The 1,153,433-nt window shown below is 38.1% G+C and overlaps 6 protein-coding genes and 2 pseudogenes across 10 annotated transcripts; 5 read left to right on the top strand and 3 right to left on the bottom strand.

Annotated features, from left to right (window-relative positions):
* Window positions 1-15,234: 15,234 nt before the first annotated feature.
* Window positions 15,235-104,899, bottom strand: PIK3R5 (phosphoinositide-3-kinase regulatory subunit 5). 3 transcript variants are annotated; one of them, XM_020966657.2, is made up of 20 exons: window positions 104,379-104,899; window positions 93,172-93,245; window positions 57,299-57,414; window positions 52,566-52,666; window positions 47,680-47,748; window positions 46,115-46,253; window positions 41,288-41,357; window positions 40,659-40,833; window positions 39,345-39,498; window positions 36,912-36,995; window positions 31,529-32,225; window positions 31,083-31,245; window positions 30,096-30,221; window positions 28,986-29,111; window positions 28,134-28,227; window positions 23,541-23,617; window positions 22,884-22,977; window positions 22,596-22,678; window positions 21,897-22,009; window positions 15,235-21,701 (listed from the first exon to the last, which is right to left on the bottom strand). In XM_020966657.2, the coding sequence occupies exons 3-20, from the start codon at window positions 57,399-57,401 to the stop codon at window positions 21,554-21,556; spliced, it is 2,616 nt and encodes an 871-aa protein (XP_020822316.1). In that variant the 5' UTR covers window positions 57,402-57,414; window positions 93,172-93,245; window positions 104,379-104,899; the 3' UTR covers window positions 15,235-21,553. The 3 variants fall into 3 exon arrangements, with proteins under 3 accessions (XP_020822316.1, XP_020822314.1, XP_020822315.1); XM_020966655.2 differs by having other exon boundaries at window positions 28,986-29,114; window positions 104,379-104,898; XM_020966656.2 differs by lacking the exon at window positions 93,172-93,245 and having other exon boundaries at window positions 28,986-29,114; window positions 104,379-104,898.
* Window positions 104,900-187,005: 82,106 nt separating this feature from the next.
* Window positions 187,006-581,175, top strand: NTN1 (netrin 1). Its single transcript, XM_020966510.2, is given in 8 exon segments — window positions 187,006-187,374; window positions 187,796-188,872; window positions 416,280-416,468; window positions 442,281-442,430; window positions 446,591-446,644; window positions 512,428-512,502; window positions 574,390-574,493; window positions 574,495-581,175. Coding segments are annotated over 7 exon segments (1,815 nt in total). The 5' UTR covers window positions 187,006-187,374; window positions 187,796-187,854; the 3' UTR covers window positions 574,720-581,175.
* Window positions 581,176-599,873: 18,698 nt separating this feature from the next.
* On the bottom strand, window positions 599,874-868,051 carry STX8 (syntaxin 8). 2 transcript variants are annotated; one of them, XM_020966557.2, is made up of 8 exons: window positions 867,946-868,051; window positions 858,533-858,632; window positions 849,857-849,951; window positions 839,799-839,909; window positions 791,045-791,169; window positions 789,533-789,625; window positions 700,251-700,352; window positions 599,874-600,053 (listed from the first exon to the last, which is right to left on the bottom strand). In XM_020966557.2, exons 1-8 carry the CDS (start codon window positions 868,032-868,034, stop codon window positions 599,986-599,988), a joined length of 783 nt encoding a protein of 260 aa, XP_020822216.1. In that variant the 5' UTR covers window positions 868,035-868,051; the 3' UTR covers window positions 599,874-599,985. The 2 variants fall into 2 exon arrangements, with proteins under 2 accessions (XP_020822216.1, XP_078011819.1); XM_078155693.1 differs by lacking the exons at window positions 599,874-600,053; window positions 700,251-700,352; window positions 789,533-789,625; window positions 791,045-791,169 and adding an exon at window positions 836,985-838,164.
* LOC144457963 (proline-rich protein 11-like) lies at window positions 755,652-756,960 on the bottom strand (annotated as a pseudogene).
* Window positions 773,073-773,797, top strand: LOC110194210 (small ribosomal subunit protein uS15m pseudogene; annotated as a pseudogene).
* A 6,151-nt stretch (window positions 868,052-874,202) lies between the features above and the next one.
* On the top strand, window positions 874,203-939,420 carry CFAP52 (cilia and flagella associated protein 52). The gene is made up of 14 exons (XM_020966745.2): window positions 874,203-874,286; window positions 881,586-881,785; window positions 885,811-885,947; window positions 893,233-893,361; window positions 895,318-895,417; window positions 899,159-899,275; window positions 905,553-905,653; window positions 910,501-910,671; window positions 923,145-923,293; window positions 928,991-929,136; window positions 935,358-935,509; window positions 936,560-936,662; window positions 937,813-937,924; window positions 938,842-939,420. Exons 1-14 carry the CDS (start codon window positions 874,214-874,216, stop codon window positions 939,015-939,017), a joined length of 1,866 nt encoding a protein of 621 aa, XP_020822404.1. The 5' UTR covers window positions 874,203-874,213; the 3' UTR covers window positions 939,018-939,420.
* Window positions 939,421-952,090: 12,670 nt separating this feature from the next.
* On the top strand, window positions 952,091-1,071,309 carry USP43 (ubiquitin specific peptidase 43). 2 transcript variants are annotated; one of them, XM_020966742.1, is made up of 15 exons: window positions 952,091-952,754; window positions 974,485-974,616; window positions 990,707-990,807; window positions 994,965-995,057; window positions 1,000,236-1,000,371; window positions 1,009,981-1,010,125; window positions 1,016,636-1,016,786; window positions 1,030,327-1,030,438; window positions 1,041,603-1,041,706; window positions 1,055,223-1,055,300; window positions 1,055,892-1,056,018; window positions 1,056,699-1,057,047; window positions 1,063,293-1,063,451; window positions 1,067,009-1,067,173; window positions 1,070,143-1,071,309. In XM_020966742.1, exons 1-15 carry the CDS (start codon window positions 952,239-952,241, stop codon window positions 1,071,216-1,071,218), a joined length of 3,444 nt encoding a protein of 1,147 aa, XP_020822401.1. In that variant the 5' UTR covers window positions 952,091-952,238; the 3' UTR covers window positions 1,071,219-1,071,309. The 2 variants fall into 2 exon arrangements, with proteins under 2 accessions (XP_020822401.1, XP_020822400.1); XM_020966741.1 differs by having other exon boundaries at window positions 1,041,600-1,041,706.
* Window positions 1,071,310-1,085,332: 14,023 nt separating this feature from the next.
* On the top strand, window positions 1,085,333-1,152,761 carry LOC110194234 (uncharacterized). Its single transcript, XM_078156778.1, has 20 exons — window positions 1,085,333-1,085,451; window positions 1,092,432-1,092,664; window positions 1,095,096-1,095,177; window positions 1,096,743-1,096,963; window positions 1,100,129-1,100,159; window positions 1,104,820-1,105,046; window positions 1,110,023-1,110,071; window positions 1,111,283-1,111,848; window positions 1,114,869-1,114,935; window positions 1,117,017-1,117,297; window positions 1,118,871-1,118,928; window positions 1,119,308-1,119,338; window positions 1,122,388-1,122,424; window positions 1,129,472-1,129,670; window positions 1,135,019-1,135,049; window positions 1,139,426-1,139,514; window positions 1,146,629-1,146,662; window positions 1,147,569-1,147,666; window positions 1,147,959-1,147,992; window positions 1,152,336-1,152,761. The coding sequence occupies exons 1-20, from the start codon at window positions 1,085,432-1,085,434 to the stop codon at window positions 1,152,468-1,152,470; spliced, it is 2,523 nt and encodes an 840-aa protein (XP_078012904.1). The 5' UTR covers window positions 1,085,333-1,085,431; the 3' UTR covers window positions 1,152,471-1,152,761.
* The last annotated feature ends 672 nt before the right edge of the window (window positions 1,152,762-1,153,433 follow it).

Genomic DNA, 1,153,433 nt, shown 5'->3' with positions numbered 1-1,153,433 from the left:
CATTAGGGAAATTGGTCTATATATTTTTTTCATTGTTTTCACTCTTCCTGGTTTAGATATCAGCACTATAGCTGTGCCATAAAAGGAATTTTCAAAAGGTCTCCTTCTTTGCCTATTTTTCCAAATATTTTATATAGTATTGGAATTAATTGTTCTTTAAATGTTTGGTGGAATTCACTTGTGAATCTGTTGCTGGGAATTTTTTCTTTGGGAGTTCATTGATGACTTGTTCAATTTCTTTTTCTAAGATAGGATTATTTAAGTATTCTACTTTTTCTTCTGTTAATCTGGACAATTTATATTTTTGTAAGTATTCATCCATTTCACTTAGATTGTTAGATTTATTGGTATATAAAAAAGCTCCTAATAATTGCTTTCATTTGCTCTTCATTGGTGGTGAATTCACCCTTTTCATTTTTGATACTAGTAATTTGGTTTTCTTTCTCTTTTTTAAGTCAAATTAACCAATGTTTTATTGTTGTTGTTGTTTTTGTTTTCATAAAACCAGCTCCTAATTTTATTTATTAGTTCAACAGTTTTCTTACTTTCAATTTTATTACTCTCTCTTTTGATTTTCAGGATTTCCAATTTGGTGTTTAACTGGTGATTTTTAATTTGTTCCTTTTCTGGTTTTTTAGTCATATGACCAATTCATTGATCTGTTCTTTTTCTATTTGTTGATGTAAGCATTTAGAGATATAAAATTTCCTCCTAAGTACTGCTTTGGCTGCATCTCATAAATTTTGGTATGTTGTCTCATTGTTGTCATTCTCTTTAATGAAATTATTATTTGTTTCTATGATTTGTTCTTTGACCCACTCATTCTTTAAGATTAGATTATTTAGTTTCTAATTCATTTTTAGTCTTTCCATGGTTCTTTGGTGAATGTAATTTTATTGCATTGTGATCAGAAAAGGATGCATTCATTATTTCTGCTTTTCTGCATTTGGTTGTGAGGTTTTCATGCCCTAATAAATGGTAAGTTTTTGTGTGAGTGCCATGAACTGCTGAGAAAAAGGTATATTCTTTTCTATTCCCATTCAGTTTTCTTCGGAGGTCTATGATATCTAACTTTACTAAAATTCTGTTCATTTCCTTAACTTCTTTTATTTATTTTTTGAAAGTTCTGAAAGGGGGATTAGGGTCCTCCCCTAGTATGGTTTTACTATTTATTTCCTCCTATAACTCATCTAATTTTTCCTTTAAGAATTTGGATACTATATCATTTGGTGCATATATGTTTAGTATTGATATTATTTCATTGTCTGTGGTACCTTTTAGCAAAAGGTAGTGTCCCTGCTTGCCTCTTTTAATTAGATCTCTCTTTGCTTTTGCTTTGTCTGAGATAATGATTGCTACCCCTGCTTTTTTTTTTAACTTTAGCTAAAGAATAATAGATTCTCCTCTAGCCCTTTAAAACTTTACTCTATGTGTCTCTCTGCTTCAAGTGTTTTTCTTGTAAACAACATTTTGTAGGATTCTGGTTTTTAATCCACTCTGCTGTTTCCATTTTATGGGTGAGTCCATCCTATTTACATTCACAGTTATGATTACTGTATATTTCCCTCCATCCTACTTTTCCTCCTTGTTTATCCTTCTCTTTCCTTTCCCACTGTCCCTCCTCAAAAGTGTCTTGGCTCTGACCACCGCCACCCCCACTCTGCCCTTACTTCTATCAGCCCCATCTTCTCTTATCCCCCTCCCCCTGCTTCTCTGTAGGGTAAGATAGATTTCTATACCCAACTGAGTATATATATTATTCCAAATTTGAGACAGTTCTGATGAGAGTAAGGTTCAAGTGTTGTCAGCCACTCTCCATCTTCCTCTGCACTGTAAAAGCTCTTTCACATCTCTTTTATGTTCATTTACCCCATTCTGCCTCTCCCTTCCCTCTTGTCCCAGTGCATCCTTTTTTCTAACCCCTTAATTTATTTTTTTGAATGTCATCCCATCATAGTCAACTCACACTCCTAACTGCCCTAATAAAAAAAAAAGGTTTTAGAAGTTACAAGTATCATCTTCCCATGTAGGATATAAACATTTTAACTTTATTGAATCCCTTATGATTTCCCTTTCCTGTTTACCTTTTTATGCTTCTCTTCTTGAATCTTGTATTTGAAAGTCAAATTTTCTAATCAGCACTGGTCTTTTCAGAAGGAAAGCTTGAAATTCCTCTATTTAATTCAATATCCATTCTTTCCGCTGAAGGGTTATACTCAGTTTTGCTGGGTAGGTGATTCTTAGTTGTAATCCTAGCTCCTTTGCCCTCTGGAATATCATATTCCAAGCCCTTCTGATCCTTTAATGTAGAAGCTGCTAAATCTTCTGTTAGCCTGACTGTGGCTCCATGATATTTGTGTTGTGTCTTTCTGGCTGCTTGCAGTATTTTCTCCTTGATCTTGAAGCTCTGGAATTTGACTATAATATTCCTATGAGTTCTCATTTTGGAATCTCTTTCAAGAGGTGATCAGTGGATTCTTTCAATTTCTATTTTATTCTGGTTCTAGGATGTTAGGGCAGCTTTCCTTCAAAATTTCTTGACAGATGATGCCTAGGTTCTTTTTTTGAATCATAGCTTTCAAGTAGTCCAATAATTCTTCAATTATCTCTCCTGGATCTATTCTCCAAGTCAGTTGTTTTTCCAACGAGATATTTCACATTTTTTTCTATTTTTTTCATTCTTTTGATTTTGTTTGGTTGTTTCTTGATATGTCATCAAGTCATTAGCTTCCACTTGCCCAATTCTGATTTTTAAGGAATTATTTTATTCAGTGAGCCTTTGTATCTCCTTTTGTATTTGGCCAGTTCTGCTTTTTAAGGAACTCTTGTCTTCAGTGGGTTTTTGTGTCTCTTTTAACATTTGGCCTATTCTGTTTTTTAAGGTGTTACTTTCTTCAGTATTTTTTTGTGCCTCCTTTACCAAGCTGTTGCCTCTTTCTTGCATCACTTTCATTTCTTCTCCCCACTTTTCCTCTGCCTCTCTTATTTGATTTTTTCAAATCCTTTTTTCAGCTTTTCTAGGACCTGAAACCAATTCATATTTTTCTTTGAGGCTTTGCATATAGCTGCTTTTATGTCATTGTCTTCTTCTGAGTATTTGTGTTTTGATCTTTCCTGTCACCATAGTAACTTCCTGTAGTCAGATTCTTTATTTAATATTTGCTCATTTTCCCAGCTTTTTTTTTTTTAACTTTTAACTTTATGCTGTAGCTCCCAGGGTAGAGGGAGCGCTGTCCCAAGCTTTGAGTTTTTCTTTGCTGCCTATGTTCAGAGCTAGTTCTGGGGGTCTGTAAGTGTCAGTTCTTTCAAGGTTATATGGTCTAGGGAGAGGTGTGATCAAGGTTCTCCTGGCCTGTTCTTCCATCTGTCAGTGGCCACAAGCACTGTTTTATACCCTGGAACTGTGATAAGGGTCCCTGCTCTTGCCAGTTCTTCACCTCATTATGGGACTGCAACCCAGAATCTCATATGGGCAGTGCAACAGAGTTCTGTACCCAGTGCCAGCAAAGGGTCCCTTGTAATCTCCTCCTGACCAGTTTTTTGTCCCTGTGGGCTGAGATCTCTCAAAGCTGCAGAAGTTGCCCAAAGGCCTTGCCAGGGTGCAAGGGACTGGACTACAGTCATCTACACTCATCTCAGTGAGGCAGACCTTTCTTGCTAACTTCTTAAGTTGTCTTGGGCTGGAAATTTGTTTCACCCCATCCTTTTGTTGGTCCTGCTATTCTAGAATGCATTTTGAGGTGTTATTTTAATGTTGTTTAGAAGGGAATTTGGAAAAGCTCAGGGAAGTCCCTGCCTTTACCATCTTGCCTCCTTCCCCTCTAAATCTCTTAAAGATTTTACTGATGCTTTTTATTTTTATATAATAGTCCATTCCAGGTATTCTCTCCACCCTCCCCACCACACACACACACCCACTGTCACCACCAAACAAACCTCTTCTTATAGCAACAAAAACCAATAAAGCCAACTGAAACAATCACTACATCTGGAAATGTATAAAACGTAATGCACCCAAAGTCCTCCACTTCTTCAGCGAAAGGAGGGTGATAATTCCTCATATTTTCTCCAGTCAGTCAATAAATATTTATCAAATACCTACTATGTACCAATCAGTAAACAAGCAATTATTAAGCATCATTTATGTGGCAGGCACTGTGCTGAGCCCTGGGTATACAAAAAGAAGCAAAAGATAGTTCTTGCCTCAAGGAGCTCAAAATCCAATGGAGGAAACAAGCAAACAAGTATGGACAAATGAGCTATATACAAGATAAATAGGAAATAATTAACAAAGGAAAGGCATTAGAATTAAGTGGGGTTGGGAAAGACTTCTTGTAGAAGGTGAGACTTGAAGGGAACCAGGGAAGCCAGAAGATGGAGATAAGGAAGGAGAGCCTTCTAAGCATGGGAGACAGCTTGAGAAAATGCCCAGTGGCAGAGATGGAGTCTTTTGTTCATGGAATAAGAAAGAGGCCAGTGTCACTGGATCAAAGAGCATAAGTTGGGAATCAGATATAAGACTGGAAAGAGGGAAGGCAGGGAGAGGTTTTGTGTTTGATCCTGAAGGTGAGATGGAGCCACTGGAGTTTAAGTGTGTGTTGTGGGAGCAGGGGGTGATATAGTGGGGCATGGCATTGTGCTAAGCACTGGAGATAGAGACATAAGCCTGCTCTCAAGGAGTTCACAGTCTAATGGAGGAGACAACATGTAAAAAAACTAGAAACAAATGACTGTGAAGGGAATTATGATTTTTCATATTAGTCTATAGGATATGTGTAATGAATATACTAATAATTTAGATTTTTCATAATTTCCTCTTCTGGCTTGTTAGAAGCTTACGGTGCAGCTTGAAATGATCCTTCAGACCCTTGACAGTGCTCTCACAATTGCTGCATTCTTGTGTCTGTGTACCCTAAGTGAATCAAATCAAAGATTGTAGAACCTGTTCCCATCACAGAACTCTGGTCCTGTGACCCACCAAGTAACGACTCCCAAGGGCCTGAAAAATACAATTCCCACAGAACTCCAGAACACCCGCACCTTAGTGATTGTGGACTTATGGGCTTGTCAGGGGGAACCACTCAGGCCCTGAGAAATGATTATTTGTAATCCCCCTTCCTCCCTTCCCACTTGTGATTTATATATATAATCTATGCCTTCACTACAGCAAGGTGGAATTCTGATCAGGAGAATTCCTGGTTTACAAATCTGTTCTTCATAATGAAACTAATTAGTTAAACTACTACTTGGTTACTGGCACTTCTCTCTCTGGCCTGCTGTTTTGTCATTCCCAGGTTAGAGACTGGCTCAATAAAATCTTGTTAACATTAATTGGTGTAAGAATTAAATTCCTGGTAACACTATATACAAGATAAATATGAAATCATCAACAGAGGGAAGGCACTAGAATTAAGAGGGATTGGGAAAGGCTTCTTGTAGAAGGTGAGATTTTAGTTGGGACTTGAAGGAAGGTATGAAGGTATGTGTGTAGAGAAGAATGTGAAAAGTTTCTACACCATGCAGGATTTTATATTTGATCTTTGAGGTGATCTAGGACCCACTGAAATTTAGTAGAGGGGTATGACATAGGCCTACTCATTAGGAAGATTGGTCATGGGAATTACTCAGTGTTTGTCTTCATTTTTATGTTCTTTTCATTTATATTATTGCAGTCATTTGTGTTTATTATTTTCTTTGTTCTGTTAACTCACTCTATCATTCTTATGTCTTCCTATATTTCTCTGAATTCCTTATTTAACATTTCTTACAGTGAAATATTCCATTACATTAATACTATTTTCTCATCTATTCCCTATTTTCTTTCTAGTTTTTTGCTTTTTACATAAAGTTCTGCTATGAATATTTTGTTATGTCTTGGGCCTTTCTGTCAAAACTTTCTTGTGGTAGGGTATATGGTAGATAATGTCAAAGGGCACGAATAATTTAGTAAATTTTCTCACATAATTCCAAACTGTTTTCTAAGATAATCAGATCCATTCATAGCCCCACCAGCAAAGTATTGGTTTGCCTATCTTCCCTTAGTCCTTCCAACATCGACTATTTTTGGTGGTATGAGGTAAAGCCTCAGAGATATTTTAATATGCATTTATCTTATTAATGATTGGGGTATATTTCATATGATTGCTAATAATTCACAATTCTTATTTTGAAAACTGTTTAAATCATTTGACTGCTTATCTGTTGTGGAATGATTTGTGGTCTTTGTGTCAATTCCTTATATATATCTTAGATATTGAACTTTTAGTAGAAATACTTGATTTCTTTTCAATACTTTTTTTTGCTTAACAGTTTCTCTATTTACCCTAACCTAGACTGACTTTGTCCATGCAAAAGTTTTAAATTTTCATTTAGTTAAAACTATCTACTTTCCTTTTTATGATAAACCTCTATTTCTTGTTTGGCTGAGAATTCACGCAGCAAGAGTTATTATGATATATATATTCTGTATAAAGAATTTGCTGTGGAATATAGTATATGGTGCTGATCTAAACATAATTTCTGCCAAACAGTTTTTCATACTTCCAAACAGTTTTTTTCAAAGAGAAGGTCTTTCTTCCTGGTAGTTTATTGAGTTTATTGAACACTGGGCTACTAAGTTCTATTGTTTCTGAATCTTGTTTATTTTTCCTCTCCCACTGATCTATTTTTCCATTTTTTTTAAACTGGTAACAAATAGGTTTGATGATGCGTGCTCTATAAAATAGTCTGAGGTCTAGAAGTGGTGAGTTCCCTTCGTTCCTTTCCCTGACCCACATTATTGTTTTACTAAGTGAATTATGTTATTATTTTATCTAGTTCTTTAAAGCACCTTAATTAGTACTGACACTAAATCTGTTAATTTAGGTGGCATCATATTCATTATATTGGGGTAGCTCAACCATGAACAATGAATAGCATTCTAATTATTTAAGACTTTATTTTTATAAAGAAAAATTTAGTGCTGCTCAAATATTTTATGTAGTTTGTAGTTATATTGAAAGGTATTTCTCAATAGATTGATAGATAGGTAAAACATTTATTAAATGCTTACTAACTGTCCTAGTGATTCAAATACAAAAAAACCAAGATAGACCCTTTTCTCAAGGAGCTTACGTTCCAATTAATGGAAGACAGAACATAAAAGCCAGCTGGAAATTGGGAGGTGGGGCAGATGCCAGTAGGGTGTAGCAATCTACAATGTGAACGGAGGTTTTTGGTTTTTCTGGTTTCTTATTGCTGTAGGAAAATGGTTGTAATTTTGTGGATTTATTTTTTAACCTGACATTTTACTAAAACTAGTAAATGGTATGTTGGCAGATTTTCTGGAGTTTTCTAAGAAAACTATAATGTCTGCAAATAGAGAAAAATTTGTCTCTTCTTTTGCTTTTATGCCATATGATGTTTATGCCTTTAATTTTTTTCTCTTGTCTTACTGCACTGTCTAGAATTTCTAGAATTATATATACATATGTATATGCATATAGACGTGTATGTGTACATGTCTCTTTTTTGACCTCTGCAGCATTTGATACTGCTTTCTGAACTTCTTATCCTTCTTGGATTTCATGACATTGCTCTTTCCTGGTTCAACTCTTGTATCACTGTTCACCAACCCCCTAACCATGAGGGTCTGTCCTAGGCCCTCCTTTCTCTGTTTTCTTTTTTCTCTATTCTTTTTTCCTCTTATGGGCTCAATTATCTCCATGTAGATAACTCCATGTAGATAACTTATCTCCTGGTTTTTTCTCCTGTGTTCCAGTCCTTCATAATCAGCTTCTGGACATCTCCAATTCATCACGTCCACAATAGAACTCATTATCTTCCCCAATAATCCATCTGTCCTTCAAACTTTCCTAGTTCTATTGAAGGTACCACCACCCTGCCAGTCATCCTTTGTCTCTTCCCTTTGTGTCACTCCTCCTGCTCCTATATCCAGTTAGTGTTCAGTCTTGTAAATTCTACCTCCACAACATCTTTATTACTTTTCTTTCCACTCTTATGGATTCAATCTTTTTCAAGCCCTCTTTATCTTTTGCCTGAACTACTGCAACAGCATTTTAATTGAATTCCTTGCTTCCAGTCTCTCCCTGTTTTCATCTACCCTCCATAAACTACCAAAATAATCTTCCCAGAGTACACCTGACCATGTCACTACCTTGTACGAGAACCTTTAATGACTCATTTTTGCCTCTAGGATAAAATCCTCTCTGTTTGGCCCTTTATAAACAAGCTCCAGCCTACATTTCTTTTTCTTTCTTTCTTTCTTTCTTTCTTTCTTTCTTTCTTTCTTTCTTTCTTTCTTTCTTTCTTTCTTTCTTTCTTTCTTTCTTTCTTTCTTTCTTTCTTTCTTTCTTTCTTTCTGTCTGTCTGTCTGTCTGTCTGTCTTTCTTTCTGTCTTTCTTTCTTTCCTTCCTTCCCTTAGGCAATTGGGGTTAAGTGACTTGCTCACAGTCACACAGCTAGTAAGTGTCAAGTGTTTGGTCTGAGGCCGTGTTTGAACTCAGGTCCTCTTGATTTCTGGGCTGGTGGTCTATCCACTGCACCATCTAGCTACCCCTCCAGCCTACATTTCCAGGCATACTTTGTATACTCTACTTTGTATGCTCTGTGTTCCAGTCAAACTGGCCTTTGAACTATGAATTCCATCTCTTCCCTCTGAACAGGCAAATAGTCTGTCCCACCATAACTGGCATGCACTTGCTACTCGCCTCCGCCTCTTAGAATCCTTAGCTTCCTTCAAGGCTCAATTCATGTGCCACCCACCATGAGAAGCCTTTCTGATGTTCCTAGTTATTAGTACTCTCTCTTTCCTCCTAAAATTTTCATGTGTATACTTAGCTGTTTACAAGTTGTATTCCACCCCCACCCCCAAAGTAAATTGTATGCTTTGAGGGCAGGAACTGGTTTTTGTTGTGTCTTTGAATCACTAGCACCTTGCCCAGTGCCCTACACAGTATAACCATGCCAATTGGGTCCACCATAAATTTATTTTATCTGATCTCATCTAGGCTCCCTTGTTCCAGGATAATAATTTTATTCTTCTCTGATGCCTCTATCTTGAAAACATCTTAATAAGCAATTTTTTTAAAAAACATTTCATGGATGCTATTTTTTGCATCACTCATTTCAATGACTCTCTCCATCTCCTTTGCACAAGTAGAACCCTCCACAGTTACAAATAAATACAGTCATGTCTAATAGTAATAAATTTATACTAGGTCCGCTCCTCCACTCAGAGGCCCTTTTCTCTATACCCAAATATGTGGTCAGACTGTGCTCTTTCCTGGGAGAATCTAACCTAAAATGAGAAGGTTAGTTTCCTTTTTTTCCACAATCTTTGGTTCTTTGAATCCCCACACCAGAGCCCCAAGGAAAAATTACTTAAAGCTTAGGTTTTTGCTCATGTCTAAGGTCTTTCCAAAGTGGGGGGAAAGTACTAAATATACAAAGTATTATATTACTAAACATATACTTTATTTAAAATGTATTATTAAATATATATTTAAAACATGTATTGTTAAATGTATAAATTATCAGATAGGTTATCTGTGGCCTATCCCCCCAAGAAATGATAAATGCGAAATATTCACAAGTGTTCATTGACAAAGACTTAAAACAGTATTAAAATATTAATGTATCAATTTATATGTGTTAAGATAATCATTTATGTGTATTTATAGTTTACAAAATTTAATTTGTAATTACTATCATATTCTCCTGGGTGGCTGATACATAAATCTCATCAACACATAAAGCAATTGTGAGACTATAATAATATTGTTTATATTATTACATGCTCTTCCTGGTTGTGCTTCTGATTCCCCAGATTTCACCACCATGTCTTAGCTTCCTTCTCACCCTGGAACATCCATCTGTCCTGCTAGCTTCCTTCTCCCTGCTTGCTTACTTACGACTCTCTGGATTTCACTACCATACTCCTGCTTTCTCCCTTCCCCCTTTTTAGCTCTCTCTTATGTATTCTTTCCCCCATTAGAATGTAAGTTCCTCAAGGGCTTTCTTTTTGCTTATATTTGCATCTCCAGCACTTACTTATTACAATGCCTAGCACATAAATGCTTGTTGCCTGCCAGCCCTTTGTCTGCTAAACATTCTAGGTTTTGTGGTCCACACACTGGAGAAGACTCAAGGCTAAATGTTAATTAAGGCTATTCATTTGGGGAATTTAAAGCTGGCTGGACAGAACATAGTGAGAGGGAGGAGAGATAAGGAAAGGTGTGTGTGTGGGGAGCTGAATCACTTTGTCATGGCAATCAGCTGGTTCTCTGGGGACCTCTTGCAATGTATGGACTTAGCAAGAAAGAAGCTGAAGCTTGGGGCTGGGGGGGGGCAGCATCCAGTCAAGGAATGAAAAGGACTAAATTTGTCGGTGCACACCCTTTTAAGAATGTGCAAAAAGCTGACTTCTGACTCCAAAAGGCCTGAGAAAGAGAAAGCAAACTCAAGCTGTCATGGACTAGATCTGATTCAGGCTGGTCGTCTAATGTTTAGGTCCAATAGGTCATTCAACAGTTAATAAAAGGAGGTTTACTTAGTTATAACACCAAAAGGGAACTCAATAAAGATATTAACAGTCAGCCTGATGAACCACCCTCCCCATCCTTTCTCCATCCCCAAAGAGGGGAAAGAGTGAGGTGTGTAGTTGGGATGTTTGCAAAATATGATGGGAGAGGAGGGAGGGGGTGTTGTGTGTGTGTGTGTGTGTGTGTGTGTGTGTGTGTGTGTGTGTGTGTGTGTGTGATGTGGGGAGATGGGGAGGATAACAGTGTCTGGTACTCAAAGGTTTTCTAGAGCAGTGGTGTTAAATAGAAACTGGCACCACTAAAATCCTTGTGGACTAAATATTGAATTTGTTTTAAAATGTAATATCTGTTATATTTTTATCTATGTTGTTAAATATTCCAAATACATTTTAATCTGGTTCAGTCTTCTTTGGAAAATGTTGCTGGTGTGATTGACACCTCTGTTCTAGAGTTCCTTATACCATATAAATAGCTTTAGGGTGATTACTGGATAACTCTAATAATAATGTTAGCATTTACATAGTGCTTTAAGGTTAGAAAGCACTTTAAATACATTATCCCATTTGCCCCTCACAACAACCCTGTGAAGTAGGTGCTATTATTATCCCTATTTTATAAATGAAGAAACTGAGGCTGAGAGAGGGTAAATGACTTGACCAGGGTCACAACTAGTAAATGTCTCAGGTTGAAGTTGAACTAAGTTTTTCCTGACTCCAAGTCTAGCACCCTATTCATTGGACCACCTAACTGCCAACTCCCCCTTAATCTTAAGGATGCAATGAGTACGGCACAGGCAGTCCTAGAAGTCAAGTACTGAGCATTTTTAAAGCATCTAAGCGCAGTGCAAGGCACTGTGTGCCAAGCCGGGGGAGTATAAAGAAAGGCAAAAAACAATCCCTGCTGTCAAGGAGCTTACAGTCTAATGGGGGAGATAACATGTAAACAACTACGGACAAACAAGATATATGCAGGATAAAATGGAGATAATCAACTGAGGGGTGGAATTAGCATTTGGTGGGAGGAAGAAAAAAACTAAAGGAAAAAAGATAGTAAACAATAAACAAAATGTTTAACATCTCCCCAAAACTCCCAGTCCCTCCTTTGGAAGGACTGAACCTTGGATCTCAATGATCTTGTCTATGTAAGTAAGACCACATCATTCCGGCACACAGTGGGTCTGCTAATATAATGCAGTGGCAATGAGCAGATGCAGCAGGGCCACAGCCCATGTGATGACATCTCTGGCAGTTTCTTCATCATGGATCAGGGTCACCTGTAGTAAGATAGCTAAGAAGTCAATACTCTCTTTTTTAAAAAAAAATTATTTTTAACATTCTTTTCTTTTAAAAAAATTTTTAAAATAGTATTTTTTTCCCTCAGTTACATGTCAAGAAAACTTTTGGCATTCATTTTTATAAGATTTTGAGTTCCAAATTTTTCTCCCTTCCTGCCCTCCCCTCTTCTGAAAATGTAGGCAGGTTGATATAGTTTATACATGTGCTAGCACTTAAAAATATTTCCGTATTAGTCACAGTTGTGAAAGAAGAAACAGATCAAAAGGAAAAAAAAAACATGAGAAAGGATAAAGTAAAAAAATGTGCTTTGATCTGCATTCAGAGTCCACCAGGTCTTTATCGGCTATGGATAGCATTTTCCTTCATGAGTCTTTTGTACTTATCTTGAATCATTGTGTTGCTGAGAAGAGCTAAGTCATTCATAGTTGATCATCACACAGTGTTGCTAATACTGTGTATGTGTTTTTTTGGTTCTGCTCATTTCACTTTGTATCAGTTCATACAAGTCTTTCCAGTTTTTTCTGAAATCTGCCTGTTCATCATTTCTTATAGCACAATAGTATTCCATTACATTCATATACCACAGCTTGTTCAGCCATTCCCCAATTGATGGGCATCCCCTCAATTTCCAACATTTTGCCACATGTAGGTCCTTTTCCCTTTTTAAAAAATCTCTTTGGGATACAGACCCAGTGGTGGTACTGCAGAGTTTTTAAGTGGTAGGCAGAGTTTTATAGCTCTTTGGGCATAGTTCCAAATTGTTCTCCAGAATGGTTGGATCTCCACAACTCCATCAACAATGCATTAGTGTTCCAATTTTCCCACATCTTCTCCAGCATTTATAATTTCCCTTTTCTGTCATATTAGCCAATCTGATAGGTGTGAGGTGGTATCTCATAGTGTTGTGGGCTGAGAGGTTGAGAGGTTGTGACCCCTCAAAGACTGAATTACAGGATGGGTCGTCTGGAATGAATTCACTGACTCAAGCATTCTTTAAGTCAAGGTGGCAAAGTTTATTGTCACGCTTTTCAGCAGGCAAGGATTCTTAAAGGATCCTGCAACCTTACAGAGGTATAGTTAAAGTTTATATAGGATGAAATACAATAAAACATGTGCCAAATATGCTAACTAGGGGATTCAGGGTGGGATTAGGGAGTGGTTAAGGAGTGGTCAGTTCTTAAAAGAACATGTACTTCTTGTACCTACTGCGCAGGCGTTTTACCCAGAGTTCACTAGGAAAAGCCCACAAAGGGGGCCACATGGAGGTGTGGTTTTAGGCCTGCTACATCACTAAGTCAACTAGAGTTCAGGGTAACTGAGAGTTGTCCAGTCTGCCACCAATCAATGTCTTGTTTGACAAGATAGATGTAGGGAATATACACATGTCTTAAGTCTAGAATACAGTTAATGAGGAGCCCAGGATGTAGATAATGTGGTAGGGCAGTAGGATAGTATAGTAGTGGGTAAGAATGTCTTTATGACCCAGTGCAAAGCCAGTTTAAACTAATAAATACTTCAGGTGCTGTTTGGAACTGCACCAGGGAGAGAGATAAGGGTCTTGTTGGGGCCCACTCATGAGTAATTGCTAAGCACATGGTCCTTGGGCTGGGGAGAAACTGTCAGGGACAGTGTTTCTGAGGCTAGGGAGAAATTGGTGTCCAAGTACAAGCACCCCATCATTAGTTGTTTTAATTTGCATTTCTATAATCAATAGTAATTTGGAGAACTTCTTCACATGCCTATAGATAGCTTTGATTTCATCATCTGAAAACTGCCTGTTCATATCCTTTGACTGTTTATCAATTGGAGAATGACATATCATTACTCTTTTTCATGAAGCCTGTTTTATAGAGTACCAATGGTGATACAAAAACTTGTTCTGCACTACCCTCTTCTTTGACAAGGGTTAGATAAGGATTCCCTCTACCATCATCCAGGAATTCAGGTTTACCACCATGTCAACTAGGGAAAACCTTTCTTCCAAGTAAATACAAATTTATTGTAGTTACAGAGCAACAGTTTCCCCTCCACCATACAAGCAAGGCACCTTCCAGTAATACCACCCCTTGGTTCCTCAGGCTCTTTCTGAAAAATTGCGTGAATCTTGTCAGACAAAAGAAGGACGTAAGTTATTTCCCCAGGGTTTGTGGAAGTCCCTGAGGTATCAAGAACCTTGAAGTAGGCTTCAATTCTGTGTTGGTGAAAGAATAAGGTGAAAGATTGCAGATGATCACCTGGAACTGTGTCCAAAAGCAGTACATTCTTGTTAGGTAAATCTTCTGGAGGAAGGTTTCAAGAAAATGCAGGACCAGAGAACTGTTCCATTCCTAGAGTGGTATTGTTTGATGACAAATGAGCAAATCTCTTGCCTGAGATGCAATTTGTGAGCAAGTTGAAAGCCATGTTATTATGTAGGTGATCCATTTGGCAAATGGAGCCCAACTGAGCATGAGTCTTGTCCATAGTTAAGGGGATCATATGGTCTCACATCCAACACTACACAGAATCCCTAATGTCCAGATTGACAATGGAATCAGTCCTCAACCTCTGCTGTTCTTATAATGGTTTCAACTTAACAGAGTATATGATGTTTCTGATGGGCACTGATATACCTCACAAACAACCATATGTGGTGGGAAGCATTAGCACAATTCCTCCACTAGCCTGGACCCCAAAAGAGTGAGTCTTTATCTCGTTCTGTTCTCTCTAGTCCTTAGACCATTTGCCTGGTCATCTCTATATGGAAATGTGTTTGGTTGGTAGGGTAGGGTGTGGTGAGTGAAGCTGGCCTTAGGACATCCACCAAGAGTAAAAGGCCCAGAATCATGCAGGGTAGCCTTTTTAATGCCCTTAGGTGACTAGGAAGCCATATCAACAGAACCTTAAGCCACCAGGAAGCTTCATCAACAGCAATAGGGCTTAAACCTTACCCCACTGGGCCAATCTGGCTTTAAGGACAGCTTCCTTACCTTTAAATACAGAACTAGATTACCCTGGTAGGTATTACTCTTATCACAGGACCTCACCATAAGCATAGTGACAGGAATTCTGTCCAGATAGACAAACGAGGAGACTGCTGTTTCATATTTAGAGTACCTGGAAGTGTGGTTATAGCTGCTTTTGACTGATCTTTCTCTTTCTCCCTATACTTTCTTCTGAATAGCCAAGTGAGCTCAGTTGCTGACCTTGGTGAGGATAATAACTAAAAGGTGCTATGCATGTCAGGAAAAAGGGTATCCACTGAAATTTCCTGAGCATGCTAGGTTATGAAGGAAGTTCCTGCCTCCTTTGGTGAGGTGATACGACTGAAAGGCAGGAGACCTGAGCAGCAGCAACAGGAGCAATTTCACCCACTTAAGGTGCCTACTGAACTGTGCATTACACAAATGAACACTGAATTTAATTTAATGAATATTTATTACATGCCCATGCACGAGAAGTTGGCAAGTTCTGGAAACAGACACACACCTGGCTGTCATAGACATTGCAATCTAAAAGGGGATCAGGGTAAGATATAAATATGACACAAGAGAGTGAGGCAAATGCCAAGGAGTGGTTCATGCAAAGTGCTTCTAAGATTTTTCAGTAATTACTTTCACTGAGCTAAAGGGAGACCCCAGAAAATTTCAGAGAGGAGATGACACCTGAGTGAGTTGGGCCTTGAATGGAGTTAGAAAGGAGCAATTTCACACACAGGGGACAGGAACAGAACGAGGCAGAAAGAAAACTGATGTTGCAGAGTAGTCCAGATTGACTGGAACATAGTGTGAAGAGGAGCAAAATGAGAAGAGGCTGAAAATGTGGGTTATGCTCAAATAATGAGGACCAGCAATGTCAGAGTGGTGGGGATTAGGAATTATACTTTAATCAGTAGGCTACAGACCACTGGTAATTTCTGAATCCAGGATTAGCATTATCAGAGAGTGGTACATTAGGAAGATTACCTGGATTAAGACCAGTGGTGGGGACTGGAAACCCTTAGGGAGACCAGTTAAGAGTCTGTTATATTAGATCAGGCAAAATGTAACACACATTTGAATTAGGGTTGCAATTGGTTGTTTTGAGTGTGGGCCATTAATGAAAAGAGGACAGTTTTTGTATCTCTAGCATAGAGCCTGACATATAGTAGGTACTTAATAAATGTTTATTGATTACTCATCTTTACATACTCAGGAACTCTGTCTTTTACTGTAACTAAACTAACTAGCTTATTCCTTAGCATTATCTTGCATTTTCCAGATTCATCACATTCTTGATGGCCACATTTTGGGAATGGAACTTGCTTCCTCCTCATCTCTGCCTAGCTGATATTCTTCTTTTAGCTCAGGCACCATCTTCCATCATGAAACCTTATTTCAAGACAATTATCCATATACCAGCCCCCCAACCTTGATGAAAGAATTCTTTAAAAAAAAAAAAGAAAAGATTTCTTTCTTCTCAAAATTTTCCTAGAGTGTTTTGGATCTCACTATTGCCACTAACCACACTCTACCTTGTATCATGTTTGTGTGAATGTTACATTCCTCCTATTACACCATAAGCAGCTTGAAGGCAGGGATTGTGAAACGTTTTATCTTTGCAGCCCCAGAACCTAGTGCCTGGCACATAACAATGTTTAACAAGTGGCTGTTGAACTGAATTGAGCAAACTACTTACCATTTATGCCAAATTATAATGTAGTATAACTATTACGCCTATCTGAATTTTGTTGTTGTTGTTCTATGTGTGTCTATTTTTCATGTGGCACAGCCATCTGAACTTCATGTTCACAACTACCCCTCCCCCCCAAAAAAAAAGGAGGGGAGAAGAAACCCACCACAGCACAGATCAAGTTAACAGTTTTGGCCTAGAGTGGCAGACAGCTTCTGGACAAAAACCATAACTCCATTCTGGCTAGTAGGTTTGGCCTACTAGCGCATATACGATGGTAGGACCCCAAAAGCCATCTAGTCAAACATTTTCATTTTACAGATGAGGAAACTGAAAACCAAGGAAGGTTAAACAATTTGTCCAAGGCTACACAAATAGTAACCATCAGAGGAAGGATTTAAACACAGATCTTCTAATTCAAGAATTATTGCTTTTTCCCCATACCACACTGCATGTAAAATAGGATGTTGATGAAGTAGTTACAAAGTAGGAGAATGGTTCTGAATAACTTAAACCTTCTTTCTTTTCACTTTCCTGAGGGACCAGTGAAATATCACACTGTGGCCAGTGATGGGACCAAAACAGAAGAGAAAAACGATGAACTAGGTGCTGTAGAATTCTAGGACTGGATTTTTGCTAGTGAATAGCGAAGGATTTCTGATTTTTCCCTTGATCTTGGGAGAGGATAGTTTAGCTCTTTTTAGCTCCATGACCCTGTGAGGTTTGTAGTGCAAATATTATTATCTCTATTTGACAGACAAGGAAACTGAAGTTCAAAGAACTGAAATGGATTATCCAAGGAAGGTCACAAGGATAGCAAATAATGGATCTGGTACTTAAACCTGGATTTTTAGATTCTAAGTCCAGTGTTCTTTCCCTTACACCAAGTTGCCTTTATGGAATCCCAAAGCTCCGACGCAAACTTTCAAGAGGAAGTTAGGTTACCCAAGGGTACCCAGGACAGCCCTAATTCAGTTACTTGTAAAGACTGGACAAACAAAAGGCAGGAGCTAGCTGGATGTTTTCATCTGTCCCAGAAGTTATCAATCTAAGACTTTCCTCTCTAAACCCTGGGCCACTATGTAAAGCTAGGATGATAATCTTGCTTATGGATTTGGGGTTGAGGCAGAAGGGAAACAGCACATCAGAATTCTTTTGTTTTTCCTATCTTTCTTGATTCTTTACATACCTCATCCTCCAGAAATGGATTCAATGTAATTTAACTAGTACTGATATCAAAAGCAACCATTTCAGGAACATCTTTCCCAGACTTTGAACCCTAGGCTTGTGAGGACTTCAGGTAGCACTTTTGCACTTGGTACCCCATGAAAACAGCAAGGTGAGAAGGGATGGAAGACTGAAGTGAGGGACAGAGACTCTTTCATGGTACTACCTTGTGCACTTGATAGCTGTCCAAATGTACTGATCTCTTCCCCAATCAGATCCTGTGCTCACACCTAAGTCTTTGCACAGGCCAGTCTCCTTTGCCTAAAATAGATAACCTCATTCCCTCCCCTATAGACATCCTTCTCTCTTTTCAAGTATAGCTTTCTCCAAAAAACTTTCCCTAACCCCATCCCTAACACACACAATAAGTGACCTTTCCTTCATTGAATTTCATTGTCCACACCAGGGTTGGGGAACCAGCAAGTTCCCCACCCCTGGCAGTGTCATATTTCTCCTTATTTATTTATTTCAAGATAGTGATTTGTATGCATGGCATCCTTTGTTCCCATCCCACATCAAGCTATATGTAACTTCAGTACAGAGTAATTTTTAATTTTGTGTAAAGGTCTCAATCTTTGAGATTGAGACAGCTCTGAGACAAACACTTTGAAAAGCAGCCCAACAGAGAAAAGGCACCTAAAGATGACTGCAGTGTCCAGTTTTCCAGCATCTAATTTGCATATGACTGAAGTAAGGGCTTTGAAAGTAATAGTTGGAAAATTGTTTCACACTTGGTAACCACCTGTTTGGTTTCATCCAGTTTGGTGACATTGGGACAAATATATATTCCCTAGTTATGGTATAGATGGCAGAAATAGGGATTTTGGTTTATCCTCATGTGATAGAAGTAAGTGATCTTAATGAAAAGATCTTGTTTTGGACCAGCAACTCAGGACAGGCTTCTAGTTGAGTCTGGGAAGAAACCTTAGAATTTGCACTGCAATCTTAGAATTGCTTCTTGAGAGCAGGGACTAACTATCTTATGTTTCCATTACTTACTTTACTTACATTTTCTTACTATCACCAGTGCTTAGCACATAGTGTTTAATAAATGCTTTATTCACTCAATTCACTCATTCATCTACTGCTTGCAAGGGCTAATTCAAGGAAGAAAGGGTTTTGGTTTTGCTTTTGCTTCTTTCTGCACTGTCCCTTACTGTCTGACAAATGGAAACTCCTCAGTCTAGCCAAAGGAGCAGACATGAAGAAGCTCTGAAGATCCCAGGCTTAAGGTCTCTCTGTTTCTGTGGAAAAAATATAATGCTACCTTGGAAGCTTAGAAAAGGATTAACTCAAATGGAGCTGCCATTAGTGGCCCCACCCATCAACGAATTGTAGGAATTGTTCCCAAAAGAAAAAGTCCAAAGTCCAGAATTGTTAATTGCTCTAGGCATGGGGTTCACCATGGTAGTATCCATGACACGCACTGTGTGTGTGTGTGTGTGTGTGTGTGTGTGTGTGTGTGTGTGTGTGTGTGTGTTCCTTGGTGGAATGTTATGTTATTAGGCTCTGAGTTTAGTGTTTCTAATTAAGAGTTAATGGAGTTAAATTGGCTGCTTTGTTAAATGGGAAGCACAATGGTGGGGGCTCAGCAGCTATAGTGTACAGTAGGAGAGTATTTTCCCAATAGGGTAACCTCTAGATTCCTGAGAGAATGAATTGTAGCAGTGGGTTGCTCCTCTAGGAATGCCAGACCTGTCCAGAATGAGTGCAAATTGCATGAGTGAGAGCCCAGAGAGAAAGAGAAGGTTGGAGGGGTGAAGAGACTGGGTATCATATTCATATCATATTTATATTTCTAGCACCAGTACAGTTCTTGGCATATACTTGACACTTTAATAAAGAGTGGTTGAATTAAACAGCCATAAAAATTACTCAGAATTGGAGAGGAAATCCTGGACCTGGCTGTTGCTCCCATTATTCCTTCCTACTCTTGCCTGGCCTCCTCCTTTTCCTGCCTAGCTAAAACCTACTCTCCACCTTAAAGATTTATCTCCTCAAGTAAGGGATGGACTTTTAATTTTAAACTCAATCAGAATTTGCAGAATCTCTAGTCCAACTCATACCTGGGAAACAATCTCTTCTACATCATCTCTGACAAGTTCTGTAGCTTCTGCATGAAGTCCACCAGAGATCTATAAGTCCCTACCATCCCAGGGAGTCTACTTCTGGATGGTCTTTTTTTTTTTTTAAGGGACCTGTGATCTCCTTGGTGTAGGGCACTCCTTATGTGGAAATTCCCTCAACTGAAGATTGACAACAGTTGTGCAATTTAAGAGTTTTAGAAGGGGCAGCTAGATAGTGCAGTGGATTGAGCACCAGCCCTGGAGTCAGGAGGACCTGAGTTCAAATTTGGCCTCAGACTCATGACACTCACTAGCGGTGTAACTCTGGGCAAGTAACTTAACCCCAATTGCCCAATTGCCTCACCAAAAAAAAAAAAGTTCTAGAGGTTGCCTGGGGGCACTGAGGGGTTAAATGATTTACTAAGGGTCAACCCAGCCAGGAAATATCAAAGGTAGGACTTGTATGTCACATTTCTACTGTATGTGCGATGAAATACAATAAACATATTAAGTACCTATTGTATGTAGAGTTCTGGTAGGAAACATTTTCTTAGATCATGCTAAAATTGGCCTCTGAACAACTTCTACCCATTGCTGCTAGCTCTGCCTTCTGTGGTCAAACAAAACAAACCTAGTCTCTCAGACCCTCTTTCACATGATAGTCTTTCAAATACTTCTTTTCTCCAGGCTAACCATCATGGTTTGGAATCCCCTTTCCACCAAAAGGACCTATGAGGAAGGAACATAATGTACATTATGTAGACCCTTTGTACATAAAAGTGATACAGTACAACAGAACCTAAATACAAAGCTCTGGAACCATGGTACAGTACCTTGATACAGGTGAAGCTTTAGTATAACAAGATCATTTTTGGTGCTTTCTAATAAATCTCCTTAGATCAGGCCAAGATGGAGCTGCCTTAGACTAAACTCCCCACTATAGTGAGTTGTTCATAGTTAACCTGAGGTGCCATTAATTCTTCACTATCTTCTTAATTATTAACTATACATTTAACCATAATATTAATCTACTATTGCACACAAAGTGTGTCATGTATTATCTTGTCTCTCCAAGTATAATGTAAACTCTTTACATATCTCATGTCTTTTCCCTTTAAAATAATGCTAGGCACTTGTTAGAACCTTGATATGCATTTCTTCAGAGAACAGAGTGCTAAAGAGGCAGGTAGAACCTGAATAGCCGTCTAGGACACAGTTCCCCACCTGTTTGTTCTCCATTCCCTTCTCAGCCTCTCAACCCAGGGTCTGGAATGAAAGAAGAGAGGACTAGTATTCAAAGGCTATACAACATCCAACGCACATAACTTAGGAACAGCCAGGCCCCGAGACAAAAATAGATTTTAGAGCCAGATTATATGTTCCAGGTGCCTAGCTTTAGGGGGAGGTAAGTTATTCTCCACTTACTAGATGAGAGCATTGAGGGCCAGAGACAGGCTAAATAACTTGCCTAAAGTGACTCACCTACATAGAAGGAAAGATGGACGTACCATCTTCGTACCTCCTCTTCCCCCTCCCATATAAAGCATATTTTTATGAGCAGAAGACAATCTCTCCCTACAGGGCTAAAGGTTTCTGTCTTTTTCCTGCTGGGAAAAAAACCAAAAACATCATCAGGAATGAATTCCATTCTCTGTAGGAAAAGCCACAATTGCCAGTGTGGCTCTCTGGACTGGGAGGGCTCTGGTTTGGGAGGCAGGGGTCCATGTTTCCTTGTGATGTCTCAAATCCAGATGAAGATCTTGAGTTTGCTGTGTTAGGGCAGAGCTCCGCTGAAGGTCATGATGGGCAAACACAAGAAGGAGCAGAGGTCAGGTGAGTTTTGAGGTGGTAGGAAAGAAAGTCTCTTGGGCTGTGAACAAAGGCTGCTGTTCTCAGATTTGTAGCAGGGAGAGACTTCACACCTGTTGGGGAAGCCTTGGCTCAGGGAAGGATTTGACAGTAACCTCTTTTAGTCCCACCCCTCTTCCAACCCAGTTCTGAGAGATGGGTTAGTTTGGGAGAAACGAGAGATATGGGGCACATGCAACCCACTCCTCCCCCTAACACACAACTGTAGTTTTTCCTGGGGCAAAGTTATGGACCCCTTCTTCCATTACCTGACTACACTCTGTAGGATTTTTCGCTCATCCTGATCCAGACAAACAGCAAAGGAGCAGCTGTCGGAGCCAATGATTTGTACCTTGTCCACTTTAATCTGTGATGTGCTGATCTGTGGAGAAGCTTTGGATCAATGACCCAATAACCAAGCCAGGGTCAGGGGAAAGGGAAATGGAATTGTCAAAGCCCAATCAGGAATCTTTGACTTAACCTCTCTTTCTTCAAGATCCCCTCATCTTCTATGGGCATCCTAACTTTTTTCCATGGAAACCTAGACTCATCTACCTATTTGGCATACAGTCCAAAGAATGAGGACCAGAAAGAATAAGGCTGACAGCTTGACCCAAAGGTCCCCCTCCCCCCCACCCCTTTCTTTGCTCTTGCATCCTGGTGTACCTTTCCTTTAGAAAGAAAGGCAGGAAAACAGAAAATTGGAGCTAACCATAATTTTCAAAATTCCCTGAGCTTGAACTTATTTTAGTCTTTGACCTGAGGATTTTCCAACAAAACAGAGAGCCCACAAATCATTCCCTAACACGTGCCTTCATATTTCCTTTCCTACACATGATTACATATATGACTTTGCCTTCATTTCCTTTCTCTCACTTAGTTCCCTGATGTCCCCCAGACTTTTACTGGCCACCTGTGTACAAGAGTGAGAGTGGAATGGAGGCCAAGGAGACAAAGTATGCTAATACCTGGTTATAGCTCTTCTTGGACTTAGAGTTCTGTCTCTTCACCACCTCAGTCAGGGTCAAGGTCAGAGATTCCATGTTAGAATCTAAACAAGAAAGAATTCTCAAGTCATGAGCTCAGGCTCTGGAGCTACCCTCTGCTCCTGGTCAATGCACAATAGCCGGTGAAAGAGAAAGAGAATTAGGGCTGGCCCCCAGAGAACTGAGGAGTTGACTCCTAGCAGCCACTGACCTTGCCAAGTACATGACTGTTACCCCTTCCTTCCCCCAACTCAATCCAGTTTCACTTACCTAGCTCCTCCAACTTCCTGCAGGCTTTGTTAAGGTTGACAGAAGTACACACTTTCTCCATATTGTTCCAGCGGCTCCGCCCACTAATGGCCCCCTATAAAACCAGATAAAAGTAGCCAAGCTCAGCTCCAAGAAGGCCCTTCAGCCCTACTCCAAATGCACACCTAATCACTAGTTAAAATTTACATACTGAGATAATGATCCTGACCATTATGGTATATGCATGTAAGTGGTTTAATCCACTAGTGACCCAGCAGTGATATTTTTCCAGCCAGCTTTTCTTGTCTGAGGCCTCCACTAAACACTTATGTATTTAGTTTTTAGTCACATATATTAATATTATTTTGTAAATTTCTTGTTATTTTTACCTCAGTGTCATAAAACCATAGAAGGTGATGACTTAAAGGAAGCTTAAAGACAATCTAATCTAACTCTGGCATTTTAGACCCAGATATGTGAAGGGATTTGGTCAAGGTTACATACGTAGAGATGGAACTAGAAATTTTCTAGACTCAGGAATTAAAATCCAGAAAAAGCAAAGGACATGACCCAGAATAAAATCTCTGGTCAAAGAAACGCCAGAGAGAGAAGCAGTTCTCAATTCTTGCATTGGCTCAGTATTTAGGAGGAGGAGAAAATTTCAGGGTCACCCCTTACCTTGCTGTAGATAATCTGTAGTGTAAGTGGGATGGCTTCTCGGTCTCCATCAATGCCCAGCCGCTTACTGCCAGGACCTGTATAATACAGATCCAAACTTTTCAATCCAGACATGCCTTTCCCTTCTCTTCACAGCCACATCCACAGATGTCTCATGATTCTACTCACCCCTCCTTCCTCTCCTTCCCTATTCCCCTCAACTCCAGGCCTCAACAAGTCCTTCCTCTTAAATCTAGACCCTTTTATCCCTTACATGTAACTGGGGAAAATAAAATATCAAATAAAAATAAGAAAAAAGTTAGTAGTAAAATTTTTGATCCATATACCACAATTTGTTGACTCATTCTCCAATCATCAGATGGAGTTTCTAAATTTTTTGTATTATAAAGTGATGCAATGAATATTTTCATAAAAGTAAATATTTCCTTGTTATTAATAACCTGCTTAGGATATATCCCCAATAACAGCTGGATAAAAAGGTCTGAACAGTTTTGTAACTTGTCTTACAAAATTCCAAACTGGTTTATATAACAGTTGGATGCCTCCATACATAGTGATTTAATGTGTTTTTCCAAATCCTCATCAAAATTAAATTTTGCTATCTTTGACAATCTGTTACGTATGAGGTGATCAGATTGTTTTAGTTTTCATTTCTATGATTAGCATTTTTGAGAACATTTTTAGATGGCTGCTGATAGATTGCCTTTCTTCTTTTGAGAAGTTTGTTTAGATCTCTTATCTACTGGAGAATGATACAAGATAATAAATATATCCCAATTCCTTGTATATTTGAGATGTCATACCTTTATGAGGGATGTTTTTTGTGAATTTTTTTCCCTCCAATTCATATATTTTCTTTTTATTCTAGTGGCATTTATTTTGTCAATGCAAAAGCTTTTTTATGTAATTGAAGTAGCATTTTAAAATTATTTTTTTTAATATTCTCTAGTTACAAATTCATCTCCTATATACAGCTTTAAACAGATATATTTTTCCATTCTTCACTTTTTAATAATGTGATTTTTTTTAGCTCTTATCAATTCAGAATAGAAACTGACAATTTATATAGCACTTTGAAATGTGCAAAATGTTTACATATATTATCTGAGTTGAGCCTCCCAACAACCCTGTAAGGATAAGTAGGAAGTATTATCTGCATTTTACAGAAGAGGAAACTGAAGCTCAGAGCAGGAATGTATAATAAATTATTACTCCCTTGATCAATAAGTTCCACCAGCTTCCTACTGTCTCTAGGATTAAATACAAACTTTTCTGCTTGTAAAACCTTCATAACCAGGCTCCAACCTACCTTTCCAGGTTTATTACATATCATTCTCCTTCATACACTTTACAATCAATCCAGCAAAATTGTCCTTCCTTGCTCTTCCTTACATAAAGATTGCATTTCTTGTCTTCAAGCCTTTCATAGGCTATCTCTATGCCTGAAATGCACTTCCTTCTCATCACTATTTAGACTCCCTAGTTCCTTCAAAACTCAGCTCAGGTACTACCTCCTAACTGAGGCCTTTCTGATTCTCCCCAGACGCTACTACCTCTCCTCCAAAATTGCCTCATTTACTTTGTGTATATTTTGTATTTTCTCTTTTTGTGTATACAGTTTAATCTGGTTCTCATCATGTGTAGTAGACTGCATACTATCCATGATGGTATGTGTACATATTGGTTTTTTGTGTACATATTGTTTTGGTCTACTGTTTAAGTTGCCTGAAGGTAGGGGTCATTTCATCTTTGTATTGGTATACTTAGCACCTACGACAGAGCCTAGGCATATACTAGGTGTTTAATAACTGACTACTTCACTCTTCATCAGTTCATACCATTCCTTCTATTTCCCTGAATTCCTCACATGCCTAATTTCTTACAGAGAATAATATTCCATTACATTCCTACACTATTTGTTTTGACATTTCCCAACTGATGGGCACCTACATAGTTTCTAATTTTTTTTCTCCAAATGTATTTCTCCAAATATATGAGACTTTTCTGTCTTTGACTTCCTTGGGGTATAGACTTAGCAGCAGGATCTCTGGGTCAAAGGTATGCTTAATTCAGTGATTTTTCTTGCATAATTCCAAACTGCCTTCCAGAATGATTAGATCACAGTTTCACAAATAGAGTATTAATATGCCTATCTTTTTATAGTCCTCTCAAAATTCACTGTTTCCATAGTTTGCCATTTTTGCTAATTTAATGGATATGAGGTGAACTCTCAGTGTCTTCAGTTTGTGTCATTTATTGCATCCGGGAGGGTGGGAGCATTCTCTGAATTGATAATATTTTGTGTGCGTGCTTGGGAGTAATTTAGAGCAGAGGTGTCAGACATGTGGCCCATGGTTGGTATGCAGTCTACAACACTCCCAAACATGATCAGAACCAAATTAAAATTTAATTGGGAAATTATTAACAAAATAAATAAAAAAATAATAAAAGATGATATTTTAAACAAGATATTTTAAAACTAAGCCAATATGTGGCTCACAGAGATCTTTATGTATGGATTGGTGGCCCCTATTTCTGTTTGAGTCTGACAGCATTTAACTAGAGCAATCTTTCATATGGTGGTTGACAATTTGCTGATCTTGTCTGAAAACTGTTTGTAGAACTGAATACCTTCTCCTCTCCCCAAATATCATTTCTGTCTTAGACAAATAATATTTCTGTCTTGGACATCACCATCCTTCCAGTTACTCCAAATCACAATCTCTAAGTCAATTTTGACTTTTCATTCTCCCTTACCTTCTCACACCAAAAAATAATCCCAAGATTCTATTTTTATTGATATAGATGTTTTGATTTTTGCTTACCTTTTTCTATATACCTCAGATAAGAGTATAATTTAGGAAGCTCCTTTGTCCTTCCCAAACTCCTCTCCAGCCTGCATCTGCTACTGTGCCTAGGTTTAATTCTATAGAACAAGAGGCCCCTTCTCCTCTAATCTCATCACCATGCAGTTTACTCAAGCCTTGATTGACACTACCTCCCTCAGCCTCATCTCCCTTCTAGGTGGAGGGTGGAGTACCAACCTCCTCCCAAAGCCTTCCTTTGTAAAGGGCAGACCTTTTGGCTCACTGTACTCTTCATCAGCAACTCTGACTCATTTTAACTCTGTGGAATAAGATATTCCCTGGTTTTCCAGCCCTCCAACTCTTTCCCCTCTCAGCTTCCTGCATCATTTTGTTGTCCCCCCTCATTAGATTGTAAGCTCCTTGAGGGCAGGGACTTTCTTTTTATTAGTGGTATCTCTTTCACTTAACACAGTGCCTGGCACACAGTAGGTGCTTAACAAATGTTGACTGGATTGGATTATTTAAGTAGCTTTTATTTGTGGTAAATAATTTCAAGAAAAATCATTCCATTTCTCTCCTCACCCTTTCTTTTCAGTCCTCTAGGTGAATGTAAACCCCTTGAGGGCAGAGATGTTGTGGTTTTGTATTCTGTACTCTAGAATCCAGGTCTCTTAACCTCCATGTTAGTGCTCTTTCCCTCTTAAACATGATGCCTTTTTGTTCTTGTTGATTTGTATTCTGTATTCTGTAATCCTGGGGAATTTTCTTTAATTATTTCCTGGAATATGGTATTTAGACTCTTTTCTATTTTATATGTTTTTCTGAGAGAACAATAATTCTTGTATTATCTTCACGGAGCTTTGTTATTTTGGTTTGTAGATGTCTTCTAGTTTTTGCCATTTAAAAATTTTGTTCTTGTTTTCTCATGTTTGTTTTTTGTGGGGAGGAGGGATGAGTTCCTCTATTCCTAAAAGGCAACTGCTACCTTGAGACATTTCATCATCTTTTGTATTTTGTCAATTTCCATGTTCACTTAAAAAAAATTCTTCAATCTCATACATACTAGTCTCCTTTTATTTCTTGTTATCCTAAACCATTTTAGAAATTCTTCTAGTATATTTACTCTCTAATCTAAAGATATAAGTTGTGAGACTCATTCTGACCACAGATTTTTCCTCATACTCTTTGATTTTAAAGCATTTATTGATCTTGATACATTTATTGGTTGTATTAGGGCCTCTTTCCTGCTTATTCAGCTGTTCAGGTTTTGTTTGTTTTCCTGTAAGGGTTTCTTTCCTTTCCCCTATTTTGTTTGTTGCTCTTTTACAGTTTTCAGCATATTTGTCATTGTTTTGAGGGGATACGTGGGGCCTACTTAGACGTGACTCCACCATTTTGCTGAAAGTCTCCTACCATTATTTTTGAATGTGTCCATAATGCTTCCTCCAGGAGTCAGTTTTTCCATGGAATGTTAGAGATGAAAGAAATGCTGTAGTCCACAGAAAATAGTGAGGCTGAGATTTGCCTCGTATTGCACAGATGTTAAATAAACAGCAGAGCTGAGACTAGAATCCAGGTCTCCTAACTTCCAGCGTGCAGTACTCTTTCTGTCTTGGACATAATGCCTTTTGTTTCTCCAGATGATCAGTATGGTGCAACTGCCCTGAGCTAACCCTGACACACTGTTTTCTGTATTGGGGTGGGAAGGAAAAGAGAATGCTAAGACTGTTGCCACCACCACCACCTATCATGCCTTTCCTGGGCCTCTTAAAAAGGTAATACCTACCAGAAGCCTTGATAGCACGGACAGCTGCAGAGTGACCCAGCTCCAGGGAGTGGATAAAAATTTCTGTTGTCTTCTCCCCACTGATGAAGGTCAACTACAGAAAAGAATGTCTGTGATCACAGGGAGCCAAAAGGTGCTGTTTATATGGGGTCTCCCTTCTTCTAAGTCCTTTCACTCTGAAGTATGCCAAAGAAGAGGCCATGGAGAGGGAGAAGCTAACTCCTACAGACTGAATTTAAGTTCATTCAGGTTCCCCAAGAACCCAGTTTCTCTTTATAGACTTTAGAATGTTAGAGTTAGAAGGGACATTAAAAGATCATCTAATTCTGCTTCCTCATTTTATAGATGAAGAAACTAAGGCCAAGAGAAGGGAAATAATCTGCCCAAGATCACCTGGTTGTAGTGCAGAGCTTTTGGCAGGTAGGTGGTGTGTGTAGCGGATAGAGTGCTGGGTCTAGGGTCAGGAAGATGGGAGTTCAAATCCAGTTCCGACATTTACTGGGTGTGTGTCCCTGGGCAAGTCATTTAACCTTTGTCTGCCTCAATTTCCTCAACTGTAAAATAGCACCTACCTCAAAGGACTATTGTGAGGATCAAATAAGATAATATTTGTGAAATATTACTTTACTGGGTACAATTACCTGGCACACAGTAAGAACTTAATAAATGCTTGTTCCCTTCCCCTTTCCCTTTTTCTCCTATTTCTTTATTCAGATAATCTTAACTATATAGTTTGATCAGATACCCCAAAGAGATGGTGCTAATGGCAATCTGAAAATCAATAATGGTGTGGGGCAAGGCAGTGGGGAGGAAAAAAGAAGGGAAACTCTCCCTTCTAACCTCTGTCTATACCTCTGTCTGATAGACTTGCAGTAGGACTGGTCTTGTGGCAAAACGGCAGTAATAAAGCAGCATGTCCGCCAGGATGGGCAGCTGCTCCTGGGTGCTCTCCAATGGCCCAGCCTCAGTCTTCAAAGTCTGCTACAAAGAGAAATCCAAGACAGAGATGACATTGGCATGAACAGTGGGAAACAGGTAACATTAAAGGAGGAGAATGAGTCAAAGGGAAAACCTGCAGGGATGTTAGCTCTGTGTTCTCTCACTTCTTTCCAATACTCCTCTAAGAGAAAGGATCAAGGAACGGGGTAGACAAGGACAAAGCAAAGCTTCCAAGTATTGGTTCCAGAGTCATAAAGTAAGGCTGGAAGGAGAAAGATTATGGAAGTTGCCAGAATTGTGCCTAGTGCCCAAACAGGATACCAGAGAGAGAAAACCATAAGGCTGAAACACCCCCAGCCATGGCTCCTGAACACAGTAGTATTTAGATTTTCCCTAATTCCCACTATTATGTCATTATTCCTTTCTACTTAATTTATATGGACAGGACTAAGGATAGGGAAAGTAGGCAGTCACCTAAGGCATGGTACACATAATGGGATACAATACAGGATTATTACAAATATATCTTCTATTAAATGAATGTTTTTTGAGTAACAAAATTGTACTTTTTGTGTTGTCTGTAGGCATTTCTTTGGTGAAAAGTTAAGCATTATAGTGAATTCCCCAGAGTGGAGACCGCATAAGGAAGAGATGCCAGTTGCAAACCTTGCCTAGGATAGACAAATGCCTTGTCCCAGATTTAAAGGGACAGGGACTGGAACTGTGGTTTCTTTGGTATAGAGAATTTCTGGATGAGGAAACTACCTCTTACCAATGAAGACAACACCTTCTCTGCAATGTGTAGTCTTAGAAGAGTTACCTGGATCACTGAGAAGTTAAACAATTTGCCCAGGGTCTCACAGCCAGTATATCAGAGGCTTCAAGGCCAGCTCTCTGTGCACACTTCCTCCAGACCCAAGGACTGTTGTTACGACTTGAGCCCAAGTAAGGTAAGTGATCCCCAAATTTAGGTCTTCAGGCAAAATCCTCCTTCCCTCTCCCCCATTCCTGTGACCTGCCTACCTGGCACAAGACATCAGTGGGCAAGTGCATCAGCCCCAGCACATTGCGCTCATACCAAGGATCCAGCATTCCGAGGTAATGGGAAATGTCATTGGTGCTGTCTTCCCATGAGGCCAGGGGAATGTCCTGTAGTGGGAATACAGACAGGAGGTGCCTAGGGGTGAGGCTTAAGATTCCCAACTCACAAGGCATCAGAATCAACACTTAACACTCAACTAAAGGGAACCATCCAGCAAGAAGATGGAACTGGATAGCTCCTCCTGAAACCCAAATCTTTTGTTTCTCTTTCTTTTGAGTTTCTCCTATGGCTTTAAAAGAAAACTTGATTTTAATGGTATAAGAAACTGGTAGGCAGTATGGAAACTGCAGATGAGCAACTTACCTATAACTTAATGAGTTATCTGGGGCACTGAGAGCTTACGTGACATACCCATGGACACACAGCTAGACTATGACAAAAGAAAGGCTTTAACTAAGGTCTTCCTGACCCTCAAGCCAACTCTCTATCCGCAATGCTAAACTCTCTCTCATTATTATTACTATTAACAATAGTATGAGCAGCAACTTCTCACATATCCATCCTGCTTTAAGGTTACATGCATTGTTTTCACAACAGATCTGCCAAATCTGTCTTGTATAATTCTTTTAACTTTTCATGTTTATACTTGTCTCCAATTATATTTTAAACTCTTGCATGGCAATGACGGTGTCTTTTATTTCTTTATACAACCTATGGCACCTACTAGCAGTGTCTTAAACATATTAGTACCTCAATAAACATTGGCTATTCATTTGATTACCTCAAAAATACACAATTCAAAAAATAGAATCCCACTCCATCTTTTCCCTCCTTTCCATGTCCCCATTCTTGTTCTTCCCTCTCCCTATCCTACTCCCTCTTTAAATGAGACATCCTTTTGTTATGTTAGCAGGTAGCTCTATGTGTCTACATATTGTCCAGTTTTCTCCCCGAGGCTCAGCACATACCACTGGAGTCAGATGCCTTATGGAATCTGTGGATGTGAAGTGTGACTGGTTTGGACGAGCAGGAGAGGTACTAGATGTAGGATGATAGTTTCGTTTTACTGGGATATAGAAGAACTGAAGCTTGAAGTACCGTGTCAGGAGTGGGCAATTGCTTTCCAATTTCCTGGTATGAAGATAAAACAAGAGATGAAATGAGCATATGGCACCCTCCCTCATCCCCATTTCCTTTAATCCTCTGACTCTCCACCTGTGGGCCCCACCCACAGTACCTGGGAGACAGCCCAGGATGTCTTAGTGCACATAAGAGGACAAAGCCATCATGCTGACCGCCTTCCCAACTAGAAAACAATCCCTTCCTCTCTAGCTCCTGTGGCTCTTGGTTAACAGGGCTGATCATAAAGAGTCTGAATGGCTAAGAAAGCAAAGTTCCTTCTCCCACTCCTCACCGGAGATTGCTGTAAGCACGGGCAACCTTCCCTGAGATCCTATCTGAGCCAAAGACCACAACACGCAGAGTGGAGGCCTTGGAATCCTCGTCACCACTAAGGAAGGGCCTCCGCTGTCGATGATGTGTGGCAGTGGAGTGGAGCCAGCTTGAAAGCTGGCTCTCCAGCATGTGCTGGGGTAGGGAATGGGAACGTTGGGGACAGGAAGAGAGTGGTGAAGGCATGTTTAAAGGGCTGCACAGACTCCCCGTCCGACGAAGAGGGAGCGTGCCTGAGCCAGTCCCTTTCACAGGGCTCTGGGAATCTCTCCGAAGCACCATATGGCTCTTGCTCTTTAAGAGTTTATAGATTCTATTAAACTTTCTCCCAGGTCTTTGAGGTCCTTGTTCCTCCTGGCTTTCTTTCCGTGGCCGATCAGGGGAACTTTCATCACTGTCTTCCATGTAGCCACTGTCCATGTAGTCTGAGAGGCCTGAGACAAAAGAGGTCAATAGGTGGCTTGAGAAGCCAGGGACAGAGGCCTGGAGTGAGGCTGTTGACCTGGTCAAATCTCTGTATGCCATAGAAGTAGTAGAGAGTAGGGAGTCCCGCTCAGCAAAGCATCCATCTGCCTCCAAGTCTTCCTCCTCTTCTTCATCCTCAAGGGTCTCTGGCTGGAGCAACTCCCTTTCCTTAAGCAGGATCTCCTTTAGGATGTCTATAGAGAAGCAAGGAGTAGCCTCCATAAGTGTACCTCAGGTCCCAGTCATACGTTACTCAAAACTCAGTAGAAGGGACTAGTAGGTTAACACCCCTTGTTCAGGAAAAGGAACATTAACTCCCCACTCCCTGACCGTATGGTGAGAATGCCCCTCTTCCACTTCTCATGACTTCTCACAATCATACATTCCCCACCCCCCTTCCCTTCTGTCTCAGAGGAGGAGATATCCCAAATCCTAGCCAAAGCTATTCTCCCTCCTTCTGCCTTTGATCCCATGTTCCCTCCTTCCTATAGGTCTTTGAACCAGTAATCATCCCTTCTCTTTTATGTAACCTTTTAATTTCTCCTCTCCAGATAAGCTCAGGTCTCCCCAATCTGTCCCATCAGAAAACAAACAAAATACAAAATGCCTTGTCATTGTTAGCAGTTATTGACTTCTTTAGCCAGTTATCATCCCAATTTCTTCCTACCTTTCATGTACAAACTTCTTAATAATAACCAATATCTACATGGTGCTTTAATTAATTAACTTATTTATTTATTAATTTATTGCCTTTTGGTGAGGCAATTGGGGTTAAGTGACTTGCCCAGGGTCACACAGCTAGTAAGTGTCATGTGTCTAAGCTCGGATTTGATCTCAGATGCTCCTGATTCCAAGGCCGGAGCTCTACCCACTGCACCACCTAGCTGCCCCATTCTTCCTTTTTTCTTTTCTTTTTAATATGATGCTTTTAACTTTGCAAAACACTTTCCTGAAAATTACTCAAAGTGGTAGGCAATGTGAAAATTACTATTCCATTTTGAAGATAAGTAAACTGAGGCTTACAGAGGTTATATGACTTGCCTAAGATCATATATCTAGTCAGTGACAGAGCTAAAATTTAAGCTTAGTCCTTCCTGATACCAAGTCCAGCATTCTTTCCACTGTACCATGTTGTGTCTTGAAAAAGTTGCTTTAAAAAAATGAAAAAGTTGCTTACGTACAAAGTCTTCCCTTCTTACTGCCCACTGTCCCCTGCAACTTGGCATTCTTTCCACAGAGTACAGTGCCTGAACACATAGCAGACACTTATTAAATGCTTGTTTATTGATCAGTACCCACAATTCTATTGAAAAGACTCTCTGAAAGTTCTCTAGCAACCTATTTGCCTTCTACCCCCATCCCCTTTTTTTGGTATTCTTATACTCTGGCTTTTGGGGCATGCTTGGTTTTCATCCTACCTGTCTGTTACTTCTCTATACTGGCCATCCTCTTCCTGAACGCTTAAGGTAATGTTTCTCAAGGTTCTGTCCTCAGTTCTCTCTCTGCAATCAAATGTGCCAATATATGTAGAGCACTTGGAAAACATCAAAGTGCTATATAAATGTTAGTTAATACTTCCCCAGTTTTATTTCAATGGCTTAGAGTCATAGATGTAGAAGTGAAAGAGACTTAAAAGGTCATTTGATTTAATCCCTTCATGTTACAAATGAATAACTGAGACACATAGTGCCTCAGTGTAACTTGCGTGTCTTGTGTGTGAAATGTGTGAAATTGTGTGAAATATATTACTTGCCCACATTTACACAGGTAGTAAGTGACAGAGTCAGCGTTTGGAAGCAGGTCTTCTGACCACAACTTGTCTCTTGTTTGACTATCATCTCTATCCAGATATTTCTAAATGCCTACAGGGCACTGCTGTCTGAATGTCCCAATGGCATTCTAAGCTCATGCATTCCAAACTCATGTCCAAAGACAAATTTACCATCTTCTCCACAAAACTTGCCCTTCTTTCTAACTTCATAAAATCTACCAGGGCACAACCATTCACTCATTCTCATGGTCAAAATTTTGATCTTTCTTTTCTCTCCTCTCCATTTCTCATATTCAGTTACCAAGTCCTGATGATTCTAATTTTCTGATATTTCTCAATATTTCCTCTTTGCCATCTTAGAACAGGTTCTGAGCTACTACGATAACCTAAAGGCATTTTCATCTCCACTGTCTTCCACCTTCAGTGCATTCTTCCCATCTATCAGTCTTAATTTTCCATAGAAAAAAGAAACAGGATGGCGTAGTGGATAAAATACTGTACTTAGTTCAAATCCCTCCTCTGATACTTACTAGCTGTGTGAAACTGGGCAAGTCATTTAAGCTCTCTGAGCCTCAGTTTCTTCATCTGTAAAATGAAGATAATAATATGTGGGGTAGTTACTTTATATGGTTAAGAATCTCAAGGATAATAATAAAAAAAAGTAGGAAGGAAAGGGATCAATCAATACCAGATACTACAAAGCAGTACTCATTAAAATTATTCAATATTGATTAAAAATTAGAAAGGTTAATCAATGGAACAAATTAAATATAAAATAACATACAGAAACAAACAAACATAGTAGCATAATATTTATCAAACTCAAGGACCCCAAGTATTGGGGAAAAGACCTACTATTTGACAAAAAATCTGCAAAAACTAGGTAGCAGTCTGGCAAAAGTTAGGATTAGACTAACATGTCATACCATATACCAAGATAAGCTCCAAATGGATATGTGACCTAAATATAAAAGGTCATATCCAAAACAAATTAAAGGAGCAAGGAAGAAATTGCTTTTTAGACTCTATGGATAGGGAAGAATTCATTAATAAGCAAATAATCAAGGGGATTACGTAAGATAAAATAGCCAACTTTTATTATATAAAATTTAAAAAGTTTTATGCGAATAAATCTAATGTAGTTGAAAATTAGAAGGGAAATTGGCAAATGATAAAGGTCCCATATCCAACGCCCTCTTATACTTCATACTCCCTCCACATACTCTGATCCAGGAACACCGATCTCCTTGCTATTCTTCTTCACCTTCATACTCTGTGAATCATTGGCTATCTATCCCCAATGCCTGGAGTGCTTTCCCTCCTCATCTCCACCTCCTAGCTTCCTTCAAGTCCCATCTTCTATAGGAAGTCTTTCCTAATCCTTCTTAATTCTAGTGCCTTTTTCCTTCTGTTGATTATTTTAATTTATCCTATTTGTAGCTTATTTGTACATAGTTGTTCAGATGTTCTCCTCCCTCCCCCATTAGACTGTGAGCTCCTTGACAGCGGATGCTATCTTTTGTCTTTCTTTGTATCCCACCATGCTTAACACAGTGCCACAGTAGGAACTAAATAAATATCTCTTGACTGAATGACTATAAGCAACTGATTCAACTTTATAAGACTAAGAATTATTCCCTAACAGATGAATGGTCAAAGGATTAAAATGTATAAAGAACTATCAACAATCTTATAAAAATGCTCTGAATCACAACTTAGAGAAATACAAATTAAAGCCATTTTGAGATTCAATCTCACACTCATAAAATTGGTAAAGATGACAGAAGAAGAAGATAACAAATTTTGGAGGGATTGCGGGGAAACAGGCACCCTAGTGTGCTGTTGGTAGAACTGTGAATTAGTCAAGATATTTTAGAAAGCAATTCGGGACTATGCCCCACTTTAACCTTTTAACCCAGCTATACTATTCCTTGCTCTATACCCCCCCCAAAAAAATTTTATAGTTGCTCTTTTCATAGCAGCCCAAAGTAGTAAACAAAGGGAGTGTCTTTCAATTGGGGAATGGCTAACCAAATTAAGGTATTTGAATGTCATGAAATGACCGTGCTATAAGAAGTGATAAAAAGGACAGTTTCAGAGGAAACTGGGAAAATTTCCATGAACTAAGGAAGACTGAAGTGAGCAGAACCAAGAGAACAATTTATACACTGATAACAAAATTATAGAGAAAAACAACTTTAAAAGGCTTTAGAAGTTTGAGCAATGCAATGATGAACCATAAGTCCAAGAGACTGAATAACATTCACTTCCTACAAAGGAACTTAAAATGCAAAGAACGACATGGCCAAAGCAGGAATCTGTTTTAATGGATTATACATGTTTATAATAAGGATTTTGTTTTTGGTTTCTTTGTTCAATGGTGGATAGAGAGTCAATGAAGGGCAGATTATAAATGTATATAAAAATAAATGAATAAGTTTATGAAAAAATTTCTCCTCCTCAGATCTTAGGTATCTATAGAGCTTCACCTGTACCTCTCTTATACAAATATCATACATAATATGTTTTAATTACATGTCAATGTTCTCTCTCCTCCCCCTAAACTGTAAGCTCCATAGGGGCAGAGGGTGTGTCTTATCTAAAATGTCTAGTTCTTCTAGTGTTTAACAAAGTACTTTGTACAAATAATTCATTGTTGAATTGAGTTTACCCACTAGAGGACTTTCTTTTCAGAAACTCAGAAACCTTTACACTTTTCCCTAGCCCCTTTCAAAGACATCCAGAGTGAGTGTGAGCAAGGATAACTCTCTCCAGATTATTTCATGGGAAGAGGCAATCCAGGGATGTGTATCAGGTAACATCATCCTTTAGTAAGAGGGCTAAAATCAGAGCACAAGGCTCCCCGCCTCCAAAACTAACCCAAACTCTACCAGCTAGATGCTAACTCTAAGGGTTTTTGTTTCACTGGAATGAGCCTGACTAGCTACCTCTGAGAACTAATGGGAGAGTGAGAAAGCTACAGGTCCCAGAATAACAGATTGCTGTCACAAAGCCAGGAAGGAGCTGAAGCCAAAAGACAGCTGGGGAGAGAAGGAGCAGACAAAATTTCTTTGGTATCATCTGGAGCACTGCCATACAGATTCCTTACCAAAGCTGTCCTGATTCCAGCTATAGGTGTAGCACCTGGCTACTGGAATGGGAATGGTATACAGCTTACAGGGCTGAGCTGTCTCTGTAGAAATAAGAAGAATAAAATTTCAGAGCTGGAAGAAGATGCCTTAAGAGATCGTCTAAAACTAAAATCCTCATTTTCCAGGGGAGGACAGTGAATCCTAAAGAAAAGAAACATTATGTAGTTATTCAGTGAAAAAGCCAGGACAGTTATTAAAAGAATAATTCCTAGTGTAGCTAACTATTTCTTATATATCATAATCTTGCTAAAGTGGCGGCATTTTGTTTTGTTTTGTTTGTCCCATCTAGGCCTATGATTTCAATGCTGCTTCTTCTTCTTCTTCTTCTTCTTCTTCTTCTTCTTCTTCTTCTTCTTCTTCTTCTTCTTCTTCTTTTGGGATAGGCAATGGGGTTAAGTGACTTGCCCAGGGTCACACAGCTAGTAAGTGTTATGTGTCTGAGGCTGGATTTGAACTCAGGTCCTCCTGAATCCAGGGCCAGTGCTCTATCCACTGCACCACCTACCTGCCTCAATGATGCTTCTGATAAGAAAACTTCTACTAATGCAAATCAACAACTAGTCTGTAATTCACAATTTTGGACAACTACCTGGGGCACCAAGAAGTTTGGTGACCTGCCCAGGGTTACACTGCTAGTAATGTTGTAGGACTTGAACACAAGTCCGCCTGACTCAAAAGTCAGTCTATTATACCATACTGGTTCTTTTTGGGGAACCAATTACATTCCTTCCTATTCCTTCTCCTCCACTGTCTATCCCACCCCTCCCACTTTAGTTACTGGAATCACTTGCTAGCTCCTCTACCCTTTTCTGCCCATATGGTTCTCCCTAATAAAAGATAGTAACTTCCCCACTGCCCCCTCTCTTTTATGTCAAAATCCTATTAAGCCTTCAGGTTGCACTTCCTCCAAGAAGCCTCCATTCCAGTGAACAATAAATACTCCCATCCTCTGAACTCCTATAGCCCTTGTGGTATTTATCATATAATGTCTTGCATTGTTAGTTAACTTCTGAGTTTCATGTGTGTTCCTACATGAAAGACCTCCTCTGATTCCTCATCATATCCTGGAGGTCCTCCAAAGCTCTTGCTACAGCACAAAGTCTGTTAGGCTTCATTTACACCAAGCTGGAAAGGATGGGCCCAACCACAGACTGTTTGCTGTGCACCAGCTTCGCTAAATGTAGAGAGGTTCATCAATAGTAGTTTGGAAACTAAGTGATGAATTATTTGGCCATGGCAATTTGAAGATAGATAAAAAATGGCCCTCAATTCTGTGTGGTCCCTTTTAGTTTCTACAGAGACTGTGGTGGAGTGGTGGAAAAGGGGCTAGGTCACACGCAAACATAAATGGGTGACTTTTTCCCAAGGAAAAATGATTGATATATTGGAGGAAATGAACCACAACTACAATAACATTCTTTTTATAAATTAATCCAGATGAAATAGAGGTTGCAGTGAAGTGAAATGATGACTCAGAAATTCTTTTAGTTGAAGTAACTAAAAGAGTTGGCAGGATTGACTTAATTGCATGTCCAAGGGTAACAAAAAGAATCATTTCGTGGGATATGTTGTGTGATGTAATCAATATCTACCATGATTTCTTCCCCTCTCATGTAGGTTGGGCTAGTTCTTTCCCTCAAAGGCAAGAAATGTATCCACAAGACTTGATTGGCCAGGGGGCTAAGATTCAAGCATTGTCATTTCCTGGCCATCAAAGAGCACAAAAGAGGCACACCCATGTGGAGTCAGGGACTTTCAGACTTGGTGGATGCTCCAAATCATTGCAGCCTTCTCTGCTGACCAGAAGAAGATGAAGGAGGCCATGTTACCTGAGCTAAGTGTTATAACCTTGAGTATCTTTTCTATACCATAGCCAAGTAAACCTTTTAAAATTAACTATTGAATGACCTAGGAATGTCTCACGTTGTTACAATATCAGACCTGAGCTATCTCCTCCACCTGCCTTATAACACTTGGCCAGACTGAGGTGAAATTTTACAAAGAACCTGACAAGATCCTCAAAAAAAAAAGTCAACCTATACTTTGGTGTCCACGTGAAGGAATAGGCAAGCTTGAAAAAACTTCATCCCCATCTATCATAAATATTTTTTTCAAGTACACAGGTAGAAGGTAGTGAGTGTGACCAAAATGCTGATCCTCAGATGACAGGCACAAACTGTCCTTATGCTCATACTTAGAATTTCCAGCTTGGTAAAACCTGCCAAATCTTGTGTTCCAGTGGCATATCATTTGAGGACCCCAGGTCACCTCCCCTGCAGGAGAATGTTTGTAGAAGTGTGCACAGTAAATGTTCAATAAAACTTTGGAAAATCTGTTTCCTTCAGATCCTCCAGGACCACTTCCACATTCAGATTGCCCCAGAGCCTTACCTGAAATGTACGGGAAGCCAGCTCTCTCTCCCACAGCCTTCAGCTTGGCTTTCAGCCACTGCCGAGCCTCCTTAGGGTCTCTGATGGCAGATGCTAGTTCCTGAGCCTCTGTAGTCTCCTCAAAGATGGCCTCTAGTTCAGTTAGAGTCTTGGACTATAAACATCCCAACAGAGTAGACAAAAAGTCTGACATGCATTCATGGTCTAGCAGCCCGTCATTCCTGCCCACACCCCGGTTCTCACTTAGAGTCACTCTTGAGGCCAACTCACTAACCACCCAGCCCCTATCCCCACTACTGGGTAACCCCTTCCTCCTGGAAGCAGGTGCAGGAAGAGAAACAGGACATATGAGCTAGAAAGGATCACCTAATTTCCTCAATTTACAGGTGAGGAAACTGAAGTCCAGAGAAAAGAAATATACTGCCCCTTGTCATAATCTTAATTAGTTAATTAGAACTGAGATAAAAACTTAATTCTCTCAATTCCATATCCAAGGAGCCTTCCACTGTACTACAGTCTCTCTTTGTCTCTCTCTCTCATACACATGTAAACAACCTCAAAATACTTCCAACATTTTGCCTTTGTTGCTACCTAACCAAAGCAAACCTAATAAAGACCTCGATCAGCATCCACAGTGAAAAATTGTAATGATAAGCTTCAGCACCTTCCCCACCTTTACTACTGGCACCTCCCCATACCTAAGTCACAGCTATCCCCACCACCAGTCATCAGAAGACAATAATAACTCAATTTATATATCTCTTTACAATTTACAAAGTTCTCTTTTCACACAATCCTATGAGGGAATTAATACAAACATTATTTTCTTCATTAGGATATCAGGAAGCTCCAGGAGGTTGTGATTCGTCCACAGCTATTTGATATGATCTGATATTGATATGATATAAAATGTTATGTGAAAAGACACTGCTCTGGGCAGACAGAGGTAAAGACAGAGAAAGATCAGGGCCCATATACTTGTACCTGTCAACAGGGATGGCTCCCTATGAGTCCACATCATGATTGCAGAATTATAAAGATAGGACCCCAGAGATCATCTAATTGTCTCTACATTATCTCTGATCTGTTTGAATATTTCAATGGATGAAGGATTCACTATATATTCCTACTGTCTGGTTTTAATTATTAAAAAATTACTCCTCAAGTGCTAAGCAGACCAGGCCCTGGAATAGGGTAATATTGGCATCCATCTGGAAAAGCTCTCTTGCCTCTCCCCAGTACTATATTTAATGAACCAAGGTGTCTGCAAGCCCCATTTCTCCAAGTTCCAAGATGACGGGTTGGCATTTGTACCTGAAGCATGTGATGTAGGCGGGCCAGGTCACAGCACACCCCAAAGGTGGCCTGGTAAGCATGTTGCAGCAGTGTGACATAGGCACTGTGAGGAGAAGGTTCCGGGAAACTCATCTTATTGGCCACAGATAAGAACTCAGTCTGTACCTCCAGGGGGTTCAAAAGTAGCACAGTGCTAGGGACAAGGGAGACAATGAGTTTAGGTTTGATGGAAAGGGCAGGGGATGAGGTTCATTCAAGGATACCCTCTTCCCTGGGTCTTCGTACTTTATACCTAACTCATAGCCCTTAGGAGAACACTGGGTAGGCCTGACAAAGGCATTGCCAAGATGGTCCAGGATACAAAATAGGGTTCTAAAAGCACAGACTTGTCCACCCTCTTCCACAACTTAATCTGAAGCAGCAGACCTAAGTAAGATTCACACTAATGAATCCCCAGGGGGCCCAGAGAGAAGCAGCCTGTATGCCATAGTAGAGAGGGGTATTAAAGAATAATGGCATAAAACTCCCTTCCTTCTACCTCTCAACCAGGTTTGGTTTCTTTCTTTCTAGAGCTGCAGAGGTAAGCAACTGGATCTCAAAAGGTCTATGCATCTATCTGCTCTCATACCTCTACTCTGAGTACTCACACAGTGGAATTTCGGTGGCTTCTGATGGATAGTCCTTGTTCTGCCCTCACTAGTCGCTGGTAGTTGATGCCTGCAAACAAAAGAAAACTGTTTAGCCCAAAAGAATTGCAAGAAAGGACATCCTGTTCTTTGCCAAGGACATGCTGTCAGGTCATCCACACCCCCAATGTATCTCAGAGCTCTCTCTGTTATCAGAAAGGAGAGAGGACCTCCCTCAGATGATTCCTAAGATAATGAAGGGCAAGGAAAGGGGACCTCAGTGTCAGGGACAGAAGAAAGGCCTCACACTTTGTATACCCTTAGAGATACCTGGTGTCAAGATGGCTCTGGGCACCACTCATCTTGTCCCTGACACGTGGGAGACAAATAGATCATGGAGATGTAATATGGGTATCACCCAGCCAATCAACCAATCAACAGCATTTATTAAGTGCTTACTCTATGTTAGGCACTGTGCTAGGCCCCAGAGAGCTTATATTTCTATTATTTATTTATTTTTGCTTTCTGGCTGGGCAATGGGGTTAAGTGACTTGCCCAGGGTCACACAGCTAGTAAGTGTCAGCCAGATTTGAACTCAGGTCCTCCTGACTCCAAGGCCGGAGCTCTACCCACTGCACCACCTACCCACCCCAAGGAGCTTATATTCTACTGAGGGAAGTATCATGTATTTAGATGAGTAAAGAAAATATAAAAAGTAAATACAAAGTAATGTTGAAGTAAGGCAAGAGGTCTCAATATTTGAGGGGACCAGGAAAAACCTCATGTGCAAGGCAGCCCCTGAGGTAATCTTTGAAGACAATGATTCTAAGAAGCACAGATGAGGAAGGAGTGCATTCCAGGTTATGGGGGAAGCTTGTAGAAATCTACAGATATGGGAGATGGAATTTCAGGTGTGAGGAACAGTTTGAAATGACACACAGCAGCTGTTCAAGCTACTGGTCCAGATGTGGAACCCAGAGTACGTGATGGGGAGCAATTAGCAATATGTTTGGAAAGGCAGGACTGCAGCCAGATTGTGAACGGTTTTAATAGCCAAATGAAGGAGTTTACATTTTATCTTGGAGACAAGAGGCAGTCACTGGAGCTTTTTCAGTGAAGGACTGACATGGTCACATCTATGCTTTAGGATTATCAATTAGGCAGTTGTGATGGGTTGTACAAGGAACATAGAGAAGCCACATAAGAGTCCAGGTAAGGGGTGATAAGAGCCTGGACTAGGGTGGATGGTCCAGTGAATGGAGAGAAAAGAAATGATGCAAGACGTGTGAAGGCAGAATCAGTAGCACTAGATGACTGCTTGGATATGTGGGACATGGAAGGGGTTAGAGCATGAGCCATCAAGGATGACCCTAAGATTGTGAACCGTTGAACACAGGGATGATGGCATTTCTGGACAGAAAGTTAGGAAGAAATGTGGGTTTTGGTGTTGAGTTCTGTTTGGGACATACTGAGTTGTAGATGCTATGAGGATAGGTGGTTCAATGGCTAGAGCCCTGAGCCTGGAGTCAGGAAGACTCAAGTTCAAATCCAGCTTCAGACACTTACTAGCTCTGTGACCTTGGGCAAATCACTTATCCTCTGTTTACTTCAATTTACTCAACTGTAAAACTGTAAAACTGTAAAACTAGCTCTTAGGGTTGTTGTGAGAATCAAATAAGATGTCTGTAAAGTACTCAGCACAGTGGATGGCATATAGTAGCCACTATGAATGTTAGCTACTATTACATGCGCAGTAAGCTGCTACTGATATAGTACTGGAGCTCAGCAAAGAGACTAAGATTAGATATTCAGATCTAGTAATCAACTATGTAGAAACAATAACTAATCCCATGGGAACTACTGAGGTCACCAAGTGACAGCATATAGAAAAAGACGAGCCTTGGGACATACCCACAGTTAGGGAGCAGGATATGAATGTTGATCCAGCAAAAGAGGCTGAGAAGAAACAGCTAGATGGTTAAGAAGAGAACCAAGAATGGAGAGGGGAAAGTATCCAGGAGAAAAGCATGAGCAACAATGTTAAATGCTATATCATAATGGTCAAGAAAGATGAAGATTGAGAAAAAGGCTCTGGGATGGGTTAAGAGATCATTTGTAACTTTGTAAAGAATAGTTTCAGTTGAAAGAAGAGGTAAGAAGTCAGATTGCAAGGGGTTAGTCAAGTGAACAAAAGGGAAGAAATGGAGAAAATGAATATATAAATATATAAACACATATTCATATAGAAACTATGCTTATATATTTTACACATATGTGTATATGTATATATGTATGTATATGTATATGTATGGGTGTGTGTATATATATATATGTGTGTGCATGTATCTTTTTTTAAAGAAGTTTGGCTGTGAAAGTGAGGAGAGATATAGGGTTACAGTTTGAAGGTTCAACAGTTTTTTAAGGATGGGGGAGAGTTTGGTATATTTTTAAATGGCAGAGAAGGAGCTAGTAGATAAGCAGAGATTAGGGATGGAGAGAGGATGCCTGTGGAGGTTGTCTACCAGAGAAGACAGGAGGGGATTGGAGCAAGAGTACAAATGGAGAGGTTGGCTTTGTCAAGAGCCTCTTCATCAGAAACTGGGGGAAGAAGAGGAGAATGGCTTAACGGTATCGGGGATTTTGAGATAGAGAGTAGGTAAGAAGAGGTAGTTCAGGTTACTTGACTCTATTTTCACAGTAAAGTAGGAGGTGAGGTCTTCTTGAGAAGAGAAGAGGAGGTTCCTAATAGCAAATGTTCAAAACTCCCCCTGTACTCAGGAAGCTTAAGTCGTGTTATGATGTCACCAAGCTAAGTCAAGTCTTCTAAAGAACTCAAGGCTGAAGCTTCCTCACATCATCTTCCATAACCCTAAATCCAATTCTGGTCTTTGCTTCATACCAGTTTCAATTGACTTCTCTGATTCCCTAGGCACTAACTCACTTCCAGCCTTAGGAGGGAAGGTGAGCATTGGCCTGGATATCAAGAGATTTGGCTTCTTGCTCTGCTGCTAACTAATTATAATACCAACAGAAATCACCTAAATTCTCAGAAGGAGCTAGGCTAGATGACCTATGATATCCCTTCTAGTTCTAATGTCCTATGATTCCTTTAAAAAATAAATTAATTGATTTTTAGCATTTTTTTTACATGTTAAGTTCCAAATTCTTCCCCTCCCTTCAGCCCCCACCCATTGAGAAAGCAAGCAATATGATATCAATTATACATGTGAAGTCATGCAAAACACATTTCCACATTAGCCAAGTTGAAAAAAAAAACAAACAAGAAAAAGCAAGTGAAAAAAGTATGTTTTAATCTGCATTCAGTTCATTAGTTCTCTCTCCAGAAGTGGATAGCATTTTCATCATGGGTCCTTTGGGATTGTCTTGGATCATTATCTAAATCTTTTACAATTGATCATCATTACAATATTGCTGTTACTGTGTACATTGTTCTGGTTCTACTCACTTCACTTTGCATTAGTCTTCCCAAAATATTCCTGAAGCCATGCTGCTCATCATTTCTTACTGCACAATAGTATTCCAGTATAATCACATCCAACAACTTGTTCAGTCATTCCCCAATCTATCACCATGAAGAGCTGCTGTGTGTATTTTTTGTATACATAAGCCCTTTTCCTTTTTATTAGATCTCTTTGGGATATAGACCTGGTATTGATATTGCTGGGCAAGTTACTTAAACCTGTTTGCCTCAGTTTCCTCATCTGTGAAATGAGCTGGAGAAGGAAATGGCAAACCACTCCATTGTCTCTATCAAGAAAACCCCAAATGGGGTCATAAAGAGTAAGACATGACTGAAATGACTGAACACCAACAACAAATTGTATACCTAATCTATTCCACTCTATTTCTTAACCAGTACCAGATTATTTTGATGATTGCTGCTTTGAAATATGGTACTGCTTTATAATAGTTTTAGATCTCGTATTGCGAGGCCACCTTCCCTTGCATTTCTTTTCATTAATTCCTTTGATATTCTTGACCTTTTGTTCTGCCAGATAAATTTTGTTATTATTTTTTCTAGCTTGAGAAAATAATTTTTTGGTAGTTTGATTGGTATGGCATTGAACAAGTAAATTAAGTTAGGTATAATTCTCATTTTTAATTATGTTAGCTTGGGCTACCATGAGCAACTGATATTTTTCCAGTTATTTAGATCTGACTTTATTTGTGTAAAAAGTTGTGGTATATGATTGTGCTAGAATAATATACTATAAGAAATAATAAGCAGGATGCACTCAGAAAAACCTGGATTTATGTGAACTGATGCAAAGTGAAATGCGCAGAATCAGGAGAACATTGTCACACAGTAACAGCAATATTGTGTAATGATCAACTGTGTCTCCAGAGAAAGAACAGATGGAGTCTGAATGTAGATCAAAGCATGCTTTTTTAAAAAGTTTTATTTTTCTTGGGGTTTTTTTGGTCTATGCTTTCTTTTACAATATGACTAATATGGAAATACGTTTTGCATGACTGCACATCGCACATGTATAACCTATATCAAAATGTTTGCCTTCTCAATAAGGGGGATGGGAAGAAGGAAGGGAGAGAATTTGGAACTCAAAAATTTTTTAAATGAATGTTAAAAATCGTTTTTATGTATAATTGGGGAAAAATAAAATATTAAATAAATATATTAAAAAAGAAAAAAGCTAAATAAAACTGACTCATAGCCAGGCTCAAAATTGTAGGAGCTGAAGAGTGTAAGGTGCTAACAATCATAAGGGATGCTATTTCCAAAGCTAAAATATGAGTGCCTATGAACATCTTTATTGGCATGCTTCCCTTGCTGCCACTCTCCACTTTATAGCATTGGCACATACATACCTGGCACCTTGAGCTCTGAATCAATGAAAGTGAGAAGCTCCTGACAGATGCTGCAGTAAGGAATGGGCCAGGTCAGGAATCTGTGGTAGGTTCTAGCTGCTTTCAGAAGGAGGTCAGAATCTGGTGGGAAGTGTGGAGTCTGTGTGAGGGAAGCAGACATAAAGTAAAGAACTAAGTCAGAATTGGGATGAGATTTGAGTGTGGAAGAGGACAATGACATAATATAGGAGAGGAGACTGGGTTCGTTTCAGGGCTAGGTCCTCAAAAGAACAAATACATACAACTGGGAAATTCGAGTCATCTCAGAAGCAGGGTTGTATATAGCAAGGTAGTGGCAAATAACATAGAGACTAGTAGGACGCCTGTCCTGGAGGATGGTCCTCATGTTATAGATTACAAATGGCAAAATGGTGGTCTAGGTACAATTAACAAAGAGGCAGCTAGGGGGTCTAGTTGATAAAGTGCTGGACTTGGGAGTCAGGATGACCTGCTTGAATCCTGCTCTAACACTAAGATGTGTGATCATCGGCAAGCCTGAGCTTCCTCATCTGTAAAATGGGGATAATAAAGGCTTCTACTTTATTGAGCTGTTGTGACTATCCACTGAGATAATGTGAGTATTTTGCACACTTTAAAGCTATACATAAATCTATTTTATTTTATTTTGGTCAAACACATCGGAACTTAATTTTCCCAGTCCCATGATGCTCTCATGAGAAGCTAATGATCAAGCAATTTTGCCAATCTTCAGACAGTGTCTATGACTTCTCTTTGGGAATTGTATTCTAAGCCTGCATCATATAGTGATGGGTGGCATAAGTGTTGAAGCTCAAAGATGTTAAGTAAGTGGCTAAGATCACACATCTATTAAGTTCCAGATCTGGGACCTGAACTGAAGGCTTCTGAATACAAATCCATATTCTTTCCACTACATCTTATAATGTATCTCTCTTATTATCCTGAAAACTCAATGAGGGTGAGCACTATGTTGTTTTTCATCTTTGGATCCCCAACGTGTAGTTGAGTGCTTAATCACTGTTGAATGAATGAACAGAAGCAAATTTTCACCTTCCGAGAATGGATTTAGTTTTTAGAAAGAGCTAAAAGAGTCAAGGCTAATAAATACAACAGACAACCGAGCTAAACCAAAAGGTGGGAAAGAGGTGTGATTATGAATTAACATTATAAATTAACAAGACTGAATTTCCCCTGTGGCTGATAAAGTGGATCTGAAGGTAATTCCATAAAGGGAGGTGGTGCTCTGAGCAACAGCACTGGTGAAGCATATGGACTGTTTCTGAAGGGAGGTACTCTGCAGGGAACAGGTAAACTCTGAATTTTGCAAAGAAACGAAGAAACAAAAAAACACCTTGGTGGGGTGGGCACCATTACTTTTAGCCAGCCCCTATATGCCACATTTTGGCTTTTGTTCCAATATGGAACAAAAACTTCAATGAATAGTCAGAGAGGCGTTGGCTATTCCTTTACAGAAGGGACAGGACCTAGATCTAGCAGAATTCTGGCCAGACTTCTGAGGCCTAAATCTGTCCCACCTCAGAACTTACACAAAGGACAGTAGAGTAGAAAAGTAGAGCCAGGGGAGCCAGAAGATCATAGCTGCATTTCTCTTGGACCTGTAGGAAACAGGCAAGACAGAAAGTTAATCAAACCTGTACAGGAGGAGAAGAAGAAAGAGATAGAAGGAATCTAGGGAGAGTTAAAGGAGGGAGAGAAATAAAGGCAAGGAAAGGAGGAGGAGGAAGAAGAGACAAAGGAAAAGTAAAGTAAGAGAGAGGAGGTAAGGAGGGAAAAGGGAAGGAACAGGGAGAATGGAATAGGCATGTATGATATCTCTATGAAATCTTACAATATTTTTAATGCACGTGGCTTGTTGCCTTTCCATATTTTTCTTTTTTTCTCCTACAGATAACCTTTTTTAAAGGTTTCTCTAAACTTCCTCCTTCCCTTTGAAAAAAACAAATTTTAATCACTATCTTTTGTTTTAAAATCAGCTGTATTTCCCAGTGTAACCCTCCTTGCTCCCACAGACATACTTCTTATAACAAAGAATAGATAAAGAAGGGGAAAACAGTTCAGCAAAACTAACCAACACATCCAAAGTAAAAATCCAACATTATATATAGTATCCCACATCCATAATCTGCAAAGAAGGTTGTTAGTATCTTTTCATGTCTCTTCTTTAGTGCCAAACTTAGTCACTTCATAACATGCAGTGTGGATTGTTTTATTGTTATTCTATTTACATTGTTATGACCACTATGTATATTGCTTGCCTGGTTTTGCTTACTTTGGTAAGCAACAGTTCATGAAATTTTCCCATATTTCTCTGTATTCGTCATATTCACTATCTGATATAGCACTATAATATTTCATTATATTCAGGTACATCTTATTTAGCTATTCCCCAGTTGATGGGTTTCTAACTTTGTTAAAGTCCTTTTGTAATCACTGAATTCTTTGGGGTATATGTTGAACAATGGTATCTCTAGGTCAAAAAGTATATATATTTTAGTTACTTTGTTAGTATAATCCTAAATTCCTTTCTAGAATAGTTGGACTAATATGTAGTTTCACCACCAATGCATTTGAATGCCCATCTTTCCATAATTCCTACAACATTGTCTATTAGTATTTTTTGTGATCTATGCTAATGCTGGTTATGAGGTGAAACCTCAGAGCTGTTTTGATTTGCATTCCTCTTTTTAAAAAAATAATTTAAATTTAAAAAAATTTCCCCCCAGTTACATATGAAAACAATTTATAACATTTTGGGTTTTTTTAAGTTTTGAGTTCCAAATTCTATTCTTTCCTCTCTCTCCCCCGACATGGTAAGCAATCTGATATGGCTTATAAATATGCAATCATGTAAAATATTTCCATATTAGTCATTTTGTGCAAGAAGAGTGAAAGAAAGAATATATGCTTCAGGCTGTATTCAGACAACATCAGTTATTTTTCCCTGGAGGCAGACAGCATTTTTCATCATTAGTCCTTCAGGATTGTCTTGGATCATTATATTGCCGAGCATAGCTAAATCATTCACAGTTCTTCATCACACAATATTGCCGTTCCTATGTACAATATTCTCCTGGTTCTGCTTACTTCATTTTGTATCAGTTCATGTAAGTCTTTCTAGGTTTTTCTGAAAGCATCCCGCTTGTCATTTCTTATAACAATAATATTCCATTACAATCATATACCACAACTTGTTCAGCCATTCCCCAATTGATGGGCATCCCCTCAATTTCCAATCCATAGCCACCGCAAAAAGAGCTACTATAAATACCTTTGTAACCCTTTTTTGGATCTCTTTGGGATACAGACCTAGCAGTGGTATTGCTGGATCAAAGGATATGGCACAATTTTATAGTCCTTTGGGCATAGTTCCAAATTGCTCCCCAGAAGGGTTGGATCAGTGCAATTTGCATTCTTCTTATTATAAGTGATATGGAACATTCTTTCATGTGGTTGTTAACGATTTGCCATCAAAAGGCAAAATAAAATACAGCTTGTGAATACAATGGAATATGATTGTGCCGAAGGAAATAATGCATATGAGAAGCTCAGAGAAACATGGGAAGATGTTTATGAACTGATACATAAGGAAGAAGTCAGAACCAGAGGAACTAAGTGTAGAATTACTAAAGTAATATAAATAAAACACTCAAAAAATCAGAAATTAGATTAAATGCAATGATCAATATTGATTTCAGAGGACCAATAGTGAAACACACCTTCCTCCTTTTAGTAGAAAGGTGGTGGGTTACAGATACAGAATGTTCCATACATGTCAAAAGAGATCACTGTGTTGGTTGGTTTTGTTTAATTATCTTTCTTATGATTGAGAATTTATGAGATGAAAGATTATTTGGAAATAATTGTGTAAAAATAATTAAATAGAACTTGAGACTGTTTCTCTGAAGCATGATTTTCAAAAGCTCTCAAAGGTCAAAACCAGGTCACTTAGCCGTCCACTTGCATCACTATTTCATACGGAGGTTCATCTTTGTGCTGAATGGTATTGCTGAACTTAGCAAATGCCATCTTAGCCAGGCCTGTAGTCTGGATAAGGCCTATAGTCAATTCTAGCTCGTGGAAGTATTATTAATATGTGATTTTTCTGCTCTTGGAGACCTTACTAATCAAAATTGGGATCTCTCAGACATTCCACGAAATTAGACATCTTGCGTATTTCAGATACCTGCTAGCTTTTTATAATTCTATACTGTGTTCAGTCCAAACTTCTAGAGAGTAAGGACCCTGCCTTCAGAGGATTACTAATGTGGGCATATGACAATTTTGTGGTGTAGAAATCTATACACTTTATTATCTACATATAAAGCACCTTTCTCTGGTTTAAATATACCTCTCAATTTTTCTACTGGCAAATCTCTATGAGTAAAAACTTTCAGGTTTTTTTTTAACTCCTCCTTCTCCCAAAAGGGTGGCTTTGAGATCAATTTCTAGATAACTATCTTCTGCAATCCTCTTATCGGAATTTTTAGTGATCAGTAGAGTCTAGTAATTCACAAAATACTAATTGAGTAGTTTCAGTCTTATGCTGCTAGTTATCATTTTATATCACCCCAACTCTTTCATTTCATTTAAATGATCTTACAATGTCTTCAGTTTTACACATAGGATTTATTCCTAAGTTCAAGAAAATCAACACCCATTAACTCATAATTCCTATTAAATGTGTCAGCCTCTATTTTTTCAATTAGTTATAAATTAAATTTAGCAAACCAATAATTAAACATTTGATATATAGCATATGCAGAAATAAACAATGAAATAATACTTATATGTAATTAATATGTATCAAATAAAATAATAAATCAAGAGATAAAATATAGGAAAGGAAAAAAATAATGTTTCCCAGCTGTAGCATTTCACGGAATGGACTGTGGGAGCACTAGTTGACAGCCATATCAACCCTCACCTCTTTCTACCTGTTACTGACTGATTTACTTATTGAAACTCATCCTGTATTCTAAAGCAAACAAAGTATATGTTCTGATATTTCCTCATAAATTAATAGAAATGCACAATCTTTCTCATTAATTAATTAGCTTTGAGCTCCACTCCAGTTTATAGAAACCAGAGAAACATCTTATCTATAAACCTTCTCTCCTCTTTCAGCATCAAACTCTGGTTGATGTCCGGAAACATAGGCTTAGATAACCATCAATGTTACAAACTATGCAGTTTATGAACGATAATGGATAATGCAAAGAGAGTGTATCAGCTATAAGAAAAGACACTTCTGGGCCAGGACTCTTATCAGTGTTCAGTTTAACCACCCTTCTCCCCTCATACAATAGCAGCCTGGACTGGTGCAATCTCTTCTGGAGACATCTTTACAGAATAAAAGTTAAGTTCAGTGCTCTTAAAATATCTCTTTAGACTCTTTCTCCTTGACAGTTAACAAACTCATTCTCTCAAGAAAGAAAGTCTTTCAGTCCTTTCTGTGCCTTATGCAGTATCTCTCATCGTACTGTTAGTTCTCTTCAGAATTACAGAAAAACTATATAATTCTCCAAGACCCTATTCCCTCTTACAGACCCAAGAACATTATTCAGTCACTGATATGGAGGGAATGAGGAAGGGCAAAGGAATAAGTATTTATTACTTAATAAATATTGCCTAATCGGGCAGCTAGGTGGCACAGTGATAGAGCACCGGCCCTGGATTCAGGAGGACCTGAGTTCAAATCTGGCCTCAGACACATAAAACTTACTAGCTGTGTGACTTTGGGCAAGTCACTTAACCCTATTGCCCAGTCAAAAATTAAATAAATAAATAAAATTTAAAAGATAAAAAAAAAGATTGCCTACTATGTGTCAGGCACTATGCCAAGCACTTTGGCAAATATCACCTCATTTCATCCTCACAACAACCTTGTGAGATTGGTGCTATTATAGTTTTTATTCGTTTTTTAGTTAAGAAATTTTATATTTTTATATAGTTAAGAAAACTGAGGCAGGCAGAAGCTGAGTGATTTGCCCAGGGTTACACAACTAAGAAGTATTTGAGTCTGGAATAAACTCTCAGGTCCTTCTGACTCCAGTCTCAGCTCTCTATCCACTACACCACCTAGTGACCTAAGTTACTGCTGAAGATTGATATTGCATATGTACATACATATTTTTTGGTTTTTCCATGTACATATTATTTCTACCCAGTAGAAAGTGTGCTCCTTGAGGGCAGGGACTGTTTTGTTTTGTTTTTATTCCTAGTATCTAGTACAATGTCTGTCACAGTAGTAGGTACTTAAAAATGATTTCTGAACTGAATTGAATGGCCTCTGAGATCACTTTTCATACTAACATCCTAGCTTCACTCCTAAGATTCTTTATGCCTCTTCCTTCAATTCACCTTATGTTTTCTTATCTCTATTTTCCCCCCAGAACCATAGGCCAGGCCTTACCTCTGTGGTTTTCTGCAGGATCTGCTCCAGGAGGATAAGGAAGTTGTCAGGGTCCCTACTGACTAATTCTTGCAAGCTCCAACAGTTTAGACACAGCCCAGCTAGAAAGGGAAAAAGAGGGAAAGAGGTCACCCATGGGCCTCTTCTAAGTGAGGGAAGGGGAAAAAAGCTAGGGGCCCATACAGAAGCCTTGAAGAAAAGCTTCAGACATCCTAAGTCCAATCTTAGCACTACCCACCCCACTCTCATTCCTCATTCCTAAACAATTCTGTACAGTTCTGTGGAGAGTCATTATTGAATATTAATTTAGTACACTATAACTTAGATTTTTCACGAACGATGCTACATTCCAAGGTAACCTCTCAATTCCTTCTTAGCATTCTGCCAGCCTAGTTCCCTACAGACTCTCTCTGGAGAAAGCTCCCATGAAAAAACATACATTCTCAAAGAAACAGTATACAGCTGGAAATCAAAAGATCTGAGTTCTAGTCCTGGCTCTGAAACCTAGTAATCATGTAATCCTAAAGCTAATTATTTCACTCCATGGAGCCTAGGCTTCCTCATCTATAAAGCAGAGATAAAGATAATAACATCAACCATATAAGATTGTTCTGAGGATCAAATAAGATATTGACAGTGTTTTTAAAAAGTGAAATGCACTTATACAAATGCAAACTGGAAATAATTCACATCTGTTGTTGATCATTTGTTTCAGTCGTGTCTGACTCTTCAAGACCCCATTTGGGGTTTTCTAGGCAAAGATACTGGAATGGTTTGCCATTTCTTTCTGCAGTTCATTTTACAGGTGAGGAAACTGAGGCAAAAGGGTTAAGTGACTTGCCCAGGTTCACACAGTTGGTAAGTGTCTGAACACAGGAAGATGAGTCTTCCTGACTCCAGGTCCAGCACTCTAGCCACTGAACCACTTAGGTGCCCTAATTCACATTTAGCTTGCCCTAATATAGGGCTCTGCAATTCACAAAGTACCTTCTTCACAATTATCCACTGAGGTAGGTGTAGCACAAGCTAATTATAGTCTTCATCTTGCAGGTGAGGAGACTGAGGTTCACACAGCCAGTACAGTGGAAAGAGCACTGACTCAGGGATCACAGGATCTGGATTCAAATCCTACTTCTGATGCTTACTGTGTACCCTTGAGCAAGTCACAACCTCCCTGGGATTTAGCTGGAGGCAGCATGATTCAATGGAAAGGGCACAAATTCTGGGGTCAGAAGATCTGGTTTATAGCCCCATTTCTGATGTTTAATACTTCTGTGATCTTGGGCAAATTGCTTAACTTCCCTGGGACTCAGTTTCTTTGTTTACAAATGAAAGGGTTAGGCTCTGAGACCCCTTCCTGCTCTACATCTATGATTCTAATCATAATTCTAATAATTGTGGCACCTCAAGTTCCTTCCATCTCTGTGTTCAGTATCATTCTGTAGCCAGCTCTAGTGTATGAAAATGAAGCATTATTAATGAACATACATGACTTATGTTACTAGGTAGCCTATGGGATCTGTTATAAGAAGATGCTTCTATCTTTGGGCTTACAAGTAGCACAGGATAATCTCTAATCCTTTTTACTGGCCAGTTTCCAAACTGGAAAATTCTCATAGAGGTTTATACAGTCTCACTATTTGCCCTCCCCAGAGCCTTCCATTATTGCTACTCCCAATTTTCTTAATGGACCCTTTGAGTACAATGAAGGTTTCAAAGATTCCAGCTTCAAAACCAATTTGCCCAGTGCTTCTTTGGGTAGACCAAACAGCTCCCCTCTCCATGACTATAACTCTTTCCCCAGCACCATGAAGTTCTAAAGGGACTAGAGACTACTCTGTGCAGTGGTTAGCTAAAGGAACTCAGTTTGTTTAGTTCAGAAGAGAAACTGAGGGGACCTGATAACTAAAGGATTTGAAGGGCTGTCACACAGAAGAGATATTAGTTTTGTTTGGTTGGCGCCTGAGGGCAGGAATAAGATCAATGGGTGGAAATTGCAGAGAAGCAGATTTTGGCTCAAAATAAGGATTAACTTCATAAAAATTAGAACTGTCCAAAAGTGGAACAGGCTGCCTTAGTAGATAATGAGTTACCCATCACTGAAGGTCTTTAAGCAAAGGCTGAATGACCATTTGTTGGAGCTGTTATAGAGAGTATTCCTTTTCATGTACAGGTTGCACCAGATGACTGTGACAGCATGTCATAAACAACACTGGATTTGGAATCAAGGGGTCCTATGTCCAAATACTAACCGCTACTTACTACCTATGTGACCTTGTGCAGGTCAGTCTCTCTGGATCTACTTGTCTAGGTAGCATGCCAATGGAAAGAGAGACAGATAAAACATTTATCAAGTGCTTACTATGTGCCAGGTAATGTGCTAAGCACTGGGGACACAGATACCAGCAAGTAGGACAGTTTAATTATAATGAAAAAAAAAGAAGGGCTAGTGGTAGGGGGCCAGGAAAGGAAGGCACTTGTCTGGGGTCATGGTGAGGAAACAGCACAAGTCAAGGCAAGATAAGGCAAAAGTTGAGCAAGTGTAAGGGGACCCAGGGACAGTCTAAGTCTCTAGTGGGGTGGAGACGGTAGGAGAGTAAGGAGACAGCCAGGAAGTCCTATGGAGGCCTGGATTCAAGCAAATAAGGCAAAAGAAAGATGAAACAAAAGAGCACTAGAGGTGGAGGCAGACGACTTGGATTCAAATTCACTATCTGTCATGACCTATGTGAATGTGAGTAATTCACTTAAACTCTCTGATTTCAGTTTCTTCCTCTATAAAATGAAGGGATTGGTCTAAAAAGGTGCTGAGGTTTCTTCCAGCTCCAATGATCCTATGATCTGAGAAAATTGGATTAAATTATTTCTAAGGTCTCTTGTAGGTCTAAATCTATGATCCTATATCATATCCTGAGATAGAGATTTATAGATGGTAGGCTGCAGAGAAGCCACTGAATCCAGTCCCCTCATTCTACAGATAAGGAAACTGAGGCTCAGAGGTTAAATGATTTGCCCAGGTTCACATAGCTGGTAGATGTCTGAGGCAGGATTTGAATTCAAGTGCTTCCGACTGTAAGTTCAGCACTCTATTCCCTGCACTACCCAATGTCTTTATCCAATGTCTCATCTAACTCTGTCCTGGTATTAAGCTAATCCTGAGGTCTCTGCTTCAGTGGGGGGCAAGCAGGCAGGTATAAAGGTCAGCTTTTTGTGCTTCTTTGCTAAGCTAGCTTTGGTATCAGCCTGGGCCAAGAATTCCTGTAGTACAGCATTTTGCCTGACCCTCCCCATACCTCACCTATGACCAGGGTCTGGCGAAACATGCTAAATGGTGGTTTTCGCTATGGATAATTCTGCCAGATATAGAGAAGCCAGAAGAAAGCCTCTACCACCTTCCCTATTTCTACAGGCAGAATGGTCTAATTTCCCTCTTCCTGCCTTTAATACTGATTTTAGTTTTTAAAGGATTTGGTAACAAGGATGGTAGCTGATAGTTCTATAATGCTTTGTTGTTTACAAAGCATTTTTACCTACGTGATTTCACTGCAATCTCATGAAGCAGATAATGTCCCTGTTTTGTAGATGAAGCATTTGAGGATCACAGCAGTTAAGCTACTTACTGAAGGTCACATTGCTATTCAAGGGTAGAGCCATAATTCAAATACAATTCTGATTTCAGAACTTGTGTTTTCCACTGTATCACAGCAGCCCAATGATATCCACCCACTAAAAAGCTTCAGGATAGCACAAGTCTAGATACCACTGGGGTTTTTTTTTAACAGAAGCTCTAGGGGCAACTAGGTGGCACAGTGTATAGAGCTCCAGCCTTGGAGTCAGGAGGACCTGAATTCAAATCTGACCTCAGACACATGACACTTACTAGCTATGTGACCCTGGGCAAGTCACTTAACCCCAACTGCCTCACCAAAAAGGCAAAAAATAAAATAAAATAAATAAAATAAAACAGAAGCTCTACCTGGCACAGGAGCACATCATTCCCTGGGGATCCTAGTTTTTCCATCCTGGAGAAGTATGAGGCCAGTCCTTTTGGCCTATCCGTTTTCCTCCCTCTACTTTGGTCATTATAATGCATATCTTCATAAAGGCACCTATATTTTCACTCACTAGGTGGCACTTCCTTTTCTCTCAGGTGGCAGCCATAGGTATTCTATACCTAATCTGGGGTCAAAAGGCAGGGGAAATGAGGGCTGCAAAGGACAAATAATGTTTTATGGAAAGTAACATGCAAATTCTGGTTTTGCCAAGCACCAAGGGATGCTGACTTTTCTCTCTACATAAATGGCTGCTGACACCAGCAGCCCACTCTTCCTTCTTCTATTGTGCCTGTACATTTGCTGAACCAAGAGGATGGATATTCTCCAAATAAATGTATCTTTTGGATTACACAAGCTTGTGGAACCCCATTCCTCCCATGGCTTTTTAATAGACATTTTTTTCCTAGACATTTTGTTGATTTTGTTGATTTTCAGTATCCTCGCCCCACACAATTTCTTTTCTGAGGATCTCTCCTTCCAGAGAAAGCACTAAGATAGCAGCTCAGAGTAAGAGCAGGAGAATGTAGAAGAGAATGAGAATGAACAGAGCATTTCCAGTTTAAACTCGTTCTGATTTGGCCCAGCCCCTTACCCAGGGTTGGTAAGATCTCACATAGGAAACAAGGCAAAGCCAGACTCCCACTTTTTGCTTGGCCTCTTTCCTTCCCATACAGATACCTGTCCAGGTGGTAGTACCCCGGCTGACACTGAGCCCATGCAAACACCGTTCTAAGGCATGCTGGATCCTGTCCTCCGTGCATGTTGTGGCCATTGATTGCATTCTGAATCATTGCCTAAATGGAAAAGAGAGACATCATTAGAAGTTCTTCCTCCCTGGACACCTTTGTTGGGAGGGTTTTGGAGACCCTACAATTACATCAACCAAGCTGAGGCTTCCTCAGAGACAATCAGGCCCCACATATGGCCCGGACTCCATAGTCAGCTGTGATATCACAGGGTTGCCTTTCTCCTTTCTCCTTCTTTTACCAAGGCATCAGCAGGTATAAAGGGGAGAGGCAGTGCTCTCCGCTCAAGTCTGTGCCCTGAAGATCAGAGCTTGTAAGTTCCTTTAGGACTGGTACTTAAATGTCCTAAGAGGATGCTCATCCATTGGTTAATAAATGTGGCATATAAATGTGATGGAATTCTATTGTGCTATAACTTTCATAATTCTCATCACCTACACTTTCACTCCAACTCACACACAAACACACAGGTACCATCACACACAGGTGTTCCATTTCTCTGATCAAGACCTCTGAAATTCCTTCCCCCCCCCCAAGCCTAACCACCATTCCTTCCCACTGCTCCTCCCTTCCTAATCTTGACCCTATAGTTAACAGGTTTAACTATGGTCTTCTACCCCTGAACTCTTATCGTATTTTCTCTCATTCCTAACCAAATCCCAACCCTGCATTATACACCCTCCCTGCAATCTGTCTTTTTTGCCTTCTATTCACATGTCTCTCAATGGCACTAGAGGAAGTCATATAACTGCGTTACCTATATTTGTAGATATACAAATTTATGTTATCTAATCTCAACTGGGTCCTTACTGATGCAAGGCAATCATTTTATTCTTCTCTAATTGAATCGCAACCATACTTTCTAAAGTGGCTATATCTAACCTTTCTCTCCTCTCCTTAAAGTCTCCCAAATTTCCTCCCCTCCTTCTCAACAGAGGACCTTATTTCATACTTTAATAAGCAAATAGAGGCCATTGTCCTTCTTCCATAATTCTGCATCTCAAAATTCCTTAACATTATTTCTCATCTCTCCTTTGACCCAGTTTCTGATGAACAGGTAGCCCATTTTCTAGGCAAGGCAAACCTATATACTTGTACCCTTGATCCCATCTTCTCTCATCCCCTTTGGAATCTTGCTTCAGCAAACACCCTCTCCTCTCCACCCTCTCAATTTCTTCCCATGTACTACCTCTTTCCTGGCTGATTACAAACATGTTGTTTTCCCTCATCCTAATAACAAAACAAACAAAAAAACATTGCCTAATAATACTGTCCCCCTCATGCTATTGTCCTCGTGTACTGTCCTCCTTTTCACATTTAAACCCTAAAAAAAATCTACTTTCTCTCTCAAAACTCTTTGCAATGTCTTCTGACTTCATCATTCAATTCAAATTGCTCTCATTAATGACCTGATCCAATAGCTTTTTTCTCAGTCCTTACCCTTCTTGATCTCTCTGCAGCATTTTATGCTGGATGCTCTCTTTGCTGGGTTTTTGTGATACTATTCTCTCTTGGTTCTCCTATTACCTGTCTGGCCATTTGTATCAATCTCCTTTGTTCAACCATCATCTATGTCCTGCCTCCTAACTATAGCTATGCCTCAAGAATCTTTCCTACTTTTAGATACCCACATCTTATCAACTGACTTGGATTCAATTAAGTAAATGACCCCAACTCCTTGTACCTAGCCTTAGTCTCTTCTGAGTTCAAGTCCTACATCATACTGCCTATTGGATATTTCCAAGTAGATGTCCCATAGGTATCTCAAACTCTACATTACCAAAAATAAAACATTCTCCTCAAATGTATCCCTCTTTCAAGCTTCCCTGTTTCCACTGAAGAAAACACTACCCTTCTAGCCAACCAGGTTTGTCACCACCAAGTTTATTTTAAGTCATTCTCCACTCTTCCTCACCCCCAATATCCAATTAATTGCCAAGTCTTGTCAATTCTACCTTTGCAACACCTATAAATAATTTTTGGGGGGTAACATATGCTTTTCTCTCTATTCCCACAATTATGATCCTTATTGAGGCCCTCATTACCTCTCATCTGGATTATTATAATAGACTCTTAACTGGTTTCCCTATCTCCAGTATCACCCCTCTCTAGTCCATCCTTCACATAGCTACAAAATTAATATTCCCAAAGTACACATCTGACTATGTGATTTCCCTAGATCAAGAAAGTCCAGTGGTTTTCAAACTCACAATCTTCAGTTTGGCATTTAAAGCCCCTCACAATCTGGCTCCAGTCTATCTCTCCAAGCTTATTACACATTGTTCCTCTTCATATACTCATCAATTTGGATTATTTGCTATTCCTTGCAAATAACATTCTTTATGCTTTTTTGATGGGAGTGCTTGGACCTCAGCCCTAGGACCATATCTCTCTTCAGCCCAAAAAACACATTTCTGGCAATAAATCATGGGTGAACCCCAGTGAGGCAAACTATCTCTCCCAAAAATACAAGATGACCTCTACAGAATTTCCCTTGCATGAACAGGACTATCTTGTACCAGCAGAGCTGACATGTACTGATTCTCACAGTTACCATATACCCAGAGATGAAGCTATAGCTATGGACTCAGAGGCTATCTTGTACAAACAGTATATTGACTACCACTCCCTAATTCCACCACCTAATTAGCATACTTGGCACACCATTTACTGCACTTTTTCTATATAAGCTTTAGTTTCACACCCATTAGGTTGTGAGTTCCTTAAGGAGCTCCGCCCGCTTTATTATTGTTATAATAAACTTTTGCCACTTGACTGAAAGACTGCTTGAGTTGTGAATTCTTTCCAGATTACTCCACCCTGTACCTCAACAGTTTTAGAGTCCCTGCACCCCTAAAACCACATCACTTTTCATGGGGTTATCCACTATGCCTGGAATGAATATGAATGAAAAGAAAAAAAAACATTTATCACATGCTTATTCTGAGCTAAGTCTGCTAAACACTAGGAAAACAAAACAAAACAAAACAAAACAGCAAAAATTGTCTTCAAGGAACTTACATTCTAATGGGAGGAAGTGGAGGACAAAACACACATAGGTGAGTAGTAGCCAAGGAAGAAAAGTTTATGCAGGGAGAGTAAGTGGAGCCATCAGGGAGTATAAGAAAACCCTATCCAGAAGCAAAGGTAAAGTTGATTTGATTATGGCTCCTTGAAAGCCATTTCATTTGTGTCTTTGAATCAATAGACAGCTAAAATTCAACGTGTCCAAAATTGAATTGTCTCCTCTTCCTAAAATCTCTGTTACTATCTAGGCTACAACCATTCTCTCACAACGTTGGTGTCATCTTCAATCGTCACTCTCTCCCACTCCCCATATCCATTCTACTGCTAATGCCTGTCTAGTTTACTGTTGTATCATCTCTCATAATTTCCCCTTCTCTCCTCTGATAGTGCCATCACCTTGGTGCAGGGTCTTATAACCTCACACCTAGTCTACTTCAAGAGCCTGCTGGTTGGTCCACCTACCATAATCTCCCCCCACTCCAGTCCGTCTTGCACTCAGCTGCCACAGTGATTTTCCTAAAGTGCAGGTCTGATCATATCACACCCCCTACTCAATAAACTCCAGTGATTGTCTATCACCTCCAAGATTAAATATAAAATCCTCTGCTTGATATTCAGAGCTCTTTATAACTTGCCCTCCTCCCTACCATTCCAGCCTTCTTATACTTTAATGTACACTATAATAAATATATACCCTTCCTTGTACTCTGAGATCCAGTGACACTGGCCTATTTATTGTTTCTCATACATGGTACTCCAATTTCTGATTATGAGTATTTTCAGTGGCTGTCCCTCATTCTCTATTTCATGGCTTCTCTTCTTTCCTTTGAAACCCAGCTAAAATCCCTACTTCTACAGGAAGCATTTACCCATCCCCCTTAATTCTAATGACTTCCCTCTGCTGGTTATCTCCAATTCATCTTCTATATAGCTTATCTATACATAGTTGTTTACCTACTGTCTCCTCCATTAGACTGCCCTCCTTGAGAGCAGTGACTTTATTTTGTCTTTCTTTATATCAGTACCTAGTATATAGAAGGTGCTTAATAAATGTTTACAGATTGATTGACTGACTGAGTGACTGACTAAAGGGCTTACAGGGCTTGTGGGCAGGGACTCACCTCTCCCTGTCCTTCACTATGACCTCTAGTATTTCTTTTCTCTCTACTCTTCTAGTATATCACAATTTCTCTGGCTTCTCTTTCCTTTCTTCCCTCCATTGACAATACTAAGCCTACAGTTGACCAGTTCAATCCTAATGTCATGAATGCCTTGCCCTCTCATCCTATTTCCAGTCACACTCAACCAAATCCTAACCCTAGATTCCTCCTAACACTTGCCTTCTCCTTTTCTATTCCACACTGCTGAAAACTCCTTAGTAAAGTTACATAAACAAGCTGATTCACTAAAAGTTTTATTATCTAATCTCTACTGGGCTTTCATATCTGAACAATAATTCTTTTATTCTCTCTGGTTAACCCTTTATCACACTCTCTATCATGGATATTCCAAATTTTCTCTCTCCTCAGATTTCTTGTATCATCTCCTCCCCCCTCTCACTTAGCCTTTATTGGGAAAAAAAAAGGCCATTTAAGTGTGTTCTGTCCTCTTTAGAATGTGAGCTCTTGGAGAGCAGGGATTTATTGTTCAGTCGTTATCAACTCTTCATGTTTTGGGGTTTGGGGGGATTTTCTTAGCAAGGATACTTAAGTGGTTTGCCATTTCCTTCTCCAACTCATTTTACAGATGAGGAATTGAGGCAAACAGAGTTAAGTGACTTGCCCAGGGTCCCTCAGCTAATAATCTGAGGCCAGATTTGAACTCAGGAAGATGAGTCTTCCTGACTCCAGGCCTAGCATGCTATCTGCTGTGCCACCTAGCTACCCAAAAAGAGCAGGTTTAGGCTTACTTTTCTATATGTATTCCTAGAGCTTAGCCTAGTGCTTTGCATTTTGCATAGTAAGCACTTAATAAATGCTTCATTCGTTCAAAGGTAAAGTTCTTCATATGGTCATCTTTGAAATAGCACTGGGCCCTCAGACACTACAGGGACACTACAGGGACACTACAGGGTTCCTATCAATAGAATCCACAACCACTCAAAAGAAAATGGCTTAGTAATCTACTAGAAAAAACAAGTAGATTAATAACACATATTAGCCAGGCATATAGCTGGACAAGTAACATACCTAAATTAAGCCATCAGGACATAAATCTTGAACTGGCAATGTGGAGAGCTCAGATAGAGTAGTAGGAAGAAAGCAGATTAGATCACATTTAGGAAATTATAGGATATTTTCAACAATCCCAAACTGCTTACGATTAAAAAGGTTCATATTGAATTGGGAAAAATTGGGACAAATCTTGGAACAACAAAATCTCAGAAGAATCCAAATTGCAAGGGAACCAAATGGAAAGCACATAGATAGACACTTAAAGTTCATCAAAATTAGCTTAAAGGCTTTGTAGAATACAAATTACTAATAAATTATTAATGATACAATAAAAATCTGATGGGCTATGGAGGTAACAGGGAATAGATCATAAAGTACTAGATTTGGAATGGGAAGACACAGGTCTGTTACTTACTGTATATATGACCTTTTCACATCTTATTCCTCCAACCCCAACACATATTCTTCAGCACAGCCTCCAGGCTGTTACACAAACAAGACAGTGGAGTGTTTTTGGCTTTGGGAATTTTTTCTGGCTTTCCTTCATGCCTGGAATGCTCTCCCTCCTTCACTCTACCTACTGACCCCCTTAGTTTCCTATAAGTCCCAACTAAAATCCCTTGTTTTACTGGAAATCTTCTCCATCCCTTCTTAATTCCACTGTCTTTCTTCTATTAATTATTTTCTATTTATCCTGTATTGTTTTGCATATATTTATTTATATGTTGTATCTCCCATTGAGGACAAGGATTATCTTGGAAGGAACTTTCAAAATCATTTAGTTCAGCCTCACCATTTTATGGAGAGGAAACTGAGGCCCAGAGGCCTCAAACTGAGGCTGAAGATCATACAGCCACTAATTAGAACAGCTGAGATTCAAACACCTGCCTGACTATACTGGTTGTGGGGTGTGTGCATTGTAAACCTTTAAGTGCTAAGTGTGAGTGATACTTCTTACCTAGAAGAGGGAGGTAACTGATCTATTTACGTCATCCTTGTGTGAATTATACATGTGCTTTTATCTGCTGCGCATGGAGATGGGTGATGTATCCTCTAATCCAACCACACAAATTTATGCAAAAGAAGGATGTAAATTAGTTTTCTGAATCGGTAGCACAGTGCCTCCACTTTTTTTTTCTTTCAGTTTCCATGAGTGATGATGAGCAGAAACTGCTCCCAGCTCTTCCCCTACAGCTAGTTCCAACAGCATTTACTTCCTTCCTAAATTTCCCTGTTCCTCTTTTGTCCCGCTGTGCCTCAGTCTTCTCTATTTATTAAATTGAGATAATCATGTACATCTTGTCTAAAAGACTCTAAGTACATAAGGTAGAACAAGATAGCTAGTTTGCATTGTCTTTGGCTATGAAATTTTGGTCACCAAGCCAAAGGCTTGGTGGGTATTGTAAACCTGAGTAGCCAATGTACAGTTTTCAGTGCCCTGTGGGTTAACAACGTACTGAATGTTCTACCAAAGGTTCCCAAACTTATTTGGCCTACCACCCTCCTTTTAAAAAAAAAAATTACTCAGTGTTCCTGAGGGGGTTGTTAACCCTTATTTTTATTCAATGCCCCCCAATGGCATCCAAGGCTACTACCGCTCCTCCCCAGCCCCCACCCCCACCCTGATCATTACGGTACCCCCCTAGGGGACTGTATTGCCCACTTTGGGATCCCTGAGCAGCCAAGGTGGTCTCAGTCATGCTGATTTCTGTTTAAAAAAAAAATTCATATACTTCATGACTCATCAGCAATTGCCACCACATATGACATGACACACATGAGTACCCGCCATCAAGAGCCTCTCAGAAGCTAGCAAATAAGGAAAAGAAAACAGTCACTCTATAAAATGACACAGTCTATATAGAAAGGCTGGGGAGGGGGGGGCGGGGAATAGCACCATCTCTGGACAACCCAGAGTCCACATTTCCGGCCCCTGGGTTTCTCTCTGTGCCCTTTTCTGTGCCCTTCCCAGTCCGGAGATGAGTAGTGATTATGAAACTTAGAACCCCTGACAGGAATGCCTCTGCCTGTCACGTAGGGTCTGAACAATGTTGAAACCATGCTGGCACGGGGAATGCCTGGGGCCCCTGAGTTCCTCTTCTGGGCAAGCATGTATAAGCCTCCACCAAAAAAAACTGCCCCTACCCAGACTAGGAAATGCCTCAGGGAAGGGTGGAGGATAGGGGACTGGAAAGGAGAGGAAGGAAAAAGGAACATTAAACCCCGGAGTTTTTCTGGACACAATGTAGTCTAGCTCCCTTTCCTTCTTCACGGGCCAGTTTTTCCGCAAAGGTCCTAGGGAAGTCACGGGTATTCCCAGAACAGTAAAATGAAGGGGAATACAAATCTATAATTTTGGCAATCAGGTCACAAGGGGGACTTTATTTGCACCTTTGCAGGTACAAACATAATGTATTATCATCTATTCGTCTTTGTTTAATGCTTCTATTTCGTCCATAATAGACAGGAGGTATAGTTTTTCAAATAAGCCAGGGGCACACATATGCCTTAAACATCTCCCCGAGTACTTTGGTACTCCTTGGAGACTCAGATCCATAGAATTTTGAGACGAAAGGGACTTTTAAAGATCACCTAGTCTATTTTTTTTAATAGATAAAAAGCTGAGAATGAGAGGTTAACATAACTTTTCCCAAGTTCACATAGGTAGTAGGAGCAGAGTGAGAATTCAAACCCTGACGTTATCTGCTCAGAATCCAGTGTTCATGACACTATTAACTTTCACCAAGAGAAAAATGCCAGTGTGGCCTATACTAAATAATAAGAGCCCTTCAAGTTTTATTTTTTAAGTGTACTTGAGCTTCCACCACAGAAGGAGCTTTGCTCCTCGGAGGATGATTAATTTTCTCATCTGTTTTTTGTATCTGTTTGGTTTTTAGGCATTAACGTTAGAGGCTAATAGTGTGGGGAGGAGGGTGTTGGAGGAGAACAGAATAAAAGAACACCCCACAGAATGCTCTATCTAGAGCATCACAGATCTGTAGCTAGAAGGGACCTCAAAAGCTATCAAGTCTCACACTCTTGATTTTAATGATAAGGAAACTGAGGCCCGGAAAATGACTTTCCTAAGGTCATCAAGGTAATAAAATGGACAAACTAAATATAAATAAATGATCAGGAAAGGCTGCTCATCCAAGTGTCTAGAAAAAAAGAGGTGAAATTGTCCAAAATTTAACTTTACAAATAGTCACTTTGTTGAAAAACTGATTGATTGTCCATACAAACATCACTCAAAATTATGAAGGTTCTCAAAGGAGAACACTGGGAACGATGGAGCAGTGAATTTGCAGTAGACAGGAAGGGCCATGTATTTAACAATGTCCTAGATGGGTCAAAATATTATTTCCAGAAGATGAAATTATGGCCTGGTTGGAGTTATTTGAGTATATACATAAACCTATAACAAGAGGAAAAGGTAGATTTCATTTATTTAGACTTTCAAATACTTCACATCAAAAGTTATTTGCAAAAAGAGATTGAGTCACCACAGTACTAAAAGAAGTGCATTGTTATATTTAGGGAATAAGCCTGAACACATGAAATAAAGTACAGTAAAGTAATTCAATGCTGACTTGAATTTTATTATTAATAACAATAATATCAGTTGCTTGCCACTGTAGAATTGTATATTTATAATAATTAATTGTATAATGGTTCATTTTAAAAAATGAATTCATATCTGCCTCACAAGTCTTCAGTTAAGAAGAGAATGGGCATAATTTAACCATTTATAAAAGGTCCTGAATGGGAAGTACACAGTGAAAGCTCCAACTTTATAAATGTGGCAGGAGGAAGGGCCCCTCATGCAGAGTGAGGCCCATCTGTGGGGAGGGGCTGTCCTTGTGTGACTAGAAGGGAGGCAGAATAGATATCTCTAGCCCTCTTCTTCTCTCTAAAGGAGACTTTGCCAGGAGGGGGAGAAGGAGGTTAGGGCCAGAAGCCATCATTCAGCTCTCCTCAGAAAGGCGGGGGGACACAAAGCTAGAAGTATACCTATCTGCTTCCTTAAATATTGTTCATCCAGGGGATGTGATCAGGTTTCATCCAACTTATAATTGCTTTGGCAATTGGGGCGGGGTAGAGAGGGACAGGAAAGGGGATCTTAAGCTCTATATCCAAGGCTTGACTCCTTTCTTACTTAATACCAGTTCCAAAATGAACACCCAATAGCGAATGGCAAAAAAAAAAAACCAAACCAAAAAACCCCCAACACATTTGTCCAAATCACAGCAAAACAGAAATCAGAAAAGGTATACATGGGAGAATATATACCAGATAATACAGAATGAAAGAGCTCTCCCATTAGGAGCACAATAACTCAGCTCAATCAAGACAAAATGTCCTGGGATCTCACCAAAGGGAGATCCCTGTAGTCTCTAGAGTACCAAGCTAGAGGCAGAGACATGATGGAGACTGCCAGCTTCCATCCTATCTTCCAAGAATCTTTTCCTTTAGCAACCTGAAATGGAGTTGGCCTCTTCCCTCTTCTGTCTCAAAGCTGGAAGCATTTGATGCTGCGCTTGAAGAAGACTCCACAGTCCCAAAGGGAAGGTTCCTGGTCAAGTGTTTTGCCCACTCTTCCCTTCCCCTCATAAATGGCAAGGCATTCATCTCTACCAATAAGGAGAGAGTCTTGGATCAAGGGTTACACAAATAATACTAAGATCCTCCAAGAAGTGCAATAATACCCTCACCTTCCACAACAAATCAGTTTCAAAGTCCTGTTGACTTCCACAACATCTCTCATGCCCATTCCCTTTTATCTACTTGTCTGGCCACAATCCTACTTCAGACCCTCAAAACCTCTCATTTAGACTTTTGTTTATATATCCTCCAAATTGTTCTTCCTGTTTCCATTTTCTCCCTATCCAGTCAATTCTTCATTCCAATCCCAAAATAATGTCCCTAAAGCATAAGTCTAATGTCATTAGACATTAAGAATCTTAAGAATCTTCACTGTCACCTAGGAAAATTCTTCAGCTTGGCATATAAGAGCCTTTTTCTCTAACACTTATTTAACAGTACTTCCTTTTATATACTTTATTTTCCAGACAATCTGGTCTACTTGTTGTCCCCCAAAGTAGATAGTCCAGTTCCTGCCTCTTGCTTTTACACAGGTCACAGGACACCATACCTGAAATGAACTCCCCCTTCCTCTCCACTTTTGAGAAACCTTCCTTTTCTTCAAGGTTCAGTTCATGTGCCGACTCTTGTAGGAAGTCTTTCCTAATTCCCCCTGGCTCAGGGATTCCTAACCCGAAGTTGTGGAAGGGTGGTATAAAAAGCTTTTCAAGGGGTTGTGGATGGTAAGTATCCTATACTATTAAAATATTCCAAAAGTAGTAGTGTTAATTAAGAATGGTGAAGAGGCAGGGGTAAACTGGGAAAGGGAATGGAAGTTATAGTGCATCTAGAAAATCTGAAAGAGTCAGCTAAAGAAATAGTTCGTATTGACCAAAACAAAATGCATGAGGCCTGGATATGAAAATAATTTTATATTTAGCTAGGAAAAATCAGCAACAATAACCCAGAGAAGGACAAGCTAATTAATCTGCAACAATGAGAAACACAGAACTGGTTTGCAACAAAGGAAGTTATGAAATTTTCAGTATACCCTTAAAGCTTACCTCATTCTTTTTTTTTTTGGCTAGGCAATGGGGTTAAGTGACTTGCCCAGGGTCACACAGCTAGTAAGTGTTATGTGTCTGAGGCCGGATTTGAACTCAGGTACTCCTGAATTCAGGGCCGGTGCTCTATCCACTGCGCCACCTAGCTGCCCTCTTATCTCATTCTTACTAAATGTGGTCACAAGGTTTTAATTCAATATATATCAACGTATCTCTGTGGATGAGGATTCTCTGTCCTGTATAATATAATCAAATCTGGAACAAGAAATAAACAGGAAGCTAAGCATCACTTTCAAAAAATTTTGAAAATAAGACTGATGATTGACAATAAATAAAATCCAGTGTCTTACTAATTTACCTGACTGAGTTTTGATACACATTTAGGAACTTTATGATACTAAAAAAAAGTTATGTACAAAATCTCTATTTAAATATTATAAGTACAGGGAAGGATAACAGAAAGTCAAGGCACATGAGGATGAAACAAGATTGGGAATTCATGCCCTCATGGTTAACCTATCCTTTCTCCTCAAAATTTCTTGTATTTACTTATCTGTTTGTACAAAGTATGTTATCTGTCTGACCTTGTACCCCTAGCATTTAAGTAAGCAATTAGGGTGGGCAGAAATGTGGCAGATGGCTGCATTTTGGGTAAGCATTCAGCAATTACTGGAGGAAAAAATAACCTACACTATAAGGCCAAAGGATACTGTTTTCTCCTTCAGGTGATACAGTTTGTGAAGCTCTAGTGAGGTACCCATTCAAAAATACCTTCGCCAACTCACCAATACCAGAAACAATATAATCAGCAATGTAGAACTTGCATGCTAAGAATGCCTTAGCCTTAGAAAGAGTCTAGGTCCTCTTTCAAAAAGCAAACATTCCTAAAAAGGGCACATTAAAGCTGCTTGGGTGAGTGGGAGGCCTGGGGAGGAGGTAGGTACAGAAAGGAAAAGTTGGGTCAGACATAGTGACAAATCTGCAGTCACGATTTTGCCAGACTGACTATATTTGTAGAAGCTGTCAGTCTTAGACATTACAGATACTACTTCCTGAAGACAATGGTCAAGTGGTCTGTGTCCACAAAAGCAAACAAAATGCTGGCCTTTATCAGGAATAATATTAGAAACAAAATGAAATATATCATCCTCTTAAGAAGCTACAGGATGAACTGCACCAGCAGAACTGGGCATAATTCTGGAAACCATACCTAAGAAAGAAACAATGTGGCTAGAAAAGAGAAATGAATGTTAAGTATCCAATATGCAAATGACCTCTAAGTAAATAAAGGCATTTTCATCCTCTTCCCCAAGCTATTCCACCCATCACTTCCTTTCCTCTCCCAGAGACAAAAATCACAGAATCTTTGGCTCAAAAGGAACCTCAGATATCATGAAGTATAACCTTCTATATTTTTTTTTGTACCATTCTAAGCCTTGGGTGGAATAATCAGGACAAGAATCCCAGGCCAAATGAGAGACAGCAGTTCATTAGTTCTAAACCTGCAGAAATTCCTAGCAGGCTAACAAGTGACTGAGTCCAGCAGCAATCTACTGAAACTCCCAACTACATGCAACCTGCATCAGGAACCTGCAGAGCTCCAGGAGGGCAAAGAATAGACCTCTCTCACCATACCACATATCATTCTGAGAGCACCGAAAACTTACAGGTGCCCAAACTAAGCTGTGAAAGCAGCAGAAAGATGAAAGAATGAAAGCTCAGGATAGACATCCTTTCCAGAAGTTCATAGAGTCCAGCACTAACATAAAGTCTAAAGTCAAGTGGTAGCCTGGATGAATTAACAAATGAAAAAAAAAAAAAAGGGAATCTGACCATGCAGAGCTACTACGTGAAACTCAAGGAAGCTCAAGACACAAATGCAGAAGAGAATGATTTGAAAATATCTAAAAGAAAAGTCTCAAAGAAAACTGCAGATTAGACACAAGAATTCATAGAAGAACTAAAGAGTTTTTTTGGGGAAAAAAAAGAACAAAAAAATTTTTAAAAAAACCAAAGTGAAAGGAAAATGTCTGAAAAAGAAAGGAGAAAGGAAAAGAAAATATAGAAGGAAACTATGAAGAGAATTAATAGCTTGGAACAAGAAGTACCTTACTAAAGAAAATAATTCCTTAAAAATTAGAATCAGTCAAATGGAAGCTAATGGTTCCTTGAAACATTTAAAAAAATAGAAGACTGAAAAAAGAAAAGAAAATGTGTAATATCTCATTTGAAAAACAACTGATCTAGAAAATAGATCAAGGAGAGATAACTTTATTATCATTGGACTACCTGAAAGCTATGGGGGGAAAAAAGAACCTAGATAGCACATTTCAAGAATAATAAAAGAAAATGGCCCAGACAACTTAGAACCAGAGGATAAATTAGTAATTAGGAAATTAGGAAAAAGTAACTAGTAAATTAGAATCTACCCTGAAAGAAATCCAGAAATAAATTCTAAAAAGGAATATTACAGACAAAATCCAGAGCTACCCGGTAAAGGAAAAAAAAATACTACAAGCAGCCAGAACAAAAGAATTCAAGTACTATGGAGCCACAGTGGGGATCAAATAAGATTTAGAAGCCACACTATCAAAGAATACAAGGCTTAAAATATAATGATGTAGAAAACAAGATCTAGGATTAAAATCAGGAATAACCTATCTAGAAAAACTGAGTGTAATCCTACAGGGGGAAAATGGATATTTGATAAAGTAGAAGACTTCTAAGCATTCCAGATGAAAAAATCAGAGCTGAGTAGAAAATTGAACATTTGAACACAAGACTCAAGAAAAACCTAAAGAAGGTAAACATGAGTTAAAAATTACAAGGGATTAAACAAGGTCAAACTGTTTATATTCTTACATGAGAAGATAATAGATGTAATGCATCAGAACTTCACCATCACCAGGGGTCTTAGAGAGAGTCTAATTTGAGGGTCTGGGTCTGATTCTATCATATTTGGATGATCTCAAAAGAAGAATGAGAGAGGTGGGGACAGGAACAATGAGGACAATTCTCTCACATAAATGTAACATGTAAGGAAGAGTTTAGGAAGCTACCATACAGGAAGTGGTAGATGTTACAACAGGCAACATTTGTATCTCATTTTCACTGATTAAAGGAAGGAAGAATATACATACACACACTTGGGTACAGAAATTCATCTTCCTAACGGGAAAGTAGGAGGGAAATGGGTTAAGAGAAAAACGCAGGAGGGATAAGAAAGGTAGATTAAGGGAGACTATGGTCAGAAGCAAAATAGACTCTTACAGTGGAGATAGGGGGGAAAAGACAAGGAAAAGTGTAAGAGAATAGGATGAAGGGAAGCACACAGTATTTATCATAACTGTGAATGTGAATTAGAAGAACTCACTCATAATAGACTTAATTAGAAGAGACAACCAGTGAAACTGAAATTTGCTAAACTGTATCATAGACAATAGGTTAATATCAAAACTGAACATATATATACACCAAATGGCATAGCATCCAAATTCTTATAGGAAAATACTAACAAGAAAATTAGAACAATGTATCACAAAAAATCATATGCTGTGACAAAGCTGGATTTTAAATATTCCCTAGGAAAGTAGGGCTGGTTCAATATTAGGAATTAGCAATAATTGACTATCAATAACAAAACCAACAAAAATCACATGATTATTTCCACATATGCAGAAAAGACTTTTGACAAAATGCAACATCCATTTCTGTTAAAAACACTAGAACAGAGATTTCCTTAAAATGATAAGGAATAACTGCCTGAAAGAGCAAGCATTATCTGTAATAGAGATAAGCTGGAAGTCTTTCCAAAAAAAATCAGGGATAAAGCAAGAATTCCATTATCATTACTATTATTCAATATTATATTAGAAATGCTAGCTATAGGAATAAGACAATAAAAAGAACTAAAAAGAATAAGCATAAGCAAAGAGGGAGAAAAACTTTCACTTCTTGCAGATGATATGATAGTTTACTTATAGAACTGTAGAGAGTCAACTAAAAACTTACTAAAATAATGAACAATTTTAGCAAAATTGCAGTGTATAAAATAAATCCACATAATCATCAGCATTTTTGTATATTACCAACAAAATCCAGCAGAAAGAAATAGAGAATTTCAATTTAAAATAGTTACATACAGTGTAAAATAGTTGGAATCTACTGGCCAAGACATACACAAGAACTAGATGAACACAATTACAAAATACACTTCACACAAATAAAAAAAATATACTGGAAAGAACCATCATTCATGGTTAAGCTGAGTCAACAAAATAAAAATGACAATACCACTTAAATTAATTTATTTATTCAGTGTCACATCAAACTACCAAAAATTACTTTATAGAGCTAGAAAAAATAACAAAATACATCTAGAGGAACAAAAAGTCAAGAATATCAAGGGAATCAATGAAAAAAATACGGGAAAGAAAGAGGCCTAGCAGTATGAGATCTCAAACCATACTACAGAGCTATAATCATCACAATAATTTAGTACTGGGTAAGAAATAGATTGACAAGTGAAACACATTCAGTGGATAATGAACAGAATCAAATGAGCACAGTAATCTAGGATTTGATAAATGCAACAATCCTAGCTCTGAGGGCAAGGACTCACTATTCAATAAAAATTGCTGAGAAGAATTCTGGCAGAAACTAGGTATAGTTTCTATAATAGTTTCACATAAACCATGAGCCCCCCACCATGATGGCTTTTGGCATTTGAAAATGCCACTGGCCCTTTTATTAAATTTTTTATTAAAATGCTAATAAAATTAAAATTATTAATAAAATTATTAGATTACCCAGAAATTACATCTCTTGAACTTTTTAAATCCCACAATCTCTTTAGGGGAAAAAGGGGAATTTTCTCCCCTCCTTCCCCTTTGGCCAAATTGTCTACCATCAGAACTACTCAGCTAAAAGGAGATATTCATCTAATAGCTGGAGGGTCAGTTTAAGAGAACCTGAGGCACAGTTGAGAGAGTATAAACATGTACTCCAAACAGACATAGGTACAGAGAGGCTGTCACAAAAGGCCAGAAGCAGCTTCTAAGAGTGGTACCTCTGGCAGCAAAGAAGAGAGCCAGTTATGGACTCAAGAAAATGCTAACCTTAGAAATGAAGAGTTGAAGTTCAAAGAGGATTCCATTAGGAGACAAAGGAGTTCAAAGCCCTGCAGTACTGGAGTAGTGAATAGTCTGGGTCACATGTGTTCCTTACACATATGCATGTCTAACACTCTAAGTCTGTGTCCATTTTTCCCATAGATGCTATGTATATTAGTGAGAGACTGTACCCCAGATTTAGGGGGAGAGTTTTTTAACTATTTTCCCCCCTAAGTTACCTTAGGGGCAGCTAGGTGATGCAGCGGATAGAGCACTGGAACTGGAGTTAGGAAGACCTGAGTTCAAATCCGGCCTCTGACACTTACTAGGGATATAATCCTGGACAAGTCACTTAACCCTGTTGCCTCAGTTTTCTCATCTGTAAAATGAGCTGGAGAAAGGAAATGACAAACTACTTTAGTATCTTTGCCAAGAAAATCCCAAATCACAAAGAGTTGGACACAACTAAAATGACTGAACAATGACACCAATACCTTAGACCATCCTTTTGGTTTGAATCAATCATGTCTACTGGCTGATGGTTAAGGTGAAGTACAATGGTAAAGTTTCCTGAGCTTAGTGTTAGAAGGGCAAAACCACAGGATATCCTAGAACCCAAGGTAGTTACTACTCTCTGGGGAGCCAACCTATGAGTGCAAGGTCAGGGAGAATCCTAAAAGGAGAGCTACACTGAAAACACATCTGATCATAACACTCCCCTACCTGAGAAATATTCAGTGGCTTTTACTTTAGGATGCAACACAATATCCTCTCTCTGGGATTTAAAGCATTGCACAACACAGCTTCACCTTTCCAGTGTTACTTTGTATTATTACACATCAACATATTCTCTGTTCTGGTCAAACTAGCCTCTGAACCATTTCCATACCTGACATTCTGTATACTGTTTCTATGCCTTTACCTAAGTGGTACCCAGTTTTTGGCACATACTGCCTTCTTACTTCCTCTTCTCAGAATCCCTAGCTTTCTTCAAAGCACAATTCAGATGCTTTTCCTGATCCTTCTAGCTGTTAGTTCTCTCCTCTGGAAATTCTTTTGTATTACTTTATATATATTTAGTATTTGCTCATCTAGGTACATGTTATATTCCCCCCAATAAAAGGTTAGAAACAAGGATCCAATATGTACCAAAATATTCCTGGCAGCACTCCTTGTGGTAATCAAAGAACTGGAAATAATGTGGGTGTCTGTTGATTGGAGGAAGTTTGAAAATTTTTTCATATGTGAATGTAATGAATAATTATCATGCAGTTTGAAATGACAAATGTGAGAAGTTTACATGAAATGTAAATATACTTAATATAAACATATTTTATATATATATAAGATAATATAAATATATGTTTAAATATACTGAAACAAAAGAACAACATAACCAGTGACTACGCCAATGACTGTATCGTTGATGGAAAGATCACTAATAGAAAGCCCAGCTCTGAGTAACTGAAAAATTGATGAAAGTCCCAAAGAACATATAACAAAACACATCTCCTTCCTCAAAGCAGAGAGGTGGGAAATTACTAAAGCAGAATGTTGTATATATTTGTCAGATGTGATCACTATAACAGGAGTTGGGGGAGAGAGTACAAGGAGCAGTCCAATCTGGAAGAGCAGGAGTGTTTCTTTTTTTTTTTTTCCCTGCAGAAATGAGTGTATGTGTAAAGACAAAAAGTATCAATGAAACTTTTTAAAAATCACCCCCAAGAAAGGGTTTAGGGAGTTTCTAATTTCTCATATTGAGCTTTTCATATGACTTCAGAAAGGCAACCCCTATGGCAGCTCCTTTTAGAAAAGGAGGGGAAACCCCAAACTAGAGGCTGTGGTTATTACACCAAATGAATGCCTCTTCTTCCCTCCCCTCTTCTTCCCTCCCCATACTACCCATGGCAGAAGGCTCCAAATATCTCTGTGACCCTAGAGTCAATGCAGATTTAGCTTCAGAAAAATCTTCTGACCTCACCCTTAAGGGCCCTGGGTGCGTTGTAGTGGGAACACTGCAAATTTCTAAAATGGAGAATGTGGGAACGAACTTCATTGAGGTTCTAACCAAACAAACACAATCAAACATCCAGTCCTTAAAGTCAGCTACCACTAAACACTCCCTCTTCTTGCTATGAAGTAAATAAGGCAGTGTCCTAGTCAATAACGACAGTAGCTGCCATTTATAGTAGGCAATACATTATCTCATTGGACCCTAATAATAGCATTCTTAAAAGATAGAGAGAACAAGAGAACTTGGACCGCATTAAGAAAAAGTGAATCATCAAGGCTGTGCCCTGGTCAGGCTATATGGGAATACTGTGTCTTAGTCAAAGTCACCATGTTTTGTAAATGAGGGCACTGATGAACTAGAGCACATCTAGAGAAGACTGATTGAGATATTGAGGGGGATTGGAAATATTGCCATATCGGAATCATTTAAAGCAACTGGACATGCAGCCTATGGAAGAAAAGAACAATGGAGGGTGGGATTGGTAGGGGAACTGAGCTGTCTTCTAGTATCTGAAGTGTCAATATAAGGAAAAGGGATTAGACTTACTGGGCTTGAGCTCAGAGGGCAGAAGGAGAGAGAATAAAGCCAAAGGTATATTTTAGCCTAATATAAGGAAAAGTTTTCTATAAATTACAGCTATCCAAAAGGTTTATCTTGGTAGGTAGTGAGCTTCCCACTGGAAGCTTCTCAAATATGGGTTGGACTAAATGACCTTTATGGCCTCTTCCAACTCTAAGCTTTTATGAGTCTATGATAAGAATTACTACCCCCATTTTAAAGGTTAGGAAACTGAGGCTCTAGGAGGTTAAGTGACTTACAGTGATTCAGATGGGTACATATAATACAAGAAAAAAGCCAAAATGCATTACAGAAGAGACCTCAGAGGTCATCCAGCCCAATCCTCTCATTTTACAGATGAGAAAATTAAGGCTTAGAAGTTAAACGACTTGCCTGACATAGAATCAGATGTTATTGGTTGCTTTGACTCCAGGGCTAGAACTCAAGTCTTCTGACTCTTTTAATGCATCTCATGCCTATATTTACCTTGACCTGAGCAGAACAGAAGAAATAGAGAAAAGGGAACAAAGTTCTGTGATTTTTCTTCCCTGGCCTGTTCCTCAAATCATAAACATTCCTCAGCAGTAGGACAGAGGTGTGCATCCCTTTCACTGTATGTTCCACCTTCTTTCACAGAATCTTGCATGCTAGCCCCTATAGTAAATAAGAAGAAACATTTACATGGAAACATATTCAACAGATTTAAAGTTGTAAGAAACTTTTATCAGTATCTAATGACCAGGTCCCTCCCAGTTTTGGAGAAGGAGGAGGGAATGGAGGGGGACATGCAAGAAGAGAGGGAAGGGAAAAGGAAAGAAAAAAGAGATGCAGAAAAGGGACAGATATGCCCTGAGCAACTCAGGTTTCAGATAGAGTAAAAAAAAAAAGTCAAAATGAGCATTGACAGCCCAATATTTCCTGTTGTTCTAACAAATTACCAATGATTTCTAAGAAAAGAAAGCTGCGCTATGTTCAGCCCCATACATTGCCACAGAATTTGCACATCTGGCTTTTGCTTGTAGAGAGCTTACCATGCTCTGTAGGAGAACAGGATGTGGCAGTAAACAACCTGAAGGGTCTTAAAAGTAGAAGTGATCTTCAAAAGCCATCTAGGCACTCCTCTCCCTTAGCCATTCTCAATAAGTGGCTAACCAGCTTCCTTTAATCCAAGGAAAGAAATTACACGACCACCAGAGTAAGCTGAAGTGGAATCTGATATCAGAGTTTGAGTTCAAGGCTTGCTGTTTGCTATACCTATGTGACCTTGAGTAAACCCCTTCCCTTCTCTGTGCCTCAGTTTCCTTATCTGTAAAATGAGAAGGTAGGACTAGGTAACCTATAAACTCCTTCTGAGTTCCAAATCTTATGAAGCAATGATCCTGTGATGCTTTTGCTGTGTATTTTTAACTTTTGAGCACTTAAAGTGGTAGTAGAAAGGCCACCCAATGAAAAGGAAGGAAATTTAGCTTTCAATTTTGCTCCTGCCTCTAAGTAATTATATTACCTTGGGCAAGTCTCTTTCCCTTTCTGATCCTCCATTTTCTCAGCTGTAAAACGAGGTGATAACATTTTATTCTAGTCTTTCTATGAGATTTTTCTTATTGCAAACCTGAAACCCTTTCTCTCTAATTCAATTCTGTTTCTTCTGCAGCAATATAACTACTATCTACAATATACCACTACCAAAGTAGGAAATAGTAATTCAGACTTCCCACCTCCAAAGAGCTTCCAGTAATTTACATATCCAATCAAAATAATCACCATTACCAGACAAGGAAGGGAAGAATATATCAAAACAATTTAGCAGATACGATGAGGAAAAAAGTTTTTCACAAATTTTAAGTTTCAGTTATGATTTTCTATATAAACATTTTGGAAAGAACTCCCTTTAGATTTTCAAAATAAAAGAGATCAAATTGCTGATCAGAGTCATTAGCAGTGGTGGGGAATGCTGGGGTGTTATTAAAGGATCTCTGTTGTTGCCAAGGTCCCTTTTCATTGGTCTTCTTGAAGGTATGAGAAGCTTTGGGTAGCATTTACATCAAGGAGCTTCCCCAGTTCTCATTTTCTTATTTGGGTTCTCTGATGATTTTTAGCAAGGCCTCAAAAAAGACAAATGAAAGGAAATATGAAAGCTATTTCTAGCATCAAAGTGGTCCAGCAGGGAATGGCTTGTTTCATTCATCAGAAAAGTAGGCCATATTCTCACGGGAGGACAAAAGAGGTGTAACTTCAACAAAGATGACAGAAGGTCCAAGAAGTTCTCAAGACCTATCATCTCAGGCCCTAGGCCTTTATCTTTAACACTTCTTAAGGTAACCCCCTATTGCTAGGTAGGGGATCATAAAAGGCCACAGGTGGCTTGTGGGGCCCCTCCAAGGAAGGACAAAAATCCTAAAGATCATAACAAGCAGCACCTGACTGAATCTAGACAGGAAACCTTGTTATTGAAACCAATATTCCCTCACCTCAAAAAAAAAAATCAGCCACACCTCAGTATCATACCCCCTAATTATTTCGCAACAATCCTCTAACTCTTTAACGACATCCCCACCCAGTAATACCTCTTATCCCTCTCCTTAACCCTACTAACTAGTAACCTCTCTCACCCCACAGCCTCCTTAGGAAACCCAATCATTATACATATACCCACACACTCACACTCTCCTCAAGGGAGTCCTTCAACATCTGGCCTACTCAAGATCTACCCATAAAATACATACACAAATAAAACATCTATAGTCCCTATGACTGAAGTAACCATCCTCTTCCACAGAAAAAGAGAGGTCAACATAAACAGAAGGAGGCAGTCTAAGAGATCAAGAAAGAATACCAATCCTTTTCAATCTATAACTTCACTCTGCCCTTCACCTTCTCATCCTAGAATTCCACTTTGCCCTATAGCCTTTTCCTCTAATTGTTTGTTTATTTTTTTGTTTTGCTTTTTGGTGAGGCAATGGGGGTTAAGTGACTTGCCCAGCTAGTAAGTGTCAAGTGTCTGAGGTCAGACTTGAACTCAGGTCCTCCTGACTCCATGGGCTGGAGGTCTGTCCACTGCACCACTTGGCTACCCCCCTCCAATTGTTTGGTTTCTCCTTTTATATAACTTCGATTTTAAGCAAAATGCCCAGGCCAGCCATGTCTTTGTTACTTTCTGAATTCTACTTTTTAGTCTCTGGATTTTCTCTACCATGTCTCCATGTAGATGCTGTTTTTCCCACTACCTCATCCTCAGCTTCCTTTTATGCGTAGTAAGATTAAAATGTAAGATCATTAAGGCACAAGCACTGCCTTTCTTCTTGTATTTGTAGTCTCAGTGCTTAACACAATACCAGGCACTCAGTAAGTACTTAATAAATGCTTGTTGACTTGACCCTACAAATCAGGAGACTTAGGTTCTAATCCCAGTTTTAATACAAGCTGCATTACCTTAGGCAAGTCATTCCCTTTCTATGGGCCTTAGTTTTGATACCTATAAAATGAGGGGGGATGAATTCTTTTAAAGTCCTTTCCATTTCTGATATCTTATTCTACTCATCAAGAGGCATCTCATATGGCCCCAATATTCAGATCTTAAGCGCAGCCTCCAAAGACTGTAAAATAACCAGGCACATTGCATCCATTTACCCACTTCAACTCACTTCTCAGTCCCTTGCAATCTGGCTTCTGACCCTACCACTTCATTGCTAATGCTCATTCTAGTATATCTTAATTTTCTCAGTTATCCTTCTTGACCTATCTACCTTTTTTGACACCACTGTCCACCCCTTTAAACTGGATGCCTTCTCTTTCCTAAACTTTTATGACACTGCTTTCTCTTGGATCTTTTTCTACCAGCTGACCATTCCTTCTCAGTCTTCTGAATCATTCTCAAGTATCCCTTTAAAACGTTCTCTTGGGCTCTTTCCTCCTGTCTCTCTACATCACCTTTCCTAGAGATTTTGTCAGCTTCCATGAGTTTAATTATCAACTCTATGCAGATGATTCTGAAGTTTATATAATCTAACCCCAATCTCTTTCCTGTCTCATATCACAAACTACCTGCTAGACGTCTCTGCCTGGATCTCAAATTCAGCATATAAAAACAGAACTCAATATTCTTTCTGCCTTGCTCCACCAAATCCACCCCTCCACCATACTTTGCTACTTCAACCTTTATAGTCACACAAGTTCCCAATCTTGGAGTCATCTTCAACTCTGTGTTCTCCAATAAGTTGCCAAGTCTTGCTAATTCTAACTCCACAACATCTCTTTCATCCATCTCCCTTTCTTCACCAACCAAGCTAGTTCACATGCAACCCCTCCTCACTTCTCACCTAGATAATAGGCATTAGCCTCCTCATTGGCCTCTCTGATTCCAATCTCTCCCCTTTCCCATCTAGCCTCTACCATTCAAAATAATCTTCCACAAAACACAGGTATGATCTCTCCATTCCCCTGTTCAAGAAATCTTCAGCACCTACCTATTTTGGGGTAAAATATAAACTCCTCAACTTGTTATTGAAAGCCATTCAAAATGTGGCTCTGGCCTATACTTTCTGACTTCTTTGCTTTACTCCCCTCTTCAAATACAGACAAACTGGCCTATTTGCTATTCTACAAACTGAACATCCTATCAAACAGCCAGTAAAGGCACCATTTTGTTCTATCAAATCAAATATTTTTGGTTTTGTTTAATCAGCACAACAGGATCTTATATTCTCTATATCTTTCAGTTGATTCTAAGACGGTAAGGATGTGGTCCATTGTTGAAAACTACTTGTAAAAGCTTCTTTGTCCCTATTAATACCCTGAATTCATTTATAGAAGACTCTTTGTCTGATATCTCTACTTATCTCTAAATCCTAAGGAAATATTTGTCCATTCTTCATCTTTAATAATATCATCACTGTAAGAGCAAAAGCTGAAGATTCGAATCCAAAGGTGACTTCCAGTTCTAAAACGCTATGGTTCAGTGAGAATAGGGTCAGAAACAGACAGGTACAACACATGAGGAAGATGGAAGGCCAAGGTCCCCCTAATACTTTTTAAAATTGTGAGCATTTAAATTCACGTTCCATAAGCAGAAAACTGAAATACAGAGGCAAAAAAATTCTGAAGGTCTTAACAGGTAGAGTCAACTCTCAACACTCATGCATTTAACTTTGGTGTTTTCAAGCATTTGAGTAATTTTATTAGCCAACTCATTTTCATTTACACATTGGCAACTGCACACGTTTGTGGCTAAGCACAGTAAAGGAAACTATGAGAGGCATGATGTTCTCAAGTATGTGGACCAGGGTATCCTACTGGATGCTTCACTGGTTTTGTTCACCCTACTATTGTAAAGACCTCACCATACATTCATTGCACATTTTTATTATTTGACTTTTTAAAACTCCAGTTTTGTGTTGCTATTATGCTCCCAAAGCTTAATGCAAGCCCTTTGGTCTCTAAACCCAGGTGTGCAAAGTCAATGATGCAGCTTAGTGGAAAAAAAGGTGTTAGGTGAATTTCATGCCAGAATATCTGCAGTTGCCGTTGACTGTGAGTTTGGTGTTAACCAATCAAAATTCATTATATCTTCAAAAAGTATTTATGGTACTATGTTATGAAAAGTAAATATTGTCTGAAATCCATTTTTTTTTATTGAAATGTTAGCACAAAAGGTCCCAGAATTCTAGAGAGTTACTAGGGAGAGAAAATGTTTTGCATATTACCAATTTAATTTTGTGTATTGCATTGTATGGGTTATTTCATGGTTACTTGTTAGAAAAGTGCATGTTATAAGAATTAATGTTTTATTATAAAGAATTGTATGGGGGCGGCTAGGTGGTACAGTGGATAGAGCACGGCCCTGGAGTCAGGAGGACCTGAGTTCAAATCCAACTTCAGACACACAATACTCACTAGCTGTGTGACTCTGGGCAAGTCACTTAACCCCAGCTGCCTCATCAAAAAGAAAATGCAGCAAGAACTGCATGCAGAAAAGTATATTTTCAGCAATATCTAGCAAAAGATTACAATTTCGAGTGGTCATGAGAACCTAGCCCCCTAATTTCCCATAGGTTCAATGTAGCAACATTCACATTTTTTACTTTTATGCTGTTTTCTAGGAACACTACTACTGCATAAATTGAGGATTAACTCAACGATTGCAACAATTTCATGTTGCAATCACAAGAAAGTTAACAACAAAGTATTTATTACTATCTCCGAAGGAATTCTCCAGGAGAGTGCCCAAGATATCTGTGCTTGACTTTCTGGAAGTAAACATTTTTATAAGTAACTTACTTATCAAACTGCGTAATGACACAAAGCTGGAAGGCATTACCAACACACGGGATGACAGAGTCTGAATCCAAAAAGATTATGACAGGCTAGAGCACTGGACTGAATCTAATACAAATAAAACTAAGCTCTAAAATTAAGCTTAAAAAAATAAAGTCTTACATGAGTTTAAAAAAATCATCTTTGTAAGTTTAAGATAAAGGAGGCATGATTGCAGAACAGTTTGCTTGGAAAAGATCTGAGGATTTTAATAGTAACAAGCATTTATTAAGCACTTACTTTGTGCCAAGCACTGTGCTAAGTGTTGGAGATACAAACGAAGCAAAAAGAAAGAGTCTCTGCCCTCAAGGAACTTACATGCTAGTGGGGGGAAGACAAATCATAAAACAGGGTGGTGAAAAGGAGGATAAGGAATACCCAGGCAAGGGCACAGTGGCAAAGACCTTAGAATAAAAAGCATAGCCATGAGGGTAATGAAGTGAGGCCAGCCTGAAGTCATCCCCAAAATAAAGGACCTTCATTAGAAGAAAGGGACTGTCATCTTGGGAGAGATATTTCAGGATGAGAAGGTCCCAGAAGCTGACAGAAGTTCTATGGTGAGAGGGCAACTGAGTTATAGTGGCAAAGGCCTTAATTGAATGTAAACTTACCATGAATCATTAGTTTGATATGGCAGCCATTTATAGTTAGCTATAAAAGCTAACATGATACTGGGTGGCAGTAAGAAATTCACAGCTTCCAAGAATAAAGAGATGATAGTGTCTATGTACTCTGTCCTTGTCAATTCTGAATACCACACTGTAGGAAAGATATTGATAAGCTGAAGATCAATTAATAGATGGTTAAAGACTTTGGGTCCATGTCACATGAAGATCCACCAGAAGAACTAGGAATGTTGAGCATGAAGAGTCAAAAGGGTCATGACGCCTGGGGTCAAGTATTTAGAATAGACTTGTTCTATTCAGCCCCAGAGGGCAGAATCAGGAAGAATGGGACGCAAATGCAAAGAAGCAATTTTGGTTTGAGTATCAGGAAAAACTTCCTATCATTAGAATAAAACAATGAGTAAACTGCCTCAGGAAATAGTGGGTTCCTCCTTCACTGGAGGTCTTCTGTCAAAGGCTATATGACCAATTGTTTGGGATGTTGGAGTATGAATTATTTTTCAGGTATGAATTAAACTAGATGGATGGCTGTTCAAGTCCCCTCTAACTATGAATTTCTATGATACTATGATTCATTTATACACATAACTCTTACATGGGCAAAAGGTTGAATTCTATTGCTTCTGAGATCCATTCCAATTCTGAGACTCTATGATTTTCCCACCTTAAGCTGCCACCTCCACAGAAAACAAAGCTGAAACTCTCCAGCACTCATAATACAACTACCATAACATCTGCTACCAACTCTAAAAGCATGAGTACAGAGACACTGTCAGCTTTTCCTCCCCTGTACCATATAGACCAAGCCCGCACAACCCGCAGCCCACCAACGGATTTCGGACAGCCTGCAAAAAATGTAGAGGATAGACCAAGGCAGCCTATGGTCTTAACCAAGATAAAGCCAGAAAGCCCAATTATCTTATATGATGAAAAAAACACCCTGGAATCAAAGGACCTGATTTCGAATCTTGCCTTTGCCACTTATTTTCCATGTCACCATCAAGTCATTTAATTTTCCTGTTTTCATTGTCTCAGTTTTTTTAATCTGTAAAATGAGATTGTTGGATTAGATGACACCTGAAGTCCTTTCCAAATTTAAATTTAAGATTTCCCTTCCTCTCCACCCCCACCCCATTCCCAATATAACATAAATACCTCAGTCACAGGCTCTACCACACAGCCAAGCAGAACCAGATTGCCCCACTGTCCATTTGGAAGCTAAGACAGGAAATCTTTGTAAACAACAGTTTTGTAAGCAGACACTTCCCCAAACACAAGAGATACTGTCACTGCAAAAGGAGTAGTTCATTTAGAGGAGAGAACTGGGATTTTCCCTGCAGATTATGCAGGGATTGGGCCATGAAAGGTCATATGTTATGCTCATTAAAAGCAAGCTCTAGAAGGTTTTACATCAAGCTGGAAAGGCATTGAATACCTTGTAAATGACAGATTGTAGGATTTTGTTTTCTTAACTAATCTGTCACTCTTTCATTTTATTGGATTGTTTAGTCCATTCACATACAAAGTTATGAGGAATGTTTACATTTTTCCTCCATTAATCTCTAATACTAAGCTTTTTTAAGTTATGATTTTCCCTCTTCCTCTGTAAACACAATACGATGTTCATTCAGTTACTTTAGCTTATTCTTTTTTAAGGAGGCACTATTCCCATTGCTTCTCTTACCCTTATGCCCACTCCCTTCTCTCAGTAGTTATCTCTTTCCCTTTGGGTTTTTGCTTATTAGTTCCTTTACTTCTTGCTTTTATTTGGTTATTTAATTCTTCCCCACCTTTCTCTCCCTCTCAATTAGTCAATGGAGTACCTTTTCCTTTCCTTGCCTTCAACTAGGCCTATTTATTAGTTTTTGGGCTCCCCCCCCCTTTTTGCACCCCTTTCCAGGGAGAAGTGATTTCTCTCAATCTCTTCATTATCCATCTTCTCTTTCTACTCTAGACCCTCATCTAGACCTTTGTGGATTCCAATTTTTTTATTCTGCCAGTATTTTTGCTGTGCAGGCCATTCAGCTCTCATAATTCTCATTTCTCTTTTAAACCACCCAAGAATTGCATTATGATTCCATGCTCTTCTAAAATTCCACAGGGTTCTCTGTCTCATCAGATCTTTTCCCTTTGTTTCCCAACATTTATTCAGAGATGCTTAAACAGATGGAAACATGGAGGCTATATTTCTTTCTCTTGTTTATGCTTTCTCTGTTGATTTATCTGCTTACATTCAAGATCTTTGAGTTTTCTTCTTCCTGAGGTCTTTGGTAATTTCATATTTTTTACCCTTATTTTCTCCTTTTGTTTACTATCTGATTCTTACTCCTCTAATGAGAGTTTCCCTGAGGGCTGGATCTCAAAGGGTTAGCCTTCTTCCATACTGAGCAATTCAAGGTTCACCAGCCTAGGTCTAGGTCTCTTCCCTATTAACTTTTGAGAGGACAGAACTGGCCCCAGCTGAATGCTGAGCTTTTTCCCTCAGACTTAGTAGAGTGCCACATAGCACCCCTCCATGTCCACACACACACACAGTGTCTTCTGCTCCCTCTGTTCTTCACCATTCTGGTCTGACACCAGTAATTCAGGTAGTTACTGACCTGGTGCTATGGGGTTGATTTCTGTATTTTTGGTCTCTAAGGGTCTGGTAGGAAGGTGAAGTGAGATGAGATTTTGAGCTCTCCTTCAAGCTCAAAAAATGTGTCCTGACCCTTTCCTTCTATTACCAGCTGTCTTGCAGAGATCTTTTATAACACAGAGTCCTTCTGTCCCCTCCCTCCCTACCTGCCCCCCAGCAAGCTTCTGCCCCTGGAGCACTGCCACAACACTGACCATCAGTAGCAGTTCAAGAAAAAATTCACTCCTGGAGCTGGGATCTCCATGGCTCTGGAGAAATGGAGGTGGGAACTAGGTTTAGGTTTGGGTTTTGTTGTAAGCCCAGTGTCAACACCTTGGGTTGGCTAAGTGCGGCCTTGCTGCCAGTAGCATGGAAGGTGGAGGAGGAGTACTGTGTGAGCTCAGTGCAGAAGTCAGTTCTTGGGGGAGGGGGGGTTAACCTTCTTTTGGATTTCAGGTGTCCTATATCATGGAGACAGCTGAAGTTGCTTTATTTTTGCTCCAAAATTTCTGTTTTGGAGAAGTGTGGAGGGTTTAGAGGGAACCAGAGAAAATGTCTAATCCTCCATCTTGATGATCATATGACCTTGAAGTCTCATCAAGCATTTATTAAATATTTACTATGTACCAGGTGGTAGAAACAGAAATGCAAAAATGCATCTGCATGTTGCACTTTGAGGAGTACTTAACATTCAATTGAGAGGGGGAATACAACATGTTCATAGATAAGTAAATACAGGATATATGCAAAATAAATACAAAATGATTTGGAAATGAGCTGTCTTCACTATTGGGTAAACAAAGACAGGTGACTGACCTATCACCTCTATATCCAACTGTCTAATGGACATTTCCACTTGGATATTCCATCATCAACTAAAATTCAGTATGGTCAGCATCTAACTCTCCTCAACCACCCAATGCTCCACAACCCCTCCTTTATTTTCATATGATTTCCTCCTACTTGATGGCATCAATGTAACAGAATGTTACAGTCTAACAGAGACTATTAGAGACTAAGGGACTTCAGAGGGCATCTGGTTCAACCAATCTCTGAACAAGAGTCCACTTTACAATATAAACTAAAAATAAGTCATTAGGGAACACCTGCTAACTCCCAAGGTAGACCATTTCACTTTGGGATAGGTCTAATTATTAATATGTTTTTTCCCACTTAGAGTAAGCCTAAATTTACCTCTTAGCAACTCCTATCCATTATTCCTAGCTCTGTCTTTTTAAGTCAAGAAGACTAATCCCTTTTCCATGTTACAATCCATTATATATCTGAAGACAGTTGCCAAATGTCTCTTCATTTTATTTTATGTATTTTAGGCAATTGGGGCTAAGTGACTTGCCCAGGGTCACACAGCTAGTAAGTGTCTGAGGCCAGTCAAATGTCTCTTCAGAATCATGCAAAGTAACAGTTTGTCACCTGTGAGGAGTCTGTGAGGACCCTGGCAATATAACTCTCATCCAATAGTGTTTTAACTGTCATAGCCCCAGAGAGACTGTTTGAGGATAGAAAGAACTAAGAGATCTTCTTTCCTGAAAGACTCCAAGATTTAACTTTAAAGAAGAAAGAGTTTCAAGGGACATTTTCTGGGGGTAGACTGAGTTTAACACATTTTGTAAAGAAATATGGAGCAAATTCTTGAGAATATTTTAACTGGAATTTTGAGAGAGCTGAATGACGGGGAGGATTTCCAGAATTAAAGAGATCTCAGGAATAGCAGTAACTGTTAAAGGGTAGTCTGGCTATAATGTTTCTCATTGTTGATATATCAGAAATAGACATTTTTGTGTTTGTTTTTTATTGTTTGTTACACTGTATAGTTAGTAACCTTGATGTTTTGTTTAAGCCTAAGAAAGAAGGGAGTTACTGATCATCAGAGAGACAGGGCTGAAAGCTTAAAGGAAAAGAGGTTTCTCTGCTTTAACAAACTGGAGTAGATGGCTCAGAGCTCACTGATAAATTAATCAGACAGACATTGCAATTTTATTTAAGGACTATCAGGAGACACTTCTAGATTGTCTTATTACCACCAGCAGCACCACTACCTAGCTAGTTAGCATTTATATAGCAGTTTCAGCTTTGCAAAGTACTTTATAAATATTATCTCATTTTGCCAGACAGGGGTCAAGTGTCTTGCCCAGGGTCACACAGCTAGTATTTCGAGTCTTCCTGACTTCAGGCCCATTGTTCTATCTACTTTATCACATAGCTACTGTAGAACCCAGGATGAGAATTAATAAGGCAATGAGCAAGTTGAGGAGAGGGGGTTTCATGTGGCTGTCAGCTACTGCAGTGTGCCACGTATCCCTTTTGATTGTACATAGATTTCATATACAGCTTCCACCCTAAAACCTATTACACATACACAGCAAGCCTACTCCCTCTTGCTTTTAGCTAGAGATCTATGCAAACAATAAAGTACTTAGATAAATTAAGATTTTCTTTATGTTACTCTTTGACCTAAGAATACAAACATGAAGGAAGAGTGAAGGGTTTTTTTTCTCTTCCCAATTTATAATCTTACTTAACAACTTCAATCAATTTCAACTATCATCCTGATAAAAGTTTTGTGAAATTGTAAATTATAAGTGATTCCTGAATCTACCTCAGCAGGTCACACAACAAGTAACTTGGCCAGCCCTGCAGCTCCAGTCTCATGTCACCAACTGACTGCTAGACATCTTCACCTGGATGTCCTATCAGAGCCTTGAAATCAACATGCCTAAAAAGCAAATTCATCATCTTTCCCCTACAGTCACTCCTAACTGTTCTATTTGGGGGAAAAGAGATAACTAGAAAGAATAATAAGAAAATTTGTATAAAATTGTATAAGTGACTTGAAGGAATTTGTTGTGAAGCTGGTCAGTGGGTGAATTAGGGGAGAAAAAATTTGGCAAAGTTCAGGATAAATAGTGGACATTTTGAATGACAACATCTAGGGCCAGATACCGGTTCAGATCCTACTTCTGAATTATAAGAGAAGGCAGATGAAGGAAAATTAAGTGGCTGGGAAAGAACTGAGGAAGATTAGATGTAGAAATTGAAGAAACAGACTCAAGAAGGATAAGGAGTAGGCAGTTGGCAAAATGAGGTAAGGTAAGTGGAGTAATTTGAAGGCTAAGTAAACTGAGTGTGTTGGAGGGTGGAGCAAATATACAGGAAATTGGTTTAAGGCTGAAGAGGAGGTGAATATAACTGTGACTATGGAGTTGTTGCTGAAACAAGGAAAGAAATTTGAGTGGCTATTGTCGGTAATTAAGATGTCATAATTGGCTGTTTAAAAAATTAGCCAAGTATTTAGGGTTGTGATAAAAACAACTATAAATAGTTTCAAGAAACAAGGCTAAAAAACTCAACTATTGTGGAAAATAAGAGAAATTCTCATGTCTTCCTTTCAGTGAGCAATATTTGTATTTCTGCCAGAGTCAAGGGACTATTAGCAATATTCCAAATAAGGCTGATTTCTCTCCTGGAGGAGAAAGTGAAGGGTCTTCAAGAACACCTCTCCACGCTCCAGGTTTTTAGGGAGAAAGGGGGGCTTCTAAAGTAAACAGAAGCAAGGTTTCATGGGGGGGATGAGTGGGGAATCTGAGGGAGGAGAGGGGAGATTTGGCCCTAATCATGATAAAAGATAATAGAAATGTGTTACACAGAGTAGAAAGGGAAAGAAAAGGACACCTGTACAATAAGACCTTAAGAACAGCTCTGAGGCACTTCCTTAAAGACAGTTGGATCCTCTAAGGAAAAAGAAGCTTCCTGTCCTCCAAAGGATAAAGCAGAGCAAACAAGTGAAAAGATCATCCAATAAAGGGAAGAGGAGGAGGAGTTGGTGTTTCCCTTGTTTGCCTCATAACATTATAGATGTCTGTTGTCTTCCTGAGTCAGGTATTCAAGATATGACACAGAATCTCTCAACACTTATAAAAACAGGTGGCATACACATACTTCTAGTGATTCACATGGGCACAAATTACCCTTGCAGAAGGAATCTAAAAAAATTTTTTGCCAATGTCTATGAAGTCTTGAACCAGAAACTGAAGACTATAGGGCAGGCCTGCACAACCTATAGCCCTCAGGCCACTTGCAGCACGCCAAAGAATTTTCACAAAATCCTTTGGATTTTGGGCAGCTTTTGAAAAATGTAGAGAAAATTCTTTGGCATGCCGCAAGCAGCCTGACAGCTGTAGGTTGTGCAGGCCTGCCACAGGGAAAGGTAGAGACTGTGTTAATCTCACCCACTGAAGGAAAAGGATGCAGAAGAGAAGGTGGTGTCTGATTTCTGGATCACACCTTAAAACGCAGAGTTGACAAATTACCAGCCAGAGATGGAGTGCACCTAACAAAGACTGACATATAAATATCAACATATATGTATATGTAGATATGTATACACATAGACACAGTATACATATATGTATATATGTCCCCCAAGTTATTTATTACAGGAAATAACCACAAAGAAGGAAAAATAGCAGCTGAAATCTTCTCCTGCCTCAAATTCACAGAAGGATCCAAGAAAGGATCCAGGAGTAAAATCCACATCCTCCAGTATCTATACAGAAATCATAAAAGTTTTGGCAAAAAGATAAGGTAACTAAATGTCTTAAGCCAAGGGCAAGAGATCTGTGAGTATCACAGACTTCACAGCATGAAACTCATCACTGGGCTATGTTTCTAGATGGTGAGACCTTATTAGAAAGAAACAGGATGTAAAAAGGCATCTTCATGTAAGGAAATCCAGGAAAGACACAACTCACTAACCCAACTTCCACTGGCTTCAGTTTGCTTATCTGAAAAATGTAGGAATAGAATTAAATAATCTCTAATATCCTTTCTAGTTATGAAGTTCTATGATATAAACAAATAAAACTAAGTCTTTTCATTTTGAAATGTTCAGTCATTCCTCTCCATCCCTGCTGCCATCATCCTACTGAGAGGGCAGTATGGCATAGTGGATAAAGGGCCAGACTTGCCACAGATACTTATTATGTGACCTTGGGAAAGTAACTAAACCTCTATAAGCCTCAATTTCCTTTTTTGTAAATTGGGAATGATAATAATCCCTATAGTACCCACCTCACAGTGTTGTTTTGAATGAGATAGTGTTTATAAAGTATTTTTCAAAGTACAGATGGGATTTTTTATTATATCTTTATTGTTTCAACTTGGATTATTTGAACACTTTGCCATTTCCCTTCTCACCTTCTCTTTCCTCTACTCCAAAGCCAAATCATGCAAGTCTTTTCCTCTGATCCAATTTCCCCAGGCCACATTACTGCCTGAGGATAACATTTCAGAGTCCTGGACCACATCAGAGAAACCAAACCCTAAATTCATACCTTGGAACCAGAGCTATTACTGTTTGGGGGAAGGGGGAGTGTAAATTTCCACTACAGAGAGATGCAAGGTTTTTTCCAAGTGGGAAACTGAATCTACAGAGAATCTACAGAGAGTCTAGTGGAAAGAACCTTGACTTTTAAGTCAGAAGACCCAGGTTGGAATCCTAGCTCTCTCTATATATTTTCTTTATTGTTCAGTCATGTCAGTTGTGTCTGACTCTTCATGACTCCATTTGGGATTTTCTTGGCAAAGATACTGGAGTGGCTTGCCATTTCCTTCTCTAGCTCCTTTTACAGATGAGGAAACTGAAGCAACCAGGGTTAGGTGACTTGTCCAAAGGCACACAGCTAGTAAGTATCTGAGGCCAAATTTGAACTCAGGTCCTCCTGACTCTAGGCCTAGTGTTTTATGCACTATACTGCCTAACAGTTCCCTGTAATTCTCTAGCTCTGTGAAAAAATCATTCTACCTCTCTAGGCTTCAGGAAACAAAATATTACAGCTGACACACAGAGTTTTAAGGTTTGCAAAATGCTTTACATATGTCATTATCCCAACCTGTGAAGTATATACTTATAGTACATATTATTCCTTTTATAAGTGGGAAAAATTAGGCCCAGACAGGTTAAGTTACTTGCCCATGGCCACAAAACCACTAAACGGCCAGCTGCAGGATTAAAACTCCATTGTTTCCTGGCAAGTCCAATGTTCTTGGCATTACACTATCTCAGTTTGCTTGTCAGTTTCAAAGTTTCATGGCAAAAGCCTGACAGGACCCTTTAACAGTCTGTGAATCCCCTCAAAACTCTTTAAAAAGATCTCAGCCCTCCTCCTACTCTGTAACAAGCTGGCCCATTTCAGTTACCTGGTCTGTGACTGAGTCAAGGGACAATTGCTGGCTCTTACAATATTTAACTACCTCTCTCACCCCATCCCCCACAAGGAAATTATATTTGCTTAGGTCAACAAGTCTTTTCAGAACCGAAAAAATGCAAAATACGGAATGCCACACTGCTACTCCCTTGCCCCCACTTAACTCCACCCTCAATTATCCAATAATTTGCAGGTGCTCTTATTGGTTCAGTGACACGGCAAAAAAACAAACCAAAAAAAAAACCCACCCAAAAACCAGAAAGTCAGAGACTGAGGGAACTTGTGAGTCATCTAGTTCAGCTCTTTCATTTTACAGTCAGAAACAATGGCCCCTTAGAGGGGAAGTGACCTACTCAAAGTTACCCAAGTTGTCTGTGACAGAGCTGGGGTCTGAGTCCAGGTTTCCTGAATCCTGCTGTGACAATTTGGTTTATAGCTTAGGGCTGATAAGTAGCACAGCAGCCAGGGCAGAGAAGGGCAAGGGAACACAACAGAGGCAGCCAAGAATGAATGGGGAAAGTTTTGTTTTTTAAAGGGTCTCCCTTGAAAGAAAAATGAAGTAGATTGCTACATTGAATGCCCATCAACAAATGATCGTCATGGCATCTGGAATGGCTGGCTGCTTGTCCTGTTACTCTTCATTCATTCAACAAATAGGTATTAAGGACCTACTAGGTACTGGGGATGATACAAAGTTCTGAAAAGACCAGACCCCTGCCTTTCGTGGAGCTTGCAAGCTAGTTGAAGGATAAAACACCAACCAAGGTAACTATAATGTACAACATGGCATTCGATTGCAAGCTCCTTGAGGAGAGGGATTGTCTTTTGCCTCTTTTTGTAACCCCAACACTTAGCACAGTGCCTGGCACATAGTAGGCATTTAATAAACGTTTGATTGATTGATTGATTGCATGAAGTACATTAGAGAGTTGAAAACAAAGTGCTTGGTGAGGTCTGAGAGAAAAGAGCCAACTGAGAAGATCAGACTTTAAAGTCTGGGTGGTAATTCAACAGAAGTGGGTTTACTAAGGATATTCCAGGTATAGCAAATGACATGAGCAAAGTGCAGGGTATAGTGGGGAAGACAAAGTTGTACAGATGGCCTGCAACAGAGTAAATGGAAGCGAATAATGTAAGAAGGTGGGAAAGGGAAGATGGTGCCAAATAGTGAGTAACAGGCAAAGTAATTGAACTTTACTGTCCAGGCAATAGGGAGTTACTAATGACTTTTTTTTAAGCAGGAGAGTGACATAATTGGATCTGTCCACATTCAATAGGTCTTTCGGGCTACCCAAGGATCTCAGGGCCAGACTTAAACACTACAAGGCACAGAATCCTATAAACATTTAAATCTCCCTTAAATCTCGCCATCTCAGAAAAATTATGTTAATTTCAATGGAAGGCCACACATTTGGGGAAGGAAGCTCTCCAAGATCAACCCTATTCTTCTCTTAAAAATTAGCAGCATAATCTCTGATTTGCCCCTGTTATTCAACATACCTTTACAAAGTCATCATCACTTATCCAAGGGTTGCTTATGACAATTTCAGCTATCATAAAATACAACCAGTAACCTGGAAAGAAATTAAAAAACAAGATCCTATGACTTTTAGAGCACTTGCACCTTACTCATAGAAGAGACTCTCAAACCCTACCTCAGAGAGTACTTAAATTTCCTCTGCATAAAATGTTCATGTTTTCATATTTTACATTCCTAGAACTTAAAACATAAGTCACACATTTATTCAACATATACTTATTTGCAACTACAACTTAAGAGGCTCTATACTAAGCATTCAAGATACAATAACAAAATGAACCAGGCCCTGCCATCAACAATCTTATATTTTACTATTTATTTTTCACAGTAAGAAAGTAAGAGAAGGCAATTTGAGGAAGAGAGCACTTACAACTTGCGGGATCATGAAAGGCTTTGCTTAGGAGGTGGCACCTGAGTTAAATTTTGAAGGACACTAGGAATTCTAAGAGGCAAAAGCAAAAAGGAAGACATTCCAGGTGTTGAAGTCTGTGTGGCAAAGGACATGGAAACTGGAAATAAGACTTTGGAGAACTGCAGCTAGATCAATTTGTATGGAACACCAAGTATATGGGAATCCTGGGAAGATGGAAAACAATGTGAGAGCTAACTTGGGATGAAATTCTCCCCATACCAGCCCAAATAAATAAGAAAAGATGCCCCTACATGAGACAAAAATAGCAACAACATGAAGAGAAAATTGAAAGGTCAATTCTTCTGCTTGTATTCTTGATGTCTCCTTCTATCTTCTCCAGGTGATTTGACTTCACTATCATTTCCTCCTCCAATCTTCAGTCTCCACCTATCTACTGGTTCCTTCCTTGCTACTTACAAACATACCTGTCTCCATCTTTGAAAACTCTCTGTCTCTCTGTCTCTGTCTCTCTCCCTCCCTCCCTCCCTCCCTCCCTCCCTCTCTCTCTCTCTCTCTCTCTCTCTCTCTCTCTCTCTCTCTCTCTCTCTCTCTCTCGGGCACGCACACACCCCAATCTTTCTCCTGAGCTTCAATCCTACATTGCAAATGCCTATTGGACATTTCAAAGTGGATAAACCATAAGTGTTTCATACTTAATATTCCAAAGCCTCTTTCCCCAAAAAACACATGTCCCCTTTTCCAAATTCCCTATTTCTGTCAAGGGCATCATCATCCTTCTAGACTCTGAGGTTTCCAACCTCAATATCATCCCAGACTCCTTGTTCTTTTTCACCCAACATATTCAAATAGTTACCAAATCTTGTTTTTCACAGCTCCACAATATCTCTCATACACGGTCACTTCTTTCTACATGTCTTACAGACACTACCCCTAGTTCACTCCTTCATTATCTCTCTCCTGAATTATTATAACAGCCTCCTAATAGTCTAGGATCATAGATTTAGAGCTGGAAAGGATTGTAGATACCATCAAATCCTGCCCTCCCATTTTAAAGATGAGAAAACAGAGAAGTTAAGTAATTTTCCGTGGGTCACATAGCTAGTAACTGTCTAAGACAGGTTACGAATTTAGGTCTACCTGACTCCAAACCCAGCACACTATCCACTATGACACCTAACTCTTGCCTTAAGCCCCTCCCCACTCCAACCTTTCCCCTACCCCCAACAATGTCAAAGTAATTTTCCCAGAGTGAATGTTGAAATGTCAACCCTACTCAATAAAATCTTTAAACTCAAACAAACTCCTGTTGATGCTAAAATTCATTTAAAACTCTTCACAACCTGTACCTTTCCTGTCTTTCCAATTTTCCTACCCTATTGTTCATGCATTTCTAAGGTACAGCAACACTATTCTATTTGCTGTTTTCACAGACAAAGCTCTATTTCCCATCTCTATGCCTTTCTATTGGCTGTCACCCATCCCTAGAATGTTCTCCTTATTCATTCCCAACTCTTAGAATCTCTGGCTTCCTTCACAATTCAGCTCTTGTGACACCTCCTACAGGTGGCTTTACTCATTCTCCCAGTTGCTAGTGCTTTTCCCTCTAAGATTACCTTGTACGTATTTTATATGTGTCTTGTGCATAGTTCCTCCTTTAGAACACAAACTCCTTGAAAGCAGGGACTTTTTTTTTTTAATACTCCTACTGCTTGGCACAGTGCCTGACATATAGTAAACACTAATTAAATACTTGTTGATTACCTGAAAGAGTTTGATACAAGGCAAACCTTATGGGGAAAATGCCTTAAAATCACCTCTCTCACCTGCCTCTATTGTCCCCAGCTTCACCCCTCTCTGACACCACTGCACGTAGCCACATTAGACTATAGGGGCCTTCTTGGCCCTTCTGGCAGCTGCAGTTTTAGGTGTGGCTTTCAGCATTAATCCCTTAGCAGGGTCCTAAGGGAGCTCATTCCTAGGGGGGGATGGAAAACTGTAATTCAGGACCATTCCAAGGTTCTAGAGAAAGGAAAGGCGAATAGGTGGAAAGAGGTTGCTTTGAAGAAGCATGCAGTCTTCAGAACAAAATTCTGGAGGAAGGAGAGGCCCAGCAGTACAACATTGGTTACAATGATTTATTACTGTACAGGAGGAAATCGGCACCCCAGAAGTGGTGAGAGAAAGCTAGAGGAAAGACCCAATTACAAAGGCTTGTCAGAGCCTCCTCTCTCTCTCCCACTCCTAGCATTGTTCTGTGGGATCCTCCCAAAACCCTATCTGACTGGTCCCAGAGTAAAACTAGGAAATGAAAAGTCAAACTCAGAAAAGAGAGTAAAAGGGGGCAGCTAGGTGGTGCAGTGGATAGAGCAGCGGCCCTGGATTCAGGAGGACCTGAGTTCAAATCCGACCTCAGACACATAACACTTACTAGCTGTGTGACCCTGGGCAAGTCACTTAAGTGACTTGAGAGTGCAACTGAGAAAGGTAAAGAATAGGTCCATCTACAGTGGCCTCTAGGAGTCTCCTTGAATCAGTGTCCCAACAGGTCACTCTCACTCCTTCAAGGCCACAGATTATGTCAAACCTTGGTGACATGAAAGAACATAGAAGAGGAAGGAGGGGCTGAGGGAGAGAAACAAAAGCTCTGCCTTACTTACAGGAGGGAAATGTGGCTATAAGATTATGTTCATATCAAAGAAACCATAGATAAATCAACAGAATGATGGGTAAGGACAGATAAAAGCTGACAAAGGAGGAGAAATGAACAAGCAATTAAAAAAAGGAGCCATATCAATGAAATTTTGCAACAAAGAAAATGGAGTCAAAATTCCCATGAGGAAGGTGTTTATTTATTTACAATAAATTCTGCAAAGTCCTCTGAAATGAGAGTGCAGCAAAGTCAAGAACCTCAAAAAATGGAGTGTAGAAGAACAATAAAAATTTAACTGGTGAGAGTGTGTGGGAATCACATAAAGAAATGGGGGCAGAAATTAAAGCTAGGGAGGTACTCAAAAAGGCTAACAAGAGACTAGACAGAACAAAAGACAGAGACGTATGTGATAATAATAGATTCTCTGAAAATGAGAACATTGGAATCCAAAAATGCAGAAGTAGAAGAAAAATAACAAAAGCAATTTCAAAAACAAGACCATAGGAACATTTAAAAACAAATAATTGAAAACAAAACACCGATTAACAATTTAAAAACAATTCAACAATTAAAAATAAGATTATAAGAAAACATGAGCTCTATAAAACCATAATACTGAACTCAAAGATAAGATTTGACCAGGAAATCTAAGAAGTATATGTCTTCCAGGAAAAACATCATTAAATACTGGGAGGACCGGGCATGTCAGCTGGTGCAAAAATGGGCTTGGTTCTTAGAGATATTTTTAAATTCTGGTCCTAAAGAAAACCACACTTCAAGAAATCATACAGGAAAATGATCCAAAAATTTTGGAAGCAGATGGCAAAGTACAGATAAGAGACTCAACAAAACAAAGAACCCCAAGTTTTACTCAACAAGAAATATCAATCAGACTTCAGAATTAGAATTTCAAATAAATTACATAGGAATCAAGAAAAAAACCTTACATGTTCCAAGAAAAAGCAGTGTTTACAAGGAATCAAATGATTAATTGGAATATGACATTCTAAAAAGCAAAGTTTTGTTGGCACCTCAAAATAACACATCTTGCAGAGTTGAGCCTAGGTAGGCATCAAAGAGAATGAGTGAATGTTGAAACACAGAAGTAATTCAACATGCAAAATGCCCAAACAGAAGAAAAGCTAAATACTTCAGATAGTAATGAAAGCCTAAGAAATTAAATGTTCATTTTCAAGTGGTTAGGGACAGACAAGGGACAGTTAGGTGGTACTGTAGATATAATGCAGGGCGTTAAGTCAAAAAGACTTTAAATGTGGCCTCAGACACTTATTAGCTGTGTGACCCTGGGCAGATCATTTAACCCTGTCTGTCTCTGTGTCCTTATCTGTCAGATGAGCTGGAGAACGAAATGGCAAAGCACTCCTGTATCTTTGTCCAAGAAAACCAAAATGGGGTCATGAAGAGTTGAACATGACTGAAATGATTAAACAACAACAAAAGGGGATAGACAAGACCACAAACATAGGGTGGAGGAATCCTGTTGTTCACAGTTTAACTTTAAAAGAAAACACTTTGCACATTGAGACACATTGAGAGGGGCAGCTAGGTGGGGCGGTGGATAGAGCACCAGCCCTGGATTCAGGAGCACCTGAGTTCAAATCCAGCCTCAGACACAAAACATTTACTAGCTGTGTGACAATGGGCAAGTCAGTTAACCCCATTGCCTAACCAAAAAAAAAAAAACACCAAAAAATAAATAAATAAAAAAATAAAAAAAGAGACACATTGAGAAGGCAAAGACAGTAATGGGGAAAAAATCAGGGAGTAGTAAATAGACTAAATGAAGTAATATTTAAGGGGTGAAATCTCATTCTCTCAGTAAGTAAACACTATAGATGCTAAGATAATACAAAGGAACTCCTCTTGAGTAAGAAGAGAGGAAGGGATGGGGGAGTGGAAATATCCAGGAAAAAGATGGTCAGGACCCTAGAGGCACTGCGTGATAGTGGAGAGAGAGATGATTTTGGAGCCAGGAAGAACAACCTCTAACACATGGTTATATGTGACCCTGGGCAAGTCACTTAGCTTCTCAGTGCTTTAGACATTGGTAGAAGACATTCCTTTCCAGGAAGAAGAGAAGAGGGAGGAAGGGGGAAGAAACAAATATTTATTAAGCACCTGCCATGTGTCAGGGACTGTGCCTTTACCACGTGCCATTTTACAAATAGTATCTCATTTGATCCTCACAACCCCGTAAGGAGCTCCCTTCACCAGTGAAATCAAAGGTCCAGTTCTCAGCCTCCCTCAATGAATAGAATGGAATATTGTTGTGCAGTAAGAAATGGTGAATATCAAAAATTCAAAGAAATTAGGAAATATTTGTATGACGCGATGCATAGGGAAATAAGCAGACCAAAAAAAAAGGAATTATAAGAATAATAACAGTAGTGTTTTTTCTGAGTGATAGTGAACAAAAAGAGGGGGTTAAATTAATTAAATTCATTAATGAATAAAAAAATTACTAAGAGCTCACTATATATCAAGCACTCTGCTAAGCACTGGGGAAGCAAACACAAAAGCAAAGATAACCCTTGGGTTAAAGGAGCTATATCTTTTTTTTTTTTAAAGAATATAAGTTCTTTGATGTCTTTTTTTTTACATCACCCTAATTTCCCCTAATAACCTTTCCTCTCCTCCTCCCAGAGAGCTATTCTATAAAACAAACTATTTTTAAAGACAAAGAAAGAGGAAAAAAATCAATATAACTGATCAACACATCCAAAAAGTCCAAAAAAAAAAGTTAAATGTATAATACTTTTAGATCTCTTACTTCCACATACTTGGAGTATGAACCTAATAATAAAATTTCTGGGTCAAAGGATACAGACTTTTTAATCCCTTTTTTAAAAAACATAATTCCAAATAGTGTTCCCAAATGGTAGCACTGATTCTCAGCTCTACCAACAACATACTAGTGTGCCTATCTTCCCACAACCCCTCCAGCACTATTCCCATCTTTTGTCATCTTTGCCAATTCACAGTATGTGAGGTGAAGTCCCAGGGTTTTTTTGATTTGCATTTCTCTTATTATTAGTCATTTGGAACATTCTTTCATATAGTTGTTAACAATTCATAATTCTTCTTTTGAGAATGGTTCATATCCTTTGACCACTTATGTATTGGGTAATGGCTTTTAGTCACACACATATACATATGTGTTAAATTTTTTTTTTACATATCTTAGATACCAAACCCTTATTAGAAAACTTTGAGGGGCAGCTAGATGGAGCAGTGGATAGAGCACCGGCCCTGGATTCAGGAGGACCTCAGTTCAAATATGGCCTCAGACACATAACACTTACTAGCTGTGTGACCCTGAGCAAGTCACTTAACCCCCATTGCCCAACCAAAAAAAAAAAATGAAATTTTCAGGGTCAGCTAGGTGGCACAGTGGATAGAGCATCGGCCCTGAAGTCAGGAGGATCTGAGTTCAAATGTGGCCTCAGACCAAACATTTGACACCAGCTGTGTGACCCTGGGCAAGTCACTTAACCCCAATTGCCTAAAAATAAAAAAGAAAAAAAAAAGAAAACTTTGATACAAAGACTGTTTTCCATTTAACTGCTTCTCCTCTTATCCTAGGTGTATTGATTTTATTTGTAAAGAAACTTTTTAGTTTCGTGTTAACTAAAGTCACATATTTTATCATATGTCATTGCCTCTATCCTTTGGTATGTGATCTGCCTCTCTTCTAATTTTTATAGTATTATGTTTAATATTAAGGTCACATACCCATTTAGAATATATTGTGGAAGAATTTAATGTGGGGAGACAACATATATGGGGCAATGGTGGCCAGGAAGTGTTGCTTTGGTGACGGGGATTAGGTCATAGGGGAGTATATACACCCTTTCATGGAACAATGATAGAATTAATTTGATTATGATTCCAGAACTGGAGAACGTGGCATCTGGTGGGAAGAGTGTCCCAAGGATCTGTGCTTGCTCTTGTGCTATACGTTTATCAAAATGTCAAGACGCTTAGCTTAGAGGAATAGCAAAACATCAAAATACTGAATCAGGATCCAAAAAAGATTTCAACAAGTTAGAATATGGGGCAGCTAGAAGGCTAAGTGGATACAACAGAGGTGAGGAACCTGAGGCCTCGAGGCCACACATGGCTTTCTAGGTCCTCAAGTGTGGCCCTTTGACTGAATCCAAACTTCACAGAACAAATCCCCTTAATAAAAGAATTTGTAAATCTTGGACTCAGCCAAAAGGCCACACCCAAGGATCTAAAAGGCCATTTGTGGCCTCAAAGCTGCAGGTTACCCACCCCTGGAATACAGCACTGGGCCTAGAGTCAAGAAGACCTGAGCTCAAATCTAGCTTCAGACACTTACTAGCATCGTGACCCTGGTCAAGTCATTTAACTGGAGAAGGAAATAGCAAACCAGTATCTTTGCCAAGAAAACCCCACGGACAGTACTGGTGTGCTATGATTCAGACACCACTGAACAAATCAACAACGACAACAACAACATTAAGATGAAATGTAGCAGGAATAAAAGGTAAAGTCTTATACCTGGGTTCAAAAAAGTCAACTTTATCAGCACAAGATGGGGAGGTAGCAGGGCTCTACAGAAATTCCTCTGAAAAACATCTGGGGATTTTAATGGACTGGGAGCTACATATGTGTCACCAACGTGCTACATCAGGCTAAAAGCTAATGTAGTTCTTTTTCTCTGAGGTTCTGTTGAAGGAATTGGGAACGTGTGGCCCAGAGAAGTGGAGATTTAGGGGAGGACATGAAAGCTGTTTCCATGGGTTCAAAGGACTATCACGTGAAAGAAGTAGATTTGTTCTGCTTGACCCTAGAGAGCAGAACTAGGAATAGTGGGGTAGAAGTTGCAAAAAGGCAAATTAAGGCTCCATTAAAAAAATTTTTTTAAACAATTCAATGTATCCAAAAGTAAAATGGGCTGCCCTAAGAGGTAACGGGTCCTCCTTCACTTGAAGTCTTCAAGAAAGGCTAGATGACAATTTGTCAGTCTTATTACAGAGAAAATCTTTATTGATGTACAAGTTGGACTAGAAGGCCTCTGATTTCCCTTCCAACAATGATATTCCCTATGACTGTTGAAGGTACCACCATTCTTCCAGTCACTCATGCTCAAAATCTTAGTGTCACCTTCCCGTCATCTTTCACATCATATAGCCTATCAGTTGCTAAATCTGGAAATTTCTTTCTCTGCAATATTTCTCTAAATGTCTTTTTGTGACTACCAACAAGCCTAGTTCAGGCCCTCATTACTTCTCTCCTGCACTTTTGTAATAACTATTTAATTAAATTCCCTGCTTCAAGTCTCTCCCCTCTAATCCATTTTCCACACAATTGTCAAAGTGATTTTCCTAAAGCTTAGGTCCATGTCTCCCCCTCACCTCTCTCAACAGATTTCCATGGCTCTCTATAACGTCTAATATCAAATATAAAATCTTCTAGTTGACATTTAAAATTCTTAACAACGATCAATTGCTTTTCCTAACAAACAGTGCTCCAATATGCTCCATTTCCTATCTCAGTGCCTTTTCACTGATTATCCCCCCATGTCTGAAATGCTCCCTCGTTCCCAACCTCCACCTTGTAAAATACATGGCTTTCTTTAAGACACCTCAAGAGCCAGCTCCATTAAGAGGCCTTTCCTGGTCCTTCTCCATATACTAGTGTCTTCTACTAGGGATTCATAACTCAGGGTTCATGACCTTGGGTGTGTGGTGTGTGTGTGTGTGTGTGTGTGTGTGTGTATGCACACCTACATCTATATATATATAATATATATAATCGCTATTGTATAATAAATGCATATATACACTTATATAGTTATATAATTATTTTTAATTATTAATGATACAAAAATATGTATATATATATCTAAGATATATAACATACATTTAAATACATGCATATATATTACATATAAATATATATATTTCAATATAATTGGTTTCCATTGTAATTCTATGTTACTGTTTGTTTTGCATTTAAAAATATTATTCTTGGGGCAGGTAGGTGGCGAAGTAGCTAGAGCACCAGGCCCTGGAGTCAGGAGGACCTGAGTTCAAATCTGGTCTCAGACCAGATACGTGATACTTTCTAGCTGTGTGACCTTGGGCAAGTCACTTAACCCCAATTGCCTTGCCAAAAACCCCCCCCAAACCCAAAACATTATTCTTACAAGGGTTCTACAGTCCAGACTGCCAAAGGGATCCAGAATGCAAAAAAAAAAAAGGTTTAAAACCCCTGCTAAAGGGTACTTCACACCTATTGGAGCAGCTAGATGACTAAGTGGATAGATTGCAGGGATTAGAGTCAGAAAGACCTCAGTTCAAACCCTGCCTCAAACACTCATAGTTGTGCGACCTTAGACAAAGTTACTAAACCTCAGTTTCCTCATATGTAAAACTGAGGATATACTAGCACCTACCTCCTAGGGTTGTTGTGAGAATAAAATGAGATAACATTTGCAAAGCACTTAGTATAGTAGCTGTCATATTAGTAGAGTGCCGGGGCCCAGAGTCAGAAAGACTTCCCAAATTCAAATCTATCCTCAGACACTTAATAGCTGTGCGACCCTGGGCAAGTCAGTTAACCCTGTTTGTCTCAGTTTTCCTCATCTGTAAAATGTGCTGCAGAAGGAAATGGCAAACCACCCCAGTATTTTTCCAAGAAAACCCCAAATGGGGTCATGAAGAGTTGGACACAACTGAAAAACAACTGAACAATATTAGCTATTATCATTACTTTGTATTTAGGCCTGTATGTACCAGTTTATGAACATGCTGTTATTAGAATGGAAGTTTGTTGAGAACAGGAGCTGTTTTTAGTTTATATTTGTATCCCCAGCACTTAGCATAGTATCTACATGTAGTAAGCACCTTAATAAATACTTGCTGATTTTTGATTCTGTGACATTTACACAGTTAGTAAGGACATGATCTGGCATTTGTACCCAAGTGTTCTGGCTTCAAATGCAGTGCTATACAAATGTTAGCTATTAATAATAACAATAACAATAATTTCCTTTATAGCAAGAGAGAGGAATGTTGGCCTACCTAGGCATGTCTCCGACCCTTCCCTCTTTAAATCCTTGGGTTAAGGAATTGTATATCCAGAAAATCCCATTTGAAATGCAAACATGTCACTCGGTTGGGAGAACATATTAAGGAAGTTACAGAATTATAGCTTTCCTGAACTAAAAAGGAATTTCAGAGATCACTTCACTGTTCTAGGCCTCACTTTCCTCATGTGTAAGAGGATGGTGTTGGACTAGATGATGTCTATGCTTCTTACCATTTTGTCTGGTCTGCAGTTCTATAAAAACGCTGCAAGTTTTAGAGTAATAACTGAAGTCATAGATCCTGGATTCAAATTCTGCTTCACAAGCTTACCTCCATGACCTGGACTACTTGAGGTTCCCAGCTCTAGATCTATGATCCTACGACATTTTAACTGAATATTTTATAAGTTGAGAATTAGACCCTCAGGGAATGGGTTAAGGTAAATTTAGACGGAGGCACTGAGTCACTGGTTGTGGATTATAAAAACTAAGAAAGGCTTTAAAACCCCTTTAAAAGGTAAACTTAGTATTCTAACAATTTTGCTTAACCATATTCCCGCTGCTACCTTCCCCACTCTACTTCGACCCCACCCCCGACATATGCATTGAAGGCTTGTTAACTAACTTTGGACCACATCCTGTACTTTTCAGCTCCTCTTCCTTTTTCTTCCTAAGTCTCCTCCTGAACTCATATCACTCTGGGCCCATGGGGTCTGGGCCCATTGGGCCTGGGCCACTCAGTTTCATCCACTACCTCAATTTGAGAGTCTGGTCCATGTAACTTAAAGTCACTAAACTTCATATCTATACCCAGACATGCATTTAAAATAGAGACTAAATTAGGCGGCTGCGTGAGGAGGAAGGGAGGATATAAAAGGCAAGCTCCTAAATCCTCGGTCCTCTACTGCCTCCAGCTCCATCCCACCCTACCCCACTCCCTCTCCACTGTTTGCATTCATCTACCACTCCCATTGTTCCACACCCCCCCCCCCGCCCCGCATCTAGTCCGCCAGACCTGCTCTCCCCGGGCACCAGGCCCCGGGCACGGCTGCCCTTGCCAACACACCTGCTGCCCGGGCTGGATACCTTGCCCATCCTCGAGATGGAGTGCTTCCTGGCTCGTTCTCTGGCTACAGTCCGTGTAGCTGCGCTTCGACCCCAACCATAGCTCGGAACTCCCCAAAACGATCCCAGACTCCTCTTGCAGCCAATTGCCGCCGGCTGGGTCTGAACTGCAGGGGCGGGGGCATCTAGCTTCGGGCCAGACCTTCCAGCCCCACCCAGCCGCCGAGTCTCGCCCCGGAATGGGGCGGAGTGGAGCTGAAGGGACTCCCAAAGCTTTCTTGCTGCCACGCCCTACAGTTTAAGCTGCGGGTGCTCAACGAATACCCCCGGAGGCCCCAGTTAGCGGAACCCAGTCCTGACTCTCACGGACTTCGAGATTCTGTGCTCTCCAGTTGCCCACTTTCTAACCCCGTTTCGGCTAAGTCTTGTTCCTGCCTGTCAGCGGTTTAGACGCAGCAGGGGAAATAACTGGGGAAGAGATTTGCATGGATTCATTCATCAGAGTAAAAGTACAACCAGCATCCCAAATCCCAAGAGCCTAAGAAGCTAGATGACTGGCCCAAGAACCTTTGAATAGTAGGGTGGGGTAACCCGAGAGAGTTTTTAGTGTCGGGGGCCAGCGATAAGGGGAGAAAGAGGAAGCTAGAGAACGTGCTTCCTTCTACTCCTGCCCAGCTCCCCCACTTCCTCCTACCACTTCCATTTTCTTTTAGTAGGTGCATTTTCCATCTAGTACACTCTGCTTCCCCCATTGCCACCCCCACCCCTATCTGTTCCCTTACTACAATACCCTTCAGTTGGATGTGGAGTCTGGAGACAAGTGCCACTCCTTGATTTGCCACTAAATTGCTGCTCAAAGTTTATGTAGGACACTTCCCCTCCCTTTGGCCTCGAAATGAGAGTAGACTAGATAATTCTCTTTCCCACCTCTCCCTCCTCCCACTCCCATGCCAGCCCCTACTGCAGCTCTACTCTGTATCTACTCTCATCACTTCGAAGCATTCCTGGATATCCTGGGATATATCTTGGAAAATATTCAGAATAACAGGGATCCCAAAGACTCTGTGACCTGCTCTTCACCACTTCTGCACAACAATATCTCATTTCAAATCACCCCATTTTCTGGGAAAGAAGAGAAAGATAACTGTTACCACTAATCCTCAAAAAAGAAAAGCTAAGGTACAGAGAGGTTGGCATTGGGGAGTGGGTCGAAACTAAGAGGATCAAGGGTGCAGATTCTCAACCTCAATACACAACCTAAGCAAATGGACCCATTAACCGTAGGATCACTGGATCTTGGATTGGAAAGAAGGTCTGAGTTCATCTAGTCCAATCTCTTTATTTTACAGACAGAGAAATTGAGGCCTGAAACTGATGGAGATGAATGCTGAGGTTAGGGGTTCCTTTGTCTAAAGCTAAGTCCCTCAAGGGCTCTGAGATTCAGGTAATACTGCAGTAAATTATAGGGGCCAACACTGATGAAGTCTTGGAGATCTTCTGTCTCTGTTGTGTCTGGTGCTGGTATATCAGAGAGTTTTAAATGGAGAGCTCAGAGAAGCCAGGGTACTTCTACATTTGTGCTTCTATTTTCATATCTCTGTGATAAGGTTAGAGAGTTATATCTTTGATAAATACAAAGTTGAAATAAGGCCAATCCTTTACCCAACCTAGGATATAGCTATGTATTCCCATCCATATGCCTAGCACAATGTCCTGCACATAGTAAATGCTTAATAATTGTTTGTAAGAGGTAGTGTGATGTAATAACAAGATCTATAGATTTGGGAATAAAATGCTTTTAGGTCCTAAGTGTTCTATGCTTGTATGACCTTGAAAGGTCATTGATCCTCTCTGGACTTCAGTATCCTTATTTATAAAGTGATGGGGTTGGACTTGATCATCTCTGAAGTCTATTTTCAGCTCTATAAAACATATGATGCTATTTTGTTCAAAGTATACCCACAGAGCTCTCTAAAGGAAGTGAGACCTCACATTTCAAAACAGGCAGAGACAGTGTATAACCACCTCCTTTAGCAAAATTAAACAAAGGTAGGGGAGCACTGGCTTACACCACAACTTTAGTCCAAGATTTCCAAGATCAACTATGAGGTTATTTTCTGTAGAAAAACCTAAAGATGTGGACATAGGTGATTTTTCCTTTCCAGGTACATTAAATAGCAGAATCACATAAAATTTTGGAGTTGGAAATGAATATCTAGTCCAATCCTTACCCAAAAAGGAATCTGCAGCACAACATTTGGAACCAGTAGTCATCCAATCTCTTTTCAAAGGCCTACAAGGAGAGAGTAGTCATACCTCCTGAAGTAGCCCATTCTACTCAATGATAGCTCTACTTGTTAGGAAGTTGCCCATATCAAAATAAATTTACCTCTTTGCAACTTCTACCCATGGCCGCTGGGCCCATATAAAATAAGCTGAATACATTTTCCACTTGAGTCCTGCAAAAACTCAGACAGCTATCATTATCTGCTTAATTCTTAAAAGCAAAACAAAACAAAAATATGCAAATACAAGTTCCCCAAAGGAGGTAGAAACAGAAAGCATCTTGAGCTGAAAGTAGGGGAAGCGAATACTAGTTTTAAAAGGGTCCTTAGAGACATCTGCTCCAATTGCCACATTTTACAATGGAAAAAAAATACATCCTAGAGTATAATTTGTCCAGAGTCACACTGTTAACACAGAAATAATTCAATTCATGGCATTCCTTCTTCAGGATTCAATGGACATACATATCAATAAAGTAGAACATGAATGTGCTATAAGAGTGATAGTAATCTTGTAAATTCCAAAAGAGATAGGTCCGAAACATGTCATGAAGCACTTTCCTTATAGCTACCCTTGTGAGATAGTTATTCTTATTTTACAAATACAGAAATTGAGGTTTAGAGAGTATAAGTGACTTAAGGTACCAATATAATGGAGATATGTCAGAGCCAGGACTGAGATCCATGCATTTTGGTTACAATTTTTCCAAAGACACACTCATCCAGATGGCTTCAGGTAGAAGATGGCATTTGAGCTGGGTCTTTATGGAAATGTACAGAAAAAGGGTGATAGTACTGCTCTTCTTTGCCTAGGTCAGACCACATCTGGAGTACCATATTTTTAGGAAAAATATAAGAAATTCAATAACTTTTGTTGAATAAATGAATAAATAATAGTGAAATAATAGAAGGATTTTAGGACTGAGATCTAGAGTAGCTGATAACAAAAATAATTGTAGTAAGCAATTAGGTGATTCAAAACTGTGGAGATAAGGGTTTGAGCTTGGTTGGTGCCTGCAGGTGAGCTCCAGGACTGAAAGAAAGGAGACAGATTTTGTGTGAGGTATTGAGGGGGACCCTGAGATGGGCTGAGATTCTAAGCAGTAATGGAGTTCTACATGGAAGAAAGGACTTGGGATTGACAGGAGGGTAGTGTTGAAGCACTTTGTGCACATAAGCCCATGGCTCAATACTTCAGCACCAAACTTGACTCAGACTGGTTGCTGCCTTAATAATAACTCACTAATGGCTCAGCCCCTGCCTAGGGTTCAGACCCTGAGAACAATTGAATTTGGCTTATGTCTTTTTCGGGATCTGTTCTCTTGTCCCCTGCTTCCATTGTAAGCAGTGAAGCTTACAAAACATCAAAGAAATGCTTTATTAAAATAGAAATAAAGGGGCAGCTAGGTGGCACAGTGGATAGAGCACTGGCCCTGAAGTCAGGAGACCTGAGTTCAAATCCGGCCTCAGACCAAACACTTGACACTAGCTGTGTGACCCTGGGCAAGTCACTTAACCCCAATTGCCTAAAAAAGAAACAACTACTACCTCTAAGAAATGAGAATTATGAAGTATTCATAGAAGCATTAGAAGACATACGAACTGATTCAGAGTAGAGTAAGCAGAACTAGGGAAAACAGTATGCATATTGAACACAGCAGCATAATCATAAAAAACAAATAAACAAAATCCCCTGAACATTGTGTAATTATATTGGCCAAGTTTGGCATGGGAAAATAATTGAATAAATGCACATCCTTCCTCTTTTCACAGAGGTGGGGATTACTATAGACATGGAATACTATCTATACTGTCAGACATGATTGGTAAGTCTTAACTTTCTCTCTCTCTCTCTCTCTCTCTCTCTCTCAATGATTTGGTATAAGGAAGGAACAAATTTTTAAATTTTGAATGCTGTGGATAAATTCACTTACCTTGGCAGTATACTTTCCAGGGATGTACAGATACATGATAAGGTTAATGCATACATTGCCAGAGCTAGCTCAGTGTTTGGGAGGTGTGGGAAAGTGTGGGAAAGAAGAGATATTAGACTGCCTACCAAACTGAAGGTCTACAGAACTATTGCACTGACCTCATTGTTGTATGTCTGTGAAACATGGACAGTGTGCCAACACCGTGCCAGAATTGTCTTAGGAATTTGAATTGTCATTTGAATTGTCATAGGAAGAATCTGAAGATCACCTGGCAGGATAAGGTACAGGATTCTGAGGTCCTTTCCCAAGCTGAACTGCCAAGCATTCAAACTCCACTGCAGAGAACACGACTCTGATGGGTTGTCCATGTTGTTCAATTGCCAAATGTATGTTTTCCTAAAAGACTGGAGAACTTGAACAAGGCAAGCACTCATACAGAGGTTGGAAGAAGAGATACAAGAACACTCTCAAGATCTCTCTGAAGAATTCTGGAATTGATTATGAGACACGGGAGACGCTGGCACAGGACTGCCTAGCACTGACATACCCACATCAAGGAAGGCTTTGTGTTCTATGAGCAAAGCAGAATTACAGTAGCTCAAAGAAATGTGACATGCATAAATTTAGAGACATCTCCACTCCAAGTATTCATATGGACTATTTGTTCCCGACCTGTGGTAGACCTTCTAAGCTCATATTGTTCTGATCAGCCACAGTCAAACATACTCTACCTTGACTTCAACATAGCAATGTCATTTTGGTCCTCTTTGAGCATGAAGAACAATGTTAACAGGATTTTTCTGAGCCAGTCCCTAACCTATGAATGACAAAACAGCAGGCAAGAGACAAAGTGTCAGTAATCAGGCAGCTGTTTAATTAATTAGTTTCATTATGAGGAACAGATTTGTAAATTGGGGATTCTCCTGATCAGAATTCCACCTTGCTAAAGTGAAGACAGAGATGATATGCATAAATCACAAGTGGGAAGGGAAGGGAGAAGGTGGACAACCCATCAGAGTCGTGTTCTCTGCAGTGGAGTTTGAATGCTTGGCAGTTCAGCTTGGGAAAGGACCTCAGAATCCTGTACCTTATCCTGCCAGGTGATCTTCAGATTCTTCCTAAGACAATTCAAATGACAATTCAAATTCCTAAGACAATCCTGGCATGGTGTTGGCACACTGTCCATGTTTCTCAGACATACAACAATGAGGTCAGCACAATAGCTCTGTAGACAACAAACTCACAAAAAGAACACAATACAATTCTGGAGTCCTGTGGGAGCAATGTTGCTCGAGTCCTCGGGGGTCATCACTTAGTGGGTCACAGGATCAGAATTCTGTGATGGGAACAGGTTCTACAGTCTTTGATTCACTTCATTTCAGGTACTTAGGCAGAAGGATGCCAGTGATTATGAGCCTTGTCAAAGTGTGATTGATCATTTTAACCTGCATTGTGAGCTCTCTCACAAGGGAGGCAATTTTGAAAAATCTAATTGTGTAATATTCATCACACGTATCATATCAATTATAAAAATTGTAATTCCCTTCATATCCCCTCCTTTTAGAACAACCCTTGAAGGCCAATGATGAACATTCATTTGAAACATGATTTTGATTTTATGTAAGAATAAGTAAGTTACAAGTCTAATGCCAAGGTAGATGGCAAGGCAAATAAAGAAAAAAAATATCAGACTGGGAGGCAGAATAGAGAATGTTGCCAAGGTTTTCAGATGACCAGGAGAGTAGGTCAAAGGAAGGTGAGAGGGAAACATACTTCAGAATGTTTTGATCCCTATCTCACGAATCTTTTTTAAAAATTAATTTATTTAATTTTAGTTTTCAACATTCACTTTCATAATATTTTTGAGTTTCAAATTTTCTCCCCACTCCTCTTCCCTCCTCAAAATGATGTGCAATCTGACATAGGCTCTACTTACACATTCCTATTAAGCATATTTTCCCATTACTCATGAAGTAAATAAAGAACAATTAGAACTCATGGGAGGAACCATGAGAATGAAGCAATGAAACAAAACAAAGGAAAAGGAGAGCAAGTAGTATGCTTCCATCTGCATTCAAACTCCATAGTTCTTTCTTTGGATGTAGATAGCATTTTCCATCATGAGGCCTTTGGAGATGTCTTAGATCCTTGTATTGCTGAGAAGGGTTAAATCTATCAATATTAGTCATCGCACAACATGGCTGTTACTGTGTACAACGTTCTTCTGGTTCTGCTCACTTCACTCAGCATCAGACCATATAAGTCTTTCCAGGTTTTTCTGAAGTCAGCCTATTCATCATTTCTTATAGCACAATAGTATTCCATTACATTCATATACCACAACTTGTTCAGCCATTCCCCAGTTGATGGGCATTCTCTCAATTTCCAATTTTTACCACCACAGAAAGAGCAGCTATAAATATTTTTGTACATGTGTGTCTTTTCACCATTTTTATGATCTCTTTGGGATATAGCCCTAGAAGTGCTATTGCTGGGTCAAAGGGTATGCACATTTCTATAGCCCTTTGGGCATAGTTCCAAATTGCTCTCCAAAATGGTTGGATCAGTTCACAACTCCACCAACAATGCATTAGTGTTCCAATTTTTCCACATCTTTTTCAACATTTATCATTGTCCTGTTTTGTCATGTTAGCCAATATGATAGGTGTGATGTGGTACCTCTGAGTCATTTTGATTTGCATTTCTCTAATCAATAGAGATTCAGAACATTTTTTCATATGACTATAGATAGCTTTACTTTCTTCCTCTGAAAACTGCTTGTTCATATCCTTTGACCATTTATCAGTTGGGGAATGACTTGTATTCTTATAAATTTGACTCTGTTCTCTATATATTTTAGAAATGAGACCTTTATCAGAGACACTGGTTGCAAAAATTCTTTCCCAGTTTTCTGCTTCCCTCCTAATCCTGGATGCATTGGTTTTGTTTATGCAAAAACTTTTCAATTTAATGTAATCAAAATTATCCATTTTGCATTTCGTAATGTTCTTTATGTCTTGTTTGGTCATAAATTCTTCCTTTCTCCATAGGTCTGGAAAGTAAACTGTTCCTTGCTCTTCTAGTTTGTTTATAGTTTCAGTCTTAATATTAAATTCTATACCCATTTTGACTTTATCTTGGTATATGGTGTAAGATGTTGGTTTATGCCCAGTTTCTGCCATATATTTTTCCAGTTTTCCCAGCAGTTTTTGTTAAATAGTGATTTCTTATCCCAAAAGCTGGAGTCTTTAGATTTATCAAACAGTAGTTTAATGTTGACTGTTGTGTCTTGTATACCTAACCTATTGCACTGATCTACCACTCTATTTCTTAGTCAGTACCAAGTAGTTTTGATGATTGCTGCTTTATAATACAATTTAAGATGTGGTACAGGTAGGCTACCCTCCCTTGAATTTCTTTTTATTAGTTCCCTTGATATTCTGAATTTTTTGTTCTTCCAGATGAATTTTGTTATTTTTTTTAGCTTCATTAAATAATTTTTTGGTAGTTTGGTATAATGCTAAATAACTAAATTAATTTAGGTAGAACTGTCATTTTCATTATATTAGCTTGGCCTACCAATGAGCAACTGATTTTTTTCTGATTATTTATATCTGACTTTATCTGTGTGAAAAGTGTTTTGAAATTGTGTTCATATAGTTTCTGGTTTTGTTTTGGCATGTAGACTCCCAAATATTTTATAATGTCTACAGTAATTTTAAATAGAATTTCTCTTTCTATCTCTTGCTTCTGGGCTTTGTTAATAATATATAAAACTGCCAATAATTTGTGTGGGTTTATTTTATATCCTGCAACTTTGCTAAATTTGTTTATTATTTCAAGTAATTTTTTATTTGATTTCCTAGGATTCTCTAAATACACCATCATATAATCTGCAGAGTGATAGCTTTGTTTCTTCTTTGCCTATTCTAATTCCTTCAATTTCTTTTTCTTCTCTAATTGCTACAGTTAACATTTCTAGCACAGTATTGAATAACAGTGGTGATAATGGACATCCTTGTTTTACACACACACACACACACACACACACACACACACACACACACACATCCCTTATTGGAAATTCTTCTGGCTTATCCCCATTGCATTTAGTGCTTGCTGATGGTTTTTGATGGATGCTATCTATCATTTTACAGAAGACTCCATTTATTTCTATGCTCTCTAGTGTTTTTAATAGGAATGGGTATTACATTTTGTCAAATGTTTATTCTGTATCTATTGAGATAATCATATGATTTCTGTTAGTTTTGTTGTTGATATGGTCAATTATGCTGATAGTTTTCCTAATATTGAACCAGCCCTGCATTCCTGGTATAAATCCTACCTGGTCATAGTGTATTAGCCTAGAGATAAGTTGTTGCAATCTTTTTACTAATATTTTATCTAAAATTTTTGCATCTATATTCATTAGGAAAATTGGTCTATAATTTTCTTTCTCTGTTTTGGCTCTTCCCAGTTTAGGTATCAGCACCATATTTGTATCATAAAAAGAATGTGGTAGGACTCCTTCTTCACCTATTTTCCCAAATAGTTTATATAGTGTTGGAATTAGTTGTTCTTTGAATGTTTGATAGAATTCACTTGTAAATCCATCTGGCCCTGGAGATTTTTTTTTTAGGGAGTTCAGTGATGGCTTGTTCAATTTCTTTTTCTGAAATGGGGATTATTTAAGTATTTTATTTTCTCTTCTGTTTATCTGGGCAATTTATATTTTTGTACATATTCATCCATTTCACTAAGACTGTCAAATTTATGAGCATACATTTGGGCAAAATAGCTCCTAATTATTGTTTTGATTTCCTCTTCATTGATGGTGAATTCACCCTTTTCATTTTTGATGCTGGTCATAAATCTTCCACTTGCTTGTTTAAAGCAGTAAGGTCTTACTCTATTTGAGAGGATTGGTTGACATAGAAACAACATTCCTCCCCAGTGAAGGCACAAGACCTTCCTCCTCCACTCTTGGCCATTAGAGTGTCTACCACCCAATGGTTTTGTAATACCAAGAGGGCAAGTGAATCACCCTGTGTTTGGAGGCTGGTGACAAGCCTGTACTCCAGGCCAATGGCTAGTTCTGCAGAGAAGTTCCCAACAGACAGATACAGCATGCTAACAGATGCCAACAGGGCTGCAATGGGCAGGAAAGCAAGCCTTTGCTGCTAATAGAGGAACAACTTTAACTGGACAGGAACTTCAGTGGAGTGGTTCCCTGGGAATAGGGACAGGATTGGACATGATGTAGACAAAAACATAGAGGCCTTCCCAGAAGGGAGGGAGACTGATATAGTATGGGGCAGCATAAGAACAGTCCTGTGGATGGGGGCAATTCAACAGCAAAGGTACAGGTATCAAAGGGTGGATCCCAGGCAGAATGAGTAATACTCAACAAAATTCAGTGCCTCTAGGCGTAGGTGTTTAGCTCTGGCATGATTATGGAACCAGAAGCCTTTCTGGGATTCCCACACTAACCCAGAAATTGAATAGATGCTTTTACAGTTGCCTTTGTTGTGGGCAAAGGTGAGAGTTCTGATGCTTGATTTGGTAGGGCAGGTCCTCCCACTCCACTTGCTACAGGAAGCTTCCGAAGTGTTATGAGATGCCCCAGTCCCAGTCAGGGAAATCTGTGGCCTCAGCAGCTGGCCAGAGGAATCAAGTGAGGCACTGAGGAAAGCAACCCATGTGGAGTTCAGAATAAAGGTAAAATTACATTGCATGGCATTTAATGATCCAAGGTGAAGGCCCACGTTGCTGCTTATGCCCTAAATGCAGAATGGAACCTGAATCTCTAGAGAGATCCCTGAGTGTAACGGACCCTGTAGGTAAGGGTCTTATGTGCTAGGGTACCTAAAGCCAGTTGTTAAGTCCATTAATTATGGGCAGGTATAGTGCTTGTGACTCTGGTAGTGCCCTGTGAATGGGGCTAGAAGTAATGGTAGGGGGCACTAGCTGCTCCCTTCACATAGGCTGCTGTTCTATGAAGCGTACTGGAACTCAGTTGGAATTTCTAAAGAATGGGACTATGAGACAAATTAATAAGTCTCTGATATTTTCTGAACCAACCCAATACAGTATTGTAGGAGGGAGCCTCTGGTTGTTACGCTTCCCACCCACAGGTATAGTAGTCCTGTTACTATCACATAAGGACTTAGCTTATGGGAACCAAATGGTCTAAACCTAAGGCTTAGCAGGGCTAAAGGAAGGGCTTTGAGTAGGGTATACCTAGCTCCTTAGAGAATTTAGCAAGAGAGGTTTTAAGTATCCCATTAACTCTTTCAATCATTCCTGAGGACTGGGGGTGATAGGCACAATGGATTTCCTTGGGAACCCCCCACAATGGAATGAATTTTTCTAAGAGGATTTTTGCTACCCCAGAGGCTGTGGCAGAACGACGGAAACACTTCTTCCCACTGGGGAAACATACAGACCATAACCAAAGCATTTCTGTGACCAAGGGCAGGTGGCAATTGCTTGAAGTCAATCAGCCAGGTTTCAATAAGCACATCTGGGAGAGGAAACTGCTGACCAGCTGCCTTCAGAGACTTGGATGCATTGTGTTTGGGGCAGATGGGACCCATCTCATAGGCAGTGACAGCAGCCCTGTGAAAACTCCCAATCCATAGTCCCATAGTCTTATCAAGTTCACATCTCTCCTTTTGAAGCTTTTCCTGCTTTTTGATAAGCATTCTTTCCATCTCTTCTTTTGTTAGTCTAAGAGTCTCAGGCAGGCCTTCAGTGCAAGATGGATTTACTAAGGCCTTATTGATAGGACAAAGTGAAAATTCCACTGGGACCTGAATTACAGAAGCCATTCCTTCAAGAGTTTGAGGAGGTAAAGCTTCAATTTTTGCTACTTGGTCAACCAGGTCATTTCCATGGGCATGAATGCTGTTCTCTTGCCTGTGCCCTGGAATTTTAATTACTGCTATGGCTTAGGGAAGCAGTAAATAGTCTAATAGACAGGAAACCTGTTTCTGACTTTTAATGAGCCATCCTAAAGAGGTAAGGAGGTCCCAATGTTTCCATAGTATCCCAAAGCCATGTTCCAAAGTCTCATCCTCATTTTCCACCTCAGGTAAATAGGTAGCAGGATAGAATGTGCTTACACCAACTACATTCCCTCCTTTCTCAGAGATGAATAAATCAAATGGGAAAGCTAACTATACAACAATAGGTGGGACACTGATAACTGACCCAATATCAGTAATATCTGAAATCCACAAGCTGCATGTAACTTGGTTGAGAACCAGATGGTTGGAAGGGGTTAAGGAAGGTGACCTGGATAAAAGACACAAGGAAGTGGTCCAAATGAAACAGTGGCCTGTCTAGTGGCCTCAGGGACCAGGCCAAAAGGATTAAAAGCTCTGATCTCTCCAATAAAAAGAGGCAATTGTATGAACTCCAATGGTCTTATTAACAATCCCCACAACTGAGATATACTCTTGACTGTGGGGGAGGAGAGTGGGAAAGGCAGAGGGGTTTAAAACTGAGAGTGTGGCACTGGTGTCAACTAGAGCAGACACCTGTTGTCCCTGTATGAGCAAGGAGACATCCCCAACAGAAGTCATGGGGATAAGCTTTGCCAGTACTCCCCCTCCTTTTGCCACCCCTCCTGCCAGCCTTCCCTGGAGCTTAGTCATTCTGAGTGATCAGAGTTGCAGGGAGCATATCTTACTGCTTTCTGGGGTGCTTTCTGGCACCAACTCTTAGTCTCCCCTTTCCCAACTGAAACAACCATAACCTGATACAGATCCAGATACTGAGATCTGTATAAACACAGGGTGAGTCAGAACTGCTCAGCAAAGCCTATGGGATCCCCTCTGGAGCTAGGACACTCTTTGGCCATAGCCTGGAGTTCTCCGCACTGCTGGGGCTTGAAACCACAGGTCCTGATCAAGCCACTCTCCTCAGGGTTTTTTCCTGGAAGAACTCTGGCTTGCATTTTGAAAGGGAACATAGGAACTGGGGAGCTGGTGTAATCTTTTGGTAAAGGTGGATATATTTTAGGTAGCTGGGTAGTTTGGGGCTTGTTAAGGAGAAGATTTTCAAATGATTTAATCCTTTCTTCCACTGATTCTAACTTAGACCTATACTCTCTTTTCCTTGCCTCTGAGTACCATTTATTATAGCTGTCCCACTCAAGAGGCTGAGTTTCCGTATTCATCAGTTTCTACCTTAAATAACTTTAATCTGGTCTTATCAAAGATGCCCCAATGAGGGCAGCAAAGTTTAGGGTCATCACTGGTCAAATCAACCCAATCCTGGCAATATGAGGGACAATTAGGACCATATTTCTCATACATTTGAAAGACACGATTTCATTCTGTGGGTTTGTTAATAGGAACTGCCATATCTTCCCCTGTGTCTTTACCATACATCTGTCCCATCTTACAGGTGTCTCAAAAAGGTATCTCAAAGATAATAACACCACTTAACTAAAAAGTATACACAATACACAAATACAAATATACTATAAGGGGATATAACAACACAAATACACAAAATACAAGTACACAAATATAGGTATTCCACACTGTGCCAGCAATTCACTTGAATTATGGAAGTAAACATTCCACAATTCTAAATAAGCACAATTAAGATGTTAATTTAAACCAGTTTAACCACACACAAACCCAACTGTGCAAATAACTCCTATGTAAATACGTTTTACTGAGTGCAGAAATAAAACCCACAGTCCATAGCTCAGACTGCACTTATAAAAGAGGGAAGAGAAAAACTGCAGGCCATAGCTGGCCCTGCATTATAAGAGAAAAGACACATGCAAAGCCAAATCCATGTGCAACAGGTTTTACCAGAGTAATTCAGGCCAAGAAAAAGTCCCAGGAACTTTCCTCACAATGAAAGGTGGTCTTGATCAAAAGGCTGAGTGAGCCCAATGGAATGAGAGTGGAGTGTTGAACCTGCCAGTCAAGGTGAGTTGGGACTCTGGAAAAAGATCCAATGGCATCTGTCCCTTCTCCCCCACACTGGAGAGCTCAAAGCTTTATTTCTACATCTACCCCTGTTGCCCGCAACCAGATTGTACACCGAACAGAGAGGCATGAAATAACTTGGGACATGGGCCAGGTGGAGCAGAATTACTGACTCAGTTTATTCATCTGAGGGTACAGGATATATAGAGAAATTCTAGCCTAACTTCAAAGAGTCCTCCCCGTGAGATACTCCCCAGAACATCTGTTGAGGATGTGACAACATAAGTTTCCTCGTTATCAGGGTTCCTAGATTGGGTTGTATTTTCCAAGGTTTTCCCAAGTGCCTTGGTGCCACCTGCATAGAGGAGTGAATGTGTAAATCTAAGGTTCAAAGAGTGAGAAGAAATGTCTCAGGGACCTCCTAATCAGGAAGGAATTGGAGAGCCGTACCACTTAATCATTGAGCTCTTTTGGGTAAAAGCCTGGGCAGAGGTCAAACTCTGCCTTGGATCTTAAACCCTTATCAGACTTCTTAAGATCGTCCCTCAACATACCCCTCAAAAACTTCTAACACCAATTAACGTTAAGTTTTTTTTCTGAGCCGTCTCTAACCTGAGAATGACAAAACAGTAGGCCAGGGACAAAGTGTCACTAATCAGGTAGCTACTTAATTAATTAGTTTCATTAGGAGGAACAGACTTGCAAATTGGGAGTTCTCCTGATCAGAATTCCACCTTGCTAAAGTGAAGACAGAGATTATATGCATAGATCACAAGTGGGAAAGGGGGAGGGGGGGAAGGTGCATTACAAACAATGTTTTCCTGGGCTTGAGCAGTCTCCCATGACAAACCCACAAATAGAAGACAATACAACAATTCTGGAGTCCTGTGGGAGCAATATTGCTTGAGTCCTTGGGGGTCGTCACTTGGTGGTTGGCGCAGAGTTCTGTGATGGGAACAAGTTCTATAGTCTTTGATTCACTTCACTTCAGGTGCTCAGCAGAAGGATGCCAGTGATTGTGAGACCTGTCAAAGTTTGATTGATCTTTTTAACCTGATTGTGAGCTCTCTCACAAGAGAGGCAATTCTGAAAAAGTCTAATCGATGAGGATATTCATTACACATATCATATCGATTACTATAAAAATCATAATTCCCTTCACAACAACCAACCAAAAGGGAGGAATATATTCAGAAATTAAGGCATCGTAAAAGCAAAACATAGCAATGAAAATATGATTGTAAAAAAACAGCAATAACAAGAAAACACAGTAGGATAACTTCCTTTCTCTGAATTCCCATTCCATTGAGATTCAGGTACTGTGTGTCAAGCTTGTCTAGCAGCTAACATATAGTCCTTAGTGAATAGACTTGAGGGGTTCAGTGGAAGAATAGCAGCTCTTTGGCACTCATCTACTTCTTCCTGAGACTGCTTGTTTTTTCCTACCACCGTCGTGCTAGATGCTCTGACTCTTGGTTGACAGTTGGCTCCTGTACTTCTCATAGCTTCCCAGACCTTCCAGATTCCTGAAGTCTCTAGCAGTAATATGTGTCTTGCCAGTAGCCCCCAAACAGCTACTTCTGGACACACATAAAGTACATAAAGTAAGCATAACCATAGCAGAAGCACATGCCTGTTCTACAGTTATATTTCTGTCACTCACTTCTAGCCTGGTAAAGCTTACATATACCTTTTTTTTTTTTTAGTGAGGCAATTGGGGTTAAGTGACTTGCCCAGACGTACACAGCTAGTGAGTGTTATGTGTCTGAGGCCAGATTTGAACTCAGGTATTCCTGTCTTCAGGGCTGGTGCTCTATCCACTGTGCCACCTAGCTGCCCCTTACATATACCTTTGAGGATCATAGAATCAGATGTCATACTTCCTAGGAAATAGAATTGTTGAGTAACTCTATCTTAGAAAAAGAAATTGAACAAGATATGCATTAACTCCCAAAGGAAAAAAAAACCCAGCACCAAATGGATTTATGAGCAAATTCTACCAAACATTTTAAAAACAGTTAATTTTAACACTATATAAATGGTTTGGAAAAATAGGTAAAGAAAGGATACTACCAAAATCCTTCTATGATACAAATATGACCTAAGTACTTAAACCAAAGTCAAGAAAGAAAATTGTAAACCAATTTCCCTAATATTGATGCAGAAATCTAAAATAAAATAATGGTAAGAAGAGTACAGTAATATGTAACAAAGAAAAAGAATTGGTGTCAATCAATCGGCAAATTGATTGAACAAATTGGCAATTGAACAAATTATGATATATGAAGAAATATGTAGAAGTGGAATACTGTTGTGACATAAAAAATATGAAGGAGATGATTTTAGAAAAATTTGTATGAACAAAGTGAAGAGATCAGAACCAAGAGAATATTAATAATAATAATATAATTAAAATTATAATATATTATAAAGATATTCACCTTTGAAAGATGTAGCTAACACAATGATTAACAACAATTCCGAAGGACTCATGATGAAACATGCTGTCTACCATTTTTTTTTCTTTCTTTATATGTCTTTTCTCTGTTTTTGGCACAGTTAATGTGGGAATTTGTTTTGCATGACTACACATATTTGTAAGGGGTTTTGGAAGCATTCTTAAGGAGTAAAAGAGTATAAGAGAATTTAGAACTGAAAATTAAATAAAATTGAATTTACAAAAAAGTCACAGTACCTAGTACATATGTTTATCCCATTGTCCAGAAGCCTAATTAATGATCAGGCTGCTAGATCTGGTGTCACTTCAGGCTCCACTTTTTCCCCTGTTCAAACTGAATCCCATTGAGTTCCAAGCCCCTAATTAAACAGACAAAGCTGAGTGAGAAGGGGCTGCCATAAAATAACACTGATAACTTGTGAGAGACAAACTTGTCACTTGCTTGCCATATAGTGAATATACCACCTGCTGTTCCCCAGATCTTACTCAGCATAACTTCCCCAAGCTTGGATCTGCTTATTCTGGGCTCTGTTTACTCCTATATTACCCTCTCTGGATTGGTTACCTATTACAAATTTTTGTTTATTTTCTACTTTAGTACACAAACCTGTTTATTCTCAGCCCTTAGCTTTGATCATAACCTTCTCATTTGTTATTGTAAAGCCTTTGGGCTTGATAATAGCTTCTAATTTGGGTATTATTTAGCCTCACTCCCACACCTACCCCTCATATGAGGAAATTCCTTCCTTTCCTTATTCTTCAATTACTTCCTTCATACGTGTGTGTGTGTGTGTGTGTGTATGTATGAAATTTGTTTTAATCGGTCAACCCTACCTTATCTCCCACCCTAATTGTGAACATGAGGAAACTAAATCTATTGCAAATATGTATAGTCAATCAGAAAAAAAATTTCCTTATTGGCCATATCCAAAAACATATTGATCCCATTCAGAACTCAGAGTCCTTCACCTCTCTATCATGACGTGTGGAGAATGTTACATCATCAGTTCTCTGAAATCATTGTTGTTAATCACATTAATAAGAGTTCAACATTGTATTCCACCACATTTATATACCGTTAACTTGTTTATCAGTTCTCCAATTTATGGGTCCCATATCCCCTTAGATTCCCATTCTTTGCCACTTCAAAAAGAGTGCTAAATATTTTTATACATCTTTAGAATTTGTCTGCTTAGGGCTAGTTCCCCTTCCTGCTTCTCCCTTTTTCTTATTTCCTTGTTGAGGAAATGTATTTCTGTACTCAACTCTGTGTGTGTGTGTGTGTGTGTGTGTGTGTGTGTATGTGTGTGTGTGTATTCTTCCTTCTTCTGTCCAGTTCAGATGAGAGTGAGGTTCAAGGATCAGCCTCACACACCCCAACTCCCTCCTCCTTAGTTGTGTAGATGTCTACTTGTGCAACCTAATTATGTGAGATCATTTCCCCTAAACTTCCTTTCCCTTCTGCCTTAGTATATTCCTCTTTTCTTCTTTTTTCATTCATAAGGTCATCAAGACATAACATAATCTTTCCCAGGCCTTATCTAACTTACCCCCTATGACTCTTGATGATGTTAATGTTCAGAAGGGACACATGTATCAGCTCCCTATATTTTATTATAAGCTAATTTAGTCATTATTCATTTGTGTTTACCTTTTTGTTTTTCTTCCCTTCTGTGTTTAAACTTCAAAGTTTCTACTTAACTATGGCCTTTTCATCAAGAATGCTTGGAAGTTCTTAATATTCCATCAAAGGTCCTTTTTTTAAAACCCTGTATCATTATATTTAGTTTTACTGGGTAACTTATTCTTGCCTATAACCCAACATCCTTTGCCTTCTGGAATATCACATTCTAAGTTCTCTGCTCCTTTATAGTGGTGGTTGCTAAATTATGTGTGATCTTAACTGTCATTCCTCAGTACTTGAATTCTTTCTTTCTGGCTGCAAGCTCTGTATTTTGACTATGATGTTTTGGGGAATTTTAATTTTGGGGTTTCTTTTAGGAAGTTAATGATGGGTTCCTTCTATTTCTGCTTTGCCCTCTGATTCTAAAAAGATCTGAGCAGTTTTCTCTCAAGATTTTTGGTCATGGCTTTCAGGTGGTCCAATGATTCTTAAATTTTTTTTCTGCTCAATCTGTATCCTAGGCCAATTGTTTTTGTTATGAGTTACTTTACATTTTATTCTATTTTTTGTTTTTTACTTTGTTTTAATATTTTTTGTTGCCTCATGGAGTCATTGGCTTCTGTTTGATTCATTCCAATTTTTAGAAAGTTTGCTGCTTGAGCAAGGTTTTTATATCTCTTGTGACAAGCTGTTCATTCCCTTTCTAATTCTTTATTCCATTGCTTTCATTTCTTTTCTATTTTTCTCAAATGCTCTCATTCAATTTATGAATTCTTTTTTATTTCTAGTTTTCAATGTTTACTTTTATAAGATTTTGAGTTCTAAATTTTCCCCTATTCCTCCCCTCCCCCCTTCCCAAGTCAGAATGAAATCTGATATAGGCTACATATGTACAATCATCTTAAACATATTTCCACATTAGTAACGTTGTGAAAGCAGAATCAGAACAAAAGGGGAAAACCACGAGAAAGAAAGAACCAAAAAAAAAAAGAGAGAGAAGATAGTATGCTTTGATCTGCATTCAGACTCTGTAGTTCTTTCTCTGGATGTGGATAGCATTTTCCATATAGAGAGAACAGAAATGACCCTCTCATCTAATCCCTGATCCAGCAGGGGGCAGCAGAGCCCCAGAAGTTAGAGAGCTGATGACACGGAGAAGCTGCTTTTATCCCTAGGATCCTGTTCCTGAGGTTAGGGACTTAACATCCCAAAATCTATTGATTTGGGGAGTCCTTCAGAGAAGAGCCTGGAGGAGTTACAAAATACCCTTTGGAGAGACAGGGCCAGAAGGGTTTGGGAGAGGAGACGTGGGTTCTAGTTCTGGACCATCTGTGTAACTTTGGAGAATTCACTTCACCTTTCTAAAACTTGATTTACTTATTTGTAAAATGAGAGAGTTACACATGATCCAATTAAATTCAATGAACAGTGCCCACTCTAGGCACTATGCAAGCTACCAAAATGGATAGAAAGTTGATACATAAATACTGAAGCTTATACTCTAAAAGATGGATGTAACATATACATTAATAGCTAGAATACCAAATTCATCATGAAAAGCAAGAGAATTATAAAATCCAATGTGAGGTCTAGTGAGGGAAAGATCATTTCCAACTCAAGCCAGGCTTTAAGGAAAAGACAACCCTTGAACTGAATCTTGAAGGATTGGTGAAAGTATTAATTTGGCGGTAGTGTAAAGGATCAGGGAATGAACAGAGGTAGGAAACCCTTTTCTGAGGCTACTGCAATAGTCCAGGTGGATAGCAATAAGGGACTGTCCTAGAGTTATGGCACTGGAAGTAGGGAAAATAGGATGTTCCAGTGACCGGATTAGAATCCCAAAATTTCAGAGTTGAAAGTGACCTCAGTGTCCATCTAATCCAACCCATAACTGGAAAATTCCCTCTATTGCAGGAGTTTGTAACCTTTTTTGTGTATCTGATGAAGCCTACAAATTCTTTATCCGAATAATATTTTAAATAGTTATGTTAAGATAGAATTATCAAAGCATTTTTTTAAGTTCACAGATCTCATGTTAAGAACCCCTGTTCCACAAGATATATGACAAAGCAATCATTTTGACTTTACATGAAGAGGTATTTGTTGGCTTAAGAGTTTTATCTAGGAAGAGACCAGTCAGAATTTACTTCCTGTTGTTTTTTTTTAACTTCATCTCTTCTAGGAATTCTAGTTGAGTTTGTCCCCAAACTGTGTTCTTTTTTTTTTTTTTTGGCTAGGCAATGGAATTAAGTGACTTGCCCAAGGTCACACAGCTAGTAAGTATTATGTTTCTGAAGCTGAATTTGAACTCAGGTCCTCCTGAATCCAGGGTCAGCGCTTTATCCACTGCACTACCTAGCTGCCCCCAATTTACTTCCTTTTGAAAAACTCAAAAGCTCTGTTGGGTCCTCAGCTTTTCTGGCTTAGCCTCCAATCAGTAGATTTTCAGTACATGAGTCATACATGAAAAGAAGCTGGCCCCGAAAGTTCTCTCATATTGTCAATGGCTGTCCTTTCTTCAAGAGGGGAGAAGGGCCTCCAATATATAGAAATATATATATGTATATATGTATATATATGTGTGCATGTATAGCTATAGACATAGATATATTGAGAGAATTGTATTCCCCATTAGAATGTAAACTTTTTGTGGATAAAGACTGCTTTATTTTTATCTTTGTATCCTCATTATCTTGCATATAGTAAGTGCATAATAAATGTTTGTTGAATTTGATGAAATTTACTGTCATAGATCCTTGGGGCATGCCCAATTGTTGATGATAATGTTAACAAGGGTAATGAGGATATTTCCAGACACTCTATGTTTTCAGCAGTTTCTCTATAGACTCTTAACATTTCTCATTTCCTTTCCTGGCCACTCCTAAATTTCTCTCCCATTTCCATTTTATCATTACTAGAGTTAGAAGACCCTAAACATCCATAACAAACAAACTGAATTAATTTTAAATTCCTAACTTTGGTATTCTAGGCCCTTCACAATATAGTGGACCTGTTCAGATTTATCTCATACTACTCCTCTTCATGTTTCAGTAAACCTGGACTACTTCTTATATCCATGTGGCTAGGTCTTTGCCCATATTATCTTCTATGGAGTCCTCTCCCCAACCTCTACCTCAGAACTGCACAACTTGGCAGTAGGCAGGGGCCAGAATTAAAACGGACTAAACTTCTTTGGGCCACAGATAGGCTTTTAGCGGCTCACTTTCCAAGTAAAGGTATAATTAATGATTAAACTATTTTGCAAATTAACCGTATCTTTTAAAAGAGGCAATTTCAATAAATATCAATTAATTACACTTATTACTTAAGATTTTTATTTATCACGAAATTGGTCCTCTCAGACTGGAGACAGACTGACGATGGTTGTTTGCCACAGGTCACATGACAAATAGGAGAGAGTGCAAAATGGCAACCCACTTGCCAACTTACATGATGAGCATAATAGTAACTGGTAGAAGGAGAGTTAAGCTAGGCACAGACAAAGCACTCATTACATCTTTACATTCTATTACTTCTACATTTTTTTCTGGCCGCCCAAAATCCTTTGGTGAGCCGCAAGCAGCCTGAGGACTGTATATTGTGTAGGCCTGCTCTATCTCCATCTGTTGAAATATTTTCCTTTGGGAACCACCTCACCACCTCTTACATGAAATCTTCCCTGAATCTGGAGATTTATCCACATATGTACATCGTCTCTAGGATCCTGGTACAATCTAGTGAAAACTGTTTCTCTTGGCACAGCAGAAGTGCTGTCAACTTTTCTCAGGAACCAGGGGAAGCCTTTAGCTATACCTATTCACCACTCATCCATCTCCATTGCTCCATTCCCTATGCTATCTTGGCTCTGTGGCACACACCTCCTACATCCTCAAAATGCTCTGGATATTGCTGCCATTTCTTTGTCTCATGTTGCCCAGACACACTCATACTCATTACTCCTCCCAACCCTATATATAGGTGAGCTATAGCTCACCACACCCAGAAGGGTCTCCCTTTTTAAAAACTGTACACAGTGGAAGCATGCCTACCCAATCAGAGAAGGAGATGTTGCCATGCTGTGAAGTCCATACTTAGGCTTTTGGAAGGCACAGTCCAAGGAGAATTTATTCTAATGAATAAAATGTACTTGGTCCTAAATGTGTGGGAACATGGAGATCATGCACAGATACACACCCACTACATAACTGTACAACTCCGAAATATTCATTTCTGTTTCTGAGCCTCCTGAGAAAAGAATGCAATAGTCACTTTACACATTCACCCCTTAACAACTACTCTGCCCTTTCCTGACCTGGATCATACTCAGAATCAAAGAACGGTAGGGCTGACAAGGGACCTTAGGGCATTTAGTCCGTGAGTTCTTAACCTTTTTTTGTGTCATAGATGCCTTTGGCATCTATTGAAGTCTATGGATCCCTTCTCAGAATAATATTTGTTGTCTACATTCACAATTGAAGGAAATGCTAAACTTCAATTAGAGGCTAGTGAAAATAAAGATATAAGGGGCAGCTAGGTGGTGCAGTGGATAGAGCACTGGCCCTGGATTCAGGAGGACCTGAGTTCAAATCCAGCTTCAGACGCATAACACTTACTAGCTGTGTGACACTGGGCAAGTCACTTAACCCCATTGCCTAACAAGAAAAAGAAAATGAAGATGTAATTGTTTTCCCATCCAGTTCACAGATGTCTCCAAAAGCTATCCATGTTTTCCTTGTTAAGAGCCCTCAATCTTGTCATACTTCCTCATTGTACAGATGAAGAATTTGAGACTGAGGGAAGGCAACTGATTTGACCAAGGTCATACATATATAGTGGGTCCAAAACTAGAATCCAGGGTTCTTAGTTACTAATGCAAGTGTTCTTTCCATTATACCATGTTGCCTCATGATTGGCCAATAGTCCTATTCCTTCTCCCTATGATTCATTCAGATAATGATTTTCTTTTTCTAAAAAATGTATTTATTTATTTTTAGTGTTCAACATTCACTTGTGCAAGATTTTGAGTTCCAAATTTTCTCCCCATCTCTCCCCTCGCCCCACCCCAAGACAGTGTGCATTCTCAATACCCCTTCACCCAATCTTCCCCCCACTTCTCTTATCCCCTTTTCCTTCTATTTTCCCGTAGGGCAGGATAGATTGTCTATATATCTTATTTCCCAGTTGCATGTAAAAACAATTTTTAACATTCATTTTTAAAACCTTGAGTTCCAAATTCTCTCCCTTCCTCCCCACCCACCCTCATTGAGAAGGCAAGCAATTCGATATAAGTTATACATGTGTAATAATGCAAAAACACTTCCATAGCAGTCACGTTGTGAAAGACTAATAATTCCCTCCATCTTATTCCACCCCCTGTTTATTCCATTCTCTCCTTCGATTCTGTCCCTATTCAAAAGTGTTTGCTTCTGATTACCCCCTCCACCAATCTGCCCTCCCTTCTATCATTCCCCCTTCTCTTATCCCTTTTCCCCTTATTTTCTTGTAGGTTAAGATAGATTTCCATATCCAAGTAAATGTGTGTTATTCCCTCCTTAAGCCAAATCTGATAAGAGTAAGATTCATTTATTCCTCCTTACCTCCCTCCTCTTTCCTTCCACTGTAAAAGCTTTTTCTTGCCTCTTTTATGTGAGATAGTAAATATATATATGATATATTCCCTCCGACTACCCTAAAACTGAGAAAGGTCTCATGAGTTACAAATATCATCTTTTCATGTAGGAATATAAACAGTTCAACTTCACTAAGTCCCTTATTATTTCTCTTTCCTGTTTACCTTTTCATGTTTTTCTTGAGCCTTGTATTTGAAAGTCAAATTTTCTATTCAGCTCTGGTCTTTTCATCAAGAATGCTTGAAAGTCCTCTATTTCATTGAATATCCACTTTCCCCCTGAAAGATTATACTCAGTTTTGTTGGGTAGGTGATTCTTGGTTCTAATCCTAGCTTCTTTGACCTCAGAATATCATATTCCAAGCCCTCTGATGCCTTAATGTAGTAGCTGCTAAATCGTGTGTTATCCTGATTGTGTTTCTACAATACTTGAATTGTTTTTTTCTGGCTGCTTGCAATATTTTCTCCTTGACCTGGGAACTCTGGCTACAATATTCCTAGGAGTTTTCCTTTGGGGATCTCTTTCAGGAGGTGATAGGTGGATTCTTTCAATTTCTATTTTACCCTCTGGTTCTGGAATATCAGGGCAGTTTTCCTTGATAATTTTTTGAAACATGATGTCTAGGCTCTTTTTTGATCATAGCTTTCAGATAGTACAATCATTTTTAAATTCTCTCTCTTGGATCTATTTTCCAGGTCAGTTGTTTTTCCAGTGAGCTATTTTACATTGTCTTCTACTTTTTCATTCTTTTGGTTTTGTTTTTATAATTTCTTGATTTCTCAAAGAATCATTTACTTCCATTTGCTTCATTCTAATTTTTAAGGAATTATTTTTCTCAGTGAGCTTTTGGACCTCCTTTTCTATTTGGCCAATTATGCTTTTTAAAGCATTCTTCTCTGCATTGGCTTTTGGGACCTCTTTGGCCATTTGGGTTATTCTATTTTTTAAGGTGTTATTTTCTTCAGGATTTTCTTGAGTCTCCTTTGTCAAGCTGTTGACTCATTTTTCATGATTTTCTTGCATCACTCTCATTTCTCTTCCCACTTTTTCCTTACTTCTCTTATTAGATTTTCAAAATCCTTTTTGAGCTCTTCCACGGCCTGAGATCAATTCATATTTTTCTTGGAGGCTTTGGATGTAGGAACCTTGACTTTGTTGTCTTCTTCTGGTTGTATGTTTTGTTCTTCTTTGTCACCAAGGTAAGATTCTATAGTCTGAGTGTTTTTTTTTTCTTTGTTTGCTCATGTTCCTAGCCAACTACTTGACTTTTAAACACTTTGTTAAGGTAGGGCTCTGCTTCCAGTGTGGAGAGTGTACTGTCCCAAGCTTTAGGAGTTTTGTGCAGCTGTTTTCAGAGATACTTCTAGAGACCTGTAAATTTTCAGTTCTTCCAAGGTGGTATGATCAAGGGCAAGGTGTTTACTCCTTTCCTGGCCTGTGCTCTGGTCTATGAGTGATCACAAGCACTCTTTTCTGCCTTGGAATTGTGAGGAGGATTCTCTCTGTACTGCTACCACAAGACCTGCCACACTAGTGCTTCTCCTCACCCCAGTACTGTGACCTAGATCCAAACACAGGCAAAGCAAGAGAATCCTGCTTCAGCACCAGCAAAGAGATCTTTGCAATCACCCTCTGGTCAGCCACTTGATACCTCCACTGTCTGTGGGCTGAGAGTGCCAGAAGCAGCTGCCGCCACTGCCACCCTGGGGCTGTGCCAGGGCTGGGACCTGACCACGCTCCTCTCTCACCCAGGTCTGACAGACCTTTCCCACAGACCTTCTAAGTTGTCTTTGGTGTTTGTGGGTTGAGAAGTCTGGAAACCACCACAGCTGCCTGTGATTCAGTCCCTTAAATCCTGTTTTGGGTTTGCTGTAGCCCTGTCTTTGCCCACCTGACCCAAGCTGAACAGTGCTCTTCTCCCAGCCTGGAGAAACAGACCTTTCCCATCAACTATCCAGGTTGTCTTGGGCTGGAAATTTGTTTCACTCTGTCTTTTTGTGGATTCTACTGCTCTAGAATTTGTTTAGAGTCTGTTTTTTTCTTTTTGGTGTGGCAATCAGGGTTAAGTGACTTGCCTAGGGTCACACAGCTAGCTAAGTGTCAGGTGTCTGAGTTCACATTGGAACTCAGGTCCTCCTGACTCCAAGGCTGGAGCTCTATGCACTGTGCCACCTAGCTGCTCCATAGAGTCATTTTTTACAAGTATTTGGAGGGGTTTGGGGAAGAGCTCAAGCAAGTCACTGCTTTTACTCTGCCATCTTGGCTCTGTCTAGATAATGACTTCCAAAAAAGATTTGGTAGGCCATTGGATTGAAGGGAAGTAGGTACTGAAGAAGATTGTGGTTTCACAAAGATCTCCCAGGGTAGTTCCAAAAAGTGCTTCTGTCATGAAACTGTCTGATACCTAGGTGATGTTTTCAAAGTCAGTGTGGGATTTTTTTCTGTGATGTCAGTATCTGATAACTTCCTGAAAGTGCGCTGACCACTCTAAGGGAGGAAACTCCCTGGAGTTTCTGAGTCCCAATAGCTAGAATTTTGCCTTGTTTTAACAACAGGTGGTAAATAGGATATCTATACTTCTTTGGCAGTGCTCCTAGAACAGGGAATAGAAATTGTTGAGTTCTTTACCACCTCTGCTTCATCATTCTGCTTAGACAGAGTCACATTGTCCGTTCAGGATTCAAACAGTGTTCAAAAACTGATCTAATGCAATGTGTTTTTGGATAAGTTTTTATTGATGTCTTTTTCTTTTTTTATATCATCATCCTTCCCTGTCCCAGCAAACCTTCTCAGATAACAAGTAGTATTTTTCATGACAAAAAAAGAGGAAAAAATCAGCATAATTGAGTGATACAACAAAGAAGTAATATGAAAATATGTGCAGTGCGCAATACTTCCACCTCTGGAAAAGAATAGGGTAAGTATATCTTCTTATATTTCTTCTTTCCAGCCATGCTTGTTCTTTTTAACTTTGCAAGATTCCCTTATGATTTTTTTTGTGGCTATTCTTTCCATTTACATTGTTATATTATATTGTATGTATTGTTTTCTTGGCTCTGCTCATTTCACTCTGCACCAGTTCATGTATATCTTTCCATACCTCTCTGTATTCGTCACATTCATAATTTTTTACAGCTCAGTAATAAAAATTCAATTAAATTCATGTACCCACAGTTTGTTTAGCCATTTCCCAATCAATGAGAATCTAATTTGTTTTTAACTCTTGCTATGACAAAGAATGTTACTATAAATATTTTTTGTATATGGGGCTTTTCTTTTTATTAATGGCCTCCATGGGGCATGAGCCTAGTAAGAAAATTTCTGGGTCAAACGGTATGAGCATTTTAATCCCTTTATTTGCATAATTTGAAATTGCTTTTCAAAATGGTTTTACTGATTGCCAACTTTTGCAACACCCCTAGCATTGACTATTCCCAACTTTTGTCATCCATGCCAAAATCCCAGGGTTAAACTGATTTGTATTTCTTTTATTAATGATCTGGAGCATTTTTTCATATGGTTATTAATAGTTTGCAATTCTCTTTTAGAGAGCAGTTTTTAATGTCTTTTGACCACTTATATTGGGGAATGACTTTTGGTTCTCTCTCTCTTTCTAGATAAAGGGCTAGATATTTATCTATTTAGATATAAATATGTATTAATTATTTATATATCTTCTATACTAAACCCTATAACAGAAAAAAATTAATATGAAGATTTTCCCCATTCAACTGCTTCTTTTCTTATCCTATGCGAATTATTTTATTTTTATGGGCAGAAGATTTTCAGTTTCAGAGTTTTGAATTCTATTTCAGCACTCCTGTGCTGAGAGTTCTCTCTCTTGAAATAGGCAGCTTTTCTTCATCCTGAATTCTTTGAAATTGTCTTGGATCATTGCATTGATCAAAGCAGCCAAATCTTCCACAGTTGTTCATCATTACAACATTGCTATTACTGTGCACAATGATCCAGTTTTTTTTCACTTCACTTTGCATCAGTTTATATAGGTCTCCTGACTACTTCAGTCTACCCAATCCAAGTTCATGTGCAGGTAGCATCATCAATTACATCATCTTATCTGCTCCCCGCTAGGGAGCATCCCTATGCTGGGTGCCAAGCATCTTGGGACAAAGGGCAAAAAAATTATGTTGAAATATCGAAGTATGTAATTGAGGAAAACATTAAACGAAAAAATCGAAAGCCATGAAAAAAGAAATATCAAAGTACTGACAAAAATAATATAACATGCTTCTTTATATCTTCCCTAAAAATGCATTTTCTCCAGGTTAGATGGAACAAATTTGAATACTTATAAATATAAATGACATGCACACGTAAATTAGCATATGACATAGTCAAAGGTAATGAACTTAACTATATAATATAATACCTATGCATTTACTTAGTATATGCCATCTACATTAGAATTACAAAAAACAAGCAAAAATATGAGGAGAAATAGCATACATAGCACACATATAACAAAAAATAGGGCAGCTAGGTGATGCAGTGGACAGAGTGCTGGGCCTGAAGTCAAGAAGACTCATCTTCCTGAGTTCAAATCTGGCCTCAGACACTTACAAGCTGAGTGATCCTTGGTAAGTCACTTAATGCAGTTTGCCTTAATTCCTCATCTGTAAAATGAGCTCAAGAAGGAAATGGAGAAGGAAAACTCTAATATCTCTGCCAAGACAATCTCAAAAGGGGTTATGAAGAGTCAGATGGGACTGAAACAATTGAACAAATATAAAAATGCAACAATTATAAACATACATTCAATAGGTCTCATTTAGTATTGCCTATGTCTGAGGCAAAAATGCTCACATTAAAATTTTAATAATAAGCTCGGTTTGAGCTGTAGATATTCACAAAACATCAGGCAATCTAGAAGACCCACAGTATGTAAGATGAACTCCCTGTACAGGCTCCATGGAAAAACACAGACAAGAGTCACACAGGATGAGACAACATGGATGAGTTTCTATCTGTATCATTGGAAGGAGTCCCATATTAACGAGATCAAAGATTCATTGACATATCACAATATGTGTCATAACCCCCTTTTAGAACATAAACTCCACAAAGAACTAGGTTTGGTTTAGTTTTGGCATTTCCCCAGTAGTGCTTTGCACAAAGCAAGCATTTAATATACATTGAAGACAAATAGGAGAGACAGTTGACTCATTTTATTATGGCTGTGGGAAAATGAATGCCCAATTTCTCAAAGGATACCTACTCCATCCAAATTCAGATGGGCTTAGTAAAACAAAAAATAATCCCTTCTTGAATTGGAGAGGTGAAATCTCCATTCATTTAGTCAGAGTGCTTGAATGGTGAAGCCTAGAACAGAGATAAGGAGGTAACAAAGCATGCAGCAGAAACAGGAGCTAGAGAGCCCTCAACTAGCTGTAGCTAGACAGTAAACAGAAGGCAAGCACAAGGGTGTTTTATGCCCAACAGGCCTGCAATTTTAGCGATAAGTATGGTTCAAAGCCTGTGAGGTCGAAGTTAGGAAGAACAACACTACGGAGCAGGAGAAACCAAAAAGAGGCTCTGAGCCCAGAACAGAGGCTATTTGTTCTCTGCCTTCTTTCATGCTCCTTGAGAGAATGGGACAAGGGCTAGCAGTATTGTATTTGCAGCCAAAGCAGGTGACCAAGGGCTGCAGGTGCAGCTTGCCTCTCATTAAAGGGGGTGCAGGGAGTGAGAGGAGTAGGCAACTGTCAGGGCCTAGTATTTCAGAGAAAATTTATTCCATCAAAGCCAGGGCAGCAGCAGGTCTAAAGATAAAAGTAGTAAAGGGGCCAGAAGATTCAGAATTTATAGAATAAAAGGATTTATAACTGGAATGGACTTTAGAAATAATTGACCTGGATTTAGGCTATCTCTTACCATCTAGCCAAGGATTGTCTTTGAATAATGATACTTCAGAGCTAGAAGGAAACTTAAAGATCGTGTACTCCATTCTCTTTGTTTTGCAGAGGAAGAAACTGAAGCCTGGAGAGAAGAAGATAAAGTTGTAGATAAAGTGCCTGACCTGGATCAGTAGGAGCTGACTTCACATCTTGCCAGAGACATTCAACCAGCTATGTTGTTACCCTGAGCAAGTTGACTTAACCTTTTTCTCGGTTTCGGTTTCCTCATTTGTAAAATAGAGATAATAATAGAACCTGTCTCACAGGGTTGTTGTGAGGATCAAACAAGATAATATATGTAAAACAAACCTTAAAGTGTTATATGAATGTTAATGTTGTTATTATTATTATTATTATTATTATTATTATTATTACAAGTATACCTCAGAGATATTGTGGATTTAGTTGCAGACTACTGCAATAAAACAAATATTGCAATAAAGCAAGTCAAACTAATTTGTTGGTTTCCCAGGGCACATAAAGTTATGTTTACACTATACTGGTTGGTTGGTTGTTATCATTCATGCTCAAAGAGGACCAAGAGAGGACATCATTATGTTGGGGTCAAGGCACAATGTGTCCAACTGTGGCTGATCAGACCAATATAAGTTTGGAAGGCTCTACCACAGGAAGAAAAAGTTCCACTTTCTTTGATGCAGACACTCCATGCTGGGCAGTCCTAAGTCAAAATCTCCCATGTCTCACAATGGATTCCAAAGTTCTTCAGAAAGACCTTGAGAGTGTCTTTGTATCACTTCTTTTGACCTCCATGTGAGCGCTTGCCTTGTAGGAGCTCTCCATAAAATAGACCTTAAGGCAAATATGCATTTTGCATTTTAACAACACAGCCAGCCCATCACAGTTGCACTCTCTGAAGCAGGGTTTGAATGTCTAGCAATTCAGCTTGAGAAATGACCTCAGTGCCTACTTTATCTTGCCATGTGATCTTCAGACAGTTCAAATGAAAATGATTCAGTTTCCTGACATGGTGCTAGTAGGGTGTCCAGGTTTCACAAGCATACAGCAATAAGGTCAGTATAATGGTTCTGTGGAACTTCAGTTTGGTAGGCAGTATAATACCTCTTCTTTCCCACACTTTCTGTTGGAACCTCCAAAACACTGAGCTAGCTCTGGCAATGAGTGCATCAACCTCATCGTATATGTGTACATCCCTGGAAAGTATACTACCAAGGTAGGTAAACTTATCCACAGGATTCAAAATCTCCCCATTTACTGTAACTGATGGCTCCATGTATGGATGATGTGATACTGGCTGGTGGAGAACCTCTGTTTTCCCAGTGTTAATTGTCAGACCAAAATTAGCACAAGTGGCAGAGAATCATTACATACCCTGTTGCATCTCGGCCTCAGAGGTTGAATTGAGTGCACAATCATCTGCAAACAAAAAGTGGAGCATCAGCTCTCTCTCCACTTTAGTCTCAGCTCCAAACCTGAATTTAAAAAAAATACTTTATTGCTTAAAAATGCAATCTGAGCCTTCAGCAAATTGTAATCTTTTTGCTGTATTGGATCTTGCCTCAATGTTGATGGCTCCCGACTTATCAGGGTGGTGGTTGCTGAAAGTTGGGATGGCTGTGGCATAATCAATTATAACTCTTATAATTAAATCTTTGGGAAAGTTATTTTCAATTATAACGTTATCTGTAGCTATATACATTTCTAAAGAACCATTTTCTACCCTATTCTTTCATATGTTAACCTTTTCAGTAAAACTTTCAATTTTATCATTTCACATAAATATGTTAGTTTTTTTCCTTGAAGCAACATGTTTAAATCATTGAGTTTTTAACAAATAACAGTTTTGAAAGCCATGTCATTATGAAAAAATTAATATCAGATTTCTGCTCAGTCAATATAACTTCATCTTTCAATTTCAATAATCTGTTTAAACTTTGCCTTCCTGAGAGCCACCTTACCTCTTCATGTAGTAATAAGCTTTTGTAATTGGAATACATGTCTTTCCAAAGGTTTGAAAACAAGTGACTGTTAAGGGCACAGCCTTTAATTGATGTTAATGATTTTGACAGTATTGTGAAGCACAACATTGAACTCTGGTGATTTTATTTTTTGGCTATGAGTGCCTCCTGATGGATCATGCAGTGAATAAAAGTGATATATTCATTGACACTAGCTTTAACTTTTGCTACAAATCTAATATTCTGGCCCATCATTGCTCCAGCACTGTCTGTACAGACTCTACTGCAATTTTTCCACTGTAAACCTTCATTTGTGGAAAATTAATCAACTTTAAGATATCTATATCTATATCTATATATACCTTCCCCTCTTGTGTGCCCTTCCAAAGGGCAACAAAACAATAATTCCTCATGTATGATTCCTTCCTAAACATGTCTTACATTAAGTAACAACTGTGTCATGTTAGAAATATCAGTTGTTTCATCTAACTAAATTGAGAACTTGGGGCTTGCCCTTAAGCCTAGTAATAAGTTGCTAGAATTGGTCATCACTAATTTCAGAAATTCTTTTGAAAATAGTATCATTTGATAAAGGAATTTTACAAATTTCATCCCCATATCTTTTCCCACGAACTGTTTCTGACATTTTAATAGCAGCAGGTAACATGAGATCTCCTATTACATAGGGCGTTTTAGTTTTTGCAAAATAAGTTTCATAAGATGCAAGTAAATACTTTTCATTGACAGTAACAAATTTCTCAAAACGTTTTTTTTTATTTGAAGATTTTAAAAGTTGTTCAAAATATTCTCTTGATTTACTGCAGTATGCTGCTTGCTTGGTTGGTATTAAGATGTTATTTCAGTTTGGCTGGTTTCATGCTCTCCACAGCCAAAACTTCATTACAAATTGAGCAAAGAGGTTTTTCTACACCATCATCATTATTAGAAGTAAATCTATATTGCAAAAATGATTCGACATATTTTCTTTTTCTTGTCAACCTGGTGGCAAAGGCTCTGCCGCATTGTTATCAGTATTTTTACTTCTTCTGTGTAAATTTAGCCACTTATCTGTAACAAAAAATATTTTTGTCCTAAAGTGTAAATAAATATTGCTAATAACTTCTCAAATAAATGGTAGCTTTAGTTTATGAAATTACAATTGTGCTTGATTTTAAAAATTGATATTCACACTTACATACGTATACAGCAGTGATGGTGGAGAAATATTATTAAAGGGCTTTTATCTCTACTTACTGCAATTAAACACTTTTGTTTCTGTAAAAGAAGGAGACAGCAATTTTAAAAATCAAACATTCTAACACAATACAACAAAGATATACTAATTTGATACATGCTGAGGAATGATGGTAGGAAAATATTAAAAGTCTTTTTTTCATAATTAAACTATTATGTATCTGTAAGAGCAGAAAGCTTTGTACGTACAGTAAAAACACTGCAATTCATAACACACAGTAGCCTTGAATCTGAGCCGAAGTGTTTCTGGCAGTGTCCGTTGGTGTTGCATGGCATGATGGCATGCTCTGTGCAAAGTGTGTGTATTGTGTCTTCAGAACCAAGGCTGCAGTGAAGTCGCATGGTGCAACATGGGCAAGCGCTGTCAGAAACACCTTGGATTCATTACACGTTTGATTTTGAATTAATTTGTGGTCATTGAGCATTCCAAAACCTCTTACTGTTGCCAAATTTTTCACGACCCCCACATTCAGTTACCCATATGGCATTGCGACCCACAGTTTAAGAAGCACTGGACTAAAGACCCTAGCTCCAAAAGGTAAAACCAAAATTATCTCAATACTAACTCAATTTCAAGCAATGTTTCAGAAAAAAAAAAAAAGAAAATCTGCATGACAAGGCTAAGATTGGAAGTGCTGAAATTATGTCATTTTTGCCATCACCATGTTCTAAGCCACCCCTGTTGTGGGTGTTAGTACCTCAATCCATGGTTTTCTAAGATTTTTTTGTGGATGATAGAAAACTGGATGCTATCACTAACCAATGGCATACTGGATATCCAGAATGGACATATTGCAAGAACCACTGGCATATGCCAACTCTGACTCTAGACCATGCCACCTTCCTACTTAAAAATTTTCAATTTTTCTCTGTTGCCTCTAAGATAAAATATACAATGGTTAGCCTGACATTCACAGCCCTTCACAATGAGCTCCAAGCTACATGTCTACTCTTATTTCGTATTACTCTCCTACATATTCTCTGTTCTAATTAAATTAACCTATAAATTATTCCTCATGCAAAATCTCACTTCCAGGCCTTAGCTCAAGTATATTCCATATCTGAAATGTATTCTCTTTTCTACCCCTCAGAGTCCCTAGCTTCCTTCTAATTACATCTGAAGTGCCATCTCCTACATGAGGCCTTACCTGATCCCCTCAGTGATTAGAACTCTCTTGTTTAAATAATTTTGTGTTTACTGATATTTATTGTATGCCCTACTAAAATTTAACTTCTTGAGGGCAAGGACTGTTTTGTTTTTTGTCTTTATATCCCCAAGTATCAGCATTGTGCCTCAAACACACTGGATTCAAGTGATTATTTCAAGTTACTACATTTTAGGAAGGATACTGACATACTGGACAGCACCCAGGAGAGTGTAATCTGGATGATGAAGGATCTCCAGTTATGTCATCTCAGGATATGTTTAATGTTCAAGAAATCTGGAGAAAAGAAGACTTCAGGGGGGGAGGCATGATAAATACCTTCAAGTATTTGTGAATTGAATTGCTGGGTTGACCTCCTTTGGAGGTCTTTTTTAAAAAATGCTAGATGAATACTTTTGTATTGATTTCTTTTTGGTGAGGAAACCAGGATTAAGTGACTTGCCCAGAGTCACACAGCTAGTAAGTGTTAAGTGTCTGAGGCTGGATTTGAACTCAGGGACCTCTGACTTTGGGGCCAATTCTCTATCCACTGTGCCACCTAGCTACACCTGATGAATACTTTTCTAAATGCTATGGAAGGGATTCTTTTTCAGGGATAAATTGAACTAGATAGCTTCTAAGGTCTTTTCCATTTCATAAGTTCTGTTAAGTACCTTTTTGCATAACAAATTTATTTTATTTTCAATTCATAGAACAAAACAAGCATTTCCATAACACAGTACAATAAAAAAGATGATTGCATATGAAACTGAAAATCTACCATGTACAATTGGTTATTCCCTCCATATATACAACAAATTGATTATATAATTTTCTTTTTTTTCCCCTTCCCCCCAACCTAGAGATGTTACTATTAGACATAAATAGGTATGTGTGGGTATGTGTGTATATATATGTATATGTATACACATACATACATATAAATAAAATTATTCCATACATGATTCTATTTATCAGTTCTTTCTCTGTATGCAGATAGCATCTTTCTTCATATGTCCTTTATTTTTAATTTGTGCATTTATAATAGTCAAAAGGACTTAAGTCACTCAAAGTTGTTCTTAAAACAATATTGTTATTATTGTATATAATGTTCTCTTGATTCTGCTCACCTCACTCTTTATCATTTAGTGCAAATCTTTCCATGCCTTTCTAAGATCATTGAGCTCATCATTTCTTATTTATAGCAGAGTAGTATTCTATCACAACCATATATCACCACTTGTTCAGCCATTCCCCAATTGATGCCTGCAATTTCCTATTCTTTGCCACCACAAAGAGAATTGCTATAATATTCCATTCATATTTAAAGTTATAATTACTCTTTGAGTTTCCCTCTATCTTATTTTTACTCCCTATTTTCTTTTTCAGCTTCTCTTTTTACCCTTTCCCTATTACCTTATCTTCTTCCTCCACCCTCCCATCCCCCACTTCATTCACTCTCTCCAAGAGTCCCTCCATCCTGTCCCCCATGTCACCAGTCTCAATTTACACACCTCTCCAAAAGTCCTTCTCTCACCCTGTCTCCCCAGTTTTCTCACCTCTTTACATGTTCAGAAGACTTCTACAGCCTTTTAGACATGTATACATTATTTCCTCTTCAACTCAGATGACAGTAAGGTTCAAACATTACCAGCCTTCCACCCCCACCTGCTGTCTCTGTATTCTTCCTTTCACACCCCATTTTTATAATATAATTGCCCCCTTTTACCTTTTCCTGCCCAATTTAGTTTTTTAGAATCACCCCATCATACAGAACTTAGCCCTAACCTTTCTTTCAAACTACTTTAGTAATGATTGCAGTTTTAAGAATACTGATAACATTTTCACATATATAAGTAAATAGTTTGACCTTAATGAGTGCCTTATAATTAGTCTTTAATGTTTTCCTCATGTTTCTTCTGTATCTTTTATATTGAATTTTCCCACTGAGTTCTGGTCTTTTTTTGCAAATACCTAAAAGTCTTTTAGTTTGTCAAATACCCATTTTTTTCATTCAAGATTATACTCAACTTCTTCTGGGTAAATTATTCTTGGATGTAACACCAGCTCTTTTGTTCTTCAAAATATAACATTCCAAGAACTATGGTCTTTTAGAGTAGAAGCTTCTAGGTCTTGTGAAATCCTGACTGTTAAGTACTTAATATATGTTTGTTGCATTGAATTGCATATGAAAGGGACACCAGCAACTGGAGTTGGCCCATGAAGCAAAACCTAAAACAGCTATGGTCACTTTTTAGCACCTATCTTCCAGGGTTGTTATGACTATTAAATGAGATAACATGTATAAAGTTCTTTATAACCTTAAAGTGCTATATAGATGCTACCTATTGTTATTTCAGACCCAGTTTTAGCATCCAGAGAAAGAATGGTTTTACATACATACGTATATACATACATACACACACACACACACACACACACACACATACATATTTGTATCTAATGGTAGCCATCCTGGGAGGGAGAAGGGAGAAGTGGAAAGAAAAAAAGGAAAAAAAGGCTACATGATAACTTTGTCATATATTTTAAAGGAATAGCAAGTTACACAAAATAGATTTGAGTTTCATGTATAATCATCTTTTTTTCTATTCTACTATATTATGGAAATGTTTGTTTTATTTCTTAAGTTGAGAAAAAAAAAGAAAGTTCTATTTTGTCCAGGTTCCACCCTGAAAACTCAGGGAAATAGTTCAATGGATTTGTTAATAACAGCTAATAATACTAGCTAGCGTGTGTGTGTGTGTGTGTGTGTGTGTGTGTATACACATATATATCACTTTAAGGTTTACAAAAAACACTTTATGTTATCTCATTTTAGCCAGCAGCCTTATTATTTAGTCAGCCTTCTGCTCTAGTTCCACTTGGCTCCATGAATTGGAACCTTATGCATACCTTTGCTCTACATCTCTTCTTACTGTCACAACATCCCCTCAAAGGTGTGTGGTGAGAATTTGCAGTCTTGGGCCTCTGTCATTACACTGGACTTAAGGCCTGGGGTATCACAGAAAATATAGTTCCTGATGAAATGGGTATATGCCTGCTACACTAAGAAGGTATAGCTCTGTCTCATTCCCTATATATGCTCTTAGTAAATGTTTGTTGAATTGGATGGAAATGTTTTGTCTGTAGCTGTGACATATAGACTAGAATAGGTACTATTGCTTATATTCATAGCTGATATTGATACATTGGGTAAAAATAATGGAATTCCAAGTGAATCACTTACATACAAATTGTTCTCAGTGCTACTCAAAAATCAGTGTCAAAACCGTTGAGCAGCAATTAGTTTCGGTTGCCTGTCGTGATCTCCTTGTGCCACCTAGTGGGCATTGGGAAAATATTACCCCTATGGGATAAGGCACTGGAATTGACCAATTGACAACCGTAGTCTGTTGCCTTCATTTTACAAATGAAGAAATTGAGACCCAGAGAGGAGAAATTACTTGTTCAAGTTTACACAGCTAGTAAGTTTCAGAGCAGGGATTTGAATCAAAATCCTTTTAAAGTCTCATATTCTTTCCACTATTTCAATTACTTCTCCCTATTTATGTACTTATGTTCCAATTTAGGCACTTCTGTATTCAAGTTCTTTAATTTCCTCTAGACTCACTAACCATTATTCCCCAAACAGAAATCATTTCCTTTCTTGGGGTTGGCTAGATATGAACACAGATTTATGACCCAATTTGTAATTCTAGCTTCACTTCCAAGTAACTTGTGCAGACTCATCAAAACAAGGAGGCTATCTCATAAAGTGCTGGTTCGCAGAAAAAGACAACCCCTATTGCATCCCCTCAGAGGCATCATTTTCCAAAACAAAGAAGACAGCAAGGGATGGTGTCAGGGAACCTCCTCTATGGTTCCTAGAATTCCTGTTAGGTAGTATCTAAAGTCTTTAAAATATTTTTTGGGCTCAAAGATAAACTTCTCAAAAGTATCTCACAAACCATAGAAATTTCTGCAGATGGTGAGAGTCGCCCCTCTTTATATTATAGCATTATGTGCACTTTCTGGGGGCCCATTCTGACTCTCTATTAACCCCTCAGATGTCTAAGAAATTCTATTAACTTTATGTCAAAAGATAGCCCTCTCATTTTATGTGGTTGTAGTGCTCCTGAAAATGGGCCAAGACTACAGATTAATTAGGTGTGATGTTCAGAAACTTCTGCATTAATTAAAATGTTGTCCAAGGAATTCACTATACAATGATCCTTCAGGTCTTCCAAGATAAAGAATCTGATACAATACAAAGAACTTTGGCTCTGGAGTCAATGGGCCTGGGTTCAAATTCTACTTCCTAGGGTATGCATATCTGTGTATGTGTGTGTATGTATGTGTATAAATAGACAGAATTATTTTTATTTTATTTATTTATTTATTATGGATAGTTTACTCAAAATAAAGAGGTTGGAGTAGATTACCTCTGAGGATCCTTCCAACTATATATCTGTAATCTTATGATCATCTATGAGATGAAGTAATATGGAAAGAAAATGACATAGGGCAAGGGTCAGGACTATAAATTCACATTGCCTAAAACTGAGTCTGAAAGGCTATCTTCCATGTATCTTCCCAATAAATATAGGTTAGATTATCCAGGAGTGGAAGTGGTCACTGGTCTTTGATGTGAATGGTGTCAAGTGCCAGGTAATCATAACAAGTCATGAGTCACCATTTTAACAAATGACAATTTTGGTCTAGTAGTGGATAATTGAATAAACTGATGTTAATTCTTAATTATTCCCAATAATAATTCTTATGTACGCAGTGCCATAAAGTCTACAAAGTGTTTTCCTTACCAGATTGTTGTAAGTAATATGCCAGAGTCTAACACGTGATTAGAATCAAAGAGGACTTGGTTTAAAACCTGACTCTGCTACTTACTCCCTAGTGTTTACTTATCTGTGTGATCTTAAACAATCATTTCCCCCATCTGTGCTTTAGTTTTATCACCTGTAAAATGAGACGGCTAGATAAAATCATCTGTAACACCTCTTTCCCCTCTGTGATTATGTAACTATTAATGTGTAAAGACTGGTCCAAGAATAATATGAGGGAAAAGAATGAAAAGATGTCTAATAATTTGGAGTGCCTTCCTGGATTGACATATCAAATCAAATTAGCATTGTTGAGTACAAGGCAATTGCTGCTCTGTATATAAAGGAGGTCAAGGCTAGTCCTATACGTTCTGACTTGTAGATTCTACAAAGATAACCAAGGAGATATCTGTTAGACATCATAAGATGTGTCAGTTAGGTAGCACTGAGCTTGGAGTCAGGACAGACCTGAGTTCAAATCTTGCCTCAATCACTTACTATCTGTGCAACCTTAAGCAAGTCACCTAACTTCTGTTTTCCTCAGTTTCCTCACCTGTAAAATGGATATAATAATAGCACCTGCTTTCTAGGGTTATTATGAGGATCAAATGAGCTAATAATTGTAAAGTGTTTAGTCAGCACAATGCCTGACACATAGTAAATTGTATAGTAATATTGTAGATGGAGTGCTGGACCTGAAGTCAGGAAGATTCATCTTCTTAAGTTAAAATCTGGCCTCAGGGCAAGTCACTTAACCCTCTTTGCCTCAGTTTCTCATCTGTAAAATTATCTGGAGGAAGAAATGGCAAACCACTCCAGTATCTTTGCCAAGAAAACCCCAAATGGGGTCATGAAGAGTTGGATACAATTGAAACAACTAAACAACAATAACAATTACTATTATTAGTCTTGGATTGTGAAAGGCTGATCAGAACAGAGGAGAAATGTTTGAGACTGATCCATTCAAGTGGAAAGTCAGAGAAAGGACAAGGAGAGAAAGAAGACCAGAGAGGAGATTAAAATGACAAAACTGTACCTTTGAAATAAGATATCTGATGTTGGGCAAGTGTCTTCCCTTTTTTGTGCATCTGTAAAATTAGATTCTAGTCTTTATGATTTCTAAGGTCTTTTCATGGCACACCTATCAATTATACAAAGCACCTAGCACACAAAGCATTATGTTAGGCCTCTGGTAAATATGGAGAAGTTTATAAACAATGCTGGTAAACAATAGAGGAGTTTATGATCTGATAGGTAAAATAAGCCATGGATATAAATATGATAAAAATGAAAATATTATCACATACATAAAAGTGTTACAGAGTGTCCTGAGGGAGTAAAAATCACTTCTCTCTGTGGGGGAGAAGGTAGTGAGAAAACAGGAAAACCAAGTGGAGATAGGAAGGGGAAGGGAATCTTTAAGGGAGAGAATTCAAGGAATAAGAATATCCTGGAGGTGGGAAACCCTGGTGAAGAAAGACAGACATGGAAAGTCAAGGAATATGTTGGGGAGTAGTTAAAAAGAAGAAAAAGGAAAGTGAAAAATAAAATTGAAAAAGTAGGCTCAGGTCACATTGTAGTGGGTCTGAAATGCCAGGCTAAAGAATTTGGATTTGTCATTCCCTATGAGCAATGGGATGAGAGTTTTCGAAAGCTTGAAAAAGGGTAAGAAGTTTATACCAAAGGAGAAGCCAGTTTTAGTCATTAGCTCTCAATATGAAAACTGAGCTACCGGGAGGTCAGAAGCATTATTCTTTTCTTCCTAAGAGTAAATTAGAAATGAATATGGAGACACTACTAAGAATGATTGTTGGAGCTTTTGTAGGCATGTGTATGGTATACAAGTACCGGTGAGGACTGGTGTGTGTTATGTGTCATTGTATGGTTGTATTCAAATTATGTTTGTTTGATATTTTTGATATGTTTGTATTTTCATCAAACATAAGTTTGATGAAAATACAAAATTCTGTATACTCTGGCTATTTGGGTTGCTGCCTTAACAGAACTTGGTTTTTAGAGAAATGCTGGCTGCATTGACCTGGTTTCTGGGATGAAGAATTAACATTGCAGGGGCCTCTGTTATGGCTGTACCTTTGCTCAGGAGACTACCTTGTACTCCTTCATAGAGGTCATTATCATCATCAACTGCAGACGTTCATTGATTATGGTGAGGTGGCCCAAGAGGCTAGAGCACCAGACTTGATTTAGGAAGATCTGAGTTCAAATCTGACCACAGATACTAGCTGTGTAGGCAAGAGGTTATTCCGTCTGCATCAGTTTTTACATCTCTAAAGTAGGGATAATAATATTACCTACATGCCAGGGTTATTGTGAAAATAAAGTGATATTATATTGGTAAAGCACTTTGCAAACTTTAAAATGCTATATAAATGCTATCTATTACCTATTGTGTGCAGGTATGGTATTAGGTACCAAGGTGGCAGAGGCAAAAGAAAAATGTGGAAATTGTATGTTTTCTTTTTTCTTTTTCTTTCTTTCTTATTTATTTATAACATTCATTTTTTAAAATTTGAGTTCCAAATTCTCTCCCTCTTTCTAGCCCTTCCCCCATCCATTAAGAAGGCAAACAATATGAAGTCATGTAAAACATATTTCCATATTAGCCATGTTGCAAAAACAAAAAGCAAGAAAAACAAAGAAAATGAAAAAATGTGATTCATTTTACACTAAGAGTTCATCAGATCTTTCTTGAGAAGTGGACAACATTTTTCATCATGAGTCCTTTGGAATTGTGAGGGATCATTGTATTGATCAGAGCAGCTAAGTCATTCACAGCTGATAATCATTACAATATTACTATTACTGTGTACAATGTTCTCCTGGTTCTGCTCAATTCACTCTGCATCAGTTCATATAAGTCTTCCCAGGTTTTTCTGAAACCATTCCTCTCATCATTTCTTATAGCACAATAGTATTCCATCACAATCATACAGCACAATTTGTGTTATATCCCTTCAGTTCCCATTCTTTGCCACCACTAAGTGAGCTACTATAACTATTTTTGTACATATAGGTCCTTTCCCATTTTCTTTGCTCTCTTTGTGATACAGACATAGCAGTGGTATTGCTGGGTCAAAGGATATTACAAACTGTTCTCCTGAATGGTTGGACCAGTTCATAACTCCACCAACAGTGCATTAGGGCCCCTATTTTTCCACATCCCTCCAGCATTTATTTTCTTTTTTGTCCTTTTTCTTTTCTGCCCTTAACAGGATGGAATCTGATAGATGTAAGGTGGTATCTCAGAATTGTTTTGATTTGCATTTCTCTAGTCAACTGTATGTGTTTTGTAATGCAAAAGCCAAGAAAATCATTGCTCACCATTCTTAGTTAGAGAAACAGGACATGCGTGAAAAAGATAACTAAACACAAGATAGCTCATGATGCCAAATGAGTAGTAGGAACAACAGGTATTAGAGGCAGCTAGTGTAGTAGGAGTATTGGAGTAAGGAGATACTTAGGTTTGAATTTGTTTCAGATAGTTATCAGCTGTATGATTATGAATAAGTCATTTAATCTCAGCCTCAGTTTCCTCATTTATAAGATGGAGATAATATCTCTGGTACCTACCTCACTGGATTTCTGTGAGGATTGAGTGAGATAATGCCTGCAAAGTGCCTTGCAAACCTTAAATGGCTGTGTATCAGTTATTATCTTGAGAGTTCAGAACAGGATCACTAAGGAATGGGATGGTAGATGGATAGACTTAGGAAAAAGGTAGGACATGAAAGAAGTATGAAATATAGTAGTGAACATTTAGTCCAATCCTCTCATTTTGCAAATGACAGCAAGGCTGTACTAGCTGACACAACCCAAAGGCTTGAAAGAGCATGCAACCCCATATCCTAACACCACCCTCCTTCTTTCTAGCTCCAGGAGATGCAAATTCCAAACTGTGGAAATTTTCTGAGGCTGTGATATCTAGCTCAACGGCAGTGTTCTGTGCTACAATAGTGGAGGAAGAAAGGGAATGGAGTAGGACATTGGGCTTATAATAGAGCTTAACTCTATGCCCTAATTCCCATTTCCTCCCAGGGTCACAAAAATCCAAACTCCAAACAGCAGAAATTTCCCCAGTCTGTGATAAGAGTAGGCTGGCAGTACTCTATACCACTGTACCAGAGAACTGAGGAAGAGAGAGAATGGAGAAGGATAAATCGTGTGTGAGGATGTGTGGCTTTCCACTAAGCCTGAGGGAAAGATCTCAGCCTCCAGCTGGAGCCAGTTCTGCTCCCCAAAAAGTCACTGGGGTAAAGATCTGGGCTGTTAAATTGTGAATTATCCAGCAGGGGAGGAGATGGCCATGCATCCAGCTCCCAGGGAAATAAATATCAAAGGGAAGGGAATCAGAAAGTTGGACAACAGGAGAAAATAAGTGGGGAAGGGGGAGAAAGATTGAAAATGTCAAATATCTCAGCAGGAAAAAAAATCAAAGATCTTGAGCAGGAGTGGGGAACCTGTGGCCTTGAGGCCACATCTGATCTTGAACATCAGCAGATAAGCCAACAGGGAAGATATTAATAACAGAAGATAATATGGCCTCTGGATCTAGTATATGAATTCAGTTTTCTATGAATAAATAGTGCAAAACCAAGGAAAACCATTCAACATCTGATGAGACAGAGGATCCTCTGAATTCTGAGTAGAATATGGAACTGTTACTGAATGGTTTAAAAGATAAATGAAAAAAATGTGAGGCCCTACACAACAGAAATAATTGGCAGAATAAAACTTGAATCCATGATGGCAAGTCTCACCAAAGAAAGAAAAGAGAGGTAAAATTATTGGGAATGCAAATTCACAGAAGTGAAGAACAACAGTCTAGAAGAAGAGAAGCCGAAAAAGAAATTAAAAGAAAACATTAAACATTTTAAAAATATGCTTTCCATTCAGGCAAAAAATATTGATCTTAAAGACAGGATGTGTAGAAACTACCTTAGAATTATAGGTTTCCCGGAAGAGAACAAGTAAAAAACAAAACAAAACTTGAACACCATAATCTAAGTTATAATACAAGAAAACTGCCCAGAACTTCTGAACACAGAAAATAAAGTGCTAAGGAAATAATCCATAAATCACCTCTAGAAAAATAACCAAGGCTACAAACTCCAAGACACATAGTAATAAAATTTAATAATTCCATCGAGAGACAAAACATTCTGCAATTAACCAGGAAAAAGACCTTAAAATACAAAGGAAAAGAAATTTGAATAACATAAAACTATTCTGCACCCATGGGAAACCACAAGAAGGAATGGAATAATGTGTTCTGAAGAGCAATGCAACTCAAGATGCAGACCTACTCTGCAAATCTAAGCTTAACCATAGATGAAAAAAAGATGGATATTCAATATTAAAGAAGTGTATAAAATATTCTTAGAAAGAAAGCCAGACTTAAAGAGATGATTTGCTTCTCAAACATCCCAGACAACAGAAATGCTGGAAAGGTGAATGAATGCAGCAGTTGAGGATAGCAACAGGATGACAGCAGAGGGATCATTAAGAGATTTCTTTCTAAACATTAGAGAGAGAGAGAGAGAGAGAGAGAGAGAGAGAGAGAGAGAGAGAGAGAGAGAGAGAGAGAGAGAGGCAGAGACAGAGATAAAGATAGAGACAGACAGTGGTGAAGGTGCAAGTCAGATGGAGCTGATGGTGGAAAGGTGGACCTGAGGCATTGTGTACTAAACCTTGTGGCATCCACCTACAAGTGAATTAATGTATTTTTGTGATTCTAAATTATAAAATACAGTTATAAATGGAAGAGGGGAGGAGAAGGATAGAGGAAAGTTTGTGATGTGCTCTGGGCAATTCAAGGGCAATTAGGGGAACGTGAATCCTGTGGTCTCTCAGGAGGAGAAAACTCTGTAAAGAAATGGGTGAAGAGATATGGGGAGTTAGTTGAAAATAAAGGGGAAGAAGAATTAAGCCTTATTTTAGTGGTGGTATTGGTTGTGATGGAAAGAGCGCCAGTTACAGGCCACTGTAACTGAATAACAGAAGAGACATAGTACTCTTTCCATCAGAAGGGGAGAGGACCCATAACTTGGGAAAAAACTCCTCAACATTAGAAAAAAAGCAGAGAAATATAAACTAACTCTCAAAACTTTGTATATTAATGGATTATGCAATCCAGTAAAATGAAAAAAATAACAAATTGGACTAGAAAACAAAACCCCACATAATGTTACTTACAAGAAACACATTTGAAAAACAAAGACATACACAAAATAAAACTGAGGGGCTGGAAAAATTTACTATATATGAAGTAAATGACAAAAGCAGGAATTGAAATCTTGCTATTCATAAAAGCAAAAAGAAACATTTAAATAATAAAAAGGGATAAACAAGGAAACTATATTGTGTTGAAAGGAATCATAGACAACACACAAATATCAACATTAAACTTATATATTCCAAATGCCTTAGCATCCAAATTCATAAAAGAAACATTAACTGAGCTACAAAAATACATTGACAGTAACTCAAAAGTAACAGGAGATTCCAATGCCCCTCTCACAGTTTTAGATAAATCTAATAGAAAGATGAATAAAAAAGAAAATATTGAATTGAAAAAAATTACTTGAGAAACTAGAGTTAAAAGACTTATGATGTCTTCTAAATGCGAATGAAAAAGAATATGTCTCAGTGCCACATGAAACTTTTATCAAACTATGTCATGTATTAGGAAGTGAAATATTGCAAATAAATGCAGTAATAGTACTACAGAAATAGTAAATACATCCTTTATAGATGATAATAAAATAATCATTGGTTCCAAAACCAGAGAAGACACAGACCCAAATGAAGACTTAACAATGAAATCCTAAATAACAGGTATCAAAAAACAAATCATAGAAACAACTAAATAATTATATGAAAGAAAATTATAACAATGAAACTACATGTAATTTCTGGGATGCAACTATAGCAATAAGACAAGAGAAAGACATGAAAGGCATAAAGATAAATAAAGAGGAGATAAAACTAACCATATTTGCTAATGATATGTTGGTACACTTGGAAAATCTTACAGAATCAGTAGATACTAATTGAGACAGTAGCCTAAGCAAAGTTGTAAACTACGAAAGAAATTCTGAAAAAATCACCCACATTTCTATATATAATAATAATAATAATAATAATAATAATAATAATAATTCCCATACAAGTAGACTGGAGTCTGTCAACTTGCTGAAAGGACACTAGGGCAGCCTTCAAAATCATTGGTGACAGAGTCAGGGGAACTGGACTCTAACTACAATAGCTACTCCTATAAAAGCAAGCTAGTCACTCTTCCTCCTCCCCCTTTCTTTCAGATTTCTAGACTGGAGTGCGGCAGAATGGACTTTTTTTTTTCTTTTAATGAGGGAAGGTGGTTTCTCTCCCCAACCCAGGAACACAATGACAACTTAAAGGAAAAGCACATAGTGTAGCTATATGCTCCTGCCCAGATTGTTTGAGGTCCTTGGACCTCAAGTTCCTGGAATCTCATGCCTTTTCTGTTTCCTTTTCTGAACACAGGTCACAAAAGCAGAGTCCCTAATAATAAACTTTTCATTCTCAAACACCAGGGGCATCGGTAAGGTTGTGCCTGAGAAGGCAGTTCAAAAACACTCCTCTTGAACCCCCAACTTCCGATGCAGACGAAAAAGACCGGGTTTTGAGTTCTCTAGGCATTGTGATTTTGAAATCTAGCCTTGTAGTCAGAGAAGTGTTATTTCCTGGGTAGCAGGACATTTGGGAGTTACCTACTGAATAACCCCAAGATTGAGAATAACTGGGTTTTAAGTATTCTGACACTGGCCTTCTAGAAGGAAAAGATTTCTTGAAACAGCCTGCATCTTAGAAAAGGAAAAGAATCACTTACAGAAGATCACTCTAACTTGAGGATGGTAGTCATATTATTGGGGATACTATTTTCTTTCATTCCCCCAGCAGAGGGAGGTTCCAAGACGTGGCCACCACCCCACCCCACCCTCTTCCAGCTACTGGAAGTTCGATATTCCTGTCTACTTTTTCTCCATCTCAGGTCAAACTACTGCCTAGTGCCACCTGGACTGACAAATGGCAGAGTAGAGGGAGTGTGACAGCTAGGTCTGGCTGCTCAGGACTCCCACGGGTCGGTCCCTCACAAGGGGCACAGCCAGAGTCAAGTTTTAAGGCCCAGCTTTACAAGGGACGTCTGCTCGCCAGCCACCCTCCAGCTCGCTTTACTTGCTTGGCTCCGGTGAGCCAGTGCTTGCAAGTTGTGTTTCCAATTTCCAGCCGCTATTTTCACACCTCGCAGTCCCCGGCCTAAGCGCCCGATTCAGGGTTTTAGTAATTAATTTGGCGTTTCAGAATGGCCAGTGGGCTGGATAATGGGTGCATTCAATTCCCCCGGTCTAATCTGAACAGAGTTGGGAAGAATAGCTTTCAGAAACAGAAAATGCCAGTCGTGGAGGGCTCAAAGAGGCTGTCATTCCCGGAATAAATCGCGGCTGATTATCGCCACTGCTCCGGCGGCTCCTCCAGGCATTTCCATACAGCCCTCCAAGGCCGCAGGGACACATCAGGTCAGTCGTCTTCTGGGGCTATGACTTGATTACCTTCTGAAGTTAGACGGGAAACTCGACAAGAAGAAGCAAACGGAAAAGGGAAAAAGAAAATACAGAAACGGGAAGAAAGAGTTCTTTTTAAAATTTTTATTCATTTTGAATTTAAATACAAAAAGAAAAAAACCACATGTACACAGCAGAGAACAAGAAGAGGATTCAATATTAAAACCATGAATTTTCATTTTATAGTGTTTAAAAAAAACCTATGTAATTTATTTATTTATTATCATTTTCAAAGCTGCTCTGCTTTTCTGTGCTTCCTTCCAAGTTTTCTTTTGTTCTCTGCTGTGCACTAGAGATGGCTACCATTAGATACACACATATGTATGTATGCATGCAGGCATTTATGTATGCATGATCATACTATACATACTTCTATTTAACAGTTCTTTCTCTGGATGAGATTAGCATCTTCCTTTATAGGTCCTTTGTGGTTGATTTGAATATTTATACCAGTCAAAATGACTTAGTTATTCAAAATTGTTCTTAGAACAATATTGCTGTTATTGTGTACAACATCCTCTTGGTTCTGCTCATTTAAATCTTCATTATTTCATGCCACTCTTTCCATGTTTTCTCTAAAATCAACCAGCTCATCATTTCTTATGGCATAGTAGTATTCCATCACAATCATATACCACACCTTGCAGCCATACCCTTCCAGTCCTTTGACGCAAAGAGAGCTACTAGAAATATTTTAAAATATATAAGTTCTTTTCATTTTTCCATAATCCCCTTGGGAAACAGACCTAATAGAGGTATTGCTGGGTCAAAGAGTATACAAAGTTTTATAACTCTTTGGGCATAATTCTATATTACTCTACAAAATGGCTGAATCAGTTCACAGTTCTACCAACAGTGAATTAGTGTCACAATTTCCCCACATCCCCTTCAACATTTGTCACTTTCCCCTTTTATCATTTTAGCCAATCTAATAGGTGTAAAATGATATCTCAAAATTGTTTTAATTTGAATTTCTCTAATTGATAGTGATTGAGAGTATTTTTTCATATCACTATATATAGTTTTGATTTCTTCATCAAAAAACTTGCCTGTTCATATCCTTTGGCCAATTGGGGAATGACTCATATTCTCATATATTTGACAAAGTTCTTTATATATGTGAGATATGAGACCTTTATCTGAGAAACTCCCAATTTTCTATTTTCCTTCTAATCTTGTCTACATTAATTTTATTAGTATAACCCTTTTTAAATTTAATTTATCAAAAGTATCCATTTTACACTTCACAATGTTCTCTGTCTCTTTTTTATTCATAAATTGTTCTCCTATCCATAAGTCTGATAAATAGTATGTTCCATGATCTTCTAATTTTCTTATATCTTCTTTGTGTATCCATTTTGACCTTATCTTGGTAAATGGCATAAAATATTGATCTATGGCCAATTTCTACCAAAATGCTTTCCAGCTTTCCCAACAATGTTTTGCCAATTAATGAATTCTTACCCTCAAAGCTTAAATCTTTACATTTGTCAAAAACAAGATTACTATAATCATTTGCTGCTGTGTATGTCTATTCTGTTCCACTGATCTACCTTTCTATTTCTCAGCCAGTACCAGATAGTTTTGATAATTACTGCCTTATAATATGGTTTGAGGTCTGGTACTGCTAAATCTCCTTCCTTTACATTTTTTCTTCATTAATTTCTTTGATATTAATGTTTTGTTCTTCCAAATGAAATTTGTTATTTTTTTTCTAATCCAGTAAAATAATTTTTAGCTATTTAATTGTAATGGCATATGATACATAGATTAGTTTAGGTAAAATTGTCATTCTTATTATATTGGCTCTGCCTACCCATGAACAATTAATAATTCTCCAATTATTTAAATCTGCATTATTTGTATTTGTTTTATAATTATGTTCATGTAGGTCCTGAGTTTGTTTACTCCCAGGTATTTTATATTATCTACAGTTATTTTTAAATGCGGTATCTCTTACTATCTCTTCTTTGCTATTTTGGTAAAATTATCAACTATTTCCACTAACTTTTTAGTTGAATCTTTAGAATTTTCCAAGTATATCATCTTATCATCTACAAAGAGAAATAGTGTTATTGCCTCATTGGCCATTCTGATTCCTTCAATTTCTTTTTCTTTTCTTATTGCTATTGCTAGCATTTCTAATACAATCTTGAATAATATTGGGGACAATGGCCATCCTTGTTTCGCTCCTGATCTTACTGGGATGGCTTCTAGCTTATCCTCATTATAAATAATACTTGCTGATGGTTTTAGGTAAATGCTTCTTATGATTTTAAGGAAAAATCTTTTTACAACTATGCTTTCAAGTGTTTTGAATAGAATGAGTGTTGTATTTTGTAAAAAGGTTTTCTGCATCCATTGATAGAATCATATGATTTTTGTTACTTTTGTTATTGATATAATCACTTATGTTAATAGTTTTCCTTATATTGAAACATCCCTTGCTTTCCTAGTAGAAATCCCACTTGGTCACAATGTATAATCTTTGTAATATATTGTTGTAGTCTCCTAGCTAGTGTTTTATTTAGGATTTTTGCATCCATATTTATTAATGAAAGGGAAAGAGTTCTTAAGGTCAGAGGAGAAACTACGACAGATGATAAAACAAAAGAAAGGGATAGAAAGAAAAATGTTAAATTAGAAAAGGACAGAATAGAGAACTTGATTTCAGAAAAAGCCAATTAACTTCATATACACAAGTCTATGTGGACATAGAAACATTTGGTCGTAGATAATCTGCAGACACTGCCCTTGAACTAGCACACCTAGACTTTTTTCATTTTTTATTTTGTCTCCTTGCTTGTCTTTCCCCTCCTTTTTTACTTTAAATTTTGATAGCTTTAATTCCTACATCACTTAAATTTCTGCATATATCTCTTTCCCCTCCCCTCCAAGTCTGCCACATGCCAATGTTCCACATCCATAATTCCCCACCTTAAGAGAAAAGTAGAGGGAAATGTGCGCATTTTCTTTCTTTTTCTCTGGGGCCGAGTTTAGCCATTGCATCCACCCAGACTTCCAATGGGTGCTTTCTACTGTTCCAGTCTCCTCACTTCCTGCTCCTCCTCTCTAGCAGTCCAGATTGATGGAGATGACCTTTCTCCCCCTACAGTAGTACACCCTAATTTTCTTACTAACACTGGAGATCACATAAAAAAATCTTAGCTAGGGTTTTGCTTTGAGACCAACTCCCTGCACCCCAGTGATCACTGAACGCCAACAATGAGGTGAGAAGCCTCTGGGGACATCAGAGGAAACGAATTTGATAAAAGACTAGGAGTTGTAGGGTAAGTCTACAATGCAAACTGTACTCTTCAGCGCTGACCACAGGGTTGAGTGTAAGATCCTCACGTCCAGTCAAATGGAAAGTGAAACTACAGAAAGGCTTGTCCCAGAACAGGGCCCTGAACCTGTGGCTCAGTGACCGCCCTGAAACAAACCTGAATCCCTAGGCAACCCTGAGCTCTATCCAACCATCCTGCCATGTCCTCTCCCCGTCCCTCACCCATTCCTAAAAGAGAATTGACTGTTTACTCCTTTCCTCCCTCCCCTATTTGCCTTGTCCCTTCACATCGGTCTTGGGATAAAAAGAAAATAAGAAAAACCTTTTGCTGAGCTGATGGCAGTCAGACTTCCCCAGCCTGGGCCTACTCTCTTTCGGTGCATTCTTTTCCTCTAGGAAAATTCCTCTAGGAATGCATGCTCCCAGTGACTTTCTCCTCAATGGAGCAATCAGCTGTTAGCAGACTGGGATTCAGCCATTGCTGAGGCATCCCTGAATTCCCTAGCTGCAAAGTCACTTAGACAAGTAAAGGCTGCAGGGCCAGGATACTTGCCCTTTTCCCTATCTCTATTTTTACATACCCTCCATCCTTAAAAGAGACCTGCAACCTTAGCTTTTCAGAGAAACCTGTGCTTGGGTAGTGCTGATGCCTTCAGGCTCTTAGACTTCTCTCACAGAATCCAGGTTCTAGCTCACGTTATCAGTTGCCATCATCTGAGTTTCAGGTCTTTTCAGATGGAGAATGCCTTTATCCTCTATATCAGATAAGGTTTCCCCTGCTGTCTCTATCTGTTGCCAGGTCTTATTCACTAGTTTCCATTTACTCTTATTTTACCTAACACAAAACCTCTCCTTCTACAGCTGAAAGTAGTTGGGATTTACCTGAAGGCTTAGGGGATACCTCAGAGAGCACCCCATTACATATTAGGGTGACACAAAATTATGGCCAGATATGGGAAACCAGGTGGAAAGAGTATGCAACAGAATGACTTGATACTCAAGCCCACAGACAGAAGGGACCTCTTTGCAAGCACTCTCTCATGTCTGGATTTAGCAATCCACATACCTGACCACATACTTACAGACCCAAATATGTCCAGCATGTTCTACATAGAAGTCTAAGCACATTCTAGACTGATGGCCAATCCAGTGATGGGAGGGATTAGCATCAGAAGTAGTAACAAGAGTAAAATCAAACTGTTCTCTCTTCCTTGGAGATGGAAGAAAAGAGGCTGTGGGGACGGAGAAGAGTGAGTAATGAAGAGAATAGGGAGGCAGAGAAGGAAAAAGGATAATTGAAATAAAGGAGAAGAGAAAGAAACAGGTTTGAAAAGGGAAGAGAGAGAACTAAGGAGGAACTTTATGTAAGCCATTTGTAGCTGCAGATTGTAAAACTGGTCAGGATGCCCTGGAGTAATTCATAGTGTTTGGACAAGACAAACATTGTTCGGCTTTAAACAAACCTCTGGAAAGGTCAGCCCAGTTCATCCCTTTGCTGCAAGGAGCTGAAACTATCCAGATGATGAGAAAATCAGAGCCTAACTGTAGGGGCCAGAGGAGCAAACAGGCTAAGTTTGCCCCATCCTGGGGTAAAATAATACCCACAGAGCAAGGTCCTTGAACCCTGTTGAGAGGGTCGGCTCCTGGGGTGAAGTCAATGGGCTTGTGGGAAGAATGGGGAGAGAAGAGAGGGTGGCAAACTCTCTATGACCAGATTCTCAAACATCAACTCAATTCCAGTGAGAGACCAAAATATCCATCAATGTCATATGTGTGGATACAGCTAAGTTTTGAGCACATGGAAAGAGATGGGAATACCTCACAAATATAAAGATTTATGGCTTAGTATGATGAGAAAAAGTATTTGGTTTGGAATCAGAGGATTGTTTGGCAAGATCCCCTTTTTAGGAGCTTGTCTCTAGCTAATAATACCTATGTAACTTCAGACAATTCTCTTAACCTAACTTTAAGCCTATCCCCTTGTCTTTAAAATGAAGGAGTTGAACTAGATATTTAAAGTCCCTTCGCACTCTACTACATATGGTCATTTCCATACAGAACTTTGAAGTTTACCAAATGCTTTCTTTACAATGATGTGAGGTAGATCTGGTCCCAAAAGATCCTCATTCCCTGGATTTTCTTTTTACTCCAATACTCTGCTATATCATCCACTCCTCACCACCTTTTCATAGGTTGCCATGAAGCTCTTCCCAGAAAAGCCAGAATAAGAATTCCCACTTCCTGAGAAGTGGGAAATAGTTTAAAAATTGTACCCTTGTATGCTTATTTTCTATGACAGGCTTTGAGCCTTCAGTACACTATGCAAATCACAAAATAAAGACCTGCTTTTCATAGAAAATGGAGTTTCATGGCATTAAAAATGCATGAATTTATTCCAAATCTCACCTCTGATACATGTAACCTTGGGCCAATCACCTAGCCTCCCTTTGCCTGTTTCCTTTGACTAGGGCCTCTGAAATCTCTTCCAGCTCTAGACCTACGATCCCAAGACATATTAGCTTTACGAATCCTCAAACCTCTAATATTTCATCCTGTCTCCATGCTTTTTCATGAATAAGGTTGTCCCTTATTCATAGAATGTATTTGCTGAATCTATGACCTTTGCTTCTTAGAGTCCCTAGTTTCCTTTAAAACTCAGGTTGAATGCCTCTTTCTGCATGAGGGCCTTTCCTGATCCTTCCAGCTGCTAATGCCTCCTCTGCCAAAAAAAAAAAATTCCTTTTTATTTTAAAATGTGGTTTTGTATGTACTCATGTGTGTATATTTCCCCTAATAAACTCCTTGAGTACAATAACTTTTATTTTTATCTTTGTTATCTCCACAATCTAGCATAAGGCCTGTCACATAAGATGCTTACAAAAAGCTTGTTGATTAATTGGTTGGTATTTTAAAATCTCCTTTATTGTGCTTCTCTGTATATTATGCCTAGGCAGATGCTTACCCCTAATTTTCCCTATGCTCCTCAAAGCCCAAGTCCTCTTAGCTTCTTTGTTCTTTCCCCTCCCCTCTCAAACAATCATTTCATTAAGGCATTCTCTCTGAGACTCAGCAGGGAAGTTACTGGGGAGATAGAGAAGGTTGTGATAGGGATGATTTACTGATTTGCTGTTCCAAAGCACACATATAGATTCCACTAGAACAGGGGTTCTTTTTTCCAGTTTAACAAACATTTATTAAGCATTTTTAAAACAGAGTTGAAATATAACTTGTTCCCTAGAGCCATATCCAGACTTTTCTTCTACCACTATCATTCAATAACCTCTACTTGCTTTGAGGTTTGTTTAATGCATATTTATCACCCTCAATCAAGATTCTAGTAGCTATCTATCAACCTCCAGGACATTCTCCTTTTTTTCTCAATTAGTTCAATGCCTGGCACACAGTCATTCCTCTCCAACTCTTGTTCTCATACTAGGGACTTTAATATATACACACATACATACATACATATAAGTGTGTGTGTGTGTGTGTGTGTGTGTGTGTGTGTGTGTGTGTGTGTTTATACTCCCTCAAATATCCTAACTTTCCAGTTCCTCAACTTGCTTATTTCCCTTGACCCACTCTGCTACCTCACCTCAGCTCCATACAAAGATAGTCATACCCTTGATCTTGTCATCACCCATAAGTGCTATACTTCTATGTTCATGAGCTCTGAAATTCCTCATTCTAATCACAATCTATTGTGATTCTACCTCTCTCTTTCTGCCTTGAAAACTCTAACCACGTTCTTTGTCCTGTGACCTCTAGTATCTCTGTCCCTCAGTTCTTTCCCAGAACATCACCCCTGTACTGATATTTTCCTCTCTTCTTCATCTTGGCCTCGTGTCCACTTTTCTTAAATCTCTTGTCCCCTTGTACTAGCCATGATCTTGTCCTGCCAAGGCTCGACTTTCAATTACTTCCACTATCTGCTGTCTTTGCTTCTACTCACTTGCTAATGAACAAAGCTGGAGAAAATAATGAAACCATGCTGATTGGGTCCACTACAAATTTAAGATACATAGTCTCAACTGGGCTCTCACTGCTGCAAGGCAATCATTTACACTATCTCACCACATGGATTTTCTAAATTTTTTCATCCATCTTTGAACCTCTCATAGCTCTCCTTCCCCCCATTCTTTCAACTGAGAATCTTGTTTTAGATTTCACTGAAAAAATTGAGGCTATTTGCTGAGAGCTCCCTCTTATCCCCTGTTCTTCATCTCACATCACAGATGCCTTCTGCTACTTTTCTGCCACTATCTCATTCTTTACCATTGTCTCACATGAAGAAGTAGCCCTTCACCTTGCCAAGGCAAATCTCTCAAGTGATCCCATTCCGATTCATATTCTCCAAGAGACCGCTCCCATTTATCATCCCCATTCTCTCACCAGTCTTTAATTTGTCCCTGTCAATTAGCTAGTCCTCTCTGCCTACAAATAATGGTGAATGTCTCCCTCATCCTCAAAAGACCCTCATTTGATCCATACTTCTCTGCTGTCTTATATTTCTCTTCTATTTCATAATGCATATACTTCATTTCCTCTCATTCTCTTCTTAACTCTCCAATTTTGTTTTTGACCTTGTTTAACTGAAACTGCCATCTTCAAAGTTACAAATGATCTTGTGCTGAGCCTAATGGCATTTTCTCAGTCCCCATCTCATTTGATCTCTTTGCTACCCTTAACACCATTGATCATCCTCTTATCACTGATAGTCTCTTCACTCTAAATTTTCATGACACTGCCTTTTTTTGATTGTCTTTCTACCTGACCATTCCTCTGTCTTCATTGCTCAAACATCATCCAAGTAACATCTATTAACTATGGATATTTCCCAAGGTTCTAATACAGGCTTTATTCTCTCTTCCTGCTCTATTTTGCTTGTTGATCTCATCAGTTTTCATGGATTCAATGATCATTTACCAATTATCATCTCTATTCAAATGATGCCTAAATCTATTTTTTTCTAGTCATAACTTCTATCATGTGGCCAGTCTCACATCCCCGACTGCATCTTGGACATCTTGAACTAGATGTTTCATAGACATCTTAACTTTAACATGCCTACAACTTTGCCCCCAAGCCCTCCCCTCTTCCTAACTTTCCTCTTTCTTTCTAGGGCCCAGTCATCCAGACTAGCAACCTAGGAGTAAACTTTAACTTTTCACTCTCTCTCATCATCCACATTCACTCTATTGCCAAGTCCTGTGGATTCTACTTTTGTAACATTTCTCTTATTCACCCTCCTTCTCCCCTCTGAAACTGCCACCATCTTGGTATAGCCCCTCAACATCTCATACTTTGTAATAGCCTGCCGGCTGGTTTACTGACCTCAAGTCTTTCTTCCCTACAGTCCATCTTCCATTCAGGTATCAAATCAAGTTCAAGTCTAACCATGTCACCTTTCAATTCAATAAACTCCAATGAATCCCTCTTATCTCCAGGATCAAATATAAAATCTTTTGTTTCCTTTTAAAACCCTTCATTACCTGACTCCTTTCTACCTATCCAGTCTTCTTAAGCCTTACTTTATTTCACCTACTCAAGCGACACTGGCCTCCATGCTATTCCTTGCACAAAACATTCATCTCCTGACTAAATGCATTTTTTTCTGGCAGATTCTTTTTAGGTGATTTTTTGGTGAGGCAATTGGGGTTAAGTGACTTGCCCAGAGTCACACAGCTAGTGAGTGTTATGTGTCTGAGGTTGGACTTGAACTCAGGTCCTCCTGACTCCAGGGGTGGTGCTCTATCCAATGAGCCACCTAGTTGCCCCCAAATGCATTTTCACTGGCTGTCTGTTATGCCTAAAATTATCTTCCTCTTCATGTCCTCTTTCTGGCTTCCTTCAAATCCCAGCTTAAATCTTAACAATCTACAAGAAGCCTCTCCCAATCCTTATTAATGCTATTACCTTCCCTCTGTTTATTATCTTCAGTTTACCATATATATATATAATTTTACTTTTCCCAAATTTATTATTTATTTTTAATATTTTTTTAAAATTTGGGTTCCAAGTTACTGTCCTCCCTTCACCCCTTCCCCACCTATTGAAAAGGCAAGCAATATTTTATCAAATATACATGTTAAATCATGAAAAAATATATTTCCATATTGGCCATGTTATTTTTAAAAAGCAAGAAAAAAGAAAATTAAACTTCAATTTGCACTCAGAGTTCATTAGTTCTCTCTCTGTAGGTGGATAGCATTTTCTATCATGAGTCCTTCAGAATTGTCTTGGATCATTGTATTGATCAGAGTAGCTAAGTCTTTCACAGTTAATTATCATTACAAAGTTGTTGTTATTGTGCGTGATTATCTCCTGGTTTTGCTCATTTCACTCTGCATCAGCTCATATAGATCTTCCCAGGTTTTTCTGAAACCATCCTGCTCATCATTTCTTATAGTAAAATGGTATTCCCTCACAATCATATACCACAATTTGTTCAGCCATTCCCCAAATGATTGGCATACTCCACAGTTTCTAATTGTCTGTCACCACAAAAAGAGCTGTTATGAATATTTTTGTACATACAGTTCCTTTCCCTTTTTCTTTGCTCTCTTTGCAATACAGACCTAGTAGCGGTATTGCTGGATTAGAGCATGTGCAGTTTTATAAAACTATATCCTTTGGGCATAGTTCCAAATTGTTCTCCAGAATGGTTGGACCAGTTTTGCCACATCCTCTCCAGCATTTGTCACTTTCTTTTTCTGGAATGTTAGCTAATAGGCATGAGGTAGCACCTCAGAATTGCTTTAAAGTGCATTTCTCTGATCAGTAGTGATTTAGAACATTTTTTCACGTGACTATTAGCACGTTTGATTTCTTCTTCTGAAAAATGCCTGTTCATATCCTTTGACCATTTATCAATTGGGGAATGGTTTTTAATTTTATAAATTTGACTCAGCTCCCTTATATATCTGAGAAATTACCCTTTTGTCAGATAAATTTACTGCAAAATTTTTCATATCACTTTATTTTTAGCAAAAATGTAGTTTCCCTAATTATCTCTTTTAATTAGCTCTAATTTGCTTTTGTTTTATCTGAGATCATGATTGCTACCCTTATCTTTTTATGTCATGAAGCACAATAGATCTACAGCCCCTTATTTTAACTCTGTGTGTGTCTTTCTGTTTCAAGTGTGTCTCTTATAAACAACATATTATTGAATTCCGGTTTCTAATCCATTCTGCTTTCTTTTTATGGGTAAGTTCATCCCATTTACATTCACAGTTATGATTACTGTCTATTTCCTTCCATCCTATTTTCTTCTGTTTATCTTTCTTTCTCTTTTTTAACCTGCCCTCCTCTAAAGTCTCTTTTGCTTCTGACAACAGCCTCCTTTAATCCATCCTCTTTCTCTTATTTGCCTCCCCTTCTACTTCCCTGTTCAGTAAGATAGATTTCTATACCCAAATGAGTTCCTCTTTGAACCAATTCTGATGAGAGTGAGGTTCAAGCATTGCTTGACACCCTACCCCCATTTTCTACTCCACTGTAAAAGCTCTTTCTTGCATGCCTCTTTTACATGAGACAATTTTCTCCATTCTTCCCCTCCCCTCTTCTCCCAGTGTGTCCCTTTTTCTCATACCTCCATTTTTTTTGAGGTCATCTGAACATAATCAACTCACACCCATACCCTCTATCTATGTAGTCTCCTTCTAACTGCCCTAATAATGACACAGTTCTTAGGAGTTACAAGTATAATCTTCCCAAATAGGAATATAAACAGTTTAATCTTATTGAATATCTTGAGACTTCTCTTTCACACTTACCTTTTTTATGTTCTTTTGAGTCTTCAATTTGAACAACAAATTTTTATTCAGCTCTGGTCTTTTCATCAAGAATGCTTGAAATGCTCTATTTCATTAAATATCCATTCTCCCCACTCCCCACCCCCCAAATGATTATACTCAGTTTTGATGGGTAGGTTATTCTTGGTTGTAATCCTAGCTCCTTTGCCTTCTGAAATATCATATTCCAGGCCTCTGCTCTTTTTAATGTGGAAGCTGCTAAATCTTGTGTGATCTTTACTGTGGCTCCATGTTATTTGAATTGCTTCTTTCTAGCTGCTTGCAATACTTTTTCCATGAGCTGGTTGCTCTGGAATTTAGTTATAATATTCCTAGGTGTTTTTATTTTGTGATAAGTTTTAGGAAGTGATTGGTGGATTCTTTCAATTTCTATTTTACCCTCTGGATCTAAGATATCAGGGCAGTTTTTCTTGGTAATTTCTTTCAAGATGATGTCCAGGATCTTTATTTGATCATGGCTTTCAGGTGGCCCAGTAATTCTTAAATTATCTTTCCTGGATCTATTTTCCAGATCAGTTGTTTTTCTTCTGATGAGATATTTCACATTTTCTCCTGTTTTTAAAATTTTTTTTGACTTTGTTTTGTTTCTTGATGTCTCATGAAATCATTAGCTTTCACTTACTCAATTCTAATTTTTAAGGCATTTTAATTTAATTTTAAGGCAGTGAGCTTTGGCACCTCTTTTTCTATTTGGCCAATTCTACTTTTTAAGGAATTCTTTCTTTTCTTTTTCAGGCAATTGGGGTTAAGTGACTTGCCCAAGGTCACACAGCTAGTAAGTGTCAAGTGTTTGGTCTGAGGAGATATTTGAACTCAGGTCCTCCTGACTTCACAGCCAGTGCTCTATTCACTGCGCCATCTAGCTGCCCCAAGGAATTCTTTTCTTCAGTGAATTTTTGTGCCTCTTTTACCATTTGGCCAATTGTTTAAGGTATTATTTTCTTCAGTATTTTTTGTGCCTCTTTTACCTCCTTTCATAATTTTCTTGCATCACTCTGCTTTCTTTTTCTAATTTTCTTTATCATTTTTATTTCTTTAACTCTTCCAGGAATTCATGTTGTATTTGTATCCAATTTGCATTTTTCTTTGAGGCTCTGCTTGTAGCTCTTTTCACATTATTATCTTCTGAGTTTGAATCTTTGTCTTCCTTGCCACTATAGTAGCTTTTTATGTTCAGGTTCTTTTTTTGTTGATTGCTCATTTTTTAAGTCTATTTCCTGGCTTTAAACTTTATGTTAAAATTGGGCTCTGCTCACCCAGGGGCAGGGAGACACTGTCCCAAGCTTCAGGCTTTTTTGTGCCACTGCTTTCAGAGCTATTTCTTGGTGTTTGCAAGGTACTTCCAAGGTGGTATGATATGGGGAGAGGTGTGGTCACTGTTCTCCTGGTCTGCTCTGATCTTTACCCAGGAAGGTCTCCTAGAGCAGTCTCCCCACCCCCCTCTCATTTTTCCTTTTTTATTACTGAAATTTGAATACACAATAAGAAAAGAAAAAAGAAACATATTATAAACTTGAATACAAAATAAGAAAAAAAAACATGTCATATGCACAGTAGAACATAAGAGGGGATTCAAAATATATAGCAATACATTTCCATTTCAGGAAAGCCTATATAATAAATACTATGTGTTGTATTGAAAGCTGTCCAGCTTTTCTTTGCTTCCTGGTTAGTTTTCTTTTGTTCTCTGCTGTGCACTTTTTACTGTGTTCTTCCCCCCCACCAAGAAGGCTACAATTAAGTGCAGATATATTTATACATAGATACATAGATACACACACACACACACACACACACACACACATATATACAAATAGTACATATATAGACAAATACTTTCCCTAACAAATTGTGCTTCTGATCTTTGTTTTTACATTTGTGCATATCTCTTATTTCCTATCCCTCCTAACTCCTCTATTTTGCTTTTACCTGCTACTTTCCTCTCCTAACCTACCCCCCCCAAGATCCCTCCCTTATCCTTCCATTCCCATTAATCTAAACACACTTCTATACCCCCTCCTTCGGTTTTTCTGAAGTCAGCCTGTTCATCATTTCTTATAGCGCAATAGTATTCCATTACATTGATATACCACAACTTGCTCAGCCATTCCCCAATTGATGAGCATCCTCTCAATTTTCAATTCTTTGCCACCACAGAAAGAGCTGCTATGAATATTTTTGTACATATGGGTCCTTTTCCCATTTGTATGATCTCTGTGGGATATAGCCCTAGAAGTGCTATTGCTGGATCAAAGGGTATGCACATTTTTGTAGCCCTTTGGACATAGTTCCAAATTGTTCTCCATAATGGCTGGATCATTTCACAACTCCATCAACAATGTATTAGTGTTCCAATTTCCCCACATCTTCTCCAACATTTATCATTTTCCTGTTTTGTCATGTTGGCCAGTCTGATAGGTGTGATGTGGTACCTCAGAGTTGTTTTGATTTGCATTTCTCTAATCAATAATGATTTAGAGCATTTTTTCATATGACTATAGATGGCTTTAATTTCTTCATCTGAGAACTGTCTGTTCATATCCTTTGACCATTTATCAATCGGGGAATGGCTTGTGTTCTTATAAATTTGTCTTAATTCTCTATATATTTTAGAAATGAGGCCTTTATCAGAGAGACTGATTGTAAAAATTCTTTCCCAATTTTCTACCTTCCTTCTAATCTTAGTTGCATTGGCTTTGTTTGTGCAAAAACTTTAATGTAATCAAAATTATCCATTTTGCTTTTCATAATGTTCTCTGTCTCCTGTTTGGTCATGAATTCTTTTGTTTTCCATAGATCTGATAGGTAAACTATTCCTTGTTCTCCCAGTTTACTTATGGTATCAGTCTTTATATTTAAGTCATGAACCCATTTTGACTCTATTTTGGTATATAGTGTGAGATTTGGGTCTATGCCTAGTTTCTGCCATACTCTTTTCCAGTTTTCCCAGCAGTTTTTTTCAAAGAGTGGGTTCTTATCCCAGAAGCTGGGGTCCAATTCTGATTTTCAGACAGTTGTTTTCTTCCTTAAGATTCTGGATCTCCTTTTCTAATTGGTTGACTTTCTTTTCATAATATTTTTGGGTTGGTTTTTTTTTTAAGTTTCTTCTTCAATCCCTCTCATTTGATTCTTAAAGTTCTTCTATGACTTGTTTTTGAGCAGGTGACCATTTGATGTTATTCTTTGGGGTAGAAGAGGGTTTCTTTGCTTCAGTTTCCTCCTCTGAAGACAAACCCCAGTCTTCTCTATTCCCATAGTAAGTCTCTATGGTTTGATTCTTTCTCCTTTGCCTGTACATTTTTTAATTTGTAGTAACTTAGTTTTTATAATTACCTCTAGTCCTGGGGTATGGAGGATGGTGCCTCAGCTCCTCCTTTAGTTCTCCTCTCTGGCCTGGAACTGGAACCAAGACCTCCAGCCTCCTGTAAGTGCCCACAGCCAGAGGTTGTCCCTGCTCCACTACTTCTGCACTCACCAGGTGTGTGCTGATTCCTTTTGCCCCCACCACATCTCCTCAGCATAGCTGGGTTTGGCGTCATCAGCAGAGGTTCCCTAGATCTTCCCTGGCTCAGATGCCCAACAGCCCTCACTTTCCCAGGGTTAAAAAGTTCCTGTGGCTGGGGCTGAGGCAGCTTCCCAACACAGCTAACCCTAGGGCTTGCCACTTGTTTAAGCAGACCTAGGACTTAGCCTGGAGGTGTTTACTCTTCACAGGGACCAAACCTTGTCCTGGGACTTTTCTTCAGATCTTCTCCAATTGTCTCAGGAGGACCCCTGTTCTGCCCCTACTCTTATTTATTTTTACTGCTCAATATTCACCCTGAGGTGCTAATTCATGTCTTCTGTGCGGAAAAATCTTGAGGCCTTGGAATCTTTTTGACCCACTCTGCCATCTTCCTAGAATCTTCCCTCAGAGAAAGCTTTCTTAACCATTTTTGTGTCATAGACCAATGTGTGGCAAAGCCAACGTATCCTCTCTTTGAATAATGTTTTTAAATACATAAAATACAATATGTAAGATTACAAAGAAACCAATTATATTGAAAAATAGTTGCCAAAAAAAGTTCAAAGACTTCAGGTTGAGAACCCTTGCTAGCAGATGAATATACATTGCCGACTATCTTTTTGAGATCTTTTCTCTGGTATAGAGATGAAGATCATTCATTCAGCTGCCTGTGCTGGTTTCTTGTGCTCATATTGTTCTTTGATCATTGTCCATATTGGGCAGAGTTGTGATGCTATTATGTTTCTCTGATGCCACTGTTGCAACTTTGGATGATGAAGGAGGCTGCATTAAAAATGCTTTTGAAGCAGGGTACTTTGTTAGACACATTTAAGTAAGGCCCTGAAACACTAATACAGTTATCCTTTCCACATCGTGGGAGTTAGGGGTGTGACATCTCCACAATCTGAAAAATTTGCATAAAATTTTTTGGCATTCCCTTCATACGAGAGAAGAAGTCTGAATTTTTCTTTTTCTTTTGTGGGGTGTTGAGTTATTAAACTTTTTAAGATATCACTACATTTCTAGCCTTTGTGTGTCATCTGCTGGCTTTGACATTTTTTTCACAAACTTTAACTTTTTACTTATTTTAACTTTCAAAAAGAAATTGTGTATATTTATGATATTAAAAGATAAAATATATTGGTATTATACAATACTATATGTATATTTTGTGCATTTCTGAGTTTCTGAACTTCTGTTGTCTACTGGCCTTCATGTATCGTCTGCAACTTCCACAAAACTCCCCCCAAATTTCCATTTACTGTAACTTCTTATTCTGATCTATGACATATGGAAACTATGATGGGGAAACTTGTGATGTGGAAGGGATAACTGTGTAAGAATTGCTACTCTGGCTCAGACTCATGACCTAGCCTACTACTTGGTTTCTGACAGAAGCACCAAGGGGTATTTTATGCAAATGCAAGGTTTTCCAATCTACCTAACCTTTGTCCCTTTGTAGAGATCATCTCCTGGAAAGAAATTCTAAATTTTTATAACAACCTATTCCAGATGAATCATATATTAATTCTCCAGACATCTTCTGAACTTTTTATTACATCTGTATCCTGTAATACTTCATGGAATTAAATGGGATTTAGTTAGTAGAATTCTACAATATTTTCTTACTTCAATGGATCTGTGATATTGTTGATATGAGGACTTCATGGATCACTACAGATTAATTACCATATATGGCCTCCTATCCTGTAAGATTCGTGTCAATATCTTCCCTTGAATCCTCTATGGAGGATCTGCTAAACATGGGGACGTCTTCATCTAAGTCTCTTAACATTCTGAGGGGACCATTACAGTAGCTAGGCTGTTCGTCTATTATCTCTTGATCTTGCTATCTCCACTTCCTTTTCCAAACATATACATCCTTTACACTATTTCTTGCATACAAATCACACTGGTAATATGCTGCAGCTTACTTACACTTGCCATACATTCTCACTGCCTATTGAGTCGCCTGAAATTTTGAATTCTCAGTTTGTGGAATTCTATAATTCACAGTCGACCAGCAATACTAGGAGAATCGCGAATTCAAAATATGAGTTTTTGTTTCAGGAAGCAGAACAGGACAGTTCAACAAGTAGAATAATTTTCTAACTAGTCTTACCTACACCCTCTTCCTTGTTTGATTCTGAGTCTAGTTCATTGTCCATCTATAGTGCCTGCCATAGAATTGTAGATACAGAGCTGGAAGGGACCTCAGCAGCCATCTAGTAAAACAATCTCATTTTATAAACAAATAAAATTCCACTTCATATGTGTCTTCTAGCAAATCACTCTGTGCCTCAGTTCCCCTGTCTATAATTCCTGAGTCATTACTGCCACTAGGGCCAGGGTCTTTGAAGCTGGGCTGTTCCAGGGCTTGGGACTTGGCTGCTCGTTTGCCCAGATGCTACATGCACTGGGCTGCATTCCCCTTTTATCCCAAGACAGACCTTTCTTGCCAACCTTCTAAGTGGTCCTGGGCTGGAAAATTATTTCACCTTCTCTTTTTGTTGGTTCTACCACTCCAAAATTTGTTTTGAGGTGTTATTTTATAGTTGCTTGGATATGAACTTCGAAGACTTCAGAAGAGTTCCTTACTCTGCCATCTTAACTCCTGTAAAGTCTAATCATATAATTTTTGTTGTTTTTGTTATTGATGAGGTCAATTATGCTGATAGTTTTCCTAATATTGAACCCACCCTGTATTCCTGGCCCAAGTCCCATCAGGTCATAGTATATGATCTTTGTGATATATTGCCATAATCTCACTGCATGTACTTTATTAAAAAATTTTTGCATCAATATTCATTAGGGAAATTGGTCTATAGTTTTCTTTTTCTAATTTGCTCTCCCTGGTTTAGATATTAAAACCATATTTGTGTCATAGAAGGAATTTAGTAGGATTCACTCTTTACCTATATTTTCAAACAGTCTTTTATGGGATGTTGAGTTATTAAATTTTTTAAGATATGACTACATTTCTAGCCTTTGTGTGTCATCTGCTGGCTTTCACGTTCTATAGTATTGGAATTAATTGTTTTTTAAATGTTTGGCAGAATTCACTTGTAAATCCATCTGGTCCTGGGGATTTTTTCTTAGGGAGCTTGTTTCAATGGCTTGTTTAATTTCTTTTTCTAGGATAGCAGAGTTATTTAGATATTCTATTTCCTATTCTGTTAATCTGGGCAATTTATATTTTTATTACTATTCATCCATTTCACTGAGATTGTCAGTTTTACTGGTATAGGTCAGAAAATTCCAATCTGTAGACAAAAGTCACTGAGAGCTCCAAACATATTCAGTTTATTAGGGATACAGGTGGTCCCTAATTAATTGGGTCCAATATCTTCCTCATGACCAGGGACCCTTACTGCTTGAGGGTGGTCAGTATTTATACACATTGAGAGCACACTAAAAATAGAATGAAGCAATACAATTTCATGATTGGTTAACACCAGAAGTGGGGAAAATTCTATGATTGGTTGAGGGACATGTTCATCAATCATAACCACTTTGTCATCAGGCCTTTCACAGGTCATGAGACCTTCCATAGGTTATCAACTCTAGGTTATCACAGCTGGGGCTTTCCAAAGCTCATAAGACCCTTTCAACAACATCTCGGGGCCTTCTACAAGTCATGAGACCCTAGTGTTTTACTAACAGTATCCTAAGGTCCAAGGAAACTGTGGTTTTGAGGCAAAGGTCACTAAGGAGTGGATAGGAGTGATTCATAGGGGTGGGAGGGGGATATTGCATATTGATAGGTTTATTGTGATAAACCTATCACAGCATGTTACAGAATTGGGGAGGGGGAAGCAGTTCACAAATTACACTCTTTACATTTCTAACTAACAACATGAATCTAGCTGATAAATATAAGTAACATAATCATCAACAAATGGTGGATTAGTCATTCATAACTCTTATCCCAACAGCATTAACATATATAACTAATTTAAACTTAATCCTATTCTACCTGATTCATTAATATGACCACTGATACCTATTGAATCACAATAAGCTGAAGAAATACTGATTAATTTGAGTAGAGTATATCAAAATAATTATCACGCTGGCATACAGTTGGGCAAAATAGTTTCTAATAATTGCTTTGATTTCATCTTCATTGGTGATAAATTCATCCTTTTCATTTTTGATACTGGTCATTTAATTTTCTTCTCTTTTCAAAAATCAAATTAATTAATGGTTTATCCATTTTTTTCTCATAAAACCAGCTCCTAGTTTTATTTGAGTTCAATGGATTTTCTTACTTTCAATTTTGTTAATCTCTCCTTTGATTTTCAGAATTTCTATTTTGATGTTTAATTGGGTATTTTAAATTTGTTCTTTTTCTAGTTTTTTTTTAGTTCCATGCCCAATTCACTGATCTTCTCTCTCTCTCTCTCTCTCTCTCTCTCTCTCTCTCTCTCTCTCTCTCTCTCTCTTTCTCTTTCTCTCTCTCTCAGTGATATATGCATTTAGAGATAGAAAATTTCCCCTAAGTAGTATTTTAGATATATCCCACATACGTTGGTATGCTGTCTCATTTTTGTCATTATCTTTAATGAAATTAAGGATTGTTTCTATGATTTGTTCTTTGATTCATTCTTTAAGATTAGATTATTTAGTTTCCAATAAATTTTAACCTATGCTTCTGAGGCCCTTTACTAATTGTAATTTTTATTTCATTATGTCCTGTAAAGGGTGCAATTAATATTTCTGCTTTTCTGCATTGTTTGTGAGGTTTTAATGGCCTAATACATGGTCAATTTTTGTGAATGTGCTATGAGAAAAAGATATACTCCTTTCCATTCCCATTCAATTTTCTCCAGAGGTCTATCACATCTAAGTTTTCTAAAATTCTATTCATCTTCCTAACTTCTTTCTTATTTATTTTAATGGCTAGATTTATCTAATTCAGATAGGGAAAAAGTTGAGGTCCCCCACTAGTATAGTTTTACTGTCTATTTCCTCTTGTAACTCATTTAAATTTTTCTTTAAGAAATTAGATCTTATATCATTTGGTGCATATATTTTTAGTATTGACATCATTGTCTGTGGTACCTTTTAAGAAGGTGTGTTTCTCTTATTACCTTTTAATTAGGTCTATTTTTGCTTTTGTTTATCTAAGATTATGATTGCTACCTTTTTTTCCTGCTCAAGCTCTTTATTTTCAGTCAGCATGTGTCTTTCTGTTTCAGGTGTGTTTCTTATAAACAACATATTTTGGAGTTCTGGTTTCTAAATTATTTTGCTTTCTGCTTCCATTTTTTTGGTAAGTTCATTACATTCATATTCACAATTATGATTACTAACTGTATTCCCTTCTTCTGTTTATATTTTTTTTTTTTACCCTATCACTCCTCAAAAGTCTGTTTTGCTTCTAACAACTTCCTCTCTTACTCTTCTCTCTTTCTTATTACCCTGCCCCCTTCCCTGGAATATGAGATAGATTTCTAACCCCAACTGAGTTTGTATGTATATTCTTCCCTCTTTGAGTAAGATAAGATGGGGGCAGCGAGGTAGCACAGTGGATAGAGCACCAGCCCTGGATTCAGGAGAACCTGAGTTAAATCCAGCCTCAGACATATAACACTTACTAGCTGTGTGACCCTGGGCAAGTCACTTAACCCCATTGCCTAGCCAAAACAACAACAAAAAAATTGAATCAGATAAGATGAGAATGATGTTCAAGTGTTGCTCACCCCATCCTCATTTCCCCTTCCACTATAAAAGGTCTTTCTTATGTGCCTCTTTTATGTGAAATAATTTCCCCCATTATTCCTTTCCCTTTCCCCCTTTTCTCAGTGCACCCCTCTTTCTCCTCTCTCCATTTTAAAAAATCACCCAAACACCCTCTGTCTGCATAGACTAACTGCTCTGATAATGACAGAGTTCTTAGGAGTTACACATATCATTTTCCCATATAGGATTGTAAACAATTTGATCTTACTATGTCCTTTATGTTTTCTCTTTCTCACTGTCTATATAGACTCCTTCTAACTGCCCTGATAATGATAAAGTTCTTTGGAGTTACATCTATCATTTCCCATATAGGATTGTAAACTGTTTGATCTTATTATGTCCTTTATGTTTTCTCTTTTGTGTTTACCTTTTTGCTTATGCTTTCCTTGAGTCTTGTGTTAGTCAAATTTTCTATTCAGCTCTAGTCTTTTCATCAGGAATGCTTGAAAGTACTCTATTTCATGGAATATCCATCCCCCCCCCCCAAGGATTACACTTAGTTTTGCTAAACAGGTCATTCTTGGTTGTAATCCTAGCTCCTTTACCTTCCAGAGGATTCCAAGCCCTCTGTCCCTTTAATGTAGCAACTGCCAAATCTTATGTGATCCTGACTTTGGCTCCACAGAATTTGAATGGTTTCTTTCTGGTTGCTTGCTGTATTTTCTGCTTGACCTGGGAGCCCTGGAATTTGGCTATTATATTCCTGGGAATTTTCATTTTAGGATCACTTTCAGGAGATGATTAGTGGTTTATTTCCATTTCTATTTTGCCCTCTGGTTCTAGGATATCAGAGCAGTTTTTTCTTCATAATTTCTTGAAATATGATGCTTAGACTCTTTTTGGATCATGGCTTTCAGGTAGTCCAGTAATTCTTAAATTATCTCTCCTGGATCTATTTTCTAGGTCAGTTGTTTTTCTGATGAGATATTCCACATTTTCTTTTTTTAAATTTTATTCTTTTTACTTTTTTATTCTTTCTTGATGTCTCCTGTAGCATTAGCTTCCACTTGCCCAACTCTAATTTTTAAGGTATTATTTTCTTCAGTGAGTTTTTGTACCTCTTTTTCCATTTGGCCAATTCTGCTTTCTAAGGAGCTATTTTCATCAGTGAGGTTTGGTACCTTTTTAACTGTTTAGCCAATTCTGTTTTTAAGGTGTTAATTTCTTCAGTATTGTTCTTCCTCTTTTACCAAGCTGTTAATTCTCTTTTCATAACTTCCTTGCATTGATCTCATTTCTTTTCCCACTTTTTCTTCTATCATTCTTATTTGACTTGTAAAATAATTTTTGCTCTTTCTTTAGCTCTTCTAGAAATTTTTGTTTGGGGGAGGGGCTGTGTCCAACCTGCATTTTTCTTTGAGGCTTTGCTTGTAGCCATTTCCACATCATTGTCAAACTAGTCTTATTGTTTGCAAGTGTTCTGGCCCAGATGAGTAAATGCTGTGCTGTACACCAAATCTTTGAAAGCTCTAATTCCGTTTCTGTTCCACTACTGCCAACCGTACATTGGCTTGGCTTTCTTTCCAAATTAGCAAAAAAAGTTCATGCTCTCAGAAGCACTCTAATCTCTTCACATTAAGTCTTCTTGTATTCCTCTTGCATTGGGGTCATCACTTTGTTGAATGCCAATGTTTAGCTTGGAGAGGATAAGCCTATGATCAATCCAGCACTTTGCACCTTAGTCATTCTCACATTTAGTCATTTGCACATCACCTTAGTCATTCTCACATCCCGTCTGACTCTTCTCATTACAATGACACAGTCTATTAAATGCCAATGTTTGCTGCAAGGGTGCATCCATGAAGTTTTATTGTGTTTAGGTAAATGGAAGATAGTGTTGGTGATGAGATGGTCATGAGATGCACAAGTCATAGTAAGTGACCATTGCTGTTTCTGTTTCAGACTCTATTCTTTCCAAGTACTCCCTGTGCTGAACTCTTATCAGCATAATGACCAACCATATTTCCAGAGGACCATGAGGAAGCATGTTATCCACCTCCTGATAGAGGAATGAAGGACTTAGAATATTTTTAGGACATGGCCAGAGTGGAAAGTTGTTTTGTATGAATCTACATACTTGTAATGGGTTTTGTTTTTATGTTCTCCTGGTGGGGAGGGTGGTGGTGGTAGTGAAAATTAGAGTGGGCAGGTGAGAAGGAGGATTTTGGCTGATTAAATCAATTTTTAAAAAAGAAAAACACTAAAGTAATCAATTCTACCCTAGAGTTCCTTAGTGCTCTGTCTACAAGAGTACAGGACTACTGTGCAGCAGAAAGAGTGTTGAACTTGGAGCCACTGCCTGAGTTCAAATTCTAGCTCTGCCACTTACCACCCACATAACCTTGGATAAGTCATTTAACATCTTTGGGCTTCAGTTTCCTTAACCATAAAGTGAAGGGTTGTACTGAATGACCCAAGGTTATTGCAATAATCCAGCCCTGAGGTTATGATGCCACCACAGTGGTGGCAGTTGTCAGAGGAGAAAAGGGGGCATTTGTATATGAGAAATAGGTAAAATCAATAGGCCTTGGCAACCCAAGATTAGATATAGGGGATCCTATGTAATCTGATGAAGACAACACTTAGGTTGCAACTGAGCAACTGAAAGGGTAGTGGTACCCTCAAGAATAATAGGGAAGTTTAAAAGGGAGATAGATTTTGGGAAGAAAGATAACAAGTTCAATTTTGGACATGTTGACTTTAAGATGTCTAAGGAACATCCATATCCAATGGACAGTTAAAGATGTGAGATTGGAAGTCGCCAGAGAGGTTAGTGCTGCATGAGTATATAACCCTAACCTTAAAACCATTGGTATGCAACTCTTCCTCACTAGTATAGATCAATGCCCCATTTTTCCATGAGGGGCAGGACAAAGTTGGCAAGAGTAGGAGATAGGGAGAGATCTAGTCAATTCCCTCTCTTCAAGCTCAATCTCTTCTGAGCTCTTCTGGATTCCAGTACTGAGAGAGATGTGTGGGAGTCTAACCTCTCTTTAGGGCCATGAAGGGAGAAAGACTTTGGGAAAAGACCAACATTTAGAACTTAGAGCATGTCCTCATTCCCAGTTTACTATTCTAGAGACTTTGGGGAATTTTTCCCTTCTGTGAGATTTGGGAATCTACGTCTCTTGGTTGAGCTGAGTTACCTCACTACCCATGGGAGAGGTACTTCAATCCATATTATCTGGTATGCATTCTCATGTGTATACTTTCTCTAACTTTTATTTTGCTATTAATTTTGATAAATAGATTTCTTTGCTATTGTGTGTTAGTTGTGAATCGGTGTCTAGTGAGAAGTAAGTCAAACTTTGGATATAAAGCTTGGGGTTCCCCTTTCCCCATGCATGAACAGTGATCAGAAGTTTAGTTTGAACCTTAAAATTATGTTTCCTAGACTAATAATATTTAATAGAGCAGACATATAATTCTAGTCTAGCATTCCCTTTCTCTGAGGAAAGCGGAACTTGGAGCCTCTGGCTCCAACCTACTGCTTGCCTTCCTGGCAGAAACCAGTTTCCTTTGGAGAAGGGTAGGGTGAAGAGACAGTAGAGATGTATCTATTTTAGCCTCCTTGCTAGCTACACTTAACACTCTACATGCTACCAGTCACTAGGTTAAGTTATGTTACAAGTAAACCTGAAGATATAGTTACATGTGTATCTAGGTAAACAATATTAATTAATTTTTTTTGGGGGGGGCTAGGCAATGGGGTTAAGTGACTTGCCCAGGGTCACAGAACTAGTAAGTGTTATGTGTCTGAGGCCAGATTTGAACTCAAGTCCTCCTGACTCCAGGGCCGGTGCTCTATCCACTGCGCTATCTAGCTGCCCAGTCTAGGTAACCAATATAAGAGATTATCCAAGTGACATGCTCCTTGCACATAACTATATATGTCTACTATTATACATATGCATTCCTGCATGTTGGAGTATGCTTGCTTCTTATTTTGCTGTTATGTTCGTGCGACTGTTTTGTGCTGTGTTCATGTTATAGAAATATCGATTTGTTAATTGTTTTGTGTGACTATGCTTATAGTTAAGCTGCATTTTACATATGGTTCCATTGATGTGTTATTGTGATAGCTAACTAGCTTTAATTTGTTAGTCATGCTTGTTGCTTTTAATTGACTGCTGTGTACTATGGATATGCATATACTTCCAAAATGTGCATGTGTTATGTCCTATATGTAGTCACAGAATGTTGTCACAGTAGTATTCTCTAAGGTGATGCTCTCTGCTGTGTTTACTGCATGTACTGTTAATATATATTTATTCAAAGAAGATGAGAAAACAATAATTTAGTACAACCTGAAGTAAAATCTGTTAAGATGCGTTACAATTGACGGGAGTAAAATATGTTTCAAGCAGAAAAATGTTTAATTAGAAAAATTTACAAAGCTTTTGAAAATGTAAGGTGTTTAAAAGCTATGGCTATTACACTGAATTATTAATCAGCAAGTATAGTGAGGAAAATATTTGGTTCTATCATGTGTTATTGAACCAGGAATGCCAATGGTGAACTTGATTCACTCTCATGGACTTAATCATAACCAATTCCTAGAATTTTTGTGAGAAATTTCAGGAGAAATAGACGCTAAATATTCTGGCTTACCCTACTACCCAGTGGTTCAATGGATTAGCAGTGGTGAAGTTTTATTATGATTTTTTTGAGCTCAGGGCCAAGATTGAAACTTTTTTGAATGAGAAAAACTTCCCTCAACCACTATTATTGAACACTGAATGGCTGTGGAAATTAGCTTCTGCTGCAGACTTGATAATGTTTCTTAATGAATTTAACCTAAAATTACAAGGCAAAATAGCACTTATATGCTAACCATACTGTAATAAAGTCAATTTGACAACTAATGTTTGAATCACAAATGATGTCCAACTGCTTTACACACTTCTCATACTGTCAAAAATTAAAACAAGAAGTGAGATATCCATTAACAGAAATTTGCAGCAGACATGTTTTCTGAGCTCAAACTATAATTTAAGCTATATTTTTTAGACCTCTAGGTAAATGTGAAATATTTCAAAATCCATTCAACCATGCAAGAGAGCAACTTCCACTTAATCATTCATTGAAAGTGATTAAACTGAAATGTAATGACATGTTAAGAAGCCAATATCAAGAGAAGAATCTAATAGAATTCTATAAATGTCTTCCAAGCAATGAATATGTTCAATTAAAATCATATGTTCACGGACTGACATCATTATTTGGCAATATCTATTTGTGTAAAAAGACATTTTCAAAGATGAAATATGTAAAATATCATTACATATCAGCATTAACAGATGAACATTTGCTATCAATTGTGATGATATGAAACACTAACTTAGAACTCCAATTAAGTGAAATGATATCTCCTCCCCTGCCAAAAAAAAAGGATTTTAATTCTTCTCATTAGTAGATCTGCAATACAAAATATTGTATTCAATTGTTCACATTATATTTTGAATTTCATCAATAAAATTGTGAAAATTTGTTTTCTTTCTTGTTAGATAAGTACCTACTTGATTTTGCCTCCTGGCCAGCAAAGCCCAAAATATTACTATCTGGTCCTTCACAGAAAAAGTTTGCCAACCCCTGTATTAGAGCATAAAAACCTCCCAAATGCAGAAAAGTAGAAATATTAAATGCATCTTTTACTAACAATAAATGTAATGAAATTATGTTCAATAAAGAGTCTTCAAAACAATTGAAAACTAAATAAATTAATCCCAAAGAATGGGTAGGTCAAAGAACAAATCACAGAAACAATCAATAATTTCATTAAAGATAATGACAACAATGAGATAACACGCCAACATTTTGAGAGTACAGTCAAAACACCACTTGGGGTAAAATGTCAAGAACATTAAGGGAATTAATGAAAAAAATGAGAAGGAAGGGGGCCTAGCTATTCCATATCTCAAACTATATTACAAAGCCATAATCATCAAAACTATTTGGTAGTTGACAATAGAGAAGTCGATCAGAATAGCTATACAATATGTATGTACATATATATGTATATACATATACATATACATATATAATATATGAGTAAATGAGCATAGTAACTCAATATTTTATAAACCCAAAGATCTCAGATATTAGAGAAATAACTCACTATTTGACAGTGTTGGTAAAAATGAAAAGCAACCTGACAGAAAGTAGGTGTAAATGAACATCTCTTAGCATATAAGACAAGCTTCCAATGGGTATGTGACTTAAACATAAAGGGTGACAGCATAAGTAATCATGGGAATCATGGGGAAAAAATACCTCTCAGATCTCTGAATAGGGGGAAAAACTCATGACCAAACAAGAGATAAAGAAGTTAACAGGAAGTAAAATGGGCAATTATAATTATATAAAAGTAGATTTTTTTTTTCACAAACAAAACCAATGCAGCTAACCTTAGAAGACAAACAAGAAACTTTGGGAGAAGAGAACCTTTGCAGCAAATTTTTCTGATAAAGCTTCCTTTCCAAGATATATATGGAACTGAGTCAAATTTTAAAGAAAATAAGCCATTCCCCAATTGAAAACTGATCAAAGGGTATGAACAGTTTTTGGAGAAGAAATCCAAACTGTCAATAGTCAAGTGAAAAAAAATTATCTAAATTATTAATAATGAGAGAAATACAAATAAAAAAACTTTTAAATACTACCTCATATCCAACAGATTTGCAAATGCGAGAGGAACTATGGGAAAACTGCATTGTTTTGCAACAAAAGCATTGTTGATGGTGCAGTGAACTCATACAGTCATTTTGGAAAACAATTTGGAACCATGTTTATAAAAGCTATTATACTGTGTAAAATTATGCAATTATATATATATATATAAAATTATACTGTATAAAAATATTGATAAAGCACTATTATTACTAAGATTATACCCCAAAGATTCCAAAGGAAGAAGAAAGTGACCTATACGTACAAAAATAGAGTAGCTCTTTTCTTGGTGGCAAAGAATTGGAAACTGGGGGGATGCCCATGAATTAGGGTAATAGTTGAACAAATTATGGTATATGAATATGATGGAATACTATACAGTAAGAAATTATGAAAGGTATAATTTCAAGGAAACCTGGGAAGACTTGTATCAATTGATGTAAATTGAAATGAGTAGAACCAGAAACACAATTTATACAATACCTGCAATATTATAATGACAATTTTGAAAGAACTGGTCTTTCAACAAAATGACAAACCACAATTCCAGAGCACTCATGATGAAATATGCTGCCCATCTCTATACAGTGAGAGGTGATGGGAACATTGAGGAATTTTTTTTTACATATCCAGTGTGGGGATTTGTCTTTCTTTGCTACACATGTTTGTAACAGGTTTCATTCTTCTTATTTTCTCAATGGGTAGGGAGGAGGGAGAAAATTTGGAGTTGAAAATAAAACAATATTGAGTTAAAAACTAAAAGTGAAATTAAAAAAGAGATCATTGGTAACTTTGGAGAGAGTCATTTCAGTTGAATGACAAGGTGGAAAGCCAGAGAGTTAAGAGAGAGTGAAAGGAAAGGAAGAGAAGACTTCCATTGCCTTTTCAGAGCATTTGGTCACAAAATTGAGGAGAGAAATGGAATAATAGCTAGTGGAAATGAATGGATCAAGAGGGGATTTTTTTTTTTTTGAGAATGAGGGAACCATGGAAGCTAGTAGCTCAGCCAGAGCACCTAGCCTGGAGTCAGGAAGACTTGAGTTCAAATCTGGCCCCCTTTACTAGCCTTACTAGTTGTATGGCCCTGGGTAAATCATTTAACCTCTGCTGCAATCTCTTCAACTGTAAAATGGGGGTCCTATTAGTACCTACTTTATAAAATTATTATAAAGATCAAATGAAATAATATTTGTAAAAAAGCACTTAGTCCAGTGACACTATAAAATACTTATTTTCTTCCTCCCCCACCTGATTATGTTTGTAGGCAATAGTGAAGTAGCCAGTAGACTAGGAGAGACTGAAGATAAATGAGAGGGTATCGATGAGAAAGAGAGCAATCTGCTGGAGAAGATGGGATAGAATGGGATCACTTCTGCAAACAGAGGAGCTTACTTTGACAAGGTGAAAGGCCACCTCCCAATATGAGACAGGGGTGGAGGCAGAGATAGTGACAGAAGGAATTTTAAAGATGTGAATTGAGGAAGAGGGGGAGAAAAGGAGCTCCTGACAAACTGCTTCAATTTTTTCAGGCAAAGTTCTCAGATGAGAGAGTAAGAGGAGGAGGAGAAGCCTTGGGAGGACTGAGAAGGGATGAAAAGTTTGGAAAAGTCACTGAAGTAAATAGAAAAGTGAGTGAATTAGGGAAATGTAGAGGATCATCTCGGGCCCAGTTGAGAACTGTGTAACATAAATTTATACTGGATTCACTTAGAGAAATTTTTATAATTTTCTCCAACAATGTTCAGTTGCATTTGAGTAGGAGCAAAGGCAGTGGGTGGTAGGACTAATCCAAGGTTAAAGCTTGGCAGGGCAATCAGGGTTAACATACGGGGGCAAGGGATTCTAAAGAAGAGGATAGTGTATAGTTGTAAGGGTGATGGCTTGAGAAAGAACCGAGGGGTCAAGGGACTGGAGGTCATAGTAAGAAACAAAGATTGGGGATTGGGGTTGCAAGGGCAGGCAGTAAATAAGTATTTATTAAACACCTCACACGTGCAAGGCACTGTGCTAAGCACTGGGGAGACAAAGAAAGGTTTAAGTCCCTGCTTTCAAAGAGCAAGGACTCCGTGGAGAGCTAGCAGAAACAAATAACTATGTACAAACAAGCTACATACAACAACAAACTGGAAATAATTAACAGAAGTAAGGCACCAGAAGTAAGAGGGATCTGGAAGGGTTTCCTACAGAAGGCGAGGTTTTAGTTGGGACTTGAAAGAAGTCAGGGAAACCAGAAGGCAGAAGGGTTGGGTAACTTTAGAATGGGAAACTGGGGGGTTGGATTGAGGGGAATATAATCAGTTGGGGGGGGTGGAGAATAGGGTATTTATAAAGACAACTTGGGTTCAGGATCACTGGGATGCACAAGATATGATCCAGTGGGAGTATGTTAAATAAATTCATGAGGGTTAATATCACTAGGGATTTGTTCACAGGGTGTTTGGAAGCTCAGGCAAGGGGACCAGTGGAGGGAGCTAATGGTATAATATTTGCTCCTATCCCTACAGGCAAGCCGGGCCAGGAAGCAGCAGGAAGGAATGGAGTCTCTCTTCCCTGCAGGCTGGAAGGGTCCCCTTTAAGTGGGAGGTCAGCTCAGGAGACTAGCAAAGGATGGAGAGGCATCTCTCTGATCCTCCACTGATGGAAAGAGGTCAGGTCAGAAGACCAGTATGATGAAATGATATCTCCCTGATCCCCTGCAATTAGAAATGAGACAGTTCAGGATGGAGTGGTATCTCTCTGGTTCCCTACAAGAGGGAAGGTACCAATCAGGACACCAGCTCAGTCTATTGAGATGAAAACTCTCAGTGCCCTAAGTGGTCTTATTTAGGGCACAGAATGATCATTGCCTTTCCTGAATGAACTTTTCAGGTTCCTGATTCTGATCTGAGGTGTGGGTTACACAGCTGCAGGCTCACCTCTGATTGGAACTACAGTAGATAGCTGCTGGCCCTAGGCCTAGTCCATGACCCTGGTCTGGGATCAGAGAGAAAGAGCTTCAAGTTCACCTTGGTACCCAGGTACCCAGCTGCAGGATACCCTGTATCCCCCTGCATAAGCCTTCCTGGCTGGATCCCCTTTTCACTGTCCATAGACCTCTGTCTTCCTGTGCTGACTTCAGCTAGAAAAGCCTCCTTGGATTTTCCAACTAATACTTGATACACTACTCCTTTTTAGTCTTTACTGGAAAGATTGTGCGAAAGAAATAGACTATATTGCTTCCCCCATTCTGACATCTTTGCTGTTCTTCCCAATGTAGTTTTAAAAACTTTTTACATCATTACTATTCATTGCTCTTTAATGTTCATCCTAGTTTATCTGCTTTTCCTTCTATTTTCTATATATATCTTTTAAAAATAAGGTTCACCCTTTTTCCCTTGATGGAGTAATTTCTATTTCTGTTTTTTCATTTCATTGTTGAGAATTTCCTATCTCTCTTAGGCCAACTTCTCTTGCAGAACATTAGGTCACTGTATCAATCTATATTTTCTCTGAACCCTTTGAATCAACTCTCCCAAATCTAGGGTTGTATTATGACCAGTTTTCCTCTCCTAAGTCATGAACTTGAGATGAAGAGGCCACTTGTTCACAAAGTTTTCCATTATTTCTATTTCAATAACCAATTCCTTCTTGGTCAGAATTATTTCCAAAATAACAGTTCTCCTGACTTTTTTTTCCCAATTTTTGCAGAATAACATTGTTATTGAGGCAAATCATAAATTTATCAGCTGTCCAACACATGCCTAGATTGTTGAAGCCTCTGAATCCCTCCTCAATCAGTATGGAATACCATGGCTCAAGAGCTGGAAGGAATCTTGGAGACCATCTAAGCTAGCTCCCTCATTTTACAGATACCAAGGGGAAGTGATTTATCCAAGGTCACAAAGCATCAGAGCATCAGAGGTGGGATTTGAACCCATGTCCTCTGACTCTAGAAATAGTATTCTTTCCATTGTACCATGTTGTCTCATGTCTAATTTTAATTCTGCCTGATCTGAGTGGCCTATTTTGTAAGCCACTCTTGTCATTCTCCATGACAATATTACTTCTGTTTTTGCTTCCACTGATTTTCCTAGCATCTATTTCCTAAAAGTTTATCTTCTCACATGAATATACGCTTCTTCTTAACATAGCGTATCACTAATTGAACCTATTCTGATTCTTGGAATAAGGCATTTTCACCATCCAAAAAACAGTTGAGACAAGAGAAGAGCTTCAAATATTTAAAACCAGAGAGAGACTTTTTGAGTTGAAATAAATTTTAGAAATTATTTAATTCAACTCCATAATTTTATAGATTTAAAACTGAGTCAAGAAAGATTTGGTCATCAGTCAAAGATATTTATTGAGTTAGTGGCAAAATGAGAACTTGAACTCAGGTCTTTTAATTCTAAGTCTTGTGCTTTTTTTGTTATATTATGGTGTCACATGTGAAGAAGAATATAATTGTGCTGTGCTGCAGCTCTCACTCTGGCGGAAGGAGGCAGTTTTTTTTTTACTTCATATAAGAAAGGATTTATTAACAATTAGACTTCTAGCAAGGAAATGGCCTGCTTTGTGAGTAAGCTTCCCATTACTCCAAGCATTCCAATCAAATTTGAATGATCTGAAGTACTGTGTTTACTACTGGGTACCACAGTTTAAGAACATTGATAAGTTGGATGGTGTCCCAAGGAAGGCAACCAACATGATGGAAGACCATGTCATTTGAGGATTGATTGAAGGAACTTAGGATATTTAGCCCAGAGAAGAGAAGATCCAGATTGGTCCTGATAGCTATCTTACAGTATTTAAAGGGCTGTCTTGTGGAGTAGGAATTAGGTTTACTCTGTTTGTCACCAGAGAGCAAAAACAAAAACAATGGGTAGAAGTTTCCAAGAGGACAAATTAGGCTTGTTGTCAGGAAAAACTTCCTAACAATTAGAACAGGCCTGTACAACATATGGCCTGTGGGCTACCCGCCAAAAGATTTTGGGCAGCCTGAAAAAAATGTAGAGGATGTGAAAGAAAGTAAAGATGTAATGAGTGCTTTGTCTGTGCCCTGCTTAACCCACCTTCCACTAGTCACTACTGTGCCCATCACGTAACTTGGAGGGTGGGTTGCCACTGCTCACTCTCTCCTGTTTGTCACATGATCCTTGGCAACCAACCATTGTTAGTCGGTCTCTAGTCTGAGAGAACTGATTTTATGATAAATAAAAATCTTAAGTAAGAAGTGTAATTAATTTATATTATTTGAAATTTCCTTTTTAAAAATATGCTTTATTTGCAAAATAGTTTAATCATTAATTATACCTTTACCATTTTCAAAAGTTTCATGATGGAAAATGCTATCCACATCCAAAGAAAGAACTATGGAGTTTGAATGCAGATTGAAGCGTACTATTTGCTCTTTTTTTCTCCTCTGTTTTGTTTTGTTTCTTCTTTCTTGTGGTGCCTCCTATTGGTACTAATTCTTCCTTACAACATGACTAATGTGAAAATATGTTTAATAGGAATGTATATCTATAGCCTATATCAGATTTGCCATCTTGGGGAAGGAGGTAGGGAGGGAGGGGGAGAAAAATTTTAAACTCAAAAGCTTACAGAAGTGATTGTTAATAACTCAAAATAAATTAATAAAACCTTTAAAAATTGTACTTTTACTTGGAAAATGAGCCACTAAAAACCTCTCTGCAGCCTGAAGAAGTTCAGCCTATTTTAGTTTTGGCCCCTACCTATTGCCAAGTTGTGCAGGTATGAAATAGAGCTTCCAAAGTGGAATGGGTGTGTGTATATGGGGGGGGCATTGTCATTGATTCTTGGAGGTCTTCAAGCAGAGTCTGGATGGCCACTTGTTGGATACATTATAGTGGATGTTCTTTTCATATATGGGATGGAGTGGATGGCCCCTGAGGTCCCTTCCTTTACCTTCCCTGCTAAGAGATCTTTAATATCCAAGAGGCTGCTATTATTTTTCTCAGTCCTTTTGAGAAGAACAAAGAGAAAGAAGCAGGACAGAAGGGTGATGAAACAGGCTAGCAAAAACCTGACAAAGGGTAGGTAAGGTGGGTAGTCATAACCACCTAGATTGCAATACATAGTTGGACCTATGGAGGCATATTTTTGAATATTACCTTTCTTATAAATACACATATTTTTAATGCCAGAAATTTCTACTTTCCATGACATGTAGGAAACATATTACAGTGTAGTTACCTCCGGTGGGAAGTAATACACAAGGAATACAATTTGAAATTTTCAAGGATACAATTTTCAATCTTTTCTGAGGGTACACAAATGCCTTCCTTAGGCTATATTGGATGATTCTAAGAATAAACTGACCTTTTAGGCAACAAGATTGATTGGGATTGCCCCATCTACCGAACAACCATTTTTCCATGGCCATTCACAACTTTACTCTACGCCACAGCCACCCTCCTTCCTCTCAGACTGGATTAGAATTGCCAACCAGAATTCCCATGTGCTAGAACCCTCCAGCTAGGCAGCTGAAGGAACACAGTGGACTCATTGGAAGAAAGCAAGGAAAAAAAACATGTGCTTTAAGCCAGCTCTGTTAATGGTGTAATGGAAAGACTTCTGTGTTTGGAGTAGCAACCTCTTTGTTCAGATTACAGTTTTAATACTACGTGAACTGAGGCCTCATCTATAAAAGGATGGACTTAGATTAGATGATATTAGAACTTCCAGTTCGAAATACTATGATCCCTAAAGGCATCACAAGGGGGCTAGACTAGTCTTCACTCCACTGAATCACCATAGGACATTAGAGCTGGAGGGGACACTGGATGTCATATGTTCTCTCTCCAACTCCCAACTTCACAGATAAGGAAATAGAAGCTCACAGATCTGAGGTGATTTGCCGAAAGCCACACAGCTGAATAAAGGATGGGCCTATGATTATAACCCAGATCTTCCAATATTAGTTACACACATATGCACATATAGGTACACATACACACGTACATGGATGAAGGGCAGTGAGTTCTGAGGCACAGTGTACCCCCAGCTATTTTTTTTCCTACCTTCTCAGGAGTTCTTTTTTTTTTTTTTTGGCAATGGAGTTAAGAGACTTGCCCAAGGTCACACAGCTAATAAGTGGTGTCAAGCTGGATGTGAACTCAGGTCCTCTTGACTCCAGGGCACATGCTGTATCCACTTCACCACATAGCCACTGACGAGAGAGTGCTTTTACTGAAAAACTTTCTTGGCCTGTGAGAGTCCACTGTCACTTGCTGTCAATCCTATATTCTTATGCAACTACTCGTGAAGCAGGTCCAATAATACCTTCACTACTTTATGAGGATTGAATGCAATGAGGTTCAAATGAGGTAAGGTATGTAATGTACTTTATCAACGAAACACACTAAAAACATCAGTTTTAAAAAAAGAGGCATCTTAACATAATGGATAGAGAGCCCGCCTCAGAACTAAGAAGACTTGGGTTCAAATTCAATTTTTGACACATTGTGGCTGTGGGACAAATCACTTAACTTCTTAGTGCTCTAGGCATCTCCATAAGAGACTTTGTAGACCTGCATTAGATGGCGTTTCTTCACTGGGAGTTTCCCATGCCAATAAAACCAAAGGTCCAGTCCTTAGTCCCATAAATTATCATTATCATTATTATTATTATTCACTCTCCTCTACCCCTACTCCCCTCTACTATTTGATTTAGAGAAACTTTCTGGACAAAACTTACCTTTGACCCCTTAAGTCTCAGTGCTCAATTTCCATAGTGGTTTGCACATGGTAGACCATTAATGAATACTTGTTGAACCCAATCCTCATAAATACTTAGGAAACAGTGGAAAGTAGGGAAATGATGGTTGAAGAGAGCCCTTTTACTGGGTGGGTTAGATACTATCTTCACTCCTTAGTTGCTTCCCTATCCTAAAACAATCCCAACTTTACTATTCAGACACTTTGTGGAGTCAGGAAAGAGAATATTGGAGTTAGAGATCAGTTTCCCCATACTGCTACCTACAGACATCTCACATCAGTCATCTGTAGATCTAGCTTTCGCCCACAACCACAGCTCAGCCTTGGTCACTCTTCATATACTACTTTCTCTCAAAGAGACAGCAATCATGCTCACATAATACACTGTAAACCAGACACCCACAGAGGCAACACTTAAAATGTCCCTCATTTTTACCGGCATTATACACAGCAAGCATGGAGTGGGGGTCGGGGGACAGGTCGGAGGGTAGCAGTTGAGCATCAAATCAGCAGCTTGAGTAAAGAGTGCTGGTATGTTCTTGAACCCTAATCATTATCATTATCAAACAGTGCCTGCTTTGTGCACTGGTTGCACTGGCCCTGTTATTGGATGCTGAGGTGAGAACACATGTGCTGAAGATAAGAACAGGAAAATTATCATTACTCCCTCTCACCCCCACCCCCATTTTGTTTCTTTAAATCATTCCGTTGTCAATCTGGAAAGACCTGTGTTGACCACTGGTCAATAATGTAGCCCCTCTGAGACTCAAATTTCTTCATCTGTAAAATGAAGAGGTTGCGCCAGATGATCTTTTACTGTCACTTCCAGCTTGAAATCCTATGACATGAGGTCCTGCACTCTGCGGATCAAGCAAAATCTTTGAGGATATCCATCTCACATTTATCTAACATACAAATGGATACACGCCTATAGATACACCCAGAATCCAGGGCATAACAATCCATCTGCCAGCCTGGGTCGCCTTCTAGCTCTCTCCAGCTAGGGTTTTGTTGTTGTTATTGTTATTTTTCCCTTTGTTTATGACTCTCTTTCTAGATCTATGCTTTTCTCATCCTGTTTCTCTCTGGGTTTCTGTTTCACTCTTTCTTTCAAACTCCAGCCTTCCCTTATAACTTTCTTCTTTCCCGGGGTTTAAAACTTTGCTTCAACAGTGTAGTCAGATTCTGGGACAGTTTAATTGGCCGCCTCCCCGCTCTCCCAGCTCCGCCCGTCGTTCCCTCTCAGCCCCCTCCCCTCCCCGCTCTTCCCTCCGCCCACGACTCCCACCCCGTGCCGCCACAGCAGCGAAGCCTTCAGTGCTGCGAGTGTGTGTATGTGAATGTGTGTGTGTATGTGTGCGCGCGCGCGCGTGTATGTGTGTGTGTGTGTATGTGTGTGTGCCTGCGCTACAGGCGCGGGGAGTGTCATAACTCTGACCTCTGGCGGGAGCGGCGGTATCCGGGCGGTCGCGTCACTCACAGAGCAGGCGGCGGGGAGAGTGGGACTGCTAAAGGCAGGGCAGCCGAGGCGCAGGGCATGGAACCGGCAAACCCGGTCTGAGAACGCTACCGCTAGCGGGCTCCAAGCACACCGCAGCCACAGACGCGGCTCCCATTCCGGAGCCATCCAAACTTTTTCTTTCTCTTTTGCCCCCTCTACAAAGGTAAAGTCCCGTGCGCGGGTTCCTCGACCAAAGACGCGGACGTGATAGCGGGGTGCCGAGGAGGGATGCCCCTAGCTGCTGGGGCTGCGCGATACCTTTTTCCCCCCGCGCCGCACTTCTGGCTGAAGAGCCTTCGGGGTGGGGGAGGGGGCCTCGGCTAGCTTCGGGGGGCTTTGCTCCTCGGGGTTAAAGGGGACACTTAGCTTCTCAAGATCCTGACAAAACTGGAATAGGCTGGGAAGGCCGGTTTAGGGAATGTTCCTGCCTTGGTCCGGAGGGTGAATCTGCGGGAGGATCTCAGCTATAGACCGCCGGGTTCCCCTTTCCCTGGGGTCGGCGCTTGGTTTCACCTCCCTGCCTGGGGTTCCTGGGTACCCTGCTGCCTCACTGAGCCCGGGTTCCCTCTCTTCTCTTTCCGCAGGCGATTTACGAAGTGGGCGGATAAGTCGGCGGCCGAGCCTGAGGCAAGCTGGACGCAGCATGATGCGCAGAGTATGGGAGGCGCTGGCAGCTCTGGCGGCCGTGGCGTGCCTGGTGGAAGCGGTGCGCGGGGGGCCGGGGCTGAGCATGTTCGCGGGCCAGGCGGCACAGCCTGACCCCTGCTCTGACGAAAACGGGCATCCCCGCCGCTGCATCCCTGACTTCGTTAACTCGGCTTTCGGCAAGGATGTGAAAGTGTCCAGCACCTGCGGACGACCCCCGGCCCGCTACTGCGTGGTGGTGGAGCGCGGCGAGGAGCGGCTGCGCTCTTGCCACCTCTGCAACGCTTCTGACCCCAAAAAAGCGCACCCGCCCACTTTCCTCACTGACCTCAACAACCCGCACAACCTGACCTGCTGGCAGTCTGAAAACTACCTGCAGTTCCCGCACAACGTGACACTCACTCTCTCCCTGGGCAAGAAGTTTGAGGTTACCTACGTGAGCCTCCAGTTCTGCTCACCAAGGCCCGAGTCCATGGCAATCTACAAGTCCATGGACTACGGGCGCACTTGGGTGCCTTTCCAGTTCTATTCTACGCAGTGCCGCAAGATGTATAACCGCCCCCATCGGGCTCCCATCACCAAGCAGAACGAGCAAGAGGCAGTATGCACCGACTCACACACAGACATGCGCCCGCTGTCCGGTGGTCTGATCGCCTTCAGCACACTGGACGGGCGACCCTCTGCGCACGATTTCGATAACTCTCCAGTCTTGCAGGACTGGGTCACTGCCACAGACATCCGCGTGGCCTTCAATCGGCTGCATACCTTTGGCGACGAGAACGAAGATGACTCAGAGTTGGCGCGGGACTCTTATTTCTACGCCGTTTCTGACCTGCAGGTGGGCGGCCGCTGCAAGTGCAACGGCCACGCGGCCCGCTGTGTGCGCGACCGCGACGACAGCTTAGTGTGCGACTGCAAGCACAACACGGCGGGACCAGAGTGCGACCGCTGCAAGCCATTTCATTACGACCGACCCTGGCAGCGGGCCACGGCCCGGGAAGCCAACGAGTGCGTGGGTGAGTTGTACGCCGGCTGCTGTCAGGAGCTTTGGGGCTCTGGCCTGGGTTAGGGATGGGAGAGAAGCAAAGTGGAGGGACGCCGTCGGGTAACCTAGGATGCAAAAACCAACTGAGGGCGTGAGAGGAGCATCTAGAATCCGAGAAGCCGGAGAGCCAGTGCAGAGGGTGGGAACAGTGCTGTGCCCTCCACCTTGTCTGGGGCAAGGAATCATCTATGGAGTGGACTGTGCTCTTGGCGTTAGAGCCGAGAAGCCTTCATCTAGATCCCAGGTTTCTGGTCCCTGAGACCGGTTCCCGCTCCCACCCGGGGGCGCTTTACCTTCTGAGCTCTGGAGCGCAAGGTGAGGTAGAATTTGTAGGTTAGGTGAAAGACGTCAGGATCAGACGCCTGCAGGCTAAGGGTACCCCAAACTAGGGCCCTTAGGACACGAGAAGAGGAACTGGACGGAATTCACTGAAGCTTACTTGACACGTGTGTGTGTGCCCGCCAAGTTTTGAACCTACTCAAAACCCCCAGGAAAGACAGGAAGGAAGAGAAATAAGCATTGTCAGGCAAGGGTTCCATCACAGGAATTATTCAGTAATTCCCGATTTTAATGAGCCCTCACTTATTGCAATAAATGCCTGTATTACTTTTACGTCTATTTGGCTTTAAAGGTTTGATATCAGAACACATCAATATTTTCCAGTGCCAACCTCCATGTGAGTAATAGGTTGAATACTCCCCTCTCTGGTTGGGGGGCGGGGTGTGTGTGTGAAAAGAATTCTAGGCCTCACCAAGTTTGCCTTTGATTCCATTTGCCACGTGAGAAATCAGAGGGAGTTTGTAAATCCTATGAACAATTACAGTCAAGAACATTTTTTTAGTTCGGTGTTGGGTCTATACCTGGTACAGATTACCTTTTAATTCATTGCTGGTTGCTCTATTTCCTTTAAAAAACGAAATTTGTTTTGTTTGCAGTATGTTTATATTAAGGGAAGAAACATGATGAAATTCAGATTAATTACTGTCTACATAGGCAAAGTGCAACAGAAAAGAGAGTTCAGGAATTATTTTGAAAATTCAACTGGACAATGAAAATATAGCTCCCTCCTCCAACCAAACCAAAACAAATAGGGTTCTGGGAAGTTACTAAGGTCTGATATAATCAAGGCCTAAACTTCTCACTTACCAGTAAAACTCACAGTTTCAACTGTGAGAAGAGAAATCTGGCAAAAGTTCATGACTGTGAAAACTTTGAGGCTAAAATTGAAGCTAAAACAAAGGCTCTTTCTAATGTCAGACACTCAAATTGATATCCTGACTTCTACAGGTACACACAATCTTTGTTCACTGCAGATATCCATGCCTCAATTTCCAAATCTGTAAAATAGTAGTATATAAGGTATATTTTAAGTTTCCCCTGCCTCTTATTCAGGGGATGTAATCTTTTAAAAATTGTTGAATAAAAATTAGAGTCAAGACTGAAAGTTATATCAAACTGTGTATCTTTTACAGTTTTTTACTTCCCTTTTTTTGAGTCTCTGGTCTCCCATTATGTCTGCATTCTCTCAGACACACTACAGAATTCTTCAGTCCCCATGAACACACGTTTGGGGTCTGGTTTTGATTAATTGTGTCATGTCATTGTTGAATAGTTTGTACTTTATTACTTGTAGACACAGTCATTTGAGCAATCTCCTGGAAAAAAAAAAGCCTGGAGGTCAAGATCTGGGATTGATGGTTTTGAGGAAACTGTACCTTCCTTAGTTTGCTGATCATCTATTTTTGCACAGAATCCACAACACCTTTGTAGTTATGGGTATTCATTCTCTCTTCCTTTGGTGGACAAAACTAGAAAAGGTATGAAATTCTTTGTATGTATTTTGTGCAGAGGTAATATCTATATGTGTGTGTCTTGGGTTTGGGATCTTCTTCGATCTGCCACTCCTTGAGTTCTAGTCTTTAGAAATGTGCATTTTCTTTTCTTTCTTTCGTGCCATTGAGGGTCGGAATATTGATCGTGTTTGGTCTTTCTAGAACCTCTTTATTGGAGTTACCAAGTCCATAGTTCTACTTTGTACATATATATGGAAGATCACTTTGTCTTGTAATAGGCAGGGCTCCCACGGACAAAGTGAAGTGTATAATTTAGTTAAACTAGCCTGGCATTGGAGTAAAATTTGATTGGTTTGAATGCTGCTCCTTCTCTACTATCACTACTGATGAGATTTGCCAGAGAATTCCACATGCTTTTTTATCTATGGAGAAATAATCTGTGCCTGAATGATGAGAGTAGAACTTAAATAAATTCAGTAATTTAAAAGTTTTTTTTTCCTCACCATAAAAGCAGTGCCTTCACACAGACTGGATTGAACGTTCTGACAACATTGATCAGTCAGCTAATTAATTAAATTAGCAACAAATGAACCAAAAAAAGGTTAAGCAAAATAACTGATTATTTTTGTCCATATCACACTCCAAATAAGCTTGACTTTCTTTTTCTTTAAAAAAGCTTTTTTGGTTTGCATTTGGTAGATGCAGCTTGAAATATCCATTGTAGCTATTCTAATTTGTAATGATTTTTTTCTCTCTAATTTTTAATAGCTAAAATAACTTCAAATCTTTACAATTATTTTGCCTTCTTGCTAATGCAGCAATATTAAAGCAATGTATAATTCCTTTCAGTCGATTTTCTGGTGTTCTGTAGATTAAAATCCAATATTGAGGGGACTGTAAATTTTCAATAGTAAAATAAGTTAGAATCTGGCAGATTGTTCCATCATCTTACAAAGATAAAGCCAATGCAATAATTTTCAAGGAATTTACAATTAAAGGTTGAACTTTTTACAGAAATGAAAGACTCTTAAACAATAAAACCTATAATGGAGTTATGTGAATGAATTAGTATGTGACAGGTGACTTCTTGAGGAAGTATTAACCGAATCTTTACAATACTAATTTTGTGATATACATTTTTTTTCATCATAATTCAATCTTGTGAAACTAATTCATACTTTTGAAATACTTTATCCAGGATATGCATACCCTGAGCAAAAGGAATAGAAAGAATTAGAAAAGAATAGAACCCACAGGGACATGAGACTTAAATATCCAGAAAGCTGTCTTGGTACAGATTAACCCTGACCTCTGTGCAGTTCATCTTTCCCTTATGAAAAAAATCAAATACGATTTTAAAAAGATTAAATATTTTCATCTTCTTTGTGGATCAGAACAAAAATAAGACTAATATATTTTCAAAATTTTCAAATGTGATAAAATAAGTCTTTTGAAATAGGACCACAATATTTTTCATATTGTTATAAAGTACATGTTAGTTGCCTCCTTTTCTGCACTGTTTCAAGGTAGAGGTCTCTATGGTATAAACATGTCCACTTGGAAAGGCAAGATTTATTTTAAATTCTATTTAGAATTTCTTCCCAGAAATAATTCAAAACAATGCAAAAGACAAGACTATGTATATATAACATTACAGTCCTGACAGCTCTCAGTGGAATAACTAAATACTCTCTTCCGCCCATATGTATCAGTGTGTTCTCATGCTTTTATACATGTGTGCATTTGCATTCATCCATGCATGGTGGGGGTGTACATCCAAGGGGAAATGCATGAGCAGTTTTTCACCACCTGGGTTTCTGGGTTTTCCCCACTTTCTTCTTCTAAGCATCTGAAGAACATATTGTGTTTCATAAATTATTGACATCACTTTTAATCAGCGTTCCCACTGATGTTGGAGGACCTGTGTTAGTATTTAGTGCCTGATGAAGCATGGTGCTAAATCTTACTATAGGGGTGTCAGCATGAGACCTTTCCAGTTTGTTGCAGGACAAACTTATGAAAACTTGTTCTGCCACTCATTCTAGGGCTTTGCATCACCCCAACTGTAATTTAAAACTTATATAAAAGATGGCTTTGCAAAGTGAGCTCCTTGCTGGGCCGGTGCTGGACTCCCGTGGTAGTGAGGTACCTGCAATTTGATGCTCACAGCAGTTTCAATACAGCTTAGAATGAATCAGTACCCTTTACAAATGACTGATCTACCCAAGGATTCCTACGTGCTGCCCACTGATCTTCCTGGGAAGGATACATTTGAAATGTAGAGAACAAAATCAGCAAAAATCTCTGCAAGAATGAGAGGGAAAATTATTGTTTTTGGTAATTATTGTTCCATTAATAATTTGATAGCTCATCAGAGATTCAAGGGACCTTAGAGATCATCTGCTGGGTTTTTTTTTTTAACCTGGGATCTGTGAACTTAAAAAAAATTTTTTTAAATAACTATTTCAATATTATTGGTTTCCTTGGTAATCCTGTGCATTTTATTTTATTCATTTAAAATAATTATTCTAAGAAGGGTTCCGTAGGCGTCACCAGACTTCCCCAAAGATCCATGACACAGAAGGTTTAAGAACTCCTGAAATCCAGTCTCTTATTTTAAAGAGGGAAAACGGAAGGTCAGAGAGGTTGAGTAATCTAGGCCCTGGACTGGAGTCTAGAGTGGGTGCTCTTTCTTAGAGTGTTTCTTTGTAGGAAGAGAGTGAGGAGAACCTGTTGTCTCTGTCAAGGATTGGAGTTGGTTACACAACTGATAACATATCAGATAGATAAGATATTGTATATTAGGTTTTAAGCTTTATCTTAGCTGTCAGTCTAAGCATAAGAAAGCCCTGAGGTTAGAAATGAAAGTGAGGGATTTGAGTATTTACCTGTGCACACTCATTACTCAGAGTTATTGTTTATGGATAAGAGTTTTATTAGCTTTACTGATTTTACTCCTGCTTAGTTCTATAAAATTTTTTTCCTTCAAAGGAGATGAAACAGAGCTACAAATCAGAAAGCCCCAGCTGTTTTCCCCTTTTGGCCTAGTGATATGGTTGCCTGACTCTGCCCTCCAGCATCTCAGGGCTTCCAGGAAAGCCAAAATAAATGAGCAAATTAAAGGAGGCTAGGAAGGAGTTAAGAAGTGTGATGTAGTTAAAGAGAGGGGTTTGGTGGGAAATGGCATTTCTGAGTCCCTGGTGTGAAGCTAGTAAGTGCTGTTTAAATGTGTAAACAGTGTGGGTAGGTCATTTATCTCTGTAAGCCAGAGCAGCTGGAGCAAGCACCTCTGCTGGCATTCTCATTAGCACCTGGTGGGCAGGAACTCCCAGCACTACCCAAATAACGTGGAAACATTAGCCCAAACAATGTACCGGGCTGCCAAAAGACCAAATGAGGCTGCTTCCGACTTTACCCAATAAGTGAAAAGTTTGTCAGAGCAACCCTACTGGGGCTAGACTCTGCTTTTCCAGGATCAGCTAAGCTCTCTGTTTGCCCTGCCCAGACTTCTCCCTGACCTTCTCCTGTAGAAAAATGAGATCCTCAGAAAAGTATTTGAGAATTCATGTCCAGAGTAAATATTGGAAAGAAACATTTTGAAATTCAGATGTTCCCTGGAAGGAATCCCCTCCTTGTAGCTCACAGCTGGTATCGATATTCCCTCCTTGGGGTGAGTTGTGCTTTTCATTAAGCAAATTTTTTGTCTTGGGATTAAACCAACGTTGTAAACTTTTATGTTTACACTTCAAAAGTCCATTGGGTTGTTATCCCTGTTATCTTGATGGCTTCTACAGTGTCTGTTGCACACAATGGCTTCACTGTAATAAATTGCTCTCTGGGGACTTCAATTATAAAAGTCTTAGCTGGGGATACCAAGTACAAATACTTTGTAAGCAGTTCTTTTTCCTTCCCTTTCCTAAGCAGTAATCATACCTTGACTTTCTGCACAATCTTCCGTTGTGGAATCTGAGAGTTCTAAGTCTAAGAGACCATCATTAATTAAATTGAATATTTTCGAAATGGTCCATAATCTTTTGCAAGATATTTGGCTTGGTAAAGGTACTTATTTGTACCTTCACAAAGGCAGAAGAAGGAACCTAGGATTTCACCTAGGCCAGTTTATAGAAGAGGAAACCAAGATCCAGAGAGAAGAACTGTGACTCACCCAGGATAGCACAACAAATATGTAGCAGAGCCTGGATTAGACTGAGAACTCTTGCCTCACTGTTCGGTGTTCTTTGTATATTGGCTGCTTGCTGGCTAGAAAACTTGGTGGTGAGAGCACAGCATTCAGAGATGGAGTGATGATGCATTTGGCACAGAGCTAACCAGCAAGTTATAAAGGAAAGAGGCTAAAAGCCACAAGGAACATATAGCACTGGGAGTTGCAAAAACTAGTTATAATGTGGAGGGATAAAAATAGCTGTGAATGTCACTAATCACAGAAAAGTCTATTGATCATATATTACTCCATTCCACTACCTCTGTGATAGCCCTAGAGTATGAGCCATAAACCACAGACTTGTTGAAAATGCTTTACAGTTCAGGGCAAGCCCTGGTATGGAAAACCCCAGGATACTGAAATATATATGCTGCTGTTTTGGATATAACTTGAAATAAATGGCCTGAGACTTAGAAATCTTAGTCATAACAAGATATTTATTCTAAGAATATTTATTGTCAGAAGGTTAGACTTGTGTAGTGCCATATAACCTCTAGATACCCAGTATTTTAGTTGCATTGAATAGGAGGCCCACAGGACCTCTGTAACAGTTCTGTAGTCTTAATACAAACAGTGTCCAAACTGTGGACTCCAAAATAATAGACTCTAATTTGCATCTGTTTAGCATGTAATTTACACGTTGTTCAGTCAGCGCCAGGCCCCATGGAAATCCTCCTGGCCACTAGTACTTTGCTTTTGGTGATATTTCTCCCTTGTCTTTCCCAGTTCTCAGTCAAGTCTTTACCTAGGTGAACTATGTGACTGTACCCTTTTTATTGGGAAAGGATAAATGCCCTGCCAGTGGTGTACAAGTGAGTCATTGACCCAGGTTGAATCCCCATCTTGTCCAACCCCCTCATTCCACAAATGATCTCAGAGTTTCAAGTCCTGTGATACAGGGTTGTAGTCTTTGGCTCCAGACCCTTTCCTTTGAGTTCTAAACATCAGGCAGTACGACACTTTCACTTAAAATGGACATTTCTCGAAGAGGTGTTTCATAAACCTCTTCTTGAAATGCAAGGGAAGAGTTCATTAACCACAGAAAAATTATCCCAGTCCCCTTTTGTAGTAGATTGAGTGCTGTACGTGGGAGGTAGAAAGACATGAGTTCAGACCCTGGGCAACCATATAGGCAAGTCTGTGATCCCTAGTTTCCTCATTTATAAAACAGAGACAACACCGACCTCACAGAGATGTGATGATACGCATTTCACTTTATGAATCTTAAAGTGCAATATTATATGTGTGTGGAGGGGTTGAGGGCATGGAGTAGCATGGCATAGTGGATAGAAATTTAGGAAGACTTGGCTACCTCTGTACCTGCTGGCTGTGTGCTACTGGGCAAAGTCACTTAACTTTTAACTGTCCCAGGCAACTCTGAAAGACCCTAAGTTGCAATGGAGAGGCTGATCTGCACAGGAAGGGGAAATCCCTCTACTAATGAAATCACAGGTCTGGTTTTTAAAAAATGAATATAAATGTCATTTATTATTAATCATATTGTTACTATTAGGAGTGCTAATAAGAAATAAGGGTAGCTTGCTTGTAATGTAAAGAGCTCTGGATTTGGCATCAGAAGACCTGGTTCTTTCACTTCCTCCTTGACCTTGGGCAAATCACTTCGCTTATCTGAGATTCATTTTCCTCATTTGCAGAAGGAGAGGGTTGGACAAGAGGATCGCTAAGGTCTCTTTTAGGTTTTTGCCTCTGTTGGATCTACTTTGTAATATTTCAAGTCTTCCGTAGCCCTTTAGACTTGCTGAAGATGCCCAGGCCTCCATCGAATCACGGAAGGTTATTTGAGATCTGAATGGATCTCATTTTGCAAGATGAAGAAGAAATTGAGCATAGAGGTAAAGCCACTATTTTTTTCTTTTAAAAATGTCACATGGGCGATCTTTTAGAAAGATCTGTCCACCCCCATCCCTTCCGTACGACCTTTCCTCATAACAAATAAATTACAGTTAACTAAAAACCTATCAGCGTTTGGCTGTGTCTAAATACTGATATCTTTCACAGTTGTTTTCCTTTACATTATTGTGGTCATAATGGAAATAGTTCTTTTGGTTTGACTGCTTCCTCCCTTCACAAAAATCCATCGTCCAGATACGCTGGACTTCTTGTTGCTCTTCATATGCAGCTCCATTTTCTGTCTCTCTGCCTTCTCTCTGCCTCTTAGAATGCCCAGTTTAATTCAGAGCTCAGCTCGAGCACCACCTCCTACATGAGGCCTTTCTAGGAGTAGCTGGATGGTGTAGTGTAGACGGAGCTGGACTTGTAGTCAGGAAGGTCTGAATTCAAATCTTGCCCTAAATACCATCATTGTGACTCTAGGCAAGTCTTTCAACCTTTCTGTGTCTCAGTTTCCTCATCTATAAAATGAAGAGGATGGGCTACTTGGCCTCTAAGGCCCCTTCCAGCTCTAAATTCCTATGATCTACCTGTTAGTATCTACCCCTCTGAAATTTCCTCGTATTTATATTGTATTTATATTTATACATTCTCCCGCCCCCATAAACTATAAGCTCTTTGAGGGCAGGAACTATTTAATTTTTGTTTTACTTAATGCGTAGTAGGTACTTCATAAAAGCTTATTGATTGGTCAGTTTTTGTTGTCCCAAGTTACCTCTGAATTCTTATTTATAATATTTCAGTTAAAAATTCTTTCTATTACACATATCATAATCTAGCCATTCCCCAATTTTCTTTTTTGTTGTTAATTTAACAACCATCAACAAACACAAACATTTCAATATAGATGAAGATCATAAAAGTAACTGTGAACTTTTGTTAAGTATGGTTTTTAAAAATATATACATCTAATTTAAATCCAGCAAATTAATAACAAAATTATTTTACTTGTTTGAGTCATTTTCATTACTTTCTGTTCTGTGCTTGGAAAAAATAGTTTTTGACGCTCTCTTTTGGCATTGCTATCCCTACCACTAATTTGACCTCACCTTCCCCAGAGAAGGCCTTCCCAGTAACAGATAAGTATAGTTAAGGCAAACAAATCAACAATGGCCAGGTCTCATTATACACCTTTAGTCTATCACCTTTCAGCTTAGAGGTAGGAGGTTTATTTTGTCATTAGTCTTCTGAATCATATTTGGTCATAGCATTAATCAGAGTTCTGAATCCTTTCCAAATTATTTTCTTTTACATTTTGGGCCTGGTGAGTACTTAGATTGGAAATACACTTTCCTCCAATTGTTTACTATTACGGTGAATTTCGCTATACTTTTTTGCGTATATAAGACTTTTTCTTCTGTCTTTATTTTGCTTGGACCAAATGCTTAGTAGTCTGTCTGTCGTTTTGCTTGTATTTATATTGTATGTGTATATTAATATGTATATTATATATATGCTTAGTACATAGTAAGTAAGTGCTTAATAAATGCTTTTTGACTAACTGATATTACCAAGTCAAAGGGTATGTCTAGTTTAGTGACTTGTCTACTATAACTCCAAATTATTTTCCAGAATGGTTAGACCAATTCACGGCTCTGAGTGTGAGGTGAAACCTCAGAGCTATTTTAATTTGCATGCTTTATTATTAGTGATTTGTAGTACTTTTTCATGTTATTATAGACAGTTTGCATTTATTCCTTTGAAAATAGCCTATTACGCAGAGCCAAGATGGTAGTGTAGCAGGAAGCAATCCAGCTGAGCTCCCATGCATAAAAGTGCAAACAGATCTAAAAAATAGATTAGACTAAATCCTGCTGAGGAAGTGTAGAAAAAATCATGTTATTTGTCCACCCTGACTTGGTGTAAGGAGACAGACTTATGTCTGCAGAGGCCAAAGAAAAGGTTGGTCCAGGAGCATGCCACCTGAGAGTGCTCCAGTGCCCAGGACCACAGGAGGATCCAGATCCATATCCCAACTCACCCCCAGGCCTGTTCCAGGGCACCTCAATGGGTACAGGTATGAACTGGCAACTTTGGTATCAACTACCCATTTCTACTTCATAGATCTAAGGTAGACTGAGAAGGGGACCTGTCCATTGTGGGTGTCGGTGGGAGGGATTCTCAAGTAGTGAGGCCCTGGGTGGTATACCAAGAAAGGAACATTTTCAGAGCCAAGCAGCAGTAGTTTGGCTTAAACCCCACGTGCAGAGCAAGATCTCATTTCCATCATTTAGCTTAGCCAGCAGAAAAAGGAAAACCAAGGCAGGAATCCCAGACTGAAGGGGAGCCTACAGTTCTGTCACTCTGAACTAACAAGACTTTTTTAAAAAAAAATATAATACTTCATTTGCAATCCTAAAATTTTTTTATACATTTAAAAGCATTATTCTGAGAAGGGGTCCATAGGCTTCACCAGACTGCCAAAAGGGTCTGTGACATAGAAAAGATTAAGTACACCTGTTTAAGTCTTCATCAGGATTCTTTGTCCATTTCTTTTCATGTAACTTGGTACTCTGGTGTCTCTTTCCCACAGAGTGCTAAGCAATCTCCATTAAGACTCATGGTACCACTTTGTGGCTTGGGCTTTCCCTTGGAAGAAGAGGTTCTTAAACAGTTCCTTTCGTGAACCTGCATTGTCTGAGTAATTCACTGGCTTTGCTGTCCAAGTAGAATGCTGTGCAAGGACTGTGAAGACTATTCTCTTCTTTTCTCTAGCAGAAAGATCCATTACCCAAAATATGAAATTTGGAAACTCTCAAACTTGGAGTCACCCATAATAATAACTCGCAAAGCTGATATTGTCCCCCTCCAAATCTACCTTCTCTCGCTTGAAGGCTAGAGTCTGGGGTTGCTATACCTAAGAAACCCGCTACCAAACACAGACACACACACACACACACACACACACACACACACACACACACCCCTTTTCAACACAGTAGTTTTTACAAATATTGTCCATGGGCTTTCTTTCTGGGTGACGTGCAAATGCACACCTGTCTTTGCAATATGTTTCTATGGCAAGTTGCCATCTATTCCTTCGTGGAGGAGAAAACTGCATGGGTACAGGTTGACCTCCCTCCACAGCCTGCCAAGTATGTATGTTTTTCCTGATACATGCTGGTCTGTCTTCTCAGAATACAGTATAGGGGAGGGGAAGGGAGAAAGAGAGTGATCACCTCACAACTAGATTATATAGATCACAGAATGGTGTGACTCTACTCCCTCCCCATTACTAATCAGCCAATCATCTTAAAGGCATTCCTGATTATAGGAGTTTTCTGTGTCTTCTGAGCAGGAATGCCCACCTCCATGGGAAGGTGTGCCTCAGATACCTTCAAACTGTAGAAGAAAGGCTTTTAAATCATCTCCATTTTCAATACTGTAAGAGACATTAGTATGTGTGTGTATGTGTATATTTATAAGCATTGCTACTTGGAGAAAGATTCAAAGGGTAGCATTACCCCTGCTAATTTAATTAAAACTCTCTCTTCCTAGGCAAATCTTTGTACACTTTTTAATATTCTGAAACAAAGACAAAATTTCAAGATTTAGGCAAGGATTCAATTTTAGGCTAAATGTGTCTGATTTATCAAAAATCACTTGACAGTAGTAATTTAAGATGGTATGCCCTAGAGAATCATTTCTCTAGTTCTTTTAAATAGATTGATTAAGGGCCAGGTCTTGCCTTGTCTGGGTACCACCTTAACCACCTTTCAGGAGAACCTGAAACTTTGACTTAGTTTTCCCTTTAGAAATCGGTTCAGTCTTTGAAAAGAATGTTAAAAAGACTCAAAACAAGGAAATTAAGCACTAAAGAGGTTTCCTACTCAAATGGGACCAAGATTTTAGAAAAAGAACTGAGAAATTATGACTTCTTATTGTTTACCACAGAGGAAATGAGAGCTTTAATGTGATTTCGAATTTCACTTCTGTGTGCCCTGCATATAAACCAATTTGAAGTATAATCTATGGTCATTAATTCCAAGGTCTCATTTTGTGCCTGCTGATGTTAAGAATGCCTATAATCAGTTATCAATATCTGTTACTCTAGTTTGTTCATTATAAATATGGAGCTCTCCATGTTTCATTTTAATATAGTGGATGCAGCAAAATAACTGCTCCAGATGTGTTAACTGTAGTGGCACATTAATGTTGGTGAATTGCCTCGAATATGCGGCAGGTTAAGCTGTTTGGGTACAGAAAACAATGCACAGGGGTGGAGACAAAAACCTAGAGTTCAAACACATTTGAGTTTCCAGTCCTAAGATCTTCAAAATAGCCATCAGAATGTTATGCAGATTACTTAAACTATCTGGAATCACAATGGCTCAATTTAGAATCTAGAAATCATAGTATTCTATTGATTAGCTTTCCAGTAGATGGCCTAATCTCCTAAGCCATAGCTATTATGAAATAGGTATTTTAAATCTTTATTCTGATTGTTACAATGTACCCATGGTTGTTCTGGTAATGTTTAACAAATGATTTGGATGGGAGTGGGTGGTGGTGGTTAGGGTTGGGGGGGATATACATGTGACACACTTTATCAGCGTGCATTATCAACGTTTTCCTGATCATTTTCTTCAGTCTTAAACCCTACTTCATATTGTTTGGTACACTGAAAATTTAACAGTTGTCTCACTGTATAAGCCAGATCCAGCAAACTTCTGAAAATATCCATGTTATCTTGAGAGTATACAGCCTATTCTTTGTTCAATGCAACAAATCTTATTATTTATTGAAACTACAACCTCATCTCAATTTTTTTTTGTTCACACTAAAATTGTATGATTTTAAAGGTCAAAAATTCTTTCATTCAAAAAACCTGTTTGTTTATTTTTTTTTTTAATTCCAGGCACTCTTCTGAATAGACTAGACTTTTTCAGGAATTTGATCTCCCAGAAATCATGGACTGCTCAATCCCACATCTGTCCTTCCCGGAGTTTCTGTGTCTGGGCCTAGACTCCCAAGCTATAGATGTGGAAGGTGTATTGTGAGTGACTGTACTCCCAACCTGAGAACGTGTAGGAATAATTCATGGTCATGTGTCAAAAGGGAATCCTGACTTTTTATCATGTAGATTGTTGGGCCAGTATTGATGAGTGAGGCCATCATGTATGTCTTGCATTCAAGAAATCCTGAGCCTCAATGTCTGATTTGTCCTGGTCTTTCATTAATGAAGGAAGGAGAGTTCTTGTGTGGTTGCCCAGTGCAGAAATGATGTGGCACCCTCCCAAACCCACCTGGAGCTGATTCACTTGGACTTTTGTCCTAAGGACAGTGGTTTTTTCTAAGTGTACCAACTGGTGTTCTGTGTCTAGGCTCTTATGTACATTCTGGATTGAAATTGTAGTGTTGTCGTTGTCCCATAGGTATAAAATCTTGGTATTATCCCATGGTCCTATAACCATTAAATCTTACCTAGCGAGATTTAGGTCACACAGGTTCTAGTCAGGGTCCTCACTTGTTCCAATCAAATAATTATCCTAGAGAAATGAGATTATTGGGAAACAACAGCTTGTTATAGAGTCATTTTTATAATCCCTAGCATAGCATTTTCAACTGTCTATTTTCATTTCCAGCTTTATATTCTATAGTAAGATAGCAATGAGGTCTTCAAACCATATTATCAGTTCTAGAAACCACGATTATATCTGTTCTCTTAAAAGAATGCTGTAATATCAATATTTAGAATATTATGGTTGTAAATGTCAACAATCTGTATTCCAATCATTACAGATATTTTTATTCCAGAATGAACACTTATAATCTCTTTTCCTTAAGAACACATTTGTAGCTACTGATTTAGGGAAGTAACAGGTGAAAATCCATAACAATAAGGGTAACTGGCCGATTCAAAGTCTAGTTAACAATAGGTCTCACATTACCTGCTAAGCCTTTCTTTGTTTCCTCCAGAAAGGCATTCAGCAGGACTAGCTAAAAGGGATTAATGCACAGACTTTATGTCCTGCAAGTAGTAGAAACTACCAGAAGGTATAGTCTTTTTGATCTGGAGTGGAAAAATCCTCTTCTTTTAAATGGAGGAGAAGTTATTAGCACAATCATCTTGTCCTTTTGCTTAGAATTCCATAGGCGTATCAATACAGGCTTGAAGATCCCAGCTTTTATCAGCAGTTTTGGTGGTTAACAGATTTGGTTATAAATGTCTTTTTTGACTGCTTTGTAGGGTAAGCTTCAGTTCGTCCTAGAAACATATATACTAAAAGAAGATCATATTCATAAATGAATGTGTGTGTATGTATACATACATATAGTACTGTATATATCCAGTACTATGTATCTTTACATGTTGTATGTATATACATACATGTATATATGTATTATATGTATATATACATATTGCATGTATATATATACATGTATATATGTATTATATGTATATATGTACCTGTATATATAGATAGATAGGACTGTTTAGTGGATGGATAGATGTTTATCCTGCAAAGCAGTCCCCTCTTCCCCCGAAAAAAAGCCTACTAAAAGAGCCTAGTGTGGAAATGGCATTTAGTTATTTGAATAAAATAAATGGCTTTTAAAAAATGTTCTTTGTCTTGATTTTTTATCCCAGTATTTTGTTATTGGCAGATGGTACAGCACTTATTAACTTTTGGACTTTAGCAAGTACCAGATCCCCTCTTCTCTTTTTATTCATGTGTGTTATACCAAGCATGGGAATGAAGCTTTTTTTTTCCCCTCCCAAACATTTATTGGAATTTTGCCAAAATACGAGTAAAAATAAATTCAGTGCAAACACAACATGCAGATATGTCTGTGAAATTCTTATAACAGAGATGAGCCTATGAAGGATCACTTTAAGAAAAAACACTGGTCTTGTAAAAGTCCACAAACTTTGTTACTTTCTGTATGCCAAGCCCTGTGCTAATTCAAATTATTCAAAGAATGGTAAAAAAAAAAAGCTCCTTGTTCTGAAGGAGCTCACAATCTAATGGAAAGAGAGGATGAGAAGATGTAAACAACTACGTACAAACAAGATATATTCAGGATAAATTGGATCACAGAGAATGTAGAGGGAAGTAAAATGTAAGACTATTGGAAATATAGAAAGAGATCAGGTTATGAAGGGCTTCAAAAGCCAAATATAAGATATTATATTTGATCTAGAAATTAATAGGAATCTGCTGGAATTTGTGACAAGGCTGGCCTTGTCAACAGTCTGTGCTTTAGGAAGGTGACTTTGGCAACTGAATGAAAGATGGATTAGAGTATGGTAGTAGACACTTGAGGCAGGAGACCCATCCACAGGCTGTTTCAGTAGTCCAAATGTGAGGTTATGAGGGCCTGCATCAGGGTGAAGATAGGGGCAGAAGAGAGAAGTGATCCTATACTAGAGATTTGGAAAGATAGAGTTGACAGGGTTTGGTAATTGATTGGATATAGGGGGTGAGGGAAAGAGGGAGAAATCTATGATGACACCTACGTTGCAAGCCTCGGTGACAGGATGGTGCTATACTCCAAAGTGGTAGGAAGAGGGGACAGTTTTGGAGAAAAGATAAAGGGTTTAGATTTGGACATGTTGAGTTTAAGATGTTTATAGAACATCCAGTTTGAGATATTCAATAGACAATTGAAGTATGAGGCTGCAGATCGGGAGAGGTTAAAGTTGGGTAAATCAATCTGAGAATCATTTGCATAGAGATGTTAATTGAATCTATGGGAGCTAATGAGATCACCAAGCAAAACAGTATAGAGAGAGAGAAGAGGGCCCAGGACAGAACCTTGTGGGAGAGCACAGGAAATTATCTAACAATTATTCCTAGTGTAATGATTCTATCTATCTAATAATTTTCAAATTGACTTTTTACTGTAGTTGTACGTAGAAATTCTGGGGTCCCAAATCCACCAACCAGTAGGAATTTGATTGGAACCTCCTGAGAGAAACTGGATTAGGCCTTATTGTCTAGCAGGAGTCTGGCCTAAGCCTTAACTTGAATAATTCCTACAGTATTTTCTGCTGCACTGTGAGTTCTATAGTGGGCCTATTGTACGATTTTCTCAGCTCTTCTGTATATCTCTAAACATAGGGTCACAGGGCCATAGATTTAGAGCAGGAAGGGACCTTAGAGGTCATCAAGTCTAATCTACTCTTTTTACAATTGAGAAACCTGAGGCCCAGAGAAATAAAGTGATGTGACATTAAGTGTCTGAGGCAGGATTCAAACACTAGACTTCCCTCCAAAACCAGTCATGTAACTACTGTAGCATGCTATCTATTAAGTCCACATATCCTAAACAAACCACCAACAGTGTGGAAAAAAGCAAAAACAAATTTGCCAGTTGGGAAACTCTGGATGGAGAACCACAAGGTTTGTGGGAATTCCCAAAGAGGGCTGAAAATGATTAAGCTCTTGCTCCCTAAATGGGGACGTTAATTCCACTTTTGATCTCCACCCTCCACTAAAGAAAATGGCAACGAAAAATCCTTGATACCGGGTCACACAATATTAGACTCGTCTACCAAACAGTTGTTTCCCTCTGTAGATTGTGAATAATCCGAGATTGCTGAAATTAACTTAGTCCCAGAATGGATAGGAGATATAACATTTTAAGAAAGACCGACAGCTTTAATAGGGGGCATCATATAAGGCAATTACAGACATGCACATGAACAGACCTGGCCTTTAAAATGGTCAAATTCTGTGAAGCTGAATGAGGATTCAGCAAGACGGGGCAGCTCTAGCCTCTAAGAGATCATATAAGAATTCAAGAGGTCCCTTTATTTATGGAATTGTGAAATTATGGAAATTTTTTAAAGAAGGGCAGTCCAGAGTCATTCTTAGGTCCTATCAGGCAGTGGGAATTACTTTTGATCCAAAAGTACCAAAAGATGGGGCCTACACCTTATAATATCATCAGGCTGATTGGGGAACTCATGAAGTTGATCAAGAACTTCCTCAATTAAACCTTTTATTCATTAATTAATTAGGATATTTATTTTGGAGGGGGAATTTAATGATAATGATACATTTGTATAGCACTTACTATGTGCCAGGCAATTTACTGTTATTTCATTTGATCCTTACAATAATCCTAGGAGGTAGGCGCTATTGTTATTCTCATTTTACAGCTGAAGAAACTGAGGGAGACAGAGGTTAAAAAATTTTCCCAAGGTCACAGCTAGTAAGTATGAAAGCGAAGACTTGAAGCCAGGTGTTCAGACTACATACTGTCTAGTGTATCACTGCCTAACTCTTTTCATCAGCATTAGTATAGTGCACAGATATTAATCTGAATTCATTTCTAGCACATTTGCATTTTCTAAGAATATTCAAAAGAAACTACTCTCAGTCTAGGTCACCAAACTCGGCTTCTTTTTAAAAACAAGCATTTGAAGGGGCAGCTAGGTGGTGAAGTGGGTAGAGCACTTAGCCCTGGGGTCAGGAGGACCTAAGTTCAAGTCCAGCCTGAGACACATAACACTCACTCACTAGCTTTGTGGCTCTGGGCAAGTCACTTAACCCCAATTGCCTCACCAAAAAAAAAAGCATCTGAGAATTACCAAAGGGAAAAAGAAAACTACTATGTCTTTGGAGGGAATGGCATTCATATAGTATTTACTGTGTGCCAGGCACTGTCCTAAGTATTTTACATATATTATCTCATTTGATTCTACCAACAGCCCTGTGAGGTAGGTGCTGTTATTATTCCCATTTTACAGTTGAGGAAACTGAGATAAATAGAGGTTAAATGATTTGCCCAAGGTCACACAGCTATCTGAGATTGGTTTTGAACTTGGGTATTTCTGACTCCAGGCCCAGCACTCTATCCATTGCACAATCTAGTTGTTTCAGGTAGGTTTTCCTCTTATTCCAGTACATCATTGAAAGAAGGCTTTGGAGGGCCATCTGTTTCTGGTGGTATTAGATCGGTCTTGCCTTTGTAAGTCTACTGGACGCTTGGGTTGGTCTTGAGTACATCCATATCCACTTCCTGCTCTCTGGAGGTACTCTGCAGTCCTGGTTGTGACCAAGATTCCCCTGTGTGGCTGAATAAATGATGAGAAGACAGTTAACTTTTCCTTCTCTTTTTCTTCTTTCCCTTTCTCAGCTGTAGAATATTGGGAGACAGGCTGGATTTGAGTGTGAGTTCTTAGGAATGGCAGTTGAGGGTTTTTTTTATAGATCCCTTGCAGAGCTACTATGAAGAAAACAATGTGTATACCTTAGAGCATTATACCAATGTGGAATACCATTGTTTTCCTGGGAGTTCCACACTTTAAACTCAGCCCTCCAATTGAAGTCTGTAATTTTGAACCTTATTTCCCCTCTGGTTCAACATCAACTTTTCCAGTCTAGTTTCTTCTTAGAAGGGTAACTAGGTGGTATATAGTAGGTAAAGTCCTGGGCCTAGAGTCAGGAAGACTCATCTTCCTGAGTTCAAATCTGGCCTCAGACACTAGCTGTGTGATATCCTGGGCAAGTTACTTAACCCTATTTGCCTCAGTTTCCTCATCTGCAAAATGAGCTGGAGAAGGAAATGGCAAACCACTCCGGTATCTTTGGCAAGGAAACACCAAATGGAGTCATGGAGACTCGGACATTACTGAAAATGACTGAGAAACAAAATTCTTCTCAGAAACATTGTTAATGAAGACCAGAAATTCTGTTTTGTGGATACGCAACCACTCCATCTCCAACTTCCCTCCTCTTCTTTGCTTTTTGAATTCTTGTTTATCCTTTAGAACTTAAATGCCACTTCCTCTAAGAAAATTTTTTGATCTCCCCTAGATTGGTAATGACCTTTTGCCTATTGGATGTTTCTACCTAGGTGTCCTGTAGGCATCTCAATTTCAACATGTCCATAACAAAACTCATTATCTCCCCCCACCAAAAAAACAAAAACCCCCTAAACTCTCAGACAACAACCAACAGCTTCCCTGTGTTTGTCTAGAGCCCTTTCCTTCCCAATTACCTTGTATTTATTTTGTATATACTTATTTATGTACATATCTCTCTCATAGAACATAAGCTCCTTGAGGGCAGAGACTGTTTCATTTTTGTCTTTGTATCCCCATACCTTCTATTAAGTGCTTGGCACATAGATACTTCTTTGTTGATTAATTCCTTTTATCCTTTCCCCCCATCCCCCACATATACATAGGGCTTTTTTTTTGTGTGTATCACATAAGTTCACTTTTCAAGGCAATGTATATTATAGTTATCTACCTTTCTATCTTATCTCCCATATAGAGTGTAAGCTCATTAAGTGCTGGGACCCTGTCTTATTTAAACTTCCTGTTTCTTCCAGCACTTAGCACAATGTTCTGTGTATAATAGGTACTTAACAAATGTTTGTTGAATAAAGTCAGTCAACTAGCATTTCCTAACCCCCTACTATGTGTTAGACACTGTACTAAGCTCTAAGAATACAATGAAAACAGTCTCTACTATCAAGAAGCTCACTGTCGAATAGGGAGAGGGAGATAATATGCAAACAGCTATGTGCAAACAATTGTATAGGATAAATTGGGGGTAATCTCAGGGGGAAGGCACTAAGATTAAGAAGGACCAGAAAAGGCTTTTTGCAGGAAGTGGTAATTTAGCTGAGACTTGAAGGAATCCAGGGAAGCCAGGTGGTGGAGATGAAGAAGGAGAGCACTCAGGAATGGGAGACAGCCAGTGAAAACCCATGGAGTCAGGAAATGGCGTGTTGTGTGCAAGAACAGCGATGGAGCCAGTGTCACTGCGTAGAAGAGAATATATGGGGGAATAAGATGTAAGCCAACCAGAAAGATAGGAAGGGGCTAAGTTGTTGTTGTTCATTCCATCAGTCTTCATGACCCCGTGGACCATACGACACCAGGCCCTTCTATCTCCCTCTATCTCTCGAAGTCTATCCAAGTTCATGTTTGTTGTTTCCATAACACTATCTATCCATCTCATCTTCTGCTATCCGCTTTTCCTTTTGCCTTCAATCTTTTCCAACATTAGGGTCTTTTCCAATGAGTCCCATCTTCTCATTATATGGCCAAAGTTTTAAAGCTTCAGCTTCAGTATTTGACCTTCCAGTGAATAGCCTCAATTAATTTAAGTATTAACTGATTTGATCTCCTTTCTGTCCAAGGAACTCTCAAAAGTCTCCTCCAGCACCACAATTTGAAATCAGCAATTCTATGGCACTCGGCTTTCCTCGTAGTTCTGCTCTCACAGCCATACATTGCTATGGGAAAAGTGAGAGCTTTGACCATATGACCTTTGTCAGTAAGGTGATATCTTTGCTTTTTAGTATACTGTCCAGATTTGCCATAGCTTTCCTTCCAGGGAGGAAACATCAACCATTTCGTGTCTACAGTTGCCATCTGCAGTGGTCTTTGAGCCCAAGAATAGAAAATCTCACGCCACTCCCATTCCTTCTCTCTCTATCTGCTATGAAGTGATTTAACCAGTTGCCAAGATCTTAGTTTTTTTGATGTTAAGCTTCAAGCCAGCTTTTACACTCTCTTCTTTCACCCCCATCCAGATTCCTTTTCACTTTCTGTTATCAGAATGGTATCATCTCCATGTCTGAGATTGTTGATATTTCTCCTGGCAACCTTAATTCTGGCTTTTGATTCATCTAGACTGGCATTTTGCATGATGTGCCCTGCATATAGGTTAAACAAATAACTTACTTTGTTGTAATTCCTTTCTAATCTGAAACCAGTCACTTGTTCCATGTTCAGTTTTAACTGTTGCTTCTTTGCCTGCATACGGATTCCTCAGGAGACAAGTAAAATGGTCTAGTACTCCCATCTCTTTGAGTACTTGCCACATTTTGTTTTAATCCAACAAAATACAGTCAAAGCTTTAGGTGTAGTCCAAGTAGAAGGAGGTGTTTTTTCTGAAACTCACTTGCTTTCTCCATAATCCAGCGAATATTGGCAATTTGGTCTCCAGTTTCTCTGCCTCTTCAAAAATCAGCCTGTTCTTCTGGTAATTGTCAGGTCACATATTGCTGAAGCCTAGCAGTAAAATCTTAAGCATAACCTTGATGGCTGTGAAATGAGCACAGTTGTTCAGTAATTTGAACATTCCTTGGCATTGCCCTTCTTTAGAATTGTGGCAACTGATCTTTTCCAATCCAGTGACCACTCTTAAGTTTTCCAGATTTGCTGACATACTGAATGCAGCACTTTAACAGCATCATCTTTTAGGATTTTAAATCACTTCAGCTGGAATTCCATCACCTCCATTAGACTTGTTGTTAGCAATGCCTTCTAAGGCCCACTTGACTTCATTCTCCAGGATATCTGGCTCTAGATCAGTAACTGCACAAATTACGGTTATAGCTGATGTTAAGATCTTTCTTGAATAGTTCTTTTGTGTGTTCTTGCCATCTCTTCTGAATCGATTCTGCTTCTGTTAAGTCCTTACCGTTTTTGTTTTACCATGCCCATTTTTGCATGAAATGCTCCCTTGATATCTCTAATTTTCTTGAAGGGATCTCTTGTCTTTCCCTTTCTGTTGTTTTCTTCTATTTCTTTGCATTGCTCATTTAAGAAAACCACCTTATCTCTCCCTGCTATTCTCTGGAATTCTGCATTCAGTTGGGCATATCTTTCCCCTTTTCCTTTCCCTTTCGTTTTCCTTCTTCCCTCAGCTATTTGTAAAGCCTCATCAGAAAGCCATTTTGCTTTCATGCTCTTCTTTTTCCTATGGAATTTTTGCTGTTGCTGTTGCAGCTGCTGCTGCTTCTGCCACCTACTGTACAATATTGTGAATTTCTGTCCATAGTTCTTTAGGCACTCTATCTTAAATCTATTTATTATCTCCACTTCGTATTCATAAGAGATGTTATTTAGGTCATACCTATATGGTATGATGGTTTTCTTTCACTTTCTTCAATTTAAGCCTGAGTTTTACAATAAAAAGCTTAAGATCTGAGCCATAGTCAGCTCCAGGTCTTATTTTAATTAACTATATAGAGCTTGTTTTCCTTTGACTGCAAAGTAGATAATCAATCTGATATTGACTATCTGGTAATGTCCAAGTTGGGTGGGTAGGGGGCAGAGTGGATAGAGTGCTGAGGCTGGAATCAAGAAGACCTGAGTTCAAATTTGGTCTCAGACCCTGGGCAAGGGTATGTGTGACCCTGGGTAAGTCATTTAACACTGTTTGCCTTATCTGTAAAGTGAGCTGGAAAAGGAAATGGCAAATCACTCCAGTATCTTTGGTAAGGAAACCCCAAATGGGGTTACAAAGAATCAGACAGATCTGAAACAACTCAGCAATTGAACAACAACAACAACAACAATGTACGTGTGTAGAGTCACCTTTTGATTTGTTGATAAAGAGTGTTTACTATGACCAGTGAGTTACCTTGACAAAACTATTATTCTCTGTCCTGCTCCATTTTGTTCTCCAAGGCCAAACTTGCATGTTATTCCAGTTACCTCTTGATTTCCTACTTTAGCATTTCAATCTCCTATGATAAATGTGTTATTTTTTTGGTGTTATTTCTAGAAGATGGTGTAGGTCTTCATAAAACTGATCAGTTTTGGCCTCTTTGGCATCAGTGGTTGGAGCATAGATTTTTATTATTGTGATGTTGAATGGTTTGCCTTGGATTTGAACAAATATCATTTTGTCGTTTTTGAGATTATACCTCAGTATTGCTTTTCTTACTGTTTTATTGACTATGAGGGCTACTTCATTTCTTCTTCCTTTTTTCAATTAATTTTTAGTTTTCAACATTCACTTCCATAAGCTTTGGAGTTTTAAATTTTCTCCCCCTCCCTACTTGCCTCCCTCCCCAAGATGGCATGCAATCTGAGATAGGCATTCCTATTAAACATATTTTTCACATTACTCATGTTGTAAAGAAGAATTAGAACCAATAGGAGGAACCACAAGAAAGAAGAAATGAAACAAAACAGAAGAAGACAAAAAGAGCAAATGGTATGTTTCAATCTGCATGCATACTTCATAATTCCTTCTCTGGATGTGGATAGTGTTTTCTTTTGGAGAACGTAGATCCTTGCATTGCTGAAAAGAGCTGAGTCTAGCAGAGTTAGTCATTGCACAACATAGCTGCTACTGTGTACAACGTTCTTCTGGTTCTGCTCACTTCACTCAGCATCAGTCCATACAAGTCTTTCAGGGTTTTTCTGAAGTCCACCTGCTCGTCATTTCTTATACCACAATAATATTCCGTTACATTCATAAACCACAACTTATTCAGTTATTCCCCAGTTGATGGGCATTCCCTCAATTTCCAATTCTTTGCCACCATAGAAAGAGCTACTATAAATATTTTTGTGCATATGAGTCCTTTTCCCATTTGTATGCTCTCTTTGGGATACAGCCCTAGAAGTGGTATTGCTGGGTCAAAGGGTATGCACATTTTATAGCCCTTTGGGCATAGTTCCATAGTTTACTCTCCAAAATGGTTGGATCACTTCACAACTCCACCAACAATGCGTTAGTGTTCCAATTTTCCCACATCTTCTCCAACATCTGTCATTTTCCTGTTTTGTCATGTTAGCCAATCTGATAGGTGTGATATGGTACCTCAGAGTTGTTTTGATTTGCATTTCTCTAATCAATAGTGAATTAGAGCATTTTTTCATATGACTATAGATAGCTTTAATTTCTTCCACTGAAAACTGCCTGTTTGTATTGTTTGACCATTTATCAATTGGGGGATGACTCATATTCTTATAAATTTGACTTAGTTCTCTATGTATTTTAGAAATGACGCTCTTATCAGAGACACTGGTTGTAAAAATTCTTTCCCACTTTTCTGCTTCCCTCCTAATCTTGGTTGCATTGGATTTGTTTGTATAAAAACTTTTCAATTTAATGTAATCAAAATTATCCATTTTGCATTTCGTAATATTCTCTATCTCTTGTTTGGTCATAAATTTTCTGTTCTCTATAAATCTGACAAGTAAACTATCCCTTGCTCTCCCAGTTTGCTTATAGTATTGGCTTTTATATCTAAATCATGTACCCATTTTGACTTTATTTTTGGTAAATGGTGTAAGGTTTTTGTTTATGCCTAGTTTCTGCCATACTCTTTTCCAGTTTTCCCAGCAGTTTTTATCAAATAGTAGATTATTATACTCATTAACAGTTGTGTCTTGCATACCTAACCTATTCCACTCATCCACCACTCTACTTCTTAGCCAGTACCAAGTAATTTTGATGATTGCTGCTTTATAATACAATTTAAGATCTGGTATGGCTGGGCCACCTTCCTTACCATTTCTTTTCATTAGTTCCCTTGATATTCTGGACCTTTTGTTCTTCCAGATGAATTGTTATCATTTTTTTCTAGCTCTATAAAATAATTTCTGTTAGTTTGATTGGTATGGCACTGAATAAGTAAATTAATTTAGGTAGAATTGTCATTTTATTATATTGGCTTGGCCTACCTATGAGCAACTGATGTTTTTCTAATTATTTAGATCTGACTTTATTTGTGTGAGAAGTGTTTTGTATTTGTGTTCTTTTAGTTCTTGGGTTTGTTTTCACAGATAGATTCCTAAATATTTTATAATGTCTACAGTAACTTTAAATGGAATTTCTCTTTCTATCTTTTGCTGTTGGGCTTTGTTGATAATATATAGAAATGTTGATAATTTTTGTGGGTTTATTTTACATCCTGCAACTTTGCTAAAATTGTTTATTATTTCAAGTAGTTTTTTACTTGATTCTCTAGGATTCTCTAAGTATATCATCGTATCCTCTGCAAAGAGTGATAGCTTTGTTTCTTCTTTGCCTATTCTAATTTCTTCAATTTCTTTCTTCTCTTATTGCTAATGCTAACTTTTCTAGTACCATACTGATAATGGACATCCTTGTTTCACCCCTGATCTTATTGGAAGTGCTTCTAGCTTATCCCTATTACATATAATACTTGCTGAAGTTTTTAGGTAGATGCTACTTATCATTTTAAGGAAGACTCTATTTATTCCTATCCTCTCAAGTGTTTTTTAATAGGAATGGGTGTTGTATTTTGTCAAAAGCTTTTTTTGGTATCTATTGAGCTAATTATGTGGTTTCTGTTAGTTTTGTTGTTTATATGATCAATTGTGCTGATAGTTTCCATAATATTGAACCAGTCCTGCATTGCTGGTATAAATCCTACCTGATCATAGTGTATTATTCTCGTGATAAGTGACTGTAATCTTTTTGCTAATATTTTATTTAAAATTTTTGCATCTGTGCTTATTAGGGAAATTGCTCTATAATTTTCTTTCTCTTCCCAGTTTAGGTATCAGGTACCATATTTATATTATAAAAAGAATTTGGTAAGACTTCTTTGCCTATTTTCCCAAATAGTCTATATGATATTGGAATTAATTGTTCTTTAAATGTTTGATAGAATTCACTTGTAAATTCATCTGACCCTGGAGATTTTTTCCCTAGGGAGTTCATTGATGACTTGTTCAGTTTCTTTTTCTGAGATGGGGTTATTTAAGTATTTTACTTCCTCTTCTGTTAATCTGGGCAATTTACATTTTTGTAAATATTCGTCCAGTTCACTAAAATTGTCAAATTTCTTGGCATAGAGTTGGGCAAAATAGCTCCTAATTATTGTTTTGATTTCCTCTTCATTGGTGGTGAATTCCTCCTTGTAATTTTTGATACTGGTAATTTGGTTTTCTTCTTTCTTTTTTTTAAAATTAAATTAACCAAAAGTCTATCTATTTTATTGTTTTTTTCCCCATAAAACCAGCTCTTAGTTTTATCAATAATTTTTCTTAATTTCAATTTTATTAACCTCTCCTTTGGTTTTTAGTATTTCTAATTTGGTATTTAATTGGGGGTTTTTAACTTGTTCTTTTTCTAGGTTTTTTAGTTGCATGGCCAATTCATTGATCTCCTCTTTCTCTATTTTATTCATGTAAGCATTGAGAGATATAAAACTTCCCCTAAGAACTGCTTTCGCTGCATCCTATGAGTTTTGGCATGTTGTCACATTATTGTCATTTTCTTGGATGAAGTTATTGATTGTTTCTATGATTTGTTGTTTGACCCATTCATTCTTTAGTATTAGATTATTTTGTTTCCAATTAATATTTAGTCTATCTTTCCATGGCCCTTTATTACATATAATTTTTATTGCATCATGATTTGAAAAGGATACATTTAATATTTCTGCTTTTCTGTATTGGATCATGAGGTTTTTAATGCCCTAGTACTTTTGTGTAAGTGCCATGTACCGCTGAGAAAAAAGTATGTTCCTTTCTATCCTCATTCAGTTTTCTTTAGAGGTCTACCATAGCTAACTTTTCTAAATTTCTATTCATCTCCTTAACTTTTCTTGTTTATTTTGTGGTTGGATTTATCTAATTCAGAGAGGGGAAGGTTGAGATCCCCCAGTAGTATAGTTCTGCTGTCTATTTCTTCTTGTAACTCCCTTAACTTCTTGTCTAAGAATTTGGATGCTATACTACTTGGTGTATATATGTTTAGTAATGATATTACTTCATTGTCTATGGTGCCTTTCAGCAGGATGTAGTTTCCTTCCTTATTTCTTTTAACAAGATCTATTTTTACTTTTGCTTTGTCTGAGATCAGGATTGGTACCCCCTGATTTTTTTTACTTCAGCTAAAGCGTAATATATTCTACTCTATCCTTTTACCCTAACCCTGTGTGTATCCCTCTGTTTCAATGTATTTCTTGTAAACAACGTATTTTAGAATTTTGGTTTTTAATCCATTTTGCTATCTATTTTTGTTTTATGGGAGAGTTCATCACATTCACATTCACTGTTGTGATTACTATCTGTGTCTTTCTCTCCATCCTTTTCCTCCCCTCCCCTATTTATGCTTTTCTTTCTCCTTTTCCCTCCTCACTAGGGTTTTGTTTTTGACCACTGCCTCCCTCCATCTGCCCTACCTTTTATCAGTCCCCTCCCTTTTATTTCCGTTTTCCCTTACTACCTTATCTCCCTTCTATCCCCTCTTCTCTTTTCTTTCCCCTTTCCCCTCCTACTGCCTATGTGGCAAATTAAATTTCTATACTTTACTGAGTATGTTGTTCCCTCCTGGAGCCAAATCCAATGAGAGTAAAGTTCAAACAATGCTCATCTCCCTCCCTTCTTTCCCTCTACTGTAACATATCTTTGTGCCTCTTTGTGTGATGTAATTTACCCTTTTCTGCTTCCTCCTTTCCTCTTCTCCCATTACAATTCCTTTTTATCACTTCATTTTTTATCATCACATCAAAATCAACTTAAATCTACCTCCTCTGTCTATGTATATCCCTTTTAGGTGTCGTAATAAAGATACAGTTCTCAAGAGTTATAAGTATTATTTTCCAATGTAGAAGTGTAAACAGTTTACCCTTATTGAATAACGTGGTTCCCCCCCCCCCTTTACTGTTTAATTTTTTATGCCTCTCTTGAATCTTGTATTTGAAGATCAGATTTTCCATTGAGCTCTGGTCTTTTCATCAGGAAAGTCTGGAAGTCCCCTATTTCACTGAATGTCCATCTCCTCCCCTGAAAGAGTATGCTCAATTTTGCTAAATAGTTGATTCTTGGTTGTAGTCCAAGCTTCTTTGCCTTATGAAATATCATATTCCAAGCCCTCCAATCTTTTGATGTAGGAGCTGCAAGGTACTGCAAAATCCTGACTGTGGTTCCAAGATATTTGAATTGTTTTCTTTTTCTGGCTGCTTGCAGGATATTCTCCTTGACCTGATAATTCTGGAATTTGGCTACAATATTCCTTGGCGTTTTCAGTTTGGGATCTCTTTCAGGAGGTGATTGGTGGATTCTTTTGAAGACTATTTTAGCCTCTAGTTCTAGGGTCTCAGGGCAATTTTCCTTAATAATCTCCTGAAAGATAGCTATCCAGGCTCTTTTTTTTCATCATGGCTTTCAGGTAGACCAATAATTCTTCAGTTATCTTTCCTGGATCTATTTTCCAGGTCAGTTGTTTTTCCAATGAAGAATTTTATGTTTTCTTCTATTTTTTCAGTCTGTTGATTTTGTTTGACTGATTCTTGATGTCTCATAGAGTCATTAGCTTCCAATTGCCCAATTCTAATTTTTAATGAATTGTTTCCTTCAGTTAGCTTTTGTGCCTCCTTTCCTATTTGGCCGTTTTACTTTTTAGGGAGCTGTTTTCTTTAGTGTACTTTTTTCCATTTTGTCAACTGTATTTTTAAAGGAATTGTTCAATTTTTTCTTCTGCCTCCCTTATTTGACCTTTAAAATCCTTCTTGAATTCTTCCAAGAAGGCTTTTTGGGCTTGATACCAATTCATATTCCCCTCTGAGTTTCAGATGTGGGTATATTGACAATGTTATCCTCTCCTGAATCTCCTTTGATCTTTCCTGTCACCATGATACTTTTCTATGGTCATTGTTTTTCTATGTTGCTTCTTGCTCATGTTGTTTGCCTTTTTTGTTTTTGGTTTTTAAAGTTAATCTCTGCTTCTGGAGCACAGGGGCACTGTCTATCAGGCTTATTGTGCAGGGGGCTATGGGCCTGATTACTCATTTGCTTAGGTGGGGCATGCCACTGGCTTCCTGGGATGCCTCCCTCCCTGTACTGGCCCTCTTTAGCTGCAGCAAGGGGGACCTTTCCCATTAATCCCCCTAGCCTCATGAGCTAAAAGACTGCTATATCTAGTCTTTCTGCTGACTCTACTATTTCAGGATTTTTCCTGGGACAGTATTCTCTGGGTTTTTCAAGGTCAATAAGGGAGGATGAGAGTGACTTACTGTTTACTCTGCCATGTTGGCTCCTGGAAGTCGAAATAGGTGACTTTCAAATGTTCAGTCTGTGCACTAATAGCTCCAGGAGCAGCCGCTGCTACTACCACTACTGCTGCCGATTCAGTCACTCCCAAGGCCTGCTCCTGGTTTGCTGGAGCCAGTGCTATATTGACATGCCCTGTAGTCCTAGCACATGGCTGTGCTTTTTTCTCACCCAATTCCCACAGCTACTTCATTTCTTCTAAGGGATTCTTACCCACAGTAGTATATGTAGTGATCACCTGAGTTAAATTCATTGTTGTTGTTAGAACAGGAGGGCTTTAAAAGCCAAGCATAGGATTTTATATTTAATCCTGGAGGTGATAGGGAGCGACTGGAATTTATTGAATAGGGAGTGATATAATTAGATCTATGCTTTAGGAAGATCCCTTTAATAGTCAAATGTTGCATGGATTGGACTGGGGAGACACTTGAGGCAGGGAGATGAACTAGGCCTGCAGCAGGGTGGTAGTAGTGTCAGAAGATACAAGGGAGCACATGAGAAATATAATGAAGGACTTAACTTATTTCATATGGGTGGGTGGGGGGAATGAGAGAATGAGGAGTCTAGGATAACACCTAGGTTGTGAGCCTGGGTAACAGGGAGGGTGGTAATAAGGATATTAAGAGTAGGTAATGGCTTTGGAAGAAAAAAATGAATTCAGTTTTAGGCACATTAAATTTAAGATGTCTACTGGACATCCAGTTGAGATGTCTCATCCGTCAAAAGCCATTTATTGAGTACATGTGAAGTGATAGGGATGATACCATCTCCTGTAGCCTAGTTCGGGAAATTAAGACATATAAATAAGAAGAAAAATATCAATAGTAGTACAAGATAATATGTGAGGACTTCTGGGTAATTCGATGGAGAAATCATTGTGGATTCTTGTGTGGGAGGAGGACCAGAACTGAGCCTTTTCAGCTTTTATTTTAAACATTGTACTCTCCAAAAGGGATGGTTGAGATGAGATATTCTTACCATTGTTAATGTCAAGTATTTGTCACACCATCAAACAAGTGGTTTGGGAAATTCAGCCTTGCCTTTGCCTCTTGCAGTCACTTGATACCAAGTTATCAGAACTGCTTTGGTACTTCAGAGGAAAAGAAAATTACTGAAGAGAACTTAGAAAATTCTGCCCTAGATTCAAGCCAGTACCAACTCGCACAATTTATATGATCCTTCCTATAGAAGACACTGTTACCTAAACATAACTGGGGGAGGAGGTGTCTCTGTGCTTTTGGGTGGAGAATGGCACTCCCCAAATCACCAACTCTTTGCTTATTCAGGATACTTGGAAGGTACTGAACAATAGTGGTTCCTATTATAACTGAGGAAGGAAGCATATTGTGTTTATAGGTAGAGGATTTGGCATAATAAACATGAAAGTACCTTTGGGCTTTGCAGCCAGCCAGATCTAATGAAGACTGGTCCCCAGGAGGCACTGGAATCTGTCTTTTACTGTGTGAACCACAGAGCCAACTGATTTTTTTCTGTTTCTGAAATCAGACTTGAAATTCAGGTTGTTAAGGCCTAACTTTGCTTCGCTTCATGGTTAATATCCTTTGAAAGTTTAGGATAAGAAATAATAGCTAGACCTGAAAGGAAAATCACTTTGATATTCCATCTTCAGAAAAGGAATTTTAAAGTACATTCTGAATCAGATGTGCATGTGTAATAATCCAGACATGCCAGGGAGGAACAGACTTGGGACTTCCTTTATACTTTTCATTTAAATTCACTCTTTCAGTTGGGAGTGGGGACCTTCTTCTTTCAAAGGCTATCTGACTTCAAACAAATGAAAACCTTACTATGATTCACATGTGTGCAAAATGGAAGAAGTTTTGTTGTTGTTGTTAAGGGATCTAACTAGGTCACTAGAGCTGAAGGGGATGTTAGAGAGAGTTTCATCTAACTGCCTCTTTTTTCAGATTCAGGGAAAGTGAGGCCCAAGAAGGTGAAATGATTTGCCCAAAATTACATAGGTAATAAGTATAAGAGCTGAGAGGGAAGATAGTTAACTCGGCCTTTTTAAAATTAAGGAAAGAGATTGACATTTTAATAAATATAGGCAACACTAAAAACAAAAGCTCCTTAGTTTCACATTATGCCAGTTATTAGAGTTATAGAAATAAAATAGACTGTTAGGCATGCCTGTGAAGTAAGAGAGAGGAAAATGAAAGGGGAAAATGACATTAGGAAAAAAATCAATCAAGGAGAAGAGGTATTGGAAGGGGGAAGAAAAAGGAAGAACAGTGAAGATCAGCGAGAAGAATGTTGAATTTGGAGTCAGAGGGTCTGGGTTCACATCCTGAATCTGCCCCTTATTGTCAGTGTGGCCATGGGCAAGTCAAATAACCTCTCCAGTCCTCAGTTTTCTTCTTTGTCGCATGAAAGTTGCTTGACTATCTGATTTTTGGTCCAAGGGGCTGACAGGGGCAACGTACATACTTCCTCACACGTATGTTCTGGACTGATGCATGTCATCTAAACTGAGTTTGGTCTTGCAGAGACCACTTGTAAGGATCACTGAGAAGGGTCAGACTCCTTTTGTCTTACTCTTTGACTCATACGCTGGCATACCAGGTGTATTTGGAAAGATAACTGGACTGGAAATCAGAAGACCTGGTTTCTAGTTTTGGCTTTGCCACTATCTCATTTTGTAATCTTGGAAAAGTAATTTCTTTTCTTTGTAAAGTGAGTGCACTGGAGTATGTGATTTGCCTATCAGACCAATGTGAATTAAGAATAATTAAGTGAAAAGAATTCAGGGAGCTGAGGAGGGTCTTCCCATTGTCTCTGTATCTGTACATAGAGGGCAGGAGGAGGAGGAAGGGGAGGGGAGAGAGGGAGAAAGAGGGAGAGAGTTTATGGGGATTGGAGAATAAACAAACTGGAAAGAGACATGAGAGAAAAAAGAAACAGGTGGACTTGGAGGAGTGCCTGAGATGCACATGTAGACTGGGCCAAAGAAAGCACATGAAATGGGAAAATTGCACATAAATGGGGGAAAAAGAGATATAGAGAAAGACAGAAAAAAAAAGATGGGGAAAAGAAGAGAATTGTAGGGAAAGGGAGAAGAGAGAAACTAGACAAAGGGATGAGAAAAAAGAAATTGCAGGTGAAGGAACCAATTTGGGGGAGAAATAGCACAAAAAGCCCAAGTGCTGCTTTTTCTAGGACAGCTTTCTAGCACTTCCTTCTTTGATACTAACTGCCAAATCCTGACCAGCCAGGGTTGAGGGAGACATAGGCTCTTGGAACCACAGAGATAGAGCTGGAAGGGCCATCTGGTTCAAACCCTTCCTTTACAGATGTTGAAACTGACATCTAGGAAGTTAGCAAATTGCCTTAAAGCACATAGGTGACCCAGGCTTTTTTTTTTTTAATCAGTAGATTAAGATTTTTTTCATTAGCAGATTTTTCATTTCGTCAAATCCCAGTCCTAGACTCCTTCCCCTTCCTCCCCCTCATCAGTAGATTAAGGATCTGTTAAGCATGAGAAAGTTACTTAACTTTTCTGGACCTCAATTTCCTTATCTGTAAAATGAAGGTAGTTAGACTAGATGATCTCTAAGATTTTTTCCCATGAACTGAAAATCCCGTGAACTTTTAGATTTGAAGTAACTTCTCTTTAGTTTTCTGAAATCAAATCAGCCTCTCAGTTATTAGTATTCTTATTTATCTAGGACCTGAAAATAACTTCTTTTTAGTGGGCTGAGGTAAGTCTGTTAGTCTAAGGCAAACTTCTTTTTGCCTGGCTGAGGTTATTTATCACTTGGGTCTTGTTATCACTGCCTTTTGAAATTCTAATTAGCTCTCTGGGTTTAGCAATAGGCCTTCTTCCCCTGGGAAACAGCTGGTTTGCTTTTATTTTCAAATTTCAAAGTTTTCTTTTGAAATAAAGATTATTTTCTCATGAAATCCTAGGGGTTGTGCTGATTTGTGAAGTTTTAAGGTTTAGAAATTTACCTTGGAATCTGAAAAGTCTGTTCATTTACTGGCTATTGCCTAAAAGTGTTTGACATTCAAAAGCTGTTGATTTCCTTATCTTTGTTCTTTGAGAGATTAGGGCCCTCTCATTTATCAATGCCTGTAGATTACATTTGGAACCAAATTCGTTTCATTGTTCTGAGGTTATTTTTCCCTTTCCAAATCAGATTTATTGTTCTAATAGGATTCTAATGGAAGTAATGATTAAAAATAACAAGACCCAGACTAAGAGTCATATGGAGAAAAAAAAAAAACTCCTTTTCAGCAATAAATGGATTAACCACTGTTGACTGGCCTTAAACTATTTTTTCCCCTCAATGTTAGGAGGTTCTAATGTTAGAACAATATAACCTCCTGTTGGTATTTGTATTGTCAGGTGAAATGAAGTGACCCTGAAGGTTCCCTACCCAGGCAATGAACCATTTAACCTCCCCAGAAAAAAAGCCAGCATTACCATCCAATAATACATCTCCTTATAATGATTTCATTTTGCTACAGTGAATATCAAACCATTTCTAGCCTATCGATTGGATTTTAAATTAATTTCCTTGACCATTCCGGTATCTAAGCACCTGGTCAGCACTTATAGAGTCCCTGAAATATGAGAGGTGTGATTCCAAATCTCAAAGCTAGTATTTCTTATAGAACACTAACCATTACACAACCGGGCAAATCTTTCTTTAGAATTAGCAATGCTCTTTCTAGAAAATGCGAAAATGAAACATAATGTTCTCACTACTCAGCCAGGATGCAAAGCTCCACCAAGGTAAGAGTCAGAGTCAGGTAAGTTTTAGAAGACTCCTGTGCTCGATCTCCTGGATTTTCTAGGGTCCTTCAAAGCCTCGATCAAATGCCCCTTCCTACAGGAAAGTCTGTCCTAAACCTTCTAGTTTCTAGGGCCCTTCCCTGGGATACATTATGGGATATACTATGTATCTTAATTTTCCGTGTACTTGTTTCCACTTTATGGAATGTAAAGTCCTTGAAGGCAGAGGCTATTTGCTTTTTTTTTCCTTTATATCCTGTAGGTGTTTAATAAATTGAATTCTTGAATAAGACATCATGAGGTGTGAAAAGACAACCAAAGACCTGTTTCTTGTCACTATTAAACATTCACAAAGCACTTGCCTCTGTTGCTATTTACTTTAAAAGATTCTTTTCTTAGTTACCCTTCTGTTTTAGCTTTTTGTTTGAGACCTGTATGTATTGACACTGTGATGTTTCCTCTCTCCTCAGAGAACAGCTGACAGATGCATATGAGCTGAGACCCTCAGACATTTTTGCCCTGAGTCTCAGAGTCTGGACAGGTTCCAGGCCACTCAAGAAGTTCCAGTGTAGCTCAGAGACTAGAAGGCCCTAGTGAACTAGAGGGGACCTAGAAGTAACTGTGGTTCTGAGAATATAGGGTGAAGGCAGAATTGTTGAAATGGGCTTAGATCATTTTAGATCCTTGCTCTCCTGCTTGAGTGTTTGGTCCCACTTAGTGTACCACGAAGTGGGCACTTAAATACTTAATGCTTAGTCCTTTCCTATCTCTCTCCACCCTTCCCCCTATTACTTTGTTATTGGCCTTCTACCCTCTTGATAGAGCCATTTGCTGTCAGCTCATTGTCCTCTAAGGTTCTTTTCAGCTCTAAATATTTGGTGCTATGATCCTAAGTCATTTAATATCTCTGGGCCTCTGTTTCCTTATCTGTAAAATAATGGTGCTGGACTAGTTGTCCTCTAAAGTCTTTTCTAACTCCATAGCTATGCTATGAGCTTGTGCTACATGCCCTATTGACCCTGATTTTTTCCTTCTTTGCCTCTTTTCCACCACCAACTCTCCAGGGCTGCTTAGGTTCCCTACTAGGATCCAGACACCAGACCTTTCTTCCTACTTATCTAGGCTTTGTTCTCTTCCTGTCCCTTCATTTTTTTTTCACCCTTACTGCCCTTTCCCACTGAAACTATGTTTTTTGAGTCTTGCTTTTTTGTGGTTTCCCAGGGGCCAACTAGCTAATCTGATAAACTATTTCATATTGATGTAAAAAATAGATGAGGAATAGAAGGAAGGCTAGATGGTCCACACGTCTACTTCTCTTCCTTTTAATAGTTATCTATTTCACTGAACGTGTTTCTACTTTCATTATCATCTGGCTCTAGGGAGTGGGATCTTTTGATCAGGTTAAAAAAGGAAGGGATACCCTGGCTGGCCAGTCAGTAAGAGGTATATTGGCCTTAAGATGGCTTCTCAGATTGTACCTAGGCAACCACTTGGATCCCTTCTGGGGCACACTTAACAAATTAGTTATCAGAGAAATCAGGTGAATGTAGGCTGGCTATGATTCACTCAGGCTTTAGAATTTAATAAAAGTATATTAAACACTTACTATATGTAGGAAGCTAGGGATATATATATATATATATAGAGAGAGAGAGAGAGAGAGAGAGAGAAATAAACCAGAGTCCTTGCCCTCAAGGAGTTTACAATCTAATTGGGGGATACATTTACATTGATAAGTACATACTAGTAGAGAGCATTATGGGGGTAAAGGAGAGTTTTTCTTTTCTTTTTTTTTGGTGAAGCAGTTGAGGTTAAGTGACTTGCCCACAGTCACACAGCTAGCAAGTGTCACGTGTCTGAGGCTGGATTTGAACTCCGATCTTCTTGACCCCAGGGCCAGTGCTCTATCCGCTGCTCCACCTAGCGGCCCCAGGAGAGCTTCTATTAAATTGTTCTAAGACAGTTTGGGGTGGAAGAGAACACTTTATTTGGATGTCAAGGTTTGGGACAATAGGGAAGACTTTTTGAAGGAGCTAGTACTTGAACTGGGCCTTGATTGAAGAAAAGGATTTCATTAGATTAGAGTCAGTCTTGCCCATGTGAACATGTGGAAGTGGGAGAGGGTAGGATCATATCAGAGAATAGCTAATATAAATAGGTGCAAAATAGAGTGCACTATGGGGACTAATGTGAAATAAAGCTCCAATCCAAAGCCAGGTTAAATGACAGGTTTAGGGTTTCGTACTTTGCCTAGAGGCAATGGGAAGCCCCTGGAATTTTTTAAGCAGGGAAGTACCCATGGTTTAGAAACAAGATGTTTGTTTTCTGCAAGTGGGAGTCAGGACCTAGGATGAAGGTAGAAACATCCTGTGATTGTCTGAATGAATCAGACACACCTCTAGGTGTTTGTATGGAATAGTAGTCAGCAGTCAAATGTGAGCCAGTCAAATAGTAGAAAAGTATAATGGTTGAAGAGAGTTTCATTTAGGAGGATTCTAGTTTGACCTACTAGTGGGAGAAATGTAACTGCTCTTTGGGACTTGCCAATGTGAGTATGAGTTGGAATAAGGACCCCCAGAGTGTATATAAGCTACATCTGTGACCTCATAAGGAATAAATATTTGGCCCCCTGCATTTGCAGAGACTAACTGGGGTAACTAAGCCCTTAGGAGCATACACAACATATTCTGCCTGATGGAATTCCAGACAAGCCTTTATTTATAGCTTTTTTAAGTCAGCTAGGTGGTACTGTGGGTAGAGCTCTGTGCTTGGAGTCAGGAAGACTTGAGTTCAAATCAAACCTCAGACACTTATTAGCTGTGTGACCCTGGGCAAGTCACTTGACCCCATGTGCCTGAGTTTCCTCATCTGTAAAATGAGCTAGAAAAGGAAAAGGCAAACCTCTCCAGTACCTTTGCCAAGAAAACCCGAAGCCCAGGTAGGATCATAAAGAGTCAGACAAATGACTGAACAAGAACATCAAAAAGGGTAGGGAATGAGGAAGCATTATCCCAACTCCCACTCACCCTGTTAAGCTGAGTCCCCAGAGTCTCTCCATCCTTCTCCCCCCACCCTTGTTTATTCTATTCTCTTTTTCATTTCACCCTGTCCCTTCTCAAAAGTGTTTTGTTTCTGACTACCCACTTCCCCAATTTGCCCTCCCTTCTTTCACCTCCCTTCTCTTATCCTCTTCCCCACTACTTTTCTGTAAGGTAAGATAAATTTCTATACCAAATTGAGAGTGTGTGTTATACCCTCTTTGAGCCAATTCTGATGACAGTAAGGTTCACTCATTCCCTCTTACCTCCCCCCTCTTCCCCTCCATTGTAAAAGCTTTTTCTTGCCTCTTTTTTTGAGATAATTTACCCTTTGTGTCTTTCTATCTCTTTGTGTCTTTCTCAGTACATTCCTCACTCACCCTTAATTTTATTTTTTAGATATAATCTCTTCATATTCAATTCACACCTGTGTCTTCTGTCTGTATATACTCCTTCTAACTACCTTAATAATGAGAAAGGTCTTATGAGTTACAGATATCATCTTCCCGTGTTGGAATGTGAACAGTTTAACTTTAATGAGTCCCTTATGATTTCTCTTTCCTGTTTACCTTTTCGTGCTTCGCTTGAGTCTTGTATTTGAAAGTCAATTTTTCTATTTAGCTCTGGCTTCTCAAGAATGCATTAAATTCCTCAATATCACTGAATGTCAATTTTACCCCCTCATTGATTACACTCAGTTTTGCTGGGTAAGTGATTCTTGGTTGTAATCCTAGCTCCTTTGCCTTCCAGAATATCATATTCAAGCCCTCTGATCCCTTAATGTAGAAGCTGCTAAATCTTGTGTTATCCTGATTGTGGCTCGACAATACTTGAATTGTTTCTTTCTGGCATCTTGTCATATTTTCTCCCTGACCTGGGAACTCTGGGATTTGGCTACAATATTCCTAGGAGTTTTCCTTTGGGGATCTCTTTCAGGAGGAGATCGGTGGATTCTTTCAATTTCTATTTTGCCCTCTGGTTCTAAAATATCAGGGCAGTTTTCCTTGATAATTTCTTGAAAGATGATGTCTAGGCTCTTTTTTTGATCATGGCTTTCAAGGAGTCCAATAATTTTAAATTCTCTCTCCTGGATCTATTTTCCAGGTCAGTTGTTTTTCCAATGAGATATTTCACATTGTCTTCTATCTTTTCATTCTTTTGGTTTTGTTTTGTTGTTTCTTAATTTCTCATACAATCATTCTAATTTTTAAGGAATTATTTTCTTCAGTGAGCTTTTGGATTTTCTTTCCCAATTTCTGCTTTTTAAGGCATTCCTCATTGGCTTTTTGGACATCTTTTACTGTTTGGCCTAGTCTGTTTTTTAAGGTGTTATTTTCTTCAATATTTTTTCGTGTCTCCTTTACCAAACTGTTAACTCATTTTTCATGATTTTCTTGCATCACTCTCATTTCTCTTCACAATTTTTCTCTCCTTTTCTTTTTTGATTTTCAGAATCCTTTTTGAACTCTTCCGTGGCCTGAAACCAATTCATATTTTTCTTGGAGGCTTTGGATGTAGGAGCTTTGACTTTGTTGTCTTCTTCTGGTGTATGTTTTGATCTTCCTTGTCACCAAAATAAATTTTGATAGTTTTTTTTTCCCATCGTTCATTTCCCCAGCCTGTTACTTGACTTTTTAACTCTTTGTTAAGGTAGGGCTCTGCTTCCAGGGTGGAGGGTGTGCTGTCCCAAGCTTCAGAGGTTTTGTGCAGCTGTTTTCAGAGATACTTCTAGGGACCTGTAAGTTTTCAGTTCTTCTAAGGCGGTATGATCTAAGGAGAGGTGTTTACTTCTCTCCTGGCATGGCCTCTGGTCTGTAAGTGGCCACAAATACTTTTTTCTGCCCTGGAACTGTGAGGAGAGTCCCTCTCCACTGCTGCCACAAGTTCTGCTATGCTACTGCTTCTCCTCGCCTCAGGACTGTGACCCAGATCCAAGTATGGGCAAAGCAACAGAATCCTTCCCCAGTGCTAGCAAAGAGACCCTGTAATCTCTTTCTGACCCTTACCAGTCCCCTTACCGTCTGTGGACTGAGAGCTCTGAAATTAGCCATTGCTTGATTCAGTCACTCCCAAGGCCTGCTCCTGGTTTGTTGGGGCCTGGGCTATGTGCTGGACTCTGCTTCTCTCTCAACCAGGTCTGACAGACCTTTCCTGCTGGCCTTCTAAGTTGTCTTTGGCATTTGTGGGCTGAGAAGTCTTGAAACGGCCACTATTGCCAGTGATTTAGTTGCCCTGAGGCCTACTCTGGGTTTGCTGGGGGCCTAGTCTGTGCTGGTGTGGCCTGCATTGTACTGCATTCCTCTGTCGTCCTGGTGCAATAGACTTTCCTGTCCACTTTATAGGTTGTCTTGGGCTGGAAATTTGTTTCACTCTGTCTTTTTGTGGGTTCTGCTGCTCTAGAGTTTTTTTAGAGGCATTTTAAAAGGTATTTGGAGGGATTTAGGGGAAAGCTCAGGAAAGTTCCTGCCTTTACTCTGCTCAAGGAATTATTTTCTTCAGTGAGCTTTTGTACCTCCTTTTCCATTTGGTCAATTCCACTTTTTAAGGAGTTTTCTTCAGTGAATTTTTACACATCTTTTTCCATTTTTTTTCCTTCCTTTACCAAGCTTTTAGCTCTTTTTTCGTGATTCTCTTGCATTGCTCTCATTTCTTTTCCCAATTTTTCTTCTACCTCTCTTGTTTGAATTTCAACATCCTTTAGGATGCTCTTCTAGGAGTTCTTTTTGGACCTGACACTAATTCACATTTTTCTTGGGGGGGGGGTGGTGGTTGGATGTCACTATTTCGACTTTGTTGTCATCTTCTGAGTTTGTAATTTGATCTTCCCTACCATAGTAACTTTCTGTGGTGAGGTTCTGTTTTGTTTTTCATTTTTCTAGCCTATTTCTTGATTTTTAATTTTATGTTAAAGTTGAGCTCTAATCCTGGAGTGTCCCAAGCTTCAGGTTTTTCCTGCTGCTATTTTCAGAATTAATTTAGGGGACCTGTAAGTTTTCAGTTCTTCCTAGATTGCATGATCTAAGGAGAGGTGTGGTCACTGCTCTCTTAGCCTGTATTCTGGTCTACGAGTGACCACAAGTACTCTCTTCTGCCCTGGACCAGTAACCAGAATCCCTCATCCCCTGTAACCACATGCTTTAGTGTGCTAGTGCTCCTCCTCACCTCGTGACTGGGATCTGGGTAATGCAACAGAGTCCTGCACCCAGTGCCAGCAAAGTGTTCCCTATAATCTTCTTCTGACCAGTTGTATGGGCCCCTTACTGTATGTAGGCTAAGAGTTCCAGAAGTTGCTGTTGCTGACTCAGTTGTCTACAAAGCTTGCACTGGCTTGCTGGGGAAGGGCCCTTCCACTGGCTTGCCCAGGCTGTCTGTGCTGGACTGTGCTTCACTTTCACCTCGGTGAGACAGACCTTCCCTATCAACCGTCTAAGTTGTTTTGGGCTGGAAAATTGTTTTACCCTCTCCTTTTGTTGGTTCTGCCACTCCAGAATTTGTTTTGAGGTGTTATTCTAAAGTTATTTGGAGGGGAATTTGGGAGAGTTCAGGCATGTTCCTGACTTACTCCACTATCTTGGCCTCATTTGAATAATCTTTCAAAAAGAAAGAGAAAAGCCTCATAACAAATATACAGAGTCTGGAAAACCAGTATTTCACATTAGTCATGTCCAAAAATGTATTTTTCATTCTGCATCTTAAGTCTATCACCTCTAATAGAAGGTGGAAGGTATATTGCATCTTTATTCCTCTGGGAATGTGATTTAGAGTTTTATTGATCAGAATTCTGAAGTCTTTCAGAGTTATTTTTCTTCATATTGTTCTTGTGATCATACAAATTGTTCTCCTAATTCTGCTGACTTGATTCGTAGATTTTTTTTCCCGGTTTTCTATGAAACTGTCAATTTCATCATTTCTTGTGATGCAATTGCCAGTTGCCGGGATGCATCTCCATAGGGTGAGTAGTTGAGGAAATATTGGAAACATTGCTATTCCCAAGATTTTTGGGTCCAGGGTCTAGATGGACCCATCTGGGCCTGAAGGAAGATGGGGTCAAGATATAGGTGGCCATTTGATTTGCCTGGCACTTCTTGCCTCCTGCCTCTTCCTCAGGCTGCCCCACTGTTTCACCTGGGCAATTGATGAATTTGGTTCTCTATATGTGTAGCTTTGCTGGAGGATAGCGATGAAGGCTGGGATGGAAGCAGTATGGGGGATGGGAATGGAGGTATTACAACTCCTGAGAGCTCTTGTGACTGTTTGCCTTGTGGTAACACTTAGCAGTTGCTGTGGTAATGAGGAAGGTGGACCCCCCCTCTCCATAATGATTTCCTCCCTCATTGTTCATTGTGGGTACTGGGCAGAAAGCAGGTGTAGTGGTTTTCAGGGTATTGTTATTTCTAAAGCTCTGGGTACAGTGTTCTGGGCTGTTTCCAGTGGTGATGGTGGTTTGACTTGTCTTGGACATACTGCGTCATGGTTTCCTCAGGGTGCTTTGCTGCCTCAGTTCGCCTGACTTGCTTGCCATATCTACCAGTTCAATTATACACCCTCTTCTGCTCTTTAATTCCTTGCTGCCTTGCCTTGTCAGCAGTCGCACCTTGCCAAACTCCAGTCATGGCTTACTTTCACCATCTGCTTTTTCTGTTTCTACTTGTATGTTACTGAATGGTTTGGGTAGAGTTCATGACCATTTCTTCTCTCTTCTTACTTAATGAGGGAGAAAATTTGGAACAGAAGATCCTTAATGTTAAAGGTCAGTGAGATTTCAAGGATTCAACCTAAGACCTTCTTTTGCTGGTCAAACAAACTTTCCCTGGAGTCAGATCTGCACAATGGACACTTCTTGCTGAGCTTTGCAATGCTTGCTGAATAGATTCAGTGATGAAAAAGAAATGTAAGTGACTACTAGTTTTAGGCTGGGGAGAGTTCTGCTTTTGAAGTCCTGAAGTTCGAATACTTATCATTAGCTTGTAACACTATTCTCACACCACTAAGGTACCTCTTCTTTCCTTTTCACTCCTCCTTGTCCTCCTACTACTTTCCCTTCTCCACCTCCCTTTGTGGTGGTGGTGGTATTAGTTCAGCCTCTGTCACCCATATAAAAATGAAGATGGTCAGGGGAGAGGAGAAAAGTGGCTCTAAGAAGAGATGAGAGGGAGGAAGAAGTGGTAGTGTGGTATAATAGGAAGTATACCATATTTAGACTGAGGAAGCCTGGGTTCTTTCTCAGTCTTGGACAAATCACTTTCCCTCTAAGGGCTTCATCTCTTTTTTTCCTTCTCCATTGCAAAATGAGAAGGTTGGGGGCTTGATGATCTCTAAAATCCCAAGATGTCATTCATCCTCAATGCTGTAGGAGTTCTCGAAGATTTAGACTGAGAGAGATCCATCCCATGAGATCTATCCTCTCATCAGAAGGAAGATGTATCATGGGAATATATGACATTTTTACTGAGGTCCTGGTGGGGAAAGGGAACCCTGGAAACACAGTAGTTCAAATTGTTCACTGGGGGAGCCACCGATTCAAGTACAGGCCAACAAGCCTTATTTGGGGAAAGCTTTCTCACAGGCCTTCATTGTCAGCTAGCTTAAAGTTAAACTGACTTCAAACAAAAAGGGCTTTACCAAAAACAAAGAAAGGCTCAGCCTCGCCAACACCAGACTAGCCTTGGCACTTGAGCCTAGAAATTTGCCTCTTCAGAAGCTCAGGGGCCAGACCATCCACAGTTGATCTGTAGCTCCCACTCGGGAATGACATAGAACCTGTTTTTGTCCAATTCCTGGTCTCTTATTTTCACCCTCAGGATCTATAGTAATTAGAGTTATTAATAACATTAGAATTCATCCTACTTTATAGTGAAGACAGCAGAATCTGTGCTATAGATAATACATTTGGTAGCTTTCCAGCCTATAATTCTCTTCCTTTCCCATGGAGCTATACAGTACTACTAGAGGAGAAGGAGCATAGGCTTGGGAGCCTATGGATTGATTCATAGTGAGAAATCAAATATGACATTTCAGACCCTGCATCAGGAGAGCAGCTCTTTGAATGTTGTTTTCTAAGAGTGGTGATGGATCCACTCACACTTTTACACAACTGAATTCAGCTCATTTCAACTCAGCAAATATGTATTGAGTATATACTGTGGGCAAAGTGAGGTGGTGTAGGGAGATACAAACATGGACGACACAATTCTTGTCCTCAAGGAGTATCCCTTGTCTCTAAGGAAGGTAATCCTCTAATTCAAACTTTCTTTAATATGAAATTGAAGTCAGGAAATTTAGGTCTTGGTATTCCCACAAGCTAGTTGTTTGACCTTTGGCAAGTCATTCACTTTCCTGAGCCTCAGTTGTCTCAACTGTAGAATTGAATATATGATCAACTCTCAGGAACTTTCTAGGTCTGAAATTACTTGACTCCATGATCCTCTGTGTCCTTAAGTACACACATTAGTAATGATCTGAATAATAACAACTGGCAATAATATAGAATTTCAGAGTTTATAATATATTTTACATGCATTATTTCTGTTGATCCTCATAACTAATCCTGTGAAATAGGTACTATAGATATTATTATGCCCATTTTATAGATAATGAAACTAGGATTCAGAGAGGTTATGGTATTTATCTCCAGTGATATAGTTAATATGATGCAGTAGAAAGAGAATTTGTATTCTGAGGATATGGCTTTTAACTCTGGATCTGCCACTTATAACCTTGGCCAAATTACTTAACCTCAGGGACTTAGTTTCATCTTATGTAAAATGAGGCTTCGCTAAATGAATTCTGATTTCCCTTGTTACTCTAAATCTGTGGCTTTTTAATAAAGTGGAAAGGGTGGGGCAGAGAAGGAGCACTGATGAAACATTTGAAAATACACAGAGAGAGTAGAAGGAGGTTTGGAAGGGGACACAAACAGGGCAATGTTGGTACTATTGTGTTAAATTTAACATAGATTTACAAAACAAGCTGTCCATACATAATAGGGATTTATGGTTTCCCATGTAATCTTCTTTTCTGTTTTTTTTTTGGAAGGTTCATGTTTGCTAAGTTCATAGTAAAAACAAAAAAGTGTAGGAAATAGTATTTGAACCCAAGTCTCTCTTGCCTCCAAATTTGGTGTTCTTCCCATTGCACCATGTTGCCTTACCTTTATATAGCACTTTGTATGTCATAACATTTGACTCACAGGAATGCCATTTCTTAGGATCATAGATTTATAGCTGAAGAGACCGTAGAGATCATTGAGTTCCATTACCTTATTTTACAGATGAGGTAACAAAGCCTGAAGAGGTTTAGCAGTTTGCCAGTAGTCATATAACCGGTTACTGTTGGAGGTTGTGGATAGTATAAATATTTATTTCATAAATATAAATATTCTAATTATATAGATTCAATTCAATTCATTAAACATTTATTTATTACCAACTCTGTTGGGCAATAAGGACACAAAGTGAAAATTAAAAAGTTCCTGCCTTCAAGGGCCTTGTGTTCTTTTGCATGATAGAATTTTCAAGTAAGTAAATAAATACATGATTTCAGGAGGGAAAGACCACTCACAACTAAGAGGGAAGAAGAAAATCTTCCTGATCCGGACAAAGCTAAGGATACTGAGGCTGCTACTTCCTGTGCAAAGACACAGAGACCAGAGGTGGAGAAGAAGATACTTGGCTTGGCTGGAATGTAGAGTTGGTGGAGTAATGAGTAAATCTAGAAAGATAGACTGGAACCCAGATAGTGAAGGGCTTTAAATACAAAACTGAAAAGTTTGTAGTTTTTTCACTGAAGACAGTAAGGAACTGCTTAAGTTTCTTGAGCAAAGGGATGGCATACCTACAGATGTACTTTAGGAGGACTGTTTTGACAGCTGTGAGGAGCAGAGGTGAGAAGCTAACAACAGGAAGACCAATTGTAAGGCTACTGCAAAAGTCCAGGCAAGAGGTGATGAGGGCTTGAACTATGGTGGTTGTCACTGAGTAGAGAAAACAGGATGGATCTGAGGGATATTCTGTAGTTAGAGTGTATAATACTTGCCAGTTGATTGGCTATGGGGGAATGAAGGAGAATGAAGACCTGAGGATGACTGAAAGGTTCATGATTTTGAATAATTGGAAGGATGATGGTTCCCTCAATAGAAACAGGAAAGTTTGTGGAGAAGGGATTGAGGAAGGAAAATGAGTTTCCTTTTGGACATGCATACAAGGAATATGAAATGTATCCAAGTAGGAATTTTTCAGAATATGCCCACCAAGTTTCTTGTAGCTATAGTTTTTTTTTGTTATTTTATTTTATTGTTTGTGAGGCAATGGGGTGAAATGACTTCCCTAGGGTCACATAGCTAGTAAGTGTCAAGTGTCTGAGGTCAGCCTTGAGCTCAGGTCTTTCTGAATCCAGGGCCAGTGCTCTATCCATTGTGCCATCTAGCTGCCCCTGTTATTTTATTTTTCATAGCTGCCAGTAGTGGAAATCTTGTGTATAGCTTCAATGCTACGGGATTGGCCAAGAGAAGATAGCCTTCATTTGTGTAGGAAAATTCCAACAGCATAATCCTCAAGGAATTTCAAGGTTGTCTCTTACTTCTCAGTGGCTGATGTAGAAGGTGGTTGGAAATAGGAACTATGTGGAGGTATTGATGTATCTGGATGATCTCTTCATTTTTGAAAGACATTATTTGAAGAGCATAAAGCAAAGAAAACAAAAAGCATTTGGTTGAAATTTTTTGTTCTGAAGCTGTCAGTTGGCAAATGCCAATTCTCAGAGGTTTTCTTAAATATGTGGATCATATAATATCTCAGTAGGGAATGAGTGGAGACCCCGAAAAGAACCAGAAGCATAAGTGCAGAAAAGGAGCAATCTGGCCCAGACCCTTTTAGATCACAGGGATGAGAAATGTGAAGAGGCACTCAGGACTCAATCTACTGTTTTACATGCAGCAGTACTGATTTATGTAGATCCTAGTATTGTAGTGTGTCACACACTAATAATATAATGGATTTGAGGTAATTTTTATATGAGGAGTATAATTTTTTTGCCAGTAATTGTACTTTCTGAAAGTGAGACTCAATATCTCATGTTATGTGAGATCATATATTTTATATATATCCATTCAGTCACTGCAGTGATTTTCCTCAGTACTGCTCTGACCATGTCATTCTCTCACTTACTCGGTAAACTTCAGTGGATTTCTGTCACCTCCAGGATCAAATAAAAAATCCTTAGTTTGGTGTTCAAAGCCTTTCTACCTTTCCAGTTTTCTTGAACCTTACTCCCTGCTACATATTCTTCGATCCAGTGACACTGGTCTCCTGGCTGTTCCATGAACAAGGCACACTCTCTCTCTCAGCTCTGGTTATTTTTTCTGGTTGTCCCCTGTGCCTGGAATGCTCTCCCTCCTCAACAGGAAGCCTTTCCCAACCCCTCTTAATTCCAGTGCTTTCCTTCTGCTATTTTTTATTTATCCGGTATCTAGCTTGTTTGTATGTATTTGTCTGCCTCATTAGGTTGTGAGTCCCAGGGACTGTCTTTTGCGTCTTTTTTATCCCTGGTGATTAGCACAATGCCTGGTGCTTAATAAATGCTTATAGATTGATTGATTGACATACAAGTTGGAGTTCTTGGCTTTGCAATGAGCTGGGACCCAGTTAAATACTGAGGCCCCATGTACTGGGTTCAGTTGCAAGATAACAATCCATGAACATATTATATTTTGACTAGGGCTACTGTAAATTGAGGCATTGTGGTAGAGCGGTAAGGGTATTGACTCTGAGGTACCAGGCTTGGATTTGATTCCTGCCTCAGCTGCTTATTAACTAGATGTCTGTGGATCATTAATTTCCCTGGGCTTCAGTTTTCTTATCTGTAAAATTAAAATATTGGATTATTTGGCCTCTGAGGTCCCTCTCAGCTTCAGCTCTAGATCTGTGACCCTATGATCCCAAGTTGGATACTGCCTGCCAGAGATGGGGTATGGCACTAGCACACTATGAGTTTGACATCCTGTAGGCCAAGAAACGTAATGTGGATGCAGATATTTATCTACAGGGCATCCCTTGGTGTCTGAAGCCACAGTGATGCCCATAGATGGGGTGAAAGTGATCTGTGAGCTGTAGAGAGCTAGACCACTGGTGCTTAAAGGTGAAGTTCATAGCCTGGGACTTCCAAAGGATGGTAGAATTAAACTAGTAGACTTAAATTTTGCCATTTGGGAACAATCTTCTTTGCCTTTATCCTTGTATGATTAGCAGGGAGACCATAGGTATGATAAAGACCTGTAAGAAATGAAACAAGCCAAAAAAGGAAGACAGGATTCTTGATAACTTGCATGTCATTCCATAGGGGACGGATCAAAACGTGGAAGAAAATGAAGTTATACGGTGTACCCAGACTATACTCCATTCTGAGGTATAAGAAAGCATTCCAGTCTATGGCCACAGAAGCGCTACATCATGATTTTGGACATCTAGGTCAAGAGAGAGCTATGGCGCTGGTATGAAAAAGATTCTACTGGCTAAAAAATGGTAGCAGATGTGTAAGAACTGTGAGACTTAAGCTCCAGGTGTTCACAGGAAGATACTACTGATTCATTCTACTTTCCTGGAGACTATAAATACCAGCAGGCCTTTGAAGTTTGTGTGTATAGACTTTTCCTTTGGGAAGAGATTGGAAGAATAGGAGCAATATCCAATTGGTGACAGCCTATTTCAACAGAACTGTGGTTCTAGAGTGTATAATGAAATAGGAGAGAGCAGAGCAGAATAGGGAGTGGGTAAAGGATAGGGCTGAGGAAATGGTAGCAGGAAATTACAATTTTTGCTTAGGTGGCCGGAAACTCCAAGTTACCAGTATTGGTATAGGAAGAGGAAAGAGTTTCCTAGCCACAGAATAACAGTAGATAACTAGATCCCTTATCTAGAAGTAACCCTAAGAGGCTAATAACATAAATCATAAGATTCTATTTTGTGTGTCACCCCCTCTCCCATGAAATTTAACCATGATATATACTGAGAAGTTATAACAAAGACCAAAGCACATCTTCCTTGAAGCCAGAGAGGGCTCAAACTTAAAAGGATGCTACAAAACACACCTTTCTAACCTGGAGGATAATTGGTGGTACTTTTGTACCTGTGGTGTCTTCACACCCTCCTCCCCCTTCTTGGAGTCCCTAACAAGTAAAAACAAAAAGGGGGGGCAGAGCCAAGATGGCGGGTGAAAGCAGTGACTTGCTTGAGCTCTCCCCCAAACCCCTCCAAATACCTGTAAAAAAATGGCTCTAAACAAATTCTAAAGCAGCAGAACCCATAAAAAAGACAGAGCAAAACAAATTTCCAGCCCAAGACAGCCTGGATGGTTGATCAGAAAGGCATATCGTGCCAGGCAGGTAGAGGAGTGAAGTTTGGCAGGGGTACACAGGCTATAGCGAACCTGGAGCAGGCCTCAGAGGAATGAATCACAGGCAGCTGTGGTGGCTTCCAGACTCCTCAATCCACGATCGCTGAAGACAACTTAGAAGATCAGTGGGAAAAGTCTGTTTTTGCGGTGAGAGAGGAGCTAGGTCAGAGCCAGTTCCAGAGCACAGAGCGCTGGGGCGGTGGCTGTGTCCTGAGCTTCAGGCCCACAGACTGAGGGGGAATCAAGTGGCTGATAGGAGGGGGACTGCAAGGATCTCCTTGCTGGTGCTGAGGCAGGAATCTCTTGCTTTGCCCATGCTTGGATCTGGGTCACAGTCCTGGGTGGCGGTCCTGGGGTAAGGAGGAGCGCTGGCACGGTGGAGCTTGTAGTGGCTGTGGACAGGAAACCCTCCTCACAGTTCCAAGAGAGAAAAGACTGCTTGTGGCCGGTCACTCAGAGCAGAGCACAGGCCAGGAAAAGAGTAAACACCTCGACACTTATCATACCACCTTGGAAGAACTGAAAATTTACAGGTCCCTAGAAGTATCTCTGAAAACAGCTATACAAACCCCCGAAGCTTGGGACAGTACATTCTACACGTTGGAAGCAGACTCTTACCTTAACAAAGAGTTTAAAACTCAAGTAGTTGGCTGGGATCATGAGCAAACTTCACAAAAAGAGTCAGACTATATTATCTCACTTTGGTGACAAAGAAGATCAAAACATACAACCAGAAGAAGACAACAAAGTCAAAGCTCCCACATCCAAAGCCTCCAAGAAAAATATGAATCTGTTCCAGGCCTTGGAAGAGCTCAAAAGGGATTTTGAGAAGCAAGTAAGAGAAGTAGAGGAAAAACTGGGAAGAGAAATGAAAGTGATGCAAGAAAACCATGAAAAACAAGTCAACAGCTTGCTAAAGGAGACCCAAAAAAATACTGAAGAAAATAACACCTTAAAAAATAGCCTAACCATGGCAAAAGAGGTCCAAAAAGCCAATGAGGAGAAGAATGCCCTAAAAAGCAACATCGACCAAATGGAAAAGGAAGTCCAAAAGCTTACTGAAGAAAATACTTCCTTAAAAATTAGAATAGAGCAATTGGAAGTAGTGACTTTATGAGAAATCAAGACACAGTAGAACAAATCCAAAGGAATGAAAAATTAGAAAACAATGTGAAATATCTCATTGGAAAAACAACTGACCTGGAAAATAGATCCAGAAGAGAGAATTTAAAATTATTGGACTATCTGAAAGCCATGATGAAAAAAAGAACCTAGACATCATCTTTCAAGAAATTATCAAGGAAAACTGCCCTGACATTTTAGAACCAGAGGGTAAAAGAGAAATTGAAAGAATCCACTGATCTCCTCCTGAAAGAGATCTCCAAAGGAAAACTCCTAGGAATATTGTAGCCAAATTCCAGAGTTCCCAGGTCAAGGAGAAAATATTACAAGCTGCCAGAAAGAAATAATTCAAGTACTGTGGAAACACAATCAGGATAACACAAGATTTAGCAGCTTCTACATTAAGGGACCAGAGGGCATGGAATATAATATTCAGGAGGGCAATGGAGATAGGATTACAACCAAGAATCACCTACCCAGCAAAACTGAGTATAATCCTTCAGGGGAAAAAAATGGTCATTCAGTGAAATAGAGGACTTTCAAGCATTCTTGATGAAAAGACCAGAGCTGAATAGAAAATTTGACTTTCAAATACAAGACTCAAGTGGAACATGAAGAGGTAAACAGGAAAGAGAAATCATAAGAGACTTATTAAGGCTGAACTGTTTACATTCCTGCATGGAAAGATGATATTTATAACTCATGAGACCTTTGTCAGTATTAGGGTAGTGGAGGGGAAAAAATTATATGTATGTATAGATAGATAGATAGATAGAGGGCACAGGGTGAGTTGAAGATGAAGGGGTGATATCTGGAGAATAAAATTAAGGGGTGAGAGAGGATTATACTAGGAGAAGGAGAAAGAGAGAGGTAGAATGGGGTACATTATCTCACAAAAACAGCAAGAAAAGGTTCTTACAGTGGAGGGGAAACAGGGGAAGGTGAGAGGAAATGAGGGAATCTTATTCTCATAGGATTTGGCTTAAGGAGGGAATAACATACACACTCAATTGGGTATGGAAATCTGTCTTACCCTACAGGAAAATAGGGGAGGAAGGGGACAAGAGAGCAGGGGGATGATAGAGAGAAGGGCAGATTGGGAAAGGGGTAATCAGAAGGAAGTACTTCTGAGGAGGGACAGGGTCAAAAGAAAGAAGAGAATAAATGGGGGGGCAGGATAGGATTAAGGGAAATAGAGTTAGTTTTTCACAACATGTCTACTATGGAAGTGTTTTGCATAACTGCTCATGTATGGCCTGTGTTGAGTTGCTTGTCTTTTCAATGAGGTTGGGTGGGGTGGGAGGAAGGGAGAAAATTTGGAACCCAAAGTTTTAAAAACACATGTTTAAAAAAAATATTTCCAATGCAGCTGGGAAATAAGAAATACAGGAAATGAGGTACAGAAATCTATCCTGCCCTGCAGGAAAATAGAAGGGGAAGGGGATAAGGGAAGGGGGTGAGCAGTTACTGTGGCTTTTCACCTATTAAAGAAGTGGTGCTCAACTCAGACCTCATTGCAACAAAGGTTAGTCCCATGAGCCATGTTGGGAGTACAGATTCAACAAGGATTCTCAATTATGGGCATATTTACAGACTAGCAAATCTAGTATTGAAAACATATTCCCCAAATATATAATAGCCATTTGGAGATATAACTATGAAGGTTAGCAGAGAGGTTAGGTCTTGATAATTCAATCTGAGAATTTTCAACGTAGAATTGATAATTGAATGCATGGGAACTGATGAGATCACCAAAGAATAAAGGGAAAAGAGAAGAGGTGCCAGGACAGAGCTCTGAGGAACACTCTAAACCCTTCACAGTAGGATCAAGATGGACTATAGGTAATATATATAAAGGTTTTGCTGCAGGCAGGAGCCCTTTCCTTCACAGCCAATGACCCATAGCAGCAGAAGTTCAGTTCATGAATCAACCAGTTCATCTAAAGTGAGCTATGCTCATTTCCTCTGCTAGGTGCAGAGGAATACTTTGAGTCCAGATTAGGCCATGTCAATGAGATAATACATGTGCTAGGAATTTGATCCAGAGAAATATAGGTAGTAACTAACTAGAGAGTGTCAAGGGACCTACTTATTTTTGTTATTGTTTTGCTTGTTTTTTAAAAAATATTTATTTTTTAATATTCATTTTTAAAATTTTGAGTTACAGATTCTCTGCCTTCCTCCAGCTCCTCCCCTACCCATTAAAAACATATTTCCATTTTTAGCTATGTTGCAAAAAAAAGACAAGAAAAAAATTTAAAGTGAAAAAAATATGCTTCAGTTTGCACTGAGTTCATCAGTTTTTTTTTTCTTGAGGTGGACAGCCTTTTTCATCATGAGAAAAAACTTATTCATCATGAGTTAAATCTTCCGTTCCTGATTGCTTCAGGCTAAGGACCACATCTCCATGATCTTCCATGGGAAACAAGTGTTGTTCCATGGAAATGAGTTTCCTTTTCCTTTTAGGTCTGGGAGGAGATATTGATGGACTAGACTTGGGGGATAAATTGCTATTATTTGGAAGGCAAATGTAGGATGGGAAGATCAAGATAATGTGGAGTTTGGGAGTTGAAAAAGACAATAAAATCATTTTAATCCCTTTCAGTGAAATGTCCTTGACTTTCTATGCAAAAATACTATACCTGTTAACATATGTCTTTATACCCATATACATGCATAGTGCATACATACAAATGTATATGTGTGTATATGTAAATATATTAATATCTAGAACTCTATTTCTACATCTAGATGTCTCTCTATAGCTATAGATATATAGCTATGTTAACTTTATAATAAAAGTTTGGCGCTGGGACCAGCCAGCAGATGGGCAATTTTTGCCAAGTGAAACTGACTGACTGACTCTTTAGAAAGGCAGCTTGGTGTAGTAGATTATCTTGAATTGGGAATCAGAAGATATGGGTTTCAAGTCCTGTCTTTCCCATTGTTGTAGCATTGGACAAATCAGTTCTTATCTTTGGGCCTTTTGTAATATGATGGAATTTGATTGGGATCATAGAATTAGAGCTTAAAGGACCTCAGACTCCAAACCTTTTCATTTCACAGATGAGGGAACTGAGGCCCAGGACAGTTAAGTTGCTTGCCCAGAGTTACCCAGATAGTAAACATTGGAATAAGAAACACGTAAAATATGTTAGCAAAACACGAAGCCAAGATTTGAACCTAGGTCCTTTGACTCTAAAGCAGTGCCATCTAGATAATCTCTCCCAGCTCTTCATCTGATGTTGGTGAATCATGCTCCATATGTAATTTTCCAAGGCAATTAAGTGAATCCCTCTTGCCCCCCCGAAGTCACATGTGGTATAGTGAAAAGAGTTTAGGAGTCCTTTCATTCCCTTTCATCACACCCAGTAAACACATTGAGTCCCTGGTTCATACTTAATATAAACTCTTAATTAAATAATTTACTATTTGTTTAATGGAGGGAATATTGGTGTTTAATAGATCGGCTTTTGCAGAGATGAATAGTCTAGTATCATTGATAGTATTGAGCAATTACCCAAATGTAATCTACCCTCAATTCATGTATCACTTCATATGTTCTCTGTTTTCTCCTTTCTCAACATCCTGAACTATGGGAAAATATGGAGGGCATTGACAATTGGGGAGTTTGGCATAAATGTGTTCATTAATCTGAAATTTTCTGGTTCTTTGATTAAATACTCCCATAGTACAGGGGTTCCTTTTTATCAGCAAAATATGTCCCTGAAGCATTTACAATATACCTCTTTGGGGCATAGTACTATATAGAGTATAAGATACAGCCCCTACTCCCTAAAGCTAATCCAGACAGTATTGCCTGAGAAAAATATTGAGGCCATTCATTAAATAAGTCATTATGTAGTGTCAGGTCCTAGAAAGACCATTTAGATCAGTTCCTTTATTTCATAGAAGGGGAAACTGAGGACCCAAGAATGGAATTCACTTGTTCTCTCACTCTGGTTATGTAACTATTTTGTACAGGTCTTTGGATTTCTAATCAATCAATCAACAAGCATTTATCAGGCACCTATTATGTGTTAATCTATACCTTGCTCTTTCCTTTACATCATGATATATAAATTAGCTAAGATTTACAGTGGTTCCATTTGTTTAATGGTGAGGGAGTTGTATGACTCCTTTAAGTGTCCCACATATGACAGTATGGATTTTCTTGGTTAGTGATGAAGGTAGACCAGTACACCATGAAGAATAACTTGGCCTTCAATGAAGCAAAGAAGAAAACCACTACTGAGAGACCAGTGTATTACTTCTCCCTGGAGAGTGATCGTCATGGGCAGTGGTGTGCTTCTAAATATTTAGCAACCAGCTCTCCAAGAAAAAAAATATATAAAGACAAGATTTGAGTTTCATCTGTATTATTAACGTTTTCTCCATCATTTTCTTAAGTCTAAACAATTAACAAAAAGTATCAAGCCCTGATTTGTAGCTTTGTCAATTTCTAAGGTGTAAATGCCCACACTGAAAAAGGTAACAACTGGGAGCTGTTAAGATCTGGCTCTATCCAGCACACCCTAAATAGGTCTTCATTTGGCAGGGGGTCTCTGGTGCCTGATCCTGTACCAAATTTGTTGTTGAGACCAGTGTTTACCAGATTGTTCCATGCAATATGAATATAATTCCAAAATATTCATTATAAAATTATATATCAACCACATACTTACTCATGAAGCAATTTGTTTTTTGTATTATAAGGGGGATAGCAGCAGGGTACATTGGAAAGAGTGCTAGATTTAGACCCTGAGAATCTGGATTAAAATCCTGGCTTTGTCATTTATTACCTGAATGAACTCATGCAAGTCACAACCTCCCTGGGCCTTAGTTTCATCATTTTAAAAATGGAGGTTATACTAGTTAGCCTCTATGGGCTGTCCAACTTTATAATCCTATGATCCTGTGAAGAAACTGAATGCTAGCTTTTGAGTTAATCAGATCCTCATGGTTCAAGTCTGATCTTTGACACATACTGATTTGGTGACCTTGGATAATTCACTTAACCTCTCTATGGGTCAGGCAACTTTCTAAATTTTAGTTATAGAAGAGTTGTGAATCTGTGTCCCAGGAGAGAGTTTGCCATACCAAGAAATTTTAGGTTTTGACTCCCCGCCCCAAAAAGCTAGCATTTACATGAGCTTTACTTAACCCCACAAAAATCCTGCTGATCAGCGCAAGTATTGTTGTTCCCATTTTACAGATGAGGGAATTGAGACTTTGAAGGTATGACTTGCTATAGCTCACTAGTAAGTGCTGGAGCAAGGAGTCTGACCTAGGTCTTCACACTTAAGTCTAATGCTCTTTCTACTGCATCACACTGCCTCTATTTTGTTCCCAAATTCCAGCTCTTTTCCCCTACTCCCCACCCCCAGCCCCCTTTATCCTGGGAAAGATTAAACCCACCGTTTGTTCTATAATCACTATATTCATCTTGCCTTGTAAAGGGGGGTCTTTCATTTAAAAAAAAGTTTCTCCCTTCCTCCCCTCTTGCAGTATTTATCAAAAGGTGCCCTTATTAGGCAAAAAGAAAGGAGAGGGGGAGAAAGATTCTTCAGAATTAGGCAGGCAAGAGAATAAGTGCTAAATATCTGAAATGAGATGGCAACTTGAGTTTGTTTAGTAAGGAGAGAGATTACTCTAAGTGTCAGGGGGGTATTCAGGGCCTGCATTTTTAATCTTCAGCATCTTGTCTGGCCCTGTTACTGCTACTCTAGCCCTGAACTAAGAGCTCTGTTGCTCTTGTCCATCAGGGACAGAAGCCTCCAAACAAGGGAGGAAAACAAGAGCTTTGGGATGCTAATATCCCTTTAGGAATGCTAAATGGAGCATTTCTGTCCTAACAAAGGCACAAAATGAGAGGAGAAAAGAATTTTAGTTTTGAAGTTTCCCTAGTGGAATACCAAACAATAGTGATTTATATTGACAGAATAAATACGGTCAATATAAAAAGTTCTTCTTTGGGGCTGGCAGGACCTAAATACACATAGCCTTTTTATGACACTTTGACTAGTTTAAATGGGTATAACAATGTTCCAGTTGAGAAGTGGGTTAGTACTTCTTGGGCTGGCACTCTCTGAGGCAGAAAGGTCTTCAGGCTGAGTAGGGTTTAGCTATATTTGATTTGGGGGCAGTCATACCTACAGCGTCAGTTTGGCGACCTTCCCATTTTTGCAGATTCAATTCAACAACATTTATCAAGTGCCTCTTTTCTGTAAGGCACTGTATTAAGTATTGGGGATAAAAAGACAAAAAAAAATTCTGTCTCAGGGAGCTTAAAGTCTGCTGGGAGATGAGTGAAGATAGACTATGTACAAAGATAAGTAAATACAAAATAATTTAAAGAGGTGCAGAGATTACTAAATACTTCATGTAGAAAGTGATACTACCCGAGCTGGATCATGAAAGAAACTAGAGATTCTAAGAGGTAGAAATGAACAGGAGGTTTATTACAGGAATAGGGGAGAGCTTGTGCAAAGGGAAGAAGATGGGAGATAGCACCTAGAGGTTAGGGAACAGTTAATAGGCTCCTTTAGTTAAAATACAGACTATAGAACTTAAGGGAGTAGATTGGCTTAATCTTTTCTGCTTTATAGCTTGACTAGGAGGTCTGGCCTGTTTCTGTGTTGGCCCAGTCCAAAAAGCAAGCATACATGGTGGAAAGAGGGCTGAAATTGGAGCTGAGACCTGAGTTCAAATTCTGATGTTGGCTTTGCTGATTGCTTCTTGTTTGTGTGACCTTGGGCAAATCACTTAACCTTTCTGGGGCTCAGTTTCTTCATCTGTAAAAGAGAGAGAGTTAGAGTTAGATGAGCTCTAAGGTCTGTTCTAGCTCTACATATCTGATTCTAAAGAACTTCTGGGAGTGCAATTAAGTTACTTTAGCAGTTTGAAATTTCAGATGTTTTCTGGCAGGGCTAGTCCAGGCATCTTTCTGGAGAGGGTGATGACACAATTCAATTTGGAAAGTACTTATGAAGTGCAAGACACTATGATGGGTAAGGGAACACACAGAATAAAGGACAACCCCTGCCTCTAGGAGATTATAGTTTAATAATGAAAATACAAGGAAGAGAGGCAGGGACATTTTGCCGTTGTGGCCGAGTACAGGACTCACGTTACCAATTCTACTCCATCCCTCTTTGAGTGTTGCTAAGTACATTTTTAATGTGCATGACCTGGATGCTGGCTGCCAGAGGTGTGACTGGGTTGAAAGAACACATGCAAAGTAGCTAGTGTGCTTTCCCTAGTCTGAGACTCAGAAGAAGGTACAGCCGGTGTGAGTAAGTATACATTCCAACTTGGGATGGGAAAGAGGTAAAAGAATTGAACTTACCCAGCTGGACATGAGGACTGGGGACCTTTGTAAGGGGTAGTGATGAAGAAGCAATGTTGTGACTGGCCTGAGGGATTCTTTTGTATGTAACTGGTTGTGATATAGGCCTGATTAAAGAAAAAGTTGAACATATGTTGATTAGCCCTATGCATGCTGGCCCTGGAGGGGCCGACAAGAGAGGATAACACTTTTTTGAGAAAAATGCAGCAACAGATGGCAGCAGCCGTTTGGTAGGGAAGCATCCAAGCACCCAAGCTTGAGAGGCAGAGAGCAGAGCTTTGGAGAATGATGACTGCAGAGTGGAGCTGACTGGCAGCAGTGGCCCAGAAACCACACTAGGGGAGTTGCAAGAGGCAGAGGCAAGAAGCAGAAGATAAAGCTGGTTGGGAAATTGCCCTGAGATACACCAGCCTTGATGTGACCTCCTCAGAGCATGAGTTAGTTTCCTGGGAAGTTGCTTTATTTCCCACTGGCATGAGAGTCTGCAGAAAATTATATCTCTGTGTGTGGGGAAGTGGCTAATTCTCTTTATTGATTTTTGGTTATTTACATTGCTGTTGTGACCCTTTTTAATACTTTGCTATTTGGTTACTGTTTCTTACGTAGTCTTTTGTTAGGGAATGTGCTAGATCAGTGTCTTGAATTATATTTAATTTGCCTATGTAATGATATGTCAAAATACCTTATACACACGGAACTTGGGGTAGCAAATGTTAAAGAATACAGTGGGACCCCAGTAATATCCACAGATAGCTATAATGCAGAATAGAACATGATAAGAGATTTGAGAGGGGAAGAGAGGATTGCTTTTGAGCAGCCCTGCAGAACATACAGCCTGTGGGCCATTTGCAGCCTGCCAAAGGATTTCGGGTGGCCTGCAAAAAATGTAGGGTTGCCACTGTGAACTATCTCCTGTTTGTCACATGACCTGTGGCAACCAACCATTAACATCCTCTATCCAGTCTAACCTATTCTGCAGCCTGAAGAAGTTTAGCCTATTAATTTTGGCCCATACCTACTGCCAACTTATGCAGGTCTGCTTTTGAATGATGATGGAAGGTCCAGGCTTTCTTTTTTTCTTTTTCTTTTAGGTGATTGGGGTTAAGTGACTTGCCCAGCATCCCACAACTAGTAAGTGTCAAGTGTTTGGTCTGAAGCCAGCTTTGAACTCAAGTCCTCCTGACTTCAGGGCTGGTGCTCCATCTGCTGTGCCATCTAGCTGCCCCAGGTCAGGGCTTTCATAATTCAGATATCTTAACCTCTTTATTAGGGACAGAATAGAGAAGAAGAACAGTACATATTAGGCATGCATAAAGGCCTACTATTTTTCACATGCTGTGGCCTATCATAAGGGCAGATAATTCCCTGGGTATAACAAGGCCCCATTAATTGGGACGCCAAAGTGGATGGTGGAAGGTGCAAGGCCTCTAACGCTACCTTTGGCAGCTTCAGAAGCTAGTAAGGTTTTGCAGGTGGAAGGGACCTCTGTAGTTAGATGTTTTGGGGGGGTGGAAGGGGTGTCAAAGGATGTAATGCACCTGATAGTTGTTAAAAATATATTTGCCTTGAGTCTTGCAAACTTTTCCTCTTCTTTTATCCAAAGTTTTAATTATAAAAATAGAAACTATCAACTGAAACAAATAATCAGCCCCACAAAACAAGAGGCAAATACTTAATCTTTAAACAGGCATAGCCAAATGAATCAACAAACAACAAACAAGTAAAGAAAATGCTTCTGTTCTATGCCTCTTCTAGGCTTGTCCAAAGTTCTACCACCTTTGACTTTGTTTTCTTTCCTTTTTTTTTTTTTAAAGGTTGAAGGGTGTGCTGGTAAATGTTTAATAGCAACCTCTCTGGGGAAAAACCTATGACATACTTTTAAGTTTAATCTGCATTTTGAACATTTTCTCCATCACTTTCTTAAGTCTAGAAATCAACAAAACAACAAATTTAGCCCTGATTTGTAATGTTTGTTGATTTCTGAGGTATAAATGCTCACACTGAAAAATTAACAATTGAATCTTAGAAGAATTGGTTTGAGCTGACTCTAGCCCTCCCCTTGCATATCTATCTATATCTATCTATCTATCTATCCATCTACATACAGATACATGCATATATATATGCATATATGTATGATATAATAATAGCTAACATGTATAGAACAGTTACTATGTACTAGGCGATGTGCTAAGTGTTTTACAATTATCTTATTTAATAATAACAGCAATAAAAATAACTGACATTTACTTAGTGCTTATGATAAGCTAGGCATCATTATTTTATTTTATTGTAAAAAAAATTGTAAAGCGAAGTGCTTTATAATTATTATCTTATTTGATCCTTACAACTACTTTGCTATTATTATCCCAATTTTACAGATGAGGAAACTGAGGCAGGCAGCAGTCAAGTGACTTGACCCCAGGTCTTCCTGACTTCAGATCCAGTGCTCTATCCATTTTGTATATGCACATATACATACAGCAGGTATAGTTAGTGTTTCTGCTAATTTTTCTTTGACTCAGATGTAAACCCTTCGATGCCCTTTCATCTTAGGCAATTTTATTCGTGTCTTTTAGTAATTCTCCTATAGAAGAATCCTATAGTATGCTAGAGGCTAGTATCTTGTTCTTCTAGTCTGCCTGGGGTTACCACTGTAGCTCTTGGGCTGTCCATCTGTTCTCTCCTATGACTGCTACTGATTGGCTCATCTCCAGTCATCTGTATTAGGAACATGTTGCAACCCCCTTACCCCCACCAGGGATCTTTCTGTTGCCCATTTGGGTTATTTGTAACTATGTCTCTTCTTGAGTTGTAGGTGTTCTATGATTCACAGAATGATGCTGATTAAACTTAAAAGTGTGTCATGGGTACCTTTTTTTTTTTCTAGAACTGGTTATTAAACATTTACCAGCACACTCCTGAAAGATTTTTTTTTATTTTTAAAAAAGAAAGGAAAACAAAGCTAAAAGTGGTAGAACTTTGGACAAGAGGCAAAGAACAAAGCATTTTCTTTACTTGTTTGTTGTTTCCTAATATAGTAGCCATCTACTATCACTAGAAACCAGTTGTTGTTAAAGAGATGAACTGTTTTTGAGGGACCAAGAGACCCTGGAAAGAACTATGAGGTTTGCCACATGCAGTCCATTTTGATCCTCTCTTTGGATTTAATTCTACACTCAACTCATTTTCTTTTCTTTTTTCTTTCTTTGTTTCTTTTGTGAGGTATTTGGGGTTAAGTGACTTGCCCAGGGTCACAAAGCTAGTAAGTGTCAAGTGTCTGAGACCAGGTTTGAACCCAGGTCTTCCTGACTTCAGGGCCCATGTTCTATTCACTGTGCCACCTTGCTGCCCCTCATTTTCCACCTATAGTGCTTGTCGAAGGTGTGTGTGAATACATGTGTATGTATGTATGTATGTATGTATGTATGTATGTGTCTGTGCACACATGTGCATGTAAGTACTGGTAAATTGGGCTACATATCCAGTTGCATGTCACAATTTGGGCAATATTTATTTTCTGTCCACTTTAATTTTTCTGCTATGAATGGGGTACACTGCACCTAGTGCTAGAGATTTTACTGAGGAAGCTTTTTATATTCATAGGAATATAAAATAAGATTTACATTTAGAATACATCTTAGAGATTTTCCAGTCTCCTCCATTTTATAGGTGAAGAAACTGAGTCCTATTGCCAAGTTTGCAGTAGGGATGTGCTAATAAATATTTAACAACTGGTCCTCTGAAAAGAAAAGAACCCATGACACATTTAATCTGCATTAACTTTTTCTTCATCATGTCCTTAAGTCTAGATGATCAACAAAACAATAAATCTGGCCCTAATTTGTAGTGTTGTAAGGGTATAAATGCTCTCCTTAAAAATTTAGCAGTTGGTTTTTCAAAGCTGTTTCAAGCTAGCTCCCTCATATCCCTCATTTCCAGTGGCTTGTTGAAGGGAACTAGGCCCCACATCATTTGATCAGTGATCTTTCCCCTATAAGAGGTTGATCCAGTACTCAGTGCAATATGTACACTGTCATCTGAAAAAAAAAAGCATTAGGAGAGCATCATTAGTAATGGAGAACCTTTTGTTTTTATTGTGCATGAAAATGTGCTGATGGGAGATGCTACAAATTTATGTACGTAATCTGAACTGGGCCCTCACTGCAGCAAGGCAATCCTCCCACTCACTACAACAGCTCTTCCACACTTTCTCATCCCTCCTCAAACCTCCTATAGCTCTCTCTCTACTCTCCCTTCTTAGCTGAGAACCTTGTTTCATATTTCACTGAAAAAAAATTGAGGCTACTCTCTGAGAGCTCCAGTTTTTCCTCTCCTCCTAATCTCATCACCCAGATCCCTTTTTTCTCTGTCTTCCTTCACCTCTGTTTCACATGAAGGGGTGGCCCTTCTCCTTGCCAAAACAAAACCTTCTACATATACAAGTGATCTCACTCCATCTTATTTTATCCAGCAGATTTCCCCCTCTATCCTCCCTACTCTCTCACTAATAATTTCAATCTCTCTGTTTGCTGTCTGTTTCATCACTGCTTACAAACATAACCATATCTCTTCATCCTCAAAAAAAATCCCTCATTTGATCCCTCCGTCCCGGCTAGCTGTCTTCCCATATTTCTCTTCCCTTTTGTGACTGACCTCTTGAGAAGGGCTGTCTACAGTCTGTGTCCTTTACCTTTCCTCTTACTTTTCTTCTGAACTTTCTACAGTCTGGCTTCATCATTCAACTGAAAACAGTTTTCTCCAAAGGTACCAGTGATTTTTTAATTGCCTAATCCAGTGGCCTTTTTTCAGTCTTCATCCTGCTTGGTCATGTTATCTTTCTCTTTGATTTTCTCTTCTCTCTGGTTTTCATGATTTTGTTCTCTCCTGGTCTCCTTTCATCTAGCTGACTGTTCTTTCTCAGTCTCCTTTGCTGGATCTTCATGTAGGTTTTACTTGATAACTTTGGGTATCTCCAGGGCTCTTTCTGTCCTGGGCCCTCCTCTCCTTTTATACTGTTTCACTTGGTGGTCTAATTAACTTCCATGGATTCAATTATCATTTCTATGCAGTTGATTTTCAAATTGATTTATCTAGCCCTAAAGTTTCTCCTGACCTCCAGTCTCACATGCCTATTAGACATCTCAAAAAAGATGTCTTGGGGCAGCTAGGTGGCACTGGCCCTGAAGTCAGGAGGACCTGAGTGCAAATCTGGCCTCAGACACATAATATTCACTAGCTATGTGACCCTGGGCAAGTCACTTAACCCCAATTGCCCAAAAAAAAAAAAAGATGTCTCATAGACTTCAACATGTCCGAAACTGTCTTTCTCCCCCAAACACTTTCTCTTCTTGACTTTCCTTTTTTTTTTTTTTGATTGAGGACACCACCATCTTCCCAGTCACTGAGACTTGCAAACTAGGTGTCATTCTGGAGTCTTCATTCTTTCTCAACTCCCATATTGAATCTGTTGCCAAGTCCTGTTGATTCTGTCTTCCCAACATCGCTGCTGGTTGATCTCTTGGCTTCAAGCCTCTCCACTCTAGTCTATCTTCCACTCAGCTGTCAAAGTGATCTTCCTAAAGGGCAGGTATGACCCTGTCATTCCCCTCATCAGTAAACTCCAGTGGCTCACTCTCACCCCTAGGATCAAATATAAAATCTTTTTGGTTTTTAAAGATCTTCATAACCTGCTCCCTTCCTGACTTTACAATTTTTTTACACCTTACACTTTGACTTTCCCATTCCTTCTTCCACATTCCCTACCTGCTCTTAGATCCAGTGACACTGTCCTCCTTGTTGTTTCTTGTACAAGACTCTCCATCTCTGGGCTTCATGAATTTTCACTGGTTGTCTCCTATTCCTGTAATACCATCTTTCTTGTTGTCCCCTTCTGGCTTCCTTCAAATTCCACCTGCTGTAAGAAGCCTTTCCTAATCCCCCATTGTTTCCCCTAATAGACTATGAGCTTTTTTAGAGCAGGGACTATTTTTGCCTTTCTGTCTCTTGCGTTTAACACAGAACCTGGCACGTAGCAGGTGCTAAATAAATGCTTGTTGAGCTGTGCATAGGGCATATTTAATAACACAGGCAAATACTTTGAATATATGTTTTCCTTTTTTGTACTGCCCCTATTTGATGTCTGTATTATTGAATATTATTTAATTATTGAAGGCAGATTATTTAATGTAGTTTTCTTTGCAGTCATATTATTAGCATCTACTATAATTCTAATGTATATGTGGGAGACAACAATAGTGTATATAAAAAGCCTTCAAAACTACATTTTACTCTACTTGCAGCTAGGTGTGTGGCCCTTTTTTGCCCTCTTGGGGGAAAAAATCTGTAAGACCTTTCTATTCCCTTTTCGTGTCTTTGTCAAGAATACCCTCGATGTTCACGCAGTGGGTGTTTGGAGTGACTACTCACAATTCATATTACACCTCTCACATAGATTAACTCTTGGTTTGGCTCATTGCTCCAATCTTCCCTCACATTGACACATATAGGTGCGCAGAGAATGACTACCATGTGGTTACACTCAAACCCTCTCAGTTGTTAGGGGCAATATTATTATGGGGGAATATATGTCAGCTCTTGAGTGTCCATTGATGTACTTCATTTACAGAAAACCAGCTACTCTAAATAATTACACTTTTTATCTTAAACATACAGTAAAGCAAAATAAATAATACCAACACAGGTATGGATATATTAAAGCAAATGCAAGAATAATAAAATCATCACAATCCACACATAAACCAGTGTCACATTCTAAGAGCAATGCACTTGGTATCTGTGGGTGAGAGTGGGCACACAAAGAAAGTTGCCAAGGAAGCACATGAGTAAGGAAAACTTACATTCTCTAGATAAGTCACAACTCTGGCACTGTAACCATTCGTGTCATCTTTCTGTGTCAGGAATTGTCCATAAAATTTCTTTGATAAATGTAGCTTCCATGTTGAACAGATGCTTCCACTGTTGAGCAGAGTTGATCTCTGCTTTACTTGGCCAGCACCTTACTAGAGAGAACATCTTAGCTGAACTAGTTGCTCTGCTGGGTGGCTTCTTCAATCCTAGGTATTTCTTTGCTTAACTGGACATCTTCAATAGCACTTGTATAAATTACTTCAAGCCTCAGGCTTAGCTGATGCTGTTCTGAAATCTATTCTTTCATCTTTCTTCTTCTTATTTTTCTGGGTTCAGATACTGGGCCCATTCTACTAATGACTCTGTCTTGTCTTGTGGTTAGTAACTAAATTCTCATCTTCTGCCTATAATCAGATAAATTGTTATTATCTTGATTATCAGAGAACAATTCTGCTACTCCTATTGCTCTCTTATAGATCTTTATCTTATCTCATTTGCTTCTCATCACAATCCTGTGAGGTAGACCCTCTTGTTATCCCCATTTTACTTATGAAGAAATTGAAGCTGAAAAAAAGTTGCATTTTACCCAGGGTCATATAGCTACTAAGTGTCTTGAGTCAAGATTTGAATCCAAGTCTTCTTGACTCTTAGTTAAGCCCTCTATACAACACTTCTTCATAAGAAGTAGATTTAAGAGATATCACAAAAGAAAAATATAATTAGAAAAAGATGTAGGATGTAGCAAAAGTGAGGGGTAACAGAATACCATACTGATACCCATAAAATGAGAAGAGTTCTTTTAGTGTGTTGGGTAAATAATCTATGGAAGATTTTATGGGAGGATATGGACAACATTTACACAGGATGAGTGTTCTCACTGATGAGATCATTATACATGGAAATGTTGAAATATTTGGTCAGAAACAGCTATTCTTTGGGGTACCTACTTAAGTACCATTGCAATACCCTCACAAAGTACATAAGGCACTGGCTGGGGTCAGGGTGGTGGTCTAGTCTAAATGTGGTTTTGCTACTGCTGTTGATAAAAATAGGTCATTAAAAAGCTCTAACAGACTTATTACATTTTGTCTTCTTATCCTCCTTCCAATTTCATCTACCAGTGCTCTGAGAATGGATTTGGCTTAGCTGTTTCTCCTGCCAGGTTTCCTGCAAGCTTGTTTTCTCAACTACTTTTTGCTGTTTTGTGAAGCAATACTGTTTGTGGTCTTCTGTCGTCTTCCTCAGTAATGTTTTGCAAATGAGCTTGGACTCTAAACCAGTATTGTCCTTGGCTCCATTTCTGTGTTTGGAAAGGAAATGAAGTATTTGCTGGCTGAGGAAGTTTCTGGGTTCTTTCAGTCTCCTTGTTGTAGTGACTCTTTTTTTGCATTGATTAGACTTCTCTAAGGAATGGGTCTGGACAACTGAAAAAAAAAAAAGACTTTTTTTCCTTTCCATTTTTCAGCTTGGTGAGACAGGTTGGGTTAGAGATATTCTAATTGCAGAGAGTGTCATTTCGTCTTCATTTTTTCTTTTAGATAGACATTTCCTTTGACCCTTCCTATAAGAATCTGATGAGCTGAAAGAAATGATTAGTATTTCTAACCAGTTTTTTCCAATTTATTAAGATATAGTTAGCTTTTTTTTTAAAACTAAAGCTTTTGTGCTTTTTCACTTTTTGATACCAAATAATGTATTTCACCATACTCCCTTTTGGCAGCTTTCCTCTTCATTGTCTTTCTCTACTTCTACATCTTCTGCAATAGGTAAGGTGCAAAGCTTCATGCATTTTATTGTAATCTGCTTACTCACACTCAGAGTAGACACTGAAAGGTGAGATGACCAAGTGGTTCATGAAATGTTGTTACTTGTTGTCTTTGAGTACAAGATCAGTGCAATCGGCAAGTATTTATTAAGTGCCTACTATGTATTGTATCATTGTGTTGGGCCATGGAGATACAAATAGAAAGAATGAAATAGTCTCTGTTCACAAGGAACTTACATTTTAGTGGAGAAGACGACAGATACATGTGTCAATTCATACTGCATTAACATAAAGTGAATAAATACATATGTACATATATGTATATACAAGTAGTTTAAAAACAAGGTCGTTTGGGAAGGCAATAGTAATTGGTTAGATCAAGAAGGCTTCATGCAGAAGATTGTGCTAGAGCTGTGACTTAAAGGAAGAGAGGAACAATGAGGTGGAGATGAGGAGGGACTGTATTTCGGGCATGTGGGACAGCCAAGGCAAAAGCACCAATACAGGGAGATGGATGCAATGTGGAATGAGGAACAGAGAGAAGGCCAATTTGGTTGAATCACAGAATGAATGAGGGAGAATAATGTCCATTGAGGCTGGAAAGATAGTTTGGAGTCAGATGTAAATAGCTTTAAAAGTTAAACAGGGAAGTTTCTATTTTATCCTAGAGACATTAGGAAGTAACTGAAGTTGATTGAGTAGGAAAGTGACATGGTCAGATCTGCACTTAAGGAAAATTACTTTGGCAGCTGTGTGTAGGAGGGACTGGAGTGATGAGAGCCTTAAGGTAGGGAGACCAATTTAGGAGGCTGTTGCAATAATCTAGGTGAGAGGTGATGAGGGCTGGAGGTAGTTGTGTGAGTGAGGAGAAGGAATCTGATTCAAGAGATGTGGAGCCAGCCAGATTTGGCATTTGATTGGATGTATGGAGTGAGGGAGAGTGAAGAATCAAAGTTAGAGAGGCAGAAGACTGGAAGGATGGTAGAACCTTCAACAGAAATAGGGAAGCTTGGAAGAGGGGAGGGTTTGGGGGGGAAAGATAGAATTCAGTTTTGGACATTTTGAGTATAAGCTGTCTTTGGGAAATGGAATTTGAAATGTCCAATAGACAGTTGTTGATATAGGACAAAAGCTCTGGAGAGAGACATTACTCCCTCTTCTGCACTCTGATTAAACAAAATTAACTTTCTTTCTGTTCCTCACACATGGCATCCATCTTCTGTCTTTGACCCTTTCCCCTGGCTGTCCCACATGCCTGAAAAGCAATCCCTTTTTAAAAGATGTATCTCCAGAATAATTTTTTTGCATTAAGACTTTCTTGAGTTAATCAATTGCTAGTGACCTCCCAGTCTACCTTGTATTTACTTACTCTGTATCTGGACTGTATTTATATCTACACCTCAACTGAACAGAGATTAATCCATGGGAACTGATGAGAGGGAGAGAGAGAGAGAGGAAAAAAAAAGAGGGAAAGGAAAAGGGAGAGGGAATGAGAGAGAGATTGAGAGAGAGAAGGAGAGGCAGAGACACAGAGAGAGAGAACAAGAACACTTTGGGTAACACCCACAGTTAAGGGGGTATGATATGAATGATGAGCCTGACAAATTGTCAGAGAAGTAGGAGGAGAACCAGAAGAGAGGGAATATTATCATGAAGGTGAAAACACAGAGAGGGGAAAGTATCCAAAAAGGGAGGGTGGTCAACAGTATCAAATGTAGCATGTAGGTCAAATAGAATATGTAGTTAGAAAAGGCCATCAGATCTGGCCATTAAAAGATTATTTATAGCTTAAGAGAGAACAGTTTTATTTATTTATTTATGGGCGTCTAGACTTCATAGTGGATAGAGTGCTGGGCCTGCAGTCAGGAAGACTCATTTTCCCAAGTTCAAATCTGGCCTTAAACACTTAATAGCTGTGTGATAGTTCTTGGGTGACTGACTAATAGTACAATGATCTATTACTAAGCCTATACTCAAAGCCTTAAAGAATTATACATTTCATTCCAGAACTTGCTTTCTGTTGATATAGCCTTTGAGAATCTGTGGTCACTTCTGTGCTATGATGAGACAACAGAGTATATCATCAGTGGTGCTCTTAATTATAATAAGCAAAAAAAAGCTGGGATGGCCAGAAAAAGTTAATTATTCTTTCAAACTTCTGAGTTACAATTAAGACTCCCTAGAGCATCTGGCCTAAGAGGATCAGATGTGATAACTGATGTTGGGGACTCAGGAATGTTTTCAGGACATGTATTTTGTTCCATTTTGCTTATGTTTTCCCTCTGAATCATATACGAGTAAATCCTTTCATAATGTTTTTCAGAGAACTATCTTTCCTTACAGTGAAACCACAAGGACAGCAAGATGTTAACAGAAAGAGTACTGGATTTAGAGTTAGGATCAGGATTCACATCCAGCCCTGCCACTTAATATTTGTGTGACCATGAGCAGGTTCCTTAACAGCTCTAGGTCTCAGTTTCCTCCCTTTAAAATGAAGTGTTTTAGAGTGATGGGGCTAGATTGCAGGTGGTTGAGGATTCATTGAGTTGTGAAGAAGTAGCATTATGTGTACTCCTATTGCCAAGAAGTGAGGGAAGAGAAGATGGTAGCCTGTTTGGTTAGAAAAGCCAAAGAACATTGTTTTGTTTTGTTTTGTTTTGTTTTATAATGGGGGAAACCTAAGCATGTTTGCAGGCAGATGGTAAGGAACCAATAGAAGGAGAAAGATTGAAGAAGTGTGGAAGAGAAGAGATGATTGATGGAGCAAGGTCTTAGGGGAGACTTGGGGGGAATGGGATCAAAGAGCACACAGATGGAGGCATCCTCTTTGGTAAGAGTATGACCAGGTCTTCCTTGGAGACAATTAAAAAAATGCTTTCATTGACACCCCCTGGACTATTTTTTATAGCCTTTTTAACAGATCTGTCTACCAGTACTCTCTCTGACTTCGAACCTACCCTCTGGTAAAGCAGCTGGTATGATTTACCTTAAACCTGGACCTGCTTATTCATTCTGATTGTAAAAACAACAACAAAAACACCCTCTCCCAGTCAAATTTAGACTCTTTTGCCTGGCAGTTAAGCACTCCTCTCCCTGAAATCTGGTATCCCCCTAGATTCTGTGTTTTATAGTCTTCCCCAAACATGGCTTGCACTTTTCTGCCTGTATAATTTTCCTCACACTTCTCTCTATATGTAGAATGTCCTTCTACCTCTCCTTTACTTGGCAAATTCCTATCCATCCTTTAAAGCCCAACAAAAATACCTTCTTGTCTGGTCCTCCAGATGCCCTTCTCATGGATCTTGTAGCATGTGTTTTGCTTCTCTCTAATACATTTATTATGTAATGTGATTTAGTTATCTATGTTCATATTTTATCTTTCTACTAGCTTGTAAACACCATGAGAGCATGCTTCCTAAGCATTGTTTTCTATATGCGGTAGAAATTTAATATTTATTGAATTTATAAGAGGAGGCAGCCATCATGTAGTGGAAAGAGTAGTCTATGTCATTTGCTACCTGTATGACTTTAGCTAAGTCACTTAGTCTCTCTGGGCCTCAGTTTCCTTATCTTAAATTATGATGAGTTGGATTAGGTGACCTTCAAGATCCCTTCCAATTCTAAATCTGTGACCCTGTGAAGGAAGAGAGAATGGTTAAAGTGACAGAAGGTTTGAGCTCATTATATGGCTTTGATCTCATCTCATTAAGGGAGGAGGGAAAGTAATCTGCTGTTTGGCAAGTGTGCAATGTATAGTCATGGTTAGAAGCTAGAGGGAAAAGCAACAAGTTGGGAATAGTCATTTTGAGAAGAGAATTACAAGAATCTTATAAAATCATGGTTGAGCAGTCGTGAAGTCTCAGCTGTGGCTATATAGCATATATTTAGAGTGAATAAATTAGTTCCATAACCAGATTTTCTCCAGAGGCTCTCAACAGCCTGTTAGCAGAATTGGAGAAAAATCAGATTGTGAGATTTACTCAAGATTGAGAATTAGCAGGAAGGTCAATTGAAGCTGTAGATATCAGCTCCATTGAGGTGGCTGACTTGTGAGGCTAAGAATGAATACAGGGACAAATGAATCCTGAGTGGAAATGTCAAATTGAGAGAATAAGGAGGACAAAGAGATTGAAGGTATGAATGAGAATAAAGAGTAGGTTTCATGCAAGCTATGGGAGTTAAGAGTGGTGGGAGAAGGAGAAGGTGATAGACATGGAACAAAAGATCGGAGCTTAGAATTTCGGAAGGCTTGGTCCAGTGGAAAGAGCATTGGCTCTCAAATAGAGGAACTGAGTTTGGATTTTGCCTTTGGTGATCTAGAGCAAGTCACTTAACATCCTGGGCTTCAGTTCTTCATCTGTAAAATGAGGAGGTTAGACTATATAGCCTCTGAAGTATTTTCTCCCTCTAGATGTATGCTTGTGTGATCCTTTGATCTGATTCCTGCTGATATCAAGGTCTAAAGAGTGGTCATGCTGGTGTTTGCTGAATTAGAGTGTAGAAGAAATTTTCAGGAGATGGAAAGGTAGAGGAAACAGTGAGGTGTTAGAGGAGTCAACAGCTTGAATATTGAAGTCTCTGAGATGATAGCAGGGGGTAGGGTGAGGAGGAAGAGGCTACAGAAAAAGGGGAAATAATTGGTATGTTAATTACAGACCTGTTTATTGCCTTGATTACAATTGCTGATTACATCTGCCCTTTTGTAGCTTAAGCTCAGGGAAATACAAAGAAATTCAAGCACATTCGCTTGTCAGGCTCAGAAGGAAATGAATAATTTGTTTTAGAGTTGAACAAATATGAGGATAGAGATACAAAGAGATTCTAATTAAAAAATTTGCTGATCCAGACTTGCCTGCTAAGACTGTAGCATTTTTTTAGTTTTTTTTTTTAGCATTAATTAGTGTGCATGTGTGTATATTTGTACATATTGGTCCAGTGGAAAGAAAAATGGATTTGGAGCCAGAGTTTCTGTGTTCAAGTCTCACTTCTGCTATTTACTCTCTTAGGCAAGTCTCTTAACTTCTCTGGAAAGAGGAAGGCCTCTTTCCTCATGTGTAAAATGAGGGAGCTGTAATAAATAGCCTCTAAGGTCCCTTCTGGTACTAACTCTATAATTCTATGATCTATGAAAACACACTTATAGGACAATTCATTAAAATGTATGCAAATTTGAACATTGATATGACATTTGCAAATGTAGATAGAAATGCAGTAATTTATACTTTAGTGTGATAATTACTCCAAATTGGCAGTAGTGGTGTCAGATGATAACATTGATTGAAATATGGCTTTTTATTAAAGGATAAATTCATACGTAGAAATTCAGAATGGCAGAGCTAGTCTAGCATTTTGGCATTTTAAAGGCCTTCACAATCTGGCTCCAATCTGCCCCTTCACATGCTTGACATTCCAGCCAAACTGGACTCCTAGCTGTTCCCTGAAATCAACATATGGCTTCCTACCTCCGTTTTCCACATGATTGGAATACATCGTCTCTTCATTACCACAATCAGCATCCCTCTCTTCCTTTAAGACTTAGTTCAGGTGCCATCTCTTCATCTCTTCTGTGAATCCTTCTCTGATGCTGCCAGATGAAACCTGTCTCTCAGAATTATTTAGAGCACTTTATCTAGATTTTTCATCCCCTCCTCTTTATTTCCCTATTTTGTATCATATTTTTCATGTATTTGTTAGCATCTTACCTCTCCATCTCAAGTAGATTATAAGCTTTTTGAAGGCAGAGAATATTCTGTTGTTTTATTAATATGAGTCAACAATGTGACATGGTACCTAGAAAACTAATATGGTTCAGGGCTCATTAAAAGAATGAATTTTTAGTCAAGAATAGAAAGGTGAAAGTCCTGTTTTACTCTGCCCTTGTCAGAACCCATTGTGTTAATTTCTTCTTGCCCCATTTTAATGTAAGGTACCACTCCTTTTGTATGTAAATAATTTTGTGGCTGAAAGGGCAGAAAAAATAGATTTTGTATTGTGAGAAATAATTCATTTGGACCCCTACTCTATTCCAATCAATATTAATCAATCTGATATGATTTTATAGAGGTAGTGATTATAAACCCCAAAACTGTGAGCTGTAGATTGTAAGATCACTTGCTTAATCATAGGAAGCTAGCTAGTGGTCCTCCACCCTTGTTTTTCCTTTTTGTGGTGAGGTGAGTCGATTACATGGAAAATCCTCCAATTTATTCTTGTACCTCCAGACCATTCCCTCTTGTCCAATACAAGCAGGTGACCGTCTTATGACCGCTTATGAATCATGCTTCACCTAATCTGTGAACCACTTGCTAATAATTCATTTTGGCCCTTAAGAACAAGGTCTGTCAACCAATGAGATTCTGTATTTTACCATGCCTTTTTTATTTTTTTTGCATATTTGGGTATCAAACCCACTGAAAACAAGGTCCTGGAAGAAGGGGGCATCTCAGGTCATGAGGAAGATCTGAGGTCCACTTATTTGGAGAGGACCAGAGACCCTTTAATAAAGTGCCATTGACTCAGACTCTTTCATTGTATGCTGGACAATTTTAATCCCCACAGTATACAGGAAAGGGATGAAAAAAAAGATACTGTCTCTTTTGCATGTGAACGATTTGATTGCTGAAAGGGGCAGGGGGAAAAAAACTTGTCTATTAAAATTTGATAAAATCTACTTGATAAGGAACACTTTCTCAAAAAAAAAAGTACTGAGAGGACCTTTGTGAGGGCAGAGAAACGACTAAAAATGAAGGGCATTTTGGTCTGTTAGCTTATTTGCACGTGACTTTTTTTTAAACACTTGGCAGTTAGGCTGTTCAGTGGACAGAGAAGTCCACTGAGTCAGGAAGGTTCAAATCCTACCCCAGACGCTTACTCTGTCTATGTCTCTGGGTAAGTCCCTTAACCTTTTTCAGCTTCAGTTTCTTCACATTTAAAGTGAAGATTATAATAGTACTAACCAAGCAGGATGGTTGTGAAGATCAAATGAGGTAACATATAAAATCTTTTGCAGACCCTAAAGAGCTATATAAATGCAATGAAGAAGAGGAAGAACAGGAGGGGAAGTAGTAGTAGTAGTAGTAGTAGTAGTAGTAGTAGTGGTGGTGGTAGTAGTGGTAACAGTAGCGGTAGTAGTAGTAGTAATAGTAGCAGCAGCAGCAGCAGTAGTGGTAGTAGTAGTAGTAAAAAAATTGTAAATCAAGTAACTCCCCCAGAACACAATTATCCCCTAAGACCCTCAGAGAATTTTATTTTTAGCCACATGATGAGATTCCTTCTCTGTAAACTTCAGACCTGGCAGTATAAGGGCAGGTTGGGGTGAGTGAATCATTCTGGAGTGTGTTGGTTGGGGTCATGCCAGGCACCAGTGATACAGTAGGGAAGACGCTGGAGATCATTCAGAGGAACATGATCAAGATGGTGAAGAGCCTTGATGTCATAACACATGAAGTTCAAGGAACTAAGAGTCTTTTAGTTTGAAGAAGACTTGGGGTGGGGACATTGATAGGCCTTCCTCAATTTTTTTTTCTTTTTTTTTTTTCTTTTTAGGCAATTGGGGTTAAGTGACTTGCCCAGGGTCACAGAGCTAGTAAGTGTCAAGTGTTTGGTCTGAGGCCAGATTTGAACTCAGGTCCTCCTGACTTCAGGGCTGGTGCTCTATCCACTGTGCCACCTAGCTGCCCCCATCTTCAAGTTTTTGAAGGGTTACTACGAGGAAGAAGAATGCAGTTTGTTCTGCTTTGTTCAAAAGGACAGAACTAGAAATCGTGTTTGAAAGATTCAGAGGGCAAATTTAGAAAGTGAGACAAATTTAGGATTAGCTGTGTATGCACATATTTACTTCATTCAGCAAGTTCTCGATTCTCTGCTCCTGATTTACTAAAATCTTAATTCAAAACTCACAAACCACAGCAGATGTATACCTTTAATAGGCAGTGGACATAATTCAAAACAAAGGCGTATTATTGAAATGGCAGAATACAGTTCTGGCGCCAGGATGGCAAAGTGAGGCAGGAACTCCCCAGTGCCTTCCCAAATTCCCCTCCAAACAACCTTCCGGCAGTGCCTCAGAGAAAAATTGTGGAGCCACATAGTAGCTTATCAGCCCGAGATAGATTGCAGGGCTAGCATGAAAGGTCTATCTTATAGGGGTGAAAGCAGAGCACAGTCTTTGAGCAATGGTGGCAGGCCACAGCGCAGGGGTCCTGAAGGGAGGCCTGAACCCTGGGGCAAGCCACCAGCAAGGCCATATCCCCCGTGTAAACTAGAAGCAAGAGCCCTGAGGCAAACCAGCAGTCAGTACAGACTAGCGATGCAGCAAGGCCCCATCCTCAGAGTACCCCACTTTGGTGCAAGCCAGCAGCAAAGCTCTGAACCCTGGCACAAGGAGTGTCAGTGCCCTCTCTATTCCAGGAGCATAGCAGAGCCCAACTTTTACCTAAAAGCACAAAGTCACAAAATAGGCAGAAAAAATGAACAAAAACCAACCAAAAAAATATAATTTGACCATTGAAAGTTTCTATGGTAACAGGGAGGACCAAGGCACAAACTTAAAAGATGATAATTATGTCAAAACAGCTACATGCAGAGCGTCAAAGAAAAATGTGAATTGGTTCTAAGGACTACAAAGAAGTCATGCAAGAGCTCAAAAAAGAATTTAAAAAAGCGAATAAGAGAAGTAAAAGAAAAATTGGGAAAATAAATGTGAGTAATGCAAGCAAATCATGAAAAAAGAGTCAGTAGCTTTGTAAAAGAAGCACAAAAAATAGAAAAAGATATAAAAAAATTCACTGAAGAAAACAACTCCATAAAAAGTAGAACTAAGCCAAATGGAAAAGGAACTAGAAAAGATAACTGAGGAAAATAATACCTTAAAAATTAGAATTGGGCAAGCAGAAGCTAATGACTCCACAAGACATCATGAAATGATAAAACCAAATCAGAAGAATTAAAAAATAGAGGAAAGGGGCATCTAGGTGGCACAGTGGATAGAGTACTGGCCCTAGAGTCAGGAGAACCTGAGTTCAAATCCGGCCTCAGACACTGTCACTTACTAGCTGTGTGATCCTGGGCAAGTCACTTAACCCCATTGCCTAGCCCCCCCCCAAAAAAATAGAAGAAAATGTGAAATTTCTCATTGGAAAAACAACTAACCTGGAAAATAGATCAAGGAGAACAATTTAAGAATTACTGGACTACCTGAAAGCCATGATAAAAAAAAGAACATGTATAGTATCTTTCAAGAAATTATCAAGAAAAACTGCCCTGATATCCTAGAACCAGAGGGTAAAATAGGAATTGAAAGAACCCATAGATCACCTCCTGAAAGAGATCCCAAAATGAAAACTCCGAGGAATGTTATAGCCAAATTCCAGAACTCTTAGGTCAAGGAGAAAATACTGTAAGCATCCAGAAAAAGAAAAAAATTTAAATGTTGAGGAGTCCCAATCAGGACTATGTAGGGTTTAGCAGCTTCTACATTAAAAGATTGGAGGGCTTAGAATGTCATAATCTGGAAGGCAAAGGGGTTTATTCAGCAAAACTGAGTAAATTTGAGGGGCAGAGCTAAGATGGCAGGGACTCATTTGAGCTCTCCTCCAAATCCCTCCAAATACCTGTAAAAATGACTCTAAACAAATTCTAGAGCAGCAGAACCTACAAAAAGATGGAGTGTAATAAATTTCCAGTCCAGGACCATCTGGAAAGTCTACAGGAAAGGTCTATTGCGCAGGCCTAGGAGAGGAACACAGTTCAGTGTGGGCCATGCCAGCATAGATAGTGTCCCAGCAAACCCAGAGTGGGCCTCAGGGGACTAAATAACAATATACACACTCAGTTGGACATAGAAATCTATCTTACTGTATTGGGAAGGAAAAAGAGATGGAGATAAAAGAAGGCAGGACACTTATAGAAGGGAAGGCTGATTAGGGATAGCAGTGGGCAGAAGTAAAACACTTGTGAGAAGGAAAAGATAGGAGAGAGAGAAGGATAAACAAGAAAAAATAGGATGGAGGGAAATACACAGTTATTATAACTGTGGATGTGAATGAGATTAACTCATGCATAAAACAGAAGCAGAAAGCAGAATGGATTAAAAATTAGAATTCTGCAATATGCTGTTTACAAGAAACACATATGAAGCAGAGAGATGTACACAGTAAAGGTAGGGGGCTGGAGTAAAATCAATTATGCTTCAGCTAAAGTTAAAAAAAAAGTAGGAATAGCAATCGTGATCTCAGACAAAGCAAAAGCAGATCTAATTAAAAGAGATAAAGAAAGAAACTGTTTCTTGCTGAAAGGTACCATAGACAACGAAGTAATATCAATACCAAACATACATGCATCAAATAGTATAGCATCTAAATTTTTAAAGGAAAAATTAAATGAATTACAAGGGAAATAGACAGTAAAACTATACTAGTGGGGGACCTCAACCTCCCCCTCTCTGAACTAGATAGCTAGTTGCAAAATAAACAAGAAAGAAGTTAAGGAGGTGAATAGAATTTTAGCAAAGTTAGATGTGATAGACCTCTGGAGAAAAGTGAATGGGAATAGAAAGGAATATACCTTTTTCTTGGCAGTACATGGCACCTATACAAAAATTAACCATGTATTAGAGCATTAAAAAACATCATAGCCAGATGCAGACAAGCAGTAATATTAAATGCATCCTTTTCAAATCATAATGCAATAAAAATTACATTCAATAAAGGGCAGTAGAAAGAAATAGAAGGATAGATTAAAAATTAATTAGAAACTAAAGCATCTAATCCTAAGAATGAATGGGTCAAAGAACAAATCATAGAAATAATCAGTAATTTTATTAAAGAAAATGACAGCAATGAGACAACATACCAAAATATATGAGATATAGCCAAAGCATTACTTATGGGAAAATTTCTATCTTTAAATGCTTATATCAGTAAAATTGAGAATGAGCAGATCAATGAATTGGGAATGCAATTAAGAAACTAGTAAGAGAACAGACTAAAAATCCCCAACTAAACACCAAATTGGAAATCTTGAAAAGTCAAAGGATAGATTAATAAAATTAAAACCATTGAACTAATATATAAAATTAGCTGGTTTCATGAAAAACCCAATAAAAGAGACAAACCATTGGTTAATTTGATTTAAAAAAGGAAAGATGACCAAATTACCAGTATCAAAAATAATAGGGTTTGAATTCATCACCAAATGAAGAGAAAATTAAAACAATGATTAGGAGCCATTTTGCCCAATTGTATGCCGGTAAATCTGCCAATCTAAGTGAAATGGGTGCATATTTACAAAAATATAAACTACTCAGTTTAGTAGAAGAGGAAGCAGAATACTTAACCCAATCTTAGAAAAAGAAATTGCACAAGCCGTCAATAAACTTTCTAAGAAAAAAATCCCCAGGACCACATAGATTTACAAGAGAATTCTACCAAACATTTAAAGAACAATTAATCCTAATACTATATAATCTGTTTGGAAAAATAGGTGAAGAAGGAGTCCCACCAAATTCCTTTTATGGCACAAGTGTAGTGCTGATACCTAAATCAAGAAGAGCAAAAACAGAAAAAGAAAACTATAGGCCAATTTCCCTAATTAATATTGATGCAAACATTTAAAATAAAATACTAGCAAGGGGATTACAGCAATACATCACAACAATTGTACACTATGTCCAGGTGGAATTCATACCAGGAATGCAGGGCTGGTTCAATATTAGGAAAACTATCAGCATAATTGACCACATTAATAACAAAACCAACAGAAATCATATGATTATCTCCATAGATAAAGGAAAAGCTTTTGACAAAATACAACACCAATTCCTATTAAAAACACTAGAGAACATAGGAATATATGGAACTTACTTTAAAATGATAAGTAATATTTATCTAAAACCATCAGCAAATGATATCTGTAATGGGGAGAAGCTAGAAGCTTTCCTGGTAAGATCGGGATGGAGCAAGGATGCCCGTTGTCACCTCTGTTATTCAGTATTGTACTTGAAATGTTAGCTATAGCAAAGATACAAGAAGAAGAATTTGAAGGAATTAGAATAGACAATGAGGAAACAAAACTCACTTTTTGCAGATGGTATGATGGTATACGTAGAGAATCCTGGAGAGAATCAACTAAAAACCAACTGAAATAATTAACAACTTTAGCAAAGTCACAAGATATAAAAGAAACCCACATAAATTATCTGCATTTCTATATTTTACCAATGAAGCCCAGCAGCAAGAAATAGAAAGAGAAATTCCATTTAAATAACTGTGGAAAATATAAAATACTTGAGAAATCTACCTGCCAAGACAAACCCAGGTACCATATGAACACAATTTCAAAACACTTCTCACACAAATAAAGTCAGATACAAACAATTGGAAAAATACTAATTGCTTAAGGGCAAGCTACTATGATAAAAATTATAATTTTATCTAAATTAATCTAACAGTGCCATATCAATCAAATTACCAAAAATTATTTTACAGAGCTAGAAAAAATTATAACAAAATTCATCTGGAAGAACAAAAGATCAAGGATATCAAGGGAATCAGTGGAGGGGAAATGTAAAGGAAGGTGGCCAAGCCATACCAGATCTCAAACTGTATTATAAAGTGGTGATCAGCAAAACAATCTGGTACTGCCTAGGAAATAGAGTGGATTAGTAGAGTAGATTAGTGGAAGAGATTATGTACACAATACATTATAGTAAATGACCATAGTAATTTACTGTTTGATGGACCCAATCATCCAAGCTCTTGGGACAAAAACTCATTTGACAAAAAGTGCTGGGAAACTGGAAAACAGCATGGCGCAGACTAGGTATAGACAACATCTCACACTGTCTACCAAGATAAGGTCAGAACGGGCACATGATTTACACATAAAGGGTGTTACCAAAAGCAAATTAGAGCATGGAATAGCTAACCTGTCAGATCTATGGATAAGGGAAGAATTCATGACCAAACAAGAGATAGCTTTACAAGATTCAAATAGATAATTTTGAGTGTATAAAATTAAAAAGATTTTGCACTAACAAAACCAATGCAACCAAAATTAGAAAGCAGAAAACTGGGAAACATTTTTTTATAGCAAGCATCTCTGATCAAGGCCTCATTTTTTAAATATAGAGAGAACTGAGTCAAGTTCATAGGAATAGAAGTGATTTTCCCAATTGATGAATGGTCAAAAAATTTGAAGAAGCAGTTTTCAGAAGAAGAAATCAAAGATATCTATAGTCATATGAAAAAAGTGCCCTAAATTGCTATTGATTAGAAAAATGCAAATTACAATTCTTAGGTACCACCTCCTACCTCTCAGATTGGCAAATATGACAGAAAAGTAAAATGATAAATTTTGGAGATGTGGGAAAGCTGAGACACTAATGTACAGTTTTGGAGTGCAAGTTGGAACTCTGTCCAAAGGGCAGTAAAACAGTTCATATTCTTTGACCCAGCAATTACCAGTACTAGGTCTGTATCCCAAAGAGACAAAAAAGAGGGGGGCTTAAAGAAACTGTTTGTACAAAAATATTTATAGCAGTCTTTTGGTAGTGGCTAAGAATTGGAAATTGAAGGGATGCCCATCAATTGGGGAATGGCTAGACAAGTTGTTGTATATGATTGTAATGACATATTATTGTGCTATAAGAAATAACAAACAGGATCATTTCAGAAAAGCCTGGAAAGACTTATATGAATTGATGTAGAGTGAAATATCAGAACCAGGAGAATGTTGTACATGGCAATATCAATACTGTATGGTGAATAACTTAGCTATTCTCAGCAATACAGTGATCTAAGACAATTCCAAAGGACTCGTGATGAAAAATGCTGTCTGCCTCCAATGAAAGAACTGATAGTTCTGAATACAGACTGTAGCATACTATTTTTCACTATCTTTTTTGTTTTGTTTGAATTTTCTTCCATAAAATGACTAATATGGAAATGTTTTACATGATTGCACATGTATAACCTATATCAGATTGTTTGCTGTCTCAGGGAGGAGAGATGAGAGAGAGGGCGGGATAGAATTTGAAATTCAAAACTTAAAAAAAAAGCAATGAATGTTAAAAATTATTTTTATATGTAATTGGGGAAAATAAAATATTATTTTAAAAAAAGAAATGGCAGAATAAGAAAGCATCAATAAAACATTGCCCCATAAACGTGGGGCATGTTCTCTCACAAAAGTAACGGCGGAAGAATGGCCACACACATACAGAATCCATGTAGACAGGACACAGACATGAAGGGACATCCTCAGGAAGCCTCAGAGTCACTGATGGCTTTTCTTGCTCCCCACTTGTCCCTGCCAGAGACTTACCTTCTTCCAGATGCTGTTCTGCTGGAGTGAGGTCTCTGCTGGGCACATAGTTTTTATTAGGCATGATGGGGGATGATTAGTCTTCACTGACTGCTGCCAAGCCCAGTGTGTGGTTGTGCAGTTTCTCTTTCTTGCCAAGGTCTGCCTGTAGAGCTATCTCTTCCTCATGAGAAGAATGGGTTCTGCTGTGTTTTTTAAAATTCAAAGCCAATGTCTTTTTTATAATTCTTTTAGAAAAGCAGGATTATCCCTACTGTTTTACAGTTGAGGAAACAAACAGAGATTAAATAACCTGTCTGGGGTCCCACAGCTAGTAAGTGTCTTGACCAGATTTGAACTCAGGTCTTCCTGACTTCAGCCAGTCTATCCACTGTGCCACCAGCTGTGTTGTGAGTAGAGGGACTTACCCAGTTTTAGGGTTCTGGCCCTTTCCTTATTTCTCAATACCAAAAACCTTTCCTAATTTTCATGTAGATGGGTGAGTGAGTGGGCATCTACAGATGGCTTGGAGCTGAAATTAAGCCTAGAATTTCCTACCTCTCCAGAAATATCCCTGGTTTTTCATATGTAGCTGCTTTCAGCTCAAATTAAAAGGTGATCCTTTTAAATTTCATTAAAATAATCATATTTTGACTGTATCCCATATGGGGAAACCTTTACATCTTAATGGGGTCTTTCCTCATTTATCTTTTCTGGACCTTTGGGAGATGGGGGAACAATGTCACCCATCCTCAAATTCTAGATGGCACAAAAGTGAAGTGTCTTTAAAAAAAACCAAACAATTTATATATTTTTAGTTTTCAGCATTCACTTCCATAAGATTTTGAGTTTTAAATTTTCTCCCTCTTCCTTTCTTCCCTCCTCCCCAAGACAGCATATAATCTGATATAGGCTCTACTTATACATTCATATTAAGCATATTTTCACATTCTTGGTGATGTATAGAAGAATTAGAACTAATGGGAGGAACCATGAGAAAGAAGAAATAAAACAAAACAACAAAAGAAAAGGAGAGCAAATAGTATGCTTCCATATGTATTCAGACTCCATGGTTCTTTTTCTGGATGTGGATAGCATTTTCCATTGTAAGTCTTTTGAAGCTGTCTTAGATCCTTGTATTGCTGAGAAGAGCTAAGTCTATCAAAGTCAGTCATCACACAGTGTGGCTGTTTGTGTACAATGTTCTCCTGGTTTTGCTCATTTCACTCAGCATCAGTTCATATAAGCCTTTCCAGGTTTTTCTGAAGTCCACTTGCTCATCATTTCATATAGCACAATAGGATTCCACCACATTCACATACCACAACTTGTTCAGCCATTCCCCAATTAATGGGCATTCCCTCAATTTCCAATTCTTTACCACCACAGAAAGAGCTGCTATAAATGTTTTTGTGCATGTGGGTCCTTTTCCCATTTTTGTGATCTCTTTGTGATGCAGTGGTATTGCTGGGTCAAAGGATATTGTACAGTTATATAGCCTTTTGGGCATAGTTCCAAATCGCTCTCCATAATGGCTGGATCAATTCACAACTCCACCAACAATGCATTAGTGTTTCAGTTTTCCCACATCTTCTACAACATTTATCATTGTCCTGTTTTGTCATGTTGGCCAATCTGATAGGTATTATATGGTACCTCAGAGTTGTTTTGATTTGCATTTCTGTAAGCAATAATGATTTAGAACATTTTTTCATATGGCTATAGATAGCTTTAATTTCTTCCTCTAAAAACTGCCTATTCATATCCTTTGACTATTTATCAGTTGGGGAATGACTTGTATTCTTATAAATTTGACTCAGTTCTCTATATATTTTAGAAATGAGGTCTTTATCAGAGACATTGGTTGTAAAAATTCTTTCCCACTTTTCTCCTTCCCTCCTTATCTTGGATGTATTGGCTTTGTTTGTGCAAAAACTTTTTAGTTTAATGTAGTCAAAGTCATCCATTTTGTATTTCATAATGTTCTCTATCTCTTGTTTGGTCATAAATTCTTTCCTTCTCCATAGATCTGATAGGTAAACTATTCCTTGCTCTTCTAGTTTGCTTATACTATCAGTCTTTATATCTAAATCATTTTGACTTTATTTTGGTCAGTGGTGTAAGATTTTGGTATATGCCTAGTTCTTGCCATACTGTTTTCCAGTTTTCCCAGTAGTTTTGGTCAAATAGTGAGTTCTTATCCCAGAAGCTGGAGTCTTTGGATTTATCAAACAGTAGAGTACTACAGTCATTGACTGTTGTGTCTTGCATACCTAACCTATTCCTCTCATCCAGCACTCTATTTCTTAGCCAGTACCAAGTAGTTTTGATGATTCCTGCTTTCTAATACAATTTAAGATCTGGTACGGCTAGGCTACCTTTCCTTGCATTTCTTTTTGGTAGTTCTCTTGATATTATGGACCTTTTATTCTTCCAGATAAATTTTGTTATTGTTTTTTTCTAGCCCTATAAAATCACTTTTTGTTAGTTTATTGGTATGGCACTGTGAATAAGTAAATAATTTAGGTAGAATTGTCATTTTTAATCATATTAGCTCGGTCTACCCATAAGCAACTAATTTTTTTCCAATTATTTAGATCTGACATTATTTGTGTGAAAAGTGTTTTGTAATTGTGTTCATAGAGTTCCCGAGTTTGTTTTGTCAGGTAGATTCCTGAATATTTTATAATGTTTATAGTAACTTTAAATGTAATTTCTCTCTCTATCTCTTGCATTCAGCTTTATTAGTAATATATAGAAATGTCCATGATTTATGTGGGTTTATTTTATATCCTGCAACTTTGCTAAATTTGTTTATTATTTCAAGTAACTTTTTACTTGATTCTCTAGGATTCTCTAAGTATATCATCACATCATCTGCAAAGAGTGATAGCTTTCTTTATTCTCTGCCTATTCTAATTTCTTCAATTTCTTTTTCTTCTCTTACTGCTAAAGTTAACATTTCTAGTACAGTATTGACTAACAGTAGTGATAATGGACATCCTTGTTTCACTCCTGATTTTATTGGTAATGCTTTCAGCTTATGCCCATTACATATAATGCTTGCTGATGGTTTTAGATAGATGCTACCTGTTATTTTAAGGAAGACTCCATTTATTCCTCTGCTGTCTAGTGTTTTTAATAGGAATGGGTGCTGTATTTTGTTAAAAGCTTTTTCTGCATCTATTGAGATAATCATATGGTTTCTGTTAGTTTTGTTGTTGATGTGATCAATTATGTTGATAGTTTTCCTAATGTTGAACCAGCCCTGCATTCCTGGTATGAATCCTACCTGGTCATAGTGTATTATCCTCGAGATTAGTTGCTGTAATCTCTATGCTAATATTTGATTTAAAAATTTTGCATCTATATTTATTAGAGAAGTTGGTCAGTAATTTTTTTTCTCTGTTTTGGCCCTTCCTGGTTTAGGTATCAGTACAATTTTTATATCATAAAAAGAATTTGGTAAGACTCTTTCTTTGTCTACTTTCCCAAATAGTTTATGTAATATTGGAATTAGTTGTTCTTTAAATATTTGATGGAATTCACTTGTTAATTCATTATCTGGCCCTGGAGATTTTTTCCTTAGGGAGTTCATTGATGGCTTGTTCAGTTTCTTTTTCTGAGATGGGGTTAAGTATTTTATTTCCTCTTCTGTTAATCTGGGGAATTTATATTTTTGTAAATATTCATCCATTTCACTAAAATTGTCAAATTTATTGGCATACATTTGGGCAAAATAGTTCCTAATTATTGTTTTTATTTCCTCTTCATTGTTGGTGAATTCACCCTTTTCATTTTTGATGCTGTTAATTTGGTTTTCGTCTTTCTTTTTTTTTTAAATCAAATTAACCAAAGGTTTATTTATTTTATTGGTTTTTTCACAAAACCAGCTCTTAGTTTTATTTATTAATTCAAAAGTTTTCTTAATTTCAATTTCATTAATCTCTCCCTTGGTTTTCAGAATTTCTAATTTGGTATTGAATTGGCAATTTTTAATTTGCTCTTTTTCCAGCTTTTTTAGTTCCATGCCCAATTTATTGATCTCTTCTTTCTCTATTTTATTCATGTAAGCATTGAAAGATATAAAACTTCCCCTAAGAACTGCTTTCATTGCATCCCATAAGTTTTGATATGTTGACTCATTATTGTCATTCTTTTGGAATATTGATTGTTTTTATGATTTGTTGTTTGACCTATTCATTCTTTAGGGTTAAATTATTTAGTTTCCAATTAATTTTTAGTCTATCTTTCCATGGCCCTTTATTACATATAATTTTTATTGCATCATAATCTGAAAAGGATACATTTAATATTTCTGCCTTTCTGAATTGGAATGTGAGGTTTTTAATGCCCTAGTATGTGGTCAAATTTTGTGTAAGTGCCATGTACCACTGAGAAAAAGGTATATTCTTTCTATCCCCGTTCAGTTTTCTTCAGAGGTCAACTATAGCTAACTTTTCTAAAATTCTATTAATCTCCTTAACTTCTTTCTTGTTTATTTTGTGGTTAGATTTATCTAGTTCAGAGAAGGGGAGGTTGAGGACCCCAGTAGTATAGTTTTGCTGTCTATTTCTTCCTGTGACTCCCTTAACTTCTCCTCTAAGAATTTGGGTGCTATACCACTTGTGCATATATGTTTAGTAATGATATTACTTCATTGTGTCTGGTACCTTTTAGCAGGATGTTGTTTTCCTCCTTTTTTCTTTTCATTAGATCTGTTTTTGCTTTTGCTTTGTCTGAATCAGGATTGCTACCCTTGCTGTTTTTTACTTCGGTTGAAGCATAGTATGTTCTGTGCCAGCCTTTTACTTTTACTCTGTGTGTATCCCTCTGCTTCAAATGTGTTTCTTGTAAACAACATATTGTAGGATTATGGTTTTTAATCCACTCTGCTATCTACTTCTGTTTTATGGGAGAGTTCATCCCATTAACATTCACAGTTATGATTACTATATGTGTCTTTCTCTCCATCCTATTCCCTCCCATCCCCGTTTATGCTTTTTCTCTCTCCTTTCCTTCCTCACTAGAGTTTTCTTTTGACCACTGCCTCCCTCAATCTGCCCTTCCTTCTATTAGCCTCCTCCCTTTTCTTCCCTTTTACTCTTATTACTTTTGTGCTTTTTCATTTGATGTAATGAAGTCTTGTCTGCCTCTTCCTTTCCTCTTCACTCAGTACAATCCCTTTTCACCACTTGGTTTTTTTATCATCACATCAAAGCCAATTTAAACTCACCCCCTCTATCTATGTACACCCCTTTTAAATGTCATAATAACAATATAATTCCCAAGAGTTACAAGTGTCATCTTCCCTTGTAGAGATGTAAACAATTTGTTCTTATTAATGATGTGGTGGTGTTGTTTTCTTTCCTGTTTGCCTTTTTAAAAATTTCTTTTTAATTTATTTTTTTATTTTTCAGTGAGGCAATTTGGGTTAAGTGACTTGCCTAGAGTCACACAGCTAGGATATATTATGGATCTGAGACCAGATTTGAACTGAGATCCTCCTGACTCTGGGGGCCGATGCTTTATCCACTGCACCACCTAGCTGCCCATAATGTTTACCTTTTAATTACCCTCTTGACTCTTGTATTTAAAGATTAAATTTTCTGTTGAGCTCTGTTTGGAAGTCCCCTATTTTGCTGAATGTCCATCTCCTCCCTGGAAAGATTATCCTTAATTTTGCTAGGTAGTTGATCCTTGGTTGTAATCCAAGCTCCTTTGCCTTATGGAATATTGTATTCCACGCCATCTGATCTTTTAATGTAGAAGCTGCAAGGTCCTGCAAAATCCTGACTGTGGTTCCATGATATTTAAGTTGTTTCTGTCTGGCTGCTTGCAGTATTTTCTCTTTGACTTGGTAATTTTGGAATTTGGCTACAATACTCCTTGGCTTTTTCAATTTGGGATCTCTTTCAGAGAGTGATGGGTGGATTCTTTTGATGACTCTTTTACCCTCTGGTTCTAAGGTCTCAGGGCAGTTTTCATTGATGATTTCCTTGAAAGATGTTGTTCAGGTTCTTTTCTTTATCATGGTTTTTAGGTAATCCAATAATTTTTAAATTGTCTCTCCTAGATCTATTTTCCAGGTCTATTTTACTAACGAAGTATTCTACGTTTTCTTCTATTTTTCATTCTTTTGTTTTTGTTTGACTGATTCTTGATCTCTCATAGAGTCATTAGCTTCCACTTGTCCAATTCTAATTTTTAATGAATTGTTTTCTTCTTTTAGATTTTGTACCTCCTTTTCCATTTGGGCCATTTTACTTTTTAAGGAGTTCTCTTTAGTGAGTTTTTGTGTCTCCTTTTCCATTTGGCCAATTCTACTTTTTAAGGAGTTGTTTTCTTCAGTGTATTTTTTTTTCCATTTGGCTAATTGTATTTTTTAAGGACTTGTTTTCTACAGTTAATTTTTGTCCTCCCTTTTCCAAGCTATTGACTCTCTCTTGCATACCTCTCATTTCTTTTCCCAGCTTTTCTTCTATCTTTCTTATTTGATTTTTAAAATCTTCTTGAGTTCTTCCAAGAAAGTTTTTTGGGCTGGAGACCAGTTCATAATCCACTTTGAGGTTCTGGATGTGGGTATGTTGATAACGTTGTCATCTTCTGAATTTGTGCCTTGATCTTAAAATCTTCTTTACAATCCAGCAACACCTGCTTTCTGTTCCCCTAATAAGAATCTCTAGTCATTATCCATTTCTGCTTTTTTTGTTTACCTATTTTCTGACTTAAAAAAAAAAAGTTGAACTCTTCTGCTGTAGCACAGGGGGCACTAACCCAAGCTTCTTGTGCTGGGGGCCCTAGACCTGGTCGCCGGCTTTGTGTGCTGGGACCTCAGATGCTAGCAGTTGGAGGCTATAGGGTTCTTGCAGCTTACTTGGTGCTGGACTGAGGTCAGCAACATTGGAGCTTTCAGGGTGGGGGTGGGGATTCTGGCCTCTGGGGGACATCTGCTCACCTGGTCCTTGCATTCCTTCCTTTGGCTCCTGCTCTCCCAGGCCTTGCACAGGGATGTTTTGCTGTTGGAAAACATGTCAGTCTGGAACTTCGCCTCCTAGAGTTGTGCTTCCTGGAATTGTACTGAGGCACTGGAAGATTTGGCTGCTGAAGAAAGACATTGAACATGGTGGTTTTCTGAGTTGGTGTCTACTGATTCCCCTCCCTGTACTGAGGTATTCAGGAGGTCCTGGTGTTGGCACTTGCTTGCTCCACTATCCTGGGGCTCAGGATCTCCCCCTGGTATGCTGAGGTGGGGCTTGACACTGGCTTGCTGGGATACCTCCTGTTCTGTACTGCTCCCCCTTCCCCAAAGCAAGTGGGGTCTTTCTGGTTAACCCCTTAAGCTTCCTGGGCTACATGACTGCTGCACCCTGTCTTTCTGCTGGCTCAGCTGTCCCAGGGTTCTTTCTGGGGCAATATTTTCTTGGTTTTCAGAGGTCAGTAAGGGAGGGTGAGAAGGGCTTACTTGTGACTCCGCCATCTTGGCTCCTGGAAGCGGATGAATGAAATGACTTTTTAAAAAACAAAACAAAAAAACCCTACATAGCAGAACTAAACACTGGCTGTGTGATCTCCCTTCCTTAAGATCACAGATCTAGAGGAGAAGGGACCTCATAGGATTATTGCAATTGCTTTCTGGTCGGTCTGTCTGCTTCAGGTCTCTCCCTGCTCCAACCTATCCTCCATATAGCTGCGAAAGTGATTCTCCAAAGTGTAGATGTGACTATGCCATCTTATTTCCTACTCAGTAAACTCCATTGGCTCCCTGTTACATTCAGGATGAAATATGAAATGCTCTGTTTGGCATGTAAAGCCCTTGATAGCCTGTCCCCTTCTTAACTTTCAAGTCTTCTTACATTTTACTAGCTTCCACATACTTTACCATCCAGCAGCACCTGCTTTCTTCTTTCCCTTGCTCATGCTCCTCCATCTATGTGCTTTTTCAGTAGTTATTCGCCATTCCTGGAAGGCTTTCCCTACTCACTTTTGCCTACCCTGGTTTCCTACAGGACTCAGCTCAAATCCTGACATCTGTAGGAGACTTTCTTCTCCTCTAATGTCTCTATTTGCACTTTACCCTTCCACACATGTAGTAGTATCTTATCTCTGAGATTACCTTGCATCTTCTCTGTATGTATATGATTGTTTTATGCTACCTCCTGCATTAGACTGTGAACTCTTTGAGGGCAGAGACATGGTTTTGCTTTTCTTAATATCCCTAGATAGAGCCTTAGCACAATTCCTGGCACATAGTAGCTACTTCATAAATGCTTGTTGACCGACTGAATGACCGACTGATCTACAATTCCCTCGTTTCGGAAATGCGCAAATTGAGACTGGGAGGTTAAGTGATTTGCTTTAGGTTATATAGGTATTAAATATCAAAGGCAGGATAGGATCTCAGGACTTCCGAACTCAGAGCCATTCTTTGCACCATACTATGCTTCCTCATTATCAGTGTTTGAATCCCTGAGGATGTATGCTGGTTCTTTATAAACATGGGATGTCTGCCTCTCAGTTCTTCATCTTTGAAGTGACACTTCTTGTGCTTGCAGACAGCCAAGAGCTACTAGCCTGCTCTCAATCACAGTTTGTGATGAACTGAACCCAAGAACACTGAGTTGGTATATTTCACAATCCATTTGGGAAAACAGACTGCTGAGGCACTTTCTGTGCAATTAAATTCTAATTCTAGACCACTTTGATACCGGAAATCTTAGCATGCTCTCCCTTCCCCTCCCAGGAATTTTCTTATTAAACCATTTAAAACTGTCTATTGGAATACTTTACAGTTATATGAACCAAAAAAAAAAAAAGCTAAAATTAAGTCTTGAGGAAGCTTCTTTCAGGACTTCTTTAATAGACAATTGAATTTCCACTTTATTGCCTTTTTTGTAATTTCAGAACAGAACAATGAATTCTTTTTCTTTCATACTTTGCAATTAAAATAACCTTAGAAGACTGTTCTCTGAGCTATTTTGGCCCTAATGTGGATTAATCACTTTTACTGTGTTAAAAAACAAAACAACAGAACCAGTCAAGTTATTTCATTTTCAAAAGAAACTTGAGTCTTCCCAGGAACATCCTCTTGTAAACTATCCTTATTCTTCATCCTGGAGGCCACATATGCCCTGCACATGCCCCATTAGCTTCTCATGGGCCATACTCATCACTTCCTTTAGGATTGGTATAATGGGACCAAAGTAGGCAGGAATTGTCTGCCTTAGGAATGTGGGGCTTTAGAAAAAGTTTTTCATTGTTAATGTTGTTATCCTAAAAGAAAGGTAATGGGACTTCTGGCATTATCTTGCCTTAAAGTTAGATAGATTTAAGCTTAATTCCCACAGTTTTGGGCCCTAAATGGAAAATGATCCCCAGTCTTTTATCTTGCTGGAAATCTATACTTTAAAGAATATCTTTAATATATAATTCATATTTTATTATAATTTATAATTCATATTTTATTATAATTCATATATTATATGTATAATTTATAATTATAGTAAATAAATTATAATTTAATAAATGAAGAACCCCTTCATTTTATATAGTTCAGGAAGTGATTCTCTTTCCGTTATTCTCTTGAGAGGTTTGTGGGTGAATCATAGGACCTTAGAATATCAAATGACCTTGCAGATTATCTAGTTATCTTATTAGAAAATGACCCACCTGCCATTTTACAGAGTGGAAAAAACCAGGATTCAAAGAGAGGGAGTCCCTTATCCATACCTACTCGGTAGTAAAATCAGAACTATGACACTGATCTGGCTCTCTAAGAGTCTTTCTTCTGCATCAAGCTGCTTTTCGACTCAGCGACTAATGGAAATACAGCTCTTGGGGCAGTGCTTTGGGAGAAAATATGGTTAACAGATGATCTCTGGTGTTGTCATGTCTTGAATCTGGAGTCTTTGCTTGTAGTAGACTATTTTGTCAATTTGATTTAAATTATAATTTCAGTCAATTATTCTGGAAAACTCAATTTGACAGGTACAGTGGAAAGTATGTTAGATTTGGAATAAAAAGGCCAGGATTCAATCCTGGCTCAGGTATTAATCTACCACTTGTGTGACCTTGGGTAAATCATAGTCTATCTAGGCCTCAGATTCCTGCTCAATAAAGGAAGGGGTGTGCATTAGATAATCTCTAATGTCTCTCTAAACTCTAAATCTATGATCTTATTTACTATTTTTTCCCTTCAATAAACACTTTGTTGTTATTTTATCTGACACAGATATAGATAGAAGATAGGGACTGGGCTTATGATTTCACTGGAATAGGGAAAGCCAGATGAGGAAAAGCTGTCTACAAATGTAGGTTGGCATCTTCCCAGCAACATATAATTTTACGTGGTTACCTAGAGCAGCAAGAAGGCATGTGACTTGCTTAGTGTCACACAGCTAGTATGTATCAGAAGTAGGATTGGAACCCAGTTCTTTCTGGGTTGGAAGCCACCTTTTCCACTAGTTTATTAAGCTGCATCACACAACTGCTTCACAATTTAGAGAAATCATCTAATCTTAGCGTTGGAAGAGGCTAGTCCAACTCCTTCATTTTATACGCAAGAAAACTGATTTCCAGAAGAAGGAAATGACTCATTCACTGTCATTGGTGCTTAATAACGGACTCAGAACTAGAACTCCACTATGGAAGTTGAATCGCTATCATTTTTTTCTCTTCTGTTGAGTTTTGTTTCCCCTTTCTGATGGTTCCTCTTATTGGTTTTAATTTTTACTTACAACTTTACTAATATGAAAATATGTTTAATAGGAATGTAAATGTATAGCCTATATCAGATTGTGCGCTGTCTTGGGGAGGGTGGTGGGGAGGAAGGGGGAGAAAAATTTTAAACCCAAAAGCAAATGGAAGTGATTGTTGATAAATCAAAATAAACTAATACAATTGAAAAAAAAGAACTAGAACTCATCTTATTGATTCCTATTTACTATTGATTCTGCCCTTTTTTCTTTCTACCACATCACTCTGTTACTATAGGTTTAATTTTTCCCATACTTTACATGTTGAATCATTGCTTTCTGGAAGCAACTTTTAAAAATATATACCTCAAAACTTTAAAAAAATTTGCAAATCTGCATAAAAATGTGATTTTTTTCTACCTCTCATCCTTTCTTGTATTAATTTCCATCTTGCCCAGGTCAGTCCAACTCCAACAGCGCACTTTTTCCAACTACACTTTAGGAGGTGAGGACTTGACAGTGTGCACCAACTTGCAGACTGCAGTAGAGATGATTAAGAGTAGTTGATCTATTGTCTTTCATCTCTATCAATAGAGACACAAATCCATTATTTTTTTAAATGAAACTATGCCCCTTGTTAATGCTTGCTAGGATATTTTAGTTTGACTAAATACTGATTTACACCTGGAACTGTGTTTTTGTAATTCCAATTTATGTATTTTTTTTCTGGTTCTAATTTATAATTTATAGGGTAGCCTCTGTATCCTCATAAGACTGGGGCCTTAATATAGTTCTTGGCTGCTTTTAACCTCTTTTAAACATTTTTTCCCCCAGAAATGGCTACATGAATTTTTTGTCATGTGATATAATTTGAATTTATAATCCCTGTTTCCTTTTGATATCTTTTAATTTTAACATTTTAAAAGAAAGCTTTCTTTGTGTAGCTTTATTTTTAAAAGCAAGCAGATATTTTATTCAAAATGTCCACTGTTTTAATTCACCCTTGTAGCCATTCAGACCCTCTTGGAGCAGTGGTACTCAGCTAATAGTTTCGTTTCTTAACCAGGTGTGGTCTCTGTTGTAAAGTGGGAAGACTGTAGGGGAGTGGAAAGGCTGTGGGGCAGAGAGAATGTGAGAGTTTAGGAGGTTATTGGCAGAGGAGCATTCCTGAGGTAAAAGGTGTACATTTAAACAGGCCCACCTGCCTCCCTGAGAATTGAGTTCCCACAGGAGTAACCTTCAGTTAGCAACCAGTGAGGGGAAATGTGTGAGTGGTGTGATGGCTGGTTTTACTTGTATTGTTTTCCCTACACCCTAGAAAGGAAATTAAACTGCAAACATATGTCTGCAAAGCAGTCTTCGGGGTCTTGTTTCCATCCAGAAATCCCGAATCATTTTGAGCTCCAACTTGAAATCTGAATGGATGTCAGTGCCTTATTTGTAGATTTTGGGGAGAAGGGAATGGTAGCTGCTTTTTACAAATGAAACATCAGACACCTTTTCTGGCAGACTCACACCTTTATAGAAACTGGTGAGGAGGTAGCAAGGTACCTTTTTGTCAGATGGAAAAAACATAGTTCAGAAGCTGATAAGACTCATTCAAAGAACCTGGTTAGTCTCCGGTGGAGCCAGGAATAAAAAAATAGATCTCCTTTGTTCTTCAGACAAGCTAGGATTCCCCACTCCAGGTATCTCAACAGTAGTCAGGTCATGTCTTCTTCATAGATTGGAAGCTTGTTGAGGGTAGGAACTATTTAATTTTTTGTCTCTGTACCCCCAGTGTCAAGCACAGTCTCTGGAACACAGAAGGTACTTAATAAATTCTTAGGGATTGAATGACTATTTCCTTACATTTAAATGATTCTTCCCCCCCCCCCCATTCTTGCTTTACAGACTTAATCCTTCTTTTCTCCACCCCCTCTCTCTGGTGGCCTTGAAAACTTCCTTATCCTTTTATTTTGTGGCAGAGCCACACCCTCAGACTGGGCTATTGTTTGTGAGAATTCTTCAGTGTCTACGACTAACCCTCACGTTGTGCCTTTTTGGGATTATGGCACTGGTCCTGACTATATTCTTGTGAGCCCCTATTTTGCTCTTATGTAAGCACTGTGTGGTATTGCAACCTAGCCTGGGGTTGGCCCACAGCTGTTCAGCAATTCTGCCAAATGAGCCAGCAAGGTGTTCCCTAGTAAGAACCAACCTGGGACTATTCTTTCAATCCCTCCCATCTCCCAGCACCCCATGCAGGAAGCTGGGATAATCATTTGGACTGTGCAAAGAAAAATACCAAGGGATCCTGGAGAAGGATGGGAAGTGTGTGGGTGTGGGAGCAGGGGTGGTGGGGGTGAGGTGATGAGAGGGTGGGGAAATAAGGTTTGTCACAGGAATGAAAAAATCAACGATATCCCCTTACCCCCAGAAATTAGCTGATTAACCTGTAGAACCTGAGCCCCTGCCAAGCCTAACTTCCTTGTTTTCAGAAACCTTGGCATGAGGCTACGTTTTCTGGCACAGGCTAATCCTCATCACTGGAACCAGCAAAGCAGCTGTTGTGATTTTCTTTTTCCTCTCTCTTCTGGCAATTCCAAATCAGCTATTTACTTTTCTTTTTTCCTTTCCCTTTCCTTCTCCACCCTCTTATAACAGGGAGTTGGTTCTGGTTAATGTTGAAGATCATAACATGATTACCCCAAAGTCTCATGAAATTAAATCACTTTGCTTCAAAGAGAAAGGAGTGGGGATGGGGGTGGGGAGTGGGACTGTCTGGTTGGTAGGCCAACAAGGGAAGAGCGGATATTGAAAGCAGACTGGCAGCAGTATTGCACTTTGTACAATGGAGTTCTGACAGTGTGAAGGCAAATACAGACAGACAGGCTTGTATTTGCAAACAGTGGCTTGTGAGGACTAGGGCCTCAGTCTTGTGTTTTACATGCTGTGCTCTTGGTTAGAAGGACATGGCTGGGGAGAGTAAGGGGATGGGAGTCATAGGGTGAAGGATGGATTTAGGGGTGGCTCATTGAGCTGTAAATGGTGTAGAAAGAAATTGAATTCCTAAAGTTAGGTATTTGTGTTTGTTTTATGTCTGTCCCATTTTCTACTGGGAGTTCATCAGCTGAAGACATAGGGAAAATTGTACTTCAAACTCTGGGTAAAGCAAAGTTGGATTAAAATTCTGGTTTTCTTAAGGAAGTGCTCTATATAGAGACTGTGTGATTTTACATGTATGTATTTAGGTTTCTTTGATCAGAGTCGTAGAAACCCAGATTTTCAGAGAATCTGAGAGATTTCATCAAGAATAGGTCATGACAGAATAACTTCATTTCCTTCTTTGACAGGATTACTAAACAAGATGCTGTGGATATAGTTTACCAAGATTTTTAATAAAGCTTTTGACAAATTATCCCATACTTTTATTGTGAAGATGGAGTGATGTGGACTAAGAGGACACTTGTCAGATCTATAATTAGTTATAGTCTCATTTAAAGAGTAATTATTAATAATTCAGTGTCAGCATAGCAGGAAGTCTCCAGTGGAGTACCCCAGGGATCTATGCCAGCCCTTGTGCTCATCAACATTTTTATCAGTGCTTTGGTAAAGCCACATATGGAATGCCAATCAAATTTGCAGATGGCACAAATTGGGGGGGGGTGGAAACTAATATGCTAGATGATAGAGTTAGGGTCCAAAAAGATCTTGACAGGCTAAAGCATTGGGCTAAATCTAACCAGTTGAAATCCAGTAGAGATAAATGTAAAGTCTTATACTTGGGTACAAAAAAATCAAGTACAAGATGGAAGAGGTATGGTTAGATTAGCAATTCTGAAAAAAAAAAATCTGAGGGTTTTAGTGGACCAAAAGTGCAATATGAGTTAGCAGTATAATGTGGCAGCCAAAAAATCTAATGTGATTTTAGGCTGAATTAAGAGAGAGGTAGTCCAGGAATCGGTAGATGATGGTTGCTCTGTATTCTGCCCCATCAGGTCTCATCTAGAGTACTGTTAACTCTGGGGAATCACAATTTAAAAAGGAAATTGACGAACTAGAGAATGTCTAGAGGAAGGCATTCAGGATGGTGAAGGGCCTTGAGTTCATTTCCTATGAAGATTAGATGAAAACTCAGTGGGGTATAAGATCATAACTCTAGACCTGGGAGGACCTTAGATGGCATCTAGTCTAACCCCCTCATCTTACATATGGGGAAACTGAGGCCCGGGAAGATAGAGCGACTTGTTTAAGGTCATTAGGTAGTAAGTGGCAGAGCTAGAATTCAAACTCAAGCCCTGTGATGCAAAGTTAATGATTTTTATACTATGCCATGTAAGTAGTCTTCAAATGTTTGAAGGACTGTCTCATAGAGGAGGGTGTACTTTTAAACAGCAATACATAAAAGTCATGAAGAAGCAAGTTTCGGCTTGGTGTCGGGGAAAAAATTTCTTAACAGTTAGGTTTGTCCAGAAGTGGAACGAGCTGCCTTGAGAGGTGGTGGTTTCCTTTCCTCAGAGGTTTTCAAGTAGGAACTAGACAATACCTTTTTGGGTGTGTGATGATGGGGATTCTTTTTGTTTATGGGTTAGACTAAATGACTCCTGAAGTCCCTTTCAACTATCGAATTCTGTGATTCTATGAGAGCTGGAAGGGACCCTTGAGATCCTTTACCCGAGGTTCCCAAACTTATTTGGCCCTTTAAAAAAAATTACCCAGCACTCCCCTGGAAATGTACTTTCTTTAAGTTTTTTTTTTTTAAATTTGCATTATTTCAAACTACTGCTCAGTCTGTCCCACCCCCAATCGTTCCAGCACCCCCTAGGGGATGGTATCACAGACTTTGGAAACCTATGCTAGTCTATGCTTTAACCTAGTGTAATCTATGCACTAACCCAGGGGTGGGGAGCCTGCGGCCTCAAGGCCACATGTGGCTCTCTAGTTCCTCAAGTGCAGCTGAATCCAAACTTCACAGAACAAACCCCCTTAATAAAAGGATCTGTTCTGTAAAACTTGGACCCAATCAAAAGGTCGCACAGCAGCACCCAGAAGGCCGCATGTGTCCTCAAGGCCACATATTCCCCACCTCTGCTCTACCCTATCTTTTTACCTGAGCAATGCTTACTTAGTCTTTTGACTTTTAACTCCTCTCCTAATTTATATTCATTATATACTGTGTGTTACATATAAATAAACCAGTTGTGACTATAAAGTTTATACACACATATACATATGTGTATGGGTATGTATATATGTGTGTGTGTGTATGTATAAATGTGTATATGTGTATACATTTAGTAACCATCAATGAAGATGAGTAGCCAGATATAAATACATAGCAAGACATGCAACTTATAAGAGACTAATGGGGAAGGGGCAGGGGGAGATAGGAAGAGGTGAGGGAGGAAAACAGATCAGAACTAATGTATCCAAATGAGTATGGTTCCCTTCTTCAAAGACCTCACTGTGAGGGTCTCAATATACCTAAGTCAGCAATATTGCTATTTGTTTAAAATATTTCTGGAGCTTTTCTTTGGAAGCTGCCTTCAGTACACTATTTTGAACGTACTTACCAGTGAGATATATTGATCTATTGCCAGTGTATTTAATTTTTGGAAATAGTAAATGTTGTTTTGTGAGACCATGTCACCGTTTTGGGTAAAAAAATAACACGACCTAAAAAGGAGCCAGATTTCCTCAACATATCTGCCTCCCAAAACCCTCTTTCTCTCTATGAATCTCTGTAGGTAATCTGGAACTATGTTTGCCCTTTCTTGAAGCAAGAAGGATAACTCTCCCCTCCAAAGTTTTTTTGCCAGCTCCATCCTTTTTACGCATCATAATTTTCTCCAGTAGTAAAGAGCCTTATGTAAATGTTTGAGGTGTGGGTTACATATACAAAGAGATGATTGAGATGAAAATGTTTACTCATTTTTGTAATGTCCCTTTCTCTTTTGGTTAAAAAAAAACAAGGGGTGGGGGACAGCTAGGTGGCACAGTGGATAGAGCACCGGCCCTGAAGTCAGGAAGACCTGAGTTCAAATCTGGGCTCAGACCAAACACTTGACACTTGCTAGCTGTGTGACCCTGGACAAGTCACTTAACTCCAGTTGCCTAAAAATTAAAAAAAATAAACCAAGGGGTGGTCTTGTTGGGTGATAGCAGATGCTACTCTTCTGCCTTGTTCCTAATATAGAATAATGAGGACTTGCTCTTGGTTGTGCTTGCATGTGCTCCCAGTAATAGGATTATAGGATCATGGATATAGACTTGCAAAGGACTTCAAAGGTTATCCAAGTCTCCTCCTTCCTTCATTCTACAGATGAGGAAATGAAGACAATAATATCATCACACAGACATTAAGTGGCAGAGCTGGGATTTGAACCTCTGACTCTGAATTGAGCATTCTTTCCTATGAATGCCCAGATAGTTTTGGAGGGTTTTTGAACTCCTGGAACAACTCTTTTTGGGAAAAGCAGGATCATAACAAGCTCCGATTCTGTCTCTTGCCACCCAAGGGAGGCTGCAGTTCCTGGCACTATTGGAGGGAGAATTGAATGGAAAGTATGTGGGAGTTTTTACTGGAGGAAAAAAAAAAACCAAACAAACCAACCAGGAGGTGAGGCATTCAGTGCATAGCTGTGTGTTAGTGGTGCTTTCTGCCCACACAGTGCTATTGTTCTTTTATTCGTAGGAAAAAGGGAGGTTTTGTCCAATACCCATTTCATCAGTTCCTAAAATACAATGATTTAGTGACTCCTCTACTCTGCCTTTTACCCTGCAAACATGACTGCAAAAATCAAGCCCCAGATTGTAAAGTATACCAGAGGTCTGAAGCTGAAATCCTGTCGCTTTTGTGTAAAAGGGATATATTCTGGTTTCTATCTCCATTTTATCTTTATGAGTGAATCATGCTGACCTTTACAATACCGCTGACCAGTGGAATTGGTGGCAGCTAGAATGAAATGACCTTCGTGTATGATAGGGTGGTTGTGGAGGTGAAGTAAAGAGGATGTGAGTTATCCTTTTTTTTGGTTTGTTTGAGGAACATTAACAGTAAGGAAGGAAAAGAGGTTAACAAAAAGGGCCCCACAGGTTTTAATTACTCAAATTGCTATGAAAGAGAAATATAACAGACATAAGGAAGAATTGATAGGATTTGGTGAAGTCACATATCTGTATTCAAAAAAGGACCTTAGGTCACATTAAGGACACATATTTGAGTATTGTGGATGTCACATCTGGTGGTAACAGCAAAGGGTGGAGGCAGGGGAGGAAATGGGAAGTTGTTAATTTGGTAGTAATTCAAGGATATTGGAGAGAATGTTGAAAATGCATATTTTCAGGAAGAGAAGTCAAGATGGAAAGAGATATATTAACCATCAGTCTTTTAAATTCAAGACCACACATATTCTGTGTAGATCCTCATTCACAAAGCAAAGATAGGAACATTTCATCTCTCTTGGGGATGTGGTGGGGTTGACCAAGGTCCTTTTTGGTCATCAGTATTTATTTAACTCCATTATGCCTGAACTATGACACGAGGAACTTGGAACTCATTCCAAAATTGGTGGCACATTTGAAAGAATTTTTAATTTTTAGCATTAACTTCTTCCTTTCCTTTTCCAAAGCCCCTTGGAAGGTAGTCACTCAACTTTGACTGTCCTATTTCAGGCTGTACAGCTCCCTCCCATGGCCCATTCTGTTCTTCCTTCATTGTTTAGGAGTTCAGGTTTGGTTTTGTTTTGTTTTGTTTTTTAAATATGAGAGAAGACTCAAATACATCCATCCTTCCATGACTCTGACTTGTGGTTTGCTTAGCTGGTATTGCTTCCTTTGTTCCTGACTGCTGTTTAGAATACTTGAATGGATCTCTGATCTCATCAGTGTGAGATATGTACTCCCTTCAGCATGGGAATGACTACATACACCCTAACAATGCTTTCTCTTCATGTGTGATTATTATCTATCTCTGAAATCTTCTCTGTTCTCATCTTTTATTTGTGGAACCCCCAATTCATGGCAAGGCTTAGCTTAATCTTCCTACAAGAAGCCTTTCTTATTCTCCTGGTTGTTAGTGTTCTTTCTGGTTATCTGTGTATGTATCAGGTTGGAAACCACCTCCCTGCCTCCCCTCCCTACAGCCACCTCCCAGTAGATTGTAAGATCTTTGAAGATAGGGACTGTTTTGATTTTATCTTTGTATTCTCCTGTCTTTCACAATGCCTGGAACATAGTAGGTGCTTAATAAATGTTGGATTGAATGAATGTATGGTACCACCCAAGTCTCTTCCTAACATCAGTTAGTTAGTTGGCAAGCATTTATTAAGCCCTTACTATGTGCTAGGCAGTATGCTAAGAAAAGGTAAATAATAATCCCCTCAAAGAGTGTACATTCTAAAAGAGGAAACAACTTACAAATAATTAGGTATGTATAAAATACAAAGAGTAGATATAAAAGGAACAGTATTAGGTATGAGGCTTCTCTTCAGTCTTACAAGCCTTTGACTTTTTTTGGATTCTTAATCTGAACCATCATTTCCAGCATGTTTTTTTTCCTTTTTTCTACCTTTGCACTGAGAACACTGAGTGTTAAAGTATATATAGCTTTAATATGGATGTCTTTATCAAATTCTATAAAGATTTTCTCTACTTCCTTACCCTGCAACAGATGTCAGTATATAACAGGGTTGCAGGTTGTGCAGGCCTGTTATATAACCTTGAATTATCTTCATGGTGGACTTTTTGCAAAAGCTCATAATGAACACTGCAGTATAATGCCTGTGTCCTTGGAAATGTTGTTTCTTTGGATATATGTTAAAAGCAGCTCTGCTAAGTTCTTTATTTTTCCCTCCAAGAAGTGTTTGTGAGCCAGTCCTTTCATTTAGCTGCAATATCTGTCTTTTAGTTTCGTTCAGAGCAAGAATGCTGATATTAATATAATTCCATTTTTCCAGTAGCTTATCAACTCATTGATCATTGGACAAGTAGTGAGTGGCAGCATGGAATAGTAGAAATGATCATAAATTTGGAGTTAACAGACCCACGTTCAAATTCCACCTCACATTTATAAGATGTATGATTATAGTTTCTTCATCCATAAAATAGGCATAATAAAAGTTTAACTACCTAATTCACAGGGTAATGGTGAAGAAAGTGGTTTGCAAACCTAAAAATGTGATATAAATGTTGAGTTGTTGTTGGTGACTTGAATACCAGCAGTTAATTTAATGTTTAGAGATGATCTAAAAACTGTAATTCTTATCACTTTGCCTTCTCTTCCACTATTTTCTTGTAGTCACTGCAGAAGTAGAAGGAGATCTATGCAAAACTGAGGACCATTTTGTATTTTTCTTTATTTGATGGGTGGTTATTATCCAGTGCCCAGGCTACTGTTGTTGAGCTACTCCATATTTATTTGGGGGTGGGGTGGGGGTCCTTTGGAAAGTCAACAGTCTGTTGATAGGATTAGTCTCAACCTTTGCAACATTGTATAGCCTAACAGAGGTTACATCCTTTTGGCATCTTCTTTGCAGGAGAGCTGATACTTTAAAGAAAACTGATACCGTCTTCTGTTAATACAATACTCTTGGGGATGAGACTATTTCCTTGACCTATGGCTGGCGGGCTCCCACCTCTTTCAATACTAATTCCTCTGATTTGGAGCCATGGATGGTCTAAATGAAGACTACTGTACCCTAATACCATGTTGTACTCTTTCAAAACAACTGCTCTATCCTACCTTTATACAGAATCTATCAAACTTTGCCCCCATCTTCTATTATGGCCCTTGGATTCCCCATTTTATTTTCTATCAACTTCTCATGTTAGAGCTCTTTCAAAAATCCATCCATCTTATGTACCTGGTTTCCTCTGGAAGACACTGCATCCCTTGCTACTCTCTCCATTGGTGAGTACACATTGTCTAATGCCCCTTCACATGCTCGACCAGGAGGATGAGTAGCTACTCTCCTTGCTCTTTACTGCTACCTCTTTTCTCTCACTCAGCCACACTATTTAGCAGCTTCTTCTTTGAGATTGACTCCCTCTATATATTTCATACTATCCAAATCCTTGTTGCAGTTATCCAATGGCTTTTCCCTCCCCTGGACCTCTTTATCAAAAAGTGTAGTACTTGGGGGCAGAGTCAAGATGGTGATCATCTTGTGAGGGGGGTAGCATTTTTGCCTTAGCTCCTCTGCAACCTCCTCCACAGCATAGAAAATGCACCAGAGGGGAAGATGGCAGAATAAGGGAGGAAATTACCTGGCTCTCTGAATTTCTCCCACAAACAAGATAAAACATTGCCTCAAAGTGGACTTTGAGCAGCAAAAATAATTAAAAGTTAGAGTAAAGCAGTTATCCTTCTAAGAAAACTTGAGAGGATCTCAGGAAAGACTCAGATGCCAGGGGGGGAGGTTTGGCACCAGTGAAGTACCAAAACCTTCAGGCAGACTCTACTGAGTTAACAAACGACAAGCCCTGGGGGCAGCTGGGTTGGAGGCCACAACCTCAACTTCAGAAACTTTCACTTCACAGACAGTGTGGGGATCAGACAGCTGAGCAGGGGAATATGGAATATTTCTCCACCATTATAGGATACCAGGCCCAGTTGCATTCACCAGACAGGGTCTTGGGCTGTAGCTGTGGGTGAGGAGTGAGCTCATGCTAGGCAGAATGGTAGCAGAGGGATGGGGACCCCGCTGGCTGCAGGCACTTGCAGGAGAATAGAGTCCTTGGTTTTGGTTCCAGGGCAAAGGGGCAAGCTGAAATTTGTGCCTGTGGGAGGGGCTGGACTGCAGGGGGCAAGAGCCTTTGTGGTGACAGCATGACTGGGGACCTTGTGGCTCGGAACCCAGAGGAGTACCTGAGATCAGGCCCCCAGACAATGCTTAAAAAGCAATAGTATGAAAAACTTGAAGCCTGAAGCATCACCCCCCACAGTTTGGGACTGGAACCTGACAATAATAATAAGCTGCTAAAAAAAATGAGTAAGCAAAGTAGAAAACCATAGATACCTACTCTGGATTCATACTCAGAAGAAGATAGTGAAGTTAAAAAAGCCACTCCTACATCCAAGAAAAATCTCAAATGGTCACAAGCCCAAAAACAGTTCTTGGAAGAGCTTAAAAAGGACTTTAGAAGTCATATAAATGAGGCTGAGAAAAACTTAAGGGGAAAAAAAAGAGTGATCTAAGGAAATCAAGAACATTATGAAAAAAAATCAACCAATTGGAAAAAGAGATCCAAAAGCTTAAGGAAGAAAATAACTCCTTAAAAACTAGAATCGGGCAAGGGGAAACGAATGTCCTTATAAGATATTAAGAAATAATAAAACAAAGTCAAAAGAATGAAAAAAAAATAGGAGAGAATGTGAAACATCTCATTAGAAAAACAACTGATCTGGAAAACAGATTGAGGAGAGACAATATACGAATTGTTGGACTACCTGAAAGTTATGATATTTTAAGAGTCTAGATATGATATTATAAGAAATCATTAAGAAAAAGTTCTAGAACTGAAGTTCTAAAATAAGAGGGTAAAATAGAAATAGGAAAAAAAATCTATTGATTACCACCTGAAAGAGATCCCAAGATGAAGACTCACAGGAACATCATAATCAAGTTTTGAAAGTTCCAGGTTAAGGAGAAAATATGACAAGCAACAAGAAAAAATAAATACTGTGGAACTATAGTCAGGATAACACAAGATCTAGCATCTTCTACATTAAAAGACTGAAGGTCTTGAAATATTGTATTTCAAAGAGCAGAGGAGCTGAGTTTGCAACCAAGAATAACTTACCCAGCAAAGCTGAGTATAAACTTGAATGAAAAAAAATGGACATTTAAAGAATAGACTTTCAGGTATTTGTGAGAAAAAGACCAGAACTCAATGGAAAATTTGACACGTAAGATCTAGGAGAAACATAAGGTAAACATTAAAGACATAAGGGACTCACTAAGGTTAAAGTGTTTACTTATATTTGAAAATGTTATCTGTACTCTTAACTTAAGAATGTTATTGTTATTTAGTTTGAACATACAAAGAAGACGAAGTTGAATTGAGTATGATGGGATGATTCTAAGAAAAATAAAATTGGGTAGGGAAAAGTAAAATGGAGCCATCATCTCATGCAAAGGAGGCATGACCTTAAGAACTGTTATGGTGCAAGCAGGTGGGGGTGAAGAGCTGGTAGTGTGGGAACCTTATTCTCATCAGAACTGGTTTAAAGAGTAAATAACATTTACATCTTGAAGAGTTATTAAAGTCTTCTAAATTTATAAAGAAATAGGGTGGGGGAGAGGATAAGGGAGGGATTCTTTAAAAAGAGTGAGGATTAGAGAGGTAGTGGTTAGAAGTAAATCAGATATATGAGGAGGGATAGGATTAAAAGAGAGGGTAAGAAGGATAATAGAAAAACTAGGTTGGAGGGAAATACATTACTAGTCATTATAACTTTGAATGTGAATGGGATGAACTCACCCATAAAACAGAAATGGATAGCAAAATGGATTAAAAATAAAAATCCAACAATATGTTGTTTATAAGAAGCACATTTAAAAATGAGAGATACACATAGAGTTAAAATAAAGAGCTGGAGTAGAATTTGTGATTCCTTAGCTGAGGTAAAGAAGGTAGGGATAGCAATCATCTCAGACAAAGTTAAAGCTAAACTAGATTTAGTTAAAAGAGACAAAAAGGGAAACCACATTATGAAAAAAGATACCATAGAGAATGAAGCAATGTCAGTGCTAAACCTATATGCACCAAATGCTATAGCATCTGGATTTTTGAAGGAAAAGTTAAATGAATTACAGGTAGAAATACATAGTAATACTTTAGTAGTGGAGGACTTTAACCTTCACCTCTCAGAATTAGATAAATTTCGCCAAAAAATAAATGAAAAAGAAGTTAAAGAGGTGAATAGAATCTTAAATAAGCTAGATGTGATAGATACCTGGAGAGAATTGAATGGGAATGGAAAGGAGTACACCTTTTTCTCAGTGGTACATGGTACCTTTACAAAAAATTGACCATGGGGGGCAGCTAGGTGGCACAGTAGATAGAGCATCAGCCCTGAACTCAGGAGGACCGGAGTTCAAAGCCAGCCTCAGACCAAACACTTGACACTTACTAGCTATGTGACCCTGGGCAAGTCACTTAACCCCAATTGCCTAAAAATAACAAATGAAAAAATAAAAAAAAAATTGACCATGTATTAAGGCATAGAAACATTATAGTTAAACGTAGAAAAGCAGAAATATTAAATCCATCCTTTTCAGATCACAGTGCAATAGCAATTATATTCAATAAGGGAACATAGAAACACAGATTAAAAACTAATTAAATACTAAACAACCTCATTTTAAAGAATGAATGGATTAAGGAACAAATAGAAACAATAACTCATTAAAGTGAACTATGGTGATGAGATAACCTTGGGATGCTGCAAAAGCAATAATCAGAGGAAAATCTATATCTCTAAATGCTTATATCAGTAAACTAGAGAGAGATCAATGAATTGGGTATGCAATTAAAAAATTGGGAAAAGAACACATTATTATATCTTTTTGCATTTAAGTTCAAAATGAATTTTAAAAAAAGAAAGTGCAACAGACCAAATTCTTATCATGAAACCCCCAAAAAATGTCACATTGAGGTTACAGCAGCTTAGTGAGATAGGCAGAGGAGCCTGTGGACAGTAAGGCTGGGGCTACCCAGAAATACAGTGAAGTAGTGAGGCAGTGGGTAAGGGCAATGGTAACAGTAGCAGCAGCCAGTGGTGGGGAGCATTCTAGCACCCAGAGATGGTACAGGGACTGAACACTAGGGTAGGAAACACTTGGGCAAAAAGAGATACCAGGGGACCCCTGCCCTTTTACTGGGAGTAGGAATAGTGCCAACTAGCAGCTCTGTTGCCTGTTGCCCAGTCCTAGGGCATAATTCAAGGGCAGAGAAGAGTACATACAAGAAAGCAGGGCCCTGCCTGTGTAAAGAACAAGGAACAAAATTCCAGAAACATAACTGTATGGTTCTAAGCAAAGAGTATAGTGTAGACTTGGGTCTAACCTTAGCCCCACCCATAAGACTACATTAGTAAAAATGAGGGCAAAGTAAAAGCAAGGAGTAGCCAGAAGTTCAGGCATGCTAAATTTGCAAAACCTTCCAAAAGGCTAACAATGACTGCCAACAGCAATTGATGGAAACTCAGCCACACACAGGCCAATAGATCCAAATCTATCGAGCGCAGACCAGGAGGATAGTGATCTCTTCAAATCACTTTGGAAGCACTGAAAACTTACAAGCTCCCAGACTGAGTTGTGAAATCATCAGAAGGACATAAATCAGTCTGGCTCAGGGCAGACATCCCTCCTACTCCCAGAAGGGAGTAGAACTCAAAATTAACCAAGTCCAAAGTCAAGAAGTAGGTTAAAAAAATGAGCAAACCAAAACAAAAAAACCCTAACATAAAAAGCTACTATGGTGATAGAGAAGCTGAAGACATAATTACAAAAGACAAGGACTTAAAAATATCTACAAGCAAAGCCTTAAAAAAAAGTGCAGATTGTACACAAAACCCAACAAAAATTCCTAAAAGTTAAAGAATTTTTAAAAGTGAAAAAAATTAAATCAAGTAAGAGCAATAGAGGAAAAAATTTGGAAAAAAATGAGAGCCATGCAAGAATATTATGGAAAGAAAATTAACAGCTTGGTAAATGAGGTACAAAACAAAACTGAAGAAAATACCTTCTCAAAAATTAGGACTAGCTAAGTGGAAGTTAATGACTCCATGAGATATTAAGAAACAATGAAACAAAGTCAAAAGACTGAGCAAATAGAAGAAAATATAAAATATCTCATGGGAAAACAACTGACCTGGAAAACAGATTGAGGAGAGAAAATTTAATAATCATTGGACTACCTGAAAACCATGAACAAAAAAAGAGCTTACATCATATTTCAAGAAATTATAAGGGGAAACTGCTCAGATATCTTAGAACCAGAGCTCAGAGTAGACACTGAAAGAATCTACCAGTCACCTCCTGAAAGAAATCACCAGATGAAAACTCCCAGGAATATTATGCCCAAAATCCAGAACTCCCAGATCAAGATGAAAATACTTCAAGCAGTCAGAGAGAAATAATTCAAATACTGTAGAGCCACAGTCAGGATTACACAAAATTTAGCAACTACTTCTGTAAAGGAATAGAGGACTTGCAATATGATATTCTGGAAGCTAAAGGGCCTAGGATTACAACCAAAAATCAACTGTCCAGCAAAACCAAATAAATTCTAGGGGGTTAAAATGGATATTTAGTAAAACAGAAGACTTTCAAGCATTCCTGATTATAAAAAGACCAGAGCTAAAAAGAAAATTTGACATTCAGATGTAAGATTCAAGAGAAGTATAAAAAGGTGAGCATGAGGCAGAAATCATAAAGGACTAAAACAAAGGTAAACTATTCACATTCTTATATGAGAAGATAGCTATAATCCCTTAGAACATTATCATCAATAGAGGTCTTAGAGGGAGGATACTAAGATAGAGGGCCTGAATGTGATTCTCTTATATTTGGATGATCTCAAAAGAAGAATGGAAGGGTGAGAAAAAAGGATGCACTAGGAGAGGGGGAAGTGAAAAGAATGGGTCAAATTATCTCACATAAATGGAGCACACAAGGAAAACTTTTTACAGTGGAGTGGAGAATGGCCTGGGGTGGGGGAGAATAGTCAACATTAGAACCTCTTTGTCATCTGAACTGGTTCAAGAAGGGAAGATGTACAAACTCATAAAGTTAGTTACATAAAGTTGGTCATCATATCCAACAGGAAAGTAGAAAGAAAAGAAGTTAAGAGAAGATGGGGGATGGATAAGAGAGAAAATAGATTAAGGGAAGCAGTAGTCAGAAGCAAAACAGACTCTTGGGGGGAACAGGGTTAAAAAAAGAGAAGTATAAAAGAATAGCATGGAGTCAAATACAGTCAGCAATCATAACACCCATAAAATAGAAGATACCAGAATAGATTAGAAACCAGAATCCAACAGTATATTGTTTACTATATGTTGGAATACACTACTATAAAGGAATAGAGGGCTTAGAACAGGATGTTTTCCTCTATATTTTTTGTGGGTCTCCTAAAATCCTTTGGTGGGCCATAGATTATGCAGGCCTGACTTAAAATGTAATATTCTGGAAGGCAAAGGGACTAGGATTACAACCAAGAATAACTTACACAGCAAAACTAAGTATAATCCTACAGGGTTAAAATGAATGTTTAATGAAATAGAGGAACACTTGAAACATGAAGATAAACATACAGTTAAAATAAAGGTCTGGAGCAGAATCTGTTATGCCTCAGCTAAAGTAAAAAAGATAGGGGTAGCAATGAATCTCAGACAAAGCAAAAACAGTAATAGACCTCATTTAAAATGATAAAACATTAATATCAGTATTGAACACATGTACCAACTGACAGCATTGAAATTCTTCAAGGAAGCATTATATGAGTTACAGGTAGAAATAGAAAAACTTTAGTAGTGGGGGACCTCAGTTTACCCTCCTCAGACTCAGATGAATCTAACCATAAAATAAACAAGAAAGAAATTAAGGAGATGAATAGAAAAGTTAGAGATGATAGACGTCTGGAGACTATTGATGGAAATAAAAAGGAGTATGCCTATTCTTCACTTGTGCATGTTACCTTCACAGAAATTGACCGTATACTAGGATATCAAAATCCCACAAACAAATGCAGAAAAGCAGAAATATTAAATACATTTTTTTCTGACAATAAGGCAACAAAATTACACCCGATAAAGGGCTTTTTAAGCATAGATTTAAAATTATCTGGAAACTAAATAACCTAATCCTAAAGAATGAGCAGGTCAAAGAACAAGTCATAGAAACAATCAATAACTCGATAAGAATAATGATAACAATGAGACAATACACCAAGATTTGTAGGATATAGCTAAAATAGTAGTGAGGGAGATTTATATCTCTAAATACTTACACATAAAAAAGAAAAAGAACAGATCAATGACTTGGACATGTAACTAAAAAAACTAGAAAAATAAATTGAAAACCCTATAATTAGACACTAAATAGAATCCTGAAAATCAAAGGAGAGATTGATAAAATTGAATAAAGCTACTGAACTAATAAAACTAGGAGCTGTTTAAGAAACAACAACAACAGAATAGATAAACCATTGGCAAATTTGATTTTTAATAAAAAAAAAAGAAAATAAAATCAAAATGAAAAGGTGAATTCACAACCAATGACGATGAAATAGAAGCAATCATTAGAAGCTAGTTTGCTCAACTATAATGCCAATGAAATTGATAATCAAAATGAAATGGGTGGGTATTTGTAAAAATATAAATTGCCCAGATTAACAGAACAGGAAATAAAATACTTAAATTATCTTATCTTAGAAAAAGAAATTGAACAAACCACAAATGAGCTCCCTAAAGAAAACAAAAACCCAGGACCAGAAAATTTAGAAGTGAAGTCTACCAACAACAATTTATTAATTTAAACAATAATTAATTAAAATACTACATAAACTGAAAAAAAAAAGGTAAAGAAGGAGTCCTACCACATTCCTTCTATGACACAAGTATGGCCTTGATATCTAAATCAGGGAGAGCCAAAACAGAAAAAGAAAACTATAAACCAATTTCCTGAATAAATATTGATGTAAATATTTTAAATAAAAAATCCCAAGGAGATTAAAACCATATATCACAATGTCATACACTATGACCAGGCTAGATTTATACTAGGAATACTGGGCTGGTTCAGTACTAGGAAAATTTTAAGCATAACTGTTCGTATTAATAACAAAAAACAACAAAAATAATATAATTATTTCAATAGATGCAGAAAAAGCTTTTGACAAAATATAATGCTGATTTCTGTTTAAAAAAGCACTATAAAGCACAGAAATAAGCAACTTTTCTTAAAATGTTAAGTAGTAGCTATGTAAAACCAACAACAAGCATTATCTGTAATGGGGATAAACTAGAAGCCTTTCCAATATTAACTCAGGGGTGAAGCAGGGATGTCCATTGTCACCATTATTTAATATCATACTAGAAATGCTAGCCATAGCAATAAGACAGGAAAAGGAAATTGAATGAACACAGGAAATGAGGAAACATTATTTTTTGCAGATGATATTATGGTTTACTTAGAGAACCTTCAAGAGTCAACCAAAAAGCTAGTCAAAACAATGAACTTCATCAAAGTTGTAGTGTATAAGAGAAATCTACATAAATTATCAGCATTTCTGTATGTTATGAACAAAACCCAATAGAAAGAGATAGAGAAATTCCATTTAAAATAATTGCCTACAGTATAAAATACTTCAGAGTCTAGCTACAAAGATATACACTGAGGAATTATATGAACACAATTACAAAACAGTCTACACACAAAGTTAGATCTCGGTAATTGGAGAAATATTAATTGTTCATGGGTAGGCTGAGCCATATAATAAAAATGACAATACTACCTAAATTAATTTACTTATTCAGTGCCACACCAATTAGACTACCAAAGAATTACTTTATAGAGCTAGAAAAATCTTAACAAAACTTACCTGAGGGAATAAAAGGTCAAGAATATCAAAGGAATCACAAAAAAAATTGAGAAAGATGGGGGCTTAGCAGCTCAAACTATGTTACAAAGCTCTAATAATTTGATATTGGATAAGAATTAGAATGATTAATCAATATAACAGAATAGATATATAATATACACGAGCACAGTAACCTAGTGTTTGATAAACCCAAAGATCTCACCTACTGGGGCAAGAACAAAAGCCATTCCCCAGTTGATAAATGGCCAAAAGATATGCACAGGCACTTTTTGGAGGGAAAAAAAATCAAAGCTATCAATGGCCATACAAAAAATGTTCTAAATAACTAGTAATTAGATAAATGAAATTGAAACAGGTCTGAGGTACCATTATACACCCATCAGATTGGCTAAGATGACTGAAAGATAAAATCAGAAATGTTGAAGGAGATACAGGAAAATGGATACATTAATGCATTGTTGGTGGAGCTGTGAACTGGTCTACCAGTTCTGGAAAGCAATTTGTAACTATGTCTGCAAAACTATTAAACCGTGCATGCCCTTTAACCCACCAATACAGCTAATATGTTTATTCTCCAAAGAGATCAAAGAAAGAGGAAAAGGACCCATATATACAAAAAATTTTGTGGTGGCCAAGATTTGGAAAGTGAGGGAATGCCCATCAATTGGGGAATGACTGAACAAATGGTGGCATATGATTGGGATAGAATACAATTGTGCTATAAGAAATGATGAGTAGGATCGTTTCAGAAATTCATGGGAAGACTTGTGTGATCTGATCCAAAGTGAAGTGAGCAGAATGAGAACAGTTTTCACAGTAATAACAATATTGTAATGATAATCAGCTATAAAAGACTTAGCAACTTTGGTCAACACAATGTGAACCACCACAGTGCTAAAAGTGTCATGATGAAATATGCTGTCCGTCTCCAGATAAAAAACTGATGGATTCAGAATGCAGATTGAAGCATTTTCCCCCTCATTTTCCCCTAGAACATGAACATGCCTAATGTGAAAATTTGTTTTTCATGGCTTCACATTTGTAATGGATTTTGTATTCCTTGCTTCTCAATGGGTGGGAGAAGGGTGGGAAAGTGAGAGACTATGGAAATTAAAACAGAATTGAATAAATTTTTTAAAAAATTAAATATTCTTAGCAATGAAAGGATCTAAGACAATTCCAAAAGACTCATAATGGAAAATGCTATCCTCATCCAGAGAAAGAACTATGGAGTCTGAATGCAGATTGAAGCATGCTGTTTTCTCTTTTGTTTTGTTTTGTTTTTTCTTTCCCGTGGTTTTTCCCTTTGGTTCTAATTCTTCATTACAACATGACTAATGTGGAAATATGTTTAATATGGATGCATATGTAGAACGTATATCAGATTACATGCTATATTGGGGGAAGGGGAGAGGAGAGGGGGAGAAAATTTAGAACTCAAAATCTTATCACAGTGAATATTTGAGACTAAAAATAAATTTTAAAATTAAAAAAATTTAAATATAGATCTCCATCAAATATTAAAAAATAAACATGGATGTGGGTGTGATCTTGTACAAGTCATTTAATTTCAGCCTAGTTTCCTTATCTGTAAAACGTGGATAATGATAGCATCTGTCTCATAGAGTTACTGTGAGGATCAAAGGAGATTAGATACGTTTCATATATATATATATTTATATACATATGTGCATGTATAGTGCTTTATGAATTTTAAAGCTCTGTTTTTTAAAAAAGTACAGTATTTTCAAATAGTCTCCCACTCACCAAAAGCTCCCTTTATACTTGAGAAATTCAAATTACTAATTATTTTTCCCTCAAACACAGTGGTCTTCCAGTCAATTCCAGTTGTCAACTCCCGTGATGTGCACTTTCATTTTATCTTATCCACATACCATCTTCTGTGTGCTTTCTACCTCCATTGTCCTCTCTCTGAATCTCCTTTACTCCCATTTTTCTTTCTGCCTCACTCTTATACCTGTACTTCCTTCTCACAATGGATTGCACAGACTTTATTTCCCTAGAGGCAGAAACAGCATGGTATATAAAGAGAGATGGACTTGGAGTCTAAATGATCTTGGTTTGAATATCTACTCAGATATTTATTCACTGTGTGACTTTTGACAAATCATTTTGACCCCCAGGACCTCAGTTTCATATCTACGAAATAAAAGGGTTAGGCAAGATTCATTTTCCTTTCTTTGCAATCTTTATTATTTAGTTATCCAGCTTAGCTATATGTAACTATACGTTGTCTTCTGCCCTTAAATTCCTTGTCACTTTGCCCTATTTGCAAGTCAAATCTTTCTAAACTCTGGCCCTAGGTTATCCCCACCATCATCTTTCCCACTTCTACTCATATACTATTGAATGCATTAGAGCAATTCACACAGCTGTGAGTTGGTTCACTACTAATTTTTTTTTTTATCCAATCTTATGTGCATCTTTACTGCTACATGATTTTTTCCCCTCTTCTTTTTATCACACTCCTACAGTGGCTGTTTCAAAACTTATTTTCTTGCCTTAAGCCTCCTGTACCACTCATTCTTTCCTCCTTCTCAGCAGACCTTGCCTCCTAATTTATAGAGAAAATAAAGACCTTCTTCATCATACCCCATTCTCTTCCCCCTCTCTAGTCTTTGAGAAGGGGAAGCACTCTCTCCCTCTGTCTTGCTGTCTCACTCTCATCTTTTGTTCGCTTTCATTCTATCTCCTCTTCCCCTTTAATAGCTACTGCTTATCTATTTGTAAGGGTTGTCTCCATAAGATTCTTTCTGGTGTAGATACTCAACAACACTTTATAGGTTCCCCATAGCATATTGATTCTTAGCCAACCAGGATTCTGATCATTTAGATTTGCTTCCAGATACCATGTATAAGATAGGGGTCCTTATAGGGTACTTGATTTCAGGAATGTCACAATACCCCTATGTGTGCTGCTTTTCTTTCTACATAGCCACTGTTACTGTCTCTATACTGTTATAGTCTTCTGGTTGTTCCACGTTTCTCCATCTGAGATCTCAGGCCTCAGTATGGCCTAGATGAAGCTGCCATTTTGTTCCATCTCCTGTCTCTTTAATCCCACCATGCTGACTATCCTAAAAGCAACCTCTACCACTATCTTCTGTGTCTCACTAGCCTCCACTTGCCAGCCTAACTTTCAATACTTATTTCATATTACTGTCTTTCATGCACTTTGTTTCGGGTTGATGGACAATCTAGTCTTTGAGAGCAAGGACTATTTCTTGTCTCTGTAAAGCTTTTATTTCCTGAGAGGTGATTACAGAGACAGCTTCAAAGTGAGGAAGACCTAAAGTCTCACTTCTAGCACTTACAGACCATGTAATCCAGGGCAAGTCATTTAATGTATCTGTTTGCAAAGAAAGTACTGTACTAATGGAATCACAAATTCATTCCCAATCTCCTGTATATCCCTAGCTTTTAGTACAATACTTAGAACACACTAGATACTTAATCGGTGTTTATTGATTTAAAATTCTTATTGTTGAATTTCCATAATGGTAGAACCGGAGCTTACACTCTGGTGGTAAAACCTGTGATAACCCAGAATCACCTGTTTTGACACATCAGGGTAGGATTTTTCTGTAGGACTATTTGGAATGCAGTTATGAAAAAGAAAGATGCCTTTCTACCTGGAAGACAGTCTGATGGCAAATTTTTCACAAATGTAAATACTTTATTATAGAATATTCATACTTCAGATCCATGATTTCATCAGCATGTATATTCTCTCTTGTATATGCTGGTCGCAGTTCCTCTGTGACTTGGTAGACAGTATATATTTTTATTTTTATATATTTTATCTACTTTTATATTTTATAATATTTTAGGTGATGTTTTATATTTCATAATATTTTATATTATATTTTATATTAGGCAATATACTTGCTAGGACTGAAAAATTTATCATCCTGTGGCTAGCCTGGTGATGAGCCTCTCTGAACTAGGTTGAACCTCCTATAGCAGACAGTCCATGTCTAAGATTGTATTTGAAGCTTCCATCTTGGTAAGACCTGCCAAGTCTTGCTCTGTGTTAGGCTTTGAGGATTCAGGATTGCTTTCATGCTGCAATGAAGCATCATGAGTAGCAAAGCATAGCTCTACTACTTATGATGCTTGGTGCTTCTCATGAAGCATCTGAAAGTTGTCTTATTCAGTCCATTTTAGGAATTAGTCAAAGTGATTGGATCTAACACTAATGGCCCCAGAAATCACATGGTCAATGTGATTCTATTATCCTCTGTATGACACAGATCTATTTTGCCTATAAATACTAGGGAAGTGATGCAATAATAAAGTCGGTAGCTTCCCAATATGCAGAAACTTTTTATGAAGTTATTTCTGTCAATTCAGGCTCAGAAGTAAACTTCCAGAAAGGTAGTAGAAAGTATAGCCTTTATTCAGGATAATGGAACTCCTAAGAGATTATCAGACCAATTATATTCCCCTATTCCTGGCCTGAGGGAATCTCAGACTCAGAAACAGCTCTTTAATGGAAGCGCAACTATGCAGACCTGTTTTCCCCTTTATTGGCACTGATTTGGGAAAAGTATCATCAATGTTGACTACATGGTATCATGAAAAGCACACAATTTGGAATCAGAAGGCATGCACTTAAGGTTTGATTTTTGCTGTTTATTAGCATTGTGACCTTCTAAGACTTAATCTCTCTGAGTTTCTTTCCTTATCTGTAATATCTTTACTATCTGCCTCAAAGAGTTGTTGTGAGGCTTTTTTATGTGTAATGTATGCATGAATACTTTGTAACTAAAGCATTCTATATTTATGAGTTATTTGATTATTAATAATAGAACATATAGCATAACATAATAGTACATATAGCATGTTAGAAGAGAGAAAGAGGGGGCAGCTAGGTGGCGCAGTGAATAAAGCACTGGCCCTGAAGTCAGGAAAACCTGAGTTCAAATCTGGCCTCAGACCAAACACTTGACATTTACTAGCTGTGTGACCCTGGGCAAGTCACTTAACCCCAATTAGAAGAAGAAGAAGAAGAGGAGGAGGAGAAGAAGAAGAAGAGAGAAGAAGAAGAAGAAGAAGAAGAAGAAGAAGAAGAAGAAGAAGAAGAAGAAGAAGAAGAGAAGAAGAAGAGAGAAGAAGAAGAAGAAGAGAAGAAGAAGGAGAAGAAGGAGAAGAAGGAGAAGGAGAAGAAGAAGGAGAAGAAGGAGAAGGAGAAGGAGAAGAAGGAGAAGAAGAAGAAGAAGAAGGAGGAGAAGAAAGAAGAAGAAGAAGAAGAAGAAGAAGAAGAAGAAGAAGAAGAAGAAGAAGAGAAAAAGAGCTAGCCTTGGAGTTAGGACAGTCTGGGTTTAAGTCCAGACTCTGATACATACTGGCTGTGTAAAAACCTTTGAAATTCACAACCTCTCAGTGCCCCAAGCAACTCTCTTAGACTATAAGTTAGAGAACAGTTATGGATCATCCAACTTTCCACTAGGAATATCCCATAACAATGAAATCATAGGCCTATACCTTGTTTATGCACCCTCCATTGTTATCAATAATATATCCATTCTGTCCTTATCCTTGTTGCCTACCCTATCCATATAAGCTACCTTTATAACTGTATTACCATAACCTGGAAACTGTTTTCTCATTTGCTCCTCTGAACGGGTCTGACCACATGTTAATCATGAAGACCTGATACGTATAATTCTCCTGGCTTTCTCTTCTCAGTAGACAAACATGCCTTAGCTCATATTGAAAGCTGCCATAGGAAATCTCTGGCAGTGTTCTGTTGGGTCGCAAGGGAGAGACACAAAATCTCTCCTACTTTTTTCCAATAATAATTTTGCTCTGGTAGCTTTGGAAGTGCATACACAGAGCCTGGGCAACATTAGATCTGTGGGAATCCTTCAGTGATGCAGAGGCAGGCCATTGCTTATGCACTACACCTACCATCTTTTGTGTGGCCCATGGGTGAGGACATGACAGCCACTCTGAGGATTCTTTTCTTCTGCAAATCAGCTGTTCCCAGTGCTACAAGAGCAGAACCCTATTGAATGGGGGACAGCAGTAGGACTCCTGGGGTGTGGATGCATGGTGGATGAACCATGGTAACTTGGCTACAAGTGTGACAGCACAGACCTCCTCCGTACTTAGGCTGTCCCTGTCAGACTTGCTTCAGCTTCTCCCCTGGATTGAGTATTCATGCCACAGGGTTTTCCTTTATTCATTTTAGAATAGTATTTCACATGAGAGAATAGTTTCTTTTTCCTCTGCCCTTATTACTGGTAGCCTCAGAATTCAGTGAGATTTCTTTTACACCTTGAAAAATCTTCCTTTGATCTACTACCTTGCTCTCTTCCCTTCCCTCCCTTCTCCCAGCAACTGTCCTTTTAGTGTCTCCATTTCCCTGCCTCTGAAAGAATTGTCCACACACTTATGGCCATCATGTCATAACCACCTACTCACTCTTGAATCCATAACATTTAAGGATTATGTCCTTGAAGCCAGTGAATTTATAAATCCAATTACCTTTCCTCAGTCCCCATCTTCCCTGCTTCTCTGCAGCATGAGACACTGTTGACCACTCTTTTCCATCTTGAAACTATTTTTTTTTATGACGAGATACTATCTTGGTTTTCCTCATTCTTCTCTGATTCATCCTTCTCTGTCTCTTTCTGTGGTTCCTCTTCCTGCCTTTAAATGTGGATCTACTTTGAGGTCCAGCTCTCAGCCTCTGTTCTTTTTATATCTCTTTTTTCCTAGATCTATCCTTATTTCTTTAATACAGATAACTGCAAAATCTTTATCTCTGGCCATGATTTCTCTCCTAAACTACTAAACATACATATTTTGTGTGTGCTCAGGGGAGATGTGTTCTTTATACATCTCTTCTGGATGTTTCCATTTGGATCTTTCTCTGCCACCTCAAACTTTCAGTGTCTGAAATTAAACCCACTATTATATCCCTCAAATCATTTCCCTTAAACTCAGCTCCCCAATAAACTTCATTTCTATTTACTGTTCCATTGTACAATTGTTCTCCCAACCTTAAAAACTTTAGCTCCCTTTCTCCTTCTTTCTTCATACTCACTCAGTAACCAAGTCCTATTGCTTTTCCTTTGGAATTCCTTAAATCTCCCCTTCCTTCCTTTTTATTCCCATTGCTATAAACTTCTTTGTGGTAAATAGTAAGCACAATGGAATCTTCAATTTTCTATATCTTTCAATATCTATATCTTAATTATGAAATGGTAAAGATACATTTCATTTTTAAGTATTGCTCGTGAAAGTTTTATAGTGAACTCATCAAAGATGCCCTTAATTCATGTAGATGACTGTCATAAAGATTTTGTATAGATGGGAAAGTAGGCACATGGGTAATGACTGATATTTTCTTGGTCATCTTTAATAGGATCCAAGGTTTTTTTCCATGCCTTTGGTACCTTTGGTTTTTCAGATGTATTGCATTTTGAACTGTTAAAGCCTTCACAGTAGTATCATCCCTAGCACTTATCTCTTTTCCATATTTGTTTCAATTCAGCTGCTTTTCCTGTCTTTATTCTCTTTAGTTTCATTTCTACCTTACCTGTAATCACCTCAAGGACTCTGGTGTGAGGGACTGCGTGTGGCAGTTTACACTATCCTTGATGGAGAAATCAGTTTGTTGGCAGGGGGGAGGATGTTAGGCTTTTTAAAAATAGTTTTTTCCCTTTACTGTTTCTCCTGCTTTATGAGATTATGTTGCTTATAATTATCCATTCTCTTTCTTTGTAAGATTTTGTAGATGATCATGTATTCTAACCCAATGTTGCCTTTGGCAGCCACCTCTCTGGCAAGTAAGTCAGATATTTGCATACTATGGTACTTCCTGGAATATTTTAATTTCCTTTTTGTGGCAATTAATTTACACTGGCTTTAACTTGAATGAAAATATTATATTTGGTGTCAATGCCATTTCTTTTATCCATTTTTAATTTTAATAACTTATTTAAATAGTTTAGAGTAAATTCTTTTAAATTGCATGCCACATTTTTTCTTATTATTCTTCCTTCTAGTTTATTATAAATTCTAGTCTTATTTATGGTGAATGCATAGACAGAAAAAAACATTAAAAATTGAATGTAGGGGAAAAGAATGTATATATAGGGTTAGCTATTTGGTATACTGGAATTTGTGAGTACTAAAAGCTTGAGCTGTCCCTATGATACTGAAATAACACAATACTTGATACCCCAAGAAAGCAGCAAAGGACCAGGTCCAAGAAGGACCTTCCCTTCAGAAGTACGTGGAGTCTAATAAGGAGGTAGGCTAGGAAGAATGAGCAATCAAAAAAAGAATCTCACCATAAAGAGATATTGTGGTTAACAGAACATTCAAGACACAAATCCAGAAGAAGAGAATGACTCCAAAATATCTACAGCCAAAGGCTCAGTGGAAAACACAGCTTTGGCACAAATTTGTATAGAATTCCTGAAAGAAATTTCTCATTTTCCACCTGGCTGCTTTCCTAGATGTCATGATCTCATCATCCTGCAAAATGAAATTGACCCTCAAAGTCACACTTCCTCAAATAATTTTCACCCTGTCTGTAGGACTTAATTATTCCCCTATACCAAGGCCCCTCCTCACCTTTTCAGCTTCTTTTTATGCAAGATCTTCCTCCATCGTGTTATCAATTCCTTCGGGGCAGGGATTGTCTTATGTCTTTCTTTGTATTCCCAGAACTTAGCACAGTGCTTGGCACATAGTAGACACTTAATGTTTATTGAATGTGAATGAATATGAGATGAAGCAAGAGTTTAAAAAAAGAATTTAATATATTTTTATCAATGAAATGAGAGCACTAGCAGAAAAAGTTGGAACATAAATGAGAGCTATGGAAGAGAGAATTGAAAAAGGAATCAATAGCTTGGCATAAGAGCAACAAAATCTTATTCAAGCAACAAACTGCCTTAGAAGGGACTAAATAGAAGCCAATAAGCCAATAAGAAATATTAAAATGAAGTCAAGACTGAATAAATAGAAGAAAATGTAAGGCATCTCATAGCAAAAACAACTGACTTGGAAAACAGATGGAGGAGAAAAAAAATTTAAAAACATTGGACTATCTGAATGTCATGAACAAAAACAAGAGTCTAAACATCACATTTCAAGAAATGGTAAAAGAAAGCTCCCCACATCTCATAGAAGTAGGGTGTAATGTAGAAGAGAGTATAATGGAGCAGAGAGCATACACACACACACACACACACACACACACATGCAAATAACTGTAATCAAACAGTAGAACAGAATCAGTTAAATGCAGTGGGAGAGAAACAGGAAGTGCTATGAGATTTTAGAGGATGCATAGTATTATTTTTAGCCAGTAGAATGGTGGAAGACATGCAGGAGGATGCATTTGAGCTGCCTTTGAAGACTACCCAAGGTGGAGATGGATGTAGGGGAGGATTACAAGGAAGCATTCTAGGTGGAAGTATTAGCAAAAGCAAAAGTATGGAGGTGAGAAAGTTAAGAATGTATTGTGGGGAGGGGTGGGACAAGTGTGATTGGTTTGGCATCTAAGATGCATGAAGAAGAGTAGTGGGAGATGAAATTGGAAAGGTAGGTCTGGTAAGATCATGAAGGACCTTCAATATCTTACTCATAAGATGGATTTTATTTAGGAGGTAGTAGGGAGTTATTGCAGGGTTTTGTAAAATATGATAAAAATGTTGGCATTAATAAGATTTATTTGGTATCCTTGTATAAGACTAATTGAAGAGGAAGAGAGTGGAGAAAGAGAAACCTTTGGAAGCCATTGTAATGTTTTAATGGAGATTTTTTGTCCTTCATTTTCTAAGAGGACCAATGACATCACAGGTGATGTCTTGACATGTATGAGAATTGGATTTAAGTGAGGCAGAGTTGTGCAGAATTGTCAGCCTCACTCTCTCTTCCTGAGTCATCAAAGTCCAGTGGCAGGAAAAAAAATCAAGATGGCTAGCGATAACCCAAGATAACAAGGAACTGAAGCAGGGAGATGGATTAGGGCCAGGGGGCAAGGAACCTGTGGCCTTCTAGGTCCTTGAGTGTGGCCTTTTGGACTGAGTCCAAGTTTTACAGAACAAATCTTTTTATTAAGGAGATTTGTTCTGTGAAGTTTGGATTCAATCAAAGGGCCACACTTGAGGACCTAGAGGGCCACAAATGGCCTCAAGGCCGCAGGTTCCCCACCCCTGGATTAGGCCTTATCCTTGAGTTGACCATCTAACCAAGAAGATAATACAGATGAACACATACTGTACAATAATTTGTTTTGATATGAGGGGATGGCAATTTAGTTTGAATGAATCAAGGGGTGATTCCTAGAGTAGTTGACCTTAAACTGAATGAAAAGTAATATGTCTTTGAGCCCAAGTGGAAAACGGAAATAAGGTTCTTTAAATCCGGGAGGCAGGCACATAAAGGAGAGTTGTGTAAGGCAAGGACATGAAGGGACGGGGAGGACAGTGATTTGACAGATCCTGGTTTCTCCATCACAATAGAATCGTAGTGCTGGAAACGAACTTACAGATCTATAGTTTATCCCTTCCACATTGTAGGGGTTAGTGGCTCAATGCCCCTGTGATCTGGAAAATCTGCATAAAACTTTTTGGCCTTCCCTTCATACCAGAGGAGAAGTCTGAATTATTATGGTATTAAAAGATAAAGTATGTTGATACTACACATATATTTTATGCGTTTCTGAGTTTCTAAACTTTTTCTATGTCATCTGCTGGCATTCACATATCATCCGCAGCTTCTACAAAACTCCCCCCCAAAATTCCCATTTAATTTCTTATGATGACCTGCGATATGTCAGAATCACAATGGGGAAAGTCGTGACGTGGAAGGGATAACTGTAGTCCAGCTCCTTTATTTTTAGAGATGAGGAAACAGGCCTTGAGAAGCAAATGGACTTGATTAAAGTTGCATGGGTGGTACTGTGGTTAGAACACTCGTCTTGGAGTTAGGAAGACCTGAATTTGAATCTGGCCTCAGACACTAGCTATGTGATTGTGGGCAAGTCACTTACCCACTGTTTGCCTCAGTTTCCTCATCTGTAAAATGGGAATAATAACAGCACCTACTTCCCAGGGTTGTTGTGAATATCAAATGAGAACTTATTTGTGAAATACTTAGCACAGTGTCTGTAACATAGTAAGTGCTATCTAAATGTTAGCTATTATTATTATTATTATTATTATTATTATATAACTAGTCAGTAGCAGAGTCCAGACTAAAATTCAAGTTACCATCTCCCAGTGAGTTTTCTAGTATAGTCCAGTAACTTCTGACAGTGGAAAATTTATCTTGCCTTCCTAATATGAGGTTACAGAACACATTCCCTTAGTGTCTCCACTGCTGTTAGGGCTGAAACCAGATGGTTCAGATTCCCCTGTCTAAGCTAAAATATTTCACAATGTAAGCACCTGAAAGGAAGGGATGACTGATGTGAAAAGTGTTTACTAACCTATAAGTAGATTTCCTTTTGTAAACTGTAAAGCCCTATATAAATGTGAACTGCTCTTATTACCATTATTATTCCCAGTTACAAATGTTCTAAAGAAAGTGCCCTGTCTTAATTCTCTCAGTTGCAGTCCTTGTTTCTGTTTAACACCAGGAAATTATGTAGGTTCAACATGGTACTGCTTCAAAATGAGGATTTCTGTAGCGTGCACTGGGTTTTGACCCTTTTTAGGAGGGCACTAACTTCTCTTAGTCCATTAGAGAAACAGATATCACTTGTTAAATCATCATTAGTAGTGAAAATTTATTAAATATCATTTTATTTCTGTGGAACTCAAAATGCTAAAATTCTGAATGTAATCTATTTTTAAAGGAAAGACCCTGGGTTTTCATCTAGAAGGGACCTCAGAGGTCATCTAGTTAGAGGTCTTCGGGAGAGAGCTTGGGGAAAGGTTAGAGGGAGATATATAGATTTGAAAATAAAATAAAATTGAATCTTAAAATATATTAAAAAAAAACCCATGCTACCCACCTCCTGATAGAGGTGATAGACTCAGAGGGCAGACTGACACATTTCTCTCTCTCTCTCTCTCTCTCTCTCTCTCTCTCTCTCTCTCTCTCTCTGTGTGTGTGTGTGTGTGTGTGTGACACAGCTAATATGGGAATTTGTTTTGCCTGAATACATGTTTGTAAAAGGGGTTTTGTTTTTCTTGATTTCTCAATATGGTGAAATGGGAAGGAGAGAATTGAAATATGAAAATAAAATAATTGAATTGTAAAACAAAGTAAAAAAGGAAGAAGAACATTTCTGTGTGTGTGACCACGGAAAAGTTATTTAAGCTCTAAGTACCTCAGTTTCTTCAGTGTTTTGGCAGGCCTAGTGCAGCTTCTTATCACCTCTTGGCTGGATGCCTTCTAACTGGTCTTTCTGCCTCTAATCTGTCTCTACTCTAACTCATCACCCACACACTTGCCCAAGGTATTTTTTTCTAAAGCCTCTGTAATTTATCTTACCTTATTGCACTGTACTGAAAAAAGTGATCTATAAATATGCATTGTTATTTTTAATTCAACATAACAGAAATTATACTACAAACATATGTTCATATCAAACACACTTTAACAATATGATTCATACATTGCTCTATGTCTCCTGATCTCTGCTCATTCACATCTGTAGTTAATGCAATTTTTTATTCTTGTTTTAAATAAAAGTACCAGAGAGAAGGAATTTACATCTTAATGAAAGTATATGGCTCATCTGTTCTCCTTGAGAGGCAAATCAAGTAATTGTTGAAATTCTTTTTATTATGCATCCAAAGGCAAGAAAAAATAATTTCATTAGATATTTATTTGATCACCTTGTGAAAATAATTGTAACTTCTACAACATCAGTTGAAGAGGATGCAAAGAAATTTTATAAACAATTCATTTGATATTCAATGACTTTGATGCAAAGGCTAAAATAGTTGAGGATGGTGAATAATGATCTAGAAAATATGGCGTCAGAGTGAGAAAAGAGAAGTCATACATATATATATAAATATATACGTGCACACACACACACACACACACACACACACACACGCATATGCTACAATGCTCTCTCCTGTGCATCACAAAAAGTTTCTTTGAGAAAAGAATTGGAAGGTGCTATATGTGGTAGATGCTGAATAGCATCATAACAAATGAATTGATTGCATTCATTTTAATCCCTGAACTCACAGTCTTTCTCTTCACTCCATCTCTTGCCTTCATACATAGGAGCTTCAACATATGTATTTATGCTTCCTTAAAAACCCTAGTTTCTCAGTATCTCAGTCTATTCAATTCCCAGGATACATTCTTTCCCTTCATCTCAGCTACACACAAAGCTTTACCACTGACCTTGCCATCACCCACAAGTGTTACACTTACATGATCATGAACTCAATTTCCTCTGGTCATAATTTTTTGTCATTTCATCTTTCCCTATGCTTTATAACCCCTGTTAAGCTGTCATTCTATTTGTCTCCTCCCCTTCTCAGCTAAACTCCTTAAGAAAGCTAAATGTATCTATTTGCTCTCTCTATACCTTTGGCAGTATGACTTCTGACCTCATCATTTAACTGAAACCTCTATTATCAAAGTTACAGTTATCTCTTAATTGCCAAATCTAATGGCCTTTATTCAGTCCTCATCCTTTTTGACTTCTCTGCACTCTCTGGCACTTGTAATCACTTTCTCATCTAGGGATACTCTTTCATCTTTGGGTTTTTGTGACACTGCTCTCCTTGATTCTCCCTCCATCCATCCAACTGCTCCTTTTACGTCTCCTTTATCTATATCATGTCCACTAACTGTTAAAATAATTCATTATGTCTCCTCCCAAATTCTCCCCTCTTCATAACTTTCCTTACATTGAGGTCCAGTGACCTAGGCCTACAACCTTGATGTTATCCTTACCTCCTGGTTGTCACTCACCCCACACAGCCAACCTGTTATGAAATCTTTTAGTTTTTTAACGTCATATATATGTGTTTATGTGTGTATATGTATACACACACATATCCATACTCTCTCTCTGTGTGTATGTATGTATGTACACACACACATACACACACACACACACACACACACACACACACATACACACACACAATCTCTATAATCCTAGGTCGGTCCTTATCACTTCTTGCCTGTCTATTGCAATACCGTTCTAACTGATCCCCTCACTCTAAAGCATAAGTCTGACCATGTCACTTCTCTCCTCTCTACTCCACTCCTCCAGGATCAACTATAAAGTCCTCTGTCTGGCATTTAAAGACCCTTGCTACTTTTTCAGTCTTCTTATACTTTACTTCTCTCTCTCTATTTTACAGTCCACTACACTGGCTCCTAGACCATGATGTTCCATCTCCTGCTTCCACATTTTTTTTTCTTTTTGGTGAGGCAATGGGGTTAAGTGACTTGCCCAGGGTCACACAGCTAGTAAGTTCAGATTTGAACTCAGGTCCTCCTCATTCCAAGGCTGGAACTCTATCCACTGTACCACTTAGCTGCCCCTACTTCTGCATTTTTGCACTGGCTTTTTTCCAGTCCTGGAATGCTCTGCCCTCTCACCTTCACCTCTTAGTCTCTCTGGCTTCCTTCAAGAGTTAGCAAAAATCCTACCTTTCACAAGGGGTTTTCCTGGTTCCCTCAGTTGCTAGTGCCTTCCTCTCTCAATTACTTTCCATCTACTCTGCATGTATTGTGTATATTACTAGTTATTTACATGTTGTTTTCTCCATTAGCATGTATAAACTCCTTGAAGGCAAGGCCTATCTCTCTTTTGTATTTGTATCTCCAACACCTAGACCAGTGCCTATCACATAGTAGGCACTTAATGAATACTTAATTGATTCACATGAGTCATGAAGGAGATAGAATATTTTTCTCTCTGTTTTACAGATGAGAAAATGCAGCTCAGAGAGTTTTAAGTTCTTTGCTCGTGGTTACACAGCTACTGTTCTCATATGTGTAGGAGAATAACCTAGAGGGATTACATATCTAGTTGAATAACCATTTGTGTTTGAATTTGCACCAGGTTGCAGACAGTGACATTAATCCAATTTATAGCCTGGCCATTAATAGTAAATAATAATAGCTCACATTTCCTTTAAAAAAAAAACCCCACAGATTTTATTAAACTTTTGTTTGTACATTGCCTAGCTTTCCCTTTGTGTTTCTCCCCCTCAACCCCACTTTCTAAGAGAATAGCTCGTGTTTCAGTAATGCTTTAGGTAACATACTGTTTTCCATAATCATGTTTCTCAGTACTACATTATAAGGTAGATAATGCAAGTATAATTATTATGTTAAATGTTAAATATTTTGGCCAAGACCATAGTTAACGAAAGGTAGATTGAGTACTTGTACCCGGATTTTAGAATATTCCAGTTTGAAAGGACCTTGGAGATTACTTAATCTAACCTTTACCTAAAATAGGAATCCCACTGCCCACAGCATCTTTGACAAGACCTTCAATAATACCTATCCAGGTAATTCATTGTACTAAGAGCAGCTCTAACTGTTAGAAATTTGTTTCCTTAGGTAGAGTTGTAATCCACCTCTGCAATTTCTGTCCCTTGTAAATTCTTCTTTGCACCAGGCAGAACAAGTTAAATTTCTTTTCTACATGATGGTTTTTCAGATACTTGAATCCCCTTAAATCTCAATTCTGGGATTAACACCTTCATTTCTTTTGGTGGCCATACTCTGTAATCCTATCAACAGCATGATCAATTTAACTAACAGATATGCTATTTCTGTGTACAGAGCACTGTGCTTGGTGCTGGAGAAACAATGTTGAAAAATGACACATGGCCTTGAAGGAAATTAGTCTACCAAGGTGGGATACGACATCTGTGCACAGATAAGAAATGATATACAATGGGGGAGAAGAGGGCTTCTGAGAAAGTTAAGATGAGATAATTTAAGACTGAGAAGATCAGGAAAGGCTTCATGGGAGATTGAACTGATTTTAGTTTGTTGGTGGTATTTCTAAAATGTGATCCTCAGAACAGAATACAGTACTCCAGATGTCTGACCAGGGTAGAGCATATCAGGACAACATTTCCCTTATTCTCTCAGCACTGTGCCTCTTGCTATTTTAATCTCATGTTAGCCTTTTTGGATGGCTTGACAAACCATTGAACTGGCCGTCTATTAGATCTTTTTTTTTTAATACAGATTGTTTTACCACACCTCTCTTATCTAGTACATATGTAGTTCATTTGGGGAGGGGGGTGTAATCCATGTGTTTACATTTTATCCCCAGTAGATTCCATCTGATTAGATTCAGCCTAGCATTCCAACCTAAGATCTTTTTATATTCTGACTCAGTCATCTGACAGGCTCGTTGCCATCTACAGATTTGACAAGCATATCTTCATCCAAATAATTAACTGATAAAAATGTAAAATAGCACATGGCCTCATGTGCTGACTCAGAGTTGGAAGAGACCCTAGAGATTACCAAATCCAACTTCATTATTTTACAGATAAGGAAACTGAGGCCCAAATAGGTAACAGAGTCACATCTTCTAGCTCCAAATCCAATGCTTTTTTTCACAATAACACCTTTTCCAGGTCCCAGGGGCAGTCTATTAGTGAATTCCCACCAACATTGTGATTTTACAGTATATAAAATTGAGTTAACTTAATAACATTATTTTTTCATCAACCATTCTCTAATTATTTCTAAATCAAAATTAATTCTTCCCAAGTGGTGACTTGGGAGCTTTCCAGAGCACAAATCTCTCCTTTCCTTCTTGCTTGAAGGGAACAAGGGTTATACACCTGGGTAATTGTATGAAATAAAATGATTCCTAACTGGGTTTCGTGGAGAAAAGATCCTGGCAAACTAATCTGATTTCTCCATATGGTAGTGTAATAGGGCTGTTGGATAGGAAGGAATAAGGAGGAGCCAGTGGAGCTCAGCACCTGTGAGTTACACAGAGAGGGTGAGTGACTGAATCTTAATCTGGGAGTGGTCATCCCTTTGTCATCCTCAGCAAGGGTGAATTTCTAAGTAGGGTGCAGAAATGTTTTAAGTATTTCACCTTGAGTTGGTTGTGGGAAAATGAAAGCAGGTATAGAATAGGGTGATAAAAGTTTTATAAAGATATACAAACCAAAGACTATGAGTGAAGACTAAGGAAGTCAGAATATTTAACCGGGGGTGGTGGTGGTAGGGGTAAATGTATGCTGGATCACCCTATAGTGTTTGGGGCCCTGACATATTTTTTGCAGGGTTCCTATCTACTTGATTAAAAATGTATTCCAAAATTCATGGGCCCATGTGAGGCATACTGATTCACCTATTGATGATGATTTAGAATAATTAGCTTATAACATTCACCTCTTTATAAGATGTATTGTGATTTAAAATACTGAAGTGTACAGATTAATGACAGTCTAAATTTGGATTATGCTTGTTGTCCATGAGAACATTAATGTTAAAATTCTGTGCCTGCACCAGACCCTCAGTCACCACTTGGCCAGGATTCCTGCAGTAACCTCCTAATTGGTCTCCCTGCACCCAGCTCTTTCCTTTTGTACTCTATCCTCCACCCAGCTGCTGAACTGATACTCCTTTCTCGCAGGCCCATCCAGGTCATTCCTTCCCTTAAACTTCGGTGGCCCTCTGCCACCTTTAGGATCAAATACAAAATCCTCTGTGAGACATTTAAAGTCTTTTACAATTTGGTTCCAGCCTATTTTTCCAGGCTGATTACTCATTACTTTTCTGCATTCACTGACTGCTCTAGCCACTCTTGATCTTCTGCTTATGGTGGGCTCCTGCGCTCACGTAAGCGCACCCCACCTCTCCCCATTCTTTGCATAGGCTGCTTCCCTTCCTTGGAATTCTCTCCTTCCTTACCTTTTGAACACTTTATACCTTCTGAGCTTGAGTTCAAGGGCCCCCTCCTTCAAGATGCCTTTTTTTTTTTGGTTAGGCAGTGGGGTTAAGTGACTTGCCCAGGGTCATATAAATAGTAAATGTTATGCGTCTGAGGCTGGATTTGAACTCTGGTCCTCCTGACTCCAGGGCTGGTGCTCTATCCACTGCGCCACCTAGCTGCCCCCCTTCAAATTGTCTTTCCTGATTGCCCTATTTGTTAACTCCAATCAGTGCACCAAATCAGTGTGTAGTTATTTTTTATATAACCTGTATTTACTCATCTGTGAGCATGTTACCTCCTCCTAGTAAGTTCCTTGAGGACAGGTACTGTTTCCCTTTGTCTTAGTATCTCTAGCACCTAAACTCATCCCTGATACATAGCAGGTTCTTAACACATGCTTACTGATTAGATGTTAGTACTACAAAGATAAAGATAAAATCCTTGCCCATGCAGAGCTTACTAATTATGACGTGCTGGTAGGTTATGACAGGCGCAAAATTGAAATGCAAGGAGCTCAAAAAAATAGGTGGGAGAAAATTTATAGCTAGGAGGATCAGGGAGGAGATGAATCTTAAACTGAACTTGAGGGGGGAAAAGGCTTTTTGTACTATTTTATACTTAGCCATTAACTAGTTATATGATTTTGGGAAAAAAAATTATTTGCGCCTTAGTTTATCTCTAAAATGAAGGAGTTGGATTAGGTAATCTCTGAGTCCCTTTGCATTCAATGTTATTCTTTTAGATGCATTTGTTTTCTGTACAGTGGGAATAGTAGGGCATATTCCAAAAAGAAACACCAAGTTCTCTCTTTGGGTGGTGCAATAAATGGCAGAGAATTGCTGGGATTGTTGATAGAGCCCCAAGAAGGAACTCGTAGCTCTTTTGGTATGGACCATTGTGTATCCTTCCCTAGGAATACTCCTAGACCAGGATTCTCCAATGTTTTAGTGTTTGGAGGGTTTTTTTTTTTTGTCATGAGAGGATTTGAAAGAGAAATACTAGCTAGCAGCACAAGGGCCAGGAGACCTGAGCTGCTTCAATCACCTCCTTCCAGAAGAGCCATTGACTAAGTGAGGAGAAAGAATGAGCATACCTGCTCAATAATTGTTTAAAAGGGAGAGAAGATAGAGACACTACAGTGTCAGAATAGGACTAGAAAGCCTGAGAGAAAGCCATATGAACCAGAACAAAGGACTTGCTGAGAGGTGTTATTGTGTAGTAGATAGAATGCTAGACTTGGAGTCATGAAGATCAAGACATAAATCCTGCCTTGGACTCACTGAGACAGTGGAAAAATTGCTTCACCTCTCTGAGCCTGTTTCTTCTTTTGTCAAATGGAGTTAACTGTATTATTAATAACCAGTCTCAGGGTTTTTGTGTGGCTCCAAAGAGATAATGCATCTAAAATATTCCACGGACTTTAATGTTATGTAAATGCCACTTCTTATTGCAGCAGTGATTTAATACCTTCCTTTTGTTGGGGGAGGCTTCAGGGATTGGGGCTGGGGCATGGAAGAGTTCAGTTCAGACCCCTAGTAATCACCAGAGTAGATCAGAATCTCTCAAATGCCACTGGAAACACAACCTCCTCTCTGCAGAGGGATGGGCTGATTTCAGGGGACTCTGAGGTATGTGTGTGTGTGTGTGTGTGTCTGTCTGTCTTTGTTACAGGTGGTGAGACTTCAGGGTGTTCACTGCCTCAAACCAGAGTATGTTTCAAGACAATAGGTATCCCTCTTTGTGTATGCATGCATTTGTTTTGGTATAGGCACACTGTTGTATAAGCTAACTCACCAGAGATTGTTTTTTCATTGTTCTTACCAACAATAACCGTAACATAAGAAGACTTCAAAGATCTGTGATTCCATTGGCATGAGTAAAATAAAAAAAGATTGTGTCTCTCTTTACCTTAACACATGGTCATTTGTGAGGTGCTGTGACTGAAAAAATTGGTCGCTCACACTTGTTTAATGAGTCTCTCCAACTTGAATCCCTCCTTTCCATCTTGGTAAAATCTGTGAGAGTTTGGGCTCTGCTTGCATAGCCTTTGAGGCCCAAACTTACTATCTCAACTTGGATGAGGCATTAGAGGGAAGACTTTTCAAATTCTTGCGAATAACAAGCTGTCCCTGTGTTTTAAAATACCATTGTTTTTACTGAAGTTCCACTTGTACACAAATTTGTGGTAATTTATATATGTAAAATATGTTGCAAACAAAGACATTTTGTAGGAAAGATTAAAAGTATGGTTCCACACCAGGGGTGCGTAAGTGGGGGTTTGTGAGGAGAGGTTGGACAGCTTTGGGTCAAGAGATACAGCATTACAAAACACAAGTTTCAGTGTGCCAATGGAAAATATAAATATTTGTCCCAGTCCTATTTGGCAATGAGAAAAAGATTACTTACTGTCTGAGACTTCCATTAGGGGTTTGTTCTCACCAGCCATATCATAAGACTCCCTTCCCTAATAGAAGGTTCGCAGTGGGGGATGACAGTAAAGAAATTGCTGGCTTATCTCTTAGCTTCCTATGGGCCTTTGTAGCCTCATTACTCTTGAGTGAGCTGTGGTGCTTATCTAAGATTTTACTACTTTCTCTTCACCCACCCCCCTTTCAAGAATTTCTATCCCTTCAGCTAAAGGAAGACAATAAGTTGACTTGCTGTGTGTCTTTGAGCAAGTCACTTTCCCTCTTTGGGACTCAATATCTTTTTCTGTATGAATCTTTAAGTTAGAGAATCAGTTTAAAAATAAGTTATTCATTCTGAGTCTACCATGTTTTAGTTGCTGGGGATGCAAAGAAAGGCAAAAGATAATTCTTGCTCTTAGGAAGTTTATACTCTAATTGAAAGAGACAGCGCAAACAACTATGTGCAAACAAAATATGTGCAAGATAAATTGGAGATCGTCTCTAAGGGAAGAAGCTAAAATTAAAGAGGCCTGGAAAAGGAACTTTAGCTGATTCTTGAAGGAAGCCAGGGGATTAAAAGGCAGAGCTGAGGAGGGAGAGTGTTCCAGTCACGGGGTTCAGCCAGTAAAAAATGTCTGGGGTCAGAGGGGGAGTGTTGTATTCAAGGAACAGCAAGGAGACCAGGGTCACTGGATCACAGAGCAGAGAAGCGGTAAAGTATAAGAAGCTTGGAAAGTTAGGAAGAGCCAGGTTAGGGAGGGATTTAAAAGCCAAAAAGGAAGATTTTTTTATTTCATCCTGGAGATAATAGGGAGCCACTGGAGTTGATTGAATAGGGGGACGGTATGGTCAGACCTTCATGTGAGAAAGATCAGTTTAACAGCTGAGTGGAGAATGGACTAGGGTGGGGAGAGACTTGAGGTGGGCAAACCAACAAACAGGTTATTTCAGTAATCCAGGTGTGAGGGGTGGAGCCAAGATGGCAGAGTAAAAGCAGTGACTTGTTTGAGTTCTCCCCCAGACCCCTCCAAATACCTGTAAAAAAATGACTCTAAACAAATTCTAGAGCAGCAGAACCCACAAAAAGACAGAGTGAAACAAATTTCCAGCTCAAGGCAGCCTGGATGGTTGATGGAAAAGGTCTGTTGCACCAGACTGGGAGAGGAGCACAATTCAGTGTGGGCCAAGCAGGCCAAGACTGGGCCTAAGCAAACCTGGAGTGGGCCTCAGGGGACTGAATCAAGGGAAGCTGTGGCAGTTTCCAGGCTTCTCAACGCACAAATGCCAGACAGCTTAGAAGGTCAGTAGGAAAGGTCTGTTTGGACCTCTGTAAGAGAAGAGCTCAGTCTGGCCCCAGTCCTGGCGCAGCCTCAGGGTGGCAGCTGCTTCTGGAGCTCTTGGCCTATAGGCTGAGGGGGGGATCAAGAGGTTGATCAGAGGGGGATTGCAGAGATCTCTTTGCTGGTGTAGAGGCAGGATTCTATTGCTTTGCCCATGCTTGGATCTGGGTTGCATTCCTGGGGTGGTCCTGGGGTGAGGAGAAATGTTGGTGTGGTGGAGCTTGTGGTGGCAGTACAGAGAGAATCCTCCTCACAGTTCCAAGGCAGAAAAGAGTGCTTGTGGTCACTCGTAGACCAGAGCACAGGCCAGAAAAGGAATAAACACCTCGCCCTTGATCATACTACCTTGGAAGAACTGAAAATTTATAGGTCCCTAGAAGTATCTCTGAAAACAACTGCACAAAACCCCTAAAGCTTGGGACAGTATATTCTCCACACTGGAAGCAGATCCCTACCTTAACAAAGAATTGAAAAATTAAGTAATTGGCTGGGAACATGAGTAAACAGCACAAAAAACTCATGCCATAGAATCTTACTTTGGTGACAAAGAAGATAAAAACATACAACCAGAAGAAGACAAAAAAGTCAAAGTTTCTACATCCAAAGCCTTCAAGAAAAATATGAATCAATCCCAGGCCATGGAAGAGCTCAAAAGGGATTTTGAGAAGCAAGTAAGAGAGGTAGAGGAAAAACTGGGAAGAGAAATAATTCAGGTTTGAAGTGATGACAGGGTGGTAATAATATCAAAGGAGGGAAGAGACTATATATGAAGAATGTTATGAAGGTAAAATCAACAGGTCTTGGCAACAGTTTGGATACGGAGGCCAAGTGAGAGAGTGAGGAGTCAAGGATGCCATTAGGTTGAGAGCCTGGGTTGATTGGAACGATGGTGGTCCCCTCAACAGGAGTAGGGAAATTTGGAAGAGGGGAGGGTTTGAAGGGAAAGATGATAGTTTGGATATGCCGTTTAAGATATCTGCTGGACTAGGGTCATAGGAGGAGCAGGCCCAAAGCTAGAATTTCATAGTTGGAAGGGACCTTAGGAATCATCTATTCCAATTTGCTCATTGAGGAATCTGAGTAAATGCTTTGTCCAAGGTCATATTAGTAATAAGGAGCAGTGGAAAGGAGTCAAAAAGGAGAAATCAGTTTTTTAAGCTTATAGGGCTTAAGAAGTAGGGACCTATGGTAATAAAAAAAAGTTTTATGGATCAGTAAAATGTACCACAGACGAGCTGTTTAGGAAATACAGGTCTAGTCCATCCTCTAGTTCATAGAAGAAAACTGAAACCCAGCAACAAGTGCCCAAACTCACAAAGTAGTAAATGATAGAACTAGGTCTAGAATCTTGGCCCCCTTTACTCCTAGGCTAGTGTGGGTTTTTTTTTCCATTAAAATATACAATGGTTTAAGGCCAAACTCCTCAGGAAGAAAGGTGTTAATGTCTTTAGGTACTATATAATGCCAGTATCCTGTAGGCATGTGGAATTGGAGGAAATGGGGGTTGGAAACTTAGGGGATTTCTTGAGCCCATTGTTCGTTCCTTTGGATCACCCCCTAATTCAGGGGCTCCTCAAGCAGGGATTGGTGGTACTCTTCTGTCCTTAGGCAAGATTCCTGGTTTCTTTTTTTCTGCCTGCTTGTTCTTTGGAGTTGGCAACCATGGCATTTTGCTTTGGCTGGCAAATGGGACTTCCTTTTCTAAAATTGGGGACAGTGGGTACTTGGTGGAGTCCAGGATTGGTGAGGGAGCACTCCAGACCCACTGGAATTGCAGAACCATAAGATGTCAGATCTGGAAAGGGGTCATCTAGTTCTGTACCTTCCCTTTATACTATAAACCTGCAGCTTGGCAGTTGCTGTTGCTGTGAATACAAAATTGAAGTTGGGAAAGAAAGTGGGTAGGTGATTTGGGAATAGCCTCTTAGCCTTTTGCTGAGGCAGATTCTGTGGGTGCCCAGGCAAACGGCCATCTATTTGATCAATTTAATGCCACTTTAACTGAAATGCCAGCCCGCAAGTTTTACTTTTCCAGTTTGTCCTGGAAGATATTTAAGTATGTGGCAACTTAAATATTTGTAGACTGCATGATATAGTAGAAATAGGACTGAACTAGTCATCTTGAGAGACCAGATTCTACTCAAAGCCTACTACTAATAAGATGGGTGAGTGTTCAGCCACCCAACTGTAAAATACTGAGGCTGTGTACTCAGGCATTTCTAAGTGCCATCATCATTGCCAGCTCTGACATCCTAAAGTGCTATAATAACTAAGTGCCCATAAACTTTAGTGATGGCTACTAAAAAGGTGCCTACGTAGATAAACAGAGAGAGAATGAAAACTTAGCCTAGGCTCAGACTCTAAATTCATCCCAGTCATGGGTGTTTTGTAGGCTTAAGATGTTGGACCCTAGTGCAGGCCCTGAAACCTGGAATAAATTCAGATGTCCCAGATGGAGAATTTTTCTGCTTCGCTGCTCCTTTTTTTTTTTTTTTGCCAGTTTTGAGGTTTCCAGACAGGGCTGGCAGGCCAGATTAGCCAGGGCAACTATTTCTGAACTGGCTAGAAGCAGTGAGTGGAGTTCCCCTGGGTAAAAAGTCTGTTGTTAGTCTATTTCCAGGGTTAGGAGTTTGGGCAAGATCAAATACAGATAAACAGCTGAACTTCACGGCTTCCTATGACCTAGACCCTTCTGAATCATTTTTTAAAAATCTTCTCAGCCTTGCCAAGGATGATGTTGTGCATCAGTTAGAAGTTTCAGATTGGAAGACAAGCCCTGTAGGGACTGATTAATTCTTCCTAGGCACTGTGCCTGCTGTTTGGGCAGCTGCCACCAGGTGAGTGGTGGTGCTTACTGATGAGTATATAGGCCCAGTGGTTAAGATCTTTTCAGGTGTGGATAATTGAGAGAAGTAGATTTATATAATTTTTAAAAATGTGTGTGTGTGTGTGTGTGTGTGTATGTATATATCTATAGTCAGCGCAATTCCTAAAAATCATATCTGAATTAAATCAACAGTTTTCATTTTGATTCATGTACAATTATTGTCCCTTTTTCAGTCTGGACATGTGATTTTATCTATTTAGGGAATTCCAGGTGAGGAAACTCCTTTTACTAATGCAGATCAACTATTCTACAGTTTATAGTTTTATACAATATAGGAAACAAATGAGAGGTTAAATGATTTGTCCGAGGTCACCCAGCCAGTAGGTATCCCATGTGGGGCCAGAATTTAAGTTGCTCTAACTCTAAAGTGGGTTGTCTGTCAGATAAAAGGGTCAAATACCTGCGTCACTAAACTTTGCTTTGACCAAAATAGACTTAACAGAATTATTCTCTTGCCTCTGGAGCTTACCAAGGATAGATTCCTAGCTTCTAACCAGTTCCTGGACATATGTCCTCAACACCTTTTTTTGAACTTAGAGTACCCCAAAACTCAGCAAATTCTAATCTTTGGGTTTGTAATTGTCTTTGGAGTTATTACAAGGGGGTTCTAAAATCCTATTTGCATCAGGTATTGGTATAAGTTGATCTTTGTTTAGTTTCAATAAAATATGTCATTATGTAGGATAATAAATAAGCAAGCATAACTTCTATAGAGTGAGTGTGGTATCACACAATACATGCATTATGATCTTTCAGATGTATGGAGCTGATATTGTCATAAAGAATACAACATAATTTAAAAGCAAGATTGGACTCATGAGAGGCAGCGTGGCATAGTTGGCTTGCCTCCGAGTCAGGAAGACCTGGGTTCAAGTCCTGCCTCTTTGACAAACATTGATTTTGAGACCCAGGGCAAGTCACTTCGTTTCTTAGTGCCCCAGACAGCTTCCTGATACTGTATGTTGCAAAGGTAGATGCCAACTTGCATTTAGTGGAGGGAGTTTTTTCACTGGGAATTCTCACTGCCAATGAAATCACAAATCCAGGTCTCCTTCACCCCGCCACATAGCAGCTTTTTGTCACCCTGTTTTTTCTCAATCAGTGGACATGTAATATGGAGGTCCTTGAACTTTATATTAAAAAGGGATCTTTGGCATCTTTATACTCAGATTGGTGACCACTGCTTTGTTTCTCTATTCAAGGAAAAGAAGGACAGCTTTTAATTTCTCCTAGGCCATTCTTGGCCCACTGTTCTGTACTTTCAGGCCCTATGTGTGACTTGTCTTGTGACTTACCCTAAAGATTCCTCTTAACCATAGCCCTGTCTTGTTTTGTCTGTACCCTGTATCTTTGTGTCTGCCCAGTATGCATCTTTTATGCATTTCCTGGAGCAGTCTCTTTCAAATCAGAGGTTGCATCTCCGTTTTATATTTTAGCTCCCACCCGCCTTCTGTAGCTACTGGATAGACCTTTCTTTTGAACCTATATGAATACAAATTACAACTTAGCTGACATTTCTATAGCACTTTAAGTTTAGCAAGGCATTTTGTCCCTTCATCCAAATCCTGTGAGGTAAGCACTGTGGGTATTATGATGATGATGATTTTTTTTATAGATGATAAAATCAAGGTTGAGAGAGAGGTGATGTGACTTGTCTCTCCCACCAGTGTCAGAGTCAGACCTCGAACTCAGGTCTTTGCAGTCTAATATTCTTTTCCACCATACTATGTTTCCTCTAACTAAAGCTAATGGTGGTTTCCTCAGACCCAGAAAAATAAAAACCTTATCTGCTTGCAATGTTTTCTGTCTTTTCCCCCCATATATCTGTTTGGAGATCACTTTGTGACCTTGGACAGTTTGTTTTTTGCTTTCTGGGCTTCCAGTTTTCTCCTCTGTAAAATGAGGGAGTTAGAATAGACAATCTCTGAGTCCTCCTCAATCTGACATGTGCTTCCTGTATGAGAAAATAGCTTCTCCTTTTCCTAAAACTGTATAGAAAAAGGAGATATCTACAACTGATTTTACAGATTTCTTTTGAGTTTATTGGTTAGAACCAGGGACTTGTGTCCAGTATTGACTGTTCTTTCTCCCTTTTCAGCTGTTAGTGACTTACTTGCTGCTATAATATTTAGCAAGTCACTTAATCTCTGTAACCATTATGAGGTAGTAAAATGGGAATACTGACTATGGTTTTTTAAAGCGCAGTGATTTGCAAGCAGTTACTGTGGATTCTTTGCCAATGTTGAATCCCAGCTAACTTCCTCCTTTAGCTGTCCCCCCATTTGGGAACGTTGGTTCAGGCCAAATACCTAGGGAACATTTAGCCTTTTGTTTTAAGGAAGGGAGAATTAGAAAATCAAATGCTACTCCAGGAGTTGGGGATAGTGGAGGAGGGAATAGGTGAGAAGAAAATTCAGCCTTAGGGTATTTTCAGAGTTTAAGAATGGGTAAATTGCTGGCCACTCTAGTTATAGACGTCTCATTTAGCCAAAGAAGACCTTGCCCGTGGTCACCTAACTGATAAGTGTCAGAGGCAGGATTAGCCTACAGTTTCTGCTGACTCCAAATTTAGTGTTCTTTTCATTTTTCCCCATGCTGTCTCTACTTACGTGCAACTCTCAGTTGAAGAAACTGAGTCTCAGGCTGAGCAACTTGCCCAAGTTAGTGGCAGAGTTAGAATGCTAATCCAGGTTTCCTGATAAGGTTCTAATGCCCTTTCTGCCCAAATCAGCTGATTCAGTTTGTTTTCTAGCAATGAGTGGGGTCACTGAGATTTGTTCTGTGATGGTGTGACTAGGTGGATTATAAAGAGTGATGCCTGATCTTATAAATTTTAAATCACCAGTATAGGTTTGGGTGAGAGGACCCTTTGTATTCATTGGCTTATGCCTTCACCAAATCTTTAAGTGACTGTTCCCAGCAGGGTGTTACTGCAGGTGCTCTAGGAGATACATAGTTTAGGTAAAACACCATCCTGTGCTTGTCTTTCCACATCTCATCAAGAAGCCTTGGGTGCATCTTCACCAAACTGCAAAATGAAACTCCTTCTAAAACGTTTGTTGAAACATTCAAGAAAGAAATAGAGAAGGCAAAGGAAATTTGCTCTGGCTGTTAACATAAAATGTCAAGCTCTTGGCCAGCACAGTGACCACAAAGAAGCAGTAGCAGTCATAGTATGTTTAAAGGAGGCACCTTCCTACCCTTCCATCTAGACTGTCAGTCTCCAGGTATGAGAGCCTCCTGGCAAAGTGTGACACTGGGGTGGAGTTCCAGCTCCTTAGCAGACCGCCATCACAATGCAATCCACAGACAATGTAGCTTATCTCATTATCTACCCTATGTCTAAATTTAAATTTATTGTTAAATATCAATTTCCAGAGAGAGACAGAGGAGAGAGAGAGAGAGAGAGAGAGAGAGAGAGAGAGAGAGAGAGAGAGAGAGAGAGAAATAGGCATACTAATAATGCATTTGTTGGTGGAACTTTGACCTGCTATAACCATTCTGGAAAGCAGTTTGGAACTATACAAATAAAGTGAATAAAATGTCCACACCCTTTGACCCAGAGATTCCATTGCTAGGCACATACTGCCAAAGGAGGTCATTGACAAAAACAGAAGTCTCCAAAGACACTGCAATATTTGTAGCAGCACTTTTTGTGGTAGCGAAAAACTGGGAACAAAGTAGATGTGCATTGATTGGAGAATGGTAAACAAATTTTGGTATATGCATGTAATAAAATATTGTGCTGTAAGAAAAAACTAACTTGGTGAATAGAAACACATGAAAAGATTTATATGAATTGATGCAAAGTGAAGTAAGCAGGGCCAGAGAGACATATACAAGGACTATAACAATATAAGAACAATAACCACAAAAGAATCAAAACTTATAAGCAACAAGCTTGGTAACAAGAGATATAAGAAGATACTACTTTCCATTCCTTTTGTAGAAGTTGGTATTGGTGGGTGTGGAACACTGTGTGTAATGACTTTGTGTGTTGATAGGATTTGCTGATTTATTTTTCTTCTAATGATTTCTTCTTTAGTTTCCTTGTACTGTACTTTTTTGTGTACATATTAATAATAATATTAACTACCATTTATATAGTGCTTTGAGGTTTGCAAAATGTTTTACAAATATATCTTGTCCCCAGTTGAATGCAAGTTCCTTAAGGAGCAGGGCCTCCCTAGCACTAAGCAAAGTGCCTATATGTAACAGAGGCTTATTAAATAAATAAATAAACAAACAAATAAATAAATATGTGTTAATTGAAATTCAGAAAATGATGGTTGTTTTTTTGTCGTGTTTTGTTTTTGACAATTGGGGTTACGTGACTTTCCCAGGGTCACACAGCTGGTAAGTGTCAAGTGTTTGGTCTGAGACCAGATCTGAACTCAGGTCCTCTTGACTTCAGAGCCAGTGCTCTATCCACTGTGCCACCTAGCCAGCCCCATGTTGACTGTTTTCTCAGTACTTGAAGGTTTGTTACCTGTGGAAGAGGGACTTTGTCCTAGGTAGACAGAGTCTGGAGCAAGGGTTAGGACTTGGAAAAAGACACATTTATCTTTGATTTATAGTTCTGACAATTAGAACTCTCCCAAAGTGGAATGGGCCACCTTGGGAGACAATGATTTTTCTTTCAGTTTAGGTCTTAAAACAAATGTTGGATGACTCCTGGGGTAAGTTGTAGAAAAAATTCTTATTCAGGTATGGTTGGGCTGAATGGCCTGTAAGAACCTTTGCTCTATGAGATTGTCTGATTCTATGTTCTGCTTGACCTACAGCAACCAGGAATGTTATCCTAGAATAAAAGAAGCTTGTTTCAAGCAAAGATCTGTTAGATAACTGGTATGAGACAGATTGAAAAGGCAATAGAATTGCCAAGCCTCTGTAAGCACAAGCATGGTAATATAAGGGAAGAAACTTAGCTGTTGATACATTGTTTTTGTTTTGTTTTGTTTTAGAACATCTCTATACATACATGATCATCACCAATTGTCTTTGTGCAATAGAATGAGCTAGTGTTTAAATTGATGTACTAGAGGAAGATGAGTTTGCAGCATTTGGCAGGTATATGGACCAAGTTATATGGAAGAAGCTTTTTTCTAGCCCAGTAGAGAAATATGTTGTCCTATATACCATGCTTCAGAAAGATGGGTCAGTCTTCCTAGAAAGAATAACTTTTAAAGCTATCGATTGAGAAAGGGGTTCTTTCATTTTCTTGTTACTCCAGTACACTGTGATTTCAATTCAGGGTACTATTCCTTCTTCTCAAAGCTCTATTCTCGTTCTTCCTCTTTACTTTGGTGACCTCATTCATTCCTGTAAGTTCAGTTCTCTCTGAAGAACTGAAACAGACACACTTTGGTTTCTTCTTTTTCTTGGAGGGAAATAATTCATAGAATATATGAGCTAGAAAGATTCTTAGAAGTTATCCAGTCCAAATGCCTCACCTAACAAATAAGGAAACGGAGGTAAATTAATTAATCTGCTGAAGGTCAGAAATAGTGGTCCAACCCTTACAGATTATAGCACTCTGATAGCAGGAAGTGGAAAAGAATTAAGAAGCGTCTAGATGAAGGTGAAAGAGGAAAGGTTAAAAGCTGGCTTGAATCTCAATAGCAAAAAACCCCTTAAGATTGTAGCAACTGGTTCTATCACTTCCTACCAAATAAAGGGAGAAGAAATGGAAGCACTGTCAGATTTTATTCTTGGGCTCCAAGATCATTGCAGACAGCTACTGTAGCCATGAAATTAAAAGATGCTTGCTCTTTGGAGGGAAAGCTATGGCAAATATGGACAGCATACTAAAAAAGAAGAGACATTGCCATGCCAAAAAAAGGTCTGTACTATATAGCCAGAGCAATGGTTTTTCTAGTAGCAATATGTAACTGTAGGAGTTGGTCTGTAAGGAAAACTGAGTTCCACAGAATCAATGATATCAAATTGTGGTGTTGAAGAAGAATTTTGAGAGTCCCTTGGATAATAAGGAGATTAAAATCAGTCAATACTTAAAGAAATTAATTCAGACTATTCACTGAAAGGTCAAATGCTGAAGCTGAAGGTTACATCCTTTGACCACATAATGAGAGGATGGGACTCATTGGAAAAGACCCTGATGTTGGGAAAGATTGAAGGCAGAAAGAAATGGGGATGATAGAGGATGAGATGGATAGATAAGCATCATGGAAACAATGAACATGGACTTGGACAGACTTCAAGAGGATAGAAGAGCCTGGTGTGTTATGGTCCATGGGGTCATGACTATTTGGTCATGACTGAATGACTGAACAATACCAACCACCTTTTTCTGCTGCTCTGGGCTTCTGCCTTCCATAACAGTGTGAACTATCCTATAATTCCATTGATCACTAGACCCAAATCAGAAGGGTCAGCACAGAGTTGTGTCCTGTCATAAGCCAGGTGGTTATTAGATAGCAATACAGTTTTATAGCAGCAACCAGAGGACACAGATGTTGCCAAGGGCTTGGATTGGAAGATTCCATCAAAGAAGTTCTAGCGAAACCCTTTTAAAAGCATTTTCTTTTTTATTATGAACTTAACAAATATCAAACAAACACAACCATTTCAATTGTCAAGGAACAAAACAACTATATACATCTTTATATATAAAGCTGAGTTTTTGTTATGCAGTTTTAAAAAATTATATATTAAATTAATGGGGTAGTAACAAAACATCCCTGCTTATGTATCTACTTCTGGACTTCCTTCTGTTTTCTTTGGTGGGTTTTTTTAATGTTTCATTGATGCTCTTTTTTTTCTTTTCTTTTTGCCTATCTATCAGTGCCTACTCATTCTCTCCCTATCACCCTCTAACCCCACAAGAAGCCCTACTTTATAACAAATAATATAGTCAAACAAAAAAAAAACTGAACACATTGGCCATGTCTGAAAAATACTTCATTCTACATGTCTGGTAGGTCCTTTCTTTTCCAAGAGGTGGGAGGCATGCTTTATCACCACTGTTCTGATGTCATGACTACAATTAATCAGTTGGGAAGTCTTTCAAAGTTGCTTCCCTTTACATTATTATGGTCATTTTGCAAATTATTATTCTGATTATATCTACTTCATTCTGCTTCATTTCATAAAATTATCCTCAGGTTTCTTTGAACCTGTCATTCATCATTGTTTATGGCACAATAATATCCTGTTCTTTTCATATAACCATAATTTGTTCAGCCATTCCCCAATTGATGGGTAATATCAAAGTCAAAACTGATTTCTAGCAAAATTGGTTTGCTACAACAAAAAAATGATGCTATACACACACACACACACATGCACACACACGCGCATACACACACACACACACACACATATACATGTATTTTACAAACGGGTCCTTTTCTTCTCTGACTGGCTCTTGGATTAGTAGCCTTTCCTTTCCTCCCTGCCATGTTTTCCATACTTGAGGTAGCTAGGAAATGGAACTCTCCTGGGAGGAGGGTCGGGGGGACACATTTCAAATCAATGATGATTTAAAGGATTTTAACACCAGAGCTGTGGTGTATGTTGGTGTATGTGAGCTGGAGTATAGTTGCCTCCTTTTGAGTGTCCCTTTGGAAAAGGAAGTGATGGGGTTAACCTTACCAGTCCTGTCTCCTTAGCAGCACAGGCTTTTCAGGAAAGCTGCCTTCTGACATAATGGCAGATTAGGAAAAGTCCAGGGGAAGGCATTTAGCCTTAGGGACTTCCTGGGGAGAGCACAGGCTGGTCAGTTCAGGCATTAATCAGAGTCCATTGTATGACCTGCCCTGCCCCAATCACAGGAAATCTGAGCCCTTCCCCTCTCCACACACCACTCATTTGTGTTGAAGTGGCCTCCCTGATGGATTGTTCTTTTAATCAAACAATGGCCTCCCCAGGAATTTTTCTGAAGGCATTTTGATCTTGGTGTTTGTGAATGGTGGCCGGAAAGGACCAGGGCTGAGTGAAGGATATTCCCAGTTAGCAGGTGAGATTCAGAAACAGTTGATGAAGAATAATTTTTTCTACTGGGGCCATTTATTTTTCAATCGGTGAGGATCTGTCAGCTCCTCAGTGCTGGTGACATCCCTTGATTCCGAGGGTGAGAGAGGTATATAACAAAGAGGAAGTAACTGGTGACATCATTATAGGTTGCCCAGGAGAGGTTTTTGGCTTGTCTAGGGACCTGGTACTCTCTCCTTTGTTGATAACAAGTGTCCCTTACCCTGCTATAAGTTCTCTATTATTTTTTCAACAATATCACATCCTAAACAGAAAAGGCAAACACAGAGAATTGGAGTGAAAATAAGGAAAAACAAAACATTATAAGATAGAGGAGGGAAGCATGGCACAGTGAATAAAGAGCCATCCTTGGAGTCAAAATGATCTGAGTTCAAATCCCCCTTCAAACATATGCTGGTTGTGTGACCCTGATCAAGTCACTTCCCTTCTCAGTGACCTGGACAACCCTAAGGCTCTAAGTTGCATAGCAGTTGCTGATCAATATTAGTAGAGGAAATCTCTCTCCTCTTCTCCTTTCCCTGTCATGAAATCACAGGTCCTAATCAAATATATTATGTGTATGTATACACACATATTATATATGTAAATATGTATTAATACACATATATGATTGTATATTTAGAGCTGGTGAGGACCTTGGAGATAATCTAGTCCAACCCTCTTTTTTTATGGACAAGGAAAATGAGGCTCAGAGAAGTAGAGGATCCCATAGAGAGTGAGTTTCTGACCTGAGTGCTGAACCTGAATGTCATAGTTTTTCCACTATATCATGCTGTATAGATATGAGTAAAAATGAAAACAGCTTATATTTACATAATGCCTTAGGGTTTATAGAACACTAATGATGAAGGAATGGTATTTTGAAAATAGAATTTTAGAATTGGAAGGAATCTTAAAGATCATGTAGTGATCATAGAATAACAATTGGAGGAGGCTTTAGAGTTCAGTTAGTACATTCACTTTTTTTAAAAAAAGAATTTATTTCATTAAATATTTCCCAATTACTTGTACATTTTTTGTTTTTAATTTTTAAAAAATTTTTAATAGTATTTTGTTTTTTTCTCTTTCTTTTTTTTTTTTTTTTGGTGAGGCAATTGGGGTTAAGTGACTTGCCCAGAGTCGCACAGCTAGTAAGTGTTATGTGTCTGAGGCCGGATTTGAACTCAGGTCCTCCTGACTCCAGGGCCGGTGCTGTATCTATCTGCCCCTAGTATTTTGTTTTTACCAATGATATGTAAAGACAATTTTTAGCATTCATTTTAAATAAAAATTTGAGTTCTAAATTTTCTCCCTCTCCCCACCCCTCCCTAAAACAGTAAGCAATTTGATATAGGCTATATATGTATAATCATGTAAAACATATTTCCATATTATGTTGTGAAAGAAGAAACAGAACAAAAGGGAAAAAAATTTAAAAAATAAAATTAAAAAAATATGCTTTAATCTGCATTCTGACTCCATCAGTTCTTTTTCTGGATGTGTATAGCATTTTCCATCATGACTCTTTTGGAATTGTTGTAGACCGTTGTATTACTGAGAAGAGCTAAATCAATCATAATTAATCATCACACAATGTTGCTGTTACTGTGTACATTGTTTTCCTGGTTCTTCTCACTTCACTTTGCATCGGTTCATCTAAGTCTTTCCAGGTTTTTCTGAAATCATTCTGCTTGTCATTTCTTATAGCACAATAGTCTTTCATTACATTCCTATACCACAATTTGTTCAGCTATTCCCCATTTAATGGGTAGCCCCTCAATTTCTACTTCTTTGCCACTGCAGAAAGAGCTGCTATAAATATTTTTGTACTTGTAGGTCCTTTTCCCTTTTTTATGATCTCTTTGGGATACAGACCTACTAGTGATGTTGCTGGATCAAAGGGTATGCCCAGTTTGATTGTCTTCTGGACATAGTTCCAAATTGTCTCCAGAATGGTTGGATCAGTTCACAGCTCCACCAATAGTATATTAGTGTCCCAGTTCTCCCATATCCTTTCCAACATTTGTTATTTTCCTTTTCTGTCATGTTAGCCAATCTGATAGGTGTGAAGTGGTACTTAAGAGTTGTTTTAATTTACATTTCTCTAATCAGTAGTGATTTAGAGTATATTTTCACATGACTATAGATAACTTTGATTTCTTCATCTGAAAATTGCCTTTTCATATCCTTTAACCATTTATTAATTGAGGATTGACTTATATTCTTATAAATTTCACTCAGTTCTCTATGTAGTTTAGAAATGAAGCCTTTGTTGGAGACACTTGTATACAAATTATTTCTAAACTTTCTGCTTTTTTTCTAATATTGGTTACATTGGTTTTGTCTGTGCAAAACCTTTTTAATTTAATATAATCAAAATTGTCCATTTTATATTCTATAATGCTTTCTATCTCTTGTATGGTCTTAAATTTTTCCCTTATCCATAGATCTGACAGCTAAACTATTCCATGCTCACGTAATTTGCTTAAGGTATCAATCACCCTTTATGGGGCAGCTAGGTGGCGCAGTTAATAGAGCTCTGGCCTTGGAGTCAGGAGGACCTGAGTTCAGATCCAGCCTCGGACATTTAACACTTATTAGCTGTGTGACCCTGGGCAAGTTACTTAACCCCAATTGCCTCACGAAAAAGCCAAAAGAAAAAAAAAGGTATCACCCTTTATGTCTAAATCATGTGCCCATTTTGACCTTATCTTGGCATATGGTGTAAAATATTGGTCTATACCTAGTTTCTGCAATACCATTTTTCAGTTTTCGTCAAATAATGAGTTCTTATCCCAAAAGCTGGGGTCTTTGGGTTTATCAAATATTAAATTACTATGGTCATTTACTACAATGTGTTATGTACATTCCACTGATCTACCACTCTATTTCTTAGGCAGTACCGGATTATTTTGGTGATTACTGCTTTGTAATACACTTTGAGATCTGGTGTAGCTAGACCAGCACTTCTTAAGCTATGGGTTGTGACCCCATGTTGGAGTCACAACCCACAGTTTAAGAAGTGCTGAAGGGGTTGTGAGCAGAAAAAGTTTAAGAAGCCCTGAGCTAGACCATCTTCCTCACATTTTTAAAATTTATTTCCTTAATATTCTTGATATTTTGTTCCTCCAGATGAATTTTTTAATAATTTTTTTCTGGTTTTATAAAGTCATTTTGGTAGTTTGATTGTTAAAGTACTGAATAAGTAAGTTAATTTAGAAATGTCATTTTTATTATATTGGCTCAGGCCTATTTGTGACCAATTGATATTTTCCCCAGTTGTTTAGATCTGACTTTATTTGTGTGTGTGAAGTGTTTTGTAATTGTGCTCATATAATTCCTGGGTTTGTTTTGGTAGGTACACTCCCAAGTATTTTATATTGTTTAAAGTTATTTTAAGTGGAATTTCTCTTTCTATCTCTTGCTGCTGGGTTTTGTTGATAATGTATAGAAATGCCGATAGTTTATGTGGGTTTCTTTTATATCCTGAAACTTTGCTAAAGTTGTTGATTATTTCAAGTAATTTTTTTAGTTGATTCTCTAGGATTCTTTAAGTATACCATCATATTATCTGCAGAGTGATAGTTTTGTTTCCTCATTTATAATCCTAATTTCTTTAATTTCTTTCTTTTTCTCTTATTGCTGTAGCTAACATTTCTAGTACAATATTGAATAACAGCAGCAATAATAATGGACATCTTTGCTTAAACCCTGATCTTATTGAGAAGGCTTCTAGTTTATCCCACTTACAGACAGTGCTCGCTGATGGTTTTAGGTAGATATTATTTATCATTTTAAGGAAATTTCCATTGATTCCTATGCTCTTTAGTGTTTTGAAAAGGAATGGGTACTCTATTTTGTTAAAAGCTTTTTTTGCATCTATTGATATAATCATATGATTTCTGTTGGTTTTGTGGTTAATTTTGCTCATAGTTTCCCCACTATTGAACCAGCCTGGCATTCCTGGTGTCAATCCCATCTGGTCATAGTATATGATCCTGGTGATATATTGCTGTAATCTCATTGTTAGTATTTTATTTACCATTTTTGTGTCAATATTTATTAGGTAAATTGGTCTGTAGTTTTTTTTCCCCTCTATTTTGGATCTTCCTGGTTTAGGTATTAGTACCAAATTTGTGTCATAAAAGGAATTTGGTAGGACTCCTTCTTAGCCTGTTTTCCCAAATAGTTTATATAGTATTGGAATTAATTGTTCTTTAAATGTTTGGTGGAATTCACTTGTAAATCTGTCTGGTCCGATGGATTTTTTTCTTAGAGAGTTCATCGATGGCTTGTTCAATTTCTTTTTCTAAAATGGGGTTATTTAAGTATTCTATTTCCTCTTCTGTTAATCTGGGCAGTTTATTTTTGTAAATATTCACCCATTTCACTTAGATTGTTAAATTTACTGGCATATAATTGGGCAAAATAGCTTCTGCTTATTGCTTTAATTTCCTCTTCACTGGTGGAGAATTCATCCTTTTCATTTTTGATACTAGTAATTTGGTTTTCTTCTTTTTTTAAAATCAAATTAATGTTTTATCAATTTTGTTGTTTTTTTCCTTAAACCAGCTCTTAGTTTTATTTATTAGTTCAGTGGTTTTCTTACTTTCAATTTTGTTAATCTCTCCTTTGATTTTCAGTATTTCCATCTTGTGTTTAATGAGGGAGGGAGTAATATTTTTTTCCTAGTTTTTTTTTTAGTTGCATACTCAATTCTTTGATCTGCTTTTTCTCTATTTTATTGATGGAAGCATTTAGAGATAGAAAATTTTCTATAAGTAGTGTTTTGGCTGCAAATCATAAATTCTGGTATGTCATCTTATTGTCATTCTCTTTTAACTAAATTATTGATTGTCTCTGGGATTATTCTGTTTGCTTGCCAGATCCTGCCACTTTCTTTGAAGTCTTTCATTTTATTTAGAAGCGGTGCTTCTAATCACCACTTGGGCTCTTACCGTCTTTTGGTTTTTGTACAAGATATAATAGTCTTTAGCAATGTTTTCTAGATTTTTTCTGTCTGTATTTTCTGTGTCAATATGAATAACTATAAGTAGATAGCAGTTATAAAGAGCAGTAAGTCTTAAGAGGTTTCTTTGCTATGCCCTGGATATATACCTCAGGAGGACAATATTTTTCTCTTGTCAAGTTAACAAATAGCTGTCTCAGTAACCCTCGGCATGGAGCCACTAGCCATCAGTATTTGTGTTTTCTTCCTGTGACCCTTGTCCTTCACCTGATAAATCTGTGGTTCCATTTCATCATTTTTGGAGGATAAACAGTTGATTCCTCCCTCGTGAATCTAGCATTCTTCTCTTTGGGAACAGTCTAATAGCTATTACTTTCCCTCCAAGTATTCAGGTGTTCTTCTCTCTGTATTCCATTCTTCTACCATAAATTCCTCTTTTTCCCTTTTTTTTTTTGTGCAGATTAGTACACCTTTCTGCCTTTTCAGGTCTTTCTCTTCCCCATCCTATCCCTTCCTTTCCTCTGTCCATTCCCTTCCTATATTCGTTGCCTTCTTTTCTCATGCTTGCCCTTTCCCCTTCCACTTCCCTTCCCCCTTTTTTTAACCTTCCCTTCCCCTTCCCCCCTTTATTCCTTCTTCTTCCTTTTCCCCTTTCCCTTCCTCCATCCCTTTCCTTTTCCCTTTCTCTTCCTCCTTAAGCCTCCCACTTCTCCCTGCCCTTCTTCTGACCCTTCCCTTTCCATGACTCTTCCCCCATTCCTTTCTGTGTCTTTTTCTTTTTTTTAAAAAGGAGCACTTCATCCTCCCTCGTAACTTGAAGAGGTTCTTCAATCCCCTCTAGAAGGGAAACCAATCTGCATTTTGAACATAAATAGTAGTGAATTTGGCTGTGGTAGAAACACATACATCGTGTTACCATGGTCTACACTATATCATTGTAGGCCTGGATTATTTGATGACTAAGCTTTATTCCTATAAGTACTCTCCCAGTTGCCATCCATATTATATATGCTGCCTAGTTAATTTTTCCTAAATTTTTTATCCTGCCATAAACCTTGAAAAGCTCCCATGGTCTAGAAGATAAAGTCCAAATTCCTTAGGCTTTCACCTGAGTCCTCCATGATCAGTGCCAGTCTATTTTCAAACTCTTCACTACCAAACATCCCCTGCTCTCCATACTTGCTAGAAATGAGATCAGTTCTTTGTTGTTGCTAGTATTTGTGGCTGGTAGCAGACTACTAAGAGCATTCCATTTTGCACATACTTTTATTCATTAATTATATCCTATAGTTTGTTTAGAAAAAAATTAAACTGAGGGTTGGATGTAGTAGAGGTCTGGAGGCTCCTCAGAAGTTGATTTGGAATCAGTTATCTATTTCAAAGTACAAGGAAGTAAAAATCTAATCAATGACTGGCTAGTCATTCTTTCTTTCTGTTCCTACTCTAAATGGATTACCCCCTTCCCCTGCCCCCAGCCTAATCTAATGCACCTGCTGACTCTGGCTGACATTTTCTTCAAAGAACCACTTATTATTCATTTTGGAGCTCCTTTCAGGGTGCTCCTTAGTGCATTTTCATTATTGTTTTGCCTAACAAGTTTCTAATTTTCATCTGGACTGCCTCATCACATTGGGTTTCCTTGTTGTTGTTGTTGTTGTTGTTGTTGTTTTAATTGAACTGTCTTACAAATTTTTGATAGCTGTTCTTTCTCTTCCGACTTATGATGGATATTTCCCAAGGTTCAACCATCTGCTCTCTTTCCTTCTTTCTACTTACATCTCCCTTTTTAATGTCATGTACTCTCACTATTTCAGCTGTCACCTATGTATATAGATCATTCTCTACCCCAACCTCTTCCTGAGCATCAGTCGTATATTTTTATCTGCTTGTTCTACTTCTCCACTTCTAGGTTTTGCTGTTAAATGCAACAAAATAATAATCTTCCTTCCCTAAACTGGTTTATCTTCTTGGTTGCCTTAGTTGTGTCAATGGTGCCATAATTCTCTTAATCACCTAGGCATAAATCCTGAGCCATCTTTGACTCTTCCCTCTTGTTCTCCTTCCAAGTATAGTCAGAAGACAAATCCTGTTGATTCTCTCTTTGCAATGTCTCATATCTATCCCTTTCTTTCCATTTTCATTACCACCAGGCTCCTATCACCAAAGGCTAGAATTACTTCCTAACTAGTCTCTTAGCCTACAATCGTTTGTCTATTTTAAATGTAAATCAGGTAAATTTTTTCTTAAAATTTTCATGTCTCAATTTTTTGGGGGGAGGGGTGAGGCAATTGGGGTTAAGTGATTTGCCCAGAGTCACTCAGCTAGTAAGTGTTATGTGTCTGAGGCTGGATTTGAACTCAGGTCCTCCAGGGCCACTGCTCTATCTACTGTACCACCTTTTCAAGAACCTTACATATAACTATGCCAATATACCTTTTCAACCTTATTTCCTGTTAATGCCCAGTACAAACCCTTTGATTCAGTTGGGCCAGTATTCACACTGTTCATATCATATATGATCATTCTAGCCTCTTTTGTTTTGTTCATGTTGTGCCTCCTGTCTGAACAATCAGAACTGTCCAAAAATTGAATGGGGCGCTTCCAAAATTAGTGACTTCTCCCTCAGTCAAAGTATTCCTCAATCCAAGGTTGTTTGACCATTTATTGAAGATGCTCTGATTGGTATTATTGTTCAGGTAGAGGTTGAGCTACATGAAAGGTGGCAAATAGAAATGGGGGCCGGTAAATATACAAAAGAATTCCCAGGCACATTAATTTAGAAAACCTCGTATTAACATTATCTATGTTCTATTGTATTTTTATTTATTTTTGTTAAATATTTCCCAGTTATATTTTCATCTGGTTTGACTGTGAGTGTGTGATACCCTGAACTAGTTGATCTGAGGTCCCTAATTTGGTCTTCCCACATGGTATGTTCTTTGATCGGTCCACCCAGAAAATATTTCATTTCTTTTAACACTAGAGCTTCTAATTTTTATTTCTGTTTAAAAATGTTAACTGCCTTTTAGGTGGCATTGCCCTGAAGGTAGATGTTAATGTCTTCACATTCTCCCAAATTCTAAGATCTCTTTGTCTCCCTTGGCTGAAAATATTTTGGGGCAAACTGTCAAGTGGATCATAACATGTAATAATGGGGTTCCCTAAGGTAATATGATTTATGACTGGAAGAGACCTTAGAGTTCATCTAGTTCAACCCACTTATTTTATAGATGAGCAAACTGAGATTAAGAGAGGTTAATCAAATTGAGGCTAAGAAGCCTCTTTCTTTTTCTTTCTTTCTTTCTTTCTTTCTTTCTTTCTTTCTTTCTTTCTTTCTTTCTTTCTTTCTTTCTTTCTTTCTTTCTTTCTTTCTTTCTTTCTGCCTGTCTTTCTGTCTTTCTTTCTGTCTTTCTTTTTAGGAATGCTCTTTTGGCTGTGTGGGCCATTTATAGAACAGAGTATCCCAAATATAGGTTGTACAAGGAGTTCATCATATCAATGAGGAAAATAAGAGGGCGTGAAATATGAGGAAATGGTGAATGATTTTGTCTAGGTGGACAGGAGGACCCATTATATTCTATGTTTTCCATTTACCACCCTTAAAATTTTTATTTTATACCTCATTCTGGGCAATAGTAGGAATCTGGAGACTAACTTAATCAAGCAAATGCTTTCAAAAAGAAGTACTTGAATTTGGAATAAAATTGCAAGAGATAAAGTTAATTCTGAAGACAAACTAGTTATCATGGTTTGTGAGAGCTTGGAAGGGTGGCCCTGATCTCATAGACGATAGTGTAAGGGGCATATGTGTGTTTTCCCATGAAGGATATGTATGTCGACATGGGTTGATTTAAATGTGGCTCAAAAGGAGGCATGCATAGATTACTCCTAGAGTCCCCTCTACCCATTCTTCTCCAAGGAAGATTTTGATTCCTGCCAGGAGGGGAAACAAAAGGTTGGGGCCAGAAGCTGATCACTCTCCTCTCCTCAAAGAGAGGGCATACTGGGCTAGAATTATATCTATCTGGTCCCTTAAATGTCATTAGTCTGAACTATAATTTTGTTTGGATATTTTCCAAATACATTCAAATTTATTATTATGTTACAAAGGTATGTTAAAACTGCTGTTGAAGTGTTAATGGTTTTGAATATATTTTCCCATTGACTTTGTTTTAATATTAATTAATATTAATATTAGACCTTTCTACAAGCAATAAACTTGGTCACACAATTTATACTCCAAGTGAAAAGCAAAGAAGTATGGTTTTTTTTTCCTTTCCAGTTGAAATCGTGACTTCATATACGAGGGTTTTTCAATGCCAGGGAGATTTCACCAGGGGAATGGTATTATCTTAACAATGTATAGAAGACCTTTGACTTATTATTTCAAGCCATATCCATTTCGTGTAAATAGAAATTTAAAAATCAGCTTCAGTTTTTCTTTCCTCCCCTGACCTTGTAAAGGAATCGTGGAGCTCCTGGATGGATTTGAACTCTGCACAGTGACTAATCCTTCCACACAGTGAGAAGTGACATGTTTTTGACAGTTCCAGCAGCCTGGCCCCCAGAGATGTTGCTGTGGGCAAAATATCCCTGGAGGAGTCTCAGCAATCTTGGATGCTAAAAGGTTGCTTTTGGCCAAAGACCTCATTTGCAATGGATATGAGCCTAGAAGCCAAATAGGGGCCTAGGTACTTGGTGTTTCCTAAGCTGTTCTAGGAAGAACTTTATGTCTCACCCTCTATGAACATCTTGAGAATTTTCCTCTTATAAACAACATAAACATGAGTATGAAGGGAGGAGGCAGAGAACAGTCTGGGTGGCCTTTCTTTTGACATGTTGAATGCTGTTTCTCGATGGATCAGATCATGGAAGCATCTTAGAGACGTGGAAAGCCTGTATATCACACTGTCTGGTTTCATTATCCCAGCTCAACACATCTTAGAGAAAAAAGGAAGACAGTAATTTCCAGAACCCAGTGTCTATTGCTGATGTAGGTACCTAGCCCTGAAAGAGGAGGAGCAGCTGTTCAAATAGGTCTTTGGGACTCTCCTACTTTTTCCTTTCTTTCTTTTATATTCCTCTGTCTCCCCGCTATTTAAGGCATCAAGCTTGAGCCATAGGCATTTTGGAGAATTGCATATCTGTGTGAGATACTTTAACTTCTTAAACTTTTCCCCAAAGGGACCAGAAAACCTTAAAACCAAACATTTTTAAAATTTAGAGGTAAAAGGGACCTTAGAGGTTAATGAGCCCAACCCCTTTATTTTATGTCATCAGTGACACTGGCCTCTTTGTTCACACAACACATTGTATCTCCCTTCTCTCTACTCCATGTTTGGAATAATCTGCCCACTCATCTCCTCCTCCTGGTTTCCCTGGTTTTTTCAAGTTTCACCTAAAATCTCTTCTTTTGCAACAAGCCTTTCCTTGGTCCTCCTTTATACTACTACCTTCCTTATGAGACTGCATATATCTTGTATCTACCTAGTTGTTTGTGTATTGTCTTCCCATTAGAATGGGAGCACTTTGAGCGGAGGGCCTTTTTTTTTCACTTTCTCAGTATGCAGCATTTAACACAATGCCTGGCACATGGTGAGTGCTTAATATATGCTTGTTGACGGATTGCAAACTAACTTATCTTAGAGGACTGAAGTCTATATTCAAAAATAAATTTGGGGGTCTTCATTATTTTCAGTTGTTTTCTTTTATCATGCAAATGTATGCTCTGACTTTTTGTTTAGGTCAAAGGGATATGATTGTCAGGTTTGGAGGAAGGGGAAACCTTTTAACTGGATTCTAGTGAGTCAAGTGTTTAAACTGAGAGCAGTGAAAGACTTTTAGGAATCTGCAGGTGATATTATAGGAAATTGCAGGATATCATAGGGAAAGTTCCAAAGAGAAAGGATACAGGGAAGAAAGGCAGGGAAATAACAAAAAGGATAGAAAACTAGTTTATATTTTGTAATCTCAAGCCAAGTAAAGAAATCAATTAGGAGCAGAGCCTGTGCCATGGGCCTTTGAGAGAAAGTAGAGAAGTACTTTCTTCTTTTAAAAATTAAAGCAGACCCTACCCCCAGGATGAGCCCCTTTCCTCTGAGAACACCCCCAATTTCTCCTGTATTTTGTATGTACTTCTTTCCAGGCTGTCTCCATTAGATTGTGAGCCTCTCGGAGGGCAGGGACTGTCATTGGCCTTTCTTTGCGTCCCCAGTGTTTAGCACAGTGCTCAGCACATATAGGCACTTAATAAATGCTTATTGACAGTGATCCTTTGAAGATCTATGTTTGATCTGTATGTTTCCATAGGAAACAAAACATAAAAGGTTAAATCAGAGTAACTCCAATTTCTTGTTTTTGAAGCTGCTGCTTCAGTCTGTTCAGTCATTTCCAGTCATGTCTGACTCTCTTTGACCCGTTTTAGGGTTTTCTTGGCAGAGATACTGGAGTGGTTTGCCATTTCCTTTTCCAGCTGACTTTACAGATGAGGAATCTGAGGCAGACAGGGTGAAGTGACTTGCCCAGGGTCACGCATCCAGTAAGTGCCTGAGGCTAGATTTGAACTCAGGGCTTCCTGACTCCAGTCCTTGTGTTCTGTGCACTATGGTGCTCCCTAGCTGCCTCTGCCATAACCACTGCTAGTTAACGAGACTGGGAGGGAGCTGTGTTACGGGTGAATCACCTCTCCTTGGGCTCTAGTTTCTCCATCTATTCAATGAGGGGGGTGGCATTGGGTGATCTCTAAGCTCTTCCTCAGCACTGATGTTCTTAGTTCTAGATTAGTAGATCAATCTAGGAGCATTTAGTGTTTTCAGTGTGATGCAAAAACAAACATGAGAGTTTCCCTGACCTCAGGGAGATTAGATTGTAGGCCTGAAATTCTGTGTTCTAAGGCTGCTTCCAGTTCTGATATATCCTGTTCCGAGACCCCTAAAAAAATGAAAGCAGAGGCTAGTAGTTCTAGCTTAATCTTGAGGCTAATGGGTAGAAGCCAGGGGCATTGGTCAAAATAGCTGTAACTCCATGGATCAAGGACTAGGGAAACATCTATGAACTAAAGGGGACCCAGTTACTACTAGAAGGCACTAATTGGCTAGCTCGGAAAGAGAAACTTGACCTGCACCCATAAGGTACTCTATCCTACTGTGTATGATGGATGTTAGGAAGAAGGCCTTAGGGGCCATGCCTCTGATGGGAGAAATCCAATGCCCTTTAAACCTTAAGTGGTGGCATCAAGGAGAGAGCTTAAGATGGTGCTGTCAAGGAATTCAGGCAAGCCTTTTGGAACCTCTGAAGCAGAACTCATCAAGATGTCTCCCAGTTTTATTCCTCTTGGTAGTGGTGTCCCACAAAGTAGTTCATGCTCAAGATACTTCTATTTCTCTTATATTCTAATATCAGACAGTCAAGATGCCCCTTGGTCTTCCCTTGTCTGTGTGCAGCAAGCAGCTCAATATCCTTGCATTCTACTTCTTCCATGGTCCTGTGACTGCAATACACTGGGTGTATTTGGAATTCAATACTGCTGAATGCTTAGGGTCTAGGGTGGAGAGTCCTGGGCATTCTACATGAATTTGTTGGTAAGAAAGTTTGCCAGTGGTTACCCTAATAGCGGTGACTTGAATGGGGTCTTTGAAGCTTTCTCCCTAAATCTGTATTCTTTTTGATTTTCAACAGCCTCAATGGCTTCCTGTGACTTAGAGTCCTGCACTTCTGATTCATTTCCACTTACATCATTCAAATGTTGTTTTCTACCAGCTGCCTGATGGGCCAACCTATCTGGCTCATTGTGAAACTTTTTTCTTCGTCTTATGAACACTTAGATTTTACCGACAGGAAATTAGCATTTGGGTCATTGGATTTTAGTGTGGTTTGATTTAGGAGCTTCTAGGGATGGGTTGGAAGATTGGACATGATGATTTCATTTGTATAGGGAACTCATGGATGAGCAAATTCCCTCTCCCAATGCAAATTGGCAAAGTCTCTGCAATTTATAGTCTCAGGCAAGTTGCCGGGAGTTTTGAGAGCTTATGTGAATAGCCCTGTCATGCAGCCAGTGTGTGTTAGAGGTAGGATTTAACTCCGGTTTTCCTGGCCGCAAGGCCAGTTCTCTGTACACGATGAAGCCAGGTGGAGCGGCAGGTAGTACACTGGGCCTGCAGTCAGAAAGACCTGAGTTGAATCCTGCCTCAGAAACTTCCTAGATGTGTGACCCTGGACAAGTCTATTAACTTCTATTTGCTTCAGTTTCCTCATTGTAAAATGGGGATAATAATAGCAGGAGTTTTTTGAGGATCAAATGAGATAATACTTGTGAAGCCCTTAGCATGGTGCCTGGCACCTAGTAAGTGTTATATTACCACTATATCTATGGAGCATGGGATCTTGCCTCTGTCTTTACCTGCCTTAACATAGGTCTCAACTTCTTTGTCTGGAAAACGAAGTTGTTAAGCTAGCTATATTTTAAGGCCCTCTCTAGCTCTGATTTTATAATCTAATAATAATAATAATAATGTAATACTTAACATTTATATTGTACCTACCACATGCTACTACTGTGCTAAGCACTTTGCAAATGTCTTGTGTGATCCTCATAACATTTGTGCTTCTGTTCAGGTACTCCCATGTGTTTGCCACAGTGGATCCATACCTCTCACTCTTGCCATGTGACTTTACCCTGGTTATTTTTGCCCATATATTTCTTTGATGCTGCTGCTTCTCCTTCATGTATTGTAGCCTCCTCATACCCACCACATGTATTTTGATGACCTTCTGGGTGATACTCATCTTCAGGGCTTTGGAAACTAGCATTCTATGTCCTGGGGTCCCATTCAACGAAGAATGTTGGTATTGAAAAGGTTGGCCTTTGTTTCAGGGAGAAGTTTTAGGTGATTATAAAAACTTTGCAGTTTCCCAAAGGCCATCCAGCCCAATCTTTTCTGCTAGTTCAACTCTGTGCTCAACTTATTGTCCATTTATGGTGTCTGAGGGTATGTGTGTGTGTGTGTAGGAGTTCTCCATCCATTTGATTTTTACAGGGTAGATAGGCCAAATAGGTCTTATTCAAGAGACTCCATAATGTTCCTGGACTTGATGTCCAGAATGACACTGTCATTTGCAAAACAGAAACATCTGGAGGACCTCACCATTAGTAGAAAATCTTCCTTTGACTTGAACTCTTGTGCTGGAAACAACTTTGGGAAATACACATCTCCATGCTCTGTTCTTCAAAGAGGACCAAAATGACATCACAATATAGTGTGTCTGACTGTGTCTGATCAGACCAGCATGAGCTTGGAATGCTCTAACACAGGTCAGGCACAGATAGTCCATATGAATATTTGGAATGGAGATGTCTCTAAATTTGCACATTTCTTTTGAGCTACTGCAATTCTACTTTGCTCATAGAATACAGAGCACCTCATTCTGGGTGGTCTTGTGCCTCACAATCCCAAAGTTCTTCAGAGAAACCTTGAGAGTGACCTTGTATTGCTTCTTCTGACCTCCAGGTGAGCAGTTGCTTTGTGTGAGTGAGTTTTCCATAAAATAGTCTTTTAGGCAAATATGTGTTTGGCATTCAAACAACATAACCAGTCCATCAGAGTTGTGCTCCCTGTAGTATATAGAATGCTTGGCAGTTCAGCTCCAGAAAGGACCTCAGTGTCTGGTGCCTTGCCAGGTGAATCTTCCTAAGACAATTCAGATGGCAGTGACTCTTTTTCCTGGCATGGAGCTGGTATACTGTCCAGGTTTTATGGGCCTACAACAATGAAGTCAGCACAGTGGGTCTGTAGACCTTCAACTTGGTAGACAGTCTAATACCTCTTCTTTCTCACACTGTCCTCTGGAACCTCCTAAACACTGAGCTAGCTCTAGCAGTTCATGAGCCAACCTCATCATTTATATGTATGTCCCTGGAAAGTATGCTGCCATGTTAAGTGAACTTAAACACAGCATTCAAAATTTCTCCATTTGCTCTAACTGATGTTTCCACGTATGGACGATTTGGTGCTGGCTGGTGGAGAATCTCTGTTTTCTTGTTAATTTGTCAGGCCAAAATTAGCACGAGTGGCAGAGAATCAGTTTCTACTCTGTTGCATCTCAGCCTCAAAGACTGTACAAAAACTTACATCCCTGCTGTGTGCCTCATTTGAAATTCATTATCACAAGGTTATGGAACAAGGTTATCCCTATTATTATCTTTAAAGGAATCCTGCATAATTTTGACATCCACAGGAGACACATCATTGGAGAAAAGCCTTTAAAACAGGGTTTATTTAGTTTTACCAACTTAATTGCTTTTTTTGTGGTCATCAAATAATTAGCGTAGTACGATCTCATATTTCCTTCATATTTTAGTCATTTGTATGGGTAAAGATACTGTGTATTGTGGAAATATTACTTGTGAAAGCCTTCCTGTTCCATTCTAATGCTGTTATCTGGATGCCTTTGATTTGTATATTAGACTCTTATGAAAATTTAATACAGATTCCCACCTAAGCACATAGGTGGGTCATTATTGATATTCACAGTCACTTTTGGGGGAGTAATAATAAAATCTGAGATTTTTTCCCATGCTTTTGATATCATGCATTCCTCCATTTACATTAACAGTCTAGCTCTCAATGTGCTCACAATTGTTTCATCTACAGCCCAGACCTTCTTTGTATATAATCAGCCAATAAACATTTATTAAGCACTTACTATGTACCAGGCACTGGGATAAGCACTGAAAGTTTGTTTAAAAAAAATCTTTGTAGGTATTTGACATCCTTAATCTCTGTGTCCTCTTTCCAGTTTTGTCCTTAATGACTTAGGATAACCTTTTTTTTGTTGGGTCTCTTGCCAAGTTTTTCTTGGGTTTACACTCCACTGTTTCTCTCTGTCTTATGACGCTTTATGGCTCATAATCTCCTACCATCCTTCTCTGTGAATTTTATAAACAATTTTATATTTAAACCAATGTTGTTCTTAGCTATGTATCTTTCTCTTTCGCAAATAGGTCAAGTGTCTGCTGATTAAGATGGATTTTAGCCTTTTTTGATCTCTTCATTATGGCAATTAATTTAAGTTGATTAAACTTGTATAAAACCAACTCTTCCTGCTCTGTTATTTGCCTCTCCAAGGAGACTCTCTCCACTTAGAGTACCTTAAGAGTCTAAATAATGCCAACAGAGATTCTTAAGTAATAATAATAGCAACTCACATTTATATAGTTCCTACTGTGGTCAGCTAGGTGGTGCAATAGCTGTCTGGCCTGGAATTAGGAAGACCTGAGTGAGTTCAACTGTGGCTTCAGACTCTTACTAGTTATGTGACCCTGGGCAAATGACCTGTTTGCCTCAGTTTCCTCATCTGTAAAATGAGTTGGAAAAGGAAATGGCAAACCACTCCAGTATCTTCACCAAGAAAACCATAAAAAGGGTCCTGAAGAGTCGGATGTGACTAAAAAACAAATAAACAACTATAGTCCAGGCACTGTGCTAAACTTTTTACAAATATTGTCTAATTTGATCCTCACCACAACTCTAGGAAGTAGGTACAATTATTATCTCCGTGTTACAACTGTGGAGACTAAGGCAGAAAGAAGTTAAGTGACTTTCCTAGGGTTACAGAGCTAATAAGCATCTGAAGCCAGATTGGTGCTCAGGTGTTCCTGACTCTATGTTTAGTGCTCGATCCACTGCTTTACCCACTTGCCTCTGTTACAAGTATAACAATCCCATGAATATGGCACAGGAGATTTTAATTTTTTTTATTTTAGAAAAAAAAGGATCAAGAGTTCTATACTTGCTTACTCTTGTCAATAAGAATAAAATCTAAAAAGTATAACTTCTAAAATCTTTTTTCTTTCAGCATACTTTACCTTTTACTTTGTTTTTTTCTTCCTAAGAAAGGAAACAGGGGCGTATTGTCTTTCTCTTCTCAAAAATGTTTTAATCATACCTTCTGGGTTTTTTTTTTTACATAAGAATAATTTCAGAAATGCCCCTCTTCCAGATTCAACCCTTGTCTTGTAACCAAGAAAAATAATCAAGCAAAAAATTCAATACAGTGACCGTATCTGACAGTATCTATAATATCTTATTCTATTGTAAAAAGGAGAGATGCACTTTTACCATCTGTTGTCCAGGATTATCAGTAGTCTTTCAAGTTGGAATTTCAGTTTCTTTCAGGAGATCTCATTTATATCGTCATAATAATATATTATATCATATCATGTTATGTTATGTTATAAATGTTCTTTTGGGTCTGCTTACTTTATATAGATCTTCCTATGTTTCTCTGAATTCCTCTTATTCATCTTTTTGTACTGCATATTAATATTCTGTTATTCATATATCACATTTTTTAGCATTCCTCAGTTGATGAACACCTAATTGTTTTTAATTTTCTTACCACCACAAAAGGTCCTACTAGTAATATTTTTTCCTAGATATTGGACTTTTGTATCCATTTTTGAACTACTCAGGGGTATGTGCTCAGTAATGGAATTGCTTTGACATGAACTGCTTTGACACTTTTCTTAAATAACTAGAAATTAATATCCTCAGTGGTTGAGCCAGTTCATGACTCTGCTTGACAACGTGTCAGGAATCTTATTTTTCTTCAGTCTCTCCAATATTATCTATTGCCATTTTTAAATTTTTGCCAATTTGCAAGATAAGAAGTGGTCTCTTCACTTTGGGATTTGGAGCGTGTTTTCTTGGATTGTTTATAAGTTTACATTTGCGTTTGGGAAACTCTTTGCTCATGTCATTTGATATGAAAACTATTTTTATATTGGAAGATTGTTCTTGTTACATATTTGTGTCAGTTCCCTATATATTTTGGATACTGGACAGGCAGTGTGACACAGTGAAAGGTGCACTGGCCTTGTAGTTGAGGATCTAAGTTCAAATCTGGCTCTGCTACTTAATATCTGTGTGACCTTGGGTAAATCTGCTCTGGACCTAAGTTTCCTCAGCTGTAAAAAAGGAGGAGTTGGGCTGGATGATGTCACAGATTCTTTCCAGCTCTAAATCTGTGATCTTATATTTGACCAAATGTTTTCCCACTCAGTTTTTCTGTTTTCCCACTTAACAGTTTTCTTCATGTTCATTGATTTTGTTAGTACAAAAGCCTTTTCATATTGTGATGAACATTGCTCATCTTAGCCTTTACCATTTCCTTATCCCTTGTTTGAGGAAAAATATTTCCTCTTGTTCTCTCTTTTTATAATGTGACCTTTTATAGTCTGGGTTGCATGTCCATTTGAAAAAACATAACATGTATGGTTTAAGATCCTGGCTTAAACCTAATTTCTGCCAAACTTCCTTCTAACAGTTTTTGTTAAATAGGAAGCTTTTTCCCTAAGTAATTCATATAGTTGAGTTTATCAAACACCGGATGCCTATATTCTCTTATTTCTGTTTCTTATTATCTAGTCTGTTCTACTGGCCTACTTTTCTGTGTTTTATCTGATATAAATAATTTGTGTTATTGCTTTAAAAGATAATTTGAGGTTTAGTGTTATGAGAACCTGTTTATTTTTACCGTTTCTCATTACTTGCCATGACATTCTACTGTGGACCATTTATTCCTCCATATGAATTTTGTTATTGTTTTGTCTAGTCATATAAAGTATCTTCTCAACAATTTGATTCTTACATTATTAAATCCATAAATTGATTTAGATGTCATCACTTTTATTGGCACAATCTAACCATGTAGTCTGATTACTTCTCCAATTATTTGTGTCCCATGATTTCTGTAGTGTTTCATAATTGGATTTATGTAAAGCTTACATGTGTTTTGATAGGTTAAATCCCATACATTTTATTCATTTGTAGAAAATTTAAATTTACTTTTCCTTGTTATTGTTTCTTCTCTTTTTTTTGTTAGTACCTTATAGGGTTGCCAAAGATTTTTATAGATTAATTTTGTATTTTGCTACCTTATGAAAGCTCTTTACCATCTCAATTAGAAAACGTCAGGGAATCATTAATCTAAGAAGAAATTAAGTTATATCATGTCATATGCAAATAGATATAATTTTATTCCCTCTTCTCTGATCTTTAATTCTGTTCTCTTTATTACTATAGCTAACGTTTCTAAAAGTGTGTCAAATAATAACGCAAAGATGTACCCATTGGTACTAGAAAAATTTCTAGTCTTTTATCTTTATTGCAAATAATGTTTTCAAAAATCTTGATTTTAGAGATATACTTTTGCTAATAAAATAGCCTTTCCATGCCTGTAATTTTTAGTTTCTAACTTAAATAAGAACTATATTTTGCCAAAAGATTTCTCTTGAAGCTATTATAATAATAGTGGGTTTTGTTTATATAGTTAATTAAGCTAATTTTTCCTAATGTTAAAAATCTTCACATCTTTCATAGAAACCCAATTTGCTCATAGTGGATTAATTTCTGTATGTGTTGTTGTAGTCTCCTTGTAATGAATTACTTAAAACTTTTGTATTTATTTGTAAAATTAGTCTATACTTCTTTCTCTTCTTGGTCACTCCCTGGTTTGGGTAGCAGGAACATATTTTTCTCATACAAAGAGTTTGGTAGGAGGCCTTCTGCTGCTATTCTTGAAAATAATTTTTGTAATATATGCATTAGTTGCTTTTTGATAGAATTCACTTGTAAATCTATCTGTAAGGCTTCCCCCCTTCTGTACCCCATAGGCAGTTCCATGCTTTGCCTAATTTTTTTCTTCTGATGTTCAACATCTTTATTTCTTGCTTTGTAATTTGGGTATTTTGCTTTTAAGATAATCATCAACTTTGAATTCTCAGTTTTGCTGGTATATGTTGTTTCTGATAATTCTCTTTTCTTTCCTTTGTGAATTCAACTTGTTGATTTCTTTAGGAATGCTATTTTCCTTTCCTGTTAGCAGGATAGCTAATGATTTTTAAATTCTTTTAGTCTTTTAAAAGATTTTTAGTTTTTACTACTGGACAAAGTTATGATTTATTTACCACATTGGTTCCAACTTACCCTTCCAACTTGATCTCACACTGCTCCTCACCACACATGCTATACTTTAGCCAAAGTGTCACTGTCTCCTGATCAAGTCTTTTCTTATGATGTTTCCTGCACATGGAATATCTTTCTCTGTCTGTCCTGTTGCACTCATCTTGTAAAGCTTGCCTTAAATATCACCTCCTCTGAGAAGCCTTTCTTGACTCTCTTCCCAAGCTCCATTGGGCGATAACCATGCCTTCCTCAGACCCAAAAAAGCACTTTGTTTTCATTGGTTCATCCATTCATCCAATAAGCTTTTCTTTTTTAAAGCCCCAGTGTCAGGCTGGTAGGGTTACAAAGACAAAAATGAAAATGTCCCTGCCTTCTTTACATTCTAATGGGGAAGACAAGATGGACACATAAGTAAATACAAAATATATAAAATAAATATAAAGTCATTGCAGTGGGGGAGTGGCTCCAGCAATCAGAAAAGTCAGGATGAATCACAAAAAAGGGATGGCATTTAAACTGAGGCTTGAAGTAAGCTGAGAATTCTATAAAGTGCAGTTGAGAAAGGAGACATTGCAGGAATGAGAGACAATCTGTACAAAAGCATGGAGGGAGCAATTGGAATGTCATATACCTTCCAACCAGTTAAATTTGCCTGGAATATAGAGTCAGTGAAGGACAGTAATGTCTAATAATCCTTAAGAGGTAGACTAGCTACATTATCCTTAGAGGCAATTGATAGTCACTGAGCTTCTTGAGTAGGATAATGATAGACTTGTGCCTTTGTAATTTCAATTTGGCACCTGTAGATAATCTGAGATAGTTATCACAAATACTGTGCATGTTCTATATTCCTCCAATTGCCTGAAAAATTCCACGATAGCAGAGATAATGTCCCTATCAGAAACTCTGTATCTATTCTGCTCCTTAGCATAGTGCTTTGCACATGTGTCTAATAAGTGTTTTTAATTGAGTTGAATTAATCATAGAATTCTAGAATGCTAGAGATGGAACAGACTTAGATATCCTCAAATCCAAATCCCTCATTTTATAGATTAAAAAAATGAAGCCCAGAGAGATTTGGTGACTTGCCCAAGGTCACACTGCTAATTAATAGGACTCAAGCCCATATCTTCTGGCTCTGTGTACTGCCTTGTGACATTATCATCTGTTCTTGTCTTGAACAGCTATTTATATCTTTTAGCTTTTCCAGAGTAAGAACCTTATATTAGTATTCAGTATGTAATTTTTGATTCAATTATGCCTGTAACTTCTTAGGTTCTTTGAACAGAGCTAATAATAATAATGATTGGCTTTTTTATAGCCCTTTAAGGTTAACAAAGTGTTTCCTGTCATAGCAACTCGCTGAGGTATGTAGAGGCAATATTACTTTCTCTATTTTATAGATGAGGATACCAAAACTTACAGAAATTGAGTTCATTGGTTAGTCAATTGCAAAATGAGTATTTGAATCCAGACATCTTGACTCCATTATACTGCACTGCCTCTGAAACGACTAATAACTAACAATGCAGACAGATTTCTAGGAATACTTCTTCTTATTTGCTCTTCCAAAATTTTTCATTTAAAATTTAATTTGAATTTAAAATTTCAAGAAATTTAATTTAATCTTTAAATTGTAGGTTCTATAGCTCTTTTATTTCTTGCCATTACTGATTATGTACACAGCTTGTGTATACAGGTCACTCTTTAGTAGGAGGAGAAGCTATAAAGACTAACAGGTCTTCATCAGTCTGGGAATTGTAATATCTATTGCTATACATTTGTTAGCAGCCAAATTACTAGGTGAACTTAAGGCAGTGAGATGCTCTCTAGGTCTTGCATTGGCTTTAGATGGAATAGACTGAACATGGGTATGTTTAGTTTATACCCATTGTGAATGATTTCAGAATCACACCTGAAGATAGTGATTTGAATTGGGCTGGACTTGCTTGATATATTTCAATTGCTATAAAGAAGACAAGACAGATTTAGATTCCTCTAGAACAGGTGGCCTTAACCTTTTTTTTTTTAATGGCATGGCAGTATGAAACCTCTGGGGCTCTTCTCAGAATAATGTTTTAAATATATATAAAATAAAACAAAACACAGCACATAGCATTACAAAGGAAACAAATTTTATTGAAATAAAAATGTTTTTCCCATCTAAATTCGTGGGCCCCTTGAAATTTATCCACAGACATCTAGGATACCCCAGGTTAAGAACCCGTGTTTAGGGGTTCATATTGGTTTGGGAAATCTTGGAAAGTTCAGGAACTCCAGATGAGAATTATAGAAGATACTGATGGACATAAAGAATGTTAAAGACAGAGAGACCTGCTTTACCATGTGTATTTACCTATCTCTTCTTTGTGGTGCAGCATGTAATCAAATTTTGTAATCCTGGAAAAGGAAATATATTCTTTGTTTCAGTAAATTCTCTCTATATATCTCTTTTGAGTTTAGTTTTTAAAATAATCTTTTTAACTATGTTATATCTTTGTTGTTTTTTGTTAAAGATATTTAGGCATTAACACCTCCCACTATTTTTTTAAAAAGTCTATAGTTAATAACTATATTAGGTTTTTTGTTGAAAAAAATTTTTTTAAATTAAAGAATGATTACATGCATATTTAAACCCCAATGTCATTTGCAGTCACTTCTTGGATTACCAACTTTGTTCCTCTTGCAGGCTTAGAACACTGAGTAATCAGTTTTCTCCAATAAGGAGAGTTCCATATAAATGGTCTTTGAGGTACAAGTTACACTGGGAAGACTTAAAGATCTGGATTCAAATTCTGTCTCTAACACAGGCTATGTGACTTTACCTTCATCAAATCACTTCACTTCGCCTCAGTTTACTTATTTGTATAGTGAAAATAATAACCGTAGTATTTGTCTCACAGGCTTAGATGTCAGGTACTATTATGATTAGACAGTATATTATAAAGTATAATACAATATAATTATAATAATGAAAGTGATGTCTATTTTCCTTGTCCTGCATGAAAAGTCTACTATAATCCTACTCATATCTGCTTTCAAAACTATTTCTTTACTTCTTATGGCAGCTTGTATTATTTTTCACTTATATTTGGAGCTTTGGAATTTAACTTGTGTACAGGGAGGTTAAATCATTGGCATTCTGTGGATTTTATGTATATATTTGCCTATTATTTGCATTAATTCTGGGACCTTTTCCTTGACAGTTTCCTGAAGTATGGTGTCCAGATTCTTCTTTCTTTCTAAGTTCTTTGGGACATAAATAATTTTAAGATTGTTATACTATGATCTCTCCTTTAGGTCTGTCACTCTGGTTTGTATATTCTCTCATAATTTGAATGTAATTTTTTCAACTTGTGTTTTCAGTTAAGTATGCATTATGCACAGTTCCATTTTCACTGTAGTAAATCAATTGTTTTGGATTTTTTTTTAGATTCTTTGTTGTAGTCTCTATGTTGATAATTTTAAAAATTAATTCCTCTGAATCTTTTTCCATGGCTCTTAACTCTGAATTAACTTTCACATGTAATTTTTTGCCTTCTGTAAGCTCTTATTTAGGTTTGTCATTTTCTTGAGCATCGCTCTTTCTTGCTTCATTCCTTTGAATGTTCCATTTACCCACCAGAGAATCATTCCAATATCTTCTGTGGTTTCTATCTCTGTTGCTTCTGATATTTCGGGTGATGCAGTTGTTCTATAGTATTTTTTTATTTGTATTGGAGCTCAGCTCTGCATCTTAAAATTTTTATTTCCTTGTGTGGTTTTAAAGGTGTTTCTCTTCTTTTTAATGATTCTCTTTGGTGTTTTTAGACAGGTGCATGAGAAGACTGACTTTCTTTGATCTTTTTACTCAGATATCTTGGATCAGTCTTCCAGAAGAAATCTTAGAAATCATTAATTCCAATGCCCTCATCTTGTAGATAACAGAACATGGGCCCAGTCATTAGTAAATGTCAGAGCTGGGTCTCAGACCCAATTTTTTTTTATTATACAGTGCAATCTCATCTCCCTAGATTCTTCTACTTTGCACTGTAAAAAGATTCTCTCTCTAGAGTATCAGGATTTTAATTTATCCTTGTCATGCATAGTTCCTGCTCTGGACTGTGTTTCTTGAAACCAGCTGCCATCACTGAGAGCAGTGAAACTTTTAGCAGGATCCTTCCAGTTAAAGGAATTTGATTTTTCTATCATTCTTCACCAGGTGACCCGGGGTGGGGGAAAGGATGTCATCAGCTGTAGAGAGAACAAGCATTTCTGCCACCACTTTTCTCCTGCTGCCATTCTCTTGGGTAGAAGGCCTACTTCATTCCATGCTGTCCCCAGATACCATTAACAGTGTCCTCCAATGAACTTTTTGGCCAGCACTCTGCTCAACTTTCCTAACTCTGTTCAACTGAGTGCTCTAATAATTTCATATGTTTTCTGTCTTGACTAGCAAATTCCAACCTCTTCTTCCCCGATTCCTAATATTCAAAGTTATAGTTTGCTGAAAACACTTTTCTCCTTTATTCAGCAATTTCATACACATCTATCCCAGTCTTATACCTCTCCAGTTCCTAGCTTCTCTCCCTCCACTTCCATTGGGTCTTTTGGAACCCCTATTCTATATATATATATATTTTTTTTTTTATTTTTTTTTATTTTTTGGTGAGGCAGTTGGGGTTAAGTGACTTGCCCAGAGTCACACAGCTAGTAAGCGTTATGTGTCTGAGGCCGGATTTGAACTCAGGTCCTCCTGACTCTAGGGCCGATGCTTATCCACTGTGCCACCTAGCTGCCCCCTCTCCCAATCTTTCCATCCACTGGAAACTATTGCTGGAAGATATCTCACTTCTCCAATGCTGGCTGCTGCTTTTGCCTCTTCCCTCCTACCCCATATATGGTGGACATGTTCCTTGTCCTCCACTGCTAGTACTAGACCCTTTTCCTGCTATCATCACTCATTACTTTCTCTTCCTTTGAAGTTCATGTCATCTATTTATATCATCCTGCCCAGATTCTTGTTCTCCAACAGCTTCCAGGTCATTCTTCTTTCCTAAATATTTCACTGTCTGGCTCAGTGTCTTCCCTCCTACCCTAAATCTTACTGCCATGCTTAGTGATTTTATAGTTCACATTGATTACCTCTTCAGCATACTGCTCCAGTTAAGCAACTCTTCAGGTCCCATGAACTACTTTTCAGCTTCCATTTTCACTCTGCCTCAGCTGACTACCTTAGACTTATCACCCAAAATTATTCCATCTCTGCAATCTTAAACTCTGAAACTCCCCTATCTGCTTATGATCTGCTGACCTACCACCACTCTCTCTGCCTTGTTTGTCCTAAACTTATTGCAGCACCACCCGCCCTCCCCAATATATTCCTAACTTTTATTCACTCTCCTGGTTGGTGCCCTGAGGGGCAACTGCACTTGGGTTCTTTGTGGGTCTTTGCGGGACTGTATTCCTATCAGTGTGCTTTCCATTAATAGACATTACCAGTAGATACAAAGGAAATGCAAGGATATTGTATAATAACAACAATTGCTACAAAGCATTTCTTCCCAAACCCAGGGCAAAATCTTCTACAAATATACATAACATCCGTGGGGAAAGTGGGAGCAATGGTAAAAAGGTAAATGTATAGCATATACATGTGGCAAGGGCAACTCACAACTCCTGGCATACAGGGCCTAGCAGTCCATTCTCTCCTTGAATGGCACCCTCAAAGCTTCCCTGTAGATGCAGTGACTGATGTACAGGGCTGGGCTGGGCTTTCAGGGCCTTTTCAAAACTCTCTTGAACATAACTGTTTCTCTTCTGTGTTGCCGGGGCTCACACTTCTTGAAGGTGATTCTTCCTTTGGGTGACTGACTGTCTCTCTGTCCCTACCTGTCTGGAATGTGTTTCTCTGTACCCTGATGAAAGCAGTGCCTCATTCTCTCTGTGGTTAAGTAGCTTTAATTTAAAGCAGCATGTCCAATGTGGGGAAGAAGAGAGAAAACCCCTTCTTCCCCAGCCTTCCTGATGCCACTTGGTCTGGGCACAAAGGTTTTCTCCACAAGGGTGCTGGGCTTAGCTAGTTAAATCCCCCCCACCCCCCTCTAGGCTGATTTTGTTTGTTCAGCCAATCACATTATTCCCTCCTGACTTACTCAAAGGCCTTGTTCCTACTTTATAAAAGCACATCCAGTTTTACAGTTAGTTTAACTCCTTGTTACCACATTCAAAGCTAATCATCTGTTACTAAATACTATGACTACATCAGCTGAGTTATGTGGATGAGGAAGGGTATGGAATCATAGCCTCCTCTTTTGTACTAGTTTTGATTCTTGCCCCAAATTCCTGTTCCTCTAACTCTCCCTGTTTTCCCAGGATAGTTAATTTGTCAAAGAAAAAATACTGTCCTCCTATCTTGAATCTCTTGCCTGTTCACTATGAATGCCCTACCAATCCTTAGCCCTAGCTCATCTGCTCTATATAACTCCTCTACTCCTACTCTTGATCTGTTGAACATACTTAGATGAAGTCAGAATTTTTCCAGGGGCATGCTGGAGCCAGCTCATACTGACTAGCAAGAGTTGATTGTTAAGTATTCAGTATGTGCATTTACATCTTAGAAATCGAGAAACATTCCAAATCAAGGCTGGGATTATTATTCTGTTGATTTTCTAGACTTAAAAAAAATGATGGAAAGATGTTGATAATGCCAATTAAACTTAAAAGTGTGCTAAGAATTCATTTTCAGTGGTCAAATGTTAAAGATTTACCAGCACATCCCTGGCTTTTTATCTCTGCTTCTAGCCTCTCTCCTCCCCAAACCATCCTTCACACAGCTGCCAAATAATTTTTCCAAGAATCGTGTCTCACCATCTATGTCCCTCCTTGCTAAAATAAGACAAAACAAAACATACTCTCATTGTTTGCCTTTTGCCTTATTGATAGAAGATAAAATACAAACTTCTTAGCAAGGACGTTTAAAGCCCTTTTCCATCTGGCTCAAACCAATCTTTTTAGCTTTTCCTCACATTATTCCCTGTTACCTATTCTCTTTCAAACCAGCCTGAACTCCTAACTAGTCCCTGAACTTCACATGCCATATTCTACATTCTTATAAAACTTCGTTATGCTCACTTCTGTTCTCTGCCTATTATGTTCCATGTTTTCCTTCAAGGATTGATTCAGATGAAGCCTTCTTTGATGTCCCCAGCTATTAGCACTGTTTCATTTCAATATTCTTTGAGCATCGTGTCTGATCTCTCCTTCATTTTTTACCTTGTATTATACTTTTATCTCTGTACGTTTCCTATCCCATAAGTATTCCTTGGGATAGAATTGTGAAGGGCCTAGAGAAGCATCTTGTGGGATGCTTTTGTTTCATTCAGTCAATCTTTGTCAAGCAATGAATAAACATTTGCCTATTGATGTTTAATAAAGTGAAGGAACCAGCAAGGGACATAATATGGAAAGAATTAAGAGACCCAGCAGATATAGTGTCATGGAAGTTGAGGGTTAAAAAAAATTAACCAAGGCAAATGTAGCTAAAAATAAGAAAGATTATACAGTAATAGATAAAATCTCATTGGCCAAGTGGAGGTGTCATGTGTTTCAATTTGGACCACCAACTAGGTAATGCATTTAGGGAACAATAATACATGCTAATCTTTACAGACTAGTAGATATTTAGGACATTTTTAAGGATGACTCAAAAACTTTGTGGAAGTGATTATGAGATTCTAGAGATTTCAACAAATAATTTGGTATGTAAATTTTTTTAAATTAAATTTTATTTTATTTTTAGGTTGGCATTCTCTTCCTCTGAGCTACCACCACCACCACCACCACATCCCCTACCCCTGCCACACCACTGAAAAAATAAGAAAGACAAAACTCTGCTTACAAATATGTATGGTTAAGCAAAACAAATTCTCACATTGGCTGTGTGCAAAAAATAATAATTTCTGAGTCTGTCACCTTTCGGTATGTGAGAAGCATGTATCATTATGAGTCCTCAGGAATTGTGAGTTGGTTATGATCTGATGGTTTGATCAGAGTTTCTAAGTCTTTAAAAGTTGATCATCTTTAGAATATTGCTATTACTATATAAATTGTTTTCTTGATTCTGCTCACTTTACTTTGCATTAGTTAATATAAATGTTCCCAGGTTTTTATGAAACCATTCCCTTCATCAGTTTCTTACAGCACAATAGTATTTGATCACGTTCATATACTGTGACATGTTCATCCATTTCCCAGTTGATGGATTCCCCCTCAGTTTTCAATTCTTTGCTACAATGAAGAGAGTTGCTGTAAATATTTGTATACACATGGGTCCTTTTCTTCTTTCTTTGATCTCTTTGGAGTACAGATGTAAAAGTGGATTACTAGGTCAAAGGATATGCGCAGTTAAAGTGTTTTAGGCATAGTTTTCCAGAATGGTTGGACCAGTTCACAGTTCCACAAACAGTGTAGTGATGATGGTGATGAAGATGATGATGATGATGATAATGATAGCTAACATTTATGTAGCATTTTAAAGTTTACAAAGTACTTTATAAATGTTTTCTCACTTTAGCATCACAACAACTCTGACGTCTATTAATGTACCTGTTTTCCCACAGCCTCTCCAGCATTTATCATTTTCCTTTTTTTGTCAAATTTGATGATCGGGGGGGGCGTGAGGTGGTACCTCAGAGTTGTTTTAATGTTAATTTCTCTAATTATCAGTGGTTTATAGCATTAAGTGGGATTTTTCTTTCTAGCCTTTCCTGCTGGATTTTGTTGATAATATCTAGAAATGCTGATAATTTTTTGGGTTTATTTATGTCTCGTAACTTTGCTAAAGTTGTTAATTATTTAAATTAGTTTTTTAGTTTGATTCTCTAGTGTTCTTTAAGTAGATATTACATCACTTGCAGAAAGTGATAATTTTGTTTCTTCCTTGCTTGTTTTTGTTCTCTTAATTTCTTTTTCTTGTCTTGTTGCTATAGCCAGTCTTTCTAGCACTATAGTAAATAATAATGGTGATAATGGATATCCTTTATTTACCCCAATCTTACCCGAAATATCTCTAGCTTATTTCTGTGACAAATAATGTAGTTTGGAGTATTAGATAATTATGACATAACACATTGAGGAAAGCTTAATTTATTCCTAAGCCTTCTAGTGTTTTTGCAAGAATAGGTGTGTATCTGCTCAAAAGCATTTTCTATATCAACTGAGATCACCATATGATTTTCATTTCTGTTATTAACATAGTCAATTATCTTTATTTTTCCCCTAATATTGAACCAATCATGCATCTGCGGTATAAATTTAGCCTGGTTGTAATGTATGCATAATCTTTATAGTATGTTTCTGTAGTCTCTTTGCTAATATTTTATTTAAAATTTTTGCATCAGTATTCATTAGGGATATTCCTCTATAGTTTTTTTCTCTGTATTGACTCTTGGTAGTTTAGCTATCAAGAGCACATTTGTATCATGAAGAAATTTGTCAAGACCCCTCTTTTTCTTTATTTTTAAAAATGGTATCTCTGGGATTAATTGCTCTTTAAATGTTTGATAGAATTTTTAATTTGCTGTTTTTCTAGATTTTTTTAGTTGCATGCCCAATTTTTCCTCTCTTTAATGATGAGAGTGAGGTTCAAGCGTTGCCCACTCCTCTCTACTCCTCCTTCCTTGTTATATAGACTTTTGCTTGTACTCTCTGATTATGTGAAACAATTTTCCCTTTTTCCTCTCCATTTCTCTCCTCCCCTCCAGTGTATTCCTCTTCTCTTCCCTTTACATATTTCCTATAAGATCAACAAAAACTGCCAGGCTCCCTTTCTAATGAGACTCCCTCTATGACCACTTGTGATTAGATAGAGTTCTAAGGAAATGCATGTGTCATCATCCCATATTAGAATGTGAACATTTTATACTTGTTTAATGCCTTATGACTATACTCTTGTTTGCCTTTTTATATTTCTCTTGACTCCCATTTTTGATTTAAAATTTATATGTAGTTCTGGTCTTCTCATGAGATATGTTGAGAGACTTTCTATTTCATTAAAGCTCATATTTTTCCCTGTAGAATTATAATACACACACACACACACACACACACACACACATATATACACATGTATATATACAAACATGTATACACATGTATATACATATATATGTGTATATATATGTATATATATATATATATATGTATATATATATATATATATATATATATATATATGTATCTATCTAGCTATATCTATCTATCTGTCTAGAAACTTGGTTTTTCCTGAGTCAGTTATTCTTGGCTGTAAGCCTAGATCTTTTGCTTTCTGTAATGTCATATTCCAAGCCCTGTGCTTCTATATAGTAGTGGCTACTGAATCTTGTATGATTCTGACTCTTAGCCATTGCATCAAGTTAGTTAATAAATCCTATCAACTCTACCTCTCCCATGTCTCTTGTAGCAATTTTGCCTTCTCTATGCATACTGCCATTTTAATGGTTATTTCTTACCTGGCTTAATGTCCTCCTAATAACTTCCTTATCTGTCTTTCTGCCTCCTAGTCTCTCTTCTTCTAGTCTGTCTTCCTCTTGTCTGTCTTCCAAAGTTCCTCATTACTTAGGCTGTCAGATGCTATTTTCTGTTTTGGTTAGTTTTACTTTTTTTTTTTCCTTTGTTATGAGAGAAGGCTTGCTGGGTAAGGTATATCCAGAGATGACTGTGATATAAATCAATGAAACTTTAATATAGTTTAATGAAACTTTTAACAAACTTCCTAATGTTCATGTGCCTTTCTTTTTTGCCCATAGAATAAAATACTCTTCAGCCTGACACTTAAAAATCTCCATCATTTGATTGCAGCTTGCCTCTCTGTTGTTGTTGTAGTTGTAGTTGTTGTTTTAACACTACTTATTCCCTATAATGGTACATTTATTCTTAACTAGAATTGAGGACCCACCAGCAGCCAACAATAAAAGTGTTTCCACTTAATTCATTTTCAATTTACCTAATAAGGAAAAAGAAAAACAACAGATTTTATTCAAACCCCTACACCCTTCAGCCCAAATTCTAGTACCTTAGACCTGTAACACTAACGGGACTTTAGATTGCAGCCTGCAAGGAAAAAGAAAGGGAAGTGGCATGTCCCTTCCAGCCATGCTGTTAATTGAATTTCTTTCCTATTTCCTTGAATTTGGATAGATCACTGCTCTATGGAGGTGCTCCTCATCTCCGCTTTCTGTAGTCCTTCCAGCCTAACTCAGGTGCCACCTACTTCAAGAAACCTTTATGATCTTCCCAACTGAAAGTCATAGTCCCCTCCTCAAATTTTCCACCAGCACTTTATCTGCATCTCTCCCTTTCACCTGCCATACTTGTTTGTGAATGTGCCCCATCCTCAAGTGAGCTTGGAGGTTCACTGATTTTAATTGGTAAAGACAAAGTTTCTAATAGTTTTTGGCCAGTGTCAGTCATAGAATCATAAACAGAGGTACTGGGCTTGAAATTAATTAGGATATCTAGGTTCTAGTCCTAATTTAGATACTAATGAGCATAAATATTAATTTACCTAAGTCACTCCCCTTCTATGGTCTTATTTGCTTGCTTTGCAAGATTATAGGACTGTGGTGGTCTAAAGTCTCTTCTAGTGCAGCTGGTCTAGGGTTCTAGAATTAGAGCTGAACGGTGTCAGGGGATTTGAATAAAATGTGTTGTTTTTCTTTTTCCTTCTTCATGTAAAATGAATGAAACTATACATCTTCCATGAGGTGGAAATACTTTTATTGTTGGTTGCTGGTGAGTCCTTAATTCTACTTGGGAACAAATGTACTATTACAGGATAAAGATAAAAATGTAATTAGGTGATAGAAGAGAAGGGTGTATTGGATGCAGAACACTCTCACACAAACTCAAAATATGAAAACCATGCAGCCATTTCACAAAAGAAAAAGCACTAAATCACAATTCCACTAGCAGTATTTCCCGTAGAATCCCCTATTGAATTCCTGGAGAATTCTAGTGTTCCAGGAAACAAGGTAAGCAAAACCCTTGATTATGAGGCTATGGTTGGAGGACACAAAGCACATTGTTAAGCTAGTAAATTGAGAATGGCTGTATCTTCCCCTCTCTAGCATTGTTTGAGAGAGATAACAGGAAGGCATAGTTGCTAAGAGTACCATTCCTAGGCACAGTGGCAGTTGGGCCAGGTGGCAAGGAGGCAGTGCAATGAGCAGCTGTTGTTACTGGTCCCAGGTCTTGTTAGCCTGCATCCCTCAACAAACTGGACAGTGGTGGAGGCAGATACTTGGTGACTCAGGCTTGCCCTGGCTTGGTTGCTAATATAAATCTCCAGCAGAATCATGTGTCTTGGGGAATGAGTTTGTTGAGAAATTTTCCAATTATTCTGGCTTAGGGGTAAAGTTGTTTCCAGGATTCAGAATGGACACAAAAGTTTATCCAAGTGTTATGGAGGTTACTCCAGGCTTCTGGGAAAAGCTCCCTAATGGCAGAAACAAGTTTTCTCATCTTTATGCTGTTATTAGAACTATCTCTAGGGATCAGTTCCTGTGTTTAGGGTGGGGTTGAGGAGGAAGACAGCGTCTTCCATTTTTGATTTACTTAAGTAGAAAAATATGTAGGCAGGGCTAGGTGTGGATCATAAATCCAGAGGGAAGGTGCCTAAGAGGCCATCTAGTCCATTCATTTTATAGATGAAGAGACTGAAGTCGATGTGACTTGGCCTGAAGTCTTACTAGCACTAAGTGTCAGAGTTGAGATTTGAACCCGAAGAATCAAATGAACCTAGTTTCTCTGACTCCAGAGATAGTGCTTTCCCACTGTATTCCTGGCCTGTGAGGGAGGGCTCCAACTCTCAAAGTTGCTAATACAGGGTTGGCTGTTTCCTAAGCATTGCCTGGAAATTACTTGATTGATATTGAGAATGGTTACAAATAATAGATTCCTAGGGACTAAGGTGGAAGCAAACAAAAAAGAGATGAAATTTGGTACGAAAGCCAACTGAATTTGACATTTATTTTCATTAAATATTCTAGAAAAAGATCAGCACTCTAAATCAGCGTTTATTCAACTGTGGGTCGTAACCCCATATGGGGTCATGAAAAATTTAGCAATGGTAAAAGGTTTCTGAATGCGCAACAACCAAAAATTGATTCAAAATCAAGCACCTAGTGAATCCTAAATGTGTCTGGCAGCACTTGTCCGTGTGTGGCATGGCACAACTTCACTACAGCCTTGGTTCTGAACATAAAGCATGCACCCTTTGCACTGTGCACTCTCTCAGGCCACACAATGCAAGGAATGCTGCTGAAAAACAGAAAAAAGGATCTCAAAAGTTTAAGAAGCCCTGCTCTAAATAACCTCTCTTAGATATCAGTGCTAGGGGAGAACTTGTGCCTCTGCCCGTATAATGAGGAGGAGGATTAAATCCAGAGAGAGGAAATGTCTTGTCCGAGGTCACACATTAAGCCGGGTTTAGAACCCAGGTTTCCTGACTCCTGGTACAGTACCATTACATAGGGTGATGAAAGGATACTAGCATTTACTGAGCTTACCTCATTGGTCCTGAGAGAGATACAAAGCAGCTACAAAACACAGTCCCAGCCCTTTAAAAGTTTATAATGTAGTTGGTAAAATAGGACATAACAGTAGCAATGCAAAAAGTTTATGTGGGAAGAGTCAGAAGTCTTAAATTTACTCCCAGCTTTGGCACTATGTTGCACTTTGCTCAGTCACGAGGAGCTAGGTGGCTCAATGGATAGAGTGCCTGGCCTGGAATCAGGAAGAGTTATCTTCCCCAGTTCAAAGCTGACACTTGGGCAAGTCACTTAACCCTGTTTGCCTCAGTTTCCTCATCTGTGAAATGAGAAGGAAATGGCAAACGACTCCAGTATCTCTGCCAAGAAAATCCTAAATGGGGTCTCGAAGAGTAGAACATGACTGAAAATGACTAAATAACAAAGTACTCTGATCACCTGCTTCTTCTCACACTGGTGACCGTCAGAAAAGCTACCTCAGTTTAAAGGTACTGAGTGGGTCCACATCCTCTCAAAGCTTATGTATCTCATCAGCTCTAACCAGTTTTCTGAAATATTTAACTCATGAAGCATTTATATTCTCTCTTCCTACTACCCACCTGCCCCCACTGAACACACAACAACAACACACAAGGATGACAAAACCCTCAGAGCAAACATGCACAAAAACAAATTCTCATGTCCATGTTCAGAAATATGTCTTATTCCGCATTTGTCTGTCACCTCTGTCAGGAGACGGGTGGCATTCTTCCTCTTCAGTTTCGTAGTTTGTCATTCACTGATCAGAGTTCTAAAGTCTGTCAAAGTTGTTTTTCTTTATACTATTATTATATTTTTATACTATACTGTACTATACTTTATACTATTATTAATATATTATACTATCACTTGTAAATATGCTGTATCTCAATACATATATGGAAACACATACACATATGTTTGTATATGTAGTTCTCCTAGTTCTGTTCATTCTATCATTTCATACAGGGCTCAATTTTTTTTCTGAAACTGTTTATTTACTTCATGATTTCTTATGGCCCAATAATATTTGATACTATTCACCCTAATTTTTTAAAGCCATTCCTCAGGAATGGCTTTCAAGCTTCCGGCACTGTAAAAAGTACTGCTATATTTTTGTACCTAGGCTCTTTTCTTCTTTCTTGGATGTCTTTGGACTACAGGCCTACTAGAAGTATCACTGGGGGGGGCAGCTAGATGGCACAGTGGATAGAGCACTGGCCCTGGATTCAGGATAACCTGAGTTCAAATTTGGCCTCAGACACATAACGCTTACTAGCTGTGTGACCCTGGGCAAGTCACTTAACCCCATTGCCTAGAAAAAAAAAAGAAGTATCACTGGATCAAAGGGGTTATGGCAGTTTAGTGACTTGGTGGGAGGTGGGGGGTGAGTATAGTTTCAAGTTGCTTCCCAGAATAGCAGGATCAATTCACAGCTCTACCAATAGCGCATGAGTGTGCCTGTTTTCCTGCAGCTCCTCCAACATTTATCATTTGCTTTTTTTGCCCTTTTTGCCCATCTGATTGATTGATGGATGTGAGGTAGAACACTAATTTTTAGTGATTTCCCCACTAATTTTATTAGTCATCCCACTGATAAAGGTAGTTAAAAGCAAAAACATTTAATGAAATAAATATCATACTAAGAAATGTGACAGTGGGACATTGTACAAGTCACTAAGCTTTTCTCATCTACAGTTTTCTCATCTATTAAAAATCATGAAGTTGGATTAGATAACTATAAAAGCTGGTATTTATATAATATTTTAAGGTTTGCAAAGCACTTTATGTATATTATCCTATTTGATCCTCACAACTTTATGAAGTAGGGACTGTTGTTGTTATCATTATTATTTCCATTTTACACGTGAGGAAATAGAGGGGTACGTGACTTGTTCAGGGTCACATAGCTAAAAAGTGTCTGAGCTAGGATTTAAATTCAGCTCTTTCTGATTTCAAGTCTAGCAATCAATCCACTATGCCACCTGGAAGATTAGAGATCTTTTTGCTCTAATTTTTTTTCAGAACATCTGTGTGGTGCAGGAACATTTTATAGTGCTTTTGGTTAAGAAAACTGAATAAATCCTTGCCCACATTTTAAGAACTGAGAGCCCTTAGTTAGCCAGTGAACACACCTTTAGCACATCCCTGCCCAAGGAAGGGATAAACTTTCTCTACGCCAAAACCCAGCTCAGCCACTCTCAGTCAGGGGTCAGAAGCAGTCCAAACCTCCTAATAGTAAGGCCCAGAAACCCAGAGGGAGACTAAATGGAGAAGCTAATTGCCTACAATGAGCTAATTGATTTGGTCTGATACAAATCTGAAGGCAGCCTCAGGAAAGTTAGTTACTACTGTTCTTGGATCTGGCAAAAGCACAGACTCTTATGGTCCCACCCTTCCAGGGATTGTGGCCTGGCTGTACTTTTTGATTCCTCAGCTCCTGTGAGCATATTACTTCCCTACTTAGATGGTGTGGACACTCCCTACAGATATCAACCCCACCACACCTTCTCATCATATGCAGTTCTTGTCCATGTCCTTAAGTTGTTTGAACAAGATGGGTTAGGATAGACAGCCAGGAGACACCTCCCTCTTGGGAAACTCTGTAATTCTTACAGATACTTATAATTTCTTTGGGGGCTGTGACTTTTTTCTTTGGATCACCTTTGACAATCTGGGCATGAAGTTACAGAGGGTTGAGAACACCCATATCATTCAGGCTTGTCTTCAATAAAAGAAATGGTATCCTTGGTGACTGTTAGCATCTCATCTGAATTAGTTCTTGCTGTTTTGAGAGACATGCTGAAAAAGAACACTGAATTTAGAAGGGAGAAGGCCTAGTTTCAAATCATATACCCTAATTTTTTAAAGGCATTCCTCAGGAGGTAGCTACCTCCTTAGTTTCCAGTTTCCAGTACTATAAAAAGTACTGCTATAAATATTTTTGTACCTATGGGCCCTTTTCTTCTTTCTTGGATGTTTTTGGGCTAGGGCTACTAGAAGTATTGCTGGATCAAAGGGTATGACAGTTTAGTGACTTTGGGGGTGGATGGGTATAGTTTAATAGTCTGTGGGAATATTGGATAAATCACTTAATTTCTCTGGAATTCATTTTTCCCATCAGTCATATGGGAACAGTAGGACTTGTTCAATCAACCTCATAGGCTTGTCATGAGGAAAGTGCTTTGTTAATGCACCATATAAATCTGAGTTATTAATAACTAATAATAATGACACATTATTATTATCTCAAGTAAGACATTTCACCTCATTGGACCTCATTTTTCTCATGTATAAAATATGGGGCCTAGAGCAGTGGTTCTGAAACTTTTTTTGTGTCATGGACTCCTTTGGCAGTCTGGTAAAGGTTCTGGATGCCTCTAATGTTTTTAAATGCATATGATAAAATATACAGCATTGCAAAGGAAACCAAAGGTTAATGAAAGTAAAGGTGTGATTTATTTTCTTATCCAAGTTCATGGACCCCTGAAATCTGCCTATGGATCCCTTTGTTAAGAACTAGTGTTTTAGAGTAGCCTTTCAGGGGGAGAATAGGATGGGACAAAAATAAATACAAGGTTGCCTGCCACAAGGAATTTACAATCTAGTTGTTTAGTGTATTTATGATCATTGGAGTAAATTGGGTTTGTTGAACCTGAGGAAGAGGTATAGCCAGAGTTAGAAAACCAGATAGCATTAATTAAAGTGTTAATTGTGTGCTATAGACAAGGATGGTAGCAATTAGAGAAGGGAAGAATCAGTGTTTGGGAGTTGTCAAGGAATATTTCATAGAGGCATGACCTGTTCCTGAACCTTAAAAGGCACAAGCAATGAAGATAGATAGGGAATCAGCATCAACAAAGGGAGAGAGGCAGAAATGAACATTATACCTGTGTAAATGGATGAGGAAACCTTGGGGAAGGGACTTACAAGGAGACTCGTGTGACATAATGGGCAGTGTTGTTGGATAGGTTAAATGGGACCAGGTTCTGGATAGTTATAAATACGGTGTTGAGGAGTTTGGACTTGATGAAGTAGAAAGCCACTCTAGGTCTTATAGTAGGTCTTATAGTATCAAAAAAAAAGTTATAGAATGTTCAAATTGGAAGGGATTTTAGAGATCATTTAGTCCTCCCTACTCATTTAAAGTTAATAATAACTCTAATTTATTGGCTCCCTACGCTATTTACATTCTCAACAGATGGCCCATAATAGTGTTTTGTTGATGTGTTTACATGGACTTCTTGTAATAAAAGAATTTTATTGAATAATCAGAAGCAAATCCCTAAATCTCCCTCCCAGCAGAATTACTTCCCAAAAGCAAGCTAGTCTGGTTTGAGTTTCACCTTGCTTTTTCTTTTTATTCCTGGCCTATGGTAGAGGGGCTAATAAACAATAAACAATAAAAGAAAAAAAAAGTTAACAGGACAATATCAGGAAGGGAGTGGAGGGAGTATAAAGCATAAGCCACAAGAATCTTAAGGCTTTGAAACTGGGAGGGTCCTTAGAGACCATCTGCTATGGGACAAGTAATCACTATCTACCCAAAGTATCTAGGTTCTTATCTCTTCTAGAGGAGAAGGTAAAAAGGCTCTAAGTTTTTCAGATAGAATTAAGTATTCATTTTTTAAAATGGCAATGAATTTTTACCCTGACCAATACTTGTAAAAGATTCAGCCTTCAATTCTCTCTTGTTAAAGAAAAATAATAATAATGTAACCTTTCTTATATAGATATGTATACATTGGGAATTTGTTGTAGCATATAATGTGACATGTTGGGCTGAATCTATATTTTCATTAAATTCTGTTGAATAAAGAATTTCTCCCTCCAGTAGTTTTCCAAATGCTTGACTGTTGTACTTGTTTGCTTCTAGGTCTTGCTTCTCTACCACTGAGAGAAGTAAACTGGTACAGGTTTAGAATCAGAAGAACTGGGCTCAGGTCCTGCTTCAGATGGTGACTGCTTCTGTGATCATGGGCATACAAGTCATTTAATCTCCCTAGGGTTCAGTTTCCTGACCTGTGAAGTGAGGGGATTAGACTAGATGGTCTCTGTAAGGTCACTTCTAGCTCTAGATCTATTATCCATTTTCCATTTTTTAGCAAGTATCAAATAGTTTTGATAATTTTTGTTTTATAATATAATTTGTAATCTGGTAATGCAGATCTGTACAACTTGGAAGCAGGTAGGGGCCAAAATTAAAATAAGGTAAACTTTTTTGGTCCATAGATCGATTTTTAGCGGCTCACTTTACAAGTAAAGGTATAGTTAGTGATTAAACTATTTTGCAAATAAACCGTATTTTTAAAAAGGGAAATTTAAATTAGTATCAATTAATTACACTTATTACTTAAGGTTTTTATTCATCATCAAATCACATTAATATTTTAAAAATTACTTTGCTAAGCGGTACAAGTTTTAATACATTTCTCCCGTTTTCTTACTGCTTACAATTAGTTAATGGGATGCATCACACTTCTTGTCAGCAGTCAGTTTATTGCACTCCAGAATCGTGTTTGAAATTGATTTCTTTAGAAATTTGAAAACTAACCATAGTAGCTGCCTCATTTTCTGAGCTTACTTTCTTGAAAAACCATTGTTCCCCACTGAGGTTTTTTTTTTTAAACAATTTGAATGCTTTAGTTTGTTTTTCATTGGTGTCCAATTTGCTTAAATCAGGATGTTTTGATTCAAAGGCAACCAAGATTGGTATTTTATGTCTTGTGTAAGTAAACAAGTATCTATCTGCTGTGGATTAAACATACTATGTTCTGATTCTATCTTCTGTTTCTTTTTATCACCCATTTTACAAAGTCACCCCAAAAACTTTAATGTTAGAACCAAAATGTTAGAGCAATTGCTCACATACAAAAAAATACAGAACTGAGTGTCTGACCTTGGAGAGAGGTCCAGACATTCATGTAACTTGGAGGGTAGCTGTGCAGTGAAGGAAGGGAAGAAGCCACTCATCACACAGGGGGCATCAGCTGCGTTGGCACGTGGCTTCACTCACTTTGTCCCTGTTCAATGCCAGTAATGACCAAAAACACAGTGAAAAGTTACGAGTCTCACTCCTCTCTGACTAGAGACAGAGTGATGATGGTTGGTTGCTGCAGGTCACGTGACAAACAGAAGCGAATACACTGCAGCAACCCACCTGCCAAGTTATAGGATGGGCCCCCAGTAGTGACTAGTGGAAGGCGGGTTAAGTGGGGCATGGACAAAGCACTCCTTACATCTTTACTTTATTTACATCCTCTACATTTTTCACGGGCTGCCCAAAATCCTTTGATCGGCTTCAAGCAGCCCACAATCCATATGTTGTGCAGGCCCGTGGTAGTGCTAGGTCTTTTTCATTACTTCCCCTCCTCCCCCCAATCATTTCCTTAGAAATTTTTGACCTTTTATTCTTTCACATGATATTTCTCATTTTATCTAGCTCTAGAAAATATTCTCTTGGTAGTTTGCCATGACACTTAATCTATAGATTATTTTAGGTAGTACCACCCTCTTTTTATCATGTTGACACATTCCAACTATAAACATGGACTACTTCTCCAATTATTTGTAGGTTTCTTTATTTCTATAAACATCTTAGAGTTATATTTACATAATTATTGAAAGAAATGCTTCAAAGAGAAAATAAACAAGAAAAGATATCCGAAGAGGTTACAGGGAAGTTCAACCTCTGGCAGGAGGTTAGAGGGTAGACAAATGTTACAAAAAGGGAAGAAACCCTCAATATTTCAAGCTAAACAAAATAGGTATGAAACTTTCATAGAAACTTCCTCTGAGGAGGAAAAAATCTTGTTCATCGAGAACTAATGATGTTGAGCCATAAGTGGCACTGGGACAAAGGTCATCTATTAATAATCAAGAAGAGACGAACTATGTCACCCTTGTGTTGATGAGAGAGATCTTCAGTCTTCCTGAGACATATACCTTAGATATGGCAGAGAGTCTCCCTAGACTTGTCAACCCTTGTGATTCTCACTAAACATTGCCTGTTATTTCCAAATGCTCAAAGTAAGGTTTTTTTTTTGTTTTTTTTGACTAGGCAGTGGGGTTAAGTGACTTGCCTAGGGTCACACAGCTAGTAAGTGTTATGTGTCTGAGGTCGGATTTGAACTCAGGTCCTCCTGAATCCAGGACTGGTACTCTATCCACTGAACCACATAGCTGCCCCACCAAATATGTTTTTCCAGAGTGGAAGGAGCTGGTTGCCTCTGAGGAGAGTGACTTCCTCTTCACTGGAAGTATTCAAGCAAAGGCTAAGTGACTAGTTGCTGGAGGTCTTATTGAGGAGATTCTTATTCAGAGATCAATTGAACTCCATGGCTTTTGAGGTCTCTTCCCACTCTGAGATTCTGTGATTCCAAGTGGATATCAGATATATCTTCTTGCTCAGTTTAATTGCTCAGAATCTAAAGGTTCTCTTGCTCTTGAGATCAATCAGTCCTTGGAGTCTCCCAGACTCAGGTTGGTAGAAGGGGGATGGATAGAGTGGAGGAGAGAAGATAGGGACACACACACGCACACACACACACACATACGTGTGTGCATGTGTATATGTGTGTGTATTCTCCTACTGAAAGAATTACCTTTTGTCTTCTGTACTTCAATGAATCTGTGATGTCGTCATTGGGCCTATCACATTTGACAGGACAGATTGCAACCTGCGTCTTCTCCATCTTGTGGCATACCCTCCCCTAATCCTTCAGTCTTTTAACCTTTTATGGCTTCCAGTACAACAGACTAGACTGTCTATGTTTATTATTCCTTGTTTTTGCTTTATTACTAGATCAGCTCCTTTTTTGATCATTCATTTCTTGGTTGATAGTAAAGAATAAAGAGTCCTGAGAAACCTCATTGTCCAGCCTATTCCCGAGCAAGAATTCCCTCTGCAACAGTATGTGATAGTGGCCATTCAAGCCTTTGCTTGAAGATCTCTAGTGAAAGACAAGACATTGATTTCCCAGGGCATCCCTTTTCATTTTGGGTTAGCTTTAGTCATTACAAAGTTTTTCTTTACAGCAAGCCTCAATTTCCCTCTTTATAACAACTTTCATTAATTAAATCAGTGGTTCAAAAATGAAATTATAGAAACAATTATTTTAGAGAATTATAATAATGAAAGAATAAACCAATAATTGTGTGATGCAGCTATTAATTCATGAAAATTTATATCCATGAACACTTATCTTAACAAAGAGAGATTACCATTTTAAAAGTTAGATAACCAACAAATTAGTAATCACAAAAGAGAAATTTTTGTCAATTAAAAGTCATAATGGAATTGGGAATTAAAAATAAACTAATAAAAGCAAGAACAGTTTTTGGGAAAAGATTAATAAAATTGACAAACCAAGAGCTAACTTGATTTTTATAAAAAGAACAGTACCAAATTGACACAATTAAAAATAAAAAGAGCAAATTTAGAACAGAGGGAAATAAATATGTCAATAAAACAAAATGGAAATAAAATGAAGAGCTACAAAATTTTAACTATCAAAATGAGCAAAATAGGAAATAGATAACCTGATCTCAGGGAAATTGAAAAAGCTATAAATTTACTTTCATGGGAAGAAAAGTCTCCCAGTCCATATAGTTTTACAAGTAAATCCTATGAGATGTTTAAAGAACAACTAATCCCTCACTGCCGCATAGCCAGTCAGTGTTCACTGATGACTGTGATGACAATGACACGCTAAGCAGACAGCCTCCTGTCTAGCCTAAAGAGAAGGGTTTTGAAACTGAGCTTTTTGGAGCCTTAGAAATACATTTGTTCTTATGCCCAAAGGGCAAAAAAATGTGCATATGCTTTGACCCAGCAATAGCACTTCTAGGGCTATATCACAAAGAGATCATACAAATGGGAAAAGGACCCTTGTGTACAAAAATATTCATGGCAGCTCTTTTTATGGTGGCAAAGAATTGGAAATTGAGAGGATGCCCATCAGTTGGGGAATGGCTGAGCAAGTTGTGGTATATGAATGTAATGAAATGCTGTTGTGCTATAAGAAATGGTGAACAGGCTGACTTCAGAAAAACCTGGAAAGACTTGTATGGTCTGATGCTGAGTGAAGTGAGCAGAACCAAGAGAACGTTGTACACAATAACAGCCACGTTGTACAATGACTAATACTGATAAACTTAACCCTTCCCAGCGGTACAAGGATCTAAGACATCTCCAGAAGCCTCGTGATGGGAAATGCTGTCCCTATCCAAAGAAAGAACTATGGAAGTTAAATTGAATTGTGCTTTAAAATACAAGAATGAAAATCACCAAGAACAATTTGGATGTATGTTTTCCTCTTCTTTGCCCTGTAGGGACATTATTTTTAATATTCATAGAGTCAGTTAAAGACATAGGAACTATCATATTTGTCCAGATCAATGAACTATCTCTGAATACCAAAGGATATAGGAGAGTGTGGATGTCTTCCCAGCTGTCGATCTCAAAATAAGCATGTGCTTTAGATATAATCAAACATCCTTAATTTCTCTTAATAACTTATTGTTTGGCTGTTAGTGAAGAATTAGTCCAACTATTTTGGAAAGTGATTTGGAATTATGTGAAGAAAGTAACTTAAAATGTTCATACTCTTGGACCCAGAAATTCTACTGCAAAGTAGGTCAATCATAAAAATAAATAAATAAAGGTCCACCTTACTCCCTCCCCCATCTTAGCTGAGACCCTTGTGTTATATTTTAATGGGAAAAAAATTGAGGCCATTCACTGAGAGGTCCCTCTTGTCCCCTGTTCCTCATCTCATATCATTCAGTTGCCTTCTGCCATTATCTCTTCCTTCACACCTATCTCTCACAAAGAAATGACTCTAGTTTGTGCTAAGGCAAACCTGTTTACCTGCACAAGTAATCTCTTCCCATCCCATTTCTTCCAGCAGATTTTTCCCTCTGCAATCCTTACCCTCCTACTTATCTTCAGTCTATCCCTGTCTATAGGCTACTTCTCTGCTTCATACAAACATGTCCAAATCTCCTGCATCTTCAAAAACCTCTTACTTGGTCCTTCCATCCCTACTAACTATTATCCCATATCTCTTCTGCCCTTTGTGGGAAAACTCCTTGAGAAGGCCATCTACAATAGGTACCTCCACTTTCTCTCCTCTCACTATTTTTTAACTCTACAATCTGGCTTCCAACCTCATCATTGCATGGAAAATGCTTTCTTTGAATTTACTTTATAAGCTACAAGTGTCTTCATTTGGTCTCTGGTCAGGCTGGGACATATATATGCCTTGTTTGCATGTATTGGTGGTGGTTTTTCTTGAAAGATGATGTCTAGGCTCTTTTTTTGACCATGGCTTTCAGATAGTCCAATAATTTTTAAATTTTCTCTCCTGGATCTTTTTTTTCAGGTCAGTTGTTTTTCCAGTGAGATATTTCACAGTCTTCTATTTTTTCGTTTTTTGGATTTTGTTTTATGTCTTGATTTCTCATAAAGTCACTAGCTCCCAATTGTTCCATTCTAATTTTTAAGGAAGTATTTTCTTCAGTGAGCTTTTGAATTTCCTTTTCCATTTGGCCAATTCTGCTTTTTAAGGCATTCTTCTCCTTATTGGCTTTTTGGACCTCTTTTGCCATTTGGGTTAGGCTATTTTTTAAGGTATTATTTTCTTTGGGTCTCCTTTAGCAAGCTGTTCTTGCATCACTCTCATTTCTCTTCCCAATTTTTCCTTTACTTCTCTTACTTCTCAAAATCCTTTTTGAGCTCTTCCAGGGCCTGGGACTGATTCATATTTTTCTTGGAGGCTTTGGATGTAGGAGCTTTAACTTTGTTGTCTTCTTCTGGTTGTATATTTTGATCTTCTTTGTCACCAATGAACGATTCTATGGTCTGACTTTTTTTTTTGCGCAGTTTGCTCATGATCCTAGCCAATTACTTGAGTTATAAACTCTTTGTTAAGGTAAGGGTCTGCTTCCAGTGTGGAGAATGTACTGTCCCAAGCTTTTGGGGTTTTGTGCAGCTGTTTTCAGAGATACTTCTAGCGACCTGTAAGTTTTCAGTTCTTCCAAGGTGGTATGATCAAGGGTGAGGTGTTTACTCCTTTCCTTACTCCTTTACTCCTTTACTTACTTACTTACTTCCTGTGCTCTGGTCTACAAGCACTCTTTTCTGCCTTGGAACTGTGAGGAAGATTCCCTCTCCACTGCCACCACAAGCTCCACCATGCCAGCACTCCTCCTCACCCCAGGATCACTACTCAGAACTGTGACCCAGATCCAAGCACAGGCAAAGCAAGAGAATCCTGCCTCAGCACTAGCAAAGAGATACCTGCAGTCCTCCTCTGATCAGCCACTCAATTCCCCCTCAGTCTATGGGCCAATAGTTTAGGAAGCAGCTGCCATTCCAGCACTGGGGCTGGGACCAAGCTTCTCTCTCATCGCAGTCACAGACTTCTCCTTCTAAATCGTCTTTGGTGTTTGGTGGTTTGAGAAGTTTGGAAACCACCACAGCTGCCCATGATTCAGTCCTCTGAGGTCTGCTCTAGATTTGCTGTGGCCTGTTTTGCCTGTGTGCCCACGCTGAACTGCATTTCTCTTCCAGCCTGGCATGACACACTTTTCTATTCAACCATCCAGGCTGTCTTAGGTTGGAAATTTGTTTCATTCTGTCTTTTTGTGAGTTCTGCTGCTCTGGCATTTGTTTAGAGCCATTTTTTTACAGGTATTTGGAGGGGTTTAGGGAAGAGATCAAGCAAGTCACTGCTTTTACTCTGCCATCTTGGCTTTGCCCCCTGGCATAACCTATTCTTCATGAAGCCATGCTTGTTCTTTAAAATTACTACTTGTTTCTCTAGATGTTTGCCCATCATTTCTTTAAGGTTCTGTTATAGAATATTCCTGGGAATCAATCAAATTCACTGGCCTATGGCTTGTAGACTCTGTTCACTTCCCTTTTCTAAATATTAAGACAACTCCTGCCCTTCTCCATTCTTATGGCACCTCCTCCATTTTCCATCTTCTCTCAAGTATCACTGACAGTGTTTCAGCAGCCGCATCCTCCCAGTTCTTTCAGAACTCAAGGATGTAGTTCATCTCAACCAAGTGACTTCAGTACATTAAGAGCAGCCAAATGCTCTTTCATTATTTCCTTACTTATTTTGGATATCATCTGCCTGTTAGTCATTCTTATTCTATCATTTCCAGATTAAATGTCATCCTGTTTTGTAGAGAAAAAGGAAAATAAGAATTGAGTAGCTCTACTTTCTCTCTGTTGTCAATTATTACCTATGCATTGCAAGTGAAGGCCTTTTGATTCTCTTTTTTCCCCGTATAGTTTGAAATCCAACATTTTTGATTGCTTTGCCTACCAACTTCAACTTGCTGTAAGCTTTAGCATTCCTGACACTTATTTTTAAAAGACTTTGATATTTATCTCTTTGTCTGACTTAGCTTCCATAATCCATACTTATTTTTAAAACCTAAGTTGATTTGTTGAGTTCCCTTGGGCATCCCTGTCAATATCTTCAGACAAATCCCATTTTACCTCCCCATTGGAATCATTTCCCTTTGTGTCTTCAGATTATCACTCTTGAGCATCTCTTCTTGGGCATATATACATCTCCTCATAACTCTGACCCTTTGGAATACATACTAGATAATAATGCTTAACATGTAGTCTTCTGGCTATTGCATGGCAGAAATACAAACATCACACATTCCAATGCAAGCCATCACAAAATTCACTCTGCTCTCCAGACCTAATAAGATTCTCAGCTTTTTTTTAAACTACTCGGTGGTTACAACTCCTGTCATAAGCACCCACAGCCTCTTATGACCTCTTAGCAACTTTATAGCCCCACCCTATTTCTTTTCCTTTTCCCTCTAACCAATTATTTGCTTGATTAATTTGTTTCATTTGTCTATATTTACTTTGCCTTGCCAATTACTTTCTCCTTTCTTTTCCTTGACTCCCTTTCAGGTTCTTTCTCCTTCTGCTCCCTCTCTTTAACCTTCATTTACAAAAGCCAGAAGCATAATCCTGAGGAATTAGTCATATGATCTGAGTTCAAATTTGGATTCATCTGTCTGTTCCCTTTGTGACTCTGTGCAAATTATTATACCTCACTAGGATTCATTTTTTTCATCTACAAAATGAAAGCATTGGCCCAAGTTTTTTCCAGCTCTGGATGTTCTAAATCTTCAGACTTTTTGTAAATCTTTGTAAATCTTAATTTTCCCCTCACAAACTTATGCCTCCTTAAAAAATAATAAATTACAGAAATTATATTGCCATTAACACATTTATTTATATCTATAGTTTCTGTGTTATCATCTGAAAATTTTTCAACTTTAAACAGCTTTACAGACTTTTAGGACAGTGTTTGGTTACTACAGCTTATACATTTTGGCTAATAGTTCTACAATTTCACCCTTCAGTAACTTAGAAACAGTGTGGTATGTGTCATTTGGTCCAGGTTATTTATCTACATCTGGTTTGTCAATTAGGTCTAGAACATGCTATAGATTTATCAGTATTGGATTGCCTAAATGAGTTATTGAGGGATTCAACCTCTATGCTGCTTACTCAAAAAACAATTTCGGAGGGAGAATTTCCCTATTTAACACTTTAGTAAAGACCATAGCAAAGAATAATTTCAGTTTCTTTCCTTTTTTATTCATTAAGTCATCTTCTATACCATAGATATCTAGCAATTTCACTGATTACTTAGGTGAGTATGTACATTTTACCTATTTAAAGATCTTTCTATTTTTGACTTTGGAATCCCCTCTAAAGGGAATTCTCTTCTTGGCTTTTTTGGCCTGTTTGAGGTGTAGTTTTTACCTTACTTGCCTCACTGTATTGACTTACCTGCTATCATTTACAATAATGAGTTGTTACTATTATTAGTCAGCATCAAGTTTTCTAATTACAAGTACTTGTAAACTTTACTGTGTATTTTCCTTGGAATTCATTAAAGAAAGGCAAATATTTTCATTTTGAAGTTGAGGAAACTGAAGCTTATAGTGATGTGCTGTGGTGGTCACATAGGTAGAAAATAAATCAAAATAAATCAGCCAACCAGAATTTATTAAGCACTTACTGTATATGCAGCATATTACTAAGAAGCTAGAGAACAAACACAAAGAATTCCTATTTGCAACGAAGTTACATTCTAATGAGGGAGGCAATTGTGTGTGTGTGTGTGTGTGTGTGTGTGTGTATGGATATACACACACACACACACACACACACACACACACATATAAAGAAAATTTTTTAAAATACAAAGTAGTTTGAGAGGGATGTCCCTAGAAGTTGGGATGAAGAAAACTTTCATAAAGAAGGTAGGATTTCAGCTGTCTTGAAGAAGAGAGGAGTTCTACGAAGTGGAAATGAGGAGTGTGTGTATTCCAAGAGTGGAACTGCCCATTATAAAGACACAGAGGCAGGAGATATTTGTGTGTTAGAAAGAGATGGAAGCTAGTGTGGCTGGACAGCTGAATGCAGGAAGGGAATAATGTCCAATGAAACTGCAAAAATAGGATCAGGTTGTGAAGGGTTTTGAAAGATAAAAAGAAGAATTTATATTTTATCCTTGAGTCAATAGTGAATTACTGGAGTTTACTAAGTAAATATGATCAGATCTCCACTTAAGGAAAATCCCTTTAGCAGCAGTGTGGAAGATGGACTAGAGAGGGGAGAAACTTGATGCAAGGAAGTAGTAGTAATAGCACTCTATGTGAAAGGTGATTTGGGGCCTGAACTAAAGCAGCAGCTGTGTTAGTACAGAATAGTAATCTAATATGAAACATATTATAGAAATAAAAATGGTAAGATTCCAAAACTAGATAGATATTCAGGTTAATCATCAGAACAATCTGGTGCTGGCTAAGAAATAGAGTGGTGGAGATACACAATATACAGAAGCAAATGACCATAGTAATTGAGTGTTTGATAAACCCAGAAATCCAAACTTGGAGGCAAGAATTCACTATTTGATAAAAACTGCTAGGAGAACTAGAAAGCATCTGGCAGAAACTAGACATAGCCCACCATCACATTGTATACCAAGATAAGGTCAAAATGGGAACATGATTTATACATACAGGGTGTTACGAGTAAATTAGGTGAACGTAGAAAAAAATTACCTGTCAGATCTGTGGTGAGGGGACAAATTTATGAGCAAACAAAAGAGAGGATCATAGGAGGTAAAATTACTAATTGAGATTACATTAAATTGAAATCTGAAAGTGGGAAACTAGAGGAATGTATTTACACTAAGTTTCTATGATAAAGACCTAATTTCTCTAATATGTAGAGAACTGAGGCAAATTAATAAAAACTAAGATCCATTCCCCAATTAATAAATGGTCAAGGGATATGAACGGGTAGTTTTCAGAAGAAAAACTGAAAGCTATGATTAGTCGTATGAAAAAATGCCTTGTCACTGTTGATTAGAGAAATGCAAATTAAAACAACTCATACCTTCTCATTACCCCTATCAAATTAGCTAATGTGACAAAAAAGGAAAATGACAAATGCTGGCAGAGATGCGGAAAAGCAGTGACACTAGTGCACTGTTGGTAGAATTGGAAACTGGTCCAACCATTCTGGAGGATAATTTGGACCGATCCTCAACGGACTATAAAACTGTGCATACCCTTTGACCCAGCAATACCACTACTAGTTCTGTATCCAAAAGAGATCAAAGGAAATGATCCCACATGTAAAAAATGTTTATAGCAGCTCTATTTGTGGTGGCAAGGAATTGGAAATTTAGGAGATGCCCATCAATTGGTGAATGGCTAAACAAGTTGTAGTATATGATTCTAATGGAATATTATTGTGTTATAAGAAATGATGAGAGGACCCACATGTACAAAAATATTTATAGCAGCTCTTTTTGTGGTAGCAAAGAATTGGAAATTGAGGGAAGGTCCATCAGTTGGGGAATGGCTGAACAAGTTGTGGTATATGAATATAATGAAATACTATTGTGCTATAAGAAATGATGAGCAGGTGGACTTCAGAAAAACCTGAAAAGACTTATATGATCTGATGCTAAGTGAAGTGAGCAGAACCAGTAGAACACTGTACACAGTAACAGCCACGTTGTGTGATGACTAACTTTGATAGACTTAGCTCTTCTTAATAATGCAAGGATCTAAGACATCTCCAGAATTTCATGATGACAAATGCTGTCAACATCCTGAAAAAGAACTATGGAGTCTGAATGCAGATTGAAGCATATTATTTGCGCTCTCTCTCTCTCTCTCTCTCTCTCTCTCTCTCTCTCTCTCTCTCTCTCTCTTTCTCTCTGTTCTTTCTTGTGGTTTCCCATTGGTTCTAATTCTTCTTTACAACATGACTTATGTGAAAATAGGTTTAACATGGATGTATTTGTTGAGCCTATATCAATTTATGCACCATCTTTGGGTGGAGGGAGGAGAGAGATGGGGAGAAAATTTGGAACTCAGAATGTTATAGAAGTGATTGTTGAAAACTACAAATAATTTAAAAAAAAAAGAAATGATGAGAGAGGTGTTTTCAGAAAAACCTAGGAAGATTTTTGTGAACTTGTACGAAATGAAATGAACAGAACCAAGAGAACGTTGTGCACAGTAACTAATATTGTAATGATAATCAACTGTGAAAGACTTAGCTACACTAATACAAAGATCCAAGACAATCCCAAAGGACTAATGATGAAACATAGTATCCACCTCCAGATAGGTAATATTGTTTGAATACACACAGAAGCATGTCATTTTTTTCTTTCTTTCATTCTTTTTCGAGTTGGATTCAGTCAAAAGGCTGTACTTGAGGACCTAAAGGGCCACATGTAGCCTCAAGGCCACAGGTTCCCCACCCCTCAACTAGAAGGTAAGAGAAAAACCAGGAGAGATTAGTTTGCCAAAAACCCAGAGAAAACACCTAGGCTGGATTGTGCTAAGGAATTCTTTTTAAAAATATTTTATTTTTCCCACAATTACATTAAAAACAATTTTTAACATTTTTCAAGTTTCGTGTTCCAAATTCTATCCTTCCCTCCCTTGTCCCTGCTCCCTGAGATCATAAGCAGTCTGATATAGATTACATGTGTGCAGTCATGTAAAACATTTCCATGTTAGCAATTTGGTGCAAGAAGACTTGAAAAGAAAGGATGAAAAAAAAAGATAGTATGCTTCAGTCTATATTCAGACAACATCAATTCTTTCTCTAGAGGCAGATAACATTGTTCATCATGAGTCCTTTGGGATTGTCTTGGATCATTGTTTTGCTGAGAATAAGTCATTCACAATTGATCATCATACAATATTACTGTTACTGTATACAATGTTCTCCTAGTTCTGCTCATTTCACTTTGTATCAGTTCATGTAAGTCTTTCCAGGTTTATCTGAAATCATCTTGTCATTTCTTACAGCACAATAATATTCTGTTACAATAATATGCCCACAACTTGTTCAGCCATTCCTCAATTGATAGGCATCCCTCAGTTTCCAATTCTTAGCCACTCAGAAAGAGCTGATATAAATATTTTTTGTACAAATAGGTTTTTTCCCCCTTTTGGGGAATCTCTTTGAGATGCAGACCTAGCAGTGGTATTGCCATATCAAAGGGTATGCACGGTTTTGTTGCCCTTTGGCTATAGTTCCAAATTGCTTTCCAGAATGGTTGGACTAATTCACCACTCCACCAATGGTGCATTCGTGTCTAAAGGATTCTTTTAAAAAATAACTTTCTTTAAAGTATTTTTTTCTTCCTCTCCTGATTGTACTCCTCTCCTCTTAGGCTTTTAGTAAGTCTTTGGCCATCTTTGACATTTTTAACTTAACTTTAACCCAAAGTTAGTGCCCTTTACGATTTCCTTCTACCTTAGATTGTTTTAATTGGATTATGTTTTAATTGGATTATCAGGTGGTTCCTTCACAGCTCAGTCCAGTTCCAAAAATACTTTCTGAATTCTTATCATGTGTATGCTAACCCTGTGGTGTAAGCATTATGGATCAGGCAAAAGAAATGTGACAAACAACATAGTCTCTGTCCTCAAGAGCTTACAAATGTTTAAAGTTAAAAACAGTTATAATTCAAATAATTGAAGGACAACAAGAAGCATTTAATAAAATGTGAAGTAGAATATAAGTGCTCAAGTAGAGAAAACAGATAGGAAAGTGTATTGAGTTCTCAGGAAAGAGGAGATGAGTGTTGGCAGCAGCTATTGAGACATTTTTTGAGGGGGGAGGATAGGATTTTCAAGAAGTTTGAATGATTTTTAGGATTCAAATAGCCAAAATAGAAAGTCAGCAGAGCGTTGCAGATGGGGCCAGAGCAGCATGGGCTCTGTTCTGCGAGGCAGGAATGAGAATGGTATGTGAGTTTTGGCTCTCACCACCTCTTCTGGACTACTCCGATAGTCTCCTAATTTGTCTCCCTTTCTCTAGTCTCTCCCCCTCTCCAATCAATGATCCACATGACTGCCAAAGTGATATTCCTCAAGTTACAAGTTTGGCTATGTCACTCCTCTACTCAAGAAGCTCCAGTAGTTCCCATTTGCCTCTGTGATCAGTTATAAACTCCTGCTTTATCTTTTAAAGCCCTTTATCTGGCTCCAGTTAAGCTTTCCGGATTTATTGGACATTATTTCCCTTCGTACCCTTTATATTCAGGTCAGACTGGCCTCAATTATGTCCTTAGAGTCAGCCTTCCAGATCCTGTCTCCATGACATTGCACAGGTTGTACCACATGCCTTGAATGTTCTTCCTTCTCTCACTTCCACCTTTTAGAATCCCTTGTTGAAGTCAGCAGCCTCATTTTGTCTTCTGGAATCATCAAAGTCCTGTGTCAAGACAAAAGTCAAGAGGACCGACATAGGATGCAGTGGATGATCTTGGTGTCTTCAATGTCTGACCAAGCTCTAAGTGCTCCATGGCACTTACTTCAGCCACCTTCATGGCCATTGGAACAAATAGTTCTCATCCACCCATTCCACCAGGGGAAGTGTTCACTTACTTAGGGTGGACATTCCCCTAACTCATTGACAGATTTGAGGCCTGTTGGTTACCCTCAACCTGATTTAGCCCATCTGTCAAAAGACGGTTCTACTGGTGTGTGGCCTCTGCACATTCTACAGCTTCTTGGAGCCAGGGGTGAGAGGAGGTGAAGGTGGACATCAAAGGTGGATGAGCAGCCCTGAAAAGGGCTCAGCAAGCCAGTAGTAGTAAGTACTTGATACAATTATATACTTGATAAAAAAAAAAAAGCACTCGATAAATTATGCTGAAAGTTTGTTCAGTTAAAAAAATGAATCCCTTGTTGTTATTCAGTTGTGTCCAATTCTTTAAAACCCGATTTGGGGTTTTCTTGGCAAAGATACTGGAGTGGGGTATATGAGGGCTTGCTGAGCCCTTTTCAGGGCTGTAGCATGCAGTGACCACATCCTAGCAAAACCATCCCTGCAGACACGCTAAACCTGGCTGAGGGTAAACAACAGGTCTCAAACCCCTCAGAAAGTTAGGGGGATGGCTCCCCTTAGCGTGTGAAGACTTCCACTTGTAGAATAGGCAGATGTGAATAATTCGTTCCAGCAGCTGTGAAGGCAGCCTGAAGCAGGCTCTGTGGAGCAGTTAGAGCTTGGTCAGACATCGAAGATGCCAAGGTCATCCAGTCAACTTGACTTTTGTCTTGCTACTGGACTTCAGTGATTCTTGAAGAGAGAGTGAGGCTGATGACTTTGTGCAGCTCTGCCTCACTTAAATACAATTCACGTGCAAGTCAAGGCATCATCGTATGATGTCATCTACCCTCTTCAAAAACCAAGAAGGAACAACAACTGGAGTGGTTTGCTATTTCCTTCTCCAGCTCATTATGCAGAAGAAGAAACTGAGGCAAACAGGGTTAAGTGACTTGTCCAGGATCACACAACTAGTAGGTGTCTGAGGCTGGATTTGAACTCAGGAAGATGAGTCTTTCTGAGGAGACATAAAGTTTATGGGGAGGAACCCATAGGGGGAAAAATGAAGATTTACAAAAAGCTTGAGGATTTAGAGCATCCAGAGATGGAAGAAAGCTTAGAAATCATCTAGGCCAATGCTTTCATTTTATAGATGAAGAAAATGAATCCTAATGAGGTAGAACAATTTTCCCAGATTCATGCAGGGAATGGACAGTTGAGTCCAAATTTGAACTCAGGTCATATGATTAATTCTTCAGAATTATACTTCTGGCTTCTGTAAAAGAAGGTTTAAAGAAGGGGAGTAGGATTAAGGAGAAAGAACCTGAAAGGGACTCAAGGAAAAGAAAGAAGAAAGTAGTTGGCAAGGCAAAGTAAATATAGACAGATAAAACAAATTAAGCAAGTAATTGGTTAGAAGGGAAAAGGAAAAGAAGTAGGGTTTTTTTTTTTGTTGTTGTTGTATTCCTAGAGCCTAGTACAGTGCTTGGCACACAGTAGGTATTTAACAAATTCTGCTTGATTGATTGGAACAGAGTATGTTGGAGAAGTGGAAAACAGAGATAATGAATAGGTTTTTAAGCTGTTGTTCATCCTTCGGTTCTCAAAAAGGACCAATGATATCGTGAGAATGATGTCTTGATTTTTGAGTGAACTGGATCTAAGTGAGGCACAGTTGCACAAAGTTGCCAGCCTCACTGTCTCCTCTAGTCATTGGAAGTCCAGTGGCAAGACAAGAATCAAGACAAATTTAAGCAGGGTAAGATGAAGGTGGTGATTCAGGAAGATTAAGCCAGCAGCATGTTCAGGGTAGTTAGTAATGAGAAGTGCCTGGAGGCAAAGAAGAGCATTTGCTGCTAAGTATTTTAATTTATTATTTTGGCATGGAAACACTGTTATAGAAGCTTTTCTATGCTCTGGTTTCTGCTCTTTCTTGTTGTAGTCCAACAAAAGGTCCACTGAGCCCAGCAAAAGTTAAATGATTTGCCTGAGATCACATGGTATGAAACAGAATCAGAATCTGAACTCCCTTCACTTGAATCTAAATCCAGTGCAACTCCTTCTAGATTTTGAAGTCTTAGTCTTTAATGCCAGTAGTCTTGGGCTTTTTGGTTTTAGCTGGAGGTCTTCCTTCTTGAAGAGACTCCACTTTTACCTCATACTTAAATGGTCAACTTACCTACAGATTAAAACTCTGGAGCTCTGCCTGTTTCTTGAGCAGTTTTAGAGTACACCCTCTTGGAGCTCTGGCATTTGGGTTTCTACTCTGTCAACCTATATTTGACTTCCAGAATTAAGAATGTATCTGGGCTCTAAATCTCTGATCCTATGACCTATCCAGCTTCAAGTGTTAGGCTGCAGGCAAAGAGTAAGCTCTTGTGAGATAGTCTCTTTTTTTATTCAATTTTATTTTATTTTTAGTTCTGAATTCTCTCCCTCCTGCCTTTCTCTCCCCCACCCATTGAGGAGGCAAGAAAACCAAAAACCATTACAAATATGTATATAGTCATGCAAAACAAATTCCTGCATTAAGCATGTCCAAAAAAAGGAAGGAAGAAAGAAGAAGGGAAGGAAAGAAAGAAGGAAAGGAAGGAGGGAAAGGTGCTTCAATCTGCACTCTGAGTCCATCAGTTTTTTTATGTTTCATCATGAGTCCTTTGGAATTGTGATTGGTTATTGTGTTGATCCGAGTTCCTTAGTCTTTCAAAGCTGATTATCTTTACAGTATTGTTGTTATTGTATTAATTGTTCTTCTGGTTCTAGTCACTTTACTTTGTATCAGTTCACACAAGTCTTCAGGTTTTTCCAAAATCATCTCCTTCATCATTTCTTATAGCACAATAATATTCCACGACAATCATATACCACAACTTGTTCGGTCATTCCCCAATTTATGAATATTCCCTCAGTTACCAATTCTTTGCCACCACAAAAAGAGATGTTCTAAATATTTTTGTGTGGATGGGTCCTTTTCCTCCTTTTTTGATCCTCTGAGATATTTTTAAGAAGGATTAACACCACTGAAAGAGAGGCCAGTATGTAAAGAGCAGTGACAAACATTACTACATCCTGTTGGCTGTCTAGCCATTTTTTCTCCTATCAGCATCTGTACTCTCTCATCAACTCCCTTGGTGCCTCCCTTGGTCATAAGACCTGCTTGTCTGAGTAAAATTATGTTTGCTTTTTCTTGAGAATTACTTTAAAATTATTTTTAAAAAATTATTGCTTAATTCTGACATTCCTCCATGTTGGTGTCTGGAGTGGTTTGGGCAGCTGCTCCAAGTTTCATTCCTTTCTCCAAATTACTTTATTCAATTTGCATAAATTTTAGTGGCAAGATAGATCCCTGTGTCTAGGAATCTTAAATAGATCTTATATTAGGGCAGAGGATATAAGGCTAGGAACTGTTTATGTTTCTACAATTTTCCCATGCTCTGTTTTTCTTTTAAGCGCTTGGAGAAAAACATTAGGGGCACCTTGCTTTCAGAGAGAAGGAAAAAAAGAGTCTGTAGTGAGATGGTTTACTGAGTGATTTAACTCTAGGTGTTCCAGGCTGCTGCTCTACTTGGCCTCTGCTCCTTCTGCTTTCTATATGTGCCCATCCCTGGGACCCTGGCCAGGGTAGAGGCTGAGGTGAATCCTCCCACCTGGACCCAATCATTCTCCTTTCTCTCCATCAATCATTCAACACATGTTGATTGAGTCCCCACAACATTCCAGGCACTGAAAGGGATACAAAGAAGTATAAGATAGCTAGGAGCTTACAGTCTAGCTGAAGAGATAGAAGACATACACATGTCAAAAGATAACTAACAATACAAGGCAGTATATTTGCTAAATGCCAAATGAGTAGGGCAGACACAAGCATTCACAAGAGAGATAACTGTTTGGGGCTGTTCAGTGGTTTCCTTGGTGGGATTTGATTTGGGCCTTGAAGGATGGCTGGGGTTCAGATAAGCAAGGGGGAGGGGGAGTAAGGCATTCCTATAGAGGGCAGGAAAGTGCAAATCTTTTTTGGAGGGCCGTGAATACAACAGATTGGCTAGAACTTGGAAGTGAGAATAGTGAGAGATCAGAGTGGAGTGGCTTGACTGGGGCCAGATTGTGAAGGGCCTTAAATGCCAAGAAATTTAAACTACATCTTCCTTCAAAACTCAGATCAAGCACCACCTTATTACAAAGCCTTTTCTGATGATCCTGTCACCTGCTAGTCTTCCTCCACTAAATTAACTTTTTGTATCTATTTTGCATATATTTATATATGTACATATTTTCTTCCCAATAGAATGTAAGTACCTCAAGAGAAGGCCTATTTAATTTTTGTCTTTGTATCTTTAGTACATTTTAAATAAATGTTATTTGTTTGATGAATGTTAATTGATGTTAATAAGTGTCCATTGATCTTTTAGCTATTGGAGAACTATCGAAAAACTTTGAGCAGGGAGTGATATGATTAAAGTAGTAGTTTAGAAAGATTAGTAAAGAAGGCTGTATAGGATGAATTGGAGATGGAGAAAGTAAAGATAGACTAGTTGAGAGATTTCAGTTCTCTAGGTTGTAAGAGTAAAATTCAGTCTGGCTAGGCCAGTGAGGGTAGGCATATGAAGTGGGAGTAGGAGAAGAATGCAAGAAGGAACAAAATAAGGTTATAGCTTTAGAGCTGGAAGTGACCTCAAAGGCTACTAGTTGAAACCCTTAGATAAATTCTGAGTTCATCATTTTATAGATGAGAAAATTGAGGTCCAGGAAGATTAACTAACTTGTTCAAGTTAGAGAAAGGATTTGAATCCAGGGTCTGTGACTGTTAGAGGCAGTGAATGCCCTTTCCACCATACCATGCTGCCTCCCAGTTTACTACCATCATATAGCCTCTTTTTGCCCACATTTCTTCCAACTGCTCCCTACTCGTAGCAGTTATAAAAACCAATCCTGCTGTAGAACTCTGGACTTAATTGTACTTATTAAGCACCTACTTTGTCACTGTCTCTGTGAGGGATAATGGAGAAGTATAAGCTAGATCCCCTGCTCTTAATAACACTAATCACATGAAATAATTAATGGCTAAAAAAAGGAAATTTATCATTAGGGACAAAGTTGTGTAGATTGAAAGTATTGTAGATCTTTAGAAGAAGGAGTTGTCATTATGTGGTAGAATAGTTCAGGAAGACTTTATTGAAGAGAACTTGAAATTATTCTCAGGTAGGTAGTATTTGGGTAATCAGAGAGGCCTTAGTAGATGGTTTTTGTTAGTTGCTATGGAAAAAGGATGATGATGGTGGTAGTGTTAGTGGTGATGATGATGATAGTGATGGTAATATAATATTACCTTGTAACCAACCTTTTGGGGATCAGCTTTTCTAAACTTACTTCTGTGTTCTGATGACAGACATACAGTGTGTTGCCAAGCCCATACTTGAAACTTAGTATGATCTGACCAAGTTTGTGCTTCACTGGCTAGCCATTAAAAAGCCCAGTGGTATTTCTAAAAAGAATTATTCTGACAGCATGCAGAACAAATTGGCAGGAAAGGATAAAGGAGGGGCCAGCTTTAAAGATGTTAGCTTAGGTGCTGAGGATGTAGCCTAGGGTGTTGGCAATGAGAATGGAGAAGGATGGATAGATTAGAAAGAAGAATAATCGAGATCTGATGAATGACTAAGGAGTTGGGGAATCAAAGGTAGGTCTAAAGTTTTAAAGTATCTGATAGCTGCAAAGCTTAGATTTTATTTCTAAAGCCAAATACAAGAAGATTGTGACCAGAGGGGTTTGTTAAAGTCAGAAACGTATACTTTGTATTTATGTATGTATGTACTGTATTATATATGTGTATGTATATGGGGAACGTGTAAACTCCTGGAGAACAGGGGCTGTTTTATTTTTCTATTTATATATGCAATTCCTGGCACACAGTAAATGCTTAATAAATGCTTGTTGATTGATAAAGAGTAAAATTTCAAAGACCTGGAGGTACCATGTGGAAAAAGGCTTAAGTGTAATTATTAATTGGTATTTAGCTCCTGTTTTACATTCTGTTTTACAAACATAGAGTGAGTACTTGCTATGTACAGGTCTTAGGCCAAGTCTGAGGGAAGATATAAAGATAAATAATATTTGACCCTGTTCTCAAGAGCTTCCTATCTGATAGGGAAGATGAGACACTTAGAAAAGTAGCTATAAGAAGATGTGTAGCAAGTGCCCTCAGAGAAGTATAAACAAAATATTGTGGGGAATTTAGAAGAGGGGGAGATCAGCATTCCTCTCATCCCTCATCACTAATGTCACCTGGGAATGTGAGAAACATGTTTCTGGGATTGCTAGTGATGTTTCTCCACTCTGTATAGAACATTCAGGTGAGATTCAGTGCTTTTTGTTTCATCAGGAAGTTTATACTTCGTTTTGCCTACCCCCATATTGTACAGGATGGTACATAAGTCCAATATTCCTGAATATGCATCTCAAGGGATAGGAAAAAAGCGGCATTAGATTTTTTTGTTTCATGGACTCCCTTAACATTGTGGTGAAGCTTCAGAATGTCTTCTCAGAATATTTTTAAGTGCAAAAAATGAAATATATAGTATTACAAAGGAAACAAGTGATAACAAAACAAAGTTATCAAAATATTTTTTTTGCCATTAGATTGACAAATCTCCCTGACAAACACACACATATTCCATAGTTATAACCCAAAGGACACCAAGAAAAACACTCCAGATGTCACTGTCCCAGTCAATCAATAAATATTTATTAAGTGTCTACTATGTGCCAGGCACTGTGCTAAGTGCTAGGGTTTCAAAGAAAGGGAAAAGACAATCTTTGTTCTCAAGAAGCCAACAGCCTAATGGGGGATACAACATTCGAACAATTGTACAACAGGCTATATACAGGACAAATTAGAGATAATCAACAGAGGGAAGGCACTAGAATTAAGAGGGGTCAGAAAAGACTTCCTTCAGAAGGTGTGATTTTAGCTGTGACTTGAAGGAGCCAGGGAAGCCAGGAGGCAAAGATGAGGAGGGGGAACATTCCAGGCATGGGAGACAGCCAGTGAAAATTCTAGAAATGGGCAGCCCAGTGTTAGTGGATCAGAGTTTATTTAGGGAGGCTGGGGGTGTAAAGTATGAGAAGATTGGAAAGGCAGGAGGGAGCCAGGTTATGAAGGGCTTTGAACTCCAAACCTCGCAGTTCAACCCCTGCCCTCCTGGCACTCCTGTAATTCTCATCACATGATCTACTCACACAACAAGAGCATACTCTCTACTCACCCTGAAATAATGATTGTTCTCTGTCTCTCCCAAACTCCTCATACACCAACTCTATTTCTATTTACTGGCACCCCTATGTGTCCTGGCAGAGATGCTGGAAGGCAGTCACCACTCCTTGCATCAGCTAATTTCAAAGTGGTGAGGGCAAGGAAGGGAGCCTCCTACTAACGTGGTACACAGGGGAATCTGAGCTTCTCAGCCCAGCTGGGCTCCAGTCTAGGTCTAAAAATTCAGTCTGGATTTCATCCTTTTCCTGAACTATTCCTGAGTTCCATTTCTTTCTTATTTTCTAATATTAGCAGTGCCTCATATATTGGGTTTGAGTTGAAGGATCTAGTCAAGGGTTCTTAACCTAGGGTCTGTGAACTTGTGTTTAAAAAATATTTTTATAATTTTGTTTTGGTATCACTTGTTTCCTTTGTAATATTATGTATTTCATTTTTTGTACTTAAAAACATTCTGAGAAGACATCCTGAAGCTTCACTAGACTGTTGAAGGAGTCCATGAGAAAAAAAGAGTTAAGAAACTCTGATTTAAGTGAACTCTTCTGATATCTGTCTTTTTCTTTTTTGTGCAAAGGTAATTAATATAGCTTCCAGTGCTGATGTGTAAGTGTTGGTGATATATAAATTTGTAAGCAATCTACATTTCATTAATATTATGTCTTTTTTTAGCAATAGTTGCATAAATTTTGGTGATTTATGGTTTATCTTTTCTTTTTCAATTGTCAATGGTATGTCAATTTTATTAGAATTTTTAAAATGGCACTTGGTTTTATTTGTCAAGAGTTTGAGCAAGACATTTGACCTCTTTGGGTCTCAGTTTTGCCATTTGTAAGATGAGGGAGTTGGCTTAGGTAACCTCTGAAATCCCTTAGAAGAATTGATGATCAATGACCTTCTAGTAATTATCAGCAAACCTATTTTCAGAATGCCTGTGAATGCTATTTTTTGAGGTGATGCAGATACAGTATCTAGTAATAACTGCTTGTCAGTGAGAGCAGAGATTGTCTCACTTTCAAATTTGTAGTGCCAATGCCTAGCCCAGTGCTTGGTAAATGGTCTGCGTTTAATAAAAGCTTGTCGATTGATTGAGAGAAAAGTTAGATAACAAATGTTTAAGTAGGAATGTGAGGCAGACATTTCAGAATGAGGTGTTTTAGGCAGACAAAGCTATTTTCTTCTGGAACTGTGGAGGAGCCAGATGTTCCTGGCCCAGTGAGGCCTTCAAGGCTTAGAGAGTTTTAGGTAAATATAGGTTAGAAGGCTCGGGAATGATCCAGGCTAGAATTGGCTAGTTTTCTGTTATTCATACTTCTGATTATCTTACCTTAAAAAATTATTTTGAATTTGTCTATTCTCTTTTGCCTTGCAAATAAGCAACTGACTCTTGTGGTCTGAAGTATAGTATAGTGACTGGTAAGAAGGGAAAGAGGTAGTAGATAACAAGACTTTCCTTTTTTTTTTTTTTAGTCTACCCGCAAAAATTAAGTTGATCAGGTTGCCTTGGATGAGCTGAGGCTAAGGCTACTTGATGCATTCCATTTTCATTGAGCCAACTGGTCCTAGGGAGGACTGTCAGAGGTCAACTTCTCCATTTCCTGTCCCTCCTCTTCTCATCCTATCCAGCCAACCACCTTGGCCATGTTCTTGACATCTTTTCTGTGGTTGCCCCCAACTCTCTATCTCTTGTTGTGGAACTTGTAATCAAATCAGGGAAATGTGTCAATCAACTGCCTTCAGGCTCCACTCGCCATTCCTGTAACTGCTCAAACTAAAACACTCCCAAATGGCTGACATTCCTCTTTATGTATTATCTTCCGTTATCAGAGTATGAGCTCTTTCAAGGACATTTTCCCTTTTATATTTGTATCTTCAGCACTTAACATAGTCCTTGGCACATGATAAGCACTTAATATATGTCATCCATTTATCACTCTGAGATCCTGGACTTTTGGAAGAATACTTTTGGGCCTCAGGTTCTCTTATATGTTATATGGTAAGAAACCTGTTTCCTTTTTTTCCTTTCACAGAAATGGCCAAGGCAGGCTATTATTTTCTAGAAAGGAAAAATTATTTTCTAGAAAACTGGAGCTTATCTTATAAACACCAACATATTATGATCTAAATAGTTTGTGACAGAAATTCTGAAACATTATATGCTTTGCTGCCTTATAATCCCCCCAAATAAACAACTGGTGTCTTTTATTAGGCACAAAATTTAAATCATTTCTTAATATACCTCTCCAATGAATCCTTTCTTGTAAAAAAAAGGAAAAATCTTATCAAAATCCAACCCTCAAAGGAACCATATCTGAGGAAATATCAAGCATTCCACAACTGTACAGCTCTTCTCTGCTGAGAAGAGGGAGGTAGATTTCCTCTTCTTGTCTTAACTAAGTACGACTGAACATATAAACCATTATTTTCTTAAAAACTTGGAGTATTCTATTTTCTTGTCTTTAAAATGAGGGGATTAGACTGGATCTCAGGCATCCAGTGTGCAGTTCAGGGGCCACATGTCACCTACGTGGTGCAGTTTGCCTGAGATTTTTAGCAAAAACTTTTTTTTTAACCTAATTAGCTGGTACACAGAAATTAGTAGGCCAGTAGGGCATAATAATCAGTCTGTCCCTACTGTTGCACAATTGACTGCCTCTGGTGGTTGTTCCAAGAAGCCTAGATCATTTGCAAGCTTGAATTTAATTGCGATTCACAATTGAAGCTGAATGTAATTAATTATATAATTGAACTTCGTCAGGCTGCACATCTATGGGTTTTTGTTCATGTAGACCACTATTTAAAACACTTGGATATCTTTTGACTAGGTAAATGCTCCCTAAGGTCCTTCTCACCTCTAAAATTTTGCGGCACTGAGTCTTTGTAAACATCAGTTACCGTTACTTCAATATGATGCATGCTTTAGAAATTATTAAAATAGATAGGGCCCCAGATTCCTGTGCTTTTTCAGTTCTTCTTTTTGCTTTTGTTAGTTTCATGGTCTCTTCCCTCCATGCCAGGCTGTCAGCAGTCACTTCTTTCTTTTAGTGTACTTTCTCTAGCAGTACCCTCTCTCATTCTAATTTGTGGTCTGGGAAACCACTTAACCAAGCTCTTTAGCATTCTGTGTGAGATAAGGGTAAGTAGCTTTGGAGGGAGAGGATGGACTCTACTTAGATTAAAATGCATGGACTTTTCAACATTTTTCAATGTTATATAATAGGCAGCCAGATGTCACAGACCAGGAGTTGGGAGATGCAGGATTGAATACTGGCTCTGACTCTTAAGTAGCTGTGTGACCAGGAGGAAGTCACAAAGCAGAAGGAAATCACAGCATCTCCCCAAACCTCAGTTTCCTCATTTCTAAAATGAGGATAATAATACTTTTATTATCTATTCATGGGGTTCTTAGGAGAAAATACATGTGAATTGCTAGGATTATTGTAACCTTAGATTCATTTATACAGATAAATGAGTTGTCATTTTGCTGTCTGTTTGGTTCCCAGGTGTGTTCTGAGTAGGTGCCAGCTAATCAATCTCTTTATAGGAGAAGTGTTGTTCTAATAAGCCCTAGAGAAGGTTGATGATATTTGAAGTACTCTCGTCCTAGAATTTTGGAGCTAGACAGAACCTTAGAAATCATCTAATTCCACCTTGTTACTTTAGATGACATTTTTCTCTCAACAACCCTTGCAATCCTTTACCCTATTTTACAAGTGAAGACACTGAAGTTCAGAGAAATGAAGTACAGCTTCACTTCACAGAATAGGAAACTGAGCCTTATCGAAGTGACATGCCCAGGACTACAGCCCATGTTTCCTGACACTCAGACTGGTACTGTTTCCATAATATACTAATATACTACCATACTTCCACATAACTATGTTAGGAAAATTCTGTGTGTGTGTGTGTGTGGTGTGTGTGTGTGTGGTGAGAGAGAGAGAGAGAGAGAGAGAGAGAGAGAGAGAGAGAGAGAGAGAGAGAGAGACACGTTTTGAAGGGTGGTAGGTAGTTCATTTATATGACTTCATTCTTTTTTTTTTCTTACGCCAAACCTTATTTCTCTAGGGAAGGACCAAAAGTATTTCTTAATTTGGTTCCCCTTCCTACCTCATTCATTGGGTGTGCCAAGTTCAGCATCTCCACTTTTTCTTTTTAGACTTCGTGGCTTTCTTTCTCCCTTTAAAGTTGAGAAACTAAGAACTTAGGATCCAAATACTTACCAGAGTTTGATACATGGCCATGAGCCAGGTCATTTACACTTGGGACCCTAGATTCGGTGTCATGAAGACTCAAGTTAGATCCCAGCTGTCATCGATGGGCTTTATGAACCTTCACAAGTTACAGTTAGGTCCTGAGTAGTGCAGATAATGAATTCCACAGAGTGGTCTCATTGGTCAAATTCACACTGCATATTTTGATTAGGCTGGAACTAGTGACCGTATTTCATATAATTATAATTTTAAATACCATGAATTCAAATCCTTGTGACTACTTTCCAGAATTTATTATCCATACTAATCAAGACCTAGTTGTGGTTCATTTTCTTGCTCTTCAGTTTCTTCACTTGTAAGATAGGGTAAATAACACCTATACCACAGAGTTGTTATGAGAAAAATGCCTTCTAAAGTATGAAGCCTCAATGTAAATCTAATTTATTATTTTCAAGGATTATGTTAAATAACCATCAGAACGAAGATTTTCAGTTTTACAAGCATGGAAGGAAAATGCTAAACCTAAGAGGAAATTTGAGATGATTGTCTATCATCACAAGAGCTGAAAAGGAATCATAGAGCTCATAATGGATCATGATGGACTGATTTAGAGCCACATATGACCTCAGAGGTCATATAGTTTACCCTCTCATTTGAAAAAGTAAAGAAATTGGGGGCCCCAAAGGTAAATCGAGGTAGCAAGTAGCAGAGCTGGGAATGCACCTCTTTTTACAGAGGAGATTCAAAGTAACTTACTCAGAGTCACATAGCAAATTAGTGGCAGAGCTGACACTGGAGCCCAGGTCTTCTGACTTCCAGTCCAATGAGCCATGCTTTTCCAGCCTGTTTGCATTTGTCAAGTTAAGTAGTTTTCCAGGCATAAACCCATGCCCCTGCTCTTTCCTCTTCCCTCCCTTCTCTCCTGGGGTCATGAAGTTTGTCACAGCCAATGAAGCTCTGAACACTGGACTTCTGCTGCAGGCATGGCATAGAGAGAGACATACTGTGGTTGAATTGAATGGATGAGGAAGTAAGGAAGTGAAACTAGTTCAGTGTAGGTTTGGACTTTTCTAGGGAATATTGATAACAAGGAGTATGGGCAGAAGCACATGCTACAGAATTTGGGTGTTGGCAGTTTCAGGAAATCTGAATTGTGGTGGGAAGTTTGTTGAATAATAAAGGAAGCAGTCCCTTTTGGGGATAGTCAAAGCCATGTTAATGAGACAGGGGATCCAGGTAGTAACCTATTAACACAGCCTGCACATCTGAAGCACTTTAGAACCATAAGAACAAGGTATATGGAGCAGAGCTTTGGGTGCTTTTCTTGCACAGGGAACCTAGCTAGTAATCAATGCCAAATTTTGAGTGAAAAATGGTCATATACGAGGAATCATAGTATTTAGGGCTGGAAGGGCCCTAGATGATCATCGAGTCCAGAGCTCTTCATTTTGCAGATGAGCAAACTGGGAGAGAAACCACTTGGAAACAGTTGATTTATTAGTCATTTATTCAACAAATGCTTATTAAGACATGATGTACGTAGGACTCTATGTTGGGTGCTTGGAAAATAAATAGAAGAAAAATCTGTAGTCAGTCCCAGCCTCGAGGAGTTCATAATCTGATCAAGAGACAAAGCCTCAAGACAACTGGGTTTAAATAGTTCATGCTTGGATTAAAACCCAACGGAGGGTTTTGGTGAGAGTATATGAGAAGCAGGAGTACTGCTGTACAGAAAAATTAAAATTAACCTTTCTAACTTTTATTGTTCCTTTGTTAAATAAACATGCAGGATATAGGACTTAGGTAGAACAGTTTCTCTTTGTAAAAGTTTTCCACTTTGGCCACCTGTGCATGTGCATGTGTATCTAACCTGTAGAAGAGGGAGAATAAGTTTCTGTGTCTGTAATCCAGCTTCATCTCATATTACATCGTAATTATATTACGCCCTGCATGGACTCTATGTCCCAGTCAAACTAGACTGCCCCTGAGCATGCCTATCCCTATGTTTTTATTCATGCCACTCTTGATGCTTAGAAGGCTCTTCCTTTCTCTTTCCTATTCCTGCCTATTGAATTTCTATCTTTTAAAGTTCGAATTAAATGTTACCTTCTTCGTAAACATTCCCTAGTTTCTCTATCAGTAATGACCTATTTTATCAATAATCAGCCCTTTCTTTTGCTCTTCTCTGTTTTACTATATTCTAGAATTGTGTGTATGTGATAAGCTACATAAGACCAAGAACAGTCTTATCTAAATTAGTTATCTCTCCCAGTGCCTAGAATAATGATTTAAACATAGTAAATGTTGAAAAAAACATTGAACTTGAATTTATAGTATCTGGTGGGGTAGGATCCTTTAAGCCCTGCCACTGGGCCAGGTAAATTTATATGGCCAGAGATGCCTTTCTGAAACTCTTCTTGCATTTTCACACTTTGTTACCTTCTTTGCCTTCACAATTCTTTTGAGGTAGGTTCCCCGGAGTTATTGTAATGTGTCTTTTATGCATGGAGAACTTGACACTTGGAGGAGGGAAGTGTTGCCCAAGATCGCACAATTAGTTGCATAATGGAGACTTGGTCAGTTTTCAGAGCCTTATGCTTTGTCCTAATATGTGATCCATTTTCTACTTTACTCCAAGGGAATTATAGGAAACCCTGGACAGAGTACTTCCTGACTTAACAGTGTCACCCTTTGGACATTTGGTGAAGCAATTATCATTGCTTGACAAAGAATTCCTAGATGTATCTAGCCCTAGTGTCTCTGTCTCTGTCTCTCTCTGTCTCTCTGTCTCTCTCTCTCTGTCTCTGTCTCTCTCTGTCTCTCTCTCTCTCTCTGTCTCTGTCTCTGTCTCTCTCTCTCTCTCTCTCTCTCTCTCTCTCTCTCTCTCTCTCTCTCTCACCCTAGTCTCTTTACTGAGCTTTAGTTTCACATCTCTAACTCGTCTTGAACATCTCGATTTGGATTCCCACAGGTATCTCAAACTCATCATGTCCATAGCATAATTCATTATCTTTTGGGGGCCATCTCCAGTTGTCCTGATCTATATCTTGCCACTGGGCCCAAATGGCTTCAGAGGAGAAAGTGAGGCTGGTGACTTTGTGTAGATCTCCCTCACTTAAATCTAATCCACTTGCGAGTCATGGTATCACCTTCCAGCGGCTGCCATGCTCCTCTTCGAGAGCAAAGGACAAACAACAACATTATCTTTCACCTCCAAGTACTCACCCCTTCCAAACTTCCCTATTAGTGTCAAAGGCATTATCATCCTTCTAGACACCAAGGCTTGTAACCCTCTTGTCATCTTTGGCTTTTCACTTTCATTTACCCCATGTATCCAATCCATAGCCAAATCTTGTCAGTTCTGTTTTCATTGTATTTCTTGTATACATCCCCTTCTCTCCATTCATAAAGTCACAACCTTGGTTCAGGTCCTCATCACCTCTTACCTAGGCTATTTCAATAGCCTTCTAACTAGACTCTCTACCTCAAGTCTTCCTCCACTCCCATCTATCTGCCACTAAAGGACTTTTTTACTGTCAAAGTAATTTTGCAAAAGTACAGGCCAGGCCATGTAACTCTGTAGTCAGTGGCTCCCTACTACCAGAATCAAATATAAAAATCTTCTGTTTGGCATTTAAAGCCCCCCTATACCCTGGCCCCTTCCTACCTTTCCATCCTTCTTATACCTTACACCCCTCTTAACGTTATTCTACTTCCTACATTTGTTTCTCCTTCCTTCCTTACCTGTTGGGTCTGCCAAGTTCATTGTCTCTACTTGATGCTTTTTTGTATTTAGGCTCCATAGCTTTCTTGCTTGTTTTAAAGCTGAAAAATTGAGAACTTAGGATTCATATCATTACTAGAGCTTGATGCATGGCCTGAGCCAAGCGTAAAAGCCATTTATGCTTTGGGGTAATAGGCTGCTGTGGGGTAGGAAAAAGAAAACTGGATTTGGTTTCAGAAGGCCCCACATTCAGCTTCACTTCTTCACTTATAAAATGAAGGTAAATGTCACCCACCTCACAGATTTGTTAGGAGGAAAATGCCTTCTAAGTTATAAAGCCTCGTGGAAATTTGAGTTATTATTTTCAAGCATCTACTATCTAGACTTCATCTCCTATCTTTATGTTGGTTCTTCCCCCCAAACTTGAAATGTTCTGTTCCCTCCTCCCTAATGCTTCTTTCGAGACAGCTCAAATCTGGGGGCAGCTAGGTGGTGCAGTGGGTAGAACTCCAGTCTAGGAGTCAGGAGGACCCGAGTTCAAATCTGGCTTCAGACACTTGACACTTCTTAGCTGTGTGACCCTGGGCAACTCACTTAACCCCAACTGCCTCACCAAAAAGCAAAAATAAAAAGACAGCTCAAATCCTGCCTTCTGCCAGGTTCTCCCACCACTGCCAGTACCTTCCTCTTTCAGATTACTTTCATTTACTCTGGATACATGTTATATGTATCCAGTTAATTAGTGATTTATATAGTAGCTCCCCTATTAGAATACAGGATTCTTGAGGGAAGGACCTGTTTCTTTGCTTTTCTTTGTATCCATAACACTTCTCTCAGTGCCTGGCACTTAATAAATGTGTGTTGACTGAAGTACCACATTTGTACAACGTATCAGCTTCCCGTGGAGTTTTGTTGTCTCTCACTCAGCATGTCAGTTGTATTTCCTTTCCATTGTTATTCATTAACAGTATTTGTAGGTTCAGTCTAATACTGTTTCTTTTGTAGGGATTTGGGAAAGAGGTAAAGGGTACATGTTCTTAACTTGGAGTCCAGTGAACTGGTTGTTTAAAATTTTTTTGTTAACTGTTATTTCCACAAATTCGTTTCCATTTTAATCCAGTGTATTTTGCTTTGTGCATTTTAAAAAACATTTTTCTGAGAAAGGGTCACCATGTGCCCATGGACGTGGAAAAGGTTAAAAACCACATTCTGGCATAGAGAATAATATTTCATTCGAAACAAATTCACATGAGCCTTCATGGTAGTAGAAAGCTGGTTCCATAGTTTACAGTGGGAGACACTTATGTCTGTTAAGGGAGTCTTTTGGGGAAACCAAATTAAAACCTGTGAGATTAGGAAATTGTCACTAAGAAAATTACTGGAGACAAAACTTTCTAAGCCTGTTAACAGGGAGAGAGTAACTACAGGAATCTATTCTACATGTCTGTCTCAGCTCTCCCTTTTCAGTGTTCCAGACAGCTCTTTCAGTTCTTTTGATACCATCAAAGTTTTACCTAGGAGGGATCCCTCTTTACTTCTGTGGAAGGGCCCCCCAGTAGGACCTAATCTGTCTTAAGATCTTGTGACTAGCTCCTTGAAACAATCAACCAAAGAAGGTGTGTGGTCACTAATCACCTGCTATCTCTCACCTCCTACAAGCCACAGCTGGGTAGCTGAGTTGGAGAAACTCTTGGCTCTTATATATCTGTGGGGGAAGGGGAATACTAATTGTAATGACAAAGAACAAAGCGAAGAGATGTGTGTCCCCATTTGTTGGGTTGCTTGGCATTTAGCACTGTGGTGTTAAACTATGTTGTTTTATGTGCTGTTTGCACTCAGAATAATAGAAAGGTAAAGTTTGGAATTAATCTGTAATAGGTACCTTCTCTTATCCCTTTTAAGCTTCAGCATCATGCAAGGTGTTCTGTCCAGTATCTGTGGCCATTGCAGTTATTGGCAAGATTTGTTAGAGTGATTGGTTTCTGGAATAGATGGTTACTGCCCATTCTAGTTCTCCACTGTGTTGCTTTCTTTATTGTTTTGAATAACATTCCTAAAGGCATTTTATTGACCCTTTTGACTGAAGATTTTGGGTCCCAGGCTCCTTCTCTTAACTAATACTTATAAAATCCATCCTATAAGAATATGGAATCTACAGTTTGAACTTCTCTGCCATTCTCCTTCCCATTCCTACAGCCCCACAAGTCCATCCTCATCAGTTTGGTAATTCATTGTCCCAGAAAATTTAGTATTGTCCTTTCCTCACTTGGAGACTATCTCCTTCAGCTTCTTTTCTCTATTGTTTACAAATATGTTAAATAAGAACAGTCTTAACACTGATCCCTAGGATACTATGTTGCTTATCTCTGTCCAGATTCAAAGCAGGGTCCATACCCATGACAGAATATTGTTTTCTACTCCTCTCCCCAATTATTCTAATTTTAAAATATTATTCCAACATCTTGTAAAGACTTTTGGAAAGTTTAAATTAATTAATTCTACTGGTTCCTCTTTTTTCCGTATGATTATTTGCCCTTTGAAAAATAGCTATATAAACCTATATCAGATTGCATGCTGTCTTGGGGAGTGGGGAAGGTAAGAAGGGGGAAAATTTTGGAATTCAAAATCTTATAAAAGTAAATGTTGAAAACTAAAAATGAATAAAAAATAACACTGGAAAAATAGCTATATAAAACTTATCCATTATTATTAGTTATTATTCCCCCCACTGCTTTCTACCCAGAGAGTCATCCTTTATAGCAATATCTTAAAAGTGGGGGAAAAAATAGTCCAACAATGAAGACAGTGTATGTAATGTTTTACTTCCATAATCCTTCACTTCTGCAATGGTATGCACTATACTTTCTCATTTTTTCAGGGCCAAACGATCATTAATATAGAATGTTAGCTTCATTTTTTTCTTCTTTCCATGTATATTGCTCCAGTAAATGTGTATATTGTTTTTCTGGTTCTGCTTACTTCACCCTGGTCTTTCCATATTTCTTTATGTTCTTCACATTCATAATTTCTTACAGCACACTAATATTCCATTACTGTGTGCCTCAAATCTCTTTTGGAAGTAGATGGTTTGTAAGCATCTTTTATATACTCATTATATGCCAGGCATTGTGCTAAGTACTGATTTAAAAAAATCCAAATAGAAAGAAAACAGTCTCTGCCCTCAAGGAGCTGGGGGAAGACATTCACATAAAAGGAAACTGAAAAGGGGTTGGGGGAGAAGACATCTGGAGTTGGGGGATGATGGAGAAGTCCAAAAGAGTGTGGCCTGGTGGGAAATGAAGAGATGGCTGGCCTGAGTGATCTTAAATAGAGGGTCTAGGAGGCATCCTAGAAGCAGGGGGAACAGACAAAGTGTGAGTTTCAGGGCTGAAGTGATAATCATATTTTTGGGAGCTGTGATGCTGACCCTGGTCTCCCCAATATCATACTTTCATGTCCTTCTAACAGACATGATCCTATACTGGTGGGTCAAGAGAACTCACACTTTTGACAGTAGTAAATAGATCATCTTCCCTGCCCTTACCGCACCTCCCCTTCCAAAACAAAACAAAAAAGTAAAACTAAAACACAGTCCACACTACAAGAAGAGGCTTTTTGTGTTCTTTAAAATATTTTATTGATGCTCTTTTTTCATAACTGTCACTTCTCTATAACTTTCCAAAGCTGTATCTTAGTATCTGTATTAGGAGGGGACAACACTTAATCTACTTGTTTTGTGTATGACAGTCCCTTGAACTTTCTACTAAACTGCCATCAGAACTAATAATTCTCAACCTGTGCCAGTGGAAATATCCTTGCTCAGATTGGTTCCCTACCCTACCTCATCCTTTTTTTCTATCCTCATCTAGACCTCAAAATAATTCTAAGTTGGTTTCTTGCATGTGAAATGGGGAGATTCCTGAGGGTAATCTACTGACTTTGGGTGACTTTAGCTTAAGGAGATATAAGGTTCAGGAGTCAAGTTGTTACATCAAACAGAGCCTTCCAGAGTGGAGCTCTCTTCCCTCAGGCTAGGGGATTATGGAGGACACCTTTCCTTAAAGTTGGGAATACAGCACTGTCAGTCATATTACATACAACAGGGAGGGAAAAAAAATATTTTTCTTCTATCCAAGGAACAGAGCGTTTTCCATTCTCTCACATGTCTATGTAGCCCCAGGCCTGGACATTGTTTTCATTTTGCAGATGGAGAAAGGGAAATGATTAGGGACAAACCAGCCCAGATGGGCAAGAACTCAGGCTTCCTTTGTCGTTGACTCATACTCAAACCGACAAGATCATTTCTTTATGCTCAGAAAAGGGCAGGGAACTCCTCTTTGAGGAACACTTTTCTTGTCCTGGTGTAAATATCTTCTTTGGAGGCCCTTTAAAGAAAATCCCTTAGGATTTTGGGTGCTGATTGAACTCACTAGTTGTCTATGCCTTTTACTCTGCCATATCTTTCAAAGGGACTTACTTTTGGAAGGGAGCCTTAGAGGCAAAGCAGCTGTTTGGTTATAGTTGCTAATGAGGTGGTTGCTCCATTAGGAGAGGAACCAAAATAGGTTCAAGTTGACCTGGTTCATCTAAAGTGGCTCTGATGTCACTGAGCCTGTTCTGTAGTTATGATCATGAATCTCAGACTGCCTTTGCTAAGCAGTGAACACTGTGATGAGGCAGCTAGGTGGCTTAGTGGATAGAGCACTGGGCCCAGAATCAAGAAGATGTGAGTTCAAATGTGACCTCAGATACTTATTAGCTGCATGACCTTGGGCAAATCACTTAACCTCTGTTTGCCTTAATCTGCTGGAGAAGGAAATGGCAAACCACTCTAGTATCTTTGCCAAGAAAACCTCAGGCACAACATTTGCATGCTATGTTCCTCAGGGTCACAAAAAATTGGACGCAACTGAACAAAACACTATGTTGCCACACCAAGGGAAATTTATAGGATTTAATCTAGTCCAGACCACTTTTTTTTTTACAGATGGGGAAACTGATAATATATAAAGTGCTTTGCAAATCTTTTAAAGTGCTATTATTGTTATTACTTTTTGTTGTTGTTATAATTATTATTATGCCCAATTAGTAAGTAGCAAAAAGGGGATTTGAATTCAAGTCTTCTGACTCCAAAGCCAGAAATATACCTGCTTTTTGGGAGTTTATAGGGAGGGAGCATTTATTAAGCACCTAATATGTGCCAAGCACTATGCTTAAGTGCTTTTTGATCCTCACAGCAATCCTCCAAGGTAGATCCCTATTTTATAGTTGAGGAAACCGAGGCAAGACAGCATTTAAGTGACTTGCCCAGAGTCATACAGCTAGAATCTGAAGTCATATTTGAAAGGCAACACTGACAACAGTGACCAATTGGCAGAAGAGAAATCTTGACTACTGAATCAGTATTTTTTAAAAACAGATAAATCAAGTCAATGCACAAAGCAGTTGGGTGAACACATATGGTGTCTGTGCTGAGTGAAAAGGATGGGGGAGTTTTCTTGGGAATTGCATGTTTTCCTGCCTTGTGTAAGAGGAGCAGAACTGACTGCAATTATTAAGCATCACTTCCTGCCAGCCTCTACCTCCTCCCCCCACCCTTACCCATAGCGCTGGAATTAGAGAGACCTCAACTGAGTTGCAAATACAGTAATGTGACAGATCATAGCTGGGAAATGACTTCAGGGAGTTGGGAGACAAGTTTGGCTCAGTTGTTTGGCAAATTAGCTCCCGTGTGTCTGTTTAATGAAGCACACAAAGCGTGTATGCTCCCTCTGGGAAGCAGAGATATGAGAGAAGTCCCTGGGCTTTTTAAAGCTGCTTGTGGGATAGGGAATGGAGGGGAGAGCGGAGGAAAAAGATAATTTCCCTGGAGCCGAAGAGGTTTTGCTCATAATCACTCTTCCCTTGACCTGTTCCTAGTGGCCAATAATCATTTCCTCTGTTTAACTGATAGAGAAATTGAAGTCAGGAGAGGTCAGGTGTCTAGTCCCAGAGTACATTTTAGAACTAAGGAAGACTAAAGGTGTCCTGACCCCCTTAAATCAGGGTACATTCCTGCCTCCGGGCTCTTTGAAAGCAAGCACTTTGGACTTTCTTAGGAGGCACTGGGGAGCCATAGAAGGTGGAGAGATGAGAGGGAAGCATTGCCTGAGGAAGATTATCCTACGCAAAGAACTGATTAACTCCCACTTGCAAGGCACTGTGCTAAGCCAGGCCTAGTGAAGGCAAGATAAAAAAATGAAATAGTCCCCGGACCTCAAGAAAATTAAGGTCTGATATGGGGAAGGGACACAAAGCTGGGCCTGCTATGTGCATATTATCGACTGTTAGGGGAAAAGCTAGAGTCTGAGGAGTTCAGGCTTGAGGAGGTGAGGGCCGGGACTCTGTGGCTTTGAAAGTAGCAATAAGGGTAAGACCTAAGAGATACTGCTTGGTAACAAAGAAGGGGTGATTGTCTCCATGCTCCATTACAGTGCAAAAAACAAAGCATCCAGGGAAAGGGAGTGGGGTAGGGACAGAGAGAGACACAGAGACAGAGAGAAAAAGGAGAAGAGGAGTAAGAAGAAAGGAGAGGAGAGGAAGAGAGGAGAAGAGGAAATAAAAGGATCAGAGAGACACAGAGAGAGAAGCCTTCCTCATAAGAGAAAAATGGGTATCTTAAGAGTTAGGAGCAGACCATTTCAAACTCCTAGAGAGAGCCAGCAGCAAGAAAAAGAGGATTAGGGTGGGGGAAAGAGAAGGCTGAGATGTTTACAGGAAAAAAAAAGTCAATGGAAAATATGACATGAGAACAGCCAAATTTGACATTTTGCTGTAGCTTCACGGTGGCCCTGAACCAGCCAGGGACAGAACCAGCTACAGTGCAGAGACAGGAAAAAAAAGAGAAGTCATAATAGACTGTGTCTGTGCCATGTCTAGTGCATGGCCACAGGAGTGACTTCTCACCTTGGTAACCTTGACTGTGTATGTCACTATTCCTCTTCCTGTTCTCCACATCACCCCTGATGCTTCAGTAGGAGCTAGAGTAGTCTGACTCTATATTCTCTTTTATGCCTCCCCTCCCTCTCCCAAGTTTTGGTTTTCTGTCTTAAAAGAGGCATCACCAGACCTCAGGTGTATCTCTTGCTGAAGCTTTTGTCAGCCAAAGGGGAGAGAGTCTGACCCTGGGGTCTGGGGGCAGAGAGGTGAGGGGTTCCTCTAGCTTCTTTTGTCTGATGGCTTGACAAAAGGGGGTTGGCTTTCCAAACAGACACAGGTGTGAAGAACCTGTGCCTGTTCTGTTCGCTTAGCTCTGTTAGGGGTCTCACAAGCACTGTTGACAGAAGGTTACTTTGTGTTCAGCCTTGCCTAAAGCTCCCTAAGGGCTCAATAAACACAGACTACTGATCTCCTGGGCACTTATCTTGAATCTAAAGCCAGTCCTTGGCTAGAAGGGAAACCCCCAGCTTCCTTGACTGATGCTTTTGATTTAGTTAAAGCCTTTTCAAAAAGAGAAGTTTTACATTTTTTTCTTCTACTTTGATCCATGCAGTTGGCCATTTTATTTTGGATCAACTATCTTATCAAAGACAAACAATGATCCAGGAAAATTTGTACTTTTTGTTTTATTTCACTTTTAGGTCTTACTATTTTTACTGGAGGTTGCCCTGGAGATGATAAAAAGGAGAACACAAGGAGTTAAAAATAGTCCAGCTTCACCCTCTATAAGCATCAGCTTGCCTGTTGATACTTAGAGATCTTTGTTAAATTAAAAATAAGTAGATATACTATTGGAGGAAGTAAATCAAATCATTTTTGACGTTCAATTCAAGTCAATTGAACAAGCACTTGTGTAGATCCAACAGTGTGCTAGGCTAGGCAGGCACTTGGGGATACAAAGAAGAAACAAGCAAACAAAAAAACAGTCCTTACCTTAAAGCTTACATTCTACTGGATAAAGTACTTACCCTGATAAGTAAATACAGTGTAATTGGGAGGAGGGAAGTTGTAAGAGGGACTAACGATGAAGGAAATCAGGAAAAATAAGACTGGAAAGAAGTGGATTCTAGAAGACGAAGGTGAAGAGATCAGTGTATATCAGCCTTGGAGGACAGCCCACTAAAAGACACTGAAGCAGGAGATGGAAAGCTGAGTTTGGGAAACAGCTTGGTTTTGTTAGAATCTAGAGACATAAGAGCAAATAATATGACAGCCCCAATTTTTTGAGCAAAATAAGAGGGAGAGGAGAGAAGTAGTTAATGTTGGTTAACTGGATGAGAGAAAAGGATGGGACAAATATCTTTCACATTCATTTCTTTCTTCCTAACACATTTTGATGGGAAGGTGGGCTGGGCCAGAGTTGACTTTAAATGCCAAGCCAAGGTGTTTGTGTTTTACCCAGGAGGCAATAGGGAACTACCGAAGATTCTGGAGCAGGGCAGTGACATAGTCAAACCTGTACTGTCAGAGCATTATTTGGGTAGCTGTATGGAGATACTTAGGAGAGGAGAGACTGGACTCTGGGAAATCAATTAGAAGATCATTTTAAGAGGTAATAAAGACCTTAAACTAAAATGGTGGCAATGTAAGAGCAAAGAGATGCATGTGAGAGATGTCTTGTATACCTAACCTGCTCAAATGATCAAGTGTTTTGTAGTTGTAATGTCATAATTTTTATTTCTGTCTTGGTAAGCAGATTCTAAATTACATCCCTTTTTGGTTTTTGTTTGGTTTTTTTTTGCTTTTTGGTGAGGCAACCCGGGCTAAGTAACTTGCCCAGGGTCACACAGCTAGTAAGTGTTCTGTGTTTGAGGCAGGATTTAACTCGGGTCCTCCTGACTCCAAGGCTGGAGCTCTATCTGTTGCACCACCTAGCTGCCCAGTTACATTCTTTACTTATAATTTCTCTATCTTTACCCTGCTGAGTTTTGTTGGAAATGTATAGAAAGACTTAATTTTTGTGTGTGTTCATTTCATATCCTGCTACTCTCTTTAAGTTAATTGATGTTACTTAGGATTCTCTAAGTAAGAGGTATCATCTACAAAAAGTGATGATTGTATTTTGTCTTTTGCCTATATTTACTTCCTAAATTTCCTTATCTTATTGCTATGGCTAGCGTTTCCAGAACCTTATTGATAATAATGACAGCTGACATAATGAATAGATTGCTGGACTTGAAGTCAGGCATACTTGAATTCAAATCCCTCCCTAGACACTTAATAAGCTCTGTGATCCTGGGAAAATTACTTCAACTCTGCCTCAATAATAATATCCACCTTACAGGCTTGTTGTAGAAAATGTGGAAAATAAATGGGATAATATATGTAGAGTGTCTGACAAACCTTAAAGCTCTGTGGAAATGCTATTGTTATTACTTTACCCCTGATCCTGTAGGAAAAAGCCTCTAGTGTTTTTCATTTACAGATGTTTGCTAATGCTTTTAGTTAGATATTGTTTATTATATTAAGGAACAGTACACTTATTCCTTTGTTTTCAAGTGTTTTTAACATGAAAGGTGATTTTTGTTTTTGTTATTAATATGGTCAGTTATGTGCATAGTTTTCCTACTATTGAAGCAATCCTACATTCCTGGCATAAATCTCATCTGGTCATATTATATAGTATCTTTAATATGTTCTTACAGTTCTCTTGCTAATATTCAGTATTTTTTTATTGATATTATTCCTTTTTTTCTCTCTCTGACTATTCTCTCCCTAGTTTAGGTATCAGGACCATATTGCCTTAGAATTTGGTAGAATTCCATTTTCCCCTATTTTTGAAAATAATTTATTTAAAAATGGAGTTAATTCTTCTTTGAGTGATAGAAGTTATGACTTGTTTAAATTCTTTTCCTGAGATTGGTTTATTTAGGTTCTCTGTTTCTTGTTCTGTTAACCTGGGTGTTTTATATTTTTGTAAATATTAATCTATTTCATTTAAGGTATCTGTTTGCTATCATGTAATTGGGCAGGATTATTTCCAATAATTTTCTTTATTCTTTATAATCTGGGTTTTTACTTTTCTTACTGGCAATTTAGTTTTCCTCATTTTAATCACATTAGCTAAGGGTTCTAATCTATTTTATTATTTTTCCCGCCCCCCCAAACACCAGCTTATTTCAATAGCTTTTTTGATTTCTAAGAAATATGGAGCAAGTCCTCTCTTATATGACATCTTTGGATGATACTGTTTCTGACATTTCTGGATGGTTTTATTTCTTCTGATATGTCAGGCTAAGGCAATGATTTCTCTTTAAGTACCAGATTTCTGGAGCTGGGTTTGACTTTCAACTTGTTGATTGAATGAATGATTGATTTTGAGGTAGACTTGACAAGATGTGGAACCTAATTGTATGAGGAAGGTGAGGGAATGTGTGTAATCCTTGAATTTTTGAACTTGGGGGATTGACAAAATGTTCTTTTTTTTTTCTTTTTGTGAGGCAATTGTGACTTGCCCAGAGTCACACAGTTAGTAAGTGTTATGTGTCTGAGGCTGGAATTGAACCCAGGTTCTCCTGACTCAGGACCAGTATTCTATCCACTGCACCACCTAGCTGCCCCTGACAAAATGTTCTTGAGAAAAATAGGGAAATTAGGAAGAGTGGTGGGTTTTAGGGAAGATAATGTTTCTGAATTTGACATGCTGATTTTAAGATGTCCAGTAGGGAATTGATGATGTGGAACTGGAGTTCTGGGGAGAGAGAATGGTCTGGATTTATTAAAATGGGAATCATCCTCATAGAGATAATACTGGAATGCATGAGAGCTCATTAGATCAGCAAAAGAGATAGTGTAAAGAGAGAAGAAAAGAAGGTCCAAGGGCACAGAGCTTGGAGGACATCCATAACTGGGAGGTGCTCCTCTCACAAAGGAGACTGAGAAGTCCTCAGACAAGTAGGAGAATCAGGATGGAGCAGTATTACAAAAGCTGAGGAAGAGAGACCATCCAAGTGGTCATTAGTTTTCAAAGTTGAAAATACATCAAAAGGAAATGCCCTTTTCTATAGCAATTAAGAAATTATTAACCTTGAGAGAAACACTGTAATTCAAATGTTAGAAGACAAGGTGCAAGGGGTTTGAGAAATGGTTTGGGAAGTGAGGAAATGGAGGCAAAGAGTATGGATATAGAATTTTTTTCCTAGGATGTTAGTAGATGATATTTATAGAGATTTTAAAGTTTACAAAATGCTTAAATATATTATTTCATTTTGTTTTCACAATAACTTGTAAAGTAGACACCATAAATATCATCATCCTCATCTTGCAGAAAAGGAAACTGAATATCAGAGAGTTTAGGTGACTTGCCCATCCTCTTACAGCTAAGTGGTAGAAGAGTGAACCCAAGCCTCTCGTGATTCCAACCTCCCCACTCCTTCTATTATGCCTTCCCTGGGTCTCTAGTCTCACGAATGAAATCAAAAGACATGAAAAAGTTGTAGCTAAATGGAGGGATAAGTAAGTTATAAGACCGTAGAGCTCAAGTTGGAAGGAACCTCAAAAATCATGTGATCCAACTCTAACTTTAGAGATGAGAAAAGTGAGTCATAGAGGGCATTGTCACCTTGCCTAAGGTCACACAGATAGTGAGTAGCAGAGCCAGAATTTGGACTCACGTGCTATGACTCCACGTGCAACACTCTTTCCACTTCTGCTTTAGACTCTACCTGCCCAGTATCTTTGGCATTCTTCCCCTTCTCTCCATTTACATGGCCACTACCCTAGTTTCGGACCACCATTGCCTCTCATGTTGACTACTGTAATAACCTCCCAATGGGTTTCCCTCTTTTCCTCTCCAATTATCCCCCACATTACTGTGAAAGTTATAGTTAAAGCAGAGTTTTGAACATTTCACTACTTTGTTCAAGATGCTTCAAGTTCCCTATGTCCTCCAGGTTAAAATATAAATCCCTCTATTTGGCATCAGAAGCCCTTTTCAATTGTACTTCAGCCTATCTTTCTAGACTGACTTGACATTACATCCCTGTCACACTCTATGTTCCAGCCAAACTGATATACTTGCTGTTTCTTGTAGACCACTGTTCTTCATGCCTAGCAACTATCCTTTCTTCAGCCTCTCAGAATGCTGTTCCCTTCAAGAGACTGTGTCTACAGTAAGCCTTTCCTGAATCCCCTGAGTTGTTGGTATTATTCCTCCTCTCCCAAGTTATTTGAATGTATAGTTATTCCTTCCACATCCTGAGGTTAGGAGTGTGGGCCCCCGTGATATGGAAAATCCCTGTAAAATGTTTTTGCCCTCCTTTAGTACCAGAGAAGAAGTTTGAATTTTTTTTCTTTTTTTATGGGGTGTTTACAGTACCTTATTGTAAAATTTGGGTTATGTATTTAGTCATAAGCTCTGTGTTATCTGCTGGCCTTCTCAGCTTCTGCTTAATTTAGCTGAAGCAGCAAGATTCCCTGAGGGATGTCTAGAAGATAACATTGCCAAATGTGTCAAACCACCAAACCTCCTTGAGGACTACCTCCCTATGGCTGCTTCCCTCAGACTCTGATAGAATCAGCCCAGGATCCAGATGTAATGGGCTCCAGGAATTGCAGTGTCCCCCAGCCTACCAATTCTATCAGCTGGTGCTGTATCCATTTTCAGGGAAGCTAACTTCATGGAGATATGGCCTGTCAACTGTCTCCACATGTGCTAGTTGCTGGATTCTCAGCAATCATTAACTTCTGAGATCCTCATGGTGTGAATCGGGCCAGGACATGATGCCAAGGTCTGGTTCCAGGCAAGATGAGGCAAAATCCCAATTATCTGAGACCCAGGGACTAAGTTCAAGGTTCTGGTGGGAAGGAGATAAGGATAATATATAGAGTACAGGCAAGGGTAGTGTGAAGATGGCTGGGACATCACAAATAGGTATGGTTTTACCAGTGGCAATGACATCTGTTTTGCTGTTCTATCCTAGGGTCTTTCCATCTAACTTGTAGCTAAAACCTCTTTAAAAGGTTGTTCCCATGTTGGAATGAGAGCAAGTACTCTCCTGCTTTTCTGTTCCTGTTTTTAGTGCTTAGCACAGGACTTGACACTTTTTTGTACATTTTCATCCTTTTATTAATGAATACTTTTTGTAATTCGTTGTATTACAGCTAAATAGGGAGATATTAAGCAAGCGCCTAGATATTCTTAATGAGTTAAAGTCAGCAGGTCTAAATGAGCTACATCCCAAGATACTGAAAAGAACTGGCAGATATGACTGCTAACTCACTCTCACAGATCTTTGGAAGTTCATCAGAAACAGAAGTACTTCAAGACTAATGGAATCTTCACATTTTAGGACATTTTAGCTTTATAGTATCGACATTTTCTACCCAATTCAGATCTCAGTGGCTGTTTCTATTAGCAGCCTCCAGGTCATTCTCCTTCCTTCCTCAAAGAATTTAACACCTAGATTGCCATTTTTTTCTCCTCCAACTTTTTTCTTTATACTGGGGGACTTCAGTATCCATATTGATGCACCTTAAACCCCCTAACCTCCCAATTCTTGTCTCCTAAAATCTCATGATCTTTTCTCTCCTCTTCTTCATTCCATCTCAGCAATACATCAGGATGGTCACACACTGAATCTTACTATTACCCATAAATACTGTTTATAGTATAGTATAAATACTATACTAAATAAATAGTTACCCATAAATTCCACTTCCTTAATCAAAAACTCTGATTCTCTTCTGACAATAACTTTTTATCATCCCATCTTTCTCTGTACCTTACCCTTTTTAAATCCATTCTTCATCCTCCTACCCCCTCCCCAAGCCCCAGTCCTATTACCCCTTCTCCGATTTCAATTTCTTTCCTCTCCAGTCTTAGTCCTATAGTTATCCAATTCAGATGTACAGTTCTCTGCACTTGATTCCTTTGCTCACTTGGTCAGTCACTCCTCATCTCTTGCCAAACCTCAACCCTGCATCACTCCCAACATTTGCCTCCTCCACTCCTACTCACATGTTTTGCTGAATGGGGCTGGAGGAAGTGCATAATTGGGCTGATTGGGTACATTACAAATTCATGTTTTCCAAATTCAGCTGGGCCCTCAGTGCAATGAGGCAATCTTTTATTTCTTCTAATTCATTCCCTATCTCACATCACACAAAAGCTTTTCCAAACCCTCTCATTCTCCTCAAGTCTCCTAAACCTCCCCTTTCTCCTTCCTCTGTCTCTTAGCTAGAAACCTTACTTCTTACTTTTCTGAGGAAACTGAGGCTCTCTGACATGATTTCCTTCTTTTCTCCTCATCGTTCAAAATCCTCTGACATTTCGTCCCCTGCTCTCCCCCTGACAATGAGGTGGCCATTTTTTGTCACATGTACTTTTGATCCTCTTTCCTCCCCCTTTTCTAGATTTCAACTTCAGTCATCCTTCTCTCTCTTTCTGAACTTTAACCTTTCTTATCAATTGGTTCCTTTCCTACTGCCTTCAAACATGCCCAAGTCTTTACCACTCAAAAATAAAATTTTTTTTATTAAACCCTACCATGACCTCAAATTATCCATATATATGTGCATATATGTATGTATTTATATGTGTATGTATATGTGTATGTATGTGTGTGTGTCTCCCCTCCCTTTCTCAACCAAACTCCTAGAAAGGGCTATCAATAATTTACTTCTACTTCCTCTTTTCATTCATTCTTCAACTCTTTTTAATCTGCCTTGTGACCTCATCTGTTTTCTCCAAAGTGACCAATTATCTCTTAATTGCCAAATCTGATGTTCTTTTTTTTAGTCCTCATCCTTTTCAATTTATCTGCTTCCTTTGAGACTGTTGACTACTCCGTCCTCCTGTAGCTTTTGTAATATTACCCTTTCCTATTTTCCTCCTTTTTATATAGCCACCCCTTCTCAATCTCCTTTGCTGGTTTACCATCCATATGCTCCATAACTGTCAGTATTTCACAAAGCTTAGTCCAGGCCCCCCCCCCTTTTCTCTCTAAACTCTCTTTTTGTGACCTTGTCAGCTCCCATGAGTTTAATTATCATCTCTGTTCTATGCCTATTTCTCCAGTTTCTCCTCCCAGCTTCAACCCTATATCATCGGTTAGTTGCCTATAGGATATTTTAAACTGGATGTTCTGGAGATAGCTGAAAACTCAACATATCCAAAATAAAACACACTGTCTTTTCCTCAAGAAAAAAAAATAAAACCCAACACCCTTCTTCCAAACTTCTCTTTTCCTTGGAAGGCACCACCCTTCTCCCAGATCTTTAACCTAATCATTGTCCTAGACTCTTCACTCTCCTTTGTCCTACATATTATGTTGACATATCCAATCAAGTGTAAAATCTTGTCATTTATATCTCTACAACATCTCTCACATCTGACCCCTTTCTCTAGGCTTAAACAACTGCTACTTTAATTGAGGCCCTTATCACCTTTTCTCTAGATTGTTGCCATGGCCTCCTAATTGATCTCTGTCTGGAGTCTCATCTTCAACTCATCTTCCATGCAGCTACTAAAGTGACTTTCCTTAAAGGCAGATCTGATCATACCCCTTCCCTACTTAATCAACTTATTGCCTCTAGAATAAAATATAAATTTCCCAATGTAGCTTTCAAAGCCTTTCATAATCCTTCCTGTCCTCTCTTTTCTCTATCACTGTGTATTACTCTCTCTCCTGTTTTCTGCAATCTAGACAAACTGGCCCTCTTTCTGTTCTTCACATAACACTCCATCTCCTCTCTCTATGTCTTTGTACTTGACTTTCCCCATGCCTGGAATGTATTCCCACCTTACCTTCTGCTCACAGAACACACAAGCACTACAGAAGCCCTTCCTGATCACTACTCCTTACCTGTGGATACCTTCTCTCTTAAACTACTGCATATGTAACTACTTTGCATGTATTTGTATTTTTCCTTCGATGAATTACCTCTCACTTTGGCCACATGAGTGATCCACATCTTTGTCTGCTTATACATCTCTCTTATATCTCTTTCATCATTTCTAGAGTGCATCTCTTTATTGTACATATTACAGAATATTCACATACTATCAGTTCCCTTCATTATCTATTCATTTCCTTTGAGTGACCCACAAACTTACTTTTTCAGAGACTGGGTATTCCATGACTGATAGACATTCAGTGTCATTAAGAGGATATTGACTTTAAAAACACGGGATTTTTTTTTTAAGATGAGCCTTTTTTTTTTCCCAGGGAGAAGCTTAGAGTCGTTAAAAACACTGCAAACATTTTCCAAGTGCCATTTAGAGTACCTTCTCCACCTGTTCAATTGTGGACCTACCTTTCTGTCCACGTGCAGGTTTTGACTAATATGTATGTAGATCCCTTGCATACAACAGTTTCCACGTTTGTGAAATGAGGGAGTATTAAACTAGATGATTTCTCTGGCCCTTCAAATTTAAATCTCGAATGAAGACATGGTGTATCAAAAAGAACACGGGATTTAGAACTATGACTAGAGTTCAAATTCCTACTCTGATAATTAACTAGACATGTGACTTTGCTCAAGTCACAACTGGGCCTCAGTTTTCTCATCTGTAAAATGAGGGGGGTAGACTTGATGACCTTTAAGTCCTCTTCCAGCTATAACATGTTGTGATTCTGATTCTTTGGTTCTCTTCCAGTTATCTTTAGCCGTTTTGTTTGGCCTTGCCCAGGGTGTTAGGTTGTTGGCAAGATTAGAGCCCTGACCTCCTGGCCATAATAAAGCTGCCTTTTCCGCTCAGTTTGAAATTTGATAATGAAACAAATACCAAATATTTTTCTCTCCAAGTGAAATAGGAGATAAACAGGAAGGAATCAGGGATTAAGGTGTCTCTCTGGAGGAGGAGGCTGGTGACAGGCAGGGAGTTGAGTGTCACCTCCATGTGGAGCAGAAAGGTCCAGATGTGGCTTGCCTTACCCAGGGCATATTTTCCATTTGTGTAGAGAAAATAAAATAAAGAGCAAAGAAAACAAGCATAAAATACTTTACCATATACCAGGTTCTTGCAATTGCCACTTGAGGTGTCCTTGATAGCTCTGAAGAGAGAAGAGAGGGGAGAAGGAGGGGGAGAGAAGGAGCTGACCTTTGATGTTCTGTTCCTTAGCTGTCTTTTGTGTGACCAGTTGTTTTAAAAGACCTCTTTGTTGATCTGAGGTACATATGGCAAAGAAATACCAGCCTCTTCTAGCTTTGGGGCTGGGGAAGTATGAGGTTGGGCTCTCAGGAGAGGGGTCAGGGGCCAGGGGACTTGCTTCCTTCACAGAATCTCAGAGTTGAATGGGAGCTCAGAGGCCATTTAGCCCAACCTGTAATGAATAAGAATCCTTTCTACTTCACACCCAATGGCCTTTACATGAAAAACTGTAGTAAGTGGAAAACCCTTGTTTCTAAGTGCTACTTAAAAGCTACTACCCGTACAACATTCATCACATTTCTTTGTATCATATACTTGGTTGTGTACATGTCTCATCTTTCCTATTAAAACTCCTCCAGGGAAGGGACAGAGTATGTGTCAGTGAGATAATATTTGTAAAGCTGTTTGTAAGCACTTGAAGCTTGTTCCCTCCCCCTTCCCCCTTATGTATCAGGTCCAGGCAGCGTGGCATAGTGGAAAGAGAACTCCTGGAATCAGTTTTGTGACCATGGACAAGTCACTTAAATTTTTGGAGCCTTCGTTTTCCCATCTCTAAAATGGGAATAATACTACTCACAGTGAGAGGTTATGCTTGGTTCTGAGTCAATGGGACCTAGATTCAGATGCCACTTCTGACATATACTGGCTCTGTGATTTTGGACAAACCAATTAATCTCTCTGTGCCACTAGGCAACTGACTAAAGCCAAAAGCTGAAGGGGAGGTATCCATCAGCATTGGCAGAGGGAGTTTCCTCGCTAGGGACCTCCTTATACCAGTGAAATAATAGGTCTGAAACATATATATATATATACATATATATATGATATATATGTGCACATGTACTATCTGAGTATATACATACATATGGATGGATGTGTGTGTGTATATATATATACATACAAAATTCTATACCATATATATGCCTATATGCTTCCTGCCTCACAGTGTTATTGGAGGAAAGTATTTTATGAACCCTAAAGTGCTATATAAATGTGAGCTGCTATCTCATCATCATCATCATCATCACCACTTCTTTGATGGATTTTTGATGTCATCATTCTGGATTTGGATCATAAACATTCTCACGCTATATGATTCTTGTCCATACCGTTCCATAAAACTCTCTGCACAAGAGTTATCAGATGTGATAGAGACCTTCCTCTGGTTATTTTCATTTCACATTTTGTGGGTACTAGGACCAATGCAGTGTTCAAATCTACCAGTAGTAATATATTAATATCTTTGTTACTCCTCTCAGTTCACAGATATACAGTAAAATGGGCTGGAGGTGGGGGGGGGGCTGTTTCTCCCTGTAGTCTTTTGCCCAGTACCTACAAGAAAGTCCTGAGCAGTTCCAGTTCAGTGGCACCCATGCCATAAACTTCTCTAGGGAATTTGACTGTCATTTGTTTTATCTCCAACACCTGGCCAAGGCCCGCTGCATGCAGGAGAGACTCAACTAATATTAACTGATGTGGCCTATATAAGAATGAATATTTCCTCACAGTAGAAGGTCTGATCAGGTAGTAGAGACTAAGGAAAGAAAAGAAATGGAAGGGGTCCATTCCAGCCCCTGAGTTCCCCTGCTGCCTTCCAAACCGACACTTTCTTCCTCTGCTTCTTCTACAGCCTGTAACTGCAACCTGCACGCCCGCCGCTGCCGCTTCAACATGGAGCTCTATAAGCTGTCCGGGCGCAAGAGTGGGGGTGTCTGCCTCAACTGTCGGCACAACACTGCTGGGCGCCACTGTCATTACTGCAAAGAAGGCTACTACCGAGATATGAACAAACCAATCACTCACAGAAAGGCCTGCAAGGGTGAGTGGGACAGAGGGTGAACCTCTGTACGCCTTCAGTGACGTCTTCTCCACTCCCCAATAGGACTGCTAAAATCTGAGTAATCATTGAGCTCTACAGTCCTCTTTCTACAGTCCTTTTTCCTTCATCTGTTTCATCTCTCTCTCTCTCTTTCCTATCTCCCCTGTTCTCCCCCCTCCTCCTCCTGTCCTTCAATCTCTCTCCCCCTCCTTCCATTTCTCCCTCTTCCCTCTCTCCCTCCTCCTCTGTTTTTCCCTCTCGACCTCTCCCTCATCCTCCCCCTCCTCACTCCCTCCAGCCTTCTCTCCCTCTTTCCCGTTCTCTTACTTGTTTTTGGACTTAACACTGATTATTTTGGGCACTGTGGCCAAGTTAAGCAGAAACAAAGAAGGGGAGTGGAGAAAGTCTCAGAGGAGAAGAAAGAAAGGTTTAATACATTTTTGTAGGTGCATAGCTTTCAGATCCCAATCTAAAACCTCACTCTTCTTTCCTCTCCCTTGCACAGGTGTGCCACATACCAGGAGAAAGGGGTCATATTCATCAGGCTTAGTGTCAGGGACAAAGCCAAATACACGCAGACATACTTCAGAGGTCCCTGCATGTGAACACTGTATAGCGATCTCCAGGTTTAGGGGGCAGGGTCATAGAAAGAACATGTAATCCATCTGCAAATATCTTTGCTTCTAGGGACAAAAAATTAAAAGGAGACGAGAGAATCTATTTTTGTTCAGTGAAGCAAGCACGAATGGATTAACTTTCTGATGTTTATTTTTTCTCCCTTCAATGAAAATGAAGCAAGAAGGAATGACTCAGAGGATTTGATGAAACTAGCACATGAGGTGCAGGGAGCTTTCCTTTTCTATTAACATTTGGAGAAATCCACAAGCCAGATTCTCCTGCCTCTTAGTGAAGGAACTGAAGTGTCCCCAAGAAGGCTTATTTGTTTATTTGTTCACTTATTTATTTAATGAAGATCCATGCAGAGAAACAGCAGGAATCAGAGCAAGGCTTCTGGCTCTAAGTACGGGCAGTGGGAGGGACGTCACAAGAGGATGCTACTTGGGGAGCCAGGCTGTGGCCTGGGGAGAAAATAGCCACAGACTTTATGGAATCTTAGGGTAATATATAATATCATCCATTTAGACTTAGAAGATACATCAGAAATTATCTGGTAAACTCTGTCATTTTACAGACAAGGAAACTGAGGCCCAGAGAGAGTAAGTAACTTGTTCATGCTGATGAATAGAGCCGGAATTTGAATCCAGGTCCTCTGACTCCCAGCTCCCATGACACCTCCTGCCTCTCATGGAATGTTAGAGGTGTAATAGACCTTAGGAGAATATTTAGTCTAACCCCAGTAATTGCCCAAGGTTATACAACAAGTGGCAGTCAGAACTAGAACCTAACTCTCCTGACTCTCATCTCAATGCACTTGCTGATGAACCATTTCATATAGTCACACGGAGAACCCACATTCATGTTAGAACCATCTCCATGTGCTTACTTCAGTCACATCCATGGTTGGCGTGGAGAAGTGTCTGGGTCTTGGTCATTGAAGGAATTCTAGCCTGTGACTTTCCTATTGGTGCAGAATAATCTCCACTGTTTCTGAGCCAAGGCTATTTCTAGACTTGATCCCCTTATTTAAGGCACGTAGAGACCTAGAGTCTTTCAGTTCTTTCATGTGGAATTTCCAACCAGGAATTTCCTTGTGGACCAAAATGGTGTCATGCATAAAGGATGGGCTTCCCCTTGCCGAGGAGCACCTAGTCCAGACTTGACATGTAAACCAGACCAAGGGCTCACTCTTATGTGTAGCCTGCTCACACACAAACTCCCACCTGGCCAGAGTAGCCAGTCTCCACCCTGTTTCCTCTAGCTTCCCCACTTTTTCCTTCACACGGACTGATGATGCTGAGGACAGCATGTTCTTTGCTGGTTAAACCCTAGTTTCTCTTAGTTCACACTGGCAAAACTGTTGCAATGATAACTTTACTTCCTGAGCTTTCTGTACAGGCACAAAGGGTCATCTTAGCCCATCCTTTATGAAGAGGGGAGGTCAGCAATTCTGATGGGCTTGGGAAACACATTTCTTGTTATTTCTCAGGATCCCATTTTATTCTTCAGTTTTCTTTATTGGATTGCCATGGAACTACACTTTAGTTCCCCAAAGTTCTGGATAGACTTCCAAGGCACTTCAAGGATTTCTGGGAGGGAAGGGAGGGGAGATATGAAAAAGGGGAGCCAGGATCTTAATTGCCTAAGATCCTGTTTGGTTCAATGTAGTTCCCAAAATGGGTTTCTTTGATCCCTCACCCTTTCCTGACATACCTTAAATTATGAGTCTTGGATTTTTGGTGTCTCTTCTTCCTTCACACCAAGTCATGCCTGTTGCACCCTGTATGATCAGTTCTGCTTCCTCTCAATTCCCTGAACCACTTTAGCTAACAACATCAACTAATTTGGTTCTTGTTATGAATACCCTAAATGTTGAAAGGGAGAATTGAAATAATTAGACTTTCCTGAGGGATCAGTTAGGAAGGGAGTGATCCTAGAACAAGTTATTCTATACTGCAGGTAATTCCTTGGTTTTCTCCTTGTGTGTGTATGTGGCACTACACAAAATTAGCAAATCCTCAAAAGCCCTCCCTCCAAAAAAAATTTCCCATCAGTCGGCAATGCAAGGACTTTTCAGTGATTTATAAAGTAACCTATTAGAATTAATGTGTGTCAGCTGAAGAAGTTGTTGAAAAGCCCTTTTCTGACCTCAGCCAGCTGCTGGCAGCCTGCACCTTCACTCCCTTTTCTGGAGGGCTGTCAGGGAAGGGGAGTATCATAGCCCTCAGTGCTCTACCTAGATGAAAATAGGGTGGGTGATAGAAATGGTAAGAACAGCCTCTTGAGACTATAATTCATCTTTCTAATTTGTTGCTTTTTTGCAGGCAAAAATAAATTTCTTCCTGCCCTCTTTCTCACCCCATCTTCCTTCCCCTTCACACATTTGTGCCAAAAATAGAAATTGAGATCTCTTAAAATTCCATAAACTTCAGATATTCAGGTTGGGGTGAGGGGTGGGGTCAAGGCAATACCTGTCTCAGGAAGGGCAGATATCACATCTTTCCATGGAAGTTTTTGGGTCTAAATCCAGAAGTCAAGTTACATATACAGGCCGTGAATTTTTATGAGAGGCAGTGTGATCTAGTAGATAGGGCATTGGACTTTGGAGTCAGGAAGGAAGATCTGGGCACAAATACTCCTTGAATATTTGCTAAGTGTGTGACCCAGAGCAAGTCACTAGCCTTTCTGGGATTCAGTTTCCTTTTTGTAAAATGAGGGGATTAAACTCAGTGGCCTCTAAGGTTCCTTCCAGCACTAAATCTGTGATTCTTTCATATGAGATATACCAGAGAGGAGAACGTATGGGGATGGGGAGGTGGGCTGGATAGGTTTCTGAAGGGAGCACCTTATGGTCTCAGATCACTGCTCTGATGGGAAAGGGCGTTTGCTTCTTAAAGCTTTGCCCGAGATGGATAAAACACGTCCTCAAATATGAGAGTTACTCCCAGAGAGCCAAATGACCTCTTCTAAATCCACTTGAGGACTTCCGTTTTGTTTTAGGGGTGTTAGAAGGGAAAAAACAAGGAAACCAGTACTAGTTACTTGATTAGAAAGTTGACCTGGGAGTGCTTGGGAATGGCCATTGAGGCCTCTTGTTACCTCCTGAGTTCCCAAGGACAAGGAGGCCCCTGCAGGGGGTAAGCCCACCCATAAATTGCTGGGGCCATGTGGCTGCAGCCTAGTTGGAGCCAGGATCCTTATCCATTTAGAGAAGTGGTAAAAATGGATCCAAAACATCTCAGACCGTTAACTGTGGATAAAGACCACTAGATTGCAATTATGATTATGCAGTTCCCCATTTGAGAGTTTCATAGAAACACATTTGTTTTCTCCCCTCCCCTTCCCCTGTCCTCAGCACCTTAGTTTATAACCAAACGGGGGTTGGCAGGGCTAGTACATACAAAAGGGATATAACAAACTCAGCCAGTGAACAGGAGGCTGCACTCACCAGCTATTCAGGGCAATTTCACAGCATGGGGAAGGGTCCATTGTTGGCATAGGCTGTTGTCCCATACAAAGTCAGATGAGATGAATTTCCCCTATTTTTCTGCAGAATGGTTTGTGAATGATACTCGTCCTGGAATCTGTCAAAAGATAGAAGGTTTTGTTTTCCATTCATCTTCTTTATGGACTTTGGGGGACTAGGGGCTGTTCTTTTTTTTTAGAGTGAGCATTGAAGGAGTTGCCATTTAACCGTTCAAGCCATGTTCCCATTGATAACAGTATTAATTTATCATCTTACCAAACCATCTGTGATGGGTAGAGGCATTCTCCAAGTCGAATGTGAGTCGAATGTGATCACCTTACAAAAGGCTCGAGTTCCATCTCATTGAGCAGGTCATTTCTGTAAGGCGTGTTTCTTTCAGTCACTCCCATGCCCCCTTCATGTCTGCGGTTTAACACAGCTGAGTATCTAATCAGGAGCTGATGTCTTGTGAAAGTCAAATCAATATTCTCCAGGAAGCATGTTGTCGCAGTTGTCATGCTCCCTGCAAGTGTGTATCGGCAGATCTCACTCCACATCTCAGGTTTTCTTTGAGGGAGCATGTGCTGATTCACTACACTAATCAACCACTGTAGTGGCTTCCTGCTTTGACCTCACTTCTGCAATTCCATCCTTCACTAGGGCATGCTAATCACCTGTGTGTCTGCCTCTAATACAAAGAAGAAAAACCCAAGTTGAACAGGGAACTGTAAAGCAGCCTAGGTCCTCAGTAATTCTCTTGAGGGACGAAATTTATAGCCTATGAATATAAACGGTTTTATGACTCTCTTGGTTAAACTGTGGGTGTTTTAACTTAACTTTTGCCACCCAGGGCTAGGCTTTTAAATCCTGTAGCCTGCTGTTATTGCCTCCAAATGAGTGAATGGAACTAGTTAGAGGACACAAACTGGGATTATCTAGCCTGATAGAGTTCTAATTGTTTTTGTTGCTTTTGACTTCTGATGATTTGAAGAATAGCTCCTTGCACAGACAAGCACCACTTCTCATTTAATCAATACACATTCATTAAATGCCTACTACAATGCAGAGATCACGCTAGCCAATGGAAGAGATAGAGTTCAAATAAAATATGGTTCTTGCCTTCATGGAGCTTATATTCTAGCTAAGGGGATAACGTAGATGACTGTGATACCCACTGTTACATATTATGTCAGAGAGTTACAAGTACTTTGTGACATCTATAACTGATACTGTGTCCTCTGAGGGAGAAGAATGAATGCTATAGGTAGAGTTTACCCAGGTGTTAGCTAAGCATTTAACAAAATGTTCCATGCTGTTGTTGTGGAAAAGACAGGATGATGTCAGCTACATCATAGAACAGTTAGGTAAATTTGAAACTGGTTGAATGGTCATACCCAAAGAATAGTCATTAATGACTCAGTAGTCATTAATGCCTGGAGTGCCAGAGGAATCTGGGTTCTGTATAGTTTGTTATTTTTATTAGTAACTTTATTAGTGAGTTATTTTTATTAGTTATTATTATTAGATGAAAGTACATATGTCAAGCTTTACCAGATTTACAAATGACACAGATTTGGGAGGGGGTAACTAATACACTGGATTGGGAGAGTCAGGATTCATAAAGATCTTGACAGGCTAGAATATTGAGTTAAATCTAGCATGATGAAATTCAGTAAAGATAAATGCAAAGCTTTAAACTTGAATTAAACATCAATCTCACAAATATAATGAGGGACACATGGCTATACAGCCTTTAATCTGAAGAAGATGGAGGATTTTAGTGGCCCTCAAGCTCCATTTCAGCCAAGAGTGTGATATAGAAGCCATAAAAAGTGAATGCAAATTTAGGTTGCATTAAGAGAGGCAAAGTGTCCCATCATATTATGTCCTGCTCAAGCTACATCTGGAATGTTGTGTTCAATTCAGGGCACGAAATTTTAGGAAGATAAACTTGATAAACTTGAGAGCAAATTAATTGGGATGGTGTTGAAAATATCAGTTTGGGTAAAATTGTCATTTTTATTATATTGACCCTACCTACCCATGCACAATTAATATTTCTGCAATTATTTAAATCTGATTTTATTTGTATAAAAAGGTTTTTATTATAATTTTGTTTATATAGTTCCTGGGTTTGTTTTGGGAAGTGTGCTCCCAAGTATTTATACTGTCTAGAGTTGATCTAAATGGGGTATCTTTTACTATCTCTTCTTGCAGAGTTTTGTTTATGATATATAGGAATGCTACTTTGCTAAAAATCATTAATTATTTCAACTAGCTTTTTACTTGAATCTTTGAGTTTTTTTTAAGTATAGCATCATATTGTCTGAAAAAAGAGATAGTTTTATTACTCCATTCCCTATTCTGATTCCTTGAAGTAATCAAGATGGTAACAGATCTTGAGTTCCTGCTATATAAGGATTGGTTAAAGAGATGGGAGTATTTAGCCTAAAGAAGAAAAGATTTAGGGGGATGTGATTGCTGTTTTTGAATTTTTAAAGGAATATTACATGGATGAGGAACTTGCCTTTTTTCTTTGATTCAGAAGACAGAACTGGATGAAAGTTGTCAAGAGGCAATTACATTTAGGCTAGGCTTGAGGTATGGAAAAATTTCCTAGTAGTTTATCCCAAAGTGGAAAGATCATGGAGAGATCATGGGTCCCAGGGCCAACTCAAAGTTTCATGAAGAAGCTGCTTAACCACTTGTCAAATGCGATGTTGAAGGGATTCTTGTTCAGGTATGGGTTTGACTATATGTCCTTGGAGGTCTATTGCAAAATAGATTCTGAGAGGATAAGAAGGCAGGTCTTTGCTTTATCTTTGTTAGAATGTCTTTAAGGAACTAGGCATTTGGACTGACTTTAAGAGCTCCTCTTTAAGGAACTCAGCATTTGGATTGACCGTTGCATCTTTGTTTAGTGCCTTCTTAGTTTTTAGTGACTGACTTTGGCTTGACTTCCAGGTCTTTATAATGAAGGTTGTAATATGGGGTGGAATTGCTGACATACTGGATAAAATTGTTAAGGTTCAAGTTCTCTAGGACAAATAGCACAGTACTCCCTGTGTTATGTAATGAAGTGAAAATCATTAATTAAGCCCTTATTACATATCAACTACAAAAGTTAGGCACCTCCTGCTCTCAAGAAGCTTAAATTCTAATGGATGAGACAACATATAGGAGAATGGTGGCTAGGGTTTGAGAAGTTACAGGGATGTTGAGTGGAGCCATAAGAGAGTCTATTGGTAATCCTGTGATGCCTTCTAAGAAGTATTATTGATTTGTTTTAGTATGACTAGGGCTACCTGGATAGAATGGGCCATGTGGGCTTATGCTCAGTCACTCCTAGCTTGACCCAACGAGTGAAAGCCCCTAGGGTATGGTTTTTGGAGGTCCATAGAGTGTAGCATCAGGACACGTCAAGAATATGGCTGGAATGGATCATTGGAGATACTGAAATCAGATAACCCTCCATCTTCTCACTTTTGCCTTGAAAACATTTGAATTCATTGACCCAAAGAACACCAGAACTAGAAAGGAGCTCATCTAGGCCAATCTCAATTTATGAATGTGGATTCAACTCATTTGAACAAAATGAATTCTTGTGAGCCAGCTTCGTGTAAGGCACTGTGATGAGCAATACTTGGCCACCCTTGTATCCTATTCTGTAGAAAAGGCTATCTTCTCTGGGACAGAATATGTTTATTCTGAACCTGCAGAGGAATTAGTACCATGGACAAGTCATCTCATTTCTCTGAATCTGAGAACATGGGATCACAGATCTGGAGCTGGAAGAGACCTCAGTGGCCATCTATCCCAAACTCCTTATTCTACAGATGATGAAACTGAGGGACCTTAAAGGTAGTTAAGTACTTGTGCAGTGAAAAGAATGCAGGCTCTGGGTTCATATTCTGACTCTGACATTTACAGACTGTGTGATCTTTCTCCTCTATAAAATGAGGGAATTGGATCTGGGAAGCAATGTGTTGCAGTGGAAAGAATTCTGGATTTGAAGTCACATGACCTAAGTTTGAGCACCAGCTCTTACACGTTACCTTTGTGACCCTTGGGAAAGTCACAACTTCCACGGACCTCAATTTCCTTATGGAGATAGTAACTTATAATATCTTAGCTTAGTTTTATTGTGAGGAAAGCACTGTGTAAACTTTTAAAGTGCTATATAAATGTCTATCATCTGCATCATAGCATTTAGAGCTGAAGGGGACTTTCGAGGTTTTGTTGTTTAATCATTTTACAGGGTAGATATCTGAGGCTCAGAGAGATTAAGTGGCTTGTGATAGGTACTAAGTAGCAGAGTACAAATCTGAACTCAAGTTCTCTTTCTCCAAATCCAGTGTCCCTTTTTTCCCACTGGGCCACATGCCAGTGATAGTGATGATGATGATCTTTTGTCTCTGCAATTCCAAGATTACAGGTTGAGTAACAGAAGGTCCTTCTTCCAGCATCTTAAGTGCACATAGTAGATATTCTGTAGCATTCTACTTGGCACATAGGAGATATTCAATAAATACTAGTTGATGAATTCCCTGAAAAGAATGGCAGTTCTACCCCGTGAGTACTAAAGTAACTTGTCGAGTGTACCAAAGAGATTTTCGTCCAACGGTTATAATTATTGTGCCAAGGAAACCATTCAGATCCTTTGTCCCTTTGGGTCCAAGTATTCTCTTGTGGGATGAGGTCTGGGAAAAGGTTCTTTTACAAAATACAACAAATTTGGAAAAATAATATTGAAATAAGAGGCATTTTAGCATAGTGGATAGAGGGATGGCCTCAGAGTCAGTAAGACATGGGTTCAAGTAATACTTCTGCCACATATGGGTTATGGGACCCTTGGTGGGACAGTTAACTTCTCAGTGCCCCCGGGAAACTCTCTAAGATGATAAGTTTTAACAGAGATGCTAATCTTCATCAGTAGGAGAAATTTCCCCTGGGAGCTCCCTATACCAATAAATTTACAGATCTGGTTTTAAAAAAAAAAGGTAAATATGTATGTACATACACATACTTACACTCATGCACACATTCACAGGAACAAATAGAGTAGAAAATAAAACAGTCAATTCCTTCCTTTCCCCATTTTAAAGATCAGGGGCAGAGCTGATAATCTGAAAGATTTCCTTATCCCCAAGTAAGTAAATGCTATCTGCCAATGTTTCTGATTGGTGATACACAGGCTTGATATTTGTTCTGAAATAGATCCCCCTGGGACTAGCTAGGTAGACCTTTGAGAAATTGCCATGAGACAGCTGCACAAAAGACTTGTTGTGACACAGTTGCACAATCTAGATAAAAGATTCATATGTTTTTGGATACAAAGTTGACAAATGAAGAAAACCACACCCAAACTTGCACAGCTATGAGTACAAAACTAGAGTAGAAAAATGGGAATTGTACCATCAAATGTACACTTCTTCAAGAAAGCAGAAGAAAGGACTAAGAGCCAGATTTAGTCCAGAGTCAAAATTCACTCTGTTATTACAAAGGCTATATTTTCTTGCTTTCCTCTCTCTCCCCCAATCCCCTTTCAGACCTCCTCCCTCCCCACCCTGTTCATATATGCACACACATTACACATACAGGTTATGGAAACCATCTGTCTTGACTTGTACTTTTCTTGTCAGCTGCAGAATAGGGGCAATAAGAATGTGGTTAACTAGGTCATGAAAGCCTAGAATGTTAGAGCTGGAAGGGAACTTAGAGTTCATGCAGACCAACCCCCTCATTTTCGTAAGAGGAAACTGAGACCATGTAGGAGGAGGACAGTTGCCCAGGGTCACACAGCTAGAAGCAGGACTAGAACCCTGGTGTTCTGACATTGTTTTAGGTTATTTACCTCATTGCATTGTTCCTCACACTTCCATTGTCTTCCTATCTTCATTTAGAGCAGAGTAAGAGGGGTAAGAAGAGCTGGATTCATTTGTTTTTGTTCTTCGTTAGCAACTGTTGTCAAAGTGGAGGGAAGGGAGGATGTTGGTATGATGGTTGCTATTAAGTTGATGAATTATCTTGTGGGCTTCAGTTGTTCATTCTTTCCCTTTCCTCTTAGTGTGGAGAGGTGAGCTGATTATACTATAAAGACCAGGGTGTATGTGATCTGTGACATGGGATTTTTAAAAATATCAAATCTTCTTCATTGCATCTCTTTTTTTCCTTTTCTTTCCTCCAGTAGAATGTGTATGTTATCTTCAAATATAGATTATCTCTTGTCCTTTCCTGGTACAGGGCACAGTAAAACAGACTTTTAATTAATTCTAAATAAATAAAAAGATTGTTGAGATGTTTGCCTTAAGATCTAATGGAAGACCTGAGGTCTGAAGTTCTCAATCCAAATGCACTGGTAGGTTTTTTTTGGTTTTGTTTTTTGGTGTTTTGTTTTTGGTTGGTTTTTTTTTTTTTCAAATTTTCACTCTGGAGGTAGGTTCACATGTCATCATTGTCCCTTACTCATCTAGAGCTTGTAGATTAATCAATATAGTCAACTATGTAAATTAATTACTCTTTCCCACCTGGTGCCCTGGCCCATTTCTAACAAGACTGTGACATGTCATCCATCCTTCTGCTTTGAATGGCTAGCACCTCCCAATGACTGCATCCCACCTGAGTTTGGGTGCTCGTTAGCAACATTTTCTGGTGTTTGTGTGCTTCTTTCTACACTGCCCATCATCAAACACCCTTCTTTTGTGACCTGAAAAGAAGCAAAAGTCCTGACACTCCATTTTCTAAGTACTTTCGTCTCTCCCCAATAAAAGCTACTGCCTCCCTTCCAGATAGGCTGAAATCCAGATGTGTCCACTGACCCTGGAGCTGCAGATTGCATACTAATCTTTATGTTTTAATCAGTCTTTTTAAGGTTTTGTGTTTTCTGTCTGCATTTACTGCACTTGGGAATTGTCCATCAGGACTCATTACTGGTACCCTCACAGAGCAGCCATCAGGCAGATATTGCTCTCTGAGCCATATGGCAGGGTCTGGCCCCAGCTGCCTGGCTTTCTCTGCTGGCTTCCAATAGTGAACTCTCTCTGGAGGAGGTCCCTATCCATGGACGTGCCTGGTTCAAAGCAGAAAAAGGATATTTCACTCTAAACAAGTACAATTCCTGGATGACACACTTTTCAGGAAACCACAGACTAATTTATACTTTACTTTCCCCAGGCATTTCAGTCCCCAGAATTTTCCTGAAGCCCCTGCTTGTTCTGTGTTTACCTTCTCATCTGCCCTGAAGAACAATAGTGTTGTGGTGTCTCCTAATCAGAGCCCCAAAATTCAGACTCCTGGAATTTTCAAGGGAAGCTTATTTCTCACAGAATTTAGAACTGAAAAGAACCATAGAAATTATCTTCCTCAGTTTACAGTTGGGGAAGCAGATCCTGAGAAGTTAAATGACTTGTTTAAAGTCACAGAAGTCATAAATGGCAGATGAAACGTTTGAATCCAGGTCCACTGGCCCCACTGCATTATACTGTCTTGATCATTCTGCTTTTTGGAAAGTTTGTGTTAAGTTACCTTTGATCAAGATGCATCAGACATGGCACTTTGGTATTTTCTCCCAAAGGACCAAAATTAAAGTGACCTCTCCAAGATAGGATGGGAAAGGATCATAGGATTACAGATGTAGAACTGGAAGAGATCTTAGAAATCATCTAGTCCAATCCCCTCATGTTCCAAGTAAGGAAAGTGCTGGAGAGATAAAGTCACTTGCCTGAGGTCACAAGGTTTGTGAATGGCAGGGTTGAGGTACAAACCTGGGTCCTCAGAATCCAAATCCAGCACACTCTCCATTGTATGGTACTGATCCCCCAAGGCAAGGCCTGTGGCAGAGCTGTTTTCTGTTTCCCCTACTTTAACCTCTTATCCTTCTAGACATAATGGAGGGCTGGACAGGAACATGATTTGGTCGATTTTGAGATATTTGGATGCAAGATTCAAAGAGCAATCATTAGTCTGTCATTGTTGATGTGGAAGACTCCAGGAATCTTCCTGTAACTCTACTCCGTTCAACATTTCTGTCAAAGTTTCAGATGAAGGTATGGATGTTGTTTGTCCTTCATTCTCAAAGAGGACAAATGACACCAGGAGGGTGATGTCTTTACTTGCAAGTGAATTGGATTTCAGTGAGGTAGAGCTGTGCAAAGTCATCAGCCTCACTCTGCTCCTCCAGTATCATCAGAGTCCACTGGCAAAACATAGATCAGGACGACTGGCAGTGGCTCCAGATGCAGTGGGAGACCTTGGCCTTTTTAAGACAAGGTCTTTTCCAGGTCTCAGTTTGGTTTGAGGCAACACTGGGCAAGTCCCTTAATGTTTGTCGGCCTCAGTTTCATCATCTGAACATAATAACACCTGTTGCTCAGAGTCATTGTGAAGATAAAATGAGATAGTATTTGTTAAACAATTTGCAAATCTTGATGCATTATATAAATGCTTTTAGTATTAATTTGGCATAGTGGTATAGTGGTAAAATGTGGTATAGTGACTAGATGCCTGGACTTAGAGTCAGGAAGACCTGAGTTCAGACTGTGTCTTAAATAATTATTAGCTGTATGACCCTAGGCAAGTCACTTAAACTCCTCTTAGCCTCAATTACCTTACCTGTATGATGAGGGTAATGTTAGCACCTACCTCATAAGGTCATCATGAGGGTCAAATGTAAAATGCTTTGCAAATTTTAAAGCCCTATATAATGTTAGCTGTTTTAGGACAGATTTTATTTCGCCTGAATAGGAATGCAAAGGGATGCATACCTGAGCCTGCAAACAGGCAGGTCAATTCCCCTTGTCTCTCCAGTGGATGTTTGTCTTCCCCAGGAAACCTATATGGTCCTTCAGACTTGAGTGGTGCTGTGCTTGAAAGAATCGAGAGTGGCTAGAAGTCAAATACCATCCATATGGTGAGCCCCCTCTCCTCTTCCCCCCCCCCATTTGCTAGGGGCCTTTATATTTGTTTCAGTTGTATGGTGCCACTATAGGACTGAGATTCCCTAAATCAGAAAAAGAACTTGGAGTTGCTAGAGAGGTGATTCCTCTCCCCCTACTCTGGACAATCCACATCCCTAATAGTACCAATGAAGGTGAAATACCATATTTATTTCTCTTCATCACGGTTTTATGCTTCACTATCCCTGAGTATTAGCTCTTATAATTCCTGGGGTGAACCAAGTCCATGGTTTGGTACAGAAACTCTTCCACTTGGTCTATAAACTCCTCTGTCACTTCAATGCCGCCATTCCTGAGACCCAGTTGTGCAGGTTAATCTTTAGAGAACCTTATATGTGTCTTTATGTAGCCCCTTTGTCTTACCTCTTCACTTTCCAGGTCTGTGCCTTTATGTCTCTGTCTCACTTTTAAGTCAAGCCCAAGGCATAGCACAGGTATGTGATTTAGTTGTGGACTTGAATTGGTATTAGAACAAAGTGAGTTCCAAGTTTATCAAAAAGCTGCCTTGTCGCTGGGAATCTCAGACCATTCCTCAGGAGATAAAAGAAGGAGGAAGGAGTCCTCCTAACACATGACTGGACACACCTGCCACAGGGCCTTCCAGAAAAACATAACAAAACAAAGAACTTTAACACCATAAAGTCATACAGAATTATGTAGTGCAACCACTTCACTTTGTAGATAAAGAATAGAGGCCAAGAGAGGTCAAGTGACTTGTCCAAGGATGCACAGTAACTCGTCATGATTGCATCTCATGTTGTTTGGGAGGGACCTGATGTTCTCATTTTCTAGGGGCTTGGCTCATAAAAGACAACAAAAGATGATCCCTATACTATCTTCTTCCTTCAAGAAGCTTGGAGTTGTCCATTTCTGTAGGCCTTCAGTGGGAAGGGTTTCATAACTAATTAGAAAAATTACTGAAAGATAAATCCTGACAAACACTGGGGTGGGGAGTGGCATTGGAACAGTAAAATAATCCATCAAAAAGTACTTACTGAATTCTTCATTTTGGGTCGCATACAGTAAAATCCAAAGTCATCATTTTCAAAATTTATTTGTGAAGCACCCATATGGGCATGGTGCTATAACAACTAGGTAGTGCTTACATTTCTTCCCCTATTAGCCTGAACACTAAAATAATCCATAATAATGAAGATCGAGACAAGGTAGGTAGCCACCTTAGTAGTAATTGTATGTCCAAAACACCATGTCTAGAAATGAGATCATAAAATATTACAGGTGAAACCACTCTGAGAGAGCATCTGATTTAACATTATTTTACAGATAGAGAAAACAGGCTCAGAGTGAGGGAAGTCATGTGCCCCAGAACCACAGTGGTAAAGCCAGGACTAGATACAAATTTTCTCATGCCAGTCACTGCTTCCTTCCATTGCTTTTCTAAATGGTTCATTGAATGTGAGATCGAACTCTATGAATGTCTTGGCCTCTTTTTAAGGAGCATGCTCCAGACTGCCAATGCGAATTCCTCTCATCTCTCCTATATTTGTCTTTGTCCCCCAAGGTTTCTAGAGCTGTGCCTTCCCTGCCAGCCCTAAGTGGGATTATTCTGGAATAAGGAAGCTTAGCCGCTGTTAGGAACTGTTCCAGCCAGCTGAACTGACGAGAAACCTGCTCACACTTGGTTTTCAGGGACCTTGGACTTCTGTTCTCACCTTTTTTCTTTCTTTCTTCCTATCCTCTTTCCTCTCTCTCTCTTTTTCCTGTTCTTTTTATGATGTTGTGGTTTTAAAAAAGAAAGTGTCATTGTTTTTCCATGGCCAGATGTTACCTGGTTGTTGCAAATGGTAGTGACTTGCTGTGGAAAGGATTCAATGTGTTATGGAAAGGATTCAATTTCTCTTGAAAAAAAAAATAGTCAACTTCCGAAGGGGAGAAAAAGTCACTGAGCATGTTTGCTGTGCTAGAACTGGTTCTCATTGGGACCAGTCTGTTAAAAAAAAAAAGTTTGGAGTGGAGGAAGGGCACTACATCTTCTAAAAGCATACTACCATCTTCATACAGCCACTTTCTTTTGTGCCCAAGTCTTCTCTTACCCTGGTCCACATGCCATGCCTCTCAGCCCAAGCTACACTATGCTTGAGTTAATGGATGGGAGGTGAAGGGTATTATAGGGAGTACTAAGGCTCTCACAGCTTCGGATTGAATCACCTTTTTCCTTCTGAGAGGCATTATTACATTTAGTGTATATGGTTCTTGTCCTCTCTCCCTTTGTTCCCTTTTCTGAGGAGTAGAGTTCTCCACAATAAGTGGAGAATAAGCCTGTTCATCTTTTGGCCTTTTTTGAGATCCAGGTGCTGTCAACTGCCTACTTGCAATAGGAAGTCCTGTGAGGATCTGGTCTTTACTCTCATTAAGAGCACTTTTGTTATTGTTGTTGATTTATCAAACAGAGGCAGCGGTACCACAAAGCTAGGATGGTTTGGGGCTGAGCTGTCCTTAATTCTCATCCCTCTTTTGACCAAAACCATACATTCGCATAGAAGGCAGGCTGGTGTCAGACGTAGAGGCATGGCCTCATTAAAGCCACACTAACCAATGTAATTTACTAGTGAGTGTGAGCAACACATAAAACAGTGTGCCCATCTTCAGGTTAGGTATACTGTTCAGACTTATTGTACTCCTAAATTTACAAGATTTACTAACAGTAAGCAGCATTTAGTGTTGAATGATAATGTGCTGCTCCTGCTAACAGAGAGAATTTTTTAAATTGTCAGACTGGTGAAGAGGAAGTCCATGGGTGTAGGAGTTAAGAAACCTGCATTCTAATCCTGGCTTTTTCATTAACTAGCTGTGCAACTTTGGACAAGCTATTCCACATCTCTGGGCTTTACTTCACCAACTATAAAATGGCTGTGATAATACTTGACTTAGCCTAAATCATGGAACAGTATAAGTGAAAGACCTTTGAACAATAAGAAGGGTATCCAAATTCAGGATGCCATTATTACTTTATAAGCAATCTGATTCAGATGTTCAAACAAACACTTTTACTATAATTTCTACATTAGAATCTATTCAGAGAGTACACTTTATTGTCATGGATGGCACCATTTCAGTCATACAGACACACCAGAAAGATAAATGCCCAGCAGTGGAATGGACATACTTCTTACACTGCCAGGAAGAGGTAGGCTTTAAACCATGTTAAATTGATTAATAATAATTCTAGGAATTTGTATTCTTCCTTCTCCCTGTAAGTCCATTCTCAATAATCCATGCTAATGGAAAGGGAATAATCATGTCAATAATCAAGAATAATAGATAGTTGAGAAGACTTTATTATGCTTGGATTGGAAATATGTGATAGTTTTTGGCAGCACATTTATCATTCTAATAATATTGTAATAGTCTAATAATATTATAATTTATTGCACACCAAGGGCCAGGCATGAAAGAAAGCCTTAGGGATTAAAACTTGATCATGCTCAAGTGGGACTTGAATGAAGAGATAGAAGAGAAGAGAAGGTACCCCCAAACTACCATTTGGTGAAGATGAAAGGTCTGTGGGTATTATACATTGTACAGATTTTCTAGATTTTCTCAATGAATCAATCAATTATGCTGCCTTATTTTTTTCCTCTCAAAAAACCTCACTATTTGTCATATAGGATAGCTCTTAGGGAAAGAGAAAGGGGGGCATATGTGGGATACTATGATGATATAAGAAACAAAACATCAATAAAAATGTTTTTTAAAACTTTATCAGACCTAAGGATTGATTTAGGAGAAAAGGATAAATATTCTCCATAATGGGCTTAAAAATAAGTGAGCTTGTCCCTTTCAATGAATCCATTCATTGATTGTGAGTCACTAAATTCAGGGAGTATTTATCAAGCACTTAACTTGAGCAAAACATTCTGTTAGGGGGCTTGGTTAGGTAAAAAGTTTAAATAGTGATAGGGTCCCTGCCCTCATGGTGATTGTGTAGTCTAATGGGGAGAGGGGAAAAAGACAGAAGCATATTATTCAGGACCTACTATGTGCTGGGCACTATGATAAGCACTTAACAAGTATTATCTCATTTGCTCCTCACAACAACCCTATGACATAGATGCTATTGTTATCCTCATTTTACAGGTGAAGAAAATGAAGCAGGTTTAACCCAGCTAGCAAATATTTACGGTCAAATTTGAACTCAAGACTTTTTTGACTCCAGGGCAATTGCTCTATTCACTGTACCTCCTAGCTGCCTGTCCAGGAGTTCTTAACTTTTTTGGTCATTAACTCTTTTGACAGTATGATGTTAGGCAGCATAATGTTTTTAAATGCATAAAACAAAATATGTGGGATTAAAAAGGAAATCAATTATACAAAAACATAGTTATCAAAATAGTTTTAAAAACAAGTTCACAGACCTCAGAGTAAGAACCCTTCCTTGGTCTTAACATGAAGATATGATATCTAGATATAGATATATAGATATACATGTATACATATAAATAACTGTAATACAAAATCATATGTGATAAGTTCATCAGAGTGTTAAAAACAGAATAACCTGTGTGAGGCAAGAGAAAGGACTTATTTAAAGATTAAAATGGCAGGGAATAGTAATCAGACCAGTTTTCCTAAAGGTTCAAAGCCTCATGAAGTCATTCTTAGTCAACAAGCCAGTTCCCTTCACTTACCCTTGCTTTCCTCTTTTGTAAAATATATCTGGTAGGACCACCAGACAGTTGATAAGGGCCCCTCCTAAGTTTAACATTCTTTGAAGTCTATAAATGAAAGTGGATAATAGTCTTCTAGAATAGGGAATGGGTTGAATATTCCTCAAATATACACCTATGTATTCAAACACTGCTTGACTCAGTTGCATGCTCTTCCTAGGGAAATAAATTGCAGAAATATGTTGGCAGAAAGGGAAAAAAAGAAGGTAGCTGTCAACAGACCACTGGTTCCTTTTCTTTTGCCGATATCCTCAGACTTTGTGTTAGGACTATGGACTGTATATTTCAAAGAGCTTGTAGAAAAATAACTTGAAGATGTAGAGGCAGAGGATCATAGGAAGCATGTAATAGATAATTTTGATTATGAAAAAATGAAAAGGCTTTCCACAAACCAACCAATGCAATCAAAATTAGAAGGAAAGGAGGAAATTGGGAAAGAATTCATATAGCAAGTTTCTTTGATAATGGCCTCATTTCCTCAAATATTGCAAACTGAGTCAAGTTTATTAAAATAAGAGTCCTTCTCCAAATTAACCAAAATGGTTAAAGAATATGAACAGCAGTTTTCAGACAAAGAAATTGAAGCTATTTATAGTCATATAAAAATGTTCTAAATTGCTATTAATTGAAGAAATTAAAATTAAAACAACTCTGAGGTACCACCTCACATATATCAGATTGGCTAATTATGACATAAAAGGAAAACAATGCTGGAGGGGATGTAGAAAAGCAGGGATACTTATGCACTATAGATAGAGTTGTGAACTGGTACAATCATTCTGGAGAACAATTTGGAACAGTGCCCAAAGGGCTATAAAACTGTGCATACAAACTCTTTGATCTGTATTCCAAAGATACCAAAGAAAAAGGAAAAGGATACACGTACGATACATAGCAGCTCTATTTGCAGTGGCAAAGAATTGGAAATTGAGGGGATACTCATCAACTGGCGAATGGCTGAACAAGTTGTGGTATGTGATTGTGATGGATCGATGCTGAGTGAAACGAGCGGAACCAGATCATTGTACTCACTAACACCAATGTTGTCACAATGATCAGTTGTGAAAGATTTAGCTACTCTGATCCATACAGTGATCTAAGACAATTCCGAAGGATTTGATGAAAAATGCTACCCATCTCTAAAGAACTGATAAATGCTGAGTGCAGATTGAAGTATAATTTTTCATTTTCTTTTTCTTGCCTTTTTGGGTAACGTGGCTAATATTGAAATATGTTTGTATGACTTCACATATATAATTGATATATTGCTTGCCTTTTCAATGGGTAGAGAAAGGGTGAAAGGAAGGGAGAGAATTTGGAACTCAAAACTTTAAAAAAAACGAATGTTAAAAATAAATAACTTTTAGGGGCAGCAAGGTGACGCAGTGGAGAGAGTTCCAGCCTTGGAGTCCAGAGGACAGGAGTTCAAATCTGGCCTCAGACCCTTGACACTTACTAGTTGTGTGACCCTGGGCAAGTCACTTAACCTCAATTGCCTCCCCCCCCCAAAAAATAATAATAATAACTTTTAAAAATAGAAATAAGAAGGAAGAAGAAAAGAAAGTGGAAAGGCAGTATGTCAGAGAACCAGAAAGAATCTGCCTCATAGTTAGGAAGATCTGGGTTCAAGTCTTGCTTCTGACACGTCTTATGGGATGACCATAGCAATTCATTTAATCTCTTAGTACCATAGGTAATACTTCGTACTATAAATTAATGATAAGATTGGTAGAGGGGCTTGAGAGTTCCCTAAACTGATAAAATCATAGATCCAGACCAAAAAATAAAATGCGTGCTTAAAGCAGAGGGAGATAACGATTTTCAGGTGGCCCACATTTGAGTTTAGCAGCTGTCAGAAAACTCAGATGTAGAAGGGACCCATCTGTCCTGAAAAAGATTCTATGTACGACGTACCCAACAAGTGGTCATCTGGCCTTTCCCTGAAGGTCTCTAGTGAAGAGGCACCAACTGCCTCCTAAGGCAGCCCATTCCACTTTGGACAGCCTTAATTATTAGTAAGTTGCTTTAAATCAAGCCTAAATTTGCCTTGTTCGTTTTCTTAATTTTGCCCTGTAGTACCAAACCTTCTCAGTTAATATCAAACTATCAGGGACGACTCCTTGCATTTGGCCATTTGGACAGTTCTGTATTAGGCATCGTACTATCTTCTAGCCCATAAGTTCTCATCCAGGTTAATAGCATGAAAGACTTTGCCAGGTGTGTTACTAATATTTAGGTAAACTGTAGCTGCAGTGTTCCCTCTGCCTACCTGCCTAGGAACCCTGTCAGAAAAGGAAACTGGACAAGTTTGTCATGAGTTCTGATTTTAATGAAGCCATGCTGATTCTTGGTGATCCCTGATTCCTTTTCAGAGATTCATTAATAATCCCTTTAATAATACATTCTTAGATCTTGATAGGAATTAAACTCATTGGTCTATAGTTTAAGGCTCCATTCTGTTCTCTTTTTTGATATTGGGGATACCATTTGCCCTTCTCCACTTATGAGATCTTTTTCCATTCTCCATGATCTTTTAAAGATTATGGAAAGTGGCTTAACAATCACATTTGCCAGTAGTTTCAGAACATATGTACCTGGTGACTTCAATGCATCAAGGGCAACTAGGTACTTCATTACTATAATCTTCCTGTTTATCTTGGGTATCAACCTACTATGATCTATTTTTGTTCTATCATTTCTGTTCTCAGAACTCACGCTCCCTAGTAGAGGAAAAAAGGATAGTGCTGCCTTCTCTGTGTTGCCTATTTTTTTGCATTTTGGATATAATTCCCAACAGGACTGAGACAGCTCTTTAGTAGGCAACACACATACTGGGAAGAGCAGGAGAAACCTTCACTTGGAAATAGCTAAGGGAGATTTCTGCCACTAGTTTAGAGCCAGTAAAATATGAAGCAGGTACTGTCACCTTGAAGATCAATTCAGCAAATATTCACTGAACAACTATTCTTCAGGGAGGGCACTCTCAGAAACTCCTTACTTAGGCACAAATCTCCATGTTTAGGGCTCCCTCTGTCTCAGCCAGCGCCTGAGTAGGCAAGAGACAAGAGTATGGGAAATACTTGCATTCCCCAGCAGTCACATCCACATACCTCTGGAGGAAGGGTTCCTAACTTTTTTGTGTCACGGGCCCCTTTTGGCAGTCTGTTGAAGCCCTTTTTCATGATAGAGTTTTTAAATGCCTAAAATAGCACAAATAGGATTACAAAGGGAATGATTTATTTTTAAATAAAGAAATAAAATATTTTTAAAAAGCAAATACAAGTATCCCAAGTTGAGATCCCCTTATTTAGAAAAAAATGAAAAGGCCCTATCATTGTTGGAAATGTCCTTACTATTTGGGGTTCAGTTTTGCTTGAGCCCTCCTTTCCCCCCATTTCTTTTTTCTTTCCCATCATTTCCCACTCCTTTTCTTGTCTTTCAGTCTTCCCCACCACCTGTCCTCCACAGAGTTTGGAAGGAAAGTGTTGATCTGGTTAGTGTCTCAGTCCCTAGTCATATTTGTAATATTCCTTCTCTATCCCCCTCAATTTGGAATAGAAATAAATGACAATTTATAAGAATTACCTGACAGAAGCCAAGTGTAATTTCTTATCTGTCAAACAAAAAATTCAGAAAGATTGCCCTCCACATTTACCTTATTAATTGGAAATTTTAAAAAATGATATTTGCTAATATTTTATAGGTCTGAATTTGAAAGACTGGTTCTCAAGTCACTTTCTTCTTAAGCTTCATTCCTTAAATTCAAGTTGCTGCCACCAGGTATATGGAGATGCCTGAGTGCTTTATGAATTGTATTGTTAGGCTTTCCATAAATGTGTAACTGATAGAAGATGATAACTTGGCTTTTTTGTTCAGTTAAGCCTTTTTCAAAAATTGAGCTCCTTATTAATAGTTACACATGAAAATTAATAGCTAATCACATTTGAAAACATTAATACCATAACAATAAGATTTAAGGAAATATAAGCACGTTGGTGGTTTACTAACTAACCCATAATTATTCTCAAACACAGTTAAATCTAATCTGCTTTAGATCTCAGGCTTGAATGGAAAACACATTTCTAATTCACTCAAAACCCTTTCTTGAAGTCAAAAGCTCTCTGGCTTTGGAGCTTCAAGACAACTTGATCTCCAAAGCCCTAGATGGTGACTTTTCTTCTGCTTCTGATTTATGTATAGCCAGGGGACGGGGTGGAGGACCTGAAGGAATGGAGTTTTAACTGTGTGGATATTACTTATCAAGGCTTTTCATAATTCCTGCCAATTGCCCTGCTCCTATCTCTTACAGCAAAGCAAAGAAAGAAAATCACAGCAGTCAAATATGGTTTGCATGAAAACCTTATGATGGCCCTTTTCCAGTGAGAAGGAAGGTCCAGAGCTTCATTACTATCACTGAGCATCCTTTCCTCCCATGTGAACAGTAACTTGCTTAGTGCTTAGCACATAATAGGTGCTTAATAAATGTGAATTGGTTGATTATTGATTAGTCAATCATCAACTGATGATTGATTTGTCTACAAAGTTGGTTCTTTATTAAGAGCTACAGTTTTTACAGCCTGTTCTCTGATATAGGTTCTTCTAAACATTTAGTTATTAAAATCATAACCCTTAATAGAACATAATTTTAAGAAATACATTGAGATAGCCCCTTATCTTTTGGTGCCTACACCACTCCACTCCTCACCATGTTTTAGGGATGTGGATGGTATTTTATCCATTTCCTGACATAACTGGCTTCAGGTCAGATTCTCATCCCAGTCTGTCCCCACCATCTTAATTTTTCTATTTCCATTCATTCTAGATACAGCACATGCCCCGGAAGGCTCAGAAATTAGCAGGACTGGTAGAATACCATTTGTTGTTACAATATTGTTTCTCCAGAAAGTTAGCCAGCCTTAAGAACTCCCAGTGTTGCTGGGTAAAGCATTTCCTTACTTTTAATCTGGAGCTAAGGAGGTGAAACCAGTCAGAAGTTTTAAAGGCTGGTACCTTCAAGTAGACATGTCTTTGTCCAGGGTTTTTGTAGACATCCATCTGGAAGTTGGCAAGCATCATGAAGTGATATTTCTGGGAGAAATTGCCATCTCCAGGATCTACTTGTGATTCCTGCTTTTGTGGTAAGGGCTTTCAGGAAGCTAAGTATTGGAGCCGTAAATGGTTGGATTTATCCTGGTACAAGAAGTAGTATAGAAATAAAGTTTAGGGCTGGAAGAGACTTCAAAGGTCATGTAGTCCAATCCTCTCATTTTGCCATTGGGGAAACTGAGGCCTGAAGAGGTTAAGTGACTTGTGCAAGGTAACACATGTAGTGACATAGATGGCATTTAAACTCAAGTCTTCTGATTTCAGGGATAGCACCCATTTTAATATATCATAGTCCCTCGTCTCTATCCCATTTCCCAAATTATGTAATAAACAAAACTGGGTGATGTCATATTAGCTCTGCTACTAATTCACCGGGTGACCTTCAGCAGTTTATGTCTCCTCTTTGTGCATCAGTTTCCTTCCCCTTTAAAATGAAAGGGTTGGGCTAGGTGATCTTTAAGGTTTCTAACAGCTTTGACATTATAGTTTTCTAATTTTTATGACTACTACCCTGAAAGCCATTGTTCCTTCAGAAAGAGAGAGTGGTATAATAGTACTATTAAGTACTAGTACTTAAATTCATTAAGATTTGCAAAATGCTTCACGTGTGCCACTTTCTTAGATCATCTCTTTCACAATTTTATAGAGAAGGTAGGTGAGGCAGAGAAAGGTTAATTGACTTTCCTAAGGTCACACAGCTAGTAGTATCTGACTAGAGACTTAATAAGTATTAGGATTAGAACCCCGGTCTTCCTGAGTAAGAATACTGTATTTGGAGACACAGGATCTGGGTTTGAATTCCAGCTTTGATACTTAGTACCTTTGTCATCTTGAGCAAATCACATAAACTCTGTGAGTCTCAGTTTCCTTTATGTATAATATGACATGGTTGAACTAGATAATTAGTAAGGTCCCTTTCAACTCTAAATCCTATGATTCCCAATTCCTACTTCAATTATGGGTCTTACACTATCCCTGAGAAACAGTAGGGTATAGTGGGTAGTCAGTCAACAAATTAAGCACTTAATATGTGCTAGGCACTATGCTAAAAACTAGAGATATAAAAAAAGGCAAAAACTTGGTTACTACAAATGAGGAGATCCTATTCTAGTGGGGGAGACAACATGCATTTAACTATATACATACAAAAAATAAGCAATATAAATAGAAAGTAATCCCAGAGGGAAGACCCCAGAACTGGGAAGACTAGGAAAGACCTGTTGTAGAAGATGGGATTCAAGTTGAGTCTTGAAGCCAGAGAAGCAAAGTAATGAGGAAGGGGAGTATTCCAGGTATGGGAAAGTAGTAAGTGAAAAGTGGTAGTCTGGAGAAGTGTCATATTTGAGGAATAGTAAGTAAGCCAAGGTACCTAGATCATAGACTCTATGTCAGATATAGAATAAATGGAAGGGAGTATAGCATAAGAAGTCTAGAAGTTGAAAGGTGCCAGGGATATTATGAAAGGCTTTAAATGTCAAACTATTTTATATCTGAGCCTAGAGGTAATTGGGGGGCCCTGGAATTTATTTGGGGGGATGGGGATGGAGTTTGTGACATGATCAGACCTGCCCTTTAGGGAAAATCACTTTGGCAGCTAATTGGAGGGATATATTGGAGTGGGGAGAGACATGAGGCAGCGAGAACCACCAAAAGGCCATTATAATAGTTTAGGAATGAGGTAATAAAGGCCCTGAACTAGGGTGGTAGCTAAGTGAGTGGAAAGAAGGGGATGCTGTGAAGGTAAAATCAACATGAGTTGATGCAAGATTAGATATATGTGGTGACTTTGAGTGAGGAGTTCAAGAATGACACTGAGGTTGTGAGCCTGGGTGACTGGAAAGATGATGGTATCCTTGGTAGTTATGGGGAAATTGGGAAGAGAAGAGGATTTGGAATGGAAGATTTTAAGTTTAGTTTTGGAAATGTTGGGTTTGAGATGCCTGGAGGACATCCAGTGTGAGAGGTCCAAATGGCAGATGTGAGACTGAAACTCAGGAGAGATATTCAGGTTGGATATATAAATCTGGCAATCATCTGCTTAGAAATGATAATTGAACCTATGAAAGCTGATGAGATCAAGAGTTTGGAGGGAGTAGAGAAGAGAATTCGTGACAGAATCTTGGAGGATACTTCTCTGGTTAGTGAGCAGACCTGGATAGAGCTTTGGACTTGGAGTAAGGAAGACTTGGGTTTTAATCCTACCTGAGATATTTACTAGTTGTGTATTTCTGGGAGAGTCACTCAGCCTCTCTGGGCCTCAGTTTCCTCATCTGTATGTAAAATGAGGGTAGTGGGCTCAATGACCTCTAAGGTTTCTTCCCACTATAAATTTATGATCCTATGATGTGATGATTTGTTCCTGTGACTGCACCTCAGACAGATTGGTCAGAGAGTTAGGGGGAACCCACACAGCCTTTCCCCTTGCCAGCTGCCTCAGATCATATGGATAATTGATACCCTATTTCTTGCCCAGTTATCTCCCTCCCCAAAGTCACTTTGTATCTGTTAAACACATGTCAACCATCTAGGGAATTAAGGATGGACTAAAGGGTAAGAAGTATGCAGAGAATATAAAAATCCCAGACTTACCAGATAGGAATTCATATGTAACAGAAAATGTTTACCCCTAAAACTTTCTTCTCCACTTATCAGGAAATTTTGGTTCTATTCATGAAAATGTATTTAAATTATGGGGTTTCACTTACAGATTGCAGCAAGATCCCCCAACGTATATGGAAATGTCATCACATTTTTGTACTTTGGTTTTAATTTCCCAGATCTAGGTGTTTTATAGCATGACATACCAAGATCCTTACAGGATAATAAGCATGACCCTTCCCTACTTGCCCCTAAGATGGGTGGGAAGAGGGGTTACTTGGTTCTTTTCTGTGGGAAAGAGATATTTGCTGGGATTGTCCCTATTGATGTTGACTCTCACTTTTCCTTTTTCTCTGAAACTGTCATGTGTTTTCCCCCACAGCATGCGATTGCCACCCCGTGGGTGCAGCTGGCAAGACCTGTAATCAAACCACAGGTCAATGTCCTTGCAAAGATGGTGTGACTGGCATCACATGCAATAGATGTGCCAAAGGTTACCAGCAAAGCCGATCTCCCATTGCCCCCTGCATAAGTAAGTGGAATCATCTTTTTTGAAGTCTGTAGCAATAGTAGAATTTACTTGTAAATATCTTTGTAAGACTTGTCTGACTTCCTAATGGATTTAGCAGCTATTATGTGTGCATGCTCAATCACAAGTTGTTTTTTTTTTCATCCTCAGTTATAGTGCTGTGTGTCTAATTAGACTAGAACATGTGTAATTCAGTATACTCTAATGTAGGAACCAGAGTATTAGACATATTTATTTGCCATAGGGGTTAGGTTATGTGATTGCAACCTAAGACCCAGTGAATCAAATGATGAAATAACTATAATTTGTTCAATTATCCCCGAGCAGCAGACCTCTTTAGCAGACATTGGCATGGCCTATATTTATTTGTTCTGAACACAGAACAGATGTATGGCAAATGGTTGTTGTTTCCTACCAGCCCCCAACCCCAAACCAGATTTTGTTTCCTTCCCAAACAGCCCAGGCTTTGTGGTGGATGGACAAGTGGCCGGGTGACTCTTGAGTCTTGTATATACCTCTAGCTGTGAGGAGACCAGCAGCATTTGAGCCCTCGCAAGTATGGGTCTTAAACTAACATCATCCATTACTATAGTGGGATGCACATAGTACACATGTTTCTGGCTTCATTTTGCAGGTGAGGAAATTGAAGCTTAGAGAGGCTGATCCGTTTACCCACAGTTATGAGGTTATTAAGTGTTAGAGCCGGGGCTGAAAACCAAGTCTTCAATTTGAGATCCAGTGTTCTTTCCACTGCACCTCACTACCTCCTAAGTACTTACTTTGCTTTCCTATCTTTGTATAAAGTTCTACCATGTGACACACATTTCTTCCCCAGCCTGTATGATTTTATGCAAATGGCAGTACATACTCAGATGTAAAAAAACATGTTAGAGCAAATAGGAAGTTAGATGTTGGAAGACTCAACTTGATTCTTTATTTTTTTTTTAAATGAGGCAATTGGGGTTAAGTGACTTGCCCAGAGTCACACAGCTAGTGAGTGTTATGTGTCTGAGCTCGGATTTGAACTCAGGTCCTCTTGATTCTAGGGCCGGCACTCTATCTACTGCACCACCTAGCTGCCCTTCAACTTGATTCTTTTCATGGCCCTCTGCCTATGCCCAGTGACCTTAAAAGACTGAGTGAAGGACAGCAGTCAACTAATCCTAGCCAAAAAAAATAGAATCCAGGTGTCATGATCTAGATGCCTAGAGTCCTTCTTTATCCTTTGTAGGAATTAGAAACCAAATCCAGTCTGCCTATTCTGGTCTCTTACCAGAGCTGCACCATGATAGACCGTCTTTATGGTTCCCATCTTAAAGTGGAGAGAAGTTGCTTTCTACTATCACACAAGCCCACAACCTGGGCACAGGTTTTCATTTAGTCATGGAGAGATTCTCAAACACAGTGGACCACACTAAGTAAAAGAAGTCTTGAGAGTGAAAGGAAGAGGTATCTAAATTGGATTCCCCCCCCACTGCCTAGATATCTGGCTCTGTATGTTTGAGTTGTTGTTATTCTAACAATATTCGTTTCTAAATTATGATGCATTTCATTAAGATTATTTTCAGAAATAGAGTAATAATAAATAATAGTCCAAGAAAGTTCATTCAGTTTACTATTTGTTCATATATGTTTAAGCTTGTTAAATGGTTTCTTTTTTTTTTTCTTCACCAATTGTCAGAGGCTTATAACACACAAAAATTCTTCTTTTCAGTCTAAGTCTAAAAAACCCTGAAGGGAACATTTTTGTGAAGTTGGAAGAAAATCCATGTAGCCATTTTGGGTTATGAAAACATTTTTAATGGTTTCATTTTTAAAAGGGACCAGCAGCTCTCAAATTGCTCAGAAATATCTGAAACGTAACATTTTAAACTTATCCCCTGTCTTTTAAATCCCCTGTGGAAAGTCCAAGCTTGAAAAACAGCTGAATTTTTAGAAGCAGAGATATAATCACTGGAAAATATGAAATCTCTCTCTACTCATCCCACTCCCTTACTTCTCCTTCTTACAAGGGGCAGATGTATGACTGGTGGAAACCTTCTTGTTGAAAGATTTGAATTGCCAAACACAGTCAGTGAGATTCCACTGAGAAGCAGCAAAGAGAAACTCAGAAACAGTTGTGCAGAATAGCCTCCTTCCTTTATATGATGCAAGGAGGAAAGGACTTAGCCTTTTTCTTGCAAAAACCACAATATTACTGATATGCCAAGCAACTAGAAAAAAAGTGGTATGGGCTTTGTGTATAAGAACTATAGTACGAAGAAGGGAGAAACCAATATGAATAGTATGGACAATTCCCCCCCCCCAAAGCTCCGTTCATAAACCATATTGCTAAGCTTGTCTTTGTCATTTCTTTAAAGAAGTTTCATGAGTGGGGCCATGTGATTCCATATTTCCCTATGAATATTTTCTTGGCCACAGGTAGCTTATGAGGGAGATAAGAATGAGGCCATGTTACTTTTTGAAGACTCTTCTTTACATGGCCTGTATCCCACAACCACCAGGCACCAGTGTGCCTTTATAAAATAAACATGATTGTGATGTATGCATCATTGCTAACCACCTTTCAATGGTGAGTGAACCTGGGAATAGAGCATAACCCTCAAGTATACCATCTCAGTTTTGTGCCATACTCTGAGATACAGGGACAACCTTGAGGACCTTCCTTTCTGAGCCCTCCTGAAACAAATGGGAAGTTCATTATTATTATTTTGTTATTATTAGACTAGTAGTGGTGATGGCATTAAAATCAAGAGCAAAATCATTGCCTCACTGTACTGTTTTCCCAGGCGTCTGTGCTGTGGGTGTTGTTTTATGCCATTGCTTTGGTTCTTCAGTCCCACTTAGACAAACAAGGTGTGAAATATGTGTTTCTTATACCAAACCCTCAGCAAACATTGTCTTATAGTTAAGATCCAGCTTCTCATTACAATGAATGTAATTATGGAAGACCATGATTTATCTACAAAATGAGGATAGTTTTTTTCTGCCAGGATCACTGTTGATGTCACAGTCTGTCTGGCTCCAGGATGACTGGTTTATACTCAGGTCCGTACAAGATCCAGGCTCATTGTTTTGTCTGATTCAGAATCCATGGACAAGATGGATTTATCTTGATGAATAAGATTGAGCCAGAGTCTGAGTTGAGAGCATCCTGTCTGCCCCCTGTTCATGGAAAACAAACTCTGGGCCTTTGGCTTTGTTTGATGGTGAATAATCTCCATTTTCATTATGAAATGATGGTCATCTTGAATGAGAAAAAAGAAATCACAATAATTTTAAAAACTGAATTTTTAGAAGCAGAGATATAAATCCTGGAAAGTATAAAATCTCTCTCTGCTTACCTAATGCTCTAACTTCTTTAATCACAGATTCCTGGAGGGTAGCTGAGCCTCCCCTATGTCAGGGCACCTCTGCCTTCAACAGTGCCTTGATCCTAGTCAGTACAAGTCAAAATGTATTTTAAAGGAAACGTGAATAATACAGATTTCATTTCCTAAATTCCTCATTTTCTTAGCCTTTTGACATGCTTTTCAGCAAAAATCTCCTGCCCAACAAGTTTTGACCCAGAGATGTTTCCATGGATGTACAGAACCTGATACTGACTTTTTGCCTCCACAGAACACCCAGTGTTTTCTATTATGTACATGGGTCAATGATCACAGCACAATTAAGACAAGTTTCTTTAAAAAGCCTAACTATCAAGAGGAGGGGTTCTTTCTGACGAAGCTGAGGGGCTGGGGACTGACCAAATACACAGTTGGCACAAAAGCACCATATTCAGTTTTCTCTCTCTAACCTTGGGCAAGTAGGAATATGGTGGTCCTGAACTTCCCCCTTATCCATCCATTCATTCAAACTGTTCAAGGTCCCTTGATAGTGATCACAGATTATTAACATCTCTGATAAGACCCCACCACACCATAATAAATCAAAGTTGCCTGTTTCCCCTACCCCTTGGTCTGGTCCAGCTCTTCTCTTAAGGGAAGGTTGTCTTCCTTTTGTGATTCAAAACATTTAAGAGGTTCCCTACAAACAGACTAAATAAAAATAACTGATATGTTTACTATCTTTTTTTCCTCCAAGGTAAAAATAAAATTAATGCCGTTTTTCTGTATTTTCATTCCTTTTGCTCTTCTTACCTGGACCTGAACCTCTGAAAGAGATTCCTGTGGCTCCACCCACCACTGCGGCCAGCAGCATAGAGGAGCCAGAAGGTAGGTTGTTTCTTGGTCTTTACTTTTTAAGTTTTCATTCTGAATTGCTATGGGTAGAGGAGGGTGCTCCATGGACAGAACTGAAGGAAAATAGGCGGAGAGGAGGAACATGAGGACAGAGAGAGGCCCTCTTGCTAACTAATACTACTTTCCATCCCAGGTTTGAATATTCACTTCACAATTGGGAAGATATCCAATCTGACGTGGGTTTGCTGATACACACTATAAGGAGGGAGGCCTTTGATGAGGGCACTCCTTCCTTCCTCCTTCCCTCCTTTCCCCTGTCTCTCTCTTGGGAACTCAAAGAGCAAATTCTTCATGGTCACCCAAATGAGAAGCTGTTTACACACCGGCTTAAAGCCAGTGGAGTAAAATGTCAGTAGGTCTTTAGTTCTAGGCTTTCTGGGCTTCAAGATGGTTTCTAAAAGCCAAGATGACAGCCATCTGGTAATTTCATAAAGACATCAGATTCACTATCTTAAAAACAGAACTCTTATATCATTCCCCCAAAACTTATCCATCTCTCCTTTAACTTCACCCATTTTTCTTGGGGGAATTGTCATTTTCACTATTACTCAGGTTCACAACCAGAGTCATCCTTAGTCACCCTCCATATCCAATCAGCTGCTATATCTTGTGAATACCTTCAAAACAGCTTTTGCATTAGGCCTCCTTTCTTTACTCACATGGCCCACCAACCTTGTTCAGACTGTTATCACCAATGGTATGGAATGTTTCAATAGCCTAGAGATTTGTCTCTGTACAAAAAGTGTCTTGCTCACTTTAGTAAATGTTTAGCACACAGCTACCAAACTTTTTCCCTAAAGTACAAGCCTATCTCATTTCCTTGCTCAAGACCTTTGGTCTCTAAAATTATATTTGTTTCTAGAATAAAATGCAAATTCCTGTTTGAGATTTAGAGGCTTACCCAGTCTGGCTCAAGCTACCTTTCTAGACAGATTTCCCATTACTTCGTATCCTGTTCCTTGTGATTAAGCCAAACTGACTTATATCTGTATATGACCTTCTGTATTATACCCCTCTGCCTTTGCACATGCTACCTCCAAATGCCTAGAATGATCTCTCTTCTTCTGTGCCTTTTGGAAACCCTTGCTCTCATCAAGCCTCAACTCATGCCACTTCCTGTAAGAGGCTTTTCCTGATTGCCAGTTATTAGTGTTTCCCCCTTGTCCCAGAATTGCTTTGTATATATTTTGCATATGTTTTGTATTGATGGTAAAGCAGCATGGCATAGTAGGTAGGGAACACACCTCAAAGTGAAGAAGACATGGGTTCATGCCCTGTCTCTCCTACATACTGGGCTGTATGACTCTGGCAAGTTGCAATACAGTTCTTAATCTGTATTGGTAGAGAGAGTTTTCTTACTGGAAGTTTCTTAAATCAGTTAAATCTCATGTCTGAACTCCCTGGCTCCCTGAACCAAAAACTAAACAAATAAAACTAAAACAATAAATTATATTTACTTATATGTATATATGTTGTTTCCCCAGTATGATATAAGTTTATTTTTTAATAATATTTTATTTCCCCAATTACATGTAAAAACAATTTTTAACATTTGGAGTTTTTTAAGTTTTAAGTTCCATATTCTGTCCCATTACCTCTCCCCTTTCCCTTCCCTGAGATGGTTAGCAATCTGATATAGATTATGTATGTGTAATCATGTAAAACATTTCTATATTAGTCACTTTATGCAAGAAGAAGTAAAGAGAGAGAAAGAAAATAACATGCTTCAGTCTGACTTGGACAATATTAGTTGTTTCTCTGGAGGCCAATAGTAATTTTCCTTATGAATCCTTTGGGGTTATCTTGGATCGTTGTATTGTTGAGAATAGCTAAATTATTCACATTTCATCATACAATATTGCTATTACTGTGTGCATTAGTCTCCTGGTTATGCTTTCTTCATTTTGTATCAGTTCATGTAAGGCTTTCCAGGTTTTTCTGAAATCATCCTGTCTGTTATTTCTGATAGCACGATAATATTCCATTACAATCATATACCACAATTTGTTCACCCATTCCCCAATTGATGGGCATCCCAACTGTTTCCAATTCTTAGCCGACACAGAAAAAGATACTATGAATGTTTTTGTACAAATAGGATCTTTTCCTTTTTTTTCTCTTTCTGTGGGATACAGATCTAGCATTGGTACTGCTGGATCATGCACAATGTTATAGCCCTTTGGGCATAGTTCCAAATTGCTCTCTAGAATAGTTGGATCAGTTCACAATTCCACCAGCAGTACAATAGTGTCCTAGTTTTCTCACATCCCCTCCAATATTTCTTATTTTCCTTTTTTGCATATTAGCCAATCTAATAGGTGTGAGGTGGTACCTCAGAGTTATTTTTAATATGATATGCATTTCTCTAATCTGTAGTGCTTTTTTTTATATGACTGACTAGTTTTGATTTTTTTGCCTGAAAACTGACTGTTAATATCCTTTGACCATTTGTTAGTTGAGAAATGACTTGTATTCTTATAAATTTTACTCAGTTCTCTCTATATTTTAGAAATGAGGCCTCTGTCAGACATAGTGTAATTTCCCCCTAATTTCCTGCTTTCCTTCTACTTTTGGTTGTGTTGGTTTTGTTTGTGCAAAAACTTTTTAAACTGTATATGATCAAAATTATTCATTTTGCATCTCATGATGCTCATTATATCTTTTTTGGTCCTACATTCTTCCCTCATCCATGGATTTGACAGATAAACTATTCCATGCTCTCCTAATTTGCTTATGCTATCACCCTTTACATGTAAATCATGTACCCATTTTGACCTTATCTTAGTGTATGGTGTGAAATGTTGGTCTATACCTAGTTTCTGCAATACTGTTTTCAGGTTTGCCTAGCAATTTTTGTCAAATAATGAGTTTTTGTCCTAACAGCTTTGAATCCAAATCACTATCAAACACTAGATTACTATGGTCATTTACTACTAAGTATTGTGTATCCAATCTATTCCACTGATCCACTACCCTTTTTAAGGCAGTACCAGATTGTTTTGATAATTATTGCTTTTTACAATAGAATTTGAGATCTAGTATAGCTAGACCACCTTCGTTCACAATTTTTTCCATTTATTCCATTGATTTTCTTGGCCTTTTGTTCTTCCAGATAAATTTTGTTATTTTTTCTATCTCTGTAAAATAACGTTTTTATTAGTTTGATTTGCTAAGGCACTGAATAAGATTAATTTAGGTAGAGTTGTCATTTTTATTATGTTGGCTTAACCTACCCATGAGCAGTTGATCTGACTTTTTTGTTTAGATCTGACTTTATTTGTATGAAAGATGTTTTGAAATTGTATTCATAAAGTTTCTGGGTTTGTCTTGGCAGGTAGACTCCTAAGTATTTTATATTGTCTACAGTTATTTTAAATGGAATTTCTTTTTTTCTATTTCTTGCTGCTGGGCTTTGTTGGTAATATATAGAAATGCTGATGATTTATATGGGTTTATTATATATTTTGCAACTTTGCTAAAGTTGTTAATTATTTCAAGTAGTTTTTTAGTTGATTCTCTAAGATACTCTAAGTGTACCATCATATCTGCAAAAAGTGATAATTTTGTTTCCTCATTGCCTTTTTGAATTCCTTCAATTTCTTTTTCTTCTCATATTGCTATAGCTAGCATTTCTAGTACAATATTGAGTAATAGAGGTGATAATGGGCATGCTTACTTCACCCCTGATTGTATTGGGAAGGATTCTAGCTTATCCCCATTACAGATAATGCTTGTTAATGGTTTCAGACAAATATTACTTATTTTAAGGAAAGCTCCATTTATTCCTATGCTCACTAATATTTTTAATATAAATTGGTGTTGTAATCTGTCAGAGTTTTTTCCTGCATCCATTGAGATAATCATATAATTTCTGTTGGTTTTGTTATTGATATGGTCAATTATGGTCATAGTTTTCCTAATTTTGAACCAGCCCTACATTCTTGTATATGTATACCAGGTCATAGTATATGATCCTTGTGAAATATTGCTATAATCTCCTTGATAGCATTTTATTTAAAATTTTTGTGTCCGTATTCATTAGGAAAATTGGTTTATAGTCGTCTTTTTGTATTTTTGCTCATTCTGATTTAGGTGTCAGCACCATATTTGTGTTGTGAAAATAATTTGGTAGGACTCCTTTTTTGCCTGTTTTTCCAAACAGATTATGTAGTATTGGGATTAATTGTTCTTTAAATGTTTGGTGGAATTTGCTTGTGAATCCATCTAGCCCTAGGGAATTTTTCTTAGGAAGTTCATTGATGGTTTGTTTAATTTCTTTTTCTAAGATTAGATTAAGTATTCCACTTCCTCTTCTGTTAATCTGGGCAATTTATATTTTTGTAAATATTCATCCATTTCGTTTAGATTGTTAGATTTATTGGCGTATAATTGGGCAGGATAGCTTCTAATAATTCTTTTAATTTCCTCTTCATTTGTAGTGAATTCACTCCTTTATTTTTGATACTAGTAATTTGGTTTTCTTCTTTCCTTTTTTTAAAAATCAAATTAACCAATGGTTTATCTATTTGTTTTTTTCATAAAGCCAACTCCTAGTTTTATTTATTAATTCAGTGGTTTTCTTTCAATTTTATTTTCTCTCCTTTGATTTTCAGGATTTCCAATGTGGTATCTAATTGGGGGTTACTGATTTATTCTTTTTCTCATTTTTAAGTTGCATGCCCAATTTATTGATTTGTTCTTTCTCTATTCTATTGATATGAACATTCAGAGATAAAAAAAAAATTTCCCCTAAGTAATACTTTCATTACACCCCATAAATTTTGGCATGTTGTCTCATTATTGTCATGCTCTTTAATGAAATTAATTGTTCCTATGATTTGTTTTTTGACCCATTTATTCTTTAGGATTAGAATTTTTTAGTTTCCAATTAAATTTTTATCCTATTTTCCACTACTCTTTACTGAATGTAATTTTTATTGCATTATGATCTGAAAAGGATGCATTTAATATTTCTGCTTTTCTGAATTTGGTTGTGAGCTTTTTATGCCCTAATTCATTGTGAATTTTTGTGTAGGCACTGTGTACAGCTGAGAAAAAGGTATATTCCTTTCTGTTCCCATTCAATTTTTCCAGAGATCTATCATATCTAACTTTTCTAAAATTCTATTCATCTCCTTAACTTGTTTATGTTTTGGTTAGATTTATCAAGTTCTGAGAGAGGAAAGTTGAGTTCCCCCAATAGTATTGCTTTATTGACTGTTTCTTCCTGTTTATTTCCTTAAAAGGGCCAGGGTCTCCCATTGCATCCTGAGCTATATCCAGTTGTCCTGATGAATATCTGGCCACTGGACCCAGGTGGCTCTGGAGGAGAAAATGAGGCTAGTGACCTTGCATAGCCTTCCCTCACTCAGAACAAAGTCAATTGCAAATAATGTCATCACCTCCCTGATATCATGGTCCTCTTTGAGAACAAAGGACAAATACAACAACAATTTCCTCATGTAACTTCTTTAAAAATTTAGATGCTATGCCATTTGATGCATATATGTTTAGTATTGATATTATTTCATTACCTATGGTACCTTTCAGCAAGAAATAGTTTCTTTCTTTATCTCTTTTAATTACATCTCTTTTTGCTTTTGCTTTGTCTGAGATGATTGCTACCCCTGCTTCTTTTCTATATATTTTCCCACAATATTTCCACATTAGTCATGTTGTAAAGAAGAATTAGAACCAAAGGGAAAAACCATGGGAAAGAAGAAACTCCCCCCAAAGAGAGAGAGAGAGAGAGAGAGAGAGAGAGAGAGAGAGAGAGAGAGAGAGAGAGAGACAATAGTAAGCTTTTTTTGGTGAGACAATAGGGAACTTGCCCAGAGTCACACAGCTAGTGAGTGTTACATGTCTGATGTCAGATTTGAACTCAGGTCCTCCTGACTCCAGGGCCAATGCTGTATCCACTGTGCCATCCAACTGCCCCAGCAGTATGCTTTGATCTACATTCAGACTCCATATTTCTTTCTCTGGATGTGGATAGTATGTCTCTTGTAAACCACTTATTGTAAGATTCTGGTTTTTAATCCATTCTGTAGTCTGCTTCTGTTTCATGGGTGAGTTCATCCCATTCACATTTATAGATACGATAACTATGTATTTACCTCCATCCTAATTTTTCCTTGTTTATCCTTCTTTTTCTCTTACCTTTCACACTCTCCCTCCTCACAAGTGTTTTACTTCTGATCACTGCCTCCCCTAATCTGTTCTCTCTTCTCTTTACCAGAGAAACTGCTGGTTGGCAGACAGTATCATCTCCCTTATCAAAGACACTGTAATTCTCTTAAAACTATTTTTTTCTGCCGTAACTGTTGATCCATATTGAGCTTGCAGTCCATTAAAAGCCTTGGTCTTTTTTTCTGATAAACCATCCTCTAGCCCCAACTTCCCCATATTTTTTTCTCATGAAGTTCATAGGCTCATGGATTTGAAGCTGAAAGATTTGTAAAATTATCAAGTGCCCCTGCCATTTCACAGATGAAGAAATTGAGGCTCAAAGTGACTTAGTACTTTGCCCAAAGTCAGACAGTTAATAAGTGACAGAGTTGAGATTTGAACACGGATCTTTCTTCAAATCTCATTCCCTTTCCATTTTACCATACTTCCTCTTCACATTTTGATCTCAAATATAAGAAAGTACTTCATTCCTATTGAATTTTATCACGCTGAATTCACCCCAATGTCCTACCTAGATCATATCTTTTTGTGTACTAATCTTGTTATCTTTCCTAAAATTGTGACGTAGGATCATAGAAGTAGAGCAAGAAAAAACCTCAACTGTCATTGAGGTCAGAACCATAATTTTATAATTAAAGAAACAATTCCCTGAAAATTAATTGAATTGTTCAAGGGTACTGACAGAGTAAGTGGCAAAAATGTGATTTAGGGCCAGTCCCATTGACTTCAGACAGCTTGATAAGCATGCTATCTTCAGCCTTGCCCAAGTTGTTGATAAAAATGGACCTACGACCAAGCACATATCCTTATGGGTATTACACTAGAGACTACTTTTGGGGTCTAGCCATTCAATCAGTTCTGAATTCACCTATCTGTACTAGCACACAGCTGTCCAATGTAACCATAATAATAACAAGAGATACTTTTTCAAATGCTTTTTCTAAAATCTAAGTGTATCATATCTATGTTACTTTTGTCTAATAACACCATCAGAAAGAGAAGTCAGATTAGTCTGGCATGGACTATTCTTGACAGATCTACACTGGCTCTTTGTAATTCCTGTTTTCTTGTCTAGATGTTCACTAACTATCGTATCTTTAATAATGCGTTATGTGATTTTTCCAAGAATCAAAGTTAAGCTTACTGGCTTACATTCATTTCTTCCCTTTCAAACATTAAAAATAATTGATATTTATCTAGCACTTTGAGTTTTGCAAAACATGTAAATGGAGCCAATAATTGCTATTTGCCAATCCCAAGGCAACTCTCCCATTCTCCATAATTTTTCAAAGATCACTGATCACTCCACTAATTCTCTCATTTACCCAATGGTGTTTACTCAAGCCTTGGGATTAGAATTAATCAAGGTCTAATAACTAGCATTTATATAGTGCTTACTCTGTGCAACTTGCCAATAAGTGCATGACAATTATTATCTCATTTAATCCTCACAGCAACCCTAGGAGGCAGTTGCTATTTTTATCCCAATTTCATAGATGAGGAAACTAAGGTAAATAGACATTAAGTGACTTACCCAGGGTCACACAACTAGTAAGTGTTGAGGCCAAATTTGAAGTTGGCTCTTCCTGATTCCAGGCTCTATCCACTGTGCCACCTAGCTGCCTTATATTGGGTATCTATTCCATGTTTGCCATTTTGTTCCTTTCAAGTCCAAAGATCATTCTTTGTGGCAAAGAAAATAAAAGGAATATAGGAGTTGAGTAGTTCTGCCTTGTCTGTTATCACCATTCCATCATCCCAGCAACATTCATCACTCATCTTTGAGCCTCCCCTTTTTTTTCTGTGTTGTTACCATGTTGCCCTTTTTTGACAACCTCAATTCAGTCTGATATTTAGCATTCCTGACACTTTTCTTCCAGGACTATGCCACATTTATGTATTTATCCACCATTATCCATCATTAATTCTGTCTTTTGCACATTTCTTTTTAAGACCTAACTCGGTACCATCCACATTGGTCTTTTTAAACAGTCCCTTCTTTTCTTCCTCATCCAAATGGTTTTTCTTTGTGTTGTCAGAATTTCATTCTTAGGACCATCCCTCTTGAGCTGACTTATCCTGTAGAATCTTAGGCGTAGAATCCTACCTCTTCATCCTCTGAACTCCTTGAAATGATCTGTTCTAAAATCGGGGGCAGGGGGTACACCAGACATTTCCTATGGTTTCCATTATTTCCAGGATCTCAAACACTAGCTCTCCTTGTTGTTGAGATTCAGATCCAATAGTGATTCCTTTCATGGGATTTTTCCCTCATTTTGTTAAGGCAAGTCAAGAAATCATTAGCTGCTCTGTTTTAGGTGCCAAGAGAGTGCTAGCAGACAGATATCATGCCTCTGAGCCGGATTCATGATCTACTTACTTAACTCCTCATCTATTTCTTCCTTCACTTCAAGTGATACAGTATATTAGTCTATACAGTGTTAATATTGCTTCTGTTTCTGCCATAACTTCCTATTGAGCTTAATCAAATGTTCTCTAACATGCTTCTTCCCCACCCCCATGCTCATGCTCTAGTCCTTTAAATCTCTTCCTGCAAGATCTTCTGCTCTTTTTTTTAATTGCAAATTAAAAAGGGAGGGGAGCAGAAATCAATTCATAATACCTCTCAGTGGTCTATAAGAACCTGAATAAAACCTGCTGGATTCTCTTCCCAGTTTGGAAAATGATTTCCTTATAACTACTTATACCCTATTTTTGAAGCTCCAGCTTTATGTGCTTCATTAACAAGGAATTGATTTCTTTGCTCATTTTATGACTTTTTTCTTTTTAAAAACAAATTGCCTGTTTTTTCAAAAGAGCTAGCTTTTCAAAATTCTTCTGAATATCATAAACTTGATTGGAATATAATAATCATAAAATAGTAATAAAAGCTAGCATTTACATAGCATTTTAAAGTTTGCAAAGAACTTTGGTGATATAAAAATGATGGTGGCTGTAGCCCTAGGATATTTGTTTAGAGCCCATGGAATATCCAACTAGAGTTTATGGATATCTTGAAGGTCTCGCAAATTCTCTGTCCTGAGGCTAAGGTTTGGACTATGGTACTTATAGTGGCAGGCTTGGTTCCTTTCCTAGAGCCTGAGTGCTGGGAATTGAGCCGCAGTACTCATTTTTCTACAAAGAGTCCATGCTTACATGTTTCAGCAGGCCAGGGCAGTGTGGGCAAGATGCCAGGAGAGAAAGATGGGCATGGGAATTCAGCCTCCCCCAGAGCTTGTCAATTCTTGCACTGTTTGAACAGGAGATGCTTGTGTTGGGTGCTTAGAGAGAAACTTGTTTGCTCTTCTACCAGTAATGGAGAATTAATAAATGAGAATCTGCTCTTCTAGGTCACAAACATAACCTCACACTGAACTCACTCATTTGATAGGCTTTCTTGTTGGAAATCTCTCTTCCACTCAGCGTCATAGATTTAGAGCTTGAAAGGTCCTGAGAAACTGTCAATCTAGTACATTCTACTTCATTTTACAGCAAGAAAAACTATGGCCAGGGAGGCTAAGCGACTTGACCAGTGTTATGCATGTAGTAAATGTCAGGGGCAAGGTTTGAACCCATGCACTCTGACTCCAGAGTCACTGGTGTTTCCTCTGTGGCGTGATGCTTTTCTTGTTTAGCTTATAACCCTTCCTGGGTCAGGAAAGGCCAAGAATGCCATGCCTGTGAGAGGTGTATAACAAGGGAGTTTGCAGGTAGGCAGGGTGAGTAGGTGACTGTGTGCATATGTGGGGAGAGAACAGGAGAATGAAGGGAATACAGGTGGGTAGTTAAGAGTTAACCTATTGAAAGGTGATCATGATACTTAGAGCTGTCACAGCTCTCTCTGTTCTTTTACTTCTTAAGCAGATAGACCTAAAAGTAAGTAATGATCATAAAGGGCCAGCATGGTTTCATCAAGAATATATTATGCCAGAATAACCATATCTCTTGTTTAGACAGGTTACCTGGTGAGTTGGTAAGGGAAATGCTATAGATATAGTTTACCTGGATTTTAGTAAAGTATTTGAAAAAGTCTTTCATAGCATTCTAGAAAAGTTAGAAAGATCTGAGATCCACAGTAATGCAGTGGAAACTGGTTCAATGGCCAAGCCCCCAAAATTAATCAGTAAGGATTTGATGTCAGCTTGGCCCTGACTTGTTCAACATTTTGTCAAGGGCTTGGGTAAAGACAGAGATGCTGTGCTTCCTAGCTTTACCTCCACAGTGCGGGGAGGCATAGATATCACTGGATGGCAGAATCAGGATTCAAAAGTATCTTGACAGACCCAGAACATTGGATTAAATCTAACAGAATGAAATTTCAGAGTGTTAATGTAAAGTCTGACAATTCAGTTCAGAAACTTAACTTTACAGCTGTGAGATATGGGGGCATGTAGGAGAGGCATGGCTAGACTGCAGTTCATCTGAACATGACCTAGGGGTTTTAGTGGATTGTAGGCTGAATACAACTTAACAGTGTGGGGTAACAGCTAAGAAAGCTAACATGAATAGGAATAGAGGAAGAAGATTGTAGGCTGAGTACAATTTAACAGTGTGGGGTAGCAGCTAAGAAAGCTAACGTGAATAGGAATAGAGGAAGAATGTCCAGAAATAAAGAAGTTCTAGTGCCATCGTACTCTGTCAGATATCTGAAGGGCTGCCTGCAGAAGAGTGATTGTACTTGTTCTGCCTAGCCCTAGAGAGCAGAAGTTGAAGTAATGAAAGGAAGTTGCTAAGAGACAGACTGAGGCTTGAAATACCCCCTAACAATACCATGGCTATTCCACAGTGGAATGCCGCCTCTAAAGGCAGAGATGCTCTCCCCACTCCGCCATTTGATGTCTTTAAGCAAAGACTAGATGGCCACTTGTCAGGTGTGCCAAAAAGGTGGAGCCTTTCTTGGGTGTGAGTTAGAAACCCTGAAATTCTGTGACAGTTAGACAATGAGATAATTAATTCCTAACAACTAGAGTTCTCCCAAAATGGAATGGGCTGCCTCAGAGTTTTCTTTTATTGTGGGTCAAAAACCAGAAGCAGGCTTTTTGTTTTTACGGGTTTGTAGTGGGGATATTGGAGGGGGGGGCATCTTTTTTTTTGATCCCCTCTTCTCACAGTCCAATTTCTAGGGATGGAATAAAGGGTGAATAATATTCACCCAGCAGTTCCTTGCTGCTAGCAGAATGAAGGCAAGAAGACCTGTCAGGATGACTTTGCAGTAGTCTGCATAGATAGTAAGAGCATGTACTAAGATGTTGTCAATAATGGATAGGATAGGATAGGATAGTGCAAATAGAGTAGAAGGAACTTATTCAATTAAACAATTCAACTGAATTCTTTTTAATAGACATTATTATATATATAATATATATATTTTATTATGTACCTGCTGTGAGGTTGAGCTAGGTACTGAGCCGAGTATGATGACAAAAATGATGTAGTCTCTGTCATTGAGTACATTACATTCTACTGAAGAAACACAATGCATGTCCAGATAAATGGGTCACTTAAAGAAGGAAAGAACACTAGTAGCTAAAAGGGCTCAGGAAAGGCTTTCCAGAGGATCATAGATGTAAAACTGAAAAGGTCTTTGAATGCTCTTCTAGTCTAACCCTGCCCCCTGTGAGGAAACAGACCCAGGGGCTTGCCTAACGTCACACAGGTAAGCATCAGAGGTGGAATAAGAACCCATATCCTCTAAGTCCAAAGATGGTGGCTTTTCTGGTGTTCTACTTTGCTTCATGAAACTGCTCCTTGAAGGAACATAAAGATTATGGAAGGTAAAGATGAGACAGTACATTCCAGGGAATTAGAAACAGCCTATCTGTCTGATGGCTAAATGTGGCAAAAGCTTCAGAAGTATAGAAGGATGAAGACTGAGAAAATACTATCAAATTTATCAGTGAAGAGGATGCTTAGATCATAGAAAATAGTATATTAAATTTTACCTATAAAATTTAAAGGGCTTTTGCATGAACAAAACCAATGCAGCTAGGATTAGAAAAGAAACTGTCCTTTGGGGGAAAAGTACTTGGATCAACTGTCTTTGATATGAGGCAACATGGAGTAACGACTAGAGAGCCGATATTAGAATCAAGTCCTGCCTCTTATGCATATATGCTGGCAGTGTGACCTTAGATGAGTCACTGGTCCTTCCAGTGCCCACAACTATGTAGGCCTACAGGTTCTAGGACAGTTGCTGATCTGCATTGGTAGAGGAATTTCTTTTCACCTGGAATTCCTAATACCAGTGAGATCATAGGTCTAGCCAAAAGAAGTCTGATATACAAGGTATTTAGGGAGTGCCACATATAAGATCAAAAACTGCAAAATGAGTTTTCAGAAGTGCAAATGACCTTATGAAAAAATGCTTCTAATTACTAATAATAAGAGAAATGCAATTAAAACAACTCTGAGGTTTCATCTCATACCTATCAAATTGTCAAAAATGAAAAAGAAATAGTCAGTGTTGGAAGTGTTTTGAAAAGACAGGTACATTAATATACAGGTAGAGCTGTGAGTTGGGCCAACTGCTCTGGAAAACAGTTTGGAACTAATGTGAGGAAAGTCACCAAACTGTTTATATCTTTTAACCTAACCATTCTAGCCACTCGTTGGGCATATACCCCAAGGAGATCAGTGACAAATAAAGGTTCCACAAAAGATGACAGCACTCTTTGTACTAGCAAAAATTTGGAAACAAAGTGGGTGCTGATTGATTGGGAGAATGGCTGAACAAGCTGTGGCATATGACAGTAGCATATGACCTCCTAGTCATGGTCTCTGATCTGGGAAGAGGAGAGAGAGGATGGTTTCAAAGGCACAGGTAGAACTGTTAGCTTTGGCATGGAAAAGGACACTAACTTTAAGGAGGGAAAGAGTGTGGGCTTTGGAATCAACACCATGGGTCCACCACTTACTACTACAGCGTGAGCTCAGTCAGCTCAACTTAACTTCTCTCAGCAATAGTTTCCTTAGTTATGCAATGATGGGATTGGCCTAGATTACCTTTGATTTCCCGTCTGACTCTAAATCTACAATCGGTGATTTAAAGGATCATGAAGAGCTTGTGATACCAGCAAAAGAAACAAAGGAGGAGATAAGTGGCATTGTAGAAGCCAAAAAAAAAGACACTATCAAAAACTGTCAAACTATACTAAACTCAGCACATCTAAAACAAAACTCACCTTTTACCCCAAATCCTCCCTCCTTCCTAACTTTCTAATACTGTCTAAGATATTGCCATTCTCCTTGTCATCCAGATTCCCAAATAGGTGTCATCCTTAATTCCTCGTTCTCTCCTCTCATCCCCCATAACCAATCAGTTGCCAAGTATCAATTCTACTTTCCAACATCTCTCCTATGTTCCCTCTTTTCAGTCTTCTTACACCTTACACTATACTCGCCCCCCCCACCCCGTGTATCTGTACTCTAGTGACACTACTTTTCTGGTTATTCCATATGCAAAACAGTGTCCCAACTCTGAGCATTTTCATTGGATGTCCTTGATGTGTGGATCGTCCTCCCTCACCTTGGTTTCTTCTGGTTTCATTCGAGTCCCAGCCAAAATTTCTTCTTCTACAAGAAGCCCTTTCTGATCCTCCTTAATGCTACTACTTTCCCTCTAAGATGATGTCCAATTTATCCTGTGTAGAGTTTGTTTGTATGTGGTTATTTGCATGTTGTTTCACTCACTAGACCATGAGCTCAAATGAGATAATATTTGCAAAGTGTTTGTTACAGCGCCTGGCACATCACAAGTACTTAGTAAGTGTTTGTTCCCTTTCCCTTCCTGGAGTCAAGGCACTAGTGTGTTTTTTTTCTTTGTATATCCTCAGCACTTAGCACGGTGAATGGCAAATGCTTGTTAACTTTAATATACTTTAGGAAGGCTTAGCAAATTCTACAGCTAGGTCGAAAAGGATAAAGATTCTAAAAAGTTCCTTGAGTTTGGTGATTAAAAGGTCATTGTGACTTTTGAGAGAGCAATTCCAATAGAGTAGTGAAAGGGGATGTCTGATTATCAGGAGTTGAGGGAGAATGGATAACATGTGAGGAAGTGGAGTAATGGGGTATAGATACCTTATTAAAAGAGTTTTAACAGAAGTCACAGCTCAAGGACAGCAATATATCTACTCATTTGCCTCCCATTGTGGTCGAATTTTCCTTGACTGGTATACATTGCCTTAAGACAGCAGGCATAACGCTGAGATCTTGCACGTATTTTTTTTTAAATCAACATTGATGTTAGCTTTGATTTTCATTATAATATCAAAGGTCTGAGCTACTTCATTTCATATGAGTGGTTTCTAGCACTTTTTTAAGTGTCCAGGCTGGGACAGCCACTTTAAACAAATAACATTGTGTGAATAAGCACTCAGCTTTACTTTTTAAAAAATGGTTTAATCCTCTTGTAAGGATTAAAAACCTCTCAATAGTGCATCAACCCTACGATAGATCTGTACCCTCACCTACTTAAAATGGTGCATGCAGATTATGGGCAAACTCTTGTCCACGTCTATACCCTTCCATAGAAGGATGGCAAACATTTTATTGACTTTGTACATGTAGAAGCCTTTGCCTAGGTTTCTTAACTTTTCATGGGTTCCATTGTTTTTTGTCACTCTCAATATAAGGCCGACCAATCTCCTTTTCTGATCATACATTTACTTGATGATAGCTTTTGTCACTTTTTGCACGTCATTGTTGATAATGTTTGAGATGTGTGTGTGTGTGTATATACACACACACACACTCTTTCTCCTTTTAATCTTCTAGAATTTTGATTCTGACTTTGCACAGCCCTGTGTCACTTAAATCCAATTCACTTGCAAGTCAAAACATCACCCTCCTGATGTCATTGATCCTCTTCGAGGATGAAGGACCAGCAACAACTAGTATTTTCCAAAAGTCCTATGTAGATGCCTTGTTTTAGAGTGATGGTAGAGGGTAGAGTGATAGGTAAGAGTCCCCTCTACAAACTGCCTTACAAGGATTCACCTAGCCTTTCTTTGAAGACCAAGTGGGAAGTTAAAACCCATTTAGTGTCTCTTGAAGCAGCCAGTTCTACTTTCAGGTGCCTCTAATTGTTAGGAAATGTTTTTCTTTACTTGAAGCCTAAATCACCCCTTTGGTCCTAGTTCTGCCTTGTGGGGCCAAATGGAACAAGTCCATTCAAGCTATATATCTTTACACAATTAAAAATAGCTATCATTCCTACCCTCTAAGTCTTTTCTTTTCCAGGATAAACATGCGCAGTTCCTTCAGCTGATCTTATGTGGCATGATGCTTTCACCATCCTGGATGCCCAGGGTTTTTCCAAAAATATGGTGCCCAGGTGTGAACACTATACTCCAGGTGTGGTTTAACAAGGGACAGACATAAACATAGCCTTCAAATCTGACAGAGATTGAATATATACTGAGAGATACTGAGTTGCATATGTAAAATTAGCATTTGAAAAAAAAATTCTTGCTGGTATGATTAAAAAAATATAAAAGAATGGAAAATTTAAGTACTCCCAACATTCAAAGTCAACTAGATATAAAATGCTACAAAGAACTGTTGAAAGTCTTTTCCTCAATGAAGGAAAGACTCCCAATTAAATACTTCCCAACCACATGATGGTGGGGACAATAACTTTTTAGAACCTGAGTCTAGTCATCTGCGAAATGAGGATAATAATTTTACTGTCCATTTCACAGGCCTGTTGTCAGGAAATTGCTTTGCAAACCTTAAGTCATATCAAAATGTAAGCCATTGTTTGAGAAGTAGAATAAACGTGAAAAGACGGCCAATATTTCAAAGCAGGATGTCAAGCAGTCAGTACTGCTCGACTATATTTGCTGTGATGCAATATGGTATAGTGGGTATACTGTCAAGTCCTATCTTTGACACAAAATGACTGTGTGACCCTAGGCAAGTCACCTGACCTCTCAATGCTATAGGTTGCAAGGCATGTGTCTATCTTCATTGGTAAAGGATTTTCCTCACTGTGAGAGTTCCGTATACCAAGAAAATCACACATTCAGGCTCATCTCATTCATGTGCTAGGTATCGTAGTAGGCATCAGCGATGGACAGACAAAAACGAAATAGCCCTTGCCCTCAATGAGCTTACATTCTATAAAGAGACAAATAGGTGCACACATTAATGTATACCAATGTATATGTGTATGCCTGTGTGTATGTATATGTGTGTGTCTTCATACATACATACACACACACACACACACACACATACACACATGAATGTATAGAAGTCAGCCCCACTATATTCCTGACTTGTAGGGCCTATAATTCTAGAGGTTGCTAAGAGAAGACCTACCCTAAACTATAAACCAGACTCTTCCATCATGTCCCAGAAAACTCTTCATGCTGGAAAATCACTTCAGCCCCAGAATTCACAGCTTGGAAGTACCCTCAGTCCCTGTAGCTTCTTCTGATTGGATGGCTTCTTCTAGAATCTCCATTTAAGGAGCCACCCAGGTGAGCCATGTCTTCATTTCTGACCAGTCTACAATCTGGATTTATCCATCATGCCCCTGCTCTGGGTGCTTTCTTCCCCAGCCTCCTTTTCAGCTTCCTTTTATGTGTTGTCTTTTCCAATTAGAATGTAAGCTCCTTAAGAACAGGGAATATTTGTCTTTATTTGTATTTGTTTTCTGAGCACTTTGCACATAGTAAGCATTTAATAAATGCTTGCCAGATGGCTGACTGACTGATACAGATAGATAGGATAGATGACTGAGTCTGGGTTAGTCACAAGAAAATATCAGATGTGAGCCAGTCTTTTGAAGGAGATTTGAGGGAGAAAGGGGAATGTATTTAGCATATTAACAGAGGTGTAGAGGCAGGAAAAGGGCAAATGCAAAGGAAGTGGTGGGGACAATGAGTGGGTCAGGTTGAATGTAACAGCACTGCTCTAATATAAGGTTAAAAAAAGTAGATTAGTTCCAGATTACTTTGGGCCCTGAATGTCAGAATAAGAAATGGGGACTTTATCATGTGGGTAGTAGGGAACATTGGCAGCATTTCAGACATGGGGATGGCATGATGAAGGTTTTGTTTTAAGAAGATTAACTTCGCGGCAGTGTGTATAGTGGATAGGAAGGAATTGAAAGAGAGGAAAACTGGCCTTATTGCTATTCTTTATACATCATGTTCTGTGTTTTTGGATAGGGTATCCTCAAGGCCTGTAATGTACTACCCTCATATACCACTTCCTACATGAGGCCTTCCCAGATTTCCTCTCCAGCTACTCATTCTTCCTCCTCAAAACTATGTTGCATTTATTTTGTGTGTTTGTATTTATTCATTAGCATACATGCTTATTTCCTCTATAAAACGCAGCTTCTGTTAAGGCAGGGACTTTCTTTTTTGTCTTTTTATCCTCAGCACCTAGCATGGTACCTGCTGAGACGTGGTACCTACTTAACAATTGCTCGTTGATTGATTAAATCCAGAGACAGGGCAGTCAGTTAAAAGGCTTACTAACCATAATGATACCACTAACATGAATAGGTAAGAAGATAAAATAGACAACATTTTGATTACATAAAATTGAGAAGTTTCTGTACAAGCAGAATCAATGCAGTTAAAATTAGAAGAGAAACAAATAACTAGAAAAATATTTGGAATGGGTCTCTCTAAAAATAGTCATATCCAGGATATGCAAGGAATTGATCAAAATATATAACAAGAGCCATTCTCTAATACATACATGGTCAAAGGATTCATATTATTAAATTTTTTTTGAGCAGGGAATTTTCAAAGAAAGAAATCCAAGCTATCAACATGCTCCAAATAACTAATAATTAGATAAATGCAAATTAAAATACATCATACTAGTATATGTGTATTGGATTAACAAAGATGACAAAAAGGAAAATGACAATTGTCAGAGGGACGTAGAGGGATAGACACAGTAATGCACTCATGATGAAGCTGTGATCCAGCCATTGTGGAAAGCAATTTGGAATTATGCCCCCCAAAGTCACTAATAAGTATATACATAAAAGAAATCAAAGAAAGAGGGAAAGCATTCATATTTACAAAAATAAGGGCACATTTTAGTGGTAAAAAAACTGGAAATAAAATGAATGCCCATCAATTGGGGAATGGCTGAATAAATTATGGTGTGTAAATGTAATGCAATATTACCGTACCATAAAAAATGAAGAAAGACATGAGAAATCTGGGAAGGTTAATTCAGAGTGGAGCAGAATTTTGAAAGACTTAAGAACCATGATAACGTAATGACCCATCATGATGCCAGAGGACTGATGATGAAACATTCTGCTAACCTCATAACAGAGATATGATGGATGTTTGGTGCTCTATTAAACTTAAATTTTTGGACATGACCAGTGTGGAGTTTGGTTTTGTTTAACTATGCTTACTTGTTACAGGGTTTTTTTAATGGGGGGATGAGGGAGAGTGATGCTAGAGATAGTGATGCCAAAGGGAAAAAATAGAAAAAGAAGGGAGAGTCATGAAAGTAGTTTTTTTAAAAAATGAAAACAAAGAAAGAAAAACATGAAGTACAGGAAGTATAGACAAACAAGATAGTTTTGAAACTGTGTTGAATTATACATATAAAATATATTATGTATATAAATATATATATTTTTAAACATGTTACATGTAATGGAGTTTTGCAGTTTCATGTGTGATCCCTTTTTTATGTTCTTTGTAATTTAAATGCCAAGTTCTGAATAACAAAAAAAAAATTTTAACAGAAATAGTCATGCCAGTATTAAGTGCCAGTTTAGGGGAGAAGAGGATGACTGTTTTTAGGAATACTGAATTTGAAGTGACATCAGAATATTCAAGCAGAAATGTAGTAGGCAGTTAGAGACAGGACATTGGAACAAAAGAGAGAGAAAGACAGAGAGTTATTAAGGCTGTAGATATAGATGTGGATGCTCCTGCATACAGGTTTAGGTCAGAATAGGCAAATAAATCTCTAGAGGAGAAAAGGTAAAGCGATGATCAGAGGCCTTTGGGGACTGACTACTTTTAATGTCTGAGAGGACGAAGAGGGAAAAGGGAAATAAATTAGAAAAGGGAGGGTAAAATGGGGAGACTGGAAAACTGAGTGTCACAGAAGCCAAAGGAGGAGAGAGTTTTAAATGATTAATAATGTAAAAATGCTACAGGGGTCAAAGAGGATGAAGACTGAAGAAAGGCCATTACATTTGGCAGGTGGGATGTTGTGCGTCAGTAGTTCGTTTCATCATCCAATCTCATACATGAGTTAGTAAATGGATTAATGCCATGATATAAATATTATCACAGGATTCATTTGGCCAGAGACACGTTGAAGGCGAATAAAAATTCTGACCAGTAAACCAAATGTCATGCTATTTGATAAATTCAATAAAATGGTTGTTTGTTGTTACTTATGATCCATTAAATCTCTCTTCCAAGAGCATTTATAAAGAAGATAAATCCGTGTGTGTGTGTGTGTGTGTGTGTGTGTGTGGTAGAGGAACTTAAACTAAAGGGGAGATGGGGAGATGGTGAATTATACATCATCTGAGGCATCACATCTAACTGGTTAGCTCAGATAAGTTTCAGTGCCCATGTGAACTTTTAAAATTTGCTGTTTACTGTAGCCATATACTGCACTCCTAACCTCAGCCAGCTGTCTCCCAGATGTGTGCCATTGGTCACAAGGGAACTGGGTGAGATAAGCACAAATTCGGTTGCCAGAGCGAGAAAAACAAGCCCCAAGAGCCAGCTCTGCTGGTGGTAGGCTGTCAGTGTCATCTTCACACATGAGGGGCCACACATTATTAGTTAATCATTTTAGAAAGCAGAAGGGTTCATCATGCATTTGGCCTCCATTCAGGAGGTCGGGCTTCAGTCCCTGGCATATCACCAGCAGGCTTTCATTCTCCGCTAGAAGCTGGCAAGGTCTAAGTAACAATTCATTCTTGATTCATGCCCATATTTTTATAATGCATTAAATGCCAGATTTATTCCTGAGGCAAGAAGTAGGAGAACTTCTTTCTTCCTCTGCTTCCAGATTAATAGGAGCTTGTATTTGTATAGTTTTTTAAATTTACATAACATTTTCCTCTTCATTAGTATTATTATCATTATCCCAGATAATAATATGAGTACAGAGTACAAGCTCTGTAAGTTCGTAGGATTTAAGACTGGAAAAGACCTTAGAATTCATTTAGAAGCTACATAGATGAGAAAACGGAGTCTCAGACAAGGGACGTGACTTGCCCACATTCATATAGCTAATGGCAGAGCTAGAACATCGATGTTTTGGCTCCAAGCCTAGTCTTCTTTTCACATCATTATTTTTCAGAATAGCCACATAACTTTGAAGAAACTTGTTGAGCCACATGGCCCTGAAACTGAGAATTCTTTTTTTTTAAGGCAACTGGGATTAAGTGACTTGCCCAGGGTCACACAGCTAGTGTCAAGTGTTTGGTCTGAGGCTGGATTTGAACTCAGGTCCTCCTGACTTCAGGGCCGGTGCTCTATCCACTGCACCACCTAGCCGCCTGAAACTGAGAATTCTTAAAAGTTACATAGATAAAGATTAGTTATGGGGGGTCCTAGAGAAATTCCATCATTTGGGGGCAAAAATAAATGTTTCATACTATCCTGGGGAGCTGTGTATGACCCTAGAGAATGTTATATTCAACAAACATTTATTTTTTTATTTCTTTTGTTTGTTTGTTTGTTTTTGGTGAGGCAGGTGGGTTTAAGTGACTTGCCCAGGGCCACACAGCTAGTAAGTGTCAAGTGTCTGAGGCTGGATTTGAACTGAGCTCCTCCTGACTCCAAGGCCAGAGCTCTATCCACTGTGCCATTTAGCTGCCACCCAACAAATATTTGTTAATCAAGACAGAGCCAAGATGGTTGAGTAGAAGAAAGTAGTACAGTGAGCTTCATTCCCCGCTAACCTCCGCTGCACCCCTGCAAACTCCTCCAGACTGAACTAGAAATCTTAATGCAAAAATTCAAAACAAATCCACGGTGAGTCATTTTTCCAGCCCCGCTTGGCATAGGGAGACAGACAGGGCACTAAGGACTGGCTCGGGAGCCGGACATGGGGGGGTGGGGTGGCGGGTAGGGCAGAACACTCCAATGCACAGGAAGAGGCTGTGTATTAGCACGAGAGGAGGTCCCAGACCCATACTGGGGACCTCAACAGGAACAAGTAGCTACTGGCAGTTTTGTTCCCCACTACTCAGTTTGGAGTCACAGATCCAGAGTGGACTGAGGAGGACGGAGGACCAACACCTCCGCATCCCCCCATACAAGCTCTGAGACGTATAGCAAGAAAGGCACAGGTTCAGAAGCAAGCAGAAGCAGTGCGGCTCAGAATCCTGCAGAAGAATAAAATTTCTAGACCAAAGCGGAGTTCTGTCACTCTGAACCAGTAGAGCTTTCTGTCTGGTTGATAGTAGATGACTGCAGCAGCGATCCAGTTGCTCAGATCTAAATCCAGGCCAGAAACTTGCAGAGTCAGACCAGGGGGCAGGAATCAGCTTTTACCCTGGATCAGAACAAATTTGGGAACACTGAAAATTTATAGTGCCCCAGAACTGTTTCTGTAATACCGAAAGAACATTTTATAAGTGGCCAAAGGACCAGCCCACACCTTCCTTCTAGAAGTACACAGTGGCTATCCCTAACAACAGTCCAAATTCAGAAGGTAGGGTAGAAGAATGAACAAATAAGCAAAAAAGAATCCCTCATAAAAAGCTCTAGAATGACAGGGATTCTTGAGATACAAACCCAAAAGAAGATGACCCCCCAATATCTACAAGGAAAGTCTCAAAGAAAAACAGTATGGACATAAATTCATCTAAATTTCCTGGAAGAGATGAAGCACAAGTTCAAAAAAAGAATTTTAAAGTGTCTTTGTCAATGAAATGAGAGTACCAAAGGAAAAAATGGAAAAGAAGCCTGTGGAAGAAAAAATCAAAATTAATAGTTTGACACAAGAGGTGCAAAATCTTACACAAGAATATAACTCCCAGAAACTTAGAAAACTATTCAGACCAAATAGAAGCCAATGACTCCATGAGATGGCAAGGAATACTGAAATAAAATAAAGACTAAACTAATGAATAAATGAAGTCAAAAGACTGGAAAATTAGAAGCTAACCTAAATATAACAAAAATAATTGACTTGGGAAACACATGAAGGAGAAAAAAATTTAAGAACCATCAGACTATCTGAATACCATAGTCAAAACAAGAGCAAAACATTGTTAGAAAAACACATTAAAAGAAAACTACCCAGATTTCTTGGAGCCAGAGGGCAAAGTGGAAATAGAAATAATCTACCTTCTGAAAGAAACCCCCAAATAAAAGCTGCCAGGAATAGTATAGCCATAATCCAGAGTTTCAAGGTCAAAGAAAAACATAGGCATCCAGAAAGACAGAATTCAAATACTGAGGAGCCACAATCAGGATCACGCATGATTTAACTGCCTCTACAATAAAGGAGCAGAGAACTTGGAGCACCATATTCTGGAAAGCAAGGGATATAGGCTTACAGCCAAGAATAATTTCCTCAGCAAAATGAATATCATCCTAAGTGGGGGAAATGAATCTTTAATGAAAGAGGACTTATAAACATTCCTATTGAAAAGACCAGAACTGTGTAGACATTTTGAAGTTCAAACACAAGATTTAAGAGAAACATAAAAAGGTAAACAAGAATGAACAGTGATAAAGGACTAAACAAGGATAAACTGTTTACATTCTAATATGTGTCTCCATTGCTATCATCGAGGGTCATGTTGTTCAGTTGTTCAGTCATGTCCAACTCTTCATGACCCCATGAACCATAGCACACCAGGCCCTTCTATCCTCCACTGTCTTCCAAAGTCTGTGCAACTTCATGTTCACTGCTTCCATGACACTCTCTATCCATCTCATCTTCTGCCATCCTTTTGCCTTCAATCTGTCCCAATCAGGGTCTTTTCCAGTGAGTCCTGTCTTCTTATTATGTGGCCAAAGTATTTAAACTTCAGCTTCTATATTTATCCTTCCCAAGAATAGTCTGAATTAATTTCTTTAAGTGTTGACTGGTTTGATCTCCTTGCTGTCTAGGGGACTCTTAAAAGTCTTCTCTAGCATCATAATTAGAAAGAGTGGATTCTGCGGTGCTCAGCTTTCCTTGTAGTCTAACTTTCATAGCCATACATTGCTACTGGAAAAACCATAGCTTTGACTATACAAACCTTTGTCAACAAGGATCATACAGAAAGTCTAATTCAAAAGAAGCAGAAGGCCTTGGAATGGTTCTGTTATGTCATGATGATCTTAAGAGACTGGATAGAGAGGGAAAGAGGAATACATTCGGCGGGAAGGAAAAGGAAGGTTAGGGGAAATTATTTCACATAATCAGGGTCTGCAAGTAGAAATCTGTACAAACAAGAAGGAGGAGATAGGGGAGAAGGCTGACACTTGAACTTCCCTCTAATCTGAACTAATCAAAGGAAGGATAAATACATATATATGCATACAGTTGGGTACAAAAATACATCTCATTCAACAGGAAAATGGGCTAAGAGGAAAAGGGAAAATTAGTAAGAGAGCAAATTAAGGGAGTGACAAGTCCTAAGAAAAACAAACTCTAAGGATATACAAAAATATTTATTGCTGTCTTTGGAGTGTCAAAATATGTAAAACTGAGGGATGCCATCAATTAAGATAATTAAACAAGTTATGATATATACATGTGATGCAACGTGATGCAAAAAATATGAAGGAGATAATTTCAGAGAAACCTGGGAAGATTTATATGAACTAATGTAGAGAGAACAATTTATATAGTGACAACAATATGGTAAGGACTAACAACTTTGAAAGAATGAGGAAATCTGAACAAGGTGATAAACATCCATGATTTCAGAGGACTAATTATGAAACATACTACTCTTCTTCTGATAGAGGGTGAAAGGCCCAGTGTACGGAGTGAGATATATCTTTTATTATTTTTTTGGACCATGGCCAATGTGGAAATTTGTTTTGCTTGACCATACATGTTTGTAACAGGAGTTTTCTTGATTAGGGTTTAGGGTTTAAAAAATAAAATATAAATTTTAACATTTATTTATTAGTTACCTTTAGTATGCAATGTCCATACTAAGTGCTAGGATTACAAAGATGAAAATTACATAGTACCTTCTTAAGGAGATAATGCTCTCATATAATCTTCTCTTCGCGCTCCCAGTTGTACCATGGAACAGAGAGTTATACACATAAAGCACTTCTATGTAATAGTTACTCGGCAAGGCTTGGACTGGCTGCTTTTCTTGTGTGAGGGGTTAAGTTGCTTGATTTCTTCCCAACTCAGAAAGAGGCAAAGCTATTTTGGATTCAGAGCTAAAGGTACAGTTTCTATTGCAGTGATAATTTTTAAATCTCTCCTGAAAGGGGTTCAAAGAAAAAAGATTTCTAGAGAGTGAACTAGAAGAAATACAGCTCTCAAGGTCTTTAGTGACTTCACTCCTCTTGCAAGACAGCTAGTCCAGTGCCCGTATGATTGTTATAATACATTGAACACTAAAGAATATTATCAGAGGAATATAAGACTAGAAAAGGAGAAGGACTGGATAGCTCAAGTATTTCCATTGGTGTTCGTTCACACAATGTCAAGAGATTTCGAGGAATACCCCTGCCACCAATGACCTGTGGAGCATTTATGGGAGGACCTGGGACCTGGACGAGTGGCACAGCATAAAGTGGTGTGGATGTTGAAAGTCAATGCCATTCAAGGGAGTACTAATATTGTTGAGATCACAGGTACATGGAGTTATTGAAAACCAAATTCATTTGAGAAATAACATAAAACATGACAAATTGAGGAATAAGAAAATTATTGAAAAGACTGTTGGAGAACTTTAAAGAACTTTCCAGGAGTATGTAGTCCTTCAGGACATGGACTATTTCATCTTTATCATTTTATCCTCAGCAGTGAGCACAGTACTTTGCAACGTAGGAAGCTCTTAACAAATATTTTTTCACTTGTTGAATTGGAGCACAGTTTTTTTCTTCTTTCAAGTCGATTCATGAACACAAACAAATGTGTTGGTTACCAGAGTATTACTAAGTAAAAATCCTATCATATTAAATGAGGGTCCTTTCCCTAGGATCACTTTTAGCTCTAATGTCCTGCAAATCTATTTTTAAGAAACACATTGTTTTATTCAGATCTTCAAATTTTTGCTGCTAAGTTGTTTGAAATTAATTTGATCTCATAAGTAGGTTAAATATTTCTCTTGCAATCTTGTTTATATTATTCTGTTTAGCTGACTATTTCCCTCATATAATTTGAAAACGAAGTGACACTGTGGATAGAGTGTTGGGCTTCGAATAAGGAAGACCTGAATTCAAATCTTGCTTCCATTATTAGCTGTGTGACCCTAGGCAAGTCACTTCACCCCTCAGCCTTAGTTTCCTCATCTGTAAAATGGGGTAATAATAGCATCGACTTCATGGGGTTGTCATGAGTATGGAATAAAGTTTTTTGAAAGCATTATACAAATGCTAGCTATTACTGTTATTTTTAAGTAAAATTGAGTTTAGCTTTAAAAGGAAGCCTTTCCTGATCCTCCTTAATACTAGTGCCTTCCCTTTAAAGTTATCTCCAATTTATCCTTCGTATATCTTATTTGTACATAGTTGTTTGCATGTGTTTTTTGTTTGTTTTTTGCCTCTTGTTGTAACCCCTCTGGTAAGCATGGTCTCTGTAACATAAAACAGTTGCTTGTTGACCTGCCTTGGTTGTGTAGGAAGATAGTCTGGGGTCTGAATTAGTGAGATTTGCTCTTATTTTATTTCAGGAATTCACAGTTGTTAAGGGTGAGTAATTTGTTGCCACTCTTCTAGAATTTGGTAAAAATGATCTAGAGTTACTGTGGCCTAAATATATGTTGCCCAACAGCCCATGTGGTATTGAACTTCTTTTAACTTGGCTGGACTGCTCCTAAAACCAAGATGTACTATGTCTATATCACTCTGCCTGTGCTCAAAGACTTTCCAGTTTGGTAGGACCTGCAGGAGCTTAGACAAAATCTTTGAGAGCTCGTGGTCCTGAGCCCTTCCAGGTGATAAAGAAGTATTTGAGAATAGTACTCTTTTTGACACTTGGATTGATGTATGCTCTCATTGATGTGGTGACTCTCTCCAGCAGTGCAGAGCCGTAATAGCCTATATGATTCCTATCCATGTTCTCCCATAAATCTTCTACATAGCTTACTGGAAGACTTTCTTCAGATCTACTGGCATTTCCTGGATACTAATGGACTACACAAACTATTCTTTTATTCTTCTGTTGATCATTGACCGCATGACCAACCCCACTTCATTTTTGGTGATATATCCTTTTAATGATATCTTTAATCTCTCCTCTGGTATGTAATTCTTCATTGCTGATATACTGCAGCCTAATTGCTTTTTACTTTTGTTATCCTGTAACTTTAATTCTTTCCATTTATTTTATTAAATATCTCCCAATTATGTATAACAAAAACTTAAACCATCATTTAAAAAAATTTTGAGTTCCAGGTTTTTTCTTTCCCTCCTGCATCTCTCCCCTCTTTAAAAAGGCAAGCAATTTTATTCAATTATACATGTGAGGTCGTGCAAAACATATTTTCATATTAGCCATGTGCAACTTTAATTCTTAAAGACTGGTGTTTCTGTGGTTTATAGCCATACAAAATCACCAGAAGAATTTTGGCATTAAAAAGAGGGAGCTTTGTTTCAGGAAGAACCTTAAACAGTTCCTCAGATGAAATCTAGCCCTCACTCTTCCTCTGATTCAATTCTGAGTACAGTTCATTGTCCATCTGTGATGTTTATTCAAGATATATGTCCTGATGACCTAGATCTATGGGCTGTTCATACAACTTCATATCATAGTTTGGACCACAGGCATACTTTAATTATCATGTAGATATTTAAGCCAAACTTTGAGTGACCACAGATCTCCTTTTAGAGGCTCTGTAAAGTTAGAAGGCTTAATACAGAGTCATCTATAGACAGAGAGATCCAGAGGTCCTCACCATGTAAAAGAAATTGTATTTGGACTCCATATTGAACATCTCCCATGAGGTCACCTTTGGTGAGAATCTGTCTCCCTCTTGTACATATTAATTATCAGAGAATCATAAACTAGTACTATCTCTATTGTATGTTTTGAGAAATCTTTTATGATTTTAACTTATTTTTAAGGTATTTTTTTTAATGTCTGCTGTCCAGATCATAATGTGCAAGTCAACAGAAGGGCAGTGGAGAAGTATTTAAGGTAGCAATTTGCTCTACTAAATCTAATGCCTTTTTTCATAGTTGACAGACAATAAGTACAATGGGACTATGTAATCTCTTTACTTTTCAATCAGTTGTGTGACTATAAAGATGTGACTGGCTGTAGAACATTATTTGCAAAAGCCTGGCTGTTCCCTTTTCACACCTCCATCAAGAATTACCTTAATTCCTGTGTAGGCTATTCCCATAAAGAGTTTGTAGAGTTGAGAAAGTAGTTACATCGGTTGGTATTCCTTCAACATTCATCAGTAGTCATTGATATTATTTTGAGTACTTTTGGGGGAGTGGTAATGATAACTGTGACTTTTCCCCAAGTTTTTGATATCCCCCTTTCAGATCAATCCCTCCAATTCTTAAAACTGTATGGTTTCTAACATGAAACTTCTTTGTATTTAGTCAGTCTGGTCCTTTGATTTCTTGCTCAATTTTTGTTTTCTTTAGTACCATTTCTACCTCCACATGCAAAATATTACACATTGTTAGGTAAGTCCAAATGTGATGACTTTCTTGTCATTGATGGATACAAACAATTTTTTTTCCAATAAGAGCTTTTTCCATGTTTTTTTTACTTTAATGTAGGAAAAAGAATTATATTTTTAATGGTACTCCCTCTACCAGTGAAGATCAGCATCTGCTCTGCTACTTATTATCTTAAAGAGTTGAGTGGGACACTGAGAGATTAAGTGACTTGCTTAGGTTCACACAGTGTATCAGAGCAGAATTTGAACCCAGGTCTTACTGCCTGTGTTAGTACTGCTGCACCACCTTCTCAGCAGCCATAGGGAATAATGAACCAGAAAAGAAAGTATCCCCAGTAAAGCCCTTGGCTCTGTTAAATAGTTAAACATCAGAAACAGATGTGGTTTTGTCAGTCAGAATAACACCAAAGATGTGTGTGTCCATCAGCTCATCTTCCCTCTGCAAATTGAATCATTTGTCACTTTGAGCACTAGAAATTGCCATCTGGATTTTTCCATGGGACTCTATTCTATGTGGTGTTTCCTGTGAGAATGAGAGCTACTTGAAGGCAGGGATTGGCTTTTCTGTTTGTATTGTTATCATTTTAAAAAGTTCAAAATGTGGCTGAACTATTCCCCCATCCTATGAGATACCTGGGTACTGGAGACTCTCTTGGGGTCATATTCTCTTGGAAACGCAAATCCTAAGCTTACTTCAGGGGAGGATATGAGAGGAAAGTTGAGGGGAATTCCATTTTTCCTTTGTTTGGTGCTCAGGGAAACTTACTTGTCCAGGAGGAGAAGGGAAATTAAGTGCTGGTTCATATAGTGCTTGTCTATGAAAGGAAGGAAGAAGGGACTAATGGTATCCCTATTTTACAGATGGGAAAATTCTGAGAAATTAAACAGTTTACCTAAAATATTCAGGGTATCAATGATAGAGTAGGAATCAAGTGAGATAATATGTAAAATAATTTATGAACGTAAACTAGCAGGCTTGTTGACTTAAGGTCTCTTCTAGCTTTAATATTACAAGATCTTCAGGAGGACCTGAGTTCAAATCCATCTTAAGATATATAACACTTACTAGCTTTGTGACTCTGGGCAAGTCACTTAACCCCATTGCCTAGCCAAAAAAACAAACAAACAACAAAAAACCAAGATCCTATTATTGTGACCAGGCATCTAGGTGACTCAGTAGATAGAGCACTGTGCCTGGAGTCAGGAAAACCTGAATTCAAATCCATGCTCAGACATTTACTAGCTATGTGATTTCCTCATCTATAAAATGAGCTGGAGAAGGAAATGGCAAACCATTTCAGTATTTGTCAAGAAAAACCCAAATGGAGTTGTGAAGAGTCAAACACGACTGAAACAATTCAATGGCAACAAAAAATATTATTTTTACTATTAGTATTACTAATAAATTCAGATTTCCATCTCTTCAACCCACTTGACAATTCCACGGTGGAAGGAATGCAAGAAACCAGAGGCACTCTCTTCTCATAGCAGAGTTCTGTTCTGTTTCCTCGTAGTGTCTTTAAAGTAAACAGGTCCCACATATGGTTAACTTCTAGATAGGAAAACTTGAGTTCTGCTCAAACGCTTAATGATTTCCATTACTTCATTGTCTTCTTCCTTCTCCTCCTCCTTTCTTCTTCATTTTCATCCTGCCTTCTCTCTTTCCTTCCTCTTTCCCCTTCTTTATATCCTCTTTCTTCTCCTTCTCTATCTCCTCTAACACAATGCCCTCACAATGGGCCTGTTCAGTAATTGACAAGGCAGAAGGTCAGGCTGGGAGGTAAGCTGGGAGGCCAGAGGAGACCACCGGGCATTTCAGATGCCCCAAGGAACACAAAGGGCATTTGGGTTCTCAGGGACCTCATTGTGTCTCTCCACTTGAGCTTTGCAGGTGGCCACCAGTACTCCTGCCCCACAAATGAGATAAGCCTGGGACCAGAGGAGCCAGCCGAGGCGGAATATTTAGAGTGCTTTGTAAGCTCTTCTCACTAGTGACTGGAGGAAGCTACTAGAGAGAAAGGAAAAGTGACAAGTGTCACCGAGAGGGCAGACATCCCTAGAGCTGAAGCATTTGACACCCCCTTATTCCTTAAGAAAAAAGCAACATATACGTATGTGTGTGTGTGTGTGTGTGTGTGTGTGTGTATAGAGAGAGAGAGAGATATAATACATATGTATATATAATATATATAAAATGTATATTTAATTTGACTGATGCCTTTTGTTTTTACATTGAATAGATATCTAGATATATTCCTCTCCCTTCCCTTATCCAGAAAACTTTTCATTTTATCAAAGATTCATTTTTAAAAGTATACCAAAAGCAGCTGACATTAAATGTATTTGACAGCATATGCAGTATTCTATGCCCATAGTTTCCCACCTCTCTAATGAGATGGAGACATATTTTCCTCTTTTCCAGGGCCAAACTTTGCCCTCTTCCTTCTTACCCCCTACGTCATACAACTGTCAAACAGTTTCGCAAGACCATTCATTGATGAATCCCCTGCTGAAGTGAGCAGATGGGTGGACTCAAGGCTGCACATCTGTCATAAAATCATAGACTAACCCCCCAACCCCTTCCAGGATAGGCAATGATAAAAATAGAAAGGAAAGTCCTAGAATCCTTATAACTTATGTTGGGAATTACATAGTCACAGATGAAGAAAGTACCTTAAGAAATCGGTTATATTAGTTATCCTGTTATCTCCAAGTATTTATCCATTTATTCATTCATTAAACATTTTTGAGCGTCCACCATTGCCAAATGTTGTGGAAGGGAAGGGAAGGGAAGACATGGTCTCTGCCCATAAAGAGCATAAAATCTAGCACTGCTAGGGAGAGAAAACAGAAGGAGGGCTGGCTGTTATACCAGATAATGTGATAGGACGATAAGACAGGTAATGCAAGTTCTTGGGGCCCAGAGGAGGGACGAATCACACTTACCTATAGAATCTCAGAATACTTTGTAAAACAAATAGCACTTCATCTGGGACTTAAAGGTTAGATAGATGAAGCTGAAAGACAGGGAGAAAAAGAGTACTCCAGGTAGGGGGAGAGAAAAGGCGTGATGAGAAACCAAGGGTTTTATGTAGGAAATAGCACATAGTCCTGCTTGGCGTGGTGTGAGGAGAAAATAATGGGAAGTAAGGCCTGAAAAAGAGGTTGAGAACCACTTATAAAAGACCTTAACTTGGACCTATCTTGTCTATTTTGTTCAGGGAAGAAGATTATCTAATTTCTTCAGGCTTTTTACTGTTAGATCTTCTTATCATGCTGGAAGAATGCTGTCACTATTTATGGAAATAGCTCACATTTCTGTAGTGTTTTAAAGGTTAAAAAAAGCTTCTCTTACAATAAGCCTGTGAAGTAGGTGGTGTAATTATTATTATCCTAGGTGAGGAAACTGAGGCTTATGGAAATAGTCACTTGCACTCAGTCTTAAAGCTAATAAGATAGCAGAATAGGAATCTAAAGCCAGGCATCCTTCTGTTAAGCCCTCTACACTTTCCATTAGAGCACACTGCTTCTCTTTTGCTGTCTGTCATCTGGGGTCAGGATTTCTGAATTAGGGGAATGCAGTAAACCCCTTTGATTTCATAATATATCTTCAATGCATACTCCTAACATGTTTGTGTAACATGTATTTCTAAAAAGTAAATTCAACAAATTAAGATGATACATTTCATTTAAAGAATTTGGTGATACCCCTCATGATAACTGGGGACATTCTGGGGTGTCCCAAAGTAGGTATTCGGAATTATCGAGTTAGAGGCTGCTAATCCATTTTGAAGAGTATCTATTTTCTTTGCTTCCTTGCTTTTTTTCTTGCTGACTCTTTGGTTCAGCACATCCTTTAAGATGCAGGCAAGGGAATAGAGAAGAAACTTGAGACACTCTTTTCTCCTCTAAGTTCCCAGAGGTCAGGAAACAGTGTCTTATGTAAAACTTTGTATTAGTACAGTGTTAATGTTTGTGGCATCAACAGTAAGAAGACAAGTGGAACGTAATTCTTCTCAGCATTTTTCAATCACAGAAGTCGACTTTGGAGGGATTGACTACTTCTCCAGTATTCAAAATTGGCAAATTCTAGCCATTTTTCTCTGGCAGGATAAGAGCTTATTTTCACTCCCCTTTTCCACCTCTGTGTATGTACCATTCCTCTGCTTGCACTCATCCTTGGAATTCCTGCTTGCACCTTTTTCTATAGACAATCCTCGTCTGCTTTGGAGCCCAGCTCAAGTGCTGTCTCCTCCATGAAGTCTTCCTTGATTCTCTCTAACTAGAAATTGTCTTCCTCTTCTTAAATTTTTTGATTCACTGTGACCTAATTATTTTCTAAATTGTTCCACAGGTATTTGTCTACATTTCCTTCTGTTACTAGACTATAAGCTCCTTAAGAAAGGCACTGGCATTTTTTATCTATGTGTACCAATACCTAACAGAGTACATGACACTTGAGAAGCATTATGTTTATTAACTGAAATAATAGGACATTGTCACTATGAAAGGAGCCTGTGATCTAGTTTTGGCTTTTTCACTAAGCATCTCTGCTGTTGGCCTTTATTTTCATCTCTCTGCGACTCAATTCTTCCTTTATCTGAAATGAGGAGTCTGGACTAAGTGATGTCAAAGGACCTTTCTAAGCTAAACATTCTATTATTTTGGTTGTGCTGGCTTTCCTTGAAGAGAAATGGATGGGGGGCAGAGCAGAAGGTGGATAGATAACTCAGAAAGTTGATAGAATGTAGCATAAATATGCCCCCCTCTACTCTAATCTTTTGGTGACATTTCAAAGGAAAAACTAGCAGTACCTACCCTTTAGCAAGAGTTGCGAGCTTGTTTCCAGAGCAGGGCAGCTAGCCAATGATCTCAAGGAGGGGAAAGCTTCTCTTCTCTTTTTGGGGAATAGTTTGCAGGTGTCATTTGCAAACATTCTGTGATTATCCTTCAGGCATTAACAAAGTGCTATGAGATTTACAGAAAGAAAATAAATTTCCTCAAGATTAGCCAAGGAAGCATGTTTTATCAGAATTGTCAATTGCTTTGGTTGGTTGAGCAAAACAAAGCTTTTGTTTCTGACAGCAAAGACTCGAAAAGGCATCATAGAATTTTGGAGCTAGAAGGAATTACCTGGTCTAGCTCCCTTGTTTTAAAGATGAGAAAACTGAGCTCAGAGGCGTTAAGTGACTTGTTCAAGGTCAGATAATAAATTAGTGTATGAACCATGGTGTCCTGATTCCCAGTTCATTATTCGCTGTTATAATGGGCTTCAGGTAGGCTTCATTTTCAGGAGTAACATGAAGGAAAACACATACATGCAAGTGATTGGGAATTCACCAGATACTTGAGACAGCAAGATGTGTTTAAAATTTTAGTGTAAACAATTCAAGATGTTCCCCAGACCCAAACTGTGGCTAGGTTTCTTCCCCCCTCCATCCCCCAACTGCCAGTGGGAGATGTCCCATTTCCTCACCAGACATTCCTTCACAGAGGCATGAATGTCTTCTGTCAGTGCCAGGAAAAGCAGCTCCTTGTCTCCTTGGAATTTGTCACTTGGCTCTGAGTATTTATTATAAGTGTGCTCAGCTAAGGGAGATGCCAACTAGAAAATAGAACCAAGCGTCGTTGGTAAGGTCTGCCCTGTAATCTGAGGTGACTGATAATCCAAGCATCTATTTTCCTGGCTTTTGAGTTCGTAGCCCAACTCCCACTATTCTCACTCTCCTCCCCCCCCCCAGTGCAGAAGTGGGAAAAGAGGGCAAATGTGACTACTGTCAGAAGCACTGATAAAAGGTGTGGTAGGTGGGAGGGAGAGTTAGGAACCAGACCTGTGGTTGCATTCATATATGCAACTCATAGATGAAGAAATTCCTACTAGTAAAGATCTAGAGCGTTGAAAAGTTACATGACTTGCCCAGGATCTTGCAGCCAGTATGTCAGAGATAAGATGTGAACCCAAGTCTTTCTGGCTCAAAGGCTAGGTCTCTATCCACTATATAGGTATTGGATGGAAGAAACTGAAATTAATGGTTTTAGTAAGGTTTTTGGAGTATCTGCATTTTACTTTCCTAAGTTCACTCCCTTTTGTCCATTTACTTGGAGAGATCATAGCCTCTGTTTTCTCATATTTTACAATTCTTGCCTCCAGCTGTGTGGTCAGTTTCACAATGTCCCCATTGCATACCACTCTTAGGACTGGACTAACTGACTTTTAAGATTCCTTCTAACTCTTGAGATTCTAAGATTCTGCAGCTCTTCACAGCTCCAATATCTGGAGAAACTCTCCCTGGTCTTGTTACTTTGGTCATTTTAATGTGCTATTCATGGAAATCATGTCTAACTGGTTTTTTTGTTTGTTTTTTGGTAAGGTAATTGGGATTAAGTGACTTGCCCAGAGTCACACAGCTAGTGAGTGTTATGTGTCTGAAGCCTGATTTGAACTCAGGTCCTCCTGACTCCAGGGCTGGTGCTCTATCCACTGTGCCATCTAACTGCCCCCATGTCTACCTGTTTGACACAAATTTGACACATGATGGGTTTTTTCCCCTCAAGTATAAAGACAGTAGGAATTTTACAAGATGAGAAAAACACAGCTCCTGTTCTCTAGCTTACAGTCTAGACATGTGCACACCGTGCTACAAAAGAAAGTATAAGTACATAGTAGAGTTATGAACATTGTGCTGTGAGTAGAGATGAGAGAAAGCTCACTACTACCTGGGAGTGGAGAGTGAATAAGAAATAATGAAGGTTTTCTGCAGGTGATATTTGAACTGTAATGTTGGAAGTGGAAGGGGTTTAAGAGGTCAATCCATTCTGCAGTATGTTGATAGGTGGCTATCTAGTCTCTGCTTGCATATCTCTAGCTGAGGAAATCTCCTAAGGAATGGCTGCATTTCAGTAGGCACTTAAATTACCTGGGGAGAAGCAACATGGATAGAGTGCTGGACTTGGAATCAAGAGACCTCAGTTCACATCCCACTGCTTTAAAATAATGAGTCATTTAACTTCGACTTACTCATCTGTAAAATAAGGATAATGATATTTGTATTATGTATCTCATGAGGATATGGGAAGCAGTGTACTTTACAAACGTTAAAGTGCTGTAAAAAATGTGAGCTGTTATTGGAATATTAGAAAAACTACACTGGATTTAGAGTCCTAGAACTTCTGTTCGAATCTGCCCTGGCTCTGCCACTTTGAACAAGTCATTTAAGCTGTTATCGCCTCAATTTCCTCATCTGTAAAATGAGATTGGATTAGATAACTCTCAAGTCTCCTCCCGCTCTAAATCTATGACCCCATTGTTACTGTTACCAATCGCAGTAAGTCTTCCCTCTGACATATATTGGCTCCGTGACCCTGAGAAGGTTGCTTAAATTCAGTGTGCCAGGTGAATCTCTAAGAGTGTAGATTGCAAAGAAGGTGCTGACATGCATTGGCCTTGTCTGGAAGTTCCCTATAATAATGAAATCACAAATCTAGTCCTTACATCCTAAGTGTCCTTTGTCGGCTAGGTGTTTGTTAACTCCATCTACTAGTCCTTCTGTTTGCCAAATTCCATGGACCCTGATTCGTAGTAAGAGATATATCTTACTCATAGTAGGAGATTAATCAATACTTGTTGATTGATTGACCCTTAGAATGGGGCAGCTCTCCTCACATCCTTTTAGGCCTCTTACCATTCCAACTCCTTAGAGGGCTGGTGGCCCTTGAGGGACTCTGGATTTGCTCAATAACTGAATATCTGGCTGATTATCCATGCGAGATTGACAGTCTTAAAGGGACTTTGACTGGAATGGCAGTCATCATGGAGCAGAAAGGACAGAGAGACATCAAACAAATACCCCCTCATAGTAAATAAGAATAGTAAAGCAAAACAAATGCCCACATTTATGTCTAAAAGTGTAGGTCTCATTTTGGACCTGCAGTCCATCACCAATCAAGAAATGGGAAATGTGTTTCATCACTTATCTTCTGGCATCCTATTTAGTCATTACATTAATCGGAGTTCCGAAATCTTTCAGATTTGTTTTCTTCTCAGGTCTACTCCTGTGGGAGTGTTATATAAATTGTTCTCCTGGTTCTACTCAATTAACTATACATCAACTATATATATCATACAGATATTTTCCCTGGCTTTTCTGAATCTGCTCTGTTCATCATTTCTTAAGGCCTGGTAATATTCCATTACATTCACCTATCACAGTTGGTTCATGCATTCCTTAATTGATAGGCACCCACTTAAAGTCCTATTCTTTCCTAAAAAATTCAAATAGGCTCATTTTTTTCTTCTGATTGCTTTTCTAAGGAGAATGACTTTTCCATTGGAAAGGATGCAACAGAAATGGCTAATAAAGAACTGATACTTTAAGAAAGGAAATAATAGGAGAATACCTAGCTGCTTTTCACATTCAGGTTCTCTGGCCCAAATTAATCCCATACGTCCTTGGGTCCTGAAAAAAAAAGTAACAGATGTGATTATGAAGATACTGTCAATGATCTTGAAAGATCATGGAGAAAAGGAGAGGTACTATATGTGACTAGAAAAAGGGGAAATGTCCTGGTTTATAAAAAAGTATATAATCTGCAAATATAATCTACTTCCCTGTAGACCAGGGAATTTGACTTTGATTTCTAGGAAAATTCTGCAGTGTAATGCAATATTAAGGCAGTAGGGTTAAGGTTGAGAACAACTGAGAACAAGTCATGCTTAAGTAAACTTATTTCCTTTTTTGATAAGGTCACTATGAATCAATCAAACATCTATTTATTAACTGCTTACTCGAGCACTAAGTGCTCACAGTGCCAGCACTGTACTGGAGATATAAAGACCAAATTGAAAAGTCCTTGTCCTCAGCAGACTTACATTCTGTGGAAGGAAATAACATGCACATGAATGAGGATATACAAAAATAAATACAATGTAATTGGTGCTGGGGTTGGGGTGAGGAGGCAAGACACAGAGGCAGGAGACAGCTTTGTGCAAAATAGCAAGATAGCGAAATAGTAAATTTGTCTGGACTATGGAATATGTGAAACGGATGGTGGTTTGGTGCTAGGTTATGCAGGGCCACATTATTAAACTGGTAGATCAAGGGAATGCTATAGATTTAGTTTACCTAGATTTTAGCAAACATTCAATATAGTTTCTCTTGGTAATCTTGTAGAAAATATGGAGAGATTTGGGCCACGTGATGATAGTACAATCAGATGGATTTAAAGGATCATATGCAGATTTAGGATTACCTTCTCTTTCTGTCATGTTATTATCCTATCTACTCAAAGGCCACGTTATCCAACCCCATCATTTTTACAGATGAGGCAATGAAGGTCCAGAGAAGCCAACTGACTTGCCCAGTGCCTTAGAAGTAATCAGAATCATAGAACCCATTGACCATCCAGACCCAAAGAGTCATTTGTCTTTGTGGTTTGTTGTCAATTTATTTATAAAATTTCTTATAAAGCACGCTTAGATCCCTGCTGGGCTCTGTGCTATGTAACATTTTTATCAACAACTTGTGTAAAAGCGTAGGTGGAATGCTCGCCAAATTTTCAGACAACACAAAGCCGGGAGGGACCGCTAACATACTCAATGAAAAAGTCAGAACCTGAAAATATCTTAACTGATTAGAACATTGGATCAAAGTGAATAAGATGAAAGTTAGTAAGTATGTAAAATCTTATAGTCAGGTTCAAAAAAATGAGTTTACACGCATAAGATAGAGGAGGCATTATTAGGGAGCAGTTAATCTGAAAAAAACACTTGGGAGTCTTAGGCTGCAAGCATAAGATGAATCAGCAGTGTGACATAGCAGTCAAAAAAGCTAGTGTAATATCTGGCTTCATTGAGAGAGGCATAGCTTCCAGGATTAGGGAGTTCTGTTGTTATTCTGTTATACTCTGCTTGGGTCAGAACAGACCTACAGTATTGTGTTTAGTTCTGGGTACCACATTTTAGGAAGGAAATATAATTAATAACAACAACAATAATAACAACTTTATATAGTGTTTTAAGGTTTGCAAAGCACTTTACAAATGTGATCACATTGTATCCTTACATAAACAATCCTTGAGAAATAAGTGTACTCTTATCTCTACTTTATAGATGAGGAAATCTTTGGCTGGGAAAGTGATTTGCCCAGGTCTGAGGCAGGATTTGAACTCAGTTCTTCCTGACTTCAGGTCTTGAATTCTATCAACTGTGCCTTTTAGCTGCTCCAAAGTTAGAGGATATTCAGGGAAAGGCAACCAGTGTGGTGATAGGTCTCAAGTTAATGCCATATGCGAATCAGCTGAAAGAGTTGGGTGTATTTAGTATGAAGAAGAAGAAACTTTGGGAGGACATGATAGTGTTTGAAGTCCTGTTATATGGATAAGGGTTTTAAACAGGCACATTTAGGCTTGACGTAAGGGACAATTTCCTAACAATTAGAACTATCCAGCAGTGGAATGGGCTGTCAGGGTGATGTTTCTTTCTTATTAAACAAAAATGGAATGATTGCTTGTCAGGTATGTTGTAGAAGGAATCAGGTATGGGCTGGACTAGATGACTTCTTAGATTCTTGCCAACTCTGAAATTCTGCGATCCTGTCTCCTCCCCCACTATCAGGTTGCCGGCTGTCACTCATCACTCTTGTCGTGCCTCTGCCTTTAAGGAACGTCCCACATCCCTGGCTTTAACAATGCTCTGGCTCTGAGCCAGGGATGGAATGTACTTAACAAGAACTGGTAACAATTTATGAACCTAGAGTCTTGCAAATCTAATCAGAAAAGCTTCACACAGAAAAGAAAGAGGGAAGGAGGAGCTACCTACCTACAGCCAACAAATTAGATACTATTCAGCCTAGTTACAATGTAGGAAAACAATAGCAGTAGAGATGCCCAGAAATTCTCAGGAAACAAAAGCTCAGACGTCTATATAAACATGCATGTGGTATGGTAGTAGTAAGATGAGAAAAGAGAGAGAAAAAAAGGAGAGAAAAAAAGAGGAAAAGATAGAGAAAGAAAGAAGCAAATTGGTTTTGTAGGTGTTACTGACACTTAATGGAATTAATCCATTACAAATATGTGGTGATATCCAAAATATCCAGTATAGGTTAATGGGATGTGGGGATGGGGCAGAGTTATTGTTTAGTCGTTTCAGTTGTGTTTGACTCTTCGTGAGCCCTGTTGGGGTTTTCTTCCATTTTTTTCTCCAGCTCATTTTATAGATAAGGAAATTGAGGCAAACAGGGAGAAAGCGACTTGCCCAGAGTCACACAGCTAGTAAGTATCTGAGACTGGATTTGAACTTGAGTCTTCCTGACTCCAGGCCCGACATTTTATCCACTATATTAAAAAGCTACATTTATGTAAAGAAAGTCAGGAACCAGAGTAGGGGAAGCATGATGGAGAGGATTTAGGTAAAGATCAATAGAGGCACACATAGGAAGGTATTATCATCTAAGTGTACTGTAGATTACATCAGCAGAAAGAGGGAATACTATAGATGAGAAATTCAGTAAAATAACTCCCAAGCCTGGCACAGAAGCATAATATTATGGGGAGATTTCAATTTTCAGGAATTCTTCTAGAGTTCATTCTCTCTTTCCCCAAAAAAGATCAGAAAAATTTTCTTAATTTGTATTAATGAGCATTTCATGCTTCCAAAAATGGAGAAACAAATAAAGAGAGTTACCATGTTGGTGTTACTTTCACTAATAAGAAGGAATTGATTTCTGGGATAGAAATTATGGTAACTTAGTAGGGAGGGGAATCACCATTCCATCTTAGAATTCATGTGAGAAGGCAAGAAAAATAGATAAATTTTGGCATGTGCCCTAGATTTGGGAAAGCAAATTTCAGAGGGTTCAGGAAGAGTATAGGTAAGATTCCAAGGACCGAAACTCTTCAGGGTAAATTGACCTAAGAGAGATGAAAAGCTGTTTTTAAAAATCTGAAGATACAAAAAAAAATAATTTCAAGCAGAGGAAAAGTTGGAAAAAAATTAATGTGGACATGCAGGGAACTCATCAGCCAGTTTAGGTTAAAAAAAAGATAGATAGATAGATAGATAGATAGATAGATAGATAGATAGATAGATAGATAGATAGATAGATAGATAGATCAAAAGTAGAACAGGATAGGTAGTTGAGGATGACTAGGAAAGGTTAGTATGGTCTTAGTACAAATGTCAGAAAAGTTGTGGTACCTGAATATAATGAATGTGATAAGAGAACCGTGCAATGATTTGTACGAACTGATGCAAAGTAAGTTAAGTAAAAATAATATACAGAATTATTTCAGTTTTGTCCAACTTTTCATGACCCAATTTGGGATTTTCTTGGCAAGAATACTGGAAGTTTGCCATTTCCTTCTCCAGCTCATTTTACAGATTAGGAAACTGAGGCAAATAGGGTTAAGTGACATACCCAACATCACATAGCCAGTAAGTGTCTGAGGCTGCATTTGAATTCAGATCTTCCTGATTCAGTCCAGTACTCTATCTACTGTGCCACCTCGCTGCCCATACAGAATAATTATTATTGCAAATTGAAAGAATAACCCAAGCAAAACTGAGCGCTCTAAAAGTATAGTAACCAAGCTTACACCCAAAGAAAAGTCATGAGAAAGCATCTCCCTCTGATGAGCACCCCTGGCTCCTTTGCAGAAAGTGAGAGATCATCAGTATAAAATGTTAGGCTTTTTTGATATGTTGGTTAATTTTGCTGAACTGTTTTTTTCCTTTTAGTGTTTATTCTTGGTTATAAAAGTTTGCTCTATGAGTGGGGAAGAAGGAAGATACATTGGTAAAATGAAATATATAAGAGGGAGAGGGAAAGGAATAAACATTTATACAGTACCTACTATGTGCCAGAACTGTGCTAAGTGCTTACAATTATTATCTTGTTTGAGTTTCATAACAACCCTGTGAGGTAGGTGTTATTATTTTCTCCATTTTACAGTTGAGGAAACTGAGGTAAACAGAAGTGTAGTCACTTGCACATGGTCACACAGCTATTAGGTTTGAGGCTAGATTTGAACTCAGGGCTTCCTATCTTTAGGCCCCAGTGCTCTATCCACTGTACCACTATCAAAATAAAAACCTACTTTAAAATAGTATTAGTAGTGCTTCCAATGAGAACAAGCTGAGACTTTGGGGAAAATACAAAGACAATTTTTGTTTTATTTTTTGTTTTTAAAACTGTATGGAGGGATGTGGTGTGTGGAGGGAATGATAGTATCATTAATCTGCTATGAGCTGAGAAATCAGATAATGAAGGATATCAGAATTCTTTATAGCCTGAGTAAGTAGGGTCTAACTGAGGGCCTGAAAGACTTAGAGATAAGTAAAGTGCATGAAACACAAATTGTATGTAATGAAGATTCGTGGTTTCATGAACTATATTCTTTTCCTATTCTTTGCATATGGAAATGCTCCAGTTTGTTGGTATTAGTCGATTCAGAATAGCAAAAATATAAGATATTCTAGAAAACTTAAGTGATGAATTTTAACACATGGATTTAGTGACATCTATTTTAGCTGCTGGGAGGAAGGTTTGTGCCTTTTTGCTTTTATCTCTGTTCCAGATAGTTGAGGTTGCTTGACAATTGACCTCTGAATAAGTGAAATGTTACTGGTATAGCACTAAACAGAGTTCGGAATATTTTCATACTCCTCATGTCTGTATGAGGTAGAAAGGAGCAGGTATTAACCCTCTCTATTTTTCAGATGAAGGAAAAAAGTGAGGTATGGAGAGGTCCTAATGTGACTTAGTTTGGAGAACCGAAGACTTTGGAAGTACCTGGTAGCTATTTCCAAATATTATATGGGTTGTCACATGGAAGAAGGAGTTGACTTATTCTGTGTAGCTCCCTAGGACAAATCTACAATCAACGAGTAGAAATTACAGGGGGCAGATTAAAGAAGAGCTTCTTAACAACTAGAATTGTTCAAGAGTGCAGGGGACTTGCCTATGAAATAGTGAGTTCCCTGTTTTAAGGGTGGCTTTGTCAGAGACAATATGTCTTTCTTTATGCAAAGACACCTTGGGGTCTTTCATTTGGGGGCAAATGGAAGACCAGTCTCCAAATCTCCTGATTCACACTTGCCAAAGTAAATCTCATTATCCTAAGGTTGAGTGGCTCATTCAAGACATGTTTGGATGAGTACCTCCATGTTTAATTTCATTCTTACTATATTTCTTTTCCTCCTTCAACTACCTCACACTTCCTGTGAGGCCAGCAGCTAACAGAGGTGGCCACTGTTCTATAGGAGTAGTGCTTCCTAAGAACTGCTGTGACATCTTAGAAGTGAAATGTTACTGCCTGGATCTAAGTTGGGTAATTCCTCTCTGGTTTCATTCAATATTTTCCTTTTCCTGGAAATCTGCAAACATGCTTGTGCAAAGAAAACTTGTGATAGGTTTGGTAGTAGCTGTATGTTGGCTGGGAGCTGACAGCATCTGGGAAAGGGGTTCAAGACAGTGTATTCCAAGGAATCTGAGTTTTGCCAGTCAGACTTCTGGTAAGAGTAACAGCAGAGTATGGAAATGTCCCCATACATATATCCTGCACAGTGTGAAGTAGGGAGTTAGTATAAGGGGGGGGGAAGGGTGACTTGCTCAGCCCTCAGATGTTTTTAATAAGATCATGAATCCTCCTAGGTGATACTTTGATCTGGAGTCAAGTCAGAATTATTAGTCTTAGAAATCAATTGTTCTTTAACCACTAGTTCTCAGGTTTTAGATAGAACTGATACATAATACTGTACAAAGGATACTGGACTGGAAATCCGGAAACCCAGGTTCTAGTGTTAGCTCTATCACTAACTTACCAGTGCAAATTATGGCTGTTCAGATTATTTCTCTGAATCTCAGTTTTCTCATCTATAAATAGGGGGATTAGGGTCTCTTCCAATTTTAACTTCTGCCCCCTGCCTCCTAGAAGTCTTGACTTGTGAGGGAGAAGGAGTGTAAGGATATCGTGGCCTGAAGAGGAAAGGATGCTGGATATTTAATTGTTTAATTTTTCCAGAACACCAGACACGAACCATGTAGGTGAGAAAACATCATGGAAGGACGGGAGCTGGTGAGCCAGCTGGTACCCAAGTCCCAGAGTCAGGATAGGGCTGTTTTCAGTCCAAAAGGCTCTGAGCAAGAGGTTTTAATCTAATTATATGCTTTATTTGAGCCAATTTGTTTTCCAATCCATCTTGTTCAACAAGAAGAAAGAACAAGATGTGGACTCATTTACACCCTCTTGTTCCAAGCCTGGGGATAGAAGTAACTTTCTTGACTGAAGACTTGTGCATTTAGAACCAAACTCCCTCGCTCAAGCCACTCCCTCTTCAGGACTGACCACTGTGCCTTAGTGGGAAATCTCTTTCATGTCACCTCTCTTTGGAACCACAAGAGAATAACATTTGTGTTTCCCTTCTGCAGTCCTATCATTTGGACAGAAAAGCTTGGCCCAGCCCATTTCTTTGACCCCTTTCCTTTAGGAATCTCAAAGTACAAAGTATAGCTGTAAAATGATATAACTGAGTGAGAACCAGCAGAGCAAAACCTAAATATCCAAATGAGGGCTGTTCTCTTCAGAGTACTCTTCCCCCTCCCTTGCTTTCTAGCTCTGTTGTTATATCAGTCAGAATGTTCATGGTGGTTTTCCTCCAAACCCTGTGATGCTTCTTTTATGTAATGTATTGAATGTTGACAAATTTTCATCCTTGGGGTTAGATTCGAAATAGGCAAAAGATATTCAGAGCCAAATCTGTTGAATAAATAGGGGTTAAAGCATGAAATGCAGTTTGGGGCCTAAAACAAGGTATGTCTGTTAGAACAGTTTTCTTCTGTGGCTAGTAAATTTTCTGTGAAGGCATTCCCAAAGAGAAGGTCCATAAGCACCTAGAGCATCCTTGGGTCTCTTTTGAAAGGCCATCCTTCATTTAGATAGCTATGTTCTGGTGCATATGTTTAAATACTGATCTCATGAATGGCAGGGATAATTTAATATCACAAAAAAGTAATAGTACATGAGATTTTTTCACCATTTAAGCAGATGGGGAAACCAAGGCATAAAGAAAGGAAGCAGCTAAACCATAGAAGTTTGCTTTTTTGTTTTTAAGTTGGTTTTAGTTATATCTGACCCTTCATGACCCATTCAGTGTTTTCTTGGCAAAGATACTAGAGTAATGTGAAATGACACAGGGTCATTTTAGGGTCCCCATTTTACAGTTGAGGAAACTGAAGCAAACAAAGGTTAAGTGACTTGCTCAGAGTCATGCAGCTTGTAAGTGTCTGAGGCCAAATTTGAACTCAGGTCCCCCTGACTCCAGGCCCAGCACTCTATCCACTGTGTCACCTAGTTACCCTAAGGTTTGCTTAGTGTTTGATTAGTGATCAGTCTTTAAAATTAAAATGAACTCTCTACTGATTAAAGTCATCTAAAGCTCCTTTTGGAAGAACTGAAGAGTTAGACTCATAAGCTCCCGTAAGTTTATTATTCTGTCCCTGGTGTCTTTCCTATTGGGTAGTGAAATAGGCTGGAGTTATGTCAGTCAGTTACCTAGCATTTATTAGGTACCTGCTATGTACCAGCCACTATGCTGAATGCTGGGGATACAAAGATGGGCAAAAAAAAAAAAGTCTTCTCTCAAGGAGCTCGAAGTCTAATGGGGGAGACATTTGTTTGTACTATAGACAGACAAGATGTGTGCAGAATAAATTTGGAATAGTCTTAAAGGGAAGACACTAAGATTAAAGAGGATTGTCAAAGACCTCTTGAGGAAAACTTGAGCTGAGATTTCAAGGAAGCCAAGAAAATTAATAGACAGAGATGATGTGGGGGACCATGCCAGGTATGGGAGACAGACAGTGGAAATATTTGGAGTCTAGAGATGGAGTATCTTGTGGGAGGAACAGTAAGGAAACATTGTCACTGGATTGCAGAGGGGCGTGTAAAGAAGACTGGAAAGGAAGGAAGAGACCAAGTTACAAAGGGCTTTAAAAGCCAAAAAAAGAATTTTATATTTGATCCTGGAGGTAATAGGGAGACACTGGAGTTTATTAAATAAGAGGATGTCATGGTCAGATCTATGCTTCCAGAATATCAATTTGATGGCAGGAATATGTGTGTGTAATGACTTGTTTACAATACAATACTATATTACATGACACAATTACGTGACACAATTACATAACACAATATTACATGATACATTATTACATGACATTACATGACACAAGATTACATCATCAAAATTTCAATGCAAGAAAAAACCCACAAATTTACAGTAAATTATTAAATTTAAGATGCTATATATATATATATATATATATATATATATATATATATATATATATACACACAATGCAAATTTTAAAAAACTGTTTAAGGATTAAAGAAAGTAGATTTCCAAGGTGGTACTGAGTAATTCTTTTTTTGGAAAAGGAGGTGGTAGGCCAAATAAGTTTGGGAACCTCTGTATTAGATTATAAATACCTCGAAGCCAAAGACTGTGATTTTCTTCATCTTTTTCCATTGCCTAGCACTATGCCTTACACTAGTTCAATAATTTCTATTTAATTGAATTATGCATATAGAGCAAGGTGTGTGTAGGGGGTACCTGTATACTAGGAACCATGCTAAACACTGAGGATACAAAGACAAAAATGAAGTAGTTCCTGCCCTTAAGGATCTTTAATTCAATTGGGAGAAAACAATACAAACACAGGAAAGAAAACAATATATATGAAATAAATAAAAAGTAATTTCTGTGTTGTGGGCACCAGCAAGTGGGGAGATCAGGATAACTTTCTGTAGGATCTGCTACTTAAGATGATCTTTGAAAGGAGATTAAAATTATGTCTATATGATCTGAAATATTTCTAGTCTAGAGAAAATACTTTTTTTCTTAGGTTCAAACCATTTTCCTGGTTGCTATACCTTAAAGGGACTGGGGATTCCTCAAACTTACATGCTCAGGCTTGGTTCCTTCCCACCAAATGTTCAGTACACACATAAGACCAACAGAAATAGTGAATAGCAAATAAACTCATTTAGCCAAACTGATAGCAAACAGAAATCATAAAAGTTTTATTCACCAAAATATACAAGAAGATACACAAAATAAATTGTCTCTGTCAGTAGGAGTGATATTTCTCAGCTCAACCAAGAGAATGTCCTTTATCTTACCCAAGGGAAATTCCCAAAGTCTCTAAGGAGGCAAGCTGGAAGTCATGGATATACTGAGGAGCCAGCTTTCCCTTACAAGTCAGCCTTGCAAAGCCTTTTTCCTCCTCTCCCAGAAGTTGGTCCCAAAGAGGATCTGGAACCACACCTATCTTGAAGTCAATAAATATTTAAGTGCCTACTGTGTGCTGGGCATTTGAGATACAAAGAAAGCAGGAAGCAGTAAGGCAGAAAGAGATCCCTGAACTAATGTTGGGTGAAGGAATCAATGCCATCTGGCAGCTCTATCACTTATTACCCAGTTTTGAGTAACAGAGACAGGGAGGGGAATGGTTGTGAACTAATGTGGGCCCTAGCTATGTGCTGAGCAATTAACAAGTTCTGGAAATGTAGTTATGTGGGTCTGATCCCTAGGGCAGAACAGTGACTCAATTCTAGCAGTGTAATAATAAGAGCAAAAGTCTCAGACCAAAGGGAAACTAGCAGTTCAGTTGCTCTGAACTTGTAAAACCTCACAGATGGCTAATAGTGACTTAGTCCAATAGAAGTCAACCAGGCATGAAGTAGCAGATCCAAGCCGGGTCAGGAATTTGCAGATCTCAGAACAGGAAGGAACAGACCTCTCTTCAGATCATACCACTTTAGGATCACTGAAAATTTGTAGGCCCCCAGATTGAGCTATAAAGCTGCAGAAGAACTTAAAAGGACATCCCTTCTACCTCCGAAGTATGCTGACCCCAGTACTAACATGAATTCCAAAGTCAAGAAATAGGCTGGAATGAACAAACAAAAGAATCTAACCACAAAGAGCTACTGTGGTGAGAGGGAATTTCAACATACAAACGGAAAATAATAACTTGAAAACGTCTACAAGCAAAACCTCAAATAAAAATGCACATTTGACACAAGCCCAACAAGAATTCCTAGAAGAGTTAAAGAGTTTTTTGAAAGAGCAAAAAAATTATTTTTAAAAACCAAATGCGAAATATGAAAAGAGAATTAATAGCTTGGTAAAAAGGCACAAAAACAAAATAGATTTTGTATTTGATTGTAGAAGTGATCAGGAGCCACTGGAATTTATTGAGTAGGGGGGTCACATGGTGGGACTGACCAATTGCAAGATTAATTTGACACTTGATTGGAGGATGGACCAGAGTGGGGAGAGACTTGTGGCAGCTAGACCAACCATCAGGCTATTGCAGTAGTCCAGGCATAAGGCCTGCACCAGTATCAAAGAAGAAAAGGAGGATGTACGCAAGAAATGTTACAAAGGTAAAAAAAAAAAAGGCTTTTGCCATAGATTGGATATGAGGGACCTAGGTTGTGATCTTAGGTGACTGGGAGAATGGTCACTGGTAATAGGGAAATTTGGAAGAAGGGACAGTGTAGGAGAGGAAAGATAATACATTCAGTTTTGGACATGTGAGTTTAAGATGTCTATGGGGCATTCATTTCAAGATGTCTGAAAGGCAGTTGAAGATGTGAGAGTGGAGGTCAACAGAGAAGTTATGGCTGGATAAATATATTTGAGAAAGAGAATGTTTCTCTTCTCAGAAGTTTCTGTGTCAGCTGTATCCCTGAAATAGGTATGCACCATGGAGTTATCATTCTTTATACCAGGCCTAAGACCTGGGTAGAAGCAGAACAACTGTTAAGAAGAGAACCAGGAGAGAACAGTATTATGGAATCCCAAAGAAGAAAAATTCTGAAAGATCCAATGGTCAACAGTAAAAATGCTAGGGAACAGTCAAGGAGAGTGAAGCCATAGGAGTTGATAATTAGGAGGCCACTGATAACTTTAGACATAACCATTTCAACAGAATGAGGGAAATATGTACCACATTGCAGGCGGTTGAGGGTAAAGCTTAGGACTTAGGCCCTGGTCATTGCTGAGGAAGTAGAGATAGAAGTATAAATTCTGCCTTCTAGTAGTTATCAGTTTGACTTAGCATATCCCATGTTGTATTCCATATGTCCTATCTCCCAATCAGTCAGTCGACAAGCATTTGTTAAGTGCTTGCTATATGCTAGGGATTGAAAAAAAAAAAAGACAAAAAACACTACCTGACCTCAAGGAGGGGACATCCTTTTTTCCCCAACAATTTTTTTGTACAATCAAATAATAATAATAATAATAGTAAAGTATATTTTTCTAATATAGATCTTAATGAGATGAACAGAAGTTTTTGTGGGGAATAACATTTTGCATAATCAAAGATAGTAAGTATTCCCTTCTTCAAAACTGATTGCAAATGTTCATCAGTTAAGGTTGATCTGTCATTAAATTTTACCTATTTCATATGTGAAAATTTCTTTTTACACTGCAAAATACTGATATCAGTACATGAGCATATGATTTTATTTGAGCATATTAATCATTTGGAAGGCATTTATACTGTTAGGTCCTTAGTAAATGTTTATTGACTATTGGATACTTCTCTTGATATTTTCCTTTAGCATGTGCGTTGCAAATTAACCACTTCCAAATGAAGATTAGGTGAAAGCTCCATAATTTCATAGTTAGGTTAGATATCAAAATATGGAAATTTCTTTCATGCTTGCATCAAAGTCCACAAAATCCTGGAACTCTAATTTGCAAATTTATTTGAGAATGGAGATCCTGTTTTGAGTTTTGGAAGCACAGGAAGTGTATAAAGCAGCGTGAAATTACTTGTGTGCAAAAAAAAAAATTAGTTGTCTAATTGATTTTACTGCAGTATAAATTTTTCATGTAAACACTGTTTTGTCTTGTAAATTCAGATTGAATTCATTAAGAAGCAAGTTGCAGCAAAAGATAATTTCCATGGATATTCAATGCTCAATAATAATGATTGAGGATAGTTCTCATTCAGAAAAATTTCAATCTTGACTTTGAGCTCAAACTTTTGTAACTTTTAAAAATTTTTTCTTATTTTGACATGGTGGATATGTACTCTTTTTTGGTTTTGTTATTTTTTTTAAGTCTCTCTTATTTTATTTTATTTTTGCTCAATTACATGCAAAAAAATTTAACATGTTTTTAAAAATTCTGATTTCCACATTCTTTCCCTCCTTCCATGCCCTCCCACCTCCTTGAGAAGGCAAGCAATTTGATATATTATTATACACACAAAGTCATGTAAAATACATTTCCATATTAGCCATGGTGCAAAAAAAAAAAACACAGAACCCTCCCCCCCAAAAAAAAAACCCAACAAGAAAAATAACAAAAGTTTAAAAAAAGTATGTTTAGATCTGAATTTAGACTCCATCAGTTCTTTGTATGTGGATGGTATTTTTTTTATCAAAGTCCTTCAAAATTGACTTGGATCCCCTCAATTTCCAATTCTTTGCCACCACAAAAAGAAGTGCTATAAATATTTTTGTACATGTAGGTCCTTTTTCTTTTTCTTTGATCTCTTTTGGATGCAGACCTAGTAGTGGTATTGCTGAGTCAAAGGGTAGGCATAGTTTTTTAGCCTTTTGGGCATAATTTCAGATAGCTCTCCAGAATGGTTAGATCAGTTCACAACTCCACCAAGAATGCATTAGTCGTCTCAGTTTTGCTTTTTTTTTTAAATTATTTTTTTCCAATTACATGTAAAACCAATTTTTTTTATAACTATTGGTATTGCTGGGTCAAAGGGTATGCACAGTTTTATAGCCCTTTGAGCATAGTTCCAAATTGCTCTCCATGATAGCTGAATCAGTTCACAACTCCCACGCTGATACCTTTGTGATGGTAGATTGAACCATCTTTTGTCTCAACTCTTATCCAGCTCTCAGTTGTTATCTTGGTATATGGTATGAGATGTTACTCCATACCTAGTTTCTGCCAAACTACTTTATAATTTTCCCAGCAATTCTTGTCAAATAGTGAGTGTATGTTATATACCTAATCTATTCCACTGATCCACTATTCTATTTCTTAGCCAATACCAGATTTTGATAATTACCACTTCATAATACAGTTTGAGATCTGGCACTGCTAGGCCACCTTCCTTCACAATTTTTTCATTGATTCTTTGACATTTTTGACCTTTTGTTCTTCCAGATAAATTTTGTTATTATTTTTCTAGCTCTATAAAGTTTTTTTGTTATTTGATTGATATGGCACTGAATAAGTAAATTAATTTGGATAGAATTGTCATTTTATTATATTGGCTCAGCCTACCCATGAGCAATTAATATTTCTCTGATTGTTTAGATCTGACTTTATTCATATGAAGTGTTTCTTTTTTTGTCTTTATATAGTTCCTGCGTTTGTCTTGTCAGATGGAATCGAAAGTTTTTTATCTTGTCTGCAGTTATTTTAAATGGAATTTCTCTTTCTATCTCTTGCTGCTGGACTTTGTTGGTGGTATATAGAAATGCTGATGATTTATGTGGGTTTATTTTATATCCTGCAATTTTGCTGAAGTTGTTAATTGTTTCCACTAGATTTTTTTAGTTGATTGTCTAGAATTCTCTAAGAATACCATTATGTCATCTGCAGAGAGTGGTAATTTTGCTTCCTCCTTGCCTATTCTAATTCCTTTAATTTTTCTCTTCCCTTATTGCTATAGCTAGCATTTCTAATACAGTATTGAATAATAGTGGTGATAATGAGCATCCTTGCTTCACCTCTGCATTGGGAAGGCTTCTAGCTTATCTCCATTACAAATAGTACTTGCTCTTGGTTTTAGATAGATACTATTTATCATTTTATGGGAAATTCCATTTATTCTTATGCTTGTTAGTGTTTTAAGATTTTTCCTCAATATTCATTAGGGAAGTTAGTCTATGGTTTTATTTCTCTGTTTTTTGCTTTTCTTGGTTTAGGTATAAGCACCAAATTTATATCATAAAAAGAATTTGGTAGGACTCCTTCTTTGCCCATTTTCCTAAATAATTTATATGGTATTGGAATTAATTGTTCTTTAAATGTTTGGTAGAATTCATTTGTGAATCCATCTGGTCCTGGGTATTTTTTCTTAGGCAGCTCACTAATGGCTTTTTCAATTTCTTTCTACAAGATAGAATTTAAGTGTTCTATTCCCTCTTCTCTTAATCTGGGCAATTTATATTTTTATAAATATTCACCCATTTGACTTAGAATGTTAGATTTGTTGGCATATAATTGGGCAAAGTTGCTTATAAGAATTGCTTTAATTTTGTCTTCATTGGTGGTGAATTCACCCTTTTCATTTTCTATACTGGTAGTTTAGTTTTCTTCTTTATTTTTTTTTAATCAAAATGACCAGCTGTTTATCTATTTTATTGGGCTTTTTTTCCACAAAACCATCTCCCAGTTTTATTTATTAGTTCAGTGGTTTTTTTCTTTAAATTTTATTAATCTGTTCTTTGATTTTAAGGATTTCCAATTTGGTATTTGGGGATTTTTAATTTGTTCTTTTTTCTAGATTTTTTTTAGTTGCATGCTCAATTCATTAATCTGCTCTTTCTCTGTTTTATTGATGCAAGCATTTAGAAATATGAATTTTCCCCTAAGCACTGCTTTGGCTATATCTCATATAATTTCTAATTAATTTTAACCTGTGTTTCTATAACCCTTTATTGAATGTATTTTTTTTCATTGTGATATGGAAAGGATGCATTTAATATTTCTGCTTTTCTTCATTTGACCGAGATTTTTATGTCCTAATACATAGTCAATTTTTATGAAGGTGCCATGTACAACTGAGAAAAAGATATACTCCTTTCTATTTCCATTCAGTTTTCTCCTGAGGTCTCCCATACCTAACTTTCCCAAAATTCCCTTCAATTCCTTAACTTCTTCCTTGTTTATTTTATGGTTAGATTATCTAGTTCTGAGAGGGGAAAGTTGAGGTCCCCCAGTAGTATAGTTTTACTGTCTGTTCCTTCATGTAACTCATTTAACTTTTCCTTTCAGAATTTGGATGCTATGCCATTTGGTACAGCTATGTTTTGTATTGATATTGCTTCATTGTTTATGGTGGCTTTTAGCAAAATGTAGTTTCCCTGTTTGTCTTTTAATTGGGTCTATTTTTGCTTTTGCTTTGTCTGAGATCATGATTGCCCCCCCAACACTTTTCTTAAAATCTCAGCTGAATAATTGTTTCTATTCTAGCTCCTTATTTTGTACTCTGTGTGTTTCTCTGTTTCCAGTGTGTTTCTTGTAAATAAAATGTTTGTATTCTGTTTTTTAATCCATATAACTATATGTTTCCATTTTATTGGTGAGTTCATCTCATTCACATTCATAGTTTTGATTACTGTGTATTTCCCTCCATCTTATTTTTTCCATCTCGCTCTCTCCCCCCTCCCTCCCTCTCCCTCCCCCTTCCTTAAAAACTGCCTTCCTTCATCTCTCTACCTTCTCTTCTGTTAGCTTCCTCCCCTTATCCCTTCCCCTCTACTTCCCTCTAGAGTAAGATAGACTTCTATACTTGACTGAGTGTGTATATTATTCCTTCTTTGAGCCAATTCTGATAAGAATAAGTATTGTCTGTTCTCTCCCCTCCAACCATTTCCTGTTCTGCTGTAAAAGCTTTCCTTTCATGATTCTTTTATATGAAATAATTTCCCCCACTCTCTCTCCCTTACCGCTTTCTTCTAGTGTATCTTTCTTTCTCATCCCTTCATTTTATTTTTTTGAAATCATTCCATCATAGTCAACCCATACCTGTTCCCTCTATGTATACTCCTTCTAACTACCCTAATAATGAAAAGTTCTTAGGAGTTATAAGTATCATCTTCCCATATAGGAATGCAAACAATTTAACCTTATTGAATATCTTATGATTTCTCTTTCCTGTTTACCTTTTCATATTTCTCTTGAATCTTCTTTTTGAAAATCAGTTTTTCTATCCAACTCTGGTCTTTTCATCAGGAATGTTTAAAAGTGCACTATTTTATTAAATATCCATGTTTTCCTCCTGAAGGATTATACTCAGTTTTGCTGTGTAGATTGTTCTTGGTTGTAATCCTAGCTCTTTTGCCTTCTGGAATATCATATTCCAAGCCCTCTGATCCTTTATTGTGGAAGCTGCTAGATCTTGTGTGATTCTGACTGTGGCTCCACCACATTTCAATTGTTTCTTTCTGGCTGCTTGCCATATTTTTTCCCTTAATCTCAGAGCTCTGGAATTGGGCTATAATACTCCTATGAGTTTTCATTTGGGAGTCTCTTTTAGGAGGTGATTGGTGGGTTCATTCTATTTCTAGTTTATCCTCTGGTTTTTTAATATTAAGACAGTTTTTATTGATAATTTTTTGAAAGATGATGTCTAGGGGCAGCTAGGTGGTGCAGTGGATAAAGCACCGGCCCTGAAGTCATTAGGGCCTGAGTTCAAATATGGCCTCACACCAAATACTTGAGACTTACTAACTATGTGACCGTGGACAAGTCACTTAACCCCAATTGCCTTAAAAAAAAAAAGATGATGTCTAGGCTCTAGGATCATGGCTTTCAGGTAGTCCAATAATTCTTAAATTTTCTTTCCTGAATCTATTTTCCACATCAGTTATTTTTCCAATGAGATATATCACATTTTCTTCTCCTTTTTCATTTGATTTTGTTTTATTTTTTTTCATTATCTCATAGAGTATTAGCTTCCACTTGCTTAATTCCAATTTTTAATGTTGATGCTCTTTTCATGATTGTCTTACATCACCATCATTTCTTTTCCCAATTTTTCTTGTACCTCACTTAGTTGATTTTTTTTTGCGGGGGGGGCGCTAGGCAGTGGGGTTAAGTGACTTACTGAGGATCACATAGCTAGTAATTGTTATGTGTCTGAGGCCAGGGCCAGTGCTCTATCCACTGCACCACCTAGCTGTTCCACTCTTATTTGATTTTGAAAATCTTTTTTGAGCCCTTCCATGAATTCATGTTGGGATTGTGTCAAATTCACACTTTCCTTTGAGGCTTTGCTTGTAGTTGTTTTGACATCATTGCCTTCTTCTGAGTTTATATCTTGATCTTCTCTGTCACCATAGTAACTTTTTATGGTCAGGTTCTCTTTTACTGTTGTTTGTTCATTTTCCTAGCTTATTTCTTGACTTTTAACTTTATGTTATAGTTGGGCTCTGTTCCTGGAATGATTTGGACACTATCCTGAACTTCAGGTTTTTCGTGCTGCTGTTTTCAGAGTTACTTCTGGGGGTCTGTAGGTTTTCAGTGCTTCCATGGTGGTATGATCTAAGTGGCCATTGCTCTCCTGACCTGCGCTCTTATCTCTACCCAGAAAGGGTCTTTGTTCCCCTTTAGCTACAGGTGCTAATATTCCTCTTGGCCCTGGAATTGAACAGGTCCCCTGCTATTCTGCAGTCACAGGCACTTTCTGCCTTGGGACTGTGACCAGGGCCTTGTTAGTGACCATAAGCGCCCTTATCTGTCCTGGAACTTTGACCAGGACCTTTGCTCCTCTGTGGCCACCCCTCTTCCCCCTTGAATTGCGACCCAGAACTACATCTAGGCAATATAACAGTTTCCTGAACCCAGCAACCAGCAAAATGCCTCCTCTACTCTCCTTCTGATCAGTTGTCTGACCCCCTTACTGTCTGTGAGCTGAAAGTTCCCAAAGCTGCTGCTGCTGTTGCAGCTGCCTTCAGGCCTGCCTTGTATTGCTGCTTATCCTTCATTGCTGGACAACTGCCTGATGACACAGACTTTTCCTGCCAAACTCCTAAGTTGTCTTGAGCTAGAAAATTGCTTTGCCCTTACCTTTTGTTGGCTCTGCCACTCCAGAATTAGATTTCAGGCATCATTTTAAAATTGGAGAGTTCAGGAGAGTTCCTGCCTCTACTCTGCTGTCTTCAAGGAGTGTACATTCTGATAGGGGCAATGACAAGTAGATGACCAGGTATAGACAAATGATATAGAGAGTAAATGGAAAGTAATCTGAGAGAAGATAGCACTAGCAACTGAGGGAATCAGGATAGATGGGATTTGAACTGAGTCTGAAGGAAGCCTGGGAATCAAAGAGGTGGAGGTGGAGGGAGAGAGAGAGAATATTTCAGGCATGGGGGTTAGTGCACAAAGACCCATCTAGAAGTCCCTTTCAGGGTAAGGACCAGGAATTATACATCATTGCCCAGCAGTGGCCCATAGTGAAGACACAAAGATGCTAGAGATCCACCCAAGCAACAAATAAAGGACTAATCATGCACTTAGAAAAGCAAGTAGAAGCACTAGCGATAAGATCTTGCAATTGAGGCTCTGCTGTTTCAGCCAGGAAGGTTCTGGTGTAAGAGTGGTCAACCAACAGTATTCAGGAGTGAAAAGTGTATTATGGAGCCACATTCAGGAGAAAGTCTAAGCCCAAAAACTTAAGATCTTCACATTGGGAGAAGAGGCTGATCAATTCACCAAGAATCTATACTAACAGCCAACATTTCTTTAACACATTATGTATACAAAGAATTTAACATAAATTATCAAATCTGATCCTTGCAACAACTGGGTAGATAATAGTACAGGTATTATCACACCCATTTTACAGATGAGGAAACAGGTTCTGAAAGTTTGTGTCTTGAGGTTCCAAGAAATTCTAAGGCTTATATTAGCTTTCATGGCTATTGTACTGCATTGTTAATTCATATTGAGCTTGCAGTCCTCTAAAAACCCCCAGGTATCTATCAAATTGTTCTTTAGCCATGTTTCTCCCAAGTGTAAGATTTCCTGTTTATCCCTATTAAATTTTATCCTATTCAGTTTGACCCAATATTCTAAGTCTGTCCAGATCTTTTTAGAACCTGATTCTATCATCTAATATATTAGCTATCCTTGATAGCTTTGTGTCATATGCAAATTGAATAAGTGGGTCATCTATAATTTTAAATGTCACTGATGAAAGTCTTAAATAGCACAGACCCCCTGGGGCACTAAACTAGAGACTTCCTTACCTGTCTGAAATCATTCATCTAGTAACTAAGTGGCCTAGTTAGGATTTGTACCCAGATCTTTTGACTTCAGCTCTTTCTATCACAGCGTGCATGACATTTGATAAAATTTGTTATATTGCTCTCTTTTTATATGCATGTCTTATTTTCCCCATTCGACTATTAACTTTTAGTGTGTGGGGCTGTATATGATTTTGGTTTTTGTATCCTTCATATTGCTCAGCACAGACCTCAATTCAATTCTGGGACTTGGTACAACATGCCTTTCTCTTCCCCACCTTCTGCCCCTCCCCCCCATACACTTTTCCTTCCTAAGAAGAATAGACAGAAGTGACTAAAGTGCTATACTCCTGGCCCTGCTTAATGGCTAACAATCTTCTACCACCTGTGTAATAGATACAGCAGTAGATTTGGAGTCAAGAAGACCAGGGAAATGTCTCCTCAGACACTTGGTAGTTGAGTAACTCAGTAACAAATTACTTAACCTCTTTGGGCCTCATTTCCCTCATCTGTAAAATGAAGGGCTTGTATTCAATAACCTCTAAGGTCTCTTAGAGCTCTAAATCTGTGATAGTTTGCCAGTCATTAGCCACATAAGAGCCAACTTTTCCCAACTCCCTCCTTTTTTCTCATCTCCATTTTCCTCAACCCTACCCCATCCATTTCCCACTCCAACCCTGCCCCATACCTTCCACTATGCCCTCTGGAATTCCAGTTCTATAATGAACAAGTTTTGCTTCCATTCTGGACGTTTTTCTCTCGCATTCCTTCCATCTACTAACCTTCAGTGAGATCTGACTTCCCCTTCCCCCAAATCCCTCCACTCTAACAACACTTCTGTGTCTATCTTCTCACGAGATTAATTATCACCTCAATGCTGATGTTTCATAGATCTGTATATCCAGCCCCAATCTCTTCCCTGAGCTTTAGATCTATGCTATTGGACATTTCAAGCTAGATGCTTCAGAGGTATTTCAAACTCACCGTGTCCAAATAGAACTCATGATCTTTCCCTCCAAACCCACTTCTCTTCCAAATTGCCCCTTCTGTTGAAGGCACCACCATTCAGGATCACAATTTCAGAGTTATCCTGAACACCCTACTCTCCTTGTCCCCACATATCAAATAAGTCACCAAATCTTGTTTATAGTTCCATGACATCTCTTGCCAACACCATAGCTCAGGACCTTTTGCTTCTTACCTAGATTATCACAATAACCTCCTAATGGGTGTCCCTGATTCAAGACTTTCCCCATCCATCCATTATCCACACTGCCACCAAATTTAATATCTCAGTTTCCCATTCAATAGACTGTAGCAGCTCACTGTCACATCTAGGGTAAACAACAACAACAAACTCCACTATTTAGCTTTTAGAGGTACCTCGGTTGCCCAGTGGATAGAGTGCTGGGCCTGGAGTCAGGAAGACTCATCTTCTGAGTTCAAATCTGGCCTCAGACACTTACTAGCTCTGGCCTAGTAAGACTCTGGGCAAGTCACTTGACCCTGTTTGCCTCAGTTTCCTCATCTGTAAAATGAGGTGGAGAAGGAAACGTCAAACCACTCCAGTATCTTTGCCAAGAAGACCCCAAATGGGGTCACAAAGAGTCAGACACAACTGAGGAACAGCAACATTTAGCTTTTAAAGCCTTTTTAAAGCCCTTCACAGCCTATCTTTTCAGCCTTCTTGCACATCACTCCCTATCTTGCCCTCTTTGATCCAACCCAGTTGTCATTCTCTCTGTTCTTTGCATGCCACACTCTATCCCCTACCTGGTACCTTTGCACTGTCAGGCTCTTCTGCTTCATAGCCCCTTTTCTCCTTCAAGATAGAGCTCAGAAACCATCTTCCATGGACATATGCATTGATACTCCCTGCTACGCACTAACGTCCTGGTACCCTGACTTACTCCTCTACCCTGCCATAAGATGCAAAGACGTGGTCATTCTCCTGATCTTGTCATCACCCACCCATCATCCACATCCATGCTAATGGGCTCTGGAATTCCTTTATCTGATAATTATCTGTTGTCTTAACACCTCTCGTATTGATCTTCCCAGCCTCTCTCCCTTCTATCACAGCACGTTGCTTAGGCCACTTCTATGTATTTGTCATATTACAACTTGTATTTTATCTTTTGTGTTTTGTCCTCCTGGACAGTTCATCAGCTCCTTCGAGACAGGGTCTAGGTCTTGTTTCATTGGCGTATCCCCAGCACCCATCGCAGTGCTCTGAATAGAATATATGTTTAATAAATAAATGTTTATCGAACGGAATTGAAAGCTTCACAGAGGTGATAAAAACATCTGATCAATAAGCTTGAAGCATGCTTATTTATATTTTTTTCAGTCAGGATATCTCTTATGTGATCAGCTCACGACTTTCAGTGTGTGTGTAGGTTCTTACCCATTTGTGAAAATCGCTTCTTTGTAAGCATTTGGAAAGGGTTCAGATCCTGGTACCCTCTGTTTTGTGGGTGAAACGCTGGCAGAGAGCTTATAGTGAACCTTCCAGGGTAATATGTCCTAAATCATTGCCTAAATTTTAGATTTGCCTGTTTAGCATGATAGAATGTCAGAGATGGAAGAGACTTTAGGGAAACTCAGTGGGCATTCAGGCTGCTGGACCCCCCCTTCCTTCCTTCCTTCCACTCACCTGAGGACCCCAGTGATTCAGTTGTCCTTTGTGCCTTCTTCTCTGTTTTCGACATTGGGAGAGAATAAGATTTGCCTTTGCCTGCCTCAGGGTCTTTGTGAGGAATAGTTTTAGAATTGTTCAGCTGGAGAGCTCAATGATTGAGATGAAGAAATTTATCTTATTGCCATGACATTTCTTTTACGGTTGTGAGGAATGATCACCACCACCACATACACCCACACCCCTTCATACACACACACACACACACACACACACACACACACACACACACACACACATACAAAATCACGTTTGCATGCATATCAAGAAAAATTAACCAGTGTTTATCCTTCCTGCAAAGAAAAGATTGTTTTGAAGCATAAAATCTCAGAGCAGAAAGGAAGCTCAGGAGTATTGTAGTGCAGTCTGAAGCAAGAATCCCCTTTAAAACATCCTCAACAAGTGGTCTTCCCTTCTCCCCTTAAACACCTTTAGTGACACAAAACTCACTAATGCACAAAACGTCCCATTCCATTGTTTTTATTATTATTGTTGTTATTTATTGTCTGGGTCTTACTGTTAGGAAGTTTGATCTTACAGTGAGCTAAAATCATGATCTGAAATGTTCGTTCTAAACCACCAATAGGAACCCAGATCTTAGATATAGAAGGGACCTCAGGAGCCACGTGATCCAGCCCCTGCATTTTACAGCTGGGTAAACTGAGACTCAGAGAAGTTGTGACTTGCTTAAGGTCACCCAAGTAATGAGTGGCAAGAGGCAAGATTTAGACGTAGGTCTTCTCTCCCCAGAGCCAATGCTCTTTCCAGTGGACTTAGCACAGCTTCTTGGCTGCCAGACCACTGATGACATCTGCCTCGTCTGGGCCTTAAAGACTTCCTGCTTTATGGACCTAAAACCCAATAAATATCATACCGTGCATATACCATGCATATAGATTCAGGCTTATTGGAAGTGGTAATGAAAGGGGCCCTACTAGATCATCATCTATTGAATGAAAGAATAGCTGCTCCAGCCACGCACCTACCACTCAAGGAAGACTGAAGTGCTCATGAAGGCATTTTCTGCCCTGTGTCTGCAAATGAGACTCAGATGGACTAGAATGACTCTGAGGCTATTATGTTGGAGCAGGGGGGAAGTAAGAGAGAACATCTCAGTACAATGAACAGCAGTGAGGAGGTTTTGCAGTATGGCTTATCCTACTCTACAGTTCGCTTTCTCCTGGCATCGATCCAGTTCTCAGCATGCGTATAAAAAGCTTGGGATGATTCTATTCCTGAGGTGATGACAGTTCCTTCTAGGAGAAGGAGCCTGGCTGAGTTTCATAAACTAAAGCCAGAAAAGGCAGAGTGTCTTTTCAGTGGAAGAAGGAGAATCAGACTTGAAGTGAGGACCTAGGTTTGAATCCTGGCTCTCCCATTTAAGCTGTGTGACCTTAGACAAGTCACATATTCTCTCTGAGCCTCCTTTTCCTCAACTGTATTTTTTCTGTTTCCCTCTCTGGGTTTTTGTGAGAAGTCAAATGAGATAATCCATGTAAGTTTCTTTGTAAACCCTAATAAAAGATAAGCCCTATAAGCCCTTTGTAAGTCCTATATAATCAGCAGCCATTTTTAATGAAAATTTAAGGGAAGATACCAGAAGGGATTGTAAAGGACTGGCCTCAGCAGGCAGTGGTGCCCACCTGGTACTGTAGTTTTCCTGGGCTGCTCTCACACAGAGGCACAGAAGAGAGGACCTGGCCTAAGGATGGTACTGTAGATTCTGTGCCCCAATTTCAGATGGAGCTGGAAAATCTTTGGTAAAATCTGATGGATAGGTATGTCTCCTCAGGTGGCATGGATGCCCACCAGCTGCTCTCAGGCTAGGATATTGTTATTGGAGTGGAAAGTGCCAGTTGTGGATTTCTTGATCTCCCTTACCCATGTCCTCCCCATTTCCATCTAAGAGATTCAGAAATTACCTATCTTGGATTGTAGTGGCTGTTCATGTTGTATTTAGTTTGCTCAGGTCAGCTGTGGCGTCTTTAATGTGGAACTCCATGTTTCTCTGCCACTTGGAGGACCAGTTGTGGTTTTGTATATAATTAGCACATTGAGCTTACTGCCCCAACTTTTCTGAGCTTAATGACACTGAATTCATAGGGCAGGACTGGCTTCTGCCTGTACAAACCTTGCCAATGTGCTGCCTGGCATCCAGAGTAGAGAGGTGCCAGATGTAAAGCCCATAGCTGGAATGAGGACATGCTTGGCTCCATCTGCCATATGCTTAGAGATTGGCTTATATCCTGTGAGCAGGCCTGCCCAGCTGGCTTTTGGAACCTGGAAGAAGAGGCACACAGAACATTATAGGAGGGCAGGAAAGTGAGTTGGGAAAGAAGAGAGTGGGTGGAAGGAGATTAGCTGTTGAGAAGGAGCCTCTTGGCTCTGGGATGGCTGTAGTTAAGTTGCCAGGCCAAAAGAGCAGGTGGAAAGATTAAGGTGGAGGATGGGCTGCTGTGGGAAGACACAGAGTATTAGGGAGCCAAGATCATGAACCCACCAGGATGTTCCTACTGTGGGCTTGACAGATGGTGGCTTTGCTGTTCACTGCAGCCCTCTTAAAAGCAGAGCCAAACACAGAGTTGAGAGCCAGGTAGCAATTATCTTTTCCCAACATCTTTTCCTATCACTTGAGGGTTAAGGAAGGAAACAGAGGGGCCAATGAGTCACTTGTCAGATGTGACCCCTGAGTCAGTACTGTTGCCTATTCCTATCAAGGCTTGTTTCTTAGCTACTCTTACAACTTATAGCATTTGTCCGAAATACAATTTAGGAATCTGGCCCTGAAGATGAGTGTGGAGGGCAGAAGAGAGAGAAGGGGATGGTAGCCAAGTTAGGAGTAAATCCTTGGAACATGAAACCAAGAATCAACAAGTATTTATTGAGCTTGTACTACGTGCCAGGTACTCTACTCAATTAGGTGCTGGGTCTACAAAGACAAAAATCAAACAGCCCCTGACCTCAAAGAGCATATATCTCATTGGAAATAGGATGGGGAAGCAAAAGTACACAGAAAACTGTATCAAAATATATTCGTGTAGCAGGGTGTTGGATTGGAGCACTTCCCCTGGAGCTGGATATGCATGCTTTGGCTCCATGAAGAGGCGTTTGCATTCGTCCCCTTCCCTACAGACAGAATTCACACAAAATTATTTCTAGGAAAGAGAACAAATAACTGAGGACATCAGGCCTCATATAGGAAATTATCACCTAAACTGCAAGAGGAAACTAGAGGTCCCAAGAGGCAGAGCCAAGCAGGGACAGATTCCAGAGAGTGAGGATAACTGGGAAAGGCAAAAAAAAAAAAAAAAAGGAGATAGAAAGGTGTGTACTGGGAAAAGCAAATTGGTTGATTTAGCTGGCACAAAAAGTATGTGAGGGGTAGGGGTATTTAATGAGTGATTGATCAGGAAATCTAACCAGATATTCCATAACATTTTGAGACTGTAGTAGCAGTAGTAGTAGTAGTAGTAGTAGTAGTAGTAGTAGTAGTAGTAGTAGTAGTAGTAGTAGTAACAACATTTATATAGCTCCTTAAGGCTTGCAAAGTGTTTCATATCTATTATCTCACTTAATCCTCACAACAGCCCTATGATAAAGGTGCTATTATTATTATTAACCCCACTTTACAGAGGAGGAAACTGAGGCTGAGAAAGGTTAATTGACTTGCTCAGGGTCACACAACTAGCAAGTGTCTAAGGTAGATAGATCTTCTTGATTCTAGGTCCAATGTTCTCTCTGGTGTGCCATATTGCCTCTCAACTTAAAGAACTGTCTTTCTGCTCTTCACAGTCATCCTAACTCAAGGCCTGTTTTTTGACTTTCAGTTGGAACAGACTAAATAAAATAAGTAGGCTGGCCCTTGACCTTTGACTCTGATCTGCCGAGTGCTTGAAGTTACTGTTTTTCATTTTGTGATGGAGTTTGTTTCATCAGTGGCAGAGCAGCCTTAGGCATCAGAAAGATGAGGTCAGAATTTAGCAACTGGGGTATATAAGAACAACAGAGTCTGCAAGATGTTGAGTTCTACACTGTTCTTTTGAAAAAGACAATTTGTCTATTGGAAGCTCGAATCATTTCAGGTGTTTCAAAAGAAGGAGGTATAACATGGCAGCACTTCATTTATCTGGAGATCATTTATCTGGTAACCTCAATGTTCAGAACATTCAGAAAAAAGAATTCTGAATAGCTTAAAAAAAAAAAAAAGGTTACAGAGTCTAAGCTGTTGTACCCGGTTTCAGGGGCTTATTTTTAGAGGATATAGAAGTGATCAAGCAGTCTGTTCTTTCTGCAGCATTTATTAGCAAATACTTTCTAAAAGGATAATTATATTGTAGCTTTGTCAGAGCAATGAAAAAAAAATCATCATAAAACACATATCTTGGTAAAACTTTTTGAAGTTAGTTCATTCATTCAACAATCATTAATTTAGTGCCTACCATGTGCCCATATTATACTAAGCACTGGGCATACAGAAATAAAAGCAGTCCCTACCCTCAAGGAGCTTACATTCGGGGGGGGGTAAACGACTTGCACACAGATGAGTAAATACAAAAATATCCAAACTAAATACAAATATTGATGAAGGAGAGGCCCCTAAAAAGAAGGGCTTGTATAGGAGGTGGCACTTTGAGCTTAGCCCAGAAAAGAGCATCCGAGAGATGGAAGTGAAGGTGGAGAATATCCCAAGTGGGATGACTCCTAAGTTGTGAACCTGGGTGACCACGGTTCATAGTTCTTGACAGGGAAAGTCATGAGGAATGATTGGTATTTATGGCAAGATGAGTTTTATTTGGGGCGTGTTGAGTTTGAGACACCTGTGGGACATCAGGTGGAGGTGTACATCAGATTGTTGAACGTGTGGGACTGTGCTTGGGATGAAGGTTGACTCTATAGATTTGGGAGTGCTGTGCATAAAGAAGATAATTGAGCCATTGGGAGTTCAGTGGGATCAATGAGAGAGTGTATAGAGAAAGAAGAGAAGTGGACCCAGGCTGGAGCTTTGAGGAAGCTCAATGGGTTAGGAGGTGTTGACCTAAAGGAACCTGAGAAAGGACAGTCCATACGGATAGGAGAGAAGCAAAGCAAGAATAGTATGATAAAACCTAGGGAGGAGAGAGTGTCCAGAAGGGAGTCAACAGTATTACTGAAGAGAGATCTAAAAGGATGAAGAATGAGCAAAGAGCACTGGATTTAGTTAGTAACAAGGAGAGCTCTATTAACTTTGTAGAGAGCAATTGAGTAAAGAAGTTGGAAGCTGGACTACACGACTTATGACCTGAGAGGGGTATGAGAAAATGGGAGCAATAAGGATAAACGCCTTTTTTCTAGGAATTTCATCTATGCCCTCTATCTCTCAGTTTATAAGGAGGGACAAATGATATAATAGGTAACTAGGTGGTATAGTTGGTAGACTTAGAGTCAAGAAAACCTGAGTTTAGAATGCCATCTTACACACTTACTAGCTATGTGACCCTTGGCAAGTCTTTCCCAGCCTCAGTATCCTCATCTTCAAAATGAGGATAATAATAGCACCTAACTCACAAGGTTGTTATGAGTCTCAAATGAGATAGTGTATTTAATGCACATTACAAAGCTTAAAGCGCTACGTAGGTGAAAGTGGTTAGGAAGGTAATAAAGCACTGTACATTTGTATGGTGTGGATTCAGCTGTCACAAGTGCCTGCTGCTGAGAGGACTTCCCAGGACCAGCAATTCAAGAATCTCGTGTTGTGCGGCTTAGGGTGTTAGGGTGAAGCAAGGTAAACAAGCAGCCTTAGGTGGAACAAGAAATCTAAGTTTATTCAAGGGTCTTATCTATTATATCACATCTGGCTTGCCTCAAAAGCTTGCTCACTCTACCTACATTACAGTTGGTGTACAGACCCTTGAAGGCTGGGAAGAAATGTGAAGCATGGCTACATGTGTTCAAATCCTGCCTTAAAACTTATTGTTTATGTGACCATACCCAACAGGCCTAATCTCTGTGAGCCTCAGTTTTCTATCTATAAAGTGGGGATATTACTGCCTACAGTATTTGCCACACAGAGATGTTGTGGGGACCAAATGAGATATTGTACATAAGAGTACTTTGTGAACCTTAAAGCATGATATGAACGTCAGTTATCATTATTATCATTATTATTTCACAGCCTTATTTGATGACACGATGCAGAATTTAGGTGCCATTTACATGTATTTTTTTTTTTGCATTTGCTGACACAGAATCACCCCTTAGCTTAGATGTTGATTTTTGATCTACCTGCAAGCCATCAGAGGGCACAAGTCACTACCTCAGAACACTGCTGAGTCGAGGCCCTGTGGTCAAGTTCCCTAGTGGGGCACTGTGTACATCCTCTGCCCTGCTTGAGCTCTCTACTCTGGGGTGACCCTGACGGAAGGCTGGGGAGCACTAACAGAACCTTAGCTCGGAACACTGTGTCTCAGCAGTAGGGCCCATTAGAAGTGAAATGTTCTTCGTGGGGCATTTTATTTGCACACTCCAGTAGAGTGGACACTAAAAGGGTTTTCTAACGCTTCATGGGCTGCTAATTTCCTCAGTGACCCTTTTTGTTGGGACCTGACCCCAGCCAGAGGCTCTATGCGATGAATGCCAGCGCCTGACACAGAACCTGGGTGAGGGGTGACAATGAGGCCTCTATTGGCTTTAATCAGGCTCCAGTTGCATCTTAAGAACAGGGGGAATTTGTGTGGCTCTCAAAAGCCCTGGGTGGCGCAATAATGGAGGCCCCCGGGTCTCCCATGGAGGCCAAGGCAGCCCTCAGACAGCAGCTAAAGGATTCTTGAAGCAGGAGGGAGGTGGGAGGTGTCAGGCGGGCAAGCAGGCGGGGGCTCCTTTGTCAAAAGGGTCTCTTTAGAAAACCAGACCTGCTCTGAATGCCTCCCAAGCTCTATTGGGCAGCCCAATCGGGCCTGACAGATGGATATCACAGGCACACTGCTTATTCAGGGAGCTGGAGCCTCCCTGCCCCTGCCCCAGCCTGCCTATTCATCACCAGGCTAATTAGTTTTTGTCTGTGCTCTCTCTCCTCCCCTGCAGACTGTGATTCCTACTGCAAGGCCTCCAAAGGGAAGCTGAAGATTAACATGAAAAAGTATTGCAAGAAGGACTATGGTGAGTCACAGTGTTTCTCTCCTAGGGAAGAAAAAAAGTGCAATCCTACGGGGGGAGGGGACAAGGAAGGAAGGGAGAGGGAAGGAGGGAGGGAGAGAGATAGAAAGGGAGAGGGGCAGGGAGGGAGAGAGGGGGGAGGCAGAAAGGGAGGGAGAGAGAGAGAGAGAAGAGAGAGAGAGAGAGAGAGAGAGAGAGAGAGAGAGAGAGAGAGAGAGAGAGAGAAAGTGTTAGTAAGAAAGAGTGTGTGCGTGGGTTCCTGCGTGTGTACATGTAAAGGTCTGTATGCCCATGGTAGGAACAGACACATTCACTTGGTGGGCATTAGGTGCTGATGGGGCACCCCAGAATTTCTGTGCAGCTCTTTTGAGATTGCGGAATTTCTTTCTCCAGACACTAGGGAAGGACTTGAAGGGGCCTGATCCTACAAGGTCCCCTTTCCCTCAGGTGGGTCACAGGTATGCGGAGCAATCTGGACCATAGGGCTGAGACTCTCCCCAACATACCACCTGGCCTTTGAGTACTTCCCCCTGAATTTAGGCTGTATGGTATTCATGTGTTTAGAGGTTTCCCCAGAACTTCCTCCTTCTGGTGGTCCAAACCACTGACCAGTGCGGAGTAGTAGAAAGAGTTCTGGACCTGAAGCCGTAGTCCAATTCCCGTTCTGTTTCTATTGTAACTTGTTGTTTTATCTCAGAAAAATCACTTTATTTCTGTGGGCATCTGTTTTCACGTCTGTAAAATGAGGAAGTTAGACTAGATGAGTCCCTGAGGTAGGTCTCTTCTAGCTTGACACTATATAATTACTATGTAATTATAATTATAATTGACACTATATAATTCTATGATCCTGGGGCAGCTAGGTGGAGTAGTGGATAGAGCACCGGCCCTGAAGTCAGGAGGATCTGAGTTCAAATCCAGCCTCAGACCAAACACTTGACACTAGCTGTGTGACCCTGGGCAAGTCACTTAACCCCAATTGCCCCAAGAAAGAAAAAATTTTTTTTAAATTCTGTGATCCTGACACAATCCCTGTAGAGAAAAGACCTGATGCTTGGGGGGAGGGGGGGAAGAATTTTAGATTTGGCACCCAAAGACCTAGTTTGTTTCCCAGCTAACCTAGGGCAAGTCACTAAGCCTCTCTAGGCCTCAGTTTCTTCATTTGTAAAGCAAGGGGGCTGGGCTGGATGGCCTTTGAGCCCTCTTCCACATGTAGGATCCAGTGATACTGAAGGATTGAGGTACTCTCTGAGGTCCCCTCCTACAGTGACATTCTGTGATCGCATGAATCTCCTATTCTGCAGAGGTTGATACAGAGGATAAGTAAAGGTTCATAGATCATGGATTTAAGATCAGAAGGAAACTTGGAGGTCATCTACTCCAGCCCTTTCATTTTCAAGAAGAGGAAACAGAGTGGCCACTGTCTGTGGCCACACTAAGTGTCAGGGGCAAGATCCCAAGCCAGATCTTCCTGGCTCCAAGTCAGGCATTGTACCCACTCGATCAAGATGCTTCTTGCTCAGGCCACTAATTCCATTCCTTATCATTTAGAAGAATCCTAAAACACTTCAAGTGCAAGATGGACTGAGGTAGACTGACGTGTCTTCTGAGATACTGAAGATAAGCATGACCACAGCTAGGGCCCTCCCCTGCTTTCCTTTGCTTCTGTTCTCCTTTAATTATTGGAAGCCCAATACTGCCCAGCACTGTACTGGGAAACGAGGTAGAAGAGAGAGAATGGAAAACAAGTCCGCTTCGCTTTCAGGAGCCCTTAATTTTAGCTAGAAGAATAAAATATATAAATATATCTATGTGTGTGTGTGTGTGTGTGTATACATGTATGTATATGTGTGCATATGTATGTGTATACAAATACACACATACACACACATGCACGCACACACACACCAAACTGTGGAGAAAGCCTGGGCCTAGAATCAGGAAGACTTGAATTCAAATATGGCCTCAGAAACTTATTAGTGCTGGACAGGTCACCTAATGTCTATTTGCTTCAGTGTCCTTATCTGTAAAATGGGGATAATAATAACACCTACCTCCCAGGGTTGTTATGAGGAGCATATGAAATAGTAATTATAAAGCATTTAGCACGGTGTGATTGTATGCATTTAGTTAGTGCTAAGGGCAGATACCCCAAGAGAGTGACTAGAGTGAGGGGGCCTATTTAGCAAATCTTACTGGGGGACAGGGACCATGAAAGAACTGATGAACATTGACTGAGAAAGAGGAACAGGGAAAGCATTTAGAATTATGCCGAGAAAAGCCATAGAATATTAGCACTTGAATAGATCTATGAGGTCATCTAGTCTATACATTTTATACGGAAGGAAGCTGATACACAGAGAAGGGGAGAGACTTTCCCAGTGTCCCAGAATCAAGAGTGGCACCTCGGTCTCCTGATTCCTAGACTAGTGCTGCCCCTTATTGTACCATGTGTGTGTGATGACTGTCAGATAGTCACCCCTACCAGAATCAAGGATTCAGTGCTAGAAAGTATAGTAAGGAGAATTTAAATTCAGTCCAAAAAGTCAAGATTAACGCTGTCTCATGATTAGACTGGCCTCTTGCAGCATGAAACCCAGGACCCAATTCCTCATAGGACCTTTTATATTTGTCTTCCCCCAAGACTCAGACACAAGAAAAAGTGGAGGCTTCTCTGGCTGGCAGATCAAGCCAGCTGTGTCTCTAGGCTTCAGACTAACTTAGAAGCCTGAGTTCTAGATTCCTAGAAAAGATAGTACCCTCCCCTTCTAAGCCTCAAACTTTACAAAGTATGCACCTCGGTGCTCGCTGTTCTGGTTATCTTCCTTTCATCTTTCCACCTCTGGTATAAGGAATCCCATTTTACCCCTGCTAGAAGTTGTGACCATAATCCCGATCAGCCTGTGCAGGATAGAGCCAAAAGCTCAGTCCAAGGCCAAGAAGGCAAAAGGAAGGCATATATGAGTTGGGAAAAGGAGAGAGAAAGGAAGCAAAGGAAAAAGGAGGCTAAAGGAGAGGGAGAAAGAAGAGAGACAGTGCGGGATGGCAAGAAAATAGAGGGGGGGGGAGGGAGAAAGAGAGACAGGGAAAGAAAGAGAAGGAGAAAAGGAGACCTGTCAGCACCCAGGCCAGGTGGCCTAATTGTTCAGCATCCCTCGTCCACACACACACACACCCCCACCAAGATTTTCAGCAGCCCCTCACCCCACCCCAGCTGGGACCCAGATGTCTGGCAGCCCTACCGTGTAACCCAGGGCCTCTGTTTTGCTGTTGACCCAGACCCCAGATCCTGACTGAGTCAGCTGCTTAAAGCACAAGATTTTTATTTGAAAAAAGGACTCAGAACCATGAAATAAATGACAGTGCCCAAAGGAACCCACAGGAATTCAGGAAACTAAAACAACTTTAAAAATCTTACCCAGGTTTTATTCTTTTGTGGGTTTGTTTTTGTTTTGTTTTTTATATTTAAGCAGAGTGGGATACAACTAAAGCAAACAGACCAAATCTTCTCATCCAGCAGCCCAGACCAGTCTCCTAAACAACAGAGATAAAGCCAATTGACAGCTTTTGAATGTCAGTTCCAAAGTTGTAGCCATAGGCATGTAAGTTCAAGTTATCTCCAAGTTCAAATAAATTCCGAAAAGCTCAGGCTCATTTCTTCACACAGACAGTGCAAAACCTTCAGACTTCCATGGGAAAAATAAACCTTTATTTCAAAACAAACTTTGAAGTTGTTTAAAGAAAGAAGAAGAGCTATTTGCTGAGCCCATGCTGAAACAGTGGGAAAAGGCTGCAAGGTTATTCTGAAATACTCTTCTGGAGAGCTTCTTGGCATCTGCAGAGATTGTGAGAAGACCTTCTCCCGCTCTTTCCTTCCCCTCCTCCTCTCCAGCCCCTGCCATCCCACTGCCTTAGGAATAAATAAGAAAATAATCAGGTCTGAAGTTGCCCTAGCTAATTCTTCTGTGTTACTGGTCTGGTCTAGTCTTTTGGAACTCGGGGGAAGGGCTTCAAATGTGTAGTTGCTGTGAATTCCCCAGTTACTTCTGGGTAACAGTTTGCAGTTATGTAAGGTGGACATCATCTTGAGCACAAGAACCATAATGGATACTTGGCATTATACCACTTCGGGGGAAAAGTGGTGGTATTGACCCTAAAAAGTCAGTTTATGCAGAAGCAAATTTTTGTTGTTTGTTTTTGGAAACAATTGGAGTTCAGTGATTTGCCTAGGGTCACACAGCTAGTAAGAGTCTGAGACTGTATTTGAACTCAGGTCTCCTGACTCCAGGGCCAGTGCTCTATCTACTGTACCACCTAGCTACTCCTACAGAAGCAATTTATACAGGTCAGCTAACTCATTCATTCTTCTGATTCCTCCATCATTCCTGACTTCTTCATCATCTAGTCCAGTGGTTCCCAACATTTTTGTTCCTTTGAACCTCTTTCAGCAAAAAAAAAAAAAATGTGGTCAAAACTCCAGAGCAATTTAACATACTACTCAGTATTCTTTTAGATTTATTCATTACATGCTTCCAGTAGTTACAATGATACATTTTGCCCCCAAAAGTTCCAAATTAAAATTTACATTATATAATTATAATTATCAAATATAAAATTTTATTCTATCTATAATTATGAAAACTTTAAATGTAGAATTATAAAACTAATTATAAAATAATTACAAATATTTTATGTGGAACATTCTGTAATGATTAAAAGAAATATTTTAGCAAGACCTCATATGTTTACTATTATCTGCAATACTTCAAATTACATTTATATAGTTTACAAATTTCATTGAGCATATATGTATATATACATATATATATATAAACATTTTAATGAAATAAGTTAGATCTTGGAAGAGAATTAACATAATACAATAATCAAAATACTTTCATTGTTGGACTTTTATTTGACTTTTTAAAATTTGGGCCTTTTTTTATTTGGACAAAGTTTTGCAATGTGTTGTTCAATACCATACTCTTAAATCTGGTTCTGCATCGTTTATTCTGTATTTTGATTCAAAGCAAGAATAAAGTGAAAATACTTGCTCACACAAATGTGATGGAAAACAATAGAAGAATCTTACAAGCTGTCTTTCTCTGAGAGATGGAAATTAATTTTTAAAAATTTTAACCACCCAACCAATCAATGGAAATGAATAGCTACTTATGACATAAAATATTTACTTTTCTATTGGCTAATGACAAGTCCTATATTAAGTGATGAACATACTTAAGTTTCAGTTGCATGGTTTGCAACTGAATATTCATTTTTAACAATAAAAATATTCATTTTCAAATAATATCTACATATAAACTAATCTTTGTAAAGGAAGAATCTCTCTAGATGTTACTTTCTTCTCTTCTAGTACCAGCTCACTGGCTATATTCTAACAGAATATGAATATAAATAATATGAGTAACCAACTGACCGATGTTCCCAGCTAGTCCATTTGAAAAGCCACGAAAGGGAAGGATATCTGCCAAACAGTAACATAAATGGAAGATAATTTAAAATCAGGAAACGGCCTTAATAGTGCATTAAGAGGCAATGTTAAGTTTGTTTCTGCAGAATGTTTGTGAGTGAGAGTCCATGATGGTTTCAGGATGGCTTGCAATGTGTATTCCCAGCAATCCTAGTTTTCAAATGGCCTGACATTTGCACTGTAAGAACAGAAATGTCATTAACATCTTGACCATATGATTACACAGCTGATAAAGTATGATTTCAAGGAGACAGAGAGAAATGGGTGAGCCACTCTGATGCAATATACAGAGTGAAAATTAGGGTATGCACATGTATCTGACGGTCGGTTGTGAATCATTTTGCAAACCTCAAGGCAGTTTGGAAACAATTTGATGACAAGCTGAGAAACTGCAAGAACACATTTTGTTAAGTCAAAATAGTGACAATCATTGCAGAAACAAACTTATAATGCTTCAAATATACAAATGCTCATCACAAAAGAAAAATACATTTGTCACCTAATTGGACAATTATCTGCTGCTTAAAGTCCATTAAAGAATTTTAAATGTGGGGGCAGCTAGGTGGTACACTGGATAGAGCACCGGCCCTGGAGTCAGGAGGACCTGAATTCAAATCTGGCCTCAGACACTTGACACTTACTAGCTGTGTGACTCTGGGCAAGTCACTTAACCCTATTGCCTAACCAAAAAAAAAAAACCCACTTTAAAAAAAAAAAAGAATTTTAAATGTGAACCTGTTAAGCTATTTTCACGAAACCCCAAGGGACAATGCAAATTTTCAATAAGCTTACTTAATTTCCTCCCTCATCCCATTTGTAACAACCTTTGACTTCTAATCCATTTATTACATAATACTGGGTATCTCTCACTCTCTCATATCTGGGCCATTGTACTATCTTGAATATCTAGAATGTTCTTCCCCCCTCACTTCTGCCTCTTGGAATCCTTGGTTTTGCATTTCCTTCAAGACTCATCTCAAGTACCTCATTCTGCAGGAAGGCCCTCCCAACTGCCAATGCCACCCTCACCAAAGTCACCTTGTATCTGCTCTGTGTGTGTGTGTGTGTGTGTGTGTGTGTGTGTGTGTGTGTGTGTGATATACACATATATACATACTGGAGTGATTTTGGCCCATATACTTTGGGGCACCCTGTATGGTGAACATATTGACCCACCCTCTTCACTATGTACTGTCTCCTTTCCTCCATATCAGGACCCAACCCTCCTTATTTTCAGCCAATTTATTCTCTCCCACCTTGACTCCATGAGATTGATTGGATATCAAGCTCTGACAATGTCTAACCCACTTGACTAAAGGTTGGAGAAAGAGAAAACCTTTTGGACCCTGTTCTAATCTCTGTAGAAGTCTCTGTTTGGCCAAAACTCTGGATCAGCTTTTCACCTGAGGATGACCCATCCCAATGCTCTCTCTTCCTCTGCCCAAGCTGTCTCTGGTCATGATTATACGCTGAATGAACTTACTTGTTTGACCCACTTCCAGTCTCTGAAGTTTTTGCTGCTTTCTAAGTGGCTTGTGGGAATCCCTCCAGACATGTCCAACCTGGAGTAGGTAGTTCCCCTCCCTCTGACCTCATAGGCAGAGCCAGTAGGAGGTGGAGCACATACACACACAAAACACACATATGTGTATATATAATAATAATATGTTGTTTTTTCTGGTTCCTATGCTCTTTGCACATTTTTCTTGTTATCTAGTCACGTCCAACTCTTCCGTGCTGTCTATGGGGTTTTCTTGGCAGAGATACTGGAGTGGCTTGTCATTTCCTTCTCCAGTTCATTTTACAGATGAGGAAACTGAGGCAAACAGGGTGAATTGACTTGCCCAGGACCACACAGCTAGACTATATCTGAGGCCAGATTTGAACTCAGGAAGATGAATCTTCCTATTCCAGGCCCTGTACTCTATCCACTGCGCTACCCAGCTGCCCTCCTTGAACACAGGAATTATTTAATTCTTTGGTTTGTATCCCCACCCCCACACAGGTGCTTAATAAAGGCTTGCTTGATTGTATCAGGTTCCTGGCTCCCAAGACTTGAACTTCAAGCATTACTTGACCTTTCTGTCAAGTAATCAATCAAAAATTTATTTTAATGCTTGTTGTCAATAAGTCACAAGCATTCATTAAGGCTCACACACTGTGTTAAGCACTGAGGATGAAAAGAAAGGCAAAAACATGGTCCCTGCCCTCAAGAGGCTCACAGTCTCTGTATGTGTGCCTACGTGTGCTTTCATGCACTTATGTCCCAATCAGGGAGATAACATGCAAACAGCTCTGTGTATAAGAGAAATAAACAGTATAAATGGGAGGTGATCTCCAAAGGACAGCACTAGCAGGTGGTTGGGAGTGGGTGGGAGACCAGGAAAGATCTCTTTCAGCAGATGATTATTAAGCTGATGAACTCAAAGGAGGCCGAGGTGAGGAAGAAGAGCATTCCAGGCAGCCTGAAAGATGCAGTGTCCTGTGTGAGGAATACCTGGCAGGCCAGTGTGGGCCAGCTGGATATCAGAGAGGAGGTGAGCAAAGAAAGTATAAGAGCCCAGGAGTGGTAGGAATGTGTCTGTGAAGGGCCTTAAACACCAAAAAGAGGATTTAATCCTTGATCCTGCAGCTAATAAGGATCCACTGAAGCAGGGTCCAAGAATCAGAGAGGAACTATGCAGGAAAGAGCGAATTTGAAAAATGTCCCCTCTACCTCCATAGAATTTACCACTCATCTGAGGACAATAGGCATAAACATTAGAGAGATTAAATAATAGTTTCAGCTATCGTATGTTATGGTTCAGTCATTTTAGTCACTCATTGTGACCCCATTTGAAGTTTTCTTGGCAAAGATAGTGGAGTGGGGACAGCCAGGTGGCGCAGTGGATAAAGCACCAGCCCTGAAATCAGGAGGACCTGAGTTCAAATCCAGCTTCAGACCAAACATTGACATTTACTAGCTGTGTGACCCTGGGCAAGTCACTTGACTGTAATTGCCTAAAAAAAAAAAAAAAAAGGTAGTAGAGTGGTTTGCCATTTCCTTCTCTAGCTCATTTTGCAGATGAGGAATGGGGGCAAACAAGGTTAAGTGACTTGCCCAGGGTCACACAGCTAGTAAGTGACTGAGTGACTGAAGCTATATTTGAACTCAGGACAATGAGTCTTCCTGACTTCAGGCCTGGCACTCCTCTGTGGCACCTCATTGCCCCATCTACCATGTAACACGTTATAAATTAAGACAGACAACACCAATTGCTGTTGGAGTTCAAAGAAGTGGGGACAAATCACCATCTCAGAGTTCATGATAGAGAAACATGTTAGACATTGTCTGAAGTGCATCCCAGATTTTGGGAAAGTGGATTTAACATTTCTCAGTGGAAGAATATGTGAGACCCCATGTCTGAAGATTCTGCAGGATAATTTGGCCCAAGATGGATGGGATGCTCTCAAGAACAAAATTCTAACCATACAGACAGAAATAATTCCAATGAGAGGAAAAGATAGTATTTATAGGATCATAGATTCAGAGCCCAACCCTCTCTTTGATGCCTGAAAAAACTGAGACCCAGAAAAGTACCCAGGGGTCACACAGTAGCAGAGCCAGGATTTGAACTTAGGTCCCCAACTCAAAATTCAGCTCTCTTTCCACTGTTTCCATGTAGCATTTAATGAGACATATGTACATTCACATCCAAGAACAAAGTAGGAAAGAAATGTAGGTAGTAGAGGATGAAAACAAGAGAACGCCATAATCCTGTAGCTATCAGGAATACTGATGCACAGACTAGCTGAAATTTGTGGTTAATCAAAGGGACAAAAAGAGTTTTGTTTTGTTTTTTAGGCTGAGGGCCGTAGGATTATTAGAGAAAGGATAGCACTACTAGTGAGGTCAGTGTGAGAATTGAAAAAGGGGAGAGGACAGAACTACTCAATTCCTATTATACTTGGATTTTCTCAATCAAGGAAAATTATCTTTGGACAGGAAAGTATAGAACAAGAATGTGAACTGAAACACAAGAGAAGTGAGGGAATAGTAAGGAATTTCTTAGCTGTCCTTAATGAATTTTGGCTACCAAGCCCAAATGAATTAAATCCCAAAATTATAAACGTTATTTGAAAGCTGCTCTCTGCGATCTTTGAAAAATCATAGGGAATGACAGGATTATTCAGGACCAGAGAAGAACAAATATCTTTATTTTCAAAAAGAGGAATTGCAATGGAAGCTGAGAGACAAGAGACTTTTACTGAGAGGGAGGTCCTCAAATTCAACAAGTAGAAAACAAAATTGATCATCTTCCCTCCCATCCAAACATAGCCTTTATCTAAACTTCCCTCCTTCCAATCACTTGGAAGTGATTGGATTTCCTTCACTCAGTGATATCCTTGACTGCTTGCTTCACCTATCCCACATATCCAACCAACTGCCAAATTGTGGTATTTCTATTGCCATAACATTTCTTATATCTGTCTCTTCTCCACTCACATAGCCCACATTGCGTGACTCATCATTTCTCTCCTTGATGGTTATAATAGATATGCCTCCTAATAGACGTGCCTACCTGAAATGTCTCCCTAATCCAGGCCATTATTCATCCACACAGCTGCCAAAATGATTTTCCTAAATTGGAGATCTGACCATGTCACCCTTAACTCCCTCAAAAAACTCCAGTAACTCCTTGTTACCTTCTAGGAACACATATAAATTGCCAGTTTGTCTTTAAAGTCCACTGGCCACCACTGGCCCCAACATACTTTTCCAACCCTGATTACACATGACTCCCCTTTGCAATATGGTCCAGCCAAATTGATCTTCTTATCTGCCAACTCTGTGCCTTGGCTTTGGCAATATGCACCCTATCTAATAATAAGATGAAATTTTAAAAAATGTAGAGTTCTATACCTGGGTTTCACAAATCAACCATATAAACATTGGAAGGAGAAGATATGGCGGAAAAATTGTTTATGTGAAACAGAACTGAGAGTTTTAATGGACTGCGAGTTCAGTGTGAGTCACCAGTGTGCCATGACAACCAAAAAAGCTGATGTAATATTAGTCCATATTGACAGGATCATAGTATTCAGACCAAGAAAGGTGATAACCTTAATGTGCCCTGTGCTGGGCACAGAGCATGGGAAGGAAGATAGCTGTGTTTTGGACTTGTTGAATTTGAAGCCCCCTGCCACCCACCCAAAAAAAAAATATCTTTTATCTCCCATTTCTATTGCAATTTCCCCTTTTGAAAACATCTGGAGTATCATCTTCTGTTCTAAATACCACATTTTAGAAAGACATTGACAAACTGGAGCACATCCAGAGAAATGTAACCAAGATAGTGAGGGGACTTAACATCTCATGATCATTTGAAGGAAGTAAGCATATTTAAAATGGAGCACAAAAGATTTCAGGGGAGAGATAAGGAGGAGACTTGGAAACTATATTCAAGGATTAAGTGGTATACTGGAAGAAGTACTGCACTTAGAGCCAGACTGCCTGACTTCAAATCCTGGCCCTGAAATATTACCTGTGGCACCTGGGCCTCCGTCTCCTTAGCTGTCCAGTGAAGGGACTGGATTAGATGGTTTCCAAGAATTCCTCTAGCTCTAAATCCTATGATCTTGATTATTTGAAAGTATGTCACAAACAATTGTTTTGCTTGGCCCTTTGGCAGGGGTGGGGGCACCCCACAGGGCAGAAATAGAAAGAAGGAGTGGAAATTACAAGTTCAGTATCAGAAATAACTTGGTATCAGTTGGAACAGAATAAATGACAGCCACTTCAGGGTACGGTGAGCATCGCATGAAATCATCATCAGATCCTTAGACATAGGTTAGATGGTCACTTGTCAGCAAGGCTGTAGAGAAGATTCATATCTCTAGGACTAAGGGCTGGAATGGATGATGCTCTAAGATGCTGCCTAACTCCTGAGATCTTAAAAGTGCTTCAGACTAGCCAAGCCACTTCACTACTCTCTGCCTCAGTTTCTCCAGTTGTATAATGGAGGTAATAGAAACGCCTACTTCACATGGTTATTATAAGAATCAAATGCAATAACATGTACAAAGCACTCTGCAAAGTGATTTATAAAGATAAATGCTAGCTATCATTATTATTATTATTTTAAAACCCTAAGTATAGGAGGAAACTTTACATTTGAAAGAACCATAAAGCTTATTAGAATTAGAAGCAGTCTTAGAAGGCAGAAATCTCAAAAATAAATTGTAAAGGTAGAAAGAACATCCTTTACTGGCACTATAGTTTAATGGGTGGCAGGAGCCTGTGGCTGGAGGTAGGGGACTGGGTTGTTATAGTCCTGGCCACCATGCCGTGGATTGTGGCCATGGACAAGTCATTTGGGGCCTCCTTGAACTTTAGTGTTTTTAATTTGACAAACATTGACTTAACCCAGGATATTTTCCTCATCTGTAAAATGATGAAGTTGGACTAGATGTTCTCCAGGGGCCTTTCCAACTCTTAAATAAGCATCATCATAATTATAGTTGACCTGTTTTTAGTTCATTTCCTAAGTGTTGGTATGGGGTTTTCACAGAATGAAGTAGGACTGTAAAACTTTCCTCGTGATTTTTCTCCCCATAGAACTCAGCTGCCCTCAGCATCAGGAGGATGACACTGGGGAAGGGCCTTCTTTTCAGAGACCCCTTGTAAACAGGCATTAGTTGAGGGCAGGGGGCATTTTAGAATGCGGACTAGGACAGAAGAAAAGCTTGTAGAGGCCCTAGAGTGGATAATCACAGTTCTCTGACTGACATCCCAGTGGGGAGCCAATTAGAAAACACATTTCCTCAATTTTATGGGGCCAGAGAAACTTGAATGTTCCAGAAGCTCCTAATTAGAATTACCAGCATTACTTCCCTGACCTAAATCAGGGGCTATGGTCCAGACTGCCCAGCTGAATAGAACCTTTCCATTGTGGAATTGAGCAAGGCCATATACATCCTTGGTTTTCAGAACTTTGTTGACTCACTATACTGGCACCTGGAAGTAATGTATAGGCCTGACATAGTATATCATACATGGTAGGCACTCCTTAATGTTTGCTAAGTTAAATTGAATCAGATATGCATCAGTGAGCCGGTTTAGGCTTCTTTCCTTCTCTAATTTTCAGAGAGCTAAAGTTTTACAGGGGTTTGAGCCCCAGAATTAATTTGCTCTCTGTCTCTGTTATACCCCAGTGTTTTGGGCCTTGTCGATGGGACAGTACAGGCTTTGTCAGCACTGAGTTCAGCCCTTTTGAGCCAAAGAAAGAGTTGGGGAGGAGAAGAAAGAGGGTGACACTATTGTGATCTTAGATTTGTGGGATGGGGAGGTTATCACTCTGCAAGAGGAGCTTTCACTTGCAGGGACAGCTGAATTTGCTGCCAAAGTGCTGTGCTAAGAAACTTGGAATCATATAGGATTTAAAGCTGGAAGAGTCATTATAAATCATACAGTGTATGTGGCAATAACACAGGTAGATGTGGAGCTGGTTGAATGACTCAACTAGAAAAGTAGTTTCATATCAACTTGGAAGAGAATTTATATCACAGCTCCCCAAGGGTCTGCACTTGGGAACGGTTTTATCAGTGGCTTCTATAAGGCTAAGAAGGCCTGCTTACAGATGACTCAAGACCAGGACTGATAGTTCTAGTACATTGGATGGTAGTAAGGGTCTAAGAAGATCTAAAAAGTTCAGAATGGCCTAATCTAAGAGGAAATTCAGCAGAGTTATATGTAAAGTCTTATACTTGAGTTAAAAAAAAATCAGGTTCACAAATATAAGATGGGGATGGGGAAAAGCATGACTAGGTGGCAGCTCATCTGAAAAAGATATAGGTATTATAATTGATTACAAATTTGCTATGTATCAACCATATAATATGGCCGTCAAAAAAGCTGATTGAGTCTTAACCTTCATTAAGAGAGGCCTGGTATTCAGGACTGAACATCTGACAGCCTTATATTGTGCTAGGCAATTCAATAAACATCTATTAAAAGGCTGATTTTAAGACAAAAAGGAAATCATTGATGCCAAGGCTATATCTGGATAAATAAATCCAAAACATACACAAAGCAATTTTGGTGAGGTCGGATGCCACTACCGTTTGGGGGGAGGATCATAAAAGTGGTACTTGCAGTGAATCCTGAAGCAAAGAAGATATGCTAAGAGGTGGAGATGAGGAAGGGAAGCATTTGAAGCATGTGAGACAGCTTGTGCAAAGACAGCAGGTAGAAAATATGGGAAACAATAAGTAGACCTTTTTGTCTGAAATGTAAAGTTCAGGAAGGAAAGTGATATAAAATCATTTTAGAAAGATAGATTGCAGCTAGATATTGAAGAGTTTTAAATGCCAAATGGAATTGTTTGCAGTTTTTCAAATGAGGAACTACTGAAATTTACTAAGCACAAGTGAAGTGTTAAGACCTGTGCTTTAGAAATATCATCATGTGAAGGATGGATTGGAGAAGAATGACAGGGAGACTAATGAGGAAGTTATTGCTATAGTCTAGATGAGGGACCAGACTGTTATGGCTGGATCACATGTTGAGTATTATGCTCACTTCCAGGCACTACGGTTTAGGGAGTACATTGATAAGCTGGAAAGCCTCCAGAGAAGGGATCCAGGATGGTGAAGGACTTTGAGATCATGCCATATGAGAAACAATCAAAGGAACTGGGGATATTTGTCCTGAACAAGAGAAGACAAGGGGTAGACATGATCACCTTCCTCAAGTATTTGAAGGGTTGTCACATGGAAAGAAAGATTAGGCTTGGAACCAGAATATCGAACTTACAGTAATGAGTGGAATCCATTTCAAAGAGAGAAACGTAGGTTTGATATAAGGGAAAAACTAATCCCCAGAGCTATCCAAAAGTGGAATTTGCTGCTTGTGGCAAGGGAGTTGATTCCCTTCACTGTAGGTCTTCTACCATAAAGGCTAAGATGATGTTGCTGTCTGAGTATGGAATGGACCTGATATTTTGTGAGATAAGGTTCAGTCTTTTTCTCCTCAATTTTAGTAACCCAGATGCTAAGATTTACCACAGTCATAGAGGATGTCCAGCACAGATTCCAAATTACCTGTTGATGGTGATGTACTTTAAAGCACTTATTTACTAATTGACATCAAACCCCAACGTACTGCACAGCCTCTTAAATGTAAACTTCCCTAGAAAAAAAGTTATCTATGCTCATTGCCTCCATTTCCACACATTCCAGTCACCCCTTACAATCTGGGTTACAACCTCATTATTTGACTGTACATAAAAAAAATTTCCCTCCTACCTATCTGACCATCATTCTTGGTCATAACTTATTCTGCCCTGCTACCAAGGTTATACCCAAGGGTTCTAGCCTAGGCCTACTTCTCTTCTCTCTACCTCAGCTCCCATGGGTTCACCTGTCATCTCCAAGTAAATGACTTCTAAATCTACACGTTTAATCCTTATCCCTCTCCTGAGTTCCAGTCCTACATCAATCAGTCAGTTAATCAGTGAACATTTTTAAAGCATTTACTATGTGCCAGGGATTATGCTAAGCCCTGGGGATACAAAGAAAAAGCCAATAATCCCAGGTCTCAAGGAGCTTATATTCTAATGGAGGAGATAGCACACATAAATCCAAATACATACACATACACACACACACACACAAAGTACATATATATATATATATATATATATATATATATATATATATATATACACACACACACACACACACACACACACTGTGTGTGTGTGTGTGTGTGTGTACAGAGTAGATAAAAGATAATCTTAAAGATAAATGAATCTTAAAGGTCCCCCTCCAGAAGCTGGAGGGGGACCAGGAAAGGCCTCCTGGATGAGGTACCTCTTGAGCTGAATCTTAGAGCCAGAGATGCTACAAGTCAGAGGTAGGCAGGGAGATCATTATATTCATGGAGACAGAAGATGGATTGTCATGGGGGGGGGGGGAGCAACAAAAAGTTAGTAGCACAGTCTATGGATCTTCGAGAGTGTGGAGGGGTTGTAAAGAACGTGAATGTGAGTAGAATGTATGAAGATTGGAAAGGGACCAGCTTGTGAAATGCTGTAAATGCCAAACAAAGGACTTTATATTTAATCTTGGAGATAATAGAAAGCCACTGAAGTTTACTGAGTAGGAGAATGCCGTTGGTAGGCCTACCCTTTGGCAGCTGCATGGAGGATGGATAAGAATAGAGGGAGACCTGAAACAAATGACCAATTAGAGGTTATTGTAAGTCATCTCAACTAGAGTACTGGTTAAGTGAGTGGAGAGATGAGGATGCATCATAGGGACAGAAATCTCAAGACTTGGCAACAGATTGGATATGTGTGGGGGGGGGGATGCTAAACAAGAGAAGTCAAGGTGACATTAATGTTAGAAACCTTAGAAGGACGGAGATGCCCTTAATGGTAATAGGGCAGTTCAGAAGAGGGGAAGATTTGGGGTGAAAAGACAAACACATTAAAGTATTTCTCAAACTATGTTCTGTGAAATAGTGTGTGATAAGAATGGGAATTCTTTGAGGATATTTTAATGTTAGTTCTATTTTCCCTTTAAAATGTGAAATACAGCATTAGCAAAGATACTACATTATAGCAGTATGAAAATAGGCTTAAGTTTTTCTCTTTTGTCACATAATTTCCTTGAACCTTTGACCTCTTTTTGTTTTAGCCAGGGACATTCCATATCTCCTTCCTCCATCATCTCACAAATTCTGGCCGTATGGGTTTTGGCAATATAGTTCAAACCTCAAAGAGTTCTATGAATGAATGAGCTTGGAAACTTAGATCATACCTAATATCCTTTCCAGCTCTAACAGTCTGAATCTTTCCTCATGGTGCCAGATCCACTAGGAAGATTGTAGGGGCTCAGGTCATTGCTGCCTCTCTTCCTTACCTCTAAAATCAAGACCTGTGCTCTACCAGAAAGAGCTCTGTTGCCCTCTAGGGGAGTCCAGCCCAGCTTGTAAATATAGTTAAGTCTCACCAATATTGATTATTTGTTTGGGGAGGGGGGAAGCCAATATGAATTAATGAAAAGTCTAAATTGTAGCTTTTTGCTCCTTTTAAAAATTGAAATGCAGGTTAATTACTTCAGTGTAGTGTACTGTAAAGTACATTGCATTTAGAGTTGGAAAATTTGAGTTCCAATCTTGGCTCTATCATTTAAATTCATTATCAAACAAAATAATGTATAGAAAGGTTTTTTTGCAAACCTTAAGCCATTATACAAATATGAGTTATTGGAGATGTTCATAAGCAGCAGGGAGGAGCCGGTAGGTAAGGGTAATCCTCTATTATAATTATTTATGTGACCTTGGATAGGTCAGTTAAATTTTAATTCCTGTTTCTAATTCCATTTCTTGCTCTAATTCTGAGGTCTTCAGTTTCCTCATTTTTTGAATGAAGTAGTTGAACTAGATGATTGCTAAAGTTCCTTCCAGCGCTAAATGCCATAATCTATTTCCTTAGTTAACTCCAACTCTGGCTAAAAATGTGTTGCCAAGTAGATTGCCTTTTGTGTTTGCTTTAACATAAATTTACAAATATAATGATTTGGAATTGGCACATTATTTGCACTCAAATTAGTATCACCAGAAATGCCTGAGAAGCTTTCTTAGGTAGGTTAACCATCACCCTGTCAATTTACCTAGAATATCAATTTGCCCAGCCCAGATTAGATTATCCTGATTTTTTTAGTCATTTCCAGATAACAGGAATGAAATTCTGCTAAAACAGTGATATCTAATATATTAAGATAAAAAAAATTAATCTGGAAATCAAGAGATCTGAATTTTAATCCCAACTTTATCACTAACTTGCCCTGTAACCTTAGTCCAAATTACATTTTCTTATTTCCTGTCTGCAAAAAGAGGGGATTGAAATAGATAATCTATAAAATTTCTTCCAACTCTACCAGTGAATGAAAAATTTCCTCCAGATATAGAAGAGATAGCTGCTACAGGAAGTCACAGTTCTTTCTGTGGGATTATAGTTTTAGAGATGGAGGGAACCTTAGAAGTAATCTAGTTCAATTCATTGATTTTACATATAAGTAAACTGAGGCCCAGAGAGGTTGAGAGACTCACTCAAGGTCATATAGGTAGCACAAAACTTGAAACCTGCTTCTCTGTCTCCAAATATTTCTACTGCACTATGGTACCATTGGAATGTCATGAATGAGCAGCTGAGGATTCATTTTAGTTGAATTCCAAGGTGAGATCCTCACAGTGGTGATAGGAGATCCAACTGAAATGTCAGTTGTTCATTGAAATTCTGGAAACTCTCCATCTCTCCAGGTACAAGAGCAGTCATGTCAGGCCTATGAGGGAAAGATGAATGCCCTGTTCAACCCACACCTGGTCTGGAAACAAAGGGAGGGCTCCCTGGGAAAGCAGCTAATCTCTCCATTCTTACTGACCTATGCATTTTGCTGTCAAACACAAAGCTTGCTTCTGAGAAACAAATACTACCCACAAAAGACATAGACATTCCGAAACAGCTTCCAGCTGCCACCTTCTCTGGAAGGTCTACACTTCCTTGCCCCCTTTTTACCCAGAATGTGGGCTCCAGGGTGTTGACCTGATAAAACTGCCAGGCACCTGTCCTCCAGAATGTCTCTTGCCCATTCCTCCATTTTTCTTTCCTCCTGTCTCTGCGAGGGTAAGTTAAACAACTGGGCTTGTTTAGCCTGGCGAAGAGAAGAGTTAGGAGGCATATGAAAGCTTTTCTTTTCAAGTATCTGATAGGCTGTCTTTTGGAGGAGGGATTTGTTCTGTTTATCTCCGTAGGGCAGAATCAATAGCAATGAATGGAAGCTGAAAAAAAGGCCAATCTAGCCTTTACTGGCAGGAAATCTTCTTAAAAATTAGAGCTTTTGAAAAGTGCGATGGACTTTCTCAAGAAGTGGTGAGCTCCCCTCCTTGGAGATCTTCAAACAAACTGAATGATCAGTTGCTGTCTGTAATGTAACGGGGATTCTTTTCAGGTATAAGTTGGATTGAATGGCTGCTGGGGTCTCTTCTAACTCTTAGATTCTCTTTATTCATCATATCCTTTACCCTTCCATCCCAACTGCTTATTCAGGGCTATAAATGCTAAGCTTTTCTGTATTTTTGGACAACTGAAGTCTCTCTGGGAACAGAGGCTTCTTGTCTCTTTCCCGTTCCCTTCAACTTCCCCAAAAGAATTAATCAATCAGCAAGTTATCTGTTAAGCATTTAATTTGTGCCTGGTGAGAAGCAACTTTAGCATCAAGAAGACCTCTGTTAAATATTGCCTCTGATATGTATTGTCTGTGTGACCCCAAAGAAATCACTTAAATTCTCAATGCCCCCAGAAAACTTTCTAAGGCTATAAATTGCAGAGAAGGTGCTCTTCTGCATTGATAATATTCTTTTTAATCAGGAGTTCCCTATCCCAATGTGAATACAAATCCAGTTCCGTTCCCATCTTATCTCATGTGCCCAGTGCTGTGCTCAGCACTGAGAATACAGAGACAAAAGCAGAATGTTCTGTACTCTCAAGGAGCCTATCAAGGGAGGTCATCTAGGTAGCACTTACAAGCTTTGGGCGCACTTTCTGTATTTATACTCCTGCTGAAAGTTCACATCTCCAGAGCTCAGCTGCATTTCCTTCTCTGGGTCCTCCCCCCACTGACCCCAATGTTCAGAGTTCTCTAATACTATAGCTCGTAAGTCCTCCTCTGACTTATTCCCTCCAATTTCAAGCACCAATTAATATTTCATCAGTTTCATCTTCCCAGGAATTAGCACTCCGGTATCAATTTCACTGATATTTCTCCAATGTCACTGATGACCAACTAATATCAATTAGCTTTTAGAAAGGACTGTTTACTAATAATATAGAGCAAGAGCAGAAATATCCCTCCCAAACAAGGCATACCTATGGGCTGAAGGTTATAGAGGTAGTTAGAAAACATTCCTTCCACCAAGCCCACTTCTCATGTAGCATGTGACAGCCAGGGCTGGCCTGGATCAATCAGGTTTCTCCTCAGGACTGTTTTGGCTCACTAGCCACCAGGCTCACTTGCGGCAGCAAGTAGCAGACTGCTGTGGACTCCTACTGCTGTCCTTCTAGTGTTTCTTTTGACTCTTTGAAGCTCATGAGATTGTTCTATCTCCATTACTCATTCACCTAAGAATAAACATACCAGACAGAAAAATATAAGCACCATGGGTTCAAGGCCATATGGCAGCTAGGTAGGGGAGGGGTTGCCCCACCTGGAGGCTTGTGGCATTTCTTCCACCTCACTTGAAAGCTTTCAGGGAGAGAGAGAAGTTGAATTCTTCTTTTGGAGTCATCTGTATGCACATTCAGTTTTGGCTCAGAAGCCAATTAAAATTACTTCCTCACCCCACCAGGACAGGAAACAGTCCCAGAACACATGCACATGCTCTGAAGTGGAGCGCTGAGTCCTTCATCACTGGGAGTAAGTTTACCAAGCCTCCCATGTGGGCTGGCAGCAGGCACAGAATATTGTTTGTACTTAAAAGAACTGAGCCCCTACTGGCCAGCTCCCTGTCACACACAGAAGGGTCATCATCAGCCTCGCCTGCCTCTCAGCATAAGCAGGAAGTGATACAGTATTTCTCACCCCAAGACATACACAGCCTTTCCATTTCTACTCTGACATCCTGATAGATGCAGATAGAGAGCTATCTTTTTATTTCCTCTCCCTCCAGCTCCACTAGAGACATCCTCTACCTTTACCCTCAGCTTCTTTTCCCAACAGAAACTTCATAAGGTGATGGATAGAGTGCTGGACTTGAAATCAGGAAGACCCAGATATTGCTTTGGACACTTAATGGCTGTGCCATGTGCAAGTCATTGACTTCAGTTTTCTTATCTGTAAAATAGGCATAATAATACTTATAACACCTACCCCCAAAGGGTTGTTGGAGACTGAAATGAGATAAACGTATGCAAAGCAATGTGTAAACTTCATATCTTATTCTCTCCCAACATAAATTCTTATCCCACCTCACAAAGATACATAAACTCATCTCCCTCTACTTCCACTCACGGTTTAATCCCTACATTCAGATACACCCATTCATACACACACACACACACACACACACACACACACCTCACACAGTACATTTTCACTTATCAAATGGATTCATAAGATATAGAGCTGGAGGGTCCTAGAGGTGATCTAATCCACCCATCTCATTTCAAAAATGAAGAAACTGAGGCTGAGAGAGGGAAAGTAAATTGCTCATGATCACAAACTAAAAGCCAGAATTTGAACTCAAGTTCTCAAAAATCCAATTCGTTGATCTTTTTTTTTTTTGGCTACACAATGGGGTTAAGTGACTTGCTCAGGGTCACACAGCTAGTAAGTGTTAAGTCTGAGGCTGGATTTGAACTCAGGTCCTCCTGAATCCAGGGCCGGTGCTCTATTCGTTGTACCACCTAGCTGTCCCCATTGATCTTTTCAATATACCAACCACATTCAATTCAACATCTAAAATATACAAGGTCTTCTTCTAGGCACCAAAGATAAAAAAATAAATTCTGTAATTCCTACCCTTATGGAACACCTTAAGGGTGAATAGTCTCAGTTTGTCAGGCACATATTAACACATACTTATTGACATGCACATATAACACATACCTGGCACTCACAGTTGTTCACATATACTCTCCTTCATTCAACATTTATTTTTTAAGTGCCTGCTGTGGGCAAGACTTATGTTCTATTGGAGAGAAACAACAGAAACAAACATATGGATCAGCCTCATTTACATATGCATTATTTATATATACAAATAGAATCCATGTACATGAATTTTACAGCTGAGGAAACTGACCCAGAGTCACAGAGGCACTCACATACTCACATGTTCTCTTCCTTCCTTGCCACGGGGGAGGGAGACTGAACAAAGTTGACTGTTTTCCCTTCCTAAATTGAGTCAAGAGAGTCACAGGGGAGTTTATCATGGTCCTCTCCTGTGACTAACTCCCATTACTTACCTTGCTTAAGTCTGTTAGACTAGCAACATAGGGGAGAAAACAGATGGATCATATTCTGAAAGGTGAGATCATCTCACTTTTGCCCATTCTTGGAAAAACTGTTACTTCCCAGATATTTTATTACTCACTCCTTTTGTTGAGAGACAGTTTGGCATTACCAGATGGAAAATAAAAATGTTTTCAGAAGATGATTTCTTTCAAGAATTCCTCCTAGGATCTCAAAATGATTACTTCTGGAGATGTAGAAATGGAGGAATGTTCAACTGCTCTTGGTAACAAGAAATTAGTTGTGTGATGCACTGTATGTGCTGTGTGTGGCTGTGGGTGCTGTAATTGCGGAAAAGATAAGTTTGTATCTGAGATTCCAAATGGAACCTGTTTCTGTTTATATTATCACAAAACTATGTAAGCCCTGGCATATACCAACATCATTTGTTGAGCAAACATTTGTTAAGTCCTTACAGTATGCAAGAAATTGGACTAGGAGATGAAGGCAGGGTATTCCTCAAAAAAAATCTGAAATGTTGTTTATAGGAATACTTCCTCTGTCCATGCAGATTGCAACCTTCTCTCATATTAATAGCTTTTTTTTTGGATTATAGATTTAGATGTGAAAGGACCCTGGAGGCCATTGAATTTAACCCCCTCATTTTATAGATGAGGATGGGTCCCAGAAAAGTAAAGTGACTTGACACAATTAATAACTATCTGAAGCAGCATTTGAACCCATGTCTGCATTATTTCATGAGTTGCTGTGCTAAAAAAATTACCTAAGTGGCCAGTTTTCTGGTGATGAGCATTTCCAAGTTTAGTTAGACTGGTCCTCAGACCACATGCCACAAGCCATTAATTGGCTCCTTCTTGAAGCATTTCTGGCTAGAGAGGACATGAGAAAGTTTGCATGGCATGAACCCAAGGTCATGCTGAACCATTAGAAATATTGATGAATAGTCAAATAAAACATCATCTGTGACCTCATGGAGCTTATTATATATAAATAGGGGAAAGGAGATACACATAATACAAATAAGAATGTGGCAAGAGCACAGGAGAAGGAAGTATGGACAAAGAGGAAAAAATCACTCTCCCTTGGTGGGGAAGGGTGGCATTCAAGAACTGCCAGTTCACTTTTTCTTCCCCAGAGCACACTGGAACAAAGGAGACCCCAAGGTAGAAGTCTTCCCCTGAGAGAGAGTCATAAATTATGGAGTGAAAACAATGCAATGTAAAGACAACAAAACAACTAAATGAGACCACTCTTTCTTGTCCCAAGACCTAAATGATATTGAACTAGCCTACTGGGATCCTCAAGAGGTAGCAGGACAGACAACCATACTCCACATACAGCTCGTTCAGTCCATGGTCAGCCTCGAATGTTCTCTGAAGAGACCAAATGCAATCATTTTGTGAGTTGGGGTAGAGGGGTTGGGGGATGGAATAAGATATATTAGGGGGCAATGAGAGTCCAAGGACACAGTGGTGGTGATATTTCTCCTGATCATAAAATCATAGAATGTCAAGACTGGGATGGACCCCAAGATCACCTAGTCCTGCCTGCTCATTTTACAGATGAGAAAGTGAGGTCCTTGGAAGGAAAGTGATTGTTCCAGGGTTATAGAGGTAGGAAGGAGCAAGGTGTCTAATTCTATTGTTAATTGTCTTTCCCTCTACCCCCAAATATCATTACTATTATTTCCCCCTTCTCCCATAGTAGGGGGCATAGACTTGACAATTTTGTCTCAAGTTTTAATAAAAACAATTTGCCACCCTTGAATTGGAAGGTGGTACAGTTCTTTGCTGCCTTATAGGTTCTAGAGCTACAGGTCCAGAACACTCCAGTAATGGTTGGGCCACACCATAGAATCATTGACTATGTTCTGTTCCAGGATGCCTTCAAGTCCTTGTAGGAAGCAGGCCTTAGAAAATAATGAAGCCAGATCCTGTGATGAGTAGGAATTTAATGATTCTCCCAGACTGGTCCATTACAGTATCTCCCAGGATTTCTGGTACAGATCAAAATATTAATGGACAGTAACCCTAAGTAATTCTCCACAATCTGGGCAAAGATGGTCTTTGTAGTGTCCCGTATAGTGGGGCAGGCTACCCACTAGCCACCCTTTTGTCTGACATAAAATGGATGATATAGAGTGGTTTTTCAGGAGCTCAGAGTGAATTTTGATACTTCCTGAGATCCAAAATTGTAAGCTAGAGTTACTTGACTAGTAACCAGAGTTAACTGGACTCAGGTAAGGACAAGAGGCCATAGTGACCCAAACTAGGCTCTGACATGGAATATATGCCCCCTTTGATCAGGTTTAAGAAACTTGGCTAGGCCTATTTGTAAATTATCTTGGAGGTAGTCAAATGAAGAGTCAGTCGTTTAACTACATTCATCTTGATTAAATCTAAATTTCTGAATCTATGGTATCCCCTCTAACATTTTTCCTCTCCTCCTGTAAGGGGCACAAGATGGGGGGTTGGGAAAGGAAGAAGGAGGGAAAGGGAAAGGAAGAAGCATTTATATAGTGCCTACTACATGCCAAGAACAGTGAAGTGTTAACTTTACAGATGTCTTATTTCATCCTCACAACTACTGAGCAGGGTAGGTGCTGTTGTACCCATTTTACAGTTGAGGAAACTGAAGCAAACAGGTTAAGTGACTTGCCCAGGATCACATAGTAGTAAGTGAGGCTAGATTTGAAACACAGGTCTTCCTGAATCCAGGCCCCATGCTCTATCCACTGCACCAACAAGTTGCCTCTACCAGCGCAATGACCAACACAAAAGAGAACTTGGGCAAGCAGTACCTCTCAAAGGCCTCTCAAAATTATTGCCATAGCCCGGCTCAGCATGTACATTTGTTAGTTAATCTTGAAAGAGAACTACATTATGGTGGGGGGCGGGGGGGGGGACTACTTACTAGAAAAGCATAGAGACAACAGGAAGAATTTGGAATTTGACCCAGGTGTAAGTCTTTCATGACCCTTCCCTGATATTTAGTAGCAAATGCTCTCTAAATGGACAATTATGTGGTAATTGTTACTGCTCTGCCTATAAAATATAAAAGCAAAAGTTCTTTTATAAAAACTCACTTATCTTCTAGTGGAATTTACTGAAGGAGCGGCACAACTGGCCGTATCTCAGGTAGATAAACCAAATGCAAAGAGGCAGCATGGTGGATAGAGTACTGGACTTGGGATTTGGGAAGAGCTCATCTTACATATTTATTGTATAGCCTTAGATACACCTAGCGCAACTAGGTGGCACAGTGGATAGAGTGATGAGCCTGGAGTCAGAAAGACTCATCTTCCCAAGTTCAAATCTGGTCTTAGATGTTTATTAGCTATGTGACCCAGGGCAAGTCATTTCACCCTGTTTGCCTCAGTTTTCTCATCTGTAAAATGAGCTGGAGAAGGAAATGGCAAACCACTGTAGTATCTTTGCCAGGAAAACCCCAAATGGGATCACGAAGGGTCAAAAATGATTAAAATGACTAAACAGCAAAACCTGTATGCATTGCTTAACCTCTGTGCCATTTGTAAAATGAAGAGTTTAGACTTGCTGGTTGCTATGGCCTCTTCCAGCTTTAAATCATGAGCCCATGCCAATGCTTCCAGAGGTGCTCCAAGATAAGATGGAAATTTTCAGGAGCTCAGTGAGCCTTCTTTCAGGAAATTACCAGGGGGAAAATAGTGACCTCATGTGAACTAAAGTCATAAACAATAATACCTCAGAGAAAACTCTTAACATATAAGCAAAATTGATTACAATAAACCGTACCTAGTCATTTTTTTTTCTGTTTAGGAAAGGATTCTCCCGAAATAAGAGTGGCACTTGTGATTTCAGTATCTAATAAGTGATAAATGGTTCCAGTACAAAGCCCTGGCTTTTTCAGTCACTTAGCCTCACCTACAGGTAGAAATTTATGCATCAGTAGTAACTCAAATCATGAGGTGGCTCATAGAAGTCATATATGGCACAGGTCAAAAAAGAGAACACCTGGGACAGAATTCTGTCATTTCATATAGCAAGTGTAAGAACCTAGAGCACATTCAGACAGGCTTTCACCTCAATGACAAATCAACCTCTTCTGTTGTTTTGGTTTTTTTTTTTTAGAAGACTTAACTTTATCATCTTCTAAATTCTAGAACATTCCAACTAGTGGGTTTATATGCCTAATGGAAATCAGGATTTGATTGGTATAGCCAGGTGCCCAGCCTGGAGTCAGGAAGACTTATCTTCCTGAGTTCAGATCTGGCCTCATACATTTACTACCTGTATGACCCTGAGCGAGTCATTTAACCCTATTTGCCTCCGTTTTCTCATCTGTAAAATGAACTACAGAAGGAAATGGCAAACCACCTTAGCATCTTTGCCAAAAAAATCCCAAATGGGGTCATGAAGAGTTGGACACAGGGGCAGCTAGTGCAGTGGATAGAGCATCAGCTCTGGATTCAGGAGGACCCGAGTACAAATCCAGCCTCAGACACATAACACTTACTAGCTGTGTGACCCTGGGCAAGTCACTTAACCCCATTGCCTAGCCAAAAAAAAAGAAAAAAAAGAGGTGGACACAACCAAACAACAACAACAAAAGTTCATCCATTTTTATTAGCCTTTCTGTAGATTATAGACTTTTAAAAAATTTTTTATTAATTTATCTTGATTTATCAACAATCACTTCCATATGCTTTTGAGTTTAAAAATTTTGTCCCCCTTCCTCCCCACCCCCCTCCCCAAGATGGTGCACAATCTCATAAGGCTATACATTTACATTCCTATTAAATATATTTTCACATTAGAGAAGTTGTAAGTAAAAATTAAAACCAATAGAAGGAACCATTGGAACGAAGAAACAAAACTCGACAGAAGAGAAAAAAAATGATAGCGATTCAACTTCCATAGTTCTTTCTTTGGATGTGGATAGCATTTTCCACCACAAGGCCTTTGGGGATGTCTTAGATCCTTGTATTGCTGAGAAGGGTTAAGTTTATCAATATTAGTCATCGCACAATGTGGCTGTTTTTGTGTACAAAGTCGTCTTGGTTCTGCTCACTTCACTCAGCATCAGACCATATAAGTCTTTCCAGGTTTTTCTGAAGTCAGCCTGTTCATCATTTCTTATAGCACAATAGTATTCCATTACATTCATATACCACAACTTGCTCAGCCATTCCCCAGTTGATGGGCATCCTCTCAATTTCCAATTCTTTGCCACCACAAAAAGAGCTGCTATGAATATTTTTGTACATGTGGGTCCTTTTCCCATTTGTATGATCTCTTTGGGATATAGCCTTAGAAGTGCTATTGCTGGGTCAAAGGGTATGCACATTTTATAGCTCTTTGGGCATAATTACGAATTGTTCTCCAAAACGGTTGGATCATTTCACAACTCCACCAACAATGCATTAGTGTTCCAATTTTCCCACATCTTCTCCAACGTTTAGATAACAAACTTTTAAGCCACTCAGCCTTAGTTGCATCTACTATATTGGATCTGCCGGCAACAGGAAGAGTGTGTTTATATACAGACCCAACTGTCTTTCTCCAAGCTGGCATACTTCTGATATCTGAAGGAAGGTCAGTCACTAACATGTTCCTGCATCTTAACTCATGGCTTTGGAGAAGCTATGACAAGCAGTGTTACACCTCTGATGTAGTAGCCTGGCAGGGAGTCATGTGAGCTTGGTTAAACCCTTATATGTCATTGCTGGAAATTTCAGTAGTGGTTCCTTTTTTTTTTTTAACTGGATATGATATCTCATTGGCACTGTGAGCTCCTCATGAGATTTCCTCTACCAGTGCGGAGTGACACCTGGTTTTTCTTAGAGAATTGCCTGAGAAGTCAAATGATTTGCCCAGAGTCATCTAGCGAGTAGGTCTCAGAGGCCAAATTTGAACCCAGGCCTTCCTCTACTTTTTATTCACTAATCCACACTGCCTCAAGTGGCCATAGGTAGAAAAAAAAATCTGCCAATATATTGAGCCTGCAAAGTACGCAAGCAGTTCGAGGACCCTATGGGGAAGTCAGCAGTAGACTGCAACTTGTGCCAACTTTCCTCTGCCCCGGCTGGCAGTATCGCTGGATGTATCTGTCCAGATTTCAGGAGTCTGATGTCACTGAAGTCTCATTCCTTCCTGGTTTCCTTCTTAATTGAGATTACCGTTCTTGCTGCTCGTGCCTCTCACCTTCCACAACATCTCCTTGCTATTGACTGACTCCAAATTTATATACTTAAAGGATATGAAATTTTGTGGGTGTAGGTACTCGCTGAACAAATGCAGATCATAACCCCTCTGTATCTTAGTAGATTGTCTTCAAGAATTGCTGTGGCTGAAAAACACATCCTTCTGCAGCCCACTTAGTGAGGAGCCTCACTTGCACTTAGCAGCATGAGTCCTCAGAAAACAGACACGCAGTCCACCACTGAGCTTTTCCAACTAGAGATCACTTGCTTATTTGCAGCCTTTCAGATCTTTGGATGATGAGGCATCAAAACAGGATTCTCACGGAGGCACCTAAACTATATCTGCCAAGTCCTTCCTTGCTAATCATGAATTGCCAAGAAACATGTAACCTGAGAGATCCTGAACTGGACGAGGCTATGGGCCACCTCCAGCACATGGAAGCCTGAGAAGGCTGTGGGCCCAAAAGAGAATATTTGAGTCCGTTTGCAAGGCTCTGAGCTGGTGGAGGCCTTCAGCCACCACTTTCTCACTAAGCCATGGTTTGAGCTCCAGAAAGGCATTCTAGGGAAGGATAATGTCTGGGACCACAACAAAGGAGAGGGAAGGTATGACTAACACCCTGCCGACAGAAGGGGATCACATTTTAGGCTCAGTTTTTTTGCATGACACAAAATCTCTGATACTTCATGCTTCTCTTTCTCCTCTCCCCCATGGTGTTTCACTAGTTCTGCTCTATGTGTCCCTCCCCGTTTTTGAAATGCATAGCTCTCTGTTTCAGTTTATCACTTCCTGCCTAACTCCGTGGACTTTGTTGCCTTTGTGAATTCCTAGTTTTAATCCCAATCTGGCTTTCCCATTTACTCATTCTGATCTCAAATCAAACCACATCTGTCTCTAGATTACCTATATTTTTACCTTCGGTGCCTATTTATGAATTGCCCTAAACTCAGGCACCATTTGACTCTTTGTTTCTCACTTCTTACAATGGATGTGGAGATTCAAAAGGGCAACCAGGATGATGAGCTGGCTCACAACTATACTTTATGAAAATCTATTGAACTGGAGATATATAACCTGAAGAAGAGGACCTAAGGAGAATATGAAACTGTTATTCAATTATTTAAAGTGCTGCCATGTGAAAATATTTTTTTCCTGCTCGGTGCCAGAGAGTAGACCAGGAACTAATGTGTAGAAGGCATAAGAAGACAGATTTTGGCTAAATATAAGAGAAAACTCCCTAACAACAATCAGAGATGCCCTAAGATTGGAATGAGCTGCCTTGAGTTCTCTGTTCCTGAAAATCTGTCAGGTGGAGGTTAAATGACCAATTTCTAATAATGTCATAGATAAGGATTAATGCTTTTGAACAAAAGTTGACCTAGATGACCTCAGGAGTCTCTTAAAGATTTTATGATTGTGGTAATGGTGGTGGTGATCATGGTAAATTCATTCAAATCTTTGCTCAGCTGCTTCTCTTGAATAACTTAGCTCTTACCCAGTCAGTGAGCCTGAGCATGAAGCAAAGTGTATCTCACAATTCCCACAACTTATTTCATGGAACCCTTTTCAAGACCAAGCCCAGAGATGTCACTTCTCATTCCTCTTCCTTTCACTTGGGCTTCGGTTCTGTAGCTCTAAATCACCATGATCAATTAACTAATAAACATTTATTAAGTTCCTACTGCATACCAGGTACTGTGCTAAGTACTGAGGATGAAATGACAAAACAAATAGTCTGCTCACAGGAAGCTTAAATTCCACCAGAGTAAACAACATATACAATATAATTGTATGCAGATGACATACAAAATGAAAAGTAGGCAATTTCTAGGAGAAAGGACCAGGTGCTGGGAGATCAGCAAAGGCTTCATACAGGAGGTGATGTTTGGAATGAACTTTGTTGGAAATGAGGGATTTATGAGGTAGAAATGAGGAAGGAGGATGCTGAGGCATGGAGATGGAAGAGTTTGTGTATGAGGAATAGCAAGAAAGCAAGTTTAGCTCCAGTTAACCATGAAGTTCATCCATCCATCCAGTTGAGGAAATTGGGGTCCATAACAATATATAATAGGGATTTGTGTGTTGTTGCAGGGGACATGTTTCATGCTTTAGGCATGAAGCACTGAATTCTTATGAAAGAGACAAAAATACATCAGTGAGAGCCATGGAAATCTGACAGGTGTCCCAGTTTTTTCAAACTGTGGGAGTTGGGGGAGCAAGCATAAGTGGTTCACTTGTCTTCCCCCCAACACGGAGTATGAGTATGCATGGAAATACACATTCCTGGGGATAACTATATCCTAGGAAAAGGAAGCTGTCCCTTTTAGGGCTCAGAATCAACAACCCCTCCAAGTCATATCACCAGCCCCAAAAGTACTATGCGGAAAACCTGGAATTTCAGGATTCGAGACGAATCTATGTGTAATATTTGAATCAATCTAAGCAGCCACACCTTAATAGCATCTATATTACAACTGCTGCTGCTTGGCTTTTCAGGCCTGATTTCTGGGGGCCTCAGGGATCATTCTCCCAGAGGTCACTGGTCTCCTGGTGACCCTCTGAGTTCCTGAACCAGATGTGACCCTCCCCCCCCAGACTAAATGGCCTCACATGGAGGCCAGATGTGAATTCAGACCCAGCTGGTGACCCAGGTAATTGTGACTCAGTATGAGGTCACATAGTGCAGTGTCTATCAGGTTAGAAGAACCCTCAAGGATCTCTGAAACAGCTTGTGAGGAAATGACACTGAAAATCTCCCTAGCCTCATTTAAAGCAGTTTTGGGTTACACTAGACTGTGCCATATGGCACATGCCCAGAGATAATTTCTGCTCCTTTAATCATTTATTCTTTGTCTCTTTTTTCTTTCCTCCTCATCTCTTCTTCTCATCTTTTCTTTACTCTCCCCTCATCCTTTCTTCTTTCTCTTGTTTCCTTTCATGTCCTTTCTCTGCCTTTTCTATGCCTTCCTCTCATCTGTCATTTTTAAATTTTCTTTCTTCTTTCTTTCTTTCTTTCTTTCTTTCTTTTTCTTTCTTTCTTTCTTTCTCTTTCTTTCTTTCTTTTTTCTTTCTTTCTTTCTTTCTTTTTTCTTTCTTTCTTTCTTTCTCTTCTTTCTTTCTCTTCTTTTTTCTTTCTTTCTTTCTTTCTCTTCTTTCTTTCTTTCTTTCATCCCTCCTGTCATTCTCTTTCCTTCTTTCTTCTTCATTGGTGCAACATCAGAAGCAGTCAGTTCTTCCTGTTGATTAGAATTAAGGGGTCATAATTTTCTCAAAGGTGAGAGGAGTCCAAGAGAGGTTAAATGGTCCGCTAGGCCTCATCTTGCCATGATGACCTGTGGATGGAGGAAAACCTAGGCTATTTATTCTGAGAGACCTGGGAAATCACAGTTTCCTCCCAACCTCTAGCAACCCTATCAGGTTTTCAAATGAGACCCTGGCAACAGGAGTAATGTACGAAGAATTTCTCAAACAGGTATTTATATTTTTGAGGTGTGTGGGGACAAATGGAAGCTCCAGAAGGGGTCGTGACTATATGAGGAGCAGACCTCCCAACAGCTATTTGGGGAAGGCAGCAGGAAACTAAAGCTAATGTATGTGGCCTCTTCAATCTGGGGGCCCCCTCCCAACCAGCCTTTGTGGGTGTGATTAGAACATAATGAGACTTAGATTGCAAGAAGTAAATCAGAATCTACACATCCAGATAATGACCCTGACCCCCTTCAAAACTTCCCCCTGGGAGCTCTCTTTGGGAAGTTTTCTGTGATGCATTTTTTCTGAAAATCCTCAGCAGGAGCAAATTTTTATCTTTTAAAGGTTTATTTGATTTTCAGAAATGGCCAGAAAGAGTTGCTGGAAGTCAAATATGTTGAATCGGGGCAGAGGGCAGGAGAGTAACCAGACTGTTTTAGTTTTGTTTTGTTTTTTTGGTCTGGAACTGTGATTTAAGCAGTGTGGAAAGCTCTCTGATGAAGAAACTCCCTCCACTAATGTAATTTATCAACAACTCTACAATTTCTGGTCTTAGAGTTAAACATACTCTAAGAGATTAAAAGGTGTCATTTGTGGGTTAAACCCATATTGTCCTGACTCTAAGTGGGTTTTCTGTCTACTATGACAGCCCAATAATTGATCTAAATTAAAGTTTTTCAGTAAAGGAGACTGATATCTTCTTATAACTTACCTCTAAAGGCAACTCCCAGAGGGAAGTAACATTCCAGGAACAATGGCAGCATCATGAGATGAGAATCAGTGCACTAGGGATAGGTGGAAGGAAGAGGGAGGGGGGATTGCTGCTTGGAAAGATGCACTCCTCTGGATGTGTAAACTCTGACCTGATTGTTAAAATATCTGGCTCCTCACATGACACTCATCTTCTGTGCTGTGAGACTGAAAGGGATTTTTAGAGCTATGAGGTGCGAGACAGCTCTCTGGTTGTAGTGGTAGTAGCAGTGCTTAATGGCCACCCACATGTACACAAATGAAGAGTGAAATGGTGGCAGCTGTCCCTTGCAGTGGGAGATCTCGAGAAGGTAAAGGACCCAGCCAGCAAGGAAAAAAAAAATCACTCAACCCTCGGTTGACTAGAACTCCAGGTCCCCCAAAAAGATTTTCATTAGAGCATTTTTCTGGCTATGTGCCAACTTTTCCCCACCCACCCCCCACCATCTTCTTCAACTCTTAGGGTGTATAGAGGAAAAAGAACTAGCCTCAGAGGATCAGATCTCATCTCTTATGTTGACTAGTTTTATGACCCTGAGCAGGTAACTTTTCTGAGCCTCAGTTTCCTCATCTGAAGAAGGGGATAACATTATTTGTACTATCTACTTTACTTTCAGTGTGATGTTGAAAATCTAATTGGCGGCCCATCCTTCTGGACCTGTCTCTTCATCTGCAAAGTAGATACTTATATTCTATATACTTCACAGAACTTTTGTAAGAAAAATGTGTTCCAAATCCTTAAATTACACATGTATATGTAAATATATACATATATAGAGACAGAAGGTATGGATATGTCATTGTTCAGTCGTTTCATTGGTGTTTAAAACTTCGTGACCCCATTTGGGGTTTTCTTGGCAAAGATACTGAAGTGGTTTCTCATTTCCTCCTCCAGCTCATTTTCCAGATGAGGAAACTGAGGCAAACAGGGAGAAGTGACTTGCCCTCGGTCACACAGCTAGTAAAGGTCTGAGGCAGGATTTGAACTCAGGGAGATGAGTCTTCCTGACTCTAGGCCTTGTGTTCTATCCACTGCGCCACCTAGCTGCCCAGATGTGGATATACATAAATATGAATTATCATTCCTGTTACCTCCTTCACAGGGCTTTTATGAAGAAAAGGACTTATGAACTGTTACTATTCTGTGGCTCTCATGGGGGTTGGTCGGGCAGTAGCCATGGCTGTACCTGCTCTACCCCTAAAGTATATCGGGGGGAGCTCTCTGGCAGGGACCCAAGCAGTGCCCTGGGCAGCTGTCCATGCGTGAGGAGGGCCGAGGCAATCACGTGACTACAGCCAGATTGCTCTGAGAGCTGTGACTCATTTTATTTCCTTCCCCCTCAGGGGGTTCATTGCTGGAACTTAGCAGCATCACATGGCTGCTGGGCCCTCCCACTGCTAGCCTTCACAGCTTGCCTCAATTACAAATTACACCAATTTTACCCATCCTGTTTTCTAGGAGCCAGGGCTCATTAATTGCCATTGCCTCTAGTCCCTGGGTAGGCTTTGTGGTTTGCAGTGGGAGCTCAGCTGGGGAGGAGCCAGGGAAAGACACTCTTCAGCAGGACCATGCCCCAGGCCCCACTGGGAGAGATTATTGGCAGCTCAACCAGCTGGCTGCTCAGTGCCACCTTGGCATCAGCACCAGCTTGGCCAGGACCTCAGTTATCTAAGTTCACATAGTATGGGAGGGAAGGGCTGCTGTAGCTGAGGAAAAGCTGCTATTGGGTGGGAAAGCAGCTGAGGAGGAGGCAGGGGAAGGGGGTGAGGGTTTGCATGTTGAGGAAGACTGAATGGGAGAACTGGGGACCTGATCTAAAAGAACAATGCGTGTCAGAGAACCTGGCTTCTGCCACAGACAGCTGTGTGACCTTAGACAAGTCACTTCCTCTCCCTCTTCTCCAGTTTCCTTCTCTGTAAAATGAGGGGGTTGGACTGGATTATCTTTTCAGATCATCACCTCTCAACTGGATTATTGCAGTGGCCTCCTAATTAATCTTCCACACTCAAGACTCTGCCCATTCAGTCCAATCCATTCTTCATATAGTTGCCAAAATGAGCAAACAGTATTCAAGTCTAACTGTATCGCTTCCCCATTCAGTAAAGTCCAGTATCTCCTTACTGACTCTACAAGCAAATACAGGGTGTCCTCAAAATCCTAGTGCAGTTTTAAGCTATTTTCATCTGTATCTCATCCTTTTAAAATTTCTATTTGTCATGAAAGTTTCATATAAATATTAAAAAATAAATATACATATTAGAGGATGCATTATTGAGGATATTTGGGGACTGTTGCTTTATAACACTTAAAGGCCCAACCACAATCTGGCTTCAGTCTACCTTTCCAGATTTATTTTATGTTACTCCCTTTCATGCACTCTCTATCCCAGACGAACAGGCCTGCTGGCCGTTTCCTGAATTTGACATTCCAGCTCCCATCCCTGTGTCTTTGCACAAGCTGTCCCCCCAACCCCATGCCTGGAACGCATTTTCTTCTCATCACTTTCTCTTAAAATCCCTCCTCTAAAGTTTCAGCTCTTACGGGAAATTTTTCATGATTTCCCTAGCTGTTGGTCTCCTTCAGATTGTCAGGCATGTTGCATCTCACCTCCATCCTAGGGAAGATTTTTCATTTTTTCTTTGTATCTCTAGGACCTAGCTCATGCCCTTGCATTCAGTAGGTGCGTAATAAATGTTTGTTGAATCACACTGGATTAAAAAGTAGAGGAAATGGGCTGAGAAACATAAAGGATGGATAATAGCAGACATTTTCTATAGGGCTTTGTGGTTTGATAAAAGTTTTCACCACAATACTCACTCTACCTATCTAAGAGTAGTTACCTAGAGTAAAGATTATTATTTCCATTTTACAGATGAGAAAATAGAATGAGAGCTTAAGTGAGCTTTTAAAAAAAATCATAATTCGTTCAGCAAGCACTAAGTACCTACCATGTCCCAGGCCTATATTAGGTGCTGAGGATACAAAATCAAAAATAAAAAATCACTGCTGTCAAGAAATATATCTTATTTCACTTATGACTGGGTGGGAAATTTACATTTCATAAGGGACCCAGCTGTGCTCACCTCACTCCCAGCTCAACTACTCTCTAGATTGCATCACCTCCTGACGACCACCCACAGGTACCCTGTTTCCTCCCTACCCCCCATGCTTTCCAGCTCCTCTCTATGTTTTATCTTTCTCTATTAGAATGCAATGGCAGCTAGGTAGCACAGGGCTGGGCCTGGAGTCAAGAAGACCTGAGTTCAAATTCAGTCTTAGACACTACCTTTGTGACCTTGGCCAAGTCACTGCATCCTTGCTTCAGTTTCCTCATCTGTAAAATGAGGTAGAGAAGGAAATAGCAAACTACTCTAGTGTGTTTGCTAGGAAAACCCAAAATGGGATTACAAAGAGTCAGACTTGACTGAATAACAACAACAATTAGAATGTAAACTTCTTGTAGAAACCACCTAGTTTTCTTGTACTTGTATCCTCAGTGTTTAGCATAGTATCTGACATATAGTAAGCATTTAATAAATGTTCTATTAATCTTGTCAGCTAACTGTTCTGTCAAGGGAGGGAGTGCTGGAGCTTGGCACCTCATCTTCAATTTAAATTCTTTGAGAGTTGCCTCGGGCACTGAAGGATTAATTGCCTTGCCCAGGTTATGAGGTAGAATTTGAACCCAGGTATACTTATGAACCCAACTGGCTTTGAGGTCAGCTGTCTATCTACCATGGCATGTTGCTTTGGATAAGTAAATGTAAAGTATATGCCAAGTAAATAAAAAGTAAATTGGGGGAGGGAGAGGCAGTAGCAACTGTGGGGTGGAGAGGGGGAAATAAGGATAAGATTCATGTTGGAGGATCCAAGATACAGAGTGAATACTCCTGGTGTAGAGACAGTGCCTCTGAGAAGGCAGGGAGATAGGTGATGGAATGTCATGGATGAGGACCTGAAAGCAAACCAGCCTGGCTGAAACATAGCGCGCGCGTGTGTGTGTGTGTGTGTGTGTGTGTGTGTGTGTGCGCGTGCACGCGCGCGTGTGTATGAGAGTGAGATGTACAGTTAGCCTGGAAATGAGTAACAAATCTGAATTTTATCCTAGCAGCATGTGGGAGCCACTGACGTTTCTTGAGCAGGGAGTGATGCTGTCAGAGTTGTCCTTTAGGGATCTTAGTGTATAGCTAGGTGAAAGGTAAAGTAAAGAGGGGAAAACATGGATTTGGGGTAGAGCAAACAGGGGACTTTGGCAGTGGTCCCGACAAGGGGTGATGAAGGCAGGCCTGAAGTAGAGTAGTGGCATGAGACATGTGAGAGATGTTATGGAAGTGGAATAGATAAAACTTGGCAACTGGTTGGATGTCTAGGGAGAAGGGAACTGAGAGAAAGAGAAGAGTCATGGATGAATCCTGGGGGGGGGGGGTTACCCTAAGCTACTAAAATGATCATAAGATTACATTGAGAGTTGGAGGGGAGTTTAGAGGCCTGACTCTCTCATTTCACCTCTGGACTCCCTCTCCTCACTGGAATTGGCAGCCTCGATACACGGAGGACAGTGAACTGTTTCTCCCCTCATCGTTTTAGGGGTATCCCTGAGGAGTTGTGTTTTTAATACTCTTACTTATAAGCCCCCATCCAGTATTTTCTCCCCAGTGTTGATTAGCCACTTAATCTCAGTTAGTTTTTACATAGTGATATTTACTGAGAAAATGTAGAAAGAAAAGATGATACAAAACACCCTTTAAACCAAGGGGCCTACTTCCAGCAGTTTATTGCAGTATTATATGTAGTATAGTACTATACTACCGTATATAGTATATAGTAGTACTATACTATAGTGTATAGTATAGTACTTTACTGTAGTATACTACTGCTATATACAGCATAGCAGTATCCCTCACTGCCAGGGAAGAAGAAGCACAAAAAGGACAAGGGAGAGGTATATTGATCCTTTTTTATGTAAACTCAGTTCTGGTACTATTATCAGTCCTTCTGGCTCTAAAGCCTTCAGGCTTTTTACTCTTATATAGTAGAGATGTCTGAGTTATTTATGGCTGGAAGTAGGCTCCTCGAAGTTGCATGTGTTATTTTAGAATGTGCCAGGGAATATTGCACATACATCATATAATCCACTGGGAAGGGCAAGTCTGAGTATGCTCTAAAGGATTGGGCCTTGTTGGCCAGACCTCTCATTGCACACAGATGAGAAACTGAGACCTGGGGAGGTTAAGTGATTTGCCCAACATCATACAAGTGGCAGAGGTCAGCTTTGAATGAGGATCCTCTGATTCTAAATCCATATTTCTTTTCACCATACTATGCTACCTCGCATGATGGTGGTGCTCCTGAAATAAACAGGGACGTTTAGAAGAGAGGAGACTTTTAGGAGAATTTTATTTTGGGTGTGTTGAGTTTGAGATGTCTCCAGGGCATCCAGTTGAAAATGTCCAAAAGATGGTTCAAAAGTGCAATTAGGGCTGGACATATGGATCTGGGAGTCATCTGCATGGAGATGATAGTTGACCCCATGGAAATTCATGAGATCACCAAGAGATGGAAAAAAAAAATTAATTTTGTTGATGCCTTTTATTTTTGTATCACAGTCATTACATATACATGTAATATTGTATGTGACATTCTGCCCTTGTACTCCCCACTTTTCTGCTGAAAGGAAAGAAACTTGCTTCATTTTCTGTTTCTGGGACAGTTAAATTAAAGTTGTTATATTCCCAAGGTCACATAGCTGGTTACTAGCAGAGCCTTAACTTAAAGCAAACATCCTGGTTCTCAGTTGAATGCTTTCTCCTCAGTACCATACCTGCTCCTCTTCTGCTGTCTGTCCTCTACTAAGAGCCCCTTTCCCTCTGTCTGGGATAGTTTAAGTGCAGTCTTACTCAGAGGCACAGATTTAATGGCCTTTGTGGGGTCCCTCCAGCTGGTGCTTGGTTCCCAACCTTGAAGTGGAATCCTTAAGGCCTATAGAAGTGGCAGTCCCTATTGGAGAAAATTAAAAAAAAAAAAATCCAAAACCTAGTTTTTGAAGCTGAGCCCTGGAATAAGAGGCAAGCAGTACATGGCGTTTGGCCCTTTTTCTCCCCTTCAGGCTGAGAAAGGCAAAACAAAACAAAACACCTCACTCCAACCCAAGCTTACCCTTCCCTTAGTGCCTTGGCTGGAGAGGGAAGGACTCAGCTAAGGCTGAAAGTGTCTGGCCACAGGGAAGGCAAAACCTTTGAGCTTTAGGGGAAACATATGTGGTTAGCTGCAGAGGTCAGAAGCCATAAACCTGCAGGTTAGTGTGGCAGTGCCCGTCAGGAGCTCTCCTGTAGACTTCAGCCCTTCACTTCATTAATAAAAATCGGAAAAAGGACAACATTAACATCAAATAGCCCAGTGTGTGTCTGCCTGGCTGGTTGCCTGCAGCTCCTTCAGCTCAGTTGTTTGGCCTTAAATTTTCTCCATTTGGTCAGTGGAGATCACGAAAGGTCAGCGGCTTGAAGTTTCTCTGGAAAGATTAGCTTCCAAAAGAATCAAAATAAGCTCTTTATTGGAGTTTCTTACCTTCACAGGAGGTTGGGAAACATGTGGTCAGAGCTGATTTTTATGAAAGCAGCTGGGACTCATGACACACTTTCTACATAGAGAGAGATTTATGGGACCCCAGGGTTCTAATGGTTTCTGGGGATTTTCTGTGTTTCTCCTCCTTCCCATGTACAATAATGTCTGAAGTGACATCTCTAATGCAGAAGGAAGCAGGTACTTGTTAACCCAGACAGCTCAGTGGAAGGGATGAGTTCCATTAGGGGTGTGTTGGGGTGGGAGGAGGGGGGGGGCAGGGGAGATCTATATCAAGTTTTTCACCTTATTCATTATGAACCACCGACCACCAGTTATTTCTTCTATAGGCTGAGTCACCTGGTTGGGAGACCTTGGGAGCCCAACCCAGAGGCTAACTGATAAATCCAGTAGATGGTAATGACAGTGTCAATCATTAGAGAGGATTTTTTTCTGTAGGGAACCAGCCAAAATGGGAAAGACAAAGGTGCTACTTAGCTTGCAGACACGTACATGCACACATACACACAGACTGGGACTTTTAAAAAACTAAGCTTCCTCTTTTCCAGGAGGAAGTAAATGAGAACAAATTTTTGTTTTTCTTGACCCTCTTAGTGACGTGTATCAGTTGACACCCACCAGATGAATGTGAGACATGTGTCTTGCTTTCCTAAAACTGCCTGCCCCAGACAGGAAACTTTTATCCTTGTTGGAGGTCCTAAAAAATGTACACTGAGTCATCCCAGACCTGGCTCATTCTTACCTCCTGTTATTAACTTCCCAGAGACCTGACAGAGCTGTCTTCAAATACTTGAAGGGCTATTGCGTGGAAGGAGAATTAGGCTTGGTTCTTTGAAACACCTAAGGACAGAATTAGGATTAGTAGGTGGAAGTCGTGGAGTAACGGAAAGAGCTAGAATGGGATCATGGCCAATATGCTAAAATAGCAGGAAAATACAGAAAGTTGCCCCCAACCCCTGCTTCCAAATCCTCCCAACAGGTGTAGAAAATGGACCAGACCAAATCCTGATCAGGAAATCCTATTTTACAAAACCACAATAAGTCATTTTTCTCCAGTCCAGGGCTACATAGGGAGACAGAAAGAGAGGTCTGTAGATAATGAGAATGGGATCAGGCTGTTCTATCATAGAGAGAAGCTGTTTTGCTGGGCAAGAAGAGGTCTCGGATCCAGCATAGAGAGGTCTAAATTTGTGTAGAGTACAGTAACAAGTACAAACTGGCAGCTCTCTATGTCACAACTCAGTTCTAGGTCAGAGATCCAGGGAAGACTGAAGAGGGGTCTAAGGGTGGCATTCTAAGGTGAGAAGTGGTCTTAGACTCTAGATTTTGTACCTAGCAAGGAGCAAGTACAGACATCAGCAGCAGCTATGTGGCTCAGATCCCAGGAGGGATGTGGAGTCTTAGTGCCAGCTTCTAGCCCAGTCTGAAAGCTGCAGTGGAAAAAGCAGAGTAGGAATCCCAGACCAAGGGGAATCTGACTACAATTTTGTCACTCTGAACCAACAGAGCTTCCGAGTATACGACACTGTACTGAGACTTCAGATAAAGCAAGTTCACAGGCTCAAACCCAAACCCAGGTCAAGGACTTGCAGAACTTCAGGGAGCAGTGATCAGACTCTGGGTCAGACCACTTTGGGAGTACCAAAAGCTTATAGGTCCCCAGAGGAAGTTGTTCATGAGAGCCTGAAATAACACTACATTCAGCACTCCAAGAAGACAGCAGCAGAACCAGTCCAGGCATTCCCTCCAAATGCACAGATGCTAAAATCTAATATCAGGATGCAGTCTAGAAGAATGAGTACACAAAGATTCCCACCATAAAAAGCTGGTGATACAAACCCTTAAGAAACAGATGAAAAGGAAGAGAATGGCTCCACAACATTTATAATCGAAGCCACAGAGAAAAATTCAGTGTAGGCTCAAATTAAACTAGAATTCCTTGAAGAGAGAAAACAAGCAATTAAAAAAAGTTTAAAATGTTGTTATAAATTAAATGAAAGCACTAGCTGAAAAATTGAAAATAAATAAGAGCTATGGAAGAAAGTATTGAAGGGACTTAACAGTTTGGGATAAGAGAGACAAAACCTTGCCCAAACAATACACTCCTTGGAAATTAGAATGGATGAAATAGAAACCAATGACTCCATGAGAAAATGAGAAATACTAGAACAAAGTCAAAAAACTGAGAAAAATAGAAGAAAATGTAAGTTATAGTAAAGACAACTGATCGAGAAATCAACGAAAGAAAATTTAGGCATCATTAAACAAGAAAAGAAGAGCCTAGACATCCTATTTCAAAAAATCATAAAAGAAAGTTGTCCAAATCTCTTAGAATCAGAAGTTAAAGTGGAAGTAGAAGGATTCCAACATCATGAAAGAAACCCCAAAATGAAAATTCCAGAAGACAAAATCCAGAGCTTCTAGGTCAACTAAAAAATATATTACTAGCAGCGAGAAAGAAAGAATTCAAGTACTAAGGAGTCACAGTCAGGATCACGTGGATTTAGCATTCCCACTCAAATGAACTGGAGAGCTTGGAACACCATATTCCAGAAGGCAAAGGATATATGCTTATAGCCAAGAAGAACTTACCAAGTAAAACTGAGTATAATCCTACAAGTAGGAAAATGGATCTTTAATGAAGTAGAGAACTTCCCTTTCAGGAATGTTTACATTCCTGCTCAAAAGACCATAGCTGCATAGAAACTTTGAAGTACAAACACTGAAGTCAAAAGAAACATTAAAAAAAAAAAGATAAATGTGAATAAATAATATTGAGGAATTAAGCAAGGATAAACTGCTTGCATTCTAATATTGGATGATGACACATGTGTTCCCTCTGAACTTTGCCATCATCATAAGTGCTAGAGGGAGTGTAATTAGACAGATGGCCTTGGAGTGGTTCTATTATGCATTGATGTTCTTAGGAATAGAAAGGGGAAAGAAGAGAAATACACTAGGGCTTGGGGAAGGGAGAGGAAGGATAGGGAAAATCATCTCATGTAATCAGGATGCACAAAGAGAAGTCTGTACAGTGAGGAAAGTGGTGGAGAAATGAGTGACACTTGAAACTCAATTTCATCTGAACTGGTCAGAGGAGGGAAAATTACACACATTTGGGAACAAAAATTCATTTCATTCAATAGAGAAATAGGGAAAGGAGGGCAGAGCCAAGATAGCAAAGTGAAAGCAGTGCCTTGCTTGAGCTCTCCCCCAAACCCCTCCAAATACCTTTAAAAAATGGCTCTAAACAAATTCTAAATGAGCAGAACCCACAAAAAGAGAGAGTGAACCAAATTTCCAGCCCAAGACAATCTGGATAATTGATCAGAAAGGTATATCTCACCAGGTGGGGAGAGGAGTGCAGTTCGGCATGGGCACGCAGGCCGCGGTGAACCTGGAGAAGGCCTCAGAGGACTGAATCTCGGGCAGTTGTGGTGGCTTCCAGACCTCTCAACCCACAAACACCAAAGGCAACTTAGAAGGTCAGTGGGAAAAGTCTGTTTCTGCGGTGAGAGAGGAACTAAGTCAGAGCCAGTTCCAGAGCGCAGAGTGCGGATGCTGGGGCGGTGGCTGTCCTGAGTTTCCAGCCCACAGACTGAGGGAGAATTGAGTGGCTGATCAGAGGGGGATTGCAGGGATCTCTTTGCCAGTGCTGAAGCAGGAATCTCTTGCTTTGCCCATGCTTGGATGTGGGTCACAGTTCTGGGCGGCAGTCCTGGGGCGAGGAGGAGTGCTGGCATGGTGGAGCTTGTAGTGGCAGTGAAAAGCAAATCTTCCTCACAGTTCCAGGACAGAAGGGAGTGCTTGTGGTCACTAATAGACTAGAGCACAGGCCAGGAAAGGAATAAACACCTCACCCCTTATCATACCACCTTGCAAGAACTGAAAATTTACAGGTCCCTATAAGTATCTCTGAAAACAGGTGTATAAACCCCCGAAACTTGGGACAGTACATTCGCCACATTGGAAGCAGATTTGTACCTTAACAAAGAGTTTAAAAGTCAAGTAATTGGCCAGGATCATGAGCAAGCAGCACAAAAAGAGTCAGACTATATTATCTTACTTTGGTGACAAAGAAGATCAAAATATACAACCAGAAGAAGACAACAAAGTCAAAACTCCTACATCCAAAGCCTCCAAGAAAGATATGAATCAGTCCCAGGCTGTGGAAGAGCTTAAAAAGGATTTTGAGAAGCAAGTAAGAGAAGTAGAGGAAAAACTGGGAAGGGAAATGAGAGTGATGCAAGAAAATCATGAAAAACAAGTCAACAGCTTGCTAAAGGAGACCCAAAAAAATACTGAAGAAAATAACACCTTAAAAAGCCTAGGGGCAGCTAGGTGGCGCAGTGGATAGAGCACCAGCCTTGGAGTCAGGAGGACCTGAGTTCAAATCCTGCCTCAGACATGTAACACTTACTAGCTGTGTGACCTTGGGCAAGTCACTTAACCCCACTGCCTAACCCAAAAAAAAAAATAAAAAAAATAGCCTAACCCAAATGGCAAAAGAGGTCCAAAAAGCCAATGAGGAGAGGAATGCCCTAAAAAGCAAAATTGACCAAATGGAAAAGGAAGTCCAAAAGATTACTGAAGAAAATACTTCCTTAAGAATTAGAATACAGCAATTGGAAGGTAGTGACTTTATGAGAAATCAAGACACTGTAAAACAAATCCAAAAGAATGAAAAATTAGAAAACAATGTGAAATATCTCATTGTAAAAACAACTGACCTGGAAAATAGATCCAGGAGAGAGAATTTAAAAATTATTGGACTATCTGAAAGCCATGATCAAAACAAGAGCCTAGACATCATCTTTCAAGAAATTATCCAGGAAAACTGCTCTGATATTTTAGAACCAGAGGGCAAAATAGAAATTGAAAGAATCCACCGATCTCCTCCTGAAAGAGATCCCCAAAGGAAAACTCCTAGGAATATTATAGTCACATTCCAGAGTTCCCAGGTCAAGGAGAAAATATTACAAGCTGCCAGAAAGAAACAATTCAACTACTGTGGAAACACAATCAGGATAACACAAGATTTAGCAGTTTCTACATTAAAGGACCACAGGGCATGGAATATAATATTCCGGAGGGCAAAGGAGATAGGATTACAACCAAGAATCACCTACCCAGCAAAACTGAGTATAATCCTTCAGGGGAAAAAATGGTCATTCAGTGAAATAGAGGACTTTCAAGCATTCCTGATGAAAAGACCAGAGCTGAATAGAAAATTTGACTTTCAAATACAGGACTCAAATGGAACATGAAGAGGTAAACAGGAAAGAGAAATCATAAGAGACTTATTAAGATTGAACTGTTTACATTCCTGCATGGAAAGATGATATTTATAACTTATGAGAACTTTGTCAGTATAAGGGTAGTTGGAGGGGGAAAAATTATATGTATGTATGTAGATAGATAGATAGATAGAGGGCACAGGGTGAGTTGAAGATTAAGGGATCATATATGGAGAATAAAATTAAGGGATGAGAGAGGATTATACTAGGAAAAGAAGAAAGGGAGATAGAAGGGTAAATTATCTCACAAAAAAAACAGAAAAAAAAGCTCTTACAGTGGAGGGGAAACAGGGAAGGTGAGAGGCAATGAGTGAATCTTATTCTCATAGGATTTGGCTTAAGGAGGGAATAACATACACATTCATTTGGGTATGGAAATCTGTCTTACCCTACAGGAAAATAGGGGGGAAGGGACAAGGAGAGCAGGGGATGATAGAGGAGGAAAGATTGGGAAAGGGGGTAATCAGAAGCAAATACTTCTGAGGAGGGACAGGGTCAAAAGAAAGAATAGAATAAATGGGGGGGCAGGATAGGATTAAGGGAAATACAGTTAGTTTTTCACAACATGTCTACTATGGAAGTGTTTTGTATAACTGCACATGTATAACCTATATTGAGTTGCTTGCCTTTTCAGTGAGGGTGGGTGGGAAGGGAGGAAGGGAGAAAATTTGGAACCCAAAGTTTTAAAAGCACATGTTTAAAAAAATGTTTTCACATGCAACTGGGAAATAAGAAATACAGGAAATGGGGTACAGAAGTCTATCCTGCCCTACAGGAAAATAGAAGGGGAAGGGGCTAAGAGAAGGGGGGGAGAGATAGAGGAGAGGGCAGACTAGGGGAAGGAGTATTCAGAATGCATGCCATCTTGGGGTGGGGGGAGGGCCGAGATGGGGTGAAAATTTGGAACTCAAAATCTTGTGGAAGTAAATGTTGAAAACTAAAAATAAATAAGTTAATATCAAACACAAAAAGAAAAAAGAAAAAAAGAAAAAGAAAATAAAAAGAAATAGGAACAGGAGAGAAGGAAGAAGGTGGAGTTGAAGGTAGGATAGATTAAGAAAGGGACTGATGCTAAGCAGAACAAACTCTAAGGATGCACAAAAATATTTATAGCAGTTCTTTTTGTGGTGGCAAAGAATTGGAAACTGGTAGGGTACATTTCAGTTGAGGAATGGCTGAACAGGTTATGGTGTATACATGTGATGGAAAACTATTGTACTGTAAGAATTGATGAAGGCAATGGTTTCAGAGAAATGTGGAAGACTCATATGAGCTGATACAGAGCAAAGTGAGTAGAACCAGGAGAATAATTTATACAATAACATTAAATAATGTTGTGAAGACAACAACTTTGAAAGACTTAGGAACTCTGATCAGAGTAGTGACCAATCAGTATTCCAAAAGACTACTCACCTCCAGATAGAGAAGTGAAGGACTCAGAATGCAAATTGAAACACACACAGATAGGCGTGCACACACACAGAGTGTGTGTGTGTGTATAAAATATATTCATATATAGTCATATGTGTTTATACATATAATATGTGTAAAATGTGTGTATATATATATATATATATATATATATATATATATATATATATATTATATATATGACATGACTGATACAGAAATTTGTTTAACTGGGAGTTTGTTTTTATTTCCTTCTCAATTGGACACAGGGTGGTAGGAGGGAGAGAAAGTGAGTTTTTCCTATATTTTTCAAAATTAAATTTAAAAAAAAAAATAAAAGAGAGACAGGATCTAGTCCCAGCTCTGCCGCTGGCTCACTCCTGAGGTTGGGCAGGCCACTTCATCTGTCGAGGCCTCAATGTTCTCGCCTGTAGAATGAGGGCTACATGACAGACCTCTAAGGTCCCTTCCAGCTCTAAATCTGTCGCTGTGTAAGCCTAAGTTCCCTGAATTCTTAATATTTACAATTTCTTATGTGTACTGATATTCCATTACACGCATGTACCACAGTTTGTTTAGCCATTCCCCAATCAGTGGGCAACCAATTTCCCTGTAGTCCTTTGCCACCATAAAAGTGCCGGTACACATGTTTTGGTGTCTGCGGGACCTTTCCCATAGCAGTGGTATTGCTAAGTTCAAAGGGTCTGCACAGTTTAATGACTTTTCTAATATAACTCTAAATTTCTCCAGAATAGTTGGGACACTTCAGAACTCCTGGTTAGTTAGGTACATGATGTAAGTACAGATGATTAGAACAAGAGTTCATCGATTGATTGATTGACTGGATTTTTGTCACCCAGATTCCTGTCACTCGACTCTTCTTTTAAGTTTTTCCAGTATTTCCCACATAATAATGCTAAGGAATAGTCAGGCTCACCTAAAAACATTGAACACAACCCCTTTAGGATGGACCCTGAGGTCATGATGATAATACTACATCAGAAAAAGGTTTATAGAGTTTTCTCCACCCTTCTGTGCTACTTACTACCCAATGAGACCTTCAGCAAGTCACTATTCCTCTCTAAACCTCAGTTGCCCCAAATGTGAAATGAAGTGTCTAGACTATAAGATCTCACCAGTCCCTTCTAACTCTAAACCCTATTTCTACAGTTCTGGTGAAGCAATGCATGGGTCAGTGATTAAGGAGAAAGAAGAGGTAGGTTTCTGTGGCTCAGGAGTTGTAGTGGTTACCTTAATGTTTCAGAAGACACCGTCAAGCCAGGGTTTATTAATATTCTGAGAGTAAAAGTTCACATTTTTGGAGCTCAGAAAAAGTAGTCTCTCTCTTGTGGTTCATGGAAGGAAGACTTTTCACAGGCTCCCCCCACAACAGAACGGGTGTATTTCTAAGTCTGCTTGCTTTGGGGCATTCAGGAGGATCTGGCTATTGGGATACAGGGACAACAAGTACAAGAAAAAGACATGTGGGAAACCAAGCAAGCAGACTTTAGTAGGTCCTCCATCTATTCTTAGAATCCTTGTGGGGAATCCAGTGCTCTAATTCTAATTGTGGCTGAGTTATTCTTTCCTCCTGGAGTTTTATGGTTCTCAGGGTTGTCAGTAGAAGAAGGATGAGCTGGACAGTTTGGTGTCATGGAAAGCACACTGACCTCTGAGTTGGAGGACCTACCCAACCTCTGATACTTGTTAACAATTGTGGCATGGAGTAAATCACTTAGCTTCTCTGGGCCTCAGTCTCCTCATCTGTAAATAAAGGGATGGATTAGATAGCTTCTCCTAGTGCCCTTCAAGCTCTAGATGTATGATCCTTTTGTGCTGCTTGGCCCCAGAGGGCAGAACTAGATGTAGTGAGTAGACTTCTGAAGAAACAAATTTTGGCTTGCTGGAAGGGAAAACTTCCCGGGAATCAAATTGTGAGTGGAGCACCTCAAGAGTTGGTGAGCTCCTCATAGACAGATTAGTTTGATTGAACTTTTTTTTTCTTTCTTGCCTTTTTTCCCTTTGATTTAAATACTGGTTTTCTATACCACCTGCCCCTTTCCATTTTATTTTCTTTAATGGAATGATGTGTAGGGTGGAGAGCGGGAATAATCAGAAATGAAATTGCTTTTGAAAAGCAAAAAAGAAACAAACAATACATTCTTTAAAAAAATTAGTGGTGAGTTTTGAATCACTTGAAGGTCTTCAAGTTGAGGCTAACTGGTATTGAGAGTGAAATGTTTCCTTTTCAGGGGATGCCTGGTCAAATATGGATTGGACTAGATGGCCCCTTGAATCTCTTTATTCTTGGGCTTTCCAGAGATAGCAAAGGGAGAGTTCTGCTGATGCTGATGGCTCCTTACAATTGTAGAAACCCTTCTGGGCCATATTTACAAAGTTCAACTCTAGAAAAATTAACATGGTAACATGGTACAGGATAGTGCTAATGACATTTTAAAAATACTTTCAAGTTTGCAAAACACTTCAAACACGTTATCATATCTGAATCAATCAACAGACATTTTTTTTATTTTTATTTTTTTTAGGCAATTGGGGTTAAGTGACTTGCCCAGGGTCACACAGCTAGTAAGTGTCAAGTGTTTGGTCTGAGGCCGGATTTGAACTCAGGTCCTCCTGACTTCAGGGCCAGTGCTCTATCCACTGCACCACCTAGCTGCCCCTCAATAAACATTTATTAAGTGCCTACTATGTGAGCTTACAACCCCCCATGAAGTCAATGCCATAGGTACTATTATCCCTACTTTACAAATGAGGAAAACAGGCTCGAAAGGTAAATGGATTGTCCACAAAGCTGATAAGTTTCAGAATAAGGATTTGAACCTTGGTCTTCCTGTCTTAAATCTAGTGCTTTAAGCACTAACGACAAGTATATCTATCTCTATATACAATAAATATGAAGAGAATAAATGCAAAGTATTTGGGGAGGGAGGGTACTTGGTGTTGTGGGGAGAGGGATGGGGAAAGCCTTCATATGGCCTAAGGAAGACAGCTAAGCTGTATCTTGAAGGAACAGAGGGATTCTATGAGGCAGAGGTAAGGAGGGAGTGCATTCCAGGCATGAGGTATGGTCAGTGCAAAGGTATGAAGAAGGGAGATGCCCTGCTGCCTTTTGTGATAGATTAGAGAAAGAGGTAAAGACAATAGAATCACAGAATTATAACGTTAGAAGTGACTCAACAGACCTTTTGTCTAACCTTTATCTGAAAAGGAATTCCCTCTACGCATGACAAGTTGACATGATAACCCACTGCCTTCCAGGGCTGCATATTCCACTTTGGGGCAGCTCGGATTGTTAAGTTTTTCCTTACATCAAAGCCTAAATTTGTCTCTTTGCAAATTCCACTTATTGGTCCTCTTTCTGCACCCTGGAACCAAACAGAACAAATCTAATCCTCTTCCATATAACAGCCCTTCAAATACTTGAAAACACCTATTATGTCCTATCTCTCAAACCTCCCCAATCCTAGTCTTCTTCAGGTTGAACATCCCTAGTTCTGTCAACCAGTATGACATAGACTCAAGGTCCTTCTTCATCCTTTTTGACCTCATCTGCACATTCATGAGTTGTCTAACCTAAAATGTGGCATCCAAATCCAAACTTAATATTTCAAGTTTGGTATAACCAGGGCAGGACTATCACTTTATTTCTGGAAACATTACTTTTTTTTTTTTAACAACATATCCTATTGAAGTCTACTAAAACCAAGATTGTTTTAACCCAGTTATAAGACTTTATGTGTGTTCAGGAGTTTGCTGGTAAAAGTTTAACAACAGGCTCTCCAAGAAAAAGTGTACATGTGACAAACTGTTAAGTTTAATTTACATGATTAACATGTTCTCCTTTTTAAGCCTAGATAGTTGACAAAATAGTAAATCAAGCCTTGATTTGTAACTTTTTCCAATGTATCAAGTATAAATGCTTAGCCTGAAATTTTAACAATCAGCTCTGTGAGCCTGTTAGAGCTGGCTCCAGTACCCCCTTGAAAGGGATCCTATTACATTCCATATTATTAAATCAGTATAGTGAGTTCCAGTGGCTTCAGATGAGAAGAGAATGGATAGGAAAAGGGAATAATATAATTTTAGTAGCTCCAGCCAGTGGATTATGAAATCCAGCTTGATTATGAAATTTTGATGTCCTGGGAAAATATAAGATAATATAGTGAAGAGCCATCTCATACTAAGTAGTAAAGAGACTAGGTAGTATATCATCTAAAAAAAAAAAAGCTCCAGCGAATCACCATTACCATAAGAAAATGATGCATTACCAATACCTGGTGTCCAGGGTGGGACTAGTCCAAAACTTGTATCTAAACAATTGATTCCAGGTAATGGCCCACATGGGGAAGAAAAGGAAACTCATTTTGAGAACTCTTCTAGGGAAATTCCAAGTCTGTCTCAGTTTGAGTAGGACCTCTCCACTGATGAGGACGAGGGCTAAATGCAGACAAGTTGGAGAGGGTCTGGATGGGTTAATAAAGGGCCTTGAATGCATGCAAAATGAGAATTGGCTGAAGTAATTGGTATTATTTAACCTAGAGAAGAGAAGGCTTAATGTGCTATCTACCTTGTAGAAGAAGGATTAGGTGTTTCTATTTGGCTTCAAAGGGTAACACCAGTAAGAATGGATGGAATTTACTAAGAGACATTTTTAGGTTTATCAAGAAAAATAATTTCCAACAACTAAAGCTCCAGTAGAATCTGCTGTTTCAAGGGATAATGGGGTTCCTTATCACTAGATGGCTGCTTGAGTCTCCTTCCAACTCCAGAATTCAGTGATATCACCCCTTTCCTGCCTGCTTCTCTGTCTTTGGATATCCTATGGGAACTGAGGTGCCTGGTGCCATATGGACTGAGGACAGTCTAATTTAACCCAGTACCTCCATCCGTGGGCATATGATAGGGCCTTCACATCACTGTACTCAGAGGCATTTGCTTCCTCACAGAGCATGAGGAGATTCAGTTTTCATAAATGGCAGAAAGTCACTACAGAAATGCTCAGTGACAGAACTGACATGTGATTCCCCCAGGGATGAGTGAGGCTGTCACTTGGGTTGTTTGATGGGGTTTGCTAGTAGAAGACAACATAAAGGAAGACTGCATCCTATTCTAATTTGCAAAGTGGGTTTTTTTGGTTTTGTTTTTAGGCAGTTGGGGTTAAGTGACTTGCCCACGGTCACACAGCTAGTAAGTGTCAAGTGTCTGGTCTGGGGCTGGATATGAACTTGGGTCCTCCTGACTCCAGGTCCGGTGGTCTATCCACTGCGCCACCTAGCTGCCCCTGATTACAATTTTTTTAAAACTGAGGGAGAATATAGGAGGCATTTTCTTAAGAGAAGTTAAATTCCCTTTATTGCCTACAGTGAATGTTCATTGTCTGAGGTGCTTTTTGTTTCAGTTATGGTAGTGGCTAAGAGAATCACTAAGTTGACTGTTCAGTAATGATAGAACTCATAAATCTTAGTTGGTCCTTAGGTTTGACCTTCAAAATGAAGGTTATACACAGTTATACGTGTGCACATGTACAGATGCTTCATTCTCAGACAGAGATGCTGGACCGCACATGGACTCAGAGATCAGCCAGCACACATCCATGAACCCTTTATAAGGGACCGTGTGTAACTGGGGATAGTGTTAACAGGAGACATGGAAGTTCAATGAGAGAAAAGGGGAGGGAGGAAGGGATTCAGAATGAATGAATAAATACATGGGTATCCAGGTAATGAAGGAGTAGAAAAGCATTTGGGGGGAGACAACATATAAAGGAATTTCAGCTGAAGAGTGGATAGAAAGGCCTAGAAGTCCTAAGAGTTCAGGGTTGGGCCAGATGGCAGGGCTCAGAGATCCTTAAACTGTGTCAGTAGGTTAGTTGACAGTGCCAGGGGTCTATAGGATGCCCTGACAGGACAGATGATGAGGCCTGGTGCTCCTCCATCTCAGTAGAGGGGAGTGACTCCCGTCTTATCCAGGCTCTGTAAGTAGTCAGACAGTCCAGATAGGTTCTGATGGGAAAGGAAACAAGTCCCTCTTGGACCTACGGAAGGAGTCTGTAGGGAACACTGTGCATGGAAAAGCAACCCACATGAGCCGATATTTTTGTCAGATAAACAAGATCTCCCCTATAACTTACAGCTTATCTCCTGTTAGCCTGAAGGAAAGACAGGGACCCTTAGAGAGAGACACAAAATCCTACTCTTGCCAAAGGGAAATCCATGCGGTTGACATGATGCATTTAGAAAGGTGCAAGAAAGACATCGATGGATGTGTATAAGGGAGACTCTGAATGGAAACAAAATGAGTCATAAAGATTATTGTCAAAGGATAGGGCCTCCAAGGCATGTAAAATACACCCCATGGGCTATATGGTATAGAAACAGCACTAAATTTAGAATCGAAGGACCTGCGTTTGAAGCTCCTCTTGGGCACGTCCCATCCATTTCTGAGCCTCAGTTTCCTATTTGTAAAATAAGGTGGCTAGAATAAGGTCTGGCTCTTAATCCTGTGATCCTGTTAACTTCAGATCACAAAGTCTGAGTTTTTTCCATTGCAGGGCAGGTTAGAATGGTAATGTCAAATTGAGACAAGGCAGCAAGTGCTGACTCTTTATTAACTCAGCTGGCGGACACAGGCCTGCTTCTAACCGATGGCAGTCACACTAAGCAGGGCAGTTATGGGTGGGTGGGTGGGAGATGGGGAGATTCTACCACCAGCTTCCATTTAGGGCTATCCCTGCCTTACTGGCAGCCGTCTACCTGGCACTAATGAGAAATTGCTCCTGCAGCCTCAGCATTTGACTGATCCCCAGGGAAAGGGCACTGGTTCCTTATTTCAGACTTTTCCCTCTTCACATTCTCCCCACTGTTACCCAAAGCTTCTTATCCCAGGTTCCCAAATACAGCTAACCCCTAACATCTCCTCGTTTGCCTCTACATAGGTTGCGTAGAAACAGCCAGTGCCAGGTACAGGTAAAGCCCATCTTACTGATCTGTTTTAGGTTACTGTTTTAGGATATATTTTCACTATTTTCAGCTTTTTATACACTGTATGGATTTGGCCCAAGAAAGTATGGGGCTAACACTTCAGATTTGCCAAGTTTAGAGGAAATACTTTTTTTCCAACATAATCACATCCCCCCCCCCTTCCCCTCGGGGGGTGGGGAGCGTTCCCCCCCATCCAAAGCTCCACCCAGGCTGTCCTTAACACTACCCTTCGCAGTTTCTGAAATGGTTCTTCTGAGGTCAAAGGAAGAAGAGAGATTAGTAGTTTCACTTGGTGGTATCGAGAAAGAACCCTATAGATATACTTATGTGTATGTTGTCTTCCTCATTTAGCCGGTAGCTTCTTGAAAGCAGGAACTGTGTTTTTGAACTGTCTTCATATCAAGTGCTTAGCACAATGCCTGCCTGGTACATAGAAGGTATTTCACAAATTCTTATTGACTTTTTAACTTGGAGTCAGAAAACCTGGATTCAGATATTGGACCAGACACTTATTAACTGTTTAATCATAGGTAATTCTGTGACTCAGTTTCTTCATTTGTAAAATGGAATTGATAATAGATTATCTTCCTCACAAAATTTCTGTGAAAAAAGTGCTTTGTAAACTTTAAAACATTTGCAATTCAAGTTATAAGCATTAGCATTCTCTGGAATATTGAAAATTATTGGAGTGGGACGGGAAGGAGGAGATCTCTTAAGTAGGATAGGGCAGGGTGGATAAAACACATGCCCTCTTGAACCTCCATAGCCAGATCACTGTTAAGCTAGATGTCATCCCCTCACCCCTATTGCCACTCCTTGGTGTTATAAAGGAGGTTGTAGAGAATCTGTCTTCTTGAATGCTGTATCCTCTTCTCTCTGTAACACCTTGTCACTCTGCAGTAATGGCAGGAGCTCTAATTGGCTCGATTACACGTCTTGGTTAAGCCTATAGGATGACAGCATGTCACTGGATGCAGGAGGGAGTCTAATATCTGAGGTGACCACCAGGTGGCACTCTTCTTGGACAAACAGGTGGTACTCTTCTTGAGCCGCTAAGCCAGTAATTATCTCAGTTCTTTTGGGGCATAGCCTCCCCAAAGTCTGAAATATCACTTTTGGCCTTCTCCCTGTCCCCATCCCATTTCTATAGAAGCTGTTTTCAGAAGGGGGAGACCAGATTGAGAAGTTTAAACCCACACATTCCAGGTTTGGAATTTACCCAGGTGATACTATAAAATAATATTCAATATCAAATGGATGAAAAATATAGCTCCAGAGCCCCCATCATGTATCTGGACACTTCATCCTGTGGTAATGACCACACACACACACACACACACACACATACATTCACATGATGTTGCTATTCAACATATCGTGGCTATATAGTTCCTTGAATATAGTGAAAACGGAAGAAAAAAGATTAAGCACTCTTAACATTTAGCCATCTGTCTCCAGTCATCTCCAAGAATCTCCTCCTAGATGCCCTCTGAGTTCTTTGTGTGTGGCTAGGGAATTCCAAAACCATGGGATCTCAGCTTGTCCTGGAGTGAGGTGTGTGACCCAGACTCTGTCTCCACGTATGGTGCTATGCTAAAGGGAAATCAGAGGGAGTACGGTGAGAGAGGAAATAGTCTTCCTATCTTCCCTTGCCTATGATCTGGCAGGACTGGAAGATCATGGCAAAATTTGGTTACCCAGAGAAATTCATCAGTATTATATGCCAGTTTACAATAGCATGCTTGCATGGGTTCTGGATGATGAATGATGCTCTCACACTTTCCCAGTCACCAGTGGAGTGAAGCAGGGCTGTGTGCTTGCTCCCATGCTTTTTAGCATGATGTTTTCAGCAATGTTGTCAGACGCCTTCAGTGAGGACAAAAATGGCGTCAAGGTCAGCTACCACAATGATGGTAAATTACTTACCTTGAAAAGGTTACGAGCCAAGACTAACGTAGAGGAAGAGTTGGTGCATGACTTTATGTTTGCAGATGATTGTGCTCTCACTGCAGCCTCTGAGAATGGATCAGTTCTCTGCCACTTGTGCTAATTTAGGCCTGACAATTAACACTAAGAAAACAGAGGTTCTCCACCAGCCAGCACCACATCATCCATAGGTGGAACTATCAATTATAACAAAAGGAGAAATTTTGAATGCTGTAGATGAGTTTACTTACCTTGTCAGTATACTTTCCAGGGATGTCCACATAAATGATGAGGTTGATATATGCATTTCCAGAGCTAGCTCAGTGTTTGGGAGGCTACGAAGGAAAGTGTGGGAGAAAAGAAGCATTAGGCTGCCTACCAAACTGAAGGTCTACAGAGTCTTTGGGCTGACCTCATTGCTGTATGCTGTGAAAGGTGGACAGTCTAACAGCACCATGACAGGAAACTGAATCGCTTCCATTGGATTGTCTTAGTAAGATTCTGAAGATAACCTGGCAAGATAAGGTACCAGACACTGAAGTCCTTTCTTCAGCTAAACTGCCAAACATTCAAAACTCTACTGCAGAGAGTGCAACTCTGATGGGCTCACCACATTGTTCAAATGCCAAATGTATATTTGCCTAAAAGACTGTTTTGCAGAGAACTCACATGAAGCAAGTGCTCAAATGGAGGTCAGAAGGAGCTATACAGGGACATTCTGAAGATCTCTCTGAAGAACTTTGGAATCGATTGTGAGACATGGAAGACTCTGGCACAGGACCACCCAGAATGGCATGCCCACATCAAAGAAGGCACTGTGCTCTATTAGTGAAGCAGAATTGCAGTAGCTCAAAAGAAACATGAAACGAGCAAATTTAGAGACATTTCTATTCCAAATAGCAAATAGTCATGTGGACTCTTTTGTGCCTGACCTGTGGTAGAACGTTCCAAGCTCACATTAGTCTGATCAGCCACAGTCGGGACACACTGTACCTTGACCCTGACATAGTGATGTCATTTTGGTCCTCTTGGAGCATGAAGGACAACAACCACCATCTGACTTCTTTAAACTCTGCTCCTTACTCTTGCTCCAGGATTTGAGTTGCCTCTTCAAGCAGGTTTCCAACAGCCACAGTGCCAACCAATAGGTTCTCAGGCCAAGGGCAGCAGTCCAGTAGTAGCCAAGGACAGCTCCAGTTCTCCAAATAGCAACATGAAAATCGGAATCTCAGGAGGCTCCTAGACCTACACAGATCTTATCCTTCCTTTGTCTGCTCTATCACATAGCTTTCTGCCCACTGGGAAAGTGTATTACTCAAGACTTCGTTGGGAAGAGGGGGTAGCTGAATTTACCATTCTTTTTCTCCCTGAATCATTAGCACCTTCAGGCCTAGAGATAAATAATAATTAGAAGAAAAAGAGGGCATGGCATGGGCACAGGCTACTCCTTGAAATTTAGTTGCTTCTGCCATGAGCTCTGGCAACACTGGGTTCCTTAAGAATTGGTTTTGTTATTACATTTCTGAATGCAGGGCCCAAGTTTCCTAACTTCCAGCTCCATATTTTTTCTGTCACAGCCACACTGATTCTGCCACAGCCGACTGCTTCTCCCCTCCCCCTCACTTTTAATTATCTAGCTCTTTATAGCATGAGGAGATGCCTACCTATTGTGGCATGCCAATCTGAAACATCTCCCTTAGATTCTTGAGTGTTCACTAGCAGGTTTTCTGCTTGAGATTCAGCTTCCAAACTACGCTAAGCTGAGGCCCAAGATGTCCATCAAGGTCCAATGGAAGGAGCACTGAATTTGGAACAAGAAAACCCAGGTTTGAATCTTAGCTCCTATACCTACTAGCTATGTAATCTCAGGCAAATTATTTCCCTTTTCTGGGCCTCAGTTTCCTCATCTGTCAAATGAGAGTGTAAGTCACTTCCAACTCTAGATCATGTGAATGTCAAGCATGGCCCAAAGCAGTGACAGCTGAGGCTAAACCAGCCTGCAGCTGCATCCTTCAGTTAGAACTATGCTAAAGGAACAAGTTGCATGTTTTCTCCCCACAACACCCCACCCTCATTGCCCCCAGGGAATGCCAGGAAGCACAGGAGGTCTTGAGGGAAACACAACTTCCTGAAGGTGACTCATTCTACATTCTGGTTCAGTTAGGCCTGAGGAAACTGTGGCTCAGGAAAACTGAGGGTGCCAGTGGGGAGACATCATCCTATGTCTCCCCATTGGTGAGGTTTGGGGCATTCAGTTGCCATGGTGACCTGGGTCTCCACAGTCAAAAACAGAGCTCATTCACTTCTCTGTACTGGAAGTTTTTTTCTCCTCCCCCTCAGAGTTCATGCTGAGTGTTGAGTCTCTTAGTGACGAAAACATGGAAACGGTTGCCATGGCAGCCGTTCTTTGGAGCCCTCAGGATGGAGTGCAAAGTTCGGGATGCCCAGGAACATCTGAAAGGAAAATTTGGAAAAAAGCAGACATCTCTCTTACCACCAGGATGATGAGTCAGCCTTCATTTCTCCCTTGGACCTAGCTATACCCTGCCCATCTTTGACTAGGACCAGGACCATACAGGTTCAGGGGCCAGACCCCCAAATGTCAAAGTCAAATGGGACACCAGGCCCAGTGACCTGGGAGACAGTAGAAGCCCAAGGAAAAAGGCAGTCCTTCCTCTGTAGATCTCCAGTCTACCTACAAATTTGTTTCAGATTTGGTATATGACCAACTGATGTATGACCAATTTGGTATATGATATGGTGACTTACCACCTCTCACTTTAGTATTCTTAGCTGAAAAAAATGGGGATGGGGAAGAAGGCACCTTGAAAATATTTGAATCCTCATTTGGATAGTTGATTTTGAATTTTGAATCTTCTTGAGGTTTGATTCAACCTCATTTTCTCTATCTGTAATCTGAGGACACAAAGGCCACATCCTCACCCATTCTCCACCTCACAAGGAGATTCCAAAACCCCAACTAATAATTATAGCTCCCAGTTCTATGAATTTCACATACACCATCTCATTTAGTCCATGCGACAACTAGGTGAGGTAGCAAGTAGCAATGGGGTTCACTTCCAGACTGTGGGTGATGGATCAAACCCTTGTGTTTTATGGGCGCATGAAAATGAAGAGCTAGGCGCAGAGCCAAGCTACCCTGAGGCAACTCCTGCCAGCTCCAGGCAACAGGAAGCACCACCCACAGGCTAGAGCTGAGTCAAGAATATGCGTACTGTGGAGAGCTGAGAGGCTTCTTTGAAAGTAAAAGGGAAAAACACCAGGCTCAGTACTTGGTGCAGCCAGAAAGGCCTAGGATGGCCCAGGGTATCTGTGCTGCAGCGAGGGCAGACTAGAGACCAGGCACCTCCTCCTGCTACCTGCTCTTCCTCCTTTTTGCCTTCTTCCTTTTCTCCAGTTTCCTTCTCTTCCCTCTTTTGCCTCTCTATCCCTTTTGTTCCCTTTCGATTCCTGAGGCAGCGGTGTAATGGAAAGAATGCTGCATTTGGACTCAGAAATTTAAATCCCAGTTCTGCTGCTTCCTCACCTGTGTGACTTTAAACAAGTCCCCTAAAGAATCAAAGAGTTTTAGGCTTAGATTTAGCCACCTTAATGGCTGTCTAGACCAGCCCGTGCCCAAAAGAGGATCTGCAGTGCAAAATACCTGCTGTTCAGCCTCTGCCTCTTTGCAGCTTAATACTCCATACTCCTGGTCATGCCTTCTGGAGCAAAACAGAGTAAGTCTAATGGGTCTTCAGCATGACCGTCTTTCAAATACTTGAAGACAGTGATCATGCTTCAGGCTTAGACCCAGTTCCTTCAACTAGTGGATAGAGTATTGAACCTGAAGTCAGGACGACTCAGCTTCCTGAGTTCAAATCTGGCCTCAGACACTTACCAGATATGTGACCCTGGGCAAGCCATTTCACCCTCTTTGCTTCGGTATCCTGTCTGCAAAGTGAGCGGCAGAAGGAAATAGCAAACCACTACAGTGTCTTTGCCAAGAAAACCCCAAATGGGGTCATGAAGAGTCAGACATGACTGAAAAACAGCTGAAAAACAACATCTCGGAGGTCCTTCACCTCTGGATGCCCTCTTCTGGATGCTCCCTTGCTTTTCACTGTCCTTTCTGAAATGTGTTGCCTCAAACTGAGCACAATCTTCCACATATGTTCTGACCAGGACCGAGGATAGGTGGGACTTTCACCTCCTTATTCCTGAAAGCTTGACCCTTTTTAACGTAGTCTTAGATTGTGTTAGCTTTTTTGCTGCCCTACCGAACTGTTGACTTATACTGAGCCTTCAGTTCACTAAAATCACCAGATCTTTTTCAGACAGTATTGCTAACTATGTCTTCCCTACCTTGTACTGGTGAAGTCATTTTTTTAACTCCAAGTATAAAACCTAGCCATTTATCCTTATTGAATTTCATCTTATTAGATTTGGCTCCATGTTATACCCTTTCAAGATGTCTGAATCTATCCCTTCCTGATTTGTGTCATTTGCAGATTCAACCAGGATGCCATCTATACCATCTCTGTATGGTCATTGATAAAAATATTACAGAACACAGGGTCCAGAACAGATCCCTAGGGCATTCCACTGGAGACTTCCTGCTTATTTGACATGAGTTCAGCCAGTCAGTCAGTTTTGAATTGTACTACCATCTAGCCTCCATCTTTCCCATAAGATTAACGTGAGAGATTATCAAATGCTTTACTAAAATCTCTGATCTCTAGTAGTTTAATAACCCTGCCAAGATAGGAAATCAGGTTAGCCTGACATGACCTGGTCTTTATGAAAAAGTCATGTTGAGTTGTTTTAATTGCTTCTTTTTCTAGACATTCACTAAACAGTTAAAATGTTTATAGCAGCTCTCTTTGTGGTAGCAGAGAACTGGAAATTGCAGGGATGCCCATCAACTGGGGAATGGTTGAACAAGTTGCAGTATATGATTGTGATGGAATACTGCTATAAGAAAGGAGGAGCTCGATGATTTTAGAAAAATATGGAAGCACCTGCACAAAATAATGAAGAGCAAAATGAACAGAACCAAGAAAACATCGTATACAGTAACAGCAATATTGTTTTAAGAATGACTTTGAGCAAATGAAGTTATTTTAAATGTCATAAATACCCAAATTAACTATCAAGGACATATGAAGAAAGATACTATCTGTATCTAGAGAAAGAACTGATAAATAGAAGTATGTAGAGAATAATTTTACATATATGTCTATATATACCTATTTGAGTCTAATGGAAGCTATCTCTAGGGTATAGGGGGAGAGAAGAAAAAAAAAAGGAAATATACAAGATAATTTTGCGTATCACATTGTGCATAGTAGATTTGCAGTTCACCTGCAATCATCTTTTTTTATTGTACTATGTTATGGAAATGCTTGTTTTATTCCATAAACTAGAAATAAAATTTGAAAAAAGTGAAAAAAAAGTTCTCTAATAGTATTTTCTAAAAAGTTTCTGGGAATCAAAGTAAAGCTCTTTGGCCCATACTTTAGAAATTCCATCCTTTTTTCTTTTTTGAGAACTGAAACATTTGCCCTCTTGAGGTCCTGTAGGGTCACTCCTGTTGTCCACAGTCTTTTTGATATCCCTGTTTGTAGTGTAACAGTCACATTCACCAGTATATTCAGTATCTGAGGATGCAGCTCCTCTCAGCCAAGTGGTCTAAATTCATCAAAGACACCAAGATGTTCTCTTACAATCCACTTAACTTTCCTTGGGTCATCTTGGTCTCTCTGGGCCTGTTGTAGATTCTCTAAACTATAAAATGAGTTTGGACTAGATTACCTCTAAACTACCTCCAGCCTTTCTCAGGCCCTGTGGAATATGTGGTTCTTAGGGCTAAGGAGGTTATCAAGTGCTAAAAAAAGAGTACTAAACTTTGAGTCGGGAGACCTGGGTTTGAATCACAGCTCTGATACATCAGCTACGTCCTAAGCTTGTCATATCTTTCTGAGCCTCAGTTTCCTTATAAAATAGAAGCACTAATTCTCACATTGCATAACAGCTAACATAGAAGGATTTAAGGTTTATAAAGTGCTTTGCATATGTTATCTCATTTGATGCTGACAAATGATGAGGCATGTAGTAGTATTGCCTACATTTTTACAAATGAGGAAAGTGAGTCAGAGAGAAGTTATACAACTTGCCCAGGGTCACATAGCTGTTGCCTGAGTCTGGATTTGAACTCGGGTCTTCCTGCTTCCCAGCACAGCACCCTGTCCACTCTACCACTCAGATGCTACGATCAGTGCTTTGATGGCTTGAGGGTTTGCACAGAAGCAGAAAATTCTTTTATTCTTGTTTTGCAGACCTAGATACAAGCCAAATTCTGGTGTTCCCTGGGGAAACTGGGTATGAGCCAAAGTTCTTTGGGATGGGCCCTCAAACTGTCTGTATACTCTGTTGGCCCAAACTGGAGCCCCTTCAATGCCAGCGAAAGCAGTTTATATACTTTCTCTGGGGGAACATGCTAGTGGTCATGAAGATCCCCAAGGAAAGGATATTATTAATCAATCATGGTTAATCAAAAAAGAGATTAGGGTTGTTCTTTTTGACCTTGGAGGACCCAACTAGGATCAGTTGCTTAATCTGCATTGGTAGAGAGAATTTCCACCATAGGAATCCCATAAAGTCACAAGAACTGACCCTTTCCCCCCAAAAAAATGTCAAATGGGCACTATAGAGCTGTAAAAGGACTTGGGGCACAGCGGTGACAAAATAATATTTATATAGTACCTCCCATGTGCTAGGCACTGTGCTAAGCATATTATAATTATTATCTCATTTGATTCTTCCAACGACCCTGTGTTGTTATGCCCATTTTACAGATGGGGAAACTGATGCCCAGAGGGTAAGAGTCTGAGGGAGAACTGGAATTAGGATCTTCCTGACTGCAGGCCTATACTATACACGGCACCGCCTAACTAACATGTGAAAAGCAGTATTTGAGGAAAATTGCTCTGGACTAATGTGTAGGGAGAAGCTAGAGGCTGCTTTGGGACCCAACTAAACCGTAGCTTGAGATTCATCAAGTCCATGATATGGAACCTTTCTTCTCTCTCAGCCCAGGAAGCTTAAGTGAAAGAACTGAAGTATCTTTTCTCCCCGCTCCCCTGCTTTCCCACCCCCTGAATCATTTGTCCCAGCAATAAGGCAATAGTAGCCTCTCCCCAGTATGTTTTCATGCATGTGTAGGTTTGATGGGGAGGGTGAAGGACCAAATTTGGGACACAGTATTTATTCACCCTAGGCAAGATGAATCCCCTATTGTGTTTAATAATTTGGCTGTTTGAGGCAGCTAGGTGGCACAGTGGATAGAACTCTGCCCTTGGAGTCAGGAGGACCTGAATTCAAATGCGGCCTCAGACACTTGACACCAGCTGTGTGACCCTGGGCAAGAGATTTAACCCCAATTGCCCCACCAAAAAGCAAAATAATAAAACTAATAATAATAATAATAATTTCACCCTTTGATGTTATCTACCAGAAACATTGGGCCTTTCCCATGACACATTGGTCTCGATTCACCCTAAAATAAATACAAAGGTTCCACAGGCAGTGGGATTTTTTTGGCCCCCAGTAAAGTACATTTAGAACAAATGATACTGAAAATGCCCCTCGTTGTACCGAGCCCCCAACTCATGCCCTGGTGGCTGTTCACTTTTGCTTGTCTCTGAAGGTAGCATTTTTGCTGCAGGGATTCCCAACCCCCTTAATGCTGTTTTTTGTTGGTTTCTTCCAGCTGTCCAGATCCACATTTTGAAGGCTGATAAAGCTGGGGACTGGTGGAAATTCACTGTCAACATCATCTCCGTATACAAACAAGGCACCAGCCGGATCCGGAGGGGGGGACCAAAGCTTGTGGATCCGCTCAAGGGACGTGGCTTGTAAGTGCCCTAAAATCAAAGCCTTGAAGAAATACCTACTGCTTGGAAATGATGAGGACTCTCCCGATCAGAATGGCATCGTGGCTGATAAAACCAGCCTGGTGATCCAGTGGAGGGACACGTGGGCACGGCGGCTTCGGAAGTTCCAACAGCGGGAGAAGAAGGGGAAGTGTAAGAAGGCCTAGTGAGGAGCAGCCTGAGCTCCAGTGCCAAGAGGGCGTGAAAGAGAGAATGCATGCAAGAGAATGATTGAGCGATGGAGTGTGCGGCTGCTTTGTGTAGACCTTGGAGCAGACAGAATTGGAATGGGGATGGTGGTGGATTTCACTTTGTCATGGGGCTGGGGCTGGGGTAGGGCTGGGGCTGGGGAGAAGGTGAGGGGGTGGGAAAGACGGGGCTGGGAGCGCCCTCCTACTACTGGGACAGACGCCACTGAACGCAAAAGCAAGCGGCCATGGGAAGTTGGGGCCTAGCCGAAGACCTCAAATGGCAGCATCCCCTCCTAGCTAGCACCCCCTGTAGGTGAAGGGGAAGAAAGCCACATATATCCATAATTGTGGAAACCTGCAAAAGCTGCTGGTTCCAAAGCCCACACATACAGGAACAGGATGTATAGGCCTGCAGTCAAGCCCAGGGCTTCTGCAGCTGCTGCTGCTGCTGCTGCTACAGCCTTTCCACACCCCCTCCCTCAGTCCCAAAGGGCCTGATATTGGATGAGAATTCAGTCAAAGAGGACAGACCATGCAGGAGAGGTATGGGCAGGCGACCTTTCCTTAATGGGCCTCGGTTTTCACTTGGTAAAATGAGGATGCTATTTACCTACCTCATGGGGCTGTTTAGAGATCAAAAGTGCTTCCTTTCCAAGTACTAAGTATTATTATCAGAAAGAAGTCACTGAGTGTGTGCTGTTCATTTTGCAGACCTGGCCTAGGTAAGGAGCATGTAAAGGGTTCTGTCTGAATCTTTACAAGATTTGGGAAGAACACTTTCGTGTTACTTGAATTCAAATGTATCATTAAAATCTTGGTGTTGGCAATGAAGTGAACTGTGGTATGAACAGAATTAGGATAGCTGTGAATTCTCCAACTAACAATCTAGGTGATTTAACCAATGGTGGGCTGGGTTCCTTAAGAGTAACAATGCAGGGTATTAGCATGCCAGAGTCCTCCCTCTACCTACTCCATTTCCCCTGACATTGTTTCCAGATCCCTCTGCCTCTCTGTGGCAGGATTGTATTTGGTCCTCCCCTTTTTATCCATATCACCGTGGGCTGCCCCAGAATATGGCCCTTCCAAGATTGAGGAAGCAAGGTGGCCCTTATCTCTGTCCCTGATGACCTACTTTGTCCCACTTGTCCCTAAAGGGAATGGGAGGTTAAATCAATTGACATGCATTGATTAAGCACCTACTATAGAGTCAGGTAAAGTTGTGTGGGTCTTGGAGCAAGCAAGTGTCCCTATCAAAGAAGCTCAGCTCACAGCTCACTGTGCCAATGTTCAGGAAGGGTCTGGGCTATGCATGGTGCCCTGTTCCCAGGAGTCTTAGATGATCACTTCAGAGAGGCCCCGAGTTGGGTGGGCGGCCTATGCTGGTTCCATCTCAAAGAGAGGAGGCCTGGACCAGGAGGAGTCAAAGTCAAAACCTCCCAGATCGTTTCCTCTTTGGAAACTTGGAACCAGCCCCTTTTATAACATTTTCCAGGAGGGGAGGGGGCAGGGAGCATTGCTGCCTAGTTTTATAGCAGTGACATTATTTATGTAATGACATCAGTTCCCAGAATGCACTGCAACTGGAAAGTGCCTGGAGAGCAAGTGGAATGAAGGGTGGGGAGTCAGTGGGCCCCTGGCCCTGGGGAAGATGATTTGTTCTAAGCCAGAATGACTAGGGAGGCCTACAGAACCGACCCTAGAGGTGAAGGCTAGGTTTTACATGTCATTCTCTTCCCTCCTCCTTCCCTCACCATTGAAGCTGCTGGGAAGGCTTCACTGAAATAATGCCTACTTCCTCTAGCTCTGCCCTCAGGTTATATTTCCTTTTGGCATGTGCCAGAGCCTCATGGAGGCTACTAGCCTGGCCAAGAACCAAGAGATTAGGGCCAAGGAAGCCTGCTGTGCATCTCCTGTCTAACATATTTCAAAGCCCCTGGGCTCATAGCCCTATAGCTGCCCATGGACCCCTTCCAACCTAGGCTGGCCCCTGTGGAGCTGAGCACAGGGACACCCCCCCTGCCTCATGGGACTGGATACCACCTTCCCCTTGAAATCATTCATCTGCCTTTAGGGTGGTCCCATTTTTCTCTGAGAAACCTGTTCAACAAGGAGGACTGTCACTGAGTCACACTGTCCCAGCGAAACTTGAATTCTTCCTGTTTTGGAGAGTCTTCTACAGGGCCTTCCCCCCCCCCCCCCCCGTTCTCTCAGGCATCTCCAAATTTTACCATGAATTCCCTGCCACCAAAATGTGTGCTTGGCCACTCCTGGATCAGAAATGCTAGGCAGGGACCTGATGTAAGGCTGTCTTGTTACTCCCTTTCTTGTATTTCAGGACCAGTTCTCTCAAGGTCATTTCCCAACTCATAGAATCTCCGAGTTGTAAGGGATCTCAGTCTTCTTTATAGCATATCTGACTAGAGGTCATCCAGCCTTTGCTGGCCTCCCATTTCTGGATAGTGCTAATTGTTAGGAAGTTTTTCCTCTGTCAAACTGCATTTGTTTCTTTGCAACTTCCTCCTGTTTTTCCTAGTTCTGCTCTCTGGGATCACGCAGAACAACTATCTGATCCCTCTTCCACATGAGAGACTTGCAAATACTTGAAAACGGCTATTGTATTCCTTCCAAAACTTTTCTCTACACTAAACATCCCCATTTCTGTCAATTGATCTTGAGGTGACACGATCTCAAGTTTCTTCACCATCCTGGTTGCCCCTTCACTGGACACTCTCTAGTTCATGAATGGTCTAATTAAAGTGTGTCAGAACTGAATCCAGTAGTCCAGCTGTGGCCTGACCAAGGTAGACTAGAGGGGAGCTCTCCATTCCCAGGTCCTGGATACTGTGCCTCTCAGTGTAACCCAAGACTTTTCACATTGTGGACTCTTGCTGATTTTACAATTCATTAAAACTCCCTAAGTAATTTTTTTTTCAGATGAACTAGCCTTATACTTATGAAATTGATTTCTTGAGCCCAAATGTAGGATGTTACATTTTCCCCTTTTTCATCTCATTAAATGTAGCCCAGTGTTCTGTCCCATTGAGATTTTTTTTTTAGATCCTTATTTGTCCAATATTTGAGTTGCTTGGTATGCTTGGCATGCCTCAACCATGTCCCTTGCCCAGGAATAATACCAAGGAAGATGTTGGCACTTGGGGTCAATTGACTTGCCTTCTCTTTACCTATTTCTCATGGAGGAGACTGTGTTTCCATGACCACCCAGCCCCCCAAGTCTGACTCTCCTACAGTAAGCTCCCCTGGTAGTACAGTGAGTGACATTAGCCATTAGCTTGAATGGTTGTGTGTAGATTCAGTTTAATAGGGTCCCCATCCTGGGAGTCTTCCAAGAGGGTCTGAATTGGAAAGGGTAACAGGACAGATATTTCCTAACAATCATCACCACAGGGCTTAAGGATCAAGTGTATCTGATCCTATATCCCTGTTAAGAAGCTTCCTGAGGTCTGGAGCTCCATACCTTGGTCATCCAGGGAAGGATATTTCTTTCTACTATCCCTGCCCAAATTGACTGAGGCAGATCCTTGCCTCTGACCAGATGAGCCCTGGGACATATTTGCTCCCCAGCAGAGTTGGAAGGGCTGAGATGTGGGGGAAGAAGGGACGTGAAGGCATGCAGGAGGTATCGCTGGCTGGTCAGAGCTCAGGAATAAATGAAGGACCCCGCTAGTGAAGAAATGAACAAATGCGGTGGAGGACTGAAATTCCTTTATCCAAGAATGCCTTTGAATCAGTGAATAGGAGAATGTGTGCTAAGACACACGAGAAAATTGTTCTTAACTTCATTGGGCAGCTTCTAAGCTCCCTACAAACATTTTAGTTTTTCTCTTCAACATGAGAAACTTACCTGTGTGCTCTCCCCTGTCCTCTCCAAGTTCTTGCCCAATGGGTCTCGACTTTCTTTAAGGTCCTTTGTGTGGATGACTGTAGAAGCTGTGAGTTTGTTGAACTCCCCCATTGAAGACTAGCAGGTGACCTGAGGCTATAAGGCCAGAGTTCCAAACAAAGGCTGGACAGCTATGTTGTGGAGGAGATTCTGGCACGGCCTGGGAGGCAGGACTAGATGACCTTTAATCAGACTTCTTCTGATTGGAGGAGACAAGTTCACTCCTTAGGGCTTGCAGCAGACTGCAGGCTTTCTTATGCCAGGAGAGCAAAGATCACAGGCTGGAGGAGTTAGCCCATTCTCCCTGAAGACTCTGGAACTCAGTAGCTATTGCTTAAGCTCTGAGACCTACCAGAAGCGTGCAGGGGATACTGAGCTGTAAACAGGGATCAGGTAAGTTTCTGCTAGGAGTTTACTGCAGGAAGAAAAAATACAGTCTTGACAGTTCCCTTTAGGGAACCAGCCCAGATCCTCCCAAACTCCTGTTCCTCTGGTCCTTTGTTTTCTCAAACTGATACGGGGTTTTGTGAAGCTAGAACCAACTGTATGCATCTGAGCTGCCCCTTCTTTGGGTCACAGCCTCCTGAATACCCAGGAAGGCATGAAATTCTCAGGCCCCCATGCTTAGCTATTTCTGCCCAGAACCAGTGACCAGCATGCTGTTGTGGCTTTCACCAACTAGTTGTGGTTAAAGTCACTTAACCTCTTTGGGCCTCAGTTTCCTCATCTGTAAAATGAGGGGGCAGGATCCTTCCAATTCTGACATTCTGTAACCAATTCCACTCTCAAACCTCGACCAGCCCTGCTCAGCATCCTCATGACCTTCACCTGGCGTCTCCTGGGCCTGGTTATCCTATTCTCTTCCTGATAATAATTTGCCTTCCCTTTTTTCAGCTTCATGCCCAGGGAATATGGTTTGAGTACTCCAGAGACCCAGAGTCATCTTCCCTGTGGTTAGTTTGGTTCAGTCCTGTTGCTACCTATTTCTGCAGTTGTAGACATGCTGCCAGATTTGACAGGCTCAGCTAAGTTTTGCTGGCCACTGCTGCAGTCCTTCAATTTGATTTTCAGAGTGAATGTGTTCTCTTACCCCCACCTTTCCTGAATGTAAATGAATCAAACCACAAGATCCTTCTGGTTCCAGCCACCAGGACAGAGGAAAAACTAGGCAGTAATAGTGATGATCCCACCTGCCCTTGGGACAGCCTGTCATTCGGCTTCTGGGAAAGAGAAGGAAATAAAAATTGAGGTGCTCCTGTTTGTATACTTAGGATGATATGTAAAATTGAACTAGGTTTTGGAGAGTTTATTAACCAGAAATGTTATCATAGGTATTTAAAGAAAAAGTCTTGAGACTAGTCTTAAAAGAAAAATCCCCAGTTGTACTTTTTCTTACCCAGTGGGAGCTCAGTGGGTGGTCTGGACCCTTTGGCCAACTAATGAGCCCCCCTACATTAGTTAAAAGTAGTAACACTAGGAATTAGGAGGGGGTTGCTTTGGAAAGGGGGTGTCTGGCAAGGTGGACACCAGGGACTTTTCTCAGACTTGCTCCAATCTGGGTTAAAGAAAAAGCCCTTCTAAAATGCCCATCCACTTAACTACCAGATGTTTGGTGGAAGATGAAGACACTACCTGGGAAAAAGGCAGAGCATCATTTTCCCTACTGAGCAGAGGGCACTGAGAGGCACTTCAGTTTCCCTGGTACTAGGCTAAGAAAGCTTTCAGAACTGGTTGTAATGGGATGGAGGGGGTAGGGTTTGTCAAAGTCAGAATAAAGAGAAGATGACTGGGAGCCAGCCCATAATGCCCTGTGTTGTCATCAGGTTCAGTTTCAACCTGTGTAAAACAGGGTCAAGACTTTTCCCCAGATGTGGCACATCAGTTAGAATGGCTAATGACAGCCCAGAAGAGACTTTGACTTCATGGCTGAAACAAGTGTTAGAAAATCGTGTCTCTGAAACGCTGCAGAACATGGTGAGGCATGGAAGTTGTGTAAGTAAAATGAAGGCCTTTAGTTCCTCAATGAGGAGGCCAAACACGCAGGAATATATTCAGAGGGCTAAAGTACCTACACATTCCTGCAAGCAACAGATGTGCACAAACCACAGGAGAATTTCAATGTTAGTGGGGTTCCTCTGTGCCCTTCCCCCCCAAAAAAAACCCAGCTCGTTTTGTGATTGAAGTTCTCCCCTGCCCCATGATCCTGGATGTGCTACTTACCCTATCTTCCTTCCACGTGGATCCCTTTCTATGTCTGATTTCTGTTTGGAATTGTAAATGTATAGCTGTGACCATGGCATACTGTTTGGGTCAATGTTCCTTTCCAATGCATACTAATATATTATGGTTATTATATATGAATATATTTAATGACATGGGAAAAGTTGTGGATTTTCTTATTTTTTTTAAGTTTTGATTTTTGTTGTTGTTGTTGTTGTTAGAGCTGCAATGGAACCAGATGGAGCTTGTAATGTGGGCCCCGACTTGGTAGAACTAAATTCGAGAGCAGTTGAATAAACTCTTGTACACTGCCCTGTCCTTGGATCTTTATTGGTAGCCTGATTCAAGCTCACTTGTCTGGGTATGGGCATGGGGAAGGGAGAGTGTTGGGAAGGGGAGATGTGACAAGCTACTGGGCACTTAGGGGACACTGGCTTCTTACTCCAAAGCGGTATACTGACACTGTTTTTTCCACAAGACCCACAAAGCAGAGGCTTGCTTTTTCCACACATGGGATCAGGATAATAACTTCTTTGCTCATCTCTGCTCTAGTCTGGGGCAGTTTGGTTTCAGCCTGAGACATGGCCATACTGCTGCAGGCTAGAGATTGGGTAGGTAGTAGGGGTTGGAACAGTTCACATTTCAGTTCTCTTTTCAAACAGTGTTGAATGCAACCTAATCCCCTTTTTAAAACACACACACACACACACACACACACACACACACACATGAAGCTGGTGTTCAGAAGGTGCAGGACAAAGAGAGCAGCACTCTATGCAACAGAAGATGGGAGAAGAACCTTTCATTTCCCCATGAGACTTTGGAAATGTGTTTACCTTTGAACTAATAAATGAATCTTTTTCAAAGTCAATTCAAAATTCACAAGAAATGACCAAAAACCTTTTAAAATATGCTTTTTAAGAAGCTTGCTCAGAGGAGCAAGTACTGGTAAGGAAACAAATGCACCAGGAGCTGAGCTCACTGTATTTCTGCACAAGAGGCTGTATTTAAACCCCACATGGTTGTGATTTATTGATTAAATAAACAATTCAATCATTAAGAACACATTGTGCTGCCATGCAAAGCTAGGGCTAATCCTTACTAGGAAGCTGTAATTTCTGTATCCAGCTGTTCTAACACAAGTCTCAGCAAATGGGCATGACCTTGGAGCCTCCTGCAATTCAGATTCAGTTGACCCTTCCAAAGACCTAGAGAGCCATAAGTCCATAGCACAGGTCAGCCATGCCATGAACAGGCACCCTTCTCTGCTGGTAAAAGGTGAAACAAGTCAGGGAACTCATTCCTCATTTTCTGCCAGTGTAAGACTGAAGAGCATCAGGCCATATTCCTTGGAGAGGTATACAGCTGGTTTCAAAGTATCCTAAACCAGAGGTGTCAAACATGAGACCCAAGTGCGGCAACTCCCAAGTGTGCCTGGACCAGATTAAAATGTAAATAGGAAATATTTAATAAAAATACAATAGAATATAGATAAAATTACATTTTAAAACTAAGTCAATATGTGGCTTATAAGGATCTCTATGCACAGTTTAGCAGTCCCCATTTCTACCTGAGTTTGATATCACCGTCCTAAATCTTTCTGTTAAAGTCATTACAAACTACAAATCTTCCATCAAGCAAGCAGGCTATCTGAAAGCCAAACCTGCAAGTTTGTTCAATAAACTAAAGGTAAAGTCAGTTCCCCAAAATTTCAGGTTTCCAAGGCTGTATTTCTTATTTTGGCTATATGTAGTTTTTAAATCTTTTAAGAGGTTTGCAATTGCTTGATACTGATCAAAACTTGATAGCTTGACTCTAACCTCTAATCTAAATTATTTGAGATCATGACTAGTACTCAAGGAACGGATTGCTTATATTCATCTTTTTTTCTATGAAAGCAGATTTCTCCTTGGGAAACACAACAGTCAGTCCTGGTGCCAGCCACCTTAGGAAATTATACAAGCACTTAATGAAAAAAATAATAGTACTGCCTGAATGCTAGAGGGGTCCACCAAAGATCAGCTGTGGTCTCCAAGGGCTCATGGTACACAGCAAACAGCACTCATCTAAATCTGGCTTGGAAACCCAGGCCCTCTAAAGTTTATAATCCACTCTTGCTGATGGGAGTGTGGTTCTACCTCAGGGAAAACCAATCATATGAGCAAAGAGAAATGCCTTCTTAAAATGATACAAGTATTTATCTTGCACTTGCCTCCCTCATTCTCCCTGTAACAGAGGCTTGGAGGCATCTTTAACATTTTACTCACAGGGCAGCCAAGTCTTGTCAACTTAATAGACCTTAGGAATCTATTTATCTCTGACCTCTCCTCTACTGCAATCATCCTGGCCAAGGACCTGTAATAGTTGCTTTCCAACCCAACATCCATAACACTTTAATCTTCCTATTCTGATCATGGCATTTCTTTACTAAAAACAAAACAAAGAGCTTCAGTGGCCCCCCCTTGTCTACTGAATAAAGTTGCCTGGTCTTGACATACAAGGTTCTCCATAGTCAGGCTCTAACCTATGCCTTTTCATGTAACTTCTAGCAAAACTGGACTATTCTGTTTCAGTCATTTCTCAGGCTTTCCCCGGGCTCAGAAAGGACTTGCTCCCTCCCAACTACCCACTTCCATCTGTCCACATCATATAAGGATCAGTTTTTCAAACTTAGGATTGCTCAGCCAAAGGAAGCCTCAGGAAGGACATGGCAGCTGTCTTCAAGCGTATGAAAGATTTTCATGTGGAAAGGGAATGAAACTTACTGTGTCTGAATCCAGAAGGCAAAATTGGGCCCCTTGGGTAGTAGAGCCAAATTTAGGCTTGGTGTAAGGAACAATTTACAAGCTCTAACAATTAGAGATATCCAAAAGTGGAATGGACTCGTGGGGTTCCTCTCATGGAGTTCTTCAAACTGAAGCTGGACCTGTTGGTTATGTTCTAGTGGGGAATTCCTTTGACGTATAGGTTGGACTAGGAAGCCACTAAGGTTCCTTCCAATTATGAAAGTATAAATCCTTTCTTCCTTCAAGACCAAGGTACCACCTTTTCTGTGAAGTTTGCACTTCCTCAAGTAAAATAGGGCTCTCTCTACTCAAAATTCTCACATCTGGTTGTCTTTACATTTATCACATTCTCCTTTATACTATAGTTATTTATATCTTTTTCCCCCTATGGTGTTGTTAGCTTGAAAGGAAGATCTATGTTTTATGTTCATATGTCCAGTAGCTAGCACAGTCCCTTGCCAGATATGTCAAGAATCCACGTGATTTCATTAGTGTAGTCCTCCACTAGTGCAGATAGCAACTCGTTCGCCCTGCTTCACGAAACCTCAGTGTGTAATTTTCCTTAGTTCCTGTGACTGAAAAAATACACCATCTTATAGCCAACTTTCTAATAATGAAACTTCCTGCACTTAGCTAGCTTAACCTCTGAAAACAGACATAATAGTAGGTTCTTAATAAATGATGAATTAATTGGTTCTATTAATAAACTTGCTATAACAAAACCAATTCAAATACTGAGAGATATAAAGTTGTGTAAGATAAATTTATCCTTCTTATACATCTTTGTATACCCCTCAATGATCTCATAGTCTGGTTGGTGAGATAATCAATAACTGGTCAATCAGTAAGCATTTATGACAGGCCCTGTATCAGGTGCTGGCGATACAAATACATGAACAAAACAGTCCTGGCCCTCAAGGACCTTACATTCTATTGCAGAGAGAGAACATATTGTAAATAAGTGTGTGTGTATATATATATATGTATATATATATATATATATATATATATATATATATATATATATATACATACATATATATAATATAGGTAAAAGGCAATCAATAGGGGAAGGCAGCAGCTGCTGGAGGAATCAGAGGAAAGCCTCATGTAGAAGAAAGTGGAGCTTGAGCTTAACTTTGAAGGAAAGCAGGCATTCTAAAAGGAAGAGGAGAGAAGAGGGAGCATTCTATATATGGGGGACAGCCTGTGAAAAGGGAGATGGAAGACGGAACGTTGATTAGAGATACATACATACATATGTATTCCTTTTTTTGAACTTTTTAATTTATTTTGATAAATTTATTTTGATTTATCAACAATCACTTCCATAAGCTTCTGAGTTTTAAATTTTTCTCCCCCTCCCTCCACAAGACGGCACACAATCTGATATAGGCTATACATATACATTCCTATTAATCATATTTTCACATTAGTGATGTTGTAAGTAAGAATTAGAACCAATAGGAGGAACCACCAGAAAGAGGAAACAAAACACAACAGAAGAAAAAAAAAAGAAATAATATGCTTTGATCTGCATTCAAACTCCATAGTTCTTTCTTTGGATGTGGATAGCATTTTCCATTGAGGCATTTGGAGATGTCTTAGATCCTTGCATTGCTGAGAAGGGTTAAGTCTGTCAATATTAGTCATTGCACAATGTGGCTGCTACTGTGTATGGCCTATTCCTTTTTAAAGAGTGAATATGTTTGAAACTTCAGCAAAGCCAATTATAAAACAGTATTTGATGAATAAAGGCACTTTACTCTTTTCATCTTTTGAAAGTTGTATTGATGCCTTTTGTTTTTTACACCAGAATAATTTTCCAATAAACACCCTACCCTCTGCCCACCCTTCCTTGTAATAAAGAAAAATTATTAATAAAACTAACCAACAGAAACCAGTCTGTCAATATATGATATTCAAAATAAGTTGGGCCCAAATGAGAGGAGGGAGACGGGTTTCATTATCTAGGACCAATACTTGTCATTGCATTGCATCCTTAGTTGCCGTTTAGTATTGCTTTCATTTATATTAATATGATCACTGCTTACGTTATTTTGCAAGTTTTGTGTTCTTAGCTCTGTATCAATAACCATGTTTTTTCTGGCTTCATCGCATTTGCCTTTTTTTTTTAAGCACAATAATATGCCATAACATTGATGGACCATCGTTAACTTAGTCATTCTCCAATTGATAAGACACTTACTTTGTTTACTCTTTGTTTTGTTTTTGTCTTTTTTTTTTGAGGCAATTAGGGTTAAGTGACTTGCCTGGAGTCACACAGCTAGGAAGTACTATGTGTCTGAGGCCAAATTTGAACTCAGGTCCTCCTGATTCCAGGGCTGGTGCTCTACCCACTTTTGTCTTCTTATGTTTGTTTTTTTGCTACCATATTTCCATAGAACCTTCCTACGTATTTTGGCAAATGTGAGACGTTTCTATCTCTCAGCTCCTTGGAATACATGCCCAGTTCCAGCTTAATATATATAAGCAGTTTAATAACGCTTCTTGCATAACTCTCAGTTGGTTTCCAGAACAGTTGGTCAGTCATAGATCCACCAAGAATGTGCCCAGCTTCACAGCCCATTCAACCCTGACTATTCTCTTCTTTTAACATGTCTGCAAATGTAATGGGTGTGAGGGATACCTTGGTGTTATTTTAATTTGCATTTCTCGTTATCAGTGATTTGGAGCATTTTTACATGGTTGTGGACAGTTTTCATTTTATTTGAGAGGTGGTGGGTGAACATCTAGAAAGAGAAGTAGTTATACATTGAGATAACATGCCTTTCATCAAGAAGATCTGGCGGTTCTAGTGGACTGCAAGTTAAATATGAGTCACCAGATGGTGTAGCAGGCTAACCTCAATTCCTTATTTCTCAGGATTACTAAATTACTAAAAGAGAAATCTGTGGATATAATTTATATAGATACTAAACCATCTAAATGTTCAGATATCTAAACTGATAAAGTATCTCTTACTATTCCTGTGAAGATGACAACATATGGTTGAGATAATCGTATATTCAGATGGATTCAGAACTGGAAGGACTGCTAGACTCAAATATAATTTGTTAATGGTTCACTAACAAGACCACAGAAGGAGGTCTCCAGTGGACTGGCCCTGGGAATCTGTTCTGGGCCCAGTGCTGTTTAACATTTTTATTAGTGACTTGGATCAAATCAATGACTGAGAATAATATTTGCTGATGGGAGAGAAGATAACAAAAGATAAAATGAGCAATTTTGATTATACAAAATTGAACAGTTTTTGTACAAAGAAGTAATGAATTTATAATTAGAAGAGAATCAGCTAACTTGGAAAATATTTGAAGCAAGTTTCTCTGGCAAAGGACTCATTTCCAAAATTATATAACAAACTGATTCAGAATCATAAGGAAAAAAGACATTCCCCAAAAGATAAATGGTCAAAAGCTATGAACAGGAAGATTTCTAGTGAATAATAATACTAGCTAGCATTTATACAGAATGCTTTAAGGTTTGCAAAGGGTTTTACATGTTTGATCTTCACACCAACCCTGCAAGTTAGGTGCTATTATTATCCCCATTTTAGAGATAAGGAAAGTGAGGCTAAAAGGTTAAGTGCCCTGACTTGGACAATACAGCTTACATGTGTCTGAGACAGGATTAAAACTCAAGGCTTCCTGATTTCAAGTAAAAAACCAAAACAAAACAAAACAAATATCCAAAACCTACCTGCCTAAGAATAGATCCAAGCTACCAATAACAATATGAAAGAATGTTTCAGATCACTAGAGAAGTCATTTGGAGAAGTGGAGCTAAGATGACAGAGGAAAGGCACGGACTCAACTGACCTCTCCCAAATTCCCCTCCAAACAACTTTAAAATAATGCCTGAAAATGAATTCTGAAATAGCAAAACCAATAAAAAGGCTAGGTAAAATGACATTCCAGCCAAAGATGACTTAAGTCAGCAAGAAAGGTCTGTCTCACTGAGGTAAGAGGACAGCCATAATCCAGCACATGTCACCTAGCAAGCCAGCACTAAGGCCCTGACCCCAGTGCAAACCAGCACTGAAGCCCTGTGCCCCAGCAAAAACCAGCAGCAAGGTCCCCAACCACAGTGGAGGCCAGAAACAGGCCCTGGAGGCAACCAAATCTACAGGGCTACTTCTGGAGCTGTCAGCCAACAGACAGTAAGGGAGTTATTAGACAATGGTCAGGAGATTACAAGAGACCCTTTGCTGGCACTGGGTGCAGGACTGTTGTACTGCCCACATGTGGTTCCAGGTTGCAGACCTAGGGTAAGGAGAAGCACCACAGCACACAAGACCTCCTGGCCCCTGGGAAGCAGAGATCCAGGTCAGTTCTAGGGCAGAAAATGGTGCTTCTGATTATTCATCAACTAGAGTACAGGTGAGGAAAGCAGTGACTACACCTCTCCTTAGATCACTTTGGAAGAATGAAAAACCTACAGAGTCTCCAAAATAGATGTGAAAACAACAAAACAAAAAACCTGAAGCTTCAGATACTGCCCCCTCCATCCCAGGAACAGAGCCCAACTTTAACATAAAATTAAAAGTCAAGAAATAGGCCAGAAAAATGAGCAAGCAACAACAATGCAACTTGACCATAAAAAGTTACTATGGTGACAGGGACAATCAAAACAAATTCAGAAGAGGACAAAAATGTCAAAACAGCTACATGCAAATCCTAAAAGAAAAATGTGAATTGGTCTCAGTCAACCCCCCCCAAAAAAAAACCTCACAGAAGAGCTCAAAAAGGATTTTAAAAATCAAATAAGAGATGTAGAAATAAAATTGGGAAAAGAAGTAAGCGTGATGCAAGAAGAAAATAACATCTTAAAAAACAGAATAAGCCACATGGTAAAAGAGGCACAAAAATTCACTGAACTCTTTAAAAAGTAGAATTGGCCAAATGGGAAAAGACATACAATTTTTTTTTTTAAAGATTTACTGAAGCGAAGAATTCTTTAAAAAGTAGAATTGGACAAATAGAAAAGGAGGCACAAAAGTTCATAAACAACATAATGCAGGATTTTGGTTTTTAATCCACTCTGCCATCTGCTTCCACTTTATGTATGAGTTTATCCCATTTCCATTCACAATTATGATTACTACCTGTGTATTTCCCTCCATCTAATTTTCCCCATTTATCCTTCTTTCTCTCCCTCCTTTCACCCTATCCCTCCTCACAAGTGTTTAGCTTTGCACCACTTCCTCCACCAATCCACCCTCCCTTCTACAGAACCCTTCCTCTCCTACTTCCCTATGGGGAAGATAGATTTCTATACCCAACTGGGTGTGTATGTTATTCCTTCTTTGATCCAATTCTGAGAAGTGTAAGGTTCAAGCATTGCCTGTCCCCCTCCCCCAATCTTTCCCTCCACTATAACAGCTCTTTTGTACCTCTTCAAGTGAGATAATTTACCCCATTCTGTCTTTTCCTTACTCTTCTCCAAGGGCAATCCTCTTTCTCACCCTTTAATTTTGCTTTTTTGGATATCATCCCATCATAGTCAACTCACACCTGCATCCTCTGTCAATGTATACTTCTAACTACCCTGAGTGGAAAAGTTCTTAAGAGTTAGAAGTATCATCTACTCCTGTATGAATGTAAATAGTTCAACCTTACTGAATCCCTTATTGGTTCTCTTTTCTGTTTACCTTTTAATGCTTTCCTTGAATCTAGCATGTGAAAACCAAATTTTCTGTTCACCTCTTTCATCAGGAATGCTTAAAAGTCCTCTATTTCACTGAATGTTGTTTTTTTTTCAGTCCTGAAGGTGATTCTTGGTTGTAATCCTAGGTCCTTTCCCTTCCAGAATATCATATTACAAGACCCCCCCCCCCAACGTAGAAGTTGATAAATCCTGTGTTATCCTGACTGTGGCTCCAAAATATTTGAATTGTTTCTTTCTGTCTGCTTGTGGCATTTTCTTCTTGGTCTGGGAGCTCTGGAATTTGGCTATAATATTCCTGGGAGTTTTCATTTTGGGATATCTTTCAGGAGGTGAGCAGTGGATTCTTTCGATTTCTACTTTACCTGCTGGTTCTAGGATATGAGCAGTTTTTCTTGATAATTTCTTGAAAAATTATGTCTAGGTTCTTTTTTTTTTTTATCCTGGCTTTCAGACAGTCCAATAATTCTTAAATTATCTCTCCTCAATCTACTTCCAAGCCAGTTGTTTTTCCAATGATATATTTCACATTTTCTTTTTCTTCATTTTTTTGGATTTTGTTTTATTGTTTCTTGATGCCCCATGAAGACATCATTAGCTTCCACTTGCCCAATTCTAATTTTTAAAGAATTATTTTCTTCAGTGAGCATAAATTTTATAGCTCCTTTTCCATTTGGCCAATTCTACTTTTTAAGTTGTTTTCTTTCAGTTAATTTTTGTACATCTTTTTCCTATTTTGTGCTTCCTTTACTAAGCTGTTGAATCTCTTATTTTTTTTTAATGATTCCCTTGCTTTGCTCTCATTTCTTTTCCCAATTTTTCCACTACTTCTCTTATTTGAGTTTTAAAATCCTTTTTGAGCTCTTCCAGGAGTTCTTTTTGGTCCTGAGACCAATTCACATTTTTCTTTGAGGCTTTGCAAGTAGGCATTTTTTTCATTGCATGTAGGCATTTTGACATTGTTGTCTTCTCCTGAGTTTGTGTTTTGATCATCCCTGTCATCATCATAACCTTCTATGGTCAGGTTCTTTTTTTTTTGTTTTTTGCTCATTTTTCCAGCCTGATTCTTTACTTTTAACTTCATGTTAAAGTTGGGCTCTGGTCCTGGGGTGGAGGGAGCACTCTACCACGTTTCTTGTAGTGAGTATCTTGCCACTGATGTGCATCAGGGACATGGGCCCTTGTCACTGGCCTGCATCAGGGCTACAGAGCCTTGTCACTGACCAGCTATGGGGCCTCATAGTTATGGTTTGCTGCAAATAACACCTGCGCTCTCCTGTGTTCTGTGTTCTCCTTTGCCCTGTTGAGACAGATCTTTCCTGCTGCTGACATTCTAAGTTGTCTTGGGCTGGAAAACTGTTTCACTTGTTCTTTTGTTGGCTCTGCTGCTCCAGAATTCATTTTGAGGCATTGTTTTACAATTGTTTAGTGGTGAACTTGGGAGAGTTCAGGAGAATTCTTGCCTTACCATCTTGCTTGGTATAAAAGCTCACTGAAGAAAATAATTCCTTCAAAATTAGAATTCAGCAAGTGGAATTAATGACTCCAAGAGACCATCAGAAACAATAAAACAATCAAAAGAAGGGAAAAAAAGAAGAAAATGTGAAACATCTCATTGGAAAAATAACTGACCTGGAAAACAGATCAAGGAGAGATAATTTAAGAATTACTGGACTATGTGAAAACTATGATAAAAAAAAAGAGCCTAGACATAATTTTTCAAGAAATCATCAAAGAAAACTGCCCTGATATCCTAGAACCAGGGGGTAAAATAGAAATTGAAAGAATCTACTGATCACTTCCTGAAAGAGATCCCAAAGTAAAAACTCCCAGGGATATTATAGCTTAATTTCAGAGCTCCCAGACTATGAAGAAAATACTGCAAGTAGCTAGAAAGAAATAATTCAAATATTGCAGAGCCACAGTCAGGATTATACAAGATTTAGCAGCTTCTATAATAAAGATCAGAGGGCTTGGAATATGATATTTTGGAGAGCAAAAGAGCTAGGATTACAACCAAAAATCACCTACCCAGCAAAACTGAGTATAAATAATCCTTCGGGGGGAAAAAGGATATTTAATTAAATACAACTTCCAAGCATTGCTGATGAAAAGACCAGAGCTGAGTAGAAAATCTGACTTTCAAATAGAAGACTCAAGAGAAGCATGAAAAGGTAAACAGCAAAGAGAAATCATAAGGGATTCAATAAGGTTAAACTATTCACATTCCTACATGGGAAGGTGATACTTGTAACTCCTAAGAACTTTATCAATTAGTGCAATTAGGAGCATACATAAACAGAGGAACCACATACGAGTTCATTTTTAATGGAATGATGTAAAAAAATTAAGGGGTGAAAAAGAGGAATGTATTGGGAGAAAGGGAAAGGGAAGAGGTAGAATGGGGTAAATTATCTCACATAAAAGAGGTACAAAAGAGATTTTACAAAGGAGGGAAAGATGGAGGACTGGCGGGTAAGCCTTGAAGCTTTCTCATCAGAATTGGCTGAAAAAGGGAATAACATACACACTCAATTTGGTATAGGAAATCTATCTTAACTCTACAGGTGAGAGAAGGAGGAAAAGAATGAGGAGGGGGGAATCTCATAGAAGAGAGGGCAGAGTGTGGGAGGTGGTGGTCAGAAGCAAAATACTTTAGAGGAGGGACAAGGTTAAAGAAGAGACAAAGGATAAATAGGGGAAAAATAAGATGGAGGGTAATATACAATTTGTAATCATAATTGTGAATGTGAAAGGCTGAATTCACCCATAAAACATAAGCAGATAGGAGAGTGGATTAAAACCAGAATCCAACAATACATTGTTTACAAGAAACACACGAAGCAGAAAGGCATACAAATGGGACGCAGTAAAATCTATTATGCTTCAGCTGAAACAAAAAAAGCAGGGGTTAGCAATCATGATCCCAAACAAAACAAAAGCAGATCTAATTAAAAAAGATATGGAAGGAAACTATAGCTTGTGAAAAAGTGCCACAGACAATGAAGCAATATCAATACTAAACACATATGCACCAAATCATATAGCATCCAAATTCTTTTTTTTTGTTTTTTTATTTTTTAATTAATTTTTAATTTTCAACAGTCACTTCAATAGGCTTTTTTTTTTTGAGGCAATTGGGGTTAAGTGACTTGACCCAGGGTCACAACAGCTAGTAAGTATCATGTGTCTGGGACCACATTTGAACTCGGGTCCTCCTGACTCCAGGGCCAGTGCTCTATCCACTGTGCCATTTAGCTGCTCTAATAGGATTCTGAGTTTTAAACTTTCTTTCCCTCCCTCCCCACCTCTTTCCTCAAGATGGCGTGCAATCTGATATAGGCTCTACATATACATTCCTATTAAACATATTTTCACATTAGTCATGTTGTAAGGAAGAATTAGAGCCAATATAAGGAACCACAAGAAAGAAGAAACAAAAGAAAAGAGAAAAAAAGAGCAAATAGTATACTTTGATCTGCATTCAAACTCCATAGTTCTTTTTTCTGGATGGGGATAGTATTTTCCATCATGAGACTTTTGGAGATGTCTTAGATCCTTGCATTGCTGAGAAGAGCTAAATCTATCAAAGTTAGTCATTGTACAATGTGGCTGTTACTGTGTACAACATTCTCCTGGTTCTGCTCACTTCACTCAGCATCAATCCATACAAATCTTTCTAGGTTTTTCTGAAGTCTGCTTGCTCATCATTTCGTATAGCACAATAGTATCCCATTACATTCATATACCACAGCTTGTTCAGCCATTCCCCAATTGATGGGCATCCCCCCAATTTCCAATTCTTTGTCATCACAGAAAGAGCTACTATAAATATTTTTGTACATGTGGGTCCTTTTCCCATTTTTATGATCTCTTTGGGATATAGCCCTAGAAGTGGTATTGCTGGGTCAAAAAAGGGTATGCACATTTTTATAGCCCTTTGGGCACAGTTCCAAATTGTTCTACAAAATGGTTGGATCAGTTCACAACTCCACCAACAATAGCATCCAATTTCTTAAAGGAAAAGTTAAATGAGTTACAGGAGAAAATAAGCAATAAAATTATACTAGCAGGGGAATGGTATTTTAGAAAAGTTACTTATGATGGACCTCTGGAGAAAACTGAAAGGGAATAGAAAGGAATATACTTTTTTCTCAGCAGTACATGACATCTACACAAAAAAGGACTATCTATTAGGGGATAAAAACCTCACAACCAAATGCAGAAAAGCAGAAATACTAAAAGTCTCCTTTTCAGATCATAATGCAATAAAAATAACATTTAATAAAGGGCCTTGGAAACACAGATTGAAAATTAATTGTAAACTAAATAATCTAATCCTAAAGAATGAGTGCTTCAAAGAACAAATCATAGAAATAATCAATGATTTCATTAAAGAGAATGACAACAATAAGACAACATACCAAAATATATGAGATATAGCCAAAGTTAGAACTTAGAAGAAATTTTTATATATATAAAAGTTCACATCAATAAAATAACGGATAAATGAATTGGACATGCAACTAAAAAAACTAGTAAGAGAACAAATTTAAAATCCCCAATTAAATACCAAATTGGAAATCCTGAAATTCAAAGGACAAATTAATAAAACTGAAAGTAAGAAAACAACTGAAGTAATAAATAAAACTAGGAACTTGTTTAATGAAAAAAAAAGATAAACCATTTGATTTGATTAAATTTGATTTAAAAAATAGGAAAACAAATCACTAGTATCAAAAATGAAAAGGGTGAATTCACCACCAAAAAAGATGAAATTATAGCAATTATTAGGAGCTATTTTCCTCAACTGTATACCAATAAACTTGACAATCTAAGTAAAATGGATGAATATTTACAAAAATATAAGTTGCTCAGATTAACAGAAGTAGAATATGTAAATAACCCTATTTTAGAAAAATAACTTGAACAAACCATCAGTCAGCTACCTTAGAAAAAATCCCCAGGATCAGATGGATTCACAAGTGAATTCTACCAAATATTTAAAGAACAATTAATTCCAACACTTTATAAACCATTTTGAAAAACAGGTAAAGAAGGAGTCTACCAAATTCCTTTTATGACACAAATATAGTGCTGATACCTAAACCTGTAGGAGGTAAAACAGAGAAAGAAAACTAGAGGCCAATTTCCCAAATGAATATTGCTGCAAAAATTTCAAATAAAATACTAGCAAGGAGTACAGCAATATATAACAAGGATCATACACTATGACCAGGTAGGATTTATACCAAGAACGCAGGGCTGGTTCAATATTGGGGAAACTATCAGCATAATTGACCTTAACAATAACAATACCCACAGAAATCATATGATTATCTCATTAGATACAGAATAAGCCTTTGACAATATACAATACCTATTACTGTTAAAAATATCAGAAAGCATAGGAACAAATGATGTTTTCCTTAAAATGATAAGTAATATCTCTCTAAAACCAAGAGGGGATGTGGTAAAATTGGGACACTAAATTGAACACTAATTTGGCCAAAAAAATTGGCACTGTGGGTGGAGTTATGAACTGATCCAACCATACTGGAGAAGAATTTGGATCTATGACCACAGTGCTATAGAACTGTGCATACCCTTTGGTCCAGCAATACCAGTACAAGGTCTGTATCCCAAAGAGATAAAAAATAAATAAAGGGGAAAAGACCTATTTGTACGAAAATAGTTATAACAGCTATTTTTGTGGTGGCTAAGAATTGAAAATTGTGGGGATACCCATCAATTGGGGAATGGCTGAACAAGTTGTGATATATGATTTTGATGGAATATTATTGTGCTATAAGAAATGACAAGCAGGATGCTCTCAAGAAAAGCCTGGAAAGACTTACATGAACTGATGCAGAGTAAAGTGAGTTGAACCAGGAGAACATCATACACGGTAACAGCAATGTTTTATGATGAATTGTAAATGACTTAGCTATTCTCAGCAATACAATGATCAAAGACAATTTCAAAGAACTCATGATGAAAGATGCTATCCACATCCAGAGAAAGAAAGAACTGATGGAGTCTGAATGAGGACTGAGGCATACTATTTTTCTTTGTTTGTTTCTTTCTTCTCTCTCTGTCTCTCTCATTTTCTCCTACAAAATGACTGATAGGGACATACATTTTACATGATTTGGTCATATATAATCTATATAAAATTGCGTACTGCCCCAGGAGGGGTTGGTGAGGGAGGGTAGGATAGAATTTGGAACTCAAAACATTTTAAAAAATGTTAAAAAGTGTTTTTACATGTAACTGGGGAAAATGAGGTTGGTTTTTTTTTTTCTAAGACCCAAATGAAGGGGAGCTAAGAAGTTTCACAATATCTTCTTCCTCTTTATACCTCCCACTCCCCTTGCTCCCAATATCACCTTTAAACCCAAGGCACAGAAACCTTGGTACTGCTATCATCTTTCCCTTGGTGTTTGTGTCTTTTCAAACCTTTCTTTGGGGGAAAGGGGAATCACAGCACCATGGAATGTCAGAACTAGAAGAGATCTTAAAGGTCCTCTAATCCAAATTCTCACTTTATGGAGGAACAAGCTAAAAATCAGACAGGGGAAGTTATTTTCCCCCAGGTTATATAGCTATTACGGGCAGTCAAGTATTCTTTATAATAGTTTATTCAAAAGACTAGATCTTGTCATGTGTAGATTGTCTCCGTGTTTGAACTCCTCCCCACCCCCACTCACCTTTTTTTTCTGTTATGACTAAGCCAGCACTGAAGGCTGGCTGTAGTACAAGAACACTCCATGATGCTGCTGGGACTACACACTGAGAAAGTCAAGGGGAGATTAGAAAGTCAAACAGATCCTTAATGGATTCCCAGTAAATCCAAAGTAGATAGTTGAGAGTTGACTGTAATTTAAACAAATTCATTTCACATCACAGTCACTTGGAAAAAACTAAAAGGCATTCATGGATGTACAGATTTTTATTTGTCCAATAAGTAATTACTGTAAATGATACTGTATGTGCTAAGAAAAAATGTCACAGGATAAACTACAATGTATAATCAATCAATCATATAGAAAATTCTTATACATACATTTTATGTTGTGGCCTCCCTCTGGCTTATTTCCCTTTGTCTTCAGATGACAGTAATAGAGAAAGCCTGGTGTATCTAACACTGGATGAGAGCTGGACTTGGAGTGAGTTGAGGGCTAAGTTCAAATACGAATTCTTGTACTTACCAGTTGTGAGACTATGGGATAAATCATTTAACTCCTCTGAGTCTCAGTTTTTAAATCTGCTAAACTGTGGTAAGATAATCGTGTTTATTTCTCAGGGTTACTGAAAGACAAATGAGATATGGTGTGCTGTACTTTGCAAACCTTAAAATCCTCTAAAAATGTTAGCTATTACTATTTCTGTGCCTCAGTATTTTAAAAGAGCTGTGATCTATCTCACTGATGTGGATCTACCCTCTAATGATACTCAGCACTACTCATCTATGCCTTTTTATTCTGTGCGATGTTTGTCAGTGTTCTCCTATGTATCCCCCATAGGGCTTGGATCTGGCACTGTGAGACCTTGGACAAGTCTCTTCATCTCTTTTACCTCAATTTCCTCTTCTGTAAATGAGTGGATTACATTAGAATGACTTTTAAGATCTCTTCCAGTTTTAACAACTTATGGAAGAGGAACTTATACTGCCAACCTCCATTTCTACACCAATTACTCTCTCCTTAATTCCCTAGGATTTCCCCTTTATCTCCCTCATTCTGCTAAAATTGCTCAAAGGTCACAAATGAGCAAGTTTCTTCTAGCCAAGTTAATAGCATCAGTCACAAAATCTCCTTGGTGGAAGCAACTTCGAAAGCCATAGAGACCAAGTTGTGCCTGAAGCCTTAGCTTATAGATCTCCACAGAAGAGGCACTTACTACCTCCCAAATAAATGCTGAGTATTATTATTATTATTATTATTAATGATGACATTATTATCACTGTTATCTCAAGACCCTTTACTTTTCTGATTGCCTCCTCTGTATGCTCTCCAGCTTATCAAAATCCTTAAAATGTAGTGCCTACAAATAAAGACAGTACACCATATGTGCTTTAACTGAAGCAGAATACAGTGGGAATAGTGTTGGACACTAGCCCCTTGTTAATGCGACTTAAGATTGCACTAACTTTCTTGGCTACCCAATCACAATGTTAACCATCTTGAGTGTGAAGTCCATGAAAAACGCAAGGTTTTTTTTAAGATGTACTGCTTTGTAGACCCACCTGTATCTTATGTGTGAAGCTGATCTTTTCACTCAGGTCTAAGAAATAAAAAGTAAAAGGTAAAAAACATCAAGAAGAGTGGTGTAAGTTTCACAAAATTTAGAATTAAAAAGTATTTACTTTTTACATTTATCCTTGTTAAATTTCACCTTATTAGATTCAGCCCAGAGTTCTTGCCTGTCAAAATCTTTTTCGCCCTGTCACTCTGCTTTGTATCTTCTGCTAATATGATAAACATGCCATCTATGCCTTTATTCAAGTCACTGATTAAAATGTAAACTAGTACAAGGCTAAACAAAGATCCCCAAAGTCCTCAACCACAGATCCCCTTCCAAGGTGACATGATACCATGTCTGGCATGACAAGTTCTGAAGGAAACTATGCTGGGTCTTTGTAATCACTCCCTTCCTTTCCTAGATGTTCTTTTAATGGTATATTCTAAAATTTTGCTAGGAATAAAAGCAAACTCATTGGCCTATAACTTACAGATTTTTTTTCTCTTCCTTTTTCTAAAAATGGGAACATGTCTTTTTTTTCAGTCTTGTAGTACCTCTCCAGTTCTCTACAGCCTTTCAGATGTCACTAATAATGGCTCAGCAATATATTCTCCAGTTCTTTTAGTAGCCAAAGACATAGTGCATCTGGGCCAGGTGACTTGAGCACAGTGTCTAAAATAAGCCCCACCCCACCCCTTGTTACAGACCTACCAGGATCTTCCCTGGTAGATCACATGTGAAGTATCATGTTCCAATGTGGGTACCACATTTTACAAAATACCGACAGTGAAGGAAGCATCATCAGAGGGAAAGGTGGCATGGCATAGTAGATAGAGCACTGGACTCAGAGTCAGGAATACCTAGGTTCAAATCCTGCTTTAGACACTCCCTAGCAAAATGATTTTAAGCCTTAAACTCTCTGGGCTTCAGTTTCCTCATCTATAAAATAACAAGGCTGGATTTGATGACTTTTAAGGTTGCTTCCTAGAAGCACCTACATGAATAAGATCTAAGAAATATTAACAAACTATTAACAAACAACAGGATGCCCTAAGAAAGGTGATGATGATGATGAGGGAGGACTCAAAACTATGCCTAATGAGGACCAGTTCAAAGAATTGGCTTTGGTGAGTCTGAAGGGAAGATTTAGTGTAAGCACAAGAGCTGCTTTCAAGTCTCTGAAGGGCCATGATGTAGCAGTGGGACTTGTTCTGCTTAACTTGCAAAGGACAAAACAATGGGTTGAAGTTACAGAAAAGCAGACTTGGACCTCTTGCAAGGAAAAACTCCTCAACAATAAGAGAATCTCTTCCCCCTTTGTGGAGAATCATCAGGGACCCTGAGATAAAGGTCATGGCCATTCATACTATGATAAGCTCAGAGTCACCACCACACTTTACTATCTGTCCTGCCCCTACTCCAGCCCAGGGGCATTGCTATTTTTTTTTTCTGCCAACAGACCCTAAGGAACAATAGTCCTTTCCATCTGTCATAGAGTTACACCTTCCTACATGTGCTGTTTTCCCCAATTCAAATGTGATCACACTGAAAGCCAAAACTGTATGATTTTTACTATTCCTATTTCCAATTATCAGTATGGATTTTGGCACAGAGTATGCAATTACTTAGTAAATGCTTTTCACTAACTTGTTCAATCATTATTTATTTCATGCAACAAGAACCTTTCTTGTCAATTAGGCTGGTCTTTTTAATATGTGTCTGTCCTTATCCTCATATGCTCATTCACTCCTATAGCTGTTTGTTCATGCTGTTTAGAGGATCATAAAATTTGGAGCTACAGGGATCCTTAGAGATCATCTAGTTTAACTCTCATTTTTGAGATGAGAAAAGTGATCTGAGCCAGGATTTTAACTCAAGTCCTCCAAATCCACTATATCATTCTATTTCTCCTACTTAGAATAACCCTCCTTATCTTCTCACAATTCAAATATTGCCATTCCTTCAAGATCCAATTCAATATCTACCTCCTTCATGATGCATTTCTAGAATAACTCTAGCCCTAGATAACATTTCCCCCAATTGTAAATTCTTGTAACACTTATGTATTTAGCCTATATACACTACTTCATACTTACGTGTTGCCCCATATTGGTTCACTAGTAGTGTCACAAATGTACATACTGAGAAATCTGCTCCTTTTATGTTGATTTCTAAGTGAAAGTAAGACTATATGTACATTATTCACAATGAAGCTACTGGGAATTGTCACCTCTTCAATCTGGGTAGCTCACATAAGTTTGGTTAGAACCAATGATGATTAGAAGACCATAGCATCAGTGTAATATTGTTCCATTTATTTACAGCATTGCTTCATATTCCAAAGGCAGTTCTGGGATTTGGTTCCATCATTGAGAGGGTCCATCTGCAATGGTTTCTCAACTCATGTTAGCTGGTTGGCCAGACTGCAACTACCACAATTGCAATGAGCAGCAATACAATCACCACCATCATTCCTGGAAAAAAAAAAGTATAAATTACTTCTTTAATTTTGTTGAAATGATGTTTCCAAAAGAAAACACATTCTAGCAAGCCTTTTCTGAAGAAAAAGGTAGCAATGCCTAAGCATTCTTGAAAATGTCAAGATAGAATTTTCTGGTCATGTGACCAGTAAAATGGAAGTATACCCCTCACTGTCTCTCAAAAAAAGTGATGAATTATGTTCCAGATGTAGAACAATTACAACTGCTTCTATGAGGACAAGAAAGCAAGAAGTATTAAGAGAAGCACTGTGGGCGCTACTACTGTTGGAGCCTGAATCTGCACAGACCAGAGTATCACGTCTCTGGTCCACCATAGATGATGAGGTCAGAATGTGTTACATGGGATAGCTCAGGAAATGCCAAAGGATTCTGGCCACTCATTCCAGGGCCTGAGTTCCTCCTCCCGTCAGTGTTCATCTTCTCCATTAACGCAACATTGCTGCCTTTTACAAAATTAACTGGGACACAATTGGCACAATTGTCGATATTCTTAATTTCATAAAGGTCTCTGCTCCTGGGGAAAATTAGGCATTGTGCTATAAAGTGCCTTCCCCAAATGGCTTTTCTCCTTTTATTACACAAACATAGTCCTATCCCTAAGATCAATATCAATAAATGAATATCAGTTCAAAATGTTTAAAAATAATTTTTAACATAATAAAAAGTATCTAATTAAAACAAAACATAAGTACCATGTGCAATGGTGATACATTAGAAGCTTTCCCAATAAATACAGCAGCAATGGAAAGAGGGATACTCTTCCCATTATTACTTAATATAGTTCTAGAAATGTTAAGCAATGAAAAAAGGGAAAAAATTTGAAGTGTAAAGACAGATAAAGAGAAGACATAACTATCCTTATTTACTCACAACACGAGGGTTTACTTAGAAAATCCAAGGAAATCAGTAAAGAGACTAATCAGGACAATTAATAGTATGGTCCAAGTTGTGGGCTACAAAATTAACCCATCAAATCAACAGCATTTCAAAATCCAAAAAGTAAATCCAATCCAAAATTACTAAAAAGTGTATAAAATATTTGAGAATCAATCTATCCAAACACATTCAATACTTGTATAGATTCAGTTATAAAATGTTTCTTAAAGAAATAAATGGCAACTTAAATAGCTGGAGTAATACTTAGCTCTCATGGCTGAACTATGCCAATGTGATAAAATGACAATAAATCAAAGTTAATTTATGGTTTTAATGCTAGAATTAATGAAACTACCAAAATTACATTTTACAGAGCTAGATAAAATAATGATAAAATTCATTTAAAGGAATAAAAAATCTAGAATATTAAAAGAATTAATGAAAAAAAATGTTGGAATGAAGGGGAATTAGCACTTCAAGAACTTAAACTTTAGGACTAATGTACTACTATAAGGCACCAATCATCAAAACCATACTGGTTTAAAAAACAGATCAACACTTCATATCCATCAGCTTGGCTAAGGTAACAAAAAAGAAAAATGACATGTGGGGGGCATGTGGGAAAAAAGGCATACTAATGTACTATTGGTGGAGCTGTGAACTAATCCAACCATTCTGGAAAGCAATTTGGAACCATGCCTAAGAGGCTATTAAACTGCACACCCTCTGACCCTATACCACCACACCAGGGTTATATCCCAGGAAGGTCAAAGAAAGAGGAAAATAGACCACATGTACAAAAGTATTTATAGTAGTTCATTCAGTGGTGGGAAAGAACAGAAAACTAAGAAGATACCCATCAGTTGGGGAATGGCTAAGTAAATTTGCCATATGAATGTGATAAAATATTATTTATAATAAATGATGGGGGGTAGAGGCAAGGCAGAGACTTGACTGGGCTCTCCCAAATTCCACTCCAAACAACATTAAAATAAATCCTCAATCCATGAGATATGAACAAACAAAACAACATCCAGAGAATGAATGAACAGAAGAAAATGTGCAATATCTCACTGAAAAAATAACTGACCTGGAAAACAGATCCAGAGGAGATAATTTAAGAATTACTGGACTATCTGAAAGCCACGATCAAAAAAAGAGTCTAGACATCATCTTTCAAAAAATTATCAAGGAAAACTGCCCTGATATTCTAGAACCAGAGGGTATAAAATAAATTGAAAGAATCCACCAATCACCTCCTAAAACTGATCCCAAATGAAAACTCATAGAAATATTAGAGCCTAATTCCAGAGCTCCAAGACCAAGAAGAACATACTGCAAGCCACCAGAAAGAAACAATTCAAATATTGTGGAGCCACAGAGATAACATGAGATTTAACAGCTTCTTCATTAAAGGATCAGAGGGTTTGGAATGAGATATTGTGGAGGGCAAAAGAGCTAAGACTACAGCCAAGAATCACTTACCAGCTAAAGCAAGAACAATCCTTCATTGGAAAAAATAGACAATTAATGAAACAGAGGACTTTCAAGGATTCCTGATGAAAGGACCAGAGTTGAACAGAAGATCTGACTTTCAAACAGATGACTCAAGAGAAGCATGAAAAGGTAAACAGGGAAGTGAAATCATAAGGGATTCAATAAAGTTACTGTTTACATTCCTACATGGGAAGATGATACTTGTAACTCCTAGGAACTTTCTCATTATTAGAGCAGTCTGAAGGACACAAAGACAGAAAGCATGAATGTGAATTGACTATGATGGGATGATATCTAAAAAAAATAAGGGATGAGAAAGAGGGATGCACTAGGAGAAGGGGAAAGAGAGAAGTAGAATGGGGAAAATTATCTCACATAAAAAGGCATGAAAGAACTTTTACAGTGAAGATGGGGGTGACAGACAATGCTTGAATCTTATTCTCATCAGAATTGGCTCAGAGGGAATAACATACTCAGAATAACATTCATACTGAGTAAAGAAATCTATCTTATCCTACAAGGAAGTAGGAGGGGAGAAGAAGAAAAAAGGGTGGGGCTAATAAAAGGAAGGGCACATTGGGGGAGGCGGTGGTTAGAAGCAAAACACTTTTGAGGATGGACAGGGTGAAAGGCAAGAGAAAGAGAAAGATTAAATGGGAAAACAGGGTGGAGGAAAATATACAATAATCATAACTAAAAATTTTTTTGCTGCAAGCCCTCATTTTTCAAATACACAGAGAATGGAGTCAAATTTATAAGAATTAGAGTCATTTAGTTTTCAGATTAAGAAATCAAAGCTATCTACAGTCATATGAAAAAATGTTCCAAATCACTACAGATTAGAGAAATGCAAATTAAAACAATTCTGAGGTGCAATCTCAAAACTACCAGATTGGCTAATATGACAGAAAAGGAAAATGACAAATGTTTTTTGAAGTTGGAACTCAACATTTTAAAAAATGAATGTTAAAAAGTGTTTTTATATGTAATGGAAAAAATAAAATATTTTTTAAAATGATAAAGAGGATAGTTTCAGAAAAACCTGGGAAGACGTGTATGAACTCATGCAAAGTGAGTAGAACCAGGTGAATAATCTATACAGTAACAGTAATAAAGATAATTAACCTTGAAAGACTTAGTAAATCTGATCAACACAATGGTCAACTACAATTTCAAAGGATTCATGATGCTAGCCACCTCCAGATAGAGAACTAATGGACTCAAAGTGTAGACTGAAGCATACTTTTCTCTCTTTCTTTTTCTACCTTTTTTTTGTTTTATTTTGTTTTTGTGAGGCAGTTGGGGTTAAATGACTTGCCCAGAGTCACATAGCTAGTGAGTGTTATGTATCTGAGGCCACATTTGAACTCAGGTCCTCCTGACTCCAGGGCCGGTACTCTATCCACTGCACCACCTACCTGCCCCTTTTTCTTACTTTTTTTTTGGAGAATATGTCTAATATGTACATTTGTTTTGCATTACCATACATATTTGTAATATGTTTTGTTTTTCTTGCTTTCTTATCTAGTGGAGAACAGGGAGGAAGTTAGAATTAAATTTAGAACTAAAAACAATTTAAAAGTCTATTTTAAAAATTAATAAATAAAATAAAACTATAAAAAATAAGTCAACTCATTAAAAAGGAATAGTTATTCAACAGAACAGAGTAGATGAGAGAGATTCAGGAATAATGTAACCCAATAATCAGGCCATTACAAAAGATAATATAGAAAATTTGTCTAAAATTGAAAAGCTTTTGTAAAAAGTTAACACATCTAGCATAAGACTAAATTTGTTAAGATGGGGAAAAAAATCTTTGTATCAAATATTTCTGATGAGGACTTGATATATAGAATATCTAACATAATAACTGAGAGAAATATATATAATACCAAATTGACAAGTAGTCAAAAAACATAAACAAACAACTCTAAAACAAAGTTCAAACTATTAATAATCATTTTATGAAAAGAATATGCTAAATCACAAATAACAGAAATACAAATCAAAACAACCCTGAGGTTTTGCTTCATTCACCTCCAGAAAACTGGAAATGATAAGAAATAGTTAATGTTAGAAGGGACGGACATTGGTGTAATAACACATTGCTGGTAGAATTATGAATTAGTAAAAACCATTCTAAAAAAGCAATTTGGAATTATGTGAATAAGGTGGCTAAAACGGCCGTACTTTTTGGCCCAGAGATTCTACTGCCAGGCATATGACTCAAGTAAATCACTGACACAAAGAGAGGTTCCATAAACAACAAAATGTTTATATCAGCACTTTTTGTCATAATAAACGAGTAGAAACAAAGTGGTGCTCATTGTTCATAAAACTGCTAAATATGAATACAAATAGAATATTACTGTGCTAAAAAAGAAATAACAAAAAATGATGTATAGGCAAGAGTATAGAAAGACTTTCATGAACTAATGAAAACTGAAGTGAACAGAGAGAGGAAAATAATATACACTATGACTACAACACTGTAAATGGAAAGAACCATCACACCCAGCTAAGGTACTATGTTCTTAATTAAGCCTTTCCTGACCTCTTTTATTACTTAAAGCACTTTGTCTAGATAACTTCCTCTAGTCTTAGCACATTCTAGTTTGTATTATACTCACTGACATACAGGCTTGTCCACCATGTCCACCTTCATTATATGAGATTTTCAAGAATACAGCCTAAGTGTGAAATACTTTGAATATCTGTCTTATAGGCAAAGGGGAACCACTGAACATTTCTGAACAAGCACATGCCATCATCATCATCATCATCATCATCATCATCATCATCACTGATTTTTTATATAGTATTTTAGGGTTTGCAAAGCCTTTTACATACATAGTTTCATTTGAGCCTTGAAAAAACCCTACAACTAGGTAGAAATGGTAAACAATGTTTTAGGAAAATTAGTCTTGTGGTAACATGCAGGATGAACTGTAGTGAGGACATGGCAGGGGGACCTATCAAAAGGCTACCATGATAATAATAATAAAGACATATAAAGTAGTGTAGAGCAAATAAAGTAGAATACATACACTAACTGGGAATGTAGCTTTAAAATGGCAACAATATACTATAAGTTCACAGATGAAAAGCATCATGATATGGATTGCATAAACAAAATTATTTTTGTTTAAATACACATATATTTCTTTTAAAAATGGTTTGGAATTCATGGTTTTATATATGTCTTTATTTATTTCGTATTTTGTTTGTTTTTGTTAATGACTCAAGTTTATAATAAAAAAAAATATAAAGCTCAAAAGTCTAAAATTGTTACTTCAATAGTCCAGCCATGAAGTAAGAAAGGGCAGAATGAAATCAAGTGCTGGCAGTGGGATTATATATAAAAGACAGAATCCATCAGACACTGATTGAGTACCTACTCAGTATATTTAAACCATTATACTAGGTTATATGTAGGAAGAACTTGGTGGCTGATTGGTTATGGGACAGGGGAAAGAGATCACTCAGAGATGCTTTCATGGTGTTAAGCCTTGGTTTGGAAGAATTATGATACCACTAACAAAAATAGGGGAATCTGGAAGGTGAACTGCTCTTGGCAGAGAATACAAACAGTCTGCATACTAAGATATAAGGAATCTGACATAATATTGGGATATCCAAATTGTTCTTAAAGCAGCTTGAGGGAAGATGAAAAAGAGTTATCAAATGAAAAAGAAAAGGATTGGCAAAGGGGAAGGGGAACCATGATTATATAGTTTTAAAGACGCTCAGAGATGAAAAAGATTCAAGAAAGGGATGAGGGGGTGTGTGGGTAATCGACAGCATCAAGTTTTGTAGAGAGATCAAAGAGAATGAGGATTAACACTAGGAGCCAGTAGGTGTTAGTAAGTTTGAGAAGAGGGTATTAGTGACCAACAAAGTACAATCTGAACCAAAAGAAGATTCTATTCAACATAACTATAACTTCAACGCAGGTAACTGTATTTATTTAACTTCTTATTCTGCCCCTTACCAATAGGTGTCTCCCAAATTTTTATCCACAGGCCTCTTTTCTCTCTGAACTACCACCAAGACCTCAAATATCATCTCTATCCCAATGACTCCTAAATCTTTCACTTAACCTCTAATTTCTCATCCTTAAATACTAAATAGCTCTATCTGGAAGTCTGACCAGCACCTCAAATTCAATGTGTCCAAACTGAACTCATCATCTATTTTTCTTCTGATGGCAATACTCAGGCTTGAAACCTTGGAGTCATCTTTGATTCTGCCCTTTCTCTCATCTCCTCTATCAAATCAGTTGCCATTAAAGAGACTATACGGTATAATGGAAAGTGTGCTTGCTGGTCTTGTGTGCTCGCGAGTCAGAGGACCTGGGCTGAACTTGCAGTTTTGCCACTTACTACCACAGGCAAATCATTTAGCCTCTCTAGGCCTCACCTTCTCACCTGTAAAATGATGGAATTGGACTAGATGACTTTTAAGTGTCCACCCAGGCCTGAATCTATGATTCTGAAACCTGTCCCTCGTACCTCCAAAATATTCATCACATTTATTCTCTCCTTTTCACTATCACCACCCTTCCAGACCCTTATTATTTCTTACCTAAAGTAACAGTCCAACCCACTAACTGGCTTTTCTGGATCCAGTTCACCCTTCAGTTTCCTGCCTTCATTCACTGCGTACACAAATTGAAGATACATGGGTCAGATGATAAAAACTCTACTCAAAAACCTTTCTAATACTCACAGGTTAAAATAGCTACTCAGCCTATAATTTTAGGCTCTGACTCAGACCTTCTTTTCCAATTTTCCCTTTCATATACTCTATACTTGCATTTGTCTTTTACTCAGGCCTCTGATCTCCCCTACCTATATGTTTGTTGCAGGCTGTTCCTCATGTATGGACCTTACTTCTTCCAAGCCTCTGCCTGATGAAATCTTTCTCTTCCTTCAAGTTTTAGCTCAGATGCCATATCCTTTATGAAGCCTTCCTTGGTCTCCCAACCAATCTCTTCTTCTTTATATTACTTAAAGTATTCCTCCTTTAGTTCTGGCACATTCTGCCTTATATAATATTTGAGTGTGTGCCCTATCTTTTCTCTCTATACAATCTCCCCAACCTGTAATATTAAAAAGTTCTTGATGGAAGGATTATATTTTGTTTTTTTTTTAACAGTTATATGTCCAGAGTATCTCACACATATTTTAATACTTCAAGGATCTGTAATTAAATTGGTTTGCAGGATACAACCCCACTGTAACTTACTGTATGGACTTTTAAGAATTGCCAGGGCCAAAAAGTTAATTATGCTAAAGTCAGTCTGGTTATGAGTCTCTCCAAATGTCTCTATCTCTGAACAAAAGTCTTCCAAGGTCATTCTGGGGCCTAGACTCAAACCACTTTCTAGCTTGGTAGCACCTGTCAGAACTGGTCCTAGAATAGGCCTTTAGTAGAAGCCTTCCTTACATACAGTAGATGCTCAATACATGTTAATTGAATAGACTTATTAAATTTATATGTTTTATATAACTATGTGAGGCAGAGTTTTTTTATATCATACAATTTTTTTCTTAAAGTGACAAGCTCACATAAAAGAGCAACTGCAAATTGAAATGTTTCTAGTAGAAAATGTTTTGATGCTAGCCAATCTCAAATAATTTATTGCAAAATTATTCCCAAAAGAGCATTCTGAGAGCAGGCTAAACATTCTTAAAACTGATATAAAGTGCTGACTAAGGGGATTATATGTTATTAGATTTCTACTTTATGTAAATGAGTAAGTCACTGACTACTTAGATCAGTATTTTGAAATGGCATGGTTCTGTTAGCCGAATACAACGAAGATACCAACAAATACAAGGTCATCTCCCCTACTTAAGAAAACAGGATTTGCAAATACTCAGTTATTTAAACTTTCCACAAGAATTTGTTTTGAACTAGGACAGCCTCTCTGTTCTGGAAAATGATTTAAGTGATTGATATACTCCAGAATTTTCATTCACATTGCCTTCTCCTCATTGGTGTCTCTTATGTTGAATCTAGTCCCATGAGAACATGTTCCTTTTCTCCAATACATCTTGCCCTAGTTCATACTGGTCCTCCAAAAGATAATATAACCTACTAAAGATAGCAGTAAACTTACAAATATTAATTATTTCCATTTACAGATGAAGAAACTTAGATCTTAACTATCTTGCCCAAGGTCATATGGCTGGTAAGTAATACAAAAGTCCAGCATCTGAACCCAGGTCTTTTGACTTTAAAGTTTAAAGACTTTAAAGGCTCTTTGAACTACAGAGAGCTACAAACTTAGAAATGCTTTAACAAGGTCACAGAATAATGGAAAAAATAACAGGATGGAATTAAGTCATATGAATCTGTGATATGTATATGTCCACAAAAACTAAAAATTCCTCTTACTATTGAATCATTGTGTACGTACATATATATATGCATGTATGTGTATACATAAATGTCATGTGTATTATATACATACACATAAGTACATATATACACATACATATGTTCACATTCATGATATTTAGCAACATATTTTGTGTTGCTAAACTAGTTGCTACATGGCTATAAATTATGTTACTGTCCAGAAATAAAAAGTTAGATCTTTAGAGTAAAGATAAACATCATTTTGACTTTAAGAGGAATATCAGCAGCAAATGCAAATCCTCTGATAAAGGATATTTCAGCAGGTTTCAATAAATTGACATTGTTTGAACTGTAACTAAGAAAATAACTTTACATCAGCAATTTACAAAAATGAGGCAAAGCTCAAAATGATTAGGGGATGTACTGAGTTTCATTTGAGCCAATCTGAAATAATCTAATTCCAAGAAACTAGTTTTTCTTGGTATGTGATCATAGAGATATCAGATCTTGTAACTTTTCTTTGATGGGCAAAGGTTCTTTCCACGAGCACAATCCAATTCTTTTTTTTTTAAACACTAAAAGCATTGCCAATGGTTTCTATCCATTAGTGTCCAAATGAGAAAAATGATGAGTTCACATGGGCTCAAAAATCTCCAAGTCATAAAGTTGAGATTATTGTCATATACATATAGTATTTCCTAAAGGAAGGGAGAATAAAATCCTTCAAAATATCAAAGTTAAAGAAATTGCTTCTCAAGGAGTTATCTTTCTGGGAAAAAATGTGAAAGCCTTAATGGTGAAGAGAGAACTTCTTTCCCCCTTCAAAATAAGCCTTAAACATGAGCAGGATCATCTATCCTTTAGCAAAAGTGAGATTTTACATTTCATAACGTCTTAAATGCTTTGTAATCCTCACAGTGATACAGAAAATGAATTACGTGGATTATTATATAACTTTGAAATTGAATGATCAGTTATCAAACACTCAAAATTACTATTTATTGAACATCTGTTTCATGTACTACAGTGCCAGGTATTATGGAGAATACAAATCAGCAAAGACATAAATAAGCATGTGGTTCTGCCCTTCAAGGCTTAAATCTATTTGGGGAGGAAATACAAATATAGGAAAATTAATTCTCATTAATATTGGTTTCAGTTCAAACCACTCAATGCACTTACCTTGAGCATCCCTATACCCACACCAAGGCCTTTCCTTATAATTGCAGTACCTTAAGCACTCCATTCAACATACCAGTACTCACTAGCATAACTGCATCTGAAATTGCAGATTTTCCCTCTGAACATCAGGGAATTTCTTTCATAATCATCATTAGGACACTGAAGCTTAAAAGAGTGGGGGAAAAGTGGTTAATCCAGTTTATATGTTTATCAACCAGATGAATATTATTCTATCTATAATACTTGTAAGTCTAAGTCATAGAATCTAAAAAGAAACAGAATTTTTAAAAAGCACAACACCTTGTCAACATGAAATTAAATGCAATGTTTTTTGCCTATCTGAATGGAGGGGAGTGTGTGTGTGTGTGTGTGTGTGTGTGTGTGTGTATGTGTATTTTACGTGCAAATTGCTTACTAGTAATATGGCACTGAGAATGGCTGCCTCTATTCAGACCAGATGAGAATTCAAGGAAAGTGAATAATTGGTTAGTTGACAGGTAATACCTGTGTTAGCCCCTCTTTCCCGTGTCTACAGAAGGAATGAAGGAAGAAAAGAATCTTTCGTCCCAAGGTTTGATATCCCCTATATATGTGTACCATAATTAGCTCTATATGTATCTTATCTTTCCCTTGTTAAATTATGACCAACTTGAGGACAGGTACAGTTTATAATGCTAGCATAGTATCTTGCACAAAGAAAGTGTTTCATAAATATTGGACATGGTAGGAAAGTCTGTTGGAAAAATTATCTGGAAGACTTTTCTCCTGAAAATAACACTGTTCTTTTCTTGTTTGTGCTTTTAAGTTTGTAAAGTGTTTCCCATACATTACCTCATTTGGTCCTCACAACAACCCTCTGAGTTAAATAGTATGATTATCTCTATTTTAAAGATGAGGAAACTAAAGCTTAGAGAAGTGAAGTGATTTACGCATATCAAATAACTATTATTAGAGGTGAGATTTACACCTAAGTGTTGCCCAATTCTAAATCCAACACTCTTCTCACTAAGCTCTGTGACACTGGAATGGAAACCGAATCTTGCTTTACTAGATGGAAAAGTCATTTTTCTTCTTCATCTGTGAAATAAGGGGAGTGGATTAGGTAAATCAGGTACTGCTAATGCTAAAATTTGTTAGGTGGTTCTCTTATTTCCAGGCTTCCTCATCATACTGGAAAAGTCAAGACTCCCACACCCTTAAAATTCTTAAGTAATCTGCAAGGAGAACACATAAGAGATTTTGCTAGTAAGTTCACTTCAGTTATGCTTCACAACAAGTGACATTTACTTATGAGTTAACTAGCTGTTCTTGCTCATTAAATAGGACTTTTGCTGCAGACCTCTGAGTTCAGGTGGAATAAGCAGAAGAAAAGACAAAATAGGAATATTTGTTCTTAAAAGTTCATGTAAACGTTCCATTTAATGGGCAAATAAAATGGGAAAAGAGGGACATTCAAGCAGAGAAGATAAAAATATTTACATAGTGATTTTAAGATTTAATATTTTGAAAACTGAAGTTACCTTGGAGATGAGCTCTCACAAGACTGTCACACTATGGAGAGTTTTGTTCTTTGCTAAGGATCCCCTTATTTCTTGAAAATCAGTTTCTCAAAATGGCTCACAAGTCCTTCTCAGCTAGAAGTGAATATATGTCCATGGATTGGGTATGTGTATATATATATATGAATGAAACGAATGTATGTATGCATAACACACAAGTATATATGTACTTTAGGATCTAACTGCTTTGTTTCACAATGAAAGAAACTGAGGCATGTAGTGTCTGTCATTTAAGCTCAAAATATTAGGGATTATCTCTGATTTCATTCTTCCTCCATAATGCTTATTATATCACCCTGCCTCTAGTCTTCCTCGCTTCCAATCCATTCTTGTTTATCACTGACAGATTAATTTTTCCAATCTTGATTTTATCAGGTCTCTCCTTTGATTAAAAACAAAAACAAAACTCTGTCAATGGCCTCAGTTAAAATTAGTCAATTGGTCTCAGCTGAAAAAAAAAAGCTCAGTGGGGCATTTCAAGGCCCTTTCTCATTTCACCACAAACTGTTTCCAAATTTATTTCCTACTAGACCCCTACACAAATTTTCCATTCTCATCAAAGTGATCTAACCATTAATCTGCTACATATACCTTACTCCTTTGTTCAGTTTTTCTCCCTAGCTAAAATGCCAGCAAATTTTGCTTGGCCTCTGAGGCCCAGACTAAGGTCTGCTTTGTTTAGCCCTCTCATCTAGCTTAGGGTGCTGCTCATCATTTTGTAACAGCTCTCATACTGTTGACTTGTGCTGTTATTTCTTTCTACTGTTAATTTTTCCTATGTTTGTTTGCCCCTTTCTACCCTCCACAGTGCCTACCACTGGGCAGTAGAACATGAAGCTTATTTAATAAATATTTGGCATTGATTGTTTGACAGCTAATTAAATATCCAGTTTCGAAGTTACATAACAAGGTGTTGCCATTCAGCCTTTGTTTTTGAAGAGGCCCAAAGACATCATGGGTGACGTCTTGACTCATGTGTGAACTGTGTTTAAGTGAGACAGAGCTGCACAAAGTGATCAGTCTCACTTTCTTCTAGAGCCACTGAAATCCAGTAGTAAGACAAAAGCCAAGATGACCGGTGCCAGCCCAGGATGCAGTGGATGACCCTCAACGTTCCAAGCTCGAAGCACTCCTCAGTGCCTGATTCAGCCTCTTTCATGGCCACTGGAACACATTGTTGTTATCCACCCATTCCACCTGGGGAAGTCTTCACATGCTTGGGGTCAACTTCCCTCAACTCACTGACACTTCTGAGGCCTTTTGGTTACCCTCAACCTGGTTTAGCCCTCCAGCTAAGACAGTTTCACTGGGGTGTAGCCTCTATTCATGCTACAGCTTCTTGGAATGAGAGGTTAGAGTTGGGTGACAGATGGACACAAAAAGTAAATAAGCAGCCTTGAAAAGTGCCCTCACACCAGAGGTGCCAGTCCTGCCTGAACACCCTGTACACCTCAGAGTGTTGGGTCTGGAGTCAGGAAAACCTGAATTCAAATGTGCCCTCAGAAACATCCTAGCTGACCCTAAGGCAAGTTATTCACTCTGTTTGCCTTAGTTTCCTCATCTGTAAAATGAGCTGGAGAAGGAAATTGCAAACTATTCCAGTATTTTTGCCAAGAAAACCCCAAATGGGGTTATGAAGAGTTGGACACAACTGAACAACAACAACAAAAAATATAATAAACTGCAAAAGTAATGACAGTCCCAAAACACTACAGCTCAGAGAGGTAAGAGACTCAGCCATGACAACTAAGCTAGTTATATGTCAAAGCCCAACTCTGAACATATGTCCATGGACTGGGTTACAAAATATACATATATATGTATATATAACACATACCTACAATGCAAAACTACCAAGTCCAATGCACCACACTGACTTTCAGTAATAACAACAGAAAATGAAAAGCCTAGAAAACTGATATATTGCAACACACTAGAGGAGGACTTAAATAAGAGACAAAACTTTATTCAGAGAAGGAACAGCTACTTTGTGGGGTTAGAAGTATAGCCCTGGAGAACTGACAGCTTCAGCCCTAAATACTATTGGGGTAAGGTAAGTCATTCCACAGGAGGAAAATGGTTCAGTGCCAGATCTGTGCTGAAGCCCTAAGTGAAAGCAGTACAATCCAGTGTCTATTAGAGGTGAAAAATAGCAACATCTGACAGCCGTGGGGGGAAAATGGGTCAAAAATTGGGACCAACTTTATGAACAGGGCCACAGATGAAAAAGAAGAGAGATGGGGCAGCTAGGTGAAGCAGTGGATAGAGCACTGGCCTTGGAGTCAGGAAGACCTGGGTTCAAATCCAGCCTCAGACACATAATACTTCCTAGCTGTGTGACTCTGGGCAAGTCACTTAACCCCAACTGCCTCACTTAAAAAAAAAAAAAAGGAGAGAGAGGGCAAAGTGAAACCCAAAGGGTGACAGAAGATGATTCAAGGCAGAAACACACTTGACTAAAAATATTACTCACACGAGTGATGCAGATGACTGGAAGGGCCCAGAAGGCAGGAATACATGAGAACAGCCATGACAGCAGTTATAATGATAATACCTTACATACACTTATGCAGCATTTTTAAAATTTCAAAGAAATGTTAAATATCTTATTACATAAATGATAGACATCATTTTATCACATATCATTTTATATTCACAATAACCCTGAGAGACAGGTATTAGGGATGGACTATTAGTTCAAAAAAGGACACGAATTAATCTGGCATGACCAGTTTCTTGCAGAAGTTTGATGACACTTTGTTTTCATCAGATATTCACTTAAAAGCACTTCAGTTTTATTGCTGAGGACTTTATCAGGAACTGACAGCTTATAATTCTCAAACTCCACTCCCCTCCTCTCTCCAGGTCTTCATACCTTTCTAATTCCCCACAATTCCTCAAAAATCACTGACAATGGCTAAGCAACCACATTTGCCAATTCTTTCAGTACACTGGGGTGTAGTACACCTGAACCTGGTAAGTTGGACTCTTCATGGACAGCAAGGTGCTCTCTATCTCTTTCTTTAGTATGAATTCTCTAGTACTCATTTTTTCCACATTTCATCATATCTTATCATTCACCTTAAGCTTCAGTCATATTCCTTTCATCTTCCTGTTTGCTCTCTCAAAGGTATTTAAAAACCCCCTCAAACACCCTATTTTATATAATTAATTTTTCATTCAAAACTTAACATTTCTCACACTCTGCTTTATAGGACTGTGCCATGTTTTTCATTTGTCCTCTATTTCTTGTCACTTGTACTTGCTTCCATATTTTGCACATTAAACAAAATTAAGCTTGCAGACCAAATTAAATTATATATAATGTATATATATGTATATATGGCTATTAGCAAACCTTAAAGAATTTTATAAATGTTAGCACTTTTCCTCATTATTATTATTATTATTGCTGCATCCACCTTAGTCTTTTAAAGAAGTGCCCCATTTTTCTTTTCATTGGAATTTTTTTTCTTTGTGTCTTAAGAATTTCATTCTTGAGCATTTCTCATCACTCCTAGGCTGACTTCTTCCACAGAATGTAGACTTTGGCATCCTACCTATTTTCCTTCTGAACCAAAAATGTGGAGGCATATCAGAAGCTTTTATCCCCTTTTTCTAGCACAAATTCTAAACAGTTAAAAAATAGTTTTTTTAAGACTGAGTCTCCCTATTTCTCCCAGGCTGGAAATGCAGCCACCACTAACAGGCCCAATCCCAATACTGACTGGCATACAAAGTTTAACCTGATGGTTTTGCAACCTGAGTAGCTTTGCCCTTAGGCAGCCTGGGAGCCCTTCACTCAAGTGACCTACCAGCCTCAGACTCCAGAAGCAGGGACCAATGGCATGGGCCACTATGCTCAGCCACAAACTCTGAATTCTTAGAGGTAATGTGTGTAGCAGACAGAGGCTCGGGAGTCAGGAAGACCAGGGATTGGATCACATTTCTCACATTTACTAGCTACCTGACCAAACAGAGCTCATAACTTTTCTGAGCCTCAAGTTCTTCATCTGTAAAGTGGGGCTAATTATAGCTAGTTATAGTTCAAGTGTTATGAGGGCTGAAGTCAATAAGTCCAGCACCAATGTGGTGAGGCCCTGGGAGCGAAGGGCTCCCAGGCTGTCTAAGGGCAAAACCACTCACGTTGAAAAAACATCAGATTAGACCTTGTATGCCAATCAGTATAGGGATTGGGCCTGTTAGTGGTGACTGCGTTTCCAGCCTGGGAGAAATAGGGAGACTCAGTCTCAAAAAAAATCTTTTAACTATTTAGAATTTGTGCTAGAAAAAGAGGATAAAAGCTTCTGACATACCTCCACATACAACATTACCTTATATATGTTATATTATGCATGATATTATATACTTCACAGACAGGTAACATGGTATAACTGATTGAAAGTTGACCTCAGAACCAAGAAGACCTATGTTCCAGTACTTCTATGACACACTGGCTATATGATCCTGAGCAGTCTCAATATGTTTTACATACAAACTCCTTGGTCCCTTTTCATTTTATCCAGAAAATCTTGGGGTTAATTCTTACTTATACATCATCAAAAATATACTTAAGAAGTCAGAAATATAAACTTTTAAAAACAAGCCTTCAAAAGTTCATTATTTAAATTTTCTTCATTAAAAGAAGATACTGAAACAGTTATTTTTCTCCTCAGTTATTAATTTTCCTCTACTGAGACCACTAAAGCCTAGGTATTACCTATTGAACTAAATTATAAAGATAATTGTAATTCCTCACATCAGAATATAAAATAATTGGGTTGTTAAATCAACATTTGATGACACATCAATGTTTACTAGGAAATATCTATCTCCAGTTAACTACTGTGAACATGAATGTGTTTGATGTTTGGCACTGATTCAAGTGTCTTTGAAAAGGTAGTTAGGAACTCTGTTATAAATGTTTTGTTTTGACAATTTCCTTATGAGTCTCAAAAGATTTTTAGTTGCCTCAGGCTATTGCTATTACTTACCTTTTAAAGGCATACACACACATACACACAGCATAAATATAGATCTATATAGTTTGCTTCTATTTAACAGGGTATCAATTAAGAAACAGAATAATAGTAGATAGTAGTAGAATTTTAGAGCTGAAAAGAGCCTTGGAGATCATGTAGTCCAATCCCCTAATTCTACATGAAGCCCAGAGAGGTCATGTGATTTGCCTAAGGCCACAAAGCAACAACTTAAAGTCAGAGTCAGAGTGGACCTCAGTATCCTGACTCAAAGGTCTTACTAGACTCAAAGAACTCTACTGCATCATACGGATTTTTACTTTAGTAACTATGGCTTACAAGCAAATTAAATTAAATTAAATTAAACAAATATTTATTGTTTTACCTATTAAAAATTCTATTAGAGGTCCTAGATAAAACAATCCCCTGCTCTCATGGAGCTTTTATTTTACAGAGAGACAGAGTTTACTTATATCACACACATACACACACACACACACACAGACCTATAATTTAAGGTAGAAAGTGATTAGGTCAAAGAAGAGGTCAAAATACCTTAGTTTAGGTAAATTAAGGGAGGAAAAGAATACTTTCAGCATAAAATCAGGGAAGGTTTCATGAGTGAGGTAACATCTGAAACAAATCTTGAAAGAATGATAAAGATCCTGAAAAATACCTAAGTTTCAGGCAAAGGTAATTAATGGCCTCTGTGTTTAGGAACAGCCAGTGGATCACTTTGGCTAGAATGTAGAGTACAAAAAGCAGAGTAAAGAAGATACAGATGAAGAAGAGACTGTATTTTGCCATAGAGACAACAACAGGAAAACATTAATGTAATTACACCCACGCCTTAAGAACATTATTTTGATCGATGTGTGGAAGATGAATTGGAGAGAGGTGAGATTGGGAAATGAGACAGGGAGACAAGTTAGGAGGAAGGATATTAAAACAGACCAGGCAAGGGATGCTGAAACAGTGAACTAGGATGGCAGCAATGTGAATGAAGAGAAGTGGACAGATTCAAGAAGTAACAGAGAAGAACAATCAAGTCAAAAAGCATTTGGATTTGGCTGACTAGGGATGGATGAAGGGGGGAAGAAAGAATCAGAGATGCCTCCGATGTGATTGGTACATGAGTGATGACAAAGAAAGTGCCATCAACAGAAATAGGGAAGTTAGTAGCAGGGGCCACTTTGGAGGATAGATAAGTTTAGAACATGTTGAACCGAAATGCTGATAAAACATGTAGGTGGAGCTATCCAAGAGGCAGTTAAAGAGATGGTACTAGATTCTGGAGAGAGATAAGGGTCAGTTAAGCAGTCATAAGTATAAGCAGTCATATACATGCAGATGACTTTACAACAGTAGATATTTCCAAAGCAGAGAGTAGAAAAAAGATGATCTCTTTTCTGAGGACCAAATCTTAGAGGATGATCTTGCTTAGGGGTTAGTGCAGGTGCAAAATCAGAAAAAGATTTGTCCTTAAAAGTTTTTTTTAAAATCATATTTCTACTATTGTATGCATTGTTTTCCTGTTTAGGGTCACTTCCAGAGGTTTATTGAGTTTACAATGAAACTGTCCATTCTGTCACTTCTTATGATGCAAACAGTTGCAAATACCATAATTTGTGATTTAGCCATTCCCCAAGAAGTGAGCACTTCTTTAGTTTTCAGGAGTTTTTTGTTTTGTTTTGGTTTTTTTGCTACTATTAAAAAAAGCTGCTTTAAATGCTTCTGTATATTTAGATCATTTTCTTCTTTCTTTGATCTCATTTGGGTATAGGCTACCCAATGTGGTAGGCAGGTAGGTGTTGTAATGGATAGAGTGCCAGACCTGGAGTCAGGAAAACTCATCTTCGTGAGTTCTAATCTGGTCAGACACTTACTAGCTGTGAGACTCTGGGCAAGTCATTTGAACTCTGTTACCCTCAGTTTTCTCATCTGTAAAAAGAGCTGGAGAAGTAAATGGCAAACCACTCTAGTATCTTTGCCAAGTAAACCCCAAATAGGGTCACAAAGAATTATACATGACTGAAAAAACACTTAACAACAACTAGTAGTAGTATTTCTGAGTCAAAGAGTGTGCATAGCAATTTTTGAAGAACAGTTTCAAAGTGCTTTCCAATATGCTGGACCATTTTTCCACCAACATTAGCAATAATTTGTCTATTTTTTTATAGTCCCACTAACATTTATCATTTTCTTTTGTCATCATTGCCAGTGTGATAGATAATGAGGTCAAACCTTTAAAAAACTTCCTTCTCTAATTATTAGTCATTTGAATCTTTTTTCATATGATTGTTGCTAGGTTGGATTTTTTTTATTTTGAAAACTGTTTCAATCCTTTAACCATTTATCTGTTGTTGAATGACTCTTATTTTTACAAATTTGAATCAGTTCTTTATAAATCTTAAAAATGATACCTGTGTCAGAGAAACTTGCTGCAAAGATTTTTTTTCCCATGTACTTGTTTCCCTTCTAATTTTAATGCATTGATTTTGGTTGAAGAACATCTTTATAAACTTTTATAACAAAAACTGTCCATTTTATCTTCTGTGATCTTTTCTATTCCGTGTTGGTAATGAACTCTTCTTCTCCTATATGTAGACCTGAAATGTAATTTTTCCTGAGCCTCTAATTTGTTTATGATGTCTCTTTTACATCAAATTCATCTATTTGTAGTTTATTATGTCCCAGACTGTGAGATGTTGCTCTACACTTAGTTTCTGCCAGACTACTTTCCAGCTTTCCCAGCCATTTTGGTCATATAGTGAGTCCTTCTGCAAGTAATTAGAATTGAGCGTTTATTGAAAATTATGCTATGGTATCCATTTGTTTCTGTATGTTGTGTCCCTTTCCTGTTCTACTGATCAACCTCTTTATTTTTCAACCATTACCAATCTGTTTTGATGATTACTACTTTATAGTAATCTTCTGTCCCACTTTTTGTATTTTTTCCCTTTAGATTTTTGACTTTTTGTTTCTTTGGATGAATTTTACTACTACTTTTTTCTAAAAATAATCCTTTGATAATGTGGTTGACTGGCATTACACTGAATAAGTAAATTAATTGGGGCAGTATTGTTATTTTCATTATATTGGGACAACCTAGTGATGAACAATTAATATTTCTCCAACTATTTAGGTCTGTCTTTATTTCTATTGAAAGGAAAACGATCAATAATCAATGCCTTGAGTGTTTTTCTCTGTATTGCCTTGCTCATCTTTTATCAGCTATAATCATTGGGATAAGAAATAACTGTGTGATTCATATTAAGAACATAGTCCCAGGTTAAAAAAAACCCAAACAAACCTGTGTGTAACCAAACTCTGATGTAGTCCCAGGGAAATTCCTGTGTTAGCTAACTTTAGAAGTGTAACTAAATCATTATAAAGTGTGTATCTTAAGTATGTGACCATAATAATCATATCTATATATTAATCTTTACATTAAAATGATAAAGTAAGAAAGTTCTGTAAAGGGCTAATTGAGACATCATGGAATGTACAGAATTAGGACATCACAAAGTGAGACACAATGACCTGCACAATGCAATCTTACATGAATCAGCTTCTAGAAGACTTTGTTGCACATACATGAATTGAGAGACCTATAAATAACTGAATTTTGTATCTCAGGGTCTCAGACTGTACTCGGTGGACTGTAGACCCCACCTTTCTCTTCATAAAGGTCAGTTTCTTTGCCTGGAGAGGCTTCCAAGTTTTGTTTTTACACTGTTTAATTCACATAGTTCCTCTGTGTGTTGGTCAAATATTTTGTACAATCAATAGTTATTTTAAATTGAATTTTTCTATCTCTTCCTGGTAGGTTTCATTAACATAAATGATGAGGATTTGTGTGGGTTTAGTTTTTATAACCTTCAAGTTCGCCAAATTTATTGCTTATTCACCTGGTCTATTGCTCCGGTCTTATTGCTAAAGCTGGCATTTCTTTATACATCATTATATAAAGATATATATGTGCATAACGTGTGTGTGTGTGTATAAAAACATAATATGTAATATATATTAAACAGTAGTGGTGATAATGGGAATCCTTGTTTCATTCCTTTCTTATGGGAAAGACTTTGAACTTTCCTCCATTATATATGTTTGCTCTTGATTTTGTATTGCTATTAATTTTTATATCTATATATAATATATATTTAAAGTTCATTTATTCCTATGCTTTCTACTGTTATCATTTTTATTGTTTTTAAAACACAAATGGGTGTTAGATTTTGTCAGTATCTATTGATATAATAACATGGTTTTTATTATGTATATTATTAATGTGATTTTTATGTATATAGTCTCACACTGCAACTCTAAATTCTTAATACAGGTTCAACTTGGTCATAGCATATAATCTTTATAATATATTGCTGAAGCCTATTTTATTTAACATTTTTACATTAATGTTTATTAAGGATACTGATCTGTAGTTTTCTTCATATTGTTTGTCTCTCCCTGGTTTAGGTATAAGGAACATATTTCATTCATAAAAAGAGATTAGAAGTCTCCCCTCTTATCCTGTATTTATAAAAACTTCATGTAATATTGGAATTATTCTTAAAATTTCTGATAGAATCCACTTGTAGATCTATTTGGTCTGCTAGATTGTAAGAATCTGAACACCTTAATGGAGACAAGATGAATCTTACAGAAAGACTTGTGAGAGGGATCTAGGAATGGCCAGGTAGTTTGGGGTGACTGGAGGAGGGGTCTAAGGAGGATCTAGATGGGAGTGGCCAGTAAGCTGGGGTGAACAGAATGCCTAGGACCTGGACCTCATGGCCAAGGGAGAATGGAGCCTAGCTAGGATTAAGGGTGGGAAATGGCTGGGGACAATGGAGAGCTAGGCTAAATTAAGGGTAACTGAGAATTGGGAGACTGGGTGTAGCCACAATGAAAGCCCAGTTGATGGGATTACAGCCTCAGGTAAAAGCCAGAGATTTGGCCATGTGGGAAAGTCCAGGGGTTTTTCCTTCCTGGGGTCCAGATCCCAACCCCATCACCATAACAACTATATCTCTAGAAAAGAGAATGAATGCAATACAAGATCCTCCAGAGAGGTTTACATAAAAATAAGGAGATAAAACAATCAATCAATCAATAAACATTTATTATTTGCCTATTGTGTGGCAGGCACTATGTTAGGCATTGAGGATACAAATATAAGAATGAAATAAGCCTATTTTCAAAAATCCTGCGTTCTAACAGGAAGAGGACATGACATACAAAAGATCAGGAATTTAATAAATAAAAGAAGAATTTTTAAAAATGAACTTCTATAGGCCCAACTTCTTCTCAGATCTCATTTAATGGAAGGGCTCCAAACAAGCCATCTCTGAATCTCTGAACTATATTATCATGCCCCAGCTGCCTCCTGCCTCTATTCCTATTGGACCCTTCTCTCATTTGTCAGTTCTTCCCGAATCTCCATTTTGAGGAAAGTCCTAGAACACCTATCCTTTATTCCCTACTATGCTCCTAGATGGTTACCTCCTTCTCTACCCCTCCTTCCTACTTTTCAGCTGGCCTTTTTTGTGTTATCATCGTCCATTTAGATTGTAAGCTCCATGAGGGCAGGGACTATCTTTCTTTTTGTTGTTTTTATATACCGCCAGTGCTTCATTCAGGGCTTAATACAGAATAACTGCTTAATAAATGCTTATCAACTGACTGACTGAACTGAATTCTCTTTGATGTGTAAAATGACCAGGTAGTTGTAATTTAAGGTAATCTAAAATTGAATGCTGGTGAGAAGGAAAATGTGAGGTGACTGGACTTTTGTAGAGGTTTTTTAATTATGATTCTCACATAATAATATTTTATTATAACCTTAGTGACCATCAAGGATGACACATAAATAAATATAAAAATAAGGAATGGCATCTTACATAAAACATTACTTCAGCATCAAAACAAACAGAAAGCAAAAAATAAATATATTCTCTGTCTCTTTACAAATATGTCTGAAGTTCTAATATCTGGATCTGCTGATCTCACTTTGTATCTTCTTATCTTCAATATGTATTTGCAATAGTATTTCTTATTTTTATGTTACCATAGCATTCCATTAGATTAATAACATCATACTGTATTCAGTAACTCTTTAATAAATTTTATGATTCTGATTCAATTACAAAAATTGTCTGAAATTTTTGGCAATACAAATAAATATTTTCATATAACTCATGATTTTTCTACTGATAAGAACAATAATACATATATATTATTTTAAGTAAAAAAAGTTTAGGACAAAGTTCCATTAAAGGAGCCTCTACTTCAAAAGGTATAATTAGATTTGTGACTCTTATTGTATGTTGACAGGATATACTCTAAAATATCTGTTGCAGTCCCAGCAACAAATGAAATTTATAATTTTTCTCTTGTTTTTGCTATTCCAATAGGTATGGAATCAATTGTATCTGATTATTAGGTATCTGAGCTTCTTTTAAAATAGTTATTTAAAAATCTTCATTTTCTCTTTCAAAAGTTATCTGTTCTTGTCTTTCACCATTTTACTCTACTGGACAGCATTACATACTAATAGATTAATTCTATATAGATCCAAGTTGTCAGACTTTAATCTGATAAATTTATTGCTAATATTTTTTCAATCTACTTTTTAAAATTAAAGGTATTTTTTTTGTTGTATAAATCTTTTTTAACTGTGTTTAATCAAACACATCAGTTTCTAATAATTATTTCCATTTGTTATTATTGGGAAGTGAAGACTGCTAGGGTTACATGGACTAGGTATGATTTTAGCTTTGAATCTCATTATTAGACAAGCCTACAAGGTAATAAAATGTCAAACAGGTAGGCCAATATGAAATATAACCTTCAGTTCATTTCTAAAGAGGCATTGCCATGGGAATATGAGACACAATAAGTGATTATCACAGCTGAGCCAACATTTTTATCCAGAATTTCCAAATGTTTGTCAAGTTGAACTGAAGCCTACTTCTGCAAAGGAGATACTGGAATTTTACTCCAGAGCTCAAGAAATAATTAAAAATTCAGGATATCAAAGCAACCAGTACAATTGAGTAACTAGAATGGGCCCTGCTACTTGCATTCAGTTCTCCTCAGCTGTCAATCTTCATGGAAAGATCCTAACACACAAAACCAAAAAGTAGCATGCTGACTAGCTAGTTTTAAAGTGCATCCAGCCAATCCTCTAATGGCTGTCAGAAATTGTGGGCAAAGAAATAGGAGAGAGAATTCCTAATGATTAGTTCCTTATGGCCCTTGCATTCTTAAAGTATATTCTTTTTATTCCCTGGAGCCCTTCTACATTCTTGATAGCAGGAATGCAATATAAGTTATTTCCTTTAAGAGCACTGTCTTTTATTGACATACTAAAATATCCTAAGGGCTAGACTTGCCTTCTCTTTCTCCTCACACCCCTCCTCACCACTGCCCCTTTCTCTTTCTCCATGCCATTACTGGTTCTCTTTCTAAGAATGCAATAAACATTTCAGCAGTCTTTTCAATCCACATTATTTATAATATTCTGAACATCCATTGAGCCTGGCTAGAATGTTAAGTAATAAATCAAATGTAAAAACAAAAAGGGGAAAGAAATCACCCTTTGGCTAGGACCAACTCCTGAGAAATTTCAGTCTCCAAGACATTTACTTATGTTAAGAAAAAGTAAGCCAGGGATGAAACTCATGGCTTAGAATGGCATAAAATCAGGAACCTCAATTATATAAGTATTGTTATGACTTCCTGTACACTTCTAGCAAATATGCTTCACAGTTATCAGAAGATAAATGAGATACGTGGGAAGAACTCTCAATGCCTTGGCAGAAAGCAGCTGAATAAGTAGTTATAGGTAATCATCATGATTCTCTCTGCCTCTGGTACAAAAGGTCCCTCCCATGTAGCACAGAAGAGACAAAAATAGCAATTTTCCTTCTTTACTCTCTATTCTTTCTGTTTTACTAATGCAAGCAGGGCCTCACTTCTGCTGCCCATGTTGAGAGAGATGCTGAAGTCAGGGAAGTGTAGCTGAGGTAGTGAGGGGATTATTTAAGAATCATAGTTTAAAAGATTAGAAAAGTAGGCTTAGTCTCCTCCATTCATAGCATCTACCCTGCATAACTCAGTTAAGGGTTAAATGCATATGTTGAGAGCCTCTGCCAACAGAGCCTTTTGGCTTCTACATGGTAGCGCCCAAGCCTAGGCTGATGTCCTTAGCTGCAGTTTTTTATTTGGAAGAGAATCAGGGTCATTATTTCCTCAATTACTTAAATATTTACCTGAACATATATGGAGTAGGAATCTGCTTTACCACACCCTAACTACAAAACTACCATATATCCTCTCTCCAGTTATAATTAAGATTAAGAAAATTTGTCAGAATTAATATGATCCAAGGAAGGGACTACCATCAGATATCAACAGAATCAATAAAATGCAATGGATGCCCCCAGGGAGAAACATCAGATTCAATTTACCCATACTGTCATCAAAACTGAGAGTTTTATCTATAAAGAGAGGATCTTACAAGTAACTATAAAAAAAACCAGCTATGAAAGTTCTCCAACTTTAATCACACAATATTATTAACCTGTCATGAGAAAACAGATGGAAGACAGAAGATGCTTTCGAGGACCTTAAGGGAAATGAAACTTTACCATAGAATCTTCTACCCAGCTATGAGTAGAATAATATAGAAAAAATTTTAAATTCCTGCCCCATCAATCAATTAAAAAGTATTTATTAAGCACCTATTTTATACCCTCAAAAAGATCCTGTTCTAATGAGAAAAACAACAGGGCATATGGAAAACACAGATAAGACACAGGTACAAGTAAAACAAATATAAAACAGATACAAAGTAACTTGGGGGAAAGAAGTATTAGTGGCTGGGCTGCTAGGAAAGCCTCATACAGAAAGTGACACTAGAACTAAGTATTGAAAGAAACCAGAGATTCTAAGAGTCAAGTGAAGAAGAATCCAGGAATTAGGGATATCTAGTACAAAGGCAAAAGAAATTAAAATCTCCCAATGAAATACCAAATTAGAAATACTGAAAACCAAAACTGAGAGATTAATAAAATTAAAATTAAGAAAACTATTGAACTAAGAAATAAAACTAAGAGCCGATTTTATGAAAAAAAATAAAATAGATAAACCTTTGGTTAATTTAATTAAAAAGAGAAAGAAGAAAACCAAATTACTAGTAGCAAATATGAAAAGGGTGAATCCACCACCAATGAAGAGAAATCTAAAACAATAATTAGGAACTAATTTGCCCAACTGTATGCCAATAAATTTGACAATCTTAGTGAAATGGATGAATATTTACAAAAATATAAATTGCCCAGATTAACAGAAGGGGAAGTAAAATACTTAAATAACCCCATCTCAGAAAAAGAAATTGAACAAGCCATTGATGAACTCCCTAGGAAAAAATCTCCAGGGCCAGATTGTGAATTCTATCAAACATTCAAAGAACAATTAATTCTAATACTATCTAATATCTAATATCTAATACTCTCTGGGAAAATAGGCAAAGAAATCATCTTACCAAATTGTTTTTATGATATGGTGCTGATACCTAAACTGGGAACAGTAAAAACAGAGAAAGAAAATTATAGGCCAATTTCCATAATGAATATAGATGCAAAGTTTTTAAATAAAATATTAGAATAATACATTGACCAGTTAGGATTTATACCAGGAATGCAGGGCTGGTTCAACATAAGGGAAATTATCAGCATAACTGATCGTATCAACAACAAAACTAACAGTAACCACGTGATCATCTCAATAGTTGAAGAAAAAACTTTTGACAAAATACAACACCCATTCCTATTAAAATCACTAGAGAGCATAGGAATAAATGGAGTCTTCCTTAACATGATAAGTAGCATCCACCAAAAACCTTCAGCAAGCATTATACGTAATAGGGATAAGCTAGAAGCGTTTCCAATAAGATTGTGGGTGAAACAAGGATGTCCATTATCACCACTGTTGTTCAACACGGTATTGGAAACATTAGCTTTAGCAATAAGAGAAGAAAAAGAAATTGAAGGTATTAGAATAGGCAAAGAAGAAACAACGCTATCACTCTTTGCAGATGATGATGATATACTTAGAGAATCCAAGAGAATCAAGTAAAAAACTACTTGAAATAATTAACAACTTTAGCAAAGTGGCAGGCTAGAAAATAAACCCACATAAATCGCCAACATTTCTATATATTACCAACAAAGCACAACAGCAACATATAGAGAAATTCCATTTAAAGTTACTGTAGACATTGTAAAATATTTAGGAGTCTATCTATTGAAACAAACCCAGGAACTATATGAACACAATTACAAAACACTTTTCACACAAATAAAGTCACATAACTGGAAAAATATCAGTTGCTCATGGGTAGGCTGAGCTAATATGATGAAAATGACAGTTCTACCTAAGCTAATTTACTTATTCAGTACCACACCGATCCAACTACCAAAAAATTATTTCATAGAACTAGAAAAAATAATAAGATTCATTTGGAATAACAAAAGGTCCAGAATATCAAGTGAACTAATGAAAAGAAACACAGAAGAAAGTGGCCTAGCCATTCCAGATCTTAAATTGTATTATAAAGCAGCAATCATCAAAATTACATGGTACTAGCTAAGAAATAGAGTGGTGGATCAGTGGAAGAGGATAGTCATGCAAGACACAGTAGTCAATGACTATAGTAATCTACTATTTGATAAACCCAAAGACCCCAGTTTCTGGGATAAGAACACACTCTTTGACAAAAACTGCTGGGAAAACTTAAAAAGAGTATGGTAGAAACTAGGCATAAACCAAAATCTCACACCATATACCAAAATAAAGTCAAAATGGGTTCATGATTTAGATATAAAGGCTGATACTATAAACAAACTGGGAGAGCAAGGAATAGTTTGTCAGATTTATGGAGAACAGAAGAATTCATGACCAAACAGGAGACAGAGAACATTATGAAATGTAAAATGGATAATTTTGATTATATTAAACTGAAAAGTTTTTGTACAAAGCTAATGCAGCCAAGATTAGGAGGGAAGCAGAAAACTGGGAAAGAATTTTTACAACCAGTATCTCTGATAAAGGCCTCATTTCTAAAATACATAGAGAATTAAGTCAAATTTATAAGAATACAAGTCATTCCCCAATTGAGAAATGTTCAAAGGCCATGAACAGGCAATTCTCAGATGAAGAAATTAAAGCTATCTATAGTCATATGAAAAAATGCTCTAAATCTCTGTTGATTAGAGAAATGCAAATCACAACAACTCTGAGGTACCACATCACACCTATCAGATTGGGTAACATGACAAAAAAGGAAAAATGATAAATGTTGGAGAAGGTACGGGAAAATCGGAACACTAATGGATTATTGGTGGAGTTGTGAACTGAAACAACCATTCTGGAGAGCAATTTAGAACTATGGCCAAAGGGCTATAAAAATGTGCATACCCTTTTGACCCAACAATAGCATTTCTAGGGCTGTATCCCAAAGGAATCATAAAAATGGGAAAAGGATCCACATGTACAAAAATATTTATAGGAGTTCTTTTCATGGTGGCAAAGAATTGGAAGTTGAGGGGATGCCCATCAATTAGGGAATGACTGAACAAGTTGTGGTATATGAATGTCATGGAATACTATTGTGTTATAAGAAATGATGAGCAGGCAGACTTCAGAAAAACCTTCAAAGACTTGTATGGACTGATGATGAGTAAAGTGAGCAGAACCAGAAGAATGTTGTACACAGTAACAGTCACATTGTGCGATGACTAACTTTGATAGACTTAGCCCTTCTCAGCAATGCAAGATCTAAGACATCTTCAAAAGTCTCGTGATGGAAAACACTATTCACATCCAAAGAAAGAACTATGGAGTTTGAATGCAGATCAAAGCATATACTATTTGCTCTTTTTTTTCCCCTTCTGTTTTGTTTTATTTTCTCTTTCTTGTGGTTCATTATACTGGCTCTAATTCTTCCTTACAACATAACCGATGTGAAAATATGTTTAATAGGAATGTATACACATGGTCTTTATCAGATTACATGCTGTCTTGGGGAGTGAAGCAGGAAGAGAGGGGGAGAAAAATTTAAAACTCAAAAGCTTATGAAATGATTGTTGATAAATCAAAATAAATTAATAAAAAAGGGGAGGAAATAAATATAGGCAGCTTTTTCAAGGAGTTTGGCTGAGAAAAGGAGGAAAAAATTAGCTGGAAAGTATGGGTAATGTCTAATGGAGAAAAAAAATTTACAGGAGAAAAACTGAGCATCTTTGAGGAAGTTAGGAATGAACCAGTACAGGTTCCTCATTTACAACATCTCTGCCATTTCTATAAGAAAAAAAAAAATGAAACGGAGCTTTTAATCTGCCCAAGAACAAGCCTCCAGGCAATTTTTAAAGAAATCTGGCTAATTCCAGACATCTGACATGTCAATTAATGGTGAATAATATGCAAAAGTTAAATCACTTGATTATTAGAAGGATGTGAGGAGATCACAGGCGAGGTGCCAGGAAGGAACACTAGCCATCAAGGGTAAGTCGGCAGTTTATTACTCACAAGCATGGAAGCTTAAGGTTTCCCACCCCTTCAATCCCAATGGCAATCTCCGGTGAAGTAGCACAGACATTTAAGGAGATGCACAAAATGGGCTAAAGCCCAGAAATCTGGGTTGCTGCCTTATATCTGATTGCAGTTGCTGCAAAGATGCACAGAGAACAAGTGAGAGAAAGACCTTAGGAGAGTCAACCAGCAAGTGAACAGAACTCTGACCCTGCTCCCCCCTCCCCCCAACTACAAAAGCATTGTGATTATAAAAGTCTGCTAACTTGATTGTGATAGGGAGAGCCTTGCATTCCTCCGCTTAACAAATCTGACTAAACCACGCACTAGTTACATAGTTACTTTCAGGTAAAAGAGATGGTCAATTAGTGGTCAAAGATGGAGTCATTTTTGTTAGCTACAGTCTAAAAATAAATGAGATAGGCCTAGAAATTACTCAAGGGGCAGAGAAGAGAGAAAGAAATGGGTGGAGTAAAACTACCAACTCAACCCATGTCTTATAAGCATTAGTTAAAGGAATAGTTTATGCATAAGATGGTAAGGGCCTATACCAGGGCAGTTGCAGTTTAAGAGAAGAGAAGGAGGTACAGAAACAACATGACTTGTGAACTAATTGGAAATGACGGGTGACAGAGAGAGTGAAGAGTAGAAGATGAAACCTACATTGTAAGCCTGGGTGACGGGAAGGATTGTGATACTCTCAACAATAACAGAAGAGTTAGAAAGAAGGAAGGATTTTGGCAAAAAGCTAATGGGTGCACTTTTGGACGTGTTGATTTTAAGATGTCTATTGGACATCCAATCTGAGATGTCTAAAAGACAGTTGGAGACGTAATATTGGTGTTAAGGAGAAAAATTAGGGTTGGGCAAGTAGATCTGAGAGTCATCTGCATAGAGATGCTAACTGAGACCACAGGAGCTGATTAAATGACCAAGTGAAAGAGTACAGAGGGAGAAGAGGAGAAAGCCCAAGACAGAGCTCAAGGGGACCCCCCCCCACAATAGTTAGGGAGTGTAAAATGGATGGATATCCAGCAATGGAGATGGACAAGGAGTGTTTAGATACGTAGGAGGAGAGAGAAGTGTCAAGTCAAGAAGGATGAAGGACAAGCACTCCCCTCACAGCCTTTTGGACTGTCATGATCTTTGAGTAAGACAGCAGACTTTCACTTATGGAAAAAAATTCTTTTTTTTGGTTTCAGTTTTTGTTGTTGTTGTTGTTTTTGTTTGGGCTTAAGCGACTTGCCCGGGGTCACACAGCTAGTAAGCGTTATGTGTCTGACGGCAGATTTGAACTCAGGTCCTCCTGAATCCAGGGTCAGTGCTCTATCCACTGTACCACCTAGCTGCCCCAGAAAAAATTCTTAAACAAAAAAAGAGACTTCAGTTGTTTGCCAAGCACTATTTAGGCATCAGCTATGTGGTAGGCACTGTGTTAAGGACTGTGGATGCAAAGACAAAAAAAATCAAACAGCCCCTTATCTTAACCTTATATCCAGGAGGAGGAGAAGAGAAATAGATGTGTAGAGAGAGAAATACAAAGTCATTTGGCAGACTGACCAAGGGCACTCTAACATGTGGGGAGATCAGAAATATCTCATATAGTGGCACTTGAGCTGAGCTTTTAAGGAAGGTAGGGATTCCAAGGGGTGAAGATGAAAAAAGAAAGGTAAGGGGCAGCTAGGTGGCACAGTGGATAGAGCTCCAGCCTTGGAGTCAGAAGGATCTGAGTTCAAATGCGGCCACAGACACTTGACACTTACTAGCTGTGTGTCCCTGGGCAAGTCACTTAACCCCAATTGCCTCACCAAAAAAAGCAAAAATAAAAAAAAGGTAAGAAAAAAAGAAAGGAAGGAAAGTAATGAGGGACATCTTGTTCAAAGATATATAGGAAACAGCAAGAAGATCAGTTGGGCTAGAACAAAGAATGTATGAGGGGAGATGATGTAATAGGGTAGGTAAAAGGATCATATATTTAGAACTGGAACATGACTTAGAGGCCATCTAGTCCAATGCTTTTATTTTACAGATGAAATCAGAAGGGATAAAGGATTTGCCTGTGGTTAATCAGTGGGCAAGAATAAGAGGTGGGACTCAAACCTAGGTCTTAGTGATTCCAAACATAATATTCTAACCCACAATATCACACTACCCTTTCTCACAAAAGGGGAAAAAAAGACAATTTTGATTACATACAACTGAAAAAACTTCTGCATGAACAAAATCAATGTATTTGGGTAAGAATAAGAAGGGAAACTACTGAATGGGGGGAAAGGGGAAAATTACACCAGTTTTCTATGAGAAAGGTCTGATGTCCAAGATAAATAGGGGATTAACTTAAATACATAAACCCAAGATGCTAATAAGTAAGTGGCCAAAGGATATGAACATACACCTTTCAAAGGAATTGTAAACCATTAACAATCAGGAAAAACTGCCCAAATCACTAATATAAACAGTTAGGTTTCACTCTGAGGTTTCACCTCATAAGTAGCAAAGATGTGGTAAAGATGACAAAAGTTGGAAATAGTCACTGTTAGAGAACTATAGTGAACCAGTTCGATCATTTTGGAAAATAATTTGAGATTATGTGAAAAAAGTGACAAAACTTTCCATACTCTTTGTCTAATGTAGTTACAATTAAAAAGGAAGCAAATAAAAAAAATATGTTTTTAACATGTCTCTAATAAATGTTTCATTTCTAAGATATATAAGGACATAATTCAAATTTATAAAACTAAAGAGTCATTCACCAATAGATAAACAACTAAAAGATATGAATAGGCAGTTTCAAACTAAGAAATATGGGGGCAGCTAGGTGGCACAGTGGATAGAGCATCGGCCCTGAAGTCAGGAGGACCTCAGTTCAAATCTGGCCTCAGACACATAAAACTCACTAGCTGTGTGACTCTGGGCAAGTCACTTGACCCAACTGCCTCACTAAAAAACAAACAAATAAAATAAAAAACAACTAAAAAATATGGGGCAGTTAGGTGGGACGTAAGTCTGGAGTCAAGAAGACCTGCTTTCAAATCTGGCCTAGAAGACTTACTAGCTATGAGACCCTAGGCAAGTCACTTAACCCTGTTTGCCTCAGTTTCTTCATCAATGAGCTGGAGAAGAAAATGTCAAACCACTCCAGTATCTTTGCCAAAGAAGAGTCATAAAGAGTCAGATGCAACTAAAAAGCAACTCAACAACAACAAAAAATAAGAAATCCAAGCCATAAACACTGCATGAAAAAATGTTCCAAATGACTAATACTTACTGAAACACAAATTAAAGCAACTATAAAGCTCCATTTCAAACAACTGGTAAAGATGACAAATGAAGAAAGTAACAAACATTAGAGAGAAATGAAGGAAAACAGGAACACTTGGCCACTGTAAGTGGAGCTGTGAATTGGTTCAAGTATTCTGGAAAGAAATTGGGTATTATGCCTCAAAAGTCACTAAAGTGCACATACTTTTTGACCCAGCTTACCATCACTACGCCTATACTCCCAAAACTGTAAACAAAAAGGAAAAAGATTCATATGTACAAAAACGTTTACAGCAGCTCTTTTTGCTCCTTCCTATCTTTACAGGCTTTTTACACATTACTCCCCTCCACATACTGTATGGTCCAGTCACATTGATTTATTCACACTCCATTCCCTTGAAGTGGTTTTCCCTGTTCTCCCTTCATTGAGACTTGGAAGTACATTCCTCTTAAATTCTTACCTTTTTCTTAGTATTCTAGCATTTCTATTTTTCCAAATGAATTTTGCAATTACTTTGTCAGCTCTTTAAAGTATCCCTTTGTAGTTTCATTGGTGTAGGACTAATCTGAAATTTATGTATCATGATTTTTATCATAGTAATACAATATAACTAAATATAACATATAATTATGCGTAAGTATATATTATACATACATTAATTATTCAATATATAATTTTATATTAATTATAATAAATATAATTACATATAATGTGATAACTATTATGTTAAATAATATGTTAATATACATGATACAACATATTACAATTTAGTGATAAGTAATTAATAATACATTCAACTTTTTATGTCATTCTTTATTGCTTAAAGAGCGTTTCGAAACTGAATTTATACAAGTCTTGAGTATATTTTGAAAACTAACTTCTGGACATTTTATACATTTTGTACTTATTTTGAAAGGGAGTTCCCTTTCTATTATTTTCTTCTCAGTTTTTTTTACCGCTATCCAGAAATGTTCTTAATTTTTACAGATTTATTTTGTGTCATGCTACAAACATGTCTATGTCTCCTCCATCCTCAAAAAACCATCATTTGATCTGTCAGTCCTTGCTAGTTCTCATCCCATATTTCTCCTCCCTTTTATGGCTAAATGCCCTGAGAAGTCCCTCTATAACAGGGGCTTCCACTTCCTTTTTTCTCACTCTTTTCTTAACTCTGTATAAAATTGTGATGTTACTAACAATCTTTTAATTGTCAAATCTAATGGCTTTTTCTCTACTCTTCTTTATCTTTATGCAGCCTTTGACAGTGATGATCACCCACTTCTCTTTGATATTCTCTTCTTTCTACATTTTCAGGACACCATTTTTTATTGGCTGTCCTCTTACCTATCTGACCACTCCTTCTCAGTCTCTTTTGCCAGATCTTCATTCAGGTCATGCCTGCTAACAGTGCATGTCCTACAACACTCGGTCCGGGGCTGCCTCCTCTTCTTCCTCTATGTTAGTTCACTTGGTCGTCTCATCAGCTCCTATGGATTCAATTATCTCTATGCTGAACTCCAGTCTTGCATATACAACTGCCTACAGGACATCTTGAACTGCATGTCCCACAGACATCTTAAACTTAACATATTCAAAGCCAAACTCATTACCTTTCCCCAAGCCTCCCACCCCTTTCCAAATTTCCTTATTATGTCAAGGGCATCAACATCCTCCTACTCACCCCAGGTTCATAACTTAGGTATAATCTTCAGTTCCTGACTTTCAACTGCCCCATATTCAATCTGTTGCCAAAGTTTGCCAATGTTACTGAGGGAATTAATTCTTGATCCTCTATTTCATATTTGATTTTACTCTGTGATTTTATTCTTTAACAATAGTCTGTGTTCTACATAACAAGCCTGAGCCTCTTCTCTATTCCTGAGAGAAGAAGGTGTATACTAAAGTTCAGCCTCTCCCTCTCTGAAGTTAGATGCCACAGTTAAGTTTTCCCACAATGATTGCCAGTTAAAGAAAACTGTTCTCAATATGCTCATAAAACATTATCTCAGCATTTCCTGTAAGGTTTGCGGGGTATCCTTAAGAAGCTAGGACTACTTCACTTTATCCCAATCTTTAACAATTAAGGTCATCTTATCTAATTCCCCAGTCACCAGTAAGTCTGCCCTTATCAGTAAGCTCAGGATACGCTAGGACTTGTAAAATTCACAAAAACATCTCTTAGAGATAGAGAGAGGTGGTCATCACTCCACCTGGGGATTGTCAGTTTTCTTTGATATAACCAATCATAATCTCTTAACTCTGTAATGCTGGCCAATTACATGACTTTTGTTCTGTTTTTTGTTCTATGCTTATAAAAATGCACTGCACCCTCAATTCAGGGTCTCTTGGTCAGACCTTTATTATGGGTCATGTGCCCCTGTTAATAAATGATATCTTGCTTGGAAAATTAACTTTTGTTAAATTTAATTTGCAACATTACTTTTGCAACACCTCTTGCATATACCGCCTTTTCTTAAGCATCTCAAACTCAACATATCTAAAACAGAACATATTATCTATCTATCCACCCCCAAATCACCCCACTAAAGAAAAAAAATTCTTCAAACTCTTTATATTTGTCACTATCCTTCTAGAACCCTAAATTCACAACACTGGCATTATCATTGACTCTTCCCTCTTCCTCGCCCTCCCATATTCAACTTGTCACTATGTTTTATCAGTTCTATTTCCATAAAATAACTTACATACTTTCCTTTCTCTCTATTCACAAGGCCATCACTCTAGTTCAGGTCCTAATCATTTTTCACCTGAGATAGTAAAATAGCCTCCTAATTTGACTCCTACTTTCCAGTCTTTCCTGCCTCTAATACATACTTCACACTGCTACCAAAATAATATTCCTAAATCATTGAGTGTGACTACTCTACATTCAGAAGCATTCTATTGCTTCTAGAAGAATAAAAAACAAAATCCTCAGCTTAGCATTTAAAGCCATTCACAATATGGCCCTAGCCTATCTTTCAGTTATTTAACAGAATTCCTCTTCACATATACACTGCATTCCAACCCAACTGACCCACTTGCTATTCCCTGAATTCAGATTTCACTGTTCACATTGATGCCTTTTCACAAGCTGTCCTTCATACCTAGAAAGCACTCCCTCCTCACTTTAACCTCTCAGATTCCTTAAATTCCATCAAAATTCAGCTCATCACCTCCCTCAGTAAAGCCCCTAATTAATAGTGCTTTCTTCCTTCTCTTATTAGCACAGGTATATTTATCTATTTTCATACCAAATACCACTAAATACACGTAAATTCCTTGAGAATATTTTGCCCTTTTTATGCCTAGCACCTAACACAGTTCCTTGTATAAAATAGGTACACAATCATTTGTTGGAGTAGATTAGAAGCTACCACCAGGGATGAGGCTCCTCTCCCCTCTCATGCATCCTACCATCTTTCCAATTCCCCACCACCTAAACAAAGAGTGCCTTTCTTGTCTCTTGCCCTATAGTGAAAAAATTTCTAGATTTGGCTCTAACTTGGACTTTGCTGACTTAGAAAAAATCATTTTGAGTTTTAGACCAGCTTTTGAAATACAGAAAGTATAACAAATTATCAGGATTACATTTAAGCATTATGTAGTGAAAGTAAAATCAGTTCCTTTTATTTGGTGGGCTCAGTTAATTAAGAACTATTCTTATCCCATTTACTTGTCATTTTTCAAGAATTTCTGAAGCTTTCTACTCCTATCAAATTGCAATTTTCATCTAAATTCATTATTCTTTTATTCTTCTAGTTAAGAGGTTGAGATGTATATTATTATCACTGATTACTTTAACAAGTACTTTACAATTGTCCCATTTTTCAGAGCTATCTCTAGGGTTTTTTATTTCTAACAAAACTTTATTATTTTTTTAACTACCTGTCATGTCTTATAAGCCCCTAAAGTTTTGTCTTTGTACCTAGTTTAAAGTTTGAATAAAATAGTGTGGTTTTTTTCTAGGTCCCTTTTTACTTTGCTCAAGTAATTTGAAACAAACTTAACCCTTTATAAAAATCAGATTGAAATATAAAGAACTCTGGACTATGAGTCAAGATACCTGAATGTGAGCCCTAACTGCCATTAAAAATTCAATTTGCTTCTCCTTCTAAGTTTCAGTTCCTTTACCTGTAACCTGGGGAGGCTGTACTATTTGAACTCTTAAATCTTTTATTTCTCTGGCATTCTGTGCTCTAACATGTTTTCTCACCATGGCTGATGATGTCATGATTTGTTTGATGATCTTTGGTGCAATAAAATGTTGCATTTCTAATGATACATAATTGGGAGATCAATTGAACATATCTAAGAAGAGATGTCCAGATGCTTTACACCCTATTAAGGCCATCTTTATCTACCTTTTTTATTCCTTGGCTTACTGGTAAATTAAGTTATTGAGACCCTTAATTTCTTAATCATTCTTATTAGAAAAATGTATGAGTAAACACATATGTGAATATATTCATATGTAGAGGTAAAGGAGCATAAGATGAGGTTCTATACCATCAGCTGCCTTTAAAAAAGTGTCTGCCTGGCTGATTTCAGAAAAACCTTTGAAGACTTACATGAACTGATGCTGAGTAAAGTGAGCAGAACCAGGAGAATGTTGTACACAGTAACAGCAACGTTGTGCGATGACCAATTTTGACAGACTTAGCTCTTCTCAGTAATACAATGATCTAAGGCAATTCCAAAAAACTAAAGATAGAAAATGCTATTCACATCCAGAGAAAGAACTATGGAATCTGAATGTAGATTGAAGCATGCTATTTTCTCTCTCTTTTTTTGTTTGTTTTGTCTTTCTTATGGCTTTTCCCTTTGGTTCTGATTCTACTTTACAACACGACTAATGGGGGAAGAGGGGAAATTTAGAACTCAAAATCTTATAAAAGTGAATGCTGAAAGCTATAAATAAATAAATAAATGAATGAATGAATGAATGCAATAAATAAATAAATAAATAAATTTTTGAAGATAAATAAATAAATAAAGGAAATTTTAAAAGGTGTCTGCCTTTAACCCCCTTCAGTCTGGCTGGGAAATTTCTTGTTTTTATTTTAATTTTATTACTAACTAGAAAACAAAAAAAAATTTAAATTTTTTAAAAAGGCCATTAAAAAGAAGATTGTATATAAAACCCTAATCTCTTGCATACACCTTGAAGTTTTTTTTTTTAAATAAGTATTAAATTTAATGTGGGAGTACCAATGCTATTCTGATTCTAATTTATTGCAAACATCTTTTAACTATTTTCTGAACATTCAAAAAATACGACTTTTTTCACTCCACTGTCCCTTAATTCCTTACTTCACCTGAGTGTAAGACTTTTAAAGTGCACTAAGACTTTCAGGAAAAAAATATGTGTGTTGTACAGGTAATGTTTTAAAGTGTATATCTACCATATGTACAAAAATATTAATAGCAACTTTTTTGTTTTAGCTAAGAATTAGAAACTAAGCGGATGTCCATCAATTGGGGAATGGCTGAAAAAAATATATGGCATATGAATGCAACAGAATACTATTGAGTCAGAAATAACAAAAGGCATGATTTCAGGGAAATCTGGGAAGACTTGTATATAACAGATGCAGAATAAAATAAACAGAACCCAGAGAACATTTTTTTCAGTAATAGTAACACTGTAATGGAAAACAACTTTGAAAGCCCTGAGAGCTCTGATCAATGCAATGATCAACTTCAATTCCAGATGACCAAGGATGAAGTATGCTACACACATTCTGATTAATAGGTGATAGAGTCAATGTGCAGAACAAGACATACATTTTGACCATGGATAATGTGGGAATTTATTTTGCTTGACTATTCATATCTGTTACATGGGTTTTATTTTTCCTTTATTCAACAGGGAAAATAGGGGAGAGGAAGAGAAACAGTGATAGTTAAAAAATGACAGAGGAAAGACAAATGTATTTATTTTTTAAAGAAAGTCTCATTCTTCACCTATAAATCCATCACTTCTCTTAGAAAAGAAGTGGGAAACCTGTTTCATCATCATTCTTTTGAATGATGGTTGGTCATTTGCATTGACCAGAATTCTTAAATCTTTTAAAGCAATTTTCTCTTACAGTGGTAGACACACAATTCTCCTAGTTCTACTCCTTCACTCTGCATCAGTTTATACAAGTCTTCTCACGTTTCTCTGAATTCATGCTTTTCATCATTTTTTCATAGCACAATCAGATGTCATTATATTCATATAATGTATTCAGGCATTCCCCAAGTGATGGGCACCCACTTTATTTCCTAATTTTTACTACTGCAAAAACAGTGCTGCTATGAATATTCTTTTAGAAAAACGTTTTTCCCCTCAGTCTTTGATCTTTTGGGGTATATGCCTTTGTTGTTGTTCAGTTGTTTCAGTCTTTGTGATCTTATTTGGGGCTTTCTTGGCAAAAATACTGGACTGGTTTACCATTTCCTTCTGCAGCTCATTGAACAGGTGAGGAACTGAGGCAAACAGGGTGAAATGACCTGCCCAGGGTCACACAGCTGGTAAGTGTCTGAGGCCAGATTTGAATGCAAGGAGATGAGTCTTCTATCTACTCATAGTCTCTTCAACAACTGTGGTTTTCCATTTTTGTTATCTTTGCCTATCTAACAAATGTGAGGTGAGATCCTCATAGATGTTTTATTTTGAATTTTCCTTATTATTAGTGACCTGGAGAATTTTTTCACATGGTTATTGAAAGGTGGGATTTCTTCCCTTGAAAAGTACCTATTTATATCTTTTGACCATTTACTTATTGGGGGAATGGCTCTTGTTCATATATATTTGTATATACATATATATGCATATATACACATATACATATACACACACATATTTTTTAAATCATTCACTTTTATAAGATTTTGAGTTCCTAATTTTTTTTCTGCCTCCCTCCTTCCCCTCCCCCCTCACCAAGAGGGCATACAATCTGATATAGGCTATACATGTACAATCATATTAAACATATTTCCACATTAGTCATGATGTAAAAGAAGAATCAGAACAAAAGAGAAAAACTATGAGGAAGAAAAGACAAAAAAGAGAAAATACTATGTTTCGATCTGCATTCAGACTCCATAGTTCTTTCTCTGGATGTGGATAGCATTTTCCATCATGAATCTTTTGAAACTGTCTTAGATTGTATTGCTGAGAAGAGCTAAGTCTATCAAAGTTGGTCATCACACAATGTTGCTGTTACTATATACAATGTTGTCCTAGTTCTAATCACTTCACTCAGCATCAGTTCATGCAAGTCTTTCTAGGTTTTTCTAAAATCCACCTGCTCATCAATTCTTATAGCACAACAATATTCCATTACATTCATATACCACAACTTGTTCAGTCATTCCCCAAATGATGGGTATCTCCTCGATTTCCAATTCTTTGACACCGTAAAAGAGCTGCTATAAATATTTTTGTACATGTGAGTCCTTTTCCATTTTTTATGATCTCTTTGGGATATAGACTTAGTAGTGGCATTGCTAGATCAAAGGCATATGCACATTTTTATAGCCCTTTGGTCACAGTTCCAAATAGCTCTCCAGGAAGATTGGATCAGTTCACAACTCCACGAACAATGCATTAGTATTTCAATCTTCCCACATCTTGTCCAGCATTGATCATTTTCATGTTTTGTCATGTTACTCAATGTGATAGGTGTGAGGTCGTACCTCAGGGTTGTTTTGATTTGCATTTATCTAACCAAAAGTGATTTAGAGCATTCTTTCATATGACTATAAATAGCTTTAATTTCTTCATCTGAAAACTGCCTGTTCATATCCTTTGACCATTTATCAATTGGGGAATGACTTGTATTCTTATAAATTAAACTCAGTTCTCTACATATTTAAGAAATGAGGCCTTTATCAGAGACACTGGCTGTAAAAATTGTTTCCCAACTTTCTGCTTCCATTTTAATCTTGGTTGCACTGGCTTTGTTTACACAAAACCTTTTTAATTTAATGTAATCAAAATAATCCATTTTGCATTTCATAATGTTCTCTACCTCTTGTTTGGTCATAAATTCTTCCCTTCTCCATAGATCTGATAGGTAAATTATTCCTTGCTCTCCTAATTTGTTTATAGTATCACCCTTTATATGTAAATCATGTACCCATTTTGGTCTTATCTTGCTATATGGTGTAAGATGTTGGTCTATGCCTAGTTTCTGCCATACTGTTCTACAGTTTTCCCAGCAGTTTTTGTCAAATAATGAGTTCTTATCCCAGAAGCTGGAGTCCTGGGGTTTATCAAACAGTAGATTACTACAGTCATTGACTACTGTGTCTTGTGTACCTAACCTATTCCACTGATCCACCACTATATTTCTTAGCCAGTATCAAATAGTTTTGATGATTGCTGTTTTATAATATAGTTTAGATCTAGTATGGCTAGGCCACCTTCCCTTGCAATTTTTTTCCCATTAATTTCCTTGATACTCTTGACCTTTTGCTCTCCAGATGAATTTTGTTATTATTTTTTCTAGCTCTACAAAATAATATTTTGGTAGCTTGACTGGTATGGTACTGAATAAGTAAATTAATTTAGGTAGAATTGTCATTTTTATTTTATTAGCTTGGCCTAGCCCTGAGCAACTGATATTTTTCCAATTATTTAGATCCGATTTTATTTGTGTGAAAAGTGTTTTGTAATTGTGTTCATATAATTCCTGGGTTTGTCTTGACAGGTAGACTCCGGAATATTTTATGTTGTCTACAGGTTTTTTTACTGGAATTTCTTTCTATCTTTTGCTGCTGGACTTTATTAGAAATATATAGAAATGTCAATGATTTAGGTGGGCGTTCTTACATATTTGCATCCTATTTTGTAAACATCTCACCTTTTTCAGAAAAATGTATTGCAAGTATTTATTGATTAGGAAACTTTTTCATTTTTTTCAGACATTAACAATGGGCCACATATTGTACTTTTATCAGGGTTTTTTTGGTTTTTATTTTAAGCAACTCCTTGATTTCATCAAATATTTCCTTGGAGCCTCTTCTAGGTAAATCATCCATAAAATCTAACAGATAAGTCTTATTTTTGGTCTGGATATGTACAGGTATTAGTATAGTGCCTTAGAATAGAGAAGGTTCCAATATTCCTAAGCATAATTTTCTCTCCTAAGGCAATACTTTAGATGCACTTTAGCAAAATACTTTTTTTCCCCTCAATATGGTAATTGGTGGCTCTCAGCTTCAAAAGAAAACCCTTGAGTTTGATTGAGAAGACAATGTACATCAAATTTCCCCGAATGGAATACAACATAATTTCACATCTGATTAATAATACAATTCTAAGACTTTAAAAATAAAGGGAATACTTAACTATAATTGGAACAAAGTAGGACTGGAAATTGAATTAAACATATGACTAAAAACATGGGATTTTCTTTCCATTTCAAAAGTTTAATACAGTTAAAAGTCAGTATCATTCTGGCCAATGCACTAACTTTGTACACCAAGCTGATACAATGAATATATTTCTTAAGTTTATTCTCTACACTTGAAGAAATCAAGATTTGGGGAATTCAGTCTTAAAACTATCACATTTACAAATGAAAAAAAAAAGTTTAAGTAAGAAAAGGCCTTTTTTTGGTTTATATACTGGCTTATATCAGAGCAAGATTTTATTCGATGGTCAGCAAATTTGAACATTAAGATAGACATAGTTTGTTGCTGTAGCATTGAAAATTGTTTTATGCATATATCACTTAAGGCCAGAGTGCGTTTAATCAGTCTATAAGTGCACAGGAATCCAAGTAATTTGAAATATCATTGGTGCTTTTCACAGAGGGTCACTGTCAGATTCACCACAATCACTGAGGCACTCAGAAACTCCACCTGTTTTACATCAACCATGGACCAATACCCTAATTCAAGCCCCTAAAACTTCTCTCTGCAACTACTTCAATAGTCTCCCATTTGGATTCCTTATCTCAAGTCTCTCCTTACTCTATCCAATTCATCCTTCACACAGATGCCAAAGGGATTTTCCTAAAACACAGGTCTGATCCTGCTATGCATCTACTTAATAAACTCCATTCCCTATTACCTCCAGGATTATATATAAGTTCCTCTATTTGGCATTTAAAGCTCTTCATAACCTGCTACACTCAGGGAGTTCTGAGTCTAAATGAAATCACAGGTCTCAGCCACTCCCCTTTTTTGAAACAATGCAATTCATTTTTGTGAAAACATCATAAAATTATCAAATAAATCCTACTAACAAAGCATATTCCTTAAAAATAGTTCATCAATTATTTATAGAAGACGGGATGTGTTTGATAAGACCACACTTGATAGGTTTTGTTAGTTTGGGAAGCAGGGGATTCTCCTTTCACTGGAGGTCTTCAATGAAGTAAAGCCTGGATGGCCACTTGTCAGGTATGTTGCAGGAAGAATTCTCATCCAAACTGGAGGTTAGGCTAGATTAGATTAGCTTCTTTATGTTTCCCCCCCCAATATCATGATCCCTTTGGAAGTCTGGTGAAGTCTATTTTGGTGAAGCCCTTCTCAGAATGGTGTAAAATGCAAAAAAAAAAAGCATAGGATTATAAAGAAAACCAATTATACTGAAAATACAGTAAGCAACATATTTTTTCAAAATGAGATAACAGACCCACGTTGAAAACTCCTGAACTAGAATGTACCCCAAGGTCCTTTCCAAATCTGACCCTGTGATTCTTAAGAACTTGGATGTAATCATAAAAATATTTCATTTTTTTTAGCTAGTAAGACCTTTAGTTGTTCAGTCATTTCAGTCATGTCCAATCCTTCATGACTCCATTTGGAGTTCTCTTGGCAAAGATAATAGAGTGGTTTGCCATTCTCCTGCTCATTTTAAAGATGAGGAAACAGGCAAATAGAGTGGTGACTTGCCCAGGGTCACACAGCTAGTAAGTGTCTGAAGCCAGATTTGAACTCAACTTCCTGACTCCAGGTCTTGCACTCTATCCACTGCACCACCTAGCTGCCCCCTGTAAAAATCTTAGAGTTCTTATTAGGAAGAAAACTTAGTCCAAGCTTCTCATTTTTACATGAGGAAACTTAAGCCCAGAGAAGTAAAGTAACTTGCCCAGACACACAGCTAATTAGTAGAGGGATTGTAGGTGGGGAGATAGAACAAGAACCCAAGCCCTTTAATTCCTACACACAGGCTCTACACAGTATCCCTCTTATTAAATAGCCAGAGCAGATTTTGTAAGAAAGAAAAAGGTTTGGAGGAACTGACAGCTTGTGACAGTAGTCTAATGAGAATAGTTAGACAATAAAATTCAGCAAACATTAAGAACCTACTATGTGCTTCAATCTTATCTTCTTCCTTGTACTTTTCCTTTCCCTCATCCTTATCTTAATCTTTATCCAACCTAATGTTACAAATCCAGGTCTAGAGGAACATAACCACAAAAAAGACCTGAAAGACCCTGAAAAATGTTCAATCATTTGTGATATTCTACAATTGTTAAATAATTTATATGTGAAACACAAGTATTAGGATAATTATTTAGCATATCATGAATCTCCCACTAATGAAATATGTATATATAGATTAGTCCTCTTATTTAGCAGCTCACTACAAAATTTCATCTTGTCATTGTCTTCACTGAAATACAAATAAACAATTATGACGCATAAATAAAGAACCTACTATGTGTCAGCCACTATGTTAGTTGCTCAAATAAAAATACAAAAACAAGATAGCTGCTGGCCTGTGACATTTATGACAGACAAGTTCCCTACGCCCATACTGGTTTTTTTCTTGTCCTTTTCCTCGTGAGCTCTCTTCCATGACCTTTTCTCTTGGATTCAAATCTCACTACAGCTTTCCCTGCTTGTGAGCTCCAGACTGAGCCATTACAAAATTTCAGCTGGTGCAAATGTCACTACAAGCTTAATTCAGAACATATGCTATTCAGAGCTCTGTATATTACACTATCAACATATCATTTACAGGGCAATTTGAAGTGTTGAATTTAATATATGAAATTCCATTTACAAAAAAAAAATTACTTATCTCCATATGTAGTCTCATAACATTAAATGTTTATCACACCGCCCCAACTCTAAGTCCCTTCCTTCGACCTCTACAAACTGAATAGCAAGGTAACATGGCAACATACTTACTCGTCTCTAGATGAGACAGATTTCAAAAGTTATCACCAACCCGTCAGTCAAGAACCATTTATTGTTATTGGATTGTTGCAGTTGTGTCCAACTCTTCGTGACCCAATTTTGGGGTTTTCTTGGCAAAGATACTGGAGGGGTTTGGCCATTTCCTTCTCAAGTTCATTTTATAATGAGGCAAATAGGGTGAAGTGGCTTGCCCAGGGTTACCCAGTTAGTGTCTGAGGCCAGATTTAAATTTACAAAGATGAGTCTTTCTGACTCCACACCCACCACTTTATCCACTTTGCCACCTAGCCGCTCCAAGCATTTATTAAGCACTTACTAAATGCTGGGCCCTGGGCCCATAATGAACGTGATGAAAACCCTAACTTTCCAAGTTGCTTCACCATAATTAGTAAATATAAATCACTTTTTAAGGTAGCATCCTGGACTTCTGCGTCTGGGAGCCAAGATGGTGGAGTAAGAAGTAAGTTACTCTCAACCTCCCTCACTGAGCTCTGAAAACCCAGAAAATATCCACCCAGGAAAAACCTCGAGCCAGCAAAAAGGCAAAGCAGTGCAGTCTTGTAGCCCAGGAAGCTTGGGTGATTAACTGGAAAGGGCCCTCTCACTCTGGGGGAGGGGGAGCAGTACAGGATGGGAGGCGGCCAACCAAGCCAGCAGCAAGCCCCGCCTCAGCATATAAGGGGAGATCCTGAGACCCAGATTGGTGGAGCAGGCAAGTGCCAACACCAGGACCCCCTTGAGAGCCTCAACACAGGCAGGGGAATCGGCAGACACCAGCTCAGAAAACCACCACAGGTGACAGCATTCTCCAGCAGCAAAATAACCTGGTGCCTCAACACAACTCTGGGAAGCATAACTCCAGAAGGCAAAGCTCCAGGCTGACAGACATCCACCAGCACTGAAATGTCCCTGCGAGGTCTGGACGAGCAGGAACCAAACATTCAAATGCAAGGCTCAGGTAAGCAGGAAAAGAAGTTTGGGTAAGTGCCCCCTTCACTCCAGCAGGAGAACTCAACATTTTTTTTTTTAAGTCAGGAAATAGGCAAACACCATGAACAAAAAGCAGAAAAGGAAAATGACCACAGACTCTTATTTTGGGGAAAGGGAAGATCAAGGCACAAATTTAGAAGAGGACAACCTTGTCAATATACCCACATTCAAAACCTCAAAGGTAAACAGGAACTGGTCTTAAGCCCAAAAAGCCTTCTTGGAAGAGCTCAAGAAGGATTTTAAAAGTCAAATAAGAGAGGGAGAAGAAAAAATGGGGGGAAAAATGAGAGGTATGCAAGAGAGAGTCAATAGCTTGGAAAAGGAAGGACAAAAATTAACCGCAGAAACCATGTCCTTAAAAAGTATAATTGGCCAAATCGAAAAGGAGGCACAAAAATTCACTGAAGAGAAGAACTCCTCAAAAAGTAAAATGGGTCAAATGGAAAAGGAGGTACAAAATCTAATAGAAGAAAACAACTCATTAAAAATTAGAATGGGGGGGCAGCTAGTTGGCACAGTGGATAGAGCACTGGCCCTGGATTCAGGAGGATCCAAGTTCAAAACCAACCTCAGACACATAACACTTATTATCTGTGTGACCCTGGGGAAGTCACTTAACCCCACTGCCTAGCCAAAAAAAAAAAAAAATTAGAATGGGGCAAGTGGAAGCTAATGACTCTATGAAAGAACAAGAATTCGTCAACAGAAACAAAAGAAGAAAAAAATAGAAGAAAACGTAAAATACCTAATTGGTAAAACAACTAACCTGGAAAACAGACCTAGGAGAGACAATTTAAAAATTACTGGTCTACCTGAAAACCATGATGAAAAAAAGAGCCTGGACAATGTCCTTCAGGAAATCATCAAAGAAAACTGTCCTGAGGTCCTAGAACCAGAGGGTAAACTGGTCATCAAAAGAATCCACCAATCACCTCCTGAAAGAGATCCCAAATTGAAAATGCCAAGGAATATTAAGATATCATCTCATTACAGTCTACTCACACCCGTGCCCTCTATGTATACTCCTTCTAACTGCCTTAATAATGAGAAAGTTCTTAGGAGTTTTAAGTACCATCTTCTCATACAGGAATGTAAATAGTTTAACCTTATTGAATTCCTTATGAGTTCTCTTTCCTATTTACCTTTTTATGCTTCTCTTGAGTCTTCTATTTGAAAGTCAAATTTTCTACTCAGCTTTGGTCTTTTCTTCAGGAATGCTTGAAAGTCTATTTCATTAAATATTCATTTTTTCCCCTGAAGGATTATATACAATTTTGATGGGTAGGTGATTCTTGGTTTCAATCCCAGCTCATTTGACCTCCAGAATATCACATTCCAAGCCCTCTGGTCTTTTAATGTAGAAGCTGCTAAATCTTGTGTTATCCTGACTGTGACTCCACAATATTCAAATTGTTTCTTTCTGGCTGCTTGAAGTATTTTCTCCTTGGTCTGGGAGCTCTAGAATTAGGCTATAATATTCCTGTGAGTTTTTCTTTTGGGATCTCTTTCAGGAGGTGATTGGTGGATTCTTTCCATTTCTATTTTACCTTCTGGTTCTAGAATGTCAGGGCGGTTTTCCTTGATAATTTCTTGAAATATAATGTCTAGGCTCTTTTTCTTAAATCATGGTTTTTAGGTAGTCCAATAATTCTTAAGTTATCTCTCCTGGATCTGTTTTCCAGGTCAGTTATCTGTCATTAGCTTCCACTTGCCCAATTCTAATTTTTAAGGAATTATTTTCTTCTGTGAACTTTTATATTTCCTTTTTCAGTTAGCCAATTCTACTATTTAAACAGCTCTTCTCCTCACTGGATTTTTGTGCCTCTTTTACCATTTGGTCTTTCCGTTTTGTAAGGTGTTATTTTCTTCTTTAATCACTCTCATTTTTTCTCCCAATTTAGCCTCTACCTCCTTATTTGATTTTTAAAATCCTTTTTGAGGTCTTCCATGAGTTATTTTTGGGCCTGAGAGCAATTTGCCTTTTTCTTTGAGGCTTTTCATGTAGCCATTTTGATACTCTTGTTCTCTTCTAAGTTTGTTTTTTGATATTCCCTTTCACAATAGTAACTTTCTATGATCAGGTTCTTTTTTTTTTTTTTGATGCTTGCTTATTTTTTCAGCCTATTTCTTGACTTTTAACTTTACGTTAAAGTTGGGCTCTGCTCCCTCAGGGTGAAGAGGGCACTGCCCCAAGCTTCAGGATTTTTGTTCTGTTGTTTTCCAAACTAGTTCTGGAGTTTTGTAAGTTTTCAGTTCTCCTAAGGTGGTATGACCTAAGGAGAGGTATAATCATTGCTCTCCTGGCCTGTACTCTGGTGTGTGAGTGGCCACAAGGACTCTTTTCTGCCCTGGAACTATGACCAGAGTCTCTGCTCCCCTGTGGCCAGAAGCTCTATTATGTTAGTGTTCTCCCTTGCCCTGGGACTGTGACCCAGAACCACGGATAGGCAATGCAATACAGCCCTACATTGAGTTCCAGGAAAGGGTCCCTTGTAATTTCCTTCTGAGCACTTGTTGGACTCTCTTATGAGAGTTCCAGAAGTAGTTCTGTGGATTCAGTTCCCAAGGCCTACTGATGCCTTAATATGGGTGTGGCCTGCTACTGGATACCTTCTGCAGATGCATAGGACCTTATGAATGGATTAAATAGAAGTTAAGTATTTCATTAGACAATAAGAAATGTTAAAACAAGGTCAAAAGACTGGAAAAATAGAAGAAAATGTACCTTATCACAAAAATAACTGACCTGGAAAACAGATCAAGGAGAAAAAAAAATTAATACTTATTGAACTCCCTAAATTCCATGATGAAAACAAGCATGTAGACATCCTGTTTCAAGAAATCTTAATAAAAAACTGCAGAGATTTCTTAGAACCAATCAATCAACCAGTCAGTAAACGTTATTAAGTGTCTACTATGTGGCAGACACTGTGCTAAGTTCTGGGGACAAAAAAAGAGGCAAAAGATAACCCCTGCCCTTAAGGAGCTTACAATCTAATGGGGGACAAAGGGCAGAGTGAAAACAGAACAAATCCACTAGTTATCTCCTGAAAGAAACCTCAAAATGAAAACTCCCAGTAATATTATAGCCACCATCCAGTTTTCAATCAAAGAAAAAATACTGCAAACAGCAAGAACAAGAATCAAAGTATCAAAGAGCCACTGTCAAGATCACATATGATTTAGCATACATCACTAGAAAGGAACAGACAGCCTAGAATACAATATTTCAGAAACAAATGCATACGATGAAGAGTAACTAAGCAAAAAAACTGAGCATAATCCTATGGAGGTTGTGGTTGGGGGGTGAGGGAAGGGTGAATTGACCTTTAATGAAATAGAGGTTTTCTAAGCATTTCTGATGAAAAGACCAGAGCTGCAGAGAAACTTAGTAAAGAAAAACATAAAAAGTTAAATGTGAATGAATAAGGGACTAAATAAGGATAAACTGCTTATATTGAATGTGGAGAGATGATACACATGTTCCTTCTGGACCCTGTCCTCATTAAGGATCATATAGGAAATCTAATAAGGCCTGAAAGTAGTTCTATTAGGGCTTGATGATCTTAAAATAAGAATAGGGGAAAAAGTAAGCGAAAGGGAAAATTATCTCACATAATTAAGCTTGGCAAATAGAGGTCTATTCAAGCAGTTGACTCTCCTCTCACCTGAAATGGTTAAAAGAGGAACATAGCTGGGAACAGAAATCTCTTTCACTCAACAGAGAAACAGGAGGGCAAGAGGAGAAAGAAGAAGGAAGAATTAGAGGGAAGGTTGATTAAGGGAGGGGTTAGTTATAAGAAAAACAAATTCTAAGGCAGATCTGCTCAACTTGGCAGGAGGTAGGGGCCAAAATTAAAATAGGCTAAACTTCTTCAAGCCACAGATAGGTTTTTAGTGGCTCACTTTCCAAGTAAAGATTTAATTAATGATTAAACTATTTTGCAAATAAACCATATTTTAAAACAGGGAAATTTCAACTGGTATCAATTACTTATACTTGTTACTTAAGATTTTTATTTATCATGAAATCACATTAACGTTAAAAAATAATTTTGCTAAGCAGTACAAGTTTTAATACATTTTTCAGGTTTTCTTACTGCTTACATTCAGTTAATGGGATGTACTATACTTCTTGTTACCAATCAGTTTATTGTACTCCACAATCATGTTTGAAATCGATTTCTTTAGAAATCTAAAAACTAACCTTAGTAGCTGCCTCATTTTCTGAGTTTACTTTCTTGAAAAACCATTGTTCCCCACTGAGATTTTTCAACAATTTGGACACTTTAATTTGTTTTTCATTGGTGTCCAATTCGCTTAAGTCAGGATGTTTTGATTACAAATGGCGTTGAATATTGCATTCCTAAGAACAGCTATTACTTCTCGGTAAACAAGGTACAATATTTTATCTCTCATGTAAGTAAATAAGTATCTATTTGTTCATTCCAGATTAAACACTCTTATGTTCTAATTCGATCTTCTGTTTCTTTTTATCACCCATTTTACAAAGTCATCCCAAAAACTTTAATGTTAGAACCAAAAAATCTCCACAGCAACTGCTCACATACAAAGAAATCCTCAACTGAGTGTCTGAACTTGGAGAGACCACCAGACGCCCATGTAACTTGGAGAGTGGCCACTCAGTGAGAAAGGGGAAGAAGCCCTTGCACTATTGTCACTCATAGCATAGCGGGCATCAGCTGCGTTGGCATGCGGCTGCATTCACTTTGTCCCTGTTTAACGCTAGTAAGCCAGTAACAACTGCAAACAGAGAGAAAAGATATGACTCTTGCTCCTCCCAGACTTGAGACTGACTGACAATGGTTGGTTGCCATGGGTCACATGACAAACAGAAAAGAGTGCACAGTGGCAACCTACCTGTCCAATTACATAATGGGCACAACGGCGACTAGAGGAAGGCGGATTACATCCTTACTTTCTTTTAATCCTCTACAATTTTGGGGGGCTGAAGGCTGTATGTTGTGCAGGCCCGCTCTTACAACACATTATACAATGTGTGTGTGTGAGAGTCTGTGTACACACATACATTTTTCTTTTAGAGGTAGCAAAGAATTGGAATATGGTTGAACAAATTACGGTACACAAATGTGATGGAATTACTATTGTGCCATTAGAAATAAGGAAGGGAATAGTTGTAGAAAAACCTGGGAAGACTAATATAAACTAACATAGAGTGAACAGAGTCAGGAGAGTAATATATATTAAGACAACAATATTGTAAAGACAAACAACTTTGAAAGGCTTAGGAATGCTTCTTTTTTTAAATTTATTTTATTCTGAATTTAAGAAATAAAACAAGCACTTCCATAACAAAGTGGAATAGAAAAACAGGATTGCATCTGATATTAGAAATCCATTATGAACAACTTTACCTTTCAAACATCCAACAGTGACTTTTTTCCCCCTCCTCCCCCGCAAACATTGAGACGGCTACTATTAGACTCAAATATGTACGCATATGTACGCATGTGTATATACATTTATGTATATATACACATGTACATATATGTATATATGTCAGCTCTTTTTCTGGATTCAAACAGCATCTTCCTTCATAAGATCTTTGTGGTTAATTTGGGTATTGCTATTAGAATGACTTGGTTGCTCAAAGTTGTGCTTAAAGCAATAGTGCTATTACTGAATTCAGTGTTCTCTTAGTTCTGCTCATTTCACTTTTCACTATTTCATGGAGGTCTCTCCATGTTTTTCTAAAATCATTGAGCTCATATAACAGAGTAATGTTCCATCGTGAACATATATCACAATTTATTTATTCATTCCCCAAATGACGGGAATCCTCGCAATTTTCAATTCTTTGCCACCAAAAGGAGAGCTACTACAAATATTTTCGAACAAGTAGGTTTCCATTTTCCCTAGTCATCTTGGGAAAGAGACCTAATAGTGGTATCGCTAGATGAAATGGTATAGGCAGTTCAATAACTGTTTGGGCATAATTCCAAATCTCCAAAATGGCTGCATCAGCTCACAGGTCCACCAACAATGAATTAAAGTCCCAATTTTTCCACATCCCCTCCAAAATTTGTCACTTTCTCCTTCTATCATTTTAGCCAATCTGATAGGAGTAAAATGACATCTCAAGGTTGTTTTAATTTGCATTTCTCTAATCAATAATGATTTAGAGCATTTGTTCATGTGACTATAAATTATTTTGATTTCTTCATCAGAAAACTGCCTGTTCATATCCTTTGACCATTTATCAATTGGGGAATGGATCACATTCTTATAGATTTGACCAAGTTCTTTATATATCTGAGATATGAAGACCTTTATCTGAGGAACTGCCTATAAAAATTTTTTCCCAGGAACATTTCTCAACATAATCATGATTCCAGATGACTAGTGAGGAAATACACTACCCACTTCTTAATAAAGAGGTGAAAGACTCACGGTGCAGAATGAGATATGTATGGACATGTTTATACATGTATTGTGTGTATATGTGACACGGCCAATGAAGACATTTGTTATGCTTGACTATACATGTTTGTAACCGGGGTTTTGTTTTTCTTTTGTTCTCTACTAGGGATGGGATAAAGTGGGAGAGAGAGAAAGCAGATTTTTGCTGATTGAAAAACTACAATTTAATTAAAACAAAAGTAAGCCCAAAGAGGTGAAGAGAAAGCACAAGAAGTAGTTTAAACCAACATTACAGACTACAAATTCAATTTAATAATGTTCAGCAAGTACTTGCTAAACACCTGATAATAGTGATGGGAATACAAAGATAAATGGGAGGGAAAAGTATTTGCCTAGGGGGAGCTAACATTCTATGACTTTATTATCTGTAAAGGTTAAAAAATAATAGAAGATTTTTCAAATTATTTAATAATTAAAGAAAGGCATATTAAAGTAGCACGAAGGTTCTACCTTACACTCATCAAATGGCAAAAATGGAAGAAAAGGAAAATGACATATTAGAGAAGCTACAGGAAAACAGGAACATTAATACAATTTGTAACTATGCTGAACAAGTGACTAAATTGTGCATACCCAATGAGATACTAGTACTAGGCTTATGACCCAAAAGGCAAAGAAAGAGGAAAAGACTCTATTCCTTTTCAGGCTCCATTCCTGACTCTCTGGACTTTCTTTATCATTCCATAGAAGCCATCTCACCCTGGAAGTTCATTCCACTCTTGGACTTTTTACACTAGAAGTACACTCTGTTCTTGTAGCCCCATCCTCTGACTAGATGACTCTCCCAGAGCCAACATTTTAAGGAAAACTCCCAGGCCAGTCATATCTCCATTCCTCTCCAGGCTCTACTTCTGATTCTCTGGACTCCATCATGCCATAGAAGTCTCTTACCCTGGAAGTTCACTCCACTCTAGGACTTCTCATTCAGAAAATATACACTGCCCATGGGACAACTTCCTCCAGTTGGCTGGTTTCTTCCAGGTCAGCCATGTATTCATTCCACTCCAGGCTTCACTTTTGAATCTCTACACTTTCTGTACCATGACCTGGCATGGGTACCTTTCCCCTCAGCTACTTTTTTATGTGTCTTCCTCATTAAAATATAAAATCCTTGAGGGCAAACACTATTTTCTTTTTCTTCCCAATTGTATTCATCTTCCCAGTGCTTAGCACAATGCCTGCCTGGTAATATAGTAAGCATTTAATAAATGAATGTTGACTTGAAATATACAAAAATATTTATGGCAGCTTTTTGAAGTAAAGAACTAGAAACTAAAGGGGTACTTTTCAATTAGAAAATGGCTGAACAAATTATGGTATATGCATGTAATGGAATCCTATTGTGCCATAAGAAATGATGAATGGGATGCATTCAAAGAATCCTAAGAAGACACATAAATTGATGCAAAATGAAGTGAACAAAACCAGGAAAACAATGTATACAGTAACAACAACCCTGAAAAGAAAAACAACTAATGGTCTTAAGAACTCTGATTAATGCAATAACCAACCATGAGTCCACAGGAATGGTGATCTATGCTAACTATTTACCTCCTAACAGAGAGGTGATAAACTGAAGGTGCAGAATGAAGCACACATTTTTGGACACTGGCAATGTGGGAAATTGTTTTGTTTGACTATGCATATTCGTTACAAGGGCAGCTAGGTGGCACAGTGGATACAGCGTCAGGTCTGGAGTGAGGAACAACTGATCTTGCTGAGTTCAAATCTGGCCTTAGATATTTACTAGCTGTGTGACCCTGGGAAAGTCACTCAATCCTGTTTGCTTCAGTCTCCTCATCTTTTGGTTTTTGTTCATTTTGTTTTTGTTTTTAGGCAATTGGGGTTAAGTGACTTGCCCAGGGTCACACAGCTAGTAAGTGTCAAGTGTTTGGTCTGAGGCCGGATTTGAACTCGGGTCCTCCTGATTTCAGGGCCAGTTCTCTATCCACTGCGCCACCTAGCTGCCCCAACTCAGTCTCCTCATCTACAAAATGAGCTGGAGAAGGAAACGGCAAACCACTCCTGTATCTTTGCCAAGAAAACTCCAAACGAGGTCACAAAGGATCAAACATGACTTAAACAACTGAAAAACAACAAATGTGGGAAATTGTTTTGCTTGACTATGCATATTCATTACAAAGTTTTTGTTTTGCTTTTCAATTGAGGGTGAGGAGAAAAAAATAAATACTTCTTAAGTGAAAATGCAGGTCTAAGATAAAAGACAAAATAACTATTAATTAATAGGATCCATTGTTCATAAAACATGTAAGTAGGTGGGGGAGAAACAAATAAACAAAACTAAAAAAAAGGAAGGAACAAATCTGGTTTCTTTTGAGATCAAGACGAAATGGGAAAACACAGTCATATTTATTACGCTGTAATTTTGTGTTCATGGAAATGGTAAATCTGACTAAGTCTAGTGCAGCAGTATAGGTCATATTTTTGTGTGTCCAGGAAGTGGTAGTCCTAGCCTTAAGAATAAGGTCTCAAAAAAAAAAAGAATAAGGTCTCAAGACTGTCTTCTACAAATTTCCTTCCTGGCTACTTCATTTCGGGATGCATCTACTTCACTCTCCAACAAGAATCATCTCCTTCATGGCTCTCTAGAACTTTATGATCAGCTCTCCAACACCATCAAGGGTCCAAGATGGGGACCCCTGACTGCCAACACTACTGCCACCACTCCTATGGTACATATTGCAATGAAAGGGCCACATGCTCCTTTGACAAAATGCCTCCCTCAAACAGCTCCACCTGCATAATGCCTTTTCCAAAACGGACCTCATCATCTTTCCCACTACCCTACCAAATTTTCTTATTTCTATGACTTACTTGCTATTTCTGACATCTACCATTTCATCTGCTGTTCTAAGTCCCTGTACAGCTTGGTCTCCCGGCCTGAAAACCATTCCCTTCTCACTTCCTTCAACAATCCACTTAAGTACCACCTCCTCAAAGACTTTCTTGATTTCCCTAGGGGCTACTAAAATTATTTTGTATTTACTTTCTATTACTTTGTATCTATTTATGTTTCCATATCATTTCTCCCTGATTGAAAAAAAACACTCTTTGAGGGCAAAGACTGTTTTGTTTTTTTCTCTGTATTTACAGCACATATGCCAGTACCTAGCACACAGGCACCAAATAAACTTGCGTTCACTAACTGATTATGGAGAAAATGACTATACTCCCAGTCATCCAGGTTCTTCAACTCAGGATTATCTTTGACTATTCTCTCCTTCTCACTTCTCTAGCCCAGGACATTGTTCTTCTCACTGCAGTTTGACATTACATTAGCTTTCTCAGAAGCCTATTACATTGCTGACTCAGCTCAAGTAGATTACTTTATATTTACCTCTTCCTATTAAATTTCATCTTATTTGATTAGACTCAATGTTCCAGCCTCTCAAGATACTGTGGAACCTTGAATCCATCATCCAATGTGTTAACTATTCCACCTCTGTTTGTGGCATCTGTAAATTTGATAAACATGCCATCTACACTTTTATTCGAGTTACTGAGAAAAATGCTAACCAGCATAGAGCTGTGGAGCACTCTACTAATGTTCTCTTTTCACAATGAAACCAAGTCATTAATGACAATTCTTTGGGCCCATTATTTAAATAGTTTTAAATCCAGAAGGTTCCATCTTACCAAAAACAATGCTATAAATGACTTTTTGTTGTTCAGTCCTTTTCAGTTGTGACAAAGATACTGGAATGTTTTGCTATTTCCTTCTCCAGATCATTTTACAGATAAGGAACTGAGGCAAACAGGATTAAGTGACTTGCCCAGGATCACACAGCTAGTAAGTGTCAGAAGATAGATTTGAACTCATGAAGTGAGTTTTTTAGTGTTCACTAATCAGACTTTTTCTTTTTTTTTTCTTTTTCTGGCAAGGTAATTGGGATTAAGTGACTTGCCCAGGGTCACACAGCTAGTAAATGTCAAGTGTCAGAGGCTGGATTTGAATACAGATCCTTTTGACTTCAGGCCCAGTGCTCTATCCACTACGCCACCCAGCTGCCCCGAGCCTTTTGTCAATACAATCCAGAAATTTGTCAGCAATAAAGACTAAACTCAAAAATCTATCAAAGCTCACTGACAGTGGTCTAGAATCACAGTTCCTTCCGTGCCCTGAGATGTACTTTGCCTGAATGTGGTAATTTAAACTCATCAAAAGCAGCTAAGTACTCTCTTTTGCTGTACAATGATTATTCTTCCTGGCAGAGAAAACAGAAGGAAAATAAGAATTGAGTACTTCACCCATTTCTACAGTATCAATTATTATCATCTTATCTTTCCTAAAGAGCATTCCTATCTCTTTTTTAAAAAATCATGTTTATGCCTAATATAGGGCAAAAAACTTCACCTCTTTTTTTGTGCTTAATTTTCCTCACCAGCATTCACATCACTCTAACAATTAGCATTCCCATTATTTTTACAAGACTGTGTCATGCTTTTGTGTTCATGACCTGCTCTTGCTTCCACATTGTGCGTATCAAATCTAAAATTAAAAAACAAAAACAAAAAGCCCAACCCCAAGTTCTCTTTTATTTTCTGGCATTCACAGAGACCCGGAAAAACTATATCCTTTATTATTTCTGGGGGGGCATAAAATATGTGATATTTTATAAATACATAAAATATAAAATAAATATAAGTATAAAAATACATATTTTCCCAATTATACATAAAAACAATTTTTAACAATCTTTTTAAAAAATTTTGAATTCCAAATTCTCTCTCCCCCCTCATTGAAAAGGCAAGAAATTTGATATAAGTTATACATGTTCAGACATGCAAAACATATATCCATATTAATCATGTTGTGAAAGAAAACACAGACCAAAAACAAACAAAAACAAAAAAAACCCAAGAAAAAGAAAGTCAAAAGAGAAAAGTACGCTTTGATCTGCATTCAGACCCCATCAATTCTTTCCCTGGAGATGGATTGCATTTTTCACCATAAGTCCTTCAGAAGTGTCTTGGATCGTTGTATTGCTGAGAATAGCTAAGTCATTCACAGTTGATCTTCGGACAGTTTTGCTGTTACTATGTACATTGTTCTCCTGCTTCTACTCACTTCACTTTGCATCAGTTCATATAAATCTTCCTAGGTTTTTCTGAAACCATCCTGCTCACCATTTTTTATACCACAATATTATTCCATCACAGTCATATATTACAACTTGTTTAGCCCCAATTGATAGGCATCCTCTCAATTAAAAGAGCTGCTATAAATATTTGTGTACATATAGGTCAGTTTCCCTTTTGTATTTTAATCTCTTTGCGACACAGACCTAGTAGTAGTATTGCTTGGTTAAAGTGTATGCTTGATTGTATAACTCTTTGAGTATAGCTCCAAATTGCTCTCCAGAATGGTTGGATCAGTTCACAACTCCATTAACAATGCATTAATGTCCCAATTTCCCCATATACCTCCAACATTTCTCATTTGCATTTTCTGTCATATTAGCCAATCTGATAAGTGTAGGGTGGTACCTCAGAGTTGTTTTAATTTGCATTTCTCTAATCAATAAGTGATGTAGAACATGTTTCATATGATTTTATTTCATATGACATAAATGTTTATATATACTTCCATTATTTTGTCTGAAAACTGCCTGTTCATATCTTTTAACCATTTACCAATTGGGGAATGGCTAATATTTTTATAAATTTGACTCAGTTCACTACATATTTGGGAAATGAGGCCTTTATCTGAGAAACTTGCTTTAAAATTTTTTTCATAGTTATGATTATTGTGTTTTCCCTACACCCCATTTTCCCATTTTTTCTCTCTCCTTTCACCCTGTCCAGTGTTTTGTTTCTGACTACTGCTTCCCCCAATCAGCCCTCCATTCTATCAGCCATCCTCCTTCTCTTATCCCCTTCTCTTCCAATAGCATAACAGATTTCCATACCCAAGTATGTTTGTTATTCCCTCTTTCAGCCTATTCTGATGAGAGTAAGGTTCAAGCACTCCCACTGCCCCCCTCCTACTTCTCCCATCATCCCCTCCATGGTAAAAACTCTTCCCTCTTTTAAGTCAGATAATTAACCCCATTTTACCTCAAACATTTTTCCTTCTCCAAGGGCATTCTTCTTCCTCACCACTTAATTTTATTTTTAAAAATATTATCCCATCATATTCAATTCAAACCTGAGCCATCTGTCTATGTATAATCTTTCTAACTGCCCTAATAATGAGAAAGTTCTTAGGAGTTACAAATATCATCTTCTCATGTAGAAATATAAAACAGTTTAACCTTACTGACTCTCTTATAAGTTCCCTTTCCTATTTACTTTTTTATGCTTCTCTTGAGTCTTCTATTTGAAAGTCAAATTTTCTACTTAGCTCTGGTCTTTTCACCAGGAATGCTTGAAAGCCTATTACTTTAAATATCTATTTTCCCTCTGAAGGATTATACTCAGTTTTGCTGGGTAGGAGATTCTTGGTCATAATTCCAGCTCCTTTGTTCTCCAGAATACTACATTCCAAGCCCTCTGATCTTTTATGTAGAAGCTGCTAAATCTTGTGTTATCCTGACTGTGGCTCCACAATGCTTAAATTGTTTCTTTTTGACTACTTGCAATATTTTCTCCTTGGTCTGGAAGCACTGGAATTTGGTTATAATATCTCTGTGAGTTTTCATTTGGGGATCTCTTTTAGGAGGTGTTTGGTGGATTCTATTTTACCCTCTGGTTCTAAAATATCAGAGCAGTTTTCCTTGACAATTTCTTGAAAGCTGATATCTAGACTCTTTTCTTTTTCTTTTTCTGATCATGGCTTTCAGGTAGTCCAATAATTCTTAAATTATCTCTCCTGGATCTATTTTCCAGGTCAGTTGTTTTTCCAATGAGATATTTCACATTTTCCTCTATTTTTTTTCTTCATTCTGTTGATTTTGCTGTATTTTTTCTTGCTGTCTCATGGAGTCAATAGCTTCCACTTGCCCAATTCTAATTTTTAAGGAATTATTTTCTTCACTATGCTTTTGGACCTCCTTTTCCATTGGACAATTCTACTTTTTAAGGAGTTCTTTTCTTCTGAGAATTATTGTTCATGTTTATACATGTGGCTAATTTTGCCTTTTAAGGAATTTTTCTCTTCAGTGGAGTTTTGTGCCTCTTTTACCATTTGACTTAGTCTAGCTTTTTTAAGGTGTTATTTTCTTCAGTATTTTTTGTGCCTCCTTTACCAAGCTGTTGACTTTTTCTTTCATGATTTTCTTGTATCACTCTCATTTCTTTTCCCGATTTTTCTTCTACCTCTCTTATTTGATTTTTAAAATCCTTTATGAGCTTTGCCAGGAATTCTTTTTAGGCATTAAACCAATTCACATTTTTCTTTAAGGGGCTTCTCACATGGAGCAGTTTTGGTTTTTTTTTTTTGAGTTTGTGTTTTGATTTGCCCTGCCACCATAGTAACTTTCTATGGTCAGATTCTTTCGTTGTTGTTGTTGTTTGTTTGTTAAATTTTCCAGCTTATTTCTTGACTTGTAACTGTATGTTAAAATTGGGCTCTGCTCCCAAGGTGGAAGAGGCATTGTCCTTAGCTTCAGGTTTTTTGTGCAGCTGTTTTCAGCTAGTTCTGGGGGTCTGTAAGTTTTCAGTTCTTCCAAGGTGCTATGATCAAAGGAGAATTTTGTTTACTACTCTCCTGGCCTGTGAGTGACCACAAGCACTCTCTTCTGCCCTGGAGGAGGTCCCCATTGCCCTGTAGCTATTAGCTCTAGTTTACTAGTGTTCCTCCTTGCCCTGGTACTGCAACCAAATGCAATACAACAGAATGCTGCAATCAGTGACAGCAAAGTGACCCATGTAATCTCCTTCTGACCAGCTGTCCAACCCCCTTACCATCTGTTGGGCATGCTTTCTAGTACTGATTGCACTTTCACTCATACTCCTTGACTCATGGTCATATTGGGGGAACTGGAGTGCACCATGCTACCCACTGCACTTCCAGACTTTACTTACACCACCATCATTCAGCAACTTACTCTCATTTGAGATTCATGCTTTTTAAATGTATCATCCAATCCAGAGCTTGTAACCATTATCTATTGAAGTCCATGATGTTCAATCTTTTCTTCCTTAATAAGTTCAGTGCCTCAAACAAAGCCAGTGCAACCAAGATAAGAAAGGAAGCAGAAAGCTGGGAAACAATTTTTACAAACAGTGTCTCTGATAAAGGCCTCATTTCTAAAATATATAGAGAACTGAGTCAAATTTGTAAGAATACAAGTCATTCCCCAATTGATAAATGGTCAACAGGCAGTTTTCAGAGGAAGAAATTAAAGCTATCTGTAGTCACATGAAAAAAAAATGCTCTAAATCACTACTGATTAGAAAAATGCAAATGAAAAGAACTCTGAGGTTGGTACATCACACCTGTCAGATTGGCTAACATGACAAAACAGGAAAATGATAAATGATGGAGAAGATGTGGGAAGACTGAACACTAATGCATTGTTGGTGGAGTTGTGAACTGATCCAACTGTTCTGGAGAATAATTTGGTACTATGCCCAAAGGGCTAGAAAACTGCACATACCCTTTGATCCAGCAATACCACTTCTAGTTCTGTATCCCAAAGAGATCACACAAATGGGGAAAAGACCCACATGTACAAAAATATTTATAGCAGCTCTTTTTATCATAGCAAAGTGGAAATTGAGGGGATACCCATTAATTGAGGAAAGGCTGAAAAAGTTATGGTATATGGATGTAATGGAATGTTACTATTCCATAAGAAATGATGAACAGGTGGATTTCAGAAATACCTAGAAAGACTTAAGTGACCTGATGCTGAATGAAGTGAACAGAACCAGGAGAACATTGTATATGGTAACAGCAACATCATGTGATGACCAACTTTGAGAGACTTAGTTCTTTTCATCAATGAAATGATCTAAGACAATTCTAAAAGACTCATGATGGAAAATACTACCCACTTCCAGAGAAAGAACTATGGACTCTGAATGCAGATCAAAGCATACTACTGTCTCTTTTTTTGTTGTTGTTTTTTCTTTCTCATGATTTTTCCCTTCTGTTCTGATTCTTCTTTTACAACATGACTAATCTGGAAATATGTTTATTATGTATAGCCTATATCAGATTAAATGCCGTACTAGGGAGGTGGAAGGGGAGGGAGGGAGAAAAAAAACTATGAACTCAAAATCTTATAAAAGTAAATACTGGAAACTAAAAATGAATAAATAAATGAATGAATAAAATTAAAAAGAAAAAAAATGAGTTCAGTGCCTTTCTTACAATCTTCCTCTCCAACTCCTGACCTCACACTGATATTACTTCAAATGCTCTAACTTCCTAGTTCCTCAATCTATTCAATTCCCATGGCATACTTCTCTATTCCACCTTAGCTACACACAGAAGCAGTTATATCCCTGAGCTTGCCATTCCCCACAAGCATTCATTTCTATGTCCATGAACCTTGAAATTCCTACTTGGTAAAAACTTTATATTATTGTTTCTTCCCTCTGCCTTATGACTCTTAATCTTATTCTTTGTCCTCACAGTGATTACTAATCCTTTAAGCCCTCAACAACTGGCTTCTACTGACACAGGAAAACTATATCAGTTCGCAAAAGTGAATCAATTCACATTTGATCTACATTAGCATCTCATTCTATCTCCTACTACTGATCAAGCCTTACCAAACACTACTTTGGATTCCACCACCTACCCCTTTTCTTGCTTTTCATGCCATACTTAATGGAGCTGGATAAAGTCATAAAAACATGACAACTGGGTCCACAACAAATTTGTTATATAATATCAACTGGGCCCTAACTGCCCCAAGCCCACCCTTTCATTCTACCCTAATTGATTCATTTTTCCACTCACCACAGAAACTATTCTATACCTTTTCATCCTTTCTTTAGCCTCCTACAACACCCTCTCTGCCAAAGTTCTCAGCTAAGAAGCTCAACTCATACTTCATTTCAAAAATTGAGACCATTCACTGAGAGCTCCCTCTTCTCCCCTCCTCCTTATCTCACATCATTTAGACATCTTTCTCTACTATATTCTCCTTCACCTCTGTCTCACATGAAGAGATGGCTCTTCAAAGTAAGCCCCTCTATGTACTAATTATGCATGTGCACAAGTGATCCCATACCCTCTTGTGAAGACAAGAGATATCTCCACTTTTATCATCTCTCTCTCTAATCTTAACTCTCTCCCATCCTTAAATAAATCTCACTTGTTCCTATCATTCCTGTTAGCTATCATTCTGTATCTCTCCTCCCCTTCTCAGCTAAATTCCCTAAGAAATCTGCTTACAATTATTGCCTCAATTTCTTCTCTCACATCTTTCAATCAAACTACACCCTCCAAAGCTACCAATGATCTCTTAATCACCAAATGTAATGGTCTTTACTCAATCCTTACCCTTCTTGTTTTCTCTGCAGGCTTTGCTACTGCTGGTTACACATTTCTAGATATTACCTCTTCTCTAGATTTCATAATTCTCCTTTACTCCTTTCTTGTACTGTCCTCACAAGTGCAATCTGTTGCCAAGTCTTGTTTGCTCTATTGTCATGTTTCATTCATACCTCCCTTTCTCTACACTCACACAGCCAACATTATGGTGCATACATTCATCAGTTCCTGCCTAGACTATTGCAATAGCCTTATAGGTAGCCTACCTGCATCAAATCTTTCCCTTCTCCAATCCCTACTCCACACAGATGCCAAAGTGATTGTCCAAAATTGCAGGACTGACCATGTCACCCTTCTCCTCCATCAATTATAGGATCAAATATAAAATCTTCTGTTTGGCATTTAAAGCTTTCTACATCCAGGTTGCTTTCTAGCTTTCACTCCCCTCCACATACTTTAAGATGTAGCACCACTGGCCCTTTACCTCTTCCTCTGCTCTTCCTGTCCTGAAGTTTTTCCTCCTTACTTCTGCCTCCTGGATTTTCTGGGTTTCTTTAAGACTTAGCTCAAATCCTAACCTTCTACCTAAGGTCCTCTCCTTCATCTTTATTCCCCAGTACCTTTTGTCTTAGAAATATTTTATAGTTTATGTATATAATTGTTTGCATGTTGTCTCCCCTTTTAGAATGTGAGCTTTTTGAGGGCAAGGGTTTTGTTTTTACCTTTTTTTGTATCCCCAGAGCTTAGAATAGTACATGGCATGGTGAATTCTTAATAAGCGCTTGATGACTAATAGATCTCTTTTTTTCATCTGTCAAATGGTAATTAAACTTGTTAGGTTTTCTATCAGAGGACACAATTAAGAGCAATGAGAAGGAATTTCAGAGGGGTATATTCAAGGAAAACCTTTCCTACATTTAAATCCATCCATAAAACAATGGGCTGCCTTGGGACATAGTGGAATCCCCTTTCCAGCAGTCTTCCATCAAGAAGCAGGATTACCATTTGTGAGTATGTTGTAGAGGGGATTCTTATTTAGGTATAGATTGTATTAGATAATGTATGAAATCCTTTCAAACTCTGAGAGTTCATGATTTGGGTACACCAACCAACAGAATTCTTCAGAACAGATATGCATTCACTATAAATTTAAGTTCAATAATAAATTAAGTCAATTTGTTTTGTTTCCCTCTTCCTCACCTAGTGAATTCCTACTCTCATGCTTTAAAGTTCAGTCGAGGAACTTTCCTCAAAATGGTAAGGAGTATCTACGTAAAACCAAGAGCAAACAATATCTTTAATGTGGATAAGCTAGAAGCCTTCCCAATAAGATGGGGGGGGGGTGGGGGGGAAGCAAACATGTCATTATCTCCACTGTTATTCAATACTGTACTAGAAATGCGAGCTATAGCAAGTAAGACAAGAAAAAGAAATTGAAGGAATTAGAATAGGAAATGAGGAAACAAAATTATCACTCTTTGCAGATGATGTAATAGTATACTTACAGAATCCTAGAGAACCAACTAAAAAATTAGTTGAAACAACCAACACCTTTAGCACAGTTTAAGGATATAAAATAAATCCACATAAATCATCAGCATTTCTATATATTAGCAACCAAGTTCAATAGGAGGAAATAGAAAGAAATTCCATTTAAAATAACTGCAGACAATATAAAATACTTGGGAATCTACTTGCCAAGACAAACCCAGGAATTATACAAACACAATTACAAAACATTTTTCACACAAATAAAGACAGATTCAAACAACTGGAGAAATATTCATTGCTTTTGGAACTATGCTCAAAGGGCTATTGAACTGGGCATATCCTTTGATCCAGCAATACCACGACTAGATCTGTATCCCAAAGAAATTTTTTAAAAGGGAAAAAGGACTTATTTGCATAAAAATATTAATAGTAATTCTTTTTGTGGTGGCAAAGAGTTGAAATTGAGGGGATGCCCATCAGTTGGGGAATAGCTAAACAAGTGGCAATGGTCATTATGATAAATGATGAGCAGAATGATTTCAGAAAAACCTGGAAAGACTTACATGAAGTGATACAAAGTGAAGTGAGCAGAACCAGAGATCATTGTGCACAATAACAACGGTAACGTATGATTTTCAACCGTGAATGACTTAGCTATTCTCGGCCACACACAATGATGTAAGACAATTCCAAAAGAACTCATGATGAAAAATGTTATCCACCTCCAGAGAAAGAACTGATGGAATCTGAAAATGCAGGTCAAAGCATATTATTTTTCACTTTCTCAATTTTTTTCCATTTTTTTTTCTTTTGGATCTGTGTCTTCTTTTACAACATGACTAATATAGAAATATATTTTGCATGATTGCATATGTATAATCTACATAAAACTGTTTACTGTCTCAGGGAGGAGAGAGGTGAGAGAAGAAGAGAGAAAATTTGGAACTCAAAACATTTTTTAATGAATATAAAAATTTGTTTTTTAAAAAAGTCTATACCTACAAGTTTCAAAGGCTTACTGGTGCTTATACTCTCAAGGTACACTATATGAGTTGGTCAGTTTCCTTAAGACATATCCAACCACAAACTGGCATCTGCTGCTATTCTAGGACAAAAGAATTTTTTTCTGCACCAGCTCCAGGATTCTATCTTGGCACAAGTATATATGGTACTTTTATAGCCATGGAGTAAAAGGCTTTGGGTAACATCAACTGTTTTCTTATTTTCCTTACTGGATCACTTATGGTTTAGTACAGCACTCCATTGCATAACTCCAAATTTTGCTATTTCCTTAACTGCAAAGAATCCTCTGGAGAAGAAAGCTTGAATTTCTAATGGCCAAATTTTCTTTTTTTTGGTGATTTTGTATGACACATTTCATAGACATTTGTCGTGCAATGGTTTCAACCACCAGTGAAACAAAAACCAGGGAGAATTGGTGCCACACAATAAAATTTACATTCACTGATGGTATACTCTTCAGTAGAAGTCTCAGAACTTTTATATACTTTTTTTCTGTCATCAAATGTCTATACATTGAAAATATTAGCACCTCTATTCCCAGCTCATGGCTGCATGCTCCCATTCTTTTTCCTCTAACTGGGCAGTACAGCATATTGCATTTTTTTCCCTTTTAGGAGTAAACAGCATCTGACACATTTTTTAAAAATGTAAATTCTATTTAGTGCTTACTCTTGGAACACAGTAAGTTAAAACCAAAGGGTAGAATGAAATGTTATGGTAGGAAGCATATTAAAAAGCATTATTAAATTAACATGGCAAATGGGATGGAATGCAATTCATTTCTTCCAAAGTTAAGTTTTCCTAAATGGCAAAAGGTTTGTGTGCAATAAGTGACTATTACTTAAATTCTCCAGAGACTTTAAAAGGGCATTTGAATATGATTCACGGGCAAAAAGTCATATTTCATCATTCTTTCATCTGGTCAATGTCAACAATGCTACCTCTGAGTGGGTATTTTCTCTGCAGTTATTTTGCTGGGAAAACTATCACATTGTGATTGGGAAAGCAAACTTTTTAAGATTTCAAGTCTCCCAAAGCATGTTGCGGTCTACAACAGTAGTTGTAAAAACGGATATTTCCAAAACTTCTTCCTTCATTTAACCTGCCAACCAACATGAGAAACCATTATCTAAATCTTTTACAATTAACTCAGGGTATCCCTCTACAAAAGCTCACACAATCCCCTGCTACTTATTATGCAAACAATCTGGGAGATTCATTTTCCTTGCAAAGCCACAGGAGGGGTAAATTATTGAGATAAGTAGATTACTAGTGAAAGAGTCACACTCAGAAAGCCCTATAAAATGATTGAACCTGGGAATTTTATACTTCAAAATCCTTCGCTCCTGATAGTGCACATTAATTTTTTACCATAATCTGGATAATCTGAGATAAAGAACATTCCTTAGAACCAATAAATACACCCTTCCCACTGTATTTTCATTTAATTTTTCAAAAGTGTCTTGATGAGAAAGACTCATAGTTATCTAGCAAATACACAACCAAGTTAAGGGAAGGTGGTAAACATAACTGGGCTTTTGAGATAACCTGTATATTAGAGTTTCCTAAAATAACAAAAAGCTCCAATACAAAGAAAATAAACATGCACATAATAGGAAAATGTAGTCTCACGACAACCTTTTGATAACTACACAAATTCAATAGGCATGATTTTATGTAGAATTAGAACAAATTTTCAATGCTACTGATACAACATATATCTTCTCTAACAGAAATGCTTATTCCATTCATAAAGTTGATGACAGCATGGAAACCATATCTCAGACCCACTGTTTCGGACACAATTTATATATATACTGAGCTGAGAACAACAACCTCTGTAATTAACAAGTGCAAAAGAAAGCAAAAGCTTTAACAACCAAAATCCAGTTAACTAACAGAGCTTTTTGATAGTGGCCTTTAATCTCTTCCTTCTAATTCCAGCTAAAGTTCCAATTTCTATAAGAAGGCTTTCCCATTCCCTTTTAATCATAGTGCCTTCACTCTGTAATTATCCCCAATTTATCCCGCAGATATCCTGTTTTTTTAAACATAGTTGTTTACATATTGATGCTCCCATTAGACTGTGAGGTCCTTGAGAGCAGGGATTGGGTTTTGTTTTGTTTTGGTTTTTTGGCTTTTCTTTGAATCCCCAGGGCTTAGCACAGCAGAGTACCAGCCACATAGTAGGTGCTTAATAAAGATCTGTTAAGGGGCAGAGTCAAGATGGCAGAGTAAAGGTAACATTTTTTGCCTTAGCTCTTCCACAAAATGTGCCAGACTGAATTGTGATTGGGAAAGTGAAGAAAAAAACCAGAGTGAGTCATTTTTCCAGCCCAGGAAAATTTAGGAAGATAGACAGAGAAGTCTGTAGACTCTGGGGTGAGGGCTGGCCAGGAATGTAGTGCAGATGCAGCAGCATGGCAACATCAGAAGCCCCAGTGGGCTGTGGCAGCAGTAGTGGCAGGGAGCAACCCAGTATGTAGGGATTGAATGCCTGGGTAGAAGGAAATCTCCCAAGAAGTGAGAACTTAACACTAAGAAGTCCAGAGTCAAGAAGTAGGCTAGAAAAAAAACGAGCAAGCAAAAATAGAACTGACCACAAAAATCTACCCAATAAAATTGACAGAGAAGTTCAAGTCATAGACACAGAGGACAGTGGCTTGAAAACATCTACAAGCAAGACCTCAAAGAAAAATTAAGATTGGACATAAAAGTCCCAATAGAATTACTTGAAGAGTTAAAGAGATTTAAAAAAATTTTTCAAAAATCAAATAGGAGTGCTAGAGGGAAAATTTACAAGAAAAAAAGAGCTAAGCAAGAAAAATATGAAAAAGATAATGAACACCTTAGTAAAAGAGGTTAAAAATCAGAATTGGCCAAAGGGTAAAAGAGGCACGTGCACACATGCGCGTGCGTGCGCGCGCGCACACACACACACACACACACACCACACATACTGAAGAAAAAAAATAACTCCTTAAAAATAAGAATTGGCTAAGTGGAAGCTAATGACTATGAGACATCAAGAAACAATAAAACAAAGTCAAAAGACTGAAAAAAAAGAAGAAAATGTGAAATGTATAATAGGAAAAGCAACTGACATGGAAAAAAAGGTCAAAGAGAGATTTATGAATCATTAGACTACCTGAAAGTAATGAAAAAAAAATATATAGACATTATATTTCAAGAAATTAAAACGGGAAATTTCCCCTATAGACATTAGAACCAGAAGGCAAAGCAGAAGTTGAAATAATCCACCAGTTACCTCCTGAAAGAAACCCCAAAATGAATATTCCTAGGAATGATATATTCAAAATCCAAAACTCTCAGGAGAAAATACTACCAGCAGCCCAAAAGAAATAAGTCCAATACCATAAAACCACAATCAGGATCATACAATATTTAGCAGCTGATATTACAAAGAAATGGGGAGGTTTGGAATATGGTATTTCAGAAGGAAAAGGAGCTAGGATCACAATAAAGAATAACTGTATCCCCCCAAAACTGAGTATAATTCCACAGGGAACACCCTCTTTTAATGAAAAAGAAGACTGTCAAGCATTCCTGATGAAAAGACCAGAAATGAATAGATAATTTAACATTCTAACACAAGAATCGAAAGAAGCATAAATGGGTAAACATGAAGGAGAAATTATAAGGCACTAAACAAGGTTAAACTATTTACATTCCTATATGGGAAGATGATACATGTAAACTTATCAGAACTTTAACATTAGTAGCACTATTAGAAGGAGTCTACTTAGAAGGAATGGTGATTCTACTATGTTGGAATGATTCAAAAGACAAATGGAAGGGTGAGAAAGAGGGGGGAAAGGGAAAATAATGAAGAAAATTATCTCACACAAATAAGACATACAGGTAAGAATTTATACAATAGAGGGGGAATGGAGGAAAGGCAGGTAACACTTGAAAGTCCCATACAGTTGGGTATAGAAATTCATCTTACTTAACAGGGAAGTAAGAGGGAAAGGGGTTAAGGGAAAGGCAGAGAGGAGATGATGAGAGGGTAGATTAAGGGAGTCAGTGGTCAGAAGCAAAACAAACTTGTGAGAAGACAGGGTGAAAAAGAGAAAGTAGAAAAGGATGGAAGAAAATACATAGTTAGCAATTATAACTGTGAATGAGATGAACTCATTCATAAAATGAAAGAGGACAGCAGAATGAATCAGAAACTAGTATCCAACAATATGCTGTTTATAGGAAACACACTTGAAACAGAAAGAAACAAAGAGTTAAAATGAATGTCTAGAGCAGAATCTATTATGCTTCAGCAGAAGTAAAAAGGGCAAAAGTAGTGATCATTATATTGAACAAAGCAAAAGCAAAAACAGACACATTAAAAGAGATAAAGAAAGAAATTATCGTGATGAGCTAACATTAATATCAAACATCATCAAAGCATATAGCATTTAAATTCTTAAAAGAATAGTTAAATGAGTTACAGGAAGAAATGGTAAAACTATCATAGTAGGGGATATCACTTATGCTTCTCAGACCCAGATAAATCTAACCATAAAATAAACAATAAAGAAGTTAAACAGATAAAGAGAATTCTAGAAAACGAGCACAGTAACATAGTTTTTAATAAATTCAAAGAATTCATCGATTTGGACAAGAATATGGTATTTTCTTCGGTAGAAGTCTTTGGACAAAAACTGCTGGAAAAACTGAAAAGAAGTCTGTCAAAAATGAGGCACAGACCTACATCTCACACTGCACATTAAGAGAAGCTCAAAATGGTTACATGGTTTAGACATAAAGGGTGATAGCATAAACAAATTAGAAGATCATGGAAGAAATTACCTGTCAGATCTATGGATGAGGAAGAGTATATGACCAAACAAGAGACAGAGAAGTTCAAGGAAGGTAAAATGAATAATCATGATTACGCAAAATTTAAAATTTTTGTGCAAACAAAACCAAGGCAGCTAAAATTAGAAGAAAAGCAGAAAACTGGGGGCAGGGTGCCTCTGCAGCAAGTTTCTCTGACAAAGGTCTCATTTCTCAAATATACAGAGAACTGAGCCAAATTTATGACTCCAGTCTCAAGACACATGAAAAGGAAATTTTCAGAAGAAGAAATCAAAGCTATAAATATTCATATAAAAATGTTCTAAATCCCTGATAATAAGAAAAATGCAAACCAATCAGATTGGATGAAATTTCAGAAAAGGAAAATGACAAATGCTGAAGGGGACGTGGGAAAAGTGGCATACTAATGCACGATTGGTAGAGATGTGAACTAGTTCAGTTATTCTGGAGAACATTTTGGAACTCTGCCCAAAAAAGTTATAAAAGTGTGTAATACCACTACCAAAAGAGATCAGAGAAAAAGGAAAAGGACTCATATGCACAAAAATAGCAGCTCTTTTTGTGGTGGCAAAGAAGTGGAAACTATAGAGAAACTATAGGAAACTATAGCAATGGATGAACAAGTAATGATATGTTAATTGATGGAACACTATTGTGATAGAGGAAACGATTTCAGAAAAACCTGGGAAGAATGAACTAATGCAAAGTTAGATGAGCAGAACTAGGACATAGTAATATCAATATTATAAAGATAAACCAACTGTGAATGTGATCACCACTGCTCACCACCACAATTCCAAAGGATTCCTAATGAAAAATGCTTACCACCTCCAGATAGAGAACTGATAGACTCAGAGCACAGACTGAAATATATTTTTTCTTCATTTTTCTTGCTTATTTCTCAAAATATAGCAATGCAGGAATTTCTTTTGCATGACTTCACATTTGTAATTTTTTTTTTGCCTCTCAATGGGTGGGGGAGGTTAGGAGAAGAAAGAATTTGGAACTGAAAATATAATATACTGAATTTTCAAAAGCTATTGAGAAGAATCCATATCTTTAAAAAAAAAATAAGGTTGTTCACTGACTTGAATCAAGTTGAACTAACTATGGCCATCCACTTACCAAGATGTAGGCAGGAGTATATACAATAAACCTTGGACAAGAATGCTCCAAATCACTAATAATAAGAGAAATATAAAATAAATGACCCTATGATTTCACTTCACAACTAGTAAATTAGCAAAGATAACAAAATGTGGAAATATTAGAGTGGTCAGTGTTAGAGTGCTAGTGTGAAGATAGTCATTAGTTCTTGATCAAGCTATGAGTTAATCTAACCATTCTGGAAAACAATTTGAAATTAATGCAAATAAAATTACTATAATTTCTAAACCCTTTGACTCAAAGTTTATATTGCCAAAAAGAAAGGCTCTGAATACACCAAAATGTTTACAGTAGCACTTTTTGTAATAACAAACAACTAGAAACAAAGTAGACAGCTATCAATTGGGGAATGGCTAAATAAATTGTGATACATGAATGTAATGGCATATCACTTTACCAAAAGAAACAACAAACACGATAAATACAGAGAGGCATAGAATGACTAATACAAAGTGAAGTAAGCAGAGCCAAGAAAACATTATATGCAATCACTGTAACAATGGAAATCACAAGACTGCAAAATTACAATGAACAAATATGATCCAAAATTAGAGAGTTGGGATATTCAAAACATTTTCGGATTTTCTCTTCTTCCTTTTTCTTTTTTTAGTGGGATTGTCAAAGTGGGACATAAGGGGTGGAGAGTGGGTGTCCCATCTTATTCAGGCAGAAACACAGAATCACTTATGGGCTCGATTCTTTTATTCATCAACACGGCAACTTTAACCTATTCTGTTTCTGACCTGGACCTGTCATTCTCTTCTTAGGCAGCCTAGCACTCTCACTGACATTCATGCTGACTGTGTCTCTATGCCTAGCCTTAGAGCACTACAAGGATACCCAGATGATTGAGCTTTTGGCCTTCACTACCACTCCCAAGCTTACCCAGCAAGAATCACTGACAACTAAAATAAATATCTCAGAACACTAATCTAACTCAAGTGCACTGCAAGTAAGAAGAAACATAAGGAATTTATTTACTGGTAAAGCACTGGTAAAATCCACCATAAACATGAAATATAAGTTAATCAAGAGTTATCTTCTCTATTTCTTCAATTTAACTGTAAAAACACTGATAAAGTGCCTACTAGGTACAAGGCACAGGGGATACAAAGACCAAAAAGAGAACTGCTACCCTCAAGGAGTTAAGGAGTTTACACTCTACTGGCCAATATAACATGTACACATATAAATAAATGAAGACAAGTTAATTTGTTAAGAAAGAGATCACTAATACTGAGGTATAAGATGTTGCACGTCAAGCAAAACATCACAAATTTTGTATACATGATGAGCTTGAGATGCCTATGGGACATCTGCTTTGCAACAGGTAGCTGGAAATGTAAAACAGAAAACCTGGAGACCTAGAGAGATCAGGATTTTGATACATACATATATACATACATACATACGCACAAAGGAATTATTTGCATAAAGATGATAATTGAACTCTAAAGCTGAGATTGTAAATGGGAGGTGGAGAGGAGGTGAAGTGAAGAAAGGAAGAAAAGAGCCTTCAGAGAAATCCATTCAAAGGAGAGCCATAAAATGGATGATAATCCAGCAAAGGAGAAAGAGGTGATGGTAAGAGAACCAAGAAAGAGAACAGTACCATGGAAGCCAAAGGAGGCGGAAATATGTAGGAGGAAGGGGCAATCATTGGCATGTGAAGCTACAAAGCATTTAAGGAAAATAAGGACAGAGGGGAAAAGCCATCAGAATTAGCACTTAAAAGATTTCTGGCAACCTTGGAAAGAGCAATTCAGTAGAGTGACAGAGTCAGACCCTAGATTGCAAAGAGTTGAGAAGTGAATACAGATAGTTTTCAGTTTACATAGATTTGTATTATGCTAATTTGACTTTATGTAAAGAATTCTCAAAGAAATCTGCATTCCAAAAAACAAACAAAAAACCCCCACCTATGTTAACTTTACTGTTCTCTCTCTCCTCTTGCCCCTCTACTTGGAGCTCTGGCCTTTGTCCACTCTGCCCATCTGCTCTTATATCCAGCCTCTTTTTTGGCTATGCTCAGCTACTGTTTGTCTTGGGGGGAGGCGATGGGGAGGGGACGGTGTCTGACCCCCATATGTCTACTCCTGTGTTCTTCCCCTTGGTTAGGCCAGGGCCCCACCTTGCTGGCCCCTGTGTTCCTCCTCCTACTCTCACTTCTCTGTCCCTGGCTTCCACCTGTCCTTGAATCATGTGCCAGTGAGCTAATTCTCATTATGTAAAAATCCCTTTGTATAGACAGGTCCACTTACATAAAAGCAAGAATTGTCTGAAGGTGGTACTGAAGCAAGGCAAAAGTTTGGCAGTAAAAGGGCAGACAGATATAGGATATATTCCTGCACAAACTTTAGCCAGAATTTTGTATTTAATCCAGCACTTGCTTAATTTTGTAATGAATGTGAGAAGACATAAATCCAAATAATTGTTCCTTAAACACACTCTACTTACAAGGCTATGTCTATTGCTATCGCTCAAAGCATTTCTAGAACGCTTCTCTGAGTATTGCCTTCAGTTTATTATAAATTCTTTTTTATTTCTTCAAGGGTGGTACATTTGATTTGCAGAAAAAAGGCCAAGTTATTCTGAGTCAATTCTGGTAAATAACGTGGCTGACCAGGCTAAGGATAACTTATGGCTTTTTTAGTTGTTAGAAATGAAGAGCAATGATATCTCTACCCCTCTCCCCTCATACTGTCTCCTCCCCTAAAATAAAAAGAAAAAGATAAGCATAGTCCTGATGAGGTCTAGAGGTTTAGGGGTGCTGGGACCCCAAAATAAGAATACCTGGGTCCTGTCTGAAAGAATTCGACCCAAGCCTTTTTTTCAGCCAATGACAAGGTTTATTAAAGATCTGCCATATTAGCCAGACCATTAAGGAATCTGGGCATCTATGAGCTATTGGCTAGATTGTAAAAATCTGAGCAGTGGCTAGTTTTCAAGAATCTGAGCCTTTGGCTAGATTATAAAAATCTATGCACCTTAATGGAGACAAGATGGACCTTATAAACAGAAAGCCTGTGGGAGGGATCTAGGAGTGGCCAAGTAGTTTGGGGTGACTGGAGCAGGGGTCTAAGGAAGATCTGAATGGGAGTAGCCAGTAAGCTGGAGTGAACAGAAAAAATGCCTGGGACCTGGACCTCATGGCCAAAGGAGAATGGAGCCTAGCTAGGATTAAGGGTGAGAAATGGCAGGGGGCCATAGGGAAGTAAAACAATGGAGGACTAGGCTAGATTAAGGGTAACTGAGAATTGGGAGATTGGGTGTAGCCACAATGAAGGGGAAAGCCAGAGATCTGGCCAGGTGGTAAAGTTCAGGGTTTTTCCTCTCTGGGGTTCAGATCCCAACCCCATCAGTCCTTCTAAATTATATCTATATTCCCTAGTGCTACTTTTCCCTCCTACCTCACCCCCCCCTTTTTTCTCCTGGAATCACCAAAACTGTTCCTAGACCTTCTGATTTATTCATTCCTTCTGAAGACTTCTGAAGACATGAGGGTTCTGAAAAGACATGTTTCTTTTCCTCCTCTTATAACAGAAACATCTCATCATTGTATATAGTCCCTCCAGTTGTTCAAATACATTTACCTTTTTATATTTCTCTTAATCCATATTTGAGGATTCATAAATATTCTATCTTTGATTTAACCTTCTTGATTCTTGGAAATTTTCACTACAGGAAACCTGCACCATTTCAATTCATCACCCTTACAAAATGCTAATTTTCTTATGCAATAGTGGTAAGAATAACTTTTCAGGATTATACAGTGGTCAGCTTTCCACATTTTTCTTTCCTGGCATCAGTTATTTTCTTTGAGACCAATATTTTTAAATATTGGCTTTTTTTCCTCCCTATATTTTCTGTCCCATTGACAAATAAAGGAATAGTATTTGGTCTATACAAGTTATACCTCTATTAAAAGAGTAATCACTTTCAAATTCTCACAGATATGCCAAAAATATTTTTCATATCGAATATTTCTGAATAGTAGCTTCATGTTGTGAACATATTTTGGTGCCATCTTGAAGATTTTATCCTCTGATCTAAAAATTAAAATTTCAGCTTAATTTTTGGATAAGTCAAGGTCACAAACAAGGACATTAGATCTGCTTGAATTATTAAATGAGCATCTGAGGATGGAAATTACTGTCTACTAGACATTACCAGATTATACCATAGAAATCTCAAATATTCCCAAAGCAGAATTCATTATCTTTCCCTTCAAACCCAGTTCTTTTTTGAAATTTACTATTCTGTTAAAGACACTACCATCTTTCCTATTATGCAACTTCACAACTTTACTATTGTCTTAGATTCTGCACTCTTCTCATACCACATATTGAATTTTCCCAATGCAAGCTAGTACTTTTCCCCTATCCAAAAACAAAGAAAAAACATCTTTGTACTTACTTTCTATGTACTTACATATGTTTATATCTCCTGTAATAGAATGTATGCTCCCTGAGGGCAAGGATTTTTCTGTCTGTGTATCCCTAGCATCTAACATTGTGTCTGGTATATAGTAGGCACTTAGTAAATGCTGACTGATTGATTGTAGTGGGCCCAGTTGGAGTGATGTTATGACTTCCTCCACTTGGGTTTAGTAGCTCAGGTTTATGAACAAAGACATGGTAATAAAAACTTAAAGACTGGAAGGACATAAATTTTGATAGGATAAAGCCATTTCTGAAGGGGTATGGGCCCAAGCCGAGACCTTTGCCCCTCACCCCAAAAGGAATTTGTGTCCCATTTGTTAAAGACTCTCCTTGAACTCTCCTACTTGGTCAAAGAAGTCTCTGGTGGTTGCCTGAAGCTATAGTCCTATCAACTGACCTTTCCTTATCACCTATGCCTAGCCCTCCATTGTCTGTTACCAGGGGATGGTCCCGGCTACTTCCCATCTTTGTCCCATCTAGATCCCATTCAACCTCCCAGTCACTCCCATCCAGACCTTCCCTAGACCTTCTTCCAGTTACCCCAGTTTACTGGTCACTCCCATCAAGATAAGCCTTCTCCCAGCCCCTCCTCTGTCACCCCAAACAACTTGGCCACTCCTGGATCCCTCCCATAGTCTTTCTGTATATAAGATCCATCTTGGCCCCCATTTAGGGGCTGAGACTTCCTCATGCCCACCCATCTTTACAAGAAGGGTCTGGCCAATATGGCTGATTTTAATAAATCTTGTCTTTGGCAGAAAGAAGGCTTGGGTCGAATTCATTCGGGAAGGACCCACATGTTGTAATTTTGGGGTCTCAGCACCTCTAAACCTCAACATTTCCACTGGAAAAACTGTGTAATATTCTTTGTCAAGAAGCTTCTATCACTTCTCAAAAATGGTTAGATATTGCAAGTAAGATATATCAAGGGTGGGATGAATTCATAGTTGCTTAAAGGAAAAAAATATATTTCAAAGTCATCTCTCCCTAGCATGATGGAATTGTTTCTGCTTCACCAAAGAAAATGATAAACAGTATTTTTCTGGATGAGTGGTTTAGAAAAAATAGTAAATAGCAACTTCAAAAAATGATGGGGGTGAGGAACAGAACAATTTCAATTCTCCAAATAATCTCAAGTAGGCCTTTTATATGCTTTAAAAGGCAGAGGAGACAAATTTATGAATAATCTCTAAAACTAGGTTAAAAATGTAGCACCAGACAAAGATAAAATAATCCATGACTTAGAAGCTCAAAGAATCTCAGAGTCAGAAGAAGCCTTAGAGAAGAATTCCATCTACACACAACTGACAAATAGCCATTCAACTTTTGTTTAAGGCCTTCAAGTACCCCCACAATCTCCTGAAACAACCCATTTGACTTTTGGTTACCTTTAATTCTTTGGAAGTTTTTACTTACCTTAAGCCTGAATTTAATTCTAAACAACCTCTACCCATATGCCCTCTGGAACCCATCAGAATTAGTCTAATCTTTCTTCCATACATGGTCCTTGAAATATTTGAAGATAATTATTATTTCTCACCCTGCCTTCTCTTCATCAGGCTACACATACCCAGTTCTTTCAACTTAGATTCCTATAGCATGAACTCAAGGACATTTACCAAAATGATTGCCCTCCTCTGGACTCTTTCTAGCCAATCAATGTTCACTGTAAAATGTTAAATAAACAACTGGGGATTTTCAGGAAGGAAATCAGGCATTCAGCAGCACTATTGATTTGCTAATTCTGTTCTTCTATGACTAAAATAACCTCCCTTCTCATATTTGTTTAGGTAAATCTCCTTCATCTTCTTTTAACCTAATGGCTTTCTCTTTCTGGTTTCTCTTTTTCCACCTAGAGATGGGATATCTTATTTCATTACTATTCTTTTCTTGAAAGTTGTATTTATTTACCTTTCTTATATTTCCATTGTTTATAGTATTCGAAAGTCAAATAATCTGCTCACAATTTTGGTGGGGGGCAGGAATCCTTTGAAAGTCTCTATTTTACTAACCATACATATTTTTTCAGCAATAATTAAGTCAGGTTTATAGGGTATGTCATTTTGGTTTGTATCTTGTACTCCTTGGTTTTGTTTTTGTTTTTTAATATAGTATACTATTCCATTCCCTGCTACGGTTTCTGTTGGGTGCAGAGTAGGCTTTCCTTTATATTTGAAAGTCTTCCTGGACACTTGCAGAATTTGGGATCTGCAACTGGAACTGTATCTTAGAGTTTGAAGCTTAGAGTTTTTTTTCCTTGTAGAGGCAATCTGTGCATTCTTTTGATAGGTGCTTTGTTTTCTTTATTCAGAATTTCTGAGAAGTTTTCTTGTAATATTTTCTGCACCATGTTACTCAGGTTTTTCAGTTTGGCATGTTCTTCTGGAAGATCTATGATCTTTAAGTGGCCTCTATACATCCCATTTGAAAGATGAATGTGTTTTTCTGGTAGAGAGATCATGTGATCTTTTAACAATACTGACTTTTGCTTCTCTATCTCTGCCATTTTTTTCACTTCAGTGTATTTGTATTCCAAACCTATTGTTCTTTCTTTTGATTATCTGGACAGGCTTATCACTATGGATTCAAGTTTTCTATTCTAATCAGGCCATAAATTTTCCCCTGTGTTCCTTTCTATCTTTAATCTCAAGATTCTTATTTCTCTGAAAACCTCCTGTTCCACACTTTTTTGGGAATCCAGAGTTTCTGTCCTCCCTCTCGCACTGGGTTCATTTTTTTTTTCTGTCTTACAATATCCATTTAGAAGGTCTATAATCTTTTGAATACTTTAGTACTCACTTTCCTTTCTGACTTTAGTGATTTCTCTTGATTTAGGATGTTTAAATGAAAATTTCTGATTCCTCTGCTTTTGATAGGGTGTTTATTCCCATGGCTGAACCATAAGGTTTCTTCCCACATTAGAAAATTTACTTTTCACTGGCCTTGGTTCCTGCCCAAAAGAACTTCAGTGATAGAGGATAGAGGAAGAGAGAACTCTCACCAAATGGATTCCAATCCTTTTCTTTGGCCTGGTGCAGTCATGCATACTAGCCCCCTGCCCCAGTTCCCTCTTTTCTTTAGTTCTTTGACTGGCGTGAATTAGTATCTGTTGCATAGATGTGTGGTCAATAGCGGGCAAGGTAGATGTTTGGAAAGCAAAGCCCTTGTGTTGTCTAATTTAGGGGTCATTCCAGGCAACAGAAACCTGAACTATTTCATATATCCTTCTCCTCATGAGACTGGGCAAAGTTGATGTATAATGCTTACTGTAACGGCAATTACCCAGAGTATATGGACAAGAGTAATATAAAATAAGGTTGCAAAAGTGAAGAAATGCAAGACTGTGGCACCTTGAATGCCACACAAATGAATGTGAACTGTTCATGACAGATAACTGGAAGACATTAAAAAAAACTTAAAAAGGAGTGACTATATATAAAAATATCTTGGAGGTAGCAATAAGGAAGGTAGATCTGAGGATGGAAAGAAGGGCTCCTATTAAAAGGTATCTAGTGGTTGACCCCCTTCTTTCTTCTGCATTGTATCATTTTCACATTTATACTACCTTGTCCATATAAAGAAGGAAAGAAACAAGCATTTATTAAGTACCTGTCATTCCTAGGCACTGTGCTAAGTACTTTACAAATATTATCTAATCTGATCTCACAATGCCAGTATGCAGGTGTTATTATTCCCATTTCATAGTTGAGGAAATTGGTATGGAAAAAAAGTTATTTGTTATTGTTGTTGTTCAGTTGTTTTCAGTAATGTACGACTCTTAGTGACCCCATTTGGGGTCTTCTTGGCAGAGATACTGAAGTGGTCTGCCATTTCCTTCTCCAGCTCATTTTATAGATGAGGAAACTGAGGCTATAAAATTGTGCATACTCTTTGATCCATCAATATCATTGCTAGGTCTATATCCCAAAGACATCCAAAAAAGGGAAAAGGACCTATTTGTACAAAAATATTTATTGCAGCTCTTTTTGTGGTGGCTAAGAATTGGAAATCAAAGGGATGCCAATCAATTGGGGAATGGCTAAACAAGCTGTGGTATATGAATGTAATGGAATATTATTATGCTATAAGAAATGACAAGCAGGATGATTTCAGGAAAGACTTACATGCACTGATGCATAATGAAGTAAACAGAACTAGGAGAATGCTGTACACAGTAACAGCAATATTGTTCAGTGAAGAACTGTGAATAACAACTATTCTCAGCAATATGAGTTTAGAATGTTCTACCACAGATTGGGCACAAACAGTTCATGTGAATATCTGAGGTGGATTCTCGAAATTTGTGCATCTCACATTTCTTTTGAGCTACTTCAATTTTGCTTTGCTCATAGAGTATAGCACCTTCTCTGATGTGGGCACACCATGATGAGTAGTCCAGTGCAAGTATCTCCCATGTCACACAATCAATTCCAAAATTCTTAAGAGAGACCTTGAGAGTGTCCTTGTATCACTACTTCTTACCACCATGTGAATGCCTGCCCTGTGTGAGATCTCCATAAAATAGTCTTTTTGGCAAGCATACATTTTACATTCAAATAATGTGGCCAGCCCACTGGAGTTTCACTCTCTGAAGCAGAGTTTGAATGCCTGGCAGTTTAGTTCAAGAAAGGACCTCAGTGTCTGCTGATCCTGCCAGGTGATCTTTAGAATCTTTGTAAGACAATTCAAATGGTAGCAATTCAGTTCCTGGCATGGCACTCATGGAACTAGTATACTGTCCAGTTTTCACAAGCATACAACTACGAGGTCAGCACAATGGCTCTGTAGACCTTCAGTTTGGTAATCAGTCAGTCTAATACCTCTTTTCTCCCACACTTTCCTTCAGAGCCTCCCAAACACTGAGCTAGCTCTGGCAATGTGTGCATCAATCTCATTATCAATGTGTACATCCCTGGAAAGTTCACTACCAAGGTAAGTAGCATTCAAAATTTCTCCATTTGCTGTAATCAGTGGTTCTACATATTGATAGTGTGGTAGTGGCTGACGGAGCACCTGTGTTGTGTTAGTGTTAATTGTCAGGCCAAAATTAGCACGAGTAGCAGAGAATCTGTCCATGTTTTGTTACATCTCAGCTTCAGAGGCTGCAATGTGAGTGCACAATCATCTGTGAACAGAAAATCATGCACCAACATTCCCTCCACTTTGGTCTTGGCTTGTAGTCTTTTCAAGTTGAAGAATTTACTATCAGTGTTGTAGCTAACCTTGATGCCATGTTAGTACTCATTGAAGGCATCTGACAACACGGCTGAAAACATCATGCTAAAAAGACAGGAGCAAGCACACAGCCTTGTTTCACTCCACTGGTGACTGGAAAAGCAGGAGAGCATTGTCCATTACAAAGAACCTGGAAAATCATGCTGTCATGAAATTGACATATAATGATAATGAACTTCTCTGGGCAACCAAATTTTGACAGTTTTGCATAAGCCCTCACAACTGACAGTATCAAAGGCCTTGGTCAGATCTACAAATGTTGTGTACAGACTTCTGTTCTGCTCCTGGTATTTCTCCTGGAGTTGTCAGGCAGCAATTACCATATTGACTGTTCCTTAGCCCTTTCTGAAGCCACACTGGCTCTCAGGTAGATGACCATCTTCTAGGTGAAGGATCAGCCTATTAAGAAGGACTCTGGCAAGAATCTTGCCAGCAGTGACAGAGAGACGCCCTTGTGATTGTCACAGGACAATCTATTTCCTTTACCTTTATAGAGATGGACAATGGAGGCATCCTTGAACTCTTAGGGAATAACCTCCTCTTGCCATATAACCTGGAAAATTTCAGTCAGCTTTTATATGAGCAATGGACCCCCTACCTTGTAAATCTCAGCTGGAATAAAATCAGCACCAGCTCTTTGCCACACAAATGGAGTTTGATGGCATTCAAAACCTCTTCTTCAGTTGAAACTTCAGCTAGGGAGGGACTGACTTCAACCTGAGGTAAACAGTCAATGGCTTCAGCATTGACTGATGAAGGTCTGTTGAGAACACTATGGACATGTTCAGCCCATCTCTCTAGGTTCATGTCCTTATCACAAATCAATGTGGCTCTATCAGCAATGAGTAGTTGAGATGCACCATAGGTCTTTGGCCCATAAATAGCCTTCAGGGCATCATACAAGCCCTTTGGATGGTTACTATCAGCATAAAACTGAATTTCATCTGCCTTCTTACTAAGCCAAGAATCCTGCATCTCTCCAAGCTTTGCTTGTACTTTACTTCTGATGGAATTAAATGCTGTCTTCTTAGAGATGGATCAGCTATCCTGCTGGTAAACCCTGTGGAGTTCTCATTTTTTATTTATCGGCTTCTGAATTTCTCCATCATTTTCATCAAATCAGTCTTGATGTCTGTGAGTGTTCTGACCCAGATGAGCAAATGTAGTGCTATACACCAAATCACTGAAAACGACCCACTCCTTTTCTGCTCCACTGTTGCTAACTGTGTGTTGGCTCAACTTTCCCTCCAAGTTGGCAACAAACTGTTCCCTCTCAGGAAAGAGCTCTAATCTGTTGACATTAATTCTTCTGGCAGTCATTTTGCCTTAGGGATGCAGCTTTTGTTGAATTTGAATATTTAGGTTGGAAAGGATAAGTCCACAATTAGTCCAGCACTCTGCACCACATAATGCCTTCATCACTCTCACATCCTGTCTGTCTCTTCTCCTCACAATCATATAGTCTATTAAATGCCAATGTCCGCTGCAAGGGTGCATCCATTAAGTTTTATTGTGTTTAGGTAAATGGAAGACAGTGTTGGTGATGAGAAGGTCATGAGACATACAAGTCTTCAGTAGTAAGTGACCACTGCTGTTGATGTTTCCAACTCCATTCCTCCCTAGGACTCCCTGCCAAGTCTGGTAGTCTGAGCCTACTTTAGCACCACTCTAGCATCAAAGTCACCCAGAATTATAAGCTCGTCCTCCTTTGGCACATTGACAATAAGGGTTTCCAGGTCTTCATAAAAATTTTCTTTGACCTCATCATGGTTTGTCAAGGTAGGAGCACAGGCACTGATAATGGTGGCACGACATTTTCTTACAAGTGGCAATTGCATTGTCATGATTTTGTTTTCACTTTTGGTAGGCATACAAGCTTGTTGACTAGATTAGTTTTGATTGCCAAACCTACAACAGCTTCACAGCACTCCCCTTCATTGCAGCCACTCCAGAAAAACATGTATCCAGCTCCAACTTCAGTAAGCTGGCCTTCATTTTCTAACCTTGTTTCACTCAGGGCTGCTATTTGGATGCAATACTTGCTGATGGTGAATGGAATCATCTTTGCAGACATTTTTGTACCTTTTTTTATATTTCAACTGCAGGATGAGATCCCTGCCTGCCGTGGTTATCAGGCCAGGGTTAGGTAAGCATACAATTTTTATGGCACTTTTCTAGCCTCTTCCTCGCACCAGGAGATGAGCAGTGCAATCCTTAAAAGGCTGCCCAGACACCCAGGTGGCTGCCAAATCCCACTGCTGCTTCCAGTGAGATGACCCTATGGCCTGGGCTACCTGTGTGCAGGATTGTGACTACAGTTCTTAGTGTATCCCCATCTGCTGCTTCGTCACTTGCCAGTCACCACAGTATTTTGAGATAGGTAAAAATGGTAAAATTGTATAGGTGATGTCTTTTATTTGTGTGTAAATTGGATTTAAGTGAGGCAGAGTTGCACAAAGTTGTCAGCCTCACTCTCTCCTCCACAGTCATCACAGTCCAATGGCTGGACAGAATCAAGCCGATTGGGGTGATGGGTCAAGATGCAGTGGATGACCTTGGCATCTTTGATGTTTAACCAAGCTCTAAGCACTCTACAGTGCCTACTTCAGCTGCCTTCATGGCCATTGGAACAAATTGTTCTCATCTCTCCATTCCACCAGGGGAAATCTTCACACGCTTGGGACAACCCCCCCCTCCCCTGATAACTCACTAATAGGTTTGAGACCCCTTGGTTACCCTGCACCTATTTGTTACCCAGCCCATCTGCTGAAACGGTTTACCAGGGTGTGGCCACTGCACATGCTACAGTTTCTTGGAGCCACAGGTGAGAGTTAGGTGGATCAGACAGACAACAAAGGTGGACAACAGCCCTCAAAAGGGCTCAGCAGCCTTTACACTAGAGGTACTAGTCTTCCCTAAACATATTCTACACCCCAGCTGCCCTAATAGACAGAAGTAAAGTAACCTAAACTTTTAATCTTAGCCTACTTAATTAGAAAATGACAAAGTTTTTTTTAAGTTCTAGAACATTTATTCTGGACTTTAAAACAATAGGTTATTTATGTTCATTTTTCTAAATGCTTACATTGAATCTTCTGCTACTTACCAAGTCTTTGGATCACAGTGAAGATGTATACAGCCTTCATTAATTCACTCAGCAAACATTAATAAAACACTCTGTTAAGTTTGTGGGAGATGTACAGTCTCAAAAAATACATAGTCCCTATATTTCCTCTTAATTAGAATTTATCATTCTATAACTAATTTATAAAGAGCATACTCATTAAATAGTCTGGTAGCTATTTATCTCCCCTACATAGCTAATCCTTATGAAGAATGTATCTTTAAAACCTGTACTTTTTTTCCTGCCTGCCTTCATTTATTGCTACCATATAGTTCTGCCTTTTTTTTTTTTGGTTTGTTTTTGTTTAAAAACTTAAAAGTGAAATGCTAGAAAAAACATACCAAATTTCTTTTTTTCTTCCTTCTTTTCTTTATTACCAGTTCCCCCCACATATCTAATAAATGCTCAATGAATTGAATCTTTAACCAATGCCTTAAAATAACATAACAGAAAAAACTGCTGGACTGGGGGCCAAGAGAGACTTGTGCTCAAATACTATATGTTCTGGTCAAGTCACTCAACTTTGCCAACCTTGTTTAGTTATTTGTAAAGTGAAAATAATAGCAGCAACTATCTCACAGGGATCTATAGAGTATTACAGCATACATAAATGTCAATTATTGTTATTACTATTACCACTGTATTTCCTCTGTTCCTAGGTCTTTTCGACCTTAGAGTCTACCTAGTCCAAGTCCTTTATGTTACAAGGCTCCCTTTTAGTACCAGGCAGTAAGACTTTTGACCCCACCCTGAATGACCATACATAGTTCAGGGTCTTTCTCTCCAGTTCCTTGAATGGCTGCAGTTCCTGCGTTACTCCTATTTCTCCTTTTCCTCTAAGCCCTTCACATCTGACCACATACACGTTTTCGCAATATTTCTTTCCTCCTAAGTTGCATTTTATTTGTTTCAGAAGCTCTTGCAACTTGCTCCCTTTCACCAGAGTTGTCTCTTTCCCCTCTCCAAATAATGGGCCCTCCTATTATCTAATCTAAAGGATAAGCATTGGCTTTCCAGTAATAGGACTTAAGTTCATGGCTCACCTCTGCAACTTATTACCTGTGTAACCTTGGCCAAATCTGTGCTTCTGTTTCTGTGTCTCTACAATGAGAGGATTAGGCTAGTGATTCTATCATAAATATTCTTGTGGACCAGAAGTCCTTTCTGATACCCATCATACACCTTTTACATTTCAATACCAGCAGCTCTTAAAGCTTGAACTACTGATAATCATCTTCCCTTACATATGTTTTACACTGGGCATCCTTTTGGCTTTTATTTTTTAAGATAAAATAATCTAATTCATTTAAATTTTCCTTTCAAGTCCTATTTTATATTCCTCAAAGATGTTATATTATAAGACTATTTGAAATGATGAGTCATTCTTTGTAGAACACAAGGATTTACAAATGACTGTGGAAATAAGTATTTTCAAATGCAATATCTATTTCATATTTATCTAATGAGAACTCTAAGGCTTACAAAACAAGTCCAAAAGTACTCAATAAGTACTCAGAACCTTGCTCAGGTACAGATATCACTCAGCACTGATACAAGCCTATGCAGTGGGTTCTAGATTTTATAATGCTAAGGATGTGCCAACCATTATACTTCTATATCAAACAGATGATTAATGGAAATACAAGCTACTGCTAAAGGTTCACCCTATGAAGTTCATACCTATCAAGAACTGAACCTTGCCAACGCACTATAAGTGCTTATTTTTAGTGTCTTTATTTTATTGGGGGCTAGGATGGTCGAAGAGGTAGGGAGCTTCAGAAAACTCTGGGGTAAGTTTATTTTCTACATTTCCCTAAGGGGAAGAGATATGAACAGATGAAGATTAAGAGCAGCAAACAAAATGTCAACAATCTTGGCAGTAACAGCTCAAATACACCCAACCACTTAGAGACTATAACTAGAACAAGGAAGAAAGAATTATGTGACAGGCCACATGTTCCAAAGATAATAAAGCCCCAGATCAGGGTTCCTGAGTTGGTGGGTGATACTGAGGATGGGAGAAGTAGCAATTTGGGGTTCCCTTGTCATTCCAGGGAGTTTCCATTACATGTCAATGCAAAAGAGAAGGCCTTCCCCAGGCTTACTGCTTGAATGACCTTAGGTCCTGTCCTGCTGGACAGAACAAGTAGAATGTCTTATGCTTTCCCTTTGAAAGCCCCAGAAGCAGCACTGGGATTTGCAAAGGGAAATGAAAGAGGAGCTGTCACTGAGCTCCTTACTACTCACAGCTTGAAAGGAAAGAGGAGGCCCACAGGGGGATTGCTCACCAAGCCTGGCAGGGGAGCCTCAGAACTTACACAGCCCAGGGGGTGGGACCAAGGGCCCTTAAAGCCATAGATCTCCTGTGTAGGCACAGAGACCCACACAGCAGGAATCCATTCACACCAGTCACCCTTGGAGACAGCTATTTATGCTAAAGAAATTTATCCCACACCATTTTATGTTTCTTGTCCACGGTTCTCTTGGATCCCTTGTTTAAGGCCTTAGTCCTACATTGTGTGCAGGGGAATGGACAGGGCATCTGAAGAGGGAAAGGATGGCTAATGATGGGTCTGTTAGCTTCTTAGCTACTTTTCCCATTGTATACCAACTCAATTTGCTAACATTCCTGAGGAAACTAATCTATAGTAGAATAGATTTTAGTTCTGTTTCATTCCTTTTTTACAAGAACAACTCATTAGAAGGAACTAAAGATTTATAATATTTATAACTGTTTCAGTTAAAGTCACCTCAAAACCATTTAAAACATTGATGCTAATATTGTCCACATAATTCCTGTGTGTCAAGGGGAATCTTACAGGAAAAAAAAAGCCTCCTTACTACAAACCTCACCATTATCAAAAGGTTAAGGTCTACCCTTTCAGCTTTGGAGGCCCAGAACTAACATATATATTTGATATATGTAAGACCAAATATGTTTGATGAAGAGATATTTATTTCCTTTTAAATCATCCAATCATCTAATAATTCCTGAAACTTCTATTTCTCTGGGTCATTATGAGGAAAGATTAACATTTATTCTATTTAAAGCCACTGATTCCGGTAGGGGAAAGGGGAGCAGGAACAAAAGTCACAAAAAAGTTTTTTAAAAAGCAGCTTAGAATATTATAATGTGGTTTTTGTAAAATAAGTTATAAAAATATTAAAAGCCACTTGATTTTTAAGGGATGTTAAATGCAATTCAATAAATACAACAATATTTTTAAACAAACTTCTATCCAGGTTATGGTCAGTGAGTGGCAGAGTAGGAGGGAAAAAGATTGAGAGGAAAAGAAAAATGAAAGAAAAAAGCAGAATAAATTTGTCAGCAGGTGTTGAATGCCTTTTAGGTACTGTGGAATATTTAGAAAGGTTTAAAAAAACAACCACATACGTAGAGAGAAAAAGTGATGGGGGAGGGGGGAATGGAGGAAGAAGACAAACATACCAAAGAGGAAAGGAAAGAAAGCCAAAGAAAGTTGATGGCTTCTGTCCCTTTAGGCAAAGGAGGCAATGGCCTAGCCCTAGGGGAGATGGGAATGAAACTAGGTAGGACTTTAGGATTCAAGCAAGCAGGAACAGTTTGACAAGTATTATGGGTCTAAATAACATAGTGGGTTTCGTATCAGGAGTAGATAGGGCTGACTCCAGGACTGCTAATGCAAAGAGGAAAAGACAGGTGCCATAGGTTCAGACAAGCACCAAAACCTAGGCAGGAAAGATCCAGAACTTGGATCAATGGGAGCTTGCAAGAAAGGCACTAGTGAACAAGAAGTGTTAAAAATAACCTCTGATCCTTAAGCGAAGAGTGTTTGTTCTCTGCCCTATTTTATGTGAATTAGCAGGGATTAAATGGTTCCTGGTCTAAGAGTTAGCACAGGCAGGGAGGCTGGACAGAGAGCAACTGGGGAGTAGATACTGTCTATAGTCCTAATGAAGGCACCAGACTCCCATTTTGAGGCATGTTACAGAATCAGAAATAGCCCACCCCTAATTTTCCCTTAATACTGTGACTGCAGAGCTGAGTGTATTGACAGGAAATAAAACCAGAGGGCCAGGTGTCGACCTCTTTGTGGAATTGCAGTAAAACCCCCGAGAAATAGTCACCTGAATGTTTTCCCTATGTGTCTGAATCTTTTGTTCTCCTATGTTTTGAATGACTCTAAAGTAAGTCTCGTGGACTAGGTTGTACTCTAAGCTGTTTGAGTTATCAGACATTAAATATGAAAAAGGAACTATCAGTGATGAATTGTAGTCCTATCCACCCCCAGAAGTACCGTCATATTTCTCCGGGGCACAGGCTTACATTCTTTAAGGAGTAGAGATACACTCTATGGGCTTCCAAGACATTTCCACGCTATGCCACACACAGTATATATCAAGTGAAAGAGACTCTTCCAGATCTAGGTCCAATATTTACCATACTAGGATACTGCTGGTCCTGGATTATCATCAGAGAAGGTAAACTCTGGAAAACATGACAAACTCTCTTCTAGCCCTCTGCAATTTTTTTGTTTACTATATTCGCCAAATAGAAAAGTTCATTAGTTCTAAGTCTGTAAAGAAATGTTCGTACATTGCTTTAGCTTTCTATTTGGGATGTGAGTTCACATTTATGAACAACAAGGGATGACCTTTGGCAAGTCTAGCTTGCACTTGCTACTGTCTCCAGTTTGGCAACATAACACAAAGGCAGTATGGCATGTATACACTTTCCAGGCTGAGCCCCTATTCAGAGGGGGTTGAAGCTTGCACGTAATGGGCCCCCTACAGACAAAGCCAGCAAGCTTCTTAATTAAGTCCAAATGAAAGACAGATCCTGCTTACATCTTCAGAGCACCTTCCTTTAGAACTTCAAAATATACCACTGCCCGTCAAATGCAGGTGCAAACAGCCACCTAATAATTTTTCGCCATTTACTATAGAAAGCCAAGACTCCAGCACTAACTCTTCAGCCCCCTCTCACTTTCTCTGCAATTTTAGACATGCCTCTGGTTTATAAAATAGGAAACAAAGGGACTTCTTGTGTGTCAGAGAAGCCTTCAGAGGGTCTGCATTTCATTCCACCCTTACCCAAAGCACAGCACTGTGTACAGGAACTCTTTAACTGGTTTAGTCTCATTAACATTTCCATGAGGGATCAACGAATATGTTAATACATGTGTATGTAAGTACACATACAAAAATCTAAGTACAAATCCTAGTATTGAAATAGAAAATTTCTATTTTTAACCTACAAAAAAATACCTTCTCAGATTGATCAAAATAATAGGTAAATTATTTTTCATGCACTTGATTTTTCCATTAGTAAACTATTTCTACACATTCTGTTACAATTTAATAAATACGTTCACTAGCAAGTTCCTTTCTCAACAACCCTTCTTCAGACAAGCCTTTCTGCTTTCTGGGCTTTGCTGTGATAATGTTCTTTGCAAACAGAAACCAATTATTCTGCAGCAGTAAGTCACCAGGAGTATGAATTGCTTTAATTTTTCCCCCTTTTAGCAGCTGCCCAGGGTGGGCTGAGAGGTGGCTGCAGTAATGAAGTTGGATGAATACTAAAGCAGTGCTGAGGCAGGGTGTCCTGCAGGGAAAATGGTGTTCAAAAATAAAAGTACTTTTTGTTGAAGGAAGCTAATCAATGAGTTGGACGTGTCCAAAAAAATGAGCTTTTCACTCTGTATTTGCATCACCAATGCCCTCCCTGAATGAGCCTTGTGCACCTGACTAGCTTGTAAAAATTTCACCTTACTGTTAAAGTGCTAAACACGCCCTATTTTCCTCTCCTATTCTCTCCCTCCCTCCCCCTTTGCTTTTTCCTTCTGCAATTCTTTGCTTTCTCATTAGAAATGCCCAGCAACGTCTGGCAGACAAAGACACTGCAAACAAAGTGTATGGAAGGAAAAAAAAATTAAAAAAAGTGCAGAGGAATTCTTCATTCACTGATCTCTAGAATACATTAATATCCGAAACTGTTGGCACAGACTAAAATACTTGGGAGGCTAACAATGCAAGCAATGATTCTCAGTCTGGGATCTTCAAATAAACCCCACTGCTGTCATGGCCACCAGGAAAGAGAATAATGGTGATATTAGCTGACCTTCATTTTGTTGTTTCTTCAGACCTGACTGCTAGACCTCTGTTTGCCTGTTACTAGGATTTCTTGGCTGAAAAATGTAAGCATTTCCCAGGCAATACAAGAGCCAGTTTATTAGGTAAATAACCAGGCCTTAAGCAGTTCTTTCTTTCTTTTTTTTTTTTTATAAGAACTGGAAGATTTGAAATAAGGGTAGAGGTGGGGCTCAGGGGAAAAGGTTGGGGAAGCCAGATGGAAAACATCATTTTTCCCTCATTCAAAGTACCAAAACCATTGCAAAGTTTAAGAATCAATGTTCTAGTTTTGGTTGACTTAAATCAATATCACCAATTAAGGAAAGGATAAAAAAATCTCATAAAAGAATCTCACAGGAGAAACAATTTTTTATCTAGACAATTAAGCAAATCAAAGCATGCTAGTATTTTATAATGCTACAAGTTAGCATTTTCCACATTATTAATTTCCTATCATTAAAAAATGTTTCCTTGCAAAATGTTCCTTGCAAATTCACTAAACAATATGACTAAAAACTGGCAAATCAGGGGTGGTGATCTCAGGATTAAATGATTCTAAAGCCAAGTCACATTTCAGATTCCTTTTGACAAGGGTATATACCTCTGTTTGGCAAGCTCTATGCAGTTGTTGGCTTAATTTGGTCAAAATCCCATCCTTTACAAGAAACCTTTCCCAATCTCTCTCTCTCTCTCTCTCTCTCTCTCTCTCTCTCTCTCTCTCTCTCTCTCTCTCTCTCTCTCTCTCTCTCATGAGGCACTTGGGGTTAAGTGACATGCCCAGAGTCACACAGGCAGTGAGTCCCAATCTCTCTTAATACTTGGGCTTTTCCTTTAGGATTACCCCCAATTTATCCTGTATATATCTTGTTTTTACATAGTTGTTTGCACATTATCTCCCCCATTAGACTGTGAGCTCCTTCAGAGCAGGGACTGCTTTTTGCCTTTCTTTGCAATCCTAAGGCTTAGCACAGAACATAGTACACAGTAGGCACTTAATATATACTTACTGAAATGTTGTGATTGAAATTTGATTCATTGATATTTTTGTCATAGCTGTGAAAATGTATCATAGTATTAAAGTTTTTAATAATCTGAAAGAATTATAAAATGAGGTTGTTATTCCATGAAAATGGAATATTTTATTATTTATTTCTCATACCTGACAGGATAAACTTTTTGTTTTGATCCTTTTCCCCTGAGAAGATACACTTTTAGATAGTGACCATGGTTCCAATAACCTCCAGAAAATTCTATTTATGGCATTCTTCTTGCTTTATATTTTTAATTAAGAGAAAGAATGATGAACTAGGAGTCAGAAAACATGGGCTCTTTTCCTTATCTCTCTGAGTCTTAGTTTCTTCATGTTAAATATGAATAATATCTTTTATGTTTAAAGATTATTCTGAGGATCAAACAAGACATTATGCAAAAGTGTCTTGTAAATAAAAGGATAGTTGGGGGAAAGTGATAATATTTTTATACAGTAATAATAAATCTGTCATAATAGGTATATTGTCAGGACTTTGAACTTTATCCTGAAGTTACTAGGAAACAATAGGAATATGGCACGATTAAAGTAGTTTTTAAGATTAATTTGGCTACCACTGTGAATAGATCAGGGAAGAAGAAGACACAATAGGCAAAAACCAGTTAGATGATTATTGTAGAAATACAGGCATAAGGTAAAGACCTTCAACTACTGGTGACAATGAAAAAAAAAGGGAAAAAAAGCACATGAAAGAGATAGAAGCACCAAAAGGACATGGTGACTGATCAGATTTGGGGAATGAGAGAGAATGAGTACAGGTGATCCACAGGTTTTTGTTTTTGATTTTGTTTTTTAATGTTATTTTCTTTTTTTTGGCTAGGCAATGGAGTTAAGTGACTTGCCCAAGGTCACACAGCTAAGTTAAGTGTCTGAGGCTGGATTTGAACTCAGGTCCTCCTGACTCCAGAGCCAGTGCTCTATCCCCTGTGCCACCTAGCTGCCCCCGGTTTTTGTTTTAATAAACACAATTTTTTGAAACAAGTAGAATACAGATTTAGGCTATCAGAAAAAGCACAGAATCTCAAAAGCTGTAAGGAACTTCAGAGGCAATCTAAACAATCAGTTCTTGAACAAAAATCCCATCTAACACTTACCCACAAGGGGTCATCCAGCCTCCGCTTGAAGATGTTTAGTGAGGGTGAACTCCATGACTTCCTATGACAGCCAACTGTACAACTCTATTATTCTAATTTTATGAAGTTTTCTCTTACCTCAAGTTGAAACTTTTCCTCTTCTTGCTATTGCTCCTAGCTCCACCCTCTGGGCTAAAAGGAACAGTATAATTTCCCTTTCTCTTGACAATCCTTAAAACACCTGAAGATAGCCATCATATTTCCTTTCTCAGCCTTCTGTATTCTAGGGTAACAGTTCTTTCCACTGACCATCAAACGATATAAACTCAAGGCCCTTCACAATGATACTTTGGATGTGGTGCTGCCCAGAACTGAACACAATATTCTGGCATGACAAGGAGTAAAGCAGAGACAATCACATCTCTAATGTTAAACACCATGCCTCTCAACATAGCTTAAGAAGCACAACACAAAACTTGGGTGTACCTTGAAGACTGCTTAGGTGTTCTGAAATAGAAAAGCAAGCTTGCATCCTAGTTCCTGCTTCCCCTTTCATTCCCAAATGGAGCAATGCTACCAGAAGCTAAGCTACATTAGTGTAAAAACAGGTCATCCCAGAAAGGGCAGGAACTGAGATTTACAGAATGCTAAGGTGAGGCTGAAAATAATTAAGGATCAGAAGCCATAGACACTATTAAGATAGGGTGAGGAAGGGATAGATAGAAGGAGGAAGAGGTGACAGCTTGGAAAGGTGGATAGATTAACATGTCAGTGATCAACCAAGCACCCACAGGATTAAAATATTTATAATACCGGCTGCTCTCAATCACATCCTGATATGAAGTGATACTAAATAGCCTGGAGGGCAGAGATCAGAGAAAATGCTTTGCAGTATTAGGGGTAGGGGGTGGGGAGGAAGAACTGTAATGAAAAGATTTGCTCTAGTTTGATGATTTAGGTGATTTTAGAAACAAGGGACTTAAGTGGCACTGGTCCCTTCTTAAAGATCAGTTACCAAGAAGAATGTGATAATACAAGCAAGAGGGAAAGTAGAGAATTGAACTGGGAAGCTCTTTCAATACTCCCTGATTAGCATGCACACAGACAGCAAATGCTAATTAAACACTGATGCCACCAGGCCTACAGGAGAAAGCTTGGTCTTTGTTACACTTTTTATTAACATCTGATGCATCATTCCTTAGTAAGGAAGTACCAGGACAGGGTGAAACAAGAGTTTTCTAAACACCCAAAGTGGATTGTTGCTTGTGTTCATGATTGATACAAACGGCTCACTTCAACACTGCACAGTGAGAAAAGATCAAGACCAAAGATTTCAATTTTATATAGTTAATTACCATTTTCATTCACATGTAACTTTTCATCATATAACCAAAAAGATGAGAAGATGATATGGGAAAAAGCACTAAACTAGAAATTAAGAGACTTTAGTTTTAGTACTAGACAAAATTTGTGACTTTGAGCACATAGTGAATACCTCCCAATTTCAGTTACCTCATTTGTAAAATGGAGATAATATTATAATACCTGCTAGAAGGAAGGTGACTGGGCCAGATGATCAATCAGGTACTTATTAAGCACCTACTATGCTAGACACTAGGGACAGATTATAAAGAATTAAAAAAAAAATCTTCTCACTATGAACTTATATTCTAATGGGAGGGAGGGGAGACCACAGGTGCATACATAAATACATGCAGCAAAAATACAGGAGTGAATAAATACAAATATATATTAAGTAGTTTGGGAGGAGGGAAATAGCAGTTGGGTCTATCAGGAATGACTTCAAAACAAAAGATGGTGTTTGAGCTTCATTTTAAAGTAATAGAGAGACTCCATTATGTGGAGGGAGTACATTCCAGGCAAGGAGGATGGCACCTACAAAACACCAAAGAAGGAAATGGAGTATTCTGTATGAAGAACAGAGAAAGGGGACAGTTTGGCTGGACTGCAGAGTATGGAAACAAAAGTTATGTCCAGTGAGGCTGAAAAGATAGGTTGGGGCCAGGTTGTATAAGGTTATAAAGGCTAAAAAGAGGAATTTGTATTTATCCTAGAGGCAACAGGAAGCCACTGAAGTTGACAAGTCACACGGTCCAGTCTGTGCTTAAGGAAAATCATTTGGCAGTAGTGTATACAAAGGAATCAACTGGAGAAAGATGGGGGGGGGAGTATCAATTAGGAACCTGTGGCAATAATTTAGATGAGATGTGACAAGGGTCTAAATGAATGTGGTAACGGTATGAGTGAAGAAAAGGCGTCAGAAGTGAGATATGTGGTGAGGTAGAAACATTAAGATTTGGCATCCGATTGGATATATAGGGTGAGGAAGAGTGAGGAGCCCAGGAAAATACCAAGGTTATAAACCTGAGAAACTGGAAGGATGGTAGGGCTGTCTGAAAAAAGGAAGCATTTGAGGGGAAAGATAAGTTTAAATTTAGTGGAACAGAAATCTAGAAATGCCTGTTATGTAAAATCAAAAAGGTATCAACACTTTTTTTTTAAAGGAAAATATAATTTGATAACGGGAAAACCAAACGTCAATTACTGTGGTGAATATAACATGCTAACTGTTCATAAAATGGAAGCAAGTTAAGCAATGAATTGAGAAACTTCTCCCAGCAACTTCCTATATATAAGAAAATGAAGATTCATACAAAATTAAAATGATGGACCAGAGTAAAATCTTGTGCTTTAGCTAAACCCAAAATAGCAAGAGTAGTGATCAAGATTTTGTATAAGTTTAATAGCAAAAAATAATATTATGAGAAATAAACCCAGAAAATAAATGTATAAGGACCACAGATAATGATTCTTGTTTCAATGGCATAGGGAATTTCTTGTGAGGAAATTCCTACCAATGAAGGTAAGCAACTACTATGCAAAACAATCTCAGAAAGTTGCTGGGCCAGTAAGTAGTTAAGTGACTTGCCCAGGGACAAACAGCCAGCATGTATAAGAGGCAAAACACGTACATAAGTCTTCCTAATTCTATACATGCTGCCCAATACTAAAACAATATTAAGTGTGTACACACATGCACATGTACACATAACATAGATAGCACTTAAATATTTGAACATAAAGCAATGAGAATTGCACAAAAAGACTTGGGCAATGAAACACTAAGTTTAGGTAAATGAGCAGGTCAAAGAATAAGTCAGAAAAACAAATGATTTCATTAAACAGAATGCTAAACAATAAGATAACATAAAGCTTGTAAGATAAAGATAAAACAGTCTTTAGAGGAAAATTTATAACTAGAACATCAATGTGAACAAAAGACAAAAAGATCCTACTAATGAACTGGGCAATTATAAAAACCAAACAGCAATAACGCATTACCTCCCCACAAAACACAAAAGCATACATTTTGAAAATCAACAGAAACATGTACATTATTGTAACCAGAATTATCAGGATAATTAACAAAAACATGGTTTTCTGTTAAAAAGACTAATTACCTAGATCAAAAATGAAATGAAGAATTGAAGTAAAGTAAATTAAGTAAATAAAATGTATCAGAAACTACTACACTAAATTATATGCTAACAAAAGTGAAAACATTTAAATAAAATTATATCCACAAAAATATAAAATATTGCCCCTTAAAATTATGATTTCTTTACTCTACACTTTTAAGAGCTTCTCAGCATCTCAAAGTATTCTGACACATTGCTTTGAGAAATTTTTTATTCAAAAGAAAATATTATTTTAAAAATTAGATCTGAGAATATAGGTTAAAATACATATACTTTTAGATACCTCCTCACCCAAAGCAAATTCTTGAAATGCAAAAAAAGATTTTGAATCCCTTCTTTTCAGGACAACAGGAAGTTTAACCTTTCTAAGAAACGGAATGCGTAAAAAGGTCAAGTTGAGATTGAACTGACTATAAGAACATCTTTGATCTGTAGGTAAAATGTCAAAGCAGCCACTGAATCATTGAATACTTGTTCATTTACATACAATGTACATCTGACTGGCAAGGCAGAAAAATGCCATTAATAATTTATAAAATAAATTGTAAATCTTGACTATTATTACTAATAGAAATTATATGGATAATTCAAAGCATTGCTCATTTATACTGAGCTCTGAAATCCACAGTAGATGTACCTTCCTACTTATTTTTTATTTAAAAGCATTAAAATAAAAATCAGTATGTATTCTCTGAGAACATACCAACTATTGGTTAGAAGGAGGTGGCCAGAAGTGACCCGGATAGCAAAAGAAAGACATCTTGATATTTTCAATCCTATTTTTAAAAAATCCTATTTACCTTGTTTAAAACAAGGTAAAGCTGCTCTATTTTAAAACCAAAGAAAAGATGATCCAACCATTTTGGAAAGCAATTTCAAACTATGCCCAAAGACTGTGCATACCCTTTGACCCAGCAATACCACTGCTAGGTCTGTATCCCAAAGAGATCAAAGAAAAAGGAAAAGGACTTATACGTACAAAAATATTTATAGCAACTTTTTTTGTGGTAGCAAAAAAACACTGGAAACTGAAGGGATACCCCTCAATTAAGGAATGACTGAACAAGCTGTTGTATATGATTTTAATGGAATATTATTGTGCTATAAGAAATGACAAGCAGAACACTCTCAAAAACCTCAGAAAACTTATATGAACTGACGCAAAGTGAAGTGAGCAGAGCCAGGAGATCACTGTATACAGTAACAGCAATAATGTATGACAGCTATTCTTACCAATACAATGATACAAGACAATTCCAAAGGATTCAAGATGAAAAATGCTATCCACCTCCAGAGAAAGAACTGATGGAATCTGAATGCAAATCAAAGCATAATGGTTTTCAATTTCTTTATTTTTTTTCATGGTTTTTCTTTGCTCTGTTTTCTTTCACAACATTACTAGCATGGAAATATGTTTTGCATGACCACACACATATAATCTATATCAAATTGCTTACCTTCCCCAGGAGGGGTTAGGAGAGGGAAGGAAGTAGAGAATTTGGATCTCAAAATTTTAAAAAATGAATGTCAAAAATTGTTTTTACATGCAATTGGGGAAAATGTTACTAAAATATGAAAAAAAGAGTATTAGGACAAAGTTAAGTAGTCCTACCCTCAAAGTTTACATTCTGTCAAGAAAAGTATTGTGTACATATACAGGCATGCAAAGTACTTTCACTAGCAACTGGGGAAATCAAGAAAGGATTGAGCTGAAGTTTGAAGGGAATAGAGATTCTAAGATAAAAGGGGGGGGCGGGGAGAAAATATTATAAACAAAGGGAAGAGCCAGGAAAAAGACACAGATATGGCAACATGTAGTGCCTTATTAAGCCATTTTGACAAGACTAGAGCATGAATAAAGAACAGTAACTTGAAATAAGACTGGCAATGTAGGCTTGAGCCAAATTACAAAAGGTTTTAAATGCCAAAGAGGAGATTATATTATATTACATTATATTATACTATACTATATTACATCATATATATATATATAAATATTATATTTCAGAAGTAATAAGGAGCTACTAAAGATTAAGGAAACGAACTAGTCAAACCAGGTGAAAAATAATGAGGGCTTAAAATAGGATAGTGGCAATGTGAGTAGAAAGATAGAAATGGATGCAAGAGACAGGAAAGAAGCCTTTATTAAGCACCAACTATGTGCCATGCATATAGGTGGATGGCTACTGATGTTTTCATCTTCTCCTTTGTTTTTTAATTAATAAGGTCCAAGGTTTGCTTGTTTGTTTCCATTCTGGTATCTTCCCTACCTTCAGATACCTCAAAACACTCACATTGTTTCAACCAATAAATCAATAGGCATTTTATTCAACTCCTCTAAAGTGCCAGGTGCTATACAGTGGGCTTACAAATGTAAAAAATGAAACTCTCAATTCAAAGAATTTACAGTAAGCACTTACAGATGAGGATAGGAAAAAAAATTAAAACAGTCTCTACTCTTTGTTTAGAGCCATTTTTTATAGGTATTTGGAGGGGTTTTAAACAGTCCCTACTCGTGAGAAACATATATTTCATGGGGGAAACAACATATTCAAAGATAAGTATGTACACACATACACACACACACACACACACACACACACACACACACACATTCTGTGTTAATTTGTCAAACCCACCCCCTTTCAAATTATTGATATTTTTCTCCCTTGGCTTCCATGACTTTTCTTTCTCCTGGTTCTCCATCTAAGAGCAGTTTGGGAAATCAGGAAAGTCCTTGGGTAGTAGGTAGCATATGATCCAAGCTGTAAATGAAAACGGGAATTCTAAGAAGAGATGAGGAGGGAAGGTTGTTATGCATGAAATGCCAGTCTGTTTGCAGAAGTAAGGAGAAAAGATATGAAAGCGATAACTGACCCCATGGGAGTCAATAAGATCACCAAGAGGATACAGAGAAGAAAGAGAACATAAGGCAGAACCACTGGGTCAAGGAGAGAGGGAAAATATTCAGAAATTAATGGGATATAAAAAATAAAGTGTTTTGTTGCAGCAAACTTCTTTGACAGAAGTTTCATATTTAAGATATATAAGCATGACAGCTATTCTAAATATTTAATAAAATTAGATATATTGTTAAAAGCATGATTTAAAAATAAAAATGGATAAGTATATGAACACAGAGACAAGTTTATGTGCTCTACTAGAAACCTAATGATGTCAAAAGAAAATGAGGAAGGTTCCCAGCAGATTGGGTGGATCTCTTTCTGGTGGACTTACGGAAGATCATGAATGAAAGTCACACAAGAAGGACAGGCATGGAAGGGTTACGATCTTCATCATTGGTGAAATCATCCACACTGATACAGTCACATATCAATTTGAGTATCTGAGTAAGTTCAGTAAGTCTTCCTTCACTTCCCTCTAATCATCATATTCGTCATCTTTTACAGTAGTATGCTTTAATATTCATGTACCACAATTTCTTTAATCATTTGGCAGTCAATAGGCTCTATTTACTCTATAAGGAATTGACAGAAGATTAAAACTCACTCCTCAATAGACAAGTTGGTAGGAAAAAAATGAATGGTTTTTAAAAGAAGAAATACATCTGAAATATGTTCAAAATCAGTGATAACAAGAAAAAATATTATGTAAGGAATCCTAAATTAGTACTTCACAATTTGGAATTATGGAGGGCAGGTCCCTAAAGTGTTCATACCCTTTCAACTAATGATCATACCATACTGGTTTAATAACTCAAGAAGACTGCATATAAGAAAAGTTCAATACTCATCATACTACTATTAGTAATAGCAAAAAACTTAAAACTCCATGTCCAGTGACTGAACAAACAGTGATGAAGGAATATGGAGAAATATTGCTGTGCCATAACAAATATGACAAATTCAAAGCTATATGGGACTTGATGTCTTATGTAACATAGTGCAGAGTGAACAATGCAGAACAACAACAAAAAAAAAACAGAGATAAATCGCTATGATTATATAAATGAAAACAAGTTTAAAGAGCGAAAATAACTTTGACTGAAATCTTTGGATAACAAAGGTACTTGCTGATAATGCATATGCTTGGCCTTTCTTTTAATATACAGAAAACTACTAAAGTTGAATGTAAACTATCACACTTATGTTGTTTTGTTAAAACCCTGTTAGAGATTGGATGTTGTCAAATGATGGTATTTGTATGATTCATTGAAATAAATTTTAATAGAGAAAAATAAATACTGTAAAATAAAAACAGCTTCTATTAATATTAGTGTATACTTCCTGCCCTCAGTTCCTACTACTCTACTGAAACTGCTCTTTTCATGGCCACTTCCCAATAAAATATAATAAACTATTCCCAGTAATCTGTATCTTTCACTTTTCTGTAACTTCTGATGTTCTTGACCCACTCCCTTTCAAATTATTGATATTTTTTCCCCTTGACTTCTATGACTTTTCTCTCTCCTGGTTCTCCATCTGCTTCTAACTTACATCTCAGTCTTCTTCACTGGTTTCTCTTGCCTTATCCCAGTACCTAAGTATTGTCATGTCCCAAGTTTCTGTCCATGACATTATTCTAATCTTTATCCATTGGAAATATCACCTGTTCTCATGGCTTAAGTTATTACCTCTTGACAGCGTTGGGAAACAACTGTACCTCTATCACTCTGAGCTCCAGTTGCACATTTCCAACTGCCTAATGGATAAAACAACTTGTATGTACCCCTCAAATTCACCTTGTCCCAGACCAAATTTAATACCTTTCTTCAAAATCCCAAAAGGCCATTAAAGAAGCATACAAATGTAACTCAGATCTTTCTTACCACAAGATGATGACTTTTTGTCTACCATTTTCACTTGTCTGGTTTGATTACAAAGTCTTTCATCTGTGTTCTCTACCAGGTTAGCAAGGTCATCAATGATCTCTGGAGGGGAAAAACATAAAATGCAGCATTAATAACTGGTAATGGTTTGTTTTGTATCATACTTCTTTGGCAGTTCTTCCTAGTAACAAAAATCTTCTCAAAAGAAAAATAACTACAATTTCTGCTTTCTAATATTACATCTTTCCCATGACACAAAATTGATTTCTGGAGTATTCAAGGTCATATATGATACCCACTCAAAGGAATTTTTCCACTGAAAGACAAGAAAAGGAAATTTATAACAACTGAAAAGACAAGGGAAAATAGCTTAAAACACATGAGAATGACAAATATACATACTTGTTCTAGGATTTTCTCTGTGAAATTAGGGAGTGAATGTTTAAATCTCAACACAATGGGGCACGGGGTGTCAATGGCTGGATTAAGTTAAATCTCTACAAATGGAATGCAGAGAAGACATGCATAGAAGCTTCAGTTTAATTAAACAGGACACAAAACAAAGTATACACTTGCTGAGGGAGTCCATTAAAATGAGAGAGAGATTGCAAAGTAGCCAAGTTTCTCACACAGTCTTCAAATTACACAATGTGAATACCAAAGAAAAGAAAAACAACCATACAACAAAAATTTGCCAAGAAAAAAAAACAACAAAGTGAAAAAAGTGTCAATACTTTTTTAAAAATCCTATTTATTATTTATCAAGATAAAATCAAAATGGATATGTGACCTAGATATAAAGATACAAGAAAATTAGAAGAACTTGGAACTTACGGATAGGTGAATAATTAAGAGATAGAGAGCAAAGTTAAAAATAAAATTGAAAATTTCTATTACATTAAATTAAAAGGGTTTTGTACAAACAAAACAAATGTAGCCAATATCAGAAGGAAAGCAGAAAATTGGGGGAAACATTTTATAGACAGTTTCTCAGATAAAGGTCTCATATCTCTAATACATAAAGAACTATGTCAAATCTGTAAGAATACAAGTCATTCCCCAAATGACAAATGGTCAAAGGATATGAACACGCAGTTTTCCAATGAAGAACTCAAGACAACTTATAGCCATATGAAAACATGATCCAAATCATTATTGATTAGAGAAATGCAAATTAAAACACCTTTGGGAAATCATTTTACACCTACCAGATCAGCTAAAATGACCGAGGGGGAAAGTGACAAATGTTAGAGGGGATGCGGAAAAATAAGGACACTAATTCATTGTTGGTGGAATTGTGAACTAATCCAACCATTTTGGAGAACAATATGAAATTATGCCCAAAGAGCTATTAAATTTCCTCTACTAGGTCTATTTCCAAAGATGATTAGGGAAAAAGGAAGAGAACCTAAATGTTCTAAAATGTTTATAACAGCTCTCTTTGTGGTGGCAAAGAACTAGAAATTGCAAGGATGCTCATCAATTGGGGAATAGTTGAACAAGTTGTGGTATATGATTGTGATGGAATAGTACTATGCTATAAGAAATGATGAGCTCAATGACCTTAGAAAAACATGGAAAAACTTTCATGAAATAATGAAGAGCAAAACGAGCAGAACCAAGAGAACACTGCACACAGTTAGAGCACATTGTTTTAAGAATGACTTTTAGAGGGGCAGCTAGGTGATGCAGTGGATAGAGCACCAGCCCTGGAGTCAGGAGGACTTGAGTTCAAATCCGGACTCAGATACCTGACACTTACTAGCTGTGTGACCCTGGGCAAGTCACTTAACCCCACTGCCTAGCCAAAAAATAATTATAATAATAAAAAAAAGAATGACTTTTAGAGACTGTTTTAACTATTATAAATACCCAAATTAACTATAAAGGCCATATGAAGGACACTATCTGTATCTAGATAAAGAACTGAGAAACAGAAGTATGTATAAAATAATTCTATGTGTACACACACACACACACACACACACAAATATATATATATATATATATATATACACGCATATATACACAGCCATCTCTAGGGCAGCAGGGAAAAGGGGGAGAATGTGGAGAAGGAAGGAAAAAAAGGGGGAAAAAAAGAAATTTACATAATTTTATTATATATTTTAAAAGAATAGCAAATTGTACAAAACAGATTTGCATTTTCATATGGAATTTTTTTTATTATACTATGTTATGGAATTGCTTATTTTATTCCATAAACTAAAATTTTTTTTTAATTCCTAGACTACTCCCACACACACCCATTCCCCCATGTCAGGAGAGGGGACCACAGGCAGTTCAAGGTCCTCCTTCCCATCATCCTTCCCTTCTTCTCCCCTCCCTAACCCCACCCTTCAAACTTGATCTCTATACATTACTTTTTAAAATTTTTTTTTTTTGGTGAGGCACCTATTGTCTTGGTTATATTTTGTAAAAAATAAAGGTAAATTAAGGCAAAAAAAAGCCTAAAACAATGAAATAGCTGTAAAGTATTGCAAGAATGAAAATGGAAAACAAAACAAGGGATGCCACCTTCAGATACACCAAATGGATGAATGAATTAATAAGAGTAAAAAAAAAAGACAGAGAACAAATAATAGAAGAGCATATGGAAATTTTAAAATTATGAGACCTAAAACTAGAGTTGATAGACTAAAAAAAAAAAGACAAAGTAATAGGCTTATTGGCATATAACTGGGTAAAATAGCCCCAAATAATTGCCTTAATTTCATGGTGGTCCATTAACCATTTTCATTTTTGATACTGGTAATTTGGTTTTCTTCCTTTTTAAAAAAAAATAAAATCAACCAATTGGTTTATATATTTTATTGGTTTTTCATAAAAGCTCCTCATGTCATTTTTTAATTCAGTGGGTTTTTTATTTTAAATTTTATTATTCTTTCCTTAGATTTTCAGGATTTATCTAGTTCTGAGAGGGAAAAATTAAGGTCCCCCACTAATACAGTTTTACTGTCTATATCTTCCTGTCCCTTTAAGAATCTGGATGCTACTTAATTGTCTATGGTTCCTTTTAGCAAAAGGTAATTTTCCTGCTTATCTCTTTTAATTAAATCTATTTTTGCTTTTGATTTGTCTGAGATAAAGACTGCAACCCCTGCCTTTTTTACCTCAGCTGAAGCATAATCAATTCTGCTTCAGTCCTTTACTTTTACTTTGCGTATGTTTCTGTTTCAAGTGTATTTCTTTTAAACAACACATTTTTGGATTCTGGTTTCTAATCCATTTTGCTACCCACTTCCATTTTATGGGCAAGTGCATCCCATTCACATTCACAGTTACGATTATCAACTGTGTATTTCCCTGTATCCTCCCCTCCCCCTTTTATCCTTTCTCTTTTTATCCTGCCCCTACTCAAAAGTCTGTTTCAGCTTCTGACCACTGCCTCCCTTAATTAGCCCTCCTATCTAATACCTCCCCCCTTCACTTATCCATTTCCCCTTCTACTCCTCTGTTGGGTAAGATAGATTTCTATACCCAACTGAATATGAATGTTATTTTCCCTTTAAACCAATTCCAATGAGTGTGAGGTTCAAACACTGCCTACGACCCCAGGCTCACATGTTCCACTGCATTGTAAAGGCTCTTGCTTACACACCTCTTTTATAGATAATTTTTCTCATTTTACCTTTCCCTTCCCCCCTTCTCCCAGGGAATTCTCCTTTTTTTCACCCTTAATTTTTTTTTGAGATCATGCCACCATAAACAACTCATACCCACACCCTCTGTTTATTCAGACTCCTTCTAACTGCCCTAACAATGATAAAGTTCTTAGAAGTTACAAATATCACCTTCCCATGTAGGAAAGTAAACAGTTTAACTTTATTGAATTCCTTATGATTTCTCTTTCCCGTTTACCATTTTATGCTTTTCTTAAGTCTGTTTGAACATCGAATTTCTTTTCAGTTCTGCTTTTTTGCATCAGGAATGCTTGGAAATCCTCTATTTCATTAAATATACATTTTTCCCCCCTAAAGGATTATTCTCAGTTTTGCTGGGGAGGTGATTCTTGGTAGTAATCCTAGCTCCTTTGCCTTCTGGAATAATCATATTCCAAGTTCTCTGCTTCTCTAATGCAGAAGGTGCTAACTCTTCTATGATCTTGACTGTAGTTTCACAATATTTCAATTATTTCTTTCTGACCACTTGCAATATTTTCTCCTTGACCTGGGAGCTCTGGAATTTGACTACCATATTCCTGGAAGTTTTCATTTTGAGATTTCTTTCAGGAGGTAATGAGTAGATTCTTTCAGTTTCTATTTTACCCTTTGGTTCTAGGATATTATGACAGTTTTTCTTAATGATTTCTTGAAATATGATGTTTAAGCTCTTTTTTTAAATGATGGCTTTCAGGTAGTCCAATAATTCTTAATTTATCCTCCTGGATCTATTTTCCAGGTGTATTGTTTTTCCAATAAGATATTTCACATTTTCTTCTATATTTTCATTCTTTTGACTTGTTTTATTGTTTTTTGGTGGCTCAGCTTCCACTTGCCCAATTTTAATTTTTAAGGAACTATTTTCTTCAGTGAGCTTTTTGTACCTCTTTTTCCATTTGGCCAACTCTGTTTTTTAAGGTGTTATTTTCTTCAGAATTTTTTGTGCTTCTCTTAACAAACTGTTAACTTTCTTTTCATAATTTTCTTGCATCACTCTCATTTCTTTTCCCATTTTTTCCTCATTTCTCTACCTCTCTCATTTGATTTTTAAAATCCCTTTCAAGTGCTTCCAGGAATTCTTGCTGAGTCTGTGTACAATTTACATTTGTCTTTAAGACTTTGCTTGTAGCTATTTTGACATCATCTTTTTCTGAGTTTGTGTACTGAACTGCCCTGTGGCCAAAGTAGCTTTTTGCAGTCAGGTTCTTTTTTTGTTGTTTGCTCATTTTCCCCAATTATTCCTTGACTTTTAACTTTATGTTAAAATTAGGCTCTGGTCCTGGAGGTGTGGGAGAAGGTCTGGGGATCCTCCCAAGCTTTCCGCGCTCCTGTTTTCAGGGCTAGATCACGTGGGTCTGCAAGTTTTCAGTGCTTCTAAGGTGGTATAATTCAAAGAGTGGTGTGGTCACTCCTCTCCTGGTCTGTGCTCTGGTCTTTACCCAGGAAGGGGCCTTGTCTTCTTGTAGACACAAGCACTGGTGCTCCTTTCTGCCTAGAACTGAACTGTGACCAGGGCCCCTAGTCCCCTGCAGCTGTAGGTAATAGAGCTCCTCTCGGCCCTGGAACTGTGACCAGGGCCCCTGTTATCCCGCAGCGACAGGCGATAGTGTTCCTCTTGGCTCTGCAATCAGCACTGCTCCCCTGAAGCACCGGGGCTCCTGTTCACCCTGGAAGTGTGATCCACAATTCAATAAGGTATTACACCTAGTACCAGCCGTAGTGCCTAGGGCCAGATTACACTCCCCCAGAATCTCCTTCTTACCAGTTGTCTGACCTTACTGTCTCTGGGCTAATTCTGAAAGCGGCTGCCGCCATTGTTATAGCTGCCTCCAAGGCCTGCTGAGAGCTGTGCACTCTGGGCTGCTTCCAGGCCGGCTCCCGCTCCAGTGTTACAGATCTCTCCTGTCAACTTCCTAGGTCTTCTTGTGCTGGAAAGAATGTCTCACCCTGACCTTTTGTTGGTTCAGCCACTCCAGAATGTGATTCGAGGCATTATTTTAAAGTTATTTTAAGGGACATGTTGGGAGAATTCAGCCGAGTTGCTGCTTCTACTCTGCCATCTTTGATCTACTTCCAGGAGCTTACAATTTAATGAGAGGGAAGACAATAATCAAAAAGAAACTGAAAACGGTAGGGGGTGGAGTGGAGGTACAAAATTGGAGACAATGGGGAAGTTCCAAAGTAGTGCAACCAAACAAGAAGTGATGTTTTGAGCTGAAAATTCTCATTAAACGGAAGATCTAGAGTTCATCGTCCAACTCTTCAAATGAGAAGGGAAGGAAGTGGTGATGAGGTGGAATACCAAGGCTTATGGGATCCTGCAGGATAGTGAATAATGAACTTCCTGGAGCATGGAGGAGTAGTCAGAGTACGGCCTCCAAAGTAAAAATGAAGGGGGCATAGTATTACCACACCTCAAAAAGTAATTAAGTGAGATCTTGCATCTTTTTCTTTCTTAAACCAGTCTAAGTTTGTGATTTTATCTGTATCTCAGAGTAACAACTTTTAACATACCTCAGAAAGTTAATAAAACACTGGGATATCAAACCAAATTTTTATAAGTGTTTTCCATTAAAAGAAAATGGCTAATATTCATCTCATTGCATGTAACAATTCTTTCTAAAACAATATTCTTTTTCAGATATAGCCTTTAAAAGGGACACTTTGCACTCTGGGAAAACTTCCAATTGATCCCACATAGTTGAGGCTATCGAGTAGCTAACAATTTGTATTGAGGTATTTGACTGAAAAGAAAAGTAGGCTTCCAATTACAGAAGAACCTATTAACTCAAAACTTTTTAAAATGTGCACTGAAAATTTTCCTTTCTTCTTAAAAGTCCTTACCCATTTTCTAAGAGATAATTATTCTATCTTAAAGATTTGTGTTCATTCCCTAAAGATTAATCTTCACTCCCACTCTTAGAAGAGAGAAGAGAGAAGGTAAGCTCCTGGAAGGCAGGGACTATTTGATTTTTTTTTTAAGATATTAAAGATATTCTCAGTGCCTGGTATATAGTACAGTGATAAATGCTTGTGAATAAAAAGTGCTTGTTAACAGGTTTCCTGAAGAAATGGTACAGCAATTGCTTTTTAACTTCACAGCCATCACTCTCATTCTTCTCTTCAGCACTCAACACCTTGATACTCACCAGCACCTAACACTTTGATAGTCACTCCTCACCTCCTCTCCCTTCTCTCACTAAATTCTTACCTCTTCTTACCAACTGTTTATTTATCTTAATAAGTACATTCTCCTTGAATTCTCTTCTTCCCCCAATTAAAGCCCTTCTGCTTCTTTCTTTGGGAACTCTCCTTCTATTTTCACATTCTCCACTTCATCAGGTTCTTCTGTTTGAGTCCCTCTCCTCTTGAAATCTTCCTTCAATTCAACTGTTTCTTCTTCAACTGAGTCCCCTTTTAGCTCTATCTTTCCTCTCCCTTCAACTTTTCAAGTTCTTCTGATTTTCTGTAACACATATTTCATCCTTTCACTTCCCATTTCCAAAGCCTTCAAACCCCTTTCATGTTTTTTTTCTCCTTCAAATGAAATCTTTTTTTCCTTCTCCCACATAACCACCAGAAATAGAATTCATTACAATGATGTCCCAACTAGTCATCCTGCCTCAAGTCTGTTTTCTCTAATCTGTCTTCTACATATTCTTCTCTAGGCTTTACTACTGACTCTTCTCCAGCATGCCACAACAGCCTTTTCTCTCACCCTGGAAGTTGACTCCATCCCTCAATGGCCCCAAACCTTCATTTTAAAGGAAGTGTGCTGGTGGCCAAGAATTGGATGTTAAAAGGATGCCCATCAATTGGGGAATGACTGAACAAATTGTGGTATATGAATGTAATGGAATACTATTGTGCTATAAGAAATGGTGAGCAGGCTGACTTCAGAAAAACCTGGAAAGACTCTTATGGTCTGATGCTGAGTGAAGTGAACAGAACCAGGAGCATTGTGCGATGACTAATATTGATAGACATAACCTTTCTCGGCAATGCAAGGATCTAAGACAGCTCCAAAGGTCTCATGATGGAAAATGCTATCCACATCCAAAGAAAGAACTATGGAATTTGAATCCAGATCAAAGCATACTATTTGCTTCTTTTTTCTTCGGTTTTGTTTTGCTTTCTCTTTCTTGTGGTTCTTCCTATTGGTTCTAATTCTTCCTCACAACATCACTAATGTGAAAATATGTTTAATAGGAATGTATATGTATAGCCTATATCAGATTGCATGCCATCTTGGGGAGGAAGAGGGAAAGGAGGGGGAGAAAAATTTAAAACTCAAAAGCTTATAGAAGTGATTGTTGATAAATCAAAATAAATTAATAAAAAATAAAGAAATAACAAGCAGGATGATTTCAGAAAAAAAACTGGAAAGACTTACATGAACTGATAAAAGTAAAGTGAGCAGAACTAGGAGAACACTGTATACAGTAACAGCAATATAGTACAATGAAGAATTGTGAATGACTTAGCTATTTTCAGCAATACAAAGATCTAAGACAACTCCAAAGGACTCATGATAAAAATGCTATCTACCTCCAGAGAAAGAACTAATGCCATCTGAATACAGAGCAAAGCATACTATTTTTCACTTTCTTTTTTGTTTGAGTTTTTTTGCACAAAATGACTAATATGGAAATGTTTTGCATGACTGCACATGTATAACTTATATCAGATTACTTACTGTGTCAGGAGGGGGGAAGGAGGGTGAAAGGGATAGCATTTGGAACTCAAAACTTAAAAAAGCTAACGAACATTAAAAATTGTTTTCATATGTAAGGGGGGAGAGAATAAAATACTATTTAAAACTAAAAAGAAAAAATAAAGGAAATGTGCATGCCAGCCATGTCTTCATTCCTTTTCAATTCTATTCCTGACTCTTAGAACTCTCTCCACCATAGTCCTGTTCCCTTCACCCTTTCAGATCCCTGTTTTGTCTTCCCCCATTAGAATCTAAGCTTCTTGAGGGCAGGGATTATCTTTAAATATTGCTGACTTAACTAACATTCCTAAAAAAAAAAATCCTAAAACCCAGATCTGACCCTGTCAATCTGCCACTCAAAACTCTATTGCCTGTAGAATAGAAACTTCAATCCCTGACATTTAAACCCCTCCACAATCTTGTTCCTTTCTCTAATCTGTCCATTAATACACTCTACATTTCAGTCAAATGGACCTACTAGCTGTCCCTTGAATTTAGCATTCCTTTTACATCATCAAGCCTGAAAGGCTATCCCCCAGACCTGAGGTACATCTTCCTCATCTTCCCTTAAATGAATGGCTTCTTTCAAGCATTAACAGATAAGTGTTTGGTGAACTGAACTGGACTAAACTGTTGAAAGCTCATCTCAAGTTTTTCCTGATCCCATTTGTTAAATGCATTCTTTCTCCTTACATCATGTTGTATTTACTTTACTACCAGCATCATAATCTATCTATCCCCTAATATAGAGCACAAGCTCTTTGAGAGCAAAAACTGTTCAGTATTTGGATCTATCTCTCCTGACAAGCATAATATTGTGCACATAGTAGGTGTTTAACATTTATAGGATGTTGGATTGAATTGAATAAAGGGATTGCTAGAAATTCTACTGGACTCCCCATAATGAAAAATCACAAATCTTTGGAATATATATATATGGGATATCTACATGTCATTTGAACAAAGTAATTTGCTTAGTATTTAATTTCTATTTATTTGATATGTTCTTACAGATTTGATTTAATTAAACCATTCAATATAAAGTTCCACTCAATGACATCCAAATTTATTAAGTAGGTAGTGATTCTATTCCTCAATTAGTGTGACCAGGTTGAGGTTAAACTGGAAGACATCTGAGGCACTTCTAACATTAAAAATCCATGATTTTATGATTTCCCACTTTACAAATCCCTCAAAGTGGAAGCAGCTTTAGATACATCAAATATTACAAGCTATACTGTATGTAAATCATACACAAGCTATATAAATATTACTATAAGCTCTGCATGATATAATTTCCCCCAATGTCTATAAGCAAAGGGAAAACAGTCCTCTACAATATCTCAGTCCTTATGTGGGTGCCAGGCTTTTTGTTCTTGCTATAAATTGTGGAAACTTCCTTAAATGGCAAGAACAATAACACTTTTTGCAAAAAAATTAATGTAGCTGGATACTCCAAACCTAGGTACTACCCTCATTCTATGTAGGGATATTGTGATATGAAGAAATATATTTTGTTTAGTACTGAGTGTTTTCCTCTACAAACATATTATATTGAAATTATAATAAAAGTCATTAGAAAAAAAAATGTGATTTAGTTTACAAATATCCTTTTAGGTAAAACTCTCATTATCTACACATCTTTTTTCTTCCCATCACTAGAACGAGACAAAGCTTTGCAAACTATCTTGTATTTACCTAGAAGATCAAGCTTTTCCCAAATAATCTGATTTTAAAATGGGGTTTGCTTAAATTCACCCCTAAGTGCCATCTAGTGGCAAGTGAAGGTATCTGAACTAGATTAAAATAACACAAATGGTATAAATGAGGAAACTGTAGCCAAAGAACTGAATTGCCATACTTCAAATTCCATATCAGGAACTCAAAATATTTCTTCAGTCTAAGGAAGAAACTGAGAAAAATAAGGCCAAAAAAGTAAAGGAAAAGATAAAAATGGTGAAGAAGAGACATGAAGTTTAAAAACTAAAAAGCAATAGCAAAAGAAATGCATTAAGTTTTAACAAATCAGATAAATAGTAATACCCATATTGGATATAGGATATAGGGGTGAAATGACCCTTTTTTACCTTAGAGAAATTATTTTAAATTTACAGTCTTCCATTTGGCTTAACAGAATATTTACTCATGTCACTTTGCCAGCAATGCTAGAACCTGTTAAGATAGTTAATATACAACGGTTGTTTCTTGGAGCACCACCTCCAGGTTTGCCTCCTCCATATATGGTCACACTCCTAGGCTGGTCCCCTAGGTACAACTGTCCCAAGTCCAAAATGCCCTATGAGTCTACACTCCTAAAACTATGGCCAGATGCTCCCACCACCTCCACCCCATGTCTTTACAATTAGCTCAAAGCAAAAGTATTATTGACATGACATCATAAGAACAGTAGCTACCTTTACAGGACAGGCCCTTATTATCTCCCACCTGGACTACTGCAATAGTAGTAGACCAATTGGTCTTCCTGCCTTAAGTCTCTACCCTCTCCAATCAATCATCCACGCAGTTTGTAAAGTGATTTTACTAAAGCGCAGGTCTGTTTCCTTGCTCAGTAAATTCCAATGGCTCCCTTTTGCCTCTAAGACAAAATACAAACTACTCTGGCATTTAAAGTTCTTCTGACAAACTGGCTCCAATCCATCTTTCTGGGAATCAGCAAAGACGGCAGCCCAGCTCTCTCCCACACCTACTCTAACAAAAAACAAACAAGAGCACCAGGCTGAGTGGTAATTGGGAAATAATAAAGAAGAAAGAGGAAGCAAAGAGCTGGGGAGAGAAACTATTATCTCACATAATCTGAGTACACAAGGAGAAAATTGTACAAAGAGTGGGGATGGGCATCATTTGAATCTCATTTTCATCTTAACTGATCAAAAGGAAGGAAAAAGACCACAGACAGGGCTTGAAGGAGAAATACATTCACCTCAACAGGGAATCTGGAGGGAACTAAGACAGGGGAAAGAGGGAATAAAAGAGAATGCAGACTCAAGATTATCTCATAACCTCAAGGTTGGAGAGTGAATAGTGAAAAAAGAGTAAAATATGGTGGTCTGGACAAAGGGAAGAGGACAGAGGTGCGAGAGAGGAAGCAGACTGTATGAAGCATAATTTACCCCTTCAGTTCTCTCCCAACTCCACTCTTGATTTCTCTACCATGCTCAAACAGCATCCTCACAAGAGAAAATGCCTTCATCCCTGAAGCCTTTTCATACCATAGGTTCCTCCACCTCTGTGGCTCCCTCCTTCAATTGGTGAGTTCTTTCCAAAACCACCATTCTGAGGATGTGCTCAGGCCAGCTATGCTTGCCCCTTCACTCCTCTCCCAGCTCCATTCCTAACTACAGATTTCTTCACCATGCCCTTGCCTTAGCACCTTTTCATCTTCCCTTCCTCCACACACACACCAACTATTCATTCCCATTAGAATCTAAGCTCCTTAAAGACAGAGACTATCTGTCTTTTAGTTTGTATCTGCATTCACAGTGCTTAGTACAATACTTGACAAAATATATATTAAATAAATGTTTGTTAACACAACTTGAATCACTAGTGCTGGGCATTCTTCACTGTAAAGAAGAGGACAAGGAGGAAACAAACAGAGGAAAAGATATAAAAGAATGGGATATAGGAAAAACACAATTAAAGATCATAACTATGAACATGAATAGAATAAACTCACCTCAAAAATGAAAGAGTATGGCAGAAAAGTCACCTTAGCTTTGCTTAAAGACCTCTACTAAGGGAAAATACAAAACCTCCTGAAGCAACCCATTCTACCTTTGGGAGGCCTACTTATTAAGTAGTTTCCTGTATTGTTATTTTAAAATATTTTTAAAAAAACTATTCTGTTTATAAGTTGTACAAAAACAATCAATGGGCTAGATTTAGCCCTTGAGCCACAATTTATCAACCTCTGCTCCAAAGTTCTCATTTCTCATATATATATATATATTATTTTTTTTTTCTTGGTGAAGTGATTGGGGTTAAGTGACTTGCCCAGAATCACACAGCTAGTGAGTGTTATGTGTCTGAGGCTGGATTTGAACTCGGGTACTCTTGCCTCCAGGGCCAGTGCTCTCTATCCATTATGCTTACCAAGCTGCCCCCATATCATAATTTTTTAACTACTGCTTCATTTCTTCTAAAAATTATAGAAGCACATGTGGCAAAGCTGCATTTTTCTTTGCTTGTAAATGTTGTGGAGTTACTGCTTCATTTCAATTTTGTTTCTTGAATACCCCTGTCTCCACAATATTATCATTAGTATGTTCTTTTCTTTATTCATTTTTCCAATCTTACTTCCTGAATTCAGACTCTGTGTCATGGCCAAGATTTGATCACTTCTAGAAGGAATGGTGGTTCAAATCTATGTTATCTGGGGTCTTGCAGATGCTTCCTTTGAGTATTAAAAGCTACAAACCTCACTGGTAGCTCAGGCTAGTGAATTGATCTAGGGAAAGGACTAATCATTGTCCTTCTGATTAAAGCCTCAGAGCAACACAGATGTAAGCTACACTTGTATCTAGCACTGTGCTGGTCCTTGCTCCCATTCTGCCTCTGGGTAGCCAACTACAGGATCCAGATTTGCCTGGCGAGCCTCTGGTCTGTGTTGTACTGTCTTCTTTCTATGTGGTGTGTTCCTGTGTGGTATGAGGTTTGTGCCTTTCTGGTTAGATCCACAAAAAGAGAAAGAATACACTGCGGGTGGGGGTAGGGATGGGGAGATGTGGACAGAGAAGAAAAGGAAGGTTAGGGAAATTTATCTCACATAATCAGGGTGTGCAAGTAGACATCTATATAAATAAGAAGAGGAGGTAGGGGGGAGCAGCCAACATTTGAACCTCACTCTCATGTGAACTGATCAAAGGAAGAGAGAAGAATATGTATGTCCACAGATAGTTGGGGAAAAAAATACATTTCACTCAACAGAGAATTAAGGGAGAAAAGAGAAAGGGAAACTAGAGGGAGTATAGATCAAAGCAGAGATTAGTCCTAATAAAAAACAAACCCTGACAAGGTAAAAAATATTTTAGCTCTTTTTGAGGTAGCAAAGAATGGGAATCTGAGGAGGTGCCCATAAATGTGGGTATGGCTAAATAAAGTATGGTATATAATTGTGCTATAAGAAATAATTAATTAAGGGACAATTAGGTGGCACAGTGGATAAAACTCTGGCCTTGGAGTCGGGAGGACCTGAGTTCAAATACGGCCTTAGACACTTCACAAGACCCTGTGTAATTCACTTAACCCCAATTGCGAAAGAAAGAAAGAAAGAAAGAAAGAAAGAAAGAAAGAAAGAAAGAAAGAAAGAAAGAAAGAAAGAAAGAAAAGAAAAAAGGGAAAAAAAGAGAAGAAAGAAAGAAGAAAGAAAAGAGGAGAAGAGAGAAAGAAAGAGAGAAAGAGAGAGAAAGAAAGAAAGAAGAGAGAGAAAAGAGAGAGAGAAAGAGAAGAAAGAAAGAAGAAGAAAGAAAGAGAAAGAAAAGAGAGAGAAAGAGAGAAAGAGAGAAAGAAAGAAAGAAAGAAAGAAAGAAAGAAAGAAAGAAAGAAAGAAAGAAAGAAAGAAAGAAAGAAAGAAAGAAAAGAAAGAAACACAGGGATGGTTTCATTGAAACCTGAGAAGACTTATATGAACAGCTGCAGGATGTAGTGAACAAAACCAGGAGAACAACGTATACAGACAATAACATGGTAAAGACAATTTTTTAAAAAATTAGGAACTGTGAGCAATGTTAACGACTAACCATGATTTGAGAGGACTAATGATGAAACATGCTATCTGCTTCTTGCTCTGTGAGCAGTGCAGAATGAGACTTTTTTTTACATGTCCATTGTGGAAATTTGTTTTGCTTGATTATACGTGTTATACCATGTTTTGTTTTCCTTTTGTTCTCAACTGTGGGGAAAAAGTTATCAGGGAGGGAAAAAAAGACAAATTTTTTGCTGACTGAAAATATATATATATATATAATTTTTAAAAGTCAATAAGATACTAAAATTAGAAGTAAATATGGAATAACAAGACTCTTAAAAGAGTTACAAACATTTCTAAATAAATATTGTAAGATAAAGGAAACTGAATCAATGCCTCATGAAACACAAAATACTATGGATTCCCAAGGTTCAAGAAACAAATCAGAACCTTGAGAGAAGAATTTATATGAGAACAGCATACTTTATGACCTGTAGAGCAAAAATAATTAGCATAATAGCAAAATTTGAATCTATTGTGGTGAGTCTTTCCAAAGAAGTGAAAGGAACAACAACAAATTAGGAATATGAATATACTGAAATAAAGTACAATGTAGAAGAGAAGCAAAAAAGCATATCTCTATATGAGTAAAACACACTGATTACAAAGACAGGGTACATATAGATAACTGAAGGTTCACAGGCCTCCCAGAACTAATTTATTTTACATACATGCATTACTTATTTATGACATGCAAAACATGTCACACTGCAAAACCCTAATATTTAGACAATTAAATTTAAGAAACAACAAATATTTATTAGTCACCTCCTGTCTGTGTGGCCTTCTATTAGGCACTGGGAATACAATGGAGAATACAATGCACACCAATAAATAAATATAATAATTTGAGCTAGGAGAGAGCAATAACAACTGGGTAAATGGGGAAAGGTTTCGAATGGGAAATGGGAAGTAAGTTATGAAGTAAGCTAAAGATTCTAACAGATGGAAGTAAAAAGGAAATACAGCCCAGCCAAGGAACCAGTTTACCTGGAATGTAGAATAAGTGAAGATGAGTAACGTGAACTAAGTTTGAAAAAGTGAGGTGAAACTAAATGGTGCAAGGTTTTTAATTCATAGAATACCAAATTTAGCACTGGAAAGGACTTCAAAGGTCATCAAGCTTAGCTCCCTCACTTTACAGATGAGGAAACTGAGGACAAGAGAAGTCATAAAACATATTAAAGTTCACATATGTAAATACCAGACTAAGGAGTTCACATTTCACCCTGGGGATGATACTGGACCTCTTCAAGAATGAAGGATAGGGCAAGTAGGTGGCACACTAAATAGAGCTCTGGCCTTGGAGTCAAGAGGATATGAGTTCAAATCCAACCTCAGATACTTAACACTTATTAGCTGTGTGATTCTGGGCAAGTCACTTAACCCCAACTGCCTCACCAAAAAGAAAAAAAAAAAAGGACGAACAACAAACAACAATGGGTATCATATGGAGCAATGGAAGATTTCTATTATCAGGATATAAAATTAAATTCTATTTTGATATATAGATATATTTTGATATATCTATATATCAAATGTTACCATTGCCTGACATCTCTCTCCAACTGACAAGATTATCTGCTGGCTGAGATGATTTCTAGGCTTTTTTGGTTTCTACATTATGGCAAACGATTTACATTGGATAAACTTCTTTAGGAAACAGTTGTAATCAGTATCAAGATCCATTCTCCATTTACTGCTCATTTTTTGGCAAGAGGCTCATTTAAAGAGGTCAGGTTGGAGTTATCTTGATAGTATTGCAATTTTTTTTCTCATTTGTATTTTCTTCTAGCTTTATATTAATTTTGACCTTTACTCAAGCAACTCAGTGGTTTGACTATATAGTTTGTTAATTCATGAATAATGCCAATATGATCATGACATTTTCCAAACAAAGGATTTGTTCTATGAAGTAATTTTCAGAAAAAAGTATTTGTTCTATGAAGTTTGGATTCAATCAAAGGGCCGTACTTGAGGACCTTGAAGGTCACCTGTGGCCCCAAGGCAGCAGGTTCTTCACTCCTGGAATCAGCTGATAATTAATTCAGAAATGATTCTGGCATCAGTAACGGACTTCTTGTCTGTTAAGATTAAGTCAATTTCATAATTTACAATGTTATTTGGTGTACTTTGTTTTCAATGCCTCTCAAAACCCTTTGTGAAAAAAGTATTTGAGATCAATGACCAATAAATCAATAATCCATTAAGCCCCTACTATGTGTCAGGCACTACAACTTATAAGCAGAATTCTCTGGTCATTTTTATTTCTTTATCATGAACTTTATTTTCCATCATATTTTTAGCCATCCTCCCTATGACCACAGCCACCAAGTATCAAAGTATATATTGACCTAATCTGGAAAGTTCTTTTGAGTTCTTAATGGAATTTCTCTACTTTCTCCATCCTCTGCAATGGGTGTTGGCACATAAGCTATAATTATATTAATGGTGGTCTTTTTGCAAAATGCTTGAAAATGTATCAGCTGGTTTGGAGTTACCCCTAGTCTTCTTGTTGTTTGTCCTTTGTTCTTGAAGAAGACCAATGACATCAGAAGGGTGATATCTTTTTTTTTTAAGGGATCCGAAAGTCTTCCTATAGAAGGTGGATTTTTATTTTATTTTTTTAATTTTCTGCCTTCCCTTCTATCTCTGCCCCGCCCCTCTCTTATTCCCTCCCCCTTCAATTTTCCTATAGGGCAGGATAGATTTCTATACCCCATTACTTACATATCTTATTTCCCAGTTGCATGTAAAAACAATTTTTTTTAACATTTGTTTTTAAAACTTTGGGTTCCAGATTTTCTCCCTTTCTCCCTCCCCACCTACCCTCATTGAGAAAGCAAGCAATTCCATACAGGTTACACATGTGTAGTCATGCAAAACACTTCCACGGTAGTCATGCTGTGGAAAACTAACTATATTTCCCTTCATCCTATCCCACCCCCATTCATTCTATTCTCTTTTGACACTGTCCCTCCTTAGAAGTGTTTGCTTCTGATTACCCCCTCCCCCAATCTGCCCACCCCTCTGCCATCTCTCTGCTTTCTTGTCCCCTTCACCCCAATTTTCCTGTAGGGTAAGATAGATATCCATACCCAATTGAGTATGCATGTTATTCCCTCCTTAAGCCAAATCCGATGAGAATAAGATTCACTCATTCCCTCTCACCTCCCCCCCCTTCCCCTCCACTGTAAAAGCCTTGTCTTGTCTCTTTTGTATGAGATAATTTACCCCATTCTACCTTTCCCTTTCTCCTTCTCCCAGTATAATCCTCTCACCCCTTAATTTTATTCTCCAGATATCACCTATTCATCTTCAACTCACCCTGTGCCCTCTATTGATACACACACACACACATATATAATTTTTTCCCTCCAACTACCCTAATACTGACAGATGTCTCATGAGTTACAAATATCATCTTTCCACATAGAAATGTAAACAGCTCAACCTTAGTAAGTCCCTTATGATTTCTCTTTCCTGTTTGCCTCTTCATGCTTCTCTTGAGTCTTGTATTTGAAAGTCAAATTTTCTGTTCAGCTCTGGTCTTTTCATTAAGAATGCTTGAAAGTCCTCTATTTTATGGAATAGCCATTTTTCCCCCTGAAGGATTATACTTAGTTTTGCTGGGTAGGTGGTTCTTGGCTGTAATCCTATCTCCTTTGCCCTCCAGAATATCATATTCCAAGCCCCCCAGTCCCTTAATGTAGAAGCTGCTAAATCCTGTGTTATCCTGATTGTGTTTCCACAGTACTTGAATTGTTTCTTTCTGGCTGCCTGCAATATTTTCTCCTTGAACTGGGAACTCTGGAATTTGGCTACAATATTCCTAGCAGTTTTCCTTTGGGGATCTCTTTCAGGAGATGATTGGTGGATTCTTTCCATTTCTATTTTACCCTCTGGTTCTAGCATATCAGGGCAGTTTTCCTTGATAATTTCTTGAAAGATGATGTCTAGGCTCTTTTTTTGATTGTGGCTTTCAGGTAGTCTACTACTTTTAAAATTATCTCTCCTGGATCTATTTTCTAGGTAAGTTGTTTTTTCAATGAGATATTTCACATTATCTTTTTTTTTCATTCTTTTGGTTTTGTTTTATAATTTTTTGATTTCTCATAATCATTAGCTTCCAATTGCTCCATTCTAATTTTTAAGGAAGTATTTTCTTCAGTGAGCTTTTGGACTTCCTTTTCCATTTGGCCAATTTTGTTTTTTAGGCATTCTTCTCCTCATTGGCTTTTTGGACCTCTTTTGCAATTTGGGTTAGGCTATTTCTTAAGGTGCAGCTGTTTTCAGAGATATTTCTAGGGACCTGTAAGTTTTCAATTCTCCCAAGGTAGTATGGTCAAGGGCAAGGTGTTTACTACTTTCCTGGCCTTTGCTTTGGTCTGTAAGTGACCATAAGCACTCTTTTCTGCCTTGGAACTAGGAGGAGGACTCCCTCTCTACAGCCACTACAAGTTCCACCACACCAACGCTCCTCCTTGCCCTAGGATTGTCACCCAGAACTGTGACCTAGATCCAAGCACACGCAAAGCAAGAGAATCCTACCTAAGCACCAGCAAAAGATCCCTGCAATCCCCCTCTGATCAGCCACTCGATTCCCCCTCAGTCAGTGGGCAGGAAGCTCTGGACGCAGTCGCCACCCCAGGGCTACAGCTGGGGCTGGGGCTGGAACCACACTTCTCTCTTACCAGTTACTGACTTCTCCTACTAACCTTCTAAGCTGTCTTTGGCATTTGTGCATTGAGAAGTCTGGAAACTGCCATAGTTCCCCTTGATTCAGTACTCTGAGGCCTGCTCCAGGTTCACTGAGGACTGTTTTACCTGCGCGCCCATGCCGAACTGTGTTCCTCTCCTAGCTGGGATTGGCTGACCTTTCTAATCACCCATCCAGGTTGTCTTGGGTTGGAAATTTGTTTCACTCTGCCTTTTGTGGGTTCTGCTGCTCTAGAATTTGTTTATAGCCATTTTTTAATAGGTATTTGAAGGGGTTTAGGGGAAAGCTCAAGCAAGCCACTGCTTTTATTCTGCCATCTTGGATCCACCACAAGTATGATATCTCAACTTGCAGGTGAATTGGATTTAAGTGAGGCAGAGCTGTGCAAAGTCTTCAGTAAAAATTAAGAATTTCCCAAAGGTTTTTTGTAGGTAGAAATAATAAATTAAAAGTAAACAGATTTACTTTTGAAAACAACAATGTTTTACGAACTGCATTAGGAAGGGTAAGAAAAGGTTATTCACATAGCCTAAGATAGTTTACTAAAAATATTCAGGTAAATAATCTAATTCTATACCATATTTAGTGTTCTGCACAAAATGGATAGGTAGTAAAAATTTGTTTTAACTTCACTAAGCAGCTTTCTGTTTATTGATGAGCTTTCTCAGTATGACTAAAACATTACCTTACAAGCAGACATAAGTATTTCAGTCATCAAAACAGTTATACTCTTAAATTAATTCAAAAAGAATTTATTAAGTGCCTACTATGCCCCAGCGACAGTGCTAGGTTTGGGAGCATAAAGACAAAAATGAAACAGTCTCTGCCCTCCAGGAGCTTGGATTCTAACAAGATGGACACAGAAAATTAAAGGTAACATTCATACGTGGTAGATACAAGATAATTTCCAAGGAGAAGGCACTAACAATCAGGGGATCAGGATAAGTTTCCTGAAGAAGGTGGCATGTGACCTTAGCTTTTAAGTAAGCCAGACATTCAAAGAGGAAAAGTAGAAGAGGTAGTACATGTCATGGGAGAAAGACAGCCTGGCAGAGACACAGAAGATGGGATGTAATCAATAGGGAAGAGCAATTAGGCCAGTTTAGCAAGTATGCAGAGTGAATGAATGAATGGATGAAAAAACATTTATTAAGCTCTTACTACTATATCTTCTCTTCAGCCAAACTCTTAGTTAAAAAACATGTGAAATCAACGCCTCCACTCCTCTTCTCTTTAAAACCATCTTCAAAAACCTATGCAATCTGGCTTCAGAACTACTTATATAAATGAAACTACTCTCTCCAAAGCTGGAATTCTACTTCCACAATATCTCTTGGCTTCCTACTTCTTCTTTCCAGTTACATGACCACCGAGTTTTTAATCAATGATTCTAATTACCTCAATATTCATCTTTCCTGACTTCTCTGAAACATCTGACATTGATAACAATCTTCTCCTCCTGAAAAACTCTCTCTCCTCCAGATTTTCATGACTTTGCTCTCTCTTGGTTCTTTTCCTACTTGTCTGATCATTCCTCAGCCTCTTTCCATCTGGCACTCACATTTTATCAGTATCCTCTGCCCCTCTGATTGGACCCTTTGACTGAATGGCAGGGCCATGGGCTTCCAAGGCCTGTGTTTAAAGAAGGAGCTCAAGAGGATTTTGAGAAGATGGAGGAATAGGTCAGAAAATTCCAGGCTCTCAAGATTTTCCCCCACAAAAGAGATGAAATAGCATCTCAGGGAAAATAGTGATAAGTAAAAATAAATGAGAGTAGGGGCAGAACAGTGGACCTCCTGGAACAATCAGAGAAGATCTGAAGAAAAGTCCCAGGATGAGATTTGGTCCCTGTGAAGAGTAAACACCTCCAGGCTAGGTCCTATATCCCCTTAAATAACAAGCCACAAGTCCTGGGGCTAGCTTAGGTTGGGAGGTTGCTTTGGCCCCAGCCACAGGAATTTTAACCCCAGGGGACAGTGAGGGGTGTTGGGCACCTGAGCCAGGGAAGATCAAGGGAACCTCCACTGACAAGGAATGCCAGACCCAGCTGCAGCAGGAGTGAGAAAGAACTAGCACACGCTGGGTGAATGCAGAATCAGTGAGGCAGAGACGCTGCTGGCTGTGGGATGTGGGCACTTACAGGAGGCAGGAAGTCTTGGTTCCTGTTCCAGGCCAGAAGGGGGAGCTGAAGAAGGAGCTGAGGCCAGAGGCACCATTCCTCATACCCCAGGACTAGAGGTGATTATAAAAACTAAGCTACTACAAATTAAAAAATGCACAGGCAAAGGAGAAGGAATCCAACCATAGAGAGTTACTATGGGATTAGAGAAGATTTGGGTTCACCTTCAGAGGAGGCTACTGAAGCAAAGAAACCCTATTCTACCCCAAAGAGTAAAGTCAAATGGAGAGGGAAGCTGCCATTACCCCTCCAGGGGCTTGCTGGTGAGCCTGCCTGCCTGACTTTCATGCCTGGCCTGGACTGCTGAAGCGGAGTTTGGGCAACCAGAGTTGTCCTTTGGTACTTAATGCCCAGATTGGGTGAAGGAGTCACCAGTTCCAAGGGAGCTGAGAGCCTCATCTACCATTCAAGAATAACAGCAGCAGCAAAGAGCCAAAAGGAAGAAACCCTGAAACTATAAAATAATAAAAAGCAACAGAAACAGAAAATGAGTGAAATGATCCAGGCAAGAGACATCAAGGCAATCAGCAATGAAAAGCTACAGAATGGTCCTCAAGTGGCTAAAACATCTGATGACATGGAAGCAGTAGTTCATGGGGGAGAAGAAATAAGACCTGAAATCCCAAGAGACATCATCACCTGGACAACAGACACAGTTAAGGAATCTGAGCAAGAATTGAAACTAGTGAGAAGATGCCATGAGCAAATTAAAGAAGAGCTAGCAGAAATAAGAGAGTCCTGGGAAGAACTGATGGTGGAATTTGAAGAGACCATCAAGAACTTATTTCAAAGATGACCAATATGGAATGCAGAATTGAAAACCTGAAAGAATTAATTGATGCAGCCAACAGAAGACTTAGTACCATGGGAACCAAGATTACAGAAAACATAGTAGAAGTGGAAAAAGAAGCTGAAAAAACAATTGAGCTGCTGAAAGAGTTGGAGAAGATTCAGCGACAAGTGAAAGACCTAGAAGCTAGATCCAAACATATTATTACTGACATCTTGGAAAACTTATAAGAAATTTCTATTTGGCAATGCATTTCTTTAGATTAGTAAATTCCCATCAGTAACACAGCCTCTCAAGCATCAAACTTAGTTATCTTAGAGTCAGTTCATCTTCTTACAGTAATTCAGTTTTCTGATTGATGAAAGCAAATGACTATTGATGTCATGCTTTTTCTTGCAGTGTCTAGATTAAAAAAAAATTTCTAATCTTATAAAAAAAGAGTAAAGTCAAATGGTTACCTGCTCAAAAAGAATCTGTAGAAGAACTTTAAAAAGACTTTAAAAATAAAATGAGAGAGATTGAGGAAAAACAAAACAAACAACCCAAGAAAAACAAGATTATGAAAAGAAAGTCGATCAATTAGAAAAGGAGATCCAGAATCTTAAGGAAAAAAAACAATGCGAATGCACGCCATCTTGGGGTGGGGGGACGGATGAGATGGGGAGAAAATCTAGAACTCAAAATCTTGTGGAAATGAATGTTGAAAACTAAAAATAAATTAATTAATAAGAAAAATTTTTTAAAAAGAAAACAATTCTTTGAAAATAAGAACTGGGCAAGGAGAAGCCATAAGTTATAAGAGATCAAGAAATAATAAAACAAAATATAAGGAATATAAGGAATGAAAAAATAGAAGAGAATGTGAAACATCTCATAAGAAAAACAAGTGATCTGGAGAACAGATCAAGAAGACAAAACATAAGAATAATCAGACTACCTCAAAGCTATGATCAAAAAGAATATTGATATAATAATACAAGAAATAATTAAAGAAAATTGTCCTGAAGCATTAGAACAAGAGGGGGAAGTAGAAATAGAAAAAAAACCACATTGATCGCCACCTAAAAGAGATCCTATGACAGCTCTCAACACAACACATAGCATTAATAATATAGGCTTTCTCGAAATGGAAATTTATTACTATATATTTTTAATCCTCTCTTATGTTCTGCTATGCAAATGACATGCTTTTTTTCTTATTTTGCATTTAAGTTTCAATATTTAAGTTTATAATGTTTCTTTTTCTTTTCTTACTGTGTATTTAAGCTTCAGTAATTTAAAAAAAAAAGAAAAAGAAAGGAGCTCAGCAAACTTTTTCTCCCCATTATCCACGGTTTTTTTATGTTTGCTAATGTAAGATAACAGCAAAAGATAAGAGCAATGAATTTCTAATTCAAGTTTATCACAAAGTAATACAGTAATTATAGAAAGCAAAATTTAAAAAAACTTTAAATGACTAAATATCTTACCTAAATATAAGTCTACAATATGAAAAAAATATTTATTGTTATTTAAAATATTTTAACACAGACTGAACTCTTCCTTTCTTTAAATCTTTATATGTATGCTGGTAAGTGAAAAGCATTTTTCCCATATCTCAGGGAATTTGCATGGTCACATTCTCATATAATGAACAAAATATAGTCAGATAACTTGAGGTATTATCTAAAACCATAATATTTTAAAATACTATTGTTGTCCTTGTAATATTTTTCAACAGCTGGTCTAAAATCACTTGCAAAGCAGTCTTCAAACACAGTTTTAGTCACCCATGATTTCTTATTTGACCACAAAGAACTAGAAATGATCAATGGTTATATCTTCTCAGAATGCAAAAATTTTGAGACTGATAATCAGGCACTGGTATTAATTTAAAATTCCCTTCTGAATTACCTCCTAATAAAAGCAATAGGTGATTTTTAGACACTTTAAATGCAGGTTGAGTTTTTTTCTTCTTAGAAATCTAAGTTCTGAAAGCATTATTTTCCAAAATAAACCTATTTCATCTATATTAAAAATGTACTGATCAATAGGGCCACCTTGTTTGATTATTTTCTTCAAAATAAAAAGATATATGTCCTCATCTGCACTGGCCACCTCTCTGGTAATCTGAATATTATGCAACTGAATGTGATTTTTAAAACAAGTGAAACACCTGCAGCAAAACTTTCTTCACTTTCCACTTCATATCCATTTTCTTTCATTGCCAAAATTTTTGAAGCTTTTGTCTGAATGGCTGCTCTGCTAAGAGGAATGCATTTTTCATTGTAATCTTCAATCCATAAATCTAAAAAAAAAAAGCTCCATTTCTGTCATTGTAATACTTTTTTCCCCCTTGTAGTTGTTTGCAAACCACAAAAAGCTGGGGAAATTTTGCCTTTCTATTTTATTTGCACGTTTTATAATGTTCCATACAATAGATTTGGGCATTCCAACTCTTATACTATTTTAGAGTTCCTATAATCATGTTTGTACCATTCCATCACATTTTTGTGTATATATATTCTTCCTTTTGTCCATTGTGCTAAGGATTCTTAAAAAAATAACTATTGTCGCTGATATGGTTCATAGCAACACATCATATCTACATGAGATAATAGGTATCTTGATGACATAACAGCTTGTTAAAACTCTTGACTAGCTCACAAATATAACATTAATTGAATTTTGGCTCACATTAAATGTGACATGGGACATTTTATAATTCATACTCAATTGAATTTCTTATTATTCTAACACACATAATCATGACCTACCTATAACTCCTCCCAGGCCTCACAGTCATGGCAAGGATAACCTAACTTACTGTAACATCTTAAATATAACTGTCTAGCAGGATTCGTGTAAGCAAGGTTCTATCGGGAAAAAAAGTGAGAGAATGTAGGTGTTGGGGAAGGAAGCAGAACCTCTGGAAATGAAGCATATTAATCAAAGCCAGAAGCCTACAAAAGATACTACTAAAATTACTACAATTGCCATTTAATATATTAGAGGTATCCCTGTGATCTATGGGGCTCCTTCATTGACTTAAAGGTGTTAGACTCCAGACAACTAACCAGGTCATCCATGAGTAAGGCTGCCTTAGGCAGTATCATCATCTCCTACAGAGTTAAACAGCAGTATATGAAGGGCTTCCCAACTCTTTCCTGTCTAGAAACAATAAAAAACCATACTAATTCTACAATATATTCAGTAATTTTAAGAGTTGTTTTAGAGCAAACTAAAACAAAAGCATAAGTATATACCCTAGATTTTCCTTTAAAACTATTGTTTTACCTAAACAAAAATGCTCAGCATTAAATTTAGTTTTACTTAATTGAATGATTTCTCAAGGGAATAGTTCAGGGAGAGTTTAAAACTGTTTCCAAAAGCCATTACAAATTGGCATATACTACAATGTCACAGTGCCAATCAAAACACTATGCTTGAATGTTCCTGGAGCAGCTTTCATTCCAGATGTGCTCAAAACTTCCAGTAACATAATGCAGGCAAAACCACATTTACATGAGGTAGTATTTTGAATATCTTTTTCCAATTGTTTGGAATGAGATAATAGTTTTCTTAATTGGAAGCACTAAAAAGAAAGCCAGACCAGTTGTTTACGGCTTAGCAAAGAGATATATGTAAAACTAAGAGAAGTTATGGTCAATACAAGCATGAGGTAGCCTTTCTGACCACAATTAATACAGAGGATATCTGTAAACTGAAAAATTACTTGATAGCCAGCTGTAATGAATAGTTGGCTTTTAAAGATTCATATCTTTTTTTAAAATATGCTATAAATAAAAGGGAGTGAGAGTAAAGGAGTCAAAGCAACCTAAAAAGAATTTTGGCAGTGGAACAGGAAAAACAATTGGCTTGCAGGTGTTGCCTCTAAATGCCTTCAATTCCATTTCATGCATGACTAAGTGGTACAAAATCTGGAATTCTCTTTATTACTGACTAATAGTAAGCTATCAATACTGCCTGACATTACTGATTCTTGACTTTTCTGTCAAGTTAATGAAGGTCAGAGAAGACTTTCTGTTGGTACTCCTATGCTCTGCCTTAAACAATCAAAAAGGTAAAAATCTAAGAAGTCACACACTTTTTTAAAAATCATTTGGCAAATGGCAATTTACAACTGAAGGGCAAATGAAATGTTTAATTTTTGCACAAATTTTATACTAGCTATTCAGTTACAGGACAGATTCTGGCCCCTAAAATTATTAAAATTCTGTATTATGCCATGCAATTATTTCCATGCTTAGTTACTGAAACTGCCTACTTTTACAGATGTCACAAAGAAGCCATTTGAATAACGATGAGGAATGCAGCTGTCCAGGGCTATTCACAAGATGTACTTAGACCTCTTATATGGTAAAATGTTCAGAAATGGAAGGGGTTTGATTTTTTTTTTAAGGCAATGCCTACATGCTGTATGTTCAATCAATTAGCAAGCATTTATTAAGTTCTTACTAGGTACCATGAGGTCTTCTTATCAAAAACTCTAAAAAACAAAAAATCCATGTGGCATATGCCACATACAACATTCTACCTCTCATTTCATATCTTAGCACAAGTTCTCTCCCATGTTTGAAATGCAATCTCACCTCTAACTCTTAGAATCCCTAAATTCCTTCAATGCTTGGTTCAAATGCCTTGATTGAAAGACATAACATATGCAAGGCATTTTGAAAATATTAAAACACAATGTAAAAGTTATTATCGTCACCCCAGATGCTAGTATCTTCCCCTCTCCCAAAATGACCTTTTCTTTATTTTGTATATATTTATATGGTATATACATGTTATATTCCATGATAGAATATAAGCCCCTTGAAAAGAGGGGTTGTTTCATTTTTGTCTTTGTATCACCAGTGCCTAACTTGGTGTCCCCTGACAGAGCAGGAAATGCCAATGCCTATAGATATTTAAGAGAAAATGATCAGTGATGTCTTCCATTCCCGTAAAGGGTAAAGAAGGGCCAATTTGCTCCAAACTGACAAGCAAATGGCCAGGAGTAATACACATATCTTGCCTAAGAAAGACTGAACTTGGGTTTGGGCTGCTCCTTTTGCTTTTGTTCTTTCCTGATGTTAAGTAAACAAATATTTATCCTGAGATGGATGAAATCTAGGCCTGAAGGCCACCTTTATAAGATCAATAGTTAGGGCCAGAGACCCTAAATATTTTTGATTAGAGCTTCTAAGTGGCAAATGGTATAGTTCCTGGCAACTATTACAATACTCCTACAAAAGGTAACATCAACAAGAGGATACACTCAAGACGGAGCCATTTTGCCAGAACACGTGGAGCTGGAGTTTGTATAGTATAGAACCAAGGTATAGCAATGACCAATCAACAATACAGAAACTGTCTTATGTACTGATATGGCTTATGTATCAACTTCCAGGGAGTTAATCCTGTTTTAAAGCTTTTTTCTCAGTTCACAATGTGGGTATTTTATGTCTTCTAGCATTTCTATTATGTGGAAGAACTTTACCTGTCCCATACCCGAATTATATTGTACATTGAGCTCCTTTCTATTCCCCTTTGTTCCCTGATCCCTGTTTTGGTAAGACTCTAGACACAATCCAGAACCTAGGCACAGAGAGACCAGGAGTGGGGAAAGAGTATTAGTAAAGAGGCCAAAGAAAGTGAGAAAATGGGTTGAATTACTCTCATTACAGGCCAGGCTCCTTTAATATAGAACTCGGTAAGGACTGTACACCTGAGACCAGAGTAGATGGGTCCCTCAAGGAGAGGGAGAGATTATAGTACAGTTCTCACTGTTAGAAATTCATACTATTATTCTCTAATATAGTCATCCAAACACAATTTAACTTCAAGTATAGTATTTAAATAATTATTAGCTATACAGATTTCAAAACTATTAAATGTATAACTTTATTAAATGAACAAAAAAGAAAATTTCCCAATAAATTGTTCTGGAGGTTTGTAGGCTTGGGTTGCTTAACGATAAAATGCTACTGAAAGGAAAACATGCAGATGTTAGCTTTTCTCCTTGACCCACATAATTAGTGAATGATGTTTCCAATGTCTCAGTGATTAGCCTCTAAAGACAGGCATCTTCCTCTAAAACAAAGGCCTACCCACTTGGGAGATACTGAGAACTTTCCCAAGCACCTTGCATGGAATCTAATTTCTCAATCTTTCCCTAGATCTGAAGAAAACATTAGTTCCAGTGCAAAGAGATTTAAACCACTGGTTCCAAGGCTAATACCCTCTTATCCCTAAGGAAAAATAACTTTGTGAATAGCCTCACTGTAAGAGAAATAGTTGTATGCAATTAAAATAAAAAGACTTTCTGAGATTTTCAAATGTGCTTCAATCATCACACCCAAAAAATTCTTACACTATATTGTTAAAATGATATAAATCATAGTATTAATTCTTATTTCCATCTGAAATAAGAGGATAAAATTAATGCCAAAGAAGTACACTAAAAATATAATCAAAATTATTAACTGCAATTTACAAGTCTCTTTCAAACACTTTTAATTTTGGTTGTGAAAAATTTAGCAATCTATCTTTAAACAAGATAATATATTATTATAAATAAAGCATTTCAAAAGAAAAAATGTATTGATTATTAAATGAAAAATCTAATATTCTGTGATTACAAAAATACCTGGGTACATTTAACTCTATTAGAAAAAAAGAAGTGTCCAATTAATGTAAGGAATGGTATGAGGAATTTCTTTTTAAGGGAAAATGGGAGAAATGGGAGAAAGGAGGGAAGGAGAGACAGAAAGAAAGACAGAGAGAGAGAATTAAAAGAAAGGAAAAGGGAAAAGGAAAGGGAAAGAATGGTAAAGGAAATGAAGAGAAAGGAAGTAAAAGGAAAGGGAAAAGAGTGAAGAAGGACAGAGGGAGAGGGAAACAGAAAGAGGGGGAAGGAAAGAAGGGTAAAATAAAGAGGGAAAAGGGAAAGAAGAGAAAGGAAAAGGGGAAAAAGGGGAAGAGAAAGAAGGGAAAGGGAAAGAAATCTGAAATGTAAAGACAAGCAAGAAGGCAGGTGGTAGATTTTATTTTTTCAAATCCCTTTTTGCCAACTTAAAAATAAAAATCATGCTCCTTTGCAAATATCAATTGCCCCAGACTGACTATAAGGTCGGTCTATAATCTTTGCTTATAGGAAAAGCAATTCAATAGATTTCCCTTAAACAACAAAAACACCTATCCATAGAGAATGGGAGAGGGGAAAAGAGTGATAAAGTGAATCGTCCTCAGCTCAAGTTTTAAGGGATGTCCCAAAAATTCTGGCCAAAAGCAAAATGGGAACAAATGGAAAAAGGGTCCTAGCAGAACTTATGTTCAGGACAAAGAACAACTTTTAACCCTATAAATTGTATGGATTCTTAGGTTGAAAACTGAGCTAATTATTCTAGGACTTGAGTCTGTCTTTGCCAGAAACACAGCCATGTGTACTCTAAAGAAGATCAAGGGCTTACAGAACTTAGCAAGGTAACTGTACAGGATCATTTGGAAAAGATTTGCTGAGCAGTAGATTACAAGCAAAAGGCAAAAACTAAGAGTTTTGATTACTTAATCATTTTATCGGTTATTCTTCCCTTCTACCTTTCACTGGCAACCTAAACAAATGCCTAAAACTACTCTCGCTCCCCAAATCCTTTCTTGTACCCCTGTACCCTAGCCTCTAGCCCCATTAGCTATCTCCTGAACTTAGTCAAATCCCTGGGCAGAGTCCAAATGAAAGAGATTGGTGGTAAGGCTCTCCAGAAGCTGCCGCTGGAGAACGGTGGGCTAATTACATCAAGTTCTGGATCACAGAAGCCCCCTAAATTAGATCTATAATCATTCAAATGAGTTCAGTCTAACTATCTACACAGGAAAAACCACGTGGATGAAGAATGCTTGCTGACCAGACAATGATTAGCAAACTGGATAAACAATCCCATAGAACTGGTCTGTCAGGACATATTTCTTGGACAGATCTGCAACCAGCCATAGTCTCTCTTCTGAACTTCAGTCCTACATCACTATCTTTTAGATATTGCAGGGTGGATGTCATATTGCCCTAAATAGAATTCAATGTGCCCTTAAAGGAATTCATTATCTTTTCCCCAAAATCCACCTCTCTTCCAAACTTTCTTCATTGTTCCATTCAATCAAGTTTGCATCCTCAGTGTCATCCTCAAATACCTACTCTGAGTTACCTCACTTAACCAAAAAATCAACAAATCTTATCATTTCTGTATATAGAACATTTCTCTCCTCTGTCCTCTTCCATAGAAGTTTGAAATCCATGTTTTAAAAAAAACAAAATAGGTTCTGAGTAAGGATGTGTAAGAATAAGCACATGAGCTATATCAAATTTATTCAATAAATGCTCTTATTGACATCTACTTTAATTGTTCAGGCCCTTTTTGTATATTTCCTGGCTCTCACTTGTGATTCAGATAGATGAGTTTGATGGACTAGATGAGTTTAAAACTGGGAAAGGATTATTATATCTATAAATTCACTTATATATATTGGCTATTTCCATGGATAATTAAGTGAAGATAGACCACTGCAATGACTTGTTATTGGTCATTTTTTCTTATATTTGATCTATAATTTGAACAATTTCATTGTTTTATATCATGTAACAGCTCTGTGTGTTCTTTTGACTCCATAAGAATATGGGGACATGGGCTGTTACAGAAGTAAGGCAAGAAGTGACAAGCAATGTGTGAGGGACCCACAAGACCAAGATGGAAGAAGCCCTTTCAACTTGAAGATATAGCAGCAAGAAGAATAGATTTGGAGTCAGAACACTGAGTGGTTAATCACAACTCTGAAACACACTATTTTTGTGATCTTGGTAGTCAACAAAAGTTGTCCAAAAAAAGCAAAAGAAAAAAAAAGAGGTTGCTACTCATTAGAAGGTTTTTTGCTAAGATAAATTTATGAAGCTAAGGCTGATATGAGTACTGGACCAGATAATTATTAAAATCTCTTAAATATTAAACATTTTTACCAGTACCAAATAACACTTTTGTGTTATCATAGAACAGAAAGTGAAAGTGATAAGGAATGATATCTCTATACCTGAGACTTTGAAGAAGAATTAAATTCAACTTAAAAGAATGGAAAAAGGTACATCATGGTGAAAATAAAGGAAAAAGTTAGGAGAATGTAAAAAGAAATTCTAATTTGAATCAAGAGGGTGGAGAGAATAGGAATGTAACACACGGAAAAAAAGCAAAGAAGGACCACTGAACATTTGGAAATAACAGGTCTGAAGTAGAAGAAGGAATCAGACTGTCTACAGAGTTAAGATATACTTGTGGTCCAAGGGACAATGAAGTGGATCAACAATTAACAACATGTTGAGAGGTGATCCAGTAATGATCAGGAAGAAGAATAAATGAGTATTGAATTTGTCATAATTTGTCAGGCAGCTATTTGTCATCATGACAAAGAACCTCAAGATAACTGTCAAACCTAATGAGCATTACACACTCATTGTGATTCATATGACAAATGATACCATGAGAAAAAACCTAGAAAGCATTGCAAAAGATCATGAAATAACTAGGCTGATTGAAGGTTGGTGATTTCAGACATCAAATGTGGGAGGTACACATGTGACTAAGAATTAAGATAGTACCTAAGAATGGGATTCAGATCACAGAACATGGTTTACAATATAGTAATCAGGGATTCTTGGTCATGGATGGACTATACCTAAGAAGAGCCAGTAAAAACATATTTGCCTAGAATCTGATGAAAATGATCAAAAGGGCTTTAAACAGAAAAGGGAAGAAGTGAGAGCATTGCTCATATAAATCTGACAAGGCTAATACCATAAAAAATACCAAGTAAAATATGTGAAGAAGAGCAGAATAGCAAGCTAGTTATTCACAGGTGACAATATTCAAAATAAGAACCAACAATGAAACACATGGCTAAGGAACAGTCGATACAGTGTTTGTTATCTGACAACTCCGGAAGAAATTCCAGGAGCAGAACAGAGGTCTATACACAACATCTATCAATTTAACCAAAGCTTTTGACACTGGCAGTTGTGAGGGCTTGTGGAAGACCATGGCAAAATTTGGTTGCCTGAGAAGTTCATCAGTATTGTATGCCAGTTTCATCAAGGCATGTGTAACAGGTTCTGGATAATGGACAATGCTCTTGTGCTTTCTCAGTCACTAATGGAGTGAAGCAGGGTTGTGTGCTTGCTCCCATGCTTTTTTTTACCATGATGTTTTTATAAATGTTGTTGGACATCTTCAATATGGATGAAAACAGCAGCAAGGTCAGCTACCATACTGATGGTAAATTATTTAACTTGAAAGGGCTACAAGCCAAAACTAGAGGGAGAGTTGATACATGACTTTTTGTTCTGCGATAACTGTGCACCCAATGCAGCCTCTGAGACTGAGATGCAACAGAGTATGGATCAATTCTCTGTTACCTGTGTTAATTTTGGCCTAACAATCAACCCTAAGAAAACAGAAGTTTTCCACCAGCCAGTCCTGCCTCATCCATGTGTAGAACAATTGGTTACAGCAAATGGAGAAATTTTGAATGTAGTGGATAAGTTCACTTACCTTGGCAGTGTATTTTCCAGGAATATACACATAGATGATGAGGTTGATGCATGCATTGCCAGAGCTAGCTCAGTGTTTGAGTGGCTCTGAAGGAAAGTGTAGGACAGAAGACGTTTTAGGCTGCCCACCAAATTGAAGGTCTATAGAGTTTTTGTGCTAACCTCATTGTGGTAGGCCTGTGAAATCTGTACAGTATACCAGTGCCATACCAGGAAAATGAATCACTTCCATCTAAATTGTCTTAGGAAGATTCTGAAGATCACCTGGAAAGATAAAGTACTGGACTCTAATGCCCTTTCTCAAGCTAAACTGCCAAGCATTCAAATTCTACTGCAAAGAGTGCAATTCCAATGGGTTGGCCACGTTCAAATGCCAAATGTACATTTGCCTAAAAGACACAAGGCAAGCATTCACACAGTCCAGAAGAAGTGATACAAGGCCACTCTCAAGGTCTCTCTGAAGAACTTTAGAATCACTTGGGAAGCATGGGAAACATCAGCACAGGATCACACAGCATGGCGTGCCAACATCAAAGAAGGTACTGTGCTCTGTGAACAATGCAGAATTGCAGTAGCTAAAAAGCAATAAGAGATGCACAAATTTAGAGACAGCTCCACTCCAAATGTTCACATGGACTATTTGTGCCCAACCTGTGGCAGAGCCTTCTAAGCTCACAATGGTCTAATCAGCCACAATTGGGCACACGGTACCTCGACCCCAACACAGTGATGTTATTTTAGTCTTCTTTAAGCATAAAGGACAACAACCAGATTTTCCAGTTCACCCTACTTATTACTCACACTTTAAGCATTTAACTACCAACCTCCTGACAGAGAGATAGGTAACGGTGTCAAAATACAGAATGAGACATATACCTATAGAGAGCGCCAATGTGAATGTTTTGCCTGACTATACAGATTGATTACAAGGGTTTTCTTTTTCTTTTTTTCCTTGTTTCCCAACAGGACCAGGGAAGGAGAAGGGAGAGAAGACAAATTCTTATAATTTCAAAAAAAAATTATAAGTTTTTTCAAAGCTTTTATTCTTAAAACAGATATGCCCTGGAAAAGATATGATTAAATAATTTTATGTTAAAAAGAAAAATTGGAACAGATAACATTCTATCACTATAGATACTTATTCTCTAATATTTGTTTTAATTAAGATAATTTTTATCCAAATTCAGTGTTTAAAATATTAGGGTTTCGGGGAGTAGGGGGATAGCATGCTAAGTCTACCTGAAAAATAAAGAGGACTCAGTTGATTTTAAGGGCTTTGTTTTATTAAAACAAGATGTTGAACAAACATTTGAGAGTACCAAAAAGAGTTACCAGTATTTGCAAGCAGATGTGCTACCTAAATATTTAAGGTCAATTTGTGCACACTATTGGAAGTAACCTTTCATTCCACAGATGATGTCTGGCATACAATTTGAAACAAGTGAAAACAGCTTGGCCAAACTGAAAAGCATAAATTTAAAATCTCCTAATCTCCATTCTACATTTATTCCTAAAAAGCACCAAATCTTGCTATGTTCTTTATTCTTCTTTATAGGAGAAATATAGTCAATAATCACTACCTGATTCAGATAGGACCAATACCTTGAGCTAGATACTAGCTACTAAAAGAAAAGATGAAGAAGCAATTTAAAATAAAGACTACAAACATATTTCAGTAATGGTCACCTCATTTTTCATAAGTCAGAAGATGCACTTGATGCTTCTTTTGATTTCTAATGTTCAATGCAATAGCACTATTAACATTTCATTTCTAACCTTTATCTGTTTCAAGGTAAGCAGCTCGATTATTTGCTTTGCTATAACCAGTGCTTGCATATAGCCTTTGAAAATGTTTACAATTTATATATATATATATATATATCTATATATACATATAGATATATATATATACTAACCTATATACTATCCTAGTATACTATATACTATTTATATACTATCCAAATTAGTCTACTTTGATTTTTATTATCTAAGGTTTATATTCTGCTATACTAATACTTTACCTTTAAGATTGCTTCTTTCAAATTGTTTACAGCTCAGGTGTTATTTTAAACAATTTTCACCATAATACACTTTATGTACACACAGTACACTTTTTAGAACAAGAGAACTTTTGTTCATTCTGGATAAAATATTTTCCCTTATTAGTCAAAGGATTTTCCAAGATGCAGAGAAATATGAGTAGGTGGACATATTCTTTAAAATGGGTTAACAAAACAATACTATGAAAAATAATCGTTTGTCCCTGAAAAAAAGAGGATAAAATATACCTCCCTCTCTTCTTTGCAGATGTAAGGGTCTACAGGTGTGAAACACTGTTACATTCAAAAGATGTACTGCTTAGTTTTACTGACTTAATTTCTTTCTTTTTTATTCTTTGTTACAATGGATAACTTCCTGGGCTGAGGAAGAGAGACATTTTATGTAAATAAATACAATTTTTAAAATGGGTTCATTCTATAAAATTCATCTTTCCTTTAGAGAAGATCAGTATCAGGGAGATCAATTAGGAAGCAATATTTGGTAAGAGATGAGAGTTCGAGTTAGGAAAATGGATGAATAAAATAGGATAAGAAGGTTAGGGACAGAAGGTTAATACGGTCATTTTTGAATTTTTGAGCTCTGGATCCTACAGGTTACTTGTGAGAGATGATTAACTAAATGCTGTAAAACCATTACATGTGGTTGAGTTCGAGTGAAGCTTCAGATGTTGGGAGTTGATGCTGATAAAAGGGAAATGAGAGGACATCAATATATGCATTGAAGTGCTTAAGCAAAAGGTTGAATTGAAGAATAAAACTGTGAGTCAGATACTGAACACTTTGGGAAAGGAGGGAGAATTACCTGGGAGTGGAAAGAGAATCTGGATACCAGAATCCGGATAGGGTGATAGATCTGGATGGAGCGAATCTCATAAAAGTTTCTGTGAGATAGTGGAAGGAGGAACATCCTAGAAATAACAGTCAGGACCACAAGGTAAGCCTATTCCTTCTCCTAGATGAGTAAGTATGAGTATGAGGTGAGTGAAGGAACATCCAGGCCTGCAGAGGGTGGCCTGGAATGCTTTGTCTTCCAAGATAGCCAGATTTCCATTATTGTATGGAAAGGGAAAGAGTCTGGGAAGAAGGGATAGGGACTGGACCTATGACTTCATTAGTAAAGGAAACTCTGAGGTAAGGAAACTTTACTGACTCAGACTGGTACCTTTTCACCAAATTATAGTCTTAAACAGTTGCCTAGGAAACTGACATGTTAAGTGATTTACTCAGAGTCACATAGCCAGTGTATGACGGGGGAGGACTTGAACCCAGGTTTTCATGGCTCTATGGCTAGCTCTCTATCCACTACACCACACTGCCTAAAAGCAAGAGATCTCACAAATATGAATGGCAGATATTTGCTTGTTTTTAAAAGGGGGTTACAGACGGTACAATGGGAGGAGATTGTGAAGCAGGATAGCAAAACAGGAGAGATAGGGTTAAAGAAGACAGAGGTTGGAGAATGGGGAAGGGAATTTTCACCTAAACAGCCTTTGAATGAATCACAAAAAATGGCTGGACTAAATGATCTTGGAGATCTCTTCCATTAATCCTGTGAGCTTGTACATATCAAGTTCTTATCTGTTTTTACCACAAACATTTATATATATAGATAAAAACACTACGCCTTTATGGTTTTGTTTCACTCAAACAAGATAATGAAACAAGTATTTCAGATCAATGATATGTATCACTACTAAACTCTTCATAACCTTCATAAACTTTCTTGGCAAAGATACTGGAGTGGTTTGCCAGTTCCTTCTCCAGCTCACTTTACAGAAAAGGAAACTGAGACAAACAGGGTTAAGGGACTTGCCCAGGGACACACACCTAATATGTGTCGAAGGCCAGATCTGACCTCACTAGAATGTCTTCCCGACTCCAGGCCCGGCACTGTAGCCACTGCGCCACCTAGCTGCCCATTTAGGAAATCATACCTTGTCTAGTCAAAAGATGAGAACAAAGAATTGTCAAAAGAATTTAAAACTATTACCACCATATGAACCCTCTATATCACTAAGTGAAATGCCTTCGCTTCCTCATCTCCCCCTTATTAAATCCTTTGCAATCTGGCTTTCAGTCCTATCAATCAACTGAACTATTCTCATCAAAGACACCAATGATCTCTTAACTGTCAAATCTAATTGTCTTAGTCCTAATCCTTCTCAACAAATATATACTGAATTTGACATTGTTGACCACCTTCTCCTTCTGCATATTTCTTCCTCTACAGTGTTTCATGACCTTACTCACTCTTGGTTAGCCTATCTGTTCTACCATTCCTCAGGCTATTTTACTGGGTGTTCTCCAAGGTTCCCCTGGTTCCCCTTCTGTTATCCCTGACCCCCGCTCTATACTTTCTCTCTTGGTAACATCATTAACTTCCATGGGTTTAACACAGTTTTATAGCCCTTTGGGCATAATTTCAAATTGCTCTCCAGAATGTTTGGATTGGTTCACAACTCCACCAACAGTGCGCATTAGTGTTCCAATTTTCCCACATCTTCTCCAACATTTGTCATTTTCCTGTTTTGTCATGTTAGCCAATCTGATAGGTATGAGGTGGCACATCAGAGTTGTCTGAATGAGCATTTGTCTAATCAATAATGATTTACAGCATTTTTCATATAACTATATATAGCTTTGATATCTTCTAAAAATGGTCTGTTCATATCCTTTGACCACTTATTAATTGGGAAATGACTAGTATTACTATAAATTTAACACAGTTCTCTATATATTTGAGAGATGAGGTCTGTATCAGAGAAACTAGCTATGAAAAATTTTCCCAGTTTTTTGCTTTCCTTCTAATCTGGACAGCAGTGGTTTTGTTTGAGCAAAACTTTTTTAATTTCATGTAATTGAAATTGTCCGTTTTATATCCCCTAATGCATTATATCTCTTGTTTGGTAGTAAATTCTTCCCTTATCCAAAGATCTGACAGGTAAAATTTTCCATGCTCTCCTAATTTGCTTATGATATCACTGTTTATGTCTAAATCACATGCTCATTTTGACTTTATCTTTGTATATGGTGTGAGGTGTTGGTCTATACCTAGTTTCTGCCAAACTGCTTTCCAGTTTTCCCAGCAGTTTTTGTTAAACAGAGAATTCTTGTCCAAAAGTTTAGATCTTTGCATTTATCAAACAAATACAAGATAACTATGGTCATTTCCTACTGTGTATTGTGTTCCTAATCCATTCCACTGATTCATCACTCTATTTCTTAGCCAGTACCAGATGGTTTTGATGATTACCACTTTGTAATATCATTTGAGATCTGACACAGACGGGCCACCTTCCTTCACATTGCACTGATTTTTTCACTGATTCCCTTGATATTTTTGTTCTCCCAGCCGGCCAGCCGGCCTTCTTTCTGTTCTTAACTCAAGACGTTCAATGCCTTTGCACTAGCCATCTCCCATGCCTAGAATGCACTCCCTCCCACCTCTGCCTCAGAGTCCCTTTGTTCCTTTTAAGACACAACTTAAGCACTATCTTCAGTATGAATCCTTTCCTGAACCTCCCATCCTCATGATTGCTAGTGCTCTCCCTCCTACAGTACTTTATATTTAATTGCTTTAGATTTTAAAATCAGGTGTTCTTAATGTGTGTGTGTGTGTGCGTGCGCGCACGTGCACGTGCATGCATATTATGGACCCCATTGGCAGTCTGGGAACATCTATGGACCCATTCTCAGTCAACAAGCATTTTTATTAAGTATCTACAATGTGCCATGCACTGTGCTTAGCATCAAGGATACAAATAAAGGCAAAATTATTCTCAAAATAAAGTTTTTAAATGCCTAAAATAAAACACATAGCATTACAAAGGAATTCAAATATAATGAAATACTACAAAAACATTTTAAATAACAATTTAATGAACCTCAGGTAAAGAGCTGCTATTTTACATATTAAATAAATGGGCTATAGCATATTACCAATAACTATGTACAAGAAGTAGTATATAAAATAATTTCTGGGTATGAGCTAAACTAGAATGGCCACCAATGTTCCTTCTAATTCTCAAATTCAAGGATCAAGGAGCTAGATAATCAGGGAAAAAGACAAGGACAGGTGTAGGGGGAAAATATGATATCCAAGTCACAATAGGAAGGAAGGTAGGAAGGAAGGAAGGAAGGAAGGAAGAAAGGAAGGAAGGAAGGAAGAAGGAAGGAAGGAAGGAAGCAAGGAAGGAAGGAAAAGTTTAAGAGTTTAAGTTTAAAAACTTAAAATGTGCCAGGCACCATGCTAAATGTTAAGTATACAAATACAAATACAGATAAGCAATATAGTCCTTGCCCTTGAAGAGATTACATTCAATGGTAGGAACTTCTTATATTTATTCCTTTAAAAACTCATACTCAGATAATAGCAATAATATTAACTATTCAGTAATTACTTATCTGTATATAAAACAAAGTTAAATCAATATACAATTTTAATAAAGATGCAAATTAAAGAAACAAAAACACCTATACAGAGGCTAAGTACCTCTATCCTTTAAACCAGAGGTTCCCAAAGTGGGTGATACCATTCCCCCCACCCCTTGCTGGAATGATCCAATGTGCGCGGGGGAAGGGGGCAATTGGGGGGACACTGAATAAAAATAAAGGCGTGGTGGAAGCATAAGAAGAAAAATTTGAAAAACCACACGTATATGTTTCATCTGTTACAACACAGAGTTAATGTCATAGTGGTGACATTATTTTCCAAAAAAACACACATAATGCAAGTTATAACTCTCAGTGGTCAAGTCTGCTGACAGGTCTTAACAAGCAAGTGTTGGCAGGCAAGCACTGGCAGCAAGTGTGTCTTGCATTGCTGGGAAGTCTCATTGTTGGAAAGTGCAGCATGCATTGGCAGGAATATGTACATGTAATGACTTGTTTACAATACGATTATATAATGCAATATTGCATCATCAAAATTTCAATGCAAGGAAAAATCCCCACAAATTTATAATAAATTATTAAATTTAAAATGTGTCATTTTTTAAAAAATATTTTATATTTTTTGAAATTATATAAATTTCAAAAAAAAAAAAAACCCTGTCAAATGGTTAAAGAAAGTAGATTTCCAGGGAGGCACTGAGTATTTTTTTTTAAGGGGGCCATAGGACAAATAAGTTTGGGAACCTCTACTTAAACTGTTTTCCATCATTAATTAACTCAAGATTTTTGTTTGTTTTTACTTTAAGGAAAACATCTTCCTTTCCCCTATATTATGTCTGGAAGCACAGTCTGACTTGACCATAGATTTCTAGAAAGCTTATGTTAACTTTTTTTCTGTCAGATTGTAACAACTGTTCAGAATCTGGTCTCCTTATATTGTATTTTTTCACCACAGCTATTAGAAAAGAGACCCACAAACACCTTGCCATTGTTTTGTATCTAAATTATTTTCCTCTATTCAGAATAAAGTCATTCTAGCAATCATGACTGCATGCCACCCCAATTCATATTCTCTCTTATCGGGTGAAAGGATTTTTCTTGACTAAAGATGACTTCTCAGGTTTTTTCAACCTTTATCAAACCTCTGGCTCCAGATGGTATTTATTTAAAGCAAATGAATCCCCTTTATTCCCTAAACACTATAATATAATTTCTTATTTGAGCATTTTAAAAACATAAGTAAAAAGAACCATTTTGAAACTACTACAAAATTGTAAAATGGTTTTCCTTTTAGTTCCTTACTTTATTTGTCTTGGCCTGAGTTTAATTTTTATCCTAAACTGATGAACAAATATTTTTACCTAAGTCTTACTCTAGAACTCAACTTTTCCATAGCTAGCCCTTCCTTGTCTCCTTCAGTGATACTCTGTAAAGAACATTTGATTATCCCTTCAGAACAGGTGCTCTTAACTTTTTTGTGTCAAGAGACACCTTTGGTAATCTCGTGAAGCCTGCAAATCCTTTCTCAGAATAATGTTTTTACGTCTACAGAGGAAACTAATTTTATTGAAATACGGTTATCAAAATATTTTAATATTTTAAAATGAATGCTGGGTTAAGAACCCCTACTTTAATACCACATTACCCTCTCTCCAATAATCCTGACTACAGCTTTCCCATTACTCTTAGAATTATTTCCCTTCTCCACTCCAGTCTCCCTCACCCTTTTTGGTGAGAAAGCTGATAAACTAATTTTGCTATGGTTTTTAGGAGGAAGCATCAATAGCACAGCATATAGAGCACTGGGCCTAGAATTAGGAAGACTTGGTTTTGAATCTCTACTAGGCACTAGTATGCCTCGGTACTAGTAGTGTAGTAGTATGATACTGGGCAAGCCATTTAATCTCTTGCAGCCTCAGTTTCCTTGTTTGTTAAATGAGAAAAATATGTAGCACTGACTTCAGAGAGTTGTGAGACTCAAGCAAGATAATTAAAGCATCTCAAAGTACTATATAAATGCCAGCTCCTTTTATTATTCTGAAACATAATCAACAAGTATTCATTAAGTGTCTACTATATGCCAGGGGATACAAAGACAAAAATGGAACAGTCTCTCACCTTAAGGAGCTAACAATCTATTTGAGGGTTAAGAGGGAAAGAACATATAGATATACAAATACATACATAATATATTCAAAATAAAATAATAGTAGTTTTGAGAGAGATAACAACATCTGCACAAAAGAAAAAGATGACCAGCAAAGCAAAATTATGAAGGGGCTTGATTAGAAAAGATCCAACTAAAACTACTTCAGCAGACCTATGGTCTCCCTGCTACGGGTAAGTCCCTTCACTGTTACAAGTCTCAAATCACTCCATCCACTGTGCCACCTAGCTGTTTCTAAAAGCTTCTCCATTAGGAATTATTACATCACTGTACACAGTAGGAACTTAATTTAATTTTTTTTTTTAGTTTGCTGAATTTAGACGAACAGAAGAGTAATTAAGTCCTATACAGAAAGAATCACAGACACAGTCCTTCCCTAAGGAGAGGTTCATTATCAAACTTTCTATCCTAAACTCCTTGAAGAAGTATCCTTTGAGACTCATAAAATGTCTTTTACTATGAAAATCAGGACTGCAACTGATTCCAGTTCATTTTATCTCTTCTTTCTTTACCTAGATCTAATCACCACTGAAAGATTTCCTTCAGTGAAACCCTGTCTAAACATTGTTTCACCTCCAAGTTCTACCAATGAGCTCTGAACAAGTATTTCTTCAATAGATTCTATATTCTTACATCTCTACTCATCCATATCTAATCTAGTAGAATCCTTTTCCATAACCTCCCGTAAGTATTCCTCAATGGGGTATTCTAAAAGTGCAGAGGGGCTTCATATTGTGAGTATGAGATATAAGATATACATCTATTAACCACCATGCTCACTGTATATCTCGTCAACCACCCTTTCTGGTCATATATTTCTTTGATGATTTTTTAAAAATTCAACTTCTCATACACAAGTAGTCATTGCTAATAAGATGCAACCCATTTAAACCTACTTCAGATGGCTTCATTGCCCTTTGGTTGGCTCACAATGTCAATAAATCAGAATTTGCAGAATTCCATGAATCATAGATGCTGACATTTAAAGACGAGCTTTCGTTTCAGGGGAAAGCTTGGGATCATTAAATTAAATTAAATTAAATTTCCCAGATGCAATCTGGATATCACTATTTCTCCTGGTTCTTCAAATGACCTCATATGGCATGGTCTCTAATAAGATGGAGATCTGGGGGAGAGAGAGGGAGCAAGCATTTATTAAAAACCTACTATGTGCCAGGTTCTGTGCTATGCACTTTATGAATATTATATCATTCAATCTCCACAACAATTCTGCAGGTACGTACAATCATTATTCCCATCTTACATTTGAGCAAACTGAAGTAGGGAGAATATCATAGATTAGAGGCAGAAAGGTCTTTTGAGACCATGTAGTCCAACTCCTTCATGTTACAGATGAAGAAACTAAAGCTTAGAAAAGATAACTGACTACTTTTGGTCACATAACTAATAAGTATCACTGGTGGATTTTGAACCCCAGGTCTTCCTGAGACCTAGTCCAACATGGGATTATTCACTATGACACTGCCTTTCAAATTTAATTCTAGGCTCAGTTGACCACTGTCCAAGACATATGTACTGAGAAAAAGTTTAAATAGGTTAACCATCCAGTTGCATAACAAATTCCATTGCCTTCCTGCTACCTCCAGGATCAAATATAAAATCCTGCTTGGCTTTTAAAGCCCTTCGTAACCTGATCTTTTCCCACATTATCAGTCTTCTTATACCTTACTTCCCTCCACAAACTCTGTGTTCCTGGGGCTTACTGTCTCCTTATTGTTCCTTGAACATGGCACTCCACTTCCCTGCTCTGGGTAATTTCTTTTTTTTTAAAATTTATTTATTTTTAGTTTTCAACATTCACTTCCACAAGATTTTGAGTTCCAAATTTTCTCCACATCTCACCCCTCCCCTGCAAGAAGGTGAGCATTCTGAATATCCCTTCCTCTAATGTGTCCTCCCTTCTATCTCCCCCCCTTTTTCTTATCCCCTTCTCCTTCTATTTTCCTGTAGGGCAGGATAGATTTCTATACCCCACTACCTGTATAGTGTACTTTCCAGTTGCATGTGAAAACAATTTTTAACATTTGTTTTTAAAACTTTGGGTTCCAAATTTTCTCCCTTCCTCCCTCCCCACCCACCCTCACTGAGAAGGCAAGCAACTTGATACAGGTTATACATGTGTAGTCATGTAGAACACTTCCATATAGTAGTCATGTTGTGAAAAACTAACTATATTTCCCTTCATCCTATCCAGCCCCCCATTTATTCTATTCTCTTTTTTGACCCTGTCCCTCCTCAGAAGTGTTTGCTTCTGATTACCCCCTTCCCCAATCTGCCCTCTCCTGTATTATCTCACCCCCCTCCCCGCCCCTGCTCTCTTATCCCTTTCCCTCCTATTTTCCTGTAGGGTAAGATAGATTTCCGTACCCAATTGAGTGTGTATGTTATTTCCTCCTTAAGCCAAATTCTTGGTAATTTCAATGACTGTCCCTCATGCCTGGTGTTCTCTCTCTCCTCGTATCCATCTCCTGGCTTCTTCCAAGTCTCATCTAAAGTCTCACCTTCTACAAGAAGCCTTTGCAAATCCTCCTTAAATTTAGTGCATTCCTTTTGAGATTATCTCTACAAAAAGGTAAAAGAAAGACAAGAATGATTAGGAAATAGAACTGAAGAGGAAGACTCAAGAAGGAAAAATGAAGGTAGCAGGAAAGATAAGGGAAAGCAAGTAAGAAAACTAATAAGAGAAATGAGAGGATAAAGACAATTGAGCAGACTGGTAGGTGAAGCAAATCAGTGAAAGCAACTGGACCACAGTCCATGGCTAAGAGGATGCAGAGGAATTAGGGAGACTAAAAAAACAGATTGGTGGAATTGTAAGGATATTAAGAAGATTTTTGCTTGGGGTAGATGGACTGGAAAATCTGAAAAAAGGAAAGAAGGCAAGGCTGATTGATTCTTATTTTGATTCTTTTTTTTATGCCAAGGAAACAACCTTCACATTGGATGTGATGGGACAATAATGAGTAGTAATGGAGATTTGGTCCCTAAGACAAGGAAGGAGATAGTACAAGAGCATCTAGATGGCCTTGAGCAATTCAAGGCCATCACCTGATGAAGATGAACTATATCCTCAGGTAGTGAAAAATCTAATCAATATATTCAAAAAATATATGTTTCATTTTCTACCCTGAGGTAATGATGGGCTCTTTTTTGATTCAGTTTTTTATATCAAGGAGAACAACAATGAAATGATGGGACAGTACAATTGATTGATTATCAGTGCTCCGGAATCATGGATAGTCATAACATTGATCAGAGTCCTTACTGGCTTTTGGAGCTGCTTGTTTTTTAGGGTTGTATAAATGAGCCTCTTGATTCCAAACATTTCATTCTTCATCAGTTTTCAATGCATATTTGTTGCAAGGATTTTATTTTTAATTTCACAAAGAGGTTAGGAGGGAGCAAAGGAGGGAGAAAAAATTGATTTCTGTCCATTAACAAAAACAACTAGCAGTTGTGATCACTCAGAGTACTCTCAGTCATATTTGGAAGACCATGAAAAACAAGAGAGATACCACAAGATTGGAAAGGTCAAATATTGTCCCAATTTTTTTTAAAAAGTAAAGAGAAATGAGTTTACCATACTAGAGTCCGGGGAGCTTGACTTCACCTTTTTTAATGAATTATCAAAGAGATGGGAAGTAACCATCCAGAGAGTGAAACAGTTATTACAAAGAGCCTTTTTGGCTTCATCAAGAATAGGTAATGTCAAACCAAGTTCATTTACTTGATGATATGATTACTAAATCATGCTGTAGATATAATTTAAGTGGATTTTTAACAAAACTATTACTAGCTGATAATACAAATGGATTCAGAAATAGTTGGATGGCCAGTAGCTGTTAATGGTTCAATTTCAATGTATTAGGAGGTCACTGGTTTGGGTGATACGGGAAAACCCAGAAGATATGTGCTTGGTCCTGTGCTATTTAACATTTTTGTCAATAATCTAGATAAAGGCTTAGTTGGTAGGTTTGTCAAATCTAAGATGATAGAAAACTGGGGGTATACTTAATACACTGGTTGACATCTTTCCCTATGTCCTACAATACCTAATCCTGTTCTTCATACTCACCATGATCAATATTCTCTTTACCCTTTTGTTCTCTCCCAGGTCATGTCCCCTGCACTGACTATATTTTCCTCTCTTTGCCATGTCTTTGGTGAACCAATTCAACTCTACGCTATCTTCTACTTGCAAATCTTTTATCATTAACTTCCTTCTGGATATCTCAAACTGAATGTTCTGCATGTATCTCAAACTCAACCTGTCCAGAATAGAACTCATATTCTTTCTTTTCTTTCAAATCTCAAAGCTCTTAATTAACATTTTCCCAGGCTGGCAAACTCAATTCCTTACTCTTATTCACCTAGTATTTCAAATCTGTTACCAAAACTTTTTGTTTTTACCTTCACAATTTTTTGTCCTGTTCTCTCCACACACACTTTAGTTGAGGACCTCATGATAAAGCCTTCAAATTGGTCTCCCTGACTCAAGTTTCTCACCACTCCAAGCTACCTTCCACTCAGTTGCCAAGGTAATTTTCCTAAACTGTATGTCTGACCATGTTTCCCCTTCCCATCCTCAACTTCACTCAATGACTCCTGATTAGTTCTAAAGTTAAATATAAAAAGAGCCCCAAACAGACTCCCTGACTATTTCTACACAGACTGCAAATTTTTTAAAAGAAGATTTCCTAACAAGAAAATTATATGAATTCATATCTGTGTCCATAAAGATTTTTTTGTTCGGTTTTTTTTTTTCCAAGGCAATCAGGGTTAAGTGACTTGCCCAGGGTTACACAGCTAGCAAGTGCCAAGTTTCATAAAGTTTTATTGGAATAGTGCCACACTCACCCATTTATATATTATCTACCTTGGCAAAGCTGGAAAGTTGCAACAGAGACTGTACAAATAATGATGACACAGTTATAATTTAACAGCATATCGAGTGCCACACATTTCACATGCTGAGGGATTATATTTTATTTTTTATACCCATTGCATGCATGCCCATCATGTCAAAACAACAGAAGTAAATGTCAAATATCACACTTTGAAGGTACATGTTTATTATGCAATAACACTATTGCTGTGTTAAAAGAATATAACATATGGCAGCATTACCAGACTGAGTATTCATTGCAATATCCTCAACTCACAGCAAAGCATCAGTTTGAAAAATTAAAAAATTTTTAAATGGAATATCTTAGCACAGCAGAATTTCTTCAAAAAAAAAAAAGTGAAAATGAGGCTGCAACCAAAATAAGTTTCCAAGGAGCAAGAAGAAGAAGAAAAGAAAACCTTTTAGCTATGATAAGATAATTAAATTCTATTTTATTGCAGTAAGAAGCCAAAGAAATGTGTTAGAGAAAATTAACTTGTTTAACACTAGTAGCCTTTTGGCTCAATTAAAATTATATGTTCATGGATGGATATCAGCATTTGACAGTACCTATCTGTGTGAAAAGACACTCTCAAAATCTAAACTAGAATCTCATTACAGATAAGCATTAACAGAGGAACATTTGCAATGGATTTTGGTGACAAGGAACACTAACTTTCAGTGTTCAGTCATTTTCTGTTATATCTGACTCTTCATGACCCCATTTGGGGTTTTCTTGGCAAAGATACTGGAGTGGTTTGCCATTTCCTTCTCCAGCTAATTTTACAGATGAGGAAACTGAGGCAAACAGGATTACATGACTTGTCCAAGGTCACACAGCTGGTAAGTGTTTGAGGCTAGATTTGAACTCAGATCTTCCTGATTCCAGGACCAACACTTTATCCACCACAGCATCAGGAAGCTCTGGCTCTTTTATTCTTGATCCTAAACTTCACTTTCCAACTTTTTTTGCCATTGTTCCTTACAATCCCCCTGCAATGAAGTCAGCAAGTATAAAGAATATGCTAATTCAATTTGGAATGTCTAATCAAGTTCTTATAAGAACAATAAAGATTATTACGTAAAGTACTCTGAAAATATTAAAGTGTTATATAAAATTAGTTATTATTTTTATCATCGTTATTGTTATTATTGTAAGAATTTCTCTATTCTGCAGTAAATGTTGGTGTGCAAGCTCTACTTATCTAAATTGTTATTTATTTGATTACACTCATCACATGTACTACCAGAGAAAAATACCTGTGTCCCATGAAATGATGCTTCCTTTTACTTTTAAATATGCAATACAACTTCTATTAATTTTTTATTTAAAGACATAATAAATTAAACTTTAACAAAGTTGAACATACAGATTAATACAGGCACCTTCACTTGGTCCATATACCTGATGCTAACATGTAATATGTGGTACATGAGATACCATGAGTGGGAGTATTACAATGCAGAGTTGACAATGGTGCTCTAATTCATTTTCCACTTTCAATGCATTGATACATATGGCAATTTGCTTATGTCTGGTTAAATATTTACAGATTATGTTATCTAGTTTAAACTAAACTAACCCTAACAAAATGGATAAGTGGCTCAAAAAGACTCCTGTAAAGAAACCATGCATTGTAGATAATACTAATACTGTAAGCCTACATGAAGAAGAAAATGTCAAGAGATGACATTTCTCCTATTAATATGTCAGCCACATTGACAATGACAATCTAATTAGATATCATAAGAAGTAATCAAACAAATTCAAAATTATCAATATTATTTAAAATACAGATTCACATTCAGTATCATTAAAGACAAATCAAGAATATTTTAGGCCTTGGAGGCAGTTGTTAGCACAGTGAATAGAGCAATGACTAGAATTAGGGAGACCTGAGTTTATATCCAGCCTCAGATATTTACTAGCTGTGTGACCTTAAGTAAGTCACTTAATCTGTTTCCCTCAGCTTCTTCAACTGTAATAAGGTTATAATCATAATACCTACCTAACAGTGTTGTCATGAGGATCAAATGAGATAATATTTGTAAGTGCATTTAGCATAGTGCCTGGCACATAGTAAATACTATATAAATGTGCATTCCCTTCCCTTCTCTTTCCCCTTCACTTAAGATATTAGCTAATTATAGCATAAAGCTATATCATGATTAACAAGACATTCAAAAACTAATTTTTTTTTAGCCAAAAACAATGTACCCTGTTGGAAATTTATTTTATGAACTTGTCTAAAAAGGTTCAAAATGAAGACTTGCAGTGGAGTTTAATTCCTCTTAATAATACACACACACACACACACGTGTGTGTGTGTGTGTGTGTGTGTGTGTGTGTGTGTGTGTAAATAATTTCCAATCAGTCTGCAAAAACTAACTCATAGAAAATGGACAATTACTAGCTGATTTTCAAGCAAAACCTTTGACTAACTGGAGGACAAGGGGAAGGACTAAAACTGTGATTTCACAGGTAGAAGAACCTCCTAGACAAGGAAACTCCCTCTATCAGCACAATGCTTCCCCTTCTCTGAAACTTATGGACTTAAAGAGAGCACTGGGTCACAGAGCCAGGAAGTAGCAGAGGTGGGACCTGAACCCTCTAAACAAGACCTCCACAACATATGGCCCACGGACCACGTGAGGCCTGCCAAAGTATTTCAGGAGACCCACAAAAATCATTGAGAATGTTCAAGAAAAAAAGCAAAGATGTAATGAGTGCTTTGTCCATGCCCAGATTAAAAGACCTTCTATTGGTCACTATTGTGCCCTTCATGTAATTTGGTGGGTAGGTTGCCACTGCATACTCTAGCCTGTTTGTCATGTGACCCACAGCAACCAACCATTGTCAGTCTGTCTCTGGTCTGAGAGGAGTGAGTCTTTTCACTGTTTTCAGTTGTTGCTGGCATTGAACAGGGACAAACGTAAGTGCAGACACATGCCAACGCAGCTGATGCCTGCTATGCAATGCAAGGCAATAACGTGAGGGCTTCTTCCCCTACCTCACTGAGCAGTCAACCTCCAAGTTACATGAGCGTCCGGTGCTCTCTCCAACGCCAGACACTTAGTATTTCTTTGTATGTGAGCAGTTGCTATGGAGTATTTTGCTTCTAACATTAAAGTTTTGGGGATGACTTTGTAAAATGGGTGATAAAAAGAAATGGAAGATCGAATCAGAACATAGTGTTTAATCTGGAGTGCACAAATAGATACTTGTTTACTTACATGAGAAACAGAATAGTATGCCTTGTTTGCCTAAAAGTAATAACAGTTGCAAAAAAATACAATCTCTGCCGCCATTTTGAATCAAAACATTCTGACTTAAGCAAATTAGACACCAATGAAAAACAAATTAAAGCATCCAACTGTTGAAAAATCTCAGTGGGGAACAATAGTTTTCCAAGAAAGTAAACTCAGAAAATGAGGCAGCTACTAAGGTTAGTTTTTAGATTTCCAAAGAAATCAATTTGAAACATGATTCCAGAGTACTGATTGCTGACAAGAAATATAATACATTCCATTAACTAAACGTAAACAGTAAGAAAACCTAAAAAATATACTAAAACTTGTACTGCTTAGCAAAGTGATATTTTTTAACATTAATGTGATTCCATGATAAATAAAAAACTTAAGTAATAAGTGTAATTAATTGATATTAATTGAAATTTCTCTTTTTTTAAAATATGGTTTATTTACAAAATAGTTTAATCATTAATTATACCTTTCTTTGGAAAGTGAGCTACTAAAAACCTATCTGTGGCTCAAAGAAGTTTAGCCTATTTTAATTTTGGCCCCTATCTACTGCCAAGTTGTGCAGCTCTGCTCTAAACCATGTTGCTTCTCTTGATGAATGGGACTAAAAAATAAGTATCAATCTGTCAGTTAACAAGCATTTACTAAGCATATACTATGTACCAGAACTTATGCATATTCCCAGACAAGAAAAGCAAAAAGTCACTGTCCTCAAGGAGTACCCACCTAGTAGGGAACACAGAGACAAGATTCAAATAAATACATACAAACAAGCCATATGCAGGATAAATAGGAAATAATCAACAGACCAAAAGCACTAGAATTAAGAGGAATTTGGAAAAGCTTCCTTTGGAAGGTGGATTTTAGTTGGGACTTGAAGGAAGCTAGAGGAGACAGAAATGAGGCTGAGAATTCTGGGCACAGACCCATGATTTAGAAAGTTCAACCAGTGATGTAGTTCCTCCATTTGGATCTATCTACCCTTGAGTTATCTTTTTCAATTATGACAGACATAAAAAGAAAGTATCAAAATAAACTGCTCCATTAAAAATAAAATTATTAAAAAATGACTGAAAATCAAAACACTCTTACTAAAATATTATTAGTTTTATTGAGCATAAAAGGTTTTGTATTGTTCATACATAAAATAATTTTAAATATTATTTCATCTTTATCTTACCCTTTTTTCTTTTTTACTGTGTGTTTTATAACAGCTATGATAATATATAGTAGTACATGTATATAACTTAGAAATAAATATACATAAATTGAGGCGGACACTTAGTATTTTTTTTAATGGATGGAGTGAATGATCAAAACAGCTTGGACAGCACTGTCCAAGCTAACCAGGGACAAATAAGACATAGGCTCATTCTGTATTTTTCTTTTCTTCTGATGCTGACGTGACTAAATAATTCATTTGCATGAATTGAGGCAAGTAGGTAGTATTGCCAAATAAAGCTGTATTTCTTTCTCTGACACCTACTGAAAGACCCTAACGTGGGCAAGTCATTAAATCTCTCCTAGCCTGATTTCCCTCAACTTTAAGTATTGTTAGGATCAATGTTAGATGACACAGATAAAGCATTTTATATACTTTAAAGTACCATACAACTTGTAGCTATTATAATAATAATTGTCATTGTTATTATTGGCCAACTTTTAGTTGTTAAAACTCTCCATACTTAGCTATGATAGATGTCAGAAAGCAAGACAGTAAGTCACCAGGACTACACTATTTCTTATTAGCTGTGTGCAGAATGTGAATGAATCTCGGACTCACTAATACATCATAGCTTGACACACAGTAGGTATTTAATACATATTTTATGGCACAGAGTTATTCTTGAAAAGAAATGTGCTACATTACTGTTTTCTCTTAATTATACAAATGTTAAATAATCCTTACAGTTAGACCTAACAGCCACAATTAAGTACCACTTTTCACTTAATGGGCAGATACTAAAACTGCAGATAATACTGCCTATTAGGAAATAATCAGGTTATAAAGAAATGTCAATAAATAGTCAAATCGATGCCAATTACTACAGGCATTTAAAATGTTAATTCCCACAAATGACTGAACTGTCAATTGAAAATAAGTGAGTTACAGGAATTCTGAATGTAAGATAATGTCATTCGTAAGTTACACTATTTCTTGGTGGTCATATCTGCTATTGCTCCCACAAGTAAATTTTCTTATCTCTTTGCACTTGTTGGAATCTCTGTGGCTCAAAGCAAGAGGAGTTTTATAGTGAACAGGGCAAACTAAACAAAAAACTAGTAAGCTGCCCAATAGTACAGGAAGAATTTATTTCTATACTTGCTGCATTCTAAACTGGGAATTATGGGATTAAATGTAAGAACTGCTTAAGATACCACTATACATAACCAGCAGAGGGAAGCAAAGGCCAAATTGAGAAAGGGCAAAAGCAACCTAGGCATAATCATGAGGTTAGTGCCTGTAGCTGGACATCCATAAAGCTGTCATAAAGCTAAAAGAATTCCTATTTATGTATGTACCCTATGACACATTTAGATATATGTTAACGGTATGCTGATATATGTTATGGTATGTCGATATATGTTATGGAAGGATAATCAGGAGTTTTCATCAAAATATCAGATGAAAATCTAATACTAGGTAGTTGAATTAAGGACCAAGGTAAACAGCACTGAACCAAACAGGACATAATCCAAAGAATCAAAAAGACAACTGTGAAAGCCAACATCAAATGGGAAAAAACAAACATAAACCTAGAAGGACCACCACTAAGATTCTCTGTGATGAAGCTTCTCTGTACTCAGAGCCCTTTTTGCCAAAGGGGATGGGATGATTGTCACAGTTCTTTCAGGGTCTTAGAGAGCCAATCATCTGGCAGGTCTGGGACCTGGCATGAATTTTCACCTCTTCTAGGACATAGAACCCGCAAATACTCCTGTCTTCATTATCCACAGTGAAAAGAAGAGTGTCCTATATATAATTAGCACTCAGTAAATTTAAATTCACTCAATCCTTTACTCAAAAAGTATTACAAGGAATATGTCTACTAAGTACAAGTCATCTAGAAGTGTAAAAAAAAGGATTTTTGTCTTCAAGAAGCTTATAATGTACTAGAAAAAGAAGATGCACACATGAAAACTTAACAATTAAAAATACCAATATAACAGACAGTTAAATGATTGTACATGAATAATCAAATCAAATTGCTTACCATCTTAGGGAGGAGGAAGGGAAGGAGAACACTTGGAACTCAAAATTTTATTTTAAAAATTAATGTTAAAAATTATTTTTACATATAATTGGAAAAAATAAAATACTATTTAAAAGAAAAAAAACAGACAGTTAATAATATTAAAATGAAATAAGCACTATGAGGACAGAGGGATCACTATTGGCTGGAATAGTCAGGAAAGGCTTTCTGTAGGAGGTGAGACTTGAGCTGGGCCTTACAGGCCTTAGAGGTGAAAGGCATTCTATTGGAGGGAAGAGAATAAGAAAAGATTTGGAAATCAAAATATACATGACATGATTGGGGAATAGTAAAAACACTCTGCAGGCTAGAAAGACAGATTTAACCCAGCCTTAAAGAGGACCTTAATTTGGGCTTTATTCTTGAATCAATTCAAGGATACTGAAGGAATGATACGATAAAATTGGTCATTTAGCAAATTACTATGTCAATGAGTCAAAATGGCACAGAGGACAGAGTCAGGTAAACCTCAGTTCACATATATCAATGACATATATTTAATATCTGTTTGACCCTGAGAATGTTACTTAACCTCTCAGTATCCCAAACAACACCCAAAGACTTTTAAATTGCAAGTTGGTGTTAATATGCATTGAGAGATGGGTTTTCCCCAATGAAAGTTTCCTATGCTCATGAAATCACAGGTTCAGTCCAAAAAATTGTGATGACGGTAGAAGAGACAGTTTAGAGTGAGCAGACAGCACTAGAGGAAGGCATACCAGTTAAAAGGCTACTAGAATAATCCAAGCACAAAGTGATGTAAACCTGGATTAAAAAGGTAGCAGCATGACTACGCTTTTAGAAAAGCTGGAGCCCTTGTATCCCAATGGATAAGAGGGGCATAATTTATTCTGACATCAGTCCAAAAAACCTGGATCTATCTAGGTGACCAGGACAACATACTAACCTTAAAGGTGTCTGTTATAATGTACTCAATCTTAGAACTCTTCAGGAGAGTTCACTAGGAAGCACATCTGCACAAACTGTGCATTACAAACTCTCCTGCAAAACAAAGAAACAGAACAATAGAGAGCAGAATGCTAACACTAGGTGGGATTACAATCATAGCAGTAGTAGCAGGTAGTAGGAATCAGGGTAGTAGTAAGACTGCCAATAGAGGACAAGCTTTTTCAAATCCCACCAGGCAGACCAGGATTTGGGCCCAAGCATTATCCTGGCTAAGCTTGAAGAGAATCATCAATAGGCTGGCTTCCAATTAACAAATGCTTCAGGCACAAAAGTTTGTCATTTGAATCAATGGAAGGAGGAATCACATTGATAAATTACAGATTTTTATACTGAATACATTTGCGGAGTGCTTTACAAAGTACTTTCAAATACATTCTCTCATGTGAACCTTATAAGAATGCTGTCTTGCAAGTAGAGTAGGTATTATCCTGATTTTACAGATGTGAAAAACTGAGGTTTTGAGAGATTAACTTACTCTCATGGTCACATATCTTATTAGTGGCAAAACCAAAAAGGGGGGGGCGCCTCAGAAATCAGTTCCAATGGTTTTTTTAACTATACACCACATGAGGAAACTGCTGGTAAGTGTACAAAAATCTGCAGAAATGCTTTAGCAAGACTGTTTCTTCATCTGTAAAATGAGAGAATACTAACAGATGATTTCTAAGTTCTCTTCCTTCAAAGCTCAGCTTAAATACAGCCTCCTAAATAAGGCTCATTCTGACGCTCCAAATTGCCAGTGTCAGTAAGTGAATAAGCATTTTTTTATTATGAAAAATACAATGTAAGCTATAGTAAGAGCTTAGTAAAAATTGAAAAGAAAACCTGGGGAGCATGTAATATTTCTTAATACTGGTATGATGACGGTAGCAGCTTTACAAATATATGTATTTGCATACACCTATGTGGTTACTAGATATCTACAGAACCTTTACTCTGAATACACATTATAGATCCTTTTCAATTTTTTGGTAACCAAAGAGGTACAATAGTATTCATCCTTGATGAATTAGCAAGTTGTTTGTAAAATGAACACAGTACATAACAGGACTATTGTAAACTTCACTTATGCCTTGTAAAACAACATTCTGCAATAAGAAATGAACTGTTTCCTCCATAAGCATTCCCTTAGCTCTTGACTTTTACAAGGACAGCCAACAAGTTTTGTTTTTTTACAACCCATTTCATTTTTCATTAGTACCTATCAGGGCTGTACATGAAACTTCCTTTTGGCTTCTTGAATATGGAATATGAAAAGTAAGAGATTGCTAGGGCATAATAGTGAGCTAGAAATGGCTACACAAGATAGTGGAAGAGGTGTATTCTACCTTTTAAGGCCATCAGGCTCCTTATCTCTTACCTGTTTGGTAGGTAGGGTTGCAACCCCTATTTATTTGTTGAGTGGAAAATGTAGCAATTACAAATGAGTATTTTTAAAATGAATGGGATCTAAGTCAGTCACTCAAAATATTCCATCATGACAAACTACAGAAAGGATATAACAAATATTTAATTAACTGATCATCTAGACAATCAAAGGCAAAAATACCCTAATATCCTATTTGGTTATGTTTATTAATTGAAACAAATGGACAATGTTTAGATCTATATTTCATGCTGTGTAGACGGTCTAACACAATGGATGAATTATGGGCTTCTGGGATCCCTACAAATGACATTTGAGTACTTCTATTTAATATTTTATCTTCAAATCATTGACATCAATTTTATCCATCAAAACTGTTTGCAGAAAGTTGGGCAGCTAGATAACACAGTGCATAGAGCTCTGGCCTTGGAGTCAGGAGGACCTGAGTTCAAATCCAGCCTCAGACACTTGACCCTTACTAGCTCTGTGAGCCTGGACAAGTCACCAAAAAGCAAAGGGAGAGCGAGAGAGAAAGTAATGGAGCTTGGGGTGGGCTTAATTGAGGTGAGCCCGCTGAAACTTTCACAGCAAGGCCTTTTATTTTCTTTATTGATGAGAGGGGGTTCCTCCTGGGCTCCTATCTTTGTTGACTTTCCTAAAAAATCTTCTCCGATCCATCTGGCCTTCGCTTCGAGTGATTATCAATCTGGACTGAGGTTTCAGGGAGATGAGTTTGGATGCTGATTCTCTGACAGTGGTTTGAGCTTGAGCAAGGTCCTCTGGTCGTCGAGCCCTCCAATGACACGTTCTATGCCAATTCTGGCAAGAGGAATGCCCTGAGGCAGGGGTCTAAGAGATCTTCAGTGCTTGCTGGAGCTTGCAGAATTCATGCTCCTGCTTGCCAACCTGCTGCTTGATCAGGCTGAGTTCCCGGAAGTAGAAAAAGGATGGCAATAAGGCAGTCCTTCAATATCTCTAAATTCTGTGTAATACTGCTCTGGCCACACGAATAGAAAGACCACACCCTCTTTACTAGCAATTTCATTGAATTTTTCATGCTGGAAAACGTGATGCTCCAAGCTAATGTTGGTCAACTTTGGCCACAACCTGTGTTTGTGGGAGGGGTATTTATCATCCTTTCAGGTGGAGATAGAGTTGAAGATGAAGAAGGAGATGAAGGAGGGGAAGGAGGAGAAGAGATGGAATAGTATCAGAAGGACTAGCTTTTCTTTTTTTGAATAACATTCTGGCTCTGGTTCTCAACTTCCTTCTTCTCCAATATTTGTGCTCGGTCATTTTTTTTTTTTAGCATAAGAGCCCCAGGAGGTAAACAAGAGTCTGGGCAATGTCCTGTCTACCAATAAACCCACTATCTGTCAGGCACCGCGCTAAGCACTGGGGACAGAAAAAAGAAGCAAGAGACAGCCCCGGCCCATAAGGAACTTACAATCTAATGGAGGAGACAATAAGCAAATAAAGAGGTACAAACATGCTAATACAGGATAAAAAGAAAATAATTAAAAGGAAGGCACTAGAATTAAGAGGGACTGGGGAAGGCTTCCAATGGTTAGGACTTTAAGGAGGCCAGAGAAGCCAGAAGGTGGAGATGAGAAGAAGAGTATTCTAAGCAGGAGAGAGCTGGTGAAAATTCCAGGAGGCAAGGGATGGAGTGTGTTGCTCTTGAAACAGTTAGGAGGCTAGTGTTACTGAATCAAAGAGTACATGGAGTGTAAAATGTAAAGAAACTTGAGGGGGGTGGGGGAACAAGTTGTGAAGGGTTTTGAATGCCAAACAGAAGATTTTGTATTTGATGCTGAAAATGACAGGAAATCACACAAGTTTATTGAGTAGGTAGCTGACATTGTCAGACCTGCATTTTGTGACTGAATGGAGGATGGATTGGAATAGGGAAAGAGTGTCTTCCTCCCTCACAGGAACTTATTTTCTACTTATTTTGTAAATATTCTGTTCTTACTAATCTGCTTGCATTATTTTACCTTACCCCCAAATAGAACATAAGCTCTTTTAAAATAGGAACCACTTATTTTTATCTTCTGAAACACCAGGATTGTGTATGACAAGAGTGTTGACACTTACCAAATGTTTGTTGAATGAATTAATGATCCCTTCTAGTTCTGACACTGAAAGAGACAGAAATTGCAAGAGACAAGAGAGTAGGGGAGATTATTGGGGTTAGGATGAATGAAATGCAACGAAATGTATGAGTGAATTCCCTCTATCTATTTCTTAAATTTTAATTATGCTATTCCTAATTGTGTTGATACGGGAACTAAACTGTCAGCTCCCAAGGGACAGTGACTCCACTCCTAGCATGGGTTTAGAACCCAGAAGGTAGTCAGTACACAATCAGAGTGAAGAAGAAAAATTCAAAAACTAAGAACAGTGTGATGAAAATCTGACCTGGCTGGAGACTTCTGGATTTTTGCCTGTATGACCAGGCTCTGAAGCTTGGGGGTCTAGATGGATTTACAGAAGAAAAGGCATCATTGTTTGAATACTGCCTCCCACCAGCTGTTTTTCTCTCTGGTTCAGATATTTAAATGGAACTTGCTCCACAGGCCAAACATAATCTGTTCACATTTTTCAAGCCCTGACTCCTTGTTTGAATGTTAGGCTGAGGTCAGAATTCTTGTGCCCTTTTCCAGAGACAAACTGACTTTAGGACAGGCATGCAACTGCAAAACGCTGTTCAGTGCAATAAATATGAAAATACTTACATTCCCTGGGGGATTATAAAGCATAAATCATGTCTCTAAAGAGTTAGGACAAGCTTATATGAAAAGCATTCTAAGTGGAAAATTTAAAATAAATATAAGGTGACTAATACTACAATCTCTCACCAAGTTCTGATCCAAAATATGTGGCCACTGATTTAATGCATTCTAGTGTATTAGAATTACCAACCTGAATAACCAAATAGAAAAATGATGAACAGACATCACAGGATTCACTCATCTGTCTAAATGTGTTTCAGTTCCACACATTTGTTGAATTGGTCAAAGCAGCTGCTTTGTTTTTTATGAATCCTGTTTTATATATATATATATAACATAAAAGAATCATCAACAAGAGGATTGTCTCTTTATGAAGTACAGCTGTGACATCCTGCTGTGAATCTGGATCCATTCATCAGGCTAATATTAACAGATTTGGGGATGGATGTAGGGGAGGTGAAAGCAAATGCTCAGAAGAACAAGGAGTCAGGGGATTATTACCCTTTAGCTAAGGCCATAAAAGAAACATTGAAATAGTTATGAGTTCAACAGTTGTTTTCTCAGTGAATGAATACAAGAGTTTATTTAAAGGATACTGGTAATTATGGTTAAGTTCACTCTTAAGTACTAAATGCATGCTAGATTATAAAGAACACGGTTAAATATTAACTCTCTATTTATCTAACAAACTTATAAACTGACAGAATGTTAAAGCTGCAACAGAATTCAAAGATCATCCAATTCAACCTCCTCACACTGAAGCTTGCTAGTATGCCTCAACTTTTTGCTACTCCCAATCACCAGGTAAACAAATCATTACATGATTCCTCAATCTGACTACCGGGATTGAGCCTTGTATTCCTGAATGTGTATGTGTCTGTCTTCCTTGGAAACTCCCCTCCTTCTTTTACTTTAACTTGGAATTACAGAATCTTGAAGAGTGGGAAGTAACTTTGGTGGTCATCTAGTATAACCTCCCATACAATGTAATAATCCTTTCTATAATATCAATTTACCTAGTGAACATTAATAAATGTTTGCCTAATATGTGACTATCTAATATTGAGGGAGATACTAAGTTTAGATACAGTTCTTGCCCTAGTGGAGCTTAAAGTCTTCTACGTGGATTTACAGAAATTGTGTAACAATATATAAAAATGCCTTCAGAGGTGAAGACAAATGACTATGTTTCCTGAATGTAACTGAAATGCTGTGTTAGGTCAGAAAAAGGAAAGGTAATTAATGATTATAGGATCAGGGAATTCTTCATGTAGAAGGTAGAATTTGGTTCTTTAAAGGTGGTGGTCCTTTAAAGAAGTCCAACAGGCAGCAACAGTGTAGAAGCTATTCCAGGGATAGAGAACAACATGAGCAAAGACCCATCCATAAGAAAGCAGTTAGACATATAGAAGGAATGATGAATAATACAATCTGGCTGGAATATAGTGTACATAAAGGAATCAGGGCATATCGATGATTGAAAAAGCATTTATTAAGCACTGATTATACGCCAAGAAGTATGATAAGTGTTAGAAATGGAGAGAAGACAGTCCTTGCCCTCAAAGAAATCACACTCTGAGAGACTTCTCACACACACACACACACACACACACACACACACACCACACACACACAGGTTCAGTCTCGGGGAGGATATGGTTCAATGACAGAGGACATGGCAAGGTACAACAGTCCTTGGGATAGACTGGGATACTCTGCATAGAGTATAGAAGGGAGCAGTCCACCACCACTGGGAAGGGGAGAGTGGGTCTAATGGCTGGAATGGAGAAGGATTCAGTTTCCTCTGGCAGAGTAGGGATAGGGAGTGTTGGACAAAGAAGAGAAAATGAGAAGGGGAAAGGAAGATTTAAGGTGTGCTCTTAGGAGTTCTGTGGTGGTTAAGGCAGTGGTGCCAACTCCAACTAGGGCCCTCCTCACATCCGATGATGGAGATAGCCAGCTCAGGGGTACCAGAAAGACCTTAGTTCAAGTCACCCCTCTGCCATATTCAAGTTGTATGACTCTGGGCAAGTCACTGAACCTCTCATTTCCCCAAGCTACTCATTAAAACTGTTGCAGATCTGCTTTAATAATAGGAGTTTCCACACTGGGAGTTCCCTAAATCAATGAAATCAAAGTTCTATTCAAAAAAACAAAACAAAGTTCATAAGAGAAGTCATATGAAATAAAGCTAGAAGGGCTGGTAGCACCAGAGTTTGGAGGGCCTAAAGTGCCAAGCTAAAGAATTTGGCCTTTACTCAGTAGGCAATAAGGAACCAGTAGCAAATTTCAAGCAGAGAGATGATGAGATCTGTGTATAAGAAAGAAAGACTAGTTTGTTTGGGGTATAAAGGACTGACTAGAGATGGGAAGGAAAGAGAGTGAAGGTGGTATTGTGGTGATCCAAACGGCTGATGATAAAGAAGTGGTGGCAGCAGGGATAGGAAGAAAGTGCATGGATAAAAAAGATTTTACCAAGGTAGAGACCTAAGTCTCAAACTGAAGTTGTTTGTAACCCCTACCTGCAGGCTGTAGTTGTACCCCAGGGCTCTGGGACCAATCTGGACCCAGGAAAGAAAAAATACAAGGATCTGGTGCAGCCATAATTTAGTCTGCCTAAGATCAAGTCAACCTTGTTGCTAGTCTTGATCTTATTTCCAGGAAATGGACAAGATCTTGTATTGTTATCCCTTCTGACTTTGATTTCCAATCAGTAACTTACCTAAGTTTTGGCCCAGGTATTCTACTTAGTACTTTTATTCCTAAGGGAGTGAGTACTGAGAGTAAAGCTTATTTTTCTCCTATATTAATGATCAATTAATATCAGGCGATCCAGGGTTTTTTCCCTTTCTATTTCCTCATTCAAAGCCCAGTCCTTGTGAAGGACATTGCTGATAGATGAGATTGGGTTAACTCAGTCCTCAATCTTGGGAGAGACCCCACCCAGCTGGGACATAATGGCTTGGGAGGAAGTATATCCCTTCCTCTAGATTGCCTGAGGTAGGGCTGGTCTGGGTAGAGATGAGTAAAGATGACATAATCAAAGTCATGTCCCCTAACCCCTTATTAGAATAAGCCCAACTCTCATTACAATACTCATTCTATCATTAATTGTTAACCAGAGTCTACCTGTCAGAAACACCCATTCTTCCAAGGGTATTAAAACTCTCAGTGGCCCCCAAAGTTTCTCTTTGGTTCCCAAAGTGCCACTGACCTCATTTATTAATTATTACCTATCCATAATTAATAAATTTATATTAATTACCCAGAAATTATGTTTCTCAGACTTTTCATATGTCACAGTATCTACCTTATTCTTAATCATCTTATAAAGAACTGAGGACTTCCTTTGAGAAGCAGTACCTACCTCTGGGTCCCCCCCCTACTACTGCCACCTTTACAACCTGCCACTGTGGCTGATCTAGTTTTCTATTCTGGCCTGCCTCTACCCAGAACCTATCACTAACAATCACAACTCATCTATTTTTTTCTGGGATTGGTTAACAGTAGTGCCCAAAACTGCTCATGAATCTCCAGTGTTCTGATCCCCACACAATTGTTTATTCCTGTGTAAATTACCAACCTATTTTGAGTGTCTGTGAATCTTATTTAGGAGTCTCTGCAATGTTCAAAGGCTTGAGAAAATATTTCATGGGGTTTGTCCTCCACAAAGGAATTTCTGTTATATATCACTGATGAAACAGACTTTCTTTCTGTATTGTAACATTTTCATCATTACTGGACTACCTCCCAACATTGATTTCTCACTGCTAACCACCCCTAAAAATTAGAGTGGTATTGAAGAGAAATGGAAAGTTGTGGTTTTCTCTTTACTGAAAGTCTTCAAGCCAAGGCTGGCTGACCACTTGTCAGTGATGTTGTTCAGGTTGGACTGGATAACCTCTGAAGTTCCTTCCTAGATCTATGATATTTCTTCAGTATCATCTAAGAACATTTCATCCTCTCTGATAATCTAGGTTACCGTGAGGTATTTCTCAAGTATTTCACCTCTTCTAACAGAAAGACTATTCCTACTTGTCCCAGAGAATAGCACAGTTCCTGGCACATAGTAGGTGCTTAATAAACTATTCTTGATTGATATAACCAAATGCTAAGAACATAACAACATAGCCTTCTGTGGGTTACTAAAACAATTATTTTAGTCTTGATACTGTTTGTATATCTAAATCAACTAACAATTTTTCAAAGTTCTCCTTAAAAAATCATGAAAAATGTTTTTGTGATTATATATAGTGATGCTGGTTCCTCAACAAAAAGATTCTGTCTTGTGAATGGTTCTTCCTCCAGCTACTAACAAAAGCCTCCACCCTCTACCCTCTACCCTGACTTCTAACATTTGCTTTGATAATCCATTATTCATAACTGCTACAAACTCTTCCTCCCCTATTCCCCCCCACCCTCAATTCACTTCTCTACTAGGTCCTTCCCTTTTCCCCTCCCAATCACACAATTTCAAAGTTGAAAGGGAACCCAGAGATCATGCAGTCCACAAAATACCTCAGAAAAAAAAAATTTGGGAAGACTTTCAATAAATGGAGTAAAGACAATAAATGGCAGCCCATACCAATCATTAGAAAGTTTTTTTGGGAACCAAAGCCTGAATTTGCCTCCAGGCAACTTGCATACACAGCAACAACTTCTGCCCTCTGGGAACAAACAGAACCAGTGGAATTTCTCTTCACAGGCTCTCAGGAGCCTTATTTTTCTGGTTAAACATTTTTAATTCCTTCAACAGATCTTCATACGGCATAGAATTTAAGACCTTTACTATTTTGCTTGCCCTCCTCTAAATACCCTAATTACTTCATCCTTTCTAGCATACAGTATCCAGAAGGCTGACCGGGGCCATGTATAGTGAGAATAGCATGTCTATATTCCCAGAAATTAAGTCTCTTTTATTTCAGGTCAAAATCACATCTATAATGCTTATACCTTTATACAGGTCATTGAAAAAAATTAAACTGATCTTTTAAAAAGTCTACTGTGAATAAAGCTCCCTTTAATGCCAACCTTTACCTCACTTTCTCTTCTCATCTTCTTACCTTAACATAAATCTGCTTCACCTAGATGACATCACATCACCACTATTTCTATCAAGGTTTTACATTTTCCCATTACACCTTTTTGCCTTTCTCAGCCTCTAATGAGGGAAGAAGAAAAGCAACCTATTTCTTGCTCCTTAGCACCACTTCCAGGCCACGTATTTACCATTATCATTTGATTATCTGAATTTGATTTCTATACAACTGATTGTACAACCTTCTCCAATTACTTCCCCCACCTATCTCTCCATTTCTATCTTCCTAAATGATTTCATAACTTGGTTCCCACTTTACCTCTGAATCTATTTTCTAACATCCTTGATTTCATCATCTATGCCAAACCATCTAACAAACTCATCATAAAGCTCTTCAATCCCACTATCATTTCCACTCTCCATCATACACTTACAAGTGGATTTTACACTACTGTATAATTCATCATTTAGTTATTTTAGACATTTTATATCCATCTATGTTGGGGGTCCTACAGGAATACAGAGGGCTGTCTGATGATTAAAGGAGAGAACCTACCCAGAGTAGATGGAGAGAAGGCTGTGGTCCAAGCTGTGATCAGAAAAAATTTAAAAAAAAAGAATCTCTGCAGAGGACAGACTTGAATCCACCCAGTGAACAAATTCTGAAATCAAAGAAAGAAGGAAGGAGGGATGGCTTCTTCTAGGAAATACTAAAGGGAATTGTAAAAGGAATCACCATAAAGATGTGACAAATCCTCTGATACTTAACAGTTACTTAGCCTGGGATAAATCACTCTTAAAGAATCAATTTCCACAACAGTAAGTACCACAAGGTGAAAATACTTAAAATACTTGCCTAACAGGGCTATTATGAAGAAAGCCCTTTGCAAATCTTAAATATCCTACCTTCAAAGGCCAATTAATTGGGTTGGGTGAATCCAAGGTCTGACTAAATAAGGCAGACTGTTGTGTTCCAATGTTCTTGTTAGCTGACTGCATTAACACTTAAAACAAGGAAGTTATCCCAAATACTGAAAGTCAAAAGGTGTACCTTCTTACACGATTTAGATATAAAGGCTGATACCATAAGCAAATTGGGAGAGCAAGGAATAGTTTACCTGTCAGATTTATGGAGAACAGAAGAATTTATGATCAAACAAGAGACAGAGAACATTATAAAATGCAAAATGGATATTTTTAATTACATTAAATTGAAAAGTTTTTGCACAAAGCCAATGCAACCATGATTAGGAGGGAAGCAGAAAACTGGGAAAGAATTTTTACAAACAGTGTCTCTGATAAGGGCCTCATTTCTAAAATATATAGAGAATTAAGTCAAATTTATAAGAATAAAAGTCATTCCCCAATTGATAAATGGTCAAAGGATATGAACAGGAAGTTTTCAGATGAAGAAATTAAAGCTATCTATAGTCACATGAAAAAATGTTCTAAATCACTATCTATTAGAAAAATGCAAATCAAAACAACACTGAGGTACCACATCACATTTATCAGATTGGCTAACATGATAAAATAGGAAAATGATAAATGTTGGAGAAGATGTGGGAAAATTGGAACACTAACGCATTGTTGGTGGAGCTGTGAACTGATCCAACCATTGCAGAGAACAATTTGAAACTATGCCCAAAGGGTATATACATATAAAAATGTATATACCCTTTGACCCAGCAATATCACTTGTAGGACTGTATCCCAAAGAGATGATACAAATGGGAAAAGGACCCACATGTACAAAAATATTTATAGCAGCTCTTTCTGTGGTGGCAAAGAATTGGAAATTGAGATGATGCCCATCAATTGGGGAATGGCCGAGCAAGTCGTATATGAATGTAATGGAATACTATTGTGCAATAAGAAATGATGAGCAAGTGGACTTCAGGAAAAACCTGGAAAGACTTGTATGGACTGATGCTAAGTGAAGTGAGAAGAATCTGGAGAATGTTGTACATAGTAACAACCACATTGTATGATGACTAACTTTGAGATTTAGCTCTTCTCAGCAATGCATGGAGCTAAGACAGCTCCAAAAGTCTCAAGATGGAAAATGCTATCTACATCCAGAGAAAGAACTATGGAGTTCTATGCAAATCAAAGGATACTATTTGCTTTTTTTTCCTTCTGTTTTGTTCTGTTTCTTCTTTCTTGTGGTTCCTCCTATTGGTTCTAATTCTTCTTTACAACATGACCAATGTGAAAATATGTTTAATAGGAATGTATATGTAGAGCCTATATCAGATTGCACACTGTCTTGGGAAGGGAGGTGGGAAAGAAGGGGGAGAAAATTTAAAACTCAAAAGTTTATGGATGTGAATGTTGAAAACTAAAAATAAATTAATAAAGATACATTTTTTTAAAAAGAAAAAATGTAAAAAATAAAAAGTTGTAACTTCTAAATTGAACATTCTGGAACTACTTCCAGTAATATATGCTACTAAAATGTAAAACAAAATTAATTAACATGCCATTATCCACATATTGAACAAGTCACAAAAGAAAATTTCACTAAGTTTCTACCCATCTAGAAAATGGATAAAATCTAATCTAATCTATCTAATCAGCTACTAATAAAGATGTGGCACTACCAGTAATACAGCATACAACTATGTCAATATGAAAGATTATTCCCTCATCTTCATCCTGTCCTTAAGGATGCAACTACTATTAAAGCTAGTGGTCCTCCTCAAGCAAGTGACTTAACCTCTTTGGGCCTCAGATTCTTCACTTGTAAAATTAGGGGTCTGGTTAAAGTCCCTTTCAGATCCTGCCCTTTACCTCTGATCTCAGATACAGTATGTTTCCTAAAAACTTATAAATGAATTCCACAAATTTTCATGCCTTTGGAAATCTTAATGAGCTCATCATATCTTCTCCATAGAACCTAAGAGTTAGAAAGGACCTTAGGAATCATGTAGTCCAACTTTTCACCATGCAGGAATCTAGTCTTACATTATTCCTAACCTGAGTTGTCTAGTCTGATAAGGAATTCAATCCATTCTTGAACTTAATTGTTAAAAAATGTTTTCCTTATAATGAGTCAAAATCTGCTTTCTTGTAACTTCTACCCAACGGTGAGAAGTGTGGAAACCATGTCAACTAAGGAATTGTTGAAGGAATTGGAAATGTTTAGTTTGGAAAAGAGAAGACTAAGGGGAGACATTATAGCTGTCTTCATATACTTGAAAGTTGTCATGTGGAAAAAGAAGTAGACTTGTTCTGTTTTCCTCTGGAGAATATTATGTGGATATTAAAATGTTTTACAAACCTAAAAGTGCAATATGTCAGCTATTACTGAGAGGAAGCATGGGATAGGGGAAAGTATGCTGGATTTGGAGTCAGAGGACCTAGGCTCAAATCTATGTTCTATTACTTGCTAACTGTGCTATAAATGGACAAAAAATGTCCCTGCTCTCAAGGGACATCACACTTCAATTAAGAGAGCTAATATATATATATATATAAAAGAAGGTTCAGCTGCAAAAAGAACAGAAAAGCCTGAAAGTTTAATGATTCATTGACAGAAGGTATAGCAAGGCCTAGGTGTCCTTGCATAGAGGGGAGTGGCCCATCACTACTGGGAGGGGAATAGTGGATCTAAAGGATAGACTGGAGCAGAGATTCAGGGTTTCTTCCGGCAGTGTAGGGACAGGGAGGTGGACAATGAGGAGAAAATGGGAGGGGGGAAGAAAGGCTGGAGATTGGCTCTTGGGAGGTAGTGTTTCCTCATCTGTAAAATGAGGAGATTAGACTAGATGAACCCACCTAAGGACCTTTGTGTCTCTGATCTTGTGATTGTTCAGATCTACAGAAGAATAGAGAACAAAGCTACTCTCTCTCTTCCACACAACTTTCAAATATTTAAAGACAACTGTAATATTTCCAGCTCCTACTATCATTCCTCAGAAAACATGATTTCTAGATCATTTACAATATTGGTCACTCTCCTCTGAATATATTCTAGGTTGACAATGTCCTTTTTAAAAACAAACATCTGGGGGTAGCTAGGTGGTGCAGAGGATAGAGCACTGGCCCTGAAGTCAGGAGGACCTGAGTTCAAATCTGACCTCAGACCAATCACTTGTCACTTATTAGCTGTGTGACCCTGGGCAAGTCACTTAACCCCAATTGTCTAAAAACAAAAAAATAAACAAAAAAACCCCCAAACATCTACAAGTGAAAATGTGATGTTATACTTGTACACTGGTACTTCTACTCTCTTGATCTGGAGCAATATGATTCTTTTAATTAAAGCCTAATTTCATATTATCTTTCAAGCAGCTGCATCATGCTAGTAGTTAGGAATGTGCTGGTGAATTAACAATCAGCTCTCCTAAAAAGTATGCACATAACAATTTTTAAGTTTAAGCTGCATTGTTAACATTTTCCCCCTCAGTTTTAAGTCTAGAAAATCAATAAAATAATAAATCAAGCCCTAATTTGCATCATCTGACAATTTCTGAGATATAAATGCTCAGGCTGAAAATTTAACAATCAATGCAAAACTTTATAAGCTGACTCCAGCATATCTTTACTAGCAATTTACAATGAGCTTGTGACCACACAAAACGTCCAAGATCTTTCTCATTTCATTTATATTATTAAAGATAGTATGATATACTGAATAGACCTGGATTAGAAACCTGCCTTGGATATTTACCAGCTATTTGACCTCAGGCAAGGCATCCTAACTCTCTGGGCCTAAACTTTCCACACCTATAAAATGAGGGGTTTAGACTAGATAACCTTTGAGGTCCCTTCCAGCTCTAGACCTGTGCTCTAAAATCTCCTACTGACTAAATATAATGCAACCAGTGTCAGTGGTTATTCTTACAATTGCTTATTGTTATACCTTATATTTGCATCTCCTTTTCACGATCTAAAAAGTGATTTCATTGCTTTCTATTTTAGATTAAACTCTAATGACCTACAGGAAAATTTCTTCAAGATTATGGGCCAGACATTAATTTACACAGCTTTTTTTAAAGTAACTAGTTGTTTAAGAGGAGGCAGAATTTTTTTTTGGGGGGGGGGCTAGGCAATGGGGTTAAGTGACTTGCCCAGAGTCACACAGCTACTAAGTGTTATGTGTCTGAGGCCGCATTTGAACTCAGGTCCTCCTGAAGCTGGGGCCGGTGCTCTGTGCACTGCACCACTTAGCTGCCCCAGGAGGCAGAGTTTTTAAAAATAAAGAATAAAGAAAAAAAACCAAAAGAATTGAAATAGGCTCTTTCTTTCAGAAACTGGCAAAGAAGGGAAATTTAGCTAATGGTAAACATGTTGCTAGTACAGACTGATTACCAGCAGAGAACCACATCATTCCACTGTAGGTTCACAATAACACAGGTTCTTTGCTGCACTGTTGACCATCAGTGGCAGATTGATGTGTAGTCCTTTGAGAGAAGTTGAAGATGAAAATGCAAAAATGAATTAAATAAGCTTCAAGTGTATTAATCATATGTTTCCTTTCTTAGAAAAATAAAGTTTCCCACCTTTCTGACCTAAGTTTTAAAGGCAAATTAAGGGTTGCATTTACTTCATGACTCTTAAAAAGCTCACAATGTCTTTAACAAAATAAAAAATCTGAACATCCATGAAAGCAAGTTGTGACCATAGCCTCTAAGTTCAGGATTCTAGAGAAAGCTATTTAGTTCAGGAAGGTGACCGAGAGTCCACAAAATAAAGATTTTTATAACGCCATTTAAAATGCCAGAGCAGACATATTTATTTAAGAGTTCTGAAGCCTATGTTATGGCTTAAAACGCAGATCAAAGAGGCAGGATGTTTTCCTAGATTTCTTACAGGTTTCAGTTATAGCTTGTTGCCTCTCTTTCAACTAAAAATCCTGCAATGGGATTCCCACAGATTGAATTAGTGGTATATGAGTGAGATATTATTGTGCTTTAAGCAATAACAAATATGAATAATTCAGAAGAACATGGAAAGACTTAGATGAACTGGTGTAAAGTAAAGGAAGCAGAATTAGGAGAATGATATGCAAAGGTCCACAATAATGTCAATGGAAACTACACTCAAAGGTAGCTGAACTCTGATTAAGAGTAGTGATTACTCTTCTGTCCTGGAAAATTGATGATGAAACATACTTTGATCCTCTCAGTAGAGGGAGCCTATGGCTGCGGAATGTGGCATATAGATGATCAGACTAAGTCATGTGTCTACTGGTTTTCCTTACATGTGTTTTTTCTCCTTATTACAAAGGAGAGTTCAAAGGCAGGGGGAAGGCAAGGGGAAATCACTATGGCACAAAAGCAAAAGGTCACAACAAAACAAAAAAATAAAGAATTGTGGAAAAATAAAAACCACAGGTTATCCAATTGTTCGTGAACTGCCACAATACTATAAAGGCGTGAATTTTTCAATGGAATTATTTTCTACAATTCTTTTATCATCATTCCCTAAATAAACAGATCTTCTCTAAAATTCCAGTTAGCACAAGAAAAAGGATCATTGTTGTCACTACATCAAAAGCATCATTTAAGATTCCACTCACATTTCCAGTTTTTAAGAGCAAATTCTCCTCAACAATTTTCTTTGACACACAAAGAAAATTAAAGTGGGAAAATAAGAGATAATTTCACCATTTTGTTATAGATGGTACTTCACTGTAAGTGAAAAGTGCATATTACTTAAATGAAAATTTGAATAAAAAAAAGAAATTCACCTCACAATATTTTCTCAAATTTTTAAGGGGCAGAATTAAACTACTGCATTCATTTCCATAGAAAAAAAAATTTATCCACAAAGATAAAGAGGGATAACTATCTAGTTGTTAAGGATGAGGAGAAGAATTAGTTTTTGATAGTTTTTTAGTAAGTTCTAGTGAACTTCACATGTTTTCCTGGAAGAAGATTCATACTTGTGCTTCCTAATGAAATGCCAAAATCCATTAAGAATAAATGAGTAGCAATTTTTTCCCACTCAGAAAGAAAAGATATATAATGTTTCATGTCACCACAAAAAAAGTTTGTTTTGTAACCACATATGAAGAGAGACAGCTTTTGTTATATCACCTGTACTATTTGTTGGTATTTTAATAGGTAATTAATCTTGATTTGACGGGATTTAGGATTGAGGGGGGACACATATGTTCAAGCTATTATGTTATAAATCTCAAACATTTCAGCAAATGTCATCCTGATTGTTCCCCTCTGCATAGAATACTATTAGTAAAATATTTAAGGTCAGGAACTTGGATTCTTTATATAATGTATTCAGGAAAACCAATTTATTGTTCTATTTCAGTAAAAAGAGGCAATTTCTTTTATAATTATACCACATTGGCAGTCAATCTAGAGAAAGTCATAATTATAATTAGGCAATAAGTTTGGTAAATGTATTAATTAGCCACATAAATTAAAACTTGTACCCTTCATCTCTCTATGGTAAAATTTTAAATACAACATTTTATGCTCCTTTATAATAATGAATTATATAAAGTATTTTCTAGCATAAAATCAATGAAGCAGTTATTTGTACTTATATCTATGTAAAGATTTAAAGACAGTTTCAGGGAGTGGTAGGGTTGATATAAAAATGTCTTGACTTTGAATGACACTAGTTTATTAGTTTTCTATGCCAAAAATTGAATAAAGTTGTATCTTATTGAGAAAGACTGGTTTTAAACTAAATGAATATAAATCACAATCCAATCACCATTTTATCCAAAAGTATTTTTTCCTTTCCTAGAAACTGTAATTAAAAAAAACCTAACACTTAAGGTTTTCAGTTTTAGAAAATATACACTACACATTTTAAAACTGTGATTTTCTTTTCTGATTGATTTTGCAGCTGTATCAGGAACCACTCATCAGATATGTTTTATTCATCACCTTCAAAGAAGCTTCCTCCAAAGAGCACTTCTTATGATTATTTTTTATTGGGTTTTTCATTTCTTGATTGCATCCTCTGCAATGAAAGGCATATCTGTTCTTTCCCACAGGCAGAGGACCTTCATTAAAATATGCCCAAACAATATTTCTTTAATGATCTAGAGATTATATTCAGAAATATATGCCTTGAAGCCTCAGGAATAACTTCTTTAGAAGTTTCTAGTCATTTCTACTGCCCTTTTTTTGCACAGCTCTTCCTCCTTATCTGTTTTAATTCCACACACTATGCTAATTTCCTAATATTTTGCCCAGGGATGGGAAACCTCCGGCCTTGAGGACATATGTGGCCCTCTAGGTCCTCAAGTGCAGCCTTTTGATTAAATCCAAACTTCACAAAGGGCTGCACTTGAGGACATAGAGGGCCACATATGGCCTTGAGGTAGCAGAACCAAGCCCTGATTTTTACCATTTGGAAACCTTGTATCTTTTTTTTAAAAAAAAGGTCAGAGATTGAATCTATAAACAAAACTTTTAATGCAGTGATAGCTGATACAGTCTTCTACCATCTCTCATTTTCACATAATCAAAATTGGCAAATTTTTCACCTCTAGAGGTACAATTCTAAAGTTTAAGAACTAACCATGCTTTCAGTGCCCAGTGAGATTCCCTACACTGGGCACTGGTTTCCCCTTGGATACAGTGGTTTTATTAACAACGGATTAATAATAATTCATTTGATAAGAGCATTACTAATTAAGGACTTAACAATAAGAGCATCTACATAACACTTTAAGGTTTGCAAAGGTGCTTTAAAAACGTTATCTCTTTTATAAAAATGGAAAAAGGACCCAGATGTAAAAAAATATTTATAGCAGCTCTTTTCGTGGTGGCAAAGAATTGGAAATTGAAGGGATGCCAATCAATTGGGGAATGGCTAAACAAGTTGTGGTACATGAATGTCATGGAATACTATTATGCTATAAGAAATGATGAGCAAACAGACTTCAGAAAAACCTGGAAAGACCTGTATGGACTGATGCCAAGTGAAGTGAGCAGAACCAGAAGAACACTGTACACAGTACGAGCCATGTTGTACAATGACTAACTTTGATAGACTTAGCCCTTCTCAGCAATCTAAGGATCTAAGACATCTCCAAAAGTCTCATGATGGAAAATACTGTCCACATCCAGAGAAAGAACTATGGAATCTGAATGCAGATCAAAGCATACTATTTGTTCTTTTTTTCTCTTTTGTTTTGTTTTGTTTCTTCTTTCCTATAGTTCTTCCTATTGGTTATAACTCTTTACAACATGACTAATCTGAAAATATGTTTAATAGGAATGTATATGTAGAGCCTATATCAGATTGCACGCCATCTTGGGGAAGACGGCAGGGAGGGAAGGGGAGAAAATTTAAAACTCAAAAGCTTATGGAAGTGAATGTTGAGAACTAAAAATTAATTAATTAATTTAAAAAATATCGCGTCTATTGATCCACACAACTACTGTGTACTATTGTTATCCACATTTTATAAATGAAGAAACTAAGGCAAATAGAGGTTAAATGACTTGCCGAGGGTCACACTGCTATTAAGTATTGGAGTTCACATTTGAACTCTGTTCTTTCTATTACAGACCCAGTGTTCTATCCACTGTGACACCTAGCTGCCTTAGTCTTTCAATATGAGTATTTCAGATTGGGTCCTTTATCTAACCTGCTGTGACCTATTTACAGAATTTCTCTGAAAAATTTTCAATGGCATTGTGTCTTAATTATTCTTTGAGCTATAAGTAGCTATCTTACCTGAACTTTGTACCTGCTACATACAGTGTTCTATATTACAGTAGTAAAGTACCCAACAAATGTTTACTAATAAATAACTAATTTGAATAATACTTATGAAAGGATTATAGTGAGAGCTTTAATGATTTAAATTGTTCTCATGGTTCCTTTTCAACAAAACAAAAAAAGAAAAACCTCCAAGTTTTTTTTTATTTTAAAATTATTACTAATTTTTATCTATTCCAGAAAAAAAGGTTTTTTGCATAACAAAAATGACTCTGAAAAAAAATGTCAAAACTGAAATGAATTTAAAAAAAAATTTGACAGTGGTGATAGGGATGAGGAGAAGAGTGATCCAAATTATATATGACACTACTGTGTTAGATGAACTGCTAAATATGTTTTATAGAAAATAATACAGTACTGGGAGACAGAACCAAGAGGGTGGAGTAGAGGCAAGAACTCACATGAACTCTCCCAAATTCCCCTCTAAACAACTTTAAAATAATGCTTCAAGGTCTGCTTGCTTCCTGGCGTTCGGCGGCTGCAGTAGTGGCGAGGACCAAGGCCAGGCCGGGGAGCAACACAGGGCCCACAGGGGCCAAGATGCTGAGGGCAGCCTGGAGGGCGCTCCTGTGGGGCCGAGCTCAGGCCCCGGCCCTGGCCTGCGGGCTGTTGGACAGAGTAACCGTGGGGCCTCCTTGCGTCCTGCAACCTCGGGAAATGGCCTCTTCCATCAGGCAGCCAGAGCCTATGCAGATAAAAAACCAGTGACCCACTCCAGCCAGATGGATGACCTGCCTTCCTCCATGTTGCTAAAAGATTACCAAAACGTCCCAGGAATTGACAGGGTCGATGATGTTGTGAAAAGACTCTTGTCTCTGGAAATGGCCAACCAAAAGGAGAAAATGAAGATAAAGACAGAGCAATTGCTAACCCAGATTACCCTAAACCCAGAAGATACCACATCCCTGGAAGCTTGAGTTATAAAATTGATAGTCAAGATCCAAAACTATGAAGAACACATGCAGAAGCATTACAAGGACAAGGCTCACAAGCGATCTCTGCTTATGACCACTGACCAGAGAAAGAAGCTACTGAAAAAACTTCGGCAGACCAACTTTGAGGTATTTGAGAAGATGTGTAAAGAGCTGGACATTGAATACACGTTTCCCCCTCTGTATTACCGACCTGCGCACCGTCGGTGGGTGGCTAAAAATGCTTTTTGTATTAAGGTTTTCCAGGAGGCACAGAAGCTGAAGAAGCAGGAAGAAGCACTGAAACATGAAGGAGCAAAGAGGCCAGAGAGTCAGGACGCTTCACTCTCCTAGCCCAGGCTCCACCAATCCTGTGGCCCTTTGTCTGACAGAAAAAAATAAATTAAGTCAAAACCCTAAATAAATAAACAAATAAATGAATGAATAAATAAATAAATGAATGAATGAATGAATGAATGAATAAATGAATAATAAATAAATAAATAATGCTTCAAGTTGAATTCTGGAGCCACAAAACCAAAAAAAGGTTGGGGTGAAACAATTTTCAAGCCGAAGACAGTGTAGGAGGTGGCGAGCAAAGCATGTTACAGGCAGTGGTCAGCCTTGGAGTACAGGGCACGCCATACTCTAACAACATTAGCAGCAGGATTTGGAGGCAGCTGCAATAGCAGCAGCAGTAGCTTTGGAAGCGTTCAGCCCACAGACTGTGAGGAGGCCAGACAACTGATCAGAAAGAAATTATATGGAACCCTTTGCTGGCTCTAGATTCAAGACCTTGTTGCATTGCCCAAATGCAGTTCTGAGTCCCAAGCCCAGGGTAAAAGGAGCACTAGAACTTGCAGCCACAAGGGAGTAGGGATCCTGGTCATAGTTCCTGGGTGGAAAAAAGTGTTTATGATCACTCAAAAGGCAGCAGGGGCCCTAGTCTCAATTCCAAGGCAGAAAGGAATACTAGAGCTTTCAACCACAAGAAAGAAGGGACCCAAGTCACAATTCCAGGTCCAAAAGGAGCAACAGCACTTGTGGATACAGGAAAACTGTATAGTTCAATGAGCTATAAAACTGTGTATAAACTTTGATATGGCAATACCACTACTAGGTCCATATCCCCCCCAAAAAAAGGAAAAGGACCTATATGTACACAAATATTTATAACAGCTCTTTTTGGGGTAGCAAATAATTGGAAATCAAGGAGATGGCCATCATTTGGGGAATGGCTGAATAAGTTGTGGTATGTGACTGTGATGGTGTACTACTGTGCTATAAGAAATGACAAGCAGAGGGGCTGCTTGGTGGCGCAGTGAATAGAGCACCAGACCTGGAGTCAGGAGAACCTGAGTTCAAATTCGGCCCCAGACCAGACACTTGACACTTAATAGCTGTGTGACCCTAGGCAAGTCACTTAACCCCAACTGCCCCCACCACACACACACACACACACACACACACACACACACACACACACACACACAAATGACGAGCATGGTTTCAGAAAAACCTACAAAGACTTATATGAATTGATGCAAAGTGAAGTGAGTAGAACCAGGAGAACATTGTACATACTAATAGCATTATTGTAGGGGCAGACAGAACACTACTAATTTTACCAAAATATTTTCAGATGAGGATGGGGTGGCATGTTGTTTTCTCAGACCACAACATAAGTGGTCTCACACTGTAGAGGCAAAAATCTGTGAATGGCTTCAATACTCCCCTAGTTCTTCCTTGCCTCTGGCTCAAGATGTTTTAAGTTAGGAAACATCTAGATTTATGAAACAATCACTTTTAAGCAAATGCACTGAGTTTATTTCAATGTTACTTGAGAAAGGACAGTTTGGATGAATATAGGTCATAACAGGAAATGAATCTGGCAACTTGCAAAAGCACCTGCTGAACTCCAGACTATTCCAAAATTCAAATAATTTCTTCATTTTTCTCAAATTCTTTTGTTTTTTATAATTTTTTTAAAAGTACTCTGAAGTACTCAAAATATTACACTTAATACAAACTTTAAAACATCTCAGCCTCTCTGGACTTGTATTCTGGCTTATCTCTCAAATATTAATTAACTTCCTCAACAAATTTATTGAGGGTTTGATACATGGCACTGTAATGTATGCAAATAACAAAAATACACTACTTCAAACCTCTCCCTCCTCCAATCCCTCCTCAACAAGTAGCCAAACTCATTTTCCTGTGCAGGTCTAACTGATATTCTCATTCATATTCTCTCTCTCTCTCTCTCTCTCTCTCTCTCTCTCTCTCTCTCTCTCTCTCTCTCTCTCTCTCTCTCTCTCTTTTTCTCCTCCCCCTTTCCTCCCCGCCTCCCACCGCAATAATGTCTCTCTCCATTTTCCAATCTTACATCTCCTTGATGGAATCGTTGATCCAACCATACTATGCTAACTTCCATCCCCCACACATGAAGTTCCAGCTCCCATTCTCAGTCGTTGAGAAGTTAGCAGACTGCTCTTCTATAACTATCAAGGGGCAAACTCAATACCCATCAGTCAGAATTCATTAAATAAGACTAATCACCTTCCTCTGACCCTTCATGTCTCTCCCATCCATCTTTTTTTTTAAATGTTATTTGAAGTTCCAAATCCTCTCCCTCCCACCCACCCTTCTGCCTCAAACACCAAGAAGGCAAGAAAAACAAAACACTTATAAACATGTATATTAAAAAAAACCCAAAATACTGCATTAGCAATGTCTCCCCCCAAAAAAAACCTCAATATGTCTCAATCTGCATTCTGACACCGTAACTTCTCAGTCTGGAAGGAGGTAGCATGTTTCATTACAACGTGGAGAAGATTAGCATGTTTCATCACGAATCCTCTAGAATTGTAGTTGGTCATTTGTTGATCAGGAATCCAAAGTCTATCAAAGTTGGTTAGTCTTTACAATACTATTGTTACTGCACAAATTGTTCTCCTGTTCTGCTCACTTTTCTTTGCATCAGTTCAAAAAAGCCTGCTGAAGTTTGCATGAAACTGTCTCTTCTATTTTTTATGACCTAATAGTATAATCATGTATTATAACGCATTCAGCCATTCTCCAACAGATGGACATCCCCTTGGTTTCCAATTCTTTTCTTACAACCCTAAGAAGGATTTCTAGCACTATAATGAATATTAATGATGATAAAGGACATTCTTGATTTACCCTTGATTTCACTGGAAAGGTTTCTAGCACACTGCTGTTACAGTTAATGGTAACACTTGGTTTAAAATAAATGCTACTTATTTTAAGGAAAACTTCATTTATTTCTACCTTTTTAACAGGAATGAATCTTGTCAAAATCTTTTTCTATATCTATTGATAAAATCATTTTTGTGTTTTTTTTAATTAGCATAGGCAATCATGTTTATAATTTTCCTAATATCGAACCAACTCAGCATTCTTGGTATAAATACAACTCTGTCATAGTATATAATCTTTATGATATAGTGATGGAGCCTCCTTTCTAATATCTTATTTAAAATTTTGCATCAATACTGTGCATGAAGCTATAAAAACTATAAAACCAACAAATTAAAAACTCTAATTAAGCACCAAAATAAAAAACCTGAAAAATCAAAGGAGAGATTAATAGAATTAAAAGCACAAAAATCACTGAGTTGATAATAAAATTAGGAGTTTTCTTTTTTTTTTTTAACCCCTCAGGAAATAACTCATGAATTCTTTCAATTTCTATTTTGCCCTCTGGTTCAAAAAGATTTGGGCAGCTTTCTCTTATGATTTCTTGAATTATTCTTGAATTACATTCCTTTCTAGATCATAGTGTTGTTCAAGAAATCTAATGATTCTTAAAATATCCCTCCTTCAATGTATTTTCCAAGTCAGTTGTTTTTGCTGTGAGACACCTCATGATTTGTTCTATTTTTTTCAATCTCTTGACTTTGTCTTAATATTTCTCAACGTCTCATAGAGTCACTAAATTCTATTTGGTTACTTCTAATTTTCAGGGACTTATTTTCTTAGGCAAGATTTTGTATCTTTTGTTCCAAGCTATTAATTCTCTTTTCATCTTTCTTCCATAACTCTTATTTCTTTTTCCTCTACCACTCTAATTTGGTTTTTAAAATCATTTTTTAGCTCTTTTTTTGAAACTCATTCTCATGTTCAGGATTTGTGTCTTGAGCTTCCCTCCATAATAATTCCTTATGAGGGGGTTATCTTTTTTTTATTCTTTCATTTCATTTCATTCTTTTTTTCATTCTTTTCCATTCTTACATTTTTCCATTCTATTTCTTGACTTTGGCCTTTATGTTAGTGCTACACTCTGTGCACCTCTTGTGGAAATTGTAAGCTGAATTTCCATTCTCTTATTCACAGCAGCTCTTTTTGTGGTGGCAAAGAATTGGAAATTGAGAGGATGCCCAACAATTGGGGAATGGCTGAGCAAGTTGTAGTATATGAATGTCATGGAATACTATTGTGCTATAAGAAATGATGAATAGGCTGACTTCAGAAAAACCTGGAAAGACTTGTATGGTCTGATGCTGAGTGAAGTGAGCAGAACCAAGAGAACACTGTACATAATCACAGCCACATTGTGCAATGACTAATACTGATAAACTTAACCCTTCCCAGCAATACAAGGATCTAACACATCTCCAGAGGCCTCGTGATGGAAAATGCTATCCACATCCAAAGAAAGAACTGTGAAAGTTGAATTGCTACTTTTTTTCTCTTCTGTTGAGTTTTGTTTCCTCTTTCTGAAGATTCCTCCTATTGGTTTTAATTTTCACTTACAACACCACTAATGTGAAAATATGTTTAACAGGAATGTAAATGTATAGCCTATATCAGATTGTGTGCCATCTTGGGGAGAAATGGGGAGAAAAATTTTAAACTCAAAAGCATATGGAAGTGATTATTGATAAATCAAAATAAATTAATAAAATGTTAAAAAATAGTGATTTAGAGAATTTTTTCATATGACTATTGATAGCTTTAATTTCTTCCTCTGAAAACCACCTGTTCATACCCTTTGACCATTTCTCAATTGAGGAATGACGTGTTCTTATAAATTTGATTCAGTTCTCTACATATTTTAGAAATGAGGCCTTTATCAGGGACACTAGCTGTAAAAATTCTTTCCCAGTTTTCTGCTTCCCTCCTAATCTTGGTTGCAATGGCTTTGCTTTGTGCAAAAATTTTCCAATTTAATGTGATCAAAATTATACATCTTGCATTTCATAATATTCTCTCCTATTTGGTCATAAATTTTTCCCTTCTCCATAGATCTGAAAGGTAAACTATTCCTTGCTCTCCTAGTTTGCTTATAGCATCAGTCTTTATATCTAAATCCTGTACCCATTTTGACTTTATATAGGGTATAGGATGTTGTTCTATGCTCAGTTTCTGCCATACGTTTTCCAGTTTTCTCAGCAGTTTTTGTCACATAGTGATTTCTTATCCCTAAAGCTAGAGTCTTTGGATTTATCAAAGAGTAGATTACTATAGTCACTGACTACTGTGTCTTGCATACCTAACCTATTCCTACTCATTCACCACTCTATCTCTTAGCTAGCACCAAGCAGTTTTGATGATTGCTGCCTGCATTTCTTTTCATTAGTTCCCTTGATATTCTGGACCTTTTATTCTTCCAGACAAATTTTGTTATTGTTTTTCCTAGCTCTGTAAAATAATTTTTTGGTAGTCTGATTGGTATGGCACTGAATAAATAAATTAATTTGGCAGAATTATTATTTTTATTATATTAGCTCAGCCTACCCATGAGCAACTGATATTTTTCCAATTATTTAGATCTGACTTTATTTGTTTAAAAAGTGTTTTGTAACTGTGTTCAGATAGTTCCTGGGTTTGTTTTGGCAGGTAGACTCCTAAATATTTTATAATATCTACAGTAACTTTAAATGGAATTTCTCTTTCCATCTCTTGCTGTTGGGCTTTGTTAGTAATATGCAGAAATGCTGATGATTTGCATGGGTTTACTTTGTATCCTGCAACTTTGCTAAAGTTGTTTATTATTTGTTTTTGTTTGTTTGCTTGTTTTTAGGATAGGCAATGGGCTTAAGTGACTTGGCCAGGGTCACACAGCTAGTAAATGTTATGTGTCTGAGTCTGGATTTGAACTCAGGTCCTCCTGAATCCAAGGCCGGTGCTCTATCCACTGCGCCATCTAACTTCCCCCATAAAGTTGTTTATTATTTCAAGTAGTTTTTTACTTGATTCTCTAGGATTTTCTAAGAATACCATCATGTCATCTGCAAAGAGTGATAGCTTTGTTTCTTCTTTTCCTATTCTAATTCCTTCCATTTCTTTTTCTCTTCTAATTGCTAAAGCTAACATTTCTAGTACAATAATGAATAACAGTAGTGATAGTGGACATCCTTGTTTCACCCCAGATCTTACTAGAAATCTTCTACCTTATCCCCATTACAAATGATGCTTGCTGATGGTATTTGATAGATGCTATCTATCATTTTAGGGAAGACTCATTTATTCCTATGCTCTCTAGTGTTTTTAATAGGAATGGGTGTTGTATTTTGCCAAATGCTTTTTCTGCATCTATTGAGATAATCATATGATTTCTGTTAGTTTTTTTGTTGATATGGTCAATAATTCTGATAGTTTTCCTAACATTCAACCAGCTCTGCATTCCTGGCATAAGTCCTATCTACTCATAGTGTATTTCCTCACAATAAGTTGTTATAATCTCTTTGCTAATATTTTATTTAAAATGTTTGCATCTGTATTCATTAGGGAAATTGGTCTATAAATTTCTTTCTTTGTTTTGGCTCTTCCCTGCACGTATCAATCTGTTTCAAATGTGTTTCTTGTAAAGAACATATTGTAGGATTATGGTTTTTAATCCATTCTGCTAACTGCTTCCATTTTATGGGAGGGTGCATCCCACACACAGTCACAGTTATGATTACTATCTGTGTCTTTCTCTCCATCCTATTCCCCTCCTCCCTGTTAGTGCTGCTGTCTCTCCTTTCTCCCTTTCCCTCCTCACTAGAGTTTTGCTTTTTATCATCACCTCCCTTGGTCTGCCCTCCCTTCTATTAGCCCCCACCCTTTTCTTCCCCTTTACCCTTTCTACTTCTTCCCTCCCTTCTATTCACCCCCTCCCTTTTCTTTTCCCTTTCCCCTCCTACTTCCTATAGGGTTAGATTTCTATGCCTAATTGATTATATTATTCCTTCTTTGAACCAAATCTGATGAGAGTAGGGTTCAAACAATGCTCATCCCCCTCCCTTCTCTTCCTCAACTGTACTGGGTTTTTTTGCATTTTCATGTGATGTAATTTACCCTTGTCTGCCTTCTCCTTTCCTTTTCTACCAGTACAATACCTTTTCACCACTTAATTAGATTTTTTTTATCATCACATCCAAGTCAACTTATACCCAAGCCCCTATCTAGGTATACCCCCTTTTAAATGTCACGATAGCATTACAGTTCTCAAGAGCTACAAATGTCATCTTCCCTTGTAGGAAAGTAAACAGTTTTCCCTTATTAATAACATGTTGGATTTTTTTTCTTTCCTGTTTACCTTTTTATGCCTCTATTGAGTCTGGTATTTGAAGGTCAAACTTTCTGTTGAGCTCTGGTTTTTTCATCAGGAAGGTTTGGAAGTCTCCTATTTCATTGAACATCCATCTTCTCCCCTGAAAGACTTTGCTCAGTTTCACTGGGTAGTTGGATCCTTGGTTGTAATCCAAGCTCCTTCGCCTTAAGGAATATTGTATTCCACGCCCTCAGATCTTTTAATGTAGAAGCTGCAAGGTCCTAACTATGGTTCTATGATATTTAAATTGTTTTCTTCTGGTTGCTTGTAGTATTTTCTCTTTGATATGGTAATTTTGGAATTTGGCTACAACATTCCTTGGCATTTTTAATTTGGGATCTCTTTCAGGAGAAAGTATCTGTGGATACTTTTGGTGACTATTTTACCCTCTGGTTCTAGGACCTCAGGGCAATTTTCTTTGATGATTCCTGAAGGATGTTGTCCAGACTCTTTTTTTGTATCGTCGTTTTCAGGTAGACCAATAATTTTTTAATTGTCTCTCCTGGATCTATTTTCTAGGTCAGGAGTTTTATCAATGAAATATTTTGTTTTCTTTTTTCATCCTTTTGTTTCTGTTGGACTGATTCTTGATCTCTTATAGAGTCATTAGCTTCCACTTGTCCCATTCTAATTTTTATTTATTTTGGGGGGGGGCCCATTCTAATTTTTAACCAGTTGTTTTCTTCTATTAGATTTTGTACCTCCTTTTCCATTTGGCCCATTTTACTTTTTAAGGAGTCCTCTTCAATGAGTTTTTGTGCCTCCTTTTCCATTTGGCCCATTTTGCTCTTTAAGGAGTTTTCTTTGGTGTACTTCCCCATTGGGCCAATTGTATTTTTTAAGGACTTGTTTTCTACAGTTAATTTTTGTCCTTCCTTTTCCAAGCTATTGACTCTGCTTACATACTTCTCATTTCTTTTCCCAATTTCTCTTCTACCTCTCTTATTTGACTTATATCAGGGGCCACTTACCCAAGCTTCTTCTCCTGCTCACTTGGTACTTACATTTGAATGTTTGGAAGATGTCTGTCAGCCTGGAGCTTTGCCTCCTGGAGCTGTGCTTCCCGAGTTGTGCTGAGGCACTAGCTGATTTGGCTGCTTCAGAATGCTGTCGCCCACTGTGGTTTTCTGAGCTGGTAGCTACCAATTCCCCTGCCAGTACTCAGGCTCTCAGGAGGTGCTGGTGTTGGCATTTGCCTGCTCCACCAAACTGGGTCTCAGGATTTCCCCCTGGTATGCTGAAGTGGGGCTTGCTGCTGGCTTGCTGGGAAGCTTCTCATCCTGTACTGCTTCCCCTCCCCCACAGTGAGAGGGGCCTTTCCTGTTAATCCCCCAAGCTTCCTGGGCTACAAAACTGCTATAATACAACTTTCTGCTGGCTCAGGGTTTTTCCTGGATCGATATTTTCTGGGCTTTCAAAGGTCACTAAGGGAGGGTGAGAGCAACTTACTTCTTACTCCACCATCTTGGCTCCCAGAAATGTTATAAATATTTCTTAAACTCAATGTTGATATTCCTTCAAATACTCTAATTTCCCCAGTTTCCCAATCAACTCAACTTCCATGACCTTTTTCTCCACCCCACTTCAGCTGCACACAAGAATGGACAGATCATTCACCTTGCAATCAAGGAAAAGCATTCCATTTCCTTGTTTATGAACTCTAAAATTGCCTTTATCAAATTACAACCTTTTATCTTTACCTTTCTAATCCCTTACTAATTCTAAACTCACTCTTCATCTTTGCTATGACCTAAAACTCTCCACAAGTACTTTCTCAAGCTTTCTCACATTCCTATCTCCACTCCCTGTCACCCCCTTGTCTTATCACCAATCATGTCTTGTCAAACTCCAATCTGGTGGGAATATCATCTGCCTCCTTCACTCCACTTTATGAGCTGATAAACATAACTAAAGAAATAAACAAATCTGTGCTAACTGGGACCACTACAAGTTTATTTTACATAATCTCAACTGGGCCCTCACTCCAACAAGGCAATCCTTTTATGCCTCTGTAATCTGTTTTTTCTATCTATCTGTTTATCTATCTATATGTAAATATGCTTTCTCTCCCATTAGAATTTAAGCCCCTGAAAAACAAGTATGGTTTTTACTTTGTCTTTGTGTCCTCAGCACTTAGCATAGGCCTGTAAAACAGGGAGTAATTAATAAATGCTTGTATAATAAATGAATGACTGAATATATATAGAATAGAAATTAATGCTTTATGATTTTGTCCACATTAACATATGGATGTACATAAAATATACACATATAGCTATATAAAATTTGGAAAGAAATTATGGAGCAGAGATTGGAAGAAGAGTGGCCAAAATTACTTTCTCTTTTACATCAAATATTTAGACTTACCTTGTATAGAAGACATGAAAAGATATGCATCACTTCTGACATTAGTGGATCCATGATTATCATTCACGTGAGTACTCCTTGCTGTCTATGAAACTCTTGTCTATGTCCTTACAGAAGCCAATGTGCTGGGTACCTTTCTCTAGAATTCTTGATATTGGGGATGAAGGGAACAAAAGCTATCACTCACTGTCACTACATTGCTGGTTCATGAGCTTTCTGTTAATGCATATCACTAAAGGTATCCTTTATGTCACTTCTTCTGAATAATTCTTTGTTTATAATATGCTATTATCCTACTCATGCCTACTGTCACTACATTGCTGGTTCATGAGCTTTCTGTTAATGCATATCACTAAAGGTATCCTTTATGTCACTTCTTCTGAATAATTCTTTGTTTATAATATGCTATTATCCTACTCATGCCTACCATGAGTCTCTCCATTGTCCTTTGGGTACCTGTTATTTTAATTCTCTAGGGACTTTGGTGTTAATTATTCTATGACTTCCAGCTACAAAGTCTCAACAGAAGAATATTCATGTTTTCAAAAATTAGGTGAAAACTATAACAATGGTTTAAAAAAGTGATAAATAAAAGCTTTTTTAATTAAAAAATAAGCCTTTATTCAGAGAAAATATCAGAGCTTATTAAAAGCATTATACAATTTCCTGACAATACATTCCTGCTTTCCTCTTACTCAATTTCAGACACAGTTCATTATTGTTCATCCACAATACCTACGATATATGTACTGATGGACCAATTTTATAGGTTGTCCATCCAACTGGTTATCATAGAGACTGACCAATAAAGGTAACAGAAAAAATAGCAATAACTATTAACCCATATTTTCTCATCTAAAAAAAACTTATGAGAATGAGAAACATCAAAGACATTGTGATGAAGGTATAAGAAAAGAACTGACAATCTTTTCCCAATCATAAATTCTACTGTACACCACATCTTTATACTTCATCACAAGGCATAAATGTGTTGGGATTTTCTTATATTTTGGTGAATAATTGGTTAGTGGAAGGAAGAGACATGAAAACTGAAGAAGAAAAATGTCACCATTAAAAGGAAATCCCATATCTTATATTAAGGGACAAATGTAGGACACTTGCTCAGGGGATACTGCAAAATATTAGGGTTATTTATGGGCACACAATGTCTGAATTTTCCAAGTTATAACCAAAATATTGTCACTAAGAGTCAACAAAATAGTGTTAAATTAAGAACTCAGAACCCAGTATATTAAATGATAAAATTCCATGCTATACAAAATCTTTTTTTCTTTTAGATAATAGGAAAATATTGATGAAGACATTTAGAGGTTTAACAACTCAACAATATCTTAACTTCCTGTTGCTTTTCTCAGCATTCTAACAGTAAACCTGGAACAACCTGCATCATTTCCTGTTAATTAACCTTTACAAGTGATGCCTATTAATTCTGTCACTTGTTATTGACAGTTATCCAGTTCACCAAATGTCACAGTAGGAATTTCTGCTAAAGACAAGTCATTTCTGTTTTCAAGTACAATAATCAGATCACAATGCATATCAGCATGGTGTTGTAGCACATGTTTGGCAAGTCTCTGGGTAAAACAGCCAACCTGACACTTCACAGAAAAAACAGACTGGCAGGGCTAGTTTCCAACCTTCTTATAGCTGATTAGTTCCTATAACAGTAGCTGATTCTGATAAATTTCTAAAGAGAAAACGAACATAAAACAGAAATGTCATTCCACTGAATCCTTTCTAGGAAACCACTACTAGAAACATAAAATTATTTTGGGAAAGAAACACACTCCTTATCTGTATACGTTTTGTGTGCTAAGAGTTTCAGAGAGAAAAAAGGAGATCTGTGTGTGGTCTGCCTTGGATCAAACATACATAGGATTTTGTTCTACAATTCCAATGTTTTGTCATAAAATACTTATTATCATAACCTATGTTTATAGCATATAACATATTCCCCTGTCAATTCTACAATATCCATGAGAAAAGAAACCGTCTTCTTCTATATATCCTTCCCAGTGGCTAGCATAGTTTCTGTACATACTAAATACTTAATAAATGTTTGTTTTATGAATTACTTAATATCTGTTGAATAAATAGCTTGGATTCATAAGGATACACATAACACTACTATGGTTAAGTGTGTACTTCAGTATAATTCTTATATTTCTATGTATAATTTATATATTATTATACATAATTCATATACATGTATTTATATATGTATATATAATGTATTTCTGTATGTAAAATTTTGTATATTTCTGTATAATTCTGTGTATATAGATACATTCATGCTCAATTCTTACCTAATGCCTATCTTTTATTCCCAACATCCAAACAACTTCCATCATTTTTACCTCCAAAATGCCTTCCATGTTATCCTTCTTTGTACAAATCCTTGTATACCCAGTATTTATGCATGCATACAAAAAGAGGAGTGGTATCCAATGAATTTTTATGTATGCATATACATTTATGTATTTGAATACCTATATTATATTATATCATATCATATTCCTTTCTAGCCATATTCAATTTTCTCCAGAGGTCTACCATATCTAACTTTTCTAAAATTCTATTCACCTCCTTAACTTCTTTCTTGTTAATACTGTGGTTAGACTTCTCTAGTTCTGAGAGGGAGAGGTTGAGGTCCCCCACTAGTATAGTTTTGCTGTCTATTTCTTCCTATAACTCCCTGAACTTCTCCTCTAAAACCATCAGCAAGCATAATGTGTAAAGGGGATAAGGTAGAAGAATTCTAGTAAGATCAGGGCTGAAACAATTATCACCACTGTTATTCAATATGGTACTAGAAATTTTAGGTTTAGCAATAAGAGAAGAAAAAGAAAATGAAGGAATTAGAATACACAAAGAAGAGACAAAGCTATCACTCTTTTGCAGATCATATGATGATATACTTAGAGATTCCTAGAGAATCAAGTAGGAAACTACTTGAAATAATAAACAACTTTAGCAAAGTGGCAGGATATAAAATAAACCCACATAAATCATAGCATTTCTATATCTTACCAACAAAGCCAAACAGGAAGAGATAGAAAGAGAAATTCCATTTAGAGTTACTGTAGACATTATAAAGTATTTAGAAGTCTACCTGCCAGAACAAACCCAGGAACTATCTGAACACAATTACAAAACACTTTTCAAACAAATAAAGTCAGATCTAAATAATTGGAAAAATATCAGTCGCTCATGGGTAGGCTGAGCTAATACAACAAAAATAATGATTCTACCTAAATTAATTTACTTATTCAGAGCCATACCAATCAAACTACCAAAAAATTATTTTACAAAACTAGAAAAATAATAACAAAATTTGACTGGAAGAACAAAAGGTCCAAAGTATCAAGGCAATTAATGGAAATAAATGAAAGGGAAGGTGGCCTAGCCATACCAGATCTTAAATTATATTATAAAGCAGCAATCATCAAAACTACTTGGTACTGGCTAAGAAACAGAGTGATGGATCAGTGCAATAAGTTGGCACACAAGACACAGTAATCAATGACTATAGTGATCTATTGTTTAATAAACCCAAAGACTCCAGATTCTGGGAAAAGAACTCATTCTTTAACAAAAACTGCTGGAAAAACTGGAAAACACTATGGCAAAAACTAGGCATAGACCAACATCTTACACAATATACCAAGATAAAGTCAAAATGGGCACACAATTGAGATATAAAGGCTGGTACTATAAACAAACTAGGAGAGCAGGGAATAGTGTACCTGTCGGATTTATGGAGAATAGAAGAATTTATAAGCAAACAAGAAAGAGAGAACATTATGAAATGAAAACAGATAATTTCAATTACATTAAATTGCAAAGTTTTTGCATGAACAAAGCTAATGCAACCAAGATTAGAAGGGAAGTAGAAAGCTGGGAAACAATTTGTATAACCAATGTTTCTGATAAAGGCCTCATTTCTAAAATATATAGAGAACTAAGTCAAATTTAACAAGTCTCCCCAGTTGATAAATGGTCAAAGGATATGAACAAGCAGTTCTTAGATGTAGAAATTAAAGCTATCTATAGTCATATGAAAAAATGCTGTAAATCACTATTGATTAGAGAAATGCAAATCAAAACCACTCTGAGGTACCACATCACACCTATCAGATTGGCCAACATGACAAAACAGGAAAATGATAAATGTTGGAGAAGATGTGGGAAAATTGGAACACTAATACATTGTTGGCGGAGTTGTGAAATGATGCAACCATTTTGGAGAGCAATTTGGAACTATGCCCAAAGGGTTACAAAAATGTGCATATCCTTTGACCCAGCAATAGCACTTCTAGGGCTATATCCCAAAGAGATCAAACAAATGGGAAAAGGACCCACATGTACAAAAATATTTATAGCAGCTCTTTTTGTGGTGGCAAAGAATTGAAATTAAGGGGATGCCCATCAATTGGGGAATGGCTGAACAAGTTGTGATATATGAATGCAATGGAATACTGCTGTTCCATAAGAAATGATGACTGGGTGCACTTCAAAAAACCTGGAAAGATTTGGATGAACTGATGCTGAATAAAATGAGAAGAATCAGGAGTAACAGTAACAGCAACATTGTGTGATGACCAACTTTGAAAGAATTAACTCTTCTCAGCAATGCAGGGATCTAAGACAACTCCAAAAACTCATGACAGAAAATGCTATCCACATCCAGAAAAAGAACTATGGAATCTGAAAGAAGATCGAAGCATACTATTTGCTTTTTTTTGTTCTGTTTTGTTTCTTCTTTCTCATGGTTTCTCCCCATTGGTTCTAATCCTTCTTTACAACATGACTAATGTGAAAATATATTTAATATGAATGTATACATAGAGCCTATATCACACTGCATGCCATTTTGAGAGAGACGGGGAGGGAGGGAGAGAAAACTTAGAACTCAAAATCTTATGGAAGTGAATGTGGATAGCTAAAAATAAATAAATACTTTTTCAAATAATTTTTTCAAAAAAATTAGGGAATTGGACTTGATAACCTTTAAGATCTCTTGCAGCTCTAAATCTCTAATCCTATGATTTAATTTTCAAGATCTTCTATAATCTGGTTCACCCTACTTAATTTCATACTCTCCAACTAACTCACAAACTCACCAAGCTCATTCATACCTCTCTTCCTTTGCTTGTGTCTTTCCCCCACTTTAAATGTCCTCCATCCATACTTCTATTTATCTGCAATCCTTCAAAATCCTATTCATATTCCACCACTTCTTTCCTATGAACAACTTCCTCTGAATTTATACACTTACTCCATACACATAATTTAGAATGTAGTTATTTGTTTCAATTGTTCACTGTTGTTTTATGTAACCCACTCACAAGAAACTTGTGAAATAAGAGTTATTCCCCCTATATTCATAAGAATATGAAGTTGATGGAGCACATTTATGGAAATTCCTCTTTCCTACTTAAAACGAAAAGTAGCTCTACCAATTACAGTCTTTATCAGCAACTTATAGTTCATTCATGAATCATTCATTTCCTTTTCTGCTCACCAGTCTCAGTCAATATCTGATTGCTTGGCCAGATGTCAAAAATTCAGACTACTTAACCAGATGTAGTCTGAATAGTAGAATACAGTGAGTACAGTTCCCATGATCTGGAAACTATACTTCATTAGAGTCAAAAATTGCATTACTAATTTTTAAAAGCAGCAACATATTTGGGAACTTATATTATCCACATAAAACCCATGTTAACCAACAAAACTGAACACATGTTAAGTGAAGTTAAGATTACTGATAAAAACCTCAGTTGTCTTAAATATGAAGCATCAGCTTATAGTTTCATCTGACTAAAAAGAAATAACAAAGAACATTTTGAGCAGTTTTAGTAAATCAAGTTTCCGATTTCAATCTCCACTACATACAAAAGGTTAACATAGTTAACAAATAACTTTGTTATTTGTTATTTGATAACAAACACTGTTAACATATCGTTTACAGTTATTTGCTGACTATTAACAAATAAAGCTATTTCTTACATAAAGCACATAGAGTTGCCTTAAACTGTATCAATCTATCAAAAATCATCAGTTACACATTTTAACCTCAAAATGGTGATTCCTTCCTACTTATATATCAATGACATCTAAAGGCACAATCTTACCATTTTGCTCATCAAGCTCATTCCCAATCTCTTGCCCCATTTGTTTCTGCCGACTTATAACTGAGGAAAGAGCATCAAGGCCAGCATCTTGTTCTAAAAGAAACAGATGGAAAAATCATTAAGTCTACAGTTGACATAATATACAAACTGGACCTGCCAGATGTAAAACATCAGAAATATACATGACACTGAAATCTTTTCAGTAAGAGGTATGTCCATCTTGGTCTCATCCAAGAGCGTTCTGTTACCTAAATACCAAAAGGATATATGTATCAATATATTTATATCTATATCTACATCTACATACAGATATAGACATACACACAGATATAGATAGATAGATAGATAGATAGATAGATAGATAGATAGATAGATAAAAGTAGTTTCTCCTATAATACAGGCCTGAGCTACGAAATCCAAAGACAGAATTATATTTGTTTCAGTGTATTAAAAGGATGAGTATTATCCTCTTACAGCTGCTTCCCTTGGACAAGGAAGGTAAAAGGAAAAAGAAATAAAAAGCAGGGGACATATACCCTGAGGAAATGAGAAATTTGATACCATTATATCTATTCCTCTGTATCTATTCCTCTATCTTGTTAAGTCATACAACCCCTAAGTCCTCTGAGTATTCTTTCTACTATACCACATTACCTCCAAAGACAGAGTAAGAAATGGACCTGTGACTTCAATGTTTTAGGGCACTGACATGTAAAGAAACTTTATCTACCAATTCATTTTGAATTACCTAAAGCACTGAAATATGAAGGCACTTCTCCAAGGTCATATATCAGAATTATATCAAACCATTACTCCAGATTTTAGTCTTTTCTCTCTGAAATAAATTCAATACTGAGTAAACTCTTGCAGTTGCAAAAGGTAAGGTAAGGGGGGAAAAAATCCTATATTAGGTTCAACAAATTGTTACCCCAATTCCCCCACCCCCATCTCCCACAGTACTGATTCTGAGTGTCTAGATTGCGTGATTTTTTTTAAAAAAATTGCTCTTTTCATGACATAATCACCTTCCCAGAAGGTGATTGCCTATAAGAAAGCTTTCAATAGAAAATATATAAATTATTGTTATGCAAAAAGGTAGGCGCTATATTTTGCTAGTATTTCTAGAACAGGACTAAGCAGCACAATTTAAATGAAAACAGTTCTAGTTCTCTTACAATTATATTTGCTTCCTTTTATTTCATTGGGTATCAAAAAGTAACAATAGACAAGGACTGTTTGATGTTACAGTGTCTCATTTAGCTAATTTCATCACGAAAAAGGAATTAAAAATAGAATGCCTTTTTAAAGCTGCTTTAAAAAAAGCAAACCTAAAGGTAAAAGCTATTTGATGAAAGTGGTTTTATATAATGAGAATACAAATGAGTCTTGCATTAAGAGATCAACTCAAATATCAAATCATGTTGAGGCTTCAGAACAAACTACAACATATTCATTTTGCAATAAAGCTGACAATGATCCTGAGACGTATTTCCCACATTCATTTCTGAGTACCTTGAATAATTTTCTGCTGCTGTTGTCGAAGGTCATCAAAGCCCAGACCTCTCGTCTCCTCTGGTTCCTCAAAGAACCATGGGTTAGAAACAATCCGATTAGTAGTTCTCGTCATCAGACTGGACCTAAGAATAATTAATTACACATTTACAACACATATGTCAGAAAAGGTATGTTTGCTACAAAAGGTTACTTCAAGGGAAGTTGGGGAGAAGGAGGAGAATACAACCCAGGTGGTAACATGTTCTTCCCAATCTCCACAAACACATCTGAGTCATAATTATCCAAGAAGTTTGCCAATGAAGCTCTTTAATTTCTAAGTATAAATGAAACTGATCTTCATTTTCAAAGTTCCTCTTACACAAGATATTTACCAAAAGCAAAGGAATTAGAATTATTTCTAGCAGCAAATGCAACTGCAATGTTTTCACCACAAATTATAAGGATAAACCATTGTTCGATTTGACACTTCACATTAAAGGGAAAAAAAATTCAGGATTATAACTAATTTTAATGAATATATAAGGTAGACAGAGCACCGGACCGGAAGTCAGGAAGACCTGAGTTCAAATTTGGTCTTGAGTAATTACTACCTATGTGACTCGAGCACATAGAGGTTTCATAACCTCTGTCTGCCTCAGTTTGCTCATCTATTAGATTGAAATAATAATAGCTCTGCCTCCCAGTGTTGCTTTGAGAATAAAATGAGTAAAAATTTGTAAAGTGCTTTAAAGTGCTATATAAATGCTAGATATAAATAATTATGGGGTAAAAATATAAAAAATCCTGAATTACAAATCCTAATCCTAGTGTACACTATTCCTAACATGAATTTTTTCTGCTAGCATAATGGGCTTTCCACTGGATAACCCATTAACATAGCTAGATTTGTGAGATTTATAATCTCTTATTCTCATTTTCTGCCTGTCCAAATGCCATCTTCATTTCAAAATCCAGCTCAAGTCCTACCATGTTCCATGAAAGCACTGTTGATCTCTTCAACTCACAAGTGATTTCTTACTTCTTGCAAGAATAACTGCTTTTACCAAAGCAGTATAGTAAATAAAATGCTGGATGTGGAATTAGTAAGACCTGGGGCCAAATCTGATCTCTGACATTTCCTAGCTGTATGACCATGTGAAAATCACTAACATCTTTGAGCCTGAGTTTTCACATCTGAAAAATCAGAGGGTTAAACTGCAGATCTTTTCTAAGAGTTAAGTATCTGATCCTGGGGCAGGTAGGTAGCGCAGTGGATAGAGAGTCAGGCGGACCTAAGTTCTAATCTAACCTCAGACACCTGACACTTACTAGCTACCCCAATCACCTCACCAAGAAGCAAAAAAAAATTATATATGTGTGTCTGTGTGTGTGCATGCGTGTGTGTATGTACACATATGATCATATAATCCTATGAGCCATTCATTTAATTTTAAATACACAAGGCCTTAAACTTCTTTAATGGCTGTATTCTAATGATGTTTAACTCTTCCCCTGTTATTATACACAAAATCCTACTCCTCTAACATGTCCTATTCCAAAGCCATATCATGGCAGGGTTATGTAAGCACGGGTTCTCAAAAGCTCTGCCAGAAGGGAGCAAACTGCCAAATTATACCATGGTAAAAAGGATTCAAGTACAGTCCCAATAACAGACTATATCTACTTTTCAAACACCAACTATACAATCTAGAAAGGAGCTCATCACCAGGAGGCTAACCACCTGTGGATAAATTCTTTGGTCACGTAAACCAATGAAACAAAGACAAAATACAAAAAGATCCAGCTTCTGCAGTAATGTTGTCAGAGTAGCAAAGAGCAGGGCAGAAGACACTAGGAATCACATAGTTCTTTAAACCATCTAGAAATTTTAACTCAACTGTTGATACTCTCAACAATTTGCAGCTAAATGGAAAGGTAGCACATAGGGTTTCCTTGAAAAGGTAAATAATGGAGTTTTCAATCAGTTTTATCACACATTCAAAAGCAACAAGAGAAATGATTTTACAGTACACTTAGTGACCTTTTGTCACAGCAATCATTTGCAAAAAATCACCATGAGAGTACTTATATACCCATATCTATTCAGAGGATGAAGAAGTATGGAAAATCTGCAGCAATGTGCTTTATAGCTCCACTTCCCTTTGCTTTCTATAATTTGCCACTGAGCTTTCCTGGGATCTTTACAGGTTTTCAACCTGTAGTCTGGCCACCGCCTCAGACTTCTGACTATCAAACTCTTGGCAGTGATCGATCATACTGCCCCGATGTAAGTATCCAACTGATTAAACGACTACCTATAATCAATCTGGAACTCTTTGGCCTCTTTTCTTGGTATCAAATTTGCCCCATTTTTTGGGAAAGAGGTATAGAGTTCCATAGGTGGGGAAATTCCACCTACAAGGAAAGTTTCAGAAAAACCTGGGAAGATTTATATGAATTGTTAAAAACTGAAATGTGCAGAACCAGGAGAAAAATGTACACAACAAAAGATATATTATAAAGATGATCAACTGAAAAGACTCAGTAAGTGATCAATACAATGATCAACCACAATTCCAAATAATAAAAAATTCTATCTCCAGACAGAGAGCTTCTTCACTTTCTACCAGCAGAATAGCATCATCTGCATATCTGAGATTGTTGGTATTTCTTTTATTCATATATATATATATATATATATATATTATATAATATATATAATTTATTTATTTTTAGTTTTCAACATTTACTTCCACAAGTTTTGAGTTCCAAATTTTCACCCCATCTCCCCTCTCCCCACCCCAAGATGGCATGCATTCTGAATACCCTTCCCCTAGTCTGCCCTCTTCTATCTCTCCCCCCTCTTCTCTTATCCCCTTCCCCTTCTATTTTCCTGTAGGGCAGGATAGACTTCTGTACCCCATTTCCTGTATTTCTTATTTCCCAGTTGCATGTGAAAACATTTTTTTAAACATGTGTTTTTAAAACTTTGGTTCCAAATTTTCTCCCTTCCTCCCACCCACCCTCATTGAAAAGGCAAGCAACTCAATATAGGTTGTACATATGCAGTTATGCAAAACACTTCCATAGTAGACATGTTGTGAAAAACTAACTCTATTTCCCTTAATCCTATCCTGCCCTCCCATTTATTCTTTCTTTTGACCCTGTCCCTCCTCAGAAGTATTCTTCTGATTACCCCTTTCCCAATCTGCCCTCTCTCTATCATCCTGCTCTCTTCCCCTTCTCCCCCTATTTTCCTGTAGGGTAAGACAGATTTCCATACCCAATTGAAGTGTATGTTATTCCCTCCTTAAGCCAAATCCTATGAGAATAAGATTCCTCATTCCTCTCACCTTCCCTGTTTCCCCTCCACTGTAAGAACTTTTCTTGTTTTTTTTGTGAGATAATTTACCCCATTCTACCTCTCCCTTCTCTTCTCCTAGTATAATCCTCTCTCATCCCTTAATTTTATTCTCCAGATATGACCCTTAATCTTCAACTCACCCTGTGCCCTCTATCTATCTACATACATATAATTTTTCCTCCAACTACCCTAATACTGACAAAGGTCTCATGAGTTATAAATATCATCTTTCCATGCAGGAATGTAAACAGTTCAATCTTAATAAGTCTCTTATGATTTCTCTTTCCTGTTTACCTCTTCATGTTCCACTTGGTCTGTATTTGAAAGTCAAATTTTCTATTCAGCTCTGGTCTTTTCATCAAGAATGCTTGAAAGTCCTCTATTTCACTGAATGACCATTTTTTCCCCTGAAGGATTATACTCAGTTTTGCTGGGTAGGTGATTCTTGGTTGTAATCCTATCTCCTTTGCCCTCCAGAATATTATATTCCATGCCCTGCGGTCCTTTAATGTAGAAGCTGCTAAATCTTGTGTTATCCTGATTGTGTTTCCACAGTACTTGAATTGTTTCTTCTGGCAGCTTGTAATATTTTCTCCTTGACCTGGGAACTCTGGAATTTGGCTATAATATTCCTAGGAGTTTTCCTTTGGGGATCTCTTTCAGGAGAGATCTGTGGATTCTTTCAATTTCTATTTTGCCCTCTGGTTCTAAATATCAGGGCAGTTTTCCTTGATAATTTCTTGAAAGATGATGTCTAGGCTCTTTTTTTGATCATGGCTTTCAGATAGTCCAATAATTTTTAAATTCTCTCTCCTGGATCTATTTTCCAGGTCAGTTGTTTTTCCAATGAGATATTTCACATTGTTTTCTAATTTTTCATTCTTTTGGATTTGTTTTACTGTCTGATTTCTCATAAAGTCACTATCTTCCAATTGCTCTATTCTAATTTTTAAGGAAGTATTTTCTTCAGTAACTTTTGGACTTCCTTTTCCATTTGGCCAATTTTGCTTTTTAGGGCATTCTTCTCCTCATTGGCTTTTTGGACCTCTTTTGCCATTTGGGTTAGGCTATTTTTTAAGGTGTTATTTTCTTCAGTATTTTTTTGGGTCTCCTTTAGCAAGCTGTTGACTTGTTTTTCATGATTTTCTTGCATCACTCTCATTTCTCTTCCCAGTTTTTCCTCTACTTCCTTACTTGCTTCTCAAAATCCCTTTTGAGCTCTTCCAAGGCCTGGGACTGATTCATATTTTTCTTGGAGGCTTTGGATGTAGGAGCTTTGACTTTGTTGTCTTCTTCTGGTTGTATATTTTGATCTTCTTTGTCACCAAAGTAAGATAATATAGTCTGACTCTTTTTGCTTGCTCATGATCCCAGCCAATTACTTGAGTTTTAAACTCTTTGTTAAGGTAAGAGTCTGCTTCCAATGTGGAGAATGTACTGTCCCAAGCTTGGGGTTTGTAAGCTGTTTTCAGAGATACTTGTAGGGACCTGCAAATTTTCAGTTCTTCCTGGCCTGAGCTCTTGTCTTTGAGTGACTGGCCACAAGCAGTCTTTTCTCTCTTGGAACTGTGAGGAGGGTTTCCTGTCCACAGCCACTACAAGCTCTACTGTGCCAGCACTCCTCCTCACCCCAGGACTGCCACCCGGAACTGTGACCCAGATCCAAGCACGGGCAAAGCAAGACATTCCTGCCTCAGCACCAGCAAAGAGATCCCTGCAATCCCCCTCTGATCAGCCTCTTGATTCCCCCTCAGTCAGTGGGCCGGAAGCTCAGGCACCTGCCCTCTGCACTCTGCGCTCTGGAACTGGTTCTGACCTAGCTCTTCCCTCACTGCAAAAACAGACTTTTCCCACTGACCTTCTAAGTTGTCTTTGGCGTTCGTGGATTGAGGAGTCTGGAAGCCACCACAGCTGCCTGTGATTCGTTCCTCTGAGGCCTGATCCAGGTTCGCTGCGGCCTGAGCACCCACGCCGAACTGCTGTCCTCTCCCCACCCTGCTCGATATGCCTTTCCGATCAACCATCCAGGCTGTCTTGGGCTGGAAATTTGTTTTACTCTGTCTTTTTGTGGGTTCTGCTGCTTTAGAATTTGTTTAGGGCCATTTTTTTACGGATATTTGGAGGGCTTTGGGGGAGAGCTCAAGCAAGTCACTGCTTTCACGCCGCCATCTTGGCTCCGCCCCTGATTGTTGATATTTCTCCCAGCAACCTAATTGTGGCTTTTGATTCACCCAGTTCAGCATTTCACATGATGTACTCTGCATGTAAGTTAAATAAACATGGTAACAATTTACAGTCTTATTGTATTCCTTTTGTAATCTTAAACTAATCAGTTGTTCCACATTCAGTTTTAACTGATGTTTCTTGACCAACAAACAAGTTCCTCAGGAGACAAGTGAGATGATTTGGTACTCCCATCTCTTGGAGGACTTGCCACATGTTGTGATCTACACAGTCAAAGGTTCTAGAGTGGTCAATGAAGCAGAAGATGTTTTTGGTTTTTGTTTGTTTTTTCTGGAACTCCCTTGCTTTCTTCATAATGCAGCAAATGTTGGCAGTTTGGTCTCTGGTTCCTCTGTATCTTCAAAAACCAGCCTGCTTTTCTGGTAATTCTAGGTTGATATATTATTAAAGCCTAGTTTGCAGAATGTTAAGCATAAACTTGCCGGCATGTGAAATGAGTGAAATTATTTGCTAATTTGAACATTCCTTGGCATTGCCCTTCTTTAGAATTGGGACATAAACTGATTTTTCCAATCTAGTAGTCACTGTTGAGTTTTCCAAATTTGCTGGCATATTACAGCACTTTAATACCACCATCTTTTAAGATTTTAAATAGTGGAGCTAGAATTACATCACCTGTCAGCTTTATTGTTAGCAACCCTTCCTAAGGCCCATTTGACTTCATTCCCCAGGAGGATTGGCTCTATATCAGTAACCACACTACCATGATTATCAGTGATGGTAAGATTTTTCTTGTATAGTTCTTTTGTGTATTCTTGCCACCTCTTCTTAATCTCATCTGCTTCTGTTAAGTCCTTACCACTTTTATTTTTTATCACACCTATATTTGCATGAAACATTCTACTGATACCTCTAATTTCCTTGAAAAAATTTAGTCTCCCTTATCTCTGTTGATTATCTTCAATTTAACTGTACATAATTTGTTTGTTATAGTTCTCTGCGTGCTATCTCCCCAATGAAACTGAGCTCCGTAATACTAGGGACTGTCTTTTGCCTTTCTTTGCATCTTCAGTGCTTAGCACAATGCCTGGCACATAATAGGCACTTAATAAATCTGAATTCTATTTTATCGATTGACTGACTGTCCTCTAAGAAGATTCAAGTAAAGGAGACTGAGAAGAAATGGTTAGACACGTAAGAAGAGAATGAGGAGAATATCTAGGAAAGGAGAGTCATTGCACATTGTCAAAAGCTGCAGAGAAGTAAAGAAAGATGAGGACTGAGAAAAAGTCTTTAGACTGAGCAATTACAAGATCATTATTAACTTCGGAGACAGCAGTTGCATAATTAGGATGAGAGCAAGACTCCAGAGAGTTAAGAACATAGAAAAGAAACTGAGGCAACAATTGTAGATGGCCATATCAAGGAGTTTAGCCATGAATAGGAGAGATATAAGATTACAGGTAGTGGGAAGACTAGATCAAGACGGTTTTTTAAGGATTGAGAAGAATCGGGAATATTTGTCAACAGCAAGGAAGTAGTTAATAGACAAGGAAAGATTGGACATAAAGGAGGAGGAATCTGCTGCAGAAGACAGAATGGCATGGAAGCCCTCATGCAAGTAGAGCAGTTGATTTTGACAATAAGATGAGCTACATCTTCATCTGAGACAGGAGGGAAGGAGAAGATAATGGGGGAAGACATCTGAATGATATGAGATGGGTGAATAGTTTCAATTTTTCCAGTGAAATTTGAGAAAAAGTTCTCAGCTGAGACAGAGAACCATGGGAACTGTGAGGAAGGACGAAAAGGTTTGGAAAAGCTACCGTGGTAAGCAAAATAGTGAAATTATTAAACGGATATAAAAGAACAGCTTTGACACAGTGAAGGTGCAATATAATTCAAATCTGTAATGGATTCCCGGTCAGCAGAGTTATGTAGTTTTCTCCAGCTTTATTCAGCCACCTGTGAAGAAGAGTGAAGGAAGAGTGGTAGGAACAATTCAAAGCTAGGGAATATAAGGGCAATACTGGTGAAAGGATAAGGGATCAAGGGAGTAAGAGTAGACAATAATATAGAGCTGAAATGATTTAGTAACAAGTGAAGATGGAGAAGGGAAGAGAGTAAAGTCAGTGCAGAGGTAATAGCCTGGGGAAAAAGCTAAGGGATGAAGAGACTGGAGATCACAATGAGGCTGAAGAACAGCATTAGAGGTTATAAATGCCAGAGACATCATAAGCTCAACATATCCAAAACAAAAACCCATTATCTTTCTTTCTTAAACTCTCTTTATTTCCACACTTCTCAATGTCTGTTGAAGGCCACCATCCTTTCAGTCTCTCAAGTTTATCACCTCAGCATTAGCCTCTACTCTTCATTCTCCCTTCCCCCACATATGCAATCAATTCCCAAACCCAGCTGACTTCACAATAACTAGCATCCAACTCTTTCTTTCCTCTAACACTGCATGCACCTTAGTTTGGGCTTTAATCACTTCTCACCTAGATTATTCAAACAGCCTCCTAAATAGTGTCCCTGCCTGGAGTCTTTCACCACTTCAATCCATTCTACATACTGCTGTCAAAGTCATTTTACTTAAACACAAATTGCACCACGTCATTCTCCTACTCAATCTCTCCAGTTCAGGAACTGCTTTTAGGATGAAATAAGATCTCCTCTGTTCAAGTTTTAAAGCCTGCCCAATCTTGCTTTAATCTATCTTTCCAGATGTGTTAGATATTATTGCACCTCCCCACACTCCAAACCAGCCAAACTGCCCTTCTCTCTCTTCTTCAGATATAATGTTCCATTTCTGTCACCTATCTCCATATCTTTGCATTGGCCATCCCAGATACCTGGAATGCACTCCCTCCTTATCTCTTAAAAAATGTAGTTCAAGCACTCCATAGAGCCATTACTGATTATCCAATGTCTAGATCACTCTATCTGCCTTACTTTTTTTTATTTAATTTTTTTCCATTTTTGTTACATGTTGATTTCCAAACTGTCTCCCTCCTTACCACCCTCCCCACCCCCAACTCCCTACTAGAAAGGCTATCATTTGACATAAATAGATAGATAGATAGATAGATAGATAGATAGATAGATAGATAGATGGATGGATAGATAGATGGATGGATGGACAGATACATAATATGGATTTATTTGTAAAACCATACTATGCATAATTCCATTTATCAGTTATTTCTCTGGAGGTGGATAGCATCTTCTTTCATAGGTCCTTTGTAGCTGATTTGAGTATTTGTAATACTCAGAATAACTCTTCAAAAAATATTGCTATTACTATATACAATGTTCTCTCGGTTCTGCTCATTTCACTCTTTGTTATTTTATGCAAGCCTTTCCATGTTTTTCTCAAATCAACTTGCTTATCATTTCTTACTTTACAGTAGTATTCCATCACAATCATATACCACAACTTCTTCAGCCATTACCCAACTGATGGGCATATCCTCAATTTCCAATTTTTTGTCACCAAAAAGAGAGCTGCTAAAAAATATTTTAGAATGTATACATTCTTTTCATTCCTGGGTCATTCATTTCATTCATTCCGTACATTCATTCCTGGGTCAAAAGGTATACATAGCTTTATAACCCTTTACTCTCCTAAATGGTTAGATCAGTTCACAGTTCAACCAACAGTGTATTTAGTGTACCAATTTTCACACATCCCCTCCAACATTTGTCATTTTCTCCTTCCATCATTTTAGCCAATCTGATAGGTGTGAAGTGATTATCTCAAAGTTGTTTTAATACATTTTTAAAATCAATAATGATTTACAGCATCTTTTCATATGAACATATGTAGTTTTTATTTCATTAAAAAACTTCCTGTTTATATTCTTTGACCATTTATCAATTGGGGGATAACACATATTTTTATAAATCTGACAAAGCTCTCCAAGTATCTATGAGACCTTTATCCAAGAAAGTATTATTTTTAAAAATTTCCCAAATTTCTGCTTTCCTTCAAATCATAGCTACATTGGTTCTATTTCTACAAAAACTTTTAAATTTAATGTAATCAAAACTGCCCATTTTACTTCTCACAATGCTATCTGTTGTTTATTCATAAACTCTTCTCCTATCCATAAGTCTAATAGGGAATGTGTTCCATGTTCTTCTAATTTACTTATAATATCTCCATTTATATCTAGGTCATGTATCCATTTTGACCTTATCTTGGTAAATGGTATAAGATACTGGTCTATCCCTAATTCTACCAGACTGCTTTCCACTTTTCCCAATAATTTTTGCCAAATAGTAAATCCTTATCCCATAAGCTGAAATCTTTACATTTCTCAAACACAAGATAACTATAATCATTTACTGCTGTGCACTGTATGTCTACTCTGCTTCACTGCACCATTGTATTTCTTAGTCAGTACCAGATGGTTTTGATAATACAGGTTTTTAATAGAGTTTAAGATGTGGTACTGTTAACCTCCTTCCTTTACATTTTGTTCTTTAGCTCCTTTGATATTCTTGACCTTTTATTCTTTTAAACAAATTTTGTTACTTTTCCCAGCTCAATAAAATCATTTTTTGGTAATGTAATCAGGAAGGCATTGAATAGATTAGTTTAGGTAGAATTATCACTTTTATTTTATTGGCTCTGTGTACCCATGAACAATTAATATACTTCCAATTATTTAAAACTGACTTTATTTGTACATTCATGTAGATCCTGGGTATATTTTGGCAGGTATACTCTGAGGAATTCAATCTATCTACACTTACTTTAAATGACGTATTTCTTACTATCTCTTCTTGCAGGTTTTTGTTGATTTATATAGGTTTATTTTATATCCTGCAACTTTGCTAAAATTGTTAATTGTTTTCACTAGCTTTTTAGTTGAATATCTAGGATTTTCCAAGTATATCATCATATCGTCTGCAAAAAGAAATCATTTTATTACCTCACTGCCCATTCTGATTCCTCCACTTTATGTTCTTTCCCTGCTATTGCTACTATTTCTAATACAACACTGAATAATATTAGTGACAATGGGCATCCTTGTTTTACTCCTGATCTCATTGGGAAGGCTTCTAGTTTATATCCATTAGAAATATTGCCGTCTAATGGTTTTTGGTAGATGCTTCTTATCATTTTAAGGAAAAATCTATTTGTACCTATGTTTTCAAGTGTTTTTAATAGAAATAACTTGTATTTTGTGAAAAAAAAATCTGCATCTACTGATAGAATCATATGATTTTTGTTACTTTTGTTATTGAAATAATCAATTACATTAATAGTTTTCCTTTTATTCCTGGTATAAATCCCAATTAGTCACAATGAATAATCTTTGTGATATTATTGTTGTGGTTTCCTACCTAGTATTTTATGAAGGATTTTTGCAACCATAGTCATTAATGAAATTGGTCTATAATTTTCTCTTGTCTTTGCTCTTCCTGTTTTAGGCATCAGCACCATATTTATTTTATAAAAGGAGTTTGGTAGGACTTGTTCTTTGCCTCATATTCCAAATGTTTTATTTCACATTGGAATTAGTTGATCTTTAAATGTTTGGCTGATTTCACTTATAAATCCATCTGGTTCTGATTCTTTTTTCTTAGAAAACTCATTTATGTCCTGTTTAATTTCTTTTTCTAAAACAGGCTTAGTTAACTATTGTATTTCCTCTTCTGTTAATCTAAGCAGTTTACATTTTTGTAAGTATTCTTGCATTTGACTTAAACTATTAAATTTATAGGAATATAATTGGACAAAACAACTCCTAAAATTGCTTTGATTTCATCTTCATTAGTGGTATATTCACCCTTTTCACTTTTGCTACTACTGATTTGACCTCTTTTTTAAAAATCATATTAATTAATGGTTTACCTATTTTATTGTTTTTTTATGAAACCAACTCTTAATTTTATTTATTAATTCAGTGGTTTGCTTCAAGTCAATTTTATTAATATCTTTAATTTTTAGAAATTCCAATTTGATGTTTAATTGGGCATTTTTTATTTCTTCTGGTTTTTTTAAGTTGAATGCTTAATTCATTAGTCTGCTCTTTCCCTATTTTATTGATGTAAGCATTTAGAGATAAAAATTTTCCTCTGATTATTGCTTTTCCTGCATCTCTAGGCTTTGGTATGTTGTCTCAACTGTTAAAATTTTTTTTAATAAAAGTATTTACTGTTTCTATGACTTGTTCTTTAACCCACTCATTCCTTAAGAGTAGGTTATTTATTCTCCAATTACTTTTTAACCTGTGTTTCTATGGTCCCAGATTAAATATAACTTTAATGTATTATGATCTGGAAAGGATGCATATATTTCTACTTTTCTGCATTTAACTATAAAGTTTTTATGCCCTAATATATGGTCAATTTTTGTAAAGATAGTACGTAGCACTGAGAAAAAGGTATACTCCTTTCCATCCATACCTATTCAATTTTCTCCAGAGGCTTATCATATCTAGCTTACCTAAGATTCTATTCATCTCTTTGACTTCTTTCTTATTTATTATCTAGTTCTGAGAGGTGAAGGTTGAAGACCTCTACTGCTATAGTTTTGCGATTTCCACCTGTAATTCTTCTAGCCCATCCTTTAAAAATCTGGATGTTACAGCATTTGGTGTATATAGGTTTAATACTTACATCACTTCATTATCTGTGGCACCTTTTAACATAATGTAATTTCTCTGTTTATCTCTTTTAAATCTAAATAGCTTTGACTTTGTCTGAGATAAAGATTGCTACCCCTGCTTTTTTGCATCAGCTGAAACATGGTAAATTCTACCTCAGCCCTCTGTTTTTGCACTACGTGTATCTCTATTTTTAAATGCGTTTTCTGTAAATGGCATATTGTCAGATTCTGGTTTTTAATCCATTCTGCTATCCACTTCTATTTCTTTTTCTTTTATTTTTAAATTTATTAATTTATTTTGATTTATCAACAATCACTTCCATATGCTTTTCAGTGGAAAGTTTTTTCTCCCCCTTCCTCCTCCCACCCTCCCCAAGACGATGCACAATCTGATACAGGCTTTACATTTACATACCCATTAAACATATTTTCACATTAATGAAGTTGCAAGTAAAAATTAAAACCAATAGGAGGAACCATCAGACAGATGAAACAAAACTCAACAGAAGGTAAAAATAAGTGATAGCGATTCGACTTCCATAGTTCTTTCTTTGGATGTGGACAGCATTTTCCATCCCAAGGCCTCTGGAGATGTCTTAGATCCTTGTAATGCTGAGAAGGGTTCAGTTTAACAATCTTAGTCATTGTATAATGTGGCTGTTATTATGTACAAAGTCCTCTTGGTTTTGCTCACTTCACTCAGCATCAGACCATATTAGTCTTTCCAGGTTTTTCTGAAATCAGCCTGTTCATCATTTCTTATAGCACAATAGTATTCCATTACATTCATATACCACAACTTGCTCAGCCATTCCCCAATTGATGGGCATCCTCTCAATTTCCAATTCTTTGCCACCACAAAAAGAGCTGCTATGAATATTTTTGTACATGTGGGTCCTTTTCCCATTTGTTTGATCTCTTTGGGATATAGCCCTAGAAGTGCTACTGCTGGCTCAAAGGGAATGCACAATTTTATAGCCCTTTGGGCACAGTCTCAAATTGCTCTCCAAAATGGTTGGATCACTTCACAACTCCACTAAGAATGCATTAGTGTTCTAATTTTCCCACATCTTCTCCAACATTTATGATTTTCCTGTTTTGTCATGTTGGCCAAACTGATAGGTGTAATGTGGTACCTCAGAGTTCTTTTGATTTGCATTTCTCTAATCAAGAGAGTTTACAGTATTTTTTCACATGACTATAGATAGCTTTAATTTCTTCATCTGAAAACTGTCTATTCATATCATTTGACCATTTATCAATTGGGGAATGACTTGGATTCTTAAAAATTTGACTCAGTTCTCTATATATTTTAGAAATGAGGCCCTTATCAAAGAGACTGGTTGTAAAAATTCTTTCCCAATTTTCTGCTTCCCTCCTAATTTGGTTGCATTGGCTTTGTCCGTACAAAAATTTTTCAATTTAATGTAATAAAAATGATCCATTTTGCATTTCATAATGTTATCTGTTTCTTGTTTGGTTATAAATTCTTCTGTTCTCAATAAATCTGACAGGTAAATTATTCCTTGCTCTCCCAGTCTGCTTATAGTATCATTCTTTATATATAAATCATGCACCCATTTTGACTTTATTTTGGTATATGGTATAAGATTTTAATCCATACCTAGTTTCTGCCACTGTTTTCCAGTTTTCCCAGCAGTTTTTGTCAAATAGTGAGTTCTTACCCCAGAAGCTGGGGTCTTTGGGTTTATGAAACAGTAGATTACTATAGTCATTGACTATTGTGCCTTATGTACCTAACCTATTCTACTGATCCACTCTATTTCTTAGCCAGTACCAAGTAGTTTTGATGACTGCTGCTTTATAATACAATTTAATATCTGGTATGGCTAGGCCACCTTCCCTAGAATTTTTTTCATTAGTTCACTTAATATTCTGGACATTTTGTTCTTCCAGATGAATTTTGTTATTATTTTTTCTAGCTCTACAAAATAAGTTTTTGGTAGTTTAATTGGTATGACACTGAATAAGTAAATTAACTTAAGTAGAATTATCATTTTTATTATATTAACTTGGCCTACCCATAAGCAGGTGATGTTTTTCCAATTATTTAGATCTGACTTTATATGTATGAAAAGTATTTTGTAATTGTGTTCAGATAGTTCCTGGGTTTGTTTTAGCAGGTAGAAATTCTAAATATTTTATAATGTCTGCAGATCTTGGCTGTTGGCTTTCTTGGTAATATATAGAAATGCTGATGATTTATGTTGGTTTATTTTATATCCTGCCACTCTGCTAAAGTTGTTTATTATTTCAAGTAGTTTTTTACTTGATTCTTGATTTAATTAGTGTTAGTTTTGTTTTTTCTTAGCCTATTCTAATAGCTTCAATTTCTTTTTCTTCTCTTACTGCTAAAGCTAATGTTTCTAGTACCATATTGAACAACACTGGTGATAACGGACAGGCTTGTTCTAATTGGAAATGCTTCTAGCTTATGCCCATTACATATAATGCTTGCTGAAAGTTTTAGGTAGATGCTACTTATCATTTTAAGGAAGACTCCAATTACTCCTATGCGCTCTAGTGTTTTTAATAAGAATTGGTGTTATATTTTGTCCAAAGCCTTTTCTGTATCTATTGAGATAATGTGGTTTCTGTTAATTTTGTTGTTTATATGATCCATTATGCTGGTAAGTTTCCCTAATAGTGAACCAGCCCTGCATTCCTGGTAAATATACTACCCAGTCATAGTGTATTATCCTCATGATAAGTTGCTGTAATCTTTTGGCTAATAATTGATTAAAAATGTTTGCATCCACATTCATTAGGGAGATGGGTCTATACTTTTCTTTCTGCTTTGACTCTTTTTGGTAAGACTTCTTCTTCCCCTATTTCCCCAAACAGTCTACATAGTATTAGAATTGATTGTTCTTTAAATGTTTAATAGAATTCACTTGTAAACCCATCTAGCCCTGGACATTTTTTTCCTAGGGAATTCATTAGTGGCTTGTTCAAATTCTTCTTCTGAAATGGGGTTAAGTATTTTACTTCCTCTTCCATTAACCTGGGCAATTTATATTTTTGTAAATATTCATCCATTTAACTGAAATTGTCAAATTTATTGGCATATAGTTTGGCAAAATAATTCCTAATTATTGTTTTAATTTCCTCTTCATTGGTGATGAATTCACCTTTTTCATTTTTTATACTGGTAATTTGGTTTTCTTCTTTTTTTTTAATTAAACTAACCAAAGATTTATCTATTTTATTGGTTCTTCCATAAAACCAGCTCTTAGTTTTATTTATTAGCTCAATAGTTTTCTTAATTTCAATTTTATTAATCTCTCCTTTGGTTTTTGGTATTTCTAATTTGGTATTTAATTGGGGATTTTTAATTTGTTCTTTTTCTAGTTTTTTTAGTTGCATGCTCAATTCATTGATCTCTTTCTCTATTTTATTCATGTAAGCATGGAGAGACATTAAACTTCCCCAAGAACTGCTTTTGCTGCATCCCATAAATTTTGGTATGTTGTCTCATTATTGTCATTTTCTTGGATGAAGGTACTGATTGTTTCTATATTTTCTTGTTTGACCCATTCATTCTTAAGGATTAGATTATTTAGTTTCCAATTAATTTTTAGTCTATCTTTCCATGGTCCTTTATTCCATATAATTTTTATTGCATCATGATCTGAAAAGGGTGCATTTAATATTTCTGCACTTCTGCATTGGTTTATGAGGTTTTTATGCCCTAGTACATGGTTGGTTTTTGTGTGGGTCCCATGTACTGATGAGAAAAAACTGTATTCCTTTCTATGCCCATTCAATTTTCTCCAGAAGCATACCCTATCTAACTTTTCTAAAATTCTATTCACCTCCTTTCTTTCTTGTTTATTTAGTGGTTAGATTTATCTAGTTCTGAGAGGGGGAGATTGAGGTCTCCCCCTAGTATAGTTTTGCTGTCTCTTTCTTCCTGTAACTCCTTGAACTTCTCCTCTAAGAATTTAGATGACATACCACTTAGTGCATATATGCTTAGTAATGATATTACTTCATTGTTATGGTGCCTTTTAGCAGGATGTAGTTTCCTTCCTTATTTCTTCTAATCAGATCTATTTTTGCTTTTGCTTTGTCTGAGATCAGGATTGCTACCCCTGCTTTTTTTACTTCAGCTGAAGCATAATATATTCTACTCCAGCCTTTTACCTTTACCCTGTGTGTATCCCTCTGTTTCGAATGTGTTTCCTGTAAACAACATATTGTAGGATTCTGGTTTTTAATCCATTCTGCTCCGGCTTCCATTTTATGGGAGAGTTCATCCCATTCATGTTTTGCTTTCTCCTTATCTGCCTTTCCCTTTCACTAGAGTTTTCACTTAACCACAGCCTCCCTCAATCTGGCCTCCTTTCTATCAGCCCCCTCCCTTTTCTTTCCCTTTTCCTTTACTACTTTTTATCTCCCTTCTATCCTCCCTTCCCTTTATTTTCCCTTTCCCCTCCTACTGCCTATATGGCAAGTTAAACTTCTATACCTAACTGATTATGTTATCCCCTCCTTCAGCCAAACCCAATGAGAGTAATGTTCAAACCATGCTCATCTCCTTCCCTTCTTTCCCTCTACTATAATATGTCTTTATGCCTCTTCATGCGATGTAATTTACCCTTTTCTGCTTCCTCTTTCCCTCTTCTCCCATTATAATTCCTTTTCACCACTTCATTAAGTTTTTTATCATCACATCAAGGTCAACTTACACCGCCCCCGTCTGTGTATAAGTAATTAAAGATACAGTTCTCAAGAGTTATAAGTATCATCTTCCCATGTAGGGATGTAAACAGATTACCCTTGCTGAATAACATGTTTTTGTTTTTCCCTCTCGTTTACTTTTTTATGCCTCTCTTGAATCTTGTATTTGAACATCAAATTTTCCATTGAGCTCTGGTCTTTTCATCAGGAAAGTCTGGAAGTCTCCTATTTCCTTTAATATCCATCTCCTCCCTTAAAAGATTATGCTCAATTTTGCTGGGTAGTTGACCCTTGGTTGTAATCCAAGCTGCTTTGCCTTACAGAATATCATACTCATAGCCCTCCAATATTTTAATGTAGAAGCTGCAAGGTCCTCCATAATCCTGACTATGGTTCCACAATATTTGAATTGTTTCTTTCTGGCTGCTTGCAGGATTTTCTCCTTGACCTGATAATTCTGGAATTTGGCTATAATATTCCTTGGCATTTTCAATTTGGGATCTGTTTCAGGAGGTGATGGTGGATTCTTTTGATGACTATTTTACCCTCTGGTTCAAGGTTTCAGGGCAGTTTTCCTTGACAATCTCCTGAAAGATGCTATCCAAGTTCTTGTTTTCATCATGGCTTTCAAGTAGACCAGTAATTCTTAACATATCTCTCCTGAATCTATTTTCTAGGTTATTTGTTTTTCCAAAGAGGAATTTTACATTTTCTTTAATTTTTTTCATTCTTTTGATTTTGTTTTATTGATTCTTGATGTCTCAGAGTGTCATTAGCTTCCAGTTGCCCAATTCTAATTTTTAATGAATTGTTTTCTTCAGTTAGCTTTTGTACCTCCTTTTCCATTTGGCCCATTTTGCTTTTTAGGGAGTTATTTTCTTCAATGTACTTTTTCCCCATTTTTTAAAATGAATTGCTTAATTTTTCTCCTACCTCCCTTATTTGACTTTTAAAATCCTTCTTGAGCTCTTTCAAGAAGGATTTTTGGGCTTGAGACCAGTTCATATTCCCCTCTGAGTTTTCAGATGTGGATATACTGACAACATTATCCTCCTCTGAATTTGTGTTTTGATCTTTCCTGTCACCAAGATACTTTTCTATGGTCATTGTTTTTCTATGTTGCTTCTTGCTAATCTTGTTTGCCTTTTTTCTGGCTTTTAACGTTGATCTCTGCTTCTGGGGCACAGGGGGCATTTCCCAGGCTTCTTGTGGTGGAGGCTCGGGCCTGGTTACTGGCTTGCTGGGACACCTCCCTTCCTGTACTGGTCTTCAGCCCTAGCAAAAGGCATCTTTTCCATTAATCCCCCTAGCCTCACAAGCTAAAAGACTACTGTATCTAGTCTTTCTGCAGACTCTACTATTTCAGGACTTTTCCTGGGCCAATATTCTATAGGTTTTTCAAGGTCAATAAGGGAGGGTGAGAGTGACTTACTGCTTACTCAGCCATTGGCTGCTAGAAGTCGAAATAGGTGACTCTCAAACATTTAGTCTGTGCACTAATAGCTCTAAGAACAGCCACTGCCCCTGCTACCACTGCTGCTGATGCAGTTACCCCCAATGCCTATTCCGGGTTTGCTGGTGCCAGGGCTGTATTGGCGTGCCCTACAGCCCCATGCTGGACCATGCTTCTCTCTCACTCAGTTCCCACAGTCCCCTCCTGCTGACATTCCAAGTTGTCTCTGAAGTCTGCGGGCTAAAAAGACTGGAACCCCCACTTCTGCTTGTGATTCAGTCCCCAAAGTAGCTTTGCCTAGGCCTTGTCTTCCTCTGTGCCCTGCGCACTGGATGCTCCTCTCTCAGGCCAGTGAAACAGACTTTTCCTGTTGACCTTCCAGGTCACTTTGGGCTGGAAATCTACCTCACTCTGTCTCTTTTTGGGTTCTGCTCAGCGCTTCTCAAAATATTGGTTGCAATGGGGTCGCATCCAAAATTTTAAGATTTACTATGCCATAGACAATGAATATTAAAACTAAATATATAAGCACCAAGGAATATAGCATCTAAATTTTTAAAGGAAAAGTTAAGTGAGTTGTAGGAGGAAATAGACAATAAAACTATACTAGTGGGGAAACTCAAATTTCCCCTCAGAACTAGACAAATCTAACCATAAATGAATAAGAAGTTAAGGATGTGAATAGAATTTTAGAAAAGTTAGATATAACTGGCCTCTAGAGAAAGCTGAATGGGAACAGAAAAGAACATACCTTTTTCTCAGAAGTACATGGCACCTACACAAAAATTTCCCATGTATTAGGGCATAAAAACCTCAAAATTAAATGTAAAAAGGAAGAAATACTAAATGCATCCTTTTCAGATCATAATGCAATAAAAGTTACATTCAATAAAGGGCAGTAGAAAAACTAAAAATTAATTGGAAACTAAATAATGTAATCTAAAGAATTAATGGATCAAAGAACAATCATGCAAACAACCAATAACTTTATTAAAGAGAATGAAAACAATGAGACAACATATCAAAATTTATGAGATGCAGCCAAGTCAGTACTTAAGGAAAAATTTATTTCTCTAAACCATTATGTCAATAAAAAAGAGAGAGCAGATCAACAAACTAGCACATAACTAAAACTGGAAGAAAATTATTAAGCATTAGCTCAACAATTTATTTATTAAAATAACTTAGATATTAAAATAAAACTAGGAGTTGCTTTTATGGGAAAAAAACAATAAGATAGACTTAATCTTATTTTAAAAGAAGAAAGAAGAAAACCAAATTACCAGTATCAAAAATGAAAAGGGTGAATTCACCACCAATGAAGAAGAAATGAAAGCAATTATTAGGAAATATTTTGTCCAATTACATGTCAATAAATCTAACAATCTAAGGTCAATTAATGAATATTCACAGAAATAGTAAGCAAACTAGAAGAGCAAGGAATGGTTTTTCTCTCAGATCTACGGACAAGGGAAGAATTTATGACCAAACAAGAGATAAAGAGCATCGAGAGATATAAAATAGGGGTAGGTAGGTGGCATAGTGGATAGAGCTCTGGCCTTGGAGTCAGGAGCACCTGACTTCAAATCCAGCCTCACTCACTTGACAATTACTAGCTGTGTGACCCTGGGCAAGTCACTTAACCCCACTGCCTAGCCAAAAAAAAAAAAAGAGAGAGAGATAAAATGTATAATTCTGATTACATTAAATTAAAAAGATTTTGCGCAAATGAAATTAATGTAACCAAGATTAAAAGGAAAGCAGAAAACTGACAAAAAATTTTTTACAGCAAACATCTCTGATAAAGACCTTATTTCTCAAATATATAGAGAATTTAATCAAATTTATAAGAATGTAAATCATTCCCCAATTGATAATCAAAGGGTATAAACAGACAGTCTTCAGATGAAATAATCAGAGCTCTCTATAGTCAGATAAAAAAATGCTCTAAATCATTATTGATTAGACTAATGCAAATGAAAGCAACTCTGAGATACTACTTCACACTTATCAGACTGGCTAATATGATAGAAAAGGAAAATGAAAGTTGGAAAGATGTGAGAAAATTTGGGACACTAATACACTGTTGGTGGAACTGTAAAATGATGCACCCATTCTGAAGAGCAATTTGGAACTATGCCCAAAGGGCAATCAAACTGTGGATACCCTTTGATCCAGCAATACCACTTCAAGGTCTGTATCCCAAAGAGATCACAAAAAAGGAAAAAGGACTTGCATGTAAAAAATATTTATAGCAGTCTTTTTGTGGTGGCAGAGAATTACAAATCTGGGAATGGCTGAACAAGCTGTGGTATACGAATGTAACAGAATTCTACTGTGATATAAGAAATGACAAGACGCTATCAGAAAAACCTAGAAAGACCTACATGGGCAGAGCCAAGATGGCGGAATGAAAGCAGCAACTTGCTTGAGCTCTCCCCCAAACCCTTCCAAATACCTATAAAAAATGGTCTAAACAAATTCTAAGGCAGCAGAACCCACAAAAAGACAGAGTGAAACAAATTTCCAGCCCAAGACAACCTGGAAGATTGATCAGAAAGGTATATCGCACCAGGCTAGAAGAGGAGCGTGTATATGCGCAGGCCGCAGCAAACCTGGATCAGGCCTCAGAGGACTGAATCACAGGCAGCTGTGGTGGTTTCCAGACTCCTCAATCCAGGAATGCCAGACAACTTAGAAGGTCAGTGGGAAAAGTCTGTTTCTGCGGTGCTGAGAGAGGAGCTAAGTCACAGCCAGCTCCAGAGTACAGAGCACAGAGCGTGGGTGCCGGGACGGTGGCTGCGGCCTGAGCTTCCGACCCACAGACTGAGTGGGAATGGAGTGGCTGATCAGAGGGGGACTGCAGGGATCTCTCTGCTGGTTCTGAGGCAGGAATCTCTTGCTTTGCCCATGCTTAGATCTAGGTCACAGTTCTGGACAGAGGGCCTGAGGTGAGGAGTGCTAGCACAGCGGAGCTTGTAGTAGCTGTGGACAGGAAACCTTCTTCACACTTCCAGGACAGAGAGGAGTGCTTCTGGTCACTAACAGACCACAGCACAGACCAGGAAAGGAGTAAACACCTTGCCCGTTATCATGCCACCTTGCAAGAACTGAAAATTTACAGGTCCCTACAAGTATCTCTGAAATCAGCTGTACAAACCCCTGAAGCTTGGGACAGTACATTCTCTACATTGGAAGCAGACTTTTACCTTAACAAAGAGTTTAAAATTCAAATAATTGGCTGGGATCATGAGTAAGCAGTGCAAAAAGAGTCACACTATATTATCTTACTTTGGTGACAAAGAAGATCAAAACATACAACCAGAAGAAGACAACAAAGTCAAAGCTCCTACATCCAAAGCCTCCAAGAAAAATATGAATCAGTCCCAGGCCTTGGAAGAGCTCAAAAGGGATTTTGAGAAGCAAGTAAAGGAAGTAGAGGAAAAACTGGAAAGAGAAATGAGTGATGCAAGAAAATCATGAAAAACAAGTCAACAGCTTGCTAAAGGAGACCCAAAAAATACTGAAGAAAATAACACCTTAAAAAATAGCCTAACCCAAATGGCAAAAGCGGTCCAAAAAGCCAATGGGAAGAATGCCCTAAAAAGCAAAATTGGCCAAATGGAAAAGGAAGTCCAAAAGATTACTGAAGAAAATACTTCCTTAAAAATTAGAATAGAGCGATTGTAGGCTAGTAACTTTATGAGAAATCAAGACACTATAAAACAAATCCAAAAGAATGAAAAAATAGAAAACAATGTGAAATATCTCACTGGAAAAACAACTGACCTGGAAAATAGATCCAGGAGAGAGAATTTAAAAATTATTGGACTATCTGAAAGCCATGATCAAAAAAAGAGCCTAGACATCATCTTTCAAAAAATTATCAAGGAAAACTGCCCTGATATAGTAGAACCAGAGGGCAAAATAGAAACTGAAAGAATCCACCAATCTCTCCTGAAAGAGATCCCCAAAGGAAAACTCCTAGGAATATTGTAGCCAAATTCCAGAGTTCCCAGGTCAAGGAGAAAATATTACAAGCTGCCAAAAAGAAACAATTCAAGTACTGTGGAAACACAATCAGGATAACACAAGATTTAGCAGCTTCTACATTAAAGGACCGCAGGGCATGGAACATAACATTCCGGAGGGCAAAGGACATAGGATTACAACCAAGAATCACCTACCCAGCAAAACTGAGTATAATTCTTCAGTGGAAAAAATGGTCATTCAGTGAAATAGAGGACTTTCAAGCATTCTTGATGAAAAGACCAGAGCTGAATAGAAAATTTGACTTTCAAATATAAGACTCAAGTGGAACATGAAGAGGTAAACAGGAAAGAGAAATCATAAGGGACTTATTAAAGTTGAACTGTTTACATTCCTGCATGGAAAGAGGATATTTATAACTCATGAGACCTTTTTCAGTATTAGGTAGTTGGAGGAAAAAATTATATGTATATATAGGTAGATAGATAGGTAGGTAGATAGATAGATAGATAGATAGATAGATAGATAGATAGATAGATAGATAGATATATAGATAGATAGACAGATAGAGAGATAGACAGACAGACAGATAGAGGATACAGGGTGAGTTGAATATTAAGGGGTCATATCTGGAGAATGAAATTAAGGGATGAGAGAGGATTATATTCAGAGGAGACAGGGAGAGGTAGAATGGGGTAAATTATCTCACAAAAAAAAAAACAAAAGAAAATGCTCTTACAGTTGAGGGGAAATGAGGGAAGGTAAGAAGGAATGAGTGAATCCTATTCTCATAGCATTTGGTTTATGGAGGGAATAACATACACATTCAATTGGGTAAGGAAATCTGTCTTACCCTACAGGAAAACAGGGGGGGAAGGGGACAAGAGAGCAGGGGGATGATAGAGAGGAGGGCAGATTGGCAAAGGGGGTAATCAGAAGCAAATACTTCTGAGGAGGGACAAGGTCCAAAGAAAGAATAGAATAAATGGGGGGGGTGGGGCAGGATAGGATTAAGGGAAATAGAGGTAGTTTTTCACAACCTGTCTACTATGGAAGTGTTTTACATAACTGCACATGTATAACCATATTGAGTTGCTTGCCTTTTCAATGAGGGTGGTTGGGGAGGGAGGAAGGAAGAAGAATTGAAACCTAAACTTTTAAAAACATATGTTTAAAAAAAAATGTTTTCACATGCTACTGGGAAATAAGAAATACAGGAAATGGTGTACAGAAGTCTGTCCTGCCCTACAGGAAAACAGAATGGGAATAAGAGAAGGAGGGAAGAGATAGAAGAGATGACAGACTATGGGAAGGGATATTCAGAATGCATGCCATCTTGGGGTGGGGGGAAGGGGAACATGGGGTGAAAATTTGGAACTCAAAATCTTGTGGAAGTAAATATTGAAAACTGAAAATAAATAAATTTATATTAAACTTGAAAAAAAAAGACTTACATGAACTGGTACAAAGTGAAGTGAGCAGAACCAGGAGAACATTATATACAGTAACAACAAAATTATTGATCAACTGTGAATGAATTAGCTCTTCTAAGCTATACAACGATCCAAAACAATTCCAAAGGACATGATGGAAAATGCTTTCCGTATTGAGAGAAAGTCTAAATGCAGATGAAAGCATACCATTTTCACCTTATTTTTTTCATTTTTTTCTTTTAGTCTGTTTTTTTTTCACAACATTACTATTATGGAAATATCTTACATGACTGCACATATGTAACATATATCAAATTGCTTACCATCTTACAGAGGGGAAAGGAGGGATGGAGGAACAAAATTTAGAACTCAAAATTTTTTAAAAATGAATATTGCCTTTACTGTAATTGGAAAAAATAAACTACTATTCAAAAAGAAAAAATAATTTCTTTTATTGTCTCTCCTTAATCTGTTTTCCAGGTAAGTCATTTGTCTAATGAGATGTTTCCCATTCTCTTCTACTTTTTTTCATTCTTTGATTTTCTTTCATTATTTCTTTGTGTCTTATGAAGTCATTAGCTTCCTCTTGTCCAATTCTAATTTTTAAGGAGTTATTTGGCGGGCAGAGCAAGATGATGGAGTAAAAGCACTGACCTGCTTGAGCTGTCTCCGAAACCCCTCCAATAACTGTAAAAAAATGGCTCTAAACACATTCTAGAGCAGCAGAACCCACAAAAAGACAGAGTGAAACAAACTTCCAGCCTAAGACAACATGGATGATTGATTGGAAAGATCTATTGCACTGACCTGGCAGAGGAAAGCAGTTCAGCGTTCACCGCACAAAGACAGGGCCTCAGTGAATCTGGAGTAGGCCTCAGCGGACTGAATCAAGGGGAGCTCTGGCAGTTTCCAGACTTCTCAACCCACAAAAGAAAAAGACAACTTAGAAGGTCAGCAGGAAAGGTTTGTCAGACCTTGGTAAGAGAGGAGCTTGGTCTGGCCCAAGGCCCAGCATAACCACGGAGCAGCAGCTGCTTCCAGAGCTCTTGGCCCACAGATAGAGCAGGAATCAAGTGGCTGATCAGAGGGGGATTGCAGGGATCTCTTTGCTGGCACTAAGGCAGGATTCTCTTGCTTTGCCTCTGCATGGATCTGGGTCACAGTTCTAGGTGGTGGTCCTGGGGTGAGAAGGAGCACTGGCATGGTGGAGCTTGTGGTGGCGGTGGAGAAGGCATCATCTTCACAGTTACAAGGCAGAATAGAATGCTTGTGGTCACTCACAGACCACAGCACAGGCCAAGAAAGGAGTAAACATCTCACCTTGGAAGAACTGAAAATTTACAGATCCCTAGAAATATCTCTGAAAACAGCTGCAAAAAAACCCCAAAGCTTGGGACAGTACATTCTCCACACTGCAAAAAGACCTCTACCTTAACAAAGAGTTTAAAAGTCAAATAATGAGCTGGAAATACGAGCAAACAGCACAAAAAAAGTCAGACCACAGAATCTTTCTTTGGTGACAAAGAAGATCAAAACATACAACCAGAAGAAGACAATAAAGTCAAAGCTCCTACATCCAAAGCCTCCAAGAAACATACAAATTGGTCTCAGGCCATGGGAGAGCTAAAAAAGGATTTTGAGAAGCAAGTAAGAGAAGTAGAGGAAAAACTGGGAAGAGAAATGAGAGCGATGCAAGAAAATAACGAAAAATGAGTCCACAGCTTGCTAAAGGAGACCCAAGAAAAATAACACCTTAAAAAATAGACTAACCCAAATGGCAAAAGAGGTCCAAAAAGCGATTGAGGAGAATGCTGTAAAAAGCAGAATTGGCCAAATGAAAAAAGAAGTCCAAAAGCTCACTGAAGAAAATAATTCCTTAAAAATTAGAATGGAGCAAATGGAAGCTAATGACTTTAAGAGAAATCAAGAAACTATAAAACAAAACCAAAAGAATGAAAAAATTGAAGACAATGTGAAATATCTCATTGGAAAAACAACTGACCTGAAAAATAGATCCAGGAGAGAAAATTTAAAAATTATTGGACTACCTGAAACCCATGATCAAAAAAAGAGCTTAGATATCATCTTTTAAGAAATTATCTAGGAAAATTGTCCTGATACACTAGAACCAGAGGGCCAAATAGAAATTGAAAGAATCCACTGATCACCTACTGAAAGAGATCCCCAAAGGAAAACTCCTAGGAATATTATAGCCAAATTCTGGAGTTTCCAGGTCAAGGAGAAAGTATTGCAACCAGCCAGAAAAAAAGCAATTTAAGTATGGTGGAGCCATAGTCAGTATAACACAAGATTTAGCAGCTTCTACATTAAGGGATCAGAAGGCTTGGAATGTGGTATTCTGATAGCATCTTGTTTGTCATTTCTTATATCACAGTAGGAGCTAGGATTAAAACCAATAATCACCTACCCAGCAAAACTGAGTATAACTCTTCAGGGAAAAAATAGACATTCAGTGAAATAGAGGACTTTCAAGCATTCTTGAGGAAAAGACCAGAGCTGAATAGAAAATCTGACTTTCAAATACAAGACTCAAGAGAAGCATAAAAAGGTAAACGGAAAAAGAAATCATTAGGGATTTTATTAAAGTTTAACTCTTTACATTCCTACACGGAAAAATGATATTTGTAACTCATGAGACCTTTCTCAGTATTAGGGTAGTTGGAGTGAATATATATAGACAGAGAGCACAGGGTGAGTTGAATATGAAAGAAAGACAACTAAAAAATAAAATTAAGGGGTGAGAGAGGATTGTACTGGGAGAAGGAGAAAGGGAGAGGTAGAATGGGGTAAATTATCTCACATAAAAGAGGGAAGAAAAAGCTTTTACCATAGAGGGGGAAAAAGGGGAGGTGAGAGGGAATGAATGAATGAATTTGGCTTAAGGAGGGAATTGGATTTGGCTTAAGGAGGGAATAACATACACACTCAATTGGGAATGGAAATCTGTCTAACCCTACAGAAAAACAGGGAGAAAGGGAATAAGAGAGGGGGGATGATAGAAGGAAGGGTAGATTGGGGGAAGGGGTAATCAGAAGCAAATACTTTTAAGGAGGGAAAGGGTCAAAGCAAAGAACAGAATAAATGGGGGGTGGGATAGGATGAAGGGAAATATAGTTTTTCACAACATATCTATTATGGAAGTGTTTTGCATGACTACACAAGTATAACCTGCATCAAGTTGCTTGCCTTCTCAATGAGGGTGGGTAGAGAAGGAGGAAGGAAGAGAATTTGGAACTCAAAGTTTTAAAAACAAACGTTAAAATTTGTTTTTACATGCAACTGGGAAATAAGATGGGAAATAAGGCAATGGGGTAGAGAAATCTATCCTGACCTACAGGAAAACTGAAGGGGAAGGGGATAAGAGAAGGGGGGGGGGACGACAGAAGGAAGGGCAGATCAGGTGAAGGAGTACTCAGAATGCCCACTGTCTTGGGGTGGGGGAAGACGAGAGATGGGGAGAAAATATGGAACTCCAAATCTTGTGGAAGTAAATGCTGAAAACTAAAAATAAATTAATTAAACCACCAAAAAAAAATTGATGAACAGGCAGATTTCAGAAAAACCTGGCAAGATTTGTAGAAACTGATACAAAGTAAAATGAGCAGAAACAGGAAAATATTGTACACAGTATCAGTAACGTTGTGTGATGATTAACTATGAATGACTTAGCTCTTCTCAGCAACACAAGGATCCAAGAATAATACAAAGGACTCACAAAGGAAAATGCTATCCATATCCAGATAAAGAACTGATGGGCTCTGAATGCAGATTCAAGCATATTTTTTTCACTTTATTCTCTTTTATGTTTTTCTTCCTATTTGACCTATTTCTTCTTTCACAACTGTGACTAATGTCGAAATATTTTGCATGATAGCATATGTACAACCTATAACAAAAAGAAAGGGAGGCAGGCAGAAAAATTTGCAACTCAAAATCTTGTAAAAACAAATGCTAAAAATTGTCTTGACCTGTAACTAGGGGGAAAAAATAAAATACTATTAAAAATAAATTAAATGGCTTAATAAAAAAAAAAGTATGTGATCTAAAAAGGAACAGCTAAAATGAGCCCTATGGTGTTTGCCTTTCCTTCCCTTTCCTTTTCCAGAAGACTGAGAAGGCTGAAGCAAAGAGATTATTTTTTTTTTAATTTTTCACCAATTTGAAGAGGTACTACAAAAGGAATTTACAGGAGCCCAGAGACATCTGCTGGTTATAGGTGGAAATTCAGTCATACAATAAAGTTCAGGCATAACTTACATACCTTAGTCACAATTTTTATCATAGTACAGATATAAATTATTTCAGTTAGGTACTCATGTTTTTTCACTTCATTTACTTGAAATGTAAATGTTTAATGTTGTTATTCAGTTATTTTCAGTTGTGTCCAACTCTTTGTGATCCCCTTTTAGGGTTTTCTTGGCAAAGATCCTGGAGAGGTTTGCCATTTCCTTCTCCAGCTCATTTTTACAGATGAGAAACTGAGGTAATCAGGGATAAATGATTTGTCCAGAGTCACACAGCTACTTAACTGTCTGAGGCCAGATGTGAACTCATGAAGATGAGTCTTCCTGATTCCCTCCCAGTGCTCTATCTACTATGCCATCTAACGGCCCACATGTTTAATATATACAATCATATTTCTGAAAGCACCATGACAGGGTTACAGTAGGATATAACTGCTCAAATCAGAAAACCACTGAGCTTAGGTAGTACAATTAATTTTTATTTTAATGTTAATAAGGTTTTTTCTGATTAATGTTTGTAATTACAGTCAATTAAAAACATTCGTTAAAGAAAAATACTAATATTAAAAACGCCTCATGCAATACTTCAGCCACGGTTTCAATCTCAATTGAGAATCCGGGGGGAGGGGGGGAATTTAGTCCTTAGTTAGCTAAACATAGTTTTTTAAAAGGGAAGCCCTCACATAAAACCCTTAACATCAGCAGGGCTCTGCCACAGTCTCAAATGTTAGGGAAGTTACTGTTTAAGGGGAGGATCTGAATCTAACCCAAATACTATTACTATAATAGTATATAATACTCATATTCTAATGAGGAAGTCAATATGAACCAAGTATATACAAACAAAGGGTAAACAGAAGGTAACCTCAGAGAGAAGGAGAGAGAGGGACAAACAGAAAGACTTCTTACAGAAGGTAGGGTTTTATTTGAGCCTGGGAGAAAACCAGGCAAGGCAGGAAGCAGAGCTGAAGGGGAGTAATACAAAAGTAAGAGAAAGCCACTGAAAAGGAAAGAAGTTGGAAGATGGAGTGCTGTGTACAAGGTCAGAAAGACCAGTGTTGGGTATCAGGAATATAAAGAGGGGAATAAAAAGTGTAAGAGACTAGAAATGTAGGAAAGAGTCAGGTTGTAAAAAGCTTTAAAAGCCAGACAAAAAACACTTTATTTGATCTTAAAGGTAAATGGGGAAGGAGGGGGCAGGAAATGGGGACATTGTCAAACTTCTTCAAGCTGGTCCTCTCTGTTCCTTACACAGAGCACTCCATCTCTGATCTCCAGGCAATGAGAAGTGGCAATGATACTTTCAAATGAATATCAATAAAACACTTCACTACAAAAGAAATAAGATAATATGTACTTTTTGCTAATAAAACAATTGATATAACACAGGAGAAACATTTAAAAATTATAATCTTGCATATAAATGGACTGAATTTCCAGTTAAAAATAAAAGGAGATGCATTAAAAAACAAAAACCGCCTAGAATAAACACACCCTATAGAAAAATATTCAAATGCATATTTAAAATTAGAAGTTAGATAAAAATTTCCTCTGTTTCATCCAAGTCACACAGTCAGGAGTTAGAATTATGAACTCAATAATTTGCATGGGCTCAACTATTATCATCTCTATGCAGCTAACTCTCAAATATGCCCATGTATATGTATATATACATAAATATATATGCTTATATATATGTGTGGGTGTGAATACACTCACACATAAATCAAGTATCTTAATTGCTTACTATGTGCCAGGCACAATGCTGGTACTAAGTATACAAAGACAAAAAAAGAAATAGTTCATGCCCTCAAGGAGCTTATATTCTGTTGGGAGAGACAACGTGGATGGCTACAATTCTATGTAAAATATACTCCCCCAAAAAATAAATAACTGAGAGAGGAAAAGAGACTAGCAAGTGGCAGAATGGAGGCAGGGAGAAATCTAAAGACATCAACCACTACCTGCTGACATTTCCAACTGGATGTCGCATAAGGATCTCAAATTCAACATGTCGAAAACAGAACCCATTGCCTTTCCCAAAAGCTCCACTCCTCTCTTTTGAACACTCCTTCTAACTGAGGATACTATCAACTTTCTAATCACCTAGTCTTAAAAGCTTTGGAGTTATCCTTTCCCTACTTTTACCACCTGACCCTGAGCCTCCTATCCAATAAGGCATCAAATTCTGTTTAACCCACCCCCATAATATTTCTTTAAATCCATACTCACAAAGCCTCAACACTAGTTCAAGGCCTTCATTATCTACAGTCTAGACTTCTGTAATAGCCTCAACCAGTCTCCCTAGCTTTTCCAATCCACACTTCACAAAGCTGTCAAATTGGTATTTCTAAATTACAGGTCTGACTATGCTACTTAACCATAATTAAGAATCACCAGTGATTCCCTCTTGCCCCATGGACCAAACACAACATCCCGTATTTGACATTTAAAGACCCTGACAATATGGCCCCTGCCTATCTTTCCAGGCTTATTACACATTACTCCCAACCATGTACCCTATATTTTTTCAGCCTAACCTACAAGCTGGTCTCAGCAGAAGATTTTCTATGGCCCATCTCTATGATTTTGCACAGGATTTTTCCAGTTCCTGAAATGTATTCTCGCCTCATTTTGGTCTCTTAAAATCTCTAGTTAATTTCCAGTCTCAACTTAAGTACCATTTCCTTCAAGAGGACTACTGTTTTCTTTATTTTTAAAAATATATTTAATATTTTCCCCAATTATATGTAAAACAATTTTTAACATTCATTTTTTAAAATGTCGAGTTCTAAATTATCTACAACCCTCCCTTTCCTCCCCTCTCATTATGAAAGCAAGCAATTTTATATCATTTATATATATGCAGTCATCATGTAACACTTACTTCCATATTAGCCATGTCATGAAAGAAAACACAGAAGCAACCCAAAAAAAAATAAAGAAAGAAAGAAGAAGAAAGAAAAAAAAGAAAGTAAACAGAGTATGCATCTATCTTCATTCAGACTCTATCAGTTCTTTCTCTGGAGGTGAATAGCATTTTTCATCACAAGTACTTTGGAATTGTCTTGGATCATTGTGGTCATTGTATTGTTGAGAAAAGCTAAGTCATTCACAGTTGATCATCACACAATGTTGCTGTTACTGTGTACAATGTTCAGCTAGTTCTGCTCATTTCACTTTGTATCAGTTCATGTAAGTCTCTCCAAGTTTTCTGAGAGCAACCTGTTTATCATTTTTTTTATACCACAACAGTATTCCATCACAATCACATACCACAACTTGTTCAGGCATTTCCTAATTTATGGGCATCCCCTCAATTGTCAATACTTTGCCAACACCAAAAGAGTTGCCAACACCAAAAGAGTTGCTATAAATATTTTGTACATATAGGTCCTTTTCCTTTTTTTTTTTTTAATCTCTTTGAGATACAGACCTAGTAGAGGTACTGTTGAGTCAAAGTGCACACATGGTTTTATAGCCCTTTGGGCATTGTTCCAAATTGCTCTCCACAGTGGCTGAATCAGTTCACAACTCCACCAACAATGAATTAGAGTCTTGATTTTCCCACATCCTCTCCGACATTTGTTATTTTCCTTTTCTGTCATATTAGCCAATCTGATGGGGGGCCATCACCATTTGTCTTGACTTTTGTCTTGCTGCTGGACTCTGATGACCCTGGAGGAATGTAGTTTAACCTTAACGAATCTCTTATGGGTTTTCTTTTCTGTTTACTTTTTTATGCTTCTCTTGAGTTTTCTGTTAGAATTTTTTTAGAGAGTTCTCTTCAGTGGATTTTTGTGCCTCTTTTACCATTTGGCTTATTCTGCTTTTCAAAGTGTTATTTTCTTCAGTATTTTTTTGTAAGTCTTTTTCATGACTTTCTTGAATCATTCTTATTTCCTTTCCCAATTTTTCCTCTACTAATCTCATTTAATTTTGAAAATCCATTTTTGAGCTCTTCCAGGAATGTGGGGGAGGGGGGAGGGCGCTATGAACAATTTACATTTTTCTTTGAGGTTTTGGATGTAGCAGTTTTAACTTTGTTACCTTCTGAGTTTGTGTTTTGTTGTTGTTTGCTCATTTTTCCAGTTTATTTCTTGACTTATAACTCCATGTTAAAGTAGGGCTCTGCTCCCTGAGTGGAGATGGCACTGTCCCAAGTTGCATGACTTTTTAGCTGCTGCTCTCAGAGCTACTTCTGGGAGTCTGAAATTTTTCAGTTCTTCTAAGTTGGTATGATCTAAGGAGAGGTACAGTCACTGCATTCCTGGCCTCTTCTCTAGTCTTTTCTGCAAAACTCTTTTCTACCCTGGGACTCTGACCAGGGTCTTCTGCTCCCCAGAGTCCACAAGTTCCTCCTCACTCTGGGGCTGCCACCAAGAACTGCACCCAGATCCACATACGGGCAATGCAACAGAATTCTGCAACCAGTGCCTGGAAAGGGATTCCTATAATCTCCCTCTGACCAGCTGTCCATCTCCCTTACCATCTGAGCTGAGAGTTCTGGAAGCTGCTGCCACTATCACAGATTCACTCACCCCCAAGGCCTCCTGCTGGTTTGCTGAAGTGCAGCCTACACCTGTGCTCAACTGCACTCCACTCTCACCATTATGCTACAGACTCTTCCTGCCAATCTTCCAAGTTGTCTTGGGCTGGAAAACTGTTTCACCCCATCCTTTTGTGGGTTTTGCCATTCCAGAATTCATTTTGAGGCATTATTTAAAGTTGTCTGGAAAAAAAATTTGTGAAAGCTCAGGCAAGACTCTGACTTTTCTCCACCATCCTGGCTCTGCTCCCCAGGACCATCCTTTTCCCGCCATTTGTTCTTCCCTTCAAATCATTATGCATTTCAACATATCCTCTATATACTTATCAGTGAACATGCAGGATCTCCCTAGTATAATGTATGCTTCTTAAAGAAAGGAACTACCTCACTTTTATCTTCGTGTCCCCAATGCCTAAAATAACACCTTATACATAGTAGGCATTTAATAAATGCTTTAAATAATCAATATTGGACAGAGGTGAATTCACATTAGAAAACACTAAGAGAAATGAACAGAACTATACAACCAAAAGCAGAATATCAGTATTAAAATATACATACAAAATGTTTTAAAAAGAAAAGTTAAGTGACTATGCCAGAAACAAACTCAACTAATAAACCCTTAAAGTGATATTTAAACATTTTTTAAAGTAATATGTGAGGAAAGAGTTGGTGCTTTGAAAGCAACAACATAACTGATAAACCATGAACAAAATTTATTTTTAATTTTAAAAAAGGGAAAGAAAAATGCAATTTCCAATATAAAAATTGAGAATCAGAATACAACAAATGCAGAAAAATATTTTTAAATTATCATACTAATACTTATTTGTTAATAAACATGAAAAGGAAAAAGAAACAGATAAGTATTTTTTAAAGTGTAAACCACTGAAACCCTAAATATCATAAATAACCTAAAGAAAACAATCTCAGAAAAACAAATTGAGTAGGCCATTAATGAACAGCCGCTACATATACAGCTCAGGTGCTACCTCCTAAAGGAGTTCTTTCCTGATTCTTCCCAGTTATCAGTGCTCTCACATCCCCAAAAATGCTTTATAAATTCCCTGAGAGCAAGGACAGTCATTTTTTTTGTACTTCTATTCACAGTGTTTAAAATAGTGCCTAATACATTCAATAATCCTTGTTGACTGATTACTCTCTATATTAGGGAAGACAGGTGGCACAGTGGACAAAGAGCCAGGGCTGGAGTCAAGAAGATCTGACTTCAAATCTGGGCTCAGACACTTAGTACTCATACAACCCTGGGCAAGTCATTTAACCAGTGCCTCAGTTTCTTCATCTGTAAAGTGGGGATAATAATAGCACCTACCTACCAGAGTTGTTGTGAGGATCAAATGAGAAAATAATTGTAAAGCCCTTAGTGCAGTGCCTGGAATATAATGGGCACTCTCTAAAAGTTAGATATTATTATTGCTACATATTTTGCATGTCAATAAACATTTTTTAATCATCAGCCATGTGCCAGGCACTGTGCTAAGCACATATTTATCTATGTGCATAAGGTTTCCTCCAGGTAGAATGAAAGCTCCTTGCAGACAAGAACTATTTCTCTTTGTCTTTTGTAGTCTATAGCTCCTAGCATGAGCCTGTTTCATACTACTAGGTAGACTCAATAAACACTTGCTGAATTTCATTAAACTGCACTAAAGAAAAAAAGGAACATCGAACATCAGAACCAGATGAAGTCATTTCATTCAACAACCATTTACTAAACACCTAATTACACAAAGCATTATGCTAATCATAAGAAATAAACAGAATAGAGTATCTAAGGATAAACTACCATAGCTGACAAAATGAAAATGAAACAAAGCTAAATCAGGATTGTTAATTAATAACCCAATGACACCATCTAAGTCAAGAATTATTTGTACGTAAGTGTTCACACATTATATCAGTATACATGGGACACATGATTCTATCTCTTTAAAAAAGAGTTGCTTTCCTGAAATTTGTATATAATGTCAATCATTGTGTTAATATATAAGTTCATACATATATGTATGTATCTATATGTTTCATATTGTTTATAATACATATATATAAAATAATGTAAGTTCAATCACTGTGTTAATGACCATATCCACCACCTGCCAAATTCAACTATCTCCCTTTTCCCTCAAGGCAGTGAGGAAGGCAAGAGCTAACAGATAAAAGCTTCCTGAGATTAATTTAATCATTTAGAAAAAAGAAATACATGTTAGAAAAGTCAGGAAATCACTAATTTTGAGACAATAAATGAAAATAACAAGTAATTTCATTTATAAATTATCTTAAACAAGTATGTTAATGAGGCAAATGTAAAACTCACCCAGCAATTTCTAGCTTCTACAATGAAAAGAAGTATGTACTGTATGTGGGTGTGGAGGAAGGGAAGCGTCCCCATCAGCTGGAAAATGACTGAACAAATTATAGTATATGAATGTAGTGGAATATTGTGCTGGGAGAAATAAAGAAAGAAGGTTTCAGAGAAACCTGTAAAGACTTTAATGAACAGAGAGTTAAGTGAACATAGAATAATTAATATTATAACATCAATATCATAAAACAGAACAATTCTGAAAAACTTAAGAATTCTGATTGATGCAATGCTCAACCATGATTCCAAAGAACGTATGATAAAGAATATTGTCCAACTAACAACACAGAAGTGATGGAGTATATATAGAATGAAACACATGTTTTTTGGACGTGACCAATGTGAGAATTTGCTTTGCTTGACTACATTTACTTGTTACAAAAATGTTTTTTGTTTTTTTTTTCTAGTCAAAAAGGGGGAAGGGAGGGAATAGAAGAAAATGTAAGGTTTCTCATGTGAGAAAAAACAAAACCTGACCTGGAAAACAGACCAAGGAGAAAAAAACTTAAGAATCATTAGACCATCTGAATGCCATGACCAAAAAAAGGACCTAGACACCGTATTCTAAGAAATCTTAAAAAAGAACTGGCCAGATCTCTCAGAACAACAGGGCAAAGTAGAAAGGAAAAGAATCCACCATTCACCTGAAAGAAACTCCAAAATGAAAACTCCAACATCACAGCCAAACTCCAGAGTTTAAAGGTCAACAGGAAGAGGGAGAAAGAAATAAGCATTTATATAGTACTATGTGCTAGGAGTGGGCAGCTAGATGACACAGTGAATAGAGAGCCTGACCTGAAGTCAAGAAGACCCGAGTTCAAATCCAACCTCAAATATTTATTAGTTGTGTGACCCTGGGCAAATTGCTTAACCCTGTTTGCCTTAGTTTCCTCATTTGTCAAATGAGCTGGAAAAGCAAATGGCAAACTACTCCAGTATCTTTGCCAAGAAAACCTCAAATGGGGGGCAGCTAGCTGGCGCAGTGGATAGAGTACTGGCCCTAGAGTCAGGAGGCCTTGAGTTCAAATCCAGTCTCAGACCAGACACTTGACACTTACTAGCTGTGTGACTCTGGGCAAGTCACTTAACCTCAACTGCCTTGCAAAAAAAAAAACACAGGCGCACACACACACAAAAATCCCTCAAATGGAGTCATGAAGAGTTGGACACAACTAAAATGACTGAAAAACAAATGTGCCAGGAACTATGCGAAGCACATTACAAATATTATCTCATTTGATCCTCCTAACCACCCTAAGGAGTAGGGACTACTATTATTCCAGTTGAAGAAACTGAGGCAAACAGATTAAGTGACTTGCCCAGGGTCACAAAGCTAGGAAGTATATGAGGCCAGATTTGAACTAAGGTTTTCCTGACTCTAGCCTTAGCACTTGATCCACTTGTACCGCCTAACTATCTAGCTGCCTGGCTGTCAAATAAAAATCCCACAAGCAGCCAGGAAGAAAGAATTCAAATACCAAGGAGCCAGAGTCAGGATAACACATGATTTTGCAGCCACCGCTATAAAGGAACAAAACACTTGGGACTTGATGTTCCAGAAAGCAAAGTGTATGGACTCACAACAAGTTCAGACACAGAAGTGAAGAGACACATAAAAAGTAAATAAACATCAGTGAACAACCATAAGGCACTAAAAAGGATAAATTGCTTACATTCCAATGATGGGAGATGATACATGTAACCTCTCTCTAATCCCTATCATCATTAGGGTTCACAGAAGGAATCTAATTAGATAAAGTCTAGAAATGGCTCTGTTATGTCTTGAAAAGAATGGAAAGAAATGGAAAAAAGAATGCATTGTGGATTAAGAGAGAAAGGAAGATTAGAAAAAATTATCTCACATAATCAGGGAGCACAAGTAGACATCTATACAGATGTGGAGGGAATATGGACAGCTGTTGACATTTCAACCTCACTCTCAATCTGAACTGGTCAAAAGAAGAAATGATACACACACACACACACACACACACTCACACACATGCACATACACATGAATATATGTGCCTGTGAGGAGAAAGACATTTTGTACTCAACAGGGAAACAGGAAGGAAAGAGAGAGGGAGAATGGAAATTAGAGGAAGAGTACATTAAGGGAGGGATCAGTACTAGGCAAAACCATAAAGGATGTACAAAAATATCTGTAGGTCTTTCTGAGGTGTCAAAGAATGGGAATCTGAGGGAGAGCCCAGCAACTGGGGAATGGATAAACAAGATATGGTATACAGATGTGATGGAATACTATGGTGCTGAACTCATCAGATTAATGATCAGTTAGGATACCAGAGAAATAATGATAAAACACGTTACCAATCTTCCAACAGTGAAATAAAGGACTCAGAATACAGAATGAGATAAGTATTTTTTAGGCATGGGAAATATGGAAATTAGTTTTGACTAACTTTACATGTTAGTAATGGCTTGTGTTTTTATGTTATCAGTTGGGGCGGGGAAGTGAAGGTCATTAGAAAATGGATCTTGGCTAATTGAAACAAATTAAATATTTTTAAAGGAAAAAAGAAAAGTGTGGGTCACGTGATAATGCTCTTAAACAAGTTCAAGCGTATAAACATCAAATTATGTGCAAAAGCTTGTCACATGCAAGTCATTTAACCATTCCAAGAAAACCCCAAATGAGGTCACAAAGAGGTGGACCCGACTGAAATGACTGAACGACAACAACAAATGTGCCACGAACTGCACTAAGCACTTTACAAATATTACCTCATTTGATCCTTCCTCCAAAACAGATCTTTAATTCAAATAGCTATAAATCAATGATTTGCAGAACAAATGCAACTGAGGGGTAAATCATGAAAGTTTTTAAACAAGTCCTACTCAAAGAGCAATGTAAAATATAAAACAATGCTCAGTAATATAAATACAGTTATATTAAATATATTATTTAATAATTTACTAAATATATTAAATAAATATAAAATGCTCAGTAACTTAACCAACAAGTTGCGTGCTAATGCAACAAATTCTAATGCAAATACATTTGCCATCAAACACTCCACCAGAAGCTAATTAAACATAATTTGTGGAATTATATTTTCTTATTTTCCATTTTTTGTTTCAGACTTGACTGAAATGTCAGCTTATTAAAATAATTTTCTTGACATACTTGTTAACTATATTCTCATCATATACACTCCAACTTCCTGATTCCTCTTATTTTAACAAACTAGATGGCACAAAGGTGAAAGCTAATTCAATCAGCTGCCAACTTTAGCCCAGTTAATCACATAAATCCTTGAAATAATCACAGGGCAATGGAGTATGTCATAGTTTTACTGTTTTAAAAACACAATAGCATATTTAACTAATTATAAGGCTTAACAAAATAAAAGATGATGGGATGTAAATGTAATAGATGTAAATGGATATAAAATCATTAAGTTATGTATGTCACTGCTTAACAATTATCTTCTAGGATACACTTTTTCATTAGTAATAGCTTAAGCACTTCTTAATTACCTTAAATTAGTCAACCAAAGCGTAATTTAGACCAAGGTCACACATCTCAGGTTGCTGATTTAAAACATTAAATCAGTAAACCAGAACATGAAACAAGAATTCAGACACATGACAGCTTTATATTCAGCAAGATAGGTCCGTTTAATTAAATAAGCATTATAGCATGTTTACGGGAAACAAGGTGAAGCATGAGTGCTTCATCCTTTTCTATTAGGAGGACAAAAGGAGGAAGATTCTATGTCCACAATATCTTCTGCATTAATCCCCCACTCCTTCACACACATATACTGCCACAATCATCATATTTAAGCCCTAACAGACTACAAGCCAGCTGCCTCACACCTATTTTCTTCCTCCTCCAATCCTTCTTCACACAGAGGTCAAAATAATTTTCCCAAAGTACTCATCTGACCATTTTACTCCCTTGCTCTAAAAACTCCCTTTTTTTCATGGACAGCCCAAATTCTATCCAAGGATAGGATAAGAACCCCTACTCTAGGATAATGCCTGACCTGGCAGTACTTCTTGAATCAAGTCCAGAATGCCCAGGCTAAAGCAAATCAAAGTCCCAGCAGGTCCCTCCTTTAAAAAGCTCTATTACATATGTCAAACTGCTGGAGGTAGGTCGGAGGAGAAGCTTACCCAAAAACAATACTCTCAACCTCAAAGGGCTGTTGTGAGGAATATGCTTTATAAAACTTAAAGTGGTATCTAAAATATGAGCTATTAATACTACTCTAGACAACTCTCTAAGAGTAAAATTACAGGTTCAGTCCCTATCCCCCAGCTATTATTATTATGACTATCACACACACATACACACATACACACACAGAATACTAATACTAACTACTGTTTGAGCCATCAAAGGAGGAGGTGAACACAGAGGAGACTATGAGGGGTAGGAGAAATTAGATGGTCTATAAAAAGATGTGATAATACCTTTTGTTTCTATGGATTCTCATCATAGATATACTCACCCCTTTCTCCTCTGCTTTTTTTAGTCCCCAAAGTCTGTTAAGTTTTCCTTTTTAATGTCTCTCATGTCCTCCTTTCATTTCCTAATCCAAAACCTCATAATCTTATACCTGGACTTTTAATCCATGAATCAACAAGTATTTATTAAATACATACTGCACTGGCCCTGGGAATATAATTACAAATGAATGACCTACATTCAATGAGCTTACATCCTAACAGGAAAGCAAATGAGATCAAGTGTGTATGTGTATCTGTGTGTGTGTGTGTGTGTATCTATATCTATATCTAAATATATAGATATACACACACACATATACATACATATATATGTGTGTACATATACACAAACACACACACACAAACAAATAAAAACAAAGAAGATAACCACAAGGTAATTTGATAGGGAAGGCACGAACAATAGTAAGGTTTCACGTAGAAGATGATGTTTGAATTGTACCTTGAAGGAAGAGAGGCATTCTTTGAGGCAGAAATGAGGAGAGTTTCAATTCCAGACATAGAAGGCCACTAATGAAAAGACCAGGAGACAGGACATGGAGTAATATAACATGAGGAGTAAAGATACCAGTCTGACTGAATCAAAAAGCATGCTAGAGGAGTAAAGTAAGCCTAGAAAGACAGGTTGGGGCAACGTTGTAAAGGGTTTTAAAAGCTAAACATAGTTTATATTTGATCCTAGCAGCCACTGGAGTTTATTGAGTGAGGAAGTGACATGGTCAGATCCAACTTAAGGAAAATCACTTTGGGACATTCTGCAAAGAATAGGAAGAGAAGAGCCCAGTTCTCTCACACAACTGAGGCAAAGATGAAAAAGAACACCTATTGACAAGAAATATAAGGAGAAATTATACTAATTATACCAGTTTTGCAGCTTAGGTCCACACAAAGAGAAAGGCAAAAACCCACACCTGCTAGGAAATAAGTATTGCCAATAAACCCACCACAGAAGATGAGCACACAGAAGTGTTCCAGAACAGACAAGAGGCAAGCTAGGGAAGCCTATAACCTACAGCTACGTACACAGGGAATGTAGCCAGGCCTCTGGACTAAAGAATAATCTTGGATACCTGGAGCCTGCAGCTGTATCCTTCTAATAACAGATCTAGGACTGAGAGTACAACAATCAGATCCCACCTATCAAAAAAAGCAGAGCTGAGTATCAGATGACTATCAGTGGCAAGATGTAAGCTAGTTTAGACCAAGACAAAACAAGGTCTCATCATTTCTTCCAGAAGTTCACAGAACTAATCCTGATACAAAGTCCCAATTCAAAGTACAACTGGGAAAATAAGTAGACAAAAGAAAACATCTATGATAAAGGAATATTATAGAGCCAGGGATACCTAAGACACAAACCAAAGAGAAGAGAATAACTCCAAAACATCTATAAGCAACGCCCTGAAAAAAAAACAAACAGATTTGCCACAAGCTCTACTAGGACACTTGGAAGAAATAAAGAGCTAAAAATTTTATTATAAATGAAATAAGATCTCAGGAGAAAAAAATGAAAAAGAAATGGAGAACTTTGTAGGAAAGAAGGGGAAAGAAAAATAGAACTCTGGAGGAAATAATTAGGAGAATAAAGATGATTCCATGATACAATAAGAAATACTAGATGAAACTGAAAGACTAAGAAAATAGAAGAAAAAAGTATCTACTATAAAAACAAATACTGTTTAACAGATGAGAGATATCTAAGAATCATCAGACTACTTGAAAATCACAACAAAAAAGCTGCCTAGATACCATATTTGAAGAAGTCCTGAATGAAAATTGCTCAGACCAATTAGAAGAGTACAAATGAAAACATAAAGAATCCACTGGATCACCTTATGAAAGAAACTTTTAAATGAAAATTCCAAACAGTTAAAATCTAGAGCTTACCTGAGCAAAGGAAGAAAGAAAGAAAACAAGCATTTATTGAATAACATTGAATCTGAATAGTATTGAATTTGAATAGTATTGAATACTATGTTTCAGGATGGGATACAGTGCTAAGCACACTATGCTACAATCAAAGAAAAAAACATTAAAAGAAACAAGAGAAAAAAAAGTTAAAGTACCAAGGAGCTACAGTGAGGATAAAACAAGACCTAGTAACCACCATGAAAAGAAAAGAAGAGCAGGGAATAAATAGCTTCTTCAAAAAAGCAAAAGATCAAAGCTAACAGTAAATAATTACTCGGCAAAATTTTGTTAACTCTAGAGGGGGAAAAAACAGACTTTAATCAAAGAGTTCAAAGCAATCATGATGAAAAGACAAGTTAAAACAGATATTTTGAGATGCAGAAGATCAAAAAAATTTTGAAAAGTAAATACATTTGAACAACTAAGTATTTAGAGTCTAATGGGGAAGAATGAACAAGTGAAGCATCAGAACCCTACTGTCTTCATGCTCAGAGGGAGCAAATAAAGTAGAGGGCCTGAAAGTGGTTTTCTTATATTCAATGACCTTAAAGAGAAGAAAGGAAAAAGAGGTAGGAATTTACTATCTCACATAATCAGATGCATGAAGAGAAAGGACAGGAGGAAGCAATCTACAAATGAAACTGGGCCCAGGGGGCAGAGCAAGATGGTGGAGTAAAAGCAGTGACCTGCTTGAGCTCTCTCCCAAACCCCTCCAATAACTGTAAAAAAAATGGCTCTAAACAAATTCTAGAGCAGCAGAACCCAACTCTTTGAGTGAAACAAACTTCCAGTCTAAGATAACTTGGATGGTTGATTGGAAAGATCTATTGCACCAAACCGGGAGAGGAGCACAGATCAGCGTGCACTGCACAAAGAAGACAGGGCCTCAGCGAACCTGGAGCAGGCCTCAGGGGACTGAACTAAGGACAGCTCTGGCAGTTTCTAGACTTCTCAACCCACAAGAGACAAAGACAACTTAGGAGGTCAGTAGGAAAGGTCTGTCAGACCTTGGTGAGAGAGGAGCTCGGTCTGGCCCCAATCCCAGCACAGCCACAGAGCGGTGGCCATTTCCACAGCTCTCAGCCCACAGACAGAGCAGGGATCAAGTGGCTGATCAGAGGGGGATTGCAGGGATCTCTTTGCTGGCACTAAGGCAGGATTCTCTTGCTTTGCCTCTGCATGGATCTGGGTCACAGTTCTAGGTGGTGGTCCTGGGGTGAGAAGGAGCACTGGCGTGGTGGAGTTTGTGGTGGCGGTGGAGAAAGAATCATCTTCACAGTTACAAGGCAGAATAGAATGCTTGTGGTCACTCACAGACCACAGCACAGGCCAAGAAAGGAGTAAACATCTCACCTTGGAAGAACTGAAAATTTACAGATCCCTAGAAATATCTCTGAAAACAGCTGCAAAAAAACCCCAAAGCTTGGGACAGTACATTCTCCACACTGCAAAAAGACCTCTACCTTAACAAAGAGTTTAAAAGTCAAATAATGAGCTGGAAATATGAGCAAACAGCACAAAAAAAGTCAGACCACAGAATCTTTCTTTGGTGACAAAGAAGATCAAAACATACAACCAGAAGAAGACAATAAAGTCAAAGCTCCTACATCCAAAGCCTCCAAGAAACATACAAATTGGTCTCAGGCCATGGAAGAGCTAAAAAAGGATTTTGAGAGCAAGTAAGAAAAGTAGAGGAAAAACTGGGAAGAGAAATGAGAGCGATGCAAGAAAATCATGAAAAATGAGTCCACAGCTTGCTAAAGGAGACGCAAAAAATACTGAAGAAAATAACACCTAGGAGGTGCAGTGGATACAGCACCAGCCCTGAAGTCAGGAGGACCTGAGTTCAAATCCATCCTCAGACCAAACACTTGACACTTACTAGCTGTGTGACCCTGGGCAAGTCACTTAACCCCAACTGCCTTAAAAAAAAGGGGAAAAAGACAGACTAACCAGAATGGTAAAATAAGTTCAAAAAGCCAATGAGGAGAAGCACTCCTTAAAAAGCAGAATTGGCCAAATAGAAAAGGAAGTCCCAAAGCTCCCTAAAGAAAATAATTCCTTAAAAATTAGAACGGAGCAAATGGAAGCTAACGACTATGAGAAATCAAGAAATTGTGAAACAAAAACAAAAGAACAAAAAAATAGAAGACAATGTGAAATATCTCACTGGAAAAACAACTCAGGGGCAGCTAAGTGGAGCAGTGGATAGGGCACTGGCCCTGAAGTCAGGAGAACCCGAGTTCAAGTCCAGCCTCAGACACTTTACATTTACTAGCTGTGTGACCTTGGGCAAGTCACTTAACCCCATTGCCTAGCCCAATAAATAAATGAATGAATGAATGAATGAATGAATGAATGAATAAATAAATAAAAGGAAAAGGAAAGAAAGAAAGAAAGAAAGGAAGGAAGGAAGGAATAAGGAAAGAAAGAAAGAAAGAAAGAAAGAAAGAAAGAAAGAAAGAAAGAAAGAGAGAAAGAAAGAAAGAAAGAAAGAAAAACTACCTAGAAAATAGAACCAGGAGAGAGAATTCAAAAATTATTGGACTATCTGAAAGCCATGATCAAAAACAGAGCCTAGACATCATCTTTCAAGAAATTATCAAGGAAAACCGTCCTGATATTTTAGAACCAGAGGGCAAAATAGAAATTGAAAGAATCCACAGATCTTCTCCTGAAAGAGATCCCCAAAGGAAAACTCCTAGGAATATTATAGCCAAATTCCAGAGTTCCCAGGTCAAGGAGAAAATATTGCAAGCAGCCAGAAAGAAACAATTCAAGTATGTGGAAACACAATCAGGATAACACAAGATTTAGCAGCTTCTACATTAAGGACCAGGGCATGGAATATAATATTCTGGAGGGCAAAGGAGATAGGATTACAACCAAGAATTACCTACCCAGCAAAACTGAGCATAATCCTTCAGGGGAAAAAATGGTCATTCAGTGAAATAGAGGACTTTCAAGCATTCTTGATGAAAAGACCAGAGCTGAATAGAAAATTTGACTTTCAAATACAAGACTCAAGTGGAACATGAAGAGGTAAACAGGAAAGAGAAATCATAAGAGACTTATTAAGGTTGAACTTCATTTCCTGTATGGAAAGATGATATTTATAACTCATGAGACCTTTGTCAGTATTAGGATAGTTGGAGGGGGAAAAATTATATGTATGTAGATAGACAGACAGACAGACATATAGACAGACAGATAGATAGATAGAGGACACAGGGTGAGTTGAAGATTAAGGGATCATATCTGAAGAATAAAATTAAGGGATGAGAGAAGATCATACTAGGAGAAGAAGAAAGGGAGAGGTAGAAAGGGTAAATTATCTCACAAAAAAAAACAAAAGAAAAGGCTCTTAGAGGGGAGGGGAAATGGGGGGAAGGTGAGAGGGAATGAATGAATCTTATTCTCATAGGATTTGGCTTAAGGAAGGAATAACATACACATTCAATTGGGTATGGAAATCTGTCTTACCCTACAGGAAAATAGGGGGGAAGGGGACAAGAGAGCAGGGGGATGATAGAGAGAAGGGCAGATTGGCAAAGGGGGTAATCAGAAGCAAATACTTCTGAGGAGGGACAGGGTCAAAAGAAAGAATAGAATAAATGATGGGGCAGGATAGGATTAAGGGAAATAGAGTTAGTTTTTCACAACATCTCTACTATGGAAGTGTTTTGCATAACTGCACATGTGTAACCTGTATTAAGTTGCTTGCGTTTTCAATGAGAGTGGGTGGGGAGAGAGGAAGGGAGAAAATTTGGAACCCAAAGTTTTAAAAACACATGTTTAAAAAAAAGTTTTCACATGCAACTGGGAAATAAGAAATAAAGGAAATGGGGTACAGAAATCTATCCTGCCCTACAGGAAAATAGAAGGGGAAGGGGATAAGAGAAGGGGGGGAGAGACAGAAGAGAGAGGGCAGACTAGGGGAAGGGGTATTCAGAATGCATGCCATTTTGGGGTGGGGGGACCGGCAAGATGGGGTGAAAATTTGGAACTCAAAATCTTGTGGAAATAAATGTTGAAAACTAAAAATAAATAAATTTATATCAAAGAAAGCCAAAAAAAATAAGATAAAATGTTATCGTGCAAAAAAAAGAAAAAAGAAATGAATGGTTTCTCTACAGGTAGTAAGAACACTAGACCCTAGACTCACCATCTCTGTAAGAAGCCTTTTGTAGTCCCCTTAATGTTTGTGCCTTCTCTATCAAATTATCTCCAAATTATCCAAATAAATTTTCTTTGTACACAGTTGTTTTTTGTTGTTTGCCTGTTATACCCCCAATTACACTACGAGCTCCTTAAGAGCAGGGACCACTTTTTGCCTTTCTTTTTATTTCTAAGGCTTAGCACAATGTATGGCACATGATAAACACTTAATCAATGCCTGCTGATTCATTGACTTGACTCTTTCCCACACTGTGACCAATAATTCATATTTGTGAATCACCTGCACAGGGTCAAGAGTACACCATGTATCATGGAATGTAATTGTCCCTTACAAAAAGGAAGTAATCATGCTCTGTAAACATATCAAAAGTAAAGGAGGGAACTGGCGAAAGATAGAAAAGAATTCAGACAAGTTGTGGTTTAGGTTCAACTCACTTTATTAAATTCAAATAACATAATATCACTTTTTTCTCCTTCACATTATATCAATATTTTTCATATGAAGGCAGTGGAGATCCTAAAGGTAAAATCCTTGCTAACATTTCCCTTTCTAAATATACCTATCATTTTCACTGAATTACACATTACAACTGGAAGGGCCATTAAAGATCATCTAATTCAACACCTTCATTTTAAAGTAAGAAAAAGACAAACAAAAAACCTCTAACCACCATTATTTTGCACCTTTTATCTCTTCTCTCACAGTTACATTTCATTATTTCTTTTGATCACAGTAGTCAAGCACATTGTCTTAATGTCACATTGACTTCTTTTTCCTACTCCAATCTCCTCTAATTCCTCCATGCTATCCCCATACATCTGGAAAAAGTCACCACTGTCCATCTGTCATTTCTACTTCTCCATTCTTCAAATTTTTCCCTTCAAGAGTCACATCTTCTAGAAAGCCTTTTCTGAACCATCACACACCTCTGGCAATGAACAAAAACTAAATAATAATACTTGTCCTCAAGGTCACATTGTGAGCATGTAAATTTTTATTATCTGGCCATCAAACTTCAGTAACTCTATTTCCATCTTATATTTGCTATTCACTAAAAAAGATAACCCCTGGTCTCATCATTAGTTGGTCTCATATAAAGGAAAATTAGGTGGCTGCCAAGTGAAAGTGATTTTAGGATTTCTGGCACATGCAGAATTATATCATCTAGTGTCTTGCTTTACAATCAGATAGTATTTCTGATTGAAATCCTTAGGCTTCCAGGAGTCACCTATTAAATATAAATAATCTGGGAAAGGTATGAAATCATTATCAGTCTAACATTTTAGTTCAGATTAAATTATGAAATTACTTCCCAACATGATATTTTGTTGTTCTTCAGCTGTTTCAGTTGTGTCCAACTCTTTGTGACCCCATTTGGGGTTTTCTTGGCAAAGATATTGGAGTGGTTTGCCATTTCTCTCTCCAGATCATTTTACAGATGAGGAAAATGGGGAAAACAAATTTAAGTGATTTGCCCAGGGTCCCACAGCTAGTAAGTGTCTGAGAGGTTGGATTTAAACTCAGGTCTTCCTGACTCCAGCTCAGCACTCTATCCACTGTGCCACCTAGCAGCCCAACATGATATTTAGGAAAGAGAATGGCACTGGAAAAAAATGAGACACAAGACAAAAGAAGAGTCAAAAAATAGGTCAAAAACACAGGATATTGCACACAGCATCAAAGAGGGAAAAATAAATATACTCATTGATTTGGGAAGGAAGAGGAATATAGATGCATATAGAGGGGGAACTGAGAGAAAGCGAAAGAAGGGAGAGTAGCAGAACAATAAACTGAAACTACCTCACAATTTTACCTATAACAGAGAACTTGTAGATGTTACTTTGACAAGTACTTACCTACTGGCACTTCCGCAACATCCTTAGAATCATAGAATATTAGAAATGAAAGGGACCTCAGAGGTCATCTGGTCCAACTCAGGAAAGTGAAGCTCAGAGAAATCAAGTAGTTTGCCCAAGGTCACAAAGCTAACAGGTGGGAGCCTGGGACTCTAACCAGGTCATCTGATTCTAAGTGCAATACTTTTCCCACTATACTTCACTGGCTCTCCTTAATGAAGCTTTCTCTACCTCACAATGACTCTCTTGACCCAAACTTCTTCCCTCAAACTAAGAACCCTTTCCTTGGGGCACTGAACTCCCTAACTATTCATTCTGGACATGTTTAACTCTTTTAATACTTAGGAATATCTCATTTCTCAATCCTTATGCTATAACCAACCTGAATCTACTCCCACAGCAATACTACATAGAACTGACTGAGAAAGAAAGTCAGAACTACAACTTCCAGCTGCAACTTGAAGCTGACTGGTCCACTAATGGCTTCTCCTTTGCATTTAAAACTTTGCTATAGTTACTGAGAGGATAGCTTCACTACTTTTCTTCACTTGATTCTTTGGGGTTCACTCTCAATAAACTAAGGATTATTCAATATTTCATCTGAATTCGCATTCTCAAAACCCTTACTGACCAAGACTATCAGAAAAAACTTCAGTCTCACATCTGTAATAGGAGAAGTGAAACTATTATTAACCAGAAAAAAGCAAGGGCAGGCTACTCCTACACCCCTGCTATTGGGTAGCCATCGCAATGAAATGACATTAGAGTGGAAGAGATGTTGAAGCACAGGAAAAAAATTTAAGTAAATGACAATTCAAAGTCCATTAATTCTGAACTCAGAAAGCTATCATGATCTTTCAGAAGTTCATGACAATTTCAAACCATCTTCTAGGTCAATACTAAAAATTATACAGTATGATAAGGAATAGAAAGAATAACTCAATTTCTGTAACATATGTGACCCACAATATAATCTTAGTACCTCCCTGGCATTCTTCATATTTATCAATGACAAACTCAATATGACTGCACAGATAGTGACACCAAGTAACTGCCTACAGGAACACCAAAGAAACTGAACAGTCTAAAACAGATATATTCCAAGGACCCAAAAGAAATTTACCGCCTTAATTTGTACTCTACCTAGCAAAATCTACCTACAATAAAGTTCAGCCAAATATATCTTAACATGTCTAGTTCATTATTTCAGTTAAATAAAACAAAGAAAGAAAATTAAGAAATTAAGCAAAACTGAAAGAAAGATAATTCACCTGACTATAAATGAAGACAACTTTTTCTATCAATGAAATCAATCATTAAATCACAAACAAGGAATAATTTGTTACCCACCAACTCAGTCTTATAAATGAAAGCACTATACCTGATCAGATCTGGTTCTGTGCCATCATTCTTACAGGATGCCTGCAGCAGTCTTTCACGAGTAACAAGGTCATCCAGTAAGTTCTGTCTTTGATCCCCTTCAAGCTGCGTTCTGAAGATATCTCGTTAAGGTCCAATAAGAAGATTGATAACTTTGTTTAAATTTTCATTTTCTACATTGTAAAGTTAACTAAGTTAGTTCTAATTCACAATCAAATTCCTGTAAATACAGTTTACCTTTTATTATTACCTATTATTTTCATTATTTCATCAACAATTTTGCCTTTCAGGGAAAGAATTTACATATGTAAAAATATATAGTAAGCAAATAACTGCTCTTGATTTTTAAAAGAAATTTTGATACAGCAGGTTCTTCAGTAGCAGGAAACATTTGTATTAGTTTTGCAATATTCCCAAACATTTAAAAAATTTTTAAATTAAAGAAACAGGAGGAAACTATAGCTGTCCTGAAGAAGATAATAACTGGAAAAAACTGATGAAAGGATATTTCTTATGCAAATCACAGAACTCAGTCAAAAATCATCTACCTATTGAATCTGAGAGAATTAGGTTTTAACTTTTTCATAATTGAACAATATGCTTTACCAAATCTGTAATACAAGAGAGTTAAATTAACACTAAATACAACATACTTAGTTAGAAATACCACTGGGTGATATTAACGAAAACTACGACATGAGATTTTTTATATTACCTTTCTTCTGAAAGAAGACTAAAAACTGTTTCATTTTTTCCTAAGACATTCTAGTATGTTTGTTAGAAGCAAATAATATCTTCACTTAGGGGAATGGAAAAAATAGGGCCCAATAGTTAAACTAGAATCTACTCCAAACTTTCAGTCAAGTGACTTCTGAAAAACTGCACTGTCCCTGCTGAAGCACTGTCTTCCAAAAGCACAGACCTGACCACCCTCATTTCCTAACTAAGCTTTAAGGCCTGCCTTACTGCCTAGAGAACAAAACAAAAAATTAAATTAGATATAACAACTAATGACAATTTGGCTCCAATCTATCTTTCCAGACTGATTTCTGATTACTCTACCTGATGTACACCAAGTGTCAGCCAAACATTCTGCAAACACAACATCGTATCTCCTGCTTCCATGACTTTTCCCAGGCTGTTCCACCCCCAATAGTTGGAATCCCTCCTCAAAGGTTCTCACAAGTACCACTTCCTAAAAGAAGACTTTTCTGCTGCTCTCATTTATTAATACTCCCCAGCTCAAAATGACTTTTCATGTATTTCACATTTATCCTTGTATTGTACAGGTTGTATCTTCTCAGTAGCTCTTTCAGAACAGGGATAATTTCTTTTTTTTCTTAACATCTACATATTGTAAGTACTTAATAAATGCTTACTGAACTGAAATGATTTAAATTGAATAGCTAGCAAATTCTGAAAAGAGGAGCTTTGAAACAGCATTGAGTACAGCAGTATAACCTTACCTGTTCCTCCCTCCAAATATTAAACACACTTCAGTATGTTTGTGGCATTACAAAATCAAACCAGACAATTCCTACCCACTTCTGATGATTCATTGTGATAGGAAAAATACCAAAGAACCCTAAAAACCAACGTTAAAAACTGCAAAGTCCTAGGGGGGAAAGTTAGTGGTCTGAGGGCACAGATAATACTTTCATTATGACTGCCAACTAAAAGTAGGGGACTCATGGGAAGGAAAGGTGGAGAAAAATGAAGGGTGTTAAAAACAAAAGGTAAAACTTAAAAACAACAACAACAGGGGGATTCAGAAGAGAAAAGAGATTTGGAAGTAAACTGTTTCCTAAAAAGATGATATTTAAGATTTCTATTTCTGGATAAGTCAACAACAAGCATTTCTTAAGCACACATTGTGTGCCACTCACTGTGCTATGTGCCACATACACAAGAAAGGCAAAAGACAGTTCCTGCTGTCAAGGGGCTCAAAGACTAAAGAGAAGAGACAACATGCAAACAAGTATGTATAAATGAGATATACAGAGGATGAATAGAACTGATTGACCAAGAATAGGCACTTGCATTAAGAAGGATCAGGAAAGGCTTCTGGCAGAAAGTGGAATTTTAGCTTGGACTTGAAGGAGGCCAGGGAAGCCAGGAGGAGATGAGCAGGAGAGGATTCCAGCCAAGTAAAACGCATAGAGGCAGGAGATGGAACATCTTGTGCAAGGAACAGCAAGGAGGTCAACGTCACTACACCACAGAATACACAGAACGAATTTACACGTAAGCAGACTGGAAAAGTAGGATGGGACCAGGGCTTTGGAGGCCAAACAGGGTTTCATATTTGATCCTGGAGGTGACAAGAGAGCTATTGGAGCTTATTGAATAGGAGGTGACATGGTCAGACCTGCATTTTGGGAAGATCAACTTGACAGCTGAGTTGAGGATATACTGGAATGGGAACAGACTTATGGCAAGAAGTACAACCAGAAAGTTATTGCAATAGTAAAGATATGACGTGATAAGGGCCTGTGTTATAGTAGTGACCAGAAAGAAAGGGGTGCAAATGAGAAATGTTACAAAGGTAAAAATGACGGGACTTGTCAATAGATCGGATATGGGGAGGGAGTAAGAGAGTGAAGACTCAAGGATCACATTTAAGTTTTGAGCCTAGGTGACTTTGAGGATGGTTGTGCCCTCAATGGTCAAAAAAAAAAAAAAAACAGGAAGAAGGAAGGGCTTGGCAAGAAAAATAATGAGTCTGTTTTGGACATAGTGAGTTTAAGAGGGCTACAGGGTATCCAGTTAAAGAATTCCAAGAGGCAGTGAAGACAGCCGTTAGGGGAGAGGTTAGGGCTGTATAAGTAATCCATAGGACCTGATGAGATCACCTAGCGAAACAGTACAGAGCAAGAAGAGGACATAAGACAAAGCCATGGAGGATACCTACCTTTACAAGGTATGACCTGGGCCTTCTCTTCCTACTTGCCTGACTCTTCCTCAGTCTCCTTTGCTGGATATTCATCCAGGTCCGAAACTGAGCTCATTATCTTTCCCCTAATACACTACCCCCTTCTGCAATCCACCTACCCTAGCCTGCTTACTGTTCTTTGCACAAGACGTTTCACACCTTACGACTCTGTGCCTTTTCACTGGCTATTCCCCACACCTGGAATTCTCTCCCACCTTATCTCTACTTCCTGGCTTCCCTGGCTAAGTCCAAGCTAAAATTCTACCTTTTACAAGAAGTCTTTCCTGATCCCCCTTAATGCTAGTGCCTGCCCTCTATTGAGCATTTCCAATTCAACATATATCTGTATATATGTATGCATGTATACACACACATATATACATTTATACACATATATATCATTTGTACATAAGTTGTTTGCATGTTGTCTCCCCCAACTAGAAAATCAGCTCCTTAAGAGCACAGATTATCTTTTTTGCCTTTCTTTGAACACCTAGTGCTTAGTACAGGAGATGGCATACAGTAGTCACTCAATAAATGTTTAGTGACTAACTGATAATGACTCAGCAAAGGAGCCTGAAAAATAATGTAAGACAGAAAGGAGAACCAAGACAGAGAAGTGTCATGAAAACCTAAAGAGAAGAAAGAAAAGAAGGTGATGGACAGTGTCAAAAGCTGCAAAGAAGTTGAGAAGGATGAGGATTCTGAGAAGGCCATTAAATTTCACAATTAAGAGATAATCAGGGTCAAAGGATATGAACAGGCAGTTTTCAGAGGAAGAAACTAAAGCTATCTATAGTCATATGAAAAAATGCTCTAAATCACTCTTCATTAGAGAAATGCAAATCAAAACAACTTTGAGGTACCACATCATACCTATCAGGTTGGCTAATATGACAAAGCAGAAAAATGATAAATATTGGAAAAGATGTGGGGAAATTGGAACATTAATATATTGTTGGTGGAGTTGTGAATTGATCCAACCATTTTGGAGAGCAATTTGGAACTATGCCCAAAGGGCTATAAAAATGTGCATACCCTTTGACCCAGCAAATATCACTTCTAGGACTGTATCCCAAAGAGATCATACAAATGGGAAAAGGACCCACATGTACAAAAATATTTCTAGCAGCTCTTTCTGTGGTGGCAAAGAATTGGAAATTGAGATGATGCCCATCAACTGGGGAGTGGATAAACAAGTTGTGATATATGAATGTCATGGAATACTATTGTGCAATAAGAAATGATGAGCAAGTGGACTTCAGAAAAACCTGGAAAGCCTTGTATGGACTGATGCTGAGTGAAGTGGGCAGAACCAGGAGAACTTTGTACACAGTAACATCTCTAATCTCTATCTAGTAATCTCTCTAATCATAAATTTCTTTCTTGAAATTTTTTTTTCCTATCTTACTTCTTCTTAAAGCTATTCTTCAGTCTCACTATGACCTCAAGTCCTTCCCACTTCCCTGTTAATCACAGTCCATTAAGGTAGGGAAAGAAGGATGTATACAGAAATGAACATGATATAAAAATGAAGGTTACCAATAAAAATTGGATTAATTTTTACAGAAAATAAATGCAAGGAAAAGCAATCAAAAATGAATATTAAAGAATAATGGCCTTGAGCACTAAAGGCCACCAGCTGAGACTGGTGATGTTAGAGACAACAAAAGGGGCTGGGGATTTTTTTTTAAATTATGTTGGAGCCAAGTGGATGAAAGAAGGATTAAGATACCTGTGTAGATGGGATCATAATAATGGATGAAAATGAAAGGGCAGAGCTATTCAACTTTTATTCTACTATTTGCTCTAGCTATGCCAAAGATTTTGAAATGGGAAAAATAAAACAAAAATGGTTACTAGGGAATGGAAACCCAAGATAAATGAGATAGTTTGCAAGCATTATGTAAAAGAACTGACTTTAGTTCTGCTACGAAAAATTGGTTATCTTGATATATAGTATTGACTCAAGGGTTAAAAAATAAAGATAAGCATCTCAACAAATGGGGCAGAAGCTACAAAACTGGAGGGAAAAAATCACAAAAAGGAAAAAGGTGGTCTCTTGATCATAAGTCAATGAGTTTCACTTTTACTTTTTATTCCTATTAAAATTCTAAAACACATTACTATAGAGGTGGTTTAAGGGTACTTATAATGAGAAACAGTGATCACTAAGAGCCCAGATGACTTCATCAAGAACAGCCATGAGCATACAAAAATACTTCTAGCTGTTCCACCATTTTTGCTTACTTTCATACTATTATGTATATTCTGAAGGATCTGAAGACTCAGGAGAAAATATAATAGCTGTCTTCAAGTATCTGAAGAGCTGTCGTGTGGAAAAGCAATTACATTTGTTCTATTTGGCCCCAAAGGGCAAAGCCAGGAGCAACAGGTAGAAGACCACCTGAAGTAATGTCAGAAAATTCCTGTCAATTAGTTGTCTAAAAGTGGAGCGGGTGGTCTCCAGGGGTGGTGTGATGCCCCTCATTAAATGTCTTCTGGTAAAAGCTGAGTAAGCATTTGCCAGAGAATGTTATAGGAAGGATTCCTTTCATGTACAGCTTCAGAGATCCCTTCTAACTCTCAAATCTTGTGACTGTGTGATACTTTCATGGTGCAGCTCATAATTCATCTATGCCTTTTCACCTTATGAGACAAATACTCCATAAGCAATCCACAGAATGTGCTGCGTGCCGCCACCTTAACACCGAGTTAACAGTAATAAAGTATAGAAAGTATCTCCACTAACACTATACAGACAGCCCACATCATACTCTGGTCATATAGCTCTCAAATTAAATCTTTTACAACACCTTAACTCCACAATTTTTTATTGGTAATATGATACAGACTACTCCTACCCACCATGAATACCATTTTCCTTTGGGTGACCCTCAATTTTAATCCTTTAAAGACTGCCCTAGTGCATGAATCATAGCCATTCAACATCACTAGGATACTTATCTCAAAAAAGTTCTTTTGTGGAAAAGATGGAAAAGATATAGACTAGAAAATAGTGCATTTAGATGAACTCCAAACTAGCTGAATGGCCAGAAGTCATTAATCATTTTACGTCAGCTAAGAAGGTGGTCTCTTGTAGAGTCACCTTGGGTTCTAACAACAGCAATAACAGCCACTAGCATCTACAGAGCACTTCAAAGCAAAGCATTTTATAAACATCTCATTTTATCCTCATAACATCCTAGGAGTTAGGTACTATTATTATCACCATTTTACAGATGAGGAAATCGAGGCAGGTAGAAGTTAAGTGACTTGCTCAGAACTGCATAGGTAATAAGTGTCTAAGGCTGGATCTGAACTCAGGTCTCCTTGATTCCAGGCTCAGACCTATCTACTTTACCACCAAGCTATTCTTGGGCTTGTATTGTTTAACATTTTTATTAATGACTTAAGAGGAAACATAGAGTGCAAAGAGGGCAAGGCTTGGAATCAGTAAGACATGGCTTAAACTCTCTCTTCTGACACAGACTATGTGTGATCCTGGTTAAGTCACAAACTCTCAGTGCCTCAGGCATTCTGTAAATGCAAATATATCAATGTAAATTGAGAAGAAAGAACTAAATTATATTAGAAGAGGGAATTTCTTGCACCAATCATATGAATGGTTTAAAAAAATTGATGACTCTGACAAAATTGATGATGGCTTGTACATCAGATTTATAGACAAAACAAAACTAGTTATCTTACATTTATAGCTAAAATGAAGCTAATACCTAAAACAGCGAGAGGAACCAAAAAGATTTTGACAGGCCAGAGTACTGGACTGACCCTATTAAGATGAAATTTACTGCAAGGTTTAAAGAATGGTAGCCATAAAGTTTCAATTTAGGGTCATGCAAGAAAAAAGGAACACAATAAAATAAAAAAATATATGCTTATCCTTTTTCCTACTGCTTCAAAAGAAAGGAAAATGTGTATTTCTTGACATATGTAGGTATGGAAACACTCCACTGTTGTGACAGGGAACACTCCCTGATATGTTAAACCCCCTGAGAAAAGCAGAGGAAGTCAAACCAATTACTCTGCAGTTGTCTAGGAAATACTATTGAAATCAGGGGACTTTTCAGAAAGTTTGCATATAATCAGAATTTTTGAGAATTTATGATTTCTCTGGGTAATTCTGAATTACTTACCAAGAGTTTTATTAACTTCTCTCAACTATAGCTTATTCAAGAAAAACACTTGCTCTTTGTCTGACTTTGATTCTTAGAATTCTTAAAATCAAAAAACATTTGGGAAAATGCCACAATAAAATCAAAGTCTATCAAGGAAAGTCAGTACAACCCTGACTAACAGGACCTACTTAAGTGGTCTACTTAAGACTTACAACTAGTAGTAATAATGAAATTTAGAATAGTAGCTTTCTCATCCTACAATTTAACAAACAAACTCTGACAATTCCTGATTTCCTTACTAAAGAGGAAGAGTAATAACAACCTAGACAAACCAAGACTAGAGATGATCTCTAAATAATTTAAATTTGGATAGTTTCTAAGTAACTGAAAGCAAAACTATGTTCCTAACTATTCTTTATAAGCCTACATTAAAAATAATTTAGAATTACAATTACTTTGCTTTCCTCATCTTACATCATCGGCTAAGGTCGTTCAGATCTCTATCTTGTCTCTGGACCCAGTTGGCTCCAGAAGAGAAAGTGAGGTCGGTGACTTTGCACTGGCCTCCCTCATTTAAATCCAATTCACTTGCATGTGATGGCATCACCTCCCTAATGTCATGGTCCTCTTTGAGAACAAAGGACAAACAACATCAGCAGCTAAACAGCAGAGGCCAGAACTCCAAGAGCCTAATTTGGGTGTTGGAAAAAATAAGCATAACCAAAATTGTATGTCTTCAAGGTCTATATATGAAGACTTGCTGACTCAGCAAGACCTGTCTTAAAATGAGAATAATCTTCTTTCAGAGACTTCAGCTGTACAGTGAAATAAGGTACAAAGCTAAGGGAGACAACACAACATGTGACAGAATCATAATTCAAAAAGATCTTGACAGGCTAGAACACTGGAACGTATATAGTAAGATAAAAGTTAATAGGAATAAATGTACAGTCTTACACTTAGGTTAAAAAAAAAACAATTTCACAAGCACAAGGTGGGAGAGACGTTGAAAAACAGTTCATCTGAAAAATACAGGGATTTCAGTGGACTACAGGCTCAACAGGAGTCAAGAATATAATATGTAGCCAAAAAAAGTTAATATAATCTTTGGCTACATTAAGAGAGACACAGTAAAATGGAACTAGAGAGGTAAGAGTCCAAATGTAATCTGCCCTGGTCAGAATATATTTGGAATATGGCCCACATTTTTATTGAGGCCATTGTTTAGCTAAAGAGTGTTCAAAGAAGAGCAACCAAGATGGTAAAGGGCCTTGAGAGCATGGCAATGAAAATCAGTTAAAGGAACTGGGGTGTGTAGCCTGAAAAAGAGAAGATTTTGACAACTACCTTCAGGTATTTAAATGATTGCTCTAATTGGAACCAAAGTAGCAAGTACTAGTTCCTAGTAGCAAAGAGTAAAAGTTGCCAAGAGGCAAATTTTGGCTTACCTTTAAATCAAACTTCCTGACAATTAGATATATTCAAAAGTGGAATGAGCTACCTGAGAAGGCAGTGAGCTCCCCCTCACTACAGATCTTCAAGCATAGCCTCGTAGATCACGTATAGAATAATTATAGAGGGGATTTTTTATCCTGGTCACTGAATAAAGTCAAACTAGCTAGTCTCTAAGATCCTTTCCAATACCAAAATTTTGTAATTCTGAAGATGGAAATGGGTAGTAATCGTAAAATGCTCCAATTTTAAAAAATAAGAATCCCTCTCTCTAATTGAAATTGGTATGATGTTTTTACCAACAGATAGGTTCCTATAGAGCAAAATTAAATCACTGCTCACTTATGCAACTAATCCTAAAATCAGCTATAGTGCTTGCTTTACCATTATACAAGTGATATCATAAAAAAAAATTCAGATCCACTTTTTCTTATTTACATAGGTAGCAGACTATAGGTATGTAATGTTGCACATATTACCACAAGTAAATGTAGTGTTTGAGTTTGCTGCTTTTTCTTTTTACCTTTTTTTAATTACAAAAGATGGTTTGTTTAGTGAGACAAGGGGAATCATATTCAAATATAAAGATATTGTAAAAAACAAAAGTTTGCAATCAAAATGCTTTTAAAAGAAAAAATTAAAAGGCAAGTTCCATTTCAGATAGTTGTTTTTTTTTTATTTTGCTTGCATCTTGCAAACTATATGGCTACTTTTTTCCACTTTTAGCATTAGGCAGTTGAAACAATAACAAAATTAATATCTTTAGTATGGAAGACTAGCAATCAAATTGAAAATGATAAAAAAAACTGATTTAGAATAAATTTTTAAAATAATTATAAACTTAAGTTTAATTGAATACTTCAGACTGACAAAATTTTTCCTAAAAAATACCTCAGATTATGAATTCCTTAAACTACTTTTTTTTTTTAACAAAGCTTGATAGTACTTATGGATGTTAAAAAAATAATAACATATTGGTTTAATCGAAATTTTTGTCCACCTCCTTGTAAGTCAAGCAGACTCTTTCAAGAAAAAAAACAAAGAAAATAATCCAATCACAGGTAATCTACATAAGAAGAAAAAAAAGAGAGATCTAATGCAAGATTCTTGTTGGTGCTGGCTCCTTAAAGAACAGACTACATACCATGAAATAGAGCCAAAAGTTCAGAACAAGTCACAGCTTAGAACAGTCATAGCCATGAATCAAGGCATAGTTGATACTTTTTAAAAAGTGGAATTCCAAGCAAGTAGCACTATAGAAGTCTATATAAATGCAACACAATAAACAAGGCTCCCTATATATAAACATTATACCCAAACAGAACAATTTTTTAAGCAAATCTTGCTATGTCAGCATACTGACTGCAAAATATTTGGTAAAGACTTAAACTAGAAAATTAAAATTACAAGTAACATTTTGGAGGTCTTCCTCACACTGCTGAAAAATCTGGGTGGTCCAGATTACTCTCTCAAAAGCATATTTTTCCTCCCCCCCTTTAAATATTGTAAAGGGCATTGAAATATTTGCATGGATACATCTGGTGTGTTGACACAGCTCTTAGCAATAACTCCTTCAAAAGGGTGATCTTTTCCTTCAGATTCTGCAACAAAACTCGGATTGCAATGGTAAGCTGAAAAGTAAAGAGCACATTTAATTATTCCAGTCTTAAAATGTACAATAGATTACACAAAATCATTTTAATTCTGTTATATAAATGATTCTACCAAGGAAAGAAAAAAAGTTTCTGTCTCAGAAACGGTAGTAATGTGTTGTTGCCTTTTATAAATAAAGACAAGTCTTTTAATACATCATCGGAAAAATATGCATTTTGAATTGTTTATTAATAAAAATGTTAAACAACACAAGGTCAAGCGTAGATGGAGACCTCCCTCCAAGCTGAAATAAGATTACGGTCAGATAAGGGGATTTCAGAATTCTTGAACATAGAAGCAGTACATTTGTGGGCGATGACAAGATGGAGGGTATGACCATCTTTGTGTGTTGCTGTGGTTGGATGGAGGTAGTACATGGGAGATAAGTAGGCTGAAGAACAGAGTGGCTAGGGTATTTAAAGGAGAATCAAAATGTAAGTTGAAGACTAAGAAAGGTGTTATACTCTATTTTATCATACCCTAAACTTCACGATTAAAAACAAATTCAATTCTCTATTGTCTATTCTCAACTCTCTAAAGTACAGGCTCCAGTGTCCAGTGTCTACTGTGCTTTCTGGAATGTCTGCTGCATAGGTAATAAACCTGCTTTCATTTTAAACCTTTTCCTTTCTTGCTCTAACCATCTTCTTGCATTCACTGAGACCAAGCTGCCTCCTAGTGACACACCTTCCCTGGCCACCCTTTCCAGCACTGGGTGTACTTTGACTCAGACGACTTGACTCAATGGTGGGGGAGATAGAATACAATTTACTCCTCATTGCCATTTTCAGGCTTTCCTTCTATCATTACCACTCAATGACCTGTACTCTTTTGAGGTTCATTTAATCTATATTTATTATTATATATGTCTATTATTAAGATTCTGGTGGTTGTTATCTACCTACCTTCAGGAAGGAGAATTTCTTCCTTGCTCAGCAAATTCAGTGTCTGACTCATAATCTTTCTTTCCTCCCCTACTGTAAAGTTAAATATGAGTTTATATTTTATCCTAGCAACAACAGGGAGCCACTGAATTTACTAAGTAAGGGCAGATCTGGGCTTAAGGAAAATTTTTTGGAAGAGGAATATAAAACAGACTGTAGTGGTGAGAAACTTAAGGCAGAGATCAATTAGGAGGTCATTACAATAATCTAGGCAAGAGGTTACAAGGGCCTAAGATGGTGGCTGGGTGAAGAGAGAGAATGGGCGGCACACGGGAAACGAGAAAGTGGAAATGGCAAGTTTTGGCTACTGATTAGATATGTGGAATGAGGGAGAATGAGAAGTTGAGGATAACAATGAGGTTGTGAACCTGGTAATCTGGAAGCGATAGTGCCTTCAAGAGAAATACGGAAGTCTGAAGAAGAAAGTCTGGGGCATGGAAGAGATGGGGGGAGATAATGAATTTTGTTTTGGATATAGTATATTTGAGATATGTCTGGGACATCCAATTTGAAATATTTGAAAGGAAGTAGAGCCAAGATGTCAGAGTAGTAAGAAGCAATGCAGCAAGCTCCTCTCATAAACTCCTCCAAAAAGATCTAGAAATCACACCAGATCAAGTCTTGAATAGGAAACCCTAGGAAAAATTATAGTGAATCATTTTTCTAGCCTAAGTAGGCATAAAGAGATAGACAGACAGGTTTATGGAAACTGAGGATGGGGAACCAAATCAAGATCAAGAACTTGTAGAACTCAGACCAGACAGGGTAAGAATCAGATTTTACCCTGAATGAGATCTCTTTGGAAGCAATGAAAGCTTGTAGGTCCCCTGAACTGAGATGTCCCTGAGATCCTAGAACAATAGAAGATTCAATATCCCAAGAAAGCAGCAATAGAACCAGCCCAGACTTTCTCTACAGAGGTATGCAGAGACTAGTACTAACATAAAATCCAAAGTCAGAAAGCAGGCTAGAAGAATGAACAAGTAAAAAAAGAATCCCACCATGAAAAGATATTATGGTGACAAAGACACTCAGAACACACACTCAAAAATATAGAATGATTCCAAAATATCTACAAGCAAAGCCTCAAAGAAAATTATAGCTTGAGTATAAATTTAATCCCATAAAAGATAAAGCAAGACTTGAAAAGGGTTCTGTTATATCTTGATGATCTTAAGAGAAGAATGGTAAAAGAGAGGAAAAGGAACACACCAGGGGAAGGGAGAAAGAAAGGAAGATTAAAGAAAATTATCTCACACCATCAAGGTGCACAAGTAGACATCTATATAAAGAAGGAGGATGGGGGCAATAGGAAGCAGACGAACTTAAATCTCACTCACATCTAAACTTGTCAAAGGAGAGACGAATACACACACACACAGAGTCTAGTACAGAAATACATTTCACTCAACAAAGAAAGAGGAGGAAAAGGGGGAATTAAAAGGAAAGTAGATTAAGGGAAAGATCAATCCTAAACAAAATGAATTTACCTAAGAATATACAAAAATATTTATAGCTCTTTTTGTGATAGCAAAGAATGGAAATCAGAGAAAGTGTCTATAAACTGAGGAATGGCTGAATCATTTATGGTATCAATGCAATAAGAACAGTCAGATAGGTAAGAGGAGAACTAGCAGCTAGGTGGTACAGCAGACAGAGCAATGGCCTGGAATTAGGAATACCTGATTTCAAATCTAGCCTCAGATACTCTCTAGCTGCGTGTCACTGGGCAGATCATTTAATCTCTTTTTGCCTCAGATCCCTCAACTGTAAAATGGAGATAATAATAGCAAGGCTATTGTAAGGATCAAAACAAAATTTGTAAAGCACTTAGCACAGTCTCTAGTGTAGCTGATGTCATATAAATGTTTATTCCTTCCCCTCCTCCCCTCTCCAACTGTCAAGAGTTTGTAAGCAGCAAATGAAATAATATTTGTAAAGCTCTTAGCATAGTGCCTGACATGTACTGAGCATTATATAAATGCTTATTCTCTTCCCCTTCCCCAACTAACAAAAGTGTAACGAAAACTCAGAGAAGAGAAAATCTCTAGGAAGAGAAGGAAATCAACACAACAAAGTCAAATGCAGCAGATAAGTAAAGAAGCATGAAGACTGAGAAAAGAATGGTAGATTTGACAAACAAAAGATCATTTATAGCTTTGGAGAAAGCAGTTTCAGTTAAGATTAAAAGACCAACAGACTGAGGAGCTAGTGATAGGAGAACAAGTGGCAGCAGTGAGTGCAGAAAACTTTCTCAAGGAGTATACCTGAAAAAGGAAGGCGAGATAAGGAGGACAATAATTTGAGAGGATGCTGGGGTCTAACAGAGGTTTTTTAAGGATGGGGAGACCTCAGCATATCCGAAATCAATAGGGAAGGAACCATTAGATGACAAGTAGGCAAGAGACAAAAGGAAGATCACTGAGGATACATTCTGCTGGAGAAGATGGGAGAGTGCAAGTGAAGGAGAGGTGAAGAGAGGCTGGAGTCAGTTGGCCTTCGCAATTAAGAGACTAGGAGGTAGGTGAAGAGCCAAGATGGCAAATTAGAAGCAGCAAACCAGCTGGACTCTCCCAACATTCTCCTTCAAACAACTTTAAAAAAAATCTGAAATCAAATTCTGAAGCAGAGGGGCCAACATAAGGTCGAGGCAAGACATTTTTCCAATCCAAAACAACTCAGGAGGTCAACAGGGGATGTCAGTGACACCAGGGTAGAAACACCAGAGTACCCTCAGAGACAACTTCAGCAGTGGGCTTTGGAGGCAGCAGCAGCATCTTCAGAAGCTCTCAGCTCAGAGGTGGGTAATAGGATTGGAAAACTGGTCAGAAAGAGATTTTAGGGGACCCTGAGCTGACAGTGGGTGAAGGATTGGGCACTATTTGGCAATTATATTGCCTATACACAGTTACAGGAAGAAGGGGACCAGGTCACAGTTTCAGGGCTGAGAGGAGCACTAGTGCTTATGGCTGAAGGGGAATAGGGGCCCTTGCTGGGGAAGGACCAGACCACAGACCAGTAAAGCAGTGACTACACCTCTACCCAGATCATACCACTTGGAAACATCAAAAACTGGGAGACCCCCAGAACTAGCTCTGAAAATGGCAGTACAAAAAAGCCTACAGTGCCTCCCCACCCAGGTAAACAGAGCCCAACTTTAACACAAAGTTCAAAGTTAGGAAATAAGCTGGGAAAATGAGCAAACTACAACAAATAAAGACTGACCATAGAAAGCTACTATGGTGACAGGGAAAACTAAAACACAAACTGAGAAGAAGACAACAATATAAAAACAGTTATGAGCAAAGCCTCAAAGAAAAATATGCAAATTGGTCATAAGCTCAACAAGAATTACTGGAAGAGTTAAATAAAGACATAATAAGAGTGGTAGAGAAAAAATTGGGAAAAGAAATGAGAGTAATGCAAGAGAATTATAAAAAATGAATTAACAGTTTGATAAAAAAAAAGGCACAAAAAAAATGAAGAAAATAATACCTTAAAAAAAGAATTGGCCAAATGGAAAAAGAGGTACAAAAATAACTGAAGAAAAGAATTCCTTAAAAATTAGAATTGGGCAAGGAGAAGATAATGGCTCCATGAAACATCAAGAAACAATCTAAAAGAATCAAAAGAATGAAAAAATAGAAGAAAATGTGGAATATCTCATCAGAAAAACACGTAACAGATCGAGGAGTATTAACTGAATAATTACTGGACTACCTGAAAGTCACCATCAAAAAAAGAGCCTAGACATCACATTTCAAGAAATTATCAAGGAAAACTAGCCCAATTTGCCAGAAGGCAAAATAGAGATTGAAAGAATCTGTTTATCACCTCCTGAAAGAGGTCCCAAAATCAAAATTTCCAGGAATAGCACAGCCAAATTCTAGAGCTCTCAGGTCAAAGAGAAAGTATTGCAAGCAGCCAAAAAGAAACCACTCGAAATCCATGGAGACATAGTCAGGATTACACAAGATTTAGCAGTTTCCACATTAAAGGAATGGGAAGGCTTGAAATATGATATTCCAGAAGGCAAAGGAGCTAGAATTATAACCAAGAATAACCTACCCAGCAAAACTGAGGGGGTGGGAAATGGATATTTAATGAAATAGAGGATGAATTTCAAGCATTCCTGATGAAAAGACAGAGCTGAATAGAAAATCTGAGATTCACATGTAAGACTCAAGAGAAGCATTAAAAAGTAAACATGAAAGAGAAATCACACGGGACTTAGTAAGATTAAACTATTTACATTCTTAAATGGGAAGACAATATATGCAATTTCTAAGAACTTTTTCATCATTAGGACAGTTAGAAAGATTCTAAATATAGAGGATTCAGATGTGAGTCAGGTATGTTGAGATAATCTCAAAAAAATGGAGAAAGAGGAATGCACTGGGAGAAAGGGGGGAAGAGAGAACAAGGGGGAAATTTTTCTCACATAAAAGAGGAATGAGGGGACAGCTAGGTGGCACAGTGGATAGAGCACCGGCCCTGAAGTCAGGAGGACCTGAGTTCAAATCCGGTCTCAGACCAAACACTTGATACTTACTAGCTGTGTGACCCTGGGCAAGTCACTTAACCCCAACTGCCTTAAAAAAAAAAAGAGGAATTCAAGGAACAGCTTTTACACTAGAAGGGAAATGGTAGAGGTAGAGGTGAATGCTTGAACTGGTTCAAAGGGGGAAAATATATATACACACTTACTTGGATATAGAAATCTATCTTATCCAACAAGAAAATAGGAGGGGAAGAGGATAAAAGGGGCTAGAGAGTGGGCTAATAAAGGGTTAAGGGAGACAGCAGGCAATGCTTGAACCTCACTCTTATCTAAATTAGTTCAAAGAGAGGGAAAAAAAATATACATGTATACACACACACACACACACACACACACACACACACACGCGCGCACTCACTCAACTGGGTACAGAAATCTACCTTACCCAATGGGGAAGCAGAAGGGGAAGGGGATAAGAGAAAGGGAGGGATGATAAAGGGAGGGCAGATAAAGGAAGGCAGTGGTCAGAAGCAAAACAGACTGTAAAGGAGTGAAAATAAAAAGAAGGATAAACAGAAGAAAATAGGATGGAGGGAAATGCACAGTTAGTAATCAGAACCGTGAATGTGAATGATCATAAAACAGAAACAAATAGAGTAGATTAGAAACTAGAATCCAGCAATACATTGTTTACAAAAAACACGTGAAACAGAGAGAGACACACACACATAGCATTAAAATAAAGGGCTAGAGCAGAATCTATTATGCTTTACTTGAAATAAAAAAGTCAGGGGTAGCAATCATGATCTCAGACAAAGCAAAAGGAAAAACAGACCTAATTAAAAGAGATAATAAAGGAAACTGCATTTTGTTAAAAGGTACCATAGAGAATGAAGTAATATCAATACTAAACATATATGCACCAAATGGCATAGCTTCCAAATCCTTAAAGGAAAAATGAAATGAATTACAGGAAGAAACAGAAAAACTATAGCGGTGGGGACCTCAACTTACCCATCTCAGAGCTAGATAAATCTAACCACACAATAAATAAGAAAGAAATGAAGGAGATAAACTGAATCTTAGAAAAGCCAGATATTATAGACTTCTGGGAAAAACTGAATGGGAATGGAAAAAAGTATACTTTTTTTCTCAGCTATAGACGACACCTTCACAAAAACTGACCACTAGGGCGTAAAAACCTCACAACCAAATGAAGAAAGCATTTAAACCATAATTCAATAAAAATTACATTCAAAATAGGGACAAGAAAGCATAAATTAAAAATTAATTGAAAACTAAATAATCTAATCCTAAAGAATGAGTGGATCAAAGAACAAATCATAGAAACAATTAATATAATAATTTCACTAAAGAGAATGACAACAATGAGACAACATAATCAAAATTTATGGAATGCAGCCAAAGCAGTACTAAGGGGAAATTTCATATTTCTAGATGGCCTTCTCACAAAGTTTTGTCATAAAAAGGGATGAAAAATAAAGGATAGGGACAGCTAGGTGGCGCAGTGGGTAGAATACAGACCCTGGAATCAGGAGGACCTGAGTTCAAATCCAGCCACAGACCAAACACTTGATACTTACTAGCTATGTGACCCTCAGCAAGTCACTTAACCCCAATTGCCAAAAAAAAAGAAAAAAAGAAAAAAGAAAAAGAAAGCTAATGGAGATGGAAAGATCAAGTAACAGTTTTTCTGAAGATAAGGAAGAAATGGGCATGTTTGTGGGCAGGGTAAACAGCCAGTAGACAAGGGAGATTCGAGATTAGAGAGAGAATAGGATAACAGAGGGGGCTATCTGCTAGAAAAGAAGAGATAAAATGAGATTACTTGTGCAAGTAGAAGGGTTTGTTTTGGCAACAAGAAGACACTTCTTCATGTGAGACTAAGTAAAAGGGAGATAGTGGTAGAAGGCATCTGAGTTTTGTGAGAAGAGGAGGATATGAAATGAGAAGCAAAGTTCTTGATTGAGAGGGTATGGGAAATCTATGAGATTTTTGAGGAAGGATGAAAAGGACTGTAAGAGCCACTGTGGTGAATGGGGTAGTTAGTCAATTAGGGAGGTGTAAAAGGATTGCCCTGCAGCACTGAGAGCCCCACTGAGATTATGTAATACAAAATATTAATAGACACAAGCAGCGTGGTTTTCTAACTTTTTCCAGCTTTTTTCGGCAGCATGTGAATAGGAGTAATCCAAGGCTGATCCTTGGAAGAGCCAAGGATTGACAAGAGGATTAGCAGACAGGATTAGGTTCTTCTTGAAAGAAGAACTGGTTTGCCAAGGAGTCAAAAGGGGAAAGGAAGAGAGTAGTAAAGAACTTAGAGGCAGATGGAATCAAGAACATGATGAGGATGAAGAACAAAGTTTGGGACTAAAAGGCAGAAACTGATGTGAAGTGACAACAGATTATCTCAGATTTCACGAACAGGGATGTGGTATATTTGTGGGTGACAGCAAAATCAAAGGTGCAACTATCTCTGTGCTAGTGCGCAGCTGTGGTAGGGTAGAGGAGTAGGTTATGGCAAATGGATAAACTGAGGAACTGGGAAATTAGGGTGTTTGAGGGAGCATCAATATGTATATTGAAATCCCCTAAGATGTAAGCAGGAGTTGAGGAGGAGAACTATGAGCCAGGCACTGTACTTACTAGATTTGTGTCCAAGGGCAAGTAACTTAATCTGAGCCTGTTTCCTTATCTATACAATAAGGATTTAAAAAAAAAATCATTCCTACTTTACAGTTGTTATGAAACTCAAATCTACAGAAAACTCTCTGCAAACCTGAAAGTATTCAATTATAAATGTTAGTGGTTGTTGCTATTACTGTTATTCTTATATTGAAATATAAAAAAGACCTAAAGAAAGGCCTCCTGCAAGTCCTCTTTGCAGGATCTATAGAAAACAAGAATCACATAGGATAGGAAACCACGGAAAGGTTGTCATGTGCACCCACATTAGAGGAAACACCCACATCAATGAGTTCCATTGAAGCATTGAAAATATACAGCTTAAATACTTAGCTTCAAAGATGAAAGATTTTTTTCAGACTTCCAAGCTAAAACAAAAGAGATTAGATAATTTCTTACTGCTATTACCTTGGTTGTATTTTCACCATTTCTTTCACACTGGTTGCGCTGTTGGATTTTCTCAGCAATTTCTTGTGCAATATGACAAGTGGAATCATAAGTAGACAACCTTTATCAAAATTAAGTGAAGAAAAATGGTTTCAGACTCTTAAAGAAAATTTCTTTATTTTCTAACTTTAAATGTCCAGATCTATTTTCTAGCATTAATGAAATATAAACTAATTACAAATGGAAAAGGGTATCAAAAAGCACTTAAGGAATCCTCTAATCAAAATATTTTAGGGAAGAAAGGAACTGAAAAGGGGAGGGAGAGGATAAGCGTTTATACCTACTATGTGCTGGGCACAGTCCTAACCACTTTACAAATATTATCTCATTTGACCTAATAGAAAACTAAATGTGGCTATAATTATTTGCTCATTCAACAAACATTTAATGCCTATGATATGAAAGCTACTACTAAGCTAAAGATTGTGGGAAACAGAAAAATGAGTAAGACCAAAAATGAAGCACGGTACAAAAAGAATACTGGATTTAGAGTTAGAGGACACAGGTTTAAATACCACCTCTTCTACTTAATAAAACTGTGACCTGGGTCAGGTAAGTCACTTAACCTGAGAGCCTGAGTTTTCTAGTCTGTAAAATGAAGTGGTTACACTAGATGACCACTAAAGGCAATCAATAAGCATTTAAGTGCCAGCTATGTGCTGAGGATACAGATATAATGAAATAATCCTTACTACCAAGCTTATATCCAAATAGAGCGGGAAACAAGTACACATTTAAGAATATGCTGAATTAATACAAAGAGAATAAATACAAAGTAGTTAAACACAAGGTAGTTTGGGAGAAAGGGCACTAGCAACCGAGAGATCAGGAAAGCTTCATACAAAAGATAAAGTTTAAGCCGAATCTTAAAAGAAAAGGACTCTGAGGAAGAGGTAAAGAGGCACATGTAGAATGGTCAATGCAAAATATGTAAATAGGAAATGGGTGCCATGCAGAGAGGCTAGTTTGACTGGATTGCAGAGTTCAGGAAAGGCACTAATAGCAAAAATAGGTGGGGACCAGGTTGTAAAGGGTTTTGAAAACTAAACAAAATATATTTATATTTATATTTATATAAATGTAAAATTTATATTTTATCCAAGCAGCAACAGGAAGTCAGTAGAATTTGAGTAAAGGAGTGACATGGTCAGATCAGAGCTCAAGGAAAATTACTTTGGCAGCAGTATATAGGATGGAATTCAATGGTGAAAGACTTAAGGCAGGGATATACTTCATAAGACTTCACAGGTATCATGGTATCATAGCACTTGCCTTCTCAATGGGTGGGGGAGGGACTGGAGGACCAGAGAATTTGGACCTGAAAATTTTAAAAGTGAATAATAAAAAATAAGTAAGCTCAAATATGTTTTAAAGACTTAGGACAGGGAGACTAAGAGGCTATTGCAAATAATCCAGGCAAGAAGAGAGAGCCAGATGAGGATAGCTGGATGAGTAAAAGGAAAGAATAAGATGTAAGACACGTTGTGAAATTAGAAATGGCAAGATTTAGCAACTGACTGAATATGTGAGGTGAGAACGAGGAATTAAGGATAACTCTAAGATGTGAGCATAGGATATTGAGTGATAGTGCCTTCATTCAGAAGTAGGGCAGTATCAAAGAGGGATAGGTTTGAAAGGAAAGATACTAAGTTATGTTTGGAACTGTTGTGTTTGACATGTTTGGGGGGATATCCAGTTTCAGCAATACAATGATCTAAGACAATTCCAAAAGACTCATGATGGAAAAGGCTATCCACATCCAGAGAAAGAATATGGAGTCTGAATGCAGACGGAAGCATACTACTTCCTCTTATTTGTTTGTTGTTTGTTTTTTCTTTCTCGTGGTTTTTCCCTTTTGTTCTGATTCTTCTTTCACAACATGACTAATGTGGAAATATGTTTAATATGATTGTACATGTTTAGCCTATATCAAATTGCATGCTGTCTTGGGAAGGGCAGAGGGAAAAAATTTGGAACCCAAACTCTTATAATATTGAATGTTGAAAACTAAACATATATAAAAATAATTTTTTAAAAATGAAAGAGAGTGGGGCAGCTAGGTGGCACAGTGGATAGAGCACTGGCCCTGAAGTCAGGAGGACCTGAGTTCAAATCTGGCCTCAGACACTTGGCACTTAACTAGCTGTGTGACCCTAGGCAAGTCACTTAACCCCGACTGCCTAAGCAAAAAAAAAAAAAAAGAGGGATGAGTACCAAGAAAAGACTATTAGATTTGCCAGCTAATAGATCATTGGTAACTTTAGGGAAGACAATTTCAGTTGAGCAATGGGGTGAGAAGCCAGACTACAAAGGATTGAGGAATAAATGAGAGGAGAATAAGTGGAAGCAGTGAATAAGCTTTTCCAAAAAATCTGACCGAGAAGGAGAGGAGAGATATAAGACAATAGTTTGAGGGGACATTAGAGTCTAATGAAGGCTGAGGACAGGAGACTTGAGCAAGTTTGAAGACAGGAAGGAAATGAAAATCTAGATAGGGAGAGGTTGAAGACTACAGAGAAAGAAAGTTCCTCAAAGTTATGATCTTAGAGCCTTTTATGAACCGGTCCTTGCTTTCAAAAAGCTTTGAAGTGTAGTAGAGGACTTGACACATAAACAGTCATATTATAAAGTCAACTGCGATCAGTACCATAAAAGGTAGAAGGGGCTTTATAAATTCAGAGGAGGGAGAGATCACTTTTCAACTAATTGGGTTAGGAAAGGCTTTAAGAAGGTAACATCTGATTAATGCCTTCCCTGAAGGATGGTTATGATTTCAATCGGCAGAAATGAGGAAGAGGATATTCTTGTAGAGAGAATTGCAGGAACAAAGGCATAGAAACAGGAAAATAAAGGAGAGTAGTGTAGGGGAACAAGTCAGGAGAGGACCTTTCAGACTATAGTAAATGTCCAATTTGGCTGCAACAGAAACTATCAGTTGAAATGTGGCCAGAAAAATAGGTTGGGTCCAGATTAGTCTTGAATATCAAACTAAAAGAGTTTGTAATTTTTTTGGTTGTCAACAAGATTGAAGATTTTTGAGCATAGAAATGTGATGTTCAGATATAAGAAAATTAATCTGGACATTAGAGGAAGCATGGTATAGTGAACAGTGGCTAGCCTTGGATTCAGGAAGACCTGCATCCAAGTCCTAACTCGGACACATACTAGCTGTGAGATCCTGAATAAGTCACTTAACCTCAGTGTCTCAGGTAACTATCTAAGATTTTAAAGTTACTGACAAATTGCAATTTTCTTCACTAGAGGCAGCTTCCACCGCAAGTACTTTACATGGATAAAATAACAGGTCTGAATTAAAAAAAAAAACCTCTGGCTATTGTGCATAGGATGGACAAAAGGAAAAGCAACCAGTTAGGAGACCTACCACAATAGTTGAGACAAGATATAATGATGACCTAAACTAGGATGATGGGATTGAGGACAGAAAGGAGCAGGCAGAGTGATCTGTAAATGTGGTCAAAAATCCAAAAGACTTATTAACTGACTGGATAAGTAAAGCAGAGGTGGAAGGAATGAGGTAAATTTATTTTTGGAGCCCTAGCACTAGGTATAGATCTCAGTGTCATAGAATTACAGACCATGAAACTTGGAAGTGGCCTACAGATCACCTAGACCAGCAGTGTCAAACTCAAATAGAAATCTGGGCCAATGATGAGTGTAATAAGGATCTCTGTGAGTGGTAGATCAGTGGAATAGGTTAGGTATACAAGACACAGTATTCAATGACTACAGTAATCTACTGTTTGATAAACCCAAAGACCCCAGCTTCTGCGATAAGAATTCACTATTTAACAAAAACTGCTGGGGAAACTGGAAAAGAGTATGGCATCGTATACCATAATAAAGTCAAAATGGGTATATGATTTAGATATAAATGTTGACACTATAAGCAAACTGGGAGAGCAAGGAATAGTTTACCTCTCAGATTTTTGGAGAACAGAAGAATTTATGACCAAACAAGAGATAGAGAAAATTATTAAATGTAAAATGAATAATTTTGATTACATTAAATTGCAAAGTTTTTGCACAAACAAAGCCAATGCAACCGAGATTAAGAGGGAAGCAGAAAACTGGGAAAGAACTTTTATAATCAGTGTCTCTGATAAGGGCCTCATTTCTAAAATATATGGAGAACTAAGTCAAATTTATAAGAATACAAGTCATTCTCCAATTGATAAATGGTCAAAGGATAGGAACAGGCAGTTTTCAGAGGAAGAAACTAAAGCTATCTATAGTCATATGAAAAAATGCTCTAAATCACTCTTCATTAGAGAAATGCAAATCAAAACAACTTTGAGGTACCACATCACACCTATCAGGTTGGCTAACAAGACAAAACAGGAAAATGATAAATATTGGAGAAGATGTGGGAAAATTGGAACACTAATGCATTGTTGGTAGAGTTGTGAACTGATCCAACCATTTTGGACAGCAATTTGGAACTATGCCCAAAGAGCTATAAAAATGTGCACACCATTTGACCCAGCATAGCACCTCTAGGGCTATATCCCAAAAAGATCATACAAATGGGAAAAGGACCCACATGTACAAAAATATTTACAGCAGCTCTTTTTCTGAGGGCAAAGAATTAGAAATTGAAGGGATACCCATCAGTTGGGGAATGGCTAAACAAGCTGTGGTATATGAATGTAATGGAATACTATTGTGCTATAAGAAATGATGAGCAGACAGACTTTAGAAAAACCTGGAAAGACTTGAATGAACTGATGCTGAGTGAAGTGAACAGAACCAGGAGAACATTATATACAGTAACAGCCACAACATGTGATGACTAATTTTGATAGACTTATCTCTTCTTAGCAATACAAAGATCCAAGAAAATGCCAAAGCACTCATGATGGAAAATGCTGTCCACATGCAGAAAAGAACTATGGAGTCTGAATGCAGATGGAAGCACATTATTTGCTCATGCTCCTTTTCCTTTTTTTTGTTTGTTTCTTCTTTCTCATGGTTTTCTCCCATTGGTTCTAATTCTTCTTTACAACATGACTAATGTGAAAATAGGTTCAATATGAATGTATCTGTAGAGCCTATATCAAATTGCATGCTATCTTGGGGTGGGGGGAAGGGAGAGATGGGGAGAAAATTTGGAACTCAAAATCTTATGGAAGGGAATGTTGAAAACTAAAAATAAATAATTTTTTTAAAAAAGGATCTCTGTTGGCCATATATTGATTTAGTTTTAAAATGTAATATTAACTATGTTTTATTGCACTTTTATTTATTTTGTTAAATATTTCTCTATTTTAATCTGGTCCCAGCTGCATTCAATAGCCTGTGGGTCACGTCTGACATCTCTTATCTACAGCAATCTCCTTGTCCATGTAGAAGTACATCAATAATGTATTAAAAAGTATTTATTGAGTACTCAGCACTATGCATGGTATTATGACATACAGAAGGAATATAAAGTATACCCCCCTCCCTTCGATGTGCATAAACCTAGTTAGAAACTGGACTAATACATATGAAAGTAAAGCAAGCAATACATTTCAGAAAACTAAATTAAGTAAAAATACGACTTTTAGTCCCAAGTCAGCCATGAGCAACGTGACCTTCAATAAGTCCTATGTGCCTGATTATACTGATCTATAAAACGAAGAGATTATATTACTTGACCTCTAAAGCCCCTTTAAGCTCAAATATTGTATGCTATCTAGTACAGACTATACATACTGTGAGATCAGTGATGGCAGCAGTCAGAGAAAGCTTCTTGAAGAAATGGAATTTGAAAAGATCTTTAAAGGACTTGCTAAATATAAAGAAATATACATGCTCTCCCCTATACCTGAATGGCCCTCCCCGTTCATCTCTACCTACTGACAGTCTAACCTTCCCTCAAGGACCTTCGAGTGCTACCAACTCAATGAAACTTTCTTTACTCTCCACCACAGGAAACACTTTAAGTAAATCAACAAAGAAGCATTTAAATGCCTACTATGTACCGAGTACTAAGTAACTGACAGAGATAAAAAGCAATTAATTTTTCAAGGCAGAGGATATAGAAAAGTTGGAAGACTCATACATGTGCATGTCATTACAAGTGCTACACAATTTGAGGTATTCTTCGAGTCAATGAGACACAAAGACAAAAGCAAAAGTCTCAAGGAGCTTACATTCTAAGGGGATAGGCTGGGGGGGAGGGGGCGGTGAACAAAACAGACACACAGTATAGGTACATAAAAGATGGAGACAGCTAGGTGGCTCAGTGGATAGAGTGCTGGGCGTTGAGTCAGGAAGACTTCAGTTCAAATTCTGCCTCAGACACTTATCAGCTGTGTGACCCCGGAGAAGTCACTTAATCTCAATCTACTGCAGGAGACAGCAAACTACTCCAGTTATCTGCCATGAAAATCCCAACCCCATGGACACTACTGGCCTGCTATGGTCCACGGGATTACAAAGTCGGATACAACTGAACAAACGAACAACACCACATAACTAAACAGACACAAGTTAACCTTGGTAGGGAAGGCAGTATGAAGCTGGGGAGAATAAGAAAGGAAGGCCTCTTGCAGAATGTAGCACTTGAGGGGAGTCTTCAAACAAGGGATTCTAAGAGGCAGAGGCGAGGTGGGAACACGTTTCAGGCATGGGGAACGTCTAGTGTAATAGCAGAGTCAAGTGTGAGAACATCAAGGCCAGTTTGACCAGACAATAGAGAGCATAGAGGCCATAACGTGTATAATAAAGCTAAAAAAGGGTAGAATGGAGCCAGATTGTGAAATCATGTGACATTTACTTACTAAAGACTAATCTGTGATTTATATATGCAGATACTCCTTCAACGAGTGCAGATCACAACCTCTCTATACTACAAATCTTGTACATGTCTTTCTACAAATTCTCTAGAAAAGCTACACAACCTGTTGGAGACCTTCCTGATAATACGTAGTTCCCCTCCTCTGGTAGAGGATAAACTCTTGTTCATTGGATTAAAAATCACACATGATGATGTTTGTATTAGTAGCTAATTGTGTAGTGGATAAAGAGCCAGACTTAGATCAATCAAATCAACATTTATTAAGTGCCTACTATGTGCCAGGCACTGTACTGTAACAGTGAAACAGACAATCTCTACTCACAAGGAGTTTACATTCTAATGGGGAGACAAGTACATATGTAAAAATATATATACAACATAAATAAAAGTGAATACAAAATATACACAAAGCAGTTAAATACAAGGTTGTTTGGGAGGAAAAATATTAATATTTGAGATCAGGAAAGGTTTCATGCAGAAGATGGTACCTGAATTGTATCTTAAAAGAGCTGGACTTTGAAGCAGAGGTAAGAAGGGAATACATTCTAAGTATGTAGGAGGACAGCCAGGGCAATTGCACAGAGTTGGAATCAGAAAAAATATATATATTTTCTTTCTCCCTACATCATATGTTCCTTAAGATTAGGGACTCAATCTTATTTATCTTTCCATCTTGCTCTCACATTGTGGCTTACAAATACTTAAAAGACACTAAAAAACCTCCTTGCAAAGTTGTTCTCTTTTCATCTACCTTCCTTTCCCATAGGCTATCACTCTTTCTGTACCTCACTTTTGATGAGTCCTGTCCCTTGCACAAAATAGGTGCTTAATGAATGTTTAATAGGTGTTTACTGAATGCATGAATACTTAAAAATGATCTCCCTCCTACCCCATCTTCTTTGCAGTTTGTTAGGTTAGTTGAGTGAAATGCTCAAACAAGCCCTAGCCTCCTTTCCTTCCACTTTTATCCCATTGACTAGTGGGCTCTCATCTTTCCCCTGTAGGTTTGCAAAGAGCAGATGCTTTTTAAGTCCCTGAGTCAGAAACGGGATACCTGACCATCTTCATTCTCAGCCCTCTAGGTCTAGGATTCATTAAGAACTTCTGCCATTCCAGGCCTGCGGGAACACCAACCCAATTGGTTTTTAATAAATGTCTTATTCCGTTTCAAACTCCAGTTTTGTGCACCTATTATTTGTTCTTTTTTTTTTTTTACTTTTTAGGGGAGTTCAAGGTACAGGAAGGAAGGGGAGAAGTGGTAAAATATGAAGCAATTTGGTTTTTGCCTATACACGTATATATGCATTTGTCTTTGTGTCCTGTATTTTCCTGTTTCTGACCATGTTATAGTCAATTATGCCACTTGGGGCTTTCTCACTTTTATCATTGCAGCCACCGTCCCCCACACCTGGAAGACTAAACAGTCACATCTCTAACTCCTTGGCTTTCTTCAAGACTCAGATCAAGAGCTACTTTCTGCATGAGTCCTTTCCTGGTCCTACTCCTACAGCCTTCCTCTCTAAGGTTACTGTGTATTGGACTTGCAGAGCAAGCAATGGAAAGAGTTCTGGATCTGGAGTCCAAAGACCTTTGTTCAAATGCCATTCCTACTATTTACTATCTGTGTGACCTGGGGCATGTCACTTCATTTTCCTGGACCAGTTTCTTCACCTATAAAATTAAAGGGCTGGACTAAGCTTTCTAGCTCTGAATCTATGAATATAACTTGTATGTTTTGCCTACACCTATATATGTCCTCCCTTGGAAGGTAAGCTCCTTGAGAGCAAGGACTGTTTCTATTTTGGGCTTTGTATCATCACCAGTGCATAGCACAGTGCCTGGCATAGAGCAGGCCTGAAAAAAGTGTTATTTGATTGATTTGCCGATTAAATGAAAGAGCAGAGCATATCAATGGGCCACGGAATATTACCGTAATAACTCAGAGCGCATGTGAATAAAATCAGATTACAAAGGGCCCTCCGAAAGCCGGGCAGGAGAGCTGAGATGAAGGAGTGCTGTGGGGCACTTCTCATCGGTGGTCACTTATCCACGAAAAGGTCATCCCCAAGACCACAAAAGCTTGGGTAGCCTCAGTAGATGGAGCCCAGGGCATGGAGGTCCAGGAGACCCGAGTTCTAATCAGGCACTTACTGGCTGTGTGACTCCAGGCAAGTCACTAAACCTGTCTGCCTCAGTTTTCTCAAATGTAAAATGGGAATAATAATAATACTAACACTCTCTCCCCCGACCTCCCCACCGTGGTAGTGAGGAGCAAATGAGAACATTGTAAAGAGCTTAACACAGTGCCTGGGATATAGTAAGCGCTACATAAGTGTATTATCATTATTATTATTATTATTGTAACTCCGCTCCTGGCTGAACTGTAGAGCGAACACACACACCACACACACACACACACACACACACACACACACACACACACACCCCGTTCTGTCCTCGAGAGCCGCTCGCCCGACTCCAGCCCAGCCGCCACAGCGGCTCCCGCCCCGACCCTCCCACTCCACGCCTGCCCCCCAGGAGCCTGCTCTGGGTCCCTCAGCCCGAGCCTCACCAGGGGTCCGGCGCCATGACGCTGCCTCTCCTGCTTCCCGCAAAACTTCCGGGTTGCTGCGGCGGACTACGGCAGAGCAAATGGGTCATTCGCCGACGATCGCAGCCGGAGCTCGGAGAGGAAGCAAGAGTGTGTCTAGCTAGAGGCGCCACAAGGGGGCGGGACGGGGCGGGGCTGGGAGGGGGAAGGTGAATAGAAAGGGGCTGGGAGAGAGAAGTCCTTAACAAGCAAGGGGCCTAAGAGATCACGACTCCCTCATTCTGGGGATGAGGAAACTGATGCCCAGAAAGGGGAAGTGTTTTGTCCAAGTTCTCAGTTTTAAAGTGGTGGAGCTGGGGTTCGAAATATGAAATCCATTGTCCTTTATACTACACCAGCAGGAATGGGAATTTAAAAAAAAAAAAAAGGGAAAAAAAGACCTCAGAGTGGGAATTAAAGAAACCTGGGCCTCTAGGGGGCGCACTGGCTAGAGCTTTGGGGCGGGAGCCAGGAACTTGGCTCAGGATCTAAGTTCAAATTCACCCTCAGGCACATATTAGCTGTGTGACCAGGGGCAAGTCCCTAAACTTCAGTTCCTTAATCCGTAAAATGGGGGGAAACAATAGCATCTACCTCCGAGGGTTATTGTGAGGTTAAAATGAGATAATAATTGTAAAGCACTTATAGCACAGTGCCTGGAACGTTGGAAGCAGGTGCTATATAAATGCTAGATATTATTGTCATTTATTCAAAGCCTCCTTCAGATGGTTACTAGCTGTGTTACATGACCCTGGGCAAATCACTTAACCTCTAAGTGCCTGTTTTCTTATCTGTGAAAAGACAAAATTTGAAGGGAAAACTTGAAAAGGCCTTTCCAACTCCAAATCTCTAAGTCTATGAAATGTAACATAAAATTTAAAGAGCAAAAAATGGAGGAGGGGGAAGGAGAAGGAGGAATGAATGGAAAGCAGACCTCAGAGAAAGGAAGATGTCTGGATAGGTACTAGCTGTGACCTAAAGACTAATTAAGATTATAACCTTTAACTTTTCAGTGCCCCCTGGAACTCTCTTAAGGTGGTTTCCAAATAGATTATTACCACTCCCACAACGTAAGTCAAATCTAAGAAAAATCATTTTAGCCCATATTTTAGTCAAATAGAATGAAGCGTTATATTACGATTTTAGAACAACACAAAAAATCTTAAATATACAATGAAAATGTAGCACACTCATTAACCAATATAATGTTCTTATTTTTATATTTGTAATAAAATCAATCAGCTGTAAAGGTGAGGGTCATTAAGCTGGCAGATCAACTACCTCACCCCCACTTAGAGGAAGATAAAAGTTTAATCAGGTGAGAATACATCTTGACCACTCATGCCTGATACATTTATCAAAAGTGAGAACTTATCTCTTTAGTTCGCTAAGTACCAACAAAGCCTGGATATAACCCTATATGCAATAGGGATTCTCTTCACATTAGCTGAAGCATTTGGTCATACCCACATTTTCAACGTGAGCACTTACACTTTGGAAATGCTACAAATCAGGGCTTGATTCATTGTTTTGTTAATTATTTAGACTGAAGAAAGTGATGGAGAAAAAAGTTAATAATGCAGGTTAAACTTAAAAGTGTCTCATGTACATAACATTTACAAACTATAGTCACATTCACATATTTAATCAAGTGAAAACATAACTCCGTCTTCACTAGGTGAAAAACTCCTACATACCTCCCTAGGTGCAACAGGAAATCTTTTTAGTTTAGGTAAAGCATTTGGTCACATCCTCTGGGGCCTGAATGAAAATACTGGGCTGGACAGAATCAGAGAGCTGAGTGCCTGGAGAAGAGATAGCTAACACCCTGAGAAGGAATAGTTTTGGTGGAAAGAGCAAAGCCCTAACTCAGTCTCAGTCTAGGCCCCTTGGTCAGAGAACTTCTTGAAATTATAAGGGTCTAGAGGATTAGAACTTTTTTCTTCAAATCAATCTTGCTTCCTCAAAGCTGAAAAGAAAATAAAAAGATGAAGGACTGGGTCATACTTTTTGTACATCTACTCAGGTCTGGCTTAGCAACTCCTAAATTATCAGTCCTTCCATCTGTACAATCAAATTTTGGTCATCACATAAGCCTCTTATTCTTCCATGGCCAGGAACCAGCTTCTTCCAAGTTTCCACATGGTCGGAAAGTCAGAAACCAGGCGCAAAATATATAAGCGTGCTCTATGTAACCCACCAACATTTGTTATGTTGTTGATAAATTATATAGCCAGCTTAGATGGGAACATAGGGAGATGGCCATAGGGATCCTACATTCCCATAAACACTCTAGTAAAGCTGTAAAAATGAAATATAACAATGATAAAGGAAAGCTAAGAGAAATGGCTTTATAAACCACTCCATCCTGTCCAGAACTGTACAAGAAGACTAGACAGATCTCCATGCTGAGCAGAAGTAAATCAGAAGAGTCACAAGATACAGCACACAAGCAGCCTGGAGCCACAGAAAGGCAGCATCCAGGCAGCCCACTATGGAGCTCACACAGGAGACAGGACCACATCAATGCCCAAGCAATGTAATACCCAGGTAGCACAGTGTTCCAGGCAGCCCACCCCATCGCAAAGGATAGGGCCAGCCTAGTACCCTGGCAACACTGGGTCAGATTAACCAATGCCTGAGCCCTTTCCTGACTTTGGATGAGATCAGCATCCAGGAAGCACCAAGCTCAGAGAGAGAGAGAGAGAGAGAGAGAGAGAGAGAGAGAGAGAGAGAAGAGGCCATCCTAATGCTCAGGGCCAGGGAACTATGACTAGTAGGAGGCCTGTTACCAATGCAATTGGCCACTTTCAGTTAGAGTCTATAAGGGTTACAGTAAAAGATGGAATCAGGACTCTGGGGTCCAGACTTTACAAAAAGAAGGAGACTGAGAAGGAGAAGAAGCCAAAAGCTAAGTCAAGGTACCAGAAGACTAAGCCAAAACTCAGAGGTTCCTACAGGGGTTGACCACTTCATATAGGTCCAAGCAACCATAATAATGAAATAAAAAGTTATCAGTCCTTTAGGTCTACTTCCAAGAGTGGACACAGTAGCTCACTCTTACTATTATATTCCCTCAACTTGCCCTTGCATTTACAAACTGGGTTTTGGGTTACATCTTCAGAGGACAGATGTTATTCCCAGGTTCTAGGATGTAATCCATGGGTCTTCTTTCACATCTACTTTTTTCTTGATGTCATTCATTTTTTATATCAACATAATTTTCCTCAGGATCTCTCTCCCTGCCCCTCCCAGAGAGCCCATATAACAAAGAGTATTTTTTAAAAGATTGGAAAAAAACCGCACACAACTTATCAATACATTTTTAAAAAGTGGGAAAACATGCAATGTGCAACATTTGTGTCCCTCAGCCTCCACAAAGGAGTGTGCTGGGCGTGTCCTTTCTTATCTAATCTATCTGGTCCTACTTGATCTTTAAAATTTTTCTACATTCACTTTTGATTTTTTCATGTGTGGTTTTTTTTTCTTCTCTTTTTTTTTGCTGTAAAATAGTTTTATCTTACTTCATTTTCTATGGTATGTTTTAGCAAATGGAATTTTCCTAATTACCTCTTTTAATTAGGTCTATTTTTGCTTTTGCTTTGTAAGAGATCATAATTGCTACCCCTCCACTCCTTGAAATCTCATTTGATCCTGATAGTGGCTCCATGACATTTGAATTGTTTCTCTCTGGCTATTTGCAATATTTTCTTCCTGGGCACGGCAGCTCTGGAATTTGGCTATAATATTCCTGGGAGTTTTCATTTTGGGGTCTCTCTTAAGAGGTTGTCAGTGGATTCTTTCAATTTCTATCTTACCCTTTGGATCTAAGATATCACGGCAGTTTTCTTGAATTTCTTGAAATATGATGTCCAGCCTCTTTTCCTGATCATGGCTTTAAGGTAGTAAAATAATTCTTAAGTTAAGTCCCCTCAATCTATTTTTCAGGTTAGTTGTTTTTCTGATGAGATATTTCACATTTTTTCCGGTTTTCATTCTTTTAACTTTGTTTTATTGTTTCTTAATGTCTCATGGGGTCCCTATCACCTTATTCCTCAACTATTGTAACAGCCTGCAGTTTATTCTCCCTACCTGTAGTCCCTCACCACTACACTCTACCCTCTATTCAGCGGTCCAAGTGATCTTAAAGCACAGATCTGACCATGTGACTTCCCTATTCAATAAACTCCAGTGGCTACCTATCACCTCTAGGATTAAATATAAAATCCCCTATTTGGCTTTTAATGCCCTTCATAATTTGGTCCGCTATCACCTTTCCAGTATCCTTAAATCTTACTCCCAGGGACACTAGGATGCAGTGACACTGACCTCCTTGTTTCCCTTATACGTAAGACATAATACTCCATTTCCAGAATCCAAGCATTTTCATTTTGCAGCCCCCCTGCCCGAGATGCTTTTCCCTTCTCATCTCTGCCTCCTACTTTCCCTGGCTTCATTCAAATCTCAGTTGTCCCAACCTCCGCAAAAATCCTTTCCCAATCCTCCTTAAATTTTAGGGCTTTTCCTCAAAGACTACCCCAATTTATATTGTGTGTACTTAGTCTCACTAGACTGTGAGTTCCTTGAGCTCTAGGACTGGTTTTGGGGGGTTTTTTGCCTTACTTTGTATCCCCAGAACTTATCACTGTACCTGGCACATATTAGGCATTTAATAAATGCTAGTTGACTAACAGTTTGACTCCTGCTCTCCAGCTGTCAGATGGAATGTCCCCTTCTCTTGTTAACACAGTTATCACACCATCATTGATCATATCAACTGAACTGGAAAAAAACCCCAAATATTACATTCATGTGACACAATTTATTTAGCCATTCCCCAATCAATGGGTACCTACTTTGTTTCCAATTCTTGGCTACCACACACCCCCAAAAAAATGCTGCTATTGATATTTTTATGTCTATGGAACCTTCCTGCTTTTGAGGTCGTCAGGGGTGTGCTGGAGTCAGCTCTTCTCAGTTTGAAAATTTACACCTAGGTATTCTGCAAACACAACAAATCAGAGCTTAATCTATTGTTTTACTGGTTGTCTAGACTTTAAAAAGTGACAGATAAGTTTAGTGCAGATCAAACTTAAAAGGGTGTCCTGCTTCACTGTGGAATCCCTGTGTCAAAGAATGTAATGGCAAAACTCTTAAAAATTTTGTGGAAGCACACTAAATTTTTTTATTCATTTTAAAGAAAATTACTCAAACAGTTCAATGTGTAAGTATTTTAGTATTTAGATCACTTGGAAGTAAATTAAAGTTAATTTGTTTTGAGAATGTTACAAATAATTACAAATGCCCTGTTTCCTGTGGTGTATCAGGACCAGCACCAGGGAGCATTTCTTCAGAGCATCAGTTTGTTGTAGGATACGACAAAGCTTATGAACCTGGCTTTAAAAAGGTCAACTTTTCCTACATGCACAAAAAATATTTACAGCAGCTCTTTTCGTGGTGGCAAAGAATTGGAAGTTGAGGAGACACCAATCAATTGAAAAATGGTTGGAACAAGTTGCGGTAGGCGATTGTGATGGAACACTATCGTGCAATAAGAAAGGATGAGCAGGATGCTTTCAGAAAAGCCTGGAAAGACTTAGATGAACTGGTGCAAAGTGAAGTGAGCAGAACCAGAAAAACATTGTATACAGTAATAGGAATATTTTACAATGTTCAACTGTGAATGACTTAGCTATTCCCAGCAATACAAAGATCCAAGATAATTCTGAAGAACCTATAATGAGAAATGCTATCCACCTCCAGAAAAAGAACTGATGGAATCTGGATTCAGATCGAAGCATACTTTTTTTACTTTCTTTATTTTTCTTGTGTTTTTTTATCCATGTTTTCTTTCACAAAAAATGACTAATATAGAAATATATTTTGCATGCCTGCAAATGTATAATCTTTATCAAATTGCTTGCCTTCACAATGATGGGGAGGAAAGGGAAGGGTCAGAGAGAATTTGGAACCAAATTTGTAAAAAAATGAAGGTTAAAATTTCTAATTGGGAAAAAATTCGAAAATTAGGCGTGACTGTGATTGATTCCTTGTCACAAGGATGAATGAGTCCTTTCATGAAGCAGACGGCCTGAGCTCCGCAGGTGTGGAAGTGATGCGAGCCGCCTAGTGGTTGTAGGCGCTGGTTTGTACGCAAGCGCAGGTGCAGGTTCGTTGCCATCGCGACAGAGGGACGCGGAGTGCTCTGGCAGTGAGTTTCAGCTAAGTAGAGGCTAGTGTTGTTGTGGCGATGGCGAATTCCGAGACCCTGCCAGAATCTGAAGTGCTTGGACTGGAGCTTGAAGCAGTGATCGGCTTCAATGGTGAGGCACGAAGAGAGATGCTTGTCCGGCTCTGTTGCTGGGATGTTAAGAAAGTCACTTCGCCACAGTGGCCCCCACTCTGTAAAATGGGTATTGGGTTTATAATTTCTAAGGACCCTTCCAGCCCTAACATCCTTTACTCTTAAAATTCGGGGAGCCTACGTGGCCTTGAAACCTATGGGCGTAGGGCGGGGTGGCGAATGAAGGATTTGAGACATGGAATTGTTTGCGCCCTACCTGCCTTTTGCCTTTTGCCCCAGACTTTAGCCCTGGAGTCCAACTCTGATTGATTGATCTGAGGGGAACGAATAGACAAAGAGGAGCGTAGGACTAGCTACACGGATGGTGGATAGAGAGGGCTAAAATCATTAAGACCTTGTAATAGGTGAAGTTGTTCTAAAGCACCTTCTCCAATTTGGGAGTCCCTAACCTCAGCCCTCTACCTTTGAAGCTTGTCCTTTCTGACCCAAAGCATTTATACTTTTTCCTCCAGTTACTTAGGGTTGGGCACTGCTATGTATTTGACTCTATCTGCTCCCAATTCAAAATCTACTGCGCTGTTAACCCATCTAGTCTGTTTTCTCTGCCTTCCAAAGTACTGAGAATGGTAACTAGCTAATTTGATTTTTAAAAAAAATTCTGATTGTGGATGAGGAGAATGAGGTGGGGGGGGTGTAAAGAAGGATGGAAGGAGGGCAGGTAATTTGTATTCTTCATCTGGAGGGGGTCTTTGTTGTCAGACTCAGTGGAATAACTCCAGTACTGAAGATTTCAAACTAAGTAGTAATAATACCGTGTTTGTAATTTTTAGTTTCCCGAAGTGCTTTCCTCCGTGCAAGTTTTTTGTTTTTCTTTTTGGTTCAGATCTGTGTGCTGTATTGTGGACTGATGGCTTGGAAATTCTTTCCACCAATGCAGATAGACTATTGATCTGTAATTTAAAGTCTTAGAATGATAATGATGATAATAGCTAACACTTACATAGTGCTTTAAGGTTTGCAAATCTCTTTACAATGATGTCCAGGGTCACACAGCTAATAAGTGTCTGAGGCTATATATCTGAAGTCAGATCTTCCTGACTCCAGATCCAGCACTCTATCCTCTGGGCTATCTAATTCTTAGAGTTGCCTGGAGGAGTTGGGGTGGGGATGGGGGAACTGCAAGGTTAAATACATTGCCTATGGTCACAAAGCAAGTATGTGTCAGAGGCGGGATTTGAAACTAGGTCTTTCAGTGACTGGAAAATGAGGAATAAGGTTGCAAAATCATATGAGACTAAATAGTAGAAATTCTTGAAAACTGTGCTGAAGGGTTTGGACTTTATATATTAGAAGGCTTTAGAGGGAATAGCGACACTAAGCACTATAGAGTTTAATGCTGGAGAAATATATATTTTTTTCATTGACTGTGGATGTTTTAATGGAATTTCACATTGAAATAACTGAAATACATTAACTAGTCTATTTGGAGTTCAAATGAACCTTTCTAATGCAGTATATTATAATTACCTATATGTTTCTATTAGACTGCAAGGTTCATGAGGGCATATAACCATGATTTGGTGGCTTTGTTTTTGTTTTTTGTTTTTAACTTTTTGTCTTCTTTAGCACCTAGAACTTAGGTTCTAGAATCAGAATGGGGTTGAGCGATCTTAGAAGGATGTTTTAGGAATTCTGTGAAGCAGAGATGAGGGAATATAATCAAGGCAAAGGGAACTGGGGAAAAGGGAAAAAAAGTATATAGCTCCTTCTACTATGTGCCAGGCACTGTGTTAAGTATTTTAAAAATATTATTTCACTTTGCAAGATATGTGCTATTATTATCCCCATTTTACAGTTGAGAAAACATACAGAGAAAAAGAAGGTAAGTGATTTGTCCAGGGTGACATGGCTAGTAAGCGTATGACGCCAGATTCAAACTCAGGTCTTCCTGACCTGACTCCAAGCTCAGAGCTCTATCCACTGTGCCACCTTGCTGACTAGAAATAGAATAGCTTGTATGAGGAAGAGCAACAAGGCTGGTTTGGACAGAATGTAAGAAGAAGGGTAATGAGCTGTAAGCCTGGAATGCTAGGCTACTGCCAGATTGGGAAGGACTTTAAAAGCCAAACAGAACCAAAATAAAGTCAAAATGGGTATACAATTTAGATGTAAAGGCTGATACTATAAGCAAACTGGGAGAACAAGGAATAGTTTACCTCTCAGATTTGTGGAGAACAGAAGAATTTATGAACAAACAAGAGATAGAGAACATTATGAAATGCAAAATGGATAATTGTGATTTCATTAAATTGAAAAGTTTTTGGACAAAGTCAATGCAACCAAGATTAGGAGGGAAGCAGAAAACTGGGAAAGAATTTTTACAACCAGTGTCTCTGATAAGGGCCTCATTTCTAAAATATATAGAGAACTAAGTCAAATTTAGAAGAATACAAGTCATTCAGTGGATAGAATACCGACCCTGGAGTCAAGAGGCCCTGAGTTCAAATCCAGCCTCAGACACTTGACACTTACTAGCTGTGTGACCCTGGGCAAGTCACTTAACCCCATTGCCTACTAAAACAAAAAAAAAACAAACAAAAAATACAAGTCATTCCCAATTGAGAAACGGTCAAAATATATGAACAGGCAGTTTTCAGATGAAGAAATTAAAGCTATCTATAGTCATATGAAAAAATGCTCTAAATCACTATTGATTAGAGAAATGCAAATTAAAACAACTCTGAGGTACCACATCACACCTATCAGATTGGGTAACATGACAAAACAGGAAAATGATAAATGTTGGAGAAGAGGTGGGAAAATTGGAACATTAATGCATTGTTGGTGGAGTTATGAACTGATCCAACCATTCTGGAGAACAATTTGGAACTATGCCCAAAGGGCTATAAAAAAAGTGGGCATACCCTTTGACTCAGCAATAGCACTTCTAGGGCTGTATCCCAAAGAGATCAAACAAATGGGAAAAGGGCCCACATGTACAAAAATATTTACAGCAGCTCTTTTTGTGGTGACAAAGAAGTGGAAATTGAGGGGATGCCCATCAATTGGGGAATGGCTGAATAAGTTATGGTATATGAATGTCGTGGATTACTATTGTGCTATAAGAAATGATGAGAAAGTGGACTTCAGAAAAACCTGGAAAGACTTGTATGATGAGTGAAGTGAGCAGAACCAGGAGAATATTGTACACAGTAACAGCCACATTGTGCTATGACTAACTTTGATAGACTTAGCTCTTCTCAGCAATGCAAGGATCTAAGACATCTCCAAAACTCTCATGATGGAAAATGCTATTCACATCCAGAGAAAGAACTATGGAGTTTGAATGCAGATCAAAGCATACTATTTGCCCTTTTTTTTCTTGTTTTGTTTTATTTCTTCTTTCTTGTGGTTCCTCCTATTGGTTCTAATTCTTCTTTACAACATGACTAATGTGAAAATATGTCTAATAGGAGGCAACTAGGTGGCGCAGTGGATAGAGCACCGGCCTTGGAGTCAGGAGGACCTGAGTTCAAATCCAGTCTCAGACACTTGACACTTACTAGCTGTGTGACCCTGGGCAAGTCACTTAACCCCATTGCCTAGCCAAAAAAAGAAAAAAGAAAAAAGAAAGAAAATGTGTTTAATAGGAATGTATATGTAGAGCCTATTCAGACTGCATGCCTCTTGGGGAGGAAGGTGGGGAGGGCAGGAGAGAAAGTTTAAAACTCAAAAGCTTATGGAAGTGATTGTTGAAAACTAAAAATAAATTAATTTTAAAAATGAATTAAAAAAGTCAAATAGAGGAATTTATATATTATCTTAGAAGAATAATCACAGGAGTTTGTTAAGCATGGTAATGATATGATCAGATCTGTGCTTCAGGAATCTCAGTCTGGTAGTGATGTTGAGTATTGATTGGAGATGGAAGAGATTAGAGGCAGGGAGAGCAATGAGCAGATCTATTGCAATAGTTCAGTCAAGAAGTGATGAAAGACTGAAGTAGAGTGATGGACAGGTGAGTGGAGACAAGGAATACTTGAGATACATTACAGAGATGGAATCAATGACTTGGCAACTAATTGAATGTGAGAGGTAGGAGAGGAAAGAGTTGAAGATGATTTTATTTTGGAAACTTAGGTGATTAGAAGAATAATTATGCTCTGGACAAAAACAGGTAAATTAGGAGGAGGGGTGGATTTAAGGAGAAAGATAATGAACCATTTTGGATGTGTTGAGTTTCAAACACCTATTCTATTCCATAGAATATCTAGGTGAAGATGTCCAGCAGGCAGTTAGGAATGCAAAACTCAGCAGAGAGATAGTGCCTGGACATACAGATTTAGGAATCATCTGCATATCGAGGTTAGTTGAACCCATGATAACTGATGAAATTACAAAACCAGAGAGAGAGAAAAGGACTCAAGGCAGATCCCACATGCAGGGATAAAGATACTTATAAGATACAGAGGAGTGATGAGACGGGTCGGAGGACAATCAGGAGAGAATGGTGTCTTGAAAACCCCAAAAGTGGAGGATGACATCTAGGCAGAGGGAGAGATGAATAGTGCCAAAGGCTTCAGAGAGGTCAAGAAGGATAAGGACTGAGAAAAGTAGGATGGCAGAATAGATCTAGATGGAACCTAAGGTCAGTATAACTTGAATTCAAAAATCCTGCCTCACATGTTTAAATGCCTTGTGATCTGAGACAGTTCAGCTCTTTGTTTCCCTTTCCTTATCTGTAAAATGGGGATGATGATTACAGGGCCTCCCTTACAGAGTTGTTGAAAGGATGAAATGAGACAGTATATGTAAAACACTTTACAAAATTTAAAGCACTATGTAAATGTGGGCTATCATCATTCATAATAATAAGGTGATTAGTCAGTCAGTAAACATTTGTTAAGTGCCTGCGATGTGCCAGGAGCTCTGCTAAGCACTAAGCACATTAAAAAAAACATGCTCTAAAACATTGCTCTAACATGCAAAAAAAGCTATGTACAAAATAAATTGGAGATGATTAGGGAAGGGGAAGGCACTAGCATTAAAGGGGATTAGGAAAGATCTCCTATAGAAGGTGGGACTTTAGCTGAGACTTGAAGGAAGCCTGGGAAGGCAGGAAACAGAGGTGGAGAGGGAGAGAATTCCAGACACAGGCGACAACCAGCAAAAATGCATGGAGTCAGGAGAGGAAATGTTTGGTGGGAGGAACAGCAAGGAGGGCAGTATTGCTGGATACCAGAGGATGATGCTAAGGTGACTGAAGAAACTGGGGACAAAAGGTGGCAGGGGTGGGGGGGGTTGGAAAGGGATGAGCAGCAATACAGCATGGAGACAAGGGACCCAATAGTAGAGTATAGTGTAAAGTTGAACTGGTTTATGAAGGGAGGAAAATGAGGTCAGAGCAAGAGCAATGAATTGGGAAAGCAAGGTGAGATAGAGTGAGTGGGAGCTGAGGAACAAATTATAGAGGGGAGAGATGGAAGGATAGAAGATTATAGAGGAATTTCAGAATTATTGATAGTAGAGGTAGAACATGAGATCATAGACATAGAGCTGGAAAATGTATCAGAGGCTATGGCAACATTTTCATACCCATTTTACAGAAGAGAAAACTGAGGCTAGTTTTGAGATCCAGGGTATTATCATGCCTTTGTGTGGAAGACTGTATGTCAGATACTGGGCTCCTTGAGAAAGGAGGGTCTATATGAGCTGGATGGAGTGATTTTCCTAAAGTAAAGGACTGACTTTATTATTAACATGCTCAATTAACTCCAGTGGCTTCCTGTTATCTCTAGGACCAAACATAAACTCTGCTTGGTGTTTGAAATCCTTTATAGCTTGGCTATAAACATGCTTACATATGTAATGTTTTCTCTTTCCATAAGAAGTTAGTTCCTTGAAGGCAAGAACTATTTCATTTTTGCTTTTGTATAACCAGTGCCTTAAATAAGGTCTAGCACACAATAGGTATTTAACTTAAGTGAATCTGAAAGGAAAGATTGTTAAGTCTTGATGGTGGGTTGAGTATTGATGGTAGACTGTCTACAAGTATCAGTAAAGGGAAAGAAGCATACCCGTAAGCGGGGCATGAGTGAATATACATTCAATTATGGAGAATGTGGCTAGGAATGCAATATCTTCTAGGTGATAGGGTGGGGGGAGGGAGCCAGATTTCCATGGTTCCAAAGACATAGAAGGAGGGGGAAAAGAACAGGTCTAACATAAAGTTTGTTTACAACAGAATCTGGTTTCCAGTAGGCACAATAGAAAGGTAGGGTAGACTGGGATAGGGACCAGTGAAGTAGGGGCCTAATATGGATACATATGAAGGAATAGGGAGTGGTATCCAGTGAAGGGAACTTTGGCCCAAGTCTCCTGAGACTTTCAATCATAAGGATTCTGAGCTGAGTTATAGAATGGCAGATTGTTATACTTTTCATAGTATCAGTGACAGTGTTAATTGATTTTCAGTCCCTGAGCATGAGATAGAAATCATGGAAAGAAGATATGCATATAGTGATGAGATACCAGATCTTACCTGATGGTCAAGTTATGGTCAGTGGAATCCTGGAGCCTGGCTTCCCAGGGATCATTCCACAGCTGAGTAGATTATTTTCCCTAGCTTTAGGGAATGGTTCTAGAAAAACTGAAGTACTTAACCTGGGGTGAGTGAACTTGTTTTAAAAAAAAATATTTTGATAACAGTATTTCAGTATAATTGATTACCTTTGTAATCCTATATATTTTAATCATTTAAAAACATTCTGAGAAGGGTTGTCTAAAGGCTTTACTAAATTGCTAATGGGGTCTGTGGCACAGAAAAGATTAAGAGCCCCTTACCCTACTCTAGAGGTTCTTTGGTACTGGACTGGTGGCCAGTGTGGCAGTATCACAGGTGGAAGTCCTAGGAAACATTGAAATTGACACTAATAGATAAATTTATATTAAGAGGGTGTTGGGGGCAAAAGGAAGCATAACTGAAATCAAATTTCACCTACATGCCAGATTTTTTTTCCTGGAACTGACCTTGTATACAATTACTCAAGACTCATGGTCCATGATCATCAGAAAGATCAAGATTTATGTTATTGTTAAAGGCTTTTTGAGTACCATAGAATCACTTCCGTCAGTGAAACAGGAGCCTCACTCCCAATTCTCAGTCATTTGGAGGTTATCTTGAAGTAGTTGCCTCAGAAAAGTCATGCAATATACTCTCAGTAGCCACTGGCCACCAGTTCCATTTATACTTATTATATAATTATGCAATAGCAGCTACTTCTGCAACTGACTCCTTTTTTTCTTTTGCTTCTTCTAGGACATGTTCCTGGTGGTCTGATATGCCATCCTGATCAGGAACACTTGGTCTATCCTTTGGGTTGCACAGTCCTGATTGAGTCAATAAACACAAATAAGCAGTATTTTCTACATGGACATGGCAATAATGTCTCCTGTGTCACTATCTCCTCAAATGGCGCGTATGTTGCTTCTGGACAAGTTACCTTTATGGGGTTCAAGGTGAATAATTTAAGGATAATACATGCATGACATCATAGTTCTGGAAGGGACCTTAGGTGTCATTTAGTCTAATCCTCTCACTTTGAGATGAGGAAACTGAAGCCCATAAGTGACTTATCCAACGTCATAAAGTAGTAAGCATCAAAGGTAATATTTAACTCATGTTCTCTGACTCAGGAGCCATTGTGCTTTATCCTATACTACAGTGTGTCATTATTTACTTCTCTATTCGTTTAGGATAATCCTCACAGAAAAGCTTCTTACCTAGGGTAGCTCAGCTGCTAGAAGGAGTGAGCAGTTTTTCTAGATCCTAGGTTTGGTACTGAAGAAGTTAAATTGTACAATGGATCTCTCTCTTTTGCTCCTTGCTTTAGCCTGACTTTCTGGCTGAATTCTCTGTGGGCTAGTGAGCCACATAGTCTTTGATTTTAATTACATACGCATACATATATACATAATGCATATGTGTATACACATATATGTTATATATATTACATGTATAATATATACGTGTGTGTGTGTGTGTGTGTGTGTGTGTGTGTGTGTGTGTACAGGCAGCTAAGGTGATACAGTGGCTAAAGTGCTGGGCCTGGAGTCAGGAAGACTCCTCTTCCTGAATTCAAATCCAACCTCAGACCTTTACTAGCTGTGTGACCCTGGGCAAGTCACTTTACCCTGTTTGCCTCAGTTTCCTCATCTGCAAAATGCACAAGAGAAGAAAATGGCAAACCACTCCAGTATCTGCCAAGAAAATGCCACGGACAAAGTCATATACAGTCAGGTATGACTGAATGACTGAACAACAACAATATATGCACATATGTACAAACCATATATGTGTATATGTATGTACACATATATGTATACATACATAGTTGTTGATTATGCAAGTATGAAAGCCCTATTCAACTCATCATGGCATAGAGATGACTCTTAAAGATGATCCTAGAGTAGCACAAATGTTGGTGAGGTCTTCCATGCTGAAAAGTCTTTGAGTATGGTCCTGGTGATATGTGCTAAATACTGAGGGGCTCATCACTAGCTACTACGTGACAAATTCTTGGACCATGGCAACCTATAAAACAAAGAAAAATGCAAAATGACTCTCAGTCCTAGGTAGCCCCATTTTCTTTCTGTATTGATTGCCTAGGGGTGGAAAGGGAGTAAAAGGTGCTAAGAACAACAGTTTTGAGACCAGCTCTAAACATCAACTAAACCGCTGATATTCTAAATGTGAGATCCTTGTCCAATAACCAACTAGTTGACATGCTATGGCGGAACTGAATCACATTTATTTTAATAGTATTAAAATAAGTGAAACCCAACTCGAGAAAGCTGCAGCTAAATGAAAGGATAGCTAACGTTGAACTTAGAGATGCAAATCAAAGAGTTATCAGAGTTCATCTTATCATGTGCCCAAATGCAACAAGAAAAACAATTTCTTAGGCCACTTAGTCATCTTGTCTTGAATTGATCACAATGTATATACGCAAAAATACCACAATGAAAATAATCAGCTTATGTGCCAACACATGTTGTAGAAGATAAGGAAACAGAACACTTGTGACGAACTCAATAGTCAGTCAATAAGCATTTGTTAAGTGCCTACTATGTGCCAGACACTGTGCTATGCAATGGGGAAACAAAAAATGCAAAAGATAGTCACTACCCTCAAGGAGCTCACAATCTATCAGGAAAGACAACAAGCAATAAATATGTACAAATAAGCTAATACAAAATAAAAATACTACTCTCCAGATTAATTAATCATAGATTTATTACTCAATGCCCTCTTTGCAGAGATGAGCATGATTAGATGGTGGTAAAGAATGTCAGAAAATATAGTTTAGGATCAAGAAATGAAAGATGCTAACAGTGTGTAGAATATCCAGAAGTCTTACACCTATACATCATGAATACTTCAAGAAAAGTGTGGAGAGGCTCTGGATATAGCAAACATCGAATAACATAATGCAAAAATTTAATTGATTGTATCTTAATAGGAATGACTAGTGTCATGTGGAAGTCATTTATTTAAAATTTTAAAAAATTATTGATATCTATTGATATCTACCTCACCTTCATTTTCAAATATCTCTCTCCCTCTCCTCTAAGAGCTATCTTTTATAAAGTATAAAAAAGAATACAAAAGAGGAAAAAGGGCAACTCAGCAAAATTAATCTCTCATTAACTGAATATGAGAGCATATGCAATGTGTGGAAGTCATTTCTGAACTTTTGTATAATCAGATCACTGATTTGTTAAGGCAAAGATAAAAATTAATATGAAATTGCAGTAGAATAAAGAAAAAAAATCAGAAGTGCAATTAAAGTTATTTCCAACCTGTCCTATTCACACAGCATATTGATACCTCCTAAAAAAAATGGACAAAGGAATAGACATAAACATGGATTGTCACTATTTCCTAAGGAAGTTTAGCAAAATAATTTTTATTGATAAATGCAGAAAGACAGTTTGGGACAATGAAGCGTTAGAACATAAATTCATTGGCAAAATTTTATGGAGAAGGATTAGGAGCACTATCTCTTAAAATAAATAGAAGTACTAGAAGGAAAAATAAATTAATAGAAAGCCTGAAGAGGGATCCAATTAAGCTAGTACACCCTAATTAGTGATTATTTTTTAAAAGCATATGAGTTGATGAAACAAAATGCAGCTTTAAAGGATTCTCTCCATTAGAGTGCCTCTCATGCGTATGTTAAAATCCTATAAGATCCCTCAGAAGATTAAATAATTTTGTTGATTTCATAATTATTAATAGCACTTGAGACATAAAACAAAGATGGCTATGTTCATCAAAGGAGCTTACCACTGTCATGGAGGATGTGCAACACAGAGTCCAAATGAAAGAACGATTGCCTATAGATGATAAGGTCCAGCAAATGTTCCTATTATGGATGAGGATATGCTGATTGCCTCAAAATCCAGAATATTTCAGATTCTGCTGTGATCCACAATCACTCAATAAAAGTTGGTCCAATAACAACACCAGACTTCTTCTGAAACAAAAATAACCTATCTTTTGAACACCAGTAGTGCTCCAATGATACTATGTGGCTTAAGTCATGAAATAACAAATCTCAAAAAAGAAAAATATCAAAGTTGAGGGTCATCCAAAGGTCAATGAAGAAATAATGGTACATGTAAATAGATTGCAGCATATTACCAGTGATGAATTGCACTCAAAAAGAAGCATTAAAGATATTAAAATGATGCATGAATAGAAGAAATAAGTGAGTCATAATGATGGATAAGGGGGCAGCTAGATGGCATAGTGGATAGAACACTGGCTCTGGAGTGAGGAAGACCTAAGTTCAAATGTATCCTCAGACACTTGACACTTACTAGCTGTGTGACCCTAGGCAAGTCACTTAACCTCTATTGCCTTGGAAAGGAAAAAAAATGAAGGATAAGAGATGGATAGTACAAATTCATCATTGATAATTTTGAGAGATCTACAAGGAGGGCCTTAGTATAGGTGGACTAATGTGGGAAATTTACGTGAAGAATCCCACAAAACAACAAGGCCACCATTGATGCCCCTAAAGGGAGGACCCAAATGATAAGGTCCTTTATAATATCAAGATATTTTTTGAGGTATGGGATTAAAGCAAGAATTACTTGAAGGGATTGGGACCTTATTTTGAAAAAAAAATTGTTTCATTAGATTTCATCATTATTATTATTATTTTGCTAGGCAATGGGGTTAAGTGACTCGCCCAGGGTCACACAGCTAGTAAGTGTTATGTGTCCGAGGCCAGATTTGAACTCAGGTCCTCCTGAATCAAGGGCTGGTGCTCTATCCACTGTGCCACCTAGCTATTTCATTTTTAAATGACATGATCTAAGGTCAAGAGAATTGGTTTAAGAGTTAAGCTAGTGAGAAATTGCCCTGTCAAGTTCCTCTTTTGTTTTACCATTTTAAAAGACAGCTATCTTCATAGTGATGATTGTTGTTACCCTGAAATATATGTGTGTATATCATATGTTTTTCTCACTTATAGGCAGATGTCATTTTGTGGGATTATGCAAAGAAGGAGCTGATTGCTCGATTATCACTTCACAAGGGCAAAATTGAAGCTCTGGCTTTTTCTCCAAATAGCAAATACCTGGTGTCATTAGGAGGTCCAGATGATGGAAGGTAATGAGTTTTTAAAATAGGTACTTGTTTTTTTTCCCCTCAACTTCTAAGTGATGAAATTCTTGGAATGTTGAGTTTCTTAAGAGTAACCAAATTTATAATTAAGTGTTTTCTGTATGCAAAACCCTTTATCAGATACTGAAAAGGACACAAAAGTAATAAAAGTATGTGATTCTTTCCCCTAAGGTATATGTAATCTATTTGATGAGGCAGAACTTAATTGGTTGAATCTAATACATGAAAATGAAAACTTAACTCAATGAGAAGCAGTTTCATGTGATGGAATTCCACCAAGACACATTTTTAAAAATAATTAAATATTTTATTTTTCCCCAATTATAGGCAAAATTAATTTTTAACATTTGTTTTCAAAAAATTTTGAGTCCCAAATTCTCTCTCCTCACCCCTCATTGAAGAGGCAATTTCATATAGGTTATACAATACATGTTTATTTTAAATTATATGTATGCACTATTGTGCATTAAATACATTATAAAATATACCCACATTTAAATTCAGAAGGATGAGTATTCCCGACTTCAGGCCGGGCCACTCTATCCACTGTGCCACCTAGCTACTCTGATATTCACTATATTAGAGTGTAACAATTCATCCTTGCTTAATCTCTTATGATTATTTTCTCATATTTAGCTTTTTTACTTCTCTTGACTATTCTATTTATATCTCAAAGTTTCTACATATATACTTGGTAACTTGCTATGGTTGTCTAATTGGGAATGTTTGGAAATTCTCTATTTCATTAAATTTCCATTTTCCCTCTGTAGCATTATACATTGTTTTTCTGGGTAAGTTATTCTCAATTCTAAGTCTGTGTGTTTTGTCTTCTGGAATATAGTCTAAGCTTTCTGCTCTTTTTGTAGTGGTGGCTGATAAATCATGTGTGATCCTGGCTGTGGTTCCTATTTGCTTGCAGTATTTTTTTCTCCTTTTGCCTGGAAGCTTTGGATTTTGGCTAGAATGTTTCTGGGAGTTTTTCTTTTAGGGGGTCTTTAAGGAGGTGGCTAGTAGATTCTTTTTATTTTGTTTCACCTTCCAGTTCTAAGAGATCTTGGCAGTTTCTTCTATGATTTCTTAAAATAACATGTCAAGGCTTTTTTTTAGGGGGGGTGGCACTAGGGGGCCATGGCTTTCAGGTAATACAATGATTCTTATCTTCTCTGTATGTGATCTTTTTTTTCCAGGGCAATTCTTTCTGCTATAAGTTACCTTGCATTTTCCTTTATTTTTTTCTTGTTGCCTCATGGGTTCATTAATTTCTATTTGGTCTCATTTCCAAGGAATCTGTTGCTTAGATAAGATTTTGTAGCTCTTGTGCCATGTTATTAATTCTCTTTCTAATTCTTTTTTACATAGTTCTCATTTCTTTTCTAATTCTTTCCTTTAGCATTCTCATTTCATATAAAAAATAATTTTCCAATTCTTTATTTAAATTCTTCATTTCTTCTAGGAATTTTAATTGAACTTGTGCCCCAGTTGTGTTTTTCTTTGAGACTTTACTTGTATGTTTTGAAATCATTCCCTTCTTTTGGGCTGAGCATCCCTGTCAACATAATAGCATTTTATGGTTGGATTTTTTTTTAATTTGTCCATTTTTTGAGCCCCCTTTTCTTGACTTCAGACTTTGTGTTAGGGCTAGGCTCTGTTCACTTCTGGAAGGAATGTCTAGAAATACTTGTTCTATTTTATATCCTCTTGGTTTCTCCTGCTGCTTTCTCGGGTATTGAGTATTGTGTTATTCAAGGATCCCAGAGATAGCTCAAGCGGGAGAGTTGCAAGATTTCACCATTCTCAAAGCAGTCTAATCTAGGGTGAATTCTGAATGCTTCCCTCATAGTCTGAACTCTGAAAAAAATCTATCCTTTGTTTTGGTCTGAACATTTGCTCCTGGTTGCAGCTCCAGTAGACTGCTGCTGGAATCAGTTGCTGTCTGCCAATCAGACAGGTGTACAGGTGTAGTGTTACAGAACTGTATGCTCTCCTCTCCTGGGTTTCCTGCCTCATTATTCTCCTATAGGCTTCAGGCTGGGTTGGGGCTGGATCTCAGGTACTGTTGTGGTCTTGGGTTAGACACACAGCTGCTGATCACTTCTGTGCTTGATTCTTGCTCTGGTACGTTGTCTATGGCCCATGACCACTCTTTGCTCAGCACCACCATTCATAGGCACAGGTCCTTCCCTTTGTTGCCCTTTGGTCTAAGACCTCATTCCGGGATATGTGCTACAGAGAGATCAGTTAGTACCACATCTTTTTCCCTGAACAAAGGTGGGCTACTTTATGTTCTTTATCTGAGACTTCTTATCCTGGTGCAATCTGTGTCTAGGCCCTGTGCTAGAATATTATCTATGATATAGCTTCTTGCTAAGCCTATCCCCAGTGTTCACAAACCTCTATGTTTTTCTCCCAATGCTGACCTGGGCTGGGAAAATAACTCTGATTTTTTTCTTGGATTTCCTGATCAGGACTTGGCCTGATGTGTTTCCTAGATCTTTGTGGTGTAGTTGTGGGGGAGAGCTGGGCTGTACTATTTCCTCCAGCTTCACATATTGGCTGGTCTTCATGATGTACATTGATCAAGCCTATCCATCAAGTAGGTAAAGTTTGGGTTTTTTTCCTGAAATTTAACTAGTAAATTTCTATATTCCTTGAAATCAATTATTATTTTTGCAAATCAATCAAAAGGTACTGAATTTTTATACATATATATATATATATACACATATATATATGTGTATATATATATATACACATATATATATGTATATATATATATATATATGTATATATATTTTAGGCAGTTGGGGTTAAGTGACTTGCCCAGGGTCACACAACTATAAGTGTCAAGTGTTTGGTCTGAGGCCAGATTTTAACACAGGTCCTCCTGACTTCAGGGCTGGTGCTCTATCCACTGCCACCCTTTAATATATATTCACAAGTATTCCATGCATCCTAATCTTGTACCAAGAGAGTTTAGTAATAAATTATTTTTAATCATTAATGATTAATAATAATATTATATCAGCACAATTTTTAAAAGCTTCACATAATGGTCACACACACCCCCTTTTGGCATAAAATCTGCAATGATTATGCAGTGAAATGTGGTACTCATAGGGCAAGGTCCACAAAATGCATAGATTCATTTCATCTGGCATACATAAACTAAAATATGTTGTAATATGCAAAAAGCAAAAGAATTCCAACTCTCCCCTCTGGATACCTCATGAACTATGCTATATATAACCTTTTGACATATAAAACCAAGTAGACATGCCAATGTCAACCCATACATTAAATATTAGTAAAGTTTAATTAGTTTTTTTAGATAAATAATAAATAGAATCCACTACGTGTTAGTGGATAATCTTGCGGACCCTAATTTGTAAATTACCGATGTAGTGGAGAGGAGTTGCCCTCTGAATCAGGAAAATATGGGTTCAAATCCTTCCTCTTGCACATATTGGTAGCGTGATCCTGGGAAAGGCACCTGACTTTTCAGTGCCCCAGTAACTCTCCTAGACTAATTTGTGGAATGGTTACTGGCCTGCATTGCTAGAGGGAGTTTTCTCACCAGGGAGTTCCCTATACTGATGAAATCACAGGTTTTCTTCCCCAAGAAAACTCTGCATGACTTCATCAATTCACCAGAGACCAAAACATCCCTCTCTTTCCCCCAATTTCTATATTTCAGTTAATGGCATCACCATCTTCCCAATTTCTATCCTCCTAACCTTGGAGCATCTTTAACAAGTGCTTCTTCCTTCCCCATCGCATTGTCAGTTGCCAAACTTTGTCATTTCTACCTTATAAGAATTCTTGAAATTTACTTTGCTTGTATTCCTTCCCTGACTGTCCAATTTCCTTTCCTATTTCTCTGTTCCTCTCTCTATCCCCATTAAGTTTAATGTACTTTACACCAAATCCTCATAGGTATGTTTAACCCTACTTTAATTGATTCAAATAAGAGTAAGGTCATGAGATACCCACTTCCCCTTACTCATTTTTCCACCTTATATCCTCTTCATTTCATGCACCCCACTTATGTGAAATATTAAGTTCCTCTCTCTTCTTCCTCATTTCTTCCTTTTCCCCTTCTCTTTTCTTTACTCTCTTAAAACCACCAAAACAGAACAAAACCACACCCAGACCCTTTGTTTATCATATTTAATTTCCTCTGTGCCCCTTGAAGATTTTAGAATTCTATCAGAATGTAAACACTTCTTAATCTAGCTCTTTATATATTTACGTTCTGGGTTTCTTTTGACTAATGCATTTGCAATTCAGAATTTCTATTCTGCTCTTGTCTTTTTATCAGGAGTGTTTGAAAGTCCAACTAAACCAAAGCAAACAACTAAAAAACTAACCATTAAAAAAAATGCAACAGAACAGAGAAATTCTGAAAATCAAGATTAACAAAATTGAAAAAAAACAACATTGACTTGATAAATAAAACTAGAAGCAATTTTCTTAAAAGCAGAGAAGCACACAAATAAATAATGTAAATTTTAATATAAATACAAATAAACAATTTTTAAAAGGAAGAAGAAAATCAAATTGTCACATCAAAAGTGTCAAGCCCTCCTGGTGCTGTTACCTAGGTGATGAGGTGGCCTTGTCTCCTGCTGTGGATCCCAGTACACCAAGGAGTCTGTCAGTGACAGCCCTGACTCCCTTTGCAGCAATCTAACAGAGCTGGTTCGGTCACTGCTTCTGTTCTGACAGACCAGGGTCTGACAGGTCTCTGATTGCTAGATCTCCTAATGCCTTTTAGCACCCCCAACCTGTGTTGCTGTCTGGCTTTAGGCTCATTTGTGGACCTGTTCTGGCTTCCCTGGTGCATCTCCTCTCCCTGACTCCTTCCCATTTCTTTTAAATTGGTTCTTAAGAAAAAACAAGAATTGAAAAAATATTTTGAACAATGGATTCATTATTAGAATATATGTATAACATTTAAGGATTGCTACTTTGAAGGATAGCACTTATTTGAGTATATAATTCTGATGTTATTTTTTTAAAATCAATATCTTTATTGACAATAGGACTGCCCCTTGAATAAGGAATTAGACTTGTTCTTTCTCAGAGTCTTAAGAATCTTTATTAGAAATTGTAAAGAAGTGAATTTATGCTTAATGTTAGGAGAATTTGAGAACCATTCCAACATAGAATGGGCTGCCTTGGGAAGTGGTAGACTCCCCCTCATCAGAGGTCTTAGAGGGCAGTGGATAGAATATTGGGCCAAAAATGAGGAAGAGGAGTTCAAATGTAGCTCAGACACTTACTAGCTGTGTGAGCCTGGGCAAGTCATTTGATCATTATTTACCACAGTTTCTTCAACTATAAAATGGAGATGAAAATAGCACCCATATCACAGGGTTGTTGTGAGGATCAAATGAGATAAGATTTGTTAAAAAAAAAAAGCACCTGGCGTATAATAGGCACTGTATAAATGCATGTTCCCTTTCCTTCCCCTTCAAGTAAAGCTGGATGACCACTTGTCAGATATATTGTAGAGGGAATTCTTTTTCAGGTATGGGTTGGACTACATGGCCACAGATGTCCCTCCCACTCTGAAATTCTCTGCTTCCACAATACTTTATAAGTACAGCCGGAATGTCATGAAAAGAACACAAAACTGGGTCTGTCAAGACCCATGTTCCACTCCTGGCTGTGTCATTTACTAGCTGCCATGAGGCTGACAAGTCCCTTTACCTTTCTGAGCTTCGGTTTCCTCCCCTGGAAAAGAAAAGAACTAATATTTGCACTATCAGCCTCACAATTAAATTCAGCCAGCAGTCAATCAACAGTCATTTATTAGGAACCCATAGCTAGGCCCTGTGCTTGGGATAAAAAGACAAGAATAAAACAGTCCTTCTTCTCAAGGGGCTATTAAGGAGAGAAGATGTTCACAGATAACTAAGTACAAAACCTGTACAAAGTATTTTTGTCTGTGGTTCACTGCTGAGCAGGATCAATAAAGACCTTATGGAGAAGAGGGCTCAAGCTGAGCTGGGGGGGATAGTAAGAAGCATCAGAGAGTTGAGAGTGCATCCTGCTCATGGATGTGCAAAGACATACAAGGGCATGTCATGCATGGGAACAGTACAACTATCCTCTGTGTTAGGAAGCCCATTCTTCTGGATTATATAGCACATGAAGGGGGATAATAATCCGTGAAAGGCACCTTAGAGTCAGGTTTTCGTTTTGGGTTTTTTTTTTGTTTTTTGTTTCTTTCTTTTGCAATTGGGGTTAAGTGACTTGCTCAGGGTCACACAGGTAGTAAGTGTCAAATGTTTGGTCTGACGCGGCATTTGAACTCAGGTCCTCCTGACTTCAGGGCCAGTGCTCTATTCACTGCGCCACCTAGCTGCCCCTAGAGTCAGGTTTTAAAGACATTTAAATGCCAAACACAGGAGTTTGCGTTTAGTCCTGCAGGCAATAAGGATCCCCTGCAGCAGAATGGTGGAGGGCTAGTTTTCCTACACCAGAAATAGTAACATTGCTCTTTTTAAAAATATCCTGACAGAAAAATAGTCCTCTAAATGCTGGAGTTGTTTATTTAAGTTCCTTTAAAGCTAGGCCTGGATCAACTCTGTCATTAAAAGCACCTAGTAAGTGCTTAATAAACGTTTGTTGCAGTTATTTGTTGGATAATTGAGTGAAAGCTCTATGCAAAGTACAAACTGCTTTTAGATGTAAGCAATCTTTACCTTCAAAGAACTCAGTCACTTCTTAATATACTCTTTCAATTCAAAAGTACTTTTCTGAGCAATCTTGGTTAAATGCCTCATTTTGTACTAACACTACATAGGTGTAAGAACTGGACCTGTGATTTCCTTGGCATAGGGAACACCCAGGTAAAGAAACGTCCTTTATAAATGCAGGTCCATCCCTTCTCTGTAATTTTTTATTATTATAAAGATAATTTATGATTCTAAAGAATTACCTAGAGGCCTGACGGGTTAAGTAACTTTCCCAGGGACCCACCAATGCGTGTATCAGAGGCTGGCCTTCCTGGCTTAAAGACCAGATCTTTATCCACCAGGCCTCTCAATAATGAAAAGATGACTCGACACACGTTTATGAAACGTTAGGTATGTGCCAGTTACTATGCTAGACACTGAGGACACAAATACAGTGAATAAAATAATTCCTGCTAGAAACCAGCTTACGCTAGGATGATTAAAGCTAGCCCTAGCTTCCATTTTTCTTAAGCTAATTCTGCTCAGACGCTCTGCACTCAGGTTAAGTATTGCTTCTGTTTTGGCAGTGTGGTCGTATGGAGCGTCACCAAGCGAGATGCCATCTGTGGCAGTCCTGCAGCGGGCCTTAATGTTGGGAATGCCACAACAATTATCTATTCGAACTGCCGAGATGAGATGTTTGTTACTGCTGGAAAGTAAGATTCTTCAATATTTTCTGAGTTGTAAATAGGTTTTTTCCCCCTCATATATAAAGCATGTTAGCATCCAAATTAAAGGGAAAATCCTTCATTTATAGACATTTGATGAGATAATTTTTAAACGTTATATAGCAATTTCAAAGTGCTTTCAGCTAAAAGCATTGGTTTGTATCTATGTGAATGAATATACATTTCCCCATTGCAAGATCATTTTTTTTTTTCTGGAAAGAAAAAAAAGCATTAAAAAGTCCATTATAGTTTTAATGGAGAGATACTTCTGGGTGGTATCTCTGCCACTTGTTGCACATAATCCATCACTGATGATATGTGGTGCCCCACTTATGTTTGCCATGTATCCCTCCATTGTCCTTTATATCACCCACAATTCTGATTCTTCTTCATAGGTCGCAAAATCACATAATTTGTAGCCATATAGCATCTCCAAAAGAATACTGGTATTACCATTCTTCATTCAGTTAATTTTTTTCCTTTGTGGGTGGCTAAGCCAAACTCTTTTTAGTGATTCAGTAATTCTTCTTAGTTCTCATTTGGGATCCTCTACAATGTTCTAGGGTTTGACATAATCAGCAATTTGCCACACACAAACAGGAGTATATTGGAAACCTAAACCTCCAATTTCGAATCTTTGGAATGTTTGCAGGAAATCTCCCATGACGGTGCAAACATGTTGGGAGAACATAATTCTCCCCCTTTTTCACTTTCCTTGATACAAGTAAACAGAGGGTTATCAAACAAAATTATATCTGTTGTTACATCTTTTGGGGGGGTACCTTTTATGATATCAAAATATTCATAAGAAAGACCTTATGGGAAAGCTTTTAAGATGGTGTTTTACTTTATTGTACATACTGCTTTTTAAAAAAAATTTTGACGTTTTGTTTTGCATATCACCATGGCATCCCATATGTCCCCTACCCTCTCCCTAAGAACCATCCCATATGACAAATAGACATACTGCTTTTTTATACTCAACAAATTATAAGTACCCTGACAGAATGAGTGCTTTCATACTTATATCTTGGACAGACCCTTCAAATAGATAATGAATTGGATAGGAGGATAAGAGTAGGTTGAATTACATTTGGGAAATTGTATAGGGTTCTTAATGGTCCCAAGTTTTTCCTAGGACAAAACCCTACCTTTTTTTTTTTAATATCGCTTCTTTTCCTGTCAAGTCTGTATGGCTTATAAGTCATGGAATGCCATAGTCCCTGAAGAATTAAAGTTATAGGTCACACAAAGGACAGTATAGATAGAGGTTTATAGATATGAACAGATTGCAACACATTACCAATGAAAAACTGTATAGTAGAAATGGCATAAATGATCTCATTGGACATATGTGTGACTGAAAAAAGAAATGTGCCCATTAAATAGCAAGAGTATCGGGGTATGTTCCATTGCATCCACGTGATGTCAAGATATCCAGAAGGCCCTCTACCGCAATAAGTAGAGTCTTTCATAGGATTTATGTGAAGACATGAGCCAGAATCCCATAGGATAAGAAGGACATTTGGATTAAAATTTGTACCCTTGGAGAGAGCCCTCACATTGATGAGATCATGAATCCATGGAATTTTTGTATTCATGTGCCCTGAAATAACAATGCGAGGAGGAAACCTATCTTTCCTAATTGGCCTAAAGATAATTACATTTAACTTAAATGAGATGGGTGTTGGAGACATGCAACCTTCATAAATGCCTTAACAGAGTAGAATCTTTGTACATTGAATCCTCTGGCAGGAATGTTTATTGAAAGAGAATTAGAGAAGCACATGGAGTTCCTAACCCAGCCCCTAGCTGTCTTATCTGGCTCACCTTTTGGAAAACTATAGCACACATAGGGGACATGCTTTATATTTGTCACTAATGGACTGTGATTGAGCCTCGGCAGCTCTGAGTTTGATTGTGCATTTCTTGTTTTTGGCTCAGTGGAACAATCCGGGTATGGGAACTGGATTTCCCGAACAGGAAAATCTGGCCAACTGAGTGCCAAACAGGACAGATGAAAAGAATAGTTCTAAGTATTGCAGTAAGTACAATGATATTTCAGTGAATAATTCCACTTGGAACAAAACTCTTCTTAATAAGGTTACTCAGGGAGCAGAGAGATCAAAGGAAGTGATAGATTCCTCTGGGCTGAGTCTTTTGCAGTAGGAATCTATATTGAAGCAGTGGCATGATCCTAAATACAAGATTCTTGAAAGTGATCTCACACCCAACTCAGATATGCTTCTAGACATACTGGGATATACTTCTGGAACTTTATTTCTTGGGAGCAAGTGCCATACCACTCAGGCCTTGCCTATGCATGAAATCGACATTTGACTGGGAAACATCCTGCCCAGATCTATCTATCTTAGGGGGAATAAGGTGCATTAAGGAGGGAATCTAGATCTAAAAACAAATTCCTGAGCTACCTATATAACAATTCATCCAAGTATTTCATCTTCCTTTGAAATACGTCACATTTGTCCCTTCCTTGCTATCTCCAATGCTTATCACCTCGTGCCTGCAATATCGTAGTGGCCTCCTCACCAGTGTCCCTACCTTCAATATCCAACACACTTCAGAAATTTCATTACTATCTCATTCAAAGACTTGTTGACATATAAACTGATGGCTATTGTGGGCTGCCTTCAGACTTGATTTTTATATGATTAGAGGCAAAGGGTAACTGGGTTTCAATATTTCTGTCCTATAAAGGAAAAATTGTGTGGTGAAAAGGATCTGGCTGTATTTGTCCCCTCTAGCAATTTTTTTTTACCTTTCACCCTCTATGTGTTTCCCTTCCCTAACAAAATCCTACCTTGATGCCTTTTCTTGGAATGGAGGTAACCTGAGATTCTTGAAGACTCTTCCAACAAAGCATGAATGCCAACAGAACCCTGGAATGCTTATGTATCATTTGAATCTAGCTAAACGGTTTATCGGGGAAGGTGGCTATCAACCACTTGATGAATTTTTCAGTCAAGGCAACTCATGAAACATGGAAGATTATTGTTAGTGTACCCAATCCTTAATGAGTCTTTCAAAAGATTGTTCCATGCTCTCATTAATTAAATTCAATTAAATATTTACTAAGCACTCACTGTGCTTGACATGAAAGAGACACAAAGTATAAATAAGACATAAGCTCCTCCTGGAACTTATGAGGATATGACACGCAAAAAGTTTTTGCAAGGGAAACACTACAGATGACATTTTACAAAGTATTTTGAATTAGGAAATCCTTGCTCATTTGATGAAATTTTTTGTGGACTACATCTCTAGGAGGCTGGATGTAAGCCAACAGCATGGCAATATCAACCAACATGTAGTTAAATGTTCTTCCCTTGTGACCAATCTGAAAAGTAGATAGGACAGTTTAGAAAAAGGTTTGAGTGTGGGTGTACAGAATTCAAAATAGCCAGCTGATATGGGTCAGTCCAGAGTCTGTAGAGATAGAGAAAATCGAGATACAAACAGAAGAGACATGAAATCAAATCAAAGGCATTTAACGAAATAGAAATACAAATTAACAATAAAGTGAATGAGGCAGCAAGAATTCTTGGTGTGTTTGCCTAGATGCTACTGCCACTTATGCCTCCAAGGGACACTATGCATTAAATCTCAATTCAATTCCCCTATATCCTCTACATGAGAGGGAAGACACAGTCCAATTAAATTCATGACAGAATATTGGAGGGTCATGATCACAAGCAGCCTCAACATCATCATTTTCCTCTCAATCTCTTTTGCAGGATCGAGTAAATATTACCTAGAGCCTATACCAAGCCAGCCTGGTTCATGCAGACTGTATCCATGTCTTCAGCATGATCCGAGTTTGGATTCCCTTTTTTTCCTATCTTTCCTGGTCCCTGTGCTGTATCTGTACCCACTGGCTAATGCAGCTTTCCACTTCCCCTTTTTTCCCCCACCCTGATGAAATTATTGTTTCAGAAAGCCTTGTCTCCTTTCTGTTATCAGAACACTCCATGCTACTCCTCTTCCAACTCTGCTCATGCTATTTCCTCACTTGGAATGCCCTCTTCCCTCTCTTTGGCCTGTTCAAACCCTATCCATTTTTTAAAGTCCTGCTGAAATTCCACCTGCTCTGAGAGACTTCAAGTCCAATTATCCCCCCTTTGTTGAACTTCCATGGCTTTTGAATTGGACACTTTTGAGGTACTTAACATTAAGCTGTAGGGCAGGGATGACGTTTTACCTTAATTTTGTATCATTCCCAGTTTTGTACTTTGCATAGAGCAGCTGCTTAATACATGTTTGTTGCATAAGGACTGTTTATATATGTAGGCATGCTCTTGGAGACAGAGACTTTTTTCTTGTGTGTGCTTGTATTTAGTAGTTATATGTATGTATACATACATATGTAGCACATTTTTGTGAATGAATATGCTTTCCATATATGCTGTATTTGTAACACCCTGTCATCAAACCCACCTCTTAAGACTTTCCCTTTATATTTTGCATTTATTTTAAAGACAAATAGAATTACCTCTTGCAGAACAACAACCAAAAAACATTCCTCTGAATAGGGGCTTATTTCTTGGTATCAAGAGATATCCCTCCCCTTGCTTGAATACACTCTTATTTACTTGCCTAGCCTACTTCCTGGCCTCTCCCTGTTTTTTCTTCCTCTGACTACAGTCATTGCCACCTATAAAACAATGAGCATAGTTATTAAATTTTCACCCAAAGAAACTGTGGATATTTTCCACTTAGGCATGAGGGAGCTGAAACATACAGGTATAGAGCAGTGAATTAGTGTGTCCACAGTTGCCATTTTAATCTAGAATGGTTGTGAATGCTCATTTCTCTCAGAGAAGTACTCCACTAAACAAAGTCACGGACATCCCATGTGCTCTGCAATGTCAAGAGAAAGTGAGAAAAGCCCTAAGCATGTTGCATAAACTTATGGGAAGTGATTGACAAAGTGACACAGGATGATGAGTCATGATGTGCATTATGGGAAGGAATAGTCATATCAGTGAGATCACATATCTATTGCATTATTTGTGTTCCACACTATTTTCTTGTTAAAGATACTTTCTCAGCATAATTAAGATATTGAAAGACAATGTGAACTTTATTTGAAATAAAAATATTTCGAGGCAGCTAGGTGGTGCAGTGGATAGAGCACTGGCCCTGAAGTCAGGAGGACCTGAGTTCAAATCCAGCCTCAGACCAAACACTTGACACTAGCTGTGTGACCCTGGGCAAGTCACTTAACCCCAATTGCCTTAAAAGAAAAGAAAAGAAATAAAAATATTTCCTTGTGGAATCATCATCATCACCATAGCTAATATTTATATAGTACCAAACACTCTAGAAATTTATAATGTGCCAGGCACTTTACAAAGGTTATCTCATTTGATCCTCACAACAACAGTAGGTGCTATTATGATCTCCATTTAACAACTGAAGAAACTAAGGCCAACAGAGATTAAGTGACTTGGTCAGAGTCACATAGCTAATGTCTGAGGCTAGATTTGAACTCAAATCTTCCTGACTTTCAGGTCCAGCACTCTATCCATTGTGCCACCTAGTTCCCTCCAATTATGGCAGTCTGTACAGTACCCTGATTCTCATACCCTCAAAACTGTTCTTCACTACTTTCTATTTCTCTTTGAGTCTGGAAAGACATTTGTAATGATGTGGAGCTTCTGCATGTCACTGTCAGTTTTTCAGAAAGCTTAGCCATCCTTAAAGACATACTCTAGCCTAAGTCAGGATAACTGGATCTTATCATTGTCTCTTCTATCTTGCTCAGATGGCAGAAGATGATAGTTATTTCTATGTTGGCACAACAACTGGAGACATCCTTAAAATGAACCCCAGAACAAAACTATTAGCTGACGCGGGTCCTGTCAAGGAAAAGTTCAGTCTGGTGAGTAGAACCTATCTAGCTCTGTTCCTCAATTCAACTCGATGAACATTTATTAAACAACAATAGGGCACTGGACTAGGTGCTTGGGTTATTAGGACAAGAACAAAACAATCCCTTTAAGGAGTTTATATTCTACTGAAGGGAATTACAAGAGGTGCAGTAAACACAAAATAAACAAAATAAACTACTGCCAGTGAGGGAGTTGGGTGGGGAGGAACATGTGGATGAGGTCACGTACAGGAGTTGGGACTTGAGCTGATCCTGAAAAGCAACTAAGGAGTCTAAGAGCGGAAGGTGTGAAGGAAATACATTCTAGGCTTAGGGGACTCCTAAGCAAGTCACAAAGACTGGGAATAGGCCAGTTTTCCTGGAACTCAGAGGTCATGGGAATAATGTGCAATCAGCCTGGGAAAGTAGGCTGGAGCAAGATTGGGCTTTAAATGTCAGAAAGCAGAGTTCATGTCTTATCCTAAAGTCAATAGGGAGCCACTGGAACTCCTTGAGCAGTGAAGTGATATAGTAGTCAGACCAGTTTCTTAGAAATATCAGTTTGGCAGCTGTGCGGAGAATGGATTGGAGAGGGAAGGACCCAGAAATAGAGAGACCATTTTGGAAGCTGTTACTGAGAGGTGATGAGGGCTTGAACTAAGGTAGTGGCCATGCAAGTGGATAGCAGGTAAATAAATAGCTAAGACTTGACAACCTATTGGTTATGGGAGTAGGGGTGAGTTAAAGTGAAAGTCAAGGATGAACTTCTATGTTATAAATATAGGCAACTGGAGGAATGAGGACACCCTTAGCAGAAAAAAGGAAGTTAGGATGGATTTAGAGAGAAAAATAATGAGTTTTGTTTTGGGCATGTTGAGTCTGAGATGTTTCTGGAACATCTAGATGTAGGTGTCTAGCAGATAGAGGTGTAGTCCTAGAGCTCTGGGAAAAGATAAGGGCTGGGTATGTAGATTTGGAAGGCCATTATTTGCACAGAGATGACCGATGAACCCAGGAAAGTTGATGAGATCACCAAGAGAGAGGAGAAGTGTGTCCAATCAAACAATCAATAAGCATTTATTAAGAGTTTACTATATGGCAGACACTGTGCTAAATGCTCAGGATACAAAGAAAGGTAATAGCAGCCCCTGCCCTTAAGGATATCATTTCTTTTGGGAGAGTCAACACGTAAACAGCTATGTACAAACAAGTATAAATTGGAAATAATCTCAGAGGTTCCCGGATAGAAACCTAAGAGACACTCACACATGGAAGAGGAATGGATGGTTTTCCAGTAGAGGAGACTGAAAAGGAGAAGCCAGACAAGAGGCAAACCAGGGGAGAGAGGAGTTATGAAAACCCAATGAGAAGAGGGGGGGGGGGCGCAGCATGTTCAACATCTTGCAGTGTCAAAGACTAAAGTGAAATTTTTAAAAAATGAAGTTTGAGAAAAGGACATTGAACTTTAGCAAAAGAGAGATCACTTGGAGACTGAAGAGTTTCATTTAAGTAATAAGAATGGAAGCCAGATTACAAGAAGTTGAGAAGTCAGTGGGAGGAGAGATAACATAGTCAATGAGCACAAATAGCTCTTCCTAACAATTTTGCAAACATTTCCCCTTCTAGCTGCTATCTTTAATGAGAACGTAAATAAGAGATCATGATGTTAAATCTGGAAAGGACCTAAAAGATCATTTAGTCCAATCTCCTAATTTTATAAGTTCATTTGCAGAAGTTGATTACCTTGGAAAATATATATTTTACTAAGTCTGCTCTTCTTTATCACTGGTCCTTGGTGCTTTATGTTATTCATTTTTAGGGGAGGGCATCCCAAGACTCAGCCAGAGACGTTTGAAAATGCCTTCACTGGGGGCAGCTAGGTGGCTCAGTGGATAGAGTTCTGGTTTTGGAGTCAGGAGGACCTGAGTTCAAATCTGGTCTCAGATACTTGACACTAGCTGTGTGACCCTGGGAAAGTCACTGAACCCCAAATTGCCTCACCAAAAAAAGCAAAAAAAAAAGCGTCTTTATTGGAGGCCCCAAAACAAATTTCTGAGGAGGTTGGCTCAGTGGTCACTTTGACCATCTTCATGACACATTCTAATTGCTATGGAATCATGGTATTATATTCTTTGTCTTACAGAGAATATAAATCATTCTTAATCGTGTCTCACTGGCAAGACTTTTTTGAGTTTGGCATCAGGTGAAATTATAAAAGGGGAAATCATTAAGGGGAAATCAAGATCTTGGAAGTAGTGCAATATGAATTAAATTGTTAATTGTTTTAACATTTAAACAAAATAGCAGAATTTTTAATTAAGTTTATAATTCTGAAGGATTTGTTTAGTTATTGTATTTTTCTGCAACAATGAGGCACTAGATAAATGTTGAGAGATACCTCTCCAAAGTTCTTCTGTCCTAAAGAGAGAGATCTTGCACTTTCCATCTTGTTGTGGCACTTCTAGAAGTCATGGAAATGGAGACATTTTGATAGTTTGTGCCTTTCCTGAGCTTTCCTCACTCCCATTCCCTAGTCACAATTTAATAACACTTTAAGCCAGAGAATCTTCAGCGGTGTCCTATTCTGATGGCCCAACATGGCATAGAAATAACTTATAGTTTTTGTAGATGATAACAGTATAGCACAAACTCTAGCAGGCTCTGACAAAAATGGAAAGGTTTCAAGTATGGTTTCAGTGATTTCTCTTGTTGGAGGAGCAGCTTGGCCAATTTTGGAGAGTCTTATTAACAAATTGGCTGCAGGGTTATGAATTTTTTGGCCATAATAACTTCTGATCTGCTTTGGTTGAGAGAGTACTTAAAACAGTGGAGTTACAGAGCCTTGAAGTATTCAAGCCTAGCAAGAGGGATGTGGCTACAGAAGAGATTTTTATCACTTGTCTTGACCCTCCACATCCCTCTCCATCCAGGAAGTGTAGGCACATATTCCTTTTCTCTTTTTCTCTCTCTTCCCCATGTATTGAAAAAAAAAATACAGAATTCAATTTTAAGGAACTTAACAAGAAAACAGAATCACCACAATATACTCAAACATTATTAACATGGAAATTTTTGTTGATAAAATGTACAAAAGGGATAGCTGCATGGTTTGGGGGATTAGAAGAAAAACCATATAACTCAAATTGATTCATAAATAACTATATTATTTAAACAACAAGTGCTTCTTCAGAGAGAAGTTGAAAAATATGGAATGTTCTATAGATTCCTCTGGATGTGAGATACAGGAGCCTTGGGTCATAAGAATTGAAAAACAGATAATAATTGTGGCACCTAGGAAAAGAAATGCTGCTTAAACTATTTAAACTGATATAGATTGTATAATTTTTAAACACTTTTCCAAAAGATTATATTGATGTTTTACAAGTAAGAAGTCTTTAGAAAAGCATTCTTCCTGCAAAGATTGCAGAGAGCTATTGACAAACTCTAGTAGCCATGTCCTCAAGTTCAATCCCAGTGTGATTCAAAAGAGAGTTGTGGGGCATTAGGATTAATTGAACCAATGAAGACGAGATGTTTAACACTGAAAGGTAAAAGAGGAAGAGATCTATCTAGGGAAGGAGCAAGCTTTGAAGATGGGGGTGTAGGATGACGGAGCTGAAAGGGACTGAGATTGGGACAGATTCAGGACAACTAGAATAGTGGGAAAGACAAGGAAGTATGGGAAAGTTAGTACAGCTTCATTCATAGACACATATAAATTGCATCCCAAAAGACACCTTCATTAAATAGTTTGTGTTAGCAGCACTGCTATGGGACCAGATTTGGAAGCAGCACTGATATACCCTTTTATAGCCACCAAGTCACTCTAGTAGACTGAGTCCCACTCAACATATGATTTTGCATAAGAGAGCAGTATTTAATGAATATTTACAAACCTAGGCTTAAGGAAGCATGGTATAGTGGGAAGTATATTATATTTGGAGACAGAGGACTTGGGTTTGAATCATGATTATGTTACATTCAATAGAATGTAAACTCCTGGCAGTCAAATGGAAGCTCCTTGACAGTTTTTTGTTGTTTTGTTTTGTCTTTTGTGGGGAAAAGTCTGGATCCATGATCTCATCAATATGGGAAATTCTTGATGTGGAAAATTATTTCATTGATGCAAATCAGCAACTTGTTTATAACTTGACCTTTGACTCCAAATTCACAGATCTTTTCACTGCTTCCTATTCACTCTCTGCTAATACCTACCTCTCTAGGTACCAAAGTATCTGTTATGATATATCTGTACATGTGGTATATATAATAAACTCATATATTTACATATAGGTATACATATGTACTTTTTTTTTCTTCATTTGATTTAAATCTATGATTTCATTGGTGTACAGAACTCCTCATGTGGAACTTCTGTTCACCGGTGCCGACCTACAAATCTTCTACAACTTACAGAGCTATCACCAAGAAGCAATTTTTCCAGGGTCACATAGCAAATGCATATAAGAAGCCAGATCTGAACCCAGATTTTTCTAATTCTAGTTTTTGCCATGCTGCAGCCACCTTGTACATAGTAGGTACTTAATAAATGTTTGTTAAATTGAATTACTTACTGCCTGTGTGACCTTGAGAAAATCACTTAACCTTTCTGGGCCTCATTTATAAAATTAGGGAGTTAGACTAGATGATGACTTCTGACTCAAATTCCTATTATAATAAATTTTTCATCATATAAACATGTAAATCTACTTTGAATTATTCCTGATGATTGACAGTATCCCTAAAAATGAAGGCACATAAGTATTCCTGCAAAGAATATGGCATTAATAATAACTAATAGTACCTACTATGTATCAGGCACTTTACAACTTTATATTATCTTATTTGATCCCCACAACAAGCGTGGAAGGTAGGTGCTATTGTTATCCCCATTTTACAGTTGAGGAAACTGAGTTTAAATGACATTCAAAGTTATATGGCTAGCAAGTGTCTGAGGCCAGATTTAAACCATGACTTCCTGACTCCAGACCCATCACTATATCCTCTATACTACTTAGATGCTGCCTGGATTCCTAGTCAGTACCTGTGCTAGGTCCTTGTTGGGTATACCTTGACAGGATGCTCCCAATTCCTGAAAAAACAACAGAGAGCTGCTGATTGTAGCTATACACACCAGGGAAGAGGACTGTAATTGGTTCTCTAATGTGACCATAAGAAAAGAGAGCCAAAGGGGATACATCTTGAGTATCCTTTTCTCCTGTCTAGTAACTTCCTATTTATGATCATCCTTCTGGCTAGAGCCTTCTCAACTTCCCTTGAGGGTTTGGAGGCAAAATCAGTACCGCCTGCATTTCCAAGTCTGAGCTGCAAATAAAAGTTTGGGAGATTGGTGCCCTTTTTAAAGCAACAGATCAGTTGTAAAACAAAGAAATTTAACCCCACTAACAACAAAAAAGCTCCTTCTTCAGTCTAATCATATGTGCCTCCTCCTCTTCTAAGACCTATTGTCATGGCAGAAGCAGAATAGTGCAAGAGTTGCTATAGTGCAACATTTTAGATGTGTGCCTGTGTAGCTAAATGTGTAATGGGGTGTCAAATTGCTAATGACAGGGTTGCCAAGGATAAGAGTAGATAGGCTTCTAATAGCTGAGAAATAGAAATAGTTTCTTTCTATAACTGTTAAACAGAATTCTCTCAGAGTATTATGCCTATGGGACAGCTAGGTGGCTTGGAATCATAACGACTCATCTTCATGAGTTCAAATCAGCCTCAGACATGTAATAGCTGAGCAAGTCATTTAACCCTGCTTGCCTCAGCTCCTTTATCAGTAAAATGAGCTGGAAAAGGAAATGGCAAACCACTCTAGTATCTTTGCCAAGAAAACTACAAATAGGGTCACTAAGAGTCAGACACAATTGAAATCACTGAACAATAAACAATATTATGCCTATACTGATATTTAATTTGACTTTCCCTCAGTGCATTGCTTTTAATGATACTTTTATTAGGTTTCCTTCACATGCCAGATTTTAAGACCTCCCAAGGTAACTAGCCTGTTGTAAAGTCTACGTTTACCACATTCGAATATATACTCTTTTAAGGCAAGGATCAGACCTTTTTATGTCTTTGCTTCCCCAGGACCCAACACACTGCCTTCTACTTTCAAGAGGCTAATAAATGTTTCTTGAATTGAACTGGATTGAATTAAGTTACCAAACCTTCAACAAGCCCTTGTTAATCTGGGGGACCCATTTCTGCAAGGGAATGACTTGTACTGATTCTTGACAATAAAACTATCCACCCAATGATAATGGTATTTTTATCTTAGGGAGTCACAACTATCAAGTGTCTGAAGATGGGAAGTGTGTTAATAGGTTCTGGAGCAGGAGTGCTGGCTCTTTGCAAAAGCCCAACCTACAAACCAATCAAGTAAGTTTTGTTGCCCAAGTTCTGCTAAACTGGAGTGGTCAGATATAATGGGCAGATGGACTGGAGACTGCTGCTGAGTAATATCAATCTGCTCTTCTAAAACTTTTGTTTAGTAAAAGCAAATTAATCAGTTATTAGAATAAAGGAATACATTATTCTTTTTCTTTAGCATCAGTCCCTTCTCCCCTTCCCCAAATGATCTCAGTGCCCCTTGAGCTCAGGTACAATGGTCCCTTGGAATCTGCTGACATCTTAAGGGCTTGGCACTCATGACCTAGGGTGGGCCTTTTCTCAGAAAGGGTCTCAAATGGACTTAGAGTCAATGCTGGAGCAGCTTGAACCCAAAGGGCATACATCCCTATTTATATCCTCACCCCAGAGTTTTGCAGAAGATATTTACAATTGATATTTACATCATGTTCAGCGTCTTCCCTAAAAGGGATAAATGGGGTTCCTTCCAGAAAGGGAACTAAATGGACTCTCTCTCTCTCTCTCTCTCTCTCTCTCTCTCTCTCTCTCTCTCTCTCTCTCTCTATATATATATATATATATATATATATATATATAAATATATATATGTATATACATATATATTTACACATATATTTATATACACACACACAATGCACATTATGTATATATATATACACACACAATGCACATAATGTGTATATATATACACACACACAATGCACATTATGTATATATACACAATGCACATTATGTATATACACACACAATGCACATTATGTATATATATAACACACACAATGCACATTGTGTATATATATACACACACACAATGCACATTATGTGTGTGTGTGTGTGTATATATATATATATATATACACATAAATCAGATATCGGACAGATATTTATTTCCTCTACTATGCATAAAACACAAAAAGATCCAGAAATGAGCATTAATAAATACTTAAAACAGCTATCACCTATTATATATCCTCCTGGGAGATAAAGAAAAATTTCATAAGTCTGCTGAACAGATATTTCATATTCACCTTGGACCTGAACTGTCTGAGCAACTCACAAAGTACAGAGCTTTTGGCTAGTCAAGCAAGGTTTTTTAGTCCTTTCAGTCCCTTCTAAAAACTTTCACAGAAATCACCTCCTGCTAGTTGATCAGTACATGACTCCTCAACTCATGAGGTAGCTGCCAAGGATGGTACCTTCTGTCCACCTTTCAGAACTGTTGTGAGATCACCTGTGCTTGGGGGGGGGCAGGGGACACAAAGCAGAAGAGGCAGCCAAGGATTTGAGGTCCAGTTTCAGGCTCACCCTAGCAAGAAAATGTTCTCCGTACTTTGTGCATGTAGCTGTCATAGCTTCCCTCTTCTCCCCACTCCCCACCTCCAAGAGAGAGAGTGTTGACTGACAAAGAGGCCAGATTGAAAGAAGCTTTCTCCTCATAGCCCACAGAGTGGATGGCTCTCCCTGGCTTAGTGGCTAGTCATTGTTGACATAACCCCAATTATGGGCATGACAGGGTATGGGCCCCTAACAGAGATATACACAGATCATCCAGGAGCTTCTGGTCATGCATGTCTCTTCTCAAGGAGACAGAGTATGCCCACCAGAAGGGGCCTGGTAACATGCTCAGCCTCATCTTCCCTACTACATTTGTATCTGCTTTGTTATGTGTTCTGTATATACCTTTGTATGTACTTATTATGTTCCTGGCTGGACTGGAGGCTCTTGGAGAATATTTTCATCTTCTCTTTGTATTCTCAATGCCTTGCACAATGCCTGGTTCTTAATAAATGCTTGATAATTGATTGATTGATGGTATTAATGCTTATCTAATAATCTCAGAAGATTGTTAGGAGAATTAAATGAGATAAGATTAAATACTAAAATTCATTCATCTGGACTCTACATATTTGAAATTTCATAATAGGAATCAGAATAACTCATAAATGCTGAGATGAAATTTACCTTAGCATATCATTTCTCCCTTATTGACAGTACAAAGTAAATTACAATAAAAAAACTTTTTTATCAAACATACAGGAAAATCCAAGGTGGTTGGCAATAAAACTGACCCAGAGGAGTTTTTTATGCTGTCATTAATATGCATGGTTTATCATAGGGTAATTGGAAAGTACTTCTTAGTCAATCAGGCTTAGAGAAATACAAATCTGAAGCTATTTCAGAGTGGTGGGTGTGGAGAACTTAACTCAGCTATGGGAAAATAATAATAATAATAATAATAGTAATAATAATGGTACCACTAGTGATAATGATTATCATGTCATAATTATATCACACTTAAAAGTTTATAAATCACTTTATTTTCAGAAATCCTAAGGATATAAAGATAAACAGTGAGGGAAAGGAAGTAACTGAGGCAAAGAAGTTGATGAAAGAGCAAGTTAGCAAATCAATACACAGATTTTTTTAATCTTCATATCCTCAAACCTTTCAAAACTTTTATCTCTCTGCATTCAGCCAATGAAAACTGCAATTTTTATTTGGAGGGGTATGGGGAAGGGGTCAGCTTTCAAATTAATTCTGATGGTTAAGTAATCCAAAAACAATTTCATATATTTTAAGCATTGACTCTCTAAGCCTAATTTCATTAACAAGTATTTTCCAGTGCCTCATTGTTTTTTTTCAGAACTACCTCCACAAAGCCCTACTCCAATATCTTACGTGATATGGAAGTTACCCTAGGTCATTGAAGGTTATACCAGCTGAATGGTTAGCTCTGAGAAATCTTATCACGTTGGAAGGCTTCAGGTATGGTCCTGACCATACATTGAGTCTGCTGCCTCAGCCCAACCAATTATGGAAAAATTTATTACAAGTAGGTTGGACACTAAGTTGCAGTTTCTTCAGTCATGATAACCCAACTTTGAAAGCTTCTTTAATTTTTAGCCAAATTATTTTGTAAATGACTTTCTCATATATTCAAGGATCTCTTTGCTCTGGGAAAATGCTTCATTTTCCTAAATAAATACCTAAAGTTAAGTACCACTAGACTCTTTTTCTCCCTGTAGTGAACTTTAGTGGCTTCAAGGAGGTTAGTACATTGTAAATTAGTATCAGCAGATATTAGAGTACCAGTCACTGAGGTTTCTAGGCTGTTAAAGTATAGAATAATAAAGGATGTTCAGCCTACTTAAAAACAATTGCCAATGAGCTGTTTCTGTAAGCACTAATTTATCATTTTGCATCAAAATAATATAAATGAAGTTACAAATTATTCTTGTCTCTGAGTCCTTTTGTAATTCTCTAAAGGCATATAGTTCCATTGCCCTATTTCTTGTTCTAGTCAATAGTTTTACTGTTATTTGTCAGTAATAAAAGTTCATTTTCATCATTTCTTACTCGAACTATTTGTTATATTTGTCTTACAGTTTATCTCCCTGCCTTTAGCCTGTCCCTCTTTTAGTTCACTCTGAATAACAACCTAAGATTAATTTTTAAAAATTAATTGTACTTTTTAAAATTCTGAATTTAAATACCAAAAAAGAACATTTCCATATACACAGCAGAACACAAAGAAGTATATGTGAAGCTATGAATCTCTATTTCATACTTCTTTCTTTAAAAAAAAGTATACAGTACATTCCACATGTTACTTTTGAAACTGTCCTGTTCCTGTTTTCTTCTGAACGTCTTTCTGTTCTTTTCTGTACATTAAAAAAAATGTTTCAATGACTTTTTTTTTGTATCACTATTGCTAACCTCCATTCTTTCTCCCAACACAGATTAAAAACTAGAGACTAAAGAACCTAATCTTAAAGAAGGAGTGTGTTAAAGAAAAAAATCATAAAAACAATATTTTCATTAAAGGGAATGAAAATGAGACAACATATCAAAACCTATGGGATACTGCAAAAGCACTAATTAGAGGAAAATTTATATCTCTAAATGCTTATATTAATCAAATAGAGAAAGAGCAGACCAATGAATTGGGAAAGCAATTTAAAAAAAACTAGAAAAAGAACAAATTATAAATCTCCAATTAAACACCAAATTGGAAATTATAAAAATTAAAGGTGAGATTAATAATATTGAGCATAAGCAAACCACTGAATTAATAAATAAAACTGGTAGTTGGTTTCATGAAAACACCAATAAAATAAATAAACCACTGGTTAATATGATTTAAAACAGAGAGAGAAGAAAACTAAATTACAAGTATTAAAAAAAGGGTGAATATACCACTAGTAAAGATGAAATGAAAGCAGTTATAAGAAGTTATTTTTGCCCAATTATAGGCCAACAAATTTAACAATTTAAGTGAAATGGAAGAATATTTAATGAAATATAAACTGCCTAGATTAACATGAGGAAATAAAATAGCTTAATAAACCTATTTTAGGAAAAGAAACTGGACAGACCATAAATGACCTTCATACGAAAAAAGCATCAGAACCAGATGTATTTACAAGTGAGTTCTAGCAAACATTTAATGATCAATTAATTCCAATATTAAATAAATTAGTTGCAATAATGGACAAAGAAGGAATCCTACCAAACTCCTTTTATGAAACAAATATGGTAATGATACTTAAATCAGGAAGAATAAAATCAGAGAAAGAAAATTATAGACCAATTTCATTAATGAATATGGATGCAAAAATCCTAACTAAAATACTAACTAGGAGACTACAACAATATATCACAAAGAGTATATACATTGTGACCTAGTAGAATTTATACCAGGAATACAGGGATGGTTTAACATAAGGAAAACCGTTAACATAATAGATTATATCAATAACAAAGTAACAAAAGTCATATGATTCTTTTAATAGATGCAGAAAAAACTTTTGCTAAAATACATTTATCCTATTAAAAATATTACTTTTTTTTTAAAGGAAAATTCAGTTACAAGGTGGAATCACCTCCATTGCACTTCGAGGTCAAGGGCACCAGTTCTTTGCTGGAACAGAAGCAGCCCACATTTATTGCCTCAGTTACACTGATTTTAAAGAAGAACTCATTGCTACCTGTCACAGTGGTGCTGTCCAGGATATTGTTTTCCCATAGTAAGTAAGGAGGGGGAAAACATTTTTTTACCCCTTAAATTCAATCAGAAGGTGGGAATTTGATATATAGCATTTGGATATTATTTTATTCTCCTGAAAAAAAAATTCCTAAATGGATTCTTTCCTAAAATATTGGTATGTGTGGAGCCCTGGATATTCCATATACTGGCTGTGTGACTTTTAGCAGAGCCTCAGTTTCCTCATTTGTTAAATAAGGATTATTATAGTTGTATTACCTATATCACAGGATTGTTGACAGATTAAATGAGATAATGTATATAAAGTATTTTGTAAACCATAGGTCCCTATACAAATAAAAACTATGCTTTTTTTTTTTGCTTTTCGGTGAGGCAATTGGGCTTAAGTGACTTGCCCAGGATCACACAGCTAGTAAGTGTCAACTGTTTGAAGCTGGATTTGAACTCATATCCTCTTGACTCTAAGCCCAGATCTCTATCCACTGTGCCACCCAGCTGCCCCAAACTATGATCTTAATAATAAAGTTCAAACAGAGTGGAATTCACCAAAACAGAATGTTCATTCCAATCAGAGCAGAAAAGAGTAAAGCCTTACCTACTTAAACATGAGTTTATACATCCTTTTTAGATGGTTTTTTTTCATAAGAAGGTACTTTAAGGTAGCTGAGTAATCCTCAGTGGAGCAATGATTTCATGTGTTATGAATAGCTGGCTACCCAGAATGTTCCCAGTTATTCTTCATTTATCTTCATTATCCTTCATATATCTCCTATCTCCCATTGCTTTTCTCTGCCTGTGAAGTTGGGATGTTATAGTGTATTGCAACCACCACTCTTAGTTAATATTACTGTTGACATTCCCTTCACTATTTCTTTTATGTTGCTTCCACAAAAAGACTGTGTTCTTCATTTTTATTAAGTTAACAGATGATGAAGCTTCTAGCCTTTGTTCCTTTGCTACACCTGGAGAAAAGGTTGTTAAAAGTTACTCGGTTAAAAAAAAGTTACTCAATATAATCAGCCCTCTTGTTATTCTGCATATGTGAGGATCACATATTTATTTAAAAACTCAGGATGATGTGCAGCAAAGATCATGCCTCTTCCATAGTTTTCCACAGGTGAAAAAAGAATAAACATTATCATCAAGTCAAGAGAGTCTGAATGAGGTGTATTACAAAGTTTGGATTTTCATTTTTGGTTAAATATTGAGCATCTATAATGTGCTAAGTGTTGAACAGGTAGGAGCTCAAATAGGCAAGCCTGTTTGAATGTAAGCTTTTTAAAACAATTCAATACATGGTGGGATTACCACTGTGTAGAGTTTAATAAAGCATTTTGGAAAGTTCTAAGATTTCAAAATGCTACATAAGTACCTAAGGCTAAAGCAGTGTGTAGCTATGTTTGCAAAGACGAGGTTGGAGAAAGGTTCCTGTATTAAGTGTATATTGTAACTACTTGTTGACCACAAATGTCCCTTCTAATTCTAAAATTCCATGATTCTTCTAATATTGCTTGCTAGCGCTTATATTCTCCTCAAGAAGAGCATGAAAATGTCCCCATTCCCCACATCAGGATCTTATAACAATTATGCATGGGTTTTAACCATTTAGATTGATCATCCTGCTAAAGGAAACACTCCATTTGGACATTGTCTAGGTACCTTTAATATTAATGTTCGTATTTCTTTGGTCATTTCAGAACAAAACCAGTAATTTAACTGGAAAACAAAAGCACAGAATAAGATAGGGGGATTAGAATTCCATGAAGGTTTTGAGTTCACATGTAACAAATAGAGAGTCACGGAACCAAAGAGTTGAAAAGAACCTTACAGATCATCTTGTTGACCTTCCAAAAGTTCTTACCTCTTTGATTGCCTAACAGCCATCCAACCTATAATGGAATAATTGGTCATTCCTTTGTGAGACATACATTCCATACAGAAAGTTAATTATGTGAAGACAAAATCTACCTCTATTCAACTTGTAACATTAATCTTTCCTCCGGAACAATGTAGAACAGGTCAAATCCCAATTATACATGATAACCCTTCAGTTCAATTTTATAATCATTTAAGTGTTTTTGCCTATTGTGTGCTAGGCACTGTGCTGAGTACTGGAGATATAGTGACAAAACTGAAATAGTCCCTTCCTGCAACAAGTTTATATTCTACTTAGGGGAAACATTATATATACAGATAAACAAATGGAGTCAATTATCATCTCTATGCAGATTTCAAGATCTACATTTCCAGCAAGCAAAGTAATTAATGATAAAAAAAAAACCTTGCTCAAGAAAGTTTCTTTTTTGAGCAAGTTTTTCATCATCAATTACCTTTTAGACATTTCAAACTCTGGATGTCCCATAGTCATCTCAAACTCAGTGTCTGAAACAGAACTCATTATCTTACTCCCCAAACACTCTACTCTTACAATATCCTTATTAGTCTTGAGGGCATCCTCCTCCTCCTATTCACCCAGGCTCAATCTCAGTGCCATTCTCTGTATCTCTCACCAACATATCCAATCTATTGAAAAATCTTATGAGTCTCTCGAATATAAATCTCTCTCTAGTTACATAGCTACCACCCTAGTTCAGGCCCTCATCACTCTAGCCTGACCTATTGCAATAGCCTTCTAATTGGTCTGTTTACCACAAGTGTCTCCCCATCCCAAACCATCTGCCCCTCAGCTGCCAAAGTGATTTCCCTAAAGTATAGCTCTAATCATGTGACAGTCTCCTCATCTCCATAAACTATAGTTCAGTGCTTCCCATTTAGTGGTTTGTGAACCCCTTGAGAGTTTATGATGATAGTTCAAGAGGTTAAGGCTAGAAATTCTTTAGTGGTGCAGTAAGCAATAATAATTGCCCAATTATGTCATAAATATATAATTTTTTATTTTTGACAACAAGCATGTTTGCATTTGGTGCATTACACATTTGTTTCTACAGGAATTCAAAACTGTCATGATCACGTTCACAATGATTTTGGTGTTCATGAAGTGATTTCATAAAACTCTGCCACTTCTGATTAAATATAACCTGTTCTTGCAGTTTCTCACCTTGTCATCAAATTGTTCCCAAATTGCCACAATGGTTCAACTTTCAAGTACAAACCAATTCCCAGTGTATGATCAAATTCATGTGTATACTCTCATTTGCATTCTCTACACTTAAATAAATTAGCTCCCTTCTTGCCCTGTTACTCTGTAATTGTATCTTATTAGGTATTATAATCATGTGATCCAGATATTATGAACATTATGTTCCTGCAATGCAAACGTCAGACTGAGAAACCAAGCCTGGGCAAGTGCATTACAAGCTACCTTGAAAATTACCATTGACCATCACAGACATTCCACAGAAATAAACCTAATATTTTCCTTCATTGCAGCATTAAGGCTGTTTTTTTTATTTAAACTTAACCTACAGTAATGTTACTATTCAGTCTGATGATTTTTTAAGTGAACTAGAAGACAGCACTGGTCAGCAGAATTTTTGTGAGAGCATAGCTAATGTGCCAGTGGTAGAAGAGAAGACAGTCACATCTGAAGAGATTCTTTCCTTATATATAAACATTGTTAAAAACAAAGTAAAATATGAAATTGAACTTTAAGTACACTTATCATAATACAGCTCTTGTTGTTAGCTAGTAGAAAAGTAAATATTTTATATTGCAACTAGTTATTCATTTTCATCAATCAGGTGGCTAAAATGAAAAAAAATCAATTTCTTGGCAATTATTGGTATATTATTTCTATTAAATGAAATTTACAAAATATAAAAATTTAATATAAAGACTTGCAGGTGATAGTAAGCATTTAAGGTTTTGCTGGATTAGTTCTTTTAATTCCTACACAATACCCCACATAAAATACTCATAATTACTTTACAGTTAAAGTTTTTTTAACTTTATGCTTAAGGATTTCATTAATATAGGTGGAATAAAATTTAATATTTTATAATTATATAACATGAAATTTAATTTGGAACTTTTTTGGATAAATGTCAACATTGTAATTATTGTAAGCACTTAATCTAAAATAATATTTTGAGTATTTATTAAATTACCCTGGGGGTTCATATCACATTTTTTTTGGTTGTTGAAAGGAGTTGAACAAACAAAAACATTAGGCATTACTGCTTGGTGCCATCTAACTTACCTCCAGGATAAAGTCCTCTATTTGGTATAAAGTTCTTCATAACCTGCTTCCTTCTCTCTTTTCCAGGCTTCTTGCCCTTTATTCTTCATGCACTCTTCCATCTAGCTACCTGAGCCTACTTAACTGTTCATTATATCTGATACTCCATGTGCCATCTCCTTGCCTTGGCACTAGCTGTCCCCCATGCTTGGAATGCTTTCCCTCCTCACCTTCATCTTTCAGTTTCCCTGACTTCCTTCAAGACTCAGATCAAATTTCACCTTTTCAGGAAGACTTTTTTTTCACATTAGTCACGTTGTAAAGAAGAATTAGAACCAATAGGAGGAACCACAAGAAAGAGGAAACAAAACTGAAGGAAAAAAAAGCAAATAGTATCCTTCAATCTGCAGAGAACTCCATAGTTCTTTTTCTGGATATGGATAGCATTTTCCATCATCAGACTTTTGGAGATGTCTTAGATCCTTTCATTGCTGAGAAGAGCTAAGTCTATCAAAGTTAGTCATAACATAATGTGGCTGTTACTGTGTACAATATTCTTCTGGTTCTGCTCACTTCACTCAGCATCAGTCCACACAAGTCTTTCCAGGTTTTTCTGAAGTCTACTTGCTCATCATTTCTTATAGCACAATAGTATTCCATTATATTCATATACCACAACTTGCTCAGCCATTCCCCAATTCATGGGCATCCTCTCAATTTCCAATTCTTTGCCACCACAAAAAGAGCTGCTATAAATATTTTTGCACATGTGGGCTCTTTTCCCATTTGTATGATTTCTTTGGGATACAGCCCTAGAAGTACTGTTGCTGGGGCAAACAATATGCACATTTTTATAGTCCTTTGGGCATAGTTTCAAATTGTCCTCTAAAATGGTTGGATCATTTCACAATTCCACCAATAATGAATTAGTGTTCCAATTTTCCTACATCTCCAACATTTATCATTTTCCTGTTTTGTCATGTTGGCCAATCTGATAGATGTGATACGGTACCTCAGAGTTGTTTTGATTTGCATTTCTCTAATCATGAGTGATTTAGAGCATTTTTTCATATGACTATAGATAGCTTTAATTTCTTCATCTGAAAACTGCCTATTCATATCCTTTGACCATTTATCAATTGGGGAATGACTTGTATTCTTATAAATTTGACTTACATATTTTAGAAATGAGGCCCTTATCACAGACACTGGTTGTAAAAATTCTTTTTTTTTTTAAAGGCAATTGGGGTTAAGTGACTTGCCCAGGTGACATAGCTGGTAAGGGTCAAGTATTTGGTCTGAGGCCAGATTTGAACTCAGGTCCTCCTGACTTGAAGGCTGGTACTCTCTCCAGTGCACCACCTAGCTGCCCCATAAAAATTCTTTCCTAGTTTTCTGCTTCCCTCCTAATCTTGGTTGCATTGGTTTTGTGCAAAAACTTTTCAATTTAATATAATCAAAATGATCCATTTTGCATTTCATAGTGTTCTCTATCTCTTGTTTGGTCATAAATTCTTCTGGTCTCCATAAATCTGACAGGTAAACTATTCCTTGTTCTCCCAGTTTGCTTATAGTATCAGCCTTTATATCTAAATTGTGGACCCATTTTGACTTTATTTTGGTATATAGTGTGAGATTTTGGTCTATACTATACTCTTTTCCAGTTTTCCCTGCAGTTTTTTGTCAAATAGTGAGTTCTTATCCCAGAAGCTGGGGTCTTTGGGTTTGTCAAATAGTAGATTACTATAGTCATTGGCTACTGTGTCTTGCATACCTAACCTATTCCACTGATTCATCACTGTATTTCTTAGCCAGTACCAAGTAGTTTTGATGATTGCTGCTTTATAATACAATTAAAGATCTGGTATGGATGGGTCACCTTCCCTAGTATTTCTTTTCATTAGTTCCCTTGATATTCTGGACCTTTTGTTCTTCCAAATAAATATTGTTGTTATTTTTTCTAGCTCTATAAAATAATTTTTTGGTAGTTGGATTGATGGCACTGAATAATATATTAGCTTAGGTAGAATTGTCATTTTTATTGTATTAGTTCAGCCAACCCATGAGCAAAAATGTTTTTCCAGTTATTTATATCTGACTTTATTTGTTTGAAAAATGTTTCATAATTGTGTTCAGATAGTTCCTGGGTTTGTTTTGGCCTTCAGACTCCTAAATATTTAATAATGTCTACAGTAACTTTAAATGGAATTTCTCTTTCTATCTCTTGCTGCTGGGCTTTGGTGGTAATATATAGAAATGTCTATGATTTATGTGGGTTTCAGAAAGACTTTCTTGGAAAACACTAGCTGTTAGTGCCTACCTTCTAATATTACCTTCCATCCACTCTATATCTTGTACATACCTTGTTATTCATATGTTTTCTCTCCCAATAGAATGTTACCTCTTGAGAAAAATGTAAATTTCAGCTGTCAGTGTTTGCTGAAATGTCAGTCTTTGCAAAATCATAATCTCAATTAGGTCATTATATTAGTGAGCATTAATTTGGACTCTTCTTTAATTTAAGAAAATTCTAATGAAAAAAGCTGGAGGATGAGCTCACCAGTATACTATGACTCAAACGTGGTGTACCTTCCATCATTCAAGCTGCACTGTTCACCAAAATGAGGTAGTAAATCTCAGCTCCTTAAGGATCTTTTTGTATTGCAGCTAGGAAGATAGTTCAATTATTTTTTTGTTAGATTTTAGGTGCTTTTTTTTATACCACGGTTATTTCCTAATATTAGAGGCAGCTAGGTGGCACAATAGAACATTGGACTTAGAATCAGAAGACCTGAGTTCACATCTAGCCTCAGACACTCACTAGTTGTGTGGAGGCAGGTAGGTGGTACAATGGATAGGGTGTCAGGCCTGAAGTCAGGAACTTGAGGAATCCAAATCTGGTCTCAGATACTTATTAGCTATGTGACCCTGGGCAAGTCACTTAATCCTATTTTTCTCAGTTCCTCATCTTTAAAAATGAGCTGGAGAAGGAAATGGAAAACCACTCCAATATCTTTTTTTTTTTTGTGAGGCAATCGAGGTTAAGTGACTTGCCCAGGGTTACGCAGCTAGTAAGTGTCAAGTGTCTGAGGCCAGATTTGAATTCAGGTTCTCCTGACTGCGGGGTCAGTGCTCTATCCACTGTGCCACTAAGCTAACCCTCACCCCCCACCCCACTCCAGTATCTTTGCCAAGAAAACTCCACATGGGGTCACACAGAGTTGGATGCAACTGAAACAACCAAACTGTCTACTTAGTTTCCTCATCTGTAAAAAAAAAATCTATCTCCTGTCCTATCACTTATCTCCCAAAGTTGTTGTGAAAATAAAGTGAGATATTTATAAAGCACTTTGCAAACCTTAAAGTGCTACATAAATGCTAGCTAATATTATTATTGTTGTTTTACCTTTCTTCCTCAACATTGACCCCTACTTTGTAACTAAGAAAAAATAAGTTAAGTGACCAAAAAACAAGACCTTTCTGACAAAGGATGCAACATTCTAAACTTACCATAGTCCTCTACCTCCCTACTGAGAAGAGGGTATTTTAACAACTCTTCTCCCAGATTAGGATTGGTAAATGCATAATTCAGGCAAGTGTCAAAGATAGTAATGTGCACATAAGATAAAACTGAAAAAAATAAAATACAAAAAAAAGGTAAGCTTTTGTAGAGCAGGAACAGTTTTGTTACTTTCTTTGTGTCTCTAACACTTAGCACAGTGCCTGGCATGTAATAAATGCTTAATAAATCTTTGATGACTGACAGACTGACCAAAAAGCATATAATTAAGTAATGTGGATGAGGAGTGAGGGCAGTAACGGCTTGTGGAATCAGGAAAGGCCTCTTATTGGAAGTGTCACTTGAATTGAGACTTACAGGAGGCTAGGAATTCCAAATGTTGGAACTGAGGAAGGGAGAGCCTTCCAGGTGTGGGAAGCAATCTGTGCAAATGTACCGAGATAAGCGGTGGAATGTTGTGGACAGGGAATACTAAGTTGTCCATTTTGCTGAAATGTAGAGTATGTGTGTGAGATCAGCCCAGAGAGGTAGTCTGGTGCATGAATGTGAAGGGCTTTATATGCCAAACAGAAAAAATTTTCCTTTAATTTAAGAGGCAATAGGGAACCACAGAAGCTTGAGCAGGGGAATAACATGGTCCAGCCTGTAATTTCAGAATATTGATTTGGCAACTATATGGAGAATGGATTGAAGAGGAGAGAGAGTGGAAGCATGCAACCAATAAGGAAACTATTGCATTGTAGATGAAAAGTAATAAGGGCCTGAATTGGAGTGGATATGGATGTGAGAAATGTCAAGTGAGAAGACTTCAAAGCTGACCGCATGTTATTTGTCCAAAATCACACAGCTGTTTGGCTAATGACTTGGATTAGAAGCCAGGTGTACTAAAGTTTCACTTAAATGCTCCCCCCCCTCCACTGTACTGTGCTACTTTTTATTACTTTATATTTAGTTACTTTACATTTATTTGTATTTATTTTCTTTATATTCATTATTTTATTATATCTATTATATTTATTATTTATATATTATAATTTATACATATGTGTTAATATTATCTATTATGTTTATTCTACATAAGTATATATATTCATATGTATACTTATATATGTCCTTGATGTTTTCCTAATTAGATATAAGCTCCTTGTGAACAGCAATTATTGCATTTGTTATATTTATATTCTTAGCACCTTGTAGAGTGTTGGTCCACAGTAAATACTTGTCAATTGATATATAGTAAAGATTGACATGCCATAGGAAATATAGTCTGTTCACAATATAAATGGCTAACACGAAGCTTATATCCAACATGCTGAATGAGGGGAGAACACTTTAGACACTATGGGAATAGCCCGGGCGATAAGGGACTGAATTAGGACAGTGGCCATGTATGGGGAGAGAAAGGGATTGATGTGAGAGATGTTCACTGTACATTTAAGGAAAGCTCTCATGTCTCCCCTCTCCCTCTAGATCTTTCCCAGACATATCTCTAATTTCCTCAGTCATTTTTTTATAAAGAAGTAAGAGGCAGGCAAAGGAATAAGCATTTATATAGCACCTACTATGTGCCAAGCACTGTAATAAATGCTTTACAAATCTTATCTCATAATCCTGTGAGGTAGGTGCTGTTATTATTTTCATTTTACTGTTGAGGAAAGTGAGGCAAATGAGTCAAATGACTTGCCCAGGGTCACACAACTCAAATACTTGTTGGATTTGAACTCAGGTCTTTCTAACTCCTTATAAATGGTTATAAGACTTCCTCGCCCATACTGATTGCCCTCTTCTAGATGTATTTGTCAGTTTTGCTTCTAAAATATGATGCCTAGAACCTGACCACAGTAGCCCAGATGTGAGTTGATAAGAATGAATGACGATGGGCATGTTACCTTCTGTATTCTATTAATGCTGCCCAAGACTACAAGAGCTTTTTTGGTAACTCATGTTGATATTATAGTCCAATAAAACAACCAAGACTTTTTCCACATGAAATACTATTAAGTTAGTTTTCTGACATCCTGTACTTACACATTTAATTTTTTTAATCTAAAATAGATGCAGGATTTGGACATCAAGTCCTACATTTATTCTTAATGTCATCTCATTAGGTTTGGCCCATAATTTTCATTTGACAATATCCTTGAGTCTCAATTCACTCATTCAATGTACTTGCTTTCCTTTCTAACTTTGTTTCACGGAAATTTGACAGACATACCTTTATGTTGTTGCTGTCCAGTCATTTCAGCGGTGTCCAATTCTTCATGACCTGATTTGGAGTTTTCTTGGGAAAGATACTGGAGTGGTTTGCCATTTCCTTCTCCAGCTCATTTCACAGATGAGGAAATTCAGGCAAACAGGATTAAGTGACTTGCCCAGGGTCACACAGCTAGTGAGTGTCTGAGGCTAAATTTGTTTTTTTTATACACAGGTTTTTTTGTGACTGAAATAGTTTATATGAAGTCAGGGTGGGAAATGGTTTGGAAAAAATCATTATTTGGTTCCATTCAAGTGTAACTCAAACAAGGTGTTTTTCTTTAAAGGATCCATTTCAAGAAGGAAAATGCTTGGCTTTAGCTTGATTCTTTGCATTGGTGTTAGCTTCATCCACGTCAAAGAAGGCCTGCTTTGCATCATTTAGTAAAGGTAGGTTAGGTGGGAGAGGTTCACTTGAAACAGTCCCTTTCTACATGCTGGGGTGTGGCATGAGAAAAGGACTGGGGAAAGGCCAAATAAGAGCAAAGGGCCTTTGTTGTATGCAAATTGGTGATCCTTTATTTCTTGCCTTATTTACTTGCTCCTGTCAATGATGACTTGGGGAGAAGGTGGTTGAGAAGGAAAGAGCTCCTAGAGGGCGATCTGTATCTTTGCTCTGACAGGTGGTTCTTAACCAGTAAGACAAGGGGAAGGAAAAGGGATATTGTGATGGGAAGTGGGCCACCAGTGGAACTAATGATCCAAGATGCTACCAGTTCAATTTAACCCAACAGGTATTTATTAAGCACATACTTAAGCGCGTACCATGTTGCAGGTACCTAGCACTATGCTAGGGAGAGAAGCACAAAGAATGAAATAATCCTTACTTGTAAGGAGTTTACATGATACTAGGGGTATGTATAAAAATATTTCACATGAAGATAAATTGAATAAATACAGATATGTACAAAGTAGTTAAATACCAGGTAGCTTGGGGGTCTGAGGCTAAATTTTAACTCATATCTTTGTGACTCCAGGCCCAGTGGTTTATGCACTTCACCACCTACCTGCCTCAAGTCCCTAATAAAAGTGCTGAATAGGACACAGGACACAACCATATGACCTTTGGTATGTCACTTGAGATATCCCTCCAAGTTGATAACCATATATTAATCAATATTTGGGGGGTATAGTTGTTCAAGGAGCTATGAATCTAGGTAACTATATTAGCATTCAAACTATATTTCACCACCTGTTCACAAGGATATCAAGAAAAGCAGCTATATATCTTGTTAAAATCCATGTATATTGTAGCTTTGTCATTTCTCTTATCTACCAGTCAAGTAACCTTATCATAAAGTCTAGCATGATTTATTCTTTTTTTCTGTATTTATTTTTAACATTCATTTTAAAATATTTTGAATTCCAAATTTTCTCCCTTCTCACCCTTCCCCCACTCAATGAGAAGGTAGCAATATGATGGTCATTATACATGTGAAGTCATGCAAAATATACTTCCATGTTACCTATGTTGCAAACCTAATAATAATGATGACGATGATGATAAAAAGCAAGCAAAATAAAGAAAGTGAAAAAAGTATGCTTCAATCAGCACTCAGAGTTCATCAGTTCTACCTCTGGAGGTGAATAGCATTTTTCATCATGGGATCCTTTCAAATTGTCTTGGATCATTGTATTAATTAGATGAAAAGTTTTTCACAGTTGATCATCATTACAATATTAGCATGACTTACTCTTAACAAATCCATGCTGGCCATAAGGGAACCACCCTACCAGAGCTTTCATCTTTTTCTCTTGATAGCATGAAGATACCAGCAGAGTATACGGACATCCTTCAGTCTTTGTTACATGTTCAACCTACTAACCTATCTTCCTTTTTCAATCATACATTTTTCCATGATATTCTTTTTATCACTCATTTCTAAATTCATTGCAATGTCTGCTCATGTCCATCACACCTCCATTGTTCCTTGTGTGATGCTTACCTTCCGTTCTTCAGAGACTGGAGTCATGCATCATCTCTGTGCAAGAATAAATTGATGTTAAAAAGATGGAACTGTTTCAAAGAGAACTTTAGGGACATCAAACTAACTTTACAAATTTCCCAATGGAATACAACCTGCTCTCATCTTGTTAATTTTGGGGCCCAACACACTGTCTGTTAGTGGTGTTTGGCTAAGATATATGCTTATGGATAATCTGTTTAAGTTATCTATCTAACTACATAGCACAGTCTGTACAATAGCCTAATTCATCCACTTTTCTATTTCCCTTGATGATTCTCATAAATTTCTGTTTTTGAGCATATTTGTATTTCATTTCTGAGTAACTTTCTGTTCTTCTTATACTGAGGGAACTCCTGTTGCCCTATTGTCCAGAATAAGCTGTGAGTACAAGATTTATGCATATTTTACAGCAGAAATATTACAAGAACACTACATCTTTTGAGAATAAAAGGCATTTCATTTAAAAAAAAACCCAAATTATCAGAAATGCCATCTAAAAAGTGCCTTTCTTATCCTTTTTTTGGGTGAAAAGTACTTCAAAAATTAATGTTTAACTCAGAAAAACTGAATTTAAGAACATGTGTATACCATGTTTTGTGATAATTTTGCTCTTTCAGTGGCACTGATGACTTGTTTGCCACTTGTTCCATGGAAGACATCCGAGTGTGGCACACCTCTTCCAACCGAGAGCTATTACGGATCACTGTGCCCAATATGACCTGCTATGCTATTGACTTCATGAGAGACGGCAGAAGCATCATTTCAGGTAATGTTCTTGTGGTGAGACTGAGATTCAGAACTACACTACAGGTTTGATTATTGAAGTTTTTATTTCATTTTGGTTTCTACAACATGGCTGACCTAGAAGAGCCTTTCACCTATTATTCTTGCTTATTTAAACCCTTCTTTCAATTCCTATTCTTGTAGGAAAAAATTTCAAACATGAAGTAACTGTAAGCATTTTCATCTCAAATGGCTGGATAGCTTTACCTGAGTGTCCTTAAAGTCCACATCTGAAACTGAACTCTTCACCTTACCTCCCTCCATACTTTCCCTTCCTACAAATGTCATTATTTCTGTTCCCAGTTACCCAGGTTTGAAACCTCAGTGCTAACTTTCTTTTGCCTCATGCCACACATCTAATCAGTTGCCAAATATTGTCATTCCCATCTCCAAAGCATCCCTCACATTTGTTACCTTCTTTCTACTCACACTTCAAGCACACCAGTTTAAGCACATATTATCATTTACCTGGAATACTGCAATAATGTTCTAATTGTTTTCCCAGCCTTTAGTCTCTCTATTCTCCAATCCACCCTCCACAGAGCTACAAAAATATTCTTCCTTAAGGCAGAAGACTTGTGAATTACATATTGTGCCCCTGCTCAAGAACTTTATTTTTTTTAATATAACTTGTATTTTACTTTTTGTTAATTAATAAGTATTAATTTTCTCTTGCTCCCACCTTCCATCCATTGAAAATAAAAGAAAAACAAAACACTTTTAAACACATTATATATATCAAGCAAAACAAATTCTCACGCTGACTATATAAAAAAATGTGTATCTCATTCTGAACCCTGAGTCCATCACTTCTCTATCAGAAGATGGATAGTATGTTTCATCATCAACCTTCTGGAATCATGGTTAGTTAGTGGACTGATTACAGTTCTCAAGTCTACTTTATCTGAAGCTTTGCTCCAGTCCCTAATTTTAACACCGTGTGAATCTTATGTTTCAGGTGTGTTTCCTGTAAGCAATAGATTGTTGAATTCTGATATCTAATCCATTCTGCCATCCTCTTTCATCTGATATTTAAGTTCATCCTATTTGTATTCACAGTTATGAACATTATTTGTGTATTTTCCTCCATCCTGTTCTCTTATAGTTTTCCTTCTCTTTATTTCCCGTCTCCTCTTTACATAGAAGAAGGTAGTGAAAGACAATGAGCGTGGTCAGCACCAGTACTCTAGTTTTGGTGCAGTCTACTTCTGCTTTCTTGCCCTCAATCTCTGTCACCCAGAGCCCAATCATGAGTTCTCATTCTTTCTTCTCTTTTAAGACCCTCTTCTCAATGAAGAGTTTATATTACTTAAGCCTAATCCCTTCCTTAACGTGCCTTCCCTTTTCTTCCATTCTTTCCCTTTCCCCCTTTTCCTTCTGCTTTCTTGTTGAGTATTTCTGGACCCAACTGTCTATGTGTGTGTTTATATTCTTCCCTCCTTTGACTTTGAGATGATAGTGAGTTTCAAGTGTAACTTACTCTTCCCACCCCTTCCTCCTTGTTTATATAGTGTTTTACCCAAATTATGCGAGATAATTTCCCTAACCATTCCTCTTCCTTTTCCTCCCTAATGTGTTCTTTTCACCTTCCCTTTCCATTCTTTTATGATTATTATAACATAAGAAAACCCCTCCCAGGCCCTCTGTCTTATTAGACTGCCTCCTTGACTCTTAATGATAATAAGGGGTTTCAATGGGGCACATGCACCATCTCTTCATATTAGAATGTAAAGTTTATTCTTGTTTATTCTTTTATGATTGTTCACTCAAGTTCACCTTTTTATGTTTTTCTGTATTTCAACGTTTCTATCTTTTTTTTTTATCAAGAAGTCCTCTATTTCATTAAAGATCCATTTGACACAGACTCTTCCATAGGATTATACTTAGATTTGCTGTATGCCTCTATCGTTTGCTGTCTGGAATATTGTATTCCAAGCTCTCTGCCCCTTTATACTGGTGCTGCTAAATCTTGTGTGATCCTGACTGTGGCTCCTTAGAACTTAAATTCTTTATTTCTATCTGCTTGCAGTATTTTTCTTTGAACTGGAATCTCTGAATTCTGTATATGATATTCCTGGGAGTTTTCATTTTGGGGTTTCTTTCAGAGGTACTCATAGGATTTTTCCTATTTTTTACCTTGCCCTCTAAGAGATCTAGGCAATTTTCTTTTGATTTCTTGAAATTTTACATTTAGGTTCTAATTTTCATCATGGTGTTTAGGTGGTCTAGTGATTCTAAAATATTTTCTCAATTTATTTCAAGTCAGTTGTTTTCGCTATACAATAGTTTATATTTTCGTCCATTTTTAAAAGTCTTTTGACTTTGTTTTAATACTTCTTGTTGTCTCCTGGCATCATTAGCTTCTATTTGGTCCATTCAAGTTTTCAGGGCATTTGTTGCTTGGGACAAGGTTTTAAAGCTCTTATGCCAAGCTGCTAATTCTATTTCCAATTCATTCTTTCATAACTCTATTTTCTTTTCCAAATTTTTCCCTCTAGCTCTCTCATTTAATTTATAGCAACATAACAACAAATTTATAACAACTCTTTAAAAAAAACCTCTTGTTTCATTTTTCCAGAAAATCTAGTTGAATTTGGTCCCAAGAATTTTTCCTGGAGGCTTTGCTTATAGATGTTTTGGAGCCATTCTGTACTTTTGAGTTTTTGTCTTGAGCATCTCTGTTGCCAAAATGCTTTTTGGGGTGGGATTCTCTTTTTTATTTGCTCTTCCAGCCTACTTCCTGACTTCAGACTTTATGTTAGGGCTGGCCTCTGCACACTTTGGAAGGGAATATTTGGGCCGAGTTTGTGTCCTGCTGCTGCTTTCTAGGGGTTATTGAACATTGTGTTATTCCAGGATCTCAGTGACTGCTGAGGCTGGGGATCTGCAAGTTTTCAGTGTTTCCAAAGTGATCCAATGCAAAGTCTGATCACTGCCCTCTTTGTCTAAATTCTATCAGTTCCTGACTTGGATTTGAATCTAAACAACACACCTATGGGCTTATTCTTGTTTGGCATTCCAGCAGACAGCTACCAGACTTAGCAACTAGAAAGCTCTGCTGGTTCAGTGATAGAACTATAGGCCTCCTTTTAATTTGGATTTCCTGTGCTGTCTATTCCATTGCATGCTTCAGATTAGGCTGAAAATAAGATTCCTTACTCTGCTTTGCTTCCCAGGATCAGCAGCTTGTTGGGTCTGTGTCATTTAGGAATGTCACCACGAGGCATAGAGATGTTACTTATTTTATGAATAATGCTCTGTTCCAGGGGTAGCTAGGTGGCGCAGTAGATAGAGCTCCAGCCTTGGAGTTAGGAGGACCTCAGTTCAAATGCGACCTTAGACCCTTGATACTTTCTAGCTGTGTGACCCTGGGCAAGTCACTTAACCCCGATTGCCTAGCCAAAAAGCAAAAATAATAATAATAATAATAATAATAATAATAATAATAATAATAATAATGCTCTCTTCCAATTCTATAGCTTTACATCTTTGCAAATTAAGTCTGGGTCCATTTGGCTTCCTGCTAACAAAGTACATAAATTTCAGAGGCAGCTTTTAGAGAGGAAATAAACCCATACTACCTATCTTATACTTATACATTTGTTGTGAGAAAAGTACTTCATAAACACTTTACATTTTTTAAACCTTTTAGGTTTAAAGGGGGAAAATTTTAAGCAGTAGTGAAAATTTTTCAAGGATGTTATAACATTCTGTGGTTCCTGTGTTTATATTTTATAACAGTTTGCCTCATGGGCATCCATATTATTTGTAAGAATGTGTTTGCCGTACTGGTTCTAATTGTCAAGATCTCTCCAATACTGAGTTAATGTTATTCTTCCTCTTCAATCCCTAGGCTAAAATTAAGTCTATTCATTTAACTCCCTGTATCTAGGGATACATTTGCAGGCATTGGAAAGTCATCAAAATCTAGCTTTTCTGAATCAACTCTCAAGCTGAGGGATTTGGTGCTCTTGTGATGTTCTCTATCAGCACTTGCCTCTTGTTTCTTGTAAGATCCTGTACTGGAGGCATGAATGGCTGGGGTACAGAATTATCAAATCCCAATTTTCTGTCTGCTAATATCTTGAATAGGTTGAAATTGGTCTCAATCAATGCTGAATACTAGATATTCAAGGTATCCACTATCTGCCTCTAATACCCATGACTTCCTCAGAGAACTTAACCTCACATTAATCTCACATTATAGCCCAAATATGGGTAGTCTTCATTCAGTCCTTCAAGTTCTCTGCATAAACTGAAGGGTGCTATCTTTTGCACATCTCTTATAGGATATGGAGTATAATAGTTACTTGGGATCCCCTGCTCAGCACAGCAGGACATCCTATATCTTTAAATCATATTCATTTCTGCAAGGAGTCCTAGGAGTCTTGTTGGGATCTGTAGATTGGACAATTAGAAGGCAAAACCATTAATAACAGCAGCAATATGTAACATTTATAGAGCACTTTATAATGGAGTGTGTTGAGCCAGCCCCTGTAATCCTTTCTACTGAGGGAAGCTGAATTTAGTGGATTCCTTGAATCCTTTGGGAGTCCTAAGCTACGATAGGGCTAAAGCTCATAGGGAATTTGTACTGAATCTGGTACAAATATGGTGAGCTTCTGGGAGTGGAGTACTACCATACTTCTCAAGGATTGAGTAAATTGGCCAAGTCAAAGAACTTTGCAGGTTTAAAGGTTTCTAACCAATCATTACTGGGATTGGGTCATCAGTGGCCATGGAATTTCCAACCCATACACACACACACACACACACACACACACACACACCACTCCACTCCCCAACCCCCCACCCCTACACCATTATACACACACACACACACACACACACACACACACAATGTCTTTTGAGATTCAAAACAACCCCTTATTTTGTAGATGAGGAACCAAGAGACTTGTTCAGTCACATGGCTAGTAAGTGTCTGAGCCACTATTCAAACTCAGGTCTTCCTGACTCCAACTCTCATGCTCTATCCATTACAGCACCTACCTGTCTAACATGCTCACATATCAACATATTCTTCACACATGTATCTTCTCTTTCCCATACATGTATGTACAGTATGTTGATATTTGAGTGTGTGACTCTGTGTTACCTACATTTACTTGTTATCCTTTCTTACTTCAGGCTCTTATAATCTGGCTCTGCCCCATGACCATAATGAAACTGTTCTCTCAAATGTCACCAAAGACCTCTTAAATGCCAAATCTAATGGATTTTTTTTTCAGCAGGAGGGATCTAGCGGTTGGGAATTATGGGGTAAAAGGGGTTTAGACATCCCTCTCAACACATTATGTGGGTCCTTCCTATAGGCAAGAAGTTGGGTGTGATGACCTCAGAGGGGACTTTGGTGAGGGTTAGATGGTACCAAGTCCAACACAAGTCCTCCTTCTCCAATCCTCTTCCCACACACATACTTCCTAATCCAGAAGCTGAGAATGTGAACAATCCAGGGAAAGTTTAGATTAATATGTATGAGGTGGAGAGGAGGTAAGTATGATTTCTAACAACAAACAGCTCTCAGCCTTAGGCTTTCCTTGCTACCCCTCTCCCTATATCATCTCCCACACTATCTCTTATTTATGTTTTATGTGATTCCATGTCTTGGGTTGAGGCAAATTTATTTACTTTATTTATATTTCATTTCTTTTTCCCTTAGCTTGGAATGATGGTAAAATCCGTGCATTCACTCCAGAGACAGGTCGACTGATGTATGTCATAAACAATGCTCACAGCATCGGAGTGACAGCCATTGCTACTACAAGTGATTGCAAAAGAATCATCAGTGGAGGCGGTGAAGGACAGGTGTGGTATTTGAACCTAAAATTTTTTTGAGGTCATGTGGTTGGTATTTAATTTAGAAACACTATTAAGTGTCATAGTCATAGGCAAAATGAAAATAATTTTTAAAGAGGAAGATATAGATAAACTTCACCTTAAAATATTAGTGTGAGCAATCCCACATAAATTCATCCATTTGGAATTTAATTCTTTCTTTCACTTTTGTTTATTTCAATGGATCACAGTTTGTGTAGAACCAAACTAAGTGCTGTAAGTCCCTGAACTATGTCAAGTGTGGGAATATCATTCTCAGAGACAGCATGTTGAATAAATTTATATATGAGGCCAAGAGATAGAAGAGTAAAAAAGAAGTTATAAAATTGGCACCCCAACACTATTTTTGTAGTTTCAATCTTACAGGAATTTTTTTTTCTCTCTAAAAGCTGCCTCTGAAATTTAGGTGCTCTGCTAGCCAGAGCCAAATGGACTCAGCCTTAAATCATGCTCTTTGTCTGAGATTCAAGATAATGGTTCTTTGTCTAAGCTCACTACAGATTTTTGTAAATCTCATTTGACAATTTTAAAAGATGTCTATTGAAACAGCTAAACTTTAACACCCATTAACAAATAGCAAAACATATCTTTTGAAAACTCATAAAACAAACAATAATTTGTTTGGCATTTTTATTTATGATCACTTAACTGTAGTGTTATAAAATGAATGCCATTCTTTGGGTCAGCAGACCTGATTTGAAAATCCAGGCTATTAATACTTACTGGCTGTGTGACTATAAACAAGTCATTTACTTTCATGGGCCTGTATTTTCACATCTATAAAAAGAGGACAGATTCATATTATCTATCTTATACATTTGTTGTGAGAAAAGCACTTCATAAACTTTAATATATTATTTAGATATGAGCTATTATTTTTGCTCCTGCTCCTTTCCTTTGTTATGGGAAAAGTAGATTCTCATTGATTTCATGGGATACATAACTGTTGCTGAATAAATCTACCACAGTGCAGAAATTCTAGAGGTGAAAACCTAGGTTTTATTATGCTTAAGCACAAGTTTAGGATTCAGAAAAATAACCCTGAACACATATTGGGGTTCAGACCAAGATTTTAATAGAGAAAAATTATCTCAGAGAGAGACAGAGAAAAAATTTAAACATATAACAATATTTAAATGTCATAAATGTCACACAGGCCCGGTCAAGCAGAATCATTATCACATACTTAGTTATACAAACTAAGAACAAATTAGTAAACTAAGTTACAGATTTAAACAGAGTCTGCAAAAATTTACTCTATAATGCTACAAGGCTACATTTAAAGAATTCACAATGGGCTGATTGAGAAGTTTACATTTCACAAAGATAGCTAAAGGGTAGAAGCCAGGGGAATCCTTCCATGAATAATATATGCTAAATTCCTTTAAAAGGGTTTAAGGTTTTGTTGGATGCTATATTCCATTCTTCCTCTCTTTAGGTTTCTTATCTCAGGAATGTCACTTAATACTATAATTAAAACCCATGAGTCAGGTTTTAGCCAGGTGAAGTTAATATTAACAGGAGACAGGTTTCAGTCAGCCAAATACTCAGGAGAAATGGCCCTGAGCTTCACATGACATAATAAAAGGAGAATGAAAAATTCTCATAACACCATTTTTTCTTTTATCTCTGTTATTTGTCTTCTAATTATCTGATTCTCATGAATCATTAGCTTTGCCCCAAAATGTTTTTGTTCTCAGTCTCTAGACTTTGGACTTGTGAGGGGGTATGAAAACTCTTCTAGTTTTTTACCTAGATAAATGTCTTCTTCTTTCCTTCCTCTGAATTGATATATATTTATTGTCTCCTAGCCAAAATCTTCTTCTAGTCTTAGTAATCAGAGAAATAATCTATTATGGAGGGGGGAAAAAAGACATATGCAGTATCTAGGAATCACAGAATGTTGGAACTGGAAGGGAAACCTTTGTTGTTCAGTCATATCTCACTCTTCATGACCCCATTTTGGGTTTTCTTAGCAAAGATACTGGAGTAGTTTGCCATTTCTTTCTCCAGCTCATTTTATAGATGATGAACTGAGGCAGACAGGGTTAAGTGACTTGCCCGGAGTCACACAGCTACTAAGTGTGAGACCAGATTTTAACTCAGGAAGATAGTCTTCCTGACTCCAACCAGGCCACTCTACCCACTATGCCCCCTAGCTGCCATAGGGAAACCTTAGAGATTATTTAATAGTCTAACCCACTTATTTTACAGATGAGTAAACTGAAGCACAGAAAGGTAGTGATTTGTAAACTCATGTAGCTAGTAACAAAAGCAGACCTTGAAAGATCTTCTGACTCCAAGTCCAGGGCTCTTTCCACTAGCTCTGTTTTCATTTATTCAGCTTCCTTCCCTCAGATCTTTCTTCCTAACCTCTGATACATCTGGCTCTCTATAGCCATGTATGAAACCTGTGGAACTGCTTATATGAAACATGTATGAAATACTATGTGACAGCAAAGGTTTTACCTAAATTTTGCTTTCCAAGAGAGAAGTTAAAAAACCTTAGGGCTTTCCTATTTGATTTTTTTAGACAGACCTGGGTAGCATTTGGTCTGCCTACAATGATTGTTTCTATTTACTTAAGGTTACCCTTAGCTCCCAATACTTCTGTTTAACCATCTATTTGAGAAAATGCATGAAGATCAGCTTCTGGAAGTGGACAGAACTTTCAGTCTCCAATAACCCATTGCACATTTATAACAGAATGTTGTAAGCAGTAAAATTAGTTAGAAAACCAAACTCAGAATCAAAAACAAATTGTAAAGGGAATAGGCAGAATACTCAGCCCAGGGGACAAGGTCATTGTCTATCTCCTATCTAACCACATTCCTGGCCTTTCATATGTATGTGCTCCAGCAAAGCTTTTGTAGGGTTTGATCCCCTATTTAGACATTCTGGATTTCCTGTGGCAGTTCTGATTTCAAGAAAAGAAAGTATTTTTTGTGAGGTGTTACAAAAGGAATACCCTTTGTCAGATATGTCCTGATTTTTGGTTCAAGAAATATAGTTGCCATGCTCTTAAGTGACAATATGTGAGGGTGAGGGAAAGGGGAAGGGAATAAACATTTTAATAGCATCTATTATGTGTCAGGCACTGTGCTAAGTACTTTACAGATATTATCTCATTTGATTCTCCGAACATTCTTGTGAGGTAGGTGTTGTTATAATTCCCATTTTATAATTGAGGAAACTGAGGCAAATAGAGATTAAGTGATTTGCTGAAGGTCACATAGCTAGTAAGGTTTCTGAGGCTGCATCTGAACTCAAGTCTTCTTGACTCCAGGCCTAGCACTTTATCCACTGCACCACCTAGCAGCCTATTCCAGCCAGATTCCATGAACCTAGCACAGATAAATGCTTAGGGGAAGACAATGTGATTCATAGAATTTTTTTGGAGAAGCAAGATGCCCTGACTATGCTATAATTTGACATCACAGTCCCTCTCCCAGTTCAGAAACATACATATCTCAGGGGCATAACTGCTACGGATCTTATCTCAAGAAGTGGGCAACCAAGAAATGCTGAGCAGGAGCTTCTAGACTGTTGGATTGTTGTGGTCAGAGAATGAATGGGGTAGGGGTGGGAGGGATGACCATGAAAGAGAAGGGAACCAGAGCACTTCACTGGCAGAATGAGAGGTATGACAAGAAAACAAAGAGTGGAGATCAATGACTGGAACCCCAGAAAGGCAAGAACGGTACATTTATGGCAGAGTTCACCTTATAGAAACCACAGCAGCAACACCAGAATGAGTACACACAGAGATACTGAAACTGTACCTGCATCAGTAATGATGACCCTTTACTTGATGTGGCAGGGACTTTACCAAATAATAGTTTTTTAAAAAAAAAAATTTTGTAAAAACTGCAGAGAACCTCTGAGGAGAAAAACAAGGCTCGTTGGGATAGGCTAGTTCTTAGCTAAGAGCTCAGATACCAGTCTGTTACGTTTTTCTTACTGCCTTAAATAAAATTTGTTCTGTCTGATGCCTATGAATATACACAGGGGAGCCTCACAGCCTTTGCTTACTAATGGTGTGACCTTGGGCAAGCCACTCAACTTCTTCCCTGAGCCTCAGTTTGCTTATCTACAAAATGAAGGGATCAAACTAGGTGGTCTCTGAGGCCCCTTCCAGTTCATGAATGCCTATTAGCCTATGGGAGTATGTGTCATAGAGACTGCTATCAAGACTATACCTGTGCCTGTGGTGTCAGAAGTCAGAGCATGGGTTATATGTGGGAGAATCATCTGGGATTATTTATTTTGCAGGCTGTAGGGCATCCCTAGCCTACCTACACTGTACAGTGGCTTGGGGGTAGGAAGGGGAAGGGCCATGATGTGAATGGCCCCCCTGGCTACACAGCTATTAAAGGATTGAGCATAAGGATAGGTATCAGCTCTCACTGAGGTCTATTGATTTTTGAGGTCCCTATGAGCTGTGACAAGTATACCATTGAAAAGACTTGGTACACTTGCAGTGGACCCTTTGATGGGGTATAATTTACTGTGGAACATATTAGGAAAGATGACAATGAAGCAACTGCCTTATGTGAGTGGTTTGAAACTGCAGAGCCTTCCTGGGGAGATAACCGAGAAAAGAGAGAAGTTGGAAACCGTTACTAAAGCCCTCTAAACAAGATGAAGACCCTCATAGAAGCAAAGAAGGGATTACAGGGATTTCTGGGTAGTAAGACACTGTCCTCTTCAGCTGTGACCTGAGGTCAAAAGAGCTATAGGCTTGGATAGTTGCACTAGCTGTCAAACACTCATTACAAAAAGAGGAGACAAATCATAAGCAATTATGGTTATTTTCAGGGGAGCATGATTGCTTACCTAGAGAGGAAGCCTTTGAGTACTGGCTAGAATGTGACAAATAGATGATACAGTAGTAGGAGTTGCCTTGTATGTGGAAAAGTGGTCAATGACAAGATAGCCAAGATTCAGAGTTGCAGAGCAAGTGTTGATCTGTAAGAGTAGAGAGACTCCTATTAGCCCTGAAAGGGAAAGAAAGTGAATCAGTCATTTTAAAAGTAGTAAGATAAATTGTGATCAGCTCAAAAATTGTTAAAAGGTTGATGGATAGATCTTAAAATGACCACATACCTTGTACCTTTGGGCATCTCACAAAATAGACAATGCTCTGTCTATTTAGACAATAGATAGACTCAGCAAAATGAGATTGCAAACCACTGCTTAAGAGAAATGGAAGGGCTTAATTCATTTTGTTGGGGATAAAGAAAAATAATTGCTATGGGCAGTTGGAAAAGTGGCTGAACAGTCAAGAAACTTAGCTTAGATGCATTTTTTCATCTATTTAAGAACAATGGAAAGAAATAGGAGTTTGGATAACTGTATTCTAATCCCGGTGCTAAAAGTTTACGGCTTAAGACAAGTAGAAAATTTTCACTTAGCTTATCAGTATTACTATTTCCCTCCCTAGAGCTAAGACATCATCAGCAAGATTAGTCATAGATCTGCTCTCAGATTAGAAATATGAACTAGATGATCTACAACAGTTTCTGGACTAGGTGGCATACATAGCAGATAGATGGCTGGCCCTGGAGTCAAGAAAGCCTGAGTTCAAATTTGGCCTCAAACCTTACTAGCTCTGTGATCTCAGGCAAATTACTTAACTTCTCTTGCCTCAGTTTCCTCAAGTGTGAAATGGGGATTATAATAGTACCCACCTTCCAGGTTGTTATAAGGATCAAATGAGATAATATTTGTAAAGTACTTAGCACAGGGTCTGATATGTAGTACATACAAGATGCTTAATAAATTCTTCTTTCCTTCTTTTCTTTTTTCCTTCCAGGGAAGTTCACAAACTTTTATATTTGAGCACATTTGAATATCTCAACTTAGTAACCTCCTCTACCAATTTTTTTTTTTTGGCTAGGCAATGGGGTTAAGTGACTTGCCCAGGATCACACAGCTAGTAAGTGTTATGTGTCTGAGGCCGCATTTGAACTCAGGTCCTCCTGAATCCAGAGCCAGTGCTCTATCCACTGTGCCAGCTAGCTGCCCCCCTCCTCTACCAATTTTGAGGAAGAGATTTGCATCTCAGAAATGAAGTCTCCCTTATTTTGGAGGGAGGGCCAGGACTTGTGATTCATTGATCTAGTTTTGTTGCATATGTTGAGTTTGAGTGTATGTGGGTTTTTTTCACTGTTGTTTTGTTTTGCTTTGAGGTAAGGGTATGGGAAATAAGCCCTCAATCCCAAAAACTGGAGGAAGCTCTAAAGGAGCACAAATCATCAGTATCCTGTATTAAAGTAAAGAAGAATAATGAAGAATGTGTCACAGCCAGCACAGATGGGACTTGCATTATTTGGGACCTTGTGTACGTACACTGTGATGGTGAGGATGATGGAGTAACACTGATCAAATGCCCTAAAAATGTAACGTTATGATTCAGGAGGGTTCATGGTTCCAGGCTTGACTCCAAATTGGAAGATGATTCAGATTAAAGGAAGTGACCTTAGGCAAGTCACAGAATTCCTCTAGCCTTCATTTCCTTGGCTATAAAATGATGGGGCTTGGACTGGATTCCCCTCCAGCTCCCAATCTATGACTCTATGTAAGCTAGTCCACTGAGAAATGATCTATAAATGTCCAGTAGGGCTCTTTTCACTATCATCTATTAGTTTATGGGAGCTAATATTGGTTTTCTCAAAGGCTTTCAGGATAAATGAGAAATGTGAAGGGGGAAATCAGTTCTTTTATCCATTTAAAAAAACAAAAACCTGCTTCTATAGGAAAGTCCTGAATAAAATACATAGGGAAAAAAAAAGCACTATTTACAAAATGTACTCTGTTGGGAATAAAGAGAAATAATTGCTATGAGCAATTGGGAAAGTAGTCAAAAGGTCAAGAAACTTAAATTAGATGCATTTTTCCATACACCTGAGGACAATGGAAAGAAATGGGAGTTTGGGTAACTAGACTCTAATCTTGGTCCTAACATTAATTTTGGGTGACTTTGGCGCAAATCATTTCATTTCTATGATTTTTGACTTTCCCATCTGTAGTACAAGAGGTTACTAGATGATCTCTTCTATCTCTGTCTAATTTCCCTTTGGAAGACTACTTAATTTTCCCTAACTGATCATCTCAGACCATGGGAGTCAAAGGCCTGGGTTTGAATCCTAACTTCAGACTTATTACCTGTGTGGCCTTGGGCAAATCCATGAACCTTTTGGGAGTCTACCTTTTCTTATCTGTATAAGGTGGGGTTGAACTAGATTATCTTGAAAGTCCCTTTTGTCTTGAAATTTTTGATCTTGGGTATTTCTTGGTCTGGAAAAAATAATCCTGAGGTAGTCTGGTGCAGCCAATTAGTGGAGGAAAAGCAAGTAAATTCCAGAACTTTTTACAGATACCTATTTTTCAGGCGTCTGAAGAGGAACCAGATGATTCTGGCCAACACTTTATTTCAATGTGTTTGTTACCATCCAGAAGAGTTTCAGATTATCACCAGTGGGACAGATAGAAAAGTAAGTAGCCATAACAGCAAGGGACAAGATCTTTTAAAGAGTTAAACAGAAAGGTAGTACACGGCTATGGCTAGACCAATTATTTATTGCTATTATTTCCTGACTAAATTCAGAGTGAGAAAGATGCATAGCTTCATAAACTTCATAAACTGCCCCAATTCATCACTACTGAAAAAGCAAACAAATAAACAAGCTTACTAATTGGTACATCTCTAATTCATTACGGGGATAACTGGGTAGGAGCCGAGAAACAATTCTCTTTTTATTGTCCATAAAAACTTTCTCAAGAGAATTAATTGTGTAAAGACTTATTGAGCTATTATTTTAAACTATGTAAAACCTTAGTTTTATATTAGTCCTTCCTGGACCTTTAGAAGTACCTATGCCAATTATTAGCCATTCATTAAAAGTATATACGATTCCTAAATTGCTATCCTCTAATTTTTATAGTTTTCTTTGGACTCTTTATGTTGTAGCAAGAGAACTTCAATTAAATAAATCCAAACTAAACCAAAACATAATTCTCAAGATAAATTTAAATACATTAAAACACTTTTATGAGAAGTACAATGTTTTAAAAGGATGAAACATGAAAAAAACTCAACTATTTAACTTTTGTTAACTTTACTCCAAATGGTTTTCCAATTTTGTTAATGTACATGCCCTTTGAAAGGTTTTTAAATGAAGAGCTCATCCAACAAACATCCTATTCTAATACCTTCATCGTGATATGAAGTTGACCTTGAGTTCTTGAAGGCAAGGAAGAGCTCAAATGCTTTGAGTACAGGTCAGCCCACTTTGGAGAGACTCAAAATTACACAGTTGGCCAGCAAGTAGTGAAGTTTTTGTTTGTTTGTTTGTTTGATATCAACTAATGAGATCTCCTACTTAAGGGATAGAATGATAGTGGAATCATATAGGTGAAGTCATGGCTTCTTATAATATTGAAACATTAAAGAATGATGTAAAAGTAGTTTCTTTACAATTTTTCCTTAATCTCTTTTATCATTTTTTACCCTGTGCCACTTTTTGAGGAGTAATATGTACTTCTTTTTGTTAGTATATATTCTATAAGACTCATATGCATACTACTACATATTTTTTCATTACCACAAATTCTTATTATATATACTTCTATCCTGATTTCCAGATCGGTTACTGGGAAGTGTTTGATGGGACAGTAATTAGAGAGCTAGAAGGTTCCCTGTCTGGTTCAATCAATGGAATGGATATTTCAACAGAAGGAGTGCATTTTGTCACAGGTTAGTACTAGAATAAGAAAAAGAAGCAACACTTAAATATATTAGCAAGGGAGCCTGGAGGAGAAGGGTTTTTGTAGCTCTAAGAGGAAGTTAAATCAAATTCAGTTTAGAGCCCTGAAGCTCTCATGAGAAATCAGGATTCAGCTGTCAGATACTTCATGGGAAGGAAATACTAGAAAGATAACTCAGGAGAACAAAACTAATACCAAGATAAAAACAGTAAGATTTAGATTTCAAAGGAATCGCTATTCATTTATTTGGTGGGCAATAGAAAAAGAGGCTGAAAAATTGGTCCTTAATCACATACAATGTGGTACAGTTGAAAGACACTGGATTTGGAGTTAGAGAACTTGAGTTTGAATCTCTGCTCTGTCATTTATCAGCTTTGTGACCATGGGTAAGTCAATTCACTTCTCTGCCTCTCAATTTTCTCATACGTAAATGAGAAGGGACTAGATGGCTTTGAAGGACTCTTTTGGTCCCAAATCTAGGATTCTACTGAGGGAATAGAACTACTTTGTACTTTTAAAATTTCCTGTTGAAGCCCTGAATATAAATTTTCCTGATGTAATCTATTAGGATACAAATATACTGAAAACTTTGGCATAAATTGTTTTTAAAAATCAGCTTTCCAAAAAAAGGCACTGACCACGAAAAAAAAAGTTCCTATCAGGCATATAAGATCATATTTAGTTCCACACTCCATTTTTTTTAGACTGTTAATATACTGAAGAATATTTAAAGGGTCAGAAATGTTCTCTTATCTTTGAATTAATCCTAATATGCTGTTTTTGATAAAAAGAAATCTCATTTCTCTCCTCATTTTGTGTTTAAAGTGCCCATCAACAGAAAATCAGTCCCCTTTGTAAACACTCCAGACCCCCCAGTTTCACATGTATATGTTCTCTTTATTTCAGGTGGAGATGACCATTTAGTCAAAGTGTGGAGTTATAGTGAAGGTGAAGCGACCCACGTTGGGGTAGGACACAGTGGCAACATTATCCGCATGAAGATAAGCCCCAAAAATCAGCACATTGTTAGTGTAAGTGCTGATGGAGCCATTTTGAGATGGAAATTCCCTTTTTCCTCTTGAATTAGTATTGGAATCTCTTGAAGGACATTGTTCATGATCCTATTCACCACTGAGCTTATTTGAGCAAATATATGTTAAGCAAAAATTTGTGCTCGTTTCTCACATTTGTATGTTTGCTCTTTGGTTGAAACAATATTTGATTACATGTCTTTTTTTTTCTTATTTCCTTTTAAATTTTGTAGCAAAAGATGTTTCAGATATTTATATTTTAAAAAGAGCTTCAGTGAAAGAGAAGACTTTTACAATGAAATTGATTTGAATTTAAGGATTTTATTCATATTATAATTATACTTTTATTACAAATAAAAATCTCATTGATTGGTTTCCTTCATAATTCCTCTATCATCCAAGGCTTTGCAACACCTAATATCTTTCCTAATAATTATCCTCATGGTTTATTCTTCAATTAGCAGTGCTGTTGCTCTTCAAAAATCTTGATTCTTAATCAAGCTTACCATTGTTGAATAACAAAACCAATGGCTTAATGATCTGTATATTGTTAAGGACTCTCACCTATTCATTAAATATTAATTTCATGCATTTTTTTTATTACAGGTGATAAGAATTCTTCTCATTTACTTACCCAATAGGAAGTACAATCATTAGGAAGAGCATTAGATGAATCATAACTATCAGACAGTCCTATACTGAAAACTCTTCCACAAGACTATGTTAGCTCTTTGAAAGCAGTGACCATTTCATTTTGTCTCTGTAACTCCAGAACCTAGCCCCCAATGTCTTGCACATAATAGATGCTTGATAATTATTTGCTGAGTTGAATGGATCTTAGGGGTGGGAGGGTCAAGATAGGTATCTCACAGAACTCCAGTTACAATGCTTTTTTTCAAATAATAGTTTTTGCATTAATTTACAGCTTACCACCAATGCTTCTTTTTCCTTAAACAAGTAATGCATTCAGATTAGTTCAATGTATCAAATGTTTATTAACAAGGCATTATGCTAAACCAGGAATGAGGGTGGGCCCGTTCTTACCCCCAATGAGTTAATAATCTAGATCAGAAGTTCTTAACTAGGGGTCCACAGCTGTCCAAAGAGGTTATGGATATATTTCAGGGGGAGCCTGAAAACTTGGATAGTTGAAAAAAGTATGTTGATATAAATGGTTTCCTTTGTAATCCTGTGTATTTTATCTTGGGCATTTAAAAACAGTATTCTGAGAAGGCATCCATAGGTTTTACCAGACTGCTAAAGAGATTCATGACACAAAATTAAAAACCTCTGGCCTAGATGGAACTGGGATATGTACAGAAATGATGTGACAGGTAGTGTAGTATGGTAGAAAGAATGCTGCACTTGGCATTTGGAGACCTAATATTGAATCCTTCCTTGGATTTTTACTTAGCTATAAGACTATAGGCAAGACACAACCTCCCTGGGCTTCTATTTCTTCCTCCATAAAATGGGGTTACTTAACTCAAAATGTTGTTAGGCAAGTCCTCTCTAAATTTTAAAGTGCTATGTCAATTGCATACAAGTTGGGATATATTGCATACTTTTCAACTGGTAGGAACTTAAGGGTCACCTTATTTTACATAGGATGAAACTGAAGTTCATCTGTCACATACTGATTATTGACAGAGCTGGAATTAGAATTTGTCTCCCCACTACCCATTCAGTGCACTTTTCATCATGTATTTAACAACATATTTCTAACAGGATCCACTGCCCCAACTATGAAGGCCAAAATTCATTCTTCATGAGTACAAAGATCATCCTCTTGATATTTCTGGAAACTATCACATATGTGTCAGCTCCTGCAGGGAGTAACTTGCACTCATTTTTAGAAAGTCCTGTAAACATTTATTGGGAAAGACCTGGTTTTCACCATGATAGCCATGATATTAATGCCATTAGAATATCAAGCAGGAGAAAGCTGTGAACAGATTGTAAGTGCCTTGAAGGCAGGGATTGTCTTTTGTCTTGTTTCCACACCTCCCCCTCCCCTCAGCTGCATAGCACAATGCCTGTCACATAGTAGGTGCTTAACAAACGTTTACTGACTGAAGTAAATGGTAACTTACAAGGGAAAAATGTCATTCCATTTTAGCTCAGCCATTGTACCAATTCAATTAAAATCTAGAAATATAACTTATTTGAAGGTAGGGGAGTCCAACCTTTTTCAGCTGTGGACTAAATAATCATATTACTATATAATATATAATAATACATATATCTATGGACATTAATTTTTATTAACAATGATAATGGTGATAGATGTTAGCTATTCAAGAATATGGGCATTTTTTATCAGTAAGACAAAAAACAGAAATCTATATGGATTTGGAACTAAAAGACTTAGATGCAAATAATGGATCTCACACTTAATACATATGTAACTTTAAGAAAGTTACTCAAGCTTGCTAAGCTTCCATTTCCTCATCTGTAAAGTGGGATGATAATACTTATACATCCTCCTCATCAGTTTATTGTTAAGAAAGAGTTTGATAAATTTCTAAAACTACTATTATTGTTATTAACTCACATCTCTATAACACTTTGAGGTTTATAGAACATTTCTTTAAAAAATTAATGAACTTTATTTAAAAAAAAAGCACAAAATGATGAACTTAGAACTAGTCATTGAACAATTTTGATCAAGTTAGTGGGGATACTGATACTGAACCAACCGAAGAACTTTGGAGTGAGTTCACTTAGAGCACAACTCAATTCTGACTTCACATTTATATCACTTGTCTCTCCAAATTGTTTTCAGCAGCTTTATGAAAAGAAATATACTCAAACACTACACAGTTTGGTTATACAGCTAGAAATTTCAAGTAGTTAAGCCCTACTGGCTTGCCCATTTCTGTGTGCTAGTTACTTGGGTAAAAGTGTTTTTACTTCAAGTTTCAAATGGGAGAGGCAGTGTGTTCTGGACAAGAGGCCAGCCTCCGAATCAGACCTGGGTTTAAGCCTCATCTCTGACATACAGGTTAGGTAACTTTAGAACAGCCATGTAACCCTGAAGTATCTCAGGCAACTCTGTAAGACTATACCTTGCAGAACAACTGCCAATTTACCTTGCTAGAGGAAGTTTTCTCAGTAGGAGTTTCCTACACTAATGACATCACAAGTCATAACAACAACAACAACAAAAGGTCACAGACAAGCCAGGATCTGGGTCCTGCTGTTATACTCACACTGGAAGCTCAAACTCTAACAGAACAAATATCAAACCATCCATTATATATGTCTTATGGGCTCCTCTGTGTCCATCCCTAAACCTCAAGGAAGAATGCACCTTAATAGAGACAACAAGGGTGAGTCATAATCTTAGCAATCACCAACGATGTGCTAATCAATCATTTCCTTGCTTGTTCTTGCTGGTGGAAAGTGAAATTTGGCCTTAGCCCAGCTTATCGAGAGGCGAGCATCCTAGATGCTATTGCAGATGTCATTAATCAAAGTAGGAACTTGTGTGATGTCAATGAGTCATATTATTTCAATCCATCAAAGCAGCCAAATGAAAGAGATACGAAATTGGATTTTCTAGTGTTAGGCTATGCAGCTATGCTAGTAATATTAACCTTACTTACCCAAGATAAGGCACTTTAAAAACATGATAGCTTATATTGATATATACTTGAAGGTTTACAAAATACTTTATATATGTTCTTTCATTTAATCCTCACAACAACTATCTAGGTAATTGCTATTATTATTTCCATTTTACAGATGGAAAAAACTGAGGCTGAGAAAGGTTAAGAGAGTTGCCTAGTGTCATGCAGTTTGTTTATTTTACATCTGAGGTGGGATTTGAACTTGGGTCTTACTGATTCAAAATCCAACCCTCTAATCTACTGTGTAACCTAGCATAGTACACTTACTTTCAGTAACAGTTTCAAACCTGAGACTACTCAATTTCGACATTTTTATTCTAAAGCCATCCATTGCTGAGAGATGGGAGCTCTGTATCCATGGTGGGGAAAGCACTGGATTTGGAGGGAGAAGACAGGTTTAAATCCTATATCTGCTACTTATACACATATGACCCATGGGCAAGTCACTCCCCATTTCTGGAACTCGCTTTCTCCTCTGCAAAATGAGGGGGTTGCAAATGGAGGTAGGAAATTACTATGGTGTGAAGACAAAAGGCATTATTAAAATGTGATTTTTAACGTAAAAATAAAATGAGGAAGTTGGATTTCTCAGGCCCTTCTGGTGCTGAAACCTATGAAGCAAAAGATCCTTTTATAAGTTCTGTGGGGATGAAGAAAAAGATTTAATTGACTTATTTTTTATTGTTAGGACACGATGAGCTAAGCTTTACAAGCAGTTTGAGCATATCATACACTTCTGATTCCCCTCTTCCCCTAGCCTCTAGAATGTTCTGTAGGCAGTTTTCTTTTATTATTTCTTGGAATATAGTATCCAGGTTTTTTGTTTAGTCATGGTTTTCAGTAAGGCTGAAGTCTTATTATGTTTCCTCAACCTGTTTTCTGGATTAATTTTTTTTTGACAGAAAAAAACCTATGTTCTAATTTTTCAGTCTTTGGGCTCTGTTCTAATATTTCTTGCTGACAAAATCATTGAGTTGTTAGAGAGTCTACTACTTGGGACATATTTTCTACTTTTTATTCTGAGCTTTTTATTCTCTAAATTTTTACTTCAAAGGGTCCAATTTAATTTTTGTCTTTTGTTTCATTTCATTTTTTATTTTTAAATTTTTTGTTGATGTATTGTTTCTTAATACATAGTCTTTTCCCAATACTACCTCATTACCAACATCACCACCACCACCTCCATTGAATCTTGTAACAAAACAAACAATCAAGCAAAAATCAATCAACAAAATGATTAAGTCCGCCAGCATATGCAACATTTTGCCTCCATTGCTATCTACCTTTTTGTTTCATTTCTTTCTGGAGCCATTCTGCTCAAGCCATTCTTTTTTCTGAGGCTCCAAGCTACCTAAATTGTTTCAACAAATATAGAAAGAAGACAATTTAACAAACTCTTTCTATGAAACAAATATGATACTGATATTCAAACTAGAGAGTGATAAAGCAGAGAAAGAAAACATAGTTCAATATTATTAATGAATATTGATGTAAAAATAATGAACTATTGCCATAGTAATATATTAAAATTATTCCCTATGATCACTTTGGAATATTCAGGGATGTCCTAACATTAGGAAAACTATTGAAATAATATATAACATTAATAACAGATATAATTGAAATGCATAAAATTCCTTCCAAATACAACACTTATTTGTGCTTACAGCCAAAAAAATAAAAGGAACTTTATTTATTATGATCAAAGGCATCTAAAACAAAGAACTAGTATCATTTGTAATAGAGAAACATGAGTTTGTTGTTATTGTTCAGTCATTTCAGTCATATCTGACTCTTCATGATCCCATTTGAGGTTTTCTTGGAAAAGATTTCTTCTCCAGCTCCTTTTTATAGATGAGAAACTTAGGTAAAAAGGGTTAAGTGCCCAGGGTCACACAGCTACTTAGTGTCTAAGGCCAGATCTGAACTCATGAAGATGAGTCTTCCTGACTTCAGGCCTGGCATTCTATCCACTGCACCAACAAAAGAGCAGGGCAAAACCAAAGATGTCTATTATTTCCACTACTGATTGATATAATGTAAGAAATGCTAGCTATAGCAATAAGGAAAGATATAAGCATTGAGAGAATAAGTATAAGGGAAAATTATCTCTTTTGGATGCTCTGAGTACCTGAGAGTTAATGAAAATATTCATTGAAATAACTTCAGTACCATAACAATATACAAAATAGATCCAAAAAATCATCACTCTTTCTATATATTACTAATGAAACCCATCAAGTACAAACAGAAACAAAAATTCCATTCAAAATAACTAAAAAATTCATGAAATGTCTGAAGTTAAACAACCACAACACACTCAGGATGAATATAAATACAAATATAAAACATTCTTTACAGAAATAAAGGAGAATAAATAATTGGAGAGAAATATCCATGGTTGGGGCAGGCCAATAGAATAAAAATTACAATATAATTTAAATTAATGTACATACTACAGGCTATGACAAATCAAGCTAGCTTCTGGTTTCTAAACTAAACAAAATAATAAAATTCATTTGGTGAAACAGAGAGCACAAACCATTTTTCACTATACTAAAAAAAAAGAGAGAGAAAGAAACAAAACTATTCATACCTTGATATGGCTACTAGACATATATTCTAAAGAGGTCAAAGATAGAAGGAAAGGTATATGTGTGTGTGTATGTAAGTATGTGTATATATATATATATATATATATATATATGTATATGTATGTGTGTGTGTGTGTGTGTGTATGCATGTACGTATGTAGCCGTAGTACTGTCATAACAAAAAAATTGGAAACAAAGAATGGCCCTTCAACCTAAAACAAATTATGGCATGTGAATGTAATGGAATATTATTGCACTTACATGAAACAACAAATATGAGGAACTCAGAGAATTTAGAGAAAAATTGGGGAGATTTATTTGAACTGCTACAAAGTGAAGTAGAACCAAGAGAGAACTATATACGTTGACTATAATAATGTAAAAGAAAGCAACATGAAAAGACATCAAATTCAAGACAACATAATGATCAATCTCAACTCCAAAAGACTGAAACCTATTTCCCTCCTCTTAGAGAGATGGTAGACTGCTGGTGCAGAATAAAGTGGATATTTTCAGACATAGTCAATGTGTTGAGTAGTTTTGGTTTTAATTTCCTTGTCGCAAGGGAGGATTCTATGGGAAGAAGAATTCTTGGAAAGTTACAGTGACAGGTTAAAAAAATCCAAAAGTGTAAATTGTTGAGACTCTTATCAATGCAGGCAGCTTGGTACCTGCACCTACTCTGCAATCTATAATCTGAGAGAGTTACTGAGAGCATTGAAAAGTTAGGAGGTTTACCCAGTCACAGAGCCAGCATGTCAGAGTTGGGACTTGAACTCAGGCTGCCTTGAATCTGAGGCTAGCTGTCTGCCTTTGAGTCAAGTCAAGTCAATAAGCATTAAGTGTCAACAATGTGCCATGAACTCTGCTAAGAGCTGGGGATACAAAGAAAGGTAAAAACAATCCCAGGCCTCAAAGAGCTCACAATTTAATAGTGGAGACAATGCAAACAACTAAGTACAAACAAGATATATACAAGGAAAACTGAAGATAATCAGCAAAGGGAAAGTAGCATTAAGGGGAATTAGGAAAGACTACTTGCAGAATATGAGATTTTCTCTGAGACTTGAAGGAAGTCAGGTAAGCTAGGAGGCAGAGTTGAGGAGGGTAGACTATTCCTGCCATGGGGGACAGGTGAAAATGCACCAAGATGGAGTGTTTTGTGATGTTACTGGATACATGGGATTACATGAAGTGGAGTAAGGTATAGTAAGACTGGAAAAGTTTTTGTTTTATTTATATTTCATATTGGAGATAATAGGGAGCCACTGGAGTTTACTGAAAAGAGGAGTGGTGACATGGATAGACCTGCACTTTAGAAAGATCATCAAGAAATGTTCTTTTAAAAAAAAGTACCTATCTACTGAAATAATCTTAGTAATGAGGACCTGTGTTTGGAGCTTGGGATATGGTTGTTTGCTGTGACCATTAACTTCCTTAGCCATCTTTATCAAGGATAAAGGTGGGTAGCACTCCTCATTTCCATCTGTGACTATATGCTTCTTCACTTTTTGTGATGTTATATGTCCGAAAATTATGAAAAACTAGAATTTCCCTCCAAAAAATAGATGTTGCATATCACTTTAAAGGGCAAGCAAAATGAGTGTGTGTGTGTGTGGGGGGGGTTTGGGCATGAGCAGGCTACAATACATTACAAATTATCATTTATAAGAAGTATAAGGGGTGCCATCAGACAAAAGTATGGCTGAAAAAAAGATAGGCTGGGCTGGTCACACAACAAAAATGAGCAATATTGATGTACCCGTGTGCTTCATTCATATAAATATAATACAAAAAGAGTACCAACCTCAGTGCTGTGCTGAACTTCAGGAAGGATATGGACGTACCTCAAATAGTATGTGCAGGCACATATAGGTTGAAGTTCGAATTACTGGAGGGAATATTTACACCTATGAGTTAACAGGTCCCGTGAAGTATAGGCAAACTCGAGCATGTTTAGAAGGTAGCAACTAGAATAGTGAGAGAACTAAAGAGTTGCCATAAAAGTATCAGTTGAAGGAAACAGTGATGCTTAACTTGAATAAGAGAAGCTTCAGTGAGGCAGATTTTGGTTTCATGTAAGGAAAAACTTCCTAAGAATTAGAGTGGTTCAAAAGTAGAATGGTCTCCTTTGGAAAGTGGATGATGGGTGACCATTTGTAAGGGATATAGTACATAGAGATTCCTGTTCTAGTATAAATTGGATTAAATTGCATCAGAGATCCCTTCAAACTGAGATCCTTGTATTCCAGCATTGTTCTTAAAAGGTAATATTTGTTCCCATACCCCTACTTTTCACCCCCTATCCTGCTGCTCCACCAACTCTCTATTCACAAAGCAGTTTTGGTAGGGAAAAGTTGGCTCCACAAAGTAATGCTAGAAACATCTGAAATAGGTTGACCCAACTTACTTATTTTTCGATGTCAAAACAGAATTTTTGATGATTCTTATAACTTCAATTTCAAATATCAATGTTATTTATTAAACTTGCTTTTAACTATATTAAATTAATTTTAATGTGTTATCACTTTTCAGTCATAAGTCTCTATCAGTATTTATATTTCATATATATATTTGTTCTCATTCATTTTTCCTCCTTTTATAGTTATTGTTTTGCTTTGGTTCTCTTCTCATTATTTTATTACTATCATATTTATTTATATTTAAAGTATTTGAGTCTTGACTACATTATAATATTAAATTGCATTAATATACCACCATTTAGCCATCCTCTTATTATTAGACATTTAGGTTATATCCAAATTTAATAATAAAAAAGGTATTTCATACAAACGGGAAACAATAAAAAGAGAAAAGAGTTGGGATTAAAAATTAGTGTATATAGGAATAGTTTGAAAAACAGAAACAGAACTTGTTTTATTTATTAGTTGAAATAGATATACATGGTTAAGTAGATTTGTTTCCTCTAGGCAATATCAAGAACAATAAGAAGAAAATGAGAGAAAAATAAAACTTATTACCTAACAATATATGTGAATCATCTGCATTCTCCTATCTACAGAATTACTTGATAGATAAAAAAAATTATGTTACTTAAAGAAACATATTTTGTGCAAAAAATATAGCTAGATTAAAATTAGTAAATTGGTCTAATATGTATTATACAACTTCAATTTAAAAATCAGATATGGTAATGGTATTTAAGGTTGAATTCACATTAGAAAAATTGAAGGAAGGGCATGATAATAAGGGTGAAAGGAAAAGTAACAATTCTCAATTTATATCCATTAAACAATTTGTGAGTTGAAATCATAAAAGAATATAAGAAATAAAAGATAGAACAATATAAGACTTCAACACTCATTTATCAGAATTTGACAAACCAAATAAAAAGATTAATACTAAAGAAATAATAGTTCCAAGCTACTTACTAATAAGTTGGAATTAATAGATAGAGAGAACTAAATTGTGGAAGCAGGGCATACCACCCTGTCCCTTTTTTTGAGTAACAGGTTTAAAGGTGTATTTGTCAAGAAAGGGCTAGCTAAAACACTAAAAATAAAAATCTTTTAAAATAAAAAAATAAAATAACAGGTCATAGAAAATCTACATAAATGTTTAAGAAGCAGAAATTTCACATATAGTACTCCTCAATCAAACATTTATTAAAGTCCAAAGAAATCTGACACTATGCTTGGTACTGGGAGTACAAAGACAAAACTGAAATCCTGTCTGCGGAACTTACATTCTACGTCAGGGAGACATGCAAGCATTTAAGTAGATACAAAATACATTCAAAGTGATTACAGTTTACACCGTAGGGTACTTAACAACTCAGGAATCAGAAAATGTTTCATGCACTTGAGCTAAGATTTGAAGCAAACTAGGAATTCTAAGAGGTGGTGGTGAGGAGGAAGTCCATTCCAGGCATGGAGGGCAGCCAGTGCAAAGTCATGGCAATGGAAAATGGAATGTAATGTGTCAGAAAGAGCAAGAAGACCAGTTTGGCTGGACCAAGAGAACATGAAGCAAATAATTTATAATAAGACTGGAAAGATATAGATTAATTAAACTAGAAGGGTTATAGATTGGAGCCAGGTTGTAAAGGAAGTAATAGGAAAGTAAAGGAGTTTATTGAGTAGGGAAGTGATATAATCAGACTTGCACTTTAGGAATACAGAAATATAACAAGTGCACTTTAAGGCTTACAAGGCCTCACATCAATCCTCTGAGGTATTTTACAGATAAGAATCACATGCTGACAAGATCTACTACAAATATATTACATTATCTCAATTATGCCTTCATTGTAGCAAGGCAATTTTTTTTTACACATCCCTAATTGATTCATTGTTCCATTCATCACAGCAACTTTCAACTTTTTTCATCCCTCTTTAAACTTTTCACTTCATTGTCTCCCACCACCCTTTAATCTGAGAAACTTGTCCCACATTTCACTGAAAAAAAAATCATTTAAAAAAATTTACTTAGTATTTTATTTTTCCCCAGTGACATGTAAAAACAATTTTTATGTGCATGTTTAAAACTTTGAGTTCCAAATTTGAAACCATTTTCTGAGAGCTTCCTCTACTACTCCTTATTTCATATCACTCAGATGCCTTCCAACATTACCTTCACTTTCACCCCCATCTCCCATGAAAGCTAACCTTCTCCTTGCCAAGTGTTCCCATTTCATTTGACCACCTCCTGGGTATTGCCTCCTGTATCATCCCTACTCTCCCTCTAATAGTCAATCAATCCCCGCCTACTGGCTGCTTACCTATTGCCTACAAATATGTCTATATCACCCCAATTCTCAAAAAACCCTCATTTGTTCTGTCCATCCCCATTATCACCCTATCTTTCTCTTTTTTTTTATAGCTAAAATCCATGAGGTCATCCACAACCAATGCCTCCACTTCTCAAATTACTCTCTTAATTCTCTGTAGTCTGGCTTCATCATTCAACTCAAACTATTCCTTGAAAAGTTATCAATGACCTTACTTGCTAAATCTCATGGCCTTTTCTCAATACTCATTTGTCTTGACCTCTCTGTAGCCTTTTGCATTATTGATTACCCTTCACACTATTCTTTCCTGGTTCTCCTATCTGTCTGATTGTGCCTTTTCAGTTGCCTTTGCTGGCTCTTCATCCAGGGTGTGCTCATTAATGAGTGTCCCCCAAGGCCCAGTTCTGTGCTCTCATCTCCCTCTATATTTTCTGTGGTCATCTCATGGCTTCCATGGATTCAGTTATCTCCACTGATGATTCTCAGATCTACTTATAATGTCTCAGTATCACTCCTAAACTCCCATTGTGTATCTCCAACTGCCCAATGGACCTCTAAAACTGGATATTCCCATAAGCAAATTAAATTCAAAATGTTAAAAACTGAACTCATTATCTCTACTCCCCCTTCTCTTTTCCTAACTTTCCGGTCATCCCATCCTTCCAGTCACCCAGGTTCTCAACTTGATTGTCATCCTTAATTCCTCACTCTCAAATCCAGTCAATTTTACCCCAAGCCCACTACTGAAATTGCCTTTTGATTACATTTCCTGCTTCAAGTGTCTCTACACTTCAGTTCATCAGCGGCCAAATTGATCTTCCCAAATTTAGTGTGAAGGTCTGGCCATGTCACCTTCCTAGTCAATAAATTCTAGTGGCTCCCTATTACTTTTAGGAGCAAATATAAAATGCGCTGGCTTTTAAAGCCCTTTATAACCTGGCTCCTTCCTACTTTTCTAGTCTTTTTAGACTCTACTTCTCTGCAGTGACACTGGCATCCTTGCTATTCTTTGCATAAGACCTCTCCCTACTCCAGGTATTTTGACTGGCTATTCCTCATGCCTGAAATTCTCTCTCCTTATCTCTGCCTACTGTCTTCCCTGGCTTCTTTCAAGTCTCAGCTACTGACCTACCTCTACAGGAAGCCTTTGCTAATCTTTGCCTTCTCTCTTGTTTATCTCTAATTTATCCTGTATATAACGTTTGTACTTGTTTGTATGTTGTCTTCCTCAATTGACTTTGAGCCTCTTGAGAGCAAGGATTGTTTTTTGCCTTTTTTTGGTATCCCAGTACTTAGCATAGTAATGGGAACACAGTAGACACTAAAATGCTTGGTATCCTGTCTTGATTCTTAGGTCAAATAATTGTCCCTGGTCACACAACTAATAAGTGTCCAAGGCAGGATTGAAACGCAAGTCTTCACTCTAGGTTCAGCACACTATCCACTCTTCCACTCATCTTAATATACTTTAGCAGCTGTGTGGAGGATAGACTGGAGAGAAAAGCTATCTGAGAGCAAAATTCATCATGAGGTTTCTATAGAATGGTTGAGAGCACCTGAGTTAGGGTGGCGATCTGGGAGATTAATTTTCAAGCCACAATGAAATGAAATGAATTAAATAATAATTAATTAAATAACAGCAAATTAATTAAATAATGACAAAATTACATGGAAACAAAATCAATTAAACAACGAGTCGAAAACCAGATCATAAAACTGTTAAATTTCAAAAATATATATGAAGACAATAACAGACTATAATCTATGGGATGCAAAGTTGTCCTAAGAAGTAAACACATCAGTAGAGATGAATTAAGCTTACAGTTAAAGCTTCGTTTTGTTTATACACAGCCAGTGTCTTCACAGATCAGTGTCACTATCACTTCCTCCTCCTTTCCTCAAGCTTCCCTTCAGGTACTTCTTTCCTTCTCAAGGGCTACTAGGTTATTTATTCAGCCTTGTTTTATTTGTGAGAAAAGTAGTGGAGAAGACACGGGAAGCTCGGTGGCATCTCTTGACCCAATCACCGCACATCCTCAGGCCAGTTCTTTTCTCCACTTCCCCGCCCCCGCCCCAATCAGATTCTTAGGGTAGGGCGGAGGCTAGTTGGCTCCTCCCTGCTTGGCCCCGCCCCGAACTCACCTGCCCCACAGGTAGCTGGAGCCCTTCACCCCATGACCCCGAACGAGGCCGGCTGGTAGGCTTGCAACTCTGTGTCGTGGAGCTGCTCCACCCTGGCGCGGGTTTGCTGGGTACACCAGAGGGGAGCTGGGGGAGGCTGGGGGCAACATGCGCAATGACTGACCCGGGAACAGCCGCGGCGGCCTGTGTCCAGACACGTGAGGGGCCACCCGCTCCCCCACGTCGCCGCCGCTCCTTTCGCCGTCTTTTTGGCGGCTTTCTGCGCGTTTTGGGCGTCCTCTCCCGCTCCGGGGGCTCCCCACCGGGGACCCCACCTGGCGCGGAGCAGAACGGTCCTGACCCGGGCAGCAGAGGCAGGGACGACTTTGGGGACCCCGCCTGGCCGGCCAAAGAGGTTTCCTGGGAGGCTGGGGACGCGCGCCTTTCCCAGCCCCCTCCGAGAGACAAGGCGCGGCCCCCTGGCACGCAGGGCTTGAAGAACCATGGTAACACCTGCTTCATGAATGCCGTGGTGCAGTGCCTCAGCAACACCGACTTGCTGGCAGAGTTCTTGGCGCTGGGACACTACCGGGCCCGGCCTGGCCGAGCGGAGGTCACGGAGCAGCTGGCGGGGCTGGTTCGGGCGCTCTGGACTCGGGACTACACACCACACCTCTCGGTGGAGTTCAAGGTGGGTAGGACTGGAAAGGCGCTGGCCGGGTGCGCTCCTCCCGGGCGGGCGGCGCTCGCTGGAATGTAGTTACTTAATTGTTTGTTCCGGAGGCTCTACTTTGTCTGTCTTTTAAAGTTAATAGATGCGACAATCAGAAAAGGATTTGTTATTCTTCACCAACGCCCCGTTTTAGTTCAGAACTGATTTGTCTCTCTTGCAGCGTTTTCCTTATAATTGAGTTTCCTTTCATCTTTATCTGTCTAGATGAGGGAGATTTGGCAGGCCTGAATTTAAAATAAGTAGGGATATCCTTCCAAGTCCGAGGATTAAGTAGCTCAGGCTTTGTAAAGACAGAGAATGAAATTGTATCGAGCCTTGGGAAAGAAATGATGGTATGCAGCGTATTTTCTAAAAATAATTAACATAGACAGGACTTTATAGTTTACAAAGTGCTTTACAAATATTTCTTAGTTGAGCCTAACAAAAATCCTGTATGTACCACAGATAATCCTGTGAAGTAGCTATTGTCATTCCCATTTTTCAGTGGAGGAAACTGAAGCTCTGATAGGTTGTTACTTGCCCAAGTCGTTACAGAAAAGAAGTGTTCTAGGCATCTCCTGAATACAAATCCTGCAGTTCAGATCCAGGCTCTGACCCTTCCTGCTTGTCCTTAGGAAATCACTTAACCTCTCTGAGAAAAATGAGGATGGTAATACCTGTTACTACCCGCTTCACAGGCTTGTTGTGAAGAAAGTGCTTTGTAAATTTTGAGAGGAGATGTAAATGTGTTTATTATTGTCGTTACTATCTTGAGTTTAAAGGAAGTGTTTAGAAATTAAGAGCTGGAGATAATGCCAAGATTTGGTCATTGAAATATGCTTAGTTTCTTTGAAAGTGCCCCAAATTTTGAATCAGAAGACTGAGATTAATTAGTGCGACCTTAAGTAAATTACTAATCCTTTGGGCCTCAGTTTCTTCATCTGTAGAATCGGAAAATCTCAACTGAAATTAGAAAGCTATGAAAGTACTCCAGCTCTAAAGGTCTGTAATTTTAAACAAGAAAAGGGTTTGCTTCTCACTGGAGAACCTGAGTGATAACTTGTATGGGAGAGAGGACTGAAGATCTAAATAGCTACTCAGATAGCCTAGTAAATAAAGTTTACAAAAGTATCAAGGACTCTAGTTTCAGTTGGAGAAAACAAATCTTTCTGTGAAAGCTTCAAGGATGTCATCCCTTCCCCTAAGAGAAATCATTTTCTTATGGTGCCAGTCTGTGTCTCATGTTGCTAACGTTTGTTAGTTAGATCAGAGACCTAAAGACTATACCCTTGGCACCTCTTAGCAGTGTTTTCCTTAAACTGAATCCTGATTTTTTGACCAGTGTAGAATGAAAGCGAGGGACTATTCAGAAGTTTTTAGCAAAGTCTTTAATTAGCTAAGGTTTAACAACCTCTCTCCCTCCCCACTCATGTCAAAACTGGAATTTATGTGTCAGCCTATAATTGGGATGAGATTAAATGTAATGGTTGTAGATTTGATAATAAACAGCAGGAGAATGACCTCTTGCTTACTATCTTGGTAGGCTGCTATTGCTTGGGGAGAGGATGGGACTGTAGGTGGAGAGGGGAAAAAGGTAGAGTTTTTAGAGAGCCTAGGCTTTCAAAGACCAGCTAGGTGGCACAGTGGATAGAGTACCTCCTGGAGTCAGGAAGACTCATATTTTTGAGTTCAAATGTATGACAATGGGAAAGTCATTTAACCCTGTTCGACTCAGCTCCTCAGCTGTAAAATGAGCTGGAGAAGGAAATGTCAGATCGATCCACTGTCTTTCCCAAGAAAACCCCAAATGGGTTTACAAAGAGTCAGACACGACTGAAACAGCTAAGCACTAGGCTTTTAAGGAATAAAGGGTTTGGGGAAAGTGCCTAGAGGAAGGAAGACTATAAAACTAATTTCCTAATTCTGACTCTTAATTGTTTATCTTTGTTCTCTACAATCCCAATATAGTATGAAGAGTGACAGTCAGAAAGGGTGTGATTAGATATAATGACAGCAAAGATGTTTTCATACCAAATTCCAAAGTCGATTTTACTTCAGATAATCAGAAACATGTACTAAGCACCTACTACATACAGGACACTGAGGATACAAAGACAAAAATGAAACACTCTCTACTCTCAAGGGGCTTAGTCCTACTAGGAGAATAATACATAAAGTAAATAACAAAAGTAATTTCAAGATGTACAGCAACTAGGTGGTGCCATAGGCACCAGGCCTGGGGTCAGGAAGAATCATCTTCTTGAGTTCAAATATGACCTCAGACTAGCCATGTGACCCTGTGCAAGTCATTTAACCTCGTTTGCCTCAGTTTCCTTATCTGTAAAATGAGCTGGAGAAGGAAATGGCAAATCACTCCAGTATCTTTGCCAAGAAAATCCCAAATGAGATTATGAAAAATCAGACATGACTAAACAATAATAGAATTTCAAGAGAGAGAGCTTGCTGGCTTCTACTTAGTTTGCTGGTCTCATTGTATAACACTTCTTGCATTCTGTTCCAGGCAAACTGACCTGCTAATTGTTCCTACTATATAACATTTTATTTGTACATACCTCCATGTATATTTTCAAGCATTTCCCCATGTCCTGAATGTGCCACCACTTTGTACAGCCCCTGGCTTTCTTCAGCTCTCAGGTGCCATCCCGTGTTTTTATGGGCATTCTCTACTTCTTGAAATTACTTTTGTACTATTCTCCTAGTAGAATGTAAACTTCTTGAGAGTATGGAATATTTCATTTTTGTTTTTGTATCCTTAGTGTGCTTAATAAATATTTTTGATTAATTATCTGAGTAAAATTTACTTTGAAATTTGGTGTGAAAATTTCTTTTCTGCCACTGTATCCTCATCCTTTCTGACTGTCACTGGTCATTGAGAATCTTTATTTTTATGCAATATTGGGATTATAAAGGACAAAGACAAAAGATTAGGGTCAGAATTAGGAAATGAGCTTTTATAGTGTTTCTTCCTTTACAAATCATTCATTAAAGATTCCATTAAATATATGCATATTTAAATTATTTAGTTTCTAAAAACTTAATGTAACTAATTGGTTGTTTTGCTGAACAGTTCTCTTTCATTTAGTTTTGCATTTAATGGACTTGAGATGCAACCTTCCTTTCATCTTGACTTTGAGAAGTCATGGGATCATAGATATGGAACTGGAAAGGAACTTAGAGGCCATCTTGTCCAACCCCTTCATTTTACAGATGAGAAAACTGAAGCTTAGGTCATTTAGATGGTGTGCTCAAGGTCACACAGTAGGCAGCACGGTTGTGAGTTAAACCTCTGACAAGAGCTACAATTAGCCTGAGGCATCAGTATCCCAGGTTGGAGTATAAGTATGTAAGGATTTGTTAAGCACCTTCTAAGTGTGTGAGAGACAACAGAAAACAAATAAGTACTTAAAATATTAAGAGTAGATGGAAAGTAATCTCAGAGAGGAAAGCGCTAGCAGCTTGGAAAGACTAGTAAAAGGTGAGATTTGAGATGAGTTCTGAAGGAAACCTAGAAACCTAAGAGGCAGAGGCAGAGGCAGAGGTAGAGGTAAGGAGGGAGACTTGGCAGGTATGAGGACAGCCAGTTCGAAGGAATGTCAGAAGTTGGAAGATGGAATGTCATTTTGGAGAAACATAGCAAGTAGACAAGTGGGGGGGCGTAAAGTGTAAGATGACTGGACCAGGTGGTGAAGAGCTTTTAAAGCTAGAGGACTTGATATTTGATCCTAGAGATAATAGGGAGTCATTGAATTTTACTGAATAAGGTCAACATAGGCAGTCTTATTCTTTAAGAATATAATTTTAGCACACGCTTGAGTAGAGAATGGATTGAAGTGGGAGGGAGGTTAATTAGTGTGCTTCCCCTGGCCTAGACCTTCCCTGTACCAGTCTTCTGATCTTCTGTTCACTACATGTTTCCCTGGCTGCCATTCCTTAAGGTCCTGTGGCTATCCCTTTTTTCCATTAGGGCGCTATGGGCTGGATGTAGGAAAACCGTTCTCTCTCTTCCCAAGCAGTCATCCATGCTATTTACCTATGCTATGTGGCTTGTGCAGGATCGTGGTTTGTGGTACTAGCCACTGCTTTCCCTCTTCCCTGAAATCACCTCGAACTATTGTCTCATCCCTGAAGCTAGACTGAGTTTCCCTGAGGTGCTAGAATTCCTAGTTATGCTTCTTTAATTGGTCAACAAACATTTAGTAAGTGCCACATTATGTGCTACCATATAAGAGGTATGTAAAAAATAGATACAAATTTCGTGCAGAAGGCATTAGCTGCTAGGGAATAAGGAAAGGTTTTATGTAAAAGGTGGTGCTTGAACTGAGCTTTGAAGAAAACTAGGAATAAACAGAGGCTGAACTGAGGAGGTAGTTAATTTGGAGTGGGGTAGGGGAGGTGAGATGGAATGCCTAGGACCATTAAGAAAGTTAGTTTTCTAGAAGTGAAAGAGAGAGAGAGAGAGAGAGAGAGAGAGAGAGAGAGAGAGAGAGAGAGAGAGAGAGAGAGAGAGAGAGAGAATGTGTTTGAGAGAGGGACAGGGAGAGAGAGGAGAGTAATGTTTCTTAAGGTAGGTTGGGAGTGATTTGTAAAGGGCATTAAATGTCAAACAGATCAAATGTATATGATCTTCCAGGTGGAGGAAAGTGAAGCAGGAAAATGATTTAGGAGGCCACTGAAACTGTCTAGGTGAGAGGTTATGAGGCCTGAACTAGGGGTGGTGGCTGTGTGAGTATAGAAAAAAAGATATATACAAGAGATGTTTTGAAGACAAAAACAAGACAACAGAAATTTGAAAACAGAATGGACAGTGAGAATTACGTTGAGGTTTGGAACCTTCCAGTTCCATTTCTATAAATGATTGAGAGGATGGTTGTCTCCTCAGTCAATCAGTAAGCATTTGTCAAGCACCTATGATGTGCCAGGCACTATGCTAAGTACCAGGGCTACAAAAAGAGTCAAAAGAGTCCTCTTTTGTAAGATTTTGTAAGATTGTAAGCTCTAGGGGAGATTACAATCTAATGTGGGAGACAGCAGATATATATATATATATATATATATATATATATATATATATATATATATATATATGTATATATACATACATATATATACATATATATATATACATGTATGTGTGTATATGTGTGTATGTATATATATAAAACAAGCTGTATACAGGATAAATAGGAAGAAATTAACAGAGGGAAGGCGCTATGATTAAGAGGCATGGGGGGAGACTTACAATAAAAGAAGGGTACTTAAAAGAAGCTAAGTAGGTCAGTAGTGGGAGTAGAAGAGAGACAGCATGCCCGGCGTGGGGTAATAGGAAAATTTGGAGGATGGCAGAATTTTCTGGAAAGATGGTGAGGTCAGTTTTGGGCAGATTGAGTTTTAGACACCTTTAGGACACCAGTTGAAAATGTAAAATGGGCAGCACTTGGAGATGCATGTCTGGAGCTTGGGAGAGAGACAAACAAAGGCTGGATAGATCTGAGATCATTTAGGTAAAGATGATAATTGTATAAGGAACAGATAAGTTCACCAAGTGGGAAAATATATAGAGAGAGGAGGGGCCAGGACAGAGTTTCGAGGTATACCAGTAGGTACTCTGTGTGATATGGATGATGTACCAGCAAAGGAAACTGAGAAAAAAGGGTCAGGTCAGACAGGTAGAAGGAGAACCAAGGGTTGTCTGTGCTTAGGTGAAGGGGAAGATTGGAATAGCCTAATTGGACAGAACATGCAGTGAACTCTGTCTTCCTCTATCATGGAATAGAAGATTACTTGCATTGTCCTATATAGTCACTATCTATTTTTGCTTGACTGTTTTTCTTGGACAGGGTTTAGTTTTGGGAGGTGAGATATAGGCAAAGTTAAGCTGGAGCCAATTTCTTCAGTACTTTTTGGGTCTCCTTTAGCAAGCTGTTGACTTGTTTTTCATGATGTCTTTGCGTCACTCTCAGTTCTCTTGCCATGTTTTCCTCTGCTTCACTTACTTGCTTCTCAAAATCCCTTTTGAACTCTTCCATGGCCTGGGACTGATTCATATTTTTCTTGGAAGCTTTGGATGTAGGAGCTTTGACTTTGTTGTCTTCTTCTGGTTGTATGTTTTGATCTTCTTTGTCACCAAAGTAAGATTCTATAGTCTGAGGTTTTTTTGCACTGTTTGCTCATATTCATAGCCAATTACTTGACTTTTAAACTCTGTTAAAGTAGGGGCTCTGTTTCCAGTGTGGAGGATGTTCTGTCCCAAGCTTCAGGGGTTTTGTGCAGCTGTTTTCAGAGGTACTTCTAGTGACCTGTAACTTTTCAGGTCTTCCAAGGTGGTATGGTCAAAGGAAAGGTGTTTACTCCTTTCCTGATCTGTGCTCTAGTCGGTGATTGACCACAAGCACTCTTTTCTGCTTTGGAACTATGAGGATTCTCTCTGCACTACTGCCATAAGCTCTACCACACTAGTGTTCTTCCCTGTCTGAGGACTGCCACCAGAACTGTGAACCAGATCCAAGTGCGAGCAAGGCAAGAGAATCCTGCCTCAGTGCCAGCAAAGCGATCCCTGCAATCCCCCTCTGATCAGCTGCTTGTTCCCCCCCTCCATCTGTGGGTCTAGAGTTCCTGAAGCAGCTTTCTCCCTGGGGCTGTGCCAAGACTGGGGCCAGACTGAGCTCCTCTCTCACCTAGGTCCAACAGACCTTTCCAATATGACCTTCTAAGTTGTCTTTGGCGTTTGTGGGTTGAGAAGTCTGGAAACAGCCACTGTTGCCTGTGAATCCCCGCTGAGGCTGCAAGTTTGCTGAGGCCCTGTCTTTGCCGAGACAGCCCACACTGAGTTGTGCTCCTCTCCCAGCTTGGTGCAACAGACCTTTCCCATCAACCATCCAGGTTGTGTTGGGCTGGAAATTTGTTTCACTCTGTCTTTTTGTGGGTTCTGCTGCTCTAGAATTTGTTTAGAGCCATTTTTTACAGGTATTTGGAGGGGTTTGGGGGAGAGCTCAAGCAAGTCACTGCTTTTACTCTGCCATCTTGGCTCCGTCCCTTGGAGCCCATTTAAATGACCAACTCTTTAATTTTCAGTATGAGCATTTCAGGGCTTGATATGTTATTTTGTTGATTGTCTAGATTTAAGAAAGTGATGGAGAAGATGTTAATAATCAAGTAAAAATTTGTCCCATAAATGAATTCACTCTCCAAGTGAACCCAGGTTCTTTGCATGCTATCAGCCTTTGGACGTTGTCCCTCTCTGTCTTAAGAGCAGAAGAACCTAACCAATTCTTTGCCCCTGTAACATACCCTTTCACTAGCTTGCACGTTTAAGTGACTATATCTTGCTTATTTAGATGAGTTCATAGTCTCATGTACCTGGGCTACTTATGCAGACCAAGTGGCACTGAGCATTCAGGTTATTACTTTATTGAAAACTCTGTGCCTTAAATGCACTATTTACAAAACCATTTTTGAGGCTCTGACCATCTTGTGGAACTCTAACCCTTAACATAGTAGTTTGTTTTGAGCCTAAAAGAGATGGAGCATCTTGGGGGTACAGTGAATAACGCACTGGACTTGGATCATAAAGATCTGAGTTTGAATCCTGTCTCCGACATTTAGCAGCTCTGTGATCGTAGGGTAGTTATAACCTCTCTCCATCTGTTTTCTCCATTTGTTAAATGAGGTTTGGACTTTATGACCTTTGAGATTGCTTCTACCTCTAAAGTTATGATCCTGTGAATTAAATGTTATAACCATATGTTCAAAGGACTCATGGCTATTCTTCCCTTGCCCTTTTCCCTACCCATTGAGAAAGCAAGAAATAGAATTCAGGGGTGGGGAACCTGTGGCCTCAAGGCCCCACCCCTGGAACACCCTTTGTGCATATAAAATCATGCAAAACACATTTCTGCATTAACCATGTTCTAAAAAAGAAAAAGCAAGAAAAGTAAAGAAAAGAAAAAAGATATGCTTCATTCTGGACTCTTAGTCCATCAGTTTTCTGTTTGGAGAATGGATAACAATTTATATCATGGGTTCTTCAGAGTTGTGGTGGTTCATTGTATTGATCGGAGTTACTAAGTCTTTCACAGTTGATTGTCCTTACAATATTGCTGTTACTGTGAAGATTATTCTCCTGGTTCTGCTCACTTCACTTTGCATCACTTTATATAGGTCTTCCCAGGTTTTTTTGAAACCATACCCTTCATCATTTCTTGTAGCATATAACATCACATTCATATACCATAACTTATTCAGCCATTCCCCAACTGATGGGTTTCCAGTCTTTGCCACCAAAAAAGAGCTGCTATAAATATTTTTGTACATATGAGTCCTTTTCATTTTTCCTTGAGGTATGGGACTAGTAGTGGTATTGCTGGGTCAGAGGGTATGCACTGTTCATAGCCCTTTGGGTATAGGTCTAAATTGTTCTCCAGAATGTTCTTCCGAAAGTGTAGTAGTGAACCTATTTTCTTACTTCCAGCATTCATCATTTTCTTCTTCTGTCATTTTAGCCAGTCTGATGGGTGGAGGAGGTGGTACCTCAGAGTTATTTTAATTTTAATTTCTCTAATTATTAATAATTTAGAGCATTTTTGATATCATTATTGACAGCTTTGATTTCTTCTGAAAACAGCCTGTTCATATCCTTCAGTGATTTATCAATGACTTCTATTTTTATAAATTTGCCTCAGTTCTCTATATATTTGAGAAGTGAGATCTTTATCAGAGAAGTTTGCTACAAAATTTCCCCTCTTGTTTTTTGCTTTTCCTTCTAATTTTGGCTGCATTGTTTTTGTTTCTGCAAAACCTTCTTAATTTTATGTAGTCAAAAGGATACATTTTACCTCCAGTGAATCTCTCTGTCTCTTGCTTGGTCATGAACCCTTCCCTTCCCCATAGTTCTGACAGGTAATTTCATCCATGCTCCCCTAATTTGCTTAACATATCATCCTTTATGTCTAAATCATGCATCCATTTTGAGTTTATCTTGTAATACAGTGTGAGATATTGGTCTGTGCCTCATTTCTGCCAGATTACTTTGCAATTTTCCCAGCAATTAGTTCTTGCCATAATAGCTGAGGTCTTTGGGTTTATCAAATACTAGGCTATACTACGCTTATTTGCTTCTTTCAGTATATTATATGCCTAATCATTCCATTGATGATCTCATGATTCTTAAATCTCCGTGACCTTTTTTCCAGGTCAGTTGTTTTTGATAGCAGATATCTTATGTTTTCTCCTATTTTTCCAATCATTTGATTTTGTTTTACTATTTCTTGACTCATAAAATCATTGCTTTCTGTCTAGTCTGTTTTGATTTTCAGAGGGTCCATTACTTGGGTAAGATTTACTACGCTACTCTCAGCTGTTTATTTTCTTTACAATTCCTTCCTTCAGAGCTTTTTTTTTCTTTTGTTATCTTTTGCTTTATTTCTTCCAGGTTTTTACATAGGCTTTTGTGAATAATCTTTTTTTTTTTCACTTTGAGTCTACTTGTATCTGTTGTGAAGTTACTGTCTTTTAGGTTATATTTTTAAATGTCTCTATATCCATAATATTTTCTTACAGTGGTTAGTATCTCTGTTTAATCACATTTCCAGCCTTAATTCCTGAAGTGAAGCTTTATACCAGGGCCAGACTTACTCTTGTGCTTTTGGGTAGGTTGGTGGGCCCTTCTTCATTTCTCCTGGATTATCTGGGTTCCTCCACTGATCTAGCTGTCTTATAGGGTTGGGGAATCTACAGCCTTGAGGCCACATGTGGCCCTCTGGGTTCTCAAATTTTTCTGTGAAGTTAGGATTCAGTCAAAGGGCCACACTTGAGCACCTAGAGGGCCACATGTGGCCTCAAGGCTGCTGGTTCCCCAACCCTGGCTAGTGCTTCCAAATGCTCTTTTCTTAAAGATGAACTAATTCACATAATTGCTAATTGCTTTAACAAGTTATTTCTCCTAGGGATATTTGAACTTTAAGAGGTAATAGCTTAATAACTCAGAAAAGTGAATCTAATAGTAGTCTTATGGCCAAGGAGGTATTTTTGGATGTTAAATCTTACTTGTGGTATCCGTATTCTCCTACTGGGCTCACGCAGCATGTAGGAGATCCCAAACCTATTAGGCAATTATAATCATAAAACGTCACACCTGCAGGAGACCCTATTCTCTGATTTTGAGGATAAGGGAACTGAGACCTAGAGAGGCTGACTTTGACTTTTCCCAAAGAGTGGATCAGAAGATCAGTACCTCTTACCTGGGAAAGGTGGTGTTGGTCATTGTGACAGGTTTCCTAGGTACCTTTTAATAGTTACTGTGGCCTTTTTTCCTTCCTGATACCTAACAGTGCTTATTAGAAAGCCTGAACGTTTGTTTTTAAGATACCAAATGAGTCTCTGACAAGAACTGGTTTGTATGGTTGCAAATGTTATGCAGTGTCTGCACACCTCCCAGGGGAGTGGTTGAGGCTTTTCATTTGGACCTTGGCACTAGAAGGCGAGAGAAACATCTCTCCTAGAGACTTCCTGCTTATAGTGAGCCATTAGGTATTTATTTGGCATGTGTAGTACACAGGACACCGTACAGGTACTAATTGTTTTGGTGAGTTAGGGAAAGGTGAGGACTAAATTTCTTGCTCTCAGGGCAACTGTAATGATAGAACCAATCCAAATTAATGAAGACTTATTAAATGCCTTTTATGTGCTGGACACTAACACAAAGCCAAAAACTGAACAGCTCCTGTTCTCAAGGAGTTTATATTGTGGAAAACTAATATGTAAAAGGTCAGATAGGTTACACAGTGGATAGAGTAGCAGGCCCAGAGCCAGGCAGACCTGAGCTCAAGTCTGGCCTCAGAGACGTATTAGCTATATGACCTTGGGCAAGTCACTTAACCCTGTTTTCTTCAGTTTCCTCATCTTTAAAATGAGATGAAAAAGGAAATGGCAAATCACCGTAGTATCTTTGCCAAGAAAACACCAAATGGGGTTACAAAAAGTCTGACACAACTAAAAATGATTGAACAATAATGAACAATAAAAATGTGTAAAAGAGAATAAATAATGGACTTGGAAGTAACATAAATGTTATATTCAGGCTGGAAACATGGTATGATAATATCCCATTCTGTAAAATCAAATGAGATAACTTATGTCTACTACTTTTCAAATCTTAAAGCACTATATACACGACAGCTGTTGTTATTATCATATTAAAATAGTGATCTTAATACTTTGTATCTCCAGGATGTTAAGCTTAAGAGAAATAAAGTTTATGGAAATTCACAGAAGTATTTTTGTTTTGAAAGTGTTTTATTTCTTTCTTTTTCCTCTACATCAGTTATTTCTGGGACACCCCTGAATCCAATACCTCCAGAAAAAGAAAAAATCTTAAGTTAAGAACATCTGTTATCAGTTTAGCAAAAGTATTTTGTTTGGGGGCAGCTAGGTGGCGCAGTGGATAGAGCACTGGCCCTGAATTCAGAAGGACCTGAGTTCAAATGCGGCCTTAGACATATAACACTTACTAGCTGTGTGACCTTGAGCAAGTCACTTAACCCCATTGCCTAGCCAAAAAAAAAAGTATTTTGTTTGGAAGATGATTGAAAGGAAACAAAGGTGATACAACTTACTGCATAATGCTCATTTCAGTCTCTGGGCTTTTGTCTGTGCTGTCCTTGCAGAATGTTCCCTTTTCCCTTCTGCCTGAGTTCTCTGAAGTTCAATGGAAAAAGCCCATCTACCCTGTGAAGTCTTCTTTGACTACTTTACATTGTGTTTGTCTGTATGCTATACTTGTTGTTTGTATCATGCAGCTTAATACTTGTTTCATGTGTGTTTTATAAAAAGTATTCATGCTTGCAGAATGCTGAAAAATCAAAAGGAAAGATTTCTTTACAAGGCTTGACGTCTGTTGTTTACCTTAGTGTGGAAAAACTACGACCTGATACTTAGCTTCACACTTGAACCCATGTTCTGGTGTGGCCTACCCTAATATCCTCCCATAGAGAGTAAAATAACAAAGAAATAGTTGAACATTTCTAAAACTCTTGATTACATTGTGACTTGGCTTAGTCATGGAAGTAGGAAGTGCTTACTATCACAGTCCCACTCAACCTTCCAGAAGCCACAAGTGATTTCTTATACCCCCTACTCAAAGGTACATACAGAAATAATCTTTTATTTTATTTTTTGACCTTAAAAAACACCAAATAAAATGAGTATTTCCATATGCATTGTAGAATAGGAGAGAATTGGACATAAAATTGTGAAATTGTGTATGTAAAATTGTGTATAGCTTGCTTTCTGCTTTAAGTACATAACATTCAACATGTAACTTTAATAGATGCCCTGCAGGTCTGTGATTCCTTCCAGCCTTCTTTATGTTCTCTCTCTCTTTTTAAGGCAAAGGAAAACCCTAATCCTTGCTTTTCATCCCTCCCCAATGGAAAAAAACAAACTCTTGTGACAAATATGCATAGTCAAACAAAACAAATCCACACATTGGCCATATTTAAAAACATATGCCTCATTCTGTATCTTGAGTTTATTACCTCTCCATCAGGGGGTGGGTAGCATGCGTCACCATTGCTCTATCAGAGTCATAATTGGTCATTTCATTGATCAGAGTGCTAAGGTCTTTCAAAGTTATTTTTCTTTACATTGTTGATGCTATTTTATAAATTGTTATTACTTCCCTATGCATCAATTCATATAAGTTTTCCTATATTTCCCTGAACCTGTATCCTTCATCACTTCTTAAATCACAATAATAGTCCATTACATTTATATATCATTTTATTCATCCATTCTCCTATTGATGGGTATCTCTGAGTTTCCAGTTCTTTTGCTACCACAAAAAAAGGAAGTGTTTACAAATATTTTTGTCTGTATGGATCCTTTTTTTCTTTCCTTGATCTTTTTGGAAACAGGCCTAGTAATGATATTGCTGGGTTAAAAAATTAGTTATAGTGTAATGCCTTTTTTGGTCATAGTTCCAAATTACTTTCCAGTATAGATATACCCATTCACAATGCATTAATGTGCTTATTTTTCTGTAACCACTTCAGTACTTGTTACATTCCTTTTTGTCAACTTTGCTAATCATATGCGTGTGAAGTAGACCTTGAGAGTTACTTTAATTTATATTACTTTCATTATTACTGATTAGCTGTTTTTTCCATATAATTGTTGAGTGCTTGGATTTTTTTCCCTTGAAATATTCCTGTTCTTATTCTTTGACTATTTATCGGGGAATGGCTTTTTTATCTATTTGAGTCAGTTCCTGATATTTTGCATATTAGACTTTTATCAGCTCTTTGATGCAAAGATTTTCCCCCTGAGATAACAGTTTCCCTTTAATTTTAACTGTTTTCCTTTTGTTTGTGTAAAGTCTCCTAAATTTTATGTGACTAAATTTTCCCATTTTATCTTTTCTTATCCATTCTGTCCTTTGGTCACGAACTCTTTTTCTATCTTAGACCTGAAAAGTATTTTTTTTTCTTGTTCCTCTAATTTGTTTCTAAGATGTGACCTTAAATCATGTATGTATTTGGAGGTTATCTTTGTATATGGTATGAGATGTTGTTTTAATTCTGATTTCTACCAGGCTGCTTTCCAGTTTTCCCAGCAGTTTTTGTCAAATAGTTATCCCTTACTCTAGTAGTTGAGGGTCTTCGGATTCAATGAAACTGTTATGTTCATTTGTTTCTGTATATTGTGTTTCTAATCTGTTCCACTGATCAACTTTTATATTTTTGACCAGAACCAAATCATTTTGATGATTACTGCTTTATAATGAGACCTGGTTCTGCAATCATTTTTCATTTTACAGGTGAATTCATCCCATTTACCTTTATGGTACTTATTGTTAATTCTGTGTATCCTTCTATCCTCTTACATTTCTTCATTTCTTTACTCATCCTTTCTTTACAAAGAAGAATAATACAGAGAAGGAGGAAGGGGGAGAGAGAGAGAGAAAATGAATGAATAAGTGTTTGGGTGTGCATGTGTATGTGTGTGTGTTCAGCACTTAAAGGCATTCTACTTCTGCTTTACAGACTCATTTCTCTTCTTCTTGCCTAGATTTCAATTACACATTTTTACCCATTCTTTCTTTCATTTTAACCTCTCCCTTCATTATCCACCCTTCAAAATTGGTTCTTGTTTAGCATATGACTAATCTCTCATCATACCAACCCTCTAACTCTTTCTCCTCATTTTCATCTGTTTCCTTATTGACTTTTATGGGTTTTTTTTTCCTGCACAAAACTCTCTGTGTATGTTTGTGTTTAACTCTCCTTTACCCAGTTCAGGTGAAAGTGAGGTTCATGTTTGTCTAGTCTTTTACTGATGTACCTTGATTGTGTGAAATATTATGTTTGTCAACTAGATCAAACCTCTTGGCCTGTCAAGGCTGGAGCTAAACAGACAGAGCCAGCAAGAGCATCTGTGCAGAGACTAAGATAGAAGTTTATTTTCTATAGTGATAGAAATAGATTGCAAGCAAAGAGGGAAACTAGACACATGTGCCGGCTCCTCTCTACCCCCACTGCCTTTAGTGGGGGACCCACTTTAGTGTGGGCAAATCTCGGTACGTAAACCAATGGCTACATAGTGAGCTGTAGTCATGACTGTGAGGGGTAACAGCAACAGTGAGACAAGTTTGATTCATAGTAGGGCCTCATGACCAGAACATGGTACTGCAAGTACTTATCTGAACTCAAATAATACCTGGTGCTGGTTTGAAACAATTCTGGGATTTTGCTATGGCTTAGTTCATCCAGAGGGTGAGCACAAAGGATTGTTGTTATGCCAAGCTCAAGGTGCAGCTTGCTTGTTGGCCTGTAGCTCTGGAAAACAGGGTGTCTCCTAATGGCATCCTGAAAGGTTCTACTCCCTTCCTCTTCCTTTCTTCCTTTTCTTTATTTAAGATCATCAAGGCAAAACCAAACCACCATCACTTGCTGTTTGTTGTATTCAGCACGCTCTGTGACTCTTGAAGTAGTGCAGTGGATAAAGCGCCAGGCCAAAAGTCAGAAAGACTCATCTTCCTGAGTTCAGATTCATCCTCAGACATTTGCCAGCTGTGTGAGCCTGGGCAAGTCACTTAACCCTATGTGCCTCAGTTCCCTGTCTGTAAAATAAGCTGGAGAAGGAAATGGCAAACCACTTCAGTATCTTTGTCAAGAATACCCCAAGTGGGGTCATAAAGACTTAGAGACAGCTGAAAAATGACTGAATGACAATATACTGGGCTTCTGAGGTTACTCTTATTTCTGAAGGGAAATAACATCCTCATGGAATAACCTCTTCCAGTTGTTCCAATTTACCTTTTTAGTTTCTCTTGATTCTTCTGTTTACTTTTCAGAATTCCTGCTCAGCTCTGGTATTTTCATCAGGAATGCTTGGTAAACCTATTTCATTAAAAAATCCACTTCCCCCCTTTAGTATTATATTTGATTTGCCAGATAAGTTATAAAACTTTATCTTTTGGGGAGGCAGAGCCAAGATGGTGGAGTGAAAGCAGTGATTTCCTTGAGCTGTCCCCCAAACCCCTCCAAATACTCATAAAAAATGGCTCTAAACAAATTCTAAAGCAACAAAAGCCACAAAAAGACAGAGTGAAACTAATTTCCAGCCCAAAACAACCTGGATGATCAATCAGAAAAGTATATTGCGCCAGGCTGGTAGAGGAGCTCAGCGCACATGGGCGCGCAGGCCGCAACGAACCTGGAGCAGGCCACAGAGGACTGAATTGCGGACAGCTGTGGTGGTTTTCAGACTGCTTAATCCACGAATGCCAAAGACAACTTAGAAGGTCAGTGGGAAAAGTCTGTTTCTGCAGTGCTGAGAGAGGAACGAAGGGTCTCAGCTCCATTCCCCAAGAGCATGGCCCTGGGGGGGCAGCTGCTTCCTGAGCTTCCAGCCCATAAACTGAGGGGGAATCCAGTGGCTGATCAGAGAGGGATTGCAGGGATCTCTTGCTTTGCCTGTGCTTGGATCTGGGTCACAGTTCTGGGTGGCAATCCGGGGGTGAGGAGGAGCACTGGCGCGGTAGAGCTTGTAGTGGCGGTAGAGAGGAACCCCTCCTTACAGTTACAAGGCAGAAAGGAGTACTTGTGGTCACAGGCCAGGAAAGGAGTAAACACCTCGCCCCTTATCATACCACCTTGGAAGAACTGAAAATTTATGGGTCCCTACAAGTATCTCTGAAATCAGCTGCACAAACCCCTGAAGCTTGGGACAGTACATTCTCTACATTGGAAGCAGACTTTTACCTTAACAAAGAGTTTAAAATTCAAATAATTGGCTGGGATCATGAGCAAGCAGTGCAAAAAGAGTCAGACTATATTATCTTACTTTGGTGACAAAGAAGATCAAAACATACAACCAGAAGAAGACAACAAAGTCAAAGCTCCTACATCCAAAGCCTCCAAGAAAAATATGAATCAGTCCCAGGCCTTGGAAGAGCTCAAAAGGGATTTTGAGAAGCAAGTAAGGAAGTAGAGGAAAAACTGGAAGAGAAATGAGTGATGCAAGAAAATCATGAAAAAAAGTCAACAGCTTGCTAAAGGAGACCCAAAAAATACTGAAGAAAATAACACCTTAAAAAATAGCCTAACCCAAATGGCAAAAGAGGTCCAAAAAGCCAATGAGGAGAAAATGCCCTAAAAAGAAAATTGGCCAAATGGAAAAGGAAGTCCAAAAGCTTACTGAAGAAAATACTTCCTTAAAAATTAGAATAGAGCAATTGGAAGCTAGTGACTTTATGAGAAATCAAGACACTGTAAAACAAATCCAAAAGAATGAAAAATTAGAAAATCATGTGAAATATTTCATTGGAAAAACAACTGACCTGGAAAATAGATCCAGGAGAGAGAATTTAAAAATTATTGGACTATCTGAAAGCCATGATCAAAAAAAGAGCCTAGACATCATCTTTCAAGAAATTATCAAGGAAAACTGCCCTGATATATTAGAACCAGAGGGCAAAATAGAAATTGAAAGAATCCACAGATCTCCTCCTGAAAGAGATCCCCAAAGGAAAACTCCTAGGAATATAGCCAAATTCCAGAGTTCCCAGGTCAAGGAGGAAATATTACAAGCTGCCAGAAAGAAACAATTCAAGTACTGTGGAAACATAATCAGGAGAAGAGAAGATTTAGCAGCTTCTACATTAAAGGACCGCAGGGCACGGAATATAATATTCCGGAGGGCAAAGGAGATAGGATTACAACCAAGAATCACCTACCCAGCAAAACTGAGTATAATCCTTCAGGGGAAAAATGGTCATTCAGTGAAATAGAGGACTTTCAAGCATTCTTGATGAAAAGACCAGAGCTGAATAGAAAATTTGACTTTCAAATACAAGACTCAAGTGGAACGATGAAGAGGTAAACAGGAAAGAGAAATCATAAGAGACTTATGGACTGTTTACATTCCTGCATGGAAAAACGATATTTATAACTCATGAGACTTTTGTCAGTATTAAGGTAGTTGGAGGAAAAAGATTATATGTTTGTATAGATAGATAGAGGGCATAGGGTGAGTTGAAGATGAAGGGGTCATATCTGGAGAATAAAATTAAGGGATGAGAGAGGATTATACTTGGAGAAGAAGAAAGGGAGAGGTAGAATGGGGTAAATTATCTCACAAAAAAACCCAAAAAGGTAAAGTCTCTTACAGTGGAGGGGAAATGGGGGAAGGTGAGAGGGAATGAGTGAATTATTCTCATAGGATTTGGCTTAAGGAGGGGATAACATGCACATTCAATTGGGTATGGAAATCTGTCTTACCCTACAGGAAAATAGGGGGAGAAGGGGACAAGAGAGCAGGGGGATGATAGAGAGGAGGGCAGATTGGGAAAGGGGTAATCAGAAGGAAATACTTCTGAGGAGGGACAGGGTCAAAAGAAAGAATAGAATAAATGGGAGGGCAGGATAGGATTAAGGGAAATAGAATTAGTTTTTCACAACATGTCTACTATGGAAGTGTTTTGCATAACTGCACATGTATAACCTATATTGAGTTGCTTGCCTTTTCAATGAGGGTGGGTGGGGAGGGAGGAAGGGAGAAAATTTGAAACCTAAAGTTTTAAAAACATGTTTAAAAAAAGTTTCCACATACTACTAGGAAATAAGAAATACAGGAAATGGTGTACAGAAGTCTATCCTGCCCTACAGGAAAATAGAAAGGGAAGGGGATAAGAAAAGGGGGGGAGAGATAGAAGAGAGAACAGACTAGGGGAAGGGATATTCAGAATGCATACCATCTTGGGATGGGGGAGGGGTGTGATGGGGTAAAAATTTGAAACTCAAAATCTTGTGGAAGTAAATATTGAAAACTAAAAATAAATAAGTTTATATTAAAAAAAACTTCATCTTTTGTCTTTTGGAATATTATATTCTAAATCCTCTTCTCTTTTATAGTAGTAACTGTCAAGTTTTATATAATCCTGACTATGGTTCCTTGGTACTTGCTTTCTTTTTTTTTATGCCACTCACAACATTTTTACTTTAGCCTGGAAGTTCTGAGTTTTGGCTATAACATTCCTAGGAATTTTCATTTTAAGTTTTCTTTCATTAGATGTCCAGTGGATTCTCTTTATTTTCTCTTTGTCCTCTGTTTTAAATAGGTGTAGGCAGTTTTCATTTATGATTTCCTAAAATATGGTATCTAGGTGACTTTTCACTCTTGAAGTCTGATGATTTTTAGATGATCTATTCTTGACCTATTTTATAATTAGCTGCTTTAAAGAGGAAATACCTTGCATTTCCTTTTTTTTTTTATCTTTAGATTTTGTTATAATATTCTGGTCACATGGCATCATTTATTTCTCTTTGGTCCATTTTATTTTTCATACAGTCTGTTACTTGGGTAAGATTTTATACTTTTTGTATTTATTTTCCTCCCATTTCCTTTCTCTAGGTCTTTCTTTTAATATATAATACCCTTTGTATATCACTGCTTTCATTTCTTTCATGAATTTTAGTAGACCTCTATCTGAAGCTCTGTCCATAGCTACTATGGAGTTGCTGTCTTCCTCTAGGATTGTGTCCTGAACATCTCTGGAACCATAAATTTCTTTATTGCCAGTGTATTCTTCTGTTTATTCATATTTCTAGCTGAACTTCCTGAATTGGCACTTTTTTTTTCTGGGCCAGGCTCTAACCACTTCTGTACACATGGATGGGATGGTGGTTTTTCTATATTATATACTCTTTCTTTCCACTGTTGCATCCTGTGCAAGAAGTGTTAGGAGATCTCAGTCTCATCTGTGTCTTCAGATATCTACAGAATACTGAGGTCCTTTAGGCCATCAGGGATTGTACTGTTCAGAAACTGCAAATTTTCAGTGCTTCCAGGGCATGAAGACTGATCTGGGGAGCACTTAGATCCTCTGACCCCTGGCAGGGGTGAGGAGGAGGAAAGAGAAGGGAAGAGGAAGGTGACTGATCAGTCTGAGTGTGTGAAAGCATAGGCTTACCAGCTTAGCACCTGCCTTGCCCTGGTTCCTCTGCCTGTCCCTTCTCTCTATTCTCCTGTATCCCTCCCCCCACTTTAGTGATTGCAGGATTCAGGGTATCACCTTTTGTAAACCTGGATAAAGGTACTTACTGATTTCTTATTCACTATTTGTTTTTCTTTTCTGTAGCACACTGTGGGCATTTTCTTTGGCTGCCCCTCATGCCTGGAATGCTCTCCATCCTCATCTCCACCTACTGGCTTCCATAGCTTCCTTTAAATCTCAGCTAATGTCCTGTCTTCTATAGGAAGCCATTCCCAAACCCTCTTAATTCTAGTCCCTTTCCTCTATTAATTATTTCTTCTTTATCCTGTATATAGCTTGTTTGTATAAATTTGTTTTTGTGTTGTTTCCCTGGTTAGATTGTGAGATCCTTTGAGGACAGGGGTTGTCTTTTGCCTTATTTTGTATCACCAGCACTTAGCACAGTGCCTGACACACAGTAAGTGCTTAATAAATGTTTATTGATTGGCTAGAACATAGTAGGTACTTAATAAATGTTGATTGATGTGTGGGAATTGGGATGTTCTGATAACAAAAGGATAGCTAATAGCTCATGTCTTCCACTAAACTAACATCCTCATGCTTTCAGGAAAAAGTGAGATAGGTCCCTAGTACATAGGGTAGATCTGCTGTGGTGAGCTTGTAGGAGGATATGAAAAAATTGCATAGGAGGAGCATGGGTCGAAATCTGTATCATTGGTAGAAGCATTCACATTGATAAGATGATACCTCCACACTAGAGTACTTGAGAGTGAAAGATGGTCTTAAAGGAAGGAAATATGACATAATTTAGATAATTGAGGCTGTATTTTTAGTCCATTCCACAGTGAACAGGGTTGTCACCTAAGATCCTTTTACTGCTCTTGAAGGACATGCTAATTAATTTTTCTTAGAGCCATTCACCCACACTCATGCTTAGGTTCATGGTCCAACAGGAAATGTTTTGGTAATTTGCTCAACCTTCTGAAAATATCCTGCCTCACAAAGGATGGACTTAGTGTGAGGTGGTGAGCAGGAGAGTGTGAAAGAAGTACATAGAAATCAAAGAGCTGAAGTATTTTATGGATTACAACTGTCATTAAATTAGTTCCAGTTCTTTGGAAGAAAGATCATGGGATTATAGGTTACAACTGGGGAAGTGTTAGAGGTCATCTAGTCTACATCCCTCGTTTTACAAATGATCAGACTGGGGTTCAGACAGGTTATTAAATCACTTGCCCAAGGTTACACAAGTCATATGTAGTGATACAACTGGGAATTGAAACCAGAGTGTCTAATTGCATTAAAATGATTACCAGATTTAAATACTGGCTTTATTATAAGTCTTTTCTCGTTTGTTGCTCATGCACTAAAAATCGCAGAGATTCCACTTGATTCTGAGGTTGTTTTTTTTTTCATTATTGAAACGTTGTTGAAACCTTTCATGTTTGAAAGGTCCTCAGAAATGGATGGATGCCAGTCTAAGCCCTTAACTGTCTTAATGGAAAGATTCTGAGATGTATAAAGAATTCCCTTTTGAGTTGTGAAAGGATAGTATAAGTTCCTTAGTTGGAAATATTGTTACTTTCAATATTTTAGTCATTTTGAATAAAGTTATCTTTGATCAATGAAATGTTAAATCATGTTTCCAGAGTCCTGATGATGCAGCATGCTTACCAACTTTTGGACAGAGAGGTAGTGGACTCAAGACAAAGAATGAGAAATACATTTTTGGAAATGGCATAAATGATTTTTTAAAGAAATAAAGCAGAAGGAAATTCTGTAGGGAACATAGTCTAGCAGGATAGTTTTGAGACTATCATGTTAAATTTAATATACAACTAAAAATGTACATAATATAAGTTCATGTTTTTATATGCAAATTTTTAAGCATTAATTGATTTCCAGGAGTCATCGTATCTATTATCTGTCTTATTTTTCTTTTAAACACCATTGTGGGCTTTAGGTAGATAGGAACCCCAGTACTATATTGAGTCATTTGCTTAGCCTACATACTGGAAAAAAATGATTCCTTCTTTCACTTAATCCTTGTTGCCTTCCCAAACATGATGATATTTTTTGTTCGTTTTTGTTTTTTTAGTTAGAGATATGAGGAGCCTCCTGGCTGTGCTCAATTCTTAATATATTTCAGTACTAGTGGATGATTTTGGTCCTTTTTTTTTTTTTTTTTTTTTTTTTTAGAACACAGTTTCTAAGTATGGCTCTCAGTTCCAAGGTAATTCACAGCATGATGCCCTGGAATTTCTCCTCTGGCTTTTGGATCGTGTGCATGAGGACTTGGACAGTTCATCTCCTGGGCAGACACCTGAAAAGGTGAGCTACTACAATTAAGCAAGATTTTAGTATTAAGGAATTTTTTTAAAAAAATGTCCTTTGGACATTAATAACATAGAGACCATGTGCCAACAATGTGTTAGCAGCTTTGGATTAGTTGTATTAATAAAAGAGAGTGGTGACTTGGATAAACCAAAATGTTGAATACTCTAAAATTTACTTTTGACTTTGGCAGGTATTTTCATTGTTACATTTGGCAAAGTTTGAACTGGGAATTTGTAATGTATCCAAAATAATAATGAATCGCATTGTAAAGATTAAACTCTGAAGAAGCTCAGCCTTATTCATGTTATTGAGTTTGGGAGCTTCACAGACTAGAATTTGTACACCTATTTGTAGATAACACAATAACAGTGAAATACAAGCCAGAAACTACCCTTGAATTTATGCTTCCACTCATCTTTTCCTTTCCACTTAATTCAGTCTACTATTTATTATAGATAGAAGGATGGATAGAGTATTTACTAAGTACTTATTATGTGCCAAGAACTGTGTTAAGTGTAGGGTACATATACATTGCAAAGAAAGGCAATACCTGCTCTCAAGACGCTTACAGTCTAAAGGGGAAAGATATCACTAACAAGGAGCAGGAGGGGCAGAGGAAGTAGAGGGGAGGGGCGCTTGTAAAGGTGTAGGGGGTGGGTGGAAATGTTCAGAGAGCCAAGAGTTGAGCCTAGAAAGAAGTGCATGTGGATGGCCTGGACTCTGTGAGCTTACCAATTAAAGGGAGTAACTCCAAGGGAGGAAGCATTTTCAAGGGTGAGAAGGCTGTTTATGTGGAGGTAGGAAAGTTCTGCTAGTCTTAAGGCACTGTAATAGTGTAGGTCTATAAAGATAAAACAGAATGTACTTCTTGCCCTGCAGGAGCCTATATTTTACTGGAAGGGTACAACATAGTCACAGATAAGTAAATACAATATAATTTCAAGAAGGGAGAGTAAACTAATTACTAGGGGTATCAGGAAAGACTTTCTATATAAGATAGCACTTGGCCTGAGTCTTAAAGGAAGTAAATGAGGAGGGAGTACATCACAACATGGGAGACAGCCAGCACAAAGATATTGAATCTGCTGGAGATATATGGCAAGAACTTAATGGGCGTAGGAAAAAATATAGTTAAAACTAGAACAAAACAGGACCCAGAAATAATGATAATAATAGCTAGCATTTACTTAGCACTTTAAGGTTTGCAGAGCATTTTACAAATATGATCTCATTTTGTACTTAGAACTCTGGAAGGTAAGATTATTAACCTCATTTTACAGATAAAGAAATTGAGGCAAACAGCTTAAGTCACTTGCCCAGGGTCACACTGCTAGTAAGTATCTGAGGCCAGATTTGGATCCAGACTCAGGGTCCAAGGCTCTATCCATTCTACCCCCTTGCTATTGAAGGGAATATGAGGGAGAGAAGAATTAGATTATATTTAAGAAATTATACAGTGCTTTTTAAGTAAGCTGCTCTATGACCACAGAAAACATCTTTTTGATGCCAGTGTTTTTTTCCAGTGCTTCTGTATATTTGTGAATCTTAGAAGTCAAGTCAACAAAGATTTATTAAGCATGTACTGTGTTTCAAGTACTGTACTAAGCACTAGGAATACAAAAAAAAGACAGTCCCTGATTGCAAGGAGCTCATAGTCTGATGGGAGAGACAATATACAAACCACTATGTGCAAATAAGATACAGACAGACTAAGTTGGAGCTAATATAATCTCAAAGGCAGGGCACTCAGGTATGGGAGCACTGCCAAAAGCTTTTTAAAGAAGGTGGGACTTAGGGATAGCTACTTAGCACAGTGGGTAGAACACTAGCCCTGGTGTCAGGGAGACCTGAGTTCAAATATAACCTCAGCCATTTATTAGCTGCATGGCCCTGGGCAAGTCACTTAACCATGATTGCCTCAAAAAAAAAAAAGAAGAACAAGAACAAGAAGAAGAAAAGGTGGGGCTTTAGCTGGGACTTCAAGTCAGGAAATCCTGGAGGTGGTGATGAGGAAGATGAGCATTCCAGACATGAGGGAAAGCCAGTGAAAATGTCTGGAATTGGGAGGTGGTCATCATAATCTCTAAAGAATCAAAGTTGTGGATGGTCCATGGAGCAATAAAGAGATGCTTGGTCTACCTATACAGTCTGTAGCATATTTCTGATAATTATTTACACATAAGACATGGAATGGGGGAGTGGGAAGTTAGAGGGATCAAACCTATGATTTCATTGTTGTAGGGAATCCCTGGTGTGGAAACGCCCTCTACTAGCACAATAATTCTGTAATTTCTAGTCTTAGAGAGTTGTCTGAGGGGCTCTGAGAAATGAAGTGATTTTTTTTTTGAACCCAGCTCTTCATGATTCCACATCAGTTCTCAACTGATGGAGTATCATCCATGAAATATATGAAATGACAAAGGATGTGTGCTAGTTAGGTAGTAAGAAAGAGTTGGTGTGGAGCAGCTAGATGACACAGTGGATAGAGTATTGGCTCTAGAGTCAGGAGGACCTGAGTTCAAATTTGGTCTCAGACACTTGACACTTACTGGCTATGTGACCCTAGGTAAGTCACTTAACCCTGTTGCCTAGCTGAAAACAAACAAGCAAGAAGGAGTGAGGGAGTGGAGGGTGGAGCCAAGATGATGGAGAAAATGTAGGGAATCACTTGAGCGCTCCCAAATTCCCCTCCAAACAACTTAAAATAATTTTGCCTCAAGACAAATTCTGGAGCAGCAGAACTCACAGAGGGAGGGAGTGAAACAATTTTCCAGCCGAAGACAACTTAGAGGGTCGGAAGGAAGGTCTGTCCCACCAGGGTGAGAATGGAGTATAGTCCAGTGCAGGTTCTGCCAGCACAGGCCTCCTCCTAGCACGCCAGCAGCAGGCCTCGGGGGCAACTGAATCAGCAGTGGTAGCAGTGGCCTCTGGAGTTCTCAGATCATAGATGGTAAGGGAATCAAACAACTGGTCAGAAGGGGATTACAGGGGTCCTTTTGCTGGCACTGGATGCGGAACTGTGTTGCATTGCCCATATAGGGATCTGGGTCACAGGCCTGAATTGCAGTCCCAGGGCAGGGAGGAGCACCAGCACACCAGAGCTTGCAGCTCTAAGGGAGTGGGGACCCTCGTCACAGTTCTAGGGTGGGAAAGAGTGCTTGCAGTTGCTCACATACCATACCAGAGTCTAGGAAAGCAGTGACCACATCTCTCCTTAGATCAAGCCACCTTCGAAGACCTGAAAACTTACAGACAACCCCTCCCCACCCTCGCTCCCCCTGAACTAGTGCTGAGAGCAGCAGCAAAAAACTCAAAGCAGGGGCAGCTAGGTGGTGCAGTGGAGAGAGCACTGGCCCTGGAGTCAGGAGGACCTGAGTTCAAATGTGGCCTCAGACACATGATATTCACTAGCTGTGTGACTCTAGGCTAGTCACTTAACCCCAATTGCCTTGCCAAAAAAAAAGGGGGGGGGAGGGCACACAAATGGCGATGCCAAATTTTCAGAATGCATGCCATCTTGGGGTAGGGGGTAGGGGTGAGATGGGGTGAAAATTTGGAACTCGAAATCTTGTGGAAGTAAATGTTGCAAACTAAAAATAAATAAATTTATATTACAATGTGAGGAAAAAAATAAAGATGAAGTGGGTGGTAAGCAAAAAACAAGCAAAAAAGCCTCAAAGCTTGGGACAGTGTCCCCTCCACCCCAGGAGCAGAGCCCCACTTTAAAATAGAGATAAAAGTCAAGAAAAAGGCTGAGAAAATGAGCACACAACAAAAAAAGAACCATAGAAAGTTACTGTGGTGACAGGGAAGATCAAAACACAAACTCAGAAGAAGACGACAAAGTCAGAACATCTGAAACCTCAGAGAAAAAATGCGAATTGTTCTCAGGCTGAAAAAAGAATTCCTGGAAGAGCTCAAAATGGATTTGAAAAAGTCAAATGGGAGGTAGAAGAAAAATTGGGAAAAGAAATGAGAATGATGCAAGAAAATAATGAAAAAAGAGTCAACATCTTGCTAAAGGAGGCACAAAAAAATACTGAAGAAAGTAATACCTTAAAAAACATACTAAGGGGCAGAGTAAAAGCAGTGACTCACTTTAGCTTTCCCCCAAACCCCTCCAAATACCTGTAAAAAATGACTCTAAACAAAATTCTAGAGCAGCACAACTCACAAAAAGAAAGGGAAAAATATTTCCAGCCCAAGACAACCTGGAGGGTCGATAGGAAAGGTATGTTGCACCAGGCTGGTAGAGGAGCACAATTTAATGTGGGCTGTGCCAGCAAAGATGGGACCCTAGTAGAGCAGTCCTCAGGGGACTGAATCATGGGTAGGTGTGGTGGTTTCCAAACTTCTCAACCCACAATCACCAAAGACAACTTAGAAGGTCATTAAGAGAGGTCTATTGGACTTCAGTGAGAGAGGAACACACTCTGGTGCCAGCCCTGGCGCAGCCCCGAGGTAGCTGCGGTGGTGGCTGCTTCTGGAGTTCATGGACCGCAGACAGAGGGGGTATCAGGTGGCTGAGAAGAGGGGGATTACAGGGATCTCTTTGCTGGCGCTGAGGCAGGATTCTCTTGCTTTATCCAAGCTTGGATTTGGGTCACAATTCTGGGTGGCAATCCTAGGGTGAGGAGCAATGGCGTGGTGGAGCTTGTAGTGGCTATGAAGAGAGAATCCTCTTCACATTTCCAAGGCAGAAAAGAGTGCTTCTGGTCAATCATAAACCAGAGCACAGGCCAGGAAAGGAGTAAACACCTCTCCTTTGATCATACCACTTTGGAAGAACTGAAAATTTACAAGTCTCTAGAAATATATCTGAAAACAGTTGCACAAAATCCCCAAAGCTTGGGACAGTACACCCTCCACACTGAAAACAGAGCCCTACCTTAACAAATGGTTTAAAAGTCAAGTAATTGGCTGGGAACATGAACAAACAGAAGAAAAATACTCAGACTATAGAATCTTACTTTGGTGACAAAGAATAATGAAACATACAACTAGAAGAAGACAACTAAGTCAAAGCTCCTACATCCAAACCTCCAAGAAAAATATGAATTGGTCTCAGGCCATGGAAGAGCTCAAAAAGGATTTTGAGAAGCAAGCAAGAGAAGTAGAGGAAAAACTAGGAAGAGAAATTAGAGTGATGCAAGAAAATCATGAAAAACAAGTTAACAGCTTGCTAAAGGAGACCCAAAAACATACTGAAGAAAATAACACCTGAAAAGATAGACTAACCCAAATGGTAAAAGAGGTCCAAAAAGCCAATGAGGAGAAGAATTCCTTAAAAAGCAGAATTGGCCAAATGGAAAAGGAGATCCAAAAGCTCACTGAAGAAAATAATTCCTTAAAAATTAGAATGGAGCAAATGGAAGCTAATGACTTTATGAGAAATCAAGAAATTATAAAATAAAACCAAAAGAATGAACAAATAGACAATGTGAAATATCACACTGGAAGAACAACTGACCTGGAAAATAGATCCAGGAAAGATAATTTAAAAATTATTGGAAGGGGCGGAACCAAAATGGCGGAGTGAAAGCAGTGACTTGCTTGAGCTCTCCCCCAGACCCCTCCAAATACCTATAAAAATGGCTCTAAACAAATTCTAAAGCAGCAGAACCCACACAAAGACAGAGTGAAGCAAATTTCCAGCCCCAAGACAACCTGAATGGTTGATTAGAAAGGTATATCTCACCAGTCTGGTAGAGGAGTGCAGTGTGGCATGGGCATGCAGGCCCCAGTAAATCTGGAACAGGCCTCAGAGGACTGAATCGTGGCCAGCTGTGGCGGTTTCCAGACTTCTCAACCTATGAACGCCAAAGACAACTTAGAAGGTCAGTGGGAAAAATCTCTTTCTGTGGTACTGAGGGAACCAGGTGGTCTCAGCTCCATTCCCTGAGCATGGCCCAGGGCAGGGGCTGCCTCCTGAGCTTCCGGCCCATAGACTGAGGGGGAATCGAGTGGCTGATCGTAGGGAGATTGTAGGGATCTCTTTGCCAGTGCTGAGGCTGGAATCTCTTGCTTTGCCCGTGCTTGGGTCTGGGTGGCAATCCTGGGGCAAGGAGCGCTGGCATGGTGGAGCTTGTAGTGGCTGTGTAGAGCAAACCCTCCTCACAGTTCCAGGACAGAAAAGAGTGTTTGTGGTCACTAATAGACCAGAGCACAGGCCAGGAAAGGAGTAAACACCTTGCCCCTTATCATACCACCTTGGAAGAACTGAAAATTTACAAATCTCTACAAGTCTCTGGAAACAGCTGCACAAAACCCCCAGAAGCTTGGGACAGTAAATTCTCCACATTGGAAACAGACTCCTGCCCTAACAAAGAGTTTAAAACTCAAATAATTGGCTGGAATCATGAGCAAGCAGTGCAAAAAGAGTCAGACTATATTATCTTACTTTGGTGACAAAGAAGATCAAAGCATACAACTAGAAGAAGACAACAAAGTCAAAGCTCCTATATCCAAAGCCTCCAAGAAAAATATGAATCAGTCGCAAGCCTTGGAAGAGCTCAAGAGGGATTTTGAGAAGCAAGTAAGAGGAAGTAGAGGAAAAACTGGGGGAAGAGAAATGAGAGCGATGCAAGAAAATCATGAAAAACAAGTCAACAGCTTACTAAAGGAGACCCAAAAAAATACTGAAGAAGATAACACCTTAAAAAAATAGCTTAACCCAAATGGCAAAAGAGGTCCAAAAAGCCAATGAGGAGAAGAATGCCCTAAAAAGCAAAATTGGCCAACTGGAAAAGGAAGTCCAAAAGCTTACTGAAGAAAATACTTCCTTAAAAATTAGAATAGAGCAATTGGAAGCTAGTGACTTTATGAGAAATCAAGACACTGTAAAACAAATCCAAAAGAATGAAAAAATAGAAGACAATGTGAAATATCTCGTTGGAAAAACAACTGACCTGAAAAATAGATCCATGAGAGAGAACTTAAAAATTATTGGACTATCTGAAAGCCATGATCAAAAAAAGAGCCTAGACATCATCTTTCAAGAAATTATCAAGGAAAACTGCCCTGATATTTAGAACCAGAATTTAGAAATTGAAAGAATCCACCCACCTTCCCCCTGAAAGAGATTCCCAAAGGAAAACTCCTAGGAATATTGTAGCCAAATTCCAGAGTTCCCAGGTCAAGGAGAAAATATTACAAGCAGCCAGAAAGAAGCAATTCAAGTATTATGGAAACACAATCAGGACAATACAAAGATTTAGCAGCTTTTACATGAAGGGTTCAGAGGGCTTGAAATATGACATTCTAGAGGGCAAAGGAGATAGAATTACAACCAAGAATCACCTACCCAGCAAAACTGAGTATAATCCTTCAAGGGAAAAAAATGGATATTCAGTGAAATAGAGGACTTTCAAACTTTTTTTTTTAAGGCAGTTGGGGTTAAGTGACTTGCCCAGGGTCACATAGCTAGTAAGTATCAAGTGTTTGGTCTGCAGCTGGATTTGAACTCAGGTCCTCCTGACTTCAGGGCTGGTGCTCTATCCACTGTGCCACCTAGCTGCCCCTTCAAGCATTCTTGATGAAAAGACCAGAGCTGAGTAGAAAATTTGACTTCCAAATACAAGACTCAAGAGAAGCATGAAGAGGTAAACAGGAAAGAGAAATCACAAGGGACTTATTAATGTTGAACTGTTTACATTCCTACATGGAAAGATGACGTTTGTAACTCATGAGACCTTTGTCAATATTAGAGTAGTCAGAGGGGAAAAAATTTATGTGTATAGATAGATAGAGGGCACAGGGTGATTGAAGATGAATGGGTGATACCCGAGAATAAAATTAAGGGGCAAGCAAGGATTGTACTGGGAGAAGGAGAAAGGCAGAGGTAGAATGGAGTAAATTATCTCACATAAAAGAGGCAAGAAAAAGCTTTTATAGTGGAGGGGGAGAGGGGGGAGGTGAGAAGGAATGAGTGAATCTTACTCTTTTGGGATTTGGCTCAAGGAGGGAATCACATACACTCTCAGTTGAGTTTGGAAATCTATCTTACCCTACAGGAATATACAGGGAAAAGGGATAAGAGAGTGGGAGATGATAGAAGGGAAGGCAGATTTAGGGAAGGGGTAATCAGAAAGTAACACTTTTGAGGAGATATAGGGTCAAAGAAGAAAATAGAATAAATAGGAGAACAGGATAGGATGGAGGGAATTATAGTTAGTCTTTCATAGCATGACTGTTATGAAAATGTTTTGCATGACTACAAGTGATAACCTATATTGAATTGCTTGTCTCTTCAGTGAGGGTAGGTGGGGAGGGAGGAAGGGAGAGAATTTGGAACTTAAAGTTTTGAAAACAAATGTTAAAAATTGTTTTTACATGCAACTGGGAAATAAGATGTACAGGCAATGGGCTATAGAAACCTTGCCCTATAGAAAATAGAAGAGGAAGGGGATTAAGAGAAGGGGGGGTGATGATAGAAGGGAGGGCAGATTGGGGGAAGGGGTATTCAGAATGCACACTGTCTTAGGGTAGGAGGAGTGGAGAGATGGGGGAGAAAATTTGGGACTCAAAATCTTGTGGAAGTGAATGTTGAAAACTAAAAATTAATTAATAAAATTTTTTTTTTAGTATTGAAAAATGAAAAAAGAGAAGAAAGCAGAAAATCAAATAAAAGCAAATGAATAAGGTGAAATCATAGTAAAACTAGAAAAAAATAAAGACAATAATCAAAACATTATACACAGTTGAATGTTAATAAAACTGAGAATACAAAAGAAATAACAGAATACCATTGAAAATACAAAATACTCAAACTATCAGAAAACCAGATAGAAGTCTTAAATAACCTAATCTCAGAAGTTGTAAAGGAACTACCGAAGAATAAAACCCCTGGTCTTGCATCCACAGGACAATTCTATCAAACGTTTAGCAGACATTTAATACCCATACTTCACAAATTATTCAAACAGATTGGGAAGTATCTGAGGCCAGCTTTGAACTCAGGTCTTCTAGACTCCAAGCCTAGTGCTCTATCCACTGAGCCACCTGGCTACCGCCTGATGTATTGTTGTTCAGTCCTTTTTTTTTTTCAGTCATGTTTGACTTTGTGATCTCATTTGGGGTTTTCTTGTCAGAGCTACTGGAGTGGTTTGCCATTTTCTTCTCCAGCTCATTTTACCAATGAGGAAACTGAGGCAAATAGGGTTAAATGACTTGCCCGGAATCATACAGCTAGTAAATGTCTGAGGCCAGATTTGAACTCATGAAGAGGAATCTTTCTGACCTGAGGCCAGCTATTCTATCCATTGTGCCACCTAGATGCCTTTGTTAAACAGACTGCAGTAATATAATTAAGAAATCATTGATTGTGACCAAGTTGGATTTATTCCAGGGAAGAAGATGTTTCAACATTAGAAAAATAATCAACTTAATCATATTAAAAACTAAAACATCCAGACCACATGGTTATCTTGATAAATGCAGAAAAAGCCTTTGACAAAGTACAATACTTTTTTACACTAAAAATCTTACAAAGTATAGGCATAGAGGAATCTTTTTAAATATAAAAAGCATCTATCTAAAACCAAAAGCAGACATCATATGCAGTGATGATGCACTAGAACCTTTTGCAATTAATATAAGAGGATACCTACTCTCCTCACTATTATTTGATGTAGTTCTGGAAATGCTAGCAATAGCACTAAGATAAGATAAAGGAATTAAGAGAATAAAGCTAGGTAAAGAGGAGATAAAATTATCCCTGTTTGCAGATAAGATAGTATACTTGGAAAATCCCAGGGAATCAGAAAAGATACTTAATGAGTAGTTAATATCTGCAGTAAAGTGTCAGGCTACAAAATAAATCCTCAAAAATCAACAGTATTCCTATAGAATAATAATAAAACACAAAGAGCAATAATAGAAAGGGAAATTCCATTCCAAATAACTATACATAAAATATCTCTTGGTAGATCTTCTAAAGGACACGAAAGACATGTATAGATTCAGTTACAAAGTGCTCCTTAACTCAAATCCTAAATAGCTGGAGGAATGGTCAGTGCTCATGCCTAGGCCTTGCAATTATGATAAAAATAACAATACTACCAAAATTAATTTACACTTTTAATGCTATACCAAATTACCAAGCAGGTATTTTATAGAACTTGATAAAATTATAACAAAATTTAGAGAAACAAAATATCTGAATATCAAAAGGCATGATGAAAAGAGGTAGGAATAAAGGGAGAATAACACTTCCAGACCTTAAACTATATTACAAAGAAGCAGTCAACAAAACCATTTGTTATTGGTTAAAAACACAAAAGAGATAGATCAGTAGACCAGACCAGACAAGGGGGAATTAGAAACCAGTAGAACTCAACAACCCAGTGTTTGATGAAATGAAACTAAATTACATAGGGAGAAAACCCTGCTTATTTGATTAAAACTACTGGGAAGACTGACAGAAATTAAACTTAGATCCACCTTACACCATATTCCACAATGTATTCTAAATTGATACTTGACTTTATTATTTAAGGTCATACTATAAACAAATTTGAAGCAAATCATGACTTTCACAGCTATGGGTAAGAGACGTATTCCTAACAATAAAGGACAGAAACGATTACAAAAGATAGATAACGCTGACTATATGAATTTGAAAAGCTTCTTCGTGGACAACATTAATGCACCTAGTATATGAAGAAAAGTAGTTAAATGGCAAAAAATCTTTGTATCATATTTCTTTTGATAAGTACTTGGTGTCTGAGATAATTTAAAAATTAATAAATACATATAATGTGAATAGCTATTCTTTAATAGATAAGTGGTCAAAGGACATGAAAAAGTTCCGAAGAGACTTGCAAAGTATTAACAACCACATGAAAGAATGTTCTAAATCACTAATAATAAGAGAAATGCAAATCAAAATAACCCTGAAATTTCACCTCATAGCCTGCAAATCGGCGAAAATGAAAAAAAAAATCACAGTAGTCAATGTGGAAGGGGTTATGGAATGACAAGTATACTTACACATCGTTGGTGGAACTATGAAATGTTACAACCATTTTGGAAAACAACTTGGAATTATGCAAGTAAAATGGCTAAAATGTCCATACCCTTTGTCTTTGTTTGTTTGTTTGCTTTTTGGTGGGATAATTGGGATTTAGTGTCTTGCCCAGGGTCACACAGCTAGTAAGTGTCAAGTGTCTGAGGTCTGATTTGAACTCAGGTCCTCTTGACTCCAAGGCCGGAGCTCTATCCACTGTGCCACCTAGCTGCCCCTTGTTCTACCCTTTGAACCAGAGACTCCACTACTGGGTTTGTACCCCAAGGAAGCCATCAATAAGAACAAAGTCCTTATATACACCAAAATATTTTTGCAACATTTTTTTATGATAGCAAAGATTTGGAACACTGTACATGGCCATCAGTTGGGGAGTGGCTAAACAAATTGTGGCACATGAATGTAATGGACTGTGCTATAAGTGGTAAATACAGAGAAACATGGAAAGATCTATGTGAACTAATGCACAGTGAAGTAAATAGAGCCAGGAAAATAATATATATAGCAACTGCAGCAACATAAGTGGAAACAACAACTACACACCAAAAAATTCAAAGTGAATGTAACAATATCACAAAGATGAAGAAGTACTCAAATGAAAATATATGAGAGGAAACTCCCTTGTGGAACTGGGATCCACACGTATTACATATTTCATAGGTTTTTAGACTTTTTCAGTGTATTGATCAATTATGCTGAATGTTTTTCCCCTCTGAAAAATACTGTATTTTGTGTGGGAAGGACCTCTGAGGGAAGGATACTTGGGATAAGTATGAAGCAGAAGTCATCAATAAAAATGTATTATAAATAAGTTACTATGATCCAACATAGAGCTGGAGAAAAAGAACCATTTCTAGTATACAACAGGAAATGGTTCCCTGAGGGTTGTGGTAGAAGAGAAGACTTTAGAAACAATTACATATTCTGGTATGACACTAGCAGGCAGAGATCCTAAATGAGACCCATTTCCATTGGAAAGGGAATAGCCACTATCGTTTGGAGTGCGAAGAGAATTATCAAAAATAAAGATGCAAGATCTGTAAGCTTGGTTGCAAAAGGCTGTGTTATATGGAGCGATGAGTGGCTGTTGTCTCCTGGGAGTTGAGGAAAGCTAGATAGTAGGATTATAAAAGACGTTGTGACTAGATATAATTATTGAGAATATCTGGAGGTGAAAGCTCTGGGAAGTGAAATACCATGTAGGCAGCCCGAGGAAACTAGTAATGGGACCTGTTCCTAGTTACCCCTTGCTGGAAATCCCTTAATGGTAATACTGCTCTCAAAATTACTTCCTCTTCTAGATTTAACTATTTTTCTATACGCATAGGTTTGTACCCAGTTGAATGTCATCTTTGACTCTTTTTTCCTTTTTTTAATATAAATTTTTTTATTTATAGTTTTCAACATTTACTTCCACAAGATTTTGAATTCCAAATTTTCACCCCATCTTGCCCCTCCCCCCACCCCAAGACAGTGTGCATTCTGAATACCCCTTCCCCTAGTCTGCCCTCCCTTCTATCTCCACCCCCCATCCCCTTCCCCTTCTATTTTCCTGTAGGGCAGGATAGATTTCTGTACCTCATTTCCTGTATTTCTTATTTCCCAGTTGCATGTGGAAATATTTTTTTTAAGCATGTGTTTTTAAAACTTTGGGTTCCAAATTTTCTCCCTTCCTCCCACCCCACCCACCCTCATTGAAAAGGCAAGCAAGTCAATACAGGCCATACATGTGTAGTTATGCAAAACACTTCCATAGTAGACATGTTGTGAAAAACTAACTCTATTTCCCTTAATCCTATCCTGCCCCCTCATTTATTCTATTCTTTCTTTTGACCCTGTCCCTCCTCAGAATTACTTCCTTCTGATTACCCCTTTCCCAGTCTTCCCTTCTCTCTATCATCCCCCTGCTCTCTTGTCCCCTTCCTCCCCTATTTTCCTGTAGGGTAAGACAGATTTCCGTACCCAATTGAGTGTGTATGTTATTCCCTCTTTAAGCCAAATCCTATAAGAATAAGATTCCCTCATTTCCTCTTAACTTCCCCTATTTCCCCTCCACTGTAAGAACCTTTTCTTGTCTGTTTTGTGCAAGATAATGCACCCCATTCTACCTCTCACTTTCTTCTTCTCCTAGTGTAATCCTCTCTCACCCCCTTAATTTTATTCTCCAGATATCACCCCTTCATCTTCAACTCACTCTGTGCCCTCTCTCTCTCTCTCTCTCTCTCTCTCTCTCTCTCTCTCTCTCTCACTCTCTCCATACATATAATTTTTCCCCTTGCACTACCCTAATACTGACAAAGGTCTCATGAGTTATAAATATCATCTTTCCATGCAGGAATGTAAACAGTTCAGTCTTAATAAGTCTTATGATTTGTCTTTCCTGTTTACCTCTTCAATGTTCCACTTGAGTCTCGTATTTGAAAGTCAGATTTTCTATTCAGCTCTGGTCTTTTCATCAAGAATGCTTGAAAGTCCTCTATTTCACTGAATGACCATTTTTTCCCCCTGAGGATTATACTCAGTTTTGCTGGGTAGGTGATTCCTGGTTGTAATCCTATCTCCTTTGCCCTCCGGAATATTATATTCCACGCCCTCAGGTCCCTTAATGTAGAAGCTGCTAAATCTTGTGTTGCTCTGATTGTGTTTCCACCATACTTGAATTGTTTCTTTCTGGCTGCTTGCAATATTTTCTCCTTGACCTGGGAACTCTGGAATTTGGCTACAATATTCCTAGGAGTTTTCCTTTGGGGATCTCTTTCAGGGGGAGGTGGGTGGATTGTTTCAATTTCTGTTTTGCCTTCTGGTTCTAAAATATCAGGGCAGTTTTCCTTGATAATTTCTTGAAAGATGATGTCTAGGCTCTTTTTTTGATCATGGCTTTCAGATAGTCCAATAATTTTTAAATTCTCTCTCCTGGATCTATTTTCCAGGTCAGTTGTTTTTCCAATGAGATATTTCACATTGTTTTCTAATTTTTCATTCTTTTGGATTTGTTCTACTGTGTCTTGATTTCTCATAAAGTCACTAGCTTCCAATTGCTCTATTCTAATTTTTAAGGAAGTATTTTCTTCAGTAATCTTTTGGACTTCCTTTTCCATTTGGCCAATTTTGCTTTTTAGGGCATTCTTCTCCTCATTGGCTTTTTGGACCTCTTTTGCCATTTGGGTTAGGCTATTTTTTAAGGTGTTATTTTCTTCAGTATTTTTTGGGTCTCCTTTAGCAAGCTGTTGACTTGTTTTTCATGATTTTCTTGCATCACTTTCATTTCTCTTCCCAGTTTTTCCTCTGCTACTTACTTGCTTCTCAAAATCCCTTTTGAGCTCTTCAAGGCCTGGGACTGATTCATATTTTTCTTGGAGGCTTTGGATGTGGGAGCTTTGACTTTGTTGTCTTCTTCTGGTTGTATGTTTTGATCTTCTTTGTCACCAAAGTAAGATAATATAGTCTGACTCTTTTTGCGAGGTTTGCTCATGATCCCAGCCAACTACTTGAGTTTTAAACTCTTTGTTAAGGTAAAAGTCTGCTTCCAATGTGGAGAATGTAGTGTCCCAAGCTTCGGGTGTTTGTATAGCTGTTTTCAGAGATACTTCTAGGGACCTGTAAATTTTCAGTTCTTCCAAGGTGGTATGATAAGGGTCGAGGTGTTTACTCTTTTCCTGGCCTGTGCTCTGGTCTTTGAGTGACCGGCCACAAGCAGTCTTTTCTCTCTTGGAACTGTGAGGAGGGTTTCCTCTTCACCACCACTACAAGCTCCACCATGCTAATGCTCCTTCTCACCCCAGGACCGCCACCCAGGACTGACTCAGATCCAAGCACGGGCAAAGCAAGAGATTCCAGCCTCAGCACTGGCAAAGAGATCCCTGCAGTCCACCTCTGATCAGCCACTTGATTCCCCCTCAGTCTGTGGGCCAGAAGCTCAGGACACAGCCACGGCCCTGGAACCTGCGCTCTGCGCTCTGGAACTGGCTCTGATCTAGCTCTTCTCTCACCGCAAAAACAGACTTTTCCCACTGACCTTCTGAGTTGTCTTTGGTGTTCGTGGATTGAGGAGTCTGGAAACCACCACAGCTGCCTGTGATTCATACCTCTGAGGCCTGCTCCATGTTTGCTGCTGCCTGCACGCTCACGCTGAACTGTGCTCCTCTCCCAGCTCAGCACAATATGCCTTTCAGATCAACCATCCAGGCTGTCTTGGGCTGGAAATTTGTTTTACTCTGTCTTTTTGTGTGTTCTGCTGCTTTAGAATTTGTTTAGAGCCATTTTTTTACGGGTATTTGGAGGGGTTTGGGGGAGAGCTCAAGCAAGTCACTGCTTTCACGCTGCCATCTTGGCTCCATCCTCCCATCTTTGACGCTTTCCTCAACTCTAATATCCAATCACTTGCCAAGTTCTAGTGATTCTGTATCTGCAGTGTTTTACTGAATCTCCTTTTCTTCACTCACACTGCCCCAGTTCAGACGTTTAGTGCTTGCACTTGTAGCCTACTGATTGGTCACTTTGCCTTCCAGTCTCTCGCTTTTCCAATCCACAGAACAGTTCCACAGAAGTGCCAGAATAATCTTCTTGAGGTATTAGACTGACATCATTCTTCTTTATAGACTTTAGTGGGTCCCCATTGCCTCTAGGACAAAATATAAACTTCTTAGCCTAGCATTTAAGTTCTGCCATGATCTGGCTCTAACCTCCCTCTCTAGCCCTGTTTCTTATTAGTCATGTTCTCACTGTTATAACCAAAGTGGCCTACCGTTGACTGAACTCTGTATTCCATCTCCTATCTCCATTCATTCACAGTCTCTTCCCCTTTCCAGCTCTTAACTTCTGTATTTTTCTCTGATGAACTTTTGGCTTAAGTACAGAGGAATTGAATGTTGGATCTGATCCCAAATTGTGAATTGATTCACCAAGGACAAAAGGGGCATGGGAGTCTGAGGGGTAGTCAGGGAAGCATTGAAATAGTTGACCTTGGAGTTGAGTGACTCTAGTACAGCCAGTAGAAAGCTATGGTTTTATTGGGTAATTGAAAGTACTTACCTAATCTTCATTTTCATCTTTTTTTCACAGCCCCAGTCTGAGCCCAGCAAAAATTTGGGGAAAACTCTATCATCAGATCAGCTTTCTCCAAGACAAAGTTTTGTTCAGAATCACTTTCAAGCCCAGTATAGGTAAGAAGGGGGATATCTGTCTACCTGTATCTATAGATACAGATATATACATGCACATGTATACATATGTATGTAGGCACACACACACAACACATATACATGCACACTTCTTCCCCTAGCTGCTCTGTAAGCCTATTTAGCAATAAAAATTCTCAGATGTCCAGATTTATGCCTTGACTGGTATTGTTGAGTTTTTGTTGTTGTTGTTTTGTTTTTTGTTTTGCTTTTTGGTGAGGCAGAGTTAAGTGACTAGCCCAGGGTCACACAGCTAGTAAGTGTCAAGTGTCTGAGGCCAGATTTGTACTCAGGTTCTCCTGACTCCCAAGGCCAGAGCTCTATCCACTACACCATATAGCTGCCACAATATCTTTACTAGTATTGTTAAAAAAAAATGTGGGTTCCAGAAGGTTTAGGGCAAGCAGTCGTATTTGGGAAAGTTCTAGGTGTCTTTCTGCAGTTTAAGAACTTGATTGAACAATTATTCGAATGCGTACTTTTCTAGAATTGTGAACTGTGGAAGATTCAAAAGAGATATGATATAGTTCCTACCCTTAATAATAATAATAATACTTTAAGATTTGCAAAGTACTTTACAAAAGTTATCTCATTTAATCTTCACAGCCCTAGGTGATAATGTTATGCCCACTTTACAGATAAGGAAACTGAGTCTGAGAAAGGGTAAGTGACTTGCCTAGGGTCACAGAGCGACTATGTATTTGAAGTTGGATTTGATAAGTTTGAGTATTAAAGATGGAACTTCATTTTGGATTGTCTTGACTAGGTTGAAAGTTTGGTTTTGAACTAGTGGCCAGAAGATTTTTTTTTTTGCCTTTACCTTTTTTTTTAAATGTTTCTTTCTTCTTCTTCTTCTTCTTCTTCTTCTTTTTGTTACATTTTAAGTTCCAAACTATATCCCTCCTTTCCTCCCCCCCTCCTCACCCAGCACTAGAGTAGGCCACCGTTTGACACAGATTTATAAATATATGTAAAACCATGCCATGTGTATTTCTGTTTAGCAGTTCTTTCTCTGGAGGTGTATAGTTGATTTGAGTATTTATAGTATTCAGTATAACTTGGTTGTCACAATTATTCTTTGAACAATATTGCTGTTACTGTATATAACATTTTCTTGATGAATATGAAAAATTTAAAGAAGTTTGAGAAGAATTAGAGAAGTTTGAGAAGACTTAGGTGAAGTAAGGCAAAGTGAATTAAGCAGAATCAAAGGTAAAATGAATTTATTTGATGGAAGATTGTTTCTCATCATTGGAGATCATCCAATAAAGGCTGGCTGACTACGTTTTGGGCTGTTGTACTGAGCATTCCTGTTTGGACATTTACTAGAGTAGATGACCCTGGAGATTCAGTTCAATTCTGATCCTGTGATTCTGCAAACAGACAAAAGAAATCTACCTTATAAAAGTCAACTGAACATGGAGTATGTGAGCGTTGGTGTCCACAACACCATCCCATTAGATTGTAATTGCCTCCTCCTTGAGGGCAGGGATTGTACTGTCTTTCTTTTTTATAGTCAGTGCTTAATAAATGTTAATTAAATTGAACTGTCTTAACTCCATCACAAACACTAAATCGTCAGCATTTTGCTGTTGTAAATAAAGTAATAATACCAACTGTTTAACAATTATATGTTGAGGAAGCATAAGTTCTGTTTAAAAAAAATGCTCCAAGGACTTTAGGGAAAATGTTATAAAATAGATATGATCAATTTCTTCAGCCTCAAGTGCTCATTGTGTGGCTAAACAGTGTCTGTGGGTGCCAATCATAGGTTTAAGGCACAGGTAGTAGAAAAGAGAAAAGTATAAAAGAAAAAGAAGGAAGGAAGTTTAAGAGAAGAAAAGGAGGTTTAACAAAGGTACATTTGGCGGGAAATTGGAGAATAATAATGCCAGTAAGTTAATATGCCTACCAATTAAACATGTGCAGTGGATTGTCTATGTATTTTGTGAAGTCAGAAGTATAAAGAATGGTCTGAGAAGATGAATGTGTGTGGCAAAATTAAGGGAAAAATTACACCCCTGAAAAATTAACACGAAAACAGAAAAATATTTGTTATTTCCTATCCTAAAGCAAGAGACTTTAAAGTTAGAGACGCAGTTTATTTAAAGCATGAGTGAATGGCAATATTCATTTTGGTGAGCTGCAGCAGTGCTGGAGAGGGCATTAAAGCTTCATTAATGATGGCTGACTAAGCCACCTCCATTTGTATGGAGAGTTTTCCAGTAAAGCCTTTTTTTTTTTAATCATTAACTAGCATTTTAAAATATTGGAAGATGTAAATTGCAGGAGTAATAAGAAATTACTTAGTTTGGATGATTTTATAGTCAGGAGGATGGGATGTGTTAAGTATAATAACATAGAAGAAAGGGATATTGTTATGCCGTTGTTATCTTAGACCTAGAGATGTCAAGGAGCTGAGTGACTTTGGAATTTTTTTTCATTGAAATTTAGTCTGGAGGAAGGCTTTCTTGGATTCTTCATGTAATTGGTAGCTTTTTAAACATGAAGTCCCTTGATGGAGTTACAAGTGTATGTTAGTCTTTTAGTGAGACGAATCTTAGGATCAGAGATTTAGAGCTGGAAGAAACATTAGAGGACATTGAGTCTGATATCTTCATTTTACAGATAAGAGGAACAGAGAAGTTAAATGACATGCCCGGGGTCACATAGCTAGTAAGTATCCAAGGCAGAAATTTTAGACCAGATCTTTCTAGCTACAAGTCCATTACCCTATCCACTATAGTTTGATGGAGAGTGTCATGAGAAAATAGGACTAGAAATTGTATGGCAGTGTGGCTTTATTTTTCTTCTTTACCCTGCCCATATATCCCGGGGTAGGACTGAAACAATATTTTTGCTGTCTGACTTCTGCCATAGTATATGGATGTGCAGCATAGTTCCTCAAGTGTTGAAGCTGTCTGATGTTTGTTTATGTGAACCATTGTAAACTCATGTCCATGGACTTGGGAATCCACATGCACAAACACTTAATTTTGGGGTGCTTTAAAAAATTTTACAGTGTAGAACATTTCATGTCTCCTTGAATAGATGAACAAGAATAAAACTTTGTTCAATAGATAATAAACTGTACTTTATTTTGTATTATGGCTACTATTTGGGGAAAAGGTAAGGGTAGAGGAGGACAAAGAAGAGCAGAAAAGGCAATGTGATATATGGTAGGAAAAGTACTAGCTTTTGAATCAGAAGGTATGGGTTCAGATCTTAAGTTTTGCTTAATATTTGTGTGACCTGGGTGAGTAACTTCCTTTCTCTGAGCTTCAGTTTCTTTAGTTGTAACATGGATGGGTTAGACTAGATGATTCCTAGGATTTTTTCCAATTCTAAAGCTGTTATTAATAGAAAGTACCACACAGATGACCCAGTAAAATAGTGATTTCTTCGTCTTGTGTACAATCCGTGTCTGGCAGCCCGGTTCATTATGCTGACACATGCAGTGCAATCATTTTCAAATTGTATTTTTTCCAGTGGGACTTAACTAGGAATAAGGCAAGGAAATTACTCTAAATTTAAATAATAATATGTATTAGTTTAAAATTCAGTGTTCTCAAGAGCAGGGGAAATAGCAGGTGCTACTTTGGAAACAATGGAGATCAGGTTTAAATCCCATTTGATACTACCTGTGTGACGTTGTGCAAGTCACATTACCTCACTGGATTTCAGTTTTCTCATCTATAAAACAAGGAGTTAGTACTTAATATGGCCTATGAGGTCTAATGAGGCCTCTAGCGCTATGATCCCATTGTTCTGATACATTAAAATGCATCTGGCCAGTGTTATGAATGTTATACTGTTGAAGGTAGTAGGACCATTTTACCACCCTGATTTTTCAGTTTCCTCCGCTGATTAGCAACCAATGCAGTGGTATTTAATTTTATTTACAAGGTGGGGAAAATGTGTCTATTTGCAACTATATATATGTGTGTGTGTGTATATATATGTGTGTATATATGTATATATATATATATATATATATATATATATGTATGTGTGTGTATGTATATGTACATATATATAAATTATAATTATAAATTATAAACTATAGATACAATTTATGAAAAAGCTTTTGCCATAAAAGTACATTAACAAGTGGTCTTAAATTTAATCTGTTTTTGTCATAGGTCTTCGTTGACCTGTCCTCACTGCCAAAAACAGAGCAATACCTTTGATCCTTTCCTTTGTGTGTCATTACCCATTCCGTCATGTCAGACCAGGTATGTGGATTTCAGATTCCAACCAATTAACTCAATTTTAAACCTAACCCTTCTTTGGAAAGCTTTTGACCTTATGACTTTCTCTGTCCTTTTTCTTTTTGACCAGTTCAGGTGCTGCATCCTTTATGAAGATCCTTTCTCTGATTCCCTTAGCTGAAAGTTCTCTCCCCCTTAAAATATTCTTGAAACACATTGTTTCAGCGGTCCATTCAGGAACATTGGCACTACCCTAAACTGCTGCTCTGCTCACTGTTTGACTGTTGATCCTCATCACTCTTCAGTTGAAGAAATCCTCTACTGGAACATAGCCTTTGAAGCTCTTTCAGTTAACTATGATCAGTTCTATGAAGACTTTCAAAGTCTTCTAGAAACAACATCAAAAAAAGATATCACATTCATCATAGGGGATTGGAATGCTGAAGTAGGAAATCAAAGCATAATTGGATTAAACAGCTGAGCTGGAATTCCATCACCTACATTACTTTGGCCTTGGGGTACAGAATGAAGTAGGGCAGAGACTAAGAGAGTTTTGTCAAGATAACTCACTGGTCATAGCGCTCTTTTTCAACAACCCAAAAGGTACTCTACACATGGACATCACCAAATAGTCAATATAGAAATCAGATTGATTATGTAATTTGTGGCCAAAGGTGAAGAAACTCTAAATAGTCAGTTAAAACAAGATCTGGAGCTCAGATCATAAGCTTCTTGTTGCAAAAGTCAGACTTAATTGAAGAAAGTAAGGAGTACCATCAGACCATATGGGTGTGACCTAAATAACATCCCTTATGAAGTAGAAGTGACTAATGGATTTAAGAGCTTAGATCTGGTAGATAGAGTACCCAAAGAACTATGGATAGAGGTTTACAATATTGTATAGGAGGTAGCAAGAAAAATATATTCTAGAGAAGAAGAAGAGCAAGAATGCAAAATGGCTGTCTGCTGAGGCTTTACAAATAGCTGAGGAAAGAAGGAAAGTGAAAGATAAAGAGGAAGGGGAAAGATAAACCCAACTGAATGCAGAATTCCAGAGGACAGCAGGGAGAGATAAGGTTTGCTTAAGTGAACATTGCACAGAAATAGAAGAAAACAATAGGTGGGAAAGATGAGATCTCTTCAAGAAAATTAGAGATATCAAGGAAATGTTTCATGCAGAAATGGGAATGATAAAAGACAAAAGTGGTAGAAACTTAATAGAAGCAAGAAGAGATTAACAAATGTGGCAAGACAATAGAGAAGAACTACACAAGAAAGATCTTAACATCATTGATAACCGTGGTGGTATGGTTACTAATCTTGAGCCGGACATTCTGGAGAATGAAGTCAGGTGGACCATAGGAAGTGTTGCTAACAATAAAGTAACATAGGTGATGGAATTCCAGCTCAGCTGTTTAAAATCCTAAAAGATGATGCTGTTAAAGTGCATTAGGTATGCTAACAAATTTGGAAAATTTAAGTGGCCACTGGATTGGAAAAGATCAGTTGTCCCAATCCTAAAGAAGGGCAATGCCAAAGAATGTTTGAATTTCTAAACAATTGCACTCATTTCACATACCAGCAAGATTATGCCTAAGATTCTGTATGTCAAATGAGAATTACCGGAAGAGCATGCTAGTTTTGAAAGGCAGAGGAACTAGAGAACAAATTGCAAACATTTGCTGGATTATGGAAAAAGCAAAAGAGTTCCAGAAAAAACATCTCCTTCTGCTTCATTGACTACACGTTAGCCTTGACCGTGTGGATCGCAACAAAATGTGGCAAAGCCCCAGAGATGGGAATGCCAGGTCGTGAGGAACCTCTATGCTGGTCAGGATGCAACAGTTAGAACTGAGTATGGAGCAGCTGATTGGTTTAAGATTGGAAAATTCCAAGGCTGTACTTTATTACCTTATTTATTTAACTTATATTCAGAGTATATCATGGGAAATGCCAGGCTAGATGAATCAAAAGCCAAAATTAAGGTTGCTGCAAGAAGTATCAGCAATCTCAGATATGTAGTTGATACCACTCTGATGGCAGAAAGTGAAGAAGAATTAAGAAGCCTCTTTATGAGAGTGAAAGAGGAGAGTGTAAAAGCTGGCTTGTAGCTTAACATCAAAAAAACTAAGTTCATGGGAGTTGGTCCCATCACTTCTTGGCAAAGAGAGGAAGAAATGAAAGCAGTTTCAGGTTTTATATTTGGGAGCTCAAAGATCACTGCAGACAGAGACTACAGCCATGAAATTAAAAGGTGCTTGTTTCTGGGAAGGAAAACTATGTCCAATCTGGACAGTATATTAAACAGCAGAGACATCTCCTTGCCAACAAAGGTCCATCTAGTCAAAGCTATGGTTTTTCCAGTAGCAATGTATGGCTTGTAGGAGTTGCACTATAAGGAAAGCTGAGCGTCACATAAGTGATACTTTCAAATTATGGTACTGGAGAAGACTTTTGAGAGTCCCTTGGACAGCAAGGAGATCAAATTAGTCAATACTTAAAGAAATTAAGACAGTTTTTTAGAAGGTCAAATAACAAAGCTAAAGCTTAAATACTTTGACTACATAATGAGAAGACAGGATTCATTAGAAAAGATCCTGATGTTGGAAAAGAGTTAAGGCAAGTGTATACTAAAGGTCATTTGGATCTCTCTAAAACTGGCCAAAATCCCATCTAAAAGCTGTTTCTTCATACAGGTATTTTAGAACATATTAGAACATAGTTGTATTATTAAAACAAAGTTATTTTTCTACTTATATTAGATATCAGAAATGTTCATATGTAACTTCAAAATGAATACAAACCTCTTCCTTTGAACAAAAGCACTTTTCATTATTAACAGTTTCTTATGAAAAAAAACCAAAGGGATAGCATTCATTTCACTGTGATTTATGAACTTCCCTCATACCACATTTAGGTACTATGTTTTATTTTATTTTTTGAAAGCTATACTTTTTTTAAAAAAAAATTTATTTTTAGTTTTCAATGTTCATTTCCATAAGATTTTGAGTTCCCAATTTTCTCCCTATCTTGCCCCTCTCCCCCACCCCAAGACTGGGTACTGTGTTTTTAAAAGTACATTAACAAGCTGAAAACCATCCTGAGGAGGGTGATCAGGGTGATAAAGGGCATGGATTATGGCTGAATCAATGGAAGGAATTATATGAATATTTTACCTGGAGAAGGGAATAAAAGAAAAAATTGTTCAAGTGGATGGTAGATTAAATTTTTTTTGTTTGTTTTTTTGTTTTTAGGCAATTGGGGTTAAGTGACTTGCCCAGGGTCACACAACTAATAAGTGTCAAGTGTTTGGTGTGAGGCCGGATTTGAACTTGGGTCCTCCTGACTTTAGGGCTGGTGCTGTGCCGCCTAGTTGCCCCCTAGATTAAAATTTTTTAAAGCACTTATTAAGCACCTGCCTTTTATCATTTCTTATAGAATAGTATATTATATTACATTTATATAAAATTATTTATTCAGCCAGTTGATGGACACCTACTTTATTTCTAGTTCTTTGCTGTTATGAGTATTTTTATAATGCATTTTTGTATGTGTACAGTTGTGCCTATTTCCTTTGTCTTTGATCTCTGAGGAATATAATCCTCTAGGTCAGAAGTTTTGTATAGTAAAGGTTTTGTATAGAAGCCATTTAAACCAACCCCCTCATTTTATTGATGAGGAAACTGAGGCACAGGAGTTCAGTTGATTTGCCTAAGGTAACAGCAAGCAGTAAATGCCACAGATTCTGTTGAATTAAGTTCTTCTATGTGAGTCAGTTCTTCTACTGAACCATGCTGTTGATCATACTAAATATAAGCTACTGTGAAGCAATATGGAAGATACTTATATGTATTTTAGTATTCATTTTTAGAAGTTTTGCTCCAAGGAAGCATTATCTTTAAATTTATGGTTTATTTAAAATGTGCTCAATTTCGCCTATTAAGAATGATAACCATGTAGCAAGTTCCTCTGATAAAGTTCTCATTTCCAAGATATGTAAGGAACTGAATAAAATTTATAAGAGCCATTCCTCAGTTGATAAAAAGGTTGAATGATTTGAAAATGCATTTTTCAGGGGAAGAAATCCAAATGATCTATAGCAGTATAAAAAAATTCTCCAAATCACTAATAGAGAAATGCAAATTAAATCAACTGTGAGTTCTTACTTCATACTCATAAGATTGGCAAAGCTGACAAAAACCGAAAGTGACAGATGTTTTAAGGGATTCAGGAAAATAGGCACATTGATGCGCTGTTGGTGGAGCTATGAATTTGTCTAGCTATCCTGGAAAGCAATTTTAAATTATTCTTCCCACCCCACCCCCAAATTACTAAACAGTACATGCATATCATTTGACCTAGCAATGCGACTACTAGGCATATGTCCAAAGAGATTGAAGAAAGAGAAGAATGTCCTATGTATACAAAAATATTTATAGTGATTCTTTTTGTGGTGGCAGAGAACTGGAAACTAAAAGACTTTCCATTACTTGAGAAATGACTGAACACATTATGGCATATGAATATAAAGGAAAGCTACTGTGGTTAAGAAATGAAGAAAAAGAAGTTTTAGAAACTCGGATCTTGCCTGAACTGATGCAGAGTGAATTGAGCAGAACCAGGAGAACAATTTATACTGTAACATCAATATTATAAAAACAAACAATTCTGAAAGACCTAAGAATTCTGATCATGAAATAATCAGCCATGATCCCTGAGGACTAATGAAGAAGGATATTGCCCATCTTATGACACAGAGATGATGTGCCACTATGCAGAATGAGAAACAAGTTTTTGGATGTGGCCAATCTGGGAATTTAGTTTTACTTTACTATACTTATATTATGCAGTGATTCTTCCTTTATTTTCTTTGATTCTTTCTTGCTTGTTTCCTCTTTCTCTCTTTCTATTTTTTTTTTCCTTTTCTTTCATTTTTTTTTTTAGTGAATGGGGAGAGTTGTGAGGGAGAAAAAGTACTTAATAATTGAAAAGAAGGAACGTTTTAACTGTGATTTTAAAATTTGCATTCCTGGTGTGAAGCAGAAACCTACCATAATGAGTCCTTGTAAAATTGTGACTCTCAAGTGTACTTTAAAATACAGAAGCAGAAATTAGCCTCTTAAATGCTGAACCTGGTAATTTGCAACACGGAAGTGCCATTCATTTCGGTCTTTCCAGAAATATGTTCTTTCTGTTTTCCAGATCCTTAAATGTTACATTGGTCTTCCAGTCCAAGAGTCAGAGGTTCTTGCGGATTGGTTTGGCAGTGCCACTTTTCAGCACAGTGGCAACCCTGAGAAAAATGATAGCAGAAGAAGGCAAAATCACAGCTAATGAGGTTTGATGGAATTAAATTTAATAGGTGCTGACCTCCAGAATAATAGGAAGATGTTTTGCTTAGCAATCTAGATTGATTAAACTAAATAATGATAGCTGTTTCACTCATAAATTTCTATTTCATTGCATATTCATCACTAAGTTTGCATGTAATATGATTTGGCCATGTATAGTTTTTGTCTCTGGACTCAGTAGTTTGACTAGAAGGGAACAGAGCTTTCATCTTAAGAAGTATGTGAAATCAGGTCCTTTCCTGATTGACATTTATTGGGTACCCCTTTTTGCCAAAGAAATCATATATGGGTCTTGTGTTAATGAAAGGTTAATGAAAGAATAAATAATAGTAAGAGACCTTCAAGTTTAACAACTAAAATTCAAAAAATTATTTTTGAGAGGCTACTTTGGATAATAAAAAGAACACTGAGCTTAGAGTCTTGAGACCTGAGCTGGAGTTCTATTTTTGCCATTTACTGGCAGTATGATCTTGACCAAATCATTGAGCCGTAGTTTCCACATTGGTAAAATGAGGATGATAATATTTGTGTTACTTATGTGATAGCACTGTTGTGAGGAAAAAACTCTGTAAACTGTAAAGCACTTTATGGGAGCTATCTGATTATACTACTGACCTTTCGAAAATGTGAACAAATCACTTCGCCTCTTTGACTCTTTCCCTTTCCTCTGTTGTATAAGAAGAATAGCAGGTGTCTCTTTGCTAGCTCATGAGAAAATTTGAAAATACCACACATTTCTTGGAAATAAGGAATAGTAAAAGAACAGAACTCCAACTTTACATAGAGTGGGTTAGTAGGCAAGCAGGAAGGCAACATGTGTTTATTAAGTGCTAGGCACTATGCCAAATGCTGGGTTGCTAATGCAAGCAAAAAGACAGTTCTTGTCCTCAAGATTGCATTCTAATGGAGAAAGAGTACATGCAAAAGAAGGCTGAAAGTGGGGGGGGGGCGGCAGGGGGGGCGGGGGAAGGTACCTTGGGAGCTTAGCAGCAAACTCTGGAGAGTCAGAAGCGCAGATGGGAAGAAAGGATGTCTGGCCAGCCTGGTTCTGTCTCTAAAATGAAGGCCCTAGGAGGACTCAGCATTGGAGAATGGGGCCTGCGTGTGGGAAAGATGTAACAAGGTGAGAAGTCAGCTAAGTCATGACTGCCAAGGCCGGAGGGGGAAACCTTAACATTTAGATCTATCCAAAAATAGCAAAACCTGTTTAAAGGAGTGATATGTTCCTCCTGCAGAGAATCGTCAGACAGGAGTTGGATGACTGCTTGTTGGGCTTCTTCCTCTTGTGTGAGCATTGGACAACTTGACTTCCAAGCTTCCTTTCAACTCAAATTCTGTGATTTGAAGTGTTCTGTATGCAAAGGATTGTGACTGCTTTGTAGCATTTGACACTATCAACTGTTAGCTCCTTCTAGATACTCTCTCTTCCCTGTATTTTCATGGGGAAAAAAAAGGAATAAAAGAAAGAAGGTAGGAAGGACTGACTCAAAGCACATTATGTTATTGAACTTAAGAGTGGAAAGCCTGTCTTATTTTTTTTTTTCTATTTGAATTTGCATTGGTAAGTTCATTGCATAGTATACTGTTTCTAGGTCATTTGATACTTACTTGGGTTTTTTTTTTTTGGTTTGTTTTTTGCTTTTGAGATTCAAGATATGGAATGACTTCTTATTGTGAAAGAAATGAGTGCTCCAAGGAACTGAAGCCTATGTATATAATTTAGTGATGGAACTACTTTACATCTCTCTCTGAAAATATTCATTCAAAGAATGTTTTTATTGATGGTCAGAATTATTATCTTTATGTTAGCTGCTGAATTTTTCAGCATTTAGGTTCTGTAGGATAAGATAGGATGATGATTTCCATTGCCCTTGCTCTGCTTTTGATTCTGAAATAGCTTTCATGCTATATTCTAGTGGTAGTTGAACATTTTTAGCAGTGGAATATGAGTTGCATTTTTGGCAAAGTATTTTGTTGTATTTGTGCTGAAAATCCAAGATAAAAATAACTCACCAGAAGTGGTTATTCCATCATTTCAATTCTGTCATCTTACATAATCACAGAAACCCAGAGTTGGAAGGGATCTCAAAAGTCCAACCCATAGTTGAACAAGAATCCCTTTTATACCACATCCAAGCTATCCAGCCTTTGCTTGAATCTCTTAAATAAAATGAGGAGATTGAATTAGTTGACCTTTCAGGTTTGTCCTAACTTTTACACTATGATTTCCCTGGGTAACTCATGCCATTTTGGTATAGTTCTAATTGTTAGAAATCAAATCTGATTTTGCTACAAAAGAAATCTAATTCCTCATTCCCGTGAGAGCTCCTTAGTCCATGTGGCCAGGACTGTATTCTCACTTTACAATATTGTGTTAATGTATTTGTTTTTACCTGTATTGATCTTTGTGCAGGTGTTTTCCATTATATTTCCCTACTCTGGTTTCTAGATTCCCAGACTTCCTAACTTAAGTGTATCATGTTAACATGCAGCATCATCTTAACTTTGCCTTTTCCTCATCTTGCTTCTGTTTCTTTTGAATAATAATGTGTATTCTTCAAATCAGTTAACAAGTATTTGTTAAGTATCTACTAAATATGTTAGATGCTGGAGTACAAATGCAAAAGTGAGACAGTTTTTGTCCTCAAGGAGCTTAGAATCTATTAGTGCAATACAATATGTTCACAAATGATCAAATGCAGGAGACAAAATAAATACAAATTTATTTCAGTGAAGGGGGACAACTAGGAGAAATAAGAGAAGTTTCTTAAAGGAGGTGGCGCTTGATCTGAGCGTTGAAGGGAGCTAAGTGTTCCAAGATGCAAAGAAAAGAAGGGAGAGCATTCCAGGTAAGGGCATAGCCTTTGCAAAGACATGCAAACTGGAGATGGAATGTTGTGAACAGGGAACGGCAAGTAGATCAGTCTGGGTGGAACATAGGTATGAAAAGAAGTTATATGATTAGCCTGGAATGATGGATTGTAGCTGTGAAGCTCTTTCAGTGCTGAATAGAGTAATTCATGTTTTATCTTAGAGGAAATGGAAAGACAGTAAAATTTCTTGAGCAGGGAATAACCAAGCCAAACTTACACTATAGGAACATCCAATTTGGTGGTTGTGTGGATAGTGATTTGGAAAGAAGAGAGCCTGGATCCAGGGAGATTTGTGGGGAGGCTACTGCAAGAGTGTACCTGAGAAGTGAGGAAGGCCTAATGAAGGTAATCGTGGTATGAGAAAGGAATAATAATGAGAGATGGTGAGAAGGTTGAATTAATAGGCTTGACAACTGATTGGAGGGGAAGGAAAGAATAAAGAAGAATGACATATGACTGAGGTTATGAACCTGAGTGGTTAGAAAAATGGTGGTGCCTTTGACAGAAATAGGGAATAAAGGAAAAGAGGCAGATTTATAGGGAAAGATGATGAATTTTACTTAGGACCTATTGAGTATGAGATGTCTATAGGATATGTAAGTGGAAATTTCTAGCAGATAGTTGGAGAATGGGACTGGAGTGCCCCAGAGAGATGAGGGCTTTTTGTATAGATTTGGGAATAGTCTTTATAGATATGATAGTTGAATCCATGAGATCTGATAGATCAATCAGTCAAATCAACAATTATTTATTAAACTCCTATTCTATGCCAGATAGTGTGCTAGACTTTGAGAATATAAGTACAATGAATGAAATAATCCCTATTTGCAAATAGCTTACATTCTAGTGGGAGAAAATGTAGAGAGAGAAGAGGAGAGGGCACAGGAGCAGAACACATATGATGAACCTGCAAAGAAGTGTAAGAAGAATCATTTAATTAGTTTAGAAGAGAACCACAACAGGGCAATGTCATGAAAACTAAGGAAAGAGAGTAGTGAAGGGTAGTAGTTAGTTAATTGTGTCGCAAGCAGGAGAGAGGTCAACAGTGATAAGAATCGAGGAAAGGACATTGGGTTTTTGCAACGAAGAAATCATCAGTGATTTCAGAGAAAAGTTTCAATTCAGTAGTGGGGAAGAAAATCACATTACAAGGGGTAGAGGAGTGAGTGGGAAGTGAGAAAGTAGAGACAACCTATAGACTTTTTTTTGTTAGAGTTTGGCCTAAAAAGGAGGAAACATATAGCATAATAATTTAGTTGATGGTGTAGAGTTAGGTAAAAGATTTTTTGTTTTTTTTTTTTAAGGATAAAAATGATTTTGATATGTTACAAGGCAGCAGGATAAGAGCCAGTGCAACTGAAGTTGAAAATTAGGGGGAGTGGTGGGATGATTGCAGAGTAAGCTGTAATCATCTTTTTTCCAGACTGATATTCTGATTATGGGTCTCATCCCACCAAGGCTCATTTACCTACAAAGTCAGCTTTGCCTCCATATATTAGTATCTTCTTTATCTTACTTGTTACTGGGGTTCAGGTTACTCTCTCTCCTTTTTTTAATTAACAAAAATTGATTCTCTCCGCTCGTATCCATACCTCGATTAAAACAGAAAAGCAAAACCCTTGCAACAAATATACACAGTCCAGCAAAACAAATATGTGGGTATGGGTGTGTGTGTGTGTGTGTGTGTGTGTGTGTGTGTGTGTGTGTGTGTGTATCTTATTCTGCACTCAGAATCTAGCACTTCTCTGTTACTAAATTGGTATTATTGCTCCCCTGGAATCATTTATGATTGACCTTTTCTTCTTGATTCCAAAGCCAAGCAGTGTAAATAAGTATTTTTAAAAAGCTACCTTCTAAACAATACGAAACAGGTGGCAGCTAGGTGGCACAGTGGATAGAGCTCTGGCCTTGGAGTCAGGAGGACCTGAGTTGAAATCTTGCCTCAGACGCTTCATACTTTCTAGCTGTGTGTGACCCTGGGCAAGTCACTTAACCCCCAGTTGCCTCTCCAAAAAGCAAAAACAAAAACTAAACAATATGAAATGAGGAAATGCTGGATAATATACATATTGAAAGTACTTTTGCCAAAGACTGAGTTTTTTGTTCCAGTTTGTAAAACTTAATGCTTCAGATTCCTGTGAACTTTTAGTCCACTCCCAAACAATCTACCCTGCTTGGCAAGATGCAGGATGTATTTGTTGCTATACATTCTTTTTCAGTACTATAGTGAATCTCTGATGTTTTGTTGCCATGTTTTTCCATAGAACTTTAATCAAGTGTCTGTGTAATCTGCCAGGAGGCTTCCTTTAGGTCTTTATGTTTCATGGGAACTAGTGAATCACTCTGGAGATACATATGTTATCAATCATTCTCTCCATATGACTAGACCAGTGCTTTCTTGATTAATCATATGTAGTAATGATATGTATTTATGCACATAACTTAGCAAAAATTGGGATATTTTCTCTGTGATCTTCCAGCAATAAGTATAATTAGGTGACCCACCAAAGGTGATAATGTATAATGTTCATAAATAGCCCCAACAGGATCAGTCCGTCCAAGTCCTCTAATGGCCCAGACTAGAGCAGTAGCAGCTTAGAATCTTATATCTGAGAGTCAGAAGAAATTACCTGCTTTAGCCTCTTGCTTTCCAAAATATTATCTTCCTGAGATTCACAAGAGTTACCCAAAGTCACATACTTAATAAGTAGTAGAAGAAGAATAGAACTCATATTCTCTGGCCTCCTAATGTAGTGTTGCTTTCTTAGTACAAAGTACTCTTCATCCCAGCATTGAGAACAGGATTCAGTTCCAAATACTCTCTGCCCTAAATTGATTTTCCTTAATACTCCCTTTCTGAACCAGAGAGACTGTATCCAATGAGTCACATCCAGGATAGAATGAACCCAGGAGTTGAAAAAATAAGGTTCTTACCTGCATAGCTCACTATGTCTTTTCTAGGGTATTTATGCTATTTTCTTCAGTTTAAAAGGAGAGAATTTTAGATTGATATTTTATGCAGTATTGTTTTTTTTAATTTCATTTATTTTTTAAAATCTACATAGAATATTTAATTATTATTTCACAAAAACTAATGAAATGAGAAGTCTTCTATTCTTATTTCTCCCCTTTTCCCCAGTGCAGTACTCAGTTTATAGTAGATGTTCAATAAATAGTTTGTGAATTAACTTTAAAAGTCATTAAGATACACATGCATTATGGTTCCTAGTAAGTAAATAACTAGGTTCCATCTACTTTATGTTATAGCAGAAATGTTACTAGATCTGACTCAGAGCACTTGGTTTAAATCCTGGCTTACTGCCTTTGTAATTGTGGGAATATAATTTTATCTCAGTTTTCTCATTTGTGTCTTCTTTTTTTTTTAGGATTCATTAATTTATTTATTTTTAGTTTTCAACATTCACTTCCACAAGATTTTGAGTTCCAGATTTTCTTCCCATCTCTTCCCCCCCCCAACCCCAAGACTGTGCATCCTGGATACCCTTTCCCCTAATTTGCTCTCCCTTCTATCTCCCCCGCCCCTTCTCTTATCCCCTTTCTCTTCTATTTTCCTGTAGGGCAGGATAGATTTCTATACCCCATTGCCTGTGTACCTTATTTTCTGGTTGCATGTGAAAATTTTTTCACCATTTGTCTTTAAAACTTTGAGTTCCAAATTCTCTCCCTTCCTCCCTCCCCACCCACCCTCATTGAGGAGGCAAGCAACTCAATACAGGTTATACATGTTCAGTTATGCAAAACACTTCCATAGTAGTCATGCTGTGGAAAACTAACTATATTTCCCTTTATCCTATCCCACCCCCTGTTTATTCTGTTCTGTCTTTTGAATCTGTCCCTCTTCAGAAGTGTTTGCTTCTGATTACCCCTTCCCCCAATCTGTGCTCCTCTCTATCATCCCCCCCCCACTCTCTTATCCCCTTCCCCACTGTTTTCCTGTAGGGTAAGATAGCTTTCCATACCTAATTGAGTGTGTGTGTTATTCCCTCCTTAAGCCAAATCCCATGAGAATAAGATTCATTCATTCCCTCTCACCTTCCCCCACTTCCCATCCACTGTAAAAAACCTTTTCTTGTCTGTTTTATGTGAGATAATTTACCCCATTCTGCCTGTCCCATTCTTCTCCCAGTATAATCCTCTCTCACCTCTTAATTTTATTCTCCAGATATCACCCTTTCATCTTCAACTAACCCTGTGCCCTCTAACTATCAATCTATCTATACATATAAATTTTTTTTCCCTCTGACTACCCTAATACAGACAAAGGTCTCATGAGTTGCAAACATCATCTTCCATGTAGGACTATAAACAGTTTAACCTTAATAAGTCCCTTATGAGTTCTCTTTCCTATTTACCTTTTCATGCTTTTCTTGATTTTGTATTCTCTTGTATTTGAAAGTCAAATTTTCTATTCAGCTCTGGTCTTTTCATCAAGAATGCTTGAAAGTTGGGACAGCTAGGTGGCACAGTGGATAGAGCACTGGCCCTGAAGTCAGGAGGACCTGAGTTCAAATCCAGCCTCAGACCAAACACTTGACACTTACTGGCTGTGTGACCCTGGGCACTTAACCCCAATTGCCTAAAAATTAAAAAAAAAAAAGAATGCTTGAAAGTCCTCTTTTTCACTGAATGTCCATTTTTTCCCCCTCATTGATTATACCCAGTTTTGCTGGGTAGGTAATTCTTAGCTGTAATTCTATCTCCTTTGCCCTCTGGAATAAAATATGCCAAGCCTTCTGATCCCTTAATGTAGAAGCTGCTAAATCCTGTGTTATCCTGATTGTGTTTCCACAATGCTTGAATTGTTTGTTTCTGGCTGCTTGTAATATTTTCTCCTTGACATGGAAACTCTGGAATTTGGCTACAATATTCCTAGGAGTTTTCCTTTTGGGATCTCTTTCAGGAGGTGATCAGTGGATTCTTTCCTTTCTAGAACATCAGGACAGTTTTCCTTGGTAATTTCTTGAAAGATGATGTCAAGGCTGTTTTTTTGATCATGGATTTCAGATAGTCCAATAATTTTTGAATTCTCTCTCCTGAATCTATTTTCCAGGTCAGTTGTTTTTCCAGTGAGATATTTCACATTGTCTTCTGTTTTTTCATTCTTTTGTTTTTGTTTTAAAATGTCTTGATTTCTCATAAAGTCTCTAACATCCAATTTCTCCATTCTAATTTTTAAGGAATTATTTTCTTCAGTGAGTTTTAGAACTTCCTTTTCCATTTGGCCAATTCTGCTTTTTAAGGCATTCTTCTCCTCATTGTCTTTTTGGACCTCTTTTGCCGTTTGGGTTAGATTATTTTTTAAGTTGTTATTTTCTTCAGTATTTTTTTGGGGCCTCCTTTAGCAGGGTATTGATTCGTTTTTCATTATTTTTTTGTATCACTCATTTGTCTTCTCAGTTTTTCCTCCATTTCTCTTACTTGCTTCTCAAAATCCCTTTTGAGCTCTTCTGTGGCCTGGGACTGATTCATATTTTTCTTAGAGGCTTTGGATGTAGGAGCTTTGACTTTGTTGTCTTCTTCTGGTTGCATGTTTTGATCTTCTTTATCACCAAAGTAAAGATTCTGTGGTTTGACTTTTTTTTTTTGCACAGTTTGCTCATGATCCCAGTCAGTTACTTGAGTTTTAAACTTTTTGTTAAGGTAGGGGTCTGCTTCCAATGTGGAGAATGTACTGTCCCAAGCTTCTGGGGTTTTGTGCAGCTGTTTTCAGAGATATTTCTAGGGATCTGTAAGTTTTCAGTTTTTCTGAGGTGGTATGATCAAGGGTGAGGTCTTTACTCCTTTCCTGGTCTGTGCTGTGGTCTGTGAGTGAACACAACCACTCTTTTCTGCCTTGGAACTGTGAGGAGGATTTCCTCTTCATGCCACTGCAAGCTCCACTGCACCATTGGTCCTTGCCCTAGGATTGCCACCCAGAACTGTGACCCAGATCCAAGGATGGGCAAAGCAAGAGAATCCTGCCTCAGCATCAGCAAAGAGATCCCTGCAATCCCCCTCTGATCAGCCACTGTATTCCCCTCAGTCTGTGGGCCAGTAGCTCAAGAAGCAGCTGCCCCTTCTGTGGTGTGCTGGGACTGGATTTGGGACCTAACTTCTCTCTCACCATGCTCACAGACCTTTCCTACTGACCTTCTAAGTTGTCTTTGGCATTTGTGGGTTGGGAAGTCTGGAAACTGCCACAGCTGCCCTTGATTTAGTCCCCTGAGGCCTGCTCCTTCTCCCAGCCCAGTGCAATAGACCTTTCTAATCAACCATCCAAGTTGTCTTGGGCTGGAAATTTGTTTCACTCTGTCTTTTTGTGGGTTCTGCTGCTCTAGAATTTGTTTAGAGCCATTTTTTACAGGTATTTGGGGAGGTTTGGGGGAGAACTCAAGCTAGTCACTGCTTTTACTCTGCCATCTTGGCTCCACCCCTCTGCAGTGTTGTTTTAAAACAATGATTACATGTTTGGGGGGTTTTCCCTACATATTTCTGTGATGATCATCTCAGAACTGAAGGTAGCCTGTCCATGAAATAGGAAAGGTGAAAATCTTATTCAGCTGCTCAGTGAGAGACTTAGAGAGGATGAGGGCTTCTGCTATACCCCCTGATTTTGAAAGAAGAGGGGTTGCTATACTAAGGTCTTATGTTGCCATTTTTTACTTTGTTTGCTATGTTGGCTGCAGCTTTAAAAATTAAAAGAAACAACTTTCTCTATTCCAGGTGGTTCTGGTTGAGTTATCCCCCAGTGGACTCCAGCGTTCTTTCTTTGATGAAGAGAACTTGAATGACATTTCAGAAGGAGACAATGTGTATGCTTTCCAAGCTCCCTGGTCACCCATCTGGGGAGCTCCTACCACATTCTCAGGTAAACTATGTAGTATCCCATTCAGATTTTGAGTTGGGTGTTGAGGTAGTATGATTCATGGGACATAAATCTTTTGATGTTTGCACTTTGGACTGTCAGAGTTTTCCTGATCTTTTTTATGGAGACATTTAATAAGTTAGTTCTAACATTCTAAAATTCAAATAGATTTTCAGTAGGTGTTAAACAGAAGGTTGTAGATTGTTTATCAGTTGATTTTCATTTCACACAATATACATGTGTGCTTTTAATGTCCTTGGGCAATAGAAAAAAAAACCTATCAATTTAATCTCACCTAGGTGTGTTTCTTGTTCCATATCATCTGGTTGGTTTTTGTTGTTCATTTATTTGTTTGTTGTTGTTGTTCTATATTTCTCAAAGAGGACTAGATTTGCAAGTGAATTAGATTTGGAGGAAGAACTGTGCAAAGTAATAACCCCCACTCTCTCCTCCAAAGTCACAGGAGTCCAGGCAAGACATAAGTTAGAATGACTAGGTCCCAGTTTGTCTTAGGCAACACACATTCAGTAGTTAAAGGTTAGGTAAGAATTGAGGTGAAAGATGGCCTACTTTGCCTTTACAAAAGGATCGGTCTGGGAGGAGAAGACATCAGAGTTTCTGGCCAAAACAGAAACAATTGCTATTTACACTTTGAGCCCTAAAAAACCCAAACAGTGAACAAGTGAGGCTTGGGCTTGGGACCTGTTATTGGCCAATCAGTGAGAGCCAGAGTGCTTTGGGTTTAAAGGCATAGTCAAGTAGCTCTATTTGAATCCCGATGGACTTTATCAAAGTCTGGTTTTCCAGAGCTATAGATAGTTCACGAAATCATAAATGAAAACTACCTGAGACAAAAGAGTTAATTGAATAAATAAGTAGGGAAGGAAAAAAAAATCTATCCTCTAAACCCCAAGATACTTTGCAAAATATAAGCAGTCAAAATTTATATTCCTTTAGGCAGAGCACCCACATGTAAGTGTATGTCTCCCCACACAGAGAGAGAAAGAGGAGGAATTAGAGAAGAAGGAAATAGCAGCATTGCTGAACTGGAACTAGCCTGTTGGGTTCCCCAGAGGGGAGGGCTAGGGCAGCTACTACTACTCACAGCTTGTTGTTTGCCCTTCGTTCTCGAAGAGTACCAGTGACATCAGGAGAGTGATATCTTGACTTGCAAGTGAATTGGATTTGAGTGAGGCAGAGCTGTGCAAAATTATCAGCCCCACTCTCTTCTCCAGAGTCCAGAGTTTCTTTACTTCTCTCATTTTCATCACACTTCAGCCCCAGTACCAAGGATTATACTTGAAAGCCTCTTCACCTCAGAACCTCTTGCAGTATTTACCTTGTCCTGTTTCACTTAACTCTAAAAAACCATCTTTGCTGCAACTCAGCCTTCAGTAACCACAGAGCACCCAAATACTAGTCACCATGCTGCCAGGACTCTGTCTGGGACCACAGTCTCCATTAATAGGCTTGACTGGGAGCTGACTGCACATTTTACATATGGCATATTTTCTATGCATCCCCCACCTTTTTGAGATGAAATAAAGGTAGTGGTACCAATTGTGAATTCAATGAAGTCCCTATGGACTTTATGAAAAGGTATTTACTGGCCTCTACCTCTTGTTCCCTTATATCTTGAGAGAAAAAACAACCCTGGGTAGTCTTATATAACTGATAATTTCCCTATTCCTATGACTAGCACCTCTTCTTTCTTTTATTTCTGTGATTCAGAAAAACAATTTTTGCTCTGTTATCACTTCCCACCTGCTAATCCATATCCACCTCAACTCTTACGCCCTCCCTTCTGTTGGCCTCTCTGATACTTCAGTTTTGTTTTTAAGAAATTACCCTCTGAGGGGATGTGAAAAAATAGGTACACCAGTGCCATGTTGGTGGAGTTGTGAATTTGACCCAACCATTCTGGAGAACAATTTGCAGCTATGGCCAAAGGCCTATAAAACTGTGTATATGCTTTGACCCAGCAATACTGCAACTAGGTCTGCATCCCAAAGAGCAGAAAAGGGCTCCAGAATTGTCCAGTTTATAATAAAAGAGACCGAGGTAGAGCTCTGAGCCAGTAGTATTTTATTAAAGGGTTTGTGGCTTCCTCTAATGAAATGAAAAAGATCTTCCTCTTGATCTGAGATGCACTCTTTCCCACAGCCTTACTGTTTTAGGCCTTGATACCCCAGATACACATAAGAGGCAAAGTAAAATACAGTGTCTCATTGGTTGATAGAACTTGATTTTGACCTTCCAGGAGGGCCAGAAATAATCCATCAGCATGGGTGGTCATAGGATGGGCAAGGATCATCTCCATGACTAAGTGGTCATAAGATGGGCCCCTCCTTATGTTAGGCAAGAGAAGGTGGTCCAAATGTACAAAAATAAGTTGGGGGACTTTGCACATCATGTCAAGGCATCCCATCCATGCTGGGCTTGTTGTTATAGGCCAGAAAGTGGAAGTCCTTTAGTCAGCATTCTTGTTGTTAGGCAAGTGAACAGCTTAGTGAACAGTGAACTTATAACTTGTGGTTTAAAGTTTGGGGCCTATTATAAGAAAGAATCTATCCTATCTAGTTATCCCTAAATATACTATATGTAAAATATGTATTACTTCTGTGACAAACATATATAGTCAAGCAAAATAAATTTTTATACTGATCATGTCCAAAAGAAAAATAGTCTCATTCTGTACTCTGAATCCTTTACCTCACTATCAGGAGATGGGTAACCTGTTTTATTGTGAAATTGTACACTGATCAGAGTTCCTAATCTTTCAGAGTTGTTTGTCTTTAACATGTTGTCAGTTGTCAGTATTAATTGTTCTGATTTTGTTCACTTCACTCTGTATTAGTTCATTCAAATCTTTCCAGGTCTCTCCAAAACCATACCCTTTATTGTCTCTTTAAGCGCAAAAGTATTTCATCACATGTATGAACCACACTTGGTTCAGCCATTCCCCAACTGATGGGCACCCTCTTAGATTCTCACTCTTTGTCACCTGAAAAAGATCTATAAATATTTTTGTACATCTTTAGAGTTTATGTTGTTTAGGACTAATCCTTCCCTTAATCTACTTATCTTCACTCTAATTTCCTCTTCTCCCCATTTCTTCCTATTTCCCTGTTAAATGAAATGTATTTTTATAACTAACTGTGTGTATATATGTTTATATTCCCTCTTTTGACTAGTTCAGAGGAGAGTGAGGTTCAAATGTCACCTGCTCCCCTACCCTTCCTCCTTGTTTGTATACATGTCTATTTGAGCACCTAGATTATGCGAGAAAATTTTTGCTAACTTTCCTTTTCTTTCCTCAGCTCCCAGAGTATTCCTCTTCCCCTTTTTCCATTCTTCTCTTAAGATTATCAAATCATAACAGAACTATTTCCAGGCATTCACTCTAATTAGACTTCCTCTAGAATTCAGAGGTGACACATGTATCATCTCCCCATATTTAAATGTAAACAGCTTATTCTTCTTTAATCCCTTACCATTGTTCATTCATTTTTGTTTTGTTTTGTTGCATTTTTGCTGAGGCAGTTGGGGTTAAGTGACTTGCCCAGGGTCACACAGCTAGTAAGTGTCAGGTGTCTGAGGTCGCATTTGACATTTTTCATTCATTTTAACCTTTTTATGCTTCTCTTCACTCCTGTGTTTGAACTTGAGAGTTTCTCCATAGCTCTGGTCTTTTCATCAGGAATGTTTAGATGTCCTCTCTTTCATTAAAGAGCTATTCTCTCACTCCCACCCCCATAGCAAATGCCTCTGTAGCATTTGCTGGGTAAAGGTAAAACCTTGCCTTCTGGAATATTGTATTTCGTGTTCTCTGTTGATTTATGATGGTAGCTGCTCAATCATATGTGATTCCAACTGTTGCTCCTCAGTGTTTGAATTTTTTCTTTTAGCTACCTGTGGTATTTTTTGTTGGCCTAGAAGCTCTGGATTTTAGCTAGGATATTCATTCGAGTTTTCATTTTGGGGTTTAAGAGGTAACTGTTGGATGCTTTCTATTTCCACTTTTTAAGAGATCTGGGTACTTTTAAGATTTCTTGAAATAGAATTTTTGGGGGGCAGCTAGGGGGCACATTGGATAGAGCACTGGCCCTGGAGTCAAGAGTACCTGAGTTCAAATGTGGTCTCAGACTACGTACTTGACACTTACTAGCTGTGTGACCCTGGGCAAATCACTTAATCCCAATTGCCTTGCCAGAAAAAAAAAGAAAGAAATAGAATTTTTTTTCTTTTATAGGCTTTTTTTCCCTTTTGGTTATGACATTCAGATAGTGCAATGATTCTTTAATTTTTTTTTCTCCTCTATTGATTTTCCAGGTCAGTTGTTTTTGCTATAAGATACTTTACATATTCATTCTTTTTTTAGCCTTTTGACTTTTGCTTTAATATTTCTTAGCTTCTACCTGATCCATTTTAATTTTCAGGGAGTTTGTTACTCACGCAAGGTTTTGTACCTTTTGTGTCAAGCTGTTAATTCTCTATCCAGTTCTTTCTTTCATAGTTCTCATTTCTTTTCCGTTTCTTTATATCAAGCTTTCTTATTTCATTTATTAAAAAACATTTAAATTTTTTTTGTAACTCTTCATTGCTAAAATTTCATTTATTCCAGGAATTCTAGTTGTATTTTGCCCAAGCTGTGTGTTTCTCTGAGGCGTTGCTTTTAGATGTTTTAGGTGCATTCTAGTCTTATACACTTGTGCCTTGAGCATCCTTTCCACCATAATAATGTATAATTATTTGGTTCTGTTTTTCTTTGTCCATTCTTCCAGTCTGCTTTCTGACTTTGGACTGGGTGTTAGGGCTGGGATCTGTCACACTTTGGAGGGAAGTTCTGGAGTGGTCCTTTTGCTGTTTTCCTGGAGTATTGAGTGTTGTGTTATTCTGGTATCTCAGGGGCAGGCTAGGGACCCTTTAATTTTTTATTGCTTCCAAAAGGATCTGATCCAGGACAAAGTCTGATTGATTACCTCCTGGTCTCAGCCCAGCAAGTTCCTGACTGTGTTTGTGTCTAAGCAACAGTAGTGTGCTGCTAAACTTATGCCCTTATCAGCTAGCCATAAAGCTCTGCTGCTTCAGTGTGACAGAATTATAGGCTTCGGTATGGTATGGGTTTCCTGCCTTGGTTATTCTTTGCAGGCTGGACTAGATGCTGGAAATGAGACTGTATTCAGAGCTTGGGGATCTGAACCACATCACTGACGCTGCTGGCTTCTGAACTTCCTCCTTTATCTGTATACCACCAGGCCCTCCCAACTTATTAATGCCCTGGCTATGCACATGTTCTCTTCTCATTCTGCTTTAGATCTGTGACCCAGGGCTGTCTAGTGGGTCACAAAGCTGCTAGTTCGCACCTCTTGTCATTGGGACTTCCTTTTATGCTGGTGTGCTAGGCACTGGAGTTTTCGTTCTTTGGTGTATGCTACTGCCCTGACCCCATCTTCTGTATCTTCATAGCTTTGCCTGTCTTCTTATGCCAACGTGGGCCAGACAAAGGACTCACTCTGACTTTTTCTGGATTTCTCCATCAAGATTTGGCCTGGTGCATTTAATAGATCTTTTTGGAGGAGTTGTAGATGAGTGCTCAGCTGCATTGCTTCTTTTTACTTTCGCTGAGAATTGGGTTAGGATGACCTTGTGCTGGGCCAATATTATGAAGGACTTTTGATGCAGTGTTTACAGGTTCCAGCAGTCATAGGGTGTATGTGTGTGTGCGTGTACGCACGTGCAATGCATATATGTATACATTATCCCATTGACTAAAAACAGATGTAAATTCTACAACAATCAAACAGAGGCACTTTGTTCTTAGCTAATGATGTTGTCTCCTTAAATGCAAGGTGTATGGTGTGGGTATTTGGTTTCTGAAGTTAATTCTTATTTTATTTGACAAAAGCCAGAAATGATGCTACAGGTGATATGCTCCTGTCTATTAAACAAAGCCTTCTAACTTTTTGAAGTTCATGTCACGACAGATAGTCATACTAGGTCTTTTCCAAGTTGGGTGAAAGTGAAATAATATTTGCAGTGCATTTAGCACAGTATCTGGCACATGGCAAGTGCTATATAAATACCTATTCCCTCTCTACTTTGCTAATAATTATAGCAGTTCACATTTATACTGTGCTTTCATGTTTACAACATGCTTTTCTTTTTAATACTTTACGAGGGTAGGTAATGCAGATATCACCAAGGATACAAAAATGCCGAGAAGTTGTGACTTGACCATGATTATATAGCTCATGGGCCTCAGATTCAGGATCGATCTCTCTATCTCTTTCTCTCTCTCTCTCTCTCTCTCTCTCTCTCTCTCTCTCTCTCTCTCTCTCTCTCTCTCTCTCTCTCTCTCCCCCTCTCTCCTCTAGATTCACCATTCTTTTTCACTGCCTCCTTGATACATGAAATGAAATTCTAGAATGAAATGACTATGAAGTGAAACCCATTACAACGATTCTTATAAACATAGAAACTTAATTCTCTTATATTCATTCTTTCTTTTAGGTTGTCCCTCCAATATTCAGTTCAGCAAACACAAAGGACAGAGCCTTCCACAGATGGCTACCTTACCAGCTGAATCTTTGCCTTCTGGAAATGGGAGCAAAGTGCTAATTCTACTCTGTAATTTGGTGGGGTCAGGACAAAAAGCTAAAAGGTATGTTATAATTCTTTCTGGTTTTTTTTTTCATTTTTTAAAATCAGCTTAGCAGTTTTAGGGATTCTTAGACATTTTGGGTTTGTTTTGGCAAGGAGTAGAATTCTACCTGAGATAAAATTCTATGTAAATAATTATGGGTGTAGCCTGGAATTTATGTAGTATGCTTAGAGCAGTATGAAAAATTGCCACGTAGACACATCCAATGTAGGCCACCCAACATAGGAGATCCTTGTTCTTTGGCAAACCTGTAGATTCCTAGCCTTTTTAATTTTTTTTTAAATTTTTTGATTTCTTTTAAGTTTTCAACATTTACTTCCACAAGATTTTGAATTCCAAATTTTCACCCCATCTTGCCCCTCCCCCCACCCCAAGACAGTGTGCATTCTGAATACCCCTTCCCCTAGTCTGCCCTCCCTTCTATCTCCACCCCCCCCTTCTCTTATCCTCTTCCCCTTCCATTTTCCTGCAGGGCAGGATAGATTTCTGTACCTCATTTCCTGTATTTCTTATTTCCCAGCTGTATGTGGGAACATTTTTTTTTAAACATGTGTTTTTAAAACTTTGGGTTCCAAACTTTCTCCTTCCTCCCACCCACCCCCTCATTGAAAAGGCCAGCAACTCAATACAGGCCATACATGTGCAGTTATGGAAAACACTTCCACAGTAGACATGTTGTGAAAAACTAACTCTATTTCCCTTAATCCTATCCTGTCCCACCATCTATTCTATTCTTTTTTTGACTGTCCCTCAGAAGTACTTCCTTCTATTACCCTTTCCCAATCTGCCCTTCTCTCTCTATCATCCCCCTCTCTTGTCCCCTTCTCCCCTATTTTCCTGTAGGGTAAGACAGATTTCCATACCCAATTGAGTGTGTATGTTATTCCCTCCTTAAGCCAAATCCTATGAGAATAAGATTCCTCATTTCCTCTCACCTTCCCCTTTTCCCCTCACTGTAAGAACCTTTTCTTGTCTGTTTTTGTGATAATTACCCCATTCTACCTCTCCCTTTCTCTTCTCCTAGTATAATCCTCTCTCACCCTTAATTTTATTCTCCAGATATCACCCCTTCATCTTCAACTCACCCTGTGCCCTCTATCTCTATCTATCTATCTATCTATCTATCTATACATACATATAATTTTTTCCCCCCACTACCCTAATACTGACAAAGGTCTCATGAGTTATAAATATCATCTTTCCATGCAGGAATGTAAACAGTTTCCTTAATAAGTCTCTTATGATTTCTCTTTCCTGTTTACCTCTTCATGTTCCACTTGAGTCTTGTATTTGAAAGTCAAATTTTCTATTCAGCTCTGGTCTTTTCATCAGGAATGCTTGAAAGTCCTCTATTTCACTGAATGACCATTTTTTCCCCTGAAGGATTATACTCAGTTTTGCTGGGTAGGTGATTCTTGGTTGTAATCCTACTCCTTTGCCCTGAATATTATATTCCATGCCCTCGGTCCTTAATGTAGAAGCTGCTAAATCTTGTGTTATCCTGATTGTGTTTCCACATACTTGAATTGTTTCTTTCTGGCAGCTTGTAATATTTTCTCCTTGACCTGGGAACTCTGGAATTTGGCTACAATATTCCTAGGAGTTTTCCTTTGGGGATCTCTTTCAGGAGGAGATCTGTGGATTCTTTCAATTTCTATTTTGCCCTCTGGTTCTAATATCAGGGCAGTTTTCCTTGATAATTTCTTGAAAGATGATGTCTAGGCTCTTTTTTTGATCATGGCTTTCAGATAGTCCAATAATTTTTAATTCTCTCTCCTGGATCTATTTTCCAGGTCAGTTGTTTTTCCAATGAGATATTTCACATTGTTTTCTAATTTTTCATTCTTTTGGATTTGTTCTACTGTGTCTTGATTTCTCATAAAGTCACTAGCTTCCAATTGCTCTATTCTAATTTTTAAGGAAGTATTTTCTTCAGTAATCTTTTGGACTTCCTTTTCCATTTGGCCAATTTTGCTTTTTAGGGCATTCTTCTCCTCATTGGCTTTTTGGACCTCTTTTGCCATTTGGGTTAGGCTATTTTTTAAGATGTTATTTTCTTCAGTATTTTTTTGGGTCTCCTTTAGCAAGCTGTTGACTTGTTTTTCATGATTTTCTTGCATCACTTTCATTTCTCTTCCCAGTTTTTCCTCTACTTCCCTTACTTGCTTCTCAAAATCCCTTTTGAGAAAAGAAATGAAGGGAAAGGTGGCCTAGCAATTCCAGATCTTAAATTGTATTATAAAGCAGCAGTCATCAAAACTGCCTGATACTGGCTAAGAAATAGGGAGTTGGATCAGTGAAATAGGTTAAATATTCAAGACACAGTAGTCAATGACTATAGTAATCTATTATTTGATAAACCCAAAGACCCCAGCTTCTGGGATAAGAACCCACTCTTTGAAAAAACTGCTGGGAAAACCGGAAAAGAGTATGGCAGAAACTAGGCATAGACCCAAATCTCACCCCATATACCAAAATAAAGTCAAAATGGGTTCATGACTTAAATATAAAGACTGATACCATAAGTAAACTGGGAGAACAAGGAATAGTTTACCTATCAGATCTATGGAGAACAGAAGAATTCATGACCAAACAGGAGATAGAGAACATTTTGAAAAGCAAAATGGATAATTTTGATTACATTAAATTGAAAAGTTCTTGCACAAACAAAGCCAATGCAACTAAGATTAGAAGGAAGGTAGAAAATTGGGAAAGAATTTTTACAACCAGTCTCTCTGATAAAGGCCTCATTTCTAAAATATATAGAAAATTAAGACAAATTTATAAGAACACAAGCCATTCCCCAATTGATAAATGGTCAAATGATATGAACAGACAGTTCTCAGATGAAGAAATTAAAGCCATCTATAGTCATATGAAAAAATGCTCTAAATCATTATTGATTAGAGAAATGCAAATCAAAACAACTCTGAGGTACCACATCACACCTATCAGACTGGCCAACATGACAAAACAGGAAAATGATAAATATTGGAGATGTGGGAAAATTGGAACACTAATACGTTGTTGGTAGAGTTGTGAAATGATCCAACCATTTTGGAGAACAATTTGGAACTATGCCCAAAGGGCTACAAAAATGTGCATACCCTTTGATCCAGCAATAGCACTTCTAGGGCTATATCCCAAAGAGATCAAACAAATGGGAAAAGGACCCACATGTACAAAAATATTCATAGCAGCTCTTTTTGTGGTGGCAAAGAATTGGAAATTGAGAGGATGCCCATCAATTGGGGAATGGCTGAGCAAGTTGTGGTATATGAATGTAATGGAATACTATTGTGCTATAAGAAATGATGAACACGCTGACTTCAGAAAAGCCTAGGAAGACTTATATGGTCTGATGCTGAGTGAAGTGAGCAGAACCAAGAAGACTTTGTACACAATAACAGCCACATTATACAATGACTAAGATTGGTAAACTGAACCCTTCTCAGCATTACGAGGATCTAAGACATCTCCACAGGCCTCGGGATGGAAAATGCTGTCCACATCCAAAGAAAGAATTATGGAAGTCGAATCGCTGTCACTTCTTTTTACCTTCTGTTGAGTTTTGTTTCATCTTTCTGATGGTTCCTCCTACTGGTTTTAACTTTTACTTACAACTTCACTAATGTGAAAATATGTTTAATGGATATGTAAATGTAAAGCCTGTATCAGATTATGCACCGTCTTGGGGAGGGTGGGGGGGGAGGAAGGGGAAGAAAAATTTTCAACTCAAAAGCATATGGAAGTGATTGTTGATAGATCAAAATAAATTAATAAAATTTTTTTAAAAATCCCTTTTGAGTTCTTCCAAGGCCTGGAACAGATTCGTATTTTTCATGGAGGCTTTGGATGTGGGAGCTTTGACTTTGTTGTCTTCTTTTGGTTGTATGTTTTGATCTTCTTTGTCACCAAAGTAAGATAATATAGTCTGACTCTTTTTGTGAGGTTTGCTCATGATCCCAGCTGATTACTTGAGTTTTAAACTCTTTGTTAAGGTAAGAGTGTGCTTTCAGTGTGGAGAATGTACTATCCCAAGCTTTGGGGGTTCGTACAGCTGTTTTCAGAGATACTTTTAGGGACCTGTAAATTTTCAGCTCTTCCAAGGTGGTATGATAAGGGTCGCGGTGTTTGCTGTTTTCCTGGCCTCTCTGGTCTTTGAGTGACTGGCCACAAGCAGTCTTTTCTCTCTTAGAATTGTGAGGAGGGTTTCCTCTCCACCGCCACTGCAAGCTCTACTGCTCCAGTGCTCCTGCTCACCACAGTACTATTACCCAGAACTGTGACCCAGATCCAAACACAGGCAAAGCAAGAGATTTCTGCCTCAGCACCAGCAAAGAGATCCCTGCAATCTCCCTCTGATTAGTCAGTCACTGGATTCCCCCTCAGTCTGTAGGCCGAAAGCTCAGAATGCAGCCACTGCCCCAGCATCCGCACTCTGCGCTCTGGAGCTGGCTCTGACCTACCTGCTCTCTCAGCACCGTAGAAACAGACTTTTTCCCACTGACCTTCTAAGTTATCTTTGGCTTTGTGGATTGAGGAGTCTGGAAGCCGCCACAGCTGCCTGTGATTCATTCCTCTGAGGCCTGCTCCAGGTTCACTGTGGCCTGTGCACCCATGTTGAACTGAGCTCCTCTAACCCGCCTGGCCCCCAATATGCCTTTCAGATCAACCATCCAGGCTGTCTTGGGCTGAAAATTTGTTTTATTCTGTCTTTTTGTGGGTTCTGCTGCTTTAGAATTTGTTTAGAGCCATTTTTTTACCAGTATTTGGGGGGTTTGGGGGAGAGCTCAAGCAAGTCACTGCTTTCATGCCGCCATCTTGGCTCTGTCCCCCTTCCCCCAGCCTTTTTTAGAGGAATTGTTTTTAAGACTGTCAGAAACCTTGTTCTGCTTAACAACTTTATTTTAAAGTATCTGTCAACTTAATGCTGCCAGTTGTATAACAGAAAAGCTCTAGGAATGTTCTGGTAAGTAAACACATTTGAAATGCTCATGATGTCCTAGTTGTCTCCTTTTAGTTGGCTCATTATGTGTGTGTGTGTGTGTATGTGTGCATGTGTGTATGTTTGTGTATACACACACACACACACGCACATCACTACTATTCAGTTTCTAATCCCAAATCTGATGGAAGCTCTAAGAACATGAAGAAGCAATAGGTTTTGGTTCTTGGAAGATCTAAGGAATTGAGTTCCACAGTTGTTAAATAAATCTCCCATTAAAGTCCCCTTGCAATTCAGCCTACCAGCAAAAGCAAGTGTACTGACACACATCAGAGGCATCTGTTGAGAAGCAGTATCTAGGTGGAATGATATTGTGGTATATAAAAAAGGAGTACTGGATTTCTAGAAAAAAATGTTTAAATTGATCTCTTTTCTTTTTATGTCACCTACATTTTCTAGTGCATTGCTTCCTACCTCTCCCTTCCAGAGCATAATCCTGAAGGATTTTAAAAAGAAAAAAAAACAATTCAGCACACCTCTCCAACATGTTCAGAAAGTTTGACATTACATGTGATGTTCCATACCCAGAGTCCCTCATCACTGTAGGTAAATAAGGGCTGAGGGTAGTGTGTTATCATAACTCTTCTTTAGGGCTGAACTTGATCATTGTAATTTTAAAGCATTCAGGTTCAGTTATTTATTTGTTCTTGTTTCCATTTATATTGTTATATATTATTTTAGTGGTTCTGCTTATTCCGTTTTATATCAAAAGCCTTCCCATTCTTCTTGATATTCATCATCTTCATCATTTCTTATAGCATAGTAATATGGCTTTACTTTCACATACCATAACTTGTTTATGGGATCCCGTATTGCATGGGCATCTACTTTTTTTTTTCCAGTTTTTTGTGATTACAAAGAACTCAATTAAGAGGAACATAGTTTCCAGCAGTAGGGAGTTGATAACCTCACTATCCTCTGCTCTCATCGGAGCTCTCTAGAACATTGTGGTTTAAGCATCTGGTGCTGTGGTTTAAGGAGGACAGTGATAAAGATAAGTTGACAGAATTGGGGATGTTTGGCACGGAGAAGAGAAAAGTCAAGGAACTACCATGATAGCTGTCTTCAAATATTTCAAGTGCTGTATGTGGCAGAAGGATTAAATGTTATATTCGATCCTAGAGAGGAGGACCAAGAGCAAAAGGTAAAGGTGGAAAAAAGGCAACTTTAGACTTATGTCAGAAAATCCTTTCTAAAAATTAGATCTGTCCAAAAGTAGAATGGGCTGTCTTGAAAGGTAGTGTGATCCTCCATCTTGGAAGTATTCAGGCAAAGGCTGGACCCCTTATTGGGTATGTCAGAATGGGAAATTCCTTTCATGTAGGGGTTGTACCGCATGGCTGCTAAGATTCTTCCCAGCTCTCAAATTCTGTGATTCTGTGATGTTTTTCAGTCCATAGAAGACAAAGGAATAATTCTTCCACTTAATGTTTGTCATGGATGACAACTATCTGCTATCTGTTGATGATTTTAGATATGACTGCTTTGTTCTTGGGTTAAGAAGCACAGTGGCTTTTAATTCAGTCATGGTTTTTGACAGATGTTGGGATCATTGAGGAAAGGGTAGAGTGGAGGAATGTGGGTAGGATCTGATGGAGTAAAATGAATCAGAGGAAGTCAGTCCAGGAGGGATGGAAAACATTCAAGAATGGCATTCTGAAGATACAAAGGGAAATGATTCCAATAAGAAGAAAAAAGTGGGATGTGTCTGGAGAGATGTAGATGTACAAGGAACTTGTCAACCAACTTAGATTTTTAAAAGAAATGTGCAGAAAATGAAATGAAGTCAAGGTAACAGAAAACAAACATAAGAGTGTGTCAGGGGCAGCTGGGTGGAACATTGGATAGAGTACCAGTCCTGGAGTCAGGAGTATCTGAGTTCAGATCCGGCCTCAGACACTTGAATTTACTAGCTGTGTGACCCTGGGCAACACACTTAATCCCAATTGCCTCGCCAAAAAAAAAAAGAGAAAGAATGTGTGTCATGGTCCTGTAAAAATAACCTAAGGAATGAGAAAGCTTAGAGTGAACTGAAATTAGCAAAGGAAAGGAAGGACAATAGAAAGGCTTCTCCCCACCCAGTCCCACACTACATTGGGAGAAAAAGGAGAATCCAAGAAAGAAGTAGGACCATTGCTTGGGGTGAATGAAACAGTCTTTGTTTTTATTTTCTTTGCCAAGAGAATGACCTTTATTCTAGAAATGACAAAACAAAAATGACCAACAGGAAGCTGATACTCAAGATAAATAAGGAGGTAGTAAGAGAACCCCTGCCTTCATTTGATGAATTCACTTGGACCAAGTCACTTGGACCAGATAAACCACATCCTCAGATCCTAAAAGAACTGGCAATGTGATTGTGGTCAGTGATATTTGAAAGGTCATGGAAAGGGGGAGAAGTATCACAAGATTATGGTCCTAAATGTCCTAATTTTTTTTTTTAAGGAAACCAAAACATAGATCAGTGTGTTTGACTTCAGTTCCTAGGAAAATTTGAAAATGGATCATTTAAGGCATGATTGACATCTAGAAAAGGAAGCAGGGCCAGCATGAATTCATTAGGTCATTCTAAATTAACCTCATTTTCTTTTTTAACAGGATTACTAAACTAGTAGATTTAGGTAATGTGGTTATAGTTTACCTAGACTTTTAAACGAAGCTTTTGATAAAGTATCTCATACTTTTCTTGTGGAGAAGTTGAGGAAACATTTAAATTAGACAACAAACAATCTGATGGATTCGTAACTGATTGGATGGCTGCACCTCAACAGTTGTTGTTAGTAGTTCAGTGTCACTGTGGCAATAGGCCTCTAGTGGAGGACCTCCAGGATGTCGGTGTTGGCCCCTTACTGTTTAATATTCTTGCCAATGACTTAGTTTACCGAAAATGTAGGGATAGACGAAGTATGTTTCCTGAAAGGTCACAACACGGGAGGGTAAACTTAGGGGCAGAATAGCTAACAGAATAAAAATAGAATAAAAAAAGGTGTTGACAGTCTTAAGATTCTGCATTGGGCTGAATCTAATAGAATAATAATTCAGGAAGTCTTGCCCTTAGGTGCAAAAAAATCTGCTTTGTAAGTAGAAATGGCATTGATAGATAGCAGTTATTCTTTAAAAGGTCTAGGAGTTTTAGTGAACTATAAGATAAATATGAGTCAGCAGTATGATGTGTATGGCAGCCAAAAAAGAGAATATAGGCTCTATTTTCAATTATGGCATTGCTCTCTATCGAGGAAAGGCAGCAGTTCAGTATCGAGATGTACATATGGCAATGTTATTTCTGTTCTGGACCAGGATATCACATGATATTTAGCTTCAATGCCTGAAAGATTTTCAGTTTTTGTAAATCTAAATGCCATAAAAACTTTAATAAAAGAACACAATTCTTATAAGATCAGGTGGACTACAGCCTTCAGAATGGCAGTTGGCTAAAAAAAAAACACAAAAAAACTTTAAAGTGGAATTATTCTATTTGAATTTTTTTAAATGTAGAAATAAACCTATAAGTATCAGAACTATGGAATAAAAGAGTTGATGTCATGAAGAGATCAAATAACAGTATCAAGCTAAATTAATGATGAACCAGCTGAAGAAAAAGAATTGCAGAAAATTCAAGCCATCAATTAAAAAAAACATGTAGCACAGTATCTAGGCACCCTTTGCAGACCAAAGAAAATAATTGGAATAAAAACTTCTGCTTGAATTAATTAGATGATTAGTAAACATGTTTTGGCAGACTGAATTTCTGGGTGGCTTGGGTTAAGAAGGATATTAAAAAGCTGTAGAATATTTAGAGAAGGGCAACCAGTATGGTGAAAATTTTTGAACTGGAGATATTAGCCTAGAGAAGAGAAGAGAAGCCTTGAGGAGTGCAGGGCATAAGAGCTGTCATAAAGTGTTTGAAGAAAAAAGAAAAATGTACTTCTTCAGATTTACAGTCTTGAGAAGTGAAATATTCAGATGTGTAAAGCTGTTAGGAGAAATATCAGAGATACACTGTTGCTATCTGCATTTATTGATCCCAGTGCATAATATGTAGGTGTTTGGTTAGGAGATCACTTCTTTCTCACTCTAAAGAGAATACCTTAGAAAAGAAAAATTCTAATTAACATTTTATTTACAAGTTTCAGTATAAAAAACAAGCTGTATTTTACTGTAGTGTGATGCATTAAATCATGCCCCCAAATATCATGTGTTCTGTTGATGAAATCCTTTGATACAAGTCCAGAATTTGTGTGGCATCAAAAAAATCACTCTGAATTACAAGGTTAGAAACCATCAATCACTGTGCTTGTTATCTTTCCAAGGCTTGAACCACCTGCTGCAGTCACTCTTCTATAATTTATTGTTTGCAGTTGGTTTAAATGGTTTGGGAAGAATGTGAGTACAGGAGAATTGGTGTGACATAGTCTACAATTTACGGTCAATGACATGGACAGTAAACCTTTCAGATTTGTGTGAAACAGGTGAAGGTGATATTAACCAGACTTCTTATACCCCCCACATCTGAGGTTTTTGAAAGTAAAAATATAGGGGCCAGTATTTCTAATGATTTCTAACATTCAGATAATAAGGGTAGTCAAAGTTATGAATGTGATGCTCTCCACATGAACCAAGTTATGAAGAAGCTAAAAATTTTCTAAATCATAATTTATGAATTAGTTCTGATCAGGATACTCAGGATACCGTGCTGTTGTTTTAACAAACAATAGCCTGTTTCTTACACTTTTTACAATAAATTCATAAAAAATATAGTTGCCAAGATGACAGAGTAAAGGCAAGGCCTCCCTAAAGTCCCTCAGATTTCCTTCTAAATGCATTATAGCAATATCTCAAAAGGAATTCTAAAATGGCAGGATCAACAAAAGGATGGGGTGAAACAATTTTCTAGCCTAAGACAACTTAGAAGGATGGCAGGAAGGAGCTGTCTTACTGGAGTGAGAGTGGAGTGCAGTCCAGTGTAGGCTCAGCCAGCTCAGGCCATGCCCTGGCAACCCAGTAGCAGTCCTTGGGGGCAACGGAATTGGCGGCTGTGACTTCCGAAGCTCTGAGCCCACTGACTGTAAGTGAGCGGGAGAATTGGTCAGAAGGAGATTGCAGGGAGCGCATTGCTGTTACGGGGAGTAGGGCTCTGTTGCATTGCCTATACACAGTTCCAGGCCACAGTCCCAGGACAAAGCTGAGCCCCAGCACGAATGGAGACCCTGGACACAATTCCAGCATGGAAAAAGGTGCTTGTGGTCACTCACAAACCAGAGTACAGGTTAGGAGAGCAGTGACTACACTTCTCCTTAGATCATACCAACTGGAAAGAACTAAAAACTCATAGATGACACCCCCCTCCCCCAGTATTAGCTCTGAAAACAGCAGTGCGAAAAACCTGACTCTCTTGGGACAGTGCCCCATCTACTTCAGGGGCAGAGCCCAATTTTAACATAAAGTTAAAAGTCAAAATGTAGGCTAGAAAAATGAACAAACAACAAAAAAGAACCTGACCACAGAAAGTTACTGTGGTGACAGGGAAGATCAAAACACAAACTTGAAATAATCACAGAGCCTCAAAGAAAAATTAGTCTTAGGCCCCAAAAGAATTCCTAGAAGCCCTCAAAAAAAGGATTTTAAAAATAAAATAAGAAAGGTAGAAGAAAAAATGAGAAAAGAAATGAGAGTGATGCAAGAAAATCATGAAAAGAGTCAATACCTTGGTAAAGGAGGCACAGAAATACTGAAGAAAATAACACCTTAAAAAACAGAACAGATCAGAGGAAAGAGGCACAAAAATCCACTGAACTCCTTAAAAAGCAGAATTGGTCAAATGGAAAAAGAGGTACAAAAATTCCCCAAACTCTCTAAAAGGTAGGATTATTGGCCATGTACCTGTCTTCTTAGCTAACCAGAGCACTCTGTATACTTCATGGGTTGCTTCAAGCATATACCTTCCGCTACTTGGACACCATCATTACTGATATTCCACAAACACTACTTTTCCAACCCTTCCTCCCACTGCCAAAATCACCTGTCTGGAACTTAACTCAGGTGATTACCTATCTCTATTCCTCCTCTCAGGATAGGTAAAGTAATTAAAAGAAGACCCCCATGTAAGATGTGGGTACTTTATCTTACTCCTGGGACTCTTTCTGATACGTATACAGTTGCATTTATTACTATGACAATTGAGGTAGGGACACCAAAAAGACAGAGAATTTTTAGCAAATTAGGTGACATGCTAGGTGATACTGTGTATGTGGCCTTGAACTAGTCACTTCCTGTCCTTAAATTCCATTTGTCTCATTTGTAAGATGAGAAATCAAACTAGATAGCCAATTTTGAGGTCCTTTCCAAGTATTAACATTTTATGATTCTGTGATGGAGCTGCAGAGCAACTAGGTGGTGCAGTAGATAGAGTGCCAGGCCTGAAGTCAGGGAGACTCATCTTCCTAAGTTCAAATCTGGCCTTGGACACGTACTAGCAGTGTGACCCTGGGCAAGTCACTTAACCCATTTTGCCTTAGTTTTCTTATCTGTAAAATGAGCTGGAGAAGGAAATGGTAGACTGCTTTGGTATCTTTGCCAAGAAAACCCAAAATGGGATCATGAAAAGTCAGACATGACTAAGTAAAAAAAAACAACGACAACTTATGTAAATCTTTATAAATGTGAATTTCATTAATTTGGCTAGTAAAATTTAAGCCCAGGGCAGTTCTACTCCTTTGCCCCATTTCTTTCTTATACTTGGCCCAGTATAAAACTATCAAGAAACAGACCTAGAAAAGATCTTTCAATAATGCTATGACAAACTCCTTTCTCCATCGGTGACAATAGGCTACCATATTTGTGCTCTACCACTACAGGTCCTGATGTGGGCCTTATGAAAATTAAGGAAAGAGGGAAGAGTATCTAGACTAGACCAAGAATATACAGAAAAAAAATCTCTACTGCAGACAACACAGAATGACAAGTTTATTTTCAAATATCTATCAGTCAGCAAGCCTATGTTTCAGACACTGGGAATAAAAAAGACAAAAAAGAAGTAGTCCCTTCTCAAAAGGAGCTTACAAACTATTAAGGGAGATAGCCTATATAATATATTCAAACCAATACAAAGTAAATGTAAAGCATGTTAGGCATGAGGCATTAGCAGCTACAGGGATCAGTAGAAGCCTTTTATGAAAACATTTCAGCTGAACTTTGGAGGAAACTAGGGCTTCTAATAGGCAGTAGTTGAGAATGTATTCCCAGGCATGGGGTCCAGCTTGTACAAAAGTGGTAGAAATGGAAAATAGAGGGTTACATGTGAGGAACAGCAAGAAAACTACTTTGGACCACATTGTAGTGTTCATGGAGTAGTCATATATAATAAAACTAGAAAAGGACGTGTGGAGCCAGGCTATGAAAGGCTTTAAAATAAAAAAGAAGGGAGCTCGCATTCCATTCTAGAGGTTATAGGGTACCACTGGAGTATATTGAGGAGGGGAATGAAATAGACCTATGTTTTAGGAATATCACTCTGGCAGATGTGTGGAGGATGGATTGGAGAGATCAAATAGGATGCTATTGCAATAATCTAAGCCTGAACTGAGGTGGTCTAAACAAAGGTCAAGATTCTCAAAGGAAATAATGAAAAAAAAAAGTGGGAAGGAAGGGACTGAACATTGTAGAATTTCAAACTATACTCAAAACAATAATCATCCAGAGTATCTGTCGCTGAATAAAACATTAAAAAGTTGATCAGTGGAACAGTATTCTTCTCATGATGCTGCATTTGCAAGTTAGGGAATTTCAAGTCATGCAAAGAATTGTAGTTGTAAGCAGTGGGCAAAAATAGGCTTTAGTATATTACCGATGAAGAATGTCATAAAAATACTATGTAAAAAGTACTGTATACTCATCAGAGAGATATAGTACTACCAAAAGGAGGGAGACTGTTTGCGTAACAGGAGCAAGGGATGACTGATAGACAATCTATATGTCATACTGGTATCCTTGCAATAGCAAGATGTCTAGGGGCAGCTAGGTGGCACAGTGGATAGCACTCTGGCCTTGGAAAGTCAGGAGGACCTGAGTTCAAATCTGGTGTCAGACACACAACACATGACACTTACTCTAGACACTACAAGATGTCTAGAGGAAGGCCACCAGTGTAGTAATTGGTTGGGTCTCCTTTTAGGATTTGTGGAAGGGCAGGGATATGATTTACATAGGAGAAGGCACGTACAGGACACAAGCTGAAGCATTTGAGATAATCATAAAGCCATTGAAGCATATAGCCTTTTAAAGATCCATCTATAGCCCTCTTCTCCTTAAGTATTTCTCCATAGCTTGATTAAAAAACCCTTGATTAAAAACATGTGAACACATCTGCCCTGTATCTGTGTAGTCAGTCAAAATGTATTTATTGGCCGTATCTATCGCGTGAAAGGCACTATGCTAAAGACAGTATTTCAAAAACATCACTCCATTAATTAGAACTCTCCTACACTTGGTTGGTTTTTATATTATTGAACAAAAGTTCTCTGTGTCTTTCTACAGATTTGGTCCACCTTTACTAATGAGAGAAGATAGAGCCATATCCTGGGACCAGCTCCAACAACAGGTCTTCAATAAAATGCGATATTTAATGAAACAGGAGGTGCCAGTGCAGGTTGGTATGGGACTTCTGAACACACAGGCCAGATGGAGAATAATTAGGAGATAATTTGCTAATTGATATACTCACATTTTCTTTTCAACATAATATCTGTTATTTATAAAATAGGAAGAGATCTTGTGATTTCGTGTAAGGGCTGTAGCATTTATCCTTTATTAAGGAGCTGGATTTCAAACTTTCCAAATTTTCATTAAAACATTAAACATATATCAACAAAGGATAAATTTTAAATAAATTTTGTATCAGCACGGCACCATAGCAATAACCTTTCATGAAATTAGTATTCTAAGAGAATAAAATTTTAAATTAAATTTTAATGAAAATGACAAGGACCAGAATGGTCCTTGTTTTTTTTCCTGTGAAAAATTAAGATTAATTGTGCCTGTTCAAATATCCAAATTTAAGGAGCCATACATTTCTTTATTAAAGTTTGTTTCCCTATTTTAGAAAATGAACTCAGAATTATCTTCAAAAGCAAAATTGCACAACTTAACATCTTTTAACCATGCTCAGGTCTGTGAAAAATTCTTTCTCTGAAGGTAGCAAAGGCAACAAAACTTTGGTCTATCCTGTGGATGGGCTTTCTTTACCTCTTACTGTATCTGTATACCAGTCACTGTATACCTCATTAAGTCACAGGCATTTTTAAAATTTACTCATGCATTTTGTTTGAACACAAAGACATTTTGCAACAGATGCTCAAACTATACCCCTCCGCCCCATGAAGTATATTACTTGAAAAAAGTTAGAAAGAAAAGAAAGATTGTTAATAGAAATGAAGAATATGCTTTTAACTTTAATAGCACAGTAATGCCGTTAAACATCGTATTTGATTAGAGCAGGGGTTCTCAAGCAGGGGTCTGAATCTTGTTTTGTTTTTTTTTTTACTAATGTTTTAATAACTGTATTTCAATATAATTGAATTCCTTTTTAATCCTATATATTTTATTATGCATTTAAAAATATCCTGAGATAGGAGATTTATCCATAGGTTTCACCCACTGGCCATGTGGTCCATGCCATAAAAAAGAGGTTAAGAATTATTTTTATTATAGAAGGGTTTTTTTTGTTTGTTTGTTTTTAGCAAGGCAGTTGGGATTAAGTGACTTGCCCAGAGTCACACAGCTAGTAAGTGTTATGTGTCTGAGTCCAGATTTGAACTCAGGTCCTCCTGACTCTAGGGCTACTGCTCTACCCACTGCACCACCTAGCTGCCCCTTTATTATAGAGTTTTATTTCCTCTTAATTTTGACTTTATTTATACAACGTTGTCATTGCATATTGTTCTTTTGTCTCTGGTAGCTTCACCCTACATCTTTTCATGTAAGGTTTTCCATCTTTCACCGAGTTCTTCAGATCTGTCATTCGATATAATGTATTAATATTCCATGACATTAATATGCCACAGTTTGGTGAGCCCTCATTTGGAGGAACATATTTTGTTTACATCTTTTTATTATCACAAATAATGAGGCTATTAACTTGTGCCTGTCAATGGGTCATTTTGTACCTCTCTATAGGTCTTTCCTTGCTGTCTGCAACCTTCTTGGAAAGTCATGAATTTAGACCCAGAAAGGATCTTAGAGATCATGCAATCCACTTAGTTTTACAAATGAAGAGACTCAGGCCAGAGCAGCCAAAGAGATTACAAATATCTGATTTAAAACCAGATTCTATGACTCCAAATAGAACACTGAGAGGCTGTGACTTTTGTGGGCTCACACAACCAGTATATGCCAGAAAAGGGACTTGAACCCAGGACTTCTGGCTATATGGCTAGCTCAATCTCTGTTATACCACACTGTCTTTCTATTATTGCTTTTGTGCCAAGGTTATCATTTCTTGAAGATTTGGAGTTATGGGAAGGAATTGTGTTTTCTTAATTCTTATATACACCATAGCACTAACATAGAGAGCATTCAGTAAATATTTGCTGATAATGATGAATCTTTGCTACACAGGATATCTGTGGTAAAATTCAAATTAAACCATCTCATTTCTTTTCCCAGAGTAGGTCACTGAGGCACTTCTTGACTTAAAGGAAAGAACTCTTTGCTTGGAGTCTGTATACTTGCTTTTATAATATTACCTCAGATACTGTTTCCCAGGGAAAAATCACTCAACCTCTCAAGGCCACAGATTTTTTTTTTTTGGGTTAGGCAATGGGGTTAAGTGACTTGCCCAGGGTCACGCAGGTAGTAAGTGTTGTGTGTCTGAGGCCAGATTTGAACTCAGGTCCTCCTGAATCCATGGCCAGTGCCCCATCAACTGCACCACCTAGCTGCCCCCAAGGCCGCAGATTTCTTATCTATAAAATGAGGATAGAAATACTTGCTCTTTAATCAGACTGCTTAGTATTTTGTATTTGTCTGTGGTTGTTCCATGATAGCTTATGTATCTAATTTGGATTAAATTTCATATTTAGTGTCTGATATACATATAAACATATATAGTATAAGAATTAGAATAGGAGAAATAGGGAGAGAAAGTCAGGAATAGACTAGGGTAAAGAAGAGAAGTAATGTTTTTAAGAAAAATTTTAGGGTGTGTTAGTGCTAGGGATGGTGATAGGGAAAGGAATTAGGGATAGAAAAAGGTGTAAGGATATGTAAGACTATGTTAGGATATATAAGAAATAAGGATAAATTAGGATTAGGTATTATTATTATCATCATCATTATTTGGTTTAGGCTAGAGTTCTGAAGGATAGATTTTAATATTTTAAAACCAGAATTTTAATATTATTAAAATTAAACGTTTAACTTGAAATTGACTCCTGATCAATGACATCAGATGAAGCAGATGTCAATTTGGAAAACTATATAATGGACTTTCTGTTGGGTGTAAACTTTAAATGTCAGATATGGGATGCTATACTGAAGTTTCATACTATGAGACATAGAGACTTATTAAAATACCTAGGACAATACCGTGGGTGGAAGCGTGCCTTTAGATATGTTGGGTGCCAGATAATATTCTATACCATTCAAAGAAGGGAGGAAGCACCAACAAAGGGCTGTGCCACTGTCTAATATAATACCATTCATGAAGTCAGTAATCCCAACTACATCAGCACTCACTGAAGAGCTGTGTCCTGTGAAAATGTCTGATATATCCTCTTTTATGTTAAAAAGCTAGTTCTTGCCTCCCTCCAGAACTTGGGAAGGATCCACAGACAGTCACAGGAAGTCAGCAGTCAGGGGCCAGTGATTTAATATCCATGAGAATGAATCTAGAAAAGCAACTTCTCAGTGATGATCTAGTCTGGGGAAAGGGAACCTGTGGCCCCCTAGGTCTTCAAGTGCAGCCCTCTGACCAAATCCAAGCTTCACAGAAGTCAGTCCAAGGGCTGCATTTGAGAACCTAGAGGACTACACAGGCCCATCCCTGAAGTTGAACCTGTAAAAAATAGTGAAAAGGAAGTTGCCACCCCAGGACAGATCTCTCAAGAAATAGGAAGACAATGATGTTGGTGACAAAATTACCAACAGAGGTGCTGGAAGGGGAAGCCATTGACAATATTTTAAATTGTAGAGCACTAGCGAACAACTCTTTATCAGTCCATATCTGTCTGATTTTCACAGAGATTAGATTGAAAATTTTAAGAATTGTAGAAATGGACCAGCATTTAAAAATATTTTATCAGATTTTATTAAGAGAGTACAGAAGGACCATAAATGAAATGCTTTTTGGACAAATTTTAAGCCAAAAATATTAACTCTTGTGGAAGAAGCAGTCTGGTTACAAAGACTATATATAGGACTAGTCACCCTCATGCTTTTAGATAAATAACCCATGAAGCCTCACTAACATTTCAAATACGAAGAACAATTTTATATGAATATTTTTTTAAAGTATATGTACCTAGTGCTACTTTGTTCACATTTTTACATGATCTAATACTAAGTCAGGATATCCCTGCTGATACAGAAAATCCATTCTTGGACCTGTTTACTCCTATTGAATTATGAGACTGCTTGAAAAGCTGCAGTAACACAGGCTCTGGACCAAATGACATTAGATATTGGATTTGGAAGAAGGTCAGCCCAGAGAGACATGTTTTAGCAATCATTTTTAATATGATACAGAATTATAATTATGTCCTGAAGGAGTGGCAGCTGTCTAATACCATTTTAATTCACAAGAAAGGCAATAAGAACCTTACAACTGGAGGCCCAGCCTTGGGTAATTCCATGACTAAGATTTATGCCTCTGTCCTATCAAAAAGACTTCATAAATGGAGCTCCAGGAATGGATTTATCAGCAGGAGCCAGAAGGGCTTCATGCCTGTTGATGGCTGTAGCCAACATATTTTCTTTGCTGTAGTCTGTCTTAGAAGATGCCAAACACAAAAAGAAAACATGTGGGGTTGTCTGGTTGGACATGAATAATGCATTTGGCTCAGTGCCACACAACATAATCTTGTTGGCACTGGAGTGGGCTGGCTTGCAGGATGAGGCTATTAGCATTGTCCAAAAACTCTACCAGGGCAGTAAGACTTCTTTCCTTTCTAAGGATGGCTTTTTACCAAGCATTGACATCCAAGGAGTAAGGCAGGATGGTCCTCTCAGTCTCATAATTTTTAATTTAACCTTGGAGCTACTAATTTATACCCTGATGATGACAACCCTAGGCTATAAATTATATAACAGGAAAACTAATGTTCATCAGTACACAAATGACTTAGCCATAGTGGTCGATGCCTTGGATTCCCTTGACGAAATATGGGACAATGTGCATGAGGTTGCCAACTAGGCAGGATTATATTTTAATGGGGACAGAATGTGTACCTTTGTTAATATAGCCCAAAAAGAGGGTACTACTCCCCATCTAATTACTTGTTCAAAATCAGGGGATTTCCATGATGTCAGGGAGAAATACATATCTCTACCTCAGAATCCCTGTGGGGTTCCCCATAGCAACCTTTGCAATAATCATCAACATGACCACAGATTTGGACATCATAGATAGGCTGAAATTAGCACCTTGGCAGAAATTAGATGCAGTAAATATTTTTCCCTGTCTTCTATCTCTTTAAACCTCAAGAACAGTGTTGTCCTCCCCCACCAAAATCAGGAAAAATGCCAAGAGATGGCTGTACCTTCCTCAGAGAGCCAGTGTGGAGACCCTGTATCTCCCCCTCTAAAGTGAGGAGAATGTATCTGTTGCTTCTAAATGTGGTAGCAGATATCAGACAAGTAGTCTATGGGGTGAGGATTTTGGCCTCAGTTAATCTGGGTCAGCTTTTTTGGAGTTGTCCCCGCCAATTTTATCTGAATGGAGATGAACCAATCATGTCCTGTCCCTGTGGTTTAATGATAGTCTTTTGGCTCCAGAAGGAATGGAGAGGACCTTAAAGAACGCAAACAGGGGTGGCTAGGTGGCGCGGTGGATAGAGCACTGGCCCTGGATTCAGGAGGATCTGAGTTCAAATCCAGCTTCAGACACAAAACACTCACTAGTGTGACTCTGGGCAAGTCACTTAACCCCATTGCCTAGCAAAAAAAAAAAAAGAGAGAGAGAGAGAGAAAAGAAAAAGAACTCAAACATTTTTATATTCAACACCTAATTTACCTGATCAAGGTAAAATGCATTCTCTTACTTCTATGTCTTTGGCCTCTAACTTTTTTTTATGAGAGAGGAATTCTTTACCTGATTTGCAGGTGGAAATTTTATTCACAAATCCAGACTGGACTGCATCCCATTGAATCCAGGAGATTTAACTCTGGAAACAATCGCTGTTATTGGTGTGGCCATTAGATGACAATACTACCTCATGACTTCTGCTATTGGAACCTCATTTAAATGGGTCTGTTATCTGACAGCATGATGTCATTTTTTTTTTATTAATTAATCTATTTTTAGTTTTCAGCAATCATTTCCATAAGCTTTTGATTTTTAAATTTTCTCCCCCTCCCTTCCCACCTCCCTCCCCAAGATGTGCAATCTGATATAGGCTCTACATATACATTCCTCTTAAACATATTTTCACATTAGTCATGTTGTAAAGAAAAATTAGAACTAATGGGAGGAACCACGAGAAAGAAGAAACAAAATAAAGGGGAAAAAAGAGCAAATGGTATGCTTCGATCTGCATTCAAACTCCATAGTTCTTACTCTGGATGTGGATAGGATTTTCCATCATGAGACTTTTGGAGATTTCTTAGATCCTTGCATTGTTGAGAAGGGCTAAATCTATCAAAGTTAGTCATTGCACAATGTGGTTGTTACTGTGTACAACATTCTCCGGCTTCTGCTCATTTCACTCAGCATCCGTCCATACAAATCTTTCCAGGTTTTTCTGAAATCCACTTGCTGTCATTTCTTATAGCACAGTAGTATTCCATGACATTCATATACCACAACTTGTTCAGCCATTCCCCAGTTGATGGGCATCCCCTCAATTTCTAATTCTTTGCCACCACAGAAAGAGCTGCTATAAATATTTTTGTACATATGGGTCTTTTTCCCCTTTTGATCTCTTTGGGATATAGACCTAGAAATAGTATTGCTGGGTCAAAGGGTATGCACATTTTTGTAGCCCTTTGGGCATAGTTCCAAATTGCTCTCCAGAATGATTGGATCAGTTCACCACTCCACCAAAAATGCATTACTGTTCCAGTTTTCCCACATCTCCAACATTGATTATTTTCCTGTTTTGTCATGTTGGCCAGCATCTGATAGGTGTGATGTGGTACCTCAGAGTCGTATTGATTTGCATTTCTCTAATCGATCGTGATTTAGAGCATTTTTTCATATGACTATAGATAGTTTTAATTTCTTCATCTGAAAACTGCCTGATCATGTCCTTTGACCATTTATCAATTGGGGAATGACTTGTATTCTTATAAATTTGACTTAGTTTTCTATATGGTTTAGATATGAGGCCCTTATCAGAAACATTGATCGTAAAAATTCTTTCCCAGTTTTCTGCTTCTCTCCTAATCTTGATTGCATTGGCTTTGTTTGTGTAAAAACTTTCCAATTTAATGTAATCAAAATAATCCATTTTGCATTTAATAATGTTCTCTATCTCTTGTTTGGTCATAAATTCTTCTGTTCTCCAAAAATCTGAGAGGTAAACTATTCCTTGCTCTCCCAGTTTGCTTATAGTAACTACCTTTATATCTAAACCGTGAACCCATTTTGACTTTATTTTGGTAAAGGGTGTGAGATTTCTGCCATACTCATGATGCCATTTTAAATGGGCTGATTAAGGCTATTAGAGTGCTAGAAATCACTGCAGTGCAGGTCAATTTGACTGATCCAGTAATTGAAGAGACATTGTAAACAGACTTTGTGATTTTGGATCATAAGAACTATACTGTACCCTTTGAGAATATATATTCTCAGAATATGTACTCTACCTTCCAGTTGGCCAGAGCAGGGAAAATAGAAAAATATCAAATAGCTTGTCAGCATCTGACTTAGGAAGGCTAAAGAGTGTACAATAACACAATGATATTTTGGGCTTTATGCGGTTGGGATCTAGACAATGATATAATATTATGTAAGTTAAAAATGAGTCCTAGGGTATGGAGATCTAATGAGAAAACTGCTGGTGCAGTCTTGCACCAGCATTTTCTCATTAGATGTGTGTGTGTGTGTGTGTGTGTGTGTGTCTGTGTGTCTGTGAGTGTGTGTATGTTTGTATGTAATATATTACTGGGGTGAGACAATATATAGAATAAATATTAAAGATGAGTGTATCTTTTTCATTTTAGTTGGGCAAAAAATGATCTTGTGATTTTAAATAAAGAAACAATTCTAATTTTTATAGAGAATGATATTATAAGATATTTTATTTTGCTTGTTTCTTTCAAGATGTATAATTATATGCAAATTAAATCTGTTATTACATTTTATTTTTACTATCAGATATATGTGGTAGCAGATATTAGATAGGTAGTTCATGGGGTGAGGCTTTATATATTAATATATACTTCATATATTACTATTTATATATTATATATTACTATATATTAGAAAATTTTGAAATGAATCATTATACAATACCTGTAAGTCTATGCACTTTAAACATTTTTTGAATAAAAGAAATAGAACCATTTTTCTTAAAGCCTTGAATCAATTATAAGTTATTGTTATTATTTGTATTATTATGCTTAGAAAACAGGTTTCAGCTACCCTTAATCCTACTGGGACAAGAAGAAGTTTGTCGCTTTTGTTCATCATGTAATTTTGGGCTTAAAGAATTTAATTAATGACAATAACTTAGTATCTATATTTATTTTTCCTCATTTGGCAGTTAAAGAATTTGGATAAATTCTTGATTTTTTTTCTCTTAGTTTTAATGCAGAGCACAACACCAAGAATGAACATAATTGACTTTAACTGTTTTGATCAGACTGCTTAGTATTTTGCATTTGTCTTTGTTCCATTGCAGCTTATGAAAATAACTAATTTTCACCAAATTTAGTATGCCATTCATGGATATCAAATATATTTTTAAGTTGGGCATATGGGAGCAAAATAGCAGCCAGTAAAAGTTTTCAAGTTGGGTGCATCTTCTGTGATTGTATGTAGTCAGAGCTATACCCCTTAGAAGGTGACAAGATGCTTAAGTAGTGCACGTCAAGCAAAACATTCCTCTGTGTTTTGGTATTGGCAGGGTAAGGAAGAAGTTATCCTTCCCTTGCATTTCTTCTATGTGTCTCTTCCTTCAAGGATCTCTTCAACATAGTGAAAGATCAGAACCGCATTATGATATTGGGTGTGGTGTCAAACTGTAGACAGATAGTGGAGCAACTAGCTGGATGCAGATTACTTTTTATTCAGGCTCTTTCAGGTTGTTGCTCTAATTTGCTGTGCTGCATTGTTTGTTTTTCATCTTTCACCTACATCCTTGGATTATATAGTAGTTGTTGGTTTTTTTAAAACTGTCTTCCAGGACTGTCCTTAAGTTTTGTGTCAAAACTTAGCTCCTTACCATTATTTAACTTACTTGAGTTGTTTGTCACTCCCAGGATCCCTCACCCAAGCACATACTCTGCTCTGATCTTTCTGGAAATTTTTAAGCTACCATTACTCCTCTTCTGAATGCCACTCTTGAGGCTTCCCAGTTATCTGATAAGTATTTCCTGTAATTTGATCCTTCTTTTTCCCCAAAACAATTTCTTTTTCAAATTCTTCAAATCTCTGTTATGTCGGAGGTTCTCCTTCAGATAAGAGTTGGATTAGATCACCTCTGAAGTTTTATTCTCTTCATTCTACCTGATGAATCTCTGATCTCTTTCCACCCACCCCCATTCATGGGCTAGCCATTTCAGAATTAATGAAAGGAATTTGTTATTTAGCTAGATTGAGAATGTAGTCTGACATTCAGTCCCTTCTATAAAATAGATCCAGCCTACCGGTTTAGCTTATCTCATGTGTTTCCAGTGCAAACATCCCCCCCACCCTCCCCCCCACAGCAGGTACTATACCATTACCTGGTATGTCCTTCCCCCTCCTCTGTATCTAGCTAAGTTCTACTGGAACAAAATTTTGGGAAAATATGTTCCATTTTTATTTCTTTAGCAAAAGTTTCTGGTGAGAATTTAAAAGACTTATTTTTGTGAGTTTTCTTTTTTTCCCTCTCTTTTTGGACCAGACCTATTATTTCATTGGATTAGAGAACTCCTGATAAAGGAATTACCTCTGCTAATTTGTGCCTGCTCTGTAACTTTATTGCCCTGGGGCATTGACAGCTTAGTGATTTGCCTAGGGTCATGCACCCAGTAAACTTATATAAAGCATTATATATATCTTAAAATGGTATATTAGGTATTGTAATTATAAGTGCTTTCATATATGTGTATGTGTGTGTGTGTATATATATATGTTTATGTGAAATAATTTAGGAGAACGCTATTTAGCACTTATTAACACACATGGCTTAGTACCTGCATATTTAAGTGCCTTCCATAAAGGAAAGCTGTGGGAGAAGATTCCACTGTGTTTATTTTTTGTTGATTTACAAGGGAGAAATTCATTCCTTGGAAAAGCAAAGCATATCTTTAAAAGATATCTTCCAAGAACTTTTTGTGCCTATGTTAAAATTATACAAAATCCTTTGATAAATGCAATCACAGAGATAGCTATTCTGATTATTAACATAAAAAAATGAGCAAAATAATGAGATGTATGGAGAAAATAGCTATATACATGAAATTATATGAAATATTAAAGAAGTCCTTGCAGCATTTAAAAAATGCACAGAAGTGATATTAAGTTATATTAAGAAGGAGACACAAGAGAAGCAGGGCAGGTTTATTACTATTGTGTTAAATTTAATATATATTTCCCAAAAAAATGTATGTAATAGAAGTTGACAGTTTCATATGCAAGCCTTTTCTGTTTTTTGTATGGTGAAATGTTCATATTTGTTATTGTTAAGTGTATAATAAATTTTTTTAAAAAAAATTTAATTTATACTATAGAATCAGAAATTCTAGAAGGTGGAAGGAATCTTCTTAGGCGGTTGCCTGGCCCAGGATACTTCTCTGTCAGAGATTTAGAGCTGAGTAGGACCTTGGGGTTATCTAGACCAACCCTTTCTGGGTTGATAGGAAATATCTGAGAAATGTTCTTATTGGTTAAGTGACTTGACCAGGATCTACACATCTTTGTACTACTAACTTTGTGCCACTAACAACAGGTTGCTAGCTCTTTCCCTAGTTAGTAGTACAAAATAGGAAATAGAAACTTAGGTATTCTGTTTTCTGGTGATGTATTCTTGACTGTATACCTTATTGCCTTACTCTACTACGTGACATTGTCTTCATTGCATAAATGGGGTAATTGCTGTTGTTTGGGGGCTAGAGTGGTTGCTTTTCTAACAAAGTGTGGCAAAAGCATTTACCATTCTGTTGAATTACAGTACACAACATAATCATTGCTCAAGTATTTACTTCCGTTTACCATTATAATTAAAGTGATCAAGTAGAAAATGTTTCCCTTCTAGAAAGGAAACATATTTCTTAGTTTGAAAATGTGTTGTCTGATGTAACCTCAGTATATAGGTTATACTTTTTATAGAAAAGAAAATTAGTAAATTGAGTCTGTATGACTAATGCTTTATTTTAAACTTAAATATTAATTTAAATCAGGACTTTAGAAATATCCAAAGGACTCATCTTTTCCCTTTTTGCATTAGCAGAGCTTGGGGTCATTGTTTGCTGTTCGGGTTGTGGGATTATCCAACATCTGCAGCTACTTGTCCCCACAGGACAGCAGACCCCTCTTTCACTGGGCTGTTGAAAGGTAAGAAAACTTATTCTAGACGGTGCAAGAGAATGAGCAGTATTTGACTCCAGGAGGCTCCTTGGTGGGGGTAGAGTAGGTGCAGTTACCAGGATCTGATAAACAGAATCATGTTCCCTCCAACTTATCCAGTGTTAAATGTGGTCAGTTTGGTCAAAATATGGTCAATTTGACTATGTCCTCTTGTTCTTTCAAGTAGTTGTAAGGATCCTTGCTATATCATAATGGAAGTCTTAAAACCTCAACCTTGGATAAAGAAAGGAGAGGAAGAATACTTAAGGAAGGTCTTATATCTTGGATGACAACTCAGGCAATATTGTGCAAACCGAACTTCTGCTTTGGCATAGGGAAGAACTTACTGTGAACTAAAGTTGAAGATGTCAAATACAGACACACTTGCTATGGCAAATGGGCTATTAAATGGATTGGAGGTCACTTCACTGAACCCTTTTAACAGGGATCACCTTTGTTCATTTCTCTTAATAAACTTCTTATTATACTTCAACAGATAATACAGCCAAACACATAATTTTGTACTTTATCCTCTTGAGTAGGGAAGGTGACATGGTCAGACTTGCGCTTTGGCAACTGAGTGGGAGATAGTTTGGAATAGGGGGAGATTTGAGGCAGGAAGACCATCCAGAAGGCTATTGTAATAAGCTAGTTATGAGGAGATGAAAACCTGTGTCAGTGTGGTGGCCTGTACGAGTGGAAAGAAGGAAACATATGAGAAATGTTTTAAAGGTACACATGACCTTAGATTCTAGATGGAAAGTAAAGAGATAGGATTAGATGGTTAGGAAATAAAGCCTGAGGCAAACAGCAATATGTTTGTGGGGCTGGAGACTGAGCTAGAGCTGACTAAGTGGCAGAGGCGGGCTGAGGCAGCTAAAAACTAGGATGTGAGTTCCCTATAAATGACAGTGGTGGAAACGAAACCTCATCCAGCAGCAGGGAAAGAGGGAAAGAGCTAGCCACCTGTTGGTTTTTCTCCCCTGGTCTTGCAGCCATAGGGACACAGGATTTTTTTAAATTAATTGGTTAATTTATTTTTAGTTTTGAACATTCACTTCCACAAGATTTTGAGTTCCAAATATTCTCCCCATCTCTCCCCTTCCCTGACCCCAAGATGGCGCACATTCTGAATACACCTTCCCCAGTCTGCCATCTTTTCTATCACTCTCCCCGAGTCCCTTTCCCCTTCTGTTTTCCTGTAGGGAAGGATAGATTTCTGTACCCCTTTGCCTGTGTACCATATTTTCCAGTTGCATATAAAAACAATTTTTAACATTCATTTTTAAAACTTTGATTTCCAAATTCTCTCCTTCCTCCCTCCCCACCCATCCTCATTGAGAAGGCAAGCCATTATACATATATAGTCATGCAAAACACTTGCAATAATAGTCATATTGTGAAAGATTAACTATATTTCCCTCCATCCTATCCCGCCCCCCTTTTCTGTTTTCTCTTTTGACCCTGTCCTTCAAAAGTGTTTGCTTCTGATTACCCCTTCCACCAATCTGCCCTCCCTTCTATCATCTCCCCTCTCTTATTCCCTTTCACTCGGTTTTCCTGTAGGGTAAGATAGATTTCCATACCCAAATGAGAGTAAGATTCACTCATTCCCTCTCACCTCCCTCCTCTTCCCTTCCGCTTTAAAAGCTTCTTCTTGCTTCTTTTATGTGAGATAGTTTACCCCATTCTACCTCTCCCTTTCTCCTTTTCCCAGCACAATCCTCTCTCTCACTACTTAATTTTATTTTTTAGATATCATACCTTCGTATTCAACTCACCCTGTGCCATATCTATATCTATATCTGTATCTATTACCTCCAACTACCCTAATACTGAGAAAGGTCTCATGAGTTACAAATATCATCTTTCCATGTAGGAATGTAAACAATTCAACTTTAATAAGTGCCTTATGATTTCTCTTTCCTGTTTACCTTTTCATGCTTCTCTTGAGTCTTGTATTTTAAAGTCAAGTTTTCTATTCAGCTCTGGTCATTTCATCAAGAACACTTGAAAGTCCTCTATTTCATTGAATGTCCTTTTTTTCCCTGAGGATTATACTCAGTTTTGCTGGGTAGGTGATTCTTGGCTGTAATCTTATCTCCTTTGACCTCCAGAATATCATATTCCAAGTCCTCCATTTCCTTAATGTAGAAGCTGCTAAATCTTGTGTTATCCTGATTGTGTTGCCACAGTACTTGAATTGTTTCTTTCTGGCTGCTTGCAATATTTTCCCCTTGACCCTGGGAACATTAGAATTTGGCTATAATATTCCTAGGAGTTTTCCTTTTGGGATCTCTTTCAGGAGGTGATCAGTAGATTCTTTCAATTTCTATTTTGCTCTCTGGTTCTAGAATGTCAGGGCAGTTTTCCTTGATAATATCTAGGTGATTTCTAGGCTCTTTTTTTGATCATGGTTTTCAGGTAGTTCCATAATTTTTAAGTTCTCTATCCTGGATCTGTTTTCTAGGTCAGTTTTTCCAATGAGATATTTCACATTGTCTTCTATTTTTTCATTCTTTTGGTTTTGTTTTATAATTTCTTGATTTCTCAAAGAGTCATTAGCTTCCGTTTGCTCCATTCTAATTTTTAAGGAACTGTTTTCTTCAGTGAGCTTTTGGACCTCCTTTTCCATTTCACCAATTCTGCTTCTGAAGGCATTCTTCTTCTCACTGGCTTTTTGGACCTCTTTTGCCATTTGGGTTAGTCAATTTTTTAAGGTGTTATTTTCTTCAGCATTTTTTGGTTCTCCTTTAGCAAGCTGTTGATTCATTTTTTTATGATTTTCTTGCATCATTTCTCTTCCCAATTTTTCCTCTACTTATTTGCTTTTCAAAATCCTTTTTGAGCCCTTCCGTGTCCTAAGGCCAATTCATATTTTTCTTGGAGGCTTTGGATATAAGAGCTTTGACTTAGTTGTCTTCTTCTGGTTGTATGTTTTGATCTTGGTCACCAAACTAAGAGTCTGTAGTTTGAGTTTTTCTGTTGTTTGTTCATGTTCTTAGCCAGTCAGTTGACTTTTTTAACTCTTTATTAAGGTAGAACTCTGCTTCCAGTGTGGAGGATGTACTATCCCAAGCTTCAGGCATTTTGTGCAGCTGTTTTCAGAGATATTACTAGTGACTTACAAATTTTCATTTCTTCAAAGGTGAGGTGTTTACTTCTTTCCTAGCCTGTGCTCTGGTCTGTGAGTGACCACTAGCACTCTCTTCTGTCTTGGAACTGTAAGAAGGATTCACTCTGCACTGCCGCCACAAGCTGTGCCACACCAATGCTCCTCCTCACTCCAGGACTGCCACCCAGAACTGTGATCTAGATCCAAGTATGGGCAAAGCAAGAGAATCCTGCCTCAGTGCTAGCAAAGAGATTCTTACAGTCCCCCTCTGATCAGCCACTAGATCACCACACCATCTATGGGCCAAGAGCTTCTGCTGCCATGGCCAGGCTAGGGCCAGGGTTGGAAGGTGCTCCTCTCTCACCCAGGTCCAACAGACCTTTCCCACTGACCTTTCAGTTGTCTTTGGCGTTTGTGGGTTGACAAGTCTTTAAACCACCACAGCTGCCCGTGATTCAGTCTCCTGAGCCCTGCTTCAGGTTTGCTCTGGTCCCGTCTTTGCCTACATGGCTCACACTGAACTGCATTCATCTCCCACCTTGGAGCCACAGACCTTTCCTGTCAACCATCCAGGTTGTCTTGGGCTGGAAATTTGTTTCACTCTGTCTTTTTGTGGGTTCTGCTGCTCTAGAATTTGTTTAGAGTCATATTTTACAGGTATTTGGAAGGGTTTTGGGGACAGCTCAAACAACTCACTGCTTTTACTCTGCCATCTTGGCTCCACCCCTGGGACACAGGATTTTAGAGTCAGAAAGAATCTGAGAGATTTTCTAGTCCAAACAGTACCTGAAAAAGGATCCCCTTTGCAATATACCTGAACAGTAGTAATCTGGTCTTTACTTTAAGAGCTCACATAAAAGGAACCCACTAGAGAGCTCTAAATTATTTTTCTATCAAGCCTAAATTGTCCCTTTTGCAATTTCTACCCACTGTTCCTGGTTCTATGCTGTAGGCCCAGAAGAATAGCCCTAATCCTTCTTCCATATGATGGGCTTCAGATACTTGGAAGAAAGCTATTTTGTGTTCTTTGAGTCTTATCTATGTAAAATAATTCAAGTTTAATGTGTTAAATACACATAAATGTGCCCCAGAGTTCTATGGTCTCTTCTCTTTTCTCTATACATTTTTTCTATGATTTCATAGCTGTCATGGGTTCAACTGTTGTCTGTATGCAAAAGATTACCAGATCTATATTTCTAACTTTGATCTATCTCCTGAGCTGTATTTTCATGCATCTCCAAACCTGTATTTCCAACTACCTAATGAATATCTACAAGGATGTTCCATAGGAAGTTCAGACTCAACATTTCTGAAACAGAGTTCATTATATTTTCCCTCAAACCTCTCTCTCTTCTAAACTTGCTTTTTTTCTGTCCAGGGTATGACCATCCTTCTAGCCACTGGGTTCAAAACCTTGATGTTTCCTTAACCTCTTACCCTTTCTCACCCCATCTGATGCCAGATCTAGTTACCATCTCCATACTATCTCTTGCATCTTTCCCTTTCTCTCCACTCATGTAGCCACCACCCTTGGTCATTACTCCCTAGTTGATCTCCCCTCTTCAAGTCTCTTCATTCAAATCATCCATCAGTCAGCTGCCAAATTAATTTTCCTTATGTACATATCCGACTATGTCATTTCCCTACTGAATAAACTCTGTTGGATTCCTAGTACTTCTAAAGTCAAATAGGAATTCCCCTATTTGGCATTAACAGCTTTTCACAACTAGCCCCAGTCTTCCTTCCATCTTTGTTACTCATTGCACTTCTTAGGACACATTCATCTCTTCTTCTTGCTGTTCATCATACTCAGCATTCAATCTCTTGTCTTTGTGCTTTTATATAGACTGTCCTCCATGCTTAGAATACTCCTTACTTACTTTTGCCTCTTAGAATCTCTTGTTTGTTTTCATCAAAACTCAGCTCTGTGAACATCCAGGCTCTGTTTGAAGACAAATTGATACGAAACTTACTGCCTTCTAAGACAGACACTGCATTTGTTATTGTTAGTCAGTTCTTCCTTAATTAATCCAAAAGTTGTTTCCACTTGGCTTCAACTCATTGTTCTTAGATACTCAAATAAACTAATTGGAAAAAATACATTTCTTATTTTATCTAATTCTAAGTCTATGAGTTATATTGTTGAGCAGGATATCTGTTTTTCTTAGATAATATACATTAAAATCAATCACCGAATATTTATTAATCATCGACTATGTGCTTGGTACTATGCTAGGTGCTGGGGATACAGACATAAAAAGTAAAGCAGTTATCTTCAAGGAGCCTGCATTCTGTTGGAGTATATGACTTGTACTTATATAGTCTAATTAATAAATTGATTATAAGTTACCTAGAAACTGCCTCTCAGTATCTTAATTTGTGTCCCAAATTTTAATTTGAGACCCCAAAACATCTTTAGTACCTTCTGAAAAGGAATCCACCTGACAAATGAAAATCAACTTTTATTGGTAGACATTTAATGAGGAGATAGGCTAAAAGTCTTTAGCTCCTCCTGCTGAGATTGTGGCTTGATCATGAGACTCAGCAGCCTCCAGCAATCTGGGCAGGGGAAGCCATCTCCATCTGGACTTCTCTGGCTAGTTTTCTCCTTCATGAGCTAGGTCACCTTAAACTCTAATGGAGGAGACCAAAGACCAAGGGTTTCTTCCCCTCAGGGTAAGGCTCACCCAGACTGGATTTTGTTTATACTCTAAGTAGAAATTGGGTCTCCCACTTGGGTGGAGTCCTGCCCAAAATTGACCATGTATGTTCCTTGAGGAGTAGGAGCAATCTCATCAGTCAGCCATACCCTTCAGAGACTGACTGACCTTAGCAAGACTTGGGCTTTTACAGAAAATGAAGGAAAAAGGGTGGATCACAACTAAGAATTAGTTATTAACATAATATAATACTAATTTTTCCCAAAGGTGTGGGGAATATAAGATAATTAAAGAAGGGGGACACTAGAATTGATGGGATCAGGAAAGGCATTCATTATCTGCAAGATGGCTCTTGAACTACGTCCTGGAGCAAAAGATGATTCAGTGAAGTGAAAGTGAAAAGAAAATGTATTATAGGTATGGAGCATGGTCAATACAAAGACCTGGAGATAGGAGATAAGCTGCTGGGTATGAGGAATATAGAAGCCATAAAATGCATCTCTTTGTTGGCTGGATCATAGGGTGTGAAAAGGGGAATTAATATATAAAAAAGTTGGATAAATAGGTTAGGACCAGATTGTGAATGACTTTACATGACAAACAGAAGAGTTTACATCTGATCTAAGAAGAAGAGTCGTGGGAGTTTAAGGAAGATCACTTTGATATCTCTGTAGGAGGGTAAAATGCAATAGAAAAGTTTGAGCAGGGACTCCAATTAAGGGTATAAGTACAAAATGGTGAGAGTCTAAATAAAGAGGGTGGATGAGAGAAGGGGTGAAGAAATAGGAGGTGTTGTGAAGGTAGAAACAGCAAGATTTGGCAACTACTGGATTTGTTGGGGAAGAGAAAATGAGACATCAAAAAAGAAAAAATGAGACAGGGTCTTGAACCTGGGAAACTGGAAAAAGTAGAAAAGCATAGAAGGAGAGTGGATTTTGGGGAGAAAGATAAGTTCTGTTTTGGACATGTTGAATTATTATTATTAATTTTGCTTTTTGGTGAGGCAATCAGGGTTAAGTGACTTGCCCAGGGTCACACAGCTAGTAAGTGTCATGTGGCTGAGGCCGGATTTGAACTCAGGTCCTCCTGACTCCAAGGCCAGAGCTCTATCTACTGCACCACCTAGCTGCCCCTGGGCATGTTGAATTTGAGATGTCTCTGGGACATCTAATTGAAGATATTGAAGGTCTAATTGGTGATGTGTTGCTGAAGCTCAGAGGAGAAACTAATGTAAAAGCTCTGTGTGTGTGTGTGTGTGTGTGTGTGTGTGTGTGTGTGTGTAAAATCTGTGAATCATCTGCAAAGAGATGATAATTAAATCCACAGGGATTGATAAAGTCACCAAGAGAGTAAAGAGAAAAAGCATAGTATCAAAACCATAGAGGCTAATAGTTTTGCTGCATGCTACCTTAGTCCGAGTACACATATGGAATATTGTGTTCAGTTGTGGAAGTCATAGTTTAGGAAAGACAATCATAAGCTGGACTGTATCTGTGCAGTGATATACTTGGAAAACTTACCATATGAGCATCATTTGAAAGAACATTTGGGGGAGTGGAGCCAAGATGGTGGAGTGAAAGCAGTGACTTGCTTGAGCTCTCCCCCAAACCCCTCCAAATATTCATAAAAAATGGCTCTAAACAAATTCTGAAGCAGTGGAACCCACAAAAAGACAGAGTGAAAAAAATTTACAGCCCAAGACAACCTGGATAATTGATCAGAAAGGTGTATCGCACCAGGCTGGGAGCGCAGCACAGTGTGGTGTGGGTGCACAGGCCACAGCAAACCTGGAGCAGACCTTAGATGAGTGAATTGCGGGCAGCTGTGGAGGTTTCCAGACTCCTTAATCCACGAATGCCAAAGACAACTTAGAAGGTCAGTGGGAAAAGTCTGTTTCTCTGGTGCTCAGAAAGGAAGGCGGGGTTTCAACTCCATTCCCCAAGAGTGTGGCCCTGGGGGAGCCGCTGCTTCCCAAGCTTCTGGCCCACAGACTGAGGGGGAATCCAGTGGCTGATCAGAGAGGGATTGCAGGGATCTCTTTGCCAGTGCTGAGGCAGGAATCTCTTGCTTTGCCCGTGTTTGGATCTGGGTCACAGTTCTGGGCAGCAGTGCTGGGGCGAGGAGGAGCGCTGGCATGGTGGAGCTTGTAGTGGCTGTGGAGAGAAACCCCTCCTCACAGTTACAGAACAGAAAGGAATACTTGTGGTCACAGGCCAGGAAAGGAGTAAACACCTCGCCCCTTATCCTACCACCTTGGAAGAAGTGAAAATTTACAGGTCCCTACAAGTATCTCTGAAAACAGCTATACAAACCCCTGAAGCTTGGGACAGTACACTCTCCACATTGGAAGCAGACTCTTACCTTAACAAAGAGTTTAAAACTCAAGTAATTGGCCAGGATCATGAGCAAGCAGCGCAAAAAGAGTCAGACTATATTATCTTACTTTGGTGAAAAAGAAGATCAAAATATACAACCAGAAGAAGACAACAAAGTCAAAGCTCCTACATCCAAAGCCTCCAAGAAAAATATGAATCAGTCCCAGGCCTTGGAAGAGCTCAAAAGGGATTTTGAGAAGCAAGTAAGGGAAGTAGAGGAAAAACTGGGAAGAGAAATGAAAGTGAGGCAAGAAAATCATGAAAAACAAGTCAACAGCTTGCTAAAGGAGACCCAAAAAAATACTGAAGAAAATAACACCTTAAAAAATAGCCTAACCCAAATGGCAAAAGAGGTCCAAAAAGCCAATGAGGAGAAAATGCCCTAAAAAGAAAATTGGCCAAATGGAAAAGGAAGTCCAAAAGATTACTGAAGAAAATACTTCCTTAAAAATTAGAATAGAGCAATTGGAAGCTAGTGACTTTATGAGAAATCAAGACACTGTAAAACAAATCCAAAAGAATGAAAAATTAGAAAACAATGTGAAATATCTCATTGGAAAAACAACTGACCTGGAAAATAGATCCAGGAGAGAGAATTTAAAAATTATTGGACTATCTGAAAGCCATGATCAAAAAAAGAGCCTAGACATCATCTTTCAAGAAATTATCAAGGAAAACTGCCCTGATATATTAGAACCAGAGGGCAAAATAGAAATTGAAAGAATCCACAGATCTCCTCCTGAAAGAGATCCCCAAAGGAAAACTCCTAGGAATATTGTAGCCAAATTCCAGAGTTCCCAGGTCAAGGAGAAAATATTACAAGCTGCCAGAAGGAAACAATTCAAGTACTGTGGAAACACAATCAGGATAACACAAGATTTAGCAGCTTCTACATTAAAGGACCAGGGCATGGAATATAATATTCCAGGGCAAAGGAGATAGGATTACAACCAAGAATCACCTACCCAGCAAAACTGAGTATAATCCTTCAGGGGAAAAAATGGTCATTCAGTGAAATAGAGGACTTTCAAGCATTCCTGATGAAAAGACCAGAGCTGAATAGAAAATTTGACTTTCAAATACAGGACTCAAGTGGAACATGAAGAGGTAAACAGGAAAGAGAAATCATAAGAGACTTATTAAGATTGAACTGTTTACATTCCTGCATGGAAAGATGATATTTATAACTCATGAGACCTTTGTCAGTATTAGGGTAGTTGAAGGAAAAAATTATATGTATGTATAGATAGATAGATAGATAGAGGGCACAGGGTGAGTTGAAGATTAAGGGGTCATATCTGGAGAATAAAATTAAGGGATGAGAGAGGATGATACTCAGAGAGGGAAGAAAGGGAGAGGTAGAATGGGGTAAATTATCTCCCAAAAAAAGAATGGAAAAGAGAAGTCTCTTATAGTGGAGGGGAAGCAGGGGAAGGTGAGAGGGAATGAGTGAATCTTATTCTCATAGGATTTGGCTTAAGGAGGGAATAACATACACATTCAATTGGGTATGGAAATCTGTCTTACCCTACAGGAAAATAGGGGGAGAAGGGGACAAGAGAGCAGGGGGATGATAGAGAGGAGGGCAGATTGGGAAAGGGGTAATCAGAAGTAAATACTTCTGAGGAGGGACAGGGTCAAAAGAAAGAATAGAATAAATGGGAGGGCAGGATAGGATTAAGGGAAATAGAGTTAGTTTTTCACAACATGTCTACTATGGAAGTGTTTTGCATAACTGCACATGTACAACCTATATTGAGTTGCTTGCCTTTTCAATGAGGGTGGGTGGGGAGGGAGGAAGAGAGAAAATTTGAAACCTAAAGTTTTAAAAATATTTGTTTAAAAAAAATGTTTTCACATGCTACTGGGAAATAAGAAATACAGGAGATGGGGTATAGAAGACTATCCTGCCCTACAGGAAAATAGAAGGGGAAGGGGATAAGAGAAGTGAGAGAGATAGAAGAGAGGACAGACATGGGGAAGGGATGTTCAGAATGCATGCCATCTTGGGGTGGGGGGGGGAGATGGGGTGAAAATTTGGAACTCAAAAACTTGTGGAAGTGAATGTTGAAAACTAAAAATAAATAAATTTATATTAAAAAAAAAAGAAAGAAAGAACATTTAGCCCAGAAAAGAGGATACTTATTGGAAATATAGGTGTCTTCAGGTATTTGAAGGGCTGTTATGAAATAGGAACTAAACATAGTTTGCTTGTCCCCAGAGGGCAGACCCATGAATAATGGATGGAAATTACAGAGAGACAGATTTTGACCTGATGTAAAGGAAAAAGAAAAACTTCCTTATAATAATGACTGTCCAAGACTGGAATGGGATGGTGTGGGTAGTAGTGAGTTTCTCATCACTAGAGGTCTTATCATGGGGGCTGGATAATAATTTATGGGTGCAGTGGATAGAGCACCAGCCCTGAAGTCAGGAGGATCTGAGTTCAAATCCGGCCTCACACCAAACACTTGACACTTACTAGCTGTGTGACCCTGGGCAAGTCACTTAACCTCAATTGCCTAAAAAAAAAATATATGTATATATAATATATGGGTGAGCAAATAGGTAGAAGTTGGACTTGCTGGCCTCCAAGGTCCTTTCCAAATTATAGATGCTTTAATTCCCAGAGGCCTTTTAAGGTGTGAATGGTCAAAGTTTAACATTTGGAGGACCCTGGAGCAGTAGAGGACCAGAGGAGAGAGCAGCCAAAGCCTAAAGCTGATGGGACAGGACAGTGACCAGGGCCTTGTCATCATCCTTGATCCTTCATTCTTCCTCACCTTCATTTCTAATCATTGTTATGTCTTACCGCTTGTATCTCTACAACATATTTAATTTTTTCCCTTTTTCTGTTCTCATATTGCAATCACTGTGCTTTAGGCCCTCATCTTGCCTGGACTACTGTGGTCATCTAGTCTCCCTAATAGATCTCACCCTCAGTTTTTCTCCTCTCCTGTCCTCCTGTACAGCTGCAAAATGCATATTCTTAGAACACAAGTCTATTCTTGTTACTTCCTAACTCAAGAAGTTTTATAGTTTTCTATTGCCTTTAGGATGAAATATAGTCATCTCAGTTTGTCATGTAAAGTCCTTCAAAGTCTGGCTCCAACCTAGCTCTCTAGCTTGGTAGCTAGCGCTCACTCTCTCTCTGTCTCTCTCTCTGTCTCTCTTTCTCTCTCTCTCTCTCTCCCTCTCTCTCCCTCTCTTCTCTGTTTCCTGGCCTTATCCTTTCATTTTATTTATTTTTTAAATTTTATTTTGAAAATTCTGTGCTGTGCGTGGTACATAGTAATGTTGACTGACTGATCAAAGAACAATAAATCCACGTAAACAGAATAATACAAAAGAGAAATCTATATGAAAACATAAATCTCCATTTTATATTGCTTGCATTTTAAAAAAAGTGCTGTTCATTTGGTGATCTCATCAGCTTCCATAGATTCAGTTGTCATCTTTATACTAACGGTACTTAGCTCTACTTATCTAGACTTGCATTTCCAACTGCCTATTTGGCGTCTCAGATTATACCCCATAGACATCTTAAACTCAACCTGTCCAAAACTGAATTCAGTTTAGGACTTCCTTGTCACAGTCCCATATCCCTTGTAGGAGACAGTTCCTGACTTTTTAATCCAGTTAAGTGCAAACTTGTCTATAATTTATGAATGACTTACTAACTTCATGACATAATGCCCTGAAATTTCTCTTTCATCAAATATCTGTTCTTTAACTTAATATTACCTATCCCTCAAACTTTGAAACCCATCCTCTTACCTTTTACTGTGCATTATTCCCTGCCTCCATGGGCCAGAATTACATTGCTGCAAAAGCTATAGATTGACCTCTAACTAGAGAGATTTCTGAGAGGGGGGCTGGTATGATCAGTGATGCTTGGTGATCATAGGATGTTAGAATTTTAAAGCAAGGAAATACCTTAGAATTATCTAATCAAACACCCTGAGAGCAGGGATGAGATACCCCATGCACCCAAGTTCACAAAAATTAATGAGTAGCCAATTTAGAATTCAGTTCAAAACAGCTCAGGTCTTCTGTAACTATTCTCAGTTCTTTATATAGAACTGATTGGCAAGGGAAGTAAGTATGTGTATGTGTGTGTGTATACACATACACATATACGTATGTGTATGTATATATACATATGTATGTAGCAGGGAAGCTAACATTTTGTAGCAGACATCTTGTTTAGTCTTTTTAAAAAGGTATTGGGGATGGGCTAGGCATAACAATAATAGCTTATATTTATATAATGTCAAAGAAAAATATGAATACTATATTCTGCATTTTAGGCACAAGTTTGCAAGAAATGTTTTTTAAAATTTAACATTCTAAATACAAGTATTGTTAGCTCAGAGAGAAAATGTCCAAAACAACATAGCTCTCAGATACCTCTTTACCCAAAATGTTACCATGCTAGGTAACATTTATAGGAATCTTGAATGTGGAAAAGGTCACACTATATTAAAAGATAATTTGGGGGTAACATTCTAGAACAGTGATCACTTAATCTCATATAACTACTGAACTCTTCCCTTTCTTGACCACTTCTCTCAAGTATTAAAAGGGCTTCCTTCCTGTGATCAATATGTCAGATTCTGTTGGAATAAGAAAGACAGTCAGTGATTTAAGTAGATGAGGTATTTTTTATTCTATGTTTGGTTAACACCCTATTTTAATAAGTACATGTGCTCTTTTGTTTTTCCTAAGAAGAATGATGAAATTTACCCGAGGTATTAGTGTTTTGTTTTTGACCTCCCATGTACCTTCTTGAAGGGAAAAGTCCAGAAATGATTTTAAGCTCAAGAAATATTATTTCTTAATATTTTTAATAGACTTCCAGGATTACTTTTACTTTATCTTATTTGTACTTTGTAGAAATTCAGAAAGGCTAATTAATTTGCCTCAGATCATATAGCTAGTAATTGGAGAAATTAGGGCTTGAGCCCAGATGTCCTGGTATACTGTAAGTGCAAAGCTCTTAGATTTTAGTCTGTGGTGTAATGAAAAAAGCATTAGACTTGCAGCCAGCAAAAACCTAGGTTTAAGTTCCCAGGTTTCTTATCAGAATAAAATGAGCTAAAGTTTGTAAAGTGTTTTACAAACCTTGAAGCCCTATATAAATGTTGGCTATTATTAATAACATTAATAAACACCATCTAACTTACTAGGATCCCTAAGGGAGTGAGGATCTTAAGTAGCTTTTGAGCATGTGTACTTGATTTGAAGGATAGAACTAGGTTGGGTGAACTGCTGAAATAAACTGAGATATGGGAGGAAAAAATTACTTGCTGTGGTTCAGTCATGGATTTCACTGCCCTTTATTCTCTTCCTAGGTCTTTGAAACTCAGCAGACCAGGAGGTCCCCCACATATCAAGCTGGCAGTAGAATGGGATAGGACCACTAAAGAGCTGTGAGTTCAAAACATTTATTTTATTTCCAAGGAAGGTCATCCCAGAAAGGAGAAGAGATAGCACCCTGGCTAAGAGATTCAGTTTACCTTGTTCTCAATTCTACTTCCAAATAGAAGTGTTAAGTAGTATGTATCTGTAATGTAACAAAAGTAAATCTATTTTTATATACCACTCAGTGTGGTGTGGAGAAAAAGAGACAGTTTTAGATTTAGGAAGATGTGGTGAGTTCAAGTCATATACTATTATGTAAACCCAAGTCACTTAACTTTTTGGTGCCTTCAGGGAACAATAATTTGCAGAACAGTTGCTTCTCTGCATTGGTGAAGGGAGTCTCCCACATGGGAGTTCTCCATACTAATGAGATCACAGGTGCATGACAAAGTAAACAAATAAATAAAGTCTATCTTTTTAAGGAACCCTAGTCAAGAATGGACATCAGTCTTGATTTTGAAAAGCACTAATCACTAAAAAATTGTTGAGGTAATAGAAACCTGTTGCTGAGGAAAAATCTTAAGATCTAACCTGGGTAACTTTTGACCTCTCTCTCTCCCTCTTTCCCTCTTCCTTTCTCCTTCTCTCTCTCTCCACAGCTTGTTTGGAAATATTCAGGAGGAAGTAGTCCAGGATGCCACAAGTGTTCAGCTCCAACAGCAGGCCCATCAGAAGCCCAGCTGTACCCTAAATGAGTGCTTTCAGCTCTATACTAAGGAGGAACAGGTACTTGCCAAGCAACCCATATCTAGACCCTCTTTGAGGGCATATTAGGGAAAAGAGTTTCCTGAAATACACTACTAGGCCAGGTACAGGAAAAGTTCTTTGTGTTTTATTGGGTGTGGTGTTTGCTACCCACTGAGCTATGCAGAAGTAAATACCCTTCATTTAAGTTGACATTGCCAACAGGAACCCCGCTATTATAATAATTTCTTTTTCCTAAGAAGAAAAATAATGACAGAAATAAAACTGGTGGGGGCAGGTGAATATGCAAAAGTGAAACAGGTAAGAAGGGAATATGGAAGCAAATAGAATTTTCAGAAAATTATTTTGTTAAAGTACTTGAATGGATCAGTGCTCTCAGTGATGTGGGTCCTCCCTCTAGTGGTAAGATATTAACTCATCTACACCTTCTCCACTATTGTGCTTCTTGGCCATACCTTCCCATAAGTCTCCATAGGGACTCTGCCCAGAGTGCTAAAGGCCTTGTTCTAGGTTTCTTACTATTTCATGGACACCAGTGCAGTTTCGGCATGTGAAACAAAGTTAATAAGCCCTTCAAAATGTAAGTAATTTAGAGTTTATGGTATTAAATATGATCTCCCTTAAAAGATTTTTGGCTATTTGAATATTTCATTGATGAGATTAAAATTAAAAATACATACAAAACAATTTTCCTTTTCCAGTTGGCTCCTGATGATGCATGGAAATGTCCCCACTGCAAGATTCTTCAGCAGGGGATGGTGAAACTAAGTTTGTGGACATTGCCTGACATTCTCATAATTCATCTCAAACGATTCTGCCAAGTTGGAGAGAGAAGAAACAAGCTCTCTACTCTGGTGAAGTTTCCTCTCTTTGGCCTCAACATGGCTCCCCACGTAGCCAAAAGGAGTCTTGACCAGGAGCACCCATTGAACTCTTGGCCATCTTGGGAACAGGCATCTTGCCTGCCTAATAGCTGCTCACTTGACTTCTTGTATGACTTGTATGCTGTCTGTAACCACCATGGCAGTATGCAAGGTGGGCATTATACAGGTGAGCCATTCCCAATGTTGAATTCTTACTGTGTATTTCTTGGGTGCTCATTTACATAGCTAGGAGCCTTTAGATTTGGTTCTGCTGCTGTCTGTGGTACTGTATGATGATTTAACATGAGGAACAAAAATTATTTTGTAAATGCAAATGACATTTAAAAAGATCTGTTTTGGCACTGTACCCTAGGAACCTTTCTATCTGATTTGCAGTTCAAACCTCTTTTGTGTGTTGTCTTCTCAATTATAATGTAAACTCCTTGAAAGCAAGTTGCTCTCTTTTTTCTATTTGTATTTGCTTGTATTTACACAAATTCTTTTTTTGTTGATCCATTTTGAGCATCTAGTTCCATAAGGAAAAAAAAAAGGTGTTCCATAGTCATCATGGTACTTAATAATAATAATAGCTAGAATTTATATCATGCTTTAAGGTTTTTAAAGCCCTTTACATATATTAATCTCATTTGATCCTATTTATATAAATGACTTCAGAAATTCTCATCCTCAGTTGAGCACAACTAATCTTCCCTGCAGGAACTTGAGTGAATAGAGAGAAGAAATTTGACCTAATGCCATAGAATAGAGAGACTCAGGACTACATTGTCAGTTATAGACAAGTTTCTTCCTTATATAGTAATTGGCCACCTTCGAAGGTCCAAGAGAACTGAATTTATCTTATTCCTGATTTTCCCCTAATGAGAATTGCTTTTGAGATTTCGTTGTTGTTGTTGTTTATGTGTAGGACCCATTTCATCTCTTCTGTGTAAAGATCTTTGAGTCAAAGAGGCAGCTAGATAGCATAGTGGATAGAGGGCTTTGACCTGGTATTAGGAAGATCTGAGTTCAGATTTAGCTTCAGGCACTTACAATCAGTTTGACGCCAGGCAAGTCACTTACCTGCTATTTGCCTCAGTTTTAGGAGATAATACTAGAACCTATCTCCCAGGGTTCTTGTGTAGATGAAATGAGATAATATTTATAAAGTTCTTAGCACAGTGCCTGGCACATAGTAGGCACTTAATGCTTATTTTTTCCTTCCCCTCACTCAAGGCTGCAGTTTTTAGTTGGAAACTAAATAACTTGGTGATCTTAACTGTGACTTTTAAAATAATAAGAAAATTAAAGTAATGTAATAGGTAGAAAACTTTCACAGAAGTTAAAGGGTTGAATAAAGGAAAATTCAAGTAGATTGTCAATCACTTCTTTCTCTTAAAATTGACTTCAGTGCTTTCAAAGAATAATATTAAACTCAGTAAAGAAATTTAAGAAGTTTTCTACAAAATGCCATGATTTTCAGTTTCACCTGAGGTACTGACTCTTTCACAAGCAAGAATTCTGAAGCACTTTGAGTTTCTCAGGAGGATGAGATTATTATCCATATTATTATGAAATAATATTTCTCAAAATGTTACTGCAAATATCCAAATACACAGTACTCAAATGTATCTGTGATCTCATTGCAGTAGATGTACCTTACAGTGATTCAGATTTACACCTCATTTATACCTGTTCATACTGTGAGATTCTTATCCATGTCTCCCTATACCAATGAGGGGAACATATTTAAGATTTTCTGTGATCTCTCATGAAATTATGAGGATGCTGGTATAACACATGGGCTGTCCATTCATTGTCTCTTGCTCTTGCCCCATGATCAGCCCATTTTCTTTTTCAATCATATGTTTCTTTGAGAATGTTCTTTATTCTACTTCATCGTTTCTTATTTGTCATGTGTTATACTTTGCCCACATTCACCGTACACCTCTCTGTTGTTCTCTGCGTGGCACCTGATTTTAATTCGTTGGCTACCGTAGTGTTCTGTGACTCTCAGCCGTTTAGTAACATTCACAGAATGCTGGTACAAAAAGATGACCTTCATTTCAAGGAAAGGTCTGAGGTCACTAAAGTGGCTTGGCAATTTTGCCTGGGCAAAACAACTTTGGTCTTCCTGTTGTTTAATTTTACATCTTTTTGTCATTTATGGTGCCCAAGTTGCAATTACTGATGGAGGAACTCTGTAAATTGTTCATCTCATTGCACATCACAATCTAGAGAGTCTAGAGAACTTCATTCACTTGAACTTTCCTGTTTGAATAGTTAGGTCAAACTCTTGAGTGGTTACAGATCTCATGAAGAACACTTAAGTATTCTAGGACTTGATGTATACAGTATAATGTTAACTAAAAGCAGGGAAAAAAATAAACAGGAACACCTCACCATCTATAGGGAATCCATCTTCAACTTGAACTCCATTATGTATCTCCTCCAAAAATGTTTAACACCGTTAGAAAACATATCTCCCTATTTTTGTTTTGCCTGATATTAAGAGAGTCGTGAAACAAGGTCATCTCTTTTAAATCTGATGGAATTGTGCATAATTTTATTGGATGCACAAGTGAGGTCTTGTTGATATCCTTAATGTAGCATTTTGGCGTATCATCCAGTCAATAAGCATTCAATTTGTGCTATGTAATAGGCACTGTCATAGGTATTAAGGATACCAAAACAAAAATAAAAGGGTCCCTACACTCAAGGAGCTTGTAGTCTGTCATGGGAAAAATGCAAATTAATCATCTTTTTCATTGTCAACAAACAATAAACACAATAAGATCTTATGTTTTCTATATCATCAGCTGAATGATGGTAAAGATATGGCCTACTGGGATGTATATACACATGTACGTATACGTACACACACACAAATAAAATCCTGCGAAAGCCTAATAATAACCTAATCAGAAATGCCCTTGATACATTTGCGAATTATTCTTGTAAAAATTTTATTCAGAGAGGAAATTAGGCACATAAATTAGTAGTTGATGATTCTTTCAGTTGCCTGATTTTGTTAATAAGATCTGAGATTTTTCCCATTCCTTTGTTATCTTCCTTCTCCTTTAGGTAACTTGTCAGTCAGTCCTTCAACACCCCCACACTTGTTTTGCTTCCAGTACAGATCTCCTTTATGTATGCTTAATCTCGTCCAGCTCCTTTTCGTCCACTTCTTTGTTCTTTTGTTGTTCCATTTCTGTTTCTCTGAGCTCATCTGGACCTGTAATGGGAGTGTCCAAGTGTTGTTTAGAGTCAAAAGAGTTTGTTATTATAATCTTTGTAGAACTATTTCCATCTTTTGTTGAGATCTTTCTAGCTTCATCCTTAAATCAGAATGATTTTGTTTAGTGAGGTCTCTTCCCAGGCATTCTTTTTGTGTTTTAAAAAATTTTCCCTTTATTTTTAATCTGACCGTGATGGACATTAACAAAAATGAACATTAACATGTACAAAAAAAAAATGGAAAAGAAGATTGTGTATAAAGCTGTGACTATTACATGTAAATTTTTTAAAGTGTGGCTCTTAAATTTCACATAGTAGTACCAATACTGCCTTGTTTGTCTGAATTTCATTCTGCTCTTTTCCATGCATTTAAAAAAATGTTTCACCGACACCTTTTTGTTTTGGCATTTCTCTCACCACTCCCTTCACAACTCCCTTTATTCCTTCCCACGACTCCCTCCTCCCCCAAAATGAAAGCTCTCTCTTATGACAAAAAAGTATAGTCAAGCAAAACAAATTCATACTTTAATTTTGTCTGAAAATCTTTTTCATTCTGTGCCTTCTCTCCATCATTTCTCTGTCAAGAAATGAGAGGCATAGTTAGTATTCTTTTGAAATGATCATTAGTCATTACATTGGTCAGAATTCTTAAGTCTTTCAGAGTTTTCCTTTATAAAATTATTATACTCATATTAAACCATTGCCATGTTTCTGTTTACTTTACTCTGTTACTTCATATGGGTCTTCCCAAGGTATCTCTGAATCTGTCCCTGTCATTCTTGCTTATGGCACAATGCTATTTTATTGTATTCAGATGTCATAATTTGTTCAAATATCCTCCAAATGAAAGGCACCCATTTTGTTTCAATAAATCAATCAACAAGAATTTATTAAGTGCCTACTATGAGCCAGGCTGGATACTGGGGATGTAAACAAACTGTTTCCATTTCTTTACTAAAAAAAGTATTTGAGTACTTTGTACATATGGATCTTTTCCCTCTGTCCTTGACATTATGGAGGTAAAAGTCTTGAGAGGGTACTGCTTGTCAAAGAATATGTACAGTTTAGTGACATTTGGGGTATGGTTCCAAATTGCTTTCCAGAATTGCTGGACCACTTTGTAGCTCAGCCAAAAGTATATAGGTGTGCCCGTAGTTCCATAGTACTCTTATCCCAGCAATTGTCATTTTCCATTGTCATCTTTCCAATATGATGGGTGTAAGGTAGAATTTTAGAGTTGGGTTATTTTTTTATTTTCGTGTTTCTTATTTTTAGTGATTTGCAGCATTCCTTGAAGATGACACTACATTTCCTGTCGATGTTGCACTGGTTGTCTCTCATGCCTGGAATGTCCTCCCTCCTCATCTCCACCTCTTAATTTCCCTGGCTTCCTTCAAGATAGCTCAGATCCCATCTTTAGTAAGAGACTTTTCCCAGTGCCCTCACCTGATAGTGTCTTCTTCTCTGAGATTACCTTCTAGCCACTCTGTATCTTAAATGTACCTAGTTTCATGTTGTTTCATCCATTAGAATGTGAGCTCCTTGAGAACAGGCACCTTTTTCTTCTTTCTCTATATCCCTAGTACTAACATACTACCTAGAACAAAGTAAGTATTTCATAAAAGCATGTTGACTGACTGATTGACTGTAACCCTCTGAAGCTTACATTCTTCTGACCTCATCTCTGAGTGATGCTTTATTATTGTATTCAAGAGTTCTGGGTGATTTTCTTGTATTATTTCCTGCTATACAGTATTCATATTTTTTTGATTTCTTACGTTCTTCTGGGAAACCTATGACTCTTAAGTTATCTTTGCACATCTTATCTTCAAAATTAGTCACTTTGATTTGTTTAAAATTCGTGTGTTCTTTTATCATTTCTTTTTACTTCTCTTCTGCCAGATTTTCTTCTGTTTTTCTTTCAAATCTACTAATCTCTCTTTTCCTTTAGATAGTCTCCATTGTGGATCTATTTTCTTTTTTAATTTGCTAACTGAATTTGTAAATTCTGCATTAAGAATTCTTAAGTTCTGACATCTTTATTGTTAATTTCTCCTTTTATGTTTTTCATTTCTCTTTTTAACTATTCTGTAGTCTTTTGTTGTTGTCCCATGCTCTTTTAGGAAGTCCATAGGATTCTCTGCACTTCAGCAGGTACTGGTTTACCTTCTTTTGAATTATAATATTTGTTAAAATAGCTTTGTATATTCTTTAAGTACATACTCATCTTTGTGGCATTAGAATTTTCTCTGTTGATTTATCTATGTGATTTGGACTTTTATTGGAGATTTTTCTCTTAAAATCGTCTTTGGTATTTTAGCCTTTCTTTGTATTTTGGGGTCACTTCTTTTTCTAATGGGTATGCCCTCAAAGCTGCCTCATTCTCCTCTAATTCAGGGATATATGATATGTGAGCAGATGTAAGACCCTGCCCTGAGTCGTCTCTTGTTGTGACAGAACTAGCTCCAGCTGAGTTTCAGTACCCTTTCCTTTTGGCCTGCACTGGAACCCTACCAGATTCTTCCCTTGACTCTCCTTTCCATCTTAACTGAACTGAATCAGCATCTACCCCTTTTGTACTATAGCAGAAGGCAAGGGTATGTTCTGTCAGAGTCTTAGAAGCAATGGGGAAATCACAAGGTGCTTTGTGCTTATGATGTGAAGACTGGTAGGGGAAGAATGCTGATTTAACAACACATGTTAATCTCAAAGATTTTACTTTACTGAAGAAGTGCCATTTCCCCACTGGTGAATATAGCTGTAATTACTCTACTTCTAGGCACATAATTCCCTTTTGGGAAGGTTACGGTAGTTTGATAAAAGGGCCATTTTACTGGTCAGATGGCTTGGAAGTCTAGCATAATATTTTCAGAACCCACTATTCTCTGTATATTGTGCTATGAGGCATCAGAATAGGATTCTGGGACAGCTTGCCAAAAAGTAAGGCTAAAAGCTTCTAGAATGAGGGTGACTATAAAAATGATCATAATATACCAAGTTATACATGGATTTCTAAAAATGACAGAATAGAACTTAATTATTTTTTTTCTCATACTAAATTCAGATTTGAAGTCTGACATGGACTAATTTTCTTTTCTCATGAGAATTACAGTTCCCCTTTGCCTTGTATAGGTTGAAAAGTCCTTTCTGCCTCTAAAAGCAACAATAATTGAGACTTGGGGTTTTGTACCTTTGCAGCCTACTGCAGAAACTCACTGGATGGCCAATGGTATAGCTACGATGACAGCACAGTAGAACCCATTTTAGAAGATGAGATCAGCACCCGAGGAGCCTACATTCTATTTTATCAGAAAAGGAACATCATTCCTGACTGGTCAGCCAGCAACTCAATGAGAGGTACTATAGCTATCTACAAGAGGGTATAGGAAGAAAAAATGATCCTCCAAGTTCATTCTTGTTCTCTTCCTGAAGTAGTACACCTATACAGAGGAAAGATCTGAAGAAGGAAGCATAGAAAGATGCTGAAAGAACCCTAAAAAGTGTAGGTTGGTGGCTCTCAATCTCATTTGAGGGAAGGTGCAACCCCATGCCACCTAAGCCATTGTGTCTGTCAGCACTGGTTGTCAGCCTTCTTTGAGCCTATCTGAAAGGCAGAGGCTTCAGTGGGTAATTTGGCTTCTATCTCAGGCTTTGTCTTCATGGATAAATGCTGAGGGAATACCTAAGAGCATGGCCCAGGAAAAGGAGGTCAAGCAGAAGGCCCCCTACCCAACTGTCCCCACCCTTCCATCTTTTCAATCTCCTAAGACTAGATTTTTGTCCTTGGGTTGAGCTGAGGTTCCAAAAATGTCAGCCCCAGTTGACATACCACCTTGGAATAGGGACATCAAGGTTGGGTGCAGTGGGAATATTCAGCACCAGAAGGCAGAAACGATATGACTAAAAACAAAGTAAAACATCTTAAGGAGTTGAAGAACAATTTTTCGAAGAAAGAAAGTCATAAGATTTAGACCTAGAAAGGACTTTAGAGATCATTTAGTCCAGCCCCCTCCTTTTGTAGCTGAGGTAACTGAAGCCCAGAGAAGGGTAGTGATTTATCCAAGATCGAAAATGTGGTATGGGATTTTTTGACCACAAATTTAGTGATACCTCATGCTTATCTCATCAATTGAGAGTCTGGAGCAAATGAAAAAAGGAAGATATGTCTCCAGGTCCCAAAGAACCCAAGTACTGAAAGAACTGACCGAGCTACTCTCAGTCCTCTTTGAAAGACTGTAGAGAATATGAACGATGCCAGAGGACTACAGAAATGTACCAATTTTCAAAGAGGTTCAAGAGGAAATAGAGCCTCCAAACTTTAGATAGCATATCTTCAATTTTTTATCCCCAACCCCTGAATTTTACACTGTATAAATAAAGACATGGTTAGTGATGCAGCATGTTGTAGTGGAAAGAGTGCCATTTTGGGAGTCAGAAGGCCTGGTTTGAAGCCTAGCTCTGTCCCTTACTACCTGTGTGACCTTGAGCAAATCACTTAACCTCTCTGGGTCTCAATTTCCTCATTTGTAAGATGAGAGAATTGAATTAGATAGCCTCTGCTGTACATTCTAGCTTCAAGTCCATTGATACTAATGATTCTCTGAATATCTAAAAAAGGAAGTAGTAGTTACAAACTGCCAGCATGATATCTTCAAGAACAGGTCTTGGCAAATTAAACTCATTTCCTTTTTTTTTTTCCTTTTTGCTAGGCAGTGGGGTTAAGTGACTTGCCCAGGGTCACACAGCTAGTAAATGTTATGCGTCCGAGGCCAGATTTGAACTCAAGTCCTCCTGAATCCAGGGCCGGTGCTCTATCCACTGCACCACCTAGCTGCTCCCTCATTTGCTTTTTAGACAAGCCTGCTGAATTGCCTGATCAGGGGAATTTTGTAGCTATATTTTACTTTTTTAGCAAAGCATTTGATACTGTCACATTTGCTCTCCTTGTGGACAAGATGGAGACATGTGAGCCAGTTACTAGTAAAGTTGAGGGAGATTCAGAACTGGCTGAAAAGGCAGACCTGAAGAGGAGTCATTAATGCCAATTTGGTTGGATGTCTCTGGTGAATTGCCTCATGGATGTTGTTGAAATGACAAAAAGCTAGGAGAAATAGATAACATGTTGAATCTCAGACAGAATATCTAAAAAGACTTTGTTAAGCAGGAACACTGGGCTAAGTGTAATACGAAATTCAATAAAGACAAATCTAAATTCTTCTCCTTGGGTTAAAAACTAACTATACAAATACGAGATGAGTGTGGTGTGGCTAGACAATTGTTTATATTAAAAAATCTGAATGATAAGCTTAGAATTTCTTAACAGTCTTATATGGCAGCCAAAAAAAACCCCCAAAACCCAAAAACGAATGTAATCTTAGACTGTATTTAAAACAAGGAGACTGTCTAGGACTTAAGAGGCATTGATCCCTCTGTACCTTTCTTTGGTCATACTGTATCTCTTCTGATTACCACATTTTATGAAAGGCACTGATAAAGCTAGAGGACATCAGGGAACAGTGACCAAGAGGATGAAGGGCTTCAAGAAGATTGGCCAAAGGCATTGGCAGTGTTGTCTTAGGGAAGAGTTTAGAAGGACATGATAGCTGTCTTTGAAGTTTCTGTAGGACTATCCAGTGAAAAAAGGATTTGATGTGTTCTGTTGGTTCTGGGATAAGGGTGGGTTGGGATGGGAAAAGGGGGAGAAACTAGTATCAATGGATAGAAGTTGTACATATGAACATTTAGGTTTGATGTAAGGAAAAACATAATAATTAGCATCATAAGCAATCCAGTGGAACTGCCTTGGGAGTTAGTGGCCTGCTCCTTCCTATGGCTCTTCATGCAAATGCTATGTGACCATTTGTTGGATAAGTTGTAGAAGGGACTCATATTTAGGAACAAATTGGATTGAGTAGCCTCTGAGATTGTTTTATTCCTATGAATTTTAGAAAATTAAGGGTTTAACACCTGAATTGGTGATAAATGGAGGCAGCTAGATAGCTCAGTGGATAGATCCAAGTTCAAATTTGGCTTCAGACATTTACTAGCTATGTGACCCTGGGTAGTAACTTAACCTGTTTCATTTACTCCACTGGAGAAGGAAATGGCAAACTACTCCAGTATCTTTGCCAAGAAAACCTTATGGACAGTATTGACATATTATGGTCAACAGGGCCACAAAGAGTCTGACCTGACTAAAAGAGTGAACACCAGCAGGTGTATGTAAAACTTTTTGCTACTCATTAGCATATGAGGATGAATTTAAGAATATACTTTATTCTGAAAATATTGATCAAAATATTGCCAACTTTATATTGCAGAACCTAGGTACTAGATATTCATACAGTGGAGCATTTTTTTTAAGGGGGTGAGGGAATAGAAAGATATACTAATGAAGTGTATAAGATCCTAATGTGAAAAATCTTTCCAGCAAAGCAGATTGTGTACTCGTATGTAATTTATAGTCTTCGGGTATTTTCTGGAGCACTGAAAGGTTAAGTGTTTCTTGTTGCTGCTTTCTTTTTCTCTTTTCCTTTCTTTTTTTTTTCTTTTTTTGCAACATGGCTAATACCAAAATATGCTTTGCCTGACTTCACATATACAATGGGCATATTGTTTTGCTTGCCTTCTCAATAAGTTGGGAAGAGCCTGGAAGGAAGGAGAGAATTTGGAATTCATAATAAAAATTTTAAAAAAGGAGTAATTTGCCCATTGTAACATGGGTATGATTAATGAGACAGGACTTGAATATCTGCCTCCCAAGATCAAATAAATGATGTTCCAAGAAGAATGATGACTCATTTTATTCCTTCATCCTGGTATTTTATTTTCTGCCTTGATGCCCCTCCCAGATTGCATAGGTTCTTGCTCAAGGTGCTGAGCTTCTACCTGCCATGTCTGTGTTTTCCTTATAGGTTCCATGAGCTCCTCCTTGTCTGATCACTGGCTTATAAGGCTTAGGAGTAACAATAGCAGCCAGAGGAAAAGCCTTGCATCTTGGAGTTCTGCAAATTTTGACTCCCTTTCTAAAATGCCTGATTCTCCTGTCTTCTCAGAAGCCCCTACCAAACAGGAAAAAGGTCTGTTTTAATTGCTTCTGATAAAATTACTGATATCTCTGTATGTATAAATGATTTTTCTCATGCTTATGATATTGCTATTACTTCCTAATTTTAGGTTTGCAAAATTAGTCTTTTAAAAGTGTTTTTTCTTCCATAAATCAGCTAAGAGGTACTGTGTATAGAGTGCTGGGCCTCAAGTCCTTAGCAACAAAATGAAGATAATAATATAGCACCTACCTCACAAGATTCTTTTTTGGATTAAATGATTGGATTAAATTTGGATTAAATTTCTTCCTTGAAGAAAAACAATTCTAAAATCTGTAATTTAGAAACCTTGATTCTAAGGCTTGTTACAGTAATTTTCTAAGATTCAGAATAAGTTCTCTGTTTAAGCCGAACTCTTCCTCTTCATGGTGTTTTATCAAAATGCCTCTAGTAATGTATCTGAACTTAAACAACGTAAATGAAGACTAGAGCAAGTTAAAAAAAAAAAAAAGAAAGAAAACTTCAGACTTCAAATTGTGCTTTTATTATCCATCCTTTAACTGCTGGAATCTTATTCCAAGTCTAATCTTATACATATATTATTTAAAATACTCCTTGCTAACTCACCTTACTTCTTATAACTTAGAATGTCAAACTCTCCTGTGGTTTGTATGCAGTTCCAGGCTTTGGATCAATTTGTCATCAAGAGATATTATAATTTATTTCTTGGCAATAGACAATATTATTTATTGAACACTTAGACCAGTTTTCATCAGATTAGGCCCACCAAGTTATTTACTATATATGAAATAATAAATATTGAAGAAATTTGTGAAGGTTAAAATGCTTTGCAGATATAAGCCACTATTACATTAAAAGTGGCTGCCACTGACTTGATGTGTAACTCTGGACAAAGCCACTTTCCTTTTCTGGGCTTCAGTTAAAAAAATTTTCTAGGATTAAAAATTTTTAGATTAAATTTCTGATATACTTTATTATTAGAGCTGCTGAGTAGACTGGAGCTTAAACAGTCATAAGGAAATTTCCCAGTTGTATTCAACGAGATATTGTTTCTCTGGAAACATTTACATATTAAAATATTTTTCTTGTTCTTTTTAAAATTTTTAATAAGTACAGTCATAGCAATTAGTCATTCTCCAACAGTTTCTGTCAGAGACCACAAAGGAATGGAGTGTGTTAGTAAGGACACATTGTTTAGGAATTTATATATCACAGCCTGATTAGAATTTGTGTACTAAATATTAAATGCAATACTCATTTCAGTTTTTTGTTTACAATATTTGTTAGGTGGATGGGCTCAACATTATGATTTTTTCATTTTGAGGATTGAGGCAAAATTATAAGCTATCAGATAGTGTCCAGGCCATCTAGCATCAAAATGTCTCATAAAAGTATATTTTTACTAATAACATCATGATTTAAAAAAAAAAACTCTCAAATTATATTAACCTATTTCTGGCTTTTTGCTCACTCAAAGTAAGAAGACAGAGAAATACAATAAGTAGCTTTCAGGAGGGGAGGGAGGCATCAAGTGAACAATTTGCAGGAGTTATAATACAAGTAAATGATGCACAGTGAGTACCGGAAAGCTAATGCTGGTGCCTTGGCTTAGTGCAGCAGCTCAGGTATTTCTTAATATGCAGAGTCTATATAATCATGCAGCAACATGGGAGGCTCCTGAAACTAACTTATTTAATTTAAAAGAATAAGCCACTATTCTTACTAGTCTAGGGTCATGTAAAAACTAGCTATCTTCAATTTTTAGATTGAGGTGGTTGTAAGAAGTGACAAAGGTTTTATAAAGATTATCTGTTGTAAATATTTATCATAAGATTTGGTTTTTTCCTCCCAGGGACCTCCTCTCTTGCCTTCCCACCTCCCAGTCTACTTAGTGTATTGTTCACATTCTCTGCCAGCTGATCAATATTGGAATTTAAATATGAAATATTTACACTCAGATCTATTTACACTTAAATTAATTTCAAATGCCTAAAATGGGATAACATTTTAACTCTTTCCTTTAATGCTTCATCAAGATTTTTGTTCATTTATACTCATTCACTTTTCCTCTTTTAGCATGAATTCTGTTCTGATTCTACTTTTTCATTCTTGGTTTTTTGGTGTATTTCTAGATTTCTTTATATTCACTTTACCTGTTGATTTTAATTGCTTTATAATATTTCATTACATTAATAGATCACAATATTTAACTATGCCTCTTTTGTTGAGCATATTTAGGTATCTATCATTTTTTTCTAGTTATATGTAATATTTTGCTGTCTTTGAATAGTGAAAAATAAAAAAAAAATTTTTTAAAGCAACAAAACCAAATCTAACTCAGATATATTCCCACCAGTGGAATTATTGAGTCAGAGAGTATGATTACTCTAATAACTTCTATAAGCATAGTTGACCAAATTTAGTTGTTTAATATACAAACTAATAACATCAACAATAATAATTGCAATAGCTAACATTTATATAGCATTTGCTGTCTGCCAGGCACTGTGCTAAAACACTTTACAATTATAATCTCATTATATCCTTACCACATCCCTGGGAAGCAGGTGGTGTTACTATCATCCTTATTTCACAGGTGAAGAAACTAAGGCAAACAGAGGTTAAGTGACTTGAGACTTTCCACAGTGTTAGTGAAAATTCAAGCTAAAGTAAACAGTTTAAAGGTGATAAAAGTAGGAGGTAGATTCCTCTGGTGAAGACAGACTAAATCAGGGCTGGCAGATGCCAGAGATTGTTAAAAAGTTCCCTGGTACTGGCCTGCCTTGTGACTTGTTGAAATTCTAAAGAATTTCGATGAATGCATTCCATTCCAGTTGTTGTCAGTCAACAATAATACGTGGACAGCAGAGCATTGTACTAAATACTGAGGAAAGTTGAAAGGAAATAGATGACTAAATAATTACTCTTAATGATTCTGGAATGTGGTTTGGGCACTAATAACCCTGTCGCTCTCTTTTCAGGAAAGTCTGAGTCAAAGCCTTTTGTGCGAGCCATTCACGGCAGAAGCGCCAGCATGAAGGATCCTGCCACTTCTAAAAAAATCCAGCGGGGGACTTTCAAGACCATGCCCCTTAGGTGGTCTTTGGGAGCCAAAGAGAGAACAAAACATCACTCTGTTGAGTTGGTAGAATATTTGGAATCTGGACGAAGACCCAAGTGCACTAATCGGTCCATCGTTCCAATGAAGATAAAAGTAGATGTATCAGCATCAACACAGTCAAATTCAACAGCTCCCACGAATGATGGAAGGGATAGCAAGAGGGCACATGGGAAGGTGCAGACTACTATGACAAGCCCTTCTACTAACCATGAGAAACAGTGTCGGACTACTAGCAATATTGATACTCTAACGAGAACAAAGAAACCAAAAGAAAACCTGAGTCAAGAGATGAGGCTTCCCCCAAAACTCCATATTCCTCTGACTGTGGCTGAACCAGCCGGGGCTGAAAGGCTGGCTCGGGCAAAGAGCAGTGTAAACAAACCGAAGTGCAGTGGGAACAGCCATATGAGTAACAGTTCGCCACACCCCGAGGATTCTCTGAATGGCATGAATTTTTCTGGAACAGATAGAGATAATAACCACGGCAGAGTCTCGGCCAGATTTGGGGCTAAAACACAGGGGGAAAGTCCTGAGTCAGAACAGCTCCAGCAAAGGAAATTTGCCCTTCTCAGATCCTTTGTTTTGAAGAAAGAGCCCAAGGAGAAGGGTAACAGTTCAGAGATTTGCATCAGTTCTTCCCTTATCTCCTCACTGAATAGCAAATGGAGCAGTACAGATAAAGGACAGGGTAATCACAGCCAGCTCGGAGGAAACCTGACTAAGGAGGAGGTGAACGTCTTAGAAAAAGATGTCAGCCAAGTCCATAGCTCCTTCAGGTTGCCCAGGCAGATCAACTGGTTCCAGAGAGCTAGTGTCTCCCACCCACCACGCAGGGGCATTCCTGAAGGACAGGCTCCCAATGGCACCTTTCAGAGAGTGAAATACCACACTATCGCCTTGGGCCAGAAGAAAAGAGTGCCCGAGTCCAGCTTGTGACCAGCTTTGTAGTGTTACGGGACTTGTACTGTTTTTGGAAGCAAGTTGCTATAATCACATCAAATGATTGATTTGAGCTGAGCCTTCAGGATGGATAGGATTTCAGCAAGCAAAGAATGTGGCACTTTGGGTTTGGGGAAAGCATTTCTCAACCTCTTTGGGTTTCCAGAATTCAATTTCCCCTCTTCTGAATGGTGCCTACATTTCCTCAGACCACTAGGGGGGCTGTATAGGCCAGCGTATAGAATATAGTCTGAGCATTGACTATTTTTCTTATTCTAGTAACTGCACAGTAATACTGAGTATTAGTGCTAAGGACTAATTTTAAGGGTGCTATTTTCAATTTTCTTCCCTTTTTTGCAAGTCTTTTAAACAAGTAGATATATCAAGAAACATTTCTTGCTTTTTTTTAATGCTTTACTAGGATACAAGGCAAGCAATGAAATAAGAGTCTGGGTGGGGTTGGAGAGAAATGATATTAAAGAAGAGTTTTTAATATATAAGCATTTTATTAAATCATTTGAATTTGCCTTTTTAAAACTATTTTGGTACTAGGAAAAGTTTTACATTTTTACTTTAACAGTAAATAAAATCTTTGTATGGTATTATTAAAAAGTGTCTCAGTGAAACATGAGAAAAGCCCATTTGGTGTATTAGAATTGGTAGATACTGACCCTGTTTTGTCCTAAAGTGTATACGTCATTGTCCACATCTGGCAAGCATCTGCATGAATTCTTTCTGGGATTTGATACTGCTTTTACCTAAAAAGCAAGGTACCAAATAATTTCTGCTCTTCAAAGCCACATCAGGTCATAAACATAGTGTTATGTTGGAGGAACCTATATTTCGGAGGACCCTGAGAACTTTCTAACCCAGCAAATTCCCACAGAGCTTCCATACCTTCCAAGGTGGCTTTTCAACCCAAACTAAGAGCAACTGAGTTTAATCCCAGGGGTCCTAGGAAGTTAATCCAAAAGTCTTGGAGGTAAATGGGAAATTTAAAATAGTACTCGTATTATCCACTGATATCACTGTGCTCATGCTGTGCAACTGAGAATCTTCTCCCTATACATACAGTATAATTACAGCATGCCTTTGAAAATTTCTTTTCCATGCAGGGAAGCAAAGCAGTATCTTCTTTCATTAGGAAAGATTGCCTAATTTTGATCAGATTTTATTTGAAAGATAGAGAAGCGAGCAATAAGCATTTATTAAGCACCTACTATAGGTCAGGCACTCTACTAGACCCTGGGAAGAAGCCTAGCCTCAAAGTGAAATGTAGAAAGGTAACTTTTAAAGGTGTGTACTGATAACTATGGGCTTCAGCCTCATGTGTAAAATGAAGGATTTGTACTACTAGATACAGAATTCACAAATTGTAATGCAGATTCTAACCTTTGCATCAGCCCTTAGAAGTCTCCCCTAGCACGCTATCTTTACTCAGCAGGTGAGGAAAGAAGAAAGATGAAATATAGTCAGGAAGTACATCTTGATAGTTTGAGAGAAGAAAGCTGCTTTCTGTTATGCATCGTGGATTCCTGTTACCTAACTTAAAGGACCCAAACAGGAAACTGCTTCTAGAGTTGGGAAGCTGACAAAAGCCCGTTCCCAGTTCTTCAAAAGCAGGATCATTTATTGTATTTATTCAGACCATCATAATAATGTTTGTTGATATCTTTTGTTTTCACATCACCTTAATTTCCAATGAAATTGTTCCTCACTCCCTTACCCAGAAATCCATTCCTTGTAATAAAAAATAAAAATGAAAGAGGAGGGGGAGCTAACATCAACTAGCTGTGACAAATATACAATATTCATACCCATAGTACCCACCCACAAAGGAAAGGAGAAAGATACATTTTCTCAATTCTTCTTTGGGGCCAAACCTTAAAAATGTAACTATTATTTGTCTTCATATTGCCTATGTTTTCCCAATATATCTTTCCTCCCCTTCTCCAGGCATCCATCCTTTATAACAAAGAAAAGAAAGTAGGGGGAAATGGCACCACAAAACTGTGACAATTTTTTTTAACTCTGACATGCAGTGCTCCACACTCATCCCCCATCCCTACAAAGAAAGAAGGGAGGGGAGGGGTCTTCTCATCGCTATTCTTTGAGGTCAGGTTGGTCATTACAATTTCTGTTCCAAGTGATATAGAACCAGCAAAACAATATACATCGTGACTGCAACAATATAAATGGAGGGACAACAAAATAATTGAAAGTGAATACTGTGAAATTACTTGGCTCTCTGAAGTATTGAGAGTATAAGAGCTTTTTCTCACATCGGCTTATATCAGAGATTCTTCTATTTATCCTATTTCCTTCAGCCTCTACACCAGCCCTCTTCTCCTGAGAGGCTGTAATTCACTGGATGACCTTAACCCCAAGATCTGTGCCTCCGCAGGTAGAGTCTTGGACCCTCCCTAAGGAGCATCTTTCATTATCTTACAACCTATGAAAGGCTAAGACAAACACATGAGTATAATAGGAGGTAGAATGATAAGTAACATAAAGATGAGCACATTTAATTGAAAGAGAAACACTGAAAGGAGAGAAAATGAAAGAGTATGACCTCCATTGCTGAAGAGGGGATAGATGCAACTTACCTTGCTATGTATGACTCAAGCCAGGGCTAGCAGGGAGAGCTGTATAGATCTGATGTTTTGTCAAATAGATAATAGAACTAAAAGGGAATGCATGGAATAATGAGTTATGGAGGGAAGGGTTATTGCATAACTGTATATGGGGAGAAGAAGAAGGGTTTTGTAAGGTATGAGTAGGTAAAGCAGGAGGTATAGGAGCATTCTCTCCCTAAAGTTATCTACTATAGCTATCTGTGAATTTACACACATGTAATGGAAGACTGCAGCCCCTCTCCTAAGAAAATAGCTCAGAAGGGGGATTTCGACCATTCCTATCTCCTCCCAATTCCCAATCCAAATTTCTTTGCCCTTATCACAGTCTACTTTATGTAGTGCTTATTTGCATATGTTCCATCCAGGAGGGGAACTGGAACCAAAGGATATGAGTTTCAGAGATTTGATTTTGGAAACAAGCATCCTTCCTTATAGTACAGGGTATAGGTGAAGCTGCTGGGAGTTTCAGATCCCTTGTTCAGAGTTCATAAGCTTACATCTTGATACAGTGGCAGAAATTAGGCATATCAAAAGGAATATCTATGAGATGCTGAGGAAGTGGCAAGAACTGTGGAGATGTGAAGTAGGTAATGCAAGCAAGGTTCATTCAGCACGTATTTGTGATCAGAAACAGCAAACCAGGATTGGTCATCTTACAGTGGAGAGTGGCAGAGATTTGGTCATATATGGGAACCATTTTGGCCCTCTGTGGGGGTTTGGCATAGCCAAATACTAAATTATTTCCACTGAAGCTGTTGTGTGGAGGGAATACTGTTAGTTCATGATAAGGGGACGTGAGGCTTTGAGTCCTGATATGCTCATTAGGTAACCCTAAAATGGCCAGAAAGGATCTCAATAGAGGAGTGGGTCCTTATGACCTCCAAGCAGGGTGCCCCTGCTAAATAGCTTATAAGCACATTAAAGGCAGGGACTAATTTTTTTTTTGGTCATCTTTCTATCCCTAGCATTTAGCACAGTAGATGCTTAATAAGATGGTTGTATTAAACTGGGGTCTGGATAAATGGGAGCATCTTCTGAAAGGTGTCTTCTAGGAGACGCCTAGATCTATTGTACTTCTAGTTCTTTGGGGGCAGCTTTTTCCTATCAATTCCCTTGGACTTGAATCTGGGGAAGCTCTTAGATTCCATAAATAGGAGCTCAGTCATTTCTAAAGAATAGTAAAACCTGTCGGGGGAGGAGGTGGGCTGGCATTTCATAAAATCACAGATTCTGAGTTTGAAGCATTCTCTAGTCTAATCCTTCCCTTAAACAGAAATCCCCTCTCTTCAACAATCCCAACATGAGCTTCCAGGTTGTGAATTCCTAGGCACGTGGTCTACCTCTCCCGTCTTTCTTCCAAAGGGCTGTTTCAGATTATCCCTGGTTGGCTAGGCCTCTAGCTGTAGACACAAAATAATATTTTCTCTCCAATCTGTAGTGAGAGTCTCCACTATACCTAGAGACATTGAAAATATAAGAGATATTGGGTAACAGATGAACTGAATTCTTGTTCTGAACTAGAAAGTCTACAACCACATCCTTTGTAACAGTGCTGCAGTCCATGTCAGATCTATTACTGTGGAACTGATCCCATAAAATTATTTTGCCTAAATTTTTATTTTTCATGTATTTGGGTTTGAACTTAGAATCTGCTTTTCACATGTACCCCACCCCCAAAATCCTATATTGAGTGTGATATTCATCTGAATCTGCCTTACTGATTTTTAGAGATTTTTATCTGTAGAATTTGAATTTTGCTGACTTCACATACTACCCATCCAGTCAAGTACAGTAAAACCGCATCAGTTTCAACAAATGGAGTTTTGTGGTGTTTAGGAGTAGAAAATTAGATTAGTGAAACAAAATCTTTGCTATTAGGCATATTAGGGGAATGGAGAAATTCTAAAATTTAGAAGTGGCATGTTGTGGTGGTAATGAAGAGGTCTAGGACTTTGGGGTGCTGCTGGAATCCCAAGATCGGGTACCAGGCCTTGCCTGAATAAATTCAACTCAAATCTTCTTCAGCCAGAGGAAATGTTTTATTAGTGATAAAAACACTTAGGCCAGGTGACTTCGTAACAGGTGGGCATGAGAGGTTCTCAGCCTTCTGAGCATGAGGTTCTCAGCCCTGAATGAGGGCCAGGGTAGATCTTATATACTTTGGGTGACCAGGGAAGGGTCTGGGAAAATGGTCTGGGTGAGAATTCCCAGAGATTGGAATATCTAAGAGATTGAATAGACGATGGGAATAGATAATGAAGGAACTGAAAGGTATCTGAATGAGATTAAAAGGTAGACTAAGGCTTTCAAAGGGAGATGAGGGGCTGGGGCCTCTAGACAAAGGGGAGCCAGATTCCCTTTGGGTCAAAGGGTGAAGACCTCGGCTTGGGCCACACCCCATCAGTAAAAGCAACTGAGAATCGGGACCCTTGGCTTTATCTCTGTAACCTCAGGCAGACAACAAAAGCCTCTTGGGTTCCCTTCCCTCATCAGCAAAACAAAAGGGTTAGACCAGATAATCTCTTCAGGTTGACATTCTATGGTTTTGCACAATAAAAAGTGTCTTTTAGAATATAAAGAATTGAGCATTATTACATATAATACACACTCCTCGATGGTCAAAGAACACAAGTTATGGAGGAAACACAAACTATTAATTTTTTTTTAAAGGCAATTCAGGTTAGGTGACTTGCCCAGGGTCACACTGATAGTAAGTGTCAAGTGTTTGGTCTGAGGTCACATTTGAACTCAGGTCCCCCTGACTTCAGGGCCAGTACCCTATCCATTTCACCACCTAGTTGCCCTGATAATGTTTAAAGATGTTCAAACTATTCATCAGAACTGCAAGCCAAGATAAGCTTAAAATACTTCCTTATATTGACTAGAATGCCCTACATATATGTGTGTATATGTATATAATAGTTCTGTGATACACACACACGTATTTTCTACAATGACAGCTTGAGTACAAGTTGAAGCAGGAATGAGATTGAGCAGGAGGTCAAATGATATGGCACACAGATATGCAACTTGGCCCTTTTCTCTTTACTTTGGGGAGTTTTTCTAAAGAAAAACTGCTGATCCAGTATTCCATTTAAGTGTTTCTAAGGGCTAACCTGTAATTCTTTCTCAGCAGTGTGTCTGTTCAGGCCCCCAGAGAACAGCTGTGGCCTGAAGAAATTATTTATTGATCCTGTATTTTATGTTTGATTTTATACTGTAGCAATTCTGTTAAATGTGAAGCCTCTTCTCAAAGGTGGCAAAACTTAGGTGTGCTAAAGTCCAAACCTCCCCATCTCTAATGTTAGATACCAAGGACACAATGGCTGTTAGTTAAAAAAAAAACCTTCTCAATATTCCCATAAAACATTGTCTTAGTATTCCCTGCAAGGTTTATGGAGATATTCCTGAGAAGCTAGAACAACACGACTGGGACAACTTGACCTTGTCCCAACTTACCAAGTTCGCCAGTCACCAGTAATTATCAGAGACCTCAGGGAGTAGCTCAGACCATAAATTTACAAGTGCATTCCTTAGAGATAATGAAAGATGGTCCTCATGACATATGAGGGCTATGCCTGCTTTCTCTGATGCAACCAATAATGAGCTTTCATCTCTGATGCTGGCCAGTTAGATGGTTTCTGTTCTGTTCTTTGTTCTATCCTTATAAAAATGTTTTGCACCCTCATTTTGAGGTCTCTTGGCCAGAGGCAGGGTCATTAGACCTAACCATTATTATCAGGTCATATTCCCCCTTTTAATAAATGATATCTAAGTGGAGATTTGCCTCAGTTTACCTCTTTGTTAAATTTAAAACGAAACGGGGCTAGGCAAGGAGCATTGGGGGGACAGCACAGCTTTATTGCTGCCACTGGTGTATCTGAGGCACTATCTGAGGACCTCTAGACAAAGGGGAGCCAGATTCCCTTTGGGTCAAAGGGCAAAGACCTCGGCTTGGGCCACACCCCATCAGTAAAAGCAACTGAGAATCAGGGCCCTTGGCTTTATCTCTATAACCTCAGGTAGACCACAAAAACCTCTTGGGCTCCCTTCCCTCATCAGCAAAACAAAAGGGTTAGACCAGGTAATCTCTTCAGGTTGACATTCTATGGTTTTGCACAATAAAAAGTGTCTTTTAGAATATAAAGAATTGAGCATTATTACATATAATACACACTCCTCAATGGTCACTCAATGGTCAAAGAACACAATTAAGTTATGGAGGACCAGTTATGAGGACCAGTCAGAGCTGAGAGCCAGATCGGGCAATTTGCAAAATTGCCAGTGGCCTGCTATTGTGATGAGGTCTATATTCTTGGGCTTCTGGGACCCCAAAATCACAGCACAGCAGGCCCTGACCAAATGAATTCGACCCAAATCTTCTTTCAGCCAGAGACGAAGTTTTATTAGAGATGGGCCACACAAGCCAGACTCTTAAGGAATCTGAATATTAGTGATGCCCATGAAGACCAGCGGGCATGAGGAAATCTCAGCATTTAAATGGGGGCCAGGGTGGATCTCATACACTCAAATAATTTAGGGAGAATTCTGATAGGAATGTCTGGGAGGTTGAAGAGACAATGGGAATAGACAATGAGACAAAGAACTGGAAGGAAGAGATTGATAAGATCTAAGGAGGGCTCAAAGACTAGGCTTCTTAAAGAGATAGGGAGAGATCAGAATAAGAATAAGAGATGAAGGAAAGGCCAGTTGAGTGGAGTATAGCCTCAGGCAACCATATGAGACCAAAATGAGGTCAAAGAAAATTTAAAGGTTATTTGGGACCAATGGGACCCAAATTCCTTTTGGGGTGAGGGGCAAAAGTCTCGGCTTGGGCCCATACCCCATCAATTGTGGAGCAAGGAGGAGCAATGAGAAGAGGACATTTCTCCCTAAATCCAAAGTACAAAACGTGTAACTCCCTCCCTTATTCTTTCTTCCCATTGATCAATTTAATTAATCTTAAGATTTAAGATCAATTGAGCCCCAATAAGGGCCAAAAACCTGAATTAATCTTTTCTCTCTGAGTGAACTAAAAATACCCCTTCCTGTGTCAGCAACTACAGGACCAGATGAAACTGACCATCATTCTTCCTATTTGTGATCACTAAGGACAGGATACCTGGGACCAGGCACTCTCTTGACTTTTCTTATCTTGGTATCCCATGGACATATGTTATATAGGGGAAACACAGATGTCCTGGATCTACATTTTCAATTGACACTTTGACATTCTCCTATTTTATTGTATTTACAACCTAAGAAACTTCCTTTTTCATGCTATATGTTAAAAAAGACGGGGAGGCTATATATATGTTGGGGGTTTTTTTGAGTAACACAGACTTCCTGAGTCAGGGTTTAAATGTTCTCCTAAAATTACTTGAGTCAGAGTTAAAGCTCTGGCTCCATGTACATGTGCTAATTTAAGGGAATAAACAATATGGATTTACTTATCACCTAGCTTGTTGTCTCTTTAACCAACTTTCAGGTCAACACCATACCCCAGGAGTGATGAATGTGGTTTGAAGGATTAATCAATCACTTCATAGAGTAACTCCTAAGAAGCATCTTAATCATTTTCTTTCTGTAACAAAACATGTGTAACCATATTGTGGATTTCCTTTGTATTATAAATATAGTTGGTTGGATTAAAGAATATCTCCTAGACATAAGATGGAACTAGAGATTTTATAAGATTTTTATAATTTTAATCATTCAGAGCCCATTCCCCGCCCCTCTGCTTACCATTCTCCTAGATGTGTACAAAATTGGGGCCAGCACAGTTGTACCACAAGCCTTGTGGTTTCTGAAGTGTAGGGGAGTAGACCAACACTTATAAGCCATCATCCTCTGGGGAACAGTAAGGATACAACAGCCTGTGGGAAAGCCAAGTACTAGACCCTGTCAGACAAAACTGCTTGGTTTGTGGCTTGAGGAGATGTCACTTGGAGGCCAAATTATGTGCTACATTCACTTGTGGATTAATTAGTTATTTAATCAACAGCCTGTTTTTCTGTAAACTTGTAGAAAATAGGAAATGAGCCAGTTGTTTGCTGCTATTGATACTGCATTGCCTTGTGTCACTTGAGGTATTTACCAAGTTCGTGCCTTGCCTGAACCGCTGCTACATATATTTATAAGATAAAAGCCAAAGGTGGAGGTTGCAGGAAAATAAATATTCCAATACGTTATTGATGGTACACTACAAGCATATAGGTGAGCAGTATGGCAATATTCAATGAATCACGAAACTGATCATACAACCCAGGCAGTTGGTGATACAGAGGCAGCTGATGGTGTACCGAATAGAGTGCTGGGCCTAGAGTCAGGAAGAACTGAATTCAAATCCAGCCTCGTGTATTTACCAATTGTATGACCTTGGACAAGTCACTTCACCATGTCTACATCTGTTTTCTCAACTGTGAAATGGAGATAATAACACCTACCTCACTGGATTGTCATGAGGATCCAATGAAATAATATTTTTAAAAAATACTTAACACATAGTAGGTACTATATAAATGCTTTGAGAATGAAGGAAAAACAGCAAGAGATCTGTCATTTTAAAGCCCTTCATAAAATGTTTTCAACTTATTTTTCTTTTTTTAAAGGATTCACTATAAATTATATTGAACATGAATACAACCAAATGAACTTTTTAAAGCATTTTTAAAGTGTTGTGAAGTGTTTTACTGATATTCTTTTCTTTTTTACATCCCTGCCATGTCCTATTAATCTCCCATCCTATTGCCTACAGAAGTTGGAACAATGCACTAAGAGGAAAGAGTCCAAAGAACACATCATCCAGAAGAAAAAAAAATTTTTTTCTCCCTGCCAAGTGTAGAGATATGGCAACTGAGTACAATTCCAGATTAGAAATGTAAACTCATTTTCAAAATGTTACAGAGGATATTGGTGGAAGATTATTAAAAGTAGATCTGCAGAAAGCTTGGCATAAGATCCAACTAATAAAAATAATCTCAAGAGTATAGAAGGAGGACAACAGATATAAAATGGAACAGATGACAATGGAACAACCACATCTGGACTTTAATACTTCGATCCTCAGATCTGCTATATGAGGAAGTGGACGTAGCATTAAAGAAAATGAAAACAGGAACCAGACCATGTACATGCAGAGGAAATCTGTGATGGCGATGACACAACTTTGAAGATATGGAAGATATTTTCAAGATATCTGCAAGAAGCAAAGATACTATTGGTTCAAAAAATAATCTCAGACAATATTATGATCACCACCACCCTAGACCATCAAGTAGACATTAGAAAGTTCAATCGACATGTCTAGTTTCTCATCTCTATAAAATCTTAATGAGTCTAATCTATACAATTATTGAGGATGTCCTATATAAATGAACAGGCAAGATTTTACAAATAGTTTGCAACATATATCTTCACAATCACAAACTGACCAAAATGGCATAGAAGATATAAATTTGTACTGTATTCTTTTTAAGAAACCATAAAAAGTATATGACTCAGTACAGCAAAATGTAGCCTTAGGGGTTCTCTTCCAACAAAGTATTTCAGATGCATATGTTAAAAACATAGATGATGCTTTGATGCACCCACAGAAATGAATGATTGTTCATTGATCATCTGATAATCTGTGTTGTTAGGCTAAAATGTGGAAATATGTGCTTGCCAAGGTGGTTTGCCATTGCCATATTGAATGTCCTTCTCAGTTTCCAAACGGAAAAGGGATTCCCTATAGACAATGATGTCTTCCAGATGTTCCTGTTTGTACTTGGCATTGGCTGAATACTACACAGCCTCCTCAGCATGTTTTACAATCTTTTAAAAGAGATTATTCTGTCCACACAATAAAGACCAAATGAATGATCACTTTTTTTCTAGATGATGGCATACAGTTGAATGGGGAACCCCATTAAGTTAGTCCATCAACACATATATATGTATTGGACAGGTATTACAGAAGAACAATGAGCTGGACCTAGACCTGAATAGAAGGAAATCATCCTGGATGACATTGGAAATCATGTAGCATTTTGTATTTCTGACATAAAAATCCAAAATTCATCTTTTTAAGACCAATATTCTTCCACGGCTGCACATCAACAGAAAATTATTATCTCTAAAGAACCAAAATTGCAGATTACCCAAAAGGCAATGGAGAGGCAAAGTAGGATACCTCATATTATCAATGCTGATTTGCATGGAAAAAGTGGAAACCAGGATATATGTGATGGAAGGAAGATATGGTAAATTAAAGTGTTAGTTCCTCCCAAGGAATCAGAGTTAGGAAACTTCGAGGAGTGAGCCAGATGGGAAATGCAATTTTTTTTTCCAAAATAAGTGACACCTTAACTGACTCAAGTGGGCTACTAGTTGGTGTTTATTTACCTTGTATGGCTCCTTAAATAGTTGTGGCATATCATTGGAAATGTACAATATTGTGGCAAGAGCAGCTGACAGAATTTTCAAGCATAGAGGCAGACCACTTGGTAAATACTAAGCACTGAGCCTAGAATCAGGAAAACCTAAGTTCAAATCCAGCCTCAGACACTTACTAGTTGTGTGGCCTTGGGCAAGTCACTTAACCTCTCTCAGCCTCAGTTTCCTCAATTGTAAAGACAGAATAAGAATAACACTTATTTCCCAGAGTTGTTGTAAATATCAAATTAGATAATATGTGTAAAGCACAGTGCCTGGAACATAGTAGGTGCTATATAAAATGCTAGCTATTACTACTACTACTATTACTACTAGTTAGAAGTCCAGTATTAGTTAGACGAAAGATGGCAAGAAGGTTCTAGGCAGGTAGGTGACTCAGTCTGGGCAAGTCACTTAATATGTATCAGCCATTTAGTTTCCTTATCTATTAAAATGGGGATGATAATAGCTAGCACCTACCAACCTCACAGGGTTGTTGTGAGAAATAAATTTGTAAAACGATTTGCAAACCTTAAAGTACTATATAAATGTTGGTTAGTCAATAAACATTTATTAAGTGTCTACTGTGTGCCAGGTGCCATGCTAAACGTTAGGGATAAAAAGAAATGTAAAAAACCCGCCTCTGACCTTAGGGAGCTCACCATCTAATGGGGGAAGACAACACATAAAAAGAAGCTGAAAAAAAAAGGAGAGGGAAGAATCTGGTTGTAGTTGGGGATTTTCAGCATGAGAGCATGCTGAAATATAGGAAGAGCAGCTAATTGGAAAATGATGATGAGATGGTTGCCGTGGGATACCACTCTCTTATGGTTCCTTCTCAGTCTCCTTTGCTGGATTCTCATCCAGGTCATTCCCACCAACTATAGGTGTCCTACAAGCCTATGTCCTAGGCCTTCTTCCCTTCTTCCTTTATCCTACTTCATTTGGCGATCTCATCAGCTTCCATGGATTGAATTATCATTTCTATGCTGATGATTCTCAAAACTACCTATCTGGCCTCTAGACTCACATCTTCAACTGCTTTTCAGACTTGTTGAACTGGGTGTTCAGTAGACATCTTAAGCTTGACATGTTCAAAACAGAACTCACTATCTTTCCCCTTAAACCTTTATTTCAAACTTCCCTCTTAGTGTTGAGAGTACCACCATCCTGTTCTCCCAGTCTCCCAAGCTTACACCCTCAGTGTCATTCTTGACTCCTCACTCTCTCACCCCCCATATCCAATCTGTTGCCAAAGCCTGTCAATTTCACCTTTGCAACACCTCTTGAATACATGGTCTTCTCTCTCCTGATACTGTCATCATTCTGTTGCAAGGCCTTCATTACTTATACCTGTACTATTGCAATAGCCTACTGGTAACACCTGCCACAAGTCTTTCCCCATTCCAATCCATTCTCTTTTCAACCACCAAGGTGATTTTCCTATGGTACAGATTTGATCATGTCACTATACTCAATAAACTCCACTGGCTCCCTATCAAATACAAAATTCTCAGTTTGATGTTCAAAGCCCTTTAAAAACTAACCTCCTTGTGACTTTCCAGGCTTATTACACCTTACTTATTACACCTCCCTGACATGTACTCATTTCTTCAGTGACAGTGGCCTCCTTGCTGTTCCACAAAAAAGGCATTCCATCTCTTGGATCCAGGCAAGTTCTCTGGCTATCCCCCATGCCTGGAGTGTTCTCCTTCCGTTTCTCTACTTCCCGGCTTGACTTTGTTTCCTTGAAGTCCCAACTAAAGTCCAGCCTTTGATAAGAAGGCTTTCCTGATCCCTCTTAATTCTAGTGTTTTCCCTCTATTAATGATTTCTTATTTATTCTATGTGTAGCTTATTTGTATATTTTTGTTTGCTTATTGTCACCGCCATTAGATTGTGATCTCCTTGAAGTCAGGGATTGTCTTTTGCCTGTTTGTATCCCTGGAATTTAGTACACTGCCTGGCACATAGTAGGCAGTTAATAAGTCCTTATTAACTATTTGAGTTTCCTCATTTGTAAAATAGGGATAATAATAGCATCTAAAGGTTGTTGTGAGGATAAAATATTTGGAAAGCACTTTGCAGACTTTAAAGCTCTATATAAATGCAAGCTGTCATCGTTGTTGTCATTGTCTTCCTCCTAGCCATCATTGTTAGGTAACTTGAGTGATGGCGAGTAGAACATGGGACAGTCTTCTCTGGCTCTCACATTCGGAGAGGTGGTGACCCAGAGAATCTAGCTAGGATGGGGTACTGGGTGAAGGTAGGCCTTGGGGGTTAACATATTGAAATTGGATAAGGAAGTAGGGGTGAATGAGCTCTGTAAGCTGCCAGTGGAATTCAGGGATAGCAGTGGAAGATAATTGTGTTGGGGGAGAGATCAAAGTTTACCTGCCAGACATCAGCACCATGACGCAAAGCCTAATTGGCGTATCCTAGTTATACTTTGCTACATGCACTTCATGTAGGGTAGAGGAGACATTATAGACTTAGAAATGTTAACCCATTTCCCTTATAGCTACTTGTGTTTCTGGGCACCATTTTCAGGTCAAAAATAGAAAGGACTGCCTCATGCAGTATAGCCCCCTCTCATTAGAGGGATTTAGGCAAAGATGAATACTGTACTTGTAGCGGATGTTATAGAAGGAGATATTATAGAGTTTTGTATAACAAAAAGGGATTTGTATAAAGATGTCCTTTAAGATCCTTTCTAGCTTCTGGATTCTCCATTTCTATAATGTAATAGATTTCTTTTAATTATCACGAGGTGATAATTAGGTGGCGCAGTGTATTATAGAGCATCGGCCCTGGATTCAGGAGGACCTGAGTTCAAATCCGGCCTCAGACACATAACACTTACTAGCTGTGTGACCTTGGGCAAGGCACTTGACCCCATTGCCTAGCAAAAACAAACAAACAAAAAATTTTCACAAGCCCCTGGGGACCAAAGTGGTGGACCAAAAAGCATAAATAGGGAGTCTCCTTGGTTACAAAAACTGGAGGTGACATCATGGTGACACCACAACAGAGTCCAGGGCCCACCCTGAAAGTTTTTGTGCCTGGGTCCTTTCTATGAGGAAGTGGTCCAGACTGATTTTTCTTTTTTACATATACTGTGTGACTGGATAACAAGCAGATCACCAGGGATTTTCAAGAATGGAACATGGAAACCAAGGGTAATTATTTATACTTCATATTCCCAGTTTCTTTTTCTCTTAGAATTACTGATTGAAATACTGAGGACCAAGAGTGAAGAGTTTGAAACTAGAAACTAAGATATATGTATATAGTATATATGTAATTATATATGTATGCATGTATGTATATAGAGATATCTATATCCATCAGCTTTTTCAATGTTTCCTATGTGTCAAGAGACTAGGGTACTCTCACATTAGCCAAATGGATTGGACAGAGATAGATGTAAATTTTAATTTAATGAGCCATTGTTGGGAGAAGTAAGTCTAAGACATGGTGAACTACACTCCTTAGAAGATGTCTATTCAGCCTAATGCTTGCCACATAATTTGGGCATGCATGAGATAACTCTTTCTAATCAATACTGTCATTTAACTGTGGAGGCTGGGAGCAAGAATTTCTCAAGCTCTAGTTTCCTCCTTTCCTAGCTATTGACACATTTGCCGTCAAATGCCATGCTATCTTTCTAAATCCTTTTATCCCCGGGGTTGTGTGAGTCTATAGTCTATAAGGACAGGATTCAAAGAGGTCACACTGTTGACTTAAAAAAATTTTTTTTAGCTTTTTTTTTTTTTGGTGAGGCAATTGGGGTTAAATGACTTGCCTAGGGTCACACAAGCTAGTGAGTGTCAAGTGTCAGGCCAGATTTGAACTCAGCTCCTTCTGACTCCAAGGCTAGAGCTCTATCCAGTGAGCCACCTAGCTGCCCCAACTTTTAAATTTTTCAAGTATAAAAAGAATGTCAATTTGCTTGACACTCATGATCTTATAAGTGAAATGATCTATTTCCTCTCTGTTGTAATTCTTCTCTTGCTAATTCTTCTCTTGCCCTTATCTTACCCCAGATTAGATTTTTACTTTCTTCTTTTTCTTTTAATCCTCCATTCATGTTTCTTTCTCTAACATTCTAGTTTGTTTTGTTTATAATCATTTGCCTGTCCTTTTCTCCCTGTTAAGCCACTCTCCAGGCCTCCCTTATTACTGTCCCCTCCTATTTCCCTTTAGTGTTTAATATATTTTAATACCAAAATCTATGTATATGTATGTGTTGGGAGAGAGGCTCTTCCTTGATCAAGTTACCCTTGTAAAAATATCTATAGTTAAGTGAAATAAATCCACACAGTGACCACATATGAAAGTGGATGTTTCATTTTGTAGCTTGAGACCATCATCTACCTCTTTGTCAAGGAAGTGGGTAACATGCTTCATCACCATTCCTCTGTAGTTATGGTTACTTGTTTAATTGATTAACATTCTTGAGTCTTTAAAAATTATCTTCCCAATATTGTCATTTCTTTATGTTCTCTTATTGTCATAATGAAGTGGGTACCCATCAATTAGGCAATTACTTAATTACAAATTCACGCTAGAAAGCACGGTGCAAGCACATATCTCTGCTTTACTCCATTGGGACTGGGAAAGTGTGAGAGCATTGTCCATTATCAAGAACTTGTGCAAACACGCTATTATGAAACTAGTATAAAATACTAATGAACTTCTCTGAGCAATCAAATCTTGCCATGATCTTCCCCAAGCCCTCATAACTGACAGTATCAAAGGCCTTGGTTGGATTGACAAACATTGTGCGCAGATCTCTGTTCTGCTCCTGGTAATTCTTCCGGAGTTGTCAGGCAGTAAACATCATGTTGACTGTTCCTCGACCCTTTCTGAAGCCACGCTTACTCTTGGGTAGATGACCATCCTCCAGGTGAAAGATCATCCAATTAAGGAGAACTCTGGCAAGAATCTTGCCTGCAGTGACTGAGATCCACTTACATCCCCTACCCCAATTCAGTGATCATCACAGGACAACCTATTTCCTTTTCCTTTATAGAGATGGACAATGGAGGCATCCTTTATCTCCTGTGGGATAACCTCTTCTTGCCATGTAAGCTGGAAGAATTCAGTCAGCTTTTGTATGAGCAGTGGACCTGCTTCCTTGTAGATTTCTACTGGAATGAAATCAGCACCAAGCACTTTCCCCCACAACAGGAGTCTAATGGCATTCAAAATCTCTTCTTCAGTTGGCAGTTCAGCTAGAGAGGGGTTGACTTCAACCTGAGTTATATGGTCAATGGCTTCAGCATTAGTTGATGATGGTCTGTTGAGAACACTATGGAGGTATTCAGCCCATCTCTCCAGGATCATGTGCTTATTAGTAGATCCCTGTGGCTCCATCAGAGCTGAGTAGTTGAGATGAGCCAAAGGTCTTTGGCCCATAAATAGTATTCAGGGCATCGTAGAAACACTTTTGATTGTTACTGTCAGTATCTATCAGCATAAAACTGAATTTCATCTGCCTTCTTACTGAGCCAAGAATCCTGTATCTCTCTAAGCTTCACTTGCACTGTTAAACAGTGTTAAACACTGCCTTGTTAGAGACAGACTATCTACCAGCACCATGCCAGAAAATTGAACCACTTCCATTTGAATTGTCTTAGGAAGATTCTGAAGATCACCTGGCAAGATAAGCTGAACTGCCAAACATTCAAACTCTACTGCAAAGAATGCAGCTCCAATGGGCTGGCCGTGTTGTTTGAATGCCAAATGTACATTTTCCTGAAAGATTACTTTTCAGAGAAGGCAAGTGTTCACATAAAGGTCAGAAGAAGTGACACAAGGGCACTCCCAAGGTCTCTCTGATGAACTTTGGAATCTATTTTGGTTCATGGGAGGCACTGGCACAAGACAGTCTAGCATGGTATACCTGTAACAAAGAAGCTGCTGTGCTCTATAAGCAAAGCAGAATTTCAATAGCTCAAAAGAAACTCGAGAAGCACAGATTTATAGCCATCTTCATCCCAAATGTTTATATGGACTATTTATGCGCAACCTGTGACAGAACCTTCCAAGTTCGTATATCAGCCATAGTAGGACACAATGCATACTGACCCTGCCAACATGATGTCATTTTGGTCCTCTTCAAGCATGAAGGACAACAAAGCTAAAACAAATTATTGTTTATGAATGTAATGAAATAGTAATTATTTTCTGTATTTTCTTTTGCAATGTTGCTAATATGGATATATGTTTTACATGACTGCACATGTATAATCTCTATCAAATTGCTTGTCTTTTAGAGATGGCATGGAAATAGGTGAAACTTGTTGCAAAAGAAATTCACATTTAATTGTTACCCTTCTAATTGCATTGGTTTATTTTGTGCAAAACCTTTTCAATTTTATATATTCAATATCAACCATTATATCTTCTGTGGTTCACTTTATCCCTTATTTGATCATGAGTTATTCCTTTATCCATAGTTGTAAAAGGTATTTCTTTCCCTGCACCTTGAATTTGTTTTATAATGTATGACCTTTTATATTTAAGTCATCTATATATTTGGAGGGGTTATCCTGATATTAATATGAGATGTTGGTCTAAACCTAATTTCTGCTACACTACATTACAATTTTCTGAGCAGTTTTGTTGAGTGAGCCCAACTTGTTAACAGTGAACAAATTCTTAAACATTGTTGCATTTGTAATCAATATTAATTAATGATATTTATTTATGGTTCTTCTGTGTTTTATCCCTCCCTAGTTTACATGTTAGGCCTATATTTGTCTCATAAAAGAATTTCAGTAGGGTGCTTTCTAAATTTTTTGAGAATTTGTATAGAAGATGTACTAATTGTTTTTTCAAAGTTTTATACAGTTCTACTGTTAATCTATCATTTCTCAATCTTCTGTAAATTCATCCATTTTTCCTTTGGTTGTTCCTGTACAGCTAGTTCTATTTCCTTCTCTGAGATTGAGTTATTTAAGATCTCTACTGGGTATTCTGTCAATTTGAGTATTTTATATTTTGGAAGGTATTATTTTTTTTCTTTTGCGTTCTCAGTTTTCTTAGCATATAACTGCATGTTACGTTCTGACTTTTTAAAATTTCTTCAGGTTTTATTATGATTTCACCTTGCTCATTTGCTATTTTGTTGATTCAGTTTTCTAATATCTTTTTAATCTGTTTGACTAAAGGTTTATCAATTTCGTTAGCATTTTCAAAGAACTAGCTTTTAGTTTCATTTATAATTTCTATAGTTTGGGGGTTTTCAGATTACTTGTTTCTCATTTAATTTTAAATATCTCCTCTATTGTGTTTATTTTATGTTTATTTGCTGGCTTTTTAACTTTAAAAAGTGTGTGTTTAGTTCATTAATCCTCACTTTTTTATTTTGTTAGGATATGTTTGTAGGACATGATTTTCTTCTGAGAACTGCCTTAGTTGCATCCTAGAACTTTTAGTATTTTGCTTCATCATTATCATTATATTTCACATAATTTTTAATTGTTGCTATGATTGGTTCTTTGACACATTTATCATTTAGGATTTCACTGTTAATTTTCCATTTGGGTCTGTGTCTTTTGTATGTGCTCCCTGAACAAATAACTATGACTATTTTTATTTCATTATTGTCTGAGAAGGATTTATTTGCTATTTCTACCTTTTCATATGTTTGCAATATCTCTGTGCCTTTATATATGATCAATTTTCATAAAAGTTCCATGTAGTGTAGATATACACATAACACACACACACACACACAGCTATATAGACATGTTCTTTTGCAATCCAGTAAATCTTTTAGCTCTAGTTTCTCTAGCAACTTTGTTCAGTTCCATATTTTCCCTTTGGTTTATAGAAAAATAAAGTTAGACTTATCCAAAACTGAGAGAGAGATATTAAAATTCTAGTATGGATTCTTGTAGCTCAGTTAATGTTTCCTTTATGAATTTAGATGCTAAGGTGTTTGGAGCATATACATTTAATGTTGTTGTTGGTTTGTTGTGGGGACTACATTTTTCTCTAGTCTTCATGTCCTCTCAAATCTTTCCAAAATAGGAATTATGCATGAGAAATAAAGCAATTTCAACTGTCCCCATGGTCTAGAACAACAAGAATCCAAACAAGATAAAAACTTGATGAGCCAACAGTAGAGACAGCTAATATTCCCTAACCCTTTTACAGAGTATTCACTCAGCACCCTGTAGTATTAATTACATAGACTTTCTTGAAATGGAAATTTATTGTTGTGTATTTTGAATCCTCTCTTACATTTTGCTGTGCACATGGCAATGCTTTTCTTATGTATTTAAGTTTATAATATATTTCTTTTCTTGTAATGTCTTTTCTTTTATAATATATTTCTTTTTATTTTCTTATTGTGTATTTAAGTTCAAAATAAATGAATAAAAAGAAAGAAAAAAGGATTTCTTGAAATATTACATCTAGGTTCTTTTTTTTTCTTGGTTCATGGCTTTTAGGTGTCCAATTGTTCTTAAATTATCTTTCTTCAATCTATTTTCCAGGCTAGCTGTTTTTCCTATGAGGCATTTCACATTTTCTTCTATCTTTTCAGTCTTTTGACTTCGTATTATTTATTGATGTCTTATAAAGTGAGCAGCTTCCATTTAGGCAATTCTAATTTTTAAGGAGTTATTTTCAAAAAGGTTTTTTTTAACCTCTTTGACTAAGCCAGTAGTTCTATTTTTCACATCTTTCTTTTATATTTCTCATTTATTTTCCCATTTTTTTCCTTTATTCTTCTCGTTTGTTTTTAAGATAATTTTCTTTGCTCTTTTAAAAAAATGCTTTCTGTAACTCTTCTAGGCATTCTTGTTGATCTTATATTCAGTCTGCAGTTTTCTTTGAGGCTTTGCTTGTACATATTTTCCAAGTCTTTATCTTCTTCTGGGTTTATGTCTTGAGCTTCCCTGTCATCATAGTAGTTCTTTATGGTTGGGTTCTTTTTCATTTATTCATTTTTCCAGCCTGCTTCTTGACTTTGGACCTTATATGAGTGCTGGGCTCTGCACACTTTGTGTGTGTGTGTGTGTGTGTGTGTGTGTGTGTGTGTGTGTAAGGAGAAGATGTCTGCCCTGAGCTTCTGTCTTTTTGCATCGTTTTGATGCTTTTCCATCTCATTCTGGGGGGCTGCTTGTTTTCAGTGCTCACAAATTAGTGTGATCCAGGGAGAGGACTACATATTGCCCTCCTCATCTGAACTCTGCAAGTTCCTGACTCAGGTTTCGGTCTGTGAGCTTGTGTATGATTAAGTTTCAGTAGGTGGCTGCTAGACTCGGTCATTATTAGCCTGTTGGGAGATTCTTCAGTCTCAGAGGATTGAACTGCTGGCTCTACTTTGATCTAGGGCTGCTGCCCTGATTATTCCACTGAGGTTTTTATGCCGGGCTAAAGGCCAGTACTGAGTTGTTGCTCTGTCCTTGGGCTCAGAGCCACACAGCTATGTTTCCAGAATTTGTTCCTTACTTAGTACATCACTAGACTCCATGCTCACTTACTACTTCGCCTCTCCACCCTGAATCTATGACCTGGAACTGGATAATGGGCAACTGAGCTGACAGATTGTGCAGGAATTCCTTAGGATCTCTTTCTGTGCCAGTGCTACCTGCCGTGCTGCCTGTTTTGGCCTCCTTTCTGTCCCTGGTTACTAAAATGCTCCCTGCTACCACTGTTGCCTCACCTACTCCTGAACAATTCATGCCCCAGGACCCATAGACCTCTTTCTGTCTCCCTAAATGACTCTAAGCTGGAAACATGACTATGAGGTTTTTTTGTCTTCCTTGCTCAGAATTTGATCTAGCCTGTTTTCTATGTTGCTCTGGAGGAGGTGTGCTGGGTGAGCTAGGCAAAAATGCTTCCTCTCACTTGACTCAGAGTCACTTGACCTTGACTCTGCTCCTAAAGTTTTTCAATGAGCTTTGAGTCAGGTAAGTTCTCAAGCCACTAAAACATGTTTATTTCCATTTTTGGATAAATTTCTTAACCTTTTGTGATGTACAGGTCATGTTTTATTCCATCTCTGATGATTTCTGGAACAATTCTACTCGATAAATAGGTTCTATCATAATGAGAAAGTATTTAAGGAACAAAACACATAATTCACAGTTCAAATTTAGAAAGCTTCTTTAAATATATCTCCTTTGTTTTTGCCCAGGACAACCCAGAGCACCACAGAAGAAACAAATAACAGCAAGGAAGAAGAACCACCTGACCAAGCAGTATCACAACAGGAGATGTCACTGATCTTATCAATGCCACAGAATACTGGCATGAGGACACCACCAGGGAGGATGGAGAGAGAGTCCCCGTCACATGCAGAGGACAAATGTCCTCCTTTCTCTTTGGAGACTGAACTGTTGACTGGACCACAAAGTGCTATAGAGATAGGTAGGAGTCCTGTGTTTTTCCTCATGCTCCTATCTCCTCATTCTTAGGTTTCTTAGAATGGAAAATTCTGTTGTGGCTGGATTTATATAACCAAATCAGATGTGATTATTGAATAGCTGATCAGATGTCAAGACTCGGTGGTTTGGGTAGTTATAATGACCCACAATAGCCCCCAATTACTAAATCCCTCTTCTGTTTACTTGTTCTACTTTATATCCTGAACTAGAAAAGCCATAATTGTTTTGGATTGGACCTAAGATTCTAGAAGGCTCTACCAATGCTGATCAGCAATGGTTCTGCAATTTAGTCTTAGAGTTGTCTGGAAGCACTGACCACTTAAATGACTTGCCCAGGGTCACACAGGCTATGTGTAGCAACCATAATTTGATGAACTATGAATATACACAGAAATATTCTGTGATGTTTAATGTTTGTTAGTTTTTTTTAACTTTGGGTTTCAAAAGATAGTTCTGGTAAACTGATACCATTTGGCTGTTTCTTTGGTCATTCCTATGAAGGCTTTCTTGCCGCTTCTGTCAATGAGAACTGCACTTTAGGAATATTACTCTGGCACCGGTGTATTGGGTTGGGGGGAGGGAGGAGGGTATGGACAAGACTACAGGTAGGGAGACCAGTTAAGAAATTATTGTAATTCTTACTTTGTGCATGTTTTACCTAGGATGAAGGTGAGAAAACCTTTCATCCTTCAAGCAAAAATTTTAAAGTGTAATTCTTGATAAAGTTAAGTATAGACAACATTAACAAACATGATCCTTATAGAATGAGCATTTAAAATAAAAATGTGTAAGTACAAGTTGATAACAAGGAGCACAAAGCTCTGTTCAATAAACATGATTTAAGAATATATTTCACTTTAGTTTAAGAAGAGACTGGGAAAGGAGGACGGAAACAGAGTAGAGAAGAGACACACATACAGAAAGGGAAAGACTCGGGGAGAGACATCAAGGCAGAAGAGAATACATAGAAAAAAGACACAGAAACAGAGAGATGGACAAAGGGAGAGTTTTGATGAAGCATTGCCTCTCCAGATTCTAGAACATATTATTGAAAGGATGATTATTGACTAGAAAAGAGAGCAGTCATTCTCCCCACCCCCCCAAAAAAACCCTACTAGAATGGCTTTATGAAGTCATGTCACACTAGCCCCCACATCCTTTTTGAATTGGACTGGTAGATTGGGAGAATACCGTAGATATATTTTATTTAAACGTTAGGAAAACATTTAATAGCCTGTTGTGCTATTCTTATGGAAAAGATGGAAAGACAACACTACAATTATGTGCATTTCGAACAGGCTGGATGACTGAACAAAGGAACAGTGTCACTTTGAAAGCAGGTCTCCACTGTTAAGTTTGTTATGGAGGATTTCTTTTTCAGGTATGGGTTGAGCTAGATAGTCTCTGAGATGTCTTAGAACTCTGAAAAGCTGTGTTTCTGTGATTTCAAAGGTTCTTTCCATTTTGAGATCTTTGATGCTAATTCTTGTTCAATATGAAGTTTGAACTGATATTCACCATCCCTTATGACCCCACCTTCCCCTTATACTTCATCTGGACTATTTCCCTCAAGTGACTAAAGCAATTTACTTCAAGCCTGGCCTTAGTTATAAAGATTTCAGGGGCACTGTGAATATCGTCTTGCCTTCAAAACATTTCCCTTACCTACTCACTAATGCCAAAAATAGTTTTTAACAAGAAAGAAAGCCTTGAGTGATAAACCACTAAAAGTGTAAATCGTGGAGAAGAGGTAGCACTTTTATACACAAGTCTTAATTCAAAAATAAATGTCCCTTTTTTTGCCTGAGATGTTTTCTACCTTGGGAAATTGGGGTTAGTGTGGTGGTAAAAATTTCATGATTTTGCTTAGGTCTGACCTTATTTATTTTTAAATGGCCATAATGAGTGTTTCATATCCTATCAGTAAGCATTTGCCTAGAATTTTACTTGGTCAAGAAAATGAGCTTGAAATATTAATTTTATAACAGATTTTAAATAAAATCAGCAGAAATTTAAATTAAGGATAATATAAATGTTAATGGAATGGAACAGAAGAAGAGTGGTGGTTGTTTTTTTCCCTCCAGATGTTCATGTTGCACAGGTCTCTATATAAGACACATGTTCTATTTACTGACTCTTTTTCTCCTCTTTGGTTTCTATTGGGTCCCATTGGTTTTGGAGGTGGATGTTTTAACTTCATTTTTTTTCTTTTTGTCTATCTCCCTTTTTCCAGCTATTAATAAATTGTGTTATCTGATTTATATCTGATTAATAATGTCAATTCTGTTGTCCTAGAGCCAGATCTGTCCCGTAAGAGGGTCTTATTTCACACATTTGCAATAATGTTGAAAAATTTTTCTCACATAATATTCTCTCAGTAACAACTCTTTCTCCTTCCCTTCTTCCCTTTTCAGGGAGTGGGGACAACATGAAAGGAAGCTCAAACCTCAGTTCAAGCCAAGACCTAAATCCTCAGCTATCTGTATCTGAATTAAAGTAAGGAGGTGCTTTTTAAAGGGTATCTGAAATCAGTTGAACCAACTTTGTGATCCAAGTACTGCTTATCTTGAATAGGGTATATTGGCTAATTATTTTTTAAATGAGCAAAAAATCTACCTTTTCTTCCTCCTGTGTCATCCCCCCCCCCAAAAAAAAAAACCCTTATAACAAAAATGAACATGCATAGTCAAGCAAAAGAAACTTGTTCATTGGCCATATGTGTGTGTCTGTGTATATATATACACATATAAAAATATCTGTTTACATCTATGTATTGTGTATACACACATACATATATTTCTTTCTCTATTTCTATCTCTATCTATCTCAGCCTGCACCCTGAATCCATTACCTCTCTGAGAGGTGATTTGCACATTTCATCATGAGTCCTCTGAAATTATACTTGGCCATTGAGTAGATCAGTTCTTAAGCCTTTCACAGTTGTAAATAGGATAATTTTAGAGCTTGCATAGATAAAGGATTAAGTCTTGTTAGGGAATTAAATATCCTTTGTTTTTAGATCATTTTCATTTCCAAATATTTCCCTCTTCCCCCTCTACTTGGAGTTGTCCCTTGTGGTAAAGACTAAAAAGAAAGAGGGGAAGAAAAAGGAGGGGGAGGGAGCAATTCCCTAAAATTCACCAACACATCGACTGAATCTGATATAGTATTCTATACCTGGAGTTCCCTTCAAAGTAAAGAAAGTCTTTGGAATCAGAGCTTCCAAGAAAAAATCAGGCCAGGGCTTAGACAGGAAGTGGGTTCTACTTCTCGTACTAACTTTCTTGATGACCCTGGGGGCAGGGGACTTCCTCTGTCTGGGCCTCATTTTCCTCATCTGTAAAATTAGGACCTACTCAATTATCTCTACAGTCTTTTCAGCTCTTTAATTGAGCAGTATAGTTCAGTGATAGGAGAATTGGCTCTGGACTCCTTGATTCAAATCCTGCCTCTGACACTTTCTACCTATTTGATCTTGAGCAGATCATTTTACTTCCCCGGGCCTCAGTTTTCTCATCTATAAAGTGAGCTGGTTAGATTAGATAGTTTCTGAGGACACTTCTGGCTCTACATCTGTGATCCTATAATTGTATTATCCGTACTTTCCCATTGCATTACCAATCATTGTCATGCCCTCATCAAAGAAGGGGCTGTGCTCAATGAGCAAAGCGGAATTTCAGTAGCTCCAAAGAAACGAGAGATGCACAAATCTAGAGACATTTCTGTCCCAAATGTCAAAAGTGGATTATTTGTGCCTGACCTGTGGTAGATCCTTCCAATCATCCACAGTTGAACCAGTACACTGTACCTTGACCCCAACGTTATGATGTCTTCTTTGTCCTCTTCGAGTATGAAGGATGAACAATAGCCAATCATTGTGAAGGAAATGTATCCTAAGGAATTAAACTAAGGAAAAAAGGATTGCAGCAGAACAGGGAAGTGGGTCACTGGAGGGAAGAAGGGTCTACTATGATGAGAAATATTTAGTGGGATAAAGGTCTAATTCCTAATTCAGAATTTAGAAAGGGCCTTTACAATATGCCTGCTTTCTCTTCACCTAGTAGAACTCAGGGTCTCAAAGAAGAAGCCCAGAACAGCAAGGAAGAGGAAATCTCTGCCCAAACAGCATTACACTTGGAGATGTCATTGTTCATGCCAATGCAAGCAATTATTAGGAAGTTGACATCACGAGGGAATGTGAGGGTTCCCCGATCCTCCAAATGTACTCCTTTTCCTGTGAATCTTGGGTGTTCTTCTGGCCCACAGAGTGACACAGAAAAAGGTATGGATCCTTTCTTTTTCCTTCTGCTCGCATCCCTTCATTTTGGAGGGGAGGAATCTATTGAGACCAAGGGAAAAGTCTGAAAAGGGTTTTGGGTTGGAAAAAATAATAGTATTTCTTTTACAGAAGAACTAAAAATTTCTTATAGAGGAACTAAAGAACTAAAAAGGAGGTTTTAAAAATAGTCTGCTACAAGGCTTAGTCAGTCAATATACATTTATTAAGTGCCTACTCTGTGCCAAGCATTGTGCTAAGTGCTGGGGATACAAAGAAAGGCAAAAAATAGTCCCTGTTCTTAAAGAGTTCACCATCTAATGGGGAAGACTACATGTAAACAACTGTGTATGAACTACATATATAAAAATATATGCATATGCATATGTGTGTGCGCATACAGGATAAATTATAGATTATCAACAATAAGAAAGCACTAGCATTAAGGGAGATTAGGAAAGGTTATAATTATTCATAATTTTCCTAAGTTTGAATCAACATTACTTTTCAAGTACATATATATGTATGTATATGTGTATATACAATTTATACTTGTGTATGTACAACATAATCTTTTGAATATATTGTTGTAACATCTATGCTAATATTTTATTAAATAATTTTGTGTTCATATCCTTTAGGGATATTAGTTTATACTTTTTTTTCTCTGCTTTGTCTCTCCCTGGTTTAGGTATGAAGACCGTATCTGTATGGATTTTTGAGATTTAGGAGATTTGTACAACCCCTTCTTTTCCCTATTTTTTTCAAAATATTTATGTTTAAAGTATCACCTGAACTTGTGATTGAATTAATCAGAGGTATGAACTAGATGTGAACAAATTTAGAAGAATGAGTTTCTACCCTCCAGGTACCCAAACTGAGGGTTTGTGTGTAAGTTGGGTGAATACCCCAGAAAGGGTGCTATATGATATTTATTTTCTTTGGTCTGAAAACTCTAGATTTTGGGCATGGCATTCCTGCAATTTTTCCCTTCGGGGTTTCTTTCAGGAGGTGGCCAATTAGATTCTTTCCATTTTTACTTTGCCCTCTGGTTCTTGTAGATCTGAGAAGTTTTCCCTTATGGTTTGAAATATGATAACCAGGTTTTTTATTTGGTCATGGTTTTCAGGGAGTCTGATTATTCTTAAATTATTTATCCTTGATCTGTTTTACAGGTTAGTTGTTTTTGATACTAGATACTTTCCCCCTCACTTTTTGCACTTTTTTTGTTGTAATATTTTATTCTAATATTTTTTGTTATCTCATAGATTGAGTTGTGATCTAATATATGTACCCATTCTGAATTTTTAGGAACCCATTACTTGGGTAAGGTGTTCTACCTTCTATTTTAACCTATTTAATCGTCTTTCAATTTTTTCTTCCAGTTCTCTGGTTTCATTTACAATTTCTTTTTTTTTTTTATCCTCTTGCTTCATTTTTCCTAGGTAGTAGTCACTATGACTAAGCCATTTTTTCCCTCTGAGGCTCTGTTTTTGGTTGTCATAGAATAAGTCTCTCCTTCTGTGGATGTTTCTTGGGCATCTCATAAGCTATAATATTCTTCATAGAGTTCAGTGTCTTCTGTCTACTCATATCTTCAGCCTCGAGCCTGACTTGGACCTCTGCACCAGGACCAATCTCCATCCCCTCCTATACTCTTGAATGGGATGGTCAGGCATTGTTTATACTCACTGACCTGTTTGTTACCTTGGCTCCTGCCATTTGCTTTTCTACCTTCTCTAGTCTATTTGTTCTGCGAGAGCTTGCATGTTTTAGGAAACCCTGGATTGTATAGGATTAGAATGCTTCAATCTTCAGAACCTTCTCAAACATCTTAGACCAGGTTGCTATGAACTTCCAGCCTGTCTGGAGAATCTTGGTCATAATGCTGCTAGCTCCCAGACTCACATCTGTGTTCAGAACATTACAATTTTCTGTAGAACAATCTGGAGTTATGCCCCCAAAGTTATGAAACTGTGTATACTCTGACCCAGCAATTAGGTCAGTTTCCCAATGTGATCAGGGAAAAAAGGACAAGAACCTATATGTTCCAAAATGTCTATAGCAAGCTCTCTTTGTGGTGGCAAAGAACTAGAAACTGAAGGGGTGCCCATCAATTGGGGAATGGCTAAACAAATTGTGGTGTATGATTATGATGGAATACTACTGTTCTATAAGAAATGATAAGCTAGTTGCTTTTAGAAAAACATGGAAAGATTTGCGTGAAATAATGAAGAGTGGAATGAGCAGAACCTAGAGAATGTTGTATACAGTAACAGCAATATTGTTCTAAGAACAACTGTAAACGACTATGTTATTCTGAGTATTATAAATACTCAAATTAGCCACAAAGGATCTAGGAAGGAAGATGCTAATCCACCTCTAGAGAAAGAATTGCTAAATAGAAGTATGTACAGTATGGTTTTACATATACATATACATACATGTGTATATATACATATATATAATGTGCATGTGTCAAATGGTGGCCTTTTCTAGTGCAGGGTGGGAGAGGGAGGGAGACAGTTTGAACTTAAAATGTAACCAAAAAATTCATAAAAATTTAAAAATAACATAATTTCCCATCCCCCTTGAGGTTTCTCATAAGGGCTCTGCTTCCTGCTCCCTTGCACAGAGTGCTGCCAGCTTTAGGGCCTCTGGAGTTTTCTCAGATCATGTTGCTTTCCCTGGTGGAAATGCCCCACAGACTACTTACTGGTTGTCTTTTTGTGTAGTACAGGGATGGACGAAGGCATTGTAGTTTTGCTTTGGATTCCTTGATCATTCTTCAGTCTGGGAAAGACTGAGTTCCTTGTGAATTTTCATAGTCACCTTAAGCAAAAGTCTTGATGAAAATGTTTATAAATAGTAAAGTACTTTATTACTGACAACTTTTATTAATATTATGGAAACATTAACAAGACTTTAGAGATTGATCAGATACGGGGGGGTGGATAAAAAAGAAGAGGGAATGACAAGTTTTTAGGATGAGGGACTAGGAGAAAGGCCTTATATGCTTTATTTATGTGAAGAGATACCAAAAAATTTCCCTAGCCTCACATATCAAGAAGAAGAATAACCCCTTCTCCCCAGAAAAATGAGTAGTCTTAGGTCAGCAGATATCTCTGGTGATGGGAACTCAAGATGACTCTGTCCTTTTCTGCTTTCCAGGGAGTGGTGACACTCTTCAGACTGCAGTAAGGTAAGAAAGTCAAGAGGGTGTACATAAAAGGGTAGTTCTGTGAATCTGAAGTGAGGCAGCGATGGGGAAGGGATAGAACACTGGTCTCAGAACTAGAAAGACCTGGGTTCAGGAACTGCTTCTGACATATGCTGGCTTTGTGATGCTGGACAAGTCACTTAACCTCTCAATGTTCTAGGTAACTCTAAAAGAATATAATTTACAGAAAAGTTATCAACTTACATTGGGGGAGGGAGTTTCCAATTCCAGACTTTCCCTATAGCAATGAAATCACAGTTCCAGTGTTTATCCTAGAATATGAAATCATTTCTCTGCTATATGAGATTATTTCCCTGTTACATAAAATTACCTACTCTAGTTCTCAAAGCTTATGACAACTTAGCCATTAACATGACTTTAATAATTTTATAATTTCTTGAATTACTTTAGTCATTGCATCTTATAGTTGTACATAGAGGCAATATTGTATAATAGGGGCAGCCAGGTGGCACAGTGGGTAGAGTGCTGGGCCTGGATTCAGGAAAATCTAAGTTCAAATCAAGCCTCACACTACCTTTGTGACCATGAACAAGTTACTTAACCTCTGTTTGCCTCCATTTCCTCACCTGTAAAAGTGATTGTGGGGATCAAATGAGATTATATTTGTTTGATAATATTTGCTTAGCAGTGGCTGACACTATATAAGTGTTAGCTATTATTAACTATTAGAGGGCCAGCTGTGAAGTGATGAAGACCTGTGTTCAAATACTGCCTATGACTCATGTTATGAGACCACAGGCTAGTTATTTAACCTCTTCGTGCCTGGGGCAACTCTCCCACAGTAGAATGTAAGCTCTTTCAGTAAAAGGACTCTCTCACTTTTTTCTTCATGTCTCTAGCACTTAACAAGAGCTTAATATATGGTTTTTCATTCATTCATTCATTGGGGAAGTTTCAATTAGGTGTTAATCATTCGGATACTCTTCTATTGATCTCTGAACCAGGTTGGAGGACTGTGTATACCCACAGCAATTAAAACCAGGCAAGAAGTAGGACTGGGGCAGCACTAAGGCACAGGAAGGACATAGTTACTATAGTTTTCTTCCTGCATTCTCTTTTCTCCTCTAATTTGTTCTTCACATTATTGTCAGATTAATTTCCCTGATGCACAGATCTGAGCATATTACTCCTCCATTCAAAACCCTCTGATATCTCCCTTTTGCCTACCACATAAATTTCCATTAGCCTGCCATTCATCACCTTCCATGGGTCTAACTACCATCCCTATGCAGATGATTACCAAATCCTAATAACTAGCTCCAGTTTGTCCCCTGAAATTTAGTTGCACAACTGCCTATTGGACATTTCACAATTAGATATCCCAGAGACATCTCAAATTTAACTTGTCTAAAACTGAATTGATTTTCCTTCAAAACTTCCCTTCTTCCAAATGTTCAAGGCTATTATTTCTATCAAAAGTACAACCACTCCCATAATGCCCCCTCTTTCTGATTTTAGCTTTGAAATCATATAAAATCCATCTGGGATGGCCAGGAAGCTGAAGACCAGTCATCACTGGCAGCTTTCTACCCCTTACCTTCTGTTGGCCATTCTCCACTTCCAGCCATAGGTTGCCCAGAACCCATCCAGGTTGCTTATTTGCTTACAATACTTGGAGTCACCAAATCTATTCCTTCCTCTAAGAAGAAGGACCACCAGTCCTTACCATTTGTCTCCTAATGCCCCCCAGACCTTCTCTCTAAGTCTTCTAGACCCCTAGCAGTATCATCTGAGCTACTGATATAACTTAAGGATCGCCAGGCCTGACCATCCACTTTGCCATTATACACTTTGACTTCTAGGTTTTTCCAGTAATGTGAACTCCCTGAAAGCCTCATTTTTCTTTTTTTTTTTTAAGTTATATTTTATTGTTTTCAATTAGCTAAAATCTGTCTTTTCCGTCCAAGGCAAGTGCCTATTCTCCCCCCAAATTGAGAATAAAAGAAAAACAAAAAACAAAATCCCTTTTACAAACATGTATATAGGTCAAGCAAAGCAAATTCCTTAATTGTCCCAGTCCAAAAAATATGTCTCTTTCTGCAGTCTGAGTCCTTCACCTCTGTATCAGGAAATGGGGACCAAATTTCATCATTGCTCCTCTGGAATCATGGTTGATCATTACTCTCATCAGAGTTTCTAATTCTTCTTGAATTTTTTAATCTTTGCCATAATGCTATCACTGTATAAATTGTTCTCTTGATTCGGTTCACTTCACTCTGCATCAGTTCACAGTTCACATAAGTTTTCCTAGGTTCCTCTGAAATCATCCCTTCCATCATTTTTTATAGCACAATTGTATTCCAAAACATTTATATGTCATCACTTGTTTAGCCATTCCCCAATTAACAGGTACCCCTTAGATTCTCATTCTTTACCTCCTCAAAAAGCACCATAAATATTTTGTATGACCTTAATAAGAGTTTATTTTGCCCAGGACTAATTCCTCCCTTAATCTACCTTCCCTCTAATGCTCCCTTCACCTTTCTCTCCTATCCCTCCTATTTCCCTGTTGAATGACATGTATTTCTGTACCCAACTCTATATATGTGTATGTATACATATTCTTCCCTCCTTTGACTGGTTCAGACAAGAGTAAACTTCATATGTCAGCTGCTCTTCCCCAACCTCCTCTTTGTTTTTGTAGATATTTGATTGCATACTCTACTTACGTGAGATAGTTTTCTCTAACTTTCCTTTCGTTTCCTCATACCCCTGTATATTCATTCCTTTTTCCCTCTCTTTCCATTTTTCTCCTAAGATCGTTAAGACTTATCAAAATTACTTCAAGCTTAATTAGACTTGATAATAATAAGATTCAGAGGGAACATGTGTATCATCTTTATCCTTGTTTAGTCCTTTGTCATTGTTCTTTCCTATTTATCTTTTCATCTGTGTTTGAACTTCAAAGTTTCTATGTAAGTTTCTAGACTCTTCATCAGGAATGTTTAGCAGTCCTCTATTTCATTAAAACTCTGTTCTCCTTTCCCTACCCCCACCATAGGATTACACTCAGTTTTTCTGGGTAAGTTAATCTTAACTATAAGCCTATTATATCCTTTGCTTTCTGTAATATTGAATTTCAAGCTCTTCACTTCTTCATAGTAGTGGGTGATAAATCATGTATGATTCTGACTGTGGCTCCTTGGTACTTGAATTCTTTCTTTCTGGATGCTTTTAGTCTTTTTTTCTTTGACCTAGGGTCTATGGATTTTGGCTATGATGCTACTGGGAGTTTTTACTTGGAAGTTTGTTTCAGAAGATCACCAGTTGATTCCTTCTATTTTCACTTTGCCTTCTAGTTCTTAGAGACCTTGGCAGTTTTCTTTTAAGATTTCTTGGAAATAGTATGCCTAGACTCTTATTTTTTTGTTTGAGAAAATATGGAAGGGGGTAAAGGGATTGGAGGTCATCAGGAGGGCTTAGAATAGGTTTAGAAGGAGTGAGACGCAGGGAGAAATGGCATGATGGTTGGTTACAGTAATACAGAGGAATGTCAGAGTTTCTAATTAAGGAAATGGAACACTTTTGAATCTCCAGGGACTAACCATTCCTATATGTGACTGACATGTAGAGAAGGAGCAGCTGATACAACTTAAAGGGATGAGGAATTGGAAGGTTAAGGAGTATGAGGGAGCTTCAGTGTGAATGTTGAAGTCCCTTAGTATAAAAGCAGGAGTTGGGAAGAAGAGGAAGATGGTAAGCTATGTAGGGGGCAGTACACAATAGCCACCATGATTTGAATAGAATGGAAAATAATTTTGACTGAGTGAACTTCAAAGGACGAGAAGTTACTGAGAGCATCTGAAAGTGGCAATGGGGATGTAGGAATATTCTAACTGCCCACTCCAGAACCACTGTGATGGGAGTTGGAGGAAAGTACAAGAAGAGATATGGCCATGGGTGGAGAAAATGGTTGGCTGCAGATGCATTGCTGTCAAAGAGCAGGTCTTAATGAGAGCTGGTAGACTGAAGGAATTTGAAGGGGAAAGATACAGGAGGAAGGGAAATTTGTTCATTATGGAATAGACAGTCCAGAGTGCATAGAGGAAGAGGTAGAATGGGTTGGTGTGATACAGGGGTATGATTGATGAGATGATAAAAGAACAGGAAGTAGAGGTCGGGGATAATCACCTATGTGATCAGTGATTAATATAGGAATAAGTAGAGAAATAGGAAGTGGAAATGTGTGAGCTATAGGAGTAGTAGCAAGTTGGACAGATGGAAAATAGTCAAGCTCATGATTCTTATGACATGATTCAGAGAGTACTAGTTTCAGAGAGGCCTGGATCTGAGTCACTCCAGGCCTGTTACTGTAGCTTCTCGTCTCTGGGATGGCTGGGGGAGGGCCAGGTTGGTGGGCAGAGGTTCCCCTGACTGGAAGAGGGCACTGATTGGCTGGGCCTTTTTTGATTCAGCTCTTGCTTGCTGCTGCAGCTTCTTCTCCTCTAAGGTTGCTAAATGACAGGCAGGGCAATAGGCAGTGGTCTCCTTCTTCGCCCCCCCCCTCCCACCCCTGAAAAAGTACCTCTCATAATAAACTTCTTTCTCTCAGATTCCTTCTATCTACTACACAACACACACATAAACGTGCGCACACATGTATCTATTTATTACTCAACAGCTTTCTTGACAATACAACAAAAAGTAAAGAAAGTGATAACATCAAGAAGGAGGAAAAAACCCTCGGTGAAGAATCAGTGATATTGAATGTTGATCCAGTGACTGTAATGGAACCTGAGAAGGAAACTGAGACTTGTGCCACCCAAACAGAGGAAGCATCTACACTGCTAGTTTCTCATAAAGCAGTACAGATCCCTGAAGAGACCAGTCTAAAAGCCCAAGACCCAGGTAGGTGATTTTCTTTAAATGTATTTAAATTCAAATTAAATATTTAATTGCATTTTAATCTTTTTTATCCCCCCTTCTCTCACTTTTATTCTATGTCATCTCAAAAAATATGAAACAATCCATGTAGCTTCCCTATCTCCTGAATCTTCAATCTTCCCTTTTCTACTGGATTCTTCCCTCCTCTACCGACAAACATGCTCAGATTTTCCCATCCTGAAAAAAATGCCCCCTTTGTGCCTCATCTGGAAGGCATTTATTTATTCAATCCAATTCAGTTAATTCAATTCACATTTGCTAAGTGGCTTCTGTGTGCAGATGATAGATGCTGAGGGAGATATGAAGTTTAGATAAGACATGGTACCTGCCTTCATGAAGATTACCGTCTAGTAGGGAGATTAGAATACAAACATAGCTAACTTTACATCAGTACTTCAAAAGAAACCGTTATCTCATTGTTTTGGTACTTCCTGTAATTGTGCAGATAGAAACATGTTCATGACTTTGAATCCTGACCAACTCTCATATTTGTCCTCTCTTCAATAGGGCTTCTACCCAATGCACTGAAGACCTTTTTCTTAAATCTTTTTTTTTTTTTGAGGCTATCAGGGTTAAGCATCTTGCCCAGAGCCACACAGCTCATATGTGTCTAAGGTCAGATTTAAACTCAGGTACTCCTGACTCCAGGGAATTTATTTATTTTATTTATTAAGCGGGAAGACCAGGGTTCTAGTCTTGCCTCTGATGCATATTGGCTGCGTGATCCTGGACAAATCACTTAGCCTCTTAGTTTTCTAGGTAGCTAAGATTATAAGTTGCCAAGAAAGCATGGATTTGTATTGGTCAAGGGAGTTTCTTCACCAGGGATTTCCCTATACTAGCGAATTTTCATGTCTAGTCCCTATCCCCTATTGGTATAATTTATTGACATCAAAAGAAATGCTACTTTTGGGCACCTCTAGCCAGAGGGGCTGAATCTCAGCAGCCCAAATCTTCCCTGCTAGACTGTTAGCACCTAGAAGTCAAGGATCATTAGTCAGTCAATAAACATTTATTAAGTGCCCACTATGTACCAGGTGGTACTCTGTTAAGTTCTAAGAATAAGAAAAGGGCAAAAGACAGTCCATGCCCTCAAGGAGCTTACAATCTAGTTGGGGAGACAATAAGCAAACAAATATGTACAAACAAGGTATGTGCAGGATAAATAAGAGATAATTAAAAGAGGGAAGGAGCTAGAATTAAGAGGTTGGGAAAAGCTTCCTGTAAAAGTTGGGATTTTGAGTAGACTTAAAGGAAACCAGGGAATGCAGGAATCAGAGATGAGGAGGGAAAACATTCCAGGCATGAGGGTCAGTGAGAGAAATTGTCTGGAGCCAAGAATGGGAGTGTCCTCTTCATGGAACAGCAAGGAGGCCAGTATCACTGGATCAAATGGTAAATGGGGAGAAGTAAGAAGTCTGGAAAGGAAGGGAAGGGGGAGAGGGTATGTTATGAAAGGCTTTGAATGCCAGAGTATTTTGCATTTCATCCTGAAGGTGATTGGGAGCCATGGCAATTTATTGAGTATAGAGGTGACATAGTCAGACCTGTGCTTTAAGAAAATCATTTTGGGGGGCAAGTAGGTAGCAAAGTGGATAGAGCACTGGCCCTGAAGTCCAGCCCCAGACCCAACACTTGACACTTACTAGCTGTGTGACCTTGGGCAAGTCACTTAACCCCAATTGCCTAAAAAAAAATCATTTTGGTAGCTGAATAAAGAATGGATTGGAGTGGGGAAAAACTTGAGGCAGGCAGTCTACTCTCATTTCTCTTCCCAGTTTTTCCTCTACTTCTCTTACTTACTTCTCAAAATCCTTTTTGAGCTCTTCCATGGCCTGAGATCAATTCATATTTTTCTTGGACGCTTGGATGTAGGAGCTTTGACTTTGTTGTCATCTTCTGGTTGTATGTTTTGATCTTCTTTGTCACCAAAGTAAGATTCTATAGTCTGAGTTTTTTCTTCTGTTTGCTCATGTGCCTAGCCAATTACTTGAGTTTTAAACTCTTTGTTAGGGTAGGGTCTGCTTCTAGTGTGGAGAACGTAATGTCCTAAGCTTCAGGGGTGTTGTGCAGCTGTTTTCAGAGATACTTCTAGGGACCTGTAAATTTTCAGTTCTTCCAAGGTGGTATGATCAAAGGCAAGGAGTTTACTCCTTTCCTAGCCTGTGCTCTGGTCTGTGATTGACCACAAGCTCTCTTTTCTGCCTTGGAACTGTGAGGAGGATTCACTTTCCATCACCACCACAAGCTCCACCACACCAGCGCTCCTCCTTGCCCCAGGACCACCAACCAAAACTGCGATCCATATCCAAGCACAGGCAAAGCAAGAGAATCCTGCCTTAGCACCAGCAAAGAGATCCCTGCAATTCCCCTCTGATCAGCCACTCTATTCCCCCTCGGTCTGTGGGCCAAGAGCTCCTGAAGCAGCCACCACCCCTGGGCTGTGCTGGGACTGGGGCCAGACCGAGCTCCTCTCTCACCAAGGTCAGACAGACTTTTCCTACTGACCTTCTAAGTTGTCTTTGGTGTTTGTGCGTTGAGAAGTCTGGAAACCGCCACAGCTCCCCTTGATTCAATCCCTGGAAGACTGTTCTAGGTTTGCTGAGGCCTGGTCTTTGCCTGTATGGTGCACACTGAACTGTGCTCCTCTCCCAGCCCAGTGCAACAGACTTTCCCAATCAACCATCCAGATTGTCTTAGACTGGAAATTTGTTTCACTCTGTCTTTTTGTGGGTTGTGCTGCTCTAGAATTTGTTTAGAGCCATATTTTACAGGTATTTGGGGAGGTTTGGGGGACAGGTCAAGCAGGTCACTGCTTTTACTCTGCCATCTTGGCTCTGCCCCAAGGCAGGCAGTCCAACCAGAAGGCTATTGCAATAGTCCAAGTTTGAGGTGATGAGGATCTGCACCAGAGTGGTGACAGTATCAGAGGAGAGAAGGGGGCACATAGGAAAGATGTTGTAATAGATTGGATATGAGGTGTGAGAGAGACTGAAGAGTTGAGGATGGGAGCCAATGGGATTGGGAGGGTGGTGGTGCCCTCAATAATAATAAGGAAATTTGGATTGGGGGAGGGTTTAAAGGGACAGATAACAAGTTCAGTTTTAGACATGTTGAGTTGTCAACCAAATATCCAGTCTGGGACGTCTGAAAAGCAGCTGGAGATGTGAAACTGGAGGTCAGCATAAAGATGAGGCAGGATAGATAGAGCTGAAAAATCATCAGCATAAAAATAATAATTAAATTCATGAGAGCTGATGAGATTAACAAGTAAAGTAGTATAGAAAGAGAAGAGAAGAGGGCTCAGGGCAAAGCCCTATGGGACACCCATTATTAGTTGGTATAACCCGATGAAAATCCAGCAAAGGAGAGAGAGAAGGTAGGAGGAAATCCAGGGGAGAGTGATGTCCCAAAAACCTAGAGAGAAGACAGTATCTGGGAGAAGAGAGTGATCAGCAGTGTCAAAGGCTACAAGAGGCCAAGAAGAATGAAGATTGAGAAAAGGCCATTGGATTTGGCAAAACAAAGATCATTGCTAACTTTGGACATGGCAGTTCCAGTAGAATGATGAAGTTGAAAGCCAGACTTTAAGGAATTGAGTTTGTCAATGGCCTTCTCAAGGAGTTTAGCCACAAAGGGCACAAAGGAGATAAGATGCGGATAGAAGGATCAAGCGAGGATTTTTGAAGATGGGGAGAAATGAATATATTTGTAATCAGTGTGGAAGGAAGCTGTAGATAGGGAGAGATTTAAGAAAAGTGAAAGAGTGGGGAAGACAGAGGGGCAATCTGTTGGAGAGAGCAGGATGAAATACATGTAAAGCATTTTGCACATTTTAAAGTGCTCTGCAAATGCCAGTTATTTATATTCTAGGGACATTTCCTACACATAGAATCCTGTCCTTGATGTTTGGATTTTCATTAGCTTCAAACCTCTTCCTCATCCTTACAGATTCAGAAAATCTGAGTTGGAAGAGAACTTCCAGGGTAGCCAATGAGCCTGATGTAACACTCAGTAGAGTATTACATTTGGATTCAGGAAGATGTAGGTTCAGATGCAAATCCAGACACTTACTGTATGACTTAGGGCAGATCACTTAATCTCTCTATGTCTCAGTTTCTTGATCTCTTAAAATGAGGATAATAAACACTTATCTCGTAGGGTAGTTGTGAAGCTGGAAGGAGATTAATGTATGTAAAATGCTTTGAAACATTAAAGCATTGTGTAAATATCAGCTATTAATATTATTCATTATTAATATTTCTCACAGCCAATATCAACATTCCTGACAAAGTGTTATTGCTAAGGTTGTCTGTACCTAGATTTTGAGCTCCCTTTTACTTTTGGAACTACACCACTTCGTCCTCAGAAGACATATCTCGAATTTCAAAAGAAGTTACTTATTACCTTTACCCAATGGGGTGACAAAATGTTTTAAGTAAGCAGGGAATCAGGAGGCATGATGATGCAATGAGGAGAGCACTGGATTTGGAATGAAAATACCTAGGTTCAAAGCCTTTCTCCACTACTAATTGCAATCTTGGGCAGCCTCACCTCTCTGGTCCTCAATTTTCTCATCTATAAAAAGAATATATTGAACCAGATGACCAATAAAATTCCTTCCAGCTCTAGATCTGTGGTTCTATGGTCCACTCAGCCCACTGTTGTAATAACTGAAACTTCAATGATTACACACTTTGCTCAAAAGCACCATCACTTTTATACTTTCTCCTCATAATATAAACAGTAAGCCTCTTGCATTTTGTTACGCCTTCCTCAATCAGTTTCTTCATCTGTAAACTGAGAAGGTTGGCCTGGATGGCCTTTTTGCTCCACACTAAGCTTGATCAGTATTTCCAGTTTTCCACCCTAGCTAGCACCACAGTCCCTATCTCATGAGATTTTTCATAATGACCTCATTTGTTTCTTGTACCTTCCAGGAAATGAATTACAAAGCCCAGATCCCTTTTGGTTTTTTGCAAACATAAGGTAAGTGTGCCTTTGGCTTATTTGTCTCAAGCCTTGGTAAACTATAGCAGTGCAGATGGGTGGAAAGGCTTCTCTGAGAACAATCCAGAATTTTTTCATCCTGGAGTCATCCCACTGATGCTTTTCCAGTAAAACTTGATCTGCTCATTTTTCAAGTCACACAAAACTCTTCAAACTTAGCAATTCACTTTATTGAATTAAATTGAATTTGTTGAATTATTGCAACAATTTCTGTAGAGGGAGACAGCAAGGAAAGTGCACCTGACTGAGTTCTAGTTTGGCTTCTCCTTCCTGCTATATGTTCCTAGACTCTCGTCCTCTCTAAACTTCAGCTTTCTCAGCTGTACAAGTGAGGTGAAGAAAGAAGAAAAGGGATTAGATTATTGCTAAGATCTCTTCCAGTGGGCCATATGCAGGAATTTTGTTCTAATGAAGTAATCGCTTATGGAGCATATAAAAATAGAAGTGGAGTGAGAGAACTAGCAAGAAGAAGGTGCAGCTTTGGCCTGGGCGTGACCAAATGAGACCATGCTCTCAAATGCCCTGTGTAGTTACAAACCCACTTCCAACTCAAACATGGTATAATTACATGTTAATATTGCACAGTGTGCATGGATATTGATGGTATTAGTTGATGTCCTATTTCAACTAGATTTCTAGATACACTCCCATAATTCTTTTTATTCAAGTACTTATATCTATTTCCTCTGAGCTTTGCCATCATTTTAATCTTATTTAATAGAAGCAGGCATGCCCTTTGTTTTTGTTAGTAATTTTGGAATTTTGGAGTTGGAAGGGATCTTAAACATAAATCTAAACTCTCTGGAAGAGCTAGTACATTGTAGATGGAAAAAAAAAACCCAATAGAGCTAGAGTCAGAACACTTGACTTTGAGTTCCAGCTCCAACATTTAATAGCTGTGTGATCTTGGGCAAGTTACTTTTCCCTTAGCCTCAATATCCTCATTTGCAAAAGTATTTGCACTACATATCTCATGAGGTTGTAAGAAACAACTTTGAAAAACATGAACACTATATAAATATGAATTGTTAATAAGTATTAATAAAAAAATAATAAATCTCTATTTTTTCATCAATATTGTCTGCTCCAAAGGCATTAGGTCCAGATTCTTTTTTTTTGCTTCCCAAACTATCAACAGGATAATTCATGATTCAGATATGCCTAATTATTGTTATCAATTTGTTTACCAGTGGTCTGATAGAGAAGGAAGAACAATGTAAGCGAAAGCAGGAAGAGAAAAAACAATTCAAACTGGAAAAGAAGAAATTGGAGAAGATGGAAAAAATCAAGGAAAAGGAGAATGAAAAGAAACAGAATGAAGGAAGAGTGAAGAAAGAAAGAGAGGAGAAAGAAGAGAGAGCAATGGGAGAGAAAGATACAAGAAAGGATGAAAAGCATAAAAAGGAAAAAGAAGAAAAAGCAAAGAAAGAAAAAGTGCGAGAGAAGAAAGAAAGTTTAAAGAAAGAAAAACATAAAAAAGAGAAAGGAAAGAGGATGAAAAAAGAAAAAAGCAAAGATGAAAAAGAAGAAAAAAAGAAAAATATAGAAAACTCAGAAGAGGAAAGAGAAGACAAAAGGAAGATGATTGAGGCAGAGAGAATAGCTTTGCAAAAGCGACTCCAGCTGAAGGGAAGAATGAAAGGGATGAAGAACAGTGAAGTGTGGTGGCCCAAGGAGAAAAAGTTGATTGGGAAGATAGCAATTCAGAACTTTGTACAACTTTTGCCAAGTTCCTCTACCATCCTCAAGAGCCCAGGTACTATTTCCCCCCCCCCTTCTCTATTTTACCTGACTGAGTCAATATAAAAGGAAGGAGGGATGAAGGAAGGGACAATGAATGGTACAGTGGAGGGCGCTGACCTGGGAAACAGGAAACATGGGTTCTGGTCCCAACTCTGCAAATAACTAGTTCCTTAAATTTGGACATCACCCTTTTTAAACTTCAGTTTCTCCCCTCTGTCAAATGAGAGAGCTGAATTAGATTTCTTAAGGTCCCTTCTACCCTTAATGTTGTATGAGCCTTCCCTACCCTTAGGTTGTTAAGAGATGGAATGACATGGGTATAGATTGTATAGGGAATTCTGCCTTCAGGTTTAATGAGCTCTTGGGTCTCTCTTATTTCTGAGATTTTGCGATTCTATCTAAAACCTTATGAATTAAATTGGAAACACAAAGTTTCAGTTTGGAATAGTAATCTACCCTGGTCTACACAGGTCCTAGAAAGAAAACATATCTATATTTCAGTTGTCTGGGAAAGAACTGTGCCACATTATTACTTCCAGCTCACTTTTGGTTTTCTAGTAAGGTACAAAAAGTGAAAGCTTTGTCATTATGCCTCTATTCCAAGATGATGAATAGATATGTCTTTCCTCTTTTGAAGCCACTCATTTGTGGTTGGCTTACCTCTCTATGAGTCCAATTTCTGAGTTCTGTGATAGCTTCATTTGTTAGACTTCTGAAGGCTTATGAAGCTACACTTTCTGGACTTCTACACTCATATGTCTACATGTCTACACTAGGCTATTTCCAGCCCTTGCCCTGTTAATCCAGTGACTGGACATACGTGTCCCCTACAGTGTTGTTTTTAGGGAAGTGGGGATAGCCCTGCCTCAGGATGTCACACTATATACTATCATTCCATTCCCCGTCCCTCCTCCCCACCCCCACAACCCTTTCTATTCTAATAAAATTTAGTTAAGCAACTCTCCAGGGAAAAAGTCATAAAGGAGAGGGTAGTGTGAAGCCTGAGAGAAGTTTGGGGGAAGAAGGAGGAAGGCCAGTTTAGCTTCTTTACTAGGTTCATGGTAGGTGGGACTTAAGCTAAAGGCATATATATGAGCTTAAAATCCTTTCTAATACCACCTGGCTGAATCATCTAACAGAATTGCAGGAAACTCAGCAGGCATTTAATCCAACTCATACCCCAAAAGAATCCCCACTGTAACATACCCCCAAAGAGGTCATCTAGCCTCTGGATGAAAACCACCAAGTGACCCAAACCCTCCTGAAGAGAGTGCATTCCATTTTTACATGCCTCTAATCATTAAAGGAGTTTTTACTGACATCAAGTCTAAATTTGTCTCTTTATAATTACCACTTTGCCAGCCTTGCTTCTGGTTGTACCTTCTGGGACCAAACTGAGAAAGTCTAGTCTCTCCTCCCTTGCAACCCTTCAAATACTTGAAGATAGCTAACCACCTCAAGTCTTCTCTTCTCCAAGCTAAATATGTCCAGTCCCTATTCTAATAAGACATGGATGAAAGGCACCATTTTTGTTGCCCTCATCTGGGCATTCATCAGCTTATCAATGTTCTTCTTAAACTGGTGCTCAGAGCTGAGCTCAACAATCCAGACGAGGTCTCACCGGGCAGGGCACTATCACCTCCCTATTTCTGGAAGTTATGCTCCTTGAGGGCAGCCCAAAATTGAATTAGCTTTTTTGGTTGCCACATCACACTGCTGACACATTTGAGTCTATCTATTAAAGTCCATATTGAATCCAAGGCATTAAAATCCCCGGGTCTTTTTTCAGAATGACTGCCACCTATCCATGTCTCTGCCGTTTTATACTTGGGAAATTGATTTTTTTTTAAACCTAAGTGTAACACTTTACACTCATCAATATTGAATTTAATCTTATTAGATGTAGCCCGTTGCTCCTGACTCTAAAGATCCTTTTTGTTTCCTGTCATCCATTCTGTTTGCTGTCCTTCCAATTCACAAATTGAATGACCTTGTCATCAGTGCTTTTCTTTCTTCAAGTTACTGATCAAAATGATAAAAAGCTCAGTAGTATTCCACTAGAGAACTAGTGCCCTGTTTCCATTCAACCATTAACCACTCACTCCTCTTTGATCTGGTTATTTGATCAGTTCTGAATCTACCTAACTGTGTTCTTGTCTAACCTGGATGGCTCTCTATCTTCTCCACGAGAAAAGTATGAGATATTTTTTTTAAAAATTTGCTAAAAGCTAGGTAAAATACATCCACAGCGACTAGTTTAGTAATCCTGTCAAGAAATGAAATGAGGTTAGTTTGGCATGACCTGTTCTGGATGAAGTCATGCTGATTCTTAGTAATCACTACTTCCCTTTATGTGCCCACCATCACTTTTTTGATCATTCTGAGATTTTCAGTGGAATTTAAGTCAAGCTCACAGGCCTATAGTCTCTAGTCTTCTCTTCTGAAAATAAGGACAATGTTTACCTTTCTGTGCTCTTGTTTTCCCATGATCTTTCAGATATCACTGGCAGTAGCCCAACAATTGTATGTATTGTTTATTCTAAAACTTAAGAATATAATTTATCTGGGCCAGGTGAATTGAATTCATTAAGGGCAGTCAGATACTCCCTTATTGTCTCTTTAGTTATCTTGACTATTATCTCCCTGTTTTAGTTATCCTTGTTCCTTTAATAGATGAGGATCATGGGATTGGATTTAGAGACGGAAGGAAGTCATGAAGGTCAAACCCCTGATTTTGTAGATGAGGAAACTGGGGCCCAGAGAGCATAAATGAGTTGCCTGAGGTCACATAGCTAAGTGGGTGTCTGAGGTAGGTTTTGAACTCAGGTCTTCCTGACCTAAAGTACAGTACTACCCCTGCCTGCCCTGCCCTTTTACATAGAAAGCAAACAAAACCGAGAGAAATTGAATGACTTGCTAAAAGTCAGATGGGGTGTTTGAGAGATTTCTCTCCAAATTTCCAGTCCTCTTATCAACATCTCCGGTTAGAGGAGTGAAAGAATACAGTACTTACTCTATATTTTTACCTTTTAGACATAGAAGACCACGTCAACAGGCCAAAAAAGAGACACATGGACCTTCAGGAACATCTGGACCAGAAGTAAGATTTTTTTTTCTCTGTTATCCACATTGTTGTGTATTTGACTTAAGGCCACATATACATTTTGTATGTACCTATCAGGCATACTTGGAAAGTCATCTAGACTAGGAGTCAGGAGACCTATCTCTACAAGTGTCGATGTGATCTTGTCAAAGAACTTTACTTTTCTGAGCCTCAGTTTCCCATGTGTGAAACAACAAACAAACAAAAAACCAGAGTTAGACTAGATGTATTTTACCCTCTATTCTGGTTCACATTAACATCTGCTTTGCCACTGCATCCTAAGGACCATGGACTTTTCCATCTGACCTGCAACTGAAACCTGTGTGTGTTGTCCCCTCTCATGAGAATATGAGCTCCTTGAGATCAGTCTGTCTAACTTTTCTATTTGTATCCCCAAAGCTTAGCACATAGTAAATGCTTAATAAATCCTCCTATGATACCTTGATATCTAAAACATCAGCCAGCAACTAAATCAAATAGGTTGTTTATTGTCATGTTATCTAGATAACTGGGGTTTTGGGGGGGTTTTGTGTGTTTTTTTTAGAGGAGGGACTAGGCAATGGGGTTAAGTGACCTGCCCAAGGTCACACAGCTAGTAAGTGTTACGTGTCTAAGGCCAGATCTGAACTCAGGTCCTCCTGAATCCAGGGCTGGTGCTCTATCTACTGCTCCACCTAGCTGCTGTAGATAACTGTTAAGACTGTTTTTTGAGCTGATTGAAGTGATAAACAAAATGAACATCCTACCAAATTCATGGGCAATTCCTTCCTTTCCAAGACTCATGAGTATTGTTCACCAAAATCATTCATTCAATAAACATTTAGCAAATGCCTACAATGTGCTTGGCACTGTTCTAGGCCTTGTGAGAAATACAAAGATTAGTCGGACAAGATCCTTGACTTTGCCTGGAATTTATTGGCTAATCATTGTGATAAGGTATTATAACTATAATAGATGGAATAGAGAAGCAGACTAAAATGTACTAAGTGCTAGGGGAGTTGGGGGAGGGGGGCAGATTACTTCTGGAGAAGGATAAGAAATAAGGAAAGGCTCCATGGAGGAGGTCATAATTTAACTCCTTGAGGGACTCATATAACTCCTTTGGGACTTTGGTAGGAAGGACAAAAAGCATTCCAGCTAGAAAAACTGACATAAGCAAGAATGGAGAATACAGGAAAGTTGGGGATGTATTGGGTATTGACTGGGGTATGTTTCCATTCAACAAATGTTTTATTAAGCGCCCATTGTAAATTTCTAGCACTGTGCTAAGTGCTGGGGATTCACAAATGAAAGGCAATACAGTTCCTGTTTGTAAGGAACTTCTAACTTAGTAGAGGGGGATATATACCAATAACTATAATACAAGTTTAAACATGATTAAGGGGGCAGGCATAATTCAAACCCAGGTCTTCCTGACTTCAGGTTCAGGCCCCACTATGCCCCCATGCTCCTTTATTTAGGCAATGGTAAACTAACGAATGTTTCGAGCAGAGGAATGCTAGGATAGACCAGCGCGCTAGGAAGTGCATTAACTACTTAGGTAGTAGTCAATGCAAGGATGGATAGGAAATGGGAAAGACTCATGACAAAGAGGTCATTGGAGGCTATACTTATAATAGTTTAGGTGAGAGGTGATCAGAGCCCAAAGCATGGTGGTAGCAATGGAGATAGTATAGATGGGTATTAAAGATGTTGGCAAAGGTAAAATTGATAAGACCTGGCAACTGACTGGTTGTGTGTGATATAAGAGAAGGAAAAGTCAAAGATGATTTCAAGCCCGGGTAATTGGGAGAATGGTGGTGCCATCCACAGACATAGAGAAATTATGAAAAAGAGCAAATTTGGGGGGAGAGATGATGAGTGAACTTTGCACATACTAAATTTGAGATGAGGGGCATCTAGGAGTCAACAGTTGGGAAAATGGGACATGCAAGATGAGACAAAGGTAGATTAGGGACAAATCGTGAAGGGCCTTACATGTTAGATGTACTATTTAAAGTGGGAATAAACTTTAGTGTTGACCTTATCACATAGACAAGTCAGGGGTCTTTGAACCAACTTATTCATTTGTCCCACAGATTTGTGGGGCAGAAGGGGAAAGCAAATAGAAAGGAAAGAAAATGCAAGGGAAGAGGTAATGTCAGCAATCCAGAAGAGGAAGACCAAGCTGAGAAGGACAAAATTAAAAGAATAGACAAGAAACAGAAATTAGGGATTGTCAAAGTTCTAAGAAGGAGAAGCATTTGTTTCCAAAAGATGACACTTGGAGACCTGCACCCACTCTATACCCCACGCCCCTGCAGAATCTATCTGCTCACACTTGAAGGCACCCACACAGAGACAGCCACTATCACCAATGGTAACTCTTTTCTTTTTTAAACATTTCCTTTTTTCATCCCTTTTTTGTTTCTGGTCTGTGGGTTACAGAAGAAAGAACTAGGACTGGAGAGTTATGGGGAAGCAAATTTTGCCTCAGTATGAGAACGAAATTCCTAACAATTAGAGCTGTTGAACAATGGAAAATGTTGCTTTTAAGGTGGTAGAAACTCATCACTGAATGCACTTAAAAAGGAGTTTGATGATTACTTTGTTGATGTCATATGGAAATAGCCAAGGATTTGTCAATAGATATTGCCGCCAATCATACTTATCAGTGCTCAGAGACATTTTATTAACTGGTTTTATTTTATGCTCAGAGCACAGACACTTTTTATCTAAATGACCATTGAGCACCAGATAGAATTTTTCCTAAGACTTATATAGTCTCTAAATTCATCATCATAAAAAAAGGGGAGGGGGAACAATTAGATTTTACAGCTGCCAAAAGAGAAAGGGAAAGATTTACATTTTAAGGATAATTTTGTAAAATGTAATAGATGTGTGGTGAATGAATACATGAATGAATGACAGAATGAATTAGCCATACTAGAGCCAAATGGAAAGGAAATTAAAAATGCTTATGACACTAGGAATGGGGTTCCTGCATTGAACTAGGGGTTGGACTAAGGACTTCTAGGGTCCCTCTTAATTTTGAGATTCTGTAAGCCTATGCCTTACTGTATTCCTGCAACAATATCCTGCTTTCATTCACTCTCCCACATTCTCTCCATCCACTAGCTGTGTGACCATAGATCTATTTTACCTCTCTGGACCCAAATTTCTTCATGAAAAATATAAGATTAAGTGATCTCTAAAGTCCCTTTTCTAGCTCCTGTATTTTCTATATATCCTTCAAAACTGTCTTCAAATGGTTTACTTGAATGGTTCAAATCAATTCTCACAAATTTGGTCCATGTAATGTCAAATAGCCAATTTATTTTGCCCTCTGGTTGTTCAGTTTCCTCCCTCAGTGTTTCTCATGAGTCTCCCACTCTACATGTTATTCTACATGTAATTTATTCTGTTATTCATACATGTATGCATTCACCACACATTTTTAAGTGCCTATGTGTTCTATATGCAAGACATTATGCTAGGGGACTTCCTTTCCTTCTTGCCTCACACTATTTTTGTATAATTTGTAACTTAAATTAATAATAACATATATGTACATATATATATGTAACTCTTTAAAGTTTACCGTTTCTCTACAAGATCTTGTGAGGTATAGGGATTATAGATACTACTATCTCCCATTTTTACAGACAAGGAAACAAACTCAGAGAAGTTGTGACCCTGACATTTTAACTTTAATTAATTAACAACAATTCAACCAACAAATATTTATTATTCAAGTCCAGGGCTCTTTGATAAATAATTTCCCCCAGATTCAAAAGAAATCCTCAGATTCTTGGAAAGGACTCAAGTTCCTCAATTCAAGGAGAATTTCCTTCAAATTGGTATTTTTGTTCCTCACCATTGCATTCACCAGGCGTATCCATCTTTTTGGAGGAGGACACAGGTATGGTTTTATTCTTCCTTTTTTCTTTCAGGAGATAGACAGTACAGTCTTGACCCAGAGGAGAGAGAGAAAGTCATTCTTGAAGGGAAGTAAGAGGTTTTACCTTTTTGTTGTTTCCCCAATGTTAGATTTTGGTGGGACAAAGGAATTCTTAGAGAAAAGTGAAACTTCTCTTCCTGAAAGCTGTTGTAGTCAATTGCTGTCCCTGCATATGCATTCTGTAGTCACAAATATTGCTCTGAATTATCCCTTTCACAATAGGAACAATTGCGTCACCTTAGCTGAGGGATGATATATTTGGGAAGAGGAAGAGAGGAGAAGAAAATGAAACCTCTGGGACAGGGACTGCCTCTGTTTTGAGGGATGAAGAAATAATATCAATCTTAGTTAACCCCTGTCCCCAACATTACTTCTGTTTGGGTAATAGGGTGGAAAAATTCTCAGGGTTCTTTTACTCTCTTTATCTAGACTGATGACACAGCTTGTGCAAAAGGGCAAGGTAAGTGGGATTCTCTTGAATACTAGTACCCTTCCATAATTCAGTGCCCTGTGTAGAGGAAATGCTTAATAAATATCTGTTCCGTCAGATTAACCACCGAATAGGTACTTTTACCAATCAAGTATAGGTGCAGAGGAGAAGTGTCTGCAGGTGGTAGAGGGTTGGTCCTGGGGTCAAGAAGAACAGAATTCAACTCCTCTCTCTGACCCAAGAGTGAGTCAAGTAACTTTCAGTGCCTCCAGGCAGTCCTCTAAATTGTGGCTGACTTACAGATCATTAATAGCAGCATGGACACTATGATAGGTCCAGACTGAAGGAAAAGGTAGCAGATTTGACACTGTGCATTATCCATCTCCCAGAATTGAAGGGAGGATCAAATGAGAACAGAAATGCTTTTTAATCAAGTACCAAAGAAGTGTGTTGTTGTTGTTGTTACAAATAATAATAGGTGTTCTTTTTGTCGATATTGTGAGGTAGGGTAATTTTTTTCCCTTATACAAATTTTGTGGAAAAACATTTAATTCAATTCAGTAAGCATTAATTAGCTGCCTACTTTGGGGTAAGTACTGGTGATATAAAAATTTTAAAAATGGAGATCCTACCCTCAGGAAGCTTACAGTCTAGTTGGTGAATGAGTCATGCATACAAAGGTAGAATGTGGTTAACTACACAAAAGAAATCAAATGTAGGGACTTGAGAGATGAGAGGAGGAAGTGAGGGATCACCTCCATTTGGGAAGATGAGGAAAGGCTCTGTGGAGGAAGTGGCAGCTAAGTTGGTCCTTGAAGGAAGAAAATGTTCCCACTAAGAGACTGTTCTGGGTATGGAAGAGGGGAAGGGGGAAAGGGGGCAGTGACCTGTAGGAACTTAAAGAGGCAAGAGAAAACAGGACAAGATGAGGGAACAGTGAATAATTCAATTTGGCTATAGCATGTAAAGGCAAGTAGTGTGAGGTAAGGTTGTAAAGATAATTTGGAGACATTGTAGGAGGTCTTGATTACCACACTAAGGAGCATGTATTTTATTTCCTTGTCACTCACATGCTCCACAGGTAAAAAACCCTGAAGGGTGGTTCTATATATCTACACTTGGATAGAAAGTAGACATTTTAGTTACTAACCTAGATAGATTTTGATTGAAATTTTCACTTTTTGACTAGATACTTGTTATCCAAGGGCAAAAAACAAAAACAAAAACCTTATGACTGAGCCAAGTATTTCATATGATGAAATCTATACTCTTATTCCTGTTCTCCAAATTCTTTATTTTCTTCTATGACTCTCATAAAATGGCATGTCTGGCTTGCTCTCTCTTGCTTTTAGCCTCATTATTAGTGTGATTGCTGATCTCACCTATACTTTCCTTCCTCAGTTTCTTTTCAGTATGTTTGTTTCTTATAACACTTTCACTCAACCCTAGAAACACCAAATCATAAAGGATTGTGAAAGTGAAATCTGAAATAACTGAGGAAACAAAGGGTCAAGCTATCAAGTATATCGATTTATTAAGCAATGTATGCCAATTGCATAACAAAGAGGGACTAGGTCTCCTCACCTTGGCACTGAATCCCAAATACAGGAAAGACAGATTTTTATGCATTAAAAACAATCAAATAAGATCAACTAATTAAAAGAAAACAATTAACAAGATACAAACCAGGATACAGAATTAGGTAATCTGATTTCTAATTGAAGGAAAGATTAGGGGCTTTCCAAGTTGGGAAGGGAGGAAAATGAGTTTCAGTTGAGTTGAGAAGGGTCAGGTGAGTTTCAAGCTCTTTCCTTTCCCAGAATTTGGAGATGCTGATTAATTGTATCCACCTGCATTTATGAAAAAATAGATGGCTTATGCCATCTAGTTTCCCATGAATGATTTACAGAAAAACCACAAGATGGAGGATAACGCATGTTGTTGCACAAGCTGGAGTTCATGAGAGAGAATCCAATTAGTTCTCTCTAATCTCACAGCAAACCAGCTCCATTTGTAACTGGCTTTCACTCCATCTTGTCAGGAGATAATGTGTTATGGTACATGATGCTCTACAACCCATGTCAAGGTTCCTAGTCCTACTTTAGGCCCTTTGATTTCCCAGCTACTTATCCAAAGGCCAGTGCACATACTCTAATTCCTGACCCCTGTCTACATCCTGATGATCCCTCTTATGCCCACAGGGGCCCAGAACCCTCTCCCATAGAAGTGGGAGGCATTCCTAGGAAGCATAATCTTTGCTCAGAAAAAGTGTCCCAAAATGTCCAATCTCCTGAGCAGAATCTATGTAAGTCTTCTTTTGCACCCCACTCCCGGGGAAACATGCCTCAATCATTATGGAGAATTAAGACTCCAAGAATGGAGCCAGGTTTCTGTATGACAGAGTCAGGAACCAAAAGGATCACATTAGGCCAGAACAATGGGCTGAATCAAAGAGGGTACAACTCAATGGGGATGAATGCGAAGTCTTATACTTGGGTACAAACAGTTAGCTTCACAAGTACAAACTGAGAAGGAGGCATGATTAGGCAGCAATTTAAAGAAGATCTGGGACTTTTAGCTGCAGTAGTGTGCTTAGCTCTGTGTGCTACGGTTTAAGAAGGTCATTGATAAGCTGGAAAGTGTCTAGAGGAGAGCGACCAGAGTGGCGAGACCTGCTATACTAGGATGGGTTAAAAAAAATGGGCCATATTTACTCTGGAAAAGAAAAGACATGATAGTTGTCTTCAAGTGTTTGAAGGACATTCATGTGGAGAATGAACTAGACTTGTTCCATGGGAACCCAAAGGACAGAAACAAGAACAGTGGGTAGAAGTTACAAAGAGGCAAATTTATGGAATGGTTCTTAGTGTCTTTGAGCTGACCTGACAAAGGGGAGTTGAAACCAGATGAGAACTTGTAATCTTGTTCCCAAATGATAAAAATCCATCTTTCCCCAACCCTATGAAGAAAGCACTGGCCCAAGCTCACTGTAGTGAGAAAGTGTTGTCTTAGATAAATTTATCTCTTTTCCCTACATCTTTTGTTTAGTAATCTGACTGTTTTTTCCTTTCTGCTTTAGAAAACTACAGTACAGGAGTCATTCCCAAAAGTCAAAGGTAAATAAAGAATGAGAACCAGATGGCAAAGTACACTTAACCTAGGAGAGTTATAGATGCCTGGATAAGATTGTATTTGGAGGGGAAAAAAGGAGTGTTTTCCTCCAGTCATGGGCTGTGAATACAAAGGACTATCACATCTCATTTTAATTTTGATGTTTTTGAATGCTCATTTACAAAGCAGAAATCAAATAATAAACCAACAAACATTTATTAAGGATGTAATATGTGTCAGGCACTGTACTAGGTGCTAGAGATCCAAAGACAAAATTAAATAGTCTTTGCCCTCAAGATGATTGTATAGGGGGAAAAATAATTTCAGCTTCCCTACCTCTCCAAAGTCTAAAAAAGGAGTGCTGCCCAATAAATTTATGTTTGACTGTGGCTAAATCAGTGCTGTTCTCCATAGTAATTACTATGTCTTCAAAGCCACCCATTCGCTGTTGCAATTCTAGTGTTTAATCAGACAATAGTACTAACAGGGTGAGTCTGGGGAGTGTTCAGAGACTGCTTACTAGAATGAATATATGTCTGTGAGATATAGATATACATATTACACACACACACATATCTTTCCGTCGTGTTGGGAAAAGTAGATTGAAAGTGAACACAATAGGGTTGCTCTGGAAGTCATTAATTGTGGAATCCTAGATGAAATCCAATCTCCCTCCCAATTCAGGATTCCCGTTGCAATGAACCCAACAGTTTAAGCCAAATCCAGTCTCTGCTTCAACATACCCAGTGTTAGGGAACTCATTCTTCATAAAGCAATTCCTTCCCTTGTTAGATAACTCTAATTGTTCAAAAGTTTTACTTAATATGAACTCAAATCAGTCTCTATAATTTCTACTGCCTAGTCCTTGTTTTGACTTCAAGGGCAACATGGAATATATGCTATCCCTCTTCCATATGGCATCCTATCAAATGATCCTGGAAAGATAAATTTTGAGATGCCCCCAGTAGTAGTGATTTGGAGCTGACTTCTCTGAGGTTGCTCTGAGGAGTCTACCTTAGATAACCTTGGAAAGAAACTCTGGCAGAGTTGCCTCTGTGGTGCCGGTGGTAGGGTAGGTGATAGTCTAAAGTCCTTTGGTAAAGAACCCTTATGAAGTTGCTTATAGATTATGGCAGGTGTTTCTAGAGTGCCCTTATGGGTTCATTTCTCAGGATTCCAAAATGACTTTGCCAAATCATTCTTTTTTTAATTGTTTTTTTTTCAGTTTTTAAAAATTTATTTATTTTTAGTTTTCAACATTCACTTCCATAAGATTTTGAGTTCCAAATTTTCTTCCCATCTCTCCCCTCCCTCACCCCAAGACAGTGTGCAATTTGGCATAGGCTGTACATATACATTCATATTGAGCCTATTTTCACATTAGTCATGTTGTAAAGAAGAATTAGAACCAATGGGAGAAACCATGAGAAAGAAGAAAGTAACAAAAAAAAAAGAGCAGAAAAAAAAGATCAAATAATATGCTTTGATCTGCATTCAGACTCCATAGTTCTTTTTCCGGATGTGGATAGCATTTTCCATCATGAGTCCTTTGGAGTTGTCTTGGATCCTTGCGTTGCTAAGAAGAGATGAGTCTATCAAAGTTAGTCATCACACATTGTGGCTGTTACTGTGTATAATGTTCTCCTGGTTCTGCTCACTTCACCCAGTATCAGTTCATGTAAATCTTTCCAGGTTTTTCTGAAGTCTGCCTGCTCATCATTTCTAATAGCACAATAGTATTCAATTACATTCGTGTATCATAACTTGTTCGGCCATTCCCCAACTGATGGTCATCCCCTCAATTTCCAATTCGTTGCCACCACAAAAAGAGCTTCTATAAATATTTTTGTATATGTGGATCCTTTTCCCATCTGTATGATCTCTTTGGGATATAGACCTAGAAGTGGTATTGCTGGGTCAAAGGGTATACACATTTTTATAGCCCTTTGAGCATAGTTCCAAATTGCTCTCCAGAATGGTTGGATCAGTTCACCACTCCACCAGCAATGCATCAGTGTTCCAATTTTCCCACATCTTCTCCAGCACTTATCATTTTCCTGTTTTTTCATGTTAGCCAATCTGTTAGGTGTGATGTGGTACCTCAGAGTTGTTCTGATTTGCATTTCTCTAATCAATAGTGATTTAGAGCATTTTTTCATATGACTATAGATAACTTTAACTTCTTCATCTGAAAACTGCCCATTCATATCCTTTGACCATTTATCATGGGGAATGACGTGTATTCTTATAAATTTGATTCAGTTCTCTATATATTTTAGAAATGAAGCCTTTATCAGAGATACTGGTTGTAAAAATTCTTTCCCAGTTTTCTGCTTCCCTTCTAATCTTGGTTGCATTGGCTTTGTTTGTGCAAAATCTTTTCAATTTGATGTAATCAAAGTTATCCATTTTGCATTTCATAATGTTCTCTATCTTTTCTTTGGTCATAAATTCTTCTGTTTTCCTTAAATCTGACAAATAAAATATTCCTTGATCTCCCAGTTTGCTTATAGTGATATGGTTTATATCTAAATCATGTACCCATTTTGATTTTATTTTGGTACATGGTATAAGATGTTGGTCTATGCCTAGTTTCTGCCATACTATTTTCCAGTTTTCCCAGCAGTGTTTGGTCCAATAGTGAGTTTTTATCCTGGAAGATGGAGTCTTTGGGTTTATCAAACAGTAGATTTCTATAGTCATTGACTACTGTGTCTTATGTACCTAAGCTATTCCACTGATCCACCACTCTACTTCTTAACAGCAAATCATTCTTTAGCATCACCTCAATCAGACTGCCCTCTAGAGATACGTTTTTGAGTTCACCCTATTGTCCTTGTCCAAGCTGGTCTCTGAAGCAACCTTGATAAGTCTATCTCTGGAATAGGTCTCCAGAGTGATCTTGGGGACCTAAATCTACAATGATCCTCAAAGCTCTTAATTGCTTTTGGCCAAAGGGTAGAAACTACCAGAACAGATATTATATTTCTTATTGTTGTTTGATCATTTCAGTCATGTCTGACTCTTCTGTGATCCCATTTGAGGTTTTCTTGGCAAAGATACTGGAGTGGTTTGCCATTTCTTTCTCTAGCTCATTTTTACATGAGGAAACTGATGCAAATAGGGTTAAATGACTTGCCCAGGGTCACATAGCTAGTGCCTGAGGCCAGATTTGAACCCTTGAAGATGAATCTTCCTCATTCTAAGCCCAGTGCTCTAACCACTGTACCACCTAGCTGTCCAGATATTAAACTATCTTCATAGTAACTTCACAATAGAGCAGAATTAGAGTGAATTTCTATCCATGAAATTAGGTACCATTCCCAAGTTGGCTGCATAAAAAGAATCTTCGTGCCACTCTATCACTGATGATTTAATAACTTGTGATCTGATTAAATAATTTGTGATCTGAATTTTGAAGCATCCAGGCCAAAAGAGCTTCTCTACAAGTCACATTTACTTCTGTGCCAGAGAGTAAGTAACTTTCCCTTTCTGGAATTATTTTTAAATGGCTGCTAGTTAAAATGACCTCTAAGAAATATTTGGTGGTGACATAGAGCCTGGCACACAGTAAGTGCTTAATAAATGTTTATTGATTAATTGATTGTATGTGGCTCTGACTGTATTTGAAGTGTATACCAGGGAGGGTGGGCAGTTATGAGCCAACCTGGAGTAGGGTAAAGAACACTCTCCTTAGAATTAAAAGAATTGAATTCAATTCCTGGCCTTGACACTTAACTAATGTTAGCTGAGAAAGTTATTCTACCTCTCAGCCTCACTGTCCTCATCTGTGAAATAGGAACCTGCCCTATTGGTCTTACAGGGTTGTTGTGAGGAAGTATGCTGTAAATTATAACGTGCTATAGAAATACAAATTATGTTATTATTGGTATTTTAGGGTTGAGGGTTATAACTCTGAAAGTTAGTGGAAGGTCCAAAGGGGGCACCAGTTTTGAACTGGAAAAGAAACTTAAGGGTGGATTTAGGTAAATTGGGCATGAAGAAAAAGTGAGGAGCTATCCTGAGACAGTGTGATGGCTGGCCACACGGTGGGTGTAGGCCCAGATATCAGGTAGCTAACACCTGAGTTAGTTATCCTGAGAAGGTGGTTAGATTGGGGATATCTTAGGAGATGCATCTCATCCTCTGTATCTCAACCATTCTGTATTATAGTTTCTTTTAATTTTATCCCCTTTTCCTATAATAGCTAGTAAAGTCCTTCAGAAAAATGCAATCACTCTCTTAGGTATACTGTGGGAAATAAAGGGGAGTACTCACCCTTAGGCCGGGAAGATCTGGGGAAAATGAAGAACTATGGAGGCTACACATGGGTTGATGGCAGTAGTGGGGACATATAGACCCAATGACTTAGGCATGCTGGTTAGTAAATATTGAGTTATTATAACTTTTATTATAATTATAGAAAAGAAAAGCAGAAAATCCTAGGTGGGCTTGTAGCTATAAGGCTAAGTCCCCTGGGTCCTGTTTGGGGTGTGGGGAAAAGGATGGAGAGGAGAAAGGGGGCACTTTCTCACACTAATACAAAACTAGGCCTCTTGTTTCTACAGCCAGGTATATATAGCATCACACAGATCTGATAGCTGATTCTCAGGTGGCTCTTTCTATTATTACTTTACAGGCATAGGCTCTAATTGAAAGCAACTTGGCATTCCAAAATCATGGCTTCTGGGTTCCAGGGCCAGTGTATCAGAGGTGGTGGTTAATCTTCTTCCTTGGCAAACCAGGTAGAAAGAGTATATACTAGAGTGGGGAAATGGTCAGACCAATTTTTAGATCTGCACAGTTTAAATGCTTCTATTTGAGAGAAAGAAGAGGAAGAACCATAGGATTTGGGCAGAACTTATCTCAATATCTTGGAAAGTCTGATCAGAGAATCAGGAAGAAATGGTTTCATTCACTTTCACACTTAATCTGGATATATTCTAATCTAGACATAAACACAGGTGATCCCAAGTCACCTTGTAAATAACCAAAACTTCCATTTTGTAACCCCTTTTTAGACCAGACCTGTGAGTCCGTTTGGTATAGGAAACTTACCCAGTCATATACACAATCAGTATTTGGCAGAGGGAAGACTTGACCCTGGCCTTCTTGACTCTTAGGCCAGCTTTAGGTGGTGAAGTAGATAGAAAGTTGGAATATGAATTAGCAGCCTTGAATTAAAATATGACCTCAGACATATACCAGCAGTGTGCCCCTAGGCAAATCACTGAATCTCTGTCTGCCTTAGTTTTCTCATCTATAAAATAGGGGTAATAATAATAGCACCTACTTCCCAGGTGAGGATAAAATGAGATAATATTTGCAAAGGGCTTTACAAACTTTAATATTATTATTCTACAGGGCAGCTAGGTGGTGCAGGGCCTTGGAGTCAGGAGGACCTGAGTTCAAATCTGGCTTCAGACCCTTGACACTTACTAGCTGTGTGACTCAGGGCAAGTCACTTAACCCTGATTGCCTCACCAAAAAGCAGGAAAAAAATATATATTATTATTCTACACCATAATTGTCTTTCAGCATGCCACCATAGTACTTATCTTTCAAAACACTTTCTTTACAACAATCCTATAAGTTAGGTAGGGCAAATATTATTATCCTCCATTTACAAATGAGTAAGTTGAGACACACAGAGTGAATAAGTGATTGGATTATGGTCACATAGCTAGTAAGTATCAGAGCTAGGATTTGTGACTCTTAAACCCAATGTTTTTTCTGCTGTACCACATTAAATACATTGGTCCTTATGTATTGCCTTACATGTATCATCTTATTTGATCCTCACAACAACTCTCTGAAGCAGGTAGTATAAATATTATTATTCCCCAATTTTACAGATGAGGAAACTGAGGCTCAGAAAGTCAAAATGACTTGCTCAAGGCCACACAGTGCTAAGATGTGAACGTAGGTCTTGTGACCCTAAATTCACTGTTCTATGAACTATATCATGTTCTTCTACCTTCTACAAGAAGCCTTCCCTAACCTCTCTCAATTCCAGGATTTCCCTCTTTTAATTATTTCCTGTTTATCCTGTATATAGCTTACTTTGTATATATTTGTTTGCATGTTGTCTCCCCCAGTAGATCACAAACTCCTTGAGGGCAGGGATTGTCTTTTGTTTCTTTTTGTATCCCCAGCACTTAACACAATGCCTGGCACATAGTAGACACTTAATAAATGTTTATTCATTGATTGAAGAAAGTAAAGTATGGGAATGCACAGGGCCGGCAGAAACATCTGGATTTGTTCTGTAATAATTAGAGCTAAGACCCTGTCATTGGGACCAGCAATGAGAACAAATGTGGCATTTCTAACACTTGGTCTTAACCTTTGATCTTCTTTCTGGATGTAACATTAATGGAGTATTAAATATATTTAGAGATGACCCCTGTAAGTTGTTATGATGATATGGAGAATGAACCCTAGCAGAAATCTGACTTCTGGAAGGCCTTGTCAAAGTTATTTTCATGGAGTTGTTATGGGTCAGAGTCAGATCTATGGTGACTCTTCCAAGAGTGGTTCTGAACAGTCCCATTAAGAGGTTGCTCATAAGGATTGTTTCTAGAGTGCCTGAGAGTCACATTTATTATTGATGAGGAGTTATGTCTTTTTTCATCATTGTTTGAACTTCTCTAATATTTAAAAGCTTTTCCTGTCCATTGTCACTATTTCACTGTGCTATCAGCTGAAACTTTTCACTCAGATCAACACTGCAAAACTGATTGACCTCTCCAGGAGGTCAAAAAACTCTATGGGAGTTTTCCTAAACTAAGTTCAATGGCTAACAATAGCTAGTCTACTTAATTTCCTTAGTGGAAGGCATTGGACAAGTAGTCAAAAGACCTAGGTTCAATATTTATTGGTTATGTGACTTAAGACCTCTGAATTTGTCTCTTCTATAAAATAGTGATAATATCTTCTCTGCCTGCCTCACAGAGTTGACTCAAATGAAATATACATATGAAAGGGCTTTGTAAACTATAAAATATTATATAAATAAGGTTATTTGACTCCGTGTTTTATTCCAACTATAGAAATGACTCTGAGTGTCCCCAATCGTTTCCATGGATGTTGGATTATCTGTCAAGAAGGAAAGAACCTGAATACATTCAAAAAGCTACAGGCCACATATCAACAACAACTCCTAAAGCAGAGAGAACTGACACCTGAAGGGGAGAGTCCTGACCCTAAGATCTGGAAAGGGTCCACTGAGACAACAGCAATAGTTTCAAAGTAAGTGAATGTGATATGGTGGAAAGAATACTGAGTTTGCATGCAGGAGACTGAGATTCACATCCAGCTCTTCCCCTTGTTGGCCAAGTGACCTTAGGCAAGTCATGTCTTAGCTTCTTCATTTTTTGGCTAGATATCTCTAATGTCCCTTCTAGCTCTCAATCTGTGAGACTCTCTCTGGGTTTTCATGACATGAACTTCCCCTGGATCTCCTCTGGCTACTCTTCAGTCTCCTTCACTGGAGCACTGTCCACAGTGTGCTCCCTAACTATGGCTGTACAATACAAGGCTTTGTCCTTGTTCCTCTCCTCTTTCCCTACACCCACTCTCTCATCAGCTTTAAAAGTTTTGATTATCATGTATATGCAAATGACTCCGAGATATATATATGTGTGTGTGTGTGTGTGTGTGTGTGTGTGTGTGCGCGCGCCTTTAGTCTAGTCTCTCCTGAGTTCCTGTAACATATCACCTACTGCCTACTGGACACTCATTTCTTACTCAAACTCAACATGTCCAAAACAGAACTCATCTTTCCTCCCAAACCCATCCCTTTCTCTAACTTCTCTATTGAGGGCAGGATCATTCTTTCAGCCATTTGGTCTCACAGCTCTGGCATTATCCTATATGCCTTCCCTCTCCCTCACCCCAAATATATTATCAGTTGTCATTTCTTGTCACATCCACCTCCACATTTCTCACATTCATCGGCTACTTTCCAGTCACATGGCCATGCTCTGATTCAGGCCCTCATCTGTTGTCACTGGGACTATTTTGATAGTCTCTTCATTGATCTCCCTTCCTTCCTCTCCCTAGGTTTTTCCCTTTCCAATTCATGCCCATGACTTCAGTGAAATCACTTTAACAATCATTCATCCAAAAATCACTCATTAAATATCTCCTATGTTCAATGCACTATGCTTTGGCATTGGAGTAAAAATGAAGGAAGAAAGCTTTTAAGCATTTTAGAAGCTCAAGCAATTCTGACACTTAACTCCAACCCTATGACAATGGAAAATGTAATCCCATACATAGAGAGTAATTTAAAGAGATTCCTGGAATCCTCATTAAGTCATAGATATGACTTTGGCTATGATGCCAACATTGAGATATAAAATGAGGAATTCAATCAATCACCCAAATAGTTCGAGATTCTCGGGTGTTTTGGCATCATGGAGACATGGATGATGTAAGAAGTTAAGCTGATATCATCTGAAAAATTGTGTTCTCCATTGACAGTTCTATTCTGCTTTGTTGAGGCCTGGGGTGGGAGTGGGGTGAGTGAGGGGGAATTTAGATTCTCAAAGGCTATATCAGTGAAGTGCAAGCTCTGTCAGGCAGTTTCTTCCGAGCTGGAAAAGTTTCAAGAATGAGCCTTAGAAGACACTGAGTCACTTCAGTTCAGTCACTTGCAATCTGCTGTTGTCTTCTCTGGAGCTTTCTTCCTCAATAATTTCCTCTATTTCTCTCACCTTCAAACATCTCCCATCGGTGCCTTACCAGCTCCTTATCCATACACGCCTAAGTCTTGCTTGTACATAAAAAGTCTTTCCTTAACTGCCATCCCTTTAAGCTACCATTTTATATCTTTTTTTTAAACCTTTCACAGTCAAACACATAGAAAGGGTTATCTATACTCATTGCATCTACTTTCTTACCACACATTCACTTCTCAATCCCTTGAAATATCAATGCCAAAACATTCAATATTTTGAAATAACAACATATAAACCACAAGCAAGAAATATTTTTCATTCATTTCAACTCAATTTAATTTAACAAATATCTACTGAATTACTATGTGTTAGCGTATTCAGGGAGATTGTTGAGTAAAACTTAATCCATCCCTACCTTCAAGGAGCTTCTAGTAATATTATGTTCTAGGAAACTACGTACTAGAATACTAATTCTAGTAATACTATGGCTTAGAGAAAAACTCATTCTCCTGGGATCAGAGGTTGTCCCAGTCTTGTCCAAAAATAATCAGTGAAGACTCAGATAACTCATCTTATCCCCTAGTCTCATCCCCTAGATAAGAATGGAATTCTGCCAACATCTGCCTAGAGTATATGCCATTGACCTCCAGCTCAGACTTGAAGAAGTTCCTTTGAGGCCATGCCAACTCATCCCTAGATTTTGGTACGGGCTTCAAAGAATTTCGCTTAACAATAGAGCTCCCTTGTTCATCAAGAAACAACTTTTGCCTGCTTTGCCAGCATTTCTGACTACTGAGCTTTACTCCACTGAGTCTGTCTACCCTGTGAGCTGCTGCTCCCGTACCTGCCCCATGCTTTTTGGAATTTTCATTATGAACCCTGGCTCAATCTACCAGATTCATCGTCCAACAACCGTTTCTGCTTTCATCCACCAATTCCTTTCCTTTGGCACCATCTACTGGCTAAATTCTGTCTACCAAATGAGCCTCCCTAGACCTTAGATTTAAACACATGTAACAGTATAATCTTGTTATGAGGAATTAGGAGCTGGCATCAGTCAGGTTGGTTCTGACTAATTGCATCATGGCTTACTTTAATTCTGGCACACTATGTGTAGGTCCTTGAAAGTATGAGCTATGAGCACCATGGACAGCTATGGATACTCTCATTGTGCTACAGCGATGACCCAAGCAAAGGAATCCCAGACCCCCAAACCATAGGCAACTTAGCCTTTACTGGTATTTCCCTTGCACTCATTCCACTCATCCTAACCAGAATCTTCACTCACTATCATGTATCTGTGACACATTAGCCAAGAAAATCTAGTTCTGCTTTATTTGGTTCCCCTAATCAGTTAAAGGGCCACACCTGAGGACCTAGAGAGCCATATGTGGCCTCAAGGCCAAAGGTTCCCCACCCCTGTGCCACAATCCCCCCCACTATCCACTCTCTCCTCTTTTCCTTTGTCCTGACCCCTTGGTGAACCAATTCAACTCTATACTGTCCTCCTGTCTTGAATCCCTACTCCCTTACCATTTTACCAATTATGCCCTGCCATGCCATAGCCTTGGATCATTTCTACCATTTGTTGACTTTGCTCCTGAAAAAAAAAAACAAACCTCTCATTTCATCCTTCCATTGCCAAAAACTATCATCCTATATCTCTTCTACCTTTTATAGCTAAATTCCTCAAGGCCATCTACATTAAGTGCCTCCTCTTTCACTTTTCTCACTCTGTTCTTAACACCTTACAATCTGGCTTTCTAACCTATCATTCCACTGCAACTGTTCTCTCCAAAGTTACTAGTGATGGCATACTTGTCAAATCCAATGGCCTTTTCTCAATCTTCACTCTCCTTGACCTCTTTGCAGCTTTTTCTATATATATCTAACCACTGCTTCTCAGTCTCTTTTGCTGGATCCTTATTCAGATAATACCCTCTAACCAAGATGTCCAGTAGTGTTCTGTCCGTGGCCCTCTTCTCTCTATATACCTCTTCATTTGGTGACCTCATGAATTCGCATAGATTTAATTACTATCTCTATTCTAATGATTCACAAATCTTGCCTATCCTGCCCCAATCTTTCCTCTGACCTCCAATCTCATTTCTCCAACTGATTTTTAGACACCTTAAACCATAGACATCTTTGACTAAATATTAGTCTACAATTAAGAACTCATTATCTTTCCCCCTGAATTCTTCCCCGTCTTATTTTCCCAATTAATGTAGAAGGCAATACCATCCTCCCAGTTCCTCAGGCTCACAACCTGGGAGTCATCCTAGATTTCTCACTATCTAACCTTCTCTACCCCCCACCTCCTGCAACATCCAATCTATTGCCAAAACCTGTCGATTTTACCCATATCTCTTGGATAGGCCCCTTTCTCTCCTCTACCACTGTCACCACTCTAGGGCAGGCCCTCTTTATTTCATACCTGGATAATTATAGTAGTGGGCTGGTGAGTCTGCCTACCTCAAGTCTCTCCCCACTCCAGTCTATCCTTCGTTCAGCTACCAAATGCTCTATACTAGATTATAAACTCTTTGAAGGCAGGAGCTGTGTCTTAACTATCTTTCTATGTTCCTTCCCCCAATGTCTTATCAGAGTAAGTGTTTAGTAAGTCATTAAATGATTATCCAGAATGAATGAGTTATCTAAAAAAAAATACATTTATTAAATGTCCACTATGTACAAAGAATTAAGCAACCATTACGTGTAAGGAATTGGATTAGATACAAATTATACAACAATAAGTTGATCATGTTATTGATAGTGTTGTCTGGATTCATTCCCCAATTATAAGCATATTCTTATTTTGTTGTAAGCATAGTTTTGTTCTTTTAAATTCTAAGTTCCTCAATCTACTTGACTGCTATGACCACTCTCTCTTCTCATTATCTCTTCCAAACCCTCTGCAATCTGGCTTCTGGCCTCATCATTCAGACATATAAAGCCCCTGTTTAGCATTTATGCCTCTTTATAACCTGGTCCCTTCCTGCCTTTCCAGTCTTCTTATACTTTAAATGCATTCCATGTATTCTACAATACAGCTATACTGCTTTCTTTGCTGTTCCTCACAAATGATACTTTATCTCCCATCTCTGTGCTTTTGCACTGGCTGTCTCTCATCTTGGACTGCCTGCCCCCTCACCTCTACCCACCATCTTTCCTGTATTCTACCTTTAAATCTATGATCCTGTGATTCCAGATTGGTTGGGAACATTAACCTTACTTAAAAGGGTGGCACTGCTACAATCCACAATCAGAAGATATATTTTTTGAAGGAGTTGCCCAGGGACATGTAGCTAGTTAGGAGGTGCTAGAGCTGGGATGGAAACTCAGGTCTTCTGTTCTCTACTTCAATACTCTTAAATTTACATATTTTGGACATGCGTTAAATGAGATATTCTTGCTCCTTTCTTCCCCCCACCCCCTTCCTGGTTCCAATCAGAACTTCTGGCCTGCAGATCCATCATCATCTCACCCACACACTTTACAACCTCAACCTTTACCTCTGACCTGGCTCCATGGAGACAGTGGCAACCTCAGCAGGATAATAATGGGGCTTGAAGATCTACTCTACTACTAGGATTAGTGCCAGGGCTTGAAAACAGATATGCTGGCTGTTCCCCAATCCTCCAGATTTTTCTAGGGGATCCTATCTGCTGCCACCTCACTGCAACTTTTTTTTTTTGCTTTTTGGTGAGGCAGTTGGGGTTAGAGGACCAATTCTGTGTTAGAGGACCTGGGTTCAAATCCTAATTGTATGACTATGAGCAAACCACTTCTCTCTACTCTTCTCTGTGTTATGGGATTCGATTAGATGATCTCTAAGATCCATTCCAACTCCAAATCCCATGCTTGGCCGAAAGAAATCAGTGATCTAACAGGTTCTCCTTTCCTATCTTTTAGTGAGAAGGTCATTGGAGTAGCAAGTGAAAACGTGAGTAAGACTCTCTTGACCTATTTAACTTTTATCTAACCAAAGTCAGAAATACTTATGAGATAGAACAATCATTATGGGATAATCTTCCCATTTAGAAGGGATAGACTCTAAAGACAGGAACATTTACTTTCTACTTTTGAGTGCCATTTTGATCCTTTTGATTACATCAAGGAGAAAGCCTTAACCTTAATCATTTTGTGTTTAATTAGTTTTAACATAAAAAACCCTTCTTACATACAGACATTAATGGCAACTACAAACACTTCTGATCTTGAGATTTATATAGGACTTTAAAGTTAACAAAACAAATTATATATATTATTTCATTTTATCCATCCAATAATAATGTGATATGTAATATAGGTATTATCTTCATTATACAGATGAGGAAACTAAGCCTCAGAGAGGTTAAGGAGATGTTTCCAAGATCACACAGTTAGACTGAACATTCATATTAATATATGTACATACATACAGATACATAGGTATGTGTATAACATATATACATACAAACATATGTATGCATTTATATATACATCTATATGTATATGAATGGGGAATCTAGCTCTGTATGAGAGTGCATGTATATATGTGTCTGTATATGTATATGTGTATGTATATACATGCATATGCACATACACATTTAGTAAACTACTAAATGAAATAGTACTATGTCCTTTTTTTCTGGAGCAGAGTATATGCCTAATTTAACAAATAGTGGAAAGAGTCCTAAATCTGGAATCAAAGTACCAGATTCTAATCTGTGACCCTGCCACTTAATAACTATGATTTGCTGAAATCACTTCATTAAGCCTTTTCTTGCCTTTAAATAGAGAAAATTGTTGTGGGAAAAGAAGTATTTTGTAAATCTTAAAGACCTATAGAAATGTAATTTATTATCATTATTATTATAGTAGTAGATCCTAACACCACTATTTTCCTAGTAAGTGAGCAATGGTGTAACAGCCCTGGGAGTTAAGGGTGGTGTGGTTGGGTTAAAGAGTAGTGAGGAGCTAGAATGGCACTAGGGGGCAGCAGAACCCAATTCAGGAAACAACATCTGAAACAGAATCCCAAAGGGAAGATTTTCTATGGACTCCGTATAGCCTAGTATCAGAAAAGTGCCCATAAAGGTGCCTATAAAGTGCCTATAAAGGTGGATTAGCTGACTGTGACTCTAATCTTATCCTTACAGAATATTTTGCCTGCTAACAAAATCATTGCAGAAATCACTGTCCCTTGTGCCGTGTTCATAATACAGTAAAGTTCTTGTGCCAACTACAAACATCTACTTAGACCTGACTTTAGAGTGAAGTTAGGACACCTAGGTTTGAATCCCAACTTCATCTTTCCATTTCCTTACCGTTAGGTTCTTAATCTTTTTAAGTCTCAGTTGCCTAATATATAAGGGGATTGGACTAATCATTAGATGATAATGTCAGGTTCTAAAATCCTATAATGCTAGGCTGGAATGTGTCACTTGGTGTATTTGGGTGCAAGTTGCAGAATAAGACCCAAGAGAGAGTCAGTCATTAAAAGAAATACCATATTTCTTTGAACGTAAGAAAATTTTATTTCTTTGTTGAATTGCTTAATTCTTTTTCAGTAGACTAAAAATGTATTGGTTAAGCCCCATTGTTTTAGAAAGTAATCATTCATTCATTCAACAACATTCATTAACTGCTATGTGCCAGGTACTATCCTTGGCACTGGGGCATATAAACACAAAACACCCCTTGCCCTCAAGAAGCTTATCTTTTATTGGAAATTAACAACACGCACACAGATAAGTAAATACAAAATATATACATTGTACTTTAATCTGTTAATAAACATTTGCTGGCAACTCTCTCATAATAAAAAAATAAAGAAAAGTAATGTCTGGATCTCTGGAATTAGGAGGATAATACAAGAAGTATTAAGGACTCACTCTGTGTAGAACACTGTGGTAGGCTTTGGAGGAGACAAAAAGTTTAGCTTAAAATCCTGTGCCTGAATGAAGAAACAAAACTATCACTGTTTGCAGATGACATGATGCTATACTTAGAAGATCCTAGAAAGTCAGCTGAAAAACTGGTGGAAATGACAACTTTAGCAAAGTTGCAGGATATTAAATAAATCCACATAAATCATCAGCATTTATATATATTACCAATAAAGCTCACCAGCAAGACATAGAAAGAGAAATTCCCTTTAAAAGAACTATAGATAATATAAAATACTTGGGATTCTGTCTACCTGCCAAGACAAACCCAAGAACTATATGAACATAGTTACAAAACACTTTTCATACAAATAACATCAGATCTAAACAATTGGAAAAAATATAAATTGCTTGTGGGCAGGCCAAGACAATATAATAAAAATGACAATTTTACCTAAATTAATTTACTTATTCAGTGTCATGCAAATCAAACTACCAAAATTATTTCATAGAGCTAAAAAAATAATAATAAAACCCATCTGGAAAAACAAAAGGTTAAGAATAGCAAGGAAATTAATGAAAACTAATGTGAAGGAAGGTGCCTTAGCTGTACTAGATCTCAAACAGTTTTTTTTATAAAGCAGTAATCATCAAAACTATCTGGTAGGGCCTAAGAAATAGAGAGGAGGACACAGAAGTCAATGACCGTAGTAACCTAGTGTTTGACCCAAGGACCCCAACTTTTGGGACAAGAACTCACTATTTGACAATAACTGCTGGGAAAACTGGAAAACAATATGGCAGCAACTAAGTATAGACCAACATCTTACACTGTATACTAAGATAAGGTCAAGATGTGTACATACAGGGTGAGACCAGAAAGGGTGATAATACCATAAGCAAATTAGGAGAGCAAGGAATAGTTTATCTGTCATGGAGAAGGGAAGAATTTATGACCCAACCAGAAAGAGAGTTATGAGATGTAAAATGGATAATTTCAATCATATTAAATTTAAAAGGTTTTGCCCAAATAAAAACCGATGCAACCAAGAGTAGAAGGAAAGCAGAAAGTGGGGAAACAATTTTTACCACAAGTATCTCTGATAAAGGCCTTGTTTTTAAATATATAGAGAACTGAGTCAAATTTATAAGAATATAAGTCATTCCCCAAAGATAAAAAAAAGGTATAACAGGAAGTTTTTAAGTGAAGAAATCAAAGCTTCCCATAGTCATATGAAAAAAGTTCTAAATCACTATTGATTAGAGAAATGCAAATTTTAAAACTCTGAGGTACCACCTCACACCTATTAGATTGGATAATGACAAAAAAGAAAAATAATAAATATTGGAGGGGATGTAGAAAAATTGGGACACTAATGCACTGTTGGTAGAGTTGTGAACTGATCCAACCATACTGGAGAGTAATTTGGAACTATGACAAAGGACTATCTAACTGTGCATACCATCTTTGATCCAGCACTTAGGAAGGCTGTATCCCAAAGAGATTTTTTTTAAGGGCAAAAGACCTATTTGTACAAAGATATTTATAGCAGCTCTTTTTGCAGTGGCAAAGAATTAGAAATTGAGGGGATGCCCATCAATTGGAGAATGGTATATGATTATAATGGAATACTACTGTGCTGTAAGAAATGACAAACAGGCTGATTTCAGAAAAAAAAACCTGGAAAAACTTACACAAACTGATGCAAAATGAAGTGAGGAGAACCAGGAAAGCACTGTATACAGTATAGCAATATTGTACGATGATGAACTTAGCTATTCTCAGCAATATAATGATCCAAGAAAATTCCAAAGGACTCATGGTGAAAAATGCTGTCCACATCCAGAAAAAAAATTAATGGAGTCTGAATCCAGATTTTTTTTTTCATTTTTTTTCTTTTGGTCTGTTTATTCTTTCACAACATGATTAATAAGGAAATATGTTTTACACAATTGCAAATATATAACCCATATAAAATTGCTTGTCATTTTAAGGAGGGGAAAGTGAAGGAAGTGGGGAGAAAATTTGGAACTCAAAGTTTTATTGAAAAAAATGAATGTTAAAATTGTCTTTACATGTAATTGGGAAAAATAAAATATTTTAAATAAAACTTAAATTTCTCATGGAGTTTAGCATCCATTTATTATATTGACTTTTAATTTACATGTCAATGAGATGGATTGGTGCAGTCCAAGAGATGATATGATAGCTTGGGGGCAAACCGTGACAGGATATATCTGTGTATGATCCATGGACTGGCTAGAGATCTATTACAGGAGCTCTTAAACTGCCTGTAGTTAGTTATTCACGACCTTTAGATACCTCAGTTGTTCTTTTTTCCTATCTATTAAGAAGAGAAATAGCCCTTAGTCCTTCTGTGCCTCAGTATGAAGATGGACTGGACAATGTTTAGTACACTATGAGTAACATGTGATTATTTCTCCCTAGCTTCCTCCTGCTGAGAAAAAGAAGACTTTCTCTGCACATGATTTGGTGAGATTTGGTTCCAGGACCCTTGTGGGAGCCAGGATAGCAACGTGAGTGTGTTTATAGCAATAAAATCATAATGGAGAAGCATCCCATGACAGCTCCCATGGTTCTGGACAAATTTCCCCATGAAAATTATGTTTACTACAAATCTCTTCCACTTTGCACTCCCCCACCTTGTCAGTTCTCTTTTATTCATTCATTCATTCATTCATTCATTCATTCATTCATTCATTTTATTGTTGATACGTTGCTTTTTTGTTGCCAAAGCATTTTAGTTTGAATATGTAGTACCTGGGCTCTCCCTTAGACATGAGCCCTAGAAAGCTACCCCAAGTTCACAGCATTTTGTAGGTCAGCACCCACCCAAAACCATAGCTTGTGAGGCCCCAGTGATGTATGTACTTGTATGAATCAGCCAGAGGACACATTTGTTCAAAGCAAAAGTCATGAACGGTATAGCAAATAAAGTAACAAGAAAAGATCCTTCCATGGTATATACTTTCTTTTTAAAAATTTGTTTTATTTTTAATTTTTGGAATAAAACATGCATTTCTGCAACATAATATAATTAAAAAGATAATTGCACATGAAACTTCAAATCTACTAGGTACAGCTTGCTATCCTTTTTAAATATATAATAAAGTTATCATGTAAATTTATTTTTTCCTTTTTTAATTCCTTCCTCTCCTTTGCCCTAGAGATGGCTAACCAATAGACACAATATGTGTATGTGTGTGTATATATATACACACATATGTATGTGTATATACACACACACACATATATACATATATGTGTAAAAATTATTCTATACATACTTCTATTTATCAGTTCTTTCTCTTGGATGCAGACAGCGTCTTTCTTTATATGTCCTTTACAGTTATTTTGGGTATTTATAATAGTCAAAATGACTTATTCACTCAAAGTTGTTCTTAAAACGATATTGCTTTTACTCTGTACAATGTTCTTTTGGTTCTGCTCATTTCACTCTTCATTATTTCGTGCAAGTTTTCTGTGTTTTTCTAAGACCACTGAGCTCATCATTTCTTACATCACAGTAGTATTCCATCACAGTCATATACCATAACTTGTTCAGCCATTCCCCAATTGATGGGCATCCCCACAATTCCCAGTTCTTTGCCACAATAAAGAGAGCTGCTATAAACATTTTAGAACATATAGGTTCTTTTCCTTTTCCCCTAATCATCTTTGGGAATAGCCCTAGTAATAGTATTGCTGGGTCAAAGGGTATAGGCAGTTTAATAACTCTTTCAAGTATAATTCCAGATTGCTCTCCAAAATGTTTGGACCATTTCACAATTCCAACAATGAGTCCCATTTTTTCTACATCCCCTCCAACATTTGTCACTTTCCCCTTCAATCATCTTAGCCACTCTGGTAGGTGTAAAATGATATCTCAAGGTTGTTTTAATTTGCATTTCTCTAATCAATCATGATACAGAGCATTTTATATGATTATGAATTGTTTTGATTTATTCATTGGAAAACTGCCTGTTCATATCCTTTGACCATTTATCAATTGGGGAGTGGGTGCATACTTTCCCACAGATTATCATCCCACCATTTGGGGAGGGCACAGACACAGAGAATATCTGTAAACAAGGGAACATGCAGTTAAGGACTGGATGCCAGGCACTCATGTGGCCAGGGCACATTTATAGAGGTTACACATATGTGACCATAGTGCATGTGTAGCTAACACAACTTATATCTCTAATGCTGCAGAATGGTTGGTGTCTTCTGGTGATGTCATAACCCTGCTCTCTTATGGGCATCAAATGAGGTGCCATTTCCATTTTCCTTTGCATTTTTTTCTATTTGTTTGGGAATTGTCAAATAGTTTTCTTCTTCCATCTGCTGGGACTCAGTTACTTAAATGCTTCAGACCCATTTCTCTACTACCATACACTGAGGTAGTGGCTAAAATACCACACCCTAGAGTAGGGTGTGTGTGTTTGTGTTGTCAGTGTAATCCCATGGTCTTTCTACATGTGTCTAGCGGGGAGGAATTAATAGTTACTTCTAGAGTCTCCACCTTTCTCCAAGGGAGACTTTGATAACTGCCAGGAGGGGAACAGAATATACTAGGGCCATTCGGCTGGACACTCCGCTCGACTTTCCTAAATAGTAATAGTCTAGAGGAAATAATTTTTAGGATCAAATTGGGCCAATAGCAAACAGAAATCCAAGTAGTTATTCAGATGAGACAATACCAGATAATACACAGAATGAATGATCTCTACCACTGGCAGCAAGATATTTCAATTAAACTAGATTAGGTCCCAGACCTCAAGGAGAAATTTCAGTCTCTAAAATGGTAAGTGAGGATAGCTTGATTGAGATACCAGCTCCTCTATGAGAATCTGGTACCCTTCATTTAGAAGCTGGAAGCCAGAAAACCAGGCATTGAGTAATCATTCTCCACCAATGAAGAGAGTCTTATGTAAATGACCATGAGTCCCTGCATTTTGAGTACATAGGCTATAAGCTACTATACCCAGCCAGGGAGCAAGTCAAAGCTAGTAGATGCCTCCAAGGTCTACTGTCTGGACTGACCTTGCTTCTCTGAACCTCCTCCAACTTCTAGAGCTGGACTCTCTCTAAATTTTGGGGAAATATCCTTATTAATTCTCATTATACTATATCCTCATCCTTTCAGCCCCATCTCCCTGACCATCTGTTGTCCCAGCAAATATTTCTAGGGCTCCACTTTAGCAAACTACAAAGGAACTGGGTTAGGCTGTTGTGAAAGATTGCTTCCAATGCCCACCCTCCATCCTCATCACACCCTCTTGTTTTATGCAAATCACTGGCCTCAGCTAGATGGAGAAGCCTTAAAAGGGCTGGCAAACTTTTTATTGCTTCCTCCAACAGCAAAGTCATTGTTTTTTGTTGCTCACTGCCTTTTTGTGCTGTATTTTGTCAACATAAAAGCTCTGGTCTCTCCATACTTAATCAAATCTATATATATTTGGCTCTAATAATTTCTTCTATTTGTCCAATAAATAAGATTTCCCTGTACTCCCCAATTATGAGATACATTCATCAATTTTTAAATGTATGATTTTTATATTGATATATGTGAAATTGTATCATATGATATGAGATGTATTCTAATCCCATTATTCATCAAATGGCTATATAATTCTCCCCATGGTTTTTAGTTAATTATTATCCAAGCATCAAGAATTATTATACTATAAGTGAGGAAATTGAGGCTTAGCAGAGTCAAATAACTTCCCAAAGTTCACATAGCTAATAAATATGGGAGCCAGATCTTTGGACTTCAAGTTCAAGGCTCTTTCCACTATGATATGTTAAATTTATAAAACAGCTGGCATTTGTTATTTAGCACAAAAGGATGGGAAGAGATTCATATTACAGATGTGGTCATTTTACTTTTACTGGTGTTAGGAACTCAACAAAGGTGGCTAAGTGATCACTTAACTATCTCCCCACTTATACCGTCTTTAGGGCAGGCATACAACTGGCTAGCTTTTCATTTGTATATTTGACACTGAGTGTATCTAAAGTATTGTGTTTACTTATGAGTAAACATTTTAGAAAGGGTCATTTGATAAACTGTTACCTATCCAGGGATGAGTGACCAGGGTGCTGAAGGGACTCAGACCCACCATCCAAGGGTCATTTGAAAGAATTATCAATATTTATTCCCAAGAAGAGTAGATTTAGGAGGAATCATGAAAGCTGACCTCATGTTCTTGGAGCCCTGACATATAGAAGGGGGAGCAGACTTATTCTGCTTAATCTTGTAGGGCAAAACTTGGAACAATGGGTAGAAGATATAGGAAGGTATATTCCAGCTTGACATAAGGAGAAGTTTCCTAACAATTGGAGTCATATAACCACAGACTGAGCTGCCTTGAGGCACAGTGATATCTGTCCCTGGACTCTCTCAAGCAGAAGCTGGATGACCACTTGGTGTTCCTGTTTTATGTGGAAGTTTGTCGAAGAGGTACCTGATATTCCTTCAAAGTCTAAAATCACTGAGTTTATCCTTAGGTTCTAGTCTTCCCTTGTCACTATATACCTCTCAGACTCACTTTCCTCTTCTGTAAAATGGCAGGATTAAACCACATGATCTCTTAGGATCCTTCAATCTCTAACATTCTGTGGCTCTATGGCTCTTTGAATGGAAGTCTGTAATAAAGAAACTGAAAGTGGAGTGACTGGCAGTGTGACTGGAGGGATGACTGATCAAGTAGAATAGACAGCCTGGGATTATGTATGGCCACAGAAAGTCCCACCCAATCTCAGATTTGGCCATGACTGCTTTGTTAAATACCAGTTTCCATTAGAAACAAGACATCAGTCCTTGAATTCATTACCATCTCTCAAGTGTATAACATCTGCATGTTTGGGAGGAAGAGTTGAAATTGTAATGATTTGTAGAATATAGGTGTTTGTGCTTGTGTGCTAAGTGTTGTATATTGAGAGAGGAAGGATATACTCAGAAATAGAGGAAAAACAAAAGTTATCAATAAAAATCATGTTAAAAATATTGGACCAATAGAAGCTGTGAAGGTGGGGATGGAGGAGAAATAGTGTGGGCTTACTTTGGAGCCTAGATCATGGCTCTCCCTGACATCCACCACATCATCTATGCCTACTGCTCCCAGGTTTCACCACTGCCTGTTGCTACTTCTCCTCTTATAGTACAGGATTTCTACCCTGTCTGGATAGAAATTGTTCAATTAGTAGCACAAACCAAGATGCTTAGACTGATTGAAGAACCAGTGATCGATCAAACAACTCATTTGGTGGTACTTAAAATAGCCTCCTGATTCTATCAGTTGTCCCATTTTTCATCTTTCCTCCCCCCTAATGCATAGATGTTTCCCCAGCGTACCAGTCACTCTACCACTATTTTGCTTGTTTCTGATTCTGAGAAGCTTCGTATATATTTGTATGCCCCATTGACTGCTTCAATGAAATGAATGTATTGAGATGCTCTGTGTGCCCAGATAGTTGCAATAAAGAGCATCTATGTCAACCATGTTCTATTTTAATGCTATGGATTTGTGACCTCCATTTTGTGTGGAGGCATTCTCTACTAGTTCAGATCATAATCCCTCCCCAACTTTCCATCCTGTGTAATTCTTTGTCTTTTGACAAATCATTAACCTATATATGCTGGAGTGCTTCCCCTGATTATTTTCATATTTCAGGATTACCAATACATCACTCCAGCCAGACTTCCATTGCTTCTGATTCTCACCTGAGGATGGCATACAAGTTCTTGATCACATCTCTATTTCTCCTCCCCCTTGTGTCTCCTTGGCAAAATCTAGATTCTCCAGATGTGATATAAATCTCCCTTAGACTGAGTCCTCATTGCCCAGCTGATGAGGTCTTTACTCTGGCCCTAACTCAATTTCATTTTTAGTTCATGCACCTGAACTATGTCCTTGGCCTCAGTCTTTCAAAGAAAGACTACATATAGACTCAGAGAAAGCTGGAGAGATAGCGGTCCAGTAGAAATGCAGAGAAGGTCTTCACACACTTGGACTCAGTTCCTTTGAATTTATGTTGCTTCTACAGGGAACTATGTAGTGTTTCTTGCAGGGGAAGGACTAGTATAAGACGGAGAATTGGAAATAAGGAAAGAGGGAAGGAGCTTACAACAAACAGATGCAAAGGAAGAAGAATTGGCATGTCATGGAGCCATGTTTTTGAAGAGCAAATCAGGCTTATTCCTTTGCTGGTATTGTGAGTTATAGGGACTAAAGAATTGTCTGATTCTTTAGTAACCCTGAGATCCTTGCCTATGCAAAAGGGCCCCACCTAAGGTAGTACTCTAAATTGGAAGGATGTGATTGATTGAAGCCCATCAGAGATGGAAGAACATCTCTGATGTGTGTGTGTGTGTGTGTGTGTGTGTGTGTGTGTGTGTATACCCCAGGATTCTATGCCAAAATTCTGGAGGCCTACATGGGTCTCCTGGGAGGGAAGAAACCCAGTGAAGAGAGCTCTTGGCTGTAGGTGTGAGCCCTCTCTGCATTATTTTATTGGGTTAAACAAAATCAGTTCTGTGTTTAATGTCTTGTTATCCTGAATGTTTGCATAGGTGTTAAGAGCCACTTTAGACTTAAGTAAAATTCTGATTTTCTCAGGGGAAATTTTGGGTGATGTTATAAGCCTAAAATTGTATCATTGAGAAGCCCCTAAAATCAAACTGGGTCTGTATGAGGCTGAGAATTTTGGTAATGGGAACGTGAGTTACGTGGTATATAGTCTGCATCTTCCTATCTACCATATCCACACATCTACCAACTAGCTTACTATCCCTAACTATTCCATGTGTATGTAGAAACTGAGGAAATACTGTCAGTTCATTTTGCCTATGAGTCTCCTACACTCAGAAACCTCTTATAGTCAAATGAGGCAGTCTTTGGATATTGTAAAAATTCCTATCTGGGCCTATCATAAAGATACAGTAAGATATGTCCCATATCTCCATGCCCACTGGGGTGAGATCTTTGTCTGATCCAAGGGTTTTTATTTAATTCTGACTTTGTCTATCTAAGAGGTCAAATGGAAGAACATTTACCCACAGGGCATGTTATACCACTTACTTTCTGGTGTCACTGGTCCTGTGTTTCCTTCATAGTCCATTTGGCAAAGAAGTAGAGAAGAAAATAAGGAAAATGGACTAGACTAAGGTCTCATCCAATTCTATTGTCCTGTGAGATAGGATGATAAGGTTTAGAGCTGGAAGAAACCGTAGAATCACCTTCCTTCCCCTTCCCTATTTTATAGATGAAGAAATTGAGACCTGAAGTGATTAAGTGACTTGTCTTGATGCATGTAGTAAGTAGCACAATCAGGATTTGAATACAAGTCCTGGGCTCTCCACTATAAATTCAGTTTTTTCTCTATGATACACCACTGCCTCCTGGCATCATCCCTACCCCAAGCTGCCCTTCCTTGAGCTAGCCTCTATCTCAAAGGCTTATTCACCTCAGCTTTTGACTTGACATCAATTTTCAAATATCTATGTATATATAACACACATAACATATACATACATATCATATACACATATGTGTATATAAACATGTGTATGTGTGGATGGACGTTTGTGTGTGTTTTTTAAAAACCTTTCTTTTATTTCTATAGGGAGGAAGAGATGGGAGCAGTTCGAGTCAAGAAAGTACGTGAGAATCTTTAAATACTTCAAATCCAGGATCTCTTAATCTTTAAATCACTTTTTAAACTAGAAGAGTAGGATGAGGTAAGGAAGGATATATTAGTTGCTCTTCAGTTTCTGGTATCTAAAGGCAGTAAAAGTGAAATAGGATAAAGGAATATGAACTGAAGAGGAAAGAAGATTGTATATTCTAATAACTAGGGTTTGGTAACAGGAACTTTGCCACATCTTGGAAGATACAGAGGCTGCCAACAGCATTGACCTAGGGCATACTCTCTCCCCAGCCACCACTATTCCCAGAGGGGCAACTTTATCCTGAAGTGGCTTCCTTCACTTTCAGGCAACTTTAAAACCTCACAGTGTTCTGGAATGCATTTTCCCACTAGGAGGTATACTCCAGGTATAATTATTACCCCGCTTCCCCACAGACTACAACATGTCTCAGATACAAAATGTTTCAGTTCCAGTTTGGCTTAGCTAAGGGTTACAAAATGCTTTCCTTATAACACCCTTTGAAGGTAGGAAGTGTGCAAATATTATTATGCCCATTTCAAAGATGAGGAAACTAAGATCCAGAGAGAAGATTAATGCTTGCCTTATCTATTTCATAGCATCATTTTGAGGAAATTTCCTTGCAAACTGTCAATCTCTATATAAGGTTTGGCCATCTCAGGCTGCATCTAACCCGTTCTTGACCAAATTTTTTAAAAATTTAATCAATCAAAACAGTTATTTAGCACCAGGCAGACACTTCCCTCTCATTTAAAAAAATTAATTCTTTTGTTTTTGAAACTGAATTCAGTCAAATTAGTTGTGTATGTGCACATAGCCTTAGTCTAGAGATAGCTTCTTTTCTTTTAAAATTCTCACAATAAGTCATTTTCAATGATGTAATTGTCATCTTACCAGGAGAAAGAGAATAAGCCTATCATTTTAACACACAACTTGGTGAGATTCAGCTCAAGAACCATAGTAGGGGCCATAAAAGCATCAGCTGTCACTGAATGGTAAGTAGTTCCTGTCACACAAAAATATAAGGAAAAAGCTTCCTAACATATATTGAGGGGATACAAAAAGGGATATGATGCAAACTATGCCTTCTTCACCATTGTGTCTTGTCAAGCATCTTCCCAATGAACAATTCCAAGCAGAAGGACTCTGAGAGGACATGGTCATATTATTGAGCTCTGCATGCTCTGGGGGTTTGATAAAATCATTTGGTTTTCCTTTTCTCAACATTTTATAATCTATAAAAGTACTGTAAATATTCTAATGGTGTTCCCTGTCCTCTTTGTCCAGGGAAGAGGTGTCTGGCACCCAAGATGAGAAGAAGGTAAGTAACAATGCTAAATAGTTTAAGCCTGATTTTCAAATTGGGTCTTATGCCCAGAGAAAAGTGTTAAAATATATAGGTTAAGGAAAAAGAAATGCTCAAGTAAAATTTAACCTAGCACTTTGAATGGCCTTCCTGGAAAGGGAAGAGAGCTCTGTAGCCCTTTTCCCTTTTGAATATTCCTGTTGAGTATGCTGTTCTAATATATTCTCTTCTACGTATACATCTCCTAAAGATAGGGGAGAAATACCTTAGGATTTCATAAAGAGAAGATGGCACCCACCTCCTAACAGAGAAGGGATGGATGCAGGTGCAGATTGAGACATATATTGCCTTGACCAAGGACAATGTGGGAATTTGCTTTGCTTGATTATATATATTTGTTAAAAAGATTTTTTTTAATGTGGGGGAGTTGGGAAGGGAGAGAAAATAGGTTTTTGTTCATTGAAAATAAATTTAAAAGTAAAAACCATATTTTACATTAAAAAAGATAAAGCCTCAAAGGCAATAGGTATATAAAAGAATTGTTAAGTCCTCACCCACTATGGGGTGCCTACAGAGGGAGAGAAGATACTGGGTGGAGAAAGTGCATGGCCTAAGCTGTGATACAGCAAGTAATGAGAATGCTATGTCATGGTCAAACCATAGAATTTACCAACATCAGCAAATCCAGAAGGGGTCATGAAAGTGTGGTCAGAGCCCCAGTCAAAGGTGATTGGAAGTTGGCCCATAGTAGGTCTAGTAATCCTTTGGAGGGGAAACAAGCAGAAAGCCTTAGAAAATGACAATTTATCTCATGGAAAATCTTTGTATTTATGTGCATGTGTGTTTAATGCTGGCAGCATGCTAGCCTGGTTCCTTCCATACTCAGCTGCATTAGCATCACTATTGTTCATACACCAAGTTATCAGGAATGTGCTCAATTAAATTCAGCAAATATTTAATAGGCTCAGAGAAGTAGCTGAGGCAATGGGGAATTGAATGTCATTTGTTTATAGGGCAAGTCCATTTATGTGGGACACTACACATTATTTAGTTATACCTATTTGGTTGTATTAATAAAATGTGGTGTGATTGTGGGCCATTGACTGGAATTTGTGAATGCTTTGTGGTTACACAGTCATTGTCCTTAAATGGAATTTGTTGTATAGATTAAATGTAGCCTGGAATTTTGAATGTTGGCATGTACTATGAATAATATATCTTCAAAAGGGCAGTGTGGAATAGGGGGTAGAGTGTAAGACTTGGAGTCAAAGAGACCTAGGTTCAAATCCTTCTTCAGATACTTACTAATAAGTCATTTTGCATCTATCTGCCCCACATGCAGCTAGGTGAATAGAGTGTCGGCCCTGGAATCAGGAAGACCTGGGCTCAAATCCAGTCTCAGACACTTACTAGCTGTGTTACCCTGGGCAAGTCACTTTACCCTGTTTGCCTCAGTTTCTTCATGGCAAACCACTCCAGTGTCTTTGCCAAGAGAACCCCAAATAGGGTCACAAAGTTGGACACAACTGAAACAAATGAACAACAAAATTACTGGTTACAAGGTACTTTGTGTATCTCATCTGAGCCTCTCTACAGCCACGTGGGTACAAGGGTTATCTTATCTTAAAGATGAAGAAACTGAGTCTCAGAAAAGTAAAATGACAAGATAAGGTTGGCAGAGTCCACTGGGCACCTTCATTGGACCATGAGCAAACTCTGGGTCACAATTCCAGCTTTCTCTTGAAACTTTTGATATTATTCAATCAACAAACATTCATTAAACACCTATTTTGTGCCAAGCATGATACTAGGTGCTAGACATACAAAGACGGAAAGAAAAAAAATCCTTGTCTTCAAGGAGATTATGACTCTCTATTGGGGAAGAAAACGTGCCTATGTAAGGAAAATGGAAACATGTGCAAAGCATTTGCTGGAGGGGAGGACACAGGTTTACTAGCAATTTGAAGGATATCTTGTTTACAGTAGAAGGATTCCAAAGGGCACAGTGGAAGGGTAAAGCAAATGGAGAAGGACACAAAAGGGCTAGTGCTGACACAGATGTACATAATTATGGAAGCATGGAAGAGAGCTGTTGCCTACCCTGTCTACAAGTCAGAAGCCCAAGGATATACTGTAGAGCTATAGGGCAGTAGATTGTCCTACCCTTCACAGGAGCAAAGGTACTGTTGAGCTGAAAGATCAATCCCTGAAGAATATGGGGAAGGTAAGAGGAGAAAGAGATTCCCATTTAGTGATAAATCAGATGGCCTTGGTCTAAGGTACCAATCATGAAAGCCTGGGACCAAGATGACACATCAGATGTATTATATTAGGGATATGAGGGGCAGCTAGGTGGCAGACTAGATAGAGCACTGGCCCTGAAGTCAGGAGGACCTGAGTTCAAATCCAGCCCCAGACCAGACATTTGACACTTACTAGCTGTGTGACCCTGGGCAAGTCACTTAACCCCAATTGCCTAAAAAAATTTTTTAAAATATATTAGGGATATGAAATGCATTAAGATGAATGAAAGCTTTTTATGTGAGTTCAAGGTGTTTTAAAATGAGGAAGCTTGATTGCTTTCTCCAGCACTTTTTAATTTTACATTTATCAGAAAAGGCCTTTCTGAATGAGATATTAACTCAATATCTACACTAGAGAAGAGAAAACCTGAAAACCCATCATACACAAAACTAAGCTCTATCACAATGAGTTCTATTAAAACATATTCTGCATAATCAACCAAGCCTTCAGAAGGCATCCACGTCACTATTTGCATCTAGTACAATCGATCACTTAGATCCCAAAGGTTCAAACAAACAATCCCTTTATTAAAATCTTATTCCAATACCCTCAGGTAGAAGCAGTTCACCAGATGACTAAAAAGCAGTTCAAGAAGATAAAAACAAATAAAAATTGTTGACAAAAATGGTTCCCTAGTGTATTGTGAATTCCAAGATTCCTAAAAACTACTTCTATGCTCTTCCCAAAGTTTGGTTGCAGATCAACCCATCTCTGAGAGAAAAGTTAACCCCAACTACCCTAGGTTTGCATCACACCTGGAGATGGGAGGGAGGCTCTATGGTTCTCTAAATCTGCTTCCACATTGATGTGGTAGTGTGGCAGGTCTCAAGAGGGCTTTTTGTACAGAAAAAGTCCTGTCTCTCACGTGTCATAGGGGTGCTGCCTTCTTTACAAGGACTTCAGGATGGTTATTGGTGGTAATAAGTGACCAAAGGCTTATATATTACCTCACCTTGTAGGGAGGCATCTAGTAGAGGAGTCCTGATATCAGGACTGCCAAGAGAACCCCAAATGGGGTCACAAAGAGTTGGACACAACTGAAACGAATGAACAACAAAATTACTGGTTACAAAGTGCTTTGATACATATCTCATCTTAGCCTTGCTACAGCCATATGAGTACAAAGGTTATCTTAAAGATGAAGAAACTGAGTCTCAGAAAAGTAAAATGACCAGATAAGGCTGGAAGAGTCCACTGGGACCCTTCATTGGATCATGAGAGGGATGATAATCAAAGAATTGAAATACTCTTCCATCTACTCAAAACAGGCTAATAAAGGGTGAATCTTATCTATGATCCTAGGTGCTATAGGGCAATTTGGGCTTGGGTGAACATTTTTTCTGGAAATTTTAGCTGGGGTCTAATCACTTCTCACCAACTTAAGAAGGCAAGAAGGGTTTAAAACCATATAGTTATAAAGGATAGTAGTCAATTAATATGATGGAAGAGGTATGGTTTGTGAAGCTGTTCTTTTGTTTTTGCCCATATAGGTTAAGTGTGTCCATATGGGTTTGTCTAGAGGCAGAGAAGCCAAAATAGTAATTTCTAATGTCTCCTCCTCCCCACTGCTCTCCAAGGAAGACTTTGGTTCCTGCCAAGAGGTAAAGCATGAGGTTAGGGCCAGGGGCTGGACACTGTGCTCTCATCAGAGAGAAGGGATACTAAGCTAAAATTATCTATTTTCTCCCTTAAATATTACTCATCTAGAGAATATAGTTTTTAGGTTCATACTACAGTTCTCAATCATTATTTCTTAATGAGGAATGAAGACCCCAAGATCAAGGCTTGATCCCTCACTACCAGATGCAGTTGAACACACATAGCAAAGAGCAAATAAATCCATTTATCCAAGTCAATAGCAGAAATAAACAAAGTACATAAAGGAAAATATGCACCAAATACAGAGTAAATGAGCCCTCCCATTGGTAGCAAGATAACTCATTACACCTAAGAGAGAGAGAGTCTTAGACTTGCCCAAAGGGAACTTCCCTGCAGTCTCTGATGTAGTAAGCTGAGGACAGGGAACTGATAGAGATGGTTTGCTTTTTCCCCAGAATATTTCTCCCTTCATTTACCTGAAGAAAAGTTGGAATCATGTATCTGATGGAGATGAATCTGATGACCCTCTGATGGAGGTGCTCACAGGTTTTTCCTTTGGGAATTCCCTTGGGGATTCCCTTGGGACATGAAGGTTAACTCAGATTCTAAAGGGAAGAAAGGAATAAACTTCCAATATACAACAATCCTAACATGGGGGAAAAAATCTCAGTTATGAATATAGCTATGTATGAATCTTGTATATGTGATTATTCTCTAGCAAAAGACATTACTCTCCAATGTGACATCATCTACTTTAAATCTCAGGAAACCAGGGTGAGAGGCACATGGTTTTTCATGCCTCAGAAGTAACTTCCCCTTCCTCTAAGTTAATGGTTTCCAATCATTTTTGATTGTACACCCTTATTAGTAAAAAAATTTTGAGCATGCACTTTGAATATGTATATAATTATAATGCTTATAGATTATGTATATGTACTACTGTATTGATAATTATTATATCATAAAACTTTTTTAAAAGTATACATCTAAAAAGGATTAGATAAGAACAAAATAATATTTGGTCTTACTGGAGTTCCTTGGAATAGGGAAGTGACCTGGTCAGACCTGAGCTTCAGGAAAATCACTTTGGCAGCAGTGTGGAGGATGAGCTGGAGACAGGAGAGGAATGAGACAGAGAGACAATTAGGAGGCTACTGCATAGTCCAGGTAAGGGATGATGAAGGCCTAAACTGGAGTCATGGCTGTGAGTAGAGAGAAGGAGACAGATGGGAGAGATGTGGAGGTGGAAACAAGATTTGGCAATGGATTGAATGTGAAAATGACACTGAGGTTGTGAACCTGGATGACTGGAAGGATGGTGATATCCTTATTAGTAATAGGAAATTTGGGGAAAGGATGAATTTGGGTAGGGGGGAAGGTCGTGTAAGGGTTTTTGTAATTTGGCATAATTTATTGGTGCCTACTCATCCTGTGCAACTTTCTCTGACCCACTCAGAATTTAAAAAGCAGAAAAGCGAGATTCTTGCTCGTTAGTCACTGCCCCATAACACAGAATCCACCATCCAAGGGGCCTTTGCTGAAGTCATGAAATG

The sequence above is a fragment of the Phascolarctos cinereus genome, unplaced genomic scaffold (genome assembly GCF_003287225.1).
Source record: "Phascolarctos cinereus isolate Bilbo 61053 unplaced genomic scaffold, phaCin_HiC Scaffold_5;HRSCAF=322, whole genome shotgun sequence".
NCBI lineage: Eukaryota > Metazoa > Chordata > Mammalia > Diprotodontia > Phascolarctidae > Phascolarctos > Phascolarctos cinereus.
Note: the sequence above shows the minus strand (reverse complement) of the source record. Positions and strands in the feature narration are given on the sequence as shown.

What these genes read in the sequence shown, in the direction of transcription:
- PIK3R5 (XM_020966655.2), bottom strand. Translation starts at nt 57,401, where the DNA reads ATGCAATCAATGGCCACAACATGCACGGAGGACAGGATCCAGCATGCC. An exon ending in TGGCTTCCCGTACATTTCAG is followed by an intron (nt 36,996 to 39,344) that starts GTAAGGCTCTGG and finishes TTATTTCTACAG; the next exon opens with AGACAGCTCAGCCCTGTAAG. An exon ending in CGTGCTTACAGCAATCTCCG is followed by an intron (nt 31,246 to 31,528) that starts GTGAGGAGTGGG and finishes TCTTCATACCAG; the next exon opens with GAAATTGGAAAGCAATTGCC.
- STX8 (XM_020966557.2), bottom strand. Translation starts at nt 868,034, where the DNA reads ATGACCCATTTGCTCTGCCGTAGTCCGCCGCAGCAACCCGGAAGTTTT. An exon ending in GTCATGGCGCCGGACCCCTG is followed by an intron (nt 858,633 to 867,945) that starts GTGAGGCTCGGG and finishes ATTTTGATAAAG; the next exon opens with GTTGTCTACTTATGATTCCA. An exon ending in ATGGTGAAAATACAACCAAG is followed by an intron (nt 849,952 to 858,532) that starts GTAATAGCAGTA and finishes TTTACTTTTCAG; the next exon opens with CTTACCATTGCAATCCGAGT.
- CFAP52 (XM_020966745.2), top strand. Translation starts at nt 874,214, where the DNA reads ATGGCGAATTCCGAGACCCTGCCAGAATCTGAAGTGCTTGGACTGGAG. An exon ending in GGAGGTCCAGATGATGGAAG is followed by an intron (nt 885,948 to 893,232) that starts GTAATGAGTTTT and finishes CTGTTTTGGCAG; the next exon opens with TGTGGTCGTATGGAGCGTCA. An exon ending in CGGCAGAAGCATCATTTCAG is followed by an intron (nt 923,294 to 928,990) that starts GTAATGTTCTTG and finishes TTTTTCCCTTAG; the next exon opens with CTTGGAATGATGGTAAAATC.
- USP43 (XM_020966741.1), top strand. Translation starts at nt 952,239, where the DNA reads ATGACTGACCCGGGAACAGCCGCGGCGGCCTGTGTCCAGACACGTGAG. An exon ending in TCTATACTAAGGAGGAACAG is followed by an intron (nt 1,056,019 to 1,056,698) that starts GTACTTGCCAAG and finishes TTCCTTTTCCAG; the next exon opens with TTGGCTCCTGATGATGCATG. An exon ending in GCAAGGTGGGCATTATACAG is followed by an intron (nt 1,057,048 to 1,063,292) that starts GTGAGCCATTCC and finishes GTACCTTTGCAG; the next exon opens with CCTACTGCAGAAACTCACTG.
- LOC110194234 (XM_078156778.1), top strand. Translation starts at nt 1,085,432, where the DNA reads ATGGAACATGGAAACCAAGG. An exon ending in ACAAAGTGCTATAGAGATAG is followed by an intron (nt 1,092,665 to 1,095,095) that starts GTAGGAGTCCTG and finishes TTCCCTTTTCAG; the next exon opens with GGAGTGGGGACAACATGAAA. An exon ending in CTATCTGTATCTGAATTAAA is followed by an intron (nt 1,095,178 to 1,096,742) that starts GTAAGGAGGTGC and finishes CTCTTCACCTAG; the next exon opens with TAGAACTCAGGGTCTCAAAG.